The 1,032,710-nt window shown below is 46.6% G+C and overlaps 1 protein-coding gene, 929 non-coding genes and 5 pseudogenes across 930 annotated transcripts; 2 read left to right on the forward strand and 933 right to left on the reverse strand.

Moving 5' to 3' along the window:
• Positions 1–2,067: 2,067 nt before the first annotated feature.
• ATG4D (autophagy related 4D cysteine peptidase) lies at positions 2,068–21,982 on the reverse strand. Its single transcript, XM_068274372.1, has 11 exons — positions 21,767–21,982; positions 18,333–18,574; positions 15,363–15,446; positions 15,083–15,256; positions 14,041–14,368; positions 11,897–11,961; positions 8,894–9,036; positions 5,224–5,302; positions 5,052–5,128; positions 3,850–3,969; positions 2,068–2,374 (listed from the first exon to the last, which is right to left on the reverse strand). Exons 2-11 carry the CDS (start codon positions 18,511–18,513, stop codon positions 2,201–2,203), a joined length of 1,425 nt encoding a protein of 474 aa, XP_068130473.1. The 5' UTR covers positions 18,514–18,574; positions 21,767–21,982; the 3' UTR covers positions 2,068–2,200.
• Positions 21,983–28,487: 6,505 nt separating this feature from the next.
• Positions 28,488–28,662, reverse strand: LOC137564625 (U2 spliceosomal RNA; annotated as a pseudogene).
• A 6,664-nt stretch (positions 28,663–35,326) lies between these two features.
• Positions 35,327–35,467, forward strand: LOC137564719 (U4 spliceosomal RNA). Its single transcript, XR_011030799.1, has one exon. It is a non-coding gene; the product is annotated as a U4 spliceosomal RNA (small nuclear RNA).
• Positions 35,468–35,884: 417 nt separating this feature from the next.
• Positions 35,885–36,025, forward strand: LOC137564754 (U4 spliceosomal RNA). Its single transcript, XR_011030829.1, has one exon. It is a non-coding gene; the product is annotated as a U4 spliceosomal RNA (small nuclear RNA).
• A 34,106-nt stretch (positions 36,026–70,131) lies between these two features.
• Positions 70,132–70,207, reverse strand: LOC137564838 (U4 spliceosomal RNA; annotated as a pseudogene).
• A 1,004-nt stretch (positions 70,208–71,211) lies between these two features.
• TRNAE-UUC (transfer RNA glutamic acid (anticodon UUC)) lies at positions 71,212–71,284 on the reverse strand. Its single transcript has one exon. It is a non-coding gene; the product is annotated as a tRNA-Glu (tRNA).
• A 303-nt stretch (positions 71,285–71,587) lies between these two features.
• TRNAK-UUU (transfer RNA lysine (anticodon UUU)) lies at positions 71,588–71,660 on the reverse strand. The gene has a single exon. It is a non-coding gene; the product is annotated as a tRNA-Lys (tRNA).
• Positions 71,661–72,333: 673 nt separating this feature from the next.
• LOC137564839 (U4 spliceosomal RNA) lies at positions 72,334–72,418 on the reverse strand (annotated as a pseudogene).
• A 129-nt stretch (positions 72,419–72,547) lies between these two features.
• TRNAK-UUU (transfer RNA lysine (anticodon UUU)) lies at positions 72,548–72,620 on the reverse strand. Its single transcript has one exon. It is a non-coding gene; the product is annotated as a tRNA-Lys (tRNA).
• A 303-nt stretch (positions 72,621–72,923) lies between these two features.
• TRNAK-UUU (transfer RNA lysine (anticodon UUU)) lies at positions 72,924–72,996 on the reverse strand. The gene has a single exon. It is a non-coding gene; the product is annotated as a tRNA-Lys (tRNA).
• A 672-nt stretch (positions 72,997–73,668) lies between these two features.
• Positions 73,669–73,809, reverse strand: LOC137564803 (U4 spliceosomal RNA). The gene has a single exon (XR_011030874.1). It is a non-coding gene; the product is annotated as a U4 spliceosomal RNA (small nuclear RNA).
• Positions 73,810–74,813: 1,004 nt separating this feature from the next.
• Positions 74,814–74,886, reverse strand: TRNAK-UUU (transfer RNA lysine (anticodon UUU)). The gene has a single exon. It is a non-coding gene; the product is annotated as a tRNA-Lys (tRNA).
• A 303-nt stretch (positions 74,887–75,189) lies between these two features.
• Positions 75,190–75,262, reverse strand: TRNAK-UUU (transfer RNA lysine (anticodon UUU)). Its single transcript has one exon. It is a non-coding gene; the product is annotated as a tRNA-Lys (tRNA).
• A 672-nt stretch (positions 75,263–75,934) lies between these two features.
• Positions 75,935–76,075, reverse strand: LOC137564831 (U4 spliceosomal RNA). Its single transcript, XR_011030901.1, has one exon. It is a non-coding gene; the product is annotated as a U4 spliceosomal RNA (small nuclear RNA).
• Positions 76,076–77,077: 1,002 nt separating this feature from the next.
• Positions 77,078–77,150, reverse strand: TRNAK-UUU (transfer RNA lysine (anticodon UUU)). The gene has a single exon. It is a non-coding gene; the product is annotated as a tRNA-Lys (tRNA).
• A 303-nt stretch (positions 77,151–77,453) lies between these two features.
• On the reverse strand, positions 77,454–77,526 carry TRNAK-UUU (transfer RNA lysine (anticodon UUU)). The gene has a single exon. It is a non-coding gene; the product is annotated as a tRNA-Lys (tRNA).
• Positions 77,527–78,198: 672 nt separating this feature from the next.
• LOC137564808 (U4 spliceosomal RNA) lies at positions 78,199–78,339 on the reverse strand. Its single transcript, XR_011030879.1, has one exon. It is a non-coding gene; the product is annotated as a U4 spliceosomal RNA (small nuclear RNA).
• A 1,438-nt stretch (positions 78,340–79,777) lies between these two features.
• Positions 79,778–79,850, reverse strand: TRNAK-UUU (transfer RNA lysine (anticodon UUU)). The gene has a single exon. It is a non-coding gene; the product is annotated as a tRNA-Lys (tRNA).
• Positions 79,851–80,153: 303 nt separating this feature from the next.
• On the reverse strand, positions 80,154–80,226 carry TRNAK-UUU (transfer RNA lysine (anticodon UUU)). Its single transcript has one exon. It is a non-coding gene; the product is annotated as a tRNA-Lys (tRNA).
• A 672-nt stretch (positions 80,227–80,898) lies between these two features.
• Positions 80,899–81,039, reverse strand: LOC137564729 (U4 spliceosomal RNA). The gene has a single exon (XR_011030808.1). It is a non-coding gene; the product is annotated as a U4 spliceosomal RNA (small nuclear RNA).
• Positions 81,040–82,043: 1,004 nt separating this feature from the next.
• Positions 82,044–82,116, reverse strand: TRNAE-UUC (transfer RNA glutamic acid (anticodon UUC)). Its single transcript has one exon. It is a non-coding gene; the product is annotated as a tRNA-Glu (tRNA).
• Positions 82,117–82,419: 303 nt separating this feature from the next.
• TRNAK-UUU (transfer RNA lysine (anticodon UUU)) lies at positions 82,420–82,492 on the reverse strand. Its single transcript has one exon. It is a non-coding gene; the product is annotated as a tRNA-Lys (tRNA).
• A 673-nt stretch (positions 82,493–83,165) lies between these two features.
• Positions 83,166–83,250, reverse strand: LOC137564840 (U4 spliceosomal RNA; annotated as a pseudogene).
• Positions 83,251–83,379: 129 nt separating this feature from the next.
• On the reverse strand, positions 83,380–83,452 carry TRNAK-UUU (transfer RNA lysine (anticodon UUU)). The gene has a single exon. It is a non-coding gene; the product is annotated as a tRNA-Lys (tRNA).
• Positions 83,453–83,755: 303 nt separating this feature from the next.
• TRNAK-UUU (transfer RNA lysine (anticodon UUU)) lies at positions 83,756–83,828 on the reverse strand. The gene has a single exon. It is a non-coding gene; the product is annotated as a tRNA-Lys (tRNA).
• A 672-nt stretch (positions 83,829–84,500) lies between these two features.
• On the reverse strand, positions 84,501–84,641 carry LOC137564804 (U4 spliceosomal RNA). Its single transcript, XR_011030875.1, has one exon. It is a non-coding gene; the product is annotated as a U4 spliceosomal RNA (small nuclear RNA).
• A 1,004-nt stretch (positions 84,642–85,645) lies between these two features.
• TRNAK-UUU (transfer RNA lysine (anticodon UUU)) lies at positions 85,646–85,718 on the reverse strand. The gene has a single exon. It is a non-coding gene; the product is annotated as a tRNA-Lys (tRNA).
• A 303-nt stretch (positions 85,719–86,021) lies between these two features.
• On the reverse strand, positions 86,022–86,094 carry TRNAK-UUU (transfer RNA lysine (anticodon UUU)). The gene has a single exon. It is a non-coding gene; the product is annotated as a tRNA-Lys (tRNA).
• A 672-nt stretch (positions 86,095–86,766) lies between these two features.
• On the reverse strand, positions 86,767–86,907 carry LOC137564829 (U4 spliceosomal RNA). The gene has a single exon (XR_011030899.1). It is a non-coding gene; the product is annotated as a U4 spliceosomal RNA (small nuclear RNA).
• Positions 86,908–87,909: 1,002 nt separating this feature from the next.
• Positions 87,910–87,982, reverse strand: TRNAK-UUU (transfer RNA lysine (anticodon UUU)). The gene has a single exon. It is a non-coding gene; the product is annotated as a tRNA-Lys (tRNA).
• Positions 87,983–88,285: 303 nt separating this feature from the next.
• TRNAK-UUU (transfer RNA lysine (anticodon UUU)) lies at positions 88,286–88,358 on the reverse strand. Its single transcript has one exon. It is a non-coding gene; the product is annotated as a tRNA-Lys (tRNA).
• A 672-nt stretch (positions 88,359–89,030) lies between these two features.
• On the reverse strand, positions 89,031–89,171 carry LOC137564730 (U4 spliceosomal RNA). Its single transcript, XR_011030809.1, has one exon. It is a non-coding gene; the product is annotated as a U4 spliceosomal RNA (small nuclear RNA).
• A 1,004-nt stretch (positions 89,172–90,175) lies between these two features.
• TRNAK-UUU (transfer RNA lysine (anticodon UUU)) lies at positions 90,176–90,248 on the reverse strand. The gene has a single exon. It is a non-coding gene; the product is annotated as a tRNA-Lys (tRNA).
• A 303-nt stretch (positions 90,249–90,551) lies between these two features.
• On the reverse strand, positions 90,552–90,624 carry TRNAK-UUU (transfer RNA lysine (anticodon UUU)). Its single transcript has one exon. It is a non-coding gene; the product is annotated as a tRNA-Lys (tRNA).
• Positions 90,625–91,296: 672 nt separating this feature from the next.
• Positions 91,297–91,437, reverse strand: LOC137564659 (U4 spliceosomal RNA). Its single transcript, XR_011030746.1, has one exon. It is a non-coding gene; the product is annotated as a U4 spliceosomal RNA (small nuclear RNA).
• A 1,004-nt stretch (positions 91,438–92,441) lies between these two features.
• On the reverse strand, positions 92,442–92,514 carry TRNAK-UUU (transfer RNA lysine (anticodon UUU)). The gene has a single exon. It is a non-coding gene; the product is annotated as a tRNA-Lys (tRNA).
• A 303-nt stretch (positions 92,515–92,817) lies between these two features.
• On the reverse strand, positions 92,818–92,890 carry TRNAK-UUU (transfer RNA lysine (anticodon UUU)). The gene has a single exon. It is a non-coding gene; the product is annotated as a tRNA-Lys (tRNA).
• Positions 92,891–93,562: 672 nt separating this feature from the next.
• LOC137564698 (U4 spliceosomal RNA) lies at positions 93,563–93,703 on the reverse strand. Its single transcript, XR_011030781.1, has one exon. It is a non-coding gene; the product is annotated as a U4 spliceosomal RNA (small nuclear RNA).
• Positions 93,704–94,707: 1,004 nt separating this feature from the next.
• Positions 94,708–94,780, reverse strand: TRNAE-UUC (transfer RNA glutamic acid (anticodon UUC)). The gene has a single exon. It is a non-coding gene; the product is annotated as a tRNA-Glu (tRNA).
• Positions 94,781–95,083: 303 nt separating this feature from the next.
• TRNAK-UUU (transfer RNA lysine (anticodon UUU)) lies at positions 95,084–95,156 on the reverse strand. Its single transcript has one exon. It is a non-coding gene; the product is annotated as a tRNA-Lys (tRNA).
• Positions 95,157–95,828: 672 nt separating this feature from the next.
• On the reverse strand, positions 95,829–95,969 carry LOC137564526 (U4 spliceosomal RNA). The gene has a single exon (XR_011030631.1). It is a non-coding gene; the product is annotated as a U4 spliceosomal RNA (small nuclear RNA).
• A 1,004-nt stretch (positions 95,970–96,973) lies between these two features.
• TRNAK-UUU (transfer RNA lysine (anticodon UUU)) lies at positions 96,974–97,046 on the reverse strand. The gene has a single exon. It is a non-coding gene; the product is annotated as a tRNA-Lys (tRNA).
• Positions 97,047–97,349: 303 nt separating this feature from the next.
• Positions 97,350–97,422, reverse strand: TRNAK-UUU (transfer RNA lysine (anticodon UUU)). The gene has a single exon. It is a non-coding gene; the product is annotated as a tRNA-Lys (tRNA).
• A 672-nt stretch (positions 97,423–98,094) lies between these two features.
• On the reverse strand, positions 98,095–98,235 carry LOC137564507 (U4 spliceosomal RNA). The gene has a single exon (XR_011030615.1). It is a non-coding gene; the product is annotated as a U4 spliceosomal RNA (small nuclear RNA).
• Positions 98,236–99,239: 1,004 nt separating this feature from the next.
• Positions 99,240–99,312, reverse strand: TRNAK-UUU (transfer RNA lysine (anticodon UUU)). Its single transcript has one exon. It is a non-coding gene; the product is annotated as a tRNA-Lys (tRNA).
• Positions 99,313–99,615: 303 nt separating this feature from the next.
• TRNAK-UUU (transfer RNA lysine (anticodon UUU)) lies at positions 99,616–99,688 on the reverse strand. The gene has a single exon. It is a non-coding gene; the product is annotated as a tRNA-Lys (tRNA).
• Positions 99,689–100,360: 672 nt separating this feature from the next.
• Positions 100,361–100,501, reverse strand: LOC137564527 (U4 spliceosomal RNA). The gene has a single exon (XR_011030632.1). It is a non-coding gene; the product is annotated as a U4 spliceosomal RNA (small nuclear RNA).
• Positions 100,502–101,505: 1,004 nt separating this feature from the next.
• TRNAK-UUU (transfer RNA lysine (anticodon UUU)) lies at positions 101,506–101,578 on the reverse strand. The gene has a single exon. It is a non-coding gene; the product is annotated as a tRNA-Lys (tRNA).
• A 303-nt stretch (positions 101,579–101,881) lies between these two features.
• TRNAK-UUU (transfer RNA lysine (anticodon UUU)) lies at positions 101,882–101,954 on the reverse strand. The gene has a single exon. It is a non-coding gene; the product is annotated as a tRNA-Lys (tRNA).
• Positions 101,955–102,626: 672 nt separating this feature from the next.
• Positions 102,627–102,767, reverse strand: LOC137564528 (U4 spliceosomal RNA). Its single transcript, XR_011030633.1, has one exon. It is a non-coding gene; the product is annotated as a U4 spliceosomal RNA (small nuclear RNA).
• Positions 102,768–103,771: 1,004 nt separating this feature from the next.
• On the reverse strand, positions 103,772–103,844 carry TRNAK-UUU (transfer RNA lysine (anticodon UUU)). Its single transcript has one exon. It is a non-coding gene; the product is annotated as a tRNA-Lys (tRNA).
• A 303-nt stretch (positions 103,845–104,147) lies between these two features.
• On the reverse strand, positions 104,148–104,220 carry TRNAK-UUU (transfer RNA lysine (anticodon UUU)). Its single transcript has one exon. It is a non-coding gene; the product is annotated as a tRNA-Lys (tRNA).
• Positions 104,221–104,892: 672 nt separating this feature from the next.
• On the reverse strand, positions 104,893–105,033 carry LOC137564529 (U4 spliceosomal RNA). Its single transcript, XR_011030634.1, has one exon. It is a non-coding gene; the product is annotated as a U4 spliceosomal RNA (small nuclear RNA).
• A 1,004-nt stretch (positions 105,034–106,037) lies between these two features.
• On the reverse strand, positions 106,038–106,110 carry TRNAK-UUU (transfer RNA lysine (anticodon UUU)). The gene has a single exon. It is a non-coding gene; the product is annotated as a tRNA-Lys (tRNA).
• Positions 106,111–106,413: 303 nt separating this feature from the next.
• On the reverse strand, positions 106,414–106,486 carry TRNAK-UUU (transfer RNA lysine (anticodon UUU)). The gene has a single exon. It is a non-coding gene; the product is annotated as a tRNA-Lys (tRNA).
• Positions 106,487–107,158: 672 nt separating this feature from the next.
• LOC137564896 (U4 spliceosomal RNA) lies at positions 107,159–107,299 on the reverse strand. The gene has a single exon (XR_011030956.1). It is a non-coding gene; the product is annotated as a U4 spliceosomal RNA (small nuclear RNA).
• A 1,009-nt stretch (positions 107,300–108,308) lies between these two features.
• TRNAK-UUU (transfer RNA lysine (anticodon UUU)) lies at positions 108,309–108,381 on the reverse strand. Its single transcript has one exon. It is a non-coding gene; the product is annotated as a tRNA-Lys (tRNA).
• Positions 108,382–108,684: 303 nt separating this feature from the next.
• On the reverse strand, positions 108,685–108,757 carry TRNAK-UUU (transfer RNA lysine (anticodon UUU)). Its single transcript has one exon. It is a non-coding gene; the product is annotated as a tRNA-Lys (tRNA).
• Positions 108,758–109,429: 672 nt separating this feature from the next.
• LOC137564676 (U4 spliceosomal RNA) lies at positions 109,430–109,570 on the reverse strand. The gene has a single exon (XR_011030762.1). It is a non-coding gene; the product is annotated as a U4 spliceosomal RNA (small nuclear RNA).
• A 1,009-nt stretch (positions 109,571–110,579) lies between these two features.
• Positions 110,580–110,652, reverse strand: TRNAK-UUU (transfer RNA lysine (anticodon UUU)). The gene has a single exon. It is a non-coding gene; the product is annotated as a tRNA-Lys (tRNA).
• Positions 110,653–110,955: 303 nt separating this feature from the next.
• On the reverse strand, positions 110,956–111,028 carry TRNAK-UUU (transfer RNA lysine (anticodon UUU)). Its single transcript has one exon. It is a non-coding gene; the product is annotated as a tRNA-Lys (tRNA).
• A 1,798-nt stretch (positions 111,029–112,826) lies between these two features.
• On the reverse strand, positions 112,827–112,967 carry LOC137564530 (U4 spliceosomal RNA). The gene has a single exon (XR_011030635.1). It is a non-coding gene; the product is annotated as a U4 spliceosomal RNA (small nuclear RNA).
• A 1,582-nt stretch (positions 112,968–114,549) lies between these two features.
• Positions 114,550–114,622, reverse strand: TRNAK-UUU (transfer RNA lysine (anticodon UUU)). The gene has a single exon. It is a non-coding gene; the product is annotated as a tRNA-Lys (tRNA).
• A 303-nt stretch (positions 114,623–114,925) lies between these two features.
• TRNAK-UUU (transfer RNA lysine (anticodon UUU)) lies at positions 114,926–114,998 on the reverse strand. The gene has a single exon. It is a non-coding gene; the product is annotated as a tRNA-Lys (tRNA).
• A 672-nt stretch (positions 114,999–115,670) lies between these two features.
• On the reverse strand, positions 115,671–115,811 carry LOC137564778 (U4 spliceosomal RNA). Its single transcript, XR_011030850.1, has one exon. It is a non-coding gene; the product is annotated as a U4 spliceosomal RNA (small nuclear RNA).
• Positions 115,812–116,815: 1,004 nt separating this feature from the next.
• On the reverse strand, positions 116,816–116,888 carry TRNAK-UUU (transfer RNA lysine (anticodon UUU)). Its single transcript has one exon. It is a non-coding gene; the product is annotated as a tRNA-Lys (tRNA).
• A 303-nt stretch (positions 116,889–117,191) lies between these two features.
• TRNAK-UUU (transfer RNA lysine (anticodon UUU)) lies at positions 117,192–117,264 on the reverse strand. The gene has a single exon. It is a non-coding gene; the product is annotated as a tRNA-Lys (tRNA).
• Positions 117,265–117,936: 672 nt separating this feature from the next.
• Positions 117,937–118,077, reverse strand: LOC137564802 (U4 spliceosomal RNA). Its single transcript, XR_011030873.1, has one exon. It is a non-coding gene; the product is annotated as a U4 spliceosomal RNA (small nuclear RNA).
• Positions 118,078–119,081: 1,004 nt separating this feature from the next.
• On the reverse strand, positions 119,082–119,154 carry TRNAK-UUU (transfer RNA lysine (anticodon UUU)). The gene has a single exon. It is a non-coding gene; the product is annotated as a tRNA-Lys (tRNA).
• A 303-nt stretch (positions 119,155–119,457) lies between these two features.
• Positions 119,458–119,530, reverse strand: TRNAK-UUU (transfer RNA lysine (anticodon UUU)). The gene has a single exon. It is a non-coding gene; the product is annotated as a tRNA-Lys (tRNA).
• Positions 119,531–120,202: 672 nt separating this feature from the next.
• LOC137564532 (U4 spliceosomal RNA) lies at positions 120,203–120,343 on the reverse strand. Its single transcript, XR_011030636.1, has one exon. It is a non-coding gene; the product is annotated as a U4 spliceosomal RNA (small nuclear RNA).
• A 1,004-nt stretch (positions 120,344–121,347) lies between these two features.
• TRNAK-UUU (transfer RNA lysine (anticodon UUU)) lies at positions 121,348–121,420 on the reverse strand. The gene has a single exon. It is a non-coding gene; the product is annotated as a tRNA-Lys (tRNA).
• A 303-nt stretch (positions 121,421–121,723) lies between these two features.
• TRNAK-UUU (transfer RNA lysine (anticodon UUU)) lies at positions 121,724–121,796 on the reverse strand. The gene has a single exon. It is a non-coding gene; the product is annotated as a tRNA-Lys (tRNA).
• A 672-nt stretch (positions 121,797–122,468) lies between these two features.
• LOC137564533 (U4 spliceosomal RNA) lies at positions 122,469–122,609 on the reverse strand. The gene has a single exon (XR_011030637.1). It is a non-coding gene; the product is annotated as a U4 spliceosomal RNA (small nuclear RNA).
• A 1,004-nt stretch (positions 122,610–123,613) lies between these two features.
• TRNAK-UUU (transfer RNA lysine (anticodon UUU)) lies at positions 123,614–123,686 on the reverse strand. Its single transcript has one exon. It is a non-coding gene; the product is annotated as a tRNA-Lys (tRNA).
• A 303-nt stretch (positions 123,687–123,989) lies between these two features.
• TRNAK-UUU (transfer RNA lysine (anticodon UUU)) lies at positions 123,990–124,062 on the reverse strand. The gene has a single exon. It is a non-coding gene; the product is annotated as a tRNA-Lys (tRNA).
• A 672-nt stretch (positions 124,063–124,734) lies between these two features.
• Positions 124,735–124,875, reverse strand: LOC137564534 (U4 spliceosomal RNA). The gene has a single exon (XR_011030638.1). It is a non-coding gene; the product is annotated as a U4 spliceosomal RNA (small nuclear RNA).
• A 1,004-nt stretch (positions 124,876–125,879) lies between these two features.
• TRNAK-UUU (transfer RNA lysine (anticodon UUU)) lies at positions 125,880–125,952 on the reverse strand. The gene has a single exon. It is a non-coding gene; the product is annotated as a tRNA-Lys (tRNA).
• Positions 125,953–126,255: 303 nt separating this feature from the next.
• On the reverse strand, positions 126,256–126,328 carry TRNAK-UUU (transfer RNA lysine (anticodon UUU)). Its single transcript has one exon. It is a non-coding gene; the product is annotated as a tRNA-Lys (tRNA).
• A 672-nt stretch (positions 126,329–127,000) lies between these two features.
• On the reverse strand, positions 127,001–127,141 carry LOC137564897 (U4 spliceosomal RNA). Its single transcript, XR_011030957.1, has one exon. It is a non-coding gene; the product is annotated as a U4 spliceosomal RNA (small nuclear RNA).
• A 1,004-nt stretch (positions 127,142–128,145) lies between these two features.
• Positions 128,146–128,218, reverse strand: TRNAK-UUU (transfer RNA lysine (anticodon UUU)). The gene has a single exon. It is a non-coding gene; the product is annotated as a tRNA-Lys (tRNA).
• A 303-nt stretch (positions 128,219–128,521) lies between these two features.
• Positions 128,522–128,594, reverse strand: TRNAK-UUU (transfer RNA lysine (anticodon UUU)). The gene has a single exon. It is a non-coding gene; the product is annotated as a tRNA-Lys (tRNA).
• A 672-nt stretch (positions 128,595–129,266) lies between these two features.
• On the reverse strand, positions 129,267–129,407 carry LOC137564536 (U4 spliceosomal RNA). The gene has a single exon (XR_011030639.1). It is a non-coding gene; the product is annotated as a U4 spliceosomal RNA (small nuclear RNA).
• A 1,004-nt stretch (positions 129,408–130,411) lies between these two features.
• Positions 130,412–130,484, reverse strand: TRNAK-UUU (transfer RNA lysine (anticodon UUU)). Its single transcript has one exon. It is a non-coding gene; the product is annotated as a tRNA-Lys (tRNA).
• Positions 130,485–130,787: 303 nt separating this feature from the next.
• On the reverse strand, positions 130,788–130,860 carry TRNAK-UUU (transfer RNA lysine (anticodon UUU)). The gene has a single exon. It is a non-coding gene; the product is annotated as a tRNA-Lys (tRNA).
• A 672-nt stretch (positions 130,861–131,532) lies between these two features.
• Positions 131,533–131,673, reverse strand: LOC137564898 (U4 spliceosomal RNA). The gene has a single exon (XR_011030958.1). It is a non-coding gene; the product is annotated as a U4 spliceosomal RNA (small nuclear RNA).
• Positions 131,674–132,677: 1,004 nt separating this feature from the next.
• On the reverse strand, positions 132,678–132,750 carry TRNAK-UUU (transfer RNA lysine (anticodon UUU)). Its single transcript has one exon. It is a non-coding gene; the product is annotated as a tRNA-Lys (tRNA).
• Positions 132,751–133,053: 303 nt separating this feature from the next.
• On the reverse strand, positions 133,054–133,126 carry TRNAK-UUU (transfer RNA lysine (anticodon UUU)). Its single transcript has one exon. It is a non-coding gene; the product is annotated as a tRNA-Lys (tRNA).
• Positions 133,127–133,798: 672 nt separating this feature from the next.
• LOC137564537 (U4 spliceosomal RNA) lies at positions 133,799–133,939 on the reverse strand. The gene has a single exon (XR_011030640.1). It is a non-coding gene; the product is annotated as a U4 spliceosomal RNA (small nuclear RNA).
• Positions 133,940–134,943: 1,004 nt separating this feature from the next.
• Positions 134,944–135,016, reverse strand: TRNAK-UUU (transfer RNA lysine (anticodon UUU)). Its single transcript has one exon. It is a non-coding gene; the product is annotated as a tRNA-Lys (tRNA).
• Positions 135,017–135,319: 303 nt separating this feature from the next.
• On the reverse strand, positions 135,320–135,392 carry TRNAK-UUU (transfer RNA lysine (anticodon UUU)). Its single transcript has one exon. It is a non-coding gene; the product is annotated as a tRNA-Lys (tRNA).
• Positions 135,393–136,064: 672 nt separating this feature from the next.
• Positions 136,065–136,205, reverse strand: LOC137564538 (U4 spliceosomal RNA). Its single transcript, XR_011030641.1, has one exon. It is a non-coding gene; the product is annotated as a U4 spliceosomal RNA (small nuclear RNA).
• Positions 136,206–137,209: 1,004 nt separating this feature from the next.
• On the reverse strand, positions 137,210–137,282 carry TRNAK-UUU (transfer RNA lysine (anticodon UUU)). Its single transcript has one exon. It is a non-coding gene; the product is annotated as a tRNA-Lys (tRNA).
• A 303-nt stretch (positions 137,283–137,585) lies between these two features.
• On the reverse strand, positions 137,586–137,658 carry TRNAK-UUU (transfer RNA lysine (anticodon UUU)). The gene has a single exon. It is a non-coding gene; the product is annotated as a tRNA-Lys (tRNA).
• A 672-nt stretch (positions 137,659–138,330) lies between these two features.
• On the reverse strand, positions 138,331–138,471 carry LOC137564525 (U4 spliceosomal RNA). The gene has a single exon (XR_011030630.1). It is a non-coding gene; the product is annotated as a U4 spliceosomal RNA (small nuclear RNA).
• Positions 138,472–139,475: 1,004 nt separating this feature from the next.
• TRNAK-UUU (transfer RNA lysine (anticodon UUU)) lies at positions 139,476–139,548 on the reverse strand. Its single transcript has one exon. It is a non-coding gene; the product is annotated as a tRNA-Lys (tRNA).
• A 303-nt stretch (positions 139,549–139,851) lies between these two features.
• Positions 139,852–139,924, reverse strand: TRNAK-UUU (transfer RNA lysine (anticodon UUU)). The gene has a single exon. It is a non-coding gene; the product is annotated as a tRNA-Lys (tRNA).
• A 672-nt stretch (positions 139,925–140,596) lies between these two features.
• LOC137564777 (U4 spliceosomal RNA) lies at positions 140,597–140,737 on the reverse strand. The gene has a single exon (XR_011030849.1). It is a non-coding gene; the product is annotated as a U4 spliceosomal RNA (small nuclear RNA).
• A 1,004-nt stretch (positions 140,738–141,741) lies between these two features.
• TRNAK-UUU (transfer RNA lysine (anticodon UUU)) lies at positions 141,742–141,814 on the reverse strand. Its single transcript has one exon. It is a non-coding gene; the product is annotated as a tRNA-Lys (tRNA).
• Positions 141,815–142,117: 303 nt separating this feature from the next.
• TRNAK-UUU (transfer RNA lysine (anticodon UUU)) lies at positions 142,118–142,190 on the reverse strand. The gene has a single exon. It is a non-coding gene; the product is annotated as a tRNA-Lys (tRNA).
• Positions 142,191–142,862: 672 nt separating this feature from the next.
• On the reverse strand, positions 142,863–143,003 carry LOC137564682 (U4 spliceosomal RNA). Its single transcript, XR_011030767.1, has one exon. It is a non-coding gene; the product is annotated as a U4 spliceosomal RNA (small nuclear RNA).
• A 1,004-nt stretch (positions 143,004–144,007) lies between these two features.
• On the reverse strand, positions 144,008–144,080 carry TRNAK-UUU (transfer RNA lysine (anticodon UUU)). The gene has a single exon. It is a non-coding gene; the product is annotated as a tRNA-Lys (tRNA).
• A 303-nt stretch (positions 144,081–144,383) lies between these two features.
• On the reverse strand, positions 144,384–144,456 carry TRNAK-UUU (transfer RNA lysine (anticodon UUU)). The gene has a single exon. It is a non-coding gene; the product is annotated as a tRNA-Lys (tRNA).
• A 672-nt stretch (positions 144,457–145,128) lies between these two features.
• Positions 145,129–145,269, reverse strand: LOC137564752 (U4 spliceosomal RNA). The gene has a single exon (XR_011030827.1). It is a non-coding gene; the product is annotated as a U4 spliceosomal RNA (small nuclear RNA).
• Positions 145,270–146,273: 1,004 nt separating this feature from the next.
• On the reverse strand, positions 146,274–146,346 carry TRNAK-UUU (transfer RNA lysine (anticodon UUU)). The gene has a single exon. It is a non-coding gene; the product is annotated as a tRNA-Lys (tRNA).
• A 303-nt stretch (positions 146,347–146,649) lies between these two features.
• Positions 146,650–146,722, reverse strand: TRNAK-UUU (transfer RNA lysine (anticodon UUU)). Its single transcript has one exon. It is a non-coding gene; the product is annotated as a tRNA-Lys (tRNA).
• Positions 146,723–147,394: 672 nt separating this feature from the next.
• On the reverse strand, positions 147,395–147,535 carry LOC137564539 (U4 spliceosomal RNA). The gene has a single exon (XR_011030642.1). It is a non-coding gene; the product is annotated as a U4 spliceosomal RNA (small nuclear RNA).
• Positions 147,536–148,539: 1,004 nt separating this feature from the next.
• TRNAK-UUU (transfer RNA lysine (anticodon UUU)) lies at positions 148,540–148,612 on the reverse strand. Its single transcript has one exon. It is a non-coding gene; the product is annotated as a tRNA-Lys (tRNA).
• A 303-nt stretch (positions 148,613–148,915) lies between these two features.
• Positions 148,916–148,988, reverse strand: TRNAK-UUU (transfer RNA lysine (anticodon UUU)). Its single transcript has one exon. It is a non-coding gene; the product is annotated as a tRNA-Lys (tRNA).
• A 672-nt stretch (positions 148,989–149,660) lies between these two features.
• On the reverse strand, positions 149,661–149,801 carry LOC137564674 (U4 spliceosomal RNA). Its single transcript, XR_011030760.1, has one exon. It is a non-coding gene; the product is annotated as a U4 spliceosomal RNA (small nuclear RNA).
• A 1,004-nt stretch (positions 149,802–150,805) lies between these two features.
• Positions 150,806–150,877, reverse strand: TRNAK-UUU (transfer RNA lysine (anticodon UUU)). Its single transcript has one exon. It is a non-coding gene; the product is annotated as a tRNA-Lys (tRNA).
• Positions 150,878–151,180: 303 nt separating this feature from the next.
• TRNAK-UUU (transfer RNA lysine (anticodon UUU)) lies at positions 151,181–151,253 on the reverse strand. Its single transcript has one exon. It is a non-coding gene; the product is annotated as a tRNA-Lys (tRNA).
• A 672-nt stretch (positions 151,254–151,925) lies between these two features.
• Positions 151,926–152,066, reverse strand: LOC137564509 (U4 spliceosomal RNA). Its single transcript, XR_011030616.1, has one exon. It is a non-coding gene; the product is annotated as a U4 spliceosomal RNA (small nuclear RNA).
• A 1,004-nt stretch (positions 152,067–153,070) lies between these two features.
• Positions 153,071–153,143, reverse strand: TRNAK-UUU (transfer RNA lysine (anticodon UUU)). The gene has a single exon. It is a non-coding gene; the product is annotated as a tRNA-Lys (tRNA).
• Positions 153,144–153,446: 303 nt separating this feature from the next.
• TRNAK-UUU (transfer RNA lysine (anticodon UUU)) lies at positions 153,447–153,519 on the reverse strand. The gene has a single exon. It is a non-coding gene; the product is annotated as a tRNA-Lys (tRNA).
• Positions 153,520–154,191: 672 nt separating this feature from the next.
• On the reverse strand, positions 154,192–154,332 carry LOC137564795 (U4 spliceosomal RNA). The gene has a single exon (XR_011030867.1). It is a non-coding gene; the product is annotated as a U4 spliceosomal RNA (small nuclear RNA).
• A 1,004-nt stretch (positions 154,333–155,336) lies between these two features.
• Positions 155,337–155,409, reverse strand: TRNAK-UUU (transfer RNA lysine (anticodon UUU)). The gene has a single exon. It is a non-coding gene; the product is annotated as a tRNA-Lys (tRNA).
• A 303-nt stretch (positions 155,410–155,712) lies between these two features.
• Positions 155,713–155,785, reverse strand: TRNAK-UUU (transfer RNA lysine (anticodon UUU)). The gene has a single exon. It is a non-coding gene; the product is annotated as a tRNA-Lys (tRNA).
• A 672-nt stretch (positions 155,786–156,457) lies between these two features.
• On the reverse strand, positions 156,458–156,598 carry LOC137564540 (U4 spliceosomal RNA). The gene has a single exon (XR_011030643.1). It is a non-coding gene; the product is annotated as a U4 spliceosomal RNA (small nuclear RNA).
• Positions 156,599–157,602: 1,004 nt separating this feature from the next.
• Positions 157,603–157,675, reverse strand: TRNAK-UUU (transfer RNA lysine (anticodon UUU)). Its single transcript has one exon. It is a non-coding gene; the product is annotated as a tRNA-Lys (tRNA).
• Positions 157,676–157,978: 303 nt separating this feature from the next.
• On the reverse strand, positions 157,979–158,051 carry TRNAK-UUU (transfer RNA lysine (anticodon UUU)). Its single transcript has one exon. It is a non-coding gene; the product is annotated as a tRNA-Lys (tRNA).
• A 672-nt stretch (positions 158,052–158,723) lies between these two features.
• Positions 158,724–158,864, reverse strand: LOC137564510 (U4 spliceosomal RNA). Its single transcript, XR_011030617.1, has one exon. It is a non-coding gene; the product is annotated as a U4 spliceosomal RNA (small nuclear RNA).
• Positions 158,865–159,868: 1,004 nt separating this feature from the next.
• Positions 159,869–159,941, reverse strand: TRNAK-UUU (transfer RNA lysine (anticodon UUU)). Its single transcript has one exon. It is a non-coding gene; the product is annotated as a tRNA-Lys (tRNA).
• A 303-nt stretch (positions 159,942–160,244) lies between these two features.
• Positions 160,245–160,317, reverse strand: TRNAK-UUU (transfer RNA lysine (anticodon UUU)). The gene has a single exon. It is a non-coding gene; the product is annotated as a tRNA-Lys (tRNA).
• A 672-nt stretch (positions 160,318–160,989) lies between these two features.
• Positions 160,990–161,130, reverse strand: LOC137564541 (U4 spliceosomal RNA). The gene has a single exon (XR_011030644.1). It is a non-coding gene; the product is annotated as a U4 spliceosomal RNA (small nuclear RNA).
• Positions 161,131–162,134: 1,004 nt separating this feature from the next.
• On the reverse strand, positions 162,135–162,207 carry TRNAK-UUU (transfer RNA lysine (anticodon UUU)). The gene has a single exon. It is a non-coding gene; the product is annotated as a tRNA-Lys (tRNA).
• Positions 162,208–162,510: 303 nt separating this feature from the next.
• On the reverse strand, positions 162,511–162,583 carry TRNAK-UUU (transfer RNA lysine (anticodon UUU)). The gene has a single exon. It is a non-coding gene; the product is annotated as a tRNA-Lys (tRNA).
• Positions 162,584–163,255: 672 nt separating this feature from the next.
• LOC137564807 (U4 spliceosomal RNA) lies at positions 163,256–163,396 on the reverse strand. Its single transcript, XR_011030878.1, has one exon. It is a non-coding gene; the product is annotated as a U4 spliceosomal RNA (small nuclear RNA).
• A 1,004-nt stretch (positions 163,397–164,400) lies between these two features.
• Positions 164,401–164,473, reverse strand: TRNAK-UUU (transfer RNA lysine (anticodon UUU)). Its single transcript has one exon. It is a non-coding gene; the product is annotated as a tRNA-Lys (tRNA).
• A 303-nt stretch (positions 164,474–164,776) lies between these two features.
• Positions 164,777–164,849, reverse strand: TRNAK-UUU (transfer RNA lysine (anticodon UUU)). The gene has a single exon. It is a non-coding gene; the product is annotated as a tRNA-Lys (tRNA).
• Positions 164,850–165,521: 672 nt separating this feature from the next.
• LOC137564511 (U4 spliceosomal RNA) lies at positions 165,522–165,662 on the reverse strand. The gene has a single exon (XR_011030618.1). It is a non-coding gene; the product is annotated as a U4 spliceosomal RNA (small nuclear RNA).
• Positions 165,663–166,666: 1,004 nt separating this feature from the next.
• TRNAK-UUU (transfer RNA lysine (anticodon UUU)) lies at positions 166,667–166,739 on the reverse strand. Its single transcript has one exon. It is a non-coding gene; the product is annotated as a tRNA-Lys (tRNA).
• Positions 166,740–167,042: 303 nt separating this feature from the next.
• Positions 167,043–167,115, reverse strand: TRNAK-UUU (transfer RNA lysine (anticodon UUU)). The gene has a single exon. It is a non-coding gene; the product is annotated as a tRNA-Lys (tRNA).
• Positions 167,116–167,787: 672 nt separating this feature from the next.
• On the reverse strand, positions 167,788–167,928 carry LOC137564542 (U4 spliceosomal RNA). The gene has a single exon (XR_011030645.1). It is a non-coding gene; the product is annotated as a U4 spliceosomal RNA (small nuclear RNA).
• A 1,004-nt stretch (positions 167,929–168,932) lies between these two features.
• TRNAK-UUU (transfer RNA lysine (anticodon UUU)) lies at positions 168,933–169,005 on the reverse strand. Its single transcript has one exon. It is a non-coding gene; the product is annotated as a tRNA-Lys (tRNA).
• Positions 169,006–169,308: 303 nt separating this feature from the next.
• TRNAK-UUU (transfer RNA lysine (anticodon UUU)) lies at positions 169,309–169,381 on the reverse strand. The gene has a single exon. It is a non-coding gene; the product is annotated as a tRNA-Lys (tRNA).
• Positions 169,382–170,053: 672 nt separating this feature from the next.
• Positions 170,054–170,194, reverse strand: LOC137564819 (U4 spliceosomal RNA). Its single transcript, XR_011030889.1, has one exon. It is a non-coding gene; the product is annotated as a U4 spliceosomal RNA (small nuclear RNA).
• A 1,004-nt stretch (positions 170,195–171,198) lies between these two features.
• On the reverse strand, positions 171,199–171,271 carry TRNAK-UUU (transfer RNA lysine (anticodon UUU)). Its single transcript has one exon. It is a non-coding gene; the product is annotated as a tRNA-Lys (tRNA).
• A 303-nt stretch (positions 171,272–171,574) lies between these two features.
• TRNAK-UUU (transfer RNA lysine (anticodon UUU)) lies at positions 171,575–171,647 on the reverse strand. Its single transcript has one exon. It is a non-coding gene; the product is annotated as a tRNA-Lys (tRNA).
• A 672-nt stretch (positions 171,648–172,319) lies between these two features.
• LOC137564706 (U4 spliceosomal RNA) lies at positions 172,320–172,460 on the reverse strand. The gene has a single exon (XR_011030788.1). It is a non-coding gene; the product is annotated as a U4 spliceosomal RNA (small nuclear RNA).
• Positions 172,461–173,464: 1,004 nt separating this feature from the next.
• TRNAK-UUU (transfer RNA lysine (anticodon UUU)) lies at positions 173,465–173,537 on the reverse strand. The gene has a single exon. It is a non-coding gene; the product is annotated as a tRNA-Lys (tRNA).
• Positions 173,538–173,840: 303 nt separating this feature from the next.
• TRNAK-UUU (transfer RNA lysine (anticodon UUU)) lies at positions 173,841–173,913 on the reverse strand. The gene has a single exon. It is a non-coding gene; the product is annotated as a tRNA-Lys (tRNA).
• A 672-nt stretch (positions 173,914–174,585) lies between these two features.
• Positions 174,586–174,726, reverse strand: LOC137564675 (U4 spliceosomal RNA). The gene has a single exon (XR_011030761.1). It is a non-coding gene; the product is annotated as a U4 spliceosomal RNA (small nuclear RNA).
• Positions 174,727–175,730: 1,004 nt separating this feature from the next.
• Positions 175,731–175,803, reverse strand: TRNAK-UUU (transfer RNA lysine (anticodon UUU)). Its single transcript has one exon. It is a non-coding gene; the product is annotated as a tRNA-Lys (tRNA).
• A 303-nt stretch (positions 175,804–176,106) lies between these two features.
• On the reverse strand, positions 176,107–176,179 carry TRNAK-UUU (transfer RNA lysine (anticodon UUU)). The gene has a single exon. It is a non-coding gene; the product is annotated as a tRNA-Lys (tRNA).
• A 672-nt stretch (positions 176,180–176,851) lies between these two features.
• Positions 176,852–176,992, reverse strand: LOC137564544 (U4 spliceosomal RNA). The gene has a single exon (XR_011030646.1). It is a non-coding gene; the product is annotated as a U4 spliceosomal RNA (small nuclear RNA).
• A 1,004-nt stretch (positions 176,993–177,996) lies between these two features.
• Positions 177,997–178,069, reverse strand: TRNAK-UUU (transfer RNA lysine (anticodon UUU)). The gene has a single exon. It is a non-coding gene; the product is annotated as a tRNA-Lys (tRNA).
• Positions 178,070–178,372: 303 nt separating this feature from the next.
• Positions 178,373–178,445, reverse strand: TRNAK-UUU (transfer RNA lysine (anticodon UUU)). The gene has a single exon. It is a non-coding gene; the product is annotated as a tRNA-Lys (tRNA).
• A 672-nt stretch (positions 178,446–179,117) lies between these two features.
• Positions 179,118–179,258, reverse strand: LOC137564545 (U4 spliceosomal RNA). Its single transcript, XR_011030647.1, has one exon. It is a non-coding gene; the product is annotated as a U4 spliceosomal RNA (small nuclear RNA).
• A 1,004-nt stretch (positions 179,259–180,262) lies between these two features.
• TRNAK-UUU (transfer RNA lysine (anticodon UUU)) lies at positions 180,263–180,335 on the reverse strand. The gene has a single exon. It is a non-coding gene; the product is annotated as a tRNA-Lys (tRNA).
• A 303-nt stretch (positions 180,336–180,638) lies between these two features.
• Positions 180,639–180,711, reverse strand: TRNAK-UUU (transfer RNA lysine (anticodon UUU)). Its single transcript has one exon. It is a non-coding gene; the product is annotated as a tRNA-Lys (tRNA).
• A 672-nt stretch (positions 180,712–181,383) lies between these two features.
• LOC137564830 (U4 spliceosomal RNA) lies at positions 181,384–181,524 on the reverse strand. Its single transcript, XR_011030900.1, has one exon. It is a non-coding gene; the product is annotated as a U4 spliceosomal RNA (small nuclear RNA).
• A 1,004-nt stretch (positions 181,525–182,528) lies between these two features.
• TRNAK-UUU (transfer RNA lysine (anticodon UUU)) lies at positions 182,529–182,601 on the reverse strand. Its single transcript has one exon. It is a non-coding gene; the product is annotated as a tRNA-Lys (tRNA).
• Positions 182,602–182,904: 303 nt separating this feature from the next.
• Positions 182,905–182,977, reverse strand: TRNAK-UUU (transfer RNA lysine (anticodon UUU)). The gene has a single exon. It is a non-coding gene; the product is annotated as a tRNA-Lys (tRNA).
• A 672-nt stretch (positions 182,978–183,649) lies between these two features.
• Positions 183,650–183,790, reverse strand: LOC137564546 (U4 spliceosomal RNA). Its single transcript, XR_011030648.1, has one exon. It is a non-coding gene; the product is annotated as a U4 spliceosomal RNA (small nuclear RNA).
• Positions 183,791–184,794: 1,004 nt separating this feature from the next.
• On the reverse strand, positions 184,795–184,867 carry TRNAK-UUU (transfer RNA lysine (anticodon UUU)). The gene has a single exon. It is a non-coding gene; the product is annotated as a tRNA-Lys (tRNA).
• Positions 184,868–185,170: 303 nt separating this feature from the next.
• TRNAK-UUU (transfer RNA lysine (anticodon UUU)) lies at positions 185,171–185,243 on the reverse strand. The gene has a single exon. It is a non-coding gene; the product is annotated as a tRNA-Lys (tRNA).
• Positions 185,244–185,915: 672 nt separating this feature from the next.
• Positions 185,916–186,056, reverse strand: LOC137564756 (U4 spliceosomal RNA). Its single transcript, XR_011030831.1, has one exon. It is a non-coding gene; the product is annotated as a U4 spliceosomal RNA (small nuclear RNA).
• A 1,004-nt stretch (positions 186,057–187,060) lies between these two features.
• TRNAK-UUU (transfer RNA lysine (anticodon UUU)) lies at positions 187,061–187,133 on the reverse strand. Its single transcript has one exon. It is a non-coding gene; the product is annotated as a tRNA-Lys (tRNA).
• Positions 187,134–187,436: 303 nt separating this feature from the next.
• On the reverse strand, positions 187,437–187,509 carry TRNAK-UUU (transfer RNA lysine (anticodon UUU)). The gene has a single exon. It is a non-coding gene; the product is annotated as a tRNA-Lys (tRNA).
• Positions 187,510–188,181: 672 nt separating this feature from the next.
• LOC137564504 (U4 spliceosomal RNA) lies at positions 188,182–188,322 on the reverse strand. The gene has a single exon (XR_011030612.1). It is a non-coding gene; the product is annotated as a U4 spliceosomal RNA (small nuclear RNA).
• Positions 188,323–190,021: 1,699 nt separating this feature from the next.
• On the reverse strand, positions 190,022–190,094 carry TRNAK-UUU (transfer RNA lysine (anticodon UUU)). The gene has a single exon. It is a non-coding gene; the product is annotated as a tRNA-Lys (tRNA).
• Positions 190,095–190,397: 303 nt separating this feature from the next.
• TRNAK-UUU (transfer RNA lysine (anticodon UUU)) lies at positions 190,398–190,470 on the reverse strand. Its single transcript has one exon. It is a non-coding gene; the product is annotated as a tRNA-Lys (tRNA).
• A 672-nt stretch (positions 190,471–191,142) lies between these two features.
• LOC137564781 (U4 spliceosomal RNA) lies at positions 191,143–191,283 on the reverse strand. Its single transcript, XR_011030853.1, has one exon. It is a non-coding gene; the product is annotated as a U4 spliceosomal RNA (small nuclear RNA).
• Positions 191,284–192,287: 1,004 nt separating this feature from the next.
• Positions 192,288–192,360, reverse strand: TRNAK-UUU (transfer RNA lysine (anticodon UUU)). The gene has a single exon. It is a non-coding gene; the product is annotated as a tRNA-Lys (tRNA).
• Positions 192,361–192,663: 303 nt separating this feature from the next.
• On the reverse strand, positions 192,664–192,736 carry TRNAK-UUU (transfer RNA lysine (anticodon UUU)). The gene has a single exon. It is a non-coding gene; the product is annotated as a tRNA-Lys (tRNA).
• Positions 192,737–193,408: 672 nt separating this feature from the next.
• LOC137564757 (U4 spliceosomal RNA) lies at positions 193,409–193,549 on the reverse strand. The gene has a single exon (XR_011030832.1). It is a non-coding gene; the product is annotated as a U4 spliceosomal RNA (small nuclear RNA).
• Positions 193,550–194,553: 1,004 nt separating this feature from the next.
• On the reverse strand, positions 194,554–194,626 carry TRNAK-UUU (transfer RNA lysine (anticodon UUU)). The gene has a single exon. It is a non-coding gene; the product is annotated as a tRNA-Lys (tRNA).
• Positions 194,627–194,929: 303 nt separating this feature from the next.
• Positions 194,930–195,002, reverse strand: TRNAK-UUU (transfer RNA lysine (anticodon UUU)). Its single transcript has one exon. It is a non-coding gene; the product is annotated as a tRNA-Lys (tRNA).
• A 672-nt stretch (positions 195,003–195,674) lies between these two features.
• Positions 195,675–195,815, reverse strand: LOC137564547 (U4 spliceosomal RNA). The gene has a single exon (XR_011030649.1). It is a non-coding gene; the product is annotated as a U4 spliceosomal RNA (small nuclear RNA).
• A 1,004-nt stretch (positions 195,816–196,819) lies between these two features.
• On the reverse strand, positions 196,820–196,892 carry TRNAK-UUU (transfer RNA lysine (anticodon UUU)). Its single transcript has one exon. It is a non-coding gene; the product is annotated as a tRNA-Lys (tRNA).
• A 303-nt stretch (positions 196,893–197,195) lies between these two features.
• On the reverse strand, positions 197,196–197,268 carry TRNAK-UUU (transfer RNA lysine (anticodon UUU)). The gene has a single exon. It is a non-coding gene; the product is annotated as a tRNA-Lys (tRNA).
• Positions 197,269–197,940: 672 nt separating this feature from the next.
• LOC137564758 (U4 spliceosomal RNA) lies at positions 197,941–198,081 on the reverse strand. Its single transcript, XR_011030833.1, has one exon. It is a non-coding gene; the product is annotated as a U4 spliceosomal RNA (small nuclear RNA).
• A 1,004-nt stretch (positions 198,082–199,085) lies between these two features.
• Positions 199,086–199,158, reverse strand: TRNAK-UUU (transfer RNA lysine (anticodon UUU)). The gene has a single exon. It is a non-coding gene; the product is annotated as a tRNA-Lys (tRNA).
• Positions 199,159–199,461: 303 nt separating this feature from the next.
• Positions 199,462–199,534, reverse strand: TRNAK-UUU (transfer RNA lysine (anticodon UUU)). Its single transcript has one exon. It is a non-coding gene; the product is annotated as a tRNA-Lys (tRNA).
• Positions 199,535–200,206: 672 nt separating this feature from the next.
• Positions 200,207–200,347, reverse strand: LOC137564709 (U4 spliceosomal RNA). Its single transcript, XR_011030791.1, has one exon. It is a non-coding gene; the product is annotated as a U4 spliceosomal RNA (small nuclear RNA).
• Positions 200,348–201,351: 1,004 nt separating this feature from the next.
• Positions 201,352–201,424, reverse strand: TRNAK-UUU (transfer RNA lysine (anticodon UUU)). Its single transcript has one exon. It is a non-coding gene; the product is annotated as a tRNA-Lys (tRNA).
• Positions 201,425–201,727: 303 nt separating this feature from the next.
• Positions 201,728–201,800, reverse strand: TRNAK-UUU (transfer RNA lysine (anticodon UUU)). Its single transcript has one exon. It is a non-coding gene; the product is annotated as a tRNA-Lys (tRNA).
• Positions 201,801–202,472: 672 nt separating this feature from the next.
• LOC137564548 (U4 spliceosomal RNA) lies at positions 202,473–202,613 on the reverse strand. Its single transcript, XR_011030650.1, has one exon. It is a non-coding gene; the product is annotated as a U4 spliceosomal RNA (small nuclear RNA).
• Positions 202,614–203,638: 1,025 nt separating this feature from the next.
• Positions 203,639–203,711, reverse strand: TRNAK-UUU (transfer RNA lysine (anticodon UUU)). Its single transcript has one exon. It is a non-coding gene; the product is annotated as a tRNA-Lys (tRNA).
• Positions 203,712–204,014: 303 nt separating this feature from the next.
• Positions 204,015–204,087, reverse strand: TRNAK-UUU (transfer RNA lysine (anticodon UUU)). Its single transcript has one exon. It is a non-coding gene; the product is annotated as a tRNA-Lys (tRNA).
• A 672-nt stretch (positions 204,088–204,759) lies between these two features.
• On the reverse strand, positions 204,760–204,900 carry LOC137564821 (U4 spliceosomal RNA). The gene has a single exon (XR_011030891.1). It is a non-coding gene; the product is annotated as a U4 spliceosomal RNA (small nuclear RNA).
• A 1,025-nt stretch (positions 204,901–205,925) lies between these two features.
• TRNAK-UUU (transfer RNA lysine (anticodon UUU)) lies at positions 205,926–205,998 on the reverse strand. Its single transcript has one exon. It is a non-coding gene; the product is annotated as a tRNA-Lys (tRNA).
• Positions 205,999–206,301: 303 nt separating this feature from the next.
• Positions 206,302–206,374, reverse strand: TRNAK-UUU (transfer RNA lysine (anticodon UUU)). Its single transcript has one exon. It is a non-coding gene; the product is annotated as a tRNA-Lys (tRNA).
• Positions 206,375–207,046: 672 nt separating this feature from the next.
• Positions 207,047–207,187, reverse strand: LOC137564822 (U4 spliceosomal RNA). The gene has a single exon (XR_011030892.1). It is a non-coding gene; the product is annotated as a U4 spliceosomal RNA (small nuclear RNA).
• A 1,004-nt stretch (positions 207,188–208,191) lies between these two features.
• Positions 208,192–208,264, reverse strand: TRNAK-UUU (transfer RNA lysine (anticodon UUU)). Its single transcript has one exon. It is a non-coding gene; the product is annotated as a tRNA-Lys (tRNA).
• Positions 208,265–208,567: 303 nt separating this feature from the next.
• TRNAR-UCU (transfer RNA arginine (anticodon UCU)) lies at positions 208,568–208,640 on the reverse strand. Its single transcript has one exon. It is a non-coding gene; the product is annotated as a tRNA-Arg (tRNA).
• A 672-nt stretch (positions 208,641–209,312) lies between these two features.
• On the reverse strand, positions 209,313–209,453 carry LOC137564814 (U4 spliceosomal RNA). Its single transcript, XR_011030885.1, has one exon. It is a non-coding gene; the product is annotated as a U4 spliceosomal RNA (small nuclear RNA).
• Positions 209,454–210,457: 1,004 nt separating this feature from the next.
• TRNAK-UUU (transfer RNA lysine (anticodon UUU)) lies at positions 210,458–210,530 on the reverse strand. The gene has a single exon. It is a non-coding gene; the product is annotated as a tRNA-Lys (tRNA).
• A 303-nt stretch (positions 210,531–210,833) lies between these two features.
• TRNAK-UUU (transfer RNA lysine (anticodon UUU)) lies at positions 210,834–210,906 on the reverse strand. Its single transcript has one exon. It is a non-coding gene; the product is annotated as a tRNA-Lys (tRNA).
• Positions 210,907–211,578: 672 nt separating this feature from the next.
• Positions 211,579–211,719, reverse strand: LOC137564791 (U4 spliceosomal RNA). Its single transcript, XR_011030863.1, has one exon. It is a non-coding gene; the product is annotated as a U4 spliceosomal RNA (small nuclear RNA).
• Positions 211,720–212,723: 1,004 nt separating this feature from the next.
• TRNAK-UUU (transfer RNA lysine (anticodon UUU)) lies at positions 212,724–212,796 on the reverse strand. The gene has a single exon. It is a non-coding gene; the product is annotated as a tRNA-Lys (tRNA).
• A 303-nt stretch (positions 212,797–213,099) lies between these two features.
• On the reverse strand, positions 213,100–213,172 carry TRNAK-UUU (transfer RNA lysine (anticodon UUU)). Its single transcript has one exon. It is a non-coding gene; the product is annotated as a tRNA-Lys (tRNA).
• Positions 213,173–213,844: 672 nt separating this feature from the next.
• On the reverse strand, positions 213,845–213,985 carry LOC137564549 (U4 spliceosomal RNA). Its single transcript, XR_011030651.1, has one exon. It is a non-coding gene; the product is annotated as a U4 spliceosomal RNA (small nuclear RNA).
• Positions 213,986–214,989: 1,004 nt separating this feature from the next.
• TRNAK-UUU (transfer RNA lysine (anticodon UUU)) lies at positions 214,990–215,062 on the reverse strand. Its single transcript has one exon. It is a non-coding gene; the product is annotated as a tRNA-Lys (tRNA).
• Positions 215,063–215,365: 303 nt separating this feature from the next.
• TRNAK-UUU (transfer RNA lysine (anticodon UUU)) lies at positions 215,366–215,438 on the reverse strand. Its single transcript has one exon. It is a non-coding gene; the product is annotated as a tRNA-Lys (tRNA).
• A 672-nt stretch (positions 215,439–216,110) lies between these two features.
• Positions 216,111–216,251, reverse strand: LOC137564833 (U4 spliceosomal RNA). Its single transcript, XR_011030903.1, has one exon. It is a non-coding gene; the product is annotated as a U4 spliceosomal RNA (small nuclear RNA).
• A 1,004-nt stretch (positions 216,252–217,255) lies between these two features.
• Positions 217,256–217,328, reverse strand: TRNAK-UUU (transfer RNA lysine (anticodon UUU)). Its single transcript has one exon. It is a non-coding gene; the product is annotated as a tRNA-Lys (tRNA).
• Positions 217,329–217,631: 303 nt separating this feature from the next.
• On the reverse strand, positions 217,632–217,704 carry TRNAK-UUU (transfer RNA lysine (anticodon UUU)). The gene has a single exon. It is a non-coding gene; the product is annotated as a tRNA-Lys (tRNA).
• A 672-nt stretch (positions 217,705–218,376) lies between these two features.
• LOC137564550 (U4 spliceosomal RNA) lies at positions 218,377–218,517 on the reverse strand. The gene has a single exon (XR_011030652.1). It is a non-coding gene; the product is annotated as a U4 spliceosomal RNA (small nuclear RNA).
• A 1,004-nt stretch (positions 218,518–219,521) lies between these two features.
• TRNAK-UUU (transfer RNA lysine (anticodon UUU)) lies at positions 219,522–219,594 on the reverse strand. Its single transcript has one exon. It is a non-coding gene; the product is annotated as a tRNA-Lys (tRNA).
• Positions 219,595–219,897: 303 nt separating this feature from the next.
• TRNAK-UUU (transfer RNA lysine (anticodon UUU)) lies at positions 219,898–219,970 on the reverse strand. Its single transcript has one exon. It is a non-coding gene; the product is annotated as a tRNA-Lys (tRNA).
• A 672-nt stretch (positions 219,971–220,642) lies between these two features.
• On the reverse strand, positions 220,643–220,783 carry LOC137564792 (U4 spliceosomal RNA). Its single transcript, XR_011030864.1, has one exon. It is a non-coding gene; the product is annotated as a U4 spliceosomal RNA (small nuclear RNA).
• A 1,004-nt stretch (positions 220,784–221,787) lies between these two features.
• On the reverse strand, positions 221,788–221,860 carry TRNAK-UUU (transfer RNA lysine (anticodon UUU)). Its single transcript has one exon. It is a non-coding gene; the product is annotated as a tRNA-Lys (tRNA).
• Positions 221,861–222,163: 303 nt separating this feature from the next.
• Positions 222,164–222,236, reverse strand: TRNAK-UUU (transfer RNA lysine (anticodon UUU)). The gene has a single exon. It is a non-coding gene; the product is annotated as a tRNA-Lys (tRNA).
• A 672-nt stretch (positions 222,237–222,908) lies between these two features.
• LOC137564552 (U4 spliceosomal RNA) lies at positions 222,909–223,049 on the reverse strand. Its single transcript, XR_011030653.1, has one exon. It is a non-coding gene; the product is annotated as a U4 spliceosomal RNA (small nuclear RNA).
• A 1,004-nt stretch (positions 223,050–224,053) lies between these two features.
• TRNAK-UUU (transfer RNA lysine (anticodon UUU)) lies at positions 224,054–224,126 on the reverse strand. Its single transcript has one exon. It is a non-coding gene; the product is annotated as a tRNA-Lys (tRNA).
• A 303-nt stretch (positions 224,127–224,429) lies between these two features.
• Positions 224,430–224,502, reverse strand: TRNAK-UUU (transfer RNA lysine (anticodon UUU)). Its single transcript has one exon. It is a non-coding gene; the product is annotated as a tRNA-Lys (tRNA).
• A 672-nt stretch (positions 224,503–225,174) lies between these two features.
• On the reverse strand, positions 225,175–225,315 carry LOC137564793 (U4 spliceosomal RNA). Its single transcript, XR_011030865.1, has one exon. It is a non-coding gene; the product is annotated as a U4 spliceosomal RNA (small nuclear RNA).
• Positions 225,316–226,319: 1,004 nt separating this feature from the next.
• TRNAK-UUU (transfer RNA lysine (anticodon UUU)) lies at positions 226,320–226,392 on the reverse strand. The gene has a single exon. It is a non-coding gene; the product is annotated as a tRNA-Lys (tRNA).
• A 303-nt stretch (positions 226,393–226,695) lies between these two features.
• On the reverse strand, positions 226,696–226,768 carry TRNAK-UUU (transfer RNA lysine (anticodon UUU)). The gene has a single exon. It is a non-coding gene; the product is annotated as a tRNA-Lys (tRNA).
• Positions 226,769–227,440: 672 nt separating this feature from the next.
• Positions 227,441–227,581, reverse strand: LOC137564774 (U4 spliceosomal RNA). Its single transcript, XR_011030846.1, has one exon. It is a non-coding gene; the product is annotated as a U4 spliceosomal RNA (small nuclear RNA).
• A 1,004-nt stretch (positions 227,582–228,585) lies between these two features.
• On the reverse strand, positions 228,586–228,658 carry TRNAK-UUU (transfer RNA lysine (anticodon UUU)). The gene has a single exon. It is a non-coding gene; the product is annotated as a tRNA-Lys (tRNA).
• A 303-nt stretch (positions 228,659–228,961) lies between these two features.
• Positions 228,962–229,034, reverse strand: TRNAK-UUU (transfer RNA lysine (anticodon UUU)). Its single transcript has one exon. It is a non-coding gene; the product is annotated as a tRNA-Lys (tRNA).
• A 672-nt stretch (positions 229,035–229,706) lies between these two features.
• LOC137564794 (U4 spliceosomal RNA) lies at positions 229,707–229,847 on the reverse strand. Its single transcript, XR_011030866.1, has one exon. It is a non-coding gene; the product is annotated as a U4 spliceosomal RNA (small nuclear RNA).
• Positions 229,848–230,851: 1,004 nt separating this feature from the next.
• On the reverse strand, positions 230,852–230,924 carry TRNAK-UUU (transfer RNA lysine (anticodon UUU)). The gene has a single exon. It is a non-coding gene; the product is annotated as a tRNA-Lys (tRNA).
• Positions 230,925–231,227: 303 nt separating this feature from the next.
• On the reverse strand, positions 231,228–231,300 carry TRNAK-UUU (transfer RNA lysine (anticodon UUU)). Its single transcript has one exon. It is a non-coding gene; the product is annotated as a tRNA-Lys (tRNA).
• A 672-nt stretch (positions 231,301–231,972) lies between these two features.
• Positions 231,973–232,113, reverse strand: LOC137564654 (U4 spliceosomal RNA). The gene has a single exon (XR_011030742.1). It is a non-coding gene; the product is annotated as a U4 spliceosomal RNA (small nuclear RNA).
• A 1,004-nt stretch (positions 232,114–233,117) lies between these two features.
• Positions 233,118–233,190, reverse strand: TRNAK-UUU (transfer RNA lysine (anticodon UUU)). The gene has a single exon. It is a non-coding gene; the product is annotated as a tRNA-Lys (tRNA).
• Positions 233,191–233,493: 303 nt separating this feature from the next.
• On the reverse strand, positions 233,494–233,566 carry TRNAK-UUU (transfer RNA lysine (anticodon UUU)). Its single transcript has one exon. It is a non-coding gene; the product is annotated as a tRNA-Lys (tRNA).
• Positions 233,567–234,238: 672 nt separating this feature from the next.
• On the reverse strand, positions 234,239–234,379 carry LOC137564796 (U4 spliceosomal RNA). The gene has a single exon (XR_011030868.1). It is a non-coding gene; the product is annotated as a U4 spliceosomal RNA (small nuclear RNA).
• Positions 234,380–235,383: 1,004 nt separating this feature from the next.
• Positions 235,384–235,456, reverse strand: TRNAK-UUU (transfer RNA lysine (anticodon UUU)). Its single transcript has one exon. It is a non-coding gene; the product is annotated as a tRNA-Lys (tRNA).
• A 303-nt stretch (positions 235,457–235,759) lies between these two features.
• On the reverse strand, positions 235,760–235,832 carry TRNAK-UUU (transfer RNA lysine (anticodon UUU)). Its single transcript has one exon. It is a non-coding gene; the product is annotated as a tRNA-Lys (tRNA).
• A 672-nt stretch (positions 235,833–236,504) lies between these two features.
• LOC137564797 (U4 spliceosomal RNA) lies at positions 236,505–236,645 on the reverse strand. Its single transcript, XR_011030869.1, has one exon. It is a non-coding gene; the product is annotated as a U4 spliceosomal RNA (small nuclear RNA).
• Positions 236,646–237,649: 1,004 nt separating this feature from the next.
• On the reverse strand, positions 237,650–237,722 carry TRNAK-UUU (transfer RNA lysine (anticodon UUU)). Its single transcript has one exon. It is a non-coding gene; the product is annotated as a tRNA-Lys (tRNA).
• A 307-nt stretch (positions 237,723–238,029) lies between these two features.
• Positions 238,030–238,102, reverse strand: TRNAK-UUU (transfer RNA lysine (anticodon UUU)). The gene has a single exon. It is a non-coding gene; the product is annotated as a tRNA-Lys (tRNA).
• A 672-nt stretch (positions 238,103–238,774) lies between these two features.
• On the reverse strand, positions 238,775–238,915 carry LOC137564553 (U4 spliceosomal RNA). Its single transcript, XR_011030654.1, has one exon. It is a non-coding gene; the product is annotated as a U4 spliceosomal RNA (small nuclear RNA).
• A 1,004-nt stretch (positions 238,916–239,919) lies between these two features.
• TRNAK-UUU (transfer RNA lysine (anticodon UUU)) lies at positions 239,920–239,992 on the reverse strand. Its single transcript has one exon. It is a non-coding gene; the product is annotated as a tRNA-Lys (tRNA).
• A 303-nt stretch (positions 239,993–240,295) lies between these two features.
• Positions 240,296–240,368, reverse strand: TRNAK-UUU (transfer RNA lysine (anticodon UUU)). Its single transcript has one exon. It is a non-coding gene; the product is annotated as a tRNA-Lys (tRNA).
• Positions 240,369–241,040: 672 nt separating this feature from the next.
• Positions 241,041–241,181, reverse strand: LOC137564798 (U4 spliceosomal RNA). Its single transcript, XR_011030870.1, has one exon. It is a non-coding gene; the product is annotated as a U4 spliceosomal RNA (small nuclear RNA).
• Positions 241,182–242,185: 1,004 nt separating this feature from the next.
• Positions 242,186–242,258, reverse strand: TRNAK-UUU (transfer RNA lysine (anticodon UUU)). The gene has a single exon. It is a non-coding gene; the product is annotated as a tRNA-Lys (tRNA).
• Positions 242,259–242,561: 303 nt separating this feature from the next.
• On the reverse strand, positions 242,562–242,634 carry TRNAK-UUU (transfer RNA lysine (anticodon UUU)). The gene has a single exon. It is a non-coding gene; the product is annotated as a tRNA-Lys (tRNA).
• Positions 242,635–243,306: 672 nt separating this feature from the next.
• On the reverse strand, positions 243,307–243,447 carry LOC137564800 (U4 spliceosomal RNA). The gene has a single exon (XR_011030871.1). It is a non-coding gene; the product is annotated as a U4 spliceosomal RNA (small nuclear RNA).
• Positions 243,448–244,451: 1,004 nt separating this feature from the next.
• On the reverse strand, positions 244,452–244,524 carry TRNAK-UUU (transfer RNA lysine (anticodon UUU)). The gene has a single exon. It is a non-coding gene; the product is annotated as a tRNA-Lys (tRNA).
• A 303-nt stretch (positions 244,525–244,827) lies between these two features.
• TRNAK-UUU (transfer RNA lysine (anticodon UUU)) lies at positions 244,828–244,900 on the reverse strand. Its single transcript has one exon. It is a non-coding gene; the product is annotated as a tRNA-Lys (tRNA).
• Positions 244,901–245,572: 672 nt separating this feature from the next.
• Positions 245,573–245,713, reverse strand: LOC137564554 (U4 spliceosomal RNA). The gene has a single exon (XR_011030655.1). It is a non-coding gene; the product is annotated as a U4 spliceosomal RNA (small nuclear RNA).
• A 1,004-nt stretch (positions 245,714–246,717) lies between these two features.
• On the reverse strand, positions 246,718–246,790 carry TRNAK-UUU (transfer RNA lysine (anticodon UUU)). Its single transcript has one exon. It is a non-coding gene; the product is annotated as a tRNA-Lys (tRNA).
• A 303-nt stretch (positions 246,791–247,093) lies between these two features.
• TRNAK-UUU (transfer RNA lysine (anticodon UUU)) lies at positions 247,094–247,166 on the reverse strand. Its single transcript has one exon. It is a non-coding gene; the product is annotated as a tRNA-Lys (tRNA).
• A 672-nt stretch (positions 247,167–247,838) lies between these two features.
• On the reverse strand, positions 247,839–247,979 carry LOC137564801 (U4 spliceosomal RNA). The gene has a single exon (XR_011030872.1). It is a non-coding gene; the product is annotated as a U4 spliceosomal RNA (small nuclear RNA).
• Positions 247,980–248,983: 1,004 nt separating this feature from the next.
• TRNAK-UUU (transfer RNA lysine (anticodon UUU)) lies at positions 248,984–249,056 on the reverse strand. Its single transcript has one exon. It is a non-coding gene; the product is annotated as a tRNA-Lys (tRNA).
• Positions 249,057–249,359: 303 nt separating this feature from the next.
• Positions 249,360–249,432, reverse strand: TRNAK-UUU (transfer RNA lysine (anticodon UUU)). The gene has a single exon. It is a non-coding gene; the product is annotated as a tRNA-Lys (tRNA).
• Positions 249,433–250,104: 672 nt separating this feature from the next.
• LOC137564825 (U4 spliceosomal RNA) lies at positions 250,105–250,245 on the reverse strand. The gene has a single exon (XR_011030895.1). It is a non-coding gene; the product is annotated as a U4 spliceosomal RNA (small nuclear RNA).
• A 1,004-nt stretch (positions 250,246–251,249) lies between these two features.
• TRNAK-UUU (transfer RNA lysine (anticodon UUU)) lies at positions 251,250–251,323 on the reverse strand. Its single transcript has one exon. It is a non-coding gene; the product is annotated as a tRNA-Lys (tRNA).
• Positions 251,324–251,625: 302 nt separating this feature from the next.
• On the reverse strand, positions 251,626–251,698 carry TRNAK-UUU (transfer RNA lysine (anticodon UUU)). Its single transcript has one exon. It is a non-coding gene; the product is annotated as a tRNA-Lys (tRNA).
• A 1,093-nt stretch (positions 251,699–252,791) lies between these two features.
• LOC137564826 (U4 spliceosomal RNA) lies at positions 252,792–252,932 on the reverse strand. Its single transcript, XR_011030896.1, has one exon. It is a non-coding gene; the product is annotated as a U4 spliceosomal RNA (small nuclear RNA).
• Positions 252,933–253,936: 1,004 nt separating this feature from the next.
• Positions 253,937–254,009, reverse strand: TRNAK-UUU (transfer RNA lysine (anticodon UUU)). The gene has a single exon. It is a non-coding gene; the product is annotated as a tRNA-Lys (tRNA).
• A 303-nt stretch (positions 254,010–254,312) lies between these two features.
• On the reverse strand, positions 254,313–254,385 carry TRNAK-UUU (transfer RNA lysine (anticodon UUU)). Its single transcript has one exon. It is a non-coding gene; the product is annotated as a tRNA-Lys (tRNA).
• Positions 254,386–255,057: 672 nt separating this feature from the next.
• Positions 255,058–255,198, reverse strand: LOC137564827 (U4 spliceosomal RNA). Its single transcript, XR_011030897.1, has one exon. It is a non-coding gene; the product is annotated as a U4 spliceosomal RNA (small nuclear RNA).
• Positions 255,199–256,202: 1,004 nt separating this feature from the next.
• TRNAK-UUU (transfer RNA lysine (anticodon UUU)) lies at positions 256,203–256,275 on the reverse strand. Its single transcript has one exon. It is a non-coding gene; the product is annotated as a tRNA-Lys (tRNA).
• A 303-nt stretch (positions 256,276–256,578) lies between these two features.
• On the reverse strand, positions 256,579–256,651 carry TRNAK-UUU (transfer RNA lysine (anticodon UUU)). Its single transcript has one exon. It is a non-coding gene; the product is annotated as a tRNA-Lys (tRNA).
• Positions 256,652–257,323: 672 nt separating this feature from the next.
• LOC137564556 (U4 spliceosomal RNA) lies at positions 257,324–257,464 on the reverse strand. The gene has a single exon (XR_011030656.1). It is a non-coding gene; the product is annotated as a U4 spliceosomal RNA (small nuclear RNA).
• A 1,002-nt stretch (positions 257,465–258,466) lies between these two features.
• On the reverse strand, positions 258,467–258,539 carry TRNAK-UUU (transfer RNA lysine (anticodon UUU)). The gene has a single exon. It is a non-coding gene; the product is annotated as a tRNA-Lys (tRNA).
• Positions 258,540–258,842: 303 nt separating this feature from the next.
• Positions 258,843–258,915, reverse strand: TRNAK-UUU (transfer RNA lysine (anticodon UUU)). The gene has a single exon. It is a non-coding gene; the product is annotated as a tRNA-Lys (tRNA).
• Positions 258,916–260,008: 1,093 nt separating this feature from the next.
• LOC137564828 (U4 spliceosomal RNA) lies at positions 260,009–260,149 on the reverse strand. The gene has a single exon (XR_011030898.1). It is a non-coding gene; the product is annotated as a U4 spliceosomal RNA (small nuclear RNA).
• A 1,004-nt stretch (positions 260,150–261,153) lies between these two features.
• On the reverse strand, positions 261,154–261,226 carry TRNAK-UUU (transfer RNA lysine (anticodon UUU)). Its single transcript has one exon. It is a non-coding gene; the product is annotated as a tRNA-Lys (tRNA).
• A 303-nt stretch (positions 261,227–261,529) lies between these two features.
• TRNAK-UUU (transfer RNA lysine (anticodon UUU)) lies at positions 261,530–261,602 on the reverse strand. Its single transcript has one exon. It is a non-coding gene; the product is annotated as a tRNA-Lys (tRNA).
• A 672-nt stretch (positions 261,603–262,274) lies between these two features.
• LOC137564836 (U4 spliceosomal RNA) lies at positions 262,275–262,415 on the reverse strand. Its single transcript, XR_011030906.1, has one exon. It is a non-coding gene; the product is annotated as a U4 spliceosomal RNA (small nuclear RNA).
• A 1,004-nt stretch (positions 262,416–263,419) lies between these two features.
• On the reverse strand, positions 263,420–263,492 carry TRNAK-UUU (transfer RNA lysine (anticodon UUU)). Its single transcript has one exon. It is a non-coding gene; the product is annotated as a tRNA-Lys (tRNA).
• Positions 263,493–263,795: 303 nt separating this feature from the next.
• Positions 263,796–263,868, reverse strand: TRNAK-UUU (transfer RNA lysine (anticodon UUU)). Its single transcript has one exon. It is a non-coding gene; the product is annotated as a tRNA-Lys (tRNA).
• Positions 263,869–264,540: 672 nt separating this feature from the next.
• Positions 264,541–264,681, reverse strand: LOC137564557 (U4 spliceosomal RNA). The gene has a single exon (XR_011030657.1). It is a non-coding gene; the product is annotated as a U4 spliceosomal RNA (small nuclear RNA).
• A 1,004-nt stretch (positions 264,682–265,685) lies between these two features.
• TRNAK-UUU (transfer RNA lysine (anticodon UUU)) lies at positions 265,686–265,758 on the reverse strand. Its single transcript has one exon. It is a non-coding gene; the product is annotated as a tRNA-Lys (tRNA).
• A 303-nt stretch (positions 265,759–266,061) lies between these two features.
• On the reverse strand, positions 266,062–266,134 carry TRNAK-UUU (transfer RNA lysine (anticodon UUU)). The gene has a single exon. It is a non-coding gene; the product is annotated as a tRNA-Lys (tRNA).
• Positions 266,135–266,806: 672 nt separating this feature from the next.
• LOC137564748 (U4 spliceosomal RNA) lies at positions 266,807–266,947 on the reverse strand. Its single transcript, XR_011030824.1, has one exon. It is a non-coding gene; the product is annotated as a U4 spliceosomal RNA (small nuclear RNA).
• A 1,004-nt stretch (positions 266,948–267,951) lies between these two features.
• Positions 267,952–268,024, reverse strand: TRNAK-UUU (transfer RNA lysine (anticodon UUU)). Its single transcript has one exon. It is a non-coding gene; the product is annotated as a tRNA-Lys (tRNA).
• A 303-nt stretch (positions 268,025–268,327) lies between these two features.
• Positions 268,328–268,400, reverse strand: TRNAK-UUU (transfer RNA lysine (anticodon UUU)). The gene has a single exon. It is a non-coding gene; the product is annotated as a tRNA-Lys (tRNA).
• Positions 268,401–269,072: 672 nt separating this feature from the next.
• Positions 269,073–269,213, reverse strand: LOC137564699 (U4 spliceosomal RNA). Its single transcript, XR_011030782.1, has one exon. It is a non-coding gene; the product is annotated as a U4 spliceosomal RNA (small nuclear RNA).
• A 1,004-nt stretch (positions 269,214–270,217) lies between these two features.
• TRNAK-UUU (transfer RNA lysine (anticodon UUU)) lies at positions 270,218–270,290 on the reverse strand. Its single transcript has one exon. It is a non-coding gene; the product is annotated as a tRNA-Lys (tRNA).
• Positions 270,291–270,593: 303 nt separating this feature from the next.
• TRNAK-UUU (transfer RNA lysine (anticodon UUU)) lies at positions 270,594–270,666 on the reverse strand. The gene has a single exon. It is a non-coding gene; the product is annotated as a tRNA-Lys (tRNA).
• Positions 270,667–276,989: 6,323 nt separating this feature from the next.
• Positions 276,990–277,130, reverse strand: LOC137564558 (U4 spliceosomal RNA). The gene has a single exon (XR_011030658.1). It is a non-coding gene; the product is annotated as a U4 spliceosomal RNA (small nuclear RNA).
• Positions 277,131–278,134: 1,004 nt separating this feature from the next.
• TRNAK-UUU (transfer RNA lysine (anticodon UUU)) lies at positions 278,135–278,207 on the reverse strand. The gene has a single exon. It is a non-coding gene; the product is annotated as a tRNA-Lys (tRNA).
• Positions 278,208–278,510: 303 nt separating this feature from the next.
• Positions 278,511–278,583, reverse strand: TRNAK-UUU (transfer RNA lysine (anticodon UUU)). Its single transcript has one exon. It is a non-coding gene; the product is annotated as a tRNA-Lys (tRNA).
• A 672-nt stretch (positions 278,584–279,255) lies between these two features.
• Positions 279,256–279,396, reverse strand: LOC137564759 (U4 spliceosomal RNA). The gene has a single exon (XR_011030834.1). It is a non-coding gene; the product is annotated as a U4 spliceosomal RNA (small nuclear RNA).
• A 1,004-nt stretch (positions 279,397–280,400) lies between these two features.
• Positions 280,401–280,473, reverse strand: TRNAK-UUU (transfer RNA lysine (anticodon UUU)). Its single transcript has one exon. It is a non-coding gene; the product is annotated as a tRNA-Lys (tRNA).
• A 303-nt stretch (positions 280,474–280,776) lies between these two features.
• Positions 280,777–280,849, reverse strand: TRNAK-UUU (transfer RNA lysine (anticodon UUU)). The gene has a single exon. It is a non-coding gene; the product is annotated as a tRNA-Lys (tRNA).
• Positions 280,850–281,521: 672 nt separating this feature from the next.
• Positions 281,522–281,662, reverse strand: LOC137564810 (U4 spliceosomal RNA). The gene has a single exon (XR_011030881.1). It is a non-coding gene; the product is annotated as a U4 spliceosomal RNA (small nuclear RNA).
• A 7,197-nt stretch (positions 281,663–288,859) lies between these two features.
• Positions 288,860–288,932, reverse strand: TRNAK-UUU (transfer RNA lysine (anticodon UUU)). The gene has a single exon. It is a non-coding gene; the product is annotated as a tRNA-Lys (tRNA).
• A 664-nt stretch (positions 288,933–289,596) lies between these two features.
• LOC137564559 (U4 spliceosomal RNA) lies at positions 289,597–289,737 on the reverse strand. The gene has a single exon (XR_011030659.1). It is a non-coding gene; the product is annotated as a U4 spliceosomal RNA (small nuclear RNA).
• A 1,004-nt stretch (positions 289,738–290,741) lies between these two features.
• TRNAK-UUU (transfer RNA lysine (anticodon UUU)) lies at positions 290,742–290,814 on the reverse strand. Its single transcript has one exon. It is a non-coding gene; the product is annotated as a tRNA-Lys (tRNA).
• Positions 290,815–291,117: 303 nt separating this feature from the next.
• Positions 291,118–291,190, reverse strand: TRNAK-UUU (transfer RNA lysine (anticodon UUU)). The gene has a single exon. It is a non-coding gene; the product is annotated as a tRNA-Lys (tRNA).
• A 672-nt stretch (positions 291,191–291,862) lies between these two features.
• LOC137564708 (U4 spliceosomal RNA) lies at positions 291,863–292,003 on the reverse strand. Its single transcript, XR_011030790.1, has one exon. It is a non-coding gene; the product is annotated as a U4 spliceosomal RNA (small nuclear RNA).
• A 1,004-nt stretch (positions 292,004–293,007) lies between these two features.
• On the reverse strand, positions 293,008–293,080 carry TRNAK-UUU (transfer RNA lysine (anticodon UUU)). Its single transcript has one exon. It is a non-coding gene; the product is annotated as a tRNA-Lys (tRNA).
• A 303-nt stretch (positions 293,081–293,383) lies between these two features.
• On the reverse strand, positions 293,384–293,456 carry TRNAK-UUU (transfer RNA lysine (anticodon UUU)). Its single transcript has one exon. It is a non-coding gene; the product is annotated as a tRNA-Lys (tRNA).
• A 672-nt stretch (positions 293,457–294,128) lies between these two features.
• LOC137564878 (U4 spliceosomal RNA) lies at positions 294,129–294,269 on the reverse strand. The gene has a single exon (XR_011030940.1). It is a non-coding gene; the product is annotated as a U4 spliceosomal RNA (small nuclear RNA).
• A 1,006-nt stretch (positions 294,270–295,275) lies between these two features.
• TRNAK-UUU (transfer RNA lysine (anticodon UUU)) lies at positions 295,276–295,348 on the reverse strand. The gene has a single exon. It is a non-coding gene; the product is annotated as a tRNA-Lys (tRNA).
• Positions 295,349–295,651: 303 nt separating this feature from the next.
• TRNAK-UUU (transfer RNA lysine (anticodon UUU)) lies at positions 295,652–295,724 on the reverse strand. Its single transcript has one exon. It is a non-coding gene; the product is annotated as a tRNA-Lys (tRNA).
• A 672-nt stretch (positions 295,725–296,396) lies between these two features.
• LOC137564700 (U4 spliceosomal RNA) lies at positions 296,397–296,537 on the reverse strand. The gene has a single exon (XR_011030783.1). It is a non-coding gene; the product is annotated as a U4 spliceosomal RNA (small nuclear RNA).
• A 1,004-nt stretch (positions 296,538–297,541) lies between these two features.
• Positions 297,542–297,614, reverse strand: TRNAK-UUU (transfer RNA lysine (anticodon UUU)). Its single transcript has one exon. It is a non-coding gene; the product is annotated as a tRNA-Lys (tRNA).
• A 303-nt stretch (positions 297,615–297,917) lies between these two features.
• Positions 297,918–297,990, reverse strand: TRNAK-UUU (transfer RNA lysine (anticodon UUU)). Its single transcript has one exon. It is a non-coding gene; the product is annotated as a tRNA-Lys (tRNA).
• Positions 297,991–298,654: 664 nt separating this feature from the next.
• LOC137564560 (U4 spliceosomal RNA) lies at positions 298,655–298,795 on the reverse strand. The gene has a single exon (XR_011030660.1). It is a non-coding gene; the product is annotated as a U4 spliceosomal RNA (small nuclear RNA).
• Positions 298,796–299,632: 837 nt separating this feature from the next.
• Positions 299,633–299,705, reverse strand: TRNAK-UUU (transfer RNA lysine (anticodon UUU)). Its single transcript has one exon. It is a non-coding gene; the product is annotated as a tRNA-Lys (tRNA).
• Positions 299,706–309,635: 9,930 nt separating this feature from the next.
• Positions 309,636–309,708, reverse strand: TRNAK-UUU (transfer RNA lysine (anticodon UUU)). The gene has a single exon. It is a non-coding gene; the product is annotated as a tRNA-Lys (tRNA).
• A 672-nt stretch (positions 309,709–310,380) lies between these two features.
• On the reverse strand, positions 310,381–310,522 carry LOC137564747 (U4 spliceosomal RNA). Its single transcript, XR_011030823.1, has one exon. It is a non-coding gene; the product is annotated as a U4 spliceosomal RNA (small nuclear RNA).
• A 1,004-nt stretch (positions 310,523–311,526) lies between these two features.
• TRNAK-UUU (transfer RNA lysine (anticodon UUU)) lies at positions 311,527–311,599 on the reverse strand. The gene has a single exon. It is a non-coding gene; the product is annotated as a tRNA-Lys (tRNA).
• Positions 311,600–311,902: 303 nt separating this feature from the next.
• TRNAK-UUU (transfer RNA lysine (anticodon UUU)) lies at positions 311,903–311,975 on the reverse strand. The gene has a single exon. It is a non-coding gene; the product is annotated as a tRNA-Lys (tRNA).
• A 7,054-nt stretch (positions 311,976–319,029) lies between these two features.
• LOC137564561 (U4 spliceosomal RNA) lies at positions 319,030–319,170 on the reverse strand. The gene has a single exon (XR_011030661.1). It is a non-coding gene; the product is annotated as a U4 spliceosomal RNA (small nuclear RNA).
• A 993-nt stretch (positions 319,171–320,163) lies between these two features.
• TRNAK-UUU (transfer RNA lysine (anticodon UUU)) lies at positions 320,164–320,236 on the reverse strand. The gene has a single exon. It is a non-coding gene; the product is annotated as a tRNA-Lys (tRNA).
• A 303-nt stretch (positions 320,237–320,539) lies between these two features.
• TRNAK-UUU (transfer RNA lysine (anticodon UUU)) lies at positions 320,540–320,612 on the reverse strand. Its single transcript has one exon. It is a non-coding gene; the product is annotated as a tRNA-Lys (tRNA).
• Positions 320,613–321,284: 672 nt separating this feature from the next.
• LOC137564854 (U4 spliceosomal RNA) lies at positions 321,285–321,425 on the reverse strand. Its single transcript, XR_011030918.1, has one exon. It is a non-coding gene; the product is annotated as a U4 spliceosomal RNA (small nuclear RNA).
• A 1,004-nt stretch (positions 321,426–322,429) lies between these two features.
• Positions 322,430–322,502, reverse strand: TRNAK-UUU (transfer RNA lysine (anticodon UUU)). Its single transcript has one exon. It is a non-coding gene; the product is annotated as a tRNA-Lys (tRNA).
• A 303-nt stretch (positions 322,503–322,805) lies between these two features.
• Positions 322,806–322,878, reverse strand: TRNAK-UUU (transfer RNA lysine (anticodon UUU)). Its single transcript has one exon. It is a non-coding gene; the product is annotated as a tRNA-Lys (tRNA).
• A 672-nt stretch (positions 322,879–323,550) lies between these two features.
• Positions 323,551–323,691, reverse strand: LOC137564705 (U4 spliceosomal RNA). The gene has a single exon (XR_011030787.1). It is a non-coding gene; the product is annotated as a U4 spliceosomal RNA (small nuclear RNA).
• A 993-nt stretch (positions 323,692–324,684) lies between these two features.
• Positions 324,685–324,757, reverse strand: TRNAK-UUU (transfer RNA lysine (anticodon UUU)). The gene has a single exon. It is a non-coding gene; the product is annotated as a tRNA-Lys (tRNA).
• Positions 324,758–325,060: 303 nt separating this feature from the next.
• On the reverse strand, positions 325,061–325,133 carry TRNAK-UUU (transfer RNA lysine (anticodon UUU)). The gene has a single exon. It is a non-coding gene; the product is annotated as a tRNA-Lys (tRNA).
• Positions 325,134–325,805: 672 nt separating this feature from the next.
• Positions 325,806–325,946, reverse strand: LOC137564562 (U4 spliceosomal RNA). Its single transcript, XR_011030662.1, has one exon. It is a non-coding gene; the product is annotated as a U4 spliceosomal RNA (small nuclear RNA).
• A 993-nt stretch (positions 325,947–326,939) lies between these two features.
• Positions 326,940–327,012, reverse strand: TRNAK-UUU (transfer RNA lysine (anticodon UUU)). The gene has a single exon. It is a non-coding gene; the product is annotated as a tRNA-Lys (tRNA).
• Positions 327,013–327,315: 303 nt separating this feature from the next.
• On the reverse strand, positions 327,316–327,388 carry TRNAK-UUU (transfer RNA lysine (anticodon UUU)). The gene has a single exon. It is a non-coding gene; the product is annotated as a tRNA-Lys (tRNA).
• Positions 327,389–328,060: 672 nt separating this feature from the next.
• LOC137564683 (U4 spliceosomal RNA) lies at positions 328,061–328,201 on the reverse strand. The gene has a single exon (XR_011030768.1). It is a non-coding gene; the product is annotated as a U4 spliceosomal RNA (small nuclear RNA).
• A 1,004-nt stretch (positions 328,202–329,205) lies between these two features.
• TRNAK-UUU (transfer RNA lysine (anticodon UUU)) lies at positions 329,206–329,278 on the reverse strand. Its single transcript has one exon. It is a non-coding gene; the product is annotated as a tRNA-Lys (tRNA).
• A 303-nt stretch (positions 329,279–329,581) lies between these two features.
• On the reverse strand, positions 329,582–329,654 carry TRNAK-UUU (transfer RNA lysine (anticodon UUU)). The gene has a single exon. It is a non-coding gene; the product is annotated as a tRNA-Lys (tRNA).
• Positions 329,655–330,326: 672 nt separating this feature from the next.
• On the reverse strand, positions 330,327–330,467 carry LOC137564684 (U4 spliceosomal RNA). The gene has a single exon (XR_011030769.1). It is a non-coding gene; the product is annotated as a U4 spliceosomal RNA (small nuclear RNA).
• Positions 330,468–331,471: 1,004 nt separating this feature from the next.
• TRNAK-UUU (transfer RNA lysine (anticodon UUU)) lies at positions 331,472–331,544 on the reverse strand. The gene has a single exon. It is a non-coding gene; the product is annotated as a tRNA-Lys (tRNA).
• Positions 331,545–331,847: 303 nt separating this feature from the next.
• Positions 331,848–331,920, reverse strand: TRNAK-UUU (transfer RNA lysine (anticodon UUU)). Its single transcript has one exon. It is a non-coding gene; the product is annotated as a tRNA-Lys (tRNA).
• A 672-nt stretch (positions 331,921–332,592) lies between these two features.
• LOC137564563 (U4 spliceosomal RNA) lies at positions 332,593–332,733 on the reverse strand. The gene has a single exon (XR_011030663.1). It is a non-coding gene; the product is annotated as a U4 spliceosomal RNA (small nuclear RNA).
• Positions 332,734–333,737: 1,004 nt separating this feature from the next.
• On the reverse strand, positions 333,738–333,810 carry TRNAK-UUU (transfer RNA lysine (anticodon UUU)). The gene has a single exon. It is a non-coding gene; the product is annotated as a tRNA-Lys (tRNA).
• Positions 333,811–334,113: 303 nt separating this feature from the next.
• On the reverse strand, positions 334,114–334,186 carry TRNAK-UUU (transfer RNA lysine (anticodon UUU)). Its single transcript has one exon. It is a non-coding gene; the product is annotated as a tRNA-Lys (tRNA).
• Positions 334,187–334,858: 672 nt separating this feature from the next.
• LOC137564564 (U4 spliceosomal RNA) lies at positions 334,859–334,999 on the reverse strand. The gene has a single exon (XR_011030664.1). It is a non-coding gene; the product is annotated as a U4 spliceosomal RNA (small nuclear RNA).
• A 1,004-nt stretch (positions 335,000–336,003) lies between these two features.
• TRNAK-UUU (transfer RNA lysine (anticodon UUU)) lies at positions 336,004–336,076 on the reverse strand. The gene has a single exon. It is a non-coding gene; the product is annotated as a tRNA-Lys (tRNA).
• Positions 336,077–336,379: 303 nt separating this feature from the next.
• TRNAK-UUU (transfer RNA lysine (anticodon UUU)) lies at positions 336,380–336,452 on the reverse strand. The gene has a single exon. It is a non-coding gene; the product is annotated as a tRNA-Lys (tRNA).
• Positions 336,453–337,124: 672 nt separating this feature from the next.
• On the reverse strand, positions 337,125–337,265 carry LOC137564565 (U4 spliceosomal RNA). The gene has a single exon (XR_011030665.1). It is a non-coding gene; the product is annotated as a U4 spliceosomal RNA (small nuclear RNA).
• A 993-nt stretch (positions 337,266–338,258) lies between these two features.
• Positions 338,259–338,331, reverse strand: TRNAK-UUU (transfer RNA lysine (anticodon UUU)). Its single transcript has one exon. It is a non-coding gene; the product is annotated as a tRNA-Lys (tRNA).
• Positions 338,332–338,634: 303 nt separating this feature from the next.
• Positions 338,635–338,707, reverse strand: TRNAK-UUU (transfer RNA lysine (anticodon UUU)). Its single transcript has one exon. It is a non-coding gene; the product is annotated as a tRNA-Lys (tRNA).
• A 672-nt stretch (positions 338,708–339,379) lies between these two features.
• Positions 339,380–339,520, reverse strand: LOC137564888 (U4 spliceosomal RNA). Its single transcript, XR_011030950.1, has one exon. It is a non-coding gene; the product is annotated as a U4 spliceosomal RNA (small nuclear RNA).
• Positions 339,521–340,524: 1,004 nt separating this feature from the next.
• On the reverse strand, positions 340,525–340,597 carry TRNAK-UUU (transfer RNA lysine (anticodon UUU)). Its single transcript has one exon. It is a non-coding gene; the product is annotated as a tRNA-Lys (tRNA).
• Positions 340,598–340,900: 303 nt separating this feature from the next.
• TRNAK-UUU (transfer RNA lysine (anticodon UUU)) lies at positions 340,901–340,973 on the reverse strand. Its single transcript has one exon. It is a non-coding gene; the product is annotated as a tRNA-Lys (tRNA).
• Positions 340,974–341,645: 672 nt separating this feature from the next.
• Positions 341,646–341,786, reverse strand: LOC137564696 (U4 spliceosomal RNA). The gene has a single exon (XR_011030779.1). It is a non-coding gene; the product is annotated as a U4 spliceosomal RNA (small nuclear RNA).
• Positions 341,787–342,790: 1,004 nt separating this feature from the next.
• Positions 342,791–342,863, reverse strand: TRNAK-UUU (transfer RNA lysine (anticodon UUU)). The gene has a single exon. It is a non-coding gene; the product is annotated as a tRNA-Lys (tRNA).
• A 303-nt stretch (positions 342,864–343,166) lies between these two features.
• Positions 343,167–343,239, reverse strand: TRNAK-UUU (transfer RNA lysine (anticodon UUU)). The gene has a single exon. It is a non-coding gene; the product is annotated as a tRNA-Lys (tRNA).
• A 672-nt stretch (positions 343,240–343,911) lies between these two features.
• Positions 343,912–344,052, reverse strand: LOC137564890 (U4 spliceosomal RNA). The gene has a single exon (XR_011030951.1). It is a non-coding gene; the product is annotated as a U4 spliceosomal RNA (small nuclear RNA).
• Positions 344,053–345,056: 1,004 nt separating this feature from the next.
• TRNAK-UUU (transfer RNA lysine (anticodon UUU)) lies at positions 345,057–345,129 on the reverse strand. Its single transcript has one exon. It is a non-coding gene; the product is annotated as a tRNA-Lys (tRNA).
• Positions 345,130–345,432: 303 nt separating this feature from the next.
• TRNAK-UUU (transfer RNA lysine (anticodon UUU)) lies at positions 345,433–345,505 on the reverse strand. Its single transcript has one exon. It is a non-coding gene; the product is annotated as a tRNA-Lys (tRNA).
• A 672-nt stretch (positions 345,506–346,177) lies between these two features.
• Positions 346,178–346,318, reverse strand: LOC137564891 (U4 spliceosomal RNA). The gene has a single exon (XR_011030952.1). It is a non-coding gene; the product is annotated as a U4 spliceosomal RNA (small nuclear RNA).
• Positions 346,319–347,322: 1,004 nt separating this feature from the next.
• On the reverse strand, positions 347,323–347,395 carry TRNAK-UUU (transfer RNA lysine (anticodon UUU)). The gene has a single exon. It is a non-coding gene; the product is annotated as a tRNA-Lys (tRNA).
• Positions 347,396–347,698: 303 nt separating this feature from the next.
• Positions 347,699–347,771, reverse strand: TRNAK-UUU (transfer RNA lysine (anticodon UUU)). Its single transcript has one exon. It is a non-coding gene; the product is annotated as a tRNA-Lys (tRNA).
• Positions 347,772–348,443: 672 nt separating this feature from the next.
• On the reverse strand, positions 348,444–348,584 carry LOC137564762 (U4 spliceosomal RNA). The gene has a single exon (XR_011030836.1). It is a non-coding gene; the product is annotated as a U4 spliceosomal RNA (small nuclear RNA).
• Positions 348,585–349,588: 1,004 nt separating this feature from the next.
• TRNAK-UUU (transfer RNA lysine (anticodon UUU)) lies at positions 349,589–349,661 on the reverse strand. The gene has a single exon. It is a non-coding gene; the product is annotated as a tRNA-Lys (tRNA).
• Positions 349,662–349,964: 303 nt separating this feature from the next.
• On the reverse strand, positions 349,965–350,037 carry TRNAK-UUU (transfer RNA lysine (anticodon UUU)). Its single transcript has one exon. It is a non-coding gene; the product is annotated as a tRNA-Lys (tRNA).
• Positions 350,038–350,709: 672 nt separating this feature from the next.
• Positions 350,710–350,850, reverse strand: LOC137564672 (U4 spliceosomal RNA). Its single transcript, XR_011030758.1, has one exon. It is a non-coding gene; the product is annotated as a U4 spliceosomal RNA (small nuclear RNA).
• A 1,004-nt stretch (positions 350,851–351,854) lies between these two features.
• On the reverse strand, positions 351,855–351,927 carry TRNAK-UUU (transfer RNA lysine (anticodon UUU)). The gene has a single exon. It is a non-coding gene; the product is annotated as a tRNA-Lys (tRNA).
• Positions 351,928–352,230: 303 nt separating this feature from the next.
• TRNAK-UUU (transfer RNA lysine (anticodon UUU)) lies at positions 352,231–352,303 on the reverse strand. The gene has a single exon. It is a non-coding gene; the product is annotated as a tRNA-Lys (tRNA).
• A 672-nt stretch (positions 352,304–352,975) lies between these two features.
• LOC137564763 (U4 spliceosomal RNA) lies at positions 352,976–353,116 on the reverse strand. The gene has a single exon (XR_011030837.1). It is a non-coding gene; the product is annotated as a U4 spliceosomal RNA (small nuclear RNA).
• Positions 353,117–354,120: 1,004 nt separating this feature from the next.
• Positions 354,121–354,193, reverse strand: TRNAK-UUU (transfer RNA lysine (anticodon UUU)). The gene has a single exon. It is a non-coding gene; the product is annotated as a tRNA-Lys (tRNA).
• Positions 354,194–354,496: 303 nt separating this feature from the next.
• On the reverse strand, positions 354,497–354,569 carry TRNAK-UUU (transfer RNA lysine (anticodon UUU)). The gene has a single exon. It is a non-coding gene; the product is annotated as a tRNA-Lys (tRNA).
• A 672-nt stretch (positions 354,570–355,241) lies between these two features.
• Positions 355,242–355,382, reverse strand: LOC137564892 (U4 spliceosomal RNA). The gene has a single exon (XR_011030953.1). It is a non-coding gene; the product is annotated as a U4 spliceosomal RNA (small nuclear RNA).
• A 1,004-nt stretch (positions 355,383–356,386) lies between these two features.
• On the reverse strand, positions 356,387–356,459 carry TRNAK-UUU (transfer RNA lysine (anticodon UUU)). The gene has a single exon. It is a non-coding gene; the product is annotated as a tRNA-Lys (tRNA).
• Positions 356,460–356,762: 303 nt separating this feature from the next.
• Positions 356,763–356,835, reverse strand: TRNAK-UUU (transfer RNA lysine (anticodon UUU)). Its single transcript has one exon. It is a non-coding gene; the product is annotated as a tRNA-Lys (tRNA).
• A 672-nt stretch (positions 356,836–357,507) lies between these two features.
• LOC137564764 (U4 spliceosomal RNA) lies at positions 357,508–357,648 on the reverse strand. Its single transcript, XR_011030838.1, has one exon. It is a non-coding gene; the product is annotated as a U4 spliceosomal RNA (small nuclear RNA).
• Positions 357,649–358,641: 993 nt separating this feature from the next.
• On the reverse strand, positions 358,642–358,714 carry TRNAK-UUU (transfer RNA lysine (anticodon UUU)). Its single transcript has one exon. It is a non-coding gene; the product is annotated as a tRNA-Lys (tRNA).
• Positions 358,715–359,017: 303 nt separating this feature from the next.
• Positions 359,018–359,090, reverse strand: TRNAK-UUU (transfer RNA lysine (anticodon UUU)). The gene has a single exon. It is a non-coding gene; the product is annotated as a tRNA-Lys (tRNA).
• Positions 359,091–359,762: 672 nt separating this feature from the next.
• LOC137564567 (U4 spliceosomal RNA) lies at positions 359,763–359,903 on the reverse strand. The gene has a single exon (XR_011030666.1). It is a non-coding gene; the product is annotated as a U4 spliceosomal RNA (small nuclear RNA).
• A 993-nt stretch (positions 359,904–360,896) lies between these two features.
• On the reverse strand, positions 360,897–360,969 carry TRNAK-UUU (transfer RNA lysine (anticodon UUU)). The gene has a single exon. It is a non-coding gene; the product is annotated as a tRNA-Lys (tRNA).
• Positions 360,970–361,272: 303 nt separating this feature from the next.
• TRNAK-UUU (transfer RNA lysine (anticodon UUU)) lies at positions 361,273–361,345 on the reverse strand. Its single transcript has one exon. It is a non-coding gene; the product is annotated as a tRNA-Lys (tRNA).
• Positions 361,346–362,017: 672 nt separating this feature from the next.
• LOC137564568 (U4 spliceosomal RNA) lies at positions 362,018–362,158 on the reverse strand. Its single transcript, XR_011030667.1, has one exon. It is a non-coding gene; the product is annotated as a U4 spliceosomal RNA (small nuclear RNA).
• Positions 362,159–363,151: 993 nt separating this feature from the next.
• On the reverse strand, positions 363,152–363,224 carry TRNAK-UUU (transfer RNA lysine (anticodon UUU)). Its single transcript has one exon. It is a non-coding gene; the product is annotated as a tRNA-Lys (tRNA).
• Positions 363,225–363,527: 303 nt separating this feature from the next.
• On the reverse strand, positions 363,528–363,600 carry TRNAK-UUU (transfer RNA lysine (anticodon UUU)). The gene has a single exon. It is a non-coding gene; the product is annotated as a tRNA-Lys (tRNA).
• A 672-nt stretch (positions 363,601–364,272) lies between these two features.
• On the reverse strand, positions 364,273–364,413 carry LOC137564687 (U4 spliceosomal RNA). Its single transcript, XR_011030772.1, has one exon. It is a non-coding gene; the product is annotated as a U4 spliceosomal RNA (small nuclear RNA).
• A 993-nt stretch (positions 364,414–365,406) lies between these two features.
• On the reverse strand, positions 365,407–365,479 carry TRNAK-UUU (transfer RNA lysine (anticodon UUU)). The gene has a single exon. It is a non-coding gene; the product is annotated as a tRNA-Lys (tRNA).
• Positions 365,480–365,782: 303 nt separating this feature from the next.
• Positions 365,783–365,855, reverse strand: TRNAK-UUU (transfer RNA lysine (anticodon UUU)). Its single transcript has one exon. It is a non-coding gene; the product is annotated as a tRNA-Lys (tRNA).
• A 672-nt stretch (positions 365,856–366,527) lies between these two features.
• Positions 366,528–366,668, reverse strand: LOC137564569 (U4 spliceosomal RNA). The gene has a single exon (XR_011030668.1). It is a non-coding gene; the product is annotated as a U4 spliceosomal RNA (small nuclear RNA).
• Positions 366,669–367,661: 993 nt separating this feature from the next.
• On the reverse strand, positions 367,662–367,734 carry TRNAK-UUU (transfer RNA lysine (anticodon UUU)). The gene has a single exon. It is a non-coding gene; the product is annotated as a tRNA-Lys (tRNA).
• A 303-nt stretch (positions 367,735–368,037) lies between these two features.
• Positions 368,038–368,110, reverse strand: TRNAK-UUU (transfer RNA lysine (anticodon UUU)). Its single transcript has one exon. It is a non-coding gene; the product is annotated as a tRNA-Lys (tRNA).
• Positions 368,111–368,782: 672 nt separating this feature from the next.
• LOC137564570 (U4 spliceosomal RNA) lies at positions 368,783–368,923 on the reverse strand. The gene has a single exon (XR_011030669.1). It is a non-coding gene; the product is annotated as a U4 spliceosomal RNA (small nuclear RNA).
• A 993-nt stretch (positions 368,924–369,916) lies between these two features.
• TRNAK-UUU (transfer RNA lysine (anticodon UUU)) lies at positions 369,917–369,989 on the reverse strand. The gene has a single exon. It is a non-coding gene; the product is annotated as a tRNA-Lys (tRNA).
• A 303-nt stretch (positions 369,990–370,292) lies between these two features.
• Positions 370,293–370,365, reverse strand: TRNAK-UUU (transfer RNA lysine (anticodon UUU)). The gene has a single exon. It is a non-coding gene; the product is annotated as a tRNA-Lys (tRNA).
• Positions 370,366–371,037: 672 nt separating this feature from the next.
• On the reverse strand, positions 371,038–371,178 carry LOC137564571 (U4 spliceosomal RNA). The gene has a single exon (XR_011030670.1). It is a non-coding gene; the product is annotated as a U4 spliceosomal RNA (small nuclear RNA).
• A 993-nt stretch (positions 371,179–372,171) lies between these two features.
• Positions 372,172–372,244, reverse strand: TRNAK-UUU (transfer RNA lysine (anticodon UUU)). The gene has a single exon. It is a non-coding gene; the product is annotated as a tRNA-Lys (tRNA).
• Positions 372,245–372,547: 303 nt separating this feature from the next.
• TRNAK-UUU (transfer RNA lysine (anticodon UUU)) lies at positions 372,548–372,620 on the reverse strand. The gene has a single exon. It is a non-coding gene; the product is annotated as a tRNA-Lys (tRNA).
• Positions 372,621–373,292: 672 nt separating this feature from the next.
• LOC137564572 (U4 spliceosomal RNA) lies at positions 373,293–373,433 on the reverse strand. Its single transcript, XR_011030671.1, has one exon. It is a non-coding gene; the product is annotated as a U4 spliceosomal RNA (small nuclear RNA).
• A 993-nt stretch (positions 373,434–374,426) lies between these two features.
• Positions 374,427–374,499, reverse strand: TRNAK-UUU (transfer RNA lysine (anticodon UUU)). The gene has a single exon. It is a non-coding gene; the product is annotated as a tRNA-Lys (tRNA).
• Positions 374,500–374,802: 303 nt separating this feature from the next.
• Positions 374,803–374,875, reverse strand: TRNAK-UUU (transfer RNA lysine (anticodon UUU)). Its single transcript has one exon. It is a non-coding gene; the product is annotated as a tRNA-Lys (tRNA).
• A 672-nt stretch (positions 374,876–375,547) lies between these two features.
• LOC137564663 (U4 spliceosomal RNA) lies at positions 375,548–375,688 on the reverse strand. Its single transcript, XR_011030750.1, has one exon. It is a non-coding gene; the product is annotated as a U4 spliceosomal RNA (small nuclear RNA).
• Positions 375,689–376,681: 993 nt separating this feature from the next.
• Positions 376,682–376,754, reverse strand: TRNAK-UUU (transfer RNA lysine (anticodon UUU)). The gene has a single exon. It is a non-coding gene; the product is annotated as a tRNA-Lys (tRNA).
• Positions 376,755–377,057: 303 nt separating this feature from the next.
• On the reverse strand, positions 377,058–377,130 carry TRNAK-UUU (transfer RNA lysine (anticodon UUU)). The gene has a single exon. It is a non-coding gene; the product is annotated as a tRNA-Lys (tRNA).
• A 672-nt stretch (positions 377,131–377,802) lies between these two features.
• Positions 377,803–377,943, reverse strand: LOC137564573 (U4 spliceosomal RNA). Its single transcript, XR_011030672.1, has one exon. It is a non-coding gene; the product is annotated as a U4 spliceosomal RNA (small nuclear RNA).
• A 993-nt stretch (positions 377,944–378,936) lies between these two features.
• TRNAK-UUU (transfer RNA lysine (anticodon UUU)) lies at positions 378,937–379,009 on the reverse strand. Its single transcript has one exon. It is a non-coding gene; the product is annotated as a tRNA-Lys (tRNA).
• A 303-nt stretch (positions 379,010–379,312) lies between these two features.
• TRNAK-UUU (transfer RNA lysine (anticodon UUU)) lies at positions 379,313–379,385 on the reverse strand. Its single transcript has one exon. It is a non-coding gene; the product is annotated as a tRNA-Lys (tRNA).
• Positions 379,386–380,057: 672 nt separating this feature from the next.
• LOC137564574 (U4 spliceosomal RNA) lies at positions 380,058–380,198 on the reverse strand. The gene has a single exon (XR_011030673.1). It is a non-coding gene; the product is annotated as a U4 spliceosomal RNA (small nuclear RNA).
• Positions 380,199–381,191: 993 nt separating this feature from the next.
• Positions 381,192–381,264, reverse strand: TRNAK-UUU (transfer RNA lysine (anticodon UUU)). Its single transcript has one exon. It is a non-coding gene; the product is annotated as a tRNA-Lys (tRNA).
• Positions 381,265–381,567: 303 nt separating this feature from the next.
• TRNAK-UUU (transfer RNA lysine (anticodon UUU)) lies at positions 381,568–381,640 on the reverse strand. The gene has a single exon. It is a non-coding gene; the product is annotated as a tRNA-Lys (tRNA).
• A 672-nt stretch (positions 381,641–382,312) lies between these two features.
• LOC137564575 (U4 spliceosomal RNA) lies at positions 382,313–382,453 on the reverse strand. The gene has a single exon (XR_011030674.1). It is a non-coding gene; the product is annotated as a U4 spliceosomal RNA (small nuclear RNA).
• Positions 382,454–383,446: 993 nt separating this feature from the next.
• On the reverse strand, positions 383,447–383,519 carry TRNAK-UUU (transfer RNA lysine (anticodon UUU)). The gene has a single exon. It is a non-coding gene; the product is annotated as a tRNA-Lys (tRNA).
• A 303-nt stretch (positions 383,520–383,822) lies between these two features.
• Positions 383,823–383,895, reverse strand: TRNAK-UUU (transfer RNA lysine (anticodon UUU)). Its single transcript has one exon. It is a non-coding gene; the product is annotated as a tRNA-Lys (tRNA).
• A 672-nt stretch (positions 383,896–384,567) lies between these two features.
• Positions 384,568–384,708, reverse strand: LOC137564576 (U4 spliceosomal RNA). The gene has a single exon (XR_011030675.1). It is a non-coding gene; the product is annotated as a U4 spliceosomal RNA (small nuclear RNA).
• A 993-nt stretch (positions 384,709–385,701) lies between these two features.
• Positions 385,702–385,774, reverse strand: TRNAK-UUU (transfer RNA lysine (anticodon UUU)). Its single transcript has one exon. It is a non-coding gene; the product is annotated as a tRNA-Lys (tRNA).
• Positions 385,775–386,077: 303 nt separating this feature from the next.
• TRNAK-UUU (transfer RNA lysine (anticodon UUU)) lies at positions 386,078–386,150 on the reverse strand. The gene has a single exon. It is a non-coding gene; the product is annotated as a tRNA-Lys (tRNA).
• Positions 386,151–386,822: 672 nt separating this feature from the next.
• On the reverse strand, positions 386,823–386,963 carry LOC137564789 (U4 spliceosomal RNA). The gene has a single exon (XR_011030861.1). It is a non-coding gene; the product is annotated as a U4 spliceosomal RNA (small nuclear RNA).
• A 993-nt stretch (positions 386,964–387,956) lies between these two features.
• On the reverse strand, positions 387,957–388,029 carry TRNAK-UUU (transfer RNA lysine (anticodon UUU)). The gene has a single exon. It is a non-coding gene; the product is annotated as a tRNA-Lys (tRNA).
• A 303-nt stretch (positions 388,030–388,332) lies between these two features.
• TRNAK-UUU (transfer RNA lysine (anticodon UUU)) lies at positions 388,333–388,405 on the reverse strand. The gene has a single exon. It is a non-coding gene; the product is annotated as a tRNA-Lys (tRNA).
• Positions 388,406–389,077: 672 nt separating this feature from the next.
• Positions 389,078–389,218, reverse strand: LOC137564790 (U4 spliceosomal RNA). The gene has a single exon (XR_011030862.1). It is a non-coding gene; the product is annotated as a U4 spliceosomal RNA (small nuclear RNA).
• A 993-nt stretch (positions 389,219–390,211) lies between these two features.
• Positions 390,212–390,284, reverse strand: TRNAK-UUU (transfer RNA lysine (anticodon UUU)). Its single transcript has one exon. It is a non-coding gene; the product is annotated as a tRNA-Lys (tRNA).
• Positions 390,285–390,587: 303 nt separating this feature from the next.
• On the reverse strand, positions 390,588–390,660 carry TRNAK-UUU (transfer RNA lysine (anticodon UUU)). Its single transcript has one exon. It is a non-coding gene; the product is annotated as a tRNA-Lys (tRNA).
• A 672-nt stretch (positions 390,661–391,332) lies between these two features.
• On the reverse strand, positions 391,333–391,473 carry LOC137564734 (U4 spliceosomal RNA). Its single transcript, XR_011030812.1, has one exon. It is a non-coding gene; the product is annotated as a U4 spliceosomal RNA (small nuclear RNA).
• A 993-nt stretch (positions 391,474–392,466) lies between these two features.
• On the reverse strand, positions 392,467–392,539 carry TRNAK-UUU (transfer RNA lysine (anticodon UUU)). Its single transcript has one exon. It is a non-coding gene; the product is annotated as a tRNA-Lys (tRNA).
• Positions 392,540–392,842: 303 nt separating this feature from the next.
• On the reverse strand, positions 392,843–392,915 carry TRNAK-UUU (transfer RNA lysine (anticodon UUU)). The gene has a single exon. It is a non-coding gene; the product is annotated as a tRNA-Lys (tRNA).
• A 672-nt stretch (positions 392,916–393,587) lies between these two features.
• LOC137564579 (U4 spliceosomal RNA) lies at positions 393,588–393,728 on the reverse strand. The gene has a single exon (XR_011030676.1). It is a non-coding gene; the product is annotated as a U4 spliceosomal RNA (small nuclear RNA).
• Positions 393,729–394,720: 992 nt separating this feature from the next.
• Positions 394,721–394,793, reverse strand: TRNAK-UUU (transfer RNA lysine (anticodon UUU)). Its single transcript has one exon. It is a non-coding gene; the product is annotated as a tRNA-Lys (tRNA).
• Positions 394,794–395,086: 293 nt separating this feature from the next.
• TRNAK-UUU (transfer RNA lysine (anticodon UUU)) lies at positions 395,087–395,159 on the reverse strand. The gene has a single exon. It is a non-coding gene; the product is annotated as a tRNA-Lys (tRNA).
• Positions 395,160–395,831: 672 nt separating this feature from the next.
• On the reverse strand, positions 395,832–395,972 carry LOC137564735 (U4 spliceosomal RNA). The gene has a single exon (XR_011030813.1). It is a non-coding gene; the product is annotated as a U4 spliceosomal RNA (small nuclear RNA).
• A 992-nt stretch (positions 395,973–396,964) lies between these two features.
• Positions 396,965–397,037, reverse strand: TRNAK-UUU (transfer RNA lysine (anticodon UUU)). The gene has a single exon. It is a non-coding gene; the product is annotated as a tRNA-Lys (tRNA).
• Positions 397,038–397,330: 293 nt separating this feature from the next.
• TRNAK-UUU (transfer RNA lysine (anticodon UUU)) lies at positions 397,331–397,403 on the reverse strand. Its single transcript has one exon. It is a non-coding gene; the product is annotated as a tRNA-Lys (tRNA).
• A 672-nt stretch (positions 397,404–398,075) lies between these two features.
• Positions 398,076–398,216, reverse strand: LOC137564736 (U4 spliceosomal RNA). The gene has a single exon (XR_011030814.1). It is a non-coding gene; the product is annotated as a U4 spliceosomal RNA (small nuclear RNA).
• A 1,004-nt stretch (positions 398,217–399,220) lies between these two features.
• Positions 399,221–399,293, reverse strand: TRNAK-UUU (transfer RNA lysine (anticodon UUU)). Its single transcript has one exon. It is a non-coding gene; the product is annotated as a tRNA-Lys (tRNA).
• A 303-nt stretch (positions 399,294–399,596) lies between these two features.
• TRNAK-UUU (transfer RNA lysine (anticodon UUU)) lies at positions 399,597–399,669 on the reverse strand. Its single transcript has one exon. It is a non-coding gene; the product is annotated as a tRNA-Lys (tRNA).
• A 672-nt stretch (positions 399,670–400,341) lies between these two features.
• Positions 400,342–400,482, reverse strand: LOC137564580 (U4 spliceosomal RNA). The gene has a single exon (XR_011030677.1). It is a non-coding gene; the product is annotated as a U4 spliceosomal RNA (small nuclear RNA).
• A 993-nt stretch (positions 400,483–401,475) lies between these two features.
• Positions 401,476–401,548, reverse strand: TRNAK-UUU (transfer RNA lysine (anticodon UUU)). Its single transcript has one exon. It is a non-coding gene; the product is annotated as a tRNA-Lys (tRNA).
• Positions 401,549–401,851: 303 nt separating this feature from the next.
• On the reverse strand, positions 401,852–401,924 carry TRNAK-UUU (transfer RNA lysine (anticodon UUU)). The gene has a single exon. It is a non-coding gene; the product is annotated as a tRNA-Lys (tRNA).
• Positions 401,925–402,596: 672 nt separating this feature from the next.
• On the reverse strand, positions 402,597–402,737 carry LOC137564710 (U4 spliceosomal RNA). The gene has a single exon (XR_011030792.1). It is a non-coding gene; the product is annotated as a U4 spliceosomal RNA (small nuclear RNA).
• Positions 402,738–403,730: 993 nt separating this feature from the next.
• TRNAK-UUU (transfer RNA lysine (anticodon UUU)) lies at positions 403,731–403,803 on the reverse strand. Its single transcript has one exon. It is a non-coding gene; the product is annotated as a tRNA-Lys (tRNA).
• Positions 403,804–404,106: 303 nt separating this feature from the next.
• Positions 404,107–404,179, reverse strand: TRNAK-UUU (transfer RNA lysine (anticodon UUU)). Its single transcript has one exon. It is a non-coding gene; the product is annotated as a tRNA-Lys (tRNA).
• A 672-nt stretch (positions 404,180–404,851) lies between these two features.
• Positions 404,852–404,992, reverse strand: LOC137564581 (U4 spliceosomal RNA). Its single transcript, XR_011030678.1, has one exon. It is a non-coding gene; the product is annotated as a U4 spliceosomal RNA (small nuclear RNA).
• A 993-nt stretch (positions 404,993–405,985) lies between these two features.
• TRNAK-UUU (transfer RNA lysine (anticodon UUU)) lies at positions 405,986–406,058 on the reverse strand. The gene has a single exon. It is a non-coding gene; the product is annotated as a tRNA-Lys (tRNA).
• Positions 406,059–406,361: 303 nt separating this feature from the next.
• TRNAK-UUU (transfer RNA lysine (anticodon UUU)) lies at positions 406,362–406,434 on the reverse strand. The gene has a single exon. It is a non-coding gene; the product is annotated as a tRNA-Lys (tRNA).
• Positions 406,435–407,106: 672 nt separating this feature from the next.
• LOC137564582 (U4 spliceosomal RNA) lies at positions 407,107–407,247 on the reverse strand. The gene has a single exon (XR_011030679.1). It is a non-coding gene; the product is annotated as a U4 spliceosomal RNA (small nuclear RNA).
• Positions 407,248–408,240: 993 nt separating this feature from the next.
• On the reverse strand, positions 408,241–408,313 carry TRNAK-UUU (transfer RNA lysine (anticodon UUU)). Its single transcript has one exon. It is a non-coding gene; the product is annotated as a tRNA-Lys (tRNA).
• A 303-nt stretch (positions 408,314–408,616) lies between these two features.
• Positions 408,617–408,689, reverse strand: TRNAK-UUU (transfer RNA lysine (anticodon UUU)). The gene has a single exon. It is a non-coding gene; the product is annotated as a tRNA-Lys (tRNA).
• Positions 408,690–409,361: 672 nt separating this feature from the next.
• LOC137564583 (U4 spliceosomal RNA) lies at positions 409,362–409,502 on the reverse strand. The gene has a single exon (XR_011030680.1). It is a non-coding gene; the product is annotated as a U4 spliceosomal RNA (small nuclear RNA).
• Positions 409,503–410,506: 1,004 nt separating this feature from the next.
• Positions 410,507–410,579, reverse strand: TRNAK-UUU (transfer RNA lysine (anticodon UUU)). Its single transcript has one exon. It is a non-coding gene; the product is annotated as a tRNA-Lys (tRNA).
• A 303-nt stretch (positions 410,580–410,882) lies between these two features.
• TRNAK-UUU (transfer RNA lysine (anticodon UUU)) lies at positions 410,883–410,955 on the reverse strand. The gene has a single exon. It is a non-coding gene; the product is annotated as a tRNA-Lys (tRNA).
• A 672-nt stretch (positions 410,956–411,627) lies between these two features.
• LOC137564786 (U4 spliceosomal RNA) lies at positions 411,628–411,768 on the reverse strand. The gene has a single exon (XR_011030858.1). It is a non-coding gene; the product is annotated as a U4 spliceosomal RNA (small nuclear RNA).
• Positions 411,769–412,761: 993 nt separating this feature from the next.
• Positions 412,762–412,834, reverse strand: TRNAK-UUU (transfer RNA lysine (anticodon UUU)). Its single transcript has one exon. It is a non-coding gene; the product is annotated as a tRNA-Lys (tRNA).
• A 303-nt stretch (positions 412,835–413,137) lies between these two features.
• Positions 413,138–413,210, reverse strand: TRNAK-UUU (transfer RNA lysine (anticodon UUU)). Its single transcript has one exon. It is a non-coding gene; the product is annotated as a tRNA-Lys (tRNA).
• Positions 413,211–413,882: 672 nt separating this feature from the next.
• LOC137564766 (U4 spliceosomal RNA) lies at positions 413,883–414,023 on the reverse strand. Its single transcript, XR_011030840.1, has one exon. It is a non-coding gene; the product is annotated as a U4 spliceosomal RNA (small nuclear RNA).
• Positions 414,024–415,016: 993 nt separating this feature from the next.
• On the reverse strand, positions 415,017–415,089 carry TRNAK-UUU (transfer RNA lysine (anticodon UUU)). Its single transcript has one exon. It is a non-coding gene; the product is annotated as a tRNA-Lys (tRNA).
• A 293-nt stretch (positions 415,090–415,382) lies between these two features.
• On the reverse strand, positions 415,383–415,455 carry TRNAK-UUU (transfer RNA lysine (anticodon UUU)). Its single transcript has one exon. It is a non-coding gene; the product is annotated as a tRNA-Lys (tRNA).
• A 672-nt stretch (positions 415,456–416,127) lies between these two features.
• Positions 416,128–416,268, reverse strand: LOC137564816 (U4 spliceosomal RNA). Its single transcript, XR_011030886.1, has one exon. It is a non-coding gene; the product is annotated as a U4 spliceosomal RNA (small nuclear RNA).
• A 1,004-nt stretch (positions 416,269–417,272) lies between these two features.
• On the reverse strand, positions 417,273–417,345 carry TRNAK-UUU (transfer RNA lysine (anticodon UUU)). The gene has a single exon. It is a non-coding gene; the product is annotated as a tRNA-Lys (tRNA).
• Positions 417,346–417,648: 303 nt separating this feature from the next.
• Positions 417,649–417,721, reverse strand: TRNAK-UUU (transfer RNA lysine (anticodon UUU)). The gene has a single exon. It is a non-coding gene; the product is annotated as a tRNA-Lys (tRNA).
• A 672-nt stretch (positions 417,722–418,393) lies between these two features.
• LOC137564713 (U4 spliceosomal RNA) lies at positions 418,394–418,534 on the reverse strand. The gene has a single exon (XR_011030794.1). It is a non-coding gene; the product is annotated as a U4 spliceosomal RNA (small nuclear RNA).
• A 993-nt stretch (positions 418,535–419,527) lies between these two features.
• TRNAK-UUU (transfer RNA lysine (anticodon UUU)) lies at positions 419,528–419,600 on the reverse strand. Its single transcript has one exon. It is a non-coding gene; the product is annotated as a tRNA-Lys (tRNA).
• Positions 419,601–419,903: 303 nt separating this feature from the next.
• On the reverse strand, positions 419,904–419,976 carry TRNAK-UUU (transfer RNA lysine (anticodon UUU)). Its single transcript has one exon. It is a non-coding gene; the product is annotated as a tRNA-Lys (tRNA).
• A 672-nt stretch (positions 419,977–420,648) lies between these two features.
• On the reverse strand, positions 420,649–420,789 carry LOC137564767 (U4 spliceosomal RNA). Its single transcript, XR_011030841.1, has one exon. It is a non-coding gene; the product is annotated as a U4 spliceosomal RNA (small nuclear RNA).
• A 993-nt stretch (positions 420,790–421,782) lies between these two features.
• On the reverse strand, positions 421,783–421,855 carry TRNAK-UUU (transfer RNA lysine (anticodon UUU)). The gene has a single exon. It is a non-coding gene; the product is annotated as a tRNA-Lys (tRNA).
• Positions 421,856–422,158: 303 nt separating this feature from the next.
• TRNAK-UUU (transfer RNA lysine (anticodon UUU)) lies at positions 422,159–422,231 on the reverse strand. The gene has a single exon. It is a non-coding gene; the product is annotated as a tRNA-Lys (tRNA).
• Positions 422,232–422,903: 672 nt separating this feature from the next.
• Positions 422,904–423,044, reverse strand: LOC137564584 (U4 spliceosomal RNA). The gene has a single exon (XR_011030681.1). It is a non-coding gene; the product is annotated as a U4 spliceosomal RNA (small nuclear RNA).
• A 993-nt stretch (positions 423,045–424,037) lies between these two features.
• Positions 424,038–424,110, reverse strand: TRNAK-UUU (transfer RNA lysine (anticodon UUU)). The gene has a single exon. It is a non-coding gene; the product is annotated as a tRNA-Lys (tRNA).
• Positions 424,111–424,413: 303 nt separating this feature from the next.
• Positions 424,414–424,486, reverse strand: TRNAK-UUU (transfer RNA lysine (anticodon UUU)). The gene has a single exon. It is a non-coding gene; the product is annotated as a tRNA-Lys (tRNA).
• A 672-nt stretch (positions 424,487–425,158) lies between these two features.
• LOC137564768 (U4 spliceosomal RNA) lies at positions 425,159–425,299 on the reverse strand. The gene has a single exon (XR_011030842.1). It is a non-coding gene; the product is annotated as a U4 spliceosomal RNA (small nuclear RNA).
• Positions 425,300–426,292: 993 nt separating this feature from the next.
• Positions 426,293–426,365, reverse strand: TRNAK-UUU (transfer RNA lysine (anticodon UUU)). Its single transcript has one exon. It is a non-coding gene; the product is annotated as a tRNA-Lys (tRNA).
• A 303-nt stretch (positions 426,366–426,668) lies between these two features.
• TRNAK-UUU (transfer RNA lysine (anticodon UUU)) lies at positions 426,669–426,741 on the reverse strand. The gene has a single exon. It is a non-coding gene; the product is annotated as a tRNA-Lys (tRNA).
• Positions 426,742–427,413: 672 nt separating this feature from the next.
• LOC137564769 (U4 spliceosomal RNA) lies at positions 427,414–427,554 on the reverse strand. Its single transcript, XR_011030843.1, has one exon. It is a non-coding gene; the product is annotated as a U4 spliceosomal RNA (small nuclear RNA).
• A 993-nt stretch (positions 427,555–428,547) lies between these two features.
• On the reverse strand, positions 428,548–428,620 carry TRNAK-UUU (transfer RNA lysine (anticodon UUU)). The gene has a single exon. It is a non-coding gene; the product is annotated as a tRNA-Lys (tRNA).
• A 293-nt stretch (positions 428,621–428,913) lies between these two features.
• On the reverse strand, positions 428,914–428,986 carry TRNAK-UUU (transfer RNA lysine (anticodon UUU)). Its single transcript has one exon. It is a non-coding gene; the product is annotated as a tRNA-Lys (tRNA).
• Positions 428,987–429,658: 672 nt separating this feature from the next.
• LOC137564585 (U4 spliceosomal RNA) lies at positions 429,659–429,799 on the reverse strand. The gene has a single exon (XR_011030682.1). It is a non-coding gene; the product is annotated as a U4 spliceosomal RNA (small nuclear RNA).
• A 993-nt stretch (positions 429,800–430,792) lies between these two features.
• On the reverse strand, positions 430,793–430,865 carry TRNAK-UUU (transfer RNA lysine (anticodon UUU)). The gene has a single exon. It is a non-coding gene; the product is annotated as a tRNA-Lys (tRNA).
• A 303-nt stretch (positions 430,866–431,168) lies between these two features.
• Positions 431,169–431,241, reverse strand: TRNAK-UUU (transfer RNA lysine (anticodon UUU)). The gene has a single exon. It is a non-coding gene; the product is annotated as a tRNA-Lys (tRNA).
• A 672-nt stretch (positions 431,242–431,913) lies between these two features.
• Positions 431,914–432,054, reverse strand: LOC137564770 (U4 spliceosomal RNA). Its single transcript, XR_011030844.1, has one exon. It is a non-coding gene; the product is annotated as a U4 spliceosomal RNA (small nuclear RNA).
• A 993-nt stretch (positions 432,055–433,047) lies between these two features.
• Positions 433,048–433,120, reverse strand: TRNAK-UUU (transfer RNA lysine (anticodon UUU)). The gene has a single exon. It is a non-coding gene; the product is annotated as a tRNA-Lys (tRNA).
• Positions 433,121–433,423: 303 nt separating this feature from the next.
• Positions 433,424–433,496, reverse strand: TRNAK-UUU (transfer RNA lysine (anticodon UUU)). The gene has a single exon. It is a non-coding gene; the product is annotated as a tRNA-Lys (tRNA).
• Positions 433,497–434,168: 672 nt separating this feature from the next.
• Positions 434,169–434,309, reverse strand: LOC137564771 (U4 spliceosomal RNA). Its single transcript, XR_011030845.1, has one exon. It is a non-coding gene; the product is annotated as a U4 spliceosomal RNA (small nuclear RNA).
• A 993-nt stretch (positions 434,310–435,302) lies between these two features.
• TRNAK-UUU (transfer RNA lysine (anticodon UUU)) lies at positions 435,303–435,375 on the reverse strand. The gene has a single exon. It is a non-coding gene; the product is annotated as a tRNA-Lys (tRNA).
• A 293-nt stretch (positions 435,376–435,668) lies between these two features.
• On the reverse strand, positions 435,669–435,741 carry TRNAK-UUU (transfer RNA lysine (anticodon UUU)). The gene has a single exon. It is a non-coding gene; the product is annotated as a tRNA-Lys (tRNA).
• Positions 435,742–436,413: 672 nt separating this feature from the next.
• Positions 436,414–436,554, reverse strand: LOC137564586 (U4 spliceosomal RNA). The gene has a single exon (XR_011030683.1). It is a non-coding gene; the product is annotated as a U4 spliceosomal RNA (small nuclear RNA).
• Positions 436,555–437,547: 993 nt separating this feature from the next.
• Positions 437,548–437,620, reverse strand: TRNAK-UUU (transfer RNA lysine (anticodon UUU)). The gene has a single exon. It is a non-coding gene; the product is annotated as a tRNA-Lys (tRNA).
• Positions 437,621–437,923: 303 nt separating this feature from the next.
• On the reverse strand, positions 437,924–437,996 carry TRNAK-UUU (transfer RNA lysine (anticodon UUU)). Its single transcript has one exon. It is a non-coding gene; the product is annotated as a tRNA-Lys (tRNA).
• A 672-nt stretch (positions 437,997–438,668) lies between these two features.
• On the reverse strand, positions 438,669–438,809 carry LOC137564782 (U4 spliceosomal RNA). The gene has a single exon (XR_011030854.1). It is a non-coding gene; the product is annotated as a U4 spliceosomal RNA (small nuclear RNA).
• Positions 438,810–439,813: 1,004 nt separating this feature from the next.
• Positions 439,814–439,886, reverse strand: TRNAK-UUU (transfer RNA lysine (anticodon UUU)). The gene has a single exon. It is a non-coding gene; the product is annotated as a tRNA-Lys (tRNA).
• A 303-nt stretch (positions 439,887–440,189) lies between these two features.
• TRNAK-UUU (transfer RNA lysine (anticodon UUU)) lies at positions 440,190–440,262 on the reverse strand. The gene has a single exon. It is a non-coding gene; the product is annotated as a tRNA-Lys (tRNA).
• A 672-nt stretch (positions 440,263–440,934) lies between these two features.
• Positions 440,935–441,075, reverse strand: LOC137564587 (U4 spliceosomal RNA). Its single transcript, XR_011030684.1, has one exon. It is a non-coding gene; the product is annotated as a U4 spliceosomal RNA (small nuclear RNA).
• Positions 441,076–442,068: 993 nt separating this feature from the next.
• TRNAK-UUU (transfer RNA lysine (anticodon UUU)) lies at positions 442,069–442,141 on the reverse strand. The gene has a single exon. It is a non-coding gene; the product is annotated as a tRNA-Lys (tRNA).
• A 303-nt stretch (positions 442,142–442,444) lies between these two features.
• On the reverse strand, positions 442,445–442,517 carry TRNAK-UUU (transfer RNA lysine (anticodon UUU)). Its single transcript has one exon. It is a non-coding gene; the product is annotated as a tRNA-Lys (tRNA).
• A 672-nt stretch (positions 442,518–443,189) lies between these two features.
• Positions 443,190–443,330, reverse strand: LOC137564588 (U4 spliceosomal RNA). Its single transcript, XR_011030685.1, has one exon. It is a non-coding gene; the product is annotated as a U4 spliceosomal RNA (small nuclear RNA).
• Positions 443,331–444,338: 1,008 nt separating this feature from the next.
• TRNAK-UUU (transfer RNA lysine (anticodon UUU)) lies at positions 444,339–444,411 on the reverse strand. Its single transcript has one exon. It is a non-coding gene; the product is annotated as a tRNA-Lys (tRNA).
• A 303-nt stretch (positions 444,412–444,714) lies between these two features.
• On the reverse strand, positions 444,715–444,787 carry TRNAK-UUU (transfer RNA lysine (anticodon UUU)). Its single transcript has one exon. It is a non-coding gene; the product is annotated as a tRNA-Lys (tRNA).
• Positions 444,788–445,459: 672 nt separating this feature from the next.
• On the reverse strand, positions 445,460–445,600 carry LOC137564686 (U4 spliceosomal RNA). The gene has a single exon (XR_011030771.1). It is a non-coding gene; the product is annotated as a U4 spliceosomal RNA (small nuclear RNA).
• Positions 445,601–446,604: 1,004 nt separating this feature from the next.
• Positions 446,605–446,677, reverse strand: TRNAK-UUU (transfer RNA lysine (anticodon UUU)). The gene has a single exon. It is a non-coding gene; the product is annotated as a tRNA-Lys (tRNA).
• Positions 446,678–446,980: 303 nt separating this feature from the next.
• Positions 446,981–447,053, reverse strand: TRNAK-UUU (transfer RNA lysine (anticodon UUU)). The gene has a single exon. It is a non-coding gene; the product is annotated as a tRNA-Lys (tRNA).
• Positions 447,054–447,725: 672 nt separating this feature from the next.
• On the reverse strand, positions 447,726–447,866 carry LOC137564899 (U4 spliceosomal RNA). The gene has a single exon (XR_011030959.1). It is a non-coding gene; the product is annotated as a U4 spliceosomal RNA (small nuclear RNA).
• A 1,004-nt stretch (positions 447,867–448,870) lies between these two features.
• TRNAK-UUU (transfer RNA lysine (anticodon UUU)) lies at positions 448,871–448,943 on the reverse strand. The gene has a single exon. It is a non-coding gene; the product is annotated as a tRNA-Lys (tRNA).
• A 303-nt stretch (positions 448,944–449,246) lies between these two features.
• Positions 449,247–449,319, reverse strand: TRNAK-UUU (transfer RNA lysine (anticodon UUU)). The gene has a single exon. It is a non-coding gene; the product is annotated as a tRNA-Lys (tRNA).
• Positions 449,320–449,991: 672 nt separating this feature from the next.
• On the reverse strand, positions 449,992–450,132 carry LOC137564590 (U4 spliceosomal RNA). The gene has a single exon (XR_011030686.1). It is a non-coding gene; the product is annotated as a U4 spliceosomal RNA (small nuclear RNA).
• Positions 450,133–451,125: 993 nt separating this feature from the next.
• TRNAK-UUU (transfer RNA lysine (anticodon UUU)) lies at positions 451,126–451,198 on the reverse strand. The gene has a single exon. It is a non-coding gene; the product is annotated as a tRNA-Lys (tRNA).
• Positions 451,199–451,501: 303 nt separating this feature from the next.
• TRNAK-UUU (transfer RNA lysine (anticodon UUU)) lies at positions 451,502–451,574 on the reverse strand. Its single transcript has one exon. It is a non-coding gene; the product is annotated as a tRNA-Lys (tRNA).
• Positions 451,575–452,246: 672 nt separating this feature from the next.
• LOC137564591 (U4 spliceosomal RNA) lies at positions 452,247–452,387 on the reverse strand. The gene has a single exon (XR_011030687.1). It is a non-coding gene; the product is annotated as a U4 spliceosomal RNA (small nuclear RNA).
• A 993-nt stretch (positions 452,388–453,380) lies between these two features.
• On the reverse strand, positions 453,381–453,453 carry TRNAK-UUU (transfer RNA lysine (anticodon UUU)). The gene has a single exon. It is a non-coding gene; the product is annotated as a tRNA-Lys (tRNA).
• Positions 453,454–453,756: 303 nt separating this feature from the next.
• TRNAK-UUU (transfer RNA lysine (anticodon UUU)) lies at positions 453,757–453,829 on the reverse strand. The gene has a single exon. It is a non-coding gene; the product is annotated as a tRNA-Lys (tRNA).
• A 672-nt stretch (positions 453,830–454,501) lies between these two features.
• LOC137564667 (U4 spliceosomal RNA) lies at positions 454,502–454,642 on the reverse strand. Its single transcript, XR_011030754.1, has one exon. It is a non-coding gene; the product is annotated as a U4 spliceosomal RNA (small nuclear RNA).
• Positions 454,643–455,646: 1,004 nt separating this feature from the next.
• TRNAK-UUU (transfer RNA lysine (anticodon UUU)) lies at positions 455,647–455,719 on the reverse strand. Its single transcript has one exon. It is a non-coding gene; the product is annotated as a tRNA-Lys (tRNA).
• A 303-nt stretch (positions 455,720–456,022) lies between these two features.
• Positions 456,023–456,095, reverse strand: TRNAK-UUU (transfer RNA lysine (anticodon UUU)). Its single transcript has one exon. It is a non-coding gene; the product is annotated as a tRNA-Lys (tRNA).
• Positions 456,096–456,767: 672 nt separating this feature from the next.
• LOC137564512 (U4 spliceosomal RNA) lies at positions 456,768–456,908 on the reverse strand. The gene has a single exon (XR_011030619.1). It is a non-coding gene; the product is annotated as a U4 spliceosomal RNA (small nuclear RNA).
• Positions 456,909–457,913: 1,005 nt separating this feature from the next.
• TRNAK-UUU (transfer RNA lysine (anticodon UUU)) lies at positions 457,914–457,986 on the reverse strand. Its single transcript has one exon. It is a non-coding gene; the product is annotated as a tRNA-Lys (tRNA).
• A 303-nt stretch (positions 457,987–458,289) lies between these two features.
• On the reverse strand, positions 458,290–458,362 carry TRNAK-UUU (transfer RNA lysine (anticodon UUU)). Its single transcript has one exon. It is a non-coding gene; the product is annotated as a tRNA-Lys (tRNA).
• Positions 458,363–459,034: 672 nt separating this feature from the next.
• On the reverse strand, positions 459,035–459,175 carry LOC137564513 (U4 spliceosomal RNA). Its single transcript, XR_011030620.1, has one exon. It is a non-coding gene; the product is annotated as a U4 spliceosomal RNA (small nuclear RNA).
• Positions 459,176–460,180: 1,005 nt separating this feature from the next.
• On the reverse strand, positions 460,181–460,253 carry TRNAK-UUU (transfer RNA lysine (anticodon UUU)). The gene has a single exon. It is a non-coding gene; the product is annotated as a tRNA-Lys (tRNA).
• Positions 460,254–460,556: 303 nt separating this feature from the next.
• TRNAK-UUU (transfer RNA lysine (anticodon UUU)) lies at positions 460,557–460,629 on the reverse strand. The gene has a single exon. It is a non-coding gene; the product is annotated as a tRNA-Lys (tRNA).
• Positions 460,630–461,301: 672 nt separating this feature from the next.
• On the reverse strand, positions 461,302–461,442 carry LOC137564514 (U4 spliceosomal RNA). The gene has a single exon (XR_011030621.1). It is a non-coding gene; the product is annotated as a U4 spliceosomal RNA (small nuclear RNA).
• Positions 461,443–462,447: 1,005 nt separating this feature from the next.
• Positions 462,448–462,520, reverse strand: TRNAK-UUU (transfer RNA lysine (anticodon UUU)). The gene has a single exon. It is a non-coding gene; the product is annotated as a tRNA-Lys (tRNA).
• Positions 462,521–462,823: 303 nt separating this feature from the next.
• TRNAK-UUU (transfer RNA lysine (anticodon UUU)) lies at positions 462,824–462,896 on the reverse strand. The gene has a single exon. It is a non-coding gene; the product is annotated as a tRNA-Lys (tRNA).
• A 672-nt stretch (positions 462,897–463,568) lies between these two features.
• Positions 463,569–463,709, reverse strand: LOC137564515 (U4 spliceosomal RNA). The gene has a single exon (XR_011030622.1). It is a non-coding gene; the product is annotated as a U4 spliceosomal RNA (small nuclear RNA).
• A 1,005-nt stretch (positions 463,710–464,714) lies between these two features.
• Positions 464,715–464,787, reverse strand: TRNAK-UUU (transfer RNA lysine (anticodon UUU)). The gene has a single exon. It is a non-coding gene; the product is annotated as a tRNA-Lys (tRNA).
• Positions 464,788–465,090: 303 nt separating this feature from the next.
• TRNAK-UUU (transfer RNA lysine (anticodon UUU)) lies at positions 465,091–465,163 on the reverse strand. Its single transcript has one exon. It is a non-coding gene; the product is annotated as a tRNA-Lys (tRNA).
• Positions 465,164–465,835: 672 nt separating this feature from the next.
• Positions 465,836–465,976, reverse strand: LOC137564516 (U4 spliceosomal RNA). The gene has a single exon (XR_011030623.1). It is a non-coding gene; the product is annotated as a U4 spliceosomal RNA (small nuclear RNA).
• Positions 465,977–466,981: 1,005 nt separating this feature from the next.
• Positions 466,982–467,054, reverse strand: TRNAK-UUU (transfer RNA lysine (anticodon UUU)). The gene has a single exon. It is a non-coding gene; the product is annotated as a tRNA-Lys (tRNA).
• A 303-nt stretch (positions 467,055–467,357) lies between these two features.
• Positions 467,358–467,430, reverse strand: TRNAK-UUU (transfer RNA lysine (anticodon UUU)). The gene has a single exon. It is a non-coding gene; the product is annotated as a tRNA-Lys (tRNA).
• Positions 467,431–468,102: 672 nt separating this feature from the next.
• LOC137564517 (U4 spliceosomal RNA) lies at positions 468,103–468,243 on the reverse strand. The gene has a single exon (XR_011030624.1). It is a non-coding gene; the product is annotated as a U4 spliceosomal RNA (small nuclear RNA).
• Positions 468,244–469,248: 1,005 nt separating this feature from the next.
• Positions 469,249–469,321, reverse strand: TRNAK-UUU (transfer RNA lysine (anticodon UUU)). Its single transcript has one exon. It is a non-coding gene; the product is annotated as a tRNA-Lys (tRNA).
• Positions 469,322–469,624: 303 nt separating this feature from the next.
• Positions 469,625–469,697, reverse strand: TRNAK-UUU (transfer RNA lysine (anticodon UUU)). The gene has a single exon. It is a non-coding gene; the product is annotated as a tRNA-Lys (tRNA).
• Positions 469,698–470,369: 672 nt separating this feature from the next.
• Positions 470,370–470,510, reverse strand: LOC137564681 (U4 spliceosomal RNA). The gene has a single exon (XR_011030766.1). It is a non-coding gene; the product is annotated as a U4 spliceosomal RNA (small nuclear RNA).
• A 1,004-nt stretch (positions 470,511–471,514) lies between these two features.
• Positions 471,515–471,587, reverse strand: TRNAK-UUU (transfer RNA lysine (anticodon UUU)). The gene has a single exon. It is a non-coding gene; the product is annotated as a tRNA-Lys (tRNA).
• Positions 471,588–471,890: 303 nt separating this feature from the next.
• On the reverse strand, positions 471,891–471,963 carry TRNAK-UUU (transfer RNA lysine (anticodon UUU)). Its single transcript has one exon. It is a non-coding gene; the product is annotated as a tRNA-Lys (tRNA).
• Positions 471,964–472,635: 672 nt separating this feature from the next.
• LOC137564760 (U4 spliceosomal RNA) lies at positions 472,636–472,776 on the reverse strand. Its single transcript, XR_011030835.1, has one exon. It is a non-coding gene; the product is annotated as a U4 spliceosomal RNA (small nuclear RNA).
• Positions 472,777–473,780: 1,004 nt separating this feature from the next.
• On the reverse strand, positions 473,781–473,853 carry TRNAK-UUU (transfer RNA lysine (anticodon UUU)). Its single transcript has one exon. It is a non-coding gene; the product is annotated as a tRNA-Lys (tRNA).
• Positions 473,854–474,156: 303 nt separating this feature from the next.
• On the reverse strand, positions 474,157–474,229 carry TRNAK-UUU (transfer RNA lysine (anticodon UUU)). Its single transcript has one exon. It is a non-coding gene; the product is annotated as a tRNA-Lys (tRNA).
• A 672-nt stretch (positions 474,230–474,901) lies between these two features.
• On the reverse strand, positions 474,902–475,042 carry LOC137564688 (U4 spliceosomal RNA). The gene has a single exon (XR_011030773.1). It is a non-coding gene; the product is annotated as a U4 spliceosomal RNA (small nuclear RNA).
• A 1,004-nt stretch (positions 475,043–476,046) lies between these two features.
• Positions 476,047–476,119, reverse strand: TRNAK-UUU (transfer RNA lysine (anticodon UUU)). The gene has a single exon. It is a non-coding gene; the product is annotated as a tRNA-Lys (tRNA).
• Positions 476,120–476,422: 303 nt separating this feature from the next.
• On the reverse strand, positions 476,423–476,495 carry TRNAK-UUU (transfer RNA lysine (anticodon UUU)). The gene has a single exon. It is a non-coding gene; the product is annotated as a tRNA-Lys (tRNA).
• A 672-nt stretch (positions 476,496–477,167) lies between these two features.
• LOC137564592 (U4 spliceosomal RNA) lies at positions 477,168–477,308 on the reverse strand. Its single transcript, XR_011030688.1, has one exon. It is a non-coding gene; the product is annotated as a U4 spliceosomal RNA (small nuclear RNA).
• A 1,004-nt stretch (positions 477,309–478,312) lies between these two features.
• TRNAK-UUU (transfer RNA lysine (anticodon UUU)) lies at positions 478,313–478,385 on the reverse strand. The gene has a single exon. It is a non-coding gene; the product is annotated as a tRNA-Lys (tRNA).
• A 303-nt stretch (positions 478,386–478,688) lies between these two features.
• Positions 478,689–478,761, reverse strand: TRNAK-UUU (transfer RNA lysine (anticodon UUU)). Its single transcript has one exon. It is a non-coding gene; the product is annotated as a tRNA-Lys (tRNA).
• Positions 478,762–479,433: 672 nt separating this feature from the next.
• On the reverse strand, positions 479,434–479,574 carry LOC137564702 (U4 spliceosomal RNA). The gene has a single exon (XR_011030785.1). It is a non-coding gene; the product is annotated as a U4 spliceosomal RNA (small nuclear RNA).
• A 1,004-nt stretch (positions 479,575–480,578) lies between these two features.
• Positions 480,579–480,651, reverse strand: TRNAK-UUU (transfer RNA lysine (anticodon UUU)). The gene has a single exon. It is a non-coding gene; the product is annotated as a tRNA-Lys (tRNA).
• A 303-nt stretch (positions 480,652–480,954) lies between these two features.
• On the reverse strand, positions 480,955–481,027 carry TRNAK-UUU (transfer RNA lysine (anticodon UUU)). Its single transcript has one exon. It is a non-coding gene; the product is annotated as a tRNA-Lys (tRNA).
• A 672-nt stretch (positions 481,028–481,699) lies between these two features.
• Positions 481,700–481,840, reverse strand: LOC137564593 (U4 spliceosomal RNA). Its single transcript, XR_011030689.1, has one exon. It is a non-coding gene; the product is annotated as a U4 spliceosomal RNA (small nuclear RNA).
• A 1,004-nt stretch (positions 481,841–482,844) lies between these two features.
• Positions 482,845–482,917, reverse strand: TRNAK-UUU (transfer RNA lysine (anticodon UUU)). Its single transcript has one exon. It is a non-coding gene; the product is annotated as a tRNA-Lys (tRNA).
• Positions 482,918–483,220: 303 nt separating this feature from the next.
• Positions 483,221–483,293, reverse strand: TRNAK-UUU (transfer RNA lysine (anticodon UUU)). The gene has a single exon. It is a non-coding gene; the product is annotated as a tRNA-Lys (tRNA).
• A 672-nt stretch (positions 483,294–483,965) lies between these two features.
• LOC137564594 (U4 spliceosomal RNA) lies at positions 483,966–484,106 on the reverse strand. The gene has a single exon (XR_011030690.1). It is a non-coding gene; the product is annotated as a U4 spliceosomal RNA (small nuclear RNA).
• A 1,004-nt stretch (positions 484,107–485,110) lies between these two features.
• TRNAK-UUU (transfer RNA lysine (anticodon UUU)) lies at positions 485,111–485,183 on the reverse strand. Its single transcript has one exon. It is a non-coding gene; the product is annotated as a tRNA-Lys (tRNA).
• Positions 485,184–485,486: 303 nt separating this feature from the next.
• TRNAK-UUU (transfer RNA lysine (anticodon UUU)) lies at positions 485,487–485,559 on the reverse strand. The gene has a single exon. It is a non-coding gene; the product is annotated as a tRNA-Lys (tRNA).
• Positions 485,560–486,231: 672 nt separating this feature from the next.
• LOC137564723 (U4 spliceosomal RNA) lies at positions 486,232–486,372 on the reverse strand. The gene has a single exon (XR_011030803.1). It is a non-coding gene; the product is annotated as a U4 spliceosomal RNA (small nuclear RNA).
• Positions 486,373–487,376: 1,004 nt separating this feature from the next.
• On the reverse strand, positions 487,377–487,449 carry TRNAK-UUU (transfer RNA lysine (anticodon UUU)). Its single transcript has one exon. It is a non-coding gene; the product is annotated as a tRNA-Lys (tRNA).
• A 303-nt stretch (positions 487,450–487,752) lies between these two features.
• On the reverse strand, positions 487,753–487,825 carry TRNAK-UUU (transfer RNA lysine (anticodon UUU)). Its single transcript has one exon. It is a non-coding gene; the product is annotated as a tRNA-Lys (tRNA).
• Positions 487,826–488,497: 672 nt separating this feature from the next.
• LOC137564813 (U4 spliceosomal RNA) lies at positions 488,498–488,638 on the reverse strand. Its single transcript, XR_011030884.1, has one exon. It is a non-coding gene; the product is annotated as a U4 spliceosomal RNA (small nuclear RNA).
• A 1,004-nt stretch (positions 488,639–489,642) lies between these two features.
• On the reverse strand, positions 489,643–489,715 carry TRNAK-UUU (transfer RNA lysine (anticodon UUU)). The gene has a single exon. It is a non-coding gene; the product is annotated as a tRNA-Lys (tRNA).
• Positions 489,716–490,018: 303 nt separating this feature from the next.
• On the reverse strand, positions 490,019–490,091 carry TRNAK-UUU (transfer RNA lysine (anticodon UUU)). Its single transcript has one exon. It is a non-coding gene; the product is annotated as a tRNA-Lys (tRNA).
• A 667-nt stretch (positions 490,092–490,758) lies between these two features.
• LOC137564731 (U4 spliceosomal RNA) lies at positions 490,759–490,899 on the reverse strand. The gene has a single exon (XR_011030810.1). It is a non-coding gene; the product is annotated as a U4 spliceosomal RNA (small nuclear RNA).
• Positions 490,900–491,903: 1,004 nt separating this feature from the next.
• On the reverse strand, positions 491,904–491,976 carry TRNAK-UUU (transfer RNA lysine (anticodon UUU)). The gene has a single exon. It is a non-coding gene; the product is annotated as a tRNA-Lys (tRNA).
• Positions 491,977–492,279: 303 nt separating this feature from the next.
• On the reverse strand, positions 492,280–492,352 carry TRNAK-UUU (transfer RNA lysine (anticodon UUU)). Its single transcript has one exon. It is a non-coding gene; the product is annotated as a tRNA-Lys (tRNA).
• A 672-nt stretch (positions 492,353–493,024) lies between these two features.
• LOC137564660 (U4 spliceosomal RNA) lies at positions 493,025–493,165 on the reverse strand. Its single transcript, XR_011030747.1, has one exon. It is a non-coding gene; the product is annotated as a U4 spliceosomal RNA (small nuclear RNA).
• A 1,004-nt stretch (positions 493,166–494,169) lies between these two features.
• TRNAK-UUU (transfer RNA lysine (anticodon UUU)) lies at positions 494,170–494,242 on the reverse strand. The gene has a single exon. It is a non-coding gene; the product is annotated as a tRNA-Lys (tRNA).
• Positions 494,243–494,545: 303 nt separating this feature from the next.
• TRNAK-UUU (transfer RNA lysine (anticodon UUU)) lies at positions 494,546–494,618 on the reverse strand. Its single transcript has one exon. It is a non-coding gene; the product is annotated as a tRNA-Lys (tRNA).
• A 672-nt stretch (positions 494,619–495,290) lies between these two features.
• Positions 495,291–495,431, reverse strand: LOC137564733 (U4 spliceosomal RNA). Its single transcript, XR_011030811.1, has one exon. It is a non-coding gene; the product is annotated as a U4 spliceosomal RNA (small nuclear RNA).
• Positions 495,432–496,435: 1,004 nt separating this feature from the next.
• Positions 496,436–496,508, reverse strand: TRNAK-UUU (transfer RNA lysine (anticodon UUU)). The gene has a single exon. It is a non-coding gene; the product is annotated as a tRNA-Lys (tRNA).
• A 303-nt stretch (positions 496,509–496,811) lies between these two features.
• TRNAK-UUU (transfer RNA lysine (anticodon UUU)) lies at positions 496,812–496,884 on the reverse strand. The gene has a single exon. It is a non-coding gene; the product is annotated as a tRNA-Lys (tRNA).
• Positions 496,885–497,556: 672 nt separating this feature from the next.
• On the reverse strand, positions 497,557–497,697 carry LOC137564595 (U4 spliceosomal RNA). Its single transcript, XR_011030691.1, has one exon. It is a non-coding gene; the product is annotated as a U4 spliceosomal RNA (small nuclear RNA).
• Positions 497,698–498,701: 1,004 nt separating this feature from the next.
• Positions 498,702–498,774, reverse strand: TRNAK-UUU (transfer RNA lysine (anticodon UUU)). Its single transcript has one exon. It is a non-coding gene; the product is annotated as a tRNA-Lys (tRNA).
• A 303-nt stretch (positions 498,775–499,077) lies between these two features.
• TRNAK-UUU (transfer RNA lysine (anticodon UUU)) lies at positions 499,078–499,150 on the reverse strand. The gene has a single exon. It is a non-coding gene; the product is annotated as a tRNA-Lys (tRNA).
• A 673-nt stretch (positions 499,151–499,823) lies between these two features.
• LOC137564834 (U4 spliceosomal RNA) lies at positions 499,824–499,963 on the reverse strand. Its single transcript, XR_011030904.1, has one exon. It is a non-coding gene; the product is annotated as a U4 spliceosomal RNA (small nuclear RNA).
• Positions 499,964–500,967: 1,004 nt separating this feature from the next.
• Positions 500,968–501,040, reverse strand: TRNAK-UUU (transfer RNA lysine (anticodon UUU)). The gene has a single exon. It is a non-coding gene; the product is annotated as a tRNA-Lys (tRNA).
• A 303-nt stretch (positions 501,041–501,343) lies between these two features.
• On the reverse strand, positions 501,344–501,416 carry TRNAK-UUU (transfer RNA lysine (anticodon UUU)). Its single transcript has one exon. It is a non-coding gene; the product is annotated as a tRNA-Lys (tRNA).
• A 672-nt stretch (positions 501,417–502,088) lies between these two features.
• LOC137564785 (U4 spliceosomal RNA) lies at positions 502,089–502,229 on the reverse strand. The gene has a single exon (XR_011030857.1). It is a non-coding gene; the product is annotated as a U4 spliceosomal RNA (small nuclear RNA).
• A 1,004-nt stretch (positions 502,230–503,233) lies between these two features.
• Positions 503,234–503,306, reverse strand: TRNAK-UUU (transfer RNA lysine (anticodon UUU)). Its single transcript has one exon. It is a non-coding gene; the product is annotated as a tRNA-Lys (tRNA).
• A 303-nt stretch (positions 503,307–503,609) lies between these two features.
• On the reverse strand, positions 503,610–503,682 carry TRNAK-UUU (transfer RNA lysine (anticodon UUU)). The gene has a single exon. It is a non-coding gene; the product is annotated as a tRNA-Lys (tRNA).
• Positions 503,683–504,354: 672 nt separating this feature from the next.
• On the reverse strand, positions 504,355–504,495 carry LOC137564701 (U4 spliceosomal RNA). Its single transcript, XR_011030784.1, has one exon. It is a non-coding gene; the product is annotated as a U4 spliceosomal RNA (small nuclear RNA).
• A 1,004-nt stretch (positions 504,496–505,499) lies between these two features.
• TRNAK-UUU (transfer RNA lysine (anticodon UUU)) lies at positions 505,500–505,572 on the reverse strand. The gene has a single exon. It is a non-coding gene; the product is annotated as a tRNA-Lys (tRNA).
• A 303-nt stretch (positions 505,573–505,875) lies between these two features.
• On the reverse strand, positions 505,876–505,948 carry TRNAK-UUU (transfer RNA lysine (anticodon UUU)). The gene has a single exon. It is a non-coding gene; the product is annotated as a tRNA-Lys (tRNA).
• A 672-nt stretch (positions 505,949–506,620) lies between these two features.
• Positions 506,621–506,761, reverse strand: LOC137564749 (U4 spliceosomal RNA). Its single transcript, XR_011030825.1, has one exon. It is a non-coding gene; the product is annotated as a U4 spliceosomal RNA (small nuclear RNA).
• A 7,090-nt stretch (positions 506,762–513,851) lies between these two features.
• TRNAK-UUU (transfer RNA lysine (anticodon UUU)) lies at positions 513,852–513,924 on the reverse strand. The gene has a single exon. It is a non-coding gene; the product is annotated as a tRNA-Lys (tRNA).
• A 671-nt stretch (positions 513,925–514,595) lies between these two features.
• On the reverse strand, positions 514,596–514,736 carry LOC137564505 (U4 spliceosomal RNA). The gene has a single exon (XR_011030613.1). It is a non-coding gene; the product is annotated as a U4 spliceosomal RNA (small nuclear RNA).
• A 1,004-nt stretch (positions 514,737–515,740) lies between these two features.
• Positions 515,741–515,813, reverse strand: TRNAK-UUU (transfer RNA lysine (anticodon UUU)). Its single transcript has one exon. It is a non-coding gene; the product is annotated as a tRNA-Lys (tRNA).
• An 8,286-nt stretch (positions 515,814–524,099) lies between these two features.
• Positions 524,100–524,172, reverse strand: TRNAK-UUU (transfer RNA lysine (anticodon UUU)). Its single transcript has one exon. It is a non-coding gene; the product is annotated as a tRNA-Lys (tRNA).
• A 672-nt stretch (positions 524,173–524,844) lies between these two features.
• On the reverse strand, positions 524,845–524,985 carry LOC137564596 (U4 spliceosomal RNA). Its single transcript, XR_011030692.1, has one exon. It is a non-coding gene; the product is annotated as a U4 spliceosomal RNA (small nuclear RNA).
• Positions 524,986–526,451: 1,466 nt separating this feature from the next.
• Positions 526,452–526,524, reverse strand: TRNAK-UUU (transfer RNA lysine (anticodon UUU)). The gene has a single exon. It is a non-coding gene; the product is annotated as a tRNA-Lys (tRNA).
• Positions 526,525–526,827: 303 nt separating this feature from the next.
• Positions 526,828–526,900, reverse strand: TRNAK-UUU (transfer RNA lysine (anticodon UUU)). Its single transcript has one exon. It is a non-coding gene; the product is annotated as a tRNA-Lys (tRNA).
• A 672-nt stretch (positions 526,901–527,572) lies between these two features.
• On the reverse strand, positions 527,573–527,713 carry LOC137564664 (U4 spliceosomal RNA). Its single transcript, XR_011030751.1, has one exon. It is a non-coding gene; the product is annotated as a U4 spliceosomal RNA (small nuclear RNA).
• Positions 527,714–528,717: 1,004 nt separating this feature from the next.
• On the reverse strand, positions 528,718–528,790 carry TRNAK-UUU (transfer RNA lysine (anticodon UUU)). The gene has a single exon. It is a non-coding gene; the product is annotated as a tRNA-Lys (tRNA).
• Positions 528,791–529,096: 306 nt separating this feature from the next.
• On the reverse strand, positions 529,097–529,169 carry TRNAK-UUU (transfer RNA lysine (anticodon UUU)). Its single transcript has one exon. It is a non-coding gene; the product is annotated as a tRNA-Lys (tRNA).
• Positions 529,170–529,841: 672 nt separating this feature from the next.
• On the reverse strand, positions 529,842–529,982 carry LOC137564704 (U4 spliceosomal RNA). Its single transcript, XR_011030786.1, has one exon. It is a non-coding gene; the product is annotated as a U4 spliceosomal RNA (small nuclear RNA).
• Positions 529,983–530,986: 1,004 nt separating this feature from the next.
• TRNAK-UUU (transfer RNA lysine (anticodon UUU)) lies at positions 530,987–531,059 on the reverse strand. The gene has a single exon. It is a non-coding gene; the product is annotated as a tRNA-Lys (tRNA).
• A 303-nt stretch (positions 531,060–531,362) lies between these two features.
• On the reverse strand, positions 531,363–531,435 carry TRNAK-UUU (transfer RNA lysine (anticodon UUU)). The gene has a single exon. It is a non-coding gene; the product is annotated as a tRNA-Lys (tRNA).
• A 672-nt stretch (positions 531,436–532,107) lies between these two features.
• On the reverse strand, positions 532,108–532,248 carry LOC137564597 (U4 spliceosomal RNA). Its single transcript, XR_011030693.1, has one exon. It is a non-coding gene; the product is annotated as a U4 spliceosomal RNA (small nuclear RNA).
• Positions 532,249–533,252: 1,004 nt separating this feature from the next.
• Positions 533,253–533,325, reverse strand: TRNAK-UUU (transfer RNA lysine (anticodon UUU)). The gene has a single exon. It is a non-coding gene; the product is annotated as a tRNA-Lys (tRNA).
• A 303-nt stretch (positions 533,326–533,628) lies between these two features.
• On the reverse strand, positions 533,629–533,701 carry TRNAK-UUU (transfer RNA lysine (anticodon UUU)). The gene has a single exon. It is a non-coding gene; the product is annotated as a tRNA-Lys (tRNA).
• Positions 533,702–534,373: 672 nt separating this feature from the next.
• Positions 534,374–534,514, reverse strand: LOC137564751 (U4 spliceosomal RNA). Its single transcript, XR_011030826.1, has one exon. It is a non-coding gene; the product is annotated as a U4 spliceosomal RNA (small nuclear RNA).
• Positions 534,515–535,518: 1,004 nt separating this feature from the next.
• Positions 535,519–535,591, reverse strand: TRNAK-UUU (transfer RNA lysine (anticodon UUU)). Its single transcript has one exon. It is a non-coding gene; the product is annotated as a tRNA-Lys (tRNA).
• Positions 535,592–535,894: 303 nt separating this feature from the next.
• Positions 535,895–535,967, reverse strand: TRNAK-UUU (transfer RNA lysine (anticodon UUU)). The gene has a single exon. It is a non-coding gene; the product is annotated as a tRNA-Lys (tRNA).
• A 672-nt stretch (positions 535,968–536,639) lies between these two features.
• On the reverse strand, positions 536,640–536,780 carry LOC137564765 (U4 spliceosomal RNA). Its single transcript, XR_011030839.1, has one exon. It is a non-coding gene; the product is annotated as a U4 spliceosomal RNA (small nuclear RNA).
• Positions 536,781–537,784: 1,004 nt separating this feature from the next.
• Positions 537,785–537,857, reverse strand: TRNAK-UUU (transfer RNA lysine (anticodon UUU)). Its single transcript has one exon. It is a non-coding gene; the product is annotated as a tRNA-Lys (tRNA).
• A 303-nt stretch (positions 537,858–538,160) lies between these two features.
• On the reverse strand, positions 538,161–538,233 carry TRNAK-UUU (transfer RNA lysine (anticodon UUU)). Its single transcript has one exon. It is a non-coding gene; the product is annotated as a tRNA-Lys (tRNA).
• Positions 538,234–544,505: 6,272 nt separating this feature from the next.
• LOC137564598 (U4 spliceosomal RNA) lies at positions 544,506–544,646 on the reverse strand. The gene has a single exon (XR_011030694.1). It is a non-coding gene; the product is annotated as a U4 spliceosomal RNA (small nuclear RNA).
• Positions 544,647–545,650: 1,004 nt separating this feature from the next.
• On the reverse strand, positions 545,651–545,723 carry TRNAK-UUU (transfer RNA lysine (anticodon UUU)). The gene has a single exon. It is a non-coding gene; the product is annotated as a tRNA-Lys (tRNA).
• A 303-nt stretch (positions 545,724–546,026) lies between these two features.
• On the reverse strand, positions 546,027–546,099 carry TRNAK-UUU (transfer RNA lysine (anticodon UUU)). Its single transcript has one exon. It is a non-coding gene; the product is annotated as a tRNA-Lys (tRNA).
• A 672-nt stretch (positions 546,100–546,771) lies between these two features.
• LOC137564721 (U4 spliceosomal RNA) lies at positions 546,772–546,912 on the reverse strand. The gene has a single exon (XR_011030801.1). It is a non-coding gene; the product is annotated as a U4 spliceosomal RNA (small nuclear RNA).
• A 1,004-nt stretch (positions 546,913–547,916) lies between these two features.
• On the reverse strand, positions 547,917–547,989 carry TRNAK-UUU (transfer RNA lysine (anticodon UUU)). The gene has a single exon. It is a non-coding gene; the product is annotated as a tRNA-Lys (tRNA).
• A 303-nt stretch (positions 547,990–548,292) lies between these two features.
• On the reverse strand, positions 548,293–548,365 carry TRNAK-UUU (transfer RNA lysine (anticodon UUU)). Its single transcript has one exon. It is a non-coding gene; the product is annotated as a tRNA-Lys (tRNA).
• A 672-nt stretch (positions 548,366–549,037) lies between these two features.
• LOC137564779 (U4 spliceosomal RNA) lies at positions 549,038–549,178 on the reverse strand. Its single transcript, XR_011030851.1, has one exon. It is a non-coding gene; the product is annotated as a U4 spliceosomal RNA (small nuclear RNA).
• A 1,004-nt stretch (positions 549,179–550,182) lies between these two features.
• Positions 550,183–550,255, reverse strand: TRNAK-UUU (transfer RNA lysine (anticodon UUU)). Its single transcript has one exon. It is a non-coding gene; the product is annotated as a tRNA-Lys (tRNA).
• Positions 550,256–550,558: 303 nt separating this feature from the next.
• On the reverse strand, positions 550,559–550,631 carry TRNAK-UUU (transfer RNA lysine (anticodon UUU)). The gene has a single exon. It is a non-coding gene; the product is annotated as a tRNA-Lys (tRNA).
• Positions 550,632–551,303: 672 nt separating this feature from the next.
• Positions 551,304–551,444, reverse strand: LOC137564599 (U4 spliceosomal RNA). The gene has a single exon (XR_011030695.1). It is a non-coding gene; the product is annotated as a U4 spliceosomal RNA (small nuclear RNA).
• Positions 551,445–552,448: 1,004 nt separating this feature from the next.
• TRNAK-UUU (transfer RNA lysine (anticodon UUU)) lies at positions 552,449–552,521 on the reverse strand. Its single transcript has one exon. It is a non-coding gene; the product is annotated as a tRNA-Lys (tRNA).
• Positions 552,522–552,824: 303 nt separating this feature from the next.
• On the reverse strand, positions 552,825–552,897 carry TRNAK-UUU (transfer RNA lysine (anticodon UUU)). The gene has a single exon. It is a non-coding gene; the product is annotated as a tRNA-Lys (tRNA).
• Positions 552,898–553,569: 672 nt separating this feature from the next.
• Positions 553,570–553,710, reverse strand: LOC137564679 (U4 spliceosomal RNA). The gene has a single exon (XR_011030765.1). It is a non-coding gene; the product is annotated as a U4 spliceosomal RNA (small nuclear RNA).
• Positions 553,711–554,714: 1,004 nt separating this feature from the next.
• TRNAK-UUU (transfer RNA lysine (anticodon UUU)) lies at positions 554,715–554,787 on the reverse strand. The gene has a single exon. It is a non-coding gene; the product is annotated as a tRNA-Lys (tRNA).
• A 303-nt stretch (positions 554,788–555,090) lies between these two features.
• Positions 555,091–555,163, reverse strand: TRNAK-UUU (transfer RNA lysine (anticodon UUU)). The gene has a single exon. It is a non-coding gene; the product is annotated as a tRNA-Lys (tRNA).
• Positions 555,164–555,835: 672 nt separating this feature from the next.
• On the reverse strand, positions 555,836–555,976 carry LOC137564601 (U4 spliceosomal RNA). The gene has a single exon (XR_011030696.1). It is a non-coding gene; the product is annotated as a U4 spliceosomal RNA (small nuclear RNA).
• Positions 555,977–556,980: 1,004 nt separating this feature from the next.
• TRNAK-UUU (transfer RNA lysine (anticodon UUU)) lies at positions 556,981–557,053 on the reverse strand. Its single transcript has one exon. It is a non-coding gene; the product is annotated as a tRNA-Lys (tRNA).
• Positions 557,054–557,356: 303 nt separating this feature from the next.
• TRNAK-UUU (transfer RNA lysine (anticodon UUU)) lies at positions 557,357–557,429 on the reverse strand. The gene has a single exon. It is a non-coding gene; the product is annotated as a tRNA-Lys (tRNA).
• A 672-nt stretch (positions 557,430–558,101) lies between these two features.
• On the reverse strand, positions 558,102–558,242 carry LOC137564722 (U4 spliceosomal RNA). The gene has a single exon (XR_011030802.1). It is a non-coding gene; the product is annotated as a U4 spliceosomal RNA (small nuclear RNA).
• A 1,004-nt stretch (positions 558,243–559,246) lies between these two features.
• Positions 559,247–559,319, reverse strand: TRNAK-UUU (transfer RNA lysine (anticodon UUU)). Its single transcript has one exon. It is a non-coding gene; the product is annotated as a tRNA-Lys (tRNA).
• A 303-nt stretch (positions 559,320–559,622) lies between these two features.
• On the reverse strand, positions 559,623–559,695 carry TRNAK-UUU (transfer RNA lysine (anticodon UUU)). Its single transcript has one exon. It is a non-coding gene; the product is annotated as a tRNA-Lys (tRNA).
• Positions 559,696–560,367: 672 nt separating this feature from the next.
• LOC137564602 (U4 spliceosomal RNA) lies at positions 560,368–560,508 on the reverse strand. The gene has a single exon (XR_011030697.1). It is a non-coding gene; the product is annotated as a U4 spliceosomal RNA (small nuclear RNA).
• A 1,511-nt stretch (positions 560,509–562,019) lies between these two features.
• Positions 562,020–562,092, reverse strand: TRNAK-UUU (transfer RNA lysine (anticodon UUU)). Its single transcript has one exon. It is a non-coding gene; the product is annotated as a tRNA-Lys (tRNA).
• A 303-nt stretch (positions 562,093–562,395) lies between these two features.
• TRNAK-UUU (transfer RNA lysine (anticodon UUU)) lies at positions 562,396–562,468 on the reverse strand. Its single transcript has one exon. It is a non-coding gene; the product is annotated as a tRNA-Lys (tRNA).
• A 6,847-nt stretch (positions 562,469–569,315) lies between these two features.
• Positions 569,316–569,456, reverse strand: LOC137564603 (U4 spliceosomal RNA). Its single transcript, XR_011030698.1, has one exon. It is a non-coding gene; the product is annotated as a U4 spliceosomal RNA (small nuclear RNA).
• A 1,004-nt stretch (positions 569,457–570,460) lies between these two features.
• On the reverse strand, positions 570,461–570,533 carry TRNAK-UUU (transfer RNA lysine (anticodon UUU)). Its single transcript has one exon. It is a non-coding gene; the product is annotated as a tRNA-Lys (tRNA).
• A 7,284-nt stretch (positions 570,534–577,817) lies between these two features.
• TRNAK-UUU (transfer RNA lysine (anticodon UUU)) lies at positions 577,818–577,890 on the reverse strand. The gene has a single exon. It is a non-coding gene; the product is annotated as a tRNA-Lys (tRNA).
• A 672-nt stretch (positions 577,891–578,562) lies between these two features.
• On the reverse strand, positions 578,563–578,703 carry LOC137564755 (U4 spliceosomal RNA). Its single transcript, XR_011030830.1, has one exon. It is a non-coding gene; the product is annotated as a U4 spliceosomal RNA (small nuclear RNA).
• A 1,004-nt stretch (positions 578,704–579,707) lies between these two features.
• On the reverse strand, positions 579,708–579,780 carry TRNAK-UUU (transfer RNA lysine (anticodon UUU)). Its single transcript has one exon. It is a non-coding gene; the product is annotated as a tRNA-Lys (tRNA).
• A 303-nt stretch (positions 579,781–580,083) lies between these two features.
• TRNAK-UUU (transfer RNA lysine (anticodon UUU)) lies at positions 580,084–580,156 on the reverse strand. The gene has a single exon. It is a non-coding gene; the product is annotated as a tRNA-Lys (tRNA).
• Positions 580,157–580,828: 672 nt separating this feature from the next.
• LOC137564604 (U4 spliceosomal RNA) lies at positions 580,829–580,969 on the reverse strand. The gene has a single exon (XR_011030699.1). It is a non-coding gene; the product is annotated as a U4 spliceosomal RNA (small nuclear RNA).
• Positions 580,970–581,973: 1,004 nt separating this feature from the next.
• TRNAK-UUU (transfer RNA lysine (anticodon UUU)) lies at positions 581,974–582,046 on the reverse strand. The gene has a single exon. It is a non-coding gene; the product is annotated as a tRNA-Lys (tRNA).
• Positions 582,047–582,349: 303 nt separating this feature from the next.
• On the reverse strand, positions 582,350–582,422 carry TRNAK-UUU (transfer RNA lysine (anticodon UUU)). Its single transcript has one exon. It is a non-coding gene; the product is annotated as a tRNA-Lys (tRNA).
• Positions 582,423–583,094: 672 nt separating this feature from the next.
• Positions 583,095–583,235, reverse strand: LOC137564885 (U4 spliceosomal RNA). The gene has a single exon (XR_011030947.1). It is a non-coding gene; the product is annotated as a U4 spliceosomal RNA (small nuclear RNA).
• Positions 583,236–584,241: 1,006 nt separating this feature from the next.
• On the reverse strand, positions 584,242–584,314 carry TRNAK-UUU (transfer RNA lysine (anticodon UUU)). The gene has a single exon. It is a non-coding gene; the product is annotated as a tRNA-Lys (tRNA).
• Positions 584,315–584,617: 303 nt separating this feature from the next.
• Positions 584,618–584,690, reverse strand: TRNAK-UUU (transfer RNA lysine (anticodon UUU)). Its single transcript has one exon. It is a non-coding gene; the product is annotated as a tRNA-Lys (tRNA).
• Positions 584,691–585,362: 672 nt separating this feature from the next.
• LOC137564605 (U4 spliceosomal RNA) lies at positions 585,363–585,503 on the reverse strand. Its single transcript, XR_011030700.1, has one exon. It is a non-coding gene; the product is annotated as a U4 spliceosomal RNA (small nuclear RNA).
• A 1,004-nt stretch (positions 585,504–586,507) lies between these two features.
• On the reverse strand, positions 586,508–586,580 carry TRNAK-UUU (transfer RNA lysine (anticodon UUU)). The gene has a single exon. It is a non-coding gene; the product is annotated as a tRNA-Lys (tRNA).
• Positions 586,581–586,883: 303 nt separating this feature from the next.
• On the reverse strand, positions 586,884–586,956 carry TRNAK-UUU (transfer RNA lysine (anticodon UUU)). Its single transcript has one exon. It is a non-coding gene; the product is annotated as a tRNA-Lys (tRNA).
• Positions 586,957–587,620: 664 nt separating this feature from the next.
• LOC137564606 (U4 spliceosomal RNA) lies at positions 587,621–587,761 on the reverse strand. The gene has a single exon (XR_011030701.1). It is a non-coding gene; the product is annotated as a U4 spliceosomal RNA (small nuclear RNA).
• A 3,287-nt stretch (positions 587,762–591,048) lies between these two features.
• Positions 591,049–591,121, reverse strand: TRNAK-UUU (transfer RNA lysine (anticodon UUU)). Its single transcript has one exon. It is a non-coding gene; the product is annotated as a tRNA-Lys (tRNA).
• Positions 591,122–600,912: 9,791 nt separating this feature from the next.
• On the reverse strand, positions 600,913–600,985 carry TRNAK-UUU (transfer RNA lysine (anticodon UUU)). The gene has a single exon. It is a non-coding gene; the product is annotated as a tRNA-Lys (tRNA).
• Positions 600,986–601,657: 672 nt separating this feature from the next.
• Positions 601,658–601,798, reverse strand: LOC137564655 (U4 spliceosomal RNA). Its single transcript, XR_011030743.1, has one exon. It is a non-coding gene; the product is annotated as a U4 spliceosomal RNA (small nuclear RNA).
• Positions 601,799–602,791: 993 nt separating this feature from the next.
• TRNAK-UUU (transfer RNA lysine (anticodon UUU)) lies at positions 602,792–602,864 on the reverse strand. Its single transcript has one exon. It is a non-coding gene; the product is annotated as a tRNA-Lys (tRNA).
• A 303-nt stretch (positions 602,865–603,167) lies between these two features.
• Positions 603,168–603,240, reverse strand: TRNAK-UUU (transfer RNA lysine (anticodon UUU)). Its single transcript has one exon. It is a non-coding gene; the product is annotated as a tRNA-Lys (tRNA).
• Positions 603,241–603,912: 672 nt separating this feature from the next.
• On the reverse strand, positions 603,913–604,053 carry LOC137564895 (U4 spliceosomal RNA). The gene has a single exon (XR_011030955.1). It is a non-coding gene; the product is annotated as a U4 spliceosomal RNA (small nuclear RNA).
• Positions 604,054–605,057: 1,004 nt separating this feature from the next.
• TRNAK-UUU (transfer RNA lysine (anticodon UUU)) lies at positions 605,058–605,130 on the reverse strand. The gene has a single exon. It is a non-coding gene; the product is annotated as a tRNA-Lys (tRNA).
• Positions 605,131–605,433: 303 nt separating this feature from the next.
• On the reverse strand, positions 605,434–605,506 carry TRNAK-UUU (transfer RNA lysine (anticodon UUU)). Its single transcript has one exon. It is a non-coding gene; the product is annotated as a tRNA-Lys (tRNA).
• Positions 605,507–606,178: 672 nt separating this feature from the next.
• On the reverse strand, positions 606,179–606,319 carry LOC137564607 (U4 spliceosomal RNA). The gene has a single exon (XR_011030702.1). It is a non-coding gene; the product is annotated as a U4 spliceosomal RNA (small nuclear RNA).
• A 6,165-nt stretch (positions 606,320–612,484) lies between these two features.
• Positions 612,485–612,557, reverse strand: TRNAK-UUU (transfer RNA lysine (anticodon UUU)). The gene has a single exon. It is a non-coding gene; the product is annotated as a tRNA-Lys (tRNA).
• A 303-nt stretch (positions 612,558–612,860) lies between these two features.
• On the reverse strand, positions 612,861–612,933 carry TRNAK-UUU (transfer RNA lysine (anticodon UUU)). The gene has a single exon. It is a non-coding gene; the product is annotated as a tRNA-Lys (tRNA).
• Positions 612,934–613,605: 672 nt separating this feature from the next.
• On the reverse strand, positions 613,606–613,746 carry LOC137564608 (U4 spliceosomal RNA). Its single transcript, XR_011030703.1, has one exon. It is a non-coding gene; the product is annotated as a U4 spliceosomal RNA (small nuclear RNA).
• Positions 613,747–614,739: 993 nt separating this feature from the next.
• TRNAK-UUU (transfer RNA lysine (anticodon UUU)) lies at positions 614,740–614,812 on the reverse strand. The gene has a single exon. It is a non-coding gene; the product is annotated as a tRNA-Lys (tRNA).
• A 303-nt stretch (positions 614,813–615,115) lies between these two features.
• On the reverse strand, positions 615,116–615,188 carry TRNAK-UUU (transfer RNA lysine (anticodon UUU)). The gene has a single exon. It is a non-coding gene; the product is annotated as a tRNA-Lys (tRNA).
• Positions 615,189–615,860: 672 nt separating this feature from the next.
• Positions 615,861–616,001, reverse strand: LOC137564746 (U4 spliceosomal RNA). Its single transcript, XR_011030822.1, has one exon. It is a non-coding gene; the product is annotated as a U4 spliceosomal RNA (small nuclear RNA).
• A 999-nt stretch (positions 616,002–617,000) lies between these two features.
• Positions 617,001–617,073, reverse strand: TRNAK-UUU (transfer RNA lysine (anticodon UUU)). The gene has a single exon. It is a non-coding gene; the product is annotated as a tRNA-Lys (tRNA).
• A 303-nt stretch (positions 617,074–617,376) lies between these two features.
• On the reverse strand, positions 617,377–617,449 carry TRNAK-UUU (transfer RNA lysine (anticodon UUU)). The gene has a single exon. It is a non-coding gene; the product is annotated as a tRNA-Lys (tRNA).
• Positions 617,450–618,121: 672 nt separating this feature from the next.
• LOC137564893 (U4 spliceosomal RNA) lies at positions 618,122–618,262 on the reverse strand. Its single transcript, XR_011030954.1, has one exon. It is a non-coding gene; the product is annotated as a U4 spliceosomal RNA (small nuclear RNA).
• A 1,004-nt stretch (positions 618,263–619,266) lies between these two features.
• TRNAK-UUU (transfer RNA lysine (anticodon UUU)) lies at positions 619,267–619,339 on the reverse strand. The gene has a single exon. It is a non-coding gene; the product is annotated as a tRNA-Lys (tRNA).
• A 303-nt stretch (positions 619,340–619,642) lies between these two features.
• Positions 619,643–619,715, reverse strand: TRNAK-UUU (transfer RNA lysine (anticodon UUU)). The gene has a single exon. It is a non-coding gene; the product is annotated as a tRNA-Lys (tRNA).
• A 672-nt stretch (positions 619,716–620,387) lies between these two features.
• Positions 620,388–620,528, reverse strand: LOC137564712 (U4 spliceosomal RNA). Its single transcript, XR_011030793.1, has one exon. It is a non-coding gene; the product is annotated as a U4 spliceosomal RNA (small nuclear RNA).
• Positions 620,529–621,533: 1,005 nt separating this feature from the next.
• TRNAK-UUU (transfer RNA lysine (anticodon UUU)) lies at positions 621,534–621,606 on the reverse strand. Its single transcript has one exon. It is a non-coding gene; the product is annotated as a tRNA-Lys (tRNA).
• Positions 621,607–621,909: 303 nt separating this feature from the next.
• Positions 621,910–621,982, reverse strand: TRNAK-UUU (transfer RNA lysine (anticodon UUU)). The gene has a single exon. It is a non-coding gene; the product is annotated as a tRNA-Lys (tRNA).
• A 672-nt stretch (positions 621,983–622,654) lies between these two features.
• Positions 622,655–622,795, reverse strand: LOC137564609 (U4 spliceosomal RNA). Its single transcript, XR_011030704.1, has one exon. It is a non-coding gene; the product is annotated as a U4 spliceosomal RNA (small nuclear RNA).
• Positions 622,796–623,799: 1,004 nt separating this feature from the next.
• TRNAK-UUU (transfer RNA lysine (anticodon UUU)) lies at positions 623,800–623,872 on the reverse strand. The gene has a single exon. It is a non-coding gene; the product is annotated as a tRNA-Lys (tRNA).
• Positions 623,873–624,175: 303 nt separating this feature from the next.
• Positions 624,176–624,248, reverse strand: TRNAK-UUU (transfer RNA lysine (anticodon UUU)). The gene has a single exon. It is a non-coding gene; the product is annotated as a tRNA-Lys (tRNA).
• A 672-nt stretch (positions 624,249–624,920) lies between these two features.
• Positions 624,921–625,061, reverse strand: LOC137564886 (U4 spliceosomal RNA). The gene has a single exon (XR_011030948.1). It is a non-coding gene; the product is annotated as a U4 spliceosomal RNA (small nuclear RNA).
• Positions 625,062–626,054: 993 nt separating this feature from the next.
• On the reverse strand, positions 626,055–626,127 carry TRNAK-UUU (transfer RNA lysine (anticodon UUU)). The gene has a single exon. It is a non-coding gene; the product is annotated as a tRNA-Lys (tRNA).
• A 2,076-nt stretch (positions 626,128–628,203) lies between these two features.
• Positions 628,204–628,276, reverse strand: TRNAK-UUU (transfer RNA lysine (anticodon UUU)). The gene has a single exon. It is a non-coding gene; the product is annotated as a tRNA-Lys (tRNA).
• A 672-nt stretch (positions 628,277–628,948) lies between these two features.
• On the reverse strand, positions 628,949–629,089 carry LOC137564610 (U4 spliceosomal RNA). Its single transcript, XR_011030705.1, has one exon. It is a non-coding gene; the product is annotated as a U4 spliceosomal RNA (small nuclear RNA).
• A 1,004-nt stretch (positions 629,090–630,093) lies between these two features.
• On the reverse strand, positions 630,094–630,167 carry TRNAK-UUU (transfer RNA lysine (anticodon UUU)). Its single transcript has one exon. It is a non-coding gene; the product is annotated as a tRNA-Lys (tRNA).
• A 302-nt stretch (positions 630,168–630,469) lies between these two features.
• On the reverse strand, positions 630,470–630,542 carry TRNAK-UUU (transfer RNA lysine (anticodon UUU)). The gene has a single exon. It is a non-coding gene; the product is annotated as a tRNA-Lys (tRNA).
• Positions 630,543–631,214: 672 nt separating this feature from the next.
• LOC137564612 (U4 spliceosomal RNA) lies at positions 631,215–631,355 on the reverse strand. Its single transcript, XR_011030706.1, has one exon. It is a non-coding gene; the product is annotated as a U4 spliceosomal RNA (small nuclear RNA).
• Positions 631,356–632,348: 993 nt separating this feature from the next.
• On the reverse strand, positions 632,349–632,421 carry TRNAK-UUU (transfer RNA lysine (anticodon UUU)). The gene has a single exon. It is a non-coding gene; the product is annotated as a tRNA-Lys (tRNA).
• A 303-nt stretch (positions 632,422–632,724) lies between these two features.
• On the reverse strand, positions 632,725–632,797 carry TRNAK-UUU (transfer RNA lysine (anticodon UUU)). The gene has a single exon. It is a non-coding gene; the product is annotated as a tRNA-Lys (tRNA).
• Positions 632,798–633,469: 672 nt separating this feature from the next.
• On the reverse strand, positions 633,470–633,610 carry LOC137564615 (U4 spliceosomal RNA). Its single transcript, XR_011030707.1, has one exon. It is a non-coding gene; the product is annotated as a U4 spliceosomal RNA (small nuclear RNA).
• Positions 633,611–634,603: 993 nt separating this feature from the next.
• On the reverse strand, positions 634,604–634,676 carry TRNAK-UUU (transfer RNA lysine (anticodon UUU)). Its single transcript has one exon. It is a non-coding gene; the product is annotated as a tRNA-Lys (tRNA).
• Positions 634,677–636,752: 2,076 nt separating this feature from the next.
• Positions 636,753–636,825, reverse strand: TRNAK-UUU (transfer RNA lysine (anticodon UUU)). The gene has a single exon. It is a non-coding gene; the product is annotated as a tRNA-Lys (tRNA).
• A 672-nt stretch (positions 636,826–637,497) lies between these two features.
• Positions 637,498–637,638, reverse strand: LOC137564616 (U4 spliceosomal RNA). Its single transcript, XR_011030708.1, has one exon. It is a non-coding gene; the product is annotated as a U4 spliceosomal RNA (small nuclear RNA).
• Positions 637,639–638,631: 993 nt separating this feature from the next.
• Positions 638,632–638,704, reverse strand: TRNAK-UUU (transfer RNA lysine (anticodon UUU)). Its single transcript has one exon. It is a non-coding gene; the product is annotated as a tRNA-Lys (tRNA).
• A 303-nt stretch (positions 638,705–639,007) lies between these two features.
• On the reverse strand, positions 639,008–639,080 carry TRNAK-UUU (transfer RNA lysine (anticodon UUU)). The gene has a single exon. It is a non-coding gene; the product is annotated as a tRNA-Lys (tRNA).
• A 672-nt stretch (positions 639,081–639,752) lies between these two features.
• On the reverse strand, positions 639,753–639,893 carry LOC137564738 (U4 spliceosomal RNA). The gene has a single exon (XR_011030815.1). It is a non-coding gene; the product is annotated as a U4 spliceosomal RNA (small nuclear RNA).
• A 993-nt stretch (positions 639,894–640,886) lies between these two features.
• On the reverse strand, positions 640,887–640,959 carry TRNAK-UUU (transfer RNA lysine (anticodon UUU)). Its single transcript has one exon. It is a non-coding gene; the product is annotated as a tRNA-Lys (tRNA).
• Positions 640,960–641,262: 303 nt separating this feature from the next.
• Positions 641,263–641,335, reverse strand: TRNAK-UUU (transfer RNA lysine (anticodon UUU)). The gene has a single exon. It is a non-coding gene; the product is annotated as a tRNA-Lys (tRNA).
• A 672-nt stretch (positions 641,336–642,007) lies between these two features.
• On the reverse strand, positions 642,008–642,148 carry LOC137564617 (U4 spliceosomal RNA). Its single transcript, XR_011030709.1, has one exon. It is a non-coding gene; the product is annotated as a U4 spliceosomal RNA (small nuclear RNA).
• A 993-nt stretch (positions 642,149–643,141) lies between these two features.
• TRNAK-UUU (transfer RNA lysine (anticodon UUU)) lies at positions 643,142–643,214 on the reverse strand. Its single transcript has one exon. It is a non-coding gene; the product is annotated as a tRNA-Lys (tRNA).
• Positions 643,215–643,517: 303 nt separating this feature from the next.
• On the reverse strand, positions 643,518–643,590 carry TRNAK-UUU (transfer RNA lysine (anticodon UUU)). The gene has a single exon. It is a non-coding gene; the product is annotated as a tRNA-Lys (tRNA).
• A 672-nt stretch (positions 643,591–644,262) lies between these two features.
• Positions 644,263–644,403, reverse strand: LOC137564618 (U4 spliceosomal RNA). Its single transcript, XR_011030710.1, has one exon. It is a non-coding gene; the product is annotated as a U4 spliceosomal RNA (small nuclear RNA).
• Positions 644,404–645,396: 993 nt separating this feature from the next.
• On the reverse strand, positions 645,397–645,469 carry TRNAK-UUU (transfer RNA lysine (anticodon UUU)). The gene has a single exon. It is a non-coding gene; the product is annotated as a tRNA-Lys (tRNA).
• Positions 645,470–645,772: 303 nt separating this feature from the next.
• Positions 645,773–645,845, reverse strand: TRNAK-UUU (transfer RNA lysine (anticodon UUU)). Its single transcript has one exon. It is a non-coding gene; the product is annotated as a tRNA-Lys (tRNA).
• A 672-nt stretch (positions 645,846–646,517) lies between these two features.
• On the reverse strand, positions 646,518–646,658 carry LOC137564740 (U4 spliceosomal RNA). The gene has a single exon (XR_011030816.1). It is a non-coding gene; the product is annotated as a U4 spliceosomal RNA (small nuclear RNA).
• Positions 646,659–647,651: 993 nt separating this feature from the next.
• TRNAK-UUU (transfer RNA lysine (anticodon UUU)) lies at positions 647,652–647,724 on the reverse strand. Its single transcript has one exon. It is a non-coding gene; the product is annotated as a tRNA-Lys (tRNA).
• A 303-nt stretch (positions 647,725–648,027) lies between these two features.
• TRNAK-UUU (transfer RNA lysine (anticodon UUU)) lies at positions 648,028–648,100 on the reverse strand. Its single transcript has one exon. It is a non-coding gene; the product is annotated as a tRNA-Lys (tRNA).
• A 672-nt stretch (positions 648,101–648,772) lies between these two features.
• Positions 648,773–648,913, reverse strand: LOC137564741 (U4 spliceosomal RNA). Its single transcript, XR_011030817.1, has one exon. It is a non-coding gene; the product is annotated as a U4 spliceosomal RNA (small nuclear RNA).
• Positions 648,914–649,906: 993 nt separating this feature from the next.
• TRNAK-UUU (transfer RNA lysine (anticodon UUU)) lies at positions 649,907–649,979 on the reverse strand. Its single transcript has one exon. It is a non-coding gene; the product is annotated as a tRNA-Lys (tRNA).
• A 303-nt stretch (positions 649,980–650,282) lies between these two features.
• On the reverse strand, positions 650,283–650,355 carry TRNAK-UUU (transfer RNA lysine (anticodon UUU)). Its single transcript has one exon. It is a non-coding gene; the product is annotated as a tRNA-Lys (tRNA).
• Positions 650,356–651,027: 672 nt separating this feature from the next.
• LOC137564656 (U4 spliceosomal RNA) lies at positions 651,028–651,168 on the reverse strand. The gene has a single exon (XR_011030744.1). It is a non-coding gene; the product is annotated as a U4 spliceosomal RNA (small nuclear RNA).
• Positions 651,169–652,161: 993 nt separating this feature from the next.
• Positions 652,162–652,234, reverse strand: TRNAK-UUU (transfer RNA lysine (anticodon UUU)). The gene has a single exon. It is a non-coding gene; the product is annotated as a tRNA-Lys (tRNA).
• A 303-nt stretch (positions 652,235–652,537) lies between these two features.
• Positions 652,538–652,610, reverse strand: TRNAK-UUU (transfer RNA lysine (anticodon UUU)). The gene has a single exon. It is a non-coding gene; the product is annotated as a tRNA-Lys (tRNA).
• A 672-nt stretch (positions 652,611–653,282) lies between these two features.
• LOC137564620 (U4 spliceosomal RNA) lies at positions 653,283–653,423 on the reverse strand. Its single transcript, XR_011030711.1, has one exon. It is a non-coding gene; the product is annotated as a U4 spliceosomal RNA (small nuclear RNA).
• A 993-nt stretch (positions 653,424–654,416) lies between these two features.
• On the reverse strand, positions 654,417–654,489 carry TRNAK-UUU (transfer RNA lysine (anticodon UUU)). The gene has a single exon. It is a non-coding gene; the product is annotated as a tRNA-Lys (tRNA).
• A 303-nt stretch (positions 654,490–654,792) lies between these two features.
• TRNAK-UUU (transfer RNA lysine (anticodon UUU)) lies at positions 654,793–654,865 on the reverse strand. The gene has a single exon. It is a non-coding gene; the product is annotated as a tRNA-Lys (tRNA).
• Positions 654,866–655,537: 672 nt separating this feature from the next.
• Positions 655,538–655,678, reverse strand: LOC137564725 (U4 spliceosomal RNA). Its single transcript, XR_011030805.1, has one exon. It is a non-coding gene; the product is annotated as a U4 spliceosomal RNA (small nuclear RNA).
• Positions 655,679–656,671: 993 nt separating this feature from the next.
• Positions 656,672–656,744, reverse strand: TRNAK-UUU (transfer RNA lysine (anticodon UUU)). The gene has a single exon. It is a non-coding gene; the product is annotated as a tRNA-Lys (tRNA).
• Positions 656,745–657,047: 303 nt separating this feature from the next.
• On the reverse strand, positions 657,048–657,120 carry TRNAK-UUU (transfer RNA lysine (anticodon UUU)). Its single transcript has one exon. It is a non-coding gene; the product is annotated as a tRNA-Lys (tRNA).
• A 672-nt stretch (positions 657,121–657,792) lies between these two features.
• Positions 657,793–657,933, reverse strand: LOC137564742 (U4 spliceosomal RNA). The gene has a single exon (XR_011030818.1). It is a non-coding gene; the product is annotated as a U4 spliceosomal RNA (small nuclear RNA).
• A 993-nt stretch (positions 657,934–658,926) lies between these two features.
• On the reverse strand, positions 658,927–658,999 carry TRNAK-UUU (transfer RNA lysine (anticodon UUU)). Its single transcript has one exon. It is a non-coding gene; the product is annotated as a tRNA-Lys (tRNA).
• Positions 659,000–659,302: 303 nt separating this feature from the next.
• On the reverse strand, positions 659,303–659,375 carry TRNAK-UUU (transfer RNA lysine (anticodon UUU)). The gene has a single exon. It is a non-coding gene; the product is annotated as a tRNA-Lys (tRNA).
• A 672-nt stretch (positions 659,376–660,047) lies between these two features.
• On the reverse strand, positions 660,048–660,188 carry LOC137564812 (U4 spliceosomal RNA). The gene has a single exon (XR_011030883.1). It is a non-coding gene; the product is annotated as a U4 spliceosomal RNA (small nuclear RNA).
• A 993-nt stretch (positions 660,189–661,181) lies between these two features.
• Positions 661,182–661,254, reverse strand: TRNAK-UUU (transfer RNA lysine (anticodon UUU)). The gene has a single exon. It is a non-coding gene; the product is annotated as a tRNA-Lys (tRNA).
• Positions 661,255–661,557: 303 nt separating this feature from the next.
• On the reverse strand, positions 661,558–661,630 carry TRNAK-UUU (transfer RNA lysine (anticodon UUU)). The gene has a single exon. It is a non-coding gene; the product is annotated as a tRNA-Lys (tRNA).
• Positions 661,631–662,302: 672 nt separating this feature from the next.
• Positions 662,303–662,443, reverse strand: LOC137564787 (U4 spliceosomal RNA). The gene has a single exon (XR_011030859.1). It is a non-coding gene; the product is annotated as a U4 spliceosomal RNA (small nuclear RNA).
• Positions 662,444–663,436: 993 nt separating this feature from the next.
• Positions 663,437–663,509, reverse strand: TRNAK-UUU (transfer RNA lysine (anticodon UUU)). The gene has a single exon. It is a non-coding gene; the product is annotated as a tRNA-Lys (tRNA).
• A 303-nt stretch (positions 663,510–663,812) lies between these two features.
• Positions 663,813–663,885, reverse strand: TRNAK-UUU (transfer RNA lysine (anticodon UUU)). Its single transcript has one exon. It is a non-coding gene; the product is annotated as a tRNA-Lys (tRNA).
• A 672-nt stretch (positions 663,886–664,557) lies between these two features.
• Positions 664,558–664,698, reverse strand: LOC137564832 (U4 spliceosomal RNA). The gene has a single exon (XR_011030902.1). It is a non-coding gene; the product is annotated as a U4 spliceosomal RNA (small nuclear RNA).
• Positions 664,699–665,702: 1,004 nt separating this feature from the next.
• TRNAK-UUU (transfer RNA lysine (anticodon UUU)) lies at positions 665,703–665,775 on the reverse strand. Its single transcript has one exon. It is a non-coding gene; the product is annotated as a tRNA-Lys (tRNA).
• A 303-nt stretch (positions 665,776–666,078) lies between these two features.
• On the reverse strand, positions 666,079–666,151 carry TRNAK-UUU (transfer RNA lysine (anticodon UUU)). The gene has a single exon. It is a non-coding gene; the product is annotated as a tRNA-Lys (tRNA).
• Positions 666,152–666,823: 672 nt separating this feature from the next.
• Positions 666,824–666,964, reverse strand: LOC137564621 (U4 spliceosomal RNA). Its single transcript, XR_011030712.1, has one exon. It is a non-coding gene; the product is annotated as a U4 spliceosomal RNA (small nuclear RNA).
• Positions 666,965–667,972: 1,008 nt separating this feature from the next.
• On the reverse strand, positions 667,973–668,045 carry TRNAK-UUU (transfer RNA lysine (anticodon UUU)). Its single transcript has one exon. It is a non-coding gene; the product is annotated as a tRNA-Lys (tRNA).
• Positions 668,046–668,348: 303 nt separating this feature from the next.
• Positions 668,349–668,421, reverse strand: TRNAK-UUU (transfer RNA lysine (anticodon UUU)). Its single transcript has one exon. It is a non-coding gene; the product is annotated as a tRNA-Lys (tRNA).
• Positions 668,422–669,093: 672 nt separating this feature from the next.
• On the reverse strand, positions 669,094–669,234 carry LOC137564622 (U4 spliceosomal RNA). Its single transcript, XR_011030713.1, has one exon. It is a non-coding gene; the product is annotated as a U4 spliceosomal RNA (small nuclear RNA).
• A 1,004-nt stretch (positions 669,235–670,238) lies between these two features.
• TRNAK-UUU (transfer RNA lysine (anticodon UUU)) lies at positions 670,239–670,311 on the reverse strand. The gene has a single exon. It is a non-coding gene; the product is annotated as a tRNA-Lys (tRNA).
• A 303-nt stretch (positions 670,312–670,614) lies between these two features.
• TRNAK-UUU (transfer RNA lysine (anticodon UUU)) lies at positions 670,615–670,687 on the reverse strand. The gene has a single exon. It is a non-coding gene; the product is annotated as a tRNA-Lys (tRNA).
• A 672-nt stretch (positions 670,688–671,359) lies between these two features.
• Positions 671,360–671,500, reverse strand: LOC137564677 (U4 spliceosomal RNA). The gene has a single exon (XR_011030763.1). It is a non-coding gene; the product is annotated as a U4 spliceosomal RNA (small nuclear RNA).
• A 1,004-nt stretch (positions 671,501–672,504) lies between these two features.
• TRNAK-UUU (transfer RNA lysine (anticodon UUU)) lies at positions 672,505–672,577 on the reverse strand. Its single transcript has one exon. It is a non-coding gene; the product is annotated as a tRNA-Lys (tRNA).
• A 303-nt stretch (positions 672,578–672,880) lies between these two features.
• TRNAK-UUU (transfer RNA lysine (anticodon UUU)) lies at positions 672,881–672,953 on the reverse strand. Its single transcript has one exon. It is a non-coding gene; the product is annotated as a tRNA-Lys (tRNA).
• Positions 672,954–673,625: 672 nt separating this feature from the next.
• LOC137564657 (U4 spliceosomal RNA) lies at positions 673,626–673,766 on the reverse strand. The gene has a single exon (XR_011030745.1). It is a non-coding gene; the product is annotated as a U4 spliceosomal RNA (small nuclear RNA).
• Positions 673,767–674,770: 1,004 nt separating this feature from the next.
• TRNAK-UUU (transfer RNA lysine (anticodon UUU)) lies at positions 674,771–674,843 on the reverse strand. Its single transcript has one exon. It is a non-coding gene; the product is annotated as a tRNA-Lys (tRNA).
• Positions 674,844–675,146: 303 nt separating this feature from the next.
• Positions 675,147–675,219, reverse strand: TRNAK-UUU (transfer RNA lysine (anticodon UUU)). The gene has a single exon. It is a non-coding gene; the product is annotated as a tRNA-Lys (tRNA).
• Positions 675,220–675,891: 672 nt separating this feature from the next.
• LOC137564788 (U4 spliceosomal RNA) lies at positions 675,892–676,032 on the reverse strand. Its single transcript, XR_011030860.1, has one exon. It is a non-coding gene; the product is annotated as a U4 spliceosomal RNA (small nuclear RNA).
• A 1,004-nt stretch (positions 676,033–677,036) lies between these two features.
• TRNAK-UUU (transfer RNA lysine (anticodon UUU)) lies at positions 677,037–677,109 on the reverse strand. Its single transcript has one exon. It is a non-coding gene; the product is annotated as a tRNA-Lys (tRNA).
• Positions 677,110–677,412: 303 nt separating this feature from the next.
• On the reverse strand, positions 677,413–677,485 carry TRNAK-UUU (transfer RNA lysine (anticodon UUU)). The gene has a single exon. It is a non-coding gene; the product is annotated as a tRNA-Lys (tRNA).
• Positions 677,486–678,157: 672 nt separating this feature from the next.
• LOC137564623 (U4 spliceosomal RNA) lies at positions 678,158–678,298 on the reverse strand. The gene has a single exon (XR_011030714.1). It is a non-coding gene; the product is annotated as a U4 spliceosomal RNA (small nuclear RNA).
• A 1,004-nt stretch (positions 678,299–679,302) lies between these two features.
• On the reverse strand, positions 679,303–679,375 carry TRNAK-UUU (transfer RNA lysine (anticodon UUU)). Its single transcript has one exon. It is a non-coding gene; the product is annotated as a tRNA-Lys (tRNA).
• A 303-nt stretch (positions 679,376–679,678) lies between these two features.
• On the reverse strand, positions 679,679–679,751 carry TRNAK-UUU (transfer RNA lysine (anticodon UUU)). The gene has a single exon. It is a non-coding gene; the product is annotated as a tRNA-Lys (tRNA).
• A 672-nt stretch (positions 679,752–680,423) lies between these two features.
• Positions 680,424–680,564, reverse strand: LOC137564662 (U4 spliceosomal RNA). Its single transcript, XR_011030749.1, has one exon. It is a non-coding gene; the product is annotated as a U4 spliceosomal RNA (small nuclear RNA).
• A 1,004-nt stretch (positions 680,565–681,568) lies between these two features.
• On the reverse strand, positions 681,569–681,641 carry TRNAK-UUU (transfer RNA lysine (anticodon UUU)). Its single transcript has one exon. It is a non-coding gene; the product is annotated as a tRNA-Lys (tRNA).
• Positions 681,642–681,942: 301 nt separating this feature from the next.
• On the reverse strand, positions 681,943–682,015 carry TRNAK-UUU (transfer RNA lysine (anticodon UUU)). The gene has a single exon. It is a non-coding gene; the product is annotated as a tRNA-Lys (tRNA).
• Positions 682,016–682,687: 672 nt separating this feature from the next.
• On the reverse strand, positions 682,688–682,828 carry LOC137564506 (U4 spliceosomal RNA). Its single transcript, XR_011030614.1, has one exon. It is a non-coding gene; the product is annotated as a U4 spliceosomal RNA (small nuclear RNA).
• Positions 682,829–683,832: 1,004 nt separating this feature from the next.
• Positions 683,833–683,905, reverse strand: TRNAK-UUU (transfer RNA lysine (anticodon UUU)). Its single transcript has one exon. It is a non-coding gene; the product is annotated as a tRNA-Lys (tRNA).
• Positions 683,906–684,208: 303 nt separating this feature from the next.
• On the reverse strand, positions 684,209–684,281 carry TRNAK-UUU (transfer RNA lysine (anticodon UUU)). Its single transcript has one exon. It is a non-coding gene; the product is annotated as a tRNA-Lys (tRNA).
• Positions 684,282–684,953: 672 nt separating this feature from the next.
• LOC137564720 (U4 spliceosomal RNA) lies at positions 684,954–685,094 on the reverse strand. The gene has a single exon (XR_011030800.1). It is a non-coding gene; the product is annotated as a U4 spliceosomal RNA (small nuclear RNA).
• Positions 685,095–686,087: 993 nt separating this feature from the next.
• TRNAK-UUU (transfer RNA lysine (anticodon UUU)) lies at positions 686,088–686,160 on the reverse strand. The gene has a single exon. It is a non-coding gene; the product is annotated as a tRNA-Lys (tRNA).
• A 303-nt stretch (positions 686,161–686,463) lies between these two features.
• TRNAK-UUU (transfer RNA lysine (anticodon UUU)) lies at positions 686,464–686,536 on the reverse strand. Its single transcript has one exon. It is a non-coding gene; the product is annotated as a tRNA-Lys (tRNA).
• A 672-nt stretch (positions 686,537–687,208) lies between these two features.
• Positions 687,209–687,349, reverse strand: LOC137564668 (U4 spliceosomal RNA). The gene has a single exon (XR_011030755.1). It is a non-coding gene; the product is annotated as a U4 spliceosomal RNA (small nuclear RNA).
• A 1,004-nt stretch (positions 687,350–688,353) lies between these two features.
• On the reverse strand, positions 688,354–688,426 carry TRNAK-UUU (transfer RNA lysine (anticodon UUU)). The gene has a single exon. It is a non-coding gene; the product is annotated as a tRNA-Lys (tRNA).
• Positions 688,427–688,729: 303 nt separating this feature from the next.
• Positions 688,730–688,802, reverse strand: TRNAK-UUU (transfer RNA lysine (anticodon UUU)). The gene has a single exon. It is a non-coding gene; the product is annotated as a tRNA-Lys (tRNA).
• A 672-nt stretch (positions 688,803–689,474) lies between these two features.
• LOC137564689 (U4 spliceosomal RNA) lies at positions 689,475–689,615 on the reverse strand. Its single transcript, XR_011030774.1, has one exon. It is a non-coding gene; the product is annotated as a U4 spliceosomal RNA (small nuclear RNA).
• Positions 689,616–690,619: 1,004 nt separating this feature from the next.
• On the reverse strand, positions 690,620–690,692 carry TRNAK-UUU (transfer RNA lysine (anticodon UUU)). The gene has a single exon. It is a non-coding gene; the product is annotated as a tRNA-Lys (tRNA).
• A 303-nt stretch (positions 690,693–690,995) lies between these two features.
• TRNAK-UUU (transfer RNA lysine (anticodon UUU)) lies at positions 690,996–691,068 on the reverse strand. The gene has a single exon. It is a non-coding gene; the product is annotated as a tRNA-Lys (tRNA).
• Positions 691,069–691,740: 672 nt separating this feature from the next.
• LOC137564624 (U4 spliceosomal RNA) lies at positions 691,741–691,881 on the reverse strand. Its single transcript, XR_011030715.1, has one exon. It is a non-coding gene; the product is annotated as a U4 spliceosomal RNA (small nuclear RNA).
• Positions 691,882–692,885: 1,004 nt separating this feature from the next.
• TRNAK-UUU (transfer RNA lysine (anticodon UUU)) lies at positions 692,886–692,958 on the reverse strand. Its single transcript has one exon. It is a non-coding gene; the product is annotated as a tRNA-Lys (tRNA).
• Positions 692,959–693,236: 278 nt separating this feature from the next.
• On the reverse strand, positions 693,237–693,309 carry TRNAK-UUU (transfer RNA lysine (anticodon UUU)). The gene has a single exon. It is a non-coding gene; the product is annotated as a tRNA-Lys (tRNA).
• Positions 693,310–693,981: 672 nt separating this feature from the next.
• On the reverse strand, positions 693,982–694,122 carry LOC137564518 (U4 spliceosomal RNA). Its single transcript, XR_011030625.1, has one exon. It is a non-coding gene; the product is annotated as a U4 spliceosomal RNA (small nuclear RNA).
• A 1,005-nt stretch (positions 694,123–695,127) lies between these two features.
• Positions 695,128–695,200, reverse strand: TRNAK-UUU (transfer RNA lysine (anticodon UUU)). Its single transcript has one exon. It is a non-coding gene; the product is annotated as a tRNA-Lys (tRNA).
• Positions 695,201–695,503: 303 nt separating this feature from the next.
• TRNAK-UUU (transfer RNA lysine (anticodon UUU)) lies at positions 695,504–695,576 on the reverse strand. The gene has a single exon. It is a non-coding gene; the product is annotated as a tRNA-Lys (tRNA).
• A 672-nt stretch (positions 695,577–696,248) lies between these two features.
• LOC137564690 (U4 spliceosomal RNA) lies at positions 696,249–696,389 on the reverse strand. The gene has a single exon (XR_011030775.1). It is a non-coding gene; the product is annotated as a U4 spliceosomal RNA (small nuclear RNA).
• A 1,004-nt stretch (positions 696,390–697,393) lies between these two features.
• Positions 697,394–697,466, reverse strand: TRNAK-UUU (transfer RNA lysine (anticodon UUU)). Its single transcript has one exon. It is a non-coding gene; the product is annotated as a tRNA-Lys (tRNA).
• A 303-nt stretch (positions 697,467–697,769) lies between these two features.
• TRNAK-UUU (transfer RNA lysine (anticodon UUU)) lies at positions 697,770–697,842 on the reverse strand. The gene has a single exon. It is a non-coding gene; the product is annotated as a tRNA-Lys (tRNA).
• A 672-nt stretch (positions 697,843–698,514) lies between these two features.
• On the reverse strand, positions 698,515–698,655 carry LOC137564626 (U4 spliceosomal RNA). The gene has a single exon (XR_011030716.1). It is a non-coding gene; the product is annotated as a U4 spliceosomal RNA (small nuclear RNA).
• Positions 698,656–699,648: 993 nt separating this feature from the next.
• On the reverse strand, positions 699,649–699,721 carry TRNAK-UUU (transfer RNA lysine (anticodon UUU)). Its single transcript has one exon. It is a non-coding gene; the product is annotated as a tRNA-Lys (tRNA).
• Positions 699,722–700,577: 856 nt separating this feature from the next.
• On the reverse strand, positions 700,578–700,718 carry LOC137564627 (U4 spliceosomal RNA). Its single transcript, XR_011030717.1, has one exon. It is a non-coding gene; the product is annotated as a U4 spliceosomal RNA (small nuclear RNA).
• A 993-nt stretch (positions 700,719–701,711) lies between these two features.
• TRNAK-UUU (transfer RNA lysine (anticodon UUU)) lies at positions 701,712–701,784 on the reverse strand. The gene has a single exon. It is a non-coding gene; the product is annotated as a tRNA-Lys (tRNA).
• Positions 701,785–703,860: 2,076 nt separating this feature from the next.
• Positions 703,861–703,933, reverse strand: TRNAK-UUU (transfer RNA lysine (anticodon UUU)). Its single transcript has one exon. It is a non-coding gene; the product is annotated as a tRNA-Lys (tRNA).
• A 672-nt stretch (positions 703,934–704,605) lies between these two features.
• On the reverse strand, positions 704,606–704,746 carry LOC137564628 (U4 spliceosomal RNA). Its single transcript, XR_011030718.1, has one exon. It is a non-coding gene; the product is annotated as a U4 spliceosomal RNA (small nuclear RNA).
• Positions 704,747–705,750: 1,004 nt separating this feature from the next.
• On the reverse strand, positions 705,751–705,823 carry TRNAK-UUU (transfer RNA lysine (anticodon UUU)). The gene has a single exon. It is a non-coding gene; the product is annotated as a tRNA-Lys (tRNA).
• Positions 705,824–706,126: 303 nt separating this feature from the next.
• Positions 706,127–706,199, reverse strand: TRNAK-UUU (transfer RNA lysine (anticodon UUU)). Its single transcript has one exon. It is a non-coding gene; the product is annotated as a tRNA-Lys (tRNA).
• Positions 706,200–706,871: 672 nt separating this feature from the next.
• LOC137564629 (U4 spliceosomal RNA) lies at positions 706,872–707,012 on the reverse strand. The gene has a single exon (XR_011030719.1). It is a non-coding gene; the product is annotated as a U4 spliceosomal RNA (small nuclear RNA).
• A 993-nt stretch (positions 707,013–708,005) lies between these two features.
• On the reverse strand, positions 708,006–708,078 carry TRNAK-UUU (transfer RNA lysine (anticodon UUU)). The gene has a single exon. It is a non-coding gene; the product is annotated as a tRNA-Lys (tRNA).
• Positions 708,079–708,381: 303 nt separating this feature from the next.
• On the reverse strand, positions 708,382–708,454 carry TRNAK-UUU (transfer RNA lysine (anticodon UUU)). Its single transcript has one exon. It is a non-coding gene; the product is annotated as a tRNA-Lys (tRNA).
• Positions 708,455–709,126: 672 nt separating this feature from the next.
• Positions 709,127–709,267, reverse strand: LOC137564630 (U4 spliceosomal RNA). Its single transcript, XR_011030720.1, has one exon. It is a non-coding gene; the product is annotated as a U4 spliceosomal RNA (small nuclear RNA).
• Positions 709,268–710,260: 993 nt separating this feature from the next.
• Positions 710,261–710,333, reverse strand: TRNAK-UUU (transfer RNA lysine (anticodon UUU)). The gene has a single exon. It is a non-coding gene; the product is annotated as a tRNA-Lys (tRNA).
• An 8,203-nt stretch (positions 710,334–718,536) lies between these two features.
• Positions 718,537–718,609, reverse strand: TRNAK-UUU (transfer RNA lysine (anticodon UUU)). The gene has a single exon. It is a non-coding gene; the product is annotated as a tRNA-Lys (tRNA).
• A 672-nt stretch (positions 718,610–719,281) lies between these two features.
• On the reverse strand, positions 719,282–719,422 carry LOC137564631 (U4 spliceosomal RNA). The gene has a single exon (XR_011030721.1). It is a non-coding gene; the product is annotated as a U4 spliceosomal RNA (small nuclear RNA).
• Positions 719,423–720,426: 1,004 nt separating this feature from the next.
• TRNAK-UUU (transfer RNA lysine (anticodon UUU)) lies at positions 720,427–720,499 on the reverse strand. The gene has a single exon. It is a non-coding gene; the product is annotated as a tRNA-Lys (tRNA).
• A 303-nt stretch (positions 720,500–720,802) lies between these two features.
• On the reverse strand, positions 720,803–720,875 carry TRNAK-UUU (transfer RNA lysine (anticodon UUU)). The gene has a single exon. It is a non-coding gene; the product is annotated as a tRNA-Lys (tRNA).
• Positions 720,876–721,547: 672 nt separating this feature from the next.
• Positions 721,548–721,688, reverse strand: LOC137564632 (U4 spliceosomal RNA). Its single transcript, XR_011030722.1, has one exon. It is a non-coding gene; the product is annotated as a U4 spliceosomal RNA (small nuclear RNA).
• Positions 721,689–722,681: 993 nt separating this feature from the next.
• On the reverse strand, positions 722,682–722,754 carry TRNAK-UUU (transfer RNA lysine (anticodon UUU)). The gene has a single exon. It is a non-coding gene; the product is annotated as a tRNA-Lys (tRNA).
• A 2,076-nt stretch (positions 722,755–724,830) lies between these two features.
• TRNAK-UUU (transfer RNA lysine (anticodon UUU)) lies at positions 724,831–724,903 on the reverse strand. Its single transcript has one exon. It is a non-coding gene; the product is annotated as a tRNA-Lys (tRNA).
• A 672-nt stretch (positions 724,904–725,575) lies between these two features.
• On the reverse strand, positions 725,576–725,716 carry LOC137564633 (U4 spliceosomal RNA). The gene has a single exon (XR_011030723.1). It is a non-coding gene; the product is annotated as a U4 spliceosomal RNA (small nuclear RNA).
• Positions 725,717–726,720: 1,004 nt separating this feature from the next.
• On the reverse strand, positions 726,721–726,793 carry TRNAK-UUU (transfer RNA lysine (anticodon UUU)). The gene has a single exon. It is a non-coding gene; the product is annotated as a tRNA-Lys (tRNA).
• Positions 726,794–727,096: 303 nt separating this feature from the next.
• TRNAK-UUU (transfer RNA lysine (anticodon UUU)) lies at positions 727,097–727,169 on the reverse strand. The gene has a single exon. It is a non-coding gene; the product is annotated as a tRNA-Lys (tRNA).
• Positions 727,170–727,841: 672 nt separating this feature from the next.
• LOC137564707 (U4 spliceosomal RNA) lies at positions 727,842–727,982 on the reverse strand. Its single transcript, XR_011030789.1, has one exon. It is a non-coding gene; the product is annotated as a U4 spliceosomal RNA (small nuclear RNA).
• Positions 727,983–728,975: 993 nt separating this feature from the next.
• Positions 728,976–729,048, reverse strand: TRNAK-UUU (transfer RNA lysine (anticodon UUU)). Its single transcript has one exon. It is a non-coding gene; the product is annotated as a tRNA-Lys (tRNA).
• A 2,076-nt stretch (positions 729,049–731,124) lies between these two features.
• Positions 731,125–731,197, reverse strand: TRNAK-UUU (transfer RNA lysine (anticodon UUU)). Its single transcript has one exon. It is a non-coding gene; the product is annotated as a tRNA-Lys (tRNA).
• A 7,992-nt stretch (positions 731,198–739,189) lies between these two features.
• LOC137564634 (U4 spliceosomal RNA) lies at positions 739,190–739,330 on the reverse strand. The gene has a single exon (XR_011030724.1). It is a non-coding gene; the product is annotated as a U4 spliceosomal RNA (small nuclear RNA).
• A 1,004-nt stretch (positions 739,331–740,334) lies between these two features.
• On the reverse strand, positions 740,335–740,407 carry TRNAK-UUU (transfer RNA lysine (anticodon UUU)). The gene has a single exon. It is a non-coding gene; the product is annotated as a tRNA-Lys (tRNA).
• A 303-nt stretch (positions 740,408–740,710) lies between these two features.
• On the reverse strand, positions 740,711–740,783 carry TRNAK-UUU (transfer RNA lysine (anticodon UUU)). The gene has a single exon. It is a non-coding gene; the product is annotated as a tRNA-Lys (tRNA).
• A 672-nt stretch (positions 740,784–741,455) lies between these two features.
• Positions 741,456–741,596, reverse strand: LOC137564753 (U4 spliceosomal RNA). The gene has a single exon (XR_011030828.1). It is a non-coding gene; the product is annotated as a U4 spliceosomal RNA (small nuclear RNA).
• Positions 741,597–742,589: 993 nt separating this feature from the next.
• TRNAK-UUU (transfer RNA lysine (anticodon UUU)) lies at positions 742,590–742,662 on the reverse strand. Its single transcript has one exon. It is a non-coding gene; the product is annotated as a tRNA-Lys (tRNA).
• A 303-nt stretch (positions 742,663–742,965) lies between these two features.
• On the reverse strand, positions 742,966–743,038 carry TRNAK-UUU (transfer RNA lysine (anticodon UUU)). Its single transcript has one exon. It is a non-coding gene; the product is annotated as a tRNA-Lys (tRNA).
• A 672-nt stretch (positions 743,039–743,710) lies between these two features.
• LOC137564743 (U4 spliceosomal RNA) lies at positions 743,711–743,851 on the reverse strand. Its single transcript, XR_011030819.1, has one exon. It is a non-coding gene; the product is annotated as a U4 spliceosomal RNA (small nuclear RNA).
• A 993-nt stretch (positions 743,852–744,844) lies between these two features.
• Positions 744,845–744,917, reverse strand: TRNAK-UUU (transfer RNA lysine (anticodon UUU)). Its single transcript has one exon. It is a non-coding gene; the product is annotated as a tRNA-Lys (tRNA).
• A 303-nt stretch (positions 744,918–745,220) lies between these two features.
• TRNAK-UUU (transfer RNA lysine (anticodon UUU)) lies at positions 745,221–745,293 on the reverse strand. The gene has a single exon. It is a non-coding gene; the product is annotated as a tRNA-Lys (tRNA).
• A 672-nt stretch (positions 745,294–745,965) lies between these two features.
• Positions 745,966–746,106, reverse strand: LOC137564744 (U4 spliceosomal RNA). The gene has a single exon (XR_011030820.1). It is a non-coding gene; the product is annotated as a U4 spliceosomal RNA (small nuclear RNA).
• Positions 746,107–747,099: 993 nt separating this feature from the next.
• On the reverse strand, positions 747,100–747,172 carry TRNAK-UUU (transfer RNA lysine (anticodon UUU)). The gene has a single exon. It is a non-coding gene; the product is annotated as a tRNA-Lys (tRNA).
• Positions 747,173–747,475: 303 nt separating this feature from the next.
• TRNAK-UUU (transfer RNA lysine (anticodon UUU)) lies at positions 747,476–747,548 on the reverse strand. Its single transcript has one exon. It is a non-coding gene; the product is annotated as a tRNA-Lys (tRNA).
• A 672-nt stretch (positions 747,549–748,220) lies between these two features.
• On the reverse strand, positions 748,221–748,361 carry LOC137564780 (U4 spliceosomal RNA). Its single transcript, XR_011030852.1, has one exon. It is a non-coding gene; the product is annotated as a U4 spliceosomal RNA (small nuclear RNA).
• A 993-nt stretch (positions 748,362–749,354) lies between these two features.
• Positions 749,355–749,427, reverse strand: TRNAK-UUU (transfer RNA lysine (anticodon UUU)). Its single transcript has one exon. It is a non-coding gene; the product is annotated as a tRNA-Lys (tRNA).
• A 303-nt stretch (positions 749,428–749,730) lies between these two features.
• TRNAK-UUU (transfer RNA lysine (anticodon UUU)) lies at positions 749,731–749,803 on the reverse strand. Its single transcript has one exon. It is a non-coding gene; the product is annotated as a tRNA-Lys (tRNA).
• A 672-nt stretch (positions 749,804–750,475) lies between these two features.
• LOC137564817 (U4 spliceosomal RNA) lies at positions 750,476–750,616 on the reverse strand. Its single transcript, XR_011030887.1, has one exon. It is a non-coding gene; the product is annotated as a U4 spliceosomal RNA (small nuclear RNA).
• A 993-nt stretch (positions 750,617–751,609) lies between these two features.
• TRNAK-UUU (transfer RNA lysine (anticodon UUU)) lies at positions 751,610–751,682 on the reverse strand. Its single transcript has one exon. It is a non-coding gene; the product is annotated as a tRNA-Lys (tRNA).
• Positions 751,683–751,985: 303 nt separating this feature from the next.
• Positions 751,986–752,058, reverse strand: TRNAK-UUU (transfer RNA lysine (anticodon UUU)). Its single transcript has one exon. It is a non-coding gene; the product is annotated as a tRNA-Lys (tRNA).
• A 672-nt stretch (positions 752,059–752,730) lies between these two features.
• LOC137564775 (U4 spliceosomal RNA) lies at positions 752,731–752,871 on the reverse strand. Its single transcript, XR_011030847.1, has one exon. It is a non-coding gene; the product is annotated as a U4 spliceosomal RNA (small nuclear RNA).
• A 993-nt stretch (positions 752,872–753,864) lies between these two features.
• TRNAK-UUU (transfer RNA lysine (anticodon UUU)) lies at positions 753,865–753,937 on the reverse strand. Its single transcript has one exon. It is a non-coding gene; the product is annotated as a tRNA-Lys (tRNA).
• A 303-nt stretch (positions 753,938–754,240) lies between these two features.
• Positions 754,241–754,313, reverse strand: TRNAK-UUU (transfer RNA lysine (anticodon UUU)). The gene has a single exon. It is a non-coding gene; the product is annotated as a tRNA-Lys (tRNA).
• A 672-nt stretch (positions 754,314–754,985) lies between these two features.
• Positions 754,986–755,126, reverse strand: LOC137564714 (U4 spliceosomal RNA). The gene has a single exon (XR_011030795.1). It is a non-coding gene; the product is annotated as a U4 spliceosomal RNA (small nuclear RNA).
• Positions 755,127–756,119: 993 nt separating this feature from the next.
• Positions 756,120–756,192, reverse strand: TRNAK-UUU (transfer RNA lysine (anticodon UUU)). The gene has a single exon. It is a non-coding gene; the product is annotated as a tRNA-Lys (tRNA).
• Positions 756,193–756,495: 303 nt separating this feature from the next.
• TRNAK-UUU (transfer RNA lysine (anticodon UUU)) lies at positions 756,496–756,568 on the reverse strand. Its single transcript has one exon. It is a non-coding gene; the product is annotated as a tRNA-Lys (tRNA).
• Positions 756,569–757,240: 672 nt separating this feature from the next.
• LOC137564716 (U4 spliceosomal RNA) lies at positions 757,241–757,381 on the reverse strand. Its single transcript, XR_011030796.1, has one exon. It is a non-coding gene; the product is annotated as a U4 spliceosomal RNA (small nuclear RNA).
• A 993-nt stretch (positions 757,382–758,374) lies between these two features.
• On the reverse strand, positions 758,375–758,447 carry TRNAK-UUU (transfer RNA lysine (anticodon UUU)). The gene has a single exon. It is a non-coding gene; the product is annotated as a tRNA-Lys (tRNA).
• A 303-nt stretch (positions 758,448–758,750) lies between these two features.
• Positions 758,751–758,823, reverse strand: TRNAK-UUU (transfer RNA lysine (anticodon UUU)). Its single transcript has one exon. It is a non-coding gene; the product is annotated as a tRNA-Lys (tRNA).
• Positions 758,824–759,495: 672 nt separating this feature from the next.
• On the reverse strand, positions 759,496–759,636 carry LOC137564717 (U4 spliceosomal RNA). Its single transcript, XR_011030797.1, has one exon. It is a non-coding gene; the product is annotated as a U4 spliceosomal RNA (small nuclear RNA).
• A 993-nt stretch (positions 759,637–760,629) lies between these two features.
• TRNAK-UUU (transfer RNA lysine (anticodon UUU)) lies at positions 760,630–760,702 on the reverse strand. The gene has a single exon. It is a non-coding gene; the product is annotated as a tRNA-Lys (tRNA).
• Positions 760,703–761,005: 303 nt separating this feature from the next.
• On the reverse strand, positions 761,006–761,078 carry TRNAK-UUU (transfer RNA lysine (anticodon UUU)). The gene has a single exon. It is a non-coding gene; the product is annotated as a tRNA-Lys (tRNA).
• Positions 761,079–761,750: 672 nt separating this feature from the next.
• LOC137564635 (U4 spliceosomal RNA) lies at positions 761,751–761,891 on the reverse strand. The gene has a single exon (XR_011030725.1). It is a non-coding gene; the product is annotated as a U4 spliceosomal RNA (small nuclear RNA).
• Positions 761,892–762,884: 993 nt separating this feature from the next.
• Positions 762,885–762,957, reverse strand: TRNAK-UUU (transfer RNA lysine (anticodon UUU)). Its single transcript has one exon. It is a non-coding gene; the product is annotated as a tRNA-Lys (tRNA).
• Positions 762,958–763,260: 303 nt separating this feature from the next.
• TRNAK-UUU (transfer RNA lysine (anticodon UUU)) lies at positions 763,261–763,333 on the reverse strand. Its single transcript has one exon. It is a non-coding gene; the product is annotated as a tRNA-Lys (tRNA).
• A 672-nt stretch (positions 763,334–764,005) lies between these two features.
• Positions 764,006–764,146, reverse strand: LOC137564637 (U4 spliceosomal RNA). Its single transcript, XR_011030726.1, has one exon. It is a non-coding gene; the product is annotated as a U4 spliceosomal RNA (small nuclear RNA).
• Positions 764,147–765,154: 1,008 nt separating this feature from the next.
• TRNAK-UUU (transfer RNA lysine (anticodon UUU)) lies at positions 765,155–765,227 on the reverse strand. The gene has a single exon. It is a non-coding gene; the product is annotated as a tRNA-Lys (tRNA).
• Positions 765,228–765,530: 303 nt separating this feature from the next.
• Positions 765,531–765,603, reverse strand: TRNAK-UUU (transfer RNA lysine (anticodon UUU)). The gene has a single exon. It is a non-coding gene; the product is annotated as a tRNA-Lys (tRNA).
• Positions 765,604–766,275: 672 nt separating this feature from the next.
• LOC137564783 (U4 spliceosomal RNA) lies at positions 766,276–766,416 on the reverse strand. Its single transcript, XR_011030855.1, has one exon. It is a non-coding gene; the product is annotated as a U4 spliceosomal RNA (small nuclear RNA).
• Positions 766,417–767,420: 1,004 nt separating this feature from the next.
• On the reverse strand, positions 767,421–767,493 carry TRNAK-UUU (transfer RNA lysine (anticodon UUU)). Its single transcript has one exon. It is a non-coding gene; the product is annotated as a tRNA-Lys (tRNA).
• A 303-nt stretch (positions 767,494–767,796) lies between these two features.
• Positions 767,797–767,869, reverse strand: TRNAK-UUU (transfer RNA lysine (anticodon UUU)). The gene has a single exon. It is a non-coding gene; the product is annotated as a tRNA-Lys (tRNA).
• A 672-nt stretch (positions 767,870–768,541) lies between these two features.
• Positions 768,542–768,682, reverse strand: LOC137564811 (U4 spliceosomal RNA). The gene has a single exon (XR_011030882.1). It is a non-coding gene; the product is annotated as a U4 spliceosomal RNA (small nuclear RNA).
• A 1,004-nt stretch (positions 768,683–769,686) lies between these two features.
• On the reverse strand, positions 769,687–769,759 carry TRNAK-UUU (transfer RNA lysine (anticodon UUU)). Its single transcript has one exon. It is a non-coding gene; the product is annotated as a tRNA-Lys (tRNA).
• Positions 769,760–770,062: 303 nt separating this feature from the next.
• Positions 770,063–770,135, reverse strand: TRNAK-UUU (transfer RNA lysine (anticodon UUU)). Its single transcript has one exon. It is a non-coding gene; the product is annotated as a tRNA-Lys (tRNA).
• Positions 770,136–770,807: 672 nt separating this feature from the next.
• LOC137564638 (U4 spliceosomal RNA) lies at positions 770,808–770,948 on the reverse strand. The gene has a single exon (XR_011030727.1). It is a non-coding gene; the product is annotated as a U4 spliceosomal RNA (small nuclear RNA).
• Positions 770,949–771,941: 993 nt separating this feature from the next.
• On the reverse strand, positions 771,942–772,014 carry TRNAK-UUU (transfer RNA lysine (anticodon UUU)). Its single transcript has one exon. It is a non-coding gene; the product is annotated as a tRNA-Lys (tRNA).
• A 303-nt stretch (positions 772,015–772,317) lies between these two features.
• Positions 772,318–772,390, reverse strand: TRNAK-UUU (transfer RNA lysine (anticodon UUU)). The gene has a single exon. It is a non-coding gene; the product is annotated as a tRNA-Lys (tRNA).
• A 672-nt stretch (positions 772,391–773,062) lies between these two features.
• LOC137564639 (U4 spliceosomal RNA) lies at positions 773,063–773,203 on the reverse strand. Its single transcript, XR_011030728.1, has one exon. It is a non-coding gene; the product is annotated as a U4 spliceosomal RNA (small nuclear RNA).
• A 1,008-nt stretch (positions 773,204–774,211) lies between these two features.
• Positions 774,212–774,284, reverse strand: TRNAK-UUU (transfer RNA lysine (anticodon UUU)). The gene has a single exon. It is a non-coding gene; the product is annotated as a tRNA-Lys (tRNA).
• A 303-nt stretch (positions 774,285–774,587) lies between these two features.
• Positions 774,588–774,660, reverse strand: TRNAK-UUU (transfer RNA lysine (anticodon UUU)). The gene has a single exon. It is a non-coding gene; the product is annotated as a tRNA-Lys (tRNA).
• A 672-nt stretch (positions 774,661–775,332) lies between these two features.
• On the reverse strand, positions 775,333–775,473 carry LOC137564640 (U4 spliceosomal RNA). The gene has a single exon (XR_011030729.1). It is a non-coding gene; the product is annotated as a U4 spliceosomal RNA (small nuclear RNA).
• A 1,004-nt stretch (positions 775,474–776,477) lies between these two features.
• TRNAK-UUU (transfer RNA lysine (anticodon UUU)) lies at positions 776,478–776,550 on the reverse strand. The gene has a single exon. It is a non-coding gene; the product is annotated as a tRNA-Lys (tRNA).
• Positions 776,551–776,853: 303 nt separating this feature from the next.
• TRNAK-UUU (transfer RNA lysine (anticodon UUU)) lies at positions 776,854–776,926 on the reverse strand. The gene has a single exon. It is a non-coding gene; the product is annotated as a tRNA-Lys (tRNA).
• Positions 776,927–777,598: 672 nt separating this feature from the next.
• On the reverse strand, positions 777,599–777,739 carry LOC137564641 (U4 spliceosomal RNA). The gene has a single exon (XR_011030730.1). It is a non-coding gene; the product is annotated as a U4 spliceosomal RNA (small nuclear RNA).
• A 1,008-nt stretch (positions 777,740–778,747) lies between these two features.
• TRNAK-UUU (transfer RNA lysine (anticodon UUU)) lies at positions 778,748–778,820 on the reverse strand. Its single transcript has one exon. It is a non-coding gene; the product is annotated as a tRNA-Lys (tRNA).
• A 303-nt stretch (positions 778,821–779,123) lies between these two features.
• TRNAK-UUU (transfer RNA lysine (anticodon UUU)) lies at positions 779,124–779,196 on the reverse strand. Its single transcript has one exon. It is a non-coding gene; the product is annotated as a tRNA-Lys (tRNA).
• A 670-nt stretch (positions 779,197–779,866) lies between these two features.
• Positions 779,867–780,007, reverse strand: LOC137564642 (U4 spliceosomal RNA). Its single transcript, XR_011030731.1, has one exon. It is a non-coding gene; the product is annotated as a U4 spliceosomal RNA (small nuclear RNA).
• A 1,004-nt stretch (positions 780,008–781,011) lies between these two features.
• Positions 781,012–781,084, reverse strand: TRNAK-UUU (transfer RNA lysine (anticodon UUU)). Its single transcript has one exon. It is a non-coding gene; the product is annotated as a tRNA-Lys (tRNA).
• A 303-nt stretch (positions 781,085–781,387) lies between these two features.
• On the reverse strand, positions 781,388–781,460 carry TRNAK-UUU (transfer RNA lysine (anticodon UUU)). Its single transcript has one exon. It is a non-coding gene; the product is annotated as a tRNA-Lys (tRNA).
• A 672-nt stretch (positions 781,461–782,132) lies between these two features.
• LOC137564678 (U4 spliceosomal RNA) lies at positions 782,133–782,273 on the reverse strand. Its single transcript, XR_011030764.1, has one exon. It is a non-coding gene; the product is annotated as a U4 spliceosomal RNA (small nuclear RNA).
• A 1,004-nt stretch (positions 782,274–783,277) lies between these two features.
• Positions 783,278–783,350, reverse strand: TRNAK-UUU (transfer RNA lysine (anticodon UUU)). The gene has a single exon. It is a non-coding gene; the product is annotated as a tRNA-Lys (tRNA).
• A 303-nt stretch (positions 783,351–783,653) lies between these two features.
• On the reverse strand, positions 783,654–783,726 carry TRNAK-UUU (transfer RNA lysine (anticodon UUU)). Its single transcript has one exon. It is a non-coding gene; the product is annotated as a tRNA-Lys (tRNA).
• Positions 783,727–784,398: 672 nt separating this feature from the next.
• Positions 784,399–784,539, reverse strand: LOC137564727 (U4 spliceosomal RNA). The gene has a single exon (XR_011030806.1). It is a non-coding gene; the product is annotated as a U4 spliceosomal RNA (small nuclear RNA).
• A 1,004-nt stretch (positions 784,540–785,543) lies between these two features.
• On the reverse strand, positions 785,544–785,616 carry TRNAK-UUU (transfer RNA lysine (anticodon UUU)). The gene has a single exon. It is a non-coding gene; the product is annotated as a tRNA-Lys (tRNA).
• Positions 785,617–785,919: 303 nt separating this feature from the next.
• TRNAK-UUU (transfer RNA lysine (anticodon UUU)) lies at positions 785,920–785,992 on the reverse strand. The gene has a single exon. It is a non-coding gene; the product is annotated as a tRNA-Lys (tRNA).
• A 672-nt stretch (positions 785,993–786,664) lies between these two features.
• LOC137564503 (U4 spliceosomal RNA) lies at positions 786,665–786,805 on the reverse strand. The gene has a single exon (XR_011030611.1). It is a non-coding gene; the product is annotated as a U4 spliceosomal RNA (small nuclear RNA).
• Positions 786,806–787,798: 993 nt separating this feature from the next.
• On the reverse strand, positions 787,799–787,871 carry TRNAK-UUU (transfer RNA lysine (anticodon UUU)). The gene has a single exon. It is a non-coding gene; the product is annotated as a tRNA-Lys (tRNA).
• Positions 787,872–788,174: 303 nt separating this feature from the next.
• On the reverse strand, positions 788,175–788,247 carry TRNAK-UUU (transfer RNA lysine (anticodon UUU)). The gene has a single exon. It is a non-coding gene; the product is annotated as a tRNA-Lys (tRNA).
• Positions 788,248–788,919: 672 nt separating this feature from the next.
• LOC137564670 (U4 spliceosomal RNA) lies at positions 788,920–789,060 on the reverse strand. Its single transcript, XR_011030756.1, has one exon. It is a non-coding gene; the product is annotated as a U4 spliceosomal RNA (small nuclear RNA).
• Positions 789,061–790,064: 1,004 nt separating this feature from the next.
• TRNAK-UUU (transfer RNA lysine (anticodon UUU)) lies at positions 790,065–790,137 on the reverse strand. Its single transcript has one exon. It is a non-coding gene; the product is annotated as a tRNA-Lys (tRNA).
• A 303-nt stretch (positions 790,138–790,440) lies between these two features.
• Positions 790,441–790,513, reverse strand: TRNAK-UUU (transfer RNA lysine (anticodon UUU)). Its single transcript has one exon. It is a non-coding gene; the product is annotated as a tRNA-Lys (tRNA).
• A 672-nt stretch (positions 790,514–791,185) lies between these two features.
• LOC137564692 (U4 spliceosomal RNA) lies at positions 791,186–791,326 on the reverse strand. The gene has a single exon (XR_011030776.1). It is a non-coding gene; the product is annotated as a U4 spliceosomal RNA (small nuclear RNA).
• A 1,004-nt stretch (positions 791,327–792,330) lies between these two features.
• On the reverse strand, positions 792,331–792,403 carry TRNAK-UUU (transfer RNA lysine (anticodon UUU)). The gene has a single exon. It is a non-coding gene; the product is annotated as a tRNA-Lys (tRNA).
• A 303-nt stretch (positions 792,404–792,706) lies between these two features.
• On the reverse strand, positions 792,707–792,779 carry TRNAK-UUU (transfer RNA lysine (anticodon UUU)). The gene has a single exon. It is a non-coding gene; the product is annotated as a tRNA-Lys (tRNA).
• Positions 792,780–793,451: 672 nt separating this feature from the next.
• Positions 793,452–793,592, reverse strand: LOC137564643 (U4 spliceosomal RNA). Its single transcript, XR_011030732.1, has one exon. It is a non-coding gene; the product is annotated as a U4 spliceosomal RNA (small nuclear RNA).
• A 1,004-nt stretch (positions 793,593–794,596) lies between these two features.
• Positions 794,597–794,669, reverse strand: TRNAK-UUU (transfer RNA lysine (anticodon UUU)). The gene has a single exon. It is a non-coding gene; the product is annotated as a tRNA-Lys (tRNA).
• A 303-nt stretch (positions 794,670–794,972) lies between these two features.
• On the reverse strand, positions 794,973–795,045 carry TRNAK-UUU (transfer RNA lysine (anticodon UUU)). The gene has a single exon. It is a non-coding gene; the product is annotated as a tRNA-Lys (tRNA).
• A 672-nt stretch (positions 795,046–795,717) lies between these two features.
• LOC137564521 (U4 spliceosomal RNA) lies at positions 795,718–795,858 on the reverse strand. Its single transcript, XR_011030626.1, has one exon. It is a non-coding gene; the product is annotated as a U4 spliceosomal RNA (small nuclear RNA).
• A 1,004-nt stretch (positions 795,859–796,862) lies between these two features.
• On the reverse strand, positions 796,863–796,935 carry TRNAK-UUU (transfer RNA lysine (anticodon UUU)). Its single transcript has one exon. It is a non-coding gene; the product is annotated as a tRNA-Lys (tRNA).
• A 303-nt stretch (positions 796,936–797,238) lies between these two features.
• On the reverse strand, positions 797,239–797,311 carry TRNAK-UUU (transfer RNA lysine (anticodon UUU)). The gene has a single exon. It is a non-coding gene; the product is annotated as a tRNA-Lys (tRNA).
• A 672-nt stretch (positions 797,312–797,983) lies between these two features.
• LOC137564693 (U4 spliceosomal RNA) lies at positions 797,984–798,124 on the reverse strand. Its single transcript, XR_011030777.1, has one exon. It is a non-coding gene; the product is annotated as a U4 spliceosomal RNA (small nuclear RNA).
• Positions 798,125–799,128: 1,004 nt separating this feature from the next.
• On the reverse strand, positions 799,129–799,201 carry TRNAK-UUU (transfer RNA lysine (anticodon UUU)). Its single transcript has one exon. It is a non-coding gene; the product is annotated as a tRNA-Lys (tRNA).
• A 303-nt stretch (positions 799,202–799,504) lies between these two features.
• TRNAK-UUU (transfer RNA lysine (anticodon UUU)) lies at positions 799,505–799,577 on the reverse strand. Its single transcript has one exon. It is a non-coding gene; the product is annotated as a tRNA-Lys (tRNA).
• Positions 799,578–800,249: 672 nt separating this feature from the next.
• LOC137564694 (U4 spliceosomal RNA) lies at positions 800,250–800,390 on the reverse strand. The gene has a single exon (XR_011030778.1). It is a non-coding gene; the product is annotated as a U4 spliceosomal RNA (small nuclear RNA).
• A 1,004-nt stretch (positions 800,391–801,394) lies between these two features.
• On the reverse strand, positions 801,395–801,467 carry TRNAK-UUU (transfer RNA lysine (anticodon UUU)). Its single transcript has one exon. It is a non-coding gene; the product is annotated as a tRNA-Lys (tRNA).
• A 303-nt stretch (positions 801,468–801,770) lies between these two features.
• Positions 801,771–801,843, reverse strand: TRNAK-UUU (transfer RNA lysine (anticodon UUU)). Its single transcript has one exon. It is a non-coding gene; the product is annotated as a tRNA-Lys (tRNA).
• Positions 801,844–802,515: 672 nt separating this feature from the next.
• Positions 802,516–802,656, reverse strand: LOC137564842 (U4 spliceosomal RNA). The gene has a single exon (XR_011030907.1). It is a non-coding gene; the product is annotated as a U4 spliceosomal RNA (small nuclear RNA).
• A 1,004-nt stretch (positions 802,657–803,660) lies between these two features.
• Positions 803,661–803,733, reverse strand: TRNAK-UUU (transfer RNA lysine (anticodon UUU)). The gene has a single exon. It is a non-coding gene; the product is annotated as a tRNA-Lys (tRNA).
• A 303-nt stretch (positions 803,734–804,036) lies between these two features.
• TRNAK-UUU (transfer RNA lysine (anticodon UUU)) lies at positions 804,037–804,109 on the reverse strand. Its single transcript has one exon. It is a non-coding gene; the product is annotated as a tRNA-Lys (tRNA).
• A 672-nt stretch (positions 804,110–804,781) lies between these two features.
• LOC137564644 (U4 spliceosomal RNA) lies at positions 804,782–804,922 on the reverse strand. Its single transcript, XR_011030733.1, has one exon. It is a non-coding gene; the product is annotated as a U4 spliceosomal RNA (small nuclear RNA).
• A 1,004-nt stretch (positions 804,923–805,926) lies between these two features.
• On the reverse strand, positions 805,927–805,999 carry TRNAK-UUU (transfer RNA lysine (anticodon UUU)). Its single transcript has one exon. It is a non-coding gene; the product is annotated as a tRNA-Lys (tRNA).
• A 303-nt stretch (positions 806,000–806,302) lies between these two features.
• TRNAK-UUU (transfer RNA lysine (anticodon UUU)) lies at positions 806,303–806,375 on the reverse strand. Its single transcript has one exon. It is a non-coding gene; the product is annotated as a tRNA-Lys (tRNA).
• A 672-nt stretch (positions 806,376–807,047) lies between these two features.
• Positions 807,048–807,188, reverse strand: LOC137564724 (U4 spliceosomal RNA). The gene has a single exon (XR_011030804.1). It is a non-coding gene; the product is annotated as a U4 spliceosomal RNA (small nuclear RNA).
• A 1,004-nt stretch (positions 807,189–808,192) lies between these two features.
• TRNAK-UUU (transfer RNA lysine (anticodon UUU)) lies at positions 808,193–808,265 on the reverse strand. Its single transcript has one exon. It is a non-coding gene; the product is annotated as a tRNA-Lys (tRNA).
• A 303-nt stretch (positions 808,266–808,568) lies between these two features.
• On the reverse strand, positions 808,569–808,641 carry TRNAE-UUC (transfer RNA glutamic acid (anticodon UUC)). Its single transcript has one exon. It is a non-coding gene; the product is annotated as a tRNA-Glu (tRNA).
• A 672-nt stretch (positions 808,642–809,313) lies between these two features.
• Positions 809,314–809,454, reverse strand: LOC137564522 (U4 spliceosomal RNA). Its single transcript, XR_011030627.1, has one exon. It is a non-coding gene; the product is annotated as a U4 spliceosomal RNA (small nuclear RNA).
• Positions 809,455–810,458: 1,004 nt separating this feature from the next.
• On the reverse strand, positions 810,459–810,531 carry TRNAK-UUU (transfer RNA lysine (anticodon UUU)). Its single transcript has one exon. It is a non-coding gene; the product is annotated as a tRNA-Lys (tRNA).
• Positions 810,532–810,834: 303 nt separating this feature from the next.
• Positions 810,835–810,907, reverse strand: TRNAK-UUU (transfer RNA lysine (anticodon UUU)). Its single transcript has one exon. It is a non-coding gene; the product is annotated as a tRNA-Lys (tRNA).
• A 994-nt stretch (positions 810,908–811,901) lies between these two features.
• Positions 811,902–812,042, reverse strand: LOC137564728 (U4 spliceosomal RNA). The gene has a single exon (XR_011030807.1). It is a non-coding gene; the product is annotated as a U4 spliceosomal RNA (small nuclear RNA).
• Positions 812,043–813,046: 1,004 nt separating this feature from the next.
• On the reverse strand, positions 813,047–813,119 carry TRNAK-UUU (transfer RNA lysine (anticodon UUU)). The gene has a single exon. It is a non-coding gene; the product is annotated as a tRNA-Lys (tRNA).
• A 303-nt stretch (positions 813,120–813,422) lies between these two features.
• On the reverse strand, positions 813,423–813,495 carry TRNAK-UUU (transfer RNA lysine (anticodon UUU)). The gene has a single exon. It is a non-coding gene; the product is annotated as a tRNA-Lys (tRNA).
• A 672-nt stretch (positions 813,496–814,167) lies between these two features.
• On the reverse strand, positions 814,168–814,308 carry LOC137564697 (U4 spliceosomal RNA). Its single transcript, XR_011030780.1, has one exon. It is a non-coding gene; the product is annotated as a U4 spliceosomal RNA (small nuclear RNA).
• A 1,004-nt stretch (positions 814,309–815,312) lies between these two features.
• Positions 815,313–815,385, reverse strand: TRNAK-UUU (transfer RNA lysine (anticodon UUU)). The gene has a single exon. It is a non-coding gene; the product is annotated as a tRNA-Lys (tRNA).
• Positions 815,386–815,688: 303 nt separating this feature from the next.
• On the reverse strand, positions 815,689–815,761 carry TRNAK-UUU (transfer RNA lysine (anticodon UUU)). The gene has a single exon. It is a non-coding gene; the product is annotated as a tRNA-Lys (tRNA).
• A 9,102-nt stretch (positions 815,762–824,863) lies between these two features.
• LOC137564645 (U4 spliceosomal RNA) lies at positions 824,864–825,004 on the reverse strand. The gene has a single exon (XR_011030734.1). It is a non-coding gene; the product is annotated as a U4 spliceosomal RNA (small nuclear RNA).
• Positions 825,005–825,438: 434 nt separating this feature from the next.
• Positions 825,439–825,511, reverse strand: TRNAK-UUU (transfer RNA lysine (anticodon UUU)). The gene has a single exon. It is a non-coding gene; the product is annotated as a tRNA-Lys (tRNA).
• Positions 825,512–826,183: 672 nt separating this feature from the next.
• LOC137564671 (U4 spliceosomal RNA) lies at positions 826,184–826,324 on the reverse strand. The gene has a single exon (XR_011030757.1). It is a non-coding gene; the product is annotated as a U4 spliceosomal RNA (small nuclear RNA).
• Positions 826,325–827,328: 1,004 nt separating this feature from the next.
• Positions 827,329–827,401, reverse strand: TRNAK-UUU (transfer RNA lysine (anticodon UUU)). The gene has a single exon. It is a non-coding gene; the product is annotated as a tRNA-Lys (tRNA).
• A 303-nt stretch (positions 827,402–827,704) lies between these two features.
• TRNAK-UUU (transfer RNA lysine (anticodon UUU)) lies at positions 827,705–827,777 on the reverse strand. Its single transcript has one exon. It is a non-coding gene; the product is annotated as a tRNA-Lys (tRNA).
• Positions 827,778–841,421: 13,644 nt separating this feature from the next.
• Positions 841,422–841,562, reverse strand: LOC137564661 (U4 spliceosomal RNA). Its single transcript, XR_011030748.1, has one exon. It is a non-coding gene; the product is annotated as a U4 spliceosomal RNA (small nuclear RNA).
• A 989-nt stretch (positions 841,563–842,551) lies between these two features.
• TRNAK-UUU (transfer RNA lysine (anticodon UUU)) lies at positions 842,552–842,624 on the reverse strand. Its single transcript has one exon. It is a non-coding gene; the product is annotated as a tRNA-Lys (tRNA).
• Positions 842,625–842,927: 303 nt separating this feature from the next.
• Positions 842,928–843,000, reverse strand: TRNAK-UUU (transfer RNA lysine (anticodon UUU)). Its single transcript has one exon. It is a non-coding gene; the product is annotated as a tRNA-Lys (tRNA).
• Positions 843,001–843,673: 673 nt separating this feature from the next.
• Positions 843,674–843,814, reverse strand: LOC137564685 (U4 spliceosomal RNA). Its single transcript, XR_011030770.1, has one exon. It is a non-coding gene; the product is annotated as a U4 spliceosomal RNA (small nuclear RNA).
• A 979-nt stretch (positions 843,815–844,793) lies between these two features.
• TRNAK-UUU (transfer RNA lysine (anticodon UUU)) lies at positions 844,794–844,866 on the reverse strand. The gene has a single exon. It is a non-coding gene; the product is annotated as a tRNA-Lys (tRNA).
• A 303-nt stretch (positions 844,867–845,169) lies between these two features.
• Positions 845,170–845,242, reverse strand: TRNAK-UUU (transfer RNA lysine (anticodon UUU)). Its single transcript has one exon. It is a non-coding gene; the product is annotated as a tRNA-Lys (tRNA).
• Positions 845,243–845,920: 678 nt separating this feature from the next.
• Positions 845,921–846,061, reverse strand: LOC137564646 (U4 spliceosomal RNA). The gene has a single exon (XR_011030735.1). It is a non-coding gene; the product is annotated as a U4 spliceosomal RNA (small nuclear RNA).
• Positions 846,062–847,065: 1,004 nt separating this feature from the next.
• TRNAK-UUU (transfer RNA lysine (anticodon UUU)) lies at positions 847,066–847,138 on the reverse strand. The gene has a single exon. It is a non-coding gene; the product is annotated as a tRNA-Lys (tRNA).
• A 303-nt stretch (positions 847,139–847,441) lies between these two features.
• Positions 847,442–847,514, reverse strand: TRNAK-UUU (transfer RNA lysine (anticodon UUU)). The gene has a single exon. It is a non-coding gene; the product is annotated as a tRNA-Lys (tRNA).
• A 672-nt stretch (positions 847,515–848,186) lies between these two features.
• On the reverse strand, positions 848,187–848,327 carry LOC137564648 (U4 spliceosomal RNA). Its single transcript, XR_011030736.1, has one exon. It is a non-coding gene; the product is annotated as a U4 spliceosomal RNA (small nuclear RNA).
• Positions 848,328–849,331: 1,004 nt separating this feature from the next.
• On the reverse strand, positions 849,332–849,404 carry TRNAK-UUU (transfer RNA lysine (anticodon UUU)). The gene has a single exon. It is a non-coding gene; the product is annotated as a tRNA-Lys (tRNA).
• Positions 849,405–849,707: 303 nt separating this feature from the next.
• Positions 849,708–849,780, reverse strand: TRNAK-UUU (transfer RNA lysine (anticodon UUU)). Its single transcript has one exon. It is a non-coding gene; the product is annotated as a tRNA-Lys (tRNA).
• Positions 849,781–853,391: 3,611 nt separating this feature from the next.
• Positions 853,392–853,532, reverse strand: LOC137564665 (U4 spliceosomal RNA). The gene has a single exon (XR_011030752.1). It is a non-coding gene; the product is annotated as a U4 spliceosomal RNA (small nuclear RNA).
• A 1,004-nt stretch (positions 853,533–854,536) lies between these two features.
• On the reverse strand, positions 854,537–854,609 carry TRNAK-UUU (transfer RNA lysine (anticodon UUU)). The gene has a single exon. It is a non-coding gene; the product is annotated as a tRNA-Lys (tRNA).
• A 303-nt stretch (positions 854,610–854,912) lies between these two features.
• On the reverse strand, positions 854,913–854,985 carry TRNAK-UUU (transfer RNA lysine (anticodon UUU)). The gene has a single exon. It is a non-coding gene; the product is annotated as a tRNA-Lys (tRNA).
• Positions 854,986–855,657: 672 nt separating this feature from the next.
• LOC137564523 (U4 spliceosomal RNA) lies at positions 855,658–855,798 on the reverse strand. Its single transcript, XR_011030628.1, has one exon. It is a non-coding gene; the product is annotated as a U4 spliceosomal RNA (small nuclear RNA).
• Positions 855,799–856,802: 1,004 nt separating this feature from the next.
• On the reverse strand, positions 856,803–856,875 carry TRNAK-UUU (transfer RNA lysine (anticodon UUU)). The gene has a single exon. It is a non-coding gene; the product is annotated as a tRNA-Lys (tRNA).
• A 303-nt stretch (positions 856,876–857,178) lies between these two features.
• TRNAK-UUU (transfer RNA lysine (anticodon UUU)) lies at positions 857,179–857,251 on the reverse strand. Its single transcript has one exon. It is a non-coding gene; the product is annotated as a tRNA-Lys (tRNA).
• A 672-nt stretch (positions 857,252–857,923) lies between these two features.
• Positions 857,924–858,064, reverse strand: LOC137564745 (U4 spliceosomal RNA). The gene has a single exon (XR_011030821.1). It is a non-coding gene; the product is annotated as a U4 spliceosomal RNA (small nuclear RNA).
• Positions 858,065–859,067: 1,003 nt separating this feature from the next.
• Positions 859,068–859,140, reverse strand: TRNAK-UUU (transfer RNA lysine (anticodon UUU)). Its single transcript has one exon. It is a non-coding gene; the product is annotated as a tRNA-Lys (tRNA).
• A 303-nt stretch (positions 859,141–859,443) lies between these two features.
• On the reverse strand, positions 859,444–859,516 carry TRNAK-UUU (transfer RNA lysine (anticodon UUU)). The gene has a single exon. It is a non-coding gene; the product is annotated as a tRNA-Lys (tRNA).
• A 3,611-nt stretch (positions 859,517–863,127) lies between these two features.
• LOC137564673 (U4 spliceosomal RNA) lies at positions 863,128–863,268 on the reverse strand. The gene has a single exon (XR_011030759.1). It is a non-coding gene; the product is annotated as a U4 spliceosomal RNA (small nuclear RNA).
• Positions 863,269–864,272: 1,004 nt separating this feature from the next.
• On the reverse strand, positions 864,273–864,345 carry TRNAK-UUU (transfer RNA lysine (anticodon UUU)). The gene has a single exon. It is a non-coding gene; the product is annotated as a tRNA-Lys (tRNA).
• Positions 864,346–864,648: 303 nt separating this feature from the next.
• Positions 864,649–864,721, reverse strand: TRNAK-UUU (transfer RNA lysine (anticodon UUU)). The gene has a single exon. It is a non-coding gene; the product is annotated as a tRNA-Lys (tRNA).
• Positions 864,722–868,333: 3,612 nt separating this feature from the next.
• Positions 868,334–868,474, reverse strand: LOC137564666 (U4 spliceosomal RNA). Its single transcript, XR_011030753.1, has one exon. It is a non-coding gene; the product is annotated as a U4 spliceosomal RNA (small nuclear RNA).
• A 1,004-nt stretch (positions 868,475–869,478) lies between these two features.
• TRNAK-UUU (transfer RNA lysine (anticodon UUU)) lies at positions 869,479–869,551 on the reverse strand. The gene has a single exon. It is a non-coding gene; the product is annotated as a tRNA-Lys (tRNA).
• A 303-nt stretch (positions 869,552–869,854) lies between these two features.
• Positions 869,855–869,927, reverse strand: TRNAK-UUU (transfer RNA lysine (anticodon UUU)). Its single transcript has one exon. It is a non-coding gene; the product is annotated as a tRNA-Lys (tRNA).
• A 672-nt stretch (positions 869,928–870,599) lies between these two features.
• Positions 870,600–870,740, reverse strand: LOC137564524 (U4 spliceosomal RNA). Its single transcript, XR_011030629.1, has one exon. It is a non-coding gene; the product is annotated as a U4 spliceosomal RNA (small nuclear RNA).
• Positions 870,741–871,744: 1,004 nt separating this feature from the next.
• On the reverse strand, positions 871,745–871,817 carry TRNAK-UUU (transfer RNA lysine (anticodon UUU)). The gene has a single exon. It is a non-coding gene; the product is annotated as a tRNA-Lys (tRNA).
• Positions 871,818–872,120: 303 nt separating this feature from the next.
• On the reverse strand, positions 872,121–872,193 carry TRNAK-UUU (transfer RNA lysine (anticodon UUU)). The gene has a single exon. It is a non-coding gene; the product is annotated as a tRNA-Lys (tRNA).
• Positions 872,194–872,865: 672 nt separating this feature from the next.
• On the reverse strand, positions 872,866–873,006 carry LOC137564818 (U4 spliceosomal RNA). The gene has a single exon (XR_011030888.1). It is a non-coding gene; the product is annotated as a U4 spliceosomal RNA (small nuclear RNA).
• Positions 873,007–874,010: 1,004 nt separating this feature from the next.
• Positions 874,011–874,083, reverse strand: TRNAK-UUU (transfer RNA lysine (anticodon UUU)). Its single transcript has one exon. It is a non-coding gene; the product is annotated as a tRNA-Lys (tRNA).
• A 303-nt stretch (positions 874,084–874,386) lies between these two features.
• TRNAK-UUU (transfer RNA lysine (anticodon UUU)) lies at positions 874,387–874,459 on the reverse strand. The gene has a single exon. It is a non-coding gene; the product is annotated as a tRNA-Lys (tRNA).
• A 672-nt stretch (positions 874,460–875,131) lies between these two features.
• On the reverse strand, positions 875,132–875,272 carry LOC137564820 (U4 spliceosomal RNA). The gene has a single exon (XR_011030890.1). It is a non-coding gene; the product is annotated as a U4 spliceosomal RNA (small nuclear RNA).
• A 1,004-nt stretch (positions 875,273–876,276) lies between these two features.
• On the reverse strand, positions 876,277–876,349 carry TRNAK-UUU (transfer RNA lysine (anticodon UUU)). Its single transcript has one exon. It is a non-coding gene; the product is annotated as a tRNA-Lys (tRNA).
• Positions 876,350–876,652: 303 nt separating this feature from the next.
• TRNAK-UUU (transfer RNA lysine (anticodon UUU)) lies at positions 876,653–876,725 on the reverse strand. Its single transcript has one exon. It is a non-coding gene; the product is annotated as a tRNA-Lys (tRNA).
• A 672-nt stretch (positions 876,726–877,397) lies between these two features.
• LOC137564649 (U4 spliceosomal RNA) lies at positions 877,398–877,538 on the reverse strand. The gene has a single exon (XR_011030737.1). It is a non-coding gene; the product is annotated as a U4 spliceosomal RNA (small nuclear RNA).
• Positions 877,539–878,542: 1,004 nt separating this feature from the next.
• TRNAK-UUU (transfer RNA lysine (anticodon UUU)) lies at positions 878,543–878,615 on the reverse strand. The gene has a single exon. It is a non-coding gene; the product is annotated as a tRNA-Lys (tRNA).
• A 303-nt stretch (positions 878,616–878,918) lies between these two features.
• Positions 878,919–879,518, reverse strand: TRNAK-UUU (transfer RNA lysine (anticodon UUU)). Its single transcript has 2 exons — positions 879,482–879,518; positions 878,919–878,954 (listed from the first exon to the last, which is right to left on the reverse strand). It is a non-coding gene; the product is annotated as a tRNA-Lys (tRNA).
• Positions 879,519–880,190: 672 nt separating this feature from the next.
• Positions 880,191–880,331, reverse strand: LOC137564650 (U4 spliceosomal RNA). Its single transcript, XR_011030738.1, has one exon. It is a non-coding gene; the product is annotated as a U4 spliceosomal RNA (small nuclear RNA).
• Positions 880,332–881,335: 1,004 nt separating this feature from the next.
• TRNAK-UUU (transfer RNA lysine (anticodon UUU)) lies at positions 881,336–881,408 on the reverse strand. The gene has a single exon. It is a non-coding gene; the product is annotated as a tRNA-Lys (tRNA).
• A 304-nt stretch (positions 881,409–881,712) lies between these two features.
• TRNAK-UUU (transfer RNA lysine (anticodon UUU)) lies at positions 881,713–881,785 on the reverse strand. The gene has a single exon. It is a non-coding gene; the product is annotated as a tRNA-Lys (tRNA).
• A 672-nt stretch (positions 881,786–882,457) lies between these two features.
• Positions 882,458–882,598, reverse strand: LOC137564651 (U4 spliceosomal RNA). Its single transcript, XR_011030739.1, has one exon. It is a non-coding gene; the product is annotated as a U4 spliceosomal RNA (small nuclear RNA).
• A 1,004-nt stretch (positions 882,599–883,602) lies between these two features.
• TRNAK-UUU (transfer RNA lysine (anticodon UUU)) lies at positions 883,603–883,675 on the reverse strand. The gene has a single exon. It is a non-coding gene; the product is annotated as a tRNA-Lys (tRNA).
• Positions 883,676–883,978: 303 nt separating this feature from the next.
• TRNAK-UUU (transfer RNA lysine (anticodon UUU)) lies at positions 883,979–884,578 on the reverse strand. The gene is made up of 2 exons: positions 884,542–884,578; positions 883,979–884,014 (listed from the first exon to the last, which is right to left on the reverse strand). It is a non-coding gene; the product is annotated as a tRNA-Lys (tRNA).
• Positions 884,579–885,250: 672 nt separating this feature from the next.
• Positions 885,251–885,391, reverse strand: LOC137564652 (U4 spliceosomal RNA). The gene has a single exon (XR_011030740.1). It is a non-coding gene; the product is annotated as a U4 spliceosomal RNA (small nuclear RNA).
• Positions 885,392–886,395: 1,004 nt separating this feature from the next.
• On the reverse strand, positions 886,396–886,468 carry TRNAK-UUU (transfer RNA lysine (anticodon UUU)). Its single transcript has one exon. It is a non-coding gene; the product is annotated as a tRNA-Lys (tRNA).
• A 304-nt stretch (positions 886,469–886,772) lies between these two features.
• On the reverse strand, positions 886,773–886,845 carry TRNAK-UUU (transfer RNA lysine (anticodon UUU)). The gene has a single exon. It is a non-coding gene; the product is annotated as a tRNA-Lys (tRNA).
• A 672-nt stretch (positions 886,846–887,517) lies between these two features.
• On the reverse strand, positions 887,518–887,658 carry LOC137564823 (U4 spliceosomal RNA). Its single transcript, XR_011030893.1, has one exon. It is a non-coding gene; the product is annotated as a U4 spliceosomal RNA (small nuclear RNA).
• A 1,002-nt stretch (positions 887,659–888,660) lies between these two features.
• TRNAK-UUU (transfer RNA lysine (anticodon UUU)) lies at positions 888,661–888,733 on the reverse strand. Its single transcript has one exon. It is a non-coding gene; the product is annotated as a tRNA-Lys (tRNA).
• Positions 888,734–889,036: 303 nt separating this feature from the next.
• On the reverse strand, positions 889,037–889,109 carry TRNAK-UUU (transfer RNA lysine (anticodon UUU)). Its single transcript has one exon. It is a non-coding gene; the product is annotated as a tRNA-Lys (tRNA).
• Positions 889,110–889,781: 672 nt separating this feature from the next.
• LOC137564824 (U4 spliceosomal RNA) lies at positions 889,782–889,922 on the reverse strand. The gene has a single exon (XR_011030894.1). It is a non-coding gene; the product is annotated as a U4 spliceosomal RNA (small nuclear RNA).
• A 1,002-nt stretch (positions 889,923–890,924) lies between these two features.
• On the reverse strand, positions 890,925–890,997 carry TRNAK-UUU (transfer RNA lysine (anticodon UUU)). Its single transcript has one exon. It is a non-coding gene; the product is annotated as a tRNA-Lys (tRNA).
• Positions 890,998–891,300: 303 nt separating this feature from the next.
• Positions 891,301–891,373, reverse strand: TRNAK-UUU (transfer RNA lysine (anticodon UUU)). The gene has a single exon. It is a non-coding gene; the product is annotated as a tRNA-Lys (tRNA).
• Positions 891,374–892,045: 672 nt separating this feature from the next.
• Positions 892,046–892,186, reverse strand: LOC137564805 (U4 spliceosomal RNA). The gene has a single exon (XR_011030876.1). It is a non-coding gene; the product is annotated as a U4 spliceosomal RNA (small nuclear RNA).
• A 1,003-nt stretch (positions 892,187–893,189) lies between these two features.
• TRNAK-UUU (transfer RNA lysine (anticodon UUU)) lies at positions 893,190–893,262 on the reverse strand. Its single transcript has one exon. It is a non-coding gene; the product is annotated as a tRNA-Lys (tRNA).
• Positions 893,263–893,565: 303 nt separating this feature from the next.
• On the reverse strand, positions 893,566–893,638 carry TRNAK-UUU (transfer RNA lysine (anticodon UUU)). Its single transcript has one exon. It is a non-coding gene; the product is annotated as a tRNA-Lys (tRNA).
• Positions 893,639–894,310: 672 nt separating this feature from the next.
• On the reverse strand, positions 894,311–894,451 carry LOC137564809 (U4 spliceosomal RNA). The gene has a single exon (XR_011030880.1). It is a non-coding gene; the product is annotated as a U4 spliceosomal RNA (small nuclear RNA).
• Positions 894,452–895,453: 1,002 nt separating this feature from the next.
• Positions 895,454–895,526, reverse strand: TRNAK-UUU (transfer RNA lysine (anticodon UUU)). The gene has a single exon. It is a non-coding gene; the product is annotated as a tRNA-Lys (tRNA).
• Positions 895,527–895,829: 303 nt separating this feature from the next.
• TRNAK-UUU (transfer RNA lysine (anticodon UUU)) lies at positions 895,830–895,902 on the reverse strand. Its single transcript has one exon. It is a non-coding gene; the product is annotated as a tRNA-Lys (tRNA).
• A 672-nt stretch (positions 895,903–896,574) lies between these two features.
• LOC137564806 (U4 spliceosomal RNA) lies at positions 896,575–896,715 on the reverse strand. Its single transcript, XR_011030877.1, has one exon. It is a non-coding gene; the product is annotated as a U4 spliceosomal RNA (small nuclear RNA).
• Positions 896,716–897,718: 1,003 nt separating this feature from the next.
• TRNAK-UUU (transfer RNA lysine (anticodon UUU)) lies at positions 897,719–897,791 on the reverse strand. The gene has a single exon. It is a non-coding gene; the product is annotated as a tRNA-Lys (tRNA).
• A 303-nt stretch (positions 897,792–898,094) lies between these two features.
• TRNAK-UUU (transfer RNA lysine (anticodon UUU)) lies at positions 898,095–898,167 on the reverse strand. Its single transcript has one exon. It is a non-coding gene; the product is annotated as a tRNA-Lys (tRNA).
• Positions 898,168–899,574: 1,407 nt separating this feature from the next.
• TRNAK-UUU (transfer RNA lysine (anticodon UUU)) lies at positions 899,575–899,647 on the reverse strand. Its single transcript has one exon. It is a non-coding gene; the product is annotated as a tRNA-Lys (tRNA).
• Positions 899,648–899,950: 303 nt separating this feature from the next.
• TRNAK-UUU (transfer RNA lysine (anticodon UUU)) lies at positions 899,951–900,023 on the reverse strand. Its single transcript has one exon. It is a non-coding gene; the product is annotated as a tRNA-Lys (tRNA).
• A 5,789-nt stretch (positions 900,024–905,812) lies between these two features.
• On the reverse strand, positions 905,813–905,953 carry LOC137564776 (U4 spliceosomal RNA). The gene has a single exon (XR_011030848.1). It is a non-coding gene; the product is annotated as a U4 spliceosomal RNA (small nuclear RNA).
• A 1,239-nt stretch (positions 905,954–907,192) lies between these two features.
• Positions 907,193–907,265, reverse strand: TRNAK-UUU (transfer RNA lysine (anticodon UUU)). Its single transcript has one exon. It is a non-coding gene; the product is annotated as a tRNA-Lys (tRNA).
• A 303-nt stretch (positions 907,266–907,568) lies between these two features.
• Positions 907,569–907,641, reverse strand: TRNAK-UUU (transfer RNA lysine (anticodon UUU)). The gene has a single exon. It is a non-coding gene; the product is annotated as a tRNA-Lys (tRNA).
• Positions 907,642–908,313: 672 nt separating this feature from the next.
• LOC137564835 (U4 spliceosomal RNA) lies at positions 908,314–908,454 on the reverse strand. Its single transcript, XR_011030905.1, has one exon. It is a non-coding gene; the product is annotated as a U4 spliceosomal RNA (small nuclear RNA).
• A 931-nt stretch (positions 908,455–909,385) lies between these two features.
• Positions 909,386–909,459, reverse strand: TRNAK-UUU (transfer RNA lysine (anticodon UUU)). The gene has a single exon. It is a non-coding gene; the product is annotated as a tRNA-Lys (tRNA).
• A 1,048-nt stretch (positions 909,460–910,507) lies between these two features.
• Positions 910,508–910,648, reverse strand: LOC137564653 (U4 spliceosomal RNA). The gene has a single exon (XR_011030741.1). It is a non-coding gene; the product is annotated as a U4 spliceosomal RNA (small nuclear RNA).
• Positions 910,649–911,652: 1,004 nt separating this feature from the next.
• TRNAK-UUU (transfer RNA lysine (anticodon UUU)) lies at positions 911,653–911,725 on the reverse strand. Its single transcript has one exon. It is a non-coding gene; the product is annotated as a tRNA-Lys (tRNA).
• A 303-nt stretch (positions 911,726–912,028) lies between these two features.
• TRNAK-UUU (transfer RNA lysine (anticodon UUU)) lies at positions 912,029–912,101 on the reverse strand. Its single transcript has one exon. It is a non-coding gene; the product is annotated as a tRNA-Lys (tRNA).
• A 672-nt stretch (positions 912,102–912,773) lies between these two features.
• On the reverse strand, positions 912,774–912,914 carry LOC137564866 (U4 spliceosomal RNA). The gene has a single exon (XR_011030929.1). It is a non-coding gene; the product is annotated as a U4 spliceosomal RNA (small nuclear RNA).
• Positions 912,915–939,420: 26,506 nt separating this feature from the next.
• Positions 939,421–939,561, reverse strand: LOC137564718 (U4 spliceosomal RNA). The gene has a single exon (XR_011030798.1). It is a non-coding gene; the product is annotated as a U4 spliceosomal RNA (small nuclear RNA).
• Positions 939,562–940,527: 966 nt separating this feature from the next.
• Positions 940,528–940,600, reverse strand: TRNAK-UUU (transfer RNA lysine (anticodon UUU)). Its single transcript has one exon. It is a non-coding gene; the product is annotated as a tRNA-Lys (tRNA).
• A 6,753-nt stretch (positions 940,601–947,353) lies between these two features.
• Positions 947,354–947,485, reverse strand: LOC137564837 (U4 spliceosomal RNA; annotated as a pseudogene).
• Positions 947,486–1,032,710: the final 85,225 nt, after the last annotated feature.

The raw sequence follows: 1,032,710 nt of genomic DNA on the forward strand, positions 1-1,032,710 counted from the left end.
TTATACTTCTAGAGTTATCCTAACTTGTTGCACCCAACATGCCACTAACATAGGCAGGTAGGTAGGAGGGGGTTAGAGTCACACCATTTAAATATATAGCTTATAGCTGCCAAAACCGTATATCCTGTACAGAGGTTTACACGTCACAGTGTTCACACAGTCACCTACTGTGTCTGTGGCTGCAGCAGAAAGGCATATACTGAATATATATCTCTCACACTCTTGCCCACACAACTGACAGTTCACCTGGCTGCTGATTACCTGTCCCAGCGGCTCAGAAGTCCAACTAAATGATAGCGGCTTAAAGGGACCCCCAGGTGAGAGAGATAAGGAGACTGGCATGTTTATTTTAAATAATGCAGATTGCTTGGCTGTCCTGCTGATCCTCTGCCTCTAATGCTGGGCATACACGGCAGTCAGGGAGGCTTATCAATCGAGCCTAATGGCTCGATTGATAATATCTGACGTGTCCGATCACTGCGGGGATCGATTCCGCGCTCGACCCCCGCTGGCGGACAATAGTGGCGAATCGAGCGGGAGATAAGAAGCGCCGGCGGGGACGCGGCGGGAGTTGATCCGGCGGCTAATCGAGCCGCCGGATCGACTCGTGTATGCCCAGCATAATGCTTTAAAAGGCAACTGCAGTGAGAGGTATATGGAGGCTGTCATATTCATTTCATTTTAAGCAATACCAGTTGCCTGGCAGCCCTGCTGGTCTACTTGGCCGAAGTAGTGTCTGAATCACACACATGAAACAAGCATGCAGCTAATCTTGTCATTTCTGACAAAACACCTGATCTGCTGCAGTGGTTGTTCAGGGTCTATGGCTAAAAGTATTAGAGGCAGAGGATCAGCAAGATAGCCAGGCAACTGGTATTGCTTAAAAGGAAATAAATATGGCAGCCCCCATATCACTCTCACTTCAATTGTCCTTTAAGCCATAAACCTTGTACAAGCTTGCAGATCAGATGTCTATGACAAATCTGACAAGATTAGCTGCATGCTTGTTTCAGGGGCTATGGCTAAAAGTATTAGAGGCAGAAGCCCAGTATGATAGGCAATTTGTATTATTTAAAGAGAACCCGAGGTGTGTTTAAAGAATGTTATCTGCATACAGAGGCTGGATCTGCCTATACAGCCCAGCCTCTGTTGCTATCCCAAACCCCACTAAGGTCCCCCTGCACTCTGCAATCCCTCATATATCAAAGCCATGCTGTGAGGCTGTATTTACATCTGTAGTGTCAGTCTCAGCTGCTCCCCCGCCTCCTGCATAGCTCCAGTCCCTGCCCCCGTCCCTTCCCTCCAATCAGCAGGGAGGGAAGGGATGCAGGCGGGGACTTGAGTTCTGCAGGAGGCGGGGAGAGCAGCAGACTGACACTATAGAGATAAACACAGCCAGCTCTGACAAGCTGTTTGTCAGCAGCGTGGCTGTGATTTATGAGGGATTGCAGAGTGCAGGGGGACCTTAGGGGGGTTTGGGATAGCAACAGAGGCTGGGCTGTATAGGCAGATCCAGCCTCTGTATGCAGATAATATTCTTCAAACCCACCTCAGGTTCTCTTTAAAATGAAATAAATAGGTCCGCCTCCAAATCCCTCTAACTTCAAGTACCCTTTAAAGAGCCTTAATACCTGAATTGTCGAGTTGCAATCTCAGACTTGCCTAGCTTTTTGCCTATCGCACCACTTGAAGGTATGTGCATACTGGTTAAATACGGAAAACATGGGAGCTGCAGAAAGTAGATACATCAGTGGGGGGCCATGTTATGTGGGGAAGGTCAGACCACTCACTTTCCAGCTATTCTTAGAATGATTTGCCAAGTTGTTGAGCAGATGATACACAGGTCTTCTCGGAGTTCCATATAGTGCAGCACAACCTTCTATAGCAACTGAGCAGCATCAGCGTGTTTGGAGACACAGTGATCCTGACCTCACCAGGATCTTGGCTTTTTCTACTACCTAAAGAGCAGAGGATTGTAGAACAAAGAAGGCCCCTCCTGGGGAAACCTCTATAATAGTCCATCAGTGCAGAGACTAACAAGTTAGGAGATACACGCAACAGCAATGGTTGGACAGTATGGCCACTTCTTACATAAAAAGGATTGTCCTGCTTCACAGCTGACATGTGGTCTTCATACCGTTGCTTAGTTGCGTTTTCCAGTGTTGGACTGTAGAAATGGGAGAGACACGTCCTCCCCGCACTATAAGAACTCAAACTCATCTGAGCTGGGCCTCTTGCTCATTGTACCCTTCTTACGGCGAGCGAGAGCAAACGAGGAGAGAGGCGTTCCCTCACATGCGTGGAATTCCTGAGCCTGGCCATCTGAGATGCTGAACACCGGGTACTTCTCTTCTGCTGAAGGAGAACTTAGTACCTAGCGGGAAAAAAAGAGGACGGAACATTAATAGCACACAAAGTTTACATCCTGTGGAGGACTTGAAATATTATGATTTATAAAGCGCCAACATATTCCATGGCACTATACAGAGTAAGCAACAAACATGGGGTACATAATACAGACAATGGTATACAAAATATAATGACAAGTACATAATCCAGAATTCATGCAGAAAACACACACACACACACACACAATCCAGAATTCATGCAGAAAACACACACACACACAATCCAGAATTCATGCAGAAAACACACACACACACACAATCCAGAATTCATGCAGAAAACAAACACACACACACACACAATCCAGAATTCATGCAGAAAACACACACACACACACACACACACACACACACACACACACACACACACACACACACACACACACACACACACACACACACACACACACACACACACACACACACACACACACACTTTAGTAAGCATAACTTAGACAGGGGTTGAAGGAGACAGGCCTAAATTACAGTGTATGCATTTACTGAAAAAGTGAATCTTGAGGGAGCGCTTTAAGATTTGAAAGGTTGGAGAGTGACGTATGTGTTCTGGAAGGTGATTCCAGAGGAAGGGGTGAGGCTCGGGGGAAATCTTGTAAGCGTGAATGTGAGGAGGTGATCCTAGATGAGGGGTTGGGTTGGTATCTAGAGACTAATGGGCAAAGGTCAGTAAAATCGAATGGCAAGGACACAAAATGTGTACATTTTTCTTGTGCACTTTGCAGTGAAAAAGGTCCTTACTCATTTCTTGCTGTAGCTCATGAAAGAACTGTGTGTTCTGATATAAGCTGGAGCTCATCATTGAGATGCTCGGTTTTCTGACTGTATATAACTACAATTTAGAAATTAACCAATGATCAACGGCTGAAGCCAATTTTAAATGCTTTACTTTCAATTGGCACACACACTGACATTTTTTTTGCATTAACAGTAAAAATTATAACAGTGTCCAACTATAAGGGCCCTTCCACATTGAAAATTGTAGTGCGCTGCGATCCCAATTTCATTTTCAAGCGTGCATTTAGCGATTATGGGTGCCATCTACAGAGGTGATTATGATTCACAATGTGCAAAACCCCAAAAAACTGGGGGAAGCACTGTGTTTGCTATTGCATGAGCTCCCATTCATTTAGCCTAATAGCTAATGCAGCCAAACTGCAGCAGGCACTACATTTGCGACTGGGTTAAAAACAGCTTGCAGCGCTCTGTACAGGGCACTGCGATTTCTATGCTAATCATGGTGGCCCTGCGAGCGGCAAAACACAATTGCTTTGAGAATTAAATGTAGACGCATGTAATGTGGAATGGCTCTGATGCAAGCAGGCGAGGTTACTTTCCTCTGCTGATGTGTGGAGTAGTGGCTGCTATGGCTAAATCACCAGAAATCTGGGAACCAAAGCTTCTGGATGGCAGAAGCTGCAATTTGTACCTTTAGAAGATGATCACAGAGAGCTCCAAAATCTGCCCGATTTCTGGCATAAAAAGCAAAAGTGCAGCTGGGATCCATCTTCATAATGGACATCTTCCTGGGAGAGGTGCAGTGAAAGCTCTGTACAAGTGACAGAGGAACTGGAGTCAAAATAACGCAATCAATAAAATTACTTTTTTTTTTTTTTTTTTTTTTTTTTTTTAGACAATGTTACATTTATAAATGATTTAGTCAGCGTTTTCCCATTGTAAAATTTTTCATTTCCCGATTTACATTCTGAAATTTATTACAGGTGGCAACATCTTTAGTACTGGCAGGTGATCTCTATGGAATGTTTGTTTACTGAGAGTTCTAAGGGCCCATTCACACTAGTGTTTTGCCGCGATTTCGACATAAATGCTCAAAAGCTAATAATAAAACCCTATGGCGTAATAAAACCCTATGGCGTAATAAAACCCTATGGGCCCATTCTTAATTGGGCGATTTGCGTTGATTAGCGCAAATCGCAAACGTGCCGCCTGCACCATTTTCAGGCTATTCCTCGGTGATCGCATTTCAGTGCTAAAGAAGCGCTAAACGCGTTTGCGGGAAAATCTCTGCAGCGTCCAGTGATTTTTCCCGCGTGAAATCGCGGGTAAAATCACTCCCGCAAAACGACAGCAAAAATCGGCGGCGTTTTCAAGTGTGAATGGGCCCTACAAGCCAGAATGCTCTGGTGGAGATAATTTTGCATAATAAATAGCCTAAGCCTCAGTGGGAGGTGGAGCGGGGGCGCCGTTGCTGCTCTCAGCACGGAGATAGGCAAAAATAGCCGATCTCTGTCAGGTCCGCTCTACTACGCAGGTGCAGGAGACTTGCGCCTATGCAGTAGAGCGGACTGACAGCGATCGTCTATTTCCGCCTATCTCCGATCCTGCGCTGGAGCCGGGAAGGTAAATATTTCCTTCCCCCCGTTCGGAGGGCCAGCGAGACCGCCGTGGGACACAGGAGGATGGGGGGGGGGGGGGGGGGGGGAATTAAAGACTCCATAGGATCCGGAGGCTTCCCCCTACCGAGGCGAGTACCCCCCAGGGGAACCTCTTGTCGTTACAGGTTTTCTTTAAGTCAGGCTTGTGTATGAGGCTTTATACATATAACATCGGGACTCACTTGCCAATCTCCCTTGCTAATACAAAACAGTGTGAAACAAACCGCCCACATACCTCTACAGGAAAATCAACTTTACTTGTGTCAACATAGTTCTGGCAGTAATGTGGATCCAAGTATAACAGGTGGTTATCTAAAGTATTAAACATATGAAAACCCAGCTGAATAAAAATAAAATACACACATTCTAATAACATAATACAAACAGTATAAGAGTTAAACACAAACCTTGGTAGCCAATGAAATACAGTGAGTGTTTGGGTTTCCCGCCAATAATACCAACACATGAGGGCATCTGCAGGAACTCCTGAAAATATTCAGTATACACGTGAGGACATGACAAAAATAAAATATTCAGGCAGACAGAAGCCTAGTACAAGCATCAGATTTTGATTGGTCAATGACCGGCCAATTTTGTCACTTGCATGTACTATGAGGGTCAACACCCTTAGAGACAGTAGTGGTAGCCTACATATTCCCTTCCAAGTTCCACATGCTTTTGTATTTAACTGCAGTGTTGAAACAAAATGTAAAGAGTACCTTAGCTTTAAAGAGGAACTCCAGTGAAAATAATGTAATAAAAAAGTGCTTCATTTTTACAATAATTATGTATAAATGATTTAGTCAGCGTTTGCCCATTGTAAAATCTTTTAAATCCCTGATTTATATTCTGACATTTATCACATGGTGAAATTTTTACTGCTGGCAAGTGATGTAGCTGCTGCTTGCTGTTTTGGCAGTTGGAAACAGCTGTAAACAGCTATTTCCCATGCAACAGGGTTCACAGACAGGAAACTGCCAAGAGTAGTACTCAGAATTTCTTTGTGGGAGGGGTTTCACCACAATATCAGCCATATAGCACCCCCTGATGGTATGTTTGTGAAAAGGAATAGATTTCTCATGTAAAAGGGGTTATCAGCTACTGATTGGGATAAAGTTCAATTCTTGGTCGGAGTTTCTCTTTAAATGACAGAGCCTGCTAATGACGACAACTGAGGTGACATGTTATATGATGAGATTGACATGGATGTATAGTGCCAGGCACACAAATAACTATGCTGTGTTCTTTTTTTTTTTTTTTCTTTCTCTGCCTAAAAGAGTTAAAGGGAACCTAAACTGAGAGGGATGTGGATTTTTCCTTTAAACCAATACCAGTTGCCTGGCAGTTCTGCTGATCTCATTAGCTGCAGTATTGGGTGAATAACACACCTGAAACAAGCATGCAGCTAATCCAGTCTGACTTCAGTCAGAGCATCTGATCTGCATGCTTGTTCAGGGGCTGTGGCTAAAAGTATTGGAGACACAGGATCAGAAGGAGAGCCGGGCAACTGGTATTATTTTAAAAGGAAAAATCCATATCCTTCTCAGTTAAGGTTCCCTTTAAACATCAGGTATGTAAGTGACAGTTTCTGTCCGGGTGGGGACCGGGTCGAACTGGGTCAGACTATAGCATAACCCTCACTGATAAGTAATTACAGCCATAAAATACTTTCCTGTAAGCAAATGACTTCCTGGAGCTAAAAAGGGTCAATAATTCATAGATTTAGCTCTGGTATACTTCAATGAATGAGTCATTGAGCAGTAAAACGTAAAAAAAATAAATTTAAATATAAAAATAAAACTGTGGTATATCGTCATTTTAGGACAAGGAGGATAGGTACAATTGTTTTTTTTTTTTTTTATCAGTTTGTTTTCACCTTGGATGTCCTTCGATAAGGACAGATGGTGGAGTTGCAGGATGAAATACTCACCTGTCCCGACAGCTTCGTGTCACACTCTCCTCCCTCCTAGGCTGTACAGTTATAGCCATGTTTCCAAAGACTGCCAAAGCTCTTTAGAAACCTCCACCTGCGTCCCCAGCGTGACAGCCCCCAACTGGGCAGCGGCTGTCAAGCTGGGGGCAGGCTGTGGTGATGCTGATGGGCGTGACCAGAACCTGGGCAGCAATTTTGAAAAAAAAAAATTGCCAGGGCCCATTCTGTGAGTGATCACGTGCCTGGAGGGAAGACTTCAGGATAGGTAAGCTTAATGTCAGTTGAGCAGACTATTTGAGGGTTTCCCAAGACTTCATAGTAGAGAAAAATCTAATTTCTAAGAAACAACATGGGTGTACTAAAGACAGATCTTTTCTGACTAACATTCTCAGCTTTTATGAGGGCAGTGAATGCTAATGTAGATACTTGGAATGCTGTAGATGTGATATACTTGGACTTTATAAAGGCCTTCAGTTCTGTTCCCCACAATAGTCTGGTGCAGAAGGTGAGGATGCAAGGACCAGGTGTGCATGGATGTGGAACTACCTAATGGACAGAAAACAAAGAGCTGTGGTCATATTCAAAATGGGTGACTATCAGCAGTGAGGTCCCACAGGGGTCAGTACTGGGTCCATTACTCTTCCATTTATTTATTATTGACCTAGTACATAAAGTAGAAAGTAATGGTTTACATTTTTGCAGAAGATATAAAGTTGTGCAGAATCATCAACACACAGGAAAATCGTGAAATATTGCAGAAGGATCTGGATAGGATGGCTATATGGGCACATACATGGCGGATTAAATTCAGTGTTGAAAAATGTAAAATCATGCATCTTGGTCATACCAATGGTCTAACATCATACAAAATAAACAGATACAGATGGAGACTTTAACCACTTGAGGACCCACCCTTTACCCCCCCTTAAGGACCAGCGCTGTTTGTTTGGATCTGTGCTGGGTGGGCTCTGCAGCCCCCAGCACAGATCCGCGGCCACACAGAGCGATCAGATCGCCCCCCTTTTTTCCCCACTAGGGGGATGATGTGCAGGGGGGGTCTGATCGCTCCTCCTGTCTGGCATGTTGCGGGGGGGGCACCTCAAAGCCCCCCCCGCGGCGACATTCTCCCCCCTCCCTCTCCTACCTGCTCCCCCCGGAGATCTGGGCTGCACAGGACGCTATCCGTCCTGTGCAGCCAGTGACAGGCTGTCTTCTGTCACATGGCGGCGATCCCCGGCCGCTGATTGGCCGGGGATCGCCGATCTGCCTTACGGCGCTGCTGCGCAGCAGCGCCGTACAAATGTAAACAAAGCGGATTATTTCCGCTTGTGTTTACATCTAGCCTGCGAGCCGCCATCGGCGGCCCGCAGGCTATTCACGGAGCCCCCCGCCGTGATTTGACAAGAAGCAGCCGCTCGCGCGAGCGGCTGCTTCTTGATTAATTAAGCTGCAGCTGGCGACGCAGTACTGCGTCGCTGGTCCTGCAGCTGCCACTTTGCCGACGCACGGTATAAGCGTGCGGTCGGCAAGTGGTTAAAGGGACTCCGAGCAGTGCAGAAACTATGGAAAGATGCATATCATTTTAAAGCTCTCTTTCTCCTCTTCCCAATCATATATAAACCGCCGCTCTATGCCTTTTAGTTTTCGCTATTTTCACGATTGAAATTGCAGCGACTGCGATTTCAATCGCGAAAATAAAGAAAACTAAAAGGCGTAGGGCAACGATTTAGGTGTCGCCAGAAAGAGGAGAAAGAGAGCTTTAAAATGATATCCATCTTGCCATAGTTACATTGTATTACACAGGCCGACTTTTTCTGCTGAATGGAGCTGCTGACACTGGGGAAAGTGTTGTCCTGTGTAATACAAGTAACTATGGCTTGATGGATATCATTTTAAAGCTCTCTTTCTCCTCTTTCTAGCGACACCTTTTAGTTTTCTTTATTTTCGCGTTTGAAATCGCGGCCACGGCAATTTCAATCACGAAAATAGCGAAAACTAAAAGACGTAGGGCGGCGGTTTATATATCATTGGAAAGAGAGCTTTAAAATGATATGCATCTTTCCATAGTTTCTGCACTGCTCGGAGTCCCTTTAAACTTGGAAAGGGAATTTGGGACAACCTTTGTAAATCACAGGCCCAATTACCTTAATACATTGCTTATATACTGGGTTAAAGTGCTCTCCACCAAGCCGAACAGGTATAAGGATGATAACCGCACGTCCCCCGCGGTTCTTCTCTGAAAGTGAATTCTCAGGTTCCAGCAGTTGCCCCACATCCGCCTTGTATACTGCGAGTAAAGAAAAAGACATCTCTTATGACCATAGATATAAATGAAGACACAGAAACCTTGTAGACTATTATCAGGCAGTGCAGTTACTTACACTCACTACCCAAGAAAACGTACATATACTAACCTTTTAGCAGCCCCGCCCAGTTATTCCACGTATGATAACTCCAGGCAGGCCTGCTGCAGCCGGATATACTTGGGCCTGCCTCCCCATCGTAATGCAGGAGCACTGTATTTACCTGATCTGGTTGCAGGTTCAGCCCGCCTCTCTCACCACCGAGCGGCGCTGTACAGCTGACATCTTCCATCGGCTTCTGATCACATCTCAGTACCTGAAGTTGGATGTCAGGGTTACAGCGCCGCACGGTGGTGGAAAAGGAGACCTGATCCTGCATTCAGATCAGGTAAATAGTAAAAGTAAAAAGTGCTCCCTGCGCCGCTCTGCATTAGGCTGGGAAGGCACAAAAGAACTTGGCTAGGGCTCTTTCACATCAGACAACGCGAACAGGAGCCATTCTCCTGCACGCGTTGTCTGCCTGCGGCGTGTCGTCGGGTATCTGCGGTGCGACGCAATCAGCGGCGGTAGCTGGTAATTAAACCCGACGGAAAACGCCGGCTCGCGGGTGCGTTGGAGGAAAAACTGCGCCCGGGTGCGTCGGAACCGCAACGCATCGAAACGCAGCATCGAGTGTGAAAGGTAAAATGAAAGTCTATGGACTTTCATCTTACCTTGGTTAACGCAAATGGCTTCCGTTTGAGTTAACGCAGAAAGTCTGCCCTAATGTGAAAGAGCCCTAATTGCATGTAAAAAAAGAAATAAAATAAAAACAGCAGGTAAAAGGTTAAGGTTCCACTTAAAAGCATACCAGAAGTGAAATAAATTATTGAAATTAGAATACCTCAGTAGTGGAATAGTCTATAGCAGTGATCATGCATCTGCCTCCCCGAGTTATGCTTAGGGCTGTCAGAGTATTGCAATGCCTCATGGGATTTGTAGTTCTACCACAGCTGGAGAGTCATCACTGGTCTATAGGACTCGAAGGGAGAAGTAATTTGGGGTTCAGTTATCGCCGGCACCCGAATTACACTTCTGCTCAGCCATAGACATAACATTACAGCGGCGCCCAGGTCAGGTGCAGCGCAAAGAGCATGCACTGAAATTACCTGCATATCGGTGCATGCTCTCCGCACTGCACCTGACCTGGGCGCTGCTGTAATGTTATTATGTCTATGGCTGAGCAGAAGTGTAATTCAGGTGCTGGCGATAACTGGACCCCAAATTACTTCTCCCTCTGAGTTGCTACGGCTTTGAGGATGAATATTAATTAACGTCGCCCCTTATTTTTTACTCTGTGCTTCTGGGCATGCGCGGACCATACTCTCGCATATCTAGTATGATTGCGCTCACACCTGGAAAGGAGAATGCCCACAATAAAGAGAAGATCCTGGGCAGCAATGGTGGGCTCAGAGAGGATGGACTATCCAGAAGCTTCCCACTATTTAAGTATTCAAATTTGAACCCCCTCCTGGTCACAAATTTGTGAACCCAAAATTACCTGAAAAAAGTTAGATGCTTACCTAGGTAGAGGAGAGTCTCTGGATAATCCTTTATAACCCTACCATTGCCGGCCATGGACCCTCTGAACATATCTAAGAAGAGCTTGTGGGATATGTTCTTGTGGCTGCGCTCCCTGCAGTGTATGAGCGTGGCCGCGCTGTGCCTGCACCAGTATGGCCACGCCTGCACAGTAAACTGTGCTGCTTGTCCTCTATGCTGTTGTGCAGCCACACACATGCAGGTGCAGTACAGCTGTGCTTGTGCATGAAGAGGAGCGCAGCCGTGAACCGTCAGATGGTCCCGGGCAGGGGAGGACGTAGGAAGCCTCTGTTGGATCCAGAGGCCTCCCCGTTGGGTAATTTTTTTTTTCTAAATGCCTCAGGCTTGCTTTAAAAATACATTCATAGAATCAGGGTGCTAACAAATGCAAGAAAACGGAGTTTGCCTAATAAGCTGTGTACACACAACTGGATGTTCCTCAGCAGAAAATGATCACTTGTGATCGTTTAAAGGAAACCTGAGATGGCAACTCTCATATTTATACTAACCTGGGGCTTCCTCCAGCCCCATGAGGTGCAATAGCTCCCTCGCCATCCTCTCCATTATCCTGTAATTGCCGCCGGTAATCTGGCATGTGCATGATTAAGCCGTGCATGTGCAGGAGCGTACGACTGGCACAACTGACTAGATTACTGGCTGCGATTACAGGATAATGGAGAGACCGGAGAGGACTGCAGGGGAGAGATTGCACCTCATGGGGCTAAAGGATGCCCTAGGTAAGTATAAATACAATGGGAGTTGCCATCTCAGGTACACTTTAAGCCCAAAATCTTAAGTGTGTACAGGTGCCCCCGAGACCACTGACAAAGTCGTTAGTTATCCACCCTGTTCAGTGTTCTCCTCAGAAGTTTTTTCCAGCCGGGTGGCATGAAAAAGCAGCGGGTGCGACAGAGGAATGCAGGGACGGCGCTTATCTGCTTACAGCATAGGAGGATTAGGAGGTGGCCGATGAAAGCCGGGTGCCCACTAAAATTAGCCGGGTGGAACACCCAACTAAAAGAGCCTGAGGAGAACACTGCTGTTGGATCACTAACAACCGATAGCTATTGTTATTGTAGTAACACCACTTTCTTCTCCACCTCACATAACACGGCAGCACGTCTATACAGTGTTCCTCACAAATTAGCTCACATATACTGTATGCGTATAATATTAGATTTTTTTCTAATAATTTGAATTGCCTGGTTTATGGACATAATTTGTGCACAAACAATACACTATATATAGAGACCCCCATCATACCTGTACAATCCTGAGAGACGTACACTGACAGCTCGGGGACTTGTGAGGTCGTTTCCAGTGCTCTCCTGAGAGACAGAGATCAAGAGTCACTTAACCAGTCAAAGACATTATTACACAGATGCATTTTTTGGGGGAACAGTGATCAACAACCGACGTCTGATGCTGATCACATAGATGAGGTAATAATGGTCTGATTCTTTATATAATAACCAGACTGGGTAATGATGAAAGGTGTGTGGGTTCCCCTTCAGTCATGCAGGCCAGGAAGGTCGGTCGATCCACATGTGCAAATGACCGAACTGTGTAATGTGTCAAGAACCAGAATCCCCAGGATTTAGCTTAGAACACATGATCATATAAAAAGAAAAAGCTATTGTACATGTGTGTATGCTAACTTGCTATTTACGATTAATCACCAATCAAGACAACAATAAGAATGATTGAGTGCCTGCAAGGATAGACAGATCAGCTCAAGTACTCTCAGCCTTAGCTACTTACTGTAACTTGGATTGCGATCACTGCACACAGATGAGTGTGACGCATGCACCGCTGAGCTCTGCTGCTGCCGCCACCTGCCAGCTTGCCCAGCCTAGCTATTTGGTGAGAGGATCTGTGACTGTGTGTGATAAATCATTTTTACTCATGGTTGAAACTCCTCCCCCCCCCCTTTTCTTTTTGTCTCTCTTTATAGATCAGGGGTGTCAAACTGAAGCACAAAGTGGGCCGAAATTGCACACTGGGGCCTAGTTTTGGGCCAACCTCAATATCTACTGGCCATCTTCCTTCCTCAAAGTTCCCTGGTGTCTAATGGGCCCCCTCCAACCCCTATACATTTCCCTGGTGTCTAGTGTTCCTCCCTCCCCTATACAGTTCCCTGGTGCATAGTGACCCCCCCACCTCCCTTATACAGTTCACTGGTGTCTAGTGGCCCCACCCTCCCCTATACAGTTCCCCAGTGTCTAGTGACCCCTCCCACCCCCATACAGTTCACTGGTATGTAGTGACCCCACCCCCCCTACACAGTTCCCTAGTGTCTAATGACACCCCCCCCCCCCCACACACACACACACCCTATACAGTTCACTGGTATCTAGTGGTTCGCTCTTGCCTATACAGTTCACTAATGTTTAGTGCTTTTCCCCTACCTCCCCCATATGGCTTCCCTGGTGATCTAGGGATTCACCTCCAATACAGCTTCCCTGGTGGTCTAGAGTGGGCCAAACATAATGCAAAGTGGGGAAACCACCTGAGGGCCAAATTTAATGGCTCTGAGGGCCAGGTTTGGCCCACGGGCCGGAGTTTGACATACATGTTAAAGATGCAGATTTATCAAAAACAGTGCAAGCAAAATTGTGCAAAAAGGTGACCATACATTACTTAATTTGCTGCGTCGACAGCTGGATGATTTGATCATAATAACGAATATGGCAGATATTGATGCCATAACGAGGCTGTTTGATCGGTTTCCCTCCGAAATCAATCGAAACAATGGTTGTGGCATGCTGGAAATATCTCGCTTGAAAGGGATCGTTTGGGAGTGCAGCGTTAGCGGCATTTGTTTCCCAGATTTACTGGTGCATCTGCTCCCGTTTCCTTCTCTTTGTCCTGGCCCAGGATAAAGATGTTGTGGTAAACACACAGGTGCACGTTCCATGCGACATCGCCATATGTACGGCCGTCATGTACATGCATGGGGTGTCACAGGGTACAGCAACCCCTGGAGAAAGACTGGTAGGAGTGGGTACAAGAAGAGGCACACCAATGGACAGGTGTTCCTGCAACACTCACCACAAGCCCGTGGAGTACACACAACATGGGGCAATCCAGGGTGGCCTGGCAGGTGGAGGCAGCTGCACAGATTTCATTACCCAGATTGGGGATTCTGATTAGCTGCTCTGAACAACTGCTCCCCAAATGTACATGTTTTGCACCAGTGTTGCTAGCACTTTTACTAAATCCAACCCAGTGCCTTTCATAGTATGAAATCCTTCACAAAAGGTGGAGATACAGTTTACAGATGTAGATTCTACAATGCACATAACAATAACAAGAGACCCAAAAGCCAATCCATGAATCTCATTCCCCTCTGCAAGATGCGAATAAGAAGAGAAATGGTTTAAGGAAAGTATACCTTTAAATCTCACCTCATGATATGAGCCACAATACTGGGGCCATACCAATCGCCAGCCTTCTTCCCGAGACTACCCCCCAACTTCACCATGTGGTGTAGACCAAAGGGGGCATCGGGGTGGTCTGACAGCCATCGGAGGATGTCCCTGTGGATCAACTCTTGCTGAGGGTGCTGTAGATGGCGCCTTTGGGGGAGGGTTTCCCACTGAGGGCGCCGGTGGTGGCTTGGTTGAAAGGAGGATGAAGATGCCGTGGTGAACACGCCCACATTGGAAGGAGAAGACGATCGGATGGGATCCATGTCCACAACTTGGGTATTTAATGCTTCCGACCAGAACCAGTCTGGGGCAAAAAAAAAAAAAAAAGAAAAAAAAAGTAGAGACAAGGAATTAGATGTGCAGACTGAACCCCATTCATTTACTGTCGTGTCACAACAGTGTTGTGGATCTGCATTTCTATGTACGTATACAGAAGGAACTTATGCAAGATCTGCAGTAAGGGCTCATACCCACTAGCAGGATTTTTTGCCATCGTTTTGAGAATGCGCTCTCATTGACTTGGGAATTGTGGTAAATTCACAGCAAAATCGCTAAAAAGTCAGCAAAGGTGCCCTCATCTAGAAACATCTGAGAACTGCTGCTCTATACGATCCAGAGGCTTCCCTCTCCTTAGGTTAGGATGTTCCTTTGTACCAGAGGTTCGCCTTGGGTACACTTTAAAGTGTACCTGAGATTAGTTAATAGGTTGTATCTATACTTACCTGGGGCTTCCTCCAGCCCCATGAAGTGTGTTGGGTCCCTCGCTGACCGTTCTGGCTGCTCTGTTCTGCTGCCATCTCACCCGGTAATTGGGCCAGTTGCAGCCAGTTGTGCTCTTCAGCGCATGTGCGGCTCCAGCCATGCACGTGCGGGAGCTTTCTGCCAAGACACGCATGCGCTGAAAAGGGCCGGCCCTATTACCAGGTGACATCCGCATGTGCAAAGTACCCCCCTGGCCACCCGCATGTGCCTAGTTAGAGGGAGACGTAAATGTCTGGGGTGAAGGGGCACAGCTGACCTCGGTTCACTAGATGCACCAGGAGAGCCTGGGCCAGCAACATCTGAGCACTTCTGATCATACAGCCCCATCCACAGTCTGTTGTCAGCTGCGTCCCCTCCAGTGCAGGAAAATCCCGTCTGTATGTGAGCCAAACCCGAGACACAAAATCCCTCTGGAAACGGTCAATGTCATCTGCGAACACAAAAGAAAGATACGGTAGTTCTCTTGCAGCTGGGGTTCACAAACACATTCCATACATGGTGCACCAATACACACACCTGACCAGGTTAGACCATACCTTCATTCCTGAAGTGGTAGTGTTTCCCCAGCAAGTACAGGGAGGATGTTCTGCTGAAATGTGTCCTCGTTTTAACAGTCCAACCTGTGACAAAAACATACAGGTGAAACAAGCACGACTTAATAACGAGCGTTTAGTTGCTCACAGCTGTGATTTGTTGCAGTTTTATTTATCATCCATTTTGAATAGACGTGCAATTGATAATACAGCAATTACAGGTAGTCCCTAGTTAATGAACAAGATGGGGACTGTAGGTTCGTCCTTAGCCATGAATCCATTCTTAAAGAGACTCTGAAGCGAGTCTAAATTCACTTTAACTTGTAGCCATGTTAAGCACTATAAGCCCTGCTAAACCGCCGCAATCCCACGGCAATAGGAGGGGTTTATACCCCCCAAATCCCCTCTGCTGTGTCCGGGGAGCGCTTACTCATAGAGGCAGAGCTTATGGCTGTAGCTCTGCCTCTTGGCACGTCAATCCCCGCCCCTCTCTTCACAGAGAGGGGCGGGGAGAGGCGGAGATCCGCGCGACGATTGACATGCATGGGGGCAGAGCTGCAATTGAAAGCTCTGCCTCCATGAGCAGCAAAATCCACGGCCAAGAAAGTCGCGGATTTTGCAGAGGGGATTTGAGGGGTATAAACCCCTTCTTTTGCCACGGGATAGCGGCGGTTTAGCAGGGCTTATATTGCTTAACATGGCTACAAGTTAAAAAAGTGAATTTAGACTCGCTTCAGAGTCTAAGTCAGAATGATGTGCCATCTCTGTTCCCTGTACCTCACCTCCTCTGTGCCACCTCTGCCCCCAATGTAACACCTTTGCGCCCCCCCCCCCCCCCCCCCCGCGTGCTTCTGTCTGGTGTAAAAGGCTCCACCTATGACCATTTAAAACAATCAGGAAGCCAATCTGTAGGCCAGAAAAGGCAGCTATACTGTGCCTTAACTGGGGCATATTGGAATAAGTGTACAATGGAGTCCTCACAGACAGGAGTACTAATGGAAAGGGAAGGGTGGTGAACTAGAAGGTATAGCACATGGGAAGGAGCAACTCTCTCCAGTTTTCTTAAAGCAGACCAGAACTCAGAACTTCCTCTCTGCCCTAACAGATAAGCAGTTTGAATAGAATAATTGGGAGTACTGTGCTTTTTACAAAGGGAAAAAGAGAAAAAAAAAAAAAAAAAAACCTATAAATCCTTTTTGGGGTCATCCACTTCACCCCTATCTATTTATATTGCATTAAGTCTATGAACAAAGTATATGTCTGTGCTTTATATTCTGTATTGGAAGCACCTGCAAGGAATTTCTCATGGAGAATTTTAATGGAACTTTTTCTTGAATTTTGTGTCAAAGTTTTTTGATATTTTTGTACTTTGAAGATCCTGTTTGAATTTTTTTTTCCGAAATCCTTTCTATATACTTCAAGCTAACAGATAAGCAACAGCATAATAACCTTTACAGAAAACCATTTCCTTATTACAGCTTATAAATCTCCTCAGTGATGCTGCAGTATGGTTACTTCCTGGTTTGCTGGGAGCACTGAAAGGGTTAAACTCCTGTGTTTACATATTAGCTCTCAATTTAGCAGACAGCTGGGAGATCAAATTACACTAGCTCATTTCCTAGCAGGGAGCAGAGTGTCTGGTGTCAGGGCCAGACCAACTTGATTGACATTTATTTTGTTATTCTTCTTTCTCTAATCTCTCTCCTTCTGCTCTTAACCTCCATAGCAGTAACCACGAGCTAGACCATCGGGAGGTTCCTGCAGAGCATTGCGCGCAGCAGGGTTTCTCACTCACCTCCTGGGTGATCCAGACGCTGGGGGTCATTCCTCTTCCTATCCACTGAGGCTCTGCATCCCCATGGTGAGATCGGCGACTGTCACCATGACGACAGCCGACAATCTCACTACAGGGTTACAGCGCCACCCAGAGGGAGAATTGCAGCGCTGGATCCCAGAGAGGTAAGGGCAGAGGCTGCTCCAGGCTGTCTCGTGGTATGATTTTTTTTCTTGCTTTTAGGGTCTAAAAGCACATGAAAAAAAATTGTACCGCATTTAGACCCTAAAATCACAAAGTAATCATACCTTCAGGGAGGTTATTCTCCGTTTTCACTCTTCTTATCACCTATCCCTTTCCGCCACTTTGGCTTCTTTTTGTCATTGGACCTACCTAGGTTCCGGTTATGCTTCTGGTAATCCATTAGTCTCTGATGCTTAAGGGCCCTTTTCAAATTCTAAAGTGATGCAAATGCAGCGACCTAGCCGCATCGCTTCCGCATCTCTCAATGCAGAAGTGAATTGAGGAGATGGGACGCGTGTGCGGGCGGATGCGGGTGTGCGAGAGACTGCAGCATGCTCAGATCACTCTGCACCGCTCCACACAACGGAAACTATTCCATTGCCGTGCATGTGTTTCAGGACGTCTGCGGTGCAATGCGGCTATGTAGCTGCATCGCGTCTAATGGAAACGGGCCCTTAGTCTAGTTATAATTATTAGCTGACAGAAGCTCCTTTTTTTTCCTTTATATGTCTGGAATTCTGCAATATTTTATTATGCATATATTATACTGTTGACTTATCTATGATCTTTGAATATGTTGTTGTTCATCATTTGCCCTCTTAATAAAAATAGTGTTACCTAAAGAAAAAAAAAAAAGTTACACTCATTCATTACTTGCTGAGAAGGGAGAATTAGACAGGCTGTCCTCTATAAACCAGGGCTGTGGAGTCGGTACAAAAAACATCTGACTCCAACTCCTCAGTTTAAGACATCACCGACTGACTCCAGGTACCCAAAATTGCTCCGACTCCTTGATTCCAACTCCATAGCCCTGCTATAAACACATGCAATGTGGATTTCTTTGTGTTCCCCTTCTGTCCTGTGCAAGAGTTCAGGTCCACTTTGATTAAAGTCAGCTCTATTCTCAGCTGATAAAAGGAGTAAGGAAAGCCCAATCATTAGAACTCTCTCCTTACCATACTTAACGTTGTTCCATGCTGTCAGGAATTTGCTCTTTAGCTTATCCACCTCGTCGGCCTCAGCATCTTGGGCCTCTCCTTGGTAGCCCATACTGGCCTGATCCTGACGTCCACCAACATTTTTCCGTCGACTGTTGGGGCTGCCATACTGAGCTGCTGCAGGGGAAACTGAATTCATTTATCCACTCTGGCTTCCCAAGTGTGGGAGAAGTACCACCAGAGTCCTCCAGGTAAGAGTCCTGCAACAGAAATATCGATTGTGCCAATCGTCTGCTGTGACAATCTGGTGACCAGAACTATACATACAACATACAGTATCTAGGGATGGTCAATGAGATGCAAATAATAATGAGTTGAGCAGGTTTATGTAAATTATGTATAAAAACATATGTAGCTTGAAAATGGACCAATCAAACCAAACCACGACACTCACATCATCAGACCACAAGATCTAGCCTGTCAGTGCTCAGCCCATATACTGTCCACTGCATCAAATTTCCTGCATGGCTGTTGTCCCAGAAGGAAGCCTCTTCTAAAGACGATGCACAAGAAAGCCCAACACAGTTTGCTGAAGACAAGCAAGCTAAGGACATGGATTACTGGAACCATATCTTGTCTGTTCTGACAATGTCAGAAACACCTGATCTGTTGAATGCTTGCTCAGGGTCTATGGCTGAAAGTATTAGAGGCAGAGGATCAGCAGGACTGCCAGGCAACTGGTATTGCTTAACCTCCTGCCGACCCCGTCACGCCGATGGGCGTGGCGGCAGCCCCAGGACCGCCTAACGCCGATTGGCATAAAGTCCTGGGGCCAGCTAATGCAGGAGATCGCACGCATCTCCTGCTTGGGGGGCAGAGCTCTGGCCCGCCTTCAGTCTCCGAGCGGCTACTGCCACTCGGGAGACTGTTAGACGGCGTGATCGCCATCCATTTACGTGTACAGCGCTGCGATCGGCAGCTGCGCTGTACTGGGGACAGCCATGTGACACGGCTGTCGCCCTGGGACACTGGAGAGCAATCGGCTCTCATAGGCAGAAGCCTATGACAGCCGATCGCCATAATTAGCTGGCTGTGGGGAGGGAGGGGATATATTTAAAGAAACACTTTTTTTAAATTAAAAAACAGTAAGAAAAATATTTGTACAAATAAAAATAAACAATGTGGGGGCGATCAGACCCCACCAACAGAGAGCTCTGTTGGTGGAGAGAAAAAGGGGGGGGGGGAGGGGAAATCCCTTGTGTGCTGTGTTGTGCGGCCCTGCAGCTTGGTCTTAAAGCCGGAGCAGTGCTTTTCAGCGCTGCTAGATTTGGGCGCAGCCAGCGCCGCCAGACTATAAAGGGATTCAGTCTATAGCGGCGCTCAGTGAGTAACGTCGGAGCCGTCAGAAGACGGAGCCGAGGTTGCTTAACCTCCTGAGCGATAATCCCGAGCTGAGCTCGGGGTATATCGCGCAGGAGGATTTCTCAGACCCTGGTGGGCCGATTTGCATAATTTTTTTTTTTGTTACACGCAGCTAGCACTTTGCTAGCTGCGTGTAACTTCCGATCGCCGCCGATCCGCCGCCGCTCGCCGTGCCGTCCCTCCCCGACCCCTTACGCAGCCTGGCCAATCAGTGCCAGGCAGCGCTGAGGGGTGGATCTGGACTCCCTCCGACCTCACGACGTCCATGACGTCGGTGACGTCATCCCGCCCCGTCGCCATGGCGACCGGGGAAGCCCAGCAGGAAATCCCGTTCTGAACGGGATTTCCTGCTTACTCTGATCGCCGAAGGCGATCGGAGTGGGTGGGGGGATGCCGCTGCGCTGCGGCTATCATGTAGCGAGCCCTGGGCTCGCTACAAGATTTAAAAAATAAAAAAATTTAAAAAATAGTGCTGCGCCACCTCCTGGGCGATATAATTGTATCGCCCAGAGGGTTAAAAATCATAATAATTATTTCATTCCCCCCCTATCCACGGCGGCCTGGAGAGGGAATAGTAATTAATTCTTCCCGGACTTATGCAGAAGCAGGACCAGCCATATAACAGCTGGATCCTGTGCCCAAGTCTACCGGCGCCGAATTCAAATGTACTCCTTAAAGCTGCAGTGGCCGAAAATGGCCTGGTCACTAGGGGGGGTTTAGCACTGCAGTTATCAAGAGGTTAAAAGGAAATAAAGAAGGCAGCCTCCATATCTGTCTCGCTACAGTAGTCCTTTTAACAAGACTTTTTTTCCCACAGTCACGGCTATCATTGACATAAAAAGAGGAAGAGTTTTACAGTAACTAAAGTAAACGTTCAGTATAGTACTGCTTAATAGCATTCTAGGAAAACAAACTTTGCTCTCAGATTATTGAACCATAACAAGGGGCCTACAGTGTAAGGTGAAAATAGGAAGTACATCCAAAAGCACAAGAGGTAATAACAGCAAAATCAATCCAAGATCTAAAGCAGAACTAACGACCGATAATGAAGACCGTCCATTATATAGCAGAGCTAAAAGTGGGAACACTGCTTAAAGGACAAGTGAAGTGAGAGGGATATGGAGGCTGCCATAGTTGTTTCCTTTTAAACAATACCAGTTGCCTGGCTGTCCAGCTGATCCTCTACCTCTAATACTGTTAGCCATAGACCCTGAACAAGCGTGCAGATCAGCTGTTTCACTGCATTTGCTGCATGCTTGTTACTGGTGTGTGATTCAGAATAGCAATATAAAAAAGTGTAATTTTGAAAGGTAAGCCGTTTAGCAAGGTGACAATAAAAAATAATATTGAAGGAAGCCCATGTTGGGGTAGATTGCCTTTTCCCGGGTGTCCTGACAATTGCTTGCTATTCTCAGGTTCCTCCTGTTCCCCTTCCCTTCTAAGCCTTACGAAAAGTCCTCCAGGTGACGCAGAGCTCACAAACCATTGCTTGCTTTCACCGAGCCTGCGCAATTTTGAATCGTGCAGAGCTGTCTGGGAAACTTCCTGGAAAATAATTCAGCTGGAAGATTGCTTGGATTACTAAGGGGGACTGGGAACAGGGAGGACCTGGAGGAGAAGGAGCAGCATCAGAACACCCAGGTAGCACTGACTACCCCCCACCCCCATTAAGGTCTATTATGCAACTTAGACTATGCAATCTTATCACATCTATGTAATATAAGGAGCTACCACCAAAGGGATCCATTCAAAGCAAAATAAACCTATGCAGTAGGATAAATGGAGATATGTAGACTGTACAATAAAGATTGTATCATAGATGGGCGCCCCTCACTCAGGGATAAATAAGAAAGTCATAAAAACTGCCAATAATGCTTTAGGCTCAACTGGAACACACTCTTCCACTGGAAATGAATATACATACATTCTATGCTTTGCAGCTGATCAGCTCACTTCCGGGGTTTCCTACCCAACCCACTAATTGGCAGCTACAGCAGGAAATCAGACAGGAGCCAATGCAGCCAGCTTACCACTCAGGGAACTTCACAAGTCATCTGATTCCAGCTCTGTGTCCATCTTCTACCTGCAGACCCTGCACGGACATCCTTCTGCCATAGCAACCAACGACTTGCACTTCCCTGATCGCCACTGTCCCTGTGACCAGACACTAAGCCACGCCCCTCTCTCTCAACAGAGCTCCTACACCCCGGGGACACAGCCTCTGCCCTCTCACCTCATCTCTTCCCACCGCAGGATAGTGTTGTCCGGATCATGAACGATTCGGATCTTTGATCCGAATCTATTTTATGAGTCGATCATCCGAATCATCAAAATGAGTGATTCGGATCGCAAAAGGGGCGGGGCCAGGAGCGACACGCCCCCTCTCAGCGGGGTCTTGGAAGCAGAGCAGAGATGGATCGCTCTGGTGGATGGGAGGCAGCCTTGCAGGGACAGGTAGATGAGAGAGAGGGGACATGGGTGCCACTGCCAGATATGTGTAGAGCACACATACTGGCTATAACGTGCTGCCCATTATAGGCTGTCTGTTCCGTAGTTGTGCAGTGATCACATTGGAAGCTTTTTGGCTCAGCACAGCTCAGTAACTTTGCAGACAGTGTGATTGAAAGGCAATATAATCCTCCTGCACTCGGCACTAAACAGCTGCACTACACTTCTGGGAATGCTTTCTTTCACTGTGCGACCTTTTCTTTCAAAGTACACAGATGAACATATAGGTGAAATATATGTAAAGCATAGGACTTCAGCATGTGGGTATTACGTGCAAACATTTCTGCTCTCTGCTCGTCCCTCCTCCCATCTCTGTCCACTCCCTGCCCTCTGTCCATCTTCTCCCCTTCTCTGTGTGTCCACTCCCTCCCCTTCTCCTGTCCACAGACCTGCCCTGCTGTTCATTTCACCCCTGAATGCTTCCGGTAGTAAAATGATCCGAGATTCGGATCAAAGATCCGGATCTCTTCAATGATCCGATTCGAATCATCCGGATCATTGAAAAGATCCGAACTTCCCATCTCTACCGCAGGAGGCCGGGCGGAAGTCACGCTGCAGACTCTGCTGGTGTTATGTCTGATCACGCTACCCTAAAGATTACGCTGCCGCGCATGCGCAGTAGAAAAATCGTGTAGTTTTACACAGACTCCCCTGATTTCTTCCATGGTGGTTTAGCACAGGCGCAGATGCAGTTTAGCACAGGCTCGCTGCAGTGCAGAGTGCTTCCTGTTCTACTGCTATTGGCTGGCTACAGAGTTCTCCCTGTGTCATGCGTCAGTAAAGATGTATGGTGACAGACAGGGGTTTTCGCTTGTCATTTTAAAAGTACAATGACAGAAATAAAGGAGTCTTCACGTGGCATTAATGATATATGCACGAGTCAGTAAGGATGACAGACCTAGGTACAGAGGGGTCTCCTATGTTACATAGTTATTTGGGTTGAAAAAAGACACATAAGGGACACCTGGAGGACACATAAGGCACACAGGAGGACACCTGGAGGACACATAAGGGACACCTGGGAGGACACATAAGTCACACATAAGGGACACCTGGAGGACACATAAGGCACACAGGAGGACACCTGGAGGACACATAAGGGACACCTGGGAGAACACATAAGTCACACATAAGGGACACCTGGAGGACACATAAGGCACACAGGAGGACACATAAGGGACACCTGGAGGACACATAAAGAGTACCGATTGACGACTGAAGGGGAGTGGGCATGGGGCGCCCTCTTCAGGAATACAGTTGCGGCCAGGTTGCTGATACCTGTTTGGGAAACCTTTGTTGCAGTGGCTACCAAGCTGGTGGCAAACCACGACAAGGTGGGTGGGTGTGATCAGAGCCACGGCAAGGGGGGTGGAGCGATCACCTGCCTGGGGGGATGATGCTAGAACAGGTAAGTATTTAAACCTGTGATACCCTCCCCAATCCAACATCATTAAGACAGAGCCTGTCATGCTAGGCTCCGTAATTTTTACTTTGGGTACTCTTTAACTTTAAGGTCCCATTCACACCTAAAACTGCAAAACGCTGGTGATTACCGCCGACGTTTTGCGGGAGTGATTTTTCCGCAACGCGGAAAAATCACTGGACGCTCCAGCGTTTTGGGAGCGATCGTGATTAGTGGTGCTATGCATGCTAATTGTGAATCGCCGGCAAAACACTGCATGTCACGCGTTTGCAGTTAACGCTAACCGCCATAGGCTTACATGGGCTAGCGGTTTTAAAAAACCGCTAGCGTTTTGCGATTCCCGCTCAAGTGTGAACGAGCCCTGAGAAAATTTCTCTCTCTGTGGCTATCCACTACGGCTGAGCGATTTTTGGTTTTTAAACCTAAAATGGTGATTTGGGGCAAGATGATCTCAGGATCCTCTAAGCTGTAATTTTCTGAGCCACCGCTGGTACCTGCTCTGCTCCAGCTCCCGTCCCTCCAGAAAGTCCCTCTCCACCTCGTCGCATTGCTGTGCGGTAAGCTGCTGTGAAGTGGCAGCCAGCATTGTATAGTAATGATGGCCGCCAGGAAGTGGCGTGATGTCACCTCCTGTTACAGCCCCCCCCCCCCGTTAGTGAACACTTCTTCGAAGCAGCTCACTGCACAGAGATGCGTCAAGGCAGATCAGGACTTTCTAGAGGAGGAGGTCGGGAGCCGGAACAGAGTAGATACCAGTGGCGGCGAGGAGGAGACTACCTCTATCTATCTACAGTATCTATGTCTCTCTCTATCTGGCTAACCTGTACTGTGACACCTATACTGGCTAACCTGCACTGTGGCACCTACAGTGGCTTGCAAAAGTATTCAGCCCCCTTGATGGTTTCCACATTTTGTCACGTTACTGCCATAAACATGAATCAATTTTATTGGAATTCCACATGAAAGACCAATACAAAGTGGTGTACACGTGAGAAGTGGAAAGAAAATCATACATGATTCCAAACATTTTTTACAAATAAATAACTGCAAAGTGGGGTGTGCATAATTATTCAGCCCCCTTTGGTCTGAGTGCAGTCAGTTGCCCATAGACATTACCTGATGAGTGCTAATGACTAAATAGAGTACACCTGTGTGTAATCTGATGTCAGTACAAATACAGCTGCTCTGTGACGGCCTCAGAGGTTGTTTAAGAGAATATTGAAGTCCAAAGAACACACCAGACAGGACAGGGATAAAGTTATTGAGAAATGTAAAGCAGGATTAGGCTACAAAAAGATTTCCAAAGCCTTGAACATCCCACGGAGCACTGTTCAAGCGATCATTCAGAAATGGAAGGAGTATGGCACAACTGTAAACCTACCAAGACAAGGCCGTCCACCTAAACTCACAGGCCGAACAAGGAGAGCGCTGATCAGAAATGCAGTCAAGAGGCCCATGGTGACTCTGGACAAGCTGCAGAGATCTACAGCTCAGGTGTGGAAATCTGTCCATAGGACAACTATTAGTGGTGCACTGTACAAAGTTGGCCTTTATGGAAGAGTGGCAAGAAGAAAGCCATTGTTAACAGAAAAGCATAAGAAGTCCCGTTTGCCACAAGCCATGTGGGGGACACAGCAACCATGTGGAAGAAGGTGCTCTGGTCAGATGAGACCAAAATGGAACTTTTGGGCCAAAATTCAAAACGCTATGTGTGGCGGAAAACTATCACTGCACATCACTCTGAACACCCCATCCCCACTGTCAAATATGGTGGTGGCAGCATCATGCTCTGGGGGTGCTTCTCTTCAGCAGGGACAGGGAAGCTGGTCAGAGTTTATGGGAAGATGGATGGAGCCAAATACAGGGCAATCTTGGAAGAAAACCTCTTGGAGTCTGCAAAAGACTTGAGACTGGGGCGGAGGTTCAACTTCCAGCAGGACAACGACCCTAAACATAAAGCCAGGGCAACAATGGAATGGTTTAAAACAAAACATATCCATGTGTTAGAATGGCCCAGTCAAAGTCCAGATCTAAATCCAATCAAGAATCTGTGGCAAGATCTGAAAACTGCTGTTCAAAAACGCTGTCCATCTAATCTGACTGAGCTGGAGCGATTCTGTTTCCGATTTGCAAATCCGATTTTCCCTCAATGCAATCAACAGAAAAACTGAGTCAAAAATGCAACATGCAGTAACGATTAAAAGTCGGAATCGGATGTAAAAAAACGATTAAAAATCGGAATCACATGCAGTGTGCAGGGAGCCGTACTGTGACACCTATAGTGGATAACCTGTACTGCAACACTTATAGTGGATAACCTGTACTGCAACACCTATAGTGGATAACCTGTACTGGGGCACGTATAGCTGGCTTACCTTTACTGGGTCAACTAAAGCTTAGTAAACTATACTGGGGACACCTATACTTGGCTACCTATACTGGGGGCACTCATACTCACAATCGGAGTCGAATCATAATTGCAATTTTGGACAGAAATCGAGCAAAGCAATCTTTCCTCGATCAGGCCTACTAACCACTGCACTTCTTGTCATGCTCCTCGTCCATAATTAGACCTCATCTCTTTAAAGGACTTATGAGGCGAAAAACATTAAAAAAAAAAAGTTAAATACCTATTGTGGGTATGCCATGTCTTTTTTTTTTTCTAGCTCCCAGACTCCATGGGGGGAGGGGGGGTCTCGACCCAAACCCTCAGGTCGTCTTCAGTTTCCCCAATTAAGATGGCTGCCAGGTCCTGCTGCAGTTCTTATAGCCGCAAGTGCGGCTGCGCAGCTCTGCGTCCTCCTCCAGTCTTGTCCTCGTTCCCGGTGGTCTCGTGGACGTAAAGCACGCGAAACAGCCGAGACCGAGGACCGAACTGGAGGACACAGAGCTGCGCAGCCGCACTTTCGACTATGAGAACTGCGCGGGCATGGCAGGACCTGGCGGCCATCTTAATTGGGAAAGCTGAAGAGCCTGGGAGTTACACAAAAAGACACGTCTGAATGAAACGCGGGTGCAGATGGCATCACCTAAGGATGATAAAACACAATAGGTATTTAACTCTTTTTTACGTTTTTCGCCTCATAAGTCCTTTAGCCCCCCATGTCTGAGACACTGTTGCATATGTTTGTCTTTGCAAGTGTTGGTACTTCCCCTCCAGCACACCCAATAGGAGTGCTTCCTCCACTCAGCCTTCCTGTATTATGCCAGCCCCTTCTCCATGATGTTCGGCCTCTTCATCTTCCGCATCGTCTTCCTGCACATGAAGGAGAAATCTGACTGAGACTCTGCTGGTTCCACGCAGCATCAAGAGAGAAGCCTGTCCACAGAGGTCAGCGGGCAGCAGCAGGGCCACCATGAAGAAATTACACTTTCCATTGAAGTTTAGTAAATTTGAAGTCATCATTCTGTCATTACTGTATTGTCCGCCTTATAAGACACACTTTTTCTCCCTTTCTCGCTGACAAAATCTTGTCAGAACTGGAAGGGATAATTGTTAGAAGAAAATGATAAGCTTCTGAGAGGAACTGATGGGGAGGTAAGTATGTAATATTCATTTGTTGGTAAACCATGTGTTTATTTTAAATAATTTTACTTGTTTCAGGTTGCTTTTAGCTTCCTGAGTATTACGCCGCTCCGGAGGTTTTGCCAGTTTGTGTCCCCAAGTTAATGAATGCGATCAAATGGGTGTAAAACGTTTAGCTAGCACTAGCCTAGCAAGTGTCTGGTACCCCCCGATCCCCACCGCTCCCCCATTTATACATTACTCAGCCTAAATCCAACGATCGGCGCAGCCTCCCCACACAGCTCCGGTCATCACTATGGGGAGGATCGCACATGACGTCATGAGCAAACCCGATCCTCCCCATAGAGAGACCGAAGCTGTGCGGGGAGGCTGCGCGATCGCTGGATCCAGGCTGGGTAATGTATTAACGAAGGGATCAGCAGCAATTGGGGGGAGCTGGACACTTGTACTAGCTAGCCTAGTGCTAGCTAAACGTTTTACACCCATTTGATCGCATTAATTATGCATGGGGGACTACTGGGGCCAGCAAGCGGTATCCCCAACACCGTGTCGGGCATACCGCTAAGGAGGTTAATAAGTCCTTAATTTAAAGTAGTTATGTGCAAAAGCTTTACAAAAATTTTTTTTTACAAAATTCATAAAAGAAATACTTGCTGGATACCTTATCCACTCCTTAGCAACCAACAGATTTTTTTTTTTTAGCTTTCTTGGCCCCTGTTGCATGCAACAGAGGTCCCGGGTAAGCAAGGCTATTAGCCCCGTGCACGGAAAAAGCGTGAGTGCCCTAATGCACCCCCACAAAACGTGCACGAGTAGCCACAGGCCCCACAATACAGCAGGGCCCTTCCGGTTGTTCCCCGAAGGGAACCTTCCCCCTTTGCCTTCGGCTCAGGGGGTGGCATCCTCCAACACCCGAGGGGCTGGAGGATCCTGGGGTCCTCCGAGGAGAACCCCTACTGCGCCCAGTGGTTACCCAAAGGGCCTGGCCATGTGGCAACCGTGTCCACATGGTCCGAGTGGCTCCCCCGAGAGGGAGCCGTGTGGGAACCGAAGTCCCCGGTGCCAGCAAGCTGGCCCCGACCTTGCGGCCGGAGTGATAAAAATTCTGCACTCTCCCTAGCCAAAAGGCCGGGGAGCTGCGTTAGTTGGCGATGCATATGGGCAGTACAGACCAAAGCACCCTACTTCCGCCTGGGATCTGCCACATCTCAGGTTTTTTCAGGTGCACCTGGAGCGCCACTTCCAGGGGCAGTACGCCTAAGCAAAGCCCTCAGCCATTCAGCCTCGACCATGGTATAGATCCATTCCACCAGCCTCTGGGAATTATGACTAGGCGGGACACACTGCCACTGTGCCATCCCTCCAGGTCCCCCAAAGGTCCCCTCTAGCAGAACAAAAACTACACTTGATCTTAGCCAAAAGGCTAACAGATACTACACTTGATCTTAGCCAAAAGGCCGAGAAGCAACCAACAGATGCCTTGCTCACTTCCACCCATCACCAGTACTCTGTTTGTGTTATGTGGCACACAATTAGATATCACTAGAAGTGGGCACAGGTGTGAGTTAGTGCCAGTGGGCTCTGTGTGTGGAGTATCAGACAGACACTGGGATATGCAACAGTTCAAACACAATACAGTGATAATAACAGAGGCCCTGGAGTACTATTGTGCTTGTGTCTAATGTCACAGACAAAAATAGTAGTGGGCTCGGGGCACAGCTGGGCACAATGGTGGGTGCCTGTGGACTGTGGAGTGTCGCACACACACACACAAAATAAAAACAGCAGAAGGATGAAGTAGCCTTCAAAAGGACTGTTTGGGTTGTTTTAAAAGCAAGTCAGTCGGTGAGGATCAAAACAAAAAGGCCTAGCTAACGCTTTCTCTATCTTCAGCAAGCTCTGTCTCTTCCTTTCACTATTCCAGCCAAAGACAGACTGGAACATAGCGGGCGCGAGTGCATTTTTATAGGGAGTACAGGCTGATTGGCTGCCATGTGCCTGCTGACTGTGATGTAAAGGGTCAAAGGTTAGCCCAATGATGATGTATGGGGGCGGGTCGACATGTGCTCGCGGCGAAGACCTTGTCGATCTTTGCCGAATAGTGCTCGCCGGCGAAGCGTTCAGGCTATCTCTATTCTCCAACCCTGGAGGCATTTAAATAAAAACTGAAAAGCCACCCTTTGATGATCACATAACTTTTTTTCCCTGTGGCACAATTCACAAAGCACAACTATGTACTGACCTGTGCAATATTGGGTTTAGGATAGGCACACCTTGCCGTGGATCATTGGGTGCTCAGCCTTGATGTAGAAGCAGCATCGATCCAGTACAGGCAATTCAAGGTCGGCTGGCACGCCAAAGTCAGTTTCCAAGCAAATTTAATGAAGGCACAGCATGACAATTGTTTCAGGGCCAGACACGGTCACCTTCATCAGATAAGTGCAGACATACCATAATCGGCATAGATCTAGCAATTGTGCCAGCTGACCTTGAATTGTATGTACTGACCTGAGGAAAGCTTATGTTTTGGGTCCTACATTAAATGTCTTACAAACATTTTGTTGTTTGTCAATTTTAAAGGAAATGTTCATTTCGCCTCCATCCTCTTGCTCCTGTCTTCCCATTATACAAGGGTTAGGTTAATCTGCATTGCTTTATGAAATAAGTGCTAAGTTTCATAGCAGTTTCATCAGTCACATATTTGCTAGCGTGACATGGCTGCTGGAAACGAGATGTGTTAAGGTAGCCATACATTTGGTGATGATGGGCAAATTCGACCAAGAGACAAATCTGTTTACAGAGAGCGCTGCCGATTTCCGATCCATTTTAGCATGAACTTTCTCCGGAATCATCTGTCCCACCGTGCCAGCCGCCTCGCTGCTGTTAGTGTATGTATGTAATATATAAATGTGATGAAATGTACGTTAATACCTGCTCTTCAATTAGCCGCATACACGCTGCTGGAGTGGCACGTGTGTGACGTCACGCGCCAGCATGCTATGCGGCTAATAGAAGAGTGGAGGAAGACAGAAGGGCACCACCACACATGACAGGGAATGTATAAATGCACATTACAGCACATTATACATTGTGAAAACAGTGCCAGGGGTTTTGTCGCTGCTACCGATATAGTTTTGAATAAGCAATGCGCACCTGATCATGCAACGCCAGCCCGACATCTAGCAGCATGTCCGACCAATAAATGCACCAATTTCAGACTAAAATGGGTGGCATCGTCAATCGGGCATGCACTTAGTGTCGCCCTAAAAGGACAGGTGAGAGGAGAGAAAGAAAAATAAGATCTACTTACCTGGGACTTACCTCTAGCTCTGGCAGCCCATCTGTCCCACGCCGCAGCTTCAGTGTCCCGGGATCCCTTCCATTGCAGATGCTGGCCTCTCCAGGTCGTCATCTTCTGCGCCTGTGCAAGCACGCAGCCGTGACACTCACAATGGTGCGATGGTGACACCTTGCGAGGTCGGCATCTGGTAAAAGGATACCAGAGCCAAAAAGATGATGAGCTGTCCAGATGTCCACCACTCCCCCGTTCTCCTTTGCCTGATAAATTCCCCCGACAACTTCTTTCCGGGTCGCCAGAGTCGAGCAGCACCACGCCTGCGCCGGCTGCGTACGCCTCACAGCACTCAAACCCAATTTGTGCATGACATCAAGACTACGTCATGCGTAGAGCACTCCTGGCCCTAACTGCATGATGTAGGATGCACACAGGCTGGCCAGGGCAGGCGCAGTGCTGCCGGCTATGGCCAGGGAACTTAGCAGGCAACGGTGGGGAACGGAGGAGAATGGGGGTGCGGTGGCCATCAGGACAGGTAATTGTAAATGCCTGCCCCCCCCCCCCCCCCCCCGTTTCTCATAAGCGAGTCGGCTCTGGTATCCTTTGGTAACTTGCTATTGGAATTCACCCTGACTGGACAGAAAACAATAATTTACTATATCTGTTAATGGACACATACTTTCACTCCATGGTAACAGGTCATCAGGACAGTAAGTGACAAGACAGTGGCCTCAATTCACTAAGCTTTATCAAACGTTTGATAATTTACCTCATGGGTAACTTTGAACTCACTAAGGTGTTATAGATTTATTGAATGTTTCATTGATAAAACTTTTGATAAATTTATAACACCTTAGTGAATTCAAAATTAGATTTTACCGATGAGGTAAATTGTCAAACGTTTGATAAAGTGTTTGATAAAGCTTAGTGAATTGAGGCCAATATGTACAGCACCATGTCAGCGCTATATAAATACTAAATAATAATAATAAAACCCAACTAAAACTTATCTTTGATCGTGGTAGTTATGTCAAATAAAATAGATCTCTCCTATTAAAAAAAAAGTGCAGTGACTGTATTAGGCTGGTTTCACAGTGGGATGTTACAGGCGCACGTTAGAGCAGCCTGTAACGCAGCCCACCGCACAGTAATGAAAAATCAATGGGGCTGTTCACAGTGCGGACGTTGCGTTACATTGTAACGCTGCGTCACAAGATAACGTACTGCATGCAGTACTTTGGACGCGGCTGAGCCGCGTTAGACTGCTTGCACATGCTCAGTAATGTGGGGGAGGAGCGGAGAGCGGCCAGGCACATGGCTAATTATTATGCACTGCACGTTATGACGTGCAGTGTTTACTTCCTGGAGCAGCCGCTCTGTGCGGCGATTGGTCGGCGGGACCACGTGATGCCGCATGCGCACAAGAGTGCGCATCACGGCATCACTGACGCCAGAGTGAGCTGCACAACGCGGCTCACTCTGACGTCCAGATCCAGCACCACCAGGCGTTCCGTTAGGGGGACGTTATGCGACCTTAACGCAACGTCCTGGTGTGAAATTAGCCTTAATGTGGAAACTGAACAGGAGCTAGAAGGCTGAATAGAATACTCGCTGACTCTGAGTATTCTGATCAAGCACTTCTGACCGAACACGCTGAATCCAGCGCTGGAGATTCGGATGCAGCAGCGCAGGAGACTTCGGCGCCACCATAGGCCATAATAGGAACTACGGCTATAGCAGACACAGGGAGTAACTTCAGCGCCGGCAGAGATGGAGCTGAAGTTGCTTTTAAAACAATAATTCTGCTGGAAGCCGAATTATTTCATTCCCCACTATCCATGGCGGCCTGGAGGGGGAATAGTAATCAACACGGCCCGGACTTGTGCGGCAGCAGGATCAGCCATATACCGCTGTGTCCTGCGCCCAAGTCTCCACCGCCGTTCTCTCTCGTACGCCTTCTGACGGCTGCCTGCCCTGCAAACGTCCTCTTGTCAGTAAATCTTCTCCTAGAATCAACCACCTTCAGCGCTTTACAATGAACTCCATTCACAGCATGGAAGTGCTGTAGATTTATTACCATGGGAGGGCAGCTCTGCAGAAGCACAGTCTGAGCTGTGCTGTGTCTGATTGTGCTGCCGTTGTTGTGTCTGATTACGCTGCCTGTTCATTTGCCTGACTGTGCAGCCACAGTTCCTATTTAATTATGCTGCTGGTGGTAAAATACTAAATATCGCCGCTTCCTTACATCCTACACTCCTCAAATTTTCAGGGTAGGGAGGGGACCTCCCCGAACCTCTATTCCAAATTGCAGCCCCCGTGCCCCACTGGTTCCCGAGATAGGTTTCTCTAATCTATCTCCTGAACCAGCGGGGCTCAGGGGCTGCAATTTGGCATAGAGGTAGTTGGGGGGTCCCCTCCCTACCCTGAAAATTTGAGGCGTGTAGGATGTAAGGAAGCAGAGATATTTAGTATTTTACCACCACCAGTAGCATAATTAACTTCACACTGAGCATGTGTGCTACTCAGTGTGGAAGGGAGCTTCCGGGCAGCACAATCAGACATTACACCGTCTCTCTGCAGAATGAGGAAGTAATGACTGCGCATGTCTGCCATGGAGGGCAGCTTTGAGGCAGCGCAATCAGACATTACACCGGTCCCTCGCACCCTTCATTTCCTAGCGACCTCACCATACAGAACCTGCTGGCCAATGACAGAGATTCAGGCTAGGTTCACAGTGGGACGTTGCGTTTAGGGGACGTTATAGGGCACATAACGTGCCCCTAACGCAAAGCCTGGTGTTCTCTGATGTGGACGTCAGACTGAGCCGCGTTGTGCAGCTCACTCTGGCGTCCGTTATGCCGTGATGCGTACTCTTGGACGCATGCGGCATCACGTGGTCCCGCCCGGCCAATCGCCGCACAGAGCGTCACACCGTGCAGTGAATATTAATTAGCCATGTGCCCGGCCGCTCTCCCCTCCTCCCCAACATGACTGAGCATGTGCAAGCAGTCTAACGCGGCTTAGCTGCCTATAACGCACAGCATGCAGCACTTTTTCTTGACGTGGAGCGTTACAATGTAACGCAACGTGGGCACTGTGAACAGCCCATTGATTTTTCATTACTGTGCGGTGGGGCTGCGTTAACGTCCCACTGTGAAAGCAGCCTCATTATTACGACCCATCGTGTTATTTATTAAATCATTGTGAAGATTTTTAAAAAGCGAAACAGAAGGAAACGTAACCCGAGGAGTCAAAATACTGGTGCTTTACTCCATCAATAACACGGCATAGATCTAGCATAGATCTAGCAAATATGTAGCCACTGCTAGAAATTATTATGTAGAATTTAAAATAAAATTGTAATGACATCACTCAAATTTTCGACTGGTGGAGCGCATAGCTGTTTTAGACTCTGGTAAAATGGCTGCTGCTTTTCTCCGCCACCACCACAATTGGCGATGCACTATTCAGGTGTACATACGTATTTAACTCTTTCAGCAACTCGGCTGTGTTGCTTGCAAAGGTTTTAGCATTACTTTTCCACAAGTGTATTATGCACTTGTAGAAAGTGTGTGTGTGTATCAGAACAGGAGAAAATGTATAGCTGGTACAAGAATAGTGCAGAAATCATTGTTTTACATGCATCATACACTTGAGGAAAAGGAAAGCCAGAGCATTCGGAAGCAACACAGGGAGCTGTGTTGCTGAAAGGGTTAAGTACCCCTCCCCCTTTTACCAGGAAAGCAGCGAGAGGTAGGAATGCCTGAGATAAGCTCAGCAGTGTGTGAGCAGAGTCCAGGCTCAGCGAATCGTCCATCCAGCTGTGTGAGGAGGGGAGTGAGGAGGGAGCCCTGGCCGACCAGCCCAGCATGTTTAAATCTGCCGCGGGAAGAGGAAAGGGGCATGAGAAATCAGTCTGCGAGTGCGAGCCACTGGAGCCAGTCTCTCCTTCCTGGAGCATCTCCCTCTCTCATAGCCCCGCCTACTTCCCTGCATCCAATCCTCCTTCACGTTACCAGCCTGCCGAGGTCCTATTGGCTGGCGGCTGAAGCAGCTGAGCACAGGCTCCTTTGCCTGTGGTGCCCACACCAGCTAAGCTTTAACAAGCATGGTCTTTCTCAGATCTCTCGTAAGTGGCCCGTGCTATCTATCATGTGGCCCCTGAGAGCCTCCAGGCTAGTGTTGTCCGGATCATGAACGATTCGGATCTTTGATCCGAATCTATTTTATGAGTCGATCATCCGAATCATCAAAATGAACGATTCGGATCGCAAAAGGGGCGGGGCCAGGAGCGACACGCCCCCTCTCAGCGGGCAGCGGGGTCCTGGAAGCAGGGATCGCTCTGTTGGATGGGAGCCAGCCTTGCAGGGAGACAGGTAGATGAGAGAGAGGGGACATGGGTGCCACTGCCAGATATGTGTAGAGCACACATACTGGCTGCAATGTGCTGCCCATTATAGGCTGGCTGTTCCGTAGTGCTGCACAGTGATCACATGGGAAGCTTTTGGCTCAGCACAGCTCAGTAACTTTGCAGACAGTGTGATTAACAGGCAATATAATCCTCCTGCACTCGGCACTAAACAGCTGCACTTATCTTCTGGGAATGCTTTCTTTCCAGGCTCGCCTGCGGCTGCAGGTGTTGCAGTCCTGCTAGTGCCGCTGCTGCTTGTGTGTATTCCAAGATAACCAGCCAGTCATAAGAGGCGTGCTTATGACCTTGCCTAATCAGCATATGAGCTCCCATGATGCTCTTGGCCTGCACTGAACACATTTATGTCTCGCTATAGCTTGCAAAAGGAATGCTGAGAAGGTGGGTATTACGTTTCCAATGATAGGATAGCTTTGCGCAGTGGCAGTATCATAGCCAATGAGGTTAATCCGAGGCGTGATTATTGCTAATTGAAAACTTTTCCCAATACCCCGTCATGATGACTTGAAATATAGTCAGCACTGACAATTTTTGACAGTCTCTCAGGAGACTGAAAATGTGTGTAAACATCAGATTAAAATTGGCATCTTCTAATGCGGAGTAGAGAAATAATGTTTTTAGTTGAGAAAGCAATAATTCCACACATATGTTAAACTGTATTTCTGTGAGATCCATGATATATGTTATTATAAACGGTCTGGGACAACAAGGATCACCAGGGATGCTTATCAGGACTCAGGAGGAGGTTGTGATCGTTCTGATTCCTGATGTAGCTGAATGGGAAATGCTTGTGTATAACTCAGTGTGTATTCTAAGATAACCAGCCAGCCGTGAGAGGCGGGCTTCTGACCTAATCAGCATACAAGCTCCCATGATGCTCTTTGCCTGCACTGAGCACATTTTTGTCTCACTTTAACTTAGACAAGGATTGCTGAGAAGGTGGATTTTACTTTTCTAATGTTGAGTTAGCTTTGCGCAGTGGCAGTATCATAGCCAATGAGGTTAATCCGAGGCGTGATTATTGCTAATTGAAAACTTTACCCAATACCCCGTCATGATGACTTGAAATATAGTCAGCACTGACAATTTTTGACAGTCTCCCAGGAGACTGAAAAGGTATGTCAAAAGTAGATGAAAGCTAAAATTAAAGTGTTGTCACTATTACTAATAATGCTGGTGTCTGGTACCTAATTGCCTGAAAGCTGTAAATTACACATTTTCTAAATGTATTTCTGTGAGATCTATACAATGTAGTGATGGGAATTCCGACTCTTCTCTGAGAACCGGCTCTTCTGAATCGAGCCGGCTCTTACGGCTCTGAATCGGCTCTTCATTAAATATCACTGGACACCACTCAGAATCGGAGTAAAAGCCCCGCCCCGTCTCCATGACAACTCCAAACTGCTTCTTTGAATGGGGCACTCCCTCCCGCTACTGCTCTGCTCCGCTCCATACACTCCTGCATGCTGGGAGATGTCGGAAGAGGAGGACTACATCTCCCAGCATGCCTCGGCGCCCTTTATTACAGAGCAAAGCAGAGCTCTGTGGGGCGGCTGAGGCATCGGCTCTTTTAAAACTGAGAGCCGGCTCTTGAACGACCCATCACTAATACAATGGCTATCATTCATAAAGCATTTCCGCATGCGGAAATGCTAAAAACAGCTCACTTTACCGACCACTCGGCAAAGTCAGCATTCATAAAGGCTCTTTCCGCATGAAAAAATGACACTACCAAGCAGAGTGATAAATCACCGATTTGTGCGGTGATTATCGGAACAAATGTAGCAAAATGTTAATTCATAAAGAATACCGCCAGCGGTGCAACGTCGGGAAGTACCGCTCCCTCTGATGTGGCGATACCTATGTAAGTGAATGGAGACACACAGACCTCCCAGGCAGCTGCAGCAGAGCAGAAGACGGAGAAATGTATCAACTCGGCTGCTTCCGTGTCTCTGCAAGCCTACCGCCTGCCTACCGCCAGCCTAGTTCGGGGAATCTCCGCACTGCTATCGCACCTGGATACTTCTTTATGAATGCCCACCCAGAAGTCTAAAACACCGCCAGCGGTGTTTTTCCGCATTGATTCCCCTTACCGACAGCCTCTTTATGAATGATAGCCTATATGTTTCAAACTGGGTCAGTAGCGCTCGCTCACCAAGGATGCTTATCATGAACCGATTTTTGTGATCACTAGAGATGGGAAGTTCTGATATTTTCAATGATTCGGATGATTCGAATCGGATCATTGAAAAGATCCGGATCTTGATCCGAATCTCGGATCATTTTACTAGGGAAGCATTCGGGGGTGTAATGACTAGCAGGACTTTCCCTGTGGTGGACAGAGAAGGGGAGAAGATGGATAGAGAGCAGGGAGTGGACAGAGAAGGGAGGAGGGACGAGCAGAGAGCAGAAATGTTTGTTTGCACACAATACCCACATGCTGCAATCATATGCTTTACATACATTTCACCTATATGTTCATATGTATACTTTGAATGCAAACGTCGCACAGTGAAAGAAAGCATTCCCAGAAGTGAAGTGCAGCTGTTTAGAGCAGTGCAGGAGGATCATATTGCCCTGCAATCACAGTGCCTGCCGTGTCCTAGCCCAGCACGCTGTCTACAAAGTTACTGAGCTGTGCTTCTGAGCCAAAAGTTTCCAATTTGTTCACTGTGCAGTGTGTGCACAACTACGGAACAGACAGCCTATAATGAGCAGCACATTATAGCCAGTATGTGTGCTCTACACATATCTGGCAGTGGCACCCATGTCTAGTGTTGGGCGAACAGTGTTCGCCACTGTTCGGGTTCTGCAGAACATCACCCTGTTCGGGTGATGTTCGAGTTCGACTGAACACCTGATGGTGTTCGGCCAAACCATTCGGCCATATGCCTGAACTAAGAGCGCATGGCCGAACGTTCGGCTAGCGCTGTGATTGGTTCCACGAGGTTTGGGGAGAAAATCAGTATGTCATCAAGATATACCATGACAAACCTCCCCAACACTTCCCTGAAAACCTCGTTTATCAAGTCCTGGAAGACGGCCGGGGCGTTACACGACCCAAAGGGCATAACTAGATACTTGTAATGCCCGTTGGGTGTATTGAAGGCCGTCTTCCACTCGTCACCAGCCCTAATGCGTACCAGATTGTATTCCCCACGTAGGTAGTGTTGGGCGAACAGTGTTCGCCACTGTTCGGGTTCTGCAGAACATCACCCTGTTCGGGTGATGTTCGAGTTCGACCGAACAACTGATGGTGTTCGGCCAAACCGTTCGGCCATATGGCCGAACTAAGACGCATGGCCGAACGTTCCCCGAACGTTCGGCTAGCGCTGTGATTGGCCGAACGGGTCACGTGGTTCGGACCCGAACGCGCTCTGATTGGCCGAACGGGTCACGTGGTTCGGGTAAATAAATACCCGATCCACGTCATTTCTCCGCCATTTGTCTGTGGGTTTAGCTTTGGGTAGGCAGGCAGGGTAGTTCTCTCTCCAGCCAGGCTAGCCAGGGTCCCCCCAGTCATTGTGTCGCTGCTGGGAACAGTAGTACACCGCTCACCCACACTATATAGCATTGTGTTTACTGCCACTCTGTGTACACCGCTCACCCACCACTGTATAGCATTGTGTTTACTGCCACTCTGTGTCTCTGCTGGGAACAGTAGTACACCGCTCACCCGCCACTGTATAGCATTGTGCTCTGTGTCGCTGCTGGGAATAGTAGTACACCGCTCACCCACCACTGTATAGCATTGTGCTCTGTGTCGCTGCTGGGAATAGTAGTACACCGCTCACCCACCACTGTATAGCATTGTGCTCTGTGTCGCTGCTGGGAATAGTAGTACACCGCTCACCCACCACTGTATAGCATTGTGCTCTGTGTCGCTGCTGGGAATAGTAGTACACCGCTCACCCACCACTGTATAGCATTGTGCTCTGTGTCGCTGCTGGGAATAGTAGTACACCGCTCACCCACCACTGTATAGCATTGTGCTCTGTGTCGCTGCTGGGAATAGTAGTACACCGCTCACCCACCCTGTTTATTGAACCTCTCATCTGTATTACATTTATGACTGCATGGCGACAAAATGCATTGCTATCCGCACGCTTCTTGTCCTCATGCAAGGCCTGGGTTGCGCCTGAAAGCGTGGCCTTCTCCTCCTGCGCCTCCTCCTGTTCCATCACGTGTGCTGCTGCTGGGTTAGCGTTACCGGTCCCTTTTCCTGGAACCTCTTATCTGTATTACATTTATGACTGCATGGCGACAAAAAGCATGTTACCTGTGCAAAGAAAAATGACATTTTCCGCATTTAAAAGACATTTTTTACTTTGAAACTTTACAATCAATTTTCTCAAAAACTATAAGCTCTTTTTCAAATATTTTTTTTCCTCTTGTACCCACTCCCAAGGTGCACATACCCTGCAAATTTGGGGTATGTAGCATGTAAGGAGGCTTTACAAAGCACGAAAGTTCGGGTCCCCATTGACTTCCATTATGTTCGGAGTTCGGCACGAACACCCGAACATCGTGGCCCGAACCCGAACATCTAGATGTTCGCCCATCACTACCCATGTCCCCTCTGTCATCTACCTGTTTCTGCAATGCTGGCTCCCCTCCAACAGAGCGATCCATCTCTGCTCTGCTTCCAGGACCCCGCTACCCGCTGAGAGGGGAGCGTGCCGCTCTTGGCCCCGCCCCCTTTGCGATCCGAATCACTCATTTTGATGATTCGGATGATTCGACTCACAAAAGAGATTCGGATCAAAGATCCGAATCGTTCATGATCCGGACAACACTAGTGATCATGAGGTCGTAATCAGCATTAGTGATCGACATTCGATCACGAATGCACTCACGATTGCACTTGTTACCCGACTCGTGATCAAGTTACTCATGATCTCTAGTCTGTATTCGTGATTAATATCAAAGCCCCCTTACATGCCAGAAACACGAAATAACTAAGAAAGTCATAAAAATTGTCAGCATACAAGCTTTAGACTCAACTGGAAACACACTCTTGCACTGGAAATGAACATACATACATTCTATGCTTTGCAGCTGATCAGCACACTTCCAGGGGTTTCCTACCCAACCCACTAATTGGCAGCTATTGCAGGAAATTAGACAGAAGCCAATGCAGCCAGCTTACCACTCAGGGAACTTCAGAACTCTGTCCATCTTCTACCTGCAGACCCTGCACAGACATCCTTCTGCCATTGCAACCAATGACTTGCATTTCCCTGACCGGCACTCTCCCTGTGACCAGACACTATGCCACGCCCATCTCCCTCAACAGAGGTCCTGCACCCCGGCGACACAGTCTCTACCTCATTTCTTTCCACTGCAGGAGGCCGGGTGGAAGTCACGCTGCAGACTCTGCCGGTCCCTCGCACCCTTCATTTCCGGCGATGTTGCCATACAGAACTTCCTAGCCAATGACAGAGAATTATTATTACGACCCATCGTGTTATTTATTAAATCATTGTAAAGATATTGGGCTCTATTCATAAAAAAAGTGTTGCGAAAATACTCGTGGAGGGAAAATACCGCATCGGTATTTTAGACTTCTGGGTTGTCATTCATAATTAATGTTGGCAGCTGTGATCGCAAAGCGGAGATCTCCCGCTGAAGGCTGGCGGTAAGCTGTCGGAAGGCATGCGGAAACACTTACGCCGGCAGAGTCCCTCCGTGCACTGCTCTCTCTGGGAGGTCTGTCCCATTCACTTGTATGTAATCCGCAAAATCAGAGGATGCGGTATTTCCCGTCCACATGCCGCTTCCTCTAATCTTTATGAATGGCCATTTTGTTACTTTTTTCTAGATAAATCTAGAAAAACACTGCAGAAGGCGGAAATTTCTCGCTCTGCTGGGGGATTGTAGATTTTCATGCGGGAACAGCTTTTATGAATGCCCACTTTGCTAAATGGTCGGGAAAGTCCGCTGTTTTGAGCGGAGAACTTGCGGTAACAGTTTATGAATAGAGCCCTTTGTAAAAGCGAAACAGAAGGAAACGAAACTCAGGAGACAAAATACCGGCGCTTTCCTCCGTCAATAACACAGCATAGATTTAACAAATATGTAGCCGTACGTTACACCTGCGTCAACCCACTACTAGAAATTAGTATACAGAATTTAAAATAAAATTGTAATGACATCACTCACATTTTCGGCTGGTGGAGCGCATTGCTGTTTTAGACTCCGGTAAATTGGCCACCTCTTTTCTCTGCCACCACCACAATTGGCGATGCACTATTCAGGCGTACATATGTAACATGATAATCAAAATGTTATTGTGATTGGAACAATAAAGTTCTGATTCCTGATGTAGCTGAATGGAAAACGCTTGCGTGTAGGAAACCACAGTGTGTATTCCAAGATAACCAGCCAGTCATAAGAGGTGGGCTTCTGACCTAATCAGCATATGAGCTCCCATGATGCTCCAGGCCTGCACTGAACACATTTTTGTCTCGCTTTAACTTGCAAAAGGTTTGCTGAGAAGGAGAATTTTACTTTCTCATTTAGTTGGATAGCTATGATCATTGGTAGTAGAGAGGCTAGTCCAAGGTTTGATTAACACTAGTTAAAAGCTTAACCCTGTACACTGTCATGAAGATTTGATATAGTTAGCATTGACAATATTTGATAGACTGGTGTGCCAAAACTAGAAAACACCTGATGATACAAGAAACTTTCAGTTTCAGTGGCTACACTCAATCAAGGATTTGACTAAATGGCCGTGATTGAAAAAGACCTGGGAATTCTGTGATTAATTTCCGGATCTCAAATGGACTCACGAATTCAACCTGTTTTTATTCAATGAATCACGGAAATTCATGGCCGTGATCATGGAAAAGCAGTTTAGCTAAGCAAGGCCCCCGTACATGCTAAAATCCCCCAAATTGCATGGATTATAAAGGTGATAAGGGGCTACAACGTAAACAAAATCCAAAAAGAACTTTTTGTTTTTGAGAAAATGGATTTTAAACTTAAATCAACACTTTAAATGTGGCTGTTAATTGGTAATAAGTGGTTTTAAACAGGGAACTACAGTTTAAGCAACCACAGAGGTGATGGTGAGTTACAATGGCAGCTGGCGGTGGTGGTACCACTGGAGGAGGATGCGTGGCCAATGCCACAAAAACACCCAGAGAGGCCTATAAGAAGAGCAAATACATTACACTACACCTTCAGTACTTAATTGAGCAGAGGCTGAGCAATTCAGCCAATTGTAGGAGAGGGTTCAGTCGCATATAGACAAGGGCTATATGAGCAGCAGGGGGCACCAGTGTGCAGGAAACACCCTCTCATCTGCCCCCTCCTAACTAAAAGTTAAGTTAAACTTCATTTGTTGCTCCTTATGCAGTTTAGTTAGGCCCTTGTCTATATGCGACTGAACCCTCTCCAACGATTGGCTGAAATGCTCAGCCTCTGTTCTATTCTGAAACAATAAAACTATACCTGATTAGGAACATGGCATTAGAAAGGTAGCCACCCATCAGTGAAGGCATGGAAAGCGGCGACATTGGTGTTTTGGCCTGGTGCAAGCAGAGCACGCAAGAGGCTGCAGTTGAGGAAGATAGGGAGAGGACACGAAGCATAACAGAAGCAGATTAAATGTCTGATGCTCTACCGACTGAGCTATCCAGGCTCTGAAAAGGTGCCATCACCAGCAGCTCAAAGTTTAGCTAGAGTATTTCCAGGCTGGGCGCAAGTTAACGTCTAGTGCAAGTCATGAGCAGTCTATAGCACCTAGATAGCCGGGAAACAGCAGAAAGCGCTGTTGTTTCCTTCAACCATCAGGTTCATCACCTTGGCTGATTATTGACACTAGGGCTGATCGGAACAGCTGAATTCCGATTTCGTCGAAATTCCGTGTACCACATGCGAAAACCGAATTTCGTGTTCCGAGTGCATTTCTATTGAATTAAATAGTGCCAAATTCTGCAGTTAATTGTAAAGCCCCCGTACATGCTATCATCACCAAATTTGGCATGTATTAAGTAGATGAGCAGGAACATGGTAAAAAAAAAATTTGTGAAAAGACCTTATAGTTTTTAAGCAAATTGATTTCAAAATTTCATAGGAAAAATGGTTTTTAAACTGTGTAAAATGACAGTGCTGCAGTACAAGTTACTGCATTCCGAGTTCTGTATACATATTGTATACATTTCATGAAAACAGACAGCCTGGGGTCCCCCCTCCCAAGCCTCCTTAACCCCTTGTCCCCCATGTAGGCTGGGATAGCTATAATGGGGAGCCCCGGCCGACTGGGGCTTCGCACCCTGAGCTATACCAGCCCGCATGGTCCATGGTATGGGGGGGCTCTGGAGGAGAGGGGCGGCCAAGCCTCCCCCTCTCCCCCAGAGCCTTTGTCCAATCCATGGACAAGGGACTCTTCCCCTCCTCCGGTGCCCCAGGAGGAGGTGGGGGCCGCCGACGTCCTGGAAAGTTCATGGTGCCATCCGGGGTTCCCCTTTAACAAGCGGACCCTGGAAGCCGCCCCCTCCCCAGGAGAAATGAGTATAGGGGTACACGGTACCCTTTACCCATTTCAGCAGAGTTAAAAAAAGAAATAAAAACACGACAACGAAAAAAGTCCTTTATTATTCTAAACTAGCTGATTGCCCGGCGTTGCCCGGGAATGTATTTGGCTGGTATTGGCTCCGCCCACTTTTTCTAACCCAAACATACAATTACTCAATGACCAAGTTTGTGAGCTTTTGGGGTCTTTGGCATCAGTAATTCACATTGAAATGAAACAAATCTGAATGGCTGTTTGTGGCTCCACCCCATTTCTGAATTTGTACCCCAGTGACCCAATAACTAACTGTACCAGGTTTGAGGCCGGTGTCCTTAACAGTGTAAGAATGGTAGCAATTAAATATTCCCCTTGAAAAGCAATTGGTGAAGTTTGATTCACTTTTGTAGGCTCCACCCACTTTTCTGAATATCAATCCCAGTCACCAACTGTGCAAAGTTTAAAAACCCTGCCATTAACAGTGTAAGAATGGCTGCAGTTTACATTTTCCCAGTGAAATTTGTATTTGTCTGCACCCACTGATATCCCGGCGTTGCCCGGATATGTATATGACTGTTGTTGGCTCCGCCCACTTTCTAACCCTAACGCACACTCAATGACCAAGTTTGGGAGCTTTGGGGTCCTTGGCATCAATAATTTGTATATTCCCATAGAAATTAAATCAGATATGCTGTTTGTGGCTCCGCCCCTCTCCAGCATTTGAACCCCAGTCACCCAATGACCAACTGTAGCAGGTTTGAGGCATCTGCTATTAAAGAGTAACTGTCAGGCTGCAGAAGCTAATTTAAACCTCTATTCTCCTGTGTTAAACAGTTTAGAAGGAAGCCCAAAAGCAATTAGTGAAGATAAAAATCTCAGTTACCTTTGATGTGTGCTTATCAGCAAGTCTGTTATTCTTAAGAAGACGCAAGCCGCATATTACTGCAAAGCATTCTGGGGCTCTCCCCTCGGCTGCTAATGAGACCTTACAGCAGCTTGTAATCGCGTAGCACTGATAAATCTCGGGCAGACTACACTGCAGGAGTCAGCTATTGTTCCTAGCCACATGGCTCATTAATATTCACTGCACACTGTGTTATTTAGTACAAGCTTATCTGTGATCAGGAAGCAGGCAGGACATGACGACACATTTGACAGAAAAACATGGAGCCTGCCATGAGCTGTCAGGAGCATCTATCTCTGCATATACTATATACAAATTCTGTGAAATCCAAACGTGGACAGTGAAATGCATATGTAATGTAAGTACAGCCAATCTTTAGCTACTGATATATGTGTTTATTTTCTCTGAGACCTTATACCTAACAGCTCCTCTTTAAAAGTGTAAAATGGCAGCAATTTAAATATTCCACTTGAAATTCAACAGGTGAATTTTGATTGCTTATTATAGGCTCCACCCACTTCCCTGAATATTAATCTCAGTCACTCAGTGACCATCTGGGCAAAGTTTGGGAACCCTGCCATAAACAGTGTAAAAAGGGCTGGAGTTTACACTTTCCCAGTGAAATTTGTTTTCGTCTCCGCCCACTTTTTGTAACCTGGACACAAAGTCACTACTCAATGCCCAAGTTTGTGAGCTTTGAGGTCCTTGGCAACAATAATTTGTATTTTCCCATGAAATGAAACAAATCTGATTCACTGTTTGTGGCTCTGTCCCCTTTTCTGAATTTGAACCCCAGTGACCCAATGGCCAACTGTACCAGGTTTGAGGCTTTTGCCATTAACAGTGCAAGAATGGCAGCAATTTTAAAATTCTCCTTGAAAAGTGACATGTGATTTTTGATTGTCATTTTTAGGCTCCACACACTTTTCTGAATATTAATCCCAGTCACCCAGTAACCAGCTATGCTAAGTTTGAGAACCCTGCCATTAATAGTGAAGAAGGACTGCAGTTTACAATTTCCCAGAAAAATCTGTTTTTAACTCCACCCACTTTTTGTAACCTGGACACACAGTCACTACTCAATGACCAAGTTTGTGAGCTTTTGGGTTCCTGGCATCAAAATTGTGCTAATGGAAGCAGTTTATACAGCAAAGAAATCTGGCTGTTTTTGGCTCCGCCCCTTTACTGAATTTGAACCCCAGACACTTAACGACCGACTGTTGCAGGTTTGAGGCCTCTGCTATTAACAGTGTGAGAATGGCTGCAGTTTCAATATTCCCCTTGAAAATCAATAGGTGAATTTTGATTGGCTCTTGTAGGCTCCACCTACTTTTCCGAATATTAATCCTAGTCACCCAGTGATCAACTGTGTGAAGTTTGAGAACCCTGCCATTAACAGTGTAAGAAAAGCTGCAGTTTACATTTCCCATGTAAAAAGTTAGTTGTTTTTGGCTCCGCCCACTATTTCTAATCTTGACATACAGTCACTTAATAACCAACTTTATGAGCTTTGGGGTCCTTGGCATCAATAAGTTGCATTTTACCATTGAAATTAAACAAATCTGATTGGCTGTTTTTGGCCCGCTTCCTTCAGAATTTAAACCCCAGTCTCCCAGTGACTGACTGTAGCAGATTTTAGGCCTCTGCCATTAAGAGTGCATGAATGGCAGCAATGTAAATATTCCCCTTGAAAATCAAAAGGTGAATTTTGATTGGCTGCTGTAGGCTCCACCCACTTTTCTGAATATTAGTCCCAGTCACCCAGTGACCAATTGTGTTAAGTTTGGGAACCCTGCCATGTTAAAAATGTAGTTGTTGGCACTGCCCACTTTTTCAAACCTTGACATACAGTCACTCAATTTATCAGCTTTGGGGTCCTTGGTATCAATACTTTGTATATTCCCATTGAAAAATAAACAAATCTGGCTGTTTGTGGCTCCGCCCCCTTTATGAATTTGGACCCTAGTCACCCAGTGACCAACTGTGCCAGGTTTGAGGCATCTGCTTTTAACAGTATAAGAGAATGGTAGCAGATGAAATATTCCCTTTGAAAATCAAAAGGTGAATTTTTATTGGCTGTTGTAGGCTCCACCCACCTTCCAAAATCTTAATCTCAGTCACCCAATGACCAGCTGTGCAAAGTTTGAGAACCTTACCATTAACAGTGTAAGAATAGCTGCAGTTTATATTTTCCCAGTAAAAGTTGTTTTGGCTCCGCCCACTTTTTGTAACATTGACACACAGTCACTCAATGACAGTGGCGTATCTAGGCAAGACAGCGCCCATGGAAAATACTAAAATTGCGCCCCCTCTCTTATTAGGGAGTGAGGGAAAACTTTGGAGCTCACCTCTCAATAGCTTGTAATGTAGATATATGACAAAGGCTAAGAAGGGCAGGCTGCTGGATGATTGTTATTCCCTTAGACTCAAGAATGCTGTCAGCAGCTCTGCGCCCCCCCTGATGATTGAAGAGGGAGGTCGCCTGGGGCACGTGTCATGTCTGCATCCCTCCAGATACGCGTCTGCTCAATGACCAAGTTTGTGAGCTTTCAGGTTCCTGGCATAAAAAAATGTGTGAATGGAAGCAGTTTATCCACCAAGGAAATCTTATTGGCTGTATGTGGCCCCTCCCCTTTAGTGAATTTGGACCCCAGTCACCCAATGACCGACTGTAGCAAGTTTGAAGCCTCTGCCATTAAAAGTGTAAGAATAGCAGCAGTTTAAATATTCCCCTTGAAAATCAATAGGTGAATTTTGATTGGCTGTTGTAGGCTCCACCCATTTTCTTGAATATTAATCGCATTCACCCAGTGACCAAGTGTGCCAAGTTTGAGAACCCTGCGAACAGTCTAAGAATCGCTGCAGTTTACATTTTCCCATTTAAAATGAACGGCTGAAATTTGATTGGCTGTTTTATGCCCCGCCCACTTTTCCTGGATTTGTAACCTCGGTCACCAAGTGACCAACTGTGCCAAGTGTGGGGACTCTGGCTTGATTACTGTAAGAATGGCAGCCTTTTACATTTTTTCCATTGACTTGAATGGGTGAAATCTGATTTGCTGTTTGTAGCTCTGCCCACGTGTGCAGGTGGGGCCCCGAGACCCCCAGAACATATCATCCCAGGTAGTAAGGGATCTGTATACCAAGTTTCATTCAAATCGGTCAAGCCGTTTTCGAGTGATCGCGGCACATACACACATCCGATTTTATATATATAGATTAACCAGGGATCCCGAATGCGAAGTTTACATGAAAATTCGGGTGATTTTTTTAGGTTTGCCGAATGCGAACTCGAACCCGAATAATGCAATCCATGCCGAATCCGAATGCGAAGTCTCCCGAATGTGCGCACTCGAATTCGGCCGGATGGAGCTGTGGGTTCTGTTTTGGCTTCGGTATTCGGGGATGACATCATTGGGCCAATCAGAAGTCCTCCAGCCATGGACCTGGCAACCCTAGCAACCAATCAGAGGAGGGGAGCCTGGCCCTCCCCTCCTCTACATAAGGCGGTGGCCATCTTGCGGATCCACGCACTTGTGTGACTGCTTGGTACTGAGAGATTCTCCAGTGCTGTGCTGTGTCTGAGCAAGTGCATTTCACTGCTAAACCTAGCGTTTTGCTTCCTAAACACCTCCTAAACACATTTATTGTTGTCTTATAGTTAGCTAGTATTTTGATTGTGTTTAGTCAACTAGTGTATACTGTGCTAGGCTAGTGTTAGTCTGTGTGCAGGCTAGGCCTGCTAGCCTAGGTAGCCTTAGCCTATTACTACGTAGCCTTAGCCTACTACTGAAAAGGGGCCAAGCCCGTTGAAGCGTTCCTCAGGTTGTTGTGTGCAAACTCAGCAAAGGGCAGGAATTTAACCCAATCTGTTTGTGCATCTGCCACATAGCACCTCAGAAACTGTTCTAGTGCCTGATTCACCCTCTCGGTCTGCCCGTTGGTCTGTGGGTGATACCCAGACGAGAAGGACAGGTTCATACCCAAATTATGGCAAAAGGCCCTCCAAAACTTTGATATAAATTGGACTCCTCTATCCGATACTACATCATGCGGAATCCCATGTAATCGGAAGACGTGCTGTATGAAGAGGTCGGCTAAGTTTTGAGCTGATGGGAATCCTTTAAGAGGAACAAAGTGGGCCATCTTGCTGAACCTGTCCACGATCACCCATATCACAGTCATACCTTCTGACTTGGGAAGCTCGCCAATGAAGTCCATGGACAGGTGGGTCCACGGTTTATCTGGAACTGGCAAGGGTTGTAAGGTACCCACTGGAGCCTGGTGAGACGGTTTACTCCTGGCACACACCACACACTCTCTGACGAATTCCCTGCAATCTGAGGCCAACGAAGGCCACCAAACACACCTTGTGAGTAGATCTAGAGTGCGGGTGACTCCCGGGTGACCTGTGTTCTTATGGGTATGGAATAGCTGCATAATCTGCAAACGGAATGGGAGTGGGACAAAGAGGACCCCTTCTGGTTTCCCTTCTGGGGTATCTAACTGGTGAGGTGCCAGTGTAACCGCCCAGTCCTCCCAGGTCTCAGTGGCTGCCAGCACCACCTTGTGTGGTACAATGCTCTCGGGGAGTGCGGGCTGAGCTGTCTCTGGTTCAAAACATCTGGAGAGAGCGTCTGCCTTAATGTTTTTGGAACCTGGGGTGTACGTGATAACAAATCTAAAACGCGAAAAAATAGGGACCATCGGGCCTGACGAGGAGTGAGCCTCTTAGCTCCTTCAATGTACTCCAGGTTCTTATGGTCAGTGTATACAGTAATGGTGTGTTCGGCACCTTCCAGCCAATGGCGCCATTCCTGGAAGGCTAACTTGATGGCCAACAGTTCCCTGTTGCCCACATCATAGTTTCTCTCAGCAGGAGAGAACCTGCGTGAGAAATAGGCACAAGGATGTGTCTTGCCCTGCAGACCCGGGCGCTGAGACAGCACAGCCACCACCCCGATTTCTGAGGCATCTACCTCTACTATAAAGGGAAGAGCGATGTTAACATGTCTCAGTATGGGTGCCGAGCAAAACAGTTTCTTCAGGGTATTGAATGCAGCCTGGGCCTCTGATGACCACTGGTAAGGGTCAGCCCCTTTCTTGGTTAGGCTAGTCAAAGGGGCTACTACCGAAGAGAATCCCTTAATAAATCTCCGGTAGTAATTAGCAAAACCAAGGAATCTCTGCAGTGCCTTCAAGCCCACCCGTTGCGGCCACTCTAGGACAGCCGAAACCTTTTCTGGGTTCATAGAGAGCCCTGAGGTTGAGATGATGTAACCCAGAAAAGGAATTCGAGTGACCTCAAAGAGGCACTTCTCTAGTTTTGCATACAGTAGATTTTGTCTCAACCTCCTCAACACGTATTTGACATGTTTGCGATGTTCCACGAGGTTTGGGGAGAAAATCAGTATGTCATCAAGATATACCATGACAAACCTCCCCAACACTTCCCTGAAAACCTCGTTTATCAAGTCCTGGAAGACGGCCGGGGCGTTACACGACCCAAAGGGCATAACTAGATACTTGTAATGCCCGTCGGGTGTATTGAAGGCCGTCTTCCACTCGTTACCAGCCCTAATGCGTACCAGATTGTATTCCCCACGTAGGTAGTGTTGGGCGAACAGTGTTCGCCACTGTTCGGGTTCTGCAGAACATCACCCTGTTCGGGTGATGTTCGAGTTCGACCGAACAACTGATGGTGTTCGGCCAAACCGTTCGGCCATATGGCCGAACTAAGAGCGCATGGCCGAACGTTCCCCGAACGTTCGGCTAGCGCTGTGATTGGCCGAACGGGTCACGTGGTTCGGACCCGAACGCGCTCTGATTGGCCGAACGGGTCACGTGGTTCGGGTAAATAAATACCTGATCCACGTCATTTCTCCGCCATTTGTCTGTGGGTTTAGCTTTGGGTAGGCAGGCAGGGTAGTTCTCTCTCCAGCCAGGCTAGCCAGGGTCCCCCCAGTCATTGTGTCGCTGCTGGGAACAGTAGTACACTGCTCACCCACACTATATAGCATTGTGTTTACTGCCACTCTGTGTACACCGCTCACCCACCACTGTATAGCATTGTGTTTACTGCCACTCTGTGTCTCTGCTGGGAACAGTAGTACACCGCTCACCCGCCACTGTATAGCATTGTGCTCTGTGTCGCTGCTGGGAATAGTAGTACACCGCTCACCCACCACTGTATAGCATTGTGCTCTGTGTCGCTGCTGGGAACAGTAGTACACCGCTCACCCATCACTGTATAGCATTGTGCTCTGTGTCGCTGCTAGGAATAGTAGTACACCGCTCACCCACCACTGTATAGCATTGTGCTCTGTGTCACTGCTGGGAATAGTAGTACACCGCTCACCCACCACTGTATAGCATTGTGCTCTGTGTCGCTGCTGGGAATAGTAGTACACCGCTCACCCACCACTGTATAGCATTGTGCTCTGTGTCGCTGCTGGGAATAGTAGTACACCGCTCACCGACCACTGTATAGCATTGTGCTCTGTGTCGCTGCTGGGAATAGTAGTACACCGCTCACCCACCACTGTATAGCATTGTGCTCTGTGTCGCTGCTGGGAACAGTAGTACACCGCTCACCCACCACTGTATAGCATTGTGCTCTGTGTTGCTGCTGGGACTAGTAGTACACCGCTCACCCACCACTGTATAGCATTGTGCTCTGTGTCGCTGCTGGGAATAGTAGTACACCGCTCACCCACCACTGTATAGCATTGTGCTCTGTGTCGCTGCTGGGAATAGTAGTACACCGCTCACCCACCACTGTATAGCATTGTGCTCTGTGTCGCTGCTGGGAACAGTAGTACACCGCTCACCCACCACTGTATAGCATTGTGCTCTGTGTCGCTGCTGGGAATAGTAGTACACCGCTCACCCACCACTGTATAGCATTGTGCTCTGTGTCGCTGCTGGGAATAGTAGTACACCGCTCACCCAACACTATATAGCATTTCTGTACTGCCACTGTACTGCTGCCAGTCAGCGTGTACTTTAAGGATAAGTGAAATGAAGAAGAAATCCTGTGAAAGAGGGAGGGGCAAGGGAAGAGGTGTTTCCCTTTCCCCTGACGGTTCACGTACAGGCCACAGTGGAGCACCGAAGAAAACCCACTCAATACCGCCCATGTTGTCCAGGAAATCAACCCTCACAAATCCAAAAGAACAGGACCAGATAATTAATTGGATGACCTCTCAAGCGTCCAGCAGTGGGTTAAGCAGCACCAGCACATCACGCACGAGGTCCGAGTCCTCAGCCAGTTACAAGGAGCCATTGGGCACAAAGCTGACACAACCGGCAGCGACACCACGCACACAACTGCCAAATAACCAGTCCGAAGAATTTCCTCAGGACACAATGGGGTATTCGCAGGAGCTATTCCCAGCCCAACAAACTTCCTCCTTTCAAAGGTCAATGGAACAGCCAGAAATGTTGTGCCCGGATTCACAACCATTTACTGTGGGAAATGCACCGCGCACTGAAATGCAAGGCGAGTCCAAGGACTTTGAAACCCAAATCTCAGAGCAAGTTGGGCAGGAGGGGTTTCAATTGCAGGAGGTCGGCCGAGAAGATCTGGAAGACGACGTTTGAGTGAGCTGCGCAGAGGTTGTTCTGGGGAGCTCTACTCCACAGCGGCGGCCCACAATCACATATGACGAGTTTGAGGAGATGGAAGAGGAGGGTTTGGACAATGTGGACAAAGACCCAGATTTTGTATGTGATGGAGAACATCGCCGTCGTAGCAGCACAGATGAGTCTGTTGAAGAACCCACTGCTGCACGAGTTCGCCTTGTGCCACAAGGTAGGCGGCACGAAATTTCAGGCACCACAAGCGTGGAAGTTCAAGTGAGACGCAAAAGAGGCGCAAACAGAAATCGCCAGCAAGGCAGGTGCTCCAAAGTCTGGCCTTTCTTTGAAGACTGCAGTGAGGATGATACCATGGTGATTTGCAAGGTGTGCAAGACCCACCTGAGCAGGGGGAAAAATATTAACAACCTCTCCACCACCAGCATGACCCGCCACATGGTATCCAAACATCCCACTCTGTGGGCAAACGCGGCAGGACAGGGTACCAGCAACACTGCCTCCCTTGGGGTCACCAGACTCACCACCAAACCCTCCTCAGCAGCAGTAGCCCAGCCATTGCGTGGTTCACAACAACATTCACAAACATCAGACGACGCTGACACTGTCACTTTCCGGAATAGTGCTCTTGAGGTCTCCCAGTCTTCATCAAACACAACAACCAACAGCCCTTCAGTGTGCAGCCCTACGGTTCAGTTGTCTGTCTCGGAGATGTTTGATCGCAAGAGGAAATTGCCAGCAAATGACCCCCGGGCCGTGGCAGTAACAGCCAGCATAGCCAAGCTTCTGTCCTGCAAAATGCTGCCATATCGAGTGGTGGAGACAAACAGCTTCAAGGGCATGATGTCAGTGGCCATCCCACGTTACGTGGTTCCCAGCCACTACCACTTTGCGCGCTCTGCAGTGCCTGAGTTGCATGAGCACGTGGTCAGCAAAATAACCCGAAGCTTGAAGAATGCCGTTGCCTGCAAGGTTCACCTCACCACTGACACCTGGACGAGTGCGTTCGGCCAGGGTTGATACATCTCCCTTACCGCGCACTGGGTGAACCTTGTGGAGCCTGGCAGCGATTCCTCACCTGCTACGGCGCGGGTGTTGCCCACGCCGCAAACAGCTGCACCGCCGTCCCTCCCACTGGATAACAACAGCAGCACCTACCTCTCTGACTCCTTCTCCTCCAACGCATCTCAAAGCTGTACCTCATCCGGAAACGCTAACCCAGCAGCAGTAGGATCGTGGAAGCAGTGCGGCACAGCTGTTGGCATGCGTCAGCAAGCGTTGCTGAAGCTGATCTGCCTTGGGGATAAGCAGCACACAGGGGAGGAAATTTGGAGGGGAATAAAGGAACAGATGGATTTGTGGCTGGCACCGCTGGACCTGAAACCGGGCATGGTTGTGTGTGATAATGGGAGTAATCTCATTCGCGCTTTAAGGTTGGCTAAGCTGACACACATCCCTTGCCTGGCGCACGTGATGAACCTAGTAGTTCAGCGGTTCCTGAGGACATACCCAGGCGTGGCCGATCTTCTGTTGAAGGTGCGACGAGTGGCCAAACATTGTAGAAATTCCAGTACTGCTTCGGGGGCACTCGCCAAGATGCAGGAGCGCTTCAATCTCCCCCACCATCGCTTGCTGTCTGATGTCCCTACGCGCTGGAATTCTACGCTGCACATGCTAGCCCGCTTTTGCGAGCAGAAGAGTGCAGTGGTCCAGTACATGACGGCGCAGTACCGAGGCGCATCCGGACAGCTGCCAAGCTTCTGTGGATCTGATTGGGCCAACATGTTGGACCTCTGCCAAGTCCTCCAAAATTTTGAGCAATCCACGTTGCTTGTGAGCAGTGACAACTCTTCAGTCAGCATTACCATACCACTGCTGTGTTTACTGAAGAAGTCAATGTTGAAAATCAAGGAAACAGCTGTCATGATGCAACTGGGGGAATCTGAAGGAGAAAACGATCAGCGTGATGATACCAACATCAGGCCATCTGCCTCAGGAAACACTGGCCCCAGCAGCTATGACGAAGAAGAGGAGGAGGAACAGCTGGAGTTGGAGCAGGAATTTCATGCCACCACTGACGAGGGCCAGAGAGGTGCACGTTGGACTTCCACAATTCAGCGCGAATGGTCAGCAGAAGCAGACCAGGAAGAAGGTGACGACTATGATGCATCACAACTATCACAACGCTCACAAGAGGATGATGAGGATTCTGGCAGGACTCTGGCACACATAGCTCAATTCATGCTAGACAGCATTGAACGCGATCCACGCATTGTGCGCATTCTGGACAACACCAATTACTGGGTTTATACCCTTCTGGATCCACGGTACAAACACAATGTTCCAAAACTGCTTGAAGAAAGAGTCAGACAGGTCAAAATGGAAGAATACCAGCAGGCCCTTGTGGAGACTTTAGAGAGGAGATTGACATCCTCCCCCTCCTCTAGCCAGTTGTACGCCGACAGACTGACTTCCGCAAACCCAGGACGACCAGGAGGGCAGCAAACAACACAAGCCGCAGCTAGTGCCCAAAAGGGAATGGTATCGGCATTGTCCTTGGAGTGGGAAAATTTTCTGACACCCATGCAGCAGCCCACAGAACAGCAAGCGTGCAGATCCACCTCCAACACCGATCGTCTGGAGAAGATGGTCAAGGACTACATGTCAGATGGCGTAGCTGTTTTGAACAATACATCTGCACCCTTCAACTATTGGGTATCGAAGCTAGACACCTGGCACGAACTGGCAATGTACGCAATAGAGGTGCTGGCTTGCCCGGCAGCCAGCGTTATGTCGGAACGCTGTTTCAGTGCTGCCGGAGGCATCGTCACAGATCGGCGTATCCGCCTCTCCACAGAAAATGCAGACCGTCTGACTCAAATTAAAATGAATCAATCCTGGATTGGAAACGACTACGCAACACTCCCGGACCCCAACCAAGTAACATGAACAATGAACATCTGTGATGGGTTAGCGTTTCCGGTCCCTGTTTATTGAACCTCTCATCTGTATTACATTTATGACTGCATGGCGACAAAATGCATTGCTATCCGCACGCTTCTTGTCCTCATGCAAGGCCTGGGTTGCGCCTGAAAGCATGGCCTTCTCCTCCCGCGCCTCCTCCTGTTCCATCACGTGTGCTGCTGCTGGGATAGCGTTGCCGGTCCCTTTTTACGGAACCTCTTATCTGTATTACATTTATGACTGCATGGCGACGAAATGCATTGCTATCCGCACGCTTCTTGTCCTCATGCAAGGCCTGGGTTGCGCCTGAAAGCATGGCCTTCTCCTCCTGCGCCTCCTCCTGTTCCATCACGTGTGCTGCTGCTGGGTTAGCGTTACCGGTCCCTTTTCCTGGAACCTCTTATCTGTATTACATTTATGACTGCATGGCGACATAAAGCATGTTACCTGTGCTAAGAAAAATGACATTTTCCGCATTTAAAAGACATTTTTTCCTTTGAAACTTTACAATCAATTTTCTCAAAAACTATAAGCTCTTTTTCAAATATTTTTTTTCCTCTTGTACCCACTCCCAAGGTGCACATACCCTGCAAATTTGGGGTATGTAGCATGTAAGGAAGCTTTACAAAGCACGAAAGTTCGGGTCCCCATTGACTTCCATTATGTTCGGAGTTCGGCGCGAACACCCGAACATCGCGGCCATGTTCGGCGAACGTTCGCGAACCCGAACATCCAGGTGTTCGCCCAACACTACACGTAGGTCCAATTTTGAAAAAAATAGTGGCATTGGTAATCTGACTAAAGAGATCGTCTATCAAAGGTAATGGATAACGATTCTGTATGGTGATCTCGTTTAGACCTCGGTAGTCTATACAGGGTCTAAGACCACCATCTTTTTTTTTTAACAAAAAAAAAACCCCGCCCCGGCCGGTGACCGAGAAGGGCGGATGAACCCCTTTGCCAGGTTCTCAGTAATGTACTCCCGCATTGCCTGTTTCTCCGGACCGGAGAGATTATAGAGATGCCCCTTAGGAGGCATACAACCAGGTCTTAGGTCGATGGGACAATCGAAACTCCGATGTGGTGGGAGTTTATCTGCTGATTTAGGACAAAACACATCTGCAAACTCCGCGTACTGTGTGGGTATCCCCTTGACCTCTACCTTGGCAGCACATATGGCAACCCTTCCCAAACAATGGGTATGGCAATAAGGTGACCAGCTGAGTAACTGACCTGAGGCCCAATCTATCTGTGGGGAATGGAGCTGTAACCAGGGCATACCAAGAATAACGGTGGAGGTTGCCATGCGTAAAACAAGGAACTGCAGGCTCTCCTTATGTAGAACCCCTATCGTACATGACAATCTTGGGGTCTGAGAGAGAGGTGATCTACACTGTAGAGGAGAGTCATCTACTGCGGTGACAACTATCTGTCGGTCTAAAGGTTGTAAGGGAACCCCCAGTCCCTTCACAAAATCATAATCAATAAAATTGGTTGTGGACCCCGAGTCCACAAAAGCTTCAGTACGAACTACGGAATTCCCCCAGGAAATGGAACACGGGAGAAGTAACCGATTATACTGATTTAGAGGTAAGTTCTGTGCGTCTAGGGTATTACCTCTAACTACACCTAGACAGCAGAGTTTCCCGATTTCCTGGGGCAATTTTGAGCAATATGACCCTGCTCTGCACAATAAAGACAAAGGTTCTCTGCCCTTCTATGCTCTTTCTCGGCCCGAGTCAACCGAGAATGTCCGATTTGCATCGGTTCGTCGGTAGAAGGAGCAGACGATGAGGATGCATAAGAAAAACCTCTCACTGCATTTCTGCCTCTTGATTGGCGCTGATAGCGCAATCTGCGGTCCGCCCGTATCGCCAAAGAAATGGCGTCGCCCACGGACTTGGGCTCTGGGTGTCCCAACATCAGTTCAGAAAACGAGTCTGATAGGCCTGACAGAAAACAATCTAACAAGGCGTAAGATCCCCACCTAGATGACACAGCCCACTTTCTGAATTCTGCTCCGTAAACCTCAACCGTGTCTCGACCCTGCCTGAGAGTCTTGAACTTCCTCTCGGCAGTGATCGAGGCATCCGGATCATCGTAAATTATAGCCATTGATTTGAAAAATTCCTCAACTGACATGAGAGCCGTATCTTCGGATGGAAGACCATATGCCCAGGTTTGTGAATCCCCGGACAATAAGGTCTTAATAAAAGTCACCCTTTGCTGCTCAGAACCTGACTGAGTAGGTCGTATCTTAAAATACGATAACACTCGGTTATGGAAATTCTGGAAGTCAGATCTTTGCTCTGAAAACTTTTCGGCACTGACATGCGGAGATCAGTGACTGGAGGGGATTGCACAGGGGCCACAGTCGTCTGTACGACTCGTACAGACCCAGCCAATTGATCGATCTGAGCCTGTTGCGAAATTAACCACCTCGATTAGGTTATTAAGCGAGGTGGTTACAGTCTCGATCTGACTGCGTAGTTGTAACGATCGGTGTAACACAGAGAGGGTCTGATTATTGGTGATCAGCAGTATCACCAAGAATACAGATATACACCTGATTATTGATGATCTGCAGTATCACCGATAATCAGATATATCACTAACCTCTGGACACCTGAGTGATATGAGTGTTTGGTGTAACAGTAATACTTTGAGTGATGTACCTGCTGCGCAGGTGCACAAGGCAGTATAGTGATACTGCACAGAAACCTTCCCGCAGCCTGAGACTCTCCAAGGGGTGGAGTCAGGCTGGAGGTAGGAAGGATCAGAAGGTGAGTGACACCAGAAGGTGGCTGTCACTGACTGATCTGGAGTCTATCTCTTAAAGGGAGAGATAGCTCTCGAGGTCGGGCAAGCCGGGTCGGCAATACACGGTCAGATAAAGTACATAGACAGAAGGCTGATTCGGTATCCAAGGCTAGCAGGGTTTGGCAACAGAGTATCAGATATGCGAGGTACCGAATCAGTGATCAGAGGAATAGTCAAGAAAGCAGAAAGTCATAACAGATATCAAACAATGCCTAGTCTGGGTGTGAGGTCCTTGGTCTCTACACCCCGGAACTAGTCTGAAGTATAACAGAGTAATATGTACAAGTTCCCTAGTCTTAGGTGTGAGGTCCGTAGCCTCGGCACCCTGGAACTAGTCTGACATATAACAGAATGATAACACAAGTCCCTAGCCGTGGGTGTGAGGTCCGTGATCATCAACACCCTGGAACTAGTCTGACATATAACAGAATGATAACACAAGTCCCTAATCTGGGGTGAGAGGTCCGTGATCATCAACACCCTGGAACTAGTCTGAAGTATAACAGAATGGTCACACAGATTCTGACATAAAGGTCTGAGTGCTACCACGTAGTGATCGCAACGGCAGACAACCAGTGAATGACCAGCACCCAGTATTTATATCACAGCTCCCTTCTGGCTGCCATAAAAGTTCTGCCTCTCAGTGCGCGCACGCGTCCTTCTAAACCTGTGTGGACTATCAGTCCCAGCCACACCAGACATGTGTTGTATACCACCCTCCGCGCTAGACGCGGAGGCAGCCGCACCGCTATCAGGGCATGCGGCGGTTTCTCAGCGTTTAGCCACACTGACAGATGTAGGCCTACGCGTGCAAACCGCCGCATTGGATGCGGAACCAGCCGCCTTGTTCTGAGCACACGTGGCGGCTTTTCCGCGTTTTCTCACAGTAGTGCTTCCATACCAATGGTCTGCTGTTCTGTCAGAATCGGTGTCAGCACGCAGAGAGAATCTGATTATTGGCGATCTGCAGTATCACCAAGAATGCAGATGTATACCTGATTATTGATGATCTGCAGTATCACCGATAATCCGATATATCACTAACCTCTGGACACCAGCAAAAGTACACAATAAAGACAGTAATAAATCAAAAAGTGTGGAAATGTCCACCACACAGCAATTCCTCAGAGGTGTGGTTACCTCTGAATGGGAACCCCGTGAGTGAGAGCCTCTATCCAGGCAGTGTGAGGAATCTCGACCCCTAGCAGTAATCGTATGCTTGGGGCAAGCGTCTCGGAGAGGCAAGCCTCAGAGATAACCCTCCAGTGGGAAACTTTCCACTGAAGGGAGAAAGGTCAGACAGGCAAGGGTTCAGCAACAGAGATGACGGTAGCAGTACAGGAACGTAAGGCAGAAGAATAATCGGTAATCAGGCAGAGGTCGGCAACAAAGATCAGATAGGCAAAGGTACAAGATCAGCAAGAGTTAGAGTAGTCAGGGATAGCAAGGGTCAAAACACAGATCAATATACAACAATATTCCTAAGCTAAGGTGTGAAATCCTTAGTATCAACACCAGGGAACTGCACTAAGGTCTGAGCGCTAACACTGAGTGTGTATTCACAACAGCAGACAAAGAGCAACTGACAGGGAGCTCTTTTTATGCTGGGGAACGCTCTAGCAGCGTCCCCCAGCTGCCCATCCAATCGCTGGCCCTGCTGGAGACCAGCCTGGTCAGCTGACACCTCTTCGGGAACGATAAAGTTCCTGTCTCCTCGCGCGCGTGTGCGCCAAGCGCCGGGTGAGTGCCGGAGAAGGAGACCCTACGAGCGGCAACTGCGCGGCGGAGTCCGCCGAGCATACGGACTCCGCCGACCACACAGCCCCGCTTGGTGGCACGCCGGCGGTAGGAGTCTGGGAAGCGGAGCCCGCTGCCTCATGCCTGTTGGCAGCGGGTCCGCTATCCCTCACACTCCCTATTTCACTTTCCACAATCTCAAATCTTTTCAAAGGGCAATGGCTCAGGAGTACCAAATTTTGTAGCATTGTAGGGACTCTTAGGGGGATCATGACTGGTGAGTTTTGCCACTGCTGAGCCACTGCCCTTTGAAATGGTGTGAGATTTTGGAACGGTAAATAGGAGGCCCGATTGAAGCCTATGGGTGATTTTACCACTTTTGCACACCTGTAACTCTGGTTTGCAGAGATGTAGGGAACCCATCTTTGGATTCCAAGTATAACAATATGCCTTCTACCTGCATGAGACATGTCGTGAGATTCAGGCGTTGCTAACGGCCATGGCTGCGATTTATGTTCGTCAGAATTTCCACCATTGACATTGCCCAAATAAACAGGTTTTTGTGACCCAAGGCTATGACCTCTTTGGCCTAAAGGCCCGAAACTCACCAGTCATGATCCCCCTAAGAGTCCCTACAATGCTAGAAAATTTGGCACTGCTGAGCCATTGCCCTTTGACATGGTGAGAGATTTTGGAACGGTAAATAGGAGGACCAATGAAAGCCTATGGGGGATTTTACCACTTTTGCACCCCTGTAACTCTGGTTTGCAGAGATGTAGGGAACCCATCTTTGGATTCCAAGTATAACAATATGCCTTCTACCTGCATGAGACCTGTCGTGAGATTCAGACATTGCTAACTGCCATGGGTGCGATTTTTGTTCGTCAAAACTTCCACCATTGACATTGCCCAAATAAACAGGTTTTTGTGACCCAAGGCTATGACCTCTTTGACCTAGGGGCCCAAAACTCACCAGTCATGATCCCCCTAAGAGTCCCTACAATCCTAGAAAATTTGGTACTGCTGAGCCATTGCCCTTTGAAAAGATTTGAGATTTTGGAAAGTGAAATAGGGAGCCAATGAAAGCCTATGGGGGATTTTACCACTTTTGCACCCCTGTAACTCTGGTTTGCAGAGATGTAGGAAACCCATCTTTGGATTCCAAGTATAACAATATGCCTTCTACCTGCATGAGACATGTCGTGAGATTCAGACGTTGCTAACGGCCATGGCTGTGATTTATGTTCGTCAAAATTTCCACCATTGACATTGCCCAAATAAACAGGTTTTTGTGACCCAAGGCTATGACCTCTTTGGCCTAGGGGCCCGAAACTCACCAGTCATGATCCCCCTAAGAGTCCCTACAATGCTAGAAAATTTGGTACTGCTGAGCCATTGCCCTTTGAAATGGTGTGAGATTTTGGAACGGTAAATAGGAGGCCCAATGAAAGCCTATGGGGGATTTTATCACTTTTGCACCCCTGTAACTCTGGTTTGCAGAGATGTATGGAACCCATCTTTGGATTCCAAGTATAACAATATGCCTTCTACCTGCATGAGACATGTCGTGAGATTCAGACGTTGCTAATGGCCATGGCTGCGATTTATGTTCGTCAGAATTTCCACCATTGACTTTGCCCAAATAAACAGGTTTTTGTGACCCAAGGCTATGACCTATTTGGCCTAGGGGCCCGAAACTCACCAGTCATGATCCCCCTAAGTGTCCCTACAATGCTAGAAAATTTGGAGGTCCTAGAGCTGCGCAGCCGCAATCGCGTCTATGCAGTCTGCATAGGCGCGATTGTGGCTGCGCAGCTCTAGGCCCTCCTCCCGCCGCGTCATCAATATGCGTGCATACATCGAATGCATCAGGAGGAGGTCCTAGAGCTGCGCAGCCGCAAACGCGTCTATGCGAACTGCACAGCCGCGGCAATCTGTGGCGGCCATATTGAGGGGGAATGAGTTAAGAACCCAACCCGTTCAGAGGGGTCGGGACTCGACCGGGGCCGTTATTAGTGCGGGAGCCATGGGGGAATGAACGGGAGGGTGTGGATGGTGTCCTCAATGGATCTGGATTATGAAAAGGTATTTAACTTTTTTTCACATTTGTGGCCTCAGAAGTCCTTTAAAAAATGTTTTTATTTTTTTAAAATTATTTTTATGTGCTGTGTGTGCAAAATCTGAAAAAAAGGGCGTGGGGTCCCCCCTCCCGAGCCTCTGTAACCCCTTGTCCCCCATGCAGGCTGGGATAGCCAGAATGCGGAGCCCCGGCGGACTGGGGCTTCGCACCCTGAGCTATACCAGCCCGCATGGTCCATGGTTTGGGGGGCTCCGGGGGGGGGGGGGGGAGGGGCAGCCAAGCCTTCCCCCCCTCCCCCCCCCGGAGCCCTTGTCCAATCCATGGACAAGGGGCTCTTCCCCACCTCCGGTGCCCCAGGAGGAGGTGGGGGCGACGACTCCCTGGGGGGGGGGGGGTTCATGGTGGCATCTGGGAGTCCCCTTTAAGAAAGGGACCCCAGATGCCCACCCCCCTCCCAGGAGACATGAGTATAGGGGTACAAAGTACCCCTTACCCATTTCCACAAAGGGTTAAATGAAATAAAAACACAACTACGAGAAAAGTATTTTATTATTCTAAATTAACCATAAATACTTACCTGTACCTTTAAAAAAAAGTTTTCCCACGCCAATATCCACGGTAAACGATCCAACGAACTGTATCCTCTTATGTTGCGATCTTCAATTAAGTTGATTGAAGATCTCCGACGCCTCCAACACAGCAGAGAATGCGTCCTTTCGGACGCATAGCTGTCGGCTCCTGCTGTCTCTCCCCACCTCCTCACCTGTCACCCTCACCTAGCCTGGCTGGCACCCATGGGTGCAGGCAGGTGGGGAGAGACAGCAGCGGAGCCGGCAGCTTCACGTCCTACTCAGGACGCATTCTCTGCTATACTAAAGGTTCATGAATCATCCGGTTCTTTTTAATGAATCGGTTCTTTTTTTATGAATCGGCTCATTTTACTTTGAAAGTTTAAAATTGATTTTCTCAAAAAGTATAAGGTCTTTTTGAAAAAAATGTTTTCCTCTTGTTCCCACTATTCCACTTAACATTCCCAACAATTTTGGTGTTTTTACTATGTAAGGGGGCTTTGCTATTAACCGCTAAAGTCGGCGCCATTAAAGTCTATGGGCGAACTGAACTTTTTGGAAAAAAGGTTCCCGGTTCTCTGCAAAGGCGAACCACCCTCGGTTCGCCTGGAACCGTTCGCCGGCGAACACGTTCGGCCCATCTCTAATCCTGATTGGCTGAGTGACTGGGGCGGAGCTAAAGAGCGCTCCCAGTATATATAGGACATGCCTGTCAGTTGTTCCTCGTCTGCTGTTGCATATGCTACGTGTTAGCACTCAGACCCTTAGTCAGATCCAAAAGTGTGCTAGAACCAGCAGGAGCTGGGGATCCACACTTAGCCAGATTCTGTTGATAGCTTAAAGTACTAATTGGATTGTATTATTTGTTATGACCCTCTGCAAGCCTTGACTACTCTTCTGTCTTTTGATTCTGTGCCTTTGCCTATCTGATCTAGTTGCCGACTTTTGCTAATACCTCACTCTGATTCAGTCTTCTGCCTTTGTACTGTATCTGTCCGTGTGTTGCCGAACCTGCTTGTCTGACTCTTCTGCCCTCACCAGTGAACTTAGTCTTGGTGAGGGGTTCTCAGTTAGTATCACCTGCTCCTCAGGTTGATAGCTGCAGTATAGTCTGAATCACCTGCTCCTCAGGTTGATAGCTGCAGTACAGTCTGAATCACCTGCTCCTCAGGTTGATAGCTGCAGTACAGTCTGAATGACCCGCTCCTCAGATAGTTAGCTGCAGTACAGTCTGAATCACCTGCTCCTCAGGTAGACAGCTGCAATACTGTTTTGGTCACCTGCTCCTCAGGTGACTAGCTACTACGGTACTGTCTGGATCTCCTGCTCCTCAGGTGATCACCTGCTGCAGTACAGTCTGAATCACTCGCTCCACGAGTGATCAGTTTACATTGTCTCACTGTGCATCACCCGCTCCTCGGGTGAACCTATCACTAACTCATCTGTGTCTCCAGCCTGCTGGAGTAGTTATTACCATGTTCTGTAGAGATACCTCCTTTTACCAGCTCCTCTGGGAGAGTGGGTATCTCTATCTATATTTACTGTTGCACCAAACACTTATCTTACACCTGGGTGTCCCGTGTCTTGCTATATGTAACGATGGGTGTCAACACGCAGAGAGAATCTGATTATTAGTGATCTGCAGAATCACCAGTAATGCAGATATACACCAGATTATGGATGATCTGCAGTATCACCAATAATCCAGGTATGTCTAATCTCTGGACACCTGAGATATGAGTGATTGGTGTAACAGTAGTACTTTGAGTGAAAACCACCAGAGGAGCTGGAGGTAAGAAGAAGAAGGGAATTCACCCCAGACTGTGGGTGAATCCCTATAGGCTAAAGGCTCCCTAGGAGAGGGGCCTAAGCTTGGTAGCAGGATGCCCTGCTGCTAATATGAACAAACTTGCCCTAACTAGATGTGAGATCCTAGCTCTCTACACCCTAGTGGCGGGCTAAGGTAATGCAAGTACACAGTGCTAGTCTTGGGTGTGAGATCCGAATTCACAACACCCTGGAACTAGTCTAACTCATAACATAGAAATGATACAGTATCCTAGGCTTGGGTGTGAGGTTCGTAGTCACAACACCCTGGAACTAGTCTAAAGCATAACATAGCATTGAGACAGTATCCTAGGCTTGGGTGTGAGGTCCGTAGTCACTCACAACACCCTGGAACTAGTCTAAAGCATAACATAGCATTGAGACAGTATCCTAGGCTTGGGTGTGAGGTCCGTAGTCACAACACCCTGGAACTAGTCTAAAGCATAACATAGCATTGAGACAGTATCCTAGGCTTGGGTGTGAGGTCCGTAGTCACAACACCCTGGAACTAGTCTAAAGCATAACATAGCATTGACACAGAATCCTAGGCTTGGGTGTGAGGTCCGTAGTCACAACACCCTGGAACTAGTCTAAAGCATAACATACGAGAGTAATCTAGCTCAGTGTTAATTCCCAGGTCCTTCCTGGTTCTAACACACTGTAGGATCTGACTGAGGTCTGTGTGCTAACGCATAAAGCATTCGCAACGGCAGACAACGTGAGACTGAGGGACGAGTGGTTATATAGTGCAGCGCCGCCCAGTCCCTTCCAGCCAATCCGCATACATCCTGGGATCAGCTGACCAGGGGAGTCAGCTGATCCCTCTCTGCTTCCCATAAAGCTTCTGTCTCTCCGCGCGCGTGTATTCCTCAGCCTATGTGCACAGGAAGGCTGTATCACATAAGACACATGTCGCCGCGCGTAGATCGCCGGGCTGGACGCAGAAGTAGCCGCCACGCCGTCAGAGCACGCGGCATCTATTCCGCAATCCTTCACACTATACTTGCATTAATGGGGATTCTGCAGATCACCACATAATCAGGTATAACATCTGTATTATTGGTGATACTGCAGATCACCAATAATCAGAAAATCTGTTCTTGCTGACACCGATCGTTACACTATCCTATTTTGAGTTGAGACCCAATCTGTCAGGATCTGAGAACCAGAGGGTAACCTTTTTAAAGACCCTTTTGTCAGGAGATTCACAAACATGGGCATATAGTCTTCACACAGGGCATGAGGTATTATCCTCAGTTCAGGAGTTTTTTAAGGCCATGGCCGTTATATACGATGATCCAGATATTGCTATCACGTCTGAGAGGAAACTAAAGACTCTCAGGCAGGGTCGTAATCCAGTGGAGGCTTATGCCGCAGAATTTAGGAGGTGGGCTGTATCAGCTACATGGGAAACGTATGCTTTATTAGATTGTTTCCTGTCAGGACTATCCGATGCAGTTTCTGATTTGATGTTAAGTCATCCTGAGCCTATATCTCTAGACAAAGCTATTTCATTGGCGGTGCGGGTTGATCGCCGTCTTCGCTATCAAAAACAAACCAGTGGCAGAAATGCTGTAAGATCTGTTTCCTACGCCTCTTCTCCACCCTCGTCACCTCAGGACGAAGCGTTGCAGATCGGTCAGTCTAGGTTAACACAAGTGGAGAAGAATCGCAGAAGGTCAGAAAGACGGAAACAGTAAAAAAGGGCGCAAGAGGCTAGTGGACAAATCAGGCGCCACCATTCACTCCCATAATAAATATCGTTTACTGGGCGCCGAACGGGAAAAAAGGGCGCCCGAGAATAATAACGTTTTCCAATGGCGCCCGAAGATTTTTAATGTTTTATAACTGCTTGTGATGATTTACGTTTCCTATTTCAATAAAACATTATTTTAAATGTTATCCCTTACTGTTTGTAAAACATTATTATTCACAAAATAAAGCGATCAGTACGTAACGTAAATTGTAAGATATTTTATCCCTTACTGTTTCTAAAACATTATTCTACACACAATACAGTGATCACTAAGGAGGGTCTTAGGTTTAGGCACCACCAGGGGGGTCTTAGGTTTAGGCACCACCAGGGGGGTCTTAGGTTTAGGCACCACCAGGGGGGTCTTAGGTTTAGGCACCACCAGGGGGGTCTTAGGTTTAGGCACCACCAGGGGGGTCTTAGGTTTAGGCACCACCAGGGGGGGTCTTAGGTTTAGGCACCACCAGGGGGTCTTAGGTTTAGGCACCAATACGGGGGTCTAGGGGTTAGGGGTAGGTACAGGGAGGGTTACTTACTAATTTTTTTTTAAACGTTATTATACATTTCACTTTTTAAACGGAAGATTAACGTTTTCACAATTGCCGATTTCATGCACATTATTTAATGATTTATAACGTTATAAAAACGAATATTTAAACAAAATATAGTACATTATATTTTTAAACGTTATCCATGTTTATCGTTTAAAACCCCGCGCCCTTTTTTCCCAGCGCCCCTTTTTAACGTACTCCAGAAAGACTCTGTCTATACTGTGCTGAGGAGGGTCACATTGTCCAGAATTGACCTAAAAAGTCGGTAAACGCTGCCGCCTAGGTGTAGTCAGAGGTAATACCCTAGGCGAACCGTGTTTAACTCTAGATAATAACCGCTTACTCCTCCCTTGCTCCATTACCTGGGAGGGTCGGGCCACGGCCACAGAAGCATTCGTGGACTCAGGCTCTGCAGCTAATTTTATAGATTATGACTTCGTCAAAAAATTGGGGATTCCCTTAATTCCTTTAGACCGTCAGATTTTGATCACAGTGGTAGATGACTCTCCGTTACAGTGTAGACAGCCTCTCTCCCAGATTCCCTTATTGTTGTGTAATATAGGGGTTCTACATAAGGAGAAACTACAGTTCTTTGTCCTGCAAATGGCAACCTCCACCATAATCCTCGGTATGCCTTGGTTGCAACTACACTCCCCTCAGATCGACTGGGCTTCAGGTCAGCTACAGAGCTGGTCAGCCCATTGTCATCATCATTGTTTGGAGAAAGTTGCTGTTAGGGCCACCAAGGTTCAGGTGAAAGGGGTGCCAGTGCAGTACGCAGAATTTTCTGATGTGTTTTGTCCAAAATCAGCAGAGAAACTCCCACCACACCAGAGCTTCGACTGTCACATAGAGTTAAGATCAGGTTGTATGCCCCCTAGAGGCCATCTCTATAATCTGTCGGGGCCAGAGAAGCTGGCTATGCAGGAATACATTAAAGAAAATTTGGCCAAGGGCTTTATCCGTCCTTCCTGGTCACCAGCAGGGGCTGGGTTCTTTTTTGTACAGAAAAAGGACGGTGGGCTTTGACCTTGTATTGACTATCGGGGTTGAAATAAGATCACAGTGAAAAATCGCTATCCACTGCCTTTGATTGATGATTTGTTTGCTCAGGTGACTAATGCCAGTATCTTCTCTAAGCTAGACCTACGAGGAGCATACAACCTGGTACGCATTAGGGACGGTGATGAATGGAAGACGGCATTCAACACGCCCGATGGGCACTACGAGTATCTGGTCATGCCCTTCGGGTTGTGTAATGCTCCTGCCGTCTTCCAGGAGTTGATCAATGAAGTCTTTAGGGATGTTCTGGGAAAATTTGTACTAGTGTATCTGGACGATATACTGATTTTCTCACCCAATCTAACAGAACATCAGAAACATGTGAAGTTCGTTTGAAGAAAATTGAGGCAAAACTCGTTGTGTGCGAAGTTAGAGAAATGCCTCTTTGAAGTCACTAAGGTCCCTTTTTTGGGATATATTATTTCCACTTCAGGTCTCTCCACGGATCCTGGAAAAGTCGCTGCTGTATTGGAGTGGCCTCAACCTGTAGGATTTAAGGCACTCCAAAGATTTCTTGGCTTCGCCAATTACTACAGGAAGTTCATCAAAGGGTTTTCTTCTGTAGTGTCACCCCTCACCAACCTTACCAAGAAGGGGGCTGACACTTACCATTGGACAGTAGAGGCACAGTCTGCCTTCGCTACGTTGAAAAAGTTATTTTGTTCTGCTCCCATTTTGAGACACGTGGATGTCACCTTCCCCTTCATTTTTGAGGTGGATGCATCGGAGATTGGGGTTGGGGCTGTGCTGTCTCAACACTCTTCATGGCAAACTAAATCCCCGTGCCTTCTTTTCTTAAGTTCTCTCCAGCCGAGAGGAACTATGATATTGGCAATAAGGAGCTCTTGGCCATTAAGTTAGCCTTTGAAGAATGGCGCCATTTGCTGGAAGGGGCAGAACATACAATCACGGTCTATACTGATCATAGAAATTTGGAGTACATTGAAGGGGCCAAAAGACTTAGCCCCCGACAGGGTCGCTGGTCCTTGTTCTTTTCAAGGTTTAGGTTTGTCATCACGTATACACCGGGAAGTAAGAATGTCAAGGCAGATGCATTATCTAGGTGTTTTGAGCCCGAGCCGAGACAGTTCAGCCATCAACCCCTGAGACCATCTTACCTCAAAGCAGGGGAGCACTGGGACCTTTTGGCCTGGGGGGACAACACAAACTAGAAGCCCATTTCACGGCATTCCCAGCCCAAAGCCATATCTTTCTTGTGTGCAAATCTTCAAATTGTGATGACTAACAGCCCCAGCCACAGACACACACACACACACACACACACACACACACACACACACACACACACACACACACACACACACACACACACACACACACACACACACACACACTATGTACCTGATGCCTAACCCCATTTCTCTGCACAATCTACCTGTCTGTGTCTGATGCCTAACCTTAAAGGAGTTTTCAGGCTTTTTTCTTTTATGAAAATAAGTGCTACTTACCCAGGGCTCGTCCAGCCCCAAGCTCACATCATGTCCCTCGCCGCAGCTCTGCAGTCAGCTGTTTGCTGCCGCTGCCTCCCAGCCCCCGGCGATGAAGTCAGGCCGACTGCGCCTGTGCGAGCGGCGCTGTCAATCACCGCCACATGGACCAGAGCGTACTGTGCAGACGCAGAACTACTGCGCCTGCGCAGTACACTCCGGTCCACGTGGCGGTGATTGACAGTGCTGCTCGCACAGGCGCAGTACAGGCCAACATCCAGGTCGGACTGGTGCCATCGCTGGGGACTGGGAGCCAACGGCAGCGAATGGTTGACTGCAGAGCTGCGGCGAGGGACATGCTGGGAGCGTGGGGCTGGAGGAAGCACCGGGTAAGTAGCACTTATTTCATTAAAAAGCCTGATAACTCCTTTAAACTACCCCCCCCCCCCCCACACACACACAAACCTACCTACCTGGGGATGCCTAACCCCACTCCTGCCCACCCACCATACAAACTACTTGTCTGACACCTACCCCCCCCCCCCTCCAACTACCTGTTTGACAGTGCCTAACTGCCTGCCTCCCCCCTCCCCTGCCGCCAATCACACCACAGAACAAAAACGTTCCCCCTCAGGCCAGGGTCAGAATGGGGATGATTATCACACAAAAAAAAACTCAGAGGGCACTGGCCTGGGCAGAGAATTGAATTTGACAGCAGTAGCAGGCAGGCAGCAAAGTGTGAGTAACTCAGTGACAAGAAGGGAGAAGAAGTACAGAAACAAAATTTATAAAAACCACCTTCTCCTCTGGCGACCTGGACCCGACCTCCTCTATCCTCCTGTCTCCTCAGTCCTACACCTCCTCCTCCTCCACAGCAGCAAGCAGCTATAGGTGGCATCTCTGACTCCCAGCCCCCCCGAGTGTCCGACTCCTCCAGCCAGGACAGCCAGCCACTCGTAGCCGCAGCTCCAGGCCCCCAGCCCCCCCAGCACAGAAAACTGAAGAGTGAGACAGCTCACTCCGATGACACTGCAGGCACAGCAGCACGTTGCGGGCAGCAATGGCTCCAGGCGGGGGGCGGAGTCAGGCAGGGTCAACCCACCGGGCCGGAGAGGACCTAAGCTATTTGTGTCCTTGGACCGCTCACATACACCGCAGGCGCAGCCTTGCACAAGGGCACACCACGGCCGGCCGCCTCAGCCCCTTCTCTGATTGAATACTTCAACTTGCCGGGAAATATTGCGCAAGGTTGCGATCCCCACTGCGAACCTGTCACCTGTGGTATGTCTGCAGCCGCTGCGTATAGCAGCGGCTGGCCCTAATTACTTTAGATTCGGGAAGCCCGGGGGGCAATTGCCCCCGTCCCCCTGGGCCAGTCCTCCCCTGGGTATTAGGAAAAGTTTTCAATAATCACGCCTCGGTTGAACCTCATTGGCTATGATACTGCCACTGCGCAAAGTTAGCCAAGCTAATGCCAGCAAATATCCCCTCTTTCTTGGATAAAGGAATCACCTTAAGGAGAGACAAACGCAGTTTACAGTGTTCCGCTGAGGATCATGGGATGCCATATGCTAATTAGACAGCCACTAAACAAGCATTGTTAATAAGCGGCTAAAGAGTCTTAGCATTTGAAAAGGCGGCAAAGAGGGCAAAACAAAGCCTGCCAGGGATGCCAGCATAGTGTTTTGTGGAGCAGGCTGCTAAGTGGGCCAGTCCCGCACTTGTAAAATACATGAAAAATACAATTTGAAAAATGGAGTAATGAGTCTACGTCACTGCCATGTGTGCTGATAATTGGGCCTGTGATTATTGTGCCTGGAAGTACTGGTAAGCTGCGCTGGCTAGAGGTGCTTGGGAGTTGGCCAAAGTCTTGGTGGTTGCAGGTTACTGGAGGAGAGCGATGGTACGTGAGCTGTTAATTTTCTGATGCTCATGGTAAGCATGAAGCTCCTTCCATTGCTGCTTTGAGGGTAGATGTGCAGGCTGGAGAAGGGATCCGGCGAATTACTCTAATGCTGGGAATACACGACGACATTTTTCAGTCGATTACTATCCGATCTTATTTCCGATCGACTTTCCGATTCTTATCTTTTCTGATCAATTTCCATTCATTTCTATGAGAAATTGATGAGAAAAAGGATCGATAATAAGATCGGACATGTTGGAAATTATCTATGGAACCATCTATCTGCTGAAAAAACTTATGGTGTATTCCCAGCATAATGTTGACGGTTTGATGCCTCTTTTATGCATGGAATAATCCATGTTTAATATCACAGCAGAAAAAGTTGAAGAGAAATAGATTCAAGACGCAGGGAGGCTGTGAGAGTTCGGGGGATGCACAGAAAGCGGCTGATGTTTCGGTTATGGCTTACTGCAAGCAAAGCACGCAAGAGGCAGCAGTTGCAGAGGGAACTCAGGTAGCGGAAGTGATGGCCAATGAGCATGGGGTAAAGGAAAGGCATCGCCTGAACAGGGACTTGAACCCTGGACCCTCAAATTGAAAAACAGATGCTCTACCGACTGAGCAATCCAGGCCCTGGAAGGTGAGCTTCACCAGCAGCTCAAAAGTCAGTTATTCCAAGCAGGATGGACGGAAGGTCTAGTACATGCCCTGAGCTGGCTATAGCCTGCGACCTCTACATTTTCTAGGCCAGATCTCTGAAAGAATAAAACTGTACTTGATTTGGAAGGTGGCATTAGAAAGGTAGCCACCAATCAGCGAAGGCATGGAAAGCAGCCGACATCGGTGTTTTGGCCTGGTGCAAGCGGAGCACGCAAGAGGCTGCAGTTGAGGAAGATAGGGAGAGGACACGAAGCATAACAAAAGGCAAAGAGCATCGCCTGAACAGGGACTTGAACCCTGGACCCTCAGATTAAAAGTCTGATGCTCTACCGACTGAGCTATCCAGGCTCTGAAAAGGTGCAATCACCAGCAGCTCAAAGTTTAGCTACAGTATTTCCAGGCTGGGCGCAAGTTAACGCCTAGTGCAAGCCATGAGCAGTCTATAGCACCTAGATAGCCGGGAAACAGCAGAATGCGCTGTTGTTTCCTTCAACCATCAGGTTCTTCACCATGGCTGATTGTTGACACTTTTAAAACAATGGTACACCAGCCAGAAGAAGCTATAGGCCGGCGAAAACCTAAATGTCAGCGGTGCTCTGTTTCTGAGCACCCCAACAACGCTTGCAGAAAGAGCTAGCGAGAGGCCACGGGATCGTAGCTAGTGCAAATAGATGGAGCTTGTGACCTCCAAATTTTTCAGGCCAGACCTCTGAGAAACAACACTGTTCTCTCTCTTAGGAATGTGGCATTAGAAAAGTAGCAACCTGCAGATGAAAAGTGGACTTTTGTCATTTTAGTCATCCTGCTGGTGTTTATAAATTTGCCAGAGAGTAAGACACTGGACCTCACCCTCATGAAAAAACGCTGACAAGTGAGCATTTTGTGGCCAAGACTGATTTGGAGATAAGAGGTGCTACGAAATGTTCTTATTGTGTCAGCCACGGTACTACCACACGAGCACTGCTCAGTCATCATGCACCTTGAAGATAATCCTTTCTCTGTTGGTAAACACCTTAGTCAGTCTCCGAAGAGACTGTCAAAAATTGCCAATGCTGACTATATTCCAAGTCAGCATGGTAGGGTATTGGGAAAAGTTTTCAATTAGCCACCAATCAGCGAAGGCATGGAAAGCGGCCAACATCGGTGTTTTGGCTTGGTGCAAGCGGAGCACGCAAGAGGCTGCAGTTGAGGAAGATAGGGAGAGGACACGAAGCATAACAAAAAGCAAAGAGCATCGCCTAAACAGGGACTTGAACCCTGGACCCTCTGATTAAAAGTCTGATGCTCTACCGACTGAGCTATCCAGGCCCTGGAAGGTGAGCTTCACCAGCAGCTCAAAAGTCAGTTATTCCAAGCAGGATGGACGGAAGGTCTAGTACATGCCCTGAGCTGGCTATAGCCTGCGACCTCTACATTTTCTAGGTCAGATCTCTGAAAGAATAAAACTGTACTTGATTTGGAAGGGTGCATTAGAAAGGTAGCCACCAATCAGCGAAGGCATGGAAAGCGGCCGACATCGGTGTTTTGGCCTGGTGCAAGCGGAGCACGCAAGAGGCTGCAGTTGAGGAAGATAGGGAGAGGACACAAAGCATAACGAAAGGCAGAGAGCATCGCCTGAACAGGGACTTGAACCCTGGACCCTCAGATTAAAAGTCTGATGCTCTACCGACTGAGCTATCCAGGCTCTGAAAAGGTGCGATCACCAGCAGCTCAAAGTTTAGCTACAGTATTTCCAGGCTGGGCGCAAGTTAAGGTCTAGTGCAAGTCATGAGCAGTCTATAGCACCGAGATAGCCGGGAAACAGCAGAATGCGCTGTTGTTTCCTTCAACCATCAGGTTCTTCACCTTGGCTGATTGTTGACACTTTTAAAACAATGGTACACCAGCCAGAAGAAGCTATAGGCCGGCGAAACCTAAATGTCAGCGGTGCTCTGTTTCTGAGCACCCCAACAACGCTTGCAGAAAGAGCTAGCGAGAGGCCACGGGATCGTATCTAGCGCAAATAAATGGAGCTTGTGACCTCCAAATTTTTCAGGCCAGACCTCTGAGAAACAACACTGTTCTCTCTCTTAGGAATGTGGCATTAGAAAAGTAGCAACCTGCACATGAAAAGTGGACTTTTGTCATTTTAGTCATCCTGCTGGTGTTTATAAACTTGCCAGAGAGTAAGACACTGGACCTCACCCTCATGAAAGAACGCTGACAAGTGAGCATTTTGTGGCTAAGACTGATTTGGAGATAAGAAGTGCTAAGATATGTTCTTATTGTGCCAGCCACGGTACTACCACACGAGCACTGCTCAGTCATCATGCACCTTGAAGATAAACCTTTCTCTGTTGGTAAACACCTTAGTCAGTCTCCGAAGAGACTGTCAAACATTGCCGATGCTGACTATATTTCAAGTCATCATGGCGGGGTATTGGGAAAAGTTTTCAATTAGCAATAATCACGCCTCGGTTGAACCTTATTGGCTATGATACTGCCACTGCGCAAAGTTAGCCAAGCTAATGCCAGCAAATATCCCCTCTTTCTTGGATAAAGGAATCACCTTAAGGAGAGACAAACGCAGTTTACAGTGTTTCGCTGAGGATCATGGGATGCCATATGCTAATTAGACAGCCACTAAACAAGCATTGTTAATAAGCGGCTAAAGAGTCTTAGCATTTGAAAAGGCGGCAAAGAGGGCAAAACAAAGCCTGCCAGGGATGCCAGCATAGTGTTTTGTGGAGCAGGCTGCCAAGTGGGCCAGTCCCGCACTTGTAAAATACATGAAAAATACAATTTGAAAAATGGAGTAATGAGTCTAGGTCACTGCCATGTGTGCTGATAATTGGGCCTGTGATTATTGTGCCTGGAAGTACTGGTAAGCTGCGCTGGCTAGAGGTGCTTGGGAGTTGGCCAAAGTCTTGGTGGTTGCAGGTTACTGGAGGAGAGAGATGGTACGTGAGCTGTTAATTTTCTGGTGCTCATGGTAAGCATGAAGCTCCTTCCATTGCTGCTTTGAGGGTAGATGTGCAGGCTGGAGAAGGGATCCGGCGAATTACTCTAATGCTGGGAATACACGACGACATTTTTCAGTCGATTACTATCCGATCTTATTTCCGATCGACTTTCCGATTCTTATCTTTTCTGATCAATTTCCATTCATTTCTATGAGAAATCGATGAGAAAAAGGATCGATAATAAGATCGGACATGTTGGAAATTATCTATGGAACCATCTATCTGCTGAAAAAACTTATGGTGTATTCCCAGCATAATGTTGACGGTTTGATGCCTCTTTTATGCATGGAATAATCCATGTTTAATATCACAGCAGAAAAAGTTGAAGAGAAATAGATTCAAGACGCAGGGAGGCTGTGAGAGTTCGGGGGATGCACAGAAAGCGGCTGATGTTTCGGTTATGGCTTACTGCAAGCCAAGCACGCAAGAGGCAGCAGTTGCAGAGGGAACTCAGGTAGCGGAAGTGATGGCCAATGAGCATGGGGTAAAGGAAATGCATCGCCTGAACGGGGACTTGAACCATGGACCCTCAGATTAAAGGTCTGATGCTCTACCGACTGAGCTATCCAGGCCCTGGAAGGTGAGCTTCACCAGCAGCTCAAAAGTCAGTTATTCCAAGCAGGATGGACGGAAGGTCTAGTACATGCCCTGAGCTGGCTATAGCCTGCGACCTCTACATTTTCTAGGTCAGATCTCTGAAAGAATAAAACTGTACTTGATTTGGAAGGTGGCATTAGAAAGGTAGCCACCAATCAGCGAAGGCATGGAAAGCGGCCGACATCGGTGTTTTGGCCTGGTGCAAGCGGAGCACGCAAGAGGCTGCAGTTGAGGAAGATAGGGAGAGGGCACGAAGCATAACGAAAGGCAGAGAGCATCGCCTGAACAGGGACTTGAACCCTGGACCCTCAGATTAAAAGTCTGATGCTCTACCGACTGAGCTATCCAGGCTCTGAAAAGGTGCGATCACCAGCAGCTCAAAGTTTAGCTACAGTATTTCCAGGCTGAGCGCAAGTTAAGGTCCAGTGCAAGTCATGAGCAGTCTATAGCACCTAGATAGCCGGGAAACAGCAGAATGCGCTGTTGTTTCCTTCAACCATCAGGTTCTTCACCTTGGCTGATTGTTGACACTTTTAAAACAATGGTACACCAGCCAGAAGAAGCTATAGGCCGGCGAAACCTAAATGTCAGCGGTGCTCTGTTTCTGAGCACCCCAACAACGCTTGCAGAAAGAGCTAGCGAGAGGCCACGGGATTGTATCTAGCGCAAATAAACGGAGCTTGTGACCTCCAAATTTTTCAGGCCAGACCTCTGAGAAACAACACTGTTCTCTCTCTTAGGAATGTGGCATTAGAAAAGTAGCAACCTGCAGATGAAAAGTGGACTTTTGTCATTTTAGTCATCCTGCTGGTGTTTATAAATTTGCCAGAGAGTAAGACACTGGACCTCACCCTCATGAAAGAACGCTGACAAGTGAGCATTTTGTGGCCAAGACTGATTTGGAGATAAGAGGTGCTACGAAATGTTGTTATTGTGCCAGCCACGGTACTACCACACGAGCACTGCTCAGTCATCATGCACCTTGAAGATAATCCTTTCTCTGTTGGTAATCACCTTAGTCAGTCTCCGAAGAGACTGTCAAAAATTGCTGATGCTGACTATATTTCAAGTCATCATGGCGGGGTATTGGGAAAAGTTTTCAATTAGCAATAAGCACACCTCGGTTGAACCTCATTGGCTATGATACTGCCACTGCACAAAGTTAGCCAAGCTAATGCCAGCAAATATCCCCTTTCTTGGATAAAGGAATCACCTTAAGGAGAGACAAACGCAGTTTACAGTGTTCCGCTGAGGATCATGGGATGCCATATGCTAATTAGACAGCCACTAAACAAGCATTGTTAATAAGCGGCTAAAGAGTCTTAGCATTTGAAAAGGCGGCAAAGAGGGCAAAACAAAGCCTGCCAGGGATGCCAGCATAGTGTTTTGTGGAGCAGGCTGCCAAGTGGGCCAGTCCCGCACTTGTAAAATACATGAAAAATACAATTTGAAAAATGGAGTAATGAGTCTACGTCACTGCCATGTGTGCTGATAATTGGGCCTGTGATTATTGTGCCTGGAAGTACTGGTAAGCTGCGCTGGCTAGAGGTGCTTGGGAGTTGGCCAAAGTCTTGGTGGTTGCAGGTTACTGGAGGAGAGAGATGGTACGTGAGCTGTTAATTTTCTGATGCTCATGGTAAGCATGAAGCTCCTTCCATTGCTGCTTTGAGGGTAGATGTGCAGGCTGGAGAAGGGATCCGGCGAATTACTCTAATGCTGGGAATACACGACGACATTTTTCAGTCGATTACTATCCGATCTTATTTCCGATCGACTTTCCGATTCTTATCTTTTCTGATCAATTTCCATTCATTTCTATGAGAAATCGATGAGAAAAAGGATCGATAATAAGATCGGACATGTTGGAAATTATCTATGGAACCATCTATCTGCTGAAAAAACTTATGGTGTATTCCCAGCATAATGTTGACGGTTTGATGCCTCTTTTATGCATGGAATAATCCATGTTTAATATCACAGCAGAAAAAGTTGAAGAGAAATAGATTCAAGACGCAGGGAGGCTGTGAGAGTTCGGGGGATGCACAGAAAGCGGCTGATGTTTCGGTTATGGCTTACTGCAAGCAAAGCACGCAAGAGGCAGCAGTTGCAGAGGGAACTCAGGTAGCGGAAGTGATGGCCAATGAGCATGGGGTAAAGGAAAGGCATCGCCTGAACAGGGACTTGAACCCTGGACCCTCAGATTAAAAGTCTGATGCTCTACCGACTGAGCTATCCAGGCCCTGGAAGGTGAGCTTCACCAGCAGCTCAAAAGTCAGTTATTCCAAGCAGGATGGACGGAAGGTCTAGTACATGCCCTGAGCTGGCTATAGCCTGCGACCTCTACATTTTCTAGGTCAGATCTCTGAAAGAATAAAACTGTACTTGATTTGGAAGGTGGCATTAGAAAGGTAGCCACCAATCAGCGAAGGCATGGAAAGCGGCCGAGATCGGTGTTTTGGGCTGGTGCAAGCGCAGCACGCAAGAGGCTGCAGTTGAGGAAGATAGGGAGAGGACACGAAGCATAACGAAAGGCAGAGAGCATCGCCTGAACAGGGACTTGAACCCTGGACCCTCAGATTAAAAGTCTGATGCTCTACCGACTGAGCTATCCAGGCTCTGAAAAAGTGCAATCACCAGCAGCTCAAAGTTTAGCTACAGTATTTCCAGGCTGGGCGCAAGTTAAGGTCTAGTGCAAGTCATGAGCAGTCTATAGCACCTAGATAGCCGGGAAACAGCAGAATGCGCTGTTGTTTCCTTCAACCATCAGGTTCTTCACCTTGGCTGATTGTTGACACTTTTAAAACAATGGTACACCAGCCAGAAGAAGCTATAGGCCGGCGAAACCTAAATGTCAGCGGTGCTCTGTTTCTGAGCACCCCAACAACGCTTGCAGAAAGAGCTAGCGAGAGGCCACGGGATCGTATCTAGCGCAAATAAATGGAGCTTGGGACCTCCAAATTTTTCAGCCTAGACCTCTGAGAAACAACACTGTTCTCTCTCTTAGGAATGTGGCATTAGAAAAGTAGCAACCTGCAGATGAAAAGTGGACTTTTGTCATTTTAGTCATCCTGCTGGTGTTTATAAATTTGCCAGAGAGTAAGACACTGGACCTCACCCTCATGAAAGAACGCTGACAAGTGAGCATTTTGTGGCCAAGACTGCTTCGGAGATAAGAAGTGCTACGAAATGTTGTTATTGTGCCAGCCACGGTACTACCACACGAGCACTGCTCAGTCATCATGCACCTTGAAGATAATCCTTTCTCTGTTGGTAAACACCTTAGTCAGTCTCCGAAGAGACTGTCAAAAATTGCCGATGCTGACTATATTTCAAGTCATCATGGCGGGGTATTGGGAAAAGTTTTCAATTAGCAATAATCACGCCTCGGTTGAATCTCATTGGCTATAATACTGCCACTGCGCAAAGTTAGCCAAGCTAATGCCAGCAAATATCCCCTCTTTCTTGGATAAAGGAATCACCTTAAAGAGAATCTGTACTCTGAAATTCTTACAATAAAAAGCATACCATTCTATTCATTATGTGCTCCTGGTCCCCTCTGTGCTGTTTCTGCCATTCTCTGCTGCAAACCTGGCTTGTAATTGCCAGTTTTAGGCAGTGTTTACAAACAAACTAACCAGCTTCTAATAGGCTCAGCTAAGCAGAGTGTGTTAGTCACACAGAGCCTGCAGGGGGTGTGTACAGCTTCTAGCTAATCACAAGCAGCCCTGCACATTCCAGTCTGACTGCCTCAGCCTGACTGTGCCGACTATAGAGAGAAGATTAGATCATATAACAGAGATAACACAGCTACTGTGCAATTAGGAAAAGCTGCAGTAAGCCAGACCACATTAGAAAAGGCATAGGAACTTATAGCATAGAAGAAATAAAGATAAACAATTTGTTACAGAGTCTCTTTAAGGAGAGACAAACGCAGTTTACAGTGTTCCGCTGAGGGTCATGGGATGCCATATGCTAATTAGACAGCCACTAAACAAGCATTGTTAATAAGCGGCTAAAGAGTCTTAGCATTTGAAAAGGCGGCAAAGAGGGCAAAACAAAGCCTGCCAGGGATGCCAGCATAGTGTTTTGTGGAGCAGGCTGCCAAGTGAGCCTGTCCCGCACTTGTAAAATACATGAAAAATACAATTTGAAAAATGGAGTAATGAGTCTACGTCACTGCCATGTGTGCTGATAATTGGGCCTGTGATTATTGTGCCTGGAAGTACTGGTAAGCTGCGCTGGCTAGAGGTGCTTGGGAGTTGGCCAAAGTCTTGGTGGTTGCAGGTTACTGGAGGAGAGAGATGGTACGTGAGCTGTTAATTTTCTGATGCTCATGGTAAGCATGAAGCTCCTTCCATTGCTGCTTTGAGGGTAGATGTGCAGGCTGGAGAAGGGATCCGGCGAATTACTCTAATGCTGGGAATACACGACGACATTTTTCAGTCGATTACTATCCGATCTTATTTCCGATCGACTTTCCGATTCTTATCTTTTCTGATCAATTTCCATTCATTTCTATGAGAAATCGATGAGAAAAAGGATCGATAATAAGATCGGACATGTTGGAAATTATCTATGGAACCATCTATCTGCTGAAAAAACTTATGGTGTATTCCCAGCATAATGTTGACGGTTTGATGCCTCTTTTATGCATGGAATAATCCATGTTTAATATCACAGCAGAAAAAGTTGAAGAGAAATAGATTCAAGACGCAGGGAGGCTGTGAGAGTTCGGGAGATGCACAGAAAGCGGCTGATGTTTCGGTTATGGCTTACTGCAAGCAAAGCACGCAAGAGGCAGCAGTTGCAGAGGGAACTCAGGTAGCAAAAGTGATGGCCAATGAGCATGGGGTAAAGGAATGGCATCGCCTGAACAGGGACTTGAACCCTGGAGCCTCAGATTAAAAGTCTGATGCTCTACCAACTGAGCTATCCAGGCCCTGGAAGGTGAGCTTCACCAGCAGCTCAAAAGTCAGTTATTTCAAGCAGGATGGACGGAAGGTCTAGTACATGCCCTGAGCTGGCTATAGCCTGCGACCTCTACATTTTCTAGGTCAGATCTCTGAAAGAATAAAACTGTACTTGATTTGGAAGGTGGCATTAGAAAGGTAGCCACCAATCAGCGAAGGCATGGAAAGCGGCCGACATCGGTGTTTTGGCCTGGTGCAAGCGGAGCACGCAAAAGGCTGCAGTTGAGGAAGATAGGGAGAGGACACGAAGCATAACAAAAGGCAGAGAGCATCGCCTGAACAGGGACTTGAACCCTGTACCCTCAGATTAAAAGTCTGATGCTCTACCGACTGAGCTATCCAGGCTCTGAAAAGGTGCAATCACCAGCAGCTCAAAGTTTAGCTACAGTATTTCCAGGCTGGGCGCAAGTTAAGGTCTAGTGCAAGTCATGAGCAGTCTATAGCACCTAGATAGCCGGGAAACAGCAGAATGCGCTGTTGTTTCCTTCAACCATCAGGTTCTTCACCTTGGCTGATTGTTGACACTTTTAAAACAATGGTACACCAGCCAGAAGAAGCTATAGGCCGGCGAAACCTAAATGTCAGCGGTGCTCTGTTTCTGAGCACCCCAACAACGCTTGCAGAAAGAGCTAGCGAGAGGCCACGGGATCGTATCTAGCGCAAATAAATGGAGCTTGTGACCTCCAAATTTTTCAGCCTAGACCTCTGAGAAACAACACTGTTCTCTCTCTTAGGAATGTGGCATTAGAAAAGTAGCAACCTGCAGATGAAAAGTGGACTTTTGTCATTTTAGTCATCCTGCTGGTGTTTATAAATTTGCCAGAGAGTAAGACACTGGACCTCACCCTCATGAAAGAACGCTGACAAGTGAGCATTTTGTGGCCAAGACTGATTTGGAGATAAGAGGTGCTACGAAATGTTGTTATTGTGCCAGCCACGGTACTACCACACGAGCACTGCTCAGTCATCATGCACCTTGAAGATAAGCCTTTCTCTGTTGGTAAACACATTAGTCAGTCTCCGAAGAGACTGTCAAAAATTGCCGATGCTGACTATATTTCAAGTCATCCTGGCGGGGTATCGGGAAAAGTTTTCAATTAGCAATAATCACGCCTCGGTTGAACCTCATTGGCTATGATACTGCCACTGCGCAAAGTTAGCCAAGCTAATGCCAGCAAATATCCCCTCTTTCTTGGATAAAGGAATCACCTTAAGGAGAGACAAACGCAGTTTACAGTGTTCCGCTGAGGGTCATGGGATGCCATATGCTAATTTGACAGCCACTAAACAAGCATTGTTAATAAGCGGCTAAAGAGTCTTAGCATTTGAAAAGGCGGCAAAGAGGGCAAAACAAAGCCTGCCAGGGATGCCAGCATAGTGTTTTGTGGAGCAGGCTGCCAAGTGGGCCAGTCCCGCACTTGTAAAATACATGAAAAATACAATTTGAAAAATGGAGTAATGAGTCTACGTCACTGCCATGTGTGCTGATAATTGGGCCTGTGATTATTGTGCCTGGAAGTACTGGTAAGCTGCGCTGGCTAGAGGTGCTTGGGAGTTGGCCAAAGTCTTGGTGGTTGCAGATTACTGGAGGAGAGAGATGGTACGTGAGCTGTTAATTTTCTGATGCTCATGGTAAGCATGAAGCTCCTTCCATTGCTGCTTTGAGGGTAGATGTGCAGGCTGGAGAAGGGATCCGGCGAATTACTCTAATGCTGGGAATACACGACGACATTTTTCAGTCGATTACTATCCGATCTTATTTCCGATCGACTTTCCGATTCTTATCTTTTCTGATCAATTTCCATTCATTTGTATGAGAAATTGATGAGAAAAAGGATCGATAATAAGATCGGACATGTTGGAAATTATCTATGGAACCATCTATCTGCTGAAAAAACTTATGGTGTATTCCCAGCATAATGTTGACGGTTTGATGCCTCTTTTATGCATGGAATAATCCATGTTTAATATCACAGCAGAAAAAGTTGAAGAGAAATAGATTCAAGACGCAGGGAGGCTGTGAGAGTTCGGGGGATGCACAGAAAGCGGCTGATGTTTCGGTTATGGCTTACTGCAAGCAAAGCACGCAAGAGGCAGCAGTTGCAGAGGGAACTCAGGTAGCGGAAGTGATGGCCAATGAGCATGGGGTAAAGGAAAGGCATCGCCTGAACAGGGACTTGAACCCTGGACCCTCAAATTGAAAATCAGATGCTCTACCGACTGAGCAATCCAGGCCCTGGAAGGTGAGCTTCACCAGCAGCTCAAAAGTCAGTTATTCCAAGCAGGATGGACGGAAGGTCTAGTACATGCCCTGAGCTGGCTATAGCCTGCGACCTCTACATTTTCTAGGCCAGATCTCTGAAAGAATAAAACTGTACTTGATTTGGAAGGTGGCATTAGAAAGGTAGCCACCAATCAGCGAAGGCATGGAAAGCAGCCGACATCGGTGTTTTGGCCTGGTGCAAGCGGAGCACGCAAGAGGCTGCAGTTGAGGAAGATAGGGAGAGGACACGAAGCATAACGAAAGGCAAAGAGCATCGCCTGAACAGGGACTTGAACCCTGGACCCTCAGATTAAAAGTCTGATGCTCTACCGACTGAGCTATCCAGGCTCTGAAAAGGTGCAATCACCAGCAGCTCAAAGTTTAGCTACAGTATTTCCAGGCTGGGCGCAAGTTAACGCCTAGTGCAAGCCATGAGCAGTCTATAGCACCTAGATAGCCGGGAAACAGCAGAATGCGCTGTTGTTTCCTTCAACCATCAGGTTCTTCACCATGGCTGATTGTTGACACTTTTAAAACAATGGTACACCAGCCAGAAGAAGCTATAGGCCGGCGAAAACCTAAATGTCAGCGGTGCTCTGTTTCTGAGCACCCCAACAACGCTTGCAGAAAGAGCTAGCGAGAGGCCACGGGATCGTAGCTAGTGCAAATAGATGGAGCTTGTGACCTCCAAATTTTTCAGGCCAGACCTCTGAGAAACAACACTGTTCTCTCTCTTAGGAATGTGGCATTAGAAAAGTAGCAACCTGCAGATGAAAAGTGGACTTTTGTCATTTTAGTCATCCTGCTGGTGTTTATAAATTTGCCAGAGAGTAAGACACTGGACCTCAGCCTCATGAAAAAACGCTGACAAGTGAGCATTTTGTGGCCAAGACTGATTTGGAGATAAGAGGTGCTACGAAATGTTCTTATTGTGTCAGCCACGGTACTACCACACGAGCACTGCTCAGTCATCATGCACCTTGAAGATAATCCTTTCTCTGTTGGTAAACACCTTAGTCAGTCTCCGAAGAGACTGTCAAAAATTGCCAATGCTGACTATATTCCAAGTCAGCATGGTAGGGTATTGGGAAAAGTTTTCAATTAGCCACCAATCAGCGAAGGCATGGAAAGCGGCCAACATCGGTGTTTTGGCTTGGTGCAAGCGGAGCACGCAAGAGGCTGCAGTTGAGGAAGATAGGGAGAGGACACGAAGCATAACAAAAAGCAAAGAGCATCGCCTAAACAGGGACTTGAACCCTGGACCCTCTGATTAAAAGTCTGATGCTCTACCGACTGAGCTATCCAGGCCCTGGAAGGTGAGCTTCACCAGCAGCTCAAAAGTCAGTTATTCCAAGCAGGATGGACGGAAGGTCTAGTACATGCCCTGAGCTGGCTATAGCCTGCGACCTCTACATTTTCTAGGTCAGATCTCTGAAAGAATAAAACTGTACTTGATTTGGAAGGGTGCATTAGAAAGGTAGCCACCAATCAGCGAAGGCATGGAAAGCGGCCGACATCGGTGTTTTGGCCTGGTGCAAGCGGAGCACGCAAGAGGCTGCAGTTGAGGAAGATAGGGAGAGGACACAAAGCATAACGAAAGGCAGAGAGCATCGCCTGAACAGGGACTTGAACCCTGGACCCTCAGATTAAAAGTCTGATGCTCTACCGACTGAGCTATCCAGGCTCTGAAAAGGTGCGATCACCAGCAGCTCAAAGTTTAGCTACAGTATTTCCAGGCTGGGCGCAAGTTAAGGTCTAGTGCAAGTCATGAGCAGTCTATAGCACCGAGATAGCCGGGAAACAGCAGAATGCGCTGTTGTTTCCTTCAACCATCAGGTTCTTCACCTTGGCTGATTGTTGACACTTTTAAAACAATGGTACACCAGCCAGAAGAAGCTATAGGCCGGCGAAACCTAAATGTCAGCGGTGCTCTGTTTCTGAGCACCCCAACAACGCTTGCAGAAAGAGCTAGCGAGAGGCCACGGGATCGTATCTAGCGCAAATAAATGGAGCTTGTGACCTCCAAATTTTTCAGGCCAGACCTCTGAGAAACAACACTGTTCTCTCTCTTAGGAATGTGGCATTAGAAAAGTAGCAACCTGCACATGAAAAGTGGACTTTTGTCATTTTAGTCATCCTGCTGGTGTTTATAAACTTGCCAGAGAGTAAGACACTGGACCTCACCCTCATGAAAGAACGCTGACAAGTGAGCATTTTGTGGCTAAGACTGATTTGGAGATAAGAAGTGCTAAGATATGTTCTTATTGTGCCAGCCACGGTACTACCACACGAGCACTGCTCAGTCATCATGCACCTTGAAGATAAACCTTTCTCTGTTGGTAAACACCTTAGTCAGTCTCCGAAGAGACTGTCAAACATTGCCGATGCTGACTATATTTCAAGTCATCATGGCGGGGTATTGGGAAAAGTTTTCAATTAGCAATAATCACGCCTCGGTTGAACCTTATTGGCTATGATACTGCCACTGCGCAAAGTTAGCCAAGCTAATGCCAGCAAATATCCCCTCTTTCTTGGATAAAGGAATCACCTTAAGGAGAGACAAACGCAGTTTACAGTGTTTCGCTGAGGATCATGGGATGCCATATGCTAATTAGACAGCCACTAAACAAGCATTGTTAATAAGCGGCTAAAGAGTCTTAGCATTTGAAAAGGCGGCAAAGAGGGCAAAACAAAGCCTGCCAGGGATGCCAGCATAGTGTTTTGTGGAGCAGGCTGCCAAGTGGGCCAGTCCCGCACTTGTAAAATACATGAAAAATACAATTTGAAAAATGGAGTAATGAGTCTAGGTCACTGCCATGTGTGCTGATAATTGGGCCTGTGATTATTGTGCCTGGAAGTACTGGTAAGCTGCGCTGGCTAGAGGTGCTTGGGAGTTGGCCAAAGTCTTGGTGGTTGCAGGTTACTGGAGGAGAGAGATGGTACGTGAGCTGTTAATTTTCTGGTGCTCATGGTAAGCATGAAGCTCCTTCCATTGCTGCTTTGAGGGTAGATGTGCAGGCTGGAGAAGGGATCCGGCGAATTACTCTAATGCTGGGAATACACGACGACATTTTTCAGTCGATTACTATCCGATCTTATTTCCGATCGACTTTCCGATTCTTATCTTTTCTGATCAATTTCCATTCATTTCTATGAGAAATCGATGAGAAAAAGGATCGATAATAAGATCGGACATGTTGGAAATTATCTATGGAACCATCTATCTGCTGAAAAAACTTATGGTGTATTCCCAGCATAATGTTGACGGTTTGATGCCTCTTTTATGCATGGAATAATCCATGTTTAATATCACAGCAGAAAAAGTTGAAGAGAAATAGATTCAAGACGCAGGGAGGCTGTGAGAGTTCGGGGGATGCACAGAAAGCGGCTGATGTTTCGGTTATGGCTTACTGCAAGCCAAGCACGCAAGAGGCAGCAGTTGCAGAGGGAACTCAGGTAGCGGAAGTGATGGCCAATGAGCATGGGGTAAAGGAAATGCATCGCCTGAACGGGGACTTGAACCATGGACCCTCAGATTAAAGGTCTGATGCTCTACCGACTGAGCTATCCAGGCCCTGGAAGGTGAGCTTCACCAGCAGCTCAAAAGTCAGTTATTCCAAGCAGGATGGACGGAAGGTCTAGTACATGCCCTGAGCTGGCTATAGCCTGCGACCTCTACATTTTCTAGGTCAGATCTCTGAAAGAATAAAACTGTACTTGATTTGGAAGGTGGCATTAGAAAGGTAGCCACCAATCAGCGAAGGCATGGAAAGCGGCCGACATCGGTGTTTTGGCCTGGTGCAAGCGGAGCACGCAAGAGGCTGCAGTTGAGGAAGATAGGGAGAGGGCACGAAGCATAACGAAAGGCAGAGAGCATCGCCTGAACAGGGACTTGAACCCTGGACCCTCAGATTAAAAGTCTGATGCTCTACCGACTGAGCTATCCAGGCTCTGAAAAGGTGCGATCACCAGCAGCTCAAAGTTTAGCTACAGTATTTCCAGGCTGAGCGCAAGTTAAGGTCCAGTGCAAGTCATGAGCAGTCTATAGCACCTAGATAGCCGGGAAACAGCAGAATGCGCTGTTGTTTCCTTCAACCATCAGGTTCTTCACCTTGGCTGATTGTTGACACTTTTAAAACAATGGTACACCAGCCAGAAGAAGCTATAGGCCGGCGAAACCTAAATGTCAGCGGTGCTCTGTTTCTGAGCACCCCAACAACGCTTGCAGAAAGAGCTAGCGAGAGGCCACGGGATTGTATCTAGCGCAAATAAACGGAGCTTGTGACCTCCAAATTTTTCAGGCCAGACCTCTGAGAAACAACACTGTTCTCTCTCTTAGGAATGTGGCATTAGAAAAGTAGCAACCTGCAGATGAAAAGTGGACTTTTGTCATTTTAGTCATCCTGCTGGTGTTTATAAATTTGCCAGAGAGTAAGACACTGGACCTCACCCTCATGAAAGAACGCTGACAAGTGAGCATTTTGTGGCCAAGACTGATTTGGAGATAAGAGGTGCTACGAAATGTTGTTATTGTGCCAGCCACGGTACTACCACACGAGCACTGCTCAGTCATCATGCACCTTGAAGATAATCCTTTCTCTGTTGGTAATCACCTTAGTCAGTCTCCAAAGAGACTGTCAAAAATTGCTGATGCTGACTATATTTCAAGTCATCATGGCGGGGTATTGGGAAAAGTTTTCAATTAGCAATAAGCACACCTCGGTTGAACCTCATTGGCTATGATACTGCCACTGCACAAAGTTAGCCAAGCTAATGCCAGCAAATATCCCCTTTCTTGGATAAAGGAATCACCTTAAGGAGAGACAAACGCAGTTTACAGTGTTCCGCTGAGGATCATGGGATGCCATATGCTAATTAGACAGCCACTAAACAAGCATTGTTAATAAGCGGCTAAAGAGTCTTAGCATTTGAAAAGGCGGCAAAGAGGGCAAAACAAAGCCTGCCAGGGATGCCAGCATAGTGTTTTGTGGAGCAGGCTGCCAAGTGGGCCAGTCCCGCACTTGTAAAATACATGAAAAATACAATTTGAAAAATGGAGTAATGAGTCTACGTCACTGCCATGTGTGCTGATAATTGGGCCTGTGATTATTGTGCCTGGAAGTACTGGTAAGCTGCGCTGGCTAGAGGTGCTTGGGAGTTGGCCAAAGTCTTGGTGGTTGCAGGTTACTGGAGGAGAGAGATGGTACGTGAGCTGTTAATTTTCTGATGCTCATGGTAAGCATGAAGCTCCTTCCATTGCTGCTTTGAGGGTAGATGTGCAGGCTGGAGAAGGGATCCGGCGAATTACTCTAATGCTGGGAATACACGACGACATTTTTCAGTCGATTACTATCCGATCTTATTTCCGATCGACTTTCCGATTCTTATCTTTTCTGATCAATTTCCATTCATTTCTATGAGAAATCGATGAGAAAAAGGATCGATAATAAGATCGGACATGTTGGAAATTATCTATGGAACCATCTATCTGCTGAAAAAACTTATGGTGTATTCCCAGCATAATGTTGACGGTTTGATGCCTCTTTTATGCATGGAATAATCCATGTTTAATATCACAGCAGAAAAAGTTGAAGAGAAATAGATTCAAGACGCAGGGAGGCTGTGAGAGTTCGGGAGATGCACAGAAAGCGGCTGATGTTTCGGTTATGGCTTACTGCAAGCAAAGCACGCAAGAGGCAGCAGTTGCAGAGGGAACTCAGGTAGCAAAAGTGATGGCCAATGAGCATGGGGTAAAGGAATGGCATCGCCTGAACAGGGACTTGAACCCTGGAGCCTCAGATTAAAAGTCTGATGCTCTACCAACTGAGCTATCCAGGCCCTGGAAGGTGAGCTTCACCAGCAGCTCAAAAGTCAGTTATTTCAAGCAGGATGGACGGAAGGTCTAGTACATGCCCTGAGCTGGCTATAGCCTGCGACCTCTACATTTTCTAGGTCAGATCTCTGAAAGAATAAAACTGTACTTGATTTGGAAGGTGGCATTAGAAAGGTAGCCACCAATCAGCGAAGGCATGGAAAGCGGCCGACATCGGTGTTTTGGCCTGGTGCAAGCGGAGCACGCAAAAGGCTGCAGTTGAGGAAGATAGGGAGAGGACACGAAGCATAACAAAAGGCAGAGAGCATCGCCTGAACAGGGACTTGAACCCTGTACCCTCAGATTAAAAGTCTGATGCTCTACCGACTGAGCTATCCAGGCTCTGAAAAGGTGCAATCACCAGCAGCTCAAAGTTTAGCTACAGTATTTCCAGGCTGGGCGCAAGTTAAGGTCTAGTGCAAGTCATGAGCAGTCTATAGCACCTAGATAGCCGGGAAACAGCAGAATGCGCTGTTGTTTCCTTCAACCATCAGGTTCTTCACCTTGGCTGATTGTTGACACTTTTAAAACAATGGTACACCAGCCAGAAGAAGCTATAGGCCGGCGAAACCTAAATGTCAGCGGTGCTCTGTTTCTGAGCACCCCAACAACGCTTGCAGAAAGAGCTAGCGAGAGGCCACGGGATCGTATCTAGCGCAAATAAATGGAGCTTGTGACCTCCAAATTTTTCAGCCTAGACCTCTGAGAAACAACACTGTTCTCTCTCTTAGGAATGTGGCATTAGAAAAGTAGCAACCTGCAGATGAAAAGTGGACTTTTGTCATTTTAGTCATCCTGCTGGTGTTTATAAATTTGCCAGAGAGTAAGACACTGGACCTCACCCTCATGAAAGAACGCTGACAAGTGAGCATTTTGTGGCCAAGACTGATTTGGAGATAAGAGGTGCTACGAAATGTTGTTATTGTGCCAGCCACGGTACTACCACACGAGCACTGCTCAGTCATCATGCACCTTGAAGATAAGCCTTTCTCTGTTGGTAAACACATTAGTCAGTCTCCGAAGAGACTGTCAAAAATTGCCGATGCTGACTATATTTCAAGTCATCCTGGCGGGGTATCGGGAAAAGTTTTCAATTAGCAATAATCACGCCTCGGTTGAACCTCATTGGCTATGATACTGCCACTGCGCAAAGTTAGCCAAGCTAATGCCAGCAAATATCCCCTCTTTCTTGGATAAAGGAATCACCTTAAGGAGAGACAAACGCAGTTTACAGTGTTCCGCTGAGGGTCATGGGATGCCATATGCTAATTTGACAGCCACTAAACAAGCATTGTTAATAAGCGGCTAAAGAGTCTTAGCATTTGAAAAGGCGGCAAAGAGGGCAAAACAAAGCCTGCCAGGGATGCCAGCATAGTGTTTTGTGGAGCAGGCTGCCAAGTGGGCCAGTCCCGCACTTGTAAAATACATGAAAAATACAATTTGAAAAATGGAGTAATGAGTCTACGTCACTGCCATGTGTGCTGATAATTGGGCCTGTGATTATTGTGCCTGGAAGTACTGGTAAGCTGCGCTGGCTAGAGGTGCTTGGGAGTTGGCCAAAGTCTTGGTGGTTGCAGATTACTGGAGGAGAGAGATGGTACGTGAGCTGTTAATTTTCTGATGCTCATGGTAAGCATGAAGCTCCTTCCATTGCTGCTTTGAGGGTAGATGTGCAGGCTGGAGAAGGGATCCGGCGAATTACTCTAATGCTGGGAATACACGACGACATTTTTCAGTCGATTACTATCCGATCTTATTTCCGATCGACTTTCCGATTCTTATCTTTTCTGATCAATTTCCATTCATTTCTATGAGAAATCGATGAGAAAAAGGATCGATAATAAGATCGGACATGTTGGAAATTATCTATGGAACCATCTATCTGCTGAAAAAACTTATGGTGTATTCCCAGCATAATGTTGACGGTTTGATGCCTCTTTTATGCATGGAATAATCCATGTTTAATATCACAGCAGAAAAAGTTGAAGAGAAATAGATTCAAGACGCAGGGAGGCTGTGAGAGTTCGGGAGATGCACAGAAAGCGGCTGATGTTTCGGTTATGGCTTACTGCAAGCAAAGCACGCAAGAGGCAGCAGTTGCAGAGGGAACTCAGGTAGCAGAAGTGATGGCCAATGAGCATGGGGTAAAGGAATGGCATCGCCTGAACAGGGACTTGAACCCTGGACCCTCAGATTAAAAGTCTGATGCTCTACCAACTGAGCTATCCAAGCCCTGGAAGGTGAGCTTCACCAGCAGCTCAAAAGTCAGTTATTCCAAGCAGGATGGACGGAAGGTCTAGTACATGCCCTGAGCTGGCTATAGCCTGCGACCTCTACATTTTCTAGGTCAGATCTCTGAAAGAATAAAACTGTACTTGATTTGGAAGGTGGCATTAGAAAGGTAGCCACCAATCAGCGAAGGCATGGAAAGCGGCCGTTATCGGTGTTTTGGCCTGGTGCAAGCGGAGCACGCAAGAGGCTGCAGTTGAGGAAGATAGGGAGAGGACACGAAGCATAACGAAAGGCAGAGAGCATCACCTGAACAGGGACTTGAACCCTGGACCCTCAGATTAAAAGTCTGATGCTCTACCGACTGAGCTATCCAGGCTCTGAAAAAGTGCAATCACCAGCAGCTCAAAGTTTAGCTACAGTATTTCCAGGCTGGGCGCAAGTTAAGGTCTAGTGCAAGTCATGAGCAGTCTATAGCACCTAGATAGCCGGGAAACAGCAGAATGCGCTGTTGTTTCCTTCAACCATCAGGTTCTTCACCTTGGCTGATTGTTGACACTTTTAAAACAATGGTACACCAGCCAGAAGAAGCTATAGGCCGGCGAAACCTAAATGTCAGCGGTGCTCTGTTTCTGAGCACCCCAACAACGCTTGCAGAAAGAGCTAGCGAGAGGCCACGGGATCGTATCTAGCGCAAATAAATGGAGCTTGTGACCTCCAAATTTTTCAGCCTAGACCTCTGAGAAACAACACTGTTCTCTCTCTTAGGAATGTGGCATTAGAAAAGTAGCAACCTGCAGATGAAAAGTGGACTTTTGTCATTTTAGTCATCCTGCTGGTGTTTATAAATTTGCCATAGAGTAAGACACTGGACCTCACCCTCATGAAAGAACGCTGACAAGTGAGCATTTTGTGGCCAAGACTGATTTGGAGATAAGAAGTGCTACGAAATGTTGTTATTGTGCCAGCCACGGTACTACCACACGAGCACTGCTCAGTCATCATGCACCTTGAAGATAATCCTTTCTCTGTTGGTAAACACCTTAGTCAGTCTCCGAAGAGACTGTCAAAAATTGCCGATGCTGACTATATTTCAAGTCATCATGGCGGGGTATCGGGAAAAGTTTTCAATTAGCAATAATCACGCCTCGGTTGAACCTCATTGGCTATGATACTGCCACTGCGCAAAGTTAGCCAAGCTAATGCCAGCAAATATCCCCTCTTTCTTGGATAAAGGAATCACCTTAAGGAGAGACAAACGCAGTTTACAGTGTTCCGCTGAGGGTCATGGGATGCCATATGCTAATTTGACAGCCACTAAACAAGCATTGTTAATAAGCGGCTAAAGAGTCTTAGCATTTGAAAAGGCGGCAAAGAGGGCAAAACAAAGCCTGCCAGGGATGCCAGCATAGTGTTTTGTGGAGCAGGCTGCCAAGTGAGCCTGTCCCGCACTTGTAAAATACATGAAAAATACAATTTGAAAAATGGAGTAATGAGTCTACGTCACTGCCATGTGTGCTGATAATTGGGCCTGTGATTATTGTGCCTGGAAGTACTGGTAAGCTGCGCTGGCTAGAGGTGCTTGGGAGTTGGCCAAAGTCTTGGTGGTTGCAGGTTACTGGAGGAGAGAGATGGTACGTGAGCTGTTAATTTTCTGATGCTCATGGTAAGCATGAAGCTCCTTCCATTGCTGCTTTGAGGGTAGATGTGCAGGCTGGAGAAGGGATCCGGCGAATTACTCTAATGCTGGGAATACACGACGACATTTTTCAGTCGATTACTATCCGATCTTATTTCCGATCGACTTTCCGATTCTTATCTTTTCTGATCAATTTCCATTCATTTCTATGAGAAATCGATGAGAAAAAGGATCGATAATAAGATCGGACATGTTGGAAATTATCTATGGAACCATCTATCTGCTGAAAAAACTTATGGTGTATTCCCAGCATAATGTTGACGGTTTGATGCCTCTTTTATGCATGGAATAATCCATGTTTAATATCACAGCAGAAAAAGTTGAAGAGAAATAGATTCAAGACGCAGGGAGGCTGTGAGAGTTCGGGAGATGCACAGAAAGCGGCTGATGTTTCGGTTATGGCTTACTGCAAGCAAAGCACGCAAGAGGCAGCAGTTGCAGAGGGAACTCAGGTAGCAGAAGTGATGGCCAATGAGCATGGGGTAAAGGAAAGACATCGCCTGAACAGGGACTTGAACCCTGGACCCTCAGATTAAAAGTCTGATGCTCTACCAACTGAGCTATCCAGGCCCTGGAAGGTGAGCTTCACCAGCAGCTCAAAAGTCAGTTATTCCAAGCAGGATGGACGGAAGGTCTAGTACATGCCCTGAGCTGGCTATAGCCTGCGACCTCTACATTTTCTAGGTCAGATCTCTGAAAGAATAAAACTGTACTTGATTTGGAAGGTGGCATTAGAAAGGTAGCCACCAATCAGCGAAGGCATGGAAAGCAGCCGACATCGGTGTTTTGGCCTGGTGCAAGCGGAGCACGCAAGAGGCTGCAGTTGAGGAAGATAGGGAGAGGACACGAAGCATAACGAAAGGCAGAGAGCATCGCCTGAACAGGGACTTAAACCCTGGACCCTCAGATTAAAAGTCTGATGCTCTACCGACTGAGCTATCCAGGCTCTGAAAAGGTGCGATCACCAGCAGCTCAAAGTTTAGCTACAGTATTTCCAGGCTGGGCGCAAGTTAAGGTCTAGTGCAAGTCATGAGCAGTCTATAGCACCTAGATAGCCGGGAAACAGCAGAATGCGCTGTTGTTTCCTTCAACCATCAGGTTCTTCACCTTGGCTGATTGTTGACACTTTTAAAACAATGGTACACCAGCCAGAAGAAGCTATAGGCTGGCGAAACCTAAATGTCAGCGGTGCTCTGTTTCTGAGCACCCCAACAACGCTTGCAGAAAGAGCTAGCGAGAGGCCACGGGATCGTATCTAGCGCAAATAAATGGAGCTTGTGACCTCCAAATTTTTCAGCCTAGACCTCTGAGAAACAACACTGTTCTCTCTCTTAGGAATGTGGCATTAGAAAAGTAGCAACCTGCAGATGAAAAGTGGACTTTTGTCATTTTAGTCATCCTACTGGTGTTTATAAATTTGCCAGAGAGTAAGACACTGGACCTCACCCTCATGAAAGAACGCTGACAAGTGAGCATTTTGTGGCCAAGACTGATTTGGAGATAAGAGGTGCTACGAAATGTTGTTATTGTGCCAGCCACGGTACTACCACACGAGCACTGCTCAGTCATCATGCACCTTGAAGATAATCCTTTCTCTGTTGGTAAACACCTTAGTCAGTCTCCGAAGAGACTGTCAAAAATTGCCGATGCTGACTATATTTCAAGCCATCATGGCGGGGTATCGGGAAAAGTTTTCAATTAGCAATAATCACGCCTCGGTTGAACCTCATTGGCTATGATACTGCCACTGCGCAAAGTTAGCCAAGCTAATGCCAGCAAATATCCCCTCTTTCTTGGATAAAGGAATCACCTTAAGGAGAGACAAACGCAGTTTACAGTGTTCCGCTGAGGGTCATGGGATGCCATATGCTAATTTGACAGCCACTAAACAAGCATTGTTAATAAGCGGCTAAAGAGTCTTAGCATTTGAAAAGGCGGCAAAGAGGGCAAAACAAAGCCTGCCAGGGATGCCAGCATAGTGTTTTGTGGAGCAGGCTGCCAAGTGGGCCAGTCCCGCACTTGTAAAATACATGAAAAATACAATTTGAAAAATGGAGTAATGAGTCTACGTCACTGCCATGTGTGCTGATAATTGGGCCTGTGATTATTGTGCCTGGAAGTACTGGTAAGCTGCGCTGGCTAGAGGTGCTTGGGAGTTGGCCAAAGTCTTGGTGGTTGCAGGTTACTGGAGGAGAGAGATGGTACGTGAGCTGTTAATTTTCTGATGCTCATGGTAAGCATGAAGCTCCTTCCATTGCTGCTTTGAGGGTAGATGTGCAGGCTGGAGAAGGGATCCAGCGAATTACTCTAATGCTGGGAATACACGACGACATTTTTCAGTCGATTACTATCCGATCTTATTTCCGATCGACTTTCCGATTCTTATCTTTTCTGATCAATTTCCATTCATTTCTATGAGAAATCGATGAGAAAAAGGATCGATAATAAGATCGGACATGTTGGAAATTATCTATGAAACCATCTATCTGCTGAAAAAACTTATGGTGTATTCCCAGCATAATGTTGACGGCTTGATGCCTCTTTTATGCATGGAATAATCCATGTTTAATATCACAGCAGAAAAAGTTGAAGAGAAATAGATTCAAGACGCAGGGAGGCTGTGAGAGTTCGGGGGATGCACAGAAAGCGGCTGATGTTTCGGTTATGGCTTACTGCAAGCAAAGCACGCAAGAGGCAGCAGTTGCAGAGGGAACTCAGGTAGCGGAAGTGATGGCCAATGAGCATGGGGTAAAGGAAAGGCATCGCCTGAACAGGGACTTGAACCCTGGACCCTCAGATTGAAAGTCTGATGCTCTACCGACTGAGCTATCCAGGCCCTGGAAGGTGAGCTTCACCAGCAGCTCAAAAGTCAGTTATTCCAAGCAGGATGGACGGAAGGTCTAGTACATGCCCTGAGCTGGCTATAGCCTGCGACCTCTACATTTTCTAGGTCAGATCTCTGAAAGAATAAAACTGTACTTGATTTGGAAGGTGGCATTAGAAAGGTAGCCACCAATCAGCGAAGGCATGGAAAGCGGCCGACATCGGTGTTTTGGCCTGGTGCAAGCGGAGCACGCAAGAGGCTGCAGTTGAGGAAGATAGGGAGAGAACACGAAGCATAACGAAAGGCAGAGAGCATCGCCTGAACAGGGACTTGAACCCTGGACCCTCAGATTAAAAGTCTGATGTTCTACCGACTGAGCTATCCAGGCTCTGAAAAGATGCGATCACCAGCAGCTCAAAGTTTAGCTACAGTATTTCCAGGCTGGGCGCAAGTTAAGGTCTAGTGCAAGTCATGAGCAGTCTATAGCACCTAGATAGCCGGGAAACAGCAGAATGCGCTGTTGTTTCCTTCAACCATCAGGTTCTTCACCTTGGCTGATTGTTGACACTTTTAAAACAATGGTACACCAGCCAGAAGAAGCTATAGGCCGGCGAAACCTAAATGTCAGCGGTGCTCTGTTTCTGAGCACCCCAACAATGCTTGCAGAAAGAGCTAGCGAGAGGCCACGGGATCGTATCTAGCGCAAATAAATGGAGCTTGTGACCTCCAAATGTTTCAGGCCAGACCTCTGAGAAACAACACTGTTCTCTCTCTTAGGAATGTGGCATTAGAAAAGTAGCAACCTGCAGATGAAAAGTGGACTTTTGTCATTTTAGTCATCCTGCTGGTGTTTATAAATTTGCCAGAGAGTAAGACACTGGACCTCACCCTCATGAAAGAACGCTGACAAGTGAGCATTTTGTGGCCAAGACTGATTTGGAGATAAGAGGTGCTACGAAATGTTGTTATTGTGCCAGCCACGGTACTACCACACGAGCACTGCTCAGTCATCATGCACCTTGAAGATAATCCTTTCTCTGTTGGTAAACACCTTAGTCAGTCTCCGAAGAGACTGTCAAAAATTGCCGATGCTGACTATATTTCAAGTCATCATGGCGGGGTATTGGGAAAAGTTTTCAATTAGCAATAATCACGCCTCGGTTGAACCTCATTGGCTATGATACTGCCACTGCGCAAAGTTAGCCAAGCTAATGCCAGCAAATATCCCCTCTTTCTTGGATAAAGGAATCACCTTAAGGAGAGACAAACGCAGTTTACAGTGTTCCGCTGAGGGTCATGGGATGCCATATGCTAATTAGACAGCCACTAAACAAGCATTGTTAATAAGCGGCTAAAGAGTCTTAGCATTTGAAAAGGCGGCAAAGAGGGCAAAACAAAGCCTGCCAGGGATGCCAGCATAGTGTTTTGTGGAGCAGGCTGCCAAGTGGGCCAGTCCCGCACTTGTAAAATACATGAAAAATACAATTTGAAAAATGGAGTAATGAGTCTACGTCACTGCCATGTGTGCTGATAATTGGGCCTGTGATTATTGTGCCTGGAAGTACTGGTAAGCTGCGCTGGCTAGAGGTGCTTGGGAGTTGGCCAAAGTCTTGGTGGTTGCAGGTTACTGGAGGAGAGAGATGGTACGTGAGCTGTTAATTTTCTGATGCTCATGGTAAGCATGAAGCTCCTTCCATTGCTGCTTTGAGGGTAGATGTGCAGGCTGGAGAAGGGATCCGGCGAATTACTCTAATGCTGGAAATACACGACGACATTTTTCAGTCGATTACTATCCGATCTTATTTCCGATCGACTTTCCGATTCTTATCTTTTCTGATCAATTTCCATTCATTTCTATGAGAAATCGATGAGAAAAAGGATCGATAATAAGATCGGACATGTTGGAAATTATCTATGGAACCATCTATCTGCTGAAAAAACTTATGGTGTATTCCCAGCATAATGTTGACGGTTTGATGCCTCTTTTATGCATGGAATAATCCATGTTTAATATCACAGCAGAAAAAGTTGAAGAGAAATAGATTCAAGACGCAGGGAGGCTGTGAGAGTTCGGGGGATGCACAGAAAGCGGCTGATGTTTCGGTTATGGCTTACTGCAAGCAAAGCACGCAAGAGGCAGCAGTTGCAGGGGGAACTCAGGTAGCGGAAGTGATGGCCAATGAGCATGGGGTAAAGCAAAGGCATCGCCTGAACAGGGACTTGAACCCTGGACCCTCAGATTAAAAGTCTGATGCTCTACCGACTGAGCTATCCAGGCCCTGGAAGGTGAGCTTCACCAGCAGCTCAAAAGTCAGTTATTCCAAGCAGGATGGACGGAAGGTCTAGTACATGCCCTGAGCTGGCTATAGCCTGCGACCTCTACATTTTCTAGGTCAGATCTCTGAAAGAATAAAACTGTACTTGATTTGGAAGGTGGCATAAGAAAGTTAGCCACCAATCAGCGAAGGCATGGAAAGCGGCCGACATCGGTGTTTTGGCCTGGTGCAAGCGGAGCACGCAAGAGGCTGCAGTTGAGGAAGATAGGGAGAGGACACGAAGCATAACGAAAGGCAGAGAGCATCGCCTGAACAGGGACTTGAACCCTGGACCCTCAGATTAAAAGTCTGATGCTCTACCGACTGAGCTATCCAGGCTCTGAAAAGGTGCGATCACCAGCAGCTCAAAGTTTAGCTACAGTATTTCCAGGCTGGGCGCAAGTTAAGGTCTAGTGCAAGTCATGAGCAGTCTATAGCACCTAGATAGCCGGGAAACAGCAGAATGCGCTGTTGTTTCCTTCAACCATCAGGTTCTTCACCTTGGCTGATTGTTGACACTTTTAAAACAATGGTACACCAGCCAGAAGAAGCTATAGGCCGGCGAAACCTAAATGTCAGCGGTGCTCTGTTTCTGAGCACCCCAACAATGCTTGCAGAAAGAGCTAGCGAGAGGCCACGGGATCGTATCTAGCGCAAATAAATGGAGCTTGTGACCTCCAAATTTTTCAGGCCAGACCTCTGAGAAACAACACTGTTCTCTCTCTTAGGAATGTGGCATTAGAAAAGTAGCAACCTGCAGATGAAAAGTGGACTTTTGTCATTTTAGTCATCCTGCTGGTGTTTATAAATTTGCCAGAGAGTAAGACACTGGACCTCACCCTCATGAAAGAACGCTGACAAGTGAGCATTTTGTGGCCAAGACTGATTTGGAGATAAGAGGTGCTACGAAATGTTGTTATTGTGCCAGCCGCGGTACTACCACACGAGCACTGCTCAGTCATCATGCACCTTGAAGATAATCCTTTCTCTGTTGGTAAACACCTTAGTCAGTCTCCAAAGAGACTGTCAAAAATTGCCGATGCTGACTATATTTCAAGTCATCATGGCGGGGTATTGGGAAAAGTTTTCAATTAGCAATAATCACGCCTCGGTTGAACCTCATTGGCTATGATACTGCCACTGCGCAAAGTTAGCCAAGCTAATGCCAGCAAATATCCCCTCTTTCTTGGATAAAGGAATCACCTTAAGGAGAGACAAACGCAGTTTACAGTGTTCCGCTGAGGGTCATGGGATGCCATATGCTAATTAGACAGCCACTAAACAAGCATTGTTAATAAGCGGCTAAAGAGTCTTAGCATTTGAAAAGGCGGCAAAGAGGGCAAAACAAAGCCTGCCAGGGATGCCAGCATAGTGTTTTGTGGAGCAGGCTGCCAAGTGGGCCAGTCCCGCACTTGTAAAATACATGAAAAATACAATTTGAAAAATGGAGTAATGAGTCTACGTCACTGCCATGTGTGCTGATAATTGGGCCTGTGATTATTGTGCCTGGAAGTACTGGTAAGCTGCGCTGGCTAGAGGTGCTTGGGAGTTGGCCAAAGTCTTGGTGGTTGCAGGTTACTGGAGGAGAGAGATGGTACGTGAGCTGTTAATTTTCTGATGCTCATGGTAAGCATGAAGCTCCTTCCATTGCTGCTTTGAGGGTAGATGTGCAGGCTGGAGAAGGGATCCGGCGAATTACTCTAATGCTGGGAATACACGACGACATTTTTCAGTCGATTACTATCCGATCTTATTTCCGATCGACTTTCCGATTCTTATCTTTTCTGATCAATTTCCATTCATTTCTATGAGAAATCGATGAGAAAAAGGATCGATAATAAGATCGGACATGTTGGAAATTATCTATGGAACCATCTATCTGCTGAAAAAACTTATGGTGTATTCCCAGCATAATGTTGACGGTTTGATGCCTCTTTTATGCATGGAATAATCCATGTTTAATATCACAGCAGAAAAAGTTGAAGAGAAATAGATTCAAGACGCAGGGAGGCTGTGAGAGTTCGGGGGATGCACAGAAAGCGGCTGATGTTTCGGTTATGGCTTACTGCAAGCAAAGCACGCAAGAGGCAGCAGTTGCAGAGGGAACTCAGGTAGCGGAAGTGATGGCCAATGAGCATGGGGTAAAGCAAAGGCATCGCCTGAACAGGGACTTGAACCCTGGACCCTCAGATTAAAAGTCTGATGCTCTACCGACTGAGCTATCCAGGCCCTGGAAGGTGAGCTTCACCAGCAGCTCAAAAGTCAGTTATTCCAAGCAGGATGGACGGAAGGTCTAGTACATGCCCTGAGCTGGCTATAGCCTGCGACCTCTACATTTTCTAGGTCAGATCTCTGAAAGAATAAAACTGTACTTGATTTGGAAGGTGGCATAAGAAAGTTAGCCACCAATCAGCGAAGGCATGGAAAGCGGCCGACATCGGTGTTTTGGCCTGGTGCAAGCGGAGCACGCAAGAGGCTGCAGTTGAGGAAGATAGGGAGAGGACACGAAGCATAACGAAAGGCAGAGAGCATCGCCTGAACAGGGACTTGAACCCTGGACCCTCAGATTAAAAGTCTGATGCTCTACCGACTGAGCTATCCAGGCTCTGAAAAGGTGCGATCACCAGCAGCTCAAAATTTAGCTACAGTATTTCCAGGCTGGGCGCAAGTTAAGGTCTAGTGCAAGTCATGAGCAGTCTATAGCACCTAGATAGCCGGGAAACAGCAGAATGCGCTGTTGTTTCCTTCAACCATCAGGTTCTTCACCTTGGCTGATTGTTGACACTTTTAAAACAATGGTACACCAGCCAGAAGAAGCTATAGGCCGGCGAAACCTAAATGTCAGCGGTGCTCTGTTTCTGAGCACCCCAACAATGCTTGCAGAAAGAGCTAGCGAGAGGCCACGGGATCGTATCTAGCGCAAATAAATGGAGCTTGTGACCTCCAAATTTTTCAGGCCAGACCTCTGAGAAACAACACTGTTCTCTCTCTTAGGAATGTGGCATTAGAAAAGTAGCAACCTGCAGATGAAAAGTGGACTTTTGTCATTTTAGTCATCCTGCTGGTGTTTATAAATTTGCCAGAGAGTAAGACACTGGACCTCACCCTCATGAAAGAACGCTGACAAGTGAGCATTTTGTGGCCAAGACTGATTTGGAGATAAGAGGTGCTACGAAATGTTGTTATTGTGCCAGCCACGGTACTACCACACGAGCACTGCTCAGTCATCATGCACCTTGAAGATAATCCTTTCTCTGTTGGTAAACACCTTAGTCAGTCTCCGAAGAGACTGTCAAAAATTGCCGATGCTGACTATATTTCAAGTCATCATGGCGGGGTATTGGGAAAAGTTTTCAATTAGCAATAATCACGCCTCGGTTGAACCTCATTGGCTATGATACTGCCACTGCGCAAAGTTAGCCAAGCTAATGCCAGCAAATATCCCCTCTTTCTTGGATAAAGGAATCACCTTAAGGAGAGACAAACGCAGTTTACAGTGTTCCGCTGAGGGTCATGGGATGCCATATGCTAATTAGACAGCCACTAAACAAGCATTGTTAATAAGCGGCTAAAGAGTCTTAGCATTTGAAAAGGCGGCAAAGAGGGCAAAACAAAGCCTGCCAGGGATGCCAGCATAGTGTTTTGTGGAGCAGGCTGCCAAGTGGGCCAGTCCCGCACTTGTAAAATACATGAAAAATACAATTTGAAAAATGGAGTAATGAGTCTACGTCACTGCCATGTGTGCTGATAATTGGGCCTGTGATTATTGTGCCTGGAAGTACTGGTAAGCTGCGCTGGCTAGAGGTGCTTGGGAGTTGGCCAAAGTCTTGGTGGTTGCAGGTTACTGGAGGAGAGAGATGGTACGTGAGCTGTTAATTTTCTGATGCTCATGGTAAGCATGAAGCTCCTTCCATTGCTGCTTTGAGGGTAGATGTGCAGGCTGGAGAAGGGATCCGGCGAATTACTCTAATGCTGGGAATACACGACGACATTTTTCAGTCGATTACTATCCGATCTTATTTCCGATCGACTTTCCGATTCTTATCTTTTCTGATCAATTTCCATTCATTTCTATGAGAAATCGATGAGAAAAAGGATCGATAATAAGATCGGACATGTTGGAAATTATCTATGGAACCATCTATCTGCTGAAAAAACTTATGGTGTATTCCCAGCATAATGTTGACGGTTTGATGCCTCTTTTATGCATGGAATAATCCATGTTTAATATCACAGCAGAAAAAGTTGAAGAGAAATAGATTCAAGACGCAGGGAGGCTGTGAGAGTTCGGGGGATGCACAGAAAGCGGCTGATGTTTCGGTTATGGCTTACTGCAAGCAAAGCACGCAAGAGGCAGCAGTTGCAGAGGGAACTCAGGTAGCGGAAGTGATGGCCAATGAGCATGGGGTAAAGCAAAGGCATCGCCTGAACAGGGACTTGAACCCTGGACCCTCAGATTAAAAGTCTGATGCTCTACCGACTGAGCTATCCAGGCCCTGGAAGGTGAGCTTCACCAGCAGCTCAAAAGTCAGTTATTCCAAGCAGGATGGACGGAAGGTCTAGTACATGCCCTGAGCTGGCTATAGCCTGCGACCTCTACATTTTCTAGGTCAGATCTCTGAAAGAATAAAACTGTACTTGATTTGGAAGGTGGCATAAGAAAGTTAGCCACCAATCAGCGAAGGCATGGAAAGCGGCCGACATCGGTGTTTTGGCCTGGTGCAAGCGGAGCACGCAAGAGGCTGCAGTTGAGGAAGATAGGGAGAGGACACGAAGCATAACGAAAGGCAGAGAGCATCGCCTGAACAGGGACTTGAACCCTGGACCCTCAGATTAAAAGTCTGATGCTCTACCGACTGAGCTATCCAGGCTCTGAAAAGGTGCGATCACCAGCAGCTCAAAATTTAGCTACAGTATTTCCAGGCTGGGCGCAAGTTAAGGTCTAGTGCAAGTCATGAGCAGTCTATAGCACCTAGATAGCCGGGAAACAGCAGAATGCGCTGTTGTTTCCTTCAACCATCAGGTTCTTCACCTTGGCTGATTGTTGACACTTTTAAAACAATGGTACACCAGCCAGAAGAAGCTATAGGCCGGCGAAACCTAAATGTCAGCGGTGCTCTGTTTCTGAGCACCCCAACAATGCTTGCAGAAAGAGCTAGCGAGAGGCCACGGGATCGTATCTAGCGCAAATAAATGGAGCTTGTGACCTCCAAATTTTTCAGGCCAGACCTCTGAGAAACAACACTGTTCTCTCTCTTAGGAATGTGGCATTAGAAAAGTAGCAACCTGCAGATGAAAAGTGGACTTTTGTCATTTTAGTCATCCTGCTGGTGTTTATAAATTTGCCAGAGAGTAAGACACTGGACCTCACCCTCATGAAAGAACGCTGACAAGTGAGCATTTTGTGGCCAAGACTGATTTGGAGATAAGAGGTGCTACGAAATGTTGTTATTGTGCCAGCCACGGTACTACCACACGAGCACTGCTCAGTCATCATGCACCTTGAAGATAATCCTTTCTCTGTTGGTAAACACCTTAGTCAGTCTCCGAAGAGACTGTCAAAAATTGCCGATGCTGACTATATTTCAAGTCATCATGGCGGGGTATTGGGAAAAGTTTTCAATTAGCAATAATCACGCCTCGGTTGAACCTCATTGGCTATGATACTGCCACTGCGCAAAGTTAGCCAAGCTAATGCCAGCAAATATCCCCTCTTTCTTGGATAAAGGAATCACCTTAAGGAGAGACAAACGCAGTTTACAGTGTTCCGCTGAGGGTCATGGGATGCCATATGCTAATTAGACAGCCACTAAACAAGCATTGTTAATAAGCGGCTAAAGAGTCTTAGCATTTGAAAAGGCGGCAAAGAGGGCAAAACAAAGCCTGCCAGGGATGCCAGCATAGTGTTTTGTGGAGCAGGCTGCCAAGTGGGCCAGTCCCGCACTTGTAAAATACATGAAAAATACAATTTGAAAAATGGAGTAATGAGTCTACGTCACTGCCATGTGTGCTGATAATTGGGCCTGTGATTATTGTGTCTGGAAGTACTGGTAAGCTGCGCTGGCTAGAGGTGCTTGGGAGTTGGCCAAAGTCTTGGTGGTTGCAGGTTACTGGAGGAGAGAGATGGTACGTGAGCTGTTAATTTTCTGATGCTCATGGTAAGCATGAAGCTCCTTCCATTGCTGCTTTGAGGGTAGATGTGCAGGCTGGAGAAGGGATCCGGCGAATTACTCTAATGCTGGGAATACACGACGACATTTTTCAGTCGATTACTATCCGATCTTATTTCCGATCGACTTTCCGATTCTTATCTTTTCTGATCAATTTCCATTCATTTCTATGAGAAATCGATGAGAAAAAGGATCGATAATAAGATCGGACATGTTGGAAATTATCTATGGAACCATCTATCTGCTGAAAAAACTTATGGTGTATTCCCAGCATAATGTTGACGGTTTGATGCCTCTTTTATGCATGGAATAATCCATGTTTAATATCACAGCAGAAAAAGTTGAAGAGAAATAGATTCAAGACGCAGGGAGGCTGTGAGAGTTCGGGGGATGCACAGAAAGCGGCTGATGTTTCGGTTATGGCTTACTGCAAGCAAAGCACGCAAGAGGCAGCAGTTGCAGAGGGAACTCAGGTAGCGGAAGTGATGGCCAATGAGCATGGGGTAAAGCAAAGGCATCGCCTGAACAGGGACTTGAACCCTGGACCCTCAGATTAAAAGTCTGATGCTCTACCGACTGAGCTATCCAGGCCCTGGAAGGTGAGCTTCACCAGCAGCTCAAAAGTCAGTTATTCCAAGCAGGATGGACGGAAGGTCTAGTACATGCCCTGAGCTGGCTATAGCCTGCGACCTCTACATTTTCTAGGTCAGATCTCTGAAAGAATAAAACTGTACTTGATTTGGAAGGTGGCATAAGAAAGTTAGCCACCAATCAGCGAAGGCATGGAAAGCGGCCGACATCGGTGTTTTGGCCTGGTGCAAGCGGAGCACGCAAGAGGCTGCAGTTGAGGAAGATAGGGAGAGGACACGAAGCATAACGAAAGGCAGAGAGCATCGCCTGAACAGGGACTTGAACCCTGGATCCTCAGATTAAAAGTCTGATGCTCTACCGACTGAGCTATCCAGGCTCTGAAAAGGTGCGATCACCAGCAGCTCAAAGTTTAGCTACAGTATTTCCAGGCTGGGCGCAAGTTAAGGTCTAGTGCAAGTCATGAGCAGTCTATAGCACCTAGATAGCCGGGAAACAGCAGAATGCGCTGTTGTTTCCTTCAACCATCAGGTTCTTCACCTTGGCTGATTGTTGACACTTTTAAAACAATGGTACACCAGCCAGAAGAAGCTATAGGCCGGCGAAACCTAAATGTCAGCGGTGCTCTGTTTCTGAGCACCCCAACAATGCTTGCAGAAAGAGCTAGCGAGAGGCCACGGGATCGTATCTAGCGCAAATAAATGGAGCTTGTGACCTCCAAATTTTTCAGGCCAGACCTCTGAGAAACAACACTGTTCTCTCTCTTAGGAATGTGGCATTAGAAAAGTAGCAACCTGCAGATGAAAAGTGGACTTTTGTCATTTTAGTCATCCTGCTGGTGTTTATAAATTTGCCAGAGAGTAAGACACTGGACCTCACCCTCATGAAAGAACGCTGACAAGTGAGCATTTTGTGGCCAAGACTGATTTGGAGATAAGAGGTGCTACGAAATGTTGTTATTGTGCCAGCCACGGTACTACCACACGAGCACTGCTCAGTCATCATGCACCTTGAAGATAATCCTTTCTCTGTTGGTAAACACCTTAGTCAGTCTCCGAAGAGACTGTCAAAAATTGCCGATGCTGACTATATTTCAAGTCATCATGGCGGGGTATTGGGAAAAGTTTTCAATTAGCAATAATCACGCCTCGGTTGAACCTCATTGGCTATGATACTGCCACTGCGCAAAGTTAGCCAAGCTAATGCCAGCAAATATCCCCTCTTTCTTGGATAAAGGAATCACCTTAAGGAGAGACAAACGCAGTTTACAGTGTTCCGCTGAGGGTCATGGGATGCCATATGCTAATTAGACAGCCACTAAACAAGCATTGTTAATAAGCGGCTAAAGAGTCTTAGCATTTGAAAAGGCGGCAAAGAGGGCAAAACAAAGCCTGCCAGGGATGCCAGCATAGTGTTTTGTGGAGCAGGCTGCCAAGTGGGCCAATCCCGCACTTGTAAAATACATGAAAAATACAATTTGAAAAATGGAGTAATGAGTCTACGTCACTGCCATGTGTGCTGATAATTGGGCCTGTGATTATTGTGCCTGGAAGTACTGGTAAGCTGCGCTGGCTAGAGGTGCTTGGGAGTTGGCCAAAGTCTTGGTGGTTGCAGGTTACTGGAGGAGAGAGATGGTACGTGAGCTGTTAATTTTCTGATGCTCATGGTAAGCATGAAGCTCCTTCCATTGCTGCTTTGAGGGTAGATGTGCAGGCTGGAGAAGGGATCCGGCGAATTACTCTAATGCTGGGAATACACGACGACATTTTTCAGTCGATTACTATCCGATCTTATTTCCGATCGACTTTCCGATTCTTATCTTTTCTGATCAATTTCCATTCATTTCTATGAGAAATCGATGAGAAAAAGGATCGATAATAAGATCGGACATGTTGGAAATTATCTATGGAACCATCTATCTGCTGAAAAAACTTATGGTGTATTCCCAGCATAATGTTGACGGTTTGATGCCTCTTTTATGCATGGAATAATCCATGTTTAATATCACAGCAGAAAAAGTTGAAGAGAAATAGATTCAAGACGCAGGGAGGCTGTGAGAGTTCGGGGGATGCACAGAAAGCGGCTGATGTTTCGGTTATGGCTTACTGCAAGCAAAGCACGCAAGAGGCAGCAGTTGCAGAGGGAACTCAGGTAGCGGAAGTGATGGCCAATGAGCATGGGGTAAAGCAAAGGCATCGCCTGAACAGGGACTTGAACCCTGGACCCTCAGATTAAAAGTCTGATGCTCTACCGACTGAGCTATCCAGGCCCTGGAAGGTGAGCTTCACCAGCAGCTCAAAAGTCAGTTATTCCAAGCAGGATGGACGAAAGGTCTAGTACATGCCCTGAGCTGGCTATAGCCTGCGACCTCTACATTTTCTAGGTCAGATCTCTGAAAGAATAAAACTGTACTTGATTTGGAAGGTGGCATAAGAAAGTTAGCCACCAATCAGCGAAGGCATGGAAAGCGGCCGACATCGGTGTTTTGGCCTGGTGCAAGCGGAGCACGCAAGAGGCTGCAGTTGAGGAAGATAGGGAGAGGACACGAAGCATAACGAAAGGCAGAGAGCATCACCTGAACAGGGACTTGAACCCTGGACCCTCAGATTAAAAGTCTGATGCTCTACCGACTGAGCTATCCAGGCTCTGAAAAGGTGCGATCACCAGCAGCTCAAAGTTTAGCTACAGTATTTCCAGGCTGAGCGCAAGTTAAGGTCTAGTGCAAGTCATGAGCAGTCTATAGCACCTAGATAGCCGGGAAACAGCAGAATGCGCTGTTGTTTCCTTCAACCATCAGGTTCTTCACCTTGGCTGATTGTTGACACTTTTAAAACAATGGTACACCAGCCAGAAGAAGCTATAGGCCGGCGAAACCTAAATGTCAGCGGTGCTCTGTTTCTGAGCACCCCAACAACGCTTGCAGAAAGAGCTAGCGAGAGGCCACGGGATCGTATCTAGCGCAAATAAATGGAGCTTGTGACCTCCAAATTTTTCAGGCCAGACCTCTGAGAAACAACACTGTTCTCTCTCTTAGGAATGTGGCATTAGAAAAGTAGCAACCTGCAGATGAAAAGTGGACTTTTGTCATTTTAGTCATCCTGCTGGTGTTTATAAATTTGCCAGAGAGTAAGACACTGGACCTCACCCTCATGAAAGAACGCTGACAAGTGAGCATTTTGTGGCCAAGACTGATTTGGAGATAAGAGGTGCTACGAAATGTTGTTATTGTGCCAGCCACGGTACTACCACATGAGCACTGCTCAGTCATCATGCACCTTGAAGATAATCCTTTCTCTGTTGGTAAACACCTTAGTCAGTCTCCGAAGAGACTGTCAAAAATTGCCGATGCTGACTATATTTCAAGTCATCATGGCGGGGTATTGGGAAAAGTTTTCAATTAGCAATAATCACGCCTCGGTTGAACCTCATTGGCTATGATATTGCCACTGCGCAAAGTTAGCCAAGCTAATGCCAGCAAATATCTCCTCTTTCTTGGATAAAGGAATCACCTTAAGGAGAGACAAACGCAGTTTACAGTGTTCCGCTGAGGATCATGGGATGCCATATGCTAATTAGACAGCCACTAAACAAGCATTGTTAATAAGCGGCTAAAGAGTCTTAGCATTTGAAAAGGCGGCAAAGAGGGCAAAACAAAGCCTACCAGGGATGCCAGCATAGTGTTTTGTGGAGCAGGCTGCCAAGTGGGCCAGTCCCGCACTTGTAAAATACATGAAAAATACAATTTGAAAAATGGAGTAATGAGTCTACGTCACTGCCATGTGTGCTGATAATTGGGCCTGTGATTATTGTGCCTGGAAGTACTGGTAAGCTGCGCTGGCTAGAGGTGCTTGGGAGTTGGCCAAAGTCTTGGTGGTTGCAGGTTACTGGAGGAGAGAGATGGTACGTGAGCTGTTAATTTTCTGATGCTCATGGTAAGCATGAAGCTCCTTCCATTGCTGCTTTGAGGGTAGATGTGCAGGCTGGAGAAGGGATCCGGCGAATTACTCTAATGCTGGGAATACACGACGACATTTTTCAGTCGATTACTATCCGATCTTATTTCCGATCGACTTTCCGATTCTTATCTTTTCTGATCAATTTCCATTCATTTCTATGAGAAATCGATGAGAAAAAGGATCGATAATAAGATCGGACATGTTGGAAATTATCTATGGAACCATCTATCTGCTGAAAAAACTTATGGTGTATTCCCATGTTGTATGTATGTTGACGGTTTGATGCCTCTTTTATGCATGGAATAATCCATGTTTAATATCACAGCAGAAAAAGTTGAAGAGAAATAGATTCAAGACGCAGGGAGGCTGTGAGAGTTCGGGTGATGCACAGAAAGCGGCTGTTGTTTCGGTTATGGCTTACTGCAAGCAAAGCACGCAAGAGGCAGCAGTTGCAGAGGGAACTCAGGTAGCAGAAGTGATGGCCAATGAGCATGGGGTAAAGGAAAGGCATCGCCTGAACAGGGACTTGAACCCTGGACCCTCAGATTAAAAGTCTGATGCTCTACCGACTGAGCTATCCAGGCCCTGGAAGGTGAGCTTCACCAGCAGCTCAAAAGTCAGTTATTCCAAGCAGGATGGACGGAAGGTCTAGTACATGCCCTGAGCTGGCTATAGCCTGCGACCTCTACATTTTCTAGGTCAGATCTCTGAAAGAATAAAACTGTACTTGATTTGGAAGGTGGCATTAGAAAGGTAGCCACCAATCAGCGAAGGCATGGAAAGCGGCCGACATTGGTGTTTTGGCCTGGTGCAAGCGGAGCACGCAAGAGGCTGCAGTTGAGGAAGATAGGGAGAGGACACGAAGCATAACAAAAGGCAGAGAGCATCGCCTGAACAGGGACTTGAACCCTGGACCCTCAGATTAAAAGTCTGATGCTCTACCGACTGAGCTATCCAGGCTCTGAAAAGGTACGATCACCAGCAGCTCAAAGTTTAGCTACAGTATTTCCAGGCTGGGCGCAAGTTAAGGTCTAGTGCAAGTCATGAGCAGTCTATAGCACCTAGATAGCCGGGAAACAGCAGAATGCGCTGTTGTTTCCTTCAACCATCAGGTTCTTCACCTTGGCTGATTGTTGACACTTTTAAAACAATGGTACACCAGCCAGAAGAAGCTATAGGCCGGCAAAACCTAAATGTCAGCGGTGCTCTGTTTCTGAGCACCCCAACAACGCTTGCAGAAAGAGCTAGCGAGAGGCCACGGGATCGTATCTAGCGCAAATAAATGGAGCTTGTGACCTCCAAATTTTTCAGGCCAGACCTCTGAGAAACAACACTGTTCTCTCTCTTAGGAATGTGGCATTAGAAAAGTAGCAACCTGCAGATGAAAAGTGGACTTTTGTCATTTTAGTCATCCTGCTGGTGTTTATAAATTTGCCAGAGAGTAAGACACTGGACCTCACCCTCATGAAAGAACGCTGACAAGTGAGCATTTTGTGGCCAAGACTGATTTGGAGATAAGAGGTGCTACGAAATGTTGTTATTGTGCCAGCTACGGTACTACCACACGAGCACTGCTCAGTCATCATGCACCTTGAAGATAATCCTTTCTCTGTTGGTAAACACCTTAGTCAGTCTCCGAAAAGACTGTCAAAAATTGCCGATGCTGACTATATTTCAAGTCATCATGGCGGGGTATTGGGAAAAGTTTTCAATTAGCAATAATCACGCCTCGGTTGAACCTCATTGGCTATGATACTGCCACTGCGCAAAGTTAGCCAAGCTAATGCCAGCAAATATCCCCTCTTTCTTGGATAAAGGAATCACCTTAAGGAGAGACAAACGCAGTTTACAGTGTTCCGCTGAGGGTCATGGGATGCCATATGCTAATTAGACAGCCACTAAACAAGCATTGTTAATAAGCGGCTAAAGAGTCTTAGCATTTGAAAAGGCGGCAAAGAGGGCAAAACAAAGCCTGCCAGGGATGCCAGCATAGTGTTTTGTGGAGCAGGCTGCCAAGTGGGCCAGTCCCGCACTTGTAAAATACATGAAAAATACAATTTGAAAAATGGAGTAATGAGTCTACGTCACTGCCATGTGTGCTGATAATTGGGCCTGTGATTATTGTGCCTGGAAGTACTGGTAAGCTGCGCTGGCTAGAGGTGCTTGGGAGTTGGCCAAAGTCTTGGTGGTTGCAGGTTACTGGAGGAGAGAGATGGTACGTGAGCTGTTAATTTTCTGATGCTCATGGTAAGCATGAAGCTCCTTCCATTGCTGCTTTGAGGGTAGATGTGCAGGCTGGAGAAGGGATCCGGCGAATTACTCTAATGCTGGGAGTACACGACGACATTTTTCAGTCGATTACTATCCGATCTTATTTCCGATCGACTTTCCGATTCTTATCTTTTCTGATCAATTTCCATTCATTTCTATGAGAAATCGATGAGAAAAAGGATCGATAATAAGATCGGACATGTTGGAAATTATCTATGGAACCATCTATCTGCTGAAAAAACTTATGGTGTATTCCCATGTTGTATGTATGTTGACGGTTTGATGCCTCTTTTATGCATGGAATAATCCATGTTTAATATCACAGCAGAAAAAGTTGAAGAGAAATAGATTCAAGACGCAGGGAGGCTGTGAGAGTTCGGGGGATGCACAGAAAGCGGCTGATGTTTCGGTTATGGCTTACTGCAAGCAAAGCACGCAAGAGGCAGCAGTTGCAGAGGGAACTCAGGTAGCAGAAGTGATGGCCAATGAGCATGGGGTAAAGCGAAGGCATCGCCTGAACAGGGACTTGAACCCTGGACCCACAGATTAAAAGTCTGATGCTCTACCGACTGAGCTATCCAGGCCCTGGAAGGTAAGCTTCACCAGCAGCTCAAAAGTCAGTTATTCCAAGCAGGATGGACGGAAGGTCTAGTACATGCCCTGAGCTGGCTACAGCCTGCGACCTCTACATTTTCTAGGTCAGATCTCTGAAAGAATAAAACTGTACTTGATTTGGAAGGTGGCATAAGAAAGGTAGCCACCAATCAGCGAAGGCATGGAAAGCGGCCGACATCGGTGTTTTGGCCTGGTGCAAGCGGAGCACGCAAGAGGCTGCAGTTGAGGAAGATAGGGAGAGGACACGAAGCATAACGAAAGGCAGAGAGCATCGCCTGAACAGGGACTTGAACCCTGGACCCTCAGATTAAAAGTCTGATGCTCTACCAACTGAGCTATCCAGGCTCTGAAAAGGTGCGATCACCAGCAGCTCAAAGTTTAGCTACAGTATTTCCAGGCTGGGCGCAAGTTAAGGTCTAGTGCAAGTCATGAGCAGTCTATAGCACCTAGATAGCCGGGAAACAGCAGAATGCGCTGTTGTTTCCTTCAACCATCAGGTTCTTCACCTTGGCGTAGCGCGGCGCGCCAAAAAATGGGCGTGGCCATGCAGCAGACTGTGGGCGTGGTCATGGGTGGGGCCAAATAAACATGTCATGACTTTACAGTGGTGTTAAAGGACTTCCGAGGCCAAAAACAAGAAAATGACACTATACCTTTTTAATATCTGAATCCACGGAGGACGTCCAGCGCGTCCTCCGCACCGTTCCGCCGTCATTGCAGCCCTTTTCGGTGCGGAGGACGCGCTGGACGTCCTCCATGGATTCTGATAATAAAAAGGTATAGTGTCATTTTCTTCTTTTTGGCCTCGGAAGTCCTTTAAAGGTCTGCCAGGGAAGTTTGAGCTCTGCTCTTTTTAGCACAAATACAGCTCTGCGCACTGCAGATTATTGAAAAAAATGTTCTCAGGTGTAACACAGAAATACTTTTCGTCAAATGCTAATATGCTGATATTGCGTGTTTTTTTCTACCACAAATACAGTTCTGCGCACTGCAGATTATCAAAAAAATGTTCTCAGGTGTAACACAGAAATAATTTTCTTCAAATGCTAATATACTGATATATTGCGTGGGTTTTTTTGCACAAATACAGTGCTGTGCACTGAGGGCCTGAGGCGGCGGCAGATGGCAAAGAACGCACACAAAATAAATGAGGCAATCTGAGCGATTGATTTGCCAGCAAGGCTGCAGTGGACTCTGGCAGTGACACTGATTGACTGACAGCCTTAAATTAGGCAATTATCTGATTGATTTGCCAGCCAGGCTGACTATTGGACTGGCAACTGAACTGGCACTGTGGCACAGCACACACAAAATTATTGATTTGCCAATGCAACTGGTCTGGCACTGGCAGGCACAGCACACAGACAGTGTCTGGTGAGGCGGGTGGCAGATGGCGGGACCGGGTAGAAAAACTGTCAGCACGTCTACTCTCTCTGAGAGGAGTCTCAGCTCTGACGCAGGCACAGTGGCGGGAGCGGGACCTTAAGAAGCCGCCCTGCATAGAGGAGGAGTCGACTCTTTCAGAGGAGGAGAATTCCTCTTTCTCTGAGAGAGTCGACTCCTCCTCTATGCGGGGTGGCTCTTACGGTCGCCACTGCCTGCGTCACAGCAGAGACTCGTCTCGGAGAGCCGTCCGAGGAAGAAGCGGTCATGTGACTGATCACATGACCGCTCTGCGCTCCACACCACGGACCAGGAAGCAGCCAGCGGCATAGCGAGAGCGGCTCTGATTTGAGGGGGCAGTGAGTCTGTTTGAGGGGGCTCTGCCCCCTCTCGCCCCCCCCTAAAGCCGGCCCTGGCTTGTGACCTCCAAATTTTTCAGGCCAGACCTCTGAGAAACAACACTGTTCTCTCTCTTAGGAATGTGGCATTAGAAAAGTAGCAACCTGCAGATGAAAAGTGGACTTTTGTCATTTTAGTCATCCTGCTGGTGTTTATAAATTTGCCAGAGAGTAAGACACTGGACCCCACCCTCATGAAAGAACGCTGACAAGTGAGCATTTTGTGGCCAAGACTGATTTGGAGATAAGAGGTGCTACGAAATGTTGTTATTGTGCCAGCCACGGTACTACCACACGAGCACTGCTCAGTCATCATGCACCTTGAAGATAATCCTTTCTCTGTTGGTAAACACCTTAGTCAGTCTCCGAAGAGACTGTCAAAAATTGCCGATGCTGACTATATTTCAAGTCATCATGGCGGGGTATTGGGAAAAGTTTTCAATTAGCAATAATCACGCCTCGGTTGAACCTCATTGGCTATGATACTGCCACTGCGCAAAGTTAGCCAAGCTAATGCCAGCAAATATCCCCTCTTTCTTGGATAAAGGAATCACCTTAAAGAGGAGCTGTTAGGTATAAGGTCTCAGAGAAAATAAACACATATATCAGTAGCTAAAGATTGGCTGTACTTACATTACATATGCATTTCACTGTCCACGTTTGGATTTCACAGAATTTGTATATAGTATATGCAGAGATAGATGCTCCTGACAGCTCATGGCAGGCTCCATGTTTTTCTGTCAAATGTGTCGTCATGTCCTGCCTGATTCCTGATCACAGATAAGCTCGTTCTTGAACAACACGGTGTGCAGTGAATATTAATGAGCCATGTGGCTAGGAACAATAGCTGACTCCTGCAGAGTACTCTGCCCGGAGATTTATCAGTGCTACACAGCTAGACGGATTACAAGCTTCTGTAACGTCTCATTAGCAGCCGAAGGGAGGGCCCCAGAATGCTTTGCAGTTTAGCTGCGGCTTGTGTCTTTATGGGTCTATAACAGACTTGCTGATAAGCACACATCAAAGGTAACTGAAATGTTTATCTTCACTAATGGCTTTTGAGCTTCCTTCTAAACTGTTTAACACAGGAGAATAGAAGTTTAAATTAGCTTCTGCAGCCTGACAGTTACTCTTTAAGGAGAGACAAACGCAGTTTACAGTGTTCCGCTGAGGGTCATGGGATGCCATATGCTAATTAGACAGCCACTAAACAAGCATTGTTAATAAGCGGCTAAAGAGTCTTAGCATTTGAAAAGGCGGCAAAGAGGGCAAAACAAAGCCTGCCAGGGATGCCAGCATAGTGTTTTGTGGAGCAGGCTGCCAAGTGGGCCAGTCCCGCACTTGTAAAATACATGAAAAATACAATTTGAAAAATGGAGTAATGAGTCTACGTCACTGCCATGTGTGCTGATAATTGGGCCTGTGATTATTGTGCCTGGAAGTACTGGTAAGCTGCGCTGGCTAGAGGTGCTTGGGAGTTGGCCAAAGTCTTGGTGGTTGCAGGTTACTGGAGGAGAGAGATGGTACGTGAGCTGTTAATTTTCTGATGCTCATGGTAAGCATGAAGCTCCTTCCATTGCTGCTTTGAGGGTAGATGTGCAGGCTGGAGAAGGGATCCGGCGAATTACTCTAATGCTGGGAATACACGACGACATTTTTCAGTCGATTACTATCCGATCTTATTTCTGATCGACTTTCCGATTCTTATCTTTTCTGATCAATTTCCATTCATTTCTATGAGAAATCGATGAGAAAAAGGATCGATAATATGATCGGACATGTTGGAAATTATCTATGGAACCATCTATCTGCTGAAAAAACTTATGGTGTATTCCCAGCATAATGTTGACGGTTTGATGCCTCTTTTATGCATGGAATAATCCATGTTTAATATCACAGCAGAAAAAGTTGAAGAGAAATAGATTCAAGACGCAGGGAGGCTGTGAGAGTTCGGGGGATGCACAGAAAGCGGCTGATGTTTCGGTTATGGCTTACTGCAAGCAAAGCACGCAAGAGGCAGCAGTTGCAGAGGGAACTCAGGTAGCGGAAGTGATGGCCAATGAGCATGGGGTAAAGGAAATGCATCGCCTGAACAGGGACTTGAACCCTGGACCCTCAGATTAAAAGTCTGATGCTCTACCAACTGAGCTATCCAGGCCCTGGAAGGTGAGCTTCACCAGCAGCTCAAAAGTCAGTTATTCCAAGCAGGATGGACGGAAGGTCTAGTACATGCCCTGAGCTGGCTATAGCCTGCGACCTCTACATTTTCTAGGTCAGATCTCTGAAAGAATAAAACTGTACTTGATTTGGAAGGTGGCATTAGAAAGGTAGCCACCAATCAGCGAAGGCATGGAAAGCGGACGACATCGGTGTTTTGGCCTGGTGCAAGCGGAGCACGCAAGAGGCTGCAGTTGAGGAAGATAGGGAGAGGACACGAAGCATAATGAAGGGCAGAGAGCATCGCCTGAACAGGGACTTGAACCCTGGACCCTCAGATTAAAAGTCTGATGCTCTACCGACTGAGCTATCCAGGCTCTGAAAAGGTGCGATCACCAGCAGCTCAAAGTTTAGCTACAGTATTTCCACGCTGGGCGCAAGTTAAGGTCTAGTGCAAGTCATGAGCAGTCTATAGCACCGAGATAGCCGGGAAACAGCAGAATGCGCTGTTGTTTCCTTCAACCATCAGGTTCTTCACCTTGGCTGATTGTTGACACTTTTAAAACAATGGTACACCAGCCAGAAGAAGCTATAGGCCGGCGAAACCTAAATGTCAGCGGTGCTCTGTTTCTGAGCACCCCAACAACGCTTGCAGAAAGAGCTAGCGAGAGGCCACGGGATCGTATCTAGCGCAAATAAATGGAGCTTGTGACCTCCAAATTTTTCAGGCCAGACCTCTGAGAAACAACACTGTTCTCTCTCTTAGGAATGTGGCATTAGAAAAGTAGCAACCTGCAGATGAAAAGTGGACTTTTGTCATTTTAGTCATCCTGCTGGTGTTTATAAATTTGCCAGAGAGTAAGACACTGGACCTCACCCTCATGAAAGAACGCTGACAAGTGAGCATTTTGTGGCCAAGACTGATTTGGAGATAAGAGGTGCTACGAAATGTTGTTATTGTGCCAGCCACGGTACTACCACACGAGCACTGCTCAGTCATCATGCACCTTGAAGATAATCCTTTCTCTGTTGGTAAACACCTTAGTCAGTCTCCGAAGAGACTGTCAAAAATTGCCGACGCTGACTATATTTCAAGTCATCATGGCGGGGTATTGGGAAAAGTTTTCAATTAGCAATAATCACGCCTCGGTTGAACCTCATTGGCTATGATACTGCCACTGCGCAAACTTAGCCAAGCTAATGCCAGCAAATATCCACTCTTTCTTGGATAAAGGAATCACCTTAAGGAGAGACAAACGCAGTTTACAGTGTTCCGCTGAGGATCATGGGATGCCATATGCTAATTAGACAGCCACTAAACAAGCATTGTTAATAAGCGGCTAAAGAGTCTTAGCATTTGAAAAGGCGGCAAAGAGGGCAAAACAAAGCCTGCCAGGGATGCCAGCATAGTGTTTTGTGGAGCAAGCTGCCAAGTGGGCCAGTCCCGCACTTGTAAGATACATGAAAAATACAATTTGAAAAATGGAGTAATGAGTCTACGTCACTGCCATGTGTGCTGATAATTGGGCCTGTGATTATTGTGCCTGGAAGTACTGGTAAGCTGCGCTGGCTAGAGGTGCTTGGGAGTTGGCCAAAGTCTTGGTGGTTGCAGGTTACTGGAGGAGAGAGATGGTACGTGAGCTGTTAATTTTCTGATGCTCATGGTAAGCATGAAGCTCCTTCCATTGCTGCTTTGAGGGTAGATGTGCAGGCTGGAGAAGGGATCCGGCGAATTACTCTAATGCTGGGAATACACGACGACATTTTTCAGTCGATTACTATCCGATCTTATTTCCGATCGACTTTCCGATTCTTATCTTTTCTGATCAATTTCCATTCATTTCTATGAGAAATCGATGAGAAAAAGGATCGATAATAAGATCGGACATGTTGGAAATTATCTATGGAACCATCTATCTGCTGAAAAAACTTATGGTGTATTCCCAGCATAATGTTGACGGTTTGATGCCTCTTTTATGCATGGAATAATCCATGTTTAATATCACAGCAGAAAAAGTTGAAGAGAAATAGATTCAAGACGCAGGGAGGCTGTGAGAGTTCGGGGGATGCACAGAAAGCGGCTGATGTTTCGGTTATGGCGTACTGCAAGCAAAGCACGCAAGAGGCAGCAGTTGCAGAGGGAACTCAGGTAGCGGAAGTGATGGCCAATGAGCATGGGGTAAAGGAAATGCATCGCCTGAACAGGGACTTGAACCCTGGACCCTCAGATTAAAAATCTGATGCTCTACCGACTGAGCTATCCAGGCCCTGGAAGGTGAGCTTCACCAGCAGCTCAAAAGTCAGTTATTCCAAGCAGGATGGACGGAAGGTCTAGTACATGCCCTGAGCTGGCTATAGCCTGCGACCTCTACATTTTCTAGGTCAGATCTCTGAAAGAATAAAACTGTACTTGATTTGGAAGGTGGCATTAGAAAGGTAGCCACCAATCAGCGAAGGCATGGAAAGCGGACGACATCGGGGTTTTGGCCTGGTGCAAGCGGAGCACACAAGAGGCTGCAGTTGAGGAAGATAGGGAGAGGACACGAAGCATAATGAAAGACAGAGAGCATCGCCTGAACAGGGACTTGAACCCTGGACCCTCAGATTAAAAGTCTGATGCTCTACCGACTGAGCTATCCAGGCTCTGAAAAGGTGCGATCACCAGCAGCTCAAAGTTTAGCTACAGTATTTCCAGGCTGGGCGCAAGTTAAGGTCTAGTGCAAGTCATGAGCAGTCTATAGCACCGAGATAGCCGGGAAACAGCAGAATGCGCTGTTGTTTCCTTCAACCATCAGGTTCTTCACCTTGGCTGATTGTTGACACTTTTAAAACAATGGTACACCAGCCAGAAGAAGCTATAGGCCGGCGAAACCTAAATGTCAGCGGTGCTCTGTTTCTGAGCACCCCAACAACGCTTGCAGAAAGAGCTAGCGAGAGGCCACGGGATCGTATCTAGCGCAAATAAATGGAGCTTGTGACCTCCAAATTTTTCAGGCCAGACCTCTGAGAAACAACACTGTTCTCTCTCTTAGGAATGTGGCATTAGAAAAGTAGCAACCTGCAGATGAAAAGTGGACTTTTGTCATTTTAGTCATCCTGCTGGTGTTTATAAATTTGCCAGAGAGTAAGACACTGGACCTCACCCTCATGAAAGAACGCTGACAAGTGAGCATTTTGTGGCCAAGACTGATTTGGAGATAAGAGGTGCTACGAAATGTTGTTATTGTGCCAGCCACGGTACTACCACACGAGCACTGCTCAGTCATCATGCACCTTGAAGATAATCCTTTCTCTGTTGGTAAACACCTTAGTCAGTCTCCGAAGAGACTGTCAAAAATTGCCGATGCTGACTATATTTCAAGTCATCATGGCGGGGTATTGGGAAAAGTTTTCAATTAGCAACAATCACGCCTCGGGTGAACCTCATTGGCTATGATACTGCCACTGCGCAAAGTCAGCCAAGCTAATGCCAGCAAATATCCCCTCTTTCTTGGATAAAGGAATCACCTTAAGGAGAGACAAACGCAGTTTACAGTGTTCCGCTGAGGATCATGGGATGCCATATGCTAATTAGACAGCCACTAAACAAGCATTGTTAATAAGCGGCTAAAGAGTCTTAGCATTTGAAAAGGCGGCAAAGAGGGCAAAACAAAGCCTGCCAGGGATGCCAGCATAGTGTTTTGTGGAGCAGGCTGCCAAGTGGGCCAGTCCCGCACTTGTAAAATACATGAAAAATACAATTTGAAAAATGGAGTAATGAGTCTACGTCACTGCCATGTGTGCTGATAATTGGGCCTGTGATTATTGTGCCTGGAAGTACTGGTAAGCTGCGCTGGCTAGAGGTGCTTGGGAGTTGGCCAAAGTCTTGGTGGTTGCAGGTTACTGGAGGAGAGAGATGGTACGTGAGCTGTTAATTTTCTGATGCTCATGGTAAGCATGAAGCTCCTTCCATTGCTGCTTTGAGGGTAGATGTGCAGGCTGGAGAAGGGATCCGGCGAATTACTCTAATGCTGGGAATACACGACGACATTTTTCAGTCGATTACTATCCGATCTTATTTCTGATCGACTTTCCGATTCTTATCTTTTCTGATCAATTTCCATTCATTTCTATGAGAAATCGATGAGAAAAAGGATCGATAATATGATCGGACATGTTGGAAATTATCTATGGAACCATCTATCTGCTGAAAAAACTTATGGTGTATTCCCAGCATAATGTTGACGGTTTGATGCCTCTTTTATGCATGGAATAATCCATGTTTAATATCACAGCAGAAAAAGTTGAAGAGAAATAGATTCAAGACGCAGGGAGGCTGTGAGAGTTCGGGGGATGCACAGAAAGCGGCTGATGTTTCGGTTATGGCTTACTGCAAGCAAAGCACGCAAGAGGCAGCAGTTGCAGAGGGAACTCAGGTAGCGGAAGTGATGGCCAATGAGCATGGGGTAAAGGAAATGCATCGCCTGAACAGGGACTTGAACCCTGGACCCTCAGATTAAAAGTCTGATGCTCTACCAACTGAGCTATCCAGGCCCTGGAAGGTGAGCTTCACCAGCAGCTCAAAAGTCAGTTATTCCAAGCAGGATGGACGGAAGGTCTAGTACATGCCCTGAGCTGGCTATAGCCTGCGACCTCTACATTTTCTAGGTCAGATCTCTGAAAGAATAAAACTGTACTTGATTTGGAAGGTGGCATTAGAAAGGTAGCCACCAATCAGCGAAGGCATGGAAAGCGGACGACATCGGTGTTTTGGCCTGGTGCAAGCGGAGCACGCAAGAGGCTGCAGTTGAGGAAGATAGGGAGAGGACACGAAGCATAATGAAAGACAGAGAGCATCGCCTGAACAGGGACTTGAACCCTGGACCCTCAGATTAAAAGTCTGATGCTCTACCGACTGAGCTATCCAGGCTCTGAAAAGGTGCGATCACCAGCAGCTCAAAGTTTAGCTACAGTATTTCCAGGCTGGGCGCAAGTTAAGGTCTAGTGCAAGTCATGAGCAGTCTATAGCACCGAGATAGCCGGGAAACAGCAGAATGCGCTGTTGTTTCCTTCAACCATCAGGTTCTTCACCTTGGCTGATTGTTGACACTTTTAAAACAATGGTACACCAGCCAGAAGAAGCTATAGGCCGGCGAAACCTAAATGTCAGCGGTGCTCTGTTTCTGAGCACCCCAACAACGCTTGCAGAAAGAGCTAGCGAGAGGCCACGGGATCGTATCTAGCGCAAATAAATGGAGCTTGTGACCTCCAAATTTTTCAGGCCAGACCTCTGAGAAACAACACTGTTCTCTCTCTTAGGAATGTGGCATTAGAAAAGTAGCAACCTGCAGATGAAAAGTGGACTTTTGTCATTTTAGTCATCCTGCTGGTGTTTATAAATTTGCCAGAGAGTAAGACACTGGACCTCACCCTCATGAAAGAACGCTGACAAGTGAGCATTTTGTGGCCAAGACTGATTTGGAGATAAGAGGTGCTACGAAATGTTGTTATTGTGCCAGCCACGGTACTACCACACGAGCACTGCTCAGTCATCATGCACCTTGAAGATAATCCTTTCTCTGTTGGTAAACACCTTAGTCAGTCTCCGAAGAGACTGTCAAAAATTGCCGATGCTGACTATATTTCAAGTCATCATGGCGGGGTATTGGGAAAAGTTTTCAATTAGCAATAATCACGCCTCGGTTGAACCTCATTGGCTATGATACTGCCACTGCGCAAAGTTAGCCAAGCTAATGCCAGCAAATATCCCCTCTTTCTTGGATAAAGGAATCACCTTAAGGAGAGACAAACGCAGTTTACAGTGTTCCGCTGAGGATCATGGGATGCCATATGCTAATTAGACAGCCACTAAACAAGCATTGTTAATAAGCGGCTAAAGAGTCTTAGCATTTGAAAAGGCGGCAAAGAGGGCAAAACAAAGCCTGCCAGGGATGCCAGCATAGTGTTTTGTGGAGCAGGCTGCCAAGTGGGCCAGTCCCGCACTTGTAAGATACATGAAAAATACAATTTGAAAAATGGAGTAATGAGTCTACGTCACTGCCATGTGTGCTGATAATTGGGCCTGTGATTATTGTGCCTGGAAGTACTGGTAAGCTGCGCTGGCTAGAGGTGCTTGGGAGTTGGCCAAAGTCTTGGTGGTTGCAGGTTACTGGAGGAGAGAGATGGTACGTGAGCTGTTAATTTTCTGATGCTCATGGTAAGCATGAAGCTCCTTCCATTGCTGCTTTGAGGGTAGATGTGCAGGCTGGAGAAGGGATCCGGCGAATTACTCTAATGCTGGGAATACACGACGACATTTTTCAGTCGATTACTATCCGATCTTATTTCCGATCGACTTTCCGATTCTTATCTTTTCTGATCAATTTCCATTCATTTCTATGAGAAATCGATGAGAAAAAGGATCGATAATAAGATCGGACATGTTGGAAATTATCTATGGAACCATCTATCTGCTGAAAAAACTTATGGTGTATTCCCAGCATAATGTTGACGGTTTGATGCCTCTTTTATGCATGGAATAATCCATGTTTAATATCACAGCAGAAAAAGTTGAAGAGAAACAGATTCAAGACGCAGGGAGGCTGTGAGAGTTCGGGGGATGCACAGAAAGCGGCTGATGTTTTGGTTATGGCTTACTGCAAGCAAAGCACGCAAGAGGCAGCAGTTGCAGAGGGAACTCAGGTAGCGGAAGTGATGGCCAATGAGCATGGGGTAAAGGAAATGCATCGTCTGAACAGGGACTTGAACCCTGGACCCTCAGATTAAAAGTCTGATGCTCTACCGACTGAGCTATCCAGGCCCTGGAAGGTGAGCTTCACCAGCAGCTCAAAAGTCAGTTATTCCAAGCAGGATGGACGGAAGGTCTAGTACATGCCCTGAGCTAGCTATAGCCTGCGACCTCTACATTTTCTAGGTCAGATCTCTGAAAGAATAAAACTGTACTTGATTTGGAAGGTGGCATTAGAAAGGTAGCCACCAATCAGCGAAGGCATGGAAAGCGGACGACATCGGTGTTTTGGCCTGGTGCAAGCGGAGCACGCAAGAGGCTGCAGTTGAGGAAGATAGGGAGAGGACACGAAGCATAATGAAAGGCAGAGAGCATCGCCTGAACAGGGACTTGAACCCTGGACCCTCAGATTAAAAGTCTGATGCTCTACCGACTGAGCTATCCAGGCTCTGAAAAGGTGCGATCACCAGCAGCTCAAAGTTTAGCTACAGTATTTCCAGGCTGGGCGCAAGTTAAGGTCTAGTGCAAGTCATGAGCAGTCTATAGCACCGAGATAGCCGGGAAACAGCAGAATGCGCTGTTGTTTCCTTCAACCATCAGGTTCTTCACCTTGGCTGATTGTTGACACTTTTAAAACAATGGTACACCAGCCAGAAGAAGCTATAGGCCGGCGAAACCTAAATGTCAGCGGTGCTCTGTTTCTGAGCACCCCAACAACGCTTGCAGAAAGAGCTAGCGAGAGGCCACGGGATCGTATCTAGCGCAAATAAATGGAGCTTGTGACCTCCAAATTTTTCAGGCCAGACCTCTGAGAAACAACACTGTTCTCTCTCTTAGGAATGTGGCATTAGAAAAGTAGCAACCTGCAGATGAAAAGTGGACTTTTGTCATTTTAGTCATCCTGCTGGTGTTTATAAATTTGCCAGAGAGTAAGACACTGGACCTCACCCTCATGAAAGAACGCTGACAAGTGAGCATTTTGTGGCCAAGACTGATTTGGAGATAAGAGGTGCTACGAAATTTTGTTATTGTGCCAGCCACGGTACTACCACACGAGCACTGCGCAGTCATCATGCACCTTGAAGATAATCCTTTCTCTGTTGGTAAACACCTTAGTCAGTCTCCGAAGAGACTGTCAAAAATTGCCGATGCTGACTATATTTCAAGTCATCATGGCGGGGTATTGGGAAAAGTTTTCAATTAGCAATAATCACGCCTCGGTTGAACCTCATTGGCTATGATACTGCCACTGCGCAAAGTTAGCCAAGCTAATGCCAGCAAATATCCCCTCTTTCTTGGATAAAGGAATCACCTTAAGGAGAGACAAACGCAGTTTACAGTGTTCCGCTGAGGATCATGGGATGCCATATGCTAATTAGATAGCCACTAAACAAGCATTGTTAATAAGCGGCTAAAGAGTCTTAGCATTTGAAAAGGCGGCAAAGAGGGCAAAACAAAGCCTGCCAGGGATGCCAGCATAGTGTTTTGTGGAGCAGGCTGCCAAGTGGGCCAGTCCCGCACTTGTAAGATACATGAAAAATACAATTTGAAAAATTGAGTAATGAGTCTACGTCACTGCCATGTGTGCTGATAATTGGGCCTGTGATTATTGTGCCTGGAAGTACTGGTAAGCTGCGCTGGCTAGAGGTGCTTGGGAGTTGGCCAAAGTCTTGGTGGTTGCAGGTTACTGGAGGAGAGAGATGGTACGTGAGCTGTTAATTTTCTGATGCTCATGGTAAGCATGAAGCTCCTTCCATTGCTGCTTTGAGGGTAGATGTGCAGGCTGGAGAAGGGATCCGGCGAATTACTCTAATGCTGGGAATACACGACGACATTTTTCAGTCGATTACTATCCGATCTTATTTCCGATCGACTTTCCGATTCTTATCTTTTCTGATCAATTTCCATTCATTTCTATGAGAAATCGATGAGAAAAAGGATCGATAATAAGATCGGACATGTTGGAAATTATCTATGGAACCATCTATCTGCTGAAAAAACTTATGGTGTATTCCCAGCATAATGTTGACGGTTTGATGCCTCTTTTATGCATGGAATAATCCATGTTTAATATCACAGCAGAAAAAGTTGAAGAGAAACAGATTCAAGACGCAGGGAGGCTGTGAGAGTTCGGGGGATGCACAGAAAGCGGCTGATGTTTTGGTTATGGCTTACTGCAAGCAAAGCACGCAAGAGGCAGCAGTTGCAGAGGGAACTCAGGTAGCGGAAGTGATGGCCAATGAGCATGGGGTAAAGGAAATGCATCGTCTGAACAGGGACTTGAACCCTGGACCCTCAGATTAAAAGTCTGATGCTCTACCGACTGAGCTATCCAGGCCCTGGAAGGTGAGCTTCACCAGCAGCTCAAAAGTCAGTTATTCCAAGCAGGATGGACGGAAGGTCTAGTACATGCCCTGAGCTAGCTATAGCCTGCGACCTCTACATTTTCTAGGTCAGATCTCTGAAAGAATAAAACTGTACTTGATTTGGAAGGTGGCATTAGAAAGGTAGCCACCAATCAGCGAAGGCATGGAAAGCGGACGACATCGGTGTTTTGGCCTGGTGCAAGCGGAGCACGCAAGAGGCTGCAGTTGAGGAAGATAGGGAGAGGACACGAAGCATAATGAAAGGCAGAGAGCATCGCCTGAACAGGGACTTGAACCCTGGACCCTCAGATTAAAAGTCTGATGCTCTACCGACTGAGCTATCCAGGCTCTGAAAAGGTGCGATCACCAGCAGCTCAAAGTTTAGCTACAGTATTTCCAGGCTGGGCGCAAGTTAAGGTCTAGTGCAAGTCATGAGCAGTCTATAGCACCGAGATAGCCGGGAAACAGCAGAATGCGCTGTTGTTTCCTTCAACCATCAGGTTCTTCACCTTGGCTGATTGTTGACACTTTTAAAACAATGGTACACCAGCCAGAAGAAGCTATAGGCCGGCGAAACCTAAATGTCAGCGGTGCTCTGTTTCTGAGCACCCCAACAACGCTTGCAGAAAGAGCTAGCGAGAGGCCACGGGATCGTATCTAGCGCAAATAAATGGAGCTTGTGACCTCCAAATTTTTCAGGCCAGACCTCTGAGAAACAACACTGTTCTCTCTCTTAGGAATGTGGCATTAGAAAAGTAGCAACCTGCAGATGAAAAGTGGACTTTTGTCATTTTAGTCATCCTGCTGGTGTTTATAAATTTGCCAGAGAGTAAGACACTGGACCTCACCCTCATGAAAGAACGCTGACAAGTGAGCATTTTGTGGCCAAGACTGATTTGGAGATAAGAGGTGCTACGAAATTTTGTTATTGTGCCAGCCACGGTACTACCACACGAGCACTGCGCAGTCATCATGCACCTTGAAGATAATCCTTTCTCTGTTGGTAAACACCTTAGTCAGTCTCCGAAGAGACTGTCAAAAATTGCCGATGCTGACTATATTTCAAGTCATCATGGCGGGGTATTGGGAAAAGTTTTCAATTAGCAATAATCACGCCTCGGTTGAACCTCATTGGCTATGATACTGCCACTGCGCAAAGTTAGCCAAGCTAATGCCAGCAAATATCCCCTCTTTCTTGGATAAAGGAATCACCTTAAGGAGAGACAAACGCAGTTTACAGTGTTCCGCTGAGGATCATGGGATGCCATATGCTAATTAGATAGCCACTAAACAAGCATTGTTAATAAGCGGCTAAAGAGTCTTAGCATTTGAAAAGGCGGCAAAGAGGGCAAAACAAAGCCTGCCAGGGATGCCAGCATAGTGTTTTGTGGAGCAGGCTGCCAAGTGGGCCAGTCCCGCACTTGTAAGATACATGAAAAATACAATTTGAAAAATTGAGTAATGAGTCTACGTCACTGCCATGTGTGCTGATAATTGGGCCTGTGATTATTGTGCCTGGAAGTACTGGTAAGCTGCGCTGGCTAGAGGTGCTTGGGAGTTGGCCAAAGTCTTGGTGGTTGCAGGTTACTGGAGGAGAGAGATGGTACGTGAGCTGTTAATTTTCTGATGCTCATGGTAAGCATGAAGCTCCTTCCATTGCTGCTTTGAGGGTAGATGTGCAGGCTGGAGAAGGGATCCGGCGAATTACTCTAATGCTGGGAATACATGACGACATTTTTCAGTCGATTACTATCCGATCTTATTTCCGATCGACTTTCCGATTCTTATCTTTTCTGATCAATTTCCATTCATTTCTATGAGAAATCGATGAGAAAAAGGATCGATAATAAGATCGGACATGTTGGAAATTATCTATGGAACCATCTATCTGCTGAAAAAACTTATGGTGTATTCCCAGCATAATGTTGACGGTTTGATGCCTCTTTTATGCATGGAATAATCCATGTTTAATATCACAGCAGAAAAAGTTGAAGAGAAATAGATTCAAGACGCAGGGAGGCTGTGAGAGTTCGGGGGATGCACAGAAAGCGGCTGATGTTTCGGTTATGGCTTACTGCAAGCAAAGCACGCAAGAGGCAGCAGTTGCAGAGGGAACTCAGGTAGCGGAAGTGATGGCCAATGAGCATGGGGTAAAGGAAATGCATCGCCTGAACAGGGACTTGAATCCTGGACCCTCAGATTAAAAGTCTGATGCTCTACCGACTGAGCTATCCAGGCCCTGGAAGGTGAGCTTCACCAGCAGCTCAAAAGTCAGTTATTCCAAGCAGGATGGACGGAAGGTCTAGTACATGCCCTGAGCTGGCTATAGCCTGCGACCTCTACATTTTCTAGGTCAGATCTCTGAAAGAATAAAACTGTACTTGATTTGGAAGGTGGCATTAGAAAGGTAGCCACCAATCAGCGAAGGCATGGAAAGCGGACGACATCGGTGTTTTGGCCTGGTGCAAGCGGAGCACGCAAGAGGCTGCAGTTGAGGAAGATAGGGAGAGGACACGAAGCATAATGAAAGGCAGAGAGCATCGCCTGAACAGGGACTTGAACCCTGGACCCTCAGATTAAAAGTCTGATGCTCTACCGACTGAGCTATCCAGGCTCTGAAAAGGTGCGATCACCAGCAGCTCAAAGTTTAGCTACAGTATTTCCAGGCTGGGCGCAAGTTAAGGTCTAGTGCAAGTCATGAGCAGTCTATAGCACCGAGATAGCCGGGAAACAGCAGAATGCGCTGTTGTTTCCTTCAACCATCAGGTTCTTCACCTTGGCTGATTGTTGACACTTTTAAAACAATGGTACACCAGCCAGAAGAAGCTATAGGCCGGCGAAACCTAAATGTCAGCGGTGCTTTGTTTCTGAGCACCCCAACAACGCTTGCAGAAAGAGCTAGCGAGAGGCCACGGGATCGTATCTAGCGCAAATAAATGGAGCTTGTGACCTCCAAATTTTTCAGGCCAGACCTCTGAGAAACAACACTGTTCTCTCTCTTAGGAATGTGGCATTAGAAAAGTAGCAACCTGCAGATGAAAAGTGGACTTTTGTCATTTTAGTCATCCTGCTGGTGTTTATAAATTTGCCAGAGAGTAAGACACTGGACCTCACCCTCATGAAAGAATGCTGACAAGTGAGCATTTTGTGGCCAAGACTGATTTGGAGATAAGAGGTGCTACGAAATGTTGTTATTGTGCCAGCCACGGTACTACCACACGAGCACTGCTCAGTTATCATGCACCTTGAAGATAATCCTTTCTCTGTTGGTAAACACCTTAGTCAGTCTCCGAAGAGACTGTCAAAAATTGCCGATGCTGACTATATTTCAAGTCATCATGGCGGGGTATTGGGAAAAGTTTTCAATTAGCAATAATCACGCCTCGGTTGAACCTCATTGGCTATGATATTGCCACTGCGCAAAGTTAGCCAAGCTAATGCCAGCAAATATCCCCTCTTTCTTGGATAAAGGAATCACCTTAAGGAGAGACAAACGCAGTTTACAGTGTTCCGCTGAGGATCATGGGATGCCATATGCTAATTAGACAGCCACTAAACAAGCATTGTTAATAAGCGGCTAAAGAGTCTTAGCATTTGAAAAGGCGGCAAAGAGGGCAAAACAAAGCCTGCCAGGGATGCCAGCATAGTGTTTTGTGGAGCAGGCTGCCAAGTGGGCCAGTCCCGCACTTGTAAAATACATGAAAAATACAATTTGAAAAATGGAGTAATGAGTCTACGTCACTGCCATGTGTGCTGATAATTGGGCCTGTGATTATTGTGCCTGGAAGTACTGGTAAGCTGCGCTGGCTAGAGGTGCTTGGGAGTTGGCCAAAGTCTTGGTGGTTGCAGGTTACTGGAGGAGAGAGATGGTACGTGAGCTGTTAATTTTCTGATGCTCATGGTAAGCATGAAGCTCCTTCCATTGCTGCTTTGAGGGTAGATGTGCAGGCTGGAGAAGGGATCCGGCGAATTACTCTAATGCTGGGAATACACGACGACATTTTTCAGTCGATTACTATCCGATCTTATTTCCGATCGACTTTCCGATTCTTATCTTTTCTGATCAATTTCCATTCATTTCTATGAGAAATCGATGAGAAAAAGGATCGATAATAAGATCGGACATGTTGGAAATTATCTATGGAACCATCTATCTGCTGAAAAAACTTATGGTGTATTCCCAGCATAATGTTGACGGTTTGATGCCTCTTTTATGCATGGAATAATCCATGTTTAATATCACAGCAGAAAAAGTTGAAGAGAAATAGATTCAAGACGCAGGGAGGCTGTGAGAGTTCGGGGGATGCACAGAAAGCGGCTGATGTTTCGGTTATGGCTTACTGCAAGCAAAGCACGCAAGAGGCAGCAGTTGCAGAGGGAACTCAGGTAGTGGAAGTGATGGCCAATGAGCATGGGGTAAAGGAAATGCATCGCCTGAACAGGGACTTGAACCCTGGACCCTCAGATTAAAAGTCTGATGCTCTACCGACTGAGCTATCCAGGCCCTGGAAGGTGAGCTTCACCAGCAGCTCAAAAGTCAGTTATTCCAAGCAGGATGGACGGAAGGTCTAGTACATGCCCTGAGCTGGCTATAGCCTGCGACCTCTACATTTTCTAGGTCAGATCTCTGAAAAAATAAAACTGTACTTGATTTGGAAGGTGGCATTAGAAAGGTAGCCACCAATCAGCGAAGGCATGGAAAGCGGACGACATCGGTGTTTTGGCCTGGTGCAAGCGGAGCACGCAAGAGGCTGCAGTTGAGGAAGATAGGGAGAGGACACGAAGCATAACGAAAGGCAGAGAGCATCGCCTGAACAGGGACTTGAACCCTGGACCCTCAGATTAAAAGTCTGATGCTCTACCGACTGAGCTATCCAGGCTCTGAAAAAGTGCGATCAACAGCAGCTCAAAGTTTAGCTATAGTATTTCCAGGCTGAGCGCAAGTTAAGGTCTAGTGCAAGTCATGAGCAGTCTATAGCACCGAGATAGCCGGGAAACAGCAGAATGCGCTGTTGTTTCCTTCAACCATCAGGTTCTTCACCTTGGCTGATTGTTGACACTTTTAAAACAATGGTACACCAGCCAGAAGAAGCTATAGGCCGGCGAAACCTAAATGTCAGCGGTGCTCTGTTTCTGAGCACCCCAACAACGCTTGCAGAAAGAGCTAGCGAGAGGCCACGGGATCGTATCTAGCGCAAATAAATGGAGCTTGTGACCTCCAAATTTTTCAGGCCAGACCTCTGAGAAACAACACTGTTCTCTCTCTTAGGAATGTGGCATTAGAAAAGTAGCAACCTGCAGATGAAAAGTGGACTTTTGTCATTTTAGTCATCCTGCTGGTGTTTATAAATTTGCCAGAGAGTAAGACACTGGACCTCACCCTCATGAAAGAACGCTGACAAGTGAGCATTTTGTGGCCAAGACTGATTTGGAGATAAGAGGTGCTACGAAATGTTGTTATTGTGCCAGCCACGGTACTACCACACGAGCACTGCTCAGTCATCATGCACCTTGAAGATAATCCTTTCTCTGTTGGTAAACACCTTAGTCAGTCTCCGAAGAGACTGTCAAAAATTGCCGATGCTGACTATATTTCAAGTCATCATGGCGGGGTATTGGGAAAAGTTTTCAATTAGCAATAATCACGCCTCGGTTGAACCTCATTGGCTATGATACTGCCACTGCGCAAAGTTAGCCAAGCTAATGCCAGCAAATATCCCCTCTTTCTTGGATAAAGGAATCACCTTAAGGAGAGACAAACGCAGTTTACAGTGTTCCGCTGAGGATCATGGGATGCCATATGCTAATTAGATAGCCACTAAACAAGCATTGTTAATAAGCGGTTAAAGAGTCTTAGCATTTGAAAAGGCGGCAAAGAGGGCAAAACAAAGCCTGCCAGGGATGCCAGCATAGTGTTTTGTGGAGCAGGCTGCCAAGTGGGCCAGTCCCGCACTTGTAAAATACATGAAAAATACAATTTGAAAAATGGAGTAATGAGTCTACGTCACTGCCATGTGTGCTGATAATTGGGCCTGTGATTATTGTGCCTGGAAGTACTGGTAAGCTGCGCTGGCTAGAGGTGCTTGGGAGTTGGCCAAAGTCTTGGTGGTTGCAGGTTACTGGAGGAGAGAGATGGTACGTGAGCTGTTAATTTTCTGATGCTCATGGTAAGCATGAAGCTCCTTCCATTGCTGCTTTGAGGGTAGATGAGCAGGCTGGAGAAGGGATCCGGCGAATTACTCTAATGCTGGGAATACACGACGACATTTTTCAGTCGATTACTATCCGATCTTATTTCCGATCGACTTTCCGATTCTTATCTTTTCTGATCAATTTCCATTCATTTGTATGAGAAATCGATGAGAAAAAGGATCGATAATAAGATCGGACATGTTGGAAATTATCTATGGAACCATCTATCTGCTGAAAAAACTTATGGTGTATTCCCAGCATAATGTTGACGGTTTGATGCCTCTTTTATGCATGGAATAATCCATGTTTAATATCACAGCAGAAAAAGTTGAAGAGAAATAGATTCAAGACGCAGGGAGGCTGTGAGAGTTCGGGGGATGCACAGAAAGCGGCTGATGTTTCGGTTATGGCTTACTGCAAGCAAAGCACGCAAGAGGCAGCAGTTGCAGAGGGAACTCAGGTAGCGGAAGTGATGGCCAATGAGCATGGGGTAAAGGAAAGGCGTCGCCTGAACAGGGACTTGAACCCTGGACCCTCAGATTAAAAGTCTGATGCTCTACCGACTGAGCTATCCAGGCCCTGGAAGGTGAGCTTCACCAGCAGCTCAAAAGTCAGTTATTCCAAGCAGGATGGACGGAAGGTCTAGTAAATGCCCTGAGCTGGCTATAGCCTGCGACCTCTACATTTTCTAGGTCAGATCTCTGAAAGAATAAAACTGTACTTGATTTGGAAGGTGGCATTAGAAAGGTAGCCACCAATCAGCGAAGGCATGGAAAGCGGACGACATCGGTGTTTTGGCCTGGTGCAAGCGGAGCACGCAAGAGGCTGCAGTTGAGGAAGATAGGGAGAGGACACGAAGCATAACGAAAGGCAGAGAGCATCACCTGAACAGGGACTTGAACCCTGGACCCTCAGATTAAAAGTCTGATGCTCTACCGACTGAGCTATCCAGGCTCTGAAAAAGTGCGATCAACAGCAGCTCAAAGTTTAGCTACAGTATTTCCAGGCTGGGCGCAAGTTAAGGTCTAGTGCAAGTCATGAGCAGTCTATAGCACCTAGATAGCCGGGAAACAGCAGAATGCGCTGTTGTTTCCTTCAACCATCAGGTTCTTCACCTTGGCTGATTGTTGACACTTTTAAAACAATGGTACACCAGCCAGAAGAAGCTATAGGCCGGCGAAACCTAAATGTCAGTGGTGCTTTGTTTCTGAGCACCCCAACAACGCTTGCAGAAAGAGCTAGCGAGAGGCCACGGGATCGTATCTAGCGCAAATAAATGGAGCTTGTGACCTCCAAATTTTTCAGGCCAGACCTCTGAGAAACAACACTGTTCTCTCTCTTAGGAATGTGGCATTAGAAAAGTAGCAACCTGCAGATGAAAAGTGGACTTTTGTCATTTTAGTCATCCTGCTGGTGTTTATAAATTTGCCAGAGAGTAAGACACTGGACCTCACCCTCATGAAAGAATGCTGACAAGTGAGCATTTTGTGGCCAAGACTGATTTGGAGATAAGAGGTGCTACGAAATGTTGTTATTGTGCCAGCCACGGTACTACCACACTAGCACTGCTCAGTTATCATGCACCTTGAAGATAATCCTTTCTCTGTTGGTAAACACCTTAGTCAGTCTCCGAAGAGACTGTCAAAAATTGCCGATGCTGACTATATTTCAAGTCATCATGGCGGGGTATTGGGAAAAGTTTTCAATTAGCAATAATCACGCCTCGGTTGAACCTCATTGGCTATGATATTGCCACTGCGCAAAGTTAGCCAAGCTAATGCCAGCAAATATCCCCTCTTTCTTGGATAAAGGAATCACCTTAAGGAGAGACAAACGCAGTTTACAGTGTTCCGCTGAGGATCATGGGATGCCATATGCTAATTAGACAGCCACTAAACAAGCATTGTTAATAAGCGGCTAAAGAGTCTTAGCATTTGAAAAGGCGGCAAAGAGGGCAAAACAAAGCCTGCCAGGGATGCCAGCATAGTGTTTTGTGGAGCAGGCTGCCAAGTGGGCCAGTCCCGCACTTGTAAAATACATGAAAAATACAATTTGAAAAATGGAGTAATGAGTCTACGTCACTGCCATGTGTGCTGATAATTGGGCCTGTGATTATTGTGCCTGGAAGTACTGGTAAGCTGCGCTGGCTAGAGGTGCTTGGGAGTTGGCCAAAGTCTTGGTGGTTGCAGGTTACTGGAGGAGAGAGATGGTACGTGAGCTGTTAATTTTCTGATGCTCATGGTAAGCATGAAGCTCCTTCCATTGCTGCTTTGAGGGTAGATGTGCAGGCTGGAGAAGGGATCCGGCGAATTACTCTAATGCTGGGAATACACGACGACATTTTTCAGTCGATTACTATCCGATCTTATTTCCGATCGACTTTCCGATTCTTATCTTTTCTGATCAATTTCCATTCATTTCTATGAGAAATCGATGAGAAAAAGGATCGATAATAAGATCGGACATGTTGGAAATTATCTATGGAACCATCTATCTGCTGAAAAAACTTATGGTGTATTCCCAGCATAATGTTGACGGTTTGATGCCTCTTTTATGCATGGAATAATCCATGTTTAATATCACAGCAGAAAAAGTTGAAGAGAAATAGATTCAAGACGCAGGGAGGCTGTGAGAGTTCGGGGGATGCACAGAAAGCGGCTGATGTTTCGGTTATGGCTTACTGCAAGCAAAGCACGCAAGAGGCAGCAGTTGCAGAGGGAACTCAGGTAGTGGAAGTGATGGCCAATGAGCATGGGGTAAAGGAAATGCATCGCCTGAACAGGGACTTGAACCCTGGACCCTCAGATTAAAAGTCTGATGCTCTACCGACTGAGCTATCCAGGCCCTGGAAGGTGAGCTTCACCAGCAGCTCAAAAGTCAGTTATTCCAAGCAGGATGGACGGAAGGTCTAGTACATGCCCTGAGCTGGCTATAGCCTGCGACCTCTACATTTTCTAGGTCAGATCTCTGAAAGAATAAAACTGTACTTGATTTGGAAGGTGGCATTAGAAAGGTAGCCACCAATCAGCGAAGGCATGGAAAGCGGACGACATCGGTGTTTTGGCCTGGTGCAAGCGGAGCACGCAAGAGGCTGCAGTTGAGGAAGATAGGGAGAGGACACGAAGCATAACGAAAGGCAGAGAGCATCGCCTGAACAGGGACTTGAACCCTGGACCCTCAGATTAAAAGTCTGATGCTCTACCGACTGAGCTATCCAGGCTCTGAAAAAGTGCGATCAACAGCAGCTCAAAGTTTAGCTATAGTATTTCCAGGCTGAGCGCAAGTTAAGGTCTAGTGCAAGTCATGAGCAGTCTATAGCACCGAGATAGCCGGGAAACAGCAGAATGCGCTGTTGTTTCCTTCAACCATCAGGTTCTTCACCTTGGCTGATTGTTGACACTTTTAAAACAATGGTACACCAGCCAGAAGAAGCTATAGGCCGGCGAAACCTAAATGTCAGCGGTGCTCTGTTTCTGAGCACCCCAACAACGCTTGCAGAAAGAGCTAGCGAGAGGCCACGGGATCGTATCTAGCGCAAATAAATGGAGCTTGTGACCTCCAAATTTTTCAGGCCAGACCTCTGAGAAACAACACTGTTCTCTCTCTTAGGAATGTGGCATTAGAAAAGTAGCAACCTGCAGATGAAAAGTGGACTTTTGTCATTTTAGTCATCCTGCTGGTGTTTATAAATTTGCCAGAGAGTAAGACACTGGACCTCACCCTCATGAAAGAACGCTGACAAGTGAGCATTTTGTGGCCAAGACTGATTTGGAGATAAGAGGTGCTACGAAATGTTGTTATTGTGCCAGCCACGGTACTACCACACGAGCACTGCTCAGTCATCATGCACCTTGAAGATAATCCTTTCTCTGTTGGTAAACACCTTAGTCAGTCTCCGAAGAGACTGTCAAAAATTGCCGATGCTGACTATATTTCAAGTCATCATGGCGGGGTATTGGGAAAAGTTTTCAATTAGCAATAATCACGCCTCGGTTGAACCTCATTGGCTATGATACTGCCACTGCGCAAAGTTAGCCAAGCTAATGCCAGCAAATATCCCCTCTTTCTTGGATAAAGGAATCACCTTAAGGAGAGACAAACGCAGTTTACAGTGTTCCGCTGAGGATCATGGGATGCCATATGCTAATTAGATAGCCACTAAACAAGCATTGTTAATAAGCGGCTAAAGAGTCTTAGCATTTGAAAAGGCGGCAAAGAGGGCAAAACAAAGCCTGCCAGGGATGCCAGCATAGTGTTTTGTGGAGCAGGCTGCCAAGTGGGCCAGTCCCGCACTTGTAAAATACATGAAAAATACAATTTGAAAAATGGAGTAATGAGTCTACGTCACTGCCATGTGTGCTGATAATTGGGCCTGTGATTATTGTGCCTGGAAGTACTGGTAAGCTGCGCTGGCTAGAGGTGCTTGGGAGTTGGCCAAAGTCTTGGTGGTTGCAGGTTACTGGAGGAGAGAGATGGTACGTGAGCTGTTAATTTTCTGATGCTCATGGTAAGCATGAAGCTCCTTCCATTGCTGCTTTGAGGGTAGATGAGCAGGCTGGAGAAGGGATCCGGCGAATTACTCTAATGCTGGGAATACACGACGACATTTTTCAGTCGATTACTATCCGATCTTATTTCCGATCGACTTTCCGATTCTTATCTTTTCTGATCAATTTCCATTCATTTCTATGAGAAATCGATGAGAAAAAGGATCGATAATAAGATCGGACATGTTGGAAATTATCTATGGAACCATCTATCTGCTGAAAAAACTTATGGTGTATTCCCAGCATAATGTTGACGGTTTGATGCCTCTTTTATGCATGGAATAATCCATGTTTAATATCACAGCAGAAAAAGTTGAAGAGAAATAGATTCAAGACGCAGGGAGGCTGTGAGAGTTCGGGGGATGCACAGAAAGCGGCTGATGTTTCGGTTATGGCTTACTGCAAGCAAAGCACGCAAGAGGCAGCAGTTGCAGAGGGAACTCAGGTAGCGGAAGTGATGGCCAATGAGCATGGGGTAAAGGAAAGGCGTCGCCTGAACAGGGACTTGAACCCTGGACCCTCAGATTAAAAGTCTGATGCTCTACCGACTGAGCTATCCAGGCCCTGGAAGGTGAGCTTCACCAGCAGCTCAAAAGTCAGTTATTCCAAGCAGGATGGACGGAAGGTCTAGTACATGCCCTGAGCTGGCTATAGCCTGCGACCTCTACATTTTCTAGGTCAGATCTCTGAAAGAATAAAACTGTACTTGATTTGGAAGGTGGCATTAGAAAGGTAGCCACCAATCAGCGAAGGCATGGAAAGCGGACGACATCGGTGTTTTGGCCTGGTGCAAGCGGAGCACGCAAGAGGCTGCAGTTGAGGAAGATAGGGAGAGGACACGAAGCATAACGAAAGGCAGAGAGCATCGCCTGAACAGGGACTTGAACCCTGGACCCTCAGATTAAAAGTCTGATGCTCTACCAACTGAGCTATCCAGGCTCTGAAAAAGTGCGATCAACAGCAGCTCAAAGTTTAGCTATAGTATTTCCAGGCTGAGCGCAAGTTAAGGTCTAGTGCAAGTCATGAGCAGTCTATAGCACCGAGATAGCCGGGAAACAGCAGAATGCGCTGTTGTTTCCTTCAACCATCAGGTTCTTCACCTTGGCTGATTGTTGACACTTTTAAAACAATGGTACACCAGCCAGAAGAAGCTATAGGCCAGCGAAACCTAAATGTCAGCGGTGCTCTGTTTCTGAGCACCCCAACAACGCTTGCAGAAAGAGCTAGCGAGAGGCCACGGGATCGTATCTAGCGCAAATAAATGGAGCTTGTGACCTCCAAATTTTTCAGGCCAGACCTCTGAGAAACAACACTGTTCTCTCTCTTAGGAATGTGGCATTAGAAAAGTAGCAACCTGCAGATGAAAAGTGGACTTTTGTCATTTTAGTCATCCTGCTGGTGTTTATAAATTTGCCAGAGAGTAAGACACTGGACCTCACCCTCATGAAAGAACGCTGACAAGTGAGCATTTTGTGGCCAAGACTGATTTGGAGATAAGAGGTGCTACGAAATGTTGTTATTGTGCCAGCCACAGTACTACCACACGAGCACTGCTCAGTTATCATGCACGTTGAAGATAATCCTTTCTCTGTTTGTAAACACCTTAATCAGTCTCCGAAGAGACTGTCAAAAATTGCCGATGCTGACTATATTTCAAGTCATCATGGCGGGGTATTGGGAAAAGTTTTCAATTAGCAATAATCACGCCTCGGTTGAACCTCATTGGCTATGATACTGCCACTGCGCAAAGTTAGCCAAGCTAATGCCAGCAAATATCCCCTCTTTCTTGGATAAAGGAATCACCTTAAGGAGAGACAAACGCAGTTTACAGTGTTCCGCTGAGGATCATGGGATGCCATATGATAATTAGACAGCCACTAAACAAGCATTGTTAATAAGCGGCTAAAGAGTCTTAGCATTTGAAAAGGCGGCAAAGAGGGCAAAACAAAGCCTGCCAGGGATGCCAGCATAGTGTTTTGTGGAGCAGGCTGCCAAGTGGGCAAGTCCCGCACTTGTAAAATACATGAAAAATACAATTTGAAAAATGGAGTAATGAGTCTACGTCACTGCCATGTGTGCTGATAATTGGGCCTGTGATTATTGTGCCTGGAAGTACTGGTAAGCTGCGCTGGCTAGAGGTGCTTGGGAGTTGGCCAAAGTCTTGGTGGTTGCAGGTTACTGGAGGAGAGAGATGGTACGTGAGCTGTTAATTTTCTGATGCTCATGGTAAGCATGAAGCTCCTTCCATTGCTGCTTTGAGGGTAGATGTGCAGGCTGGAGAAGGGATCCGGCGAATTACTCTAATGCTGGGAATACACGACGACATTTTTCAGTCGATTACTATCCGATCTTATTTCCGATCGACTTTCCGATTCTTATCTTTTCTGATCAATTTCCATTCATTTCTATGAGAAATCGATGAGAAAAAGGATCGATAATAAGATCGGACATGTTGGAAATTATCTATGGAACCATCTATCTGCTGAAAAAACTTATGGTGTATTCCCAGCATAATGTTGACGGTTTGATGCCTCTTTTATGCATGGAATAATCCATGTTTAATATCACAGCAGAAAAAGTTGAAGAGAAATAGATTCAAGACGCAGGGAGGCTGTGAGAGTTCGGGGGATGCACAGAAAGCGGCTGATGTTTCGGTTATGGCTTACTGCAAGCAAAGCACGCAAGAGGCAGCAGTTGCAGAGGGAACTCAGGTAGCGAAAGTGATGGCCAATGAGCATAGGGTAAAGGAAATGCATCGCCTGAACAGGGACTTGAACCCTGGACCCTCAGATTAAAAGTCTGATGCTCTACCGACTGAGCTATCCAGGCCCTGGTAGGTGAGCTTCACCAGCAGCTCAAAAGTCAGTTATTCCAAGCAGGATGGACGGAAGGTCTAGTACATGCCCTGAGCTGGCTATAGCCTGCGACCTCTACATTTTCTAGGTCAGATCTCTGAAAGAATAAAACTGTACTTGATTTGGAAGGTGGCATTAGAAAGGTAGCCACCAATCAGCGAAGGCATGGAAAACGGCCGACATCGGTGTTTTGGCCTGGTGCAAGCGGAGCACGCAAGAGGCTGCAGTTGAGGAAGATAGGGAGAGGACACGAAGCATAACGAAAGGCAGAGAGCATCGCCTGAACAGGGACTTGAACCCTGGACCCTCAGATTAAAAGTCTGATGCTCTACCGACTGAGCTATCCAGGCTCTGAAAAGGTGCGATCACCAGCAGCTCAAAGTTTAGCTACAGTATTTCCAGGCTGGGCGCAAGTTAAGGTCTAGTGCAAGTCATGAGCAGTCTATAGCACCTAGATAGCCGGGAAACAGCAGAATGCGCTGTTGTTTCCTTCAACCATCAGGTTCTTCACCTTGGCTGATTGTTGACACTTTTAAAACAATGGTACACCAGCCAGAAGAAGCTATAGGCCGGCGAAACCTAAATGTCAGCGGTGCTCTGTTTCTGAGCACCCCAACAACGCTTGCAGAAAGAGCTAGCGAGAGGCCACGGGATCGTATCTAGCGCAAATAAATGGAGCTTGTGACCTCCAAATTTTTCAGGCCAGACCTCTGAGAAACAACACTGTTCTCTCTCTTAGGAATGTGGCATTAGAAAAGTAGCAACCTGCAGATGAAAAGTGGACTTTTGTCATTTTAGTAATCCTGCTGGTGTTTATAAATTTGCCAGAGAGTAAGACACTGAACCTCACCCTCATGAAAGAACGCTGACAAGTGAGCATTTTGTGGCCAAGACTGATTTGGAGTGAAGAGGTGCTACGAAATGTTGTTATTGTGCCAGCCACGGTACTACCACACGAGCACTGCTCAGTCATCATGCACCTTGAAGATAATCCTTTCTCTGTTGGTAAACACCTTAGTCAGTCTCCAAAGAGACTGTCAAAAATTGCCGATGCTGACTATATTTCAAGTCATCATGGCGGGATATTGGGAAAAGTTTTCAATTAGCAATAATCACGCCTCGGTTGAACCTCATTGGCTATGATACTGCCACTGCACAAAGTTAGCCAAGATAATGCCAGCAAATATCCCCTCTTTCTTGGATAAAGGAATCACCTTAAGGAGAGACAAATGCAGTTTACAGTGTTCCGCTGAGGATCATGGGATGCCATATGCTAATTAGACAGCCACTAAACAAGCATTGTTAATAAGCGGCTAAAGAGTCTTAGCATGTGAAAAGGCGGCAAAGAGGGCAAAACAAAGCCTGCCAGGGATGCCAGCATAGTGTTTTGTGGAGCAGGCTGCCAAGTGGGCCAGTCCCGCACTTGTAAAATACATGAAAAATACAATTTGAAAAATGGAGTAATGAGTCTACGTCACTGCCATGTGTGCTGATAATTGGGCCTGTGATTATTGTGCCTGGAAGTACTGGTAAGCTGCGCTGGCTAGAGGTGCTTGGGAGTTGGCCAAAGTCTTGGTGGTTGCAGGTTACTGGAGGAGAGAGATGGTACGTGAGCTGTTAATTTTCTGATGCTCATGGTAAGCATGAAGCTCCTTCCATTGCTGCTTTGAGGGTAGATGTGCAGGCTGGAGAAGGGATCCGGCAAATTACTCTAATGCTGGGAATACACGACGACATTTTTCAGTCGATTACTATCCGATCTTATTTCCGATCGACTTTCCGATTCTTATCTTTTCTGATCAATTTCCATTCATTTCTATGAGAAATCGATGAGAAAAAGGATCGATAATAAGATCGGACATGTTGGAAATTATCTATGGAACCATCTATCTGCTGAAAAAACTTATGGTGTATTCCCAGCATAATGTTGACGGTTTGATGCCTCTTTTATGCATGGAATAATCCATGTTTAATATCACAGCAGAAAAAGTTGAAGAGAAATAGATTCAAGACGCAGGGAGGCTGTGAGAGTTCGGGGGATGCACAGAAAGTGGCTGATGTTTCGGTTATGGCTTACTGCAAGCAAAGCACGCAAGAGGCAGCAGTTGCAGAGGGAACTCAGGTAGCGAAAGTGATGGCCAATGAGCATGGGGTAAAGGAAAGGCATCGCCTGAACAGGGACTTGAACCCTGGACCCTCAGATTAAAAGTCTGATGCTCTACCGACTGAGCTATCCAGGCCCTGGAAGGTGAGCTTCACCAGCAGCTCAAAAGTCAGTTATTCCAAGCAGGATGGACGGAAGGTCTAGTACATGCCCTGAGCTGGCTATAGCCTGCGACCTCTACATTTTCTAGGTCAGATCTCTGAAAGAATAAAACTGTACTTGATTTGGAAGGTGGCATTAGAAAGGTAGCCACCAATCAGCGAAGGCATGGAAAACGGCCGACATCGGTGTTTTGGCCTGGTGCAAGCGGAGCACGCAAGAGGCTGCAGTTGAGGAAGATAGGGAGAGGACACGAAGCATAACGAAAGGCAGAGAGCATCGCCTGAACAGGGACTTGAACCCTGGACCCTCAGATTAAAAGTCTGATGCTCTACCGACTGAGCTATCCAGGCTCTGAAAAGGTGCGATCACCAGCAGCTCAAAGTTTAGCTACAGTATTTCCAGGCTGGGCGCAAGTTAAGGTCTAGTGCAAGTCATGAGCAGTCTATAGCACCTAGATAGCCGGGAAACAGCAGAATGCGCTGTTGTTTCCTTCAACCATCAGGTTCTTCACCTTGGCTGATTGTTGACACTTTTAAAACAATGGTACACCAGCCAGAAGAAGCTATAGGCCGGCGAAACCTAAATGTCAGCGGTGCTCTGTTTCTGAGCACCCCAACAACGCTTGCAGAAAGAGCTAGCGAGAGGCCACGGGATCGTATCTAGCGCAAATAAATGGAGCTTGTGACCTCCAAATTTTTCAGGCCAGACCTCTGAGAAACAACACTGTTCTCTCTCTTAGGAATGTGGCATTAGAAAAGTAGCAACCTGCAGATGAAAAGTGGACTTTTGTCATTTTAGTAATCCTGCTGGTGTTTATAAATTTGCCAGAGAGTAAGACACTGGACCTCACCCTCATGAAAGAACGCTGACAAGTGAGCATTTTGTGGCCAAGACTGATTTGGAGATAAGAGGTGCTACGAAATGTTGTTATTGTGCCAGCCACGGTACTACCACACGAGCACTGCTCAGTCATCATGCACCTTGAAGATAATCCTTTCTCTGTTGGTAAACACCTTAGTCAGTCTCCAAAGAGACTGTCAAAAATTGCCGATGCTGACTATATTTCAAGTCATCATGGCGGGATATTGGGAAAAGTTTTCAATTAGCAATAATCACGCCTCGGTTGAATCTCATTGGCTATGATACTGCCACTGCACAAAGTTAGCCAAGATAATGCCAGCAAATATCCCCTCTTTCTTGGATAAAGGAATCACCTTAAGGAGAGACAAATGCAGTTTACAGTGTTCCGCTGAGGATCATGGGATGCCATATGCTAATTAGACAGCCACTAAACAAGCATTGTTAATAAGCGGCTAAAGAGTCTTAGCATTTGAAAAGGCGGCAAAGAGGGCTAAACAAAGCCTGCCAGGGATGCCAGCATAGTGTTTTGTGGAGCAGGCTGCCAAGTGGGCCAGTCCCGCACTTGTAAAATACATGAAAAATACAATTTGAAAAATGGAGTAATGAGTCTACGTCACTGCCATGTGTGCTGATAATTGGGCCTGTGATTATTGTGCCTGGAAGTACTGGTAAGCTGCGCTGGCTAGAGGTGCTTGGGAGTTGGCCAAAGTCTTGGTGGTTGCAGGTTACTGGAGGAGAGAGATGGTACGTGAGCTGTTAATTTTCTGATGCTCATGGTAAGCATGAAGCTCCTTCCATTGCTGCTTTGAGGGTAGATGTGCAGGCTGGAGAAGGGATCCGGCGAATTACTCTAATGCTGGGAATACACGACGACATTTTTCAGTCGATTACTATCCGATCTTATTTCCGATCGACTTTCCGATTCTTATCTTTTCTGATCAATTTCCATTCATTTCTATGAGAAATCGATGAGAAAAAGGATCGATAATAAGATCGGACATGTTGGAAATTATCTATGGAACCATCTATCTGCTGAAAAAACTTATGGTGTATTCCCAGCATAATGTTGACGGTTTGATGCCTCTTTTATGCATGGAATAATCCATGTTTAATATCACAGCAGAAAAAGTTGAAGAGAAATAGATTCAAGACGCAGGGAGGCTGTGAGAGTTCGGGGGATGCACAGAAAGCGGCTGATGTTTCGGTTATGGCTTACTGCAAGCAAAGCACGCAAGAGGCAGCAGTTGCAGAGGGAACTCAGGTAGCGAAAGTGATGGCCAATGAGCATGGGGTAAAGGAACGGCATCGCCTGAACAGGGACTTGAACCCTGGACCCTCAGATTAAAAGTCTGATGCTCTACCGACTGAGCTATCCAGGCCCTGGAAGGTGAGCTTCACCAGCAGCTCAAAAGTCAGTTATTCCAAGCAGGATGGACGGAAGGTCTAGTACATGCCCTGAGCTGGCTATAGCCTGCAACCTCTACATTTTCTAGGTCAGATCTCTGAAAGAATAAAACTGTACTTGATTTGGAAGGTGGCATTAGAAAGGTAGCCACCAATCAGCGAAGGCATGGAAAACGGCCGACATCGGTGTTTTGGCCTGGTGCAAGCGGAGCACGCAAGAGGCTGCAGTTGAGGAAGATAGGGAGAGGACACGAAGCATAACAAAAGGCAGAGAGCATCGCCTGAACAGGGACTTGAACCCTGGACCCTCAGATTAAAAGTCTGATGCTCTACCGACTGAGCTATCCAGGCTCTGAAAAGGTGCGATCACCAGCAGCTCAAAGTTTAGCTACAGTATTTCCAGGCTGGGCGCAAGTTAAGGTCTAGTGCAAGTCATGAGCAGTCTATAGCACCTAGATAGCCGGGAAACAGCAGAATGCGCTGTTGTTTCCTTCAACCATCAGGTTCTTCACCTTGGCTGATTGTTGACACTTTTAAAACAATGGTACACCAGCCAGAAGAAGCTATAGGCCGGCGAAACCTAAATGTCAGCGGTGCTCTGTTTCTGAGCACCCCAACAACGCTTGCAGAAAGAGCTAGCGAGAGGCCACGGGATCGTATCTAGCGCAAATAAATGGAGCTTGTGACCTCCAAATTTTTCAGGCCAGACCTCTGAGAAACAACACTGTTCTCTCTCTTAGGAATGTGGCATTAGAAAAGTAGCAACCTGCAGATGAAAAGTGGACTTTTGTCATTTTAGTAATCCTGCTGGTGTTTATAAATTTGCCAGAGAGTAAGACACTGGACCTCACCCTCATGAAAGAACGCTGACAAGTGAGCATTTTGTGGCCAAGACTGATTTGGAGATAAGAGGTGCTACGAAATGTTGTTATTGTGCCAGCCACGGTACTACCACACGAGCACTGCTCAGTCATCATGCACCTTGAAGATAATCCTTTCTCTGTTGGTAAACACCTTAGTCAGTCTCCGAAGAGACTGTCAAAAATTGCCGATGCTGACTATATTTCAAGTCATCATGGCGGGGTATTGGGAAAAGTTTTCAATTAGCAACAATCACGCCTCGGTTGAACCTCATTGGCTATGATACTGCCACTGCGCAAAGTTAGCCAAGCTAATGCCAGCAAATATCCCCTCTTTCTTGGATAAAGGAATCACCTTAAGGAGAGACAAACGCAGTTTACAGTGTTCCGCTGAGGATCATGGGATGCCATATGCTAATTAGACAGCCACTAAACAAGCATTGTTAATAAGCGGCTAAAGAGTCTTAGCATTTGAAAAGGCGGCAAAGAGGGCAAAACAAAGCCTGCCAGGGATGCCAGCATAGTGTTTTGTGGAGCAGGCTGCCAAGTGGGCCAGTCCCGCACTTGTAAAATACATGAAAAATACAATTTGAAAAATGGAGTAATGAGTCTACGTCACTGCCATGTGTGCTGATAATTGGGCCTGTGATTATTGTGCCTGGAAGTACTGGTAAGCTGCGCTGGCTAGAGGTGCTTGGGAGTTGGCCAAAGTCTTGGTGGTTGCAGGTTACTGGAGGAGAGAGATGGTACGTGAGCTGTTAATTTTCTGATGCTCATGGTAAGCATGAAGCTCCTTCCATTGCTGCTTTGAGGGTAGATGTGCAGGCTGGAGAAGGGATCCGGCGAATTACTCTAATGCTGGGAATACACGACGACATTTTTCAGTCGATTACTATCCGATCTTATTTCCGATCGACTTTCCGATTCTTATCTTTTCTGATCAATTTCCATTAATTTCAATGAGAAATCGATGAGAAAAAGGATTGATAATAAGATCGGACATGTTGGAAATTATCTATGGAACCATCTATCTGCTGAAAAAACTTATGGTGTATTCCCAGCATAATGTTGACGGTTTGATGCCTCTTTTATGCATGGAATAATCCATGTTTAATATCACAGCAGAAAAAGTTGAAGAGAAATAGATTCAAGACGCAGGGAGGCTGTGAGAGTTCGGGGGATGCACAGAAAGCGGCTGATGTTTCGGTTATTGCTTACTGCAAGCAAAGCACGCAAGAGGCAGCAGTTGCAGAGGGAACTCAGGTAGCGGAAGTGATGGCCAATGAGCATGGGGTAAAGGAAAGGCATTGCCTGAACAGGGACTTGAACCCTGGACCCTCAGATTAAAAGTCTGATGCTGTACTGACTGAGCTATCCAGGCCCTGGAAGGTGAGCTTCACCAGCAGCTCAAAAGTCAGTTATTCCAAGCAGGATGGACGGAAGGTCTAGTACATGCCCTGAGCTGGCTATAGCCTGCGACCTCTACATTTTCTAGGTCAGATCTCTGAAAGAATAAAACTGTACTTGATTTGGAAGGTGGCATTAGAAAGGTAGCCACCAATCAGCGAAGGCATGGAAAGCGGCCGACATCGGTGTTTTGGCCTGGTGCAAGCAGAGCACGCAAGAGGCTGCAGTTGAGGAAGATAGGGAGAGGACACGAAGCATAACGAAAGGCAGAGAGCATCGCCTGAACAGGGACTTGAACCCTGGACCCTCAGATTAAAAGTCTGATGCTCTACCGACTGAGCTATCCAGGCTCTGAAAAAGTGCAATCACCAGCAGCTCAAAGTTTAGCTACAGTATTTCCAGGCTGGGCGCAAGTTAAGGTCTAGTGCAAGTCATGAGCAGTCTATAGCACCTAGATAGCCGGGAAACAGCAGAATGCGCTGTTGTTTCCTTCAACCATCATGTTCTTCACCTTGGCTGATTGTTGACACTTTTAAAACAATGGTACACCAGCCAGAAGAAGCTATAGGCCGGCGAAACCTAAATGTCAGCGGTGCTCTGTTTCTGAGCACCCCAACAACGCTTGCAGAAAGAGCTAGCGAGAGGCCACGGGATCGTATCTAGCGCAAATAAATGGAGCTTGTGACCTCCAAATTTTTCAGGCCAGACCTCTGAGAAACAACACTGTTCTCTCTCTTAGGAATGTGGCATTAGAAAAGTAGCAACCTGCAGATGAAAAGTGGACTTTTGTCATTTTAGTCATCCTGCTGGTGTTTATAAATTTGCCAGAGAGTAAGACACTGGACCTCACCCTCATGAAAGAACGCTGACAAGTGAGCATTTTGTGGCCAAGACTGATTTGGAGATAAGAGGTGCTACGAAATGTTGTTATTGTGCCAGCCACGGTACTACCACACGAGCACTGCTCAGTCATCATGCACCTTGAAGATAATCCTTTCTCTGTTGGTAAACACCTTAGTCAGTCTCCAAAGAGACTGTCAAAAATTGCCGATGCTGACTATATTTCAAGTCATCATGGCAGGGTATTGGGAAAAGTTTTCAATTAGCAATAATCACACCTCGGTTGAACCTCATTGGCTATGATACTGCCACTGCGCAAAGTTAGCCAAGCTAATGCCAGCAAATATCCCCTCTTTCTTGGATAAAGGAATCACCTTAAGGAGAGACAAATGCAGTTTACAGTGTTCCGCTGAGGATCATGGGATGCCATATGCTAATTAGACAGCCACTAAACAAGCATTGTTAATAAGCGGCTAAAGAGTCTTAGCATTTGAAAAGGCGGCAAAGAGGGCAAAACAAAGCCTGCCAGGGATGCCAGCATAGTGTTTTGTGGAGCAGGCTGCCAAGTGGGCCAGTCCCGCACTTGTAAAATACATGAAAAATACAATTTGAAAAATGGAGTAATGAGTCTACGTCACTGCCATGTGTGCTGATAATTGGGCCTGTGATTATTGTGCCTGGAAGTACTGGTAAGCTGCGCTGGCTAGAGGTGCTTGGGAGTTGCCCAAAGTCTTGGTGGTTGCAGGTTACTGGAGGAGAGAGATGGTACGTGAGCTGTTAATTTTCTGATGCTCATGGTAAGCATGAAGCTCCTTCCATTGCTGCTTTGAGGGTAGATGTGCAGGCTGGAGAAGGGATCCGGCGAATTACTCTAATGCTGGGAATACACGACGACATTTTTCAGTCGATTACTATCCGATCTTATTTCCGATCGACTTTCCGATTCTTATCTTTTCTGATCAATTTCCATTCATTTCTATGAGAAATCGATGAGAAAAAGGATCGATAATAAGATCGGACATGTTGGAAATTATCTATGGAACCATCTATCTGCTGAAAAAACTTATGGTGTATTCCCAGCATAATGTTGACGGTTTGATGCCTCTTTTATGCATGGAATAATCCATGTTTAATATCACAGCAGAAAAAGTTGAAGAGAAATAGATTCAAGACGCAGGGAGGCTGTGAGAGTTTGGGGGATGCACAGAAAGCGGCTGATGTTTCGGTTATGGCTTACTGCAAGCAAAGCACGCAAGAGGCAGCAGTTGCAGAGGGAACTCAGGTAGCGGAAGTGATGGCCAATGAGCATGGGGTAAAGGAAAGGCATCGCCTGAACAGGGACGTGAACCCTGGTCCCTCAGATTAAAAGTCTGATGCTCTACCGACTGAGCTATCCAGGCCCTGGAAGGTGAGCTTCACCAGCAGCTCAAAAGTCAGTTATTCCAAGCAGGATAGACGGAAGGTCTAGTACATGCCCTGAGCTGGCTATAGCCTGCGACCTCTACATTTTCTAGGTCAGATCTCTGAAAGAATAAAACTGTACTTGATTTGGAAGGTGGCATTAGAAAGGTAGCCACCAATCAGCGAAGGCATGGAAAGCGGCCGACATCGGTGTTTTGGCCTGGTGCAAGCGGAGCACGCAAGAGGCTGCAGTTGAGGAAGATAGGGAGAGGACACGAAGCATAACAAAAGGCAGAGAGCATCGCCTGAACAGGGACTTGAACCCTGGACCCTCAGATTAAAAGTCTGATGCTCTACCGATTGAGCTATCCAGGCTCTGAAAAGGTGCTATCACCAGCAGCTCAAAGTTTAGCTACAGTATTTCCAGGCTGGGCGCAAGTTAAGGTCTAGTGCAAGTCATGAGCAGTCTATAGCACCTAGATAGCCGGGAAACAGCAGAATGCGCTGTTGTTTCCTTCAACCATCAGGTTCTTCACCTTTGCTGATTGTTGACACTTTTAAAACAATGGTACACCAGCCAGAAGAAGCTATAGGTCGGCGAAACCTAAATGTCAGCGGTGCTCTGTTTCTGAGCACCCCAACAACGCTTGCAGAAAGAGCTAGCGAGAGGCCACGGGATCGTATCTAGCGCAAATAAATGGAGCTTGTGACCTCCAAATTTTTCAGGCCAGACCTCTGAGAAACAACACTGTTCTCTCTCTTAGGAATGTGGCATTAGAAAAGTAGCAACCTGCAGATGAAAAGTGGACTTTTGTCATTTTAGTCATCCTGCTGGTGTTTATAAATTTGCCAGAGAGTAAGACACTGGACCTCACCCTCATGAAAGAACGCTGACAAGTGAGCATTTTGTGGCCAAGACTGATTTGGAGATAAGAGGTGCTACGAAATGTTGTTATCGTGCCAGCCACGGTACTACCACACGAGCACTGCTCAGTCATCATGCACCTTGAAGATAATCCTTTCTCTGTTGGTAAACACCTTAGTCAGTCTCCGAAGAGACTGTCAAAAATTGCCGATGCTGACTATATTTCAAGTCATCATGGCGGGGTATTGGGAAAAGTTTTCAATTAGCAATAATCACGCCTCGGTTGAACCTCATTGGCTATGATACTGCCACTGCGCAAAGTTAGCCAAGCTAATGCCAGCAAATATCCCCTCTTTCTTGGATAAAGGAATCACCTTAAGGAGAGACAAACGCAGTTTACAGTGTTCCGCTGAGGATCATGGGATGCCATATGCTAATTAGACAGCCACTAAACAAGCATTGTTAATAAGCGGCTAAAGAGTCTTAGCATTTGAAAAGGCGGCAAAGAGGGCAAAACAAAGCCTGCCAGGGATGCCAGCATAGTGTTTTGTGGAGCAGGCTGCCAAGTGGGCCAGTCCCGCACTTGTAAAATACATGAAAAATACAATTTGAAAAATGGAGTAATGAGTCTACGTCACTGCCATGTGTGCTGATAATTGGGCCTGTGATTATTGTGCCTGGAAGTACTGGTAAGCTGCGCTGGCTAGAGGTGCTTGGGAGTTGGCCAAAGTCTTGGTGGTTGCAGGTTACTGGAGGAGAGAGATGGTACGTGAGCTGTTAATTTTCTGATGCTCATGGTAAGCATGAAGCTCCTTCCATTGCTGCTTTGAGGGTAGATGTGCAGGCTGGAGAAGGGATCCGGCGAATTACTCTAATGCTGGGAATACACGACGACATTTTTCAGTCGATTACTATCCGATCTTATTTCCGATCGACTTTCCGATTCTTATCTTTTCTGATCAATTTCCATTCATTTCTATGAGAAATCGATGAGAAAAAGGATCGATAATAAGATCGGACATGTTGGAAATTATCTATGGAACCATCTATCTGCTGAAAAAACTTATGGTGTATTCCCAGCATAATGTTGACGGTTTGATGCCTCTTTTATGCATGGAATAATCCATGTTTAATATCACAGCAGAAAAAGTTGAAGAGAAATAGATTCAAGACGCAGGGAGGCTGTGAGAGTTCGGGGGATGCACAGAAAGCGGCTGATGTTTCGGTTATGGCTTACTGCAAGCAAAGCACGCAAGAGTCAGCAGTTGCAGAGGGAACTCAGGTAGCGGAAGTGATGGCCAATGAGCATGGGGTAAAGGAAAGGCATCGCCTGAACAGGGACTTGAACCCTGGACCCTCAGATTAAAAGTCTGATGCTCTACCGACTGAGCTATCCAGGCCCTGGAAGGTGAGCTTCACCAGCAGCTCAAAAGTCAGTTATTCCAAGCAGGATGGACGGAAGGTCTAGTACATGCCCTGAGCTGGCTATAGCCTGCGACCTCTACATTTTCTAGGTCAGATCTCTGAAAGAATAAAACTGTACTTGATTTGGAAGGTGGCATTAGAAAGGTAGCCACCAATCAGCGAAGGCATGGAAAGCGGCCGACATCGGTGTTTTGGCCTGGTGCAAGCGGAGCACGCAAGAGGCTGCAGTTGAGGAAGATAGGGAGAGGACACGAAGCATAACGAAAGGCAGAGCGCATCGCCTGAACAGGGACTTGAACCCTGGACCCTCAGATTAAAAGTCTGATGCTCTACCGACTGAGCTATCCAGGCTCTGAAAAGGTGCGATCACCAGCAGCTCAAAGTTTAGCTACAGTATTTCCAGGATGGGCGCAAGTTAAGGTCTAGTGCAAGTCATGAGCAGTCTATAGCACCGAGATAGCCAGGAAACAGCAGAATGCGCTGTTGTTTCCTTCAACCATCAGGTTCTTCACCTTGGCTGATTGTTGACACTTTTAAAACAATGGTACACCAGCCAGAAGAAGCTATAGGCCGGCGAAACTTAAATGTCAGCGGTGCTCTGTTTCTGAGCACCCCAACAACGCTTGCAGAAAGAGCTAGCGAGAGGCCACGGGATCGTATCTAGCGCAAATAAATGGAGCTTGTGACCTCCAAATTTTTCAGGCCAGACCTCTGAGAAACAACACTGTTCTCTCTCTTAGGAATGTGGCATTAGAAAAGTAGCAACCTGTAGATGAAAAGTGGACTTTTGTCATTTTAGTCATCCTGCTGGTGTTTATAAATTTGCCAGAGAGTAAGACACTGGACCTCACCCTCATGAAAGAACGCTGACAAGTGAGCATTTTGTGGCCAAGACTGATTTGGAGATAAGAGGTGCTACGAAATGTTGTTATTGTGCCAGCCACGGTACTACCACACGAGCACTGCTCAGTCATCATGCACCTTGAAGATAATCCTTTCTCTGTTGGTAAACACCTTAGTCAGTCACCGAAGAGACTGTCAAAAATTGCCGATGCTGACTATATTTCTAGTCATCATGGCGGGGTATTGGGAAAAGTTTTCAATTAGCAATAATCACGCCTCGGTTGAACCTCATTGGCTATGATACTGCCACTGCGCAAAGTTAGCCAAGCTAATGCCAGCAAATATCCCCTCTTTCTTGGATAAAGGAATCACCTTAAGGAGAGACAAACGCAGTTTACAGTGTTCCGCTGAGGATCATGGGATGCCATATGCTAATTAGACAGCCACTAAACAAGCATTGTTAATAAGCGGCTAAAGAGTCTTAGCATTTGAAAAGGCGGCAAAGAGGGCAAAACAAAGCCTGCCAGGGATGCCAGCATAGTGTTTTGTGGAGCAGGCTGCCAAGTGGGCCAGTCCCGCACTTGTAAAATACATGAAAAATACAATTTGAAAAATGGAGTAATGAGTCTACGTCACTGCCATGTGTGCTGATAATTGGGCCTGTGATTATTGTGCCTGGAAGTACTGGTAAGCTGCGCTGGCTAGAGGTGCTTGGGAGTTGGCCAAAGTCTTGGTGGTTGCAGGTTACTGGAGGAGAGAGATGGTACGTGAGCTGTTAATTTTCTGATGCTCATGGTAAGCATGAAGCTCCTTCCATTGCTGCTTTGAGGGTAGATGTGCAGGCTGGAGAAGGGATCCGGCGAATTACTCTAATGCTGGGAATACACGACGACATTTTTCAGTCGATTACTATCCGATCTTATTTCCGATCGACTTTCCGATTCTTATCTTTTCTGATCAATTTCCATTCATTTCTATGAGAAATCGATGAGAAAAAGGATCGATAATAAGATCGGACATGTTGGAAATTATCTATGGAACCATCTATCTGCTGAAAAAACTTATGGTGTATTCCCAGCATAATGTTGACGGTTTGATGCCTCTTTTATGCATGGAATAATCCATGTTTAATATCACAGCAGAAAAAGTTGAAGAGAAATAGATTCAAGACGCAGGGAGGCTGTGAGAGTTCGGGGGATGCACAGAAAGCGGCTGATGTTTCGGTTATGGCTTACTGCAAGCAAAGCACGCAAGAGTCAGCAGTTGCAGAGGGAACTCAGGTAGCGGAAGTGATGGCCAATGAGCATGGGGTAAAGGAAAGGCATCGCCTGAACAGGGACTTAAACTTGGACCCTCAGATTAAAAGTCTGATGCTCTACCGACTGAGCTATCCAGGCCCTGGAAGATGAGCTTCACCAGCAGCTCAAAAGTCAGTTATTCCAAGCAGGATGGACGGAAGGTCTAGTACATGCCCTGAGCTGGCTATAGCCTGCGACCTCTACATTTTCTAGGTCAGATCTCTGAAAGAATAAAACTGTACTTGATTTGGAAGGTGGCATTAGAAAGGTAGCCACCAATCAGCGAAGGCATGGAAAGCGGCCGACATCGGTGTTTTGGCCTGGTGCAAGCGGAGCACGCAAGAGGCTGCAGTTGAGGAAGATAGGGAGAGGACACGAAGCATAACGAAAGGCAGAGAGCATCGCCTGAACAGGGACTTGAACCCTGGACCCTCAGATTAAAAGTCTGATGCTCTACCAACTGAGCTATCCAGGCTCTGAAAAGGTGCGATCACCAGCAGCTCAAAGTTTAGCTACAGTATTTCCAGGATGGGCGCAAGTTAAGGTCTAGTGCAAGTCATGAGCAGTCTATAGCACCGAGACAGCCGGGAAACAGCAGAATGCGCTGTTGTTTCCTTCAACCATCAGGTTCTTCACCTTGGCTGATTGTTGACACTTTTAAAACAATGGTACACCAGCCAGAAGAAGCTATAGGCCGGCGAAACTTAAATGTCAGCGGTGCTCTGTTTCTGAGCACCCCAACAACGCTTGCAGAAAGAGCTAGCGAGAGGCCACGGGATCGTATCTAGCGCAAATAAATGGAGCTTGTGACCTCCAAATTTTTCAGGCCAGACCTCTGAGAAACAACACTGTTCTCTCTCTTAGGAATGTGGCATTAGAAAAGTAGCAACCTGCAGATGAAAAGTGGACTTTTGTCATTTTAGTCATCCTGCTGGTGTTTATAAATTTGCCAGAGAGTAAGACACTGGACCTCACCCTCATGAAAGAACGCTGACAAGTGAGCATTTTGTGGCCAAGACTGATTTGGAGATAAGAGGTGCTACGAAATGTTGTTATTGTGCCAGCCACGGTACTACCACACGAGCACTGCTCAGTCATCATGCACCTTGAAGATAATCCTTTCTCTGTTGGTAAACACCTTAGTCAGTCTCCAAAGAGACTGTCAAAAATTGCCGATGCTGACTATATTTCAAGTCATCATGGCGGGGTATTGGGAAAAGTTTTCAATTAGCAATAATCACGCCTCGGTTGAACCTCATTGGCTATGATACTGCCACTGCGCAAAGTTAGCCAAGCTAATGCCAGCAAATATCCCCTCTTTCTTGGATAAAGGAATCACCTTAAGGAGAGACAAACGCAGTTTACAGTGTTCCGCTGAGGATCATGGGATGCCATATGCTAATTAGACAGCCACTAAACAAGCATTGTTAATAAGCGGCTAAAGAGTCTTAGCATTTGAAAAGGCGGCAAAGAGGGCAAAACAAAGCCTGCCAGGGATGCCAGCATAGTGTTTTGTGGAGCAGGCTGCCAAGTGGGCCAGTCCCGCACTTGTAAAATACATGAAAAATACAATTTGAAAAATGGAGTAATGAGTCTACGTCACTGCCATGTGTGCTGATAATTGGGCCTGTGATTATTGTGCCTGGAAGTACTGGTAAGCTGCGCTGGCTAGAGGTGCTTGGGAGTTGGCCAAAGTCTTGGTGGTTGCAGGTTACTGGAGGAGAGAGATGGTACGTGAGCTGTTAATTTTCTGATGCTCATGGTAAGCATGAAGCTCCTTCCATTGCTGCTTTGAGGGTAGATGTGCAGGCTGGAGAAGGGATCCGGCGAATTACTCTAATGCTGGGAATACACGACGACATTTTTCAGTCGATTACTATCCGATCTTATTTCCGATCGACTTTCCGATTCTTATCTTTTCTGATCAATTTCCATTCATTTCTATGAGAAATCGATGAGAAAAAGGATCGATAATAAGATCGGACATGTTGGAAATTATCTATGGAACCATCTATCTGCTGAAAAAACTTATGGTGTATTCCCAGCATAATGTTGACGGTTTGATGCCTCTTTTATGCATGGAATAATCCATGTTTAATATCACAGCAGAAAAAGTTGAAGAGAAATAGATTCAAGACGCAGGGAGGCTGTGAGAGTTCGGGGGATGCACAGAAAGCGGCTGATGTTTCGGTTATGGCTTACTGCAAGCAAAGCACGCAAGAGTCAGCAGTTGCAGAGGGAACTCAGGTAGCGGAAGTGATGGCCAATGAGCATGGGGTAAAGGAAAGGCATCGCCTGAACAGGGACTTGAACCCTGGACCCTCAGATTAAAAGTCTGATGCTCTACCGACTGAGCTATCCAGGCCCTGGAAGGTGAGCTTCACCAGCAGCTCAAAAGTCAGTTATTCCAAGCAGGATGGACGGAAGGTCTAGTACATGCCCTGAGCTGGCTATAGCCTGCGACCTCTACATTTTCTAGGTCAGATCTCTGAAAGAATAAAACTGTACTTGATTTGGAAGGTGGCATTAGAAAGGTAGCCACCAATCAGCGAAGGCATGGAAAGCGGCCGACATCGGTGTTTTGGCCTGGTGCAAGCGGAGCACGCAAGAGGCTGCAGTTGAGGAAGATAGGGAGAGGACACGAAGCATAACGAAAGGCAGAGAGCATCGCCTGAACAGGGACTTGAACCCTGGACCCTCAGATTAAAAGTCTGATGCTCTACCGACTGAGCTATCCAGGCTCTGAAAAGGTGCGATCACCAGCAGCTCAAAGTTTAGCTACAGTATTTCCAGGATGGGCGCAAGTTAAGGTCTAGTGCAAGTCATGAGCAGTCTATAGCACCGAGATAGCCAGGAAACAGCAGAATGCGCTGTTGTTTCCTTCAACCATCAGGTTCTTCACCTTGGCTGATTGTTGACACTTTTAAAACAATGGTACACCAGCCAGAAGAAGCTATAGGCCGGCGAAACTTAAATGTCAGCGGTGCTCTGTTTCTGAGCACCCCAACAACGCTTGCAGAAAGAGCTAGCGAGAGGCCACGGGATCGTATCTAGCGCAAATAAATGGAGCTTGTGACCTCCAAATTTTTCAGGCCAGACCTCTGAGAAACAACACTGTTCTCTCTCTTAGGAATGTGGCATTAGAAAAGTAGCAACCTGCAGATGAAAAGTGGACTTTTGTCATTTTAGTCATCCTGCTGGTGTTTATAAATTTGCCAGAGAGTAAGACACTGGACCTCACCCTCATGAAAGAACGCTGACAAGTGAGCATTTTGTGGCCAAGACTGATTTGGAGATAAGAGGTGCTACGAAATGTTGTTATTGTGCCAGCCACGGTACTACCACACGAGCACTGCTCAGTCATCATGCACCTTGAAGATAATCCTTTCTCTGTTGGTAAACACCTTAGTCAGTCTCCGAAGAGACTGTCAAAAATTGCCGATGCTGACTATATTTCTAGTCATCATGGCGGGGTATTGGGAAAAGTTTTCAATTAGCAATAATCACGCCTCGGTTGAACCTCATTGGCTATGATACTGCCACTGCGCAAAGTTAGCCAAGCTAATGCCAGCAAATATCCCCTCTTTCTTGGATAAAGGAATCACCTTAAGGAGAGACAAACGCAGTTTACAGTGTTCCGCTGAGGATCATGGGATGCCATATGCTAATTAGACAGCCACTAAACAAGCATTGTTAATAAGCGGCTAAAGAGTCTTAGCATTTGAAAAGGCGGCAAAGAGGGCAAAACAAAGCCTGCCAGGGATGCCAGCATAGTGTTTTGTGGAGCAGGCTGCCAAGTGGGCCAGTCCCGCACTTGTAAAATACATGAAAAATACAATTTGAAAAATGGAGTAATGAGTCTACGTCACTGCCATGTGTGCTGATAATTGGGCCTGTGATTATTGTGCCTGGAAGTACTGGTAAGCTGCGCTGGCTAGAGGTGCTTGGGAGTTGGCCAAAGTCTTGGTGGTTGCAGGTTACTGGAGGAGAGAGATGGTACGTGAGCTGTTAATTTTCTGATGCTCATGGTAAGCATGAAGCTCCTTCCATTGCTGCTTTGAGGGTAGATGTGCAGGCTGGAGAAGGGATCCGGCGAATTACTCTAATGCTGGGAATACACGACGACATTTTTCAGTCGATTACTATCCGATCTTATTTCCGATCGACTTTCCGATTCTTATCTTTTCTGATCAATTTCCATTCATTTCTATGAGAAATCGATGAGAAAAAGGATCGATAATAAGATCGGACATGTTGGAAATTATCTATGGAACCATCTATCTGCTGAAAAAACTTATGGTGTATTCCCAGCATAATGTTGACGGTTTGATGCCTCTTTTATGCATGGAATAATCCATGTTTAATATCACAGCAGAAAAAGTTGAAGAGAAATAGATTCAAGACGCAGGGAGGCTGTGAGAGTTCGGGGGATGCACAGAAAGCGGCTGATGTTTCGGTTATGGCTTACTGCAAGCAAAGCACGCAAGAGTCAGCAGTTGCAGAGGGAACTCAGGTAGCGGAAGTGATGGCCAATGAGCATGGGGTAAAGGAAAGGCATCGCCTGAACAGGGACTTGAACCTTGGACCCTCAGATTAAAAGTCTGATGCTCTACCGACTGAGCTATCCAGGCCCTGGAAGATGAGCTTCACCAGCAGCTCAAAAGTCAGTTATTCCAAGCAGGATGGACGGAAGGTCTAGTACATGCCCTGAGCTGGCTATAGCCTGTGACCTCTACATTTTCTAGGTCAGATCTCTGAAAGAATAAAACTGTACTTGATTTGGAAGGTGGCATTAGAAAGGTAGCCACCAATCAGCGAAGGCATGGAAAGCGGCCGACATCGGTGTTTTGGCCTGGTGCAAGCGGAGCACGCAAGAGGCTGCAGTTGAGGAAGATAGGGAGAGGACACGAAGCATAACGAAAATCAGAGAGCATCGCCTGAACAGGGACTTGAACCCTGGACCCTCAGATTAAAAGTCTGATGCTCTACCGTCTGAGCTATCCAGGCTCTGAAAAGGTGCGATCACCAGCAGCTCAAAGTTTAGCTACAGTATTTCCAGGATGGGCGCAAGTTAAGGTCTAGTGCAAGTCATGAGCAGTCTATAGCACCGAGATAGCCGGGAAACAGCAGAATGCGCTGTTGTTTCCTTCAACCATCAGGTTCTTCACCTTGGCTGATTGTTGACACTTTTAAAACAATGGTACACCAGCCAGAAGAAGCTATAGGCCGGCGAAACCTAAATGTCAGCGGTGCTCTGTTTCTGAGCACCCCAACAACGCTTGCAGAAAGAGCTAGCGAGAGGCCACGGGATCGTATCTAGCGCAAATAAATGGAGCTTGTGACCTCCAAATTTTTCAGGCCAGACCTCTGAGAAACAACACTGTTCTCTCTCTTAGGAATGTGGCATTAGAAAAGTAGCAACCTGCAGATGAAAAGTGGACTTTTGTCATTTTAGTCATCCTGCTGGTGTTTATAAATTTGCCAGAGAGTAAGACACTGGACCTCACCCTCATGAAAGAACGCTGACAAGTGAGCATTTTGTGGCCAAGACTGATTTGGAGATAAGAGGTGCTACGAAATGTTGTTATTGTGCCAGCCACGGTACTACCACACGAGCACTGCTCAGTCATCATGCACCTTGAAGATAATCCTTTCTCTGTTGGTAAACACCTTAGTCAGTCTCCGAAGAGACTGTCAAAAATTGCCGATGCTGACTATATTTCAAGTCATCATGGCGGGGTATTGGGAAAAGTTTTCAATTAGCAATAATCACGCCTCGGTTGAACCTCATTGGCTATGATACTGCCACTGCGCAAAGTTAGCCAAGCTAATGCCAGCAAATATCCCCTCTTTCTTGGATAAAGGAATCACCTTAAGGAGAGACAAACGCAGTTTACAGTGTTCCGCTGAGGATCATGGGATGCCATATGCTAATTAGACAGCCACTAAACAAGCATTGTTAATAAGCGGCTAAAGAGTCTTAGCATTTGAAAAGGCGGCAAAGAGGGCAAAACAAAGCCTGCCAGGGATGCCAGCATAGTGTTTTGTGGAGCAGGCTGCCAAGTGGGCCAGTCCCGCACTTGTAAAATACATGAAAAATACAATTTGAAAAATGGAGTAATGAGTCTACGTCACTGCCATGTGTGCTGATAATTGGGCCTGTGATTATTGTGCCTGGAAGTACTGGTAAGCTGCGCTGGCTAGAGGTGCTTGGGAGTTGGCCAAAGTCTTGGTGGTTGCAGGTTACTGGAGGAGAGAGATGGTACGTGAGCTGTTAATTTTCTGATGCTCATGGTAAGCATGAAGCTCCTTCCATTGCTGCTTTGAGGGTAGATGTGCAGGCTGGAGAAGGGATCCGGCGAATTACTCTAATGCTGGGAATACACGACGACATTTTTCAGTCGATTACTATCCGATCTTATTTCCGATCGACTTTCCGATTCTTATCTTTTCTGATCAATTTCCATTCATTTCTATGAGAAATCGATGAGAAAAAGGATCGATAATAAGATCGGACATGTTGGAAATTATCTATGGAACCATCTATCTGCTGAAAAAACTTATGGTGTATTCCCAGCATAATGTTGACGGTTTGATGCCTCTTTTATGCATGGAATAATCCATGTTTAATATCACAGCAGAAAAAGTTGAAGAGAAATAGATTCAAGACGCAGGGAGGCTGTGAGAGTTCGGGGGATGCACAGAAAGCGGCTGATGTTTCGGTTATGGCTTACTGCAAGCAAAGCACGCAAGAGTCAGCAGTTGCAGAGGGAACTCAGGTAGCGGAAGTGATGGCCAATGAGCATGGGGTAAAGGAAAGGCATCGCCTGAACAGGGACTTGAACCCTGGACCCTCAGATTAAAAGTCTGATGCTCTACCGACTGAGCTATCCAGGCCCTGGAAGGTGAGCTTCACCAGCAGCTCAAAAGTCAGTTATTCCAAGCAGGATGGACGGAAGGTCTAGTACATGCCCTGAGCTGGCTATAGCCTGCGACCTCTACATTTTCTAGGTCAGATCTCTGAAAGAATAAAACTGTACTTGATTTGGAAGGTGGCATTAGAAAGGTAGCCACCAATCAGCGAAGGCATGGAAAGCGGCCGACATCGGTGTTTTGGCCTGGTGCAAGCGGAGCACGCAAGAGGCTGCAGTTGAGGAAGATAGGGAGAGGACACGAAGCATAACGAAAGGCAGAGAGCATCGCCTGAACAGGGACTTGAACCCTGGACCCTCAGATTAAAAGTCTGATGCTCTACCAACTGAGCTATCCAGGCTCTGAAAAGGTGCGATCACCAGCAGCTCAAAGTTTAGCTACAGTATTTCCAGGATGGGCGCAAGTTAAGGTCTAGTGCAAGTCATGAGCAGTCTATAGCACCGAGATAGCCGGGAAACAGCAGAATGCGCTGTTGTTTCCTTCAACCATCAGGTTCTTCACCTTGGCTGATTGTTGACACTTTTAAAACAATGGTACACCAGCCAGAAGAAGCTATAGGCCGGCGAAACCTAAATGTCAGCGGTGCTCTGTTTCTGAGCACCCCAACAACGCTTGCAGAAAGAGCTAGCGAGAGGCCACGGGATCGTATCTAGCGCAAATAAATGGAGCTTGTGACCTCCAAATTTTTCAGGCCAGACCTCTGAGAAACAACACTGTTCTCTCTCTTAGGAATGTGGCATTAGAAAAGTAGCAACCTGCAGATGAAAAGTGGACTTTTGTCATTTTAGTCATCCTGCTGGTGTTTATAAATTTGCCAGAGAGTAAGACACTGGACCTCACCCTCATGAAAGAACGCTGACAAGTGAGCATTTTGTGGCCAAGACTGATTTGGAGATAAGAGGTGCTACGAAATGTTGTTATTGTGCCAGCCACGGTACTACCACACGAGCACTGCTCAGTCATCATGCACCTTGAAGATAATCCTTTCTCTGTTGGTAAACACCTTAGTCAGTCTCCAAAGAGACTGTCAAAAATTGCCGATGCTGACTATATTTCAAGTCATCATGGCGGGGTATTGGGAAAAGTTTTCAATTAGCAATAATCACGCCTCGGTTGAACCTCATTGGCTATGATACTGCCACTGCGCAAAGTTAGCCAAGCTAATGCCAGCAAATATCCCCTCTTTCTTGGATAAAGGAATCACCTTAAGGAGAGACAAATGCAGTTTACAGTGTTCCGCTGAGGATCATGGGATGCCATATGCTAATTAGACAGCCACTAAACAAGCATTGTTAATAAGCGGCTAAAGAGTCTTAGCATTTGAAAAGGCGGCAAAGAGGGCAAAACAAAGCCTGCCAGGTTTGCCAGCATAGTGTTTTGTGGAGCAGGCTGCCAAGTGGGCCAGTCCCGCACTTGTAAAATACATGAAAAATACAATTTGAAAAATGGAGTAATGAGTCTACGTCACTGCCATGTGTGCTGATAATTGGGCCTGTGATTATTGTGCCTGGAAGTACTGGTAAGCTGCGCTGGCTAGAGGTGCTTGGGAGTTGGCCAAAGTCTTGGTGGTTGGAGGTTACTGGAGGAGAGAGATGGTACGTGAGCTGTTAATTTTCTGATGCTCATGGTAAGCATGAAGCTCCTTCCATTGCTGCTTTGAGGGTAGATGTGCAGGCTGGAGAAGGGATCCGGCGAATTACTCTAATGCTGGGAATACACGACGACATTTTTCAGTCGATTACTATCCGATCTTATTTCCGATCGACTTTCCGATTCTTATCTTTTCTGATCAATTTCCATTCATTTCTATGAGAAATCGATGAGAAAAAGGATCGATAATAAGATCGGACATGTTGGAAATTATCTATGGAACCATCTATCTGCTGAAAAAACTTATGGTGTATTCCCAGCATAATGTTGACGGTTTGATGCCTCTTTTATGCATGGAATAATCCATGTTTAATATCACAGCAGAAAAAGTTGAAGAGAAATAGATTCAAGACGCAGGGAGGCTGTGAGAGTTTGGGGGATGCACAGAAAGCGGCTGATGTTTCGGTTATGGCTTACTGCAAGCAAAGCACGCAAGAGGCAGCAGTTGCAGAGGGAACTCAGGTAGCGGAAGTGATGGCCAATGAGCATGGGGTAAAGGAAAGGCATCGCCTGAACAGGGACGTGAACCCTGGTCCCTCAGATTAAAAGTCTGATGCTCTACCGACTGAGCTATCCAGGCCCTGGAAGATGAGCTTCACCAGCAGCTCAAAAGTCAGTTATTCCAAGCAGGATGGACGGAAGGTCTAGTACATGCCCTGAGCTGGCTATAGCCTGTGACCTCTACATTTTCTAGGTCAGATCTCTGAAAGAATAAAACTGTACTTGATTTGGAAGGTGGCATTAGAAAGGTAGCCACCAATCAGCGCAGGCATGGAAAGCGGCCGACATCGGTGTTTTGGCCTGGTGCAAGCGGAGCACGCAAGAGGCTGCAGTTGAGGAAGATAGGGAGAGGACACGAAGCATAACGAAAATCAGAGAGCATCGCCTGAACAGGGACTTGAACCCTGGACCCTCAGAATAAAAGTCTGATGCTCTACCGTCTGAGCTATCCAGGCTCTGAAAAGGTGCGATCACCAGCAGCTCAAAGTTTAGCTACAGTATTTCCAGGCTGGGCGCAAGTTAAGGTCTAGTGCAAGTCATGAGCAGTCTATAGCACCGAGATAGCCGGGAAACAGCAGAATGCGCTGTTGTTTCCTTCAACCATCAGGTTCTTCACCTTGGCTGATTGTTGACACTTTTAAAACAATGGTACACCAGCCAGAAGAAGCTATAGGCCGGCGAAACCTAAATGTCAGCGGTGCTCTGTTTCTGAGCACCCCAACAACGCTTGCAGAAAGAGCTAGCGAGAGGCCACGGGATCGTATCTAGCGCAAATAAATGGAGCTTGTGACCTCCAAATTTTTCAGGCCAGACCTCTGAGAAACAACACTGTTCTCTCTCTTAGGAATGTGGCATTAGAAAAGTAGCAACCTGCAGATGAAAAGTGGACTTTTGTCATTTTAGTCATCCTGCTGGTGTTTATAAATTTGCCAGAGAGTAAGACACTGGACCTCACCCTCATGAAAGAACGCTGACAAGTGAGCATTTTGTGGCCAAGACTGATTTGGAGATAAGAGGTGCTACGAAATGTTGTTATTGTGCCAGCCACGGTACTACCACACGAGCACTGCTCAGTCATCATGCACCTTGAAGATAATCCTTTCTCTGTTGGTAAACACCTTAGTCAGTCTCCGAAGAGACTGTCAAAAATTGCCGATGCTGACTATATTTCAAGTCATCATGGCGGGGTATTGGGAAAAGTTTTCAATTAGCAATAATCACGCCTCGGTTGAACCTCATTGGCTATGATACTGCCACTGCGCAAAGTTAGCCAAGCTAATGCCAGCAAATATCCCCTCTTTCTTGGATAAAGGAATCACCTTAAGGAGAGACAAACGCAGTTTACAGTGTTCCGCTGAGGATCATGGGATGCCATATGCTAATTAGACAGCCACTAAACAAGCATTGTTAATAAGCGGCTAAAGAGTCTTAGCATTTGAAAAGGCGGCAAAGAGGGCAAAACAAAGCCTGCCAGGGATGCCAGCATAGTGTTTTGTGGAGCAGGCTGCCAAGTGGGCCAGTCCCGCACTTGTAAAATACATGAAAAATACAATTTGAAAAATGGAGTAATGAGTCTACGTCACTGCCATGTGTGCTGATAATTGGGCCTGTGATTATTGTGCCTGGAAGTACTGGTAAGCTGCGCTGGCTAGAGGTGCTTGGGAGTTGGCCAAAGTCTTGGTGGTTGCAGGTTACTGGAGGAGAGAGATGGTACGTGAGCTGTTAATTTTCTGATGCTCATGGTAAGCATGAAGCTCCTTCCATTGCTGCTTTGAGGGTAGATGTGCAGGCTGGAGAAGGGATCCGGCGAATTACTCTAATGCTGGGAATACACGACGACATTTTTCAGTCGATTACTATCCGATCTTATTTCCGATCGACTTTCCGATTCTTATCTTTTCTGATCAATTTCCATTCATTTCTATGAGAAATCGATGAGAAAAAGGATCGATAATAAGATCGGACATGTTGGAAATTATCTATGGAACCATCTATCTGCTGAAAAAACTTATGGTGTATTCCCAGCATAATGTTGACGGTTTGATGCCTCTTTTATGCATGGAATAATCCATGTTTAATATCACAGCAGAAAAAGTTGAAGAGAAATAGATTCAAGACGCAGGGAGGCTGTGAGAGTTCGGGGGATGCACAGAAAGCGGCTGATGTTTCGGTTATGGCTTACTGCAAGCAAAGCACGCAAGAGTCAGCAGTTGCAGAGGGAACTCAGGTAGCGGAAGTGATGGCCAATGAGCATGGGGTAAAGGAAAGGCATCGCCTGAACAGGGACTTGAACCCTGGACCCTCAGATTAAAAGTCTGATGCTCTACCGACTGAGCTATCCAGGCCCTGGAAGGTGAGCTTCACCAGCAGCTCAAAAGTCAGTTATTCCAAGCAGGATGGACGGAAGGTCTAGTACATGCCCTGAGCTGGCTATAGCCTGCGACCTCTACATTTTCTAGGTCAGATCTCTGAAAGAATAAAACTGTACTTGATTTGGAAGGTGGCATTAGAAAGGTAGCCACCAATCAGCGAAGGCATGGAAAGCGGCCGACATCGGTGTTTTGGCCTGGTGCAAGCGGAGCACGCAAGAGGCTGCAGTTGAGGAAGATAGGGAGAGGACACGAAGCATAACGAAAGGCAGAGAGCATCGCCTGAACAGGGACTTGAACCCTGGACCCTCAGATTAAAAGTCTGATGCTCTACCGACTGAGCTATCCAGGCTCTGAAAAGGTGCGATCACCAGCAGCTCAAAGTTTAGCTACAGTATTTCCAGGATGGGCGCAAGTTAAGGTCTAGTGCAAGTCATGAGCAGTCTATAGCACCGAGATAGCCAGGAAACAGCAGAATGCGCTGTTGTTTCCTTCAACCATCAGGTTCTTCACCTTGGCTGATTGTTGACACTTTTAAAACAATGGTACACCAGCCAGAAGAAGCTATAGGCCGGCGAAACTTAAATGTCAGCGGTGCTCTGTTTCTGAGCACCCCAACAACGCTTGCAGAAAGAGCTAGCGAGAGGCCACGGGATCGTATCTAGCGCAAATAAATGGAGCTTGTGACCTCCAAATTTTTCAGGCCAGACCTCTGAGAAACAACACTGTTCTCTCTCTTAGGAATGTGGCATTAGAAAAGTAGCAACCTGCAGATGAAAAGTGGACTTTTGTCATTTTAGTCATCCTGCTGGTGTTTATAAATTTGCCAGAGAGTAAGACACTGGACCTCACCCTCATGAAAGAACGCTGACAAGTGAGCATTTTGTGGCCAAGACTGATTTGGAGATAAGAGGTGCTACGAAATGTTGTTATTGTGCCAGCCACGGTACTACCACACGAGCACTGCTCAGTCATCATGCACCTTGAAGATAATCCTTTCTCTGTTGGTAAACACCTTAGTCAGTCTCCGAAGAGACTGTCAAAAATTGCCGATGCTGACTATATTTCTAGTCATCATGGCGGGGTATTGGGAAAAGTTTTCAATTAGCAATAATCACGCCTCGGTTGAACCTCATTGGCTATGATACTGCCACTGCGCAAAGTTAGCCAAGCTAATGCCAGCAAATATCCCCTCTTTCTTGGATAAAGGAATCACCTTAAGGAGAGACAAACGCAGTTTACAGTGTTCCGCTGAGGATCATGGGATGCCATATGCTAATTAGACAGCCACTAAACAAGCATTGTTAATAAGCGGCTAAAGAGTCTTAGCATTTGAAAAGGCGGCAAAGAGGGCAAAACAAAGCCTGCCAGGGATGCCAGCATAGTGTTTTGTGGAGCAGGCTGCCAAGTGGGCCAGTCCCGCACTTGTAAAATACATGAAAAATACAATTTGAAAAATGGAGTAATGAGTCTACGTCACTGCCATGTGTGCTGATAATTGGGCCTGTGATTATTGTGCCTGGAAGTACTGGTAAGCTGCGCTGGCTAGAGGTGCTTGGGAGTTGGCCAAAGTCTTGGTGGTTGCAGGTTACTGGAGGAGAGAGATGGTACGTGAGCTGTTAATTTTCTGATGCTCATGGTAAGCATGAAGCTCCTTCCATTGCTGCTTTGAGGGTAGATGTGCAGGCTGGAGAAGGGATCCGGCGAATTACTCTAATGCTGGGAATACACGACGACATTTTTCAGTCGATTACTATCCGATCTTATTTCCGATCGACTTTCCGATTCTTATCTTTTCTGATCAATTTCCATTCATTTCTATGAGAAATCGATGAGAAAAAGGATCGATAATAAGATCGGACATGTTGGAAATTATCTATGGAACCATCTATCTGCTGAAAAAACTTATGGTGTATTCCCAGCATAATGTTGACGGTTTGATGCCTCTTTTATGCATGGTATAATCCATGTTTAATATCACAGCAGAAAAAGTTGAAGAGAAATAGATTCAAGACGCAGGGAGGCTGTGAGAGTTCGGGGGATGCACAGAAAGCGGCTGATGTTTCGGTTATGGCTTACTGCAAGCAAAGCACGCAAGAGTCAGCAGTTGCAGAGGGAACTCAGGTAGCGGAAGTGATGGCCAATGAGCATGGGGTAAAGGAAAGGCATCGCCTGAACAGGGACTTGAACCTTGGACCCTCAGATTAAAAGTCTGATGCTCTACCGACTGAGCTATCCAGGCCCTGGAAGATGAGCTTCACCAGCAGCTCAAAAGTCAGTTATTCCAAGCAGGATGGATGGAAGGTCTAGTACATGCCCTGAGCTGGCTATAGCCTGCGACCTCTACATTTTCTAGGTCAGATCTCTGAAAGAATAAAACTGTACTTGATTTGGAAGGTGGCATTAGAAAGGTAGCCACCAATCAGCGAAGGCATGGAAAGCGGCCGACATCGGTGTTTTGGCCTGGTGCAAGCGGAGCATGCAAGAGGCTGCAGTTGAGGAAGATAGGGAGAGGACACGAAGCATAACGAAAGGCAGAGAGCATCGCCTGAACAGGGACTTGAACCCTGGACCCTCAGATTAAAAGTCTGATGCTCTACCGACTGAGCTATCCAGGCTCTGAAAAGGTGCGATCACCAGCAGCTCAAAGTTTAGCTACAGTATTTCCAGGCTGGGCGCAAGTTAAGGTCTAGTGCAAGTCATGAGCAGTCTATAGCACCTAGATAGCCGGGAAACAGCAGAATGCGCTGTTGTTTCCTTCAACCATCAGGTTCTTCACCTTGGCTGATTGTTGACACTTTTAAAACAATGGTACACCAGCCAGAAGAAGCTATAGGCCGGCGATACCTAAATGTCAGCGGTGCTCTGTTTCTGAGCACCCCAACAACGCTTGCAGAAAGAGCTAGCGAGAGGCCACGGGATCGTATCTAGTGCAAATAAATGGAGCTTGTGACCTCCAAATTTTTCAGGCCAGACCTCTGAGAAACAACACTGTTCTCTCTCTTAGGAATGTGGCATTAGAAAAGTAGCAACCTGCAGATGAAAAGTGGACTTTTGTCATTTTAGTCATCCTGCTGGTGTTTATAAATTTGCCAGAGAGTAAGACACTGGACCTCACCCTCATGAAAGAACGCTGACAAGTGAGCATTTTGTGGCCAAGACTGATTTGGAGATAAGAGGTGCTACGAAATGTTGTTATTGTGCCAGCCACGGTACTACCACACGAGCACTGCTCAGTCATCATGCACCTTGAAGATAATCCTTTCTCTGTTGGTAAACACCTTAGTCAGTCTCCAAAGAGACTGTCAAAAATTGCCGATGCTGACTATATTTCAAGTCATCATGGCGGGGTATTGGGAAAAGTTTTCAATTAGCAATAATCACGCCTCGGTTGAACCTCATTGGCTATGATACTGCCACTGCGCAAAGTTAGCCAAGCTAATGCCAGCAAATATCCCCTCTTTCTTGGATAAAGGAATCACCTTAAGGAGAGACAAATGCAGTTTACAGTGTTCCGCTGAGGATCATGGGATGCCATATGCTAATTAGACAGCCACTAAACAAGCATTGTTAATAAGCGGCTAAAGAGTCTTAGCATTTGAAAAGGCGGCAAAGAGGGCAAAACAAAGCCTGCCAGGTTTGCCAGCATAGTGTTTTGTGGAGCAGGCTGCCAAGTGGGCCAGTCCCGCACTTGTAAAATACATGAAAAATACAATTTGAAAAATGGAGTAATGAGTCTACGTCACTGCCATGTGTGCTGATAATTGGGCCTGTGATTATTGTGCCTGGAAGTACTGGTAAGCTGCGCTGGCTAGAGGTGCTTGGGAGTTGGCCAAAGTCTTGGTGGTTGGAGGTTACTGGAGGAGAGAGATGGTACGTGAGCTGTTAATTTTCTGATGCTCATGGTAAGCATGAAGCTCCTTCCATTGCTGCTTTGAGGGTAGATGTGCAGGCTGGAGAAGGGATCCGGCGAATTACTCTAATGCTGGGAATACACGACGACATTTTTCAGTCGATTACTATCCGATCTTATTTCCAATCGACTTTCCGATTCTTATCTTTTCTGATCAATTTCCATTCATTTCTATGAGAAATCGATGAGAAAAAGGATCGATAATAAGATCGGACATGTTGGAAATTATCTATGGAACCATCTATCTGCTGAAAAAACTTATGGTGTATTCCCAGCATAATGTTGACGGTTTGATGCCTCTTTTATGCATGGAATAATCCATGTTTAATATCACAGCAGAAAAAGTTGAAGAGAAATAGATTCAAGACGCAGGGAGGCTGTGAGAGTTTGGGGGATGCACAGAAAGCGGCTGATGTTTCGGTTATGGCTTACTGCAAGCAAAGCACGCAAGAGGCAGCAGTTGCAGAGGGAACTCAGGTAGCGGAAGTGATGGCCAATGAGCATGGGGTAAAGGAAAGGCATCGCCTGAACAGGGACGTGAACCCTGGTCCCTCAGATTAAAAGTCTGATGCTCTACCGACTGAGCTATCCAGGCCCTGGAAGATGAGCTTCACCAGCAGCTCAAAAGTCAGTTATTCCAAGCAGGATGGACGGAAGGTCTAGTACATGCCCTGAGCTGGCTATAGCCTGTGACCTCTACATTTTCTAGGTCAGATCTCTGAAAGAATAAAACTGTACTTGATTTGGAAGGTGGCATTAGAAAGGTAGCCACCAATCAGCGAAGGCATGGAAAGCGGCCGACATCGGTGTTTTGGCCTGGTGCAAGCGGAGCACGCAAGAGGCTGCAGTTGAGGAAGATAGGGAGAGGACACGAAGCATAACGAAAATCAGAGAGCATCGCCTGAACAGGGACTTGAACCCTGGACCCTCAGAATAAAAGTCTGATGCTCTACCATCTGAGCTATCCAGGCTCTGAAAAGGTGCGATCACCAGCAGCTCAAAGTTTAGCTACAGTATTTCCAGGCTGGGCGCAAGTTAAGGTCTAGTGCAAGTCATGAGCAGTCTATAGCACCGAGATAGCCGGGAAACAGCAGAATGCGCTGTTGTTTCCTTCAACCATCAGGTTCTTCACCTTGGCTGATTGTTGACACTTTTAAAACAATGGTACACCAGCCAGAAGAAGCTATAGGCCGGCGAAACCTAAATGTCAGCGGTGCTCTGTTTCTGAGCACCCCAACAACGCTTGCAGAAAGAGCTAGCGAGAGGCCACGGGATCGTATCTAGCGCAAATAAATGGAGCTTGTGACCTCCAAATTTTTCAGGCCAGACCTCTGAGAAACAACACTGTTCTCTCTCTTAGGAATGTGGCATTAGAAAAGTAGCAACCTGCAGATGAAAAGTGGACTTTTGTCATTTTAGTCATCCTGCTGGTGTTTATAAATTTGCCAGAGAGTAAGACACTGGACCTCACCCTCATGAAAGAACGCTGACAAGTGAGCATTTTGTGGCCAAGACTGATTTGGAGATAAGAGGTGCTACGAAATGTTGTTATTGTGCCAGCCACGGTACTACCACACGAGCACTGCTCAGTCATCATGCACCTTGAAGATAATCCTTTCTCTGTTGGTAAACACCTTAGTCAGTCTCCGAAGAGACTGTCAAAAATTGCCGATGCTGACTATATTTCAAGTCATCATGGCGGGGTATTGGGAAAAGTTTTCAATTAGCAATAATCACGCCTCGGTTGAACCTCATTGGCTATGATACTGCCACTGCGCAAAGTTAGCCAAGCTAATGCCAGCAAATATCCCCTCTTTCTTGGATAAAGGAATCACCTTAAGGAGAGACAAACGCAGTTTACAGTGTTCCGCTGAGGATCATGGGATGCCATATGCTAATTAGACAGCCACTAAACAAGCATTGTTAATAAGCGGCTAAAGAGTCTTAGCATTTGAAAAGGCGGCAAAGAGGGCAAAACAAAGCCTGCCAGGGATGCCAGCATAGTGTTTTGTGGAGCAGGCTGCCAAGTGGGCCAGTCCCGCACTTGTAAAATACATGAAAAATACAATTTGAAAAATGGAGTAATGAGTCTACGTCACTGCCATGTGTGCTGATAATTGGGCCTGTGATTATTGTGCCTGGAAGTACTGGTAAGCTGCGCTGGCTAGAGGTGCTTGGGAGTTGGCCAAAGTCTTGGTGGTTGCAGGTTACTGGAGGAGAGAGATGGTACGTGAGCTGTTAATTTTCTGATGCTCATGGTAAGCATGAAGCTCCTTCCATTGCTGCTTTGAGGGTAGATGTGCAGGCTGGAGAAGGGATCCGGCGAATTACTCTAATGCTGGGAATACACGACGACATTTTTCAGTCGATTACTATCCGATCTTATTTCCGATCGACTTTCCGATTCTTATCTTTTCTGATCAATTTCCATTCATTTCTATGAGAAATCGATGAGAAAAAGGATCGATAATAAGATCGGACATGTTGGAAATTATCTATGGAACCATCTATCTGCTGAAAAAACTTATGGTGTATTCCCAGCATAATGTTGACGGTTTGATGCCTCTTTTATGCATGGAATAATCCATGTTTAATATCACAGCAGAAAAAGTTGAAGAGAAATAGATTCAAGACGCAGGGAGGCTGTGAGAGTTCGGGGGATGCACAGAAAGCGGCTGATGTTTCGGTTATGGCTTACTGCAAGCAAAGCACGCAAGAGTCAGCAGTTGCAGAGGGAACTCAGGTAGCGGAAGTGATGGCCAATGAGCATGGGGTAAAGGAAAGGCATCGCCTGAACAGGGACTTGAACCCTGGACCCTCAGATTAAAAGTCTGATGCTCTACCGACTGAGCTATCCAGGCCCTGGAAGGTGAGCTTCACCAGCAGCTCAAAAGTCAGTTATTCCAAGCAGGATGGACGGAAGGTCTAGTACATGCCCTGAGCTGGCTATAGCCTGCGACCTCTACATTTTCTAGGTCAGATCTCTGAAAGAATAAAACTGTACTTGATTTGGAAGGTGGCATTAGAAAGGTAGCCACCAATCAGCGAAGGCATGGAAAGCGGCCGACATCGGTGTTTTGGCCTGGTGCAAGCGGAGCACGCAAGAGGCTGCAGTTGAGGAAGATAGGGAGAGGACACGAAGCATAACGAAAGGCAGAGAGCATCGCCTGAACAGGGACTTGAACCCTGGACCCTCATATTAAAAGTCTGATGCTCTACCGACTGAGCTATCCAGGCTCTGAAAAGGTGCGATCACCAGCAGCTCAAAGTTTAGCTACAGTATTTCCAGGATGGGCGCAAGTTAAGGTCTAGTGCAAGTCATGAGCAGTCTATAGCACCGAGATAGCCAGGAAACAGCAGAATGCGCTGTTGTTTCCTTCAACCATCAGGTTCTTCACCTTGGCTGATTGTTGACACTTTTAAAACAATGGTACACCAGCCAGAAGAAGCTATAGGCCGGCGAAACTTAAATGTCAGCGGTGCTCTGTTTCTGAGCACCCCAACAACGCTTGCAGAAAGAGCTAGCGAGAGGCCACGGGATCGTATCTAGCGCAAATAAATGGAGCTTGTGACCTCCAAATTTTTCAGGCCAGACCTCTGAGAAACAACACTGTTCTCTCTCTTAGGAATGTGGCATTAGAAAAGTAGCAACCTGCAGATGAAAAGTGGACTTTTGTCATTTTAGTCATCCTGCTGGTGTTTATAAATTTGCCAGAGAGTAAGACACTGGACCTCACCCTCATGAAAGAACGCTGACAAGTGAGCATTTTGTGGCCAAGACTGATTTGGAGATAAGAGGTGCTACGAAATGTTGTTATTGTGCCAGCCACGGTACTACCACACGAGCACTGCTCAGTCATCATGCACCTTGAAGATAATCCTTTCTCTGTTGGTAAACACCTTAGTCAGTCTCCGAAGAGACTGTCAAAAATTGCCGATGCTGACTATATTTCTAGTCATCATGGCGGGGTATTGGGAAAAGTTTTCAATTAGCAATAATCACGCCTCGGTTGAACCTCATTGGCTATGATACTGCCACTGCGCAAAGTTAGCCAAGCTAATGCCAGCAAATATCCCCTCTTTCTTGGATAAAGGAATCACCTTAAGGAGAGACAAACGCAGTTTACAGTGTTCCGCTGAGGATCATGGGATGCCATATGCTAATTAGACAGCCACTAAACAAGCATTGTTAATAAGCGGCTAAAGAGTCTTAGCATTTGAAAAGGCGGCAAAGAGGGCAAAACAAAGCCTGCCAGGGATGCCAGCATAGTGTTTTGTGGAGCAGGCTGCCAAGTGGGCCAGTCCCGCACTTGTAAAATACATGAAAAATACAATTTGAAAAATGGAGTAATGAGTCTACGTCACTGCCATGTGTGCTGATAATTGGGCCTGTGATTATTGTGCCTGGAAGTACTGGTAAGCTGCGCTGGCTAGAGGTGCTTGGGAGTTGGCCAAAGTCTTGGTGGTTGCAGGTTACTGGAGGAGAGAGATGGTACGTGAGCTGTTAATTTTCTGATGCTCATGGTAAGCATGAAGCTCCTTCCATTGCTGCTTTGAGGGTAGATGTGCAGGCTGGAGAAGGGATCCGGCGAATTACTCTAATGCTGGGAATACACGACGACATTTTTCAGTCGATTACTATCCGATCTTATTTCCGATCGACTTTCCGATTCTTATCTTTTCTGATCAATTTCCATTCATTTCTATGAGAAATCGATGAGAAAAAGGATCGATAATAAGATCGGACATGTTGGAAATTATCTATGGAACCATCTATCTGCTGAAAAAACTTATGGTGTATTCCCAGCATAATGTTGACGGTTTGATGCCTCTTTTATGCATGGTATAATCCATGTTTAATATCACAGCAGAAAAAGTTGAAGAGAAATAGATTCAAGACGCAGGGAGGCTGTGAGAGTTCGGGGGATGCACAGAAAGCGGCTGATGTTTCGGTTATGGCTTACTGCAAGCAAAGCACGCAAGAGTCAGCAGTTGCAGAGGGAACTCAGGTAGCGGAAGTGATGGCCAATGAGCATGGGGTAAAGGAAAGGCATCGCCTGAACAGGGACTTGAACCTTGGACCCTCAGATTAAAAGTCTGATGCTCTACCGACTGAGCTATCCAGGCCCTGGAAGATGAGCTTCACCAGCAGCTCAAAAGTCAGTTATTCCAAGCAGGATGGATGGAAGGTCTAGTACATGCCCTGAGCTGGCTATAGCCTGCGACCTCTACATTTTCTAGGTCAGATCTCTGAAAGAATAAAACTGTACTTGATTTGGAAGGTGGCATTAGAAAGGTAGCCACCAATCAGCGAAGGCATGGAAAGCGGCCGACATCGGTGTTTTGGCCTGGTGCAAGCGGAGCATGCAAGAGGCTGCAGTTGAGGAAGATAGGGAGAGGACACGAAGCATAACGAAAGGCAGAGAGCATCGCCTGAACAGGGACTTGAACCCTGGACCCTCAGATTAAAAGTCTGATGCTCTACCGACTGAGCTATCCAGGCTCTGAAAAGGTGCGATCACCAGCAGCTCAAAGTTTAGCTACAGTATTTCCAGGCTGGGCGCAAGTTAAGGTCTAGTGCAAGTCATGAGCAGTCTATAGCACCTAGATAGCCGGGAAACAGCAGAATGCGCTGTTGTTTCCTTCAACCATCAGGTTCTTCACCTTGGCTGATTGTTGACACTTTTAAAACAATGGTACACCAGCCAGAAGAAGCTATAGGCCGGCGATACCTAAATGTCAGCGGTGCTCTGTTTCTGAGCACCCCAACAACGCTTGCAGAAAGAGCTAGCGAGAGGCCACGGGATCGTATCTAGTGCAAATAAATGGAGCTTGTGACCTCCAAATTTTTCAGGCCAGACCTCTGAGAAACAACACTGTTCTCTCTCTTAGGAATGTGGCATTAGAAAAGTAGCAACCTGCAGATGAAAAGTGGACTTTTGTCATTTTAGTCATCCTGCTGGTGTTTATAAATTTGCCAGAGAGTAAGACACTGGACCTCACCCTCATGAAAGAACGCTGACAAGTGAGCATTTTGTGGCCAAGACTGATTTGGAGATAAGAGGTGCTACGAAATGTTGTTATTGTGCCAGCCACGGTACTACCACACGAGCACTGCTCAGTCATCATGCACCTTGAAGATAATCCTTTCTCTGTTGGTAAACACCTTAGTCAGTCTCCAAAGAGACTGTCAAAAATTGCCAATGCTGACTATATTTCAAGCCATCATGGCAGGGTATTGGGAAAAGTTTTCAATTAGCAATAATCACGCCTCGGTTGAACCTCATTGGCTATGATACTGCCACTGCGCAAAGTTAGCCAAGCTAATGCCAGCAAATATCCCCTCTTTCTTGGATAAAGGAATCACCTTAAGGAGAGACAAACGCAGTTTACAGTGTTCCGCTGAGGATCATGGGATGCCATATGCTAATTAGACAGCCACTAAACAAGCATTGTTAATAAGCGGCTAAAGAGTCTTAGCATTTGAAAAGGCGGCAAAGAGGGCAAAACAAAGCCTGCCAGGGATGCCAGCATAGTGTTTTGTGGAGCAGGCTGCCAAGTGGGCCAGTCCCGCACTTGTAAAATACATGAAAAATACAATTTGAAAAATGGAGTAATGAGTCTACGTCACTGCCATGTGTGCTGATAATTGGGCCTGTGATTATTGTGCCTGGAAGTACTGGTAAGCTGCGCTGGCTAGAGGTGCTTGGGAGTTGGCCAAAGTCTTGGTGGTTGCAGGTTACTGGAGGAGAGAGATGGTACGTGAGCTGTTAATTTTCTGATGCTCATGGTAAGCATGAAGCTCCTTCCATTGCTGCTTTGAGGGTAGATGTGCAGGCTGGAGAAGGGATCCGGCGAATTACTCTAATGCTGGGAATACACGACGACATTTTTCAGTCGATTACTATCCGATCTTATTTCCGATCGACTTTCCGATTCTTATCTTTTCTGATCAATTTCCATTCATTTCTATGAGAAATCGATGAGAAAAAGGATCGATAATAAGATCGGACATGTTGGAAATTATCTATGGAACCATCTATCTGCTGAAAAAACTTATGGTGTATTCCCAGCATAATGTTGACGGTTTGATGCCTCTTTTATGCATGGAATAATCCATGTTTAATATCACAGCAGAAAAAGTTGAAGAGAAATAGATTCAAGACGCAGGGAGGCTGTGAGAGTTCGGGGGATGCACAGAAAGCGGCTGATGTTTCGGTTATGGCTTACTGCAAGCAAAGCACGCAAGAGTCAGCAGTTGCAGAGGGAACTCAGGTAGCGGAAGTGATGGCCAATGAGCATGGGGTAAAGGAAAGGCATCGCCTGAACAGGGACTTGAACCCTGGACCCTCAGATTAAAAGTCTGATGCTCTACCGACTGAGCTATCCAGGCCCTGGAAGGTGAGCTTCACCAGCAGCTCAAAAGTCAGTTATTCCAAGCAGGATGGACGGAAGGTCTAGTACATGCCCTGAGCTGGCTATAGCCTGCGACCTCTACATTTTCTAGGTCAGATCTCTGAAAGAATAAAACTGTACTTGATTTGGAAGGTGGCATTAGAAAGGTAGCCACCAATCAGCGAAGGCATGGAAAGCGGCCGACATCGGTGTTTTGGCCTGGTGCAAGCGGAGCACGCAAGAGGCTGCAGTTGAGGAAGATAGGGAGAGGACACGAAGCATAACGAAAGGCAGAGAGCATCGCCTGAACAGGGACTTGAACCCTGGACCCTCAGATTAAAAGTCTGATGCTCTACCGACTGAGCTATCCAGGCTCTGAAAAGGTGCGATCACCAGCAGCTCAAAGTTTAGCTACAGTATTTCCAGGATGGGCGCAAGTTAAGGTCTAGTGCAAGTCATGAGCAGTCTATAGCACCGAGATAGCCAGGAAACAGCAGAATGCGCTGTTGTTTCCTTCAACCATCAGGTTCTTCACCTTGGCTGATTGTTGACACTTTTAAAACAATGGTACACCAGCCAGAAGAAGCTATAGGCCGGCGAAACTTAAATGTCAGCGGTGCTCTGTTTCTGAGCACCCCAACAACGCTTGCAGAAAGAGCTAGCGAGAGGCCACGGGATCGTATCTAGCGCAAATAAATGGAGCTTGTGACCTCCAAATTTTTCAGGCCAGACCTCTGAGAAACAACACTGTTCTCTCTCTTAGGAATGTGGCATTAGAAAAGTAGCAACCTGTAGATGAAAAGTGGACTTTTGTCATTTTAGTCATCCTGCTGGTGTTTATAAATTTGCCAGAGAGTAAGACACTGGACCTCACCCTCATGAAAGAACGCTGACAAGTGAGCATTTTGTGGCCAAGACTGATTTGGAGATAAGAGGTGCTACGAAATGTTGTTATTGTGCCAGCCACGGTACTACCACACGAGCACTGCTCAGTCATCATGCACCTTGAAGATAATCCTTTCTCTGTTGGTAAACACCTTAGTCAGTCACCGAAGAGACTGTCAAAAATTGCCGATGCTGACTATATTTCTAGTCATCATGGCGGGGTATTGGGAAAAGTTTTCAATTAGCAATAATCACGCCTCGGTTGAACCTCATTGGCTATGATACTGCCACTGCGCAAAGTTAGCCAAGCTAATGCCAGCAAATATCCCCTCTTTCTTGGATAAAGGAATCACCTTAAGGAGAGACAAACGCAGTTTACAGTGTTCCGCTGAGGATCATGGGATGCCATATGCTAATTAGACAGCCACTAAACAAGCATTGTTAATAAGCGGCTAAAGAGTCTTAGCATTTGAAAAGGCGGCAAAGAGGGCAAAACAAAGCCTGCCAGGGATGCCAGCATAGTGTTTTGTGGAGCAGGCTGCCAAGTGGGCCAGTCCCGCACTTGTAAAATACATGAAAAATACAATTTGAAAAATGGAGTAATGAGTCTACGTCACTGCCATGTGTGCTGATAATTGGGCCTGTGATTATTGTGCCTGGAAGTACTGGTAAGCTGCGCTGGCTAGAGGTGCTTGGGAGTTGGCCAAAGTCTTGGTGGTTGCAGGTTACTGGAGGAGAGAGATGGTACGTGAGCTGTTAATTTTCTGATGCTCATGGTAAGCATGAAGCTCCTTCCATTGCTGCTTTGAGGGTAGATGTGCAGGCTGGAGAAGGGATCCGGCGAATTACTCTAATGCTGGGAATACACGACGACATTTTTCAGTCGATTACTATCCGATCTTATTTCCGATCGACTTTCCGATTCTTATCTTTTCTGATCAATTTCCATTCATTTCTATGAGAAATCGATGAGAAAAAGGATCGATAATAAGATCGGACATGTTGGAAATTATCTATGGAACCATCTATCTGCTGAAAAAACTTATGGTGTATTCCCAGCATAATGTTGACGGTTTGATGCCTCTTTTATGCATGGAATAATCCATGTTTAATATCACAGCAGAAAAAGTTGAAGAGAAATAGATTCAAGACGCAGGGAGGCTGTGAGAGTTCGGGGGATGCACAGAAAGCGGCTGATGTTTCGGTTATGGCTTACTGCAAGCAAAGCACGCAAGAGTCAGCAGTTGCAGAGGGAACTCAGGTAGCGGAAGTGATGGCCAATGAGCATGGGGTAAAGGAAAGGCATCGCCTGAACAGGGACTTGAACCTTGGACCCTCAGATTAAAAGTCTGATGCTCTACCGACTGAGCTATCCAGGCCCTGGAAGATGAGCTTCACCAGCAGCTCAAAAGTCAGTTATTCCAAGCAGGATGGACGGAAGGTCTAGTACATGCCCTGAGCTGGCTATAGCCTGTGACCTCTACATTTTCTAGGTCAGATCTCTGAAAGAATAAAACTGTACTTGATTTGGAAGGTGGCATTAGAAAGGTAGCCACCAATCAGCGAAGGCATGGAAAGCGGCCGACATCGGTGTTTTGGCCTGGTGCAAGCGGAGCACGCAAGAGGCTGCAGTTGAGGAAGATAGGGAGAGGACACGAAGCATAACGAAAATCAGAGAGCATCGCCTGAACAGGGACTTGAACCCTGGACCCTCAGATTAAAAGTCTGATGCTCTACCGTCTGAGCTATCCAGGCTCTGAAAAGGTGCGATCACCAGCAGCTCAAAGTTTAGCTACAGTATTTCCAGGATGGGCGCAAGTTAAGGTCTAGTGCAAGTCATGAGCAGTCTATAGCACCGAGATAGCCGGGAAACAGCAGAATGCGCTGTTGTTTCCTTCAACCATCAGGTTCTTCACCTTGGCTGATTGTTGACACTTTTAAAACAATGGTACACCAGCCAGAAGAAGCTATAGGCCGGCGAAACCTAAATGTCAGCGGTGCTCTGTTTCTGAGCACCCCAACAACGCTTGCAGAAAGAGCTAGCGAGAGGCCACGGGATCGTATCTAGCGCAAATAAATGGAGCTTGTGACCTCCAAATTTTTCAGGCCAGACCTCTGAGAAACAACACTGTTCTCTCTCTTAGGAATGTGGCATTAGAAAAGTAGCAACCTGCAGATGAAAAGTGGACTTTTGTCATTTTAGTCATCCTGCTGGTGTTTATAAATTTGCCAGAGAGTAAGACACTGGACCTCACCCTCATGAAAGAACGCTGACAAGTGAGCATTTTGTGGCCAAGACTGATTTGGAGATAAGAGGTGCTACGAAATGTTGTTATTGTGCCAGCCACGGTACTACCACACGAGCACTGCTCAGTCATCATGCACCTTGAAGATAATCCTTTCTCTGTTGGTAAACACCTTAGTCAGTCTCCGAAGAGACTGTCAAAAATTGCCGATGCTGACTATATTTCAAGTCATCATGGCGGGGTATTGGGAAAAGTTTTCAATTAGCAATAATCACGCCTCGGTTGAACCTCATTGGCTATGATACTGCCACTGCGCAAAGTTAGCCAAGCTAATGCCAGCAAATATCCCCTCTTTCTTGGATAAAGGAATCACCTTAAGGAGAGACAAACGCAGTTTACAGTGTTCCGCTGAGGATCATGGGATGCCATATGCTAATTAGACAGCCACTAAACAAGCATTGTTAATAAGCGGCTAAAGAGTCTTAGCATTTGAAAAGGCGGCAAAGAGGGCAAAACAAAGCCTGCCAGGTTTGCCAGCATAGTGTTTTGTGGAGCAGGCTGCCAAGTGGGCCAGTCCCGCACTTGTAAAATACATGAAAAATACAATTTGAAAAATGGAGTAATGAGTCTACGTCACTGCCATGTGTGCTGATAATTGGGCCTGTGATTATTGTGCCTGGAAGTACTGGTAAGCTGCGCTGGCTAGAGGTGCTTGGGAGTTGGCCAAAGTCTTGGTGGTTGGAGGTTACTGGAGGAGAGAGATGGTACGTGAGCTGTTAATTTTCTGATGCTCATGGTAAGCATGAAGCTCCTTCCATTGCTGCTTTGAGGGTAGATGTGCAGGCTGGAGAAGGGATCCGGCGAATTACTCTAATGCTGGGAATACACGACGACATTTTTCAGTCGATTACTATCCGATCTTATTTCCGATCGACTTTCCGATTCTTATCTTTTCTGATCAATTTCCATTCATTTCTATGAGAAATCGATGAGAAAAAGGATCGATAATAAGATCGGACATGTTGGAAATTATCTATGGAACCATCTATCTGCTGAAAAAACTTATGGTGTATTCCCAGCATAATGTTGACGGTTTGATGCCTCTTTTATGCATGGAATAATCCATGTTTAATATCACAGCAGAAAAAGTTGAAGAGAAATAGATTCAAGACGCAGGGAGGCTGTGAGAGTTTGGGGGATGCACAGAAAGCGGCTGATGTTTCGGTTATGGCTTACTGCAAGCAAAGCACGCAAGAGGCAGCAGTTGCAGAGGGAACTCAGGTAGCGGAAGTGATGGCCAATGAGCATGGGGTAAAGGAAAGGCATCGCCTGAACAGGGACGTGAACCCTGGTCCCTCAGATTAAAAGTCTGATGCTCTACCGACTGAGCTATCCAGGCCCTGGAAGATGAGCTTCACCAGCAGCTCAAAAGTCAGTTATTCCAAGCAGGATGGACGGAAGGTCTAGTACATGCCCTGAGCTGGCTATAGCCTGTGACCTCTACATTTTCTAGGTCAGATCTCTGAAAGAATAAAACTGTACTTGATTTGGAAGGTGGCATTAGAAAGGTAGCCACCAATCAGCGAAGGCATGGAAAGCGGCCGACATCGGTGTTTTGGCCTGGTGCAAGCGGAGCACGCAAGAGGCTGCAGTTGAGGAAGATAGGGAGAGGACACGAAGCATAACGAAAATCAGAGAGCATCGCCTGAACAGGGACTTGAACCCTGGACCCTCAGAATAAAAGTCTGATGCTCTACCGTCTGAGCTATCCAGGCTCTGAAAAGGTGCGATCACCAGCAGCTCAAAGTTTAGCTACAGTATTTCCAGGCTGGGCGCAAGTTAAGGTCTAGTGCAAGTCATGAGCAGTCTATAGCACCGAGATAGCCGGGAAACAGCAGAATGCGCTGTTGTTTCCTTCAACCATCAGGTTCTTCACCTTGGCTGATTGTTGACACTTTTAAAACAATGGTACACCAGCCAGAAGAAGCTATAGGCCGGCGAAACCTAAATGTCAGCGGTGCTCTGTTTCTGAGCACCCCAACAACGCTTGCAGAAAGAGCTAGCGAGAGGCCACGGGATCGTATCTAGCGCAAATAAATGGAGCTTGTGACCTCCAAATTTTTCAGGCCAGACCTCTGAGAAACAACACTGTTCTCTCTCTTAGGAATGTGGCATTAGAAAAGTAGCAACCTGCAGATGAAAAGTGGACTTTTGTCATTTTAGTCATCCTGCTGGTGTTTATAAATTTGCCAGAGAGTAAGACACTGGACCTCACCCTCATGAAAGAACGCTGACAAGTGAGCATTTTGTGGCCAAGACTGATTTGGAGATAAGAGGTGCTACGAAATGTTGTTATTGTGCCAGCCACGGTACTACCACACGAGCACTGCTCAGTCATCATGCACCTTGAAGATAATCCTTTCTCTGTTGGTAAACACCTTAGTCAGTCTCCGAAGAGACTGTCAAAAATTGCCGATGCTGACTATATTTCAAGTCATCATGGCGGGGTATTGGGAAAAGTTTTCAATTAGCAATAATCACGCCTCGGTTGAACCTCATTGGCTATGATACTGCCACTGCGCAAAGTTAGCCAAGCTAATGCCAGCAAATATCCCCTCTTTCTTGGATAAAGGAATCACCTTAAGGAGAGACAAACGCAGTTTACAGTGTTCCGCTGAGGATCATGGGATGCCATATGCTAATTAGACAGCCACTAAACAAGCATTGTTAATAAGCGGCTAAAGAGTCTTAGCATTTGAAAAGGCGGCAAAGAGGGCAAAACAAAGCCTGCCAGGGATGCCAGCATAGTGTTTTGTGGAGCAGGCTGCCAAGTGGGCCAGTCCCGCACTTGTAAAATACATGAAAAATACAATTTGAAAAATGGAGTAATGAGTCTACGTCACTGCCATGTGTGCTGATAATTGGGCCTGTGATTATTGTGCCTGGAAGTACTGGTAAGCTGCGCTGGCTAGAGGTGCTTGGGAGTTGGCCAAAGTCTTGGTGGTTGCAGGTTACTGGAGGAGAGAGATGGTACGTGAGCTGTTAATTTTCTGATGCTCATGGTAAGCATGAAGCTCCTTCCATTGCTGCTTTGAGGGTAGATGTGCAGGCTGGAGAAGGGATCCGGCGAATTACTCTAATGCTGGGAATACACGACGACATTTTTCAGTCGATTACTATCCGATCTTATTTCCGATCGACTTTCCGATTCTTATCTTTTCTGATCAATTTCCATTCATTTCTATGAGAAATCGATGAGAAAAAGGATCGATAATAAGATCGGACATGTTGGAAATTATCTATGGAACCATCTATCTGCTGAAAAAACTTATGGTGTATTCCCAGCATAATGTTGACGGTTTGATGCCTCTTTTATGCATGGAATAATCCATGTTTAATATCACAGCAGAAAAAGTTGAAGAGAAATAGATTCAAGACGCAGGGAGGCTGTGAGAGTTCGGGGGATGCACAGAAAGCGGCTGATGTTTCGGTTATGGCTTACTGCAAGCAAAGCACGCAAGAGTCAGCAGTTGCAGAGGGAACTCAGGTAGCGGAAGTGATGGCCAATGAGCATGGGGTAAAGGAAAGGCATCGCCTGAACAGGGACTTGAACCCTGGACCCTCAGATTAAAAGTCTGATGCTCTACCGACTGAGCTATCCAGGCCCTGGAAGGTGAGCTTCACCAGCAGCTCAAAAGTCAGTTATTCCAAGCAGGATGGACGGAAGGTCTAGTTCATGCCCTGAGCTGGCTATAGCCTGCGACCTCTACATTTTCTAGGTCAGATCTCTGAAAGAATAAAACTGTACTTGATTTGGAAGGTGGCATTAGAAAGGTAGCCACCAATCAGCGAAGGCATGGAAAGCGGCCGACATCGGTGTTTTGGCCTGGTGCAAGCGGAGCACGCAAGAGGCTGCAGTTGAGGAAGATAGGGAGAGGACACGAAGCATAACGAAAGGCAGAGAGCATCGCCTGAACAGGGACTTGAACCCTGGACCCTCAGATTAAAAGTCTGATGCTCTACCGACTGAGCTATCCAGGCTCTGAAAAGGTGCGATCACCAGCAGCTCAAAGTTTAGCTACAGTATTTCCAGGATGGGCGCAAGTTAAGGTCTAGTGCAAGTCATGAGCAGTCTATAGCACCGAGATAGCCAGGAAACAGCAGAATGCGCTGTTGTTTCCTTCAACCATCAGGTTCTTCACCTTGGCTGATTGTTGACACTTTTAAAACAATGGTACACCAGCCAGAAGAAGCTATAGGCCGGCGAAACTTAAATGTCAGCGGTGCTCTGTTTCTGAGCACCCCAACAACGCTTGCAGAAAGAGCTAGCGAGAGGCCACGGGATCGTATCTAGCGCAAATAAATGGAGCTTGTGACCTCCAAATTTTTCAGGCCAGACCTCTGAGAAACAACACTGTTCTCTCTCTTAGGAATGTGGCATTAGAAAAGTAGCAACCTGCAGATGAAAAGTGGACTTTTGTCATTTTAGTCATCCTGCTGGTGTTTATAAATTTGCCAGAGAGTAAGACACTGGACCTCACCCTCATGAAAGAACGCTGACAAGTGAGCATTTTGTGGCCAAGACTGATTTGGAGATAAGAGGTGCTACGAAATGTTGTTATTGTGCCAGCCACGGTACTACCACACGAGCACTGCTCAGTCATCATGCACCTTGAAGATAATCCTTTCTCTGTTGGTAAACACCTTAGTCAGTCTCCGAAGAGACTGTCAAAAATTGCCGATGCTGACTATATTTCTAGTCATCATGGCGGGGTATTGGGAAAAGTTTTCAATTAGCAATAATCACGCCTCGGTTGAACCTCATTGGCTATGATACTGCCACTGCGCAAAGTTAGCCAAGCTAATGCCAGCAAATATCCCCTCTTTCTTGGATAAAGGAATCACCTTAAGGAGAGACAAACGCAGTTTACAGTGTTCCGCTGAGGATCATGGGATGCCATATGCTAATTAGACAGCCACTAAACAAGCATTGTTAATAAGCGGCTAAAGAGTCTTAGCATTTGAAAAGGCGGCAAAGAGGGCAAAACAAAGCCTGCCAGGGATGCCAGCATAGTGTTTTGTGGAGCAGGCTGCCAAGTGGGCCAGTCCCGCACTTGTAAAATACATGAAAAATACAATTTGAAAAATGGAGTAATGAGTCTACGTCACTGCCATGTGTGCTGATAATTGGGCCTGTGATTATTGTGCCTGGAAGTACTGGTAAGCTGCGCTGGCTAGAGGTGCTTGGGAGTTGGCCAAAGTCTTGGTGGTTGCAGGTTACTGGAGGAGAGAGATGGTACGTGAGCTGTTAATTTTCTGATGCTCATGGTAAGCATGAAGCTCCTTCCATTGCTGCTTTGAGGGTAGATGTGCAGGCTGGAGAAGGGATCCGGCGAATTACTCTAATGCTGGGAATACACGACGACATTTTTCAGTCGATTACTATCCGATCTTATTTCCGATCGACTTTCCGATTCTTATCTTTTCTGATCAATTTCCATTCATTTCTATGAGAAATCGATGAGAAAAAGGATCGATAATAAGATCGGACATGTTGGAAATTATCTATGGAACCATCTATCTGCTGAAAAAACTTATGGTGTATTCCCAGCATAATGTTGACGGTTTGATGCCTCTTTTATGCATGGTATAATCCATGTTTAATATCACAGCAGAAAAAGTTGAAGAGAAATAGATTCAAGACGCAGGGAGGCTGTGAGAGTTCGGGGGATGCACAGAAAGCGGCTGATGTTTCGGTTATGGCTTACTGCAAGCAAAGCACGCAAGAGTCAGCAGTTGCAGAGGGAACTCAGGTAGCGGAAGTGATGGCCAATGAGCATGGGGTAAAGGAAAGGCATCGCCTGAACAGGGACTTGAACCTTGGACCCTCAGATTAAAAGTCTGATGCTCTACCGACTGAGCTATCCAGGCCCTGGAAGATGAGCTTCACCAGCAGCTCAAAAGTCAGTTATTCCAAGCAGGATGGATGGAAGGTCTAGTACATGCCCTGAGCTGGCTATAGCCTGCGACCTCTACATTTTCTAGGTCAGATCTCTGAAAGAATAAAACTGTACTTGATTTGGAAGGTGGCATTAGAAAGGTAGCCACCAATCAGCGAAGGCATGGAAAGCGGCCGACATCGGTGTTTTGGCCTGGTGCAAGCGGAGCATGCAAGAGGCTGCAGTTGAGGAAGATAGGGAGAGGACACGAAGCATAACGAAAGGCAGAGAGCATCGCCTGAACAGGGACTTGAACCCTGGACCCTCAGATTAAAAGTCTGATGCTCTACCGACTGAGCTATCCAGGCTCTGAAAAGGTGCGATCACCAGCAGCTCAAAGTTTAGCTACAGTATTTCCAGGCTGGGCGCAAGTTAAGGTCTAGTGCAAGTCATGAGCAGTCTATAGCACCTAGATAGCCGGGAAACAGCAGAATGCGCTGTTGTTTCCTTCAACCATCAGGTTCTTCACCTTGGCTGATTGTTGACACTTTTAAAACAATGGTACACCAGCCAGAAGAAGCTATAGGCCGGCGATACCTAAATGTCAGCGGTGCTCTGTTTCTGAGCACCCCAACAACGCTTGCAGAAAGAGCTAGCGAGAGGCCACGGGATCGTATCTAGTGCAAATAAATGGAGCTTGTGACCTCCAAATTTTTCAGGCCAGACCTCTGAGAAACAACACTGTTCTCTCTCTTAGGAATGTGGCATTAGAAAAGTAGCAACCTGCAGATGAAAAGTGGACTTTTGTCATTTTAGTCATCCTGCTGGTGTTTATAAATTTGCCAGAGAGTAAGACACTGGACCTCACCCTCATGAAAGAACGCTGACAAGTGAGCATTTTGTGGCCAAGACTGATTTGGAGATAAGAGGTGCTACGAAATGTTGTTATTGTGCCAGCCACGGTACTACCACACGAGCACTGCTCAGTCATCATGCACCTTGAAGATAATCCTTTCTCTGTTGGTAAACACCTTAGTCAGTCTCCGAAGAGACTGTCAAAAATTGCCGATGCTGACTATATTTCAAGTCATCATGGCGGGGTATTGGGAAAAGTTTTCAATTAGCAATAATCACGCCTCGGTTGAACCTCATTGGCTATGATACTGCCACTGCGCAAAGTTAGCCAAGCTAATGCCAGCAAATATCCCCTCTTTCTTGGATAAAGGAATCACCTTAAGGAGAGACAAACGCAGTTTACAGTGTTCCGCTGAGGATCATGGGATGCCATATGCTAATTAGACAGCCACTAAACAAGCATTGTTAATAAGCGGCTAAAGAGTCTTAGCATTTGAAAAGGCGGCAAAGAGGGCAAAACAAAGCCTGCCAGGGATGCCAGCATAGTGTTTTGTGGAGCAGGCTGCCAAGTGGGCCAGTCCCGCACTTGTAAAATACATGAAAAATACAATTTGAAAAATGGAGTAATGAGTCTACGTCACTGCCATGTGTGCTGATAATTGGGCCTGTGATTATTGTGCCTGGAAGTACTGGTAAGCTGCGCTGGCTAGAGGTGCTTGGGAGTTGGCCAAAGTCTTGGTGGTTGCAGGTTACTGGAGGAGAGAGATGGTACGTGAGCTGTTAATTTTCTGATGCTCATGGTAAGCATGAAGCTCCTTCCATTGCTGCTTTGAGGGTAGATGTGCAGGCTGGAGAAGGGATCCGGCGAATTACTCTAATGCTGGGAATACATGACGACATTTTTCAGTCGATTACTATCCGACCTTATTTCCGATCGACTTTCCGATTCTTATCTTTTCTGATCAATTTCCATTCATTTCTATGAGAAATCGATGAGAAAAAGGATCGATAATAAGATCGGACATGTTGGAAATTATCTATGGAACCATCTATCTGCTGAAAAAACTTATGGTGTATTCCCAGCATAATGTTGACGGTTTGATGCCTCTTTTATGCATGGAATAATCCATGTTTAATATCACAGCAGAAAAAGTTGAAGAGAAATAGATTCAAGACGCAGGGAGGCTGTGAGAGTTCGGGGGATGCACAGAAAGCGGCTGATGTTTCGGTTATGGCTTACTGCAAGCAAAGCACGCAAGAGGCAGCAGTTGCAGAGGGAACTCAGGTAGCGGAAGTGATGGCCAATGAGCATGGGGTAAAGGAAAAGCATCGCCTGAACAGGGACTTGAACCCTGGACCCTCAGATTAAAAGTCTGATGCTCTACCGACTGAGCTATCCAGGCCCTGTAAGGTAAGCTTCACCAGCAGCTCAAAAGTCAGTTATTCCAAGCAGGATGCACGGAAGGTCTAGTACATGCCCTGAGCTGGCTATAGCCTGCGACCTCTACATTTTCTAGGTCAGATCTCTGAAAGAATAAAACTGTACTTGATTTGGAAGGTGGCATTAGAAAGGTAGCCACCAATCAGCGAAGGCATGGAATGCGGCCGACATCGGTGTTTTGGCCTGGTGCAAGCGGAGCACGCAAGAGGCTGCAGTTGAGGAAGATAGGGAGAGGACACGAAGCATAACGAAAGGCAGAGAGCATCGCCTGAACAGGGACTTGAACCCTGGACCCTCAGATTAAAAGTCTGATGCTCTACCGACTGAGCTATCCTGGCTCTGAAAAGGTGCGATCACCAGCAGCTCAAAGTTTAGCTACAGTATTTCCAGGCTGGGCGCAAGTTAAGGTCTAGTGCAAGTCATGAGCAGTCTATAGCACCTAGATAGCCGGGAAACAGCAGAATGCGCTGTTGTTTCCTTCAACCATCAGGTTCTTCACCTTGGCTGATTGTTGACACTTTTAAAACAATGGTACACCAGCCAGAAGAAGCTATAGGCCGGCGAAACCTAAATGTCAGCGGTGCTCTGTTTCTGAGCACCCCAACAACGCTTGCAGAAAGAGCTAGCGAGAGGCCACGGGATCGTATCTAGCGCAAATAAATGGAGCTTGTGACCTCCAAATTTTTCAGGCCAGACCTCTGAGAAACAACACTGTTCTCTCTCTTAGGAATGTGGCATTAGAAAAGTAGCAACCTGCAGATGAAAAGTGGACTTTTGTCATTTTAGTCATCCTGCTGGTGTTTATAAATTTGCCAGAGAGTAAGACACTGGACCTCACCCTCATGAAAGAACGCTGACAAGTGAGCATTTTGTGGCCAAGACTGATTTGGAGATAAGAGGTGCTACGAAATGTTGTTATTGTGCCAGCCACGGTACTACCACACGAGCACTGCTCAGTCATCATGCACCTTGAAGATAATCCTTTCTCTGTTGGTAAACACCTTAGTCAGTCTCCAAAGAGACTGTAAAAAATTGCCAATGCTGACTATATTTCAAGTCATCATGGCAGGGTATTGGGAAAAGTTTTCAATTAGCAATAATCACGCCTCGGTTGAACCTCATTGGCTATGATACTGCCACTGCGCAAAGTTAGCCAAGCTAATGCCAGCAAATATCCCCTCTTTCTTGGATAAAGGAATCACCTTAAGGAGAGACAAACGCAGTTTACAGTGTTCCGCTGAGGATCATGGGATGCCATATGCTAATTAGACAGCCACTAAACAAGCATTGTTAATAAGCGGCTAAAGAGTCTTAGCATTTGAAAAGGCGGCAAAGAGGGAAAAACAAAGCCTGCCAGGGATGCCAGCATAGTGTTTTGTGGAGCAGGCTGCCAAGTGGGCCAGTCCCGCACTTGTAAAATACATGAAAAATACAATTTGAAAAATGGAGTAATGAGTCTACGTCACTGCCATGTGTGCTGATAATTGGGCCTGTGATTATTGTGCCTGGAAGTACTGGTAAGCTGCGCTGGCTAGAGGTGCTTGGGAGTTGGCCAAAGTCTTGGTGGTTGCAGGTTACTGGAGGAGAGAGATGGTACGTGAGCTGTTAATTTTCTGATGCTCATGGTAAGCATGAAGCTCCTTCCATTGCTGCTTTGAGGGTAGATGTGCAGGCTGGAGAAGGGATCCGGCGAATTACTCTAATGCTGGGAATACACGACGACATTTTTCAGTCGATTACTATCCGATCTTATTTCCGATCGACTTTCCGATTCTTATCTTTTCTGATCAATTTCCATTCATTTCTATGAGAAATCGATGAGAAAAAGGATCGATAATAAGATCGGACATGTTGGAAATTATCTATGGAACCATCTATCTGCTGAAAAAACTTATGGTGTATTCCCAGCATAATGTTGACGGTTTGATGCCTCTTTTATGCATGGAATAATCCATGTTTAATATCACAGCAGAAAAAGTTGAAGAGAAATAGATTCAAGACGCAGGGAGGCTGTGAGAGTTCGGGGGATGCACAGAAAGCGGCTGATGTTTCGGTTATGGCTTACTGCAAGCAAAGCACGCAAGAGGCAGCAGTTGCAGAGGGAACTCAGGTAGCGGAAGTGATGGCCAATGAGCATGGGGTAAAGGAAAGGCATCGCCTGAACAGGGACTTGAACCCTGGACCCTCAGATTAAAAGTCTGATGCTCTACCGACTGAGCTATCCAGGCCCTGGAAGGTGAGCTTCACCAGCAGCTCAAAAGTCAGTTATTCCAAGCAGGATGGACGGAAGGTCTAGTACATGCCCTGAGCTGGCTATAGCCTGCGACCTCTACATTTTCTAGGTCAGATCTCTAAAAGAATAAAACTGTACTTGATTTGGAAGGTGGCATTAGAAAGGTAGCCACCAATCAGCGAAGGCATGGAAAGCGGCCGACATCGGTGTTTTGGCCTGGTGCAAGCGGAGCACGCAAGAGGCTGCAGTTGAGGAAGATAGGGAGAGGACACGAAGCATAACGAAAGGCAGAGAGCATCGCCTGAACAGGGACTTGAACCCTGGACCCTCAGATTAAAAGTCTGATGCTCTACCGACTGAGCTATCCAGGCTCTGAAAAGGTGCAATCTCCAGCAGCTCAAAGTTTAGCTACAGTATTTCCAGGCTGGGCGCAAGTTAAGGTCTAGTGCAAGTCATGAGCAGTCTATAGCACCTAGATAGCCGGGAAACAGCAGAATGCGCTGTTGTTTCCTTCAACCATCAGGTTCTTCACCTTGGCTGATTGTTGACACTTTTAAAACAATGGTACACCAGCCAGAAGAAGCTATAGGCCGGCGATACCTAAATGTCAGCGGTGCTCTGTTTCTGAGCACCCCAACAACGCTTGCAGAAAGAGCTAGCGAGAGGCCACGGGATCGTATCTAGTGCAAATAAATGGAGCTTGTGACCTCCAAATTTTTCAGGCCAGACCTCTGAGAAACAACACTGTTCTCTCTCTTAGGAATGTGGCATTAGAAAAGTAGCAACCTGCAGATGAAAAGTGGACTTTTGTCATTTTAGTCATCCTGCTGGTGTTTATAAATTTGCCAGAGAGTAAGACACTGGACCTCACCCTCATGAAAGAACGCTGACAAGTGAGCATTTTGTGGCCAAGACTGATTTGGAGATAAGAGGTGCTACGAAATGTTGTTATTGTGCCAGCCACGGTACTACCACACGAGCACTGCTCAGTCATCATGCACCTTGAAGATAATCCTTTCTCTGTTGGTAAACACCTTAGTCAGTCTCCGAAGAGACTGTCAAAAATTGCCGATGCTGACTATATTTCAAGTCATCATGGCGGGGTATTGGGAAAAGTTTTCAATTAGCAATAATCATGCCTCGGTTGAACCTCATTGGCTATGATACTGCCACTGCGCAAAGTTAGCCAAGCTAATGCCAGCAAATATCCCCTCTTTCTTGGATAAAGGAATCACCTTAAAGAGACTCCGTAACAAAAATTGCATCCTGTTTTTTATCATCCTACAAGTTCCAAAAGCTATTCTAATGCGTTCTGGCTTACTGCAGCACTTTCTACTATCACCATCTCTGTAATAAATCAACTTATCTCTCTCTTGTCAGACTTGTCAGGCCTGTGTCTGGAAGGCTGCCAAGTTCTTCAGTGTTGTGGTTCTGCTATGAACTCCCCCATCCAGGCCCCTCTCTGCACACTGCCTATGTGATATTTAGATTAGTGCAGCTTCTCTCTGTTCTAATATCTTTTACAAGCTGGATAAATCCTCCTCTGAACTGGCTGGGATTTCACATACTGAGGAATTACATACAGGCACAGCTGTCTGCACTCTGCAGGAAGAAATAGCCTGACACTTCAGTGGAAGATAGCTGCAGGGGGAAAGAAACACACAAATGATCTCTTGAGATTCAAAAGGATGGCTGTATACAGCCTGCTTGTGTATGGATGTATTTTCTATGTGTGGACATACTGTACATCAATCTACTTCCTGTTTTGGTGGCTATTTTGTTTGTTTGTTTATAAACAAACTTTTTAAAACTGTTTTTAACCACTTTTAATGCGGCGAGGAGCGGCGAAATTGTGACAGAGGGTAATAGGAGATGTCCCCTAACGCACTGGTATGTTTACTTTTGTGCGATTTTAACACTACAGATTCTCTTTAAGGAGAGACAAACGCAGTTTACAGTGTTCCGCTGAGGATCATGGGATGCCATATGCTAATTAGACAGCCACTAAACAAGCATTGTTAATAAGCGGCTAAAGAGTCTTAGCATTTGAAAAGGCGGCAAAGAGGGCAAAACAAAGCCTGCCAGGGATGCCAGCATAGTGTTTTGTGGAGCAGGCTGCCAAGTGGGCCAGTCCCGCACTTGTAAAATACATGAAAAATACAATTTGAAAAATGGAGTAATGAGTCTACGTCACTGCCATGTGTGCTGATAATTGGGCCTGTGATTATTGTGCCTGGAAGTACTGGTAAGCTGCGCTGGCTAGAGGTGCTTGGGAGTTGGCCAAAGTCTTGGTGGTTGCAGGTTACTGGAGGAGAGAGATGGTACGTGAGCTGTTAATTTTCTGATGCTCATGGTAAGCATGAAGCTCCTTCCATTGCTGCTTTGAGGGTAGATGTGCAGGCTGGAGAAGGGATCCGGCGAATTACTCTAATGCTGGGAATACACGACGACATTTTTCAGTCGATTACTATCCGATCTTATTTCTGATCGACTTTCCGATTCTTATCTTTTCTGATCAATTTCCATTCATTTCTATGAGAAATCGATGAGAAAAAGGATCGATAATAAGATCGGACATGTTGGAAATTATCTATGGAACCATCTATCTGCTGAAAAAACTTATGGTGTATTCCCAGCATAATGTTGACGGTTTGATGCCTCTTTTATGCATGGAATAATCCATGTTTAATATCACAGCAGAAAAAGTTGAAGAGAAATAGATTCAAGACGCAGGGAGGCTGTGAGAGTTCGGGGGATGCACAGAAAGCGGCTGATGTTTCGGTTATGGCTTACTGCAAGCAAAGCACGCAAGAGGCAGCAGTTGCAGAGAGAACTCAGGTAGCGGAAGTGATGGCCAATGAGCATGGGGTAAAGGAAAGGCATCGCCTGAACAGGGACTTGAACCCTGGACCCTCAGATTAAAAGTCTGATGCTCTACCGACTGAGCTATCCAGGCCCTGGAAGGTGAGCTTCACCAGCAGCTCAAAAGTCAGTTATTCCAAGCAGGATGGACGGAAGGTCTAGTACATGCCCTGAGCTGGCTATAGCCTGCGACCTCTACATTTTCTAGGTCAGATCTCTGAAAGAATAAAACTGTACTTGATTTGGAAGGTGGCATTAGAAAGGTAGCCACCAATCAGCGAAGGCATGGAAAGCGGCCGACATCGGTGTTTTGGCCTGGTGCAAGCGGAGCACGCAAGAGGCTGCAGTTGAGGAAGATAGGGAGAGGACACGAAGCATAACGAAAGGCAGAGAGCATCGCCTGAACAGGGACTTGAACCCTGGACCCTCAGATTAAAAGTCTGATGCTCTACCGACTGAGCTATCCAGGCTCTGAAAAGGTGCGATCACCAGCAGCTCAAAGTTTAGCTACAGTATTTCCAGGCTGGGCGCAAGTTAAGGTCTAGTGCAAGTCATGAGCAGTCTATAGCTCCTAGATAGCCGGGAAACAGCAGAATGCGCTGTTGTTTCCTTCAACCATCAGGTTCTTCACCTTGGCTGATTGTTGACACTTTTAAAACAATGGTACACCAGCCAGAAGAAGCTATAGGCCGGCGAAACCTAAATGTCAGCGGTGCTCTGTTTCTGAGCACCCCAACAACGCTTGCAGAAAGAGCTAGCGAGAGGCCACGGGATCGTATCTAGCGCAAATAAATGGAGCTTGTGACCTCCAAATGTTTCAGGCCAGACCTCTGAGAAACAACACTGTTCTCTCTCTTAGGAATGTGGCATTAGAAAAGTAGCAACCTGCAGATGAAAAGTGGACTTTTGTCATTTTAGTCATCCTGCTGGTGTTTATAAATTTGCCAGAGAGTAAGACACTGGACCTCACCCTCATGAAAGAACGCTGACAAGTGAGCATTTTGTGGCCAAGACTGATTTGGAGATAAGAGGTGCTACAAAATGTTGTTATTGTGCCAGCCACGGTACTACCACACGAGCACTGCTCAGTCATCATGCACCTTGAAGATAATCCTTTCTCTGTTGGTAAACACCTTAGTCAGTCTCCAAAGAGACTGTAAAAAATTGCCAATGCTGACGATATTTCAAGTCATCATGGCAGGGTATTGGGAAAAGTTTTCAATTAGCAATAATCACGCCTCGGTTGAACCTCATTGGCTATGATACTGCCACTGCGCAAAGTTAGCCAAGCTAATGCCAGCAAATATCCCCTCTTTCTTGGATAAAGGAATCACCTTAAGGAGAGACAAACGCAGTTTACAGTGTTCCGCTGAGGATCATGGGATGTCATATGCTAATTAGACAGCCACTAAACAAGCATTGTTAATAAGCGGCTAAAGAGTCTTAGCATTTGAAAAGGCGGCAAAGAGGGCAAAACAAAGCCTGCCAGGGATGCCAGCATAGTGTTTTGTGGAGCAGGCTGCCAAGTGGGCCAGTCCCGCACTTGTAAAATACATGAAAAATACAATTTGAAAAATGGAGTAATGAGTCTACGTCACTGCCATGTGTGCTGATAATTGGGCCTGTGATTATTGTGCCTGGAAGTACTGGTAAGCTGCGCTGGCTAGAGGTGCTTGGGAGTTGGCCAAAGTCTTGGTGGTTGCAGGTTACTGGAGGAGAGAGATGGTACGTGAGCTGTTAATTTTCTGATGCTCATGGTAAGCATGAAGCTCCTTCCATTGCTGCTTTGAGGGTAGATGTGCAGGCTGGAGAAGGGATCCGGCGAATTACTCTAATGCTGGGAATACACGACGACATTTTTCAGTCGATTACTATCCGATCTTATTTCCGATCGACTTTCCGATTCTTATCTTTTCTGATCAATTTCCATTCATTTCTATGAGAAATCGATGAGAAAAAGGATCGATAATAAGATCGGACATGTTGGAAATTATCTATGGAACCATCTATCTGCTGAAAAAACTTATGGTGTATTCCCAGCATAATGTTGACGGTTTGATGCCTCTTTTATGCATGGAATAATCCATGTTTAATATCACAGCAGAAAAAGTTGAAGAGAAATAGATTCAAGACGCAGGGAGGCTGTGAGAGTTCGGGGGATGCACAGAAAGCGGCTGATGTTTCGGTTATGGCTTACTGCAAGCAAAGCACGCAAGAGGCAGCAGTTGCAGAGGGAACTCAGGTAGCGGAAGTGATGGCCAATGAGCATGGGGTAAAGGAAAGGCATCGCCTGAACAGGGACTTGAACCCTGGACCCTCAGATTAAAAGTCTGATGCTCTACCGACTGAGCTATCCAGGCCCTGGAAGGTGAGCTTCACCAGCAGCTCAAAAGTCAGTTATTCCAAGCAGGATGGACGGAAGGTCTAGTACATGCCCTGAGCTGGCTATAGCCTGCGACCTCTACATTTTCTAGGTCAGATCTCTAAAAGAATAAAACTGTACTTGATTTGGAAGGTGGCATTAGAAAGGTAGCCACCAATCAGCGAAGGCATGGAAAGCGGCCGACATCGGTGTTTTGGCCTGGTGCAAGCGGAGCACGCAAGAGGCTGCAGTTGAGGAAGATAGGGAGAGGACACGAAGCATAACGAAAGGCAGAGAGCATCGCCTGAACAGGGACTTGAACCCTGGACCCTCAGATTAAAAGTCTGATGCTCTACCGACTGAGCTATCCAGGCTCTGAAAAGCTGCAATCTCCAGCAGCTCAAAGTTTAGCTACAGTATTTCCAGGCTGGGCGCAAGTTAAGGTCTAGTGCAAGTCATGAGCAGTCTATAGCACCTAGATAGCCGGGAAACAGCAGAATGCGCTGTTGTTTCCTTCAACCATCAGGTTCTTCACCTTAGCTGATTGTTGACACTTTTAAAACAATGGTACACCAGCCAGAAGAAGCTATAGGCCGGCGATACCTAAATGTCAGCGGTGCTCTGTTTCTGAGCACCCCAACAACGCTTGCAGAAAGAGCTAGCGAGAGGCCACGGGATCGTATCTAGTGCAAATAAATGGAGCTTGTGACCTCCAAATTTTTCAGGCCAGACCTCTGAGAAACAACACTGTTCTCTCTCTTAGGAATGTGGCATTAGAAAAGTAGCAACCTGCAGATGAAAAGTGGACTTTTGTCATTTTAGTCATCCTGCTGGTGTTTATAAATTTGCCAGAGAGTAAGACACTGGACCTCACCCTCATGAAAGAACGCTGACAAGTGAGCATTTTGTGGCCAAGACTGATTTGGAGATAAGAGGTGCTACAAAATGTTGTTATTGTGCCAGCCACGGTACTACCACACGAGCACTGCTCAGTCATCATGCACCTTGAAGATAATCCTTTCTCTGTTGGTAAACACCTTAGTCAGTCTCCAAAGAGACTGTAAAAAATTGCCAATGCTGACTATATTTCAAGTCATCATGGCAGGGTATTGGGAAAAGTTTTCAATTAGCAATAATCACGCCTCGGTTGAACCTCATTGGCTATGATACTGCCACTGCGCAAAGTTAGCCAAGCTAATGCCAGCAAATATCCCCTCTTTCTTGGATAAAGGAATCACCTTAAGGAGAGACAAACGCAGTTTACAGTGTTCCGCTGAGGATCATGGGATGTCATATGCTAATTAGACAGCCACTAAACAAGCATTGTTAATAAGCGGCTAAAGAGTCTTAGCATTTGAAAAGGCGGCAAAGAGGGCAAAACAAAGCCTGCCAGGGATGCCAGCATAGTGTTTTGTGGAGCAGGCTGCCAAGTGGGCCAGTCCCGCACTTGTAAAATACATGAAAAATACAATTTGAAAAATGGAGTAATGAGTCTACGTCACTGCCATGTGTGCTGATAATTGGGCCTGTGATTATTGTGCCTGGAAGTACTGGTAAGCTGCGCTGGCTAGAGGTGCTTGGGAGTTGGCCAAAGTCTTGGTGGTTGCAGGTTACTGGAGGAGAGAGATGGTACGTGAGCTGTTAATTTTCTGATGCTCATGGTAAGCATGAAGCTCCTTCCATTGCTGCTTTGAGGGTAGATGTGCAGGCTGGAGAAGGGATCCGGCGAATTACTCTAATGCTGGGAATACACGACGACATTTTTCAGTCGATTACTATCCGATCTTATTTCCGATCGACTTTCCGATTCTTATCTTTTCTGATCAATTTCCATTCATTTCTATGAGAAATCGATGAGAAAAAGGATCGATAATAAGATCGGACATGTTGGAAATTATCTATGGAACCATCTATCTGCTGAAAAAACTTATGGTGTATTCCCAGCATAATGTTGACGGTTTGATGCCTCTTTTATGCATGGAATAATCCATGTTTAATATCACAGCAGAAAAAGTTGAAGAGAAATAGATTCAAGACGCAGGGAGGCTGTGAGAGTTCGGGGGATGCACAGAAAGCGGCTGATGTTTCGGTTATGGCTTACTGCAAGCAAAGCACGCAAGAGGCAGCAGTTGCAGAGGGAACTCAGGTAGCGGAAGTGATGGCCAATGAGCATGGGGTAAAGGAAAGGCATCACCTGAACAGGGACTTGAACCCTGGACCCTCAGATTAAAAGTCTGATGCTCTACCGACTGAGCTATCCAAGCCCTGGAAGGTGAGCTTCACCAGCAGCTCAAAAGTCAGTTATTCCAAGCAGGATGGACGGAAGGTCTAGTACATGCCCTGAGCTGGCTATAGCCTGCGACCTCTACATTTTCTAGGTCAGATCTCTAAAAGAATAAAACTGTACTTGATTTGGAAGGTGGCATTAGAAAGGTAGCCACCAATCAGCGAAGGCATGGAAAGCGGCCGACATCGGTGTTTTGGCCTGGTGCAAGCGGAGCACGCAAGAGGCTGCAGTTGAGGAAGATAGGGAGAGGACACGAAGCATAACGAAAGGCAGAGAACATCGCCTGAACAGGGACTTGAACCCTGGACCCTCAGATTAAAAGTCTGATGCTCTACCGACTGAGCTATCCAGGCTCTGAAAAGGTGCGATCACCAGCAGCTCAAAGTTTAGCTACAGTATTTCCAGGCTGGGCGCAAGTTAAGGTCTAGTGCAAGTCATGAGCAGTCTATAGCACCTAGATAGCCGGGAAACAGCAGAATGCGCTGTTGTTTCCTTCAACCATCAGGTTCTTCACCTTGGCTGATTGTTGACACTTTTAAAACAATGGTACACCAGCCAGAAGAAGCTATAGGCCGGCGAAACCTAAATGTCAGCGGTGCTCTGTTTCTGAGCACCCCAACAACGCTTGCAGAAAGAGCTAGCGAGAGGCCACGGGATCGTATCTAGCGCAAATAAATGGAGCTTGTGACCTCCAAATTTTTCAGGCCAGACCTCTGAGAAACAACACTGTTCTCTCTCTTAGGAATGTGGCATTAGAAAAGTAGCAACCTGCAGATGAAAAGTGGACTTTTGTCATTTTAGTCATCCTGCTGGTGTTTATAAATTTGCCAGAGAGTAAGACACTGGACCTCACCCTCATGAAAGAACGCTGACAAATGAGCATTTTGTGGCCAAGACTGATTTGGAGATAAGAGGTGCTACGAAATGTTGTTATTGTGCTAGCCACGGTACTACCACACGAGCACTGCTCAGTCATCATGCACCTTGAAGATAATCCTTTCTCTGTTGGTAAATACCTTAATCAGTCTCCGAAGAGACTGTCAAAAATTGCCGATGCTGACTATATTTCAAGTCATCATGGCGGGGTATTGGGAAAAGTTTTCAATTAGCAATAATCACGCCTCGGTTGAACCTCATTGGCTATGATACTGCCACTGCGCAAAGTTAGCCAAGCTAATGCCAGCAAATATCCCCTCTTTCTTGGATAAAGGAATCACCTTAAGGAGAGACAAACGCAGTTTACAGTGTTCCGCTGAGGATCATGGGATGCCATATGCTAATTAGACAGCCACTAAACAAGCATTGTTAATAAGCGGCTAAAGAGTCTTAGCATTTGAAAAGGTGGCAAAGAGGGCAAAACAAAGCCTGCCAGGGATGCCAGCATAGTGTTTTGTGGAGCAGGCTGCCAAGTGGGCCAGTCCCGCACTTGTAAAATACATGAAAAATACAATTTGAAAAATGGAGTAATGAGTCTACGTCACTGCCATGTGTGCTGATAATTGGGCCTGTGATTATTGTGCCTGGAAGTACTGGTAAGCTGCGCTGGCTAGAGGTGCTTGGGAGTTGGCCAAAGTCTTGGTGGTTGCAGGTTACTGGAGGAGAGAGATGGTACGTGAGCTGTTAATTTTCTGATGCTCATGGTAAGCATGAAGCTCCTTCCATTGCTGCTTTGAGGGTAGATGTGCAGGCTGGAGAAGGGATCCGGCGAATTACTCTAATGCTGGGAATACACGACGACATTTTTCAGTCGATTACTATCCGATCTTATTTCCGATCGACTTTCCGATTCTTATCTTTTCTGATCAATTTCCATTCATTTCTATGAGAAATCGATGAGAAAAAGGATCGATAATAAGATCGGACATGTTGGAAATTATCTATGGAACCATCTATCTGCTGAAAAAACTTATGGTGTATTCCCAGCATAATGTTGACGGTTTGATGCCTCTTTTATGCATGGAATAATCCATGTTTAATATCACAGCAGAAAAAGTTGAAGAGAAATAGATTCAAGACGCAGGGAGGCTGTGAGAGTTCGGGGGATGCACAGAAAGCGGCTGATGTTTCGGTTATGGCTTACTGCAAGCAAAGCACGCAAGAGGCAGCAGTTGCAGAGGGAACTCAGGTAGCGGAAGTGATGGCCAATGAGCATGGGGTAAAGGAAAGGCATCGCCTGAACAGGGACTTGAAACCTGGACCCTCAGATTAAAAGTCTGATGCTCTACCGACTGAGCTATCCAGGCCCTGGAAGGTGAGCTTCACCAGCAGCTCAAAAGTCAGTTATTCCAAGCAGGATGGACGGAAGGTCTAGTACATGCCCTGAGCTGGCTATAGCCTGCGACCTCTACATTTTCTAGGTCAGATCTCTGAAAGAATAAAACTGTACTTGATTTGGAAGGTGGCATTAGAAAGGTAGCCATAAATCAGCGAAGGCATGGAAAGCGGCCGACATCGGTGTTTTGGCCTGGTGCAAGCGGAGCACGCAAGAGGCTGCAGTTGAGGAAGATAGGGAGAGGACACGAAGCATAACGAAAGGCAGAGAGCATCGCCTGAACAGGGACTTGAACCCTGGACCCTCAGATTAAAAGTCTGATGCTCTACCGACTGAGCTATCCAGGCTCTGAAAAGGTGCGATCTCCAGCAGCTCAAAGTTTAGCTACAGTATTTCCAGGCTGGGCGCAAGTTAAGGTCTAGTGCAAGTCATGAGCAGTCTATAGCACCTAGATAGCCGGGAAACAGCAGAATGCGCTGTTGTTTCCTTCAACCATCAGGTTCTTCACCTTGGCTGATTGTTGACACTTTTAAAACAATGGTACACCAGCCAGAAGAAGCTATAGGCCGGCGAAACCTAAATGTCAGCGGTGCTCTGTTTCTGAGCACCCCAACAACGCTTGCAGAAAGAGCTAGCGAGAGGCCACGGGATCGTATCTAGCGCAAATAAATGGAGCTTGTGACCTCCAAATTTTTCAGGCCAGACCTCTGAGAAACAACACTGTTCTCTCTCTTAGGAATGTGGCATTAGAAAAGTAGCAACCTGCAGATGAAAAGTGGACTTTTGTCATTTTAGTCATCCTGCTGGTGTTTATAAATTTGCCAGAGAGTAAGACACTGGACCTCACCCTCATGAAAGAACGCTGACAAGTGAGCATTTTGTGGCCAAGACTGATTTGGAGATAAGAGGTGCTACAAAATGTTGTTATTGTGCCAGCCACGGTACTACCACACGAGCACTGCTCAGTCATCATGCACCTTGAAGATAATCCTTTCTCTGTTGGTAAACACCTTAGTCAGTCTCCAAAGAGACTGTAAAAAATTGCCAATGCTGACTATATTTCAAGTCATCATGGCAGGGTATTGGGAAAAGTTTTCAATTAGCAATAATCACGCCTCGGTTGAACCTCATTGGCTATGATACTGCCACTGCGCAAAGTTAGCCAAGCTAATGCCAGCAAATATCCCCTCTTTCTTGGATAAAGGAATCACCTTAAGGAGAGACAAACGCAGTTTACAGTGTTCCGCTGAGGATCATGGGATGTCATATGCTAATTAGACAGCCACTAAACAAGCATTGTTAATAAGCGGCTAAAGAGTCTTAGCATTTGAAAAGGCGGCAAAGAGGGCAAAACAAAGCCTGCCAGGGATGCCAGCATAGTGTTTTGTGGAGCAGGCTGCCAAGTGGGCCAGTCCCGCACTTGTAAAATACATGAAAAATACAATTTGAAAAATGGAGTAATGAGTCTACGTCACTGCCATGTGTGCTGATAATTGGGCCTGTGATTATTGTGCCTGGAAGTACTGGTAAGCTGCGCTGGCTAGAGGTGCTTGGGAGTTGGCCAAAGTCTTGGTGGTTGCAGGTTACTGGAGGAGAGAGATGGTACGTGAGCTGTTAATTTTCTGATGCTCATGGTAAGCATGAAGCTCCTTCCATTGCTGCTTTGAGGGTAGATGTGCAGGCTGGAGAAGGGATCCGGCGAATTACTCTAATGCTGGGAATACACGACGACATTTTTCAGTCGATTACTATCCGATCTTATTTCCGATCGACTTTCCGATTCTTATCTTTTCTGATCAATTTCCATTCATTTCTATGAGAAATCGATGAGAAAAAGGATCGATAATAAGATCGGACATGTTGGAAATTATCTATGGAACCATCTATCTGCTGAAAAAACTTATGGTGTATTCCCAGCATAATGTTGACGGTTTGATGCCTCTTTTATGCATGGAATAATCCATGTTTAATATCACAGCAGAAAAAGTTGAAGAGAAATAGATTCAAGACGCAGGGAGGCTGTGAGAGTTCGGGGGATGCACAGAAAGCGGCTGATGTTTCGGTTATGGCTTACTGCAAGCAAAGCACGCAAGAGGCAGCAGTTGCAGAGGGAACTCAGGTAGCGGAAGTGATGGCCAATGAGCATGGGGTAAAGGAAAGGCATCGCCTGAACAGGGACTTGAACCCTGGACCCTCAGATTAAAAGTCTGATGCTCTACCGACTGAGCTATCCAAGCCCTGGAAGGTGAGCTTCACCAGCAGCTCAAAAGTCAGTTATTCCAAGCAGGATGGACGGAAGGTCTAGTACATGCCCTGAGCTGGCTATAGCCTGCGACCTCTACATTTTCTAGGTCAGATCTCTAAAAGAATAAAACTGTACTTGATTTGGAAGGTGGCATTAGAAAGGTAGCCACCAATCAGCGAAGGCATGGAAAGCGGCCGACATCGGTGTTTTGGCCTGGTGCAAGCGGAGCACGCAAGAGGCTGCAGTTGAGGAAGATAGGGAGAGGACACGAAGCATAACAAAAGGCAGAGAACATCGCCTGAACAGGGACTTGAACCCTGGACCCTCAGATTAAAAGTCTGATGCTCTACCGACTGAGCTATCCAGGCTCTGAAAAGGTGCGATCACCAGCAGCTCAAAGTTTAGCTACAGTATTTCCAGGCTGGGCGCAAGTTAAGGTCTAGGGCAAGTCATGAGCAGTCTATAGCACCTAGATAGCCGGGAAACAGCAGAATGCGCTGTTGTTTCCTTCAACCATCAGGTTCTTCACCTTGGCTGATTGTTGACACTTTTAAAACAATGGTACACCAGCCAGAAGAAGCTATAGGCCGGCGAAACCTAAATGTCAGCGGTGCTCTGTTTCTGAGCACCCCAACAACGCTTGCAGAAAGAGCTAGCGAGAGGCCACGGGATCGTATCTAGCGCAAATAAATGGAGCTTGTGACCTCCAAATTTTTCAGGCCAGACCTCTGAGAAACAACACTGTTCTCTCTCTTAGGAATGTGGCATTAGAAAAGTAGCAACCTGCAGATGAAAAGTGGACTTTTGTCATTTTAGTCATCCTGCTGGTGTTTATAAATTTGCCAGAGAGTAAGACACTGGACCTCACCCTCATGAAAGAACGCTGACAAATGAGCATTTTGTGGCCAAGACTGATTTGGAGATAAGAGGTGCTACGAAATGTTGTTATTGTGCTAGCCACGGTACTACCACACGAGCACTGCTCAGTCATCATGCACCTTGAAGATAATCCTTTCTCTGTTGGTAAACACCTTAATCAGTCTCCGAAGAGACTGTCAAAAATTGCCGATGCTGACTATATTTCAAGTCATCATGGCGGGGTATTGGGAAAAGTTTTCAATTAGCAATAATCACGCCTCGGTTGAACCTCATTGGCTATGATACTGCCACTGTGCAAAGTTAGCCAAGCTAATGCCAGCAAATATCCCCTCTTTCTTGGATAAAGGAATCACCTTAAGGAGAGACAAACGCAGTTTACAGTGTTCCGCTGAGGATCATGGGATGCCATATGCTAATTAGACAGCCACTAAACAAGCATTGTTAATAAGCGGCTAAAGAGTCTTAGCATTTGAAAAGGTGGCAAAGAGGGCAAAACAAAGCCTGCCAGGGATGCCAGCATAGTGTTTTGTGGAGCAGGCTGCCAAGTGGGCCAGTCCCGCACTTGTAAAATACATGAAAAATACAATTTGAAAAATGGAGTAATGAGTCTACGTCACTGCCATGTGTGCTGATAATTGGGCCTGTGATTATTGTGCCTGGAAGTACTGGTAAGCTGCGCTGGCTAGAGGTGCTTGGGAGTTGGCCAAAGTCTTGGTGGTTGCAGGTTACTGGAGGAGAGAGATGGTACGTGAGCTGTTAATTTTCTGATGCTCATGGTAAGCATGAAGCTCCTTCCATTGCTGCTTTGAGGGTAGATGTGCAGGCTGGAGAAGGGATCCGGCGAATTACTCTAATGCTGGGAATACACGACGACATTTTTCAGTCGATTACTATCCGATCTTATTTCCGATCGACTTTCCGATTCTTATCTTTTCTGATCAATTTCCATTCATTTCTATGAGAAATCGATGAGAAAAAGGATCGATAATAAGATCGGACATGTTGGAAATTATCTATGGAACCATCTATCTGCTGAAAAAACTTATGGTGTATTCCCAGCATAATGTTGACGGTTTGATGCCTCTTTTATGCATGGAATAATCCATGTTTAATATCACAGCAGAAAAAGTTGAAGAGAAATAGATTCAAGACGCAGGGAGGCTGTGAGAGTTCGGGGGATGCACAGAAAGCGGCTGATGTTTCGGTTATGGCTTACTGCAAGCAAAGCACGCAAGAGGCAGCAGTTGCAGAGGGAACTCAGGTAGCGGAAGTGATGGCCAATGAGCATGGGGTAAAGGAAAGGCATCGCCTGAACAGGGACTTGAAACCTGGACCCTCAGATTAAAAGTCTGATGCTCTACCGACTGAGCTATCCAGGCCCTGGAAGGTGAGCTTCACCAGCAGCTCAAAAGTCAGTTATTCCAAGCAGGATGGACGGAAGGTCTAGTACATGCCCTGAGCTGGCTATAGCCTGCGACCTCTACATTTTCTAGGTCAGATCTCTGAAAGAATAAAACTGTACTTGATTTGGAAGGTGGCATTAGAAAGGTAGCCATAAATCAGCGAAGGCATGGAAAGCGGCCGACATCGGTGTTTTGGCCTGGTGCAAGCGGAGCACGCAAGAGGCTGCAGTTGAGGAAGATAGGGAGAGGACACGAAGCATAACGAAAGGCAGAGAGCATCGCCTGAACAGGGACTTGAACCCTGGACCCTCAGATTAAAAGTCTGATGCTCTACCGACTGAGCTATCCAGGCTCTGAAAAGGTGCGATCTCCAGCAGCTCAAAGTTTAGCTACAGTATTTCCAGGCTGGGCGCAAGTTAAGGTCTAGTGCAAGTCATGAGCAGTCTATAGCACCTAGATAGCCGGGAAACAGCAGAATGCGCTGTTGTTTCCTTCAACCATCAGGTTCTTCACCTTGGCTGATTGTTGACACTTTTAAAACAATGGTACACCAGCCAGAAGAAGCTATAGGCCGGCGAAACCTAAATGTCAGCGGTGCTCTGTTTCTGAGCACCCCAACAACGCTTGCAGAAAGAGCTAGCGAGAGGCCACGGGATCGTATCTAGCGCAAATAAATGGAGCTTGTGACCTCCAAATTTTTCAGGCCAGACCTCTGAGAAACAACACTGTTCTCTCTCTTAGGAATGTGGCATTAGAAAAGTAGCAACCTGCAGGTGAAAAGTGGACTTTTGTCATTTTAGTCATCCTGCTGGTGTTTATAAATTTGCCAGAGAGTAAGACACTGGACCTCACCCTCATGAAAGAACGCTGACAAGTGAGCATTTTGTGGCCAAGACTGATTTGGAGATAAGAGGTGCTACGAAATGTTGTTATTGTGCCAGCCACGGTACTACCACACGAGCACTGCTCAGTCATCATGCACCTTGAAGATAATCCTTTCTCTGTTGGTAAACACCTTAGTCAGTCTCCGAAGAGACTGTCAAAAATTGCCGATGCTGACTATATTTCAAGTCATCATGGCGGGGTATTGGGAAAAGTTTTCAATTAGCAATAATCACGCCTCGGTTGAACCTCATTGGCTATGATACTGCCACTGCGCAAAGTTAGCCAAGCTAATGCCAGCAAATATCCCCTCTTTCTTGGATAAAGGAATCACCTTAAGGAGAGACAAACGCAGTTTACAGTGTTCCGCTGAGGATCATGGGATGCCATATGCTAATTAGACAGCCACTAAACAAGCATTGTTAATAAGCGGCTAAAGAGTCTTAGCATTTGAAAAGGCGGCAAAGAGGGCAAAACAAAGCCTGCCAGGAATGCCAGCATAGTGTTTAGTGGAGCCAGCATAGTGTTTAGTGGAGCAGGCTGCCAAGTGGGCCAGTCCCGCACTTGTAAAATACATGAAAAATACAATTTGAAAAATGGAGTAATGAGTCTACGTCACTGCCATGTGTGCTGATAATTGGGCCTGTGATTATTGTGCCTGGAAGTACTGTTAAGCTGCGCTGGCTAGAGGTGCTTGGGAGTTGGCCAAAGTCTTGGTGGTTGCAGGTTACTGGAGGAGAGAGATGGTACGTGAGCTGTTAATTTTCTGATGCTCATGGTAAGCATGAAGCTCCTTCCATTGCTGCTTTGAGGGTAGATGTGCAGGCTGGAGAAGGGATCCGGCGAATTACTCTAATGCTGGGAATACACGACGACATTTTTCAGTCGATTACTATCCGATCTTATTTCCGATCGACTTTCCGATTCTTATCTTTTCTGATCAATTTCCATTCATTTCTATGAGAAATCGATGAGAAAAAGGATCGATAATAAGATCGGACATGTTGGAAATTATCTATGGAACCATCTATCTGCTGAAAAAACTTATGGTGTATTCCCAGCATAATGTTGACGGTTTGATGCCTCTTTTATGCATGGAATAATCCATGTTTAATATCACAGCAGAAAAAGTTGAAGAGAAATAGATTCAAGACGCAGGGAGGCTGTGAGAGTTCGGGGGACGCACAGAAAGCGGCTGATGTTTCGGTTATGGCTTACTGCAAGCAAAGCACGCAAGAGGCAGCAGTTGCAGAGGGAACTCAGGTAGCGGAAGTGATGGCCAATGAGCATGGGGTAAAGGAAAGGCATTGCCTGAACAGGGACTTGAACCCTGGACCCTCAGATTAAAAGTCTGATGCTGTACTGACTGAGCTATCCAGGCCCTGGAAGGTGAGCTTCACCAGCAGCTCAAAAGTCAGTTATTCCAAGCAGGATGGACGGAAGGTCTAGTACATGCCCTGAGCTGGCTATAGCCTGCGACCTCTACATTTTCTAGGTCAGATCTCTGAAAGAATAAAACTGTACTTGATTTGGAAGGTGGCATTAGAAAGGTAGCCACCAATCAGCGAAGGCATGGAAAGCGGCCGACATCGGTGTTTTGGCCTGGTGCAAGCAGAGCACGCAAGAGGCTGCAGTTGAGGAAGATAGGGAGAGGACACGAAGCATAACAAAAGGCAGAGAACATCGCCTGAACAGGGACTTGAACCCTGGACCCTCAGATTAAAAGTCTGATGCTCTACCGACTGAGCTATCCAGGCTCTGAAAAGGTGCGATCACCAGCAGCTCAAAGTTTAGCTACAGTATTTCCAGGCTGGGCGCAAGTTAAGGTCTAGGGCAAGTCATGAGCAGTCTATAGCACCTAGATAGCCGGGAAACAGCAGAATGCGCTGTTGTTTCCTTCAACCATCAGGTTCTTCACCTTAGCTGATTGTTGACACTTTTAAAACAATGGTACACCAGCCAGAAGAAGCTATAGGCCGGCGAAACCTAAATGTCAGCGGTGCTCTGTTTCTGAGCACCCCAACAACGCTTGCAGAAAGAGCTAGCGAGAGGCCACGGGATCGTATCTAGCGCAAATAAATGGAGCTTGTGACCTCCAAATTTTTCAGGCCAGACCTCTGAGAAACAACACTGTTCTCTCTCTTAGGAATGTGGCATTAGAAAAGTAGCAACCTGCAGATGAAAAGTGGACTTTTGTCATTTTAGTCATCCTGCTGGTGTTTATAAATTTGCCAGAGAGTAAGACACTGGACCTCACCCTCATGAAAGAACGCTGACAAGTGAGCATTTTGTGGCCAAGACTGATTTGGAGATAAGAGGTGCTACGAAATGTTGTTATTGTGCCAGCCACGGTACTACCACACGAGCACTGCTCAGTCATCATGCACCTTGAAGATAATCCTTTCTCTGTTGGTAAACACCTTAGTCAGTCTCCGAAGAGACTGTCAAAAATTGCGGATGCTGACTATATTTCAAGTCATCATGGCGGAGTATTGGGAAAAGTTTTCAATTAACAATAATCACGCCTCGGTTGAACCTCATTGGCTATGATACTGCCACTGCACAAAGTTAGCCAAGATAATGCCAGCAAATATCCCCTCTTTCTTGGATAAAGGAATCACCTTAAGGAGAGACAAACGCAGTTTACAGTGTTCCGCTGAGGATCATGGGATGCCATATGCTAATTAGACAGCCACTAAACAAGCATTGTTAATAAGCGGCTAAAGAGTCTTAGCATTTGAAAAGGCGGCAAAGAGGGCAAAACAAAGCCTGCCAGGAATGCCAGCATAGTGTTTAGTGGAGCCAGCATAGTGTTTAGTGGAGCAGGCTGCCAAGTGGGCCAGTCCCGCACTTGTAAAATACATGAAAAATACAATTTGAAAAATGGAGTAATGAGTCTACGTCACTGCCATGTGTGCTGATAATTGGGCCTGTGATTATTGTGCCTGGAAGTACTGTTAAGCTGCGCTGGCTAGAGGTGCTTGGGAGTTGGCCAAAGTCTTGGTGGTTGCAGGTTACTGGAGGAGAGAGATGGTACGTGAGCTGTTAATTTTCTGATGCTCATGGTAAGCATGAAGCTCCTTCCATTGCTGCTTTGAGGGTAGATGTGCAGGCTGGAGAAGGGATCCGGCGAATTACTCTAATGCTGGGAATACACGACGACATTTTTCAGTCGATTACTATCCGATCTTATTTCCGATCGACTTTCCGATTCTTATCTTTTCTGATCAATTTCCATTCATTTCTATGAGAAATCGATGAGAAAAAGGATCGATAATAAGATCGGACATGTTGGAAATTATCTATGGAACCATCTATCTGCTGAAAAAACTTATGGTGTATTCCCAGCATAATGTTGACGGTTTGATGCCTCTTTTATGCATGGAATAATCCATGTTTAATATCACAGCAGAAAAAGTTGAAGAGAAATAGATTCAAGACGCAGGGAGGCTGTGAGAGTTCGGGGGACGCACAGAAAGCGGCTGATGTTTCGGTTATGGCTTACTGCAAGCAAAGCACGCAAGAGGCAGCAGTTGCAGAGGGAACTCAGGTAGCGGAAGTGATGGCCAATGAGCATGGGGTAAAGGAAAGGCATTGCCTGAACAGGGACTTGAACCCTGGACCCTCAGATTAAAAGTCTGATGCTGTACTGACTGAGCTATCCAGGCCCTGGAAGGTGAGCTTCACCAGCAGCTCAAAAGTCAGTTATTCCAAGCAGGATGGACGGAAGGTCTAGTACATGCCCTGAGCTGGCTATAGCCTGCGACCTCTACATTTTCTAGGTCAGATCTCTGAAAGAATAAAACTGTACTTGATTTGGAAGGTGGCATTAGAAAGGTAGCCACCAATCAGCGAAGGCATGGAAAGCGGCCGACATCGGTGTTTTGGCCTGGTGCAAGCAGAGCACGCAAGAGGCTGCAGTTGAGGAAGATAGGGAGAGGACACGAAGCATAACAAAAGGCAGAGAACATCGCCTGAACAGGGACTTGAACCCTGGACCCTCAGATTAAAAGTCTGATGCTCTACCGACTGAGCTATCCAGGCTCTGAAAAGGTGCGATCACCAGCAGCTCAAAGTTTAGCTACAGTATTTCCAGGCTGGGCGCAAGTTAAGGTCTAGGGCAAGTCATGAGCAGTCTATAGCACCTAGATAGCCGGGAAACAGCAGAATGCGCTGTTGTTTCCTTCAACCATCAGGTTCTTCACCTTAGCTGATTGTTGACACTTTTAAAACAATGGTACACCAGCCAGAAGAAGCTATAGGCCGGCGAAACCTAAATGTCAGCGGTGCTCTGTTTCTGAGCACCCCAACAACGCTTGCAGAAAGAGCTAGCGAGAGGCCACGGGATCGTATCTAGCGCAAATAAATGGAGCTTGTGACCTCCAAATTTTTCAGGCCAGACCTCTGAGAAACAACACTGTTCTCTCTCTTAGGAATGTGGCATTAGAAAAGTAGCAACCTGCAGATGAAAAGTGGACTTTTGTCATTTTAGTCATCCTGCTGGTGTTTATAAATTTGCCAGAGAGTAAGACACTGGACCTCACCCTCATGAAAGAACGCTGACAAGTGAGCATTTTGTGGCCAAGACTGATTTGGAGATAAGAGGTGCTACGAAATGTTGTTATTGTGCCAGCCACGGTACTACCACACGAGCACTGCTCAGTCATCATGCACCTTGAAGATAATCCTTTCTCTGTTGGTAAACACCTTAGTCAGTCTCCGAAGAGACTGTCAAAAATTGCGGATGCTGACTATATTTCAAGTCATCATGGCGGAGTATTGGGAAAAGTTTTCAATTAACAATAATCACGCCTCGGTTGAACCTCATTGGCTATGATACTGCCACTGCACAAAGTTAGCCAAGATAATGCCAGCAAATATCCCCTCTTTCTTGGATAAAGGAATCACCTTAAGGAGAGACAAACGCAGTTTACAGTGTTCCGCTGAGGATCATGGGATGCCATATGCTAATTAGACAGCCACTAAACAAGCATTGTTAATAAGCGGCTAAAGAGTCTTAGCATTTGAAAAGGCGGCAAAGAGGGCAAAACAAAGCCTGCCAGGGATGCCAGCATAGTGTTTTGTGGAGCAGGCTGCCAAGTGGGCCAGTCCCGCACTTGTAAAATACATGAAAAATACAATTTGAAAAATGGAGTAATGAGTCTACGTCACTGCCATGTGTGCTGATAATTGGGCCTGTGATTATTGTGCCTGGAAGTACTGGTAAGCTGCGCTGGCTAGAGGTGCTTGGGAGTTGGCCAAAGTCTTGGTGGTTGCAGGTTACTGGAGGAGAGAGATGGTACGTGAGCTGTTAATTTTCTGATGCTCATGGTAAGCATGAAGCTCCTTCCATTGCTGCTTTGAGGGTAGATGTGCAGGCTGGAGAAGGGATCCGGCGAATTACTCTAATGCTGGGAATACACGACGACATTTTTCAGTCGATTACTATCCGATCTTATTTCCGATCGACTTTCCGATTCTTATCTTTTCTGATCAATTTCCATTCATTTCTATGAGAAATCGATGAGAAAAAGGATCGATAATAAGATCGGACATGTTGGAAATTATCTATGGAACCATCTATCTGCTGAAAAAACTTATGGTGTATTCCCAGCATAATGTTGACGGTTTGATGCCTCTTTTATGCATGGAATAATCCATGTTTAATATCACAGCAGAAAAAGTTGAAGAGAAATAGATTCAAGACGCAGGGAGGCTGTGAGAGTTCGGGGGATGCACAGAAAGCGGCTGATGTTTCGGTTATGGCTTACTGCAAGCAAAGCACGCAAGAGGCAGCAGTTGCAGAGGGAACTCAGGTAGCGGAAGTGATGGCCAATGAGCATGGGGTAAAGGAAAGGCATCGCCTGAACAGGAACTTGAACCCTGGACCCTCAGATTAAAAGTCTGATGCTCTACCGACTGAGCTATCCAGGCCCTGGAAGGTGAGCTTCACCAGCAGCTCAAAAGTCAGTTATTCCAAGCAGGATGGACGGAAGGTCTAGTACATGCCCTGAGCTGGCTATAGCCTGCGACCTCTACATTTTCTAGGTCAGATCTCTGAAAGAATAAAACTGTACTTGATTTGGAAGGTGGCATTAGAAAGGTAGCCACCAATCAGCGAAGGCATGGAAAGCGGCCGACATCGGTGTTGTGGCCTGGTGCAAGCAGAGCACGCAAGAGGCTGCAGTTGAGGAAGATAGTGAGAGGACACGAAGCATAACGAAAGGCAGAGAGCATCACCTGAACAGGGACTTGAACCCTGGACCCTCAGATTAGAAGTCTGATGCTCTACCGACTGAGCTATCCAGGCTCTGAAAAGGTGCGATCTCCAGCAGCTCAAAGTTTAGCTACAGTATTTCCAGGCTGGGCGCAAGTTAAGGTCTAGTGCAAGTCATGAGCAGTCTATAGCACCTAGATAGCCGGGAAACAGCAGAATGCGCTGTTGTTTCCTTCAACCATCAGGTTCTTCACCTTGGCTGATTGTTGACACTTTTAAAACAATGGTACACCAGCCAGAAGAAGCTATAGGCCGGCGAAACCTAAATGTCAGCGGTGCTCTGTTTCTGAGCACCCCAACAACGCTTGCAGAAAGAGCTAGCGAGAGGCCACGGGATCGTATCTAGCGCAAATAAATGGAGCTTGTGACCTCCAAATTTTTCAGGCCAGACCTCTGAGAAACAACACTGTTCTCTCTCTTAGGAATGTGGCATTAGAAAAGTAGCAACCTGCAGATGAAAAGTGGACTTTTGTCATTTTAGTCATCCTGCTGGTGTTTATAAATTTGCCAGAGAGTAAGACACTGGACCTCACCCTCATGAAAGAACGCTGACAAGTGAGCATTTTGTGGCCAAGACTGATTTGGAGATAAGAGGTGCTACGAAATGTTGTTATTGTGCCAGCCACGGTACTACCACACGAGCACTGCTCAGTCATCATGCACCTTGAAGATAATCCTTTCTCTGTTGGTAAACACCTTAGTCAGTCTCCGAAGAGACTGTCAAAAATTGCCGATGCTGACTATATTTCAAGTCATCATGGCAGGGTATTGGGAAAAGTTTTCAATTAGCAATAATCACGGCTCGGTTGAACCTCATTGGCTATGATACTGCCACTGCGCAAAGTTAGCCAAGCTAATGCCAGCAAATATCCCCTCTTTCTTGGATAAAGGAATCACCTTAAGGAGAGACAAACGCAGTTTACAGTGTTCCGCTGAGGATCATGGGATGCCATATGCTAATTAGACAGCCACTAAACAAGCATTGTTAATAAGCGGCTAAAGAGTCTTAGCATTTGAAAAGGCGGCAAAGAGGGCAAAACAAAGCCTGCCAGGGATGCCAGCATAGTGTTTTGTGGAGCAGGCTGCCAAGTGGGCCAGTCCCGCACTTGTAAAATACATGAAAAATACAATTTGAAAAATGGAGTAATGAGTCTACGTCACTGCCATGTGTGCTGATAATTGGGCCTGTGATTATTGTGCCTGGAAGTACTGGTAAGCTGCGCTGGCTAGAGGTGCTTGGGAGTTGGCCAAAGTCTTGGTGGTTGCAGGTTACTGGAGGAGAGAGATGGTACGTGAGCTGTTAATTTTCTGATGCTCATGGTAAGCATGAAGCTCCTTCCATTGCTGCTTTGAGGGTAGATGTGCAGGCTGGAGAAGGGATCCGGCGAATTACTCTAATGCTGGGAATACACGACGACATTTTTCAGTTGATTACTATCCGATCTTATTTCCGATCGACTTTCCGATTCTTATCTTTTCTGATCAATTTCCATTCATTTCTATGAGAAATGGATGAGAAAAAGGATCGATAATAAGATCGGACATGTTGGAAATTATCTATGGAACCATCTATCTGCTGAAAAAACTTATGGTGTATTCCCAGCATAATGTTGACGGTTTGATGCCTCTTTTATGCATGGAATAATCCATGTTTAATATCACAGCAGAAAAAGTTGAAGAGAAATAGATTCAAGACGCAGGGAGGCTGTGAGAGTTCGGGGGATGCACAGAAAGCGGCTGATGTTTCGGTTATGGCTTACTGCAAGCAAAGCACGCAAGAGGCAGCAGTTGCAGAGGGAACTCAGGTAGCGGAAGTGATGGCCAATGAGCATGGGGTAAAGAAAAGGCATCGCCTGAACAGGGACTTGAACCCTGGACCCTCAGATTAAAAGTCTGATGCTCTACCGACTGAGCTATCCAGGCCCTAGAAGGTGAGCTTCACCAGCAGCTCAAAAGTCAGTTATTCCAAGCAGGATGGACGGAAGGTCTAGTACATGCCCTGAGCTGGCTATAGCCTGCGACCTCTACATTTTCTAGGTCAGATCTCTGAAAGAATAAAACTGTACTTGATTTGGAAGGTGGCATTAGAAAGGTAGCCACCAATCAGCGAAGGCATGGAAAGCGGCCGACATCGGTGCTTTGGCCTGGTGCAAGCAGAGCACGCAAGAGGCTGCAGTTGAGGAAGATAGTGAGAGGACACGAAGCATAACGAAAGGCAGAGAGCATCACCTGAACAGGGACTTGAACCCTGGACCCTCAGATTAAAAGTCTGATGCTCTACCGACTGAGCTATCCAGGCTCTGAAAAGGTGCGATCTCCAGCAGCTCAAAGTTTAGCTACAGTATTTCCAGGCTGGGCGCAAGTTAAGGTCTAGTGCAAGTCATGAGCAGTCTATAGCACCTAGATAGCCGGGAAACAGCAGAATGCGCTGTTGTTTCCTTCAACCATCAGGTTCTTCACCTTGGCTGATTGTTGACACTTTTAAAACAATGGTACACCAGCCAGAAGAAGCTATAGGCCGGCGAAACCTAAATGTCAGCGGTGCTCTGTTTCTGAGCACCCCAACAACGCTTGCAGAAAGAGCTAGCGAGAGGCCACGGGATCGTATCTAGCGCAAATAAATGGAGCTTGTGACCTCCAAATTTTTCAGGCCAGACCTCTGAGAAACAACACTGTTCTCTCTCTTAGGAATGTGGCATTAGAAAAGTAGCAACCTGCAGATGAAAAGTGGACTTTTGTCATTTTAGTCATCCTGCTGGTGTTTATAAATTTGCCAGAGAGTAAGACACTGGACCTCACCCTCATGAAAGAACGCTGACAAGTGAGCATTTTGTGGCCAAGACTGATTTGGAGATAAGAGGTGCTACGAAATGTTGTTATTGTGCCAGCCACAGTACTACCACACGAGCACTGCTCAGTCATCATGCACCTTGAAGATAATCCTTTCTCTGTTGGTAAACACCTTAGTCAGTCTCCGAAGAGACTGTCAAAAATTGCCGATGCTGACTATATTTCAAGTCATCATGGCAGGGTATTGGGAAAAGTTTTCAATTAGCAATAATCACACCTCGGTTGAACCTCATTGGCTATGACACTGCCACTGCGCAAAGTTAGCCAAGCTAATGCCAGCAAATATCCCCTCTTTCTTGGATAAAGGAATCACCTTAAGGAGAGACAAACGCAGTTTACAGTGTTCCGCTGAGGATCATGGGATGCCATATGCTAATTAGACAGCCACTAAACAAGCATTGTTAATAAGCGGCTAAAGAGTCTTAGCATTTGAAAAGGCGGCAAAGAGGGCAAAACAAAGCCTGCCAGGGATTCCAGCATAGTGTTTTGTGGAGCAGGCTGCCAAGTGGGCCAGTCCCGCACTTGTAAAATACATGAAAAATACAATTTGAAAAATGGAGTAATGAGTCTACGTCACTGCCATGTGTGCTGATAATTGGGCCTGTGATTATTGTGCCTGGAAGTACTGGTAAGCTGCGCTGGCTAGAGGTGCTTGGGAGTTGGCCAAAGTCTTGGTGGTTGCAGGTTACTGGAGGAGAGAGATGGTACGTGAGCTGTTAATTTTCTGATGCTCATGGTAAGCATGAAGCTCCTTCCATTGCTGCTTTGAGGGTAGATGTGCAGGCTGGAGAAGGGATCCGGCGAATTACTCTAATGCTGGGAATACACGACGACATTTTTCAGTCGATTACTATCCGATCTTATTTCCAATCGACTTTCCGATTCTTATCTTTTCTGATCAATTTCCATTCATTTCTATGAGAAATCGATGAGAAAAAGGATCGATAATAAGATCGGACATGTTGGAAATTATCTATGGAACCATCTATCTGCTGAAAAAACTTATGGTGTATTCCCAGCATAATGTTGACGGTTTGATGCCTCTTTTATGCATGGAATAATCCATGTTTAATATCACAGCAGAAAAAGTTGAAGAGAAATAGATTCAAGACGCAGGGAGGCTGTGAGAGTTCGGGGGATGCACAGAAAGCGGCTGATGTTTCGGTTATGGCTTACTGCAAGCAAAGCACGCAAGAGGCAGCAGTTGCAGAGGGAACTCAGGTAGCGGAAGTGATGGCCAATGAGCATGGGGTAAAGGAAAGGCATCGCCTGAACAGGAACTTGAACCCTGGACCCTCAGATTAAAAGTCTGATGCTCTACCGACTGAGCTATCCAGGCCCTGGAAGGTGAGCTTCACCAGCAGCTCAAAAGTCAGTTATTCCAAGCAGGATGGACGGAAGGTCTAGTACATGCCCTGAGCTGGCTATAGCCTGCGACCTCTACATTTTCTAGGTCAGATCTCTGAAAGAATAAAACTGTACTTGATTTGGAAGGTGGCATTAGAAAGGTAGCCATAAATCAGCGAAGGCATGGAAAGCGGCCGACATCGGTGTTTTGGCCTGGTGCAAGCGGAGCACGCAAGAGGCTGCAGTTGAGGAAGATAGGGAGAGGACACGAAGCATAACGAAAGGCAGAGAGCATCGCCTGAACAGGGACTTGAACCCTGGACCCTCAGATTAAAAGTCTGATGCTCTACCGACTGAGCTATCCAGGCTCTGAAAAGGTGCGATCTCCAGCAGCTCAAAGTTTAGCTACAGTATTTCCAGGCTGGGCGCAAGTTAAGGTCTAGTGCAAGTCATGAGCAGTCTATAGCACCTAGATAGCCGGGAAACAGCAGAATGCGCTGTTGTTTCCTTCAACCATCAGGTTCTTCACCTTGGCTGATTGTTGACACTTTTAAAACAATGGTACACCAGCCAGAAGAAGCTATAGGCCGGCGAAACCTAAATGTCAGCGGTGCTCTGTTTCTGAGCACCCCAACAACGCTTGCAGAAAGAGCTAGCGAGAGGCCACGGGATCGTATCTAGCGCAAATAAATGGAGCTTGTGACCTCCAAATTTTTCAGGCCAGACCTCTGAGAAACAACACTGTTCTCTCTCTTAGGAATGTGGCATTAGAAAAGTAGCAACCTGCAGATGAAAAGTGGACTTTTGTCATTTTAGTCATCCTGCTGGTGTTTATAAATTTGCCAGAGAGTAAGACACTGGACCTCACCCTCATGAAAGAACGCTGACAAGTGAGCATTTTGTGGCCAAGACTGATTTGGAGATAAGAGGTGCTACGAAATGTTGTTATTGTGCCAGCCACGGTACTACCACACGAGCACTGCTCAGTCATCATGCACCTTGAAGATAATCCTTTCTCTGTTGGTAAACACCTTAGTCAGTCTCCGAAGAGACTGTCAAAAATTGCCGATGCTGACTATATTTCAAGTCATCATGGCGGGGTATTGGGAAAAGTTTTCAATTAGCAATAATCACGCCTCGGTTGAACCTCATTGGCTATGATACTGCCACTGCGCAAAGTTAGCCAAGATAATGCCAGCAAATATCCCCTCTTTCTTGGATAAAGGAATCACCTTAAGGAGAGACAAACGCAGTTTACAGTGTTCCGCTGAGGATCATGGGATGCCATATGCTAATTAGACAGCCACTAAACAAGCATTGTTAATAAGCGGCTAAAGAGTCTTAGCATTTGAAAAGGCGGCAAAGAGGGCAAAACAAAGCCTGCCAGGGATGCCAGCATAGTGTTTTGTGGAGCAGGCTGCCAAGTGGGCCAGTCCCGCACTTGTAAAATACATGAAAAATACAATTTGAAAAATGGAGTAATGAGTCTACGTCATTGCCATGTGTGCTGATAATTGGGCCTGTGATTATTGTGCCTGGAAGTACTGGTAAGCTGCGCTGGCTAGAGGTGCTTGGGAGTTGGCCAAAGTCTTGGTGGTTGCAGGTTACTGGAGGAGAGAGATGGTACGTGAGCTGTTAATTTTCTGATGCTCATGGTAAGCATGAAGCTCCTTCCATTGCTGCTTTGAGGGTAGATGTGCAGTCTGGAGAAGGGATCCGGCGAATTACTCTAATGCTGGGAATACACGATGACATTTTTCAGTTGATTACTATCCGATCTTATTTCCGATCGACTTTCCGATTCTTATCTTTTCTGATCAATTTCCATTCATTTCTATGAGAAATGGATGAGAAAAAGGATCGATAATAAGATCGGACATGTTGGAAATTATCTATGGAACCATCTATCTGCTGAAAAAACTTATGGTGTATTCCCAGCATAATGTTGACGGTTTGATGCCTCTTTTATGCATGGAATAATCCATGTTTAATATCACAGCAGAAAAAGTTGAAGAGAAATAGATTCAAGACGCAGGGAGGCTGTGAGAGTTCGGGGGATGCACAGAAAGCGGCTGATGTTTCGGTTATGGCTTACTGCAAGCAAAGCACGCAAGAGGCAGCAGTTGCAGAGGGAACTCAGGTAGCGGAAGTGATGGCCAATGAGCATGGGGTAAAGGAAAGGCATCGCCTGAACAGGGACTTGAACCCTGGACCCTCAGATTAAAAGTCTGATGCTCTACCGACTGAGCTATCCAGGCCCTGGAAGGTGAGCTTCACCAGCAGCTCAAAAGTCAGTTATTCCAAGCAGGATGGACGGAAGGTCTAGTACATGCCCTGAGCTGGCTATAGCCTGCGACCTCTACATTTTCTAGGTCAGATCTCTGAAAGAATAAAACTGTACTTGATTTGGAAGGTGGCATTAGAAAGGTAGCCACCAATCAGCGAAGGCATGGAAAGCGGCCGACATCGGTGCTTTGGCCTGGTGCAAGCAGAGCACGCAAGAGGCTGCAGTTGAGGAAGATAGTGAGAGGACACGAAGCATAACGAAAGGCAGAGAGCATCACCTGAACAGGGACTTGAACCCTGGACCCTCAGATTAAAAGTCTGATGCTCTACCGACTGAGCTATCCAGGCTCTGAAAAGGTGCGATCTCCAGCAGCTCAAAGTTTAGCTACAGTATTTCCAGGCTGGGCGCAAGTTAAGGTCTAGTGCAAGTCATGAGCAGTCTATAGCACCTAGATAGCCGGGAAACAGCAGAATGCGCTGTTGTTTCCTTCAACCATCAGGTTCTTCACCTTGGCTGATTGTTGACACTTTTAAAACAATGGTACACCAGCCAGAAGAAGCTATAGGCCGGCGAAACCTAAATGTCAGCGGTGCTCTGTTTCTGAGCACCCCAACAACGCTTGCAGAAAGAGCTAGCGAGAGGCCACGGGATCGTATCTAGCGCAAATAAATGGAGCTTGTGACCTCCAAATTTTTCAGGCCAGACCTCTGAGAAACAACACTGTTCTCTCTCTTAGGAATGTGGCATTAGAAAAGTAGCAACCTGCAGATGAAAAGTGGACTTTTGTCATTTTAGTCATCCTGCTGGTGTTTATAAATTTGCCAGAGAGTAAGACACTGGACCTCACCCTCATGAAAGAACGCTGACAAGTGAGCATTTTGTGACCAAGACTGATTTGGAGATAAGAGGTGCTACGAAATGTTGTTATTGTGCCAGCCACGGTACTACCACACGAGCACTGCTCAGTCATCATGCACCTTGAAGATAATCCTTTCTCTGTTGGTAAACACCTTAGTCAGTCTCCGAAGAGACTGTCAAAAATTGCCGATGCTGACTATATTTCAAGTCATCATGGCAGGGTATTGGGAAAAGTTTTCAATTAGCAATAATCACACTTCGGTTGAACCTCATTGGCTATGACACTGCCACTGCGCAAAGTTAGCCAAGCTAATGCCAGCAAATATCCCCTCTTTCTTGGATAAAGGAATCCCCTTAAGGAGAGACAAACGCAGTTTACAGTGTTCCGCTGAGGATCATGGGATGCCATATGCTAATTAGACAGCCACTAAACAAGCATTGTTAATAAGCGGCTAAAGAGTCTTAGCATTTGAAAAGGCGGCAAAGAGGGCAAAACAAAGCCTGCCAGGGATGCCAGCATAGTGTTTTGTGGAGCAGGCTGCCAAGTGGGCCAGTCCCGCACTTGTAAAATACATGAAAAATACAATTTGAAAAATGGAGTAATGAGTCTACGTCACTGCCATGTGTGCTGATAATTGGGCCTGTGATTATTGTGCCTGGAAGTACTGGTAAGCTGCGCTGGCTAGAGGTGCTTGGGAGTTGGCCAAAGTCTTGGTGGTTGCAGGTTACTGGAGGAGAGAGATGGTACGTGAGCTGTTAATTTTCTGATGCTCATGGTAAGCATGAAGCTCCTTCCATTGCTGCTTTGAGGGTAGATGTGCAGGCTGGAGAAGGGATCCGGCGAATTACTCTAATGCTGGGAATACACGACGACATTTTTCAGTCGATTACTATCCGATCTTATTTCCAATCGACTTTCCGATTCTTATCTTTTCTGATCAATTTCCATTCATTTCTATGAGAAATCGATGAGAAAAAGGATCGATAATAAGATCGGACATGTTGGAAATTATCTATGGAACCATCTATCTGCTGAAAAAACTTATGGTGTATTCCCAGCATAATGTTGACGGTTTGATGCCTCTTTTATGCATGGAATAATCCATGTTTAATATCACAGCAGAAAAAGTTGAAGAGAAATAGATTCAAGACGCAGGGAGGCTGTGAGAGTTCGGGGGATGCACAGAAAGCGGCTGATGTTTCGGTTATGGCTTACTGCAAGCAAAGCACGCAAGAGGCAGCAGTTGCAGAGGGAACTCAGGTAGCGGAAGTGATGGCCAATGAGCATGGGGTAAAGGAAAGGCATCGCCTGAACAGGAACTTGAACCCTGGACCCTCAGATTAAAAGTCTGATGCTCTACCGACTGAGCTATCCAGGCCCTGGAAGGTGAGCTTCACCAGCAGCTCAAAAGTCAGTTATTCCAAGCAGGATGGACGGAAGGTCTAGTACATGCCCTGAGCTGGCTATAGCCTGCGACCTCTACATTTTCTAGGTCAGATCTCTGAAAGAATAAAACTGTACTTGATTTGGAAGGTGGCATTAGAAAGGTAGCCATAAATCAGCGAAGGCATGGAAAGCGGCCGACATCGGTGTTTTGGCCTGGTGCAAGCGGAGCACGCAAGAGGCTGCAGTTGAGGAAGATAGGGAGAGGACACGAAGCATAACGAAAGGCAGAGAGCATCGCCTGAACAGGGACTTGAACCCTGGACCCTCAGATTAAAAGTCTGATGCTCTACCGACTGAGCTATCCAGGTTCTGAAAAGGTGCGATCTCCAGCAGCTCAAAGTTTAGCTACAGTATTTCCAGGCTGGGCGCAAGTTAAGGTCTAGTGCAAGTCATGAGCAGTCTATAGCACCTAGATAGCCGGGAAACAGCAGAATGCGCTGTTGTTTCCTTCAACCATCAGGTTCTTCACCTTGGCTGATTGTTGACACTTTTAAAACAATGGTACACCAGCCAGAAGAAGCTATAGGCCGGCGAAACCTAAATGTCAGCGGTGCTCTGTTTCTGAGCACCCCAACAACGCTTGCAGAAAGAGCTAGCGAGAGGCCACGGGATCGTATCTAGCGCAAATAAATGGAGCTTGTGACCTCCAAATTTTTCAGGCCAGACCTCTGAGAAACAACACTGTTCTCTCTCTTAGGAATGTGGCATTAGAAAAGTAGCAACCTGCAGAAGAAAAGTGGACTTTTGTCATTTTAGTCATCCTGCTGGTGTTTATAAATTTGCCAGAGAGTAAGACACTGGACCTCACCCTCATGAAAGAACGCTGACAAGTGAGCATTTTGTGGCCAAGACTGATTTGGAGATAAGAGGTGCTACGAAATGTTGTTATTGTGCCAGCCACGGTACTACCACACGAGCACTGCTCAGTCATCATGCACCTTGAAGATAATCCTTTCTCTGTTGGTAAACACCTTAGTCAGTCTCCGAAGAGACTGTCAAAAATTGCCGATGCTGACTATATTTCAAGTCATCATGGCGGGGTATTGGGAAAAGTTTTCAATTAGCAATAATCACGCCTCGGTTGAACCTCATTGGCTATGATACTGCCACTGCGCAAAGTTAGCCAAGATAATGCCAGCAAATATCCCCTCTTTCTTGGATAAAGGAATCACCTTAAGGAGAGACAAACGCAGTTTACAGTGTTCCGCTGAGGATCATGGGATGCCATATGCTAATTAGACAGCCACTAAACAAGCATTGTTAATAAGCGGCTAAAGAGTCTTAGCATTTGAAAAGGCGGCAAAGAGGGCAAAACAAAGCCTGCCAGGGATGCCAGCATAGTGTTTTGTGGAGCAGGCTGCCAAGTGGGCCAGTCCCGCACTTGTAAAATACATGAAAAATACAATTTGAAAAATGGAGTAATGAGTCTACGTCATTGCCATGTGTGCTGATAATTGGGCCTGTGATTATTGTGCCTGGAAGTACTGGTAAGCTGCGCTGGCTAGAGGTGCTTGGGAGTTGGCCAAAGTCTTGGTGGTTGCAGGTTACTGGAGGAGAGAGATGGTACGTGAGCTGTTAATTTTCTGATGCTCATGGTAAGCATGAAGCTCCTTCCATTGCTGCTTTGAGGGTAGATGTGCAGTCTGGAGAAGGGATCCGGCGAATTACTCTAATGCTGGGAATACACGATGACATTTTTCAGTTGATTACTATCCGATCTTATTTCCGATCGACTTTCCGATTCTTATCTTTTCTGATCAATTTCCATTCATTTCTATGAGAAATGGATGAGAAAAAGGATCGATAATAAGATCGGACATGTTGGAAATTATCTATGGAACCATCTATCTGCTGAAAAAACTTATGGTGTATTCCCAGCATAATGTTGACGGTTTGATGCCTCTTTTATGCATGGAATAATCCATGTTTAATATCACAGCAGAAAAAGTTGAAGAGAAATAGATTCAAGACGCAGGGAGGCTGTGAGAGTTCGGGGGATGCACAGAAAGCGGCTGATGTTTCGGTTATGGCTTACTGCAAGCAAAGCACGCAAGAGGCAGCAGTTGCAGAGGGAACTCAGGTAGCGGAAGTGATGGCCAATGAGCATGGGGTAAAGAAAAGGCATCGCCTGAACAGGGACTTGAACCCTGGACCCTCAGATTAAAAGTCTGATGCTCTACCGACTGAGCTATCCAGGCCCTAGAAGGTGAGCTTCACCAGCAGCTCAAAAGTCAGTTATTCCAAGCAGGATGGACGGAAGGTCTAGTACATGCCCTGAGCTGGCTATAGCCTGCGACCTCTACATTTTCTAGGTCAGATCTCTGAAAGAATAAAACTGTACTTGATTTGGAAGGTGGCATTAGAAAGGTAGCCACCAATCAGCGAAGGCATGGAAAGCGGCCGACATCGGTGCTTTGGCCTGGTGCAAGCAGAGCACGCAAGAGGCTGCAGTTGAGGAAGATAGTGAGAGGACACGAAGCATAACGAAAGGCAGAGAGCATCACCTGAACAGGGACTTGAACCCTGGACCCTCAGATTAAAAGTCTGATGCTCTACCGACTGAGCTATCCAGGCTCTGAAAAGGTGCGATCTCCAGCAGCTCAAAGTTTAGCTACAGTATTTCCAGGCTGGGCGCAAGTTAAGGTCTAGTGCAAGTCATGAGCAGTCTATAGCACCTAGATAGCCGGGAAACAGCAGAATGCGCTGTTGTTTCCTTCAACCATCAGGTTCTTCACCTTGGCTGATTGTTGACACTTTTAAAACAATGGTACACCAGCCAGAAGAAGCTATAGGCCGGCGAAACCTAAATGTCAGCGGTGCTCTGTTTCTGAGCACCCCAACAACGCTTGCAGAAAGAGCTAGCGAGAGGCCACGGGATCGTATCTAGCGCAAATAAATGGAGCTTGTGACCTCCAAATTTTTCAGGCCAGACCTCTGAGAAACAACACTGTTCTCTCTCTTAGGAATGTGGCATTAGAAAAGTAGCAACCTGCAGATGAAAAGTGGACTTTTGTCATTTTAGTCATCCTGCTGGTGTTTATAAATTTGCCAGAGAGTAAGACACTGGACCTCACCCTCATGAAAGAACGCTGACAAGTGAGCATTTTGTGGCCAAGACTGATTTGGAGATAAGAGGTGCTACGAAATGTTGTTATTGTGCCAGCCACGGTACTACCACACGAGCACTGCTCAGTCATCATGCACCTTGAAGATAATCCTTTCTCTGTTGGTAAACACCTTAGTCAGTCTCCGAAGAGACTGTCAAAAATTGCCGATGCTGACTATATTTCAAGTCATCATGGCAGGGTATTGGGAAAAGTTTTCAATTAGCAATAATCACACCTCGGTTGAACCTCATTGGCTATGACACTGCCACTGCGCAAAGTTAGCCAAGCTAATGCCAGCAAATATCCCCTCTTTCTTGGATAAAGGAATCACCTTAAGGAGAGACAAACGCAGTTTACAGTGTTCCGCTGAGGATCATGGGATGCCATATGCTAATTAGACAGCCACTAAACAAGCATTGTTAATAAGCGGCTAAAGAGTCTTAGCATTTGAAAAGGCGGCAAAGAGGGCAAAACAAAGCCTGCCAGGGATTCCAGCATAGTGTTTTGTGGAGCAGGCTGCCAAGTGGGCCAGTCCCGCACTTGTAAAATACATGAAAAATACAATTTGAAAAATGGAGTAATGAGTCTACGTCACTGCCATGTGTGCTGATAATTGGGCCTGTGATTATTGTGCCTGGAAGTACTGGTAAGCTGCGCTGGCTAGAGGTGCTTGGGAGTTGGCCAAAGTCTTGGTGGTTGCAGGTTACTGGAGGAGAGAGATGGTACGTGAGCTGTTAATTTTCTGATGCTCATGGTAAGCATGAAGCTCCTTCCATTGCTGCTTTGAGGGTAGATGTGCAGGCTGGAGAAGGGATCCGGCGAATTACTCTAATGCTGGGAATACACGACGACATTTTTCAGTCGATTACTATCCGATCTTATTTCCAATCGACTTTCCGATTCTTATCTTTTCTGATCAATTTCCATTCATTTCTATGAGAAATCGATGAGAAAAAGGATCGATAATAAGATCGGACATGTTGGAAATTATCTATGGAACCATCTATCTGCTGAAAAAACTTATGGTGTATTCCCAGCATAATGTTGACGGTTTGATGCCTCTTTTATGCATGGAATAATCCATGTTTAATATCACAGCAGAAAAAGTTGAAGAGAAATAGATTCAAGACGCAGGGAGGCTGTGAGAGTTCGGGGGATGCACAGAAAGCGGCTGATGTTTCGGTTATGGCTTACTGCAAGCAAAGCACGCAAGAGGCAGCAGTTGCAGAGGGAACTCAGGTAGCGGAAGTGATGGCCAATGAGCATGGGGTAAAGGAAAGGCATCGCCTGAACAGGAACTTGAACCCTGGACCCTCAGATTAAAAGTCTGATGCTCTACCGACTGAGCTATCCAGGCCCTGGAAGGTGAGCTTCACCAGCAGCTCAAAAGTCAGTTATTCCAAGCAGGATGGACGGAAGGTCTAGTACATGCCCTGAGCTGGCTATAGCCTGCGACCTCTACATTTTCTAGGTCAGATCTCTGAAAGAATAAAACTGTACTTGATTTGGAAGGTGGCATTAGAAAGGTAGCCATAAATCAGCGAAGGCATGGAAAGCGGCCGACATCGGTGTTTTGGCCTGGTGCAAGCGGAGCACGCAAGAGGCTGCAGTTGAGGAAGATAGGGAGAGGACACGAAGCATAACGAAAGGCAGAGAGCATCGCCTGAACAGGGACTTGAACCCTGGACCCTCAGATTAAAAGTCTGATGCTCTACCGACTGAGCTATCCAGGCTCTGAAAAGGTGCGATCTCCAGCAGCTCAAAGTTTAGCTACAGTATTTCCAGGCTGGGCGCAAGTTAAGGTCTAGTGCAAGTCATGAGCAGTCTATAGCACCTAGATAGCCGGGAAACAGCAGAATGCGCTGTTGTTTCCTTCAACCATCAGGTTCTTCACCTTGGCTGATTGTTGACACTTTTAAAACAATGGTACACCAGCCAGAAGAAGCTATAGGCCGGCGAAACCTAAATGTCAGCGGTGCTCTGTTTCTGAGCACCCCAACAACGCTTGCAGAAAGAGCTAGCGAGAGGCCACGGGATCGTATCTAGCGCAAATAAATGGAGCTTGTGACCTCCAAATTTTTCAGGCCAGACCTCTGAGAAACAACACTGTTCTCTCTCTTAGGAATGTGGCATTAGAAAAGTAGCAACCTGCAGATGAAAAGTGGACTTTTGTCATTTTAGTCATCCTGCTGGTGTTTATAAATTTGCCAGAGAGTAAGACACTGGACCTCACCCTCATGAAAGAACGCTGACAAATGAGCATTTTGTGGCCAAGACTGATTTGGAGATAAGAGGTGCTACGAAATGTTGTTATTGTGCCAGCCACGGTACTACCACACGAGCACTGCTCAGTCATCATGCACCTTGAAGATAATCCTTTCTCTGTTGGTAAACACCTTAGTCAGTCTCCGAAGAGACTGTCAAAAATTGCCGATGCTGACTATATTTCAAGTCATCATGGCGGGGTATTGGGAAAAGTTTTCAATTAGCAATAATCACGCCTCGGTTGAACCTCATTGGCTATGATACTGCCACTGCGCAAAGTTAGCCAAGATAATGCCAGCAAATATCCCCTCTTTCTTGGATAAAGGAATCACCTTAAGGAGAGACAAACGCAGTTTACAGTGTTCCGCTGAGGATCATGGGATGCCATATGCTAATTAGACAGCCACTAAACAAGCATTGTTAATAAGCGGCTAAAGAGTCTTAGCATTTGAAAAGGCGGCAAAGAGGGCAAAACAAAGCCTGCCAGGGATGCCAGCATAGTGTTTTGTGGAGCAGGCTGCCAAGTGGGCCAGTCCCGCACTTGTAAAATACATGAAAAATACAATTTGAAAAATGGAGTAATGAGTCTACGTCATTGCCATGTGTGCTGATAATTGGGCCTGTGATTATTGTGCCTGGAAGTACTGGTAAGCTGCGCTGGCTAGAGGTGCTTGGGAGTTGGCCAAAGTCTTGGTGGTTGCAGGTTACTGGAGGAGAGAGATGGTACGTGAGCTGTTAATTTTCTGATGCTCATGGTAAGCATGAAGCTCCTTCCATTGCTGCTTTGAGGGTAGATGTGCAGTCTGGAGAAGGGATCCGGCGAATTACTCTAATGCTGGGAATACACGATGACATTTTTCAGTTGATTACTATCCGATCTTATTTCCGATCGACTTTCCGATTCTTATCTTTTCTGATCAATTTCCATTCATTTCTATGAGAAATGGATGAGAAAAAGGATCGATAATAAGATCGGACATGTTGGAAATTATCTATGGAACCATCTATCTGCTGAAAAAACTTATGGTGTATTCCCAGCATAATGTTGACGGTTTGATGCCTCTTTTATGCATGGAATAATCCATGTTTAATATCACAGCAGAAAAAGTTGAAGAGAAATAGATTCAAGACGCAGGGAGGCTGTGAGAGTTCGGGGGATGCACAGAAAGCGGCTGATGTTTCGGTTATGGCTTACTGCAAGCAAAGCACGCAAGAGGCAGCAGTTGCAGAGGGAACTCAGGTAGCGGAAGTGATGGCCAATGAGCATGGGGTAAAGGAAAGGCATCGCCTGAACAGGGACTTGAACCCTGGACCCTCAGATTAAAAGTCTGATGCTCTACCGACTGAGCTATCCAGGCCCTGGAAGGTGAGCTTCATCAGCAGCTCAAAAGTCAGTTATTCCAAGCAGGATGGACGGAAGGTCTAGTACATGCCCTGAGCTGGCTATAGCCTGCGACCTCTACATTTTCTAGGTCAGATCTCTGAAAGAATAAAACTGTACTTGATTTGGAAGGTGGCATTAGAAAGGTAGCCACCAATCAGCGAAGGCATGGAAAGCGGCCGACATCGGTGCTTTGGCCTGGTGCAAGCAGAGCACGCAAGAGGCTGCAGTTGAGGAAGATAGTGAGAGGACACGAAGCATAACGAAAGGCAGAGAGCATCACCTGAACAGGGACTTGAACCCTGGACCCTCAGATTAAAAGTCTGATGCTCTACCGACTGAGCTATCCAGGCTCTGAAAAGGTGCGATCTCCAGCAGCTCAAAGTTTAGCTACAGTATTTCCAGGCTGGGCGCAAGTTAAGGTCTAGTGCAAGTCATGAGCAGTCTATAGCACCTAGATAGCCGGGAAACAGCAGAATGCGCTGTTGTTTCCTTCAACCATCAGGTTCTTCACCTTGGCTGATTGTTGACACTTTTAAAACAATGGTACACCAGCCAGAAGAAGCTATAGGCCGGCGAAACCTAAATGTCAGCGGTGCTCTGTTTCTGAGCACCCCAACAACGCTTGCAGAAAGAGCTAGCGAGAGGCCACGGGATCGTATCTAGCGCAAATAAATGGAGCTTGTGACCTCCAAATTTTTCAGGCCAGACCTCTGAGAAACAACACTGTTCTCTCTCTTAGGAATGTGGCATTAGAAAAGTAGCAACCTGCAGATGAAAAGTGGACTTTTGTCATTTTAGTCATCCTGCTGGTGTTTATAAATTTGCCAGAGAGTAAGACACTGGACCTCACCCTCATGAAAGAACGCTGACAAGTGAGCATTTTGTGACCAAGACTGATTTGGAGATAAGAGGTGCTACGAAATGTTGTTATTGTGCCAGCCACGGTACTACCACACGAGCACTGCTCAGTCATCATGCACCTTGAAGATAATCCTTTCTCTGTTGGTAAACACCTTAGTCAGTCTCCGAAGAGACTGTCAAAAATTGCCGATGCTGACTATATTTCAAGTCATCATGGCAGGGTATTGGGAAAAGTTTTCAATTAGCAATAATCACACCTCGGTTGAACCTCATTGGCTATGACACTGCCACTGCGCAAAGTTAGCCAAGCTAATGCCAGCAAATATCCCCTCTTTCTTGGATAAAGGAATCACCTTAAGGAGAGACAAACGCAGTTTACAGTGTTCCGCTGAGGATCATGGGATGCCATATGCTAATTAGACAGCCACTAAACAAGCATTGTTAATAAGCGGCTAAAGAGTCTTAGCATTTGAAAAGGCGGCAAAGAGGGCAAAACAAAGCCTGCCAGGGATGCCAGCATAGTGTTTTGTGGAGCAGGCTGCCAAGTGGGCCAGTCCCGCACTTGTAAAATACATGAAAAATACAATTTGAAAAATGGAGTAATGAGTCTACGTCACTGCCATGTGTGCTGATAATTGGGCCTGTGATTATTGTGCCTGGAAGTACTGGTAAGCTGCGCTGGCTAGAGGTGCTTGGGAGTTGGCCAAAGTCTTGGTGGTTGCAGGTTACTGGAGGAGAGAGATGGTACGTGAGCTGTTAATTTTCTGATGCTCATGGTAAGCATGAAGCTCCTTCCATTGCTGCTTTGAGGGTAGATGTGCAGGCTGGAGAAGGGATCCGGCGAATTACTCTAATGCTGGGAATACACGACGACATTTTTCAGTCGATTACTATCCGATCTTATTTCCAATCGACTTTCCGATTCTTATCTTTTCTGATCAATTTCCATTCATTTCTATGAGAAATCGATGAGAAAAAGGATCGATAATAAGATCGGACATGTTGGAAATTATCTATGGAACCATCTATCTGCTGAAAAAACTTATGGTGTATTCCCAGCATAATGTTGACGGTTTGATGCCTCTTTTATGCATGGAATAATCCATGTTTAATATCACAGCAGAAAAAGTTGAAGAGAAATAGATTCAAGACGCAGGGAGGCTGTGAGAGTTCGGGGGATGCACAGAAAGCGGCTGATGTTTCGGTTATGGCTTACTGCAAGCAAAGCACGCAAGAGGCAGCAGTTGCAGAGGGAACTCAGGTAGCGGAAGTGATGGCCAATGAGCATGGGGTAAAGGAAAGGCATCGCCTGAACAGGAACTTGAACCCTGGACCCTCAGATTAAAAGTCTGATGCTCTACCGACTGAGCTATCCAGGCCCTGGAAGGTGAGCTTCACCAGCAGCTCAAAAGTCAGTTATTCCAAGCAGGATGGACGGAAGGTCTAGTACATGCCCTGAGCTGGCTATAGCCTGCGACCTCTACATTTTCTAGGTCAGATCTCTGAAAGAATAAAACTGTACTTGATTTGGAAGGTGGCATTAGAAAGGTAGCCATAAATCAGCGAAGGCATGGAAAGCGGCCGACATCGGTGTTTTGGCCTGGTGCAAGCGGAGCACGCAAGAGGCTGCAGTTGAGGAAGATAGGGAGAGGACACGAAGCATAACGAAAGGCAGAGAGCATCGCCTGAACAGGGACTTGAACCCTGGACCCTCAGATTAAAAGTCTGATGCTCTACCGACTGAGCTATCCAGGCTCTGAAAAGGTGCGATCTCCAGCAGCTCAAAGTTTAGCTACAGTATTTCCAGGCTGGGCGCAAGTTAAGGTCTAGTGCAAGTCATGAGCAGTCTAAAGCACCTAGATAGCCGGGAAACAGCAGAATGCGCTGTTGTTTCCTTCAACCATCAGGTTCTTCACCTTGGCTGATTGTTGACACTTTTAAAACAATGGTACACCAGCCAGAAGAAGCTATAGGCCGGCGAAACCTAAATGTCAGCGGTGCTCTGTTTCTGAGCACCCCAACAACGCTTGCAGAAAGAGCTAGCGAGAGGCCACGGGATCGTATCTAGCGCAAATAAATGGAGCTTGTGACCTCCAAATTTTTCAGGCCAGACCTCTGAGAAACAACACTGTTCTCTCTCTTAGGAATGTGGCATTAGAAAAGTAGCAACCTGCAGAAGAAAAGTGGACTTTTGTCATTTTAGTCATCCTGCTGGTGTTTATAAATTTGCCAGAGAGTAAGACACTGGACCTCACCCTCATGAAAGAACGCTGACAAGTGAGCATTTTGTGGCCAAGACTGATTTGGAGATAAGAGGTGCTACGAAATGTTGTTATTGTGCCAGCCACGGTACTACCACACGAGCACTGCTCAGTCATCATGCACCTTGAAGATAATCCTTTCTCTGTTGGTAAACACCTTAGTCAGTCTCCGAAGAGACTGTCAAAAATTGCCGATGCTGACTATATTTCAAGTCATCATGGCGGGGTATTGGGAAAAGTTTTCAATTAGCAATAATCACGCCTCAGTTGAACCTCATTGACTATGATACTGCCACTGCGCAAAGTTAGCCAAGATAATGCCAGCAAATATCCCCTCTTTCTTGGATAAAGGAATCACCTTAAGGAGAGACAAACGCAGTTTACAGTGTTCCGCTGAGGATCATGGGATGCCATATGCTAATTAGACAGCCACTAAACAAGCATTGTTAATAAGCGGCTAAAGAGTCTTAGCATTTGAAAAGGCGGCAAAGAGGGCAAAACAAAGCCTGCCAGGGATGCCAGCATAGTGTTTTGTGGAGCAGGCTGCCAAGTGGGCCAGTCCCGCACTTGTAAAATACATGAAAAATACAATTTGAAAAATGGAGTAATGAGTCTACGTCATTGCCATGTGTGCTGATAATTGGGCCTGTGATTATTGTGCCTGGAAGTACTGGTAAGCTGCGCTGGCTAGAGGTGCTTGGGAGTTGGCCAAAGTCTTGGTGGTTGCAGGTTACTGGAGGAGAGAGATGGTACGTGAGCTGTTAATTTTCTGATGCTCATGGTAAGCATGAAGCTCCTTCCATTGCTGCTTTGAGGGTAGATGTGCAGTCTGGAGAAGGGATCCGGCGAATTACTCTAATGCTGGGAATACACGATGACATTTTTCAGTTGATTACTATCCGATCTTATTTCCGATCGACTTTCCGATTCTTATCTTTTCTGATCAATTTCCATTCATTTCTATGAGAAATGGATGAGAAAAAGGATCGATAATAAGATCGGACATGTTGGAAATTATCTATGGAACCATCTATCTGCTGAAAAAACTTATGGTGTATTCCCAGCATAATGTTGACGGTTTGATGCCTCTTTTATGCATGGAATAATCCATGTTTAATATCACAGCAGAAAAAGTTGAAGAGAAATAGATTCAAGACGCAGGGAGGCTGTGAGAGTTCGGGGGATGCACAGAAAGCGGCTGATGTTTCGGTTATGGCTTACTGCAAGCAAAGCACGCAAGAGGCAGCAGTTGCAGAGGGAACTCAGGTAGCGGAAGTGATGGCCAATGAGCATGGGGTAAAGAAAAGGCATCGCCTGAACAGGGACTTGAACCCTGGACCCTCAGATTAAAAGTCTGATGCTCTACCGACTGAGCTATCCAGGCCCTGGAAGGTGAGCTTCACCAGCAGCTCAAAAGTCAGTTATTCCAAGCAGGATGGACGGAAGGTCTAGTACATGCCCTGAGCTGGCTATAGCCTGCGACCTCTACATTTTCTAGGTCAGATCTCTGAAAGAATAAAACTGTACTTGATTTGGAAGGTGGCATTAGAAAGGTAGCCACCAATCAGCGAAGGCATGGAAAGCGGCCGACATCGGTGCTTTGGCCTGGTGCAAGCAGAGCACGCAAGAGGCTGCAGTTGAGGAAGATAGTGAGAGGACACGAAGCATAACGAAAGGCAGAGAGCATCACCTGAACAGGGACTTGAACCCTGGACCCTCAGATTAAAAGTCTGATGCTCTACCGACTGAGCTATCCAGGCTCTGAAAAGGTGCGATCTCCAGCAGCTCAAAGTTTAGCTACAGTATTTCCAGGCTGGGCGCAAGTTAAGGTCTAGTGCAAGTCATGAGCAGTCTATAGCACCTAGATAGCCGGGAAACAGCAGAATGCGCTGTTGTTTCCTTCAACCATCAGGTTCTTCACCTTGGCTGATTGTTGACACTTTTAAAACAATGGTACACCAGCCAGAAGAAGCTATAGGCCGGCGAAACCTAAATGTCAGCGGTGCTCTGTTTCTGAGCACCCCAACAACGCTTGCAGAAAGAGCTAGCGAGAGGCCACGGGATCGTATCTAGCGCAAATAAATGGAGCTTGTGACCTCCAAATTTTTCAGGCCAGACCTCTGAGAAACAACACTGTTCTCTCTCTTAGGAATGTGGCATTAGAAAAGTAGCAACCTGCAGATGAAAAGTGGACTTTTGTCATTTTAGTCATCCTGCTGGTGTTTATAAATTTGCCAGAGAGTAAGACACTGGACCTCACCCTCATGAAAGAACGCTGACAAGTGAGCATTTTGTGGCCAAGACTGATTTGGAGATAAGAGGTGCTACGAAATGTTGTTATTGTGCCAGCCACAGTACTACCACACGAGCACTGCTCAGTCATCATGCACCTTGAAGATAATCCTTTCTCTGTTGGTAAACACCTTAGTCAGTCTCCGAAGAGACTGTCAAAAATTGCCGATGCTGACTATATTTCAAGTCATCATGGCAGGGTATTGGGAAAAGTTTTCAATTAGCAATAATCACACCTCGGTTGAACCTCATTGGCTATGACACTGCCACTGCGCAAAGTTAGCCAAGCTAATGCCAGCAAATATCCCCTCTTTCTTGGATAAAGGAATCACCTTAAGGAGAGACAAACGCAGTTTACAGTGTTCCGCTGAGGATCATGGGATGCCATATGCTAATTAGACAGCCACTAAACAAGCATTGTTAATAAGCGGCTAAAGAGTCTTAGCATTTGAAAAGGCGGCAAAGAGGGCAAAACAAAGCCTGCCAGGGATTCCAGCATAGTGTTTTGTGGAGCAGGCTGCCAAGTGGGCCAGTCCCGCACTTGTAAAATACATGAAAAATACAATTTGAAAAATGGAGTAATGAGTCTACGTCACTGCCATGTGTGCTGATAATTGGGCCTGTGATTATTGTGCCTGGAAGTACTGGTAAGCTGCGCTGGCTAGAGGTGCTTGGGAGTTGGCCAAAGTCTTGGTGGTTGCAGGTTACTGGAGGAGAGAGATGGTACGTGAGCTGTTAATTTTCTGATGCTCATGGTAAGCATGAAGCTCCTTCCATTGCTGCTTTGAGGGTAGATGTGCAGGCTGGAGAAGGGATCCGGCGAATTACTCTAATGCTGGGAATACACGACGACATTTTTCAGTCGATTACTATCCGATCTTATTTCCAATCGACTTTCCGATTCTTATCTTTTCTGATCAATTTCCATTCATTTCTATGAGAAATCGATGAGAAAAAGGATCGATAATAAGATCGGACATGTTGGAAATTATCTATGGAACCATCTATCTGCTGAAAAAACTTATGGTGTATTCCCAGCATAATGTTGACGGTTTGATGCCTCTTTTATGCATGGAATAATCCATGTTTAATATCACAGCAGAAAAAGTTGAAGAGAAATAGATTCAAGACGCAGGGAGGCTGTGAGAGTTCGGGGGATGCACAGAAAGCGGCTGATGTTTCGGTTATGGCTTACTGCAAGCAAAGCACGCAAGAGGCAGCAGTTGCAGAGGGAACTCAGGTAGCGGAAGTGATGGCCAATGAGCATGGGGTAAAGGAAAGGCATCGCCTGAACAGGAACTTGAACCCTGGACCCTCAGATTAAAAGTCTGATGCTCTACCGACTGAGCTATCCAGGCCCTGGAAGGTGAGCTTCACCAGCAGCTCAAAAGTCAGTTATTCCAAGCAGGATGGACGGAAGGTCTAGTACATGCCCTGAGCTGGCTATAGCCTGCGACCTCTACATTTTCTAGGTCAGATCTCTGAAAGAATAAAACTGTACTTGATTTGGAAGGTGGCATTAGAAAGGTAGCCATAAATCAGCGAAGGCATGGAAAGCGGCCGACATCGGTGTTTTGGCCTGGTGCAAGCGGAGCACGCAAGAGGCTGCAGTTGAGGAAGATAGGGAGAGGACACGAAGCATAACGAAAGGCAGAGAGCATCGCCTGAACAGGGACTTGAACCCTGGACCCTCAGATTAAAAGTCTGATGCTCTACCGACTGAGCTATCCAGGCTCTGAAAAGGTGCGATCTCCAGCAGCTCAAAGTTTAGCTACAGTATTTCCAGGCTGGGCGCAAGTTAAGGTCTAGTGCAAGTCATGAGCAGTCTATAGCACCTAGATAGCCGGGAAACAGCAGAATGCGCTGTTGTTTCCTTCAACCATCAGGTTCTTCACCTTGGCTGATTGTTGACACTTTTAAAACAATGGTACACCAGCCAGAAGAAGCTATAGGCCGGCGAAACCTAAATGTCAGCGGTGCTCTGTTTCTGAGCACCCCAACAACGCTTGCAGAAAGAGCTAGCGAGAGGCCACGGGATCGTATCTAGCGCAAATAAATGGAGCTTGTGACCTCCAAATTTTTCAGGCCAGACCTCTGAGAAACAACACTGTTCTCTCTCTTAGGAATGTGGCATTAGAAAAGTAGCAACCTGCAGATGAAAAGTGGACTTTTGTCATTTTAGTCATCCTGCTGGTGTTTATAAATTTGCCAGAGAGTAAGACACTGGACCTCACCCTCATGAAAGAACGCTGACAAGTGAGCATTTTGTGGCCAAGACTGATTTGGAGATAAGAGGTGCTACGAAATGTTGTTATTGTGCCAGCCACGGTACTACCACACGAGCACTGCTCAGTCATCATGCACCTTGAAGATAATCCTTTCTCTGTTGGTAAACACCTTAGTCAGTCTCCGAAGAGACTGTCAAAAATTGCCGATGCTGACTATATTTCAAGTCATCATGGCGGGGTATTGGGAAAAGTTTTCAATTAGCAATAATCACGCCTCGGTTGAACCTCATTGGCTATGATACTGCCACTGCACAAAGTTAGCCAAGATAATGCCAGCAAATATCCCCTCTTTCTTGGATAAAGGAATCACCTTAAGGAGAGACAAACGCAGTTTACAGTGTTCCGCTGAGGATCATGGGATGCCATATGCTAATTAGACAGCCACTAAACAAGCATTGTTAATAAGCGGCTAAAGAGTCTTAGCATTTGAAAAGGCGGCAAAGAGGGCAAAACAAAGCCTGCCAGGGATGCCAGCATAGTGTTTTGTGGAGCAGGCTGCCAAGTGGGCCAGTCCCGCACTTGTAAAATACATGAAAAATACAATTTGAAAAATGGAGTAATGAGTCTACGTCATTGCCATGTGTGCTGATAATTGGGCCTGTGATTATTGTGCCTGGAAGTACTGGTAAGCTGCGCTGGCTAGAGGTGCTTGGGAGTTGGCCAAAGTCTTGGTGGTTGCAGGTTACTGGAGGAGAGAGATGGTACGTGAGCTGTTAATTTTCTGATGCTCATGGTAAGCATGAAGCTCCTTCCATTGCTGCTTTGAGGGTAGATGTGCAGTCTGGAGAAGGGATCCGGCGAATTACTCTAATGCTGGGAATACACGATGACATTTTTCAGTTGATTACTATCCGATCTTATTTCCGATCGACTTTCCGATTCTTATCTTTTCTGATCAATTTCCATTCATTTCTATGAGAAATGGATGAGAAAAAGGATCGATAATAAGATCGGACATGTTGGAAATTATCTATGGAACCATCTATCTGCTGAAAAAACTTATGGTGTATTCCCAGCATAATGTTGACGGTTTGATGCCTCTTTTATGCATGGAATAATCCATGTTTAATATCACAGCAGAAAAAGTTGAAGAGAAATAGATTCAAGACGCAGGGAGGCTGTGAGAGTTCGGGGGATGCACAGAAAGCGGCTGATGTTTCGGTTATGGCTTACTGCAAGCAAAGCACGCAAGAGGCAGCAGTTGCAGAGGGAACTCAGGTAGCGGAAGTGATGGCCAATGAGCATGGGGTAAAGGAAAGGCATCGCCTGAACAGGGACTTGAACCCTGGACCCTCAGATTAAAAGTCTGATGCTCTACCGACTGAGCTATCCAGGCCCTGGAAGGTGAGCTTCACCAGCAGCTCAAAAGTCAGTTATTCCAAGCAGGATGGACGGAAGGTCTAGTACATGCCCTGAGCTGGCTATAGCCTGCGACCTCTACATTTTCTAGGTCAGATCTCTGAAAGAATAAAACTGTACTTGATTTGGAAGGTGGCATTAGAAAGGTAGCCACCAATCAGCGAAGGCATGGAAAGCGGCCGACATCGGTGCTTTGGCCTGGTGCAAGCAGAGCACGCAAGAGGCTGCAGTTGAGGAAGATAGTGAGAGGACACGAAGCATAACGAAAGGCAGAGAGCATCACCTGAACAGGGACTTGAACCCTGGACCCTCAGATTAAAAGTCTGATGCTCTACCGACTGAGCTATCCAGGCTCTGAAAAGGTGCGATCTCCAGCAGCTCAAAGTTTAGCTACAGTATTTCCAGGCTGGGCGCAAGTTAAGGTCTAGTGCAAGTCATGAGCAGTCTATAGCACCTAGATAGCCGGGAAACAGCAGAATGCGCTGTTGTTTCCTTCAACCATCAGGTTCTTCACCTTGGCTGATTGTTGACACTTTTAAAACAATGGTACACCAGCCAGAAGAAGCTATAGGCCGGCGAAACCTAAATGTCAGCGGTGCTCTGTTTCTGAGCACCCCAACAACGCTTGCAGAAAGAGCTAGCGAGAGGCCACGGGATCGTATCTAGCGCAAATAAATGGAGCTTGTGACCTCCAAATTTTTCAGGCCAGACCTCTGAGAAACAACACTGTTCTCTCTCTTAGGAATGTGGCATTAGAAAAGTAGCAACCTGCAGATGAAAAGTGGACTTTTGTCATTTTAGTCATCCTGCTGGTGTTTATAAATTTGCCAGAGAGTAAGACACTGGACCTCACCCTCATGAAAGAACGCTGACAAGTGAGCATTTTGTGACCAAGACTGATTTGGAGATAAGAGGTGCTACGAAATGTTGTTATTGTGCCAGCCACGGTACTACCACACGAGCACTGCTCAGTCATCATGCACCTTGAAGATAATCCTTTCTCTGTTGGTAAACACCTTAGTCAGTCTCCGAAGAGACTGTCAAAAATTGCCGATGCTGACTATATTTCAAGTCATCATGGCAGGGTATTGGGAAAAGTTTTCAATTAGCAATAATCACACCTCGGTTGAACCTCATTGGCTATGACACTGCCACTGCGCAAAGTTAGCCAAGCTAATGCCAGCAAATATCCCCTCTTTCTTGGATAAAGGAATCACCTTAAGGAGAGACAAACGCAGTTTACAGTGTTCCGCTGAGGATCATGGGATGCCATATGCTAATTAGACAGCCACTAAACAAGCATTGTTAATAAGCGGCTAAAGAGTCTTAGCATTTGAAAAGGCGGCAAAGAGGGCAAAACAAAGCCTGCCAGGGATGCCAGCATAGTGTTTTGTGGAGCAGGCTGCCAAGTGGGCCAGTCCCGCACTTGTAAAATACATGAAAAATACAATTTGAAAAATGGAGTAATGAGTCTACGTCATTGCCATGTGTGCTGATAATTGGGCCTGTGATTATTGTGCCTGGAAGTACTGGTAAGCTGCGCTGGCTAGAGGTGCTTGGGAGTTGGCCAAAGTCTTGGTGGTTGCAGGTTACTGGAGGAGAGAGATGGTACGTGAGCTGTTAATTTTCTGATGCTCATGGTAAGCATGAAGCTCCTTCCATTGCTGCTTTGAGGGTAGATGTGCAGTCTGGAGAAGGGATCCGGCGAATTACTCTAATGCTGGGAATACACAATGACATTTTTCAGTTGATTACTATCCGATCTTATTTCCGATCGACTTTCCGATTCTTATCTTTTCTGATCAATTTCCATTCATTTCTATGAGAAATGGATGAGAAAAAGGATCGATAATAAGATCGGACATGTTGGAAATTATCTATGGAACCATCTATCTGCTGAAAAAACTTATGGTGTATTCCCAGCATAATGTTGACGGTTTGATGCCTCTTTTATGCATGGAATAATCCATGTTTAATATCACAGCAGAAAAAGTTGAAGAGAAATAGATTCAAGACGCAGGGAGGCTGTGAGAGTTCGGGGGATGCACAGAAAGCGGCTGATGTTTCGGTTATGGCTTACTGCAAGCAAAGCACGCAAGAGGCAGCAGTTGCAGAGGGAACTCAGGTAGCGGAAGTGATGGCCAATGAGCATGGGGTAAAGGAAAGGCATCGCCTGAACAGGGACTTGAACCCTGGACCCTCAGATTAAAAGTCTGATGCTCTACCGACTGAGCTATCCAGGCCCTGGAAGGTGAGCTTCACCAGCAGCTCAAAAGTCAGTTATTCCAAGCAGGATGGACGGAAGGTCTAGTACATGCCCTGAGCTGGCTATAGCCTGCGACCTCTACATTTTCTAGGTCAGATCTCTGAAAGAATAAAACTGTACTTGATTTGGAAGGTGGCATTAGAAAGGTAGCCACCAATCAGCGAAGGCATGGAAAGCGGCCGACATCGGTGCTTTGGCCTGGTGCAAGCAGAGCACGCAAGAGGCTGCAGTTGAGGAAGATAGTGAGAGGACACGAAGCATAACGAAAGGCAGAGAGCATCACCTGAACAGGGACTTGAACCCTGGACCCTCAGATTAAAAGTCTGATGCTCTACCGACTGAGCTATCCAGGCTCTGAAAAGGTGCGATCTCCAGCAGCTCAAAGTTTAGCTACAGTATTTCCAGGCTGGGCGCAAGTTAAGGTCTAGTGCAAGTCATGAGCAGTCTATAGCACCTAGATAGCCGGGAAACAGCAGAATGCGCTGTTGTTTCCTTCAACCATCAGGTTCTTCACCTTGGCTGATTGTTGACACTTTTAAAACAATGGTACACCAGCCAGAAGAAGCTATAGGCCGGCGAAACCTAAATGTCAGCGGTGCTCTGTTTCTGAGCACCCCAACAACGCTTGCAGAAAGAGCTAGCGAGAGGCCACGGGATCGTATCTAGCGCAAATAAATGGAGCTTGTGACCTCCAAATTTTTCAGGCCAGACCTCTGAGAAACAACACTGTTCTCTCTCTTAGGAATGTGGCATTAGAAAAGTAGCAACCTGCAGATGAAAAGTGGACTTTTGTCATTTTAGTCATCCTGCTGGTGTTTATAAATTTGCCAGAGAGTAAGACACTGGACCTCACCCTCATGAAAGAACGCTGACAAGTGAGCATTTTGTGACCAAGACTGATTTGGAGATAAGAGGTGCTACGAAATGTTGTTATTGTGCCAGCCACGGTACTACCACACGAGCACTGCTCAGTCATCATGCACCTTGAAGATAATCCTTTCTCTGTTGGTAAACACCTTAGTCAGTCTCCGAAGAGACTGTCAAAAATTGCCGATGCTGACTATATTTCAAGTCATCATGGCAGGGTATTGGGAAAAGTTTTCAATTAGCAATAATCACACCTCGGTTGAACCTCATTGGCTATGACACTGCCACTGCGCAAAGTTAGCCAAGCTAATGCCAGCAAATATCCCCTCTTTCTTGGATAAAGGAATCACCTTAAGGAGAGACAAACGCAGTTTACAGTGTTCCGCTGAGGATCATGGGATGCCATATGCTAATTAGACAGCCACTAAACAAGCATTGTTAATAAGCGGCTAAAGAGTCTTAGCATTTGAAAAGGCGGCAAAGAGGGCAAAACAAAGCCTGCCAGGGATGCCAGCATAGTGTTTTGTGGAGCAGGCTGCCAAGTGGGCCAGTCCCGCACTTGTAAAATACATGAAAAATACAATTTGAAAAATGGAGTAATGAGTCTACGTCACTGCCATGTGTGCTGATAATTGGGCCTGTGATTATTGTGCCTGGAAGTACTGGTAAGCTGCGCTGGCTAGAGGTGCTTGGGAGTTGGCCAAAGTCTTGGTGGTTGCAGGTTACTGGAGGAGAGAGATGGTACGTGAGCTGTTAATTTTCTGATGCTCATGGTAAGCATGAAGCTCCTTCCATTGCTGCTTTGAGGGTAGATGTGCAGGCTGGAGAAGGGATCCGGCGAATTACTCTAATGCTGGGAATACACGACGACATTTTTCAGTCGATTACTATCCGATCTTATTTCCAATCGACTTTCCGATTCTTATCTTTTCTGATCAATTTCCATTCATTTCTATGAGAAATCGATGAGAAAAAGGATCGATAATAAGATCGGACATGTTGGAAATTATCTATGGAACCATCTATCTGCTGAAAAAACTTATGGTGTATTCCCAGCATAATGTTGACGGTTTGATGCCTCTTTTATGCATGGAATAATCCATGTTTAATATCACAGCAGAAAAAGTTGAAGAGAAATAGATTCAAGACGCAGGGAGGCTGTGAGAGTTCGGGGGATGCACAGAAAGCGGCTGATGTTTCGGTTATGGCTTACTGCAAGCAAAGCACGCAAGAGGCAGCAGTTGCAGAGGGAACTCAGGTAGCGGAAGTGATGGCCAATGAGCATGGGGTAAAGGAAAGGCATCGCCTGAACAGGAACTTGAACCCTGGACCCTCAGATTAAAAGTCTGATGCTCTACCGACTGAGCTATCCAGGCCCTGGAAGGTGAGCTTCACCAGCAGCTCGCTCAAAAGTCAGTTATTCCAAGCAGGATGGACGGAAGGTCTAGTACATGCCCTGAGCTGGCTATAGCCTGCGACCTCTACATTTTCTAGGTCAGATCTCTGAAAGAATAAAACTGTACTTGATTTGGAAGGTGGCATTAGAAAGGTAGCCATAAATCAGCGAAGGCATGGAAAGCGGCCGACATCGGTGTTTTGGCCTGGTGCAAGCGGAGCACGCAAGAGGCTGCAGTTGAGGAAGATAGGGAGAGGACACAAAGCATAACGAAAGGCAGAGAGCATCGCCTGAACAGGGACTTGAACCCTGGACCCTCAGATTAAAAGTCTGATGCTCTACCGACTGAGCTATCCAGGCTCAGAAAAGGTGCGATCTCCAGCAGCTCAAAGTTTAGCTACAGTATTTCCAGGCTGGGCGCAAGTTAAGGTCTAGTGCAAGTCATGAGCAGTCTATAGCACCTAGATAGCCGGGAAACAGCAGAATGCGCTGTTGTTTCCTTCAACCATCAGGTTCTTCACCTTGGCTGATTGTTGACACTTTTAAAACAATGGTACACCAGCCAGAAGAAGCTATAGGCCGGCGAAACCTAAATGTCAGCGGTGCTCTGTTTCTGAGCACCCCAACAACGCTTGCAGAAAGAGCTAGCGAGAGGCCACGGGATCGTATCTAGCGCAAATAAATGGAGCTTGTGACCTCCAAATTTTTCAGGCCAGACCTCTGAGAAACAACACTGTTCTCTCTCTTAGGAATGTGGCATTAGAAAAGTAGCAACCTGCAGAAGAAAAGTGGACTTTTGTCATTTTAGTCATCCTGCTGGTGTTTATAAATTTGCCAGAGAGTAAGACACTGGACCTCACCCTCATGAAAGAACGCTGACAAGTGAGCATTTTGTGGCCAAGACTGATTTGGAGATAAGAGGTGCTACGAAATGTTGTTATTGTGCCAGCCACGGTACTACCACACGAGCACTGCTCAGTCATCATGCACCTTGAAGATAATCCTTTCTCTGTTGGTAAACACCTTAGTCAGTCTCCGAAGAGACTGTCAAAAATTGCCGATGCTGACTATATTTCAAGTCATCATGGCGGGGTATTGGGAAAAGTTTTCAATTAGCAATAATCACGCCTCGGTTGAACCTCATTGGCTATGATACTGCCACTGCGCAAAGTTAGCCAAGATAATGCCAGCAAATATCCCCTCTTTCTTGGATAAAGGAATCACCTTAAGGAGAGACAAACGCAGTTTACAGTGTTCCGCTGAGGATCATGGGATGCCATATGCTAATTAGACAGCCACTAAACAAGCATTGTTAATAAGCGGCTAAAGAGTCTTAGCATTTGAAAAGGCGGCAAAGAGGGCAAAACAAAGCCTGCCAGGGATGCCAGCATAGTGTTTTGTGGAGCAGGCTGCCAAGTGGGCCAGTCCCGCACTTGTAAAATACATGAAAAATACAATTTGAAAAATGGAGTAATGAGTCTACGTCATTGCCATGTGTGCTGATAATTGGGCCTGTGATTATTGTGCCTGGAAGTACTGGTAAGCTGCGCTGGCTAGAGGTGCTTGGGAGTTGGCCAAAGTCTTGGTGGTTGCAGGTTACTGGAGGAGAGAGATGGTACGTGAGCTGTTAATTTTCTGATGCTCATGGTAAGCATGAAGCTCCTTCCATTGCTGCTTTGAGGGTAGATGTGCAGTCTGGAGAAGGGATCCGGCGAATTACTCTAATGCTGGGAATACACGATGACATTTTTCAGTTGATTACTATCCGATCTTATTTCCGATCGACTTTCCGATTCTTATCTTTTCTGATCAATTTCCATTCATTTCTATGAGAAATGGATGAGAAAAAGGATCGATAATAAGATCGGACATGTTGGAAATTATCTATGGAACCATCTATCTGCTGAAAAAACTTATGGTGTATTCCCAGCATAATGTTGACGGTTTGATGCCTCTTTTATGCATGGAATAATCCATGTTTAATATCACAGCAGAAAAAGTTGAAGAGAAATAGATTCAAGACGCAGGGAGGCTGTGAGAGTTCGGGGGATGCACAGAAAGCGGCTGATGTTTCGGTTATGGCTTACTGCAAGCAAAGCACGCAAGAGGCAGCAGTTGCAGAGGGAACTCAGGTAGCGGAAGTGATGGCCAATGAGCATGGGGTAAAGAAAAGGCATCGCCTGAACAGGGACTTGAACCCTGGACCCTCAGATTAAAAGTCTGATGCTCTACCGACTGAGCTATCCAGGCCCTAGAAGGTGAGCTTCACCAGCAGCTCAAAAGTCAGTTATTCCAAGCAGGATGGACGGAAGGTCTAGTACATGCCCTGAGCTGGCTATAGCCTGCGACCTCTACATTTTCTAGGTCAGATCTCTGAAAGAATAAAACTGTACTTGATTTGGAAGGTGGCATTAGAAAGGTAGCCACCAATCAGCGAAGGCATGGAAAGCGGCCGACATCGGTGCTTTGGCCTGGTGCAAGCAGAGCACGCAAGAGGCTGCAGTTGAGGAAGATAGTGAGAGGACACGAAGCATAACGAAAGGCAGAGAGCATCACCTGAACAGGGACTTGAACCCTGGACCCTCAGATTAAAAGTCTGATGCTCTACCGACTGAGCTATCCAGGCTCTGAAAAGGTGCGATCTCCAGCAGCTCAAAGTTTAGCTACAGTATTTCCAGGCTGGGCGCAAGTTAAGGTCTAGTGCAAGTCATGAGCAGTCTATAGCACCTAGATAGCCGGGAAACAGCAGAATGCGCTGTTGTTTCCTTCAACCATCAGGTTCTTCACCTTGGCTGATTGTTGACACTTTTAAAACAATGGTACACCAGCCAGAAGAAGCTATAGGCCGGCGAAACCTAAATGTCAGCGGTGCTCTGTTTCTGAGCACCCCAACAACGCTTGCAGAAAGAGCTAGCGAGAGGCCACGGGATCGTATCTAGCGCAAATAAATGGAGCTTGTGACCTCCAAATTTTTCAGGCCAGACCTCTGAGAAACAACACTGTTCTCTCTCTTAGGAATGTGGCATTAGAAAAGTAGCAACCTGCAGATGAAAAGTGGACTTTTGTCATTTTAGTCATCCTGCTGGTGTTTATAAATTTGCCAGAGAGTAAGACACTGGACCTCACCCTCATGAAAGAACGCTGACAAGTGAGCATTTTGTGGCCAAGACTGATTTGGAGATAAGAGGTGCTACGAAATGTTGTTATTGTGCCAGCCACAGTACTACCACACGAGCACTGCTCAGTCATCATGCACCTTGAAGATAATCCTTTCTCTGTTGGTAAACACCTTAGTCAGTCTCCGAAGAGACTGTCAAAAATTGCCGATGCTGACTATATTTCAAGTCATCATGGCAGGGTATTGGGAAAAGTTTTCAATTAGCAATAATCACACCTCGGTTGAACCTCATTGGCTATGACACTGCCACTGCGCAAAGTTAGCCAAGCTAATGCCAGCAAATATCCCCTCTTTCTTGGATAAAGGAATCACCTTAAGGAGAGACAAACGCAGTTTACAGTGTTCCGCTGAGGATCATGGGATGCCATATGCTAATTAGACAGCCACTAAACAAGCATTGTTAATAAGCGGCTAAAGAGTCTTAGCATTTGAAAAGGCGGCAAAGAGGGCAAAACAAAGCCTGCCAGGGATGCCAGCATAGTGTTTTGTGGAGCAGGCTGCCAAGTGGGCCAGTCCCGCACTTGTAAAATACATGAAAAATACAATTTGAAAAATGGAGTAATGAGTCTACGTCATTGCCATGTGTGCTGATAATTGGGCCTGTGATTATTGTGCCTGGAAGTACTGGTAAGCTGCGCTGGCTAGAGGTGCTTGGGAGTTGGCCAAAGTCTTGGTGGTTGCAGGTTACTGGAGGAGAGAGATGGTACGTGAGCTGTTAATTTTCTGATGCTCATGGTAAGCATGAAGCTCCTTCCATTGCTGCTTTGAGGGTAGATGTGCAGTCTGGAGAAGGGATCCGGCGAATTACTCTAATGCTGGGAATACACGATGACATTTTTCAGTTGATTACTATCCGATCTTATTTCCGATCGACTTTCCGATTCTTATCTTTTCTGATCAATTTCCATTCATTTCTATGAGAAATCGATGAGAAAAAGGATCGATAATAAGATCGGACATGTTGGAAATTATCTATGGAACCATCTATCTGCTGAAAAAACTTATGGTGTATTCCCAGCATAATGTTGACGGTTTGATGCCTCTTTTATGCATGGAATAATCCATGTTTAATATCACAGCAGAAAAAGTTGAAGAGAAATAGATTCAAGACGCAGGGAGGCTGTGAGAGTTCGGGGGATGCACAGAAAGCGGCTGATGTTTCGGTTATGGCTTACTGCAAGCAAAGCACGCAAGAGGCAGCAGTTGCAGAGGGAACTCAGGTAGCGGAAGTGATGGCCAATGAGCATGGGGTAAAGGAAAGGCATCGCCTGAACAGGGACTTGAACCCTGGACCCTCAGATTAAAAGTCTGATGCTCTACCGACTGAGCTATCCAGGCCCTGGAAGGTGAGCTTCACCAGCAGCTCAAAAGTCAGTTATTCCAAGCAGGATGGACGGAAGGTCTAGTACATGCCCTGAGCTGGCTATAGCCTGCGACCTCTACATTTTCTAGGTCAGATCTCTGAAAGAATAAAACTGTACTTGATTTGGAAGGTGGCATTAGAAAGGTAGCCACCAATCAGCGAAGGCATGGAAAGCGGCCGACATCGGTGCTTTGGCCTGGTGCAAGCAGAGCACGCAAGAGGCTGCAGTTGAGGAAGATAGTGAGAGGACACGAAGCATAACGAAAGGCAGAGAGCATCACCTGAACAGGGACTTGAACCCTGGACCCTCAGATTAAAAGTCTGATGCTCTACCGACTGAGCTATCCAGGCTCTGAAAAGGTGCGATCTCCAGCAGCTCAAAGTTTAGCTACAGTATTTCCAGGCTGGGCGCAAGTTAAGGTCTAGTGCAAGTCATGAGCAGTCTATAGCACCTAGATAGCCGGGAAACAGCAGAATGCGCTGTTGTTTCCTTCAACCATCAGGTTCTTCACCTTGGCTGATTGTTGACACTTTTAAAACAATGGTACACCAGCCAGAAGAAGCTATAGGCCGGCGAAACCTAAATGTCAGCGGTGCTCTGTTTCTGAGCACCCCAACAACGCTTGCAGAAAGAGCTAGCGAGAGGCCACGGGATCGTATCTAGCGCAAATAAATGGAGCTTGTGACCTCCAAATTTTTCAGGCCAGACCTCTGAGAAACAACACTGTTCTCTCTCTTAGGAATGTGGCATTAGAAAAGTAGCAACCTGCAGATGAAAAGTGGACTTTTGTCATTTTAGTCATCCTGCTGGTGTTTATAAATTTGCCAGAGAGTAAGACACTGGACCTCACCCTCATGAAAGAACGCTGACAAGTGAGCATTTTGTGACCAAGACTGATTTGGAGATAAGAGGTGCTACGAAATGTTGTTATTGTGCCAGCCACGGTACTACCACACGAGCACTGCTCAGTCATCATGCACCTTGAAGATAATCCTTTCTCTGTTGGTAAACACCTTAGTCAGTCTCCGAAGAGACTGTCAAAAATTGCCGATGCTGACTATATTTCAAGTCATCATGGCAGGGTATTGGGAAAAGTTTTCAATTAGCAATAATCACACCTCGGTTGAACCTCATTGGCTATGACACTGCCACTGCGCAAAGTTAGCCAAGCTAATGCCAGCAAATATCCCCTCTTTCTTGGATAAAGGAATCACCTTAAGGAGAGACAAACGCAGTTTACAGTGTTCCGCTGAGGATCATGGGATGCCATATGCTAATTAGACAGCCACTAAACAAGCATTGTTAATAAGCGGCTAAAGAGTCTTAGCATTTGAAAAGGCGGCAAAGAGGGCAAAACAAAGCCTGCCAGGGATGCCAGCATAGTGTTTTGTGGAGCAGGCTGCCAAGTGGGCCAGTCCCGCACTTGTAAAATACATGAAAAATACAATTTGAAAAATGGAGTAATGAGTCTACGTCACTGCCATGTGTGCTGATAATTGGGCCTGTGATTATTGTGCCTGGAAGTACTGGTAAGCTGCGCTGGCTAGAGGTGCTTGGGAGTTGGCCAAAGTCTTGGTGGTTGCAGGTTACTGGAGGAGAGAGATGGTACGTGAGCTGTTAATTTTCTGATGCTCATGGTAAGCATGAAGCTCCTTCCATTGCTGCTTTGAGGGTAGATGTGCAGGCTGGAGAAGGGATCCGGCGAATTACTCTAATGCTGGGAATACACGACGACATTTTTCAGTCGATTACTATCCGATCTTATTTCCAATCGACTTTCCGATTCTTATCTTTTCTGATCAATTTCCATTCATTTCTATGAGAAATCGATGAGAAAAAGGATCGATAATAAGATCGGACATGTTGGAAATTATCTATGGAACCATCTATCTGCTGAAAAAACTTATGGTGTATTCCCAGCATAATGTTGACGGTTTGATGCCTCTTTTATGCATGGAATAATCCATGTTTAATATCACAGCAGAAAAAGTTGAAGAGAAATAGATTCAAGACGCAGGGAGGCTGTGAGAGTTCGGGGGATGCACAGAAAGCGGCTGATGTTTCGGTTATGGCTTACTGCAAGCAAAGCACGCAAGAGGCAGCAGTTGCAGAGGGAACTCAGGTAGCGGAAGTGATGGCCAATGAGCATGGGGTAAAGGAAAGGAATCGCCTGAACAGGAACTTGAACCCTGGACCCTCAGATTAAAAGTCTGATGCTCTACCGACTGAGCTATCCAGGCCCTGGAAGGTGAGCTTCACCAGCAGCTCAAAAGTCAGTTATTCCAAGCAGGATGGACGGAAGGTCTAGTACATGCCCTGAGCTGGCTATAGCCTGCGACCTCTACATTTTCTAGGTCAGATCTCTGAAAGAATAAAACTGTACTTGATTTGGAAGGTGGCATTAGAAAGGTAGCCATAAATCAGCGAAGGCATGGAAAGCGGCCGACATCGGTGTTTTGGCCTGGTGCAAGCGGAGCACGCAAGAGGCTGCAGTTGAGGAAGATAGGGAGAGGACACGAAGCATAACGAAAGGCAGAGAGCATCGCCTGAACAGGGACTTGAACCCTGGACCCTCAGATTAAAAGTCTGATGCTCTACCGACTGAGCTATCCAGGCTCTGAAAAGGTGCGATCTCCAGCAGCTCAAAGTTTAGCTACAGTATTTCCAGGCTGGGCGCAAGTTAAGGTCTAGTGCAAGTCATGAGCAGTCTATAGCACCTAGATAGCCGGGAAACAGCAGAATGCGCTGTTGTTTCCTTCAACCATCAGGTTCTTCACCTTGGCTGATTGTTGACACTTTTAAAACAATGGTACACCAGCCAGAAGAAGCTATAGGCCGGCGAAACCTAAATGTCAGCGGTGCTCTGTTTCTGAGCACCCCAACAACGCTTGCAGAAAGAGCTAGCGAGAGGCCACGGGATCGTATCTAGCGCAAATAAATGGAGCTTGTGACCTCCAAATTTTTCAGGCCAGACCTCTGAGAAACAACACTGTTCTCTCTCTTAGGAATGTGGCATTAGAAAAGTAGCAACCTGCAGAAGAAAAGTGGACTTTTGTCATTTTAGTCATCCTGCTGGTGTTTATAAATTTGCCAGAGAGTAAGACACTGGACCTCACCCTCATGAAAGAACGCTGACAAGTGAGCATTTTGTGGCCAAGACTGATTTGGAGATAAGAGGTGCTACGAAATGTTGTTATTGTGCCAGCCACGGTACTACCACACGAGCACTGCTCAGTCATCATGCACCTTGAAGATAATCCTTTCTCTGATGGTAAACACCTTAGTCAGTCTCCGAAGAGACTGTCAAAAATTGCCGATGCTGACTATATTTCAAGTCATCATGGCGGGGTATTGGGAAAAGTTTTCAATTAGCAATAATCACGCCTCGGTTGAACCTCATTGGCTATGATACTGCCACTGCGCAAAGTTAGCCAAGATAATGCCAGCAAATATCCCCTCTTTCTTGGATAAAGGAATCACCTTAAGGAGAGACAAACGCAGTTGACAGTGTTCCGCTGAGGATCATGGGATGCCATATGCTAATTAGACAGCCACTAAACAAGCATTGTTAATAAGCGGCTAAAGAGTCTTAGCATTTGAAAAGGCGGCAAAGCTGGCAAAACAAAGCCTGCCAGGGATGCCAGCATAGTGTTTTGTGGAGCAGGCTGCCAAGTGGGCCAGTCCCGCACTTGTAAAATACATGAAAAATACAATTTGAAAAATGGAGTAATGAGTCTACGTCATTGCCATGTGTGCTGATAATTGGGCCTGTGATTATTGTGCCTGGAAGTACTGGTAAGCTGCGCTGGCTAGAGGTGCTTGGGAGTTGGCCAAAGTCTTGGTGGTTGCAGGTTACTGGAGGAGAGAGATGGTACGTGAGCTGTTAATTTTCTGATGCTCATGGTAAGCATGAAGCTCCTTCCATTGCTGCTTTGAGGGTAGATGTGCAGTCTGGAGAAGGGATCCGGCGAATTACTCTAATGCTGGGAATACACGATGACATTTTTCAGTTGATTACTATCCGATCTTATTTCCGATCGACTTTCCGATTCTTATCTTTTCTGATCAATTTCCATTCATTTCTATGAGAAATGGATGAGAAAAAGGATCGATAATAAGATCGGACATGTTGGAAATTATCTATGGAACCATCTATCTGCTGAAAAAACTTATGGTGTATTCCCAGCATAATGTTGACGGTTTGATGCCTCTTTTATGCATGGAATAATCCATGTTTAATATCACAGCAGAAAAAGTTGAAGAGAAATAGATTCAAGACGCAGGGAGGCTGTGAGAGTTCGGGGGATGCACAGAAAGCGGCTGATGTTTCGGTTATGGCTTACTGCAAGCAAAGCACGCAAGAGGCAGCAGTTGCAGAGGGAACTCAGGTAGCGGAAGTGATGGCCAATGAGCATGGGGTAAAGAAAAGGCATCGCCTGAACAGGGACTTGAACCCTGGACCCTCAGATTAAAAGTCTGATGCTCTACCGACTGAGCTATCCAGGCCCTAGAAGGTGAGCTTCACCAGCAGCTCAAAAGTCAGTTATTCCAAGCAGGATGGACGGAAGGTCTAGTACATGCCCTGAGCTGGCTATAGCCTGCGACCTCTACATTTTCTAGGTCAGATCTCTGAAAGAATAAAACTGTACTTGATTTGGAAGGTGGCATTAGAAAGGTAGCCACCAATCAGCGAAGGCATGGAAAGCGGCCGACATCGGTGCTTTGGCCTGGTGCAAGCAGAGCACGCAAGAGGCTGCAGTTGAGGAAGATAGTGAGAGGACGCGAAGCATAACGAAAGGCAGAGAGCATCACCTGAACAGGGACTTGAACCCTGGACCCTCAGATTAAAAGTCTGATGCTCTACCGACTGAGCTATCCAGGCTCTGAAAAGGTGCGATCTCCAGCAGCTCAAAGTTTAGCTACAGTATTTCCAGGCTGGGCGCAAGTTAAGGTCTAGTGCAAGTCATGAGCAGTCTATAGCACCTAGATAGCCGGGAAACAGCAGAATGCGCTGTTGTTTCCTTCAACCATCAGGTTCTTCACCTTGGCTGATTGTTGACACTTTTAAAACAATGGTACACCAGCCAGAAGAAGCTATAGGCCGGCGAAACCTAAATGTCAGCGGTGCTCTGTTTCTGAGCACCCCAACAACGCTTGCAGAAAGAGCTAGCGAGAGGCCACGGGATCGTATCTAGCGCAAATAAATGGAGCTTGTGACCTCCAAATTTTTCAGGCCAGACCTCTGAGAAACAACACTGTTCTCTCTCTTAGGAATGTGGCATTAGAAAAGTAGCAACCTGCAGATGAAAAGTGGACTTTTGTCATTTTAGTCATCCTGCTGGTGTTTATAAATTTGCCAGAGAGTAAGACACTGGACCTCACCCTCATGAAAGAACGCTGACAAGTGAGCATTTTGTGGCCAAGACTGATTTGGAGATAAGAGGTGCTACGAAATGTTGTTATTGTGCCAGCCACAGTACTACCACACGAGCACTGCTCAGTCATCATGCACCTTGAAGATAATCCTTTCTCTGTTGGTAAACACCTTAGTCAGTCTCCGAAGAGACTGTCAAAAATTGCCGATGCTGACTATATTTCAAGTCATCATGGCAGGGTATTGGGAAAAGTTTTCAATTAGCAATAATCACACCTCGGTTGAACCTCATTGGCTATGACACTGCCACTGCGCAAAGTTAGCCAAGCTAATGCCAGCAAATATCCCCTCTTTCTTGGATAAAGGAATCACCTTAAGGAGAGACAAACGCAGTTTACAGTGTTCCGCTGAGGATCATGGGATGCCATATGCTAATTAGACAGCCACTAAACAAGCATTGTTAATAAGCGGCTAAAGAGTCTTAGCATTTGAAAAGGCGGCAAAGAGGGCAAAACAAAGCCTGCCAGGGATTCCAGCATAGTGTTTTGTGGAGCAGGCTGCCAAGTGGGCCAGTCCCGCACTTGTAAAATACATGAAAAATACAATTTGAAAAATGGAGTAATGAGTCTACGTCACTGCCATGTGTGCTGATAATTGGGCCTGTGATTATTGTGCCTGGAAGTACTGGTAAGCTGCGCTGGCTAGAGGTGCTTGGGAGTTGGCCAAAGTCTTGGTGGTTGCAGGTTACTGGAGGAGAGAGATGGTACGTGAGCTGTTAATTTTCTGATGCTCATGGTAAGCATGAAGCTCCTTCCATTGCTGCTTTGAGGGTAGATGTGCAGGCTGGAGAAGGGATCCGGCGAATTACTCTAATGCTGGGAATACACGACGACATTTTTCAGTCGATTACTATCCGATCTTATTTCCAATCGACTTTCCGATTCTTATCTTTTCTGATCAATTTCCATTCATTTCTATGAGAAATGGATGAGAAAAAGGATCGATAATAAGATCGGACATGTTGGAAATTATCTATGGAACCATCTATCTGCTGAAAAAACTTATGGTGTATTCCCAGCATAATGTTGACGGTTTGATGCCTCTTTTATGCATGGAATAATCCATGTTTAATATCACAGCAGAAAAAGTTGAAGAGAAATAGATTCAAGACGCAGGGAGGCTGTGAGAGTTCGGGGGATGCACAGAAAGCGGCTGATGTTTCGGTTATGGCTTACTGCAAGCAAAGCACGCAAGAGGCAGCAGTTGCAGAGGGAACTCAGGTAGCGGAAGTGATGGCCAATGAGCATGGGGTAAAGGAAAGGCATCGCCTGAACAGGGACTTGAACCCTGGACCCTCAGATTAAAAGTCTGATGCTCTACCGACTGATCTATCCAGGCCCTGGAAGGTGAGCTTCACCAGTAGCTCAAAAGTCAGTTATTCCAAGCAGGATGGACGGAAGGTCTAGTACATGCCCTGAGCTGGCTATAGCCTGCGACCTCTACATTTTCTAGGTCAGATCTCTGAAAGAATAAAACTGTACTTGATTTGGAAGGTGGCATTAGAAAGGTAGCCATAAATCAGCGAAGGCATGGAAAGCGGCCGACATCGGTGTTTTGGCCTGGTGCAAGCGGAGCACGCAAGAGGCTGCAGTTGAGGAAGATAGGGAGAGGACACGAAGCATAATGAAAGGCAGAGAGCATCGCCTGAACAGGGACTTGAACCCTGGACCCTCAGATTAAAAGTCTGAAGCTCTACCGACTGAGCTATCCAGGCTCTGAAAAGGTGCGATCTCCAGCAGCTCAAAGTTTAGCTACAGTATTTCCAGGCTGGGCGCAAGTTAAGGTCTAGTGCAAGTCATGAGCAGTCTATAGCACCTAGATAGCCGGGAAACAGCAGAATGCGCTGTTGTTTCCTTCAACCATCAGGTTCTTCACCTTGGCTGATTGTTGACACTTTTAAAACAATGGTACACCAGCCAGAAGAAGCTATAGGCCGGCGAAACCTAAATGTCAGCGGTGCTCTGTTTCTGAGCACCCCAACAACGCTTGCAGAAAGAGCTAGCGAGAGGCCACGGGATCGTATCTAGCGCAAATAAATGGAGCTTGTGACCTCCAAATTTTTCAGGCCAGACCTCTGAGAAACAACACTGTTCTCTCTCTTAGGAATGTGGCATTAGAAAAGTAGCAACCTGCAGATGAAAAGTGGACTTTTGTCATTTTAGTCATCCTGCTGGTGTTTATAAATTTGCCAGAGAGTAAGACACTGGACCTCACCCTCATGAAAGAACGCTGACAAGTGAGCATTTTGTGGCCAAGACTGATTTGGAGATAAGAGGTGCTACGAAATGTTGTTATTGTGCCAGCCATGGTACTACCACACGAGTACTGCTCAGTTATCATGCACCTTGAAGATAATCCTTTCTCTGTTGGTAAACACCTTAGTCAGTCTCCGAAGAGACTGTCAAAAATTGCCGATGCTGACTATATTTCAAGTCATCATGGCGGGGTATTGGGAAAAGTTTTCAATTAGCAATAATGACGCCTCAGTTGAACCTCATTGGCTATGATACTGCCACTGCGCAGAGTTAGCCAAGCTAATGCCAGCAAATATCCCCTCTTTCTTGGATAAAGGAATCACCTTAAGGAGAGACAAACGCAGTTTACAGTGTTCCGCTGAGGATCATGGGATGCCATATGCTAATTAGACAGCCACTAAACAAGCATTGTTAATAAGCGGCTAAAGAGTCTTAGCATTTGAAAAGGCGGCAAAGAGGGCAAAACAAAGCCTGCCAGGGATGCCAGCATAGTGTTTAGTGGAGCAGGCTGCCAAGTGGGCCAGTCCCGCACTTGTAAAATACATGAAAAATACAATTTGAAAAATGGAGTAATGAGTCTACGTCACTGCCATGTGTGCTGATAATTGGGCCTGTGATTATTGTGCCTGGAAGTACTGGTAAGCTGCGCTGGCTAGAGGTGCTTGGGAGTTGGCCAAAGTCTTGGTGGTTGCAGGTTACTGGAGGAGAGAGATGGTACGTGAGCTGTTAATTTTCTGATGCTCATGGTAAGCATGAAGCGCCTTCCATTGCTGCTTTGAGGGTAGATGTGCAGGCTGGAGAAGGGATCCGGCGAATTACTCTAATGCTGGGAATACACGACGACATTTTTCAGTCGATTACTATCCGATCTTATTTCCGATCGACTTTCCGATTCTTATCTTTTCTGATCAATTTCCATTCATTTCTATGAGAAATCGATGAGAAAAAGGATCGATAATAAGATCGGACATGTTGGAAATTATCTATGGAACCATCTATCTGCTGAAAAAACTTATGGTGTATTCCCAGCATAATGTTGACGGTTTGATGCCTCTTTTATGCATGGAATAATCCATGTTTAATATCACAGCAGAAAAAGTTGAAGAGAAATAGATTCAAGACGCAGGGAGGCTGTGAGAGTTCGGGGGATGCACAGAAAGCGGCTGATGTTTCGGTTATGGCTTACTGCAAGCAAAGCACGCAAGAGGCAGCAGTTGCAGAGGGAACTCAGGTAGCGGAAGTGATGGCCAATGAGCATGGGGTAAAGGACAGGCATCGGCTGAACAGGGACTTGAACCCTGGACCCTCAGATTAAAAGTCTGATGCTCTACCGACTGAGCTTTCCAGGCCCTGGAAGGTGAGCTTCACCAGCCGCTCAAAAGTCAGTTATTCCAAGCAGGATGGACGGAAGGTCTAGTACATGCCCTGAGCTGGCTATAGCCTGCGACCTCTACATTTTCTAGGTCAGATCTCTGAAAGAATAAAACTGTACTTGATTTGGAAGGTGGCATTAGAAAGGTAGCCATCAATCAGCGAAGGCATGGAAAGCGGCCGACATCGGTGTTTTGGCCTGGTGCAAGCGGAGCACGCAAGAGGCTGCAGTTGAGGAAGATAGGGAGAGGACACGAAGCATAACGAAAGGCAGAGAGCATCGCCTGAACAGGGACTTGAACCCTGGACCCTCAGATTAAAAGTCTGATACTCTACCGACTGAGCTATCCAGGCTCTGAAAAGGTGCGAACTCCAGCAGCTCAAAGTTTAGCTACAGTATTTCCAGGCTGGGCGCAAGTTAAGGTCTAGTGCAAGTCATGAGCAGTCTATAGCACCTAGATAGCCGGGAAACAGCAGAATGCGCTGTTGTTTCCTTCAACCATCAGGTTCTTCACCTTGGCTGATTGTTGACACTTTTAAAACAATGGTACACCAGCCAGAAGAAGCTATAGGCCGGCGAAACCTAAATGTCAGCGGTGCTCTGTTTCTGAGCACCCCAACAACGCTTGCAGAAAGAGCTAGCGAGAGGCCACGGGATCGTATCTAGCGCAAATAAATGGAGCTTGTGACCTCCAAATTTTTTCAGGCCAGACCTCTGAGAAACAACACTGTTCTCTCTCTTAGGAATGTGGCATTAGAAAAGTAGCAACCTGCAGAAGAAAAGTGGACTTTTGTCATTTTAGTCATCCTGCTGGTGTTTATAAATTTGCCAGAGAGTTATGGCCCATACTCACGAGGGACTTTTGTCGCCTCAACACGCGGCGCGCGCGTGTTGCGGCGACAGGTCGCCCGTGAGTATGGGCCGTCGCACACGCGCGCACCCCGAACTGTCGCCCGCCGCTCATGTCGCCATGCGATTGAAACTTTCAATCGCATGGCGACAGTCGCCGCTGCCCCCCCGCCGCAACTGTCGCTAGTCCGCGTGAGTACGCGGACTAGCGACAGCAACCTCCATGTAGGTACATGGAGTTTCCGGCGGGGGGAGGAGGAACGTCAGCGACAGCTTCCGCCTTGCCGCTGGTCCCTCTTCCGCGTGTGTACGCGGAGGGACCTGGCGAGAAGCTGTCGCCGGCCTGTCGCCCACACGCTCACGTGTGCTGACGACAGGCCACATTTCTCGCCCGTGAGTATGGGCCATAAGACACTGGACCTCACCCTCATGAAAGAACGCTGACAAGTGAGCATTTTGTGGCCAAGACTGATTTGGAGATAAGAGGTGCTACGAAATGTTGTTATTGTGCCAGCCATGGTACTACCACACGAGTACTGCTCAGTTATCATGCACCTTGAAGATAATCCTTTCTCTGTTGGTAAACACCTTAGTCAGTCTCCGAAGAGACTGTCAAAAATTGCCGATGCTGACTATATTTCAAGTCATCATGGCGGGGTATTGGGAAAAGTTTTCAATTAGCAATAATGACGCCTCAGTTGAACCTCATTGGCTATGATACTGCCACTGCGCAGAGTTAGCCAAGCTAATGCCAGCAAATATCCCCTCTTTCTTGGATAAAGGAATCACCTTAAGGAGAGACAAACGCAGTTTACAGTGTTCCGCTGAGGATCATGGGATGCCATATGCTAATTAGACAGCCACTAAACAAGCATTGTTAATAAGCGGCTAAAGAGTCTTAGCATTTGAAAAGGCGGCAAAGAGGGCAAAACAAAGCCTGCCAGGGATGCCAGCATAGTGTTTAGTGGAGCAGGCTGCCAAGTGGGCCAGTCCCGCACTTGTAAAATACATGAAAAATACAATTTGAAAAATGGAGTAATGAGTCTACGTCACTGCCATGTGTGCTGATAATTGGGCCTGTGATTATTGTGCCTGGAAGTACTGGTAAGCTGCGCTGGCTAGAGGTGCTTGGGAGTTGGCCAAAGTCTTGGTGGTTGCAGGTTACTGGAGGAGAGAGATGGTACGTGAGCTGTTAATTTTCTGATGCTCATGGTAAGCATGAAGCTCCTTCCATTGCTGCTTTGAGGGTAGATGTGCAGGCTGGAGAAGGGATCCGGCGAATTACTCTAATGCTGGGAATACACGACGACATTTTTCAGTCGATTACTATCCGATCTTATTTCCGATCGACTTTCCGATTCTTATCTTTTCTGATCAATTTCCATTCATTTCTATGAGAAATCGATGAGAAAAAGGATCGATAATAAGATCGGACATGTTGGAAATTATCTATGGAACCATCTATCTGCTGAAAAAACTTATGGTGTATTCCCAGCATAATGTTGACGGTTTGATGCCTCTTTTATGCATGGAATAATCCATGTTTAATATCACAGCAGAAAAAGTTGAAGAGAAATAGATTCAAGACGCAGGGAGGCTGTGAGAGTTCGGGGGATGCACAGAAAGCGGCTGATGTTTCGGTTATGGCTTACTGCAAGCAAAGCACGCAAGAGGCAGCAGTTGCAGAGGGAACTCAGGTAGCGGAAGTGATGGCCAATGAGCATGGGGTAAAGGAAAGGCATCGCCTGAACAGGGACTTGAACCCTGGACCCTCAGATTAAAAGTCTGATGCTCTACCGACTGAGCTATCCAGGCCCTGGAAGGTGAGCTTCACCAGCCGCTCAAAAGTCAGTTATTCCAAGCAGGATGGACGGAAGGTCTAGTACATGCCCTGAGCTGGCTATAGCCTGCGACCTCTACATTTTCTAGGTCAGATCTCTGAAAGAATAAAACTGTACTTGATTTGGAAGGTGGCATTAGAAAGGTAGCCATCAATCAGCGAAGGCATGGAAAGCGGCCGACATCGGTGTTTTGGCCTGGTGCAAGCGGAGCACGCAAGAGGCTGCAGTTGAGGAAGATAGGGAGAGGACACGAAGCATAACGAAAGGCAGAGAGCATCGCCTGAACAGGGACTTGAACCCTGGACCCTCAGATTAAAAGTCTGATGCTCTACCGACTGAGCTATCCAGGCTCTGAAAAAGTGCAATCTCCAGCAGCTCAAAGTTTAGCTACATTATTTCCAGGCTGGGCGCAAGTTAAGGTCTAGTGCAAGTCATGAGCAGTCTATAGCACCTAGATAGCCGGGAAACAGCAGAATGCGCTGTTGTTTCCTTCAACCATCAGGTTCTTCACCTTGGCTGATTGTTGACACTTTTAAAACAATGGTACACCAGCCAGAAGAAGCTATAGGCCGGCGAAACCTAAATGTCAGCGGTGCTCTGTTTCTGAGCACCCCAACAACGCTTGCAGAAAGAGCTAGCGAGAGGCCACGGGATCGTATCTAGCGCAAATAAATGGAGCTTGTGACCTCCAAATTTTTCAGGCCAGACCTCTGAGAAACAACACTGTTCTCTCTCTTAGGAATGTGGCATTAGAAAAGTAGCAACCTGCAGAAGAAAAGTGGACTTTTGTCATTTTAGTCATCCTGCTGGTGTTTATAAATTTGCCAGAGAGTAAGACACTGGACCTCACCCTCATGAAAGAACGCTGACAAGTGAGCATTTTGTGGCCAAGACTGATTTGGAGATAAGAGGTGCTACGAAATGTTGTTATTGTGCCAGCCATGGTACTACCACACGAGCACTGCTCAGTTATCATGCACCTTGAAGATAATGCTTTCTCTGTTGGTAAACACCTTAGTCAGTCTCCGAAGAGACTGTCAAAAATTGCCGATGCTGACTATATTTCAAGTCATCATGGCGGGGTATTGGGAAAAGTTTTCAATTAGCAATAATGACGCCTCAGTTGAACCTCATTGGCTATGATACTGCCACTGCGCAGAGTTAGCCAAGCTAATGCCAGCAAATATCCCCTCTTTCTTGGATAAAGGAATCACCTTAAGGAGAGACAAACGCAGTTTACAGTGTTCCGCTGAGGATCATGGGATGCCATATGCTAATTAGACAGCCACTAAACAAGCATTGTTAATAAGCGGCTAAAGAGTCTTAGCATTTGAAAAGGCGGCAAAGAGGGCAAAACAAAGCCTGCCAGGGATGCCAGCATAGTGTTTAGTGGAGCAGGCTGCCAAGTGGGCCAGTCCCGCACTTGTAAAATACATGAAAAATACAATTTGAAAAATGGAGTAATGAGTCTACGTCACTGCCATGTGTGCTGATAATTGGGCCTGTGATTATTGTGCCTGGAAGTACTGGTAAGCTGCGCTGGCTAGAGGTGCTTGGGAGTTGGCCAAAGTCTTGGTGGTTGCAGGTTACTGGAGGAGAGAGATGGTACGTGAGCTGTTAATTTTCTGATGCTCATGGTAAGCATGAAGCTCCTTCCATTGCTGCTTTGAGGGTAGATGTGCAGGCTGGAGAAGGGATCCGGCGAATTACTCTAATGCTGGGAATACACGACGACATTTTTCAGTCGATTACTATCCGATCTTATTTCCGATCGACTTTCCGATTCTTATCTTTTCTGATCAATTTCCATTCATTTCTATGAGAAATCGATGAGATAAAGGATCGATAATAAGATCGGACATGTTGGAAATTATCTATGGAACCATCTATCTGCTGAAAAAACGTATGGTGTATTCCCAGCATAATGTTGACGGTTTGATGCCTCTTTTATGCATGGAATAATCCATGTTTAATATCACAGCAGAAAAAGTTGAAGAGAAATAGATTCAAGACGCAGGGAGGCTGTGAGAGTTCGGGGGATGCACAGAAAGCGGCTGATGTTTCGGTTATGGCTTACTGCAAGCAAAGCACGCAAGAGGCAGCAGTTGCAGAGGGAACTCAGGTAGCGGAAGTGATGGCCAATGAGCATGGGGTAAAGGAAAGGCATCGCCTGAACAGGGACTTGAACCCTGGACCCTCAGATTAAAAGTCTGATGCTCTACCGACTGAGCTATCCAGGCCCTGGAAGGTGAGCTTCACCAGCAGCTCAAAAGTCAGTTATTCCAAGCAGGATGGACGGAAGGTCTAGTACATGCCCTGAGCTGGCTATAGCCTGCGACCTCTACATTTTCTAGGTCAGATCTCTGAAAGAATAAAACTGTACTTGATTTGGAAGGTGGCATTAGAAAGGTAGCCACCAATCAGCGAAGGCATGGAAAGCGGACGACATCGGTGTTTTGGCCTGGTGCAAGCGGAGCACGCAAGAGGCTGCAGTTGAGGAAGATAGGGAGAGGACACGAAGCATAACGAAAGGCAGAGAGCATCGCCTGAACAGGGACTTGAACCCTGGACCCTCAGATTAAAAGTCTGATGCTCTACCGACTGAGCTATCCAGGCTCTGAAAAAGTGCGATCAACAGCAGCTCAAAGTTTAGCTATAGTATTTCCAGGCTGAGCGCAAGTTAAGGTCTAGTGCAAGTCATGAGCAGTCTATAGCACCGAGATAGCCGGGAAACAGCAGAATGCGCTGTTGTTTCCTTCAACCATCAGGTTCTTCACCTTGGCTGATTGTTGACACTTTTAAAACAATGGTACACCAGCCAGAAGAAGCTATAGGCCGGCGAAACCTAAATGTCAGCGGTGCTCTGTTTCTGAGCACCCCAACAACGCTTGCAGAAAGAGCTAGCGAGAGGCCACGGGATCGTATCTAGCGCAAATAAATGGAGCTTGTGACCTCCAAATTTTTCAGGCCAGACCTCTGAGAAACAACACTGTTCTCTCTCTTAGGAATGTGGCATTAGAAAAGTAGCAACCTGCAGATGAAAAGTGGACTTTTGTCATTTTAGTCATCCTGCTGGTGTTTATAAATTTGCCAGAGAGTAAGACACTGGACCTCACCCTCATGAAAGAACGCTGACAAGTGAGCATTTTGTGGCCAAGACTGATTTGGAGATAAGAGGTGCTACGAAATGTTGTTTTTGTGCCAGCCACGGTACTACCACACGAGCACTGCTCAGTCATCATGCACCTTGAAGATAATCCTTTCTCTGTTGGTAAACACCTTAGTCAGTCTCCGAAGAGACTGTCAAAAATTGCCGATGCTGACTATATTTCAAGTCATCATGGCGGGGTATTGGGAAAAGTTTTCAATTAGCAATAATCACGCCTCGGTTGAACCTCATTGGCTATGATACTGCCACTGCGCAAAGTTAGCCAAGCTAATGCCAGCAAATATCCCCTCTTTCTTGGATAAAGGAATCACCTTAAGGAGAGACAAACGCAGTTTACAGTGTTCCGCTGAGGATCATGGGATGCCATATGCTAATTAGACAGCCACTAAACAAGCATTGTTAATAAGCGGCTAAAGAGTCTTAGCATTTGAAAAGGCGGCAGAGGGCAAAACAAAGCCTGCCAGGGATGCCAGCATAGTGTTTTGTGGAGCAGGCTGCCAAGTGGGCCAGTCCCGCACTTGTAAAATACATGAAAAATACAATTTGAAAAATGGAGTAATGAGTCTACGTCACTGCCATGTGTGCTGATAATTGGGCCTGTGATTATTGTGCCTGGAAGTACTGGTAAGCTGCGCTGGCTAGAGGTGCTTGGGAGTTGGCCAAAGTCTTGGTGGTTGCAGGTTACTGGAGGAGAGAGATGGTACGTGAGCTGTTAATTTTCTGATGCTCATGGTAAGCATGAAGCTCCTTCCATTGCTGCTTTGAGGGTAGATGTGCAGGCTGGAGAAGGGATCCGGCGAATTACTCTAATGCTGGGAATACACGACGACATTTTTCAGTCGATTACTATCCGATCTTATTTCCGATCGACTTTCCGATTCTTATCTTTTCTGATCAATTTCCATTCATTTCTATGAGAAATCGATGAGAAAAAGGATCGATAATAAGATCGGACATGTTGGAAATTATCTATGGAACCATCTATCTGCTGAAAAAACTTATGGTGTATTCCCAGCATAATGTTGACGGTTTGATGCCTCTTTTATGCATGGAATAATCCATGTTTAATATCACAGCAGAAAAAGTTGAAGAGAAATAGATTCAAGATGCAGGGAGGCTGTGAGAGTTCGGGGGATGCACAGAAAGCGGCTGATGTTTCGGTTATGGCTTACTGCAAGCAAAGCACGCAAGAGGCAGCAGTTGCAGAGGGAACTCAGGTAGCGGAAGTGATGGCCAATGAGCATGGGGTAAAGGAAAGGCATCGCCTGAACAGGGACTTGAACCCTGGACCCTCAGATTAAAAGTCTGATGCTCTACCGACTGAGCTATCCAGGCCCTGGAAGGTGAGCTTCACCAGCAGCTCAAAAGTCAGTTATTCCAAGCAGGATGGACGGAAGGTCTAGTACATGCCCTGAGCTGGCTATAGCCTGCGACCTCTACATTTTCTAGGTCAGATCTCTGAAAGAATAAAACTGTACTTGATTTGGAAGGTGGCATTAGAAAGGTAGCCATCAATCAGCGAAGGCATGGAAAGCGGCCGACATCGGTGTTTTGGCCTGGTGCAAGCGGAGCACGCAAGAGGCTGCAGTTGAGGAAGATAGGGAGAGGACACGAAGCATAACGAAAGGCAGAGAGCATCGCCTGAACAGGGACTTGAACCCTGGACCCTCAGATTAAAAGTCTGATGCTCTACCGACTGAGCTATCCAGGCTCTGAAAAGGTGCGATCTCCAGCAGCTCAAAGTTTAGCTACAGTATTTCCAGGCTGGGCGCAAGTTAAGGTCTAGTGCAAGTCATGAGCAGTCTATAGCACCTAGATAGCCGGGAAACAGCAGAATGCGCTGTTGTTTCCTTCAACCATCAGGTTCTTCACCTTGGCTGATTGTTGACACTTTTAAAACAATGGTACACCAGCCAGAAGAAGCTATAGGCCGGCGAAACCTAAATGTCAGCGGTGCTCTGTTTCTGAGCACCCCAACAACGCTTGCAGAAAGAGCTAGCGAGAGGCCACGGGATCGTATCTAGCGCAAATAAATGGAGCTTGTGACCTCCAAATTTTTTCAGGCCAGACCTCTGAGAAACAACACTGTTCTCTCTCTTAGGAATGTGGCATTAGAAAAGTAGCAACCTGCAGAAGAAAAGTGGACTTTTGTCATTTTAGTCATCCTGCTGGTGTTTATAAATTTGCCAGAGAGTTATGGCCCATACTCACGAGGGACTTTTGTCGCCTCAACACGCGGCGCGCGCGTGTTGCGGCGACAGGTCGCCCGTGAGTATGGGCCGTCGCACACGCGCGCACCCCGAACTGTCGCCCGCCGCTCATGTCGCCATGCGATTGAAACTTTCAATCGCATGGCGACAGTCGCCGCTGCCCCCCCGCCGCAACTGTCGCTAGTCCGCGTGAGTACGCGGACTAGCGACAGCAACCTCCATGTAGGTACATGGAGTTTCCGGCGGGGGGAGGAGGAACGTCAGCGACAGCTTCCGCCTTGCCGCTGGTCCCTCTTCCGCGTGTGTACGCGGAGGGACCTGGCGAGAAGCTGTCGCCGGCCTGTCGCCCACACGCTCACGTGTGCTGACGACAGGCCACATTTCTCGCCCGTGAGTATGGGCCATAAGACACTGGACCTCACCCTCATGAAAGAACGCTGACAAGTGAGCATTTTGTGGCCAAGACTGATTTGGAGATAAGAGGTGCTACGAAATGTTGTTATTGTGCCAGCCATGGTACTACCACACGAGTACTGCTCAGTTATCATGCACCTTGAAGATAATCCTTTCTCTGTTGGTAAACACCTTAGTCAGTCTCCGAAGAGACTGTCAAAAATTGCCGATGCTGACTATATTTCAAGTCATCATGGCGGGGTATTGGGAAAAGTTTTCAATTAGCAATAATGACGCCTCAGTTGAACCTCATTGGCTATGATACTGCCACTGCGCAGAGTTAGCCAAGCTAAAGCCAGCAAATATCCCCTCTTTCTTGGATAAAGGAATCACCTTAAGGAGAGACAAACGCAGTTTACAGTGTTCCGCTGAGGATCATGGGATGCCATATGCTAATTAGACAGCCACTAAACAAGCATTGTTAATAAGCGGCTAAAGAGTCTTAGCATTTGAAAAGGCGGCAAAGAGGGCAAAACAAAGCCTGCCAGGGATGCCAGCATAGTGTTTAGTGGAGCAGGCTGCCAAGTGGGCCAGTCCCGCACTTGTAAAATACATGAAAAATACAATTTGAAAAATGGAGTAATGAGTCTACGTCACTGCCATGTGTGCTGATAATTGGGCCTGTGATTATTGTGCCTGGAAGTACTGGTAAGCTGCGCTGGCTAGAGGTGCTTGGGAGTTGGCCAAAGTCTTGGTGGTTGCAGGTTACTGGAGGAGAGAGATGGTACGTGAGCTGTTAATTTTCTGATGCTCATGGTAAGCATGAAGCTCCTTCCATTGCTGCTTTGAGGGTAGATGTGCAGGCTGGAGAAGGGATCCGGCGAATTACTCTAATGCTGGGAATACACGACGACATTTTTCAGTCGATTACTATCCGATCTTATTTCCGATCGACTTTCCGATTCTTATCTTTTCTGATCAATTTCCATTCATTTCTATGAGAAATCGATGAGAAAAAGGATCGATAATAAGATCGGACATGTTGGAAATTATCTATGGAACCATCTATCTGCTGAAAAAACTTATGGTGTATTCCCAGCATAATGTTGACGGTTTGATGCCTCTTTTATGCATGGAATAATCCATGTTTAATATCACAGCAGAAAAAGTTGAAGAGAAATAGATTCAAGACGCAGGGAGGCTGTGAGAGTTCGGGGGATGCACAGAAAGCGGCTGATGTTTCGGTTATGGCTTACTGCAAGCAAAGCACGCAAGAGGCAGCAGTTGCAGAGGGAACTCAGGTAGCGGAAGTGATGGCCAATGAGCATGGGGTAAAGGAAAGGCATCGCCTGAACAGGGACTTGAACCCTGGACCCTCAGATTAAAAGTCTGATGCTCTACCGACTGAGCTATCCAGGCCCTGAAAGGTGAGCTTCACCAGCAGCTCAAAAGTCAGTTATTCCAAGCAGGATGGACGGAAGGTCTAGTACATGCCCTGAGCTGGCTATAGCCTGCGACCTCTACATTTTCTAGGTCAGATCTCTGAAAGAATAAAACTGTACTTGATTTGGAAGGTGGCATTAGAAAGGTAGCCATCAATCAGCGAAGGCATGGAAAGCGGCTGACATCGGTGTTTTGGCCTGGTGCAAGCGGAGCACGCAAGAGGCTGCAGTTGAGGAAGATAGGGAGAGGACACGAAGCATAACGAAAGGCAGAGAGCATCGCCTGAACAGGGACTTGAACCCTGGACCCTCAGATTAAAAGTCTGATGCTCTACCGACTGAGCTATCCAGGCTCTGAAAAAGTGCAATCTCCAGCAGCTCAAAGTTTAGCTACAGTATTTCCAGGCTGGGCGCAAGTTAAGGTCTAGTGCAAGTCATGAGCAGTCTATAGCACCTAGATAGCCGGGAAACAGCAGAATGCGCTGTTGTTTCCTTCAACCATCAGGTTCTTCACCTTGGCTGATTGTTGACACTTTTAAAACAATGGTACACCAGCCAGAAGAAGCTATAGGCCGGCGAAACCTAAATGTCAGCGGTGCTCTGTTTCTGAGCACCCCAACAACGCTTGCAGAAAGAGCTAGCGAGAGGCCACGGGATCGTATCTAGCGCAAATAAATGGAGCTTGTGACCTCCAAATTTTTCAGGCCAGACCTCTGAGAAACAACACTGTTCTCTCTCTTAGGAATGTGGCATTAGAAAAGTAGCAACCTGCAGAAGAAAAGTGGACTTTTGTCATTTTAGTCATCCTGCTGGTGTTTATAAATTTGCCAGAGAGTAAGACACTGGACCTCACCCTCATGAAAGAACGCTGACAAGTGAGCATTTTGTGGCCAAGACTGATTTGGAGATAAGAGGTGCTACGAAATGTTGTTATTGTGCCAGCCATGGTACTACCACACGAGCACTGCTCAGTTATCATGCACCTTGAAGATAATGCTTTCTCTGTTGGTAAACACCTTAGTCAGTCTCCGAAGAGACTGTCAAAAATTGCCGATGCTGACTATATTTCAAGTCATCATGGCGGGGTATTGGGAAAAGTTTTCAATTAGCAATAATGACACCTCAGTTGAACCTCATTGGCTATGATACTGCCACTGCGCAGAGTTAGCCAAGCTAATGCCAGCAAATATCCCCTCTTTCTTGGATAAAGGAATCACCTTAAGGAGAGACAAACGCAGTTTACAGTGTTCCGCTGAGGATCATGGGATGCCATATGCTAATTAGACAGCCACTAAACAAGCATTGTTAATAAGCGGCTAAAGAGTCTTAGCATTTGAAAAGGCGGCAAAGAGGGCAAAACAAAGCCTGCCAGGGATGCCAGCATAGTGTTTAGTGGAGCAGGCTGCCAAGTGGGCCAGTCCCGCACTTGTAAAATACATGAAAAATACAATTTGAAAAATGGAGTAATGAGTCTACGTCACTGCCATGTGTGCTGATAATTGGGCCTGTGATTATTGTGCCTGGAAGTACTGGTAAGCTGCGCTGGCTAGAGGTGCTTGGGAGTTGGCCAAAGTCTTGGTGGTTGCAGGTTACTGGAGGAGAGAGATGGTACGTGAGCTGTTAATTTTCTGATGCTCATGGTAAGCATGAAGCTCCTTCCATTGCTGCTTTGAGGGTAGATGTGCAGGCTGGAGAAGGGATCCGGCGAATTACTCTAATGCTGGGAATACACGACGACATTTTTCAGTCGATTACTATCCGATCTTATTTCCGATCGACTTTCCGATTCTTATCTTTTCTGATCAATTTCCATTCATTTCTATGAGAAATCGATGAGATAAAGGATCGATAATAAGATCGGACATGTTGGAAATTATCTATGGAACCATCTATCTGCTGAAAAAACGTATGGTGTATTCCCAGCATAATGTTGACGGTTTGATGCCTCTTTTATGCATGGAATAATCCATGTTTAATATCACAGCAGAAAAAGTTGAAGAGAAATAGATTCAAGACGCAGGGAGGCTGTGAGAGTTCGGGGGATGCACAGAAAGCGGCTGATGTTTCGGTTATGGCTTACTGCAAGCAAAGCACGCAAGAGGCAGCAGTTGCAGAGGGAACTCAGGTAGCGGAAGTGATGGCCAATGAGCATGGGGTAAAGGAAAGGCATCGCCTGAACAGGGACTTGAACCCTGGACCCTCAGATTAAAAGTCTGATGCTCTACCGACTGAGCTATCCAGGCCCTGGAAGGTGAGCTTCACCAGCAGCTCAAAAGTCAGTTATTCCAAGCAGGATGGACGGAAGGTCTAGTACATGCCCTGAGCTGGCTATAGCCTGCGACCTCTACATTTTCTAGGTCAGATCTCTGAAAGAATAAAACTGTACTTGATTTGGAAGGTGGCATTAGAAAGGTAGCCACCAATCAGCAAAGGCATGGAAAGCGGCCGACATCGGTGTTTTGGCCTGGTGCAAGCGGAGCACGCAAGAGGCTGCAGTTGAGGAAGATAGGGAGAGGACACGAAGCATAACGAAAGGCAGAGAGCATCGCCTGAACAGGGACTTGAACCCTGGACCCTCAGATTAAAAGTCTGATGCTCTACCGACTGAGCTATCCAGGCTCTGAAAAGGTGCGATCTCCAGCAGCTCAAAGTTTAGCTACAGTATTTCCAGGATGGGCGCAAGTTAAGGTCTAGTGCAAGTCATGAGCAGTCTATAGCACCTAGATAGCCGGGAAACAGCAGAATGCGCTGTTGTTTCCTTCAACCATCAGGTTCTTCACCTTGGCTGATTGTTGACACTTTTAAAACAATGGTACACCAGCCAGAAGAAGCTATAGACCGGCGAAACCTAAATGTCAGCGGTGCTCTGTTTCTGAGCACCCCAACAACGCTTGCAGAAAGAGCTAGCGAGAGGCCACGGGATCGTATCTAGCGCAAATAAATGGAGCTTGTGACCTCCAAATTTTTCAGGCCAGACCTCTGAGAAACAACACTGTTCTCTCTCTTAGGAATGTGGCATTAGAAAAGTAGCAACCTGCAGATGAAAAGTGGACTTTTGTCATTTTAGTCATCCTGCTGGTGTTTATAAATTTGCCAGAGAGTAAGACACTGGACCTCACCCTCATGAAAGAACGCTGACAAGTGAGCATTTTGTGGCCAAGACTGATTTGGAGATAAGAGGTGCTACGAAATGTTGTTATTGTGCCAGCCACGGTACTACCACACGAGCACTGCTCAGTCATCATGCACCTTGAAGATAATCCTTTCTCTGTTGGTAAACACCTTAGTCAGTCTCCGAAGAGACTGTCAAAAATTGCCGATGCTGACTATATTTCAAGTCATCATGGCGGGGTATTGGGAAAAGTTTTCAATTAGCAATAATCACGCCTCGGTTGAACCTCATTGGCTATGATACTGCCACTGCGCAAAGTTAGCCAAGCTAATGCCAGCAAATATCCCCTCTTTCTTGGATAAAGGAATCACCTTAAGGAGAGACAAACGCAGTTTACAGTGTTCCGCTGAGGATCATGGGATGCCATATGCTAATTAGACAGCCACTAAACAAGCATTGTTAATAAGCGGCTAAAGAGTCTTAGCATTTGAAAAGGCGGCAAAGAGGGCAAAACAAAGCCTGCCAGGGATGCCAGCATAGTGTTTTGTGGAGCAGGCTGCCAAGTGGGCCAGTCCCGCACTTGTAAAATACATGAAAAATACAATTTGAAAAATGGAGTAATGAGTCTACGTCACTGCCATGTGTGCTGATAATTGGGCCTGTGATTATTGTGCCTGGAAGTACTGGTAAGCTGCGCTGGCTAGAGGTGCTTGGGAGTTGGCCAAAGTCTTGGTGGTTGCAGGTTACTGGAGGAGAGAGATGGTACGTGAGCTGTTAATTTTCTGATGCTCATGGTAAGCATGAAGCTCCTTCCATTGCTGCTTTGAGGGTAGATGTGCAGGCTGGAGAAGGGATCCGGCGAATTACTCTAATGCTGGGAATACACGACGACATTTTTCAGTCGATTACTATCCGATCTTATTTCCGATCGACTTTCCGATTCTTATCTTTTCTGATCAATTTCCATTCATTTCTATGAGAAATCGATGAGAAAAAGGATCGATAATAAGATCGGACATGTTGGAAATTATCTATGGAACCATCTATCTGCTGAAAAAACGTATGGTGTATTCCCAGCATAATGTTGACGGTTTGATGCCTCTTTTATGCATGGAATAATCCATGTTTAATATCACAGCAGAAAAAGTTGAAGAGAAATAGATTCAAGACGCAGGGAGGCTGTGAGAGTTCGGGGGATGCACAGAAAGCGGCTGATGTTTCGGTTATGGCTTACTGCAAGCAAAGCACGCAAGAGGCAGCAGTTGCAGAGGGAACTCAGGTAGCGGAAGTGATGGCCAATGAGCATGGGGTAAAGGAAAGGCATCGCCTGAACAGGGACTTGAACCCTGGACCCTCAGATTAAAAGTCTGATGCTCTACCGACTGAGCTATCCAGGCCCTGGAAGGTGAGCTTCACCAGCAGCTCAAAAGTCAGTTATTCCAAGCAGGATGGACGGAAGGTCTAGTACATGCCCTGAGCTGGCTATAGCCTGCGACCTCTACATTTTCTAGGTCAGATCTCTGAAAGAATAAAACTGTACTTGATTTGGAAGGTGGCATTAGAAAGGTAGCCACCAATCAGCAAAGGCATGGAAAGCGGCCGACATCGGTGTTTTGGCCTGGTGCAAGCGGAGCACGCAAGAGGCTGCAGTTGAGGAAGATAGGGAGAGGACACGAAGCATAACGAAAGGCAGAGAGCATCGCCTGAACAGGGACTTGAACCCTGGACCCTCAGATTAAAAGTCTGATGCTCTACCGACTGAGCTATCCAGGCTCTGAAAAGGTGCGATCTCCAGCAGCTCAAAGTTTAGCTACAGTATTTCCAGGATGGGCGCAAGTTAAGGTCTAGTGCAAGTCATGAGCAGTCTATAGCACCTAGATAGCCGGGAAACAGCAGAATGCGCTGTTGTTTCCTTCAACCATCAGGTTCTTCACCTTGGCTGATTGTTGACACTTTTAAAACAATGGTACACCAGCCAGAAGAAGCTATAGGCCGGCGAAACCTAAATGTCAGCGGTGCTCTGTTTCTGAGCACCCCAACAACGCTTGCAGAAAGAGCTAGCGAGAGGCCACGGGATCGTATCTAGCGCAAATAAATGGAGCTTGTGACCTCCAAATTTTTCAGGCCAGACCTCTGAGAAACAACACTGTTCTCTCTCTTAGGAATGTGGCATTAGAAAAGTAGCAACCTGCAGATGAAAAGTGGACTTTTGTCATTTTAGTCATCCTGCTGGTGTTTATAAATTTGCCAGAGAGTAAGACACTGGACCTCACCCTCATGAAAGAACGCTGACAAGTGAGCATTTTGTGGCCAAGACTGATTTGGAGATAAGAGGTGCTACGAAATGTTGTTATTGTGCCAGCCACGGTACTACCACACGAGCACTGCTCAGTCATCATGCACCTTGAAGATAATCCTTTCTCTGTTGGTAAACACCTTAGTCAGTCTCCGAAGAGACTGTCAAAAATTGCCGATGCTGACTATATTTCAATTCATCATGGCGGGGTATTGGGAAAAGTTTTCAATTAGCAATAATCACGCCTCGGTTGAACCTCATTGGCTATGATACTGCCACTGCGCAAAGTTAGCCAAGCTAATGCCAGCAAATATCCCCTCTTTCTTGGATAAAGGAATCACCTTAAGGAGAGACAAACGCAGTTTACAGTGTTCCGCTGAGGATCATGGGATGCCATATGCTAATTAGACAGCCACTAAACAAGCATTGTTAATAAGCGGCTAAAGAGTCTTAGCATTTGAAAAGGCGGCAAAGAGGGCAAAACAAAGCCTGCCAGGGATGCCAGCATAGTGTTTTGTGGAGCAGGCTGCCAAGTGGGCCAGTCCCGCACTTGTAAAATACATGAAAAATACAATTTGAAAAATGGAGTAATGAGTCTACGTCACTGCCATGTGTGCTGATAATTGGGCCTGTGATTATTGTGCCTGGAAGTACTGGTAAGCTGCGCTGGCTAGAGGTGCTTGGGAGTTGGCCAAAGTCTTGGTGGTTGCAGGTTACTGGAGGAGAGAGATGGTACGTGAGCTGTTAATTTTCTGATGCTCATGGTAAGCATGAAGCTCCTTCCATTGCTGCTTTGAGGGTAGATGTGCAGGCTGGAGAAGGGATCCGGCGAATTACTCTAATGCTGGGAATACACGACGACATTTTTCAGTCGATTACTATCCGATCTTATTTCCGATCGACTTTCCGATTCTTATCTTTTCTGATCAATTTCCATTCATTTCTATGAGAAATCGATGAGAAAAAGGATCGATAATAAGATCGGACATGTTGGAAATTATCTATGGAACCATCTATCTGCTGAAAAAACTTATGGTGTATTCCCAGCATAATGTTGACGGTTTGATGCCTCTTTTATGCATGGAATAATCCATGTTTAATATCACAGCAGAAAAAGTTGAAGAGAAATAGATTCAAGACGCAGGGAGGCTGTGAGAGTTCGGGGGATGCACAGAAAGCGGCTGATGTTTCGGTTATGGCTTACTGCAAGCAAAGCACGCAAGAGGCAGCAGTTGCAGAGGGAACTAAGGTAGCGGAAGTGATGGCCAATGAGCATGGGGTAAAGGAAAGGCATCGCCTGAACAGGGACTTGAACCCTGGACCCTCAGATTAAAAGTCTGATGCTCTACCGACTGAGCTATCCAGGCCCTGGAAGGTGAGCTTCACCAGCAGCTCAAAAGTCAGTTATTCCAAGCAGGATGGACGGAAGGTCTAGTACATGCCCTGAGCTGGCTATAGCCTGCGACCTCTACATTTTCTAGGTCAGATCTCTGAAAGAATAAAACTGTACTTGATTTGGAAGGTGGCATTAGAAAGGTAGCCACCAATCAGCGAAGGCATGGAAAGCGGCCGACATCGGTGTTTTGGCCTGGTGCAAGCGGAGCACGCAAGAGGCTGCAGTTGAGGAAGATAGGGAGAGGACACGAAGCATAACGAAAGGCAGAGAGCATCGCCTGAACAGGGACTTGAACCCTGGACCCTCAGATTAAAAGTCTGATGCTCTACCGACTGAGCTATCCAGGCTCTGAAAAGGTGCGATCACCAGCAGCTCAAAGTTTAGCTACAGTATTTCCAGGCTGGGCGCAAGTTAAGGTCTAGTGCAAGTCATGAGCAGTCTATAGCACCTAGATAGCCGGGAAACAGCAGAATGCGCTGTTGTTTCCTTCAACCATCAGGTTCTTCACCTTGGCTGATTGTTGACACTTTTAAAACAATGGTACACCAGCCAGAAGAAGCTATAGGCCGGCGAAACCTAAATGTCAGCGGTGCTCTGTTTCTGAGCACCCCAACAACGCTTGCAGAAAGAGCTAGCGAGAGGCCACGGGATCGTATCTAGCGCAAATAAATGGAGCTTGTGACCTCCAAATTTTTCAGGCCAGACCTCTGAGAAACAACACTGTTCTCTCTCTTAGGAATGTGGCATTAGAAAAGTAGCAACCTGCAGATGAAAAGTGGACTTTTGTCATTTTAGTCATCCTGCTGGTGTTTATAAATTTGCCAGAGAGTAAGACACTGGACCTCACCCTCATGAAAGAACGCTGACAAGTGAGCATTTTGTGGCCAAGACTGATTTGGAGATAAGAGGTGCTACGAAATGTTGTTATTGTGCCAGCCACGGTACTACCACACGAGCACTGCTCAGTCATCATGCACCTTGAAGATAATCCTTTCTCTGTTGGTAAACACCTTAGTCAGTCTCCGAAGAGACTGTCAAAAATTACCGATGCTGACTATATTTCAAGTCATCATGGCGGGGTATTGGGAAAAGTTTTCAATTAGCAATAATCACGCCTCGGTTGAACCTCATTGGCTATGATACTGCCACTGCGCAAAGTTAGCCAAGCTAATGCCAGCAAATATCCCCTCTTTCTTGGATAAAGGAATCACCTTAAGGAGAGACAAACGCAGTTTACAGTGTTCCGCTGAGGATCATGGGATGCCATATGCTAATTAGACAGCCACTAAACAAGCATTGTTAATAAGCGGCTAAAGAGTCTTAGCATTTGAAAAGGCGGCAAAGAGGGCAAAACAAAGCCTGCCAGGGATGCCAGCATAGTGTTTTGTGGAGCAGGCTGCCAAGTGGGCCAGTCCCGCACTTGTAAAATACATGAAAAATACAATTTGAAAAATGGAGTAATGAGTCTACGTCACTGCCATGTGTGCTGATAATTGGGCCTGTGATTATTGTGCCTGGAAGTACTGGTAAGCTGCGCTGGCTAGAGGTGCTTGGGAGTTGGCCAAAGTCTTGGTGGTTGCAGGTTACTGGAGGAGAGAGATGGTACGTGAGCTGTTAATTTTCTGATGCTCATGGTAAGCATGAAGCTCCTTCCATTGCTGCTTTGAGGGTAGATGTGCAGGCTGGAGAAGGGATCCGGCGAATTACTCTAATGCTGGGAATACACGACGACATTTTTCAGTCGATTACTATCCGATCTTATTTCCGATCGACTTTCCGATTCTTATCTTTTCTGATCAATTTCCATTCATTTCTATGAGAAATCGATGAGAAAAAGGATCGATAATAAGATCGGACATGTTGGAAATTATCTATGGAACCATCTATCTGCTGAAAAAACTTATGGTGTATTCCCAGCATAATGTTGACGGTTTGATGCCTCTTTTATGCATGGAATAATCCATGTTTAATATCACAGCAGAAAAAGTTGAAGAGAAATAGATTCAAGACGCAGGGAGGCTGTGAGAGTTCGGGGGATGCACAGAAAGCGGCTGATGTTTCGGTTATGGCTTACTGCAAGCAAAGCACGCAAGAGGCAGCAGTTGCAGAGGGAACTCAGGTAGCGGAAGTGATGGCCAATGAGCATGGGGTAAAGGAAAGGCATCGCCTGAACAGGGACTTGAACCCTGGACCCTCAGATTAAAAGTCTGATGCTCTACCGACTGAGCTATCCAGGCCCTGGAAGGTGAGCTTCACCAGCAGCTCAAAAGTCAGTTATTCCAAGCAGGATGGACGGAAGGTCTAGTACATGCCCTGAGCTGGCTATAGCCTGCGACCTCTACATTTTCTAGGTCAGATCTCTGAAAGAATAAAACTGTACTTGATTTGGAAGGTGGCATTAGAAAGGTAGCCACCAATCAGCGAAGGCATGGAAAGCGGCCGACATCGGTGTTTTGGCCTGGTGCAAGCGGAGCACGCAAGAGGCTGCAGTTGAGGAAGATAGGGAGAGGACACGAAGCATAACGAAAGGCAGAGAGCATCGCCTGAACAGGGACTTGAACCCTGGACCCTCAGATTAAAAGTCTGATGCTCTACCGACTGAGCTATCCAGGCTCTGAAAAGGTGTGATCTCCAGCAGCTCAAAGTTTAGCTACAGTATTTCCAGGCTGGGCGCAAGTTAAGGTCTAGTGCAAGTCATGAGCAGTCTATAGCACCTAGATAGCCGGGAAACAGCAGAATGCGCTGTTGTTTCCTTCAACCATCAGGTTCTTCACCTTGGCTGATTGTTGACACTTTTAAAACAATGGTACACCAGCCAGAAGAAGCTATAGGCCGGCGAAACCTAAATGTCAGCGGTGCTCTGTTTCCCTGGTGCCTCCATGTCGGCATACTCATGGGTTAGCTCCGCCCCTCTAACCCCTATAGGACCAATCAAAATTCTATATATATATGGTCCCTACCCCTTCCACCTCATTCTTTTTTCCGTCCTCAGACACTATAGGACCTGTGTCTGTTAGAGTTTTAGGTTAAGCTATTTTTCTTTAGGTTTTTTTATTCTTCCCCTTGCCCATACCACAGGTTAAGCTTCCTGTGTAATGGGCTGCTAAATGCGTCCAATTGTACCCCTGTACCTGTACCGGGTATTTCAGGTGGAGCCGCCTCAGTTTCCAGCTAAATGCGGAGTGGAAGCGTCCAGGAGGATTCTAAGGGCATAGAGAAGCTGGAGAGCGGAGCAGCAATGTCGCGCTTTGGTTCCGACATCTGCGCGGATGAAGCAGGTAAGATGGGCGGCTGGTTCTGGGCAGAGCGGTATTGGAGCGGTCAGAAGCTCTGAAGCATGTTCCCGGCGTGCGGAAATGGCGTCTGGGCATGCGCGAGCCGCCGGAAGTTCTCATCTGAGGGACCAGGAAGTGCGGCGGCCATCTTTGTTGTGGGCATAATGCCCTAGTATTGCGTGCTCACGCTGGAGACGGCGGGGGCGGCCTATTTAAAGTCGGCCAGATAGCTCAGTGTAAGGCTGACCAGCTGGCAGGCGGATGGGCTGCTAGTTTTGCTGTTTATCTTGCACATTTGTTGTAAAGTATTGTTGGCTTACCCTCATTCCGGAGACAGGATAATGGAGGAAGGAGAAGCTTCTGATAATTCTGGAGGTAATTAGCAGTTTTCTGCTAGGGTGTGCAATAGGTGTATAGCATACCTTAATGATCATTTGAGGAACATGTCTGCTTAGTTATTTATGTATTTATTTGTTTATTTTTTTTCCTTATAGTGGACGCTTCCGCTGAGGTTGGCGATCATTATGGACCTTCTGGGTAAGGGGAGAGAAAAAAAAAAAAAATAAATAAAAAGCTTGCTTGTGCAGGATCACTGAGCTCATGAATATATAAATTATGTTTTTCAGCTCTTATGTGATTCCACCGGGACAAGGAGGTGCTAATAGCCCTCGGTCACCGTCACGGCACAGAAGTGGAGGATCTTACCGAAGCAGACAGTCAAGATCAGGATCTCATTATGGCCCTTCAACCTATTACGATAAACAACATAGAGCATCACGCCTTTCAAGATCCAGATCTAGATCCCCGAGAAAGCGATCAATGCCAGATAAGGGCCAGTGCTGGGCATGCCCGGGGGTGGCTATGCGGGGAAAAACCTTATGCTCATCTTGCCTAGGTCAAGTGGCAAAAGAGAATGAAGCAAAGACAGAAGATCTGGTGGAAGTAATAAGGAGAGTAGTGAGAGAGGAAGTAGCCACACTCTCCTCATCAGCAAGTACGTCACAAGCTGAGGCAAATACGACGGAAAGGCAACCAGATCCAGAGGCATCAGACGAGGAATTGTCTTCAGGCCTCTTTAGTTTCTCTCTTACGGCACCTTTTATCTCTGCAGTAAAGGAGGCTCTGGAATGGAAGGACCCTCCTGAGGAACAACCGCAGAATAAGGAGTACTATACTCATCTGTCTAAAAAGCATTGTTCCTTTCCCTTGATGAGAGAAATTAAAAATATCGTGTTGGAGGAATGGGAGAAAGTGGAGAACAAGACTTCCCTACATAATAAGTTTTCGAAGCTGTATCCAATTAAAGAAGAAGAAGCTCCTTTCTTATCCTCTCCACCGATAATTGATGCCTCACTCTCAAGATTAATGAAGCATGTCACCCTACCAATGGAGAATACAGTAACTTTCCAGGATATCCTGGATAGGAGAATTGATAATGATTTGAAGAAAGTCTATCTTACAACAGGACAAATCTGTAAACCGGCTATAGCACTGACATCGGTTGGAAAGGCATTAAGTGTCTGGATCTCCAATATAGAAGAGGCAATTGAGAAAGGAGTGGATCCATCAGAGATAATTACAGCATTAGATGATTTGAAGCTTGCAGCTGACTTCATCAGTGAGGCCGCAATGGATACCTTGAGGGCTGCGTCTAGAGTAATGCTGAACTCGGTAACGGCTAAAAGGGCCTTATGGCTGAAGCACTGGAAGGCAGATATGGGATCAAAGCAGAGCTGGGTGAAGATTCCTTTTGATGGTTCGTCACTGTTTGGCAAAGAAATGGACAAGGCCATTACAAGAGTGACAGGAGGAAAATCGGGACTGCTACCGCAAGATAGACCAGTAAAGAAGAACTATCCAAGTACAAAAAGACAGCCGACAAACAGATTCTCTGACGCCAAGAGTTATAGACCAGGAAGGTCATTTAGGAAGAACTGGAGAAGCACTCAGGCTAACCTGGCAAGGTCCATAAAATCGTCAATCAAGCCCGGAGGACAGCAAAAGCAGCCTTTTTGAAGGTGCGCCCGCCCAGACAGTGACAGAAGGATCAAGGCTAAGATCTTTTGTCAAAGTTTGGGTGGAGAAGATTCGAGACCCATGGGTACATTCGGTGATAAAGAATGGGCACAAATGGACTTTTCGGAGGTTACCGCAAGACAGATGGGTTCCTACAAGAATCCCGGCAGATCCAGAGAAAAAGCAGGTATTGCTGAAATACGTCCAATCCTTGGTACGACAGAAAGTAGTATTACCGGTGCCGACTTCGGAAAAATTCGAAGGGATCTATTCGCCTCTGTTTATGGTACAGAAGAAATCAGCAGGATTCAGGCCGGTTATAGATCTGAAATATCTGAACAAGTCGATAAAGGTGCCCAGATTCAAGATGGAATCATTACAATCGATAATATTGGCAATATCCCCGGGCGACTGGATGATGTCCATAGACCTTCAAGATGCCTATTACCATATACCCATACATCATCGATATCAAAAGTATCTAAGATTTTCTCTAGGGAACAACCATCTACAGTTCTGTTCGCTGCCATTCGGTCTTTCAACCTCTCCTCGGACATTTACAAAGATACTGGTGTCAGCAATAGCCGAACTAAGGACTCAGGGGGTAAAAGCTCATCATTACCTGGACGACATTCTGATAGTGGCAAGATCCAAAGAAGATCTACTGAAAGACTCAAAGAAAGTAATAGACTTCCTGACCGACTTGGGTTGGGTTATCAATCTAAGCAAAAGCCAGTTCGAACCGAGCAGAATACTGACATATCTAGGAGCAGTGTTCAATACGGTGAACGATTCAGTATCCCTACCAGACGCAAAGGTTCAAGACCTGATTCACAAAGTCAGATGGATTTTCCATCAACACTCACTGACGGCAAGAACATGTATGCATGTGCTAGGATTAATGTCGTCAGCCATAGCAATGGTGAAATGGAGCAGGTGGCACATGAGACCTCTGCAAGAGTTATTTCTAAGTCAATGGAACCATCACTCGATGACACAGTTAATCAAGATATCTCAAAAAGTCAGAATGTCCCTTCTGTGGTGGATGCAGCAGCAGAACTTATGCAATGCCAATCAGTTATCTCCATATCACTGGATCATTGTTACATCGGATGCCAGCAGGATGGGCTGGGGAGCACATTGTATGAACAAATGGGCCCAAGGGAGATGGGACAATCCCCAGACGAAGGTTGTGTCCAATATTCTGGAATTGAGAGCAGCTTACAGGGCAACTCAAGCCTTTGCTCATCTATTGAACGGACATGCAGTTTGTATCCAAATGGACAACAAGGCGGCAGTGGCCTACGTGCAGAAGCAGGGAGGCACCAGGAGCAAGTCTCTAATGAAGGAAGTGGAACCACTCATGCGGTGGGCAGAGAAGAGTCTATTGTCACTAAGAGCTGTGTACATTCCAGGGACTCAGAATGCACGTGCAGATTTTTTGTCCAGAAACCGGATCGAGAACAACGAATGGATGTTGAAAAAGGAAATCTTCCAGATGCTAGTGCAACGTTGGGGTCTGCCGCAACTGGATTTGTTCGCCTCAGATCTGAACTGCCAATTGCCAAGGTTCTTCTCCAGATTCCCGTCCAAGAAGGCGGAGGGAGTGGACGCAATGACTCAGGCATGGAGGGCGAATATGATCTACGCTTTTCCCCCGACTCCGCTTATATTGAGGTTCTTGAACAGACTTCAAGCAGAGAATGTGGAAGCGATAGTGATAACTCCATTCTGGCCAAAGAGGCCATGGTTTCCGTTACTTCTCAAGATGTCAGTGGCACCCCATTGGAAGCTTCCCCTGTTATCAGACCTCTTGTCGCAAGGAGAACTGAGACATCAGCATATTCACAGAATATCGTTGACTGCGTGGAGATTGAGAGGGAAAATTTGTTGAAAGCAGGATTTTCACAAACAGTGGCAGAAACATTGCTAAAAGCAAGAAAGTCCTCTACAAATAATACCTACTATAGAGTATGGAGAAGATTTATTGAGTTCTCTTTACAGAAGAGAGTGGATTACCTTACTCCCTCAGTACCACACGTCTTGGAGTTCCTGCAAACAGGTTTCGATATAGGACTGACTGTAAGAACACTCAGAGTACAGGTTTCAGCAATATCAGCATTAGTCGGTTCACAACTGGCATCACACAGATTGGTGCAGCAGTTTTTCCAGGCCATCATGAAGTTGAGACCGCCGTTACAGAAAATATGTCCAAGTTGGGATCTTCCCTTGGTTCTTGAATATTTATCTTCTGAAGTATTTGAACCTCCAGAGAACTGTTCAGTGTGGAACATGACCTTAAAGATGGCCTTTCTGATCGCAATTTCATTAGGAAGAAGGGTATCAGAAATAAGGGCACTGAGTTGGAAAGAACCCTTCTTGAGCTTCTTTCAAGACAGAGTGGTACTAAGACCAATGTCACATTTCCTTCCAAAAGTGATATCAATAAAGCATCTGAATCAGGAGTGGACGTTGCCGGCCTTTCCTATGGAAGATGGGTTTCCTAATGGACATCCGTTAGATGTGGCAATATGGTTGCAATTGTATCTTCAGGTAACCAGTACATTCCGAAATTCGGATCACCTGTTTGTGAATCCAGCAGGTCCAAGGAAAGGAAAGGAAGTCGCCATTAGGACCATAGCAGCATGGCTGGTCCGACTGATTAAGGAAGCGTATAGAGCCAGAGGGTCAGAAGCACCTTCTTCTACCTCAGCACATTCGACGCGGAGTATCTCTTCCTCTTGGGCAGCAGCGACTGGAGTCTCGTTGATAAATATTTACAAGGCAGCAAATTGGTCATCGCCTAACACATTTATAAATCATTACAGAGTGAATCCAGCTCTGTTGACTTCTGTTAAATTTGGACAGAATGTTTTATCAGCAGTACATAAATAATTGTTGATAGCACCCACCCGTTTGGTCTCTTATTACTACTATGCAAATCCCATGAGTATGCCGACATGGAGGCACCAGGGAAACGGGAAAATTGATACTTACCTGTAATTTTCCTTTCCTGGTGCATCTCCATGTCGGCATACGTCCCACCCTGGTCCATCGTGTCTGAGTTCTAAATTATTAGAATGAGGTGGAAGGGGTAGGGACCATATATATATAGAATTTTGATTGGTCCTATAGGGGTTAGAGGGGCGGAGCTAACCCATGAGTATGCCGACATGGAGATGCACCAGGAAAGGAAAATTACAGGTAAGTATCAATTTTCCCGTTTCTGAGCACCCCAACAACGCTTGCAGAAAGAGCTAGCGAGAGGCCACGGGATCGTATCTAGCGCAAATAAATGGAGCTTGTGACCTCCAAATTTTTCAGGCCAGACCTCTGAGAAACAACACTGCTCTCTCTCTTAGGAATGTGGCATTAGAAAAGTAGCAACCTGCAGATGAAAAGTGGACTTTTGTCATTTTAGTCATCCTGCTGGTGTTTATAAATTTGCCAGAGAGTAAGACACTGGACCTCACCCTCATGAAAGAACGCTGACAAGTGAGCATTTTGTGGCCAAGACTGATTTGGAGATAAGAGGTGCTACGAAATGTTGTTATTGTGCCAGCCACAGTACTACCACACGAGCACTGCTCAGTCATCATGCACCTTGAAGATAATCCTTTCTCTGTTGGTAAACACCTTAGTCAGTCTCCGAAGAGACTGTCAAAAATTGCCGATGCTGACTATATTTCAAGTCATCATGGCGGGGTATTGGGAAAAGTTTTCAATTAGCAATAATCACGCCTCGGTTGAACCTCATTGGCTATGATACTGCCACTGCGCAAAGTTAGCCAAGCTAATGCCAGCAAATATCCCCTCTTTCTTGGATAAAGGAATCACCTTAAGGAGAGACAAACGCAGTTTACAGTGTTCCGCTGAGGATCATGGGATGCCATATGCTAATTAGACAGCCACTAAACAAGCATTGTTAATAAGCGGCTAAAGAGTCTTAGCATTTGAAAAGGCGGCAAAGAGGGCAAAACAAAGCCTGCCAGGGATGCCAGCATAGTGTTTTGTGGAGCAGGCTGCCAAGTGGGCCAGTCCCGCACTTGTAAAATACATGAAAAATACAATTTGAAAAATGGAGTAATGAGTCTACGTCACTGCCATGTGTGCTGATAATTGGGCCTGTGATTATTGTGCCTGGAAGTACTGGTAAGCTGCGCTGGCTAGAGGTGCTTGGGAGTTGGCCAAAGTCTTGGTGGTTGCAGGTTACTGGAGGAGAGAGATGGTACGTGAGCTGTTAATTTTCTGATGCTCATGGTAAGCATGAAGCTCCTTCCATTGCTGCTTTGAGGGTAGATGTGCAGGCTGGAGAAGGGATCCGGCGAATTACTCTAATGCTGGGAATACACGACGACATTTTTCAGTCGATTACTATCCGATCTTATTTCCGATCGACTTTCCGATTCTTATCTTTTCTGATCAATTTCCATTCATTTCTATGAGAAATCGATGAGAAAAAGGATCGATAATAAGATCGGACATGTTGGAAATTATCTATGGAACCATCTATCTGCTGAAAAAACTTATGGTGTATTCCCAGCATAATGTTGACGGTTTGATGCCTCTTTTATGCATGGAATAATCCATGTTTAATATCACAGCAGAAAAAGTTGAAGAGAAATAGATTCAAGACGCAGGGAGGCTGTGAGAGTTCGGGGGATGCACAGAAAGCGGCTGATGTTTCGGTTATGGCTTACTGCAAGCAAAGCACGCAAGAGGCAGCAGTTGCAGAGGGAACTCAGGTAGCGGAAGTGATGGCCAATGAGCATGGGGTAAAGGAAAGGCATCGCCTGAACAGGGACTTGAACCCTGGACCCTCAGATTAAAAGTCTGATGCTCTACCGACTGAGCTATCCAGGCCCTGGAAGGTGAGCTTCACCAGCAGCTCAAAAGTCAGTTATTCCAAGCAGGATGGACGGAAGGTCTAGTACATGCCCTGAGCTGGCTATAGCCTGCGACCTCTACATTTTCTAGGTCAGATCTCTGAAAGAATAAAACTGTACTTGATTTGGAAGGTGGCATTAGAAAGGTAGCCACCAATCAGCGAAGGCATGGAAAGCGGCCGACATCGGTGTTTTGGCCTGGTGCAAGCGGAGCACGCAAGAGGCTGTAGTTGAGGAAGATAGGGAGAGGACACGAAGCATAACGAAAGGCAGAGAGCATCGCCTGAACAGGGACTTGAACCCTGGACCCTCAGATAAAAAGTCTGATGCTCTACCGACTGAGCTATCCAGGCTCTGAAAAGGTGCGATCTCCAGCAGCTCAAAGTTTAGCTACAGTATTTCCAGGCTGGGCGCAAGTTAAGGTCTAGTGCAAGTCATGAGCAGTCTATAGCACCTAGATAGCCGGGAAACAGCAGAATGCGCTGTTGTTTCCTTCAACCATCAGGTTCTTCACCTTGGCTGATTGTTGACACTTTTAAAACAATGGTACACCAGCCAGAAGAAGCTATAGGCCGGCGAAACCTAAATGTCAGCGGTGCTCTGTTTCTGAGCACCCCAACAACGCTTGCAGAAAGAGCTAGTGAGAGGCCACGGGATCGTATCTAGCGCAAATAAATGGAGCTTGTGACCTCCAAATTTTTCAGGCCAGACCTCTGAGAAACAACACTGTTCTCTCTCTTAGGAATGTGGCATTAGAAAAGTAGCAACCTGCAGATGAAAAGTGGACTTTTGTCATTTTAGTCATCCTGCTGGTGTTTATAAATTTGCCAGAGAGTAAGACACTGGACCTCACCCTCATGAAAGAACGCTGACAAGTGAGCATTTTGTGGCCAAGACTGATTTGGAGATAAGAGGTGCTACGAAATGTTGTTATTGTGCCAGCCACGGTACTACCACACGAGCACTGCTCAGTCATCATGCACCTTGAAGATAATCCTTTCTCTGTTGGTAAACACCTTAGTCAGTCTCTGAAGAGACTGTCAAAAATTACCGATGCTGACTATATTTCAAGTCATCATGGCGGGGTATTGGGAAAAGTTTTCAATTAGCAATAATCACGCCTCGGTTGAACCTCATTGGCTATGATACTGCCACTGCGCAAAGTAAGCCAAGCTAATGCCAGCAAATATCCCCTCTTTCTTGGATAAAGGAATCACCTTAAGGAGAGACAAACGCAGTTTACAGTGTTCCGCTGAGGGTCCTGGGATGCCATATGCTAATTAGACAGCCACTAAACAAGCATTGTTAATAAGCGGCTAAAGAGTCTTAGCATTTGAAAAGGCGGCAAAGAGGGCAAAACAAAGCCTGCCAGGGATGCCAGCATAGTGTTTTGTGGAGCAGGCTGCCAAGTGGGCCAGTCCCGCACTTGTAAAATACATGAAAAATACAATTTGAAAAATGGAGTAATGAGTCTACGTCACTGCCATGTGTGCTGATAATTGGGCCTGTGATTATTGTGCCTGGAAGTACTGGTAAGCTGCGCTGGCTAGAGGTGCTTGGGAGTTGGCCAAAGTCTTGGTGGTTGCAGGTTACTGGAGGAGAGAGATGGTACGTGAGCTGTTAATTTTCTGATGCTCATGGTAAGCATGAAGCTCCTTCCATTGCTGCTTTGAGGGTAGATGTGCAGGCTGGAGAAGGGATCCGGCGAATTACTCTAATGCTGGGAATACACGACGACATTTTTCAGTCGATTACTATCCGATCTTATTTCCGATCGACTTTCCGATTCTTATCTTTTCTGATCAATTTCCATTCATTTCTATGAGAAATCGATGAGAAAAAGGATCGATAATAAGATCGGACATGTTGGAAATTATCTATGGAACCATCTATCTGCTGAAAAAACTTATGGTGTATTCCCAGCATAATGTTGACGGTTTGATGCCTCTTTTATGCATGGAATAATCCATGTTTAATATCACAGCAGAAAAAGTTGAAGAGAAATAGATTCAAGACGCAGGGAGGCTGTGAGAGTTCGGGGGATGCACAGAAAGCGGCTGATGTTTCGGTTATGGCTTACTGCAAGCAAAGCACGCAAGAGGCAGCAGTTGCAGAGGGAACTCAGGTAGCGGAAGTGATGGCCAATGAGCATGGGGTAAAGGAAAGGCATCGCCTGAACAGGGACTTGAACCCTGGACCCTCAGATTAAAAGTCTGATGCTCTACCGACTGAGCTATCCAGGCCCTGGAAGCTGAGCTTCACCAGCAGCTCAAAAGTCAGTTATTCCAAGCAGGATGGACGGAAGGTCTAGTACATGCCCTGAGCTGGCTATAGCCTGCGACCTCTACATTTTCTAGGTCAGATCTCTGAAAGAATAAAACTGTACTTGATTTGGAAGGTGGCATTAGAAAGGTAGCCACCAATCAGCGAAGGCATGGAAAGCGGCCGACATCGGTGTTTTGGCCTGGTGCAAGCGGAGCACGCAAGAGGCTGCAGTTGAGGAAGATAGGGAGAGGACACGAAGCACAACGAAAGGCAGAGAGCATCACCTGAACAGGGACTTGAACCCTGGACCCTCAGATTAAAAGTCTGATGCTCTACCGACTGAACTATCCAGGCTCTGAAAAGGTGCGATCACCAGCAGCTCAAAGTTTAGCTACAGTATTTCCAGGCTGGGCGCAAGTTAAGGTCTAGTGCAAGTCATGAGCAGTCTATAGCACCTAGATAGCCGGGAAACAGCAGAATGCGCTGTTGTTTCCTTCAACCATCAGGTTCTTCACCTTGGCTGATTGTTGACACTTTTAAAACAATGGTACACCAGCCAGAAGAAGCTATAGGCCGGCGAAACCTAAATGTCAGCGGTGCTCTGTTTCTGAGCACCCCAACAACGCTTGCAGAAAGAGCTAGCGAGAGGCCACGGGATCGTATCTAGCGCAAATAAATGGAGCTTGTGACCTCCAAATTTTTCAGGCCAGACCTCTGAGAAACAACACTGTTCTCTCTCTTAGGAATGTGGCATTAGAAAAGTAGCAACCTGCAGATGAAAAGTGGACTTTTGTCATTTTAGTCATCCTGCTGGTGTTTATAAATTTGCCAGAGAGTAAGACACTGGACCTCACCCTCATGAAAGAACGCTGACAAGTGAGCATTTTGTGGCCAAGACTGATTTGGAGATAAGAGGTGCTACGAAATGTTGTTATTGTGCCAGCCACGGTACTACCACACGAGCACTGCTCAGTCATCATGCACCTTGAAGATAATCCTTTCTCTGTTGGTAAACACCTTAGTCAGTCTCCGAAGAGACTGTCAAAAATTACCGATGCTGACTATATTTCAAGTCATCATGGCGGGGTATTGGGAAAAGTTTTCAATTAGCAATAATCACGCCTCGGTTGAATCTCATTGGCTATGATACTGCCACTGCGCAAAGTTAGCCAAGCTAATGCCAGCAAATATCCCCTCTTTCTTGGATAAAGGAATCACCTTAAGGAGAGACAAACGCAGTTTACAGTGTTCCGCTGAGGGTCATGGGATGCCATATGCTAATTAGACAGCCACTAAACAAGCATTGTTAATAAGCGGCTAAAGAGTCTTAGCATTTGAAAAGGCGGCAAAGAGGGCAAAACAAAGCCTGCCAGGGATGCCAGCATAGTGTTTTGTGGAGCAGGCTGCCAAGTGGGCCAGTCCCGCACTTGTAAAATACATGAAAAATACAATTTGAAAAATGGAGTAATGAGTCTACGTCACTGCCATGTGTGCTGATAATTGGGCCTGTGATTATTGTGCCTGGAAGTACTGGTAAGCTGCGCTGGCTAGAGGTGCTTGGGAGTTGGCCAAAGTCTTGGTGGTTGCAGGTTACTGGAGGAGAGAGATGGTACGTGAGCTGTTAAATTTTCTGATGCTCATGGTAAGCATGAAGCTCCTTCCATTGCTGCTTTGAGGGTAGATGTGCAGGCTGGAGAAGGGATCGGCAAATTACTCTAATGCTGGGAATACACGACGACATTTTTCAGTCGATTACTATCCGATCTTATTTCCAATCGACTTTCCGATTCTTATCTTTTCTGATCAATTTCCATTCATTTCTATGAGAAATCGATGAGAAAAAGGATCGATAATAAGATCGGACATGTTGGAAATTATCTATGGAACCATCTATCTGCTGAAAAAACTTATGGTGTATTCCCAGCATAATGTTGACGGTTTGATGCCTCTTTTATGCATGGAATAATCCATGTTTAATATCACAGCAGAAAAAGTTGAAGAGAAATAGATTCAAGACGCAGGGAGGCTGTGAGAGTTCGGGGGATGCACAGAAAGCGGCTGATGTTTCGGTTATGGCTTACTGCAAGCAAAGCACGCAAGAGGCAGCAGTTGCAGAGGGAACTCAGGTAGCGGAAGTGATGGCCAATGAGCATGGGGTAAAGGAAAGGCATCGCCTGAACAGGGACTTGAACCCTGGACCCTCAGATTAAAAGTCTGATGCTCTGGGGCGCATGCGCGGCGCGAAGGAAGATGGCTGCTTAGGCTAAGTGCTCCGTGGCGTGGCCGCTCTATAAAGCCTGTGCTCAGCTTCAGAACCCGCGCAACAGGATTGAATCCTCCGGATTCGGGCTTGTGATAACCCGCTGATCCCGCATGAGACGTTCTAAACGGCTGGCCGCCCCTGAAAGTCGCAAACTAGACTCTTACTTCCTGAGGCCTGTACAACCTACTGCGCAATCAAAGATGGCGTCCAAAGCACAGAGGGGAGAATCCGTGGACTACGTTACTAAACCAGTCCTTGAAGCCTGCCTGGCGGATTTTCAAAAAACGATCTCCTCTACCGTGAAGGAAGCAGTGGCTGCGGCACTTGCTGACCTCCGGTCCGTAGTCTCCCTGGTAGCGAACCGCACCTCAAAAGTTGAGCTGGATGTAGAGGACCTTCAGAAACGCTGCACCAAGCTCGAGGAGGAGAACGGTAAGCTGACTGACACAGTTGCAGACATGCAAAGGGCCCAGGAAGACCACGAGAATCGTGACCGTAGGTCCAATCTAAGATTCAGGGGGGTCCCGGACACAGTCAAACCTGCGGACATTAAGACATATTTAACTGAGCTTTGCAGCACAATCTGCCCGGATATGGACCGATCTATGTGGCGCTTTGATCGGGCGCATAGAGCGATAGGCCCAAGACCCGAGGGAGCTCCCTTATTAAGAGACATAGTGGCCCGCTTCCACTATTTTGAGGCAAAAGATGCTATATCCTTTGCGATAAGAAACATGTCTTCTTACAATTTTAAAGGCCACGATCTACAGATTTTTAGTGACATTTCTCCAATCACGCTGGCTAAACGCCGCAAGCTAAAACCAGTAACCACTTTACTGCGTGATAAAGGAATTCAATACCGTTGGGGATACCCCTTCAAGCTAATAGCAGTTAAAGACGGCACCTACCATGCTATAGCTGACCCTTCAGACGCACCGGATCTCTTAAAAGGACTGGGTCTAAAAATGCCGAAGACAGCAAAAGCAACATCTCCTACACCGAAAGGAAATGTGTCTCCGATTCTTCCTTCAAATAGATCTCCAAACCACACATATGACTGAGCTACACTGCTGGATCCGATCATTAATAACGACGCTCCTTAATCATAAATGTGATGGGAACTCCTCTCTTTCCTATTGTAGTGGCGGCCCCGCCGCGGTAGGCCTGAAAGGCCTGATTCTGACGTAGTCCTCATGCTACCCCCTCTGTGGCGCGAAGTGGGTCGCGTCCAAGCAGGGAGTGCTGGCACCCTTGCAATACTTAATATTATAGCTGTTTTCACTGCATTATTTGCTCTTTGCTTGTTGCAATTAATCTTTTTTCATTTTACAGGTTTAAATGCAGTTAGCAAATGTATTAGACTAAGCGTGTTAATCCAGGGGGTAATCTATCCCCAGGGTATTCTTTTCTCTTTATCTTCTTCTCTTATCTTCACTCCTCTCTCTTCTATCTCCTTTGTCAACCATGGGGCCTGCCATACATATAATACCTATATTACCTTAAGCCTCCCTTGGGACCCAGGCATTCATTCAGCTATACCCCACCACAATACAAAATGGTAAAAGTACTAACCTTAAATACCAAAGGGTTAAATTCTGTGCGCAAAAGATATCTAGCCTTAAAGGATCTGGAACGCTCCAAAGCAGATTTTATATTCCTACAGGAAACTAGATTTTCCTCCCAGAAACCTGGTTACCTAAAAAGCAAAACATACCCTACCGCCTATTTAGCTAGTGCCAATGTTAAAAAAGCGGGGGTAGCCCTTTTAATACATCACAAATGTCCATTCATACTTTCTAAGATGCACAGTGATCCCAAGGGACGCTATCTAATAGTGGAAGGTTCTTTGCATGGCGTTCAGGTAGCCTTAGCCTCCATCTACGCCCCCAACGATCATCAATTGCAATTTGTAGAAAAGGTCCTTTTGAAAATAGAAAAACTGAGGTGCCCTAACATCATTCTGGGTGGTGATTTTAATCTAATAATTTCACCTACTAAAGATAGGAAATCTGATCTTCAACCGCTCTCATTCCCCTCAATCTGTAAAGTAGCCCGCCAATTTAGGACCCTGTTAAAACTATTTGGATATATAGATGCCTGGAGAGCTCTGCATGCTACGGAATTAGATTACACCTTCTTTTCACACACTTCGTCCTCATACTCCAGACTTGATTATTTTTTTATTTCTCCAACCTTACTCTCGACTTTAACTTCTTCTAAGATTGGTCCAATAACTTGGTCAGATCACGCCCCGGTGGAGCTGATCTTAAATTTAGCACGTAACCCTCAGATTCCCTCAGTCTGGAGATTGAATGATAGTTTACTAACGGATGAGGAAACAGTTCTCAGTGTTGAAGAAAGCCTTAAAAATTATTTCGACATTAATGAAGGTTCGGTCCCCCAATTTTCCACAGTTTGGGAAGCCCATAAATCTTGTATTAGAGGGAAATTAATTGGTATAGCTAGCGCAAAAAACAGGGAATATCACCAGAAAATTAAAGTTTTACTGGATAATATTATGGAACTAGAAGAAAGCCATAAAAAATCCCCGAAAAAAAACACCCTGGCCCAATTGGAATTAAAACGCAAAGAATTGGCTGAACTGCAATATGTCAGGGTAGAAAAAGCACTTTTATTCACTAGACAGCTTTTCTATGAAAGGGGTAACAAGGCACATACAATCCTTGCAAAGAAACTGAGGGACATAAAATCTAGAAATGCAGTCTTTGCACTCAAGGATAAAAGAGGCACTACTCATTACGACCTACGGGTCATATCAACTTTATTTAAAAACTATTTCAAATCTATATACAATCTAATTGATTCCACCGGTCAACATTCTCCAGCGTTAACCGACATCTCTAATTATTTAGAATCCTGTAAGCTCCCACGCATCTCACAGGCCCAATTAGAAGCTCTCAATCAAGAAATAGACAGTGAAGAGGTTTTTGAGGTTCTCAAAAACCTACAACCACATAAAGCGCCAGGACCCGATGGCTTCTCAGTGGCCTATTATAAAAAATTTAAGTCAATCCTCACACCCAAACTGACTACCCTTTTTAATGGCTTCATGGGGGCAGAAAATATCCCAGAGACTATGACACAATCTCACATGGTACTTATTCCCAAGCCTGATAGGGACCCATTAGAGATGACTAACTATAGGCCAATCTCTCTCCTGAACGCAGATTTGAAAATATTCTCAAAAATACTTGCCAACAGGCTCTCCCCCATGATGCCATCCTTAATTAATGCCGACCAAGTCGGATTTATAACTGGGAGATATGCAGGAGATAACATCCGCAGAATAGTTAACCTAATTGATCATATCAATTTCTATAAACTTCCAACCGTCCTCCTTGGTTTGGACGCAGAAAAAGCCTTTGATAGGCTAAGTTGGGATTTCCTGTTCCAAACCATGGATAAAATGGGTATAGGAGGTATTTATCTAAATGCTATCCATAAATTATACTCAAATCCTAAAGTAGCTATAAAGATTCCGTATACCAATCCTAATGATTATTTCCATATCTCCAATGGAACCAGGCAGGGCTGTCCCCTGTCCCCATTGCTTTTTGCCTTATCCATAGAGCCACTGGCTGCAAGGATAAGGGACAACCCTGATATAACGGGCATCACAATAGGTAGGTCCACCTTTAAAATTTCACTATACGCGGACGATGTCCTTCTGTCCCTTGTAAATCCTATAATCTCCCTCCCTGTATTACATGCAGAGCTCTCCAGGTACGGCCAGCTATCAAACTACAAAATAAATGCCACTAAATCGGAAATTCTTCCTTTTTACTTAACGCCACAAACCATGAATACCCTAAAGTCTAGCTTCTCATATAAATGGCAAGAGTCTACTATAAAATATCTTGGCATCCAGGTTACTTCACTTACTTCAAATCTTATAAAGCACAATGTTACTCCCATTATAAACAGAGTAATCTCGGATCTCCACAGATGGGAAGATTATCATATTTCTTGGTTTGGTCGTATGGCATCATTTAAAATGAATTCTCTTCCCAAGCTGTTATATGTATTCTCAGCAATTCCTTTTTGGATCCCCAAATCATTTTTGATTCCACTACAGAGAGCATTGTTCAGATTTATTTGGCACTGTAGACCCCCCCGCATTGCCAGACCAATACTTACTCTCCAAAGACATGCCGGTGGACTCTCAGTGCCAAACTTATACAATTATTATGTTGCTGGGCAATTTAGACAGATGGTGGCCTGGTGGGAACGTGGCCCACATGCTAGATGGGCTCAGATAGAGTTTCAGGTCCTCAAACCATATCATCCAAGTGCCTTACTCTGGAATCAGTTAGGAAACAGCTATTTACCACACAAAATTTACTCCTCTGTGTCCTCTAACACCCGCTTATGGTTCTCTTTAGGGAAACGTATCACTTTGTTTACTAGGAACTCTAGCTACATCCCTATATTCGGCAATCCTGCATTTACTCCAGGTTTAAAAATAGCAACAACCTCAATATGGAAGACCAAGAACATTCTGTGCATAAGAGACCTTCTAGACCCCTTCACTGGAAAACTGTACTCATACGACACACTAAAAGAAAAATTAAATCTATCTGACTCTTACTATTTACAGTACTTACAAATCCGCCACTTTATATGCACTGTGTCCTCCTCCATGGAATTCCCACAAAAATCGGAATTGGAGTCAATTTGGGAAGGAGGCCCCAAACAAAAAGGCCTTATCTCCATGCTCTACACGTGGCTAAATGACCCCAAGAGACACCATCCGGATCTCCAACATAAATATATGCAATATTGGGACCAAGCGTTTCACACAACAACTACACCAGAATCCTGGCTAAAGATCTGGCAGAACGCAGCGAAAACATCCATTTGCGTCCAAACTAAGGAAAATATCTACAAAATTATGATGTTGTGGTACAAAACTCCGGTGCGTCTTAACAAATGGCTACCTTCAATATCCCCGGCATGCTGGAGAAACTGTGGAGACACTGGTTCGCTACACCATATCATGTGGGACTGCCCGATAATCCAACCCTTTTGGACACAAGTTCTGGCCTTCATTAAAAGATGTACTGAAATTGAGGTCCCTTTGGATCCATGGATCTGTCTGCTTGCCAAACCCATGCCCAAAATTAAAAATAACTCATCCAGATTGATAAATCATTTCCTATCAGCTGCACGCTGTTTGATCTCTAAGCATTGGAAGGATGCACAGCCTCCCACTATGTCAGAATTTCAAGCAAGAATTAAATATGTATATAACCTGGAATATTTGACTGCTAGAATACAGGATAAAATGTATGTGTTCAATAAGGTGTGGGGTGATATATCCTTTTGAATGTTATGCTTTTAGGTGTGTCTGGAATAGGTAATGGTCTCATGGTTGACTCCTCTCTTTACTTTTCTTCTCTATCTTCTTCTCTTTTCTGATCTACGGGGATAGGCGGGGAGTGTCTGGGTAGACACCCTCTCCTAACTTTTGAATACCACTAGGCCTCACAAGGCTCAAACTTTATAATTTTTCGGTTCCACTACAACAATGGTATACGCTGTAAGGAAAAGTGGAACTCTGCTGAGAATGTTATATAATAGTTTACAGAAAATGCCTATTATTAGTTAGCTACCCAAACAGATAAGAGTCTTGGTATGTTCTGTGTTTTATTGCACTGTAACCTCTTGTACAAGGGTAAATTGGAAACAATTTTGTTATGAGCCTTTATCATCTTATCTAATAAATTTTAAATACAAAAAAAAAAAGTCTGATGCTCTACCGACTGAGCTATCCAAGCCCTGGAAGGTGAGCTTCACCAGCAGCTCAAAAGTCAGTTATTCCAAGCAGGATGGACGGAAGGTCTAGTACATGCCCTGAGCTGGCTATAGCCTGCGACCTCTACATTTTCTAGGTCAGATCTCTGAAAGAATAAAACTGTACTTGATTTGGAAGGTGGCATTAGAAAGGTAGCCACCAATCAGCGAAGGCATGGAAAGCGGCCGACATCGGTGTTTTGGCCTGGTGCAAGCGGAGCACGCAAGTGGCTGCAGTTGAGGAAGATAGGGAGAGGACACGAAGCATAACAAAAGGCAGAGAGCATCACCTGAACAGGGACTTGAACCCTGGACCCTCAGATTAAAAGTCTGATGCTCTACCGACTGAGCTATCCAGGCTCTGAAAAGGTGCGATCACCAGCAGCTCAAAGTTTAGCTACAGTATTTCCAGGCTGGGCGCAAGTTAAGGTCTAGTGCAAGTCATGAGCAGTCTATAGCACCTAGATAGCCGGGAAACAGCAGAATGCGCTGTTGTTTCCTTCAACCATCAGGTTCTTCACCTTGGCTGATTGTTGACACTTTTAAAACACCAGCCAGAAGAAGCTATAGGCCGGCGAAACCTAAATGTCAGCGGTGCTCTGTTTCTGAGCACCCCAACAACGCTTGCAGAAAGAGCTAGCGAGAGGCCACGGGATCGTATCTAGCGCAAATAAATGGAGCTTGTGACCTCCAAATTTTTCAGGCCAGACCTCTGAGAAACAACACTGTTCTCTCTCTTAGGAATGTGGCATTAGAAAAGTAGCAACCTGCAGATGAAAAGTGGACTTTTGTCATTTTAGTCATCCTGCTGGTGTTTATAAATTTGCCAGAGAGTAAGACACTGGACCTCACCCTCATGAAAGAACGCTGACAAGTGAGCATTTTGTGGCCAAGACTGATTTGGAGATAAGAGGTGCTACGAAATGTTGTTATTGTGCCAGCCACGGTACTACCACACGAGCACTGCTCAGTCATCATGCACCTTGAAGATAATCCTTTCTCTGATGGTAAACACCTTAGTCAGTCTCCGAAGAGACTGTCAAAAATTGCCGATGCTGACTATATTTCAAGTCATCATGGCGGGGTATTGGGAAAAGTTTTCAATTAGCAATAATCACGCCTCGGTTGAACCTCATTGGCTATGATACTGCCACTGCGCAAAGTTAGCCAAGCTAATGCCAGCAAATATCCCCTCTTTCTTGGATAAAGGAATCACCTTAAGGAGAGACAAACGCAGTTTACAGTGTTCCGCTGAGGATCATGGGATGCCATATGCTAATTAGACAGCCACTAAACAAGCATTGTTAATAAGCGGCTAAAGAGTCTTAGCATTTGAAAAGGCGGCAAAGAGGGCAAAACAAAGCCTGCCAGGGATGCCAGCATAGTGTTTTGTGGAGCAGGCTGCCAAGTGGGCCAGTCCCGCACTTGTAAAATACATGAAAAATACAATTTGAAAAATGGAGTAATGAGTCTACGTCACTGCCATGTGTGCTGATAATTGGGCCTGTGATTATTGTGCCTGGAAGTACTGGTAAGCTGCGCTGGCTAGAGGTGCTTGGGAGTTGGCCAAAGTCTTGGTGGTTGCAGGTTACTGGAGGAGAGAGATGGTACGTGAGCTGTTAATTTTCTGATGCTCATGGTAAGCATGAAGCTCCTTCCATTGCTGCTTTGAGGGTAGATGTGCAGGCTGGAGAAGGGATCCGGCGAATTACTCTAATGCTGGGAATACACGACGACATTTTTCAGTCGATTACTATCCGATCTTATTTCCGATCGACTTTCCGATTCTTATCTTTTCTGATCAATTTCCATTCATTTCTATGAGAAATCGATGAGAAAAAGGATCGATAATAAGATCGGACATGTTGGAAATTATCTATGGAACCATCTATCTGCTGAAAAAACTTATGGTGTATTCCCAGCATAATGTTGACGGTTTGATGCCTCTTTTATGCATGGAATAATCCATGTTTAATATCACAGCAGAAAAAGTTGAAGAGAAATAGATTCAAGACGCAGGGAGGCTGTGAGAGTTCGGGGGATGCACAGAAAGCGGCTGATGTTTCGGTTATGGCTTACTGCAAGCAAAGCACGCAAGAGGCAGCAGTTGCAGAGGGAACTCAGGTAGCGGAAGTGATGGCCAATGAGCATGGGGTAAAGGAAAGGCATCGCCTGAACAGGGACTTGAACCCTGGACCCTCAGATTAAAAGTCTGATGCTCTACCGACTGAGCTATCCAGGCCCTGGAAGGTGAGCTTCACCAGCAGCTCAAAAGTCAGTTATTCCAAGCAGGATGAACGGAAGGTCTAGTACATGCCCTGAGCTGGCTATAGCCTGCGACCTCTACATTTTCTAGGTCAGATCTCTGAAAGAATAAAACTGTACTTGATTTGGAAGGTGGCATTAGAAAGGTAGCCACCAATCAGCGAAGGCATGGAAAGCGGCCGACATCGGTGTTTTGGCCTGGTGCAAGCGGAGCACGCAAGAGGCTGCAGTTGAGGAAGATAGGGAGAGGACACGAAGCATAACGAAAGGCAGAGAGCATCGCCTGAACAGGGACTTGAACCCTGGACCCTCAGATTAAAAGTCTGATGCTCTACCGACTGAGCTATCCAGGCTCTGAAAAGGTGCGATCACCAGCAGCTCAAAGTTTAGCTACAGTATTTCCAGGCTGGGCGCAAGTTAAGGTCTAGTGCAAGTCATGAGCAGTCTATAGCACCTAGATAGCCGGGAAACAGCAGAATGCGCTGTTGTTTCCTTCAACCATCAGGTTCTTCACCTTGGCTGATTGTTGACACTTTTAAAACAATGGTACACCAGCCAGAAGAAGCTATAGGCCGGCGAAACCTAAATGTCAGCGGTGCTCTGTTTCTGAGCACCCCAACAACGCTTGCAGAAAGAGCTAGCGAGAGGCCACGGGATCGTATCTCGCGCAAATAAATGGAGCTTGTGACCTCCAAATTTTTCAGGCCAGACCTCTGAGAAACAACACTGTTCTCTCTCTTAGGAATGTGGCATTAGAAAAGTAGCAACCTGCAGATGAAAAGTGGACTTTTGTCATTTTAGTCATCCTGCTGGTGTTTATAAATTTGCCAGAGAGTAAGACAATGGACCTCACCCTCATGAAAGAACGCTGACAAGTGAGCATTTTGTGGCCAAGACTGATTTGGAGATAAGAGGTGCTACGAAATGTTGTTATTGTGCCAGCCACGGTACTACCACACGAGCACTGGTCAGTCATCATGCACCTTGAAGATAATCCTTTCTCTGTTGGTAAACACCTTAGTCAGTCTCCGAAGAGACTGTCAAAAATTGCCGATGCTGACTATATTTCAAGTCATCATGGCGGGGTATTGGGAAAAGTTTTCAATTAGCAGTAATCACGCCTCGGTTGAACCTCATTGGCTATGATACTGCCACTGCGCAAAGTTAGCCAAGCTAATGCCAGCAAATATCCCCACTTTCTTGGATAAAGGAATCACCTTAAGGAGAGACAAACGCAGTTTACAGTGTTCCGCTGAGGATCATGGGATGCCATATGCTAATTAGACAGCCACTAAACAAGCATTGTTAATAAGCGGCTAAAGAGTCTTAGCATTTGAAAAGGCGGCAAAGAGGGCAAAACAAAGCCTGCCAGGGATGCCAGCATAGTGTTTTGTGGAGCAGGCTGCCAAGTGGGCCAGTCCCGCACTTGTAAAATACATGAAAAATACAATTTGAAAAATGGAGTAATGAGTCTACGTCACTGCCATGTGTGCTGATAATTGGGCCTGTGATTATTGTGCCTGGAAGTACTGGTAAGCTGCGCTGGCTAGAGGTGCTTGGGAGTTGGCCAAAGTCTTGGTGGTTGCAGGTTACTGGAGGAGAGAGATGGTACGTGAGCTGTTAATTTTCTGATGCTCATGGTAAGCATGAAGCTCCTTCCATTGCTGCTTTGAGGGTAGATGTGCAGGCTGGAGAAGGGATCCGGCGAATTACTCTAATGCTGGGAATACACGACGACATTTTTCAGTCGATTACTATCCGATCTTATTTCCGATCGACTTTCCGATTCTTATCTTTTCTGATCAATTTCCATTCATTTCTATGAGAAATCGATGAGAAAAAGGATCGATAATAAGATCGGACATGTTGGAAATTATCTATGGAACCATCTATCTGCTGAAAAAACTTATGGTGTATTCCCAGCATAATGTTGACGGTTTGATGCCTCTTTTATGCATGGAATAATCCATGTTTAATATCACAGCAGAAAAAGTTGAAGAGAAATAGATTCAAGATGCAGGGAGGCTGTGAGAGTTCGGGGGATGCACAGAAAGCGGCTGATGTTTCGGTTATGGCTTACTGCAAGCAAAGCACGCAAGAGGCAGCAGTTGCAGAGGGAACTCAGGTAGCGGAAGTGATGGCCAATGAGCATGGGGTAAAGGAAAGGCATCACCTGAACAGGGACTTGAACCCTGGACCCTCAGATTAAAAATCTGATGCTCTACCGACTGAGCTATCCAGGCCCTGGAAGGTGAGCTTCACCAGCAGCTCAAAAGTCAGTTATTCCAAGCAGGATGGACGGAAGGTCTAGTACATGCCCTGAGCTGGCTATAGCCTGCGACCTCTACATTTTCTAGGTCAGATCTCTGAAAGAATAAAACTGTACTTGATTTGGAAGGTGGCATTAGAAAGGTAGCCACCAATCAGCGAAGGCATGGAAAGCGGCCGACATCGGTGTTTTGGCCTGGTGCAAGCGGAGCACGCAAGAGGCTGCAGTTGAGGAAGATAGGGAGAGGACACGAAGCATAACGAAAGGCAGAGAGCATCGCCTGAACAGGGACTTGAACCCTGGACCCTCAGATTAAAAGTCTGATGCTCTACCGACTGAGCTATCCAGGCTCTGAAAAGGTGTGATCTCCAGCAGCTCAAAGTTTAGCTACAGTATTTCCAGGCTGGGCGCAAGTTAAGGTCTAGTGCAAGTCATGAGCAGTCTATAGCACCTAGATAGCCGGGAAACAGCAGAATGCGCTGTTGTTTCCTTCAACCATCAGGTTCTTCACCTTGGCTGATTGTTGACACTTTTAAAACAATGGTACACCAGCCAGAAGAAGCTATAGGCCGGCGAAACCTAAATGTCAGCGGTGCTCTGTTTCTGAGCACCCCAACAACGCTTGCAGAAAGAGCTAGCGAGAGGCCACGGGATCGTATCTCGCGCAAATAAATGTAGCTTGTGACCTCCAAATTTTTCAGGCCAGACCTCTGAGAAACAACACTGTTCTCTCTCTTAGGAATGTGGCATTAGAAAAGTAGCAACCTGCAGATGAAAAGTGGACTTTTGTCATTTTAGTCATCCTGCTGGTGTTTATAAATTTGCCAGAGAGTAAGACACTGGACCTCACCCTCATGAAAGAACGCTGACAAGTGAGCATTTTGTGGCCAAGACTGATTTGGAGATAAGAGGTGCTACGAAATGTTGTTATTGTGCCAGCCACGGTACTACCACACGAGCACTGCTCTGTCATCATGCACCTTGAAGATAATCCTTTCTCTGTTGGTAAACACCTTAGTCGGTCTCCGAAGAGACTGTCAAAAATTGCCGATGCTGACTATATTTCAAGTCATCATGGCGGGGTATTGGGAAAAGTTTTCAATTAGCAATAATCACGCCTCGGTTAAACCTCATTGGCTATGATACTGCCACTGCGCAAAGTTAGCCAAGCTAATGCCAGCAAATACCCCCTCTTTCTTGGATAAAGGAATCACCTTAAGGAGAGACAAACGCAGTTTACAGTGTTCCGCTGAGGATCATGGGATGCCATATGCTAATTAGACAGCCACTAAACAAGCATTGTTAATAAGCGGCTAAAGAGTCTTAGCATTTGAAAAGGCGGCAAAGAGGGCAAAACAAAGCCTGCCAGGGATGCCAGCATAGTGTTTTGTGGAGCAGGCTGCCAAGTGGGCCAGTCCCGCACTTGTAAAATACATGAAAAATACAATTTGAAAAATGGAGTAATGAGTCTACGTCACTGCCATGTGTGCTGATAATTGGGCCTGTGATTATTGTGCCTGGAAGTACTGGTAAGCTGCGCTGGCTAGAGGTGCTTGGGAGTTGGCCAAAGTCTTGGTGGTTGCAGGTTACTGGAAGAGAGAGAGATGGTACGTGAGCTGTTAATTTTCTGATGCTCATGGTAAGCATGAAGCTCCTTCCATTGCTGCTTTGAGGGTAGATGTGCAGGCTGGAGAAGGGATCCGGCGAATGACTCTAATGCTGGGAATACACGACGACATTTTTCAGTCGATTACTATCCGATCTTATTTCCGATCGACTTTCCGATTCTTATCTTTTCTGATCAATTTCCATTCATTTCTATGAGAAATCGATGAGAAAAAGGATCGATAATAAGATCGGACATGTTGGAAATTATCTATGGAACCATCTATCTGCTGAAAAAACTTATGGTGTATTCCCAGCATAATGTTGACGGTTTGATGCCTCTTTTATGCATGGAATAATCCATGTTTAATATCACAGCAGAAAAAGTTGAAGAGAAATAGATTCAAGACGCAGGGAGGCTGTGAGAGTTCGGGGGATGCACAGAAAGCGGCTGATGTTTCGGTTATGGCTTACTGCAAGCAAAGCACGCAAGAGGCAGCAGTTGCAGAGGGAACTCAGGTAGCGGAAGTGATGGCCAATGAGCATGGGGTAAAGGAAAGGCATCGCCTGAACAGGGACTTGAACCCTGGACCCTCAGATTAAAAGTCTGATGCTCTACCGACTGAGCTATCCAGGCCCTGGAAGGTGAGCTTCACCAGCAGCTCAAAAGTCAGTTATTCCAAGCAGGATGGACGGAAGGTCTAGTACATGCCCTGAGCTGGCTATAGCCTGCGACCTCTACATTTTCTAGGTCAGATCTCTGAAAGAATAAAACTGTACTTGATTTGGAAGGTGGCATTAGAAAGGTAGCCACCAATCAGCGAAGGCATGGAAAGCGGCCGACATCGGTGTTTTGGCCTGGTGCAAGCGGAGCACGCAAGAGGCTGCAGTTGAGGAAGATAGGGAGAGGACACGAAGCATAACGAAAGGCAGAGAGCATCGCCTGAACAGGGACTTGAACCCTGGACCCTCAGATTAAAAGTCTGATGCTCTACCGACTGAGCTATCCAGGCTCTGAAAAGGTGCGATCTCCAGCAGCTCAAAGTTTAGCTACAGTATTTCCAGGCTGGGCACAAGTTAAGGTCTAGTGCAAGTCATGAGCAGTCTATAGCACCTAGATAGCCGGGAAACAGCAGAATGCGCTGTTGTTTCCTTCAACCATCAGGTTCTTCACCTTGGCTGATTGTTGACACTTTTAAAACAATGGTACACCAGCCAGAAGAAGCTATAGGCCGGCGAAACCTAAATGTCAGCGGTGCTCTGTTTCTGAGCACCCCAACAACGCTTGCAGAAAGAGCTAGCGAGAGGCCACGGGATCATATCTAGCGCAAATAAATGGAGCTTGTGACCTCCAAATTTTTCAGGCCAGACCTCTGAGAAACAACACTGTTCTCTCTCTTAGGAATGTGGCATTAGAAAAGTAGCAACCTGCAGATGAAAAGTGGACTTTTGTCATTTTAGTCATCCTGCTGGTGTTTATAAATTTGCCAGAGAGTAAGACACTGGACCTCACCCTCATGAAAGAACGCTGACAAGTGAGCATTTTGTGGCCAAGACTGATTTGGAGATAAGAGGTGCTACGAAATGTTGTTATTGTGCCAGCCACGGTACTACCACATGAGCACTGCTCAGTCATCATGCACCTTGAAGATAATCCTTTCTCTGTTGGTAAACACCTTAGTCAGACTCCGAAGAGACTGTCAAAAATTGCCGATGCTGACTATATTTCAAGTCATCATGGCGGGGTATTGGGAAAAGTTTTCAATTAGCAATAATCACGCCTCGGTTGAACCTCATTGGCTATGATACTGCCACTGCGCAAAGTTAGCCAAGCTAATGCCAGCAAATATCCCCTCTTTCTTGGATAAAGGAATCACCTTAAGGAGAGACAAACGCAGTTTACAGTGTTCCGCTGAGGATCATGGGATGCCATATGCTAATTAGACAGCCACTAAACAAGCATTGTTAATAAGCGGCTAAAGAGTCTTAGCATTTGAAAAGGCGGCAAAGAGGGCAAAACAAAGCCTGCCAGGGATGCCAGCATAGTGTTTTGTGGAGCAGGCTGCCAAGTGGGCCAGTCCCGCACTTGTAAAATACATGAAAAATACAATTTGAAAAATGGAGTAATGAGTCTACGTCACTGCCATGTGTGCTGATAATTGGGCCTGTGATTATTGTGCCTGGAAGTACTGGTAAGCTGCGCTGGCTAGAGGTGCTTGGGAGTTGGCCAAAGTCTTGGTGGTTGCAGGTTACTGGAGGAGAGAGATGGTACGTGAGCTGTTAATTTTCTGATGCTCATGGTAAGCATGAAGCTCCTTCCATTGCTGCTTTGAGGGTAGATGTGCAGGCTGGAGAAGGGATCCGGCGAATTACTCTAATGCTGGGAATACACGACGACATTTTTCAGTCGATTACTATCCGATCTTATTTCCGATCGACTTTCCGATTCTTATCTTTTCTGATCAATTTCCATTCATTTCTATGAGAAATCGATGAGAAAAAGGATCGATAATAAGATCGGACATGTTGGAAATTATCTATGGAACCATCTATCTGCTGAAAAAACTTATGGTGTATTCCCAGCATAATGTTGACGGTTTGATGCCTCTTTTATGCATGGAATAATCCATGTTTAATATCACAGCAGAAAAAGTTGAAGAGAAATAGATTCAAGACGCAGGGAGGCTGTGAGAGTTCGGGGGATGCACAGAAAGCGGCTGATGTTTCGGTTATGGCTTACTGCAAGCAAAGCACGCAAGAGGCAGCAGTTGCAGAGGGAACTCAGGTAGCGGAAGTGATGGCCAATGAGCATGGGGTAAAGGAAAGGCATCGCCTGAACAGGGACTTGAACCCTGGACCCTCAGATTAAAAGTCTGATGCTCTACCGACTGAGCTATCCAGGCCCTGGAAGGTGAGCTTCACCAGCAGCTCAAAAGTCAGTTATTCCAAGCAGGATGGACGGAAGGTCTAGTACATGCCCTGAGCTGGCTATAGCCTGCGACCTCTACATTTTCTAGGTCAGATCTCTGAAAGAATAAAACTGTACTTGATTTGGAAGGTGGCATTAGAAAGGTAGCCACCAATCAGCGAAGGCATGGAAAGCGGCCGACATCGGTGTTTTGGCCTGGTGCAAGCGGAGCATGCAAGAGGCTGCAGTTGAGGAAGATAGGGAGAGGACACGATGCATAACAAAAGGCAGAGGGCATTGCCTGAACAGGGACTTGAACCCTGGACCCTCAGATTAAAAGTCTGATGCTCTACCGACTGAGCTATCCAGGCTCAGAAAAGGTACGATCACCAGCAGCTCAAAGTTTAGCTACAGTATTTCCAGGCTGGGCGCAAGTTAAGGTCTAGTGCAAGTCATGAGCAGTCTATAGCACCTAGATAGCCGGGAAACAGCAGAATGCGCTGTTGTTTCCTTCAACCATCAGGTTCTTCACCTTGGCTGATTGTTGACACTTTTAAAACACCAGCCAGAAGAAGCTATAGGCCGGCGAAACCTAAATGTCAGCGGTGCTCTGTTTCTGAGCACCCCAACAACGCTTGCAGAAAGAGCTAGCGAGAGGCCACGGGATCGTATCTAGCGCAAATAAATGGAGCTTGTGACCTCCAAATTTTTCAGGCCAGACCTCTGAGAAACAACACTGTTCTCTCTCTTAGGAATGTGGCATTAGAAAAGTAGCAACCTGCAGATGAAAAGTGGACTTTTGTCATTTTAGTCATCCTGCTGGTGTTTATAAATTTGCCAGAGAGTAAGACACTGGACCTCACCCTCATGAAAGAACGCTGACAAGTGAGCATTTTGTGGCCAAGACTGATTTGGAGATAAGAGGTGCTACGAAATGTTGTTATTGTGCCAGCCACGGTACTACCACACGAGCACTGCTCAGTCATCATGCACCTTGAAGATAATCCTTTCTCTGATGGTAAACACCTTAGTCAGTCTCCGAAGAGACTGTCAAAAATTGCCGATGCTGACTATATTTCAAGTCATCATGGCGGGGTATTGGGAAAAGTTTTCAATTAGCAATAATCACGCCTCGGTTGAACCTCATTGGCTATGATACTGCCACTGCGCAAAGTTAGCCAAGCTAATGCCAGCAAATATCCCCTCTTTCTTGGATAAAGGAATCACCTTAAGGAGAGACAAACGCAGTTTACAGTGTTCCGCTGAGGATCATGGGATGCCATATGCTAATTAGACAGCCACTAAACAAGCATTGTTAATAAGCGGCTAAAGAGTCTTAGCATTTGAAAAGGCGGCAAAGAGGGCAAAACAAAGCCTGCCAGGGATGCCAGCATAGTGTTTTGTGGAGCAGGCTGCCAAGTGGGCCAGTCCCGCACTTGTAAAATACATGAAAAATACAATTTGAAAAATGGAGTAATGAGTCTACGTCACTGCCATGTGTGCTGATAATTGGGCCTGTGATTATTGTGCCTGGAAGTACTGGTAAGCTGCGCTGGCTAGAGGTGCTTGGGAGTTGGCCAAAGTCTTGGTGGTTGCAGGTTACTGGAGGAGAGAGATGGTACGTGAGCTGTTAATTTTCTGATGCTCATGGTAAGCATGAAGCTCCTTCCATTGCTGCTTTGAGGGTAGATGTGCAGGCTGGAGAAGGGATCCGGCGAATTACTCTAATGCTGGGAATACACGACGACATTTTTCAGTCGATTACTATCCGATCTTATTTCCGATCGACTTTCCGATTCTTATCTTTTCTGATCAATAATATCACAGCAGAAAAAGTTGAAGAGAAATAGATTCAAGACGCAGGGAGGCTGTGAGAGTTCGGGGGATGCACAGAAAGCGGCTGATGTTTCGGTTATGGCTTACTGCAAGCAAAGCACGCAAGAGGCAGCAGTTGCAGAGGGAACTCAGGTAGCGGAAGTGATGGCCAATGAGCATGGGGTAAAGGAAAGGCATTGCCTGAACAGGCACTTGAACCCTGGACCCTCAGATTAAAAGTCTGATGCTCTACCGACTGAGCTATCCAGGCCCTGGAAGGTGAGCTTCACCAGCAGCTCAAAAGTCAGTTATTCCAAGCAGGATGGACGGAAGGTCTAGTACATGCCCTGAGCTGGCTATAGCCAGTGGTGCTCAGCAGAGCTCGAATATTCGAGTAGCTCGAATATTCGAGCTCTTTTTCAGCTATTCGAGCTCGGTATTCGAGCTTTGAATAGCTGGAGCTATTCGAATGGGCTATCCGAGTACACTCGAATAGCCCATTCACTATTCGAGCTATTCGAGCAACTCGGCGCTATTCGAGCTCGGTACCGAGCTCGAATAGCGTCATAGCCCGGATTGATGTCCTTAGAGCCAATCAGAGGGCTCCCAGGCCCTCTGACGGCAGCCAATCACAGAGGGGGACCCTGGCCAGCCCCTACCCTATAAATAGCGGCCGCCATGTTCCGTTTCTTTATGCTTGCCTGAGACTTGTACAGAGAGAGAGTTGCTCCTTTGTGCTTTGGCTTAGCAAGTGCTCTATTGTGATCATTTACCTAGCGTTTTTGCTCACCTACACCTGCCATATACACCTATATTGTTGTTAGTTAGATAGACATTGTATTTTAGTTAGTAGCTTGTGTGTTACATTAGAGACAGGCAGCTGCTGCAAGCTTACAGGTTTAGGCCTCAGGGGGGCCTTGCCTCTGTGGGCAGCTGTCCTCTGTTTATTTCTCTCATCTATACCAGTATTTCTGCTGTCCTTTACTAATAGTATTGTAGTTATACTGTACTAGGAGTAGGACACTCACTGACTGTCACTGTTTATAGGCTACTAGCTAGCTCCTGCGTGTGTGCACTCACTCACTGTCTGTGTGTACACACACTCTATTTCCTTCTGATTACTGATAGATTATTGTTAGTTAGTTGTACTTACTTACTACTTACTCTTACTGTACCCGTAGGGACACTCACTGTCACTGTTCATATAGGCTACTAGCTCCTGCGTGTGCGCACTGCACTCACTGTCTGAGTGTACACACACAACACACACTATTTCCTTCTGATCACTGATTGATTATCGTAATTAGTTAGTTCTACTTACTGTTACTACTTACTCTTACTGTACTAGGAGTCTAGGACACTCAGTCACTGTGTTCATAGGCTACTAGCTCCTGCGTGCGTGCACTCACTGTCTGAGTGTACACACACCCACACTCCATTTCCTTCTGATCGCTGATTGATTATTGTAATTAGTTAGTTGTACTTACTGTTACTACTTACTCTTACTGTACTAGGAGTCTAGGACACTCAGTCACTGTGTTCATAGGCTACTAGCTCCTGCGTGCGTGCACTCACTGTCTGAGTGTACACACACCCACACTCCATTTCCTTCTGATCGCTGATTGATTATTGTAATTAGTTAGTTCTACTTACTGTTACTACTTACTCTTACTGTACTAGGAGTCTAGGACACTCAGTCACTGTGTTCATAGGCTACTAGCTCCTGCGTGCGTGCACTCACTGTCTGAGTGTACACACACCCACACTCCATTTCCTTCTGATCGCTGATTGATTATTGTAATTAGTTAGTTCTACTTACTGTTACTACTTACTCTTACTGTACTAGGAGTCTAGGACACTCAGTCACTGTGTTCATAGGCTACTAGCTCCTGCGTGCGTGCACTCACTGTCTGAGTGTACACACACCCACACTCCATTTCCTTCTGATCGCTGATTGATTATTGTAATTAGTTAGTTCTACTTACTGTTACTACTTACTCTTACTGTACTAGGAGTCTAGGACACTCAGTCACTGTCCATAGGCTACTAGCTCCTGCGTGCGTGCACTCACTGTCTGAGTGTACACACACCCACACTCCATTTCCTTCTGATCGCTGATTGATTATTGTAATTAGTTAGTTCTACTTACTGTTACTACTTACTCTTACTGTACTAGGAGTCTAGGACACTCAGTCACTGTGTTCATAGGCTACTAGCTCCTGCGTGCGTGCACTCACTGTCTGAGTGTACACACACCCACACTCCATTTCCTTCTGATCGCTGATTGATTATTGTAATTAGTTAGTTCTACTTACTGTTACTACTTACTCTTACTGTACTAGGAGTCTAGGACACTCAGTCACTGTCCATAGGCTACTAGCTCCTGCGTGCGTGCACTCACTGTCTGAGTGTACACACACCCACACTCCATTTCCTTCTGATCGCTGATTGATTATCGTAATTAGTTAGTTGTACTTACTGTTACTACTTACTCTTACTGTACTAGGAGTCTAGGACACTCAGTCACTGTGTTCATAGGCTACTAGCTCCTGCGTGCGTGCACTCATTGTCTGAGTGTACACACACCCACACTCCATTTCCTTCTGATCGCTGATTGATTATTGTAATTAGTTAGTTCTACTTACTGTTACTACTTACTCTTACTGTACTAGGAGTCTAGGACACTCAGTCACTGTGTTCATAGGCTACTAGCTCCTGCGTGCGTGCACTCACTGTCTGAGTGTACACACACCCACATTCCATTTCCTTCTGATCGCTGATTGATTATTGTAATTAGTTAGTTCTACTTACTGTTACTACTTACTCTTACTGTACTAGGAGTCTAGGACACTCAGTCACTGTGTTCATAGGCTACTAGCTCCTGCGTGCGTGCACTCACTGTCTGAGTGTACACACACCCACACTCCATTTCCTTCTGATCGCTGATTGATTATTGTAATTAGTTAGTTGTACTTACTGTTACTACTTACTCTTACTGTACTAGGAGTCTAGGACACTCAGTCACTGTGTTCATAGGCTACTAGCTCCTGCGTGCGTGCACTCACTGTCTGAGTGTACACACACCCACACTCCATTTCCTTCTGATCGCTGATTGATTATTGTAATTAGTTAGTTCTACTTACTGTTACTACTTACTCTTACTGTACTAGGAGTCTAGGACACTCAGTCACTGTGTTCATAGGCTACTAGCTCCTGCGTGCGTGCACTCACTGTCTGAGTGTACACACACCCACACTCCATTTCCTTCTGATCGCTGATTGATTATTGTAATTAGTTAGTTGTACTTACTGTTACTACTTACTCTTACTGTACTAGGAGTCTAGGACACTCAGTCACTGTGTTCATAGGCTACTAGCTCCTGCGTGCGTGCACTCACTGTCTGAGTGGACACACACCCACACTCCATTTCCTTCTGATCGCTGATTGATTATTGTAATTAGTTAGTTCTACTTACTGTTACTACTTACTCTTACTGTACTAGGAGTCTAGGACACTCAGTCACTGTGTTCATAGGCTACTAGCTCCTGCGTGCGTGCAATCACTGTCTGAGTGTACACACACTAAATTTACTTGTGATTACTACTGATTATTGTAACTGCTAGTTGTACTTCCTGACTGTTACTACTTACTTACTGTACTAGGGGACACTCACTCAGTCACCTCACCAACCAACCCACTCCATTAAAGTACCCCACTTTTCACCCGCCCTTTTACAAAACTTTTGTCTATACGCCCAAAACATTTCAGATGTCTGGAAGTGGCAGCCAGCGCGGTTTGGGCAAGGGGAAGGGCAGCAAGGGAATCAGGAGGAGAGGGAGCAGCATTGTGGCAAGTCGCGGCCGCGGGCGCGCCACCATGCACAGTTCCGCAGCAGCAGCAGCAGCGTCAGTGGCTAACATTCCTCCCATAGCCACTGGCCGTGGACGCCTTGGGCGCCGCCCAGCAGGAGCATCTGCAACTCACGCTGCAGAGACACAGCAGCAGCAGCGTGTAGCACCTGCTCCCATTTTCCTCCAGCCGGGTCGGAAACGTCCCATTGAGGAAAAGGATGCAGACACTGTGGTGCAACTCATGACGGAGGATGAGCAGCCCGCCATCAGCTCTGCATCCGAGGCCTCCACCCTCACCACCACCACCACCCCTGTTCGCAGCAGCCGCCCAGCAGGGTCTGGGGAGGAGGCCAGTTCACCGTCACTCGCCGACCTGTCATTCAGCAGTCTTTTGACCCCAGGCATCATGAGTAAATTGTCTGCTGTTGTTGGCGATCTTGAGGAGGAGATGCTGATGGGCACTTTGGGGGATGAGGGATTGGACAGCAAGACTGTGGCGACAGTCAAGCAGCCCATCCATGCATCAGGAGAGGAGTTTGGGGGGTCCTCATCCCAGCAGGACATGTTTCAGGAGGGGGAGGATGATGATGACCCGGTGACAGACAGAGACTGGGTGCCACCACCTCCAGGGGATGTCGTCCTCAGCAGCTCTGAGGAGGAGGAGGAGGAGGATGCGCTTGTGGGCCTTGCAAGGAGGCGCATCATTGCAAGCATTGGCAGCGTCCCACAGCCTGCTGGTGTCTCAGGCTCAGCAGCAGCAGCAGCAGCATCAGCCAGTACCACCCCCAGCCGCACCCAAGCCCCCCCCCCCAACCACCACAGGGAGACAGGCAGCAGCGCTTCCATGCCGTAGGGGGAAGTTTCTGTCACCAATCTGGCGGTTTTTCACCATGCCCACTGTGTACAGCAAGTACGCCACTTGCAACCACTGTCAGCGGAAGTTGAGCAGAGGTGCAGACCCCTTAAAGTTCAGCACCAGCTCGCTCATCAACCACCTTGCGGCTAAACATTTCCACCAGCATGAGGAGTTCCAGAGGCTGAAGGCATCTGCTGCTGGCAGTGGCACCACACCCATCACTGCACAGCCTTCAGCAGCAGCAGCAGCAACAGCAGCCACCCGCCCTCCTGCTCCTCCAGCAGCACCAGCAGGAGTGCGGAAACGCACTGCTCCTCCCCCCTCTGCAACTCCTGCCGCCGACACTGAGGCCTGTTCTGGCAGCCAGTCCTCAGTGGCCTCCTCTGCTGTGTCTGCTGATTCCCGTGTCAGCAAAAGGCCACGCCAGAGCCTTTTGAGCGAGTCCTTCCAGGGGGTGGTTAGGGCTCTGCCTCCCAGCAGCCGTCGCGTGCGGCAGCTGAACGGCTTGCTGGCACGGGCCATGTGCTCCCAACTCCTGCCGTACACGCTCGTGCAGGAGGGGAGCGACATTCGTGCGCTGCTTGCTTGCGCAGCCCCAGACTGGCAGCTCCCCAGCAGACACTTCTTTGCCCGCAAGGCCATTCCTGCACTGCACCGCTTTGTGATGGCCAATGTGGAGCGAGGGCTGGAGCACGCGGTTGGTGAAAGGGTCCACGTCACCATGGACTCCTGGAGCAGCCGCTTCGGGACAGGCCGCTACCTGTCCTTCACTGTCCACTGGGTCAGCTTGGTGGAAGGGGGTGAGGATGGGAGAGCAGCAGCGGGCACAGCAGCAGCAGCAACACAGTGGGTGGTGCCACCCCGCAGGCTCAGGGGAACTGCAGCAGGTTCCTCCGATCCTCTGCCATCCTCCGGCACACCTGGCCAAACCCCCCGCCTCAGCAGCAGCGTGAAGGCCCGCCACTGCCAAGCGCTGCTGCACTTGGTCAGCCTTGGGAAGACCAAGCTGACGGCAACCCATGTGTTGGCCAAACTCCAGGAGCAGGAGAGGATTTGGCTGACCCCCAGAGGCCTCAGAGTCGGAGAGGTGGTGGCCGACAATGGGGCCAATCTGGTTGCCGCAATAGACAGGGGAAACCTGACCCACATCCCCTGTCTTGCCCACGTGCTGAACCTGGTGGTGCAGAAGTTCCTGCGCACCTACCAGGGGATGGGCGAACTGCTGGAAACGGCAAGGAATGTTGTGCGCAGAGCTGGGACAAGGTCCTCCAGCACCCAAGGCTGAGACCCCAAAGTGCGACCCTCCATCCCTGCCACCCCAGCCGTCACACACTGATTGCTATTAGACTAAGAGGCGCCACAGGGCCCACAACCTCCCCAACACCTTAATATCTAGTTATCTGGCTTGCAGTCACTGTCATGTATCCCCTTTTCTTATTTCTTTCTGCTTCAAACACAATTAGGAATGACAGCTGAATGAATTCTGCGCCCCCTCTTACACTGCGCCCTGAGGCTGGAGCCTCTCTAGCCTATGCCTCGGCCCGGCCCTGGTTGTGCGTCACTTCCGGCGCTCGGCTGCAGCCTGTGCGAGCCTGGAAGACGTGCAAAAGGAGCTGGATCTGCCACACCATCGGCTGATCCTTGACGTTCCGACTCGCTGGAACTCCACCCTGGCGATGTTGGAGCGTCTGGTTGAACAGAGGCGCGCTGTCAAACAGTACCTTGCCCTGGCCACTGTTTCCGCAGCTTAGAGAAGGGACAAGACCAGCAACTTCCCGTCCATCGTCCCCGATGATGACTGGAGGCACATGCAGCAGGTGTGCTTAGTGCTGGCTCCCTTCCTGCAGGCCACAAACATGGTGAGCAGGGACCATGCTATGGTCTGCGAGTGGGTGCCCCTGGTTTCTCTGCTGAACAGGGCCCTCGATGCTTTGCTGGAACAGGGAGCGGCAGCCTTGGACCAGCAGGAGCGGCAACCAGCTGCGCAGTCCACCTCTGAGGGGGAGGAGGAGGAGGACTTGGTGGAGGTCCCTGACCTGGCTGCTGATGAGGGGGATCAGCACAGCGCAGCTGAGTTGGTGCGGGGGTGGAGAGAGGATGAGGCGGCAGAGGAGGAGGATGAGGACAGCACTGACGTCGATGTGCCAGCAGACGTGGCCCGCCTCTTCCCAATGGCAGCGCACATGCTGACGTGCCTGCGCAGGGACCCCAGGGTGATCCAGATGAAGCAGAGGGAGGACATCTGGATCAGCATGATGTTGGACCCACGCCTCAAGGGGAAGTTGAGCCAGTTCCTGCCGCCTGCAGGAGGAGACCCAGCGCAACAAATAAGGAGCTTGCAGCAGGCCCTTGTTGAGCGCTTGGAGGAAGCCTTCCCCCAGCCTTCCACCCCCACTGTCCAGCAGCCAGCACAGAGGCAGCAGCAGGTGCCTGCATCCAGCAGCAGCAAGCGCCCCACAGACCTGCTGTCTCTCAGCCACGAGCTCTACAGGACTGTAGAGGCTCCGGCAGCAGTGACTAGAGAGGAGATGCATGCAGCAGCATCCTCCTCCGGTCACAGCCAGCGCCTGACCCGCATGGTGGCTGACTACATGGGGTCGTACAGCGGGCTTGACAGCGATGCCCCTGTTGATCCCATGGAGTATTGGGTCAAGCGCATGGAGATCTGGAGCGAGCTGGCGCAGTACGCCCTGGAAGTGCTGTCCTGCCCCCCTTCCAGCGTGCTGTCCGAGCGCTGCTTCAGTGCAGCTGGTGGCGTGGTCACCGAGAAACGCTCACGTCTGTCTCACAAGTCTGTGGACAGACTGACGTTTCTCAAGATGAACCAGGCGTGGGTGGAAGGCGAGTTCCTGGCCCCTGTTGTCGGCGAGAGGGGGACATGAACTGGCTGCCGGAACCATCGTTAATGTGCCTTACCACCCTTTACCACCTCCTGGCTCCTGCTCACTAAGCCAGCCTGGTTCACTTTGACTATTACGTCGCCTGCAGCCACACATTTTACACCTACAGTGGGCTGCTGTGTACTGCCCTTCTGCTGTCTGTCTGTGTTTCCCACTGCCAGGGTACACAGAATTACCTTCTTCTGCTGCCACTCTGCCACCAGCTATTACGTCAAACAATAGCTATATTGGTTGCAAAACCAAAAACCAAAAAACCATAAAAAAAAAAAAAAAAAGGTTTAATTTTTCTGAGGTGCCCGGGTTGAAAACTGTGTTGTCCCAGTTGTGTATTGGACACAATGTGGGCTGCACGACCGCTGTCTGGGACCTCCTGTTGTGTTTATTTACAGCCCTGGTATCACCGCTAGGTACCAGGGCTATTATGTCACGCTGCCTACCTGCTGCCACACTCACACTGCTCCTCCATACCTCCTCCTGCTGCTGCTGCTGCTGTCTGTCTGTGTTTCCCACTGCCAGGGTACACAGATGATTTACCTTCTGCTGCCACTCTGCCACCAGCTATTACGTCAAACAATAGCTGCTCGCCTACTCCTCCATTCCTCCTCCTGCTGCTGCTGTCTGTCTGTGTTTCCCACTGCCAGGGTACACAGAATTACCTTCTTCTGCTGCCACTCTGCCACCAGCTATTACGTCAAACAATAGCTATATTGGTTGCAAAACCAAAAACCAAAAAACCATAAAAAAAAAAAAGGTTTAATTTTTCTGAGGTGCCCGGGTTGAAAACTGTGTTGTCCCAGTTGTGTATTGGACACAATGTGGGCTGCACGACCGCTGTCTGGGACCTCCTGTTGTGTTTATTTACAGCCCTGGTATCACCGCTAGGTACCAGGGCTATTATGTCACGCTGCCTACCTGCTGCCACACTCACACTGCTCCTCCATACCTCCTCCTGCTGCTGCTGCTGCTGTCTGTCTGTGTTTCCCACTGCCAGGGTACACAGATGATTTACCTTCTGCTGCCACTCTGCCACCAGCTATTACGTCAAACAATAGCTGCTCGCCTACTCCTCCATTCCTCCTCCTGCTGCTGCTGTCTGTCTGTGTTTCCCACTGCCAGGGTACACAGATGATTTACCTTCTGCTGCCACTCTGCCACCAGCTATTACGTCAAACAATAGCTGCTCGCCTACTCCTCCATTCCTCCTCCTGCTGCTGCTGTCTGTCTGTGTTTCCCACTGCCAGGGTACACAGAATTACCTTCTGCTGCCACTCTGCCACCAGCTATTACGTCAAACAATAGCTATATTGGTTGCAAAACCAAAACCAAACAAACCATTAAAAAAAAAAAAAGGTTTAATTTTTCTGAGGTGCCCGGGTTGAAAACTGTGTTGTCCCAGTTGTGTATTGGACACAATGTGGGCTGCACGACCGCTGTCTGGGACCTCCTGTTGTGTTTATTTACAGCCCTGGTATCACCGCTAGGTACCAGGGCTATTATGTCACGGCGAGCTGCCTGCCTCATTGACTGCCTGCTGCCACACACTCATCCTCCTCCTCCTGCTGCTGAATTTACCTCCTGCTGTCTTTGTGTTTCCACTGCCAGGGAGCACATACAATGGCGCTTCCAACATGCGTGCGCCCACCAGCTATTTGTTACGCTCAAAAATAGCTGCATTTCTTTAAAAAAAAAATTGAAAAGAGAAATACGTGAAGAAGAAGAAGACGATATTGAAAAGGAAGGAGAAGATGAAGATGAAGAAGAAGAAGAAGATGAAGAAGAAGATGAAGAAGATGATGAAGAAGAAGATGAAAAAGAAGAAGAAGATGAAGAAGATGAAGAAGAAGAAGATGAAGAAGAAGAAGAAGATGAAGATGAAGATGAAGAAGAAGAAGAAGAAGAAGATGAAGAAGAAGAAGATGAAGAAGAAGACAATATAGAAGAAGAAGAAGAAGATATAGAAGAAGAAGAAGAAGATATAGAAGAAGAAGATCGAGAAGAAGAAGAAGAAAGATAAAGAAGAAGAAGAACAAGTATATACAGTAACACTACTGAACAAAATTAAGGACACAACTTCTCTTTCCACATTTTTTTTTAAAGGAACATCCCCACATAATCACTTGCTGTTGTTACTTGGGAAAAAAAGAGGTTTCTTGCATCATTCACCCTCAAAACAAGTGTTGGAAGCTATTTAAGGCCAATTCGAATAGTCAGCTCGAATAGTTAGCTCGAATACCGACTCGAATAGTGAGCTCGAAGTCCGAGGTCGAATCGAATAGTAAAAATTATTCGACTCGAATATTCGACTGACCTCGAATAATTTACTATTCGAATTCGACCAAACTCGAATTTTAAAAAGGGGTATTTGAGCATCACTAGCTATAGCCTGCGACCTCTACATTTTCTAGGTCAGATCTCTGAAAGAATAAAACTGTACTTGATTTGGAAGGTGGCATTAGAAAGGTAGCCACCAATCAGCGAAGGCATGGAAAGCGGCCGACATCGGTGTTTTGGCCTGGTGCAAGCGGAGCACGCAAGAGGCTGCAGTTGAGGAAGATAGGGAGAGGACACGAAGCATAACGAAAGGCAGAGAGCATCGCCTGAACAGGGACTTGAACCCTGGACCCTCAGATTAAAAGTCTGATGCTCTACCGACTGAGCTATCCAGGCTCAGAAAAGGTGCGATCACCAGCAGCTCAAAGTTTAGCTACAGTATTTCCAGGCTGGGCGCAAGTTAAGGTCTAGTGCAAGTCATGAGCAGTCTATAGCACCTAGATAGCCGGGAAACAGCAGAATGCGCTGTTGTTTCCTTCAACCATCAGGTTCTTCACCTTGGCTGATTGTTGACACTTTTAAAACAATGGTACACCAGCCAGAAGAAGCTATAGGCCGGCGAAACCTAAATGTCAGCGGTGCTCTGTTTCTGAGCACCCCAACAACGCTTGCAGAAAGAGCTAGCGAGAGGCCACGGGATCGTATCTAGCGCAAATAAATGGAGCTTGTGACCTCCAAATTTTTCAAGCCAGACCTCTGAGAAACAACACTGTTCTCTCTCTTAGGAATGTGGCATTAGAAAAGTAGCAACCTGCAGATGAAAAGTGGACTTTTGTCATTTTAGTCATCCTGCTGGTGTTTATAAATTTGCCAGAGAGTAAGACACTGGACCTCACCCTCATGAAAGAACGCTGACAAGTGAGCATTTTGTGGCCAAGACTGATTTGGAGATATGAGGTGCTACGAAATGTTGTTATTGTGCCAGCCACGGTACTACCACACGAGCACTGCTCAGTCAACATGCACCTTGAAGATAATCCTTTCTCTGTTGGTAAACACCTTAGTCAGTCTCCAAAGAGACTGTCAAAAATTGCCGATGCTGACTATATTTCAAGTCATCATGGCAGGGTATTGGGAAAAAGTTTTCAATTAGCAATAATCACGCCTCGGTTGAACCTCATTGGCTATGATACTGCCACTGCGCAAAGTTAGCCAAGCTAATGCCAGCAAATATCCCCTCTTTCTTGGATAAAGGAATCACCTTAAGGAGAGACAAACACAGTTTACAGTGTTCCGCTGAGGATCATGGGATGCCATATGCTAATTAGACAGCCACTAAACAAGCATTGTTAATAAGCGGCTAAAGAGTCTTAGCATTTGAAAAGGCGGCAAAGAGGGCAAAACAAAGCCTGCCAGGGATGCCAGCATAGTGTTTTGTGGAGCAGGCAGCCAAGTGGGCCAGTCCCGCACTTGTAAAATACATGAAAAATACAATTTGAAAAATGGAGTAATGAGTCTACGTCACTGCCATGTGTGCTGATAATTGGACCTGTGATTATTGTGCCTGGAAGTACTGGTAAGCTGCGCTGGCTAGAGGTGCTTGGGAGTTGGCCAAAGTCTTGGTGGTTGCAGGTTACTGGAGGAGAGAGATGGTACGTGAGCTGTTAATTTTCTGATGCTCATGGTAAGCATGAAGCTCCTTCCATTGCTGCTTTGAGGGTAGATGTGCAGGCTGGAGAAGGGATCCGGCGAATTACTCTAATGCTGGGAATACACTACGACATTTTTCAGTCGATTACTATCCGATCTTATTTCCGATCGACTTTCCGATTCTTATCTTTTCTGATCAATTTCCATTCATTTCTATGAGAAATCGATGAGAAAAAGGATCGATAATAAGATCGGACATGTTGGAAATTATCTATGGAACCATCTATCTGCTGAAAAAACTTATGGTGTATTCCCAGCATAATGTTGACGGTTTGATGCCTCTTTTATGCATGGAATAATCCATGTTTAATATCACAGCAGAAAAAGTTGAAGAGAAATAGATTCAAGACGCAGGGAGGCTGTGAGAGTTCGGGGGATGCACAGAAAGCGGCTGATGTTTCGGTTATGGCTTACTGCAAGCAAAGCACGCAAGAGGCAGCAGTTGCAGAGGGAACTCAGGTAGCGGAAGTGATGGCCAATGAGCATGGGGTAAAGGAAAGGCATCGCCTGAACAGGGACTTGAACCCTGGACCCTCAGATTAAAAGTCTGATGCTCTACCGACTGAGCTATCCAGGCCCTGGAAGGTGAGCTTCACCAGCAGCTCAAAAGTCAGTTATTCCAAGCAGGATGGACGGAAGGTCTAGTACATGCCCTGAGCTGGCTATAGCCTGCGACCTCTACATTTTCTAGGTCAGATCTCTGAAAGAATAAAACTGTACTTGATTTGGAAGGTGGCATTATAAAGGTAGCCACCAATCAGCGAAGGCATGGAAAGCGGCCGACATCGGTGTTTTGGCCTGGTGCAAGCGGAGCACGCAAGAGGCTGCAGTTGAGGAAGATAGGGAGAGGACACGAAGCATAACAAAAGGCAGAGAGCATCGCCTGAACAGGGACTTGAACCCTGGACCCTCAGATTAAAAGCCTGATGCTCTACCGACTGAGCTATTCAGGCTCTGAAAAGGTGCGATCACCAGCAGCTCAAAGTTTAGCTACAGTATTTCCAGGCTGGGCGCAAGTTAAGGTCTAATGCAAGTCATGAGCAGTCTATAGCACCTAGATAGCCGGGAAACAGCAGAATGCGCTGTTGTTTCCTTCAACCATCAGGTTCTTCACCTTGGCTGATTGTTGACACTTTTAAAACAATGGTACACCAGCCAGAAGAAGCTATAGGCCGGCGAAACCTAAATGTCAGCGGTGCTCTGTTTCTGAGCACCCCAACAACGCTTGCAGAAAGAGCTAGCGAGAGGCCACGGGATCGTATCTAGCGCAAATAAATGGAGCTTGTGACCTCCAAATTTTTCAGGCCAGACCTCTGAGAAACAACACTGTTCTCTCTCTTAGGAATGTGGCATTAGAAAAGTAGCAACCTGCAGATGAAAAGTGGACTTTTGTCATTTTAGTCATCCTGCTGGTGTTTATAAATTTGCCAGAGAGTAAGACACTGGACCTCACCCTCATAAAAGAACGCTGACAAGTGAGCATTTTGTGGCCAAGACTGATTTGGAGATAAGAGGTGCTACGAAATGTTGTTATAGAGAGGGTCCGTAGCTGTAGCGCAGCGGAATGCGGAGGGCCCGGGCATGATGGGGTAGCCGTCTCCCCGGCAGTGTAGGGGTTAGCGTGGGTTGGGGGCGGTGCAGGCTAGGAGGCAGCACAGAGAGAAGGAGGGGGCGGGTGTTGGTGGTGAGGGGAGTGTCAGTCTTTCCCGGGCAAGGCGGCGGAAGTAGCGGGGCGGGCACTTCCGGTTTTGAGCAGCAATGGAAGAAGCTGCTTGCCGGACGCCCGCTGCTCCCGCTGACATGGAGGGACTGGAGCTACTGGTTGCCCGGATCCGGGCAGAAGCAGGAACGAGGGGCCCCTCATGGGTCACGGTCCAACTGGCGGCCATGGGAGCAGGCACCTCAGCGGAGGCTGCGGCAGACAGCGCGCCGGTGGCGGCGGCAGAGCCCAGCGCTCCCGCAGCAGAAGCAGTTGAGCAGAGAGGAGAGGTGAGGAGACAGTCCAGGCCTCCGGAGAGGCTAAGCCCAGACCCCCATGCAGGAGCGCGGCGTCGCTCAGGGAGCCCCATTAGGGACCCTCCGCCCCCCCCAGCAAAGCGCACTCAGAAAACCCGGGGGTCTGGCGGGAGGAATCCCAGCCAACACCGGGACTCGTCCGGAGCAGGGCCATCCAGCGCGGCCAGTTCCTCCCACCAGCAGGCAGCAAGAGGGGATGCGGCCATTAGTCCCCGCGCGGCGCGGCAGACTAAGCGGGCCCAGCACAAGGATGGCCATCACACGGGTGCCGCCCCTCCTTCCGCGGCGGCAGCCCACCATACTCAGGGCGGGAACAGGAGCTCCGCAGCCAAGGGCAAGTCGAAGGGGTCCACCAAGAAGAAACGCAGGCAAGACAGCGGTTTGCAGCAGCAGCAGACGCGGCAAGAGCAGCACAGCAGGAGCCTTGCACATGGGGACGGCTCTGCTTCCGAGGTCGATTCCGTAGCAGAGGACGATGACGGCACAGCGGGTGGATCCGGCATGACGGCTGGCAGGGACTTGCGTCCGGGGCAGCCAGGTGAGACCAATTTAGCCGCAGTAAATGCCTTAGCCACGTTATTGTTGGGGATTTGTGGGGGTCATCAGGGGGGGGCTGGGGGCGGGTCAGTAGCGCCAGGGTCGCAGCCAGGGCAGACGCAGCCTTCACCTTCCACGGCGCTAGTAGTGCCGCCAATCGGGTCACCTTTGTCACCGGTGGGAGCTTGGGCGCCCGCACCCCCAGTAGTGGCGTCACATGTGGGGTTAGTACCCTTGGGGGCCCCCTTACCCCTGGCAGCAGGTGCAGGCACACAAGGGGTGGTTCAGGTGGCGCAGCCGGTTATGCCGGGATTGGATAGTGTGCAGTCGGAGGTGGCGGTGCAGACGGAGGGGACGGGGTGTGATTCTACTTTGTCTAGTGGGGGGGGCCAGGTGCGTTTAGCAGATGCATCGCACGCGGAGCTTTACATTTGTTTTAATGGCCTTCTTCGTTCCCATCTGAAGCAAGAAGTGAAGGAACGCATCTGGAAGGGCGAATATATCGAGATATTTTCGCTCCTTCAGCTGGAAAAGTTCAATTTAGATAAGGGTAAGCCGGATGAGAAGAAGAGGGAGGAGGAGCGGCGTTATAGACTGATTCCCCGCACATTCCAGAACTGGTTTCAGGCTTTTTCAATCATGGCTAGCGTGATTGGGGAAAAACAGCCCGAGCATTGCTCGGCGTTGTTTGGTTATATGGACTCGATCGGGGAGGCTCATCGGTCGTACGGTGGGAACGCTTGGCTACGGTACGACGAGCAGTTCAGGCAGGAGAAGGCGGTAAGGCCGGTGATCCGCTGGGATCACAAGGATATTACCTTGTGGATGCGGCTGATGATCCCGGCCAGAACCACTCAGTCCTTTCCCGCGGTTGCCGGCGGGTCGGCCACTACTGGCCAGCCGGCTAACCGAGGAAAGGGCATCTGCTGGCAGTACAATGACGGATCCTGTCGTTTCGGTCAGTCCTGCCGCTTTAAGCACGAGTGCTCCAAGTGCGGAGGTTCACATGCGGCTGCCAGGTGCTACAAGCAGCGAAGGGCAAGGTCTGGGGATTCTGCACGTAAGAGGGACGACACCGGTGAAGGGGGTAGAGATGGCGCGCTTTCTAAACAGGTATCCTGAGCGGGAGGTGGCCGAATTCTTGAGGGCGGGCTTTGAGGAGGGTTTCCGGATCAAAAGTAGTTGTTTGTTGCGGTCGGAGCCCCCCTTTCGGAACTTGAAGTCTGCCTATGAGTTCCCAGAGGTCGTGGATACGAAGATCGCGAAGGAAGTGGCGGCGGGTCGTTTGGCTGGTCCGTTCACTTCTCGGCCCTTAGCTGATTTAATTGTGTCCCCGTTGGGTGTGGTTCCCAAAAAAGAACCGGGGTCTTTTCGGTTAATACATCATTTGTCGTTTCCTCGTGGTTCGTCGGTTAACGATGGTTTACTAGGCGATGATACGTCAGTGGTGTACACTTCATTCGACGCGGCTCTATGCTGGGTCAGGCGCTTGGGTCAAGGGTCGTGGTTGGCAAAAACCGATATTGAATCGGCTTTTCGGCTGCTGCCCGTTCATCCTTCCAGTTTTCGTTTGTTAGGTTGTTTTTGGAAAGGTGAGTATTTCGTAGACCGGTGCCTACCCATGGGGTGCTCAATTTCCTGCGCGTATTTTGAGCGGTTTAGCACGTTTTTGGAGTGGGTCGTAAAGGATATGTCGAGCGTACCATCAATTATACATTATCTCGACGATTTTTTGTTTATGGGAGCAGCGGGTTCCCCTGATTGTGCCTATGCATTGGCTAACATGCGGCACGTCTGTGAACGCTTTGGGGTCCCACTTGCGGAGGATAAGACGGAGGGCCCGGTCACGTCGCTAAAATTCTTAGGCATCACCATAGACACTGTTGCTATGGAATGCAGTTTGCCGACCGACAAGGTGGAGAACTTAAGGGAGACCATTTTGGCCGCGATTCATAGCAAGAAAATAACTTTGCGGGAGATGCAGTCTATGCTAGGTAAGTTGAATTTTGCCTGCAGAATAATGCCCATGGGGCGGATCTTCTGCAGGCGCCTGGCTATGGCTACTGCTGGGATAGCGGCGCCACACCACCGGATTCGGTTAACGGCGGATCTCAAGTCGGACCTGCAGGTGTGGTTGATTTTCTTGTCAGACTTCAATTGTAAGTCCCTGTGGATGCAGGAAACGGTGAGTAACTCGGACTTAGAGCTTTTCACGGATGCGTCGGGCGCCCATGGTTTTGGTGCTTTTTTTGCGGGTCGATGGTGTGCGGTTCCTTGGGACAGGTCCTGGGTGGAGGCGGGTTATACTTCCAATCTGGTGTTATTGGAGCTTTTTCCCATAGTGGTGGCGGTTCGGATTTGGGGACAGCAGCTGGCCAATAGGCAAGTCAAGATCAATTGCGACAACATGGGAGTGGTATTGGTGATCAACAGGTGTTCGGCATCCTCTCCCCCGGTGATAAGTCTGATGCGGCAATTGGTCTTGGACTGTTTACGTTTTAATATTTATTTGTTTGCGGTACATCTGCCAGGGGTTGATAACGTGGTCGCTGATGCACTTTCTCGATTTCAGTGGGACAGATTCCGGGCGGCGGTTCCCACGGCGGAAGAACGTGGGGTTCCTTGCCCGTCCACGGCGTGGAGGATTCATTTCGAGCGGTATCCTTCATGATTGGGAGATCCTTGTCCGAGTCGTCGGCAGCAGCATACACGTTGGTATGGAACGCGTGGGATGCTTTGCTGATACAAGTGGGCGGTTGTGCTTCAGATGAACAGCGGCTGTGTTTGCTACTATATTTCCTGGGTACTAATTTCGTGGAAGGCATTTCGGTGTCGGCAGTGCTCAAAAAGTTAGCAGCTCTGGCTTTTTGGTTTAAAGTTAGGGGGTTCTCGGACGTGACTAAAGATTTTCGGGTAAGACAGGCGGTAAAGGGGTACCGGGTGGGAGCCATTCGCAGGGAAGCAAGACGCCCGGTGACGTTTGAATTGTTGGGTAGGCTGGCGGAGGCGCTGCCAGGCTTGTGTTCTTCAAGCTATGAGTGCGGACTTTTTCAGACCGCATTTGTGCTAGCCTTTTTTGGGGCATTTAGAATCGGGGAATTAGTGAGTAGGAATAAGTCAGGAGTGGGAGGCATCCTCGCGGAACATGTTACCGTCCTCGCGGATTCGGTGGTCATTTATTTACCGCGCTCAAAGACCGACCAACGGGGAAAGGGCCGGTCCATCACACTTTTCCAGATCGGTGGACCGTTATGCCCTCTGTTAAAGGTACGGAACTTGATGACAGTTCGCCCTGCTCAATCGCTAGTGTTTCTGGTCCATTCGGATGGCACAGCCTTGTCCCGTTTTCAGTTTGTCACGATATTTAGAAAATGCTTGGCTCATCTCGGCCTCCCTTTCCTGGAGTTTGCCTCCCACTCTTTTCGCATTGGGGCGGCCACTGAGGCGTCACGGTGGGGATTGAGCGAGGGGGTCATAAAGCAGATAGGGCGTTGGGAGTCAGCTCGGTACAGGACATATGTCAGACCCCATTTAGTGTAAAGGGGGGGGGGGGTTGTCTTGGGGGATCCGGGCAAAAAAATGCTGTCAGTTTTTGTTCTTTTGTTGCAGGTCCGCAGGTTGTGGTCTGGATCGTAGGGCACTCCTACGTCAGCAGGGGGGCGAGAAGGGCCGATGTTAGGCCTGAGGGCCGGCAGCTCGGCTTTCCCAGGGATCAGGTACGTATCCGGTGGATAGGTTTCCCCGGGATGGTGTGGCCCAGCCTTCTGCCGGAGCTACATACTTTAGCACGTATAGATAGGCCCCCCGATATCCTGGTGTTGCATGTAGGGGGGAACGATCTGGCCGCTAGGTCCACCAGGGTGGTCATCAAGGAGGTCAAGTTTGACTTCTTGAGGATCCGGTCCCTGTTCCCAGAGACCATTGTGGTGTGGTCAGACATTGTGGCCCGGGGTTACTGGAGGTTGGCCAATTCTGTCCTGAAAATTAACAAAGCTAGAATTAAGCTAAACAAAGAGGTTGCGAGGTTCTTCATCAGGAATGGAGGGTTGGCCATACGGCATTTCGAGTTGGAGGAGGAGATTGAACTGTTCCTAAAGAGAGACGGGGTGCATCTTAATGACATTGGGATGGACTTATGGGCCCTGGGCATCGAGGATGGGATTCAGCGAGCTCTGAGGTTGGGGGCCTCAAGGGCATAAGGGGTCACGCCCTTGTCGTGGTGGAGGGGTAAAAAGGGGCTCCGGAGGTTAGTGCCTTGGGAAGGAGATTTGTCATGGGACGAATCCGCTGGTTTTGAAGAAGGAAAGCAAGAGAGAGACGACTTTGGGGCATGCAGCTGTCCCCGAGCCGAGCTACGCGGCTGGGGGCCGGTACAAGGCTGCATGTCACACGGGTGTTTTTGGAGTACGAGTTTCGGTGCCTCCGGACCCTTTTACCCCAGTTCTTGAGGGAGATCGTTTTAGTTATGTTGTGGTTTCTATTTGGTTTGGAACATTGTTAATTGGCTGAATAAAGAAGGGGCTGCTATGGCCTTAAATTAATCCAATGCCAGGTAGTCCGTGTCTATTATTTTTGGAGTTTTTAAGTCATGGGGGAATGTGGGGTCTCTGGGGGGTAAGGGGAAGTAGGCTCTACCATTATCAAGAGAGGGTCCGTAGCTGTAGCGCAGCGGAATGCGGAGGGCCCGGGCATGATGGGGTAGCCGTCTCCCCGGCAGTGTAGGGGTTAGCGTGGGTTGGGGGCGGTGCAGGCTAGGAGGCAGCACAGAGAGAAGGAGGGGGCGGGTGTTGGTGGTGAGGGGAGTGTCAGTCTTTCCCGGGCAAGGCGGCGGAAGTAGCGGGGCGGGCACTTCCGGTTTTGAGCAGCAATGGAAGAAGCTCCCTCCCTCCCTCCCTTTATGTTTTTTGTTGTGTGTGTTTTGCTCTTGTTTGTCATTGCAGCCGGAGGGGTAAAAAGGGGCTCCGGAGGTTAGTGCCTTGGGAAGGAGATTTGTCATGGGACGAATCCGCTGGTTTTGAAGAAGGAAAGCAAGAGAGAGACGACTTTGGGGCATGCAGCTGTCCCGAGCCGAGCTACGCGGCTGGGGGCCGGTACAAGGCTGCATGTCACACGGGTGTTTTTGGAGTACGAGTTTCGGTGCCTCCGGACCCTTTTACCCCAGTTCTTGAGGGAGATCGTTTTAGTTATGTTGTGGTTTCTATTTGGTTTGGAACATTGTTAATTGGCTGAATAAAGAAGGGGCTGCTATGGCCTTAAATTAATCCAATGCCAGGTAGTCCGTGTCTATTATTTTTGGAGTTTTTAAGTCATGGGGGAATGTGGGGTCTCTGGGGGGTAAGGGGAAGTAGGCTCTACCATTATCATGTGCCAGCCACGGTACTACCACACGAGCACTGCTCAGTCATCATGCACCCTGAAGATAATCCTTTCTCTGTTGGTAAACACCTTAGTCAGTCTCCGAAGAGACTGTCAAAAATTGCCGATGCTGACTATATTTCAAGTCATCATGGCGGGGTATTGGGAAAAGTTTTCAATTAGCAATAATCACGCCTCGGTTGAACCTCATTGGCTATGATACTGCCACTGCGCAAAGTTAGCCAAGCTAATGCCAGCAAATATCCCCTCTTTCTTGGATAAAGGAAACACCTTAAGGAGAGACAAACGCAGTTTACAGTGTTCCGCTGAGGATCATGGGATGCCATATGCTAATTAGACAGCCACTAAACAAGCATTGTTAATAAGCGGCTAAAGAGTCTTAGCATTTGAAAAGGCGGCAAAGAGGGCAAAACAAAGCCTGCCAGGGATGCCAGCATAGTGTTTTGTGGAGCAGGCTGCCAAGTGGGCCAGTCCCGCACTTGTAAAATACATGAAAAATACAATTTGAAAAATGGAGTAATGAGTCTACGTCACTGCCATGTGTGCTGATAATTGGGCCTGTGATTATTGTGCCTGGAAGTACTGGTAAGCTGCGCTGGCTAGAGGTGCTTGGGAGTTGGCCAAAGTCTTGGTGGTTGCAGGTTACTGGAGGAGAGAGATGGTACGTGAGCTGTTAATTTTCTGATGCTCATGGTAAGCATGAAGCTCCTTCCATTGCTGCTTTGAGGGTAGATGTGCAGGCTGGAGAAGGGATCCGGCGAATTACTCTAATGCTGGGAATACACGACGACATTTTTCAGTCGATTACTATCCGATCTTATTTCCGATCGACTTTCCGATTCTTATCTTTTCTGATCAATTTCCATTCATTTCTATGAGAAAAAGGATCGATAATAAGATCGGACATGTTGGAAATTATCTATGGAACCATCTATCTGCTGAAAAAACTTATGGTGTATTCCCAGCATAATGTTGACGGTTTGATGCCTCTTTTATGCATGGAATAATCCATGTTTAATATCACAGCAGAAAAAGTTGAAGAGAAATAGTTTCAAGACGCAGGGAGGCTTTGAGAGTTCGGGGGATGCACAGAAAGCGGCTGATGTTTCGGTTATGGCTTACTGCAAGCAAAGCACGCAAGAGGCAGCAGTTGCAGAGGGAACTCAGGTAGCGGAAGTGATGGCCAATGAGCATGGGGTAAAGGAAAGGCATCGCCTGAACAGGGACTTGAACCCTGGACCCTCAGATTAAAAGTCTGATGCTCTACCGACTGAGCTATCCAGGCCCTGGAAGGTGGGCTTCACCAGCAGCTCAAAAGTCAGTTATTCCAAGCAGGATGGACGGAAGGTCTAGTACATGCCCTGAGCTGGCTATAGCCTGCGACCTCTACATTTTCTAGGTCAGATCTCTGAAAGAATAAAACTGTACTTGATTTGGAAGGTGGCATTAGAAAGGTAGCCACCAATCAGCGAAGGCATGGAAAGCGGCCGACATCGGTGTTTTGGCCTGGTGCAAGCGGAGCACGCAAGATGCTGCAGTTGAGGAAGATAGGGAGAGGACACGAAGCATAACAAAAGGCAGAGAGCATCGCCTGAACAGGGACTTGAACCCTGGACCCTCAGATTAAAAGTCTGATGCTCTACCGACTGAGCTATCCAGGCTCTGAAAAGGTGCGATCACCAGCAGCTCAAAGTTTAGCTACAGTATTGCAAGGCTGGGCGCAAGTTAAGGTCTAGTGCAAGTCATGAGCAGTCTATAGCACCTAGATAGCCGGGAAACAGCAGAATGCACTGTTGTTTCCTTCAACCATCAGGTTCTTCACCTTGGCTGATTGTTGACACTTTTAAAACAATGGTACACCAGCCAGAAGAAGCTATAGGCCGGCGAAACCTAAATGTCAGCGGTGCTCTGTTTCTGAGCACCCCAACAACGCTTGCAGAAAGAGCTAGCGAGAGGCCACGGGATCGTATCTAGCGCAAATAAATGGAGCTTGTGACCTCCAAATTTTTCAGGCCAGACCTCTGAGAAACAACACTGTTCTCTCTCTTAGGAATGTGGCATTAGAAAAGTAGCAACCTGCAGATGAAAAGTGGACTTTTGTCATTTTAGTCATCCTGCTGGTGTTTATAAATTTGCCAGAGAGTAAGACACTGGACCTCACCCTCATGAAAGAACGCTGACAAGTGAGCATTTTGTTGCCAAGACTGATTTGGAGATAAGAGGTGCTACGAAATGTTGTTATTGTGCCAGCCACGGTACTACCACACGAGCACTGCTCAGTCATCATGCACCTTGAAGATAATCCTTTCTCTGTTGGTAAACACCTTAGTCAGTCTCCAAAGAGACTGTCAAAAATTGCCAATGCTGACTATATTTCAAGTCATCATGGCGGGGTATTGGGAAAAGTTTTCAATTAGCAATAATCACGCCTCGGTTGAACCTCATTGGCTATGATACTGCCACTGCGCAAAGTTAGCCAAGCTAATGCCAGCAAATATCCCCTCTTTCTTGGATAAAGGAATCACCTTAAGGAGAGACAAACGCAGTTTACAGTGTTCCGCTGAGGATCATGGGATGCCATATGCTAATTAGACAGCCACTAAACAAGCATTGTTAATAAGCGGCTAAAGAGTCTTAGCATTTGAAAAGGCGGCAAAGAGGGCAAAACAAAGCCTGCCAGGGATGCCAGCATAGTGTTTTGTGGAGCAGGCTGCCAAGTGGGCCAGTCCCGCACTTGTAAAATACATGAAAAATACAATTTGAAAAATGGAGTAATGAGTCTACGTCACTGCCATGTGTGCTGATAATTGGGCCTGTGATTATTGTGCCTGGAAGTACTGGTAAGCTGCGCTGGCTAGAGGTGCTTGGGAGTTGGCCAAAGTCTTGGTGGTTGCAGGTTACTGGAGGAGAGAGATGGTACGTGAGCTGTTAATTTTCTGATGCTCATGGTAAGCATGAAGCTCCTTCCATTGCTGCTTTGAGGGTAGATGTGCAGACTGGAGAAGGGATCCGGCGAATTACTCTAATGCTGGGAATACACGACGACATTTTTCAGTCGATTACTATCCGATCTTATTTCCGATCGACTTTTCGATTCTTATCTTTTCTGATCAATTTCCATTCATTTCTATGAGAAATCGATGAGAAAAAGGATCGATAATAAGATCGGACATGTTGGAAATTATCTATGGAACCATCTATCTGCTGAAAAAACTTATGGTGTATTCCCAGCATAATGTTGACGGTTTGATGCCTCTTTTATGCATGGAATAATCCATGTTTAATATCACAGCAGAAAAAGTTGAAGAGAAATAGATTCAAGACGCAGGGAGGCTGTGAGAGTTCGGGGGATGCACAGAAAGCGGCTGATGTTTCGGTTATGGCTTACTGCAAGCAAAGCACGCAAGAGGCAGCAGTTGCAGAGGGAACTCAGGTAGCGGAAGTGATGGCCAATGAGCATGGGGTAAAGGAAAGGCATCGCCTGAACAGGGACTTGAACCCTGGACCCTCAGATTAAAAGTCTGATGCTCTACCGACTGAGCTATCCAGGCCCTGGAAGGTGAGCTTCACCAGCAGCTCAAAAGTCAGTTATTCCAAGCAGGATGGACGGAAGGTCTAGTACATGCCCTGAGCTGGCTATAGCCTGTGACCTCTACATTTTCTAGGTCAGATCTCTGAAAGAATAAAACTGTACTTGATTTGGAAGGTGGCATTAGAAAGGTAGCCACCAATCAGCGAAGGCATGGAAAGCGGCCGACATCGGTGTTTTGGCCTGGTGCAAGCGGAGCACGCAAGAGGCTGCAGTTGAGGAAGATAGGGAGAGGACACGAAGCATAACAAAAGGCAGAGAGCATCGCCTGAACAGGGACTTGAACCCTGGACCCTCAGATTAAAAGTCTGATGCTCTACCGACTGAGCTATCCAGGCTCTGAAAAGGTGCGATCACCAGCAGCTCAAAGTTTAGCTACAGTATTTCCAGGCTGGGCGCAAGTTAAGGTCTAGTGCAAGTCATGAGCAGTCTATAGCACCTAGATAGCCGGGAAACAGCAGAATGCGCTGTTGTTTCCTTCAACCATCAGGTTCTTCACCTTGGCTGATTGTTGACACTTTTAAAACAATGGTACACCAGCCAGAAGAAGCTATAGGCCGGCGAAACCTAAATGTCAGCGGTGCTCTGTTTCTGAGCACCCCAACAACGCTTGCAGAAAGAGCTAGCGAGAGGCCACGGGATCGTATCTAGCGCAAATAAATGGAGCTTGTGACCTCCAAATTTTTCAGGCCAGACCTCTGAGAAACAACACTGTTCTCTCTCTTAGGAATGTGGCATTAGAAAAGTAGCAACCTGCAGATGAAAAGTGGACTTTTGTCATTTTAGTCATCCTGCTGGTGTTTATAAATTTGCCAGAGAGTAAGACACTGGACCTCACCCTCATGAAAGAACGCTGACAAGTGAGCATTTTGTGGCCAAGACTGATTTGGAGATAAGAGGTGCTACGAAATGTTGTTATTGTGCCAGCCACGGTTCTACCACACGAGCACTGCTCAGTCATCATGCACCTTGAAGATAATCCTTTCTCTGTTGGTAAACACCTTAGTCAGTCTCCAAAGAGACTGTCAAAAATTGCCGATGCTGACTATATTTCAAGTCATTATGGCGGGGTATTGGGAAAAGTTTTCAATTAGCAATAATCACGCCTCGGTTGAACCTCATTGGCTATGATACTGCCACTGCGCAAAGTTAGCCAAGCTAATGCCAGCAAATATCCCCTCTTTCTTGGATAAAGGAATCACCTTAAGGAGAGACAAACGCAGTTTACAGTGTTCCGCTGAGGATCATGGGATGCCATATGCTAATTAGACAGCCACTAAACAAGCATTGTTAATAAGCGGCTAAAGAGTCTTAGCATTTGAAAAGGCGGCAAAGAGGGCAAAACAAAGCCTGCCAGGGATGCCAGCATAGTGTTTTGTGGAGCAGGCTGCCAAGTGGGCCAGTCCTGCACTTGTAAAATACATGAAAAATACAATTTGAAAAATGGAGTAATGAGTCTACGTCACTGCCATGTGTGCTGATAATTGGGCCTGTGATTATTGTGCCTGGAAGTACTGGTAAGCTGCGCTGGCTAGAGGTGCTTGGGAGTTGGCCAAAGTCTTGGTGGTTGCAGGTTACTGGAGGATAGAGATGGTACGTGAGCTGTTAATTTTCTGATGCTCATGGTAAGCATGAAGCTCCTTCCATTGCTGCTTTGAGGGTAGATGTGCAGGCTGGAGAAGGGATCCGGCGAATTACTCTAATGCTGGGAATACACGACGACATTTTTCAGTCGATTACTATCCGATCTTATTTCCGATCGACTTTCCGATTCTTATCTTTTCTGATCAATTTCCATTCATTTCTATGAGAAAAAGGATCGATAATAAGATCGGACATGTTGGAAATTATCTATGGAACCATCTATCTGCTGAAAAAACGTATGGTGTATTCCCAGCATAATGTTGACGGTTTGATGCCTCTTTTATGCATGGAATAATCCATGTTTAATATCACAGCAGAAAAAGTTGAAGAGAAATAGATTCAAGACGCAGGGAGGCTGTGAGAGTTCGGGGGATGCACAGAAAGCGGCTGATGTTTCGGTTATGGCTTACTGCAAGCAAAGCACGCAAGAGGCAGCAGTTGCAGAGGGAACTCAGGTAGCGGAAGTGATGGCCAATGAGCATGGGGTAAAGGAAAGGCATCGCCTGAACAGGAACTTGAACCCTGGACCCTCAGATTAAAAGTCTGATGCTCTACCAACTGAGCTATTCAGGCCCTGGAAGGTGGGCTTCACCAGCAGCTCAAAAGTCAGTTATTCCAAGCAGGATGGACGGAAGGTCTAGTACATGCCCTGAGCTGGCTATAGCCTGCGACCTCTACATTTTCTAGGTCAGATCTCTGAAAGAATAAAACTGTACTTGATTTGGAAGGTGGCATTAGAAAGGTAGCCACCAATCAGCGAAGGCATGGAAAGCGGCCGACATCGGTGTTTTGGCCTGGTGCAAGCGGAGCACGCAAGAGGCTGCAGTTGAGGAAGATAGGGAGAGGACACGAAGCATAACAAAAGGCAGAGAGCATCGCCTGAACAGGGACTTGAACCCTGGACCCTCAGATTAAAAGTCTGATGCTCTACCGACTGAGCTATCCAGGCTCTGAAAAGGTGAGATCACCAGCAGCTCAAAGTTTAGCTACAGTATTTCCAGGCTGGGCGCAAGTTAAGGTCTAGTGCAAGTCATGAGCAGTCTATAGCACCTAGATAGCCGGGAAACAGCAGAATGCGCTGTTGTTTCCTTAAACCATCAGGTTCTTCACCTTGGATGATTGTTGACACTTTTAAAACAATGGTACACCAGCCAGAAGAAGCTATAGGCCGGCGAAACCTAAATGTCAGCGGTGCTCTGTTTCTGAGCACCCCAACAACGCTTGCAGAAAGAGCTAGCGAGAGGCCACGGGATCGTATCTAGCGCAAATAAATGGAGCTTGTGACCTCCAAATTTTTCAGGCCAGACCTCTGAGAAACAACACTGTTCTCTCTCTTAGGAATGTGGCATTAGAAAAGTAGCAACCTGCAGATGAAAAGTGGACTTTTGTCATTTTAGTCATCCTGCTGGTGTTTATAAATTTGCCAGAGAGTAAGACACTGGACCTCACCCTCATGAAAGAACGCTGACAAGTGAGCATTTTGTGGCCAAGACTGATTTGGAGATAAGAGGTGCTACGAAATGTTGTTATTGTGCCAGCCACGGTTCTACCACACGAGCACTGCTCAGTCATCATGCACCTTGAAGATAATCCTTTCTCTGTTGGTAAACACCTTAGTCAGTCTCCGAAGAGACTGTCAAAAATTGCCGATGCTGACTATATTTCAAGTCATCATGGCGGGGTATTGGGAAAAGTTTTCAATTAGCAATAATCACGCCTCGGTTGAACCTCATTGGCTATGATACTGCCACTGCGCAAAGTTAGCTTAGCTAATGCCAGCAAATATCCCCTCTTTCTTGGATAAAGGAATCACCTTAAGGAGAGACAAACGCAGTTTACAGTGTTCCGCTGAGGATCATGGGATGCCATATGCTAATTAGACAGCCACTAAACAAGCATTGTTAATAAGCGGCTAAAGAGTCTTAGCATTTGAAAAGGCGGCAAAGAGGGCAAAACAAAGCCTGCCAGGGATGCCAGCATAGTGTTTTGTGGAGCAGGCTGCCAAGTGGGCCAGTCCCGCACTTGTAAAATACATGAAAAATACAATTTGAAAAATGGAGTAATGAGTCTACGTCACTGCCATGTGTGCTGATAATTGGGCCTGTGATTATTGTGCCTGGAAGTACTGGTAAGCTGCGCTGGCTAGAGGTGCTTGGGAGTTGGCCAAAGTCTTGGTGGTTGCAGGTTACTGGAGGAGAGAGATGGTACGTGAGCTGTTAATTTTCTGATGCTCATGGTAAGCATGAAGCTCCTTCCATTGCTGCTTTGAGGGTAGATGTGCAGGCTGGAGAAGGGATCCGGCGAATTACTCTAATGCTGGGAATACACGACGACATTTTTCAGTCGATTACTATCCGATCTTATTTCCGATCGACTTTCCGATTCTTATCTTTTCTGATTAATTTCCATTCATTTCTATGAGAAAAAGGATCGATAATAAGATCGGACATGTTGGAAATTATCTATGGAACCATCTATCTGCTGAAAAAACTTATGGTGTATTCCCAGCATAATGTTGACGGTTTGATGCCTCTTTTATGCATGGAATAATCCATGTTTAATATCACAGCAGAAAAAGTTGAAGAGAAATAGTTTCAAGACGCAGGGAGGCTTTGAGAGTTCGGGGGATGCACAGAAAGCGGCTGATGTTTCGGTTATGGCTTACTGCAAGCAAAGCACGCAAGAGGCAGCAGTTGCAGAGGGAACTCAGGTAGCGGAAGTGATGGCCAATGAGCATGGGGTAAAGAAAAGGCATCGCCTGAACAGGGACTTGAACCCTGGACCCTCAGATTAAAAGTCTGATGCTCTACCGACTGAGCTATCCAGGCCCTGGAAGGTGGGCTTCACCAGCAGCTCAAAAGTCAGTTATTCCAAGCAGGATGGACGGAAGGTCTAGTACATGCCCTGAGCTGGCTATAGCCTGCGACCTCTACATTTTCTAGGTCAGATCTCTGAAAGAATAAAACTGTACTTGATTTGGAAGGTGGCATTAGAAAGGTAGCCACCAATCAGCGAAGGCATGGAAAGCGGCCGACATCGGTGTTTTGGCCTGGTGCAAGCGGAGCACGCAAGAGGCTGCAGTTGAGGAAGATAGGGAGAGGACACGAAGCATAACAAAAGGCAGAGAGCATCGCCTGAACAGGGACTTAAACCCTGGACCCTCAGATTAAAAGTCTGATGCTCTACCAACTGAGCTATCCAGGCTCTGAAAAGGTGTGATCACCAGCAGCTCAAAGTTTAGCTACAGTATTGCAAGGCTGGGCGCAAGTTAAGGTCTAGTGCAAGTCATGAGCAGTCTATAGCACCTAGATAGCCGGGAAACAGCAGAATGCACTGTTGTTTCCTTCAACCATCAGGTTCTTCACCTTGGCTGATTGTTGACACTTTTAAAACAATGGTACACCAGCCAGAAGAAGCTATAGGCCGGCGAAACCTAAATGTCAGCGGTGCTCTGTTTCTGAGCACCCCAACAACGCTTGCAGAAAGAGCTAGCGAGAGGCCACGGGATCGTATCTAGCGCAAATAAATGGAGCTTGTGACCTCCAAATTTTTCAGGCCAGACCTCTGAGAAACAACACTGTTCTCTCTCTTAGGAATGTGGCATTAGAAAAGTAGCAACCTGCAGATGAAAAGTGGACTTTTGTCATTTTAGTCATCCTGCTGGTGTTTATAAATTTGCCAGAGAGTAAGACACTGGACCTCACCCTCATGAAAGAATGCTGACAAGTGAGCATTTTGTGGCCAAGACTGATTTGGAGATAAGAGGTGCTACAAAATGTTGTTATTGTGCCAGCCACGGTACTACCACACGAGCACTGCTCAGTCATCATGCACCTTGAAGATAATCCTTTCTCTGTTGGTAAACACCTTAGTCAGTCTCCAAAGAGACTGTCAAAAATTACCGATGCTGACTATATTTCAAGTCATCATGGCGGGGTATTGGGAAAAGTTTTCAATTAGCAATAATCACGCCTCGGTTGAACCTCATTGGCTATGATACTGCCACTGCACAAAGTTAGCCAAGATAATGCCAGCAAATATCCCCTCTTTCTTGGATAAAGGAATCACCTTAAGGAGAGACAAACGCAGTTTACAGTGTTCCGCTGAGGATCATGGGATGCCATATGCTAGTTAGACAGCCACTAAACAAGCATTGTTAATAAGCGGCTAAAGAGTCTTAGCATTTGAAAAGGCGGCAAAGAGGGCAAAACAAAGCCTGCCAGGGATGCCAGCATAGTGTTTTGTGGAGCAGGCTGCCAAGTGGGCCAGTCCCGCACTTGTAAAATACATGAAAAATACAATTTGAAAAATGGAGTAATGAGTCTACGTCACTGCCATGTGTGCTGATAATTGGGCCTGTGATTATTGTGCCTGGAAGTACTGGTAAGCTGCGCTGGCTAGAGGTGCTTGGGAGTTGGCCAAAGTCTTGGTGGTTGCAGGTTACTGGAGGAGAGAGATGGTATGTGAGCTGTTAATTTTCTGATGCTCATGGTAAGCATGAAGCTCCTTCCATTGCTGCTTTGAGGGTAGATGTGCAGGCTGGAGAAGGGATCCGGCGAATTACTCTAATGCTGGGAATACACGACGACATTTTTCAGTCGATTACTATCCGATCTTATTTCCGATCGACTTTCCGATTCTTATCTTTTCTGATCAATTTCCATTCATTTCTATGAGAAATCGATGAGAAAAAGGATCGATAATAAGATCGGACATGTTGGAAATTATCTATGGAACCATCTATCTGCTGAAAAAACTTATGGTGTATTCCCAGCATAATGTTGACGGTTTGATGCCTCTTTTATGCATGGAATAATCCATGTTTAATATCACAGCAGAAAAAGTTGAAGAGAAATAGATTCAAGATGCAGGGAGGCTGTGAGAGTTCGGGGGATGCACAGAAAGCGGCTGATGTTTCGGTTATGGCTTACTGCAAGCAAAGCACGCAAGAGGCAGCAGTTGCAGAGGGAACTCAGGTAGCGGAAGTGATGGCCAATGAGCATGGGGTAAAGGAAAGGCATCGCCTGAACAGGGACTTGAACCCTGGACTCTCAGATTAAAAGTCTGATGCTCTACCGACTGAGCTATCCAGGCCCTGGAAGGTGAGCTTCACCAGCAGCTCAAAAGTCAGTTATTCCAAGCAGGATGGACGGAAGGTCTAGTACATGCCCTGAGCTGGCTATAGCCTGTGACCTCTACATTTTCTAGGTCAGATCTCTGAAAGAATAAAACTGTACTTGATTTGGAAGGTGGCATTAGAAAGGTAGCCACCAATCAGCGAAGGCATGGAAAGCGGCCGACATCGGTGTTTTGGCCTGGTGCAAGCGGAGCACGCAAGAGGCTGCAGTTGAGGAAGATAGGGAGAGGACACGAAGCATAACAAAAGGCAGAGAGCATCACCTGAACAGGGACTTGAACCCTGGACCCTCAGATTAAAAGTCTGATGCTCTACCGACTGAGCTATCCAGGCTCTGAAAAGGTGCGATCACCAGCAGCTCAAAGTTTAGCTACAGTATTTCCAGGCTGGGCGCAAGTTAAGGTCTAGTGCAAGTCATGAGCAGTCTATAGCACCTAGATAGCCGGGAAACAGCAGAATGCGCTGTTGTTTCCTTCAACCATCAGGTTCTTCACCTTGGCTGATTGTTGACACTTTTAAAACAATGGTACACCAGCCAGAAGAAGCTATAGGCCGGCGAAACCTAAATGTCAGCGGTGCTCTGTTTCTGAGCACCCCAACAACGCTTGCAGAAAGAGCTAGCGAGAGGCCACGGGATCGTATCTAGCGCAAATAAATGGAGCTTGTGACCTCCAAATTTTTCAGGCCAGACCTCTGAGAAACAACACTGTTCTCTCTCTTAGGAATGTGGCATTAGAAAAGTAGCAACCTGCAGATGAAAAGTGGACTTTTGTCATTTTAGTCATCCTGCTGGTGTTTATAAATTTGCCAGAGAGTAAGACACTGGACCTCACCCTCATGAAAGAATGCTGACAAGTGAGCATTTTGTGGCCAAGACTGATTTGGAGATAAGAGGTGCTACAAAATGTTGTTATTGTGCCAGCCACGGTACTACCACACGAGCACTGCTCAGTCATCATGCACCTTGAAGATAATCCTTTCTCTGTTGGTAAACACCTTAGTCAGTCTCCAAAGAGACTGTCAAAAATTACCGATGCTGACTATATTTCAAGTCATCATGGCGGGGTATTGGGAAAAGTTTTCAATTAGCAATAATCACGCCTCGGTTGAACCTCATTGGCTATGATACTGCCACTGCACAAAGTTAGCCAAGATAATGCCAGCAAATATCCCCTCTTTCTTGGATAAAGGAATCACCTTAAGGAGAGACAAACGCAGTTTACAGTGTTCCGCTGAGGATCATGGGATGCCATATGCTAGTTAGACAGCCACTAAACAAGCATTGTTAATAAGCGGCTAAAGAGTCTTAGCATTTGAAAAGGCGGCAAAGAGGGCAAAACAAAGCCTGCCAGGGATGCCAGCATAGTGTTTTGTGGAGCAGGCTGCCAAGTGGGCCAGTCCCGCACTTGTAAAATACATGAAAAATACAATTTGAAAAATGGAGTAATGAGTCTACGTCACTGCCATGTGTGCTGATAATTGGGCCTGTGATTATTGTGCCTGGAAGTACTGGTAAGCTGCGCTGGCTAGAGGTGCTTGGGAGTTGGCCAAAGTCTTGGTGGTTGCAGGTTACTGGAGGAGAGAGATGGTATGTGAGCTGTTAATTTTCTGATGCTCATGGTAAGCATGAAGCTCCTTCCATTGCTGCTTTGAGGGTAGATGTGCAGGCTGGAGAAGGGATCCGGCGAATTACTCTAATGCTGGGAATACACGACGACATTTTTCAGTCGATTACTATCCGATCTTATTTCCGATCGACTTTCCGATTCTTATCTTTTCTGATCAATTTCCATTCATTTCTATGAGAAATCGATGAGAAAAAGGATCGATAATAAGATCGGACATGTTGGAAATTATCTATGGAACCATCTATCTGCTGAAAAAACTTATGGTGTATTCCCAGCATAATGTTGACGGTTTGATGCCTCTTTTATGCATGGAATAATCCATGTTTAATATCACAGCAGAAAAAGTTGAAGAGAAATAGATTCAAGACGCAGGGAGGCTGTGAGAGTTCGGGGGATGCACAGAAAGCGGCTGATGTTTCGGTTATGGCTTACTGCAAGCAAAGCACGCAAGAGGCAGCAGTTGCAGAGGGAACTCAGGTAGCGGAAGTGATGGCCAATGAGCATGGGGTAAAGGAAAGGCATCGCCTGAACAGGGACTTGAACCCTGGACTCTCAGATTAAAAGTCTGATGCTCTACCGACTGAGCTATCCAGGCCCTGGAAGGTGAGCTTCACCAGCAGCTCAAAAGTCAGTTATTCCAAGCAGGATGGACGGAAGGTCTAGTACATGCCCTGAGCTGGCTATAGCCTGTGACCTCTACATTTTCTAGGTCAGATCTCTGAAAGAATAAAACTGTACTTGATTTGGAAGGTGGCATTAGAAAGGTAGCCACCAATCAGCGAAGGCATGGAAAGCGGCCGACATCGGTGTTTTGGCCTGGTGCAAGCGGAGCACGCAAGAGGCTGCAGTTGAGGAAGATAGGGAGAGGACACGAAGCATAACAAAAGGCAGAGAGCATCACCTGAACAGGGACTTGAACCCTGGACCCTCAGATTAAAAGTCTGATGCTCTACCGACTGAGCTATCCAGGCTCTGAAAAGGTGCGATCACCAGCAGCTCAAAGTTTAGCTACAGTATTTCCAGGCTGGGCGCAAGTTAAGGTCTAGTGCAAGTCATGAGCAGTCTATAGCACCTAGATAGCCGGGAAACAGCAGAATGCGCTGTTGTTTCCTTCAACCATCAGGTTCTTCACCTTGGCTGATTGTTGACACTTTTAAAACAATGGTACACCAGCCAGAAGAAGCTATAGGCCGGCGAAACCTAAATGTCAGCGGTGCTCTGTTTCTGAGCACCCCAACAACGCTTGCAGAAAGAGCTAGCGAGAGGCCACGGGATCGTATCTAGCGCAAATAAATGGAGCTTGTGACCTCCAAATTTTTCAGGCCAGACCTCTGAGAAACAACACTGTTCTCTCTCTTAGGAATGTGGCATTAGAAAAGTAGCAACCTGCAGATGAAAAGTGGACTTTTGTCATTTTAGTCATCCTGCTGGTGTTTATAAATTTGCCAGAGAGTAAGACACTGGACCTCACCCTCATGAAAGAACGCTGACAAGTGAGCATTTTGTGGCCAAGACTGATTTGGAGATAAGAGGTGCTACGAAATGTTGTTATTGTGCCAGCCACGGTTCTACCACACGAGCACTGCTCAGTCATCATGCACCTTGAAGATAATCCTTTCTCTGTTGGTAAACACCTTAGTCAGTCTCCGAAGAGACTGTCAAAAATTGCCGATGCTGACTATATTTCAAGTCATCATGGCGGGGTATTGGGAAAAGTTTTCAATTAGCAATAATCACGCCTCGGTTGAACCTCATTGGCTATGATACTGCCACTGCGCAAAGTTAGCCAAGCTAATGCCAGCAAATATCCCCTCTTTCTTGGATAAAGGAATCACCTTAAGGAGAGACAAACGCAGTTTACAGTGTTCCGCTGAGGATCATGGGATGCCATATGCTAATTAGACAGCCACTAAACAAGCATTGTTAATAAGCGGCTAAAGAGTCTTAGCATTTGAAAAGGCGGCAAAGAGGGCAAAACAAAGCCTGCCAGGGATGCCAGCATAGTGTTTTGTGGAGCAGGCTGCCAAGTGGGCCAGTCCCGCACTTGTAAAATACATGAAAAATACAATTTGAAAAATGGAGTAATGAGTCTACGTCACTGCCATGTGTGCTGATAATTGGGCCTGTGATTATTGTGCCTGGAAGTACTGGTAAGCTGCGCTGGCTAGAGGTGCTTGGGAGTTGGCCAAAGTCTTGGTGGTTGCAGGTTACTGGAGGAGAGAGATGGTACGTGAGCTGTTAATTTTCTGATGCTCATGGTAAGCATGAAGCTCCTTCCATTGCTGCTTTGAGGGTAGATGTGCAGGCTGGAGAAGGGATCCGGCAAATTACTCTAATGCTGGGAATACACGACGACATTTTTCAGTCGATTACTATCCGATCTTATTTCCGATCGACTTTCCGATTCTTATCTTTTCTGATCAATTTCCATTCATTTCTATGAGAAATCGATGAGAAAAAGGATCGATAATAAGATCGGACATGTTGGAAATTATCTATGGAACCATCTATCTGCTGAAAAAACTTATGGTGTATTCCCAGCATAATGTTGACGGTTTGATGCCTCTTTTATGCATGGAATAATCCATGTTTAATATCACAGCAGAAAAAGTTGAAGAGAAATAGATTCAAGACGCAGGGAGGCTGTGAGAGTTCGGGGGATGCACAGAAAGCGGCTGATGTTTCGGTTATGGCTTACTGCAAGCAAAGCACGCAAGAGGCAGCAGTTGCAGAGGGAACTCAGGTAGCGGAAGTGATGGCCAATGAGCATGGGGTAAAGGAAAGGCATCGCCTGAACAGGGACTTGAACCCTGGACCCTCAGATTAAAAGTCTGATGCTCTACCGACTGAGCTATCCAGGCCCAGGAAGGTGAGCTTCACCAGCAGCTCAAAAGTCAGTTATTCCAAGCAGGATGGACGGAAGGTCTAGTACATGCCCTGAGCTGGCTATAGCCTGTGACCTCTACATTTTCTAGGTCAGATCTCTGAAAGAATAAAACTGTACTTGATTTGGAAGGTGGCATTAGAAAGGTAGCCACCAATCAGCGAAGGCATGGAAAGCGGCCAACATCGGTGTTTTGGCCTGGTGCAAGCGGAGCACGCAAGAGGCTGCAGTTGAGGAAGATAGGGAGAGGACACGAAGCATAACAAAAGGCAGAGAGCATCGCCTGAACAGGGACTTGAACCCTGGACCCTCAGATTAAAAGTCTGATGCTCTACCGACTGAGCTATCCAGGCTCTGAAAAGGTGAGATCACCAGCAGCTCAAAGTTTAGCTACAGTATTTCCAGGCTGGGCGCAAGTTAAGGTCTAGTGCAAGTCATGAGCAGTCTATAGCACCTAGATAGCCGGGAAACAGCAGAATGCGCTGTTGTTTCCTTAAACCATCAGGTTCTTCACCTTGGATGATTGTTGACACTTTTAAAACAATGGTACACCAGCCAGAAGAAGCTATAGCCCGGCGAAACTTAAATGTCAGCGGTGCTCTGTTTCTGAGCACCCCAACAACGCTTGCAGAAAGAGCTAGCGAGAGGCCACGGGATCGTATCTAGCGCAAATAAATGGAGCTTGTGACCTCCAAATTTTTCAGGCCAGACCTCTGAGAAACAACACTGTTCTCTCTCTTAGGAATGTGGCATTAGAAAAGTAGCAACCTGCAGATGAAAAGTGGACTTTTGTCATTTTAGTCATCCTGCTGGTGTTTATAAATTTGCCAGAGAGTAAGACACTGGACCTCACCCTCATGAAAGAACGCTGACAAGTGAGCATTTTGTGGCCAAGACTGATTTGGAGATAAGAGGTGCTACGAAATGTTGTTATTGTGCCAGCCACGGTTCTACCACACGAGCACTGCTCAGTCATCATGCACCTTGAAGATAATCCTTTCTCTGTTGGTAAACACCTTAGTCAGTCTCCGAAGAGACTGTCAAAAATTGCCGATGCTGACTATATTTCAAGTCATCATGGCGGGGTATTGGGAAAAGTTTTCAATTAGCAATAATCACGCCTCGGTTGAACCTCATTGGCTATGATACTGCCACTGCGCAAAGTTAGCTTAGCTAATGCCAGCAAATATCCCCTCTTTCTTGGATAAAGGAATCACCTTAAGGAGAGACAAACGCAGTTTACAGTGTTCCGCTGAGGATCATGGGATGCCATATGCTAATTAGACAGCCACTAAACAAGCATTGTTAATAAGCGGCTAAAGAGTCTTAGCATTTGAAAAGGCGGCAAAGAGGGCAAAACAAAGCCTGCCAGGGATGCCAGCATAGTGTTTTGTGGAGCAGGCTGCCAAGTGGGCCAGTCCCGCACTTGTAAAATACATGAAAAATACAATTTGAAAAATGGAGTAATGAGTCTACGTCACTGCCATGTGTGCTGATAATTGGGCCTGTGATTATTGTGCCTGGAAGTACTGGTAAGCTGCGCTGGCTAGAGGTGCTTGGGAGTTGGCCAAAGTCTTGGTGGTTGCAGGTTACTGGAGGAGAGAGATGGTACGTGAGCTGTTAATTTTCTGATGCTCATGGTAAGCATGAAGCTCCTTCCATTGCTGCTTTGAGGGTAGATGTGCAGGCTGGAGAAGGGATCCGGCAAATTACTCTAATGCTGGGAATACACGACGACATTTTTCAGTCGATTACTATCCGATCTTATTTCCGATCGACTTTCCGATTCTTATCTTTTCTGATCAATTTCCATTCATTTCTATGAGAAATCGATGAGAAAAAGGATCGATAATAAGATCGGACATGTTGGAAATTATCTATGGAACCATCTATCTGCTGAAAAAACTTATGGTGTATTCCCAGCATAATGTTGACGGTTTGATGCCTCTTTTATGCATGGAATAATCCATGTTTAATATCACAGCAGAAAAAGTTGAAGAGAAATAGATTCAAGACGCAGGGAGGCTGTGAGAGTTCGGGGGATGCACAGAAAGCGGCTGATGTTTCGGTTATGGCTTACTGCAAGCAAAGCACGCAAGAGGCAGCAGTTGCAGAGGGAACTCAGGTAGCGGAAGTGATGGCCAATGAGCATGGGGTAAAGGAAAGGCATCGCCTGAACAGGGACTTGAACCCTGGACCCTCAGATTAAAAGTCTGATGCTCTACCGACTGAGCTATCCAGGCCCAGGAAGGTGAGCTTCACCAGCAGCTCAAAAGTCAGTTATTCCAAGCAGGATGGACGGAAGGTCTAGTACATGCCCTGAGCTGGCTATAGCCTGTGACCTCTACATTTTCTAGGTCAGATCTCTGAAAGAATAAAACTGTACTTGATTTGGAAGGTGGCATTAGAAAGGTAGCCACCAATCAGCGAAGGCATGGAAAGCGGCCAACATCGGTGTTTTGGCCTGGTGCAAGCGGAGCACGCAAGAGGCTGCAGTTGAGGAAGATAGGGAGAGGACACGAAGCATAACAAAAGGCAGAGAGCATCGCCTGAACAGGGACTTGAACCCTGGACCCTCAGATTAAAAGTCTGATGCTCTACCGACTGAGCTATCCAGGCTCTGAAAAGGTGAGATCACCAGCAGCTCAAAGTTTAGCTACAGTATTTCCAGGCTGGGCGCAAGTTAAGGTCTAGTGCAAGTCATGAGCAGTCTATAGCACCTAGATAGCCGGGAAACAGCAGAATGCGCTGTTGTTTCCTTAAACCATCAGGTTCTTCACCTTGGATGATTGTTGACACTTTTAAAACAATGGTACACCAGCCAGAAGAAGCTATAGCCCGGCGAAACTTAAATGTCAGCGGTGCTCTGTTTCTGAGCACCCCAACAACGCTTGCAGAAAGAGCTAGCGAGAGGCCACGGGATCGTATCTAGCGCAAATAAATGGAGCTTGTGACCTCCAAATTTTTCAGGCCAGACCTCTGAGAAACAACACTGTTCTCTCTCTTAGGAATGTGGCATTAGAAAAGTAGCAACCTGCAGATGAAAAGTGGACTTTTGTCATTTTAGTCATCCTGCTGGTGTTTATAAATTTGCCAGAGAGTAAGACACTGGACCTCACCCTCATGAAAGAACGCTGACAAGTGAGCATTTTGTGGCCAAGACTGATTTGGAGATAAGAGGTGCTACGAAATGTTGTTATTGTGCCAGCCACGGTTCTACCACACGAGCACTGCTCAGTCATCATGCACCTTGAAGATAATCCTTTCTCTGTTGGTAAACACCTTAGTCAGTCTCCGAAGAGACTGTCAAAAATTGCCGATGCTGACTATATTTCAAGTCATCATGGCGGGGTATTGGGAAAAGTTTTCAATTAGCAATAATCACGCCTCGGTTGAACCTCATTGGCTATGATACTGCCACTGCGCAAAGTTAGCTTAGCTAATGCCAGCAAATATCCCCTCTTTCTTGGATAAAGGAATCACCTTAAGGAGAGACAAACGCAGTTTACAGTGTTCCGCTGAGGATCATGGGATGCCATATGCTAATTAGACAGCCACTAAACAAGCATTGTTAATAAGCGGCTAAAGAGTCTTAGCATTTGAAAAGGCGGCAAAGAGGGCAAAACAAAGCCTGCCAGGGATGCCAGCATAGTGTTTTGTGGAGCAGGCTGCCAAGTGGGCCAGTCCCGCACTTGTAAAATACATGAAAAATACAATTTGAAAAATGGAGTAATGAGTCTACGTCACTGCCATGTGTGCTGATAATTGGGCCTGTGATTATTGTGCCTGGAAGTACTGGTAAGCTGCGCTGGCTAGAGGTGCTTGGGAGTTGGCCAAAGTCTTGGTGGTTGCAGGTTACTGGAGGAGAGAGATGGTACGTGAGCTGTTAATTTTCTGATGCTCATGGTAAGCATGAAGCTCCTTCCATTGCTGCTTTGAGGGTAGATGTGCAGGCTGGAGAAGGGATCCGGCGAATTACTCTAATGCTGGGAATACACGACGACATTTTTCAGTCGATTACTATCCGATCTTATTTCCGATCGACTTTCCGATTCTTATCTTTTCTGATCAATTTCCATTCATTTCTATGAGAAAAAGGATCGATAATAAGATCGGACATGTTGGAAATTATCTATGGAACCATCTATCTGCTGAAAAAACTTATGGTGTATTCCCAGCATAATGTTGACGGTTTGATGCCTCTTTTATGCATGGAATAATCCATGTTTAATATCACAGCAGAAAAAGTTGAAGAGAAATAGTTTCAAGACGCAGGGAGGCTTTGAGAGTTCGGGGGATGCACAGAAAGCGGCTGATGTTTCGGTTATGGCTTACTGCAAGCAAAGCACGCAAGAGGCAGCAGTTGCAGAGGGAACTCAGGTAGCGGAAGTGATGGCCAATGAGCATGGGGTAAAGGAAAGGCATCGCCTGAACAGGGACTTGAACCCTGGACCCTCAGATTAAAAGTCTGATGCTCTACCGACTGAGCTATCCAGGCCCTGGAAGGTGTGCTTCACCAGCAGCTCAAAAGTCAGTTATTCCAAGCAGGATGGACGGAAGGTCTAGTACATGCCCTGAGCTGGCTATAGCCTGCGACCTCTACATTTTCTAGGTCAGATCTCTGAAAGAATAAAACTGTACTTGATTTGGAAGGGGGCATTAGAAAGGTAGCCACCAATCAGCGAAGGCATGGAAAGCGGCCGACATCGGTGTTTTGGCCTGGTGCAAGCGGAGCACGCAAGATGCTGCAGTTGAGGAAGATAGGGAGAGGACACGAAGCATAACAAAAGGCAGAGAGCATCGCCTGAACAGGGACTTGAACCCTGGACCCTCAGATTAAAAGTCTGATGCTCTACCGACTGAGCTATCCAGGCTCTGAAAAGGTGTGATCACCAGCAGCTCAAAGTTTAGCTACAGTATTGCAAGGCTGGGCGCAAGTTAAGGTCTAGTGCAAGTCATGAGCAGTCTATAGCACCTAGATAGCCGGGAAACAGCAGAATGCACTGTTGTTTCCTTCAACCATCAGGTTCTTCACCTTGGCTGATTGTTGACACTTTTAAAACAATGGTACACCAGCCAGAAGAAGCTATAGGCCGGCGAAACCTAAATGTCAGCGGTGCTCTGTTTCTGAGCACCCCAACAACGCTTGCAGAAAGAGCTAGCGAGAGGCCACGGGATCGTATCTAGCGCAAATAAATGGAGCTTGTGACCTCCAAATTTTTCAGGCCAGACCTCTGAGAAACAACACTGTTCTCTCTCTTAGGAATGTGGCATTAGAAAAGTAGCAACCTGCAGATGAAAAGTGGACTTTTGTCATTTTAGTCATCCTGCTGGTGTTTATAAATTTGCCAGAGAGTAAGACACTGGACCTCACCCTCATGAAAGAACGCTGACAAGTGAGCATTTTGTGGCCAAGACTGATTTGGAGATAAGAGGTGCTACGAAATGTTATTATTGTGCCAGCCACGGTACTACCACACGAGCACTGCTCAGTCATCATGCACCTTGAAGATAATCCTTTCTCTGTTGGTAAACACCTTAGTCAGTCTCCGAAGAGACTGTCAAAAATTGCCAATGCTGACTATATTTCAAGTCATCATGGCGGGGTATTGGGAAAAGTTTTCAATTAGCAATAATCACGCCTCGGTTGAACCTCATTGGCTATGATACTGCCACTGCGCAAAGTTAGCCAAGCTAATGCCAGCAAATATCCCCTCTTTCTTGGATAAAGGAATCACCTTAAGGAGAGACAAACGCAGTTTACAGTGTTCCGCTGAGGATCATGGGATGCCATATGCTAATTAGACAGCCACTAAACAAGCATTGTTAATAAGCGGCTAAAGAGTCTTAGCATTTGAAAAGGCGGCAAAGAGGGCAAAACAAAGCCTGCCAGGGATGCCAGCATAGTGTTTTGTGGAGCAGGCTGCCAAGTGGGCCAGTCCCGCACTTGTAAAATACATGAAAAATACAATTTGAAAAATGGAGTAATGAGTCTACGTCACTGCCATGTGTGCTGATAATTGGGCCTGTGATTATTGTGCCTGGAAGTACTGGTAAGCTGCGCTGGCTAGAGGTGGTTGGGAGTTGGCCAAAGTCTTGGTGGTTGCAGGTTACTGGAGGAGAGAGATGGTACGTGAGCTGTTAATTTTCTGATGCTCATGGTAAGCATGAAGCTCCTTCCATTGCTGCTTTGAGGGTAGATGTGCAGACTGGAGAAGGGATCCGGCGAATTACTCTAATGCTGGGAATACACGACGACATTTTTCAGTCGATTACTATCCGATCTTATTTCCGATCGACTTTCCGATTCTTATCTTTTCTGATCAATTTCCATTCATTTCTATGAGAAATCGATGAGAAAAAGGATCGATAATAAGATCGGACATGTTGGAAATTATCTATGGAACCATCTATCTGCTGAAAAAACTTATGGTGTATTCCCAGCATAATGTTGACGGTTTGATGCCTCTTTTATGCATGGAATAATCCATGTTTAATATCACAGCAGAAAAAGTTGAAGAGAAATAGATTCAAGACGCAGGGAGGCTGTGAGAGTTCGGGGGATGCACAGAAAGCGGCTGATGTTTCGGTTATGGCTTACTGCAAGCAAAGCACGCAAGAGGCAGCAGTTGCAGAGGGAACTCAGGTAGCGGAAGTGATGGCCAATGAGCATGGGGTAAAGGAAAGGCATCGCCTGAACAGGGACTTGAACCCTGGACTCTCAGATTAAAAGTCTGATGCTCTACCGACTGAGCTATCCAGGCCCTGGAAGGTGAGCTTCACCAGCAGCTCAAAAGTCAGTTATTCCAAGCAGGATGGACGGAAGGTCTAGTACATGCCCTGAGCTGGCTATAGCCTGTGACCTCTACATTTTCTAGGTCAGATCTCTGAAAGAATAAAACTGTACTTGATTTGGAAGGTGGCATTAGAAAGGTAGCCACCAATCAGCGAAGGCATGGAAAGCGGCCGAAATCGGTGTTTTGGCCTGGTGCAAGCGGAGCACGCAAGAGGCTGCAGTTGAGGAAGATAGGGAGAGGACACGAAGCATAACAAAAGGCAGAGAGCATCGCCTGAACAGGGACTTGAACCCTGGACCCTCAGATTAAAAGTCTGATGCTCTACCGACTGAGCTATCCAGGCTCTGAAAAGGTGCGATCACCAGCAGCTCAAAGTTTAGCTACAGTATTTCCAGGCTGGGCGCAAGTTAAGGTCTAGTGCAAGTCATGAGCAGTCTATAGCACCTAGATAGCCGGGAAACAGCAGAATGCGCTGTTGTTTCCTTCAACCATCAGGTTCTTCACCTTGGCTGATTGTTGACACTTTTAAAACAATGGTACACCAGCCAGAAGAAGCTATAGGCCGGCGAAACCTAAATGTCAGCGGTGCTCTGTTTCTGAGCACCCCAACAACGCTTGCAGAAAGAGCTAGCGAGAGGCCACGGGATCGTATCTAGCGCAAATAAATGGAGCTTGTGACCTCCAAATTTTTCAGGCCAGACCTCTGAGAAACAACACTGTTCTCTCTCTTAGGAATGTGGCATTAGAAAAGTAGCAACCTGCAGATGAAAAGTGGACTTTTGTCATTTTAGTCATCCTGCTGGTGTTTATAAATTTGCCAGAGAGTAAGACACTGGACCTCACCCTCATGAAAGAACGCTGACAAGTGAGCATTTTGTGGCCAAGACTGATTTGGAGATAAGAGGTGCTACGAAATGTTGTTATTGTGCCAGCCACGGTTCTACCACACGAGCACTGCTCAGTCATCATGCACCTTGAAGATAATCCTTTCTCTGTTGGTAAACACCTTAGTCAGTCTCCGAAGAGACTGTCAAAAATTGCCGATGCTGACTATATTTCAAGTCATCATGGCAGGGTATTGGGAAAAGTTTTCAATTAGCAATAATCACGCCTCGGTTGAACCTCATTGGCTATGATACTGCCACTGCGCAAAGTTAGCCAAGCTAATGCCAGCAAATATCCCCTCTTTCTTGGATAAAGGAATCACCTTAAGGAGAGACAAACGCAGTTTACAGTGTTCCGCTGAGGATCATGGGATGCCATATGCTAATTAGACAGCCACTAAACAAGCATTGTTAATAAGCGGCTAAAGAGTCTTAGCATTTGAAAAGGCGGCAAAGAGGGCAAAACAAAGCCTGCCAGGGATGCCAGCATAGTGTTTTGTGGAGCAGGCTGCCAAGTGGGCCAGTCCCGCACTTGTAAAATACATGAAAAATACAATTTGAAAAATGGAGTAATGAGTCTACGTCACTGCCATGTGTGCTGATAATTGGGCCTGTGATTATTGTGCCTGGAAGTACTGGTAAGCTGCGCTGGCTAGAGGTGCTTGGGAGTTGGCCAAAGTCTTGGTGGTTGCAGGTTACTGGAGGAGAGAGATGGTACGTGAGCTGTTAATTTTCTGATGCTCATGGTAAGCATGAAGCTCCTTCCATTGCTGCTTTGAGGGTAGATGTGCAGGCTGGAGAAGGGATCCGGCAAATTACTCTAATGCTGGGAATACACGACGACATTTTTCAGTCGATTACTATCCGATCTTATTTCCGATCGACTTTCCGATTCTTATCTTTTCTGATCAATTTCCATTCATTTCTATGAGAAATCGATGAGAAAAAGGATCGATAATAAGATCGGACATGTTGGAAATTATCTATGGAACCATCTATCTGCTGAAAAAACGTATGGTGTATTCCCAGCATAATGTTGACGGTTTGATGCCTCTTTTATGCATGGAATAATCCATGTTTAATATCACAGCAGAAAAAGTTGAAGAGAAATAGATTCAAGACGCAGGGAGGCTGTGAGAGTTCGGGGGATGCACAGAAAGCGGCTGATGTTTCGGTTATGGCTTACTGCAAGCAAAGCACGCAAGAGGCAGCAGTTGCAGAGGGAACTCAGGTAGCGGAAGTGATGGCCAATGAGCATGGGGTAAAGGAAAGGCATTGCCTGAACAGGGACTTGAAGCCTGGACCCTCAGATTAAAAGTCTGATGCTCTACCGACTGAGCTATCCAGGCCCTGGAAGGTGAGCTTCACCAGCAGCTCAAAAGTCAGTTATTCCAAGCAGGATGGACGGAAGGTCTAGTACATGCCCTGAGCTGGCTATAGCCTGTGACCTCTACATTTTCTAGGTCAGATCTCTGAAAGAATAAAACTGTACTTGATTTGGAAGGTGGCATTAGAAAGGTAGCCACCAATCAGCGAAGGCATGGAAAGCGGCCGACATCGGTGTTTTGGCCTGGTGCAAGCGGAGCACGCAAGATGCTGCAGTTGAGGAAGATAGGGAGAGGACACGAAGCATAACAAAAGGCAGAGAGCATCGCCTGAACAGGGACTTGAACCCTGGACCCTCAGATTAAATGTCTGATGCTCTACCGACTGAGCTATCCAGGCTCTGAAAAGGTGCGATCACCAGCAGCTCAAAGTTTAGCTACAGTATTGCAAGGCTGGGCGCAAGTTAAGGTCTAGTGCAAGTCATGAGCAGTCTATAGCACCTAGATAGCCGGGAAACAGCAGAATGCACTGTTGTTTCCTTCAACCATCAGGTTCTTCACCTTGGCTGATTGTTGACACTTTTAAAACAATGGTAAACCAGCCAGAAGAAGCTATAGGCCGGCGAAACCTAAATGTCAGTGGTGCTCTGTTTCTGAGCACCCCAACAACGCTTGCAGAAAGAGCTAGCGAGAGGCCACGGGATCGTATCTAGTGCAAATAAATGGAGCTTGTGACCTCCAAATTTTTCAGGCCAGACCTCTGAGAAACAACACTGTTCTCTCTCTTAGGAATGTGGCATTAGAAAAGTAGCAACCTGCAGATGAAAAGTGGACTTTTGTCATTTTAGTCATCCTGCTGGTGTTTATAAATTTGCCAGAGAGTAAGACACTGGACCTCACCCTCATGAAAGAACGCTGACAAGTGAGCATTTTGTTGCCAAGACTGATTTGGAGATAAGAGGTGCTACGAAATGTTGTTATTGTGCCAGCCACGGTTCTACCACACGAGCACTGCTCAGTCATCATGCACCTTGAAGATAATCCTTTCTCTGTTGGTAAACACCTTAGTCAGTCTCCGAAGAGACTGTCAAAAATTGCCAATGCTGACTATATTTCAAGTCATCATGGCGGGGTATTGGGAAAAGTTTTCAATTAGCAATAATCACGCCTCGGTTGAACCTCATTGGCTATGATACTGCCACTGCGCAAAGTTAGCCAAGCTAATGCCAGCAAATATCCCCTCTTTCTTGGATAAAGGAATCACCTTAAGGAGAGACAAACGCAGTTTACAGTGTTCCGCTGAGGATCATGGGATGCCATATGCTAATTAGACAGCCACTAAACAAGCATTGTTAATAAGCGGCTAAAGAGTCTTAGCATTTGAAAAGGCGGCAAAGAGGGCAAAACAAAGCCTGCCAGGGATGCCAGCATAGTGTTTTGTGGAGCAGGCTGCCAAGTGGGCCAGTCCCGCACTTGTAAAATACATGAAAAATACAATTTGAAAAATGGAGTAATGAGTCTACGTCACTGCCATGTGTGCTGATAATTGGGCCTGTGATTATTGTGCCTGGAAGTACTGGTAAGCTGCGCTGGCTAGAGGTGGTTGGGAGTTGGCCAAAGTCTTGGTGGTTGCAGGTTACTGGAGGAGAGAGATGGTACGTGAGCTGTTAATTTTCTGATGCTCATGGTAAGCATGAAGCTCCTTCCATTGCTGCTTTGAGGGTAGATGTGCAGACTGGAGAAGGGATCCGGCGAATTACTCTAATGCTGGGAATACACGACGACATTTTTCAGTCGATTACTATCCGATCTTATTTCCGATCGACTTTCCGATTCTTATCTTTTCTGATCAATTTCCATTCATTTCTATGAGAAATCGATGAGAAAAAGGATCGATAATAAGATCGGACATGTTGGAAATTATCTATGGAACCATCTATCTGCTGAAAAAACTTATGGTGTATTCCCAGCATAATGTTGACGGTTTGATGCCTCTTTTATGCATGGAATAATCCATGTTTAATATCACAGCAGAAAAAGTTGAAGAGAAATAGATTCAAGACGCAGGGAGGCTGTGAGAGTTCGGGGGATGCACAGAAAGCGGCTGATGTTTCGGTTATGGCTTACTGCAAGCAAAGCACGCAAGAGGCAGCAGTTGCAGAGGGAACTCAGGTAGCGGAAGTGATGGCCAATGAGCATGGGGTAAAGGAAAGGCATTGCCTGAACAGGGACTTGAACCCTGGACCCTCAGATTAAAAGTCTGATGCTCTACCGACTGAGCTATCCAGGCCCTGGAAGGTGAGCTTCACCAGCAGCTCAAAAGTCAGTTATTCCAAGCAGGATGGACGGAAGGTCTAGTACATGCCCTGAGCTGGCTATAGCCTGTGACCTCTACATTTTCTAGGTCAGATCTCTGAAAGAATAAAACTGTACTTGATTTGGAAGGTGGCATTAGAAAGGTAGCCACCAATCAGCGAAGGCATGGAAAGCGGCCGACATCGGTGTTTTGGCCTGGTGCAAGCGGAGCACGCAAGATGCTGCAGTTGAGGAAGATAGGGAGAGGACACGAAGCATAACAAAAGGCAGAGAGCATCGCCTGAACAGGGACTTGAACCCTGGACCCTCAGATTAAAAGTCTGATGCTCTACCGACTGAGCTATCCAGGCTCTGAAAAGGTGTGATCACCAGCAGCTCAAAGTTTAGCTACAGTATTGCAAGGCTGGGCGCAAGTTAAGGTCTAGTGCAAGTCATGAGCAGTCTATAGCACCTAGATAGCCGGGAAACAGCAGAATGCACTGTTGTTTCCTTCAACCATCAGGTTCTTCACCTTGGCTGATTGTTGACACTTTTAAAACAATGGTACACCAGCCAGAAGAAGCTATAGGCCGGCGAAACCTAAATGTCAGCGGTGCTCTGTTTCTGAGCACCCCAACAACGCTTGCAGAAAGAGCTAGCGAGAGGCCACGGGATCGTATCTAGCGCAAATAAATGGAGCTTGTGACCTCCAAATTTTTCAGGCCAGACCTCTGAGAAACAACACTGTTCTCTCTCTTAGGAATGTGGCATTAGAAAAGTAGCAACCTGCAGATGAAAAGTGGACTTTTGTCATTTTAGTCATCCTGCTGGTGTTTATAAATTTGCCAGAGAGTAAGACACTGGACCTCACCCTCATGAAAGAACGCTGACAAGTGAGCATTTTGTTGCCAAGACTGATTTGGAGATAAGAGGTGCTACGAAATGTTGTTATTGTGCCAGCCACGGTTCTACCACACGAGCACTGCTCAGTCATCATGCACCTTGAAGATAATCCTTTCTCTGTTGGTAAACACCTTAGTCAGTCTCCGAAGAGACTGTCAAAAATTGCCAATGCTGACTATATTTCAAGTCATCATGGCGGGGTATTGGGAAAAGTTTTCAATTAGCAATAATCACGCCTCGGTTGAACCTCATTGGCTATGATACTGCCACTGCGCAAAGTTAGCCAAGCTAATGCCAGCAAATATCCCCTCTTTCTTGGATAAAGGAATCACCTTAAGGAGAGACAAACGCAGTTTACAGTGTTCCGCTGAGGATCATGGGATGCCATATGCTAATTAGACAGCCACTAAACAAGCATTGTTAATAAGCGGCTAAAGAGTCTTAGCATTTGAAAAGGCGGCAAAGAGGGCAAAACAAAGCCTGCCAGGGATGCCAGCATAGTGTTTTGTGGAGCAGGCTGCCAAGTGGGCCAGTCCCGCACTTGTAAAATACATGAAAAATACAATTTGAAAAATGGAGTAATGAGTCTACGTCACTGCCACGTGTGCTGATAATTGGGCCTGTGATTATTGTGCCTGGAAGTACTGGTAAGCTGCGCTGGCTAGAGGTGGTTGGGAGTTGGCCAAAGTCTTGGTGGTTGCAGGTTACTGGAGGAGAGAGATGGTACGTGAGCTGTTAATTTTCTGATGCTCATGGTAAGCATGAAGCTCCTTCCATTGCTGCTTTGAGGGTAGATGTGCAGACTGGAGAAGGGATCCGGCGAATTACTCTAATGCTGGGAATACACGACGACATTTTTCAGTCGATTACTATCCGATCTTATTTCCGATCGACTTTCCGATTCTTATCTTTTCTGATCAATTTCCATTCATTTCTATGAGAAATCGATGAGAAAAAGGATCGATAATAAGATCGGACATGTTGGAAATTATCTATGGAACCATCTATCTGCTGAAAAAACTTATGGTGTATTCCCAGCATAATGTTGACGGTTTGATGCCTCTTTTATGCATGGAATAATCCATGTTTAATATCACAGCAGAAAAAGTTGAAGAGAAATAGATTCAAGACGCAGGGAGGCTGTGAGAGTTCGGGGGATGCACAGAAAGCGGCTGATGTTTCGGTTATGGCTTACTGCAAGCAAAGCACGCAAGAGGCAGCAGTTGCAGAGGGAACTCAGGTAGCGGAAGTGATGGCCAATGAGCATGGGGTAAAGGAAAGGCATCGCCTGAACAGGGACTTGAACCCTGGACCCTCAGATTAAAAGTCTGATGCTCTACCGACTGAGCTATCCAGGCCCTGGAAGGTGAGCTTCACCAGCAGCTCAAAAGTCAGTTATTCCAAGCAGGATGGACGGAAGGTCTAGTACATGCCCTGAGCTGGCTATAGCCTGTGACCTCTACATTTTCTAGGTCAGATCTCTGAAAGAATAAAACTGTACTTGATTTGGAAGGTGGCATTAGAAAGGTAGCCACCAATCAGCGAAGGCATGGAAAGCGGCCGACATCGGTGTTTTGGCCTGGTGCAAGCGGAGCACGCAAGAGGCTGCAGTTGAGGAAGATAGGGAGAGGACACGAAGCATAACAAAAGGCAGAGAGCATCGCCTGAACAGGGACTTGAACCCTGGACCCTCAGATTAAAAGTCTGATGCTCTACCGACTGAGCTATCCAGGCTCTGAAAAGGTGCGATCACCAGCAGCTCAAAGTTTAGCTACAGTATTTCCAGGCTGGGCGCAAGTTAAGGTCTAGTGCAAGTCATGAGCAGTCTATAGCACCTAGATAGCCGGGAAACAGCAGAATGCGCTGTTGTTTCCTTCAACCATCAGGTTCTTCACCTTGGCTGATTGTTGACACTTTTAAAACAATGGTACACCAGCCAGAAGAAGCTATAGGCCGGCGAAACCTAAATGTCAGCGGTGCTCTGTTTCTGAGCACCCCAACAACGCTTGCAGAAAGAGCTAGCGAGAGGCCACGGGATCGTATCTAGCGCAAATAAATGGAGCTTGTGACCTCCAAATTTTTCAGGCCAGACCTCTGAGAAACAACACTGTTCTCTCTCTTAGGAATGTGGCATTAGAAAAGTAGCAACCTGCAGATGAAAAGTGGACTTTTGTCATTTTAGTCATCCTGCTGGTGTTTATAAATTTGCCAGAGAGTAAGACACTGGACCTCACCCTCATGAAAGAACGCTGACAAGTGAGCATTTTGTGGCCAAGACTGATTTGGAGATAAGAGGTGCTACGAAATGTTGTTATTGTGCCAGCCACGGTTCTACCACACGAGCACTGCTCAGTCATCATGCACCTTAAAGATAATACTTTCTCTGTTGGTAAACACCTTAGTCAGTCTCCGAAGAGACTGTCAAAAATTGCCGATGCTGACTATATTTCAAGTCATCATGGCGGGGTATTGGGAAAAGTTTTCAATTAGCCATAATCACGCCTCGGTTGAACCTCATTGGCTATGATACTGCCACTGCGCAAAGTTAGCCAAGCTAATGCCAGCAAATATCCCCTCTTTCTTGGATAAAGGAATCACCTTAAGGAGAGACAAACGCAGTTTACAGTGTTCCGCTGAGGATCATGGGATGCCATATGCTAATTAGACAGCCACTAAACAAGCATTGTTAATAAGCGACTAAAGAGTCTTAGCATTTGAAAAGGCGGCAAAGAGGGCAAAACAAAGCCTGCCAGGGATGCCAGCATAGTGTTTTGTGGAGCAGGCTGCCAAGTGGGCCAGTCCCGCACTTGTAAAATACATGAAAAATACAATTTGAAAAATGGAGTAATGAGTCTACGTCACTGCCATGTGTGCTGATAATTGGGCCTGTGATTATTGTGCCTGGAAGTACTGGTAAGCTGCGCTGGCTAGAGGTGCTTGGGAGTTGGCCAAAGTCTTGGTGGTTGCAGGTTACTGGAGGAGAGAGATGGTACGTGAGCTGTTAATTTTCTGATGCTCATGGTAAGCATGAAGCTCCTTCCATTGCTGCTTTGAGGGTAGATGTGCAGGCTGGAGAAGGGATCCGGCAAATTACTCTAATGCTGGGAATACACGACGACATTTTTCAGTCGATTACTATCCGATCTTATTTCCGATCGACTTTCCGATTCTTATCTTTTCTGATCAATTTCCATTCATTTCTATGAGAAATCGATGAGAAAAAGGATCGATAATAAGATCGGACATGTTGGAAATTATCTATGGAACCATCTATCTGCTGAAAAAACTTATGGTGTATTCCCAGCATAATGTTGACGGTTTGATGCCTCTTTTATGCATGGAATAATCCATGTTTAATATCACAGCAGAAAAAGTTGAAGAGAAATAGATTCAAGACGCAGGGAGGCTGTGAGAGTTCGGGGGATGCACAGAAAGCGGCTGATGTTTCGGTTATGGCTTACTGCAAGCAAAGCACGCAAGAGGCAGCAGTTGCAGAGGGAACTCAGGTAGCGGAAGTGATGGCCAATGAGCATGGGGTAAAGGAAAGGCATCGCCTCAACAGGGACTTGAACCCTGGACCCTCAGATTAAAAGTCTGATGCTCTACCGACTGAGCTATCCAGGCCCTGGAAGGTGAGCTTCACCAGCAGCTCAAAAGTCAGTTATTCCAAGCAGGATGGACGGAAGGTCTAGTACATGCCCTGAGCTGGCTATAGCCTGTGACCTCTACATTTTCTAGGTCAGATCTCTGAAAGAATAAAACTGTACTTGATTTGGAAGGTGGCATTAGAAAGGTAGCCACCAATCAGCGAAGGCATGGAAAGCGGCCGACATCGGTGTTTTGGCCTGGTGCAAGCGGAGCACGCAAGATGCTGCAGTTGAGGAAGATAGGGAGAGGACACGAAGCATAACAAAAGGCAGAGAGCATCGCCTGAACAGGGACTTGAACCCTGGACCCTCAGATTAAAAGTCTGATGCTCTACCGACTGAGCTATCCAGGCTCTGAAAAGGTGTGATCACCAGCAGCTCAAAGTTTAGCTACAGTATTGCAAGGCTGGGCGCAAGTTAAGGTCTAGTGCAAGTCATGAGCAGTCTATAGCACCTAGATAGCCGGGAAACAGCAGAATGCACTGTTGTTTCCTTCAACCATCAGGTTCTTCACCTTGGCTGATTGTTGACACTTTTAAAACAATGGTACACCAGCCAGAAGAAGCTATAGGCCGGCGAAACCTAAATGTCAGCGGTGCTCTGTTTCTGAGCACCCCAACAACGCTTGCAGAAAGAGCTAGCGAGAGGCCACGGGATCGTATCTAGCGCAAATAAATGGAGCTTGTGACCTCCAAATTTTTCAGGCCAGACCTCTGAGAAACAACACTGTTCTCTCTCTTAGGAATGTGGCATTAGAAAAGTAGCAACCTGCAGATGAAAAGTGGACTTTTGTCATTTTAGTCATCCTGCTGGTGTTTATAAATTTGCCAGAGAGTAAGACACTGGACCTCACCCTCATGAAAGAACGCTGACAAGTGAGCATTTTGTTGCCAAGACTGATTTGGAGATAAGAGGTGCTACGAAATGTTGTTATTGTGCCAGCCACGGTACTACCACACGAGCACTGCTCAGTCATCATGCACCTTGAAGATAATCCTTTCTCTGTTGATAAACACCTTAGTCAGTCTCCGAAGAGACTGTCAAAAATTGCCAATGCTGACTATATTTCAAGTCATCATGGCAGGGTATTGGGAAAAGTTTTCAATTAGCAATAATCACGCCTCGGTTGAACCTCATTGGCTATGATACTGCCACTGCGCAAAGTTAGCCAAGCTAATGCCAGCAAATATCCCCTCTTTCTTGGATAAAGGAATCACCTTAAGGAGAGACAAACGCAGTTTACAGTGTTCCGCTGAGGATCATGGGATGCCATATGCTAATTAGACAGCCACTAAACAAGCATTGTTAATAAGCGGCTAAAGAGTCTTAGCATTTGAAAAGGCGGCAAAGAGGGCAAAACAAAGCCTGCCAGGGATGCCAGCATAGTGTTTTGTGGAGCAGGCTGCCAAGTGGGCCAGTCCCGCACTTGTAAAATACATGAAAAATACAATTTGAAAAATGGAGTAATGAGTCTACGTCACTGCCACGTGTGCTGATAATTGGGCCTGTGATTATTGTGCCTGGAAGTACTGGTAAGCTGCGCTGGCTAGAGGTGGTTGGGAGTTGGCCAAAGTCTTGGTGGTTGCAGGTTACTGGAGGAGAGAGATGGTACGTGAGCTGTTAATTTTCTGATGCTCATGGTAAGCATGAAGCTCCTTCCATTGCTGCTTTGAGGGTAGATGTGCAGACTGGAGAAGGGATCCGGCGAATTACTCTAATGCTGGGAATACACGACGACATTTTTCAGTCGATTACTATCCGATCTTATTTCCGATCGACTTTCCGATTCTTATCTTTTCTGATCAATTTCCATTCATTTCTATGAGAAATCGATGAGAAAAAGGATCGATAATAAGATCGGACATGTTGGAAATTATCTATGGAACCATCTATCTGCTGAAAAAACTTATGGTGTATTCCCAGCATAATGTTGACGGTTTGATGCCTCTTTTATGCATGGAATAATCCATGTTTAATATCACAGCAGAAAAAGTTGAAGAGAAATAGATTCAAGACGCAGGGAGGCTGTGAGAGTTCGGGGGATGCACAGAAAGCGGCTGATGTTTCGGTTATGGCTTACTGCAAGCAAAGCACGCAAGAGGCAGCAGTTGCAGAGGGAACTCAGGTAGCGGAAGTGATGGCCAATGAGCATGGGGTAAAGGAAAGGCATCGCCTGAACAGGGACTTGAACCCTGGACCCTCAGATTAAAAGTCTGATGCTCTACCGACTGAGCTATCCAGGCCCTGGAAGGTGAGCTTCACCAGCAGCTCAAAAGTCAGTTATTCCAAGCAGGATGGACGGAAGGTCTAGTACATGCCCTGAGCTGGCTATAGCCTGTGACCTCTACATTTTCTAGGTCAGATCTCTGAAAGAATAAAACTGTACTTGATTTGGAAGGTGGCATTAGAAAGGTAGCCACCAATCAGCGAAGGCATGGAAAGCGGCCGACATCGGTGTTTTGGCCTGGTGCAAGCGGAGCACGCAAGAGGCTGCAGTTGAGGAAGATAGGGAGAGGACACGAAGCATAACAAAAGGCAGAGAGCATCGCCTGAACAGGGACTTGAACCCTGGACCCTCAGATTAAAAGTCTGATGCTCTACCGACTGAGCTATCCAGGCTCTGAAAAGGTGCGATCACCAGCAGCTCAAAGTTTAGCTACAGTATTTCCAGGCTGGGCGCAAGTTAAGGTCTAGTGCAAGTCATGAGCAGTCTATAGCACCTAGATAGCCGGGAAACAGCAGAATGCGCTGTTGTTTCCTTCAACCATCAGGTTCTTCACCTTGGCTGATTGTTGACACTTTTAAAACAATGGTACACCAGCCAGAAGAAGCTATAGGCCGGCGAAACCTAAATGTCAGCGGTGCTCTGTTTCTGAGCACCCCAACAACGCTTGCAGAAAGAGCTAGCGAGAGGCCACGGGATCGTATCTAGCGCAAATAAATGGAGCTTGTGACCTCCAAATTTTTCAGGCCAGACCTCTGAGAAACAACACTGTTCTCTCTCTTAGGAATGTGGCATTAGAAAAGTAGCAACCTGCAGATGAAAAGTGGACTTTTGTCATTTTAGTCATCCTGCTGGTGTTTATAAATTTGCCAGAGAGTAAGACACTGGACCTCACCCTCATGAAAGAACGCTGACAAGTGAGCATTTTGTGGCCAAGACTGATTTGGAGATAAGAGGTGCTACGAAATGTTGTTATTGTGCCAGCCACGGTTCTACCACACGAGCACTGCTCAGTCATCATGCACCTTGAAGATAATACTTTCTCTGTTGGTAAACACCTTAGTCAGTCTCCGAAGAGACTGTCAAAAATTGCCGATGCTGACTATATTTCAAGTCATCATGGCGGGGTATTGGGAAAAGTTTTCAATTAGCCATAATCACGCCTCGGTTGAACCTCATTGGCTATGATACTGCCACTGCGCAAAGTTAGCCAAGCTAATGCCAGCAAATATCCCCTCTTTCTTGGATAAAGGAATCACCTTAAGGAGAGACAAACGCAGTTTACAGTGTTCCGCTGAGGATCATGGGATGCCATATGCTAATTAGACAGCCACTAAACAAGCATTGTTAATAAGCGACTAAAGAGTCTTAGCATTTGAAAAGGCGGCAAAGAGGGCAAAACAAAGCCTGCCAGGGATGCCAGCATAGTGTTTTGTGGAGCAGGCTGCCAAGTGGGCCAGTCCCGCACTTGTAAAATACATGAAAAATACAATTTGAAAAATGGAGTAATGAGTCTACGTCACTGCCATGTGTGCTGATAATTGGGCCTGTGATTATTGTGCCTGGAAGTACTGGTAAGCTGCGCTGGCTAGAGGTGCTTGGGAGTTGGCCAAAGTCTTGGTGGTTGCAGGTTACTGGAGGAGAGAGATGGTACGTGAGCTGTTAATTTTCTGATGCTCATGGTAAGCATGAAGCTCCTTCCATTGCTGCTTTGAGGGTAGATGTGCAGGCTGGAGAAGGGATCCGGCAAATTACTCTAATGCTGGGAATACACGACGACATTTTTCAGTCGATTACTATCCGATCTTATTTCCGATCGACTTTCCGATTCTTATCTTTTCTGATCAATTTCCATTCATTTCTATGAGAAATCGATGAGAAAAAGGATCGATAATAAGATCGGACATGTTGGAAATTATCTATGGAACCATCTATCTGCTGAAAAAACTTATGGTGTATTCCCAGCATAATGTTGACGGTTTGATGCCTCTTTTATGCATGGAATAATCCATGTTTAATATCACAGCAGAAAAAGTTGAAGAGAAATAGATTCAAGACGCAGGGAGGCTGTGAGAGTTCGGGGGATGCACAGAAAGCGGCTGATGTTTCGGTTATGGCTTACTGCAAGCAAAGCACGCAAGAGGCAGCAGTTGCAGAGGGAACTCAGGTAGCGGAAGTGATGGCCAATGAGCATGGGGTAAAGGAAAGGCATCGCCTGAACAGGGACTTGAACCCTGGACCCTCAGATTAAAAGTCTGATGCTCTACCGACTGAGCTATCCAGGCCCTGGAAGGTGAGCTTCACCAGCAGCTCAAAAGTCAGTTATTCCAAGCAGGATGGACGGAAGGTCTAGTACATGCCCTGAGCTGGCTATAGCCTGTGACCTCTACATTTTCTAGGTCAGATCTCTGAAAGAATAAAACTGTACTTGATTTGGAAGGTGGCATTAGAAAGGTAGCCACCAATCAGCGAAGGCATGGAAAGCGGCCGACATCGGTGTTTTGGCCTGGTGCAAGCGGAGCACGCAAGAGGCTGCAGTTGAGGAAGATAGGGAGAGGACACGAAGCATAACAAAAGGCAGAGAGCATCGCCTGAACAGGGACTTGAACCCTGGACCCTCAGATTAAAAGTCTGATGCTCTACCGACTGAGCTATCCAGGCTCTGAAAAGGTGCGATCACCAGCAGCTCAAAGTTTAGCTACAGTATTGCAAGGCTGGGCGCAAGTTAAGGTCTAGTGCAAGTCATGAGCAGTCTATAGCACCTAGATAGCCGGGAAACAGCAGAATGCACTGTTGTTTCCTTCAACCATCAGGTTCTTCACCTTGGCTGATTGTTGACACTTTTAAAACAATGGTACACCAGCCAGAAGAAGCTATAGGCCGGCGAAACCTAAATGTCAGCGGTGCTCTGTTTCTGAGCACCCCAACAACGCTTGCAGAAAGAGCTAGCGAGAGGCCACGGGATCGTATCTAGCGCAAATAAATGGAGCTTGTGACCTCCAAATTTTTCAGGCCAGACCTCTGAGAAACAACACTGTTCTCTCTCTTAGGAATGTGGCATTAGAAAAGTAGCAACCTGCAGATGAAAAGTGGACTTTTGTCATTTTAGTCATCCTGCTGGTGTTTATAAATTTGCCAGAGAGTAAGACACTGGACCTCACCCTCATGAAAGAACGCTGACAAGTGAGCATTTTGTTGCCAAGACTGATTTGGAGATAAGAGGTGCTACGAAATGTTGTTATTGTGCCAGCCACGGTACTACCACACGAGCACTGCTCAGTCATCATGCACCTTGAAAATAATCCTTTCTCTGTTGGTAAACACCTTAGTCAGTCTCCGAAGAGACTGTCAAAAATTGCCAATGCTGACTATATTTCAAGTCATCATGGCGGGGTATTGGGAAAAGTTTTCAATTAGCAATAATCACGCCTCGGTTGAACCTCATTGGCTATGATACTGCCACTGCGCAAAGTTAGCCAAGCTAATGCCAGCAAATATCCCCTCTTTCTTGGATAAAGGAATCACCTTAAGGAGAGACAAACGCAGTTTACAGTGTTCCGCTGAGGATCATGGGATGCCATATGCTAATTAGACAGCCACTAAACAAGCATTGTTAATAAGCGGCTAAAGAGTCTTAGCATTTGAAAAGGCGGCAAAGAGGGCAAAACAAAGCCTGCCAGGGATGCCAGCATAGTGTTTTGTGGAGCAGGCTGCCAAGTGGGCCAGTCCCGCACTTGTAAAATACATGAAAAATACAATTTGAAAAATGGAGTAATGAGTCTACGTCACTGCCATGTGTGCTGATAATTGGGCCTGTGATTATTGTGCCTGGAAGTACTGGTAAGCTGCGCTGGCTAGAGGTGGTTGGGAGTTGGCCAAAGTCTTGGTGGTTGCAGGTTACTGGAGGAGAGAGATGGTACGTGAGCTGTTAATTTTCTGATGCTCATGGTAAGCATGAAGCTCCTTCCATTGCTGCTTTGAGGGTAGATGTGCAGACTGGAGAAGGGATCCGGCGAATTACTCTAATGCTGGGAATACACGACGACATTTTTCAGTCGATTACTATCCGATCTTATTTCCGATCGACTTTCCGATTCTTATCTTTTCTGATCAATTTCCATTCATTTCTATGAGAAATCGATGAGAAAAAGGATCGATAATAAGATCGGACATGTTGGAAATTATCTATGGAACCATCTATCTGCTGAAAAAACTTATGGTGTATTCCCAGCATAATGTTGACGGTTTGATGCCTCTTTTATGCATGGAATAATCCATGTTTAATATCACAGCAGAAAAAGTTGAAGAGAAATAGATTCAAGACGCAGGGAGGCTGTGAGAGTTCGGGGGATGCACAGAAAGCAGCTGATGTTTCGGTTATGGCTTACTGCAAGCAAAGCACGCAAGAGGCAGCAGTTGCAGAGGGAACTCAGGTAGCAGAAGTGATGGCCAATGAGCATGGGGTAAAGGAAAGGCATCGCCTGAACAGGGACTTGAACCCTGGACCCTCAGATTAAAAGTCTGATGCTCTACCGACTGAGCTATCCAGGCCCTGGAAGGTGAGCTTCACCAGCAGCTCAAAAGTCAGTTATTCCAAGCAGGATGGACGGAAGGTCTAGTACATGCCCTGAGCTGGCTATAGCCTGTGACCTCTACATTTTCTAGGTCAGATCTCTGAAAGAATAAAACTGTACTTGATTTGGAAGGTGGCATTAGAAAGGTAGCCACCAATCAGCGAAGGCATGGAAAGCGGCCGACATCGGTGTTTTGGCCTGGTGCAAGCGGAGCACGCAAGAGGCTGCAGTTGAGGAAGATAGGGAGAGGACACGAAGCATAACAAAAGGCAGAGAGCATCGCCTGAACAGGGACTTGAACCCTGGACCCTCAGATTAAAAGTCTGATGCTCTACCGACTGAGCTATCCAGGCTCTGAAAAGGTGCGATCACCAGCAGCTCAAAGTTTAGCTACAGTATTTCCAGGCTGGGCGCAAGTTAAGGTCTAGTGCAAGTCATGAGCAGTCTATAGCACCTAGATAGCCGGGAAACAGCAGAATGCGCTGTTGTTTCCTTCAACCATCAGGTTCTTCACCTTGGCTGATTGTTGACACTTTTAAAACAATGGTACACCAGCCAGAAGAAGCTATAGGCCGGCGAAACCTAAATGTCAGCGGTGCTCTGTTTCTGAGCACCCCAACAACGCTTGCAGAAAGAGCTAGCGAGAGGCCACGGGATCGTATCTAGCGCAAATAAATGGAGCTTGTGACCTCCAAATTTTTCAGGCCAGACCTCTGAGAAACAACACTGTTCTCTCTCTTAGGAATGTGGCATTAGAAAAGTAGCAACCTGCAGATGAAAAGTGGACTTTTGTCATTTTAGTCATCCTGCTGGTGTTTATAAATTTGCCAGAGAGTAAGACACTGGACCTCACCCTCATGAAAGAACGCTGACAAGTGAGCATTTTGTGGCCAAGACTGATTTGGAGATAAGAGGTGCTACGAAATGTTGTTATTGTGCCAGCCACGGTTCTACCACACGAGCACTGCTCAGTCATCATGCACCTTGAAGATAATACTTTCTCTGTTGGTAAACACCTTAGTCAGTCTCCGAAGAGACTGTCAAAAATTGCCGATGCTGACTATATTTCAAGTCATCATGGCGGGGTATTGGGAAAAGTTTTCAATTAGCCATAATCACGCCTCGGTTGAACCTCATTGGCTATGATACTGCCACTGCGCAAAGTTAGCCAAGCTAATGCCAGCAAATATCCCCTCTTTCTTGGATAAAGGAATCACCTTAAGGAGAGACAAACGCAGTTTACAGTGTTCCGCTGAGGATCATGGGATGCCATATGCTAATTAGACAGCCACTAAACAAGCATTGTTAATAAGCGGCTAAAGAGTCTTAGCATTTGAAAAGGCGGCAAAGAGGGCAAAACAAAGCCTGCCAGGGATGCCAGCATAGTGTTTTGTGGAGCAGGCTGCCAAGTGGGCCAGTCCTGCACTTGTAAAATACATGAAAAATACAATTTGAAAAATGGAGTAATGAGTCTACGTCACTGCCATGTGTGCTGATAATTGGGCCTGTGATTATTGTGCCTGGAAGTACTGGTAAGCTGCGCTGGCTAGAGGTGCTTGGGAGTTGGCCAAAGTCTTGGTGGTTGCAGGTTACTGGAGGATAGAGATGGTACGTGAGCTGTTAATTTTCTGATGCTCATGGTAAGCATGAAGCTCCTTCCATTGCTGCTTTGAGGGTAGATGTGCAGGCTGGAGAAGGGATCCGGCGAATTACTCTAATGCTGGGAATACACGACGACATTTTTCAGTCGATTACTATCCGATCTTATTTCCGATCGACTTTCCGATTCTTATCTTTTCTGATCAATTTCCATTCATTTCTATGAGAAAAAGGATCGATAATAAGATCGGACATGTTGGAAATTATCTATGGAACCATCTATCTGCTGAAAAAACGTATGGTGTATTCCCAGCATAATGTTGACGGTTTGATGCCTCTTTTATGCATGGAATAATCCATGTTTAATATCACAGCAGAAAAAGTTGAAGAGAAATAGATTCAAGACGCAGGGAGGCTGTGAGAGTTCGGGGGATGCACAGAAAGCGGCTGATGTTTCGGTTATGGCTTACTGCAAGCAAAGCACGCAAGAGGCAGCAGTTGCAGAGGGAACTCAGGTAGCGGAAGTGATGGCCAATGAGCATGGGGTAAAGGAAAGGCATCGCCTGAACAGGAACTTGAACCCTGGACCCTCAGATTAAAAGTCTGATGCTCTACCGACTGAGCTATCCAGGCCCTGGAAGGTGGGCTTCACCAGCAGCTCAAAAGTCAGTTATTCCAAGCAGGATGGACGGAAGGTCTAGTACATGCCCTGAGCTGGCTATAGCCTGCGACCTCTACATTTTCTAGGTCAGATCTCTGAAAGAATAAAACTGTACTTGATTTGGAAGGTGGCATTAGAAAGGTAGCCACCAATCAGCGAAGGCATGGAAAGCGGCCGACATCGGTGTTTTGGCCTGGTGCAAGCGGAGCACGCAAGAGGCTGCAGTTGAGGAAGATAGGGAGAGGACACGAAGCATAACAAAAGGCAGAGAGCATCGCCTGAACAGGGACTTGAACCCTGGACCCTCAGATTAAAAGTCTGATGCTCTACCGACTGAGCTATCCAGGCTCTGAAAAGGTGCGATCACCAGCAGCTCAAAGTTTAGCTACAGTATTTCCAGGCTGGGCGCAAGTTAAGGTCTAGTGCAAGTCATGAGCAGTCTATAGCACCTAGATAGCCGGGAAACAGCAGAATGCGCTGTTGTTTCCTTCAACCATCAGGTTCTTCACCTTGGATGATTGTTGACACTTTTAAAACAATGGTACACCAGCCAGAAGAAGCTATAGGCCGGCGAAACCTAAATGTCAGCGGTGCTCTGTTTCATAGCACCCCAACAACGCTTGCAGAAAGAGCTAGCGAGAGGCCACGGGATCGTATCTAGCGCAAATAAATGGAGCTTGTGACCTCCAAATTTTTCAGGCCAGACCTCTGAGAAACAACACTGTTCTCTCTCTTAGGAATGTGGCATTAGAAAAGTAGCAACCTGCAGATGAAAAGTGGACTTTTGTCATTTTAGTCATCCTGCTGGTGTTTATAAATTTGCCAGAGAGTAAGACACTGGACCTCACCCTCATGAAAGAACGCTGACAAGTGAGCATTTTGTGGCCAAGACTGATTTGGAGATACGAGGTGCAACGAAATGTTGTTATTGTGCCAGCCACGGTTCTACCACACGAGCACTGCTCAGTCATCATGCACCTTGAAGATAATCCTTTCTCTGTTGGTAAACACCTTAGTCAGTCTCCGAAGAGACTGTCAAAAATTGCCGATGCTGACTATATTTCAAGTCATCATGGCGGGGTATTGGGAAAAGTTTTCAATTAGCAATAATCACGCCTCGGTTGAACCTCATTGGCTATGATACTGCCACTGCGCAAAGTTAGCTACGCTAATGCCAGCAAATATCCCCTCTTTCTTGGATAAAGGAATCACCTTAAGGAGAGACAAACGCAGTTTACAGTGTTCCGCTGAGGATCATGGGATGCCATATGCTAATTAGACAGCCACTAAACAAGCATTGTTAATAAGCGGCTAAAGAGTCTTAGCATTTGAAAAGGCGGCAAAGAGGGCAAAACAAAGCCTGCCAGGGATGCCAGCATAGTGTTTTGTGGAGCAGGCTGCCAAGTGGGCCAGTCCCGCACTTGTAAAATACATGAAAAATACAATTTGAAAAATGGAGTAATGAGTCTACGTCACTGCCATGTGTGCTGATAATTGGGCCTGTGATTATTGTGCCTGGAAGTACTGGTAAGCTGCGCTGGCTAGAGGTGCTTGGGAGTTGGCCAAAGTCTTGGTGGTTGCAGGTTACTGGAGGAGAGAGATGGTACGTGAGCTGTTAATTTTCTGATGCTCATGGTAAGCATGAAGCTCCTTCCATTGCTGCTTTGAGGGTAGATGTGCAGGCTGGAGAAGGGATCCGGCGAATTACTCTAATGCTGGGAATACACGACGACATTTTTCAGTCGATTACTATCCGATCTTATTTCCGATCGACTTTCCGATTCTTATCTTTTCTGATCAATTTCCATTCATTTCTATGAGAAAAAGGATCGATAATAAGATCGGACATGTTGGAAATTATCTATGGAACCATCTATCTGCTGAAAAAACGTATGGTGTATTCCCAGCATAATGTTGACGGTTTGATGCCTCTTTTATGCATGGAATAATCCATGTTTAATATCACAGCAGAAAAAGTTGAAGAGAAATAGATTCAAGACGCAGGGAGGCTGTGAGAGTTCGGGGGATGCACAGAAAGCGGCTGATGTTTCGGTTATGGCTTACTGCAAGCAAAGCACGCAAGAGGCAGCAGTTGCAGAGGGAACTCAGGTAGCGGAAGTGATGGCCAATGAGCATGGGGTAAAGGAAAGGCATCGCCTGAACAGGAACTTGAACCCTGGACCCTCAGATTAAAAGTCTGATGCTCTACCGACTGAGCTATCCAGGCCCTGGAAGGTGGGCTTCACCAGCAGCTCAAAAGTCAGTTATTCCAAGCAGGATGGACGGAAGGTCTAGTACATGCCCTGAGCTGGCTATAGCCTGCGACCTCTACATTTTCTAGGTCAGATCTCTGAAAGAATAAAACTGTACTTGATTTGGAAGGTGGCATTAGAAAGGTAGCCACCAATCAGCGAAGGCATGGAAAGCGGCCGACATCGGTGTTTTGGCCTGGTGCAAGCGGAGCACGCAAGAGGCTGCAGTTGAGGAAGATAGGGAGAGGACACGAAGCATAACAAAAGGCAGAGAGCATCGCCTGAACAGGGACTTGAACCCTGGACCCTCAGATTAAAAGTCTGATGCTCTACCGACTGAGCTATCCAGGCTCTGAAAAGGTGCGATCACCAGCAGCTCAAAGTTTAGCTACAGTATTTCCAGGCTGGGCGCAAGTTAAGGTCTAGTGCAAGTCATGAGCAGTCTATAGCACCTAGATAGCCGGGAAACAGCAGAATGCGCTGTTGTTTCCTTCAACCATCAGGTTCTTCACCTTGGATGATTGTTGACACTTTTAAAACAATGGTACACCAGCCAGAAGAAGCTATAGGCCGGCGAAACCTAAATGTCAGCGGTGCTCTGTTTCATAGCACCCCAACAACGCTTGCAGAAAGAGCTAGCGAGAGGCCACGGGATCGTATCTAGCGCAAATAAATGGAGCTTGTGACCTCCAAATTTTTCAGGCCAGACCTCTGAGAAACAACACTGTTCTCTCTCTTAGGAATGTGGCATTAGAAAAGTAGCAACCTGCAGATGAAAAGTGGACTTTTGTCATTTTAGTCATCCTGCTGGTGTTTATAAATTTGCCAGAGAGTAAGACACTGGACCTCACCCTCATGAAAGAACGCTGACAAGTGAGCATTTTGTGGCCAAGACTGATTTGGAGATACGAGGTGCAACGAAATGTTGTTATTGTGCCAGCCACGGTTCTACCACACGAGCACTGCTCAGTCATCATGCACCTTGAAGATAATCCTTTCTCTGTTGGTAAACACCTTAGTCAGTCTCCGAAGAGACTGTCAAAAATTGCCGATGCTGACTATATTTCAAGTCATCATGGCGGGGTATTGGGAAAAGTTTTCAATTAGCAATAATCACGCCTCGGTTGAACCTCATTGGCTATGATACTGCCACTGCGCAAAGTTAGCTACGCTAATGCCAGCAAATATCCCCTCTTTCTTGGATAAAGGAATCACCTTAAGGAGAGACAAACGCAGTTTACAGTGTTCCGCTGAGGATCATGGGATGCCATATGCTAATTAGACAGCCACTAAACAAGCATTGTTAATAAGCGGCTAAAGAGTCTTAGCATTTGAAAAGGCGGCAAAGAGGGCAAAACAAAGCCTGCCAGGGATGCCAGCATAGTGTTTTGTGGAGCAGGCTGCCAAGTGGGCCAGTCCCGCACTTGTAAAATACATGAAAAATACAATTTGAAAAATGGAGTAATGAGTCTACGTCACTGCCATGTGTGCTGATAATTGGGCCTGTGATTATTGTGCCTGGAAGTACTGGTAAGCTGCGCTGGCTAGAGGTGCTTGGGAGTTGGCCAAAGTCTTGGTGGTTGCAGGTTACTGGAGGAGAGAGATGGTACGTGAGCTGTTAATTTTCTGATGCTCATGGTAAGCATGAAGCTCCTTCCATTGCTGCTTTGAGGGTAGATGTGCAGGCTGGAGAAGGGATCCGGCGAATTACTCTAATGCTGGGAATACACGACGACATTTTTCAGTCGATTACTATCCGATCTTATTTCCGATCGACTTTCCGATTCTTATCTTTTCTGATCAATTTCCATTCATTTCTATGAGAAAAAGGATCGATAATAAGATCGGACATGTTGGAAATTATCTATGGAACCATCTATCTGCTGAAAAAACGTATGGTGTATTCCCAGCATAATGTTGACGGTTTGATGCCTCTTTTATGCATGGAATAATCCATGTTTAATAACACAGCAGAAAAAGTTGAAGAGAAATAGATTCAAGACGCAGGGAGGCTGTGAGAGTTCGGGGGATGCACAGAAAGCAGCTGATGTTTCGGTTATGGCTTACTGCAAGCAAAGCACGCAAGAGGCAGCAGTTGCAGAGGGAACTCAGGTAGCGGAAGTGATGGCCAATGAGCATGGGGTAAAGGAAAGGCATCGCCTGAACAGGGACTTGAACCCTGGACCCTTAGATTAAAAGTCTGATGCTCTACCGACTGAGCTATCCAGGCCCTGGAAGGTGGGCTTCACCAGCAGCTCAAAAGTCAGTTATTCCAAGCAGGATGGACGGAAGGTCTAGTACATGCACTGAGCTGGCTATAGCCTGCGACCTCTACATTTTCTAGGTCAGATCTCTGAAAGAATAAAACTGTACTTGATTTGGAAGGTGGCATTAGAAAGGTAGCCACCAATCAGCGAAGGCATGGAAAGCGGCCGACATCGGTGTTTTGGCCTGGTGCAAGCGGAGCACGCAAGAGGCTGCAGTTGAGGAAGATAGGGAGAGGACACGAAGCATAACGAAAGGCAGAGAGCATCGCCTGAACAGGGACTTGAACCCTGGACCCTCAGATTAAAAGTCTGATGCTCTACCGACTGAGCTATCCAGGCTCTGAAAAAGTGTGATCACCAGCAGCTCAAAGTTTAGCTACAGTATTGCAAGGCTGGGCGCAAGTTAAGGTCTAGTGCAAGTCATGAGCAGTCTATAGCACCTAGATAGCCGGGAAACAGCAGAATGCGCTGTTGTTTCCTTCAACCATCAGGTTCTTCACCTTGGCTGATTGTTGACACTTTTAAAACAATGGTACACCAGCCAGAAGAAGCTATAGGCCGGCGAAACCTAAATGTCAGCGGTGCTCTGTTTCTGAGCACCCCAACAACGCTTGCAGAAAGAGCTAGCGAGAGGCCACGGGATCGTATCTAGCGCAAATAAATGGAGCTTGTGACCTCCAAATTTTTCAGGCCAGACCTCTGAGAAACAACACTGTTCTCTCTCTTAGGAATGTGGCATTAGAAAAGTTGCAACCTGCAGATGAAAAGTGGACTTTTGTCATTTTAGTCATCCTGCTGGTGTTTATAAATTTGCCAGAGAGTAAGACACTGGACCTCACCCTCATGAAAGAACGCTGACAAGTGAGCATTTTGTTGCCAAGACTGATTTGGAGATAAGAGGTGCTACGAAATGTTGTTATTGTGCCAGCCACGGTTCTACCACACGAGCACTGCTCAGTCATCATGCACCTTGAAGATAATCCTTTCTCTGTTGGTAAACACCTTAGTCAGTCTCCGAAGAGACTGTCAAAAATTGCCGATGCTGACTATATTTCAAGTCATCATGGCGGGGTATTGGGAAAAGTTTTCAATTAGCAATAATCACACCTCGGTTGAACCTCATTGGCTATGATACTGCCACTGCGCAAAGTTAGCCAAGCTAATGCCAGCAAATATCCCCTCTTTCTTGGATAAAGGAATCACCTTAAGGAGAGACAAACGCAGTTTACAGTGTTCCGCTGAGGATCATGGGATGCCATATGCTAATTAGACAGCCACTAAACAAGCATTGTTAATAAGCGGCTAAAGAGTCTTAGCATTTGAAAAGGCGGCAAAGAGGGCAAAACAAAGCCTGCCAGGGATGCCAGCATAGTGTTTTGTGGAGCAGGCTGCCAAGTGGGCCAGTCCTGCACTTGTAAAATACATGAAAAATACAATTTGAAAAATGGAGTAATGAGTCTACGTCACTGCCATGTGTGCTGATAATTGGGCCTGTGATTATTGTGCCTGGAAGTACTGGTAAGCTGCGCTGGCTAGAGGTGCTTGGGAGTTGGCCAAAGTCTTGGTGGTTGCAGGTTACTGGAGGATAGAGATGGTACGTGAGCTGTTAATTTTCTGATGCTCATGGTAAGCATGAAGCTCCTTCCATTGCTGCTTTGAGGGTAGATGTGCAGGCTGGAGAAGGGATCCGGCGAATTACTCTAATGCTGGGAATACACGACGACATTTTTCAGTCGATTACTATCCGATCTTATTTCCGATCGACTTTCCGATTCTTATCTTTTCTGATCAATTTCCATTCATTTCTATGAGAAAAAGGATCGATAATAAGATCGGACATGTTGGAAATTATCTATGGAACCATCTATCTGCTGAAAAAACTTATGGTGTATTCCCAGCATAATGTTGACGGTTTGATGCCTCTTTTATGCATGGAATAATCCATGTTTAATATCACAGCAGAAAAAGTTGAAGAGAAATAGATTCAAGACGCAGGGAGGCTGTGAGAGTTCGGGGGATGCACAGAAAGCGGCTGATGTTTCGGTTATGGCTTACTGCAAGCAAAGCACGCAAGAGGCAGCAGTTGCAGAGGGAACTCAGGTAGCGGAAGTGATGGCCAATGAGCATGGGGTAAAGGAAAGGCATCGCCTGAACAGGGACTTGAACCCTGGACCCTCAGATTAAAAGTCTGATGCTCTACCGACTGAGCTATCCAGGCCCTGGAAGGTGAGCTTCACCAGCAGCTCAAAAGTCAGTTATTCCAAGCAGGATGGACGGAAGGTCTAGTACATGCCCTGAGCTGGCTATAGCCTGTGACCTCTACATTTTCTAGGTCAGATCTCTGAAAGAATAAAACTGTACTTGATTTGGAAGGTGGCATTAGAAAGGTAGCCACCAATCAGCGAAGGCATGGAAAGCGGCCGACATCGGTGTTTTGGCTTGGTGCAAGCGGAGCACGCAAGAGGCTGCAGTTGAGGAAGATAGGGAGAGGACACGAAGCATAACAAAAGGCAGAGAGCATCGCCTGAACAGGGACTTGAACCCTGGACCCTCAGATTAAAAGTCTGATGCTCTACCGACTGAGCTATCCAGGCTCTGAAAAGGTGCGATCACCAGCAGCTCAAAGTTTAGCTACAGTATTTCCAGGCTGGGCGCAAGTTAAGGTCTAGTGCAAGTCATGAGCAGTCTATAGCACCTAGATAGCCGGGAAACAGCAGAATGCGCTGTTGTTTCCTTCAACCATCAGGTTCTTCACCTTGGCTGATTGTTGACACTTTTAAAACAATGGTACACCAGCCAGAAGAAGCTATAGGCCGGCGAAACCTAAATGTCAGCGGTGCTCTGTTTCTGAGCACCCCAACAACGCTTGCAGAAAGAGCTAGCGAGAGGCCACGGGATCGTATCTAGCGCAAATAAATGGAGCTTGTGACCTCCAAATTTTTCAGGCCAGACCTCTGAGAAACAACACTGTTCTCTCTCTTAGGAATGTGGCATTAGAAAAGTAGCAACCTGCAGATGAAAAGTGGACTTTTGTCATTTTAGTCATCCTGCTGGTGTTTATAAATTTGCCAGAGAGTAAGACACTGGACCTCACCCTCATGAAAGAACGCTGACAAGTGAGCATTTTGTGGCCAAGACTGATTTGGAGATAAGAGGTGCTACGAAATGTTGTTATTGTGCCAGCCACGGTTCTACCACACGAGCACTGCTCAGTCATCATGCACCTTGAAGATAATCCTTTCTCTGTTGGTAAACACCTTAGTCAGTCTCCGAAGAGACTGTCAAAAATTGCCGATGCTGACTATATTTCAAGTCATCATGGCGGGGTATTGGGAAAAGTTTTCAATTAGCAATAATCACGCCTCGGTTGAACCTCATTGGCTATGATACTGCCACTGCGCAAAGTTAGCCAAGCTAATGCCAGCAAATATCCCCTCTTTCTTGGATAAAGGAATCACCTTAAGGAGAGACAAACGCAGTTTACAGTGTTCCGCTGAGGATCATGGGATGCCATATGCTAATTAGACAGCCACTAAACAAGCATTGTTAATAAGCGGCTAAAGAGTCTTAGCATTTGAAAAGGCGGCAAAGAGGGCAAAACAAAGCCTGCCAGGGATGCCAGCATAGTGTTTTGTGGAGCAGGCTGCCAAGTGGGCCAGTCCTGCACTTGTAAAATACATGAAAAATACAATTTGAAAAATGGAGTAATGAGTCTACGTCACTGCCATGTGTGCTGATAATTGGGCCTGTGATTATTGTGCCTGGAAGTACTGGTAAGCTGCGCTGGCTAGAGGTGCTTGGGAGTTGGCCAAAGTCTTGGTGGTTGCAGGTTACTGGAGGATAGAGATGGTACGTGAGCTGTTAATTTTCTGATGCTCATGGTAAGCATGAAGCTCCTTCCATTGCTGCTTTGAGGGTAGATGTGCAGGCTGGAGAAGGGATCCGGCGAATTACTCTAATGCTGGGAATACACGACGACATTTTTCAGTCGATTACTATCCGATCTTATTTCCGATCGACTTTCCGATTCTTATCTTTTCTGATCAATTTCCATTCATTTCTATGAGAAAAAGGATCGATAATAAGATCGGACATGTTGGAAATTATCTATGGAACCATCTATCTGCTGAAAAAACTTATGGTGTATTCCCAGCATAATGTTGACGGTTTGATGCCTCTTTTATGCATGGAATAATCCATGTTTAATATCACAGCAGAAAAAGTTGAAGAGAAATAGATTCAAGACGCAGGGAGGCTGTGAGAGTTCGGGGGATGCACAGAAAGCGGCTGATGTTTCGGTTATGGCTTACTGCAAGCAAAGCACGCAAGAGGCAGCAGTTGCAGAGGGAACTCAGGTAGCGGAAGTGATGGCCAATGAGCATGGGGTAAAGGAAAGGCATCGCCTGAACAGGAACTTGAACCCTGGACCCTCAGATTAAAAGTCTGATGCTCTACCGACTGAGCTATCCAGGCCCTGGAAGGTGGGCTTCACCAGCAGCTCAAAAGTCAGTTATTCCAAGCAGGATGGACGGAAGGTCTAGTACATGCCCTGAGCTGGCTATAGCCTGCGACCTCTACATTTTCTAGGTCAGATCTCTGAAAGAATAAAACTGTACTTGATTTGGAAGGTGGCATTAGAAAGGTAGCCACCAATCAGCGAAGGCATGGAAAGCGGCCGACATCGGTGTTTTGGCCTGGTGCAAGCGGAGCACGCAAGAGGCTGCAGTTGAGGAAGATAGGGAGAGGACACGAAGCATAACAAAAGGCAGAGAGCATCGCCTGAACAGGGACTTGAACCCTGGACCCTCAGATTAAAAGTCTGATGCTCTACCGACTGAGCTATCCAGGCTCTGAAAAGGTGCGATCACCAGCAGCTCAAAGTTTAGCTACAGTATTTCCAGGCTGGGCGCAAGTTAAGGTCTAGTGCAAGTCATGAGCAGTCTATAGCACCTAGATAGCCGGGAAACAGCAGAATGCGCTGTTGTTTCCTTCAACCATCAGGTTCTTCACCTTGGATGATTGTTGACACTTTTAAAACAATGGTACACCAGCCAGAAGAAGCTATAGGCCGGCGAAACCTAAATGTCAGCGGTGCTCTGTTTCATAGCACCCCAACAACGCTTGCAGAAAGAGCTAGCGAGAGGCCACGGGATCGTATCTAGCGCAAATAAATGGAGCTTGTGACCTCCAAATTTTTCAAGCCAGACCTCTGAGAAACAACACTGTTCTCTCTCTTAGGAATGTGGCATTAGAAAAGTAGCAACCTGCAGATGAAAAGTGGACTTTTGTCATTTTAGTCATCCTGCTGGTGTTTATAAATTTGCCAGAGAGTAAGACACTGGACCTCACCCTCATGAAAGAACGCTGACAAGTGAGCATTTTGTGGCCAAGACTGATTTGGAGATACGAGGTGCAACAAAATGTTGTTATTGTGCCAGCCACGGTTCTACCACACGAGCACTGCTCAGTCATCATGCACCTTGAAGATAATCCTTTCTCTGTTGGTAAACACCTTAGTCAGTCTCCGAAGAGACTGTCAAAAATTGCCGATGCTGACTATATTTCAAGTCATCATGGCGGGGTATTGGGAAAAGTTTTCAATTAGCAATAATCACGCCTCGGTTGAACCTCATTGGCTATGATACTGCCACTGCGCAAAGTTAGCTAAGCTAATGCCAGCAAATATCCCCTCTTTCTTGGATAAAGGAATCACCTTAAGGAGAGACAAACGCAGTTTACAGTGTTCCGCTGAGGATCATGGGATGCCATATGCTAATTAGACAGCCACTAAACAAGCATTGTTAATAAGCGGCTAAAGAGTCTTAGCATTTGAAAAGGCGGCAAAGAGGGCAAAACAAAGCCTGCCAGGGATGCCAGCATAGTGTTTTGTGGAGCAGGCTGCCAAGTGGGCCAGTCCCGCACTTGTAAAATACATGAAAAATACAATTTGAAAAATGGAGTAATGAGTCTACGTCACTGCCATGTGTGCTGATAATTGGGCCTGTGATTATTGTGCCTGGAAGTACTGGTAAGCTGCGCTGGCTAGAGGTGCTTGGGAGTTGGCCAAAGTCTTGGTGGTTGCAGGTTACTGGAGGAGAGAGATGGTACGTGAGCTGTTAATTTTCTGATGCTCATGGTAAGCATGAAGCTCCTTCCATTGCTGCTTTGAGGGTAGATGTGCAGGCTGGAGAAGGGATCCGGCGAATTACTCTAATGCTGGGAATACACGACGACATTTTTCAGTCGATTACTATCCGATCTTATTTCCGATCGACTTTCCGATTCTTATCTTTTCTGATCAATTTCCATTCATTTCTATGAGAAAAAGGATCGATAATAAGATCGGACATGTTGGAAATTATCTATGGAACCATCTATCTGCTGAAAAAACGTATGGTGTATTCCCAGCATAATGTTGACGGTTTGATGCCTCTTTTATGCATGGAATAATCCATGTTTAATAACACAGCAGAAAAAGTTGAAGAGAAATAGATTCAAGACGCAGGGAGGCTGTGAGAGTTCGGGGGATGCACAGAAAGCAGCTGATGTTTCGGTTATGGCTTACTGCAAGCAAAGCACGCAAGAGGCAGCAGTTGCAGAGGGAACTCAGGTAGCGGAAGTGATGGCCAATGAGCATGGGGTAAAGGAAAGGCATCGCCTGAACAGGGACTTGAACCCTGGACCCTTAGATTAAAAGTCTGATGCTCTACCGACTGAGCTATCCAGGCCCTGGAAGGTGGGCTTCACCAGCAGCTCAAAAGTCAGTTATTCCAAGCAGGATGGACGGAAGGTCTAGTACATGCACTGAGCTGGCTATAGCCTGCGACCTCTACATTTTCTAGGTCAGATCTCTGAAAGAATAAAACTGTACTTGATTTGGAAGGTGGCATTAGAAAGGTAGCCACCAATCAGCGAAGGCATGGAAAGCGGCCGACATCGGTGTTTTGGCCTGGTGCAAGCGGAGCACGCAAGAGGCTGCAGTTGAGGAAGATAGGGAGAGGACACGAAGCATAACGAAAGGCAGAGAGCATCGCCTGAACAGGGACTTGAACCCTGGACCCTCAGATTAAAAGTCTGATGCTCTACCGACTGAGCTATCCAGGCTCTGAAAAAGTGTGATCACCAGCAGCTCAAAGTTTAGCTACAGTATTGCAAGGCTGGGCGCAAGTTAAGGTCTAGTGCAAGTCATGAGCAGTCTATAGCACCTAGATAGCCGGGAAACAGCAGAATGCGCTGTTGTTTCCTTCAACCATCAGGTTCTTCACCTTGGCTGATTGTTGACACTTTTAAAACAATGGTACACCAGCCAGAAGAAGCTATAGGCCGGCGAAACCTAAATGTCAGCGGTGCTCTGTTTCTGAGCACCCCAACAACGCTTGCAGAAAGAGCTAGCGAGAGGCCACGGGATCGTATCTAGCGCAAATAAATGGAGCTTGTGACCTCCAAATTTTTCAGGCCAGACCTCTGAGAAACAACACTGTTCTCTCTCTTAGGAATGTGGCATTAGAAAAGTTGCAACCTGCAGATGAAAAGTGGACTTTTGTCATTTTAGTCATCCTGCTGGTGTTTATAAATTTGCCAGAGAGTAAGACACTGGACCTCACCCTCATGAAAGAACGCTGACAAGTGAGCATTTTGTTGCCAAGACTGATTTGGAGATAAGAGGTGCTACGAAATGTTGTTATTGTGCCAGCCACGGTTCTACCACACGAGCACTGCTCAGTCATCATGCACCTTGAAGATAATCCTTTCTCTGTTGGTAAACACCTTAGTCAGTCTCCGAAGAGACTGTCAAAAATTGCCGATGCTGACTATATTTCAAGTCATCATGGCGGGGTATTGGGAAAAGTTTTCAATTAGCAATAATCACGCCTCGGTTGAACCTCATTGGCTATGATACTGCCACTGCGCAAAGTTAGCCAAGCTAATGCCAGCAAATATCCCCTCTTTCTTGGATAAAGGAATCACCTTAAGGAGAGACAAACGCAGTTTACAGTGTTCCGCTGAGGATCATGGGATGCCATATGCTAATTAGACAGCCACTAAACAAGCATTGTTAATAAGCGGCTAAAGAGTCTTAGCATTTGAAAAGGCGGCAAAGAGGGCAAAACAAAGCCTGCCAGGGATGCCAGCATAGTGTTTTGTGGAGCAGGCTGCCAAGTGGGCCAGTCCTGCACTTGTAAAATACATGAAAAATACAATTTGAAAAATGGAGTAATGAGTCTACGTCACTGCCATGTGTGCTGATAATTGGGCCTGTGATTATTGTGCCTGGAAGTACTGGTAAGCTGCGCTGGCTAGAGGTGCTTGGGAGTTGGCCAAAGTCTTGGTGGTTGCAGGTTACTGGAGGATAGAGATGGTACGTGAGCTGTTAATTTTCTGATGCTCATGGTAAGCATGAAGCTCCTTCCATTGCTGCTTTGAGGGTAGATGTGCAGGCTGGAGAAGGGATCCGGCGAATTACTCTAATGCTGGGAATACACGACGACATTTTTCAGTCGATTACTATCCGATCTTATTTCCGATCGACTTTCCGATTCTTATCTTTTCTGATCAATTTCCATTCATTTCTATGAGAAAAAGGATCGATAATAAGATCGGACATGTTGGAAATTATCTATGGAACCATCTATCTGCTGAAAAAACTTATGGTGTATTCCCAGCATAATGTTGACGGTTTGATGCCTCTTTTATGCATGGAATAATCCATGTTTAATATCACAGCAGAAAAAGTTGAAGAGAAATAGATTCAAGACGCAGGGAGGCTGTGAGAGTTCGGGGGATGCACAGCAAGCGGCTGATGTTTCGGTTATGGCTTACTGCAAGCAAAGCACGCAAGAGGCAGCAGTTGCAGAGGGAACTCAGGTAGCGGAAGTGATGGCCAATGAGCATGGGGTAAAGGAAAGGCATCGCCTGAACAGGAACTTGAACCCTGGACCCTCAGATTAAAAGTCTGATGCTCTACCGACTGAGCTATCCAGGCCCTGGAAGGTGGGCTTCACCAGCAGCTCAAAAGTCAGTTATTCCAAGCAGGATGGACGGAAGGTCTAGTACATGCCCTGAGCTGGCTATAGCCTGCGACCTCTACATTTTCTAGGTCAGATCTCTGAAAGAATAAAACTGTACTTGATTTGGAAGGTGGCATTAGAAAGGTAGCCACCAATCAGCGAAGGCATGGAAAGCGGCCGACATCGGTGTTTTGGCCTGGTGCAAGCGGAGCACGCAAGAGGCTGCAGTTGAGGAAGATAGGGAGAGGACACGAAGCATAACAAAAGGCAGAGAGCATCGCCTGAACAGGGACTTGAACCCTGGACCCTCAGATTAAAAGTCTGATGCTCTACCGACTGAGCTATCCAGGCTCTGAAAAGGTGTGATCACCAGCAGCTCAAAGTTTAGCTACAGTATTGCAAGGCTGGGCGCAAGTTAAGGTCTAGTGCAAGTCATGAGCAGTCTATAGCACCTAGATAGCCGGGAAACAGCAGAATGCGCTGTTGTTTCCTTCAACCATCAGGTTCTTCACCTTGGATGATTGTTGACACTTTTAAAACAATGGTACACCAGCCAGAAGAAGCTATAGGCCGGCGAAACCTAAATGTCAGCGGTGCTCTGTTTCTGAGCACCCCAACAACGCTTGCAGAAAGAGCTAGCGAGAGGCCACGGGATCGTATCTAGCGCAAATAAATGGAGCTTGTGACCTCCAAATTTTTCAGGCCAGACCTCTGAGAAACAACACTGTTCTCTCTCTTAGGAATGTGGCATTAGAAAAGTAGCAACCTGCAGATGAAAAGTGGACTTTTGTCATTTTAGTCATCCTGCTGGTGTTTATAAATTTGCCAGAGAGTAAGACACTGGACCTCACCCTCATGAAAGAACGCTGACAAGTGAGCATTTTGTGGCCAAGACTGATTTGGAGATAAGAGGTGCTACGAAATGTTGTTATTGTGCCAGCCACGGTTCTACCACACGAGCACTGCTCAGTCATCATGCACCTTGAAGATAATCCTTTCTCTGTTGGTAAACACCTTAGTCAGTCTCCGAAGAGACTGTCAAAAATTGCCGATGCTGACTATATTTCAAGTCATCATGGCGGGGTATTGGGAAAAGTTTTCAATTAGCAATAATCACGCCTCGGTTGAACCTCATTGGCTATGATACTGCCACTGCGCAAAGTTAGCCAAGCTAATGCCAGCAAATATCCCCTCTTTCTTGGATAAAGGAATCACCTTAAGGAGAGACAAACGCAGTTTACAGTGTTCCGCTGAGGATCTTGGGATGCCATATGCTAATTAGACAGCCACTAAACAAGCATTGTTAATAAGCGGCTAAAGAGTCTTAGCATTTGAAAAGGCGGCAAAGAGGGCAAAACAAAGCCTGCCAGGGATGCCAGCATAGTGTTTTGTGGAGCAGGCTGCCAAGTGGGCCAGTCCTGCACTTGTAAAATACATGAAAAATACAATTTGAAAAATGGAGTAATGAGTCTACGTCACTGCCATGTGTGCTGATAATTGGGCCTGTGATTATTGTGCCTGGAAGTACTGGTAAGCTGCGCTGGCTAGAGGTGCTTGGGAGTTGGCCAAAGTCTTGGTGGTTGCAGGTTACTGGAGGATAGAGATGGTACGTGAGCTGTTAATTTTCTGATGCTCATGGTAAGCATGAAGCTCCTTCCATTGCTGCTTTGAGGGTAGATGTGCAGGCTGGAGAAGGGATCCGGCGAATTACTCTAATGCTGGGAATACACGACGACATTTTTCAGTCGATTACTATCCGATCTTATTTCCGATCGACTTTCCGATTCTTATCTTTTCTGATCAATTTCCATTCATTTCTATGAGAAAAAGGATCGATAATAAGATCGGACATGTTGGAAATTATCTATGGAACCATCTATCTGCTGAAAAAACGTATGGTGTATTCCCAGCATAATGTTGACGGTTTGATGCCTCTTTTATGCATGGAATAATCCATGTTTAATATCACAGCAGAAAAAGTTGAAGAGAAATAGATTCAAGACGCAGGGAGGCTGTGAGAGTTCGGGGGATGCACAGAAAGCGGCTGATGTTTCGGTTATGGCTTACTGCAAGCAAAGCACGCAAGAGGCAGCAGTTGCAGAGGGAACTCAGGTAGCGGAAGTGATGGCCAATGAGCATGGGGTAAAGGAAAGGCATCGCCTGAACAGGAACTTGAACCCTGGACCCTCAGATTAAAAGTCTGATGCTCTACCGACTGAGCTATCCAGGCCCTGGAAGGTGGGCTTCACCAGCAGCTCAAAAGTCAGTTATTCCAAGCAGGATGGACGGAAGGTCTAGTACATGCCCTGAGCTGGCTATAGCCTGCGACCTCTACATTTTCTAGGTCAGATCTCTGAAAGAATAAAACTGTACTTGATTTGGAAGGTGGCATTAGAAAGGTAGCCACCAATCAGCGAAGGCATGGAAAGCGGCCGACATCGGTGTTTTGGCCTGGTGCAAGCGGAGCACGCAAGAGGCTGCAGTTGAGGAAGATAGGGAGAGGACACGAAGCATAACAAAAGGCAGAGAGCATCGCCTGAACAGGGACTTGAACCCTGGACCCTCAGATTAAAAGTCTGATGCTCTACCGACTGAGCTATCCAGGCTCTGAAAAGGTGCGATCACCAGCAGCTCAAAGTTTAGCTACAGTATTTCCAGGCTGGGCGCAAGTTAAGGTCTAGTGCAAGTCATGAGCAGTCTATAGCACCTAGATAGCCGGGAAACAGCAGAATGCGCTGTTGTTTCCTTCAACCATCAGGTTCTTCACCTTGGATGATTGTTGACACTTTTAAAACAATGGTACACCAGCCAGAAGAAGCTATAGGCCGGCGAAACCTAAATGTCAGCGGTGCTCTGTTTCTGAGCACCCCAACAACGCTTGCAGAAAGAGCTAGCGAGAGGCCACGGGATCGTATCTAGCGCAAATAAATGGAGCTTGTGACCTCCAAATTTTTCAGGCCAGACCTCTGAGAAACAACACTGTTCTCTCTCTTAGGAATGTGGCATTAGAAAAGTAGCAACCTGCAGATGAAAAGTGGACTTTTGTCATTTTAGTCATCCTGCTGGTGTTTATAAATTTGCCAGAGAGTAAGACACTGGACCTCACCCTCATGAAAGAACGCTGACAAGTGAGCATTTTGTGGCCAAGACTGATTTGGAGATACGAGGTGCTACGAAATGTTGTTATTGTGCCAGCCACGGTTCTACCACACGAGCACTGCTCAGTCATCATGCACCTTGAAGATAATCCTTTCTCTGTTGGTAAACACCTTAGTCAGTCTCCGAAGAGACTGTCAAAAATTGCCGATGCTGACTATATTTCAAGTCATCATGGCGGGGTATTTGGAAAAGTTTTCAATTAGCAATAATCACGCCTCGGTTGAACCTCATTGGCTATGATACTGCCACTGCGCAAAGTTAGCTAAGCTAATGCCAGCAAATATCCCCTCTTTCTTGGATAAAGGAATCACCTTAAGGAGAGACAAACGCAGTTTACAGTGTTCCGCTGAGGATCATGGGATGCCATATGCTAATTAGACAGCCACTAAACAAGCATTGTTAATAAGCGGCTAAAGAGTCTTAGCATTTGAAAAGGCGGCAAAGAGGGCAAAACAAAGCCTGCCAGGGATGCCAGCATAGTGTTTTGTGGAGCAGGCTGCCAAGTGGGCCAGTCCCGCACTTGTAAAATACATGAAAAATACAATTTGAAAAATGGAGTAATGAGTCTACGTCACTGCCATGTGTGCTGATAATTGGGCCTGTGATTATTGTGCCTGGAAGTACTGGTAAGCTGCGCTGGCTAGAGGTGCTTGGGAGTTGGCCAAAGTCTTGGTGGTTGCAGGTTACTGGAGGAGAGAGATGGTACGTGAGCTGTTAATTTTCTGATGCTCATGGTAAGCATGAAGCTCCTTCCATTGCTGCTTTGAGGGTAGATGTGCAGGCTGGAGAAGGGATCCGGCGAATTACTCTAATGCTGGGAATACACGACGACATTTTTCAGTCGATTACTATCCGATCTTATTTCCGATCGACTTTCCGATTCTTATCTTTTCTGATCAATTTCCATTCATTTCTATGAGAAAAAGGATCGATAATAAGATCGGACATGTTGGAAATTATCTATGGAACCATCTATCTGCTGAAAAAACGTATGGTGTATTCCCAGCATAATGTTGACGGTTTGATGCCTCTTTTATGCATGGAATAATCCATGTTTAATATCACAGCAGAAAAAGTTGAAGAGAAATAGATTCAAGACGCAGGGAGGCTGTGAGAGTTCGGGGGATGCACAGAAAGCAGCTGATGTTTCGGTTATGGCTTACTGCAAGCAAAGCACGCAAGAGGCAGCAGTTGCAGAGGGAACTCAGGTAGCGGAAGTGATGGCCAATGAGCATGGGGTAAAGGAAAGGCATCGCCTGAACAGGGACTTGAACCCTGGACCCTTAGATTAAAAGTCTGATGCTCTACCGACTGAGCTATCCAGGCCCTGGAAGGTGGGCTTCACCAGCAGCTCAAAAGTCAGTTATTCCAAGCAGGATGGACGGAAGGTCTAGTACATGCACTGAGCTGGCTATAGCCTGCGACCTCTACATTTTCTAGGTCAGATCTCTGAAAGAATAAAACTGTACTTGATTTGGAAGGTGGCATTAGAAAGGTAGCCACCAATCAGCGAAGGCATGGAAAGCGGCCGACATCGGTGTTTTGGCCTGGTGCAAGCGGAGCACGCAAGAGGCTGCAGTTGAGGAAGATAGGGAGAGGACACGAAGCATAACGAAAGGCAGAGAGCATCGCCTGAACAGGGACTTGAACCCTGGACCCTCAGATTAAAAGTCTGATGCTCTACCGACTGAGCTATCCAGGCTCTGAAAAAGTGTGATCACCAGCAGCTCAAAGTTTAGCTACAGTATTGCAAGGCTGGGCGCAAGTTAAGGTCTAGTGCAAGTCATGAGCAGTCTATAGCACCTAGATAGCCGGGAAACAGCAGAATGCGCTGTTGTTTCCTTCAACCATCAGGTTCTTCACCTTGGCTGATTGTTGACACTTTTAAAACAATGGTACACCAGCCAGAAGAAGCTATAGGCCGGCGAAACCTAAATGTCAGCGGTGCTCTGTTTCTGAGCACCCCAACAACGCTTGCAGAAAGAGCTAGCGAGAGGCCACGGGATCGTATCTAGCGCAAATAAATGGAGCTTGTGACCTCCAAATTTTTCAGGCCAGACCTCTGAGAAACAACACTGTTCTCTCTCTTAGGAATGTGGCATTAGAAAAGTTGCAACCTGCAGATGAAAAGTGGACTTTTGTCATTTTAGTCATCCTGCTGGTGTTTATAAATTTGCCAGAGAGTAAGACACTGGACCTCACCCTCATGAAAGAACGCTGACAAGTGAGCATTTTGTGGCCAAGACTGATTTGGAGATAAGAGGTGCTACGAAATGTTGTTATTGTGCCAGCCACGGTTCTACCACACGAGCACTGCTCAGTCATCATGCACCTTGAAGATAATCCTTTCTCTGTTGGTAAACACCTTAGTCAGTCTCCGAAGAGACTGTCAAAAATTGCCGATGCTGACTATATTTCAAGTCATCATGGCGGGGTATTGGGAAAAGTTTTCAATTAGCAATAATCACGCCTCGGTTGAACCTCATTGGCTATGATACTGCCACTGCGCAAAGTTAGCCAAGCTAATGCCAGCAAATATCCCCTCTTTCTTGGATAAAGGAATCACCTTAAGGAGAGACAAACGCAGTTTACAGTGTTCCGCTGAGGATCATGGGATGCCATATGCTAATTAGACAGCCACTAAACAAGCATTGTTAATAAGCGGCTAAAGAGTCTTAGCATTTGAAAAGGCGGCAAAGAGGGCAAAACAAAGCCTGCCAGGGATGCCAGCATAGTGTTTTGTGGAGCAGGCTGCCAAGTGGGCCAGTCCCGCACTTGTAAAATACATGAAAAATACAATTTGAAAAATGGAGTAATGAGTCTACGTCACTGCCATGTGTGCTGATAATTGGGCCTGTGATTATTGTGCCTGGAAGTACTGGTAAGCTGCGCTGGCTAGAGGTGCTTGGGAGTTGGCCAAAGTCTTGGTGGTTGCAGGTTACTGGAGGAGAGAGATGGTACGTGAGCTGTTAATTTTCTGATGCTCATGGTAAGCATGAAGCTCCTTCCATTGCTGCTTTGAGGGTAGATGTGCAGGCTGGAGAAGGGATCCGGCGAATTACTCTAATGCTGGGAATACACGACGACATTTTTCAGTCGATTACTATCCGATCTTATTTCCGATCGACTTTCCGATTCTTATCTTTTCTGATCAATTTCCATTCATTTCTATGAGAAAAAGGATCGATAATAAGATCGGACATGTTGGAAATTATCTATGGAACCATCTATCTGCTGAAAAAACGTATGGTGTATTCCCAGCATAATGTTGACGGTTTGATGCCTCTTTTATGCATGGAATAATCCATGTTTAATATCACAGCAGAAAAAGTTGAAGAGAAATAGATTCAAGACGCAGGGAGGCTGTGAGAGTTCGGGGGATGCACAGAAAGCAGCTGATGTTTCGGTTATGGCTTACTGCAAGCAAAGCACGCAAGAGGCAGCAGTTGCAGAGGGAACTCAGGTAGCGGAAGTGATGGCCAATGAGCATGGGGTAAAGGAAAGGCATCGCCTGAACAGGGACTTGAACCCTGGACCCTCAGATTAAAAGTCTGATGCTCTACCGACTGAGCTATCCAGGCCCTGGAAGGTGGGCTTCACCAGCAGCTCAAAAGTCAGTTATTCCAAGCAGGATGGACGGAAGGTCTAGTACATGCCCTGAGCTGGCTATAGCCTGCGACCTCTACATTTTCTAGGTCAGATCTCTGAAAGAATAAAACTGTACTTGATTTGGAAGGTGGCATTAGAAAGGTAGCCACCAATCAGCGAAGGCATGGAAAGCGGCCGACATCGGTGTTTTGGCCTGGTGCAAGCGGAGCACGCAAGAGGCTGCAGTTGAGGAAGATAGGGAGAGGACACGAAGCATAACGAAAGGCAGAGAGCATCGCCTGAACAGGGACTTGAACCCTGGACCCTCAGATTAAAAGTCTGATGCTCTACCGACTGAGCTATCCAGGCTCTGAAAAGGTGTGATCACCAGCAGCTCAAAGTTTAGCTACAGTATTGCAAGGCTGGGCGCAAGTTAAGGTCTAGTGCAAGTCATGAGCAGTCTATAGCACCTAGATAGCCGGGAAACAGCAGAATGCGCTGTTGTTTCCTTCAACCATCAGGTTCTTCACCTTGGCTGATTGTTGACACTTTTAAAACAATGGTACACCAGCCAGAAGAAGCTATAGGCCGGCGAAACCTAAATGTCAGCGGTGCTCTGTTTCTGAGCACCCCAACAACGCTTGCAGAAAGAGCTAGCGAGAGGCCACGGGATCGTATCTAGCGCAAATAAATGGAGCTTGTGACCTCCAAATTTTTCAGGCCAGACCTCTGAGAAACAACACTGTTCTCTCTCTTAGGAATGTGGCATTAGAAAAGTTGCAACCTGCAGATGAAAAGTGGACTTTTGTCATTTTAGTCATCCTGCTGGTGTTTATAAATTTGCCAGAGAGTAAGACACTGGACCTCACCCTCATGAAAGAACGCTGACAAGTGAGCATTTTGTTGCCAAGACTGATTTGGAGATAAGAGGTGCTACGAAATGTTGTTATTGTGCCAGCCACGGTTCTACCACACGAGCACTGCTCAGTCATCATGCACCTTGAAGATAATCCTTTCTCTGTTGGTAAACACCTTAGTCAGTCTCCGAAGAGACTGTCAAAAATTGCCGATGCTGACTATATTTCAAGTCATCATGGCGGGGTATTGGGAAAAGTTTTCAATTAGCAATAATCACGCCTCGGTTGAACCTCATTGGCTATGATACTGCCACTGCGCAAAGTTAGCCAAGCTAATGCCAGCAAATATCCCCTCTTTCTTGGATAAAGGAATCACCTTAAGGAGAGACAAACGCAGTTTACAGTGTTCCGCTGAGGATCATGGGATGCCATATGCTAATTAGACAGCCACTAAACAAGCATTGTTAATAAGCGGCTAAAGAGTCTTAGCATTTGAAAAGGCGGCAAAGAGGGCAAAACAAAGCCTGCCAGGGATGCCAGCATAGTGTTTTGTGGAGCAGGCTGCCAAGTGGGCCAGTCCTGCACTTGTAAAATACATGAAAAATACAATTTGAAAAATGGAGTAATGAGTCTACGTCACTGCCATGTGTGCTGATAATTGGGCCTGTGATTATTGTGCCTGGAAGTACTGGTAAGCTGCGCTGGCTAGAGGTGCTTGGGAGTTGGCCAAAGTCTTGGTGGTTGCAGGTTACTGGAGGATAGAGATGGTACGTGAGCTGTTAATTTTCTGATGCTCATGGTAAGCATGAAGCTCCTTCCATTGCTGCTTTGAGGGTAGATGTGCAGGCTGGAGAAGGGATCCGGCGAATTACTCTAATGCTGGGAATACACGACGACATTTTTCAGTCGATTACTATCCGATCTTATTTCCGATCGACTTTCCGATTCTTATCTTTTCTGATCAATTTCCATTCATTTCTATGAGAAAAAGGATCGATAATAAGATCGGACATGTTGGAAATTATCTATGGAACCATCTATCTGCTGAAAAAACTTATGGTGTATTCCCAGCATAATGTTGACGGTTTGATGCCTCTTTTATGCATGGAATAATCCATGTTTAATATCACAGCAGAAAAAGTTGAAGAGAAATAGATTCAAGACGCAGGGAGGCTGTGAGCGTTCGGGGGATGCACAGAAAGCGGCTGATGTTTCGGTTATGGCTTACTGCAAGCAAAGCACGCAAGAGGCAGCAGTTGCAGAGGGAACTCAGGTAGCGGAAGTGATGGCCAATGAGCATGGGGTAAAGGAAAGGCATCGCCTGAACAGGGACTTGAACCCTGGACCCTCAGATTAAAAGTCTGATGCTCTACCGACTGAGCTATCCAGGCCCTGAAAGGTGAGCTTCACCAGCAGCTCAAAAGTCAGTTATTCCAAGCAGGATGGACGGAAGGTCTAGTACATGCCCTGAGCTGGCTATAGCCTGCGACCTCTACATTTTCTAGGTCAGATCTCTGAAAGAATAAAACTGTACTTGATTTGGAAGGTGGCATTAGAAAGGTAGCCACCAATCAGCGAAGGCATGGAAAGCGGCCGACATCGGTGTTTTGGCCTGGTGCAAGCGGAGCATGCAAGAGGCTGCAGTTGAGGAAGATAGGGAGAGGACACGAAGCATAACAAAAGGCAGAGAGCATCACCTGAACAGGGACTTGAACCCTGGACCCTCAGATTAAAAGTCTGATGCTCTACCGACTGAGCTATCCAGGCTCTGAAAAGGTGCGATCACCAGCAGCTCAAAGTTTAGCTACAGTATTTCTAGGCTGGGCGCAAGTTAAGGTCTAGTGCAAGTCATGAGCAGTCTATAGCACCTAGATAGCCGGGAAACAGCAGAATGCGCTGTTGTTTCCTTCAACCATCAGGTTCTTCACCTTGGCTGATTGTTGACACTTTTAAAACAATGGTACACCAGCCAGAAGAAGCTATAGGCCGGCGAAACCTAAATGTCAGCGGTGCTCTGTTTCTGAGCACCCCAACAACGCTTGCAGAAAGAGCTAGCGAGAGGCCACGGGATCGTATCTAGCGCAAATAAATGGAGCTTGTGACCTCCAAATTTTTCAGGCCAGACCTCTGAGAAACAACACTGTTCTCTCTCTTAGGAATGTGGCATTAGAAAAGTAGCAACCTGCAGATGAAAAGTGGACTTTTGTCATTTTAGTCATCCTGCTGGTGTTTATAAATTTGCCAGAGAGTAAGACACTGGACCTCACCCTCATGAAAGAACGCTGACAAGTGAGCATTTTGTGGCCAAGACTGATTTGGAGATAAGAGGTGCTACGAAATGTTGTTATTGTGCCAGCCACGGTTCTACCACACGAGCACTGCTCAGTCATCATGCACCTTGAAGATAATCCTTTCTCTGTTGGTAAACACCTTAGTCAGTCTCCGAAGAGACTGTCAAAAATTGCCGATGCTGACTATATTTCAAGTCATCATGGCGGGGTATTGGGAAAAGTTTTCAATTAGCAATAATCACGCCTCGGTTGAACCTCATTGGCTATGATACTGCCACTGCGCAAAGTTAGCCAAGCTAATGCCAGCAAATATCCCCTCTTTCTTGGATAAAGGAATCACCTTAAGGAGAGACAGACGCAGTTTACAGTGTTCCGCTGAGGATCATGGGATGCCATATGCTAATTAGACAGCCACTAAACAAGCATTGTTAATAAGCGGCTAAAGAGTCTTAGCATTTGAAAAGGCGGCAAAGAGGGCAAAACAAAGCCTGCCAGGGATGCCAGCATAGTGTTTTGTGGAGCAGGCTGCCAAGTGGGCCAGTCCCGCACTTGTAAAATACATGAAAAATACAATTTGAAAAATGGAGTAATGAGTCTACGTCACTGCCATGTGTGCTGATAATTGGGCCTGTGATTATTGTGCCTGGAAGTACTTGTAAGCTGCGCTGGCTAGATGTGCTTGGGAGTTGGCCAAAGTCTTGGTGGTTGCAGGTTACTGGAGGAGAGAGATGGTACGTGAGCTGTTAATTTTCTGATGCTCATGGTAAGCATGAAGCTCCTTCCATTGCTGCTTTGAGGGTAGATGTGCAGGCTGGAGAAGGGATCCGGCGAATTACTCTAATGCTGGGAATACACGACGACATTTTTCAGTCGATTACTATCCGATCTTATTTCCGATCGACTTTCCGATTCTTATCTTTTCTGATCAATTTCCATTCATTTCTATGAGAAAAAGGATCGATAATAAGATCGGACATGTTGGAAATTATCTATGGAACCATCTAGCTGCTGAAAAAACGTATGGTGTATTCCCAGCATAATGTTGACGGTTTGATGCCTCTTTTATGCATGGAATAATCCATGTTTAATATCACAGCAGAAAAAGTTGAAGAGAAATAGTTTCAAGACGCAGGGAGGCTGTGAGAGTTCGGGGGATGCACAGAAAGCGGCTGATGTTTCGGTTATGGCTTACTGCAAGCAAAGCACGCAAGAGGCAGCAGTTGCAGAGGGAACTCAGGTAGCGGAAGTGATGGCCAATGAGCATGGGGTAAAGGAAAGGCATCGCCTGAACAGGGACTTGAACCCTGGACCCTCAGATTAAAAGTCTGATGCTCTACCGACTGAGCTATCCAGGCCCTGGAAGGTGGGCTTCACCAGCAGCTCAAAAGTCAGTTATTCCAAGCAGGATGGACGGAAGGTCTAGTACATGCCCTGAGCTGGCTATAGCCTGCGACCTCTACATTTTCTAGGTCAGATCTCTGAAAGAATAAAACTGTACTTGATTTGGAAGGTGGCATTAGAAAGGTAGCCACCAATCAGCGAAGGCATGGAAAGCGGCCGACATCGGTGTTTTGGCCTGGTGCAAGCGGAGCACGCAAGAGGCTGCAGTTGAGGAAGATAGGGAGAGGACACGAAGCATAACGAAAGGCAGAGAGCATCGCCTGAACAGGGACTTGAACCCTGGACCCTCAGATTAAAAGTCTGATGCTCTACCGACTGAGCTATCCAGGCTCTGAAAAGGTGCGATCACCAGCAGCTCAAAGTTTAGCTACAGTATTTCCAGGCTGGGCGCAAGTTAAGGTCTAGTGCAAGTCATGAGCAGTCTATAGCACCTAGATAGCCGGGAAACAGCAGAATGCGCTGTTGTTTCCTTCAACCATCAGGTTCTTCACCTTGGCTGATTGTTGACACTTTTAAAACAATGGTACACCAGCCAGAAGAAGCTATAGGCCGGCGAAACCTAAATGTCAGCGGTGCTCTGTTTCTGAGCACCCCAACAACGCTTGCAGAAAGAGCTAGCGAGAGGCCACGGGATCGTATCTAGCGCAAATAAATGGAGCTTGTGACCTCCAAATTTTTCAGGCCAGACCTCTGAGAAACAACACTGTTCTCTCTCTTAGGAATGTGGCATTAGAAAAGTAGCAACCTGCAGATGAAAAGTGGACTTTTGTCATTTTAGTCATCCTGCTGGTGTTTATAAATTTGCCAGAGAGTAAGACACTGGACCTCACCCTCATGAAAGAACGCTGACAAGTGAGCATTTTGTGGCCAAGACTGATTTGGAGATAAGAGGTGCTACAAAATGTTGTTATTGTGCCAGCCACAGTTCTACCACACGAGCACTGCTCAGTCATCATGCACCTTGAAGATAATCCTTTCTCTGTTGGTAAACACCTTAGTCAGTCTCCGAAGAGACTGTCAAAAATTGCCGATGCTGACTATATTTCAAGTCATCATGGCGGGGTATTGGGAAAAGTTTTCAATTAGCAATAATCACGCCTCGGTTGAACCTCATTGGCTATGATACTGCCACTGCGCAAAGTTAGCCAAGCTAATGCCAGCAAATATCCCCTCTTTCTTGGATAAAGGAATCACCTTAAGGAGAGACAAACGCAGTTTACAGTGTTCCGCTGAGGATCATGGGATGCCATATGCTAATTAGACAGCCACTAAACAAGCATTGTTAATAAGCGGCTAAAGAGTCTTAGCATTTGAAAAGGCGGCAAAGAGGGCAAAACAAAGCCTGCCAGGGATGCCAGCATAGTGTTTTGTGGAGCAGGCTGCCAAGTGGGCCAGTCCCGCACTTGTAAAATACATGAAAAATACAATTTGAAAAATGGAGTAATGAGTCTACGTCACTGCCATGTGTGCTGATAATTGGGCCTGTGATTATTGTGCCTGGAAGTACTGGTAAGCTGCGCTGGCTAGAGGTGCTTGGGAGTTGGCCAAAGTCTTGGTGGTTGCAGGTTACTGGAGGAGAGAGATGGTACGTGAGCTGTTAATTTTCTGATGCTCATGGTAAGCATGAAGCTCCTTCCATTGCTGCTTTGAGGGTAGATGTGCAGGCTGGAGAAGGGATCCGGCGAATTACTCTAATGCTGGGAATACACGACGACATTTTTCAGTCGATTACTATCCGATCTTATTTCCGATCGACTTTCCGATTCTTATCTTTTCTGATCAATTTCCATTCATTTCTATGAGAAAAAGGATCGATAATAAGATCGGACATGTTGGAAATTATCTATGGAACCATCTATCTGCTGAAAAAACGTATGGTGTATTCCCAGCATAATGTTGACGGTTTGATGCCTCTTTTATGCATGGAATAATCCATGTTTAATATCACAGCAGAAAAAGTTGAAGAGAAATAGATTCAAGACGCAGGGAGGCTGTGAGAGTTCGGGGGATGCACAGAAAGCAGCTGATGTTTCGGTTATGGCTTACTGCAAGCAAAGCACGCAAGAGGCAGCAGTTGCAGAGGGAACTCAGGTAGCGGAAGTGATGGCCAATGAGCATGGGGTAAAGGAAAGGCATTGCCTGAACAGGGACTTGAACCCTGGACCCTCAGATTAAAAGTCTGATGCTCTACCGACTGAGCTATCCAGGCCCTGGAAGGTGGGCTTCACCAGCAGCTCAAAAGTCAGTTATTCCAAGCAGGATGGACGGAAGGTCTAGTACATGCCCTGAGCTGGCTATAGCCTGCGACCTCTACATTTTCTAGGTCAGATCTCTGAAAGAATAAAACTGTACTTGATTTGGAAGGTGGCATTAGAAAGGTAGCCACCAATCAGCGAAGGCATGGAAAGCGGCCGACATCGGTGTTTTGGCCTGGTGCAAGCGGAGCACGCAAGAGGCTGCAGTTGAGGAAAATAGGGAGAGGACACGAAGCATAACGAAAGGCAGAGAGCATCGCCTGAACAGGGACTTGAACCCTGGGCCCTCAGATTAAAAGTCTGATGCTCTACCGACTGAGCTATCCAGGCTCTGAAAAGGTGCGATCACCAGCAGCTCAAAGTTTAGCTACAGTATTGCAAGGCTGGGCGCAAGTTAAGGTCTAGTGCAAGTCATGAGCAGTCTATAGCACCTAGATAGCCGGGAAACAGCAGAATGCGCTGTTGTTTCCTTCAACCATCAGGTTCTTCACCTTGGCTGATTGTTGACACTTTTAAAACAATGGTACACCAGCCAGAAGAAGCTATAGGCCGGCGAAACCTAAATGTCAGCGGTGCTCTGTTTCTGAGCACCCCAACAACGCTTGCAGAAAGAGCTAGCGAGAGGCCACGGGATCGTATCTAGCGCAAATAAATGGAGCTTGTGACCTCCAAATTTTTCAGGCCAGACCTCTGAGAAACAACACTGTTCTCTCTCTTAGGAATGTGGCATTAGAAAAGTAGCAACCTGCAGATGAAAAGTGGACTTTTGTCATTTTAGTCATCCTGCTGGTGTTTATAAATTTGCCAGAGAGTAAGACACTGGACCTCACCCTCATGAAAGAACGCTGACAAGTGAGCATTTTGTTGCCAAGACTGATTTGGAGATAAGAGGTGCTACAAAATGTTGTTATTGTGCCAGCCACGGTACTACCACACGAGCACTGCTCAGTCATCATGCACCTTGAAGATAATCCTTTCTCTGTTGGTAAACACCTTAGTCAGTCTCCGAAGAGACTGTCAAAACTTGCCGATGCTGACTATATTGCAAGTCATCATGGCGGGGTATTGGGAAAAGTTTTCAATTAGCAATAATCACGCCTCAGTTGAACCTCATTGGCTATGATACTGCCACTGCGCAAAGTTAGCCAAGCTAATGCCAGCAAATATCCCCTCTTTCTTGGATAAAGGAATCACCTTAAGGAGAGACAAACGCAGTTTACAGTGTTCCGCTGAGGATCATGGGATGCCATATGCTAATTAGACAGCCACTAAACAAGCATTGTTAATAAGCGGCTAAAGAGTCTTAGCATTTGAAAAGGCGGCAAAGAGGGCAAAACAAAGCCTGCCAGGGATGCCAGCATAGTGTTTTGTGGAGCAGGCTGCCAAGTGGGCCAGTCCCGCACTTGTAAAATACATGAAAAATACAATTTGAAAAATGGAGTAATGAGTCTACGTCACTGCCATGTGTGCTGATAATTGGGCCTGTGATTATTGTGCCTGGAAGTACTGGTAAGCTGCGCTGGCTAGAGGTGCTTGGGAGTTGGCCAAAGTCTTGGTGGTTGCAGGTTACTGGAGGAGAGAGATGGTACGTGAGCTGTTAATTTTCTGATGCTCATGGTAAGCATGAAGCTCCTTCCATTGCTGCTTTGAGGGTAGATGTGCAGGCTGGAGAAGGGATCCGGCGAATTACTCTAATGCTGGGAATACACGACGACATTTTTCAGTCGATTACTATCCGATCTTATTTCCGATCGACTTTCCGATTCTTATCTTTTCTGATCAATTTCCATTCATTTCTATGAGAAAAAGGATCGATAATAAGATCGGACATGTTGGAAATTATCTATGGAACCATCTATCTGCTGAAAAAACGTATGGTGTATTCCCAGCATAATGTTGACGGTTTGATGCCTCTTTTATGCATGGAATAATCCATGTTTAATATCACAGCAGAAAAAGTTGAAGAGAAATAGATTCAAGACGCAGGGAGGCTGTGAGAGTTCGGGGGATGCACAGAAAGCAGCTGATGTTTCGGTTATGGCTTACTGCAAGCAAAGCACGCAAGAGGCAGCAGTTGCAGAGGGAACTCAGGTAGCGGAAGTGATGGCCAATGAGCATGGGGTAAAGGAAAGGCATCGCCTGAACAGGGACTTGAACCCTGGACCCTCAGATTAAAAGTCTGATGCTCTACCGACTGAGCTATCCAGGCCCTGGAAGGTGGGCTTCACCAGCAGCTCAAAAGTCAGTTATTCCAAGCAGGATGGACGGAAGGTCTAGTACATGCCCTGAGCTGGCTATAGCCTGCGACCTCTACATTTTCTAGGTCAGATCTCTGAAAGAATAAAACTGTACTTGATTTGGAAGGTGGCATTAGAAAGGTAGCCACCAATCAGCGAAGGCATGGAAAGCGGCCGACATCGGTGTTTTGGCCTGGTGCAAGCGGAGCACGCAAGAGGCTGCAGTTGAGGAAGATAGGGAGAGGACACGAAGCATAACGAAAGGCAGAGAGCATCGCCTGAACAGGGACTTGAACCCTGGGCCCTCAGATTAAAAGTCTGATGCTCTACCGACTGAGCTATCCAGGCTCTGAAAAGGTGCGATCACCAGCAGCTCAAAGTTTAGCTACAGTATTGCAAGGCTGGGCGCAAGTTAAGGTCTAGTGCAAGTCATGAGCAGTCTATAGCACCTAGATAGCCGGGAAACAGCAGAATGCGCTGTTGTTTCCTTCAACCATCAGGTTCTTCACCTTGGCTGATTGTTGACACTTTTAAAACAATGGTACACCAGCCAGAAGAAGCTATAGGCCGGCGAAACCTAAATGTCAGCGGTGCTCTGTTTCTGAGCACCCCAACAACGCTTGCAGAAAGAGCTAGCGAGAGGCCACGGGATCGTATCTAGCGCAAATAAATGGAGCTTGTGACCTCCAAATTTTTCAGGCCAGACCTCTGAGAAACAACACTGTTCTCTCTCTTAGGAATGTGGCATTAGAAAAGTAGCAACCTGCAGATGAAAAGTGGACTTTTGTCATTTTAGTCATCCTGCTGGTGTTTATAAATTTGCCAGAGAGTAAGACACTGGACCTCACCCTCATGAAAGAACGCTGACAAGTGAGCATTTTGTTGCCAAGACTGATTTGGAGATAAGAGGTGCTACGAAATGTTGTTATTGTGCCAGCCACGGTACTACCACACGAGCACTGCTCAGTCATCATGCACCTTGAAGATAATCCTTTCTCTGTTGGTAAACACCTTAGTCAGTCTCCGAAGAGACTGTCAAAACTTGCCGATGCTGACTATATTGCAAGTCATCATGGCGGGGTATTGGGAAAAGTTTTCAATTAGCAATAATCACGCCTCAGTTGAACCTCATTGGCTATGATACTGCCACTGCGCAAAGTTAGCCAAGCTAATGCCAGCAAATATCCCCTCTTTCTTGGATAAAGGAATCACCTTAAGGAGAGACAAACGCAGTTTACAGTGTTCCGCTGAGGATCATGGGATGCCATATGCTAATTAGACAGCCACTAAACAAGCATTGTTAATAAGCGGCTAAAGAGTCTTAGCATTTGAAAAGGCGGCAAAGAGGGCAAAACAAAGCCTGCCAGGGATGCCAGCATAGTGTTTTGTGGAGAAGGGTGCCAATTGGGCCAGTCCCGCACTTGTAAAATACATGAAAAATACAATTTGAAAAATGGAGTAATGAGTCTACGTCACTGCCATGTGTGCTGATAATTGGGCCTGTGATTATTGTGCCTGGAAGTACTGGTAAGCTGCGCTGGCTAGAGGTGCTTGGGAGTTGGCCAAAGTCTTGGTGGTTGCAGGTTACTGGAGGAGAGAGATGGTACGTGAGCTGTTAATTTTCTGATGCTCATGGTAAGCATGAAGCTCCTTCCATTGCTGCTTTGAGGGTAGATGTGCAGGCTGGAGAAGGGATCCGGCGAATTACTCTAATGCTGGGAATACACGACGACATTTTTCAGTCGATTACTATCCGATCTTATTTCCGATTGACTTTCCGATTCTTATCTTTTCTGATCAATTTCCATTCATTTCTATGAGAAAAAGGATCGATAATAAGATCGGACATGTTGGAAATTATCTATGGAACCATCTATCTGCTGAAAAAACGTATGGTGTATTCCCAGCATAATGTTGACGGTTTGATGCCTCTTTTATGCATGGAATAATCCATGTTTAATATCACAGCAGAAAAAGTTGAAGAGAAATAGATTCAAGACGCAGGGAGGCTGTGAGAGTTCGGGGGATGCACAGAAAGCAGCTGAGGTTTCGGTTATGGCTTACTGCAAGCAAAGCACGCAAGAGGCAGCAGTTGCAGAGGGAACTCAGGTAGCGGAAGTGATGGCCAATGAGCATGGGGTAAAGGAAAGGCATCGCCTGATCAGGGACTTGAACCCTGGACCCTCAGATTAAAAGTCTGATGCTCTACCGACTGAGCTATCCAGGCCCTGGAAGGTGGGCTTCACCAGCAGCTCAAAAGTCAGTTATTCCAAGCAGGATGGACGGAAGGTCTAGTACATGCCCTGAGCTGGCTATAGCCTGCGACCTCTACATTTTCTAGGTCAGATCTCTGAAAGAATAAAACTGTACTTGATTTGGAAGGTGGCATTAGAAAGGTAGCCACCAATCAGCGAAGGCATGGAAAGCGGCCGACATCGGTGTTTTGGCCTGGTGCAAGCGGAGCACGCAAGAGGCTGCAGTTGAGGAAGATAGGGAGAGGACACGAAGCATAACCAAAGGCAGAGAGCATCGCCTGAACAGGGACTTGAACCCTGGACCCTCAGATTAAAAGTCTGATGCTCTACCGACTGAGCTATCCAGGCTCTGAAAAGGTGCGATCACCAGCAGCTCAAAGTTTAGCTACAGTATTGCAAGGCTGGGCGCAAGTTAAGGTCTAGTGCAAGTCATGAGCAGTCTATAGCACCTAGATAGCCGGGAAACAGCAGAATGCGCTGTTGTTTCCTTCAACCATCAGGTTCTTCACCTTGGCTGATTGTTGACACTTTTAAAACAATGGTACACCAGCCAGAAGAAGCTATAGGCCGGCGAAACCTAAATGTCAGCGGTGCTCTGTTTCTGAGCACCCCAACAACGCTTGCAGAAAGAGCTAGCGAGAGGCCACGGGATCGTATCTAGCGCAAATAAATGGAGCTTGTGACCTCCAAATTTTTCAGGCCAGACCTCTGAGAAACAACACTGTTCTCTCTCTTAGGAATGTGGCATTAGAAAAGTAGCAACCTGCAGATGAAAAGTGGACTTTTGTCATTTTAGTCATCCTGCTGGTGTTTATAAATTTGCCAGAGAGTAAGACACTGGACCTCACCCTCATGAAAGAACGCTGACAAGTGAGCATTTTGTTGCCAAGACTGATTTGGAGATAAGAGGTGCTACGAAATGTTGTTATTGTGCCAGCCACGGTACTACCACACGAGCACTGCTCAGTCATCATGCACCTTGAAGATAATCCTTTCTCTGTTGGTAAACACCTTAGTCAGTCTCCGAAGAGACTGTCAAAACTTGCCGATGCTGACTATATTTCAAGTCATCATGGCGGGGTATTGGGAAAAGTTTTCAATTAGCAATAATCACGCCTCGGTTGAACCTCATTGGCTATGATACTGCCACTGCGCAAAGTTAGCCAAGCTAAAGCCAGCAAATATCCCCTCTTTCTTGGATAAAGGAATCACCTTAAGGAGAGACAAACGCAGTTTACAGTGTTCCGCTGAGGATCATGGGATGCCATATGCTAATTAGACAGCCACTAAACAAGCATTGTTAATAAGCGGCTAAAGAGTCTTAGCATTTGAAAAGGCGGCAAAGAGGGCAAAACAAAGCCTGCCAGGGATGCCAGCATAGTGTTTTGTGGAGAAGGGTGCCAATTGGGCCAGTCCCGCACTTGTAAAATACATGAAAAATACAATTTGAAAAATGGAGTAATGAGTCTACGTCACTGCCATGTGTGCTGATAATTGGGCCTGTGATTATTGTGCCTGGAAGTACTGGTAAGCTGCGCTGGCTAGAGGTGCTTGGGAGTTGGCCAAAGTCTTGGTGGTTGCAGGTTACTGGAGGAGAGAGATGGTATGTGAGCTGTTAATTTTCTGATGCTCATGGTAAACATGAAGCTCCTTCCATTGCTGCTTTGAGGGTAGATGTGCAGGCTGGAGAAGGGATCCGGCGAATTACTCTAATGCTGGGAATACACGACGACATTTTTCAGTCGATTACTATCCGATCTTATTTCCGATCGACTTTCCGATTCTTATCTTTTCTGATCAATTTCCATTCATTTCTATGAGAAAAAGGATCGATAATAAGATCGGACATGTTGGAAATTATCTATGGAACCATCTATCTGCTGAAAAAACGTATGGTGTATTCCCAGCATAATGTTGACGGTTTGATGCCTCTTTTATGCATGGAATAATCCATGTTTAATATCACAGCAGAAAAAGTTGAAGAGAAATAGATTCAAGACGCAGGGAGGCTGTGAGAGTTCGGGGGATGCACAGAAAGCAGCTGATGTTTCGGTTATGGCTTACTGCAAGCAAAGCACGCAAGAGGCAGCAGTTGCAGAGGGAACTCAGGTAGCGGAAGTGATGGCCAATGAGCATGGGGTAAAGGAAAGGCATCGCCTGAACAGGGACTTGAACCCTGGACCCTCAGATTAAAAGTCTGATGCTCTACCGACTGAGCTATCCAGGCCCTGGAAGGTGGGCTTCACCAGCAGCTCAAAAGTCAGTTATTCCAAGCAGGATGGACGGAAGGTCTAGTACATGCCCTGAGCTGGCTATAGCCTGCGACCTCTACATTTTCTAGGTCAGATCTCTGAAAGAATAAAACTGTACTTGATTTGGAAGGTGGCATTAGAAAGGTAGCCACCAATCAGCGAAGGCATGGAAAGCGGCCGACATCGGTGTTTTGGCCTGGTGCAAGCGGAGCACGCAAGAGGCTGCAGTTGAGGAAGATAGGGAGAGGACACGAAGCATAACCAAAGGCAGAGCGCATCGCCTGAACAGGGACTTGAACCCTGGACCCTCAGATAAAAAGTCTGATGCTCTACCGACTGAGCTATCCAGACTCTGAAAAGGTGCGATCACCAGCAGCTCAAAGTTTAGCTACAGTATTGCAAGGCTGGGCGCAAGTTAAGGTCTAGTGCAAGTCATGAGCAGTCTATAGCACCTAGATAGCCGGGAAACAGCAGAATGCGCTGTTGTTTCCTTCAACCATCAGGTTCTTCACCTTGGCTGATTGTTGACACTTTTAAAACAATGGTACACCAGCCAGAAAAAGCTATAGGCCGGCGAAACCTAAATGTCAGCGGTGCTCTGTTTCTGAGCACCCCAACAACGCTTGCAGAAAGAGCTAGCGAGAGGCCACGGGATCGTATCTAGCGCAAATAAATGGAGCTTGTGACCTCCAAATTTTTCAGGCCAGACCTCTGAGAAACAACACTGTTCTCTCTCTTAGGAATGTGGCATTAGAAAAGTAGCAACCTGCAGATGAAAAGTGGACTTTTGTCATTTTAGTCATCCTGCTGGTGTTTATAAATTTGCCAGAGAGTAAGACACTGGACCTCACCCTCATGAAAGAACGCTGACAAGTGAGCATTTTGTGGCCAAGACTGATTTGGAGATAAGAGGTGCTACAAAATGTTGTTATTGTGCCAGCCACGGTTCTACCACACGAGCACTGCTCAGTCATCATGCACCTTGAAGATAATCCTTTCTCTGTTGGTAAACACCTTAGTCAGTCTCCGAAGAGACTGTCAAAAATTGCCGATGCTGACTATATTTCAAGTCATCATGGCGGGGTATTGGGAAAAGTTTTCAATTAGCAATAATCACGCCTCGGTTGAACCTCATTGGCTATGATACTGCCACTGCGCAAAGTTAGCCAAGCTAATGCCAGCAAATATCCCCTCTTTCTTGGATAAAGGAATCACCTTAAGGAGAGACAAACGCAGTTTACAGTGTTCCGCTGAGGATCATGGGATGCCATATGCTAATTAGACAGCCACTAAACAAGCATTGTTAATAAGCGGCTAAAGAGTCTTAGCATTTGAAAAGGCGGCAAAGAGGGCAAAACAAAGCCTGCCAGGGATGCCAGCATAGTGTTTTGTGGAGCAGGCTGCCAAGTGGGCCAGTCCCGCACTTGTAAAATACATGAAAATACAATTTGAAAAATGGAGTAATGAGTCTACGTCACTGCCATGTGTGCTGATAATTGGGCCTGTGATTATTGTGCCTGGAAGTACTGGTAAGCTGCGCTGGCTAGAGGTGCTTGGGAGTTGGCCAAAGTCTTGGTGGTTGCAGGTTACTGGAGGAGAGAGATGGTACGTGAGCTGTTAATTTTCTGATGCTCATGGTAAGCATGAAGCTCCTTCCATTGCTGCTTTGAGGGTAGATGTGCAGGCTGGAGAAGGGATCCGGCGAATTACTCTAATGCTGGGAATACACGACGACATTTTTCAGTCGATTACTATCCGATCTTATTTCCGATCGACTTTCCGATTCTTATCTTTTCTGATCAATTTCCATTCATTTCTATGAGAAAAAGGATCGATAATAGGATCGGACATGTTGGAAATTATCTATGGAACCATCTATCTGCTGAAAAAACGTATGGTGTATTCCCAGCATAATGTTGACGGTTTGATGCCTCTTTTATGCATGGAATAATCCATGTTTAATATCACAGCAGAAAAAGTTGAAGAGAAATAGATTCAAGACGCAGGGAGGCTGTGAGAGTTCGGGGGATGCACAGAAAGCAGCTGATGTTTCGGTTATGGCTTACTGCAAGCAAAGCACGCAAGAGGCAGCAGTTGCAGAGGGAACTCAGGTAGCGGAAGTGATGGCCAATGAGCATGGGGTAAAGGAAAGGCATCGCCTGAACAGGGACTTGAACCCTGGACCCTCAGATTAAAAGTCTGATGCTCTACCGACTGAGCTATCCAGGCCCTGGAAGGTGGGCTTCACCAGCAGCTCAAAAGTCAGTTATTCCAAGCAGGATGGACGGAAGGTCTAGTACATGCCCTGAGCTGGCTATAGCCTGCGACCTCTACATTTTCTAGGTCAGATCTCTGAAAGAATAAAACTGTACTTGATTTGGAAGGTGGCATTAGAAAGGTAGCCACCAATCAGCGAAGGCATGGAAAGCGGCCGACATCGGTGTTTTGGCCTGGTGCAAGCGGAGCACGCAAGAGGCTGCAGTTGAGAAAGATAGGGAGAGGACACGAAGCACAGAGAGCATCGCCTGAACAGGGACTTGAACCCTGGACCCTCAGATTAAAAGTCTGATGCTCTACCGACTGAGCTATCCAGGCTCTGAAAAGGTGCGATCACCAGCAGCTCAAAGTTTAGCTACAGTATTGCAAGGCTGGGCGCAAGTTAAGGTCTAGTGCAAGTCATGAGCAGTCTATAGCACCTAGATAGCCGGGAAACAGCAGAATGCGCTGTTGTTTCCTTCAACCATCAGGTTCTTCACCTTGGCTGATTGTTGACACTTTTAAAACAATGGTACACCAGCCAGAAGAAGCTATAGGCCGGCGAAACCTAAATGTCAGCGGTGCTCTGTTTCTGAGCACCCCAACAACGCTTGCAGAAAGAGCTAGCGAGAGGCCACGGGATCGTATCTAGCGCAAATAAATGGAGCTTGTGACCTCCAAATTTTTCAGGCCAGACCTCTGAGAAACAACACTGTTCTCTCTCTTAGGAATGTGGCATTAGAAAAGTAGCAACCTGCAGATGAAAAGTGGACTTTTGTCATTTTAGTCATCCTGCTGGTGTTTATAAATTTGCCAGAGAGTAAGACACTGGACCTCACCCTCATGAAAGAACGCTGACAAGTGAGCATTTTGTTGCCAAGACTGATTTGGAGATAAGAGGTGCTACGAAATGTTGTTATTGTGCCAGCCACGGTACTACCACACGAGCACTGCTCAGTCATCATGCACCTTGAAGATAATCCTTTCTCTGTTGGTAAACACCTTAGTCAGTCTCCGAAGAGACTGTCAAAACTTGCCGATGCTGACTATATTTCAAGTCATCATGGCGGGGTATTGGGAAAAGTTTTCAATTAGCAATAATCACGCCTCGGTTGAACCTCATTGGCTATGATACTGCCACTGCGCAAAGTTAGCCAAGCTAATGCCAGCAAATATCCCCTCTTTCTTGGATAAAGGAATCACCTTAAGGAGAGACAAACGCAGTTTACAGTGTTCCGCTGAGGATCATGGGATGCCATATGCTAATTAGACAGCCACTAAACAAGCATTGTTAATAAGCGGCTAAAGAGTCTTAGCATTTGAAAAGGCGGCAAAGAGGGCAAAACAAAGCCTGCCAGGGATGCCAGCATAGTGTTTTGTGGAGCAGGCTGCCAAGTGGGCCAGTCCCGCACTTGTAAAATACATGAAAATACAATTTGAAAAATGGAGTAATGAGTCTACGTCACTGCCATGTGTGCTGATAATTGGGCCTGTGATTATTGTGCCTGGAAGTACTGGTAAGCTGCGCTGGCTAGAGGTGCTTGGGAGTTGGCCAAAGTCTTGGTGGTTGCAGGTTACTGGAGGAGAGAGATGGTACGTGAGCTGTTAATTTTCTGATGCTCATGGTAAGCATGAAGCTCCTTCCATTGCTGCTTTGAGGGTAGATGTGCAGGCTGGAGAAGGGATCCGGCGAATTACTCTAATGCTGGGAATACACGACGACATTTTTCAGTCGATTACTATCCGATCTTATTTCCGATCGACTTTCCGATTCTTATCTTTTCTGATCAATTTCCATTCATTTCTATGAGAAAAAGGATCGATAATAGGATCGGACATGTTGGAAATTATCTATGGAACCATCTATCTGCTGAAAAAACGTATGGTGTATTCCCAGCATAATGTTGACGGTTTGATGCCTCTTTTATGCATGGAATAATCCATGTTTAATATCACAGCAGAAAAAGTTGAAGAGAAATAGATTCAAGACGCAGGGAGGCTGTGAGAGTTCGGGGGATGCACAGAAAGCAGCTGATGTTTCGGTTATGGCTTACTGCAAGCAAAGCACGCAAGAGGCAGCAGTTGCAGAGGGAACTCAGGTAGCGGAAGTGATGGCCAATGAGCATGGGGTAAAGGAAAGGCATCGCCTGAACAGGGACTTGAACCCTGGACCCTCAGATTAAAAGTCTGATGCTCTACCGACTGAGCTATCCAGGCCCTGGAAGGTGGGCTTCACCAGCAGCTCAAAAGTCAGTTATTCCAAGCAGGATGGACGGAAGGTCTAGTACATGCCCTGAGCTGGCTATAGCCTGCGACCTCTACATTTTCTAGGTCAGATCTCTGAAAGAATAAAACTGTACTTGATTTGGAAGGTGGCATTAGAAAGGTAGCCACCAATCAGCGAAGGCATGGAAAGCAGCCGACATCGGTGTTTTGGCCTGGTGCAAGCGGAGCACGCAAGAGGCTGCAGTTGAGAAAGATAGGGAGAGGACACGAAGCACAGAGAGCATCGCCTGAACAGGGACTTGAACCCTGGACCCTCAGATTAAAAGTCTGATGCTCTACCGACTGAGCTATCCAGGCTCTGAAAAGGTGCGATCACCAGCAGCTCAAAGTTTAGCTACAGTATTGCAAGGCTGGGCGCAAGTTAAGGTCTAGTGCAAGTCATGAGCAGTCTATAGCACCTAGATAGCCGGGAAACAGCAGAATGCGCTGTTGTTTCCTTCAACCATCAGGTTCTTCACCTTGGCTGATTGTTGACACTTTTAAAACAATGGTACACCAGCCAGAAGAAGCTATAGGCCGGCGAAACCTAAATGTCAGCGGTGCTCTGTTTCTGAGCACCCCAACAACGCTTGCAGAAAGAGCTAGCGAGAGGCCACGGGATCGTATCTAGCGCAAATAAATGGAGCTTGTGACCTCCAAATTTTTCAGGCCAGACCTCTGAGAAACAACACTGTTCTCTCTCTTAGGAATGTGGCATTAGAAAAGTAGCAACCTGCAGATGAAAAGTGGACTTTTGTCATTTTAGTCATCCTGCTGGTGTTTATAAATTTGCCAGAGAGTAAGACACTGGACCTCACCCTCATGAAAGAACGCTGACAAGTGAGCATTTTGTTGCCAAGACTGATTTGGAGATAAGAGGTGCTACGAAATGTTGTTATTGTGCCAGCCACGGTACTACCACACGAGCACTGCTCAGTCATCATGCACCTTGAAGATAATCCTTTCTCTGTTGGTAAACACCTTAGTCAGTCTCCGAAGAGACTGTCAAAACTTGCCGATGCTGACTATATTTCAAGTCATCATGGCGGGGTATTGGGAAAAGTTTTCAATTAGCAATAATCACGCCTCGGTTGAACCTCATTGGCTATGATACTGCCACTGCGCAAAGTTAGCCAAGCTAATGCCAGCAAATATCCCCTCTTTCTTGGATAAAGGAATCACCTTAAGGAGAGACAAACGCAGTTTACAGTGTTCCGCTGAGGATCATGGGATGCCATATGCTAATTAGACAGCCACTAAACAAGCATTGTTAATAAGCGGCTAAAGAGTCTTAGCATTTGAAAAGGTGGCAAAGAGGGCAAAACAAAGCCTGCCAGGGATGCCAGCATAGTGTTTTGTGGAGAAGGGTGCCAATTGGGCCAGTCCCGCACTTGTAAAATACATGAAAAATACAATTTGAAAAATGGAGTAATGAGTCTACGTCACTGCCATGTGTGCTGATAATTGGGCCTGTGATTATTGTGCCTGGAAGTACTGGTAAGCTGCGCTGGCTAGAGGTGCTTGGGAGTTGGCCAAAGTCTTGGTGGTTGCAGGTTACTGGAGGAGAGAGATGGTATGTGAGCTGTTAATTTTCTGATGCTCATGGTAAACATGAAGCTCCTTCCATTGCTGCTTTGAGGGTAGATGTGCAGGCTGGAGAAGGGATCCGGCGAATTACTCTAATGCTGGGAATACACGACGACATTTTTCAGTCGATTACTATCCGATCTTATTTCCGATCGACTTTCCGATTCTTATCTTTTCTGATCAATTTCCATTCATTTCTATGAGAAATCGATGAGAAAAAGGATCGATAATAAGATCGGACATGTTGGAAATTATCTATGGAACCATCTATCTGCTGAAAAAACTTATGGTGTATTCCCAGCATAATGTTGACGGTTTGATGCCTCTTTTATGCATGGAATAATCCATGTTTAATATCACAGCAGAAAAAGTTGAAGAGAAATAGATTCAAGACGCAGGGAGGCTGTGAGAGTTCGGGGGATGCACAGAAAGCGGCTGATGTTTCGGTTATGGCTTACTGCAAGCAAAGCACGCAAGAGGCAGCAGTTGCAGAGGGAACTCAGGTAGCGGAAGTGATGGCCAATGAGCATGGGGTAAAGGAAAGGCATCGCCTGAACAGGGACTTGAACCCTGGACCCTCAGATTAAAAGTCTGATGCTCTACCGACTGAGCTATCCAGGCCCTGAAAGGTGAGCTTCACCAGCAGCTCAAAAGTCAGTTATTCCAAGCAGGATGGACGGAAGGTCTAGTACATGCCCTGAGCTGGCTATAGCCTGTGACCTCTACATTTTCTAGGTCAGATCTCTGAAAGAATAAAACTGTACTTGATTTGGAAGGTGGCATTAGAAAGGTAGCCACCAATCAGCGAAGGCATGGAAAGCGGCCGACATCGGTGTTTTGGCCTGGTGCAAGCGGAGCACGCAAGAGGCTGCAGTTGAGGAAGATAGGGAGAGGACACGAAGCATAACAAAAGGCAGAGAGCATCGCCTGAACAGGGACTTGAACCCTGGACCCTCAGATTAAAAGTCTGATGCTCTACCGACTGAGCTATCCAGGCTCTGAAAAGGTGCGATCACCAGCAGCTCAAAGTTTAGCTACAGTATTTCCAGGCTGGGCGCAAGTTAAGGTCTAGTGCAAGTCATGAGCAGTCTATAGCACCTAGATAGCCGGGAAACAGCAGAATGCGCTGTTGTTTCCTTCAACCATCAGGTTCTTCACCTTGGATGATTGTTGACACTTTTAAAACAATGGTACACCAGCCAGAAGAAGCTATAGGCCGGCGAAACCTAAATGTCAGCGGTGCTCTGTTTCTGAGCACCCCAACAACGCTTGCAGAAAGAGCTAGCGAGAGGCCACGGGATCGTATCTAGCGCAAATAAATGGAGCTTGTGACCTCCAAATTTTTCAGGCCAGACCTCTGAGAAACAACACTGTTCTCTCTCTTAGGAATGTGGCATTAGAAAAGTAGCAACCTGCAGATGAAAAGTGGACTTTTGTCATTTTAGTCATCCTGCTGGTGTTTATAAATTTGCCAGAGAGTAAGACACTGGACCTCACCCTCATGAAAGAACGCTGACAAGTGAGCATTTTGTGGCCAAGACTGATTTGGAGATAAGAGGTGCTACGAAATGTTGTTATTGTGCCAGCCACGGTTCTACCACACGAGCACTGCTCAGTCATCATGCACCTTGAAGATAATCCTTTCTCTGTTGGTAAACACCTTAGTCAGTCTCCGAAGAGACTGTCAAAAATTGCCGATGCTGACTATATTTCAAGTCATCATGGCGGGGTATTGGGAAAAGTTTTCAATTAGCAATAATCACGCCTCGGTTGAACCTCATTGGCTATGATACTGCCACTGCGCAAAGTTAGCCAAGCTAATGCCAGCAAATATCCCCTCTTTCTTGGATAAAGGAATCACCTTAAGGAGAGACAAACGCAGTTTACAGTGTTCCGCTGAGGATCATGGGATGCCATATGCTAATTAGACAGCCACTAAACAAGCATTGTTAATAAGCGGCTAAAGAGTCTTAGCATTTGAAAAGGCGGCAAAGAGGGCAAAACAAAGCCTGCCAGGGATGCCAGCATAGTGTTTTGTGGAGCAGGCTGCCAAGTGGGCCAGTCCCGCACTTGTAAAATACATGAAAAATACAATTTGAAAAATGGAGTAATGAGTCTACGTCACTGCCATGTGTGCTGATAATTGGGCCTGTGATTATTGTGCCTGGAAGTACTGGTAAGCTGCGCTGGCTAGAGGTGCTTGGGAGTTGGCCAAAGTCTTGGTGGTTGCAGGTTACTGGAGGAGAGAGATGGTACGTGAGCTGTTAATTTTCTGATGCTCATGGTAAGCATGAAGCTCCTTCCATTGCTGCTTTGAGGGTAGATGTGCAGGCTGGAGAAGGGATCCGGCGAATTACTCTAATGCTGGGAATACACGACGACATTTTTCAGTCGATTACTATCCGATCTTATTTCCGATCGACTTTCCGATTCTTATCTTTTCTGATCAATTTCCATTCATTTCTATGAGAAAAAGGATCGATAATAAGATCGGACATGTTGGAAATTATCTATGGAACCATCTAGCTGCTGAAAAAACTTATGGTGTATTCCCAGCATAATGTTGACGGTTTGATGCCTCTTTTATGCATGGAATAATCCATGTTTAATATCACAGCAGAAAAAGTTGAAGAGAAATAGTTTCAAGACGCAGGGAGGCTGTGAGAGTTCGGGGGATGCACAGAAAGCGGCTGATGTTTCGGTTATGGCTTACTGCAAGCAAAGCACGCAAGAGGCAGCAGTTGCAGAGGGAACTCAGGTAGCGGAAGTGATGGCCAATGAGCATGGGGTAAAGGAAAGGCATCGCCTGAACAGGGACTTGAACCCTGGACCCTCAGATTAAAAGTCTGATGCTCTACCGACTGAGCTATCCAGGCCCTGGAAGGTGGGCTTCACCGGCAGCTCAAAAGTCAGTTATTCCAAGCAGGATGGACGGAAGGTCTAGTACATGCCCTGAGCTGGCTATAGCCTGCGACCTCTACATTTTCTAGGTCAGATCTCTGAAAGAATAAAACTGTACTTGATTTGGAAGGTGGCATTAGAAAGGTAGCCATCAATCAGCGAAGGCATGGAAAGCGGCCGACATCGGTGTTTTGGCCTGGTGCAAGCGGAGCACGCAAGAGGCTGCAGTTGAGGAAGATAGGGAGAGGACACGAAGCATAACGAAAGGCAGAGAGCATCGCCTGAACAGGGACTTGAACCCTGGACCCTCAGATTAAAAGTCTGATGCTCTACCGACTGAGCTATCCAGGCTCTGAAAAGATGCGATCACCAGCAGCTCAAAGTTTAGCTACAGTATTTCCAGGCTGGGCGCAAGTTAAGGTCTAGTGCAAGTCATGAGCAGTCTATAGCACCTAGATAGCCGGGAAACAGCAGAATGCGCTGTTGTTTCCTTCAACCATCAGGTTCTTCACCTTGGCTGATTGTTGACACTTTTAAAACAATGGTACACCAGCCAGAAGAAGCTATAGGACGGCGAAACCTAAATGTCAGCGGTGCTCTAATTCTGAGCACCCCAACAACGCTTGCAGAAAGAGCTAGCGAGAGGCCACGGGATCGTATCTAGCACAAATAAATGGAGCTTGTGACCTCCAAATTTTTCAGGCCAGACCTCTGAGAAACAACACTGTTCTCTCTCTTAGGAATGTGGCATTAGAAAAGTAGCAACCTGCAGATGAAAAGTGGACTTTTGTCATTTTAGTCATCCTGCTGGTGTTTATAAATTTGCCAGAGAGTAAGACACTGGACCTCACCCTCATGAAAGAACGCTGACAAGTGAGCATTTTGTGGCCAAGACTGATTTGGAGATAACAGGTGCTACGAAATGTTGTTATTGTGCCAGCCACGGTTCTACCACACGAGCACTGCTCAGTCATCATGCACCTTGAAGATAATCCTTTCTCTGTTGGTAAACACCTTAGTCAGTCTCCGAAGAGACTGTCAAAAATTGCCGATGCTGACTATATTTCAAGTCATCATGGCGGGGTATTGGGAAAAGTTTTCAATTAGCAATAATCACGCCTCGGTTGAACCTCATTGGCTATGATACTGCCACTGTGCAAAGTTAGCCAAGCTAATGCCAGCAAATATCCCCTCTTTCTTGGATAAAGGAATCACCTTAAGGAGAGACAAACGCAGTTTACAGTGTTCCGCTGAGGATCATGGGATGCCATATGCTAATTAGACAGCCACTAAACAAGCATTGTTAATAAGCGGCTAAAGAGTCTTAGCATTTGAAAAGGCGGCAAAGAGGGCAAAACAAAGCCTGCCAGGGATGCCAGCATAGTGTTTTGTGGAGCAGGCTGCCAAGTGGGCCAGTCCCGCACTTGTAAAATACATGAAAAATACAATTTGAAAAATGGAGTAATGAGTCTACGTCACTGCCATGTGTGCTGATAATTGGGCCTGTGATTATTGTGCCTAGAAGTACTGGTAAGCTGCGCTGGCTAGAGGTGCTTGGGAGTTGGCCAAAGTCTTGGTGGTTGCAGGTTACTGGAGGAGAGAGATGGTACGTGAGCTGTTAATTTTCTGATGCTCATGGTAAGCATGAAGCTCCTTCCATTGCTGCTTTGAGGGTAGATGTGCAGGCTGGAGAAGGGATCCGGCGAATTACTCTAATGCTGGGAATACACAACGACATTTTTCAGTCGATTACTATCCGATCTTATTTCCGATCGACTTTCCGATTCTTATCTTTTCTGATCAATTTCCATTCATTTCTATGAGAAAAAGGATCGATAATAAGATCGGACATGTTGGAAATTATCTATGGAACCATCTAGCTGCTGAAAAAACTTATGGTGTATTCCCAGCATAATGTTGACGGTTTGATGCCTCTTTTATGCATGGAATAATCCATGTTTAATATCACAGCAGAAAAAGTTGAAGAGAAATAGTTTCAAGACGCAGGGAGGCTGTGAGAGTTCGGGGGATGCACAGAAAGCGGCTGATGTTTCGGTTATGGCTTACTGCAAGCAAAGCACGCAAGAGGCAGCAGTTGCAGAGGGAACTCAGGTAGCGGAAGTGATGGCCAATGAGCATGGGGTAAAGGAAAGGCATCGCCTGAACAGGAACTTGAACCCTGGACCCTCAGATTAAAAGTCTGATGCTCTACCGACTGAGCTATCCAGGCCCTGGAAGGTGGGCTTCACCAGCAGCTCAAAAGTCAGTTATTCCAAGCAGGATGGACGGAAGGTCTAGTACATGCCCTGAGCTGGCTATAGCCTGCGACCTCTACATTTTCTAGGTCAGATCTCTGAAAGAATAAAACTGTACTTGATTTGGAAGGTGGCATTAGAAAGGTAGCCACCAATCAGCGAAGGCATGGAAAGCGGCCGACATCGGTGTTTTGGCCTGGTGCAAGCGGAGCACGCAAGAGGCTGCAGTTGAGGAAGATAGGGAGAGGACACGAAGCATAACGAAAGGCAGAGAGCATCGCCTGAACAGGGACTTGAACCCTGGACCCTCAGATTAAAAGTCTGATGCTCTACCGACTGAGCTATCCAGGCTCTGAAAAGGTGCGATCACCAGCAGCTCAAAGTTTAGCTACAGTATTTCCAGGCTGGGCGCAAGTTAAGGTCTAGTGCAAGTCATGAGCAGTCTATAGCACCTAGATAGCCGGGAAACAGCAGAATGCGCTGTTGTTTCCTTCAACCATCAGGTTCTTCACCTTGGATGATTGTTGACACTTTTAAAACAATGGTACACCAGCCAGAAGAAGCTATAGGCCGGCGAAACCTAAATGTCAGCGGTGCTCTGTTTCTGAGCACCCCAACAACGCTTGCAGAAAGAGCTAGCGAGAGGCCACGGGATCGTATCTAGCGCAAATAAATGGAGCTTGTGACCTCCAAATTTTTCAGGCCAGACCTCTGAGAAACAACACTGTTCTCTCTCTTAGGAATGTGGCATTAGAAAAGTAGCAACCTGCAGATGAAAAGTGGACTTTTGTCATTTTAGTCATCCTGCTGGTGTTTATAAATTTGCCAGAGAGTAAGACACTGGACCTCACCCTCATGAAAGAACGCTGACAAGTGAGCATTTTGTGGCCAAGACTGATTTGGAGATACGAGGTGCTACGAAATGTTGTTATTGTGCCAGCCACGGTTCTACCACACGAGCACTGCTCAGTCATCATGCACCTTGAAGATAATCCTTTCTCTGTTGGTAAACACCTTAGTCAGTCTCCGAAGAGACTGTCAAAAATTGCCGATGCTGACTATATTTCAAGTCATCATGGCGGGGTATTGGGAAAAGTTTTCAATTAGCAATAATCACGCCTCGGTTGAACCTCATTGGCTATGATACTGCCACTGCGCAAAGTTAGCTAAGCTAATGCCAGCAAATATCCCCTCTTTCTTGGATAAAGGAATCACCTTAAGGAGAGACAAACGCAGTTTACAGTGTTCCGCTGAGGATCATGGGATACCATATGCTAATTAGACAGCCACTAAACAAGCATTGTTAATAAGCGGCTAAAGAGTCTTAGCATTTGAAAAGGCGGCAAAGAGGGCAAAACAAAGCCTGCCAGGGATGCCAGCATAGTGTTTTGTGGAGCAGGCTGCCAAGTGGGCCAGTCCCGCACTTGTAAAATACATGAAAAATACAATTTGAAAAATGGAGTAATGAGTCTACGTCACTGCCATGTGTGCTGATAATTGGGCCTGTGATTATTGTGCCTGGAAGTACTGGTAAGCTGCGCTGGCTAGAGGTGCTTGGGAGTTGGCCAAAGTCTTGGTGGTTGCAGGTTACTGGAGGAGAGAGATGGTACGTGAGCTGTTAATTTTCTGATGCTCATGGTAAGCATGAAGCTCCTTCCATTGCTGCTTTGAGGGTAGATGTGCAGGCTGGAGAAGGGATCCGGCGAATTACTCTAATGCTGGGAATACACGACGACATTTTTCAGTCGATTACTATCCGATCTTATTTCCGATCGACTTTCCGATTCTTATCTTTTCTGATCAATTTCCATTCATTTCTATGAGAAAAAGGATCGATAATAAGATCGGACATGTTGGAAATTATCTATGGAACCATCTATCTGCTGAAAAAACGTATGGTGTATTCCCAGCATAATGTTGACGGTTTGATGCCTCTTTTATGCATGGAATAATCCATGTTTAATATCACAGCAGAAAAAGTTGAAGAGAAATAGATTCAAGACGCAGGGAGGCTGTGAGAGTTCGGGGGATGCACAGAAAGCAGCTGATGTTTCGGTTATGGCTTACTGCAAGCAAAGCACGCAAGAGGCAGCAGTTGCAGAGGGAACTCAGGTAGCGGAAGTGATGGCCAATGAGCATGGGGTAAAGGAAAGGCATCGCCTGAACAGGGACTTGAACCCTGGACCCTCAGATTAAAAGTCTGATGCTCTACCGACTGAGCTATCCAGGCCCTGGAAGGTGGGCTTCACCAGCAGCTCAAAAGTCAGTTATTCCAAGCAGGATGGACGGAAGGTCTAGTACATGCCCTGAGCTGGCTATAGCCTGCGACCTCTACATTTTCTAGGTCAGATCTCTGAAAGAATAAAACTGTACTTGATTTGGAAGGTGGCATTAGAAAGGTAGCCACCAATCAGCGAAGGCATGGAAAGCGGCCGACATCGGTGTTTTGGCCTGGTGCAAGCGGAGCACGCAAGAGGCTGCAGTTGAGGAAGATAGGGAGAGGACACGAAGCATACCGAAAGGCAGAGAGCATCGCCTGAACAGGGACTTGAACCCTGGACCCTCAGATTAAAAGTCTGATGCTCTACCGACTGAGCTATCCAGGCTCTGAAAAGGTGCGATCACCAGCAGCTCAAAGTTTAGCTACAGTATTTCCAGGCTGGGCGCAAGTTAAGGTCTAGTGCAAGTCATGAGCAGTCTATAGCACCTAGATAGCCGGGAAACAGCAGAATGCGCTGTTGTTTCCTTCAACCATCAGGTTCTTCACCTTGGATGATTGTTGACACTTTTAAAACAATGGTACACCAGCCAGAAGAAGCTATAGGCCGGCGAAACCTAAATGTCAGCGGTGCTCTGTTTCTGAGCACCCCAACAACGCTTGCAGAAAGAGCTAGCGAGAGGCCACGGGATCGTATCTAGCGCAAATAAATGGAGCTTGTGACCTCCAAATTTTTCAGGCCAGACCTCTGAGAAACAACACTGTTCTCTCTCTTAGGAATGTGGCATTAGAAAAGTAGCAACCTGCAGATGAAAAGTGGACTTTTGTCATTTTAGTCATCCTGCTGGTGTTTATAAATTTGCCAGAGAGTAAGACACTGGACCTCACCCTCATGAAAGAACGCTGACAAGTGAGCATTTTGTGGCCAAGACTGATTTGGAGATACGAGGTGCTACGAAATGTTGTTATTGTGCCAGCCACGGTTCTACCACACGAGCACTGCTCAGTCATCATGCACCTTGAAGATAATCCTTTCTCTGTTGGTAAACACCTTAGTCAGTCTCCGAAGAGACTGTCAAAAATTGCCGATGCTGACTATATTTCAAGTCATCATGGCGGGGTATTGGGAAAAGTTTTCAATTAGCAATAATCACGCCTCGGTTGAACCTCATTGGCTATGATACTGCCACTGCGCAAAGTTAGCTAAGCTAATGCCAGCAAATATCCCCTCTTTCTTGGATAAAGGAATCACCTTAAGGAGAGACAAACGCAGTTTACAGTGTTCCGCTGAGGATCATGGGATACCATATGCTAATTAGACAGCCACTAAACAAGCATTGTTAATAAGCGGCTAAAGAGTCTTAGCATTTGAAAAGGCGGCAAAGAGGGCAAAACAAAGCCTGCCAGGGATGCCAGCATAGTGTTTTGTGGAGCAGGCTGCCAAGTGGGCCAGTCCCGCACTTGTAAAATACATGAAAAATACAATTTGAAAAATGGAGTAATGAGTCTACGTCACTGCCATGTGTGCTGATAATTGGGCCTGTGATTATTGTGCCTGGAAGTACTGGTAAGCTGCGCTGGCTAGAGGTGCTTGGGAGTTGGCCAAAGTCTTGGTGGTTGCAGGTTACTGGAGGAGAGAGATGGTACGTGAGCTGTTAATTTTCTGATGCTCATGGTAAGCATGAAGCTCCTTCCATTGCTGCTTTGAGGGTAGATGTGCAGGCTGGAGAAGGGATCCGGCGAATTACTCTAATGCTGGGAATACACGACGACATTTTTCAGTCGATTACTATCCGATCTTATTTCCGATCGACTTTCCGATTCTTATCTTTTCTGATCAATTTCCATTCATTTCTATGAGAAAAAGGATCGATAATAAGATCGGACATGTTGGAAATTATCTATGGAACCATCTATCTGCTGAAAAAACGTATGGTGTATTCCCAGCATAATGTTGACGGTTTGATGCCTCTTTTATGCATGGAATAATCCATGTTTAATATCACAGCAGAAAAAGTTGAAGAGAAATAGATTCAAGACGCAGGGAGGCTGTGAGAGTTCGGGGGATGCACAGAAAGCAGCTGATGTTTCGGTTATGGCTTACTGCAAGCAAAGCACGCAAGAGGCAGCAGTTGCAGAGGGAACTCAGGTAGCGGAAGTGATGGCCAATGAGCATGGGGTAAAGGAAAGGCATCGCCTGAACAGGGACTTGAACCCTGGACCCTCAGATTAAAAGTCTGATGCTCTACCGACTGAGCTATCCAGGCCCTGGAAGGTGGGCTTCACCAGCAGCTCAAAAGTCAGTTATTCCAAGCAGGATGGACGGAAGGTCTAGTACATGCCCTGAGCTGGCTATAGCCTGCGACCTCTACATTTTCTAGGTCAGATCTCTGAAAGAATAAAACTGTACTTGATTTGGAAGGTGGCATTAGAAAGGTAGCCACCAATCAGCGAAGGCATGGAAAGCGGCCGACATCGGTGTTTTGGCCTGGTGCAAGCGGAGCACGCAAGAGGCTGCAGTTGAGGAAGATAGGGAGAGGACACGAAGCATAACGAAAGGCAGAGAGCATCGCCTGAACAGGGACTTGAACCCTGGACCCTCAGATTAAAAGTCTGATGCTCTACCGACTGAGCTATCCAGGCTCTGAAAAGGTGTGATCACCAGCAGCTCAAAGTTTAGCTACAGTATTGCAAGGCTGGGCGCAAGTTAAGGTCTAGTGCAAGTCATGAGCAGTTTATAGCACCTAGATAGCCGGGAAACAGCAGAATGCGCTGTTGTTTCCTTCAACCATCAGGTTCTTCACCTTGGCTGATTGTTGACACTTTTAAAACAATGGTACACCAGCCAGAAGAAGCTATAGGCCGGTGAAACCTAAATGTCAGCGGTGCTCTGTTTCTGAGCACCCCAACAACGCTTGCAGAAAGAGCTAGCGAGAGGCCACGGGATCGTATCTAGCGCAAATAAATGGAGCTTGTGACCTCCAAATTTTTCAGGCCAGACCTCTGAGAAACAACACTGTTCTCTCTCTTAGGAATGTGGCATTAGAAAAGTTGCAACCTGCAGATGAAAAGTGGACTTTTGTCATTTTAGTCATCCTGCTGGTGTTTATAAATTTGCCAGAGAGTAAGACACTGGACCTCACCCTCATGAAAGAACGCTGACAAGTGAGCATTTTGTGGCCAAGACAGATTTGGAGATAAGAGGTGCTACGAAATGTTGTTATTGTGCCAGCCATGGTACTACCACACGAGCACTGCTCAGTCATCATGCACCTTGAAGATAATCCTTTCTCTGTTGGTAAACACCTTTGTCAGTCTCCGAAGAGACTGTCAAAAATTGCCGATGCTGACTATATTTCAAGTCATCATGGCGGGGTATTGGGAAAAGTTTTCAATTAGCAATAATCACGCCTCGGTTGAACCTCATTGGCTATGATACTGCCACTGCGCAAAGTTAGCCAAGCTAATGCCAGCAAATATCCCCTCTTTCTTGGATAAAGGAATCACCTTAAGGAGAGACAAACGCAGTTTACAGTGTTCCGCTGAGGATCATGAGATGCCATATGCTAATTAGACAGCCACTAAACAAGCATTGTTAATAAGCGGCTAAAGAGTCTTAGCATTTGAAAAGGCGGCAAAGAGGGCAAAACAAAGCCTGCCAGGGATGCCAGCATAGTGTTTTGTGGAGAAGGGTGCCAATTGGGCCAGTCCCGCACTTGTAAAATACATGAAAAATACAATTTGAAAAATGGAGTAATGAGTCTACGTCACTGCCATGTGTGCTGATAATTGGGCCTGTGATTATTGTGCCTGGAAGTACTGGTAAGCTGCGCTGGCTAGAGGTGCTTGGGAGTTGGCCAAAGTCTTGGTGGTTGCAGGTTACTGGAGGAGAGAGATGGTATGTGAGCTGTTAATTTTCTGATGCTCATGGTAAACATGAAGCTCCTTCCATTGCTGCTTTGAGGGTAGATGTGCAGGCTGGAGAAGGGATCCGGCGAATTACTCTAATGCTGGGAATACACGACGACATTTTTCAGTCGATTACTATCCGATCTTATTTCCTATCGACTTTCCGATTCTTATCTTTTCTGATCAATTTCCATTCATTTCTATGAGAAATCGATGAGAAAAAGGATCGATAATAAGATCGGACATGTTGGAAATTATCTATGGAACCATCTATCTGCTGAAAAAACTTATGGTGTATTCCCAGCATAATGTTGACGGTTTGATGCCTCTTTTATGCATGGAATAATCCATGTTTAATATCACAGCAGAAAAAGTTGAAGAGAAATAGATTCAAGACGCAGGGAGGCTGTGAGAGTTCGGGGAATGCACAGAAAGCGGCTGATGTTTCGGTTATGGCTTACTGCAAGCAAAGCACGCAAGAGGCAGCAGTTGCAGAGGGAACTCAGGTAGCGGAAGTGATGGCCAATGAGCATGGGGTAAAGGAAAGGCATCGCCTGAACAGGGACTTGAACCCTGGACCCTCAGATTAAAAGTCTGATGCTCTACCGACTGAGCTATCCAGGCCCTGGAAGGTGGGCTTCACCAGCAGCTCAAAAGTCAGTTATTCCAAGCAGGATGGACGGAAGGTCTAGTACATGCCCTGAGCTGGCTATAGCCTGCGACCTCTACATTTTCTAGGTCAGATCTCTGAAAGAATAAAACTGTACTTGATTTGGAAGGTGGCATTAGAAAGGTAGCCACCAATCAGCGAAGGCATGGAAAGCGGCCGACATCGGTGTTTTGGCCTGGTGCAAGCGGAGCACGCAAGAGGCTGCAGTTGAGGAAGATAGGGAGAGGACACGAAGCATAACGAAAGGCAGAGAGCATCGCCTGAACAGGGACTTGAACCCTGGACCCTCAGATTAAAAGTCTGATGCTCTACCGACTGAGCTATCCAGGCTCTGAAAAGGTGCGATCACCAGCAGCTCAAAGTTTAGCTACAGTATTTCCAGGCTGGGCGCAAGTTAAGGTCTAGTGCAAGTCATGAGCAGTCTATAGCACCTAGATAGCCGGGAAACAGCAGAATGCGTTGTTGTTTCCTTCAACCATCAGGTTCTTCACCTTGGCTGATTGTTGACACTTTTAAAACAATGGTACACCAGCCAGAAGAAGCTATAGGCCGGCGAAACCTAAATGTCAGCGGTGCTCTGTTTCTGAGCACCCCAACAACGCTTGCAGAAAGAGCTAGCGAGAGGCCACGGGATCGTATCTAGCGCAAATAAATGGAGCTTGTGACCTCCAAATTTTTCAGGCCAGACCTCTGAGAAACAACACTGTTCTCTCTCTTAGGAATGTGGCATTAGAAAAGTAGCAACCTGCAGATGAAAAGTGGACTTTTGTCATTTTAGTCATCCTGCTGGTGTTTATAAATTTGCCAGAGAGTAAGACACTGGACCTCACCCTCATGAAAGAACGCTGACAAGTGAGCATTTTGTTGCCAAGACTGATTTGGAGATAAGAGGTGCTACGAAATGTTGTTATTGTGCCAGCCACGGTACTACCACACGAGCACTGCTCAGTCATCATGCACCTTGAAGATAATCCTTTCTCTGTTGGTAAACACCTTAGTCAGTCTCCGAAGAGACTGTCAAAACTTGCCGATGCTGACTATATTTCAAGTCATCATGGCGGGGTATTGGGAAAAGTTTTCAATTAGCAATAATCACGCCTCAGTTGAACCTCATTGGCTATGATACTGCCACTGCGCAAAGTTAGCCAAGCTAATGCCAGCAAATATCCCCTCTTTCTTGGATAAAGGAATCACCTTAAGGAGAGACAAACGCAGTTTACAGTGTTCCGCTGAGGATCATGGGATGCCATATGCTAATTAGACAGCCACTAAACAAGCATTGTTAATAAGCGGCTAAAGAGTCTTAGCATTTGAAAAGGCGGCAAAGAGGGCAAAACAAAGCCTGCCAGGGATGCCAGCATAGTGTTTTGTGGAGAAGGGTGCCAATTGGGCCAGTCCCGCACTTGTAAAATACATGAAAAATACAATTTGAAAAATGGAGTAATGAGTCTACGTCACTGCCATGTGTGCTGATAATTGGGCCTGTGATTATTGTGCCTGGAAGTACTGGTAAGCTGCGCTGGCTAGAGGTGCTTGGGAGTTGGCCAAAGTCTTGGTGGTTGCAGGTTACTGGAGGAGAGAGATGGTATGTGAGCTGTTAATTTTCTGATGCTCATGGTAAACATGAAGCTCCTTCCATTGCTGCTTTGAGGGTAGATGTGCAGGCTGGAGAACGGATCCGGCGAATTACTCTAATGCTGGGAATACACGACGACATTTTTCAGTCGATTACTATCCGATCTTATTTCCGATCGACTTTCCGATTCTTATCTTTTCTGATCAATTTCAATTCATTTCTATGAGAAAAAGGATCGATAATAAGATCGGACATGTTGGAAATTATCTATGGAACCATCTAGCTGCTGAAAAAACTTATGGTGTATTCCCAGCATAATGTTGACGGTTTGATGCCTCTTTTATGCATGGAATAATCCATGTTTAATATCACAGCAGAAAAAGTTGAAGAGAAATAGTTTCAAGACGCAGGGAGGCTGTGAGAGTTCGGGGGATGCACAGAAAGCGGCTGATGTTTCGGTTATGGCTTACTGCAAGCAAAGCACGCAAGAGGCAGCAGTTGCAGAGGGAACTCAGGTAGCGGAAGTGATGGCCAATGAGCATGGGGTAAAGGAAAGGCATCGCCTGAACAGGGACTTGAACCCTGGACCCTCAGATTAAAAGTCTGATGCTCTACCGACTGAGCTATCCAGGCCCTGGAAGGTGGGCTTCACCAGCAGCTCAAAAGTCAGTTATTCCAAGCAGGATGGACGGAAGGTCTAGTACATGCCCTGAGCTGGCTATAGCCTGCGACCTCTACATTTTCTAGGTCAGATCTCTGAAAGAATAAAACTGTACTTGATTTGGAAGGTGGCATTAGAAAGGTAGCCACCAATCAGCGAAGGCATGGAAAGCGGCCGACATCGGTGTTTTGGCCTGGTGCAAGCGGAGCACGCAAGAGGCTGCAGTTGAGGAAGATAGGGAGAGGACACGAAGCATAACGAAAGGCAGAGAGCATCGCCTGAACAGGGACTTGAACCCTGGACCCTCAGATTAAAAGTCTGATGCTCTACCGACTGAGCTATCCAGGCTCTGAAAAGGTGCGATCACCAGCAGCTCAAAGTTTAGCTACAGTATTTCCAGGCTGGGCGCAAGTTAAGGTCTAGTGCAAGTCATGAGCAGTCTATAGCACCTAGATAGCCGGGAAACAGCAGAATGCGCTGTTGTTTCCTTCAACCATCAGGTTCTTCACCTTGGCTGATTGTTGACACTTTTAAAACAATGGTACACCAGCCAGAAGAAGCTATAGGCCGGCGAAACCTAAATGTCAGCGGTGCTCTGTTTCTGAGCACCCCAACAACGCTTGCAGAAAGAGCTAGCGAGAGGCCACGGGATCGTATCTAGCGCAAATAAATGGAGCTTGTGACCTCCAAATTTTTCAGGCCAGACCTCTGAGAAACAACACTGTTCTCTCTCTTAGGAATGTGGCATTAGAAAAGTAGCAACCTGCAGATGAAAAGTGGACTTTTGTCATTTTAGTCATCCTGCTGGTGTTTATAAATTTGCCAGAGAGTAAGACACTGGACCTCACCCTCATGAAAGAACGCTGACAAGTGAGCATTTTGTGGCCAAGACTGATTTGGAGATAAGCGGTGCTACGAAATGTTGTTATTGTGCCAGCCACGGTACTACCACACGAGCACTGCTCAGTCATCATGCACCTTGAAGATAATCCTTTCTCTGTTGGTAAACACCTTAGTCAGTCTCCGAAGAGACTGTCAAAAATTGCCGATGCTGACTATATTTCAAGTCATCATGGCAGGGTATTGGGAAAAGTTTTCAATTAGCAATAATCACGCCTCAGTTGAACCTCATTGGCTATGATACTGCCACTGCGCAAAGTTAGCCAAGCTAATGCCAGCAAATATCCCCTCTTTCTTGGATAAAGGAATCACCTTAAGGAGAGACAAACGCAGTTTACAGTGTTCCGCTGAGGATCATGGGATGCCATATGCTAATTAGACAGCCACTAAACAAGCATTGTTAATAAGCGGCTAAAGAGTCTTAGCATTTGAAAAGGCGGCAAAGAGGGCAAAACAAAGCCTGCCAGGGATGCCAGCATAGTGTTTTGTGGAGCAGGCTGCCAAGTGGGCCAGTCCCGCACTTGTAAAATACATGAAAAATACAATTTGAAAAATGGAGTAATGAGTCTACGTCACTGCCATGTGTGCTGATAATTGGGCCTGTGATTATTGTGCCTGGAAGTACTGGTAAGCTGCGCTGGCTAGAGGTGCTTGGGAGTTGGCCAAAGTCTTGGTGGTTGCAGGTTACTGGAGGAGAGAGATGGTACGTGAGCTGTTAATTTTCTGATGCTCATGGTAAGCATGAAGCTCCTTCCATTGCTGCTTTGAGGGTAGATGTGCAGGCTGGAGAAGGGATCCGGCGAATTACTCTAATGCTGGGAATACACGACGACATTTTTCAGTCGATTACTATCCGATCTTATTTCCGATCGACTTTCCGATTCTTATCTTTTCTGATCAATTTCCATTCATTTCTATGAGAAAAAGGATCGATAATAAGATCGGACATGTTGGAAATTATCTATGGAACCATCTATCTGCTGAAAAAACGTATGGTGTATTCCCAGCATAATGTTGACGGTTTGATGCCTCTTTTATGCATGGAATAATCCATGTTTAATATCACAGCAGAAAAAGTTGAAGAGAAATAGATTCAAGACGCAGGGAGGCTGTGAGAGTTCGGGGGATGCACAGAAAGCAGCTGATGTTTCGGTTATGGCTTACTGCAAGCAAAGCACGCAAGAGGCAGCAGTTGCAGAGGGAACTCAGGTAGCGGAAGTGATGGCCAATGAGCATGGGGTAAAGGAAAGGCATCGCCTGAACAGGGACTTGAACCCTGGACCCTCAGATTAAAAGTCTGATGCTCTACCGACTGAGCTATCCAGGCCCTGGAAGGTGGGCTTCACCAGCAGCTCAAAAGTCAGTTATTCCAAGCAGGATGGACGGAAGGTCTAGTACATGCCCTGAGCTGGCTATAGCCTGCGACCTCTACATTTTCTAGATCAGATCTCTGAAAGAATAAAACTGTACTTGATTTGGAAGGTGGCATTAGAAAGGTAGCCACCAATCAGCGAAGGCATGGAAAGCGGCCGACATCGGTGTTTTGGCCTGGTGCAAGCGGAGCACGCAAGAGGCTGCAGTTGAGGAAGATAGGGAGAGGACACGAAGCACAGAGAGCATCGCCTGAACAGGGACTTGAACCCTGGACCCTCAGATTAAAAGTCTGATGCTCTACCGACTGAGCTATCCAGGCTCTGAAAAGGTGCGATCACCAGCAGCTCAAAGTTTAGCTACAGTATTGCAAGGCTGGGCGCAAGTTAAGGTCTAGTGCAAGTCATGAGCAGTCTATAGCACCTAGATAGCCGGGAAACAGCAGAATGCGCTGTTGTTTCCTTCAACCATCAGGTTCTTCACCTTGGCTGATTGTTGACACTTTTAAAACAATGGTACACCAGCCAGAAGAAGCTATAGGCCGGCGAAACCTAAATGTCAGCGGTGCTCTGTTTCTGAGCACCCCAACAACGCTTGCAGAAAGAGCTAGCGAGAGGCCACGGGATCGTATCTAGCGCAAATAAATGGAGCTTGTGACCTCCAAATTTTTCAGGCCAGACCTCTGAGAAACAACACTGTTCTCTCTCTTAGGAATGTGGCATTAGAAAAGTAGCAACCTGCAGATGAAAAGTGGACTTTTGTCATTTTAGTCATCCTGCTGGTGTTTATAAATTTGCCAGAGAGTAAGACACTGGACCTCACCCTCATGAAAGAACGCTGACAAGTGAGCATTTTGTTGCCAAGACTGATTTGGAGATAAGAGGTGCTACGAAATGTTGTTATTGTGCCAGCCACGGTACCACCACACGAGCACTGCTCAGTCATCATGCACCTTGAAGATAATCCTTTCTCTGTTGGTAAACACCTTAGTCAGTTTCCGAAGAGACTGTCAAAACTTGCCGATGCTGACTATATTTCAAGTCATCATGGCGGGGTATTGGGAAAAGTTTTCAATTAGCAATAATCACGCCTCGGTTGAACCTCATTGGCTATGATACTGCCACTGCGCAAAGTTAGCCAAGCTAATGCCAGCAAATATCCCCTCTTTCTTGGATAAAGGAATCACCTTAAGGAGAGACAAACGCAGTTTACAGTGTTCCGCTGAGGATCATGGGATGCCATATGCTAATTAGACAGCCACTAAACAAGCATTGTTAATAAGCGGCTAAAGAGTCTTAGCATTTGAAAAGGCGGCAAAGAGGGCAAAACAAAGCCTGCCAGGGATGCCAGCATAGTGTTTTGTGGAGAAGGGTGCCAATTGGGCCAGTCCCGCACTTGTAAAATACATGAAAAATACAATTTGAAAAATGGAGTAATGAGTCTACGTCACTGCCATGTGTGCTGATAATTGGGCCTGTGATTATTGTGCCTGGAAGTACTGGTAAGCTGCGCTGGCTAGAGGTGCTTGGGAGTTGGCCAAAGTCTTGGTGGTTGCAGGTTACTGGAGGAGAGAGATGGTATGTGAGCTGTTAATTTTCTGATGCTCATGGTAAACATGAAGCTCCTTCCATTGCTGCTTTGAGGGTAGATGTGCAGGCTGGAGAAGGGATCCGGCGAATTACTCTAATGCTGGGAATACACGACGACATTTTTCAGTCGATTACTATCCGATCTTATTTCCGATCGACTTTCCGATTCTTATCTTTTCTGATCAATTTCCATTCATTTCTATGAGAAATCGATGAGAAAAAGGATCGATAATAAGATCGGACATGTTGGAAATTATCTATGGAACCATCTATCTGCTGAAAAAACTTATGGTGTATTCCCAGCATAATGTTGACGGTTTGATGCCTCTTTTATGCATGGAATAATCCATGTTTAATATCACAGCAGAAAAAGTTGAAGAGAAATAGATTCAAGACGCAGGGAGGCTGTGAGAGTTCGGGGGATGCACAGAAAGCGGCCGATGTTTCGGTTATGGCTTACTGCAAGCAAAGCACGCAAGAGGCAGCAGTTGCAGAGGGAACTCAGGTAGCGGAAGTGATGGCCAATGAGCATGGGGTAAAGGAAAGGCATCGCCTGAACAGGGACTTGAACCCTGGACCCTCAGATTAAAAGTCTGATGCTCTACCGACTGAGCTATCCAGGCCCTGAAAGGTGAGCTTCACCAGCAGCTCAAAAGTCAGTTATTCCAAGCAGGATGGACGGAAGGTCTAGTACATGCCCTGAGCTGGCTATAGCCTGTGACCTCTACATTTTCTAGGTCAGATCTCTGAAAGAATAAAACTGTACTTGATTTGGAAGGTGGAATTAGAAAGGTAGCCACCAATCAGCGAAGGCATGGAAAGCGGCCGACATCGGTGTTTTGGCCTGGTGCAAGCGGAGCACGCAAGAGGCTGCAGTTGAGGAAGATAGGGAGAGGACACGAAGCATAACAAAAGGCAGAGAGCATCGCCTGAACAGGGACTTGAACCCTGGACCCTCAGATTAAAAGTCTGATGCTCTACCGACTGAGCTATCCAGGCTCTGAAAAGGTGTGATCACCAGCAGCTCAAAGTTTAGCTACAGTATTTCCAGGCTGGGCGCAAGTTAAGGTCTAGTGCAAGTCATGAGCAGTCTATAGCACCTAGATAGCCGGGAAACAGCAGAATGCGCTGTTGTTTCCTTCAACCATCAGGTTCTTCACCTTGGATGATTGTTGACACTTTTAAAACAATGGTACACCAGCCAGAAGAAGCTATAGGCCGGCGAAACCTAAATGTCAGCGGTGCTCTGTTTCTGAGCACCCCAACAACGCTTGCAGAAAGAGCTAGCGAGAGGCCACGGGATCGTATCTAGCGCAAATAAATGGAGCTTGTGACCTCCAAATTTTTCAGGCCAGACCTCTGAGAAACAACACTGTTCTCTCTCTTAGGAATGTGGCATTAGAAAAGTAGCAACCTGCAGATGAAAAGTGGACTTTTGTCATTTTAGTCATCCTGCTGGTGTTTATAAATTTGCCAGAGAGTAAGACACTGGACCTCACCCTCATGAAAGAACGCTGACAAGTGAGCATTTTGTGGCCAAGACTGATTTGGAGATAAGAGGTGCTACGAAATGTTGTTATTGTGCCAGCCACGGTTCTACCACACGAGCACTGCTCAGTCATCATGCACCTTGAAGATAATCCTTTCTCTGTTGGTAAACACCTTAGTCAGTCTCCGAAGAGACTGTCAAAAATTGCCGATGCTGACTATATTTCAAGTCATCATGGCGGGGTATTGGGAAAAGCTTTCAATTAGCAATAATCACGCCTCGGTTGAACCTCATTGGCTATGATACTGCCACTGCGCAAAGTTAGCCAAGCTAATGCCAGCAAATATCCCCTCTTTCTTGGATAAAGGAATCACCTTAAGGAGAGACAAACGCAGTTTACAGTGTTCCGCTGAGGATCATGGGATGCCATATGCTAATTAGACAGCCACTAAACAAGCATTGTTAATAAGCGGCTAAAGAGTCTTAGCATTTGAAAAGGCGGCAAAGAGGGCAAAACAAAGCCTGCCAGGGATGCCAGCATAGTGTTTTGTGGAGCAGGCTGCCAAGTGGGCCAGTCCCGCACTTGTAAAATACATGAAAAATACAATTTGAAAAATGGAGTAATGAGTCTACGTCACTGCCATGTGTGCTGATAATTGGGCCTGTGATTATTGTGCCTGGAAGTACTGGTAAGCTGCGCTGGCTAGAGGTGCTTGGGAGTTGGCCAAAGTCTTGGTGGTTGCAGGTTACTGGAGGAGAGAGATGGTACGTGAGCTGTTAATTTTCTGATGCTCATGGTAAGCATGAAGCTCCTTCCATTGCTGCTTTGAGGGTAGATGTGCAGGCTGGAGAAGGGATCCGGCGAATTACTCTAATGCTGGGAATACACGACGACATTTTTCAGTCGATTACTATCCGATCTTATTTCCGATCGACTTTCCGATTCTTATCTTTTCTGATCAATTTCCATTCATTTCTATGAGAAAAAGGATCGATAATAAGATCGGACATGTTGGAAATTATCTATGGAACCATCTATCTGCTGAAAAAACGTATGGTGTATTCCCAGCATAATGTTGACGGTTTGATGCCTCTTTTATGCATGGAATAATCCATGTTTAATATCACAGCAGAAAAAGTTGAAGAGAAATAGTTTCAAGACGCAGGGAGGCTGTGAGAGTTCGGGGGATGCACAGAAAGCAGCTGATGTTTCGGTTATGGCTTACTGCAAGCAAAGCACGCAAGAGGCAGCAGTTGCAGAGGGAAATCAGGTAGCGGAAGTGATGGCCAATGAGCATGGGGTAAAGGAAAGGCATCGCCTGAACAGGGACTTGAACCCTGGACCCTCAGATTAAAAGTCTGATGCTCTACCGACTGAGCTATCCAGGCCCTGGAAGGTGAGCTTCACCAGCAGCTCAAAAGTCAGTTATTCCAAGCAGGATGGACGGAAGGTCTAGTACATGCCCTGAGCTGGCTATAGCCTGCGACCTCTACATTTTCTAGGTCAGATCTCTGAAAGAATAAAACTGTACTTGATTTGGAAGGTGGCATTAGAAAGGTAGCCACCAATCAGCGAAGGCATGGAAAGCGGCCGACATCGGTGTTTTGGCCTGGTGCAAGCGGAGCACGCAAGAGGCTGCAGTTGAGGAAGATAGGGAGAGGACACGCAGCATAACGAAAGGCAGAGAGCATCGCCTGAACAGGGACTTGAACCCTGGACCCTCAGATTAAAAGTCTGATGCTCTACCGACTGAGCTATCCAGGCTCTGAAAAGGTGCGATCACCAGCAGCTCAAAGTTTAGCTACAGTATTTCCAGGCTGGGCGCAAGTTAAGGTCTAGTGCAAGTCATGAGCAGTCTATAGCACCTAGATAGCCGGGAAACAGCAGAATGCGCTGTTGTTTCCTTCAACCATCAGGTTCTTCACCTTGGCTGATTGTTGACACTTTTAAAACAATGGTACACCAGCCAGAAGAAGCTATAGGCCGGCGAAACCTAAATGTCAGCGGTGCTCTGTTTCTGAGCACCCCAACAACGCTTGCAGAAAGAGCTAGCGAGAGGCCACGGGATCGTATCTAGCGCAAATAAATGGAGCTTGTGACCTCCAAATTTTTCAGGCCAGACCTCTGAGAAACAACACTGTTCTCTCTCTTAGGAATGTGGCATTAGAAAAGTAGCAACCTGCAGATGAAAAGTGGACTTTTGTCATTTTAGTCATCCTGCTGGTGTTTATAAATTTGCCAGAGAGTAAGACACTGGACCTCACCCTCATGAAAGAACGCTGACAAGTGAGCATTTTGTGGCCAAGACTGATTTGGAGATAAGCGGTGCTACGAAATGTTGTTATTGTGCCAGCCACGGTACTACCACACGAGCACTGCTCAGTCATCATGCACCTTGAAGATAATCCTTTCTCTGTTGGTAAACACCTTAGTCAGTCTCCGAAGAGACTGTCAAAAATTGCCGATGCTGACTATATTTCAAGTCATCATGGCAGGGTATTGGGAAAAGTTTTCAATTAGCAATAATCACGCCTCAGTTGAACCTCATTGGCTATGATACTGCCACTGCGCAAAGTTAGCCAAGCTAATGCCAGCAAATATCCCCTCTTTCTTGGATAAAGGAATCACCTTAAGGAGAGACAAACGCAGTTTACAGTGTTCCGCTGAGGATCATGGGATGCCATATGCTAATTAGACAGCCACTAAACAAGCATTGTTAATAAGCGGCTAAAGAGTCTTAGCATTTGAAAAGGCGGCAAAGAGGGCAAAACAAAGCCTGCCAGGGATGCCAGCATAGTGTTTTGTGGAGCAGGCTGCCAAGTGGGCCAGTCCCGCACTTGTAAAATACATGAAAAATACAATTTGAAAAATGGAGTAATGAGTCTACGTCACTGCCATGTGTGCTGATAATTGGGCCTGTGATTATTGTGCCTGGAAGTACTGGTAAGCTGCGCTGGCTAGAGGTGCTTGGGAGTTGGCCAAAGTCTTGGTGGTTGCAGGTTACTGGAGGAGAGAGATGGTACGTGAGCTGTTAATTTTCTGATGCTCATGGTAAGCATGAAGCTCCTTCCATTGCTGCTTTGAGGGTAGATGTGCAGGCTGGAGAAGGGATCCGGCGAATTACTCTAATGCTGGGAATACACGACGACATTTTTCAGTCGATTACTATCCGATCTTATTTCCGATCGACTTTCCGATTCTTATCTTTTCTGATCAATTTCCATTCATTTCTATGAGAAAAAGGATCGATAATAAGATCGGACATGTTGGAAATTATCTATGGAACCATCTATCTGCTGAAAAAACGTATGGTGTATTCCCAGCATAATGTTGACGGTTTGATGCCTCTTTTATGCATGGAATAATCCATGTTTAATATCACAGCAGAAAAAGTTGAAGAGAAATAGTTTCAAGACGCAGGGAGGCTGTGAGAGTTCGGGGGATGCACAGAAAGCAGCTGATGTTTCGGTTATGGCTTACTGCAAGCAAAGCACGCAAGAGGCAGCAGTTGCAGAGGGAAATCAGGTAGCGGAAGTGATGGCCAATGAGCATGGGGTAAAGGAAAGGCATCGCCTGAACAGGGACTTGAACCCTGGACCCTCAGATTAAAAGTCTGATGCTCTACCGACTGAGCTATCCAGGCCCTGGAAGGTGAGCTTCACCAGCAGCTCAAAAGTCAGTTATTCCAAGCAGGATGGACGGAAGGTCTAGTACATGCCCTGAGCTGGCTATAGCCTGCGACCTCTACATTTTCTAGGTCAGATCTCTGAAAGAATAAAACTGTACTTGATTTGGAAGGTGGCATTAGAAAGGTAGCCACCAATCAGCGAAGGCATGGAAAGCGGCCGACATCGGTGTTTTGGCCTGGTGCAAGCGGAGCACGCAAGAGGCTGCAGTTGAGGAAGATAGGGAGAGGACACGCAGCATAACGAAAGGCAGAGAGCATCGCCTGAACAGGGACTTGAACCCTGGACCCTCAGATTAAAAGTCTGATGCTCTACCGACTGAGCTATCCAGGCTCTGAAAAGGTGCGATCACCAGCAGCTCAAAGTTTAGCTACAGTATTTCCAGGCTGGGCGCAAGTTAAGGTCTAGTGCAAGTCATGAGCAGTCTATAGCACCTAGATAGCCGGGAAACAGCAGAATGCGCTGTTGTTTCCTTCAACCATCAGGTTCTTCACCTTGGCTGATTGTTGACACTTTTAAAACAATGGTACACCAGCCAGAAGAAGCTATAGGCCGGCGAAACCTAAATGTCAGCGGTGCTCTGTTTCTGAGCACCCCAACAACGCTTGCAGAAAGAGCTAGCGAGAGGCCACGGGATCGTATCTAGCGCAAATAAATGGAGCTTGTGACCTCCAAATTTTTCAGGCCAGACCTCTGAGAAACAACACTGTTCTCTCTCTTAGGAATGTGGCATTAGAAAAGTAGCAACCTGCAGATGAAAAGTGGACTTTTGTCATTTTAGTCATCCTGCTGGTGTTTATAAATTTGCCAGAGAGTAAGACACTGGACCTCACCCTCATGAAAGAACGCTGACAAGTGAGCATTTTGTGGCCAAGACTGATTTGGAGATAAGAGGTGCTACGAAATGTTGTTATTGTGCCAGCCACGGTTCTACCACACGAGCACTGCTCAGTCATCATGCACCTTGAAGATAATCCTTTCTCTGTTGGTAAACACCTTAGTCAGTCTCCGAAGAGACTGTCAAAAATTGCCGATGCTGACTATATTTCAAGTCATCATGGCGGGGTATTGGGAAAAGTTTTCAATTAGCAATAATCACGCCTCGGTTGAACCTCATTGGCTATGATACTGCCACTGCGCAAAGTTAGCCAAGCTAATGCCAGCAAATATCCCCTCTTTCTTGGATAAAGGAATCACCTTAAGGAGAGACAAACGCAGTTTACAGTGTTCCGCTGAGGATCATGGGATGCCATATGCTAATTAGACAGCCACTAAACAAGCATTGTTAATAAGCGGCTAAAGAGTCTTAGCATTTGAAAAGGCGGCAAAGAGGGCAAAACAAAGCCTGCCAGGGATGCCAGCATAGTGTTTTGTGGAGCAGGCTGCCAAGTGGGCCAGTCCCGCACTTGTAAAATACATGAAAAATACAATTTGAAAAATGGAGTAATGAGTCTACGTCACTGCCATGTGTGCTGATAATTGGGCCTGTGATTATTGTGCCTGGAAGTACTGGTAAGCTGCGCTGGCTAGAGGTGCTTGGGAGTTGGCCAAAGTCTTGGTGGTTGCAGGTTACTGGAGGAGAGAGATGGTACGTGAGCTGTTAATTTTCTGATGCTCATGGTAAGCATGAAGCTCCTTCCATTGCTGCTTTGAGGGTAGATGTGCAGGCTGGAGAAGGGATCCGGCGAATTACTCTAATGCTGGGAATACACGACGACATTTTTCAGTCGATTACTATCCGATCTTATTTCCGATCGACTTTCCGATTCTTATCTTTTCTGATCAATTTCCATTCATTTCTATGAGAAAAAGGATCGATAATAAGATCGGACATGTTGGAAATTATCTATGGAACCATCTATCTGCTGAAAAAACGTATGGTGTATTCCCAGCATAATGTTGACGGTTTGATGCCTCTTTTATGCATGGAATAATCCATGTTTAATATCACAGCAGAAAAAGTTGAAGAGAAATAGTTTCAAGACGCAGGGAGGCTGTGAGAGTTCGGGGGATGCACAGAAAGCAGCTGATGTTTCGGTTATGGCTTACTGCAAGCAAAGCACGCAAGAGGCAGCAGTTGCAGAGGGAAATCAGGTAGCGGAAGTGATGGCCAATGAGCATGGGGTAAAGGAAAGGCATTGCCTGAACAGGGACTTGAACCCTGGACCCTCAGATTAAAAGTCTGATGCTCTACCGACTGAGCTATCCAGGCCCTGGAAGGTGAGCTTCACCAGCAGCTCAAAAGTCAGTTATTCCAAGCAGGATGGACGGAAGGTCTAGTACATGCCCTGAGCTGGCTATAGCCTGCGACCTCTACATTTTCTAGGTCAGATCTCTGAAAGAATAAAACTGTACTTGATTTGGAAGGTGGCATTAGAAAGGTAGCCACCAATCAGCGAAGGCATGGAAAGCGGCCGACATCGGTGTTTTGGCCTGGTGCAAGCGGAGCACGCAAGAGGCTGCAGTTGAGGAAGATAGGGAGAGGACACGCAGCATAACGAAAGGCAGAGAGCATCGCCTGAACAGGGACTTGAACCCTGGACCCTCAGATTAAAAGTCTGATGCTCTACCGACTGAGCTATCCAGGCTCTGAAAAGGTGCGATCACCAGCAGCTCAAAGTTTAGCTACAGTATTTCCAGGCTGGGCGCAAGTTAAGGTCTAGTGCAAGTCATGAGCAGTCTATAGCACCTAGATAGCCGGGAAACAGCAGAATGCGCTGTTGTTTCCTTCAACCATCAGGTTCTTCACCTTGGCTGATTGTTGACACTTTTAAAACAATGGTACACCAGCCAGAAGAAGCTATAGGCCGGCGAAACCTAAATGTCAGCGGTGCTCTGTTTCTGAGCACCCCAACAACGCTTGCAGAAAGAGCTAGCGAGAGGCCACGGGATCGTATCTAGCGCAAATAAATGGAGCTTGTGACCTCCAAATTTTTCAGGCCAGACCTCTGAGAAACAACACTGTTCTCTCTCTTAGGAATGTGGCATTAGAAAAGTAGCAACCTGCAGATGAAAAGTGGACTTTTGTCATTTTAGTCATCCTGCTGGTGTTTATAAATTTGCCAGAGAGTAAGACACTGGACCTCACCCTCATGAAAGAACGCTGACAAGTGAGCATTTTGTGGCCAAGACTGATTTGGAGATAAGCGGTGCTACGAAATGTTGTTATTGTGCCAGCCACGGTACTACCACACGAGCACTGCTCAGTCATCATGCACCTTGAAGATAATCCTTTCTCTGTTGGTAAACACCTTAGTCAGTCTCCGAAGAGACTGTCAAAAATTGCCGATGCTGACTATATTTCAAGTCATCATGGCAGGGTATTGGGAAAAGTTTTCAATTAGCAATAATCACGCCTCAGTTGAACCTCATTGGCTATGATACTGCCACTGCGCAAAGTTAGCCAAGCTAATGCCAGCAAATATCCCCTCTTTCTTGGATAAAGGAATCACCTTAAGGAGAGACAAACGCAGTTTACAGTGTTCCGCTGAGGATCATGGGATGCCATATGCTAATTAGACAGCCACTAAACAAGCATTGTTAATAAGCGGCTAAAGAGTCTTAGCATTTGAAAAGGCGGCAAAGAGGGCAAAACAAAGCCTGCCAGGGATGCCAGCATAGTGTTTTGTGGAGCAGGCTGCCAAGTGGGCCAGTCCCGCACTTGTAAAATACATGAAAAATACAATTTGAAAAATGGAGTAATGAGTCTACGTCACTGCCATGTGTGCTGATAATTGGGCCTGTGATTATTGTGCCTGGAAGTACTGGTAAGCTGCGCTGGCTAGAGGTGCTTGGGAGTTGGCCAAAGTCTTGGTGGTTGCAGGTTACTGGAGGAGAGAGATGGTACGTGAGCTGTTAATTTTCTGATGCTCATGGTAAGCATGAAGCTCCTTCCATTGCTGCTTTGAGGGTAGATGTGCAGGCTGGAGAAGGGATCCGGCGAATTACTCTAATGCTGGGAATACACGACGACATTTTTCAGTCGATTACTATCCGATCTTATTTCCGATCGACTTTCCGATTCTTATCTTTTCTGATCAATTTCCATTCATTTCTATGAGAAAAAGGATCGATAATAAGATCGGACATGTTGGAAATTATCTATGGAACCATCTATCTGCTGAAAAAACGTATGGTGTATTCCCAGCATAATGTTGACGGTTTGATGCCTCTTTTATGCATGGAATAATCCATGTTTAATATCACAGCAGAAAAAGTTGAAGAGAAATAGTTTCAAGACGCAGGGAGGCTGTGAGAGTTCGGGGGATGCACAGAAAGCAGCTGATGTTTCGGTTATGGCTTACTGCAAGCAAAGCACGCAAGAGGCAGCAGTTGCAGAGGGAAATCAGGTAGCGGAAGTGATGGCCAATGAGCATGGGGTAAAGGAAAGGCATCGCCTGAACAGGGACTTGAACCCTGGACCCTCAGATTAAAAGTCTGATGCTCTACCGACTGAGCTATCCAGGCCCTGGAAGGTGAGCTTCACCAGCAGCTCAAAAGTCAGTTATTCCAAGCAGGATGGACGGAAGGTCTAGTACATGCCCTGAGCTGGCTATAGCCTGCGACCTCTACATTTTCTAGGTCAGATCTCTGAAAGAATAAAACTGTACTTGATTTGGAAGGTGGCATTAGAAAGGTAGCCACCAATCAGCGAAGGCATGGAAAGCGGCCGACATCGGTGTTTTGGCCTGGTGCAAGCGGAGCACGCAAGAGGCTGCAGTTGAGGAAGATAGGGAGAGGACACGCAGCATAACGAAAGGCAGAGAGCATCGCCTGAACAGGGACTTGAACCCTGGACCCTCAGATTAAAAGTCTGATGCTCTACCGACTGAGCTATCCAGGCTCTGAAAAGGTGCGATCACCAGCAGCTCAAAGTTTAGCTACAGTATTTCCAGGCTGGGCGCAAGTTAAGGTCTAGTGCAAGTCATGAGCAGTCTATAGCACCTAGATAGCCGGGAAACAGCAGAATGCGCTGTTGTTTCCTTCAACCATCAGGTTCTTCACCTTGGCTGATTGTTGACACTTTTAAAACAATGGTACACCAGCCAGAAGAAGCTATAGGCCGGCGAAACCTAAATGTCAGCGGTGCTCTGTTTCTGAGCACCCCAACAACGCTTGCAGAAAGAGCTAGCGAGAGGCCACGGGATCGTATCTAGCGCAAATAAATGGAGCTTGTGACCTCCAAATTTTTCAGGCCAGACCTCTGAGAAACAACACTGTTCTCTCTCTTAGGAATGTGGCATTAGAAAAGTAGCAACCTGCAGATGAAAAGTGGACTTTTGTCATTTTAGTCATCCTGCTGGTGTTTATAAATTTGCCAGAGAGTAAGACACTGGACCTCACCCTCATGAAAGAACGCTGACAAGTGAGCATTTTGTGGCCAAGACTGATTTGGAGATAAGCGGTGCTACGAAATGTTGTTATTGTGCCAGCCACGGTACTACCACACGAGCACTGCTCAGTCATCATGCACCTTGAAGATAATCCTTTCTCTGTTGGTAAACACCTTAGTCAGTCTCCGAAGAGACTGTCAAAAATTGCCGATGCTGACTATATTTCAAGTCATCATGGCAGGGTATTGGGAAAAGTTTTCAATTAGCAATAATCACGCCTCAGTTGAACCTCATTGGCTATGATACTGCCACTGCGCAAAGTTAGCCAAGCTAATGCCAGCAAATATCCCCTCTTTCTTGGATAAAGGAATCACCTTAAGGAGAGACAAACGCAGTTTACAGTGTTCCGCTGAGGATCATGGGATGCCATATGCTAATTAGACAGCCACTAAACAAGCATTGTTAATAAGCGGCTAAAGAGTCTTAGCATTTGAAAAGGCGGCAAAGAGGGCAAAACAAAGCCTGCCAGGGATGCCAGCATAGTGTTTTGTGGAGCAGGCTGCCAAGTGGGCCAGTCCCGCACTTGTAAAATACATGAAAAATACAATTTGAAAAATGGAGTAATGAGTCTACGTCACTGCCATGTGTGCTGATAATTGGGCCTGTGATTATTGTGCCTGGAAGTACTGGTAAGCTGCGCTGGCTAGAGGTGCTTGGGAGTTGGCCAAAGTCTTGGTGGTTGCAGGTTACTGGAGGAGAGAGATGGTACGTGAGCTGTTAATTTTCTGATGCTCATGGTAAGCATGAAGCTCCTTCCATTGCTGCTTTGAGGGTAGATGTGCAGGCTGGAGAAGGGATCCGGCGAATTACTCTAATGCTGGGAATACACGACGACATTTTTCAGTCGATTACTATCCGATCTTATTTCCGATCGACTTTCCGATTCTTATCTTTTCTGATCAATTTCCATTCATTTCTATGAGAAAAAGGATCGATAATAAGATCGGACATGTTGGAAATTATCTATGGAACCATCTATCTGCTGAAAAAACGTATGGTGTATTCCCAGCATAATGTTGACGGTTTGATGCCTCTTTTATGCATGGAATAATCCATGTTTAATATCACAGCAGAAAAAGTTGAAGAGAAATAGATTCAAGACGCAGGGAGGCTGTGAGAGTTCGGGGGATGCACAGAAAGCAGCTGATGTTTCGGTTATGGCTTACTGCAAGCAAAGCACGCAAGAGGCAGCAGTTGCAGAGGGAACTCAGGTAGCGGAAGTGATGGCCAATGAGCATGGGGTAAAGGAAAGGCATCGCCTGAACAGGGACTTGAACCCTGGACCCTCAGATTAAAAGTCTGATGCTCTACCGACTGAGCTATCCAGGCCCTGGAAGGTGGGCTTCACCAGCAGCTCAAAAGTCAGTTATTCCAAGCAGGATGGACGGAAGGTCTAGTACATGCCCTGAGCTGGCTATAGCCTGCGACCTCTACATTTTCTAGATCAGATCTCTGAAAGAATAAAACTGTACTTGATTTGGAAGGTGGCATTAGAAAGGTAGCCACCAATCAGCGAAGGCATGGAAAGCGGCCGACATCGGTGTTTTGGCCTGGTGCAAGCGGAGCACGCAAGAGGCTGCAGTTGAGGAAGATAGGGAGAGGACACGAAGCACAGAGAGCATCGCCTGAACAGGGACTTGAACCCTGGACCCTCAGATTAAAAGTCTGATGCTCTACCGACTGAGCTATCCAGGCTCTGAAAAGGTGCGATCACCAGCAGCTCAAAGTTTAGCTACAGTATTGCAAGGCTGGGCGCAAGTTAAGGTCTAGTGCAAGTCATGAGCAGTCTATAGCACCTAGATAGCCGGGAAACAGCAGAATGCGCTGTTGTTTCCTTCAACCATCAGGTTCTTCACCTTGGCTGATTGTTGACACTTTTAAAACAATGGTACACCAGCCAGAAGAAGCTATAGGCCGGCGAAACCTAAATGTCAGCGGTGCTCTGTTTCTGAGCACCCCAACAACGCTTGCAGAAAGAGCTAGCGAGAGGCCACGGGATCGTATCTAGCGCAAATAAATGGAGCTTGTGACCTCCAAATTTTTCAGGCCAGACCTCTGAGAAACAACACTGTTCTCTCTCTTAGGAATGTGGCATTAGAAAAGTAGCAACCTGCAGATGAAAAGTGGACTTTTGTCATTTTAGTCATCCTGCTGGTGTTTATAAATTTGCCAGAGAGTAAGACACTGGACCTCACCCTCATGAAAGAACGCTGACAAGTGAGCATTTTGTTGCCAAGACTGATTTGGAGATAAGAGGTGCTACGAAATGTTGTTATTGTGCCAGCCACGGTTCTACCACACGAGCACTGCTCAGTCATCATGCACCTTGAAGATAATCCTTTCTCTGTTGGTAAACACCTTAGTCAGTCTCCGAAGAGACTGTCAAAAATTGCCGATGCTGACTATATTTCAAGTCATCATGGCGGGGTATTGGGAAAAGTTTTCAATTAGCAATAATCACGCCTCGGTTGAACCTCATTGGCTATGATACTGCCACTGCGCAAAGTTAGCCAAGCTAATGCCAGCAAATATCCCCTCTTTCTTGGATAAAGGAATCACCTTAAGGAGAGACAAACGCAGTTTACAGTGTTCCGCTGAGGATCATGGGATGCCATATGCTAATTAGACAGCCACTAAACAAGCATTGTTAATAAGCGGCTAAAGAGTCTTAGCATTTGAAAAGGCGGCAAAGAGGGCAAAACAAAGCCTGCCAGGGATGCCAGCATAGTGTTTTGTGGAGCAGGCTGCCAAGTGGGCCAGTCCCGCACTTGTAAAATACATGAAAAATACAATTTGAAAAATGGAGTAATGAGTCTACGTCACTGCCATGTGTGCTGATAATTGGGCCTGTGATTATTGTGCCTGGAAGTACTGGTAAGCTGCGCTGGCTAGAGGTGCTTGGGAGTTGGCCAAAGTCTTGGTGGTTGCAGGTTACTGGAGGAGAGAGATGGTACGTGAGCTGTTAATTTTCTGATGCTCATGGTAAGCATGAAGCTCCTTCCATTGCTGCTTTGAGGGTAGATGTGCAGGCTGGAGAAGGGATCCGGCGAATTACTCTAATGCTGGGAATACACGACGACATTTTTCAGTCGATTACTATCCGATCTTATTTCCGATCGACTTTCCGATTCTTATCTTTTCTGATCAATTTCCATTCATTTCTATGAGAAAAAGGATCGATAATAAGATCGGACATGTTGGAAATTATCTATGGAACCATCTCTCTGCTGAAAAAACGTATGGTGTATTCCCAGCATAATGTTGACGGTTTGATGCCTCTTTTATGCATGGAATAATCCATGTTTAATATCACAGCAGAAAAAGTTGAAGAGAAATAGTTTCAAGACGCAGGGAGGCTGTGAGAGTTCGGGGGATGCACAGAAAGCAGCTGATGTTTCGGTTATGGCTTACTGCAAGCAAAGCACGCAAGAGGCAGCAGTTGCAGAGGGAAATCAGGTAGCGGAAGTGATGGCCAATGAGCATGGGGTAAAGGAAAGGCATCGCCTGAACAGGGACTTGAACCCTGGACCCTCAGATTAAAAGTCTGATGCTCTACCGACTGAGCTATCCAGGCCCTGGAAGGTGAGCTTCACCAGCAGCTCAAAAGTCAGTTATTCCAAGCAGGATGGACGGAAGGTCTAGTACATGCCCTGAGCTGGCTATAGCCTGCGACCTCTACATTTTCTAGGTCAGATCTCTGAAAGAATAAAACTGTACTTGATTTGGAAGGTGGCATTAGAAAGGTAGCCACCAATCAGCGAAGGCATGGAAAGCGGCCGACATCGGTGTTTTGGCCTGGTGCAAGCGGAGCACGCAAGAGGCTGCAGTTGAGGAAGATAGGGAGAGGACACGCAGCATAACGAAAGGCAGAGAGCATCGCCTGAACAGGGACTTGAACCCTGGACCCTCAGATTAAAAGTCTGATGCTCTACCGACTGAGCTATCCAGGCTCTGAAAAGGTGCGATCACCAGCAGCTCAAAGTTTAGCTACAGTATTTCCAGGCTGGGCGCAAGTTAAGGTCTAGTGCAAGTCATGAGCAGTCTATAGCACCTAGATAGCCGGGAAACAGCAGAATGCGCTGTTGTTTCCTTCAACCATCAGGTTCTTCACCTTGGCTGATTGTTGACACTTTTAAAACAATGGTACACCAGCCAGAAGAAGCTATAGGCCGGCGAAACCTAAATGTCAGCGGTGCTCTGTTTCTGAGCACCCCAACAACGCTTGCAGAAAGAGCTAGCGAGAGGCCACGGGATCGTATCTAGCGCAAATAAATGGAGCTTGTGACCTCCAAATTTTTCAGGCCAGACCTCTGAGAAACAACACTGTTCTCTCTCTTAGGAATGTGGCATTAGAAAAGTAGCAACCTGCAGATGAAAAGTGGACTTTTGTCATTTTAGTCATCCTGCTGGTGTTTATAAATTTGCCAGAGAGTAAGACACTGGACCTCACCCTCATGAAAGAACGCTGACAAGTGAGCATTTTGTGGCCAAGACTGATTTGGAGATAAGCGGTGCTACGAAATGTTGTTATTGTGCCAGCCACGGTACTACCACACGAGCACTGCTCAGTCATCATGCACCTTGAAGATAATCCTTTCTCTGTTGGTAAACACCTTAGTCAGTCTCCGAAGAGACTGTCAAAAATTGCCGATGCTGACTATATTTCAAGTCATCATGGCAGGGTATTGGGAAAAGTTTTCAATTAGCAATAATCACGCCTCAGTTGAACCTCATTGGCTATGATACTGCCACTGCGCAAAGTTAGCCAAGCTAATGCCAGCAAATATCCCCTCTTTCTTGGATAAAGGAATCACCTTAAGGAGAGACAAACGCAGTTTACAGTGTTCCGCTGAGGATCATGGGATGCCATATGCTAATTAGACAGCCACTAAACAAGCATTGTTAATAAGCGGCTAAAGAGTCTTAGCATTTGAAAAGGCGGCAAAGAGGGCAAAACAAAGCCTGCCAGGGATGCCAGCATAGTGTTTTGTGGAGCAGGCTGCCAAGTGGGCCAGTCCCGCACTTGTAAAATACATGAAAAATACAATTTGAAAAATGGAGTAATGAGTCTACGTCACTGCCATGTGTGCTGATAATTGGGCCTGTGATTATTGTGCCTGGAAGTACTGGTAAGCTGCGCTGGCTAGAGGTGCTTGGGAGTTGGCCAAAGTCTTGGTGGTTGCAGGTTACTGGAGGAGAGAGATGGTACGTGAGCTGTTAATTTTCTGATGCTCATGGTAAGCATGAAGCTCCTTCCATTGCTGCTTTGAGGGTAGATGTGCAGGCTGGAGAAGGGATCCGGCGAATTACTCTAATGCTGGGAATACACGACGACATTTTTCAGTCGATTACTATCCGATCTTATTTCCGATCGACTTTCCGATTCTTATCTTTTCTGATCAATTTCCATTCATTTCTATGAGAAAAAGGATCGATAATAAGATCGGACATGTTGGAAATTATCTATGGAACCATCTATCTGCTGAAAAAACGTATGGTGTATTCCCAGCATAATGTTGACGGTTTGATGCCTCTTTTATGCATGGAATAATCCATGTTTAATATCACAGCAGAAAAAGTTGAAGAGAAATAGTTTCAAGACGCAGGGAGGCTGTGAGAGTTCGGGGGATGCACAGAAAGCAGCTGATGTTTCGGTTATGGCTTACTGCAAGCAAAGCACGCAAGAGGCAGCAGTTGCAGAGGGAAATCAGGTAGCGGAAGTGATGGCCAATGAGCATGGGGTAAAGGAAAGGCATCGCCTGAACAGGGACTTGAACCCTGGACCCTCAGATTAAAAGTCTGATGCTCTACCGACTGAGCTATCCAGGCCCTGGAAGGTGAGCTTCACCAGCAGCTCAAAAGTCAGTTATTCCAAGCAGGATGGACGGAAGGTCTAGTACATGCCCTGAGCTGGCTATAGCCTGCGACCTCTACATTTTCTAGGTCAGATCTCTGAAAGAATAAAACTGTACTTGATTTGGAAGGTGGCATTAGAAAGGTAGCCACCAATCAGCGAAGGCATGGAAAGCGGCCGACATCGGTGTTTTGGCCTGGTGCAAGCGGAGCACGCAAGAGGCTGCAGTTGAGGAAGATAGGGAGAGGACACGCAGCATAACGAAAGGCAGAGAGCATCGCCTGAACAGGGACTTGAACCCTGGACCCTCAGATTAAAAGTCTGATGCTCTACCGACTGAGCTATCCAGGCTCTGAAAAGGTGCGATCACCAGCAGCTCAAAGTTTAGCTACAGTATTTCCAGGCTGGGCGCAAGTTAAGGTCTAGTGCAAGTCATGAGCAGTCTATAGCACCTAGATAGCCGGGAAACAGCAGAATGCGCTGTTGTTTCCTTCAACCATCAGGTTCTTCACCTTGGCTGATTGTTGACACTTTTAAAACAATGGTACACCAGCCAGAAGAAGCTATAGGCCGGCGAAACCTAAATGTCAGCGGTGCTCTGTTTCTGAGCACCCCAACAACGCTTGCAGAAAGAGCTAGCGAGAGGCCACGGGATCGTATCTAGCGCAAATAAATGGAGCTTGTGACCTCCAAATTTTTCAGGCCAGACCTCTGAGAAACAACACTGTTCTCTCTCTTAGGAATGTGGCATTAGAAAAGTAGCAACCTGCAGATGAAAAGTGGACTTTTGTCATTTTAGTCATCCTGCTGGTGTTTATAAATTTGCCAGAGAGTAAGACACTGGACCTCACCCTCATGAAAGAACGCTGACAAGTGAGCATTTTGTGGCCAAGACTGATTTGGAGATAAGCGGTGCTACGAAATGTTGTTATTGTGCCAGCCACGGTACTACCACACGAGCACTGCTCAGTCATCATGCACCTTGAAGATAATCCTTTCTCTGTTGGTAAACACCTTAGTCAGTCTCCGAAGAGACTGTCAAAAATTGCCGATGCTGACTATATTTCAAGTCATCATGGCAGGGTATTGGGAAAAGTTTTCAATTAGCAATAATCACGCCTCAGTTGAACCTCATTGGCTATGATACTGCCACTGCGCAAAGTTAGCCAAGCTAATGCCAGCAAATATCCCCTCTTTCTTGGATAAAGGAATCACCTTAAGGAGAGACAAACGCAGTTTACAGTGTTCCGCTGAGGATCATGGGATGCCATATGCTAATTAGACAGCCACTAAACAAGCATTGTTAATAAGCGGCTAAAGAGTCTTAGCATTTGAAAAGGCGGCAAAGAGGGCAAAACAAAGCCTGCCAGGGATGCCAGCATAGTGTTTTGTGGAGCAGGCTGCCAAGTGGGCCAGTCCCGCACTTGTAAAATACATGAAAAATACAATTTGAAAAATGGAGTAATGAGTCTACGTCACTGCCATGTGTGCTGATAATTGGGCCTGTGATTATTGTGCCTGGAAGTACTGGTAAGCTGCGCTGGCTAGAGGTGCTTGGGAGTTGGCCAAAGTCTTGGTGGTTGCAGGTTACTGGAGGAGAGAGATGGTACGTGAGCTGTTAATTTTCTGATGCTCATGGTAAGCATGAAGCTCCTTCCATTGCTGCTTTGAGGGTAGATGTGCAGGCTGGAGAAGGGATCCGGCGAATTACTCTAATGCTGGGAATACACGACGACATTTTTCAGTCGATTACTATCCGATCTTATTTCCGATCGACTTTCCGATTCTTATCTTTTCTGATCAATTTCCATTCATTTCTATGAGAAAAAGGATCGATAATAAGATCGGACATGTTGGAAATTATCTATGGAACCATCTATCTGCTGAAAAAACGTATGGTGTATTCCCAGCATAATGTTGACGGTTTGATGCCTCTTTTATGCATGGAATAATCCATGTTTAATATCACAGCAGAAAAAGTTGAAGAGAAATAGATTCAAGACGCAGGGAGGCTGTGAGAGTTCGGGGGATGCACAGAAAGCAGCTGATGTTTCGGTTATGGCTTACTGCAAGCAAAGCACGCAAGAGGCAGCAGTTGCAGAGGGAACTCAGGTAGCGGAAGTGATGGCCAATGAGCATGGGGTAAAGGAAAGGCATCGCCTGAACAGGGACTTGAACCCTGGACCCTCAGATTAAAAGTCTGATGCTCTACCGACTGAGCTATCCAGGCCCTGGAAGGTGGGCTTCACCAGCAGCTCAAAAGTCAGTTATTCCAAGCAGGATGGACGGAAGGTCTAGTACATGCCCTGAGCTGGCTATAGCCTGCGACCTCTACATTTTCTAGATCAGATCTCTGAAAGAATAAAACTGTACTTGATTTGGAAGGTGGCATTAGAAAGGTAGCCACCAATCAGCGAAGGCATGGAAAGCGGCCGACATCGGTGTTTTGGCCTGGTGCAAGCGGAGCACGCAAGAGGCTGCAGTTGAGGAAGATAGGGAGAGGACACGAAGCACAGAGAGCATCGCCTGAACAGGGACTTGAACCCTGGACCCTCAGATTAAAAGTCTGATGCTCTACCGACTGAGCTATCCAGGCTCTGAAAAGGTGCGATCACCAGCAGCTCAAAGTTTAGCTACAGTATTTCCAGGCTGGGCGCAAGTTAAGGTCTAGTGCAAGTCATGAGCAGTCTATAGCACCTAGATAGCCGGGAAACAGCAGAATGCGCTGTTGTTTCCTTCAACCATCAGGTTCTTCACCTTGGATGATTGTTGACACTTTTAAAACAATGGTACACCAGCCAGAAGAAGCTATAGGCCGGCGAAACCTAAATGTCAGCGGTGCTCTGTTTCTGAGCACCCCAACAACGCTTGCAGAAAGAGCTAGCGAGAGGCCACGGGATCGTATCTAGCGCAAATAAATGGAGCTTGTGACCTCCAAATTTTTCAGGCCAGACCTCTGAGAAACAACACTGTTCTCTCTCTTAGGAATGTGGCATTAGAAAAGTAGCAACCTGCAGATGAAAAGTGGACTTTTGTCATTTTAGTCATCCTGCTGGTGTTTATAAATTTGCCAGAGAGTAAGACACTGGACCTCACCCTCATGAAAGAACGCTGACAAGTGAGCATTTTGTGGCCAAGACTGATTTGGAGATAAGAGGTGCTACGAAATGTTGTTATTGTGCCAGCCACGGTTCTACCACACGAGCACTGCTCAGTCATCATGCACCTTGAAGATAATCCTTTCTCTGTTGGTAAACACCTTAGTCAGTCTCCGAAGAGACTGTCAAAAATTGCCGATGCTGACTATATTTCAAGTCATCATGGCGGGGTATTGGGAAAAGTTTTCAATTAGCAATAATCACGCCTCGGTTGAACCTCATTGGCTATGATACTGCCACTGCGCAAAGTTAGCCAAGCTAATGCCAGCAAATATCCCCTCTTTCTTGGATAAAGGAATCACCTTAAGGAGAGACAAACGCAGTTTACAGTGTTCCGCTGAGGATCATGGGATGCCATATGCTAATTAGACAGCCACTAAACAAGCATTGTTAATAAGCGGCTAAAGAGTCTTAGCATTTGAAAAGGCGGCAAAGAGGGCAAAACAAAGCCTGCCAGGGATGCCAGCATAGTGTTTTGTGGAGCAGGCTGCCAAGTGGGCCAGTCCCGCACTTGTAAAATACATGAAAAATACAATTTGAAAAATGGAGTAATGAGTCTACGTCACTGCCATGTGTGCTGATAATTGGGCCTGTGATTATTGTGCCTGGAAGTACTGGTAAGCTGCGCTGGCTAGAGGTGCTTGGGAGTTGGCCAAAGTCTTGGTGGTTGCAGGTTACTGGAGGAGAGAGATGGTACGTGAGCTGTTAATTTTCTGATGCTCATGGTAAGCATGAAGCTCCTTCCATTGCTGCTTTGAGGGTAGATGTGCAGGCTGGAGAAGGGATCCGGCGAATTACTCTAATGCTGGGAATACACGACGACATTTTTCAGTCGATTACTATCCGATCTTATTTCCGATCGACTTTCCGATTCTTATCTTTTCTGATCAATTTCCATTCATTTCTATGAGAAAAAGGATCGATAATAAGATCGGACATGTTGGAAATTATCTATGGAACCATCTATCTGCTGAAAAAACGTATGGTGTATTCCCAGCATAATGTTGACGGTTTGATGCCTCTTTTATGCATGGAATAATCCATGTTTAATATCACAGCAGAAAAAGTTGAAGAGAAATAGTTTCAAGACGCAGGGAGGCTGTGAGAGTTCGGGGGATGCACAGAAAGCAGCTGATGTTTTGGTTATGGCTTACTGCAAGCAAAGCACGCAAGAGGCAGCAGTTGCAGAGGGAAATCAGGTAGCGGAAGTGATGGCCAATGAGCATGGGGTAAAGGAAAGGCATCGCCTGAACAGGGACTTGAACCCTGGACCCTCAGATTAAAAGTCTGATGCTCTACCGACTGAGCTATCCAGGCCCTGGAAGGTGAGCTTCACCAGCAGCTCAAAAGTCAGTTATTCCAAGCAGGATGGACGGAAGGTCTAGTACATGCCCTGAGCTGGCTATAGCCTGCGACCTCTACATTTTCTAGGTCAGATCTCTGAAAGAATAAAACTGTACTTGATTTGGAAGGTGGCATTAGAAAGGTAGCCACCAATCAGCGAAGGCATGGAAAGCGGCCGACATCGGTGTTTTGGCCTGGTGCAAGCGGAGCACGCAAGAGGCTGCAGTTGAGGAAGATAGGGAGAGGACACGCAGCATAACGAAAGGCAGAGAGCATCGCCTGAACAGGGACTTGAACCCTGGACCCTCAGATTAAAAGTCTGATGCTCTACCGACTGAGCTACCCAGGCTCTGAAAAGGTGCGATCACCAGCAGCTCAAAGTTTAGCTACAGTATTGCAAGGCTGGGCGCAAGTTAAGGTCTAGTGCAAGTCATGAGCAGTCTATAGCACCTAGATAGCCGGGAAACAGCAGAATGCGCTGTTGTTTCCTTCAACCATCAGGTTCTTCACCTTGGCTGATTGTTGACACTTTTAAAACAATGGTACACCAGCCAGAAGAAGCTATAGGCCGGCGAAACCTAAATGTCAGCGGTGCTCTGTTTCTGAGCACCCCAACAACGCTTGCAGAAAGAGCTAGCGAGAGGCCACGGGATCGTATCTAGCGCAAATAAATGGAGCTTGTGACCTCCAAATTTTTCAGGCCAGACCTCTGAGAAACAACACTGTTCTCTCTCTTAGGAATGTGGCATTAGAAAAGTAGCAACCTGCAGATGAAAAGTGGACTTTTGTCATTTTAGTCATCCTGCTGGTGTTTATAAATTTGCCAGAGAGTAAGACACTGGACCTCACCCTCATGAAAGAACGCTGACAAGTGAGCATTTTGTTGCCAAGACTGATTTGGAGATAAGAGGTGCTACGAAATGTTGTTATTGTGCCAGCCACGGTACTACCACACGAGCACTGCTCAGTCATCATGCACCTTGAAGATAATCCTTTCTCTGTTGGTAAACACCTTAGTCAGTCTCCGAAGAGACTGTCAAAACTTGCCGATGCTGACTATATTTCAAGTCATCATGGCGGGGTATTGGGAAAAGTTTTCAATTAGCAATAATCACACCTCGGTTGAACCTCATTGGCTATGATACTGCCACTGCGCAAAGTTAGCCAAGCTAATGCCAGCAAATATCCCCTCTTTCTTGGATAAAGGAATCACCTTAAGGAGAGACAAACGCAGTTTACAGTGTTCCGCTGAGGATCATGGGATGCCATATGCTAATTAGACAGCCACTAAACAAGCATTGTTAATAAGCGGCTAAAGAGTCTTAGCATTTGAAAAGGCGGCAAAGAGGGCAAAACAAAGCCTGCCAGGGATGCCAGCATAGTGTTTTGTGGAGAAGGGTGCCAATTGGGCCAGTCCCGCACTTGTAAAATACATGAAAAATACAATTTGAAAAATGGAGTAATGAGTCTACGTCACTGCCATGTGTGCTGATAATTGGGCCTGTGATTATTGTGCCTGGAAGTACTGGTAAGCTGCGCTGGCTAGAGGTGCTTGGGAGTTGGCCAAAGTCTTGGTGGTTGCAGGTTACTGGAGGAGAGAGATGGTATGTGAGCTGTTAATTTTCTGATGCTCATGGTAAACATGAAGCTCCTTCCATTGCTGCTTTGAGGGTAGATGTGCAGGCTGGAGAAGGGATCCGGCGAATTACTCTAATGCTGGGAATACACGACGACATTTTTCAGTCGATTACTATCCGATCTTATTTCCGATCGACTTTCCGATTCTTATCTTTTCTGATCAATTTCCATTTATTTCTATGAGAAATCGATGAGAAAAAGGATCGATAATAAGATCGGACATGTTGGAAATTATCTATGGAACCATCTATCTGCTGAAACAACTTATGGTGTATTCCCAGCATAATGTTGACGGTTTGATGCCTCTTTTATGCATGGAATAATCCATGTTTAATATCACAGCAGAAAAAGTTGAAGAGAAATAGATTCAAGACGCAGGGAGGCTGTGAGAGTTCGGGGGATGCACAGAAAGCGGCTGATGTTTCGGTTATGGCTTACTGCAAGCAAAGCACGCAAGAGGCAGCAGTTGCAGAGGGAACTCAGGTAGCGGAAGTGATGGCCAATGAGCATGGGGTAAAGGAAAGGCATCGCCTGAACAGGGACTTGAACCCTGGACCCTCAGATTAAAAGTCTGATGCTCTACCGACTGAGCTATCCAGGCCCTGAAAGGTGAGCTTCACCAGCAGCTCAAAAGTCAGTTATTCCAAGCAGGATGGACGGAAGGTCTAGTACATGCCCTGAGCTGGCTATAGCCTGTGACCTCTACATTTTCTAGGTCAGATCTCTGAAAGAATAAAACTGTACTTGATTTGGAAGGTGGCATTAGAAAGGTAGCCACCAATCAGCGAAGGCATGGAAAGCGGCCGACATCGGTGTTTTGGCCTGGTGCAAGCGGAGCACGCAAGAGGCTGCAGTTGAGGAAGATAGGGAGAGGACACGAAGCATAACAAAAGGGAGAGAGCATCGCCTGAACAGGGACTTGAACCCTGGACCCTCAGATTAAAAGTCTGATGCTCTACCGACTGAGCTATCCAGGCTCTGAAAAGGTGCGATCACCAGCAGCTCAAAGTTTAGCTACAGTATTTCCAGGCTGGGCGCAAGTTAAGGTCTAGTGCAAGTCATGAGCAGTCTATAGCACCTAGATAGCCGGGAAACAGCAGAATGCGCTGTTGTTTCCTTCAACCATCAGGTTCTTTACCTTGGATGATTGTTGACACTTTTAAAACAATGGTACACCAGCCAGAAGAAGCTATAGGCCGGCGAAACCTAAATGTCAGCGGTGCTCTGTTTCTGAGCACCCCAACAACGCTTGCAGAAAGAGCTAGCGAGAGGCCACGGGATCGTATCTAGCGCAAATAAATGGAGCTTGTGACCTCCAAATTTTTCAGGCCAGACCTCTGAGAAACAACACTGTTCTCTCTCTTAGGAATGTGGCATTAGAAAAGTAGCAACCTGCAGATGAAAAGTGGACTTTTGTCATTTTAGTCATCCTGCTGGTGTTTATAAATTTGCCAGAGAGTAAGACACTGGACCTCACCCTCATGAAAGAACGCTGACAAGTGAGCATTTTGTGGCCAAGACTGATTTGGAGATAAGAGGTGCTACGAAATGTTGTTATTGTGCCAGCCACGGTTCTACCACACGAGCACTGCTTAGTCATCATGCACCTTGAAGATAATCCTTTCTCTGTTGGTAAACACCTTAGTCAGTCTCCGAAGAGACTGTCAAAAATTGCCGATGCTGACTATATTTCAAGTCATCATGGCGGGGTATTGGGAAAAGTTTTCAATTAGCAATAATCACGCCTCGGTTGAACCTCATTGGCTATGATACTGCCACTGCGCAAAGTTAGCCAAGCTAATGCCAGCAAATATCCCCTCTTTCTTGGATAAAGGAATCACCTTAAGGAGAGACAAACGCAGTTTACAGTGTTCCGCTGAGGATCATGGGATGCCATATGCTAATTAGACAGCCACTAAACAAGCATTGTTAATAAGCGGCTAAAGAGTCTTAGCATTTGAAAAGGCGGCAAAGAGGGCAAAACAAAGCCTGCCAGGGATGCCAGCATAGTGTTTTGTGGAGCAGGCTGCCAAGTGGGCCAGTCCCGCACTTGTAAAATACATGAAAAATACAATTTGAAAAATGGAGTAATGAGTCTACGTCACTGCCATGTGTGCTGATAATTGGGCCTGTGATTATTGTGCCTGGAAGTACTGGTAAGCTGCGCTGGCTAGAGGTGCTTGGGAGTTGGCCAAAGTCTTGGTGGTTGCAGGTTACTGGAGGAGAGAGATGGTACGTGAGCTGTTAATTTTCTGATGCTCATGGTAAGCATGAAGCTCCTTCCATTGCTGCTTTGAGGGTAGATGTGCAGGCTGGAGAAGGGATCCGGCGAATTACTCTAATGCTGGGAATACACGACGACATTTTTCAGTCGATTACTATCCGATCTTATTTCCGATCGACTTTCCGATTCTTATCTTTTCTGATCAATTTCCATTCATTTCTATGAGAAAAAGGATCGATAATAAGATCGGACATGTTGGAAATTATCTATGGAACCATCTAGCTGCTGAAAAAACTTATGGTGTATTCCCAGCATAATGTTGACGGTTTGATGCCTCTTTTATGCATGGAATAATCCATGTTTAATATCACAGCAGAAAAAGTTGAAGAGAAATAGTTTCAAGACGCAGGGAGGCTGTGAGAGTTCGGGGGATGCACAGAAAGCGGCTGATGTTTCGGTTATGGCTTACTGCAAGCAAAGCACGCAAGAGGCAGCAGTTGCAGAGGGAACTCAGGTAGCGGAAGTGATGGCCAATGAGCATGGGGTAAAGGAAAGGCATCGCCTGAACAGGGACTTGAACCCTGGACCCTCAGATTAAAAGTCTGATGCTCTACCGACTGAGCTATCCAGGCCCTGGAAGGTGGGCTTCACCAGCAGCTCAAAAGTCAGTTATTCCAAGCAGGATGGACGGAAGGTCTAGTACATGCCCTGAGCTGGCTATAGCCTGCGACCTCTACATTTTCTAGGTCAGATCTCTGAAAGAATAAAACTGTACTTGATTTGGAAGGTGGCATTAGAAAGGTAGCCACCAATCAGCAAAGGCATGGAAAGCGGCCGACATCGGTGTTTTGGCCTGGTGCAAGCGGAGCACGCAAGAGGCTGCAGTTGAGGAAGATAGGGAGAGGACACGAAGCATAACGAAAGGCAGAGAGCATCGCCTGAACAGGGACTTGAACCCTGGACCCTCAGATTAAAAGTCTGATGCTCTACCGACTGAGCTATCCAGGCTCTGAAAAGGTGCGATCACCAGCAGCTCAAAGTTTAGCTACAGTATTGCAAGGCTGGGCGCAAGTTAAGGTCTAGTGCAAGTCATGAGCAGTCTATAGCACCTAGATAGCCGGGAAACAGCAGAATGCGCTGTTGTTTCCTTCAACCATCAGGTTCTTCACCTTGGCTGATTGTTGACACTTTTAAAACAATGGTACACCAGCCAGAAGAAGCTATAGGCCGGCGAAACCTAAATGTCAGCGGTGCTCTGTTTCTGAGCACCCCAACAACGCTTGCAGAAAGAGCTAGCGAGAGGCCACGGGATCGTATCTAGCGCAAATAAATGGAGCTTGTGACCTCCAAATTTTTCAGGCCAGACCTCTGAGAAACAACACTGTTCTCTCTCTTAGGAATGTGGCATTAGAAAAGTAGCAACCTGCAGATGAAAAGTGGACTTTTGTCATTTTAGTCATCCTGCTGGTGTTTATAAATTTGCCAGAGAGTAAGACACTGGACCTCACCCTCATGAAAGAACGCTGACAAGTGAGCATTTTGTGGCCAAGACTGATTTGGAGATAACAGGTGCTACGAAATGTTGTTATTGTGCCAGCCACGGTTCTACCACACGAGCACTGCTCAGTCATCATGCACCTTGAAGATAATCCTTTCTCTGTTGGTAAACACCTTAGTCAGTCTCCGAAGAGACTGTCAAAAATTGCCGATGCTGACTATATTTCAAGTCATCATGGCGGGGTATTGGGAAAAGTTTTCAATTAGCAATAATCACGCCTCGGTTGAACCTCATTGGCTATGATACTGCCACTGCGCAAAGTTAGCCAAGCTAATGCCAGCAAATATCCCCTCTTTCTTGGATAAAGGAATCACCTTAAGGAGAGACAAACGCAGTTTACAGTGTTCCGCTGAGGATCATGGGATGCCATATGCTAATTAGACAGCCACTAAACAAGCATTGTTAATAAGCGGCTAAAGAGTCTTAGCATTTGAAAAGGCGGCAAAGAGGGCAAAACAAAGCCTGCCAGGGATGCCAGCATAGTGTTTTGTGGAGCAGGCTGCCAAGTGGGCCAGTCCCGCACTTGTAAAATACATGAAAAATACAATTTGAAAAATGGAGTAATGAGTCTACGTCACTGTCTGCCATGTGTGCTGATAATTGGGCCTGTGATTATTGTGCCTGGAAGTACTGGTAAGCTGCGCTGGCTAGAGGTGCTTGGGAGTTGGCCAAAGTCTTGGTGGTTGCAGGTTACTGGAGGAGAGAGATGGTACGTGAGCTGTTAATTTTCTGATGCTCATGGTAAGCATGAAGCTCCTTCCATTGCTGCTTTGAGGGTAGATGTGCAGGCTGGAGAAGGGATCCGGCGAATTACTCTAATGCTGGGAATACACGACGACATTTTTCAGTCGATTACTATCCGATCTTATTTCCGATCGACTTTCCGATTCTTATCTTTTCTGATCAATTTCCATTCATTTCTATGAGAAATCGATGAGAAAAAGGATCGATAATAAGATCGGACATGTTGGAAATTATCTATGGAACCATCTATCTGCTGAAAAAACTTATGGTGTATTCCCAGCATAATGTTGATGGTTTGATGCCTCTTTTATGCATGGAATAATCCATGTTTAATATCACAGCAGAAAAAGTTGAAGAGAAATAGATTCAAGACGCAGGGAGGCTGTGAGAGTTCGGGGGATGCACAGAAAGCGGCTGATGTTTCGGTTATGGCTTACTGCAAGCAAAGCACGCAAGAGGCAGCAGTTGCAGAGGGAACTCAGGTAGCGGAAGTGATGGCCAATGAGCATGGGGTAAAGGAAAGGCATCGCCTGAACAGGGACTTGAACCCTGGACCCTCAGATTAAAAGTCTGATGCTCTACCGACTGAGTTATCCAGGCCCTGGAAGGTGAGCTTCACCAGCAGCTCAAAAGTCAGTTATTCCAAGCATGATGGACGGAAGGTCTAGTACATGCCCTGAGCTGGCTATAGCCTGCGACCTCTACATTTTCTAGGTCAGATCTCTGAAAGAATAAAACTGTACTTGATTTGGAAGGTGGCATTAGAAAGGTAGCCACCAATCAGCGAAGGCATGGAAAGCGGCCGACATCGGTGTTTTGGCCTGGTGCAAGCGGAGCACGCAAGAGGCTGCAGTTGAGGAAGATAGGGAGAGGACACGAAGCATAACAAAAGGCAGAGAGCATCGCCTGAACAGGGACTTGAACCCTGGACCCTCAGATTAAAAGTCTCATGCTCTACCAACTGAGCTATCCAGGCTCTGAAAAAATGCGATCAACAGCAGCTCAAAGTTTAGCTATAGTATTTCCAGGCTGAGCGCAAGTTAAGGTCTAGTGCAAGTCATGAGCAGTCTATAGCACCTAGATAGCCGGGAAACAGCAGAATGCGCTGTTGTTTCCTTCAACCATCAGGTTCTTCACCTTGGCTGATTGTTGACACTTTTAAAACAATGGTACACCAGCCAGAAGAAGCTATAGGCCGGCGAAACCTAAATGTCAGCGGTGCTCTGTTTCTGAGCACCCCAACAACGCTTGCAGAAAGAGCTAGCGAGAGGCCACGGGATCGTATCAAGCGCAAATAAATGGAGCTTGTGACCTCCAAATTTTTCAGGCCAGACCTCTGAGAAACAACACTGTTCTCTCTCTTAGGAATGTGGCATTAGAAAAGTAGCAACCTGCAGATGAAAAGTGGACTTTTGTCATTTTAGTCATCCTGCTGGTGTTTATAAATTTGCCAGAGAGTAAGACACTGGACCTCACCCTCATGAAAGAACGCTGACAAGTGAGCATTTTGTGGCTAAGACTGATTTGGAGATAAGAGGTGCTACGAAATGTTGTTATTGTGCCAGCCACGGTACTACCACACGAGCACTGCTCAGTTATCATGCACCTTGAAGATAATCCTTTCTCTGTTGGTAAACACCTTAGTCAGTCTCCGAAGAGACTGTCAAAAATTGCCGATGCTGACTATATTTCAAGTCATCATGGCGGGGTATTGGGAAAAGTTTTCAATAAGCAATAATCACGCCTCGGTTGAACCTCATTGGCTATGATACTGCCACTGCGCAAAGTTAGCCAAGCTAATGCCAGCAAATATCCCCTCTTTCTTGGATAAAGGAATCACCTTAAGGAGAGACAAACGCAGTTTACAGTGTTCCGCTGAGGATCATGGGATGCCATATGCTAATTAGACAGCCACTAAACAAGCATTGTTAATAAGCGGCTAAAGAGTCTTAGCATTTGAAAAGGCGGCAAAGAGGGCAAAACAAAGCCTGCCAGGGATGCCAGCATAGTGTTTTGTGGAGCAGGCTGCCAAGTGGGCCAGTCCCGCACTTGTAAAATACATGAAAAATACAATTTGAAAAATGGAGTAATGAGTCTACGTCACTGCCATGTGTGCTGATAATTGGGCCTGTGATTATTGTGCCTGGAAGTACTGGTAAGCTGCGCTGGCTAGAGGTGCTTGGGAGTTGGCCAAAGTCTTGGTGGTTGCAGGTTACTGGAGGAGAGAGATGGTACGTGAGCTGTTAATTTTCTGATGCTCATGGTAAGCATGAAGCTCCTTCCATTGCTGCTTTGAGGGTAGATGTGCAGGCTGGAGAAGGGATCCGGCGAATTACTCTAATGCTGGGAATACACGACGACATTTTTCAGTCGATTACTATCCGATCTTATTTCCGATCGACTTTCCGATTCTTATCTTTTCTGATCAATTTCCATTCATTTCTATGAGAAATCGATGAGAAAAAGGATCGATAATAAGATCGGACATGTTGGAAATTATCTATGGAACCATCTATCTGCTGAAAAAACTTATGGTGTATTCCCAGCATAATGTTGACGGTTTGATGCCTCTTTTATGCATGGAATAATCCATGTTTAATATCACAGCAGAAAAAGTTGAAGAGAAATAGATTCAAGACGCAGGGAGGCTGTGAGAGTTCGGGGCATGCACAGAAAGCGGCTGATGTTTCGGTTATGGCTTACTGCAAGCAAAGCACGCAAGAGGCAGCAGTTGCAGAGGGAACTCAGGTAGCGGAAGTGATGGCCAATGAGCATGGGGTAAAGGAAAGGCATTGCCTGAACAGGGACTTGAACCCTGGACCCTCAGATTAAAAGTCTGATGCTCTACCGACTGAGCTATCCAGGCCCTGGAAGGTGAGCTTCACCAGCAGCTCAAAAGTCAGTTATTCCAAGCAGGATGGACGGAAGGTCTAGTACATGCCCTGAGCTGGCTATAGCCTGCGACCTCTACATTTTCTAGGTCAGATCTCTGAAAGAATAAAACTGTACTTGATTTGGAAGGTGGCATTAGAAAGGTAGCCACCAATCAGCGAAGGCATGGAAAGCGGCCGACATCGGTGTTTTGGCCTGGTGCAAGCGGAGCACGCAAGAGGCTGCAGTTGAGGAAGATAGGGAGAGGACACGAAGCATAACGAAAGGCAGAGAGCATCGCCTGAACAGGGACTTGAACCCTGGACCCTCAGATTAAAAGTCTGATGCTCTACTGACTGAGCTATCCAGGCTCTGAAAAGGTGCGATCACCAGCAGCTCAAAGTTTAGCTACAGTATTTCCAGGCTGGGCGCAAGTTAAGGTCTAGTGCAAGTCATGAGCAGTCTATAGCACCTAGATAGCCGGGAAACAGCAGAATGCGCTGTTGTTTCCTTCAACCATCAGGTTCTTCACCTTGGCTGATTGTTGACACTTTTAAAACAATGGTACACCAGCCAGAAGAAGCTATAGGCCGGCGAAACCTAAATGTCAGCGGTGCTCTGTTTCTGAGCACCCCAACAACGCTTGCAGAAAGAGCTAGCGAGAGGCCACGGGATCGTATCTAGCGCAAATAAATGGAGCTTGTGACCTCCAAATTTTTCAGGCCAGACCTCTGAGAAACAACACTGTTCTCTCTCTTAGGAATGTGGCATTAGAAAAGTAGCAACCTGCAGATGAAAAGTGGACTTTTGTCATTTTAGTCATCCTGCTGGTGTTTATAAATTTGCCAGAGAGTAAGACACTGGACCCCACCCTCATGAAAGAACGCTGACAAGTGAGCATTTTGTGGCCAAGACTGATTTGGAGATAAGAGGTGCTACGAAATGTTGTTATTGTGCCAGCCACGGTACTACCACACGAGCACTGCTCAGTCATCATGCACCTTGAAGATAATCCTTTCTCTGTTGGTAAACACCTTTGTCAGTCTCTGAAGAGACTGTCAAAAATTGCCGATGCTGACTATATTTCAAGTCATCATGGCGGGGTATTGGGAAAAGTTTTCAATTAGCAATAATCACGCCTCGGTTGAACCTCATTGGCTATGATACTGCCACTGCGCAAAGTTAGCCAAGCTAATGCCAGCAAATATCCCCTCTTTCTTGGATAAAGGAATCACCTTAAGGAGAGACAAACGCAGTTTACAGTGTTCCGCTGAGGATCATGGGATGCCATATGCTAATTAGACAGCCACTAAACAAGCATTGTTAATAAGCGGCTAAAGAGTCTTAGCATTTGAAAAGGCGGCAAAGAGGGCAAAACAAAGCCTGCCAGGGATGCCAGCATAGTGTTTTGTGGAGCAGGCTGCCAAGTGGGCCAGTCCCGCACTTGTAAAATACATGAAAAATACAATTTGAAAAATGGAGTAATGAGTCTACGTCACTGCCATGTGTGCTGATAATTGGGCCTGTGATTATTGTGCCTGGAAGTACTGGTAAGCTGCGCTGGCTAGAGGTGCTTGGGAGTTGGCCAAAGTCTTGGTGGTTGCAGGTTACTGGAGGAGAGAGATGGTACGTGAGCTGTTAATTTTCTGATGCTCATGGTAAGCATGAAGCTCCTTCCATTGCTGCTTTGAGGGTAGATGTGCAGGCTGGAGAAGGGATCCGGCGAATTACTCTAATGCTGGGAATACACGACGACATTTTTCAGTCGATTACTATCCGATCTTATTTCCGATCGACTTTCCGATTCTTATCTTTTCTGATCAATTTCCATTCATTTCTATGAGAAATCGATGAGAAAAAGGATCGATAATAAGATCGGACATGTTGGAAATTATCTATGGAACCATCTATCTGCTGAAAAAACTTATGGTGTATTCCCAGCATAATGTTGACGGTTTGATGCCTCTTTTATGCATGGAATAATCCATGTTTAATATCACAGCAGAAAAAGTTGAAGAGAAATAGATTCAAGACGCAGGGAGGCTGTGAGAGTTCGGGGGATGCACAGAAAGCGGCTGATGTTTCGGTTATGGCTTACTGCAAGCAAAGCACGCAAGAGGCAGCAGTTGCAGAGGGAACTCAGGTAGCGGAAGTGATGGCCAATGAGCATGGGGTAAAGGAAAGGCATCGCCTGAACAGGGACTTGAACCCTGGACCCTCAGATTAAAAGTCTGATGCTCTACCGACTGAGCTATCCAGGCCCTGGAAGGTGAGCTTCACCAGCAGCTCAAAAGTCAGTTATTCCAAGCAGGATGGACGGAAGGTCTAGTACATGCCCTGAGCTGGCTATAGCCTGCGACCTCTACATTTTCTAGGTCAGATCTCTGAAAGAATAAAACTGTACTTGATTTGGAAGGTGGCATTAGAAAGGTAGCCACCAATCAGCGAAGGCATGGAAAGCGGCCGACATCGGTGTTTTGGCCTGGTGCAAGCGGAGCACGCAAGAGGCTGCAGTTGAGGAAGATAGGGAGAGGACACGCAGCATAACGAAAGGCAGAGAGCATCGCCTGAACAGGGACTTGAACCCTGGACCCTCAGATTAAAAGTCTGATGCTCTACCGACTGAGCTATCCAGGCTCTGAAAAGGTGCGATCACCAGCAGCTCAAAGTTTAGCTACAGTATTTCCAGGCTGGGCGCAAGTTAAGGTCTAGTGCAAGTCATGAGCAGTCTATAGCACCTAGATAGCCGGGAAACAGCAGAATGCGCTGTTGTTTCCTTCAACCATCAGGTTCTTCACCTTGGCTGATTGTTGACACTTTTAAAACAATGGTACACCAGCCAGAAGAAGCTATAGGCCGGCGAAACCTAAATGTCAGCGGTGCTCTGTTTCTGAGCACCCCAACAACGCTTGCAGAAAGAGCTAGCGAGAGGCCACGGGATCGTATCTAGCGCAAATAAATGGAGCTTGTGACCTCCAAATTTTTCAGGCCAGACCTCTGAGAAACAACACTGTTCTCTCTCTTAGGAATGTGGCATTAGAAAAGTAGCAACCTGCAGATGAAAAGTGGACTTTTGTCATTTTAGTCATCCTGCTGGTGTTTATAAATTTGCCAGAGAGTAAGACACTGGACCTCACCCTCATGAAAGAACGCTGACAAGTGAGCATTTTGTGGCCAAGACTGATTTGGAGATAAGAGGTGCTACGAAATGTTGTTATTGTGCCAGCCACGGTACTACCACACGAGCACTGCTCAGTCATCATGCACCTTGAAGATAATCCTTTCTCTGTTGGTAAACACCTTAGTCAGTCTCCGAAGAGACTGTCAAAAATTGCCGATGCTGACTATATTTCAAGTCATCATGGCGGGGTATTGGGAAAAGTTTTCAATTAGCAATAATCACGCCTCGGTTGAACCTCATTGGCTATGATACTGCCACTGCGCAAAGTTAGCCAAGCTAATGCCAGCAAATATCCCCTCTTTCTTGGATAAAGGAATCACCTTAAGGAGAGACAAACGCAGTTTACAGTGTTCCGCTGAGGATCATGGGATGCCATATGCTAATTAGACAGCCACTAAACAAGCATTGTTAATAAGCGGCTAAAGAGTCTTAGCATTTGAAAAGGCGGCAAAGAGGGCAAAACAAAGCCTGCCAGGGATGCCAGCATAGTGTTTTGTGGAGCAGGCTGCCAAGTGGGCCAGTCCCGCACTTGTAAAATACATGAAAAATACAATTTGAAAAATGGAGTAATGAGTCTACGTCACTGCCATGTGTGCTGATAATTGGGCCTGTGATTATTGTGCCTGGAAGTACTGGTAAGCTGCGCTGGCTAGAGGTGCTTGGGAGTTGGCCAAAGTCTTGGTGGTTGCAGGTTACTGGAGGAGAGAGATGGTACGTGAGCTGTTAATTTTCTGATGCTCATGGTAAGCATGAAGCTCCTTCCATTGCTGCTTTGAGGGTAGATGTGCAGGCTGGAGAAGGGATCCGGCGAATTACTCTAATGCTGGGAATACACGACGACATTTTTCAGTCGATTACTATCCGATCTTATTTCCGATCGACTTTCCGATTCTTATCTTTTCTGATCAATTTCCATTCATTTCTATGAGAAAAAGGATCGATAATAAGATCGGACATGTTGGAAATTATCTATGGAACCATCTATCTGCTGAAAAAACTTATGGTGTATTCCCAGCATAATGTTGACGGTTTGATGCCTCTTTTATGCATGGAATAATCCATGTTTAATATCACAGCAGAAAAAGTTGAAGAGAAATAGATTCAAGACGCAGGGAGGCTGTGAGAGTTCGGGGGATGCACAGAAAGCGGCTGATGTTTCGGTTATGGCTTACTGCAAGCAAAGCACGCAAGAGGCAGCAGTTGCAGAGGGAACTCAGGTAGCGGAAGTGATGGCCAATGAGCATGGGGTAAAGGAAAGGAATCGCCTGAACAGGGACTTGAACCCTGGACCCTCAGATTAAAAGTCTGATGCTCTACCAACTGAGCTATCCAGGCCCTGGAAGGTGAGCTTCACCAGCAGCTCAAAAGTCAGTTATTCCAAGCAGGATGGACGGAAGGTCTAGTACATGCCCTGAGCTGGCTATAGCCTGCGACCTCTACATTTTCTAGGTCAGATCTCTGAAAGAATAAAACTGTACTTGATTTGGAAGGTGGCATTAGAAAGGTAGCCACCAATCAGCGAAGGCATGGAAAGCGGCCGACATCGGTGTTTTGGCCTGGTGCAAGCGGAGCACGCAAGAGGCTGCAGTTGAGGAAGATAGGGAGAGGACACGAAGCATAACGAAAGGCAGAGAGCATCGCCTGAACAGGGACTTGAACCCTGGACCCTCAGATTAAAAGTCTGATGCTCTACCGACTGAGCTATCCAGGCTCTGAAAAGGTGCGATCACCAGCAGCTCAAAGTTTAGCTACAGTATTTCCAGGCTGGGCGCAAGTTAAGGTCTAGTGCAAGTCATGAGCAGTCTATAGCACCTAGATAGCCGGGAAACAGCAGAATGCGCTGTTGTTTCCTTTAACCATCAGGTTCTTCACCTTGGCTGATTGTTGACACTTTTAAAACAATGGTACACCAGCCAGAAGAAGCTATAGGCCGGCGAAACCTAAATGTCAGCGGTGCTCTGTTTCTGAGCACCCCAACAACGCTTGCAGAAAGAGCTAGCGAGAGGCCACGGGATCGTATCTAGCGCAAATAAATGGAGCTTGTGACCTCCAAATTTTTCAGGCCAGACCTCTGAGAAACAACACTGTTCTCTCTCTTAGGAATGTGGCATTAGAAAAGTAGCAACCTGCAGATGAAAAGTGGACTTTTGTCATTTTAGTCATCCTGCTGGTGTTTATAAATTTGCCAGAGAGTAAGACACTGGACCTCACCCTCATGAAAGAACGCTGACAAGTGAGCATTTTGTGGCCAAGACTGATTTGGAGATCAGAGGTGCTATGAAATGTTGTTATTGTGCCAGCCACGGTACTACCACATGAGCACTGCTCAGTCATCATGCACCTTGAAGATAATCCTTTCTCTGTTGGTAAACACCTTAGTCAGTCTCCGAAGAGACTGTCAAAAATTGCCGATGCTGACTATATTTCAAGTCATCATGGCGGGGTATTGGGAAAAGTTTTCAATTAGCAATAATCACGCCTCGGTTGAACCTCATTGGCTATGATACTGCCACTGCGCAAAGTTAGCCAAGCTAATGCCAGCAAATATCCCCTCTTTCTTGGATAAAGGAATCACCTTAAGGAGAGACAAACGCAGTTTACAGTGTTCCGCTGAGGATCATGGGATGCCATATGCTAATTAGACAGCCACTAAACAAGCATTGTTAATAAGCGGCTAAAGAGTCTTAGCATTTGAAAAGGCGGCAAAGAGGGCAAAACAAAGCCTGCCAGGGATGCCAGCATAGTGTTTTGTGGAGCAGGCTGCCAAGTGGGCCAGTCCCGCACTTGTAAAATACATGAAAAATACAATTTGAAAAATGGAGTAATGAGTCTACGTCACTGCCATGTGTGCTGATAATTGGGCCTGTGATTATTGTGCCTGGAAGTACTGGTAAGCTGCGCTGGCTAGAGGTGCTTGGGAGTTGGCCAAAGTCTTGGTGGTTGCAGGTTACTGGAGGAGAGAGATGGTACGTGAGCTGTTAATTTTCTGATGCTCATGGTAAGCATGAAGCTCCTTCCATTGCTGCTTTGAGGGTAGATGTGCAGGCTGGAGAAGGGATCCGGCGAATTACTCTAATGCTGGGAATACACGACGACATTTTTCAGTCGATTACTATCCGATCTTATTTCCGATCGACTTTCCGATTCTTATCTTTTCTGATCAATTTCCATTCATTTCTATGAGAAAAAGGATCGATAATAAGATCGGACATGTTGGAAATTATCTATGGAACCATCTATCTGCTGAAAAAACTTATGGTGTATTCCCAGCATAATGTTGACGGTTTGATGCCTCTTTTATGCATGGAATAATCCATGTTTAATATCACAGCAGAAAAAGTTGAAGAGAAATAGATTCAAGACGCAGGGAGGCTGTGAGAGTTCGGGGGATGCACAGAAAGCGGCTGATGTTTCGGTTATGGCTTACTGCAAGCAAAGCACGCAAGAGGCAGCAGTTGCAGAGGGAACTCAGGTAGCGGAAGTGATGGCCAATGAGCATGGGGTAAAGGAAAGGAATCGCCTGAACAGGGACTTGAACCCTGGACCCTCAGATTAAAAGTCTGATGCTCTACCAACTGAGCTATCCAGGCCCTGCAAGGTGAGCTTCACCAGCAGCTCAAAAGTCAGTTATTCCAAGCAGGATGGACGGAAGGTCTAGTACATGCCCTGAGCTGGCTATAGCCTGCGACCTCTACATTTTCTAGGTCAGATCTCTGAAAGAATAAAACTGTACTTGATTTGGAAGGTGGCATTAGAAAGGTAGCCACCAATCAGCGAAGGCATGGAAAGCGGCCGACATCGGTGTTTTGGCCTGGTGCAAGCGGAGCACGCAAGAGGCTGCAGTTGAGGAAGATAGGGAGAGGACACGAAGCATAACGAAAGGCAGAGAGCATCGCCTGAACAGGGACTTGAACCCTGGACCCTCAGATTAAAAGTCTGATGCTCTACCGACTGAGCTATCCAGGCTCTGAAAAGGTGCGATCACCAGCAGCTCAAAGTTTAGCTACAGTATTTCCAGGCTGGGCGCAAGTTAAGGTCTAGTGCAAGTCATGAGCAGTCTATAGCACCTAGATAGCCGGGAAACAGCAGAATGCGCTGTTGTTTCCTTTAACCATCAGGTTCTTCACCTTGGCTGATTGTTGACACTTTTAAAACAATGGTACACCAGCCAGAAGAAGCTATAGGCCGGCGAAACCTAAATGTCAGCGGTGCTCTGTTTCTGAGCACCCCAACAACGCTTGCAGAAAGAGCTAGCGAGAGGCCACGGGATCGTATCTAGCGCAAATAAATGGAGCTTGTGACCTCCAAATTTTTCAGGCCAGACCTCTGAGAAACAACACTGTTCTCTCTCTTAGGAATGTGGCATTAGAAAAGTAGCAACCTGCAGATGAAAAGTGGACTTTTGTCATTTTAGTCATCCTGCTGGTGTTTATAAATTTGCCAGAGAGTAAGACACTGGACCTCACCCTCATGAAAGAACGCTGACAAGTGAGCATTTTGTGGCCAAGACTGATTTGGAGATCAGAGGTGCTATGAAATGTTGTTATTGTGCCAGCCACGGTACTACCACACGAGCACTGCTCAGTCATCATGCTCCTTGAAGATAATCCTTTCTCTGTTGGTAAACACCTTAGTCAGTCTCCGAAGAGACTGTCAAAAATTGCCGACGCTGACTATATTTCAAGTCATCATGGCGGGGTATTGGGAAAAGTTTTCAATTAGCAATAATCACGCCTCGGTTGAACCTCATTGGCTATGATACTGCCACTGCGCAAAGTTAGCCAAGCTAATGCCAGCAAATATCCCCTCTTTCTTGGATAAAGGAATCACCTTAAGGAGAGACAAACGCAGTTTACAGTGTTCCGCTGAGGATCATGGGATGCCATATGCTAATTAGACAGCCACTAAACAAGCATTGTTAATAAGCGGCTAAAGAGTCTTAGCATTTGAAAAGGCGGCAAAGAGGGCAAAACAAAGCCTGCCAGGGATGCCAGCATAGTGTTTTGTGGAGCAGGCTGCCAAGTGGGCCAGTCCCGCACTTGTAAAATACATGAAAAATACAATTTGAAAAATGGAGTAATGAGTCTACGTCACTGCCATGTGTGCTGATAATTGGGCCTGTGATTATTGTGCCTGGAAGTACTGGTAAGCTGCGCTGGCTAGAGGTGCTTGGGAGTTGGCCAAAGTCTTGGTGGTTGCAGGTTACTGGAGGAGAGAGATGGTACGTGAGCTGTTAATTTTCAGATGCTCATGGTAAGCATGAAGCTCCTTCCATTGCTGCTTTGAGGGTAGATGTGCAGGCTGGAGAAGGGATCCGGCGAATTACTCTAATGCTGGGAATACACGACGACATTTTTCAGTCGATTGCTATCCGATCTTATTTCCGATCGACTTTCCGATTCTTATCTTTTCTGATCAATTTCCATTCATTTCTATGAGAAATCGATGAGAAAAAGGATCGATAATAAGATCGGACATGTTGGAAATTATCTATGGAACCATCTATCTGCTGAAAAAACTTATGGTGTATTCCCAGCATAATGTTGACGGTTTGATGCCTCTTTTATGCATGGAATAATCCATGTTTAATATCACAGCAGAAAAAGTTGAAGAGAAATAGATTCAAGACGCAGGGAGGCTGTGAGAGTTCGGGGTATGCACAGAAAGCGGCTGATGTTTCGGTTATGGCTTACTGCAAGCAAAGCACGCAAGAGGCAGCAGTTGCAGAGGGAACGCAGGTAGCGGAAGTGATGGCCAATGAGCATGGGGTAAAGGAAAGGCATCGCCTGAACAGGGACTTGAACCCTGGACCCTCAGATTAAAAGTCTGATGCTCTACCGACTGAGCTATCCAGGCCCTGGAAGGTGAGCTTCACCAGCAGCTCAAAAGTTAGTTATTCCAAGCAGGATGGACGGAAGGTCTAGTACATGCCCTGAGCTGGCTATAGCCTGCGACCTCTACATTTTCTAGGTCAGATCTCTGAAAGAATAAAACTGTACTTGATTTGGAAGGTGGCATTAGAAAGGTAGCCACCAATCAGCGAAGGCATGGAAAGCGGCCGACATCGGTGTTTTGGCCTGGTGCAAGCGGAGCACGCAAGAGGCTGCAGTTGAGGAAGATAGGGAGAGGACACGAAGCATAACGAAAGGCAGAGAGCATCGCCTGAACAGGGACTTGAACCCTGGACCCTCAGATTAAAAGTCTGATGCTCTACCAACTGAGCTATCCAGGCTCTGAAAAGGTGTGATCACCAGCAGCTCAAAGTTTAGCTACAGTATTTCCAGGCTGGACGCAAGTTAAGGTCTAGTGCAAGTCATGAGCAGTCTATAGCACCTAGATAGCCGGGAAACAGCAGAATGCGCTGTTGTTTCCTTCAACCATCAGGTTCTTCACCTTGGCTGATTGTTGACACTTTTAAAACAATGGTACACCACCCAGAAGAAGCTATAGGCCGGCGAAACCTAAATGTCAGCGGTGCTCTGTTTCTGAGCACCCCAACAACGCTTGCAGAAAGAGCTAGCGAGAGGCCACGGGATCGTATCTAGCGCAAATAAATGGAGCTTGTGACCTCCAAATTTTTCAGGCCAGACCTCTGAGAAACAACACTGTTCTCTCTCTTAGGAATGTGGCATTAGAAAAGTAGCAACCTGCAGATGAAAAGTGGACTTTTGTCATTTTAGTCATCCTGCTGGTGTTTATAAATTTGCCAGAGAGTAAGACACTGGACCTCACCCTCATGAAAGAACGCTGACAAGTGAGCATTTTGTGGCCAAGACTGATTTGGAGATAAGAGGTGCTACGAAATGTTGTTATTGTGCCAGCCACGGTACTTCCACATGCGCACTGCTCAGTCATCATGCACCTTGAAGATAATCCTTTCTCTGTTGGTAAACACCTTAGTCAGTCTCCAAAGAGACTGTCAAAAATTGCCGATGCTGACTATATTTCAAGTCATCATGGCGGGGTATTGGGAAAAGTTTTCAATTAGCAATAATCACGCCTCGGTTGAACCTCATTGGCTATGATACTGCCACTGCGCAAAGTTAGCCAAGCTAATGCCTGCAAATATCCCCTCTTTCTTGGATAAAGGAAACACCTTAAGGAGAGACAAACGCAGTTTACAGTGTTCCGCTGAGGATCATGGGATGCCATATGCTAATTAGACAGCCACTAAACAAGCATTGTTAATAAGCGGCTAAAGAGTCTTAGCATTTGAAAAGGCGGCAAAGAGGGCAAAACAAAGCCTGCCAGGGTTGCCAGCATAGTGTTTTGTGGAGCAGGCTGCCAAGTGGGCCAGTCCCGCACTTGTAAAATACATGAAAAATACAATTTGAAAAATGGAGTAATGAGTCTACGTCACTGCCATGTGTGCTGATAATTGGGCCTGTGATTATTGTGCCTGGAAGTACTGGTAAGCTGCGCTGGCTAGAGGTGCTTGGGAGTTGGCCAAAGTCTTGGTGGTTGCAGGTTACTGGAGGAGAGAGATGGTACGTGAGCTGTTAATTTTCTGATGCTCATGGTAAGCATGAAGCTCCTTCCATTGCTGCTTTGAGGGTAGATGTGCAGGCTGGAGAAGGGATCCGGCGAATTACTCTAATGCTGGGAATACACGACGACATTTTTCAGTCGATTACTATCCGATCTTATTTCCGATCGACTTTTCCGATTCTTATCTTTTCTGATCAATTTCCATTCATTTCTATGAGAAATCGATGAGAAAAAGGATCGATAATAAGATCGGACATGTTGGAAATTATCTATGGAACCATCTATCTGCTGAAAAAACTTATGGTGTATTCCCAGCATAATGTTGACGGTTTGATGCCTCTTTTATGCATGGAATAATCCATGTTTAATATCACAGCAGAAAAAGTTGAAGAGAAATAGATTCAAGACGCAGGGAGGCTGTGAGAGTTCGGGGGATGCACAGAAAGCGGCTGATGTTTCGGTTATGGCTTACTGCAAGCAAAGCACGCAAGAGGCAGCAGTTGCAGAGGGAACTCAGGTAGCGGAAGTGATGGCCAATGAGCATGGGGTAAAGGAAAGGCATCGCCTGAACAGGGACTTGAACCCTGGACCCTCAGATTAAAAGTCTGATGCTCTACCGACTGAGCTATCCAGGCCCTGGAAGGTGAGCTTCACCAGCAGCTCAAAAGTCAGTTATTCCAAGCAGGATGGACGGAAGGTCTAGTACATGCCCTGAGCTGGCTATAGCCTGCGACCTCTACATTTTCTAGGTCAGATCTCTGAAAGAATAAAACTGTACTTGATTTGGAAGGTGGCATTAGAAAGGTAGCCACCAATCAGCGAAGGCATGGAAAGCGGCCGACATCGGTGTTTTGGCCTGGTGCAAGCGGAGCACGCAAGAGGCTGCAGTTGAGGAAGATAGGGAGAGGACACGAAGCATAACGAAAGGCAGAGAGCATCGCCTGAACAGGGACTTGAACCCTGGACCCTCAGATTAAAAGTCTGATGCTCTACCAACTGAGCTATCCAGGCTCTGAAAAGGTGCGATCACCAGCAGCTCAAAGTTTAGCTACAGTATTTCCAGGCTGGACGCAAGTTAAGGTCTAGTGCAAGTCATGAGCAGTCTATAGCACCTAGATAGCCGGGAAACAGCAGAATGCGCTGTTGTTTCCTTCAACCATCAGGTTCTTCACCTTGGCTGATTGTTGACACTTTTAAAACAATGGTACACCACCCAGAAGAAGCTATAGGCCGGCGAAACCTAAATGTCAGCGGTGCTCTGTTTCTGAGCACCCCAACAACGCTTGCAGAAAGAGCTAGCGAGAGGCCACGGGATCGTATCTAGCGCAAATAAATGGAGCTTGTGACCTCCAAATTTTTCAGGCCAGACCTCTGAGAAACAACACTGTTCTCTCTCTTAGGAATGTGGCATTAGAAAAGTAGCAACCTGCAGATGAAAAGTGGACTTTTGTCATTTTAGTCATCCTGCTGGTGTTTATAAATTTGCCAGAGAGTAAGACACTGGACCTCACCCTCATGAAAGAACGCTGACAAGTGAGCATTTTGTGGCCAAGACTGATTTGGAGATAAGAGGTGCTACGAAATGTTGTTATTGTGCCAGCCACGGTACTTCCACATGTGCACTGCTCAGTCATCATGCACCTTGAAGATAATCCTTTCTCTGTTGGTAAACACCTTAGTCAGTCTCCAAAGAGACTGTCAAAAATTGCCGATGCTGACTATATTTCAAGTCATCATGGCGGGGTATTGGGAAAAGTTTTCAATTAGCAATAATCACGCCTCGGTTGAACCTCATTGGCTATGATACTGCCACTGCGCAAAGTTAGCCAAGCTAATGCCAGCAAATATCCCCTCTTTCTTGGATAAAGGAAACACCTTAAGGAGAGACAAACGCAGTTTACAGTGTTCCGCTGAGGATCATGGGATGCCATATGCTAATTAGACAGCCACTAAACAAGCATTGTTAATAAGCGGCTAAAGAGTCTTAGCATTTGAAAAGGCGGCAAAGAGGGCAAAACAAAGCCTGCCAGGGTTGCCAGCATAGTGTTTTGTGGAGCAGGCTGCCAAGTGGGCCAGTCCCGCACTTGTAAAATACATGAAAAATACAATTTGAAAAATGGAGTAATGAGTCTACGTCACTGCCATGTGTGCTGATAATTGGGCCTGTGATTATTGTGCCTGGAAGTACTGGTAAGCTGCGCTGGCTAGAGGTGCTTGGGAGTTGGCCAAAGTCTTGGTGGTTGCAGGTTACTGGAGGAGAGAGATGGTACGTGAGCTGTTAATTTTCTGATGCTCATGGTAAGCATGAAGCTCCTTCCATTGCTGCTTTGAGGGTAGATGTGCAGGCTGGAGAAGGGATCCGGCGAATTACTCTAATGCTGGGAATACACGACGACATTTTTCAGTCGATTACTATCCGATCTTATTTCCGATCGACTTTTCCGATTCTTATCTTTTCTGATCAATTTCCATTCATTTCTATGAGAAATCGATGAGAAAAAGGATCGATAATAAGATCGGACATGTTGGAAATTATCTATGGAACCATCTATCTGCTGAAAAAACTTATGGTGTATTCCCAGCATAATGTTGACGGTTTGATGCCTCTTTTATGCATGGAATAATCCATGTTTAATATCACAGCAGAAAAAGTTGAAGAGAAATAGATTCAAGACGCAGGGAGGCTGTGAGAGTTCGGGGGATGCACAGAAAGCGGCTGATGTTTCGGTTATGGCTTACTGCAAGCAAAGCACGCAAGAGGCAGCAGTTGCAGAGGGAACTCAGGTAGCGGAAGTGATGGCCAATGAGCATGGGGTAAAGGAAAGGCATCGCCTGAACAGGGACTTGAACCCTGGACCCTCAGATTAAAAGTCTGATGCTCTACCGACTGAGCTATCCAGGCCCTGGAAGGTGAGCTTCACCAGCAGCTCAAAAGTCAGTTATTCCAAGCAGGATGGACGGAAGGTCTAGTACATGCCCTGAGCTGGCTATAGCCTGCGACCTCTACATTTTCTAGGTCAGATCTCTGAAAGAATAAAACTGTACTTGATTTGGAAGGTGGCATTAGAAAGGTAGCCACCAATCAGCGAAGGCATGGAAAGCGGCCGACATCGGTGTTTTGGCCTGGTGCAAGCGGAGCACGCAAGAGGCTGCAGTTGAGGAAGATAGGGAGAGGACACGAAGCATAACGAAAGGCAGAGAGCATCGCCTGAACAGGGACTTGAACCCTGGACCCTCAGATTAAAAGTCTGATGCTCTACCAACTGAGCTATCCAGGCTCTGAAAAGGTGCGATCACCAGCAGCTCAAAGTTTAGCTACAGTATTTCCAGGCTGGACGCAAGTTAAGGTCTAGTGCAAGTCATGAGCAGTCTATAGCACCTAGATAGCCGGGAAACAGCAGAATGCGCTGTTGTTTCCTTCAACCATCAGGTTCTTCACCTTGGCTGATTGTTGACACTTTTAAAACAATGGTACACCACCCAGAAGAAGCTATAGGCCGGCGAAACCTAAATGTCAGCGGTGCTCTGTTTCTGAGCACCCCAACAACGCTTGCAGAAAGAGCTAGCGAGAGGCCACGGGATCGTATCTAGCGCAAATAAATGGAGCTTGTGACCTCCAAATTTTTCAGGCCAGACCTCTGAGAAACAACACTGTTCTCTCTCTTAGGAATGTGGCATTAGAAAAGTAGCAACCTGCAGATGAAAAGTGGACTTTTGTCATTTTAGTCATCCTGCTGGTGTTTATAAATTTGCCAGAGAGTAAGACACTGGACCTCACCCTCATGAAAGAACGCTGACAAGTGAGCATTTTGTGGCCAAGACTGATTTGGAGATAAGAGGTGCTACGAAATGTTGTTATTGTGCCAGCCACGGTACTTCCACATGTGCACTGCTCAGTCATCATGCACCTTGAAGATAATCCTTTCTCTGTTGGTAAACACCTTAGTCAGTCTCCAAAGAGACTGTCAAAAATTGCCGATGCTGACTATATTTCAAGTCATCATGGCGGGGTATTGGGAAAAGTTTTCAATTAGCAATAATCACGCCTCGGTTGAACCTCATTGGCTATGATACTGCCACTGCGCAAAGTTAGCCAAGCTAATGCCAGCAAATATCCCCTCTTTCTTGGATAAAGGAAACACCTTAAGGAGAGACAAACGCAGTTTACAGTGTTCCGCTGAGGATCATGGGATGCCATATGCTAATTAGACAGCCACTAAACAAGCATTGTTAATAAGCGGCTAAAGAGTCTTAGCATTTGAAAAGGCGGCAAAGAGGGCAAAACAAAGCCTGCCAGGGTTGCCAGCATAGTGTTTTGTGGAGCAGGCTGCCAAGTGGGCCAGTCCCGCACTTGTAAAATACATGAAAAATACAATTTGAAAAATGGAGTAATGAGTCTACGTCACTGCCATGTGTGCTGATAATTGGGCCTGTGATTATTGTGCCTGGAAGTACTGGTAAGCTGCGCTGGCTAGAGGTGCTTGGGAGTTGGCCAAAGTCTTGGTGGTTGCAGGTTACTGGAGGAGAGAGATGGTACGTGAGCTGTTAATTTTCTGATGCTCATGGTAAGCATGAAGCTCCTTCCATTGCTGCTTTGAGGGTAGATGTGCAGGCTGGAGAAGGGATCCGGCGAATTACTCTAATGCTGGGAATACACGACGACATTTTTCAGTCGATTACTATCCGATCTTATTTCCGATCGACTTTTCCGATTCTTATCTTTTCTGATCAATTTCCATTCATTTCTATGAGAAATCGATGAGAAAAAGGATCGATAATAAGATCGGACATGTTGGAAATTATCTATGGAACCATCTATCTGCTGAAAAAACGTATGGTGTATTCCCAGCATAATGTTGACGGTTTGATGCCTCTTTTATGCATGGAATAATCCATGTTTAATATCACAGCAGAAAAAGTTGAAGAGAAATAGATTCAAGACGCAGGGAGGCTGTGAGAGTTCGGGGGATGCACAGAAAGCGGCTGATGTTTCGGTTATGGCTTACTGCAAGCAAAGCACGCAAGAGGCAGCAGTTGCAGAGGGAACTCAGGTAGCGGAAGTGATGGCCAATGAGCATGGGGTAAAGGAAAGGCATCGCCTGAACAGGGACTTGAACCCTGGACCCTCAGATTAAAAGTCTGATGCTCTACCGACTGAGCTATCCAGGCCCTGGAAGGTGAGCTTCACCAGCAGCTCAAAAGTCAGTTATTCCAAGCAGGATGGACGGAAGGTCTAGTACATGCCCTGAGCTGGCTATAGCCTGCGACCTCTACATTTTCTAGGTCAGATCTCTGAAAGAATAAAACTGTACTTGATTTGGAAGGTGGCATTAGAAAGGTAGCCACCAATCAGCGAAGGCATGGAAAGCGGCCGACATCGGTGTTTTGGCCTGGTGCAAGCGGAGCACGCAAGAGGCTGCAGTTGAGGAAGATAGGGAGAGGACACGAAGCATAACGAAAGGCAGAGAGCATCGCCTGAACAGGGACTTGAACCCTGGACCCTCAGATTAAAAGTCTGATGCTCTACCAACTGAGCTATCCAGGCTCTGAAAAGGTGCGATCACCAGCAGCTCAAAGTTTAGCTACAGTATTTCCAGGCTGGACGCAAGTTAAGGTCTAGTGCAAGTCATGAGCAGTCTATAGCACCTAGATAGCCGGGAAACAGCAGAATGCGCTGTTGTTTCCTTCAACCATCAGGTTCTTCACCTTGGCTGATTGTTGACACTTTTAAAACAATGGTACACCACCCAGAAGAAGCTATAGGCCGGCGAAACCTAAATGTCAGCGGTGCTCTGTTTCTGAGCACCCCAACAACGCTTGCAGAAAGAGCTAGCGAGAGGCCACGGGATCGTATCTAGCGCAAATAAATGGAGCTTGTGACCTCCAAATTTTTCAGGCCAGACCTCTGAGAAACAACACTGTTCTCTCTCTTAGGAATGTGGCATTAGAAAAGTAGCAACCTGCAGATGAAAAGTGGACTTTTGTCATTTTAGTCATCCTGCTGGTGTTTATAAATTTGCCAGAGAGTAAGACACTGGACCTCACCCTCATGAAAGAACGCTGACAAGTGAGCATTTTGTGGCCAAGACTGATTTGGAGATAAGAGGTGCTACGAAATGTTGTTATTGTGCCAGCCACGGTACTTCCACATGTGCACTGCTCAGTCATCATGCACCTTGAAGATAATCCTTTCTCTGTTGGTAAACACCTTAGTCAGTCTCCAAAGAGACTGTCAAAAATTGCCGATGCTGACTATATTTCAAGTCATCATGGCGGGGTATTGGGAAAAGTTTTCAATTAGCAATAATCACGCCTCGGTTGAACCTCATTGGCTATGATACTGCCACTGCGCAAAGTTAGCCAAGCTAATGCCAGCAAATATCCCCTCTTTCTTGGATAAAGGAAACACCTTAAGGAGAGACAAACGCAGTTTACAGTGTTCCGCTGAGGATCATGGGATGCCATATGCTAATTAGACAGCCACTAAACAAGCATTGTTAATAAGCGGCTAAAGAGTCTTAGCATTTGAAAAGGCGGCAAAGAGGGCAAAACAAAGCCTGCCAGGGTTGCCAGCATAGTGTTTTGTGGAGCAGGCTGCCAAGTGGGCCAGTCCCGCACTTGTAAAATACATGAAAAATACAATTTGAAAAATGGAGTAATGAGTCTACGTCACTGCCATGTGTGCTGATAATTGGGCCTGTGATTATTGTGCCTGGAAGTACTGGTAAGCTGCGCTGGCTAGAGGTGCTTGGGAGTTGGCCAAAGTCTTGGTGGTTGCAGGTTACTGGAGGAGAGAGATGGTACGTGAGCTGTTAATTTTCTGATGCTCATGGTAAGCATGAAGCTCCTTCCATTGCTGCTTTGAGGGTAGATGTGCAGGCTGGAGAAGGGATCCGGCGAATTACTCTAATGCTGGGAATACACGACGACATTTTTCAGTCGATTACTATCCGATCTTATTTCCGATCGACTTTTCCGATTCTTATCTTTTCTGATCAATTTCCATTCATTTCTATGAGAAATCGATGAGAAAAAGGATCGATAATAAGATCGGACATGTTGGAAATTATCTATGGAACCATCTATCTGCTGAAAAAACTTATGGTGTATTCCCAGCATAATGTTGACGGTTTGATGCCTCTTTTATGCATGGAATAATCCATGTTTAATATCACAGCAGAAAAAGTTGAAGAGAAATAGATTCAAGACGCAGGGAGGCTGTGAGAGTTCGGGGGATGCACAGAAAGCGGCTGATGTTTCGGTTATGGCTTACTGCAAGCAAAGCACGCAAGAGGCAGCAGTTGCAGAGGGAACTCAGGTAGCGGAAGTGATGGCCAATGAGCATGGGGTAAAGGAAAGGCATCGCCTGAACAGGGACTTGAACCCTGGACCCTCAGATTAAAAGTCTGATGCTCTACCGACTGAGCTATCCAGGCCCTGGAAGGTGAGCTTCACCAGCAGCTCAAAAGTCAGTTATTCCAAGCAGGATGGACGGAAGGTCTAGTACATGCCCTGAGCTGGCTATAGCCTGCGACCTCTACATTTTCTAGGTCAGATCTCTGAAAGAATAAAACTGTACTTGATTTGGAAGGTGGCATTAGAAAGGTAGCCACCAATCAGCGAAGGCATGGAAAGCGGCCGACATCGGTGTTTTGGCCTGGTGCAAGCGGAGCACGCAAGAGGCTGCAGTTGAGGAAGATAGGGAGAGGACACGAAGCATAACGAAAGGCAGAGAGCATCGCCTGAACAGGGACTTGAACCCTGGACCCTCAGATTAAAAGTCTGATGCTCTACCAACTGAGCTATCCAGGCTCTGAAAAGGTGCGATCACCAGCAGCTCAAAGTTTAGCTACAGTATTTCCAGGCTGGACGCAAGTTAAGGTCTAGTGCAAGTCATGAGCAGTCTATAGCACCTAGATAGCCGGGAAACAGCAGAATGCGCTGTTGTTTCCTTCAACCATCAGGTTCTTCACCTTGGCTGATTGTTGACACTTTTAAAACAATGGTACACCACCCAGAAGAAGCTATAGGCCGGCGAAACCTAAATGTCAGCGGTGCTCTGTTTCTGAGCACCCCAACAACGCTTGCAGAAAGAGCTAGCGAGAGGCCACGGGATCGTATCTAGCGCAAATAAATGGAGCTTGTGACCTCCAAATTTTTCAGGCCAGACCTCTGAGAAACAACACTGTTCTCTCTCTTAGGAATGTGGCATTAGAAAAGTAGCAACCTGCAGATGAAAAGTGGACTTTTGTCATTTTAGTCATCCTGCTGGTGTTTATAAATTTGCCAGAGAGTAAGACACTGGACCTCACCCTCATGAAAGAACGCTGACAAGTGAGCATTTTGTGGCCAAGACTGATTTGGAGATAAGAGGTGCTACGAAATGTTGTTATTGTGCCAGCCACGGTACTTCCACATGTGCACTGCTCAGTCATCATGCACCTTGAAGATAATCCTTTCTCTGTTGGTAAACACCTTAGTCAGTCTCCAAAGAGACTGTCAAAAATTGCCGATGCTGACTATATTTCAAGTCATCATGGCGGGGTATTGGGAAAAGTTTTCAATTAGCAATAATCACGCCTCGGTTGAACCTCATTGGCTATGATACTGCCACTGCGCAAAGTTAGCCAAGCTAATGCCAGCAAATATACCCTCTTTCTTGGATAAAGGAAACACCTTAAGGAGAGACAAACGCAGTTTACAGTGTTCCGCTGAGGATCATGGGATGCCATATGCTAATTAGACAGCCACTAAACAAGCATTGTTAATAAGCGGCTAAAGAGTCTTAGCATTTGAAAAGGCGGCAAAGAGGGCAAAACAAAGCCTGCCAGGGTTGCCAGCATAGTGTTTTGTGGAGCAGGCTGCCAAGTGGGCCAGTCCCGCACTTGTAAAATACATGAAAAATACAATTTGAAAAATGGAGTAATGAGTCTACGTCACTGCCATGTGTGCTGATAATTGGGCCTGTGATTATTGTGCCTGGAAGTACTGGTAAGCTGCGCTGGCTAGAGGTGCTTGGGAGTTGGCCAAAGTCTTGGTGGTTGCAGGTTACTGGAGGAGAGAGATGGTACGTGAGCTGTTAATTTTCTGATGCTCATGGTAAGCATGAAGCTCCTTCCATTGCTGCTTTGAGGGTAGATGTGCAGGCTGGAGAAGGGATCCGGCGAATTACTCTAATGCTGGGAATACACGACGACATTTTTCAGTCGATTACTATCCGATCTTATTTCCGATCGACTTTTCCGATTCTTATCTTTTCTGATCAATTTCCATTCATTTCTATGAGAAATCGATGAGAAAAAGGATCGATAATAAGATCGGACATGTTGGAAATTATCTATGGAACCATCTATCTGCTGAAAAAACGTATGGTGTATTCCCAGCATAATGTTGACGGTTTGATGCCTCTTTTATGCATGGAATAATCCATGTTTAATATCACAGCAGAAAAAGTTGAAGAGAAATAGATTCAAGACGCAGGGAGGCTGTGAGAGTTCGGGGGATGCACAGAAAGCGGCTGATGTTTCGGTTATGGCTTACTGCAAGCAAAGCACGCAAGAGGCAGCAGTTGCAGAGGGAACTCAGGTAGCGGAAGTGATGGCCAATGAGCATGGGGTAAAGGAAAGGCATCGCCTGAACAGGGACTTGAACCCTGGACCCTCAGATTAAAAGTCTGATGCTCTACCGACTGAGCTATCCAGGCCCTGGAAGGTGAGCTTCACCAGCAGCTCAAAAGTCAGTTATTCCAAGCAGGATGGACGGAAGGTCTAGTACATGCCCTGAGCTGGCTATAGCCTGCGACCTCTACATTTTCTAGGTCAGATCTCTGAAAGAATAAAACTGTACTTGATTTGGAAGGTGGCATTAGAAAGGTAGCCACCAATCAGCGAAGGCATGGAAAGCGGCCGACATCGGTGTTTTGGCCTGGTGCAAGCGGAGCACGCAAGAGGCTGCAGTTGAGGAAGATAGGGAGAGGACACGAAGCATAACAAAAGGCAGAGAGCATCGCCTGAACAGGGACTTGAACCCTGGACCCTCAGATTAAAAGTCTGATGCTCTACCAACTGAGCTATCCAGGCTCTGAAAAGGTGCGATCACCAGCAGCTCAAAGTTTAGCTACAGTATTTCCAGGCCGGACGCAAGTTAAGGTCTAGTGCAAGTCATGAGCAGTCTATAGCACCTAGATAGCCGGGAAACAGCAGAATGCGCTGTTGTTTCCTTCAACCATCAGGTTCTTCACCTTGGCTGATTGTTGACACTTTTAAAACAATGGTACACCACCCAGAAGAAGCTATAGGCCGGCGAAACCTAAATGTCAGCGGTGCTCTGTTTCTGAGCACCCCAACAACGCTTGCAGAAAGAGCTAGCGAGAGGCCACGGGATCGTATCTAGCGCAAATAAATGGAGCTTGTGACCTCCAAATTTTTCAGGCCAGACCTCTGAGAAACAACACTGTTCTCTCTCTTAGGAATGTGGCATTAGAAAAGTAGCAACCTGCAGATGAAAAGTGGACTTTTGTCATTTTAGTCATCCTGCTGGTGTTTATAAATTTGCCAGAGAGTAAGACACTGGACCTCACCCTCATGAAAGAACGCTGACAAGTGAGCATTTTGTGGCCAAGACTGATTTGGAGATAAGAGGTGCTACGAAATGTTGTTATTGTGCCAGCCACGGTACTTCCACATGTGCACTGCTCAGTCATCATGCACCTTGAAGATAATCCTTTCTCTGTTGGTAAACACCTTAGTCAGTCTCCAAAGAGACTGTCAAAAATTGCCGATGCTGACTATATTTCAAGTCATCATGGCGGGGTATTGGGAAAAGTTTTCAATTAGCAATAATCACGCCTCGGTTGAACCTCATTGGCTATGATACTGCCACTGCGCAAAGTTAGCCAAGCTAATGCCAGCAAATATCCCCTCTTTCTTGGATAAAGGAAACACCTTAAGGAGAGACAAACGCAGTTTACAGTGTTCCGCTGAGGATCATGGGATGCCATATGCTAATTAGACAGCCACTAAACAAGCATTGTTAATAAGCGGCTAAAGAGTCTTAGCATTTGAAAAGGCGGCAAAGAGGGCAAAACAAAGCCTGCCAGGGTTGCCAGCATAGTGTTTTGTGGAGCAGGCTGCCAAGTGGGCCAGTCCCGCACTTGTAAAATACATGAAAAATACAATTTGAAAAATGGAGTAATGAGTCTACGTCACTGCCATGTGTGCTGATAATTGGGCCTGTGATTATTGTGCCTGGAAGTACTGGTAAGCTGCGCTGGCTAGAGGTGCTTGGGAGTTGGCCAAAGTCTTGGTGGTTGCAGGTTACTGGAGGAGAGAGATGGTACGTGAGCTGTTAATTTTCTGATGCTCATGGTAAGCATGAAGCTCCTTCCATTGCTGCTTTGAGGGTAGATGTGCAGGCTGGAGAAGGGATCCGGCGAATTACTCTAATGCTGGGAATACACGACGACATTTTTCAGTCGATTACTATCCGATCTTATTTCCGATCGACTTTTCCGATTCTTATCTTTTCTGATCAATTTCCATTCATTTCTATGAGAAATCGATGAGAAAAAGGATCGATAATAAGATCGGACATGTTGGAAATTATCTATGGAACCATCTATCTGCTGAAAAAACTTATGGTGTATTCCCAGCATAATGTTGACGGTTTGATGCCTCTTTTATGCATGGAATAATCCATGTTTAATATCACAGCAGAAAAAGTTGAAGAGAAATAGATTCAAGACGCAGGGAGGCTGTGAGAGTTCGGGGGATGCACAGAAAGCGGCTGATGTTTCGGTTATGGCTTACTGCAAGCAAAGCACGCAAGAGGCAGCAGTTGCAGAGGGAACTCAGGTAGCGGAAGTGATGGCCAATGAGCATGGGGTAAAGGAAAGGCATCGCCTGAACAGGGACTTGAACCCTGGACCCTCAGATTAAAAGTCTGATGCTCTACCGACTGAGCTATCCAGGCCCTGGAAGGTGAGCTTCACCAGCAGCTCAAAAGTCAGTTATTCCAAGCAGGATGGACGGAAGGTCTAGTACATGCCCTGAGCTGGCTATAGCCTGCGACCTCTACATTTTCTAGGTCAGATCTCTGAAAGAATAAAACTGTACTTGATTTGGAAGGTGGCATTAGAAAGGTAGCCACCAATCAGCGAAGGCATGGAAAGCGGCCGACATCGGTGTTTTGGCCTGGTGCAAGCGGAGCACGCAAGAGGCTGCAGTTGAGGAAGATAGGGAGAGGACACGAAGCATAACAAAAGGCAGAGAGCATCGCCTGAACAGGGACTTGAACCCTGGACCCTCAGATTAAAAGTCTGATGCTCTACCGACTGAGCTATCCAGGCTCTTAAAAGGTGCGATCACCAGCAGCTCAAAGTTTAGCTACAGTATTTCCAGGCTGGGCACAAGTTAAGGTCTAGTGCAAGTCATGAGCAGTCTATAGCACCTAGATAGCCGGGAAACAGCAGAATGCGCTGTTGTTTCCTTCAACCATCAGGTTCTTCACCTAGGCTGATTGTTGACACTTTTAAAACAATGGTACACCAGCCAGAAGAAGCTATAGGCCGGCGAAACCTAAATGTCAGCGGTGCTCTGTTTCTGAGCACCCCAACAACGCTTGCAGAAAGAGCTAGCGAGAGGCCACGGGATCGTATCTAGCGCAAATAAATGGAGCTTGTGACCTCCAAATTTTTCAGGCCAGACCTCTGAGAAACAACACTGTTCTCTCTCTTAGGAATGTGGCATTAGAAAAGTAGCAACCTGCAGATGAAAAGTGGACTTTTGTCATTTTAGTCATCCTGCTGGTGTTTATAAATTTGCCAGAGAGTAAGACACTGGACCTCACCCTCATGAAAGAACGCTGACAAGTGAGCATTTTGTGGCCAAGACTGAATTGGAGATAAGAGGTGCTACGAAATGTTGTTATTGTGCCAGCCACGGTACTACCACACGAGCACTGCTCAGTCATCATGCACCTTGAAGATAATCCTTTCTCTGTTGGTAAACACCTTAGTCAGTCTCCAAAGAGACTGTCAAAAATTGCCGATGCTGACTATATTTCAAGTCATCATGGCGGGGTATTGGGAAAAGTTTTCAATTAGCAATAATCACACCTCGGTTGAACCTCATTGGCTATGATACTGCCACTGCGCAAAGTTAGCCAAGCTAATGCCAGCAAATATCCCCTCTTTCTTGGATAAAGGAATCACCTTAAGGAGAGACAAACGCAGTTTACAGTTTTCCGCTGAGGATCATGGGATGCCATATGCTAATTAGACAGCAACTAAACAAGCATTGTTAATAAGCGGCTAAAGAGTCTTAGCATTTGAAAAGGCGGCAAAGAGGGCAAAACAAAGCCTGCCAGGGATGCCAGCATAGTGTTTTGTGGAGCAGGCTGCCAAGTGGGCCAGTCCCGCACTTGTAAAATACATGAAAAATACAATTTGAAAAATGGAGTAATGAGTCTACGTCACTGCCATGTGTGCTGATAATTGGGCCTGTGATTATTGTGCCTGGAAGTACTGGTAAGCTGCGCTGGCTAGAGGTGCTTGGGAGTTGGCCAAAGTCTTGGTGGTTGCAGGTTACTGGAGGAGAGAGATGGTACGTGAGCTGTTAATTTTCTGATGCTCATGGTAAGCATGAAGCTCCTTCCATTGCTGCTTTGAGGGTAGATGTGCAGGCTGGAGAAGGGATCCGGCGAATTACTCTAATGCTGGGAATACACGACGACATTTTTCAGTCGATTACTATCCGATCTTATTTCCGATCGACTTTCCGATTCTTATCTTTTCTGATCAATTTCCATTCATTTCTATGAGAAATCGATGAGAAAAAGGATCGATAATAAGATCGGACATGTTGGAAATTATCTATGGAACCATCTATCTGCTGAAAAAACTTATGGTGTATTCCCAGCATAATGTTGACGGTTTGATGCCTCTTTTATGCATGGAATAATCCATGTTTAATATCACAGCAGAAAAAGTTGAAGAGAAATAGATTCAAGACGCAGGGAGGCTGTGAGAGTTCGGGGGATGCACAGAAAGCGGCTGATGTTTCGGTTATGGCTTACTGCAAGCAAAGCACGCAAGAGGCAGCAGTTGCAGAGGGAACTCAGGTAGCGGAAGTGATGGCCAATGAGCATGGGGTAAAGGAAAGGCATCGCCTGAACAGGGACTTGAACCCTGGACCCTCAGATTAAAAGTCTGATGCTCTAGCGACTGAGCTATCCAGGCCCTGGAAGGTGAGCTTCACCAGCAGCTCAAAAGTCAGTTATTCCAAGCAGGATGGACGGAAGGTCTAGTACATGCCCTGAGCTGGCTATAGCCTGCGACCTCTACATTTTCTAGGTCAGATCTCTGAAAGAATAAAACTGTACTTGATTTGGAAGGTGGCATTAGAAAGGTAGCCACCAATCAGCGAAGGCATGGAAAGCGGCCGACATCGGTGTTTTGGCCTGGTGCAAGCGGAGCACGCAAGAGGCTGCAGTTGAGGAAGATAGGGAGAGGACACGAAGCATAACGAAAGGCAGAGAGCATCGCCTGAACAGGGACTTGAACCCTGGACCCTCAGATTAAAAGTCTGATGCTCTACCGACTGAGCTATCCAGGCTCTGAAAAGGTGCGATCACCAGCAGCTCAAAGTTTAGCTACAGTATTTCCAGGCTGGGCGCAAGTTAAGGTCTAGTGCAAGTCATGAGCAGTCTATAGCACCTAGATAGCCGGGAAACAGCAGAATGCGCTGTTGTTTCCTTCAACCATCAGGTTCTTCACCTTGGCTGATTGTTGACACTTTTAAAACAATGGTACACCAGCCAGAAGAAGCTATAGGCCGGCGAAACCTAAATGTCAGCGGTGCTCTGTTTCTGAGCACCCCAACAACGCTTGCAGAAAGAGCTAGCGAGAGGCCACGGGATCGTATCTAGCGCAAATAAATGGAGCTTGTGACCTCCAAATTTTTCAGGCCAGACCTCTGAGAAACAACACTGTTCTCTCTCTTAGGAATGTGGCATTAGAAAAGTAGCAACCTGCAGATAAAAATTGGACTTTTGTCATTTTAGTCATCCTGCTGGTGTTTATAAATTTGCCAGAGAGTAAGACACTGGACCTCACCCTCATGAAAGAACGCTGACAAGTGAGCATTTTGTGGCCAAGACTGATTTGTAGATAAGAGGTGCTACGAAATGTTGTTATTGTGCCAGCCACGGTACTACCACACGAGCACTGCTCAGTCATCATGCACCTTGAAGATAATCCTTTCTCTGTTGGTAAACACCTTAGTCAGTCTCCGAAGAGACTGTCAAAAATTGCAGATGCTGACTATATTTCAAGTCATCATGGCGGGGTATTGGGAAAAGTTTTCAATTAGCAATAATCACGCCTCGGTTGAACCTCATTGGCTATGATACTGCCACTGCGCAAAGTTAGCCAAGCTAATGCCAGCAAATATCCCCTCTTTCTTGGATAAAGGAATCACCTTAAGGAGAGACAAACGCAGTTTACAGTGTTCCGCTGAGGATCATGGGATGCCATATGCTAATTAGACAGCCACTAAACAAGCATTGTTAATAAGCGGCTAAAGAGTCTTAGCATTTGAAAAGGCGGCAAAGAGGGCAAAACAAAGCCTGCCAGGGATGCCAGCATAGTGTTTTGTGGAGCAGGCTGCCAAGTGGGCCAGTCCCGCACTTGTAAAATACATGAAAAATACAATTTGAAAAATGGAGTAATGAGTCTACGTCACTGCCATGTGTGCTGATAATTGGGCCTGTGATTATTGTGCCTGGAAGTACTGGTAAGCTGCGCTGGCTAGAGGTGCTTGGGAGTTGGCCAAAGTCTTGGTGGTTGCAGGTTACTGGAGGAGAGAGATGGTACGTGAGCTGTTAATTTTCTGATGCTCATGGTAAGCATGAAGCTCCTTCCATTGCTGCTTTGAGGGTAGATGTGCAGGCTGGAGAAGGGATCCGGCGAATTACTCTAATGCTGGGAATACACGATGACATTTTTCAGTCGATTACTATCCGATCTTATTTCCGATCGACTTTCCGATTCTTATCTTTTCTGATCAATTTCCATTCATTTCTATGAGAAATCGATGAGAAAAAGGATCGATAATAAGATCGGACATGTTGGAAATTATCTATGGAACCATCTATCTGCTGAAAAAACTTATGGTGTATTCCCAGCATAATGTTGACGGTTTGATGCCTCTTTTATGCATGGAATAATCCATGTTTAATATCACAGCAGAAAAAGTTGAAGAGAAATAGATTCAAGACGCAGGGAGGCTGTGAGAGTTCGGGGGATGCACAGGAAGCGGCTGATGTTTCGGTTATGGCTTACTGCAAGCAAAGCACGCAAGAGGCAGCAGTTGCAGAGGGAACTCAGGTAGCGGAAGTGATGGCCAATGAGCATGGGGTAAAGGAAAGGCATCGCCTGAACAGGGACTTGAACCCTGGACCCTCAGATTAAAAGTCTGATGCTCTACCGACTGAGCTATCCAGGCCCTGGAAGGTGAGCTTCACCAGCAGCTCAAAAGTCAGTTATTCCAAGCAGGATGGACGGAAGGTCTAGTACATGCCCTGAGCTGGCTATAGCCTGCGACCTCTACATTTTCTAGGTCAGATCTCTGAAAGAATAAAACTGTACTTGATTTGGAAGGTGGCATTAGAAAGGTAGCCACCAATCAGCGAAGGCATGGAAAGCGGCCGACATCGGTGTTTTGGCCTGGTGCAAGCGGAGCACGCAAGAGGCTGCAGTTGAGGAAGATAGGGAGAGGACACGAAGCATAACGAAAGGCAGAGAGCATCGCCTGAACAGGGACTTGAACCCTGGACCCTCAGATTAAAAGTCTGATGCTCTACCGACTGAGCTATCCAGGCTCTGAAAAAATGCGATCACCAGCAGCTCAAAGTTTAGCTACAGTATTTCCAGGCTGGGCGCAAGTTAAGGTCTAGTGCAAGTCATGAGCAGTCTATAGCACCTAGATAGCCGGGAAACAGCAGAATGCGCTGTTGTTTCCTTCAACCATCAGGTTCTTCACCTTGGCTGATTGTTGACACTTTTAAAACAATGGTACACCAGCCAGAAGAAGCTATAGGCCGGCGAAACCTAAATGTCAGCGGTGCTCTGTTTCTGAGCACCCCAACAACGCTTGCAGAAAGAGCTAGCGAGAGGCCACGGGATCGTATCTAGCGCAAATAAATGGAGCTTGTGACCTCCAAATTTTTCAGGCCAGACCTCTGAGAAACAACACTGTTCTCTCTCTTAGGAATGTGGCATTAGAAAAGTAGCAACCTGCAGATAAAAAGTGGACTTTTGTCATTTTAGTCATCCTGCTGGTGTTTATAAATTTGCCAGAGAGTAAGACACTGGACCTCACCCTCATGAAAGAACGCTGACAAGTGAGCATTTTGTGGCCAAGACTGATTTGGAGATAAGAGGTGCTACGAAATGTTGTTATTGTGCCAGCCACGGTACTACCACACGAGCACTGCTCAGTCATCATGCACCTTGAAGATAATCCTTTCTCTGTTGGTAAACACCTTAGTCAGTCTCCGAAGAGACTGTCAAAAATTGCCGATGCTGACTATATTTCAAGTCATCATGGCGGGGTATTGGGAAAAGTTTTCAATTAGCAATAATCACACCTCGGTTGAACCTCATTGGCTATGATACTGCCACTGCGCAAAGTTAGCCAAGCTAATGCCAGCAAATATCCCCTCTTTCTTGGATAAAGGAATCACCTTAAGGAGAGACAAACGCAGTTTACAGTTTTCCGCTGAGGATCATGGGATGCCATATGCTAATTAGACAGCCACTAAACAAGCATTGTTAATAAGCGGCTAAAGAGTCTTAGCATTTGAAAAGGCGGCAAAGAGGGCAAAACAAAGCCTGCCAGGGATGCCAGCATAGTGTTTTGTGGAGCAGGCTGCCAAGTGGGCCAGTCCCGCACTTGTAAAATACATGAAAAATACAATTTGAAAAATGGAGTAATGAGTCTACGTCACTGCCATGTGTGCTGATAATTGGGCCTGTGATTATTGTGCCTGGAAGTACTGGTAAGCTGCGCTGGCTAGAGGTGCTTGGGAGTTGGCCAAAGTCTTGGTGGTTGCAGGTTACTGGAGGAGAGAGATGGTACGTGAGCTGTTAATTTTCTGATGCTCATGGTAAGCATGAAGCTCCTTCCATTGCTGCTTTGAGGGTAGATGTGCAGGCTGGAGAAGGGATCCGGCGAATTACTCTAATGCTGGGAATACACGACGACATTTTTCAGTCGATTACTATCCGATCTTATTTCCGATCGACTTTCCGATTCTTATCTTTTCTGATCAATTTCCATTCATTTCTATGAGAAATCGATGAGAAAAAGGATCGATAATAAGATCGGACATGTTGGAAATTATCTATGGAACCATCTATCTGCTGAAAAAACTTATGGTGTATTCCCAGCATAATGTTGACGGTTTGATGCCTCTTTTATGCATGGAATAATCCATGTTTAATATCACAGCAGAAAAAGTTGAAGAGAAATAGATTCAAGACGCAGGGAGGCTGTGAGAGTTCGGGGGATGCACAGAAAGCGGCTGATGTTTCGGTTATGGCTTACTGCAAGCAAAGCACGCAAGAGGCAGCAGTTGCAGAGGGAACTCAGGTAGCGGAAGTGATGGCCAATGAGCATGGGGTAAAGGAAAGGCATCGCCTGAACAGGGACTTGAACCCTGGACCCTCAGATTAAAAGTCTGATGCTCTAGCGACTGAGCTATCCAGGCCCTGGAAGGTGAGCTTCACCAGCAGCTCAAAAGTCAGTTATTCCAAGCAGGATGGACGGAAGGTCTAGTACATGCCCTGAGCTGGCTATAGCCTGCGACCTCTACATTTTCTAGGTCAGATCTCTGAAAGAATAAAACTGTACTTGATTTGGAAGGTGGCATTAGAAAGGTAGCCACCAATCAGCGAAGGCATGGAAAGCGGCCGACATCGGTGTTTTGGCCTGGTGCAAGCGGAGCACGCAAGAGGCTGCAGTTGAGGAAGATAGGGAGAGGACACGAAGCATAACGAAAGGCAGAGAGCATCGCCTGAACAGGGACTTGAACCCTGGACCCTCAGATTAAAAGTCTGATGCTCTACCGACTGAGCTATCCAGGCTCTGAAAAGGTGCGATCACCAGCAGCTCAAAGTTTAGCTACAGTATTTCCAGGCTGGGCGCAAGTTAAGGTCTAGTGCAAGTCATGAGCAGTCTATAGCACCTAGATAGCCGGGAAACAGCAGAATGCGCTGTTGTTTCCTTCAACCATCAGGTTCTTCACCTTGGCTGATTGTTGACACTTTTAAAACAATGGTACACCAGCCAGAAGAAGCTATAGGCCGGCGAAACCTAAATGTCAGCGGTGCTCTGTTTCTGAGCACCCCAACAACGCTTGCAGAAAGAGCTAGCGAGAGGCCACGGGATCATATCTAGCGCAAATAAATGGAGCTTGTGACCTCCAAATTTTTCAGGCCAGACCTCTGAGAAACAACACTGTTCTCTCTCTTAGGAATGTGGCATTAGAAAAGTAGCAACCTGCAGATAAAAATTGGACTTTTGTCATTTTAGTCATCCTGCTGGTGTTTATAAATTTGCCAGAGAGTAAGACACTGGACCTCACCCTCATGAAAGAACGCTGACAAGTGAGCATTTTGTGGCCAAGACTGATTTGGAGATAAGAGGTGCTACGAAATGTTGTTATTGTGCCAGCCACGGTACTACCACACGAGCACTGCTCAGTCATCATGCACCTTGAAGATAATCCTTTCTCTGTTGGTAAACACCTTAGTCAGTCTCCGAAGAGACTGTCAAAAATTGCCGATGCTGACTATATTTCAAGTCATCATGGCGGGGTATTGGGAAAAGTTTTCAATTAGCAATAATCACGCCTCGGTTGAACCTCATTGGCTATGATACTGCCACTGCGCAAAGTTAGCCAAGCTAATGCCAGCAAATATCCCCTCTTTCTTGGATAAAGGAATCACCTTAAGGAGAGACAAACGCAGTTTACAGTGTTCCGCTGAGGATCATGGGATGCCATATGCTAATTAGACAGCCACTAAACAAGCATTGTTAATAAGCGGCTAAAGAGTCTTAGCATTTGAAAAGGCGGCAAAGAGGGCAAAACAAAGCCTGCCAGGGATGCCAGCATAGTGTTTTGTGGAGCAGGCTGCCAAGTGGGCCAGTCCCGCACTTGTAAAATACATGAAAAATACAATTTGAAAAATGGAGTAATGAGTCTACGTCACTGCCATGTGTGCTGATAATTGGGCCTGTGATTATTGTGCCTGGAAGTACTGGTAAGCTGCGCTGGCTAGAGGTGCTTGGGAGTTGGCCAAAGTCTTGGTGGTTGCAGGTTACTGGAGGAGAGAGATGGTACGTGAGCTGTTAATTTTCTGATGCTCATGGTAAGCATGAAGCTCCTTCCATTGCTGCTTTGAGGGTAGATGTGCAGGCTGGAGAAGGGATCCGGCGAATTACTCTAATGCTGGGAATACACGACGACATTTTTCAGTCGATTACTATCCGATCTTATTTCCGATCGACTTTCCGATTCTTATCTTTTCTAAACAATTTCCATTCATTTCTATGAGAAATCGATGAGAAAAAGGATCGATAATAAGATCGGACATGTTGGAAATTATCTATGGAACCATCTATCTGCTGAAAAAACTTATGGTGTATTCCCAGCATAATGTTGACGGTTTGATGCCTCTTTTATGCATGGAATAATCCATGTTTAATATCACAGCAGAAAAAGTTGAAGAGAAATAGATTCAAGACGCAGGGAGGCTGTGAGAGTTCGGGGGATGCACAGGAAGCGGCTGATGTTTCGGTTATGGCTTACTGCAAGCAAAGCACGCAAGAGGCAGCAGTTGCAGAGGGAACTCAGGTAGCGGAAGTGATGGCCAATGAGCATGGGGTAAAGGAAAGGCATCGCCTGAACAGGGACTTGAACCCTGGACCCTCAGATTAAAAGTCTGATGCTCTAGCGACTGAGCTATCCAGGCCCTGGAAGGTGAGCTTCACCAGCAGCTCAAAAGTCAGTTATTCCAAGCAGGATGGACGGAAGGTCTAGTACATGCCCTGAGCTGGCTATAGCCTGCGACCTCTACATTTTCTAGGTCAGATCTCTGAAAGAATAAAACTGTACTTGATTTGGAAGGTGGCATTAGAAAGGTAGCCACCAATCAGCGAAGGCATGGAAAGCGGCCGACATCGGTGTTTTGGCCTGGTGCAAGCGGAGCACGCAAGAGGCTGCAGTTGAGGAAGATAGGGAGAGGACACGAAGCATAACAAAAGGCAGAGAGCATCGCCTGAACAGGGACTTGAACCCTGGACCCTCAGATTAAAAGTCTGATGCTCTACCGACTGAGCTATCCAGGCTCTGAAAAAATGCGATCACCAGCAGCTCAAAGTTTAGCTACAGTATTTCCAGGCTGGGCGCAAGTTAAGGTCTAGTGCAAGTCATGAGCAGTCTATAGCACCTAGATAGCCGGGAAACAGCAGAATGCGCTGTTGTTTCCTTCAACCATCAGGTTCTTCACCTTGGCTGATTGTTGACACTTTTAAAACAATGGTACACCAGCCAGAAGAAGCTATAGGCCGGCGAAACCTAAATGTCAGCGGTGCTCTGTTTCTGAGCACCCCAACAACGCTTGCAGAAAGAGCTAGCGAGAGGCCACGGGATCGTATCTAGCGCAAATAAATGGAGCTTGTGACCTCCAAATTTTTCAGGCCAGACCTCTGAGAAACAACACTGTTCTCTCTCTTAGGAATGTGGCATTAGAAAAGTAGCAACCTGCAGATAAAAAGTGGACTTTTGTCATTTTAGTCATCCTGCTGGTGTTTATAAATTTGCCAGAGAGTAAGACACTGGACCTCACCCTCATGAAAGAACGCTGACAAGTGAGCATTTTGTGGCCAAGACTGATTTGGAGATAAGAGGTGCTACGAAATGTTGTTATTGTGCCAGCCACGGTACTACCACACGAGCACTGCTCAGTCATCATGCACCTTGAAGATAATCCTTTCTCTGTTGGTAAACACCTTAGTCAGTCTCCGAAGAGACTGTCAAAAATTGCCGATGCTGACTATATTTCAAGTCATCATGGCGGGGTATTGGGAAAAGTTTTCAATTAGCAATAATCACGCCTCAGTTGAACCTCATTGGCTATGATACTGCCACTGCGCAAAGTTAGCCAAGCTAATGCCAGCAAATATCTCCTCTTTCTTGGATAAAGGAATCACCTTAAGGAGAGACAAACGCAGTTTACAGTGTTCCGCTGAGGATCATGGGATGCCATATGCTAATTAGACAGCCACTAAACAAGCATTGTTAATAAGCGGCTAAAGAGTCTTAGTATTTGAAAAGGCGGCAAAGAGGGCAAAACAAAGCCTGCCAGGGATGCCAGCATAGTGTTTTGTGGAGCAGGCTGCCAAGTGGGCCAGTCCCGCACTTGTAAAATACATGAAAAATACAATTTGAAAAATGGAGTAATGAGTCTACGTCACTGCCATGTGTGCTGATAATTGGGCCTGTGATTATTGTGCCTGGAAGTACTGGTAAGCTGCGCTGGCTAGAGGTGCTTGGGAGTTGGCCAAAGTCTTGGTGGTTGCAGGTTACTGGAGGAGAGAGATGGTACGTGAGCTGTTAATTTTCTGATGCTCATGGTAAGCATGAAGCTCCTTCCATTGCTGCTTTGAGGGTAGATGTGCAGGCTGGAGAAGGGATCCGGCGAATTACTCTAATGCTGGGAATACACGACGACATTTTTCAGTCGATTACTATCCGATCTTATTTCCGATCGACTTTCCGATTCTTATCTTTTCTGATCAATTTCCATTCATTTCTATGAGAAATCGATGAGAAAAAGGATCGATAATAAGATCGGACATGTTGGAAATTATCTATGGAACCATCTATCTGCTGAAAAAACTTATGGTGTATTCCCAGCATAATGTTGACGGTTTGATGCCTCTTTTATGCATGGAATAATCCATGTTTAATATCACAGCAGAAAAAGTTGAAGAGAAATAGATTAAAGACGCAGGGAGGCTGTGAGAGTTCGGGGGATGCACAGAAAGCGGCTGATGTTTCGGTTATGGCTTACTGCAAGCAAAGCACGCAAGAGGCAGCAGTTGCAGAGGGAACTCAGGTAGCGGAAGTGATGGCCAATGAGCATGGGGTAAAGGAAAGGCATCACCTGAACAGGGACTTGAACCCTGGACCCTCAGATTAAAAGTCTGATGCTCTACCGACTGAGCTATCCAGGCCCTGGAAGGAGAGCTTCACCAGCAGCTCAAAAGTCAGTTATTCCAAGCAGGATGGACGGAAGGTCTAGTACATGCCCTGAGCTGGCTATAGCCTGCGACCTCTACATTTTCTAGGTCAGATCTCTGAAAGAATAAAACTATACTTGATTTGGAAGGTGGCATTAGAAAGGTAGCCACCAATCAGCGAAGGCATGGAAAGCGGCCGACATCGGTGTTTTGGCCTGGTGCAAGCGGAGCACGCAAGAGGCTGCAGTTGAGGAAGATAGGGAGAGGACACGAAGCATAACGAAAGGCAGAGAGCATCGCCTGAACAGGGACTTGAACCCTGGACCCTCAGATTAAAAGTCTGATGCTCTACCGACTGAGCTATCCAGGCTCTGAAAAGGAGCGATCACCAGCAGCTCAAAGTTTAGCTACAGTATTTCCAGGCTGGGCGCAAGTTAAGGTCTAGTGCAAGTCATGAGCAGTCTATAGCACCTAGATAGCCGGGAAACAGCAGAATGCGCTGTTGTTTCCTTCAACCATCAGGTTCTTCACCTTGGCTGATTGTTGACACTTTTAAAACAATGGTACACCAGCCAGAAGAAGCTATAGGCCGGCGAAACCTAAATGTCAGCGGTGCTCTGTTTCTGAGCACCCCAACAACGCTTGCAGAAAGAGCTAGCGAGAGGCCACGGGATCGTATCTAGCGCAAATAAATGGAGCTTGTGACCTCCAAATTTTTCAGGCCAGACCTCTGAGAAACAACACTGTTCTCTCTCTTAGGAATGTGGCATTAGAAAAGTAGCAACCTGCAGATGAAAAGTGGACTTTTGTCATTTTAGTCATCCTGCTGGTGTTTATAAATTTGCCAGAGAGTAAGACACTGGACCTCACCCTCATGAAAGAACGCTGACAAGTGAGCATTTTGTGGCCAAGACTGATTTGGAGATAAGAGGTGCTACGAAATGTTGTTATTGTGCCAGCCACGGTACTACCACACGAGCACTGCTCAGTCATCATGCACCTTGAAGATAATCCTTTCTCTGTTGGTAAACACCTTAGTCAGTCTCCGAAGAGACTGTCAAAAATTGCCGATGCTGACTATATTTCAAGTCATCATGGCGGGGTATTGGGAAAAGTTTTCAATTAGCAATAATCACGCCTCGGTTGAACCTCATTGGCTATGATACTGCCACTGCGCAAAGTTAGCCAAGCTAATGCCAGCAAATATCCCCTCTTTCTTGGATAAAGGAATCACCTTAAGGAGAGACAAACGCAGTTTACAGTGTTCCGCTGAGGATCATGGGATGCCATATGCTAATTAGACAGCCACTAAACAAGCATTGTTAATAAGCGGCTAAAGAGTCTTAGCATTTGAAAAGGCGGCAAAGAGGGCAAAACAAAGCCTGCCAGGGATGCCAGCATAGTGTTTTGTGGAGCAGGCTGCCAAGTGGGCCAGTCCCGCACTTGTAAAATACATGAAAAATACAATTTGAAAAATGGAGTAATGAGTCTACGTCACTGCCATGTGTGCTGATAATTGGGCCTGTGATTATTGTGCCTGGAAGTACTGGTAAGCTGCGCTGGCTAGAGGTGCTTGGGAGTTGGCCAAAGTCTTGGTGGTTGCAGGTTACTGGAGGAGAGAGATGGTACGTGAGCTGTTAATTTTCTGATGCTCATGGTAAGCATGAAGCTCCTTCCATTGCTGCTTTGAGGGTAGATGTGCAGGCTGGAGAAGGGATCCGGCGAATTACTCTAATGCTGGGAATACACGACGACATTTTTCAGTCGATTACTATCCGATCTTATTTCCGATCGACTTTCCGATTCTTATCTTTTCTGATCAATTTCCATTCATTTCTATGAGAAATCGATGAGAAAAAGGATCGATAATAAGATCGGACATGTTGGAAATTATCTATGGAACCATCTATCTGCTGAAAAAACTTATGGTGTATTCCCAGCATAATGTTGACGGTTTGATGCCTCTTTTATGCATGGAATAATCCATGTTTAATATCACAGCAGAAAAAGTTGAAGAGAAATAGATTCAAGACGCAGGGAGGCTGTGAGAGTTCGGGGGATGCACAGGAAGCGGCTGATGTTTCGGTTATGGCTTACTGCAAGCAAAGCACGCAAGAGGCAGCAGTTGCAGAGGGAACTCAGGTAGCGGAAGTGATGGCCAATGAGCATGGGGTAAAGGAAAGGCATCGCCTGAACAGGGACTTGAACCCTGGACCCTCAGATTAAAAGTCTGATGCTCTACCGACTGAGCTATCCAGGCCCTGGAAGGTGAGCTTCACCAGCAGCTCAAAAGTCAGTTATTCCAAGCAGGATGGACGGAAGGTCTAGTACATGCCCTGAGCTGGCTATAGCCTGCGACCTCTACATTTTCTAGGTCAGATCTCTGAAAGAATAAAACTGTACTTGATTTGGAAGGTGGCATTAGAAAGGTAGCCACCAATCAGCGAAGACATGGAAAGCGGCCGACATCGGTGTTTTGGCCTGGTGCAAGCGGAGCACGCAAGAGGCTGCAGTTGAGGAAGATAGGGAGAGGACACGAAGCATAACGAAAGGCAGAGAGCATCGCCTGAACAGGGACTTGAACCCTGGACCCTCAGATTAAAAGTCTGATGCTCTACCGACTGAGCTATCCAGGCTCTGAAAAAATGCGATCACCAGCAGCTCAAAGTTTAGCTACAGTATTTCCAGGCTGGGCGCAAGTTAAGGTCTAGTGCAAGTCATGAGCAGTCTATAGCACCTACATAGCCGGGAAACAGCAGAATGCGCTGTTGTTTCCTTCAACCATCAGGTTCTTCACCTTGGCTGATTGTTGACACTTTTAAAACAATGGTACACCAGCCAGAAGAAGCTATAGGCCGGCGAAACCTAAATGTCAGCGGTGCTCTGTTTCTGAGCACCCCAACAACGCTTGCAGAAAGAGCTAGCGAGAGGCCACGGGATCGTATCTAGCGCAAATAAATGGAGCTTGTGACCTCCAAATTTTTCAGGCCAGACCTCTGAGAAACAACACTGTTCTCTCTCTTAGGAATGTGGCATTAGAAAAGTAGCAACCTGCAGATAAAAAGTGGACTTTTGTCATTTTAGTCATCCTGCTGGTGTTTATAAATTTGCCAGAGAGTAAGACACTGGACCTCACCCTCATGAAAGAACGCTGACAAGTGAGCATTTTGTGGCCAAGACTGATTTGGAGATAAGAGGTGCTACGAAATGTTGTTATTGTGCCAGCCACGGTACTACCACACGAGCACTGCTCAGTCATCATGCACCTTGAAGATAATCCTTTCTCTGTTGGTAAACACCTTAGTCAGTCTCCGAAGAGACTGTCAAAAATTGCCGATGCTGACTATATTTCAAGTCATCATGGCGGGGTATTGGGAAAAGTTTTCAATTAGCAATAATCACGCCTCGGTTGAACCTCATTGGCTATGATACTGCCACTGCGCAAAGTTAGCCAAGCTAATGCCAGCAAATATCTCCTCTTTCTTGGATAAAGGAATCACCTTAAGGAGAGACAAACGCAGTTTACAGTGTTCCGCTGAGGATCATGGGATGCCATATGCTAATTAGACAGCCACTAAACAAGCATTGTTAATAAGCGGCTAAAGAGTCTTAGTATTTGAAAAGGCGGCAAAGAGGGCAAAACAAAGCCTGCCAGGGATGCCAGCATAGTGTTTTGTGGAGCAGGCTGCCAAGTGGGCCAGTCCCGCACTTGTAAAATACATGAAAAATACAATTTGAAAAATGGAGTAATGAGTCTACGTCACTGCCATGTGTGCTGATAATTGGGCCTGTGATTATTGTGCCTGGAAGTACTGGTAAGCTGCACTGGCTAGAGGTGCTTGGGAGTTGGCCAAAGTCTTGGTGGTTGCAGGTTACTGGAGGAGAGAGATGGTACGTGAGCTGTTAATTTTCTGATGCTCATGGTAAGCATGAAGCTCCTTCCATTGCTGCTTTGAGGGTAGATGTGCAGGCTGGAGAAGGGATCCGGCGAATTACTCTAATGCTGGGAATACACGACGACATTTTTCAGTCGATTACTATCCGATCTTATTTCCGATCGACTTTCCGATTCTTATCTTTTCTGATCAATTTCCATTCATTTCTATGAGAAATCGATGAGAAAAAGGATCGATAATAAGATCGGACATGTTGGAAATTATCTATGGAACCATCTATCTGCTGAAAAAACTTATGGTGTATTCCCAGCATAATGTTGACGGTTTGATGCCTCTTTTATGCATGGAATAATCCATGTTTAATATCACAGCAGAAAAAGTTGAAGAGAAATAGATTAAAGACGCAGGGAGGCTGTGAGAGTTCGGGGGATGCACAGAAAGCGGCTGATGTTTCGGTTATGGCTTACTGCAAGCAAAGCACGCAAGAGGCAGCAGTTGCAGAGGGAACTCAGGTAGCGGAAGTGATGGCCAATGAGCATGGGGTAAAGGAAAGGCATCACCTGAACAGGGACTTGAACCCTGGACCCTCAGATTAAAAGTCTGATGCTCTACCGACTGAGCTATCCAGGCCCTGGAAGGAGAGCTTCACCAGCAGCTCAAAAGTCAGTTATTCCAAGCAGGATGGACGGAAGGTCTAGTACATGCCCTGAGCTGGCTATAGCCTGCGACCTCTACATTTTCTAGGTCAGATCTCTGAAAGAATAAAACTATACTTGATTTGGAAGGTGGCATTAGAAAGGTAGCCACCAATCAGCGAAGGCATGGAAAGCGGCCGACATCGGTGTTTTGGCCTGGTGCAAGCGGAGCACGCAAGAGGCTGCAGTTGAGGAAGATAGGGAGAGGACACGAAGCATAACGAAAGGCAGAGAGCATCGCCTGAACAGGGACTTGAACCCTGGACCCTCAGATTAAAAGTCTGATGCTCTACCGACTGAGCTATCCAGGCTCTGAAAAGGAGCGATCACCAGCAGCTCAAAGTTTAGCTACAGTATTTCCAGGCTGGGCGCAAGTTAAGGTCTAGTGCAAGTCATGAGCAGTCTATAGCACCTAGATAGCCGGGAAACAGCAGAATGCGCTGTTGTTTCCTTCAACCATCAGGTTCTTCACCTTGGCTGATTGTTGACACTTTTAAAACAATGGTACACCAGCCAGAAGAAGCTATAGGCCGGCGAAACCTAAATGTCAGCGGTGCTCTGTTTCTGAGCACCCCAACAACGCTTGCAGAAAGAGCTAGCGAGAGGCCACGGGATCGTATCTAGCGCAAATAAATGGAGCTTGTGACCTCCAAATTTTTCAGGCCAGACCTCTGAGAAACAACACTGTTCTCTCTCTTAGGAATGTGGCATTAGAAAAGTAGCAACCTGCAGATGAAAAGTGGACTTTTGTCATTTTAGTCATCCTGCTGGTGTTTATAAATTTGCCAGAGAGTAAGACACTGGACCTCACCCTCATGAAAGAACGCTGACAAGTGAGCATTTTGTGGCCAAGACTGATTTGGAGATAAGAGGTGCTACGAAATGTTGTTATTGTGCCAGCCACGGTACTACCACACGAGCACTGCTCAGTCATCATGCACCTTGAAGATAATCCTTTCTCTGTTGGTAAACACCTTAGTCAGTCTCCGAAGAGACTGTCAAAAATTGCCGATGCTGACTATATTTCAAGTCATCATGGCGGGGTATTGGGAAAAGTTTTCAATTAACAATAATCACGCCTCGGTTGAACCTCATTGGCTATGATACTGCCACTGCGCAAAGTTAGCCAAGCTAATGCCAGCAAATATCCCCTCTTTCTTGGATAAAGGAATCACCTTAAGGAGAGACAAACGCAGTTTACAGTGTTCCGCTGAGGGTCATGGGATGCCATATGCTAATTAGACAGCCACTAAACAAGCATTGTTAATAAGCAGCTAAAGAGTCTTAGCATTTGAAAAGGTGGCAAAGAGGGCAAAACAAAGCCTGCCAGGGATGCCAGCATAGTGTTTTGTGGAGCAAGCTGCCAAGTGGGCCAGTCCCGCACTTGTAAAATACATGAAAAATACAATTTGAAAAATGGAGTAATGAGTCTACGTCACTGCCATGTGTGCTGATAATTGGGCCTGTGATTATTGTGCCTGGAAGTACTGGTAAGCTGCGCTGGCTAGAGGTGCTTGGGAGTTGGCCAAAGTCTTGGTGGTTGCAGGTTACTGGAGGAGAGAGATGGTACGTGAGCTGTTAATTTTCTGATGCTCATGGTAAGCATGAAGCTCCTTCCATTGCTGCTTTGAGGGTAGATGTGCAGGCTGGAGAAGGGATCCGGCGAATTACTCTAATGCTGGGAATACACGACGACATTTTTCAGTCGATTACTATCCGATCTTATTTCCGATCGACTTTCCGATTCTTATCTTTTCTGATCAATTTCCATTCATTTCTATGAGAAATCGATGAGAAAAAGGATCGATAATAAGATCGGACATGTTGGAAATTATCTATGGAACCATCTATCTGCTGAAAAAACTTATGGTGTATTCCCAGCATAATGTTGACGGTTTGATGCCTCTTTTATGCATGGAATAATCCATGTTTAATATCACAGCAGAAAAAGTTGAAGAGAAATAGATTCAAGACGCAGGGAGGCTGTGAGAGTTCGGGGGATGCACAGAAAGCGGCTGATGTTTCGGTTATGGCTTACTGCAAGCAAAGCACGCAAGAGGCAGCAGTTGCAGAGGGAACTCAGGTAGCGGAAGTGATGGCCAATGAGCATGGGGTAAAGGAAAGGCATCGCCTGAACAGGGACTTGAACCCTGGACCCTCAGATTAAAAGTCTGATGCTCTACCGACTGAGCTATCCAGACCCTGGAAGGTGAGCTTCACCAGCAGCTCAAAAGTCAGTTATTCCAAGCAGGATGGACGGAAGGTCTAGTACATGCCCTGAGCTGGCTATAGCCTGCGACCTCTACATTTTCTAGGTCAGATCTCTGAAAGAATAAAACTGTACTTGATTTGGAAGGTGGCATTAGAAAGGTAGCCACCAATCAGCGAAGGCATGGAAAGCGGCCGACATCGGTGTTTTGGCCTGGTGCAAGCGGAGCACGCAAGAGGCTGCAGTTGAGGAAGATAGGTAGAGGACACGAAGCATAATGAAAAGCAGAGAGCATCGCCTGAACAGGGACTTGAACCCTGGACCCTCAGATTAAAAGTCTGATGCTCTACCGACTGAGCTATCCAGGCTCTGAAAAGGTGCGATCACCAGCAGCTCAAAGTTTAGCTACAGTATTTCCAGGCTGGGCGCAAGTTAAGGTCTAGTGCAAGTCATGAGCAGTCTATAGCACCTAGATAGCCGGGAAACAGCAGAATGCGCTGTTGTTTCCTTCAACCATCAGGTTCTTCACCTTGGCTGATTGTTGACACTTTTAAAACAATGGTACACCAGCCAGAAGAAGCTATAGGCCGGCGAAACCTAAATGTCAGCGGTGCTCTGTTTCTGAGCACCCCAACAACGCTTGCAGAAAGAGCTAGCGAGAGGCCACGGGATCGTATCTAGCGCAAATAAATGGAGCTTGTGACCTCCAAATTTTTCAGGCCAGACCTCTGAGAAACAACACTGTTCTCTCTCTTAGGAATGTGGCATTAGAAAAGTAGCAACCTGCAGATGAAAAGTGGACTTTTGTCATTTTAGTCATCCTGCTGGTGTTTATAAATTTGCCAGAGAGTAAGACACTGGACCTCACCCTCATGAAAGAACGCTGACAAGTGAGCATTTTGTGGCCAAGACTGATTTGGAGATAAGAGGTGCTACGAAATGTTGTTATTGTGCCAGCCACGGTACTACCACACGAGCACTGCTCAGTCATCATGCACCTTGAAGATAATCCTTTCTCTGTTGGTAAACACCTTAGTCAGTCTCCGAAGAGACTGTCAAAAATTGCCGACGCTGCCTATATTTCAAGTCATCATGGCGGAGTATTGGGAAAAGTTTTCAATTAGCAATAATCACGCCTCGGTTGAACCTCATTGACTATGATACTGCCACTGCGCAAAGTTAGCCAAGCTAATGCCAGCAAATATCCCCTCTTTCTTGGATAAAGGAATCACCTTAAGGAGAGACAAACGCAGTTTACAGTGTTCCGCTGAGGATCATGGGATGCCATATGCTAATTAGACAGCCACTAAACAAGCATTGTTAATAAGCGGCTAAAGAGTCTTAGCATTTGAAAAGGCGGCAAAGAGGGCAAAACAAAGCCTGCCAGGGATGCCAGCATAGTGTTTTGTGGAGCAGGCTGCCAAGTGGGCCAGTCCCGCACTTGTAAAATACATGAAAAATACAATTTGAAAAATGGAGTAATGAGTCTACGTCACTGCCATGTGTGCTGATAATTGGGCCTGTGATTATTGTGCCTGGAAGTACTGGTAAGCTGCGCTGGCTAGAGGTGCTTGGGAGTTGGCCAAAGTCTTGGTGGTTGCAGGTTACTGGAGGAGAGAGATGGTACGTGAGCTGTTAATTTTCTGATGCTCATGGTAAGCATGAAGCTCCTTCCATTGCTGCTTTGAGGGTAGATGTGCAGGCTGGAGAAGGGATCCGGCGAATTACTCTAATGCTGGGAATACACGACGACATTTTTCAGTCGATTACTATCCGATCTTATTTCCGATCGACTTTCCGATTCTTATCTTTTCTGATCAATTTCCATTCATTTCTATGAGAAATCGATGAGAAAAAGGATCGATAATAAGATCGGACATGTTGGAAATTATCTATGGAACCATCTATCTGCTGAAAAAACTTATGGTGTATTCCCAGCATAATGTTGACGGTTTGATGCCTCTTTTATGCATGGAATAATCCATGTTTAATATCACAGCAGAAAAAGTTGAAGAGAAATAGATTCAGGACGCAGGGAGGCTGTGAGAGTTCGGGGGATGCACAGAAAGCGGCTGATGTTTCGGTTATGGCTTACTGCAAGCAAAGCACGCAAGAGGCAGCAGTTGCAGAGGGAACTCAGGTAGCGGAAGTGATGGCCAATGAGCATGGGGTAAAGGAAAGGCATCGCCTGAACAGGGACTTGAACCCTGGACCCTCAGATTAAAAGTCTGATGCTCTACCGACTGAGCTATCCAGGCCCTGGAAAGTGAGCTTCACCAGCAGCTCAAAAGTCAGTTATTCCAAGCAGGATGGACGGAAGGTCTAGTACATGCCCTGAGCTGGCTATAGCCTGCGACCTCTACATTTTCTAGGTCAGATCTCTGAAAGAATAAAACTGTACTTGATTTGGAAGGTGGCATTAGAAAGGTAGCCACCAATCAGCGAAGGCATGGAAAGCGGACGACATCGGTGTTTTGGCCTGGTGCAAGCGGAGCACGCAAGAGGCTGCAGTTGAGGAAGATAGGGAGAGGACACGAAGCATAATGAAAGGCAGAGAGCATCGCCTGAACAGGGACTTGAACCCTGGACCCTCAGATTAAAAATCTGATGCTCTACCGACTGAGCTATCCAGGCTCTGAAAAGGTGCGATCACCAGCAGCGTTTAGCTACAGTATTTCCAGGCTGGGCGCAAGTTAAGGTCTAGTGCAAGTCATGAGCAGTCTATAGCACCGAGATAGCCGGGAAACAGCAGAATGCGCTGTTGTTTCCTTCAACCATCAGGTTCTTCACCTTGGCTGATTGTTGACACTTTTAAAACAATGGTACACCAGCCAGAAGAAGCTATAGGCCGGCGAAACCTAAATGTCAGCGGTGCTCTGTTTCTGAGCACCCCAACAACGCTTGCAGAAAGAGCTAGCGAGAGGCCACGGGATCGTATCTAGCGCAAATAAATGGAGCTTGTGACCTCCAAATTTTTCAGGCCAGACCTCTGAGAAACAACACTGTTCTCTCTCTTAGGAATGTGGCATTAGAAAAGTAGCAACCTGCAGATGAAAAGTGGACTTCTGTCATTTTAGTCATCCTGCTGGTGTTTATAAATTTGCCAGAGAGTAAGACACTGGACCTCACCCTCATGAAAGAACGCTGACAAGTGAGCATTTTGTGGCCAAGACTGATTTGGAGATAAGAGGTGCTACGAAATGTTGTTATTGTGCCAGCCACGGTACTACCACACGAGCACTGCTCAGTCATCATGCACCTTGAAGATAATCCTTTCTCTGTTGGTAAACACCTTAGTCAGTCTCCGAAGAGACTGTCAAAAATTGCTGATGCTGACTATATTTCAAGTCATCATGGCGGGGTATTGGGAAAAGTTTTCAATTAGCAATAATCACGCCTCGGTTGAACCTCATTGGCTATGATACTGCCACTGCGCAAAGTTAGCCAAGCTAATGCCAGCAAATATCCCCTCTTTCTTGGATAAAGGAATCACCTTAAGGAGAGACAAACGCAGTTTACAGTGTTCCGCTGAGGATCATGGGATGCCATATGCTAATTAGACAGCCACTAAACAAGCATTGTTAATAAGCGGCTAAAGAGTCTTAGCATTTGAAAAGGCGGCAAAGAGGGCAAAACAAAGCCTGCCAGGGATGCCAGCATAGTGTTTTGTGGAGCAGGCTGCCAAGTGGGCCAGTCCCGCACTTGTAAAATACATGAAAAATACAATTTGAAAAATGGAGTAATGAGTCTACGTCACTGCCATGTGTGCTGATAATTGGGCCTGTGATTATTGTGCCTGGAAGTACTGGTAAGCTGCGCTGGCTAGAGGTGCTTGGGAGTTGGCCAAAGTCTTGGTGGTTGCAGGTTACTGGAGGAGAGAGATGGTACGTGAGCTGTTAATTTTCTGATGCTCATGGTAAGCATGAAGCTCCTTCCATTGCTGCTTTGAGGGTAGATGTGCAGGCTGGAGAAGGGATCCGGCGAATTACTCTAATGCTGGGAATACACGACGACATTTTTAAGTCGATTACTATCCGATCTTATTTCCGATCGACTTTCCGATTCTTATCTTTTCTGATCAATTTCCATTCATTTCTATGAGAAATCGATGAGAAAAAGGATCGATAATAAGATCGGACATGTTGGAAATTATCTATGGAACCATCTATCTGCTGAAAAAACTTATGGTGTATTCCCAGCATAATGTTGACGGTTTGATGCCTCTTTTATGCATGGAATAATCCATGTTTAATATCACAGCAGAAAAAGTTGAAGAGAAATAGATTCAAGACGCAGGGAGGCTGTGAGAGTTCGGGGGATGCACAGAAAGCGGCTGATGTTTCGGTTATGGCTTACTGCAAGCAAAGCACGCAAGAGGCAGCAGTTGCAGAGGGAACTCAGGTAGCGGAAGTGATGGCCAATGAGCATGGGGTAAAGGAAAGGCATCACCTGAACAGGGACTTGAACCCTGGACCCTCAGATTAAAAGTCTGATGCTCTACCGACTGAGCTATCCAGGCCCTGGAAGGTGAGCTTCACCAGCAGCTCAAAAGTCAGTTATTCCAAGCAGGATGGACGGAAGGTCTAGTACATGCCCTGAGCTGGCTATAGCCTGCGACCTCTACATTTTCTAGGTCAGATCTCTGAAAGAATAAAACTGTACTTGATTTGGAAGGGTGCATTAGAAAGGTAGCCACCAATCAGCGAAGGCATGGAAAGCGGCCGACATCGGTGTTTTGGCCTGGTGCAAGCGGAGCACGCAAGAGGCTGCAGTTGAGGAAGATAGGGAGAGGACACGAAGCATAACGAAAGGCAGAGAGCATCGCCTGAACAGGGACTTGAACCCTGGACCCTCAGATTAAAAGTCTGATGCTCTACCGACTGAGCTATCCAGGCTCTAAAAAGGTGCGATCACCAGCAGCTCAAAGTTTAGCTACAGTATTTCCAGGCTGAGCACAAGTTAAGGTCTAGTGCAAGTCATGAGCGGTCTATAGCACCGAGATAGCCGGGAAACAGCAGAATGCGCTGTTGTTTCCTTCAACCATCAGGTTCTTCACCTTGGCTGATTGTTGACACTTTTAAAACAATGGTACACCAGCCAGAAGAAGCTATAGGCCGGCGAAACCTAAATGTCAGCGGTGCTCTGTTTCTGAGCACCCCAACAACGCTTGCAGAAAGAGCTAGCGAGAGGCCACGGGATCGTATCTAGCAGAAATAAATGGAGCTTGTGACCTCCAAATTTTTCAGGCCAGACCTCTGAGAAACAACACTGTTCTCTCTCTTAGGAATGTGGCATTAGAAAAGTAGCAACCTGCAGATGAAAAGTGGACTTTTGTCATTTTAGTCATCCTGCTGGTGTTTATAAATTTGCCAGAGAGTAAGACACTGGACCACACCCTCATGAAAGAACGCTGACAAGTGAGCATTTTGTTGCCAAGACTGATTTGGAGATAAGAGGTGCTACGAAATGTTGTTATTGTGCCAGCCACGGTACTACCACACGAGCACTGCTCAGTCATCATGCACCTTGAAGATAATCCTTTCTCTGTTGGTAAACACCTTAGTCAGTCTCCGAAGAGACCGTCAAAAATTGCCGATGCTGACTATATTTCAAGTCATCATGGCGGGGTATTGGGAAAAGTTTTCAATTAGCAATAATCACGCCTCGGTTGAACCTCATTGGCTATGATACTGCCACTGCGCAAAGTTAGCCAAGCTAATGCCAGCAAATATCCCCTCTTTCTTGGATAAAGGAATCACCTTAAGGAGAGACAAACGCAGTTTACAGTGTTCCGCTGAGGATCATGGGATGCCATATGCTAATTAGACAGCCACTAAACAAGCATTGTTAATAAGCGGCTAAAGAGTCTTAGCATTTGAAAAGGCGGCAAAGAGGGCAAAACAAAGCCTGCCAGGGATGCCAGCATAGTGTTTTGTGGAGCAGGCTGCCAAGTGGGCCAGTCCCGCACTTGTAAAATACATGAAAAATACAATTTGAAAAATGGAGTAATGAGTCTACGTCACTGCCATGTGTGCTGATAATTGGGCCTGTGATTATTGTGCCTGGAAGTACTGGTAAGCTGCGCTGGCTAGAGGTGCTTGGGAGTTGGCCAAAGTCTTGGTGGTTGTAGGTTACTGGAGGAGAGAGATGGTACGTGAGCTGTTAATTTTCTGATGCTCATGGTAAGCATGAAGCTCCTTCCATTGCTGCTTTGAGGGTAGATGTGCAGGCTGGAGAAGGGATCCGGCGAATTACTCTAATGCTGGGAATACACGACGACATTTTTCAGTCGATTACTATCCGATCTTATTTCCGATCGACTTTCCGATTCTTATCTTTTCTGATCAATTTCCATTCATTTCTATGAGAAATCGATGAGAAAAAGGATCGATAATAAGATCGGACATGTTGGAAATTATCTATGGAACCATCTATCTGCTGAAAAAACGTATGGTGTATTCCCAGCATAATGTTGACGGTTTGATGCCTCTTTTATGCATGGAATAATCCATGTTTAATATCACAGCAGAAAAAGTTGAAGAGAAATAGATTCAACACGCAGGGAGGCTGTGAGAGTTCGGGGGATGCACAGAAAGCAGCTGATGTTTCGGTTATGGCTTACTGCAAGCAAAGCACGCAAGAGGCAGCAGTTGCAGAGGGAACTCAGGTAGCGGAAGTGATGGCCAATGAGCATGGGGTAAAGGAAAGGCATCGCCTGAACAGGGACTTGAACCCTGGACCCTCAGATTAAAAGTCTGATGCTCTACCGACTGAGCTATCCAGGCCCTGGAAGGTGAGCTTCACCAGCAGCTCAAAAGTCAGTTATTCCAAGCAGGATGGACGGAAGGTCTAGTACATGCCCTGAGCTGGCTATAGCCTGCGACCTCTACATTTTCTAGGTCAGATCTCTGAAAGAATAAAACTGTACTTGATTTGGAAGGTGGCATTAGAAAGGTAGCCACCAATCAGCGAAGGCATGGAAAGCGGCCGACATCGGTGTTTTGGCCTGGTGCAAGCGGAGCACGCAAGAGGCTGCAGTTGAGGAAGATAGGGAGAGGACACAAAGCATAACGAAAGGCAGAGAGCATCGCCTGAACAGGGACTTGAACCCTGGACCCTCAGATTAAAAGTCTGATGCTCTACCGACTGAGCTATCCAGGCTCTGAAAAGGTGCGATCACCAGCAGCTCAAAGTTTAGCTACAGTATTTCCAGGCTGGGCGCAAGTTAAGGTCTAGTGCAAGTCATGAGCAGTCTATAGCACCTAGATAGCCGGGAAACAGCAGAATGCGCTGTTGTTTCCTTCAACCATCAGGTTCTTCACCTTGGCTGATTGTTGACACTTTTAAAACAATGGTACACCAGCCAGAAGAAGCTATAGGCCGGCGAAACCTAAATGTCAGCGGTGCTCTGTTTCTGAGCACCCCAACAACGCTTGCAGAAAGAGCTAGCGAGAGGCCACGGGATCGTATCTAGCGCAAATAAATGGAGCTTGTGACCTCCAAATTTTTCAGGCCAGACCTCTGAGAAACAACACTGTTCTCTCTCTTAGGAATGTGGCATTAGAAAAGTAGCAACCTGCAGATGAAAAGTGGACTTTTGTCATTTTAGTCATCCTGCTGGTGTTTATAAATTTGCCAGAGAGTAAGACACTGGACCTCACCCTCATGAAAGAACGCTGACAAGTGAGCATTTTGTGGCCAAGACTGATTTGGAGATAAGAGGTGCTACGAAATGTTGTTATTGTGCCAGCCACGGTACTACCACACGAGCACTGCTCAGTCATCATGCACCTTGAAGATAATCCTTTCTCTGTTGGTAAACACCTTAGTCAGTCTCCGAAGAGACTGTCAAAAATTGCTGATGCTGACTATATTTCAAGTCATCATGGCGGGGTATTGGGAAAAGTTTTCAATTAGCAATAATCACGCCTCGGTTGAACCTCATTGGCTATGATACTGCCACTGCGCAAAGTTAGCCAAGCTAATGCCAGCAAATATCCCCTCTTTCTTGGATAAAGGAATCACCTTAAGGAGAGACAAACGCAGTTTACAGTGTTCCGCTGAGGATCATGGGATGCCATATGCTAATTAGACAGCCACTAAACAAGCATTGTTAATAAGCGGCTAAAGAGTCTTAGTATTTGAAAAGGCGGCAAAGAGGGCAAAACAAAGCCTGCCAGGGATGCCAGCATAGTGTTTTGTGGAGCAGGCTGCCAAGTGGGCCAGTCCCGCACTTGTAAAATACATGAAAAATACAATTTGAAAAATGGAGTAATGAGTCTACGTCACTGCCATGTGTGCTGATAATTGGGCCTGTGATTATTGTGCCTGGAAGTACTGGTAAGCTGCGCTGGCTAGAGGTGCTTGGGAGTTGGCCAAAGTCTTGGTGGTTGCAGGTTACTGGAGGAGAGAGATGGTACGTGAGCTGTTAATTTTCTGATGCTCATGGTAAGCATGAAGCTCCTTCCATTGCTGCTTTGAGGGTAGATGTGCAGGCTGGAGAAGGGATCCGGCGAATTACTCTAATGCTGGGAATACACGACGACATTTTTAAGTCGATTACTATCCGATCTTATTTCCGATCGACTTTCCGATTCTTATCTTTTCTGATCAATTTCCATTCATTTCTATGAGAAATCGATGAGAAAAAGGATCGATAATAAGATCGGACATGTTGGAAATTATCTATGGAACCATCTATCTGCTGAAAAAACTTATGGTGTATTCCCAGCATAATGTTGACGGTTTGATGCCTCTTTTATGCATGGAATAATCCATGTTTAATATCACAGCAGAAAAAGTTGAAGAGAAATAGATTCAAGATGCAGGGAGGCTGTGAGAGTTCGGGGGATGCACAGAAAGCGGCTGATGTTTCGGTTATGGCTTACTGCAAGCAAAGCACGCAAGAGGCAGCAGTTGCAGAGGGAACTCAGGTAGCGGAAGTGATGGCCAATGAGCATGGGGTAAAGGAAAGGCATCACCTGAACAGGGACTTGAACCCTGGACCCTCAGATTAAAAGTCTGATGCTCTACCGACTGAGCTATCCAGGCCCTGGAAGGTGAGCTTCACCAGCAGCTCAAAAGTCAGTTATTCCAAGCAGGATGGACGGAAGGTCTAGTACATGCCCTGAGCTGGCTATAGCCTGCGACCTCTACATTTTCTAGGTCAGATCTCTGAAAGAATAAAACTGTACTTGATTTGGAAGGGTGCATTAGAAAGGTAGCCACCAATCAGCGAAGGCATGGAAAGCGGCCGACATCGGTGTTTTGGCCTGGTGCAAGCGGAGCACGCAAGAGGCTGCAGTTGAGGAAGATAGGGAGAGGACACGAAGCATAACGAAAGGCAGAGAGCATCGCCTGAACAGGAACTTGAACCCTGGACCCTCAGATTAAAAGTCTGATGCTCTACCGACTGAGCTATCCAGGCTCTGAAAAAGTGCGATCACCAGCAGCTCAAAGTTTAGCTACAGTATTTCCAGGCTGAGCACAAGTTAAGGTCTAGTGCAAGTCATGAGCGGTCTATAGCACCGAGATAGCCGGGAAACAGCAGAATGCGCTGTTGTTTCCTTCAACCATCAGGTTCTTCACCTTGGCTGATTGTTGACACTTTTAAAACAATGGTACACCAGCCAGAAGAAGCTATAGGCCGGCGAAACCTAAATGTCAGCGGTGCTCTGTTTCTGAGCACCCCAACAACGCTTGCAGAAAGAGCTAGCGAGAGGCCACGGGATCGTATCTAGCGCAAATAAATGGAGCTTGTGACCTCCAAATTTTTCAGGCCAGACCTCTGAGAAACAACACTGTTCTCTCTCTTAGGAATGTGGCATTAGAAAAGTAGCAACCTGCAGATGAAAAGTGGACTTTTGTCATTTTAGTCATCCTGCTGGTGTTTATAAATTTGCCAGAGAGTAAGACACTGGACCACACCCTCATGAAAGAACGCTGACAAGTGAGCATTTTGTGGCCAAGACTGATTTGGAGATAAGAGGTGCTACGAAATGTTGTTATTGTGCCAGCCACGGTACTACCACACGAGCACTGCTCAGTCATCATGCACCTTGAAGATAATCCTTTCTCTGTTGGTAAACACCTTAGTCAGTCTCCGAAGAGACTGTCAAAAATTGCCGATGCTGACTATATTTCAAGTCATCATGGCGGGGTATTGGGAAAAGTTTTCAATTAGCAATAATCACGCCTCGGTTGAACCTCATTGGCTATGATACTGCCACTGCGCAAAGTTAGCCAAGCTAATGCCAGCAAATATCCCCTCTTTCTTGGATAAAGGAATCACCTTAAGGAGAGACAAACGCAGTTTACAGTGTTCCGCTGAGGATCATGGGATGCCATATGCTAATTAGACAGCCACTAAACAAGCATTGTTAATAAGCGGCTAAAGAGTCTTAGCATTTGAAAAGGCGGCAAAGAGGGCAAAACAAAGCCTGCCAGGGATGCCAGCATAGTGTTTTGTGGAGCAGGCTGCCAAGTGGGCCAGTCCCGCACTTGTAAAATACATGAAAAATACAATTTGAAAAATGGAGTAATGAGTCTACGTCACTGCCATGTGTGCTGATAATTGGGCCTGTGATTATTGTGCCTGGAAGTACTGGTAAGCTGCGCTGGCTAGAGGTGCTTGGGAGTTGGCCAAAGTCTTGGTGGTTGTAGGTTACTGGAGGAGAGAGATGGTACGTGAGCTGTTAATTTTCTGATGCTCATGGTAAGCATGAAGCTCCTTCCATTGCTGCTTTGAGGGTAGATGTGCAGGCTGGAGAAGGGATCCGGCGAATTACTCTAATGCTGGGAATACACGACGACATTTTTCAGTCGATTACTATCCGATCTTATTTCCGATCGACTTTCCGATTCTTATCTTTTCTGATCAATTTCCATTCATTTCTATGAGAAATCGATGAGAAAAAGGATCGATAATAAGATCGGACATGTTGGAAATTATCTATGGAACCATCTATCTGCTGAAAAAACGTATGGTGTATTCCCAGCATAATGTTGACGGTTTGATGCCTCTTTTATGCATGGAATAATCCATGTTTAATATCACAGCAGAAAAAGTTGAAGAGAAATAGATTCAACACGCAGGGAGGCTGTGAGAGTTCGGGGGATGCACAGAAAGCAGCTGATGTTTCGGTTATGGCTTACTGCAAGCAAAGCACGCAAGAGGCAGCAGTTGCAGAGGGAACTCAGGTAGCGGAAGTGATGGCCAATGAGCATGGGGTAAAGGAAAGGCATCGCCTGAACAGGGACTTGAACCCTGGACCCTCAGATTAAAAGTCTGATGCTCTACCGACTGAGCTATCCAGGCCCTGGAAGGTGAGCTTCACCAGCAGCTCAAAAGTCAGTTATTCCAAGCAGGATGGACGGAAGGTCTAGTACATGCCCTGAGCTGGCTATAGCCTGCGACCTCTACATTTTCTAGGTCAGATCTCTGAAAGAATAAAACTGTACTTGATTTGGAAGGTGGCATTAGAAAGGTAGCCACCAATCAGCGAAGGCATGGAAAGCGGCCGACATTGGTGTTTTGGCCTGGTGCAAGCGGAGCACGCAAGAGGCTGCAGTTGAGGAAGATAGGGAGAGGACACGAAGCATAACGAAAGGCAGAGAGCATCGCCTGAACAGGGACTTGAACCCTGGACCCTCAGATTAAAAGTCCGATGCTCTACCGACTGAGCTATCCAGGCTCTGAAAAGGTGCGATCACCAGCAGCTCAAAGTTTAGCTACAGTATTTCCAGGCTGGGCGCAAGTTAAGGTCTAGTGCAAGTCATGAGCAGTCTATAGCACCTAGATAGCCGGGAAACAGCAGAATGCGCTGTTGTTTCCTTCAACCATCAGGTTCTTCACCTTGGCTGATTGTTGACACTTTTAAAACAATGGTACACCAGCCAGAAGAAGCTATAGGCCGGCGAAACCTAAATGTCAGCGGTGCTCTGTTTCTGAGCACCCCAACAACGCTTGCAGAAAGAGCTAGCGAGAGGCCACGGGATCGTATCTAGCGCAAATAAATGGAGCTTGTGACCTCCAAACTTTTCAGGCCAGACCTTTGAGAAACAACACTGTTCTCTCTCTTAGGAATGTGGCATTAGAAAAGTAGCAACCTGCAGATGAAAAGTGGACTTTTGTCATTTTAGTTATCCTGCTGGTGTTTATAAATTTGCCAGAGAGTAAGACACTGGACCTCACCCTCATGAAAGAACGCTGACAAGTGAGCATTTTGTGGCCAAGACTGATTTGGAGATAAGAGGTGCTACGAAATGTTGTTATTGTGCCAGCCACGGTACTACCACACGAGCACTGCTCAGTTATCATGCACCTTGAAGATAATCCTTTCTCTGTTGGTAAACACCTTAGTCAGTGTCCGAAAAGACTGTCAAAAATTGCCGATGCTGACTATATTTCAAGCCATCATGGCGGGGTATTGGGAAAAGTTTTCAATTAGCAATAATCACGTCTCGGTTGAACCTCATTGGCTATGATACTGCCACTGCGCAAAGTTAGCCAAGCTAATGCCAGCAAATATCCCCTCTTTCTTGGATAAAGGAATCACCTTAAGGAGAGACAAACGCAGTTTACAGTGTTCCGCTGAGGATCATGGGATGCCATATGCTAATTAGACAGCCACTAAACAAGCATTGTTAATAAGCGGCTAAAGAGTCTTAGCATTTGAAAAGGCGGCAAAGAGGGCAAAACAAAGCCTGCCAGGGATGCCAGCATAGTGTTTTGTGGAGCAGGCTGCCAAGTGGGCCAGTCCCGCACTTGTAAAATACATGAAAAATACAATTTGAAAAATGGAGTAATGAGTCTACGTCACTGCCATGTGTGCTGATAGTTGGGCCTGTGATTATTGTGCCTGGAAGTACTGGTAAGCTGCGCTGGCTAGAGGTGCTTGGGAGTTGGCCAAAGTCTTGGTGGTTGCAGGTTACTGGAGGAGAGAGATGGTACGTGAGCTGTTAATTTTCTGATGCTCATGGTAAGCATGAAGCTCCTTCCATTGCTGCTTTGAGGGTAGATGTGCAGGCTGGAGAAGGGATCCGGCGAATTACTCTAATGCTGGGAATACACGACGACATTTTTCAGTCGATTACTATCCGATCTTATTTCTGATCGACTTTCCGATTCTTATCTTTTCTGATCAATTTCCATTCATTTCTATGAGAAATCGATGAGAAAAAGGATCGATAATAAGATCGGACATGTTGGAAATTATCTATGGAACCATCTATCTGCTGAAAAAACTTATGGTGTATTCCCAGCATAATGTTGACGGTTTGATGCCTCTTTTATGCATGGAATAATCCATGTTTAATATCACAGCAGAAAAAGTTGAAGAGAAATAGATTCAAGACGCAGGGAGGCTGTGAGAGTTCGGGGGATGCACAGAAAGCGGCTGATGTTTCGGTTATGGCTTACTGCAAGCAAAGCACGCAAGAGGCAGCAGTTGCAGAGGGAACTCAGGTAGCGGAAGTGATGGCCAATGAGCATGGGGTAAAGGAAAGGCATCACCTGAACAGGGACTTGAACCCTGGACCCTCAGATTAAAAGTCTGATGCTCTACCGACTGAGCTATCCAGGCCCTGGAAGGTGAGCTTCACCAGCAGCTCAAAAGTCAGTTATTCCAAGCAGGATGGACGGAAGGTCTAGTACATGCCCTGAGCTGGCTATAGCCTGCGACCTCTACATTTTCTAGGTCAGATCTCTGAAAGAATAAAACTGTACTTGATTTGGAAGGGTGCATTAGAAAGGTAGCCACCAATCAGCGAAGGCATGGAAAGCGGCCGACATCGGTGTTTTGGCCTGGTGCAAGCGGAGCATGCAAGAGGCTGCAGTTGAGGAAGATAGGGAGAGGACACGAAGCATAACAAAAGGCAGAGAGCATCGCCTGAACAGGGACTTGAACCCTGGACCCTCAGATTAAAAGTCTGATGCTCTACCAACTGAGCTATCCAGGCTCTGAAAAGGTGCGATCACCAGCAGCTCAAAGTTTAGCTACAGTATTTCCCGGCTGAGCGCAAGTTAAGGTCTAGTGCAAGTCATGAGCAGTCTATAGCACCGAGATAGCCGGGAAACAGCAGAATGCGCTGTTGTTTCCTTCAACCATCAGGTTCTTCACCTTGGCTGATTGTTGACACTTTTAAAACAATGGTACACCAGCCAGAAGAAGCTATAGGCCGGCGAAACCTAAATGTCAGCGGTGCTCTGTTTCTGAGCACCCCAACAACGCTTGCAGAAAGAGCTAGCGAGAGGCCACGGGATCGTATCTAGCGCAAATAAATGGAGCTTGTGACCTCCAAATTTTTCAGGCCAGACCTCTGAGAAACAACACTGTTCTCTCTCTTAGGAATGTGGCATTAGAAAAGTAGCAACCTGCAGATGAAAAGTGGACTTTTGTCATTTTAGTCATCCTGCTGGTGTTTATAAATTTGCCAGAGAGTAAGACACTGGACCTCACCCTCATGAAAGAACGCTGACAAGTGAGCATTTTGTGGCCAAGACTGATTTGGAGATAAGAGGTGCTATGAAATGTTGTTATTGTGCCAGCCACGGTACTACCACACGAGCACTGCTCAGTCATCATGCACCTTGAAGATAATCCTTTCTCTGTTGGTAAACACCTTAGTCAGTCTCCGAAGAGACTGTCAAAACTTGCCGATGCTGACTATATTTCAAGTCATCATGGCGGGGTATTGGGAAAAGTTTTCAATTAGCAATAATCACGCCTCGGTTGAACCTCATTAGCTATGATACTGCCACTGCGCAAAGTTAGCCAAACTAATGCCAGCAAATATCCCCTCTTTCTTGGATAAAGGAATCACCTTAAGGAGAGACAAACGCAGTTTACAGTGTTCCGCTGAGGATCATGGGATGCCATATGCTAATTAGACAGCCACTAAACAAGCATGGTTAATAAGCGGCTAAAGAGTCTTAGCATTTGAAAAGGCGGCAAAGAGGGCAAAACAAAGCCTGCCAGGGATGCCAGCATAGTGTTTTGTGGAGCAGGCTGCCAAGTGGGCCAGTCCCGCACTTGTAATATACATGAAAAATACAATTTGAAAAATGGAGTAATGAGTCTACGTCACTGCCATGTGTGCTGATAATTGGGCCTGTGATTATTGTGCCTGGAAGTACTGGTAAGCTGCGCTGGCTAGAGGTGCTTGGGAGTTGGCCAAAGTCTTGGTGGTTGCAGGTTACTGGAGGAGAGAGATGGTACGTGAGCTGTTAATTTTCTGATGCTCATGGTAAGCATGAAGCTCCTTCCATTGCTGCTTTGAGGGTAGATGTGCAGGCTGGAGAAGGGATCCGGCGAATTACTCTAATGCTGGGAATACACGACGACATTTTTCAGTCGATTACTATCCGATCTTATTTCCGATCGACTTTCCGATTCTTATCTTTTCTGATCAATTTCCATTCATTTCTATGAGAAATCGATGAGAAAAAGGATCGATAATAAGATCGGACATGTTGGAAATTATCTATGGAACCATCTATCTGCTGAAAAAACTTATGGTGTATTTCCAGCATAATGTTGACGGTTTGATGCCTCTTTTATGCATGGAATAATCCATGTTTAATATCACAGCAGAAAAAGTTGAAGAGAAATAGATTCAAGACACAGGGAGGCTGTGAGAGTTCAGGGGATGCACAGAAAGCGGCTGATGTTTCGGTTATGGCTTACTGCAAGCAAAGCACGCAAGAGGCAGCAGTTGCAGAGGGAACTCAGGTAGCGGAAGTGATGGCCAATGAGCATGGGGTAAAGGAAAGGCATCGCCTGAACAGGGACTTGAACCCTGGACCCTCAGATTAAAAGTCTGATGCTTTACCGACTGAGCTATCCAGGCCCTGGAAGGTGAGCTTCACCAGCAGCTCAAAAGTCAGTTATTCCAAGCAGGATGGACGGAAGGTCTAGTACATGCCCTGAGCTGGCTATAGCCTGCGACCTCTACATTTTCTAGGTCAGATCTCTGAAAGAATAAAACTGTACTTGATTTGGAAGGGTGCATTAGAAAGGTAGCCACCAATCAGCGAAGGCATGGAAAGCGGCCGACATCGGTGTTTTGGCCTGGTGCAAGCGGAGCACGCAAGAGGCTGCAGTTGAGGAAGATAGGGAGAGGACACGAAGCATAACAAAAGGCAGAGAGCATCGCCTGAACAGGGACTTGAACCCTGGACCCTCAGATTAAAAGTCTGATGCTCTACCAACTGAGCTATCCAGGCTCTGAAAAGGTGCGATCACCAGCAGCTCAAAGTTTAGCTACAGTATTTCTAGGCTGGGCGCAAGTTAAGGTCTAGTGCAAGTCATGAGCAGTCTATAGCACCGAGATAGCCGGGAAACAGCAGAATGCGCTGTTGTTTTCTTCAACCATCAGGTTCTTCACCTTGGCTGATTGTTGACACTTTTAAAACAATGGTACACCAGCCAGAAGAAGCTATAGGCCGGCGAAACCTAAATGTCAGCGGTGCTCTGTTTCTGAGCACCCCAACAACGCTTGCAGAAAGAGCTAGCGAGAGGCCACGGGATCGTATCTAGCGCAAATAAATGGAGCTTGTGACCTCCAAATTTTTCAGGCCAGACCTCTGAGAAACAACACTGTTCTCTCTCTTAGGAATGTGGCATTAGAAAAGTAGCAACCTGCAGATGAAAAGTGGACTTTTGTCATTTTAGTCATCCTGCTGGTGTTTATAAATTTGCCAGAGAGTAAGACACTGGACCTCACCCTCATGAAAGAACGCTGACAAGTGAGCATTTTGTGGCCAAGACTGATTTGGAGATAAGAGGTGCTACGAAATGTTGTTATTGTGCCAGCCACGGTACTACCACACGAGCACTGCTCAGTCATCATGCACCTTGAAGATAATCCTTTCTCTGTTGGTAAACACCTTAGTCAGTCTCCAAAGAGACTGTCAAAAATTGCCGATGCTGACTATATTTCAAGTCATCATGGCGGGGTATTGGGAAAAGTTTTCAATGAGCAATAATCACGCCTCGGTTGAACCTCATTGGCTATGATACTGCCACTGCGCAAAGTTAGCCAAGCTAATGCCAGCAAATATCCCCTCTTTCTTGGATAAAGGAATCACCTTAAGGAGAGACAAACGCAGTTTACAGTGTTCCGCTGAGGATCATGGGATGCCATATGCTAATTAGACAGCCACTAAACAAGCATGGTTAATAAGCGGCTAAAGAGTCTTAGCATTTGAAAAGGCGGCAAAGAGGGCAAAACAAAGCCTGCCAGGGATGCCAGCATAGTGTTTTGTGGAGCAGGCTGCCAAGTGGGCCAGTCCCACACTTGTAAAATACATGAAAAATACAATTTGAAAAATGGAGTAATGAGTCTACGTCACTGCCATGTGTGCTGATAATTGGGCCTGTGATTATTGTGCCTGGAAGTACTGGTAAGCTGCGCTGGCTAGAGGTGCTTGGGAGTTGGCCAAAGTCTTGGTGGTTGCAGGTTACTGGAGGAGAGAGATGGTACGTGAGCTGTTAATTTTCTGATGCTCATGGTAAGCATGAAGCTCCTTCCATTGCTGCTTTGAGGGTAGATGTGCAGGCTGGAGAAGGGATCCGGCGAATTACTCTAATGCTGGGAATACACGACGACATTTTTCAGTCGATTACTATCCGATCTTATTTCCGATCGACTTTCCGATTCTTATCTTTTCTGATCAATTTCCATTCATTTCTATGAGAAATCGATGAGAAAAAGGATCGATAATAAGATCGGACATGTTGGAAATTATCTATGGAACCATCTATCTGCTGAAAAAACTTATGGTGTATTCCCAGCATAATGTTGACGGTTTGATGCCTCTTTTATGCATGGAATAATCCATGTTTAATATCACAGCAGAAAAAGTTGAAGAGAAATAGATTCAAGACGCAGGGAGGCTGTGAGAGTTCGGGGGATGCACAGAAAGCAGCTGATGTTTCGGTTATGGCTTACTGCAAGCAAAGCACGCAAGAGGCAGCAGTTGCAGAGGGAACTCAGGTAGCGGAAGTGATGGCCAATGAGCATGGGGTAAAGGAAAGGCATCGCCTGAACAGGGACTTGAACCCTGGACCCTCAGATTAAAAGTCTGATGCTCTACCGACTGAGCTATCCAGGCCCTGGAAGGTGAGCTCCACCAGCAGCTCAAAAGTCAGTTATTCCAAGCAGGATGGACGGAAGGTCTAGTACATGCCCTGAGCTGGCTATAGCCTGCGACCTCTAGATTTTCTAGGTCAGATCTCTGAAAGAATAAAACTGTACTTGATTTGGAAGGTGGCATTAGAAAGGTAGCCACCAATCAGCGAAGGCATGGAAAGCGGCCGACATCGGTGTTTTGGCCTGGTGCAAGCGGAGCACGCAAGAGGCTGCAGTTGAGGAAGATAGGGAGAGGACACGAAGCATAACGAAAGGCAGAGAGCATCGCCTGAACAGGGACTTGAACCCTGGACCCTCAGATTAAAAGTCTGATGCTCTACCGACTGAGCTATCCAGGCTCTGAAAAGGTGCGATCACCAGCAGCTCAAAGTTTAGCTACAGTATTTCTAGGCTGGGCGCAAGTTAAGGTCTAGTGCAAGTCATGAGCAGTCTATAGCACCTAGATAGCCGGGAAACAGCAGAATGCGCTGTTGTTTCCTTCAACCATCAGGTTCTTCACCTTGGCTGATTGTTGACACTTTTAAAACAATGGTACACCAGCCAGAAGAAGCTATAGGCCGGCGAAACCTAAATGTCAGCGGTGCTCTGTTTCTGAGCACCCCAACAACGCTTGCAGAAAGAGCTAGCGAGAGGCCACGGGATCGTATCTAGCGCAAATAAATGGAGCTTGTGACCTCCAAATTTTTCAGGCCAGACCTCTGAGAAACAACACTGTTCTCTCTCTTAGGAATGTGCCATTAGAAAAGTAGCAACCTGCAGATGAAAAGTGGACTTTTGTCATTTTAGTCATCCTGCTGGTGTTTATAAATTTGCCAGAGAGTAAGACACTGGACCTCACTCTCATGAAAGAACGCTGACAAGTGAGCATTTTGTGGCCAAGACTGATTTGGAGATAAGAGGTGCTACGAAATGTTGTTATTGTGCCAGCCACGGTACTACCACACGAGCACTGCTCAGTCATCATGCACCTTGAAGATAATCCTTTCTCTGTTGGTAAACACCTTAGTCAGTCTCTGAAGAGACTGTCAAAAATTGCCGATGCTGACTATATTTCAAGTCATCATGGCGGGGTATTGGGAAAAGTTTTCAATTAGCAATAATCACGCCTCCGTTGAACCTCATTGGCTATGATACTGCCACTGCGCAAAGTTAGCCAAGCTAATGCCAGCAAATATCCCCTCTTTCTTGGATAAAGGAATCACCTTAAGGAGAGACAAACGCAGTTTACAGTGTTCCGCTGAGGATCATGGGATGCCATATGCTAATTAGACAGCCACTAAACAAGCATTGTTAATAAGCGGCTAAAGAGTCTTAGCATTTGAAAAGGCGGCAAAGAGGGCAAAACAAAGCCTGCCAGGGATGCCAGCATAGTGTTTTGTGGAGCAGGCTGCCAAGTGGGCCAGTCCCGCACTTGTAAAATACATGAAAAATACAATTTGAAAAATGGAGTAATGAGTCTACGTCACTGCCATGTGTGCTGATAATTGGGCCTGTGATTATTGTGCCTGGAAGTACTGGTAAGCTGCGCTGGCTAGAGGTGCTTGGGAGTTGGCCAAAGTCTTGGTGGTTGCAGGTTACTGGTAGTGTTGGGCGAACATCTAGATGTTCGGGTTCGGGCCGAACAGGCCGAACATGGCCGCGATGTTCGGGTGTTCGACCCGAACTCCGAACATAATGGAAGTCAATGGGGACCCGAACTTTTGTGGTTTGTAAAGCCTCCTTACATGCTACATACCCCAAATTTACAGGGTATGTGCACCTTGGGAGTGGGTACAAGAGGAAAAAAAAATTTAGCAAAAAGAGCTTATAGTTTTTGAGAAAATCGATTTTAAAGTTTCAAAGGGAAAACTGTCTTTTAAATGCGGGAAATGTCTGTTTTCTTTGCACAGGTAACATGCTTTTTGTCGGCATGCAGTCATAAATGTAATACATATAAGAGGTTTCAGGAAAAGGGACCGGTAATGCTAACCCAGCAGCAGCACACGTGATGGAACAGGAGGAGGGTGGCGCAGGAGGAGAAGGCCACGCTTTGAGACACAACAACCCAGGCCTTGCATGAGGACAAGAAGCGTGCGGATAGCATGCTTTGTACCACCATGCAGTCATAAATGTAATAAAGATAAGTGGTTCAATAAACAGGGACCACGCGGCAACGCTAACCCAGCAGCAGCACACGTGATGGAACAGGAGGAGGCGCAGGAGGAGAAGGCCACGCTTTGTGAGACACAACAACCCAGGCCTTGCATGAGGACAAAAAGCGTGCGGATAGCATGCTTTGTACCGCCATGTAGTCATAAATGTAATAAAGATAAGAGGTTCAATAAACAGGGACCACGCGGCAATGCTAACCCAGCAGCAGCAGCAGCACACGTGATGGAACAGGAGGAGGCGCAGGAGGAGAAGGCCACGCTTTGTGAGACACAACAACCCAGGCCTTGCATGAGGACAAAAAGCGTGCGGATAGCATGCTTTGTACCGCCATGTAGTCATAAATGTAATAAAGATAAGAGGTTCCATAAACAGGGACCGGCAACGGTAACCCAGCAGCAGCAGCAGCAGCAGCAGCACACGTGATGGAACAGGAGGAGGCGCAGGAGGAGAAGGCCACGCTTTGTGAGACACAACAACCCAGGCCTTGCATGAGGACAAAAAGCGTGCGGATATAGCAGCAATGCTTTTTGCCGCCATGCAGTCATAAATGTAATACAGATGAGAGGTTCAATAAACAGGGACCGGAAACGCTAAACCATCCCAGATGTTCATCGGTCATGTTACTTGGTTGGGGTCCAGGAGTGTTGCGTAGTCGTTTCCAATCCAGGATTGATTCATTTTAATTTGAGTCAGACGGTCTGCATTTTCTGTGGAGAGGCGGATACGCCGATCTGTGATGATGCCTCCGGCAGCACTGAAACAGCGTTCCGACATAACGCTGGCTGCCGGGCAAGCCAGCACCTCTATTGCGTACATTGCCAGTTCGTGCCAGGTGTCTAGCTTCATGCCCGGTTTCAGGTCCAGCGGTGCCAGCCACAAATCCGTCTGTTCCTTTATTCCCCTCCAAATTTCCTCCCCTGTGTGCTGCTTATCCCCAAGGCAGATCAGCTTCAGCAACGCTTGCTGACGCATGCCAACAGCTGTGCTGCACTGCTTCCACGATCCTACTGCTGCTGGTGCTGGGTTAGCATTTCCGGATGAGGTACAGCTTTGAGATGCGTTGGAGGAGAAGGAGTCAGAGAGGTAGGTGCTGCTGTTGTTATCCAGCTGTTTGCGGCGTGGGCAACACCCGCGCCGTAGCAGGTGAGGAATCGCTGCCAGGCTCCACAAGGTTCACCCAGTGCGCGGTAAGGGAGATGTATCGACCCTGGCCGAACGCACTCGTCCAGGTGTCAGTGGTGAGGTGAACCTTGCAGGCAACGGCATTCTTCAAGCTTCGGGTTATTTAGCTGACCACGTGCTCATGCAACTCAGGCACTGCAGAGCGCGCAAAGTGGTAGCGGCTGGGAACCACGTAACGTGGGATGGCCACTGACATCATGCCCTTGAAGCTGTTTGTCTCCACCACTCGATATGGCAGCATTTCGCAGGCCAGAAGCTTGGCTATGCTGGCTGGCTGTTACTGCCACCGCCCGGGGGTCATTTGCTGGCAATTTCCTCTTGTGCTCAAACATCTCAGAGACAGACAACTCAACCGTAGCACTGCACACCGAAGGGCTGTTGGTTGTTGTGTTTGATGAACACTGGGAGACCTCAAGAGCACTAGTCCGGAAAGTGACAGTGTCAGCATCGTCTGATGTTTGTGAATGTTGTGAACCACGCAATGGCTGGGCTACTGCTGCTGCTGAGGCGGGTCTGGTGGTGAGTCTGGTGAACCCAAGGGAGGCAGTGTTGCTGGTGGTACCCTGTCCTGCCGCGTTTGCCCACAGAGTGGGATGTTTGGATAGAATGTGGCGGCTCATGCTGGTGGTGGAGAGGTTGTTAATACTTTTCCCCCTGCTCAGGCGGGTCTTGCACACCTTGCAAATCGCCATGGTAACATCCTCAGTGCAGTCTTCAAAGAAAGCCCAGACTTTAACTGGCTGAGGACTCGGACCTCGTGCGTGATGTGCTGGTGCTGCTTAACCCACTGCTGGACGCTTGAGAGGTCATCCAAGTAATTATCTGGTCCTGTTCTTTTGGATCTGTGAGGGTTGTTGTCCTGGACAACATGGGCAGTATTGAGTGGGTTTTCTTGGGTTCTCCCCTGTGGCCTGTACGTGAACCGTCAGGGGAAACACCTCTTCCCTTGCCCCTCCCTCTTTCACCGGATTTCTTCCTCATTTCACTTATCCTTAAAGTACACGCTGACTGGCAGCAGTACAGTGGCAGTACAGAAATGCTATACAGTGGTGGGTGAGCGGTGTACCACTATTGTCAGCAGTGACACAGAGCACAATGCTATACAGTGGCGGGTGAGCGGTGTACTACTGTTCCCAGCAGACACAGAGTGGAAGTAAACACAATGCTATATAGTGTGGCTGAGCCGTGTACACAGAGTGGCATTAAACACAATGCTATATAGTCTGCTATATAGTCACCCCGAACAGGGTGATGTTCTGCAGAACCCGAACAGTGGCAAACACTGTTCGCCCAACACTACTGGGAGGGAACGCAGATTTTAGTACCTAAACACACGATACAACATGTTTTCCGGGGTCGGACTCTGAGGCACATACAGATGGTCCCGATCATCATCCTCATCATACAACTCTTCTCCTGAGTCTGACCCACCCACCACCTCTGCCACCCCAACATCCCCAGACACAGACCCCTCATCGTCCTCAACATTAACTTGGGATGCTGGCCTGAGCCAGACCTCCTCCTCCACATCAGGCCCCATCATCTCCTCAATGGCAGCCCTCATTAATCGCTCTGGCGACGGACTGATGGACACAACGTTCTCCTCCGGGGAGGGCTGCTGCTGACCACTGGCTGCTGGGGTAGATGTTATAGCTTGCGTGGGGCGTTGGCTGTTGCTGTTGTTGGGAGTGCTGCTCACAGCGGAGGTCTCTGGGGAACTCATGTTGAGCTCATATAGTGGTTGACGGTGAGTGGAGTATTACTGATCCCAGCAATATACACACTGACTGGCAGAGTACGCAATGCTATATAGTGTGGCTGAGCGGTGTACACAGAGTGGCAGTAAACACAATGCTATATAGTCTGGCTGAGCGAGCGGTGTACTACTGTTCCCAGCAGAATCAGAGTGGCAGTAAACAATGGTATATAGTCTGGCTGAGCGGTGTACACAGAGTGTCAGTAAACAATGGTATATAGTCTGGCTGAGCGAGCGGTGTACTACTGTTCCCAGCAGAATCAGAGTGGCAGTAAACAATGGTATATAGTCTGGCTGAGCGGTGTACACAGAGTGTCAGTAAACAATGGTATATAGTCTGGCTGAGCGGTGTACACACAATGCTATATAGTCTGCTATATAGTGTCAGTAAACAATGGTATATAGTCTGGCTGAGCGAGCGGTGTACTACTGTTCCCAGCAGAATCAGAGTGGCAGTAAACAATGGTATATAGTCTGGCTGAGCGGTGTACACAGAGTGTCAGTAAACAATGGTATATAGTCTGGCTGAGCGAGCGGTGTACTACTGTTCCCAGCAGAATCAGAGTGGCAGTAAACAATGGTATATAGTCTGGCTGAGCGGTGTACACAGAGTGTCAGTAAACAATGGTATATAGTCTGGCTGAGCGGTGTACACACAATGCTATATAGTCTGCTATATAGTGTCAGTAAACAATGGTATATAGTCTGGCTGAGCGAGCGGTGTACTACTGTTCCCAGCAGAATCAGAGTGGCAGTAAACAATGGTATATAGTCTGGCTGAGCGGTGTACACAGAGTTTCAGTAAACAATGGTATATAGTCTGGCTGAGCGGTGTACACAGAGTGTCAGTAAACAATGGTATATAGTCTGGCTGAGCGGTGTACACAGAGTGGCAGTAAACACAATGCTATATAGTCTGGCTGAGCGAGCGGTGTACTACTGTTCCCAGCAGAATCAGAGTGGCAGTAAACAATGGTATATAGTCTGGCTGAGCGGTGTACACAGAGTGTCAGTAAACAATGGTATATAGTCTGGCTGAGCGGTGTACACAGAGTGTCAGTAAACAATGGTATATAGTCTGGCTGAGCGGTGTACACAGAGTGGCAGTAAACACAATGCTATATACTCTGGCTGAGCGAGCGGTGTACTACTGTTCCCAGCAGACACAGAACAGTAAACAGAATGCTATATAGTGTGGCTGAGCGAGCGGTGTACCACTATTCCCAGCAGACACAGAACAGTAAACAGAATGCTATATAGTGTGGCTGAGCGAGCGGTGTACCACTATTCCCAGCAGACACAGAACAGTAAACAGAATGCTATATAGTGTGGCTGAGCGAGCGGTGTACCACTATTCCCAGCAGACACAGAACAGTGAACAGAATGCTATATAGTGTGGCTGAGCGAGCGGTGTACCACTATTCCCAGCAGACACAGAACAGTGAACAGAATGCTATATAGTGTGGCTGAGCGAGCGGTGTACCACTATTCCCAGCAGACACAGAACAGTGAACAGAATGCTATATAGTGTGGATGAGCGAGCGGTGTACCACTATTCCCAGCAGACACAGAACAGTAAACAGAATGCTATATAGTGTGGCTGAGCGAGCGGTGTACCACTATTCCCAGCAGACACAGAACAGTGAACAGAATGCTATATAGTGTGGCTGAGCGAGCGGTGTACCACTATTCCCAGCAGACACAGAACAGTGAACAGAATGCTATATAGTGTGGCTGAGCGAGCGGTGTACCACTATTCCCAGCAGACACAGAACAGTAAACAGAATGCTATATAGTGTGGCTGAGCGAGCGGTGTACCACTATTCCCAGCAGACACAGAACAGTAAACAGAATGCTATATAGTGTGGCTGAGCGAGCGGTGTACCACTATTCCAAGCAGACACAGAACAGTGAACAGAATGCTATATAGTGTGGCTGAGCGAGCGGTGTACCACTATTCCCAGCAGACACAGAGTGGCAGTAAACAGAATGCTATATAGTGTGGCTGAGCGAGGTACACAGAGTGGCAGTAAACAGAATGCTATATAGTGTGGCTGAGCAAGCGGTGTACTACTATTCCCAGCAGACACAGAGTGGCAGTAAACAGAATGCTATATAGTGTGGCTGAGCGAGGTACACAGAGTGGCAGTAAACAGAATGCTATATAGTGTGGCTGAGCAAGCGGTGTACTACTGTTCCCAGCAGTGACACAATGACAGGGGGGACCCTGGCTAGCGTGGCTGGAGCGCGAACTACCCTGCCTGCCTACCCAAAGCTAAACCCACAGACAAATGGCGGAGATATGACGTGGTTCGGGTATTTATTTACCCGAACCACGTGACCGTTCGGCCAATCAGAGCGCGTTCGGGTCCGAACCACGTGACCCGTTCGGCCAATCACAGCGCTAGCCGAACGTTCGGGGAACGTTCGGCCATGCGCTCTTAGTTCGGCCATATGGCCGAACGGTTTGGCCGAGCACCGTCAGGTGTTCGGCCGAACTCGAACATCACCCGAACAGGGTGATGTTCTGCAGAACCCGAACAGTGGCGAACACTGTTCGCCCAACACTAGTTACTGGAGGAGAGAGATGGTACGTGAGCTGTTAATTTTCTGATGCTCATGGTAAGCATGAAGCTCCTTCCATTGCTGCTTTGAGGGTAGATGTGCAGGCTGGAGAAGGGATCCGGCGAATTACTCTAATGCTGGGAATACACGACGACATTTTTCAGTCGATTACTATCCGATCTTATTTCCGATCGACTTTCCGATTCTTATCTTTTCTGATCAATTTCCATTCATTTCTATGAGAAATCGATGAGAAAAAGGATCGATAATAAGATCGGACATGTTGGAAATTATCTATGGAACCATCTATCTGCTGAAAAAACTTATGGTGTATTTCCAGCATAATGTTGACGGTTTGATGCCTCTTTTATGCATGGAATAATCCATGTTTAATATCACAGCAGAAAAAGTTGAAGAGAAATAGATTCAAGACGCAGGGAGGCTGTGAGAGTTCAGGGGATGCACAGAAAGCGGCTGATGTTTCAGTTATGGCTTACTGCAAGCAAAGCACGCAAGAGGCAGCAGTTGCAGAGGGAACTCAGGTAGCGGAAGTGATGGCCAATGAGCATGGGGTAAAGGAAAAGCATCGCCTGAACAGGGACTTGAACCCTGGACCCTCAGATTAAAAGTCTGATGCTCTACCGACTGAGCTATCCAGGCCCTGGAAGGTGCGATCACCAGCAGCTCAAAGTTTAGCTACAGTATTTCCAGGCTGAGCGCAAGTTAAGGTCTAGTGCAAGTCATGAGCAGTCTATAGCACCGAGATAGCCGGGAAACAGCAGAATGCGCTGTTGTTTCCTTCAACCATCAGGTTCTTCACCTTGGCTGATTGTTGACACTTTTAAAACAATGGTACACCAGCCAGAAGAAGCTATAGGCCGGCGAAACCTAAATGTCAGCGGTGCTCTGTTTCTGAGCACCCCAACAACGCTTGCAGAAAGAGCTAGCGAGAGGCCACGGGATCGTATCTAGCGCAAATAAATGGAGCTTGTGACCTCCAAATTTTTCAGGCCAGACCTCTGAGAAACAACACTGTTCTCTCTCTTAGGAATGTGGCATTAGAAAAGTAGCAACCTGCAGATGAAAAGTGGACTTTTGTCATTTTAGTCATCCTGCTGGTGTTTATAAATTTGCCAGAGAGTAAGACACTGGACCTCACCCTCATGAAAGAACGCTGACAAGTGAGCATTTTGTGGCCAAGACTGATTTGGAGATAAGAGGTGCTACGAAATGTTGTTAGTGTGCCAGCCACGGTACTACCACACGAGCACTGCTCAGTCATCATGCACCTTGAAGATAATCCTTTCTCTGTTGGTAAACACCTTAGTCAGTCTCCGAAGAGACTGTCAAAAATTGCCGATGCTGACTATATTTCAAGTCATCATGGCGGGGTATTGGGAAAAGTTTTCAATTAGCAATAATCATGCCTCGGTTGAACCTCATTGGCTATGATACTGCCACTGCGCAAAGTTAGCCAAGCTAATGCCAGCAAATATCCCCTCTTTCTTGGATAAAGGAATCACCTTAAGGAGAGACAAACGCAGTTTACAGTGTTCCGCTGAGGATCATGGGATGCCATATGCTAATTAGACAGCCACTAAACAAGCATTGTTAATAAGCGGCTAAAGAGTCTTAGCATTTGAAAAGGCGGCAAAGAGGGCAAAACAAAGCCTGCCAGGGATGCCAGCATAGTGTTTTGTGGAGCAGGCTGCCAAGTGGGCCAGTCCCGCACTTGTAAAATACATGAAAAATACAATTTGAAAAATGGAGTAATGAGTCTACGTCACTGCCATGTGTGCTGATAATTGGGCCTGTGATTATTGTGCCTGGAAGTACTGGTAAGCTGCGCTGGCTAGAGGTGCTTGGGAGTTGGCCAAAGTCTTGGTGGTTGCAGGTTACTGGAGGAGAGAGATGGTATGTGAGCTGTTAATTTTCTGATGCTCATGGTAAGCATGAAGCTCCTTCCATTGCTGCTTTGAGGGTAGATGTGCAGGCTGGAGAAGGGATCCGGCGAATTACTCTAATGCTGGGAATACACGACGACATTTTTCAGTCGATTACTATCCGATCTTATTTCCGATCGACTTTCCGATTCTTATCTTTTCTGATCAATTTCCATTCATTTCTATGAGAAATCGATGAGAAAAAGGATCGATAATAAGATCGGACATGTTGGAAATTATCTATGGAACCATCTATCTGCTGAAAAAACTTATGGTGTATTCCCAGCATAATGTTGACGGTTTGATGCCTCTTTTATGCATGGAATAATCCATGTTTAATATCACAGCAGAAAAAGTTGAAGAGAAATAGATTCAAGACGCAGGGAGGCTGTGAGAGTTCGGGGGATGCACAGAAAGCGGCTGATGTTTCGGTTATGGCTTACTGCAAGCAAAGCACGCAAGAGGCAGCAGTTGCAGAGGGAACTCAGGTAGCGGAAGTGATGGCCAATGAGCATGGGGTAAAGGAAAGGCATCGCCTGAACAGGGACTTGAACCCTGGACCCTCAGATTAAAAGTCTGATGCTCTACCGACTGAGCTATCCAGGCCCTGGAAGGTGAGCTTCACCAGCAGCTCAAAAGTCAGTTATTCCAAGCAGGATGGACGGAAGGTCTAGTACATGCCCTGAGCTGGCTATAGCCTGCGACCTCTACATTTTCTAGGTCAGATCTCTGAAAGAATAAAACTGTACTTGATTTGGAAGGGTGCATTAGAAAGGTAGCCACCAATCAGCGAAGGCATGGAAAGCGGCCGACGTTAGTGATGCTCAAATACCCCTTTTTAAAATTCGAGTTTGGTCGAATTCGAATAGTAAATTATTCGAGGTCAGTCGAATATTCGAGTCGAATAATTTTTACTATTCGATTCGACCTCGGACTTCGAGCTCACTATTCGAGTCGGTATTCGAGCTAACTATTCGAGCTGACTATTCGAATTGGCCTTAAATAGCTTCCAACACTTGTTTTGAGGGTGAATGATGCAAGAAACCTCTTTTTTTCCAAGTAACAACAGCAAGTGATTATGTGGGGATGTTCCTTTAAAAAAAAATGTGGAAAGAGAAGTTGTGTCCTTAATTTTGTTCAGTAGTGTTACTGTATATACTTGTTCTTCTTCTTCTTTATCTTTCTTCTTCTTCTTCTCGATCTTCTTCTTCTATATCTTCTTCTTCTTCTTCTATATCTTCTTCTTCTTCTTCTATATCTTCTTCTTCTTCTTCTATATTGTCTTCTTCTTCATCTTCTTCTTCTTCTTCTTCTTCTTCTTCTTCTTCATCTTCATCTTCTTCTTCTTCTTCTTCTTCTTCTTCTTCTTCTTCTTCTTCTTCTTCTTCTTCTTCTTCTTCTTCTTCTTCTTCTTCTTCTTCTTCTTCCTCATCTTCTTCTTCTTCTTCTTCTTCTTCTTCATCTTCTTCTTCTTCTTCTTCTTCTTCTTCTTCTTCTTCTTCTTCTTCTTCTTCTTTATCATCATCATCTTCTTCTTCTTCTTCTTCTTCTTCATCTTCTTCATCTTCTTCATCATCTTCTTCATCTTCTTCTTATTCTTCATCTTCATCTTCTCCTTCCTTTTCAATATCGTCTTCTTCTTCTTCACGTATTTCTCTTTTCAATTTTTTTTTTAAAGAAATGCAGCTATTTTTGAGCGTAACAAATAGCTGGTGGGCGCACGCATGTTGGAAGCGCCATTGTATGTGCTCCCTGGCAGTGGAAACACAAAGACAGCAGGAGGTAAATTCAGCAGCAGGAGGAGGAGGATGAGTGTGTGGCAGCAGGCAGTCAATGAGGCAGGCAGCTCGCCGTGACATAATAGCCCTGGTACCTAGCGGTGATACCAGGGCTGTAAATAAACACAACAGGAGGTCCCAGACAGCGGTCGTGCAGCCCACATTGTGTCCAATACACAACTGGGACAACACAGTTTTCAACCCGGGCACCTCAGAAAAATTAAACCTTTTTTTTTTTTTAATGGTTTGTTTGGTTTTGGTTTTGCAACCAATATAGCTATTGTTTGACGTAATAGCTGGTGGCAGAGTGGCAGCAGAAGGTAATTCTGTGTACCCTGGCAGTGGGAAACACAGACAGACAGCAGCAGCAGGAGGAGGAATGGAGGAGTAGGCGAGCAGCTATTTTTTGACGTAATAGCTGGTGGCAGAGTGGCAGCAGAAGGTAAATCATCTGTGTACCCTGTCAGTGGGAAACACAGACAGACAGCAGCAGCAGGAGGAGGAGGAGGTATGGAGGAGCAGTGTGAGTGTGGCAGCAGGTAGGCAGCGTGACATAATAGCCCTGGTACCTAGCGGTGATACCAGGGCTGTAAATAAACACAACAGGAGGTCCCAGACAGCGGTCGTGCAGCCCACATTGTGTCCAATACACAACTGGGACAACACAGTTTTCAACCCGGGCACCTCAGAAAAATTAAACCTTTTTTTTTTTTTTAATGGTTTGTTTGGTTTTGGTTTTGCAACCAATATAGCTATTGTTTGATGTAATAGCTGGTGGCAGAGTGGCAGCAGAAGTTAATTCTGTGTACCCTGGCAGTGGGAAACACAGACAGACAGCAGCAGCAGGAGGAGGAATGGAGGAGTAGGCGAGCAGCTATTGTTTGACGTAATAGCTGGTGGCAGAGTGGCAGCAGAAGGTAAATCATCTGTGTACCCTGGCAGTGGGAAACACAGACAGACAGCAGCAGCAGGAGGAGGAATGGAGGAGTAGGCGAGCAGCTATTGTTTGACGTAATAGCTGGTGGCAGAGTGGCAGCAGAAGGTAAATCATCTGTGTACCCTGGCAGTGGGAAACACAGACAGACAGCAGCAGCAGCAGCAGGAGGAGGTATGGAGGAGCAGTGTGAGTGTGGCAGCAGGTAGGCAGCGTGACATAATAGCCCTGGTACCTAGCGGTGATACCAGGGCTGTAAATAAACACAACAGGAGGTCCCAGACAGCGGTCGTGCAGCCCACATTGTGTCCAATACACAACTGGGACAACACAGTTTTCAACCCGGGCACCTCAGAAAAATTAAACCTTTTTTTTTTTTTATGGTTTTTTGGTTTTTGGTTTTGCAACCAATATAGCTATTGTTTGACGTAATAGCTGGTGGCAGAGTGGCAGCAGAAGAAGGTAATTCTGTGTACCCTGGCAGTGGGAAACACAGACAGACAGCAGAAGGGCAGTACACAGCAGCCCACTGTAGGTGTAAAATGTGTGGCTGCAGGCGACGTAATAGTCAAAGTGAACCAGGCTGGCTTAGTGAGCAGGAGCCAGGAGGTGGTAAAGGGTGGTAAGGCACATTAACGATGGTTCCGGCAGCCAGTTCATGTCCCCCTCTCGCCGACAACAGGGGCCAGGAACTCGCCTTCCACCCACGCCTGGTTCATCTTGAGAAACGTCAGTCTGTCCACAGACTTGTGAGACAGACGTGAGCGTTTCTCGGTGACCACGCCACCAGCTGCACTGAAGCAGCGCTCGGACAGCACGCTGGAAGGGGGGCAGGACAGCACTTCCAGGGCGTACTGCGCCAGCTCGCTCCAGATCTCCATGCGCTTGACCCAATACTCCATGGGATCAACAGGGGCATCGCTGTCAAGCCCGCTGTACGACCCCATGTAGTCAGCCACCATGCGGGTCAGGCGCTGGCTGTGACCGGAGGAGGATGCTGCTGCATGCATCTCCTCTCTAGTCACTGCTGCCGGAGCCTCTACAGTCCTGTAGAGCTCGTGGCTGAGAGACAGCAGGTCTGTGGGGCGCTTGCTGCTGCTGGATGCAGGCACCTGCTGCTGCCTCTGTGCTGGCTGCTGGACAGTGGGGGTGGAAGGCTGGGGGAAGGCTTCCTCCAAGCGCTCAACAAGGGCCTGCTGCAAGCTCCTTATTTGTTGCGCTGGGTCTCCTCCTGCAGGCGGCAGGAACTGGCTCAACTTCCCCTTGAGGCGTGGGTCCAACATCATGCTGATCCAGATGTCCTCCCTCTGCTTCATCTGGATCACCCTGGGGTCCCTGCGCAGGCACGTCAGCATGTGCGCTGCCATTGGGAAGAGGCGGGCCACGTCTGCTGGCACATCGACGTCAGTGCTGTCCTCATCCTCCTCCTCTGCCGCCTCATCCTCTCTCCACCCCCGCACCAACTCAGCTGCGCTGTGCTGATCCCCCTCATCAGCAGCCAGGTCAGGGACCTCCACCAAGTCCTCCTCCTCCTCCCCCTCAGAGGTGGACTGCGCAGCTGGTTGCCGCTCCTGCTGGTCCAAGGCTGCCGCTCCCTGTTCCAGCAAAGCATCGAGGGCCCTGTTCAGCAGAGAAACCAGGGGCACCCACTCGCAGACCATAGCATGGTCCCTGCTCACCATGTTTGTGGCCTGCAGGAAGGGAGCCAGCACTAAGCACACCTGCTGCATGTGCCTCCAGTCATCATCGGGGACGATGGACGGGAAGTTGCTGGTCTTGTCCCTTCTCAGAGCTGCGGAAACAGTGGCCAGGGCAAGGTACTGTTTGACAGCGCGCCTCTGTTCAACCAGACGCTCCAACATCGCCAGGGTGGAGTTCCAGCGAGTCGGAACGTCAAGGATCAGCCGATGGCGTGGCAGATCCAGCTCCTTTTGCACGTCTTCCAGGCTCGCACAGGCTGCAGCCGAGCGCCGGAAGTGACGCACAACATTCCTTGCCGTTTCCAGCAGTTCGCCCATCCCCTGGTAGGTGCGCAGGAACTTCTGCACCACCAGGTTCAGCACGTGGGCAAGACAGGGGATGTGGGTCAGGTTTCCCCTGTCTATTGCGGCAACCAGATTGGCCCCATTGTCGGCCACCACCTCTCCGACTCTGAGGCCTCTGGGGGTCAGCCAAATCCTCTCCTGCTCCTGGAGTTTGGCCAACACATGGGTTGCCGTCAGCTTGGTCTTCCCAAGGCTGACCAAGTGCAGCAGCGCTTGGCAGTGGCGGGCCTTCACGCTGCTGCTGAGGCGGGGGGTTTGGCCAGGTGTGCCGGAGGATGGCAGAGGATCGGAGGAACCTGCTGCAGTTCCCCTGAGCCTGCGGGGTGGCACCACCCACTGTGTTGCTGCTGCTGCTGTGCCCGCTGCTGCTCTCCCATCCTCACCCCCTTCCACCAAGCTGACCCAGTGGACAGTGAAGGACAGGTAGCGGCCTGTCCCGAAGCGGCTGCTCCAGGAGTCCATGGTGACGTGGACCCTTTCACCAACCGCGTGCTCCAGCCCTCGCTCCACATTGGCCATCACAAAGCGGTGCAGTGCAGGAATGGCCTTGCGGGCAAAGAAGTGTCTGCTGGGGAGCTGCCAGTCTGGGGCTGCGCAAGCAAGCAGCGCACGAATGTCGCTCCCCTCCTGCACGAGCGTGTACGGCAGGAGTTGGGAGCACATGGCCCGTGCCAGCAAGCCGTTCAGCTGCCGCACGCGACGGCTGCTGGGAGGCAGAGCCCTAACCACCCCCTGGAAGGACTCGCTCAAAAGGCTCTGGCGTGGCCTTTTGCTGACACGGGAATCAGCAGACACAGCAGAGGAGGCCACTGAGGACTGGCTGCCAGAACAGGCCTCAGTGTCGGCGGCAGGAGTTGCAGAGGGGGGAGGAGCAGTGCGTTTCCGCACTCCTGCTGGTGCTGCTGGAGGAGCAGGAGGGCGGGTGGCTGCTGTTGCTGCTGCTGCTGCTGAAGGCTGTGCAGTGATGGGTGTGGTGCCACTGCCAGCAGCAGATGCCTTCAGCCTCTGGAACTCCTCATGCTGGTGGAAATGTTTAGCCGCAAGGTGGTTGATGAGCGAGCTGGTGCTGAACTTTAAGGGGTCTGCACCTCTGCTCAACTTCCGCTGACAGTGGTTGCAAGTGGCGTACTTGCTGTACACAGTGGGCATGGTGAAAAACCGCCAGATTGGTGACAGAAACTTCCCCCTACGGCATGGAAGCGCTGCTGCCTGTCTCCCTGTGGTGGTTGGGGGGGGGGCTTGGGTGCGGCTGGGGGTGGTACTGGCTGATGCTGCTGCTGCTGCTGCTGAGCCTGAGACACCAGCAGGCTGTGGGACGCTGCCAATGTTTGCAATGATGCGCCTCCTTGCAAGGCCCACAAGCGCATCCTCCTCCTCCTCCTCCTCAGAGCTGCTGAGGACGACATCCCCTGGAGGTGGTGGCACCCAGTCTCTGTCTGTCACCGGGTCATCATCATCCTCCCCCTCCTGAAACATGTCCTGCTGGGATGAGGACCCCCCAAACTCCTCTCCTGATGCATGGATGGGCTGCTTGACTGTCGCCACAGTCTTGCTGTCCAATCCCTCATCCCCCAAAGTGCCCATCAGCATCTCCTCCTCAAGATCGCCAACAACAGCAGACAATTTACTCATGATGCCTGGGGTCAAAAGACTGCTGAATGACAGGTCGGCGAGTGACGGTGAACTGGCCTCCTCCCCAGACCCTGCTGGGCGGCTGCTGCGAACAGGGGTGGTGGTGGTGGTGAGGGTGGAGGCCTCGGATGCAGAGCTGATGGCGGGCTGCTCATCCTCCGTCATGAGTTGCACCACAGTGTCTGCATCCTTTTCCTCAATGGGACGTTTCCGACCCGGCTGGAGGAAAATGGGAGCAGGTGCTACACGCTGCTGCTGCTGTGTCTCTGCAGCGTGAGTTGCAGATGCTCCTGCTGGGCGGCGCCCAAGGCGTCCACGGCCAGTGGCTATGGGAGGAATGTTAGCCACTGACGCTGCTGCTGCTGCTGCGGAACTGTGCATGGTGGCGCGCCCGCGGCCGCGGCTTGCCACAATGCTGCTCCCTCTCCTCCTGATTCCCTTGCTGCCCTTCCCCTTGCCCAAACCGCGCTGGCTGCCACTTCCAGACATCTTCAATGTTTTGGGCGTATAGACAAAAGTTTTGTAAAAGGGCGGGTGAAAAGTGGGGTACTTTAATGGAGTGGGTTGGTTGGTGAGGTGACTGAGTGAGTGTCCCCTAGTACAGTAAGTAAGTAGTAACAGTCAGGAAGTACAACTAGCAGTTACAATAATCAGTAGTAATCACAAGTAAATTTAGTGTGTGTACACTCAGACAGTGAGTGACCGCACGCAGGAGCTAGTAGCCTATGAACACAGTGAGTGAGTGTCCTAGACTCCTAGTACAGTAAGAGTAAGTAGTAACAGTAAGTAGAACTAACTAATTACAATAATCAATCAGCGATCAGAAGGAAATGGAGTGTGGGTGGTGTGTGTACACTCAGACAGTGAGTGACCGCACGCAGGAGCTAGTAGCCTATGAACACAGTGACTGAGTGTCCTAGACTCCTAGTACAGTAAGAGTAAGTAGTAACAGTAAGTAGAACTAACTAATTACAATAATCAATCAGCGATCAGAAGGAAATGGAGTGTGGGTGGTGTGTGTACACTCAGACAGTGAGTGACCGCACGCAGGAGCTAGTAGCCTATGAACACAGTGACTGAGTGTCCTAGACTCCTAGTACAGTAAGAGTAAGTAGTAACAGTAAGTAGAACTAACTAATAATCAATCAGCGATCAGAAGGTAATGGAGTGTGGGTGGTGTGTGTACACTCAGACAGTGAGTGACCGCACGCAGGAGCTAGTAGCCTATGAACACAGTGACTGAGTGTCCTAGACTCCTAGTACAGTAAGAGTAAGTAGTAACAGTAAGTAGAACTAACTAATTACAATAATCAATCAGCGATCAGAAGGAAATGGAGTGTGGGTGGTGTGTGTACACTCAGACAGTGAGTGACCGCACGCAGGAGCTAGTAGCCTATGAACACAGTGACTGAGTGTCCTAGACTCCTAGTACAGTAAGAGTAAGTAGTAACAGTAAGTAGAACTAACTAATTACAATAATCAATCAGCGATCAGAAGGAAATGGAGTGTGGGTGGTGTGTGTACACTCAGACAGTGAGTGACCGCACGCAGGAGCTAGTAGCCTATGAACACAGTGACTGTCTGACTGAGTGTCCTAGACTCCTAGTACAGTAAGAGTAAGTAGTAACAGTAAGTACAACTAACTAACAATAATCTATCAGTAATCAGAAGGAAATAGAGTGTGTGTACACACAGACAGTGAGTGAGTGCACACACGCAGGAGCTAGCTAGTAGCCTATAAACAGTGACAGTCAGTGAGTGTCCTACTCCTAGTACAGTATAACTACAATACTATTAGTAAAGGACAGCAGAAATACTGGTATAGATGAGAGAAATAAACAGAGGACAGCTGCCCACAGAGGCAAGGCCCCCCTGAGGCCTAAACCTGTAAGCTTGCAGCAGCTGCCTGTCTCTAATGTAACACACAAGCTACTAACTAAAATACAATGTCTATCTAACTAACAACAATATAGGTGTATATGGCAGGTGTAGGTGAGCAAAAACGCTAGGTAAATGATCACAATAGAGCACTTGCTAAGCCAAAGCACAAAGGAGCAACTCTCTCTCTGTACAAGTCTCAGGCAAGCATGGAGAAACGGAACATGGCGGCCGCTATTTATAGGGTAGGGGCTGGCCAGGGTCCCCCTCTGTGATTGGCTGCCGTCAGAGGGCCTGGGAGCCCTCTGATTGGCTCTAAGGACATCAATCTGGGCTATGACGCTATTCGAGCTCGGTACCGAGCTCGAATAGCGCCGTTTGCTCAAATAGCTCGAATAGTGAATGGGCTATTCGAGTGTACTCGGATAGCCCATTCGAATAGCTACAGCTATTCGGAGCTCGAATACCGAGCTCGGATAGCTGAAAAAGAGCTCGAATATTCGAGCTCTGCTGAGCACCACTGGCCGACGTCGGTGTTTTGGCCTGGTGCAAGCGGAGCACGCAAGAGGCTGCAGTTGAGGAAGATAGGGAGAGGACACGAAGAATAACGAAAGGCAGAGAGCATCACCTGAACAGGGACTTGAACCCTGGACCCTCAGATTAAAAGTCTGATGCTCTACCGACTGAGCTATCCAGGCTCTGAAAAGGTGCGATCACCAGCAGCTCAAAGTTTAGCTACAGTATTTCCAGGCTGAGCGCAAGTTAAGGTCTAGTGCAAGTCATGAGCAGTCTATAGCACCGAGATAGCCGGGAAACAGCAGAATGCGCTGTTGTTTCCTTCAACCATCAGGTTCTTCACCTTGGCTGATTGTTGACACTTTTAAAACAATGGTACACCAGCCAGAAGAAGCTATAGGCCGGCGAAACCTAAATGTCAGCGGTGCTCTGTTTCTGAGCACCCCAACAACGCTTGCAGAAAGAGCTAGCGAGAGGCCACGGGATCGTATCTAGCGCAAATAAATGGAGCTTGTGACCTCCAAATTTTTCAGGCCAGACCTCTGAGAAACAACACTGTTCTCTCTCTTAGGAATGTGGCATTAGAAAAGTAGCAACCTGCAGATGAAAAGTGGACTTTTGTCATTTTAGTCATCCTGCTGGTGTTTATAAATTTGCCAGAGAGTAAGACACTGGACCTCACCCTCATGAAAGAACGCTGACAAGTGAGCATTTTGTGGCCAAGACTGATTTGGAGATAAGAGGTGCTACGAAATGTTGTTAGTGTGCCAGCCACGGTACTACCACACGAGCACTGCTCAGTCATCATGCACCTTGAAGATAATCCTTTCTCTGTTGGTAAACACCTTAGTCAGTCTCCGAAGAGACTGTCAAAAATTGCCGATGCTGACTATATTTCAAGTCATCATGGCGGGGTATTGGGAAAAGTTTTCAATTAGCAATAATCACGCCTCGGTTGAACCTCATTGGCTATGATACTGCCACTGCGCAAAGTTAGCCAAGCTAATGCCAGCAAATATCCCCTCTTTCTTGGATAAAGGAATCACCTTAAAGAGACTCTGTAACATTAAAAAGATCCCCTGGGGGGTACTCACCTCGGGTGGGGGAAGCCTCCGGATCCTAATGAGGCTTCCCACGCCGTCCTCTGTCCCACGGGGGTCTCTCCGCAGCCCTCCGAACAGCCGGCGACTGTGCCGACTGTTAGTTTAATATTTACCTTTGCTGGCTCCAGCGGGGGGCGCTGTGGAGGCTTTCCGTTCCGAACTACACGGAAATACCCGATCTCAGTCGGGTCCGCTCTACTGCGCAGGCGCCGGAAACTTGCGCCTGCGCAGTAGAGCAGACCCGACGGCGATCGGGTATTTCCGTGTAGTTCGGAGCCGACAGCCGTCAGAGCGCCTGCGCTGGAGCCAGGAAGGTAAATAATGACGTCACCGCTGCCCGGACTCCACGGAGGGCTGCAGCGAGACCCCTGACGGATGGAGGACGGCGTGGGAAGCCTCATTAGGATCCGGAGGCTTCCCCCACCCGAGGTGAGTACCCCCCAGGGGATCTTTTTATGTTACAGATCCTCTTTAAGGAGAGACAAACGCAGTTTACAGTGTTCCGCTGAGGATCATGGGATGCCATATGCTAATTAGACAGCCACTAAACAAGCATTGTTAATAAGCGGCTAAAGAGTCTTAGCATTTGAAAAGGCGGCAAAGAGGGCAAAACAAAGCCTGCCAGGGATGCCAGCATAGTGTTTTGTGGAGCAGGCTGCCAAGTGGGCCAGTCCCGCACTTGTAAAATACATGAAAAATACAATTTGAAAAATGGAGTAAGTAAGCTGCGCTGGCTAGAGGTGCTTGGGAGTTGGCCAAAGTCTTGGTGGTTGCAGGTTACTGGAGGAGAGAGATGGTACGTGAGCTGTTAATTTTCTGATGCTCATGGTAAGCATGAAGCTCCTTCCATTGCTGCTTTGAGGGTAGATGTGCAGGCTGGAGAAGGGATCCGGCGAATTACTCTAATGCTGGGAATACACGACGACATTTTTCAGTCGATTACTATCCGATCTTATTTCCGATCGACTTTCCGATTCTTATCTTTTCTGATCAATTTCCATTCATTTCTATGAGAAATCGATGAGAAAAAGGATCGATAATAAGATCGGACATGTTGGAAATTATCTATGGAACCATCTATCTGCTGAAGAAACTTATGGTGTATTCCCAGCATAATGTTGACGGTTTGATGCCTCTTTTATGCATGGAATAATCCATGTTTAATATCACAGCAGAAAAAGTTGAAGAGAAATAGATTCAAGACGCAGGGAGGCTGTGAGAGTTCGGGGGATGCACAGAAAGCGGCTGATGTTTCGGTTATGGCTTACTGCAAGCAAAGCACGCAAGAGGCAGCAGTTGCAGAGGGAACTCAGGTAGCGGAAGTGATGGCCAATGAGCATGGGGTAAAGGAAAGGCATCGCCTGAACAGGGACTTAAACCCTGGACCCTCAGATTAAAAGTCTGATGCTCTACCGACTGAGCTATCCAGGCCCTGGAAGGTGAGCTTCACCAGCAGCTCAAAAGTCAGTTATTCCAAGCAGGATGGACGGAAGGTCTAGTACATGCCCTGAGCTGGCTATAGCCTGCGACCTCTACATTTTCTAGGTCAGATCTCTGAAAGAATAAAACTGTACTTGATTTGGAAGGTGGCATTAGAAAGGTAGCCACCAATCAGCGAAGGCATGGAAAGCGGACGACATCGGTGTTTTGGCCTGGTGCAAGCGGAGCACGCAAGAGGCTGCAGTTGAGGAAGATAGGGAGAGGACACGAAGCATAACGAAAGGCAGAGAGCATCGCCTGAACAGGGACTTGAACCCTGGACCCTCAGATTAAAAGTCTGATGCTCTACCAACTGAGCTATCCAGGCTCTGAAAAAATGCGATCAACAGCAGCTCAAAGTTTAGCTATAGTATTTCCAGGCTGAGCGCAAGTTAAGGTCTAGTGCAAGTCATGAGCAGTCTATAGCACCTAGATAGCCGGGAAACAGCAGAATGCGCTGTTGTTTCCTTCAACCATCAGGTTCTTCACCTTGGCTGATTGTTGACACTTTTAAAACAATGGTACACCAGCCAGAAGAAGCTATAGGCCGGCGAAACCTAAATGTCAGCGGTGCTCTGTTTCTGAGCACCCCAACAACGCTTGCAGAAAGAGCTAGCGAGAGGCCACGGGATCGTATCTAGCGCAAATAAATGGAGCTTGTGACCTCCAAATTTTTCAGGCCAGACCTCTGAGAAACAACACTGTTCTCTCTCTTAGGAATGTGGCATTAGAAAAGTAGCAACCTGCAGATGAAAAGTGGACTTTTGTCATTTTAGTCATCCTGCTGGTGTTTATAAATTTGCCAGAGAGTAAGACACTGGACCTCACCCTCATGAAAGAACGCTGACAAGTGAGCATTTTGTGGCCAAGACTGATTTGGAGATAAGAGGTGCTACAAAATGTTGTTATTGTGCCAGCCACGGTACTACCACACGAGCACTGCTCAGTCATCATGCACCTTGAAGATAATCCTTTCTCTGTTGGTAAACACCTTAGTCAGTCTCCAAAGAGACTGTCAAAAATTGCCGACGCTGACTATATTTCAAGTCATCATGGCGGGGTATTGGGAAAAGTTTTCAATTAGCAATAATCACGCCTCGGTTGAACCTCATTGGCTATGATACTGCCACTGCGCAAAGTTAGCCAAGCTAATGCCAGCAAATATCCCCTCTTTCTTGGATAAAGGAATCACCTTAAGGAGAGACAAACGCAGTTTACAGTGTTCCGCTGAGGATCATGGGATGCCATATGCTAATTAGACAGCCACTAAACAAGCATTGTTAATAAGCGGCTAAAGAGTCTTAGCATTTGAAAAGGCGGCAAAGAGGGCAAAACAAAGCCTGCCAGGGATGCCAGCATAGTGTTTTGTGGAGCAGGCTGCCAAGTGGGCCAGTCCCGCACTTGTAAGATACATGAAAAATACAATTTGAAAAATGGAGTAATGAGTCTACGTCACTGCCATGTGTGCTGATAATTGGGCCTGTGATTATTGTGCCTGGAAGTACTGGTAAGCTGCGCTGGCTAGAGGTGCTTGGGAGTTGGCCAAAGTCTTGGTGGTTGCAGGTTACTGGAGGAGAGAGATGGTACGTGAGCTGTTAATTTTCTGATGCTCATGGTAAGCATGAAGCTCCTTCCATTGCTGCTTTGAGGGTAGATGTGCAGGCTGGAGAAGGGATCCGGCGAATTACTCTAATGCTGGGAATACACGACGACATTTTTCAGTCGATTACTATCCGATCTTATTTCCGATCGACTTTCCGATTCTTATCTTTTCTGATCAATTTCCATTCATTTCTATGAGAAATCGATGAGAAAAAGGATCGATAATAAGATCGGACATGTTGGAAATTATCTATGGAACCATCTATCTGCTGAAAAAACTTATGGTGTATTCCCAGCATAATGTTGACGGTTTGATGCCTCTTTTATGCATGGAATAATCCATGTTTAATATCACAGCAGAAAAAGTTGAAGAGAAATAGATTCAAGACGCAGGGAGGCTGTGAGAGTTCGGGGGATTCACAGAAAGCGGCTGATGTTTCGGTTATGGCTTACTGCAAGCAAAGCACGCAAGAGGCAGCAGTTGCAGAGGGAACTCAGGTAGCGGAAGTGATGGCCAATGAGCATGGGGTAAAGGAAATGCATCGCCTGAACAGGGACTTGAACCCTGGACCCTCAGATTAAAAGTCTGATGCTCTACCGACTGAGCTATCCAGGCCCTGGAAGGTGAGCTTCACCAGCAGCAGTTTAAAAGTCAGTTATTCCAAGCAGGATGGACGGAAGGTCTAGTACATGCCCTGAGCTGGCTATAGCCTGCGACCTCTACATTTTCTAGGTCAGATCTCTGAAAGAATAAAACTGTACTTGATTTGGAAGGTGGCATTAGAAAGGTAGCCACCAATCAGCGAAGGCATGGAAAGCGGACGACATCGGTGTTTTGGCCTGGTGCAAGCGGAGCACGCAAGAGGCTGCAGTTGAGGAAGATAGGGAGAGGACACGAAGCATAATGAAAGGCAGAGAGCATCGCCTGAACAGGGACTTGAACCCTGGACCCTCAGATTAAAAATCTGATGCTCTACCGACTGAGCTATCCAGGCTCTGAAAAGGTGCGATCACCAGCAGCTCAAAGTTTAGCTACAGTATTTCCAGGCTGGGCGCAAGTTAAGGTCTAGTGCAAGTCATGAGCAGTCTATAGCACCGAGATAGCCGGGAAACAGCAGAATGCGCTGTTGTTTCCTTCAACCATCAGGTTCTTCACCTTGGCTGATTGTTGACACTTTTAAAACAATGGTACACCAGCCAGAAGAAGCTATAGGCCGGCGAAACCTAAATGTCAGCGGTGCTCTGTTTCTGAGCACCCCAACAACGCTTGCAGAAAGAGCTAGCGAGAGGCCACGGGATCGTATCTAGCGCAAATAAATGGAGCTTGTGACCTCCAAATTTTTCAGGCCAGACCTCTGAGAAACAACACTGTTCTCTCTCTTAGGAATGTGGCATTAGAAAAGTAGCAACCTGCAGATGAAAAGTGGACTTTTGTCATTTTAGTCATCCTGCTGGTGTTTATAAATTTGCCAGAGAGTAAGACACTGGACCTCACCCTCATGAAAGAACGCTGACAAGTGAGCATTTTGTGGCCAAGACTGATTTGGAGATAAGAGGTGCTACGAAATGTTGTTATTGTGCCAGCCACGGTACTACCACACGAGCACTGCTCAGTCATCATGCACCTTGAAGATAATCCTTTCTCTGTTGGTAAACACCTTAGTCAGTCTCCGAAGAGACTGTCAAAAATTGCCGATGCTGACTATATTTCAAGTCATCATGGCGGGGTATTGGGAAAAGTTTTCAATTAGCAATAATCACGCCTCAGTTGAACCTCATTGGCTATGATACTGCCACTGCGCAAAGTTAGCCAAGCTAATGCCAGCAAATATCCCCTCTTTCTTGGATAAAGGAATCACCTTAAGGAGAGACAAACGCAGTTTACAGTGTTCCGCTGAGGATCATGGGATGCCATATGCTAATTAGATAGCCACTAAACAAGCATTGTTAATAAGCGGCTAAAGAGTCTTAGCATTTGAAAAGGCGGCAAAGAGGGCAAAACAAAGCCTGCCAGGGATGCCAGCATAGTGTTTTGTGGAGCAGGCTGCCAAGTGGGCCAGTCCCGCACTTGTAAAATACATGAAAAATACAATTTGAAAAATGGAGTAATGAGTCTACGTCACTGCCATGTGTGCTGATAATTGGGCCTGTGATTATTGTGCCTGGAAGTACTGGTAAGCTGCGCTGGCTAGAGGTGCTTGGGAGTTGGCCAAAGTCTTGGTGGTTGCAGGTTACTGGAGGAGAGAGATGGTACGTGAGCTGTTAATTTTCTGATGCTCATGGTAAGCATGAAGCTCCTTCCATTGCTGCTTTGAGGGTAGATGAGCAGGCTGGAGAAGGGATCCGGCGAATTACTCTAATGCTGGGAATACACGACGACATTTTTCAGTCGATTACTATCCGATCTTATTTCCGATCGACTTTCCGATTCTTATCTTTTCTGATCAATTTCCATTCATTTCTATGAGAAATCGATGAGAAAAAGGATCGATAATAAGATCGGACATGTTGGAAATTATCTATGGAACCATCTATCTGCTGAAAAAACTTATGGTGTATTCCCAGCATAATGTTGACGGTTTGATGCCTCTTTTATGCATGGAATAATCCATGTTTAATATCACAGCAGAAAAAGTTGAAGAGAAATAGATTCAAGACGCAGGGAGGCTGTGAGAGTTCGGGGGATGCACAGAAAGCGGCTGATGTTTCGGTTATGGCTTACTGCAAGCAAAGCACGCAAGAGGCAGCAGTTGCAGAGGGAACTCAGGTAGCGGAAGTGATAGCCAATGAGCATGGGGTAAAGGAAAGGCATCGCCTGAACAGGGACTTGAACCCTGGACCCTCAGATTAAAAGTCTGATGCTCTACCGACTAAGCTATCCAGGCCCTGGAAGGTGAGCTTCACCAGCAGCTCAAAAGTCAGTTATTCCAAGCAGGATGGACGGAAGGTCTAGTACATGCCCTGAGCTGGCTATAGCCTGCGACCTCTACATTTTCTAGGTCAGATCTCTGAAAGAATAAAACTGTACTTGATTTGGAAGGTGGCATTAGAAAGGTAGCCACCAATCAGCAAAGGCATGGAAAGCGGACGACATCGGTGTTTTGGCCTGGTGCAAGCGGAGCACGCAAGAGGCTGCAGTTGAGGAAGATAGGGAGAGGACACGAAGCATAACGAAAGGCAGAGAGCATCGCCTGAGCAGGGACTTGAACCCTGGACGCTCAGATTAAAAGTCTGATGCTCTACCAACTGAGCTATCCAGGCTCTGAAAAAGTGCGATCAACAGCAGCTCAAAGTTTAGCTATAGTATTTCCAGGCTGAGCGCAAGTTAAGGTCTAGTGCAAGTCATGAGCAGTCTATAGCACCTAGATAGCCGGGAAACAGCAGAATGCGCTGTTGTTTCCTTCAACCATCAGGTTCTTCACCTTGGCTGATTGTTGACACTTTTAAAACAATGGTACACCAGCCAGAAGAAGCTATAGGCCGGCGAAACCTAAATGTCAGCGGTGCTCTGTTTCTGAGCACCCCAACAACGCTTGCAGAAAGAGCTAGTCAGAGGCCACGGGATCGTATCTAGCGCAAATAAATGGAGCTTGTGACCTCCAAATTTTTCAGGCCAGACCTCTGAGAAACAACACTGTTCTCTCTCTTAGGAATGTGGCATTAGAAAAGTAGCAACCTGCAGATGAAAAGTGGACTTTTGTCATTTTAGTCATCCTGCTGGTGTTTATAAATTTGCCAGAGAGTAAGACACTGGACCTCACCCTCATGAAAGAACGCTGACAAGTGAGCATTTTGTGGCCAAGACTGATTTGGAGATAAGAGGTGCTACGAAATGTTGTTATTGTGCCAGCCACGGTACTACCACACGAGCACTGCTCAGTTATCATGCACCTTGAAGATAATCCTTTCTCTGTTGGTAAACACCTTAGTCAGTCTCCGAAGAGACTGTCAAAAATTGCCGATGCTGACTATATTTCAAGTCATCATGGCGGGGTATTGGGAAAAGTTTTCAATTAGCAATAATCACGCCTCGGTTGAACCTCATTGGCTATGATACTGCCACTGCGCAAAGTTAGCCAAGCTAATGCCAGCAAATATCCCCTCTTTCTTGGATAAAGGAATCACCTTAAGGAGAGACAAACGCAGTTTACAGTGTTCCGCTGAGGATCATGGGATGCCATATGCTAATTAGACAGCCACTAAACAAGCATTGTTAATAAGCGGCTAAAGAGTCTTAGCATTTGAAAAGGCGGCAAAGAGGGCAAAACAAAGCCTGCCAGGGATGCCAGCATAGTGTTTTGTGGAGCAGGCTGCCAAGTGGGCCAGTCCCGCACTTGTAAAATACATGAAAAATACAATTTGAAAAATGGAGTAATGAGTCTACGTCACTGCCATGTGTGCTGATAATTGGGCCTGTGATTATTGTGCCTGGAAGTACTGGTAAGCTGCGCTGGCTAGAGGTGCTTGGGAGTTGGCCAAAGTCTTGGTGGTTGCAGGTTACTGGAGGAGAGAGATGGTAGGTGAGCTGTTAATTTTCTGATGCTCATGGTAAGCATGAAGCTCCTTCCATTGCTGCTTTGAGGGTAGATGTGCAGGCTGGAGAAGGGATCCGGCGAATTACTCTAATGCTGGGAATACACGACGACATTTTTCAGTCGATTACTATCCGATCTTATTTCCGATCGACTTTCCGATTCTTATCTTTTCTGATCAATTTCCATTCATTTCTATGAGAAATCGATGAGAAAAAGGATCGATAATAAGATCGGACATGTTGGAAATTATCTATGGAACCATCTATCTGCTGAAAAAACTTATGGTGTATTCCCAGCATAATGTTGACGGTTTGATGCCTCTTTTATGCATGGAATAATCCATGTTTAATATCACAGCAGAAAAAGTTGAAGAGAAATAGATTCAAGACGCAGGGAGGCTGTGAGAGTTCGGGGGATGCACAGAAAGCGGCTGATGTTTCGGTTATGGCTTACTGCAAGCAAAGCACGCAAGAGGCAGCAGTTGCAGAGGGAACTCAGGTAGCGGAAGTGATGGCCAATGAGCATGGGGTAAAGGAAATGCATCGCCTGAACAGGGACTTGAACCCTGGACCCTCAGATTAAAAGTCTGATGCTCTACCGACTGAGCTATCCAGGCCCTGGAAGGTGAGCTTCACCAGCAGCTCAAAAGTCAGTTATTCCAAGCAGGATGGACGGAAGGTCTAGTACATGCCCTGAGCTGGCTATAGCCTGCGACCTCTACATTTTCTAGGTCAGATCTCTGAAAGAATAAAACTGTACTTGATTTAGGAGGTGGCATTAGAAAGGTAGCCACCAATCAGCGAAGGCATGGAAAGCGGACGACATCGGTGTTTTGGCCTGGTGCAAGCGGAGCACGCAAGAGGCTGCAGTTGAGGAAGATAGGGAGAGGACACGAAGCATAACGAAAGGCAGAGAGCATCGCCTGAACAGGGACTTGAATCCTGGACCAACTGATTAAAAGTCTGATGCTCTACCGACTGAGCTATCCAGGCTCTGAAAAGGTGCGATTACCAGCAGCTCAAAGTTTAGCTACAGTATTTCCAGGCTGGGCGCAAGTTAAGGTCTAGTGCAAGTCATGAGCAGTCTATAGCACCGAGATAGCCGGGAAACAGCAGAATGCGCTGTTGTTTCCTTCAACCATCAGGTTCTTCACCTTGGCTGATTGTTGACACTTTTAAAACAATGGTACACCAGCCAGAAGAAGCTATAGGCCGGCGAAACCTAAATGTCAGCGGTGCTCTGTTTCTGAGCACCCCAACAACGCTTGCAGAAAGAGCTAGCGAGAGGCCACGGGATCGTATCTAGCGCAAATAAATGGAGCTTGTGACCTCCAAATCTTTCAGGCCAGACCTCTGAGAAACAACACTGTTCTCTCTCTTAGGAATGTGGCATTAGAAAAGTAGCAACCTGCAGATGAAAAGTGGACTTTTGTCATTTTAGTCATCCTGCTGGTGTTTATAAATTTGCCAGAGAGTAAGACACTGGACCTCACTCTCATGAAAGAACGCTGACAAGTGAGCATTTTGTGGCCAAGACTGATTTGGAGATAAGAGGTGCTACGAAATGTTGTTATTGTGCCAGCCACGGTACTACCACACGAGCACTGCTCAGTCATCATGCACCTTGAAGATAATCCTTTCTCTGTTGGTAAACACCTTAGTCAGTCTCTGAAGAGACTGTCAAAAATTGCCGATGCTGACTATATTTCAAGTCATCATGGCGGGGTATTGGGAAAAGTTTTCAATTAGCAATAATCACGCCTCCGTTGAACCTCATTGGCTATGATACTGCCACTGCGCAAAGTTAGCCAAGCTAATGCCAGCAAATATCCCCTCTTTCTTGGATAAAGGAATCACCTTAAGGAGAGACAAACGCAGTTTACAGTGTTCCGCTGAGGATCATGGGATGCCATATGCTAATTAGACAGCCACTAAACAAGCATTGTTAATAAGCGGCTAAAGAGTCTTAGCATTTGAAAAGGCGGCAAAGAGGGCAAAACAAAGCCTGCCAGGGATGCCAGCATAGTGTTTTGTGGAGCAGGCTGCCAAGTGGGCCAGTCCCGCACTTGTAAAATACATGAAAAATACAATTTGAAAAATGGAGTAATGAGTCTACGTCACTGCCATGTGTGCTGATAATTGGGCCTGTGATTATTGTGCCTGGAAGTACTGGTAAGCTGCGCTGGCTAGAGGTGCTTGGGAGTTGGCCAAAGTCTTGGTGGTTGCAGGTTACTGGAGGAGAGAGATGGTAGGTGAGCTGTTAATTTTCTGATGCTCATGGTAAGCATGAAGCTCCTTCCATTGCTGCTTTGAGGGTAGATGTGCAGGCTGGAGAAGGGATCCGGCGAATTACTCTAATGCTGGGAATACACGACGACATTTTTCAGTCGATTACTATCCGATCTTATTTCCGATCGACTTTCCGATTCTTATCTTTTCTGATCAATTTCCATTCATTTCTATGAGAAATCGATGAGAAAAAGGATCGATAATAAGATCGGACATGTTGGAAATTATCTATGGAACCATCTATCTGCTGAAAAAACTTATGGTGTATTCCCAGCATAATGTTGACGGTTTGATGCCTCTTTTATGCATGGAATAATCCATGTTTAATATCACAGCAGAAAAAGTTGAAGAGAAATCGATTCAAGACGCAGGGAGGCTGTGAGAGTTCGGGGGATGCACAGAAAGCGGCTGATGTTTCGGTTATGGCTTACTGCAAGCAAAGCACGCAAGAGGCAGCAGTTGCAGAGGGAACTCAGGTAGCGGAAGTGATGGCCAATGAGCATGGGGTAAAGGAAATGCATCGCCTGAACAGGGACTTGAACCCTGGACCCTCAGATTAAAAGTCTGATGCTCTACCGACTGAGCTATCCAGGCCCTGGAAGGTGAGCTTCACCAGCAGCTCAAAAGTCAGTTATTCCAAGCAGGATGGACGGAAGGTCTAGTACATGCCCTGAGCTGGCTATAGCCTGCGACCTCTACATTTTCTAGGTCAGATCTCTGAAAGAATAAAACTGTACTTGATTTGGAAGGTGGCATTAGAAAGGTAGCCACCAATCAGCGAAGGCATGGAAAGCGGACGACATCGGTGTTTTGGCCTGGTGCAAGCGGAGCACGCAAGAGGCTGCAGTTGAGGAAGATAGGGAGAGGACACGAAGCATAACGAAAGGCAGAGAGCATCGCCTGAACAGGGACTTGAATCCTGGACCAACTGATTAAAAGTCTGATGCTCTACCGACTGAGCTATCCAGGCTCTGAAAAGGTGCGATCACCAGCAGCTCAAAGTTTAGCTACAGTATTTCCAGGCTGGGCGCAAGTTAAGGTCTAGTGCAAGTCATGAGCAGTCTATAGCACCGAGATAGCCGGGAAACAGCAGAATGCGCTGTTGTTTCCTTCAACCATCAGGTTCTTCACCTTGGCTGATTGTTGACACTTTTAAAACAATGGTACACCAGCCAGAAGAAGCTATAGGCCGGCGAAACCTAAATGTCAGCGGTGCTCTGTTTCTGAGCACCCCAACAACGCTTGCAGAAAGAGCTAGCGAGAGGCCACGGGATCGTATCTAGCGCAAATAAATGGAGCTTGTGACCTCCAAATTTTTCAGGCCAGACCTCTGAGAAACAACACTGTTCTCTCTCTTAGGAATGTGGCATTAGAAAAGTAGCAACCTGCAGATGAAAAGTGGACTTTTGTCATTTTAGTCATCCTGCTGGTGTTTATAAATTTGCCAGAGAGTAAGACACTGGACCTCACTCTCATGAAAGAACGCTGACAAGTGAGCATTTTGTGGCCAAGACTGATTTGGAGATAAGAGGTGCTACGAAATGTTGTTATTGTGCCAGCCACGGTACTACCACACGAGCACTGCTCAGTCATCATGCACCTTGAAGATAATCCTTTCTCTGTTGGTAAACACCTTAGTCAGTCTCCGAAGAGACTGTCAAAAATTGCCGATGCTGACTATATTTCAAGTCATCATGGCGGGGTATTGGGAAAAGTTTTCAATTAGCAATAATCACGCCTCCGTTGAACCTCATTGGCTATGATACTGCCACTGCGCAAAGTTAGCCAAGCTAATGCCAGCAAATATCCCCTCTTTCTTGGATAAAGGAATCACCTTAAGGAGAGACAAATGCAGTTTACAGTGTTCCGCTGAGGATCATGGGATGCCATATGCTAATTAGATAGCCACTAAACAAGCATTGTTAATAAGCGGCTAAAGAATCTTAGCATTTGAAAGGGCGGCAAAGAGGGCAAAACAAAGCCTGCCAGGGATGCCAGCATAGTGTTTTGTGGAGCAGGCTGCCAAGTGGGCCAGTCCCGCACTTGTAAAATACATGAAAAATACAATTTGAAAAATGGAGTAATGAGTCTACGTCACTGCCATGTGTGCTGATAATTGGGCCTGTGATTATTGTGCCTGGAAGTACTGGTAAGCTGCGCTGGCTAGAGGTGCTTGGGAGTTGGCGAAAGTCTTGGTGGTTGCAGGTTACTGGAGGAGAGAGATGGTACGTGAGCTGTTAATTTTCTGATGCTCATGGTAAGCATGAAGCTCCTTCCATTGCTGCTTTGAGGGTAGATGAGCAGGCTGGAGAAGGGATCCGGCGAATTACTCTAATGCTGGGAATACACGACGACATTTTTAAGTCGATTACTATCCGATCTTATTTCCGATCGACTTTCCGATTCTTATCTTTTCTGATCAATTTCCATTCATTTCTATGAGAAATCGATGAGAAAAAGGATCGATAATAAGATCGGACATGTTGGAAATTATCTATGGAACCATCTATCTGCTGAAAAAACTTATGGTGTATTCCCAGCATAATGTTGACGGTTTGATGCCTCTTTTATGCATGGAATAATCCATGTTTAATATCACAGCAGAAAAAGTTGAAGAGAAATAGATTCAAGACGCAGGGAGGCTGTGAGAGTTCGGGGGATGCACAGAAAGCGGCTGATGTTTCGGTTATGGCTTACTGCAAGCAAAGCACGCAAGAGGCAGCAGTTGCAGAGGGATCTCAGGTAGCGGAAGTGATGGCCAATGAGCATGGGGTAAAGGAAATGCATCGCCTGAACAGGGACTTGAACCCTGGACCCTCAGATTAAAAGTCTGATGCTCTACCGACTGAGCTATCCAGGCCCTGGAAGGTGAGCTTCACCAGCAGCTCAAAAGTCAGTTATTCCAAGCAGGATGGACGGAAGGTCTAGTACATGCCCTGAGCTGGCTATAGCCTGCGACCTCTACATTTTCTAGGTCAGATCTCTGAAAGAATAAAACTGTACTTGATTTGGAAGGTGGCATTAGAAAGGTAGCCACCAATCAGCGAAGGCATGGAAAGCGGACGACATCGGTGTTTTGGCCTGGTGCAAGCGGAGCACGCAAGAGGCTGCAGTTGAGGAAGATAGGGAGAGGACACGAAGCATAACAAAAGGCAGAGAGCATCGCCTGAACAGGGACTTGAACCCTGGACCCTCAGATTAAAAGTCTGATGCTCTACCGACTGAGCTATCCAGGCTCTGAAAAAGTGCAATCAACAGCAGCTCAAAGTTTAGCTATAGTATTTCCAGGCTGAGCGCAAGTTAAGGTCTAGTGCAAGTCATGAGCAGTCTATAGCACCTAGATAGCCGGGAAACAGCAGAATGCGCTGTTGTTTCCTTCAACCATCAGGTTCTTCACCTTGGCTGATTGTTGACACTTTTAAAACAATGGTACACCAGCCAGAAGAAGCTATAGGCCGGCGAAACCTAAATGTCAGCGGTGCTCTGTTTCTGAGCACCCCAACAACGCTTGCAGAAAGAGCTAGCGAGAGGCCACGGGATCGTATCTAGCGCAAATAAATGGAGCTTGTGACCTCCAAATTTTTCAGGCCAGACCTCTGAGAAACAACTGTTCTCTCTCTTAGGAATGTGGCATTAGAAAAACGGAAAATTGTATACTCACCTTCGGTAATTTTCCTTTCCTTTCGAGGTCCATGGCAGCCTTACTACGGGGTTAATCCCGCCCCTTAACCCCTACAGGACCTGTCTGTATAAATTTGTAGCCCTTCCCCCTCTCAGGTGCTTTTTTGCTAGTCCCTTACTGACTGAATTAACTAGGGTGGGATCTCCGTAGGCTGCCATGGACCTCGAAAGGAAAGGAAAATTACCGAAGGTGAGTATACAATTTTCCGTTTTCCTTTCCATTTCCATGGCAGCCTTACTACGGGGATCTCTATAGATAAAATAAAAGGGAGGGCAAGTTATGCATCAAACACAAAAGTTTAATTCGTATTATAAGTAACAGAACGTAAATTGTACATTACTTTCAAATATATGCTTGAAATTTGCAGTACAGTTAACAGAGTCTAGTATCTTTAATGGCAGATAAGACTCCCCTACCGAACTCTACCGTTGATAGCTCCCCTGGGTGTACTCTATAATGGGACATGAACGTGTTCTCCGACGTCCAGTTTGCAGCCCTGCAGATAATTTCTGGAGAAACTTTCACCAATGCAGCCCAAGAGGAAGCGATTGACCGAGTAGAATGGGCTGTGACCTCCTGAGGTGGTGTAACCCCTCTGATACTGTAAGCCATCTTAATAGCCCTGACCAACCATGTGGCTATGGTCCTGGTCGTCGCCGGGTGACCCCTCTTATAGCCATTAGGGATCACAAACAACCTTCTAGTTAGGTGGAACTCTCTTGTGCGTTCTATATAGCTCTTTAGAAGTAATGGAATATCCAGAGCGTTAGGAGCTTCAAGACTGATGTCCGAAAAGGATGGTAGATTCCATTCCTGGTTGAAGTGGAACTGTGTGGCCACCTTCGGAATGAACTCGTTCACTGGCCTAAGGGTTACTCGGTCCGGGAAGAACTGTGTATTTGGTGGGTCACAGCTAAGTGCCTGCAATTCCGACACCCTCCTTGCCGAGGAAATAGCCGTTAGGAAGACTACCTTGAGAGTGAGGTTGAATATGGAACACTCTTGCAGGGGCTCAAAAGGTGCTCCGGCCAGTCCCTTCAGTACTAGGGGTAAATCCCACTGAGGGTACCAGTTCCTCCTCGGTGGTCTAATCTTCACAACGGCCTGCATGAACTGGACTACCAGAGGTTCCACGGCCCACCTGTGATGCGTGAGCGCTGATATTGCTGATATTTGCGTTTTAATAGTACTGTTGGCCAGTCCTAAACTTAATCCCTTCTGCAGAAAGTCTAGAATATTATTGACTGTAATGGTGGAAATATTCAACGCCCTTTCCTCAAGAAACAGCAGGAAACGCTTCCAAGTCCTATGATATGTACTGTTGGTGGTTGGTTTCCTGGACTTTAGTAAAGTGTCTATAACCTCAGTTGAGCAGCCTAGTTCCCGTAATCTCCCCCTCTCAGCCTCCATGCCGTCAAATTCAATATCTGCGGGTGAGGATGAACTAATCGGTTCTGTGCTAAGAGGTCTTTTACACAAGGCAGAGTGATCGGTGTCGTGGTAGATAGTCTCTGCAGCAACGGGAACCATGGTCTGCGGGGCCAGTAGGGGGCTATCATGATTACTATTGCCTGTTCCTGCTGCACCTTCCTCAAAACCCTGTGTATCAATGGGATTGGCGGGAAGATGTAAGCCATGTGAAAGTTCCAAGGGAGTGAGAGAGCGTCCCAACCCGCCGCTTGCGGGTATCTGCACCTCGAGAAAAAAGTCTGGCACTTGGTGTTCCAAGGGGTGGCCATTAAGTCGGCTTGGGGAACTCCCCATGCTTCGCAGATGCTCTGGAACACCTCCTCCTTGAGACTCCACTCCTTGTTGTCTATCCAGGAGCGACTTAGTGAGTCTGCCACCTGATTCCTCACTCCCGGTATGTGCACCGCCTGTAGGTGTAGCAGGTTTTGTTGAGCCCATTCCATTATTGGTTCTAACTCCCTGAGAAGTGTTCGGCTGCGAGTGCCACCCTGATTCTGGATGTATGCTACGGCGGTGGTGTTGTCCATCTTCAGCAACACTCTCCTGCCTCTGATTCTGCTTGTAAAGTACTTGAGGGCTTCGAACGCAGCTCTCATTTCCAGGATATTGGCTGGGACCTGTGCTACATTCTGTTCCCATCTGCTCTGTGCGTAGTGGCATTCCGTATGGGCACCCCAGCCCCAAAGGCTGGCATCCGAGGTTATTATGATTGGTGGTTCCATGATCAGTTGATGGTGATACATGAGATTCCGTGTGCACAGCCACCATGTCAATTTTTGTTTGGTGTGTGGCGAGATTAGTATCCGCTGATGATAATCGACTCCAGTCCATTGATCGAGGAACGTTTTCTGCAGGTGCCTCATGTTCCAACGTGCCCATTTTACCATGGGAATTACCGATGTCAGGGTTCCCAGTACTGCCAGACACTGTCTTGCTGATAGGTATGTTACCTCCTTGACCTCCGTCACCATCGATATTATCCTTGCCACCTTCTGTTCTGGTAATGATACCGCATTCTCCCGAGTGTCCAGCTTCGCCCCCAAGAAGATAATTGACTGGGTTGGATCTAATTGACTTTTGTCCCAGTTTACTAGCCAGCCAAACTGGTTGAGTGTCTGTAGCAAAATTGACCTGTGTCGATACAGCTCTCCCTCTGACGATGCTACTAGCAGTATATCGTCTAGATAATGGTGAATATGGAGTCCCTGCTGACGCAGCATTGCTATGAATGTTACTAAGATTTTCGTGAAAGTTCTGGGGGCAGTGCAGATGCCGAATGGCAATACCCGGAACTGGTAGTGAGCAGTCCCAACAGCGAACCTGAGATACCTTTGAAATGATTTCCGAATTGGAATGTGCAAGTAGGCGTCGGCCAAGTCCACCGACAGGAGCCAGTCCCCTAACTGTATTGTTGGAATAATAGTCTGCAACGACTCCATTCGGAACTTGTCCTGCAGTATAAGATTGTTCAGTTTGCGTAGGTCTAGGACGGGTCTTAACTGACCCGACTTCTTCGCTACGAAAAATAGAGGGGAGTAGATCCCTTGGAATCTTTCTGCTGATGGTACTTGTATAATCGCCCTCTTTAGAAGCAAATCCTCTATATAATCCCTGAGTACTTGCGCCTTTTGAGGTGACCTTGGAATTGCCGTAGCCTTGAAAAGTGTATGCGGAGGATGCTCTTTGAATGCCCATGCATGACCCTGTGCCAACGTATTGGTCACCCAGCTGTCCTTTATCTTTTCCGCCCATAGGTGTACAAAGCTCTGGAGTCGTCCTCCTACCGGCTCCAGAGAGGCGGACCTGATCTCAGAATGATTTGCTAGTTGACGCACTGGGGTTAGCATTACGTTGTTTATTGAATTTCGCCAGTGTGGACTGCGTTCCCTGCCAGTTCTTCCGAAAGGACTGGTTGCTCCTTGTAGGGCGGAAGTCTCTTGGCCTGCTCTGAAATGATTTCCTATCGTTAGGTCTGAATCTCCTCTGTCTCCTGTCCTGGGGGAGAAGGCCCGATTTGCCGCCAGTTACCCGGGATATGGCTGTATCCATTCGGGGGCCAAAAAGGTTCTTGCCGTCATAAGGTATCTTACACCAGGAGGTCTTTGAATTCCCGTCGGCTGACCAAGGTCTTAGCCACAACGCCCTCTTTGCCGTAACCGAATGAATTATGCCTCTAGTGTTTCCTCTGATAATATCAAAAGCCGCTTCACTAACGAAGTCAGCCGCCACCCTGAATTCTTCCAGAGAACTCGATAAGGTCTTGCGATCCACATTGGATTGAATCGCCCCGTCCAGGTTATCAGCCCATGCTCTAATTGCGCGAGAAACCGAGGTGAGGGCTATGGCCGGTTTACATGCACCTCCGACTGCCGCATGTATCCTCCTGAGGTCAAAATCTACCTTACGTTCCAAAGGTTCACGAAAGGACACCGCGTCCTCTAATGGTAAAGTCACATGTTTTGCGAGGCGCATGACAGAAGCGTCTACCGTTGGCGGGGTATCCAATTGAGTGATAATTTCCCCTTCCATAGGGTAAAGTTTAGATAATTTATTGGACATGGACATCTTCCTATCAATCTTTGCCCATTCCTCCTGGATTAACTCCGTGACCTCTTCCATTACTGGGAAGGTTACTGGTTTCTTTTTAAGGTGCGGATAATACCGTTTAATCTTTGTAGGGGGCTCCTCCTGCTCCTCCCACTGTATGGCTTCTCTAACCGATCTGACAAAGGGGTCCACTAAAGAGAAATCAAACCCCACGGTAAGATTTTCCGTCTCATCCTGCCCCTCATAAGCGGAAGAACTCTCCGCTCCTCTGGAGTCCTGAAAAGTACCATGAGGCCCAGAGTGTTCTGCCAGTGATTGCTGAACAATATCACGAACTAGTGCGGGTAAGTCCTGAACAGGATCCTCCTCCATCGGAATAGAGTAGAAACAGTCCGCGCATACTAGTTTCCCTGGCATACAGATCAGTCCACATGCCCAGCAGGGTTTGGTCCTCTGCGGACGGGAGTCCGATGTAGACCTCTTGTGAGACTGCGATTTCCCTGATTTGCTGGATCGTGCGGATGAATCCTTCCTAGGCGCTGTAGAATCTTCTACTTGCTCAATCGGGCTGCGTAGAAGTAGAAAAAACAGAAATAAATATTTCTGTTAGTTGCTACTAAGATAGCCTAAAATAACAATTTCAAAGGAATTGATATGAGAATACCGTGCCTACCTATCTTCATAAGCCTGATCTGTTTCGCGGGCGGCAGCAGCATCCTCCATTCTCCTTCAGCAATGCTAAAAGACAATAGGGAAGCCATGAGGAGCGTGACCAATAGGTGGATAATAAAACGTATAAGAGGTGGGTTGTACCTTTAAGCAGGTGTAGTCAAATCTGGGTAAGGTTCCTGGTCTTCAATAGACAGTAAATACCCCTGCCCTGCAACAAAAGATTTCCCACCTTAGGTTGTATCATAAACATTCTGCCTTACAAGCAGTGTCTGTCCCCGCACATACCTCTATCTGCGTCAAGCAGGGTTGTGGAGTGAGTTTGAGGGAACTTCCAACGAGCAGCCCGTCTCCTAGCGCGTCCACCTCAGACTGCGCTGGCTGACAGCCTTGCCGTCTTACATAGACCTCCTCCGCGTCCCGGAAGTAGATGCGACCCGGAAGTTGAATACACGGAGGCTTCCTGCGCTCCAAGGTGGAGCGCACGCCGGCCTTCTCTGCCGCCCGCTCGTTTCGCGCCGGTTTACAGCGCACTCCGCTCCAAGAAGACCACCCCCAGAAAGATCAGGCCAGAAAGAGGGGGACTCCACCGCCTAGAGCTGTTTAAGCTCAAACAGCGGGGCTTCACGCAGCTTAGGCTGGCTGCATGGATGCTGCATTACGCATACAGCAAGGTAGGCAAAAATAAAAAACGCTCAGAAGAAAAAACAAAAAAACAAAAACAAAGTATAAGTTAGATGACAGTCCTGTAGGTAGGACGAAGAAAAAAAGCACCTGAGAGGGGGAAGGGCTACAAATTTATACAGACAGGTCCTGTAGGGGTTAAGGGGCGGGATTAACCCCGTAGTAAGGCTGCCATGGAAATGGAAAGGAAAGTAGCAACCTGCAGATGAAAAGTGGACTTTTGTCATTTTAGTCATCCTGCTGGTGTTTATAAATTTGCCAGAGAGTAAGACACTGGACCTCACCCTCATGAAAGAACGCTGACAAGTGAGCATTTTGTGGCCAAGACTGATTTGGAGATAAGAGGTGCTACGAAATGTTGTTATTGTGCCAGCCACGGTACTACCACACAAGCACTGCTCAGTCATCATGCACCTTGAAGATAATCCTTTGTCTGTTGGTAAACACCTTAGTCAGTCTCCGAAGAGACTGTCAAAAATTGCCGATGCTGACTATATTTCAAGTCATCATGGCGGGGTATTGGGAAAAGTTTTCAATTAGCAATAATCACGCCTCGGTTGAACCTCATTGGCTATGATACTGCCACTGCGCAAAGTTAGCCAAGCTAATGCCAGCAAATATCCCCTCTTTCTTGGATAAAGGAATCACCTTAAGGAGAGACAAACGCAGTTTACAGTGTTCCGCTGAGGATCATGGGATGCCATATGCTAATTAGATAGCCACTAAACAAGCATTGTTAATAAGCGGCTAAAGAGTCTTAGCATTTGAAAAGGCGGCAAAGAGGGCAAAACAAAGCCTGCCAGGGATGCCAGCATAGTGTTTTGTGGAGCAGGCTGCCAAGTGGGCCAGTCCCGCACTTGTAAAATACATGAAAAATACAATTTGAAAAATGGAGTAATGAGTCTACGTCACTGCCATGTGTGCTGATAATTGGGCCTGTGATTATTGTGCCTGGAAGTACTGGTAAGCTGCGCTGGCTAGAGGTGCTTGGGAGTTGGCCAAAGTCTTGGTGGTTGCAGGTTACTGGAGGAGAGAGATGGTACGTGAGCTGTTAATTTTCTGATGCTCATGGTAAGCATGAAGCTCCTTCCATTGCTGCTTTGAGGGTAGATGAGCAGGCTGGAGAAGGGATCCGGCGAATTACTCTAATGCTGGGAATACACGACGACATTTTTCAGTCGATTACTATCCGATCTTATTTCCGATCGACTTTCCGATTCTTATCTTTTCTGATCAATTTCCATTCATTTCTATGAGAAATCGATGAGAAAAAGGATCGATAATAAGATCGGACATGTTGGAAATTATCTATGGAACCATCTATCTGCTGAAAAAACTTATGGTGTATTCCCAGCATAATGTTGACGGTTTGATGCCTCTTTTATGCATGGAATAATCCATGTTTAATATCACAGCAGAAAAAGTTGAAGAGAAATAGATTCAAGACGCAGGGAGGCTGTGAGAGTTCGGGGGATGCACAGAAAGCGGCTGATGTTTCGGTTATGGCTTACTGCAAGCAAAGCACGCAAGAGGCAGCAGTTGCAGAGGGAACTCAGGTAGCGGAAGTGATAGCCAATGAGCATGGGGTAAAGGAAAGGCATCGCCTGAACAGGGACTTGAACCCTGGACCCTCAGATTAAAAGTCTGATGCTCTACCGACTAAGCTATCCAGGCCCTGGAAGGTGAGCTTCACCAGCAGCTCAAAAGTCAGTTATTCCAAGCAGGATGGACGGAAGGTCTAGTACATGCCCTGAGCTGGCTATAGCCTGCGACCTCTACATTTTCTAGGTCAGATCTCTGAAAGAATAAAACTGTACTTGATTTGGAAGGTGGCATTAGAAAGGTAGCCACCAATCAGCGAAGGCATGGAAAGCGGACGACATCGGTGTTTTGGCCTGGTGCAAGCGGAGCACGCAAGAGGCTGCAGTTGAGGAAGATAGGGAGAGGACACGAAGCATAACGAAAGGCAGAGAGCATCGCCTGAACAGGGACTTGAACCCTGGACCCTCAGATTAAAAGTCTGATGTTCTACCGACTGAGCTATCCAGGCTCTGAAAAAGTGCGATCAACAGCAGCTCAAAGTTTAGCTATAGTATTTCCAGGCTGAGCGCAAGTTAAGGTCTAGTGCAAGTCATGAGCAGTCTATAGCACCTAGATAGCCGGGAAACAGCAGAATGCGCTGTTGTTTCCTTCAACCATCAGGTTCTTCACCTTGGCTGATTGTTGACACTTTTAAAACAATGGTACACCAGCCAGAAGAAGCTATAGGCCGGCGAAACCTAAATGTCAGCGGTGCTCTGTTTCTGAGCACCCCAACAACGCTTGCAGAAAGAGCTAGCGAGAGGCCACGGGATCGTATCTAGCGCAAATAAATGGAGCTTGTGACCTACAAATTTTTCAGGCCAGACCTCTGAGAAACAACACTGTTCTCTCTCTTAGGAATGTGGCATTAGAAAAGTAGCAACCTGCAGATGAAAAGTGGACTTTTGTCATTTTAGTCATCCTGCTGGTGTTTATAAATTTGCCAGAGAGTAAGACACTGGACCTCACCCTCATGAAAGAACGCTGACAAGTGAGCATTTTGTGGCCAAGACTGATTTGGAGATAAGAGGTGCTACGAAATGTTGTTATTGTGCCAGCCACGGTACTACCACACGAGCACTGCTCAGTCATCATGCACCTTGAAGATAATCCTTTCTCTGTTGGTAAACACCTTAGTCAGTCTCCGAAGAGACTGTCAAAAATTGCCGATGCTGACTATATTTCAAGTCATCATGGCGGGGTATTGGGAAAAGTTTTCAATTAGCAATAATCACACCTCGGATGAACCTCATTGGCTATGATACTGCCACTGCGCAAAGTTAGCCAAGCTAATGCCAGCAAATATCCCCTCTTTCTTGGATAAAGGAATCACCTTAAGGAGAGACAAACGCAGTTTACAGTGTTCCGCTGAGGATCATGGGATGCCATATGCTAATTAGATAGCCACTAAACAAGCATTGTTAATAAGCGGCTAAAGAGTCTTAGCATTTGAAAAGGCGGCAAAGAGGGCAAAACAAAGCCTGCCAGGGATGCCAGCATAGTGTTTTGTGGAGCAGGCTGCCAAGTGGGCCAGTCCCGCACTTGTAAAATACATGAAAAATACAATTTGAAAAATGGAGTAATGAGTCTACGTCACTGCCATGTGTGCTGATAATTGGGCCTGTGATTATTGTGCCTGGAAGTACTGGTAAGCTGCGCTGGCTAGAGGTGCTTGGAAGTTGGCCAAAGTCTTGGTGGTTGCAGGTTACTGGAGGAGAGAGATGGTACGTGAGCTGTTAATTTTCTGATGCTCATGGTAAGCATGAAGCTCCTTCCATTGCTGCTTTGAGGGTAGATGAGCAGGCTGGAGAAGGGATCCGGCGAATTACTCTAATGCTGGGAATACACGACGACATTTTTCAGTCGATTACTATCCGATCTTATTTCCGATCGACTTTCCGATTCTTATCTTTTCTGATCAATTTCCATTCATTTCTATGAGAAATCGATGAGAAAAAGGATCGATAATAAGATCGGACATGTTGGAAATTATCTATGGAACCATCTATCTGCTGAAAAAACTTATGGTGTATTCCCAGCATAATGTTGACGGTTTGATGCCTCTTTTATGCATGGAATAATCCATGTTTAATATCACAGCAGAAAAAGTTGAAGAGAAATAGATTCAAGACGCAGGGAGGCTGTGAGAGTTCGGGGGATGCACAGAAAGCGGCTGATGTTTCGGTTATGGCTTACTGCAAGCAAAGCACGCAAGAGGCAGCAGTTGCAGAGGGAACTCAGGTAGCGGAAGTGATGGCCAATGAGCATGGGGTAAAGGAAATGCATCGCCTGAACAGGGACTTGAACCCTGGACCCTCAGATTAAAAGTCTGATGCTCTACCGACTGAGCTATCCAGGCCCTGGAAGGTGAGCTTCACCAGCAGCTCAAAAGTCAGTTATTCCAAGCAGGATGGACGGAAGGTCTAGTACATGCCCTGAGCTGGCTATAGCCTGCGACCTCTACATTTTCTAGGTCAGATCTCTGAAAGAATAAAACTGTACTTGATTTGGAAGGTGGCATTAGAAAGGTAGCCACCAATCAGCGAAGGCATGGAAAGCGGACGACATCGGTGTTTTGGCCTGGTGCAAGCGGAGCACGCAAGAGGCTGCAGTTGAGGAAGATAGGGAGAGGACACGAAGCATAACAAAAGGCAGAGAGCATCGCCTGAACAGGGACTTGAACCCTGGACCCTCAGATTAAAAGTCTGATGCTCTACCAACTGAGCTATCCAGGCTCTGAAAAAGTGCGATCAACAGCAGCTCAAAGTTTAGCTATAGTATTTCCAGGCTGAGCGCAAGTTAAGGTCTAGTGCAAGTCATGAGCAGTCTATAGCACCTAGATAGCCGGGAAACAGCAGAATGCGCTGTTGTTTCCTTCAACCATCAGGTTCTTCACCTTGGCTGATTGTTGACACTTTTAAAACAATGGTACACCAGCCAGAAGAAGCTATAGGCCGGCGAAACCTAAATGTCAGCGGTGCTCTGTTTCTGAGCACCCCAACAACGCTTGCAGAAAGAGCTAGCGAGAGGCCACAGGATCGTATCTAGCGCAAATAAATGGAGCTTGTGACCTCCAAATTTTTCAGGCCAGACCTCTGAGAAACAACACTGTTCTCTCTCTTAGGAATGTGGCATTAGAAAAGTAGCAACCTGCAGATGAAAAGTGGACTTTTGTCATTTTAGTCATCCTGCTGGTGTTTATAAATTTGCCAGAGAGTAAGACACTGGACCTCACCCTCATGAAAGAACGCTGACAAGTGAGCATTTTGTGGCCAAGACTGATTTGGAGATAAGAGGTGCTACGAAATGTTGTTATTGTGCCAGCCACGGTACTACCACACGAGCACTGCTCAGTCATCATGCACCTTGAAGATAATCCTTTCTCTGTTGGTAAACACCTTAGTCAGTCTCCAAAGAGACTGTCAAAAATTGCTGATGCTGACTATATTTCAAGTCATCATGGCGGGGTATTGGGAAAAGTTTTCAATTAGCAATAACCATGCCTCGGTTGAACCTCATTGGCTATGATACTGCCACTGCGCAAAGTTAGCCAAGCTAATGCCAGCAAATATCCCCTCTTTCTTGGATAAAGGAATCACCTTAAGGAGAGACAAACGCAGTTTACAGTGTTCCGCTGAGGATCATGGGATGCCATATGCTAATTAGATAGCCACTAAACAAGCATTGTTAATAAGCGGCTAAAGAGTCTTAGCATTTGAAAAGGCGGCAAAGAGGGCAAAACAAAGCCTGCCAGGGATGCCAGCATAGTGTTTTGTGGAGCAGGCTGCCAAGTGGGCCAGTCCCGCACTTGTAAAATACATGAAAAATACAATTTGAAAAATGGAGTAATGAGTCTACGTCACTGCCATGTGTGCTGATAATTGGGCCTGTGATTATTGTGCCTGGAAGTACTGGTAAGCTGCGCTGGCTAGAGGTGCTTGGGAGTTGGCCAAAGTCTTGGTGGTTGCAGGTTACTGGAGGAGAGAGATGGTACGTGAGCTGTTAATTTTCTGATGCTCATGGTAAGCATGAAGCTCCTTCCATTGCTGCTTTGAGGGTAGATGAGCAGGCTGGAGAAGGGATCCGGCGAATTACTCTAATGCTGGGAATACACGACGACATTTTTCAGTCGATTACTATCCGATCTTATTTCCGATCGACTTTCCGATTCTTATCTTTTCTGATCAATTTCCATTCATTTCTATGAGAAATCGATGAGAAAAAGGATCGATAATAAGATCGGACATGTTGGAAATTATCTATGGAACCATCTATCTGCTGAAAAAACTTATGGTGTATTCCCAGCATAATGTTGACGGTTTGATGCCTCTTTTATGCATGGAATAATCCATGTTTAATATCACAGCAGAAAAAGTTGAAGAGAAATAGATTCAAGACACAGGGAGGCTGTGAGAGTTCGGGGGATGCACAGAAAGCGGCTGATGTTTCCGTTATGGCTTACTGCAAGCAAAGCACGCAAGAGGCAGCAGTTGCAGAGGGAACTCAGGTAGCGGAAGTGATGGCCAATGAGCATGGGGTAAAGGAAATGCATCGCCTGAACAGGGACTTGAACCCTGGACCCTCAGATTAAAAGTCTGATGCTCTACCGACTGAGCTATTCAGGCCCTGGAAGGTGAGCTTCACCAGCAGCTCAAAAGTCAGTTATTCCAAGCAGGATGGACGGAAGGTCTAGTACATGCCCTGAGCTGGCTATAGCCTGCGACCTCTACATTTTCTAGGTCAGATCTCTGAAAGAATAAAACTGTACTTGATTTGGAAGGTGGCATTAGAAAGGTAGCCACCAATCAGCGAAGGCATGGAAAGCGGACGACATCGGTGTTTTGGCCTGGTGCAAGCGGAGCACGCAAGAGGCTGCAGTTGAGGAAGATAGGGAGAGGACACGAAGCATAACAAAAGGCAGAGAGCATCGCCTGAACAGGGACTTGAACCCTGGACCCTCAGATTAAAAGTCTGATGCTCTACCGACTGAGCTATCCAGGCTCTGAAAAAGTGCGATCAACAGCAGCTCAAAGTTTAGCTATAGTATTTCCAGGCTGAGCGCAAGTTAAGGTCTAGTGCAAGTCATGAGCAGTCTATAGCACCTAGATAGCCGGGAAACAGCAGAATGCGCTGTTGTTTCCTTCAACCATCAGGTTCTTCACCTTGGCTGATTGTTGACACTTTTAAAACAATGGTACACCAGCCAGAAGAAGCTATAGGCCGGCGAAACCTAAATGTCAGCGGTGCTCTGTTTCTGAGCACCCCAACAACCCTTGCAGAAAGAGCTAGCGAGAGGCCACGGGATCGTATCTAGCGCAAATAAATGGAGCTTGTGACCTACAAATTTTTCAGGCCAGACCTCTGAGAAACAACACTGTTCTCTCTCTTAGGAATGTGGCATTAGAAAAGTAGCAACCTGCAGATGAAAAGTGGACTTTTGTCATTTTAGTCATCCTGCTGGTGTTTATAAATTTGCCAGAGAGTAAGACACTGGACCTCACCCTCATGAAAGAACGCTGACAAGTGAGCATTTTGTGGCCAAGACAGATTTGGAGATAAGAGGTGCTACGAAATGTTGTTATTGTGCCAGCCACGGTACTACCACACGAGCACTGCTCAGTTATCATGCACCTTGAAGATAATCCTTTCTCTGTTGGTAAACACCTTAGTCAGTCTCCGAAGAGACTGTCAAAAATTGCCGATGCTGACTATATTTCAAGTCATCATGGCGGGGTATTGGGAAAAGTTTTCAATTAGCAATAATCACGCCTCGGTTGAACCTCATTGGCTATGATACTGCCACTGCGCAAAGTTAGCCAAGCTAATGCCAGCAAATATCCCCTCTTTCTTGGATAAAGGAATCACCTTAAGGAGAGACAAACGCAGTTTACAGTGTTCCGCTGAGGATCATGGGATGCCATATGCTAATTAGACAGCCACTAAACAAGCATTGTTAATAAGCGGCTAAAGAGTCTTAGCATTTGAAAAGGCGGCAAAGAGGGCAAAACAAAGCCTGCCAGGGATGCCAGCATAGTGTTTTGTGGAGCAGGCTGCCAAGTGGGCCAGTCCCGCACTTGTAAAATACATGAAAAATACAATTTGAAAAATGGAGTAATGAGTCTACGTCACTGCCATGTGTGCTGATAATTGGGCCTGTGATTATTGTGCCTGGAAGTACTGGTAAGCTGCGCTGGCTAGAGGTGCTTGGGAGTTGGCCAAAGTCTTGGTGGTTGCAGGTTACTGGAGGAGAGAGATGGTACGTGAGCTGTTAATTTTCTGATGCTCATGGTAAGCATGAAGCTCCTTCCATTGCTGCTTTGAGGGTAGATGTGCAGGCTGGAGAAGGGATCCGGCGAATTACTCTAATGCTGGGAATACACGACGACATTTTTCAGTCGATTACTATCCGATCTTATTTCCGATCGACTTTCCGATTCTTATCTTTTCTGATCAATTTCCATTCATTTCTATGAGAAATCGATGAGAAAAAGGATCGATAATAAGATCGGACATGTTGGAAATTATCTATGGTACCATCTATCTGCTGAAAAAACTTATGGTGTATTCCCAGCATAATGTTGACGGTTTGATGCCTCTTTTATGCATGGAATAATCCATGTTTAATATCACAGCAGAAAAAGTTGATTAGAAATAGATTCAAGACGCAGGGAGGCTGTGAGAGTTCGGGGGATGCACAGAAAGCGGCTGATGTTTCGGTTATGGCTTACTGCAAGCAAAGCACGCAAGAGGCAGCAGTTGCAGAGGGAACTCAGGTAGCGGAAGTGATGGCCAATGAGCATGGGGTAAAGGAAAGGCATCGCCTGAACAGGGACTTGAACCCTGGACCCTCAGATTAAAAGTCTGATGCTCTACCGACTGAGCTATCCAGGCCCTGGAAGGTGAGCTTCACCAGCAGCTCAAAAGTCAGTTATTCCAAGCAGGATGGACGGAAGGTCTAGTACATGCCCTGAGCTGGCTATAGCCTGCGACCTCTACATTTTCTAGGTCAGATCTCTGAAAGAATAAAACTGTACTTGATTTGGAAGGTGGCATTAGAAAGGTAGCCACCAATCAGCGAAGGCATGGAAAGCGGCCGACATCGGTGTTTTGGCCTGGTGCAAGCGGAGCACGCAAGAGGCTGCAGTTGAGGTAGATAGGGAGAGGACACGAAGCATAAAGAAAGGCAGAGAGCATCGCCTGAACAGGGACTTGTACCCGGGACCCTCAGATTAAAAGTCTGATGCTCTACCGACTGAGCTATCCAGGCTCTGAAAAAGTGCGATCAACAGCAGCTCAAAGTTTAGCTATAGTATTTCCAGGCTGAGCGCAAGTTAAGGTCTAGTGCAAGTCATGAGCAGTCTATAGCACCTAGATAGCCGGGAAACAGCAGAATGCGCTGTTGTTTCCTTCAACCATCAGGTTCTTCACCTTGGCTGATTGTTGACACTTTTAAAACAATGGTACACCAGCCAGAAGAAGCTATAGGCCGGCGAAACCTAAATGTCAGCGGTGCTCTGTTTCTGAGCACCCCAACAACCCTTGCAGAAAGAGCTAGCGAGAGGCCACGGGATCGTATCTAGCGCAAATAAATGGAGCTTGTGACCTACAAATTTTTCAGGCCAGACCTCTGAGAAACAACACTGTTCTCTCTCTTAGGAATGTGGCATTAGAAAAGTAGCAACCTGCAGATGAAAAGTGGACTTTTGTCATTTTAGTCATCCTGCTGGTGTTTATCAATTTGCCAGAGAGTAAGACACTGGACCTCACCCTCATGAAAGAACGCTGACAAGTGAGCATTTTGTGGCCAAGACTGATTTGGAGATAAGAGGTGCTACGAAATGTTGTTATTGTGCCAGCCACGGTACTACCACACGAGCACTGCTCAGTCATCATGCACCTTGAAGATAATCCTTTCTCTGTTGGTAAACACCTTAGTCAGTCTCCGAAGAGACTGTCAAAAATTGCCGATGCTGACTATATTTCAAGTCATCATGGCGGGGTATTGGGAAAAGTTTTCAATTAGCAATAACCACGCCTCGGTTGAACCTCATTGGCTATGATACTGCCACTGCGCAAAGTTAGCCAAGCTAATGCCAGCAAATATCCCCTCTTTCTTGGATAAAGGAATCACCTTAAGGAGAGACAAACGCAGTTTACAGTGTTCCGCTGAGGATCATGGGATGCCATATGCTAATTAGATAGCCACTAAACAAGCATTGTTAATAAGCGGCTAAAGAGTCTTAGCATTTGAAAAGGCGGCAAAGAGGGCAAAACAAAGCCTGCCAGGGATGCCAGCATAGTGTTTTGTGGAGCAGGCTGCCAAGTGGGCCAGTCCCGCACTTGTAAAATACATGAAAAATACAATTTGAAAAATGGAGTAATGAGTCTACGTCACTGCCATGTGTGCTGATAATTGGGCCTGTGATTATTGTGCCTGGAAGTACTGGTAAGCTGCGCTGGCTAGAGGTGCTTGGGAGTTGGCCAAAGTCTTGGTGGTTGCAGGTTACTGGAGGAGAGAGATGGTACGTGAGCTGTTAATTTTCTGATGCTCATGGTAAGCATGAAGCTCCTTCCATTGCTGCTTTGAGGGTAGATGAGCAGGCTGGAGAAGGGATCCGGCGAATTACTCTAATGCTGGGAATACACGACGACATTTTTCAGTCGATTACTATCCGATCTTATTTCCGATCGACTTTCCGATTCTTATCTTTTCTGATCAATTTCCATTCATTTCTATGAGAAATCGATGAGAAAAAGGATCGATAATAAGATCGGACATGTTGGAAATTATCTATGGAACCATCTATCTGCTGAAAAAACTTATGGTGTATTCCCAGCATAATGTTGACGGTTTGATGCCTCTTTTATGCATGGAATAATCCATGTTTAATATCACAGCAGAAAAAGTTGAAGAGAAATAGATTCAAGACGCAGGGAGGCTGTGAGAGTTCGGGGGATGCACAGAAAGCGGCTGATGTTTCCGTTATGACTTACTGCAAGCAAAGCACGCAAGAGGCAGCAGTTGCAGAGGGAACTCAGGTAGCGGAAGTGATGGCCAATGAGCATGGGGTAAAGGAAATGCATCGCCTGAACAGGGACTTGAACCCTGGACCCTCAGATTAAAAGTCTGATGCTCTACCGACTGAGCTATCCAGGCCCTGGAAGGTGAGCTTCACCAGCAGCTCAAAAGTCAGTTATTCCAAGCAGGATGGACGGAAGGTCTAGTACATGCCCTGAGCTGGCTATAGCCTGCGACCTCTACATTTTCTAGGTCAGATCTCTGAAAGAATAAAACTGTACTTGATTTGGAAGGTGGCATTAGAAAGGTAGCCACCAATCAGCGAAGGCATGGAAAGCGGACGACATCGGTGTTTTGGCCTGGTGCAAGCGGAGCACGCAAGAGGCTGCAGTTGAGGAAGATAGGGAGAGGACACGAAGCATAACAAAAGGCAGAGAGCATCGCCTGAACAGGGACTTGAACCCTGGACCCTCAGATTAAAAGTCTGATGCTCTACCGACTGAGCTATCCAGGCTCTGAAAAAGTGCGATCAACAGCAGCTCAAAGTTTAGCTATAGTATTTCCAGGCTGAGCGCAAGTTAAGGTCTAGTGCAAGTCATGAGCAGTCTATAGCACCTAGATAGCCGGGAAACAGCAGAATGCGCTGTTGTTTCCTTCAACCATCAGGTTCTTCACCTTGGCTGATTGTTGACACTTTTAAAACAATGGTACACCAGCCAGAAGAAGCTATAGGCCGGCGAAACCTAAATGTCAGCGGTGCTCTGTTTCTGAGCACCCCAACAACGCTTGCAGAAAGAGCTAGCGAGAGGCCACGGGATCGTATCTAGCGCAAATAAATGGAGCTTGTGACCTACAAATTTTTCAGGCCAGACCTCTGAGAAACAACACTGTTCTCTCTCTTAGGAATGTGGCATTAGAAAAGTAGCAACCTGCAGATGAAAAGTGGACTTTTGTCATTTTAGTCATCCTGCTGGTGTTTATAAATTTGCCAGAGAGTAAGACACTGGACCTCACCCTCATGAAAGAACGCTGACAAGTGAGCATTTTGTGGCCAAGACTGATTTGGAGATAAGAGGTGCTACGAAATGTTGTTATTGTGCCAGCCACGGTACTACCACACGAGCACTGCTCAGTTATCATGCACCTTGAAGATAATCCTTTCTCTGTTGGTAAACACCTTAGTCAGTCTCCGAAGAGACTGTCAAAAATTGCCGATGCTGACTATATTTCAAGTCATCATGGCGGGGTATTGGGAAAAGTTTTCAATTAGCAATAATCACGCCTCGGTTGAACCTCATTGGCTATGATACTGCCACTGCGCAAAGTTAGCCAAGCTAATGCCAGCAAATATCCCCTCTTTCTTGGATAAAGGAATCACCTTAAGGAGAGACAAACGCAGTTTACAGTGTTCCGCTGAGGATCATGGGATGCCATATGCTAATTAGACAGCCACTAAACAAGCATTGTTAATAAGCGGCTAAAGAGTCTTAGCATTTGAAAAGGCGGCAAAGAGGGCAAAACAAAGCCTGCCAGGGATGCCAGCATAGTGTTTTGTGGAGCAGGCTGCCAAGTGGGCCAGTCCCGCACTTGTAAAATACATGAAAAATACAATTTGAAAAATGGAGTAATGAGTCTACGTCACTGCCATGTGTGCTGATAATTGGGCCTGTGATTATTGTGCCTGGAAGTACTAGTAAGCTGCGCTGGCTAGAGGTGCTTGGGAGTTGGCCAAAGTCTTGGTGGTTGCAGGTTACTGGAGGAGAGAGATGGTACGTGAGCTGTTAATTTTCTGATGCTCATGGTAAGCATGAAGCTCCTTCCATTGCTGCTTTGAGGGTAGATGTGCAGGCTGGAGAAGGGATCCGGTGAATTACTCTAATGCTGGGAATACACGACGACATTTTTCAGTCGATTACTATCCGATCTTATTTCCGATCGACTTTCCGATTCTTATCTTTTCTGATCAATTTCCATTCATTTCTATGAGAAATCGATGAGAAAAAGGATCGATAATAAGATCGGACATGTTGGAAATTATCTATGGTACCATCTATCTGCTGAAAAAACTTATGGTGTATTCCCAGCATAATGTTGACGGTTTGATGCCTCTTTTATGCATGGAATAATCCATGTTTAATATCACAGCAGAAAAAGTTGATGAGAAATAGATTCAAGACGCAGGGAGGCTGTGAGAGTTCGGGGGATGCACAGAAAGCGGCTGATGTTTCGGTTATGGCTTACTGCAAGCAAAGCACGCAAGAGGCAGCAGTTGCAGAGGGAACTCAGGTAGCGGAAGTGATGGCCAATGAGCATGGGGTAAAGGAAAGGCATTGCCTGAACAGGGACTTGAACCCTGGACCCTCAGATTAAAAGTCTGATGCTCTACCGACTGAGCTATCCAGGCCCTGGAAGGTGAGCTTCACCAGCAGCTCAAAAGTCAGTTATTCCAAGCAGGATGGACGGAAGGTCTAGTACATGCCCTGAGCTGGCTATAGCCTGCGACCTCTACATTTTCTAGGTCAGATCTCTGAAAGAATAAAACTGTACTTGATTTGGAAGGTGGCATTAGAAAGGTAGCCACCAATCAGCGAAGGCATGGAAAGCGGACGACATCGGTGTTTTGGCCTGGTGCAAGCGGAGCACGCAAGAGGCTGCAGTTGAGGAAGATAGGGAGAGGACACGAAGCATAACAAAAGGCAAAGAGCATCGCCTGAACAGGGACTTGAACCCTGGACCCTCAGATTAAAAGTCTGATGCTCTACCGACTGAGCTATCCAGGCTCTGAAATGGTGCGATCACCAGCAGCTCAAAGTTTAGCTACAGTATTTCCAGGCTGAGCGCAAGTTAAGGTCTAGTGCAAGTCATGAGCAGTCTATAGCACCTAGATAGCCGGGAAACAGCAGAATGCGCTGTTGTTTCCTTCAACCATCAGGTTCTTCACCTTGGCTGATTGTTGACACTTTTAAAACAATGGTACACCAGCCAGAAGAAGCTATAGGCCGGCGAAACCTAAATGTCAGCGGTGCTCTGTTTCTGAGCACCCCAACAACGCTTGCAGAAAGAGCTAGCGAGAGGCCACGGGATCGTATCTAGCGCAAATAAATGGAGCTTGTGACCTCCAAATTTTTCAGGCCAGACCTCTGAGAAACAACACTGTTCTCTCTCTTAGGAATGTGGCATTAGAAAAGTAGCAACCTGCAGATGAAAAGTGGACTTTTGTCATTTTAGTCATCCTGCTGGTGTTTATAAATTTGCCAGAGAGTAAGACACTGGACCTCACCCTCATGAAAGAACGCTGACAAGTGAGCATTTTGAGGACAAGACTGATTTGGAGATAAGAGGTGCTACGAAATGATGTTATTGTGCCAGCCACGGTACTACCACACGAGCACTGCTCAGTCATCATGCACCTTAAAGATAATCCTTTCTCTGTTGGTAAACACTTTAGTCAGTCTCCGAAAAGACTGTCAAAAATTGCCGATGCTGACTATATTTCAAGTCATCATGGCGGGGTATTGGGAAAAGTTTTCAATTAGCAATAACCACGCCTCGGTTGAACCTCATTGGCTATGATACTGCCACTGCGCAAAGTTAGCCAAGCTAATGCCAGCAAATATCCCCTCTTTCTTGGATAAAGGAATCACCTTAAGGAGAGACAAACGCAGTTTACAGTGCTCCGCTGAGGATCATGGGATGCCATATGCTAATTAGATAGCCACTAAACAAGCATTGTTAATAAGCGGCTAAAGAGTCTTAGCATTTGAAAAGGCGGCAAAGAGGGCAAAACAAAGCCTGCCAGGGATGCCAGCATAGTGTTTTGTGGAGCAGGCTGCCAAGTGGGCCAGTCCCGCACTTGTAAAATACATGAAAAATACAATTTGAAAAATGGAGTAATGAGTCTACGTCACTGCCATGTGTGCTGATAATTGGGCCTGTGATTATTGTGCCTGGAAGTACTGGTAAGCTGCGCTGGCTAGAGGTGCTTGGGAGTTGGCCAAAGTCTTGGTGGTTGCAGGTTACTGGAGGAGAGAGATGGTACGTGAGCTGTTAATTTTCTGATGCTCATGGTAAGCATGAAGCTCCTTCCATTGCTGCTTTGAGGGTAGATGAGCAGGCTGGAGAAGGGATCCGGCGAATTACTCTAATGCTGGGAATACACGACGACATTTTTCAGTCGATTACTATCCGATCTTATTTCCGATCGACTTTCCGATTCTTATCTTTTCTGATCAATTTCCATTCATTTCTACGAGAAATCGATGAGAAAAAGGATCGATAATAAGATCGGACATGTTGGAAATTATCTATGGAACCATCTATCTGCTGAAAAAACTTATGGTGTATTCCCAGCATAATGTTGACAGTTTGATGCCTCTTTTATGCATGGAATAATCCATGTTTAATATCACAGCAGAAAAAGTTGAAGAGAAATAGATTCAAGACGCAGGGAGGCTGTGAGAGTTCGGGGGATGCACAGAAAGCGGCTGATGTTTCGGTTATGGCTTACTGCAAGCAAAGCACGCAAGAGGCAGCAGTTGCAGAGGGAACTCAGGTAGCGGAAGTGATGGCCAATGAGCATGGGGTAAAGGAAATGCATCGCCTGAACAGGGACTTGAACCCTGGACCCTCAGATTAAAAGTCTGATGCTCTACCGACTGAGCTATCCAGGCCCTGGAAGGTGAGCTTCACCAGCAGCTCAAAAGTCAGTTATTCCAAGCAGGATGGACGGAAGGTCTAGTACATGCCCTGAGCTGGCTATAGCCTGCGACCTCTACATTTTCTAGGTCAGATCTCTGAAAGAATAAAACTGTACTTGATTTGGAAGGTGGCATTAGAAAGGTAGCCACCAATCAGCGAAGGCATGGAAAGCGGACGACATCGGTGTTTTGGCCTGGTGCAAGCGGAGCACGCAAGAGGCTGCAGTTGAGGAAGATAGGGAGAGGACACGAAGCATAACAAAAGGCAGAGAGCATCGCCTGAACAGGGACTTGAACCCTGGACCCTCAGATTAAAAGTCTGATGCTCTACCGACTGAGCTATCCAGGCTCTGAAAAAGTGCGATCAACAGCAGCTCAAAGTTTAGCTATAGTATTTCCAGGCTGAGCGCAAGTTAAGGTCTAGTGCAAGTCATGAGCAGTCTATAGCACCTAGATAGCCGGGAAACAGCAGAATGCGCTGTTGTTTCCTTCAACCATCAGGTTCTTCACCTTGGCTGATTGTTGACACTTTTAAAACAATGGTACACCAGCCAGAAGAAGCTATAGGCCGGCGAAACCTAAATGTCAGCGGTGCCCTGTTTCTGAGCACCCCAACAACGCTTGCAGAAAGAGCTAGCGAGAGGCCACGGGATCGTATCTAGCGCAAATAAATGGAGCTTGTGACCTCCAAATTTTTCAGGCCAGACCTCTGAGAAACAACACTGTTCTCTCTCTTAGGAATGTGGCATTAGAAAAGTAGCAACCTGCAGATGAAAAGTGGACTTTTGTCATTTTAGTCATCCTGCTGGTGTTTATAAATTTGCCAGAGAGTAAGACACTGGACCTCACCCTCATGAAAGAACGCTGACAAGTGAGCATTTTGTGGCCAAGACTGATTTGGAGATAAGAGGTGCTACGAAATGTTGTTATTGTGCCAGCCACGGTACTACCACACGAGCAGTGCTCAGTTATCATGCACCTTGAAGATAATCCTTTCTCTGTTGGTAAACACCTTAGTCAGTCTCCGAAGAGACTGTCAAAAATTGCCGATGCTGACTATATTTCAAGTCATCATGGCGGGGTATTGGGAAAAGTTTTCAATTAGCAATAATCACGCCTCGGTTGAACCTCATTGGCTATGATACTGCCACTGCGCAAAGTTAGCCAAGCTAATGCCAGCAAATATCCCCTCTTTCTTGGATAAAGGAATCACCTTAAGGAGAGACAAACGCAGTTTACAGTGTTCCGCTGAGGATCATGGGATGCCATATGCTAATTAGATAGCCACTAAACAAGCATTGTTAATAAGCGGCTAAAGAGTCTTAGCATTTGAAAAGGCGGCAAAGAGGGCAAAACAAAGCCTGCCAGGGATGCCAGCATAGTGTTTTGTGGAGCAGGCTGCCAAGTGGGCCAGTCCCGCACTTGTAAAATACATGAAAAATACAATTTGAAAAATGGAGTAATGAGTCTACGTCACTGCCATGGCTATCATTCATAAAGCATTTCCGCATGCGGAAATGCTTAAAACAGCTGACTTTACCGACCACTCGGCAAAGTCAGCATTCATAAAGGCTCTTTCCGCATGTAAAAATGACACTACCGAGCAGAGTGATAAATCACCGCCTTGTGCGGTGATTATCGGAACAAATGTAGCAAAATGTTCATTCATGAAGATCACCGCAAGCGGTAAGAGGTCGGGAAGTACTGCTCCCTCTGATGTGGCGATACTAATGTAAGTGAATGGAGACACACAGACCTTACAGGCAGCTGCAGCAGAGCGGAACACGGAGAAATGTATCAACTCAGCAGCTTCTGTGTCTCCGCAAGCCTACCGCCTGCCTACCGCCTGCCTAGTTCGGGGAATCTCCGCACTGCTTCCGCACATGGATACATCTTCATGAATGCCCACCCAGAAGTCTAAAAATCCGCCAGCGGTGTTTTCCCGCACCGATTCTGTTTACCGACAGCCTGTTCATGAATGATAGCCCATGTGTGCTGATAATTGGGCCTGTGATTATTGTGCCTGGAAGTACTGGTAAGCTGCGCTGGCTAGAGGTGCTTGGGAGTTGGCCAAAGTCTTGGTGGTTGCAGGTTACTGGAGGAGAGAGATGGTACGTGAGCTGTTAATTTTCTGATGCTCATGGTAAGCATGAAGCTCCTTCCATTGCTGCTTTGAGGGTAGATGAGCAGGCTGGAGAAGGGATCCGGCGAATTACTCTAATGCTGGGAATACACGACGACATTTTTCAGTCGATTACTATCCGATCTTATTTCCGATCGACTTTCCGATTCTTATCTTTTCTGATCAATTTCCATTCATTTCTATGAGAAATCGATGAGAAAAAGGATCGATAATAAGATCGGACATGTTGGAAATTATCTATGGAACCATCTATCTGCTGAAAAAACTTATGGTGTATTCCCAGCATAATGTTGACGGTTTGATGCCTCTTTTATGCATGGAATAATCCATGTTTAATATCACAGCAGAAAAAGTTGAAGAGAAATAGATTCAAGACGCAGGGAGGCTGTGAGAGTTCGGGGGATGCACAGAAAGCGGCTGATGTTTCGGTTATGGCTTACTGCAAGCAAAGCACGCAAGAGGCAGCAGTTGCAGAGGGAACTCAGGTAGCGGAAGTGATGGCCAATGAGCATTGGGTAAAGGAAAGGCATCACCTGAACAGGGACTTGAACCCTGGACCCTCAGATTAAAAGTCTGATGCTCTACCGACTGAGCTATCCAGGCCCTGGAAGGTGAGCTTCACCAGCAGCTCAAAAGTCAGTTATTCCAAGCAGGATGGACGGAAGGTCTAGTACATGCCCTGACCTGGCTATAGCCTGCGACCTCTACATTTTCTAGGTCAGATCTCTGAAAGAATAAAACTGTACTTGATTTGGAAGGTGGCATTAGAAAGGTAGCCACCAATCAGCGAAGGCATGGAAAGCGGACGACATCGGTGTTTTGGCCTGGTGCAAGCGGAGCACGCAAGAGGCTGCAGTTGAGGAAGATAGGGAGAGGACACGAAGCATAATGAAAGGCAGAGAGCATCGCCTGAACAGGGACTTGAACCCTGGACCCTCAGATTAAAAGTCTGATGCTCTACCGACTGAGCTATCCAGGCTCTGAAAAAGTGCGATCAACAGCAGCTCAAAGTTTAGCTATAGTATTTCCAGGCTGAGCGCAAGTTAAGGTCTAGTGCAACTTCATCAGCAGTCTATAGCACCTAGATAGCCGGGAAACAGCAGAATGCGCTGTTGTTTCCTTCAACCATCAGGTTCTTCACCTTGGCTGATTGTTGACACTTTTAAAACAATGGTACACCAGCCAGAAGAAGCTATAGGCCGGCGAAACCTAAATGTCAGCGGTGCTCTGTTTCTGAGCACCCCAACAACTCTTGCAGAAAGAGCTAGCGAGAGGCCACGGGATCGTATCTAGCGCAAATAAATGGAGCTTGTGACCTCCAAATTTTTCAGGCCAGACCTCTGAGAAACAACACTGTTCTCTCTCTTAGGAATGTGGCATTAGAAAAGTAGCAACCTGCAGATGAAAAGTGGACTTTTGTCATTTTAGTCATCCTGCTGGTGTTTATAAATTTGCCAGAGAGTAAGACACTGGACCTCACCCTCATGAAAGAACGCTGACAAGTGAGCATTTTGTGGCCAAGACTGATTTGGAGATAAGAGGTGCTACGAAATGTTGTTATTGTGCCAGCCACGATACTACCACTAGTGTTGGGCGAACATCTAGATGTTCGGGTTCGGGCTGAACAGGCCGAACATGGCAGCGATGTTCGGGTGTTCGACCCGAACTCCGAACATAATGGAAGTCAATGGGGACCCGAACTTTTGTGGTTTGTAAAGCCTCCTTACATGCTACATACCCCAAATTTACAGGGTATGTGCACCTTGGGAGTGGGTACAAGAGGAAAAAAAAATTTAGCAAAAAGAGCTTATAGTTTTTGAGAAAATCGATTTTAAAGTTTCAAAGGGAAAACTGTCTTTTAAATGCGGGAAATGTCTGTTTTCTTTGCACAGGTAACATGCTTTTTGTCGGCATGCAGTCATAAATGTAATACATATAAGAGGTTCCAGGAAAAGGGACCGGTAATGCTAACCCAGCAGCAGCACACGTGATGGAACAGGAGGAGGGTGGCGCAGGAGGAGAAGGCCACGCTTTGAGACACAACAACCCAGGCCTTGCATGAGGACAAGAAGCGTGCGGATAGCATGCTTTGTACCACCATGCAGTCATAAATGTAATAAAGATAAGTGGTTCAATAAACAGGGACCACGCGGCAACGCTAACCCAGCAGCAGCACACGTGATGGAACAGGAGGAGGCGCAGGAGGAGAAGGCCACGCTTTGTGAGACACAACAACCCAGGCCTTGCATGAGGACAAAAAGCGTGCGGATAGCATGCTTTGTACCGCCATGTAGTCATAAATGTAATAAAGATAAGAGGTTCAATAAACAGGGACCACGCGGCAACGCTAACCCAGCAGCAGCAGCAGCAGCAGCACACGTGATGGAACAGGAGGAGGCGCAGGAGGAGAAGGCCACGCTTTGTGAGACACAACAACCCAGGCCTTGCATGAGGACAAAAAGCGTGCGGATAGCATGCTTTGTACCGCCATGTAGTCATAAATGTAATAAAGATAAGAGGTTCCATAAACAGGGACCAGCAACGGTAACCCAGCAGCAGCAGCAGCAGCAGCAGCACACGTGATGGAACAGGAGGAGGCGCAGGAGGAGAAGGCCACGCTTTGTGAGACACAACAACCCAGGCCTTGCATGAGGACAAAAAGCGTGCGGATAGCATGCTTTGTACCGCCATGTAGTCATAAATGTAATAAAGATAAGAGGTTCCATAAACAGGGACCGGCAACGGTAACCCAGCAGCAGCAGCAGCAGCAGCACACGTGATGGAACAGGAGGAGGCGCAGGAGGAGAAGGCCACGCTTTGTGAGACACAACAACCCAGGCCTTGCATGAGGACAAAAAGCGTGCGGATATAGCAGCAATGCTTTTTGCCGCCATGCAGTCATAAATGTAATACAGATGAGAGGTTCAATAAACAGGGACCGGAAACGCTAAACCATCCCAGATGTTCATCGGTCATGTTACTTGGTTGGGGTCCAGGAGTGTTGCGTAGTCGTTTCCAATCCAGGATTGATTCATTTTAATTTGAGTCAGACGGTCTGCATTTTCTGTGGAGAGGCGGATACGCCGATCTATGATGATGCCTCCGGCAGCACTGAAACAGCGTTCCGACATAACGCTGGCTGCCGGGCAAGCCAGCACCTCTATTGCGTACATTGCCAGTTCGTGCCAGGTGTCTAGCTTCATGCCCGGTTTCAGGTCCAGCGGTGCCAGCCACAAATCCGTCTGTTCCTTTATTCCCCTCCAAATTTCCTCCCCTGTGTGCTGCTTATCCCCAAGGCAGATCAGCTTCAGCAACGCTTGCTGACGCATGCCAACAGCTGTGCTGCACTGCTTCCACGATCCTACTGCTGCTGGTGCTGGGTTAGCATTTCCGGATGAGGTACAGCTTTGAGATGCGTTGGAGGAGAAGGAGTCAGAGAGGTAGGTGCTGCTGTTGTTATCCAGCTGTTTGCGGCGTGGGCAACACCCGCGCCGTAGCAGGTGAGGAATCGCTGCCAGGCTCCACAAGGTTCACCCAGTGCGCGGTAAGGGAGATGTATCGACCCTGGCCGAACGCACTCGTCCAGGTGTCAGTGGTGAGGTGAACCTTGCAGGCAACGGCATTCTTCAAGCTTCGGGTTATTTAGCTGACCACGTGCTCATGCAACTCAGGCACTGCAGAGCGCGCAAAGTGGTAGCGGCTGGGAACCACGTAACGTGGGATGGCCACTGACATCATGCCCTTGAAGCTGTTTGTCTCCACCACTCGATATGGCAGCATTTCGCAGGCCAGAAGCTTGGCTATGCTGGCTGGCTGTTACTGCCACGGCCCGGGGGTCATTTGCTGGCAATTTCCTCTTGTGCTCAAACATCTCAGAGACAGACAACTCAACCGTAGCGCTGCACACCAAAGGGCTGTTGGTTGTTGTGTTTGATGAACACTGGGAGACCTCAAGAGCACTAGTCCGGAAAGTGACAGTGTCAGCATCGTCTGATGTTTGTGAATGTTGTGAACCACGCAATGGCTGGGCTACTGCTGCTGCTGAGGCGGGTCTGGTGGTGAGTCTGGTGAACCCAAGGGAGGCAGTGTTGCTGGTGGTACCCTGTCCTGCCGCGTTTGCCCACAGAGTGGGATGTTTGGATAGAATGTGGCGGCTCATGCTGGTGGTGGAGAGGTTGTTAATACTTTTCCCCCTGCTCAGGCGGGTCTTGCACACCTTGCAAATCGCCATGGTAACATCCTCAGTGCAGTCTTCAAAGAAAGCCCAGACTTTAACTGGCTGAGGACTCGGACCTCGTGCGTGATGTGCTGGTGCTGCTTAACCCACTGCTGGACGCTTGAGAGGTCATCCAAGTAATTATCTGGTCCTGTTCTTTTGGATCTGTGAGGGTTGTTGTCCTGGACAACATGGGCAGTATTGAGTGGGTTTTCTTGGGTGCTCCCCTGTGGCCTGTACGTGAACCGTCAGGGGAAACACCTCTTCCCTTGCCCCTCCCTCTTTCACCGGATTTCTTCCTCATTTCACTTATCCTTAAAGTACACGCTGACTGGCAGCAGTACAGTGGCAGTACAGAAATGCTATACAGTGGTGGGTGAGCGGTGTACCACTATTGTCAGCAGTGACACAGAGCACAATGCTATACAGTGGCGGGTGAGCGGTGTACTACTGTTCCCAGCAGACACAGAGTGGAAGTAAACACAATGCTATATAGTGTGGCTGAGCCGTGTACACAGAGTGGCATTAAACACAATGCTATATAGTCTGCTATATAGTCACCCCGAACAGGGTGATGTTCTGCAGAACCCGAACAGTGGCAAACACTGTTCGCCCAACACTACTGGGAGGGAACGCAGATTTTAGTACCTAAACACACGATACAACATGTTTTCCGGGGTCGGACTCTGAGGCACATACAGATGGTCCCGATCATCATCCTCATCATACAACTCTTCTCCTGAGTCTGACCCACCCACCACCTCTGCCACCCCAACATCCCCAGACACAGACCCCTCATCGTCCTCAACATTAACTTGGGATGCTGGCCTGAGCCAGACCTCCTCCTCCACATCAGGCCCCATCATCTCCTCAATGGCAGCCCTCATTAATCGCTCTGGCGACGGACTGATGGACACAACGTTCTCCTCCGGGGAGGGCTGCTGCTGACCACTGGCTGCTGGGGTGGATGTTATAGCTTGCGTGGGGCGTTGGCTGTTGCTGTTGTTGGGAGTGCTGCTCACAGCGGAGGTCTCTGGGGAACTCATGTTGAGCTCATATAGTGGTTGACGGTGAGTGGAGTATTACTGATCCCAGCAATATACACACTGACTGGCAGAGTACGCAATGCTATATAGTGTGGCTGAGCGGTGTACACAGAGTGGCAGTAAACACAATGCTATATAGTCTGGCTGAGCGAGCGGTGTACTACTGTTCCCAGCAGAATCAGAGTGGCAGTAAACAATGGTATATAGTCTGGCTGAGCGGTGTACACAGAGTGTCAGTAAACAATGGTATATAGTCTGGCTGAGCGGTGTACACACAATGCTATATAGTCTGCTATATAGTGTCAGTAAACAATGGTATATAGTCTGGCTGAGCGAGCGGTGTACTACTGTTCCCAGCAGAATCAGAGTGGCAGTAAACAATGGTATATAGTCTGGCTGAGCGGTGTACACAGAGTGTCAGTAAACAATGGTATATAGTCTGGCTGAGCGAGCGGTGTACTACTGTTCCCAGCAGAATCAGAGTGGCAGTAAACAATGGTATATAGTCTGGCTGAGCGGTGTACACAGAGTGTCAGTAAACAATGGTATATAGTCTGGCTGAGCGGTGTACACACAATGCTATATAGTCTGCTATATAGTGTCAGTAAACAATGGTATATAGTCTGGCTGAGCGAGCGGTGTACTACTGTTCCCAGCAGAATCAGAGTGGCAGTAAACAATGGTATATAGTCTGGCTGAGCGGTGTACACAGAGTTTCAGTAAACAATGGTATATAGTCTGGCTGAGCGGTGTACACAGAGTGTCAGTAAACAATGGTATATAGTCTGGCTGAGCGGTGTACACAGAGTGGCAGTAAACACAATGCTATATAGTCTGGCTGAGCGAGCGGTGTACTACTGTTCCCAGCAGAATCAGAGTGGCAGTAAACAATGGTATATAGTCTGGCTGAGCGGTGTACACAGAGTGTCAGTAAACAATGGTATATAGTCTGGCTGAGCGGTGTACACAGAGTGTCAGTAAACAATGGTATATAGTCTGGCTGAGCGGTGTACACAGAGTGGCAGTAAACACAATGCTATATACTCTGGCTGAGCGAGCGGTGTACTACTGTTCCCAGCAGACACAGAACAGTAAACAGAATGCTATATAGTGTGGCTGAGCGAGCGGTGTACCACTATTCCCAGCAGACACAGAACAGTAAACAGAATGCTATGTAGTGTGGCTGAGCGAGCGGTGTACCACTATTCCCAGCAGACACAGAACAGTAAACAGAATGCTATATAGTGTGGCTGAGCGAGCGGTGTACCACTATTCCCAGCAGACACAGAACAGTGAACAGAATGCTATATAGTGTGGCTGAGCGAGCGGTGTACCACTATTCCCAGCAGACACAGAACAGTGAACAGAATGCTATATAGTGTGGCTGAGCGAGCGGTGTACCACTATTCTCAGCAGACACAGAACAGTGAACAGAATGCTATATAGTGTGGATGAGCGAGCGGTGTACCACTATTCCCAGCAGACACAGAACAGTAAACAGAATGCTATATAGTGTGGCTGAGCGAGCGGTGTACCACTATTCCCAGCAGACACAGAACAGTGAACAGAATGCTATATAGTGTGGCTGAGCGAGCGGTGTACCACTATTCCCAGCAGACACAGAACAGTGAACAGAATGCTATATAGTGTGGCTGAGCGAGCGGTGTACCACTATTCCCAGCAGACACAGAACAGTAAACAGAATGCTATATAGTGTGGCTGAGCGAGCGGTGTACCACTATTCCCAGCAGACACAGAACAGTAAACAGAATGCTATATAGTGTGGCTGAGCGAGCGGTGTACCACTATTCCAAGCAGACACAGAACAGTGAACAGAATGCTATATAGTGTGGCTGAGCGAGCGGTGTACCACTATTCCCAGCAGACACAGAGTGGCAGTAAACAGAATGCTATATAGTGTGGCTGAGCGAGGTACACAGAGTGGCAGTAAACAGAATGCTATATAGTGTGGCTGAGCAAGCGGTGTACTACTATTCCCAGCAGACACAGAGTGGCAGTAAACAGAATGCTATATAGTGTGGCTGAGCGAGGTACACAGAGTGGCAGTAAACAGAATGCTATATAGTGTGGCTGAGCAAGCGGTGTACTACTGTTCCCAGCAGTGACACAATGACAGGGGGGACCCTGGCTAGCGTGGCTGGAGCGCGAACTACCCTGCCTGCCTACCCAAAGCTAAACCCACAGACAAATGGCGGAGATATGACGTGGTTCGGGTATTTATTTACCCGAACCACGTGACCGTTCGGCCAATCAGAGCGCGTTCGGGTCCGAACCACGTGACCCGTTCGGCCAATCACAGCGCTAGCCGAACGTTCGGGGAACGTTCGGCCATGCGCTCTTAGTTCGGCCCTTTGGCCGAACGGTTTGGCCGAGCACCGTCAGGTGTTCGGCCGAACTCGAACATCACCCGAACAGGGTGATGTTCTGCAGAACCCGAACAGTGGCGAACACTGTTCGCCCAACACTAACTACCACACGAGCACTGCTCAGTTATCATGCACCTTGAAGATAATCCTTTCTCTGTTGGTAAACACCTTAGTCAGTCTCCGAAGAGACTGTCAAAAATTGCCGATGCTGACTATATTTCAAGTCATCATGGCGGGGTATTGGGAAAAGTTTTCAATTAGCAATAATCACGCCTCGGTTGAACCTCATTGGCTATGATACTGCCACTGCGCAAAGTTAGCCAAGCTAATGCCAGCAAATATCCCCTCTTTCTTGGATAAAGGAATCACCTTAAGGAGAGACAAACGCAGTTTACAGTGTTCCGCTGAGGATCATGGGATGCCATATGCTAATTAGATAGCCACTAAACAAGCATTGTTAATAAGCGGCTAAAGAGTCTTAGCATTTGAAAAGGCGGCAAAGAGGGCAAAACAAAGCCTGCCAGGGATGCCAGCATAGTGTTTTGTGGAGCAGGCTGCCAAGTGGGCCAGTCCCGCACTTGTAAAATACATGAAAAATACAATTTGAAAAATGGAGTAATGAGTCTACGTCACTGCCATGTGTGCTGATAATTGGGCCTGTGATTATTGTGCCTGGAAGTACTGGTAAGCTGCGCTGGCTAGAGGTGCTTGGGAGTTGGCCAAAGTCTTGGTGGTTGCAGGTTACTGGAGGAGAGAGATGGTACGTGAGCTGTTAATTTTCTGATGCTCATGGTAAGCATGAAGCTCCTTCCATTGCTGCTTTGAGGGTAGATGAGCAGGCTGGAGAAGGGATCCGGCGAATTACTCTAATGCTGGGAATACACGACGACATTTTTCAGTCGATTACTATCCGATCTTATTTCCGATCGACTTTCCGATTCTTATCTTTTCTGATCAATTTCCATTCATTTCTATGAGAAATCGATGAGAAAAAGGATCGATAATAAGATCGGACATGTTGGAAATTATCTATGGAACCATCTATCTGCTGAAAAAACTTATGGTGTATTCCCAGCATAATGTTGACGGTTTGATGCCTCTTTTATGCATGGAATAATCCATGTTTAATATCACAGCAGAAAAAGTTGAAGAGAAATAGATTCAAGACGCAGGGAGGCTGTGAGAGTTCGGGGGATGCACAGAAAGCGGCTGATGTTTCGGTTATGGCTTACTGCAAGCAAAGCACGCAAGAGGCAGCAGTTGCAGAGGGAACTCAGGTAGCGGAAGTGATGGCCAATGAGCATGGGGTAAAGGAAAGGCATCGCCTGAACAGGGACTTGAACCCTGGACCCTCAGATTAAAAGTCTGATGCTCTACCGACTGAGCTATCCAGGCCCTGGAAGGTGAGCTTCACCAGCAGCTCAAAAGTCAGTTATTCCAAGCAGGATGGACAGAAGGTCTAGTACATGCCCTGAGCTGGCTATAGCCTGCGACCTCTACATTTTCTAGGTCAGATCTCTGAAAGAATAAAACTGTACTTGATTTGGAAGGTGGCATTAGAAAGGTAGCCACCAATCAGCGAAGGCATGGAAAGCGGACGACATCGGTGTTTTGGCCTGGTGCAAGCGGAGCACGCAAGAGGCTTCAGTTGAGGAAGATAGGGAGAGGACACGAAGCATAACGAAAGGCAGAGAGCATCGCCTGAACAGGGACTTGAACCCTGGACCCTCAGATTAAAAGTCTGATGCTCTGGGGCGCATGCGCGGCGCGAAGGAAGATGGCTGCTTAGGCTAAGTGCTCCGTGGCGTGGCCGCTCTATAAAGCCTGTGCTCAGCTTCAGAACCCGCGCAACAGGATTGAATCCTCCGGATTCGGGCTTGTGATAACCCGCTGATCCCGCATGAGACGTTCTAAACGGCTGGCCGCCCCTGAAAGTCGCAAACTAGACTCTTACTTCCTGAGGCCTGTACAACCTACTGCGCAATCAAAGATGGCGTCCAAAGCACAGAGGGGAGAATTCCGTGGACTACGTTACTAAACCAGTCCTTGAAGCCTGCCTGGCGGATTTTCAAAAAACGATCTCCTCGACCGTGAAGGAAGCAGTGGCTGCGGCACTTGCTGACCTCCGGTCCGTAGTCTCCCTGGTAGCGAACCGCACCTCAAAAGTTGAGCTGGATGTAGAGGACCTTCAGAAACGCTGCACCAAGCTCGAGGAGGAGAACGGTAAGCTGACTGACACAGTTGCAGACATGCAAAGGGCCCAGGAAGACCACGAGAATCGTGACCGTAGGTCCAATCTAAGATTCAGGGGGGTCCCGGACACAGTCAAACCTGCGGACATTAAGACATATTTAACTGAGCTTTGCAGCACAATCTGCCCGGATATGGACCGATCTATGTGGCGCTTTGATCGGGCGCATAGAGCGATAGGTCCAAGACCCGAGGGAGCTCCCTTATTAAGAGACATAGTGGCCCGCTTCCACTATTTTGAGGCAAAAGATGCTATATCCTTTGCGATAAGAAACATGTCTTCTTACAATTTTAAAGGCCACGATCTACAGATTTTTAGTGACATTTCTCCAATCACGCTGGCTAAACGCCGCAAGCTAAAACCAGTAACCACTTTACTGCGTGATAAAGGAATTCAATACCGTTGAGGATACCCCTTCAAGCTAATAGCAGTTAAAGACGGCACCTACCATGCTATAGCTGACCCTTCAGACGCACCGGATCTCTTAAAAGGACTGGGTCTAAAAATGCCGAAGACAGCAAAAGCAACATCTCCTACACCGAAAGGAAATGTGTCTCCGATTCTTCCTTCAAATAGATCTCCAAACCACACATATGACTGAGCTACACTGCTGGATCCGATCATTAATAACGACGCTCCTTAATCATAAATGTGATGGGAACTCCTCTCTTTCCTATTGTAGTGGCGGCCCCGCCGCGGTAGGCCTGAAAGGCCTGATTCTGACGTAGTCCTCATGCTACCCCCTCTGTGGCGCGAAGTGGGTCGCGTCCAAGCAGGGAGTGCTGGCACCCTTGCAATACTTAATATTATAGCTGTTTTCACTGCATTATTTGCTCTTTGCTTGTTGCAATTAATCTTTTTTCATTTTACAGGTTTAAATGCAGTTAGCAAATGTATTAGACTAAGCGTGTTAATCCAGGGGGTAATCTATCCCCAGGGTATTCTTTTCTCTTTATCTTCTTCTCTTATCTTCACTCCTCTCTCTTCTATCTCCTTTGTCAACCATGGGGCCTGCCATACATATAATACCTATATTACCTTAAGCCTCCCTTGGGACCCAGGCATTCATTCAGCTATACCCCACCACAATACAAAATGGTAAAAGTACTAACCTTAAATACCAAAGGGTTAAATTCTGTGCGCAAAAGATATCTAGCCTTAAAGGATCTGGAACGCTCCAAAGCAGATTTTATATTCCTACAGGAAACTAGATTTTCCTCCCAGAAACCTAGTTACCTAAAAAGCAAAACATACCCTACCGCCTATTTAGCTAGTGCCAATGTTAAAAAAGCGGGGGTAGCCCTTTTAATACATCACAAATGTCCATTCATACTTTCTAAGATGCACAGTGATCCCAAGGGACGCTATCTAATAGTGGAAGGTTCTTTGCATGGCGTTCAGGTAGCCTTAGCCTCCATCTACGCCCCCAACGATCATCAATTGCAATTTGTAGAAAAGGTCCTTTTGAAAATAGAAAAACTGAGGTGCCCTAACATCATTCTGGGTGGTGATTTTAATCTAATAATTTCACCTACTAAAGATAGGAAATCTGATCTTCAACCGCTCTCATTCCCCTCAATCTGTAAAGTAGCCCGCCAATTTAGGACCCTGTTAAAACAATTTGGATATATAGATGCCTGGAGAGCTCTGCATGCTACGGAATTAGATTACACCTTCTTTTCACACACTTCGTCCTCATACTCCAGACTTGATTATTTTTTTATTTCTCCAACCTTACTCTCTACTTTAACTTCTTCTAAGATTGGTCCAATAACTTGGTCAGATCACGCCCCGGTGGAGCTGATCTTAAATTTAGCACGTAACCCTCAGATTCCCTCAGTCTGGAGATTGAATGATAGTTTACTAACGGATGAGGAAACAGTTCTCAGTGTTGAAGAAAGCCTTAAAAATTATTTCGACATTAATGAAGGTTCGGTCCCCCAATTTTCCACAGTTTGGGAAGCCCATAAATCTTGTATTAGAGGGAAATTAATTGGTATAGCTAGCGCAAAAAACAGGGAATATCACCAGAAAATTAAAGTTTTACTGGATAATATTATGGAACTAGAAGAAAGCCAGAAAAAATCCCCGAAAAAAACCACCCTGGCCCAATTGGAATTAAAACGCAAAGAATTGGCTGAACTGCAATATGTCAGGGTAGAAAAAGCACTTTTATTCACTAGACAGCTTTTCTATGAAAGGGGTAACAAGGCACATACAATCCTTGCAAAGAAACTGAGGGACATAAAATCTAGAAATGCAGTCTTTGCACTCAAGGATAAAAGAGGCACTACTCATTACGACCTACGGGTCATATCAACTTTATTTAAAAACTATTTCAAATCTATATACAATCTAATTGATTCCACCGGTCAACATTCTCCAGCGTTAACCGACATCTCTAATTATTTAGAATCCTGTAAGCTCCCACGCATCTCACAGGCCCAATTAGAAGCTCTCAATCAAGAAATAGACAGTGAAGAGGTTTTTGAGGTTCTCAAAAACCTACAACCACATAAAGCGCCAGGACCCGATGGCTTCTCAGTGGCCTATTATAAAAAATTTAAGTCAATCCTCACACCCAAACTGACTACCCTTTTTAATGGCTTCATGGGGGCAGAAAATATCCCAGAGACTATGACACAATCTCACATGGTACTTATTCCCAAGCCTGATAGGGACCCATTAGAGATGACTAACTATAGGCCAATCTCTCTCCTGAACGCAGATTTGAAAATATTCTCAAAAATACTTGCCAACAGGCTCTCCCCCATGATGCCATCCTTAATTAATGCCGACCAAGTCGGATTTATAACTGGGAGATATGCAGGAGATAACATCCGCAGAATAGTTAACCTAATTGATCATATCAATTTCTATAAACTTCCAACCGTCCTCCTTGGTTTGGACGCAGAAAAAGCCTTTGATAGGCTAAGTTGGGATTTCCTGTTCCAAACCATGGATAAAATGGGTATAGGAGGTATTTATCTAAATGCTATCCATAAATTATACTCAAATCCTAAAGTAGCTATAAAGATTCCGTATACCAATCCTAATGATTATTTCCATATCTCCAATGGAACCAGGCAGGGCTGTCCCCTGTCCCCATTGCTTTTTGCCTTATCCATAGAGCCACTGGCTGCAAGGATAAGGGACAACCCTGATATAACGGGCATCACAATAGGTAGGTCCACCTTTAAAATTTCACTATACGCGGACGATGTCCTTCTGTCCCTTGTAAATCCTATAATCTCCCTCCCTGTATTACATGCAGAGCTCTCCAGGTACGGCCAGCTATCAAACTACAAAATAAATGCCACTAAATCGGAAATTCTTCCTTTTTACTTAACGCCACAAACCATGAATACCCTAAAGTCTAGCTTCTCATATAAATGGCAAGAGTCTACTATAAAATATCTTGGCATCCAGGTTACTTCACTTACTTCAAATCTTATAAAGCACAATGTTACTCCCATTATAAACAGAGTAATCTCGGATCTCCACAGATGGGAAGATTATCATATTTCTTGGTTTGGTCGTATGGCATCATTTAAAATGAATTCTCTTCCCAAGCTGTTATATGTATTCTCAGCAATTCCTTTTTGGATCCCCAAATCATTTTTGATTCCACTACAGAGAGCATTGTTCAGATTTATTTGGCACTGTAGACCCCCCCCGCATTGCCAGACCAATACTTACTCTCCAAAGACATGCCGGTGGACTCTCAGTGCCAAACTTATACAATTATTATGTTGCTGGGCAATTTAGACAGATGGTGGCCTGGTGGGAACGTGGCCCACATGCTAGATGGGCTCAGATAGAGTTTCAGGTCCTCAAACCATATCATCCAAGTGCCTTACTCTGGAATCAGTTAGGAAACAGCTATTTACCACACAAAATTTACTCCTCTGTGTCCTCTAACACCCGCTTATGGTTCTCTTTAGGGAAACGTATCACTTTGTTTACTAGGAACTCTAGCTACATCCCTATATTCGGCAATCCTGCATTTACTCCAGGTTTAAAAATAGCAACAACCTCAATATGGAAGACCAAGAACATTCTGTGCATAAGAGACCTTCTAGACCCCTTCACTGGAAAACTGTACTCATACGACACACTAAAAGAAAAATTAAATCTATCTGACTCTTACTATTTACAGTACTTACAAATCCGCCACTTTATATGCACTGTGTCCTCCTCCATGGAATTCCCACAAAAATCGGAATTGGAGTCAATTTGGGAAGGAGGCCCCAAACAAAAAGGCCTTATCTCCATGCTCTACACGTGGCTAAATGACCCCAAGAGACACCATCCGGATCTCCAACATAAATATATGCAATATTGGGACCAAGCGTTTCACACAACAACTACACCAGAATCCTGGCTAAAGATCTGGCAGAACGCAGCGAAAACATCCATTTGCGTCCAAACTAAGGAAAATATCTACAAAATTATGATGTTGTGGTACAAAACTCCGGTGCGTCTTAACAAATGGCTACCTTCAATATCCCCGGCATGCTGGAGAAACTGTGGAGACACTGGTTCGCTACACCATATCATGTGGGACTGCCCGATAATCCAACCCTTTTGGACACAAGTTCTGGCCTTCATTAAAAGATGTACTGAAATTGAGGTCCCTTTGGATCCATGGATCTGTCTGCTTGCCAAACCCATGCCCAAAATTAAAAATAACTCATCCAGATTGATAAATCATTTCCTATCAGCTGCACGCTGTTTGATCTCTAAGCATTGGAAGGATGCACAGCCTCCCACTATGTCAGAATTTCAAGCAAGAATTAAATATGTATATAACCTGGAATATTTGACTGCTAGAATACAGGATAAAATGTATGTGTTCAATAAGGTGTGGGGTGATATATCCTTTTGAATGTTATGCTTTTAGGTGTGTCTGGAATAGGTAATGGTCTCATGGTTGACTCCTCTCTTTACTTTTCTTCTCTATCTTCTTCTCTTTTCTGATCTACGGGGATAGGCGGGGAGTGTCTGGGTAGACACCCTCTCCTAACTTTTGAATACCACTAGGCCTCACAAGGCTCAAACTTTATAATTTTTCGGTTCCACTACAACAATGGTATACGCTGTAAGGAAAAGTGGAACTCTGCTGAGAATGTTATATAATAGTTTACAGAAAATGCCTATTATTAGTTAGCTACCCAAACAGATAAGAGTCTTGGTATGTTCTGTGTTTTATTGCACTGTAACTAGTGTTGGGCGAACAGTGTTCGCCACTGTTCGGGTTCTGCAGAACATCACCCTGTTCGGGTGATGTTCGAGTTCGGCCGAACACCTCATGGTGTTCGGCCTTTTAAGTTCGGGTTCGCCCCGAACTTCTGTATGCCCCCGAACAGGGCCGAACAGGCCGCAATACGGCCCCCCTATGGGGTCGCAGGCATAAGGGGGGAGCATGCCCCGATCGCGGGGGGGGTCGGAAATTCCCCCCACCCCCTCCGCTAGCGCTCCCCCCTCTGCCCGCTTCCCCATTCAAAAGTTTCAAGAAGTACCTGTATAGCGGATGGCCTGGCAGTGGGCGGCACTGTGGAGTGAGGAGGAGGAGGAGTCCGGAGAGTGACGAGTTGAGGGAGGCCGGGCAGCGGGCGTGAGGTCAGAGAAAGGGCGGAAGTTCCGCCCTTTCTCTGACCTCACGCCCGCTGCCCGGCCTCCCTCAACTCGTCACTCTCCGGACTCCTCCTCCTCCTCACTCCACAGTGCCGCCCACTGCCAGGCCATCCGCTATACAGGTACTTCTTGAAACTTTTGAATGGGGAAGCGGGCAGAGGGGGGAGCGCTAGCGGAGGGGGTGGGGGGAATTTCCGACCCCCCCCGCGATCGGGGCATGCTCCCCCTTATGCCTGCGACCCCATAGGGCCCCCAAAATAGGGATGTTCGGGAAGTTCGGGGTTCGGCCCGAACATGCCGAACATCTCGGCCATGTTCGGCGAACTTTCCCGAACCCGAACATCCAGGTGTTCGCCCATCACTAACTGTAACCTCTTGTACAAGGGTAAATTGGAAACAATTTTGTTATGAGCCTTTATCATCTTATCTAATAAATTTTAAATACAAAAAAAAAAAGTCTGATGCTCTACCGACTGAGCTATCCAAGCCCTGGAAGGTGAGCTTCACCAGCAGCTCAAAAGTCAGTTATTCCAAGCAGGATGGACGGAAGGTCTAGTACATGCCCTGAACTGGCTATAGCCTGCGACCTCTACATTTTCTAGGTCAGATCTCTGAAAGAATAAAACTGTACTTGATTTGGAAGGTGGCATTAGAAAGGTAGCCACCAATCAGCGAAGGCATGGAAAGCGGCCGACATCGGTGTTTTGGCCTGGTGCAAGCGGAGCACGCAAGTGGCTGCAGTTGAGGAAGATAGGGAGAGGACACGAAGCATAACGAAAGGCAGAGAGCATCGCCTGAACAGGGACTTGAACCCTGGACCCTCAGATTAAAAGTCTGATGCTCTACCGACTGAGCTATCCAGGCTCTGAAAAGGTGCGATCACCAGCAGCTCAAAGTTTAGCTACAGTATTTCCAGGCTGGGCGCAAGTTAAGGTCTAGTGCAAGTCATGAGCAGTCTATAGCACCTAGATAGCCGGGAAACAGCAGAATGCGCTGTTGTTTCCTTCAACCATCAGGTTCTTCACCTTGGCTGATTGTTGACACTTTTAAAACAATGGTACACCAGCCAGAAGAAGCTATAGGCCGGCGAAACCTAAATGTCAGCGGTGCTCTGTTTCTGAGCACCCCAACAACGCTTGCAGAAAGAGCTAGCGAGAGGCCACGGGATCGTATCTAGCGCAAATAAATGGAGCTTGTGACCTCCAAATTTTTCAGGCCAGACCTCTGAGAAACAACACTGTTCTCTCTCTTAGGAATGTGGCATTAGAAAAGTAGCAACCTGCAGATGAAAAGTGGACTTTTGTCATTTTAGTCATCCTGCTGGTGTTTATAAATTTGCCAGAGAGTAAGACACTGGACCTCACCCTCATGAAAGAACGCTGACAAGTGAGCATTTTGTGGCCAAGACTGATTTGGAGATAAGAGGTGCTACGAAATGTTGTTATTGTGCCAGCCACGGTACTACCACACGAGCACTGCTCAGTCATCATGCACCTTGAAGATAATCCTTTCTCTGTTGGTAAACACCTTAGTCAGTCTCCAAAGAGACTGTCAAAAATTGCCGATGCTGACTATATTTCAAGTCATCATGGCGGGGTATTGGGAAAAGTTTTCAATCAGCAATAATCACGCCTCGGTTGAACCTCATTAGCTATGATACAGCCACTGCACAAAGTTAGCCAAGCTAATGCCAGCAAATATCCCCTCTTTCTTGGATAAAGGAATCACCTTAAGGAGAGACAAACGCAGTTTACAGTGTTCCGCTGAGGATCATGGGATGCCATATGCTAATTAGACAGCCACTAAACAAGCATTGTTAATAAGCGGCTAAAGAGTCTTAGCATTTGAAAAGGCGGCAAAGAGGGCAAAACAAAGCCTGCCAGGGATGCCAGCATAGTGTTTTGTGGAGCAGGCTGCCAAGTGGGCCAGTCCCGCACTTGTAAAATACATGAAAAATACAATTTGAAAAATGGAGTAATGAGTCTACGTCACTGCCATGTGTGCTGATAATTGGGCCTGTGATTATTGTGCCTGGAAGTACTGGTAAGCTGCGCTGGCTAGAGGTGCTTGGGAGTTGGCCAAAGTCTTGGTGGTTGCAGGTTACTGGAGGAGAGAGATGGTACGTGAGCTGTTAATTTTCTGATGCTCATGGTAAGCATGAAGCTCCTTCCATTGCTGCTTTGAGGGTAGATGTGCAGGCTGGAGAAGGGATCCGGCGAATTACTCTAATGCTGGGAATACACGACGACATTTTTCAGTCGATTACTATCCGATCTTATTTCCGATCGACTTTCCGATTCTTATCTTTTCTGATCAATTTCCATTCATTTCTATGAGAAATCGATGAGAAAAAGGATCGATAATAAGATCGGACATGTTGGAAATTATCTATGGAACCATCTATCTGCTGAAAAAACTTATGGTGTATTCCCAGCATAATGTTGACGGTTTGATGCCTCTTTTATGCATGGAATAATCCATGTTTAATATCACAGCAGAAAAAGTTGAAGAGAAATAGATTCAAGACGCAGGGAGGCTGTGAGAGTTCGGGGGATGCACAGAAAGCGGCTGATGTTTCGGTTATGGCTTACTGCAAGCAAAGCACGCAAGAGGCAGCAGTTGCAGAGGGAACTCAGGTAGCGGAAGTGATGGCCAATGAGCATGGGGTAAAGGAAAGGCATCGCCTGAACAGGGACTTGAACCCTGGACCCTCAGATTAAAAGTCTGATGCTCTACCGACTGAGCTATCCAGGCCCTGGAAGGTGAGCTTCACCAGCAGCTCAAAAGTCAGTTATTCCAAGCAGGATGGACGGAAGGTCTAGTACATGCCCTGAGCTGGCTATAGCCTGCGACCTCTACATTTTCTTGGTCAGATCTCTGAAAGAATAAAACTGTACTTGATTTGGAAGGTGGCATTAGAAAGGTAGCCACCAATCAGCGAAGGCATGGAAAGCGGCCGACATCGGTGTTTTGGCCTGGTGCAAGCAGAGCACGCAAGAGGCTGCAGTTGAGGAAGATAGGGAGAGGACACGAAGCATAACGAAAGGCAGAGAGCATCGCCTGAACAGGGACTTGAACCCTGGACCCTCAGATTAAAAGTCTGATGCTCTACCGACTGAGCTATCCAGGCTCTGAAAAGGTGCGATCACCAGCAGCTCAAAGTTTAGCTACAGTATTTCCAGGCTGGGCGCAAGTTAAGGTCTAGTGCAAGTCATGAGCAGTCTATAGCACCTAGATAGCCGGGAAACAGCAGAATGCGCTGTTGTTTCCTTCAACCATCAGGTTCTTCACCTTGGCTGATTGTTGACACTTTTAAAACAATGGTACACCAGCCAGAAGAAGCTATAGGCCGGCGAAACCTAAATGTCAGCGGTGCTCTGTTTCTGAGCACCCCAACAACGCTTGCAGAAAGAGCTAGCGAGAGGCCACGGGATCGTATCTCGCGCAAATAAATGGAGCTTGTGACCTCCAAATTTTTCAGGCCAGACCTCTGAGAAACAACACTGTTCTCTCTCTTAGGAATGTGGCATTAGAAAAGTAGCAACCTGCAGATGAAAAGTGGACTTTTGTCATTTTAGTCATCCTGCTGGTGTTTATAAATTTGCCAGAGAGTAAGACACTGGACCTCACCCTCATGAAAGAACGCTGACAAGTGAGCATTTTGTGGCCAAGACTGATTTGGAGATAAGAGGTGCTACGAAATGTTGTTATTGTGCCAGCCACGGTACTACCACACGAGCACTGGTCAGTCATCGTGCACCTTGAAGATAATCCTTTCTCTGTTGGTAAACACCTTAGTCAGTCTCCGAAGAGACTGTCAAAAATTGCCGATGCTGACTATATTTCAAGTCATCATGGCGGGGTATTGGGAAAAGTTTTCAATTAGCAATAATCACGCCTCGGTTGAACCTCATTGGCTATGATACTGCCACTGCGCAAAGTTAGCCAAGCTAATGCCAGCAAATATCCCCTCTTTCTTGGATAAAGGAATCACCTTAAGGAGAGACAAACGCAGTTTACAGTGTTCCGCTGAGGATCATGGGATGCCATATGCTAATTAGACAGCCACTAAACAAGCATTGTTAATAAGCGGCTAAAGAGTCTTAGCATTTGAAAAGGCGGCAAAGAGGGCAAAACAAAGCCTGCCAGGGATGCCAGCATAGTGTTTTGTGGAGCAGGCTGCCAAGTGGGCCAGTCCCGCACTTGTAAAATACATGAAAAATACAATTTGAAAAATGGAGTAATGAGTCTACGTCACGGCCATGTGTGCTGATAATTGGGCCTGTGATTATTGTGCCTGGAAGTACTGGTAAGCTGCGCTGGCTAGAGGTGCTTGGGAGTTGGCCAAAGTCTTGGTGGTTGCAGGTTACTGGAGGAGAGAGATGGTACGTGAGCTGTTAATTTTCTGATGCTCATGGTAAGCATGAAGCTCCTTCCATTGCTGCTTTGAGGGTAGATGTGCAGGCTGGAGAAGGGATCCGGCGAATTACTCTAATGCTGGGAATACACGACGACATTTTTCAGTCGATTACTATCCGATCTTATTTCCGATCGACTTTCCGATTCTTATCTTTTCTGATCAATTTCCATTCATTTCTATGAGAAATCGATGAGAAAAAGGATCGATAATAAGATCGGACATGTTGGAAATTATCTATGGAACCATCTATCTGCTGAAAAAACTTATGGTGTATTCCCAGCATAATGTTGACGGTTTGATGCCTCTTTTATGCATGGAATAATCCATGTTTAATATCACAGCAGAAAAAGTTGAAGAGAAATAGATTCAAGACGCAGGGAGGCTGTGAGAGTTCGGGGGATGCACAGAAAGCGGCTGATGTTTCGGTTATGGCTTACTGCAAGCAAAGCACGCAAGAGGCAGCAGTTGCAGAGGGAACTCAGGTAGCGGAAGTGATGGCCAATGAGCATGGGGTAAAGGAAAGGCATCGCCTGAACAGGGACTTGAACCCTGGACCCTCAGATTAAAAGTCTGATGCTCTACCGACTGAGCTATCCAGGCCCTGGAAGGTGAGCTTCACCAGCAGCTCAAAAGTCAGTTATTCCAAGCAGGATGGACGGAAGGTGTAGTACATGCCCTGAGCTGGCTATAGCCTGCGACCTCTACATTTTCTAGGTCAGATCTCTGAAAGAATAAAACTGTACTTGATTTGGAAGGTGGCATTAGAAAGGTAGCCACCAATCAGCGAAGGCATGGAAAGCGGCCGACATCGGTGTTTTGGCCTGGTGCAAGCGGAGCACGCAAGAGGCTGCAGTTGAGGAAGATAGGGAGAGGACACGAAGCATAACGAAAGGCAGAGAGCATCGCCTGAACAGGGACTTGAACCCTGGACCCTCAGATTAAAAGTCTGATGCTCTACCGACTGAGCTATCCAGGCTCTGAAAAGGTGCGATCACCAGCAGCTCAAAGTTTAGCTACAGTATTTCCAGGCTGGGCGCAAGTTAAGGTCTAGTGCAAGTCATGAGCAGTCTATAGCACCTAGATAGCCGGGAAACAGCAGAATGCGCTGTTGTTTCCTTCAACCATCAGGTTCTTCACCTTGGCTGATTGTTGACACTTTTAAAACAATGGTACACCAGCCAGAAGAAGCTATAGGCCGGCGAAACCTAAATGTCAGCGGTGCTCTGTTTCTGAGCACCCCAACAACGCTTGCAGAAAGAGCTAGCGAGAGGCCACGGGATCGTATCTCGCGCAAATAAATGGAGCTTGTGACCTCCAAATTTTTCAGGCCAGACCTCTGAGAAACAACACTGTTCTCTCTCTTAGGAATGTGGCATTAGAAAAGTAGCAACCTGCAGATGAAAAGTGGACTTTTGTCATTTTAGTCATCCTGCTGGTGTTTATAAATTTGCCAGAGAGTAAGACAATGGACCTCACCCTCATGAAAGAACGCTGACAAGTGAGCATTTTGTGGCCAAGACTGATTTGGAGATAAGAGGTGCTACGAAATGTTGTTATTGTGCCAGCCACAGTACTACCACACGAGCACTGGTCAGTCATCATGCACCTTGAAGATAATCCTTTCTCTGTTGGTAAACACCTTAGTCAGTCTCCGAAGAGACTGTCAAAAATTGCCGATGCTGACTATATTTCAAGTCATCATGGCGGGGTATTGGGAAAAGTTTTCAATTAGCAATAATCACGCCTCGGTTAAACCTCATTGGCTATGATACTGCCACTGCGCAAAGTTAGCCAAGCTAATGCCAGCAAATACCCCCTCTTTCTTGGATAAAGGAATCACCTTAAGGAGAGACAAACGCAGTTTACAGTGTTCCGCTGAGGATCATGGGATGCCATATGCTAATTAGACAGCCACTAAACAAGCATTGTTAATAAGCGGCTAAAGAGTCTTAGCATTTGAAAAGGCGGCAAAGAGGGCAAAACAAAGCCTGCCAGGGATGCCAGCATAGTGTTTTGTGGAGCAGGCTGCCAAGTGGGCCAGTCCCGCACTTGTAAAATACATGAAAAATACAATTTGAAAAATGGAGTAATGAGTCTACGTCACTGCCATGTGTGCTGATAATTGGGCCTGTGATTATTGTGCCTGGAAGTACTGGTAAGCTGCGCTGGCTAGAGGTGCTTGGGAGTTGGCCAAAGTCTTGGTGGTTGCAGGTTACTGGAAGAGAGAGAGATGGTACGTGAGCTGTTAATTTTCTGATGCTCATGGTAAGCATGAAGCTCCTTCCATTGCTGCTTTGAGGGTAGATGTGCAGGCTGGAGAAGGGATCCGGCGAATGACTCTAATGCTGGGAATACACGACGACATTTTTCAGTCGATTACTATCCGATCTTATTTCCGATCGACTTTCCGATTCTTATCTTTTCTGATCAATTTCCATTCATTTCTATGAGAAATCGATGAGAAAAAGGATCGATAATAAGATCGGACATGTTGGAAATTATCTATGGAACCATCTATCTGCTGAAAAAACTTATGGTGTATTCCCAGCATAATGTTGACGGTTTGATGCCTCTTTTATGCATGGAATAATCCATGTTTAATATCACAGCAGAAAAAGTTGAAGAGAAATAGATTCAAGACGCAGGGAGGCTGTGAGAGTTCGGGGGATGCACAGAAAGCGGCTGATGTTTCGGTTATGGCTTACTGCAAGCAAAGCACGCAAGAGGCAGCAGTTGCAGAGGGAACTCAGGTAGCGGAAGTGATGGCCAATGAGCATGGGGTAAAGGAAAGGCATCGCCTGAACAGGGACTTGAACCCTGGACCCTCAGATTAAAAGTCTGATGCTCTACCGACTGAGCTTTCCAGGCCCTGGAAGGTGAGCTTCACCAGCAGCTCAAAAGTCAGTTATTCCAAGCAGGATGGACGGAAGGTCTAGTACATGCCCTGAGCTGGCTATAGCCTGCGACCTCTACATTTTCTAGGTCAGATCTCTGAAAGAATAAAACTGTACTTGATTTGGAAGGTGGCATTAGAAAGGTAGCCACCAATCAGCGAAGGCATGGAAAGCGGCCGACATCGGTGTTTTGGCCTGGTGCAAGCGGAGCACGCAAGAGGCTGCAGTTGAGGAAGATAGGGAGAGGACACGAAGCATAATGAAAGGCAGAGAGCATCGCCTGAACAGGGACTTGAACCCTGGACCCTCAGATTAAAAGTCTGATGCTCTACCGACTGAGCTATCCAGGCTCTGAAAAGGTGCGATCTCCAGCAGCTCAAAGTTTAGCTACAGTATTTCCAGGCTGGGCGCAAGTTAAGGTCTAGTGCAAGTCATGAGCAGTCTATAGCACCTAGATAGCCGGGAAACAGCAGAATGCGCTGTTGTTTCCTTCAACCATCAGGTTCTTCACCTTGGCTGATTGTTGACACTTTTAAAACAATGGTACACCAGCCAGAAGAAGCTATAGGCCGGCGAAACCTAAATGTCAGCGGTGCTCTGTTTCTGAGCACCCCAACAACGCTTGCAGAAAGAGCTAGCGAGAGGCCACGGGATCATATCTAGCGCAAATAAATGGAGCTTGTGACCTCCAAATTTTTCAGGCCAGACCTCTGAGAAACAACACTGTTCTCTCTCTTAGGAATGTGGCATTAGAAAAGTAGCAACCTGCAGATGAAAAGTGGACTTTTGTCATTTTAGTCATCCTGCTGGTGTTTATAAATTTGCCAGAGAGTAAGACACTGGACCTCACCCTCATGAAAGAACGCTGACAAGTGAGCATTTTGTGGCCAAGACTGATTTGGAGATAAGAGGTGCTACGAAATGTTGTTATTGTGCCAGCCACGGTACTACCACACGAGCACTGCTCAGTCATCATGCACCTTGAAGATAATCCTTTCTCTGTTGGTAAACACCTTAGTCAGTCTCCGAAGAGACTGTCAAAAATTGCCGATGCTGACTATATTTCAAGTCATCATGGCGGGGTATTGGGAAAAGTTTTCAATTAGCAATAATCACGCCTCGGTTGAACCTCATTGGCTATGATACTGCCACTGCGCAAAGTTAGCCAAGCTGATGCCAGCAAATATCCCCTCTTTCTTGGATAAAGGAATCACCTTAAGGAGAGACAAACGCAGTTTACAGTGTTCCGCTGAGGATCATGGGATGCCATATGCTAATTAGACAGCCACTAAACAAGCATTGTTAATAAGCGGCTAAAGAGTCTTAGCATTTGAAAAGGCGGCAAAGAGGGCAAAACAAAGCCTGCCAGGGATGCCAGCATAGTGTTTTGTGGAGCAGGCTGCCAAGTGGGCCAGTCCCGCACTTGTAAAATACATGAAAAATACAATTTGAAAAATGGAGTAATGAGTCTACGTCACGGCCATGTGTGCTGATAATTGGGCCTGTGATTATTGTGCCTGGAAGTACTGGTAAGCTGCGCTGGCTAGAGGTGCTTGGGAGTTGGCCAAAGTCTTGGTGGTTGCAGGTTACTGGAGGAGAGAGATGGTACGTGAGCTGTTAATTTTCTGATGCTCATGGTAAGCATGAAGCTCCTTCCATTGCTGCTTTGAGGGTAGATGTGCAGGCTGGAGAAGGGATCCGGCGAATTACTCTAATGCTGGGAATACACGACGACATTTTTCAGTCGATTACTATCCGATCTTATTTCCGATCGACTTTCCGATTCTTATCTTTTCTGATCAATTTCCATTCATTTCTATGAGAAATCGATGAGAAAAAGGATCGATAATAAGATCAGACATGTTGGAAATTATCTATGGAACCATCTATCTGCTGAAAAAACTTATGGTGTATTCCCAGCATAATGTTGACGGTTTGATGCCTCTTTTATGCATGGAATAATCCATGTTTAATATCACAGCAGAAAAAGTTGAAGAGAAATAGATTCAAGACGCAGGGAGGCTGTGAGAGTTCGGGGGATGCACAGAAAGCGGCTGATGTTTCGGTTATGGCTTACTGCAAGCAAAGCACGCAAGAGGCAGCAGTTGCAGAGGGAACTCAGGTAGCGGAAGTGATGGCCAATGAGCATGGGGTAAAGGAAAGGCATCGCCTGAACAGGGACTTGAACCCTGGACCCTCAGATTAAAAGTCTGATGCTCTACCGACTGAGCTATCCAGGCCCTGGAAGGTGAGCTTCACCAGCAGCTCAAAAGTCAGTTATTCCAAGCAGGATAAACGGAAGGTCTAGTACATGCCCTGAGCTGGCTATAGCCTGCGACCTCTACATTTTCTAGGTCAGATCTCTAAAAGAATAAAACTGTACTTGATTTGGAAGGTGGCATTAGAAAGGTAGCCACCAATCAGCGAAGGCATGGAAAGCGGCCGACATCGGTGTTTTGGCCTGGTGCAAGCGGAGCACGCAAGAGGCTGCAGTTGAGGAAGATAGGGAGAGGACACGAAGCATAACAAAAGGCAGAGAGCATTGCCTGAACAGGGACTTGAACCCTGGACCCTCAGATTAAAAGTCTGATGCTCTACTGACTGAGCTATCCAGGCTCAGAAAAGGTACGATCACCAGCAGCTCAAAGTTTAGCTACAGTATTTCCAGGCTGGGCGCAAGTTAAGGTCTAGTGCAAGTCATGAGCAGTCTATAGCACCTAGATAGCCGGGAAACAGCAGAATGCGCTGTTGTTTCCTTCAACCATCAGGTTCTTCACCTTGGCTGATTGTTGACACTTTTAAAACACCAGCCAGAAGAAGCTATAGGCCGGCGAAACCTAAATGTCAGCGGTGCTCTGTTTCTGAGCACCCCAACAACGCTTGCAGAAAGAGCTAGCGAGAGGCCACGGGATCGTATCTAGCGCAAATAAATGGAGCTTGTGACCTCCAAATTTTTCAGGCCAGACCTCTGAGAAACAACACTGTTCTCTCTCTTAGGAATGTGGCATTAGAAAAGTAGCAACCTGCAGATGAAAAGTGGACTTTTGTCATTTTAGTCATCCTGCTGGTGTTTATAAATTTGCCAGAGAGTAAGACACTGGACCTCACCCTCATGAAAGAACGCTGACAAGTGAGCATTTTGTGGCCAAGACTGATTTGGAGATAAGAGGTGCTACGAAATGTTGTTATTGTGCCAGCCACGGTACTACCACACGAGCACTGCTCAGTCATCATGCACCTTGAAGATAATCCTTTCTCTGATGGTAAACACCTTAGTCAGTCTCCGAAGAGACTGTCAAAAATTGCCGATGCTGACTATATTTCAAGTCATCATGGCGGGGTATTGGGAAAAGTTTTCAATTAGCAATAATCACGCCTCGGTTGAACCTCATTGGCTATGATACTGCCACTGCGCAAAGTTAGCCAAGCTAATGCCAGCAAATATCCCCTCTTTCTTGGATAAAGGAATCACCTTAAGGAGAGACAAACGCAGTTTACAGTGTTCCGCTGAGGATCATGGGATGCCATATGCTAATTAGACAGCCACTAAACAAGCATTGTTAACAGGCCCGGATTTCTGCAAAGGCCACAGAGGCCACGGCCTAGGGCGATAAAATCAGATAAGATCAGAAGGGCGGCATGACTTGGAGAGAGAAGAAGTCATATGTCAAAGTAAATCATCTCCTCTGTTCCCGCAGCGCAGCCAGCCAGCGCCCTGCTCTGCACTAATAGAGGAATTCCAGAGTTCCCCAATCCCTGCACCTCTCACTTCCTGATGTGTTATAACAATCAGGATCAATCATAACTGTCACCTGATGATCCAATTATTTATATGGATCGACATACAGTAAAAGTGGATGTGAGAAATACCAGGGATTTACATTACAAAGAAGATAAAACTAAGTTCCGCTGAGTTCTAATGCAGGCATTCACAAACATTTCTGCTAGTTTCTTCGCCTTCTCTTTTAGAGCTGTGACACTGTCTGACCCCAGCAGTTGTAAATTACTTTCTTATCTAGGCCTAATTTATTGCTTTTTTTTTCTTTCTAGCCAGTGATCTCCTCTCTGCTTAAGTTAACTCTTTCCTGACTCATTTTCTGTCCTTCATCTCCGACCATCTATGATAACTGCTGCAGCCTGGAATAAAAATGCTGTATGCTTCCCTTTCATTGCTACACTGTCACTGTCGCCTGAGCTGTTACTACCTCTATGCTAGTGTGTATGAATTGGCATCCTTCTGCTTTCCTGTAGCAGTAGAACATTATACCATCTTAGCCATCAGCAAAAGCAGAGAGTTTTGAATCAGGGTGATACCATTTATTGGCTTAAAAGAAAAAGAGTAATGTTTCTGCTAATAAGCCTTCTTCAGACTTTGTTCCTGTATACTGTCTATATGTTAAAGCACACCGCCATATGTACATTCAGCATTCAAAAGAGATACGTAGATTTTTCAGCAAATATAAATAAATGTCATTCAGATGCTTTAAAGTGGAGCTGAACTCTTGCACAGGACAGAAGGAAACCATGCAGAGACATGCACCATGTATGTATTTAGAGAGCCTTTCGAATTCTTCCACATCTGTGTCTAATCACAAATTTGATATCTTCCCTGTGTCACCTGACTGCCACAGCATATAAGCTTATTTTAAAGCACAAGATGTTAATATATTTGCTTCCATGAAAGTAGGAATTAGACACACTGTCTATTTATTGCAGGATTTGTATCAGCTGTAACAAAGAAATGTTTTTTCTTAAAAGGTTATGTTGCTGAGTATCTTTTAGAGCAGAGAGGAAGTTCTGAGTTCAGGTCCACACTAATTACAACCAAACATCCAAAGTGGGTCTTGACAGGATGTTTGCTACTTACCTGTTCTCTGTTTTGTTTGGGCTTTTCTCCATTGCACTGCCCTGCCACCTGTTTGTGGCTCCAACTGCAGTCAGCCACACAGAGGACAAAGAAGCAGCGCATGCTCTGGCCACTCGCGCTCCCTGCCACCTGTCTGTGGCTCTGACTGCAGCCAGTCACACAGAGGACAAAGAAGCAGCGCATGCTCTGGCCACTCGCACTGCCTGTCACCTGTCTGTGGCTCTGACTGCAGCCAGTCGCACAGAGGACAAAGAAGCAGCGCATGCTCTGGCCACTCACGCTCCCTGTCACCTGTTTGTGGCTCCAACTGCAGTCAGCCGCACAGAGGACAAAGAAGCAACGCATGCTCTGGCCACTCGCACTGCCTGTCACCTGTCTGTGGCTCTGACTGCAGCCAGTCGCACAGAGGACAAAGAAGCAGCGCATGCTCTGGCCACTCACGCTCCCTGTCACCTGTTTGTGGCTCCAACTGCAGTCAGCCGCACAGAGGACAAAGAAGCAACGCATGCTCTGGCCACTCACGCTCCCTGTCACCTGTTTGTGGCTCTGACTGCAGTCAGCCGCACAGAGGACAAAGTAGCAGCGCATGCTCTGGCCACTTGCTCTCCCTGTAATTTCCTGCTCCTGCCCAGATGTGCACAGCAACCAAGGCCGGTACAGTGTTATGCATTCTTGACGAGTACCGATCATACATCAGCGTAATTTCTCAAGTATGCATTCCCAGAACACTATCGGCTGCTGTGCACATTCGAGCAGGAGCGCAAATTTCCATCGTGAGAGGACAGAGAGCATCCACTGATTCTTTGCTCAATGAGGGGCACAGCAGCACAACTGAAATGAGCCCATTCAAACCAGTGATTGCTAGTCAGATAGTTGGACAGAATGTTTTTTGGTGGTGGTGGTGGGGGGGGGGGGGGGGGGGCGCTTGGTGACAGCAGGCCTAGGGCACTGGTAAGTACAAATCCGGCCCTGATTGTTAATAAGCGGCTAAAGAGTCTTAGCATTTGAAAAGGCGGCAAAGAGGGCAAAACAAAGCCTGCCAGGGATGCCAGCATAGTGTTTTGTGGAGCAGGCTGCCAAGTGGGCCAGTCCCGCACTTGTAAAATACATGAAAAATACAATTTGAAAAATGGAGTAATGAGTCTACGTCACTGCCATGTGTGCTGATAATTGGGCCTGTGATTATTGTGCCTGGAAGTACTGGTAAGCTGCGCTGGCTAGAGGTGCTTGGGAGTTGGCCAAAGTCTTGGTGGTTGCAGGTTACTGGAGGAGAGAGATGGTACGTGAGCTGTTAATTTTCTGATGCTCATGGTAAGCATGAAGCTCCTTCCATTGCTGCTTTGAGGGTAGATGTGCAGGCTGGAGAAGGGATCCGGCAAATTACTCTAATGCTGGGAATACACGACGACATTTTTCAGTCGATTACTATCCGATCTTATTTCCGATCGACTTTCCGATTCTTATCTTTTCTGATCAATTTCCATTCATTTCTATGAGAAATCGATGAGAAAAAGGATCGATAATAAGATCGGACATGTTGGAAATTATCTATGGAACCATCTATCTGCTGAAAAAACTTATGGTGTATTCCCAGCATAATGTTGACGGTTTGATGCCTCTTTTATGCATGGAATAATCCATGTTTAATATCACAGCAGAAAAAGTTGAAGAGAAATAGATTCAAGACGCAGGGAGGCTGTGAGAGTTCGGGGGATGCACAGAAAGCGGCTGATGTTTCGGTTATGGCTTACTGCAAGCAAAGCACGCAAGAGGCAGCAGTTGCAGAGGGAACTCAGGTAGCGGAAGTGATGGCCAATGAGCATGGGGTAAAGGAAAGGCATTGCCTGAACAGGGACTTGAACCCTGGACCCTCAGATTAAAAGTCTGATGCTCTACCGACTGAGCTATCCAGGCCCTGGAAGGTGAGCTTCACCAGCAGCTCAAAAGTCAGTTATTCCAAGCAGGATGGACGGAAGGTCTAGTACATGCCCTGAGCTGGCTATAGCCAGTGGTGCTCAGCAGAGCTCGAATTTTCGAGTAGCTCGAATATTCGAGCTCTTTTTCAGCTATTCGAGCTCGGTATTCGAGCTCCGAATAGCTGGAGCTATTCGAATGGGCTATCCGAGTACACTCGAATAGCCCATTCACTATTCGAGCTATTCGAGCAACTCGGCGCTATTCGAGCTCGGTACCGAGCTCGAATAGCGTCATAGCCCAGATTGATGTCCTTAGAGCCAATCAGAGGGCTCCCAGGCCCTCTGACGGCAGCCAATCACAGAGGGGGACCCTGGCCAGCCCCTACCCTATAAATAGCGGCCGCCATGTTCCGTTTCTTTATGCTTGCCTGAGACTTGTACAGAGAGAGAGTTGCTCCTTTGTGCTTTGGCTTTGCAAGTGCTCTATTGTGATCATTTACCTAGCGTTTTTGCTCACCTACACCTGCCATATACACCTATATTGTTGTTAGTTAGATAGACATTGTATTTTAGTTAGTAGCTTGTGTGTTACATTAGAGACAGGCAGCTGCTGCAAGCTTACAGGTTTAGGCCTCAGGGGGGCCTTGCCTCTGTGGGCAGCTGTCCTCTGTTTATTTCTCTCATCTATACCAGTATTTCTGCTGTCCTTTACTAATAGTATTGTAGTTATACTGTACTAGGAGTAGGACACTCACTGACTGTCACTGTTTATAGGCTACTAGCTAGCTCCTGCGTGTGTGCACTCACTCACTGTCTGTGTGTACACACACTCTATTTCCTTCTGATTACTGATAGATTATTGTTAGTTAGTTGTACTTACTTACTACTTACTCTTACTGTACCCGTAGGGACACTCACTGTCACTGTTCATATAGGCTACTAGCTCCTGCGTGTGCGCACTGCACTCACTGTCTGAGTGTACACACACAACACACACTCTATTTCCTTCTGATCGCTGATTGATTATCGTAATTAGTTAGTTCTACTTACTGTTACTACTTACTCTTACTGTACTAGGAGTCTAGGACACTCAGTCACTGTGTTCATAGGCTACTAGCTCCTGCGTGCGTGCACTCACTGTCTGAGTGTACACACACCCACACTCCATTTCCTTCTGATCGCTGATTGATTATTGTAATTAGTTAGTTCTACTTACTGTTACTACTTACTCTTACTGTACTAGGAGTCTAGGACACTCAGTCACTGTGTTCATAGGCTACTAGCTCCTGCGTGCGTGCACTCACTGTCTGAGTGTACACACACCCACACTCCATTTCCTTCTGATCGCTGATTGATTATTGTAATTAGTTAGTTCTACTTACTGTTACTACTTACTCTTACTGTACTAGGAGTCTAGGACACTCAGTCACTGTGTTCATAGGCTACTAGCTCCTGCGTGCGTGCACTCACTGTCTGAGTGTACACACACCCACACTCCATTTCCTTCTGATCGCTGATTGATTATTGTAATTAGTTAGTTGTACTTACTGTTACTACTTACTCTTACTGTACTAGGAGTCTAGGACACTCAGTCACTGTGTTCATAGGCTACTAGCTCCTGCGTGCGTGCACTCACTGTCTGAGTGTACACACACCCACACTCCATTTCCTTCTGATCGCTGATTGATTATTGTAATTAGTTAGTTCTACTTACTGTTACTACTTACTCTTACTGTACTAGGAGTCTAGGACACTCAGTCACTGTGTTCATAGGCTACTAGCTCCTGCGTGCGTGCACTCACTGTCTGAGTGTACACACACCCACACTCCATTTCCTTCTGATCGCTGATTGATTATTGTAATTAGTTAGTTCTACTTACTGTTACTACTTACTCTTACTGTACTAGGAGTCTAGGACACTCAGTCACTGTCCATAGGCTACTAGCTCCTGCGTGCGTGCACTCACTGTCTGAGTGTACACACACCCACACTCCATTTCCTTCTGATCGCTGATTGATTATTGTAATTAGTTAGTTCTACTTACTGTTACTACTTACTCTTACTGTACTAGGAGTCTAGGACACTCAGTCACTGTGTTCATAGGCTACTAGCTCCTGCGTGCGTGCACTCACTGTCTGAGTGTACACACACCCACACTCCATTTCCTTCTGATCGCTGATTGATTATTGTAATTAGTTAGTTCTACTTACTGTTACTACTTACTCTTACTGTACTAGGAGTCTAGGACACTCAGTCACTGTCCATAGGCTACTAGCTCCTGCGTGCGTGCACTCACTGTCTGAGTGTACACACACCCACACTCCATTTCCTTCTGATCGCTGATTGATTATCGTAATTAGTTAGTTGTACTTACTGTTACTACTTACTCTTACTGTACTAGGAGTCTAGGACACTCAGTCACTGTGTTCATAGGCTACTAGCTCCTGCGTGCGTGCACTCACTGTCTAAGTGTACACACACCCACACTCCATTTCCTTCTGATCGCTGATTGATTATTGTAATTAGTTAGTTCTACTTACTGTTACTACTTACTCTTACTGTACTAGGAGTCTAGGACACTCAGTCACTGTGTTCATAGGCTACTAGCTCCTGCGTGCGTGCACTCACTGTCTGAGTGTACACACACCCACACTCCATTTCCTTCTGATCGCTGATTGATTATTGTAATTAGTTAGTTCTACTTACTGTTACTACTTACTCTTACTGTACTAGGAGTCTAGGACACTCAGTCACTGTGTTCATAGGCTACTAGCTCCTGCGTGCGTGCACTCACTGTCTGAGTGTACACACACCCACACTCCATTTCCTTCTGATCGCTGATTGATTATTGTAATTAGTTAGTTGTACTTACTGTTACTACTTACTCTTACTGTACTAGGAGTCTAGGACACTCAGTCACTGTGTTCATAGGCTACTAGCTCCTGCGTGCGTGCACTCACTGTCTGAGTGTACACACACCCACACTCCATTTCCTTCTGATCGCTGATTGATTATTGTAATTAGTTAGTTCTACTTACTGTTACTACTTACTCTTACTGTACTAGGAGTCTAGGACACTCAGTCACTGTGTTCATAGGCTACTAGCTCCTGCGTGCGTGCACTCACTGTCTGAGTGTACACACACCCACACTCCATTTCCTTCTGATCGCTGATTGATTATTGTAATTAGTTAGTTGTACTTACTGTTACTACTTACTCTTACTGTACTAGGAGTCTAGGACACTCAGTCACTGTGTTCATAGGCTACTAGCTCCTGCGTGCGTGCACTCACTGTCTGAGTGTACACACACCCACACTCCATTTCCTTCTGATCGCTGATTGATTATTGTAATTAGTTAGTTCTACTTACTGTTACTACTTACTCTTACTGTACTAGGAGTCTAGGACACTCAGTCACTGTGTTCATAGCCTACTAGCTCCTGCGTGCGTGCACTCACTGTCTGAGTGTACACACACTAAATTTACTTGTGATTACTACTGATTATTGTAACTGCTAGTTGTACTTCCTGACTGTTACTACTTACTTACTGTACTAGGGGACACTCACTCAGTCACCTCACCAACCAACCCACTCCATTAAAGTACCCCACTTTTCACCCGCCCTTTTACAAAACTTTTGTCTATACGCCCAAAACATTGAAGATGTCTGGAAGTGGCAGCCAGCGCGGTTTGGGCAAGGGGAAGGGCAGCAAGGGAATCAGGAGGAGAGGGAGCAGCATTGTGGCAAGCCGCGGCCGCGGGCGCGCCACCATGCACAGTTCCGCAGCAGCAGCAGCAGCGTCAGTGGCTAACATTCCTCCCATAGCCACTGGCCGTGGACGCCTTGGGCGCCGCCCAGCAGGAGCATCTGCAACTCACGCTGCAGAGACACAGCAGCAGCAGCGTGTAGCACCTGCTCCCATTTTCCTCCAGCCGGGTCGGAAACGTCCCATTGAGGAAAAGGATGCAGACACTGTGGTGCAACTCATGACGGAGGATGAGCAGCCCGCCATCAGCTCTGCATCCGAGGCCTCCACCCTCACCACCACCACCACCCCTGTTCGCAGCAGCCGCCCAGCAGGGTCTGGGGAGGAGGCCAGTTCACCGTCACTCGCCGACCTGTCATTCAGCAGTCTTTTGACCCCAGGCATCATGAGTAAATTGTCTGCTGTTGTTGGCGATCTTGAGGAGGAGATGCTGATGGGCACTTTGGGGGATGAGGGATTGGACAGCAAGACTGTGGCGACAGTCAAGCAGCCCATCCATGCATCAGGAGAGGAGTTTGGGGGGTCCTCATCCCAGCAGGACATGTTTCAGGAGGGGGAGGATGATGATGACCCGGTGACAGACAGAGACTGGGTGCCACCACCTCCAGGGGATGTCGTCCTCAGCAGCTCTGAGGAGGAGGAGGAGGAGGATGCGCTTGTGGGCCTTGCAAGGAGGCGCATCATTGCAAGCATTGGCAGCGTCCCACAGCCTGCTGGTGTCTCAGGCTCAGCAGCAGCAGCAGCAGCATCAGCCAGTACCACCCCCAGCCGCACCCAAGCCCCCCCCCCAACCACCACAGGGAGACAGGCAGCAGCGCTTCCATGCCGTAGGGGGAAGTTTCTGTCACCAATCTGGCGGTTTTTCACCATGCCCACTGTGTACAGCAAGTACGCCACTTGCAACCACTGTCAGCGGAAGTTGAGCAGAGGTGCAGACCCCTTAAAGTTCAGCACCAGCTCGCTCATCAACCACCTTGCGGCTAAACATTTCCACCAGCATGAGGAGTTCCAGAGGCTGAAGGCATCTGCTGCTGGCAGTGGCACCACACCCATCACTGCACAGCCTTCAGCAGCAGCAGCAGCAACAGCAGCCACCCGCCCTCCTGCTCCTCCAGCAGCACCAGCAGGAGTGCGGAAACGCACTGCTCCTCCCCCCTCTGCAACTCCTGCCGCCGACACTGAGGCCTGTTCTGGCAGCCAGTCCTCAGTGGCCTCCTCTGCTGTGTCTGCTGATTCCCGTGTCAGCAAAAGGCCACGCCAGAGCCTTTTGAGCGAGTCCTTCCAGGGGGTGGTTAGGGCTCTGCCTCCCAGCAGCCGTCGCGTGCGGCAGCTGAACGGCTTGCTGGCACGGGCCATGTGCTCCCAACTCCTGCCGTACACGCTCGTGCAGGAGGGGAGCGACATTCGTGCGCTGCTTGCTTGCGCAGCCCCAGACTGGCAGCTCCCCAGCAGACACTTCTTTGCCCGCAAGGCCATTCCTGCACTGCACCGCTTTGTGATGGCCAATGTGGAGCGAGGGCTGGAGCACGCGGTTGGTGAAAGGGTCCACGTCACCATGGACTCCTGGAGCAGCCGCTTCGGGACAGGCCGCTACCTGTCCTTCACTGTCCACTGGGTCAGCTTGGTGGAAGGGGGTGAGGATGGGAGAGCAGCAGCGGGCACAGCAGCAGCAGCAACACAGTGGGTGGTGCCACCCCGCAGGCTCAGGGGAACTGCAGCAGGTTCCTCCGATCCTCTGCCATCCTCCGGCACACCTGGCCAAACCCCCCGCCTCAGCAGCAGCGTGAAGGCCCGCCACTGCCAAGCGCTGCTGCACTTGGTCAGCCTTGGGAAGACCAAGCTGACGGCAACCCATGTGTTGGCCAAACTCCAGGAGCAGGAGAGGATTTGGCTGACCCCCAGAGGCCTCAGAGTCGGAGAGGTGGTGGCCGACAATGGGGCCAATCTGGTTGCCGCAATAGACAGGGGAAACCTGACCCACATCCCCTGTCTTGCCCACGTGCTGAACCTGGTGGTGCAGAAGTTCCTGCGCACCTACCAGGGGATGAGCGAACTGCTGGAAACGGCAAGGAATGTTGTGCGTCACTTCCGGCGCTCGGCTGCAGCCTGTGCGAGCCTGGAAGACGTGCAAAAGGAGCTGGATCTGCCACACCATCGGCTGATCCTTGACGTTCCGACTCGCTGGAACTCCACCCTGGCGATGTTGGAGCGTCTGGTTGAACAGAGGCACGCTGTCAAACAGTACCTTGCCCTGGCCACTGTTTCCGCAGCTCAGAGAAGGGACAAGACCAGCAACTTCCCGTCCATCGTCCCCGATGATGACTGGAGGCACATGCAGCAGGTGTGCTTAGTGCTGGCTCCCTTCCTGCAGGCCACAAACATGGTGAGCAGGGACCATGCTATGGTCTGCGAGTGGGTGCCCCTGGTTTCTCTGCTGAACAGGGCCCTCGATGCTTTGCTGGAACAGGGAGCGGCAGCCTTGGACCAGCAGGAGCGGCAACCAGCTGCGCAGTCCACCTCTGAGGGGGAGGAGGAGGAGGACTTGGTGGAGGTCCCTGACCTGGCTGCTGATGAGGGGGATCAGCACAGCGCAGCTGAGTTGGTGCGGGGGTGGAGAGAGGATGAGGCGGCAGAGGAGGAGGATGAGGACAGCACTGACGTCGATGTGCCAGCAGACGTGGCCCACCTCTTCCCAATGGCAGCGCACATGCTGACGTGCCTGCGCAGGGACCCCAGGGTGATCCAGATGAAGCAGAGGGAGGACATCTGGATCAGCATGATGTTGGACCCACGCCTCAAGGGGAAGTTGAGCCAGTTCCTGCCGCCTGCAGGAGGAGACCCAGCGCAACAAATAAGGAGCTTGCAGCAGGCCCTTGTTGAGCGCTTGGAGGAAGCCTTCCCCCAGCCTTCCACCCCCACTGTCCAGCAGCCAGCACAGAGGCAGCAGCAGGTGCCTGCATCCAGCAGCAGCAAGCGCCCCACAGACCTGCTGTCTCTCAGCCACGAGCTCTACAGGACTGTAGAGGCTCCGGCAGCAGTGACTAGAGAGGAGATGCATGCAGCAGCATCCTCCTCCGGTCACAGCCAGCGCCTGACCCGCATGGTGGCTGACTACATGGGGTCGTACAGCGGGCTTGACAGCGATGCCCCTGTTGATCCCATGGAGTATTGGGTCAAGCGCATGGAGATCTGGAGCGAGCTGGCGCAGTACGCCCTGGAAGTGCTGTCCTGCCCCCCTTCCAGCGTGCTGTCCGAGCGCTGCTTCAGTGCAGCTGGTGGCGTGGTCACCGAGAAACGCTCACGTCTGTCTCACAAGTCTGTGGACAGACTGACGTTTCTCAAGATGAACCAGGCGTGGGTGGAAGGCGAGTTCCTGGCCCCTGTTGTCGGCGAGAGGGGGACATGAACTGGCTGCCGGAACCATCGTTAATGTGCCTTACCACCCTTTACCACCTCCTGGCTCCTGCTCACTAAGCCAGCCTGGTTCACTTTGACTATTACGTCGCCTGCAGCCACACATTTTACACCTACAGTGGGCTGCTGTGTACTGCCCTTCTGCTGTCTGTCTGTGTTTCCCACTGCCAGGGTACACAGAATTACCTTCTTCTGCTGCCACTCTGCCACCAGCTATTACGTCAAACAATAGCTATATTGGTTGCAAAACCAAAAACCAAAAAACCATAAAAAAAAAAAAAAGGTTTAATTTTTCTGAGGTGCCCGGGTTGAAAACTGTGTTGTCCCAGTTGTGTATTGGACACAATGTGGGCTGCACGACCGCTGTCTGGGACCTCCTGTTGTGTTTATTTACAGCCCTGGTATCACCGCTAGGTACCAGGGCTATTATGTCACGCTGCCTACCTGCTGCCACACTCACACTGCTCCTCCATACCTCCTCCTGCTGCTGCTGCTGCTGTCTGTCTGTGTTTCCCACTGCCAGGGTACACAGATGATTTACCTTCTGCTGCCACTCTGCCACCAGCTATTACGTCAAACAATAGCTGCTCGCCTACTCCTCCATTCCTCCTCCTGCTGCTGCTGTCTGTCTGTGTTTCCCACTGCCAGGGTACACAGAATTACCTTCTTCTGCTGCCACTCTGCCACCAGCTATTACGTCAAACAATAGCTATATTGGTTGCAAAACCAAAAACCAAAAAACCATAAAAAAAAAAAAGGTTTAATTTTTCTGAGGTGCCCGGGTTGAAAACTGTGTTGTCCCAGTTGTGTATTGGACACAATGTGGGCTGCACGACCGCTGTCTGGGACCTCCTGTTGTGTTTATTTACAGCCCTGGTATCACCGCTAGGTACCAGGGCTATTATGTCACGCTGCCTACCTGCTGCCACACTCACACTGCTCCTCCATACCTCCTCCTGCTGCTGCTGCTGCTGTCTGTCTGTGTTTCCCACTGCCAGGGTACACAGATGATTTACCTTCTGCTGCCACTCTGCCACCAGCTATTACGTCAAACAATAGCTGCTCGCCTACTCCTCCATTCCTCCTCCTGCTGCTGCTGTCTGTCTGTGTTTCCCACTGCCAGGGTACACAGATGATTTACCTTCTGCTGCCACTCTGCCACCAGCTATTACGTCAAACAATAGCTGCTCGCCTACTCCTCCATTCCTCCTCCTGCTGCTGCTGTCTGTCTGTGTTTCCCACTGCCAGGGTACACAGAATTACCTTCTGCTGCCACTCTGCCACCAGCTATTACGTCAAACAATAGCTATATTGGTTGCAAAACCAAAACCAAACAAACCATTAAAAAAAAAAAAAAGGTTTAATTTTTCTGAGGTGCCCGGGTTGAAAACTGTGTTGTCCCAGTTGTGTATTGGACACAATGTGGGCTGCACGACCGCTGTCTGGGACCTCCTGTTGTGTTTATTTACAGCCCTGGTATCACCGCTAGGTACCAGGGCTATTATGTCACGGCGAGCTGCCTGCCTCATTGACTGCCTGCTGCCACACACTCATCCTCCTCCTCCTGCTGCTGAATTTACCTCCTGCTGTCTTTGTGTTTCCACTGCCAGGGAGCACATACAATGGCGCTTCCAACATGCGTGCGCCCACCAGCTATTTGTTACGCTCAAAAATAGCTGCATTTCTTTAAAAAAAAAATTGAAAAGAGAAATACGTGAAGAAGAAGAAGACGATATTGAAAAGGAAGGAGAAGATGAAGATGAAGAAGAAGAAGAAGATGAAGAAGAAGATGAAGAAGATGATGAAGAAGAAGATGAAAAAGAAGAAGAAGATGAAGAAGATGAAGAAGAAGAAGATGAAGAAGAAGAAGAAGAAGATGAAGATGAAGATGAAGAAGAAGAAGAAGAAGAAGAAGATGAAGAAGAAGAAGATGAAGAAGAAGACAATATAGAAGAAGAAGAAGAAGATATAGAAGAAGAAGAAGAAGATATAGAAGAAGAAGATCGAGAAGAAGAAGAAGAAAGATAAAGAAGAAGAAGAACAAGTATATACAGTAACACTACTGAACAAAATTAAGGACACAACTTCTCTTTCCACATTTTTTTTTAAAGGAACATCCCCACATAATCACTTGCTGTTGTTACTTGGGAAAAAAAGAGGTTTCTTGCATCATTCACCCTCAAAACAAGTGTTGGAAGCTATTTAAGGCCAATTCGAATAGTCAGCTCGAATAGTTAGCTCGAATACCGACTCGAATAGTGAGCTCGAAGTCCGAGGTCGAATCGAATAGTAAAAATTATTCGACTCGAATATTCGACTGACCTCGAATAATTTACTATTCGAATTCGACCAAACTCGAATTTTAAAAAGGGGTATTTGAGCATCACTAGCTATAGCCTGCGACCTCTACATTTTCTAGGTCAGATCTCTGAAAGAATAAAACTGTACTTGATTTGGAAGGTGGCATTAGAAAGGTAGCCACCAATCAGCGAAGGCATGGAAAGCGGCCGACATCGGTGTTTTGGCCTGGTGCAAGCGGAGCACGCAAGAGGCTGCAGTTGAGGAAGATAGGGAGAGGACACGAAGCATAACGAAAGGCAGAGAGCATCGCCTGAACAGGGACTTGAACCCTGGACCCTCAGATTAAAAGTCTGATGCTCTACCGACTGAGCTATCCAGGCTCAGAAAAGGTGCGATCACCAGCAGCTCAAAGTTTAGCTACAGTATTTCCAGGCTGGGCGCAAGTTAAGGTCTAGTGCAAGTCATGAGCAGTCTATAGCACCTAGATAGCCGGGAAACAGCAGAATGCGCTGTTGTTTCCTTCAACCATCAGGTTCTTCACCTTGGCTGATTGTTGACACTTTTAAAACAATGGTACACCAGCCAGAAGAAGCTATAGGCCGGCGAAACCTAAATGTCAGCGGTGCTCTGTTTCTGAGCACCCCAACAACGCTTGCAGAAAGAGCTAGCGAGAGGCCACGGGATCGTATCTAGCGCAAATAAATGGAGCTTGTGACCTCCAAATTTTTCAAGCCAGACCTCTGAGAAACAACACTGTTCTCTCTCTTAGGAATGTGGCATTAGAAAAGTAGCAACCTGCAGATGAAAAGTGGACTTTTGTCATTTTAGTCATCCTGCTGGTGTTTATAAATTTGCCAGAGAGTAAGACACTGGACCTCACCCTCATGAAAGAACGCTGACAAGTGAGCATTTTGTGGCCAAGACTGATTTGGAGATAAGAGGTGCTACGAAATGTTGTTATTGTGCCAGCCACGGTACTACCACACGAGCACTGCTCAGTCATCATGCACCCTGAAGATAATCCTTTCTCTGTTGGTAAACACCTTAGTCAGTCTCCGAAGAGACTGTCAAAAATTGCCGATGCTGACTATATTTCAAGTCATCATGGCGGGGTATTGGGAAAAGTTTTCAATTAGCAATAATCACGCCTCGGTTGAACCTCATTGGCTATGATACTGCCACTGCACAAAGTTAGCCAAGCTAATGCCAGCAAATATCCCCTCTTTCTTGGATAAAGGAATCACCTTAAGGAGAGACAAACGCAGTTTACAGTGTTCCGCTGAGGATCATGGGATGCCATATGCTAATTAGACAGCCACTAAACAAGCATTGTTAATAAGCGGCTAAAGAGTCTTAGCATTTGAAAAGGCGGCAAAGAGGGCAAAACAAAGCCTGCCAGGGATGCCAGCATAGTGTTTTGTGGAGCAGGCTGCCAAGTGGGCCAGTCCCGCACTTGTAAAATACATGAAAAATACAATTTGAAAAATGGAGTAATGAGTCTACGTCACTGCCATGTGTGCTGATAATTGGGCCTGTGATTATTGTGCCTGGAAGTACTGGTAAGCTGCGCTGGCTAGAGGTGCTTGGGAGTTGGCCAAAGTCTTGGTGGTTGCAGGTTACTGGAGGAGAGAGATGGTACGTGAGCTGTTAATTTTCTGATGCTCATGGTAAGCATGAAGCTCCTTCCATTGCTGCTTTGAGGGTAGATGTGCAGGCTGGAGAAGGGATCCGGCGAATTACTCTAATGCTGGGAATACACGACGACATTTTTCAGTCGATTACTATCCGATCTTATTTCCGATCGACTTTCCGATTCTTATCTTTTCTGATCAATTTCCATTCATTTCTATGAGAAAAAGGATCGATAATAAGATCGGACATGTTGGAAATTATCTATGGAACCATCTATCTGCTGAAAAAACTTATGGTGTATTCCCAGCATAATGTTGACGGTTTGATGCCTCTTTTATGCATGGAATAATCCATGTTTAATATCACAGCAGAAAAAGTTGAAGAGAAATAGTTTCAAGACGCAGGGAGGCTTTGAGAGTTCGGGGGATGCACAGAAAGCGGCTGATGTTTCGGTTATGGCTTACTGCAAGCAAAGCACGCAAGAGGCAGCAGTTGCAGAGGGAACTCAGGTAGCGGAAGTGATGGCCAATGAGCATGGGGTAAAGGAAAGGCATCGCCTGAACAGGGACTTGAACCCTGAACCCTCAGATTAAAAGTCTGATGCTCTACCGACTGAGCTATCCAGGCCCTGGAAGGTGGGCTTCACCAGCAGCTCAAAAGTCAGTTATTCCAAGCAGGATGGACCGAAGGTCTAGTACATGCCCTGAGCTGGCTATAGCCTGCGACCTCTACATTTTCTAGGTCAGATCTCTGAAAGAATAAAACTGTACTTGATTTGGAAGGTGGCATTAGAAAGGTAGCCACCAATCAGCGAAGGCATGGAAAGCGGCCGACATCGGTGTTTTGGCCTGGTGCAAGCGGAGCACGCAAGATGCTGCAGTTGAGGAAGATAGGGAGAGGACACGAAGCATAACAAAAGGCAGAGAGCATCGCCTGAACAGGGACTTGAAACCTGGACCCTCAGATTAAAAGTCTGATGCTCTACCGACTGAGCTATCCAGGCTCTGAAAAGGTGCGATCACCAGCAGCTCAAAGTTTAGCTACAGTATTGCAAGGCTGGGCGCAAGTTAAGGTCTAGTGCAAGTCATGAGCAGTCTATAGCACCTAGATAGCCGGGAAACAGCAGAATGCACTGTTGTTTCCTTCAACCATCAGGTTCTTCACCTTGGCTGATTGTTGACACTTTTAAAACAATGGTACACCAGCCAGAAGAAGCTATAGGCCGGCGAAACCTAAATGTCAGCGGTGCTCTGTTTCTGAGCACCCCAACAACGCTTGCAGAAAGAGCTAGCGAGAGGCCACGGGATCGTATCTAGCGCAAATAAATGGAGCTTGTGACCTCCAAATTTTTCAGGCCAGACCTCTGAGAAACAACACTGTTCTCTCTCTTAGGAATGTGGCATTAGAAAAGTAGCAACCTGCAGATGAAAAGTGGACTTTTGTCATTTTAGTCATCCTGCTGGTGTTTATAAATTTGCCAGAGAGTAAGACACTGGACCTCACCCTCATGAAAGAACGCTGACAAGTGAGCATTTTGTTGCCAAGACTGATTTGGAGATAAGAGGTGCTACGAAATGTTGTTATTGTGCCAGCCACGGTACTACCACACGAGCACTGCTCAGTCATCATGCACCTTGAAGATAATCCTTTCTCTGTTGGTAAACACCTTAGTCAGTCTCCGAAGAGACTGTCAAAAATTGCCAATGCTGACTATATTTCAAGTCATCATGGCGGGGTATTGGGAAAAGTTTTCAATTAGCAATAATCACGCCTCGGTTGAACCTCATTGGCTATGATACTGCCACTGCACAAAGTTAGCCAAGCTAATGCCAGCAAATATCCCCTCTTTCTTGGATAAAGGAAACACCTTAAGGAGAGACAAACGCAGTTTACAGTGTTCCGCTGAGGATCATGGGATGCCATATGCTAATTAGACAGCCACTAAACAAGCATTGTTAATAAGCGGCTAAAGAGTCTTAGCATTTGAAAAGGCGGCAAAGAGGGCAAAACAAAGCCTGCCAGGGATGCCAGCATAGTGTTTTGTGGAGCAGGCTGCCAAGTGGGCCAGTCCCGCACTTGTAAAATACATGAAAAATACAATTTGAAAAATGGAGTAATGAGTCTACGTCACTGCCATGTGTGCTGATAATTGGGCCTGTGATTATTGTGCCTGGAAGTACTGGTAAGCTGCGCTGGCTAGAGGTGCTTGGGAGTTGGCCAAAGTCTTGGTGGTTGCAGGTTACTGGAGAAGAGAGATGGTACGTGAGCTGTTAATTTTCTGATGCTCATGGTAAGCATGAAGCTCCTTCCATTGCTGCTTTGAGGGTAGATGTGCAGGCTGGAGAAGGGATCCGGCGAATTACTCTAATGCTGGGAATACACGACGACATTTTTCAGTCGATTACTATCCGATCTTATTTCCGATCGACTTTCCGATTCTTATCTTTTCTGATCAATTTCCATTCATTTCTATGAGAAATCGATGAGAAAAAGGATCGATAATAAGATCGGACATGTTGGAAATTATCTATGGAACCATCTATCTGCTGAAAAAACTTATGGTGTATTCCCAGCATAATGTTGACGGTTTGATGCCTCTTTTATGCATGGAATAATCCATGTTTAATATCACAGCAGAAAAAGTTGAAGAGAAATAGATTCAAGACGCAGGGAGGCTGTGAGAGTTCGGGGGATGCACAGAAAGCGGCTGATGTTTCGGTTATGGCTTACTGCAAGCAAAGCACGCAAGAGGCAGCAGTTGCAGAGGGAACTCAGGTAGCGGAAGTGATGGCCAATGAGCATGGGGTAAAGGAAAGGCATCGCCTGAACAGGGACTTGAACCCTGGACCCTCAGATTAAAAGTCTGATGCTCTACCGACTGAGCTATCCAGGCCCTAGAAGGTGAGCTTCACCAGCAGCTCAAAAGTCAGTTATTCCAAGCAGGATGGACGGAAGGTCTAGTACATGCCCTGAGCTGGCTATAGCCTGTGACCTCTACATTTTCTAGGTCAGATCTCTGAAAGAATAAAACTGTACTTGATTTGGAAGGTGGCATTAGAAAGGTAGCCACCAATCAGCGAAGGCATGGAAAGCGGCCGACATCGGTGTTTTGGCCTGGTGCAAGCGGAGCACGCAAGAGGCTGCAGTTGAGGAAGATAGGGAGAGGACACGAAGCATAACAAAAGGCAGAGAGCATCGCCTGAACAGGGACTTGAACCCTGGACCCTCAGATTAAAAGTCTGATGCTCTACCGACTGAGCTATCCAGGCTCTGAAAAGGTGCGATCACCAGCAGCTCAAAGTTTAGCTACAGTATTTCCAGGCTGGGCGCAAGTTAAGGTCTAGTGCAAGTCATGAGCAGTCTATAGCACCTAGATAGCCGGGAAACAGCAGAATGCGCTGTTGTTTCCTTCAACCATCAGGTTCTTCACCTTGGCTGATTGTTGACACTTTTAAAACAATGGTACACCAGCCAGAAGAAGCTATAGGCCGGCGAAACCTAAATGTCAGCGGTGCTCTGTTTCTGAGCACCCCAACAACGCTTGCAGAAAGAGCTAGCGAGAGGCCACGGGATCGTATCTAGCGCAAATAAATGGAGCTTGTGACCTCCAAATTTTTCAGGCCAGACCTCTGAGAAACAACACTGTTCTCTCTCTTAGGAATGTGGCATTAGAAAAGTAGCAACCTGCAGATGAAAAGTGGACTTTTGTCATTTTAGTCATCCTGCTGGTGTTTATAAATTTGCCAGAGAGTAAGACACTGGACCTCACCCTCATGAAAGAACGCTGACAAGTGAGCATTTTGTGGCCAAGACTGATTTGGAGATAAGAGGTGCTACGAAATGTTGTTATTGTGCCAGCCACGGTTCTACCACACGAGCACTGCTCAGTCATCATGCACCTTGAAGATAATCCTTTCTCTGTTGGTAAACACCTTAGTCAGTCTCCGAAGAGACTGTCAAAAATTGCCGATGCTGACTATATTTCAAGTCATCATGGCGGGGTATTGGGAAAAGTTTTCAATTAGCAATAATCACGCCTCGGTTGAACCTCATTGGCTATGATACTGCCACTGCGCAAAGTTAGCCAAGCTAATGCCAGCAAATATCCCCTCTTTCTTGGATAAAGGAATCACCTTAACCACTTCGGGACCACAGTCTTTTCGCCCCTTAAGGACCAGAGCCTTTTTCTCCATTCAGACCACTGCAGCTTTCACGGTTTATTGCTCGGTCATACAACCTACCACCTAAATGAATTTTACCTCCTTTTCTTGTCACTAATACAGCTTTCTTTTGATGCTATTTGATTGCTGCTGCGAGTTTTACTTTTTATTATATTCATCAAAAAAGACATGAATTTTGTCAAAAAAATGACTTTTTTAACTTTCTGTGCTGACATTTTTCAAATAAAGTAAAATTTCCTATACATTTGAGCGCGAAAGTTATTCTGCTACATGTCTTTGATAAAAAAAAAAACATTCAGTGTATATTTATTGGATTGGGTAAAAGTTATAGCGTTTACAAACTATGGTGCCAAAAGTGAATTTTCCCATTTTCAAGCATCTCTGACTTTTCTGCGCACCTGTCATGTTTCATGAGGGGCTAAAATTCCAGGATAGTACAAATACCCCCCAAATGACCCCATTTTGGAAAGAAGACATCCCAAAGTATTCAGTGAGAGGCATGGTGAGTTCATAGAAGATTTTATTTTTTGTCACAAGTTAGCGGAAAATGACAGTTTGTGACAAAAAAAAAAAAAAAAAAAAGTTTCCATTTCTTCTAACTTGCGACAAAAAAAAATGAAATCTGCCACGGACTCACTATGCTCCTCTCTGAATACCTTGAAGTGTCTACTTTCCAGAATGGGGTCATTTGTGGGGTGTGTTTACTGTCCTGGCATTTGGGGGGTGCCTAATTGTAAGCACCCCTGTAAAGCCTAAAGATGCTCATTGGACTTTGGGCCCCTTAGCGCAGTTAGGCCGCAAAAAAGTGCCACACATGTGGTATTGCCGTACTCAGGAAAAGTAGTATAATGTGTTTTGGGGTGTATTTTTACACATACACATGCTGGGTGGGAGAAATATCTCCGTAAATGACAATTTTTTTATTTTTTTTACACACAATTGTCTATTTATAGAGATATTTCTCCCACTCAGCATGGGTATGTGGAAAAATACACCCCAAAACACATTATACTACTTCTCCTGAGTACGGCGATACCACATGTGTGGCACTTTTTTGCACCCTAACTGCGCTAAGGGGCCCAAAGTCCAATGAGTACCTTTAGGATTTCACAGGTCATTTTGAGAAATTTCGTTTCAAGACTACTCCTCACGGTTTAGGGCCCCTAAAATGCCAGGACAGTATAGGAACCCCACAAATTACCCCATTTTAGAAAGAAGACACCCCAAGGTATTCCGTTAGATGTATGGTGAGTTCATAGAAGATTTTTTTTTTTTGTCACAAGTTAGCGGAAATTGATTTTAATTGTTTTTTTTCACAAAGTGTCATTTTCCGCTAACTTGTGACAAAAAATAAAATCTTCTATGAACTCGCCATTCTCCTAACGGAATACCTTGGGGTGTCTTCTTTCTAAAATGGAGTCATTTGTGGGGTTCCTATACTGCCCTGGCATTTTAGGGGCCCTAAACCGTGAGGAGTAGTCTTGAAACCAAATGTGGCAAAATGACCTGTGAAATCCTAAAGGTACTCATTGGACTTTGGGCCCCTTAGCGCACTTAGGGTGCAAAAAAGTGCCACACATGTGGTACCGCCGTACTCAGGAGAAGTAGTATAATGTGTTTTGGGGTGTATTTTTACACATACCCATGCTGGGTGGGAGAAATATCTCTGTAAATGACAATTATTTGATTTTTTTTACACACAATTGTCCATTTACAGAGAGATTTCTCCCACCCAGCATGGGTATGTATAAAAATACACCCCAAAACACATTATACTACTTCTTCTGAGTACGGCGATACCACATGTGTGACACTTTTTTGCAACCTAGGTGCGCTAAGGGGCCTAACGTCCTATTCACAGGTCATTTTGAGGCATTTGGATTCTAGACTACTCCTCACGGTTTAGGGCCCCTAAAATGCCAGGGCAGTATAGGAACCCCACAAGTGACCCCATTTTAGAAAGAAGACACCCCAAGGTATTCTGTTAGGAGTATGGTGAGTTCATAGAAGATTTTTTTTTTGTCACAAGTTAGCGGAAAATGACACTTTGTGAAAAAAAAAACAATACATATCAATTTCCGCTAACTTGTGACAAAAAATAAAATCTTCTATGAACTCATCATACACCTAAAAGAATACCTTGGGGTGTCTTCTTTCTAAAATGGGGTCACTTGTGGGGTTCCTATACTGCCCTGGCATTTTAGGGGCCCTAAACCGTGAGGAGTAGTCTTGAACCCAAATGTCTCAAAATGACCTGTGAAATCCTAAAGGTACTCATTGGACTTTGGGCCCCTTAGCACAGTTAGGCTGCAAAAAAGTGTCACACATGTGGTATCGCCGTACTCAGAAGAAGTAGTATAATGTGTTTTGTGGTGTATTTTTACATATAACCATGCTGGGTGGGAGAAATATCTCTGTAAATGACACATTTTTTTATTTGTTTTACACACAATTGTCCATTTACAGAGAGATTTCTCCCACCCAGCATGGGTATGTGTAAAAATACACCACAAAACACATTATACTACTTCTCCTGAGTATGGCGATACCACATGTGTGACACTTTTTTGCAGCCTAGGTGCGCTAAGGGGCCCAACGTCCTATTCACAGGTCATTTTGAGGCATTTGTTTTCTAGACTACTCCTCACGGTTTAGGGCCCCTAAAATGCCAGGGCAGTATAGGAACCCCACAAGTGACCCCATTTTAGAAAGAAGACACCCCAAGGTATTCCGTTAGGGGTATGGTGAGTTCATAGAAGATTTTATTTTTTCTCACAAGTTAGTGAAAAATGACACTTTGTGAAAAAAACAATAACAATCCAATTTCCGCTAACTTTTGACAAAAAATAAAATATTCTATGAACTCATCATACACCTAACAGAATACCTTGGGGTGTCTTCTTTCTAAAATGGGGTCACTTGTGGGGTTCCTATACTGCCCTGGCATTTTACGGGCCCAAAACTGTGAGTAGTCTGGAAACCAAATTTCTCAAAATGACTGTTCAGGGGTATAAGCATCTGCAAATTTTGATGACAGGTGGTCTATGAGGGGGCAAATTTTGTGGAATCGGTCATAAGCAGGGTGGCCTCTTAGATGACAGGATGTATTGGGCCTGATCTGATGGATAGGAGTGCTAGGGGGGTGACAGGAGGTGATTGATGGGTGTCTCAGGGGGCGGTTAGAGGGGAAAATAGATGCAATCAATGCACTGGGGAGGTGATCGGAAGGGGGTCTGAGGGGGATCTGAGGGTTTGGCCGAGTGATCAGGAGCCCACACGGGGCAAATTAGGGCCTGATCTGATGGGTAGGTGTGCTAGGGGGTGACAGGAGGTGATTGATGGGTGTCTCAAGGTGTGATTAGAGGGGGGAAATAGATGCAAGCAATGCACTGGCGAGGTGATCAGGGCTGGGGTCTGAGGGCGTTCTGAGGTGTGGGCGGGTGATTGGGTGCCCGCAAGGGGCAGATTAGGGTCTAATCTGATGGGTAACAGTGACAGGTGGTGATAGGGGGTGATTGATGGGTAATTAGTGGGTGTTTAGAGGAGAGAATAGATGTAAACAATGGATTTGGGAGGTGATCTGATGTCGGATCTGCGGGCGATCTATTGGTGTGGGTGGGTGATCAGATTGCCCGCAAGGGGCAGGTTAGGGGCTGATTGATGGGTGGCAGTGACAGGGGGTGATTGATGGGTGGCAGTGACAGGGGGTGATTGATGGGTGATTGACAGGTAATCAGTGGGTTATTACAGGGGAGAACAGATGTAAATATTGCACGGGCGAATTGATAAGGGGGGGGGGTCTGAGGGCAATCTGAGCATGTGGGCAGGTGATTGGGTGCCCGCAAGGGGCAGATTAGGGTCTAATCTGATGGGTAACAGTGACAGGTGGTGATAGGGGGTGATTGATGGGTAATTAGTGGGTGTTTAGAGGAGAGAATAGATGTAAACAATGGATTTGGGAGGTGATCTGATGTCGGATCTGCGGGCGATCTATTGGTGTGGGTGGGTGATCAGATTGCCCGCAAGGGGCAGGTTAGGGGCTGATTGATGGGTGGCAGTGACAGGGGGTGATTGATGGGTGGCAGTGACAGGGGGTGATTGATGGGTGATTGACAGGTAATCAGTGGGTTATTACAGGGGAGAACAGATGTAAATATTGCACGGGCGAATTGATAAGGGGGGGGGGGGTCTGAGGGCAATCTGAGCGTGTGGGCAGGTGATTGGGTGCCCGCAAGGGGCAGATTAGGGTCTAATCTGATGGGTAACAGTGACAGGTGGTGATAGGGGGTGATTGATGGGTAATTAGTGGGTGTTTAGAGGAGAGAATAGATGTAAACAATGGATTTGGGAGGTGATCTGATGTCGGATCTGCGGGCGATCTATTGGTGTGGGGGGGTGATCAGATTGCCCGCAAGGGGCAGATCAGGGGCTGATTGATGGGTGGCAGTGACAGGGGGTGATTGACGGGTGATTGACAGGTGATTGACAGGTGATTGACAGGTGATTGACAGGTGATCAGGGGGGATAGATGCATACAGTACACGGGGGGGGGGGTCTGGGGGGGGGTCTGGGGAGAATCTGAGGGGTGGGGGGGTGATCAGGAGGGAGTAGGGGGCAGATTAGGGACTTAAAAAAAAAATAGCGTTGACAGATAGTGACAGGGAGTGATTGATGGGTGATTAGGGGGGTGACTGGGTGCAAACAGTGGTCTGGGGGGTGGGCAGGGGGGGGTCTGAGGGGTGCTGTGGGCGATCAGGGGGCAGGGGGGGGGAAATCAGTGTGCTTGGGTGCAGACTAGGGTGGCTGCAGCCTGCCCTGGTGGTCCCTCGGACACTGGGACCACCAGGGCAGGAGGCAGCCAGTATAATAGGCTTTGTATACATTACAAAGCCTATTATACACTGTTGCAGCGGCGATCCGGATGCCAGTAACCCGCCGGCGCTTCCGAACGGCCGGCGGGTTACGGCGAACGGGGGGCGGAGCCAGTCCCCGGCGGCTGATCGCGTCACGAATGACGCGATCGCCGCATAGCCACTCCCGCAGCCGCCCCCGCCGATGGGCGTATTGCGGTCGTTTGGGACCGGTCTTTGCCGCCGCCCATCGGCTGGGGGCGGTCATTAAGTGGTTAAGGAGAGACAAACGCAGTTTACAGTGTTCCGCTGAGGATCATGGGATGCCATATGCTAATTAGACAGCCACTAAACAAGCATTGTTAATAAGCGGCTAAAGAGTCTTAGCATTTGAAAAGGCGGCAAAGAGGGCAAAACAAAGCCTGCCAGGGATGCCAGCATAGTGTTTTGTGGAGCAGGCTGCCAAGTGGGCCAGTCCTGCACTTGTAAAATACATGAAAAATACAATTTGAAAAATGGAGTAATGAGTCTACGTCACTGCCATGTGTGCTGATAATTGGGCCTGTGATTATTGTGCCTGGAAGTACTGGTAAGCTGCGCTGGCTAGAGGTGCTTGGGAGTTGGCCAAAGTCTTGGTGGTTGCAGGTTACTGGAGGATAGAGATGGTACGTGAGCTGTTAATTTTCTGATGCTCATGGTAAGCATGAAGCTCCTTCCATTGCTGCTTTGAGGGTAGATGTGCAGGCTGGAGAAGGGATCCGGCGAATTACTCTAATGCTGGGAATACACGACGACATTTTTCAGTCGATTACTATCCGATCTTATTTCCGATCGACTTTCCGATTCTTATCTTTTCTGATCAATTTCCATTCATTTCTATGAGAAAAAGGATCGATAATAAGATCGGACATGTTGGAAATTATCTATGGAACCATCTATCTGCTGAAAAAACGTATGGTGTATTCCCAGCATAATGTTGACGGTTTGATGCCTCTTTTATGCATGGAATAATCCATGTTTAATATCACAGCAGAAAAAGTTGAAGAGAAATAGATTCAAGACGCAGGGAGGCTGTGAGAGTTCGGGGGATGCACAGAAAGCGGCTGATGTTTCGGTTATGGCTTACTGCAAGCAAAGCACGCAAGAGGCAGCAGTTGCAGAGGGAACTCAGGTAGCGGAAGTGATGGCCAATGAGCATGGGGTAAAGGAAAGGCATCGCCTGAACAGGAACTTGAACCCTGGACCCTCAGATTAAAAGTCTGATGCTCTACCGACTGAGCTATCCAGGCCCTGGAAGGTGGGCTTCACCAGCAGCTCAAAAGTCAGTTATTCCAAGCAGGATGGACGGAAGGTCTAGTACATGCCCTGAGCTGGCTATAGCCTGCGACCTCTACATTTTCTAGGTCAGATCTCTGAAAGAATAAAACTGTACTTGATTTGGAAGGTGGCATTAGAAAGGTAGCCACCAATCAGCGAAGGCATGGAAAGCGGCCGACATCGGTGTTTTGGCCTGGTGCAAGCGGAGCACGCAAGAGGCTGCAGTTGAGGAAGATAGGGAGAGGACACGAAGCATAACAAAAGGCAGAGAGCATCGCCTGAACAGGGACTTGAACCCTGGACCCTCAGATTAAAAGTCTGATGCTCTACCGACTGAGCTATCCAGGCTCTGAAAAGGTGAGATCACCAGCAGCTCAAAGTTTAGCTACAGTATTTCCAGGCTGGGCGCAAGTTAAGGTCTAGTGCAAGTCATGAGCAGTCTATAGCACCTAGATAGCCGGGAAACAGCAGAATGCGCTGTTGTTTCCTTCAACCATCAGGTTCTTCACCTTGGATGATTGTTGACACTTTTAAAACAATGGTACACCAGCCAGAAGAAGCTATAGGCCGGCGAAACCTAAATGTCAGCGGTGCTCTGTTTCTGAGCACCCCAACAACGCTTGCAGAAAGAGCTAGCGAGAGGCCACGGGATCGTATCTAGCGCAAATAAATGGAGCTTGTGACCTCCAAATTTTTCAGGCCAGACCTCTGAGAAACAACACTGTTCTCTCTCTTAGGAATGTGGCATTAGAAAAGTAGCAACCTGCAGATGAAAAGTGGACTTTTGTCATTTTAGTCATCCTGCTGGTGTTTATAAATTTGCCAGAGAGTAAGACACTGGACCTCACCCTCATGAAAGAACGCTGACAAGTGAGCATTTTGTGGCCAAGACTGATTTGGAGATAAGAGGTGCTACGAAATGTTGTTATTGTGCCAGCCACGGTTCTACCACACGAGCACTGCTCAGTCATCATGCACCTTGAAGATAATCCTTTCTCTGTTGGTAAACACCTTAGTCAGTCTCCGAAGAGACTGTCAAAAATTGCCGATGCTGACTATATTTCAAGTCATCATGGCGGGGTATTGGGAAAAGTTTTCAATTAGCAATAATCACGCCTCGGTTGAACCTCATTGGCTATGATACTGCCACTGCGCAAAGTTAGTTAAGCTAATGCCAGCAAATATCCCCTCTTTCTTGGATAAAGGAATCACCTTAAGGAGAGACAAACGCAGTTTACAGTGTTCCGCTGAGGATCATGGGATGCCATATGCTAATTAGACAGCCACTAAACAAGCATTGTTAATAAGCGGCTAAAGAGTCTTAGCATTTGAAAAGGCGGCAAAGAGGGCAAAACAAAGCCTGCCAGGGATGCCAGCATAGTGTTTTGTGGAGCAGGCTGCCAAGTGGGCCAGTCCCGCACTTGTAAAATACATGAAAAATACAATTTGAAAAATGGAGTAATGAGTCTACGTCACTGCCATGTGTGCTGATAATTGGGCCTGTGATTATTGTGCCTGGAAGTACTGGTAAGCTGCGCTGGCTAGAGGTGCTTGGGAGTTGGCCAAAGTCTTGGTGGTTGCAGGTTACTGGAGGAGAGAGATGGTACGTGAGCTGTTAATTTTCTGATGCTCATGGTAAGCATGAAGCTCCTTCCATTGCTGCTTTGAGGGTAGATGTGCAGGCTGGAGAAGGGATCCGGCGAATTACTCTAATGCTGGGAATACACGACGACATTTTTCAGTCGATTACTATCCGATCTTATTTCCGATCGACTTTCCGATTCTTATCTTTTCTGATCAATTTCCATTCATTTCTATGAGAAAAAGGATCGATAATAAGATCGGACATGTTGGAAATTATCTATGGAACCATCTATCTGCTGAAAAAACTTATGGTGTATTCCCAGCATAATGTTGACGGTTTGATGCCTCTTTTATGCATGGAATAATCCATGTTTAATATCACAGCAGAAAAAGTTGAAGAGAAATAGTTTCAAGACGCAGGGAGGCTTTGAGAGTTCGGGGGATGCACAGAAAGCGGCTGATGTTTCGGTTATGGCTTACTGCAAGCAAAGCACGCAAGAGGCAGCAGTTGCAGAGGGAACTCAGGTAGCGGAAGTGATGGCCAATGAGCATGGGGTAAAGAAAAGGCATCGCCTGAACAGGGACTTGAACCCTGGACCCTCAGATTAAAAGTCTGATGCTCTACCGACTGAGCTATCCAGGCCCTGGAAGGTGGGCTCCACCAGCAGCTCAAAAGTCAGTTATTCCAAGCAGGATGGACGGAAGGTCTAGTACATGCCCTGAGCTGGCTATAGCCTGCGACCTCTACATTTTCTAGGTCAGATCTCTGAAAGAATAAAACTGTACTTGATTTGGAAGGTGGCATTAGAAAGGTAGCCACCAATCAGCGAAGGCATGGAAAGCGGCCGACATCGGTGTTTTGGCCTGGTGCAAGCGGAGCACGCAAGAGGCTGCAGTTGAGGAAGATAGGGAGAGGACACGAAGCATAACAAAAGGCAGAGAGCATCGCCTGAACAGGGACTTAAACCCTGGACCCTCAGATTAAAAGTCTGATGCTCTACCAACTGAGCTATCCAGGCTCTGAAAAGGTGTGATCACCAGCAGCTCAAAGTTTAGCTACAGTATTGCAAGGCTGGGCGCAAGTTAAGGTCTAGTGCAAGTCATGAGCAGTCTATAGCACCTAGATAGCCGGGAAACAGCAGAATGCACTGTTGTTTCCTTCAACCATCAGGTTCTTCACCTTGGCTGATTGTTGACACTTTTAAAACAATGGTACACCAGCCAGAAGAAGCTATAGGCCGGCGAAACCTAAATGTCAGCGGTGCTCTGTTTCTGAGCACCCCAACAACGCTTGCAGAAAGAGCTAGCGAGAGGCCACGGGATCGTATCTAGCGCAAATAAATGGAGCTTGTGACCTCCAAATTTTTCAGGCCAGACCTCTGAGAAACAACACTGTTCTCTCTCTTAGGAATGTGGCATTAGAAAAGTAGCAACCTGCAGATGAAAAGTGGACTTTTGTCATTTTAGTCATCCTGCTGGTGTTTATAAATTTGCCAGAGAGTAAGACACTGGACCTCACCCTCATGAAAGAATGCTGACAAGTGAGCATTTTGTGGCCAAGACTGATTTGGAGATAAGAGGTGCTACAAAATGTTGTTATTGTGCCAGCCACGGTACTACCACACGAGCACTGCTCAGTCATCATGCACCTTGAAGATAATCCTTTCTCTGTTGGTAAACACCTTAGTCAGTCTCCAAAGAGACTGTCAAAAATTGCCGATGCTGACTATATTTCAAGTCATCATGGCAGGGTATTGGGAAAAGTTTTCAATTAGCAATAATCACGCCTCGGTTGAACCTCATTGGCTATGATACTGCCACTGCACAAAATTAGCCAAGATAATGCCAGCAAATATCCCCTCTTTCTTGGATAAAGGAATCACCTTAAGGAGAGACAAACGCAGTTTACAGTGTTCCGCTGAGGATCATGGGATGCCATATGCTAATTAGACAGCCACTAAACAAGCATTGTTAATAAGCGGCTAAAGAGTCTTAGCATTTGAAAAGGCGGCAAAGAGGGCAAAACAAAGCCTGCCAGGGATGCCAGCATAGTGTTTTGTGGAGCAGGCTGCCAAGTGGGCCAGTCCCCACTTTACACTTGTAAAATACATGAAAAATACAATTTGAAAAATGGAGTAATGAGTCTACGTCACTGCCATGTGTGCTGATAATTGGGCCTGTGATTATTGTGCCTGGAAGTACTGGTAAGCTGCGCTGGCTAGAGGTGCTTGGGAGTTGGCCAAAGTCTTGGTGGTTGCAGGTTACTGGAGGAGAGAGATGGTATGTGAGCTGTTAATTTTCTGATGCTCATGGTAAGCATGAAGCTCCTTCCATTGCTGCTTTGAGGGTAGATGTGCAGGCTGGAGAAGGGATCCGGCGAATTACTCTAATGCTGGGAATACACGACGACATTTTTCAGTCGATTACTATCCGATCTTATTTCCGATCGACTTTCTGATTCTTATCTTTTCTGATCAATTTCCATTCATTTCTATGAGAAAAAGGATCGATAATAAGATCGGACATGTTGGAAATTATCTATGGAACCATCTATCTGCTGAAAAAACTTATGGTGTATTCCCAGCATAATGTTGACGGTTTGATGCCTCTTTTATGCATGGAATAATCCATGTTTAATATCACAGCAGAAAAAGTTGAAGAGAAATAGATTCAAGACGCAGGGAGGCTGTGAGAGTTCGGGGGATGCACAGAAAGCGGCTGATGTTTCGGTTATGGCTTACTGCAAGCAAAGCACGCAAGAGGCAGCAGTTGCAGAGGGAACTCAGGTAGCGGAAGTGATGGCCAATGAGCATGGGGTAAAGGAAAGGCATCGCCTGAACAGGGACTTGAACCCTGGACCCTCAGATTAAAAGTCTGATGCTCTACCGACTGAGCTATCCAGGCCCTGGAAGGTGAGCTTCACCAGCAGCTCAAAAGTCAGTTATTCCAAGCAGGATGGACGGAAGGTCTAGAACATGCCCTGAGCTGGCTATAGCCTGTGACCTCTACATTTTCTAGGTCAGATCTCTGAAAGAATAAAACTGTACTTGATTTGGAAGGTGGCATTAGAAAGGTAGCCACCAATCAGCGAAGGCATGGAAAGCGGCCGACATCGGTGTTTTGGCCTGGTGCAAGCGGAGCACGCAAGAGGCTGCAGTTGAGGAAGATAGGGAGAGGACACGAAGCATAACAAAAGGCAGAGAGCATCGCCTGAACAGGGACTTGAACCCTGGACCCTCAGATTAAAAGTCTGATGCTCTACCGACTGAGCTATCCAGGCTCTGAAAAGATGCGATCACCAGCAGCTCAAAGTTTAGCTACAGTATTTCCAGGCTGGGCGCAAGTTAAGGTCTAGTGCAAGTCATGAGCAGTCTATAGCACCTAGATAGCCGGGAAACAGCAGAATGCGCTGTTGTTTCCTTCAACCATCAGGTTCTTCACCTTGGCTGGTTGTTGACACTTTTAAAACAATGGTACACCAGCCAGAAGAAGCTATAGGCCGGCGAAACCTAAATGTCAGCGGTGCTCTGTTTCTGAGCACCCCAACAACGCTTGCAGAAAGAGCTAGCGAGAGGCCACGGGATCGTATCTAGCGCAAATAAATGGAGCTTGTGACCTCCAAATTTTTCAGGCCAGACCTCTGAGAAACAACACTGTTCTCTCTCTTAGGAATGTGGCATTAGAAAAGTAGCAACCTGCAGATGAAAAGTGGACTTTTGTCATTTTAGTCATCCTGCTGGTGTTTATAAATTTGCCAGAGAGTAAGACACTGGACCTCACCCTCATGAAAGAACGCTGACAAGTGAGCATTTTGTGGCCAAGACTGATTTGGAGATAAGAGGTGCTACGAAATGTTGTTATTGTGCCAGCCACGGTTCTACCACACGAGCACTGCTCAGTCATCATGCACCTTGAAGATAATCCTTTCTCTGTTGGTAAACACCTTAGTCAGTCTCCGAAGAGACTGTCAAAAATTGCCAATGCTGACTATATTTCAAGTCATCATGGCGGGGTATTGGGAAAAGTTTTCAATTAGCAATAATCACGCCTCGGTTGAACCTCATTGGCTATGATACTGCCACTGCGCAAAGTTAGCCAAGCTAATGCCAGCAAATATCCCCTCTTTCTTGGATAAAGGAATCACCTTAAGGAGAGACAAACGCAGTTTACAGTGTTCCGCTGAGGATCATGGGATGCCATATGCTAATTAGACAGCCACTAAACAAGCATTGTTAATAAGCGGCTAAAGAGTCTTAGCATTTGAAAAGGCGACAAAGAGGGCAAAACAAAGCCTGCCAGGGATGCCAGCATAGTGTTTTGTGGAGCAGGCTGCCAAGTGGGCCAGTCCCGCACTTGTAAAATACATGAAAAATACAATTTGAAAAATGGAGTAATGAGTCTACGTCACTGCCATGTGTGCTGATAATTGGGCCTGTGATTATTGTGCCTGGAAGTACTGGTAAGCTGCGCTGGCTAGAGGTGCTTGGGAGTTGGCCAAAGTCTTGGTGGTTGCAGGTTACTGGAGGAGAGAGATGGTACGTGAGCTGTTAATTTTCTGATGCTCATGGTAAGCATGAAGCTCCTTCCATTGCTGCTTTGAGGGTAGATGTGCAGGCTGGAGAAGGGATCCGGCAAATTACTCTAATGCTGGGAATACACGACGACATTTTTCAGTCGATTACTATCCGATCTTATTTCCGATCGACTTTCCGATTCTTATCTTTTCTGATCAATTTCCATTCATTTCTATGAGAAATCGATGAGAAAAAGGATCGATAATAAGATCGGACATGTTGGAAATTATCTATGGAACCATCTATCTGCTGAAAAAACTTATGGTGTATTCCCAGCATAATGTTGACGGTTTGATGCCTCTTTTATGCATGGAATAATCCATGTTTAATATCACAGCAGAAAAAGTTGAAGAGAAATAGATTCAAGACGCAGGGAGGCTGTGAGAGTTCGGGGGATGCACAGAAAGCGGCTGATGTTTCGGTTATGGCTTACTGCAAGCAAAGCACGCAAGAGGCAGCAGTTGCAGAGGGAACTCAGGTAGCGGAAGTGATGGCCAATGAGCATGGGGTAAAGGAAAGGCATCGCCTGAACAGGGACTTGAACCCTGGACCCTCAGATTAAAAGTCTGATGCTCTACCGACTGAGCTATCCAGGCCCTGGAGGGTGAGCTTCACCAGCAGCTCAAAAGTCAGTTATTCCAAGCAGGATGGACGGAAGGTCTAGAACATGCCCTGAGCTGGCTATAGCCTGTGACCTCTACATTTTCTAGGTCAGATCTCTGAAAGAATAAAACTGTACTTGATTTGGAAGGTGGCATTAGAAAGGTAGCCACCAATCAGCGAAGGCATGGAAAGCGGCCGACATCGGTGTTTTGGCCTGGTGCAAGCGGAGCACGCAAGAGGCTGCAGTTGAGGAAGATAGGGAGAGGACACGAAGCATAACAAAAGGCAGAGAGCATCGCCTGAACAGGGACTTGAACCCTGGACCCTCAGATTAAAAGTCTGATGCTCTACCGACTGAGCTATCCAGGCTCTGAAAAGATGCGATCACCAGCAGCTCAAAGTTTAGCTACAGTATTTCCAGGCTGGGCGCAAGTTAAGGTCTAGTGCAAGTCATGAGCAGTCTATAGCACCTAGATAGCCGGGAAACAGCAGAATGCGCTGTTGTTTCCTTCAACCATCAGGTTCTTCACCTTGGCTGATTGTTGACACTTTTAAAACAATGGTACACCAGCCAGAAGAAGCTATAGGCCGGCGAAACCTAAATGTCAGCGGTGCTCTGTTTCTGAGCACCCCAACAACGCTTGCAGAAAGAGCTAGCGAGAGGCCACGGGATCGTATCTAGCGCAAATAAATGGAGCTTGTGACCTCCAAATTTTTCAGGCCAGACCTCTGAGAAACAACACTGTTCTCTCTCTTAGGAATGTGGCATTAGAAAAGTAGCAACCTGCAGATGAAAAGTGGACTTTTGTCATTTTAGTCATCCTGCTGGTGTTTATAAATTTGCCAGAGAGTAAGACACTGGACCTCACCCTCATGAAAGAACGCTGACAAGTGAGCATTTTGTGGCCAAGACTGATTTGGAGATAAGAGGTGCTACGAAATGTTGTTATTGTGCCAGCCACGGTTCTACCACACGAGCACTGCTCAGTCATCATGCACCTTGAAGATAATCCTTTCTCTGTTGGTAAACACCTTAGTCAGTCTCCGAAGAGACTGTCAAAAGTTGCCGATGCTGACTATATTTCAAGTCATCATGGCGGGGTATTGGGAAAAGTTTTCAATTAGCAATAATCACGCCTCGGTTGAACCTCATTGGCTATGATACTGCCACTGCGCAAAGTTAGCCAAGCTAATGCCAGCAAATATCCCCTCTTTCTTGGATAAAGGAATCACCTTAAGGAGAGACAAACGCAGTTTACAGTGTTCCGCTGAGGATCATGGGATGCCATATGCTAATTAGACAGCCACTAAACAAGCATTGTTAATAAGCGGCTAAAGAGTCTTAGCATTTGAAAAGGCGGCAAAGAGGGCAAAACAAAGCCTGCCAGGGATGCCAGCATAGTGTTTTGTGGAGCAGGCTGCCAAGTGGGCCAGTCCCGCACTTGTAAAATACATGAAAAATACAATTTGAAAAATGGAGTAATGAGTCTACGTCACTGCCATGTGTGCTGATAATTGGGCCTGTGATTATTGTGCCTGGAAGTACTGGTAAGCTGCGCTGGCTAGAGGTGCTTGGGAGTTGGCCAAAGTCTTGGTGGTAGCAGGTTACTGGAGGAGAGAGATGGTACGTGAGCTGTTAATTTTCTGATGCTCATGGTAAGCATGAAGCTCCTTCCATTGCTGCTTTGAGGGTAGATGTGCAGGCTGGAGAAGGGATCCGGCAAATTACTCTAATGCTGGGAATACACGACGACATTTTTCAGTCGATTACTATCCGATCTTATTTCCGATCGACTTTCCGATTCTTATCTTTTCTGATCAATTTCCATTCATTTCTATGAGAAATCGATTAATAAAAAGGATCGATAATAAGATCGGACATGTTGGAAATTATCTATGGAACCATCTATCTGCTGAAAAAACTTATGGTGTATTCCCAGCATAATGTTGATGGTTTGATGCCTCTTTTATGCATGGAATAATCCATGTTTAATATCACAGCAGAAAAAGTTGAAGAGAAATAGATTCAAGACGCAGGGAGGCTGTGAGAGTTCGGGGGATGCACAGAAAGCGGCTGATGTTTCGGTTATGGCTTACTGCAAGCAAAGCACGCAAGAGGCAGCAGTTGCAGAGGGAACTCAGGTAGCGGAAGTGATGGCCAATGAGCATGGGGTAAAGGAAAGGCATTGCCTGAACAGGGACTTGAACCCTGGACCCTCAGATTAAAAGTCTGATGCTCTACCGACTGAGCTATCCAGGCCCTGGAAGGTGAGCTTCACCAGCAGCTCAAAAGTCAGTTATTCCAAGCAGGATGGACGGAAGGTCTAGTACATGCCCTGAGCTGGCTATAGCCTGTGACCTCTACATTTTCTAGGTCAGATCTCTGAAAGAATAAAACTGTACTTGATTTGGAAGGTGGCATTAGAAAGGTAGCCACCAATCAGCGAAGGCATGGAAAGCGGCCGACATCGGTGTTTTGGCCTGGTGCAAGCGGAGCACGCAAGATGCTGCAGTTGAGGAAGATAGGGAGAGGACACGAAGCATAACAAAAGGCAGAGAGCATCGCCTGAACAGGGACTTGAACCCTGGACCCTCAGATTAAAAGTCTGATGCTCTACCGACTGAGCTATCCAGGCTCTGAAAAGGTGCGATCACCAGCAGCTCAAAGTTTAGCTACAGTATTGCAAGGCTGGGCGCAAGTTAAGGTCTAGTGCAAGTCATGAGCAGTCTATAGCACCTAGATAGCCGGGAAACAGCAGAATGCACTGTTGTTTCCTTCAACCATCAGGTTCTTCACCTTGGCTGATTGTTGACACTTTTAAAACAATGGTACACCAGCCAGAAGAAGCTATAGGCCGGCGAAACCTAAATGTCAGCGGTGCTCTGTTTCTGAGCACCCCAACAACGCTTGCAGAAAGAGCTAGCGAGAGGCCACGGGATCGTATCTAGCGCAAATAAATGGAGCTTGTGACCTCCAAATTTTTCAGGCCAGACCTCTGAGAAACAACACTGTTCTCTCTCTTAGGAATGTGGCATTAGAAAAGTAGCAACCTGCAGATGAAAAGTGGACTTTTGTCATTTTAGTCATCCTGCTGGTGTTTATAAATTTGCCAGAGAGTAAGACACTGGACCTCACCCTCATGAAAGAACGCTGACAAGTGAGCATTTTGTGGCCAAGACTGATTTGGAGATAAGAGGTGCTACGAAATGTTGTTATTGTGCCAGCCACGGTTCTACCACACGAGCACTGCTCAGTCATCATGCACCTTGAAGATAATCCTTTCTCTGTTGGTAAACACCTTAGTCAGTCTCCGAAGAGACTGTCAAAAATTGCCGATGCTGACTATATTTCAAGTCATCATGGCGGGGTATTGGGAAAAGTTTTCAATTAGCAATAATCACGCCTCGGTTGAACCTCATTGGCTATGATACTGCCACTGCGCAAAGTTAGCCAAGCTAATGCCAGCAAATATCCCCTCTTTCTTGGATAAAGGAATCACCTTAAGGAGAGACAAACGCAGTTTACAGTGTTCCGCTGAGGATCATGGGATGCCATATGCTAATTAGACAGCCACTAAACAAGCATTGTTAATAAGCGGCTAAAGAGTCTTAGCATTTGAAAAGGCGGCAAAGAGGGCAAAACAAAGCCTGCCAGGGATGCCAGCATAGTGTTTTGTGGAGCAGGCTGCCAAGTGGGCCAGTCCCGCACTTGTAAAATACATGAAAAATACAATTTGAAAAATGGAGTAATGAGTCTACGTCACTGCCATGTGTGCTGATAATTGGGCCTGTGATTATTGTGCCTGGAAGTACTGGTAAGCTGCGCTGGCTAGAGGTGCTTGGGAGTTGGCCAAAGTCTTGGTGGTTGCAGGTTACTGGAGGAGAGAGATGGTACGTGAGCTGTTAATTTTCTGATGCTCATGGTAAGCATGAAGCTCCTTCCATTGCTGCTTTGAGGGTAGATGTGCAGGCTGGAGAAGGGATCCGGCAAATTACTCTAATGCTGGGAATACACGACGACATTTTTCAGTCGATTACTATCCGATCTTATTTCCGATCGACTTTCCGATTCTTATCTTTTCTGATCAATTTCCATTCATTTCTATGAGAAATCGATGAGAAAAAGGATCGATAATAAGATCGGACATGTTGGAAATTATCTATGGAACCATCTATCTGCTGAAAAAACTTATGGTGTATTCCCAGCATAATGTTGACGGTTTGATGCCTCTTTTATGCATGGAATAATCCATGTTTAATATCACAGCAGAAAAAGTTGAAGAGAAATAGATTCAAGACGCAGGGAGGCTGTGAGAGTTCGGGGGATGCACAGAAAGCGGCTGATGTTTCGGTTATGGCTTACTGCAAGCAAAGCACGCAAGAGGCAGCAGTTGCAGAGGGAACTCAGGTAGCGGAAGTGATGGCCAATGAGCATGGGGTCAAGGAAAGGCATCGCCTCAACAGGGACTTGAACCCTGGACCCTCAGATTAAAAGTCTGATGCTCTACCGACTGAGCTATCCAGGCCCTGGAAGGTGAGCTTCACCAGCAGCTCAAAAGTCAGTTATTCCAAGCAGGATGGACGGAAGGTCTAGTACATGCCCTGAGCTGGCTATAGCCTGTGACCTCTACATTTTCTAGGTCAGATCTCTGAAAGAATAAAACTGTACTTGATTTGGAAGGTGGCATTAGAAAGGTAGCCACCAATCAGCGAAGGCATGGAAAGCGGCCGACATCGGTGTTTTGGCCTGGTGCAAGCGGAGCACGCAAGAGGCTGCAGTTGAGGAAGATAGGGAGAGGACACGAAGCATAACAAAAGGCAGAGAGTATCGCCTGAACAGGGACTTGAACCCTGGACCCTCAGATTAAAAGTCTGATGCTCTACCGACTGAGCTATCCAGGCTCTGAAAAGGTGCGATCACCAGCAGCTCAAAGTTTAGCTACAGTATTTCCAGGCTGGGCGCAAGTTAAGGTCTAGTGCAAGTCATGAGCAGTCTATAGCACCTAGATAGCCGGGAAACAGCAGAATGCGCTGTTGTTTCCTTCAACCATCAGGTTCTTCACCTTGGCTGATTGTTGACACTTTTAAAACAATGGTACACCAGCCAGAAGAAGCTATAGGCCGGCGAAACCTAAATGTCAGCGGTGCTCTGTTTCTGAGCACCCCAACAACGCTTGCAGAAAGAGCTAGCGAGAGGCCACGGGATCGTATCTAGCGCAAATAAATGGAGCTTGTGACCTCCAAATTTTTCAGGCCAGACCTCTGAGAAACAACACTGTTCTCTCTCTTAGGAATGTGGCATTAGAAAAGTAGCAACCTGCAGATGAAAAGTGGACTTTTGTCATTTTAGTCATCCTGCTGGTGTTTATAAATTTGCCAGAGAGTAAGACACTGGACCTCACCCTCATGAAAGAACGCTGACAAGTGAGCATTTTGTGGCCAAGACTGATTTGGAGATAAGAGGTGCTACAAAATGTTGTTATTGTGCCAGCCACGGTTCTATCACACGAGCACTGCTCAGTCATCATGCACCTTGAAGATATTCCTTTCTCTGTTGGTAAACACCTTAGTCAGTCTCCGAAGAGACTGTCAAAAATTGCCGATGCTGACTATATTTCAAGTCATCATGGCGGGGTATTGGGAAAAGTTTTCAATTAGCAATAATCACGCCTCGGTTAAACCTCATTGGCTATGATACTGCCACTGCGCAAAGTTAGCCAAGCTAATGCCAGCAAATATCCCCTCTTTCTTGGATAAAGGAATCACCTTAAGGAGAGACAAACGCAGTTTACAGTGTTCCGCTGAGGATCATGGGATGCCATATGCTAATTAGACAGCCACTAAACAAGCATTGTTAATAAGCGGCTAAAGAGTCTTAGCATTTGAAAAGGCGGCAAAGAGGGCAAAACAAAGCCTGCCAGGGATGCCAGCATAGTGTTTTGTGGAGCAGGCTGCCAAGTGGGCCAGTCCTGCACTTGTAAAATACATGAAAAATACAATTTGAAAAATGGAGTAATGAGTCTACGTCACTGCCATGTGTGCTGATAATTGGGCCTGTGATTATTGTGCCTGGAAGTACTGGTAAGCTGCGCTGGCTAGAGGTGCTTGGGAGTTGGCCAAAGTCTTGGTGGTTGCAGGTTACTGGAGGATAGAGATGGTACGTGAGCTGTTAATTTTCTGATGCTCATGGTAAGCATGAAGCTCCTTCCATTGCTGCTTTGAGGGTAGATGTGCAGGCTGGAGAAGGGATCCGGCGAATTACTCTAATGCTGGGAATACACGACGACATTTTTCAGTCGATTACTATCCGATCTTATTTCCGATCGACTTTCCGATTCTTATCTTTTCTGATCAATTTCCATTCATTTCTATGAGAAAAAGGATCGATAATAAGATCGGACATGTTGGAAATTATCTATGGAACCATCTATCTGCTGAAAAAACGTATGGTGTATTCCCAGCATAATGTTGACGGTTTGATGCCTCTTTTATGCATGGAATAATCCATGTTTAATATCACAGCAGAAAAAGTTGAAGAGAAATAGATTCAAGACGCAGGGAGGCTGTGAGAGTTCGGGGGATGCACAGAAAGCGGCTGATGTTTCGGTTATGGCTTACTGCAAGCAAAGCACGCAAGAGGCAGCAGTTGCAGAGGGAACTCAGGTAGCGAAAGTGATGGCCAATGAGCATGGGGTAAAGGAAAGGCATCGCCTGAACAGGAACTTGAACCCTGGACCCTCAGATTAAAAGTCTGATGCTCTACCGACTGAGCTATCCAGGCCCTGGAAGGTGGGCTTCACCAGCAGCTCAAAAGTCAGTTATTCCAAGCAGGATGGACGGAAGGTCTAGTACATGCCCTGAGCTGGCTATAGCCTGCGACCTCTACATTTTCTAGGTCAGATCTCTGAAAGAATAAAACTGTACTTGATTTGGAAGGTGGCATTAGAAAGGAGGTGTGTGATATAGCATTCCCTTTCCCCAATACTAATGTTATTCTGGTAGGAATTACTTATGTATTGCTTATTTCAATATCTTTATGAGGATATCTTGTAGTAGGAATCACTAATGTGCTGTTCATTCTATGAGGACACTGAATTGCACTGTCACTTGGTTTTGGGATATGTGATGGTATGACGGATCCCCTTGATTTGGAATCTGGGATCGAGTGGGGGCTAGAGGCGGGTCCTAGTTAGAGTAGGCCCCCCCTATAAACCACGGTGGGATCCGTCATGCCAGAACAAATGAATGTAAAAATAATAATGATAATAATAATGGAATAATTTGTATTAGGCACACGTGTAACACGTATTAGATAGGGCATAACACAATAGGACTAATAATAGTAGTTGATGACAGAGTATTAACACTAGCATCAACATAGGGTTAAGTCACACATAAGGATTGTGCATAACTGTATTTGGCACAATAAAGGTCACATTTGCACATTTGCACAAAGGGAAATAGATAGTATATACAAAGAGGGATAATGTGTATGGAGATCGCATTGGTATGCGCTCCTCATGATATATGCGAACATATGTTTTTACAATAGGAGGAGAGGAAGGAATTAGTACGTGAAGCTGACTGGTTGCTAGGTAATAGAGAACACACACCGCGAGATAGGAGCCGCTCAAACAGCTAATCTGCATACAATGTTGTACATAGCGTTCCAGCCTGCCGCTGGCCAGCAAGCCCCTGATGAGTCATTTGACGAAACCGGTAGGGCGTGGCCTCAAGCGGCAGGCAGGAAGACGCTGAGAGAGCGGCGGTGAGGACGTCCAGGAGGTTTTATACTATGCGCATATTGATTTTACAGAATGTGAGTGTACTTTTAACATTTTACTAAGGAATAAAAACAGTATTATGCTATGAGGAGCTGTGTATTAGTTCTACAGGGAGAAATTTAAAACGCTGTTGGTAAAGAGTCTCCCATCCTGTGCAACTACCCTGTGCGATCAGAAAGCGCTGTTGGCTGGGCTATGTGAGGTCAGCATGGAAATCTGGTGAGCGACTACTGGTTATTGTGCACAGTGGTGTGGAAGTTCATAGAGACACAGGGTGTGTAGCGGCCACAGTGGGGAACACTTGCATGTGAACAAGCACGGGTGTAGGTTTTTTGTGAACAGGCTTACACTATGTGCTTTTCAATTTTCCTTATCTGAGGAACTGCGGAAAGAGGTGCTGCAAATACTGGAAAAGTTTGGAGGTGTACTGGAGGGATATCTAGACTCAAGGCATCCATATGATCTGTTGCTGGTCCGTAAAGGTCAGCATATATATCTGGTGAGCAGGAATTTTTCTCATTGGAGTGGGATTGGTGTAAAGTGGAACACACAGTGGGGAGCACGTACCAGTGTTGGGGTGCACCCAAATCTTGTATATATATATGTGGAAAATTTATATACAGGTTCACGCTATGATATGCTATATATTTCTCTGAGGTGATAATGACCCAGGAGTGAAGTGGTGGAAGAAGAAATACAAGGAAAGAATCTTCACCCATACACGAGTTTAGCTGATCTGTGGCAAATCAGCCTTGCAACATTGGTGAGAGTATATATTACTACCAGAGACTTGGAGACGGGTTTTTTCCTTTGCAGCAGTGGGACTGTATGCAGAGTGTTGTTTGATATCAGAGACTGTGGACATTTAATGGTGGAACTGTGTGTAATTCTTTAGGGGATAGAGCGCTGTACAGACATCTAATCAAAAGCATTAGAAAGGTAGCCACCAATCAGCGAAGGCATGGAAAGCGGCCGACATCGGTGTTTTGGCCTGGTGCAAGCGGAGCACGCAAGAGGCTGCAGTTGAGGAAGATAGGGAGAGGACACGAAGCATAACAAAAGGCAGAGAGCATCGCCTGAACAGGGACTTGAACCCTGGACCCTCAGATTAAAAGTCTGATGCTCTACCGACTGAGCTATCCAGGCTCTGAAAAGGTGTGATCACCAGCAGCTCAAAGTTTAGCTACAGTATTGCAAGGCTGGGCGCAAGTTAAGGTCTAGTGCAAGTCATGAGCAGTCTATAGCACCTAGATAGCCGGGAAACAGCAGAATGCGCTGTTGTTTCCTTCAACCATCAGGTTCTTCACCTTGGCTGATTGTTGACACTTTTAAAACAATGGTACACCAGCCAGAAGAAGCTATAGGCCGGCGAAACCTAAATGTCAGCGGTGCTCTGTTTCTGAGCACCCCAACAACGCTTGCAGAAAGAGCTAGCGAGAGGCCACGGGATCGTATCTAGCGCAAATAAATGGAGCTTGTGACCTCCAAATTTTTCAGGCCAGACCTCTGAGAAACAACACTGTTCTCTCTCTTAGGAATGTGGCATTAGAAAAGTTGCAACCTGCAGATGAAAAGTGGACTTTTGTCATTTTAGTCATCCTGCTGGTGTTTATAAATTTGCCAGAGAGTAAGACACTGGACCTCACCCTCATGAAAGAACGCTGACAAGTGAGCATTTTGTTGCCAAGACTGATTTGGAGATAAGAGGTGCTACGAAATGTTGTTATTGTGCCAGCCACGGTACTACCACACGAGCACTGCTCAGTCATCATGCACCTTGAAGATAATCCTTTCTCTGTTGGTAAACACCTTAGTCAGTCTCCGAAGAGACTGTCAAAAATTGCCGATGCTGACTATATTTCAAGTCATCATGGCGGGGTATTGGGAAAAGTTTTCAATTAGCAATAATCACGCCTCGGTTGAACCTCATTGGCTATGATACTGCCACTGCGCAAAGTTAGCCAAGCTAATGCCAGCAAATATCCCCTCTTTCTTGGATAAAGGAATCACCTTAAGGAGAGACAAACGCAGTTTACAGTGTTCCGCTGAGGATCATGGGATGCCATATGCTAATTAGACAGCCACTAAACAAGCATTGTTAATAAGCGGCTAAAGAGTCTTAGCATTTGAAAAGGCGGCAAAGAGGGCAAAACAAAGCCTGCCAGGGATGCCAGCATAGTGTTTTGTGGAGAAGGGTGCCAATTGGGCCAGTCCCGCACTTGTAAAATACATGAAAAATACAATTTGAAAAATGGAGTAATGAGTCTACGTCACTGCCATGTGTGCTGATAATTGGGCCTGTGATTATTGTGCCTGGAAGTACTGGTAAGCTGCGCTGGCTAGAGGTGCTTGGGAGTTGGCCAAAGTCTTGGTGGTTGCAGGTTACTGGAGGAGAGAGATGGTATGTGAGCTGTTAATTTTCTGATGCTCATGGTAAACATGAAGCTCCTTCCATTGCTGCTTTGAGGGTAGATGTGCAGGCTGGAGAAGGGATCCGGCGAATTACTCTAATGCTGGGAATACACGATGACATTTTTCAGTCGATTACTATCCGATCTTATTTCCGATCGACTTTCCGATTCTTATCTTTTCTGATCAATTTCCATTCATTTCTATGAGAAATCGATGAGAAAAAGGATCGATAATAAGATCGGACATGTTGGAAATTATCTATGGAACCATCTATCTGCTGAGAAAACTTATGGTGTATTCCCAGCATAATGTTGACGGTTTGATGCCTCTTTTATGCATGGAATAATCCATGTTTAATATCACAGCAGAAAAAGTTGAAGAGAAATAGATTCAAGACGCAGGGAGGCTGTGAGAGTTCGGGGGATGCACAGAAAGCGGCTGATGTTTCGGTTATGGCTTACTGCAAGCAAAGCACGCAAGAGGCAGCAGTTGCAGAGGGAACTCAGGTAGCGGAAGTGATGGCCAATGAGCATGGGGTAAAGGAAAGGCATCGCCTGAACAGGGACTTGAACCCTGGACCCTCAGCTTAAAAGTCTGATGCTCTACCGACTGAGCTATCCAGGGCCTGAAAGGTGAGTTTCACCAGCAGCTCAAAAGTCAGTTATTCCAAGCAGGATGGACGGAAGGTCTAGTACATGCCCTGAGCTGGCTATAGCCTGCGACCTCTACATTTTCTAGGTCAGATCTCTGAAAGAATAAAACTGTACTTGATTTGGAAGGTGGCATTAGAAAGGTAGCCACCAATCAGCGAAGGCATGGAAAGCGGCCGACATCGGTGTTTTGGCCTGGTGCAAGCGGAGCATGCAAGAGGCTGCAGTTGAGGAAGATAGGGAGAGGACACGAAGCATAACAAAAGGCAGTAAGCATCACCTGAACAGGGACTTGAACCCTGGACCCTCAGATTAAAAGTCTGATGCTCTACCGACTGAGCTATCCAGGCTCTGATAAGGTGTGATCACCAGCAGCTCAAAGTTTAGCTACAGTATTTCCAGGCTGGGCGCAAGTTAAGGTCTAGTGCAAGTCATGAGCAGTCTATAGCACCTAGATAGCCGGGAAACAGCAGAATGCGCTGTTGTTTCCTTCAACCATCAGGTTCTTCACCTTGGATGATTGTTGACACTTTTAAAACAATGGTACACCAGCCAGAAGAAGCTATAGGCCGGCGAAACCTAAATGTCAGCGGTGCTCTGTTTCTGAGCACCCCAACAACGCTTGCAGAAAGAGCTAGCGAGAGGCCACGGGATCGTATCTAGCGCAAATAAATGGAGCTTGTGACCTCCAAATTTTTCAGGCCAGACCTCTGAGAAACAACACTGTTCTCTCTCTTAGGAATGTGGCATTAGAAAAGTAGCAACCTGCAGATGAAAAGTGGACTTTTGTCATTTTAGTCATCCTGCTGGTGTTTATAAATTTGCCAGAGAGTAAGACACTGGACCTCACCCTCATGAAAGAACGCTGACAAGTGAGCATTTTGTGGCCAAGACTGATTTGGAGATAAGAGGTGCTACGAAATGTTGTTATTGTGCCAGCCACGGTTCTACCACACGAGCACTGCTCAGTCATCATGCACCTTGAAGATAATCCTTTCTCTGTTGGTAAACACCTTAGTCAGTCTCCGAAGAGACTGTCAAAAATTGCCGATGCTGACTATATTTCAAGTCATCATGGCGGGGTATTGGGAAAAGTTTTCAATTAGCAATAATCACGCCTCGGTTGAACCTCATTGGCTATGATACTGCCACTGCGCAAAGTTAGCCAAGCTAATGCCAGCAAATATCCCCTCTTTCTTGGATAAAGGAATCACCTTAAGGAGAGACAAACGCAGTTTACAGTGTTCCGCTGAGGATCATGGGATGCCATATGCTAATTAGACAGCCACTAAACAAGCATTGTTAATAAGCGGCTAAAGAGTCTTAGCATTTGAAAAGGCGGCAAAGAGGGCAAAACAAAGTCTGCCAGGGATGCCAGCATAGTGTTTTGTGGAGCAGGCTGCCAAGTGGGCCAGTCCCGCACTTGTAAAATACATGAAAAATACAATTTGAAAAATGGAGTAATGAGTCTACGTCACTGCCATGTGTGCTGATAATTGGGCCTGTGATTATTGTGCCTGGAAGTACTGGTAAGCTGCGCTGGCTAGAGGTGCTTGGGAGTTGGCCAAAGTCTTGGTGGTTGCAGGTTACTGGAGGAGAGAGATGGTACGTGAGCTGTTCATTTTCTGATGCTCATGGTAAGCATGAAGCTCCTTCCATTGCTGCTTTGAGGGTAGATGTGCAGGCTGGAGAAGGGATCCGGCGAATTACTCTAATGCTGGGAATACACGACGACATTTTTCAGTCGATTACTATCCGATCTTATTTCCGATCGACTTTCCGATTCTTATCTTTTCTGATCAATTTCCATTCATTTCTATGAGAAAAAGGATCGATAATAAGATCGGACATGTTGGAAATTATCTATGGAACCATCTAGCTGCTGAAAAAGCTTATGGTGTATTCCCAGCATAATGTTGACGGTTTGATGCCTCTTTTATGCATGGAATAATCCATGTTTAATATCACAGCAGAAAAAGTTGAAGAGAAATAGTTTCAAGACGCAGGGAGGCTGTGAGAGTTCGGGGGATGCACAGAAAGCGGCTGATGTTTCGGTTATGGCTTACTGCAAGCAAAGCACGCAAGAGGCAGCAGTTGCAGAGGGAACTCAGGTAGCGGAAGTGATGGCCAATGAGCATGGGGTAAAGGAAAGGCATCGCCTGAACAGGGACTTGAACCCTGGACCCTCAGATTAAAAGTCTGATGCTCTACCGACTGAGCTATCCAGGCGCTGGAAGGTGGGCTTCACCAGCAGCTCAAAAGTCAGTTATTCCAAGCAGGATGGACGGAAGGTCTAGTACATGCCCTGAGCTGGCTATAGCCTGCGACCTCTACATTTTCTAGGTCAGATCTCTGAAAGAATAAAACTGTACTTGATTTGGAAGGTGGCATTAGAAAGGTAGCCACCAATCAGCGAAGGCATGGAAAGCGGCCGACATCGGTGTTTTGGCCTGGTGCAAGCGGAGCACGCAAGAGGCTGCAGTTGAGGAAGATAGGGAGAGGACACGAAGCATAACGAAAGGCAGAGAGCATCGCCTGAACAGGGACTTGAACCCTGGACCCTCAGATTAAAAGTCTGATGCTCTACCGACTGAGCTATCCAGGCTCTGAAAAGGTGCGATCACCAGCAGCTCAAAGTTTAGCTACAGTATTTCCAGGCTGGGCGCAAGTTAAGGTCTAGTGCAAGTCATGAGCAGTCTATAGCACCTAGATAGCCGGGAAACAGCAGAATGCGCTGTTGTTTCCTTCAACCATCAGGTTCTTCACCTTGGCTGATTGTTGACACTTTTAAAACAATGGTACACCAGCCAGAAGAAGCTATAGGCCGGCGAAACCTAAATGTCAGCGGTGCTCTGTTTCTGAGCACCCCAACAACGCTTGCAGAAAGAGCTAGCGAGAGGCCACGGGATCGTATCTAGCGCAAATAAATGGAGCTTGTGACCTCCAAATTTTTCAGGCCAGACCTCTGAGAAACAACACTGTTCTCTCTCTTAGGAATGTGGCATTAGAAAAGTAGCAACCTGCAGATGAAAAGTGGACTTTTGTCATTTTAGTCATCCTGCTGGTGTTTATAAATTTGCCAGAGAGTAAGACACTGGACCTCACCCTCATGAAAGAACGCTGACAAGTGAGCATTTTGTGGCCAAGACTGATTTGGAGATAAGAGGTGCTACGAAATGTTGTTATTGTGCCAGCCACGGTTCTACCACACGAGCACTGCTCAGTCATCATGCACCTTGAAGATAATCCTTTCTCTGTTGGTAAACACCTTAGTCAGTCTCCGAAGAGACTGTCAAAAATTGCCGATGCTGACTATATTTCAAGTCATCATGGCGGGGTATTGGGAAAAGTTTTCAATTAGCAATAATCACGCCTCGGTTGAACCTCATTGGCTATGATACTGCCACTGCGCAAAGTTAGCCAAGCTAATGCCAGCAAATATCCCCTCTTTCTTGGATAAAGGAATCACCTTAAGGAGAGACAAACGCAGTTTACAGTGTTCCGCTGAGGATCATGGGATGCCATATGCTAATTAGACAGCCACTAAACAAGCATTGTTAATAAGCGGCTAAAGAGTCTTAGCATTTGAAAAGGCGGCAAAGAGGGCAAAACAAAGCCTGCCAGGGATGCCAGCATAGTGTTTTGTGGAGCAGGCTGCCAAGTGGGCCAGTCCCGCACTTGTAAAATACATGAAAAATACAATTTGAAAAATGGAGTAATGAGTCTACGTCACTGCCATGTGTGCTGATAATTGGGCCTGTGATTATTGTGCCTGGAAGTACTGGTAAGCTGCGCTGGCTAGAGGTGCTTGGGAGTTGGCCAAAGTCTTGGTGGTTGCAGGTTACTGGAGGAGAGAGATGGTACGTGAGCTGTTAATTTTCTGATGCTCATGGTAAGCATGAAGCTCCTTCCATTGCTGCTTTGAGGGTAGATGTGCAGGCTGGAGAAGGGATCCGGCGAATTACTCTAATGCTGGGAATACACGACGACATTTTTCAGTCGATTACTATCCGATCTTATTTCCGATCGACTTTCCGATTCTTATCTTTTCTGATCAATTTCCATTCATTTCTATGAGAAAAAGGATCGATAATAAGATCGGACATGTTGGAAATTATCTATGGAACCATCTATCTGCTGAAAAAACGTATGGTGTATTCCCAGCATAATGTTGACGGTTTGATGCCTCTTTTATGCATGGAATAATCCATGTTTAATATCACAGCAGAAAAAGTTGAAGAGAAATAGATTCAAGACGCAGGGAGGCTGTGAGAGTTCGGGGGATGCACAGAAAGCAGCTGATGTTTCGGTTATGGCTTACTGCAAGCAAAGCACGCAAGAGGCAGCAGTTGCAGAGGGAACTCAGGTAGCGGAAGTGATGGCCAATGAGCATGGGGTAAAGGAAAGGCATCGCCTGAACAGGGACTTGAACCCTGGACCCTCAGATTAAAAGTCTGATGCTCTACCGACTGAGCTATCCAGGCCCTGGAAGGTGGGCTTCACCAGCAGCTCAAAAGTCAGTTATTCCAAGCAGGCTGGACGGAAGGTCTAGTACATGCCCTGAGCTGGCTATAGCCTGCGACCTCTACATTTTCTAGGTCAGATCTCTGAAAGAATAAAACTGTACTTGATTTGGAAGGTGGCATTAGAAAGGAGGTGTGTGATATAGCATTCCCTTTCCCCAATACTAATGTTATTCTGGTAGGAATTACTTATGTATTGCTTATTTCAATATCTTTATGAGGATATCTTGTAGTAGGAATCACTAATGTGCTGTTCATTCTATGAGGACACTGAATTGCACTGTCACTTGGTTTTGGGATATGTGATGGTATGACGGATCCCCTTGATTTGGAATCTGGGATCGAGTGGGGGCTAGAGGCGGGTCCTAGTTAGAGTAGGCCCCCCCTATAAACCACGGTGGGATCCGTCATGCCAGAACAAATGAATGTAAAAATAATAATGATAATAATAATGGAATAATTTGTATTAGGCACACGTGTAACACGTATTAGATAGGGCATAACACAATAGGACTAATAATAGTAGTTGATGACAGAGTATTAACACTAGCATCAACATAGGGTTAAGTCACACATAAGGATTGTGCATAACTGTATTTGGCACAATAAAGGTCACATTTGCACATTTGCACAAAGGGAAATAGATAGTATATACAAAGAGGGATAATGTGTATGGAGATCGCATTGGTATGCGCTCCTCATGATATATGCGAACATATGTTTTTACAATAGGAGGAGAGGAAGGAATTAGTACGTGAAGCTGACTGGTTGCTAGGTAATAGAGAACACACACCGCGAGATAGGAGCCGCTCAAACAGCTAATCTGCATACAATGTTGTACATAGCGTTCCAGCCTGCCGCTGGCCAGCAAGCCCCTGATGAGTCATTTGACGAAACCGGTAGGGCGTGGCCTCAAGCGGCAGGCAGGAAGACGCTGAGAGAGCGGCGGTGAGGACGTCCAGGAGGTTTTATACTATGCGCATATTGATTTTACAGAATGTAAGTGTACTTTTAACATTTTACTAAGGAATAAAAACAGTATTATGCTATGAGGAGCTGTGTATTAGTTCTACAGGGAGAAATTTAAAACGCTGTTGGTAAAGAGTCTCCCATCCTGTGCAACTACCCTGTGCGATCAGAAAGCGCTGTTGGCTGGGCTCTGTGAGGTCAGCATGGAAATCTGGTGAGCGACTACTGGTTATTGTGCACAGTGGTGTGGAAGTTCATAGAGACACAGGGTGTGTAGCGGCCACAGTGGGGAACACTTGCATGTGAACAAGCACGGGTGTAGGTTTTTTGTGAACAGGCTTACACTATGTGCTTTTCAATTTTCCTTATCTGAGGAACTGCGGAAAGAGGTGCTGCAAATACTGGAAAAGTTTGGAGGTGTACTGGAGGGATATCTAGACTCAAGGCATCCATATGATCTGTTGCTGGTCCGTAAAGGTCAGCATATATATCTGGTGAGCAGGAATTTTTCTCATTGGAGTGGGATTGGTGTAAAGTGGAACACACAGTGGGGAGCACGTACCAGTGTTGGGGTGCACCCAAATCTTGTATATATATATGTGGAAAATTTATATACAGGTTCACGCTATGATATGCTATATATTTCTCTGAGGTGATAATGACCCAGGAGTGAAGTGGTGGAAGAAGAAATACAAGGAAAGAATCTTCACCCATACACGAGTTTAGCTGATCTGTGGCAAATCAGCCTTGCAACATTGGTGAGAGTATATATTACTACCAGAGACTTGGAGACGGGTTTTTTCCTTTGCAGCAGTGGGACTGTATGCAGAGTGTTGTTTGATATCAGAGACTGTGGACATTTAATGGTGGAACTGTGTGTAATTCTTTAGGGGATAGAGCGCTGTACAGACATCTAATCAAAAGCATTAGAAAGGTAGCCACCAATCAGCGAAGGCATGGAAAGCGGCCGACATCGGTGTTTTGGCCTGGTGCAAGCGGAGCACGCAAGAGGCTGCAGTTGAGGAAGATAGGGAGAGGACACGAAGCATAACGAAAGGCAGAGAGCATCGCCTGAACAGGGACTTGAACCCTGGACCCTCAGATTAAAAGTCTGATGCTCTACCGACTGAGCTATCCAGGCTCTGAAAAGGTGTGATCACCAGCAGCTCAAAGTTTAGCTACAGTATTGCAAGGCTGGGCGCAAGTTAAGGTCTAGTGCAAGTCATGAGCAGTCTATAGCACCTAGATAGCCGGGAAACAGCAGAATGCGCTGTTGTTTCCTTCAACCATCAGGTTCTTCACCTTGGCTGATTGTTGACACTTTTAAAACAATGGTACACCAGCCAGAAGAAGCTATAGGCCGGCGAAACCTAAATGTCAGCGGTGCTCTGTTTCTGAGCACCCCAACAACGCTTGCAGAAAGAGCTAGCGAGAGGCCACGGGATCGTATCTAGCGCAAATAAATGGAGCTTGTGACCTCCAAATTTTTCAGGCCAGACCTCTGAGAAACAACACTGTTCTCTCTCTTAGGAATGTGGCATTAGAAAAGTTGCAACCTGCAGATGAAAAGTGGACTTTTGTCATTTTAGTCATCCTGCTGGTGTTTATAAATTTGCCAGAGAGTAAGACACTGGACCTCACCCTCATGAAAGAACGCTGACAAGTGAGCATTTTGTTGCCAAGACTGATTTGGAGATAAGAGGTGCTACGAAATGTTGTTATTGTGCCAGCCACGGTACTACCACACGAGCACTGCTCAGTCATCATGCACCTTGAAGATAATCCTTTCTCTGTTGGTAAACACCTTAGTCAGTCTCCGAAGAGACTGTCAAAAATTGCCGATGCTGACTATATTTCAAGTCATCATGGCGGGGTATTGGGAAAAGTTTTCAATTAGCAATAATCACGCCTCGGTTGAACCTCATTGGCTATGATACTGCCACTGCGCAAAGTTAGCCAAGCTAATGCCAGCAAATATCCCCTCTTTCTTGGATAAAGGAATCACCTTAAGGAGAGACAAACGCAGTTTACAGTGTTCCGCTGAGGATCATGGGATGCCATATGCTAATTAGACAGCCACTAAACAAGCATTGTTAATAAGCGGCTAAAGAGTCTTAGCATTTGAAAAGGCGGCAAAGAGGGCAAAACAAAGCCTGCCAGGGATGCCAGCATAGTGTTTTGTGGAGAAGGGTGCCAATTGGGCCAGTCCCGCACTTGTAAAATACATGAAAAATACAATTTGAAAAATGGAGTAATGAGTCTACGTCACTGCCATGTGTGCTGATAATTGGGCCTGTGATTATTGTGCCTGGAAGTACTGGTAAGCTGCGCTGGCTAGAGGTGCTTGGGAGTTGGCCAAAGTCTTGGTGGTTGCAGGTTACTGGAGGAGAGAGATGGTATGTGAGCTGTTAATTTTCTGATGCTCATGGTAAACATGAAGCTCCTTCCATTGCTGCTTTGAGGGTAGATGTGCAGGCTGGAGAAGGGATCCGGCGAATTACTCTAATGCTGGGAATACACGACGACATTTTTCAGTCGATTACTATCCGATCTTATTTCCGATCGACTTTCCGATTCTTATCTTTTCTGATCAATTTCCATTCATTTCTATGAGAAAAAGGATCGATAATAAGATCGGACATGTTGGAAATTATCTATGGAACCATCTAGCTGCTGAAAAAACTTATGGTGTATTCCCAGCATAATGTTGACGGTTTGATGCCTCTTTTATGCATGGAATAATCCATGTTTAATATCACAGCAGAAAAAGTTGAAGAGAAATAGTTTCAAGACGCAGGGAGGCTGTGAGAGTTCGGGGGATGCACAGAAAGCGGCTGATGTTTCGGTTATGGCTTACTGCAAGCAAAGCACGCAAGAGGCAGCAGTTGCAGAGGGAACTCAGGTAGCGGAAGTGATGGCCAATGAGCATGGGGTAAAGGAAAGGCATCGCCTGAACAGGGACTTGAACCCTGGACCCTCAGATTAAAAGTCTGATGCTCTACCGACTGAGCTATCCAGGCCCTGGAAGGTGGGCTTCACCAGCAGCTCAAAAGTCAGTTATTCCAAGCAGGATGGACGGAAGGTCTAGTACATGCCCTGAGCTGGCTATAGCCTGCGACCTCTACATTTTCTAGGTCAGATCTCTGAAAGAATAAAACTGTACTTGATTTGGAAGGTGGCATTAGAAAGGTAGCCACCAATCAGCGAAGGCATGGAAAGCGGCCGACATCGGTGTTTTGGCCTGGTGCAAGCGGAGCACGCAAGAGGCTGCAGTTGAGGAAGATAGGGAGAGGACACGAAGCATAACGAAAGGCAGAGAGCATCGCCTGAACAGGGACTTGAACCCTGGACCCTCAGATCAAAAGTCTGATGCTCTACCGACTGAGCTATCCAGGCTCTGAAAAGGTGCGATCACCAGCAGCTCAAAGTTTAGCTACAGTATTTCCAGGCTGGGCACAAGTTAAGGTCTAGTGCAAGTCATGAGCAGTCTATAGCACCTAGATAGCCGGGAAACAGCAGAATGCGCTGTTGTTTCCTTCAACCATCAGGTTCTTCACCTTGGCTGATTGTTGACACTTTTAAAACAATGGTACACCAGCCAGAAGAAGCTATAGGCCGGCGAAACCTAAATGTCAGCGGTGCTCTGTTTCTGAGCACCCCAACAACGCTTGCAGAAAGAGCTAGCGAGAGGCCACGGGATCATATCTAGCGCAAATAAATGGAGCTTGTGACCTCTAAATTTTTCAGGCCAGACCTCTGAGAAACAACACTGTTCTCTCTCTTAGGAATGTGGCATTAGAAAAGTAGCAACCTGCAGATGAAAAGTGGACTTTTGTCATTTTAGTCATCCTGCTGGTGTTTATAAATTTGCCAGAGAGTAAGACACTGGACCTCACCCTCATGAAAGAACGCTGACAAGTGAGCATTTTGTGGCCAAGACTGATTTGGAGATAAGAGGTGCTACGAAATGTTGTTATTGTGCCAGCCACGGTTCTACCACACGAGCACTGCTCAGTCATCATGCACCTTGAAGATAATCCTTTCTCTGTTGGTAAACACCTTAGTCAGTCTCCGAAGAGACTGTCAAAACTTGCCGATGCTGACTATATTTCAAGTCATCATGGCGGGGTATTGGGAAAAGTTTTCAATTAGCAATAATCACGCCTCGGTTGAACCTCATTGGCTATGATACTGCCACTGCGCAAAGTTAGCCAAGCTAATGCCAGCAAATATCCCCTCTTTCTTGGATAAAGGAATCACCTTAAGGAGAGACAAACGCAGTTTACAGTGTTCCGCTGAGGATCATGGGATGCCATATGCTAATTAGACAGCCACTAAACAAGCATTGTTAATAAGCGGCTAAAGAGTCTTAGCATTTGAAAAGGCGGCAAAGAGGGCAAAACAAAGCCTGCCAGGGATGCCAGCATAGTGTTTTGTGGAGCAGGCTGCCAAGTGGGCCAGTCCCGCACTTGTAAAATACATGAAAAATACAATTTGAAAAATGGAGTAATGAGTCTACGTCACTGCCATGTGTGCTGATAATTGGGCCTGTGATTATTGTGCCTGGAAGTACTGGTAAGCTGCGCTGGCTAGAGGTGCTTGGGAGTTGGCCAAAGTCTTGGTGGTTGCAGGTTACTGGAGAAGAGAGATGGTACGTGAGCTGTTAATTTTCTGATGCTCATGGTAAGCATGAAGCTCCTTCCATTGCTGCTTTGAGGGTAGATGTGCAGGCTGGAGAAGGGATCCGGCGAATTACTCTAATGCTGGGAATACACGACGACATTTTTCAGTCGATTACTATCCGATCTTATTTCCGATCGACTTTCCGATTCTTATCTTTTCTGATCAATTTCCATTCATTTCTATGAGAAAAAGGATCGATAATAAGATCGGACATGTTGGAAATTATCTATGGAACCATCTATCTGCTGAAAAAACGTATGGTGTATTCCCAGCATAATGTTGACGGTTTGATGCCTCTTTTATGCATGGAATAATCCATGTTTAATATCACAGCAGAAAAAGTTGAAGAGAAATAGATTCAAGACGCAGGGAGGCTGTGAGAGTTCGGGGGATGCACAGAAAGCAGCTGATGTTTCGGTTATGGCTTACTGCAAGCAAAGCACGCAAGAGGCAGCAGTTGCAGAGGGAACTCAGGTAGCGGAAGTGATGGCCAATGAGCATGGGGTAAAGGAAAGGCATCGCCTGAACAGGGACTTGAACCCTGGACCCTCAGATTAAAAGTCTGATGCTCTACCGACTGAGCTATCCAGGCCCTGGAAGGTGGGCTTCACCAGCAGCTCAAAAGTCAGTTATTCCAAGCAGGATGGACGGAAGGTCTAGTACATGCCCTGAGCTGGCTATAGCCTGCGACCTCTACATTTTCTAGGTCAGATCTCTGAAAGAATAAAACTGTACTTGATTTGGAAGGTGGCATTAGAAAGGTAGCCACCAATCAGCGAAGGCATGGAAAGCGGCCGACATCAGTGTTTTGGCCTGGTGCAAGCGGAGCACGCAAGAGGCTGCAGTTGAGGAAGATAGGGAGAGGACACGAAGCATAACCAAAGGCAGAGAGCATCGCCTGAACAGGGACTTGAACCCTGGACCCTCAGATTAAAAGTCTGATGCTCTACCGACTGAGCTATCCAGGCTCTGAAAAGGTGCAATCACCAGCAGCTCAAAGTTTAGCTACAGTATTGCAAGGCTGGGCGCAAGTTAAGGTCTAGTGCAAGTCATGAGCAGTCTATAGCACCTAGATAGCCGGGAAACAGCAGAATGCGCTGTTGTTTCCTTCAACCATCAGGTTCTTCACCTTGGCTGATTGTTGACACTTTTAAAACAATGGTACACCAGCCAGAAGAAGCTATAGGCCGGCGAAACCTAAATGTCAGCGGTGCTCTGTTTCTGAGCACCCCAACAACGCTTGCAGAAAGAGCTAGCGAGAGGCCACGGGATCGTATCTAGCGCAAATAAATGGAGCTTGTGACCTCCAAATTTTTCAGGCCAGACCTCTGAGAAACAACACTGTTCTCTCTCTTAGGAATGTGGCATTAGAAAAGTAGCAACCTGCAGATGAAAAGTGGACTTTTGTCATTTTAGTCATCCTGCTGGTGTTTATAAATTTGCCAGAGAGTAAGACACTGGACCTCACCCTCATGAAAGAACGCTGACAAGTGAGCAGTTTGTTGCCAAGACTGATTTGGAGATAAGAGGTGCTACGAAATGTTGTTATTGTGCCAGCCACGGTACTACCACACGAGCACTGCTCAGTCATCATGCACCTTGAAGATAATCCTTTCTCTGTTGGTAAACACCTTAGTCAGTCTCCGAAGAGACTGTCAAAAATTGCCGATGCTGACTATATTTCAAGTCATCATGGCGGGGTATTGGGAAAAGTTTTCAATTAGCAATAATCACGCCTCGGTTGAACCTCATTGGCTATGATACTGCCACTGCGCAAAGTTAGCCAAGCTAAAGCCAGCAAATATCCCCTCTTTCTTGGATAAAGGAATCACCTTAAGGAGAGACAAACGCAGTTTACAGTGTTCCGCTGAGGATCATGGGATGCCATATGCTAATTAGACAGCCACTAAACAAGCATTGTTAATAAGCGGCTAAAGAGTCTTAGCATTTGAAAAGGCGGCAAAGAGGGCAAAACAAAGCCTGCCAGGGATGCCAGCATAGTGTTTTGTGGAGAAGGGTGCCAATTGGGCCAGTCCCGCACTTGTAAAATACATGAAAAATACAATTTGAAAAATGGAGTAATGAGTCTACGTCACTGCCATGTGTGCTGATAATTGGGCCTGTGATTATTGTGCCTGGAAGTACTGGTAAGCTGCGCTGGCTAGAGGTGCTTGGGAGTTGGCCAAAGTCTTGGTGGTTGCAGGTTACTGGAGGAGAGAGATGGTATGTGAGCTGTTAATTTTCTGATGCTCATGGTAAACATGAAGCTCCTTCCATTGCTGCTTTGAGGGTAGATGTGCAGGCTGGAGAAGGGATCCGGCGAATTACTCTAATGCTGGGAATACACGACGACATTTTTCAGTCGATTACTATCCGATCTTATTTCCGATCGACTTTCCGATTCTTATCTTTTCTGATCAATTTCCATTCATTTCTATGAGAAAAAGGATCGATAATAAGATCGGACATGTTGGAAATTATCTATGGAACCATCTATCTTCTGAAAAAACGTATGGTGTATTCCCAGCATAATGTTGACGGTTTGATGCCTCTTTTATGCATGGAATAATCCATGTTTAATATCACAGCAGAAAAAGTTGAAGAGAAATAGATTCAAGACGCAGGGAGGCTGTGAGAGTTCGGGGGATGCACAGAAAGCAGCTGATGTTTCGGTTATGGCTTACTGCAAGCAAAGCACGCAAGAGGCAGCAGTTGCAGAGGGAACTCAGGTAGCGGAAGTGATGGCCAATGAGCATGGGGTAAAGGAAAGGCATCGCCTGAACAGGGACTTGAACCCTGGACCCTCAGATTAAAAGTCTGATGCTCTACCGACTGAGCTATCCAGGCCCTGGAAGGTGGGCTTCACCAGCAGCTCAAAAGTCAGTTATTCCAAGCAGGATGGACGGAAGGTCTAGTACATGCCCTGAGCTGGCTATAGCCTGCGACCTCTACATTTTCTAGGTCAGATCTCTGAAAGAATAAAACTGTACTTGATTTGGAAGGTGGCATTAGAAAGGTAGCCACCAATCAGCGAAGGCATGGAAAGCGGCCGACATCAGTGTTTTGGCCTGGTGCAAGCGGAGCACGCAAGAGGCTGCAGTTGAGGAAGATAGGGAGAGGACACGAAGCATAACCAAAGGCAGAGAGCATCGCCTGAACAGGGACTTGAACCCTGGACCCTCAGATTAAAAGTCTGATGCTCTACCGACTGAGCTATCCAGGCTCTGAAAAGGTGCGATCACCAGCAGCTCAAAGTTTAGCTACAGTATTGCAAGGCTGGGCGCAAGTTAAGGTCTAGTGCAAGTCATGAGCAGTCTATAGCACCTAGATAGCCGGGAAACAGCAGAATGCGCTGTTGTTTCCTTCAACCATCAGGTTCTTCACCTTGGCTGATTGTTGACACTTTTAAAACAATGGTACACCAGCCAGAAGAAGCTATAGGCCGGCGAAACCTAAATGTCAGCGGTGCTCTGTTTCTGAGCACCCCAACAACGCTTGCAGAAAGAGCTAGCGAGAGGCCACGGGATCGTATCTAGCGCAAATAAATGGAGCTTGTGACCTCCAAATTTTTCAGGCCAGACCTCTGAGAAACAACACTGTTCTCTCTCTTAGGAATGTGGCATTAGAAAAGTAGCAACCTGCAGATGAAAAGTGGACTTTTGTCATTTTAGTCATCCTGCTGGTGTTTATAAATTTGCCAGAGAGTAAGACACTGGACCTCACCCTCATGAAAGAACGCTGACAAGTGAGCAGTTTGTTGCCAAGACTGATTTGGAGATAAGAGGTGCTACGAAATGTTGTTATTGTGCCAGCCACGGTACTACCACACGAGCACTGCTCAGTCATCATGCACCTTGAAGATAATCCTTTCTCTGTTGGTAAACACCTTAGTCAGTCTCCGAAGAGACTGTCAAAAATTGCCGATGCTGACTATATTTCAAGTCATCATGGCGGGGTATTGGGAAAAGTTTTCAATTAGCAATAATCACGCCTCGGTTGAACCTCATTGGCTATGATACTGCCACTGCGCAAAGTTAGCCAAGCTAAAGCCAGCAAATATCCCCTCTTTCTTGGATAAAGGAATCACCTTAAGGAGAGACAAACGCAGTTTACAGTGTTCCGCTGAGGATCATGGGATGCCATATGCTAATTAGACAGCCACTAAACAAGCATTGTTAATAAGCGGCTAAAGAGTCTTAGCATTTGAAAAGGCGGCAAAGAGGGCAAAACAAAGCCTGCCAGGGATGCCAGCATAGTGTTTTGTGGAGAAGGGTGCCAATTGGGCCAGTCCCGCACTTGTAAAATACATGAAAAATACAATTTGAAAAATGGAGTAATGAGTCTACGTCACTGCCATGTGTGCTGATAATTGGGCCTGTGATTATTGTGCCTGGAAGTACTGGTAAGCTGCGCTGGCTAGAGGTGCTTGGGAGTTGGCCAAAGTCTTGGTGGTTGCAGGTTACTGGAGGAGAGAGATGGTATGTGAGCTGTTAATTTTCTGATGCTCATGGTAAACATGAAGCTCCTTCCATTGCTGCTTTGAGGGTAGATGTGCAGGCTGGAGAAGGGATCCGGCGAATTACTCTAATGCTGGGAATACACGACGACATTTTTCAGTCGATTACTATCCGATCTTATTTCCGATCGACTTTCCGATTCTTATCTTTTCTGATCAATTTCCATTCATTTCTATGAGAAAAAGGATCGATAATAAGATCGGACATGTTGGAAATTATCTATGGAACCATCTATCTGCTGAAAAAACGTATGGTGTATTCCCAGCATAATGTTGACGGTTTGATGCCTCTTTTATGCATGGAATAATCCATGTTTAATATCACAGCAGAAAAAGTTGAAGAGAAATAGATTCAAGACGCAGGGAGGCTGTGAGAGTTCGGGGGATGCACAGAAAGCAGCTGATGTTTCGGTTATGGCTTACTGCAAGCAAAGCACGCAAGAGGCAGCAGTTGCAGAGGGAACTCAGGTAGCGGAAGTGATGGCCAATGAGCATGGGGTAAAGGAAAGGCATCGCCTGAACAGGGACTTGAACCCTGGACCCTCAGATTAAAAGTCTGATGCTCTACCGACTGAGCTATCCAGGCCCTGGAAGGTGGGCTTCACCAGCAGCTCAAAAGTCAGTTATTCCAAGCAGGATGGACGGAAGGTCTAGTACATGCCCTGAGCTGGCTATAGCCTGCGACCTCTACATTTTCTAGGTCAGATCTCTGAAAGAATAAAACTGTACTTGATTTGGAAGGTGGCATTAGAAAGGTAGCCACCAATCAGCGAAGGCATGGAAAGCGGCCGACATCAGTGTTTTGGCCTGGTGCAAGCGGAGCACGCAAGAGGCTGCAGTTGAGGAAGATAGGGAGAGGACACGAAGCATAACCAAAGGCAGAGAGCATCGCCTGAACAGGGACTTGAACCCTGGACCCTCAGATTAAAAGGCTGATGCTCTACTGACTGAGCTATCCAGGCTCTGAAAAGGTGCGATTACCAGCAGCTCAAAGTTTAGCTACAGTATTGCAAGGCTGGGCGCAAGTTAAGGTCTAGTGCAAGTCATGAGCAGTCTATAGCACCTAGATAGCCGGGAAACAGCAGAATGCGCTGTTGTTTCCTTCAACCATCAGGTTCTTCACCTTGGCTGATTGTTGACACTTTTAAAACAATGGTACACCAGCCAGAAGAAGCTATAGGCCGGCGAAACCTAAATGTCAGCGGTGCTCTGTTTCTGAGCACCCCAACAACGCTTGCAGAAAGAGCTAGCGAGAGGCCACGGGATCGTATCTAGCGCAAATAAATGGAGCTTGTGACCTCCAAATTTTTCAGGCCAGACCTCTGAGAAACAACACTGTTCTCTCTCTTAGGAATGTGGCATTAGAAAAGTAGCAACCTGCAGATGAAAAGTGGACTTTTGTCATTTTAGTCATCCTGCTGGTGTTTATAAATTTGCCAGAGAGTAAGACACTGGACCTCACCCTCATGAAAGAACGCTGACAAGTGAGCATTTTGTGGCCAAGACTGATTTGGAGATAAGAGGTGCTACGAAATGTTGTTATTGTGCCAGCCACGGTTCTACCACACGAGCACTGCTCAGTCATCATGCACCTTGAAGATAATCCTTTCTCTGTTGGTAAACACCTTAGTAAGTCTCCGAAGAGACTGTCAAAACTTGCCGATGCTGACTATATTTCAAGTCATCATGGCGGGGTATTGGGAAAAGTTTTCAATTAGCAATAATCACGCCTCGGTTGAACCTCATTGGCTATGATACTGCCACTGCGCAAAGTTAGCCAAGCTAATGCCAGCAAATATCCCCTCTTTCTTGGATAAAGGAATCACCTTAAGGAGAGACAAACGCAGTTTACAGTGTTCCGCTGAGGATCATGGGATGCCATATGCTAATTAGACAGCCACTAAACAAGCATTGTTAATAAGCGGCTAAAGAGTCTTAGCATTTGAAAAGGCGGCAAAGAGGGCAAAACAAAGCCTGCCAGGGATGCCAGCATAGTGTTTTGTGGAGCAGGCTGCCAAGTGGGCCAGTCCCGCACTTGTAAAATACATGAAAAATACAATTTGAAAAATGGAGTAATGAGTCTACGTCACTGCCATGTGTGCTGATAATTGGGCCTGTGATTATTGTGCCTGGAAGTACTGGTAAGCTGCGCTGGCTAGAGGTGCTTGGGAGTTGGCCAAAGTCTTGGTGGTTGCAGGTTACTGGAGGAGAGAGATGGTACGTGAGCTGTTAATTTTCTGATGCTCATGGTAAGCATGAAGCTCCTTCCATTGCTGCTTTGAGGGTAGATGTGCAGGCTGGAGAAGGGATCCGGCGAATTACTCTAATGCTGGGAATACACGACGACATTTTTCAGTCGATTACTATCCGATCTTATTTCCGATCGACTTTCCGATTCTTATCTTTTCTGATCAATTTCCATTCATTTCTATGAGAAAAAGGATCGATAATAAGATCGGACATGTTGGAAATTATCTATGGAACCATCTATCTGCTGAAAAAACGTATGGTGTATTCCCAGCATAATGTTGACGGTTTGATGCCTCTTTTATGCATGGAATAATCCATGTTTAATATCACAGCAGAAAAAGTTGAAGAGAAATAGATTCAAGACGCAGGGAGGCTGTGAGAGTTCGGGGGATGCACAGAAAGCAGCTGATGTTTCGGTTATGGCTTACTGCAAGCAAAGCACGCAAGAGGCAGCAGTTGCAGAGGGAACTCAGGTAGCGGAAGTGATGGCCAATGAGCATGGGGTAAAGGAAAGGCATCGCCTGAACAGGGACTTGAACCCTGGACCCTCAGATTAAAAGTCTGATGCTCTACCGACTGAGCTATCCAGGCCCTGGAAGGTGGGCTTCACCAGCAGCTCAAAAGTCAGTTATTCCAAGCAGGATGGACGGAAGGTCTAGTACATGCCCTGAGCTGGCTATAGCCTGCGACCTCTACATTTTCTAGGTCAGATCTCTGAAAGAATAAAACTGTACTTGATTTGGAAGGTGGCATTAGAAAGGTAGCCACCAATCAGCGAAGGCATGGAAAGCGGCCGACATCGGTGTTTTGGCCTGGTGCAAGCGGAGCACGCAAGAGGCTGCAGTTGAGGAAGATAGGGAGAGGACACGAAGCATAACGAAAGGCAGAGAGCATCGCCTGAACAGGGACTTGAACCCTGGACCCTCAGATCAAAAGTCTGATGCTCTACCGACTGAGCTATCCAGGCTCTGAAAAGGCGCGATCACCAGCAGCTCAAAGTTTAGCTACAGTATTTCCAGGCTGGGCGCAAGTTAAGGTCTAGTGCAAGTCATGAGCAGTCTATAGCACCTAGATAGCCGGGAAACAGCAGAATGCGCTGTTGTTTCCTTCAACCATCAGGTTCTTCACCTTGGATGATTGTTGACACTTTTAAAACAATGGTACACCAGCCAGAAGAAGCTATAGGCCGGCGAAACCTAAATGTCAGCGGTGCTCTGTTTCTGAGCACCCCAACAACGCTTGCAGAAAGAGCTAGCGAGAGGCCACGGGATCGTATCTAGCGCAAATAAATGGAGCTTGTGACCTCTAAATTTTTCAGGCCAGACCTCTGAGAAACAACACTGTTCTCTCTCTTAGGAATGTGGCATTAGAAAAGTAGCAACCTGCAGATGAAAAGTGGACTTTTGTCATTTTAGTCATCCTGCTGGTGTTTATAAATTTGCCAGAGAGTAAGACACTGGACCTCACCCTCATGAAAGAACGCTGACAAGTGAGCATTTTGTGGCCAAGACTGATTTGGAGATAAGAGGTGCTACGAAATGTTGTTATTGTGCCAGCCACGGTTCTACCACACGAGCACTGCTCAGTCATCATGCACCTTGAAGATAATCCTTTCTCTGTTGGTAAACACCTTAGTAAGTCTCCGAAGAGACTGTCAAAACTTGCCGATGCTGACTATATTTCAAGTCATCATGGCGGGGTATTGGGAAAAGTTTTCAATTAGCAATAATCACGCCTCGGTTGAACCTCATTGGCTATGATACTGCCACTGCGCAAAGTTAGCCAAGCTAATGCCAGCAAATATCCCCTCTTTCTTGGATAAAGGAATCACCTTAAGGAGAGACAAACGCAGTTTACAGTGTTCCGCTGAGGATCATGGGATGCCATATGCTAATTAGACAGCCACTAAACAAGCATTGTTAATAAGCGGCTAAAGAGTCTTAGCATTTGAAAAGGCGGCAAAGAGGGCAAAACAAAGCCTGCCAGGGATGCCAGCATAGTGTTTTGTGGAGCAGGCTGCCAAGTGGGCCAGTCCCGCACTTGTAAAATACATGAAAAATACAATTTGAAAAATGGAGTAATGAGTCTACGTCACTGCCATGTGTGCTGATAATTGGGCCTGTGATTATTGTGCCTGGAAGTACTGGTAAGCTGCGCTGGCTAGAGGTGCTTGGGAGTTGGCCAAAGTCTTGGTGGTTGCAGGTTACTGGAGGAGAGAGATGGTACGTGAGCTGTTAATTTTCTGATGCTCATGGTAAGCATGAAGCTCCTTCCATTGCTGCTTTGAGGGTAGATGTGCAGGCTGGAGAAGGGATCCGGCGAATTACTCTAATGCTGGGAATACACGACGACATTTTTCAGTCGATTACTATCCGATCTTATTTCCGATCGACTTTCCGATTCTTATCTTTTCTGATCAATTTCCATTCATTTCTATGAGAAAAAGGATCGATAATAAGATCGGACATGTTGGAAATTATCTATGGAACCATCTATCTGCTGAAAAAACGTATGGTGTATTCCCAGCATAATGTTGACGGTTTGATGCCTCTTTTATGCATGGAATAATCCATGTTTAATATCACAGCAGAAAAAGTTGAAGAGAAATAGATTCAAGACGCAGGGAGGCTGTGAGAGTTCGGGGGATGCACAGAAAGCAGCTGATGTTTCGGTTATGGCTTACTGCAAGCAAAGCACGCAAGAGGCAGCAGTTGCAGAGGGAACTCAGGTAGCGGAAGTGATGGCCAATGAGCATGGGGTAAAGGAAAGGCATCGCCTGAACAGGGACTTGAACCCTGGACCCTCAGATTAAAAGTCTGATGCTCTACCGACTGAGCTATCCAGGCCCTGGAAGGTGGGCTTCACCAGCAGCTCAAAAGTCAGTTATTCCAAGCAGGATGGACGGAAGGTCTAGTACATGCCCTGAGCTGGCTATAGCCTGCGACCTCTACATTTTCTAGGTCAGATCTCTGAAAGAATAAAACTGTACTTGATTTGGAAGGTGGCATTAGAAAGGTAGCCACCAATCAGCGAAGGCATGGAAAGCGGCCGACATCAGTGTTTTGGCCTGGTGCAAGCGGAGCACGCAAGAGGCTGCAGTTGAGGAAGATAGGGAGAGGACACGAAGCATAACCAAAGGCAGAGAGCATCGCCTGAACAGGGACTTGAACCCTGGACCCTCAGATTAAAAGGCTGATGCTCTACCGACTGAGCTATCCAGGCTCTGAAAAGGTGCGATCACCAGCAGCTCAAAGTTTAGCTACAGTATTGCAAGGCTGGGCGCAAGTTAAGGTCTAGTGCAAGTCATGAGCAGTCTATAGCACCTAGATAGCCGGGAAACAGCAGAATGCGCTGTTGTTTCCTTCAACCATCAGGTTCTTCACCTTGGCTGATTGTTGACACTTTTAAAACAATGGTACACCAGCCAGAAGAAGCTATAGGCCGGCGAAACCTAAATGTCAGCGGTGCTCTGTTTCTGAGCACCCCAACAACGCTTGCAGAAAGAGCTAGCGAGAGGCCACGGGATCGTATCTAGCGCAAATAAATGGAGCTTGTGACCTCCAAATTTTTCAGGCCAGACCTCTGAGAAACAACACTGTTCTCTCTCTTAGGAATGTGGCATTAGAAAAGTAGCAACCTGCAGATGAAAAGTGGACTTTTGTCATTTTAGTCATCCTGCTGGTGTTTATAAATTTGCCAGAGAGTAAGACACTGGACCTCACCCTCATGAAAGAACGCTGACAAGTGAGCAGTTTGTTGCCAAGACTGATTTGGAGATAAGAGGTGCTACGAAATGTTGTTATTGTGCCAGCCACGGTACTACCACACGAGCACTGCTCAGTCATCATGCACCTTGAAGATAATCCTTTCTCTGTTGGTAAACACCTTAGTCAGTCTCCGAAGAGACTGTCAAAAATTGCCGATGCTGACTATATTTCAAGTCATCATGGCGGGGTATTGGGAAAAGTTTTCAATTAGCAATAATCACGCCTCGGTTGAACCTCATTGGCTATGATACTGCCACTGCACAAAGTTAGCCAAGCTAAAGCCAGCAAATATCCCCTCTTTCTTGGATAAAGGAATCACCTTAAGGAGAGACAAACGCAGTTTACAGTGTTCCGCTGAGGATCATGGGATGCCATATGCTAATTAGACAGCCACTAAACAAGCATTGTTAATAAGCGGCTAAAGAGTCTTAGCATTTGAAAAGGCGGCAAAGAGGGCAAAACAAAGCCTGCCAGGGATGCCAGCATAGTGTTTTGTGGAGAAGGGTGCCAATTGGGCCAGTCCCGCACTTGTAAAATACATGAAAAATACAATTTGAAAAATGGAGTAATGAGTCTACGTCACTGCCATGTGTGCTGATAATTGGGCCTGTGATTATTGTGCCTGGAAGTACTGGTAAGCTGCGCTGGCTAGAGGTGCTTGGGAGTTGGCCAAAGTCTTGGTGGTTGCAGGTTACTGGAGGAGAGAGATGGTATGTGAGCTGTTAATTTTCTGATGCTCATGGTAAACATGAAGCTCCTTCCATTGCTGCTTTGAGGGTAGATGTGCAGGCTGGAGAAGGGATCCGGCGAATTACTCTAATGCTGGGAATACACGACGACATTTTTCAGTCGATTACTATCCGATCTTATTTCCGATCGACTTTCCGATTCTTATCTTTTCTGATCAATTTCCATTCATTTCTATGAGAAAAAGGATCGATAATAAGATCGGACATGTTGGAAATTATCTATGGAACCATCTATCTGCTGAAAAAACGTATGGTGTATTCCCAGCATAATGTTGACGGTTTGATGCCTCTTTTATGCATGGAATAATCCATGTTTAATATCACAGCAGAAAAAGTTGAAGAGAAATAGATTCAAGACGCAGGGAGGCTGTGAGAGTTTGGGGGATGCACAGAAAGCAGCTGATGTTTCGGTTATGGCTTACTGCAAGCAAAGCACGCAAGAGGCAGCAGTTGCAGAGGGAACTCAGGTAGCGGAAGTGATGGCCAATGAGCATGGGGTAAAGGAAAGGCATCGCCTGAACAGGGACTTGAACCCTGGACCCTCAGATTAAAAGTCTGATGCTCTACCGACTGAGCTATCCAGGCCCTGGAAGGTGGGCTTCACCAGCAGCTCAAAAGTCAGTTATTCCAAGCAGGATGGACGGAAGGTCTAGTACATGCCCTGAGCTGGCTATAGCCTGCGACCTCTACATTTTCTAGGTCAGATCTCTGAAAGAATAAAACTGTACTTGATTTGGAAGGTGGCATTAGAAAGGTAGCCACCAATCAGCGAAGGCATGGAAAGCGGCCGACATCAGTGTTTTGGCCTGGTGCAAGCGGAGCACGCAAGAGGCTGCAGTTGAGGAAGATAGGGAGAGGACACGAAGCATAACCAAAGGCAGAGAGCATCGCCTGAACAGGGACTTGAACCCTGGACCCTCAGATTAAAAGTCTGATGCTCTACCGACTGAGCTATCCAGGCTCTGAAAAGGTGCGATCACCAGCAGCTCAAAGTTTAGCTACAGTATTGCAAGGCTGGGCGCAAGTTAAGGTCTAGTGCAAGTCATGAGCAGTCTATAGCACCTAGATAGCCGGGAAACAGCAGAATGCGCTGTTGTTTCCTTCAACCATCAGGTTCTTCACCTTGGCTGATTGTTGACACTTTTAAAACAATGGTACACCAGCCAGAAGAAGCTATAGGCCGGCGAAACCTAAATGTCAGCGGTGCTCTGTTTCTGAGCACCCCAACAACGCTTGCAGAAAGAGCTAGCGAGAGGCCACGGGATCGTATCTAGCGCAAATAAATGGAGCTTGTGACCTCCAAATTTTTCAGGCCAGACCTCTGAGAAACAACACTGTTCTCTCTCTTAGGAATGTGGCATTAGAAAAGTAGCAACCTGCAGATGAAAAGTGGACTTTTGTCATTTTAGTCATCCTGCTGGTGTTTATAAATTTGCCAGAGAGTAAGACACTGGACCTCACCCTCATGAAAGAACGCTGACAAGTGAGCAGTTTGTTGCCAAGACTGATTTGGAGATAAGAGGTGCTACGAAATGTTGTTATTGTGCCAGCCACGGTACTACCACACGAGCACTGCTCAGTCATCATGCACCTTGAAGATAATCCTTTCTCTGTTGGTAAACACCTTAGTCAGTCTCCGAAGAGACTGTCAAAAATTGCCGATGCTGACTATATTTCAAGTCATCATGGCGGGGTATTGGGAAAAGTTTTCAATTAGCAATAATCACGCCTCGGTTGAACCTCATTGGCTATGATACTGCCACTGCGCAAAGTTAGCCAAGCTAAAGCCAGCAAATATCCCCTCTTTCTTGGATAAAGGAATCACCTTAAGGAGAGACAAACGCAGTTTACAGTGTTCCGCTGAGGATCATGGGATGCCATATGCTAATTAGACAGCCACTAAACAAGCATTGTTAATAAGCGGCTAAAGAGTCTTAGCATTTGAAAAGGCGGCAAAGAGGGCAAAACAAAGCCTGCCAGGGATGCCAGCATAGTGTTTTGTGGAGAAGGGTGCCAATTGGGCCAGTCCCGCACTTGTAAAATACATGAAAAATACAATTTGAAAAATGGAGTAATGAGTCTACGTCACTGCCATGTGTGCTGATAATTGGGCCTGTGATTATTGTGCCTGGAAGTACTGGTAAGCTGCGCTGGCTAGAGGTGCTTGGGAGTTGGCCAAAGTCTTGGTGGTTGCAGGTTACTGGAGGAGAGAGATGGTATGTGAGCTGTTAATTTTCTGATGCTCATGGTAAACATGAAGCTCCTTCCATTGCTGCTTTGAGGGTAGATGTGCAGGCTGGAGAAGGGATCCGGCGAATTACTCTAATGCTGGGAATACACGACGACATTTTTCAGTCGATTACTATCCGATCTTATTTCCGATCGACTTTCCGATTCTTATCTTTTCTGATCAATTTCCATTCATTTCTATGAGAAAAAGGATCGATAATAAGATCGGACATGTTGGAAATTATCTATGGAACCATCTATCTGCTGAAAAAACGTATGGTGTATTCCCAGCATAATGTTGACGGTTTGATGCCTCTTTTATGCATGGAATAATCCATGTTTAATATCACAGCAGAAAAAGTTGAAGAGAAATAGATTCAAGACGCAGGGAGGCTGTGAGAGTTCGGGGGATGCACAGAAAGCAGCTGATGTTTCGGTTATGGCTTACTGCAAGCAAAGCACGCAAGAGGCAGCAGTTGCAGAGGGAACTCAGGTAGCGGAAGTGATGGCCAATGAGCATGGGGTAAAGGAAAGGCATCGCCTGAACAGGGACTTGAACCCTGGACCCTCAGATTAAAAGTCTGATGCTCTACCAACTGAGCTATCCAGGCCCTGGAAGGTGGGCTTCACCAGCAGCTCAAAAGTCAGTTATTCCAAGCAGGATGGACGGAAGGTCTAGTACATGCCCTGAGCTGGCTATAGCCTGCGACCTCTACATTTTCTAGGTCAGATCTCTGAAAGAATAAAACTGTACTTGATTTGGAAGGTGGCATTAGAAAGGTAGCCACCAATCAGCGAAGGCATGGAAAGCGGCCGACATCGGTGTTTTGGCCTGGTGCAAGCGGAGCACGCAAGAGGCTGCAGTTGAGGAAGATAGGGAGAGGACACGAAGCATAACGAAAGGCAGAGAGCATCGCCTGAACAGGGACTTGAACCCTGGACCCTCAGATTAAAAGTCTGATGCTCTACCGACTGAGCTATCCAGGCTCTGAAAAGGTGCGATCACCAGCAGCTCAAAGTTTAGCTACAGTATTTCCAGGCTGGGCGCAAGTTAAGGTCTAGTGCAAGTCATGAGCAGTCTATAGCACCTAGATAGCCGGGAAACAGCAGAATGCGCTGTTGTTTCCTTCAACCATCAGGTTCTTCACCTTGGCTGATTGTTGACACTTTTAAAACAATGGTACACCAGCCAGAAGAAGCTATAGGCCGGCGAAACCTAAATGTCAGCGGTGCTCTGTTTCTGAGCACCCCAACAACGCTTGCAGAAAGAGCTAGCGAGAGGCCACGGGATCGTATCTAGCGCAAATAAATGGAGCTTGTGACCTCCAAATTTTTCAGGCCAGACCTCTGAGAAACAACACTGTTCTCTCTCTTAGGAATGTGGCATTAGAAAAGTAGCAACCTGCAGATGAAAAGTGGACTTTTGTCATTTTAGTCATCCTGCTGGTGTTTATAAATTTGCCAGAGAGTAAGACACTGGACCTCACCCTCATGAAAGAACGCTGACAAGTGAGCATTTTGTGGCCAAGACTGATTTGGAGATAAGAGGTGCTACGAAATGTTGTTATTGTGCCAGCCACGGTTCTACCACACGAGCACTGCTCAGTCATCATGCACCTTGAAGATAATCCTTTCTCTGTTGGTAAACACCTTAGTCAGTCTCCGAAGAGACTGTCAAAAATTGCCGATGCTGACTATATTTCAAGTCATCATGGCGGGGTATTGGGAAAAGTTTTCAATTAGCAATAATCACGCCTCGGTTGAACCTTATTGGCTATGATACTGCCACTGCGCAAAGTTAGCCAAGCTAATGCCAGCAAATATCCCCTCTTTCTTGGATAAAGGAATCACCTTAAGGAGAGACAAACGCAGTTTACAGTGTTCCGCTGAGGATCATGGGATGCCATATGCTAATTAGACAGCCACTAAACAAGCATTGTTAATAAGCGGCTAAAGAGTCTTAGCATTTGAAAAGGCGGCAAAGAGGGCAAAACAAAGCCTGCCAGGGATGCCAGCATAGTGTTTTGTGGAGCAGGCTGCCAAGTGGGCCAGTCCCGCACTTGTAAAATACATGAAAAATACAATTTGAAAAATGGAGTAATGAGTCTACGTCACTGCCATGTGTGCTGATAATTGGGCCTGTGATTATTGTGCCTGGAAGTACTGGTAAGCTGCGCTGGCTAGAGGTGCTTGGGAGTTGGCCAAAGTCTTGGTGGTTGCAGGTTACTGGAGGAGAGAGATGGTACGTGAGCTGTTAATTTTCTGATGCTCATGGTAAGCATGAAGCTCCTTCCATTGCTGCTTTGAGGGTAGATGTGCAGGCTGGAGAAGGGATCCGGCGAATTACTCTAATGCTGGGAATACACGACGACATTTTTCAGTCGATTACTATCCGATCTTATTTCCGATCGACTTTCCGATTCTTATCTTTTCTGATCAATTTCCATTCATTTCTATGAGAAAAAGGATCGATAATAAGATCGGACATGTTGGAAATTATCTATGGAACCATCTATCTGCTGAAAAAACGTATGGTGTATTCCCAGCATAATGTTGACGGTTTGATGCCTCTTTTATGCATGGAATAATCCATGTTTAATATCACAGCAGAAAAAGTTGAAGAGAAATAGATTCAAGACGCAGGGAGGCTGTGAGAGTTCGGGGGATGCACAGAAAGCAGCTGATGTTTCGGTTATGGCTTACTGCAAGCAAAGCACGCAAGAGGCAGCAGTTGCAGAGGGAACTCAGGTAGCGGAAGTGATGGCCAATGAGCATGGGGTAAAGGAAAGGCATCGCCTGAACAGGGACTTGAACCCTGGACCCTCAGATTAAAAGTCTGATGCTCTACCGACTGAGCTATCCAGGCCCTGGAAGGTGGGCTTCACCAGCAGCTCAAAAGTCAGTTATTCCAAGCAGGATGGACGGAAGGTCTAGTACATGCCCTGAGCTGGCTATAGCCTGCGACCTCTACATTTTCTAGGTCAGATCTCTGAAAGAATAAAACTGTACTTGATTTGGAAGGTGGCATTAGAAAGGTAGCCACCAATCAGCGAAGGCATGGAAAGCGGCCGACATCGGTGTTTTGGCCTGGTGCAAGCGGAGCACGCAAGAGGCTGCAGTTGAGGAAGATAGGGAGAGGACACGAAGCATAACGAAAGGCAGAGAGCATCGCCTGAACAGGGACTTGAACCCTGGACCCTCAGATTAAAAGTCTGATGCTCTACCGACTGAGCTATCCAGGCTCTGAAAAGGTGCGATCACCAGCAGCTCAAAGTTTAGCTACAGTATTGCAAGGCTGGGCGCAAGTTAAGGTCTAGTGCAAGTCATGAGCAGTCTATAGCACCTAGATAGCCGGGAAACAGCAGAATGCGCTGTTGTTTCCTTCAACCATCAGGTTCTTCACCTTGGCTGATTGTTGACACTTTTAAAACAATGGTACACCAGCCAGAAGAAGCTATAGGCCGGCGAAACCTAAATGTCAGCGGTGCTCTGTTTCTGAGCACCCCAACAACGCTTGCAGAAAGAGCTAGCGAGAGGCCACGGGATCGTATCTAGCGCAAATAAATGGAGCTTGTGACCTCCAAATTTTTCAGGCCAGACCTCTGAGAAACAACACTGTTCTCTCTCTTAGGAATGTGGCATTAGAAAAGTAGCAACCTGCAGATGAAAAGTGGACTTTTGTCATTTTAGTCATCCTGCTGGTGTTTATAAATTTGCCAGAGAGTAAGACACTGGACCTCACCCTCATGAAAGAACGCTGACAAGTGAGCATTTTGTGGCCAAGACTGATTTGGAGATAAGAGGTGCTACGAAATGTTGTTATTGTGCCAGCCACGGTTCTACCACACGAGCACTGCTCAGTCATCATGCACCTTGAAGATAATCCTTTCTCTGTTGGTAAACACCTTAGTCAGTCTCCGAAGAGACTGTCAAAACTTGCCGATGCTGACTATATTTCAAGTCATCATGGCGGGGTATTGGGAAAAGTTTTCAATTAGCAATAATCACGCCTCGGTTGAACCTCATTGGCTATGATACTGCCACTGCGCAAAGTTAGCCAAACTAATGCCAGCAAATATCCCCTCTTTCTTGGATAAAGGAATCACCTTAAGGAGAGACAAACGCAGTTTACAGTGTTCCGCTGAGGATCATGGGATGCCATATGCTAATTAGACAGCCACTAAACAAGCATTGTTAATAAGCGGCTAAAGAGTCTTAGCATTTGAAAAGGCGGCAAAGAGGGCAAAACAAAGCCTGCCAGGGATGCCAGCATAGTGTTTTGTGGAGCAGGCTGCCAAGTGGGCCAGTCCCGCACTTGTAAAATACATGAAAAATACAATTTGAAAAATGGAGTAATGAGTCTACGTCACTGCCATGTGTGCTGATAATTGGGCCTGTGATTATTGTGCCTGGAAGTACTGGTAAGCTGCGCTGGCTAGAGGTGCTTGGGAGTTGGCCAAAGTCTTGGTGGTTGCAGGTTACTGGAGGAGAGAGATGGTACGTGAGCTGTTAATTTTCTGATGCTCATGGTAAGCATGAAGCTCCTTCCATTGCTGCTTTGAGGGTAGATGTGCAGGCTGGAGAAGGGATCCGGCGAATTACTCTAATGCTGGGAATACACGACGACATTTTTCAGTCGATTACTATCCGATCTTATTTCCGATCGACTTTCCGATTCTTATCTTTTCTGATCAATTTCCATTCATTTCTATGAGAAAAAGGATCGATAATAAGATCGGACATGTTGGAAATTATCTATGGAACCATCTATCTGCTGAAAAAACGTATGGTGTATTCCCAGCATAATGTTGACGGTTTGATGCCTCTTTTATGCATGGAATAATCCATGTTTAATATCACAGCAGAAAAAGTTGAAGAGAAATAGATTCAAGACGCAGGGAGGCTGTGAGAGTTCGGGGGATGCACAGAAAGCAGCTGATGTTTCGGTTATGGCTTACTGCAAGCAAAGCACGCAAGAGGCAGCAGTTGCAGAGGGAACTCAGGTAGCGGAAGTGATGGCCAATGAGCATGGGGTAAAGGAAAGGCATCGCCTGAACAGGGACTTGAACCCTGGACCCTCAGATTAAAAGTCTGATGCTCTACCGACTGAGCTATCCAGGCCCTGGAAGGTGGGCTTCACCAGCAGCTCAAAAGTCAGTTATTCCAAGCAGGATGGACGGAAGGTCTAGTACATGCCCTGAGCTGGCTATAGCCTGCGACCTCTACATTTTCTAGGTCAGATCTCTGAAAGAATAAAACTGTACTTGATTTGGAAGGTGGCATTAGAAAGGTAGCCACCAATCAGCGAAGGCATGGAAAGCGGCCGACATCAGTGTTTTGGCCTGGTGCAAGCGGAGCACGCAAGAGGCTGCAGTTGAGGAAGATAGGGAGAGGACACGAAGCATAACCAAAGGCAGAGAGCATCGCCTGAACAGGGACTTGAACCCTGGACCCTCAGATTAAAAGGCTGATGCTCTACCGACTGAGCTATCCAGGCTCTGAAAAGGTGCGATCACCAGCAGCTCAAAGTTTAGCTACAGTATTGCAAGGCTGGGCGCAAGTTAAGGTCTAGTGCAAGTCATGAGCAGTCTATAGCACCTAGATAGCCGGGAAACAGCAGAATGCGCTGTTGTTTCCTTCAACCATCAGGTTCTTCACCTTGGCTGATTGTTGACACTTTTAAAACAATGGTACACCAGCCAGAAGAAGCTATAGGCCGGCGAAACCTAAATGTCAGCGGTGCTCTGTTTCTGAGCACCCCAACAACGCTTGCAGAAAGAGCTAGCGAGAGGCCACGGGATCGTATCTAGCGCAAATAAATGGAGCTTGTGACCTCCAAATTTTTCAGGCCAGACCTCTGAGAAACAACACTGTTCTCTCTCTTAGGAATGTGGCATTAGAAAAGTAGCAACCTGCAGATGAAAAGTGGACTTTTGTCATTTTAGTCATCCTGCTGGTGTTTATAAATTTGCCAGAGAGTAAGACACTGGACCTCACCCTCATGAAAGAACGCTGACAAGTGAGCAGTTTGTTGCCAAGACTGATTTGGAGATAAGAGGTGCTACGAAATGTTGTTATTGTGCCAGCCACGGTACTACCACACGAGCACTGCTCAGTCATCATGCACCTTGAAGATAATCCTTTCTCTGTTGGTAAACACCTTAGTCAGTCTCCGAAGAGACTGTCAAAACTTGCCGATGCTGACTATATTTCAAGTCATCATGGCGGGGTATTGGGAAAAGTTTTCAATTAGCAATAATCACGCCTCGGTTGAACCTCATTGGTTATGATACTGCCACTGCGCAAAGTTAGCCAAGCTAATGCCAGCAAATATCCCCTCTTTCTTGGATAAAGGAATCACCTTAAGGAGAGACAAACGCAGTTTACAGTGTTCCGCTGAGGATCATGGGATGCCATATGCTAATTAGACAGCCACTAAACAAGCATTGTTAATAAGCGGCTAAAGAGTCTTAGCATTTGAAAAGGCGGCAAAGAGGGCAAAACAAAGCCTGCCAGGGATGCCAGCATAGTGTTTTGTGGAGAAGGGTGCCAATTGGGCCAGTCCCGCACTTGTAAAATACATGAAAAATACAATTTGAAAAATGGAGTAATGAGTCTACGTCACTGCCATGTGTGCTGATAATTGGGCCTGTGATTATTGTGCCTGGAAGTACTGGTAAGCTGCGCTGGCTAGAGGTGCTTGGGAGTTGGCCAAAGTCTTGGTGGTTGCAGGTTACTGGAGGAGAGAGATGGTATGTGAGCTGTTAATTTTCTGATGCTCATGGTAAACATGAAGCTCCTTCCATTGCTGCTTTGAGGGTAGATGTGCAGGCTGGAGAAGGGATCCGGCGAATTACTCTAATGCTGGGAATACACGACGACATTTTTCAGTCGATTACTATCCGATCTTATTTCCGATCGACTTTCTGATTCATATCTTTTCTGATCAATTTCCATTCATTTCTATGAGAAAAAGGATCGATAATAAGATCGGACATGTTGGAAATTATCTATGGAACCATCTATCTGCTGAAAAAACGTATGGTGTATTCCCAGCATAATGTTGACGGTTTGATTCCTCTTTTATGCATGGAATAATCCATGTTTAATATCACAGCAGAAAAAGTTGAAGAGAAATAGATTCAAGACGCAGGGAGGCTGTGAGAGTTCGGGGGATGCACAGAAAGCAGCTGATGTTTCGGTTATGGCTTACTGCAAGCAAAGCACGCAAGAGGCAGCAGTTGCAGAGGGAACTCAGGTAGCGGAAGTGATGGCCAATGAGCATGGGGTAAAGGAAAGGCATCGCCTGAACAGGGACTTGAACCCTGGACCCTCAGATTAAAAGTCTGATGCTCTACCGACTGAGCTATCCAGGCCCTGGAAGGTGGGCTTCACCAGCAGCTCAAAAGTCAGTTATTCCAAGCAGGATGGACGGAAGGTCTAGTACATGCCCTGAGCTGGCTATAGCCTGCGACCTCTACATTTTCTAGGTCAGATCTCTGAAAGAATAAAACTGTACTTGATTTGGAAGGTGGCATTAGAAAGGTAGCCACCAATCAGCGAAGGCATGGAAAGCGGCCGACATCGGTGTTTTGGCCTGGTGCAAGCGGAGCACGCAAGAGGCTGCAGTTGAGGAAGATAGGGAGAGGACACGAAGCATAACCAAAGGCAGAGCGCATCGCCTGAACAGGGACTTGAACCCTGGACCCTCAGATTAAAAGTCTGATGCTCTACCGACTGAGCTATCCAGGCTCTGGAAAGGTGCGATCACCAGCAGCTCAAAGTTTAGCTACAGTATTGCAAGGCTGGGCGCAAGTTAAGGTCTAGTGCAAGTCATGAGCAGTCTATAGCACCTAGATAGCCGGGAAACAGCAGAATGCGCTGTTGTTTCCTTCAACCATCAGGTTCTTCACCTTGGCTGATTGTTGACACTTTTAAAACAATGGTACACCAGCCAGAAGAAGCTATAGGCCGGCGAAACCTAAATGTCAGCGGTGCTCTGTTTCTGAGCACCCCAACAACGCTTGCAGAAAGAGCTAGCGAGAGGCCACGGGATCGTATCTAGCGCAAATAAATGGAGCTTGTGACCTCCAAATTTTTCAGGCCAGACCTCTGAGAAACAACACTGTTCTCTCTCTTAGGAATGTGGCATTAGAAAAGTAGCAACCTGCAGATGAAAAGTGGACTTTTGTCATTTTAGTCATCCTGCTGGTGTTTATAAATTTGCCAGAGAGTAAGACACTGGACCTCACCCTCATGAAAGAACGCTGACAAGTGAGCATTTTGTTGCCAAGACTGATTTGGAGATAAGAGGTGCTACGAAATGTTGTTATTGTGCCAGCCACGGTACTACCACACGAGCACTGCTCAGTCATCATGCACCTTGAAGATAATCCTTTCTCTGTTGGTAAACACCTTAATCAGTCTCCGAAGAGACTGTCAAAACTTGCCGATGCTGACTATATTTCAAGTCATCATGGCGGGGTATTGGGAAAAGTTTTCAATTAGCAATAATCACGCCTCAGTTGAACCTCATTGGCTATGATACTGCCACTGCGCAAAGTTAGCCAAGCTAATGCCAGCAAATATCCCCTCTTTCTTGGATAAAGGAATCACCTTAAGGAGAGACAAACGCAGTTTACAGTGTTCCGCTGAGGATCATGGGATGCCATATGCTAATTAGACAGCCACTAAACAAGCATTGTTAATAAGCGGCTAAAGAGTCTTAGCATTTGAAAAGGCGGCAAAGAGGGCAAAACAAAGCCTGCCAGGGATGCCAGCATAGTGTTTTGTGGAGCAGGCTGCCAATTGGGCCAGTCCCGCACTTGTAAAATACATGAAAAATACAATTTGAAAAATGGAGTAATGAGTCTACGTCACTGCCATGTGTGCTGATAATTGGGCCTGTGATTATTGTGCCTGGAAGTACTGGTAAGCTGCGCTGGCTAGAGGTGCTTGGGAGTTGGCCAAAGTCTTGGTGGTTGCAGGTTACTGGAGGAGAGAGATGGTATGTGAGCTGTTAATTTTCTGATGCTCATGGTAAACATGAAGCTCCTTCCATTGCTGCTTTGAGGGTAGATGTGCAGGCTGGAGAAGGGATCCGGCGAATTACTCTAATGCTGGGAATACACGACGACATTTTTCAGTCGATTACTATCCGATCTTATTTCCGATCGACTTTCCGATTCTTATCTTTTCTGATCAATTTCCATTCATTTCTATGAGAAAAAGGATCGATAATAAGATCGGACATGTTGGAAATTATCTATGGAACCATCTATCTGCTGAAAAAACGTATGGTGTATTCCCAGCATAATGTTGACGGTTTGATGCCTCTTTTATGCATGGAATAATCCATGTTTAATATCACAGCAGAAAAAGTTGAAGAGAAATAGATTCAAGACGCAGGGAGGCTGTGAGAGTTCGGGGGATGCACAGAAAGCAGCTGATGTTTCGGTTATGGCTTACTGCAAGCAAAGCACGCAAGAGGCAGCAGTTGCAGAGGGAACTCAGGTAGCGGAAGTGATGGCCAATGAGCATGGGGTAAAGGAAAGGCATCGCCTGAACAGGGACTTGAACCCTGGACCCTCAGATTAAAAGTCTGATGCTCTACCGACTGAGCTATCCAGGCCCTGGAAGGTGGGCTTCACCAGCAGCTCAAAAGTCAGTTATTCCAAGCAGGATGGACGGAAGGTCTAGTACATGCCCTGAGCTGGCTATAGCCTGCGACCTCTACATTTTCTAGGTCAGATCTCTGAAAGAATAAAACTGTACTTGATTTGGAAGGTGGCATTAGAAAGGTAGCCACCAATCAGCGAAGGCATGGAAAGCGGCCGACATCGGTGTTTTGGCCTGGTGCAAGCGGAGCACGCAAGAGGCTGCAGTTGAGGAAGATAGGGAGAGGACACGAAGCATAACCAAAGGCAGAGCGCATCGCCTGAACAGGGACTTGAACCCTGGACCCTCAGATTAAAAGTCTGATGCGCTACCGACTGAGCTATCCAGGCTCTGAAAAGGTGCTATCACCAGCAGCTCAAAGTTTAGCTACAGTATTGCAAGGCTGGGCGCAAGTTAAGGTCTAGTGCAAGTCATGAGCAGTCTATAGCACCTAGATAGCCGGGAAACAGCAGAATGCGCTGTTGTTTCCTTCAACCATCAGGTTCTTCACCTTGGCTGATTGTTGACACTTTTAAAACAATGGTACACCAGCCAGAAGAAGCTATAGGCCGGCGAAACCTAAATGTCAGCGGTGCTCTGTTTCTGAGCACCCCAACAACGCTTGCAGAAAGAGCTAGCGAGAGGCCACGGGATCGTATCTAGCGCAAATAAATGGAGCTTGTGACCTCCAAATTTTTCAGGCCAGACCTCTGAGAAACAACACTGTTCTCTCTCTTAGGAATGTGGCATTAGAAAAGTAGCAACCTGCAGATGAAAAGTGGACTTTTGTCATTTTAGTCATCCTGCTGGTGTTTATAAATTTGCCAGAGAGTAAGACACTGGACCTCACCCTCATGAAAGAACGCTGACAAGTGAGCATTTTGTTGCCAAGACTGATTTGGAGATAAGAGGTGCTACGAAATGTTGTTATTGTGCCAGCCACGGTACTACCACACGAGCACTGCTCAGTCATCATGCACCTTGAAGATAATCCTTTCTCTGTTGGTAAACACCTTAGTCAGTCTCCAAAGAGACTGTCAAAACTTGCCGATGCTGACTATATTTCAAGTCATCATGGCGGGGTATTGGGAAAAGTTTTCAATTAGCAATAATCACACCTCGGTTGAACCTCATTGTCTATGATACTGCCACTGCGCAAAGTTAGCCAAGCCAATGCCAGCAAATATCCCCTCTTTCTTGGATAAAGGAATCACCTTAAGGAGAGACAAACGCAGTTTACAGTGTTACGCTGAGGATCATGGGATGCCATATGCTAATTAGACAGCCACTAAACAAGCATTGTTAATAAGCGGCTAAAGAGTCTTAGCATTTGAAAAGGCGGCAAAGAGGGCAAAACAAAGCCTGCCAGGGATGCCAGCATAGTGTTTTGTGGAGAAGGGTGCCAATTGGGCCAGTCCCGCACTTGTAAAATACATGAAAAATACAATTTGAAAAATGGAGTAATGAGTCTACGTCACTGCCATGTGTGCTGATAATTGGGCCTGTGATTATTGTGCCTGGAAGTACTGGTAAGCTGCGCTGGCTAGAGGTGCTTGGGAGTTGGCCAAAGTCTTGGTGGTTGCAGGTTACTGGAGGAGAGAGATGGTATGTGAGCTGTTAATTTTCTGATGCTCATGGTAAACATGAAGCTCCTTCCATTGCTGCTTTGAGGGTAGATGTGCAGGCTGGAGAAGGGATCCGGCGAATTACTCTAATGCTGGGAATACACGACGACATTTTTCAGTCGATTACTATCCGATCTTATTTCCGATCGACTTTCCGATTCTTATCTTTTCTGATCAATTTCCATTCATTTCTATGAGAAATCGATGAGAAAAAGGATCGATAATAAGATCGGACATGTTGGAAATTATCTATGGAACCATCTATCTGCTGAAAAAACTTATGGTGTATTCCCAGCATAATGTTGACGGTTTGATGCCTCTTTTATGCATGGAATAATCCATGTTTAATATCACAGCAGAAAAAGGTGAAGAGAAATAGATTCAAGACGCAGGGAGGCTGTGAGAGTTCGGGGGATGCACAGAAAGCGGCTGATGTTTCGGTTATGGCTTACTGCAAGCAAAGCACGCAAGAGGCAGCAGTTGCAGAGGGAACTCAGGTAGCGGAAGTGATGGCCAATGAGCATGGGGTAAAGGAAAGGCATCGCCTGAACAGGAACTTGAACCCTGGACCCTCAGATTAAAAGTCTGATGCTCTACCGACTGAGCTATCCAGGCCCTAAAAGGTGAGCTTCACCAGCAGCTCAAAAGTCAGTTATTCCAAGCAGGATGGACGGAAGGTCTAGTACATGCCCTGAGCTGGCTATAGCCTGTGACCTCTACATTTTCTAGGTCAGATCTCTGAAAGAATAAAACTGTACTTGATTTGGAAGGTGGCATTAGAAAGGTAGCCACCAATCAGCGAAGGCATGGAAAGCGGCCGACATCGGTGTTTTGGCCTGGTGCAAGCGGAGCACGCAAGAGGCTGCAGTTGAGGAAGATAGGGAGAGGACACGAAGCATAACGAAAGGCAGAGAGCATCGCCTGAACAGGGACTTGAACCCTGGACCCTCAGATTAAAAGTCTGATGCTCTACCGACTGAGCTATCAAGGCTCTGAAAAGGTGCGATCACCAGCAGCTCAAAGTTTAGCTACAGTATTTCCAGGCTGGGCGCAAGTTAAGGTCTAGTGCAAGTCATGAGCAGTCTATAGCACCTAGATAGCCGGGAAACAGCAGAATGCGCTGTTGTTTCCTTCAACCATCAGGTTCTTCACCTTGGCTGATTGTTGACACTTTTAAAACAATGGTACACCAGCCAGAAGAAGCTATAGGCCGGCGAAACCTAAATGTCAGCGGTGCTCTGTTTCTGAGCACCCCAACAACGCTTGCAGAAAGAGCTAGCGAGAGGCCACGGGATCGTATCTAGCGCAAATAAATGGAGCTTGTGACCTCCAAATTTTTCAGGCCAGACCTCTGAGAAACAACACTGTTCTCTCTCTTAGGAATGTGGCATTAGAAAAGTAGCAACCTGCAGATGAAAAGTGGACTTTTGTCATTTTAGTCATCCTGCTGGTGTTTATAAATTTGCCAGAGAGTAAGACACTGGACCTCACCCTCATGAAAGAACGCTGACAAGTGAGCATTTTGTGGCCAAGACTGATTTGGAGATAACAGGTGCTACGAAATGTTGTTATTGTGCCAGCCACGGTTCTACCACACGAGCACTGCTCAGTCATCATGCACCTTGAAGATAATCTTTTCTCTGTTGGTAAACACCTTAGTCAGTCTCCGAAGAGACTGTCAAAAATTGCCGATGCTGACTATATTTCAAGTCATCATGGCGGGGTATTGGGAAAAGTTTTCAATTAGCAATAATCACGCCTCGGTTGAACCTCATTGGCTATGATACTGCCACTGCGCAAAGTTAGCCAAGCTAATGCCAGCAAATATCCCCTCTTTCTTGGATAAAGGAATCACCTTAAGGAGAGACAAACGCAGTTTACAGTGTTCCGCTGAGGATCATGGGATGCCATATGCTAATTAGACAGCCACTAAACAAGCATTGTTAATAAGCGGCTAAAGAGTCTTAGCATTTGAAAAGGCGGCAAAGAGGGCAAAACAAAGCCTGCCAGGGATGCCAGCATAGTGTTTTGTGGAGCAGGCTGCCAAGTGGGCCAGTCCCGCACTTGTAAAATACATGAAAAATACAATTTGAAAAATGGAGTAATGAGTCTACGTCACTGTCTGCCATGTGTGCTGATAATTGGGCCTGTGATTATTGTGCCTGGAAGTACTGGTAAGCTGCGCTGGCTAGAGGTGCTTGGGAGTTGGCCAAAGTCTTGGTGGTTGCAGGTTACTGGAGGAGAGAGATGGTACGTGAGCTGTTAATTTTCTGATGCTCATGGTAAGCATGAAGCTCCTTCCATTGCTGCTTTGAGGGTAGATGTGCAGGCTGGAGAAGGGATCCGGCGAATTACTCTAATGCTGGGAATACACGACGACATTTTTCAGTCGATTACTATCCGATCTTATTTCCGATCGACTTTCCGATTCTTATCTTTTCTGATCAATTTCCATTCATTTCTATGAGAAATCGATGAGAAAAAGGATCGATAATAAGATCGGACATGTTGGAAATTATCTATGGAACCATCTATCTGCTGAAAAAACGTATGGTGTATTCCCAGCATAATGTTGACGGTTTGATGCCTCTTTTATGCATGGAATAATCCATGTTTAATATCACAGCAGAAAAAGTTGAAGAGAAATAGATTCAAGACGCAGGGAGGCTGTGAGAGTTCGGGGGATGCACAGAAAGCGGCTGATGTTTCGGTTATGGCTTACTGCAAGCAAAGCACGCAAGAGGCAGCAGTTGCAGAGGGAACTCAGGTAGCGGAAGTGATGGCCAATGAGCATGGGGTAAAGGAAAGGCATCGCCTGAACAGGGACTTGAACCCTGGACCCTCAGATTAAAAGTCTGATGCTCTACCGACTAAGCTATCCAGGCCCTGGAAGGTGAGCTTCACCAGCAGCTCAAAAGTCAGTTATTCCAAGCAGGATGGACGGAAGGTCTAGTACATGCCCTGAGCTGGCTATAGCCTGCGACCTCTACATTTTCTAGGTCAGATCTCTGAAAGAATAAAACTGTACTTGATTTGGAAGGTGGCATTAGAAAGGTAGCCACCAATCAGCGAAGGCATGGAAAGCGGCCGACATCGGTGTTTTGGCCTGGTGCAAGCGGAGCACGCAAGAGGCTGCAGTTGAGGAAGATAGGGAGAGGACACGAAGCATAACGAAAGGCAGAGAGCATCGCCTGAACAGGGACTTGAACCCTGGACCCTCAGATTAAAAGTCTGATGCTCTACCAACTGAGCTATCCAGGCTCTGAAAAGGTGCGATCACCAGCAGCTCAAAGTTTAGCTACAGTATTTCCAGGCTGGGCGCAAGTTAAGGTCTAGTGCAAGTCATGAGCAGTCTATAGCACCTAGATAGCCGGGAAACAGCAGAATGCGCTGTTGTTTCCTTCAACCATCAGGTTCTTCACCTTGGCTGATTGTTGACACTTTTAAAACAATGGTACACCAGCCAGAAGAAGCTATAGGCCGGCGAAACCTAAATGTCAGCGGTGCTCTGTTTCTGAGCACCCCAACAACGCTTGCAGAAAGAGCTAGCGAGAGGCCACGGGATCGTATCTAGCGCAAATAAATGGAGCTTGTGACCTCCAAATTTTTCAGGCCAGACCTCTGAGAAACAACACTGTTCTCTCTCTTAGGAATGTAGCATTAGAAAAGTAGCAACCTGCAGATGAAAAGTGGACTTTTGTCATTTTAGTCATCCTGCTGGTGTTTATAAATTTGCCAGAGAGTAAGACACTGGACCTCACCCTCATGAAAGAACGCTGACAAGTGAGCATTTTGTGGCCAAGACTGATTTGGAGATAAGAGGTGCTACGAAATGTTGTTATTGTGCCAGCCACGGTACTACCACACGAGCACTGCTCAGTCATCATGCACCTTGAAGATAATCCTTTCTCTGTTGGTAAACACCTTAGTCAGTCTCCGAAGAGACTGTCAAAAATTGCCGATGCTGACTATATTTCAAGTCATCATGGCGGGGTATTGGGAAAAGTTTTCAATTAGCAATAATCACGCCTCGGTTGAACCTCATTGGCTATGATACTGCCACTGCGCAAAGTTAGCCAAGCTAATGCCAGCAAATATCCCCTCTTTCTTGGATAAAGGAATCACCTTAAGGAGAGACAAACGCAGTTTACAGTGTTCCGCTGAGGATCATGGGATGCCATATGCTAATTAGACAGCCACTAAACAAGCATTGTTAATAAGCGGCTAAAGAGTCTTAGCATTTGAAAAGGCGGCAAAGAGGGCAAAACAAAGCCTGCCAGGGATGCCAGCATAGTGTTTTGTGGAGCAGGCTGCCAAGTGGGCCAGTCCCGCACTTGTAAAATACATGAAAAATACAATTTGAAAAATGGAGTAATGAGTCTATGTCACTGCCATGTGTGCTGATAATTGGGCCTGTGATTATTGTGCCTGGAAGTCCTGGTAAGCTGCGCTGGCTAGAGGTGCTTGGGAGTTGGCCAAAGTCTTGGTGGTTGCAGGTTACTGGAGGAGAGAGATGGTACGTGAGCTGTTAATTTTCTGATGCTCATGGTAAGCATGAAGCTCCTTCCATTGCTGCTTTGAGGGTAGATGTGCAGGCTGGAGAAGGGATCCGGCGAATTACTCTAATGCTGGGAATACACGACGACATTTTTCAGTCGATTACTATCCGATCTTATTTCCGATCGACTTTCCGATTCTTATCTTTTCTGATCAATTTCCATTCATTTCTATGAGAAATCGATGAGAAAAAGGATCGATAATAAGATCGGACATGTTGGAAATTATCTATGGAACCATCTATCTGCTGAAAAAACTTATGGTGTATTCCCAGCATAATGTTGACGGTTTGATGCCTCTTTTATGCATGGAATAATCCATGTTTAATATCACAGCAGAAAAAGTTGAAGAGAAATAGATTCAAGACGCAGGGAGGCTGTGAGAGTTCGGGGGATGCACAGAAAGCTGCTGATGTTTCGGTTATGGCTTACTGCAAGCAAAGCACGCAAGAGGCAGCAGTTGCAGAGGGAACTCAGGTAGCGGAAGTGATGGCCAATGAGCATGGGGTAAAGGAAAGGCATCGCCTGAACAGGGACTTGAACCCTGGACCCTCAGATTAAAAGTCTGATGCTCTACCGACTGAGCTATCCAGGCCCTGGAAGGTGAGCTTCACCAGCAGCTCAAAAGTCAGTTATTCCAAGCAGGATGGACGGAAGGTCTAGTACATGCCCTGAGCTGGCTATAGCCGGCGACCTCTACATTTTCTAGGTCAGATCTCTGAAAGAATAAAACTGTACTTGATTTGGAAGGTGGCATTAGAAAGGTAGCCACCAATCAGCGAAGGCATGGAAAGCGGCCGACATCGGTGTTTTGGCCTGGTGCAAGCGGAGCACGCAAGAGGCTGCAGTTGAGGAAGATAGGGAGAGGACACGAAGCATAACGAAAGGCAGAGAGCATCGCCTGAACAGGGACTTGAACCCTGGACCCTCAGATTAAAAGTCTGATGCTCTACCGACTGAGCTATCCAGGCTCTGAAAAGGTGCGATCACCAGCAGCTCAAAGTTTAGCTACAGTATTTCCAGGCTGGGCGCAAGTTAAGGTCTAGTGCAAGTCATGAGCAGTCTATAGCACCTAGATAGCCGGGAAACAGCAGAATGCGCTGTTGTTTCCTTCAACCATCAGGTTCTTCACCTTGGCTGATTGTTGACACTTTTAAAACAATGGTACACCAGCCAGAAGAAGCTATAGGCCGGCGAAACCTAAATGTCAGCGGTGCTCTGTTTCTGAGCACCCCAACAACGCTTGCAGAAAGAGCTAGCGAGAGGCCACGGGATCGTATCTAGCGCAAATAAATGGAGCTTGTGACCTCCAAATTTTTCAGGCCAGACCTCTGAGAAACAACACTGTTCTCTCTCTTAGGAATGTGGCATTAGAAAAGTAGCAACCTGCAGATGAAAAGTGGACTTTTGTCATTTTAGTCATCCTGCTGGTGTTTATAAATTTGCCAGAGAGTAAGACACTGGACCTCACCCTCATGAAAGAATGCTGACAAGTGAGCATTTTGTGGCCAAGACTGATTTGGAGATAAGAGGTGCTACGAAATGTTGTTATTGTGCCAGCCACGGTACTACCACACGAGCACTGCTCAGTCATCATGCACCTTGAAGATAATCCTTTCTCTGTTGGTAAACACCTTAGTCAGTCTCTGAAGAGACTGTCAAAAATTGCCGATGCTGACTATATTTCAAGTCATCATGGCGGGGTATTGGGAAAAGTTTTCAATTAGCAATAATCACGCCTCGGTTGAACCTCATTGGCTATGATACTGCCACTACGCAAAGTTAGCCAAGCTAATGCCAGCAAATATCCCCTCTTTCTTGGATAAAGGAATCACCTTAAGGAGAGACAAACGCAGTTTACAGTGTTCCGCTGAGGATCATGGGATGCCACATGCTAATTAGACAGCCACTAAACAAGCATTGTTAATAAGCGGCTAAAGAGTCTTAGCATTTGAAAAGGCGGCAAAGAGGGCAAAACAAAGCCTGCCAGGGATGCCAGCATAGTGTTTTGTGGAGCAGGCTGCCAAGTGGGCCAGTCCCGCACTTGTAAAATACATGAAAAATACAATTTGAAAAATGGAGTAATGAGTCTACGTCACTGCCATGTGTGCTGATAATTGGGCCTGTGATTATTGTGCCTGGAAGTACTGGTAAGCTGCGCTGGCTAGAGGTGCTTGGGAGTTGGCCAAAGTCTTGGTGGTTGCAGGTTACTGGAGGAGAGAGATGGTACGTGAGCTGTTAATTTTCTGATGCTCATGGTAAGCATGAAGCTCCTTCCATTGCTGCTTTGAGGGTAGATGTGCAGGCTGGAGAAGGGATCCGGCGAATTACTCTAATGCTGGGAATACACGACGACATTTTTCAGTCGATTACTATCCGATCTTATTTCCGATCGACTTTCCGATTCTTATCTTTTCTGATCAATTTCCATTCATTTCTATGAGAAATCGATGAGAAAAAGGATCGATAATAAGATCGGACATGTTGGAAATTATCTATGGAACCATCTATCTGCTGAAAAAACTTATGGTGTATTCCCAGCATAATGTTGACGGTTTGATGCCTCTTTTATGCATGGAATAATCCATGTTTAATATCACAGCAGAAAAAGTTGAAGAGAAATAGATTCAAGACGCAGGGAGGCTGTGAGAGTTCGGGGGATGCACAGAAAGCGGCTGATGTTTCGGTTATGGCTTACTGCAAGCAAAGCACGCAAGAGGCAGCAGTTGCAGAGGGAACTCAGGTAGCGGAAGTGATGGCCAATGAGCATGGGGTAAAGGAAAGGCATCGCCTGAACAGGGACTTGAACCCTGGACCCTCAGATTAAAAGTCTGATGCTCTACCGACTGAGCTATCCAGGCCCTGGAAGGTGAGCTTCACCAGCAGCTCAAAAGTCAGTTATTCCAAGCAGGATGGACGGAAGGTCTAGTACATGCCCTGAGCTGGCTATAGCCGGCGACCTCTACATTTTCTAGGTCAGATCTCTGAAAGAATAAAACTGTACTTGATTTGGAAGGTGGCATTAGAAAGGTAGCCACCAATCAGCGAAGGCATGGAAAGCGGCCGACATCGGTGTTTTGGCCTGGTGCAAGCGGAGCACGCAAGAGGCTGCAGTTGAGGAAGATAGGGAGAGGACACGAAGCATAACGAAAGGCAGAGAGCATCGCCTGAACAGGGACTTGAACCCTGGACCCTCAGATTAAAAGTCTGATGCTCTACCGACTGAGCTATCCAGGCTCTGAAAAGGTGCAATCACCAGCAGCTCAAAGTTTAGCTACAGTATTTCCAGGCTGGGCGCAAGTTAAGGTCTAGTGCAAGTCATGAGCAGTCTATAGCACCTAGATAGCCGGGAAACAGCAGAATGCGCTGTTGTTTCCTTCAACCATCAGGTTCTTCACCTTGGCTGATTGTTGACACTTTTAAAACAATGGTACACCAGCCAGAAGAAGCTATAGGCCGGCGAAACCTAAATGTCAGCGGTGCTCTGTTTCTGAGCACCCCAACAACGCTTGCAGAAAGAGCTAGCGAGAGGCCACGGGATCGTATCTAGCGCAAATAAATGGAGCTTGTGACCTCCAAATTTTTCAGGCCAGACCTCTGAGAAACAACACTGTTCTCTCTCTTAGGAATGTGGCATTAGAAAAGTAGCAACCTGCAGATGAAAAGTGGACTTTTGTCATTTTAGTCATCCTGCTGGTGTTTATAAATTTGCCAGAGAGTAAGACACTGGACCTCACCCTCATGAAAGAACGCTGACAAGTGAGCATTTTGTGGCCAAGACTGATTTGGAGATAAGAGGTGCTACGAAATGTTGTTATTGTGCCAGCCACGGTACTACCACACGAGCACTGCTCAGTCATCATGCACCTTGAAGATAATCCTTTCTCTGTTGGTAAACACCTTAGTCAGTCTCTGAAGAGACTGTCAAAAATTGCCGATGCTGACTATATTTCAAGTCATCATGGCGGGGTATTGGTAAAAGTTTTCAATTAGCAATAATCACGCCTCGGTTGAACCTCATTGGCTATGATACTGCCACTGCGCAAAGTTAGCCAAGCTAATGCCAGCAAATATCCCCTCTTTCTTGGATAAAGGAATCACCTTAAGGAGAGACAAACGCAGTTTACAGTGTTCCGCTGAGGATCATGGGATGCCATATGCTAATTAGACAGCCACTAAACAAGCATTGTTAATAAGCGGCTAAAGAGTCTTAGCATTTGAAAAGGCGGCAAAGAGGGCAAAACAAAGCCTGCCAGGGATGCCAGCATAGTGTTTTGTGGAGCAGGCTGCCAAGTGGGCCAGTCCCGCACTTGTAAAATACATGAAAAATACAATTTGAAAAATGGAGTAATGAGTCTACGTCACTGCCATGTGTGCTGATAATTGGGCCTGTGATTATTGTGCCTGGAAGTACTGGTAAGCTGCGCTGGCTAGAGGTGCTTGGGAGTTGGCCAAAGTCTTGGTGGTTGCAGGTTACTGGAGGAGAGAGATGGTACGTGAGCTGTTAATTTTCTGATGCTCATGGTAAGCATGAAGCTCCTTCCATTGCTGCTTTGAGGGTAGATGTGCAGGCTGGAGAAGGGATCCGGCGAATTACTCTAATGCTGGGAATACACGACGACATTTTTCAGTCGATTACTATCCGATCTTATTTCCGATCGACTTTCCGATTCTTATCTTTTCTGATCAATTTCCATTCATTTCTATGAGAAATCGATGAGAAAAAGGATCGATAATAAGATCGGACATGTTGGAAATTATCTATGGAACCATCTATCTGCTGAAAAAACTTATGGTGTATTCCCAGCATAATGTTGACGGTTTGATGCCTCTTTTATGCATGGAATAATCCATGTTTAATATCACAGCAGAAAAAGTTGAAGAGAAATAGATTCAAGAAGCAGGGAGGCTGTGAGAGTTCGGGGGATGCACAGAAAGCGGCTGATGTTTCGGTTATGGCTTACTGCAAGCAAAGCACGCAAGAGGCAGCAGTTGCAGAGGGAACTCAGGTAGCGGAAGTGATGGCCAATGAGCATGGGGTAAAGGAAAGGCATCGCCTAAACAGGGACTTGAACCCTGGACCCTCAGATTAAAAGTCTGATGCTCTACCGACTGAGCTATCCAGGCCCTGGAAGGTGAGCTTCACCAGCAGCTCAAAAGTCAGTTATTCCAAGCAGGATGGACGGAAGGTCTAGTACATGCCCTGAGCTGGCTATAGCCTGCGACCTCTACATTTTCTAGGTCAGATCTCTGAAAGAATAAAACTGTACTTGATTTGGAAGGTGGCATTAGAAAGGTAGCCACCAATCAGCGAAGGCATGGAAAGCGGCCGACATCGGTGTTTTGGCCTGGTGCAAGCGGAGCACGCAAGAGGCTGCAGTTGAGGAAGATAGGGAGAGGACACGAAGCATAACGAAAGGCAGAGAGCATCGCCTGAACAGGGACTTGAACCCTGGACCCTCAGATTAAAAGTCTGATGCTCTACCGACTGAGCTATCCAGGCTCTGAAAAGGTGCGATCACCAGCAGCTCAAAGTTTAGCTACAGTATTGCAAGGCTGGGCGCAAGTTAAGGTCTAGTGCAAGTCATGAGCAGTCTATAGCACCTAGATAGCCGGGAAACAGCAGAATGCGCTGTTGTTTCCTTCAACCATCAGGTTCTTCACCTTGGCTGATTGTTGACACTTTTAAAACAATGGTACACCAGCCAGAAGAAGCTATAGGCCGGCGAAACCTAAATGTCAGCGGTGCTCTGTTTCTGAGCACCCCAACAACGCTTGCAGAAAGAGCTAGCGAGAGGCCACGGGATCGTATCTAGCGCAAATAAATGGAGCTTGTGACCTCCAAATTTTTCAGGCCAGACCTCTGAGAAACAACACTGTTCTCTCTCTTAGGAATGTGGCATTAGAAAAGTAGCAACCTGCAGATGAAAAGTGGACTTTTGTCATTTTAGTCATCCTGCTGGTGTTTATAAATTTGCCAGAGAGTAAGACACTGGACCTCACCCTCATGAAAGAACGCTGACAAGTGAGCATTTTGTGGCCAAGACTGATTTGGAGATAAGAGGTGCTACGAAATGTTGTTATTGTGCCAGCCACGGTACTACCACACGAGCACTGCTCAGTCATCATGCACCTTGAAGATAATCCTTTCTCTGTTGGTAAACACCTTAGTCAGTCTCCGAAGAGACTGTCAAAAATTGCCGATGCTGACTATATTTCAAGTCATCATGGCGGGGTATTGGGAAAAGTTTTCAATTAGCAATAATCACGCCTCGGTTGAACTTCATTGACTATGATACTGCCACTGCGCAAAGTTAGCCAAGCTAATGCCAGCAAATATCCCCTCTTTCTTGGATAAAGGAATCACCTTAAGGAGAGACAAACGCAGTTTACAGTGTTCCGCTGAGGATCATGGGATGCCATATGCTAATTAGACAGCCACTAAACAAGCATTGTTAATAAGCGGCTAAAGAGTCTTAGCATTTGAAAAGGCGGCAAAGAGGGCAAAACAAAGCCTGCCAGGGATGCCAGCATAGTGTTTTGTGGAGCAGGCTGCCAAGTGGGCCAGTCCCGCACTTGTAAAATACATGAAAAATACAATTTGAAAAATGGAGTAATGAGTCTACGTCACTGCCATGTGTGCTGATAATTGGGCCTGTGATTATTGTGCCTGGAAGTACTGGTAAGCTGCGCTGGCTAGAGGTGCTTGGGAGTTGGCCAAAGTCTTGGTGGTTGCAGGTTACTGGAGGAGAGAGATGGTACGTGAGCTGTTAATTTTCTGATGCTCATGGTAAGCATGAAGCTCCTTCCATTGCTGCTTTGAGGGTAGATGTGCAGGCTGGAGAAGGGATCCGGCGAATTACTCTAATGCTGGGAATACACGACGACATTTTTCAGTCGATTACTATCCGATCTTATTTCCGATCGACTTTCCGATTCTTATCTTTTCTGATCAATTTCCATTCATTTCTATGAGAAATCGATGAGAAAAAGGATCGATAATAAGATCGGACATGTTGGAAATTATCTATGGAACCATCTATCTGCTGAAAAAACTTATGGTGTATTCCCAGCATAATGTTGACGGTTTGATGCCTCTTTTATGCATGGAATAATCCATGTTTAATATCACAGCAGAAAAAGTTGAAGAGAAATAGATTCAAGACGCAGGGAGGCTGTGAGAGTTCGGGGGATGCACAGAAAGCGGCTGATGTTTCGGTTATGGCTTACTGCAAGCAAAGCACGCAAGAGGCAGCAGTTGCAGAGGGAACTCAGGTAGCGGAAGTGATGGCCAATGAGCATGGGGTAAAGGAAAGGCATCGCCTGAACAGGGACTTGAACCCTGGACCCTCAGATTAAAAGTCTGATGCTCTACCGACTGAGCTATCCAGGCCCTGGAAGGTGAGCTTCACCAGCAGCTCAAAAGTCAGTTATTCCAAGCAGGATGGACGGAAGGTCTAGTACATGCCCTGAGCTGGCTATAGCCTGCGACCTCTACATTTTCTAGGTCAGATCTCTGAAAGAATAAAACTGTACTTGATTTGGAAGGTGGCATTAGAAAGGTAGCCACCAATCAGCGAAGGCATGGAAAGCGGCCGACATCGGTGTTTTGGCCTGGTGCAAGCGGAGCACGCAAGAGGCTGCAGTTGAGGAAGATAGGGAGAAGACACGAAGCATAACAAAAGGCAGAGAGCATCGCCTGAACAGGGACTTGAACCCTGGACCCTCAGATTAAAAGTCTGATGCTCTACCGACTGAGCTATCCAGGCTCTGAAAAGGTGCGATCACCAGCAGCTCAAAGTTTAGCTACAGTATTTCCAGGCTGGGCGCAAGTTAAGGTCTAGTGCAAGTCATGAGCAGTCTATAGCACCTAGATAGCCGGGAAACAGCAGAATGCGCTGTTGTTTCCTTCAACCATCAGGTTCTTCACCTTGGCTGATTGTTGACACTTTTAAAACAATGGTACACCAGCCAGAAGAAGCTATAGGCCGGCGAAACCTAAATGTCAGCGGTGCTCTGTTTCTGAGCACCCCAACAACGCTTGCAGAAAGAGCTAGCGAGAGGCCACGGGATCGTATCTAGCGCAAATAAATGGAGCTTGTGACCTCCAAATTTTTCAGGCCAGACCTCTGAGAAACAACACTGTTCTCTCTCTTAGGAATGTGGCATCAGAAAAGTAGCAACCTGCAGATGAAAAGTGGACTTTTTTCATTTTAGTCATCCTGCTGGTGTTTATAAATTTGCCAGAGAGTAAGACACTGGACCTCACCCTCATGAAAGAACGCTGACAAGTGAGCATTTTGTGGCCAAGACTGATTTGGAGATAAGAGGTGCTACGAAATGTTGTTATTGTGCCAGCCACGGTACTACCACACGAGCACTGCTCAGTCATCATGCACCTTGAAGATAATCCTTTCTCTGTTGGTAAACACCTTAGTCAGTCTCCGAAGAGACTGTCAAAAATTGCCGATGCTGACTATATTTCAAGTCATCATGGCGGGGTATTGGGAAAAGTTTTCAATTAGCAATAATCACGCCTCGGTTGAACCTCATTGGCTATGATACTGCCACTGCGCAAAGTTAGCCAAGCTAATGCCAGCAAATATCCCCTCTTTCTTGGATAAAGGAATCACCTTAAGGAGAGACAAATGCAGTTTACAGTGTTCCGCTGAGGATCATGGGATGCCATATGCTAATTAGACAGCCACTAAACAAGCATTGTTAATAAGCGGCTAAAGAGTCTTAGCATTTGAAAAGGCGGCAAAGAGGGCAAAACAAAGCCTGCCAGGGATGCCAGCATAGTGTTTTGTGGAGCAGGCTGCCAAGTGGGCCAGTCCCGCACTTGTAAAATACATGAAAAATACAATTTGAAAAATGGAGTAATGAGTCTACGTCACTGCCATGTGTGCTGATAATTGGGCCTGTGATTATTGTGCCTGGAAGTACTGGTAAGCTGCGCTGGCTAGAGGTGCTTGGGAGTTGGCCAAAGTCTTGGTGGTTGCAGGTTACTGGAGGAGAGAGATGGTACGTGAGCTGTTAATTTTCTGATGCTCATGGTAAGCATGAAGCTCCTTCCATTGCTGCTTTGAGGGTAGATGTGCAGGCTGGAGAAGGGATCCGGCGAAATACTCTAATGCTGGGAATACACAACGACATTTTTCAGTCGATTACTATCCGATCTTATTTCCGATCGACTTTCCGATTCTTATCTTTTCTGATCAATTTCCATTCATTTCTATGAGAAATCGATGAGAAAAAGGATCGATAATAAGATCGGACATGTTGGAAATTATCTATGGAACCATCTATCTGCTGAAAAAACTTATGGTGTATTCCCAGCATAATGTTGACGGTTTGATGCCTCTTTTATGCATGGAATAATCCATGTTTAATATCACAGCAGAAAAAGTTGAAGAGAAATCGATTCAAGACGCAGGGAGGCTGTGAGAGTTCGGGGGATGCACAGAAAGCGGCTGATGTTTCGGTTATGGCTTACTGCAAGCAAAGCACGCAAGAGGCAGCAGTTGCAGAGGGAACTCAGGTAGCGGAAGTGATGGCCAATGAGCATGGGGTAAAGGAAAGGCATCGCCTGAACAGGGACTTGAACCCTGGACCCTCAGATTAAAAGTCTGATGCTCTACCGACTGAGCTATCCAGGCCCTGGAAGGTGAGCTTCACCAGCAGCTCAGAAGTCAGTTATTCCAAGCAGGATGGACGGAAGGTCTAGTACATGCCCTGAGCTGGCTATAGCCTGCGACCTCTACATTTTCTAGGTCAGATCTCTGAAAGAATAAAACTGTACTTGATTTGGAAGGTGGCATTAGAAAGGTAGCCACCAATCAGCGAAGGCATGGAAAGCGGCCGACATCGGTGTTTTGGCCTGGTGCAAGCGGAGCACGCAAGAGGCTGCAGTTGAGGAAGATAGGGAGAGGACACGAAGCATAACAAAAGGCAGAGAGCATCGCCTGAACAGGGACTTGAACCCTGGACCCTCAGATTAAAAGTCTGATGCTCTACCGACTGAGCTATCCAGGCTCTGAAAAGGTGCGATCACCAGCAGCTCAAAGTTTAGCTACAGTATTTCCAAGCTGGGCGCAAGTTAAGGTCTAGTGCAAGTCATGAGCAGTCTATAGCACCTAAATAGCCGGGAAACAGCAGAATGCGCTGTTGTTTCCTTCAACCATCAGGTTCTTCACCTTGGCTGATTGTTGACACTTTTAAAACAATGGTACACCAGCCAGAAGAAGCTATAGGCCGGCGAAACCTAAATGTCAGCGGTGCTCTGTTTCTGAGCACCCCAACAACGCTTGCAGAAAGAGCTAGCGAGAGGCCACAGGATCGTATCTAGCGCAAATAAATGGAGCTTGTGACCTCCAAATTTTTCAGGCCAGACCTCTGAGAAACAACACTGTTCTCTCTCTTAGGAATGTGGCATTAGAAAAGTAGCAACCTGCAGATGAAAAGTGGACTTTTGTCATTTTAGTCATCCTGCTGGTGTTTATAAATTTGCCAGAGAGTAAGACACTGGACCTCACCCTCATGAAAGAACGCTGACAAGTGAGCATTTTGTGGCCAAGACTGATTTGGAGATAAGAGGTGCTACGAAATGTTGTTATTGTGCCAGCCACGGTACTACCACACGAGCACTGCTCAGTCATCATGCACCTTGAAGATAATCCTTTCTCTGTTGGTAAACACCTTAGTCAGTCTCTGAAGAGACTGTCAAAAATTGCCGACGCTGACTATATTTCAAGTCATCATGGCGGGGTATTGGGAAAAGTTTTCAATTAGCAATAATCACGCCTCGGTTGAACCTCATTGGCTATGATACTGCCACTGCGCAAAGTTAGCCAAGCTAATGCCAGCAAATATCCCCTCTTTCTTGGATAAAGGAATCACCTTAAGGAGAGACAAATGCAGTTTACAGTGTTCCGCTGAGGATCATGGGATGCCATATGCTAATTAGACAGCCACTAAACAAGCATTGTTAATAAGTGGCTAAAGAGTCTTAGCATTTGAAAAGGCGGCAAAGAGGGCAAAACAAAGCCTGCCAGGGATGCCAGCATAGTGTTTTGTGGAGCAGGCTGCCAAGTGGGCCAGTCCCGCACTTGTAAAATACATGAAAAATACAATTTGAAAAATGGAGTAATGAGTCTACGTCACTGCCATGTGTGCTGATAATTGGGCCTGTGATTATTGTGCCTGGAAGTACTGGTAAGCTGCGCTGGCTAGAGGTGCTTGGGAGTTGGCCAAAGTCTTGGTGGTTGCAGGTTACTGGAGGAGAGAGATGGTACGTGAGCTGTTAATTTTCTGATGCTCATGGTAAGCATGAAGCTCCTTCCATTGCTGCTTTGAGGGTAGATGTGCAGGCTGGAGAAGGGATCCGGCGAATTACTCTAATGCTGGGAATACACGACGACATTTTTCAGTCGATTGCTATCCGATCTTATTTCCGATCGACTTTCCGATTCTTATCTTTTCTGATCACTTTCCATTCATTTCTATGAGAAATCGATGAGAAAAAGGATCGATAATAAGATCGGACATGTTGGAAATTATCTATGGAACCATCTATCTGCTGAAAAAACTTATGGTGTATTCCCAGCATAATGTTGACGGTTTGATGCCTCTTTTATGCATGGAATAATCCATGTTTAATATCACAGCAGAAAAAGTTGAAGAGAAATAGATTCAAGATGCAGGGAGGCTGTGAGAGTTCGGGGGATGCACAGAAAGCGGCTGATGTTTCGGTTATGGCTTACTGCAAGCAAAGCACGCAAGAGGCAGCAGTTGCAGTGGGAACTCAGGTAGCGGAAGTGATGGCCAATGAGCATGGGGTAAAGGAAAGGCATCGCCTGAACAGGGACTTGAACCCTGGACCCTCAGATTAAAAGTCTGATGCTCTACCGACTGAGCTATGCAGGCCCTGGAAGGTGAGCTTCACCAGCAGCTCAAAAGTCAGTTATTCCAAGCAGGATGGACGGAAGGTCTAGTACATGCCCTGAGCTGGCTATAGCCTGCGACCTCTACATTTTCTAGGTCAGATCTCTGAAAGAATAAAACTGTACTTGATTTGGAAGGTGGCATTAGAAAGGTAGCCACCAATCAGCGAAGGCATGGAAAGCGGCCGACATTGGTGTTTTGGCCTGGTGCAAGCGGAGCACGCAAGAGGCTGCAGTTGAGGAAGATAGGGAGAAGACACGAAGCATAACAAAAGACAGAGCATCGCCTGAACAGGGACTTGAACCCTGGACCCTCAGATTAAAAGTCTTATGCTCTATCGACTGAGCTATCCAGGCTCTGAAAAGGTGTGATCACCAGCAGCTCAAAGTTTAGCTACAGTATTTCCAGGCGGGGCGCAAGTTAAGGTCTAGTGCAAGTCATGAGCAGTCTATAGCACCTAGATAGCCGGGAAACAGCAGAATGCGCTGTTGTTTCCTTCAACCATCAGGTTCTTCACCTTGGCTGATTGTTGACACTTTTAAAACAATGGTACACCAGCCAGAAGAAGCTATAGGCCGGCGAAACCTAAATGTCAGCGGTGCTCTGTTTCTGAGCACCCCAACAACGCTTGCAGAAAGAGCTAGCGAGAGGCCACGGGATCGTATCTAGCGCAAATAAATGGAGCTTGTGACCTCCAAATTTTTCAGGCCAGACCTCTGAGAAACAACACTGTTCTCTCTCTTAGGAATGTGGCATCAGAAAAGTAGCAACCTGCAGATGAAAAGTGGACTTTTGTCATTTTAGCCATCCTGCTGGTGTTTATAAATTTGCCAGAGAGTAAGACACTGGACCTCACCCTCATGAAAGAACGCTGACAAGTGAGCATTTTGTGGCCAAGACTGATTTGGAGATAAGAGGTGCTACGAAATGTTGTTATTGTGCCAGCCACGGTACTACCACACGAGCACTGCTCAGTCATCATGCACCTTGAAGATAATCCTTTCTCTGTTGGTAAACACCTTAGTCAGTCTCCGAAGAGACTGTCAAAAATTGCCGATGCTGACTATATTTCAAGTCATCATGGCGGGGTATTGGGAAAAGTTTTCAATTAGCAATAATCATGCCTCGGTTGAACCTCATTGGCTATGATACTGCCACTGCGCAAAGTTAGCCAAGCTAATGCCAGCAAATATCCCCTCTTTCTTGGATAAAGGAATCACCTTAAGGAGAGACAAATGCAGTTTACAGTGTTCCGCTGAGGATCATGGGATGCCATATGCTAATTAGACAGCCACTAAACAAGCATTGTTAATAAGCGGCTAAAGAGTCTTAGCATTTGAAAAGGCGGCAAAGAGGGCAAAACAAAGCCTGCCAGGGATGCCAGCATAGTGTTTTGTGGAGCAGGCTGCCAAGTGGGCCAGTCCCGCACTTGTAAAATACATGAAAAATACAATTTGAAAAATGGAGTAATGAGTCTACGTCACTGCCATGTGTGCTGATAATTGGGCCTGTGATTATTGTGCCTGGAAGTACTGGTAAGCTGCGCTGGCTAGAGGTGCTTGGGAGTTGGCCAAAGTCTTGGTGGTTGCAGGTTACTGGAGGAGAGAGATGGTACGTGAGCTGTTAATTTTCTGATGCTCATGGTAAGCATGAAGCTCCTTCCATTGCTGCTTTGAGGGTAGATGTGCAGGCTGGAGAAGGGATCCGGCGAATTACTCTAATGCTGGGAATACACGACGACATTTTTCAGTCGATTGCTATCCGATCTTATTTCCGATCGACTTTCCGATTCTTATCTTTTCTGATCAATTTCCATTCATTTCTATGAGAAATCGATGAGAAAAAGGATCGATAATAAGATCGGACATGTTGGAAATTATCTATGGAACCATCTATCTGCTGAAAAAACTTATGGTGTATTCCCAGCATAATGTTGACGGTTTGATGCCTCTTTTATGCATGGAATAATCCATGTTTAATATCACAGCAGAAAAAGTTGAAGAGAAATAGATTCAAGACGCAGGGAGGCTGTGAGAGTTCGGGGGATGCACAGAAAGCAGCTGATGTTTCGGTTATGGCTTACTGCAAGCAAAGCACGCAAGAGGCAGCAGTTGCAGAGGGAACTCAGGTAGCGGAAGTGATGGCCAATGAGCATGGGGTAAAGGAAAGGCATCACCTGAACAGGGACTTGAACCCTGGACCCTCAGATTAAAAGTCTGATGCTCTACCGACTGAGCTATCCAGGCCCTGGAAGGTGAGCTTCACCAGCAGCTCAAAAGTCAGTTATTCCAAGCAGGATGGACGGAAGGTCTAGTACATGCCCTGAGCTGGCTATAGCCTGCGACCTCTACATTTTCTAGGTCAGATCTCTGAAAGAATAAAACTGTACTTGATTTGGAAGGGTGCATTAGAAAGGTAGCCACCAATCAGCGAAGGCATGGAAAGCGGCCGACATCGGTGTTTTGGCCTGGTGCAAGCGGAGCACGCAAGAGGCTGCAGTTGAGGAAGATAGGGAGAGGACACGAAGCATAACGAAAGGCAGAGAGCATCGCCTGAACAGGGACTTGAACCCTGGACCCTCAGATTAAAAGTCTGATGCTCTACCGACTGAGCTATCCAGGCTCTGAAAAGCTGCGATCACCAGCAGCTCAAAGTTTAGCTACAGTATTTCCAGGCTGGGCGCAAGTTAAGGTCTAGTGCAAGTCATGAGCAGTCTATAGCACCTAGATAGCCGGGAAACAGCAGAATGCGCTGTTGTTTCCTTCAACCATCAGGTTCTTCACCTTGGCTGATTGTTGACACTTTTAAAACAATGGTACACCAGCCAGAAGAAGCTATAGGCCGGCGAAACCTAAATGTCAGCGGTGCTTTGTTTCTGAGCACCCCAACAACGCTTGCAGAAAGAGCTAGCGAGAGGCCACGGGATCGTATCTAGCGCAATTAAATGGAGCTTGTGACCTCCAAATTTTTCAGGCCAGACCTCTGAGAAACAACACTGTTCTCTCTCTTAGGAATGTGGCATTAGAAAAGTAGCAACCTGCAGATGAAAAGTGGACTTTTGTCATTTTAGTCATCCTGCTGGTGTTTATAAATTTGCCAGAGAGTAAGACACTGGACCTCACCCTCATGAAAGAACGCTGACAAGTGAGCATTTTGTGGCCAAGACTGATTTGGAGATCAGAGGTGCTACGAAATGTTGTTATTGTGCCAGCCACGGTACTACCACACGAGCACTGCTCAGTCATCATGCACCTTGAAGATAATCCTTTCTCTGTTGGTAAACACCTTAGTCAGTCTCCGAAGAGACTGTCAAAAATTGCCGATGCTGACTATATTTCAAGTCATCATGGTGGGGTATTGGGAAAAGTTTTCAATTAGCAATAATCACGCCTCGGTTGAACCTCATTGGCTATGATACTGCCACTGCGCAAAGTTAGCCAAGCTAATGCCAGCAAATATCCCCTCTTTCTTGGATAAAGGAATCACCTTAAGGAGAGACAAACGCAGGTTACAGTGTTCCGCTGAGGATCATGGGATGCCATATGCTAATTAGACAGCCACTAAACAAGCATTGTTAATAAGCGGCTAAAGAGTCTTAGCATTTGAAAAGGCGGCAAAGAGGGCAAAACAAAGCCTGCCAGGGATGCCAGCATAGTGTTTTGTGGAGCAGGCTGCCAAGTGGGCCAGTCCCGCACTTGTAAAATACATGAAAAATACAATTTGAAAAATGGAGTAATGAGTCTACGTCACTGCCATGTGTGCTGATAATTGGGCCTGTGATTATTGTGCCTGGAAGTACTGGTAAGCTGCGCTGGCTAGAGGTGCTTGGGAGTTGGCCAAAGTCTTGGTGGTTGCAGGTTACTGGAGGAGAGAGATGGTACGTGAGCTGTTAATTTTCTGATGCTCATGGTAAGCATGAAGCTCCTTCCATTGCTGCTTTGAGGGTAGATGTGCAGGCTGGAGAAGGGATCCGGCGAATTACTCTAATGCTGGGAATACACGACGACATTTTTCAGTCGATTACTATCCGATCTTATTTCCGATCGACTTTCCGATTCTTATCTTTTCTGATCAATTTCCATTCATTTCTATGAGAAAAAGGATCGATAATAAGATCGGACATGTTGGAAATTATCTATGGAACCATCTATCTGCTGAAAAAACTTATGGTGTATTCCCAGCATAATGTTGACGGTTTGATGCCTCTTTTATGCATGGAATAATCCATGTTTAATATCACAGCAGAAAAAGTTGAAGAGAAATAGATTCAAGACGCAGGGAGGCTGTGAGAGTTCGGGGGATGCACAGAAAGCGGCTGATGTTTCGGTTATGGCTTACTGCAAGCAAAGCACGCAAGAGGCAGCAGTTGCAGAGGGAACTCAGGTAGCGGAAGTGATGGCCAATGAGCATGGGGTAAAGGAAAGGCATCGCCTGAACAGGGACTTGAACCCTGGACCCTCAGATTAAAAGTCTGATGCTCTACCAACTGAGCTATCCAGGCCCTGGAAGGTGAGCTTCACCAGCAGCTCAAAAGTCAGTTATTCCAAGCAGGATGGACGGAAGGTCTAGTACATGCCCTGAGCTGGCTATAGCCTGCGACCTCTACATTTTCTAGGTCAGATCTCTGAAAGAATAAAACTGTACTTGATTTGGAAGGTGGCATTAGAAAGGTAGCCACCAATCAGCGAAGGCATGGAAAGCGGCCGACATCGGTGTTTTGGCCTGGTGCAAGCGGAGCACGCAAGAGGCTGCAGTTGAGGAAGATAGGGAGAGGACACGAAGCATAACGAAAGGCAGAGAGCATCGCCTGAACAGGGACTTGAACCCTGGACCCTCAGATTAAAAGTCTGATGCTCTACCGACTGAGCTATCCAGGCTCTGAAAAGGTGCGATCACCAGCAGCTCAAAGTTTAGCTACAGTATTTCCAGGCTGGGCGCAAGTTAAGGTCTAGTGCAAGTCATGAGCAGTCTATAGCACCTAGATAGCCGGGAAACAGCAGAATGCGCTGTTGTTTCCTTCAACCATCAGGTTCTTCACCTTGGCTGATTGTTGACACTTTTAAAACAATGGTACACCAGCCAGAAGAAGCTATAGGCCGGCGAAACCTAAATGTCAGCGGTGCTCTGTTTCTGAGCACCCCAACAACGCTTGCAGAAAGAGCTAGCGAGAGGCCACGGGATCGTATCTAGCGCAAATAAATGGAGCTTGTGACCTCCAAATGTTTCAGGCCAGACCTCTGAGAAACAACACTGTTCTCTCTCTTAGGAATGTGGCATTAGAAAAGTAGCAACCTGCAGATGAAAAGTGGACTTTTGTCATTTTAGTCATCCTGCTGGTGTTTATAAATTTGCCAGAGAGTAAGACACTGGACCTCACCCTCATGAAAGAACGCTGACAAGTGAGCATTTTGTGGCCAAGACTGATTTGGAGATCAGAGGTGCTATGAAATGTTGTTATTGTGCCAGCCACGGTACTACCACACGAGCACTGCTCAGTCATCATGCACCTTGAAGATAATCCTTTCTCTGTTGGTAAACACCTTAGTCAGTCTCCGAAGAGACTGTCAAAAATTGCCGACGCTGACTATATTTCAAGTCATCATGGCGGGGTATTGGGAAAAGTTTTCAATTAGCAATAATCACGCCTCGGTTGAACCTCATTGGCTATGATACTGCCACTGCGCAAAGTTAGCCAAGCTAATGCCAGCAAATATCCCCTCTTTCTTGGATAAAGGAATCACCTTAAGGAGAGACAAACGCAGTTTACAGTGTTCCGCTGAGGATCATGGGATGCCATATGCTAATTAGACAGCCACTAAACAAGCATTGTTAATAAGCGGCTAAAGAGTCTTAGCATTTGAAAAGGCGGCAAAGAGGGCAAAACAAAGCCTGCCAGGGATGCCAGCATAGTGTTTTGTGGAGCAGGCTGCCAAGTGGGCCAGTCCCGCACTTGTAAAATACATGAAAAATACAATTTGAAAAATAGAGTAATGAGTCTACGTCACTGCCATGTGTGCTGATAATTGGGCCTGTGATTATTGTGCCTGGAAGTACTGGTAAGCTGCGCTGGCTAGAGGTGCTTGGGAGTGAGCCAAAGTCTTGGTGGTTGCAGGTTACTGGAGGAGAGAGATGGTACGTGAGCTGTTAATTTTCTGATGCTCATGGTAAGCATGAAGCTCCTTCGATTGCTGCTTTGAGGGTAGATGTGCAGGCTGGAGAAGGGATCCGGCGAATTACTCTAATGCTGGGAATACACGACGACATTTTTAAGTCGATTGCTATCCGATCTTATTTCCGATCGACTTTCCGATTCTTATCTTTTCTGATCAATTTCCATTCATTTCTATGAGAAATCGATGAGAAAAAGGATCGATAATAAGATCGGACATGTTGGAAATTATCTATGGAACCATCTATCTGCTGAAAAAACTTATGGTGTATTCCCAGCATAATGTTGACGGTTTGATGCCTCTTTTATGCATGGAATAATCCATGTTTAATATCACAGCAGAAAAAGTTGAAGAGAAATAGATTCAAGACGCGGGGAGGCTGTGAGAGTTCGGGGGATGCACAGAAAGCGGCTGATGTTTCGGTTATGGCTTACTGCAAGCAAAGCACGCAAGAGGCAGCAGTTGCAGAGGGAACTCAGGTAGCGGAAGTGATGGCCAATGAGCATGGGGTAAAGGAAAGGCATCGCCTGAACAGGGACTAGAACCCTGGACCCTCAGATTAAAAGTCTGATGCTCTACCGACTGAGCTATCCAGGCCCTGGAAGTTGAGCTTCACCAGCAGCTCAAAAGTCAGTTATTCCAAGCAGGATGGACGGAAGGTCTAGTACATGCCCTGAGCTGGCTATAGCCTGCGACCTCTACATTTTCTAGGTCAGATCTCTGAAAGAATAAAACTGTACTTGATTTGGAAGGGTGCATTAGAAAGGTAGCCACCAATCAGCGAAGGCATGGAAAGCGGCCGACATCGGTGTTTTGGCCTGGTGCAAGCGGAGCACGCAAGAGGCTGCAGTTGAGGAAGATAGGGAGAGGACACGAAGCATAACGAAAGGCAGAGAGCATCGCCTGAACAGGGACTTGAACCCTGGACCCTCAGATTAAAAGTCTGATGCTCTACCGACTGAGCTATCCAGGCTCTGAAAAGGTGCGATCACCAGCAGCTCAAAGTTTAGCTACAGTATTTCCAGGCTGAGCGCAAGTTAAGGTCTAGTGCAAGTCATGAGCAGTCTATAGCACCGAGATAGCCGGGAAACAGCAGAATGCGCTGTTGTTTCCTTCAACCATCAGGTTCTTCACCTTGGCTGATTGTTGACACTTTTAAAACAATGGTACACCAGCCAGAAGAAGCTATAGGCCGGCGAAACCTAAATGTCAGCGGTGCTCTGTTTCTGAGCACCCCAACAACGCTTGCAGAAAGAGCTAGCGAGAGGCCACGGGATCGTATCTAGCGCAAATAAATGGAGCTTGTGACCTCCAAATTTTTCAGGCCAGACCTCTGAGAAACAACACTGTTCTCTCTCTTAGGAATGTGGCATTAGAAAAGTAGCAACCTGCAGATGAAAAGTGGACTTTTGTCATTTTAGTCATCCTGCTGGTGTTTATAAATTTGCCAGAGAGTAAGACAGTGGACCTCACCCTCATGAAAGAACGCTGACAAGTGAGCATTTTGTGGCCAAGACTGATTTGGAGATAAGAGGTGCTACGAAATGTTGTTATTGTGCCAGCCACGGTTCTACCACACGAGCACTGCTCAGTCATCATGCACCTTGAAGATAATCCTTTCTCTGTTGGTAAACACCTTAGTCAGTCTCCGAAGAGACTGTCAAAAATTGCCGATGCTGACTATATTTCAAGTCATCATGGCGGGGTATTGGGAAAAGTTTTCAATTAGCAATAATCACACCTCGGTTGAACCTCATTGGCTATGATACTGCCACTGCGCAAAGTTAGCCAAGCTAATGCCAGCAAATATCCCCTCTTTCTTGGATAAAGGAATCACCTTAAGGAGAGACAAACGCAGTTTACAGTGTTCCGCTGAGGATCATGGGATGCCATATGCTAATTAGACAGCCACTAAACAAGCATTGTTAATAAGCGGCTAAAGAGTCTTAGCATTTGAAAAGGCGGCAAAGAGGGCAAAACAAAGCCTGCCAGGGATGCCAGCATAGTGTTTTGTGGAGCAGGCTGCCAAGTGGGCCAGTCCCGCACTTGTAAAATACATGAAAAATACAATTTGAAAAATGGAGTAATGAGTCTACGTCACTGCCATGTGTGCTGATAATTGGGCCTGTGATTATTGTGCCTGGAAGTACTGGTAAGCTGCGCTGGCTAGAGGTGCTTGGGAGTTGGCCAAAGTCTTGGTGGTTGCAGGTTACTGGAGGAGAGAGATGGTACGTGAGCTGTTAATTTTCTGATGCTCATGGTAAGCATGAAGCTCCTTCCATTGCTGCTTTGAGGGTAGATGTGCAGGCTGGAGAAGGGATCCGGCGAATTACTCTAATGCTGGGAATACACGACGACATTTTTCAGTCGATTGCTATCCGATCTTATTTCCGATCGACTTTCCGATTCTTATCTTTTCTGATCAATTTCCATTCATTTCTATGAGAAATCGATGAGAAAAAGGATCGATAATAAGATCGGACATGTTGGAAATTATCTATGGAACCATCTATCTGCTGAAAAAACTTATGGTGTATTCCCAGCATAATGTTGACGGTTTGATGCCTCTTTTATGCATGGAATAATCCATGTTTAATATCACAGCAGAAAAAGTTGAAGAGAAATAGATTCAAGACGCAGGGAGGCTGTGAGAGTTCGGGGGATGCACAGAAAGCGGCTGATGTTTCGGTTATGGCTTACTGCAAGCAAAGCACGCAAGAGGCAGCAGTTGCAGAGGGAACTCAGGTAGCGGAAGTGATGGCCAATGAGCATGGGGTAAAGGAAAGGCATCGCCTGAACAGGGACTTGAACCCTGGACCCTCAGATTAAAAGTCTGATGCTCTACCGACTGAGCTATCCAGGCCCTGGAAGGTGAGCTTCACCAGCAGCTCAAAAGTCAGTTATTCCAAGCAGGATGGACGGAAGGTCTAGTACATGCCCTGAGCTGGCTATAGCCTGCGACCTCTACATTTTCTAGGTCAGATCTCTGAAAGAATAAAACTGTACTTGATTTGGAAGGGTGCATTAGAAAGGTAGCCACCAATCAGCGAAGGCATGGAAAGCGGCCGACATCGGTGTTTTGGCCTGGTGCAAGCGGAGCACGCAAGAGGCTGCAGTTGAGGAAGATAGGGAGAGGACACGAAGCATAACGAAAGGCAGAGAGCATCGCCTGAACAGGGACTTGAACCCTGGACCCTCAGATTAAAAGTCTGATGCTCTACCGACTGAGCTATCCAGGTTCTGAAAAGGTGCGCTCACCAGCAGCTCAAAGTTTAGCTACAGTATTTCCAGGCTGAGCGCAAGTTAAGGTCTAGTGCAAGTCATGAGCAGTCTATAGCACCGAGATAGCCGGGAAACAGCAGAATGCGCTGTTGTTTCCTTCAACCATCAGGTTCTTCACCTTGGCTGATTGTTGACACTTTTAAAACAATGGTACACCAGCCAGAAGAAGCTATAGGCCGGCGAAACCTAAATGTCAGCGGTGCTTTGTTTCTGAGCACCCCAACAACGCTTGCAGAAAGAGCTAGCGAGAGGCCACGGGATCGTATCTAGCGCAAATAAATGGAGCTTGTGACCTCCAAATTTTTCAGGCCAGACCTCTGAGAAACAACACTGTTCTCTCTCTTAGGAATGTGGCATTAGAAAAGTAGCAACCTGCAGATGAAAAGTGGACTTTTGTCATTTTAGTCATCCTGCTGGTGTTTATAAATTTGCCAGAGAGTAAGACACTGGACCTCACCCTCATGAAAGAACGCTGACAAGTGAGCATTTTGTGGCCAAGGCTGATTTGGAGATAAGAGGTGCTACGAAATGTTGTTATTGTGCCAGCCACGGTACTACCACACGAGCACTGCTCAGTTATCATGCACCTTGAAGATAATCCTTTCTCTGTTGGTAAACACCTTAGTCAGTCTCCGAAGAGACTGTCAAAAATTGCCGATGCTGACTATATTTCAAGTCATCATGGCGGGGTATTGGGAAAAGTTTTCAATTAGCAATAATCACGCCTCGGTTGAACCTCATTGGCTATGATACTGCCACTGCGCAAAGTTAGCCAAGCTAATGCCAGCAAATATCCCCTCTTTCTTGGATAAAGGAATCACTTTAAGGAGAGACAAACGCAGTTTACAGTGTTCCGCTGAGGATCATGGGATGCCATATGCTAATTAGACAGCCACTAAACAAGCATTGTTAATAAGCGGCTAAAGAGTCTTAGCATTAGAAAAGGCGGCAAATAGGGCAAAACAAAGCCTGCCAGGGATGCCAGCATAGTGTTTTGTGGAGCAGGCTGCCAAGTGGGCCAGTCCCGCACTTGTAAAATACATGAAAAATACAATTTGAAAAATGGAGTAATGAGTCTACGTCACTGCCATGTGTGCTGATAATTGGGCCTGTGATTATTGTGCCTGGAAGTACTGGTAAGCTGCGCTGGCTAGAGGTGCTTGGGAGTTGGCCAAAGTCTTGGTGGTTGCAGGTTACTGGAGGAGAGAGATGGTACGTGAGCTGTTAATTTTCTGATGCTCATGGTAAGCATGAAGCTCCTTCCATTGCTGCTTTGAGGGTAGATGTGCAGGCTGGAGAAGGGATCCGGCGAATTACTCTAATGCTGGGAATACACGACGACATTTTTCAGTCGATTACTATCCGATCTTATTTCCGATTGACTTTCCGATTCTTATCTTTTCTGATCAATTTCCATTCATTTCTATGAGAAATCGATGAGAAAAAGGATCGATAATAAGATCGGACATGTTGGAAATTATCTATGGAACCATCTATCTGCTGAAAAAACCTATGGTGTATTCCCAGCATAATGTTGACGGTTTGATGCCTCTTTTATGCATGGAATAATCCATGTTTAATATCACAGCAGAAAAAGTTGAAGAGAAATAGATTCAAGACGCAGGGAGGCTGTGAGAGTTCGGGGGATGCACAGAAAGCGGCTGATGTTTCGGTTATGGCTTACTGCAAGCAAAGCACGCAAGAGGCAGCAGTTGCAGAGGGAACTCAGGTAGCGGAAGTGATGGCCAATGAGCATGGGGTAAAGGAAAGGCATCGCCTGAACAGGTACTTGAACCCTGGACCCTCAGATTAAAAGTCTGATGCTCTACCGACTGAGCTATCCAGGCCCTGGAAGGTGAGCTTCACCAGCAGGATGGACGGAAGGTCTAGTACATGCCCTGAGCTGGCTATAGCCTGCGACCTCTACATTTTCTAGGTCAGATCTCTGAAAGAATAAAACTGTACTTGATTTGGAAGGTGGCATTAGAAAGGTAGCCACCAATCAGCGAAGGCATGGAAAGCGGCCGACATCGGTGTTTTGGCCTGGTGCAAGCGGAGCACGCAAGAGGCTGCAGTTGAGGAAGATAGGGAGAGGACACGAAGCATAACGAAAGGCAGAGAGCATCGCCTGAACAGGGACTTGAACCCTGGACCCTCAGATTAAAAGTCTGATGCTCTACCGACTGAGCTATCCAGGCTCTGAAAAGGTGCGATCACCAGCAGCTCAAAGTTTAGCTACAGTATTTCCAGGCTGGACGCAAGTTAAGGTCTAGTGCAAGTCATGAGCAGTCTATAGCACCTAGATAGCCGGGAAACAGCAGAATGCGCTGTTGTTTCCTTCAACCATCAGGTTCTTCACCTTGGCTGATTGTTGACACTTTTAAAACAATGGTACACCACCCAGAAGAAGCTATAGGCCGGCGAAACCTAAATGTCAGCGGTGCTCTGTTTCTGAGCACCCCAACAACGCTTGCAGAAAGAGCTAGCGAGAGGCCACGGGATCATATCTAGCGCAAATAAATGGAGCTTGTGACCTCCAAATTTTTCAGGCCAGACCTCTGAGAAACAACACTGTTCTCTCTCTTAGGAATGTGGCATTAGAAAAGTAGCAACCTGCAGATGAAAAGTGGACTTTTGTCATTTTAGTCATCCTGCTGGTGTTTATAAATTTGCCAGAGAGTAAGACACTGGACCTCACCCTCATGAAAGAACGCTGACAAGTGAGCATTTTGTGGCCAAGACTGATTTGGAGATAAGAGGTGCTACGAAATGTTGTTATTGTGCCAGCCACGGTACTTCCACATGCGCACTGCTCAGTCATCATGCACCTTGAAGATAATCCTTTCTCTGTTGGTAAACACCTTAGTCAGTCTCCAAAGAGACTGTCAAAAATTGCCGATGCTGACTATATTTCAAGTCATCATGGCGGGGTATTGGGAAAAGTTTTCAATTAGCAATAATCACGCCTCGGTTGAACCTCATTGGCTATGATACTGCCACTGCGCAAAGTTAGCCAAGCTAATGCCAGCAAATATCCCCTCTTTCTTGGATAAAGGAAACACCTTAAGGAGAGACAAACGCAGTTTACAGTGTTCCGCTGAGGATCATGGGATGCCATATGCTAATTAGACAGCCACTAAACAAGCATTGTTAATAAGCGGCTAAAGAGTCTTAGCATTTGAAAAGGCGGCAAAGAGGGCAAAACAAAGCCTGCCAGGGTTGCCAGCATAGTGTTTTGTGGAGCAGGCTGCCAAGTGGGCCAGTCCCGCACTTGTAAAATACATGAAAAATACAATTTGAAAAATGGAGTAATGAGTCTACGTCACTGCCATGTGTGCTGATAATTGGGCCTGTGATTATTGTGCCTGGAAGTACTGGTAAGCTGCGCTGGCTAGAGGTGCTTGGGAGTTGGCCAAAGTCTTGGTGGTTGCAGGTTACTGGAGGAGAGAGATGGTACGTGAGCTGTTAATTTTCTGATGCTCATGGTAAGCATGAAGCTCCTTCCATTGCTGCTTTGAGGGTAGATGTGCAGGCTGGAGAAGGGATCCGGCGAATTACTCTAATGCTGGGAATACACGACGACATTTTTCAGTCGATTACTATCCGATCTTATTTCCGATCGACTTTTCCGATTCTTATCTTTTCTGATCAATTTCCATTCATTTCTATGAGAAATCGATGAGAAAAAGGATCGATAATAAGATCGGACATGTTGGAAATTATCTATGGAACCATCTATCTGCTGAAAAAACTTATGGTGTATTCCCAGCATAATGTTGACGGTTTGATGCCTCTTTTATGCATGGAATAATCCATGTTTAATATCACAGCAGAAAAAGTTGAAGAGAAATAGATTCAAGACGCAGGGAGGCTGTGAGAGTTCGGGGGATGCACAGAAAGCGGCTGATGTTTCGGTTATGGCTTACTGCAAGCAAAGCACGCAAGAGGCAGCAGTTGCAGAGGGAACTCAGGTAGCGGAAGTGATGGCCAATGAGCATGGGGTAAAGGAAAGGCATCGCCTGAACAGGGACTTGAACCCTGGACACTCAGATTAAAAGTCTGATGCTCTACCCACTGAGCTATCCAGGCCCTGGAAGGTGAGCTTCACCAGCAGCTCAAAAGTCAGTTATTCCAAGCAGGATGGACGGAAGGTCTAGTACATGCCCTGAGCTGGCTATAGCCTGCGACCTCTACATTTTCTAGGTCAGATCTCTGAAAGAATAAAACTGTACTTGATTTGGAAGGTGGCATTAGAAAGGTAGCCACCAATCAGCGAAGGCATGGAAAGCGGCCGACATCGGTGTTTTGGCCTGGTGCAAGCGGAGCACGCAAGAGGCTGCAGTTGAGGAAGATAGGGAGAGGACACGAAGCATAACAAAAGGCAGAGAGCATCGCCTGAACAGGGACTTGAACCCTGGACCCTCAGATTAAAAGTCTGATGCTCTACCGACTGAGCTATCCAGGCTCTTAAAAGGTGCGATCACCAGCAGCTCAAAGTTTAGCTACAGTATTTCCAGGCTGGGCACAAGTTAAGGTCTAGTGCAAGTCATGAGCAGTCTATAGCACCTAGATAGCCGGGAAACAGCAGAATGCGCTGTTGTTTCCTTCAACCATCAGGTTCTTCACCTTGGCTGATTGTTGACACTTTTAAAACAATGGTACACCAGCCAGAAGAAGCTATAGGCTGGCGAAACCTAAATGTCAGCGGTGCTCTGTTTCTGAGCACACCAACAACGCTTGCAGAAAGAGCTAGCGAGAGGCCACGGGATCGTATCTAGCGCAAATAAATGGAGCTTGTGACCTCCAAATTTTTCAGGCCAGACCTCTGAGAAACAACACTGTTCTCTCTCTTAGGAATGTGGCATTAGAAAAGTAGCAACCTGCAGATGAAAAGTGGACTTTTGTCATTTTAGTCATCCTGCTGGTGTTTATAAATTTGCCAGAGAGTAAGACACTGGACCTCACCCTCATGAAAGAACGCTGACAAGTGAGCATTTTGTGGCCAAGACTGATTTGGAGATAAGAGGTGCTACGAAATGTTGTTATTGTGCCAGCCACGGTACTACCACACGAGCACTGCTCAGTCATCATGCACCTTGAAGATAATCCTTTCTCTGTTGGTAAACACCTTAGTCAGTCTCCGAAGAGACTGTCAAAAATTGCCGATGCTGACTATATTTCAAGTCATCATGGCGGGGTATTGGGAAAAGTTTTCAATTAGCAATAATCACACCTCGGTTGAACCTCATTGGCTATGATACTGCCACTGCGCAAAGTTAGCCAAGCTAATGCCAGCAAATATCCCCTCTTTCTTGGATAAAGGAATCACCTTAAGGAGAGACAAACGCAGTTTACAGTGTTCCGCTGAGGATCATGGGATGCCATATGCTAATTAGACAGCCACTAAACAAGCATTGTTAATAAGCGGCTAAAGAGTCTTAGCATTTGAAAAGGCGGCAAAGAGGGCAAAACAAAGCCTGCCAGGGATGCCAGCATAGTGTTTTGTGGAGCAGGCTGCCAAGTGGGCCAGTCCCGCACTTGTAAAATACATGAAAAATACAATTTGAAAAATGGAGTAATGAGTCTACGTCACTGCCATGTGTGCTGATAATTGGGCCTGTGATTATTGTGCCTGGAAGTACTGGTAAGCTGCGCTGGCTAGAGGTGCTTGGGAGTTGGCCAAAGTCTTGGTGGTTGCAGGTTACTGGAGGAGAGAGATGGTACGTGAGCTGTTAATTTTCTGATGCTCATGGTAAGCATGAAGCTCCTTCCATTGCTGCTTTGAGGGTAGATGTGCAGGCTGGAGAAGGGATCCGGCGAATTACTCTAATGCTGGGAATACACGACGACATTTTTCAGTCGATTACTATCCGATCTTATTTCCGATCGACTTTCCGATTCTTATCTTTTCTGATCAATTTCCATTCATTTCTATGAGAAATCGATGAGAAAAAGGATAGATAATAAGAGCGGACATGTTGGAAATTATCTATGGAACCATCTATCTGCTGAAAAAACTTATGGTGTATTCCCAGCATAATGTTGACGGTTTGATGCCTCTTTTATGCATGGAATAATCCATGTTTAATATCACAGCAGAAAAAGTTGAAGAGAAATAGATTCAAGACGCAGGGAGGCTGTGAGAGTTCGGGGGATGCACAGAAAGCGGCTGATGTTTCGGTTATGGCTTACTGCAAGCAAAGCACGCAAGAGGCAGCAGTTGCAGAGGGAACTCAGGTAGCGGAAGTGATGGCCAATGAGCATGGGGTAAAGGAAAGGCATCGCCTGAACAGGGACTTGAACCCTGGACCCTCAGATTAAAAGTCTGATGCTCTACCGACTGAGCTATCCAGGCCCTGGAAGGTGAGCTTCACCAGCAGCTCAAAAGTCAGTTATTCCAAGCAGGATGGACGGAAGGTCTAGTACATGCCCTGAGCTGGCTATAGCCTGTGACCTCTACATTTTCTAGGTCAGATCTCTGAAAGAATAAAACTGTACTTGATTTGGAAGGGGGCATTAGAAAGGTAGCCACCAATCAGCGAAGGCATGGAAAGCGGCCGACATCGGTGTTTTGGCCTGGTGCAAGCGGAGCACGCAAGATGCTGCAGTTGAGGAAGATAGGGAGAGGACACGAAGCATAACAAAAGGCAGAGAGCATCGCCTGAACAGGGACTTGAACCCTGGACCCTCAGATTAAAAGTCTGATGCTCTACCGACTGAGCTATCCAGGCTCTGAAAAGGCGCGATCACCAGCAGCTCAAAGTTTAGCTACAGTATTGCAAGGCTGGGCGCAAGTTAAGGTCTAGTGCAAGTCATGAGCAGTCTATAGCACCTAGATAGCCGGGAAACAGCAGAATGCACTGTTGTTTCCTTCAACCATCAGGTTCTTCACCTTGGCTGATTGTTGACACTTTTAAAACAATGGTACACCAGCCAGAAGAAGCTATAGGCCGGCGAAACCTAAATGTCAGCGGTGCTCTGTTTCTGAGCACCCCAACAACGCTTGCAGAAAGAGCTAGCGAGAGGCCACGGGATCGTATCTAGCGCAAATAAATGGAGCTTGTGACCTCCAAATTTTTCAGGCCAGACCTCTGAGAAACAACACTGTTCTCTCTCTTAGGAATGTGGCATTAGAAAAGTAGCAACCTGCAGATGAAAAGTGGACTTTTGTCATTTTAGTCATCCTGCTGGTGTTTATAAATTTGCCAGAGAGTAAGACACTGGACCTCACCCTCATGAAAGAACGCTGACAAGTGAGCATTTTGTGGCCAAGACTGATTTGGAGATAAGAGGTGCTACGAAATGTTGTTATTGTGCCAGCCACGGTTCTACCACACGAGCACTGCTCAGTCATCATGCACCTTGAAGATAATCCTTTCTCTGTTGGTAAACACCTTAGTCAGTCTCCGAAGAGACTGTCAAAAATTGCCGATGCTGACTATATTTCAAGTCATCATGGCGGGGTATTGGGAAAAGTTTTCAATTAGCAATAATCACGCCTCGGTTGAACCTCATTGGCTATGATACTGCCACTGCGCAAAGTTAGCCAAGCTAATGCCAGCAAATATCCCCTCTTTCTTGGATAAAGGAATCACCTTAAGGAGAGACAAACGCAGTTTACAGTGTTCCGCTGAGGATCATGGGATGCCATATGCTAATTAGACAGCCACTAAACAAGCATTGTTAATAAGCGGCTAAAGAGTCTTAGCATTTGAAAAGGCGGCAAAGAGGGCAAAACAAAGCCTGCCAGGGATGCCAGCATAGTGTTTTGTGGAGCAGGCTGCCAAGTGGGCCAGTCCCGCACTTGTAAAATACATGAAAAATACAATTTGAAAAATGGAGTAATGAGTCTACGTCACTGCCATGTGTGCTGATAATTGGGCCTGTGATTATTGTGCCTGGAAGTACTGGTAAGCTGCGCTGGCTAGAGGTGCTTGGGAGTTGGCCAAAGTCTTGGTGGTTGCAGGTTACTGGAGGAGAGAGATGGTACGTGAGCTGTTAATTTTCTGATGCTCATGGTAAGCATGAAGCTCCTTCCATTGCTGCTTTGAGGGTAGATGTGCAGGCTGGAGAAGGGATCCGGCGAATTACTCTAATGCTGGGAATACACGACGACATTTTTCAGTCGATTACTATCCGATCTTATTTCCGATCGACTTTCCGATTCTTATCTTTTCTGATCAATTTCCATTCATTTCTATGAGAAAAAGGATCGATAATAAGATCGGACATGTTGGAAATTATCTATGGAACCATCTATCTGCTGAAAAAACGTATGGTGTATTCCCAGCATAATGTTGACGGTTTGATGCCTCTTTTATGCATGGAATAATCCATGTTTAATATCACAGCAGAAAAAGTTGAAGAGAAATAGATTCAAGACGCACGGAGGCTGTGAGAGTTCGGGGGATGCACAGAAAGCGGCTGATGTTTCGGTTATGGCTTACTGCAAGCAAAGCACGCAAGAGGCAGCAGTTGCAGAGGGAACTCAGGTAGCGGAAGTGATGGCCAATGAGCATGGGGTAAAGGAAAGGCATCGCCTGAACAGGAACTTGAACCCTGGACCCTCAGATTAAAAGTCTGATGCTCTACCGACTGAGCTATCCAGGCCCTGGAAGGTGGGCTTCACCAGCAGCTCAAAAGTCAGTTATTCCAAGCAGGATGGACGGAAGGTCTAGTACATGCCCTGAGCTGGCTATAGCCTGCGACCTCTACATTTTCTAGGTCAGATCTCTGAAAGAATAAAACTGTACTTGATTTGGAAGGTGGCATTAGAAAGGTAGCCACCAATCAGCGAAGGCATGGAAAGCGGCCGACATCGGTGTTTTGGCCTGGTGCAAGCGGAGCACGCAAGAGGCTGCAGTTGAGGAAGATAGGGAGAGGACACGAAGCATAACAAAAGGCAGAGAGCATGCAGAATGCGCTGTTGTTTCCTTCAACCATCAGGTTCTTCACCTTGGATGATTGTTGACACTTTTAAAACAATGGTACACCAGCCAGAAGAAGCTATAGGCCGGCGAAACCTAAATGTCAGCGGTGCTCTGTTTCTGAGCACCCCAACAACGCTTGCAGAAAGAGCTAGCGAGAGGCCACGGGATCGTATCTAGCGCAAATAAATGGAGCTTGTGACCTCCAAATTTTTCAGGCCAGACCTCTGAGAAACAACACTGTTCTCTCTCTTAGGAATGTGGCATTAGAAAAGTTGCAACCTGCAGATGAAAAGTGGACTTTTGTCATTTTAGTCATCCTGCTGGTGTTTATAAATTTGCCAGAGAGTAAGACACTGGACCTCACCCTCATGAAAGAACGCTGACAAGTGAGCATTTTGTGGCCAAGACTGATTTGGAGATAAGAGGTGCTACGAAATGTTGTTATTGTGCCAGCCACGGTTCTACCACACGAGCACTGCTCAGTCATCATGCACCTTGAAGATAATCCTTTCTCTGTTGGTAAACACCTTAGTCAGTCTCCGAAGAGACTGTCAAAAATTGCCGATGCTGACTATATTTCAAGTCATCATGGCGGGGTATTGGGAAAAGTTTTCAATTAGCAATAATCACGCCTCGGTTGAACCTCATTGGCTATGATACTGCCACTGCGCAAAGTTAGCTAAGCTAATGCCAGCAAATATCCCCTCTTTCTTGGATAAAGGAATCACCTTAAGGAGAGACAAACGCAGTTTACAGTGTTCCGCTGAGGATCATGGGATGCCATATGCTAATTAGACAGCCACTAAACAAGCATTGTTAATAAGCGGCTAAAGAGTCTTAGCATTTGAAAAGGCGGCAAAGAGGGCAAAACAAAGCCTGCCAGGGATGCCAGCATAGTGTTTTGTGGAGCAGGCTGCCAAGTGGGCCAGTCCCGCACTTGTAAAATACATGAAAAATACAATTTGAAAAATGGAGTAATGAGTCTACGTCACTGCCATGTGTGCTGATAATTGGGCCTGTGATTATTGTGCCTGGAAGTACTGGTAAGCTGCGCTGGCTAGAGGTGCTTGGGAGTTGGCCAAAGTCTTGGTGGTTGCAGGTTACTGGAGGAGAGAGATGGTACGTGAGCTGTTCATTTTCTGATGCTCATGGTAAGCATGAAGCTCCTTCCATTGCTGCTTTGAGGGTAGATGTGCAGGCTGGAGAAGGGATCCGGCGAATTACTCTAATGCTGGGAATACACGACGACATTTTTCAGTCGATTACTATCCGATCTTATTTCCGATCGACTTTCCAATTCTTATCTTTTCTGATCAATTTCCATTCATTTCTATGAGAAAAAGGATCGATAATAAGATCGGACATGTTGGAAATTATCTATGGAACCATCTATCTGCTGAAAAAACGTATGGTGTATTCCCAGCATAATGTTGACGGTTTGATGCCTCTTTTATGCATGGAATAATCCATGTTTAATATCACAGCAGAAAAAGTTGAAGAGAAATAGATTCAAGACGCAGGGAGGCTGTGAGAGTTCGGGGGATGCACAGAAAGCAGCTGATGTTTCGGTTATGGCTTACTGCAAGCAAAGCACGCAAGAGGCAGCAGTTGCAGAGGGAACTCAGGTAGCGGAAGTGATGGCCAATGAGCATGGGGTAAAGGAAAGGCATCGCCTGAACAGGGACTTGAACCCTGGACCCTCAGATTAAAAGTCTGATGCTCTACCGACTGAGCTATCCAGGCCCTGGAAGGTGGGCTTCACCAGCAGCTCAAAAGTCAGTTATTCCAAGCAGGATGGACGGAAGGTCTAGTACATGCCCTGAGCTGGCTATAGCCTGCGACCTCTACATTTTCTAGGTCAGATCTCTGAAAGAATAAAACTGTACTTGATTTGGAAGGTGGCATTAGAAAGGAGGTGTGTGATATAGCATTCCCTTTCCCCAATACTAATGTTATTCTGGTAGGAATTACTTATGTATTGCTTATTTCAATATCTTTATGAGGATATCTTGTAGTAGGAATCACTAATGTGCTGTTCATTCTATGAGGACACTGAATTGCACTGTCACTTGGTTTTGGGATATGTGATGGTATGACGGATCCCCTTGATTTGGAATCTGGGATCGAGTGGGGGCTAGAGGCGGGTCCTAGTTAGAGTAGGCCCCCCCTATAAACCACGGTGGGATCCGTCATGCCAGAACAAATGAATGTAAAAATAATAATGATAATAATAATGGAATAATTTGTATTAGGCACACGTGTAACACGTATTAGATAGGGCATAACACAATAGGACTAATAATAGTAGTTGATGACAGAGTATTAACACTAGCATCAACATAGGGTTAAGTCACACATAAGGATTGTGCATAACTGTATTTGGCACAATAAAGGTCACATTTGCACATTTGCACAAAGGGAAATAGATAGTATATACAAAGAGGGATAATGTGTATGGAGATCGCATTGGTATGCGCTCCTCATGATATATGCGAACATATGTTTTTACAATAGGAGGAGAGGAAGGAATTAGTACGTGAAGCTGACTGGTTGCTAGGTAATAGAGAACACACACCGCGAGATAGGAGCCGCTCAAACAGCTAATCTGCATACAATGTTGTACATAGCGTTCCAGCCTGCCGCTGGCCAGCAAGCCCCTGATGAGTCATTTGACGAAACCGGTAGGGCGTGGCCTCAAGCGGCAGGCAGGAAGACGCTGAGAGAGCGGCGGTGAGGACGTCCAGGAGGTTTTATACTATGCGCATATTGATTTTACAGAATGTGAGTGTACTTTTAACATTTTACTAAGGAATAAAAACAGTATTATGCTATGAGGAGCTGTGTATTAGTTCTACAGGGAGAAATTTAAAACGCTGTTGGTAAAGAGTCTCCCATCCTGTGCAACTACCCTGTGCGATCAGAAAGCGCTGTTGGCTGGGCTATGTGAGGTCAGCATGGAAATCTGGTGAGCGACTACTGGTTATTGTGCACAGTGGTGTGGAAGTTCATAGAGACACAGGGTGTGTAGCGGCCACAGTGGGGAACACTTGCATGTGAACAAGCACGGGTGTAGGTTTTTTGTGAACAGGCTTACACTATGTGCTTTTCAATTTTCCTTATCTGAGGAACTGCGGAAAGAGGTGCTGCAAATACTGGAAAAGTTTGGAGGTGTACTGGAGGGATATCTAGACTCAAGGCATCCATATGATCTGTTGCTGGTCCGTAAAGGTCAGCATATATATCTGGTGAGCAGGAATTTTTCTCATTGGAGTGGGATTGGTGTAAAGTGGAACACACAGTGGGGAGCACGTACCAGTGTTGGGGTGCACCCAAATCTTGTATATATATATGTGGAAAATTTATATACAGGTTCACGCTATGATATGCTATATATTTCTCTGAGGTGATAATGACCCAGGAGTGAAGTGGTGGAAGAAGAAATACAAGGAAAGAATCTTCACCCATACACGAGTTTAGCTGATCTGTGGCAAATCAGCCTTGCAACATTGGTGAGAGTATATATTACTACCAGAGACTTGGAGACGGGTTTTTTCCTTTGCAGCAGTGGGACTGTATGCAGAGTGTTGTTTGATATCAGAGACTGTGGACATTTAATGGTGGAACTGTGTGTAATTCTTTAGGGGATAGAGCGCTGTACAGACATCTAATCAAAAGCATTAGAAAGGTAGCCACCAATCAGCGAAGGCATGGAAAGCGGCCGACATCGGTGTTTTGGCCTGGTGCAAGCGGAGCACGCAAGAGGCTGCAGTTGAGGAAGATAGGGAGAGGACACGAAGCATAACGAAAGGCAGAGAGCATCGCCTGAACAGGGACTTGAACCCTGGACCCTCAGATTAAAAGTCTGATGCTCTACCGACTGAGCTATCCAGGCTCTGAAAAGGTGTGATCACCAGCAGCTCAAAGTTTAGCTACAGTATTGCAAGGCTGGGCGCAAGTTAAGGTCTAGTGCAAGTCATGAGCAGTCTATAGCACCTAGATAGCCGGGAAACAGCAGAATGCGCTGTTGTTTCCTTCAACCATCAGGTTCTTCACCTTGGCTGATTGTTGACACTTTTAAAACAATGGTACACCAGCCAGAAGAAGCTATAGGCCGGCGAAACCTAAATGTCAGCGGTGCTCTGTTTCTGAGCACCCCAACAACGCTTGCAGAAAGAGCTAGCGAGAGGCCACGGGATCGTATCTAGCGCAAATAAATGGAGCTTGTGACCTCCAAATTTTTCAGGCCAGACCTCTGAGAAACAACACTGTTCTCTCTCTTAGGAATGTGGCATTAGAAAAGTTGCAACCTGCAGATGAAAAGTGGACTTTTGTCATTTTAGTCATCCTGCTGGTGTTTATAAATTTGCCAGAGAGTAAGACACTGGACCTCACCCTCATGAAAGAACGCTGACAAGTGAGCATTTTGTTGCCAAGACTGATTTGGAGATAAGAGGTGCTACGAAATGTTGTTATTGTGCCAGCCACGGTACTACCACACGAGCACTGCTCAGTCATCATGCACCTTGAAGATAATCCTTTCTCTGTTGGTAAACACCTTAGTCAGTCTCCGAAGAGACTGTCAAAAATTGCCGATGCTGACTATATTTCAAGTCATCATGGCGGGGTATTGGGAAAAGTTTTCAATTAGCAATAATCACGCCTCGGTTGAACCTCATTGGCTATGATACTGCCACTGCGCAAAGTTAGCCAAGCTAATGCCAGCAAATATCCCCTCTTTCTTGGATAAAGGAATCACCTTAAGGAGAGACAAACGCAGTTTACAGTGTTCCGCTGAGGATCATGGGATGCCATATGCTAATTAGACAGCCACTAAACAAGCATTGTTAATAAGCGGCTAAAGAGTCTTAGCATTTGAAAAGGCGGCAAAGAGGGCAAAACAAAGCCTGCCAGGGATGCCAGCATAGTGTTTTGTGGAGAAGGGTGCCAATTGGGCCAGTCCCGCACTTGTAAAATACATGAAAAATACAATTTGAAAAATGGAGTAATGAGTCTACGTCACTGCCATGTGTGCTGATAATTGGGCCTGTGATTATTGTGCCTGGAAGTACTGGTAAGCTGCGCTGGCTAGAGGTGCTTGGGAGTTGGCCAAAGTCTTGGTGGTTGCAGGTTACTGGAGGAGAGAGATGGTATGTGAGCTGTTAATTTTCTGATGCTCATGGTAAACATGAAGCTCCTTCCATTGCTGCTTTGAGGGTAGATGTGCAGGCTGGAGAAGGGATCCGGCGAATTACTCTAATGCTGGGAATACACGATGACATTTTTCAGTCGATTACTATCCGATCTTATTTCCGATCGACTTTCCGATTCTTATCTTTTCTGATCAATTTCCATTCATTTCTATGAGAAATCGATGAGAAAAAGGATCGATAATAAGATCGGACATGTTGGAAATTATCTATGGAACCATCTATCTGCTGAAAAAACTTATGGTGTATTCCCAGCATAATGTTGACGGTTTGATGCCTCTTTTATGCATGGAATAATCCATGTTTAATATCACAGCAGAAAAAGTTGAAGAGAAATAGATTCAAGACGCAGGGAGGCTGTGAGAGTTCGGGGGATGCACAGAAAACGGCTGATGTTTCGGTTATGGCTTACTGCAAGCAAAGCACGCAAGAGGCAGCAGTTGCAGAGGGAACTCAGGTAGCGGAAGTGATGGCCAATGAGCATGGGGTAAAGGAAAGGCATCGCCTGAACAGGGACTTGAACCCTGGACCCTCAGCTTAAAAGTCTGATGCTCTACCGACTGAGCTATCCAGGCCCTGAAAGGTGAGCTTCACCAGCAGCTCAAAAGTCAGTTATTCCAAGCAGGATGGACGGAAGGTCTAGTACATGCCCTGAGCTGGCTATAGCCTGCGACCTCTACATTTTCTAGGTCAGATCTCTGAAAGAATAAAACTGTACTTGATTTGGAAGGTGGCATTAGAAAGGTAGCCACCAATCAGCGAAGGCATGGAAAGCGGCCGACATCGGTGTTTTGGCCTGGTGCAAGCGGAGCATGCAAGAGGCTGCAGTTGAGGAAGATAGGGAGAGGACACGAAGCATAACAAAAGGCAGTAAGCATCACCTGAACAGGGACTTGAACCCTGGACCCTCAGATTAAAAGTCTGATGCTCTACCGACTGAGCTATCCAGGCTCTGATAAGGTGTGATCACCAGCAGCTCAAAGTTTAGCTACAGTATTTCCAGGCTGGGCGCAAGTTAAGGTCTAGTGCAAGTCATGAGCAGTCTATAGCACCTAGATAGCCGGGAAACAGCAGAATGCGCTGTTGTTTCCTTCAACCATCAGGTTCTTCACCTTGGATGATTGTTGACACTTTTAAAACAATGGTACACCAGCCAGAAGAAGCTATAGGCCGGCGAAACCTAAATGTCAGCGGTGCTCTGTTTCTGAGCACCCCAACAACGCTTGCAGAAAGAGCTAGCGAGAGGCCACGGGATCGTATCTAGCGCAAATAAATGGAGCTTGTGACCTCCAAATTTTTCAGGCCAGACCTCTGAGAAACAACACTGTTCTCTCTCTTAGGAATGTGGCATTAGAAAAGTAGCAACCTGCAGATGAAAAGTGGACTTTTGTCATTTTAGTCATCCTGCTGGTGTTTATAAATTTGCCAGAGAGTAAGACACTGGACCTCACCCTCATGAAAGAACGCTGACAAGTGAGCATTTTGTGGCCAAGACTGATTTGGAGATAAGAGGTGCTACGAAATGTTGTTATTGTGCCAGCCACGGTTCTACCACACGAGCACTGCTCAGTCATCATGCACCTTGAAGATAATCCTTTCTCTGTTGGTAAACACCTTAGTCAGTCTCCGAAGAGACTGTCAAAAATTGCCGATGCTGACTATATTTCAAGTCATCATGGCGGGGTATTGGGAAAAGTTTTCAATTAGCAATAATCACGCCTCGGTTGAACCTCATTGGCTATGATACTGCCACTGCGCAAAGTTAGCCAAGCTAATGCCAGCAAATATCCCCTCTTTCTTGGATAAAGGAATCACCTTAAGGAGAGACAAACGCAGTTTACAGTGTTCCGCTGAGGATCATGGGATGCCATATGCTAATTAGACAGCCACTAAACAAGCATTGTTAATAAGCGGCTAAAGAGTCTTAGCATTTGAAAAGGCGGCAAAGAGGGCAAAACAAAGCCTGCCAGGGATGCCAGCATAGTGTTTTGTGGAGCAGGCTGCCAAGTGGGCCAGTCCCGCACTTGTAAAATACATGAAAAATACAATTTGAAAAATGGAGTAATGAGTCTACGTCACTGCCATGTGTGCTGATAATTGGGCCTGTGATTATTGTGCCTGGAAGTACTGGTAAGCTGCGCTGGCTAGAGGTGCTTGGGAGTTGGCCAAAGTCTTGGTGGTTGCAGGTTACTGGAGGAGAGAGATGGTACGTGAGCTGTTCATTTTCTGATGCTCATGGTAAGCATGAAGCTCCTTCCATTGCTGCTTTGAGGGTAGATGTGCAGGCTGGAGAAGGGATCCGGCGAATTACTCTAATGCTGGGAATACACGACGACATTTTTCAGTCGATTACTATCCGATCTTATTTCCGATCGACTTTCCGATTCTTATCTTTTCTGATCAATTTCCATTCATTTCTATGAGAAAAAGGATCGATAATAAGATCGGACATGTTGGAAATTATCTATGGAACCATCTAGCTGCAGAAAAAACTTATGGTGTATTCCCAGCATAATGTTGACGGTTTGATGCCTCTTTTATGCATGGAATAATCCATGTTTAATATCACAGCAGAAAAAGTTGAAGAGAAATAGTTTCAAGACGCAGGGAGGCTGTGAGAGTTCGGGGGATGCACAGAAAGCGGCTGATGTTTCGGTTATGGCTTACTGCAAGCAAAGCACGCAAGAGGCTGCAGTTGCAGAGGGAACTCAGGTAGCGGAAGTGATGGCCAATGAGCATGGGGTAAAGGAAAGGCATCGCCTGAACAGGGACTTGAACCCTGGACCCTCAGATTAAAAGTCTGATGCTCTACCGACTGAGCTATCCAGGCCCTGGAAGGTGGGCTTCACCAGCAGCTCAAAAGTCAGTTATTCCAAGCAGGATGGACGGAAGGTCTAGTACATGCCCTGAGCTGGCTATAGCCTGCGACCTCTACATTTTCTAGGTCAGATCTCTGAAAGAATAAAACTGTACTTGATTTGGAAGGTGGCATTAGAAAGGTAGCCACCAATCAGCGAAGGCATGGAAAGCGGCCGACATCGGTGTTTTGGCCTGGTGCAAGCGGAGCACGCAAGAGGCTGCAGTTGAGGAAGATAGGGAGAGGACACGAAGCATAACGAAAGGCAGAGAGCATCGCCTGAACAGGGACTTGAACCCTGGACCCTCAGATTAAAAGTCTGATGCTCTACTGACTGAGCTATCCAGGCTCTGAAAAGGTGTGATCACCAGCAGCTCAAAGTTTAGCTACAGTATTTCCAGGCTGGGCGCAAGTTAAGGTCTAGTGCAAGTCATGAGCAGTCTATAGCACCTAGATAGCCGGGAAACAGCAGAATGCGCTGTTGTTTCCTTCAACCATCAGGTTCTTCACCTTGGCTGATTGTTGACACTTTTAAAACAATGGTACACCAGCCAGAAGAAGCTATAGGCCGGCGAAACCTAAATGTCAGCGGTGCTCTGTTTCTGAGCACCCCAACAACGCTTGCAGAAAGAGCTAGCGAGAGGCCACGGGATCGTATCTAGCGCAAATAAATGGAGCTTGTGACCTCCAAATTTTTCAGGCCAGACCTCTGAGAAACAACACTGTTCTCTCTCTTAGGAATGTGGCATTAGAAAAGTAGCAACCTGCAGATGAAAAGTGGACTTTTGTCATTTTAGTCATCCTGCTGGTGTTTATAAATTTGCCAGAGAGTAAGACACTGGACCTCACCCTCATGAAAGAACGCTGACAAGTGAGCATTTTGTGGCCAAGACTGATTTGGAGATAAGAGGTGCTACGAAATGTTGTTATTGTGCCAGCCACGGTTCTACCACACGAGCACTGCTCAGTCATCATGCACCTTGAAGATAATCCTTTCTCTGTTGGTAAACACCTTAGTCAGTCTCCGAAGAGACTGTCAAAAATTGCCGATGCTGACTATATTTCAAGTCATCATGGCGGGGTATTGGGAAAAGTTTTCAATTAGCAATAATCACGCCTCGGTTGAACCTCATTGGCTATGATACTGCCACTGCGCAAAGTTAGCCAAGCTAATGCCAGCAAATATCCCCTCTTTCTTGGATAAAGGAATCACCTTAAGGAGAGACAAACGCAGTTTACAGTGTTCCGCTGAGGATCATGGGATGCCATATGCTAATTAGACAGCCACTAAACAAGCATTGTTAATAAGCGGCTAAAGAGTCTTAGCATTTGAAAAGGCGGCAAAGAGGGCAAAACAAAGCCTGCCAGGGATGCCAGCATAGTGTTTTGTGGAGCAGGCTGCCAAGTGGGCCAGTCCCGCACTTGTAAAATACATGAAAAATACAATTTGAAAAATGGAGTAATGAGTCTACGTCACTGCCATGTGTGCTGATAATTGGGCCTGTGATTATTGTGCCTGGAAGTACTGGTAAGCTGCGCTGGCTAGAGGTGCTTGGGAGTTGGCCAAAGTCTTGGTGGTTGCAGGTTACTGGAGGAGAGAGATGGTACGTGAGCTGTTAATTTTCTGATGCTCATGGTAAGCATGAAGCTCCTTCCATTGCTGCTTTGAGGGTAGATGTGCAGGCTGGAGAAGGGATCCGGCGAATTACTCTAATGCTGGGAATACACGACGACATTTTTCAGTCGATTACTATCCGATCTTTTTTCCGATCGACTTTCCGATTCTTATCTTTTCTGATCAATTTCCATTCATTTCTATGAGAAAAAGGATCGATAATAAGATCGGACATGTTGGAAATTATCTATGGAACCATCTATCTGCTGAAAAAACGTATGGTGTATTCCCAGCATAATGTTGACGGTTTGATGCCTCTTTTATGCATGGAATAATCCATGTTTAATATCACAGCAGAAAAAGTTGAAGAGAAATAGATTCAAGACGCAGGGAGGCTGTGAGAGATCGGGGGATGCACAGAAAGCAGCTGATGTTTCGGTTATGGCTTACTGCAAGCAAAGCACGCAAGAGGCAGCAGTTGCAGAGGGAACTCAGGTAGCGGAAGTGATGGCCAATGAGCATGGGGTAAAGGAAAGGCATCGCCTGAACAGGGACTTGAACCCTGGACCCTCAGATTAAAAGTCTGATGCTCTACCGACTGAGCTATCCAGGCCCTGGAAGGTGGGCTTCACCAGCAGCTCAAAAGTCAGTTATTCCAAGCAGGATGGACGGAAGGTCTAGTACATGCCCTGAGCTGGCTATAGCCTGCGACCTCTACATTTTCTAGGTCAGATCTCTGAAAGAATAAAACTGTACTTGATTTGGAAGGTGGCATTAGAAAGGAGGTGTGTGATATAGCATTCCCTTTCCCCAATACTAATGTTATTCTGGTAGGAATTACTTATGTATTGCTTATTTCAATATCTTTATGAGGATATCTTGTAGTAGGAATCACTAATGTGCTGTTCATTCTATGAGGACACTGAATTGCACTGTCACTTGGTTTTGGGATATGTGATGGTATGACGGATCCCCTTGATTTGGAATCTGGGATCGAGTGGGGGCTAGAGGCGGGTCCTAGTTAGAGTAGGCCCCCCCTATAAACCACGGTGGGATCCGTCATGCCAGAACAAATGAATGTAAAAATAATAATGATAATAATAATGGAATAATTTGTATTAGGCACACGTGTAACACGTATTAGATAGGGCATAACACAATAGGACTAATAATAGTAGTTGATGACAGAGTATTAACACTAGCATCAACATAGGGTTAAGTCACACATAAGGATTGTGCATAACTGTATTTGGCACAATAAAGGTCACATTTGCACATTTGCACAAAGGGAAATAGATAGTATATACAAAGAGGGATAATGTGTATGGAGATCGCATTGGTATGCGCTCCTCATGATATATGCGAACATATGTTTTTACAATAGGAGGAGAGGAAGGAATTAGTACGTGAAGCTGACTGGTTGCTAGGTAATAGAGAACACACACCGCGAGATAGGAGCCGCTCAAACAGCTAATCTGCATACAATGTTGTACATAGCGTTCCAGCCTGCCGCTGGCCAGCAAGCCCCTGATGAGTCATTTGACGAAACCGGTAGGGCGTGGCCTCAAGCGGCAGGCAGGAAGACGCTGAGAGAGCGGCGGTGAGGACGTCCAGGAGGTTTTATACTATGCGCATATTGATTTTACAGAATGTGAGTGTACTTTTAACATTTTACTAAGGAATAAAAACAGTATTATGCTATGAGGAGCTGTGTATTAGTTCTACAGGGAGAAATTTAAAACGCTGTTGGTAAAGAGTCTCCCATCCTGTGCAACTACCCTGTGCGATCAGAAAGCGCTGTTGGCTGGGCTCTGTGAGGTCAGCATGGAAATCTGGTGAGCGACTACTGGTTATTGTGCACAGTGGTGTGGAAGTTCATAGAGACACAGGGTGTGTAGCGGCCACAGTGGGGAACACTTGCATGTGAACAAGCACGGGTGTAGGTTTTTTGTGAACAGGCTTACACTATGTGCTTTTCAATTTTCCTTATCTGAGGAACTGCGGAAAGAGGTGCTGCAAATACTGGAAAAGTTTGGAGGTGTACTGGAGGGATATCTAGACTCAAGGCATCCATATGATCTTGTCACGGTCAGTTACCTGTTCAGAGGAGGCGGCCAGTACGCACGGATACTGGCGGTCGTCCTGGTGGGTCTCGGCGGGGCGACCTGTCGATGCTCACCAGTGGGCGCTGCATCGCACGGCGTAGGCGTTGGCGTCTGGAGGCGCTGGCGTAGGCGTTGTGTGGCGTTGCGTGCACAGGGATGGCTGCTGTGTATGCTCTGATCTGGCGTTTGCGCGTGCGGGCGCTGCGCGGGCGCGCGCGTGCGCGTCTAGGCGTGCGCGTGTGCGTGCGCGTACGTGACCGCATCTGCGCATGCGCGCGCGGCGTGTTGTGCGGTGCGCATGCGCGCGCGGCGCGTCATGCCGTGCGCGCCAAAGATGCCTATTTAAGTCTGGAGAGTGCATTGCTACCTTGCTGTAGTATTGCAGCTAGTGTGTACTCCCGTGCCGTGACTTGTTGTCTGCCTGCTTGTTTGTTCCCGGAAACCTGACCTCGGCTTGTCTGACTGCCCGCCTGTTGATGACCTCTGCTTGCCTGACCACCCGCTCTGTTGCCGAACTCTGTCCGTCTGAGAAACCGCTCCGTTGCCGACCTCTGCCTTGTCTGACTACCCGCTCTGCTGCCGAACCCTGCCTGTCTGAGAACCCGCTCCGTTGCCGACTCCTGCTTGTCCTGGGATTTGCCTTGCTACTATCCACGCTGGTCGTTGAGTCCTTGCACCACCCGACTCAGGCCAGGGGAGTGCCGCGGTTCCAGTCTGCTCAGCTCACCACCGGATCCTGCGAGCACTCCTGCCTCCTGCACACCTTAGTGCTCCTGTTCCCACTCCAGGAGTACTGGGTGTCAAGCTGCAAGAGTTGCTACCCTCAGCACAACGGTCTCCTCTGCTACCAGGTTTGTGACATAATACTACAGCAACTAATGGAGACCGCTGAGGTAGCAACAGTACTAACCACCCTCTGCAATCAGATGGCCGCATTGACAGATGCCCTGAAGGAGCTCCAAGCGGGTCACCAACGGCTGGAAGGCCGCATGGACACTCTCTCAGCAGCTGCACCTAGTCAGCCGCCTGCCCCTGCCGTAGCACCGCAAGCACAATTACCAGCAGCAAGCAACCTTGCCCCTGCACCTGCTCTGCTAGCCCCTGAACCACGAGTCCCCACGCCAGAACGGTTCTCCGGAGATAGATCGAAATTCCAAGCCTTTAAACACGCCTGCCAGCTTTATTTTTCTCTTCAGCCACGTACCTTCCCTCATGAAGAAGTAAAGGTGGGTTATGTCATTTCATTACTCCAAGGAGATCCGCAGACCTGGGCTCACCGGCTGATGGATCAAAAGCACCCTGCTTTAGCGTCAACAGAAACCTTTTTTACCCATATGGCAGTCTTATATGATGACCCACAGCGACAGGCCACAGCCGAAATAGGACTAAGCAAGCTACGCCAGGGTCGAAGACCAGTAGAAGAATATACTTCCGAATTCCGCAGATGGTCAGCAGACACGGACTGGAACGAGGGCGCATTGAAACACCAGTACCGCCTCGGGCTATCCGAAACCCTGAAAGATGAACTGGCTCGGGTGGGAATACCAGCTACCCTCGATGCCTTGATTGATTTGGCAATCCAGATTGACCGGCGGTTACGGGAACGACAGATGGAGAAATCAGCAGGCACCGTCTCCCGTGCACTCTGGGTCCCTACTCTCCCCTCTGCCTCAGGCACAGCTTCTACTGCAACGATGGATCAAGAGGAACCAATGCAGTTAGGGGTTATGCGTTCTCCCGTATCAGCAGAGGAAAAGAACAGAAGACGACAAGGGAACTTATGCTTCTACTGTGGAGCTGCTGGCCACATGATCAGGACTTGCCCGGTTCGACCCATGGGTAAGGATTTTTCATCTAGAAATTCACCCTCTAGCTACCCTCCCAGGTTAACTAATCACCTGACCATTCCTATCTCATTTCAGTTCCCAGGAAGAACCATTAGGACCACCGCCATCATTGACTCCGGAGCCTGTAGTTGTTTCATGGACATTTCATTCGCCACTCACCATCAATTTCCAGTGCAGCCCCGCAAAGAACCACTCCACATTCATTTAGCCGATGGATCAACTGTCTGTTCAGGTCCGGTTACTATGGAAACCATTCCCACCAGTGCTCTTATCCTCGATACTCACCAAGAACTACTCAAATTCGACCTTCTAGCTTCTCCAATGTTTCCTGTAATTCTAGGACTACCCTGGCTTCAAGCACACAACCCACTCATCAATTGGTCTTCAGGAGTCGTCTCTTTCAATTCAGTCTACTGTGGGAGTTGCTGTTTATCCGTTAATCCAATCACTTCTGGCCCATTGCTATGTACATCAAAAGCACTTCAAGAAATTGTTCCGTCCCAGTACCATGAATACCTTGATGTGTTTGATAAGAAAGGGGCAGATTGTTTACCACCTCACCGACCGTACGATTGTCCGATTGACCTAGTTCCAGGATCCAGGATTCCGTTTGGGCGTATGTTTCCCCTCTCCGACCCGGAACAAGAAACGCTCAGACTTTATATTGAAGAGAATCTCAAGAAAGGATTTATCAGGCCATCCATCTCTCCAGCGGGAGCAGGAATCTTTTTTGTACAAAAAAAAGACAAAACACTAAGACCCTGCATAGACTACCGGGAGCTTAATAAAGTGACTATCAAGAACCGCTACCCACTACCTCTGGTTCCAGAACTTTTCCAGAAGCTCCGTGAAGCCAGAATTTTTTCTAAACTGGATTTAAGAGGAGCTTATAATCTGGTCAGAATAAGAGCTGGAGACGAGTGGAAAACTGCCTTTAGATCACGTTACGGACATTTCGAATACTTGGTAATGCCGTTCAGGCTCTGCAATGCCCCGGCGACATTCCAGTATTTCATTAATGACGTCCTAAAAGACTTTATCGATCAATTTATAATAGTTTATTTAGATGACATCCTAGTATTTTCAGCTTCATTGGAGGATCATCGCCATCAGGTCTGTCAGGTACTGGCTCGCCTTAGACAACACAATCTATTCGTCAAAGCCGAGAAGTGTGAGTTCGAGAAGAAGGTCATACAGTTCTTGGGACTTATCATTTCAAATGAAGGATTTACAATGGATCCACAGAAGATCCAGGCAATTCTGGATTGGCCAGCCCCCACCAACCGGAAGGCAGTTCAGAGGTTTGTGGGATTTGCCAATTTTTACCGCAGATTTATTAAAAACTTTTCCGCAATCATTCTGCCCATCACTCAGCTTACACGTCAGAATAGTCACTTCCTATGGAATGAAGAGGCTCAGGCAGCATTTGATAAGCTGAAGCAACACTTCACATCTGCGCCTGTTCTCAGACATCCGGACCCGGCATTGGCCTTTGTACTAGAAGTGGACGCATCTGATTCTGCGGTAGGGGCAGTGCTATCACAAAGACAGGGAATCAAGGCTTTGCTGCATCCAGTGGCATTTTATTCGAGGAAGCTGTCGGAGGCGGAGAGAAATTACGATGTGGGGGACAGAGAATTGCTGGCTATCAAGGTTGCATTAGAGGAATGGAGATACCTTCTGGAAGGCGCAGCCCAGCCTATACTTATCTTCACGGATCACCGTAACCTCGAATATCTTAAAACCGCCAAAAGGTTGAATCCAAGGCAGGCCAGGTGGGCTTTGTTCTTTTCAAGATTTATATTCCACATCACCTACAGACCAGGATCAAAAAACACAAAACCAGACGCCTTATCCCGTATGTTTCCAGAAGATGAGAATCCAAGCATACCTGATACAATTCTGTCTGATCAGAACTTTTTGATTATTCAACCAGCACTAATTAGCCAGCTCCGTCAGGCATCAACCGACCCACCGGAAGCCATCAAGGACTCTCTGGAAGAGAGGGAGGGCCTGTGGTGGTTCGGTAACAGGATGTTTGTGCCAGAAGAATTGCGTCACATAGTTCTCGAATCCTGTCACGACCACAAACTGGCAGGTCACTTTGGTGTTACGAAGACTCAGGACCTGGTGCAACGTTCATTCTGGTGGCCTAAGCTTAGAAGAGATTGCAAGGTATACGTAACTGCCTGTCCCGTATGCTGTCGATTTAAAGGATCAAAGTTCAAGCCATGGGGTCTACTTAACCCGCTGCCAGTACCACCCAGGCCCTGGCACTCAATTTCTATGGATTTTATTGTGGAATTGCCAAGATCAGAGGGGTGTAATACCATCTTTGTTGTGGTTGACCGTCTGTCCAAGATGGCGCACTTCCTACCTATGGAAGGTATTCCTTCAGCGCAAACAACGGCCAAAGCTTTTATTAAAGAGATTGTGCGCCTTCATGGGGTTCCAGCCGACATCGTCTCGGACAGAGGGACACAGTTCACATCCCGATTTTGGAAAGCTTTGTGCAAATCCTTGAACATTCAACTACATTTCTCATCTGCTTATCATCCACAGTCAAATGGCCAGACAGAACGCACCAATCAAACGTTAGAACAGTATTTGAGATGTTTCCTATCATCAGCACAAGACAACTGGGTCCAGCTCCTGCCATTGGCCGAATTCGCCTATAACAACTCCGTTCATTCAAGCACACAACAGTCTCCGTTCTTTGCAAATTATGGGTTCCATCCGTCATTTCTGCCAAACATTCTTTCAGAGACATCAGTACCTGCCTCTGACAACCTGATCAAAACATTACAAGAAAATAACCTGATCCTGCAACATACCATGTCCCAAGCTCAAAAGAATTACAAGAGGAAGGCTGATCTTCACAGAAGAGACAATCCAGACTTCAAAGTGGGGGATTCAGTCTGGTTATCTACGGTGAATCTCAAGTTGGCCTGCCCGTCCAAAAAGCTGGGTCCTAAGTTCATTGGACCATTTCCCATCAAAAGGAGGATAGGACCGGTAGCTTTTGAATTGGATCTCCCTGGTAACCTAAAGATTCATCCTGTATTCCATACTGCATTATTAAAACCTACCACTGTGGATTCCTTTTCTGGTAGAAGAACAAACCCACCGCCACCGATCTTGGTTGAAGGAGAGGAGGAGTACGAGGTGGAGGCAATCTTGGATGCCAGAAGAAGGTACAATCAGATCCAGTATCTTGTCAAGTGGAAGGGATATGGCATAGAGGAAAGTTCTTGGGAACCAGCAGTAAACGTCCATGCCACCCATCTGGTCAACCAGTTCCACAGGGATTTCCCGGAGAAGCCAGCTACTGAGGGCATCCGGAGGCTGCCCCTTAGGGGAGGGCATTGTCACGGTCAGTTACCTGTTCAGAGGAGGCGGCCAGTACGCACGGATACTGGCGGTCGTCCTGGTGGGTCTCGGCGGGGCGACCTGTCGATGCTCACCAGTGGGCGCTGCATCGCACGGCGTAGGCGTTGGCGTCTGGAGGCGCTGGCGTAGGCGTTGTGTGGCGTTGCGTGCACAGGGATGGCTGCTGTGTATGCTCTGATCTGGCGTTTGCGCGTGCGGGCGCTGCGCGGGCGCGCGCGTGCGCGTCTAGGCGTGCGCGTGTGCGTGCGCGTACGTGACCGCATCTGCGCATGCGCGCGCGGCGTGTTGTGCGGTGCGCATGCGCGCGCGGCGCGTCATGCCGTGCGCGCCAAAGATGCCTATTTAAGTCTGGAGAGTGCATTGCTACCTTGCTGTAGTATTGCAGCTAGTGTGTACTCCCGTGCCGTGACTTGTTGTCTGCCTGCTTGTTTGTTCCCGGAAACCTGACCTCGGCTTGTCTGACTGCCCGCCTGTTGATGACCTCTGCTTGCCTGACCACCCGCTCTGTTGCCGAACTCTGTCCGTCTGAGAAACCGCTCCGTTGCCGACCTCTGCCTTGTCTGACTACCCGCTCTGCTGCCGAACCCTGCCTGTCTGAGAACCCGCTCCGTTGCCGACTCCTGCTTGTCCTGGGATTTGCCTTGCTACTATCCACGCTGGTCGTTGAGTCCTTGCACCACCCGACTCAGGCCAGGGGAGTGCCGCGGTTCCAGTCTGCTCAGCTCACCACCGGATCCTGCGAGCACTCCTGCCTCCTGCACACCTTAGTGCTCCTGTTCCCACTCCAGGAGTACTGGGTGTCAAGCTGCAAGAGTTGCTACCCTCAGCACAACGGTCTCCTCTGCTACCAGGTTTGTGACAGATCTGTTGCTGGTCCGTAAAGGTCAGCATATATATCTGGTGAGCAGGAATTTTTCTCATTGGAGTGGGATTGGTGTAAAGTGGAACACACAGTGGGGAGCACGTACCAGTGTTGGGGTGCACCCAAATCTTGTATATATATATGTGGAAAATTTATATACAGGTTCACGCTATGATATGCTATATATTTCTCTGAGGTGATAATGACCCAGGAGTGAAGTGGTGGAAGAAGAAATACAAGGAAAGAATCTTCACCCATACACGAGTTTAGCTGATCTGTGGCAAATCAGCCTTGCAACATTGGTGAGAGTATATATTACTACCAGAGACTTGGAGACGGGTTTTTTCCTTTGCAGCAGTGGGACTGTATGCAGAGTGTTGTTTGATATCAGAGACTGTGGACATTTAATGGTGGAACTGTGTGTAATTCTTTAGGGGATAGAGCGCTGTACAGACATCTAATCAAAAGCATTAGAAAGGTAGCCACCAATCAGCGAAGGCATGGAAAGCGGCCGACATCGGTGTTTTGGCCTGGTGCAAGCGGAGCACGCAAGAGGCTGCAGTTGAGGAAGATAGGGAGAGGACACGAAGCATAACGAAAGGCAGAGAGCATCGCCTGAACAGGGACTTGAACCCTGGACCCTCAGATTAAAAGTCTGATGCTCTACCAACTGAGCTATCCAGGCTCTGAAAAGGTGTGATCACCAGCAGCTCAAAGTTTAGCTACAGTATTGCAAGGCTGGGCGCAAGTTAAGGTCTAGTGCAAGTCATGAGCAGTCTATAGCACCTAGATAGCCGGGAAACAGCAGAATGCGCTGTTGTTTCCTTCAACCATCAGGTTCTTCACCTTGGCTGATTGTTGACACTTTTAAAACAATGGTACACCAGCCAGAAGAAGCTATAGGCCGGCGAAACCTAAATGTCAGCGGTGCTCTGTTTCTGAGCACCCCAACAACGCTTGCAGAAAGAGCTAGCGAGAGGCCACGGGATCGTATCTAGCGCAAATAAATGGAGCTTGTGACCTCCAAATTTTTCAGGCCAGACCTCTGAGAAACAACACTGTTCTCTCTCTTAGGAATGTGGCATTAGAAAAGTTGCAACCTGCAGATGAAAAGTGGACTTTTGTCATTTTAGTCATCCTGCTGGTGTTTATAAATTTGCCAGAGAGTAAGACACTGGACCTCACCCTCATGAAAGAACGCTGACAAGTGAGCATTTTGTTGCCAAGACTGATTTGGAGATAAGAGGTGCTACGAAATGTTGTTATTGTGCCAGCCACGGTACTACCACACGAGCACTGCTCAGTCATCATGCACCTTGAAGATAATCCTTTCTCTGTTGGTAAACACCTTAGTCAGTCTCCGAAGAGACTGTCAAAAATTGCCGATGCTGACTATATTTCAAGTCATCATGGCGGGGTATTGGGAAAAGTTTTCAATTAGCAATAATCACGCCTCGGTTGAACCTCATTGGCTATGATACTGCCACTGCGCAAAGTTAGCCAAGCTAATGCCAGCAAATATCCCCTCTTTCTTGGATAAAGGAATCACCTTAAGGAGAGACAAACGCAGTTTACAGTGTTCCGCTGAGGATCATGGGATGCCATATGCTAATTAGACAGCCACTAAACAAGCATTGTTAATAAGCGGCTAAAGAGTCTTAGCATTTGAAAAGGCGGCAAAGAGGGCAAAACAAAGCCTGCCAGGGATGCCAGCATAGTGTTTTGTGGAGAAGGGTGCCAATTGGGCCAGTCCCGCACTTGTAAAATACATGAAAAATACAATTTGAAAAATGGAGTAATGAGTCTACGTCACTGCCATGTGTGCTGATAATTGGGCCTGTGATTATTGTGCCTGGAAGTACTGGTAAGCTGCGCTGGCTAGAGGTGCTTGGGAGTTGGCCAAAGTCTTGGTGGTTGCAGGTTACTGGAGGAGAGAGATGGTATGTGAGCTGTTAATTTTCTGATGCTCATGGTAAACATGAAGCTCCTTCCATTGCTGCTTTGAGGGTAGATGTGCAGGCTGGAGAAGGGATCCGGCGAATTACTCTAATGCTGGGAATACACGATGACATTTTTCAGTCGATTACTATCCGATCTTATTTCCGATCGACTTTCCGATTCTTATCTTTTCTGATCAATTTCCATTCATTTCTATGAGAAATCGATGAGAAAAAGGATCGATAATAAGACCGGACATGTTGGAAATTATCTATGGAACCATCTATCTGCTGAAAAAACTTATGGTGTATTCCCAGCATAATGTTGACGGTTTGATGCCTCTTTTATGCATGGAATAATCCATGTTTAATATCACAGCAGAAAAAGTTGAAGAGAAATAGATTCAAGACGCAGGGAGGCTGTGAGAGTTCGGGGGATGCACAGAAAGCGGCTGATGTTTCGGTTATGGCTTACTGCAAGCAAAGCACGCAAGAGGCAGCAGTTGCAGAGGGAACTCAGGTAGCGGAAGTGATGGCCAATGAGCATGGGGTAAAGGAAAGGCATCGCCTGAACAGGGACTTGAACCCTGGACCCTCAGCTTAAAAGTCTGATGCTCTACCGACTGAGCTATCCAGGCCCTGAAAGGTGAGCTTCACCAGCAGCTCAAAAGTCAGTTATTCCAAGCAGGATGGACGGAAGGTCTAGTACATGCCCTGAGCTGGCTATAGCCTGCGACCTCTACATTTTCTAGGTCAGATCTCTGAAAGAATAAAACTGTACTTGATTTGGAAGGTGGCATTAGAAAGGTAGCCACCAATCAGCGAAGGCATGGAAAGCGGCCGACATCGGTGTTTTGGCCTGGTGCAAGCGGAGCATGCAAGAGGCTGCAGTTGAGGAAGATAGGGAGAGGACACGAAGCATAACAAAAGGCAGAGAGCATCACCTGAACAGGGACTTGAACCCTGGACCCTCAGATTAAAAGTCTGATGCTCTACCGACTGAGCTATCCAGGCTCTGACAAGGTGCGATCACCAGCAGCTCAAAGTTTAGCTACAGTATTTCCAGGCTGGGCGCAAGTTAAGGTCTAGTGCAAGTCATGAGCAGTCTATAGCACCTAGATAGCCGGGAAACAGCAGAATGCGCTGTTGTTTCCTTCAACCATCAGGTTCTTCACCTTGGATGATTGTTGACACTTTTAAAACAATGGTACACCAGCCAGAAGAAGCTATAGGCCGGCGAAACCTAAATGTCAGCGGTGCTCTGTTTCTGAGCACCCCAACAACGCTTGCAGAAAGAGCTAGCGAGAGGCCACGGGATCGTATCTAGCGCAAATAAATGGAGCTTGTGACCTCCAAATTTTTCAGGCCAGACCTCTGAGAAACAACACTGTTCTCTCTCTTAGGAATGTGGCATTAGAAAAGTAGCAACCTGCAGATGAAAAGTGGACTTTTGTCATTTTAGTCATCCTGCTGGTGTTTATAAATTTGCCAGAGAGTAAGACACTGGACCTCACCCTCATGAAAGAACGCTGACAAGTGAGCATTTTGTGGCCAAGACTGATTTGGAGATAAGAGGTGCTACGAAATGTTGTTATTGTGCCAGCCACGGTTCTACCACACGAGCACTGCTCAGTCATCATGCACCTTGAAGATAATCCTTTCTCTGTTGGTAAACACCTTAGTCAGTCTCCGAAGAGACTGTCAAAAATTGCCGATGCTGACTATATTTCAAGTCATCATGGCGGGGTATTGGGAAAAGTTTTCAATTAGCAATAATCACGCCTCGGTTGAACCTCATTGGCTATGATACTGCCACTGCGCAAAGTTAGCTAAGCTAATGCCAGCAAATATCCCCTCTTTCTTGGATAAAGGAATCACCTTAAGGGGAGACAAACGCAGTTTACAGTGTTCCGCTGAGGATCATGGGATGCCATATGCTAATTAGACAGCCACTAAACAAGCATTGTTAATAAGCGGCTAAAGAGTCTTAGCATTTGAAAAGGCGGCAAAGAGGGCAAAACAAAGCCTGCCAGGGATGCCAGCATAGTGTTTTGTGGAGCAGGCTGCCAAGTGGGCCAGTCCCGCACTTGTAAAATACATGAAAAATACAATTTGAAAAATGGAGTAATGAGTCTACGTCACTGCCATGTGTGCTGATAATTGGGCCTGTGATTATTGTGCCTGGAAGTACTGGTAAGCTGCGCTGGCTAGAGGTGCTTGGGAGTTGGCCAAAGTCTTGGTGGTTGCAGGTTACTGGAGGAGAGAGATGGTACGTGAGCTGTTAATTTTCTGATGCTCATGGTAAGCATGAAGCTCCTTCCATTGCTGCTTTGAGGGTAGATGTGCAGGCTGGAGAAGGGATCCGGCGAATTACTCTAATGCTGGGAATACACGACGACATTTTTCAGTCGATTACTATCCGATCTTATTTCCGATCGACTTTCCGATTCTTATCTTTTCTGATCAATTTCCATTCATTTCTATGAGAAAAAGGATCGATAATAAGATCGGACATGTTGGAAATTATCTATGGAACCATCTATCTGCTGAAAAAACGTATGGTGTATTCCCAGCATAATGTTGACGGTTTGATGCCTCTTTTATGCATGGAATAATCCATGTTTAATATCACAGCAGAAAAAGTTGAAGAGAAATAGATTCAAGACGCAGGGAGGCTGTGAGAGTTCGGGGGATGCACAGAAAGCAGCTGATGTTTCGGTTATGGCTTACTGCAAGCAAAGCACGCAAGAGGCAGCAGTTGCAGAGGGAACTCAGGTAGCGGAAGTGATGGCCAATGAGCATGGGGTAAAGGAAAGGCATCGCCTGAACAGGGACTTGAACCCTGGACCCTCAGATTAAAAGTCTGATGCTCTACCGACTGAGCTTTCCAGGCCCTGGAAGGTGGGCTTCACCAGCAGCTCAAAAGTCAGTTATTCCAAGCAGGATGGACGGAAGGTCTAGTACATGCCCTGAGCTGGCTATAGCCTGCGACCTCTACATTTTCTAGGTCAGATCTCTGAAAGAATAAAACTGTACTTGATTTGGAAGGTGGCATTAGAAAGGAGGTGTGTGATATAGCATTCCCTTTCCCCAATACTAATGTTATTCTGGTAGGAATTACTTATGTATTGCTTATTTCAATATCTTTATGAGGATATCTTGTAGTAGGAATCACTAATGTGCTGTTCATTCTATGAGGACACTGAATTGCACTGTCACTTGGTTTTGGGATATGTGATGGTATGACGGATCCCCTTGATTTGGAATCTGGGATCGAGTGGGGGCTAGAGGCGGGTCCTAGTTAGAGTAGGCCCCCCCTATAAACCACGGTGGGATCCGTCATGCCAGAACAAATGAATGTAAAAATAATAATGATAATAATAATGGAATAATTTGTATTAGGCACACGTGTAACACGTATTAGATAGGGCATAACACAATAGGACTAATAATAGTAGTTGATGACAGAGTATTAACACTAGCATCAACATAGGGTTAAGTCACACATAAGGATTATGCATAACTGTATTTGGCACAATAAAGGTCACATTTGCACATTTGCACAAAGGGAAATAGATAGTATATACAAAGAGGGATAATGTGTATGGAGATCGCATTGGTATGCGCTCCTCATGATATATGCGAACATATGTTTTTACAATAGGAGGAGAGGAAGGAATTAGTACGTGAAGCTGACTGGTTGCTAGGTAATAGAGAACACACACCGCGAGATAGGAGCCGCTCAAACAGCTAATCTGCATACAATGTTGTACATAGCGTTCCAGCCTGCCGCTGGCCAGCAAGCCCCTGATGAGTCATTTGACGAAACCGGTAGGGCGTGGCCTCAAGCGGCAGGCAGGAAGACGCTGAGAGAGCGGCGGTGAGGACGTCCAGGAGGTTTTATACTATGCGCATATTGATTTTACAGAATGTGAGTGTACTTTTAACATTTTACTAAGGAATAAAAACAGTATTATGCTATGAGGAGCTGTGTATTAGTTCTACAGGGAGAAATTTAAAACGCTGTTGGTAAAGAGTCTCCCATCCTGTGCAACTACCCTGTGCGATCAGAAAGCGCTGTTGGCTGGGCTATGTGAGGTCAGCATGGAAATCTGGTGAGCGACTACTGGTTATTGTGCACAGTGGTGTGGAAGTTCATAGAGACACAGGGTGTGTAGCGGCCACAGTGGGGAACACTTGCATGTGAACAAGCACGGGTGTAGGTTTTTTGTGAACAGGCTTACACTATGTGCTTTTCAATTTTCCTTATCTGAGGAACTGCGGAAAGAGGTGCTGCAAATACTGGAAAAGTTTGGAGGTGTACTGGAGGGATATCTAGACTCAAGGCATCCATATGATCTGTTGCTGGTCCGTAAAGGTCAGCATATATATCTGGTGAGCAGGAATTTTTCTCATTGGAGTGGGATTGGTGTAAAGTGGAACACACAGTGGGGAGCACGTACCAGTGTTGGGGTGCACCCAAATCTTGTATATATATATGTGGAAAATTTATATACAGGTTCACGCTATGATATGCTATATATTTCTCTGAGGTGATAATGACCCAGGAGTGAAGTGGTGGAAGAAGAAATACAAGGAAAGAATCTTCACCCATACACGAGTTTAGCTGATCTGTGGCAAATCAGCCTTGCAACATTGGTGAGAGTATATATTACTACCAGAGACTTGGAGACGGGTTTTTTCCTTTGCAGCAGTGGGACTGTATGCAGAGTGTTGTTTGATATCAGAGACTGTGGACATTTAATGGTGGAACTGTGTGTAATTCTTTAGGGGATAGAGCGCTGTACAGACATCTAATCAAAAGCATTAGAAAGGTAGCCACCAATCAGCGAAGGCATGGAAAGCGGCCGACATCGGTGTTTTGGCCTGGTGCAAGCGGAGCACGCAAGAGGCTGCAGTTGAGGAAGATAGGGAGAGGACACGAAGCATAACGAAAGGCAGAGAGCATCGCCTGAACAGGGACTTGAACCCTGGACCCTCAGATTAAAAGTCTGATGCTCTACCGACTGAGCTATCCAGGCTCTGAAAAGGTGTGATCACCAGCAGCTCAAAGTTTAGCTACAGTATTGCAAGGCTGGGCGCAAGTTAAGGTCTAGTGCAAGTCATGAGCAGTCTATAGCACCTAGATAGCCGGGAAACAGCAGAATGCGCTGTTGTTTCCTTCAACCATCAGGTTCTTCACCTTGGCTGATTGTTGACACTTTTAAAACAATGGTACACCAGCCAGAAGAAGCTATAGGCCGGCGAAACCTAAATGTCAGCGGTGCTCTGTTTCTGAGCACCCCAACAACGCTTGCAGAAAGAGCTAGCGAGAGGCCACGGGATCGTATCTAGCGCAAATAAATGGAGCTTGTGACCTCCAAATTTTTCAGGCCAGACCTCTGAGAAACAACACTGTTCTCTCTCTTAGGAATGTGGCATTAGAAAAGTTGCAACCTGCAGATGAAAAGTGGACTTTTGTCATTTTAGTCATCCTGCTGGTGTTTATAAATTTGCCAGAGAGTAAGACACTGGACCTCACCCTCATGAAAGAACGCTGACAAGTGAGCATTTTGTTGCCAAGACTGATTTGGAGATAAGAGGTGCTACGAAATGTTGTTATTGTGCCAGCCACGGTACTACCACACGAGCACTGCTCAGTCATCATGCACCTTGAAGATAATCCTTTCTCTGTTGGTAAACACCTTAGTCAGTCTCCGAAGAGACTGTCAAAAATTGCCGATGCTGACTATATTTCAAGTCATCATGGCGGGGTATTGGGAAAAGTTTTCAATTAGCAATAATCACGCCTCGGTTGAACCTCATTGGCTATGATACTGCCACTGCGCAAAGTTAGCCAAGCTAATGCCAGCAAATATCCCCTCTTTCTTGGATAAAGGAATCACCTTAAGGAGAGACAAACGCAGTTTACAGTGTTCCGCTGAGGATCATGGGATGCCATATGCTAATTAGACAGCCACTAAACAAGCATTGTTAATAAGCGGCTAAAGAGTCTTAGCATTTGAAAAGGCGGCAAAGAGGGCAAAACAAAGCCTGCCAGGGATGCCAGCATAGTGTTTTGTGGAGAAGGGTGCCAATTGGGCCAGTCCCGCACTTGTAAAATACATGAAAAATACAATTTGAAAAATGGAGTAATGAGTCTACGTCACTGCCATGTGTGCTGATAATTGGGCCTGTGATTATTGTGCCTGGAAGTACTGGTAAGCTGCGCTGGCTAGAGGTGCTTGGGAGTTGGCCAAAGTCTTGGTGGTTGCAGGTTACTGGAGGAGAGAGATGGTATGTGAGCTGTTAATTTTCTGATGCTCATGGTAAACATGAAGCTCCTTCCATTGCTGCTTTGAGGGTAGATGTGCAGGCTGGAGAAGGGATCCGGCGAATTACTCTAATGCTGGGAATACACGATGACATTTTTCAGTCGATTACTATCCGATCTTATTTCCGATCGACTTTCCGATTCTTATCTTTTCTGATCAATTTCCATTCATTTCTATGAGAAATCGATGAGAAAAAGGATCGATAATAAGATCGGACATGTTGGAAATTATCTATGGAACCATCTATCTGCTGAAAAAACTTATGGTGTATTCCCAGCATAATGTTGACGGTTTGATGCCTCTTTTATGCATGGAATAATCCATGTTTAATATCACAGCAGAAAAAGTTGAAGAGAAATAGATTCAAGACGCAGGGAGGCTGTGAGAGTTCGGGGGATGCACAGAAAACGGCTGATGTTTCGGTTATGGCTTACTGCAAGCAAAGCACGCAAGAGGCAGCAGTTGCAGAGGGAACTCAGGTAGCGGAAGTGATGGCCAATGAGCATGGGGTAAAGGAAAGGCATCGCCTGAACAGGGACTTGAACCCTGGACCCTCAGCTTAAAAGTCTGATGCTCTACCGACTGAGCTATCCAGGCCCTGAAAGGTGAGCTTCACCAGCAGCTCAAAAGTCAGTTATTCCAAGCAGGATGGACGGAAGGTCTAGTACATGCCCTGAGCTGGCTATAGCCTGCGACCTCTACATTTTCTAGGTCAGATCTCTGAAAGAATAAAACTGTACTTGATTTGGAAGGTGGCATTAGAAAGGTAGCCACCAATCAGCGAAGGCATGGAAAGCGGCCGACATCGGTGTTTTGGCCTGGTGCAAGCGGAGCATGCAAGAGGCTGCAGTTGAGGAAGATAGGGAGAGGACACGAAGCATAACAAAAGGCAGTAAGCATCACCTGAACAGGGACTTGAACCCTGGACCCTCAGATTAAAAGTCTGATGCTCTACCGACTGAGCTATCCAGGCTCTGATAAGGTGTGATCACCAGCAGCTCAAAGTTTAGCTACAGTATTTCCAGGCTGGGCGCAAGTTAAGGTCTAGTGCAAGTCATGAGCAGTCTATAGCACCTAGATAGCCGGGAAACAGCAGAATGCGCTGTTGTTTCCTTCAACCATCAGGTTCTTCACCTTGGATGATTGTTGACACTTTTAAAACAATGGTACACCAGCCAGAAGAAGCTATAGGCCGGCGAAACCTAAATGTCAGCGGTGCTCTGTTTCTGAGCACCCCAACAACGCTTGCAGAAAGAGCTAGCGAGAGGCCACGGGATCGTATCTAGCGCAAATAAATGGAGCTTGTGACCTCCAAATTTTTCAGGCCAGACCTCTGAGAAACAACACTGTTCTCTCTCTTAGGAATGTGGCATTAGAAAAGTAGCAACCTGCAGATGAAAAGTGGACTTTTGTCATTTTAGTCATCCTGCTGGTGTTTATAAATTTGCCAGAGAGTAAGACACTGGACCTCACCCTCATGAAAGAACGCTGACAAGTGAGCATTTTGTGGCCAAGACTGATTTGGAGATAAGAGGTGCTACGAAATGTTGTTATTGTGCCAGCCACGGTTCTACCACACGAGCACTGCTCAGTCATCATGCACCTTGAAGATAATCCTTTCTCTGTTGGTAAACACCTTAGTCAGTCTCCGAAGAGACTGTCAAAAATTGCCGGTGCTGACTATATTTCAAGTCATCATGGCGGGGTATTGGGAAAAGTTTTCAATTAGCAATAATCACGCCTCGGTTGAACCTCATTGGCTATGATACTGCCACTGCGCAAAGTTAGCCAAGCTAATGCCAGCAAATATCCCCTCTTTCTTGGATAAAGGAATCACCTTAAGGAGAGACAAACGCAGTTTACAGTGTTCCGCTGAGGATCATGGGATGCCATATGCTAATTAGACAGCCACTAAACAAGCATTGTTAATAAGCGGCTAAAGAGTCTTAGCATTTGAAAAGGCGGCAAAGAGGGCAAAACAAAGCCTGCCAGGGATGCCAGCATAGTGTTTTGTGGAGCAGGCTGCCAAGTGGGCCAGTCCCGCACTTGTAAAATACATGAAAAATACAATTTGAAAAATGGAGTAATGAGTCTACGTCACTGCCATGTGTGCTGATAATTGGGCCTGTGATTATTGTGCCTGGAAGTACTGGTAAGCTGCGCTGGCTAGAGGTGCTTGGGAGTTGGCCAAAGTCTTGGTGGTTGCAGGTTACTGGAGGAGAGAGATGGTACGTGAGCTGTTCATTTTCTGATGCTCATGGTAAGCATGAAGCTCCTTCCATTGCTGCTTTGAGGGTAGATGTGCAGGCTGGAGAAGGGATCCGGCGAATTACTCTAATGCTGGGAATACACGACGACATTTTTCAGTCGATTACTATCCGATCTTATTTCCGATCGACTTTCCGATTCTTATCTTTTCTGATCAATTTCCATTCATTTCTATGAGAAAAAAGATCGATAATAAGATCGGACATGTTGGAAATTATCTATGGAACCATCTATCTGCTGAAAAAACGTATGGTGTATTCCCAGCATAATGTTGACGGTTTGATGCCTCTTTTATGCATGGAATAATCCATGTTTAATATCACAGCAGAAAAAGTTGAAGAGAAATAGATTCAAGACGCAGGGAGGCTGTGAGAGTTCGGGGGATGCACAGAAAGCAGCTGATGTTTCGGTTATGGCTTACTGCAAGCAAAGCACGCAAGAGGCAGCAGTTGCAGAGGGAACTCAGGTAGCGGAAGTGATGGCCAATGAGCATGGGGTAAAGGAAAGGCATCGCCTGAACAGGGACTTGAACCCTGGACCCTCAGATTAAAAGTCTGATGCTCTACCGACTGAGCTATCCAGGCCCTGGAAGGTGGGCTTCACCAGCAGCTCAAAAGTCAGTTATTCCAAGCAGGATGGACGGAAGGTCTAGTACATGCCCTGAGCTGGCTATAGCCTGCGACCTCTACATTTTCTAGGTCAGATCTCTGAAAGAATAAAACTGTACTTGATTTGGAAGGTGGCATTAGAAAGGAGGTGTGTGATATAGCATTCCCTTTCCCCAATACTAATGTTATTCTGGTAGGAATTACTTATGTATTGCTTATTTCAATATCTTTATGAGGATATCTTGTAGTAGGAATCACTAATGTGCTGTTCATTCTATGAGGACACTGAATTGCACTGTCACTTGGTTTTGGGATATGTGATGGTATGACGGATCCCCTTGATTTGGAATCTGGGATCGAGTGGGGGCTAGAGGCGGGTCCTAGTTAGAGTAGGCCCCCCCTATAAACCACGGTGGGATCCGTCATGCCAGAACAAATGAATGTAAAAATAATAATGATAATAATAATGGAATAATTTGTATTAGGCACACGTGTAACACGTATTAGATAGGGCATAACACAATAGGACTAATAATAGTAGTTGATGACAGAGTATTAACACTAGCATCAACATAGGGTTAAGTCACACATAAGGATTGTGCATAACTGTATTTGGCACAATAAAGGTCACATTTGCACATTTGCACAAAGGGAAATAGATAGTATATACAAAGAGGGATAATGTGTATGGAGATCGCATTGGTATGCGCTCCTCATGATATATGCGAACATATGTTTTTACAATAGGAGGAGAGGAAGGAATTAGTACGTGAAGCTGACTGGTTGCTAGGTAATAGAGAACACACACCGCGAGATAGGAGCCGCTCAAACAGCTAATCTGCATACAATGTTGTACATAGCGTTCCAGCCTGCCGCTGGCCAGCAAGCCCCTGATGAGTCATTTGACGAAACCGGTAGGGCGTGGCCTCAAGCGGCAGGCAGGAAGACGCTGAGAGAGCGGCGGTGAGGACGTCCAGGAGGTTTTATACTATGCGCATATTGATTTTACAGAATGTGAGTGTACTTTTAACATTTTACTAAGGAATAAAAACAGTATTATGCTATGAGGAGCTGTGTATTAGTTCTACAGGGAGAAATTTAAAACGCTGTTGGTAAAGAGTCTCCCATCCTGTGCAACTACCCTGTGCGATCAGAAAGCGCTGTTGGCTGGGCTCTGTGAGGTCAGCATGGAAATCTGGTGAGCGACTACTGGTTATTGTGCACAGTGGTGTGGAAGTTCATAGAGACACAGGGTGTGTAGCGGCCACAGTGGGGAACACTTGCATGTGAACAAGCACGGGTGTAGGTTTTTTGTGAACAGGCTTACACTATGTGCTTTTCAATTTTCCTTATCTGAGGAACTGCGGAAAGAGGTGCTGCAAATACTGGAAAAGTTTGGAGGTGTACTGGAGGGATATCTAGACTCAAGGCATCCATATGATCTGTTGCTGGTCCGTAAAGGTCAGCATATATATCTGGTGAGCAGGAATTTTTCTCATTGGAGTGGGATTGGTGTAAAGTGGAACACACAGTGGGGAGCACGTACCAGTGTTGGGGTGCACCCAAATCTTGTATATATATATGTGGAAAATTTATATACAGGTTCACGCTATGATATGCTATATATTTCTCTGAGGTGATAATGACCCAGGAGTGAAGTGGTGGAAGAAGAAATACAAGGAAAGAATCTTCACCCATACACGAGTTTAGCTGATCTGTGGCAAATCAGCCTTGCAACATTGGTGAGAGTATATATTACTACCAGAGACTTGGAGACGGGTTTTTTCCTTTGCAGCAGTGGGACTGTATGCAGAGTGTTGTTTGATATCAGAGACTGTGGACATTTAATGGTGGAACTGTGTGTAATTCTTTAGGGGATAGAGCGCTGTACAGACATCTAATCAAAAGCATTAGAAAGGTAGCCACCAATCAGCGAAGGCATGTAAAGCGGCCGACATCGGTGTTTTGGCCTGGTGCAAGCGGAGCACGCAAGAGGCTGCAGTTGAGGAAGATAGGGAGAGGACACGAAGCATAACGAAAGGCAGAGAGCATCGCCTGAACAGGGACTTGAACCCTGGACCCTCAGATTAAAAGTCTGATGCTCTACCGACTGAGCTATCCAGGCTCTGAAAAGGAGTGATCACCAGCAGCTCAAAGTTTAGCTACAGTATTGCAAGGCTGGGCGCAAGTTAAGGTCTAGTGCAAGTCATGAGCAGTCTATAGCACCTAGATAGCCGGGAAACAGCAGAATGCGCTGTTGTTTCCTTCAACCATCAGGTTCTTCACCTTGGCTGATTGTTGACACTTTTAAAACAATGGTACACCAGCCAGAAGAAGCTATAGGCCGGCGAAACCTAAATGTCAGCGGTGCTCTGTTTCTGAGCACCCCAACAACGCTTGCAGAAAGAGCTAGCGAGAGGCCACGGGATCGTATCTAGCGCAAATAAATGGAGCTTGTGACCTCCAAATTTTTCAGGCCAGACCTCTGAGAAACAACACTGTTCTCTCTCTTAGGAATGTGGCATTAGAAAAGTTGCAACCTGCAGATGAAAAGTGGACTTTTGTCATTTTAGTCATCCTGCTGGTGTTTATAAATTTGCCAGAGAGTAAGACACTGGACCTCACCCTCATGAAAGAACGCTGACAAGTGAGCATTTTGTTGCCAAGACTGATTTGGAGATAAGAGGTGCTACGAAATGTTGTTATTGTGCCAGCCACGGTACTACCACACGAGCACTGCTCAGTCATCATGCACCTTGAAGATAATCCTTTCTCTGTTGGTAAACACTAGTGTTGGGCGAACATCTAGATGTTCGGGTTCGGGCCGAACAGGCCGAACATGGCCGCGATGTTCGGGTGTTCGACCCGAACTCCGAACATAATGGAAGTCAATGGGGACCCGAACTTTTGTGGTTTGTAAAGCCTCCTTGCATGCTACATACCCCAAATTTACAGGGTATGTGCACCTTGGGAGTGGGTACAAGAGGAAAAAAAAATTAGCAAAAAGAGCTTATAGTTTTTGAGAAAATCGATTTTAAAGTTTCAAAGGGAAAACTGTCTTTTAAATGCGGGAAATGTCTGTTTTCTTTGCACAGGTAACATGTTTTTTGTCGGCATGCAGTCATAAATGTAATACATATAAGAGGTTCCAGGAAAAGGGACCGGTAACGCTAACCCAGCAGCAGCACACGTGATGGAACAGGAGGAGGGTGGCGCAGGAGGAGAAGAAGGCCACGCTTTGTGAGACACAACAACCCCGGCCTTGCATGAGGGCAAGAAGCGTGCGGATAGCAGGCTTTGTACCGCCATGCAGTCATAAATGTAATAAAGATAAGTGGTTCAATAAACAGGGACCACGCGGCAACGCTAACCCAGCAGCAGCAGACGTGATGGAACAGGAGCAGGCGCAGGAGGAGACGGCCACGCTTTGTGAGACACAACAACCCAGGCCTTGCATGAGGGCAAGAAGCGTGCGGATAGCATGCTTTGTACCGCCATGCAGTCATAAATGTAATAAAGATAAGTGGTTCAATAAACAGGGACCACGCGGCAACGCTAACCCAGCAGCAGCAGACGTGATGGAACAGGAGGAGGCGCAGGAGGAGAAGGCCACGCTTTGTGAGACACAACAACCCCGGCCTTGCATGAGGGCAAGAAGCGTGCGGATAGCATGCTTTGTACCGCCATGCAGTCATAAATGTAATAAAGATAAGTGGTTCAATAAACAGGGACCACGCGGCAACGCTAACCCAGCAGCAGCAGACGTGATGGAACAGGAGCAGGCGCAGGAGGAGAAGGCCACGCTTTGTGAGACACAACAACCCAGGCCTTGCATGAGGGCAAGAAGCGTGCGGATAGCATGCTTTGTACCGCCATGCAGTCATAAATGTAATAAAGATAAGTGGTTCAATAAACAGGGACCACGCGGCAACGCTAACCCAGCAGCAGCAGACGTGATGGAACAGGAGGAGGCGCAGGAGGAGAAGGCCACGCTTTGTGAGACACAACAACCCAGGCCTTGCATGAGGGCAAGAAGCGTGCGGATAGCATGCTTTGTACCGCCATGCAGTCATAAATGTAATAAAGATAAGTGGTTCAATAAACAGGGACCACGCGGCAATGCTAACCCAGCAGCAGCAGACGTGATGGAACAGGAGCAGGCGCAGGAGGAGAAGGCCACGCTTTGTGAGACACAACAACCCAGGCCTTGCATGAGGGCAAGAAGCGTGCGGATAGCATGCTTTGTACCGCCATGCAGTCATAAATGTAATAAAGATAAGTGGTTCAATAAACAGGGACCACGCGGCAACGCTAACCCAGCAGCAGCAGACGTGATGGAACAGGAGCAGGCGCAGGAGGAGAAGGCCACGCTTTGTGAGACACAACAACCCAGGCCTTGCATGTGGACAAAAAGCGTGCGGATATAGCAGCAATGCTTTTTGCCGCCATGCAGTCATAAATGTAATACAGATGAGAGGTTCAATAAACAGGGCCCGGAAACGCAACACCATCCCAGATGTTCATTGGTCATGTTACTTGGTTGGGGTCCTGGAGTGTTGCGTAGTCATTTCCAATCCAGGATTGATTCATTTTAATTTGAGTCAGACGGTCTGCATTTTCTGTAGAGAGGCGGATACGCCGATCTGTGACGATGCCTCCGGCAGCACTGAAACAGCGTTCCGACATAACGCTGGCTGCCGGGCAAGCCAGCACCTCTATTGCGTACATTGCCAGTTCGTGCCAGGTGTCTAGCTTCGATACCCAATAGTTGAAGGGTGCAGATGGATGGTTCGACACAGCTACGCCATCTGACATGTAGTCCTTGACCATCTTCTCCAGGCGATCGGTGTTGGAGGTGGATCTGCACGCTTGCTGTTCAGTGGGCTGCGGCTGCATGGGTGTCAGAAAATTTTCCCACTCCAAGGACACTGCCGATACCATTCCCTTTTGGGTACTAGCTGCGGCTTGCGTTGTTTGCTGCCCTCCTGGTCGTCCTGGGTTTGCGGAAGTCAGTCTGTCTGCGTACAACTGGCTAGAGGAGGGGGAGGATGTCAATCTCCTCTCTAAAGTCTCCACAAGGGCCTGCTGGTATTCTTCCATTTTGACCTGTCTGACTCTTTCTTCAAGCAGTTTTGGAACATTGTGTTTGTACCGTGGATCCAGAAGGGTATAAACCCAGTAATTGGTGTTGTCCAGAATGCGCACAATGCGTGGGTCACGTTCAATGCAGTCTAGCATGAATTGAGCCATGTGTGCCAGAGTCCTACCAGAATCCTCATCATCCTCTTGTGAGCGTTGTGATAGTTGTTGTGATGCATCATAGTCGTCACCTTCCTCCTGGTCTGCTTCTGCTGACCATTCGCGTTGAATTGTGGAAGTCCAACGTGCACCGCTCTGGCCCTCGTCAGTGGTGGCATGAAATTCCTGCTCCAACTCCAGCTGTTCCTCCTCCTCTTCTTCGTCATAGCTGCTGGGGCCAGCGTTCCCTGAGGCGGATGGCCTGATGTTGGTACCATCACGCTGATCGTTTTCTCCTTCAGATTCCCCCAGTTGCATCATGACAGCTGTTTCCTTGATTTTTAACATCGACCTCTTCAGTAAACACAGCAGTGGTATGGTAATGCTGACTGAAGAGTTGTCACTGCTCACAAGCAACGTGGATTGCTCAAAATTTTGGAGGACTTGGCAGAGGTCCAACATGTTGGCCCAATCGGATCCACAGAAGCTTGGCAGCTGGCCGGATGCGCCTCGGTACTGCGCCGTCATGTACTGGACCACTGCACTCTTCTGCTCGCAAAAGCGGGCTAGCATGTGCAGCGTAGAATTCCAGCGCGTAGGGACATCACACAGCAAGCGATGGTGGGGGAGATTGAAGCGCTCCTGCATCTTGGCGAGTGCCCCCGAAGCAGTACTGGAATTTCTACAATGTTTGGACACTCGACGCACCTTCAACAGCAGATCGGGCACGCCTGGGTATGTCCTCAGGAACCGCTGAACTACTAGGTTCATCACGTGCGCCAGGCAAGGGATGTGTGTCAGCTTAGCCAACCTTAAAGCGCGAATGAGATTACTCCCATTATCACACACAACCATGCCCGGTTTCAGGTCCAGCGGTGCCAGCCACAAATCCGTCTGTTCCTTTATTCCCCTCCAAATTTCCTCCCCTGTGTGCTGCTTATCCCCAAGGCAGATTAGCTTCAGCAACGCTTGCTGACGCATGCCAACAGCTGTGCTGCACTGCTTCCACGATCCTACTGCTGCTGGGTTAGCGTTTCCGGATGAGGTACAGCTTTGAGATGCGTTGGAGGAGAAGGAGTCAGAGAGGTAGGTGCTGCTGTTATCCAGTGGGAGGGACGGCGGTGCAGCTGTTTGTGGCGTGGGCAACACCCGTGCCGTAGCAGGTGAGGAATCGCTGCCAGGCTCCACAAGGTTCACCCAGTGCGCGGTAAGGGAGATGTATCGACCCTGGCCGAACGCACTCGTCCAGGTGTCAGTGGTGAGGTGAACCTTGCAGGCAACGGCATTCTTCAAGCTTCGGGTTATTTTGCTGACCACGTGCTCATGCAACTCAGGCACTGCAGAGCGTGCAAAGTGGTAGCGGCTGGGAACCACGTAACGTGGGATGGCCACTGACATCATGCCCTTGAAGCTGTTTGTCTCCACCAATCGATATGGCAGCATTTCGCAGGCCAGAAGCTTGGCTATGCTGGCTGTTACTGCCACGGCCCGGGGGTCATTTGCTGGCAATTTCCTCTTGCGCTCAAACATCTCCGACACAGACAACTGAACCGTAGCGCTGCACACGGAAGGGCTGTTGGTTGTTGTGTTTGATGAACACTGGGAGACCTCAAGAGCACTACTCCGGAAAGTGACAGTGTCAGCGTCGTCTGATGTTTGTGAATGTTGTGAACCACGCAATGGCTGGGCTACTGCTGCTGCTGAGGCGGGTCTGGTGGTGAGTCTGGTGAACCCAAGGGAGGCAGTGTTGTTTCTGGTACCCTGTCCTGACGCGTTTGCCCAAAGAGTGGGATGTTTGGATAGCATGTGACGGCTCATGCTGGTGGTGGAGAGGTTGTTAATATTTTTCCCCCTGCTCAGGCGGGTCTTGCACACCTTGCAAATCGCCATGGTAACATCCTCAGTGCAGTCTTCAAAGAAAGCCCAGACTTTGGAGCACCTGCCTCCTTGCTGGCGATTTCTGTTTGCTCCTCTTTTGCCTCTCACTTGAACTTCCACGCTTGTGGTGCCTGAAATTGCGCGCCGCCTACCTTGTGGCACAAGGCGAACTCGTGCAGCAGTGTGTTCTTCAACAGACTCATCTGTGCTGCTGCTACGACGGCGATGTTCTCGTTCACAAACAAAATCTGGGTCTCTGTCCACATTGTCCATACCCTCCTCTTCCATCTCCTCAAACTCGTCATATGTCATTGTGGGCCACCGCCGTGGAGTAGAGCTCCCCACAACAACCTCTGCGCAGCACACTCCAACGTCGTCTTCCAGATCTTGTCGGCCGACCTCCTGCAATTGCAACCCCTCCTGCCCAAATTGCTCTGGGATTTGGGTTTCCGAGTCCTCTTCGGACTCGCCTTGTATTTCAGTGCGCGGTGCATTTCCCACAGTTAACGGTTGTGAATCCAGGCACAACATTTCTGGCTGTTCCTCCATTGACCTTTGAAAGGTGGAAGTTTGTTGGGCTGGGAATAGCTCCTGCGAATACCCCATTGTGTCCTGAGGTAATTCATCGGACTGGTTATCTGGCAGTTGTGTGCGTGGTGTCGCTGCCGGTTGTGTCAGCTTTGTGCCCACTGGCTCCTTGTAACTGGCTGAGGACTCGGACCTCGTGCGTGATGTGCTGGTGCTGCTTAACCCACTGCTGGACGCTTGAGAGGTCATCCAAGTAATTATCTGGTCCTGTTCTTTTGGATTTGTGAGGGTTGTTGTCCTGGACAACATGGGCGGTATTGAGTGGGTTTTCTTGGGTGCTCCCCTGTGGCCTGTACGTGAACCGTCAGGGTAAACACCTCTTCCCTTGCCCCTCCCTCTTTCACCGGATTTCTTCCTCATTTCACTTATCCTTACAGTACACGCTGACTGGCAGCAGTACAGTGGCAGTACAGAAATGCTATACAGTACCACTATTCCCAGCAGCGACACAGAGCACAATGCTATACAGTGACGGGTGAGCGGTGTACCACTATTCCCAGCAGCGACACAGAGCACAATGCTATACAGTGACGGGTGAGCGGTGTACCACTATTCCCAGCAGCGACACAGAGCACAATGCTATACAGTGGCGAACGAGCGGTGTACCACTATTCCCAGCAGACACAGAACAGTACACAGAATGCTATATAGTGTGGCTGAACGAGCGGTGTACCACTATTCCCAGCAGACACAGAACAGTACACAGAATGCTATATAGTGTGGCTGAACGAGCGGTGTACTACTGTTCCCAGCAGACACAGAACAGTACACAGAATGCTATATAGTGTGGCTGAACGAGCGGTGTACTACTGTTCCCAGCAGACACAGAACAGTACACAGAATGCTATATAGTGTGGCTGAACGAGCGGTGTACTACTGTTCCCAGCAGACACAGAACAGTACACAGAATGCTATATAGTGTGGCTGAACGAGCGGTGTACCACTGTTCCCAGCAGACACAGAACAGTACACAGAATGCTATATAGTGTGGCTGAACGAGCGGTGTACCACTGTTCCCAGCAGACACAGAACAGTACACAGAATGCTATATAGTGTGGCTGAACGAGCGGTGTACCACTATTCCCAGCAGACACAGAACAGTACACAGAATGCTATATAGTGTGGCTGAACGAGCGGTGTACTACTGTTCCCAGCAGACACAGAACAGTACACAGAATGCTATATAGTGTGGCTGAACGAGCGGTGTACTACTGTTCCCAGCAGACACAGAACAGTACACAGAATGCTATATAGTGTGGCTGAACGAGCGGTGTACCACTATTCCCAGCAGACACAGAACAGTACACAGAATGCTATATAGTGTGGCTGAACGAGCGGTGTACTACTGTTCCCAGCAGACACAGAACAGTACACAGAATGCTATATAGTGTGGCTGAACGAGCGGTGTACTACTGTTCCCAGCAGACACAGAACAGTACACAGAATGCTATATAGTGTGGCTGAACGAGCGGTGTACTACTGTTCCCAGCAGACACAGAACAGTACACAGAATGCTATATAGTGTGGCTGAACGAGCGGTGTACTACTGTTCCCAGCAGACACAGAACAGTACACAGAATGCTATATAGTGTGGCTGAACGAGCGGTGTACCACTATTCCCAGCAGACACAGAACAGTACACAGAATGCTATATAGTGTGGCTGAACGAGCGGTGTACTACTGTTCCCAGCAGACACAGAACAGTACACAGAATGCTATATAGTGTGGCTGAACGAGCGGTGTACTACTGTTCCCAGCAGACACAGAACAGTACACAGAATGCTATATAGTGTGGCTGAACGAGCGGTGTACTACTGTTCCCAGCAGACACAGAACAGTACACAGAATGCTATATAGTGTGGCTGAACGAGCGGTGTACCACTGTTCCCAGCAGACACAGAACAGTACACAGAATGCTATATAGTGTGGCTGAACGAGCGGTGTACCACTGTTCCCAGCAGACACAGAACAGTACACAGAATGCTATATAGTGTGGCTGAACGAGCGGTGTACTACTGTTCCCAGCAGTGACACACAATGACTGGGGGGGACCCTGGCTAGCGTGGCTGGAGCGCGAACTACCCTGCCTGCCTACCCAAAGCTAAACCCACAGACAAATGGCGGAGATATGACGTGGTTCGGGTATTTATTTACCCGAACCACGTGACAGTTCGGCCAATCAGAGCGCGTTCGGGTCCGAACCACGTGACCCGTTCGGCCAATCACAGCGCTAGCCGAACGTTCGGGGAACGTTCGGCCATGCGCTCTTAGTTCGGCCATATGGCCGAACGGTTTGGCCGAGCACCGTCAGGTGTTCGGCCGAACTCGAACATCACCCGAACAGGGTGATGTTCTGCAGAACCCGAACAGTGGCGAACACTGTTCGCCCAACACTAGTAAACACCTTAGTCAGTCTCCGAAGAGACTGTCAAAAATTGCCGATGCTGACTATATTTCAAGTCATCATGGCGGGGTATTGGGAAAAGTTTTCAATTAGCAATAATCACGCCTCGGTTGAACCTCATTGGCTATGATACTGCCACTGCGCAAAGTTAGCCAAGCTAATGCCAGCAAATATCCCCTCTTTCTTGGATAAAGGAATCACCTTAAGGAGAGACAAACGCAGTTTACAGTGTTCCGCTGAGGATCATGGGATGCCATATGCTAATTAGACAGCCACTAAACAAGCATTGTTAATAAGCGGCTAAAGAGTCTTAGCATTTGAAAAGGCGGCAAAGAGGGCAAAACAAAGCCTGCCAGGGATGCCAGCATAGTGTTTTGTGGAGAAGGGTGCCAATTGGGCCAGTCCCGCACTTGTAAAATACATTAAAAATACAATTTGAAAAATGGAGTAATGAGTCTACGTCACTGCCATGTGTGCTGATAATTGGGCCTGTGATTATTGTGCCTGGAAGTACTGGTAAGCTGCGCTGGCTAGAGGTGCTTGGGAGTTGGCCAAAGTCTTGGTGGTTGCAGGTTACTGGAGGAGAGAGATGGTATGTGAGCTGTTAATTTTCTGATGCTCATGGTAAACATGAAGCTCCTTCCATTGCTGCTTTGAGGGTAGATGTGCAGGCTGGAGAAGGGATCCGGCGAATTACTCTAATGCTGGGAATACACGATGACATTTTTCAGTCGATTACTATCCGATCTTATTTCCGATCGACTTTCCGATTCTTATCTTTTCTGATCAATTTCCATTCATTTCTATGAGAAATCGATGAGAAAAAGGATCGATAATAAGATCGGACATGTTGGAAATTATCTATGGAACCATCTATCTGCTGAAAAAACTTATGGTGTATTCCCAGCATAATGTTGACGGTTTGATGCCTCTTTTATGCATGGAATAATCCATGTTTAATATCACAGCAGAAAAAGTTGAAGAGAAATAGATTCAAGACGCAGGGAGGCTGTGAGAGTTCGGGGGATGCACAGAAAGCGGCTGATGTTTCGGTTATGGCTTACTGCAAGCAAAGCACGCAAGAGGCAGCAGTTGCAGAGGGAACTCAGGTAGCGGAAGTGATGGCCAATGAGCATGGGGTAAAGGAAAGGCATCGCCTGAACAGGGACTTGAACCCTGGACCCTCAGCTTAAAAGTCTGATGCTCTACCGACTGAGCTATCCAGGCCCTGAAAGGTGAGCTTCACCAGCAGCTCAAAAGTCAGTTATTCCAAGCAGGATGGACGGAAGGTCTAGTACATGCCCTGAGCTGGCTATAGCCTGCGACCTCTACATTTTCTAGGTCAGATCTCTGAAAGAATAAAACTGTACTTGATTTGGAAGGTGGCATTAGAAAGGTAGCCACCAATCAGCGAAGGCATGGAAAGCGGCCGACATCGGTGTTTTGGCCTGGTGCAAGCGGAGCATGCAAGAGGCTGCAGTTGAGGAAGATAGGGAGAGGACACGAAGCATAACAAAAGGCAGAGAGCATCACCTGAACAGGGACTTGAACCCTGGACCCTCAGATTAAAAGTCTGATGCTCTACCGACTGAGCTATCCAAGCTCTGAAAAGGTGCGATCACCAGCAGCTCAAAGTTTAGCTACAGTATTTCCAGGCTGGGCGCAAGTTAAGGTCTAGTGCAAGTCATGAGCAGTCTATAGCACCTAGATAGCCGGGAAACAGCAGAATGCGCTGTTGTTTCCTTCAACCATCAGGTTCTTCACCTTGGCTGATTGTTGACACTTTTAAAACAATGGTACACCAGCCAGAAGAAGCTATAGGCCGGCGAAACCTAAATGTCAGCGGTGCTCTGTTTCTGAGCACCCCAACAACGCTTGCAGAAAGAGCTAGCGAGAGGCCACGGGATCGTATCTAGCGCAAATAAATGGAGCTTGTGACCTCCAAATTTTTCAGGCCAGACCTCTGAGAAACAACACTGTTCTCTCTCTTAGGAATGTGGCATTAGAAAAGTAGCAACCTGCAGATGAAAAGTGGACTTTTGTCATTTTAGTCATCCTGCTGGTGTTTATAAATTTGCCAGAGAGTAAGACACTGGACCTCACCCTCATGAAAGAACGCTGACAAGTGAGCATTTTGTGGCCAAGACTGATTTGGAGATAAGAGGTGCTACGAAATGTTGTTATTGTGCCAGCCACGGTTCTACCACACGAGCACTGCTCAGTCATCATGCACCTTGAAGATAATCCTTTCTCTGTTGGTAAACACCTTAGTCAGTCTCCGAAGAGACTGTCAAAAATTGCCGATGCTGACTATATTTCAAGTCATCATGGCGGGGTATTGGGAAAAGTTTTCAATTAGCAACAATCACGCCTCGGTTGAACCTCATTGGCTATGATACTGCCACTACGCAAAGTTAGCCAAGCTAATGCCAGCAAATATCCCCTCTTTCTTGGATAAAGGAATCACCTTAAGGAGAGACAAACGCAGTTCACAGTGTTCCGCTGAGGATCATGGGATGCCATATGCTAATTAGACAGCCACTAAACAAGCATTGTTAATAAGCGGCTAAAGAGTCTTAGCATTTGAAAAGGCGGCAAAGAGGGCAAAACAAAGCCTGCCAGGGATGCCAGCATAGTGTTTTGTGGAGCAGGCTGCCAAGTGGGCCAGTCCCGCACTTGTAAAATACATGAAAAATACAATTTGAAAAATAGAGTAATGAGTCTACGTCACTGCCATGTGTGCTGATAATTGGGCCTGTGATTATTGTGCCTGGAAGTACTGGTAAGCTGCGCTGGCTAGAGGTGCTTGGGAGTTGGCCAAAGTCTTGGTGGTTGCAGGTTACTGGAGGAGAGAGATGGTACGTGAGCTGTTAATTTTCTGATGCTCATGGTAAGCATGAAGCTCCTTCCATTGCTGCTTTGAGGGTAGATGTGCAGGCTGGAGAAGGGATCCGGCGAATTACTCTAATGCTGGGAATACACGACGACATTTTTCAGTCGATTACTATCCGATCTTATTTCCGATCGACTTTCCGATTCTTATCTTTTCTGATCAATTTCCATTCATTTCTATGAGAAAAAGGATCGATAATAAGATCGGACATGTTGGAAATTATCTATGGAACCATCTATCTGCTGAAAAAACGTATGGTGTATTCCCAGCATAATGTTGACGGTTTGATGCCTCTTTTATGCATGGAATAATCCATGTTTAATATCACAGCAGAAAAAGTTGAAGAGAAATAGATTCAAGACGCAGGGAGGCTGTGAGAGTTCGGGGGATGCACAGAAAGCAGCTGATGTTTCGGTTATGGCTTACTGCAAGCAAAGCACGCAAGAGGCAGCAGTTGCAGAGGGAACTCAGGTAGCGGAAGTGATGGCCAATGAGCATGGGGTAAAGGAAAGGCATCGCCTGAACAGGGACTTGAACCCTGGACCCTCAGATTAAAAGTCTGATGCTCTACCGACTGAGCTATCCAGGCCCTGGAAGGTGGGCTTCACCAGCAGCTCAAAAGTCAGTTATTCCAAGCAGGATGGACGGAAGGTCTAGTACATGCCCTGAGCTGGCTATAGCCTGCGACCTCTACATTTTCTAGGTCAGATCTCTGAAAGAATAAAACTGTACTTGATTTGGAAGGTGGCATTAGAAAGGTAGCCACCAATCAGCGAAGGCATGGAAAGCGGCCGACATCGGTGTTTTGGCCTGGTGCAAGCGGAGCACGCAAGAGGCTGCAGTTGAGGAAGATAGGGAGAGGACACGAAGCATAACGAAAGGCAGAGAGCATCGCCTGAACAGGGACTTGAACCCTGGACCCTCAGATTAAAAGTCTGATGCTCTACCGACTGAGCTATCCAGGCTCTGAAAAGGTGCGATCACCAGCAGCTCAAAGTTTAGCTACAGTATTGCAAGGCTGGGCGCAAGTTAAGGTCTAGTGCAAGTCATGAGCAGTCTATAGCACCTAGATAGCCGGGAAACAGCAGAATGCGCTGTTGTTTCCTTCAACCATCAGGTTCTTCACCTTGGCTGATTGTTGACACTTTTAAAACAATGGTACACCAGCCAGAAGAAGCTATAGGCCGGCGAAACCTAAATGTCAGCGGTGCTCTGTTTCTGAGCACCCCAACAACGCTTGCAGAAAGAGCTAGCGAGAGGCCACGGGATCGTATCTAGCGCAAATAAATGGAGCTTGTGACCTCCAAATTTTTCAGGCCAGACCTCTGAGAAACAACACTGTTCTCTCTCTTAGGAATGTGGCATTAGAAAAGTAGCAACCTGCAGATGAAAAGTGGACTTTTGTCATTTTAGTCATCCTGCTGGTGTTTATAAATTTGCCAGAGAGTAAGACACTGGACCTCACCCTCATGAAAGAACGCTGACAAGTGAGCATTTTGTGGCCAAGACTGATTTGGAGATAAGAGGTGCTACGAAATGTTGTTATTGTGCCAGCCACGGTTCTACCACACGAGCACTGCTCAGTCATCATGCACCTTGAAGATAATCCTTTCTCTGTTGGTAAACACCTTAGTCAGTCTCCGAAGAGACTGTCAAAACTTGCCGATGCTGACTATATTTCAAGTCATCATGGCGGGGTATTGGGAAAAGTTTTCAATTAGCAATAATCACGCCTCGGTTGAACCTCATTGGCTATGATACTGCCACTGCGCAAAGTTAGCCAAGCTAATGCCAGCAAATATCCCCTCTTTCTTGGATAAAGGAATCACCTTAAGGAGAGACAAACGCAGTTTACAGTGTTCCGCTGAGGATCATGGGATGCCATATGCTAATTAGACAGCCACTAAACAAGCATTGTTAATAAGCGGCTAAAGAGTCTTAGCATTTGAAAAGGCGGCAAAGAGGGCAAAACAAAGCCTGCCAGGGATGCCAGCATAGTGTTTTGTGGAGCAGGCTGCCAAGTGGGCCAGTCCCGCACTTGTAAAATACATGAAAAATACAATTTGAAAAATGGAGTAATGAGTCTACGTCACTGCCATGTGTGCTGATAATTGGGCCTGTGATTATTGTGCCTGGAAGTACTGGTAAGCTGCGCTGGCTAGAGGTGCTTGGGAGTTGGCCAAAGTCTTGGTGGTTGCAGGTTACTGGAGGAGAGAGATGGTACGTGAGCTGTTAATTTTCTGATGCTCATGGTAAGCATGAAGCTCCTTCCATTGCTGCTTTGAGGGTAGATGTGCAGGCTGGAGAAGGGATCCGGCGAATTACTCTAATGCTGGGAATACACGACGACATTTTTCAGTCGATTACTATCCGATCTTATTTCCGATCGACTTTCCGATTCTTATCTTTTCTGATCAATTTCCATTCATTTCTATGAGAAAAAGGATCGATAATAAGATCGGACATGTTGGAAATTATCTATGGAACCATCTATCTGCTGAAAAAACGTATGGTGTATTCCCAGCATAATGTTGACGGTTTGATGCCTCTTTTATGCATGGAATAATCCATGTTTAATATCACAGCAGAAAAAGTTGAAGAGAAATAGATTCAAGACGCAGTGAGGCTGTGAGAGTTCGGGGGATGCACAGAAAGCAGCTGATGTTTCGGTTATGGCTTACTGCAAGCAAAGCACGCAAGAGGCAGCAGTTGCAGAGGGAACTCAGGTAGCGGAAGTGATGGCCAATGAGCATGGGGTAAAGGAAAGGCATCGCCTGAACAGGGACTTGAACCCTGGACCCTCAGATTAAAAGTCTGATGCTCTACCGACTGAGCTATCCAGGCCCTGGAAGGTGGGCTTCACCAGCAGCTCAAAAGTCAGTTATTCCAAGCAGGATGGACGGAAGGTCTAGTACATGCCCTGAGCTGGCTATAGCCTGCGACCTCTACATTTTCTAGGTCAGATCTCTGAAAGAATAAAACTGTACTTGATTTGGAAGGTGGCATTAGAAAGGTAGCCACCAATCAGCGAAGGCATGGAAAGCAGCCGACATCGGTGTTTTGGCCTGGTGCAAGCGGAGCACGCAAGAGGCTGCAGTTGAGGAAGATAGGGAGAGGACACGAAGCATAACAAAAGGCAGAGAGCATCGCCTGAACAGGGACTTGAACCCTGGACCCTCAGATTAAAAGTCTGATGCTCTACCGACTGAGCTATCCAGGCTCTGAAAAGGTGCGATCACCAGCAGCTCAAAGTTTAGCTACAGTATTGCAAGGCTGGGCGCAAGTTAAGGTCTAGTGCAAGTCATGAGCAGTCTATAGCACCTAGATAGCCGGGAAACAGCAGAATGCGCTGTTGTTTCCTTCAACCATCAGGTTCTTCACCTTGGCTGATTGTTGACACTTTTAAAACAATGGTACACCAGCCAGAAGAAGCTATAGGCCGGCGAAACCTAAATGTCAGCAGTGCTCTGTTTCTGAGCACCCCAACAACGCTTCCAGAAAGAGCTAGCGAGAGGCCACGGGATCGTATCTAGCGCAAATAAATGGAGCTTGTGACCTCCAAATTTTTCAGGCCAGACCTCTGAGAAACAACACTGTTCTCTCTCTTAGGAATGTGGCATTAGAAAAGTAGCAACCTGCAGATGAAAAGTGGACTTTTGTCATTTTAGTCATCCTGCTGGTGTTTATAAATTTGCCAGAGAGTAAGACACTGGACCTCACCCTCATGAAAGAACGCTGACAAGTGAGCATTTTGTGGCCAAGACTGATTTGGAGATAAGAGGTGCTACGAAATGTTGTTATTGTGCCAGCCACGGTTCTACCACACGAGCACTGCTCAGTCATCATGCACCTTGAAGATAATCCTTTCTCTGTTGGTAAACACCTTAGTCAGTCTCCGAAGAGACTGTCAAAACTTGCCGATGCTGACTATATTTCAAGTCATCATGGCGGGGTATTGGGAAAAGTTTTCAATTAGCAATAATCACGCCTCGGTTGAACCTCATTGGCTATGATACTGCCACTGCGCAAAGTTAGCCAAGCTAATGCCAGCAAATATCCCCTCTTTCTTGGATAAAGGAATCACCTTAAGGAGAGACAAACGCAGTTTACAGTGTTCCGCTGAGGATCATGGGATGCCATATGCTAATTAGACAGCCACTAAACAAGCATTGTTAATAAGCGGCTAAAGAGTCTTAGCATTTGAAAAGGCGGCAAAGAGGGCAAAACAAAGCCTGCCAGGGATGCCAGCATAGTGTTTTGTGGAGCAGGCTGCCAAGTGGGCCAGTCCCGCACTTGTAAAATACATGAAAAATACAATTTGAAAAATGGAGTAATGAGTCTACGTCACTGCCATGTGTGCTGATAATTGGGCCTGTGATTATTGTGCCTGGAAGTACTGGTAAGCTGCGCTGGCTAGAGGTGCTTGGGAGTTGGCCAAAGTCTTGGTGGTTGCAGGTTACTGGAGGAGAGAGATGGTACGTGAGCTGTTAATTTTCTGATGCTCATGGTAAGCATGAAGCTCCTTCCATTGCTGCTTTGAGGGTAGATGTGCAGGCTGGAGAAGGGATCCGGCGAATTACTCTAATGCTGGGAATACACGACGACATTTTTCAGTCGATTACTATCCGATCTTATTTCCGATCGACTTTCCGATTCTTATCTTTTCTGATCAATTTCCATTCATTTCTATGAGAAAAAGGATCGATAATAAGATCGGACATGTTGGAAATTATCTATGGAACCATCTATCTGCTGAAAAAACTTATGGTGTATTCCCAGCATAATGTTGACGGTTTGATGCCTCTTTTATGCATGGAATAATCCATGTTTAATATCACAGCAGAAAAAGTTGAAGAGAAATAGATTCAAGACGCAGGGAGGCTGTGAGAGTTCGGGGGATGCACAGAAAGCAGCTGATGTTTCGGTTATGGCTTACTGCAAGCAAAGCACGCAAGAGGCAGCAGTTGCAGAGGGAACTCAGGTAGCGGAAGTGATGGCCAATGAGCATGGGGTAAAGGAAAGGCATCGCCTGAACAGGGACTTGAACCCTGGACCCTCAGATTAAAAGTCTGATGCTCTACCGACTGAGCTATCCAGGCCCTGGAAGGTGGGCTTCACCAGCAGCTCAAAAGTCAGTTATTCCAAGCAGGATGGACGGAAGGTCTAGTACATGCCCTGAGCTGGCTATAGCCTGCGACCTCTACATTTTCTAGGTCAGATCTCTGAAAGAATAAAACTGTACTTGATTTGGAAGGTGGCATTAGAAAGGTAGCCACCAATCAGCGAAGGCATGGAAAGCGGCCGACATCAGTGTATTGGCCTGGTGCAAGCGGAGCACGCAAGAGGCTGCAGTTGAGGAAGATAGGGAGAGGACACGAAGCATAACCAAAGGCAGAGAGCATCGCCTGAACAGGGACTTGAACCCTGGACCCTCAGATTAAAAGGCAGATGCTCTACCGACTGAGCTATCCAGGCTCTGAAAAGGTGCGATCACCAGCAGCTCAAAGTTTAGCTACAGTATTGCAAGGCTGGGCGCAAGTTAAGGTCTAGTGCAAGTCATGAGCAGTCTATAGCACCTAGATAGCCGGGAAACAGCAGAATGCGCTGTTGTTTCCTTCAACCATCAGGTTCTTCACCTTGGCTGATTGTTGACACTTTTAAAACAATGGTACACCAGCCAGAAGAAGCTATAGGCCGGCGAAACCTAAATGTCAGCGGTGCTCTGTTTCTGAGCACCCCAACAACGCTTCCAGAAAGAGCTAGCGAGAGGCCACGGGATCGTATCTAGCGCAAATAAATGGAGCTTGTGACCTCCAAATTTTTCAGGCCAGACCTCTGAGAAACAACACTGTTCTCTCTCTTAGGAATGTGGCATTAGAAAAGTAGCAACCTGCAGATGAAAAGTGGACTTTTGTCATTTTAGTCATCCTGCTGGTGTTTATAAATTTGCCAGAGAGTAAGACACTGGACCTCACCCTCATGAAAGAACGCTGACAAGTGAGCAGTTTGTTGCCAAGACTGATTTGGAGATAAGAGGTGCTACGAAATGTTGTTATTGTGCCAGCCACGGTACTACCACACGAGCACTGCTCAGTCATCATGCACCTTGAAGATAATCCTTTCTCTGTTGGTAAACACCTTAGTCAGTCTCCGAAGAGACTGTCAAAACTTGCCGATGCTGACTATATTTCAAGTCATCATGGCGGGGTATTGGGAAAAGTTTTCAATTAGCAATAATCACGCCTCGGTTGAACCTCATTGGCTATGATACCGCCACTGCGCAAAGTTAGCCAAGCTAAAGCCAGCAAATATCCCCTCTTTCTTGGATAAAGGAATCACCTTAAGGAGAGACAAACGCAGTTTACAGTGTTCCGCTGAGGATCATGGGATGCCATATGCTAATTAGACAGCCACTAAACAAGCATTGTTAATAAGCGGCTAAAGAGTCTTAGCATTTGAAAAGGCGGCAAAGAGGGCAAAACAAAGCCTGCCAGGGATGCCAGCATAGTGTTTTGTGGAGAAGGGTGCCAATTGGGCCAGTCCCGCACTTGTAAAATACATGAAAAATACAATTTGAAAAATGGAGTAATGAGTCTACGTCACTGCCATGTGTGCTGATAATTGGGCCTGTGATTATTGTGCCTGGAAGTACTGGTAAGCTGCGCTGGCTAGAGGTGCTTGGGAGTTGGCCAAAGTCTTGGTGGTTGCAGGTTACTGGAGGAGAGAGATGGTATGTGAGCTGTTAATTTTCTGATGCTCATGGTAAACATGAAGCTCCTTCCATTGCTGCTTTGAGGGTAGATGTGCAGGCTGGAGAAGGGATCCGGCGAATTACTCTAATGCTGGGAATACACGACGACATTTTTCAGTCGATTACTATCCGATCTTATTTCCGATCGACTTTCCGATTCTTATCTTTTCTGATCAATTTCCATTCATTTCTATGAGAAAAAGGATCGATAATAAGATCGGACATGTTGGAAATTATCTATGGAACCATCTATCTGCTGAAAAAACGTATGGTGTATTCCCAGCATAATGTTGACGGTTTGATGCCTCTTTTATGCATGGAATAATCCATGTTTAATATCACAGCAGAAAAAGTTGAAGAGAAATAGATTCAAGACGCAGGGAGGCTGTGAGAGTTCGGGGGATGCACAGAAAGCAGCTGATGTTTCGGTTATGGCTTACTGCAAGCAAAGCACGCAAGAGGCAGCAGTTGCAGAGGGAACTCAGGTAGCGGAAGTGATGGCCAATGAGCATGGGGTAAAGGAAAGGCATCGCCTGAACAGGGACTTGAACCCTGGACCCTCAGATTAAAAGTCTGATGCTCTACCGACTGAGCTATCCAGGCCCTGGAAGGTGGGCTTCACCAGCAGCTCAAAAGTCAGTTATTCCAAGCAGGATGGACGGAAGGTCTAGTACATGCCCTGAGCTGGCTATAGCCTGCGACCTCTACATTTTCTAGGTCAGATCTCTGAAAGAATAAAACTGTACTTGATTTGGAAGGTGGCATTAGAAAGGTAGCCACCAATCAGCGAAGGCATGGAAAGCGGCCGACATCGGTGTTTTGGCCTGGTGCAAGCGGAGCACGCAAGAGGCTGCAGTTGAGGAAGATAGGGAGAGGACACAAAGCATAACCAAAGGCAGAGCGCATCGCCTGAACAGGGACTTGAACCCTGGACCCTCAGATTAAAAGTCTGATGCTCTACCGACTGAGCTATCCAGGCTCTGAAAAGGTGCAATCACCAGCAGCTCAAAGTTTAGCTACAGTATTGCAAGGCTGGGCGCAAGTTAAGGTCTAGTGCAAGTCATGAGCAGTCTATAGCACCTAGATAGCCGGGAAACAGCAGAATGCGCTGTTGTTTCCTTCAACCATCAGGTTCTTCACCTTGGCTGATTGTTGACACTTTTAAAACAATGGTACACCAGCCAGAAGAAGCTATAGGCCGGCGAAACCTAAATGTCAGCGGTGCTCTGTTTCTGAGCACCCCAACAACGCTTGCAGAAAGAGCTAGCGAGAGGCCACGGGATCGTATCTAGCGCAAATAAATGGAGCTTGTGACCTCCAAATTTTTCAGGCCAGACCTCTGAGAAACAACACTGTTCTCTCTCTTAGGAATGTGGCATTAGAAAAGTAGCAACCTGCAGATGAAAAGTGGACTTTTGTCATTTTAGTCATCCTGCTGGTGTTTATAAATTTGCCAGAGAGTAAGACACTGGACCTCACCCTCATGAAAGAACGCTGACAAGTGAGCATTTTGTTGCCAAGACTGATTTGGAGATAAGAGGTGCTACGAAATGTTGTTATTGTGCCAGCCACGGTACTACCACACGAGCACTGCTCAGTCATCATGCACCTTGAAGATAATCCTTTCTCTGTTGGTAAACACCTTAGTCAGTCTCCGAAGAGACTGTCAAAACTTGCCGATGCTGACTATATTTCAAGTCATCATGGCGGGGTATTGGGAAAAGTTTTCAATTAGCAATTATCACGCCTCAGTTGAACCTCATTGGCTATGATACTGCCACTGCGCAAAGTTAGCCAAGCTAATGCCAGCAAATATCCCCTCTTTCTTGGATAAAGGAATCACCTTAAGGAGAGACAAACGCAGTTTACAGTGTTCCGCTGAGGATCATGGGATGCCATATGCTAATTAGACAGCCACTAAACAAACATTGTTAATAAGCGGCTAAAGAGTCTTAGCATTTGAAAAGGCGGCAAAGAGGGCAAAACAAAGCCTGCCAGGGATGCCAGCATAGTGTTTTGTGGAGAAGGGTGCCAATTGGGCCAGTCCCGCACTTGTAAAATACATGAAAAATACAATTTGAAAAATGGAGTAATGAGTCTACGTCACTGCCATGTGTGCTGATAATTGGGCCTGTGATTATTGTGCCTGGAAGTACTGGTAAGCTGCGCTGGCTAGAGGTGCTTGGGAGTTGGCCAAAGTCTTGGTGGTTGCAGGTTACTGGAGGAGAGAGATGGTATGTGAGCTGTTAATTTTCTGATGCTCATGGTAAACATGAAGCTCCTTCCATTGCTGCTTTGAGGGTAGATGTGCAGGCTGGAGAACGGATCCGGCGAATTACTCTAATGCTGGGAATACACGACGACATTTTTCAGTCGATTACTATCCGATCTTATTTCCGATCGACTTTCCGATTCTTATCTTTTCTGATCAATTTCCATTCATTTCTATGAGAAAAAGGATCGATAATAAGATCGGACATGTTGGAAATTATCTATGGAACCATCTAGCTGCTGAAAAAACTTATGGTGTATTCCCAGCATAATGTTGACGGTTTGATGCCTCTTTTATGCATGGAATAATCCATGTTTAATATCACAGCAGAAAAAGTTGAAGAGAAATAGTTTCAAGACGCAGGGAGGCTGTGAGAGTTCGGGGGATGCACAGAAAGCGGCTGATGTTTCGGTTATGGCTTACTGCAAGCAAAGCACGCAAGAGGCAGCAGTTGCAGAGGGAACTCAGGTAGCGGAAGTGATGGCCAATGAGCATGGGGTAAAGGAAAGGCATCGCCTGAACAGGGACTTGAACCCTGGACCCTCAGATTAAAAGTCTGATGCTCTACCGACTGAGCTATCCAGACCCTGGAAGGTGGGCTTCACCAGCAGCTCAAAAGTCAGTTATTCCAAGCAGGATGGACGGAAGGTCTAGTACATGCCCTGAGCTGGCTATAGCCTGCGACCTCTACATTTTCTAGGTCAGATCTCTGAAAGAATAAAACTGTACTTGATTTGGAAGGTGGCATTAGAAAGGTAGCCACCAATCAGCGAAGGCATGGAAAGCGGCCGACATCGGTGTTTTGGCCTGGTGCAAGCGGAGCACGCAAGAGGCTGCAGTTGAGGAAGATAGGGAGAGGACACGAAGCATAACGAAAGGCAGAGAGCATCGCCTGAACAGGGACTTGAACCCTGGACCCTCAGATTAAAAGTCTGATGCTCTACCGACTGAGCTATCCAGGCTCTGAAAAGGTGCGATCACCAGCAGCTCAAAGTTTAGCTACAGTATTTCCAGGCTGGGCGCAAGTTAAGGTCTAGTGCAAGTCATGAGCAGTCTATAGCACCTAGATAGCCGGGAAACAGCAGAATGCGCTGTTGTTTCCTTCAACCATCAGGTTCTTCACCTTGGCTGATTGTTGACACTTTTAAAACAATGGTACACCAGCCAGAAGAAGCTATAGGCCGGCGAAACCTAAATGTCAGCGGTGCTCTGTTTCTGAGCACCCCAACAACGCTTGCAGAAAGAGCTAGCGAGAGGCCACGGGATCGTATCTAGCGCAAATAAATGGAGCTTGTGACCTCCAAATTTTTCAGGCCAGACCTCTGAGAAACAACACTGTTCTCTCTCTTAGGAATGTGGCATTAGAAAAGTAGCAACCTGCAGATGAAAAGTGGACTTTTGTCATTTTAGTCATCCTGCTGGTGTTTATAAATTTGCCAGAGAGTAAGACACTGGACCTCACCCTCATGAAAGAACGCTGACAAGTGAGCATTTTGTGGCCAAGACTGATTTGGAGATAAGAGGTGCTACGAAATGTTGTTATTGTGCCAGCCACGGTTCTACCACACGAGCACTGCTCAGTCATCATGCACCTTGAAGATAATCCTTTCTCTGTTGGTAAACACCTTAGTCAGTCTCCGAAGAGACTGTCAAAAATTGCCGATGCTGACTATATTTCAAGTCATCATGGCGGGGTATTGGGAAAAGTTTTCAATTAGCAATAATCACGCTTCGGTTGAACCTCATTGGCTATGATACTGCCACTGCGCAAAGTTAGCCAAGCTAATGCCAGCAAATATCCCCTCTTTCTTGGATAAAGGAATCACCTTAAGGAGAGACAAACGCAGTTTACAGTGTTCCGCTGAGGATCATGGGATGCCATATGCTAATTAGACAGCCACTAAACAAGCATTGTTAATAAGCGGCTAAAGAGTCTTAGCATTTGAAAAGGCGGCAAAGAGGGCAAAACAAAGCCTGCCAGGGATGCCAGCATAGTGTTTTGTGGAGCAGGCTGCCAAGTGGGCCAGTCCCGCACTTGTAAAATACATGAAAAATACAATTTGAAAAATGGAGTAATGAGTCTACGTCACTGCCATGTGTGCTGATAATTGGGCCTGTGATTATTGTGCCTGGAAGTACTGGTAAGCTGCGCTGGCTAGAGGTGCTTGGGAGTTGGCCAAAGTCTTGGTGGTTGCAGGTTACTGGAGGAGAGAGATGGTACGTGAGCTGTTAATTTTCTGATGCTCATGGTAAGCATGAAGCTCCTTCCATTGCTGCTTTGAGGGTAGATGTGCAGGCTGGAGAAGGGATCCGGCGAATTACTCTAATGCTGGGAATACACGACGACATTTTTCAGTCGATTACTATCCGATCTTATTTCCGATCGACTTTCCGATTCTTATCTTTTCTGATCAATTTCCATTCATTTCTATGAGAAAAAGGATCGATAATAAGATCGGACATGTTGGAAATTATCTATGGAACCATCTATCTGCTGAAAAAACGTATGGTGTATTCCCAGCATAATGTTGACGGTTTGATGCCTCTTTTATGCATGGAATAATCCATGTTTAATATCACAGCAGAAAAAGTTGAAGAGAAATAGATTCAAGACGCAGGGAGGCTGTGAGAGTTCGGGGGATGCACAGAAAGCAGCTGATGTTTCGGTTATGGCTTACTGCAAGCAAAGCACGCAAGAGGCAGCAGTTGCAGAGGGAACTCAGGTAGCGGAAGTGATGGCCAATGAGCATGGGGTAAAGGAAAGGCATCGCCTGAACAGGGACTTGAACCCTGGACCCTCAGATTAAAAGTCTGATGCTCTACCGACTGAGCTATCCAGGCCCTGGAAGGTGGGCTTCACCAGCAGCTCAAAAGTCAGTTATTCCAAGCAGGATGGACGGAAGGTCTAGTACATGCCCTGAGCTGGCTATAGCCTGCGACCTCTACATTTTCTAGGTCAGATCTCTGAAAGAATAAAACTGTACTTGATTTGGAAGGTGGCATTAGAAAGGTAGCCACCAATCAGCGAAGGCATGGAAAGCGGCCGACATCGGTGTTTTGGCCTGGTGCAAGCGGAGCACGCAAGAGGCTGCAGTTGAGGAAGATAGGGAGAGGACACGAAGCATAACGAAAGGCAGAGAGCATCGCCTGAACAGGGACTTGAACCCTGGACCCTCAGATTAAAAGTCTGATGCTCTACCGACTGAGCTATCCAGGCTCTGAAAAGGTGCGATCACCAGCAGCTCAAAGTTTAGCTACAGTATTTCCAGGCTGGGCGCAAGTTAAGGTCTAGTGCAAGTCATGAGCAGTCTATAGCACCTAGATAGCCGGGAAACAGCAGAATGCGCTGTTGTTTCCTTCAACCATCAGGTTCTTCACCTTGGCTGATTGTTGACACTTTTAAAACAATGGTACACCAGCCAGAAGAAGCTATAGGCCGGCGAAACCTAAATGTCAGCGGTGCTCTGTTTCTGAGCACCCCAACAACGCTTGCAGAAAGAGCTAGCGAGAGGCCACGGGATCGTATCTAGCGCAAATAAATGGAGCTTGTGACCTCCAAATTTTTCAGGCCAGACCTCTGAGAAACAACACTGTTCTCTCTCTTAGGAATGTGGCATTAGAAAAGTAGCAACCTGCAGATGAAAAGTGGACTTTTGTCATTTTAGTCATCCTGCTGGTGTTTATAAATTTGCCAGAGAGTAAGACACTGGACCTCACCCTCATGAAAGAACGCTGACAAGTGAGCATTTTGTTGCCAAGACTGATTTGGAGATAAGAGGTGCTACGAAATGTTGTTATTGTGCCAGCCACGGTTCTACCACACGAGCACTGCTCAGTCATCATGCACCTTGAAGATAATCCTTTCTCTGTTAGTAAACACCTTAGTCAGTCTCCGAAGAGACTGTCAAAAATTGCCGATGCTGACTATATTTCAAGTCATCATGGCGGGGTATTGGGAAAAGTTTTCAATTGGCAATAATCACGCCTCGGTTGAACCTCATTGGCTATGATACTGCCACTGCGCAAAGTTAGCCAAGCTAATGCCAGCAAATATCCCCTCTTTCTTGGATAAAGGAATCACCTTAAGGAGAGACAAACGCAGTTTACAGTGTTCCGCTGAGGATCATGGGATGCCATATGCTAATTAGACAGCCACTAAACAAGCATTGTTAATAAGAGGCTAAAGAGTTTTAGCATTTGAAAAGGCGGCAAAGAGGGCAAAACAAAGCCTGCCAGGGATGCCAGCATAGTGTTTTGTGGAGCAGGCTGCCAAGTGGGCCAGTCCCGCACTTGTAAAATACATGAAAAATACAATTTGAAAAATGGAGTAATGAGTCTACGTCACTGCCATGTGTGCTGATAATTGGGCCTGTGATTATTGTGCCTGGAAGTACTGGTAAGCTGCGCTGGCTAGAGGTGCTTGGGAGTTGGCCAAAGTCTTGGTGGTTGCAGGTTACTGGAGGAGAGAGATGGTACGTGAGCTGTTAATTTTCTGATGCTCATGGTAAGCATGAAGCTCCTTCCATTGCTGCTTTGAGGGTAGATGTGCAGGCTGGAGAAGGGATCCGGCGAATTACTCTAATGCTGGGAATACACGACGACATTTTTCAGTCGATTACTATCCGATCTTATTTCCGATCGACTTTCCGATTCTTATCTTTTCTGATCAATTTCCATTCATTTCTATGAGAAAAAGGATCGATAATAAGATCGGACATGTTGGAAATTATCTATGGAACCATCTATCTGCTGAAAAAACGTATGGTGTATTCCCAGCATAATGTTGACGGTTTGATGCCTCTTTTATGCATGGAATAATCCATGTTTAATATCACAGCAGAAAAAGTTGAAGAGAAATAGATTCAAGACGCAGGGAGGCTGTGAGAGTTCGGGGGATGCACAGAAAGCAGCTGATGTTTCGGTTATGGCTTACTGCAAGCAAAGCACGCAAGAGGCAGCAGTTGCAGAGGGAACTCAGGTAGCGGAAGTGATGGCCAATGAGCATGGGGTAAAGGAAAGGCATCGCCTGAACAGGGACTTGAACCCTGGACCCTCAGATTAAAAGTCTGATGCTCTACCGACTGAGCTATCCAGGCCCTGGAAGGTGGGCTTCACCAGCAGCTCAAAAGTCAGTTATTCCAAGCAGGATGGACGGAAGGTCTAGTACATGCCCTGAGCTGGCTATAGCCTGCGACCTCTACATTTTCTAGGTCAGATCTCTGAAAGAATAAAACTGTACTTGATTTGGAAGGTGGCATTAGAAAGGTAGCCACCAATCAGCGAAGGCATGGAAAGCGGCCGACATCGGTGTTTTGGCCTGGTGCAAGCGGAGCACGCAAGAGGCTGCAGTTGAGGAAGATAGGGAGAGGACACGAAGCATAACGAAAGGCAGAGAGCATCGCCTGAACAGGGACTTGAACCCTGGACCCTCAGATTAAAAGTCTGATGCTCTACCGACTGAGCTATCCAGGCTCTGAAAAGGTGCGATCACCAGCAGCTCAAAGTTTAGCTACAGTATTTCCAGGCTGGGCGCAAGTTAAGGTCTAGTGCAAGTCATGAGCAGTCTATAGCACCTAGATAGCCGGGAAACAGCAGAATGCGCTGTTGTTTCCTTCAACCATCAGGTTCTTCACCTTGGCTGATTGTTGACACTTTTAAAACAATGGTACACCAGCCAGAAGAAGCTATAGGCCGGCGAAACCTAAATGTCAGCGGTGCTCTGTTTCTGAGCACCCCAACAACGCTTGCAGAAAGAGCTAGCGAGAGGCCACGGGATCGTATCTAGCGCAAATAAATGGAGCTTGTGACCTCCAAATTTTTCAGGCCAGACCTCTGAGAAACAACACTGTTCTCTCTCTTAGGAATGTGGCATTAGAAAAGTAGCAACCTGCAGATGAAAAGTGGACTTTTGTCATTTTAGTCATCCTGCTGGTGTTTATAAATTTGCCAGAGAGTAAGACACTGGACCTCACCCTCATGAAAGAACGCTGACAAGTGAGCATTTTGTTGCCAAGACTGATTTGGAGATAAGAGGTGCTACGAAATGTTGTTATTGTGCCAGCCACGGTTCTACCACACGAGCACTGCTCAGTCATCATGCACCTTGAAGATAATCCTTTCTCTGTTAGTAAACACCTTAGTCAGTCTCCGAAGAGACTGTCAAAAATTGCCGATGCTGACTATATTTCAAGTCATCATGGCGGGGTATTGGGAAAAGTTTTCAATTGGCAATAATCACGCCTCGGTTGAACCTCATTGGCTATGATACTGCCACTGCGCAAAGTTAGCCAAGCTAATGCCAGCAAATATCCCCTCTTTCTTGGATAAAGGAATCACCTTAAGGAGAGACAAACGCAGTTTACAGTGTTCCGCTGAGGATCATGGGATGCCATATGCTAATTAGACAGCCACTAAACAAGCATTGTTAATAAGAGGCTAAAGAGTTTTAGCATTTGAAAAGGCGGCAAAGAGGGCAAAACAAAGCCTGCCAGGGATGCCAGCATAGTGTTTTGTGGAGCAGGCTGCCAAGTGGGCCAGTCCCGCACTTGTAAAATACATGAAAAATACAATTTGAAAAATGGAGTAATGAGTCTACGTCACTGCCATGTGTGCTGATAATTGGGCCTGTGATTATTGTGCCTGGAAGTACTGGTAAGCTGCGCTGGCTAGAGGTGCTTGGGAGTTGGCCAAAGTCTTGGTGGTTGCAGGTTACTGGAGGAGAGAGATGGTACGTGAGCTGTTAATTTTCTGATGCTCATGGTAAGCATGAAGCTCCTTCCATTGCTGCTTTGAGGGTAGATGTGCAGGCTGGAGAAGGGATCCGGCGAATTACTCTAATGCTGGGAATACACGACGACATTTTTCAGTCGATTACTATCCGATCTTATTTCCGATCGACTTTCCGATTCTTATCTTTTCTGATCAATTTCCATTCATTTCTATGAGAAAAAGGATCGATAATAAGATCGGACATGTTGGAAATTATCTATGGAACCATCTATCTGCTGAAAAAACGTATGGTGTATTCCCAGCATAATGTTGACGGTTTGATGCCTCTTTTATGCATGGAATAATCCATGTTTAATATCACAGCAGAAAAAGTTGAAGAGAAATAGATTCAAGACGCAGGGAGGCTGTGAGAGTTCGGGGGATGCACAGAAAGCAGCTGATGTTTCGGTTATGGCTTACTGCAAGCAAAGCACGCAAGAGGCAGCAGTTGCAGAGGGAACTCAGGTAGCGGAAGTGATGGCCAATGAGCATGGGGTAAAGGAAAGGCATCGCCTGAACAGGGACTTGAACCCTGGACCCTCAGATTAAAAGTCTGATGCTCTACCGACTGAGCTATCCAGGCCCTGGAAGGTGGGCTTCACCAGCAGCTCAAAAGTCAGTTATTCCAAGCAGGATGGACGGAAGGTCTAGTACATGCCCTGAGCTGGCTATAGCCTGCGACCTCTACATTTTCTAGGTCAGATCTCTGAAAGAATAAAACTGTACTTGATTTGGAAGGTGGCATTAGAAAGGTAGCCACCAATCAGCGAAGGCATGGAAAGCGGCCGACATCGGTGTTTTGGCCTGGTGCAAGCGGAGCACGCAAGAGGCTGCAGTTGAGGAAGATAGGGAGAGGACACGAAGCATAACGAAAGGCAGAGAGCATCGCCTGAACAGGGACTTGAACCCTGGACCCTCAGATTAAAAGTCTGATGCTCTACCGACTGAGCTATCCAGGCTCTGAAAAGGTGCGATCACCAGCAGCTCAAAGTTTAGCTACAGTATTTCCAGGCTGGGCGCAAGTTAAGGTCTAGTGCAAGTCATGAGCAGTCTATAGCACCTAGATAGCCGGGAAACAGCAGAATGCGCTGTTGTTTCCTTCAACCATCAGGTTCTTCACCTTGGCTGATTGTTGACACTTTTAAAACAATGGTACACCAGCCAGAAGAAGCTATAGGCCGGCGAAACCTAAATGTCAGCGGTGCTCTGTTTCTGAGCACCCCAACAACGCTTGCAGAAAGAGCTAGCGAGAGGCCACGGGATCGTATCTAGCGCAAATAAATGGAGCTTGTGACCTCCAAATTTTTCAGGCCAGACCTCTGAGAAACAACACTGTTCTCTCTCTTAGGAATGTGGCATTAGAAAAGTAGCAACCTGCAGATGAAAAGTGGACTTTTGTCATTTTAGTCATCCTGCTGGTGTTTATAAATTTGCCAGAGAGTAAGACACTGGACCTCACCCTCATGAAAGAACGCTGACAAGTGAGCATTTTGTTGCCAAGACTGATTTGGAGATAAGAGGTGCTACGAAATGTTGTTATTGTGCCAGCCACGGTTCTACCACACGAGCACTGCTCAGTCATCATGCACCTTGAAGATAATCCTTTCTCTGTTAGTAAACACCTTAGTCAGTCTCCGAAGAGACTGTCAAAAATTGCCGATGCTGACTATATTTCAAGTCATCATGGCGGGGTATTGGGAAAAGTTTTCAATTGGCAATAATCACGCCTCGGTTGAACCTCATTGGCTATGATACTGCCACTGCGCAAAGTTAGCCAAGCTAATGCCAGCAAATATCCCCTCTTTCTTGGATAAAGGAATCACCTTAAGGAGAGACAAACGCAGTTTACAGTGTTCCGCTGAGGATCATGGGATGCCATATGCTAATTAGACAGCCACTAAACAAGCATTGTTAATAAGAGGCTAAAGAGTTTTAGCATTTGAAAAGGCGGCAAAGAGGGCAAAACAAAGCCTGCCAGGGATGCCAGCATAGTGTTTTGTGGAGCAGGCTGCCAAGTGGGCCAGTCCCGCACTTGTAAAATACATGAAAAATACAATTTGAAAAATGGAGTAATGAGTCTACGTCACTGCCATGTGTGCTGATAATTGGGCCTGTGATTATTGTGCCTGGAAGTACTGGTAAGCTGCGCTGGCTAGAGGTGCTTGGGAGTTGGCCAAAGTCTTGGTGGTTGCAGGTTACTGGAGGAGAGAGATGGTACGTGAGCTGTTAATTTTCTGATGCTCATGGTAAGCATGAAGCTCCTTCCATTGCTGCTTTGAGGGTAGATGTGCAGGCTGGAGAAGGGATCCGGCGAATTACTCTAATGCTGGGAATACACGATGACATTTTTCAGTCGATTACTATCCGATCTTATTTCCGATCGACTTTCCGATTCTTATCTTTTCTGATCAATTTCCATTCATTTCTATGAGAAAAAGGATCGATAATAAGATCGGACATGTTGGAAATTATCTATGGAACCATCTATCTGCTGAAAAAACGTATGGTGTATTCCCAGCATAATGTTGACGGTTTGATGCCTCTTTTATGCATGGAATAATCCATGTTTAATATCACAGCAGAAAAAGTTGAAGAGAAATAGATTCAAGACGCAGGGAGGCTGTGAGAGTTCGGGGGATGCACAGAAAGCGGCTGATGTTTCGGTTATGGCTTACTGCAAGCAAAGCACGCAAGAGGCAGCAGTTGCAGAGGGAACTCAGGTAGCGGAAGTGATGGCCAATGAGCATGGGGTAAAGGAAAGGCATCGCCTGAACAGGGACTTGAACCCTGGACCCTCAGATTAAAAGTCTGATGCTCTACCGACTGAGCTATCCAGGCCCTGAAAGGTGAGCTTCACCAGCAGCTCAAAAGTCAGTTATTCCAAGCAGGATGGACGGAAGGTCTAGTACATGCCCTGAGCTGGCTATAGCCTGTGACCTCTACATTTTCTAGGTCAGATCTCTGAAAGAATAAAACTGTACTTGATTTGGAAGGTGGCATTAGAAAGGTAGCCACCAATCAGCGAAGGCATGGAAAGCGGCCGACATCGGTGTTTTGGCCTGGTGCAAGCGGAGCACGCAAGAGGCTGCAGTTGAGGAAGATAGGGAGAGGACACGAAGCATAACAAAAGGCAGAGAGCATCGCCTGAACAGGGACTTGAACCCTGGACCCTCAGATTAAAAGTCTGATGCTCTACCGACTGAGCTATCCAGGCTCTGAAAAGGTGCGATCACCAGCAGCTCAAAGTTTAGCTACAGTATTTCCAGGCTGGGCGCAAGTTAAGGTCTAGTGCAAGTCATGAGCAGTCTATAGCACCTAGATAGCCGGGAAACAGCAGAATGCGCTGTTGTTTCCTTCAACCATCAGGTTCTTCACCTTGGATGATTGTTGACACTTTTAAAACAATGGTAAACCAGCCAGAAGAAGCTATAGGCCGGCGAAACCTAAATGTCAGCGGTGCTCTGTTTCTGAGCACCCCAACAACGCTTGCAGAAAGAGCTAGCGAGAGGCCACGGGATCGTATCTAGCGCAAATAAATGGAGCTTGTGACCTCCAAATTTTTCAGGCCAGACCTCTGAGAAACAACACTGTTCTCTCTCTTAGGAATGTGGCATTAGAAAAGTAGCAACCTGCAGATGAAAAGTGGACTTTTGTCATTTTAGTCATCCTGCTGGTGTTTATAAATTTGCCAGAGAGTAAGACACTGGACCTCACCCTCATGAAAGAACGCTGACAAGTGAGCATTTTGTGGCCAAGACTGATTTGGAGATAAGAGGTGCTACGAAATGTTGTTATTGTGCCAGCCACGGTTCTACCACACGAGCACTGCTCAGTCATCATGCACCTTGAAGATAATCCTTTCTCTGTTGGTAAACACCTTAGTCAGTCTCCGAAGAGACTGTCAAAAATTGCCGATGCTGACTATATTTCAAGTCATCATGGCGGGGTATTGGGAAAAGTTTTCAATTAGCAATAATCACGCCTCGGTTGAACCTCATTGGCTATGATACTGCCACTGCGCAAAGTTAGCCAAGCTAACGCCAGCAAATATCCCCTCTTTCTTGGATAAAGGAATCACCTTAAGGAGAGACAAACGCAGTTTACAGTGTTCCGCTGAGGATCATGGGATGCCATATGCTAATTAGACAGCCACTAAACAAGCATTGTTAATAAGCGGCTAAAGAGTCTTAGCATTTGAAAAGGCGGCAAAGAGGGCAAAACAAAGCCTGCCAGGGATGCCAGCATAGTGTTTTGTGGAGCAGGCTGCCAAGTGGGCCAGTCCCGCACTTGTAAAATACATGAAAAATACAATTTGAAAAATGGAGTAATGAGTCTACGTCACTGCCATGTGTGCTGATAATTGGGCCTGTGATTATTGTGCCTGGAAGTACTGGTAAGCTGCGCTGGCTAGAGGTGCTTGGGAGTTGGCCAAAGTCTTGGTGGTTGCAGGTTACTGGAGGAGAGAGATGGTACGTGAGCTGTTAATTTTCTGATGCTCATGGTAAGCATGAAGCTCCTTCCATTGCTGCTTTGAGGGTAGATGTGCAGGCTGGAGAAGGGATCCGGCGAATTACTCTAATGCTGGGAATACACGACGACATTTTTCAGTCGATTACTATCCGATCTTATTTCCGATCGACTTTCCGATTCTTATCTTTTCTGATCAATTCCCATTCATTTCTATGAGAAAAAGGATCGATAATAAGATCGGACATGTTGGAAATTATCTATGGAACCATCTATCTGCTGAAAAAACTTATGGTGTATTCCCAGCATAATGTTGACGGTTTGATGCCTCTTTTATGCATGGAATAATCCATGTTTAATATCACAGCAGAAAAAGTTGAAGAGAAATAGTTTCAAGACGCAGGGAGGCTGTGAGAGTTCGGGGGATGCACAGAAAGCGGCTGATGTTTCGGTTATGGCTTACTGCAAGCAAAGCACGCAAGAGGCAGCAGTTGCAGAGGGAACTCAGGTAGCGGAAGTGATGGCCAATGAGCATGGGGTAAAGGAAAGGCATCGCCTGAACAGGGACTTGAACCCTGGACCCTCAGATTAAAAGTCTGATGCTCTACCGACTGAGCTATCCAGGCCCTGGAAGGTGGGCTTCACCAGCAGCTCAAAAGTCAGTTATTCCAAGCAGGATGGACGGAAGGTCTAGTACATGCCCTGAGCTGGCTATAGCCTGCGACCTCTACATTTTCTAGGTCAGATCTCTGAAAGAATAAAACTGTACTTGATTTGGAAGGTGGCATTAGAAAGGTAGCCACCAATCAGCGAAGGCATGGAAAGCGGCCGACATCGGTGTTTTGGCCTGGTGCAAGCGGAGCACGCAAGAGGCTGCAGTTGAGGAAGATAGGGAGAGGACACGAAGCATAACGAAAGGCAGAGAGCATCGCCTGAACAGGGGCTTGAACCCTGGACCCTCAGATTAAAAGTCTGATGCTCTACCGACTGAGCTATCAAGGCTCTGAAAAGGTGCGATCACCAGCAGCTCAAAGTTTAGCTACAGTATTTCCAGGCTGGGCGCAAGTTAAGGTCTAGTGCAAGTCATGAGCAGTCTATAGCACCTAGATAGCCGGGAAACAGCAGAATGCGCTGTTGTTTCCTTCAACCATCAGGTTCTTCACCTTGGCTGATTGTTGACACTTTTAAAACAATGGTACACCAGCCAGAAGAAGCTATAGGCCGGCGAAACCTAAATGTCAGCGGTGCTCTGTTTCTGAGCACCCCAACAACGCTTGCAGAAAGAGCTAGCGAGAGGCCACGGGATCGTATCTAGCGCAAATAAATGGAGCTTGTGACCTCCAAATTTTTCAGGCCAGACCTCTGAGAAACAACACTGTTCTCTCTCTTAGGAATGTGGCATTAGAAAAGTAGCAACCTGCAGATGAAAAGTGGACTTTTGTCATTTTAGTCATCCTGCTGGTGTTTATAAATTTGCCAGAGAGTAAGACACTGGACCTCACCCTCATGAAAGAACGCTGACAAGTGAGCATTTTGTGGCCAAGACTGATTTGGAGATAACAGGTGCTACGAAATGTTGTTATTGTGCCAGCCACGGTTCTACCACACGAGCACTGCTCAGTCATCATGCACCTTGAAGATAATCTTTTCTCTGTTGGTAAACACCTTAGTCAGTCTCCGAAGAGACTGTCAAAAATTGCCGATGCTGACTATATTTCAAGTCATCATGGCGGGGTATTGGGAAAAGTTTTCAATTAGCAATAATCACGCCTCGGTTGAACCTCATTGGCTATGATACTGCCACTGCGCAAAGTTAGCCAAGCTAATGCCAGCAAATATCCCCTCTTTCTTGGATAAAGGAATCACCTTAAGGAGAGACAAACGCAGTTTACAGTGTTCCGCTGAGGATCATGGGATGCCATATGCTAATTAGACAGCCACTAAACAAGCATTGTTAATAAGCGGCTAAAGAGTCTTAGCATTTGAAAAGGCGGCAAAGAGGGCAAAACAAAGCCTGCCAGGGATGCCAGCATAGTGTTTTGTGGAGCAGGCTGCCAAGTGGGCCAGTCCCGCACTTGTAAAATACATGAAAAATACAATTTGAAAAATGGAGTAATGAGTCTACGTCACTGTCTGCCATGTGTGCTGATAATTGGGCCTGTGATTATTGTGCCTGGAAGTACTGGTAAGCTGCGCTGGCTAGAGGTGCTTGGGAGTTGGCCAAAGTCTTGGTGGTTGCAGGTTACTGGAGGAGAGAGATGGTACGTGAGCTGTTAATTTTCTGATGCTCATGGTAAGCATGAAGCTCCTTCCATTGCTGCTTTGAGGGTAGATGTGCAGGCTGGAGAAGGGATCCGGCGAATTACTCTAATGCTGGGAATACACGACGACATTTTTCAGTCGATTACTATCCGATCTTATTTCCGATCGGCTTTCCGATTCTTATCTTTTCTGATCAATTTCCATTCATTTCTATGAGAAATCGATGAGAAAAAGGATCGATAATAAGATCGGACATGTTGGAAATTATCTATGGAACCATCTATCTGCTGAAAAAACTTATGGTGTATTCCCAGCATAATGTTGACGGTTTGATGCCTCTTTTATGCATGGAATAATCCATGTTTAATATCACAGCAGAAAAAGTTGAAGAGAAATAGATTCAAGACGCAGGGAGGCTGTGAGAGTTCGGGGGATGCACAGAAAGCGGCTGATGTTTCGGTTATGGCTTACTGCAAGCAAAGCACGCAAGAGGCAGCAGTTGCAGAGGGAACTCAGGTAGCGGAAGTGATGGCCAATGAGCATGGGGTAAAGGAAAGGCATCGCCTGAACAGGGACTTGAACCCTGGACCCTCAGATTAAAAGTCTGATGCTCTACCGACTGAGCTATCCAGGCCCTGGAAGGTGAGCTTCACCAGCAGCTCAAAAGTCAGTTATTCCAAGCAGGATGGACGGAAGGTCTAGTACATGCCCTGAGCTGGCTATAGCCGGCGACCTCTACATTTTCTAGGTCAGATCTCTGAAAGAATAAAACTGTACTTGATTTGGAAGGTGGCATTAGAAAGGTAGCCACCAATCAGCGAAGGCATGGAAAGCGGCCGACATCGGTGTTTTGGCCTGGTGCAAGCGGAGCACGCAAGAGGCTGCAGTTGAGGAAGATAGGGAGAGGACACGAAGCATAACGAAAGGCAGAGAGCATCGCCTGAACAGGGACTTGAACCCTGGACCCTCAGATTAAAAGTCTGATGCTCTACCGACTGAGCTATCCAGGCTCTGAAAAGGTGCGATCACCAGCAGCTCAAAGTTTAGCTACAGTATTTCCAGGCTGGGCGCAAGTTAAGGTCTAGTGCAAGTCATGAGCAGTCTATAGCACCTAGATAGCCGGGAAACAGCAGAATGCGCTGTTGTTTCCTTCAACCATCAGGTTCTTCACCTTGGCTGATTGTTGACACTTTTAAAACAATGGTACACCAGCCAGAAGAAGCTATAGGCCGGCGAAACCTAAATGTCAGCGGTGCTCTGTTTCTGAGCACCCCAACAACGCTTGCAGAAAGAGCTAGCGAGAGGCCACGGGATCGTATCTAGCGCAAATAAATGGAGCTTGTGACCTCCAAATTTTTCAGGCCAGACCTCTGAGAAACAACACTGTTCTCTCTCTTAGGAATGTGGCATTAGAAAAGTAGCAACCTGCAGATGAAAAGTGGACTTTTGTCATTTTAGTCATCCTGCTGGTGTTTATAAATTTGCCAGAGAGTAAGACACTGGACCTCACCCTCATGAAAGAACGCTGACAAGTGAGCATTTTGTTGCCAAGACTGATTTGGAGATAAGAGGTGCTACGAAATGTTGTTATTGTGCCAGCCACGGTACTACCACACGAGCACTGCTCAGTCATCATGCACCTTGAAGATAATCCTTTCTCTGTTGGTAAACACCTTAGTCAGTCTCCGAAGAGACTGTCAAAACTTGCCGATGCTGACTATATTTCAAGTCATCATGGCGGGGTATTGGGAAAAGTTTTCAATTAGCAATAATCACACCTCGGTTGAACCTCATTGGCTATGATACTGCCACTGCGCAAAGTTAGCCAAGCTAATGCCAGCAAATATCCCCTCTTTCTTGGATAAAGGAATCACCTTAAGGAGAGACAAACGCAGTTTACAGTGTTACGCTGAGGATCATGGGATGCCATATGCTAATTAGACAGCCACTAAACAAGCATTGTTAATAAGCGGCTAAAGAGTCTTAGCATTTGAAAAGGCGGCAAAGAGGGCAAAACAAAGCCTGCCAGGGATGCCAGCATAGTGTTTTGTGGAGAAGGGTGCCAATTGGGCCAGTCCCGCACTTGTAAAATACATGAAAAATACAATTTGAAAAATGGAGTAATGAGTCTACGTCACTGCCATGTGTGCTGATAATTGGGCCTGTGATTATTGTGCCTGGAAGTACTGGTAAGCTGCGCTGGCTAGAGGTGCTTGGGAGTTGGCCAAAGTCTTGGTGGTTGCAGGTTACTGGAGGAGAGAGATGGTATGTGAGCTGTTAATTTTCTGATGCTCATGGTAAACATGAAGCTCCTTCCATTGCTGCTTTGAGGGTAGATGTGCAGGCTGGAGAAGGGATCCGGCGAATTACTCTAATGCTGGGAATACACGACGACATTTTTCAGTCGATTACTATCCGATCTTATTTCCGATCGACTTTCCGATTCTTATCTTTTCTGATCAATTTCCATTCATTTCTATGAGAAATCGATGAGAAAAAGGATCGATAATAAGATCGGACATGTTGGAAATTATCTATGGAACCATCTATCTGCTGAAAAAACTTATGGTGTATTCCCAGCATAATGTTGACGGTTTGATGCCTCTTTTATGCATGGAATAATCCATGTTTAATATCACAGCAGAAAAAGTTGAAGAGAAATAGATTCAAGACGCAGGGAGGCTGTGAGAGTTCGGGGGATGCACAGAAAGCGGCTGATGTTTCGGTTATGGCTTACTGCAAGCAAAGCACGCAAGAGGCAGCAGTTGCAGAGGGAACTCAGGTAGCGGAAGTGATGGCCAATGAGCATGGGGTAAAGGAAAGGCATCGCCTGAACAGGGACTTGAACCCTGGACCCTCAGATTAAAAGTCTGATGCTCTACCGACTGAGCTATCCAGGCCCTGAAAGGTGAGCTTCACCAGCAGCTCAAAAGTCAGTTATTCCAAGCAGGATGGACGGAAGGTCTAGTACATGCCCTGAGCTGGCTATAGCCTGTGACCTCTACATTTTCTAGGTCAGATCTCTGAAAGAATAAAACTGTACTTGATTTGGAAGGTGGCATTAGAAAGGTAGCCACCAATCAGCGAAGGCATGGAAAGCGGCCTACATCGGTGTTTTGGCCTGGTGCAAGCGGAGCACGCAAGAGGCTGCAGTTGAGGAAGATAGGGAGAGGACACGAAGCATAACAAAAGGCAGAGAGCATCGCCTGAACAGGGACTTGAACCCTGGACCCTCAGATTAAAAGTCTGATGCTCTACCGACTGAGCTATCCAGGCTCTGAAAAGGTGCGATCACCAGCAGCTCAAAGTTTAGCTACAGTATTTCCAGGCTGGGCGCAAGTTAAGGTCTAGTGCAAGTCATGAGCAGTCTATAGCACCTAGATAGCCGGGAAACAGCAGAATGCGCTGTTGTTTCCTTCAACCATCAGGTTCTTCACCTTGGATGATTGTTGACACTTTTAAAACAATGGTAAACCAGCCAGAAGAAGCTATAGGCCGGCGAAACCTAAATGTCAGCGGTGCTCTGTTTCTGAGCACCCCAACAACGCTTGCAGAAAGAGCTAGCGAGAGGCCACGGGATCGTATCTAGCGCAAATAAATGGAGCTTGTGACCTCCAAATTTTTCAGGCCAGACCTCTGAGAAACAACACTGTTCTCTCTCTTAGGAATGTGGCATTAGAAAAGTAGCAACCTGCAGATGAAAAGTGGACTTTTGTCATTTTAGTCATCCTGCTGGTGTTTATAAATTTGCCAGAGAGTAAGACACTGGACCTCACCCTCATGAAAGAACGCTGACAAGTGAGCATTTTGTTGCCAAGACTGATTTGGAGATAAGAGGTGCTACGAAATGTTGTTATTGTGCCAGCCACGGTACTACCACACGAGCACTGCTCAGTCATCATGCACCTTGAAGATAATCCTTTCTCTGTTGGTAAACACCTTAGTCAGTCTCCGAAGAGACTGTCAAAACTTGCCGATGCTGACTATATTTCAAGCCATCATGGCGGGGTATTGGGAAAAGTTTTCAATTAGCAATAATCACACCTCGGTTGAACCTCATTGGCTATGATACTGCCACTGCGCAAAGTTAGCCAAGCTAATGCCAGCAAATATCCCCTCTTTCTTGGATAAAGGAATCACCTTAAGGAGAGACAAACGCAGTTTACAGTGTTACGCTGAGGATCATGGGATGCCATATGCTAATTAGACAGCCACTAAACAAGCATTGTTAATAAGCGGCTAAAGAGTCTTAGCATTTGAAAAGGCGGCAAAGAGGGCAAAACAAAGCCTGCCAGGGATGCCAGCATAGTGTTTTGTGGAGAAGGGTGCCAATTGGGCCAGTCCCGCACTTGTAAAATACATGAAAAATACAATTTGAAAAATGGAGTAATGAGTCTACGTCACTGCCATGTGTGCTGATAATTGGGCCTGTGATTATTGTGCCTGGAAGTACTGGTAAGCTGCGCTGGCTAGAGGTGCTTGGGAGTTGGCCAAAGTCTTGGTGGTTGCAGGTTACTGGAGGAGAGAGATGGTATGTGAGCTGTTAATTTTCTGATGCTCATGGTAAACATGAAGCTCCTTCCATTGCTGCTTTGAGGGTAGATGTGCAGGCTGGAGAAGGGATCCGGCGAATTACTCTAATGCTGGGAATACACGACGACATTTTTCAGTCGATTACTATCCGATCTTATTTCCGATCGACTTTCCGATTCTTATCTTTTCTGATCAATTTCCATTCATTTCTATGAGAAATCGATGAGAAAAAGGATCGATAATAAGATCGGACATGTTGGAAATTATCTATGGAACCATCTATCTGCTGAAAAAACTTATGGTGTATTCCCAGCATAATGTTGACGGTTTGATGCCTCTTTTATGCATGGAATAATCCATGTTTAATATCACAGCAGAAAAAGTTGAAGAGAAATAGATTCAAGACGCAGGGAGGCTGTGAGAGTTCGGGGGATGCACAGAAAGCGGCTGATGTTTCGGTTATGGCTTACTGCAAGCAAAGCACGCAAGAGGCAGCAGTTGCAGAGGGAACTCAGGTAGCGGAAGTGATGGCCAATGAGCATGGGGTAAAGGAAAGGCATCGCCTGAACAGGGACTTGAACCCTGGACCCTCAGATTAAAAGTCTGATGCTCTACCGACTGAGCTATCCAGGCCCTGAAAGGTGAGCTTCACCAGCAGCTCAAAAGTCAGTTATTCCAAGCAGGATGGACGGAAGGTCTAGTACATGCCCTGAGCTGGCTATAGCCTGTGACCTCTACATTTTCTAGGTCAGATCTCTGAAAGAATAAAACTGTACTTGATTTGGAAGGTGGCATTAGAAAGGTAGCCACCAATCAGCGAAGGCATGGAAAGCGGCCTACATCGGTGTTTTGGCCTGGTGCAAGCGGAGCACGCAAGAGGCTGCAGTTGAGGAAGATAGGGAGAGGACACGAAGCATAACAAAAGGCAGAGAGCATCGCCTGAACAGGGACTTGAACCCTGGACCCTCAGATTAAAAGTCTGATGCTCTACCGACTGAGCTATCCAGGCTCTGAAAAGGTGCGATCACCAGCAGCTCAAAGTTTAGCTACAGTATTTCCAGGCTGGGCGCAAGTTAAGGTCTAGTGCAAGTCATGAGCAGTCTATAGCACCTAGATAGCCGGGAAACAGCAGAATGCGCTGTTGTTTCCTTCAACCATCAGGTTCTTCACCTTGGATGATTGTTGACACTTTTAAAACAATGGTAAACCAGCCAGAAGAAGCTATAGGCCGGCGAAACCTAAATGTCAGCGGTGCTCTGTTTCTGAGCACCCCAACAACGCTTGCAGAAAGAGCTAGCGAGAGGCCACGGGATCGTATCTAGCGCAAATAAATGGAGCTTGTGACCTCCAAATTTTTCAGGCCAGACCTCTGAGAAACAACACTGTTCTCTCTCTTAGGAATGTGGCATTAGAAAAGTAGCAACCTGCAGATGAAAAGTGGACTTTTGTCATTTTAGTCATCCTGCTGGTGTTTATAAATTTGCCAGAGAGTAAGACACTGGACCTCACCCTCATGAAAGAACGCTGACAAGTGAGCATTTTGTGGCCAAGACTGATTTGGAGATAAGAGGTGCTACGAAATGTTGTTATTGTGTCAGCCACGGTTCTACCACACGAGCACTGCTCAGTCATCATGCACCTTGAAGATAATCCTTTCTCTGTTGGTAAACACCTTAGTCAGTCTCCGAAGAGACTGTCAAAAATTGCCGATGCTGACTATATTTCAAGTCATCATGGCGGGGTATTGGGAAAAGTTTTCAATTAGCAATAATCACGCCTCGGTTGAACCTCATTGGCTATGATACTGCCACTGCGCAAAGTTAGCCAAGCTAATGCCAGCAAATATCCCCTCTTTCTTGGATAAAGGAATCACCTTAAGGAGAGACAAACGCAGTTTACAGTGTTCCGCTGAGGATCATGGGATGCCATATGCTAATTAGACAGCCACTAAACAAGCATTGTTAATAAGCGGCTAAAGAGTCTTAGCATTTGAAAAGGCGGCAAAGAGGGCAAAACAAAGCCTGCCAGGGATGCCAGCATAGTGTTTTGTGGAGCAGGCTGCCAAGTGGGCCAGTCCCGCACTTGTAAAATACATGAAAAATACAATTTGAAAAATGGAGTAATGAGTCTACGTCACTGCCATGTGTGCTGATAATTGGGCCTGTGATTATTGTGCCTGGAAGTACTGGTAAGCTGCGCTGGCTAGAGGTGCTTGGGAGTTGGCCAAAGTCTTGGTGGTTGCAGGTTACTGGAGGAGAGAGATGGTACGTGAGCTGTTAATTTTCTGATGCTCATGGTAAGCATGAAGCTCCTTCCATTGCTGCTTTGAGGGTAGATGTGCAGGCTGGAGAAGGGATCCGGCGAATTACTCTAATGCTGGGAATACACGACGACATTTTTCAGTCGATTACTATCCGATCTTATTTCCGATCGACTTTCCGATTCTTATCTTTTCTGATCAATTCCCATTCATTTCTATGAGAAAAAGGATCGATAATAAGATCGGACATGTTGGAAATTATCTATGGAACCATCTATCTGCTGAAAAAACTTATGGTGTATTCCCAGCATAATGTTGACGGTTTGATGCCTCTTTTATGCATGGAATAATCCATGTTTAATATCACAGCAGAAAAAGTTGAAGAGAAATAGTTTCAAGACGCAGGGAGGCTGTGAGAGTTCGGGGGATGCACAGAAAGCGGCTGATGTTTCGGTTATGGCTTACTGCAAGCAAAGCACGCAAGAGGCAGCAGTTGCAGAGGGAACTCAGGTAGCGGAAGTGATGGCCAATGAGCATGGGGTAAAGGAAAGGCATCGCCTGAACAGGGACTTGAACCCTGGACCCTCAGATTAAAAGTCTGATGCTCTACCGACTGAGCTATCCAGGCCCTGGAAGGTGGGCTTCACCAGCAGCTCAAAAGTCAGTTATTCCAAGCAGGATGGACGGAAGGTCTAGTACATGCCCTGAGCTGGCTATAGCCTGCGACCTCTACATTTTCTAGGTCAGATCTCTGAAAGAATAAAACTGTACTTGATTTGGAAGGTGGCATTAGAAAGGTAGCCACCAATCAGCGAAGGCATGGAAAGCGGCCGACATCGGTGTTTTGGCCTGGTGCAAGCGGAGCACGCAAGAGGCTGCAGTTGAGGAAGATAGGGAGAGGACACGAAGCATAACGAAAGGCAGAGAGCATCGCCTGAACAGGGACTTGAACCCTGGACCCTCAGATTAAAAGTCTGATGCTCTACCGACTGAGCTATCAAGGCTCTGAAAAGGTGCGATCACCAGCAGCTCAAAGTTTAGCTACAGTATTTCCAGGCTGGGCGCAAGTTAAGGTCTAGTGCAAGTCATGAGCAGTCTATAGCACCTAGATAGCCGGGAAACAGCAGAATGCGCTGTTGTTTCCTTCAACCATCAGGTTCTTCACCTTGGCTGATTGTTGACACTTTTAAAACAATGGTACACCAGCCAGAAGAAGCTATAGGCCGGCGAAACCTAAATGTCAGCGGTGCTCTGTTTCTGAGCACCCCAACAACGCTTGCAGAAAGAGCTAGCGAGAGGCCACGGGATCGTATCTAGCGCAAATAAATGGAGCTTGTGACCTCCAAATTTTTCAGGCCAGACCTCTGAGAAACAACACTGTTCTCTCTCTTAGGAATGTGGCATTAGAAAAGTAGCAACCTGCAGATGAAAAGTGGACTTTTGTCATTTTAGTCATCCTGCTGGTGTTTATAAATTTGCCAGAGAGTAAGACACTGGACCTCACCCTCATGAAAGAACGCTGACAAGTGAGCATTTTGTGGCCAAGACTGATTTGGAGATAACAGGTGCTACGAAATGTTGTTATTGTGCCAGCCACGGTTCTACCACACGAGCACTGCTCAGTCATCATGCACCTTGAAGATAATCTTTTCTCTGTTGGTAAACACCTTAGTCAGTCTCCGAAGAGACTGTCAAAAATTGCCGATGCTGACTATATTTCAAGTCATCATGGCGGGGTATTGGGAAAAGTTTTCAATTAGCAATAATCACGCCTCGGTTGAACCTCATTGGCTATGATACTGCCACTGCGCAAAGTTAGCCAAGCTAATGCCAGCAAATATCCCCTCTTTCTTGGATAAAGGAATCACCTTAAGGAGAGACAAACGCAGTTTACAGTGTTCCGCTGAGGATCATGGGATGCCATATGCTAATTAGACAGCCACTAAACAAGCATTGTTAATAAGCGGCTAAAGAGTCTTAGCATTTGAAAAGGCGGCAAAGAGGGCAAAACAAAGCCTGCCAGGGATGCCAGCATAGTGTTTTGTGGAGCAGGCTGCCAAGTGGGCCAGTCCCGCACTTGTAAAATACATGAAAAATACAATTTGAAAAATGGAGTAATGAGTCTACGTCACTGTCTGCCATGTGTGCTGATAATTGGGCCTGTGATTATTGTGCCTGAAAGTACTGGTAAGCTGCGCTGGCTAGAGGTGCTTGGGAGTTGGCCAAAGTCTTGGTGGTTGCAGGTTACTGGAGGAGAGAGATGGTACGTGAGCTGTTAATTTTCTGATGCTCATGGTAAGCATGAAGCTCCTTCCATTGCTGCTTTGAGGGTAGATGTGCAGGCTGGAGAAGGGATCCGGCGAATTACTCTAATGCTGGGAATACACGACGACATTTTTCAGTCGATTACTATCCGATCTTATTTCCGATCGGCTTTCCGTTTCTTATCTTTTCTGATCAATTTCCATTCATTTCTATGAGAAATCGATGAGAAAAAGGATCGATAATAAGATCGGACATGTTGGAAATTATCTATGGAACCATCTATCTGCTGAAAAAACTTATGGTGTATTCCCAGCATAATGTTGACGGTTTGATGCCTCTTTTATGCATGGAATAATCCATGTTTAATATCACAGCAGAAAAAGTTGAAGAGAAATAGATTCAAGACGCAGGGAGGCTGTGAGAGTTCGGGGGATGCACAGAAAGCGGCTGATGTTTCGGTTATGGCTTACTGCAAGCAAAGCACGCAAGAGGCAGCAGTTGCAGAGGGAACTCAGGTAGCGGAAGTGATGGCCAATGAGCATGGGGTAAAGGAAAGGCATCGCCTGAACAGGGACTTGAACCCTGGACCCTCAGATTAAAAGTCTGATGCTCTACCGACTAAGCTATCCAGGCCCTGGAAGGTGAGCTTCACCAGCAGCTCAAAAGTCAGTTATTCCAAGCAGGATGGACGGAAGGTCTAGTACATGCCCTGAGCTGGCTATAGCCTGCGACCTCTACATTTTCTAGGTCAGATCTCTGAAAGAATAAAACTGTACTTGATTTGGAAGGTGGCATTAGAAAGGTAGCCACCAATCAGCGAAGGCATGGAAAGCGGCCGACATCGGTGTTTTGGCCTGGTGCAAGCGGAGCACGCAAGAGGCTGCAGTTGAGGAAGATAGGGAGAGGACACGAAGCATAACGAAAGGCAGAGAGCATCGCCTGAACAGGGACTTGAACCCTGGACCCTCAGATTAAAAGTCTGATGCTCTACCAACTGAGCTATCCAGGCTCTGAAAAGGTGCGATCACCAGCAGCTCAAAGTTTAGCTACAGTATTTCCAGGCTGGGCGCAAGTTAAGGTCTAGTGCAAGTCATGAGCAGTCTATAGCACCTAGATAGCCGGGAAACAGCAGAATGCGCTGTTGTTTCCTTCAACCATCAGGTTCTTCACCTTGGCTGATTGTTGACACTTTTAAAACAATGGTACACCAGCCAGAAGAAGCTATAGGCCGGCGAAACCTAAATGTCAGCGGTGCTCTGTTTCTGAGCACCCCAACAACGCTTGCAGAAAGAGCTAGCGAGAGGCCACGGGATCGTATCTAGCGCAAATAAATGGAGCTTGTGACCTCCAAATTTTTCAGGCCAGACCTCTGAGAAACAACACTGTTCTCTCTCTTAGGAATGTAGCATTAGAAAAGTAGCAACCTGCAGATGAAAAGTGGACTTTTGTCATTTTAGTCATCCTGCTGGTGTTTATAAATTTGCCAGAGAGTAAGACACTGGACCTCACCCTCATGAAAGAACGCTGACAAGTGAGCATTTTGTGGCCAAGACTGATTTGGAGATAAGAGGTGCTACGAAATGTTGTTATTGTGCCAGCCACGGTACTACCACACGAGCACTGCTCAGTCATCATGCACCTTGAAGATAATCCTTTCTCTGTTGGTAAACACCTTAGTCAGTCTCCGAAGAGACTGTCAAAAATTGCCGATGCTGACTATATTTCAAGTCATCATGGCGGGGTATTGGGAAAAGTTTTCAATTAGCAATAATCACGCCTCGGTTGAACCTCATTGGCTATGATACTGCCACTGCGCAAAGTTAGCCAAGCTAATGCCAGCAAATATCCCCTCTTTCTTGGATAAAGGAATCACCTTAAGGAGAGACAAACGCAGTTTACAGTGTTCCGCTGAGGATCATGGGATGCCATATGCTAATTAGACAGCCACTAAACAAGCATTGTTAATAAGCGGCTAAAGAGTCTTAGCATTTGAAAAGGCGGCAAAGAGGGCAAAACAAAGCCTGCCAGGGATGCCAGCATAGTGTTTTGTGGAGCAGGCTGCCAAGTGGGCCAGTCCCGCACTTGTAAAATACATGAAAAATACAATTTGAAAAATGGAGTAATGAGTCTATGTCACTGCCATGTGTGCTGATAATTGGGCCTGTGATTATTGTGCCTGGAAGTCCTGGTAAGCTGCGCTGGCTAGAGGTGCTTGGGAGTTGGCCAAAGTCTTGGTGGTTGCAGGTTACTGGAGGAGAGAGATGGTACGTGAGCTGTTAATTTTCTGATGCTCATGGTAAGCATGAAGCTCCTTCCATTGCTGCTTTGAGGGTAGATGTGCAGGCTGGAGAAGGGATCCGGCGAATTACTCTAATGCTGGGAATACACGACGACATTTTTCAGTCGATTACTATCCGATCTTATTTCCGATCGACTTTCCGATTCTTATCTTTTCTGATCAATTTCCATTCATTTCTATGAGAAATCGATGAGAAAAAGGATCGATAATAAGATCGGACATGTTGGAAATTATCTATGGAACCATCTATCTGCTGAAAAAACTTATGGTGTATTCCCAGCATAATGTTGACGGTTTGATGCCTCTTTTATGCATGGAATAATCCATGTTTAATATCACAGCAGAAAAAGTTGAAGAGAAATAGATTCAAGACGCAGGGAGGCTGTGAGAGTTCGGGGGATGCACAGAAAGCGGCTGATGTTTCGGTTATGGCTTACTGCAAGCAAAGCACGCAAGAGGCAGCAGTTGCAGAGGGAACTCAGGTAGCGGAAGTGATGGCCAATGAGCATGGGGTAAAGGAAAGGCATCGCCTGAACAGGGACTTGAACCCTGGACCCTCAGATTAAAAGTCTGATGCTCTACCGACTGAGCTATCCAGGCCCTGGAAGGTGGGCTTCACCAGCAGCTCAAAAGTCAGTTATTCCAAGCAGGATGGACGGAAGGTCTAGTACATGCCCTGAGCTGGCTATAGCCTGCGACCTCTACATTTTCTAGGTCAGATCTCTGAAAGAATAAAACTGTACTTGATTTGGAAGGTGGCATTAGAAAGGTAGCCACCAATCAGCGAAGGCATGGAAAGCGGCCGACATCGGTGTTTTGGCCTGGTGCAAGCGGAGCACGCAAGAGGCTGCAGTTGAGGAAGATAGGGAGAGGACACGAAGCATAACGAAAGGCAGAGAGCATCGCCTGAACAGGGACTTGAACCCTGGACCCTCAGATTAAAAGTCTGATGCTCTACCGACTGAGCTATCAAGGCTCTGAAAAGGTGCGATCACCAGCAGCTCAAAGTTTAGCTACAGTATTTCCAGGCTGGGCGCAAGTTAAGGTCTAGTGCAAGTCATGAGCAGTCTATAGCACCTAGATAGCCGGGAAACAGCAGAATGCGCTGTTGTTTCCTTCAACCATCAGGTTCTTCACCTTGGCTGATTGTTGACACTTTTAAAACAATGGTACACCAGCCAGAAGAAGCTATAGGCCGGCGAAACCTAAATGTCAGCGGTGCTCTGTTTCTGAGCACCCCAACAACGCTTGCAGAAAGAGCTAGCGAGAGGCCACGGGATCGTATCTAGCGCAAATAAATGGAGCTTGTGACCTCCAAATTTTTCAGGCCAGACCTCTGAGAAACAACACTGTTCTCTCTCTTAGGAATGTGGCATTAGAAAAGTAGCAACCTGCAGATGAAAAGTGGACTTTTGTCATTTTAGTCATCCTGCTGGTGTTTATAAATTTGCCAGAGAGTAAGACACTGGACCTCACCCTCATGAAAGAACGCTGACAAGTGAGCATTTTGTGGCCAAGACTGATTTGGAGATAACAGGTGCTACGAAATGTTGTTATTGTGCCAGCCACGGTTCTACCACACGAGCACTGCTCAGTCATCATGCACCTTGAAGATAATCTTTTCTCTGTTGGTAAACACCTTAGTCAGTCTCCGAAGAGACTGTCAAAAATTGCCGATGCTGACTATATTTCAAGTCATCATGGCGGGGTATTGGGAAAAGTTTTCAATTAGCAATAATCACGCCTCGGTTGAACCTCATTGGCTATGATACTGCCACTGCGCAAAGTTAGCCAAGCTAATGCCAGCAAATATCCCCTCTTTCTTGGATAAAGGAATCACCTTAAGGAGAGACAAACGCAGTTTACAGTGTTCCGCTGAGGATCATGGGATGCCATATGCTAATTAGACAGCCACTAAACAAGCATTGTTAATAAGCGGCTAAAGAGTCTTAGCATTTGAAAAGGCGGCAAAGAGGGCAAAACAAAGCCTGCCAGGGATGCCAGCATAGTGTTTTGTGGAGCAGGCTGCCAAGTGGGCCAGTCCCGCACTTGTAAAATACATGAAAAATACAATTTGAAAAATGGAGTAATGAGTCTACGTCACTGTCTGCCATGTGTGCTGATAATTGGGCCTGTGATTATTGTGCCTGAAAGTACTGGTAAGCTGCGCTGGCTAGAGGTGCTTGGGAGTTGGCCAAAGTCTTGGTGGTTGCAGGTTACTGGAGGAGAGAGATGGTACGTGAGCTGTTAATTTTCTGATGCTCATGGTAAGCATGAAGCTCCTTCCATTGCTGCTTTGAGGGTAGATGTGCAGGCTGGAGAAGGGATCCGGCGAATTACTCTAATGCTGGGAATACACGACGACATTTTTCAGTCGATTACTATCCGATCTTATTTCCGATCGGCTTTCCGTTTCTTATCTTTTCTGATCAATTTCCATTCATTTCTATGAGAAATCGATGAGAAAAAGGATCGATAATAAGATCGGACATGTTGGAAATTATCTATGGAACCATCTATCTGCTGAAAAAACTTATGGTGTATTCCCAGCATAATGTTGACGGTTTGATGCCTCTTTTATGCATGGAATAATCCATGTTTAATATCACAGCAGAAAAAGTTGAAGAGAAATAGATTCAAGACGCAGGGAGGCTGTGAGAGTTCGGGGGATGCACAGAAAGCGGCTGATGTTTCGGTTATGGCTTACTGCAAGCAAAGCACGCAAGAGGCAGCAGTTGCAGAGGGAACTCAGGTAGCGGAAGTGATGGCCAATGAGCATGGGGTAAAGGAAAGGCATCGCCTGAACAGGGACTTGAACCCTGGACCCTCAGATTAAAAGTCTGATGCTCTACCGACTAAGCTATCCAGGCCCTGGAAGGTGAGCTTCACCAGCAGCTCAAAAGTCAGTTATTCCAAGCAGGATGGACGGAAGGTCTAGTACATGCCCTGAGCTGGCTATAGCCTGCGACCTCTACATTTTCTAGGTCAGATCTCTGAAAGAATAAAACTGTACTTGATTTGGAAGGTGGCATTAGAAAGGTAGCCACCAATCAGCGAAGGCATGGAAAGCGGCCGACATCGGTGTTTTGGCCTGGTGCAAGCGGAGCACGCAAGAGGCTGCAGTTGAGGAAGATAGGGAGAGGACACGAAGCATAACGAAAGGCAGAGAGCATCGCCTGAACAGGGACTTGAACCCTGGACCCTCAGATTAAAAGTCTGATGCTCTACCAACTGAGCTATCCAGGCTCTGAAAAGGTGCGATCACCAGCAGCTCAAAGTTTAGCTACAGTATTTCCAGGCTGGGCGCAAGTTAAGGTCTAGTGCAAGTCATGAGCAGTCTATAGCACCTAGATAGCCGGGAAACAGCAGAATGCGCTGTTGTTTCCTTCAACCATCAGGTTCTTCACCTTGGCTGATTGTTGACACTTTTAAAACAATGGTACACCAGCCAGAAGAAGCTATAGGCCGGCGAAACCTAAATGTCAGCGGTGCTCTGTTTCTGAGCACCCCAACAACGCTTGCAGAAAGAGCTAGCGAGAGGCCACGGGATCGTATCTAGCGCAAATAAATGGAGCTTGTGACCTCCAAATTTTTCAGGCCAGACCTCTGAGAAACAACACTGTTCTCTCTTAGGAATGTAGCATTAGAAAAGTAGCAACCTGCAGATGAAAAGTGGACTTTTGTCATTTTAGTCATCCTGCTGGTGTTTATAAATTTGCCAGAGAGTAAGACACTGGACCTCACCCTCATGAAAGAACGCTGACAAGTGAGCATTTTGTGGCCAAGACTGATTTGGAGATAAGAGGTGCTACGAAATGTTGTTATTGTGCCAGCCACGGTACTACCACACGAGCACTGCTCAGTCATCATGCACCTTGAAGATAATCCTTTCTCTGTTGGTAAACACCTTAGTCAGTCTCCGAAGAGACTGTCAAAAATTGCCGATGCTGACTATATTTCAAGTCATCATGGCGGGGTATTGGGAAAAGTTTTCAATTAGCAATAATCACGCCTCGGTTGAACCTCATTGGCTATGATACTGCCACTGCGCAAAGTTAGCCAAGCTAATGCCAGCAAATATCCCCTCTTTCTTGGATAAAGGAATCACCTTAAGGAGAGACAAACGCAGTTTACAGTGTTCCGCTGAGGATCATGGGATGCCATATGCTAATTAGACAGCCACTAAACAAGCATTGTTAATAAGCGGCTAAAGAGTCTTAGCATTTGAAAAGGCGGCAAAGAGGGCAAAACAAAGCCTGCCAGGGATGCCAGCATAGTGTTTTGTGGAGCAGGCTGCCAAGTGGGCCAGTCCCGCACTTGTAAAATACATGAAAAATACAATTTGAAAAATGGAGTAATGAGTCTATGTCACTGCCATGTGTGCTGATAATTGGGCCTGTGATTATTGTGCCTGGAAGTCCTGGTAAGCTGCGCTGGCTAGAGGTGCTTGGGAGTTGGCCAAAGTCTTGGTGGTTGCAGGTTACTGGAGGAGAGAGATGGTACGTGAGCTGTTAATTTTCTGATGCTCATGGTAAGCATGAAGCTCCTTCCATTGCTGCTTTGAGGGTAGATGTGCAGGCTGGAGAAGGGATCCGGCGAATTACTCTAATGCTGGGAATACACGACGACATTTTTCAGTCGATTACTATCCGATCTTATTTCCGATCGACTTTCCGATTCTTATCTTTTCTGATCAATTTCCATTCATTTCTATGAGAAATCGATGAGAAAAAGGATCGATAATAAGATCGGACATGTTGGAAATTATCTATGGAACCATCTATCTGCTGAAAAAACTTATGGTGTATTCCCAGCATAATGTTGACGGTTTGATGCCTCTTTTATGCATGGAATAATCCATGTTTAATATCACAGCAGAAAAAGTTGAAGAGAAATAGATTCAAGACGCAGGGAGGCTGTGAGAGTTCGGGGGATGCACAGAAAGCGGCTGATGTTTCGGTTATGGCTTACTGCAAGCAAAGCACGCAAGAGGCAGCAGTTGCAGAGGGAACTCAGGTAGCGGAAGTGATGGCCAATGAGCATGGGGTAAAGGAAAGGCATCGCCTGAACAGGGACTTGAACCCTGGACCCTCAGATTAAAAGTCTGATGCTCTACCGACTGAGCTATCCAGGCCCTGGAAGGTGAGCTTCACCAGCAGCTCAAAAGTCAGTTATTCCAAGCAGGATGGACGGAAGGTCTAGTACATGCCCTGAGCTGGCTATAGCCGGCGACCTCTACATTTTCTAGGTCAGATCTCTGAAAGAATAAAACAGTACTTGATTTGGAAGGTGGCATTAGAAAGGTAGCCACCAATCAGCGAAGGCATGGAAAGCGGCCGACATCGGTGTTTTGGCCTGGTGCAAGCGGAGCACGCAAGAGGCTGCAGTTGAGGAAGATAGGGAGAGGACACGAAGCATAACGAAAGGCAGAGAGCATCGCCTGAACAGGGACTTGAACCCTGGACCCTCAGATTAAAAGTCTGATGCTCTACCGACTGAGCTATCCAGGCTCTGAAAAGGTGCGATCACCAGCAGCTCAAAGTTTAGCTACAGTATTTCCAGGCTGGGCGCAAGTTAAGGTCTAGTGCAAGTCATGAGCAGTCTATAGCACCTAGATAGCCGGGAAACAGCAGAATGCGCTGTTGTTTCCTTCAACCATCAGGTTCTTCACCTTGGCTGATTGTTGACACTTTTAAAACAATGGTACACCAGCCAGAAGAAGCTATAGGCCGGCGAAACCTAAATGTCAGCGGTGCTCTGTTTCTGAGCACCCCAACAACGCTTGCAGAAAGAGCTAGCGAGAGGCCACGGGATCGTATCTAGCGCAAATAAATGGAGCTTGTGACCTCCAAATTTTTCAGGCCAGACCTCTGAGAAACAACACTGTTCTCTCTCTTAGGAATGTGGCATTAGAAAAGTAGCAACCTGCAGATGAAAAGTGGACTTTTGTCATTTTAGTCATCCTGCTGGTGTTTATAAATTTGCCAGAGAGTAAGACACTGGACCTCACCCTCATGAAAGAACGCTGACAAGTGAGCATTTTGTGGCCAAGACTGATTTGGAGATAAGAGGTGCTACAAAATGTTGTTATTGTGCCAGCCACGGTACTACCACACGAGCACTGCTCAGTCATCATGCACCTTGAAGATAATCCTTTCTCTGTTGGTAAACACCTTAGTCAGTCTCTGAAGAGACTGTCAAAAATTGCCGATGCTGACTATATTTCAAGTCATCATGGCGGGGTATTGGGAAAAGTTTTCAATTAGCAATAATCACGCCTCGGTTGAACCTCATTGGCTATGATACTGCCACTACGCAAAGTTAGCCAAGCTAATGCCAGCAAATATCCCCTCTTTCTTGGATAAAGGAATCACCTTAAGGAGAGACAAACGCAGTTTACAGTGTTCCGCTGAGGATCATGGGATGCCACATGCTAATTAGACAGCCACTAAACAAGCATTGTTAATAAGCGGCTAAAGAGTCTTAGCATTTGAAAAGGCGGCAAAGAGGGCAAAACAAAGCCTGCCAGGGATGCCAGCATAGTGTTTTGTGGAGCAGGCTGCCAAGTGGGCCAGTCCCGCACTTGTAAAATACATGAAAAATACAATTTGAAAAATGGAGTAATGAGTCTACGTCACTGCCATGTGTGCTGATAATTGGGCCTGTGATTATTGTGCCTGGAAGTACTGGTAAGCTGCGCTGGCTAGAGGTGCTTGGGAGTTGGCCAAAGTCTTGGTGATTGCAGGTTACTGGAGGAGAGAGATGGTACGTGAGCTGTTAATTTTCTGATGCTCATGGTAAGCATGAAGCTCCTTCCATTGCTGCTTTGAGGGTAGATGTGCAGGCTGGAGAAGGGATCCGGCGAATTACTCTAATGCTGGGAATACACGACGACATTTTTCAGTCGATTACTATCCGATCTTATTTCCGATCGACTTTCCGATTCTTATCTTTTCTGATCAATTTCCATTCATTTCTATGAGAAATCGATGAGAAAAAGGATCGATAATAAGATCGGACATGTTGGAAATTATCTATGGAACCATCTATCTGCTGAAAAAACTTATGGTGTATTCCCAGCATAATGTTGACGGTTTGATGCCTCTTTTATGCATGGAATAATCCATGTTTAATATCACAGCAGAAAAAGTTGAAGAGAAATAGATTCAAGACGCAGGGAGGCTGTGAGAGTTCGGGGGATGCACAGAAAGCGGCTGATGTTTCGGTTATGGCTTACTGCAAGCAAAGCACGCAAGAGGCAGCAGTTGCAGAGGGAACTCAGGTAGCGGAAGTGATGGCCAATGAGCATGGGGTAAAGGAAAGGCATCGCCTGAACAGGGACTTGAACCCTGGACCCTCAAATTAAAAGTCTGATGCTCTACCGACTGAGCTATCCAGGCCCTAGAACGTGAGCTTCACCAGCAGCTCAAAAGTCAGTTATTCCAAGCAGGATGGACGGAAGGTCTAGTACATGCCCTGAGCTGGCTATAGCCGGCGACCTCTACATTTTCTAGGTCAGATCTCTGAAAGAATAAAACTGTACTTGATTTGGAAGGTGGCATTAGAAAGGTAGCCACCAATCAGCGAAGGCATGGAAAGCGGCCGACATCGGTGTTTTGGCCTGGTGCAAGCGGAGCACGCAAGAGGCTGCAGTTGAGGAAGATAGGGAGAGGACACGAAGCATAACGAAAAGCAGAGAGCATCGCCTGAACAGGGACTTGAACCCTGGACCCTCAGATTAAAAGTCTGATGCTCTACCGACTGAGCTATCCAGGCTCTGAAAAGGTGTGATCACCAGCAGCTCAAAGTTTAGCTACAGTATTTCCAGGCTGGGCGCAAGTTAAGGTCTAGTGCAAGTCATGAGCAGTCTATAGCACCTAGATAGCCGGGAAACAGCAGAATGCGCTGTTGTTTCCTTCAACCATCAGGTTCTTCACCTTGGCTGATTGTTGACACTTTTAAAACAATGGTACACCAGCCAGAAGAAGCTATAGGCCGGCGAAACCTAAATGTCAGCGGTGCTCTGTTTCTGAGCACCCCAACAACGCTTGCAGAAAGAGCTAGCGAGAGGCCACGGGATCGTATCTAGCGCAAATAAATGGAGCTTGTGACCTCCAAATTTTTCAGGCCAGACCTCTGAGAAACAACACTGTTCTCTCTCTTAGGAATGTGGCATTAGAAAAGTAGCAACCTGCAGATGAAAAGTGGACTTTTGTCATTTTAGTCATCCTGCTGGTGTTTATAAATTTGCCAGAGAGTAAGACACTGGACCTCACCCTCATGAAAGAACACTGACAAGTGAGCATTTTGTGGCCAAGACTGATTTGGAGATAAGAGGTGCTACGAAATGTTGTTATTGTGCCAGCCACGGTACTACCACACGAGCACTGCTCAGTCATCATGCACCTTGAAGATAATCCTTTCTCTGTTGGTAAACACCTTAGTCAGTTTCTGAAGAGACTGTCAAAAATTGCCGATGCTGACTATATTTCAAGTCATCATGGCGGGGTATTGGGAAAAGTTTTCAATTAGCAATAATCACGCCTCGGTTGAACCTCATTGGCTATGATACTGCCACTGCGCAAAGTTAGCCAAGCTAATGCCAGCAAATATCCCCTCTTTCTTGGATAAAGGAATCACCTTAAGGAGAGACAAACGCAGTTTACAGTGTTCCGCTGAGGATCATGGGATGCCACATGCTAATTAGACAGCCACTAAACAAGCATTGTTAATAAGCGGCTAAAGAGTCTTAGCATTTGAAAAGGCGGCAAAGAGGGCAAAACAAAGCCTGCCAGGGATGCCAGCATAGTGTTTTGTGGAGCAGGCTGCCAAGTGGGCCAGTCCCGCACTTGTAAAATACATGAAAAATACAATTTGAAAAATGGAGTAATGAGTCTACGTCACTGCCATGTGTGCTGATAATTGGGCCTGTGATTATTGTGCCTGGAAGTACTGGTAAGCTGCGCTGGCTAGAGGTGCTTGGGAGTTGGCCAAAGTCTTGGTGGTTGCAGGTTACTGGAGGAGAGAGATGGTACGTGAGCTGTTAATTTTCTGATGCTCATGGTAAGCATGAAGCTCCTTCCATTGCTGCTTTGAGGGTAGATGTGCAGGCTGGAGAAGGGATCCGGCGAATTACTCTAATGCTGGGAATACACGACGACATTTTTCAGTCGATTACTATTCGATCTTATTTCCGATCGACTTTCCGATTCTTATCTTTTCTGATCAATTTCCATTCATTTCTATGAGAAATCGATGAGAAAAAGGATCGATAATAAGATCGGACATGTTGGAAATTATCTATGGAACCATCTATCTGCTGAAAAAACTTATGGTGTATTCCCAGCATAATGTTGACGGTTTGATGCCTCTTTTATGCATGGAATAATCCATGTTTAATATCACAGCAGAAAAAGTTGAAGAGAAATAGATTCAAGACGCAGGGAGGCTGTGAGAGTTCGGGGGATGCACAGAAAGCGGCTGATGTTTCGGTTATGGCTTACTGCAAGCAAAGCACGCAAGAGGCAGCAGTTGCAGAGGGAACTCAGGTAGCGGAAGTGATGGCCAATGAGCATGGGGTAAAGGAAAGGCATCGCCTGAACAGGGACTTGAACCCTGGACCCTCAGATTAAAAGTCTGATGCTCTACCGACTGAGCTATCCAGGCCCTGGAAGGTGAGCTTCACCAGCAGCTCAAAAGTCAGTTATTCCAAGCAGGATGGACGGAAGGTCTAGTACATGCCCTGAGCTGGCTATAGCCGGCGACCTCTACATTTTCTAGGTCAGATCTCTGAAAGAATAAAACTGTACTTGATTTGGAAGGTGGCATTAGAAAGGTAGCCACCAATCAGCGAAGGCATGGAAAGCGGCCGACATCGGTGTTTTGGCCTGGTGCAAGCGGAGCACGCAAGAGGCTGCAGTTGAGGAAGATAGGGAGAGGACACGAAGCATAACGAAAGGCAGAGAGCATCGCCTGAACAGGGACTTGAACCCTGGACCCTCAGATTAAAAGTCTGATGCTTTACCGACTGAGCTATCCAGGCTCTGAAAAGGTGCGATCACCAGCAGCTCAAAGTTTAGCTACAGTATTTCCAGGCTGGGCGCAAGTTAAGGTCTAGTGCAAGTCATGAGCAGTCTATAGCACCTAGATAGCCGGGAAACAGCAGAATGCGCTGTTGTTTCCTTCAACCATCAGGTTCTTCACCTTGGCTGATTGTTGACACTTTTAAAACAATGGTACACCAGCCAGAAGAAGCTATAGGCCGGCGAAACCTAAATGTCAGCGGTGCTCTGTTTCTGAGCACCCCAACAACGCTTGCAGAAAGAGCTAGTGAGAGGCCACGGGATCGTATCTAGCGCAAATAAATGGAGCTTGTGACCTCCAAATTTTTCAGGCCAGACCTCTGAGAAACAACACTGTTCTCTCTCTTAGGAATGTGGCATTAGAAAAGTAGCAACCTGCAGATGAAAAGTGGACTTTTGTCATTTTAGTCATCCTGCTGGTGTTTATAAATTTGCCAGAGAGTAAGACACTGGACCTCACCCTCATGAAAGAACGCTGACAAGTGAGCATTTTGTGGCCAAGACTGATTTGGAGATAAGAGGTGCTACGAAATGTTGTTATTGTGCCAGCCACGGTACTACCACACGAGCACTGCTCAGTCATCATGCACCTTGAAGATAATCCTTTCTCTGTTGGTAAACACCTTAGTCAGTCTCTGAAGAGACTGTCAAAAATTGCCGATGCTGACTATATTTCAAGTCATCATGGCGGGGTATTGGGAAAAGTTTTCAATTAGCAATAATCACGCCTCGGTTGAACCTCATTGGCTATGATACTGCCACTGCGCAAAGTTAGCCAAGCTAATGCCAGCAAATATCCCCTCTTTCTTGGATAAAGGAATCACCTTAAGGAGAGACAAACGCAGGTTACAGTGTTCCGCTGAGGATCATGGGATGCCATATGCTAATTAGACAGCCACTAAACAAGCATTGTTAATAAGCGGCTAAAGAGTCTTAGCATTTGAAAAGGCGGCAAAGAGGGCAAAACAAAGCCTGCCAGGGATGCCAGCATAGTGTTTTGTGGAGCAGGCTGCCAAGTGGGCCAGTCCCGCACTTGTAAAATACATGAAAAATACAATTTGAAAAATGGAGTAATGAGTCTACGTCACTGCCATGTGTGCTGATAATTGGGCCTGTGATTATTGTGCCTGGAAGTACTGGTAAGCTGCGCTGGCTAGAGGTGCTTGGGAGTTGGCCAAAGTCTTGGTGGTTGCAGGTTACTGGAGGAGAGAGATGGTACGTGAGCTGTTAATTTTCTGATGCTCATGGTAAGCATGAAGCTCCTTCCATTGCTGCTTTGAGGGTAGATGTGCAGGCTGGAGAAGGGATCCGGCGAATTACTCTAATGCTGGGAATACACGACGACATTTTTCAGTCGATTACTATCCGATCTTATTTCCGATCGACTTTCCGATTCTTATCTTTTCTGATCAATTTCCATTCATTTCTATGAGAAAAAGGATCGATAATAAGATCGGACATGTTGGAAATTATCTATGGAACCATCTATCTGCTGAAAAAACTTATGGTGTATTCCCAGCATAATGTTGACGGTTTGATGCCTCTTTTATGCATGGAATAATCCATGTTTAATATCACAGCAGAAAAAGTTGAAGAGAAATAGATTCAAGACGCAGGGAGGCTGTGAGAGTTCGGGGGATGCACAGAAAGCGGCTGATGTTTCGGTTATGGCTTACTGCAAGCAAAGCACGCAAGAGGCAGCAGTTGCAGAGGGAACTCAGGTAGCGGAAGTGATGGCCAATGAGCATGGGGTAAAGGAAAGGCATCGCCTGAACAGGGACTTGAACCCTGGACCCTCAGATTAAAAGTCTGATGCTCTACCAACTGAGCTATCCAGGCCCTGGAAGGTGAGCTTCACCAGCAGCTCAAAAGTCAGTTATTCCAAGCAGGATGGACGGAAGGTCTAGTACATGCCCTGAGCTGGCTATAGCCTGCGACCTCTACATTTTCTAGGTCAGATCTCTGAAAGAATAAAACTGTACTTGATTTGGAAGGTGGCATTAGAAAGGTAGCCACCAATCAGCGAAGGCATGGAAAGCGGCCGACATCGGTGTTTTGGCCTGGTGCAAGCGGAGCACGCAAGAGGCTGCAGTTGAGGAAGATAGGGAGAGGACACGAAGCATAACGAAAGGCAGAGAGCATCGCCTGAACAGGGACTTGAACCCTGGACCCTCAGATTAAAAGTCTGATGCTCTACCGACTGAGCTATCCAGGCTCTGAAAAGGTGCGATCACCAGCAGCTCAAAGTTTAGCTACAGTATTTCCAGGCTGGGCGCAAGTTAAGGTCTAGTGCAAGTCATGAGCAGTCTATAGCACCTAGATAGCCGGGAAACAGCAGAATGCGCTGTTGTTTCCTTCAACCATCAGGTTCTTCACCTTGGCTGATTGTTGACACTTTTAAAACAATGGTACACCAGCCAGAAGAAGCTATAGGCCGGCGAAACCTAAATGTCAGCGGTGCTCTGTTTCTGAGCACCCCAACAACGCTTGCAGAAAGAGCTAGCGAGAGGCCACGGGATCGTATCTAGCGCAAATAAATGGAGCTTGTGACCTCCAAATTTTTCAGGCCAGACCTCTGAGAAACAACACTGTTCTCTCTCTTAGGAATGTGGCATTAGAAAAGTAGCAACCTGCAGATGAAAAGTGGACTTTTGTCATTTTAGTCATCCTGCTGGTGTTTATAAATTTGCCAGAGAGTAAGACACTGGACCTCACCCTCATGAAAGAACGCTGACAAGTGAGCATTTTGTGGCCAAGACTGATTTGGAGATCAGAGGTGCTATGAAATGTTGTTATTGTGCCAGCCACGGTACTACCACACGAGCATTGCTCAGTCATCATGCACCTTGAAGATAATCCTTTCTCTGTTGGTAAACACCTTAGTCAGTCTCCGAAGAGACTGTCAAAAATTGCCGACGCTGACTATATTTCAAGTCATCATGGCGGGGTATTGGGAAAAGTTTTCAATTAGCAATAATCACGCCTCGGTTGAACCTCATTGGCTATGATACTGCCACTGCGCAAAGTTAGCCAAGCTAATGCCAGCAAATATCCCCTCTTTCTTGGATAAAGGAATCACCTTAAGGAGAGACAAACGCAGTTTACAGTGTTCCGCTGAGGATCATGGGATGCCATATGCTAATTAGACAGCCACTAAACAAGCATTGTTAATAAGCGGCTAAAGAGTCTTAGCATTTGAAAAGGCGGCAAAGAGGGCAAAACAAAGCCTGCCAGGGATGCCAGCATAGTGTTTTGTGGAGCAGGCTGCCAAGTGGGCCAGTCCCGCACTTGTAAAATACATGAAAAATACAATTTGAAAAATGGAGTAATGAGTCTACGTCACTGCCATGTGTGCTGATAATTGGGCCTGTGATGATTGTGCCTGGAAGTACTGGTAAGCTGCGCTGGCTAGAGGTGCTTGGGAGTGAGCCAAAGTCTTGGTGGTTGCAGGTTACTGGAGGAGAGAGATGGTACGTGAGCTGTTAATTTTCTGATGCTCATGGTAAGCATGAAGCTCCTTCCATTGCTGCTTTGAGGGTAGATGTGCAGGCTGGAGAAGGGATCCGGCGAATTACTCTAATGCTGGGAATACACGACGACATTTTTAAGTCGATTGCTATCCGATCTTATTTCCGATCGACTTTCCGATTCTTATCTTTTCTGATCAATTTCCATTCATTTCTATGAGAAATCGATGAGAAAAAGGATCGATAATAAGATCGGACATGTTGGAAATTATCTATGGAACCATCTATCTGCTGAAAAAACTTATGGTGTATTCCCAGCATAATGTTGACGGTTTGATGCCTCTTTTATGCATGGAATAATCCATGTTTAATATCACAGCAGAAAAAGTTGAAGAGAAATAGATTCAAGACGCGGGGAGGCTGTGAGAGTTCGGGGGATGCACAGAAAGCGGCTGATGTTTCGGTTATGGCTTACTGCAAGCAAAGCACGCAAGAGGCAGCAGTTGCAGAGGGAACTCAGGTAGCGGAAGTGATGGCCAATGAGCATGGGGTAAAGGAAAGGCATCGCCTGAACAGGGACTTGAACCCTGGACCCTCAGATTAAAAGTCTGATGCTCTACCGACTGAGCTATCCAGGCCCTGGAAGTTGAGCTTCACCAGCAGCTCAAAAGTCAGTTATTCCAAGCAGGATGGACGGAAGGTCTAGTACATGCCCTGAGCTGGCTATAGCCTGCGACCTCTACATTTTCTAGGTCAGATCTCTGAAAGAATAAAACTGTACTTGATTTGGAAGGGTGCATTAGAAAGGTAGCCACCAATCAGCGAAGGCATGGAAAGCTGCCGACATCGGTGTTTTGGCCTGGTGCAAGCGGAGCACGCAAGAGGCTGCAGTTGAGGAAGATAGGGAGAGGACACGAAGCATAACGAAAGGCAGAGAGCATCGCCTGAACAGGGACTTGAACCCTGGACCCTCAGATTAAAAGTCTGATGCTCTACCGACTGAGCTATCCAGGCTCTGAAAAGGTGCGATCACCAGCAGCTCAAAGTTTAGCTACAGTATTTCCAGGCTGAGCGCAAGTTAAGGTCTAGTGCAAGTCATGAGCAGTCTATAGCACCGAGATAGCCGGGAAACAGCAGAATGCGCTGTTGTTTCCTTCAACCATCAGGTTCTTCACCTTGGCTGATTGTTGACACTTTTAAAACAATGGTACACCAGCCAGAAGAAGCTATAGGCCGGCGAAACCTAAATGTCAGCGGTGCTCTGTTTCTGAGCACCCCAACAACGCTTGCAGAAAGAGCTAGCGAGAGGCCACGGGATCGTATCTAGCGCAAATAAATGGAGCTTGTGACCTCCAAATTTTTCAGGCCAGACCTCTGAGAAACAACACTGTTCTCTCTCTTAGGAATGTGGCATTAGAAAAGTAGCAACCTGCAGATGAAAAGTGGACTTTTGTCATTTTAGTCATCCTGCTGGTGTTTATAAATTTGCCAGAGAGTAAGACACTGGACCTCACCCTCATGAAAGAACGCTGACAAGTGAGCATTTTGTGGCCAAGACTGATTTGGAGATAAGAGGTGCTACGAAATGTTGTTATTGTGCCAGCCACGGTTCTACCACACGAGCACTGCTCAGTCATCATGCACCTTGAAGATAATCCTTTCTCTGTTGGTAAACACCTTAGTCAGTCTCCGAAGAGACTGTCAAAAATTGCCGATGCTGACTATATTTCAAGTCATCATGGCGGGGTATTGGGAAAAGTTTTCAATTAGCAATAATCACACCTCGGTTGAACCTCATTGGCTATGATACTGCCACTGCGCAAAGTTAGCCAAGCTAATGCCAGCAAATATCCCCTCTTTCTTGGATAAAGGAATCACCTTAAGGAGAGACAAACGCAGTTTACAGTGTTCCGCTGAGGATCATGGGATGCCATATGCTAATTAGACAGCCACTAAACAAGCATTGTTAATAAGCGGCTAAAGAGTCTTAGCATTTGAAAAGGCGGCAAAGAGGGCAAAACAAAGCCTGCCAGGGATGCCAGCATAGTGTTTTGTGGAGCAGGCTGCCAAGTGGGCCAGTCCCGCACTTGTAAAATACATGAAAAATACAATTTGAAAAATGGAGTAATGAGTCTACGTCACTGCCATGTGTGCTGATAATTGGGCCTGTGATTATTGTGCCTGGAAGTACTGGTAAGCTGCGCTGGCTAGAGGTGCTTGGGAGTTGGCCAAAGTCTTGGTGGTTGCAGGTTACTGGAGGAGAGAGATGGTACGTGAGCTGTTAATTTTCTGATGCTCATGGTAAGCATGAAGCTCCTTCCATTGCTGCTTTGAGGGTAGATGTGCAGGCTGGAGAAGGGATCCGGCGAATTACTCTAATGCTGGGAATACACGACGACATTTTTCAGTCGATTACTATCCGATCTTATTTCCGATCGACTTTCCGATTCTTATCTTTTCTGATCAATTTCCATTCATTTCTATGAGAAATCGATGAGAAAAAGGATCGATAATAAGATCGGACATGTTGGAAATTATCTATGGAACCATCTATCTGCTGAAAAAACTTATGGTGTATTCCCAGCATAATGTTGACGGTTTGATGCCTCTTTTATGCATGGAATAATCCATGTTTAATATCACAGCAGAAAAAGTTGAAGAGAAATAGATTCAAGACGCAGGGAGGCTGTGAGAGTTCGGGGGATGCACAGAAAGCGGCTGATGTTTCGGTTATGGCTTACTGCAAGCAAAGCACGCAAGAGGCAGCAGTTGCAGAGGGAACTCAGGTAGCGGAAGTGATGGCCAATGAGCATGGGGTAAAGGAAAGGCATCGCCTGAACAGGGACTTGAACCCTGGACCCTCAGATTAAAAGTCTGATGCTCTACCGACTGAGCTATCCAGGCCCTGGAACGTGAGCTTCACCAGCAGCTCAAAAGTCAGTTATTCCAAGCAGGATGGACGGAAGGTCTAGTACATGCCCTGAGCTGGCTATAGCCTGCGACCTCTACATTTTCTAGGTCAGATCTCTGAAAGAATAAAACTGTACTTGATTTGGAAGGGTGCATTAGAAAGGTAGCCACCAATCAGCGAAGGCATGGAAAGCGGCCGACATCGGTGTTTTGGCCTGGTGCAAGCGGAGCACGCAAGAGGCTGCAGTTGAGGAAGATAGGGAGAGGACACGAAGCATAACGAAAGGCAGAGAGCATCGCCTGAACAGGGACTTGAACCCTGGACCCTCAGATTAAAAGTCTGATGCTCTACCGACTGAGCTATCCAGGCTCTGAAAAGGTGCGCTCACCAGCAGCTCAAAGTTTAGCTACAGTATTTCCAGGCTGAGCGCAAGTTAAGGTCTAGTGCAAGTCATGAGCAGTCTATAGCACCGAGATAGCCGGGAAACAGCAGAATGCGCTGTTGTTTCCTTCAACCATCAGGTTCTTCACCTTGGCTGATTGTTGACACTTTTAAAACAATGGTACACCAGCCAGAAGAAGCTATAGGCCGGCGAAACCTAAATGTCAGCGGTGCTCTGTTTCTGAGCACCCCAACAACGCTTGCAGAAAGAGCTAGCGAGAGGCCACGGGATCGTATCTAGCGCAAATAAATGGAGCTTGTGACCTCCAAATTTTTCAGGCCAGACCTCTGAGAAACAACACTGTTCTCTCTCTTAGGAATGTGGCATTAGAAAAGTAGCAACCTGCAGATGAAAAGTGGACTTTTGTCATTTTAGTCATCCTGCTGGTGTTTATAAATTTGCCAGAGAGTAAGACACTGGACCTCACCCTCATGAAAGAACGCTGACAAGTGAGCATTTTGTGGCCAAGACTGATTTGGAGATAAGAGGTGCTACGAAATGTTGTTATTGTGCCAGCCACGGTACTACCACACAAGCACTGCTCAGTTATCATGCACCTTGAAGATAATCCTTTCTCTGTTGGTAAACACCTTAGTCAGTCTCCGAAGAGACTGTCAAAAATTGCCGATGCTGACTATATTTCAAGTCATCATGGCGGGGTATTGGGAAAAGTTTTCAATTAGCAATAATCACGCCTCGGTTGAACCTCATTGGCTATGATACTGCCACTGCGCAAAGTTAGCCAAGCTAATGCCAGCAAATATCCCCTCTTTCTTGGATAAAGGAATCACTTTAAGGAGAGACAAACGCAGTTTACAGTGTTCCGCTGAGGATCATGGGATGCCATATGCTAATTAGACAGCCACTAAACAAGCATTGTTAATAAGCGGCTAAAGAGTCTTAGCATTAGAAAAGGCGGCAAATAGGGCAAAACAAAGCCTGCCAGGGATGCCAGCATAGTGTTTTGTGGAGCAGGCTGCCAAGTGGGCCAGTCCCGCACTTGTAAAATACATGAAAAATACAATTTGAAAAATGGAGTAATGAGTCTACGTCACTGCCATGTGTGCTGATAATTGGGCCTGTGATTATTGTGCCTGGAAGTACTGGTAAGCTGCGCTGGCTAGAGGTGCTTGGGAGTTGGCCAAAGTCTTGGTGGTTGCAGGTTACTGGAGGAGAGAGATGGTACGTGAGCTGTTAATTTTCTGATGCTCATGGTAAGCATGAAGCTCCTTCCATTGCTGCTTTGAGGGTAGATGTGCAGGCTGGAGAAGGGATCCGGCGAATTACTCTAATGCTGGGAATACACGACGACATTTTTCAGTCGATTACTATCCGATCTTATTTCCGATTGACTTTCCGATTCTTATCTTTTCTGATCAATTTCCATTCATTTCTATGAGAAATCGATGAGAAAAAGGATCGATAATAAGATCGGACATGTTGGAAATTATCTATGGAACCATCTATCTGCTGAAAAAACCTATGGTGTATTCCCAGCATAATGTTGACGGTTTGATGCCTCTTTTATGCATGGAATAATCCATGTTTAATATCACAGCAGAAAAAGTTGAAGAGAAATAGATTCAAGACGCAGGGAGGCTGTGAGAGTTCGGGGGATGCACAGAAAGCGGCTGATGTTTCGGTTATGGCTTACTGCAAGCAAAGCACGCAAGAGGCAGCAGTTGCAGAGGGAACTCAGGTAGCGGAAGTGATGGCCAATGAGCATGGGGTAAAGGAAAGGCATCGCCTGAACAGGTACTTGAACCCTGGACCCTCAGATTAAAAGTCTGATGCTCTACCGACTGAGCTATCCAGGCCCTGGAAGGTGAGCTTCACCAGCAGCTCAAAAGTCAGTTATTCCAAGCAGGATGGACGGAAGGTCTAGTACATGCCCTGAGCTGGCTATAGCCTGCGACCTCTACATTTTCTAGGTCAGATCTCTGAAAGAATAAAACTGTACTTGATTTGGAAGGTGGCATTAGAAAGGTAGCCACCAATCAGCGAAGGCATGGAAAGCGGCCGACATCGGTGTTTTGGCCTGGTGCAAGCGGAGCACGCAAGAGGCTGCAGTTGAGGAAGATAGGGAGAGGACACGAAGCATAACGAAAGGCAGAGAGCATCGCCTGAACAGGGACTTGAACCCTGGACCCTCAGATTAAAAGTCTGATGCTCTACCGACTGAGCTATCCAGGCTCTGAAAAGGTGCGATCACCAGCAGCTCAAAGTTTAGCTACAGTATTTCCAGGCTGGACGCAAGTTAAGGTCTAGTGCAAGTCATGAGCAGTCTATAGCACCTAGATAGCCGGGAAACAGCAGAATGCGCTGTTGTTTCCTTCAACCATCAGGTTCTTCACCTTGGCTGATTGTTGACACTTTTAAAACAATGGTACACCACCCAGAAGAAGCTATAGGCCGGCGAAACCTAAATGTCAGCGGTGCTCTGTTTCTGAGCACCCCAACAACGCTTGCAGAAAGAGCTAGCGAGAGGCCACGGGATCATATCTAGCGCAAATAAATGGAGCTTGTGACCTCCAAATTTTTCAGGCCAGACCTCTGAGAAACAACACTGTTCTCTCTCTTAGGAATGTGGCATTAGAAAAGTAGCAACCTGCAGATGAAAAGTGGACTTTTGTCATTTTAGTCATCCTGCTGGTGTTTATAAATTTGCCAGAGAGTAAGACACTGGACCTCACCCTCATGAAAGAACGCTGACAAGTGAGCATTTTGTGGCCAAGACTGATTTGGAGATAAGAGGTGCTACGAAATGTGGTTATTGTGCCAGCCACGGTACTTCCACATGCGCACTGCTCAGTCATCATGCACCTTGAAGATAATCCTTTCTCTGTTGGTAAACACCTTAGTCAGTCTCCAAAGAGACTGTCAAAAATTGCCGATGCTGACTATATTTCAAGTCATCATGGCGGGGTATTGGGAAAAGTTTTCAATTAGCAATAATCACGCCTCGGTTGAACCTCATTGGCTATGATACTGCCACTGCGCAAAGTTAGCCAAGCTAATGCCAGCAAATATCCCCTCTTTCTTGGATAAAGGAAACACCTTAAGGAGAGACAAACGCAGTTTACAGTGTTCCGCTGAGGATCATGGGATGCCATATGCTAATTAGACAGCCACTAAACAAGCATGTTAATAAGCGGCTAAAGAGTCTTAGCATTTGAAAAGGCGGCAAAGAGGGCAAAACAAAGCCTGCCAGGGTTGCCAGCATAGTGTTTTGTGGAGCAGGCTGCCAAGTGGGCCAGTCCCGCACTTGTAAAATACATGAAAAATACGATTTGAAAAATGGAGTAATGAGTCTACGTCACTGCCATGTGTGCTGATAATTGGGCCTGTGATTATTGTGCCTGGAAGTACTGGTAAGCTGCGCTGGCTAGAGGTGCTTGGGAGTTGGCCAAAGTCTTGGTGGTTGCAGGTTACTGGAGGAGAGAGATGGTACGTGAGCTGTTAATTTTCTGATGCTCATGGTAAGCATGAAGCTCCTTCCATTGCTGCTTTGAGGGTAGATGTGCAGGCTGGAGAAGGGATCCGGCGAATTACTCTAATGCTGGGAATACACGACGACATTTTTCAGTCGATTACTATCCGATCTTATTTCCGATCGACTTTTCCGATTCTTATCTTTTCTGATCAATTTCCATTCATTTCTATGAGAAATCGATGAGAAAAAGGATCGATAATAAGATCGGACATGTTGGAAATTATCTATGGAACCATCTATCTGCTGAAAAAACTTATGGTGTATTCCCAGCATAATGTTGACGGTTTGATGCCTCTTTTATGCATGGAATAATCCATGTTTAATATCACAGCAGAAAAAGTTGAAGAGAAATAGATTCAAGACGCAGGGAGGCTGTGAGAGTTCGGGGGATGCACAGAAAGCGGCTGATGTTTCGGTTATGGCTTACTGCAAGCAAAGCACGCAAGTGGCAGCAGTTGCAGAGGGAACTCAGGTAGCGGAAGTGATGGCCAATGAGCATGGGGTAAAGGAAAGGCATCGCCTGAACAGGGACTTGAACCCTGGACCCTCAGATTAAAAGTCTGATGCTCTACCCACTGAGCTATCCAGGCCCTGGAAGGTGAGCTTCACCAGCAGCTCAAAAGTCAGTTATTCCAAGCAGGATGGACGGAAGGTCTAGTACATGCCCTGAGCTGGCTATAGCCTGCGACCTCTACATTTTCTAGGTCAGATCTCTGAAAGAATAAAACTGTACTTGATTTGGAAGGTGGCATTAGAAAGGTAGCCACCAATCAGCGAAGGCATGGAAAGCGGCCGACATCGGTGTTTTGGCCTGGTGCAAGCGGAGCACGCAAGAGGCTGCAGTTGAGGAAGATAGGGAGAGGACACGAAGCATAACAAAAGGCAGAGAGCATCGCCTGAACAGGGACTTGAACCCTGGACCCTCAGATTAAAAGTCTGATGCTCTACCGACTGAGCTATCCAGGCTCTGAAAAGGTGCGATCACCAGCAGCTCAAAGTTTAGCTACAGTATTTCCAGGCTGGGCGCAAGTTAAGGTCTAGTGCAAGTCATGAGCAGTCTATAGCACCTAGATAGCCGGGAAACAGCAGAATGCGCTGTTGTTTCCTTCAACCATCAGGTTCTTCACCTTGGCTGATTGTTGACACTTTTAAAACAATGGTACACCAGCCAGAAGAAGCTATAGGCTGGCGAAACCTAAATGTCAGCGGTGCTCTGTTTCTGAGCACCCCAACAATGCTTGCAGAAAGAGCTAGCGAGAGGCCACGGGATCGTATCTAGCGCAAATAAATGGAGCTTGTGACCTCCAAATTTTTCAGGCCAGACCTCTGAGAAACAACACTGTTCTCTCTCTTAGGAATGTGGCATTAGAAAAGTAGCAACCTGCAGATGAAAAGTGGACTTTTGTCATTTTAGTCATCCTGCTGGTGTTTATAAATTTGCCAGAGAGTAAGACACTGGACCTCACCCTCATGAAAGAACGCTGACAAGTGAGCATTTTGCAGCCAAGACTGATTTGGAGATAAGAGGTGCTACGAAATATTGTTATTGTGCCAGCCACGGTACTACCACACGAGCACTGCTCAGTCATTATGCACCTTGAAGATAATCCTTTCTCTGTTGGTAAACACCTTAGTCAGTCTCCGAAGAGACTGTCAAAAATTGCCGATGCTGACTATATTTCAAGTCATCATGGCGGGGTATTGGGAAAAGTTTTCAATTAGCAATAATCACACCTCGGTTGAACCTCATTGGCTATGATACTGCCACTGCGCAAAGTTAGCCAAGCTAATGCCAGCAAATATCCCCTCTTTCTTGGATAAAGGAATCACCTTAAGGAGAGACAAACGCAGTTTACAGTGTTCCGCTGAGGGTCATGGGATGCCATATGCTAATTAGACAGCCACTAAACAAGCATTGTTAATAAGCGGCTAAAGAGTCTTAGCATTTGAAAAGGCGGCAAAGAGGGCAAAACAAAGCCTGCCAGGGATGCCAGCATAGTGTTTTGTGGAGCAGGCTGCCAAGTGGGCCAGTCCTGCACTTGTAAAATACATGAAAAATACAATTTGAAAAATGGAGTAATGAGTCTACGTCACTGCCATGTGTGCTGATAATTGGGCCTGTGATTATTGTGCCTGGAAGTACTGGTAAGCTGCGCTGGCTAGAGGTGCTTGGGAGTTGGCCAAAGTCTTGGTGGTTGCAGGTTACTGGAGGAGAGAGATGGTACGTGAGCTGTTAATTTTCTGATGCTCATGGTAAGCATGAAGCTCCTTCCATTGCTGCTTTGAGGGTAGATGTGCAGGCTGGAAAAGGGATCCGGCGAATTACTCTAATGCTGGGAATACACGACGACATTTTTCAGTCGATTACTATCCGATCTTATTTCCGATCGACTTTCCGATTCTTATCTTTTCTGATCAATTTCCATTCATTTCTATGAGAAATCGATGAGAAAAAGGATCGATAATAAGATCGGACATGTTGGAAATTATCTATGGAACCATCTATCTGCTGAAAAAACTTATGGTGTATTCCCAGCATAATGTTGACGGTTTGATGCCTCTTTTATGCATGGAATAATCCATGTTTAATATCACAGCAGAAATAGTTGAAGAGAAATAGATTCAAGACGCAGGGAGGCTGTGAGAGTTCGGGGGATGCACAGAAAGCGGCTGATGTTTCGGTTATGGCTTACTGCAAGCAAAGCACGCAAGAGGCAGCAGTTGCAGAGGGAACTCAGGTAGCGGAAGTGATGGCCAATGAGCATGGGGTAAAGGAAAGGCATCGCCTGAACAGGGACTTGAACCCAGGACCCTCAGATTAAAAGTCTGATGCTCTACCGACTGAGCTATCCAGGCCCTGGAAGGTGATCTTCACCAGCAGCTCAAAAGTCAGTTATTCCAAGCAGGATGGACGGAAGGTCTAGTACATGCCCTGAGCTGGCTATAGCCTGCGACCTCTACATTTTCTAGGTCAGATCTCTGAAAGAATAAAACTGTACTTGATTTGGAAGGTGGCATTAGAAAGGTAGCCACCAATCAGCGAAGGCATGGAAAACGGCCGACATCGGTGTTTTGGCCTGGTGCAAGCGGAGCACGCAAGAGGCTGCAGTTGAGGAAGATAGGGAGAGGACACGAAGCATAACGAAAGGCAGAGAGCATCGCCTGAACAGAGACTTGAACCCTGGACCCTCAGATTAAAAGTCTAATGCTCTACCGACTGAGCTATCCAGGCTCTTAAAAGGTGCGATCACCAGCAGCTCAAAGTTTAGCTACAGTATTTCCAGGCTGGGCACAAGTTAAGGTCTAGTGCAAGTCATGAGCAGTCTATAGCACCTAGATAGCCGGGAAACAGCAGAATGCGCTGTTGTTTCCTTCAACCATCAGGTTCTTCACCTTGGCTGATTGTTGACACTTTTAAAACAATGGTACACCAGCCAGAAGAAGCTATAGGCTGGCGAAACCTAAATGTCAGCGGTGCTCTGTTTCTGAGCACCCCAACAACGCTTGCAGAAAGAGCTAGCGAGAGGCCACGGGATCGTATCTAGCGCAAATAAATGGAGCTTGTGACCTCCAAATTTTTCAGGCCAGACCTCTGAGAAACAACACTGTTCTCTCTCTTAGGAATGTGGCATTAGAAAAGTAGCAACCTGCAGATGAAAAGTGGACTTTTGTCATTTTAGTCATCCTGCTGGTGTTTATAAATTTGCCAGAGAGTAAGACACTGGACCTCACCCTCATGAAAGAACGCTGACAAGTGAGCATTTTGTGGCCAAGACTGATTTGGAGATAAGAGGTGCTACGAAATGTTGTTATTGTGCCAGCCACGGTACTACCACACGAGCACTGCTCAGTCATCATGCACCTTGAAGATAATCCTTTCTCTGTTGGTAAACACCTTAGTCAGTCTCCGAAGAGACTGTCAAAAATTGCCGATGCTGACTATATTTCAAGTCATCATGGCGGGGTATTGGGAAAAGTTTTCAATTAGCAATAATCACACCTCGGTTGAACCTCATTGGCTATGATACTGCCACTGCGCAAAGTTAGCCAAGCTAATGCCAGCAAATATCCCCTCTTTCTTGGATAAAGGAATCACCTTAAGGAGAGACAAACGCAGTTTACAGTGTTCCGCTGAGGATCATGGGATGCCATATGCTAATTAGACAGCCACTAAACAAGCATTGTTAATAAGCGGCTAAAGAGTCTTAGCATTTGAAAAGGCGGCAAAGAGGGCAAAACAAAGCCTGCCAGGGATGCCAGCATAGTGTTTTGTGGAGCAGGCTGCCAAGTGGGCCAGTCCCGCACTTGTAAAATACATGAAAAATACAATTTGAAAAATGGAGTAATGAGTCTACGTCACTGCCATGTGTGCTGATAATTGGGCCTGTGATTATTGTGCCTGGAAGTACTGGTAAGCTGCGCTGGCTAGAGGTGCTTGGGAGTTGGCCAAAGTCTTGGTGGTTGCAGGTTACTGGAGGAGAGAGATGGTACGTGAGCTGTTAATTTTCTGATGCTCATGGTAAGCATGAAGCTCCTTCCATTGCTGCTTTGAGGGTAGATGTGCAGGCTGGAGAAGGGATCCGGCGAATTACTCTAATGCTGGGAATACACGACGACATTTTTCAGTCGATTACTATCCGATCTTATTTCCGATCGACTTTCCGATTCTTATCTTTTCTGATCAATTTCCATTCATTTCTATGAGAAATCGATGAGAAAAAGGATCGATAATAAGATCGGACATGTTGGAAATTATCTATGGAACCATCTATCTGCTGAAAAAACTTATGGTGTATTCCCAGCATAATGTTGACGGTTTGATGCCTCTTTTATGCATGGAATAATCCATGTTTAATATCACAGCAGAAAAAGTTGAAGAGAAATAGATTCAAGACGCAGGGAGGCTGTGAGAGTTCGGGGGATGCACAGAAAGCGGCTGATGTTTCGGTTATGGCTTACTGCAAGCAAAGCACGCAAGAGGCAGCAGTTGCAGAGGGAACTCAGGTAGCGGAAGTGATGGCCAATGAGCATGGGGTAAAGGAAAGGCATCGCCTGAACAGGGACTTGAACCCTGGACCCTCAGATTAAAAGTCTGATGCTCTAGCGACTGAGCTATCCAGGCCCTGGAAGGTGAGCTTCACCAGCAGCTCAAAAGTCAGTTATTCCAAGCAGGATGGACGGAAGGTCTAGTACATGCCCTGAGCTGGCTATAGCCTGCGACCTCTACATTTTCTAGGTCAGATCTCTGAAAGAATAAAACTGTACTTGATTTGGAAGGTGGCATTAGAAAGGTAGCCACCAATCAGCGAAGGCATGGAAAGCGGCCGACATCGGTGTTTTGGCCTGGTGCAAGCGGAGCACGCAAGAGGCTGCAGTTGAGGAAGATAGGGAGAGGACACGAAGCATAACGAAAGGCAGAGAGCATCGCCTGAACAGGGACTTGAACCCTGGACCCTCAGATTAAAAGTCTGATGCTCTACCGACTGAGCTATCCAGGCTCTGAAAAGGTGCGATCACCAGCAGCTCAAAGTTTAGCTACAGTATTTCCAGGCTGGGCGCAAGTTAAGGTCTAGTGCAAGTCATGAGCAGTCTATAGCACCTAGATAGCCGGGAAACAGCAGAATGCGCTGTTGTTTCCTTCAACCATCAGGTTCTTCACCTTGGCTGATTGTTGACACTTTTAAAACAATGGTACACCAGCCAGAAGAAGCTATAGGCCGGCGAAACCTAAATGTCAGCGGTGCTCTGTTTCTGAGCACCCCAACAACGCTTGCAGAAAGAGCTAGCGAGAGGCCACGGGATCGTATCTAGCGCAAATAAATGGAGCTTGTGACCTCCAAATATTTCAGGCCAGACCTCTGAGAAACAACACTGTTCTCTCTCTTAGGAATGTGGCATTAGAAAAGTAGCAACCTGCAGATAAAAATTGGACTTTTGTCATTTTAGTCATCCTGCTGGTGTTTATAAATTTGCCAGAGAGTAAGACACTGGACCTCACCCTCATGAAAGAACGCTGACAAGTGAGCATTTTGTGGCCAAGACTGATTTGGAGATAAGAGGTGCTACGAAATGTTGTTATTGTGCCAGCCACGGTACTACCACACGAGCACTGCTCAGTCATCATGCACCTTGAAGATAATCCTTTCTCTGTTGGTAAACACCTTAGTCAGTCTCCGAAGAGACTGTCAAAAATTGCCGATGCTGACTATATTTCAAGTCAACATGGCGGGGTATTGGGAAAAGTTTTCAATTAGCAATAATCACGCCTCGGTTGAACCTCATTGGCTATGATACTGCCACTGCGCAAAGTTAGCCAAGCTAATGCCAGCAAATATCCCCTCTTTCTTGGATAAAGGAATCACCTTAAGGAGAGACAAACGCAGTTTACAGTGTTCCGCTGAGGATCATGGGATGCCATATGCTAATTAGACAGCCACTAAACAAGCATTGTTAATAAGCGGCTAAAGAGTCTTAGCATTTGAAAAGGCGGCAAAGAGGGCAAAACAAAGCCTGCCAGGGATGCCAGCATAGTGTTTTGTGGAGCAGGCTGCCAAGTGGGCCAGTCCCGCACTTGTAAAATACATGAAAAATACAATTTGAAAAATGGAGTAATGAGTCTACGTCACTGCCATGTGTGCTGATAATTGGGCCTGTGATTATTGTGCCTGGAAGTACTGGTAAGCTGCGCTGGCTAGAGGTGCTTGGGAGTTGGCCAAAGTCTTGGTGGTTGCAGGTTACTGGAGGAGAGAGATGGTACGTGAGCTGTTAATTTTCTGATGCTCATGGTAAGCATGAAGCTCCTTCCATTGCTGCTTTGAGGGTAGATGTGCAGGCTGGAGAAGGGATCCGGCGAATTACTCTAATGCTGGGAATACACGACGACATTTTTCAGTCGATTACTATCCGATCTTATTTCCGATCGACTTTCCGATTCTTATCTTTTCTGATCAATTTCCATTCATTTCTATGAGAAATCGATGAGAAAAAGGATCGATAATAAGATCGGACATGTTGGAAATTATCTATGGAACCATCTATCTGCTGAAAAAACTTATGGTGTATTCCCAGCATAATGTTGACGGTTTGATGCCTCTTTTATGCATGGAATAATCCATGTTTAATATCACAGCAGAAAAAGTTGAAGAGAAATAGATTCAAGACGCAGGGAGGCTGTGAGAGTTCGGGGGATGCACAGAAAGCGGCTGATGTTTCGGTTATGGCTTACTGCAAGCAAAGCACGCAAGAGGCAGCAGTTGCAGAGGGAACTCAGGTAGCGGAAGTGATGGCCAATGAGCATGGGGTAAAGGAAAGGCATCGCCTGAACAGGGACTTGAACCCTGGACCCTCAGATTAAAAGTCTGATGCTCTACCGACTGAGCTATCCAGGCCCTGGAAGGTGAGCTTCACCAGCAGCTCAAAAGTCAGTTATTCCAAGCAGGATGGACGGAAGGTCTAGCACATGCCCTGAGCTGGCTATAGCCTGCGACCTCTACATTTTCTAGGTCAGATCTCTGAAAGAATAAAACTGTACTTGATTTGGAAGGTGGCATTAGAAAGGTAGCCACCAATCAGCGAAGGCATGGAAAGCGGCCGACATCGGTGTTTTGGCCTGGTGCAAGCGGAGCACGCAAGAGGCTGCAGTTGAGGAAGATAGGGAGAGGACACGAAGCATAACGAAAGGCAGAGAGCATCCCCTGAACAGGGACTTGAACCCTGGACCCTCAGATTAAAAGTCTGATGCTCTACCGACTGAGCTATCCAGGCTCTGAAAAAATGCGATCACCAGCAGCTCAAAGTTTAGCTACAGTATTTCCAGGCTGGGCGCAAGTTAAGGTCTAGTGCAAGTCATGAGCAGTCTATAGCACCTAGATAGCCGGGAAACAGCAGAATGCGCTGTTGTTTCCTTCAACCATCAGGTTCTTCACCTTGGCTGATTGTTGACACTTTTAAAACAATGGTACACCAGCCAGAAGAAGCTATAGGCCGGCGAAACCTAAATGTCAGCGGTGCTCTGTTTCTGAGCACCCCAACAACGCTTGCAGAAAGAGCTAGCGAGAGGCCACGGGATCGTATCTAGCGCAAATAAATGGAGCTTGTGACCTCCAAATTTTTCAGGCCAGACCTCTGAGAAACAACACTGTTCTCTCTCTTAGGAATGTGGCATTAGAAAAGTAGCAACCTGCAGATAAAAAGTGGACTTTTGTCATTTTAGTCATCCTGCTGGTGTTTATAAATTTGCCAGAGAGTAAGACACTGGACCTCACCCTCATGAAAGAACGCTGACAAGTGAGCATTTTGTGGCCAAGACTGATTTGGAGATAAGAGGTGCTACGAAATGTTGTTATTGTGCCAGCCACGGTACTACCACACGAGCACTGCTCAGTCATCATGCACCTTGAAGATAATCCTTTCTCTGTTGGTAAACACCTTAGTCAGTCTCCGAAGAGACTGTCAAAAATTGCCGATGCTGACTATATTTCAAGTCATCATGGCGGGGTATTGGGAAAAGTTTTCAATTAGCAATAATCACGCCTCGGTTGAACCTCATTGGCTATGATACTGCCACTGCGCAAAGTTAGCCAAGCTAATGCCAGCAAATATCTCCTCTTTCTTGGATAAAGGAATCACCTTAAGGAGAGACAAACGCAGTTTACAGTGTTCCGCTGAGGATCATGGGATGCCATATGCTAATTAGACAGCCACTAAACAAGCATTGTTAATAAGCGGCTAAAGAGTCTTCGCATTTGAAAAGGCGGCAAAGAGGGCAAAACAAAGCCTGCCAGGGATGCCAGCATAGTGTTTTGTGGAGCAGGCTGCCAAGTGGGCCAGTCCCGCACTTGTAAAATACATGAAAAATACAATTTGAAAAATGGAGTAATGAGTCTACGTCACTGCCATGTGTGCTGATAATTGGGCCTGTGATTATTGTGCCTGGAAGTACTGGTAAGCTGCGCTGGCTAGAGGTGCTTGGGAGTTGGCCAAAGTCTTGGTGGTTGCAGGTTACTGGAGGAGAGAGATGGTACGTGAGCTGTTAATTTTCTGATGCTCATGGTAAGCATGAAGCTCCTTCCATTGCTGCTTTGAGGGTAGATGTGCAGGCTGGAGAAGGGATCCGGCGAATTACTCTAATGCTGGGAATACACGACGACATTCTTCAGTCGATTACTATCCGATCTTATTTCCGATCGACTTTCCGATTCTTATCTTTTCTGATCAATTTCCATTCATTTCTATGAGAAATCGATGAGAAAAAGGATCGATAATAAGATCGGACATGTTGGAAATTATCTATGGAACCATCTATCTGCTGAAAAAACTTATGGTGTATTCCCAGCATAATGTTGACGGTTTGATGCCTCTTTTATGCATGGAATAATCCATGTTTAATATCACAGCAGAAAAAGTTGAAGAGAAATAGATTCAAGACGCAGGGAGGCTGTGAGAGTTCGGGGGATGCACAGAAAGCTGCTGATGTTTCGGTTATGGCTTACTGCAAGCAAAGCACGCAAGAGGCAGCAGTTGCAGAGGGAACTCAGGTAGCGGAAGTGATGGCCAATGAGCATGGGGTAAAGGAAAGGCATCGCCTGAACAGGGACTAGAACCCTGGACCCTCAGATTAAAAGTCTGATGCTCTACCGACTGAGCTATCCAGGCCCTGGAAGGTGAGCTTCACCAGCAGCTCAAAAGTCAGTTATTCCAAGCAGGATGGACGGAAGGTCTAGTACATGCCCTGAGCTGGCTATAGCCTGCGACCTCTACATTTTCTAGGTCAGATCTCTGAAAGAATAAAACTGTACTTGATTTGGAAGGTGGCATTAGAAAGGTAGCCACCAATCAGCGAAGGCATGGAAAGCGGCCGACATCGGTGTTTTGGCCTGGTGCAAGCGGAGCACGCAAGAGGCTGCAGTTGAGGAAGATAGGGAGAGGACACGAAGCATAACGAAAGGCAGAGAGCATCGCCTGAACAGGGACTTGAACCCTGGACCCTCAGATTAAAAGTCTGATGCTCTACCGACTGAGCTATCCAGGCTCTGAAAAGGAGCGATCACCAGCAGCTCAAAGTTTAGCTACAGTATTTCCAGGCTGGGCGCAAGTTAAGGTCTAGTGCAAGTCATGAGCAGTCTATAGCACCTAGATAGCCGGGAAACAGCAGAATGCGCTGTTGTTTCCTTCAACCATCAGGTTCTTCACCTTGGCTGATTGTTGACACTTTTAAAACAATGGTACACCAGCCAGAAGAAGCTATAGGCCGGCGAAACCTAAATGTCAGCGGTGCTCTGTTTCTGAGCACCCCAACAACGCTTGCAGAAAGAGCTAGCGAGAGGCCACGGGATCGTATCTAGCGCAAATAAATGGAGCTTGTGACCTCCAAATTTTTCAGGCCAGACCTCTGAGAAACAACACTGTTCTCTCTCTTAGGAATGTGGCATTAGAAAAGTAGCAACCTGCAGATGAAAAGTGGACTTTTGTCATTTTAGTCATCCTGCTGGTGTTTATAAATTTGCCAGAGAGTAAGACACTGGACCTCACCCTCATGAAAGAACGCTGACAAGTGAGCATTTTGTGGCCAAGACTGATTTGGAGATAAGAGGTGCTACGAAATGTTGTTATTGTGCCAGCCACGGTACTACCACACGAGCACTGCTCAGTCATCATGCACCTTGAAGATAATCCTTTCTCTGTTGGTAAACATCTTAGTCAGTCTCCGAAGAGACTGTCAAAAATTGCCGATGCTGACTATATTTCAAGTCATCATGGCGGGGTATTGGGAAAAGTTTTCAATTAACAATAATCACGCCTCGGTTGAACCTCATTGGCTATGATACTGCCACTGCGCAAAGTTAGCCAAGCTAATGCCAGCAAATATCCCCTCTTTCTTGGATAAAGGAATCACCTTAAGGAGAGACAAACGCAGTTTACAGTGTTCCGCTGAGGGTCATGGGATGCCATATGCTAATTAGACAGCCACTAAACAAGCATTGTTAATAAGCGGCTAAAGAGTCTTAGCATTTGAAAAGGCGGCAAAGAGGGCAAAACAAAGCCTGCCAGGGATGCCAGCATAGTGTTTTGTGGAGCAGGCTGCCAAGTGGGCCAGTCCCGCACTTGTAAAATACATGAAAAATACAATTTGAAAAATGGAGTAATGAGTCTACGTCACTGCCATGTGTGCTGATAATTGGGCCTGTGATTATTGTGCCTGGAAGTACTGGTAAGCTGCGCTGGCTAGAGGTGCTTGGGAGTTGGCCAAAGTCTTGGTGGTTGCAGGTTACTGGAGGAGAGAGATGGTACGTGAGCTGTTAATTTTCTGATGCTCATGGTAAGCATGAAGCTCCTTCCATTGCTGCTTTGAGGGTAGATGTGCAGGCTGGAGAAGGGATCCGGCGAATTACTCTAATGCTGGGAATACACGACAACATTTTTCAGTCGATTACTATCCGATCTTATTTCCGATCGACTTTCCGATTCTTATCTTTTCTGATCAATTTCCATTCATTTCTATGAGAAATCGATGAGAAAAAGGATCGATAATAAGATCGGACATGTTGGAAATTATCTATGGAACCATCTATCTGCTGAAAAAACTTATGGTGTATTCCCAGCATAATGTTGGCGGTTTGATGCCTCTTTTATGCATGGAATAATCCATGTTTAATATCACAGCAGAAAAAGTTGAAGAGAAATAGATTTAAGACGCAGGGAGGCTGTGAGAGTTCGGGGGATGCACAGAAAGCGGCTGATGTTTCGGTTATGGCTTACTGCAAGCAAAGCACGCAAGAGGCAGCAGTTGCAGAGGGAACTCAGGTAGCGAAAGTGATGGCCAATGAGCATGGGGTAAAGGAAAGGCATCGCCTGAACAAGGACTTGAACCCTGGACCCTCAGATTAAAAGTCTGATGCTCTACCAACTGAGCTATCCAGGCCCTGGAAGGTGAGCTTCACCAGCAGCTCAAAAGTCAGTTATTCCAAGCAGGATGGACGGAAGGTCTAGTACATGCCCTGAGCTGGCTATAGCCTGCGACCTCTACATTTTCTAGGTCAGATCTCTGAAAGAATAAAACTGTACTTGATTTGGAAGGTGGCATTAGAAAGATAGCCACCAATCAGCGAAGGCATGAAAAGCGGCTGACATCGGTGTTTTGGCCTGGTGCAAGCGGAGCACGCAAGAGGCTGCAGTTGAGGAAGATAGGGAGAGGACACGAAGCATAACGAAAGGCAGAGAGCATCGCCTGAACAGGGACTTGAACCCTGGACCCTCAGATTGAAAGTCTGATGCTCTACCGACTGAGCTATCCAGGCTCTGAAAAGGTGCGATCACCAGCAGCTCAAAGTTTAGCTACAGTATTTCCAGGCTGGGCTCAAGTTAAGGTCTAGTGCAAGTCATGAGCAGTCTATAGCACCTAGATAGCCGGGAAACAGCAGAATGCGCTGTTGTTTCCTTCAACCATCAGGTTCTTCACCTTGGCTGATTGTTGACACTTTTAAAACAATGGTACACCAGCCAGAAGAAGCTATAGGCCGGCGAAACCTAAATGTCAGCGGTGCTCTGTTTCTGAGCACCCCAACAACGCTTGCAGAAAGAGCTAGCGAGAGGCCACGGGATCGTATCTAGCACAAATAAATGGAGCTTGTGACCTCCAAATTTTTCAGGCCAGACCTCTGAGAAACAACACTGTTCTCTCTCTTAGGAATGTGGCATTAGAAAAGTAGCAACCTGCAGATGAAAAGTGGACTTTTGTCATTTTAGTCATCCTGCTGGTGTTTATAAATTTGCCAGAGAGTAAGACACTGGACCTCACCCTCATGAAAGAACGCTGACAAGTGAGCATTTTGTGGCCAAGACTGATTTGGAGATAAGAGGTGCTACGAAATGTTGTTATTGTGCCAGCCACGGTACTACCACACGAGCACTGCTCAGTCATCATGCACCTTGAAGATAATCCTTTCTCTGTTGGTAAACACCTTAGTCAGTCTCCAAAGAGACTGTCAAAAATTGCCGATGCTGACTATATTTCAAGTCATCATGGCGGGGTATTGGGAAAAGTTTTCAATTAGCAATAATCACGCCTCGGTTGAACCTCATTGGCTATGATACTGCCACTGCGCAAAGTTAGCCAAGCTAATGCCAGCAAATATCCCCTCTTTCTTGGATAAAGGAATCACCTTAAGGAGAGACAAACGCAGTTTACAGTGTTCCGCTGAGGATCATGGGATGCCATATGCTAATTAGACAGCCACTAAACAAGCATTGTTAATAAGCGGCTAAAGAGTCTTAGCATTTGAAAAGGCGGCAAAGAGGGCAAAACAAAGCCTGCCAGGGATGCCAGCATAGTGTTTTGTGGAGCAGGCTGCCAAGTGGGCCAGTCCCGCACTTGTAAAATACATGAAAAATACAATTTGAAAAATGGAGTAATGAGTCTACGTCACTGCCATGTGTGCTGATAATTGGGCCTGTGATTATTGTGCCTGGAAGTACTGGTAAGCTGCGCTGGCTAGAGGTGCTTGGGAGTTGGCCAAAGTCTTGGTGGTTGCAGGTTACTGGAGGAGAGAGATGGTACGTGAGCTGTTAATTTTCTGATGCTCATGGTAAGCATGAAGCTCCTTCCATTGCTGCTTTGAGGGTAGATGTGCAGGCTGGAGAAGGGATCCGGCGAATTACTCTAATGCTGGGAATACACGACGACATTTTTCAGTCGATTACTATCCGATCTTATTTCCGATCGACTTTCCGATTCTTATCTTTTCTGATCAATTTCCATTCATTTCTATGAGAAATCGATGAGAAAAAGGATCGATAATAAGATCGGACATGTTGGAAATTATCTATGGAACCATCTATCTGCTGAAAAAACTTATGGTGTATTCCCAGCATAATGTTGACGGTTTGATGCCTCTTTTATGCATGGAATAATCCATGTTTAATATCACAGCAGAAAAAGTTGAAGAGAAATAGATTCAAGACGCAGGGAGGCTGTGAGAGTTCGGGGGATGCACAGAAAGCGGCTGATGTTTCGGTTATGGCTTACTGCAAGCAAAGCACGCAAGAGGCAGCAGTTGCAGAGGGAACTCAGGTAGCGGAAGTGATGGCCAATGAGCATGGGGTAAAGGAAAGGCATCGCCTGAACAGGGACTTGAACCCTGGACCCTCAGATTAAAAGTCTGATGCTCTACCGACTGAGCTATCCAGGCCCTGGAAGGTGAGCTTCACCAGCAGCTCAAAAGTCAGTTATTCAAAGCAGGATGGACGGAAGGTCTAGTACATGCCCTGAGCTGGCTATAGCCTGCGACCTCTACATTTTCTAGGTCAGATCTCTGAAAGAATAAAACTGTACTTGATTTGGAAGGTGGCATTAGAAAGGTAGCCACCAATCAGCGAAGGCATGGAAAGCGGCCGACATCGGTGTTTTGGCCTGGTGCAAGCGGAGCACGCAAGACGCTGCAGTTGAGGAAGATAGGGAGAGGACACGAAGCATAACGAAAGGCAGAGAGCATTGCCTGAACAGGGACTTGAACCCTGGACCCTCAGATTAAAAGTCTGATGCTCTACCGACTGAGCTATCCAGGCTCTGAAAAGGTGCGATCACCAGCAGCTCAAAGTTTAGCTACAGTATTTCCAGGCTGGGCGCAAGTTAAGGTCTAGTGCAAGTCATGAGCAGTCTATAGCACCTAGATAGCCGGGAAACAGCAGAATGCGCTGTTGTTTCCTTCAACCATCAGGTTCTTCACCTTGGCTGATTGTTGACACTTTTAAAACAATGGTACACAGTGGCGTAGCTAAGGAGCTGTGGGCCCCGATGCAAGTGTTACATTGGGGCCCCCCAAGCACTCTATACATAACAATTGATACGGCGCACCAAAACCTGCCAATGGCAACTACAGTGTCAGAGGTACAAGAAGGGGATGGGGAACAGCTTGTTTATGATGATCACTATTCAAAGTATCTATAGAAGTGATTATTATGAGCACAGGACCAATAGAGAGCTAATACTGCAGTTGAGGGAGGGCCCTTCGGGGCCCCTTTGGCCCAAGGGCCCCGACGCGGTCGCTACCTCTGCAACCCCTATTGCTACGCCCCTGATGGTACACCAGCCAGAAGAAGCTATAGGCCGGCGAAACCTAAATGTCAGCGGTGCTCTGTTTCTGAGCACCCCAACAACGCTTGCAGAAAGAGCTAGCGAGAGGCCACGGGATCGTATCTAGCGCAAATAAATGGAGCTTGTGACCTCCAAATTTTTCAGGCCAGACCTCTGAGAAACAACACTGTTCTCTCTCTTAGGAATGTGGCATTAGAAAAGTAGCAACCTGCAGATGAAAAGTGGACTTTTGTCATTTTAGTCATCCTGCTGGTGTTTATAAATTTGCCAGAGAGTAAGACACTGGACCTCACCCTCATGAAAGAACGCTGACAAGTGAGCATTTTGTGGCCAAGACTGATTTGGAGATAAGAGGTGCTACGAAATGTTGTTATTGTGCCAGCCACGGTACTACCACACGAGCACTGCTCAGTCATCATGCACCTTGAAGAAAATACTTTCTCTGTTGGTAAACATCTTAGTCAGTCTCCGAAGAGACTTTCAAAAATTGCTGATGCTAACTATATTTCAAGTCATCATGGCGGGGTATTGGGAAAAGTTTTCAATTAGCAATAATCACGCCTCGGTTGAACCTCATTGGCTATGATACTGCCACTGCGCAAAGTTAGCCAAGCTAATGCCAGCAAATATCCCCTCTTTCTTGGATAAAGGAATCACCTTAAGGAGAGACAAACGCAGTTTACAGTGTTCCGCTGAGGATCATGGGATGCCATATGCTAATTAGACAGCCACTAAACAAGCATTGTTAATAAGCGGCTAAAGAGTCTTAGCATTTGAAAAGGCGGCAAAGAGGGCAAAACAAAGCCTGCCAGGGATGCCAGCATAGTGTTTTGTGGAGCAGGCTGCCAAGTGGGCCAGTCCCGCACTTGTAAAATACATGAAAAATACAATTTGAAAAATGGAGTAATGAGTCTACGTCACTGCCATGTGTGCTGATAATTGGGCCTGTGATTATTGTGCCTGGAAGTACTGGTAAGCTGCGCTGGCTAGAGGTGCTTGGGAGTGAGCCAAAGTCTTGGTGGTTGCAGGTTACTGGAGGAGAGAGATGGTACGTGAGCTGTTAATTTTCTGATGCTCATGGTAAGCATGAAGCTCCTTCCATTGCTGCTTTGAGGGTAGATGTGCAGGCTGGAGAAGGGATCCGGCGAATTACTCTAATGCTGGGAATACACGACGACATTTTTAAGTCGATTGCTATCCGATCTTATTTCCGATCGACTTTCCGATTCTTATCTTTTCTGATCAATTTCCATTCATTTCTATGAGAAATCGATGAGAAAAAGGATCGATAATAAGATCGGACATGTTGGAAATTATCTATGGAACCATCTATCTGCTGAAAAAACTTATGGTGTATTCCCAGCATAATGTTGACGGTTTGATGCCTCTTTTATGCATGGAATAATCCATGTTTAATATCACAGCAGAAAAAGTTGAAGAGAAATAGATTCAAGACGCGGGGAGGCTGTGAGAGTTCGGGGGATGCACAGAAAGCGGCTGATGTTTCGGTTATGGCTTACTGCAAGCAAAGCACGCAAGAGGCAGCAGTTGCAGAGGGAACTCAGGTAGCGGAAGTGATGGCCAATGAGCATGGGGTAAAGGAAAGGCATCGCCTGAACAGGGACTTGAACCCTGGACCCTCAGATTAAAAGTCTGATGCTCTACCGACTGAGCTATCCAGGCCCTGGAAGTTGAGCTTCACCAGCAGCTCAAAAGTCAGTTATTCCAAGCAGGATGGACGGAAGGTCTAGTACATGCCCTGAGCTGGCTATAGCCTGCGACCTCTACATTTTCTAGGTCAGATCTCTGAAAGAATAAAACTGTACTTGATTTGGAAGGGTGCATTAGAAAGGTAGCCACCAATCAGCGAAGGCATGGAAAGCGGCCGACATCGGTGTTTTGGCCTGGTGCAAGCGGAGCACGCAAGAGGCTGCAGTTGAGGAAGATAGGGAGAGGACACGAAGCATAACGAAAGGCAGAGAGCATCGCCTGAACAGGGACTTGAACCCTGGACCCTCAGATTAAAAGTCTGATGCTCTACCGACTGAGCTATCCAGGCTCTGAAAAGGTGCGATCACCAGCAGCTCAAAGTTTAGCTACAGTATTTCCAGGCTGAGCGCAAGTTAAGGTCTAGTGCAAGTCATGAGCAGTCTATAGCACCGAGATAGCCGGGAAACAGCAGAATGCGCTGTTGTTTCCTTCAACCATCAGGTTCTTCACCTTGGCTGATTGTTGACACTTTTAAAACAATGGTACACCAGCCAGAAGAAGCTATAGGCCGGCGAAACCTAAATGTCAGCGGTGCTCTGTTTCTGAGCACCCCAACAACGCTTGCAGAAAGAGCTAGCGAGAGGCCACGGGATCGTATCTAGCGCAAATAAATGGAGCTTGTGACCTCCAAATTTTTCAGGCCAGACCTCTGAGAAACAACACTGTTCTCTCTCTTAGGAATGTGGCATTAGAAAAGTAGCAACCTGCAGATGAAAAGTGGACTTTTGTCATTTTAGTCATCCTGCTGGTGTTTATAAATTTGCCAGAGAGTAAGACACTGGACCTCACCCTCATGAAAGAACGCTGATAAGTGAGCATTTTGTGGCCAAGACTGATTTGGAGATAAGAGGTACTACGAAATGTTGTTATTGTGCCAGCCACGGTACTACCACACGAGCACTGCTCAGTCATCATGCACCTTGAAGATAATCCTTTCTCTGTTGGTAAACACCTTAGTCAGTCTCCGAAGAGACTGTCAAAAATTGCCGATGCTGACTATATTTCAAGTCATCATGGCGGGGTATTGGGAAAAGTTTTCAATTAGCAATAATCACGCCTCGGTTGAACCTCATTAGCTATGATACTGCCACTGCGCAAAGTTAGCCAAGCTAATGCCAGCAAATATCCCCTCTTTCTTGGATAAAGGAATCACCTTAAGGAGAGACAAACGCAGTTTACAGTGTTCCGCTGAGGATCATGGGATGCCATATGCTAATTAGACAGCCACTAAACAAGCATTGTTAATAAGCGGCTAAAGAGTCTTAGCATTTGAAAAGGCGGCAAAGAGGGCAAAACAAAGCCTGCCAGGGATGCCAGCATAGTGTTTTGTGGAGCAGGCTGCCAAGTGGGCCAGTCCCGCACTTGTAAAATACATGAAAAATACAATTTGAAAAATGGAGTAATGAGTCTACGTCACTGCCATGTGTGCTGATAATTGGGCCTGTGATTATTGTGCCTGGAAGTACTGGTAAGCTGCGCTGGCTAGAGGTGCTTGGGAGTTGGCCAAAGTCTTGGTGGTTGCAGGTTACTGGAGGAGAGAGATGGTACGTGAGCTGTTAATTTTCTGATGCTCATGGTAAGCATGAAGCTCCTTCCATTGCTGCTTTGAGGGTAGATGTGCAGGCTGGAGAAGGGATCCGGCGAATTACTCTAATGCTGGGAATACACGACGACATTTTTCAGTCGATTACTATCCGACCTTATTTCCGATCGACTTTCCGATTCTTATCTTTTCTGATCAATTTCCATTCATTTCTATGAGAAATCGATGAGAAAAAGGATCGATAATAAGATCGGACATGTTGGAAATTATCTATGGAACCATCTATCTGCTGAAAAAACTTATGGTGTATTCCCAGCATAATGTTGACGGTTTGATGCCTCTTTTATGCATGGAATAATCCATGTTTAATATCACAGCAGAAAAAGTTGAAGAGAAATAGATTCAAGACGCAGGGAGGCTGTGAGAGTTCGGGGGATGCACAGAAAGCGGCTGATGTTTCGGTTATGGCTTACTGCAAGCAAAGCACGCAAGAGGCAGCAGTTGCAGAGGGAACTCAGGTAGCGGAAGTGATGGCCAATGAGCATGGGGTAAAGGAAAGGCATCGCCTGAACAGGGACTTGAACCCTGGACCCTCAGATTAAAAGTCTGATGCTCTACCGACTGAGCTATCCAGGCCCTGGAAGGTGAGCTTCACCAGCAGCTCAAAAGTCAGTTATTCCAAGCAGGATGGACGGAAGGTCTAGTACATGCCCTGAGCTGGCTATAGCCTGCGACCTCTACATTTTCTAAATCAGATCTCTGAAAGAATAAAACTGTACTTGATTTGGAAGGGTGCATTAGAAAGGTAGCCACCAATCAGCGAAGGCATGGAAAGCGGCCGACATCGGTGTTTTGGCCTGGAGCAAGCGGAGCACGCAAGAGGCTGCAGTTGAGGAAGATAGGGAGAGGACACGAAGCATAACGAAAGGCAGAGAGCATCGCCTGAACAGGGACTTGAACCCTGGACCCTCAGATTAAAAGTCTGATGCTCTACCGACTGAGCTATCCAGGCTCTGAAAAGGTGCGATCACCAGCAGCTCAAAGTTTAGCTACAGTATTTCCAGGCTGAGCGCAAGTTAAGGTCTAGTGCAAGTCATGAGCAGTCTATAGCACCGAGATAGCCGGGAAACAGCAGAATGCGCTGTTGTTTCCTTCAACCATCAGGTTCTTCACCTTGGCTGATTGTTGACACTTTTAAAACAATGGTACACCAGCCAGAAGAAGCTATAGGCCGGCGAAACCTAAATGTCAGCGGTGCTCTGTTTCTGAGCACCCCAACAACGCTTGCAGAAAGAGCTAGCGAGAGGCCACGGGATCGTATCTAGCGCAAATAAATGGAGCTTGTGACCTCCAAATTTTTCAGGCCAGACCTCTGAGAAACAACACTGTTCTCTCTCTTAGGAATGTGGCATTAGAAAAGTAGCAACCTGCAGATGAAAAGTGGACTTTTGTCATTTTAGTCATCCTGCTGGTGTTTATAAATTTGCCAGAGAGTAAGACACTGGACCTCACCCTCATGAAAGAACGCTGACAAGTGAGCATTTTGTGGCCAAGACTGATTTGGAGATAAGAGGTGCTACGAAATGTTGTTATTGTGCCAGCCACGGTACTACCACACAAGCACTGCTCAGCAGTGATGCTCAAATACCCCTTTTCAAAATTCGAGTTAGGTCGAATTCGAATAGTAAATTATTCGAGATCAGTCGAATATTCGAGTCGAATAATTTTTACTATTCGATTCGACATCGGAATTCGAGCTCACTATTCGAGTCGGTATTCGAGCTCATTATTCGAGCTGACTATTCGAAATGGCCTTAAATAGCTTCCAACACTTGTTTTGAGGGTGAATGATGCAAGAAACCTCTTTTTTTCCAAGTAACAACAGCAAGTGATTATGTGGGGATGTTCCTTTAAAAAAAAAAAGTTGAAAAGAGAAGTTGTGTCCAGAAATTTGTTCAGTACTGTATATACTTCTTCTTCTTCTTCTTTATCTTCTATATCTTCTTCTTATTCTTCTTCTTCTTCTATATCTTCTTCTTCTATATCTTCTTCTATATCTTCTTCTTCTTCTTCTATATTGTCTTCTTCTTCTTCTTCTTCATCTTCTTTTTCTTCATCTTCTTCATCTTCTTCTTCATCTTCTTCATCTTCTTCTTCTTCTTCTTCATCTTCTTCATCTTCAACTTCTTCATCTTCTTCTTCTTCTTCATCTTCTTCATCTTCTTCTTCTTCTTCTTCATCTTCTTCATCATCATCTTCTTCTTCTTCTTCTTCATCTTCTTTTTCTTCATCTTCTTCATCTTCATCTTCTTCATCTTCTTCTTCTTCTTCTTCTTCTTCTTCTTCTTCATCTTCTTCATCTTCTTCTTCATCTTCTTCTTCTTCTTCATCATCTTCTTCTTCATCATCTTCTTCTTCTTCATCTTCTTTTTCTTCATCTTCTTCATCTTCTTCTTCTTCTTCATCTTCTTCATCTTCTTCTTCATCTTCTTCATCTTCATCTTCTTCATCTTCTTCATCTTCTTCTTCTTCATCATCTTCATCTTCTTCTTCTTCATCATCTTCATCTTCTTCTTCATCTTCTTCTTCTTCATCATCTTCATCTTCTTCTTCTTCATCTTCTTCTTCTTCATCATCTTCATCTTCTTCATCTTCTTCTTCTTCATCTTCTTCATCTTCTTCATCTTCTTCATCTTCTTCTTCTTCATCTTCTTCATCTTCTTCTTCTTCATCTTCTTCATCTTCTTCATCTTCTTCTTCTTCTTCTTCTTCATCTTCATCTTCTTCTATATCGTCTTCTTCTTCACTTATTTCTCTTTTCAAATTTTTTTTTTTAAAGAAATGCAGCTATTTTTGAGCGTAACAAATAGCTGGTGGCGCACGCATGTTGGAAGCGCCATTGTATGTGCTCCCTGGCAGTGGAAACACACAGACAGCAGGAGGTAAATTCAGCAGCAGGAGGAGGAGGATGAGTGTGTGGCAGCAGGCAGTCAATGAGGCAGGCAGCGTGAAATAATAGCCCTGGTACCTAGCGGTGATACCAGGGCTGTAAATAAACACAGCAGGCAGGAGGTCCCAGACAGCGGTCGTGCAGCCCACATCGTGTCCAATACACAACTGGGACAACACAGTTTTCAACCTGGGCACCTCAGAAAAATTAACCTTTTTTTTTTTTTGGTTTTTTTGGTTTTGTTTTTACAACAAATTACACAGATATAGCTATTTTTTGACGTAATAGCTGGTGGCAGAGTGGCAGCAGAAGGTAAATCTGTGTACCCTGGCGTTGGGGAACACAGACAGACAGCAGCATCAGCAGGAGGAATGGAGGAGTAGTGTGAGTGTGGCAGCAGGCAGGCAGCGTGACATAATAGCCCTGGTACCTAGCGGTGATACCAGGCCGTAAATGAACACAACAGGAGGTCCCAGACAGCGGTCGTGCAGCCCACATTGTGTCCAATACACAACTGGGACAACACAGTTTTCAACCCGGGCACCTCAGAAAAATTAAACCTTTTTTTTTTTTTTTTTATGGTTTTGTAGTTTTGGTTTTACAACCAATTACACAGACAGATATAGCTATTTTTTGACGTAATAGCTGGTGGCAGAGTGGCAGCAGAAGGTAAATCTGTGTACCCTGGCGTTGGGAAACACAGACAGACAGCAGCATCAGCAGGAGGAATGGAGGAGTAGTGTGAGTGTGGCAGCAGGCAGGCAGCGTGACATAATAGCCCTGGTACCTAGCGGTGATACCAGGCCGTAAATGAACACAACAGGAGGTCCCAGACAGCGGTCGTGCAGCCCACATCGTGTCCAATACACAACTGGGACAACACAGTTTTCAACCCGGGCACCTCAGAAAAATTAACCTTTTTTTTTTTGTTTGTTTTTTTTTGTTTTGTTTTTACAACAAATTACACAGATATAGCTATTTTTTGACGTAATAGCTGGTGGCAGAGTGGCAGCAGAAGGTAAATCTGTGTACCCTGGCGTTGGGAAACACAGACAGACAGACAGCAGCAGCAGCAGCAGGAGGAATGGAGGAGTAATGTGAGCAGCTATTGTTTGACGTAATAGCTGGTGGCAGAGTGGCAGCAAGAGGTTAATCTGTGTACCCTGGCGTTGGGAAACACAGACAGACAGACAGCAGCAGCAGCAGCAGGAGGAATGGAGGAGTAATGTGAGCAGCTATTGTTTGACGTAATAGCTGGTGGCAGAGTGGCAGCAGAAGGTAAATCTGTGTACCCTGGCGTTGGGAAACACAGACAGACAGCAGCATCAGCAGGAGGAATGGAGGAGTAGTGTGAGTGTGGCAGCAGGCAGGCAGCGTGACATAATAGCCCTGGTACCTAGTGGTGATACCAGGCTGTAAATGAACACAACAGGAGGTCCCAGACAGCGGTCGTGCAGCCCACATCGTGTCCAATACACAACTGGGACAACACAGTTTTCAACCCGGGCACCTCAGAAAAATTAAACCTTTTTTTTTTTTTTTTTTTTATGGTTTTTTGGTTTTGTTTGTAAAACAAATTACACAGATATATAGCTATTGTTTGACGTAATAGCTGGTGGCAGAGTGGCAGCAGAAGGTAAATCTGTGTACCCTGGCAGTGGGAAACACAGACAGACAGCAGAAGGGCAGTACACAGCAGCCCACTGTAGGTGTAAAATGTGTGGCTGCAGGCGACGTAATAGTCAAAGTGAACCAGGCTGGCTTAGTGAGCAGGAGCCAGGAGGTGGTAAAGGGTGGTAAGGCACATTAACGATGGTTCTTATCCAGTTCATGTCCCCCTCTCGCCGACAACAGGGGCCAGGAACTCGCCTTCCACCCACGCCTGGTTCATCTTGAGAAACGTCAGTCTGTCCACAGACTTGTGAGACAGACGTGAGCGTTTCTCGGTGACCACACCACCAGCTGCACTGAAGCAGCGCTCGGACAGCACGCTGGAAGGGGGGCAGGACAGCACTTCCAGGGCGTACTGCGCCAGCTCGCTCCAGATCTCCAGGCGCTTGACCCAATACTCCATGGGATCAACAGGGGCATCGCTGTCAAGCCCGCTGTAGGACCCCATGTAGTCAGCCACCATGCGGGTCAGGCGCTGGCTGTGACCGGTGGAGGATGCTGCTGCATGCACCTCCTCTCTAGTCACTGCTGCCGGAGCCTCTACAGTCCTGTAGAGCTCGTGGCTGAGAGACAGCAGGTCTGTGGGGCGCTTGCTGCTGGATGCAGGCACCTGCTGCTGCCTCTGTGCTGGCTGCTGGACAGTGGGGGTGGAAGGCTGGGGGAAGGCTTCCTCAAAGCGCTCAACAAGGGCCTGCTGCAAGCTCCTTATTTGTTGCGCTGGGTCTCCTCCTGCAGGCGGCAGGAACTGGCTCAACTTCCCCTTGAGGCGTGGGTCCAACATCATGCTGATCCAGATGTCCTCCCTCTGCTTCATCTGGATCACCCTGGGGTCTCTGCGCAGGCACGTCAGCATGTGCGCTGCCATTGGGAAGAGGCGGGCCACGTCTGCTGGCACATCGACGGCAGTGCTGCTGTCCTCATCCTCCTCCTCTGCCTCGTCAGCCTCATCCTCTCTCCACCCCCGCACCAACTCAGCTGCACTGTGCTGCTCCCCCTCATCAGCAGCAAGGTCAGGGACCTCCACCAAGTCCTCCTCCTCCTCCCCCTCAGAGGTGGACTGTGCAGCTGCTTGCCGCTCCTGCTGGTCCAAGGCTGCCGCTCCCTGTTCCAGCAAAGCATTGAGGGCCCTGTTCAGCAGACAAACCAGGGGCACCCACTCGCAGACCATAGCATGGTCCCTGCTCACCATGTTAGTGGCCTGCAGAAAGGGAGCCAGCACTAAGCACACCTGCTGCATGTGCCTCCAGTCATCATCGGGGACGATGGACGGGATGTTGCTGGTCTTGTCCCTTCTCTGAGCGGCGGAAACAGTGGCCAGGGCAAGGTACTGTTTGACAGCGCGCTTCTGTTCAACCAGACGCTCCAACATCGCCAGGGTGGAGTTCCAGCGAGTCGGAACGTCAAGGATCAGCCGATGGCGTGGCAGATCCAGCTCCTTTTGCACGTCTTCCAGGCTCGCACAGGCTGCAGCCGAGCGCTGGAAGTGACGCACAACGTTCCTTGCCGTTTCCAGCAGTTCGCCCATCCCCTGGTAGGTGCGCAAGAACTTCTGCACCACCAGGTTCAGCACGTGGGCAAGACAGGGGATGTGGGTCAGGTTTCCCCTGTCTATTGCGGCAACCAGATTGGCCCCATTGTCGGCCACCACCTCTCCGACTCTGAGGCCTCTGGGGGTCAGCCAAATCCTCTCCTGCTCCTGGAGTTTGGCCAACACATGGGTTGCCGTCAGCTTGGTCTTCCCAAGGCTGACCAAGTGCAGCAGCGCTTGGCAGTGGCGGGCCTTCACGCTGCTGCTGAGGCGGGGGGTTTGGCCAGGTGTGCCGGAGGATGGCAGAGGATCGGAGGAACCTGCTGCAGTTCCCCTGACCCTGCGGGGTGGCACCACCCACTGTGTTGCTGCTGCTGCTGTGCCCGCTGCTGCTCTCCCATCCTCACCCCCTTCCACCAAGCTGACCCAGTGGACAGTGAAGGACAGGTAGCGGCCTGTCCCGAAGCGGCTGCTCCAGGAGTCCATGGTGACGTGGACCCTTTCACCAACCGCGTGCTCCAGCCCTCGCTCCACATTGGCCATCACAAAGCGGTGCAGTGCAGGAATGGCCTTGCGGGAGAAAAAGTGTCTGCTGGGGAGCTGCCAGTCTGGGGCTGCGCAAGCAAGCAGCGCACGAATGTCGCTCCCCTCCTGCACGAGCGTGTACGGCAGGAGTTGGGAGCACATGGCCCGTGCCAGCAAGCCGTTCAGCTGCCGCACGCGACGGCTGCTGGGAGGCAGAGCCCTAACCACCCCCTGGAAGGACTCGCTCAAAAGGCTCTGGCGTGGCCTTTTGCTGGCACGGGAATCAGCAGACACAGCGGAGGAGGCCACTGAGGACTGGCTGCCAGAACAGGCCTCAGTGTCGGCGGCAGGAGTTGCAGAGGGGGGAGGAGCAGTGCGTTTCCGCACTCCTGCTGGTGCTGCTGGAGGAGCAGGAGGGCGGGTGGCTGCTGTTGCTGCTGCTGCTGAAGGCTGTGCAGTGATGGGTGTGGTGCCACTGCCAGCACCAGATGCCTTCAGCCTCTGGAACTCCTGATGCTGGTGGAAATGTTTCGCAGCAAGGTGGTTGATGAGCGAGCTGGTGCAGAACTTTAAGGGGTCTGCACCTCTGCTCAACTTCCGCTGACAGTGGTTGCAAGTGGCGTACTTGCTGTACACTGTGGGCATGGTGAAAAAGCGCCAGATTGGTGACAGAAACATCCCCCTACGGCATGGAAGCGCTGCTGCCTGTCTCCCTGTGGTGGTTGGGGGTGGGGCTTGGGGGGCTTGGGTGCGGCTGGTGGTGGTACTGGCAGATGCTGCTGCTGCTGCTGCTGAGCCTGAGACACCAGCAGGCTGTGGGACCTGCCTACTGCTGCTGCCAATGCTTGCAATGATGCGCCTCCTTGCAAGGCCCACATCCTCCTCCTCCTCCTCAGAGCTGCTGAGGACGACATCCCCTGGAGGTGGTGGCACCCAGTCTCTGTCTGTCACCGGGTCATCAACATCCTCCCCCTCCTGAAACATGTCCTGCTGGGATGAGGACCCCCCAAACTCCTCTCCTGATGCATGGATGGGCTGCTTGACTGTCGCCACAGTCTTGCTGTCCAATCCCTCATCCCCCAAAGTGCCCATCAGCATCTCCTCCTCAAGATCGCCAACAACAGCAGACAATACCCTGATGGTGCCTGGGGTAAAAATACTGCTGAGTGACAGGTCGCCAATTTGTGACGGTGAACTGGCCTCCTCCCCAGACCCTGCTGGGCGGCTGCTGCGAACAGGGGTGGTGGTGGTGGTGGTGAGGGTGGAGGCCTCAGATGCAGAGCTGATGGCGGGCTGCTCATCCTCCGTCATGAGTTGCACCACAGTGTCTGCATGCTTTTCCTCAATGGGACGTTTCCGACCCGGCTGGAGGAAAATCGGAGCAGGTGCTACATGCTGCTGCTGCTGTGTCTCTGCAGCGTGAGTTGCAGATGCTCCTGCTGGGCGGCGCCCAAGGCGTCCACGGCCAGTGGCTATGGGAGGAATGTTAGCCACTGACGCTGCTGCTGCTGTGGAACTGTGCATGGTGGCGCGCCCGCGCCCGCGGCTTGCCACAATGCTGCTCCCTCTCCTCCTGATTCCCTTGCTGCCCTTCCCCTTGCCCAAACCGCGCTGGCTGCCACTTCCAGACATCTTCGATGTTTTGGGCGTATAGACAAAAGTTTTTTAAAAGGGCGGTTGAAAAGTGGGGTACTTTAATGGAGTGGGTTGGTGGGGGAGGTGACTGAGTGAGTGTCCCTAGTACAGTAAGTAAGTAGTAACAGTCAGGAAGTACAACTAGCAGTTACAATAATCAGTAGTAATCACAAGTAAATTTAGTGTGTGTACACTACAGACAGTGAGTGCACGCACGCGCAAACACGCGCAGGAGCTAGCCTATGAACAGTGACTGAGTGTCCTAGACTCCTAGTACAGTAAGTAGTAACAGTAAGTACAACTAACTAATTACAATAAGCAATCAGTTATCAGAAGGAAATAGAGTGTGTGTAGTGTGTGTACACAGACAGTGAGTGCACACACGCAGGAGCTAGTAGCCTATGAACAGTGACTGAGTGTCCTAGACTCCTAGTACAGTAAGTAGTAACAGTAAGTACAACTAACTAATTACAATAAGCAATCAGTTATCAGAAGGAAATAGAGTGTGTGTAGTGTGTGTACACAGACAGTGAGTGCACACACGCAGGAGCTAGTAGCCTATGAACAGTGACTGAGTGTCCTAGACTCCTAGTACAGTAAGTAGTAACAGTAAGTACAACTAACTAATTACAATAATCAATCAGTTATCAGAAGGAAATAGAGTGTGTGTAGTGTGTACACAGACAGTGAGTGCACACACGCAGGAGCTAGTAGCCTATGAACAGTGACTGAGTGTCCTAGACTCCTAGTACAGTAAGTAGTAACAGTAAGTACAACTAACTAATTACAATAATCAATCAGTTATCAGAAGGAAATAGAGTGTGTGTAGTGTGTACACAGACAGTGAGTGCACACACGCAGGAGCTAGTAGCCTATGAACAGTGACTGAGTGTCCTAGACTCCTAGTACAGTAAGTAGTAACAGTGAGTACAACTAACTAATTACAATATTCAATTACAATAATCAATCAGTTATCAGAACTTGGAAATAGAGTGTGTGTAGTGTGTACACAGACAGTGAGTGCACACACGCAGGAGCAGCTAGTAGCCTATGAACAGTGACAGTGAGTGTCCTAGTACAGTTACAGTATATAACTACAATACTAATACAATCAGTAGTAAAGGACAGCAGAAATACTGGTATAGAATAGAGAGAAATAAACAGAGGACAGGAGGACAGCTGCCCACACAGGCAGGCCCTGAGGCCTAAAGCTGTAAGCCTGCAGCAGCTGGCCTGTCTCTTTGTAACACAAAAGCTACTAACTAAAATACAATGTCTAACTAACTAACAACAATATAGGTGTGTATAGGAGGTGTATGTGAGCAAAAACGCTAGGTAAATGACCACAATAAAGCTCTTGCTAAGCCAAAGCACAAAGGAGCAACTCTCTCTCTATGCAAGTCTCAGGCAAGGACGGAGAAACATAACATGGCGGCCGCTATTTATAGGGTAGGGGCTGGCCAGGGTCCCCCTCTGTGATTGGCTGCCGTCAGAGGGCCTGGGAGCCCTCTGATTGGCTCTAAGGACATCAATCTGGGCTATGACGCTATTCGAGCTCGGTACCGAGCTCGAATAGCGCCGTTTGCTCGAATAGCTCGAATAGTGAATGGGCTATTCGAGTGTACGCGAATAGCCCATTCGAATAGCTACAGCTATTCGGAGCTCGAATACCGAGCTCGAATAGCTGGAAAAGAGCTCGAATATTCGAGCTACTCGAATATTCGAGCTCTGCAGAGCACCACTGCTGCTCAGTTATCATGCACCTTGAAGATAATCCTTTCTCTGTTGGTAAACACCTTAGTCAGTCTCCGAAGAGACTGTCAAAAATTGCCGATGCTGACTATATTTCAAGTCATCATGGCGGGGTATTGGGAAAAGTTTTCAATTAGCAATAATCACGCCTCGGTTGAACCTCATTGGCTATGATACTGCCACTGCGCAAAGTTAGCCAAGCTAATGCCAGCAAATATCCCCTCTTTCTTGGATAAAGGAATCACCTTAAGGAGAGACAAACGCAGTTTACACCCTGGACCCTCAGATTAAAAGTCTGATGCTCTACCGACTGAGCTATCCAGGCCCTGGAAGGTGAGCTTCACCAGCAGCTCAAAAGTCAGTTATTCCAAGCAGGATGGACGGAAGGTCTAGTACATGCCCTGAGCTGGCTATAGCCTGCGACCTCTACATTTTCTAGGTCAGATCTCTGAAAGAATAAAACTGTACTTGATTTGGAAGGGTGCATTAGAAAGGTAGCCACCAATCAGCGAAGGCATGGAAAGCGGCCGACATCGGTGTTTTGGCCTGGTGCAAGCGGAGCACGCAAGAGGCTGCAGTTGAGGAAGATAGGGAGAGGACACGAAGCATAACGAAAGGCAGAGAGCATCGCCTGAACAGGGACTTGAACACTGGACCCTCAGATTAAAAGTCTGATGCTCTACCAACTGAGCTATCCAGGCTCTGAAAAGGTGCGATCACCAGCAGCTCAAAGTTTAGCTACAGTATTTCCAGGCTGAGCGCAAGTTAAGGTCTAGTGCAAGTCATGAGCAGTCTATAGCACCGAGATAGCCGGGAAACAGCAGAATGCGCTGTTGTTTCCTTCAACCATCAGGTTCTTCACCTTGGCTGATTGTTGACACTTTTAAAACAATGGTACACCAGCCAGAAGAAGCTATAGGCCGGCGAAACCTAAATGTCAGCGGTGCTCTGTTTCTGAGCACCTCAACAACGCTTGCAGAAAGAGCTAGCGAGAGGCCACGGGATCGTATCTAGCGCAAATAAATGGAGCTTGTGACCTCCAAATTTTTCAGGCCAGACCTCTGAGAAACAACACTGTTCTCTCTCTTAGGAATGTGGCATTAGAAAAGTAGCAACCTGCAGATGAAAAGTGGACTTTTGTCATTTTAGTCATCCTGCTGGTGTTTATAAATTTGCCAGAGAGTAAGACACTGGACCTCACCCTCATGAAAGAACGCTGACAAGTGAGCATTTTGTGGCCAAGACTGATTTGGAGATAAGAGGTGCTACGAAATGTTGTTATTGTGCCAGCCACGGTACTACCACACGAGCACTGCTCAGTCATCATGCACCTTGAAGATAATCCTTTCTCTGTTGGTAAACACCTTAATCAGTCTCCGAAGAGACTGTCAAAAATTGCCGACGCTGACTATATTTCAAGTCATCATGGCGGGGTATTGGGAAAAGTTTTCAATTAGCAATAATCACGCCTCGGTTGAACCTCATTGGCTATGATACTGCCACTGCGCAAAGTTAGCCAAGCTAATGCCAGCAAATATCCCCTCTTTCTTGGATAAAGGAATCACCTTAAGGAGAGACAAACGCAGTTTACAGTGTTCCGCTGAGGATCATGGGATGCCATATGCTAATTAGACAGCCACTAAACAAGCATTGTTAATAAGCGGCTAAAGAGTCTTAGCATTTGAAAAGGCGGCAAAGAGGGCAAAACAAAGCCTGCCAGGGATGCCAGCATAGTGTTTTGTGGAGCAGGCTGCCAAGTGGGCCAGTCCCGCACTTGTAAAATACATGAAAAATACAATTTGAAAAATGGAGTAATGAGTCTACGTCACTGCCATGTGTGCTGATAATTGGGCCTGTGATTATTGTGCCTGGAAGTACTGGTAAGCTGCGCTGGCTAGAGGTGCTTGGGAGTTGGCCAAAGTCTTGGTGGTTGCAGGTTACTGGAGGAGAGAGATGGTACGTGAGCTGTTAATTTTCTGATGCTCATGGTAAGCATGAAGCTCCTTCCATTGCTGCTTTGAGGGTAGATGTGCAGGCTGGAGAAGGGATCCGGCGAATTACTCTAATGCTGGGAATACACGACGACATTTTTCAGTCGATTACTATCCGATCTTATTTCCGATCGACTTTCCGATTCTTATCTTTTCTGATCAATTTCCATTCATTTCTATGAGAAATCGATGAGAAAAAGGATCGATAATAAGATCGGACATGTTGGAAATTATCTATGGAACCATCTATCTGCTGAAAAAACTTATGGTGTATTCCCAGCATAATGTTGACGGTTTGATGCCTCTTTTATGCATGGAATAATCCATGTTTAATATCACAGCAGAAAAAGTTGAAGAGAAATAGATTCAAGACGCAGGGAGGCTGTGAGAGTTCGGGGGATGCACAGAAAGCGGCTGATGTTTCGGTTATGGCTTACTGCAAGCAAAGCACGCAAGAGGCAGCAGTTGCAGAGGGAACTCAGGTAGCGGAAGTGATGGCCAATGAGCATGGGGTAAAGGAAAGGCATCGCCTGAACAGGGACTTGAACCCTGGACCCTCAGATTAAAAGTCTGATGCTCTACCAACTGAGCTATCCAGGCCCTGGAAGGTGAGCTCCACCAGCAGCTCAAAAGTCAGTTATTCCAAGCAGGATGGACGGAAGGTCTAGTACATGCCCTGAGCTGGCTATAGCCTGCGACCTCTACATTTTCTAGGTCAGATCTCTGAAAGAATAAAACTGTACTTGATTTGGAAGGGTGCATTAGAAAGGTAGCCACCAATCAGCGAAGGCATGGAAAGCGGCCGACATCGGTGTTTTGGCCTGGTGCAAGCGGAGCACGCAAGAGGCTGCAATTGAGGAAGATAGGGAGAGGACACGAAGCATAACGAAAGGCAGAGAGCATCGCCTGAACAGGGACTTGAACCCTGGACCCTCAGATTAAAAGTCTGATGCTCTACCGACTGAGCTATCCAGGCTCTGAAAAGGTGCGATCACCAGCAGCTCAAAGTTTAGCTACAGTATTTCCAGGCTGAGCGCAAGTTAAGGTCTAGTGCAAGTCATGAGCAGTCTATAGCACCGAGATAGCTGGGAAACAGCAGAATGCGCTGTTGTTTCCTTCAACCATCAGGTTCTTCACCTTGGCTGATTGTTGACACTTTTAAAACAATGGTACACCAGCCAGAAGAAGCTATAGGCCGGCGAAACCTAAATGTCAGCGGTGCTCTGTTTCTGAGCACCCCAACAACGCTTGCAGAAAGAGCTAGCGAGAGGCCACGGGATCGTATCTAGCGCAAATAAATGGAGCTTGTGACCTCCAAATTTTTCAGGCCAGACCTCTGAGAAACAACACTGTTCTCTCTCTTAGGAATGTGGCATTAGAAAAGTAGCAACCTGCAGATGAAAAGTGGACTTTTGTCATTTTAGTCATCCTGCTGGTGTTTATAAATTTGCCAGAGAGTAAGACACTGGACCTCACCCTCATGAAAGAACGTGTAACAATGTGTGGTGTTTGGTGCACACTCAGAGTATTCAGATTGTTGGTGATCCGCAGTATCACCAATAATGCTGATATATCCGATTATGTGGCGATCTGCGGAATCGCCAATAATGCGGATATTTATTTGTAACTCTGGATACCGGGTATAACAACAGTGGAAAACCCACCACACTGATATCTTTAAGAGGACTGGGTACCTCTAAAAGAGAAACGCAGTGTGTGCGATTCTGCGACTAGATGACGTAACGCTAGAATCGCGTTCCCCAGCAGCAATGATATACTGGGGAACCACTGAGACCTCCGCAAGGAGGGATTCAGCAGAATAAACCCTTTAGTGGGAGAACCACTAAAGGGGGCAAAGTCAGAAATCTAGCCAAGGTCAGTAACGAAAATCAGATAGGCGGAGGTACAAAGTCAGAAAGCCGAACTCGTAGTGAAATAGACAAGCAGAGGTTCGGCAACGGGAGATCAGAAAATGGCACAGATAACAATAGCGCTTGCTAATATATTGGCAAAACCAATATATGTCGCAGATCAGGAAAATAACAAATCTGACTGTTGTGGGCTAGTTACGGCAAGCCGCACTTGGCCCACGATGGTACTGACTGTCAGATCACTATCTGGCTGACTATTAGATCAACTGACTGGCTGACTATAACAGAGATCAGGTTACATACAAATATACAATAATCAGGAAAACAACAAAGACTGACTGATGAGAGACAGGAGCCTCGCTCCAGCTAGGACTGTCTCTCTCGGATCTAGCTAAGGTCTGAGGGCTATCACAAAGTAACGCTTACTGCAGACAACTTGCAACTGACAGAATGCCTGCTTTTATACTGTGCTGGGCTCAACCAGCCCGCCCAGCCAATCAGCCAATCACAACACAGTTCAAGGACCTTGCAGCACAGCTCAAGGACCTTACTGAGGTCAGCTGACCAGCTGGTCAGCTGACTCTCCTTCTAAGAGTATAAAAGGCTTTATTGCACACGCGCGCAGCCCCTACGGGGTCCAGACTGGATTGAGGATAGCGTTGGTGTGTGGCAGGCCCTGAGGCCTGTGAGGGAAGAACCGGACCACAGCCTCGACGTAAAGTACGCCGAGAGGCCTGTGACCGAACGGTGGATCGCAACGCCGATGCGGATGTTTCTCCGCGTTCCGCATGCGACCATGTGGTGGATGGTGCCGCTGATGCGGACGCGGCCAAACCTCCGCGTTCCGCTTGCTGAATGCGGTCAGGCCGCCGTCTTATTACAGTACCCCCCCTTTCAGGCGTGGCCTCCGGACATGCCTCTCCAGGCTTCCCGGGATGTGACTCATGAAACTTCTTTCTTATCTCTTTGGCATGCAGATCTCGAAGGGGAACCCATAATCTTTCCTCTGGTCCATACCCCTTCCAGTGTACCAGATACTGAACTTTATTGCGTACAATGCGAGAATCCAGGATATCCTGAACCTCATACTCCAGTTCCCCATCGACCACCACAGGAGAAGGGGGAGCCGAGTCTACCCTAACAGCAGGTTTCAATAGGGAGACATGGTATGTCCTGCCACATCTCAGACTGGCAGGTAGTTTCACCCTGTATGTCACATCATTAATCTTTCTTTCCACAGGGAAAGGCCCAATAAACCGGGGACCCAGTTTTGCCGATGGCTGTCTGAGAGAGATATGTTTGGTGGATACCCAAACAAAATCCCCCGGAACAAAGTTCCATTCAATGGAACGTCTTTTGTCCGCATACTTTTTCTGGATCTTAAAGGCCTTATTCAGATTGTACCTGACATTCTCCCAAATTTTCTTGAAGGCTCCTTGCCACTCCTGGAGAGCCGGAAGAGGTGACTCCCTGACTGGAAGCGACGAGAATTTGGGTGATCTACCGTAAACGACCTGAAATGGAGAATACCCGGAAGATGTGTACCTGAGATTATTGTGAGCGAATTCAGCAAATGGCAAGAATTTCACCCACAGATGTTGCGCCTCCGCCACGTAACATCTCAAGAATTGTTCAAGGGATTGGTTGATTCTCTCTGTCTGCCCATTGGTCTGGGGATGGTAGCCAGACGAAAAAGACAGAGAGATGCCCAAATCTTTGCAAAAGGACCTCCAGAATTTAGATACAAACTGTACCCCTCGGTCTGAAACCACATCCACAGGAATTCCATGAAGCTTAAAGATGTTATGCACAAATAGTTCTGCCAAATCCTGAGCAGACGGCAACCCGGGCAGAGCAACAAAATGTGCCATCTTACTGAACCTGTCAGTTACGACCCAGATGACGGTCTTACCGTCAGATTCAGGCAGTTCACCTACAAAGTCCATGGAGATGTGGGACCATGGAACCTGTGGAGAAGGCAGGGGTTGGAGAGACCCGGCTGGAGCCTTCCTGGAGGATTTGCACCTGGCACAGACAGAACAGGACTTGACAAACTCCTCACAGTCGGACATGAAAGAAGGCCACCAGACAGCCCTACTCAACAGTTCCTGAGTACGGGCAATGCCCGGGTGTCCCACATTCTTGTGTTCATGAAACATACGTAGCACTTGCCCTCGGAAGCGGATGGGAACATACAGGAGACCCTCGGGTTTCCCCTTAGGAACATTAGCCTGACATGCCGAAAGCACCTTGGAAAGATCCTCCGAGATCTCAGTGGCTGCCAGAAAGTACTTTTCAGGGAGGATATTAGTGGGAGTAGCAGATGGGGCAGACTCAGGCTCAAAGCACCTAGACAAGGCATCAGCCTTAACGTTGTTATGATCGCTTCTGCAGCGTTTACTGCTGACTGCAGTGGTATTGCAAACCAAACAGTTCTAATGTCATTACATGCATTTGCTTGCATAGTTTGGTTTGCACTTAAACTAGTTGCTGATTCCATCTGCAGTCGCTCTGAAGTTAATGACAGTTTAATATGCTTTTGTGTAAACAAACATTGTCTGCTGCAGTGGAGGGGCAGTCTCTTTCCTGCAGGCTGCATATCATTGTCTGCCTTTTCCTGCTATCAGCCTGTGATTAATTACCATTCACTTGTGTGGGAGTCTGCAGGTCTGCTCCCATTGGATGACCTCAGTATAAAGAACTGCTTCCTGCAATGCCTCATGGGCTACCATAGTTTCAGACTCTATCTGTTACTCTGCTCGTGCCCCACCTCGTTCCTGGTCCGTGTGGACTGCGCTGACTCCTGCGAAGGGGTCAGCGAGTCCTCCTAGTTCTGCTCTTGTTCTAGAAGTTGCTACTTGCTTGTCTTGTGTCATATATTGGTTCATCGCCAATATATACGCATACTTGCGCATTTTGTTATTTTCCTTGTATTCGTGTTACGTTAATATATCAGTGTCGCTGATATATACGTACACGAACTGTTTATTTCCTGTGTTCAGTTAGTCAGTTTTCCAGCACGTTTTGGTAGTTTGCGCGTATCGTGAACACCCGTGCTGAGCTAGTTATCCTGTTCCTGGTCCTGTTTGTGGATTGCGTTCATCTCTGCGAAGAGATAACGAATCCTTCTGAATCCTGTTCCTGGTCCTGTTTGTGGATTGCGTTCATCTCTGCGAAGAGATAGCGAATCCTTCTGAGTCCTGTTCCCTGTATTACTTCAGTCTTAGTCAGAGTTCCTGCTTATGTCATATATCGGTTCATTGCCAATATATACATATGTTAGTCAGACGTTACGAATAGTTTCATTGATAGCTGTAATTGTAATACGCTAGGAAAACATACTTATTGTATATTTATCTGTGTTACGTTCATCTATCTCGATCCTGCTATTTCCTGTCTCTCCTGTCCTGTCTTTGTGAGGCACGCCATCGCCGCAACGCATTGGCTGCCTCATTCCAGTCTGTCTGGTTTTGGACGTTTGCTGTCGCTAAGTAATCGCTAGCTAGCAAGCGTTCATTCTGTCTACCTGTCCTGATCTCCTCAGTCCTGGTTTATGCGCTCAGCGCTACTTTGCGCTGAGACGTTATTACGAAAGTGTTTGTGGCTGTTCAGATCTGCACCGGCTCTGTGCACCACAATCTCCTATTGGAGTCAGTCCTCTCCTCCACTAAACTGGGGATATCCTGATCCCTTGTGCTGGTGTGTGTACCTCCTTCACGTCAGCTTATGTGTTGTATGCTGACTGTGGAGATTACACCCCCAAGCTTAACATTATGGTAGCCCCATTACCAATCCCCATTGTGGGGGGGGTTCCCAGCAAAAATGACACTGTTTGTTATGGTTCCTGTTCCTTTAAGAAATTTGAGAAGCTCAATTCTGAAACAGAAAATGAGTTTTTTTCTGAATGTGCCAGGTTCCTGGCCAATCCTGAGCTCCAGGCTACTCCTGTTTCAACGTGGGCCCCCCAGCTAGTTTATGTTTTATTTAAGGGAAGATTGTTTCAGTGGGCCTACGATGTCTTGGATCATACCAATTTAAAAGAAAGACCACTGGAATTTCTAGCGTTTGTGATCCATAACTGGCTGCGCAAAATCGATTTGCCTAGCCCTTTTGATAAGCTCCTGGCAGCTTGTCAATCAGCTGCTCCTTCTACTGCCTACAAAAATAATCAGCAAGCAGATAATTGTTCTGATAACTTTTCTTCTGCTAAGGCAGCAGGGTCTAAAGCCAAACGTAAACGCTCCAAAAGAAAAGCGTTACAATCAGCGGAGTCGTTGCCCTTGGCGACTGCGCATCAGATCTGTAATGAGACTCCGCCAGTAGTAGATAATGAAATTCAGTCACCATTCAGGGGAGTCAAATGGACCTATGAAACTACTAATGAACTTTCATTGCTAGCCAGGGAAAATAAAAGTTCTTGTTTAAATGAATTATCTGAATATGATTATGAAGATATATTACAGAGTATTGAACAGATCAATTTATTCGTGCAGCAAGGGAAATTTGCATACACTACAGTTCAATACTTGCTACAGGTATTGGAGATCCTTAGGAATAAGAAATCGGCCAATCACCTGCTAAATAACCCAATGTATGTTTCTGCCACTAACACATTTGCAAACTATGATCAGCCGGAATGCTCAGCTGTTAAATATGCATGGGATCCTCCATTTGAGAAAGGAGAGATGGAAGCTCTGGTCTATGAATGGAAGAAAGATGCAAGTTCATTTTGTCAGTTTTACAGTGCAAAAAGTGAATTAGTATTGAATGCATGCATTAAGTCTGCCTATAACCTAATAAAAACTGGTGTGTGTGGGTATGACTTTGTGGCTCCATTGATCGATGTGTGGAGAATGATTCTGGACGATTTTTATGCAATTCAATCAGTTGATACCAGGGAAGACACACTGTCAAGTGGAGATTGTTCCACTTCCTCAGTTCCTGAGGACTCGCCTGCTTCAGCACCTTTGGCTGATTCAGCGAGTGATTCAGAGCTCCTTTTGTGTGAAATTGAAGTTCCTGTAATTCCACCCTGTACCATGGATAACTCAGTGTTACTTCCCAGTAAGACAGAAATTACTAATACTTCCTTAATCTTGCCCTGCACAAATTTCTCAGCAGAGGACCCAGAGGTCCTGCTGACTTTCGAGTCCAGCCTAGCCAGTACTCATGACTCTTTGTTTAGTGAAACAGACACCAGAAAAATCTTGCCTGTCTCTGCAAACACTTCTGCAGAAATTACCTGTGTTAATAAAGTTCAACTCCTGTCTGATCCAGCAGATGCCAATAGATGCACTACATCAGTTTCCGAGTCCCAGCAATCCTGTCTAGTAAACTCAGAACCCCAGCATCTGAATTTTCCAATTTTACAAATGAATGGTGATTCAGATGCGCAAACATTGTGTCTTGATCTTCCTGTTTCTACACCTCGCTCTAGTTTCGTGAATAGCTCAGAGCATCTGCTATGTGAACCTGAAATCGCAGAATTATTACCTTGTTCAGAAAATTTTCCAATAAATTTGCCCTGTACCATGAATTGTGCAGTAGATCTCTCCAATGAAACTCAGGTCACAGAATCATTATGCTGTCCAGCAGGTGCTTCCATGGTTTTGCCCTGCAATATGGACTGTTCAGTGATTCTGTCCAGTGAAGCTGTGGTCGCAGAGTCTTATGCTTCACCCAGTACTTTGGATACTTTAAACCCTCTAGCAGAGGAGGCTGAAGCACTGCTTACCTCAGTTGGTGTTGCAGTAATATTCACTTGTCTAGCAGCTGTTTTGGAATTACAGTCTGCTCTAATAAAACTTGATGAATTTCTGCCCAGCGAAGCAGAAGCCATTGAAATATTGTCCTCGTCAGCAAGTGTGTTAGATACCTTGCCCTGTACACAGTCTGATTTAACCAATGTTGTTGAGTCCCTCTCCAGTGTTGTAACAGCCGAGGAACTCCAGCCCTGTCCTCTGAATGTTTCAAAAGTCTTGCCCTGTAACATGGATAATTCTGACTCGCTGGAAAAAATAATAGAAATCTCAGAATTTCAGTCCGGGTAATGAGTGTTTCTGAAACCCAGCCCTGTATCCTGGAAAATTCTGGTTCTCTGGCCGGTGTGGCAGAAGTTCCTGAGTCCCCTTCCTGTCCAGTGAGTTACTCAGTTTTGCCTAGTTCAGTGGGGATTGCTGCACTACTGACTTGTTTTGCAGCCCTTCATGAGCTCCAATCCAGTGTATTTGATGAGTCTCTGTCTAGTCCAGAAGAAGTTATGGGAACCCTGTCTAGTTCGGTGCATACATCAGAAGATTTGTCCTGTCTTGTAAATGCCCCTGAACATGATTTGTTAATAACTTTGCTGGAATCAGAGACATCTAAGTCTGATCCTGCATTTTTTAGTGAGAATCCAGTAACTGTGAAGTCTAGTCATGATGATTTTTTTTTGCCCAGTCCTGGTTTCGGTCTTACCTTGACTGACTTTGAGGTTTTCAGTTCCTTGACATGCCCAGAAGTCTCTCTTGTGCCGGTGTGCCCAGATGTGCTTCGTATGCCAGAGTGCCCAAGTGTGTCTGTGTTGGCGTGCTCACACGCTTCCCTAGTGGAGACATGTTCTGATGTTGCCGGTTGGCCTGCATGCCCAGAGATGGTTCTGGTCCCTAAAAACCCTGATCTTGATGTTTGTCCTTGTGACCCTGACTCTAGAGTTGCCCTGGGTTCCATAGGGGTTCTTGATAGTTCTCCATGTGAGCCTAAGGGGCGTTCTGACCTGTGGGGATCTCTTTGGAGCTTCCAAGTGTTCTGGGAGATCTCTAAGGAAACTTGTCCTGGTACCTTGGACTGGTTCAACGGTGGGTTTTGTGTTGGTGGGGACAGTTCCGGTGGGCATTGCAAAGGCTTTGGCGTTTTTGGACAGTCCCGGGAAGGCGGTGGGTATCGCTCAGAGAGTTTCTGGGGGCTTTTCTCTGGAAGTCGTGGTTCTGATGGGTATCACACTGAGGCTTGTAGTGCTGACGGGCATGGTTCGGTAGGTTCTGGTTCCAATTGGTCTAGTTTTGGTGAGACTGATTTGGGAATTTGGTTTTGTCGGACGGATCCGACCTTCATGAATTTTCAGTCAGATCAGTTTGCTGGATTTCCCACTTCTGATTTTTTGGTTTGGGTGGTTCAGGAGAAATATGTCAGTTTTCATAGGCGTCCAGAGGCCGCGTTTAAGGGAGGGGGTACTGTTATGATCGCTTCTGCAGCGTTTACTGCTGACTGCAGTGGTATTGCAAACCAAACAGTTCTAATGTCATTACATGCATTTGCTTGCATAGTTTGGTTTGCACTTAAACTAGTTGCTGATTCCATCTGCAGTCGCTCTGAAGTTAATGACAGTTTAATATGCTTTTGTGTAAACAAACATTGTCTGCTGCAGTGGAGGGGCGGTCCCTTTCCTGCAGGCTGCATATCATTGTCTGCCTTTTCCTGCTATCAGCCTGTGATTAATTACCATTCACTTGTGTGGGAGTCTGCAGGTCTGCTCCCATTGGATGACCTCAGTATAAAGAACTGCTTCCTGCAATGCCTCATGGGCTACCATAGTTTCAGACTCTATCTGTTACTCTGCTCGTGCCCCACCTCGTTCCTGGTCCGTGTGGACTGCGCTGACTCCTGCGAAGGGGTCAGCGAGTCCTCCTAGTTCTGCTCTTGTTCTAGAAGTTGCTACTTGCTTGTCTTGTGTCATATATTGGTTCATCGCCAATATATACGCATACTTGCGCATTTTGTTATTTTCCTTGTATTCGTGTTACGTTAATATATCAGTGTCGCTGATATATACGTACACGAACTGTTTATTTCCTGTGTTCAGTTAGTCAGTTTTCCAGCACGTTTTGGTAGTTTGCGCGTATCGTGAACACCCGTGCTGAGCTAGTTATCCTGTTCCTGGTCCTGTTTGTGGATTGCGTTCATCTCTGCGAAGAGATAACGAATCCTTCTGAATCCTGTTCCTGGTCCTGTTTGTGGATTGCGTTCATCTCTGCGAAGAGATAGCGAATCCTTCTGAGTCCTGTTCCCTGTATTACTTCAGTCTTAGTCAGAGTTCCTGCTTATGTCATATATCGGTTCATTGCCAATATATACATATGTTAGTCAGACGTTACGAATAGTTTCATTGATAGCTGTAATTGTAATACGCTAGGAAAACATACTTATTGTATATTTATCTGTGTTACGTTCATCTATCTCGATCCTGCTATTTCCTGTCTCTCCTGTCCTGTCTTTGTGAGGCACGCCATCGCCGCAACGCATTGGCTGCCTCATTCCAGTCTGTCTGGTTTTGGACGTTTGCTGTCGCTAAGTAATCGCTAGCTAGCAAGCGTTCATTCTGTCTACCTGTCCTGATCTCCTCAGTCCTGGTTTATGCGCTCAGCGCTACTTTGCGCTGAGACGTTATTACGAAAGTGTTTGTGGCTGTTCAGATCTGCACCGGCTCTGTGCACCACAATCTCCTATTGGAGTCAGTCCTCTCCTCCACTAAACTGGGGATATCCTGATCCCTTGTGCTGGTGTGTGTACCTCCTTCACGTCAGCTTATGTGTTGTATGCTGACTGTGGAGATTACACCCCCAAGCTTAACAAACGTTCTTGTCACCTGGCCTATACGTGATCACAAAATCAAAACGAGAAAAGAAAAGCGCCCATCTGGCCTGTCTGGGCGTTAACCTCTTAGCTTTCTCGATGTATTCAAGGTTTTTGTGATCTGTATACACTGTAAAAGGGAACTCTGCCCCTTCCAACCAATGGCGCCACTCCTCCAGTGCCAGTTTGATGGCCAACAGCTCTCGATTCCACACATCATAATTTTTCTCCGCGGGCGCAAACCTCCTTGAGAAGTATGCACACGGATGGACCTTACCATCCGGGCCAAAAGCCTGCGATAAAACTGCGCCGACTCCTACATCGGATGCATCCACCTCCACAATAAAGGGGCGGGTGACGTCAGGATGACGCAAGATGGGAGCGGAACAGAAGGCTGCTTTCAACAACTCAAAGGCCTTAACTGCTTCAGATGGCCAGTTACTAGCATCAACCCCCTTTCTTGTCAACTGAGTCATAGGGGCCACCACCGAAGAGTACCCCTTAATGAACCTCCTGTAATAGTTGGCGAATCCCAAAAACCTTTGCAGTGCCTTGAGGCCTGAAGGCTGTGGCCATTCCAGGACTGCTGCGACCTTACTAGGATCCATTGCCAACCCAGATGTGGAGATAATGTATCCCAGAAAGGCTACCTCCCTGACTTCGAAAATAAATTTCTCCAACTTGGCGTATAATTGGTTCTCACGTAGTTTTTGGAGGACAAACCTAACATGCTGCCTATGCTGCTGCAAGTCTTTCGAAAAAATTAAAATGTCGTCAAGATAAACCACTAAGAATCTGCCTGATACATCTCTAAAGATATCATTGACAAACTCCTGAAAGACCGCCAGGGCATTGCATAACCCGAAGGGCATGACAAGGTACTCATAGTGACCGTCAGGTGTATTAAACGCGGTCTTCCACTCGTCGTCTTCTCGGATACGAATAAGGTTATATGCCCCCCTCAGGTCCAACTTGGAAAAAACACAGGCATCAGTAATCTGTGAGAATAGATCGTCGATGAGTGGGAGAGGGTAACGGTTTTTGATGGTGATCTTGTTAAGTTGTCTATAATCTATACACGGGCGAAGACCACCGTCTTTCTTCTTAACAAAGAAGAACCCCGCTCCCGCAGGGGACTTGGAAGGACGGATAAAGCCCTTCTCCAAGTTCTCCCTGATATAATCCTTCATCGCGATCTTCTCGGGACCAGAAAGATTGTACAACCGTCCCCGAGGGGGCATAGTACCTGGTCTCAGCTCAACAGGACAGTCATAGGGTCTATGGGGAGGCAACCTGTCCGCAGACCGGGCACAAAACACGTCACTGAATTCAGAATACTGAGGTGGAACCCCTTCAACGTGAACCTCAGAGGAACAGACTGATACAGACCCTAAACAATTCTCCTGACAATAGTGTGACCATGCAGACAGTTGTCCCTCTCTCCAATTTATCTGGGGAGAATGCTTCCTCAGCCAAGGGAGACCCAGGATGACTGATGAGGTGGCCATCTTTAAAACAAAGAACTGAATGTTTTCTGTGTGAAGAACCCCAATCTGGAGGGTGAGAAATGGAGTTTGACAAAGAGGTGACTTGTCTTGCAGTGGGGAGTCATCGATTGCAGTGACATAGATATGCTTCTGAATGGGGAGAATGGGGATATTGAACCTCAAAGCTAGATCACGATCTATGAAATTGGCGGCGGAGCCCGAGTCGATGAATGCAGACGTGTGACAAACTTGATTCTCCCATTGAAGGGAACAAGGCAGCAAGATCTTACTGTGATATGGAGGTAGGGTTGGCTCGCTTAGGGTGGTACCTCCAACCAGCCCTAAGCAGACAAGTTTCCCGTCCTCTTGCTGCACTTCTGCACTCGGTGACCCTTCTCCCCACAGTATAGACATAGTCCCTCCTTCATTCTCCTAGCTCTCTCAGACCCTGTCAGATGGCCATGCCCCAATTGCATCGGTTCCTCCTCCGAGACCTCAGGAGGACTAACCGCATGGGACACCCTGGCGAGTGCTAAAGATCTGCCCTTCTTATGATATTGAATACGTCTATCAATTTTAATGGACAGTGTTATGGCCTCATCTAAACTTTTCGGTTCAGGGTGGCTTATGATGACATCAGAGATGGAATCAGATAACCCATTCATAAACGTGTCTAATAGTGTGAATTGATCCCACCTCACTGAGACTGCCCACTTCCTGAACTCTGCCGCATACTCCTCAACCATGCGACTACCTTGTTTAAGTTCCCTGAGCTTGCGCTCGGCTGTGCCGGCGATGTCGGGATCATCGTAGATAATGGCCATCGCTTTAAAGAATTCAGACACCGATGACAAGGCAGTATGACCTTCGGGAAGGCTAAATGCCCAGGTCTGGGAATCTCCCTGTAAGAGGGTCCTAATCAGAGTAACCCTCTGTGCCTCTGAACCGGATGACACAGGTTTCATCTGGAAATATGCTAAACAGCGATTTCTAAAGTTACTAAAGTCGGCCCGTGAGCCAGAAAATTTTTCCGGAAGGGGCATCTTGGGCTCGACTGTGTGAGGGGAAGGTTGAACCACTGGTGGAGACAGGGCATTAATTCTCTCTGTAAGCTGGGAGATCTGAGCTTGCTGTAAGGTCACAGTTTTGGACAGTTCTCCAATAGTGGCTGACAGCATATTCAATCGTTCCACCAGACCTTCCATATTCATAATATGGTCTGCAGTACTGTAACAATGTGTGGTGTTTGGTGCACACTCAGAGTATTCAGATTGTTGGTGATCCGCAGTATCACCAATAATGCTGATATATCCGATTATGTGGCGATCTGCGGAATCGCCAATAATGCGGATATTTATTTGTAACTCTGGATACCGGGTATAACAACAGTGGAAAACCCACCACACTGATATCTTTAAGAGGACTGGGTACCTCTAAAAGAGAAACGCAGTGTGTGCGATTCTGCGACTAGATGACGTAACGCTAGAATCGCGTTCCCCAGCAGCAATGATATACTGGGGAACCACTGAGACCTCCGCAAGGAGGGATTCAGCAGAATAAACCCTTTAGTGGGAGAACCACTAAAGGGGGCAAAGTCAGAAATCTAGCCAAGGTCAGTAACGGAAATCAGATAGGCGGAGGTACAAAGTCAGAAAGCCGAACTCGTAGTGAAATAGACAAGCAGAGGTTCGGCAACGGGAGATCAGAAAATGGCACAGATAACAATAGTGCTTGCGAATATATTGGCAAAACCAATATATGTCGCAGATCAGGAAAATAACAAATCTGACTGTTGTGGGCTAGTTACGGCAAGCCGCACTTGGCCCACGATGGTACTGACTGTCAGATCACTATCTGGCTGACTATTAGATCAACTGACTGGCTGACTATAACAGAGATCAGGTTACATACAAATATACAATAATCAGGAAAACAACAAAGACTGACTGATGAGAGACAGGAGCCTCGCTCCAGCTAGGACTGTCTCTCTCGGATCTAGCTAAGGTCTGAGGGCTATCACAAAGTAACGCTTACTGCAGACAACTTGCAACTGACAGAATGCCTGCTTTTATACTGTGCTGGGCTCAACCAGCCCGCCCAGCCAATCAGCCAATCACAACACAGTTCAAGGACCTTGCAGCACAGCTCAAGGACCTTACTGAGGTCAGCTGACCAGCTGGTCAGCTGACTCTCCTTCTAAGAGTATAAAAGGCTTTATTGCACACGCGCGCAGCCCCTACGGGGTCCAGACTGGATTGAGGATAGCGTTGGTGTGTGGCAGGCCCTGAGGCCTGTGAGGGAAGAACCGGACCACAGCCTCGACGTAAAGTACGCCGAGAGGCCTGTGACCGAACGGTGGATCGCAACGCCGATGCGGATGTTTCTCCGCGTTCCGCATGCGACCATGTGGTGGATGGTGCCGCTGATGCGGACGCGGCCAAACCTCCGCGTTCCGCTTGCTGAATGCGGTCAGGCCGCCGTCTTATTACAGAACGCTGACAAGTGAGCATTTTGTGGCCAAGACTGATTTGGAGATAAGAGGTGCTACGAAATGTTGTTATTGTGCCAGCCACGGTACTACCACACGAGCACTGCTCAGTCATCATGCACCTTGAAGATAATCCTTTCTCTGTTGGTAAACACCTTAGTCAGTCTCCGAAGAGACTGTCAAAAATTGCCGACGCTGACTATATTTAAAGTCATCATGGCGGGGTATTGGGAAAAGTTTTCAATTAGCAATAATCACGCCTCGGTTGAACCTCATTGGCTATGATACTGCCACTGCGCAAAGTTAGCCAAACTAATGCCAGCAAATATCCCCTCTTTCTTGGATAAAGGAATCACCTTAAGGAGAGACAAACGCAGTTTACAGTGTTCCGCTGAGGATCATGGGATGCCATATGCTAATTAGACAGCCACTAAACAAGCATGGTTAATAAGCGGCTAAAGAGTCTTAGCATTTGAAAAGGCGGCAAAGAGGGAAAAACAAAGCCTGCCAGGGATGCCAGCATAGTGTTTTGTGGAGCAGGCTGCCAAGTGGGCCAGTCCCGCACTTGTAAAATACATGAAAAATACAATTTGAAAAATGGAGTAATGAGTCTACGTCACTGCCATGTGTGCTGATAATTGGGCCTGGAAGTGCTGGTAAGCTGCGCTGGCTAGAGGTGCTTGGGAGTTGGCCAAAGTCTTGGTGGTTGCAGGTTACTGGAGGAGAGAGATGGTACGTGAGCTGTTAATTTTCTGATGCTCATGGTAAGCATGAAGCTCCTTCCATTGCTGCTTTGAGGGTAGATGTGCAGGCTGGAGAAGGGATCCGGCGAATTACTCTAATGCTGGGAATACACGACGACATTTTTCAGTCGATTACTATCCGATCTTATTTCCGATCGACTTTCCGATTCTTATCTTTTCTGATCAATTTCCATTCATTTCTATGAGAAATCGATGAGAAAAAGGATCGATAATAAGATCGGACATGTTGGAAATTATCTATGGAACCATCTATCTGCTGAAAAAACTTATGGTGTATTCCCAGCATAATGTTGACGGTTTGATGCCTCTTTTATGCATGGAATAATCCATGTTTAATATCACAGCAGAAAAAGTTGAAGAGAAATAGATTCAAGACGCAGGGAGGCTGTGAGAGTTCGGGGGATGCACAGAAAGCGGCTGATGTTTCGGTTATGGCTTACTGCAAGCAAAGCACGCAAGAGGCAGCAGTTGCAGAGGGAACTCAGGTAGCGGAAGTGATGGCCAATGAGCATGGGGTAAAGGAAATGCATCACCTGAACAGGGACTTGAACCCTGGACCCTCAGATTAAAAGTCTGATGCTCTACCGACTGAGCTATCCAGGCCCTGGAAGGTGAGCTTCACCAGCAGCTCAAAAGTCAGTTATTCCAAGCAGGATGGACGGAAGGTCTAGTACATGCCCTGAGCTGGCTATAGCCTGCGACCTCTACATTTTCTAGGTCAGATCTCTGAAAGAATAAAACTGTACTTGATTTGGAAGGGTGCATTAGAAAGGTAGCCACCAATCAGCGAAGGCATGGAAAGCGGCCGACATCGGTGTTTTGGCCTGGTGCAAGCGGAGCACGCAAGAGGCTGCAGTTGAGGAAGATAGGGAGAGGACACGAAGCATAACGAAAGGCAGAGAGCATCGCCTGAACAGGGACTTGAACGCTGGACCCTCAGATTAAAAGTCTGATGCTCTACCGACTGAGCTATCCAGGCTCTTAAAAAGGTGCGATCACCAGCAGCTCAAAGTTTAGCTACAGTATTTCCAGGCTGAGCGCAAGTTAAGGTCTAGTGCAAGTCATGAGCAGTCTATAGCACCGAGATAGCCGGGAAACAGCAGAATGCGCTGTTGTTTCCTTCAACCATCAGGTTCTTCACCTTGGCTGATTGTTGACACTTTTAAAACAATGGTACACCAGCCAGAAGAAGCTATAGGCCGGCGAAACCTAAATGTCAGCGGTGCTCTGTTTCTGAGCACCCCAACAACGCTTGCAGAAAGAGCTAGCGAGAGGCCACGGGATCGTATCTAGCGCAAATAAATGGAGCTTGTGACCTCCAAATTTTTCAGGCCAGACCTCTGAGAAACAACACTGTTCTCTCTCTTAGGAATGTGGCATTAGAAAAGTAGCAACCTGCAGATGAAAAGTGGACTTTTGTCATTTTAGTCATCCTGCTGGTGTTTATAAATTTGCCAGAGAGTAAGACACTGGACCTCACCCTCATGAAAGAACGCTGACAAGTGAGCATTTTGTTGCCAAGACTGATTTGGAGATAAGAGGTGCTACGAAATGTTGTTATTGTGCCAGCCACGGTACTACCACACGAGCACTGCTCAGTCATCATGCACCTTGAAGATAATCCTTTCTCTGTTGGTAAACACCTTAGTCAGTCTCCAAAGAGACTGTCAAAAATTGCCGATGCTGACTATATTTCAAGTCATCATGGCGGGGTATTGGGAAAAGTTTTCAATTAGCAATAATCACGCCTCAGTTGAACCTCATTGGCTATGATACTGCCACTGCGCAAAGTTAGCCAAGCTAATGCCAGCAAATATCCCCTCTTTCTTGGATAAAGGAATCACCTTAAGGAGAGACAAACGCAGTTTACAGTGTTCCGCTGAGGATCATGGGATGCCATATGCTAATTAGACAGCCACTAAACAAGCATTGTTAATAAGCGGCTAAAGAGTCTTAGCATTTGAAAAGGCGACAAAGAGGGCAAAACAAAGCCTGCCAGGGATGCCAGCATAGTGTTTTGTGGAGCAGGCTGCCAAGTGGGCCAGTCCCGCACTTGTAAAATACATGAAAAATACAATTTGAAAAATGGAGTAATGAGTCTACGTCACTGCCATGTGTGCTGATAATTGGGCCTGTGATTATTGTGCGTGGAAGTACTGGTAAGCTGCGCTGGCTAGAGGTGCTTGGGAGTTGGCCAAAGTCTTGGTGGTTGCAGGTTACTGGAGGAGAGAGATGGTACGTGAGCTGTTAATTTTCTGATGCTCATGGTAAGCATGAAGCTCCTTCCATTGCTGCTTTGAGGGTAGATGTGCAGGCTGGAGAAGGGATCCGGCGAATTACTCTAATGCTGGGAATACACGACGACATTTTTCAGTCGATTACTATCCGATCTTATCTTTTGTGATCAATTTCCATTCATTTCTATGAGAAATCGATGAGAAAAAGGATCGATAATAAGATCGGACATGTTGGAAATTATCTATGGAACCATCTATCTGCTGAAAAAACTTATGGTGTATTCCCAGCATAATGTTGACGGTTTGATGCCTCTTTTATGCATGGAATAATCCATGTTTAATATCACAGCAGAAAAAGTTGAAGAGAAATAGATTCAAGACGCAGGGAGGCTGTGAGAGTTCGGGGGATGCACAGAAAGCGGCTGATGTTTCGGTTATGACTTACTGCAAGCAAAGCACGCAAGAGGCAGCAGTTGCAGAGGGAACTCAGGTAGCGGAAGTGATGGCCAATGAGCATGGGGTAAAGGAAAGGCATCGCCTGAACAGGGACTTGAACCCTGGACCCTCAGATTAAAAGTCTGATGCTCTACCGACTGAGCTATCTAGGCCCTGGAAGGTGAGCTTCACCAGCAGCTCAAAAGTCAGTTATTCCAAGCAGGATGGACGGAAGGTCTAGTACATGCCCTGAGCTGGCTATAGCCTGCGACCTCTACATTTTCTAGGTCAGATCTCTGAAAGAATAAAACTGTACTTGATTTGGAAGGTGGCATTAGAAAGGTAGCCACCAATCAGCGAAGGCATGGAAAGCGGACGACATCGGTGTTTTGGCCTGGTGCAAGCGGAGCACGCAAGAGGCTGCAGTTGAGGAAGATAGGGAGAGGACACGAAGCATAACAAAAGGCAGAGAGCATCGCCTGAACAGGGACTTGAACCCTGGACCCTCAGATTAAAAGTCTGATGCTCTACCGACTGAGCTATCCAGGCTCTGAAAAGGTGCAATCACCAGCAGCTCAAAGTTTAGCTACAGTATTTCCAGGCTGGGCGCAAGTTAAGGTCTAGTGCAAGTCATGAGCAGTCTATAGCACCGAGATAGCCGGGAAACAGCAGAATGCGCTGTTGTTTCCTTCAACCATCAGGTTCTTCACCTTGGCTGATTGTTGACACTTTTAAAACAATGGTACACCAGCCAGAAGAAGCTATAGGCCGGCGAAACCTAAATGTCAGCGGTGCTCTGTTTCTGAGCACCCCAACAACGCTTGCAGAAAGAGCTAGCGAGAGGCCACGGGATCGTATCTAGCGCAAATAAATGGAGCTTGTGATTGTGACCTCGAAATTTTTCAGGCCAGACCTCTGAGAAACAACACTGTTCTCTCTCTTAGGAATGTGGCATTAGAAAAGTAGCAACCTGCAGATGAAAAGTGGACTTTTGTCATTTTAGTCATCCTGCTGGTGTTTATAAATTTGCCAGAGAGTAAGACACTGGACCTCACCCTCATGAAAGAACGCTGACAAGTGAGCATTTTGTGGCCAAGACTGATTTGGAGATAAGAGGTGCTACGAAATGTTGTTATTGTGCCAGCCACGGTACTACCACACGAGCACTGCTCAGTCATCATGCACCTTGAAGATAATCCTTTCTCTGTTGGTAAACACCTTAATCAGTCTCCGAAGAGACTGTCAAAAATTGCCGATGCTGACTATATTTCAAGTCATCATGGCGGGGTATTGGGAAAAGTTTTCAATTAGCAATAATCACGCCTCGGTTGAACCTCATTGGCTATGATACTGCCACTGCGCAAAGTTAGCCAAGCTAATGCCAGCAAATATCCCCTCTTTCTTGGATAAAGGAATCACCTTAAGGAGAGACAAACGCAGTTTACAGTGTTCCGCTGAGGATCATGGGATGCCATATGCTAATTAGACAGCCACTAAGCAAGCATTGTTAATAAGCGGCTAAAGAGTCTTAGCATTTGAAAAGGCGGCAAAGAGGGCAAAACAAAGCCTGCCAGGGATGCCAGCATAGTGTTTTGTGGAGCAGGCTGCCAAGTGGGCCAGTCCCGCACTTGTAAAATACATGAAAAATACAATTTGAAAAATGGAGTAATGAGTCTACGTCACTGCCATGTGTGCTGATAATTGGGCCTGTGATTATTGTGCCTGGAAGTACTGGTAAGCTGCGCTGGCTAGAGGTGCTTGGGAGTTGGCCAAAGTCTTGGTGGTTGCAGGTTACTGGAGGAGAGAGATGGTACGTGAGCTGTTAATTTTCTGATGCTCATGGTAAGCATGAAGCTCCTTCCATTGCTGCTTTGAGGGTAGATGTGCAGGCTGGAGAAGGGATCCGGCGAATTACTCTAATGCTGGGAATACACGACGACATTTTTCAGTCGATTACTATCCGATCTTATTTCCGATCGACTTTCCGATTCTTATCTTTTCTGATCAATTTCCATTCATTTCTATGAGAAATCGATGAGAAAAAGGATCGATAATAAGATCGGACATGTTGGAAATTATCTATGGAACCATCTATCTGCTGAAAAAACTTATGGTGTATTCCCAGCATAATGTTGACGGTTTGATGCCTCTTTTATGCATGGAATAATCCATGTTTAATATCACAGCAGAAAAAGTTGAAGAGAAATAGATTCAAGACGCAGGGAGGCTGTGAGAGTTTGGGGGATGCACAGAAAGCGGCTGATGTTTCGGTTATGGCTTACTGCAAGCAAAGCACGCAAGAGGCAGCAGTTGCAGAGGGAACTCAGGTAGCGGAAGTGATGGCCAATGAGCATGGGGTAAAGGAAAGGCATTGCCTGAACAGGGACTTGAACCCTGGACCCTCAGATTAAAAGTCTGATGCTCTACCGACTGAGCTATCCAGGCCCTGGAAGGTGAGCTTCACCAGCAGCTCAAAAGTCAGTTATTCCAAGCAGGATGGACGGAAGGTCTAGTACATGCCCTGAGCTGGCTATAGCCTGCGACCTCTACATTTTCTAGGTCAGATCTCTGAAAGAATAAAACTGTACTTGATTTGGAAGGTGGCATTAGAAAGGTAGCCACCAATCAGCGAAGGCATGGAAAGCGGCCGACATCGGTGTTTTGGCCTGGTGCAAGCGGAGCACGCAAGAGGCTGCAGTTGAGGAAGATAGGGAGAGGACACGAAGCATAACGAAAGGCAGAGAGCATCGCCTGAACAGGGACTTGAACCCTGGACCCTCAGATTAAAAGTCTGATGCTCTACCAACTGAGCTATCCAGGCTCTGAAAAGGTGCAATCACCAGCAGCTCAAAGTTTAGCTACAGTATTTCCAGGTTGGGCGCAAGTTAAGGTCTAGTGCAAGTCATGAGCAGTCTATAGCACCGAGATAGCCGGGAAACAGCAGAATGCGCTGTTGTTTCCTTCAACCATCAGGTTCTTCACCTTGGCTGATTGTTGACACTTTTAAAACAATGGTACACCAGCCAGAAGAAGCTATAGGCCGGCGAAACCTAAATGTCAGCGGTGCTCTGTTTCTGAGCACCCCAACAACGCTTGCAGAAAGAGCTAGCGAGAGGCCACGGGATCGTATCTAGCGCAAATAAATGGAGCTTGTGACCTCCAAATTTTTCAGGCCAGACCTCTGAGAAACAACACTGTTCTCTCTCTTAGGAATGTGGCATTAGAAAAGTAGCAACCTGCAGATGAAAAGTGGACTTTTGTCATTTTAGTCATCCTGCTGGTGTTTATAAATTTGCCAGAGAGTAAGACACTGGACCTCACCCTCATGAAAGAACGCTGACAAGTGAGCATTTTGTGGCCAAGACTGATTTGGAGATAAGAGGTGCTACGAAATGTTGTTATTGTGCCAGCCACGGTACTACCACACGAGCACTGCTCAGTCATCATGCACCTTGAAGATAATCCTTTCTCTGTTGGTAAACACCTTAGTCAGTCTCCGAAGAGACTGTCAAAAATTGCCGATGCTGACTATATTTCAAGTCATCATGGCGGGGTATTGGGAAAAGTTTTCAATTAGCAATAATCACGCCTCGGTTGAACCTCATTGGCTATGATACTGCCACTGCGCAAAGTTAGCCAAACTAATGCCAGCAAATATCCCCTCTTTCTTGGATAAAGGAATCACCTTAAGGAGAGACAAATGCAGTTTACAGTGTTCCGCTGAGGATCATGGGATGCCATATGCTAATTAGACAGCCACTAAACAAGCATTGTTAATAAGCGGCTAAAGAGTCTTAGCATTTGAAAAGGCGGCAAAGAGGGCAAAACAAAGCCTGCCAGGGATGCCAGCATAGTGTTTTGTGGAGCAGGCTGCCAAGTGGGCCAGTCCCGCACTTGTAAAATACATGAAAAATACAATTTGAAAAATGGAGTAATGAGTCTACGTCACTGCCATGTGTGCTGATAATTGGGCCTGTGATTATTGTGCCTGGAAGTACTGGTAAGCTGCGCTGGCTAGAGGTGCTTGGGAGTTGGCCAAAGTCTTGGTGGTTGCAGGTTACTGGAGGAGAGAGATGGTACGTGAGCTGTTAATTTTCTGATGCTCATGGTAAGCATGAAGCTCCTTCCATTGCTGCTTTGAGGGTAGATGTGCAGGCTGGAGAAGGGATCCGGCGAATTACTCTAATGCTGGGAATACACGATGACATTTTTCAGTCGATTACTATCCGATCTTATTTCCGATCGACTTTCCGATTCTTATCTTTTCTGATCAATTTCCATTCATTTCTATGAGAAATCGATGAGAAAAAGGATCGATAATAAGATCGGACATGTTGGAAATTATCTATGGAACCATCTATCTGCTGAAAAAACTTATGGTGTATTCCCAGCATAATGTTGACGGTTTGATGCCTCTTTTATGCATGGAATAATCCATGTTTAATATCACAGCAGAAAAAGTTGAAGAGAAATAGATTCAAGACGCAGGGAGGCTGTGAGAGTTCGGGGGATGCACAGAAAGCGACTGATGTTTCGGTTATGGCTTACTGCAAGCAAAGCACGCAAGAGGCAGCAGTTGCAGAGGGAACTCAGGTAGCGGAAGTGATGGCCAATGAGCATGGGGTAAAGGAAAGGCATCGCCTGAACAGGGACTTGAACCCTGGACCCTCAGATTAAAAGTCTGATGCTCTACCTACTGAGCTATCCAGGCCCTGGAAGGTGAGCTTCACCAGCAGCTCAAAAGTCAGTTATTCCAAGCAGGATGGACGGAAGGTCTAGTACATGCCCTGAGCTGGCTATAGCCTGCGACCTCTACATTTTCTAGGTCAGATCTCTGAAAGAATAAAACTGTACTTGATTTGGAAGGTGGCATTAGAAAGGTAGCCACCAATCAGCGAAGGCATGGAAAGCGGCCGACATCGGTGTTTTGGCCTGGTGCAAGCGGAGCACGCAAGAGGCTGCAGTTGAGGAAGATAGGGAGAGGACACGAAGCATAACGAAAGGCAGAGAGCATCGCCTGAACAGGGACTTGAACCCTGGACCCTCAGATTAAAAGTCTGATGCTCTACCGACTGAGCTATCCAGGCTCTGAAAAGGAGCGATCACCAGCAGCTCAAAGTTTAGCTACAGTATTTCCAGGCTGGGCGCAAGTTAAGGTCTAGTGCAAGTCATGAGCAGTCTATAGCACCTAGATAGCTGGGAAACAGCAGAATGCGCTGTTGTTTCCTTCAACCATCAGGTTCTTCACCTTATAACAATAGTTCCCTCACAAAAGGATAAAACTTAACATTTATTATTACATTAAAAAACTAGGATTACTGTCATATTAGTATCTACATAGAAGGTTGACACAGTAGGTAATAATATAAAGAGTCAAATACTCCTCCCACTGTCAACCAGATAATAACTGTTTACAAAAAACCCCCACCATACATGAAAAACCCAACATGTTTCACTTCCTAATTGGAAGCTTTCTCAAGGGAAAAGTGCAGTGCATTAAGTGCATATAGTGTTAGGATGCATTACAACGTTATTAAAAGCATTATCAATAGTAGCATAGTGTATAGGCTTATGACAGCAGCCAAGCCATTATGGCGTCTTCGCCCTCCTTTTATACTGATCAGAGGTCACATGGGGTATGGGTGGGGCTGCATTAGCTTACTCCCCCACAAACTCCATAATTAATTGGTTTAGAACTCTGTCAGTCATATTTCATCCAATCAATGGAGGGCTCCATCTTTATACATGGGGCTCAAAAGGGGCCCTTAGAGAGAGAGATGAGCATAGAAAAAGGGATATTGGTGCACCTTAGTTCGTTGTCTACCTAATATAGAAAACTGATAACATCATTTGTCCTTGCGCTAGGCTTAAAACCCTATTTTACTCCACGCCGACATTCCAGGGCGCTCATTGGTCGCCAGAGGTCACATGGCGCTTCACAGCCTCAGCCAATGACAGCGCGTCGCCCCCATCAAACGCAGAGGGCGACGATGATTCGTCCAGGCACCAGTAGCCAATCCGCAGGACACATATGCGGAGGTAAATCCGCACAGTCCTCCGCTATAGGCTCACAGCGCAGCGTGGGAGGGAGGGGAGGGGCCAAGTGTGCGTCATTAAAGACGGCTAATGTTACCAATGTGCCGGCCATAATAAGCCGGCTACAGATGACGCCCGTCTCGCTGCTATAGGTCAGACGCAGCAGGGGGCGTGTCAATCCAATGTAAACAAACCCTCCTCCATCCTAATATAATCACTATCCTCAATATGTTTATTTGTTCGCATGACTACCAGCCAAATCCCCCATCAGGACAATTCCATGGAGGCTAAAGGCTCATAGAATAACGTAGTGTTAACATAAGGTCACAACCCCTATTGTCTATTACACATACAAAGATATATATCAGATATTAGTATTTATGTTGACCAACAAACATATATCTTAAAGGGGCACCATTCTCCTCATTATTAGAACAACAGAGAAACAGACAGCAAACAAACAAAGATGGATAAATATATTTGCTGCAAACGACAGGATAGTTTATTTTATTGTCAACCTCCTTGATCAAAGTAATCCACATGTACATAGTAAATGAAGAGGGAATAAACAAAGATCATTAGCGACGAGGAATCTCCAGGACTAGTAGTTTCAGGCACCTTGAAATCCAACAGTTCATAGAAGGTGAGTATTCTTATTCTTTATCTGTGAAGGTTCACAGGGGCAGATGGTCATTGGACAACTCAGAATGTAAACCAATATGGAAGGTGAGTATTCTTATAGATATTCTTATAAAAATGGGGTATATGTAAACCCCTCGTTGAGGCCACCCGGGGACAAAGTACCCATCCTATATATCCATTGGGCCTCAATTTGCCTCAATTTCTGGTCTAAGTTACCACCCCTCGGGCCCATCCTCCATTGTTGAATCACCCAATATCTCAGTCCCCCAGGATCTCCCTCGTGACATTCCAAAAAATGTCGTGCAACTGATGTGTTGCGTTTGTGTTTAATATCACCTATGTGTTCTAAGATCCTTGTTTTCACTGCTCTCGTCGTTTCACCAATATATATGTATGAACAGGGGCACTTCAAGGCATACACAACTCCTTCCGTATCACAGTTGTAGAAGTCCCAAATATCGAAGAGTCTACCATTTTTTGGGGCCCTAAACTGTTTGCATTTTTCCACGAAGCCACATGCCTTACATTTTCCACACCTGTGCATACCATTTAAATCTGTACTCAGCCAGGTTCTCTTCTTTTTTTGTGCTTTTTTAGTTTGCGATAGGAAGGAGTGTGTTAATGAGTCACCAAGGTTTCTGCCTCTCCTGTAAGTAAATTGTGGGAACGTTGGTAAAATTTCTTTTAATTGTGGATCTAGCATCAGTAACGACCAATGTTTTTCCATGATCCTCTTGACATTTTGGGATCTATTAGTAAACGTGCTAATAATTCTTGTTTTCCCCCCATTTGTCTTTTCTCTCTTTCTTGGAATGAGGAGTTCCTGTCTTTCAGTCTCTCTTGCTTTCTCCTCTGCTTTTAATAAAACATGCTCTGGATATCCTCTTGCCTGGAATCTTCTATTCAAATTACGACATTCATTATTAAAATCCCTTTGGTTCGAACAATTTCTTTTTGCTCGTAAAAATTGTCCCTTTGGAATGCCCCTCTTTAAAGGTTCAGGGTGGTAGCTGTCCCAATCTAGAAGGGAATTTGTGGATGTGGCTTTTCGATAGATTTTTGTATCAAGACCACCATCCTGGTTTTTACGGATCTGTACATCCAGAAAGTTAATTTCATTTCGATCAATTTCGTGAGTAAAGAACATACCAATTTGATTTCTATTAAGCAGGGACACGAAATCTATGAACATATCCCTGGGGCCGTCCCACAAAATGAATATATCATCAATGAAACGGCCCCAGAAAACCACATGAGACGCATAAACTGCCAGCTCCTCCCCAAACACAACCGTATCCTCCCACCACCCGAGAAATAAATTTGCATAGGAGGGGGCACATGCTGTGCCCATGGCGCAGCCCCTCTCCTGCAAGTAAAATTGGTTCTGGAACAGAAAAAAATTAAGTTTTTTAATGTAATAATAAAATGTTAAGTTTTATCCTTTTGTGAGGGAACTATTGTTATATGCTGATAATTCAGGTTCTGTGTTGTTTACAAAAGGTTCTTCACCTTGGCTGATTGTTGACACTTTTAAAACAATGGTACACCAGCCAGAAGAAGCTATAGGCCGGCGAAACCTAAATGTCAGCGGTGCTCTGTTTCTGAGCACCCCAACAACGCTTGCAGAAAGAGCTAGCGAGAGGCCACGGGATCGTATCTAGCGCAAATAAATGGAGCTTGTGACCTCCAAATTTTTCAGGCCAGACCTCTGAGAAACAACACTGTTCTCTCTCTTAGGAATGTGGCATTAGAAAAGTAGCAACCTGCAGATGAAAAGTGGACTTTTGTCATTTTAGTCATCCTGCTGGTGTTTATAAATTTGCCAGAGAGTAAGACACTGGACCTCACCCTCATGAAAGAACGCTGACAAGTGAGCATTTTGTGGCCAAGACTGATTTGGAGATAAGAGGTGCTACGAAATGTTGTTATTGTGCCAGCTACGGTACTACTACACGAGCACTGCTCAATCATCATGCACCTTGAAGATAATCCTTTCTCTGTTGGTAAACACCTTAGTCAGTCTCCAAAGAGACTGTCAAAAATTGCCAATGCTGACTATATTTCAAGTCATCATGGCAGGGTATTGGGAAAAGTTTTCAATTAGCAATAATCACGCCTCGGTTGAACCTCATTGGCTATGATACTGCCACTGCGCAAAGTTAGCCAAGCTAATGCCAGCAAATATCCCCTCTTTCTTGGATAAAGGAATCACCTTAAGGAGAGACAAACGCAGTTTACAGTGTTCCGCTGAGGATCATGGGATGCCATATGCTAATTAGACAGCCACTAAACAAGCATTGTTAATAAGCGGCTAAAGAGTCTTAGCATTTGAAAAGGCGGCAAAGAGGGCAAAACAAAGCCTGCCAGGGATGCCAGCATAGTGTTTTGTGGAGCAGGCTGCCAAGTGGGCCAGTCCCGCACTTGTAAAATACATGAAAAATACAATTTGAAAAATGGAGTAATGAGTCTACGTCACTGCCATGTGTGCTGATAATTGGGCCTGTGATTATTGTGCCTGGAAGTACTGGTAAGCTGCGCTGGCTAGAGGTGCTTGGGAGTTGGCCAAAGTCTTGGTGGTTGCAGGTTACTGGAGGAGAGAGATGGTACGTGAGCTGTTAATTTTCTGATGCTCATGGTAAGCATGAAGCTCCTTCCATTGCTGCTTTGAGGGTAGATGTGCAGGCTGGAGAAGGGATCCGGCGAATTACTCTAATGCTGGGAATACACGACGACATTTTTCAGTCGATTACTATCCGATCTTATTTCCGATCGACTTTCCGATTCTTATCTTTTCTGATCAATTTCCATTCATTTCTATGAGAAATCGATGAGAAAAAGGATCGATAATAAGATCGGACATGTTGGAAATTATCTATGGAACCATCTATCTGCTGAAAAAACTTATGGTGTATTCCCAGCATAATGTTGACGGTTTGATGCCTCTTTTATGCATGGAATAATCCATGTTTAATATCACAGCAGAAAAAGTTGAAGAGAAATAGATTCAAGACGCAGGGAGGCTGTGAGAGTTCGGGGGATGCACAGAAAGCGACTGATGTTTCGGTTATGGCTTACTGCAAGCAAAGCACGCAAGAGGCAGCAGTTGCAGAGGGAACTCAGGTAGCGGAAGTGATGGCCAATGAGCATGGGGTAAAGGAAAGGCATCGCCTGAACAGGGACTTGAACCCTGGACCCTCAGATTAAAAGTCTGATGCTCTACCGACTGAGCTATCCAGGCCCTGGAAGGTGAGCTTCACCAGCAGCTCAAAAGTCAGTTATTCCAAGCAGGATGGACGGAAGGTCTAGTACATGCCCTGAGCTGGCTATAGCCTGCGACCTCTACATTTTCTGGGTCAGATCTCTGAAAGAATAAAACTGTACTTGATTTGGAAGGTGGCATTAGAAAGGTAGCCACCAATCAGCGAAGGCATGGAAAGCGGACGACATCGGTGTTTTGGCCTGGTGCAAGCGGAGCACGCAAGAGGCTGCAGTTGAGGAAGATAGGGAGAGGACACGAAGCATAACGAAAGGCAGAGAGCGTCGCCTGAACAGGGACTTGAACCCTGGACCCTCAGATTAAAAGTCTGATGCTCTACCGACTGAGCTATCCAGGCTCTGAAAAGGTGCAATCTCCAGCAGCTCAAAGTTTAGCTACAGTATTTCCTGGCTGGGCGCAAGTTAAGGTCTAGTGCAAGTCATGAGCAGTCTATAGCACCTAGATAGCCGGGAAACAGCAGAATGCGCTGTTGTTTCCTTCAACCATCAGGTTCTTCACCTTGGCTGATTGTTGACACTTTTAAAACAATGGTACACCAGCCAGAAGAAGCTATAGGCCGGCGATACCTAAATGTCAGCGGTGCTCTGTTTCTGAGCACCCCAACAACGCTTGCAGAAAGAGCTAGCGAGAGGCCACGGGATCGTATCTAGTGCAAATAAATGGAGCTTGTGACCTCCAAATTTTTCAGGCCAGACCTCTGAGAAACAACACTGTTCTCTCTCTTAGGAATGTGGCATTAGAAAAGTAGCAACCTGCAGATGAAAAGTGGACTTTTGTCATTTTAGTCATCCTGCTGGTGTTTATAAATTTGCCAGAGAGTAAGACACTGGACCTCACCCTCATGAAAGAACGCTGACAAGTGAGCATTTTGTGGCCAAGACTGATTTGGAGATAAGAGGTGCTACGAAATGTTGTTATTGTGCCAGCCACGGTACTACCACACGAGCACTGCTCAGTCATCATGCACCTTGAAGATAATCCTTTCTCTGTTGGTAAACACCTTAGTCAGTCTCCAAAGAGACTGTCAAAAATTGCCGATGCTGACTATATTTCAAGTCATCATGGCGGGGTATTGGGAAAAGTTTTCAATTAGCAATAATCACGCCTCGGTTGAACCTCATTGGCTATGATACTGCCACTGCGCAAAGTTAGCCAAGCTAATGCCAGCAAATATCCCCTCTTTCTTGGATAAAGGAATCACCTTAAGGAGAGACAAACGCAGTTTACAGTGTTCCGCTGAGGATCATGGGATGCCATATGCTAATTAGACAGCCACTAAACAAGCATTGTTAATAAGCGGCTAAAGAGTCTTAGCATTTGAAAAGGCGGCAAAGAGGGCAAAACAAAGCCTGCCAGGGATGCCAGCATAGTGTTTTGTGGAGCAGGCTGCCAAGTGGGCCAGTCCCGCACTTGTAAAATACATGAAAAATACAATTTGAAAAATGGAGTAATGAGTCTACGTCACTGCCATGTGTGCTGATAATTGGGCCTGTGATTATTGTGCCTGGAAGTACTGGTAAGCTGCGCTGGCTAGAGGTGCTTGGGAGTTGGCCAAAGTCTTGGTGGTTGCAGGTTACTGGAGGAGAGAGATGGTACGTGAGCTGTTAATTTTCTGATGCTCATGGTAAGCATGAAGCTCCTTCCATTGCTGCTTTGAGGGTAGATGTGCAGGCTGGAGAAGGGATCCGGCGAATTACTCTAATGCTGGGAATACACGACGACATTTTTCAGTCGATTACTATCCGATCTTATTTCCGATCGACTTTCCGATTCTTATCTTTTCTGATCAATTTCCATTCATTTCTATGAGAAATCGATGAGAAAAAGGATCGATAATAAGATCGGACATGTTGGAAATTATCTATGGAACCATCTATCTGCTGAAAAAACGTATGGTGTATTCCCAGCATAATGTTGACGGTTTGATGCCTCTTTTATGCATGGAATAATCCATGTTTAATATCACAGCAGAAAAAGTTGAAGAGAAATAGATTCAAGACGCAGGGAGGCTGTGAGAGTTCGGGGGATGCACAGAAAGCGGCTGATGTTTCGGTTATGGCTTACTGCAAGCAAAGCACGCAAGAGGCAGCAGTTGCAGAGGGAACTCAGGTAGCGGAAGTGATGGCCAATGAGCATGGGGTAAAGGAAAGGCATCACCTGAACAGGGACTTGAACCCTGGACCCTCAGATTAAAAGTCTGATGCTCTACCGACTGAGCTATCCAGGCCCTGGAAGGTGAGCTTCACCAGCAGCTCAAAAGTCAGTTATTCCAAGCAGGATGGACGGAAGGTCTAGTACATGCCCTGAGCTGGCTATAGCCTGCGACCTCAACATTTTCTAGGTCAGATCTCTGAAAGAATAAAACTGTACTTGATTTGGAAGGTGGCATTAGAAAGGTAGCCACCAATCAGCGAAGGCATGGAAAGCGGCCGACATCGGTGTTTTGGCCTGGTGCAAGCGGAGCACGCAAGAGGCTGCAGTTGAGGAAGATAGGGAGAGGACACGAAGCATAACAAAAGGCAGAGAACATCGCCTGAACAGGGACTTGAACCCTGGACCCTCAGATTAAAAGTCTGATGCTCTACCGACTGAGCTATCCAGGCTCTGAAAAGGTGCGATCACCAGCAGCTCAAAGTTTAGCTACAGTATTTCCAGGTTGGGCGCAAGTTAAGGTCTAGTGCAAGTCATGAGCAGTCTATAGCACCTAGATAGCCGGGAAACAGCAGAATGCGCTGTTGTTTCCTTCAACCATCAGGTTCTTCACCTTGGCTGATTGTTGACACTTTTAAAACAATGGTACACCAGCCAGAAGAAGCTATAGGCCGGCGAAACCTAAATGTCAGCGGTGCTCTGTTTCTGAGCACCCCAACAACGCTTGCAGAAAGAGCTAGCGAGAGGCCACGGGATCGTATCTAGCGCAAATAAATGGAGCTTGTGACCTCCAAATTTTTCAGGCCAGACCTCTGAGAAACAACACTGTTCTCTCTCTTAGGAATGTGGCATTAGAAAAGTAGCAACCTGCAGATGAAAAGTGGACTTTTGTCATTTTAGTCATCCTGCTGGTGTTTATAAATTTGCCAGAGAGTAAGACACTGGACCTCACCCTCATGAAAGAACGCTGACAAGTGAGCATTTTGTGGCCAAGACTGATTTGGAGATAAGAGGTGCTACGAAATGTTGTTATTGTGCCAGCCACGGTACTACCACACGAGCACTGCTCAGTCATCATGCACCTTGAAGATAATCCTTTCTCTGTTGGTAAACACCTTAGTCAGTCTCCGAAGAGACTGTCAAAAATTGCCGATGCTGACTATATTTCAAGTCATCATGGCGGGGTATTGGGAAAAGTTTTCAATTAGCAATAATCGCGCCTCGGTTGAACCTCATTGGCTATGATACTACCACTGCGCAAAGTTAGCCAAGCTAATGCCAGCAAATATCCCCTCTTTCTTGGATAAAGGAATCACCTTAAGGAGAGACAAACGCAGTTTACAGTGTTCCGCTGAGGATCATGGGATGCCATATGCTAATTAGACAGCCACTAAACAAGCATTGTTAATAAGCGGCTAAAGAGTCTTAGCATTTGAAAAGGCGGCAAAGAGGGCAAAACAAAGCCTGCCAGGGATGCCAGCATAGTGTTTTGTGGAGCAGGCTGCCAAGTGGGCCAGTCCCGCACTTGTAAAATACATGAAAAATACAATTTGAAAAATGGAGTAATGAGTCTACGTCACTGCCATGTGTGCTGATAATTGGGCCGGTGATTATTGTGCCTGGAAGTACTGGTAAGCTGCGCTGGCTAGAGGTGCTTGGGAGTTGGCCAAAGTCTTGGTGGTTGCAGGTTACTGGAGGAGAGAGATGGTACGTGAGCTGTTAATTTTCTGATGCTCATGGTAAGCATGAAGCTCCTTCCATTGCTGCTTTGAGGGTAGATGTGCAGGCTGGAGAAGGGATCCGGCGAATTACTCTAATGCTGGGAATACACGACGACATTTTTCAGTCGATTACTATCCGATCTTATTTCCGATCGACTTTCCGATTCTTATCTTTTCTGATCAATTTCCATTCATTTCTATGAGAAATCGATGAGAAAAAGGATCGATAATAAGATCGGACATGTTGGAAATTATCTATGGAACCATCTATCTGCTGAAAAAACTTATGGTGTATTCCCAGCATAATGTTGACGGTTTGATGCCTCTTTTATGCATGGAATAATCCATGTTTAATATCACAGCAGAAAAAGTTGAAGAGAAATAGATTCAAGACGCAGGGAGGCTGTGAGAGTTCGGGGATGCACAGAAAGCGGCTGATGTTTCGGTTATGGCTTACTGCAAGCAAAGCACGCAAGAGGCAGCAGTTGCAGAGGGAACTCAGGTAGCGGAAGTGATGGCCAATGAGCATGGGGTAAAGGAAAGGCATCGCCTGAACAGGGACTTGAACCCTGGACCCTCAGATTAAAAGTCTGATGCTCTACCGACTGAGCTATCCAGGCCCTGGAAGGTGAGCTTCACCAGCAGCTCAAAAGTCAGTTATTCCAAGCAGGATGGATGGAAGGTCTAGTACATGCCCTGAGCTGGCTATAGCCTGCGACCTCTACATTTTCTAGGTCAGATCTCTGAAAGAATAAAACTGTACTTGATTTGGAAGGTGGCATTAGAAAGGTAGCCACCAATCAGCGAAGGCATGGAAAGCGGCCGACATCGGTGTTTTGGCCTGGTGCAAGCGGAGCACGCAAGAGGCTGCAGTTGAGGAAGATAGGGAGAGGACACAAAGCATAACGAAAGGCAGAGAGCATCGCCTGAACAGGGACTTGAACCCTGGACCCTCAGATTAAAAGTCTGATGCTCTACCGACTGAGCTATCCAGGCTCTGAAAAGTTGCGATCTCCAGCAGCTCAAAGTTTAGCTACAGTATTTCCAGGCTGGGCGCAAGTTAAGGTCTAGTGCAAGTCATGAGCAGTCTATAGCACCTAGATAGCCGGGAAACAGCAGAATGCGCTGTTGTTTCCTTCAACCATCAGGTTCTTCACCTTATAACAATAGTTCCCTCACAAAAGGATAAAACTTAACATTTATTATTACATTAAAAAACTAGGATTACTGTCATATTAGTATCTACATAGAAGGTTGACACAGTAGGTAATAATATAAAGAGTCAAATACTCCTCCCACTGTCAACCAGATAATAACTGTTTACAAAAAACCCCCACCATACATGAAAAACCCAACATGTTTCACTTCCTAATTGGAAGCTTTCTCAAGGGAAAAGTGCAGTGCATTAAGTGCATATAGTGTTAGGATGCATTACAAAGTTATTAAAAGCATTATCAATAGTAGCATAGTGTATAGGCTTATGACAGCAGCCAAGCCATTATGGCGTCTTCGCCCTCCTTTTATACTGATCAGAGGTCACATGGGGTATGGGTGGGGCTGCATTAGCTTACTCCCCCACAAACTCCATAATTAATTGGTTTAGAACTCTGTCAGTCATATTTCATCCAATCAATGGAGGGCTCCATCTTTATACATGGGGCTCAAAAGGGGCCCTTAGAGAGAGAGATGAGCATAGAAAAAGGGATATTGGTGCACCTTAGTTCGTTGTCTACCTAATATAGAAAACTGATAACATCATTTGTCCTTGCGCTAGGCTTAAAACCCTATTTTACTCCACGCCGACATTCCAGGGCGCTCATTGGTCGCCAGAGGTCACATGGCGCTTCACAGCCTCAGCCAATGACAGCGCGTCGCCCCCATCAAACGCAGAGGGCGACGATGATTCGTCCAGGCACCAGTAGCCAATCCGCAGGACACATATGCGGAGGTAAATCCGCACAGTCCTCCGCTATAGGCTCACAGCGCAGCGTGGGAGGGAGGGGAGGGGCCAAGTGTGCGTCATTAAAGACGGCTAATGTTACCAATGTGCCGGCCATAATAAGCCGGCTACAGATGACGCCCGTCTCGCTGCTATAGGTCAGACGCAGCAGGGGGCGTGTCAATCCAATGTAAACAAACCCTCCTCCATCCTAATATAATCACTATCCTCAATATGTTTATTTGTTCGCATGACTACCAGCCAAATCCCCCATCAGGACAATTCCATGGAGGCTAAAGGCTCATAGAATAACGTAGTGTTAACATAAGGTCACAACCCCTATTGTCTATTACACATACAAAGATATATATCAGATATTAGTATTTATGTTGACCAACAAACATATATCTTAAAGGGGCACCATTCTCCTCATTATTAGAACAACAGAGAAACAGACAGCAAACAAACAAAGATGGATAAATATATTTGCTGCAAACGACAGGATAGTTTATTTTATTGTCAACCTCCTTGATCAAAGTAATCCACATGTACATAGTAAATGAAGAGGGAATAAACAAAGATCATTAGCGACGAGGAATCTCCAGGACTAGTAGTTTCAGGCACCTTGAAATCCAACAGTTCATAGAAGGTGAGTATTCTTATTCTTTATCTGTGAAGGTTCACAGGGGCAGATGGTCATTGGACAACTCAGAATGTAAACCAATATGGAAGGTGAGTATTCTTATAGATATTCTTATAAAAATGGGGTATATGTAAACCCCTCGTTGAGGCCACCCGGGGACAAAGTACCCATCCTATATATCCATTGGGCCTCAATTTGCCTCAATTTCTGGTCTAAGTTACCACCCCTCGGGCCCATCCTCCATTGTTGAATCACCCAATATCTCAGTCCCCCAGGATCTCCCTCGTGACATTCCAAAAAATGTCGTGCAACTGATGTGTTGCGTTTGTGTTTAATATCACCTATGTTTTCTAAGATCCTTGTTTTCACTGCTCTCGTCGTTTCACCAATATATATGTATGAACAGGGGCACTTCAGAGCATACACAACTCCTTCCGTATCACAGTTGTAGAAGTCCCAAATATCGAAGAGTCTACCATTTTTTGGGGCCCTAAACTGTTTGCATTTTTCCACGAAGCCACATGCCTTACATTTTCCACACCTGTGCATACCATTTAAATCTGTACTCAGCCAGGTTCTCTTCTTTTTTTGTGCTTTTTTAGTTTGCGATAGGAAGGAGTGTGTTAATGAGTCACCAAGGTTTCTGCCTCTCCTGTAAGTAAATTGTGGGAACGTTGGTAAAATTTCTTTTAATTGTGGATCTAGCATCAGTAACGACCAATGTTTTTCCATGATCCTCTTGACATTTTGGGATCTATTAGTAAACGTGCTAATAATTCTTGTTTTCCCCCCATTTGTCTTTTCTCTCTTTCTTGGAATGAGGAGTTCCTGTCTTTCAGTCTCTCTTGCTTTCTCCTCTGCTTTTAATAAAACATGCTCTGGATATCCTCTTGCCTGGAATCTTCTATTCAAATTACGACATTCATTATTAAAATCCCTTTGGTTCGAACAATTTCTTTTTGCTCGTAAAAATTGTCCCTTTGGAATGCCCCTCTTTAAAGGTTCAGGGTGGTAGCTGTCCCATGCTAGAAGGGAATTTGTGGATGTGGCTTTTCGATAGATTTTTGTATCAAGACCACCATCCTGGTTTTTACGGATCTGTACATCCAGAAAGTTAATTTCATTTCGATCAATTTCGTGAGTAAAGAACATACCAATTTGATTTCTATTAAGCAGGGACACGAAATCTATGAACATATCCCTGGGGCCGTCCCACAAAATGAATATATCATCAATGAAACGGCCCCAGAAAACCACATGAGACGCATAAACTGCCAGCTCCTCCCCAAACACAACCGTATCCTCCCACCACCCGAGAAATAAATTTGCATAGGAGGGGGCACATGCTGTGCCCATGGCGCAGCCCCTCTCCTGCAAGTAAAATTGGTTCTGGAACAGAAAAAAATTAAGTTTTTTAATGTAATAATAAAATGTTAAGTTTTATCCTTTTGTGAGGGAACTATTGTTATATGCTGATAATTCAGGTTCTGTGTTGTTTACAAAAGGTTCTTCACCTTGGCTGATTGTTGACACTTTTAAAACAATGGTACACCAGCCAGAAGAAGCTATAGGCCGGCGAAACCTAAATGTCAGCGGTGCTCTGTTTCTGAGCACCCCAACAACGCTTGCAGAAAGAGCTAGCGAGAGGCCACGGGATCGTATCTAGCGCAAATAAATGGAGCTTGTGACCTCCAAATTTTTCAGGCCAGACCTCTGAGAAACAACACTGTTCTCTCTCTTAGGAATGTGGCATTAGAAAAGTAGCAACCTGCAGATGAAAAGTGGACTTTTGTCATTTTAGTCATCCTGCTGGTGTTTATAAATTTGCCAGAGAGTAAGACACTGGACCTCACCCTCATGAAAGAACGCTGACAAGTGAGCATTTTGTGGCCAAGACTGATTTGGAGATAAGAGGTGCTACGAAATGTTGTTATTGTGCCAGCTACGGTACTACCACACGAGCACTGCTCAGTCATCATGCACCTTGAAGATAATCCTTTCTCTGTTGGTAAACACCTTAGTCAGTCTCCGAAGAGACTGTCAAAAATTGCCAATGCTGACTATATTTCAAGTCATCATGGCAGGGTATTGGGAAAAGTTTTCAATTAGCAATAATCACGCCTCGGTTGAACCTCATTGGCTATGATACTGCCACTGCGCAAAGTTAGCCAAGCTAACGCCAGCAAATATCCCCTCTTTCTTGGATAAAGGAATCACCTTAAGGAGAGACAAACGCAGTTTACAGTGTTCCGCTGAGGATCATGGGATGCCATATGCTAATTAGACAGCCACTAAACAAGCATTGTTAATAAGCGGCTAAAGAGTCTTAGCATTTGAAAAGGCGGCAAAGAGGGCAAAACAAAGCCTGCCAGGGATGCCAGCATAGTGTTTTGTGGAGCAGGCTGCCAAGTGGGCCAGTCCCGCACTTGTAAAATACATGAAAAATACAATTTGAAAAATGGAGTAATGAGTCTACGTCACTGCCATGTGTGCTGATAATTGGGCCTGTGATTATTGTGCCTGGAAGTACTGGTAAGCTGCGCTGGCTAGAGGTGCTTGGGAGTTGGCCAAAGTCTTGGTGGTTGCAGGTTACTGGAGGAGAGAGATGGTACGTGAGCTGTTAATTTTCTGATGCTCATGGTAAGCATGAAGCTCCTTCCATTGCTGCTTTGAGGGTAGATGTGCAGGCTGGAGAAGGGATCCGGCGAATTACTCTAATGCTGGGAATACACGACGACATTTTTCAGTCGATTACTATCCGATCTTATTTCCGATCGACTTTCCGATTCTTATCTTTTCTGATCAATTTCCATTCATTTCTATGAGAAATCGATGAGAAAAAGGATCGATAATAAGATCGGACATGTTGGAAATTATCTATGGAACCATCTATCTGCTGAAAAAACTTATGGTGTATTCCCAGCATAATGTTGACGGTTTGATGCCTCTTTTATGCATGGAATAATCCATCTTTAATATCACAGCAGAAAAAGTTGAAGAGAAATAGATTCAAGACGCAGGGAGGCTGTGAGAGTTCGGGGGATGCACAGAAAGCGACTGATGTTTCGGTTATGGCTTACTGCAAGCAAAGCACGCAAGAGGCAGCAGTTGCAGAGGGAACTCAGGTAGCGGAAGTGATGGCCAATGAGCATGGGGTAAAGGAAAGGCATCGCCTGAACAGGGACTTGAACCCTGGACCCTCAGATTAAAAGTCTGATGCTCTACCTACTGAGCTATCCAGGCCCTGGAAGGTGAGCTTCACCAGCAGCTCAAAAGTCAGTTATTCCAAGCAGGATGGACGGAAGGTCTAGTACATGCCCTGAGCTGGCTATAGCCTGCGACCTCTACATTTTCTAGGTCAGATCTCTGAAAGAATAAAACTGTACTTGATTTGGAAGGTGGCATTAGAAAGGTAGCCACCAATCAGCGAAGGCATGGAAAGCGGCCGACATCGGTGTTTTGGCCTGGTGCAAGCGGAGCACGCAAGAGGCTGCAGTTGAGGAAGATAGGGAGAGGACACGAAGCATAACGAAAGGCAGAGAGCATCGCCTGAACAGGGACTTGAACCCTGGACCCTCAGATTAAAAGTCTGATGCTCTACCGACTGAGCTATCCAGGCTCTGAAAAGGAGCGATCACCAGCAGCTCAAAGTTTAGCTACAGTATTTCCAGGCTGGGCGCAAGTTAAGGTCTAGTGCAAGTCATGAGCAGTCTATAGCACCTAGATAGCTGGGAAACAGCAGAATGCGCTGTTGTTTCCTTCAACCATCAGGTTCTTCACCTTATAACAATAGTTCCCTCACAAAAGGATAAAACTTAACATTTATTATTACATTAAAAAACTAGGATTACTGTCATATTAGTATCTACATAGAAGGTTGACACAGTAGGTAATAATATAAAGAGTCAAATACTCCTCCCACTGTCAACCAGATAATAACTGTTTACAAAAAACCCCCACCATACATGAAAAACCCAACATGTTTCACTTCCTAATTGGAAGCTTTCTCAAGGGAAAAGTGCAGTGCATTAAGTGCATATAGTGTTAGGATGCATTACAACGTTATTAAAAGCATTATCAATAGTAGCATAGTGTATAGGCTTATGACAGCAGCCAAGCCATTATGGCGTCTTCGCCCTCCTTTTATACTGATCAGAGGTCACATGGGGTATGGGTGGGGCTGCATTAGCTTACTCCCCCACAAACTCCATAATTAATTGGTTTAGAACTCTGTCAGTCATATTTCATCCAATCAATGGAGGGCTCCATCTTTATACATGGGGCTCAAAAGGGGCCCTTAGAGAGAGAGATGAGCATAGAAAAAGGGATATTGGTGCACCTTAGTTCGTTGTCTACCTAATATAGAAAACTGATAACATCATTTGTCCTTGCGCTAGGCTTAAAACCCTATTTTACTCCACGCCGACATTCCAGGGCGCTCATTGGTCGCCAGAGGTCACATGGCGCTTCACAGCCTCAGCCAATGACAGCGCGTCGCCCCCATCAAACGCAGAGGGCGACGATGATTCGTCCAGGCACCAGTAGCCAATCCGCAGGACACATATGCGGAGGTAAATCCGCACAGTCCTCCGCTATAGGCTCACAGCGCAGCATGGGAGGGAGGGGAGGGGCCAAGTGTGCGTCATTAAAGACGGCTAATGTTACCAATGTGCCAGCCATAATAAGCCGGCTACAGATGACGCCCGTCTCGCTGCTATAGGTCAGACGCAGCAGGGGGCGTGTCAATCCAATGTAAACAAACCCTCCTCCATCCTAATATAATCACTATCCTCAATATGTTTATTTGTTCGCATGACTACCAGCCAAATCCCCCATCAGGACAATTCCATGGAGGCTAAAGGCTCATAGAATAACGTAGTGTTAACATAAGGTCACAACCCCTATTGTCTATTACACATACAAAGATATATATCAGATATTAGTATTTATGTTGACCAACAAACATATATCTTAAAGGGGCACCATTCTCCTCATTATTAGAACAACAGAGAAACAGACAGCAAACAAACAAAGATGGATAAATATATTTGCTGCAAACGACAGGATAGTTTATTTTATTGTCAACCTCCTTGATCAAAGTAATCCACATGTACATAGTAAATGAAGAGGGAATAAACAAAGATCATTAGCGACGAGGAATCTCCAGGACTAGTAGTTTCAGGCACCTTGAAATCCAACAGTTCATAGAAGGTGAGTATTCTTATTCTTTATCTGTGAAGGTTCACAGGGGCAGATGGTCATTGGACAACTCAGAATGTAAACCAATATGGAAGGTGAGTATTCTTATAGATATTCTTATAAAAATGGGGTATATGTAAACCCCTCGTTGAGGCCACCCGGGGACAAAGTACCCATCCTATATATCCATTGGGCCTCAATTTGCCTCAATTTCTGGTCTAAGTTACCACCCCTCGGGCCCATCCTCCATTGTTGAATCACCCAATATCTCAGTCCCCCAGGATCTCCCTCGTGACATTCCAAAAAATGTCGTGCAACTGATGTGTTGCGTTTGTGTTTAATATCACCTATGTGTTCTAAGATCCTTGTTTTCACTGCTCTCGTCGTTTCACCAATATATATGTATGAACAGGGGCACTTCAAGGCATACACAACTCCTTCCGTATCACAGTTGTAGAAGTCCCAAATATCGAAGAGTCTACCATTTTTTGGGGCCCTAAACTGTTTGCATTTTTCCACGAAGCCACATGCCTTACATTTTCCACACCTGTGCATACCATTTAAATCTGTACTCAGCCAGGTTCTCTTCTTTTTTTGTGCTTTTTTTAGTTTGCGATAGGAAGGAGTGTGTTAATGAGTCACCAAGGTTTCTGCCTCTCCTGTAAGTAAATTGTGGGAACGTTGGTAAAATTTCTTTTAATTGTGGATCTAGCATCAGTAACGACCAATGTTTTTCCATGATCCTCTTGACATTTTGGGATCTATTAGTAAACGTGTTAATAATTCTTGTTTTCCCCCCATTTGTCTTTTCTCTCTTTCTTGGAATGAGGAGTTCCTGTCTTTCAGTCTCTCTTGCTTTCTCCTCTGCTTTTAATAAAACATGCTCTGGATATCCTCTTGCCTGGAATCTTCTATTCAAATTACGACATTCATTATTAAAATCCCTTTGGTTCGAACAATTTCTTTTTGCTCGTAAAAATTGTCCCTTTGGAATGCCCCTCTTTAAAGGTTCAGGGTGGTAGCTGTCCCAATCTAGAAGGGAATTTGTGGATGTGGCTTTTCGATAGATTTTTGTATCAAGACCACCATCCTGGTTTTTACGGATCTGTACATCCAGAAAGTTAATTTCATTTCGATCAATTTCGTGAGTAAAGAACATACCAATTTGATTTCTATTAAGCAGGGACACGAAATCTATGAACATATCCCTGGGGCCGTCCCACAAAATGAATATATCATCAATGAAACGGCCCCAGAAAACCACTTGAGACGCATAAACTGCCAGCTCCTCCCCAAACACAACCGTATCCTCCCACCACCCGAGAAATAAATTTGCATAGGAGGGGGCACATGCTGTGCCCATGGCGCAGCCCCTCTCCTGCAAGTAAAATTGGTTCTGGAACAGAAAAAAATTAAGTTTTTTAATGTAATAATAAAATGTTAAGTTTTATCCTTTTGTGAGGGAACTATTGTTATATGCTGATAATTCAGGTTCTGTGTTGTTTACAAAAGGTTCTTCACCTTGGCTGATTGTTGACACTTTTAAAACAATGGTACACCAGCCAGAAGAAGCTATAGGCCGGCGAAACCTAAATGTCAGCGGTGCTCTGTTTCTGAGCACCCCAACAACGCTTGCAGAAAGAGCTAGCGAGAGGCCACGGGATCGTATCTAGCGCAAATAAATGGAGCTTGTGACCTCCAAATTTTTCAGGCCAGACCTCTGAGAAACAACACTGTTCTCTCTCTTAGGAATGTGGCATTAGAAAAGTAGCAACCTGCAGATGAAAAGTGGACTTTTGTCATTTTAGTCATCCTGCTGGTGTTTATAAATTTGCCAGAGAGTAAGACACTGGACCTCACCCTCATGAAAGAACGCTGACAAGTGAGCATTTTGTGGCCAAGACTGATTTGGAGATAAGAGGTGCTACGAAATGTTGTTATTGTGCCAGCTACGGTACTACTACACGAGCACTGCTCAGTCATCATGCACCTTGAAGATAATCCTTTCTCTGTTGGTAAACACCTTAGTCAGTCTCCAAAGAGACTGTCAAAAATTGCCAATGCTGACTATATTTCAAGTCATCATGGCAGGGTATTGGGAAAAGTTTTCAATTAGCAATAATCACGCCTCGGTTGAACCTCATTGGCTATGATACTGCCACTGCGCAAAGTTAGCCAAGCTAATGCCAGCAAATATCCCCTCTTTCTTGGATAAAGGAATCACCTTAAGGAGAGACAAACGCAGTTTACAGTGTTCCGCTGAGGATCATGGGATGCCATATGCTAATTAGACAGCCACTAAACAAGCATTGTTAATAAGCGGCTAAAGAGTCTTAGCATTTGAAAAGGCGGCAAAGAGGGCAAAACAAAGCCTGCCAGGGATGCCAGCATAGTGTTTTGTGGAGCAGGCTGCCAAGTGGGCCAGTCCCGCACTTGTAAAATACATGAAAAATACAATTTGAAAAATGGAGTAATGAGTCTACGTCACTGCCATGTGTGCTGATAATTGGGCCTGTGATTATTGTGCCTGGAAGTACTGGTAAGCTGCGCTGGCTAGAGGTGCTTGGGAGTTGGCCAAAGTCTTGGTGGTTGCAGGTTACTGGAGGAGAGAGATGGTACGTGAGCTGTTAATTTTCTGATGCTCATGGTAAGCATGAAGCTCCTTCCATTGCTGCTTTGAGGGTAGATGTGCAGGCTGGAGAAGGGATCCGGCGAATTACTCTAATGCTGGGAATACACGACGACATTTTTCAGTCGATTACTATCCGATCTTATTTCCGATCGACTTTCCGATTCTTATCTTTTCTGATCAATTTCCATTCATTTCTATGAGAAATCGATGAGAAAAAGGATCGATAATAAGATCGGACATGTTGGAAATTATCTATGGAACCATCTATCTGCTGAAAAAACTTATGGTGTATTCCCAGCATAATGTTGACGGTTTGATGCCTCTTTTATGCATGGAATAATCCATGTTTAATATCACAGCAGAAAAAGTTGAAGAGAAATAGATTCAAGACGCAGGGAGGCTGTGAGAGTTCGGGGGATGCACAGAAAGCGACTGATGTTTCGGTTATGGCTTACTGCAAGCAAAGCACGCAAGAGGCAGCAGTTGCAGAGGGAACTCAGGTAGCGGAAGTGATGGCCAATGAGCATGGGGTAAAGGAAAGGCATCGCCTGAACAGGGACTTGAACCCTGGACCCTCAGATTAAAAGTCTGATGCTCTACCGACTGAGCTATCCAGGCCCTGGAAGGTGAGCTTCACCAGCAGCTCAAAAGTCAGTTATTCCAAGCAGGATGGACGGAAGGTCTAGTACATGCCCTGAGCTGGCTATAGCCTGCGACCTCTACATTTTCTAGGTCAGATCTCTGAAAGAATAAAACTGTACTTGATTTGGAAGGTGGCATTAGAAAGGTAGCCACCAATCAGCGAAGGCATGGAAAGCGGCCGACATCGGTGTTTTGGCCTGGTGCAAGCGGAGCACGCAAGAGGCTGCAGTTGAGGAAGATAGGGAGAGGACACGAAGCATAACGAAAGGCAGAGAGTATCGCCTGAACAGGGACTTGAACCCTGGACCCTCAGATTAAAAGTCTGATGCTCTACCAACTGAGCTATCCAGGCTCTGAAAAGGAGCGATCACCAGCAGCTCAAAGTTTAGCTACAGTATTTCCAGGCTGGGCGCAAGTTAAGGTCTAGTGCAAGTCATGAGCAGTCTATAGCACCTAGATAGCTGGGAAACAGCAGAATGCGCTGTTGTTTCCTTCAACCATCAGGTTCTTCACCTTGGCTGATTGTTGACACTTTTAAAACAATGGTACACCAACCAGAAGAAGCTATAGGCCGGCGAAACCTAAATGTCAGCGGTGCTCTGTTTCTGAGCACCCCAACAACGCTTGCAGAAAGAGCTAGCGAGAGGCCACGGGATCGTATCTAGCGCAAATAAATGGAGCTTGTGACCTCCAAATTTTTCAGGCCAGACCTCTGAGAAACAACACTGTTCTCTCTCTTAGGAATGTGGCATTAGAAAAGTAGCAACCTGCAGATGAAAAGTGGACTTTTGTCATTTTAGTTATCCTGCTGGTGTTTATAAATTTGCCAGAGAGTAAGACACTGGACCTCACCCTCATGAAAGAACGCTGACAAGTGAGCATTTTGTGGCCAAGACTGATTTGGAGATAAGAGGTGCTACGAAATGTTGTTATTGTGCCAGCCACGGTACTACCACACGAGCACTGCTCAGTCATCATGCACCTTGAAGATAATCCTTTCTCTGTTGGTAAACACCTTAGTCAGTCTCCAAAGAGACTGTCAAAAATTGCCGATGCTGACTATATTTCAAGTCATCATGGCGGGGTATTGGGAAAAGTTTTCAATTAGCAATAATCACGCCTCGGTTGAACCTCATTGGCTATGATACTGCCACTGCGCAAAGTTAGCCAAGCTAATGCCAGCAAATATCCCCTCTTTCTTGGATAAAGGAATCACCTTAAGGAGAGACAAACGCAGTTTACAGTGTTCCGCTGAGGATCATGGGATGCCATATGCTAATTAGACAGCCACTAAACAAGCATTGTTAATAAGCGGCTAAAGAGTCTTAGCATTTGAAAAGGCGGCAAAGAGGGCAAAACAAAGCCTGCCAGGGATGCCAGCATAGTGTTTTGTGGAGCAGGCTGCCAAGTGGGCCAGTCCCGCACTTGTAAAATACATGAAAAATACAATTTGAAAAATGGAGTAATGAGTCTACGTCACTGCCATGTGTGCTGATAATTGGGCCTGTGATTATTGTGCCTGGAAGTACTGGTAAGCTGCGCTGGCTAGAGGTGCTTGGGAGTTGGCCAAAGTCTTGGTGGTTGCAGGTTACTGGAGGAGAGAGATGGTACGTGAGCTGTTAATTTTCTGATGCTCATGGTAAGCATGAAGCTCCTTCCATTGCTGCTTTGAGGGTAGATGTGCAGGCTGGAGAAGGGATCCGGCGAATTACTCTAATGCTGGGAATACACGACGACATTTTTCAGTCGATTACTATCCGATCTTATTTCCGATCGACTTTCCGATTCTTATCTTTTCTGATCAATTTCCATTCATTTCTATGAGAAATCGATGAGAAAAAGGATCGATAATAAGATCGGACATGTTGGAAATTATCTATGGAACCATCTATCTGCTGAAAAAACTTATGGTGTATTCCCAGCATAATGTTGACGGTTTGATGCCTCTTTTATGCATGGAATAATCCATGTTTAATATCACAGCAGAAAAAGTTGAAGAGAAATAGATTCAAGACGCAGGGAGGCTGTGAGAGTTCGGGGGATGCACAGAAAGCGGCTGATGTTTCGGTTATGGCTTACTGCAAGCAAAGCACGCAAGAGGCAGCAGTTGCAGAGGGAACTCAGGTAGCGGAAGTGATGGCCAATGAGCATGGGGTAAAGGAAAGGCATCGCCTGAACAGGGACTTGAACCCTGGACCCTCAGATTAAAAGTCTGATGCTCTACCGACTGAGCTATCCAGGCCCTGGAAGGTGAGCTTCACCAGCAGCTCAAAAGTCAGTTATTCCAAGCAGGATGGACGGAAGGTCTAGTACATGCCCTGAGCTGGCTATAGCCTGCGACCTCTACATTTTCTAGGTCAGATCTCTGAAAGAATAAAACTGTACTTGATTTGGAAGGTGGCATTAGAAAGGTAGCCACCAATCAGCGAAGGCATGGAAAGCGGCCGACATCGGTGTTTTGGCCTGGTGCAAGCGGAGCACGCAAGAGGCTGCAGTTGAGGAAGATAGGGAGAGGACACGAAGCATAACGAAAGGCAGAGAGCATCGCCTGAACAGGGACTTGAACTCTGGACCCTCAGATTAAAAGTCTGATGCTCTACCGACTGAGCTATCCAGGCTCTGAAAAGGTGCGATCACCAGCAGCTCAAAGTTTAGCTACAGTATTTCCAGGCTGGGCGCAAGTTAAGGTCTAGTGCAAGTCATGAGCAGTCTATAGCACCTAGATAGCCGGGAAACAGCAGAATGCGCTGTTGTTTCCTTCAACCATCAGGTTCTTCACCTTGGCTGATTGTTGACACTTTTAAAACAATGGTACACCAGCCAGAAGAAGCTATAGGCCGGCGAAACCTAAATGTCAGCGGTGCTCTGTTTCTGAGCACCCCAACAACGCTTGCAGAAAGAGCTAGCGAGAGGCCACGGGATCGTATCTAGCGCAAATAAATGGAGCTTGTGACCTCCAAATTTTTCAGGCCAGACCTCTGAGAAACAACACTGTTCTCTCTCTTAGGAATGTGGCATTAGAAAAGTAGCAACCTGCAGATGAAAATTGGACTTTTGTCATTTTAGTCATCCTGCTGGTGTTTATAAATTTGCCAGAGAGTAAGACACTGGACCTCACCCTCATGAAAGAACGCTGACAAGTGAGCATTTTGTGGCCAAGACTGATTTGGAGATAAGAGGTGCTACGAAATGTTGTTATTGTGCCAGCCACGGTACTACCACACGAGCACTGCTCAGTCATCATGCACCTTGAAGATAATCCTTTCTCTGTTGGTAAACACCTTAGTCAGTCTCCGAAGAGACTGTCAAAAATTGCCGATGCTGACTATATTTCAAGTCATCATGGCGGGATATTGGGAAAAGTTTTCAATTAGCAATAATCACACCTTGGTTGAACCTCATTGACTATGATACTGCCACTGCGCAAAGTTAGCCAAGCTAATGCCAGCAAATATCCCCTCTTTCTTGGATAAAGGAATCACCTTAAGGAGAGACAAACGCAGTTTACAGTGTTCCGCTGAGGATCATGGGATGCCATATGCTAATTAGACAGCCACTAAACAAGCATTGTTAATAAGCGGCTAAAGAGTCTTAGCATTTGAAAAGGCGGCAAAGAGGGCAAAACAAAGCCTGCCAGGGATGCCAGAATAGTGTTTTGTGGAGCAGGCTGCCAAGTGGGCCAGTCCCGCACTTGTAAAATACATGAAAAATACAATTTGAAAAATGGAGTAATGAGTCTACGTCACTGCCATGTGTGCTGATAATTGGGCCTGTGATTATTGTGCCTGGAAGTACTGGTAAGCTGCGCTGGCTAGAGGTGCTTGGGAGTTGGCCAAAGTCTTGGTGGTTGCAGGTTACTGGAGGAGAGAGATGGTACGTGAGCTGTTAATTTTCTGATGCTCATGGTAAGCATGAAGCTCCTTCCATTGCTGCTTTGAGGGTAGATGTGCAGGCTGGAGAAGGGATCCGGCGAATTACTCTAATGCTGGGAATACACGACGACATTTTTCAGTCGATTACTATCCGATCTTATTTCCGATCGACTTTCCGATTCTTATCTTTTCTGATCAATTTCCATTCATTTCTATGAGAAATCGATGAGAAAAAGGATCGATAATAAGATCGGACATGTTGGAAATTATCTATGGAACCATCTATCTGCTAAAAAAACTTATGGTGTATTCCCAGCATAATGTTGACGGTTTGATGACTCTTTTATGCATGGAATAATCCATGTTTAATATCACAGCAGAAAAAGTTGAAGAGAAATAGATTCAAGACACAGGGAGGCTGTGAGAGTTCGGGGGATGCACAGAAAGCGGCTGATGTTTCGGTTATGGCTTACTGCAAGCAAAGCACGCAAGAGGCAGCAGTTGCAGAGGGAACTCAGGTAGCGGAAGTGATGGCCAATGAGCATGGGGTAAAGGAAAGGCATCACCTGAACAGGGACTTGAACCCTGGACCCTCAGATTAAAAGTCTGATGCTCTACCGACTGAGCTATCCAGGCCCTGGAAGGTGAGCTTCACCAGCAGCTCAAAAGTCAGTTATTCCAAGCAGGATGGACGGAAGGTCTAGTACATGCCCTGAGCTGGCTATAGCCTGCGACCTCTACATTTTCTAGGTCAGATCTCTGAAAGAATAAAACTGTACTTGATTTGGAAGGTGGCATTAGAAAGGTAGCCACCAATCAGCGAAGGCATGGAAAGCGGCCGACATCGGTGTTATGGCCTGGTGCAAGCGGAGCACGCAAGAGGCTGCAGTTGAGGAAGATAGGGAGAGGACACGAAGCATAACAAAAGGCAGAGAGCATTACCTGAACAGGGACTTGAACCCTGGACCCTCAGATTAAAAGTCTGATGCTCTACCGACTGAGCTATCCAGGCTCTGAAAAGGTGCGATCACCAGCAGCTCAAAGTTTAGCTACAGTATTTCCAGGCTGGGCGCAAGTTAAGGTCTAGTGCAAGTCATGAGCAGTCTATAGCACCTAGATAGCCGGGAAACAGCAGAATGCGCTGTTGTTTCCTTCAACCATCAGGTTCTTCACCTTGGCTGATTGTTGACACTTTTAAAACAATGGTACACCAGCCAGAAGAAGCTATAGGCCGGCGAAACCTAAATGTCAGCGGTGCTCTGTTTCTGAGTACCCCAACAACGCTTGCAGAAAGAGCTAGCGAGAGGCCACGGGATCGTATCTAGCGCAAATAAATGGAGCTTGTGACCTCCAAATTTTTCAGGCCAGACCTCTGAGAAACAACACTGTTCTCTCTCTTAGGAATGTGGCATTAGAAAAGTAGCAACCTGCAGATGAAAAGTGGACTTTTGTCATTTTAGTCATCCTGCTGGTGTTTATAAATTTGCCAGAGAGTAAGACACTGGACCTCACCCTCATGAAAGAACGCTGACAAGTGAGCATTTTGTGGCCAAGACTGATTTGGAGATAAGAGGTGCTACGAAATGTTGTTATTGTGCCAGCCACGGTACTACCACACGAGCACTGCTCAGTCATCATGCACCTTGAAGATAATCCTTTCTCTGTTGGTAAACACCTTAGTCAGTCTCCGAAGAGACTGTCAAAAATTGCCGATGCTGACTATATTTCAAGTCATCATGGCGGGATATTGGGAAAAGTTTTCAATTAGCAATAATCACACCTTGGTTGAACCTCATTGACTATGATACTGCCACTGCGCAAAGTTAGCCAAGCTAATGCCAGCAAATATCCCCTCTTTCTTGGATAAAGGAATCACCTTAAGGAGAGACAAACGCAGTTTACAGTGTTCCGCTGAGGATCATGGGATGCCATATGCTAATTAGACAGCCACTAAACAAGCATTGTTAATAAGCGGCTAAAGAGTCTTAGCATTTGAAAAGGCGGCAAAGAGGGCAAAACAAAGCCTGCCAGGGATGCCAGAATAGTGTTTTGTGGAGCAGGCTGCCAAGTGGGCCAGTCCCGCACTTGTAAAATACATGAAAAATACAATTTGAAAAATGGAGTAATGAGTCTACGTCACTGCCATGTGTGCTGATAATTGGGCCTGTGATTATTGTGCCTGGAAGTACTGGTAAGCTGCGCTGGCTAGAGGTGCTTGGGAGTTGGCCAAAGTCTTGGTGGTTGCAGGTTACTGGAGGAGAGAGATGGTACGTGAGCTGTTAATTTTCTGATGCTCATGGTAAGCATGAAGCTCCTTCCATTGCTGCTTTGAGGGTAGATGTGCAGGCTGGAGAAGGGATCCGGCGAATTACTCTAATGCTGGGAATACACGACGACATTTTTCAGTCGATTACTATCCGATCTTATTTCCGATCGACTTTCCGATTCTTATCTTTTCTGATCAATTTCCATTCATTTCTATGAGAAATCGATGAGAAAAAGGATCGATAATAAGATCGGACATGTTGGAAATTATCTATGGAACCATCTATCTGCTAAAAAAACTTATGGTGTATTCCCAGCATAATGTTGACGGTTTGATGACTCTTTTATGCATGGAATAATCCATGTTTAATATCACAGCAGAAAAAGTTGAAGAGAAATAGATTCAAGACACAGGGAGGCTGTGAGAGTTCGGGGGATGCACAGAAAGCGGCTGATGTTTCGGTTATGGCTTACTGCAAGCAAAGCACGCAAGAGGCAGCAGTTGCAGAGGGAACTCAGGTAGCGGAAGTGATGGCCAATGAGCATGGGGTAAAGGAAAGGCATCACCTGAACAGGGACTTGAACCCTGGACCCTCAGATTAAAAGTCTGATGCTCTACCGACTGAGCTATCCAGGCCCTGGAAGGTGAGCTTCACCAGCAGCTCAAAAGTCAGTTATTCCAAGCAGGATGGACGGAAGGTCTAGTACATGCCCTGAGCTGGCTATAGCCTGCGACCTCTACATTTTCTAGGTCAGATCTCTGAAAGAATAAAACTGTACTTGATTTGGAAGGTGGCATTAGAAAGGTAGCCACCAATCAGCGAAGGCATGGAAAGCGGCCGACATCGGTGTTATGGCCTGGTGCAAGCGGAGCACGCAAGAGGCTGCAGTTGAGGAAGATAGGGAGAGGACACGAAGCATAACAAAAGGCAGAGAGCATTACCTGAACAGGGACTTGAACCCTGGACCCTCAGATTAAAAGTCTGATGCTCTACCGACTGAGCTATCCAGGCTCTGAAAAGGTGCGATCACCAGCAGCTCAAAGTTTAGCTACAGTATTTCCAGGCTGGGCGCAAGTTAAGGTCTAGTGCAAGTCATGAGCAGTCTATAGCACCTAGATAGCCGGGAAACAGCAGAATGCGCTGTTGTTTCCTTCAACCATCAGGTTCTTCACCTTGGCTGATTGTTGACACTTTTAAAACAATGGTACACCAGCCAGAAGAAGCTATAGGCCGGCGAAACCTAAATGTCAGCGGTGCTCTGTTTCTGAGTACCCCAACAACGCTTGCAGAAAGAGCTAGCGAGAGGCCACGGGATCGTATCTAGCGCAAATAAATGGAGCTTGTGACCTCCAAATTTTTCAGGCCAGACCTCTGAGAAACAACACTGTTCTCTCTCTTAGGAATGTGGCATTAGAAAAGTAGCAACCTGCAGATGAAAAGTGGACTTTTGTCATTTTAGTCATCCTGCTGGTGTTTATAAATTTGCCAGAGAGTAAGACACTGGACCTCACCCTCATGAAAGAACGCTGACAAGTGAGCATTTTGTGGCCAAGACTGATTTGGAGATAAGAGGTGCTACGAAATGTTGTTATTGTGCCAGCCACGGTACTACCACACGAGCACTGCTCAGTCATCATGCACCTTGAAGATAATCCTTTCTCTGTTGGTAAACACCTTAGTCAGTCTCCGAAGAGACTGTCAAAAATTGCCGATGCTGACTATATTTCAAGTCATCATGGCGGGGTATTGGGAAAAGTTTTCAATTAGCAATAATCACGCCTCGGTTGAACCTCATTGGCTATGATACTGCCACTGCGCAAAGTTAGCCAAGCTAATGCCAGCAAATATCCCCTCTTTCTTGGATAAAGGAATCACCTTAAGGAGAGACAAACGCAGTTTACAGTGTTCCGCTGAGGATCATGGGATGCCATATGCTAATTAGACAGCCACTAAACAAGCATTGTTAATAAGCGGCTAAAGAGTCTTAGCATTTGAAAAGGCGGCAAAGAGGGCAAAACAAAGCCTGCCAGGGATGCCAGCATAGTGTTTTGTGGAGCAGGCTGCCAAGTGGGCCAGTCCCGCACTTGTAAAATACATGAAAAATACAATTTGAAAAATGGAGTAATGAGTCTACGTCACTGCCATGTGTGCTGATAATTGGGCCTGTGATTATTGTGCCTGGAAGTACTGGTAAGCTGCGCTGGCTAGAGGTGCTTGGGAGTTGGCCAAAGTCTTGGTGGTTGCAGGTTACTGGAGGAGAGAGATGGTACGTGAGCTGTTAATTTTCTGATGCTCATGGTAAGCATGAAGCTCCTTCCATTGCTGCTTTGAGGGTAGATGTGCAGGCTGGAGAAGGGATCCGGCGAATTACTCTAATGCTGGGAATACACGACGACATTTTTCAGTCGATTACTATCCGATCTTATTTCCGATCGACTTTCCGATTCTTATCTTTTCTGATCAATTTCCATTCATTTCTATGAGAAATCGATGAGAAAAAGGATCGATAATAAGATCGGACATGTTGGAAATTATCTATGGAACCATCTATCTGCTGAAAAAACTTATGGTGTATTCCCAGCATAATGTTGACGGTTTGATGCCTCTTTTATGCATGGAATAATCCATGTTTAATATCACAGCAGAAAAAGTTGAAGAGAAATAGATTCAAGACGCAGGGAGGCTGTGAGAGTTCGGGGGATGCACAGAAAGCGGCTGATGTTTCGGTTATGGCTTACTGCAAGCAAAGCACGCAAGAGGCAGCAGTTGCAGAGGGAACTCAGGTAGCGGAAGTGATGGCCAATGAGCATGGGGTAAAGGAAAGGCATCGCCTGAACAGGGACTTGAACCCTGGACCCTCAGATTAAAAGTCTGATGCTCTACCGACTGAGCTATCCAGGCCCTGGAAGGTGAGCTTCACCAGCAGCTCAAAAGTCAGTTATTCCAAGCAGGATGGACGGAAGGTCTAGTACATGCCCTGAGCTGGCTATAGCCTGCGACCTCAACATTTTCTAGGTCAGATCTCTGAAAGAATAAAACTGTACTTGATTTGGAAGGTGGCATTAGAAAGGTAGCCACCAATCAGCGAAGGCATGGAAAGCGGCCGACATCGGTGTTTTGGCCTGGCGCAAGCGGAGCACGCAAGAGGCTGCAGTTGAGGAAGATAGGGAGAGGACACGAAGCATAACGAAAGGCAGAGAGCATCGCCTGAACAGGGACTTGAACCCTGGACCCTCAGATTAACCACCCTGGCGTTCTGATTAAATCGCCAGGGTGGCTACGGGAGGGTTTTTTTTAAATAAAAAAAAAACTATTTCATGCAGCCAACTGAAAGTTGGCTGCATGAAAGCCCACTAGAGGGCGCTCCGGAGGCGATCTTCCGATTGCCTCCGGCGCCCAGAATAAACAAGGAAGGCCGCAATGAGCGGCCTTCCTTGTTTTGCTTATATCGTCGCCATAGCGACGAGCGGAGTGACGTCATCGACGTCAGCCGACGTCCTGACGTCAGCCGCCTCCGATCCAGCCCTTAGCGCTGGCCGGAACTTTTTGTTCCGGCTGCGCAGGGCTCAGGCGGCTAGGGGGGCCCTCTTTCGCCGCTGCTCGCGGCGAATCGCCGCAGAGCGGCGGCGATCAGGCAGCACACGCGGCTGGCAAAGTGCCGGCTGCGTGTGCTGCTTTTTATTTCATCAAAATCGGCCCAGCAGGGCCTGAGCGGCAGCCGCTGGCGGTGTTGGACGAGCTGAGCTCGTCCAGACCGCTCAGCTGGTTAAAAGTCTGATGCTCTACCGACTGAGCTATCCAGGCTCTAATAATGTGCGATCACCAGCAGCTCAAAGTTTAGCTACAGTATTTCCAGGCTGGGCGCAAGTTAAGGTCTAGTGCAAGTCATGAGCAGTCTATAGCACCTAGATAGCCGGGAAACAGCAGAATGCGCTGTTGTTTCCTTCAACCATCAGGTTCTTCACCTTGGCTGATTGTTGACACTTTTAAAACAATGGTACACCAGCCAGAAGAAGCTATAGGCCGGCGAAACCTAAATGTCAGCGGTGCTCTGTTTCTGAGCACCCCAACAACGCTTGCAGAAAGAGCTAGCGAGAGGCCACAGGATCGTATCTAGCGCAAATAAATGGAGCTTGTGACCTCCAAATTTTTCAGGCCAGACCTCTGAGAAACAACACTGTTCTCTCTCTTAGGAATGTGGCATTAGAAAAGTAGCAACCTGCAGATGAAAAGTGGACTTTTGTCATTTTAGTCATCCTGCTGGTGTTTATAAATTTGCCAGAGAGTAAGACACTTGACCTCACCCTCATGAAAGAACGCTGACAAGTGAGCATTTTGTGGCCAAGACTGATTTGGAGATAAGAGGTGCTACGAAATGTTGTTATTGTGCCAGCCACGGTACTACCACACGAGCACTGCTCAGTCATCATGCACCTTGAAGATAATCCTTTCTCTGTTGGTAAACACCTTAGTCAGTCTCCGAAGAGACTGTCAAAAATTGCCGATGCTGACTATATTTCAAGTCATCATGGCGGGGTATTGGGAAAAGTTTTCAATTAGCAATAATCACGCCTCGGTTGAACCTCATTGGCTATGATACTGCCACTGCGCAAAGTTAGCCAAGCTAATTCCAGCAAATATCCCCTCTTTCTTGGATAAAGGAATCACCTTAAGGAGAGACAAACGCAGTTTACAGTGTTCCGCTGAGGGTCATGGGATGCCATATGCTAATTAGACAGCCACTAAACAAGCATTGTTAATAAGCGGCTAAAGAGTCTTAGCATTTGAAAAGGCGGCAAAGAGGGCAAAACAAAGCCTGCCAGGGATGTCAGCATAGTGTTTTGTGGAGCAGGCTGCCAAGTGGGCCTGTCCCGCACTTGTAAAATACATGAAAAATACAATTTGAAAAATGGAGTAATGAGTCTACGTCACTGCCATGTGTGCTGATAATTGGGCCTGTGATTATTGTGCCTGGAAGTACTGGTAAGCTGCGCTGGCTAGAGGTGCTTGGGAGTTGGCCAAAGTCTTGGTGGTTGCAGGTTACTGGAGGAGAGAGATGGTACGTGAGCTGTTAATTTTCTGATGCTCATGGTAAGCATGAAGCTCCTTCCATTGCTGCTTTGAGGGTAGATGTGCAGGCTGGAGAAGGGATCCGGCGAATTACTCTAATGCTGGGAATACACGACGACATTTTTCAGTCGATTACTATCCGATCTTATTTCCGATCGACTTTCCGATTCTTATCTTTTCTTATCAATTTCCATTCATTTCTATGAGAAATGGATGAGAAAAAGGATCGATAATAAGATCGGACATGTTGGAAATTATCTATGGAACCATCTATCTGCTGAAAAAACTTATGGTGTATTCCCAGCATAATGTTGACGGTTTGATGCCTCTTTTATGCATGGAATAATCCATGTTTAATATCACAGCAGAAAAAGTTGAAGAGAAATAGATTCAAGACGCAGGGAGGCTGTGAGAGTTCGGGGGATGCACAGAAAGCGGCTGATGTTTCGGTTATGGCTTACTGCAAGCAAAGCACGCAAGAGGCAGCAGTTGCAGAGGGAACTCAGGTAGCGGAAGTGATGGCCAATGAGCATGGGGTAAAGGTAAGGCATCGCCTGAACAGGGACTTGAACCCTGGACCCTCAGATTAAAAGTCTGATGCTCTACCGACTGAGCTATCCAGGCCCTGGAAGGGAGAGCTCCACCAGCAGCTCAAAAGTCAGTTATTCCAAGCAGGATGGACGGAAGGTCTAGTACATGCCCTGAGCTGGCTATAGCCTGCGACCTCTACATTTTCTAGGTCAGATCTCTGAAAGAATAAAACTGTACTTGATTTGGAAGGTGGCATTAGAAAGGTAGCCACCAATCAGCGAAGGCATGGAAAGCGGCCGACATCGGTGTTTTGGCCTGGTGCAAGCGGAGCACGCAAGAGGCTGCAGTTGAGGAAGATAGGGAGAGGACACGAAGCATAACAAAAGGCAGAGAGCATCGCCTGAACAGGGACTTGAACCCTGGACCCTCAGATTAAAAGTCTGATGCTCTACCGACTGAGCTATCCAGGCTCTGAAAAGGTGCGATCACCAGCAGCTCAAAGTTTAGCTACAGTATTTCCAGGCTGGGCGCAAGTTAAGGTCTAGTGCAAGTCATGAGCAGTCTATAGCACCTAGATAGCCGGGAAACAGCAGAATGCGCTGTTGTTTCCTTCAACCATCAGGTTCTTCACCTTGGCTGATTGTTGACACTTTTAAAACAATGGTACACCAGCCAGAAGAAGCTATAGGCCGGCGAAACCTAAATGTCAGCGGTGCTCTGTTTCTGAGCACCCCAACAACGCTTGCAGAAAGAGCTAGCGAGAGGCCACGGGATCGTATCTAGCGCAAATAAATGGAGCTTGTGACCTCCAAATTTTTCAGGCCAGACCTCTGAGAAACAACACTGTTCTCTCTCTTAGGAATGTGGCATTAGAAAAGTAGCAACCTGCAGATGAAAAGTGGACTTTTGTCATTTTAGTCATCCTGCTGGTGTTTATAAATTTGCCAGAGAGTAAGACACTGGACCTCACCCTCATGAAAGAACGCTGACAAGTGAGCATTTTGTGGCCAAGACTGATTTGGAGATAAGAAGTGCTAAGAAATGTTGTTATTGTGCCAGCCACGGTACTACCACACGAGCACTGCTCAGTCATCATGCACCTTGAAGATAATCCTTTCTCTGTTGGTAAACACCTTAGTCAGTCTCCGAAGAGACTGTCAAAAATTGCCGATGCTGACTATATTTCAAGTCATCATGGCGGGGTATTGGGAAAAGTTTTCAATTAGCAATAATCACGCCTCGGTTGAACCTCATTGGCTATGATACTGCCACTGCGCAAAGTTAGCCAAGCTAATGCCAGCAAATATCCCCTCTTTCTTGGATAAAGGAATCACCTTAAGGAGAGACAAACGCAGTTTACAGTGTTCCGCTGAGGATCATGGGATGCCATATGCTAATTAGACAGCCACTAAACAAGCATTGTTAATAAGCGGCTAAAGAGTCTTAGCATTTGAAAAGGCGGCAAAGAGGGCAAAACAAAGCCTGCCAGGGATGCCAGCATAGTGTTTTGTGGAGCAGGCTGCCAAGTGGGCCAGTCCCGCACTTGTAAAATACATGAAAAATACAATTTGAAAAATGGAGTAATGAGTCTACGTCACTGCCATGTGTGCTGATAATTGGGCCTGTGATTATTGTGCCTGGAAGTACTGGTAAGCTGCGCTGGCTAGAGGTGCTTGGGAGTTGGCCAAAGTCTTGGTGGTTGCAGGTTACTGGAGGAGAGAGATGGTACGTGAGCTGTTAATTTTCTGATGCTCATGGTAAGCATGAAGCTCCTTCCATTGCTGCTTTGAGGGTAGATGTGCAGGCTGGAGAAGGGATCCGGCGAATTACTCTAATGCTGGGAATACACGACGACATTTTTCAGTCGATTACTATCCGATCTTATTTCCGATCGACTTTCCGATTCTTATCTTTTCTGATCAATTTCCATTCATTTCTATGAGAAATCGATGAGAAAAAGGATCGATAATAAGATCGGACATGTTGGAAATTATCTATGGAACCATCTATCTGCTGAAAAAACTTATGGTGTATTCCCAGCATAATGTTGACGGTTTGATGCCTCTTTTATGCATGGAATAATCCATGTTTAATATCACAGCAGAAAAAGTTGAAGAGAAATAGATTCAAGACGCAGGGAGGCTGTGAGAGTTCGGGGGATGCACAGAAAGCGGCTGATGTTTCGGTTATGGCTTACTGCAAGCAAAGCACGCAAGAGGCAGCAGTTGCAGAGGGAACTCAGGTAGCGGAAGTGATGGCCAATGAGCATGGGGTAAAGGAAAGGCATCGCCTGAACAGGGACTTGAACCCTGGACCCTCAGATTAAAAGTCTGATGCTCTACCGACTGAGCTATCCAGGCCCTGGAAGGTGAGCTTCACCAGCAGCTCAAAAGTCAGTTATTCCAAGCAGGATGGACGGAAGGTCTAGTACATGCCCTGAGCTGGCTATAGCCTGCGACCTCAACATTTTCTAGGTCAGATCTCTGAAAGAATAAAACTGTACTTGATTTGGAAGGTGGCATTAGAAAGGTAGCCACCAATCAGCGAAGGCATGGAAAGCGGCCGACATCGGTGTTTTGGCCTGGCGCAAGCGGAGCACGCAAGAGGCTGCAGTTGAGGAAGATAGGGAGAGGACACGAAGCATAACGAAAGGCAGAGAGCATCGCCTGAACAGGGACTTGAACCCTGGACCCTCAGATTAACCACCCTGGCGTTCTGATTAAATCGCCAGGGTGGCTACGGGAGGGTTTTTTTTAAATAAAAAAAAAACTATTTCATGCAGCCAACTGAAAGTTGGCTGCATGAAAGCCCACTAGAGGGCGCTCCGGAGGCGATCTTCCGATTGCCTCCGGCGCCCAGAATAAACAAGGAAGGCCGCAATGAGCGGCCTTCCTTGTTTTGCTTATATCGTCGCCATAGCGACGAGCGGAGTGACGTCATCGACGTCAGCCGACGTCCTGACGTCAGCCGCCTCCGATCCAGCCCTTAGCGCTGGCCGGAACTTTTTGTTCCGGCTGCGCAGGGCTCAGGCGGCTAGGGGGGCCCTCTTTCGCCGCTGCTCGCGGCGAATCGCCGCAGAGCGGCGGCGATCAGGCAGCACACGCGGCTGGCAAAGTGCCGGCTGCGTGTGCTGCTTTTTATTTCATCAAAATCGGCCCAGCAGGGCCTGAGCGGCAGCCGCTGGCGGTGTTGGACGAGCTGAGCTCGTCCAGACCGCTCAGCTGGTTAAAAGTCTGATGCTCTACCGACTGAGCTATCCAGGCTCTAATAATGTGCGATCACCAGCAGCTCAAAGTTTAGCTACAGTATTTCCAGGCTGGGCGCAAGTTAAGGTCTAGTGCAAGTCATGAGCAGTCTATAGCACCTAGATAGCCGGGAAACAGCAGAATGCGCTGTTGTTTCCTTCAACCATCAGGTTCTTCACCTTGGCTGATTGTTGACACTTTTAAAACAATGGTACACCAGCCAGAAGAAGCTATAGGCCGGCGAAACCTAAATGTCAGCGGTGCTCTGTTTCTGAGCACCCCAACAACGCTTGCAGAAAGAGCTAGCGAGAGGCCACAGGATCGTATCTAGCGCAAATAAATGGAGCTTGTGACCTCCAAATTTTTCAGGCCAGACCTCTGAGAAACAACACTGTTCTCTCTCTTAGGAATGTGGCATTAGAAAAGTAGCAACCTGCAGATGAAAAGTGGACTTTTGTCATTTTAGTCATCCTGCTGGTGTTTATAAATTTGCCAGAGAGTAAGACACTGGACCTCACCCTCATGAAAGAACGCTGACAAGTGAGCATTTTGTGGCCAAGACTGATTTGGAGATAAGAGGTGCTACGAAATGTTGTTATTGTGCCAGCCACGGTACTACCACACGAGCACTGCTCAGTCATCATGCACCTTGAAGATAATCCTTTCTCTGTTGGTAAACACCTTAGTCAGTCTCCGAAGAGACTGTCAAAAATTGCCGATGCTGACTATATTTCAAGTCATCATGGCGGGGTATTGGGAAAAGTTTTCAATTAGCAATAATCACGCCTCGGTTGAACCTCATTGGCTATGATACTGCCACTGCGCAAAGTTAGCCAAGCTAATTCCAGCAAATATCCCCTCTTTCTTGGATAAAGGAATCACCTTAAGGAGAGACAAACGCAGTTTACAGTGTTCCGCTGAGGGTCATGGGATGCCATATGCTAATTAGACAGCCACTAAACAAGCATTGTTAATAAGCGGCTAAAGAGTCTTAGCATTTGAAAAGGCGGCAAAGAGGGCAAAACAAAGCCTGCCAGGGATGCCAGCATAGTGTTTTGTGGAGCAGGCTGCCAAGTGGGCCTGTCCCGCACTTGTAAAATACATGAAAAATACAATTTGAAAAATGGAGTAATGAGTCTACGTCACTGCCATGTGTGCTGATAATTGGGCCTGTGATTATTGTGCCTGGAAGTACTGGTAAGCTGCGCTGGCTAGAGGTGCTTGGGAGTTGGCCAAAGTCTTGGTGGTTGCAAGTTACTGGAGGAGAGAGATGGTACGTGAGCTGTTAATTTTCTGATGCTCATGGTAAGCATGAAGCTCCTTCCATTGCTGCTTTGAGGGTAGATGTGCAGGCTGGAGAAGGGATCCGGCGAATTACTCTAATGCTGGGAATACACGACGACATTTTTCAGTCGATTACTATCCGATCTTATTTCCGATCGACTTTCCGATTCTTATCTTTTCTTATCAATTTCCATTCATTTCTATGAGAAATGGATGAGAAAAAGGATCGATAATAAGATCGGACATGTTGGAAATTATCTATGGAACCATCTATCTGCTGAAAAAACTTATGGTGTATTCCCAGCATAATGTTGACGGTTTGATGCCTCTTTTATGCATGGAATAATCCATGTTTAATATCACAGCAGAAAAAGTTGAAGAGAAATAGATTCAAGACGCAGGGAGGCTGTGAGAGTTCGGGGGATGCACAGAAAGCGGCTGATGTTTCGGTTATGGCTTACTGCAAGCAAAGCACGCAAGAGGCAGCAGTTGCAGAGGGAACTCAGGTAGCGGAAGTGATGGCCAATGAGCATGGGGTAAAGGTAAGGCATCGCCTGAACAGGGACTTGAACCCTGGACCCTCAGATTAAAAGTCTGATGCTCTACCGACTGAGCTATCCAGGCCCTGGAAGGGAGAGCTCCACCAGCAGCTCAAAAGTCAGTTATTCCAAGCAGGATGGACGGAAGGTCTAGTACATGCCCTGAGCTGGCTATAGCCTGCGACCTCTACATTTTCTAGGTCAGATCTCTGAAAGAATAAAACTGTACTTGATTTGGAAGGTGGCATTAGAAAGGTAGCCACCAATCAGCGAAGGCATGGAAAGCGGCCGACATCGGTGTTTTGGCCTGGTGCAAGCGGAGCACGCAAGAGGCTGCAGTTGAGGAAGATAGGGAGAGGACACGAAGCATAACAAAAGGCAGAGAGCATCGCCTGAACAGGGACTTGAACCCTGGACCCTCAGATTAAAAGTCTGATGCTCTACCGACTGAGCTATCCAGGCTCTGAAAAGGTGCGATCACCAGCAGCTCAAAGTTTAGCTACAGTATTTCCAGGCTGGGCGCAAGTTAAGGTCTAGTGCAAGTCATGAGCAGTCTATAGCACCTAGATAGCCGGGAAACAGCAGAATGCGCTGTTGTTTCCTTCAACCATCAGGTTCTTCACCTTGGCTGATTGTTGACACTTTTAAAACAATGGTACACCAGCCAGAAGAAGCTATAGGCCGGCGAAACCTAAATGTCAGCGGTGCTCTGTTTCTGAGCACCCCAACAACGCTTGCAGAAAGAGCTAGCGAGAGGCCACGGGATCGTATCTAGCGCAAATAAATGGAGCTTGTGACCTCCAAATTTTTCAGGCCAGACCTCTGAGAAACAACACTGTTCTCTCTCTTAGGAATGTGGCATTAGAAAAGTAGCAACCTGCAGATGAAAAGTGGACTTTTGTCATTTTAGTCATCCTGCTGGTGTTTATAAATTTGCCAGAGAGTAAGACACTGGACCTCACCCTCATGAAAGAACGCTGACAAGTGAGCATTTTGTGGCCAAGACTGATTTGGAGATAAGAAGTGCTAAGAAATGTTGTTATTGTGCCAGCCACGGTACTACCACACGAGAACTGCTCAGTCATCATGCACCTTGAAGATAATCCTTTCTCTGTTGGTAAACACCTTAATCAGTCTCCGAAGAGACTGTCAAAACTTGCCGATGCTGACTATATTTCAAGTCATCATGGCGGGGTATTGGGAAAAGTTTTCAATTAGCAATAATCACGGCTCGGTTGAACCTCATTGGCTATGATACTGCCACTGCGCAAAGTTAGCCAAGCTAATGCCAGCAAATATCCCCTCTTTCTTGGATAAAGGAATCACCTTAAGGAGAGGCAAACGCAGTTTACAGTGTTCCGCTGAGGATCATGGGATGCCATATGCTAATTAGACAGCCACTAAACAAGCATTGTTAATAAGCGGCTAAAGAGTCTTAGCATTTGAAAAGGCGGCAAAGAGGGCAAAACAAAGCCTGCCAGGGATGCCAGCATAGTGTTTTGTGGAGCAGGCTGCCAAGTGGGCCAGTCCCGCACTTGTAAAATACATGAAAAATACAATTTGAAAAATGGAGTAATGAGTCTACGTCACTGCCATGTGTGCTGATAATTGGGCCTGTGATTATTGTGCCTGGAAGTACTGGTAAGCTGCGCTGGCTAGAGGTGCTTGGGAGTTGGCCAAAGTCTTGGTGGTTGCAGGTTACTGGAGGAGAGAGATGGTACGTGAGCTGTTAATTTTCTGATGCTCATGGTAAGCATGAAGCTCCTTCCATTGCTGCTTTGAGGGTAGATGTGCAGGCTGGAGAAGGGATCCGGCGAATTACTCTAATGCTGGGAATACACGACGACATTTTTCAGTCGATTACTATCCGATCTTATTTCCGATCGACTTTCCGATTCTTATCTTTTCTGATCAATTTCCATTTATTTCTATGAGAAATCGATGAGAAAAAGGATCGATAATAAGATCGGACATGTTGGAAATTATCTATGGAACCATCTATCTGCTGAAAAAACATGGTGTATTCCCAGCATAATGTTGACGGTTTGATGCCTCTTTTATGCATGGAATAATCCATGTTTAATATCACAGCAGAAAAAGTTGAAGAGAAATACATTCAAGACGCAGGGAGGCTGTGAGAGTTCGGGGGATGCACAGAAAGCGGCTAATGTTTCGGTCATGGCTTACTGCAAGCAAAGCACGCAAGAGGCAGCAGTTGCAGAGGGAACTCAGGTAGCGGAAGTGATGGCCAATGAGCATGGGGTAAAGAAAATGCATCGCCTGAACAGGGATTTGAACCCTGGACCCTCAGATTAAAAGTCTGATGCTCTACCAACGGAGCTATCCAGGCCCTGGAAGGTGAGCTTCACCAGCAGCTCAAAAGTCAGTTATTCCAAGCAGGATGGACGGAAGGTCTAGTACATGCCCTGAGCTGGCTATAGCCTGCGACCTCTACATTTTCTAGGTCAGATCTCTGAAAGAATAAAACTGTACTTGATTTGGAAGGTGGCATTAGAAAGGTAGCCACCAATCAGCGAAGGCATGGAAAGCGGCCGACATCGGTGTTTTGGCCTGGTGCAAGCGGAGCACGCAATAGGCTGCAGTTGAGGAAGATAGGGAGAGGACACGAAGCATAACGAAAGGCAGAGAGCATCGCCTGAACAGGGACTTGAACCCTGGACCCTCAGATTAAAAGTCTGATGCTCTACCGACTGAGCTATCCAGGCTCTGAAAAGGAGTGATCACCAGCAGCTCAAAGTTTAGCTACAGTATTTCCAGGCTGAGCGCAAGTTAAGGTCTAGTGCAAGTCATGAGCAGTCTATAGCACCTAGATAGCCGGGAAACAGCAGAATGCGCTGTTGTTTCCTTCAACCATCAGGTTCTTCACCTTGGCTGATTGTTGACACTTTTAAAACAATGGTACACCAGCCAGAAGAAGCTATAGGCCGGCGAAACCTAAATGTCAGCGGTGCTCTGTTTCTGAGCACCCCAACAACGCTTGCAGAAAGAGCTAGCGAGAGGCCACGGGATCGTATCTAGCGCAAATAAATGGAGCTTGTGACCTCCAAATTTTTCAGGCCAGACCTCTGAGAAACAACACTGTTCTCTCTCTTAGGAATGTGGCATTAGAAAAGTAGCAACCTGCAGATGAAAAGTGGACTTTTGTCATTTTAGTCATCCTGCTGGTGTTTATAAATTTGCCAGAGAGTAAGACACTGGACCTCACCCTCATGAAAGAACGCTGACAAGTGAGCATTTTGTGGCCAAGACTGATTTGGAGATAAGAAGTGCTAAGAAATGTTGTTATTGTGCCAGCCACGGTACTACCACACGAGAACTGCTCAGTCATCATGCACCTTGAAGATAATCCTTTCTCTGTTGGTAAACACCTTAATCAGTCTCCGAAGAGACTGTCAAAACTTGCCGATGCTGACTATATTTCAAGTCATCATGGCGGGGTATTGGGAAAAGTTTTCAATTAGCAATAATCACGGCTCGGTTGAACCTCATTGGCTATGATACTGCCACTGCGCAAAGTTAGCCAAGCTAATGCCAGCAAATATCCCCTCTTTCTTGGATAAAGGAATCACCTTAAGGAGAGGCAAACGCAGTTTACAGTGTTCCGCTGAGGATCATGGGATGCCATATGCTAATTAGACAGCCACTAAACAAGCATTGTTAATAAGCGGCTAAAGAGTCTTAGCATTTGAAAAGGCGGCAAAGAGGGCAAAACAAAGCCTGCCAGGGATGCCAGCATAGTGTTTTGTGGAGCAGGCTGCCAAGTGGGCCAGTCCCGCACTTGTAAAATACATGAAAAATACAATTTGAAAAATGGAGTAATGAGTCTACGTCACTGCCATGTGTGCTGATAATTGGGCCTGTGATTATTGTGCCTGGAAGTACTGGTAAGCTGCGCTGGCTAGAGGTGCTTGGGAGTTGGCCAAAGTCTTGGTGGTTGCAGGTTACTGGAGGAGAGAGATGGTACGTGAGCTGTTAATTTTCTGATGCTCATGGTAAGCATGAAGCTCCTTCCATTGCTGCTTTGAGGGTAGATGTGCAGGCTGGAGAAGGGATCCGGCGAATTACTCTAATGCTGGGAATACACGACGACATTTTTCAGTCGATTACTATCCGATCTTATTTCCGATCGACTTTCCGATTCTTATCTTTTCTGATCAATTTCCATTTATTTCTATGAGAAATCGATGAGAAAAAGGATCGATAATAAGATCGGACATGTTGGAAATTATCTATGGAACCATCTATCTGCTGAAAAAACATGGTGTATTCCCAGCATAATGTTGACGGTTTGATGCCTCTTTTATGCATGGAATAATCCATGTTTAATATCACAGCAGAAAAAGTTGAAGAGAAATACATTCAAGACGCAGGGAGGCTGTGAGAGTTCGGGGGATGCACAGAAAGCGGCTAATGTTTCGGTCATGGCTTACTGCAAGCAAAGCACGCAAGAGGCAGCAGTTGCAGAGGGAACTCAGGTAGCGGAAGTGATGGCCAATGAGCATGGGGTAAAGAAAATGCATCGCCTGAACAGGGATTTGAACCCTGGACCCTCAGATTAAAAGTCTGATGCTCTACCAACGGAGCTATCCAGGCCCTGGAAGGTGAGCTTCACCAGCAGCTCAAAAGTCAGTTATTCCAAGCAGGATGGACGGAAGGTCTAGTACATGCCCTGAGCTGGCTATAGCCTGCGACCTCTACATTTTCTAGGTCAGATCTCTGAAAGAATAAAACTGTACTTGATTTGGAAGGTGGCATTAGAAAGGTAGCCACCAATCAGCGAAGGCATGGAAAGCGGCCGACATCGGTGTTTTGGCCTGGTGCAAGCGGAGCACGCAATAGGCTGCAGTTGAGGAAGATAGGGAGAGGACACGAAGCATAACGAAAGGCAGAGAGCATCGCCTGAACAGGGACTTGAACCCTGGACCCTCAGATTAAAAGTCTGATGCTCTACCGACTGAGCTATCCAGGCTCTGAAAAGGAGTGATCACCAGCAGCTCAAAGTTTAGCTACAGTATTTCCAGGCTGAGCGCAAGTTAAGGTCTAGTGCAAGTCATGAGCAGTCTATAGCACCTAGATAGCCGGGAAACAGCAGAATGCGCTGTTGTTTCCTTCAACCATCAGGTTCTTCACCTTGGCTGATTGTTGACACTTTTAAAACAATGGTACACCAGCCAGAAGAAGCTATAGGCCGGCGAAACCTAAATGTCAGCGGTGCTCTGTTTCTGAGCACCCCAACAACGCTTGCAGAAAGAGCTAGCGAGAGGCCACGGGATCGTATCTAGCGCAAATAAATGGAGCTTGTGACCTCCAAATTTTTCAGGTCAGACCTCTGAGAAACAACACTGTTCTCTCTCTTAGGAATGTGGCATTAGAAAAGTAGCAACCTGCAGATGAAAAGTGGACTTTTGTCATTTTAGTCATCCTGCTGGTGTTTATAAATTTGCCAGAGAGTAAGACACTGGACCTCACCCTCATGAAAGAACGCTGACAAGTGAGCATTTTGTGGTCAAGGCTGATTTGGAGATAAGAGGTGCTACGAAATGTTGTTATTGTGCCAGCCACGGTACTACCACACGAGCACTGCTCAGTCATCATGCACCTTGAAGATAATCCTTTCTCTGTTGGTAAACACCTTAGTCAGTCTCCAAAGAGACTGTCAAAAATTGCCGATGCTGACTATATTTCAAGTCATCATGATGGGGTATTGGGAAAAGTTTTCAATTAGCAATAATCACGCCTCGGTTGAACCTCATTGGCTATAATACTGCCACTGCGCAAAGTTAGCCAAGCTAATGCCAGCAAATATCCCCTCTTTCTTGGATAAAGGAATCACCTTAAGGAGAGACAAACGCAGTTTACAGTGTTCCGCTGAGGATCATGGGATGCCATATGCTAATTAGACAGCCACTAAACAAGCATTGTTAATAAGCGGCTAAAGAGTCTTAGCATTTGAAAAGGCGGCAAAGAGGGCAAAACAAAGCCTGCCAGGGATGCCAGCATAGTGTTTTGTGGAGCAGGCTGCCAAGTGGGCCAGTCCCGCACTTGTAAAATACATGAAAAATACAATTTGAAAAATGGAGTAATGAGTCTACGTCACTGCCATGTGTGCTGATAATTGGGCCTGTGATTATTGTGCCTGGAAGTACTGGTAAGCTGCGCTGGCTAGAGGTGCTTGGGAGTTGGCCAAAGTCTTGGTGGTTGCAGGTTACTGGAGGAGAGAGATGGTACGTGAGCTGTTAATTTTCTGATGCTCATGGTAAGCATGAAGCTCCTTCCATTGCTGCTTTGAGGGTAGATGTGCAGGCTGGAGAAGGGATCCGGCGAATTACTCTAATGCTGGGAATACACGACGACATTTTCAGTCGATTACTATCCGTTCCTATTTCCGATCGACTTTCCGATTCTTATCTTTTCTGATCAATTTCCATTCATTTCTATGAGAAATCGATGAGAAAAAGGATCGATAATAAGATCGGACATATTGGAAATTATCTATGGAACCATCTATCTGCTGAAAAAACTTATGGTGTATTCCCAGCATAATGTTGACGGTTTGATGCCTCTTTTATGCATGGAATAATCCATGTTTAATATCACAGCAGAAAAAGTTGAAGAGAAATAGATTCAAGACGCAGGGAGGCTGTGAGAGTTCGGGGGATGCACAGAAAGCGGCTGATGTTTTGGTTATGGCTTACTGCAAGCAAAGCACGCAAGAGGCAGCAGTTGCAGAGGGAACTCAGGTAGCGGAAGTGATGGCCAATGAGCATGGGGTAAAGGAAATGCATCGCCTGAACAGGGATTTGAACCCTGGACCCTCAGATTAAAAGTCTGATGCTCTACCGACTGAGCTATCCAGGCCCTGGAAAGTGAGCTTCACCAGCAGCTCAAAAGTCAGTTATTCCAAGCAGGATGGACGGAAGGTCTAGTACATGCCCTGAGCTGGCTATAGCCTGCGACCTCTACATTTTCTAGGTCAGATCTCTGAAAGAATAAAACTGTACTTGATTTGGAAGGTGGCATTAGAAAGGTAGCCACCAATCAGCGAAGGCATGGAAAGCGGCCAACATCGGTGTTTTGGCCTGGTGCAAGCGGAGCACGCAAGAGGCTGCAGTTGAGGAAGATAGGGAGAGGACACGAAGCATAACAAAAGGCAGAGAGCATCGCCTGAACAGGGACTTGAACCCTGGACCCTCAGATTAAAAGTCTGATGCTCTACCGACTGAGCTATCCAGGCTCGGAAAAGGTGCGATCACCAGCAGCTCAAAGTTTAGCTACAGTATTTCCAGGCTGGGCGCAAGTTAAGGTCTAGTGCAAGTCATGAGCAGTCTATAGCACCTAGATAGCCGGGAAACAGCAGAATGCGCTGTTGTTTCCTTCAACCATCAGGTTCTTCACCTTGGCTGATTGTTGACACTTTTAAAACAATGGTACACCAGCCAGAAGAAGCTATAGGCCGGCGAAACCTAAATGTCAGCGGTGCTCTGTTTCTGAGCACCCCAACAACGCTTGCAGAAAGAGCTAGCGAGAGGCCACGGGATCGTATCTAGCGCAAATAAATGGAGCTTGTGACCTCCAAATTTTTCAGGCCAGACCTCTGAGAAACAACACTGTTCTCTCTCTTAGGAATGTGGCATTAGAAAAGTAGCAACCTGCAGATGAAAAGTGGACTTTTGTCATTTTAGTCATCCTGCTGGTGTTTATAAATTTGCCAGAGAGTAAGACACTGGACCTCACCCTCATGAAAGAACGCTGACAAGTGAGCATTTTGTGGCCAAGACTGATTTGGAGATAAGAAGTGCTACGAAATGTTGTTATTGTGCCAGCCACGGTACTACCACACGAGCACTGCTCAGTCATCATGCACCTTGAAGATAATCCTTTCTCTGTTGGTAAACACCTTAGTCAGTCTCCGAAGAGACTGTCAAAAATTGCCGATGCTGACTATATTTCAAGTCATCATGGCAGGGTATTGGGAAAAGTTTTCAATTAGCAATAATCACGGCTCGGTTGAACCTCATTGACTATGATACTGCCACTGCGCAAAGTTAGCCAAGCTAATGCCAGCAAATATCCCCTCTTTCTTGGATAAAGGAATCACCTTAAGGAGAGACAAACGCAGTTTACAGTGTTCCGCTGAGGATCATGGGATGCCATATGCTAATTAGACAGCCACTAAACAAGCATTGTTAATAAGCGGCTAAAGAGTCTTAGCTTTTGAAAAGGCGGCAAAGAGGGCAAAACAAAGCCTGCCAGGGATGCCAGCATAGTGTTTTGTGGAGCAGGCTGCCAAGTGGGCCAGTCCCGCACTTGTAAAATACATGAAAAATACAATTTGAAAAATGGAGTAATGAGTCTACGTCACTGCCATGTGTGCTGATAATTGGGCCTGTGATTATTGTGCCTGGAAGTACTGGTAAGCTGCGCTGGCTAGAGGTGCTTGGGAGTTGGCCAAAGTCTTGGTGGTTGCAGGTTACTGGAGGAGAGAGATGGTACGTGAGCTGTTAATTTTCTGATGCTCATGGTAAGCATGAAGCTCCTTCCATTGCTGCTTTGAGGGTAGATGTGCAGGCTGGAGAAGGGATCCGGCGAATTACTCTAATGCTGGGAATACACGACGACATTTTTCAGTCGATTACTATCCGATCTTATTTCCGATCGACTTTCCGATTCTTATCTTTTCTGATCAATTTCCATTTATTTCTATGAGAAATCGATGAGAAAAAGGATCGATAATAAGATCGGACATGTTGGAAATTATCTATGGAACCATCTATCTGCTGAAAAAACATGGTGTATTCCCAGCATAATGTTGACGGTTTGATGCCTCTTTTATGCATGGAATAATCCATGTTTAATATCACAGCAGAAAAAGTTGAAGAGAAATACATTCAAGACGCAGGGAGGCTGTGAGAGTTCGGGGGATGCACAGAAAGCGGCTAATGTTTCGGTCATGGCTTACTGCAAGCAAAGCACGCAAGAGGCAGCAGTTGCAGAGGGAACTCAGGTAGCGGAAGTGATGGCCAATGAGCATGGGGTAAAGGAAATGCATCGCCTGAACAGGGATTTGAACCCTGGACCCTCAGATTAAAAGTCTGATGCTCTACCGACTGAGCTATCCAGGCCCTGGAAGGTGAGCTTCACCAGCAGCTCAAAAGTCAGTTATTCCAAGCAGGATGGACGGAAGGTCTAGTACATGCCCTGAGCTGGCTATAGCCTGCGACCTCTACATTTTCTAGGTCAGATCTCTGAAAGAATAAAACTGTACTTGATTTGGAAGGTGGCATTAGAAAGGTAGCCACCAATCAGCGAAGGCATGGAAAGCGGCCGACATCGGTGTTTTGGCCTGGTGCAAGCGGAGCACGCAATAGGCTGCAGTTGAGGAAGATAGGTAGAGGACACGAAGCATAACGAAAGGCAGAGAGCATCGCCTGAACAGGGACTTGAACCCTGGACCCTCAGATTAAAAGTCTGATGCTCTACCGACTGAGCTATCCAGGCTCTGAAAAGGAGTGATCACCAGCAGCTCAAAGTTTAGCTACAGTATTTCCAGGCTGAGCGCAAGTTAAGGTCTAGTGCAAGTCATGAGCAGTCTATAGCACCTAGATAGCCGGGAAACAGCAGAATGCGCTGTTGTTTCCTTCAACCATCAGGTTCTTCACCTTGGCTGATTGTTGACACTTTTAAAACAATGGTACACCAGCCAGAAGAAGCTATAGGCCGGCGAAACCTAAATGTCAGCGGTGCTCTGTTTCTGAGCACCCCAACAACGCTTGCAGAAAGAGCTAGCGAGAGGCCACGGGATCGTATCTAGCGCAAATAAATGGAGCTTGTGACCTCCAAATTTTTCAGGCCAGACCTCTGAGAAACAACACTGTTCTCTCTCTTAGGAATGTGGCATTAGAAAAGTAGCAACCTGCAGATGAAAAGTGGACTTTTGTCATTTTAGTCATCCTGCTGGTGTTTATAAATTTGCCAGAGAGTAAGACACTGGACCTCACCCTCATGAAAGAACGCTGACAAGTGAGCATTTTGTGGTCAAGGCTGATTTGGAGATAAGAGGTGCTACGAAATGTTGTTATTGTGCCAGCCACGGTACTACCACACGAGCACTGCTCAGTCATCATGCACCTTGAAGATAATCCTTTCTCTGTTGGTAAACACCTTAGTCAGTCTCCAAAGAGACTGTCAAAAATTGCCGATGCTGACTATATTTCAAGTCATCATGATGGGGTATTGGGAAAAGTTTTCAATTAGCAATAATCACGCCTCGGTTGAACCTCATTGGCTATAATACTGCCACTGCGCAAAGTTAGCCAAGCTAATGCCAGCAAATATCCCCTCTTTCTTGGATAAAGGAAACACCTTAAGGAGAGACAAACGCAGCTTACAGTGTTCCGCTGAGGATCATGGGATGCCATATGCTAATTAGACAGCCACTAAACAAGCATTGTTAATAAGCAGCTAAAGAGTCTTAGCATTTGAAAAGGCGGCAAAGAGGGCAAAACAAAGCCTGCCAGGGATGCCAGCATAGTGTTTTGTGGAGCAGGCTGCCAAGTGGGCCAGTCCCGCACTTGTAAAATACATGAAAAATACAATTTGAAAAATGGAGTAATGAGTCTACGTCACTGCCATGTGTGCTGATAATTGGGCCTGTGATTATTGTGCCTGGAAGTACTGGTAAGCTGCGCTGGCTAGAGGTGCTTGGGAGTTGGCCAAAGTCTTGGTGGTTGCAGGTTACTGGAGGAGAGAGATGGTACGTGAGCTGTTAATTTTCTGATGCTCATGGTAAGCATGAAGCTCCTTCCATTGCTGCTTTGAGGGTAGATGTGCAGGCTGGAGAAGGGATCCGGCGAATTACTCTAATGCTGGGAATACACGACGACATTTTCAGTCGATTACTATCCGATCCTATTTCCGATCGACTTTCCGATTCTTATCTTTTCTGATCAATTTCCATTCATTTCTATGAGAAATCGATGAGAAAAAGGATCGATAATAAGATCGGACATATTGGAAATTATCTATGGAACCATCTATCTGCTGAAAAAACTTATGGTGTATTCCCAGCATAATGTTGACGGTTTGATGCCTCTTTTATGCATGGAATAATCCATGTTTAATATCACAGCAGAAAAAGTTGAAGAGAAATAGATTCAAGACGCAGGGAGGCTGTGAGAGTTCGGGGGATGCACAGAAAGCGGCTGATGTTTTGGTTATGGCTTACTGCAAGCAAAGCACGCAAGAGGCAGCAGTTGCAGAGGGAACTCAGGTAGCGGAAGTGATGGCCAATGAGCATGGGGTAAAGGAAATGCATCGCCTGAACAGGGATTTGAACCCTGGACCCTCAGATTAAAAGTCTGATGCTCTACCGACTGAGCTATCCAGGCCCTGGAAAGTGAGCTTCACCAGCAGCTCAAAAGTCAGTTATTCCAAGCAGGATGGACGGAAGGTCTAGTACATGCCCTGAGCTGGCTATAGCCTGCGACCTCTACATTTTCTAGGTCAGATCTCTGAAAGAATAAAACTGTACTTGATTTGGAAGGTGGCATTAGAAAGGTAGCCACCAATCAGCGAAGGCATGGAAAGCAGCCAACATCGGTGTTTTGGCCTGGTGCAAGCGGAGCACGCAAGAGGCTGCAGTTGAGGAAGATAGGGAGAGGACACGAAGCATAACGAAAGGCAGAGAGCATCGCCTGAACAGGGACTTGAACCCTGGACCCTCAGATTAAAAGTCTGATGCTCTACCGACTGAGCTATCCAGGCTCTGAAAAGCAGCGATCACCAGCAGCTCAAAGTTTAGCTACAGTATTTCCAGGCTGAGCGCAAGTTAAGGTCTAGTGCAAGTCATGAGCAGTCTATAGCACCTAGATAGCCGGGAAACAGCAGAATGCGCTGTTGTTTCCTTCAACCATCAGGTTCTTCACCTTGGCTGATTGTTGACACTTTTAAAACAATGGTACACCAGCCAGAAGAAGCTATAGGCCGGCGAAACCTAAATGTCAGCGGTGCTCTGTTTCTGAGCACCCCAACAACGCTTGCAGAAAGAGCTAGCGAGAGGCCACGGGATCGTATCTAGCGCAAATAAATGGAGCTTGTGACCTCCAAATTTTTCAGGCCAGACCTCTGAGAAACAACACTGTTCTCTCTCTTAGGAATGTGGCATTAGAAAAGTAGCAACCTGCAGATGAAAAGTGGACTTTTGTCATTTTAGTCATCCTGCTGGTGTTTATAAATTTGCCAGAGAGTAAGACACTGGACCTCACCCTCATGAAAGAACGCTGACAAGTGAGCATTTTGTGGTCAAGGCTGATTTGGAGATAAGAGGTGCTACGAAATGTTGTTATTGTGCCAGCCACGGTACTACCACACGAGCACTGCTCAGTCATCATGCACCTTGAAGATAATCCTTTCTCTGTTGGTAAACACCTTAGTCAGTCTCCGAAGAGACTGTCAAAAATTGCCGATGCTGACTATATTTCAAGTCATCATGATGGGGTATTGGGAAAAGTGATTATTGTGCCTGGAAGTACTGGTAAGCTGCGCTGGCTAGAGGTGCTTGGGAGTTGGCCAAAGTCTTGGTGGTTGCAGGTTACTGGAGGAGAGAGATGGTACGTGAGCTGTTAATTTTCTGATGCTCATGGTAAGCATGAAGCTCCTTCCATTGCTGCTTTGAGGGTAGATGTGCAGGCTGGAGAAGGGATCCGGCGAATTACTCTAATGCTGGGAATACACGACGACATTTTTCAGTCGATTACTATCCGATCTTATTTCCGATCGACTTTCCGATTCTTATCTTTTCTGATCAATTTCCATTCATTTCTATGAGAAATCGATGAGAAAAAGGATCGATAATAAGATCGGACATGTTGGAAATTATCTATGGAACCATCTATCTGCTGAAAAAACTTATGGTGTATTCCCAGCATAATGTTGACGGTTTGATGCCTCTTTTATGCATGGAATAATCCATGTTTAATATCACAGCAGAAAAAGTTGAAGAGAAATACATTCAAGACGCAGGGAGGCTGTGAGAGTTCGGGGGATGCACAGAAAGCGGCTGATGTTTCGGTTATGGCTTACTGCAAGCAAAGCACGCAAGAGGCAGCAGTTGCAGAGGGAACTCAGGTAGCGGAAGTGATGGCCAATGAGCATGGGGTAAAGGAAAGGCATCGCCTGAACAGGGACTTGAACCCTGGACCCTCAGATTAAAAGTCTGATGCTCTACCGACTGATCTATCCAGGCCCTGGAAGGTGAGCTTCACCCGCAGCTCAAAAGTCAGTTATTCCAAGCAGGATGGACGGAAGGTCTAGTACATGCCCTGAGCTGGCTATAGCCTGCGACCTCTACATTTTCTAGGTCAGATCTCTGAAAGAATAAAACTGTACTTGATTTGGAAGGTGGCATTAGAAAGGTAGCCACCAATCAGCGAAGGCATGGAAAGCGGCCGACATCGGTGTTTTGGCCTGGTGCAAGCGGAGCACGCAAGAGGCTGCAGTTGAGGAAGATAGGGAGAGGACACGAAGAATAACGAAAGGCAGAGAGCATCGCCTGAACAGGGACTTGAACCCTGGACCCTCAGATTAAAAGTCTGATGCTCTACCGACTGAGCTATCCAGGCTCTGAAAAGGTACGATCACCAGCAGCTCAAAGTTTAGCTACAGTATTTCCAGGCTGGGCGCAAGTTAAGGTCTTTTTTTTGAAAGAATATTTTTATTGAGTTTTAAGTGGCGACAGTGCCACTACTGCATAACAGATTCAACATTGTAACATTAACACAATACAGTCTGGAAAAAGAAGAAACATTGCTCGGCAGAGTGGGGTTCTGTAACCCCAAGAGAGGGGGGGGGGGGGTGTTCTGGTCCAGTCGCATGCCTCTCCAGAAAGCCATAATATCAGCAGTTAGGCTAGTAAGTTAAAGATTAATCAGTTAACTCTAAGTCATAATATGAAAGCCACTTATTCCATGTTTTGGCAAATTTCTTAGGACATTTCCTCTTAATATATATCCGTTTAATGTATATTAGGTCCTTATGGACATATGTTTTCCAGTGTTTCATACGTGGGGGGATTTCTTGGTTCCATTTTAACACTATCAACTTTCGTGCATGAGCTACCAGTGTCCTGAATGCTGTCAGCTTGTGAGCAGATAAAAGGCTATCCTCAATATTACCCAGCAGTAGGGCTTCAGGGGTAAATGGTATAAGAATACTGAATATTCTCTGAAGTTCTGCATGGATATATTTCCAATATGGTGTTATATGAGTGCATTGCCAGAAGACGTGGAAAGAATCTGCCTTGGCCTGTGCGCATCTGTTACATGCTCCCAGTGAATTTGGATAAATTTTAAGTAGTCTTGCTGGAGATAGGTAGCATCTGTGAATGAATTTGAGGGCAATTAGCCTGTCTCTGGATGCGACCGTAGTCGTGAAGAAATAATTAAGGATAGCCTCCCATCTCTCTATGGTGAGGTCCGGGATGTCAGATTGCCATTTTTTGAGGAGATCCTCAGCAATTCCTCTACCTCTTGGTGGAAATAATTTATAGAAGGTGGATACAGCATGTTCAAGGTGTTCCTTAATAATTTCTGCCTCAATAGGGTGTGATTGGATCAGCAGAGGGCCAGTTGTGGGGTGAAATTGTGCTTTGAATGCATGCCTTAGTTGAATGTATCGGAAGTACATAAAGGGGGGTAAATTAAACTCCTGTTTCAGTGTTGTAAATGATTTGAGGGAGCTATTGTCTGTAATGTCCGCTAGCTTGGTAATACCGTGGTCTGCCCAGATTCTGGGGTCTGGAACCGTTAAAAAGTGAGATAGGGTGTGATTAGCCCAGAGTGGGGTGAACGGAGAAATCTGCCCAGGGCGGGACATTAGACCATTTACTTTTTCCCACATCCGGACTGTGTTAAGCATATTTGTAGTTGCGCGTGGGATGTGTTTGCTGCCTCTGAATGGGAGGCTAGTAAGAGCGTTAAATGAGCCCATGATTTCAGCCTCCAGGACAGTGGCAGGGTTTAGTGGGGATTGGGCGAACCACCAACGTATGCTAACTAGGTTGGAGGCCCAATAATAGTACTCAAAGTCTGGGAGGCCAATGCCTCCCTGGGTTTGATTGAGCTGTAGAGCTGAGAGTGCAATACGGGGGTTTTTCGGGTACCACAGTAAGGCAGAGATATTTTTGTTTATTTCTGTGAAGAATTTTTTGGGGAGTAACACTGGACAGTTCCTAAAGTAATAAAGAAATTTTGGTAACATGTTCATTTTGATGGCGTTAGCCCGTCCTAACAGTGTCAAAGGTAAGGATTTCCAGGCTTGGCATTTCTGTTTGAGTTTGGCCAGAGCGGGGTGGAGATTTAAGCTAGTATAGTCCTGTGAGGTTCTCGTGATCCTGATCCCTAGGTAGGTAAATTCCGACACCCATCTAAGAGGGTTTGTTGGAGAAGCGGGTATAACTTGCGTATCTACTGGCAGTATCACTGATTTGTCCCAATTGACTCTAAAGCCAGAGTGGGAGCCATATGTTTTAATAGAGGAGAGTGCAGCTGCTAAAGAAGGACCGGGATCTGCTAAATATAATAATATATCGTCTGCATAAAGAGAGATTTTTTCTGAGCAAGACCCATATTGTAACCCTCGAATCTGTGTGTTAGCCCTGATCATAATGGCTAGCGGTTCGATTGCAATAGCGAACAATGTTGGTGACAACAGGCACCCTTGTCTCGTTCCCCTTGAGAGCAGAAAGGGAAGGGAAACATTTAGCCCAGTACGCACCAAGGCCCTCGGCGTGGTGTAAAGCACTCTAATCCATTGCACGAATTTAGCGCTAATGCCAAACTTAAGCATAGCCCCCCATAAGAATTCCCAGTCCACCACGTCGAAGGCCTTTTCAGCATCGAGGGAAACTATCACACGCGACCCGACGTGCTCGTGGGCAATTTCAAGATTGGTCATTAGTCGTCTCAGGTTAATATCGGTCCCTTTACCTGGGATAAACCCAGATTGGTCTGGGTGTATTATTTTGGTAATAATTGAGTTCAGTCGGATGGAGAGTATTTTAGCTAACAATTTGTAATCCTGGTTTAGTAAGGATATCGGGCGGTATGATTGACATAGTGTTAGGTCTTTGCCTTTTTTAGGAAGGACAGTAATTAGCGCTTCTTGCATTGAATGAGGAAGGTTGCCGGTTTCGAGAATGTGGTTAAATAATCGAAGAAGGCGTGGGGTGAGCATTTTTTTGTATTGTTTGTAAAAGGCTGCTGGCAGCCCGTCTGTGCCGGGGGACTTAGAGTCCGGCAGGCCCTTGATGACTTCTCTAATCTCTTCCTCAGTGATGCCCGCTTCCAGGAAAACTCTGTCATCAGCAGACACCACTGGGAAGTGCAGAGTATCTAGAAATGCCATAATTTGTGGTGATGGGCTCGGCTGGGGTGAAGAGTATAGCTCTTTATAGTAATTTGTAAATTCATTGTTTATAGCTTGGGCGCCACTCAGAGTCTCACCTGTTCGGCTTTGAATTAAGCCAATATGATAGCTAGGTCGCTCTTCCCCTATCAGATATGCTAACAGTTTGCCAGTCTTGTCTCCCTGTTCGTATATACGGGTGCATTTTGCTAGGTCGGCCTTTGACAGGACGGATTTTTGTTTATCTGATAGGTGTGCCAATGATGTTTGCCAGGTATCATAAGATGCTTTAGATTTGTTAATAATGTATTGCCTCTCAGCCTCTGTTGCTGCCTCTTCTGCTTTGATTAGGTATATCTTATCCTGTATTCTGGCTTCTGAGATGGCTCTGATAAATTGGCCTCTTGCCACGGCTTTGAAAGTGTCCCAGACTACTGGGGGTGCGGCTGATTTGACGTTCTCTGGCCAGAAACGTTGAAGTGGTTCTATAACGCTCATTTGGACAAAATCGTGTGAAAGCCATCGTTCTGACAACTTCCATAGGGGTCTCGGTTTATTATGAGGTAGGTCTAGTGACATTAATAAGGGAGCGTGATCGGAGATCCCCCGAGGAAGAAGCCTGATCGAGTTTACCCATGTCGCAGCCATCGTATTTGCCAGTGCTAGGTCTATTCTGGATAGGGAGGCGTATGAGGAGGAGTGGCATGTGTATCCTGGTTCTTTAGGGTTTTTGATTTTCCAAAGGTCTAATAACCCGAAGGATTGGGCCCAGTGATATAAGAGTAGTGAGTCTCGTGGATTTGGCACTAATCTATCATCTGAAGGAGACATCACCATATTGAAGTCTCCACAGAGAAATACCGCTGTGTTTCCGGTAGTAAATGTTGCTATTTTTTCCATAATGTTTGAGAGTATTTGAACTTCTGCGGGGGGAGGAATATAGAGGCCCACTATGATAACCTCCTCCTCATGCACTTTAGCGTGCAGGATGACGTATCTTCCTAAGCTGTCAAGGTGTAGATTAATCATTTGAAATGGTAATGTCTTGTGAATCAGCATGGATACTCCTCTGGAGTATGTGGAGAATGAGGCGTTGTAATAGTGGCCGACCCATGGTTTTTTGAGGGACAGTAATCTACTACCTTGCAGATGCGTTTCAGTTAGGATGCAAATTTGTGGATTGTATTGCTTTAGGTAGTTAAATACTAGTGACCGTTTTACCCTTGAGTTTAGCCCTCGTACATTCCAAAATATTATGTTAGTCATAGCAATAAGTGAATGATTACCTTGATCAGGAGAAAAGTACGTTGCACGATGGTTTCTGGAGCGCAAAACGCTAGACATGCGACCCGACCAGAGCCAGTACAATCAATTGTGCCGAGCATACAGGACTGCATTAACAAAAACAAATTAAACGTTTTAACATTTAAAGAAGAAAAATAAAAAAATTGGGGGAAAACCTGGTACTGTTCCCCCATATTCGTAACACCCATTGCCCACCCTGCTACAACTTTACCAACTGATGTAGCTTAGTCCCCGAACAATAGTCGTCCCTTTAATAGGCTATCCGCCTGTAAGGGACGAGGTGATAGAATAAGATCGGTACCCTAAGGGCCCGTCTTAGTGTGGGTAGTGGCCAAAGGCAGAAGTCCGCTGCCCAGCGGCTCCTGACATTCGTCAGGAGGTTAGAACTTAGTTTTCAGCTTTATCATATATGTTTACTGTACTGCAATGGTATAGCAGTGGATAAGGATTAGACCTGAGTATGACCAGATGATCTTTAAGCGTAAGTTTGTAAGGGTGAGGACAAGGGGGTGCGGGAGGGGGGGGGAGGGAAGGGAATGAAGGAGGGGGAAGGATTGGACACAGGAGAGGTATATGGGTGGGCCTATAAAGTATGGGAATAGGAAGGGTTGGAACAATAATTAGGTAGGAATATCGGTTATTAGTTTTATGGGGAGCGTCCTTTTTTAACATATATGACAAATCTGAGAGGACTCATTGCGGATCAGATATTTCCCAGTTAATGTGAGAATAAATTTAGTGTTGATGGTAACAGTAGTTGTGTCATTGTATTATTGCCTACCGATACTAGCTTAAGATCACAATGGTACTAAGTGCTATCTACAAGATTGCGGTCACGCTATTGCTGGTATGATACTATAGATAAATGCAAAGAATTATAATCACATTGTATGGTGCCAGTCCTTTGCTGTGGATTTTAGTGGTACTAAGGATGCAATGTCTGCTCATTAATTATACCAACATTCAGCCAGATTGCGCAGTAGAGAGAGAGAGGTGTAAGACAGAAGGGGGGTGGGGGGGGGGTAAAGAGGGAGACGGCAGGAGGAGAGAGGAGTGCAGTTAGGAGAGAAGAGGGTAAAGAGAGCGGATGCAAGTTAAGGTCTAGTGCAAGTCATGAGCAGTCTATAGCACCTAGATAGCCGGGAAACAGCAGAATGCGCTGTTGTTTCCTTCAACCATCAGGTTCTTCACCTTGGCTGATTGTTGACACTTTTAAAACAATGGTACACCAGCCAGAAGAAGCTATAGGCCGGCGAAACCTAAATGTCAGCGGTGCTCTGTTTCTGAGCACCCCAACAACGCTTGCAGAAAGAGCTAGCGAGAGGCCACGGGATCGTATCTAGCGCAAATAAATGGAGCTTGTGACCTCCAAATTTTTCAGGCCAGACCTCTGAGAAACAACACTGTTCTCTCTCTTAGGAATGTGGCATTAGAAAAGTAGCAACCTGCAGATGAAAAGTGGACTTTTGTCATTTTAGTCATCCTGCTGGTGTTTATAAATTTGCCAGAGAGTAAGACACTGGACCTCACCCTCATGAAAGAACGCTGACAAGTGAGCATTTTGTGGCCAAGACTGATTTGGAGATAAGAGGTGCTACGAAATGTTGTGATTGTGCCAGCCACGGTACTACCACACAAGCACTGCTCAGTCATCATGCACCTTGAATATAATCCTTTCTCTGTTGGTAAACACCTTAGTCAGTCTCCGAAGAGACTGTCAAAAATTGCCGATGCTGACTATATTTCAAGGCATCATGGCGGGGTATTGGGAAAAGTTTTCAATTAGCAATAATCACGCCTCGGTTGAACCTCATTGGCTATGATACTGCCACTGCGTAAAGTTAGCCAAGCTAATGCCAGCAAATATCCCCTCTTTCTTGGATAAAGGAATCACCTTAAGGAGAGACAAACGCAGTTTACAGTGTTCCGCTGAGGATCATGGGATGCCATATGCTAATTAGACAGCCACTAAACAAGCATTGTTAATAAGCGGCTAAAGAGTCTTAGCATTTGAAAAGGCGGCAAAGAGGGCAAAACAAAGCCTTCCAGGGATGCCAGCATAGGCCTCAATTCACTAAGCTTTATCAAACACTTCACCGAATGTTTGATAATTTACCTCATGGGTAAAATCTAATTTTAAATTCACTAAGCTGTTACAGATTTATTGAATGTTTTATCGGTAAAACATTCGATAAATATATAACAGCTTAGTGAATTTAAAATTAGATTTTACCCATGAGGTAAATTATCAAACGTTCGGTGAAGTGTTTGATAAAGCTTAGTGAATTGAGGCCATAGTGTTTTGTGGAGCAGGCTGCCAAGTGGGCCAGTCCCGCACTTGTAAAATACATGAAAAATACAATTTGAAAAATGGAGTAATGAGTCTACGTCACTGCCATGTGTGCTGATAATTGGGCCTGTGATTATTGTGCCTGGAAGTACTGGTAAGCTGCGCTGGCTAGAGGTGCTTGGGAGTTGGCCAAAGTCTTGGTGGTTGCAGGTTACTGGAGGAGAGAGATGGTACGTGAGCTGTTAATTTTCTGATGCTCATGGTAAGCATGAAGCTCCTTCCATTGCTGCTTTGAGGGTAGATGTGCAGGCTGGAGAAGGGATCCGGCGAATTACTCTAATGCTGGGAATACACGACGACATTTTTCAGTCGATTACTATCCGATCTTATTTCCGATCGACTTTCCGATTCTTATCTTTTCTGATCAATTTCCATTCATTTCTATGAGAAATCGATGAGAAAAAGGATCGATAATAAGATCGGACATGTTGGAAATTATCTATGGAACCATCTATCTGCTGAAAAAACTTATGGTGTATTCCCAGCATAATGTTGACGGTTTGATGCCTCTTTTATGCATGGAATAATCCATGTTTAATATCACAGCAGAAAAAGTTGAAGAGAAATACATTCAAGACGCAGGGAGGCTGTGAGAGTTCGGGGGATGCACAGAAAGCGGCTGATGTTTCGGTTATGGCTTACTGCAAGCAAAGCACGCAAGAGGCAGCAGTTGCAGAGGGAACTCAGGTAGCGGAAGTGATGGCCAATGAGCATGGGGTAAAGGAAAGGCATCGCCTGAACAGGGACTTGAACCCTGGACCCTCAGATTAAAAGTCTGATGCTCTGCCGACTGAGCTATCCAGGCCCTGGAAGGTGAGCTTCACCAGCAGCTCAAAAGTCAGTTATTCCAAGCAGGATGGACGGAAGGTCTAGTACATGCCCTGAGCTGGCTATAGCCTGCGACCTCTACATTTTCTAGGTCAGATCTCTGAAAGAATAAAACTGTACTTGATTTGGAAGGTGGCATTAGAAAGGTAGCCACCAATCAGCGAAGGCATGGAAAGCGGCCAACATCGGTGTTTTGGCCTGGTGCAAGCGGAGCACGCAAGAGGCTGCAGTTGAGGAAGATAGGGAGAGGACACGAAGAATAACGAAAGGCAGAGAGCATCACCTGAACAGGGACTTGAACCCTGGACCCTCAGATTAAAAGTCTGATGCTCTACCGACTGAGCTATCCAGGCTCTGAAAAAGTGCGATCACCAGCAGCTCAAAGTTTAGCTACAGTATTTCCAGGCTGGGCGCAAGTTAAGGTCTAGTGCAAGTCATGAGCAGTCTATTGCACCTAGATAGCCGGGAAACAGCAGAATGCGCTGTTGTTTCCTTCAACCATCAGGTTCTTCACCTTGGCTGATTGTTGACACTTTTAAAACAATGGTACACCAGCCAGAAGAAGCTATAGGCCGGCGAAACTCAAATGTCAGCGGTGCTCTGTTTCTGAGCACCCCAACAACGCTTGCAGAAAGAGCTAGCGAGAGGCCACGGGATCGTATCTAGCGCAAATAAATGGAGCTTGTGACCTCCAAATTTTTCAGGCCAGACCTCTGAGAAACAACACTGTTCTCTCTCTTAGGAATGTGGCATTAGAAAAGTAGCAACCTGCAGATGAAAAGTGGACTTTTGTCATTTTAGTCATCCTGCTGGTGTTTATAAATTTGCCAGAGAGTAAGACACTGGACCTCACCCTCATGAAAGAACGCTGACAAGTGAGCATTTTGTGGCCAAGACTGATTTGGAGATAAGAGGTGCTACGAAATGTTGTTATTGTGCCAGCCACTGTACTACCACACGAGCACTGTTCAGTCATCATGCACCTTGAAGATAATCCTTTCTCTGTTGGTAAACACCTTAGTCAGTCTCCGAAGAGACTGTCAAAAATTGCCGATGCTGACTATATTTCAATGCATCATGATGGGGTATTGGGAAAAGTTTTCAATTAGCAATAATCACGCCTCGGTTGAACCTCATTGGCTATGATACTGCCACTGCGCAAAGTTAGCCAAGCTAATGCCAGCAAATATCCCCTCTTTCTTGGATAAAGGAATCACCTTAAGGAGAGACAAACGCAGTTTACAGTGTTCCGCTGAGGATCATGGGATGCCATATGCTAATTAGACAGCCACTAAACAAGCATGGTTAATAAGCGGCTAAAGAGTCTTAGCATTTGAAAAGGCGGCAAAGAGGGCAAAACAAAGCCTGCCAGGGATGCCAGCATAGTGTTTTGTGGAGCAGGCTGCCAAGTGGGCCAGTCCCGCACTTGTAAAATACATGAAAAATACAATTTGAAAAATGGAGTAATGAGTCTACGTCACTGCCATGTGTGCTGATAATTGGGCCTGTGATTATTGTGCCTGGAAGTACTGGTAAGCTGCGCTGGCTAGAGGTGCTTGGGAGTTGGCCAAAGTCTTGGTGGTTGCAGGTTACTGGAGGAGAGAGATGGTACGTGAGCTGTTAATTTTCTGATGCTCATGGTAAGCATGAAGCTCCTTCCATTGCTGCTTTGAGGGTAGATGTGCAGGCTGGAGAAGGGATTCTTATCTTTTCTGATCTGATCTTTTCTGATCAATTTCCATTTATTTCTATGAGAAATCGATGAGAAAAAGGATCGATAATAAGATCGGACATGTTGGAAATTATCTATGGAACCATCTATCTGCTGAAAAAACATGGTGTATTCCCAGCATAATGTTGACGGTTTGATGCCTCTTTTATGCATGGAATAATCCATGTTTAATATCACAGCAGAAAAAGTTGAAGAGAAATACATTCAAGACGCAGGGAGGCTGTGAGAGTTCGGGGGATGCACAGAAAGCGGCTGATGTTTCGGTTATGGCTTACTGCAAGCAAAGCACGCAAGAGGCAGCAGTTGCAGAGGGAACTCAGGTAGCGGAAGTGATGGCCAATGAGCATGGGGTAAAGGAAAGGCATCGCCTGAACAGGGACTTGAACCCCTGGACCCTCAGATTAAAAGTCTGATGCTCTACCGACTGAGCTCTCCAGGCCCTGGAAGGTGAGCTTCACCAGCAGCTCAAAAGTCAGTTATTCCAAGCAGGATGGACGGAAGGTCTAGTACATGCCCTGAGCTGGCTATAGCCTGCGACCTCTACATTTTCTAGGTCAGATCTCTGAAAGAATAAAACTGTACTTGATTTGGAAGGCGGCATTAGAAAGGTAGCCACCAATCAGCGAAGGCATGGAAAGCGGCCGACATCGGTGTTTTGGCCTGGTGCAAGCGGAGCACGCAAGAGGCTGCAGTTGAGGAAGATAGGGAGAGGACACGAAGCATAACGAAACGCAGAGAGCATCGCCTGAACAGGGACTTGAACCCTGGACCCTCAGATTTAAAGTCTGATGCTCTACCGACTGAGCTATCCAGGCTCTGAAAAGGTGTGATCACCAGCAGCTCAAAGTTTAGCTACAGTATTTCCAGGCTGGGCGCAAGTTAAGGTCTAGTGCAAGTCATGAGCAGTCTATAGCACCTAGATAGCCGGGAAACAGCAGAATGCGCTGTTGTTTCCTTCAACCATCAGGTTCTTCACCTTGGCTGATTGTTGACACTTTTAAAACAATGGTACACCAGCCAGAAGAAGCTATAGGCCGGCGAAACCTAAATGTCAGCGGTGCTCTGTTTCTGAGCACCCCAACAACGCTTGCAGAAAGAGCTAGCGAGAGGCCACGGGATCGTATCTAGCGCAAATAAATGGAGCTTGTGACCTCCAAATTTTTCAGGCCAGACCTCTGAGAAACAACACTGTTCTCTCTCTTAGGAATGTGGCATTAGAAAAGTAGCAACCTGCAGATGAAAAGTGGACTTTTGTCATTTTAGTCATCCTGCTGGTGTTTATAAATTTGCCAGAGAGTAAGACACTGGACCTCACCCTCATGAAAGAACGCTGACAAGTGAGCATTTTGTGGCCAAGACTGATTTGGAGATAAGAGGTGCTACGAAATGTTGTTATTGTGCCAGCCACGGTACTACCACACGAGCACTGTTCAGTCATCATGCACCTTGAAGATAATCCTTTCTCTGTTGGTAAACACCTTAGTCAGTCTCCGAAGAGACTGTCAAAAATTGCCGATGCTGACTATATTTCAAGTCATCATGGCGGGGTATTGGGAAAAGTTTTCAATTAGCAATAATCACGCCTCGGTTGAACCTCATTGGCTATGATACTGCCACTGCGCAAAGTTAGCCAAGCTAATGCCAGCAAATATCCCCTCTTTCTTGGATAAAGGAATCACCTGAAGGAGAGACAAACGCAGTTTACAGTGTTCCGCTGAGGATCATGGGATGCCATATGCTAATTAGACAGCCACTAAACAAGCATTGTTAATAAGCGGCTAAAGAGTCTTAGCATTTGAAAAGGCGGCAAAGAGGGCAAAACAAAGCCTGCCAGGGATGCCAGCATAGTGTTTTGTGGAGCAGGCTGCCAAGTGGGCCAGTCCCGCACTTGTAAAATACATGAAAAATACAATTTGAAAAATGGAGTAATGAGTCTACGTCACTGCCATGTGTGCTGATAATTGGGCCTGTGATTATTGTGCCTGGAAGTACTGGTAAGCTGCGCTGGCTAGAGGTGCTTGGGAGTTGGCCAAAGTCTTGGTGGTTGCAGGTTACTGGAGGAGAGAGATGGTACGTGAGCTGTTAATTTTCTGATGCTCATGGTAAGCATGAAGCTCCTTCCATTGCTGCTTTGAGGGTAGATGTGCAGGCTGGAGAAGGGATCCGGCGAATTACTCTAATGCTGGGAATACACGACGACATTTTTCAGTCGATTACTATCCGATCTTATTTCCGATCGACTTTCCGATTCTTATCTTTTCTGATCAATTTCCATTCATTTCTATGAGAAATCGATGAGAAAAAGGATCGATAATAAGATCGGACATGTTGGAAATTATCTATGGAACCATCTATCTGCTGAAAAAACTTATGGTGTATTCCCAGCATAATGTTGACGGTTTGATGCCTCTTTTATGCATGGAATAATCCATGTTTAATATCACAGCAGAAAAAGTTGAAGAGAAATAGATTCAAGACGCAGGGAGGCTGTGAGAGTTCGGGGGATGCACAGAAAGCGGCTGATGTTTCGATTATGGCTTACTGCAAGCAAAGCACGCAAGAGGCAGCAGTTGCAGAGGGAACTCAGGTAGCGGAAGTGATGGCCAATGAGCATGGGGTAAAGGAAAGGCATCGCCTGAACAGGGACTTGAACCCTGGACCCTCAGATTAAAAGTCTGATGCACTACCAACTGAGCTATCCAGGCCCTGGATGGTGAGCTTCACCAGCAGCTCAAAAGTCAGTTATTCCAAGCAGGATGGACGGAAGGTCTAGTACATGCCCTGAGCTGGCTATAGCCTGCGACCTCTACATTTTCTAGGTCAGATCTCTGAAAGAATAAAACTGTACTTGATTTGGAAGGTGGCATTAGAAAGGTAGCCACCAATCAGCGAAGGCATGGAAAGCGGCCGACATCGGTGTTTTGGCCTGGTGCAAGCGGAGCACGCAAGAGGCTGCAGTTGAGGAAGATAGGGAGAGGACACGAAGCATAACGAAAGGCAGAGAGCATCGCCTGAACAGGGACTTGAACCCTGGACCCTCAGATTAAAAGTCTGATGCTCTACCGACTGAGCTATCCAGGCTCTGAAAAGGTGCAATCACCAGCAGCTCAAAGTTTAGCTACAGTATTTCCAGGCTGGGCGCAAGTTAAGGTCTAGTGCAAGTCATGAGCAGTCTATAGCACCTAGATAGCCGGGAAACAGCAGAATGCGCTGTTGTTTCCTTCAACCATCAGGTTCTTCACCTTGGCTGATTGTTGACACTTTTAAAACAATGGTACACCAGCCAGAAGAAGCTATAGGCCGGCGAAACCTAAATGTCAGTGGTGCTCTGTTTCTGAGCACCCCAACAACGCTTGCAGAAAGAGCTAGCGAGAGGCCACGGGATCGTATCTAGCGCAAATAAATGGAGCTTGTAACCTCCAAATTTTTCAGGCCAGACCTCTGAGAAACAACACTGTTCTCTCTCTTAGGAATGTGGCATTAGAAAAGTAGCAACCTGCAGATGAAAAGTGGACTTTTGTCATTTTAGTCATCCTGCTGGTGTTTATAAATTTGCCAGAGAGTAAGACACTGGACCTCACCCTCATGAAAGAACGCTGACAAGTGAGCATTTTGTGGCCAAGACTGATTTGGAGATAAGAGGTGCTACGAAATGTTGTTATTGTGCCAGCCACGGTACTACCACACGAGCACTGCTCAGTCATCATGCACCTTGAAGATAATCCTTTCTCTGTTGGTAAACACCTTAGTCAGTCTCCAAAGAGACTGTCAAAAATTGCCAATGCTGACTATATTTCAAGTCATCATGGCGGGGTATTGGGAAAAGTTTTCAATTAGCAATAATCACGCCTCGGTTGAACCTCATTGGCTATGATACTGCCACTGCGCAAAGTTAGCCAAGCTAATGCCAGCAAATATCCCCTCTTTCTTGGATAAAGGAATCACCTTAAGGAGAGACAAACGCAGTTTACAATGTTCCGCTGAGGATCATGGGATGCCATATGCTAATTAGACAGCCACTAAACAAGCATTGTTAATAAGCGGCTAAAGAGTCTTAGCATTTGAAAAGGCGGCAAAGAGGGCAAAACAAAGCCTGCCAGGGATGCCAGCATAGTGTTTTGTGGAGCAGGCTGCCAAGTGGGCCAGTCCCGCACTTGTAAAATACATGAAAAATACAATTTCAAAAATGGAGTAATGAGTCTATGTCACTGCCATGTGTGCTGATAATTGGGCCTGTGATTATTGTGCCTGGAAGTACTGGTAAGCTGCGCTGGCTAGAGGTGCTTGGGAGTTGGCCAAAGTCTTGGTGGTTGCAGGTTACTGGAGGAGAGAGATGGTACGTGAGCTGTTAATTTTCTGATGCTCATGGTAAGCATGAAGCTCCTTCCATTGCTGCTTTGAGGGTAGATGTGCAGGCTGGAGAAGGGATCCGGCGAATTACTCTAATGCTGGGAATACACGACGACATTTTTCAGTCGATTACTATCCGATCTTATTTCCGATCGACTTTCCGATTCTTATCTTTTCTGATCAATTTCCATTCATTTCTATGAGAAATCGATGAGAAAAAGGATTGATAATAAGATCGGACATGTTGGAAATTATCTATGGAACCATCTATCTGCTGAAAAAACTTATGGTGTATTCCCAGCATAATGGTGACGGTTTGATGCGTCTTTTATGCATGGAATAATCCATGTTTAATATCACAGCAGAAAAAGTTGAAGAGAAATAGATTCAAGATGCAGGGAGGCTGTGAGAGTTCGGGGGATGCACAGAAAGTGGCTGATGTTTCGGTTAAAGGATACCACAGCCCACAGGCTGTGGTAAAATAGAAGCTGCAATGTGGAGGGAAAGAAAGACACATACTTACCGCTTCCCTCGTTCCCTGCCGTCGGGTCCCGCTCGTCTCCTACAGCTGCCGGCAGTGGTGCTCAGCAGAGCTCGAATATTCGAGTAGCTCGAATATTCGAGCTCTTTTTCAGCTATTCGAGCTCGAATACCGAGCTCGAATAGCTGTAGCTATTCGAATGGGCTATTCGAGTTAATTCGAATAGCCCATTCACTATTCGCGCTATTCGAGCAAACAGCGCTATTCGAGCTTCATAGCCCAGATTGATGTCCTTAGAGCCAATCAGAGGGCTCCCAGGCTCTCTGATGGCAGCCAATCACAGAGGGGGACCCTGGCCAGCCCCTACCCTATAAATAGCGGCCGCCATGTTCCGTTTTTCCGTCCTTGCCTGACTTTGTACAGAGAGAGATCTGCTCCTTTGTGCTTTGGCTTAGCAAGAGCTTTATTGTGGTCAATCACCTAGCGTTTTTGCTCACATACACCTCCTATATACACCTATATTGTTGTTAGTTAGATAGACCTTGGCCTCGATTCATAAACAGCAGTGCGATAACAAAAATCTTGTCGGGAAAATACCGCACTCGGTATTTTCCCGGTCTGTGTGCTAATTCATAAAGATTTCCCCAGCTGCCCTTGGAGGTCGGTAAATTACCGCAGCCCATTGAGCGGTAGAGTAGAGCAGTGTCCCGATTCCCTCTTTGCCCTGCAGAAATGAATCACACAGACGGCTCTCTCTGGCTCTCCCACTGATGACTCAGACAGATGAGTCACACAGTCTTTCCCTGCCTGCAGAAATTACTCACACAGCCGGCTCTTTCCACTGATGACTCAGACAGATGAGTCACACAGTCTTTCCCTGCCTGCTGAAATGATTCACACAGACGGCTCACTGGCTCTCTCCACAGATGAATCAAACAGACTTTCGGATCTCTGCACTTTGCATTAATCAGAGCTGTCAGAGCTGTCGGTAACTTGTTAAGACCTCACCAGAGGTGTCGGTAACTACCGCCAGGCTTACCGCATGTTGAAGGCTTTATGAATTGACATTTGCTGACAATTTACTGACATGTGTTGTCGGTAACTGCAGCCAAGTCGGTAATTTAGCTCCCTGGTCGGTAATGTCAGCTTTTCATGCGGTAACAGCCTTTATGAATTGACATTTTGCTAAGTGGTCGGTAAAGTCTGCTGTTTTAAGCATTACCGCATGAGGTAATGCTTTATGAATCGAGGCCATTGTATTTTAGTTAGTAGCTTGTGTGTTACATAGAGACAGCCAGCTGCTGCAGGCAAGCTTACACAGCTTTAGGCCTCAGGGCCTTGCCTGTGTGGGCAGTGGGCACAGCTGTCCTCCTGTCCTCTGTTAGTTTATTTCTCATCTATACCAGTGTTTCTGCTGTCCTTTACTACTGAGTGATTGTATTTTGTAGTATACTGTAACTGTACTAGGACACTCACTGTCACTGTTTGTTCGTTCATAGCTCCTGCGTGTGTGCGTGCACTGTCAGTGTCTGTACAGTACACACACTCTATTTCCTTCTGATTACTACTGATTATTGTAATTTCTAGTTGTACTTACTGTTACTACTTACTCAGGGGTCTAGTCCTGGAAAAAGAAGTGAGTGGACTCACCCTAAAAACCTTAAGCATAGCGTGGGCGTGGTCATGGGTGGGGCCAAATATACATGGCCTTAGCAGTGGTATAAAAGGTCTGCCAGGGGAAGTTTGAGCTCTGTCGTAGAGTATCCCCAAAAAGTAGATGTAATCTGACAGCATTTCACCAAAAATACACAATCTGGCAGAGGTTCCTACAAAATACAGATAATATGGCAGTGGTTCCCCCAAAATAGACAATCTGGCAGCAGCAGTTCCCCCAACATACACATAATCTGGAAGCAGTTCCCCCAAATACGTGAAACCTGGTAGTGGATCACCCAAAATACATGTAACACCCAAAATACATGTAATCTGGCAGTAGTGGTCCCCAACATACACAATCTGGCAGCGGTTCCCAAAATACACGTAATCTGGCATCAGCGGTTCCCCAAAAATACAGATCTGACAGCAGTTCTCCCAAAATAGGTACCCCCAGTATAGCTAGCCAGGTCTATATGTGTCCCCAGTATAAGTAGCCATGTGTATAGTTGTCCCCAGAATAGGTGGCCAGATGTAGAGATGTCACCAGAATAGGTAGCCAGGTGTATAGATGTCCTTAGAATAGGTGGTCAGGTGTAAAGATATTCCCAGAATAGGTGGCCAAGTGTATAGATGTCCCCAGAATAGGTAGCCAGGTCTATAGGTGTCCCCAGTATATCTAACCAGGTGTTCAGGTGTCCCCAGTATAGCCAGGTGTATAGGTGCCCCCAGTATAGCCAGGTGTATAGGTGTCCCCAGTATAGCCAGGTGTATAGGTGTCCCCAGTATATGTAGCCAGGTGTATATGTGCCCAGTATATGTAGCCAGGGGTATATGTGCCCACTATATGTAGCCAGGTGTATAGTGGCCCCCAGTATATGTAGCCAGGTGTTTAGTGGCCACTAGTATATGTAGCCAGGCGTATAGTGGCCCCCAGTATATGTAGCCAGGTGTATAGTGGCCCCCAGTATATGTAGCCAGGTGTATAGTGGCCCCCAGTATATGTAGCCAGGTGTATAGTGGCCCCCAGTATATGTAGCCAGGTGTATAGTGGCCCCCAGTATATGTAGCCAGGTGTATAGTGGCCCCCAGTATATGTAGCCAGGTGTATAGTGGCCCCCAGTATATGTAGCCAGGTGTATAGTCACCCCCAGTATATGTAGCCAGTTGTCCTCTTCCCCCCCTCCCCCGCCCCCCTGGCTGGAGGGGAGCAGCGCAGCAGAGAGGAGCATTGTGCGCAGCGTGGGGAAGGGCGGACTTTTCCCCCCCCATCCCTCACCTTGGGGCTCCTCTTCTTGGCTCTCCCCTCCATAAAGATGCGGCGGCGGCGGCGGTGACTGGCAGCGGCATCGGTGGGCGGGACTTACCTCCTCCAGTGTTCCGGGTGGATGCTGTGCGTGCCGCTGCTCTGGTCTTCACTAGACCAGAGCAGCGGCACGCACAGCGTCCACCCGGAACACTGGAGGAGGTAAGTCCCGCCCGCCGATGCCGCTGCCAGCCATCGCCGCATCTTTATGGAGCGGAGAGCCAGGGAGAGGAGCCCCATGGTGAGGGATGGGGGGGAAACGTCCGCCCTTCCCCACGCTGCGCACAATGCTCCTCTCTGCTGCGCTGCTCCCCTCCAGGGTGCTAGGGGGGACGGCGTTCACTTTCCAAAAAAAGAAAGTGGACACCGTCCCCCCGCGTTCACGCAGGACTCGACCCCTGTACTTACTGTACTAGGGACACTCAGTCACTGTTCATAGGCTAGCTCCTGCGTGTGTGCGTGCGTGCACTGTCTGTACAGTACACACACTCTATTTCCTTCTGATTACTACTGATTATTGTAATTTCTAGTTGTACTTACTGTTACTACTTACTGTACTAGGGACACTCAGTCACTGTTCATAGGCTAGCTCCAGCGTGTGTGCGTGCGTGCACTGTCTGTACAGTACACACACTCTATTTCCTTCTGATTACTACTGATTATTGTAATTTCTAGTTGTACTTACTGTTACTACTTACTGTACTAGGTACACTCAGTCACTGTTCATAGGCTAGCTCCTGCGTGTGTGTGTGCGTGCACTGTCTGTAGTGTACTACACACACTCTATTTCCTTCTACTGAATCTGATTACTACTGATTATTGTATTTTCTAGTTAGTGTACTAGGGGACACACTCACTGTTCACTGTTCACACTTACTGATTACTGAATTATTGTATTTTGTATTAGTACTGTACTAGTAATCACTTAGTGATCTAATCACTTAGTGATTAGTGTCACCTCACCCACCAACCCACTCCATTAAAGTACCCCACTTTTTCACCCGCCCTTTTAAAAAACTTTTTTGTTTACGCCCAAAACATCAGAGATGTCTGGAAGTGGCAGCCAGCGCGGTTTGGGCAAGGGGAAGGGCAGCAAGGGAATCAGGAGGAGAGAGAGCAGCATTATGGCAAGCCGCGGCCGCGTCACCATGCACAGTTCCGCAGCAGCTGCGTCAGTGGCTAACATTCTGCCTCTAGCCACTGGCCGTGGACGCCTTGGGCGCCGCCCAGCAGGAGCATCTGAAACTCACGCTGCAGAGAAACAGCAGCAGCAGCAGCGTGTAGTACCTGCTCCTATTTTCCTCCAGCCGGGTCGGAAACGTCCCATTGAGGAAAAGGATGCAGCCACTGTGGTGCAACTGATGACGGAGGATGAGCAGCCCGCCATCAGCTCTGCATCCGAGGCCTCCACCCTCACCACCACCACCACCCCTGTTCGCAGCAGCCGCCCAGCAGGGCCTGGGGAGGAGGCCAGTTCACCGTCAGTCGACGACCTGTCATTCAGCAGTCTTTTGACCCCAGGCATGATGAGTCAATTGTCTGCTGTTGTTGGCGATTTGGAGGAGGAGATGCTGATGGGCAATTTGGGGGAGTAGGGATTGGACAGCAAGACTGTGGCGACAGTCAAGCAGCCCATCCATGCATCAGGAGAGGAGCTTGGGGGGTCATCATCCCAACAGGACATGTTTCAGGAGGGGGAGGATGATGATGACACGGTGACAGACAAAGACTGGGTGCCACCAGCTCCTGAGAATGTCGTCGTCAGCAGCTCTGAGGAGGAGGAGGAGGATGCGCTTGTGGGCCTTGCAAGGAGGCGCATCATTGCAAGCATTGGCAGCAGTAGGCAGGTCCCACAGCCTGCTGGTGTCTCAGGCTCAGCAGCAGCAGCAGCAGCATCTGCCAGTACCACCACCAGCCGCACCCAAGCCCCCCCCCCCCCAACCACCACAGGGAGACAGGCAGCAGCGGCTCCAGGCCGTAGGGGGTTGTTCTTGTCACCAATCTGGCGATTTTTCACAATGCCCACAGTGTACAGCAAGTACGCCACTTGCAACCACTGTCAGCGGAAGTTGAGCCGAGGTGCAGACCCCTTAAAGTTCAGCACCAGGTAGCGGCCTGTCCCGAAGCGGCTGCTCCAGGAGTCCATGGTGACGTGGACCTTTTCACCAACCGCGTGCTCCAGCCCTCGCTCCACATTGGCCATCACAAAGCGGTGCAGTGCAGGCATGACCTGGCGGGCGAAGAAGTGTCTGCTGGGGAGCTGCCAGTCTGGGGCTGCACGAGCAAGCAACGCACGCATGTCGCTCCCCTCCTCCACGAGCGTGTACGGCAGGAGTTGGGAGCACATGGCCCGTGCCAGCAAGCCGTTCAGCTGACGCACACGACGGCTGCTGGGAGGCAGAGCCCTAACCACCCCCTGGAAGGACTCGCTCAAAAGGCTCTGGCGTCGCCTTTTGCTAGCACGGGAATCAGCGGAGACAGCAGAGGAGGCCACTGAGGACTGGCTGCCAGAACAGGCCTCAGTGTCGGCGGCGGGGAGTTGCAGAGGTGGGAGGAGCAGTGCATTTCCGCACTCTTACTGGTGGTGCTGGAGGAGCAGGATGGCGGGTGGCTGCTGTTGCTGCTGCTGCTGCTGCTGCTGAAGGCTGTGCAGTGATGGGTGTGGTGCCACTGCCAGCACCAGATGCCTTCAGCCTCTGGAACTCCTAATGCTGGTGGTAATGTTTAGCAGCAAGATGGTTGATGAGAGAGCTGGTGCTGAACTTTAAGAGGTCTGCACCTCTGCTCAACTTCCGCTGACAGTGGTTGCAAGTGGCGTACTTGCTGTAAACTGTGGGCATGGTGAAAAATTGCCAGATTGGTGACAAGAAAACCCCCCTACGGCCTGGAGTTACAGCTGCCTGTCTCCCTGTGGTGGTTGGGGAGGGGGCTTGGGTGCGGCTGGTGGTGGTACTGGCAGATGCTGCTGCTGCTGCTGCTGAGCCTGAGACACCAGCAGGCTGTGGGACCTGCCTACTGCTGCCAATGCTTGCAATGATGCGCCTCCTTGCAAGGCCCACAAGCGCATCCTCCTCCTCCTCCTCAGAGCTGCTGATGATGACATCCCCAGGTGCTGGTGGTGGCACCCAGTCTTTGTCTGTCACCCTGTCATCATCATCATCATCCTCCCCCTCCTGAAACATGTCCTGCTGGGATGATGACCCCCCAAACTCCTCTCCTGATGCATTTATGGGCTGCTTGACTGTCGCCACAGTCTTGCTGTCCAATCCCTCCTCCCCCAAAGTGCCCATCAGCATCTCCTCCTCAAAATCGCCAACAACAGCAGACAATTGACTCATGATGCCTGGGGTCAAAAGACTGCTGAATGACAGATCGCCAACTGACGGTGAACTGGCCTCCTCCCCAGGCCCTGCTGGGCGGCTGCTACGAACAGGGGTGGTGGTGAGGGTGGAGGCCTCGGATGCAGAGCTGATGGCGGGCTGCTCATCCTCCGTCATCAGTTGCACCACAGTGGCTGCATCCTTTTCCTCAATGGGACGTTTCCGACCCGGCTGGAGGAAAATAGGAGCAGGTACTACACGCTGCTGCTGCTGTGTCTCTGCAGCGTGAGTTGCAGATGCTCCTGCTGGGCGCCCAAGGCGTCCACGGCCAGTGGCTATAGGCGGAATGTTAGCCACTGACGCAGCTGCTGCTGCTGCGGAACTGTGCATGGTGGCGCGGCTTGCCACAATGCTGCTCCCTCTCCTCCTGATTCCCTTGCTGCCCTTCCCCTTGCCCAAACCGCGCTGGCTGCCACTTCCAGACATTTTAGTTTCAAAGGGTTTTATTGAAGATTTAACATATATTATGACAGGTTGTGCATTTTGGTTTCGTCCCAGAGGGACTCAATTCACAATAATAAGTAGTACAAAAATTGAACGAATATGACATGACCAATTCAGCAGTATCAAATGAACAGAATCACGGTGACCATAGCAACCTGATGGTGTGTTATTAGAGAGATATAACAGACTGTCTCAAGCTTTGAGTATCTGCTAGTGATAGCCAAGGCTGCCAGGTATTTATAAATGGGATGGTTGAATCATTGACAATAGCATTAAGTCTTTCGTTAATCATTATTTCATTGATGATGCCTTTAGTTTGGGTTAAGGAGAGGTTTGATTGCAGCCATTGTCTGGCTAGGTGAATTCTGGCGGCCTTGGCTATGTGTTGAGCGAGCCTGTGATGTCGGTACTTCCAGCCCACGGGTTTATGTCCCAATAGCAGGAGGAATGGGTTGGGGGGGAGGGATTTCTCCAAGACCGTGTTAATGAGGGCCGATACCTGGTCCCAAAAAACACATGCTATTGGGCAGTACCACCATGTGTGTGCTAAGGTGCCGATTCTGCCGCAATTTCTAAAGCATTGGCTCGGTTTAGAAGAATCATATTGGTGGACTCTTTCTGGGACCTGATAGGTTCGGTGGAGAATTTTGATATTAGTTTCTATGTGCTAGTAAAACCCACTTCCTTTAGATAAGGTCAAGCAGCATTTTGACCATTCCATTAAGGAAAGGGTTGAGTGTAGGTCAGATTCCCATTTTACCATAGATGGTAGCTTGGAGGGTATAAGAGGTTGGGAAAGAATTGAGTAGAAGTGGGAGATTAGCCCACCCTCCAGAGGTTTGTGTAGGCACCAGAGTTCAAAGGTGGTTCTAGGGGGATCTCCCGTTTTTGGTATAGGGAGTGATTTTATGAAGTGCAGAAAATTATGAATCAAGGAACATGCGCTAATATATGCTATTTTCTTTTATTCTAAATATACTTTTTCATAAAATGACAATAAAACAGTATAAAATTCCTATAATCACCCTTACTAATTATGCATTATACACACTCTCATTCATACCATCCACATTCAAGAAATTCTCCAGATCTCGGAAAATTAACTAAAAAAAGGATGAAGCAAATCCCAAATCTTGTGCAAAACTTTCAGATCCACAGTCAATATTGTGATCAGAAGAAAAGGGGATTAATTATCCAATATGCATAAAATAGATTGCAATCAATTGTGGGCGTAATCTAGGTTGCAAGACTCCCAACCGTTAAGTCTGTTACTGTGGGACCCGTCTTGTTAGTATACAACGGGTTTGGTGTAAGTCTTTTATACTTCTTCAAATAATAATTAGGTACATTGTCTCATCAAGGGATACCTTTAAACAGTCCGCTATACAGTATAACAGACGACTCCGGTGAAATGAGACTGTTCCTCCTGAAGAAGGCTAACGTTTATTAGCAGAAACGCGTTGAGGTGTAAATAAGATTATATTCTCCGTTTTATGAAGGATTCTGGAGTGTGGAAGGCTGTGTAAGCGCTCAGCGGCCAATCACATATACACAAGCTCCTCTATCTTTAAGGTGACGTCACCGAGAAGCAGCTGATAGCGGTGAGATCCGGAAGAGCGAGCGTCGTCCTGGAACTAGCAGTAGGAAGTGACGTATGCCCCCGGATACTGCAGAACAGCTACACGGAGAGCCAGAGCTCAGAAGTCTTTTAGCTGTATACGCAGCTGTACAAACGGAGTGACACCAGACTGTTTAAAGGTATCCCTTGATGAGACAATGTACCTAATTATTATTTGAAGAAGTATAAAAGACTTACACCAAACCCGTTGTATACTAACAAGACGGGTCCCACAGTAACAGACTTAACGGTTGGGAGTCTTGCAACCTAGATTACGCCCACAATTGATTGCAATCTATTTTATGCATATTGGATAATTAATCCCCTTTTCTTCTGATCACAATATTGACTGTGGATCTGAAAGTTTTGCACAAGATTTGGGATTTGCTTCATCCTTTTTTTAGTTAATTTTCCGAGATCTGGAGAATTTCTTGAATGTGGATGGTATGAATGAGAGTGTGTATAATGCATAATTAGTAAGGGTGATTATAGGAATTTTATACTGTTTTACAGTGCTGCTCAACAGGATACCGGATATCCGAATAGACTCGGATATCCGAACTTTTTAGGCCTATCCGATCGGATCCGGATTCCGGATAGCTGGATGGGAATCCGGATAGCTCTATGCGGATAGTTGGTCTCATAACCCGGATACCCGCGGATACCGGTCGGATATCCGAATCCGGGTGCTGTAACCATGGACATTATGTCCATGACGTCATTCAGCCAATCAGAGCGCTCCCAGCCTAAGCCCAAGCACCCAATCACAGAGGGGAACCTTGGCCAGTCCCTCCTGTATATAAGGAGGGGGGCATGTTAAGAATCTCGTCCTTGCTTTGTGACTGCCACTGTGATAGGTTGTCCAGTGTGTTTGGCTGAAGCAAGTACATTATCCAAGTGATAACCCAGCGTTTTAACACTAAAACACCTTCTGGTTTTACTGTTGTACTGTGTTGTAGTTAGCTTAGCTAGTCTGTGTAATTTGTTAGTGTCAGTCAGTCTTGTCAGTCAGTCTTTCAGCTGCAGCAGCTGCGCTGCCTGTGCCTGCTACTAGGTCCTGTGTCTTTGTGTGTGCTGTGTCTGTGTGCACACACTCCAGGCTCCTTGCTGCTGGCTGGGCTGCTATTACTACTGCTACTGTGGTTTTGTATTGTGTAGTTGCAGACAGTGCTAGTACTACAGATTATTGCTGCTGTGCTGCTGCTGACTGAGTGAGCAGTGTCAGTGTGTTTAGTTGTTGTACTCCTGTCTGTCAATCTGCTGATCATTTCCAAGCCCGCCGCCAATAATAAAAGTGCACCAAGTACCCCACACACATCATCTGTGACGTCGACTCATCAGTGACAGTGAGTCTTGTACAGTACTATGTCTGGCACTGGCAGTGTGAGACGGGGGAGGGGAAAGGCCGGAAGGAGAGTGAGCAACATTACGGCCTCTGGCAGCAGTTCTGCCGCATCAGGCATTCCGCCGCTACCCACTGGCAGTCACGCTGCAGAGACGCAGCACCGTGTTGCGTCCATTTTCAAGCAGGGTCAGCGGCGCAGATTGGAGGAGAAGGACGCCGCGTCTGTGATGCAGCAGATGGCGCATGACGAGGAGCAAGCCAGTGACAGTGAGGCCACCACCACCACCAGCCCTAGCCCTAGAGAAAATATTCTCTGCAAAATTGGCTTTTCAGAAGAGTCTGAGATGCTGACAGTAATTGTTGGGGGGGAGCCCGTCCATGATGTGTCAGCAGAAGAGGAATTTGATGCGGGCTCATCATCCCAGCAGTTTGATGAAGGGGAGTTTGATGATGAGGTGAAGGACCCGGACTACCAGCGACCGGAGGGGCATGTCAGCTCTGACTCTGAGGAGGAGGAGTCAGTGGGTCTGGCACGCAGGTTGAGCATTTCAGGGATTGGCAGGAGCAGCAGTGGGCATGGAATACGTGACCCGCAGGCTGCTGCTCCATCTGTCAGTGGCACGACTACCACCAGCCGCACCACTCAACCCCAGGCCCTAACCACCACCGGCAGAAAATCCACAGCAGCATCCCGTTCTGAGCCACGTAAGGGAAAACACCAATCCCCAATATGGCAGTTTTTCCATCTGCCCTCACTGGATAGCAAGTATGTTACGTGCAAATTATGCCATGTGAAGCTGAGCAGAGGGTCTCACCCCTCCACTTATGGCACCTCCAGCTTCATAAATCATCTGGGCAATAAGCACAAACCTGAGCATCAGGAATTCAAGAGGCTGAAGGAAGCTGGCGCTGGCCCTTGCAGAGGTCAGAGCACTATAACAACCTTTGCCACTCCTGCTGACACTGAGGCCTCTTCAGGCAGCCAGTCCTCCTCAGTGGTCTCCTCTGTTCCCTCCTCAGCTTCCCGTGCAAGCCTAAAACGCCCCCACCACCAGACCCTGCTGAGTGACTCTTTTGTGGTCAGGGCTCAGCCTCCCGGCAGCCGTCGCATACGCCAGCTGAACGGCTTGCTGACACAGGCCATGTCCTCCCAGCTCCTCCCGTACTCGTTTGTGCAGGAGGGGAGCCGGATGCGTGCGCTCCTGCAGTGCGCAGCGCCGGATTGGCCAATCCCCAGCCGGCACTACTTTGCACGCAAGGCCATCCCAGCACTGCACCGCTTTGTAAAGGCCAACGTGGAGCGTGGGCTGGATCATGCGCTTGGTGCGCGCGTCCATGTGACAATGGACTCATGGAGCAGCCGCTTCGGGACAGGCCGCTATTTGTCCTTCACCGCGCACTGGGTCAGTTTGGTGGAAGGGGGTGAAGAGGAGACAGCAGCATCATCACCCCGGTGGGTGGTGCCACCCCGCAGCAGGGTCAGGGGAAGTGCAGCAGCTTCCAGCTCTGATCCGGTTCCATCCGCCGCCAAACAACCCCGCCTCAGCAGCAGCGTGAAGGCCCACCACTGCCAAGCGCTGCTGCAGATGGTCACGGTGGGCAAGAACAAGCTGACGGCAGACCACGTCTTGGCCAAGCTCCGAGAGCAAGAGAGCAGTTGGCTGACCCCCAGAGGCCTCAGAGTCGGAGAGGTGGTGGCCGACAATGGGGCAAACTTGGTTGCCGCCATCCAGCGGGGAAACCTCACCCACATCCCCTGTCTGGCCCACGTCCTGAACCTAGTGGTGCAGAAATTCCTGCACACCTACCAGGGGATGAACACTCTTTTGGGAGCGGCAAGGAAAACGGTGGGTCATTTTCGCCGCTCGGGTGGTGCCACAGCGACCCTTACAGCCGTGCAGCTGGAGCTGAACCTCCCACAGCACCGCCTCATTATAGACGTTCCAACACGCTGGAATTCCACCCTGGCGATGTTGGAACGTCTGGTTGAACAGAGGCGGGCTGTCAACCTGTACCTGGCCAGAGCCACCATGGATGCCAACTTGTTGGGGACCGGCACCACCCACCTCCCAGACATCATCCGCCCTGCTGAGTGGGGAAAAATGCAGCTGGTGTGCTTTGTGCTGGCACCCTTCCTGGAGGCCACCAACATGGTCAGCCGGGACCATGCGTCGCTGTGTGAGTGGGTGACCATTGTGTGCATGCTGGACAAGGCCCTCGATGCTCTGCTGGAAGTGGGAGAGGAAGCCTTGATCCAGCAGGAGCAGCAGCAGCACACTTCACAGTCCACCTCTGTGCAGCAGGAGGAGGATTCGGAGGAGTTGGAGGAGGACTTGGAGGAGTTGGAGGTCCCTGACCTTGAAGAGGAGGGGGCACAGCGGAGTGCAGCTGCAGTAGTGCGGGGGTGGAGAGAGCAAGATGAGGCTCCGGAATCAGAGGAGGACGACAGCACTGTCAGCGGTGCAGAATATCATAGGTCAGCAGAGATGGCAGCCCTCTTCCCTATGGCAGCGCACATGCTGCAGTGCCTGCGCAAAGACCCAAGGGTGAAGGAGATGAGTGCTCGGGAGGACATCTTGATCACCCTGATGCTGGACCCACGGCTGAAGGGGAAGCTGGCTCAGTTCCTGCCTGTAGGAGGAGACCCTGTGCGCCGAATCAGGGACTTGCAGCGGATTCTGGTTCGGCGCTTGGAGGAAGCCTTCCCCCGGACTCCCACCCCCCCTGCTGTCTCAGTCCAGCCAGCACAGCAGCAGGTGCCTGCATCCAGCATCAGCAGGCGCCCAACAAACCTGCTGTCTCTGACAAAGGCGCTCTATGCCACACCAGTACCGCTGCCTACAGAGGAGGTGCCTGCAGCAGCATCCGGCTCTCAAAGCCAGAACCAGCACCTGACCCGGATGGTGGCCGATTATATGGGGTCCTATAGCGGGCTTGACACCGACACCCCTGTGGACCCCTTGGAGTACTGGGTGAAGCACCTGGATATCTGGGGCGAGCTGGCGCAATACGCCCTGGAAGTGCTGTCCTGCCCGCCTTCCAGCGTTATGTCGGAAAGGTGCTTCAGTGCGGCCGGTGGCGTGGTCACTGAGAAGCGCTCTTGTCTGTCAGGCCAGTCTGTGGACAGACTGACTTTTTTAAAGATGAACGAGGCTTGGGCAGTTGGTGAGTTCCTGGCCCCTGTTGTTGGCAAGAGGGGGAAATGAAGTGGCTGAGTGGTAATCACTATGCCTGGCCTGCTTAACCACCCTTTACCACCACAACCTCCTGACTCCATCTTCATGAAGCCAGGTTCTTATTTTTTGAACTGTGCCGTGGTACCTGCCATGGTCAGCTGTGTAATTTTTTTGGAGGTGTCTGTGCTGTGCGAGTTGTGGGGCCCCAACTGCGGCAGTACGACCGACCGCTTCCTGGAACCTCTCCTAATTTTTTACTGTGCCGTGGTACCTACAACAGTGCCATGGTCAACTATGTAAACACAATAGCTGTGTAATTTTTTTTGGAGGTGTCTGCTGTCCGAGTTGTGGGGAGGCCCCAACTGCGTCAGTACGACCGCTTCCTGGAACCTCTCCTAATTTTTTACTGTGCCGTGGTACCTACAACAGTGCCATGGTCAACTATGTAAACACAATAGCTGTGTAATTTTTTTTGGAGGTGTCTGCTGTCCGAGTTGTGGGGAGGCCCCAACTGCGTCAGTACGACCGCTTCCTGGAACCTCTCCTAATTTTTTACTGTGCCGTGGTACCTACAACAGTGCCATGGTCAACTATGTAAACACAATAGCTGTGTAATTTTTTTTGGAGGTGTCTGCTGTCCGAGTTGTGGGGAGGCCCCAACTGCGTCAGTACGACCGCTTCCTGGAACCTCTCCTAATTTTTTACTGTGCCGTGGTACCTACAACAGTGCCATGGTCAACTATGTAAACACAATAGCTGTGTAATTTTTTTTGGAGGTGTCTGCTGTCCGAGTTGTGGGGAGGCCCCAACTGCGTCAGTACGACCGCTTCCTGGAACCTCTCCTAATTTTTTACTGTGCCGTGGTACCTACAACAGTGCCGTGGTCAACTATGTAAACACAATAGCTGTGTAATTTTTTTTGGAGGTGTCTGCTGTCCGAGTTGTGGGGAGGCCCCAACTGCGTCAGTACGACTGCTTCCTGATACCACTCTGATGTTGATTGACAGCCATTTTTTTTTTGGGGGGGGGGATTTTAAGTCCACTCCCCACATCATCAGTGTTTCCCTTTTCACAATTATGATGCTACATGCCTCATATACCCTAAAAAACCTTTTTAAAGCAATTTAAAGGCCACTTCCGGGATTAAACACGGATATCCGAATCCGATCGGATACTAGGGTCGGATATCCGAATCGGATTCGGATCGGAAAATTTTGAATTCGGATATCCGATCCGGATCGGATAGCGGGGTATCCGGATCCGAATCGGATCCGGATTTTGAAAAGGGGTATCCGAGCAGCACTGCTGTTTTATTGTCATTTTATGAAAAAGTATATTTAGAATAAAAGAAAATAGCATATATTAGCGTATGTTCCTTGATGCATAATTTTCTGTATTTTATTTTAGGGGTTTTGGGAACCCCCTGTTTGGAACCTGCAGCTTAGGTAACCCCTAAAGCGCCGCTTCATTTACATTTTTTGATGATTTTATGAAGTGGTAAATTTGGATCGCTGAGAAGAGCTCCGAGTGTGGGAATTTGATTTTTGATTGAAATTGAGTCCAATTTGGGCATTTGTCGTCTGTCAGGAAGTGTTTGAGGAGGAGTAGTTCTTTGTCTTTCCACCAGCGGAACGAATTTTTGTCGAGTCCTGGGGGGAAATCGGGATTACCAAATAAAGGTGTTAGCTGTGGGAGTACTGATTGTAATTGCTTAGTTTTCTTAAGCTTATTCCACAAATTTAGTGAGTGGGTAGATATGGGTGAGGCGTCTCTAAATTTGGTTGGAAGCCTCTTGGCTGACCACATGAGGGCTGGAAGGGAATAGGGTGCTAATAGGCTATTCTCTATTTGGGTCCAGAGTGGCGGGTTATGTTCAGAGAAGAGTTGAGATAGTTGGGCGAGTTGCGAGGCTCTATAGTAATTGTATAGGTCGGGGACCCCTAGGCCTCCCCTAGTTCTGTTCCAGCCCATTAATTTCCGCGAGATCCTGCTCTTTCTGTTATTCCATATGAACTTGAATATGGCTGATTGGAGTTCTTTCAAGGAATTTGGGGAGATAAATATTGGCAAGGAGCGAAACAAGTAGAGAATTTTTGGTAGTAGGGTCATACGTACTGCGTGTATACGTCCTGTCCATGATAAAGTCGGGGATACCCACTTATTCAGGTCCATTTTGAGGGTGTTTATCATTGGTTTTATGTTGAGGTCAAAAAGCTCGGAGGGACTGGAGGAGATCTTTATCCCCAAATATGTAAGGTACTTTGTTTGTAGTTTAACCCCCAGGGCAGATGTTAGGTAGGAAGCTGATTCTAAGGGGAGATTAATTGGGAGCTCTTCTGTTTTGGTGATATTGAGTTGTAGGCCGATAGTTGCCAAAAGTGTTTAACAAGGGTGAGTAGATTGGGTAGTGAAGTGTGTGGGGAAGTGAGAGTTAGGAGTAGATCATCAGCAAATAGGTTCGTTTTGTACTCATGTTTGGCTATTTTGATTCCTTGGATGTCAGGGGAGTTGCAAATTTTTTCAGCCAAGGGCTCTATTACTAGGGCAAAAATGGCGGGAGATAGGGGGCAGCCCTGTCGCGTGCCCCTCTGGATCCGCACCATTTCAGGAGAACTGGTGGGCAGCTTCAAAGTGGCTGTTGGGGAGGAGTAGAGACAGTTTATGGCTTGCAAAAAGGCTCCCCCTATCCCCGCCTTCCTCAGTGCTTCTCTCATGAAGGGCCAATTGATGGTGTCGAAGGCCTTCTCCATGTCTAGTGAGGCCAGAATTGTGGGTGTTTTTCGCTTCCTGACTACCTGTATAAGGTTAATTACCTTCCTGAGGTTGTACGGTGCTTGGCGTAGGGGTATAAACCCCACTTGGTCTTTGTGTATTAATGGGCCTAGGACTTTGTTTAACCTACCGACTAGTATAGATGTAAGTATCTTATAGTCAAGATTTAGGAGGGAAATGGGTCTGTAGTTCTTTACATCTAAATGGTCTCGTTTTGGTTTGGGGATGACTGTGATTATAGATTGTAGGAATTCAGGGGCTGGAGTTTTACAGTTTAATATAGAGTTAAAGAGTTTTATAAGGAAAGGGGTTAGCGTACGACCAAACTTTTTATAGTAGATGGCGGTTAGGCCATCAGGGCCAGGGGCTTTCCCGTTCTTTAGTTTTTTGATTGCATTGTTTATTTCATGGTCGGTAACTGGGACGTTTAGAGTAGCTGCATATTCTGGCCGTAAGTGAGGGGTATGGATTGTAGTTAAAAAGTCTCCTATATCAGGGAGTGCCTTATTGTCTTGCGTGGCTGCGTAGAGGGACTTGTAGTAGTCGGAGAAGGTTTTATGGATTTTGAGGGGGTCGGATGTTACCAAGCCCTGTTTCATTCTGATTTGGAGAACTCTGTTGTTGGATTGGACTTCGCGTAGCTTTCTAGCGAGCCAAGGACTGGGTTTGTTATATTGTGAGTAGATTTTGGATTTGGTCCATCTAATGGCTTTTTCTACTCTGTGAGATAGTAGGATGTTGATTTGGGTTGTAGTGTCCTCGATTTGTTTGAGGAGGAACAAGGTGGGGTTTTGTGCATGAGCATTTTTTAAGTGGAATAGTTTGTGTTCTAATTGTAGCTGTTTTTCAGTTTTGGCTCGCTTGATCCGGGACGCTATTTTGATAAAGTGACCACGTATGGTGGGTTTGTGTGCTAGCCAGAGTATATCAGGTTTTACATTATTTATATCGTTGTCTCTGAAGTAGTTAGTTAGGTGCTCTTCAATATCGAGGATATTCTCATTGTCCATCAGGAGGGTCTCATTCAACCTCCATGGGGGCCGGGAGATGGGGGTGGACAGAGAGGTGCATGCCATCCAGACAACATCATGGTCTGACCATGTTGTGATGGAATGACGCGCAAATATCAGATTTGGTATGAGGGATGCTGAGAGGAGTATGGCATCTATGCGGGAGTAGGAGCGGTGGGCTTGTGAATAAAAGGAGTATCCCCGAGTATTGGGGTTGTACTCCCTCCAAGTGTCAATTAGCATGTAGGGTGTGAGCAGGTCTCTTAGTTGTTGTGCTAGGCGGTGATGTCTGTGGGAGGTTGTTTGGTTGGATCTATCTAAGATCGGATTAGGTGCTACGTTAAAGTCACCTGCCCATATGATATGGGTGTTGTTTAAGTCAGAGATATGTGTCAGTATCTTTTTGATAGCTAGGATAGGAGCCTCAGAGGGGGCATATAGGTTAATCAGACATATTCAGGTTTCTTGTATGAAGCCTATGATGATGACGAATCTACCTTCCTCATCTGTTATTGATTTTTCAATTTGAAGGGGAAGGGAGTTGGCTATTCATGTAATAACCCCCCTGTGCTTCTTATCAGCAGTTGAAACATAGAACCTCTGAAAGTTTTTATGAAAATATCTTGGGGTTGAGGTGCTGGAGAAGTGAGTCTCCTGAATACATATGATGTCTGGGTGACATTTTTGATAGTCAGTGAATGCCTTTCTCCTTTTTATAGGCGAATTAAGTCCCTTGGCGTTATGGGAGATGATGTTTAGTGATGCCATTTATCTGTAGGGTGGAGGTCGCTAGGCCTTGTTAAAGCATGGTCAATAGATGGGAGGTTCTGTATGTCAAGTGAGTGTTTTTGGAGACTGCAGGTCATGTCGGTTGTCATAAAACAAACAGGGAGGGGGTAACAGGGATAGTAAAATATATGAACATGCAAAGCTAGACGAGCAGGATAGTTGCTCGTTTGCGTAGAGCGAAAATCGCTCTTAGGGACAAAAGGCACAGCTGGGGATAATACAGGACCAGCAGTGCAGATTGTCATGGTGAGGCAGCACTTGAACCTAGAGGCTGCATAAACCTAGCGTGTGACAGCTAAACATAGGCATGCATTTAAACAACAGAGTTTGTAACATCATAAGATTTCAGCATTTTTATCATATAAGCCGGTGGCAGGTTATGGGTATGCACAATCCTAGGGTGGATTAATCCAGGTAGGTCCACGTTCAGCATGAACCCTGGGGTTAACATAAAGTATGAGGCCTTGGTTAGCCATGTGTCATAAGAGACTGGGTGCCCGGCAGGTGGATATGTGCTTAGTCTATATGAAAAGCGCCGGGGCTCAGTAGTTAGTTCTTGTAAACATTCAGGGTTTTCATAGTCCATGGGTGGCAGAGTTTTGGAAATTATCTGGTTTCCATCTTGCTGGTGGTTGATTACTCATAGGGAGTCAGGAGGTCAGCGTATAATTAGGGTAAATGGGGCAGAGAAGTTGTCTCAGGGTAGGCGTTTGGATGGGTGAGATGCCAAAGTGTTGCTTTCTAGCATGACGGGGAAAAGAGGGGGGTGGGGGGGGGGAGCTGCCCGTGTTCCATAGGCCAACAGGTAATGCATGCCATAAACCCAGGTGGGGTACTAGTGCACATGGCGTGATCACCCTGGTGGGGTTCAGTACTTACTGCCCGGCTGTTGGACTGATGGAGGTAGAGAGGAAAGTTCGCCGGTTGGTTAGGCATCTCCCGCCCGGGATGTTCGGCTGCGTGGTGCCTTGGTGGACCAGGCTGTCATTGGTCTGGGAGCCCTCATGGCGAGGGGAGCAAGTGCCATGGTTTCCATCGGGATTCCCGCCGCTTCTAGGTGCTTGCGGCCTTCTTCTAATGATCGGCAGGCGAGCTCTTTTCCGCGGTGTAGGAACAATAGGGAGAAAGGAAAACCCCATCTGTAGCGGATCTCCGCTTTCTGGAGTGACAGGGTGATGGGGCGTAGAAGTCGTCTCCGGTGAATCGTGCCCGGAGCTAAATCGGCAAAGAGCTGGACTCCATCTGGGGCTCCTGGTAGCGAGGTAAGATTCCAGGCTGCTCGTAGGATCAGATCACGGACTTCCTCAAATTGGAATTTGAGAACCACGTCCCTGGGAAGATCAGGGTTACGAGGTTTGTTCAAGGCGCGATGGATCCTGACCATGCGAAACTGCGAGGGGTCTTCCTGGGGCAGGAGGGCCTTAAAGATGGCGAGTGCTGCAGCCGATAGATCCGTGGTCGTCTCTGGGAGGCCCCGGATCCTGAGGTTTGCACGCCTATTGCGGTTCTCGAGGTCCTCCAGTTTTAGTTCCATGGTGTCTAGTTTGGTGGCCTGGTCGTCCATTTGTGCTTTATCCTCAGCCAGGGCAACGGTAATGGCAGGGGCGTCTGAGTCACTAGGCAACTATAAATTTTTGCCTATGGCGCCATGGGTCTAAGTGGGCGCCTTCTCGCCAAGTCGCCGCTCTGTGCGTTTGTTTAATTTTTTTTTTCTTCTTTCAGCCAGCCAGGTCGGCGCCAGCTGTGACAGGCAGCTCAGCCTGTGCCCGGCGCCGCCTACTGGTCCGCCCCCTTCCTCTCCTGAGTCTCTGAGCAAGCAGCACGCACATTAGTTCATATGTGCGGTGCCGCCGCCTACTGGTCCGCCCCCTCTCCCCGCCCCCTCTCCCTCTCTGTGCAGACTAGCGTGCGGCCTCCGCACGCTAGTTCGTTTACACGTCGGTGCCGCCCCTAACTCCGCCCCCCGCCTGTCACACGTGTTGCGACGCAGGGACCAGTCACCAGTGCTACCGCCTGCTGGCTACACCTGACTGCGCAGTGTGCGCACAAACTATCAGAGGCAACACACCTCACAGTGAGTGCCAAGATCTGCAGATCTGCTGCTCATGATGATTTTTTTATATGCATCCGGATTCCTGGCTAGCCCTGATTCCGAGGGGCACCTGTCGCTATCTAACCTGGGGGGGTCCCTGTCACTATATAACCTGGGGGGGTCCCTGTCACTATCTAACCTGGGGGGGTCCCTGTCGCTATCTAACCTGGGGGGGTCCCTGTCACTATCTAACCTGGGGGGGTCCCTGTCACTATCTAACCTGGGGGGGTCCCTGTCACTATCTAACCTGGGGGTCGCTGTCTCTAACCTGGGGGGTCACTGTCTCTATCTAACCTGGGGGTCCCTGTCACTATCTAACCTGGGGGGTCCCTGTCACTATCTAACCTGGGGGTTGCTGTCTCTAACCTGGGGGTCGCTGTCACTATCTAACCTGGGGGTCGCTGTCTCTAACCTGGGGGTCGCTGTCACTATCTAACCTGGGGGTCGCTGTCACTATCTAACCTGGGGGTCGCTGTCTCTATCTAACCTGGGGGTCCCTGTCACTATCTAACCTGGGGGGGTCCCTGTCACTATCTAACCTGGGGGGGTCCCTGTCACTATCTAACCTGGGGGGGTCCCTGTCACTATCTAACCTGGGGGTCGCTGTCTCTAACCTGGGGGGTCACTGTCTCTATCTAACCTGGGGGTCCCTGTCACTATCTAACCTGGGGGGTCCCTGTCACTATCTAACCTGGGGGTTGCTGTCTCTAACCTGGGGGTCGCTGTCACTATCTAACCTGGGGGTCGCTGTCTCTAACCTGGGGGTCGCTGTCACTATCTAACCTGGGGGTCGCTGTCACTATCTAACCTGGGGGTCGCTGTCTCTATCTAACCTGGGGGTCCCTGTCACTATCTAACCTGGGGGGGTCCCTGTCACTATCTAACCTGGGGGGGTCCCTGTCACTATCTAACCTGGGGGTCGCTGTCTCTATCTAACCTGGGGGTCCCTGTCACTATCTAACCTGGGGGGTCCCTGTCACTATCTAACCTGGGGGTTGCTGTCTCTAACCTGGGGGTCGCTGTCACTATCTAACCTGGGGGTCGCTGTCACTATCTAACCTGGGGGTCGCTGTCTCTAACCTGGGGGTCGCTGTCACTATCTAACCTGGGGGTCGCTGTCACTATCTAACCTGGGGGTCGCTGTCACTATCTAACCTGGGGGTCGCTGTCTCTATCTAACCTGGGGGTCCCTGTCACTATCTAACCTGGGGGGGTCCCTGTCACTATCTAACCTGGGGGGGTCCCTGTCACTATCTAACCTGGGGGTCGCTATCTCCAACCTGGGGGGTCCCTGTCACTATCTAACCTGGGGGGTCCCTGTCACTATCTAACCTGGGGGTCGCTGTCATTATCTAACCTGGGGGTCGCTGTCACTATCTAATCTGGGGGTCGCTGTCACTATCTAACCTGGGGGTCGCTGTCTCTAACCTGGGGGTCGCTGTCACTATCTAACCTGGGGGTCGCTGTCACTATCTAACCGGGGGGTCGCTGTCACTATCTAACCGGGGGGTCGCTGTCACTATCTAACCGGGGGGTCCCTGTCACTATCTAAACTGGGGGTCCCTGTCACTATCTAAACTGGGGGTTCATGTCACTACACACACTGGGGGTCGCCAGTCACTAACTGAACTGGGAGCTCCTGTCACTACCTGAACTGGGGGGCACCTGTCACTACCTAAACTGGGGGCTCCTGTCACTACCTAAACTGGGGGGCACCTGTCACTACATACACTGGGGGCTCCTGTCACTACCTAAACTGGGGGGTACCTGTCACTACCTAAACTGGGGGGCTCCTGGCACTACCTAAACTAGGGGGCACCTCTCACTACCTAAACTATCTAGGCCAACCAGCCCAGAATCACTGGCAAAAAGGCCACAGCATCACCACCAGTCAGGCCAGCATTTACTTCAACCAGCCAGCCCAGCCACAGCTTCGCCGCCAGCCAGCCCAGCCACAGCATCCCCGCTAGTCAGGCCACAGCAGGCCTTCCAGCCCACACATCATCCCCAATCCAGACAAAAATAGTATTGCCAGCCAGGCACAGCAGCCAGTAGAGGAGAATTCAGAAGCCAGGTGAGAGGTGTCTACCATATTAAGGGGGCATTCTGCCCATTTATGTGAAATGCTGTCTATTTATGTGCCTCATGACTGCTGAATTTGTCTTGTTGGGGGCCTCATGGTTACTGGATTTGTCTTGTTGGTGGCCTCATGATTGCTGAATTTGTCTTGTTGGGGGCCTCATGATTTGTTGGGGGCCTTAAGATTGCTGAATTTGTCTTGCTCGGGGCCTCATGATTGCTGAATTTGTCTTGTTGGGGGACTCATGATTTATTGGGGGCCTCAAGATTGCTGAATTTGTCTTGTTGGTGGCCTCATGATTGCTGAATTTGTCTTGTTGGGGGCCTCATGATTTGTTGAGGGCCTCAAGATTGCTGAATTTGTCTTGTTGGGGGCCTCATGATTGCTAACTGCGAGACTATGGGAAAAGCAGAATCATCATCATATGAGACAATAGCATTAAACCTACTTTTTTTTAGCTTTTTAAAACAGAAAATAAAACTGGGGGGTTCTAAAAAAAATACATTTTTCAGGAGTAGGATGGATGAAATTTTTTATCTTCACAGTTTATTTTCAACTTGGATTTTCCATAATGTTCATGTATGAGTTAAAATGTTTGTATTTAGTTTAAATTGCTGTTGGCACTTTGCGATTGATAAGTGACTTTTCGCCACCACTGTCCTAATCTAATGTCCCACCATTGCTAAGTTCATGTAAACTTGTCTCCACCCGTGACCACACCCACATTTTGGTCTATGACCACACACATTTTTCGCGCAACGAAGCCCCAATTATTGGGGGGGGGGGGGGGTGGTGACTGTGGATAATCAGCACCGGGTGCCAAATACCCTAGGTACGCCACTGCCTCATAGTGAGTGGCGTGCCCCCTCTTGATATTATATGCCCCACTCTCCCCTGGCTGGCCCTGAGATTTGAGTGTGAAGGGGGGGGGGGGCGCCACAGGTTTTCTTGCCTGGAGTGACAAAGTGGCTAGAAACACCCCTGGGTAATGGAGTCTGTCTGCTTCTCCAAGTCCGCGACCCGACCTCCTATCTCCCGCAGCTGGAGCGAGATGTCGCGGACCGCTTCTTTTAATTCCGCTCGGAAGACTCTCTGGATCTTTAGTAGGAGATCTTCTTGGTTGGCGGGGGAAGGCGGAGGGGAGTTTTGGTTCTTTTTCTCCTTATTTTTTTTAGGGGTCGAGCGTTGCACTGGAGAGGCTGGGCCTAGTTGGTCCGCATCTTGCTGGGCCTCCGCCATTTTGAGTGTAGCGGCGCGTGTGGAGATCGGCGAGGTCTTCGGTGTACTCGCTGTGGTGGAGTCCGGGAGCTTGTTTTTCTTGGATTTAGTCCTCCTGGACATGTCACCCGGCCCACACGGAGGGCTGAAGTCGGTGTTGTGCCCCGAATAAAATGCTTTTAGGGTAGGTTTTGCAGCTCTAGTGCGGAGCGACTGGGAATCACATCCGTGTCAGTCCGCGCTGCGCATGCGCCTCTCTTCCAGACATTTTAGATGTTTTGGGCGTAAACAAAAAAGTTTTTTAAAAGGGCGGGTGAAAAAGTGGGGTACTTGAATGGAGTGGGTTGGTGGGTGAGGTGACACTAATCACTAAGTGATTAGATCGCTAAGTGATTACTAGTACAGTACAAATACAAAATACAATAATCAGTAATCAGTAAGTGTGAACAGTGAACAGTGAGTGTGTCCCCTAGTACACTAACTAGAAAATACAATAATCAGTAGTAATCAGATTCAGTAGAAGGAAATAGAGTGTGTGTACACTACAGACAGTGCACGCACACACACACGCAGGAGCTAGCCTATGAACAGTGACTGAGTGTCCCTAGTACAGTAAGTACAACTAGAAAATACAATAATCAGATTCAGTAGTAATCAGATGATTCAGTAGAAGGGAATAGAGTGTGTACTGTGTACACTACAGACAGTGCACGCACACACACACGCAGGAGCTATGAACAGTGACAGTGAGTGTCCCTAGTACAGTATAACTACAAAATACAATAATCACTCAGTCAGTAGAAAAGGACAAGACAGGGTAGAATACACAGCAGAAACACTGGTATAGATGAGAAATAAACTAACAGAGGACAGGAGGACAGCTGCCCACACAGGCAAGGCCCTAAGGCCTAAAGCTGTGTAAGCTTGCCTGCTAGATGGAGCTAGTTGTGACCTCCAAATTCTTCAGGCCAGACCTCTGAGAAACAACACTGTTCACTCTCTTAGGAATGTGGCATTAGAAAAGTAGCAACCTGCAGATGAAAAGTGGACTTTTGTCATTTTAGTCATCCTGCTGGTGTTTATAAATTTGCCAGAGAGTAAGGCCCGGTTCACACTTGCGGTGGCCCTCCGGAATCGCCGTGCCGGAGCCGCACCGCCTGCAGAACGGACGGAACGGACGCACGGCATAGCAATTAAAGCCTATGCGTCCGTTCACATGGGTCCGTTCTGCAGAACCGGAGCCGGACCGGATCCGGGCCGGATCCGGACTCCGGCCTCCGTTCCAACATGCGCTATTTTTTCATCCGGCCCCTCCGGCAGCCGTATCCGGGGCGGAGCCGGACTGCACCATCCGGCCAATACAAACAAATGGGAACCGGAGGCCGCACAACACACTGGCTGAGAAATCCGGATCTTCTACCCCACTTCCTATGCGGATTTTTGCGGCGATATTGGCTGGGGACACATGGGCAAGCATTTTGGAGTGGAGCAGCACGAGCTGGAGGTGTTGGCAGGATGTTGGCAGCATGTCGGAGGTGGAGGTGAGTGCTAAACAGCAGAGGGCCTGATTCCACAGGTCCCCCTTCTGCTGACCTCCCAGACCCCAACATTTTTTTTTTTTTTTACGTATATTTTGCCAAACGGATCCGGATCGCATCCTGATTGCCACCTGATGCAACCTGACCGGATCCGGATCGGATCCGGATCAGAACCGTACGGTTCCGATCCGGATCCGGTCCGGATCCGGTCAGGTCATCCGGTCCGTTTGGCAAACAACCGCTAATGTGAACCGGGCCTAAGACACTGGACCTCGGAAACAGTAAATTCGGGCGCCTTAGGCAAGTGGACAAAAAGGGTGCCGCCATTCACTCCCATAATAAATATCGTTTAATGGGCGCCCAACAGGAAAAATGGGCGCCGGAGAAAAATAAAGTTTTACAAGCGGCGCCCGGAGACTTTTAATGTTTTATAACTGCTTCTCATGATTACACATTATTTAATGATTTAGAATTTTTTAAACATTATTTTTAAACGAAAAACAGTACAATATTTTTTAAAACATTATTTTTAAACAAAAAGCAGCACATTTTTTTTCAAACATTATTAATGCTTATTACAGGGGGGTCTTAGGTTTTGCCAACACTAGGGGGGTCTTAGGTTCAGCACCACCAGGGGGGGGTCTTAGGTTTAGGCACCACCAGGGGGGTCTAGGGGTTAGGGGTAGGTACAGGGAGGGTTGTGTATGAGAGTAGGGTTAGGTATAGCGTTAGTAAAATTCTTATTAATCTTTTATAAAACGTTATTATACATTTCACTTTTTAAACAAGAAAGATTAACGTTTTTACAATTGCCGATTTCATACACATTATTTAATGATTTATAACTTTATAAAACATTATTTTTAAACGAAATATAGCACAATTTTTTTTTTAAACGTTATTCATGCTTATCGTTTAAAACCCTGCGCCCTTTTTTCCCGACGCCCTTTTTTAACGTACTCCTGGACCTCACCCTCATGAAAGAAAGCTGACAACAAGTGAGCATTTTGTGGCCAAGACTGATTTGGAGATAAGAGGTGCTACGAAATGTTCTTATTGTGCCAGCCACGGTACTACCACACGAGCACTGCTCAGTCATCATGCACCTTGAAGATAATCCTTTCTCTGTTGGTAAACACCTTAGTCAGTCTCCGAAGAGACTGTCAAAAATTGCCGATGCTGACTATATTTCAAGTCATCATGGCGGGGTATTGGGAAAAGTTTTCAATTAGCAATAATCACGCCTCTGTTGAACCTCATTGGCTATGATACTGCCACTGCGCAAAGATAGCCAAGCTAATGCCAGCAAATATCCCCTCTTTCTTGGATAAAGGAAACGCAGTTTATAGTGTTCCGCTGAGGATCATGGGGATGCCATATGCTAATTAGACAGCTACTAAACAAGCATTGTTAATAAGCGGCTAAAGAGTCTTAGCATTTGAAAAGGCGGCAAAGAGGGCAAAACAAAGCCTGCCAGGGATGCCAGCATAGTGTTTTGTGGAGCAGGCTGCCAAGTGGGCCAGTCCCGCACTTGTAAAATACATGAAAAATACAATTTGAAAAATGGAGTAATGAGTCTATGTCACTGCCATGCATGCTGATAATTGGGCCTGTGATTATTGTGCCTGGAAGTACTGGTATGCTGCGCTGGCTAGAGGTGCTTGGGAGTTGACCAAAGTCTTGGTGGTTGCAGGTTACTGGAGGAGAGAGATGGTACGTGAGCTGTTAATTTTCTGATGCTCATGGTAAGCATGAAGCTCCTTCCATTGCTGCTTTGAGGGTAGATGTGCAGGCTGGAGAAGGGATCTGGCGAATTACTCTAATGCTGGGAATACACGACGACATTTTTCAGTCGATTACTATCCGATCTTATTTCCGATCGACTTTCCGATTCTTATCTTTTCTGATCAATTTCCATTCACTTCTATGAGAAATCGATGAGAAAAAGGATCGATAATAAGATCGGACATGTTGGAAATTATCTATGGAACCATCTATCTGCTGAAAAAACTTTGATGCCTCTTTGATGCCTCTTTGATGCATGGAATAATCCATGCTTAATATCAAAGCAGAAAAAGTTGAAGAGAAGTAGATTCAAGACACAGGGAGGCTGTGAGAGTTCGGGGGATGCACAGAAAGCGGCTGATGTTTCGGTTATGGCTTACTGCAAGCAAAGCACACAAGAGGCAGCAGTTGCAGAGGGAACTCAGGTAGCAGAAGTGATGGCCAATGAGCATGGGGTAAAGGCAAGGCATCACCTGAACAGGGACTTGAACCCTGGATCCTCAGATTAAAAGTCTGATGCTCTACCAACTGAGCTATCCAGGCTCTGAAAAGGGGCAATCACCAGCAGCTCAAAGTTTAGCTACAGTATTTCCAGGCTGGGCGCAAGTTAACATCTAGTGCAAGTCATGAGCAGGCTAAAGCACCTAGATAGCCGGGAAACAGCAGAAAGCGCTGTTTATTTCCTTTGACCATCAGGTTCTTCACCTTGACTGATTATTGACACTTTTAAAACAATGGTACACCAGCCAGAAGAAGCTATAGGCCGCCGAAACCTAAATGTCAGCGGTGCTCTGTTTCTGAGCATCCCAATAATGCTTGCAGAAAGAGCTAGCGAGAGGCCATGGGATCATAGCTAGCGCAAATAGATGGAGCTTGTGACCTCCAAATTTTTAAGGCCAGACCTCTGAGAAACAACACTGTTCTCTCTCTTAGGAATGTGGCATTAGAAAAGTAGCAACCTGCAGATGAAAAGTGGACTTTTGTCATTTTAGTCATCCTGCTGGTGTTTATAAATTTGCCAGAGAGTAAGACACTGGACCTCACCTTCATGAAAGAAAGCTGACAAGTGAGCATTTTGTGGCCAAGACTGATTTGGAGATAAGAGGTGCTACGAAATGTTCTTATTGTGCTAGTCACGGTACTTACACACGAGCACTGCTCATCATGCACCTTGAAGATAATCCTTTCTCTGTTGGTAAACACCTTAGTCAGTCTCCGAAGAGACTGTCAAAAATTGCTGATGATGACTGTCACGGACAGTTGCGGGGCTGCAGACGCGTCCTGGAACCGCCCGTGAAGAAAAAGCGATCGCACTCGATTCTCTGCATCGATTGCGCTTCAGATCACTAGAATCGGGATTGATTGTGTAGGAGCCTCTGCTTAAAGTGAACCTAAAGTCCAAAAAAAATGAGATGAACTCACCTGGGGCTTCCCTCAGCCCCCAGCAGACGATCGGTGCCCTCGCAGCTCCACTCCGATGCCTCTGCACCCGCCGGCGACGACTTCCGGTTTCGCCGTCACCGGCCGACAGACATGGGAATGCGAGTGATTGTTCGCGTTCCCAGCTTGTATATCGCCCCCTATGCTGCTATTGCGGCCAGGAGGTCGCAATAGCAGCATAGGGGGCGATATACAGGCTGGGAACGCGAACAATCACTCGCGTTCCCATGCCTGTCGGCCGGTGAAGGCGAAACCGGAAGTCGTCGCCGGCGGGTGCAGAGGCATCGGAGCGGAGCTGCGAGGGCACCGATCGTCTGCTGGGGGCTGAGGGAAGCCCCAGGTGAGTTCATCTCGTTTTTTTTTTGGACTTTAGGTTATCTTTAACTGCAGGATGGCTCTTTTGATATGCTAATGAGCAGGAACAAACCCTTGTGCTCAGGAAGCTAATCCCAGCAAGAGGCTATTCAAAACCTGCTTCTTTCCCAGACTGAGCGGAGCCACTTAGCCAGCCATAAGAAAAGCATGGGTGGTATGATTTCCTGTTGGTATACGAAAACCGTATATGTCGCACAGCTATAAAATCCATATCGTCTTGTTCGGTAAAATCTGGCCATCATGCTGATATGACATTCATTGTGATAGCCCGTTCGGTGATTGAGATATGAATCTTCTCAGGAGCCTGACCCGCTGGCTTAGCCATGTCTGATGTCATATTAATCTGTATTTTCCAACAAGTATGAATCTGTTACCCCCGTAAATATAATGTGTATGGTTCAGGAGTTACAGCATTTCATAAGTTTATCCCTAAAATCTCTCAGAGGGAATGAACTGTCATTTGTTGGTAACTCAGAGGGGGCCGGCGTTGCCACACCCCCAAACCAGCTTCCTCAAAAGTATTTGCAAGGGGCCCTCCCCTCATTCCTCCATTTTTCCACCTTCATGAAGACACGGCCACTGTGAGGAACAAGTGGTGGCCATTTTGATTGAACTTAGCTGAAACAAAGAACTCTGCAGAACTTGAATCAAGGACTTGATGATTTTCCCACAAAAGCACATTTTCCACAAATCCTAAGTATTTTCTCCCTTTTATTTCATACTGGCTATTACTGTTTTAATAATTGTTGATTTTAATAATTGTCTGTATATATTCATTATTTATATTGCTTTCAATAAACCGACGCTATCGTCAGTTGTTGTTCTAGCTACCCTATTATTCAGCACACACAGAACTGATCCCAGGTCTCTGAAGAGACACTACTATTGTTTGTTGTTGGCTAGACAGAATACAGCGTGTTTTAACCATTTTTATTTGTAGATCTAGGCTCAGACAGGCAGCGGGCTCCTCTTTCCCATGGTAACAGAGGTGGTGGCAGTTATACCCTGGAATCGTGTGTAAGTTGTAATTACCGTACCTCACGGGCTCCCTTCTGGTTTGTCTGTGGCCAATTCCCAACGGTTCCTGCGCATTGACTGCGACCAGAGTTCGCACGATCCATGCGCTGGCACCGTTTGGAAGGCCATTTGCGGTCTGACCACTGAGGGCACCGGTGACAGTGTTTGGCAGTGGTTGGGACCTGTGTTGTGCTGAAAAGTATCTAAGGTAGCGCTAGCGCTATCCAGAAACGAACTAATTCGTTGGTGTAGCTGGAAGGCAATATATTTTTTATATATACAGAGAGACTGTGTAGCCAGTACCCCTCCCCAAAAGTTTTATTTTATTTGGCATGGAAATGTCCGGGAACTACAAGAACATGTGCCTGTCGGACCTGCAAATTCTTTGCCAAGCGAGAGGCATTGATGTCGGCCGCAGGAAACAACAGGACCTGGTAACGAACTTGTTTCAATGGGATACCCAGATACTGCGGGAGCTGGATGTGTCTGCTGAGGTAGACGCCGGCCCATCTGCCCCAAGTCGAGGGGAACCAGAGGCTGAAGATCCTAGGTGTACAGAGGTTGAGCAACCTGCGGGCAATGCGGCAACAGTTACGCAAGAGGCTGTCAGTGTGGTCCCCAATCCCAGAGTTTCTGAAAGTACTTGCCCAGAACCGGCCAGTACTGGACTGTCCATTTGTACTGATCCACTAATGCAGCAGGCATTATGACAGCTGATGGAGACTGACCTGGACAAGTACCTGCAGTACATGGCAGAGCAAAAGCGAGAGGCACGAGAGGAACGGGAACGGCAAGCGGCTGCTACGGAACGGGAGCTCCAACGACAGCATGAGCTGAACCTGGCAAAAGTTCAACAGGCCAGCCGGAGTTCTCCGCCCAGCCTCCCTGCTGAAGGAGCTGCACCACCCGTAAGTGCAAAATTTAAATTTGCTAATATTGAAAAAGACACAGACATTGACTTGTTTTTGCGATCTTTTGAAAAAGCATGCCGTCAGTATCGTCTGTCCCAAGACCAGTGGGCCAGACATCTGACACCTTTGCTGCGCTACAAAGCGCTTGATGCTTTCGCAGAATTGCCTGCGGAGAAAGATAATGATTATGCCGCTATAAAAGACGCTATCATTACCAAGTACCAGCTGACGCCAGAAGCCTATCGCAAAAAGTTCAGGGCCTGGCAGAAAAAGTCTTCTGATTCGTACCGAGATGTGGTCAGCAGCTTGCTCACCACACTCCGCCAGTGGACTCTAGGCCTCACCAAAGGGTCTTATGGTGTCCTGAAGGACTTGATAGTCCTCGAACAATTTCTGAACATTTGCCCTGCTGATGTAAGACAGTTTGTGCTGGAGCGCAAGCCTGCGTCAGCAACTGTCGCTGCAGACCTCGCTGAGACTTTTGCGACTACTCGGGTGCCTGATGCACGCAGAACTGTCCCGTCCAGCTGGAGAGGAGGTCAGCCCAATACCCCGGCAGACTCTCCTGCCCCTGTGAGCCGTCAGCCACAGAGGCCACCCAGCACAGCTGCTGCACCCAGGCCTGCAGCCCCTGGAGAGGTCCCCTGTCACTACTGCCGCCAGCCCGGACACATGAAATTCGACTGTCTGGAGCGGAGACAGACACCACCAGCACCTGCAGCACCTGTATCCCCTGTACCTCACCCACAGCAGAGGCAACCCACCAGCGAACCACAGCCTGAATCCTCGGATTTTGTTCTGTTTGCCCGCGGAAAGGAAATCCACGACCGAACTGACCAGCAGCAACTTGTTAGAGTGAACGGCAAAGTTGTCACCGGATTCCGAGACACTGGAGCTGACATCACGTTAGTTCACTCACACCTTGTGCCAAAGGAGAGCATCAGCTCCAGCCGATCCCTTGCCCTTACTGGAGTAGAGGGCACCCTTTTTCACATAGCCCACGCGAGAGTGAAGATGGATTGGGGGGTGGGAATCCAACAAAGGGTTGTTGGGGTTATGAAGGATCTCCCAGTCCCTGTGTTGCTGGGGACTGATTTGGGCAAGCTTGTGTCCTACTACGAACCTGCCACGACCGCCTTGTCACTAACGGAAGGAGACGGACTCTCCACCCACCACCAGGTACGTTATACACTTGGGGGGGCACCAGGGGGAGGTGGGTTGAATGTGCCCAGTTCAAGGGTACCCGGTTCAATAGTGTCTGCTTCAAAGGCACCTGAGTTTGATGTACAGACTGTCTGTTGTGATGATGAGGTAACTGTAGCTGAGTTTACTGTACAACCTGTCTGTAATGAAAAAATGTCTATACCTGTCAATGTCATTAATGCATGCAACGATGATTTGAGTAATGCCCGTCTGTGCCCTGCTGAAGGTGTACCTGTGCTAGCAGTATCGCGCAGCTGTACTGCTCAGAACCTGAGCTCAGAACAGGTGGAGTAGGTTCAGGCCTCCTCCCCCTCCTCTGACCGCAGGGATGAGACCTTTCAGCCGCTGGCCTCGTGTGACATGAGCAAGTTGGCTGAAACTGACAGTGTCCTCACAGCAGCACTACAAAGCGACCCAAGCCTGGAGGTGCTCAGACAGCAAGCCTCTGAGTCCCTTGCAGATGGGGCCACTTTCAAGGTGTACTGGGAAGGTGGGAGACTGCACAGCGAGTCTGTACAGCCCCCTACCGGTGGATCACATGCGAATACCAAATGGCTTGTGGTCCCAAGTGCGTTCAGGGGACATGTGCTGAAATCCGCACATGCTAATCCTCTGACAGGGCACTCAGGTGTCCGCAAGACACTTGCCTGTATTCGGAAACAGTTTCATTGGCCCGGGATGAACAGGGATGTAGCCAAATACTGCAAAGCATGTGCCGTCTGTCAGGAGCGGGGGAGGTCCAGGGATTCCCACGGGGTTCCCTTAGGTCCACAGCCGCTTCGCAGGGAACCCCTGCGTGGGCTGGCTGCTGGCCTACCCAAACCACTGCCCGTTGTCAGCAGTCCTGGCAGACATCCCATCCGAACACAGTGGTGCAAACGCTCTGGCCGGAACGGTCCATGTCGGGTCAAGCCTGAGGGTAGCGGACCACGACCTGTCCAGGGGAACCGAGCCACCGGCTCCAACGGGTTTTCTCGCCGTACCGGCAACCCGAGACCTGTCAGCCAGGTTAGCGGCACCGCCACACATCTTGCGGGTGTGTGGCTAGGCCACAGACAAGAGTGGGGCTGTCACGGACGGTTGCGGGGCCGCAGACGCGTCCTGGAACCGCCCGTGAAGAAAAAGCGATCGCACTCGATTCTCTGCATCGATTGCGCTTCAGATCACTAGAATCGGGATTGATTGTGTAGGAGCCTCTGCTTAACTGCAGGATGGCTCTTTTGATATGCTAATGAGCAGGAACAAACCCTTTTGCTCAGGAAGCTAATCCCAGCAGGAGGCTATTCAAAACCTGCTTCTTTCCCAGACTGAGTGGAGCCACTTAGCCAGCCATAAGAAAAGCATGGGTGGTATGATTTCCTGTCGATATACGAGAACCGTATGTCGCACAGCTATAAAATCCATATCGTCTTTTTCAGTAAAATCGGGCCATCGTGCTGATATGACATTCATTGTGATAGCCCGTCCAGTTATTGAGATATGAATCTTCTCAGGAGCCTGACCCGCTGGCTTAGCCATGTCTGATGTCATATTAATCTGTATTTTCCAACAAGTATGAATCTGTTACCCCCCTAAATATAACATGTATGGTTCAGGAGTTACAGCATTTCATAAGTTTATCCCTAAAATCTCTCAGAGGGAATGAACTGTCATTTGTTGGTAACTCAGAGGGGGCCAGCATTGCCACACCCCCAAACCAGCTTCCTCAAAAGTATCTGCGAAGGGCCCTCCCCTCATTCCTCCATTTTTCCACCTTCATGAACACACGGCCACCGTGAGGAACAAGTGGTGGCCATTTTGATTGAACTTAGCTGAAACAAAGAACTCTGCGGAACTTGAAATCAAGGACTTGATGATTTTCCCACAAAAGCACATTTTCCACAAATCCTAAGTATTTTCTCCCTTTTATTTCATACTGGCTATTACTGTTTTAATAATTGTTGATTTTAATAATTGTCTGTATATATTCATTATTTATATTGCTTTCAATAAACCGATGCTATCGTCAGTTGTTGTTCTAGCTACCCTATTATTCAGCACACACAGAACTGATCCCAGGTCTCTGAAGAGACGCTACTATTGTTTGTTGTTGGCTAGACAGAATACAGCGTGTTTTAACCGTTTTTATTTGTAGATCTAGGCTCAGACAGGCAGCGGGCTCCTCTGTCCCATGGTAACAGAGGTGGTGGCAGTTATACCCTGGAATCGTGTGTAAGTTGTAATTACCGTACCTCACGGGCTCCCTTCTGGTTTGTCTGTGGCCAATTCCCAACGGTTCCTGCGCATTGACTGCGACCAGAGTTCGCACGATCCGTGCGCTGGCACCGTTTGGAAGGCCATTTGCGGTCTGACCACTGAGGGCACCGGTGACACTGACTATATTTCAAGTCATCATGGCGGGGTATTGGGAAAAGTTTTCAATTAGCAATAATCACGCCTCGGTTGAACCTCATTGGCTATGATACTGCCACTGCGCAAAGTTAACCAAGCTAATGCCAGCAAATATCCCCTCTTTCTTGGATAAAGGAATCACCTTAAAGGGAATGTCCAAGCAAAATAAAAAAATAAGTTTCACTTACCTGGGGCTTCTTCCAGCCCCATGCAGCCATCCTGTGCCCTCGTAGTCACTCACTGCTGCTCAAGTCCCCCACTGGCATCTTGCCGACCTTGGAGGTCAGAGGGCCGCATTGCGTACATTTTTACGCATTCCTGCTAGTGCAGGAACATTAACACATACATTTTTACGCATTACTGGTTCAATGCGTAAAAATGTACGCATTGAACAATTAACTCGTAAAAATGTATGTGTTAATGTTCCTGCACTAGCAGGAATGCGTAAAAATGTACGCAATGCGGCCCGCCGGCCTCCGAGGTCGGCAAGCTGCCAGTGGGGGACTGGAGCAGCAGTGAGTGACTACGAGGGCACAGGATGGCTGCATGGGGCTGGTAGAAGCCATAGGTAAGTGAAACTATTTTTTTTTATTTTGCTTGAACCTTCCCTTTAAGGGTGATACAGAGCTTTGGTTGTGTGAACCTGATACTGAGGAAACTTTGTTTTGTACAGAAAATATTTCTGTGAGCTTGCCCTGTACCATGAATGAAACAATGTTGTCCAGCCAAACTGACATTTGTGAATCCCTTTCTTGCTCTACAGAAAGTACTCACTTTACTTCCTGTACTCTGTATGACTCAATAGTGCCTGATATAAAATCTCCAGCAGAGAGTTCAGAAGATCTTTTTGGTGTTGCAGTTATACTCACCTGTTTTTCTGCCATTCTGGAATTGCAGTCAAGTTTGACTGCTATGCAGGATTCTGTGTTTAATGAAACCAAAGTCAGGGAGTCAGGGTCTGTTCCAGAAGATATTCCTGTGCAGTCTGTTCATGTGAATAAAATCCAGTGTGTTGTAGATCCATTTCAAAAACCTCAGCCCTGTCCTCTGAATGTATTTGATGTTTTGCCCTGTAACATGGATAGTTCAAAATCATTGATGAGTTTACCAGAAAACTTAGGTATTTGTGCTCCTGAACTTTTATGTGATGTTTTGGAGACCTCTGAGTTCCTGTCTGAGGGTGCAGAGCTTTTAAGTTATGCTTCATGCCCCCTAAGTCCCACTGAAGTAATGCCCACTTCAGTGGGCATCGCTTTTATGCTAACTACTGCAGCGCTTTGGAGCTTCAGTCATGTGTAGTCAATAATGAATTTTTGTTGGATACAGTTGTAGTCACAGAGACTTCTAAGTCTGATTCTGAGTCTCTTTTTGAAAGTCCAGGACCTGTGACCACCGATCACAATGATTTTTTGTTTTGCTCTGAATCTGGTCTGGCTGTGTCGGTTTCTGAGGTCTACAGTCCCTCAGCATGCCCAGTGGTTGCTCCTGTTCCAGTGTGCCTAGATATTCTCCGTGATCCAGCATGCCCGGAGGTGCCCTCTGTGTTTATGTGCTCTGATGTCCCCCTGGTGGTGTCTTGTCCAGAAGACGTCGGAAGCGCCACATGCCTCAATACGGTTCTGATTCCTGAAAACTCTGTTTGTGACAGTTGTCCTTGTGACTTTGGCTTGGGGGTTTCCCTGAGTCATGTGGGGGGTCCTGTTGGATCACCATGTGGCTCTATGGGATCTTCCAATCTCTTGGGGTCTCTTTGGAATTGTGAGTCATTCTGGGAGATTCCTGGGGGTTCTTGCCTTGGTGCTGTGGACTGGTCCAATAATGAGTATTATGCTGGTAAAGACCGTTGTAGTGGGCACAACTCTGAAGGTCTCAGGTTCTTTGGACTTGACCTGGGGGACTGGGTGTATCATGCCAAGGCTCTCGGTGGGCATTGTTCTGGTAGTCGCGGTACTCATGGGTATCACTTTGGAGCTGGTTGTACTGGTGGGCATGGCTTTTGGGGTTCTGGGGCTGATTGTTTCCATCATGGTTTAGTCAGTTTAGGAAGCAAGCCCGGTTGGTCTACCCCGGCCGTTCTGAATTATTTTTTTTGTGGTGGTTTTGCAGCACGGAGAATCTTCCATTTTGAAAGATGTCTGGAAGCCGTCTTTAAAGGGGGGGGGGGGGTTAATGTCAGAATCCGCTCTGCTGGTCTTGATTCTCTGGACTGGGTTGTTTCCTATGCAGTTTGCATAGTTCAGTACAGGGAAAAGAGAACGTTCTGTCAGTTTGAAAGGCTGACTGATTTGCATCCACTTGTCATGCAAATTGCTTATCTGCTTCCTTTGAAGGTTTCTATGTAACGATTGGTGTCAACACGCAGAGAGAATCCGATTATTGGTGATCTGCAGAATCGCTAGTAATGCAGATATACACCAGATTATGGATGATCTGCAGAATCACCAATAATCCAGGTATGTCTAACCTCTGGACACCTGAGATATGAGTGTTTGGTGTAACAGTAGCACTTTGAGTGAGAACCACCAGAGGAGCTGGAGGTTAGAAGAGGAAGGGAATTCACCCCAGACTGTGGGTGAATCCCTATAGGCTAAAGGCTCCCTAGGAGAGGGGCCTAGACTTGGTTGCAGGATGCCCTGCTGCTAAGATGAACAGACTTGCCCTAACTGGATGTGAGATCCTAGCTCTCTACAGCCTAGAGGCGGGCAAGGTAATACAAGTACACAGTGCTAGTCTTGGGTGTGAGGTCTGTAGTCACAACACCCTGGAACTAGTCTATCTCATAACATAGCATTGACACAGTATCCTAGGCTTGGGTGTGAGATCCGTAATAACAACACCCTGGAACTAGTCTATAGCATAACATAGCATTGACACAGTATCCTAGGCTTGGGTGTGAGGTCCGTAGTCACAACACCCTGGAACTAGTCTATAGCATAACATACGAGAATATTCTAGATCAGTGTGAATTCCCGGGTCCTCCCGGTTCTAACACACTGTAGGATCTGACTGAGGTCTGTGTGCTAACACATAAAGCATTCGCAACGGCAGACAACGTGAGACTGAGGGACGAGTGGTTATATAGTGCAGCGCTGATCAGCGCCGCCCAATCCCTTCCAGCCAATCCGCATACATCCTGGGATCAGCTGACCAAGGGAGTCAGCTGATCCCTCTCTGCTTCCCATAAAGCTTCTGTCTTTCCGCGTGCGCGCGTGTATTCCTCAGCCTATGTGCACAGGAAGGCTGTATCACATCAGACACATGTTGCCGCGCGTAAACCGCCGGACTGGACGCGGAAGTAGCCGCCACGCCGTCAGAGCACGCGGCGGCTATTCCGCGATCCTTCACAGTACCACACCCCCCCCCCCCCCCCCCGAGGAGTGGACTCCGGACACTTCCCAGGATGTGAGTCATGGAACTCTTTCCTCAATTCCTCTGCGTGCATGCGGCATTCTGGTACCCAAGTTCTATCCTCCACACCATAACCTTTCCAGTGTACCAAATATTGTACAGAATTTTGCACCAGCCGGGAGTCCACAATCTTCTCAACCTCATACTTGGGTTGATCATCAATCATTACAGGGGGGGTTGGAGTGGAATCCCCCTGTACTGCCGTCTTGAGCAATGACACGTGGAATGATCTTACACCTCGCATACTGGTAGGAAGATCAATGGCATAAGTGACAGCATTAATTCTTTTGGTGACTGGAAACGGCCCAACAAACCTAGGCCCTAATTTGGGTGACAGTTGTTTCAATGCCAGATGTCGCGTAGACACCCAGACCAAATCTCCTGGTGAAAAGTCCCATTCAGCAGAGCGTCTCTTGTCAGCCTGCTTTTTCTGAGACTTGAAAGCCTTCCCCAAATTTGTTTTCACCATGTGAGAATCTGCTCAGCTGCCTGTGCAGACAGGCAGCCTTTTGACCATTGTTCAGGTCTGCATTCTGCAGGTCTCTTTAAGAGAGACTTTCTGTCAGTTTTGCAGCTTGTGCTTGCTGAGGAATTTGCATACGTTGTCATGCAAACTGCCTGGCCACATTCATTGGAGGCGTGTACTATAAGTACTATGTGTTTCCCACAATGCTTGGCTGTTCATAAGGATTCCTTTCTGTGAAACACTCATGGAGGAGTGTCAGCCATGCTCTTTGTTTGAAGATCAGCTTAGAGTAATTCCTGGAAACTGCGCTAGGCAGGTTCCCTAGTGCAGTTAGGATTGGTTATCTGTTTTGTTTGTCTGTTGCGATTGTCCTGTCCCAGCGGTGGTCGACAAGGAAATCGTTCTGATCTCTGTTCTTGGAATATAGCTGGTGCAGCGGTTGCTACCAGCTATCTCTTCTGTTCTGCCTCCCTGGATCATACTAGCCTCTTTTCGCTAGTGCTGTGGATCCTTCTGTTCTGTCTCCCTGGATCGTACTAGCATCCTGCACTAGTGCTGTGGATCCTTCTGTTCTGCTACTCTGTACCTGGATCGCACTGGCATCCTGCGCATCCTGCGCTAGTGCTGTGGATCCTTCTGTTCTGTCTTCCTGGATCGCTCTAGCCACTTTCGCTAGTGCTGTGGATCCTTCTGTTCTGTCTGTCTGAATCGCACACTTGCCCTAGCGCTAGTGGCAGTGGATTCTTCAGCTCTGGATCTTGGAGCTAACCTCGGCTGCGGTCGCTGCTGGTTACTCCTTCTGTTTGTCATGTGCTTGGATCACACTGCTCTGACAGCAAGAGCAGTGGATCTTTCTGATACCTGGTTCGCACTGGCTCTGACGGTAAGAGCAGTGGTTCCTGTTTGATCGATTCTCGTTGTCTGTTTGTTTGCGTGCGCTTGCTGGTGCCTGCGGTAGGCGACCGTGTAGCAAGCGCTTTTGTGTGGTGTCTGTCTTGTGTTGGTTAGTTAGGCGCGCTTGTCCCTGTTGTGCTTATCACGCGGGGACCGCGCACGAACGCGTGCACTGTTGCGAATGAGTGCGGTGTTCACGTTCAGCTAGCGTTTGTTATTTTCTTTATCTTCTCATTGTATGATTTGCTGTGCCTTTGCTACCCTTGTATTCTGTTCTAATCTGCCTTGTGTCACGTCTAGCGATCGCACCTCTCGCGATCGCGTTCCCATTTCATATCTGCTGTTGTGTGTGAACTGTCGCGGGTTGGCGACTAGTTTGGTGCACACGCATACAACCTGTCCCTTTGCTCGTTCTCATTCGCAATCGATTCTCTTGCGATTGCGTTCTGCGCTTCGTACAATTCCTGTCTGGCATTTGTGGAGGTACAGAGGATTGGTTCCTCTGCACTCCCCAGCGCCATCTGCCGACAGGAATTTCCCTCTACGGGTGCGTAGCACCTTTTGCTGGGTTCCTGCAATTATACGCTTGTGGAGGATTTCCGCCGTATCAGCGCACGCGTTGTGCGCTGATCACGGAGAAAGTTCCACAATCGTTACACACCAGAGCCCAAATTTGTTTTAACGCCACCTGCCAATCCTCTAATGCTGGGAAAGGAGTAGATGCCACTGGCAAAGGAGCAAACTTAGGGGACCTTCCCGACACTACCTGAAAAGGAGAAAACCCGGAGGAAGAACTGTTCAGGTTGTTGTGCGCATCAGCCACATAGCATCTGAGAAACTGTTCCATGGATTGGTTGACCCTCTCGGTCTGGCCATTTGTCTGTGGGTGGTAGCCTGATGAAAATGAAAGATCCATGCCCATAAGATGACAGAATGCCCTCCAGAACTTAGAAACGAATTGGCCTCCCCTATCTGACACTACATTCTCCAGAATGCCATGCAGCCGGAAAATGTGCTGGATGAAGAGGTTAGCCAGCTCTTGGGCGGAGGGGAGTCCTTTCAGAGGAATAAAATGGGCCATCTTGCTGAATCTGTCTACTACCACCCAGATGACAGTCATGCCTTCAGATCTGGGGAGTTCACCCACAAAATCCATGGACAGATGGGTTCACGGTTCACTTGGAACCGGCAAAGGCTGCAAAGTTCCCACCGGTGCCTGTCGGGAAGGTTTGCTCCTAGCACACACAGCACACTCTCTCACAAACTCCTTTACAATCTGTGGCCAACGATGGCCACCATGCACACCTGGCAAGGAGATCCTGTGTCCTGGTGGCCCCTGGATGACCAGCATTCTTATGGGAGTGGAACAGCTGTAAGAGCTGTAGGCAAAAGGGCAGGGGCACAAACAACACTCCCTCGGGCTTTCCTTCTGGGACATCCTGCTGATATGGGGCCAGGGTGGCAGCCCAATCCCTTCAGGTTTCTGTGGCTGCCAAAACCACCCTCCGAGGCAGAATAGTCTCGGGTGCCGAGGGCTGTGCCGTCTCGGGCTCAAAACACCTGGACAAGGCATCAGCCTTAACGTTTCTACTACCAGGAGTGTACGTAATTACAAAACTGAATCTGGAAAAGAACAGTGACCACCGGGCCTGTCAGGGACTGAGTCTCTTAGCATTCTCTATGTACTCCAAGTTTTTATGATCTGTGTAAACTGTAATAACATGTTCTGCTCCCTCTAACCAATGTCGCCATTCCTCAAAGTCTAACTTGATGGCCAGGAGTTCTCGGTTGCCTATATCGTAGTTTTTCTCCGCTGGGGAAAACCTACGGGAGAAGTAGGCGCATGGATGAAGCTTACCCTGCATACCGGAACGCTGAGACAGCACAGCCCCCACCCCCACCTCAGAGGCATCAACCTCTATTATGAACGGGAAGGTGACATCGACGTGTCTCAGAATAGGAGCAGAACAGAACAGTTTCTTTAGGGTATCAAAAGCCGTAAGAGCTTCCTCGGACCAGTGGTGAGTATCAGCCCCTTTCTTAGTGAGATTGGTGAGGGGCGCAACCACTGTAGAGTACCCCTTAATAAATCTCCTGTAGTAATTTGCAAAACCCAGGAATCTCTGGAGGGCCTTCAGACCTACAGGCTGTGGCCAGTCCAGTACAGCAGAGACTTTCCCAGGGACCATAGAGAGGCCCGAGGTAGATATTACATACCCCAAAAACGCAACAGAGGTCACCTCAAAAATGCACTTTTCCAGTTTGGCATACAATTGATTCTGTCTTAGTCTTTCCAACACATACTTGACGTGTCTCCGATGTTCGGCAAGAGTGGCTGAAAAGACTAGTATATAATCAAGATATACTAATGCAAATTTACCCAAAATTGGTCTGAAAACTTTGTTAATCAGCTCCTGCAAGATGGCCGGGGAGTTGCACAACCCGAAGGGCATCACTAAGTACTCGTAATGCCCATCGGGTGTATTAAAGGCCGTCTTCCACTCGACACCGTCCCGGATGCGCACCAGGTTGTATGCACCCCTTAAGTCCAATTTCGAGAAAATTTTAGCATTGGTGATCTGGGAGAATAAATCGTCAATCAGAGGTAGTAGGTAATGATTTTTCACAGTGATCTTATTTAGACCCCGATAGTCAATGCAGGGATGGAGGCCTCCATCTTTTTTTTTTAACAAAAAAGAACCCAGCACCCGCAGGTGACCGGGAGGGGCGGATAAATCCCTTAGCTAAATTTTCTTTGATGTACTCCTGCATAGCCAACTTCTCTGGCCCGGACAAGTTATAAAGGTGACCCCTAGGAGGCATACAACCAGATCTTAATTCAATCGGACAATCAAAGGAACGGTGAGAAGGTAGTCTGTCTGCTGATTTAGGACAAAAGACATCAGCAAAATCTTTATACTGCTCTGGCAATCCTTCCACCTGAATTCTGGTGTTACCCATGGTTACCTTCACCAAACAATGATGATAGCAGCGGGTAGACCAGCTCGTTAGCTGACCAGAGGCCCAATCAATCTGAGGGGCATGAAGTCGCAACCATGGCAGACCAAGAATAATGGAGGAAGTTGCCATTCGTAACACAAAAAAATGCAGACTCAACACCTTATGACTCAATGGAACAATAGGAATTCCTAATTTTCTAGCAAAATCATAGTCAATAAAATTGGCGGCCGGAGTCGAGAAAGGCCTTAGTAGAAACTGTCTGGTCCTCCCATGAAATGGCGCATGGGAGGAGCAAGCGATCATCTTTGAGAGGTAAATTCTGCGTGCCTAGGGTGTTACCTCTGACCACTCCTAGGCGGCAGCGTTTCCCGACTTTTTGGGACAGTTCTGTGCTTTATGACCCTCCTCTGCACAGTACAAGCAGAGCTGTTCAGCTTTTCTACGATTCTAGAAAATTTCAAGGACAGAAAGCCCAAAAAGATAGCACCACTCTAAAGAAATAGTAATATTTATTCAAAAAGTATATAACATCAGTACAAAATTTGACATCTTTGAGTTTCAAAACAAGATAAAAACAATTAAAACTGACCAAATGGTCCAAAATGGTAACAGCTGCATACAATCATGTCTTTTAGTAAATAAAGGTGCAATCCACCATATAAATATAATCACAGATATGGCACAAAATATTGCCTGTATATAATCGCCTCAAGTGTGCATCTGATCAGAGCACACACAAGGTTGAACCTGGGTTCAGTAAGAAAAACAAATAAATATACATATCCACATACAGTAGTATAAACAGCAAGTGCAAAGACCCATATATATTACATATATCAAATTATTCCTGTATAGGAAAAATGTGCAAACCAGCAAGGACTGCTATATAATAATGACACTGGGAGCAGCCTATGGAAAAGTGCATAAAGTGAAAGTGATAATAGAGGAAGATACTTAGCCCGGGTAGACCAAGGAGGCGAAGACAGTGCAGCTGCAGATAGAAGAGGTCCCTTCAGAACAGTCCCGCAAGCTCCGCGGGCGTCACCCCGCTTTCAAAGGAGAGGAGAGGAACACCACATTGTAGGACGCCAGATCGGCGTTTAAATAGAAGGTCCAGAGAGCAGAGCAGACGCCCCAGGAATCACCGCGCGTCAAGCGGATGTGACGTCACGGGGAAGGAAATAGAGTCAGGCAAGGATCCAGGAAGAAGAAACCACGCTGGAGCGCAAGCGGCAAGGAGCCGAAGGTGAGTAGACGCAGCTCGCTACCCATAGTAACAGATAGGCAGTGTTGAAATAAAAGCATGGAGCAGACGAGGGGTGGCAGAGCAGAACAAACAGCCACCAGAGGGAGACATTCAGAGCTAAATAACACAGTATAAATAACGTAATCACTATAGTTAACATTCATAAATTGGGAAGACAATCAAAACATCAAAATAAGCAATAATTATATGCTTTCAAACAGATAATATATATGCATATATGAATACAAATTCCATGAGATAAGATGGTAGGGGGTCCAGATATAAAGTACTGGGGCATATGTGGGCAAAGTTGATCAGAATCCAGCTCTTTAAAAGGGCCAAGCAGTTCATATCCAACCTTAAAGGGGCAGGCAATCCAAAAAATCCATCCAAATAAGCTAGAGTCCACATGAGTCCACAAAGTTCAGGCATGTAATGAACGCGGATAGCACAACTGAAAAGGTCCAGGAACAGGGGCCAAAAACGTCCATACATCCATTAATAAGATGAAAGAGGCATATCGCAAATATAATTTGATCTATGTATATAAAGAGAGCATATGTTAATCATCACAGACACATATACATATCAACAAGGAATATAAGCCATGTATCATGTTAAAAAGCCTGTCCAATCAATCTCCTCATTCATGCCCCATGGGACCATACTATCCAGTTGGTAAATCCATCTGGCCTCACGTTTAAGTAGGGCAGCTACTATGTCACCTCCCATAGGCGGACTGGCCCGGGGGGACGGGTGGCATTCTCCCCCCGGGCCGCCGCCACCTCAAACAATCTGGGCCGTTGCGGTGGTGAATTACTTTAAAAATCAGCAGCTCCGCAGCCACTGGATTCAGCCCCGCCCCCAGCTGTTCTCATGGGCTCAACTCAGCTCCGTGTGTTGGGCCAAGGAGCAGGGCATTGGCTGAAAGCTCCTGCTCCTCCCGGCATCCTCTCTGCTGCACTGTGTGTGTGTATGTGTGTAGGCTCCGCCCCCCTCAGCCTGGAGACCACGCTGGGACAGACTGCATGCCAGGCTGCTGTATGCACACATGGGGAGAAGCAGCCACGGCTCTTAGTGCAGCCAGTTCCCCAGTGCAGAGAAGAGGATCAGGTGCCTGGCTGGGAATTCCTTCTGCTGCATGCCTGTGAGTTTGACACCCCTTCCCCACTCCACAGCATTAGGTAGCCCGTTTTGCCCTCCCTCTCTATAGAGTGAGACCCAGCAGGTCTCCTTCCCCAATAGAAGCAGTATAGCTGCCAGCATGCCCTCTTCCTCTATAGAGGCACAGCTGCTACCAGCATGTCCTTCCCCTCCATAGAGGTACCACAAGTCCAAGCATGCCCCTTTCCCTCAATATATGCACCAAAGCTCCCAGGAAGTATCCCCTCCAGAGGCACTAGAGCTGCCAGCATGCCCTTCTTCATAGAGGCACTTCTGCTCCGATCATGCCCCTCCCCCTTCTATAGAGTCACCACAGCCCCAGCAAGTCTTCCCCCTATAGAGCCACTACTGTTCCCAGCAGGCCATTCTTCTCCATAGAGGAATTCCTGTTCCCAGCATGCCATCCCCCTCCATAGAGACACCAGAGCCCCAACAAGGTCCCGCCCTCCCCTATGGAGACAACCACCTTAGCTCAGCTCGTCCATTACCGCCAGAGGGTGCCGCTCAGGCCCTGCTGGGCCGATTTTAATGAAATAAAGTGCAGCAAACGCAGCCAGCACTTTGCCAGCCGCGTGTGCTGCCTGATCGCCACGAGCAGCGGCAAAAGAGGGTCCCCCCAGCCGCCTGAGCCCTGCGCAGCCGGAACAAATAGTTCCGGCCAGCGCTAAGGGCTGGATCGGAGGCGGCTGACGTCATGGCGACGAAGTAAGCAAAACACGGAAGGCCGCTCATTGCGGCCTTCCGTGTTACTTTTGGCCGCCGGAGGCGATCAGAAGAACGCCTCCGGAGCGCCCTCTAGTGGGCTTTCATGCAGCCAACTTTCAGTTGGCTGCATGAAATAGTTTTTTTTTAATATAAAAAAAACCCCTCCCGCAGCCACCCTGGCGATCTTAATAGAACGCCAGGGTGGTTAAAGCTACCAGCATGCCCTTCTCCACCATAGAGGCACTACTGCTCCCAGCATACCCATACCTCTACATAGCAGCACCACAGCACCAGCATGCTCCTTTCCCTCAATAGAGGGACCACAGCTCCTGGCAAGCCCCTCCCTAGAAGCACCACGGCTCTCATTGTGCTCCTTCCCTTCCAAAGAGGCACCACAAGTCCCAGCATACCGCTCTTCCATATATTGTTGGGTTGTCCCCAGGGTCTCACAGCTGGTTGCTGGGCCCCCCTTGGTCTCCCCAAATTGAATAGTGGACCCCCGGAGCCTCTGCAGTGTATTCATAGTGGAGCGCACTCACTGGTCCAGCTGGCGCGCTCATCTGTGTGCTAACGTCTCCATCCTCACAGGCGTCTCATCTCAGTGATCCAGCGGCACATGGGTGTGTACATGTCACCAGGTCACGGAGATGAGATGCCTATGAGGATGAAGCACACGGATAGAGGGAGGACAGGTGAGTGCGCTACACTTAAAATACAGAGGCACCAGGGGACCATTTATTCACATTGAAAAAAGCCTGGGGAGCCCTGGGGGACAATCTAATACTATATGGAGGAAGAGAAGCATGCTGGAAGCTGTGGCACTGCTATGGAAGGGGAGGAGCATGATGGCAGCTGTAGTGCCTCTATGGTGTGGAAGAAGCGCGTACGTACGAAAAGGGCGTCGGGAAAAAAGGGCGCGTGGTATAAACGTTAAATGGAAATATCGTTTATAGAAATATTGTGTAGAATTTCGTTTAGAAATAGTGTTTTAAGAATTTATAAATCACTAAATAATGTGTATGAGATCCGCAATTCTTAAAACGTTAATCTTCCCTGTTTGTAAAGTGAAACTTATATTTACGTTTATTAAAAACCCTCCCTGTACCTATCCCTAACCCCTAGACCCCCTGTTGGTGCCTAAACCTAAGACCCCCCTGTTGGTGCCTAAACCTAAGACCCCCCTGTTGGTGCCTAAACCTAAGACCCCCCAGTTGGTGCCTAAACCTAAGACCCCCCTGTTGGTGCCTAAACCTAAGACCCCCCTGTTGGTGCCTAAACCTAAGACCCCCCAGTTGGTGCCTAAACCTAAGACCCCCCAGTTGGTGCCTAAACCTAAGACCCCCGTGTTGGTGCCTAAACCTAAGACCCCCCTGTTGGTGCCTAAACCTAAGACCCCCCTGGTGGTGCCTAAACCTAAGACCCCCTATGGATAATAATGTTTTACAGACATTAAGAAATAAAAAATGTAAATAAAAAAAATGTAAATTATTTTTTTGGGTGGATAATAATGTTTTAGAAATGTTTTAGAAATAGTGATTTAGTATCTTCATAAACGTTATTCGTCACGGGCTCATTTTGTAAAGTTAAATCATCACAAACATAGTTATAAATCCTTAAAAATCTCCGGGCGCCGTTTGTTAAAACGTTAATAATCTCCTGCGCCTTTTTTTCCCTGTTCGGCGCCCATTAAACGATATTTATAATGGAAGTGAATGGGGCGCCCTTTTTGTCCACTTGTCTCATGCGCCCAAATCTACTGCTTCCGGAAGAAGCATGCTAGGAGCTGTAGTGCCTCTAGAGAAGGGGATAGGCATGCTGGCAGCTGTAGTGCCTCTATACAGAGCATGGGGGGCATGCTGGAAGCTGTTCGCAGTTTGCCCCTATGGTAACACTGGCCGTAGCTAGTCTGGTGTTGGGTCTGTCTTTGGTTGAATAGGTTCCTTCAGTATACGAGCATGATGTGGGCGAGTGTATCTGTACCGGGCATGCGCAAGTAACATCCACACATTCCCAGTCAAATGAAGTGCTTTTGCATGAAGGAAAAGAGCCATGCACAAGTGTCTTAGTTCTACTGGGCATGTGTGGATCTCATTTGCCCATTCCCAGTATGGACACGCTTGCCCACAGTCAAGCTTGCACACTGAAGAAACCTTTTTGACCATTTTCCTGTACTATCATTGCTGTCAGATGGGGAATTGTGAAATACTGAAGGAAGGGGACAGACAGTGTGGCTGCATTAAGGCTGGTACACACAATGCTATTTCCCATCAGATCCACAGGTCGAATTAATAATGTCTGGCATGTCTGATCTGCTCCCAATCAATTTTTTTGATCAGGAAGAGATCAGACATGCCGTAAATTATCGATTTGACCCATCAATTTGACGGAAAATAGCATTGTGTGTTCTAGGCATTATGAAGCTTGTGGCACCTGCTTCATTTAGGGACTTAAGGGGAAGAGCTGGTGGTGGCTGCCTTATGCACCATGAGTGAGGGGACCGTGGCTGCACCCAACACTACACTGAGCAGAGGAGGAGACACTCACTGCTATACCACTGTGCTCCCCTGTATGCAGAGTAGCAGCACAGCAGTCTCAGCTCATCCAGCTATACACCTGCTCTCTACGACCTGGTCATTCTGCATGTCGCCTGATTACACGTGTATGTGCAGGAGATGGAGATAGACAGCAGACGGCCACTAGCTGTGGAGGACAGACACATTGCTGGAGAAGGTAAGACTGTCAAGCACAACAACTGCATCCACTACTCTGTTTATACTGGAGGAGAGTAGGAGGGTGACCATTAAAGGAGCTAAATGAGGATAGGGGACCACTAAACAACCAAATCAGGGCTTTCTGTAAATGGGAGGGGGGACCACAAGATCACTAGGGAAAGCTATATGGAGATTGAGGGACCATAAGACCACCTGGGAATACTTTGAGGGAGATTTTTTTAGTATTTATAAAGTGTCATCATTTTTTGCAGCACCCTTCTACAGAGTATATATTCACGTCACCGACTGCCCTCAGAGGAGTTCACAATCTAATCCTACCGCAGTCATACTCGAATATCCTACCATATTATATAATGCATTTATACAGCACTGACATCTTCTGCAGCACTTTATAGAGTACATAGTCATGTCACCGACTGTCCTCAGAGGAGCTCACAATCTAATCCTACCATAGTCATAGTATAATGTCCTACCATATTATTATGTATTTATATAGAACAGATATCTTCCGCAGCACATTATAGAGTACATAGTCATGTCAATAACTGTCCTCAGAGGAGCTCAAAAGCTAATACCTACCATAGACATATGTCCATTGTAGTCTAGAGCCAATTTAGGGGTAAGCCTTTTAACTTATCTATATTTTTTTTTTGTAATGTGGGAGGAAATTGAAGTGCCCAGAGGAAACCCACATAGACAAAGGAAGAACATACAAACGTAATACAGATTGTACCCTCAAAGGCCCAAAGTGCACCAAGTAAATGTCCACCACGCAATTACACCCCCAGCCTAAAATGCTTAACGCAACTCACTGCAAAATGTATCGTTGCGTTAAAATACCATTAAAAACATATCTTTATTGAATGCAAATGTATTTGGGCTGGGGATTCTGTGACCGGGCCTCTAGGTTGGGATTTCCCCCCAGGCCGAATCGTACCAGTCCTCCCCTGTCACCTCCCCTCAAACCTAATCTGATCTGGTCAATACCACAAACTCGAAGTCCCGTGTAGCGACCACCATGCTCAAAGAAAAAATGGGCTGCCACTGAGGTTAAGATTTGATTGTTCTCCAGGTCACGTTTGGCTAGTCTAATTGTAGATAGGTGTTGCTGGATTCTAGTTTTCAGCATGTTCTTTGTTTGTCCAACATATATTTTACCACAGGTGCAGATTAAAGCGTATATCACACCCCTGGTTTTATAATTAATGTATCCGTGTAGTTTAAACTGTTTGGTACCATCTGTATTGTAGATAGTCTGTTGAGGATGCATATAGTCACATACATTGCATTCCCCACATGGATAGCTACCTTTCAAAGGTCCTCTGCATCTCTTCATACCTTCGATAAAATGACTTGAACATAATTTATCTTTTAGACTAGGGCATCTCTTAGCTGTAATGGAAGCATTGGGAGTAATAAATCTAGCAATAGTTGTGTCAGACAACAGAGCAGACCAGGATTTGTTAAGTATCTTATAAAGGTCCCTCCATTGGTTATTAAAGGTGGTGCTAAATCTTACCAACTGGCTAGAAGGTTGGGATGCTTGATGGAGAAGTGAGGATCTATTCATGGTTTTCGCCTTGTGATAGGCCTGGGAAACCACTCTCTTTGGGTAGCCCCTGTCCCTGAATCGGTCAGTTAGTCCACGTGCCTGCATAAGGAAATCATTATCATTAGAACAGATGCAGCGTACTCGCAAAAATTGACCAGTAGGGATATTATCACGAAGTGGTTTAGTATGCGCACTCTGATAATGTAAAAGAGAATTCACTGATGTTGGCTTACGAAAGAGGTCGGTACTGAGTTGTCCCTCTGCATTGATCCTGATCTTGATATCCAGAAAATCAATCTCTGTAGATGAAATGTGCCTGGTTAAATGAATATTCATGGTATTATCATTGAGAGCATTTAAAAACCTATCACAGTCATCCTGGGACCCCCCCCCCCCCCCCACAGCATAAATATGTCATCAATAAATCTGTACCAGCCCAGGACATAGGGCTGGAATTCTTCCAGAGGGGGACCAAAGACTACCTCACGTTCCCAGAAACCTAAGAACAGATTGGCCATGGACAGAGCACATTTCGCGCCCATAGCCACCCCACAGGTCTGTTTGTAAAACTGCCCATTAAAGAGAAAGTAATTGTGACTGAGAACAAAGTCAGCCAAACCCAGAAGCAGACCCTTAAGGTCCCCTTGTTGATTACTTTCCATGTTAAGAAAATATGTCATGGTTTTTAGGGCCCATTGATGTGAAATATTAGTGTATAAAGATTCAACATCAAGGGAAACTAAAAGAGTACCTGGAGCCACTGTTAATTCTTCTATAGTTTTCAACAGGTCAGAACTATCTCTCAAATATGAGTCCAGGCTGGTCACATGCCTCTGTAGAAAAAAATCTATAAAATCACAAGATGGAGCCGTTAAACCCCCAATTCCAGCCACAATTGGTCTCCCAGGTGGGCAAGTAGCGTTCTTATGAATTTTCGGTAATAGATAGAAAGTGGGGATCACCGGATGCTTGACAGATAAAAATTCAAACTCCTTTTTAGTAATTGTACCTGCATTCCTAGCCGAGGCCAGGATATCATCAAGTAGGGCTTTGTAATACTCAGTGGGATTTCCTGGTAACACAGTGTAATTGTTGGCGTTTCTCAATAGTTTGTAAGCCTCCTGTAGATACATCTCCTTTGGCCACAGGACAACGTTGCCCCCTTTGTCCGCCTCCTTAATCAAAAAAAAATCATTATTAGATAGTTCTCTAATAGCTTTTTGTTCATCTCTGGTAAGATTTTGACCTTGGTTGGGGATAATAGGTAGACATTCAATTTCCTTCCACATGGACTCAAAAAAGAACTTAACTGCTGGGCATGAGTTAAAGGGCAAGGTGTATTTTGACCGGGGCCTGAAAAGGCGGGAACGGTTACTCACCGCATCGTTTTGTTGATTCTCCTGCAAAAGTCCCATAAGATCCTCGAAGACCTGTCGGTCCAAGGACTCCATATGTGAAGGCGGGGCCTCCGTGCCCCCCTCAAAATATTTTTTGAAAACAAGTTTTCTGCAAAAGAGATAAATATCTTTCAACACTTCAAATTTATCAAGGCTCCTGGTAGGTGAAAAAGTAAGTCCTTTACCCAAAACACTCTGCTCTGTTTTGGTTAGTTCATGATTTGTAAGGTTAATAATTTTCAATCCCTGTGTTGTTGTTCCCTCAGTCTTTTGACCCGTGGGGTCTGCAGGTCCCTGAGCAATCCTGCCCTTGTGTCTCCTACCGCCCCTCCGGGTTCGCCTTCTAGGTCTGTATCGCTGTCCAATAAAAAATCGCTTGTGGAGATGGTGTCATCAAGTGGAGTGGCCCTAGGCTTCTGTCCATTATTAGGGGGCGGAGGAGGCCTGGATTGAGGTGGCACTGCTCCATTGGGTCTATTGGGGAATTGTGGTCTGGGGCGTCTCCTACGCTTCCTCCCATTCCCTCTATGCCTCCACCTATAGGCTGCTCCACTGTCATAGTCCTGACGATCTCTCATAAGTTTTTTCTTTTTACCATCCACAATAAATTTTTCAAAACCCTCCATATCTAACTTCAATTGGTTCAGAAATGGCTGTACAATGATGTCTTTGTCAAAAGTTTTGATCTTTTTCTCAAGCTCTCTAAGCTCCATTTTTTTCTTAATTAACAATTTCTCATCATGTTCAACAAGCATATCAATGATGATGGTGGAGCACTTAGCTAGGCCTTCCTCCCAGGTGGCCTTATACTCGTTAGCAACCTCCAAAGCTGGGAAAATTTGAACTCTGAGGCCTCTTGGATAGATGCCCTCATCTTTATACTGTTTCAAGCTGTGAATGTTCCACCACAATCTCAGATACGCTTTGTTGGTATCTTTGTACATTCTACACATTTGTCTTGCTTCATCAGGTATATTATTCCCACCAATGGGGTGGGACCCAGAGAATACAGTTTCAAACGTCCTATTCCAACCAGACTCTAAAGCATCAATAAAGCCCTCCATATTGAAACTACAATGATGTCAGAAAATGTCAAGGAGTACCAAATAGAGGGATTAAAAAAAAACTATGCCTCAATATATAAATGTCTAATATTAGGACTAAATTTAAATTTAGAGTAGGTGCTGGACTGAGAGGGTGGTATAAGAGACACACCCTAAATGGTATATTGAAGAGTGACAGAGTGTCCGCAACACTACACTATAAAGAGTGTGCAAGGGCTCAAGAAGACATATAGAAAATTTCAAGGACAGAAAGCCCATAAAGATAGCACCACTTTAAAGAAATAGTAGTATTTATTCAATAACATCAGTACAAAATTTGACATCTTTGAGTTTCAAAACAAGATAAAAACAATTAAAACCGACCAAATGGTCCAAAATGGTAACAGCTGCATACAATCATGTCTTTTAGTAAATAAAGGTGCAATCCACCATATAAATATAATCACAGATATGGCACAAAATATTGCCTGTATATAATCGCCTCAAGTGTGCATCTGATCAGAGCACACACAAGGTTGAACCTGGGTTCAGTAAGAAAAACAAATAAATATACATATCCACATACAGTAGTATAAACAGCAAGTGCAAAGACCCATATATATTACATATATCAAATTATTCCTGTATAGGAAAAATGTGCAAACCAGCAAGGACTGCTATATAATAATGACACTGGGAGCAGCCTATGGAAAAGTGCATAAAGTGAAAGGTGATAATAGAGGAAGATACTTAGCCCGGGTAGACCAAGGAGGCGAAGACAGTGCAGCTGTAGATAGAAGAGGTCCCTTCAGAACAGTCCCGCAAGCTCCGCGGGCGTCACCCCGCTTTCAAAGGAGAGGAGAGGAACACCACATTGTAGGACGCCAGATCGGCGTTTAAATAGAAGGTCCAGAGAGCAGAGCAGACGCCCCAGGAATCACCGCGCGTCAAGCGGATGTGACGTCACGGGGAAGGAAATAGAGTCAGGCGAGGATCCAGGAAGAAGAAACCACGCTGGAGCGCAAGCGGCAAGGAGCCGAAGGTGAGTAGACGCAGCTCGCTACCCATAGTAACAGATAGGCAGTGTTGAAATAAAAGCATGGAGCAGACGAGGGGTGGCAGAGCAGAACAAACAGCCACCAGAGGGAGACATTCAGAGCTAAATAACACAGTATAAATAACGTAATCACTATAGTTAACATTCATAAATTGGGAAGACAATCAAAACATCAAAATAAGCAATAATTATATGCTTTCAAACAGATAATATATATGCATATATGAATACAAATTCCATGAAATAAGATGGTAGGGGGTCCAGATATAAAGTACTGGGGCATATGTGGGCAAAGTTGATCCAAATCCAGCTCTTTAAAAGGGCCAAGCAGTTCATATCCAACCTTAAAGGGGCAGGCAATCCAAAAAATCCATCCAAATAAGCTAGAGTCCACATGAGTCCACAAAGTTCAGGCATGTAATGAACGCGGATAGCACAACTGAAAAGATCCAGGAACAGGGGCCAAAAACGTCCATACATCCATTAACCACCCTGGCGTTCTGATAAGATCGCCAGGGAGGCTGCGGGAGGGTTTTTTTTAAATTAAAAAAAAACTATTTCATGCAGCCAACTGAAAGTTGGCTGCATGAAAGCCCACTAAAGGGCGCTCCGGAGGCGTTCTTCCGATCGCCTCCGGCGCCCAGAATAAACAAGGAAGGCCGCAATGAGCGGCCTTCCTTGTTTTGCTTACACCGTCGCCATAGCGACGAGCGGAGTGACATCATGGACGTCAGCCGACGTCCTGACGTCAGCCGCCTCCGATCCAGCCCTTAGCGCTGGCCGGAACTTTTTGTTCCGGCTACGCTGGGCTCAGGCGGCTGGGGGGACCCTCTTTCGCCGCTGCTCGCGGCGGATCGCCGCAGAGCGGCGGCGATCGGGCAGCACACGCGGCTGGCAAAGTGCCGGCTGCGTGTGCTGCTCTTTATTTGGTGCAAATTGGCCCAGCAGGGCCTGAGCGGCAGCCTCCGGCGGTAATGGACGAGCTGAGCTCGTCCATACCGCCCGGCTGGTTAATAAGATGAAAGAGGCATATCGCAAATATAATTTGATCTATGTATATAAAGAGAGCATATGTTAATCATCACAGACACATATACATATCAACAAGGAATATAAGCCATGTATCATGTTAAAAAGCCTGTCCAATCAATCTCCTCATTCATGCCCCGTGGGACCATACTATCCAGTTGGTAAATCCATCTGGCCTCACGTTTAAGTAGGGCAGCTACTATGTCACCTCCCCTCAAACCTAATCTGATCTGGTCAATACCACAAACTCGAAGTCCCGTGTAGCGACCACCATGCTCAAAGAAAAAATGGGCTGCCACTGAGGTTAAGATTTGATTGTTCTCCAGGCCACGTTTGGCTAGTCTAATTGTAGATAGGTGTTGCTGGATTCTAGTTTTCAGCATGTTCTTTGTTTGTCCAACATATATTTTACCACAGGTGAAGATTAAAGCGTATATCACACCCCTGGTTTTACAATTAATGTATCCGTGTAGTTTAAACTGTTTGGTACCATCTGTATTGTAGATAGTCTGTTGGGGACGCATATAGTCACATACATTGCATTCCCCACATGGATAGCCACCTTTCAAAGGTCCTCTGCATCTCTTCATACCTTCGATAAAATGACTTGAACATAATTTATCTTTTAGACTAGGGCATCTCTTAGCTGTAATGGAAGCATTGGGAGTAATAAATCTAGCAATAGTTGTGTCAGACAACAGAGCAGACCAGGATTTGTTAAGTATCTTATAAAGGTCCCTCCATTGGTTATTAAAGGTGGTGCTAAATCTTACCAACTGGCTAGAAGGTTGGGATGCTTGATGGAGAAGTGAGCTCTCCGCTCTCTGGACCTTCTATTTAAACACCGATCTGGCGTCCTGCAATGTGGTGTTCCTCTCCTCTCCTTTGAAAGCGGGGTGACGCCCGCGGAGCTTGCGGGACTGTTCTGAAGGGACCTCTTCTATCTACAGCTGCACTGTCTTCGCCTCCTTGGTCTACCTGGGCTAAGTATCTTCCTCTATTATCACCTTTCACTTTATGCACTTTTCCATAGGCTGCTCCCAGTGTCATTATTATATAGCAGTCCTTGCTGGTTTGCACATTTTTCCTATACAGGAATAATTTGATATATGTAATATATATGGGTCTTTGCACTTGCTGTTTATACTACTGTATGTGGATATGTATATTTATTTGTTTTTCTTACTGAACCCAGGTTCAACCTTGTGTGTGCTCTGATCAGATGCACACTTGAGGCGATTATATACAGGCAATATTTTGTGCCATATCTGTGATTATATTTATATGGTGGATTGCACCTTTATTTACTAAAAGACATGATTGTATGCAGCTGTTACCATTTTGGACCATTTGGTCGGTTTTAATTGTTTTTATCTTGTTTTGAAACTCAAAGATGTCAAATTTTGTACTGATATTATATACTTTTTGAATAAATACTACTATTTCTTTAGAGTGGTGCTATCTTTATGGGCTTTCTGTCCTTGAAATTTTCTATATGTCTTCTTGAGCCCTTGCACACTCTTTATAGTGTAGTGTTGCGGACACTCTGTCACTCTTCAATATACCATTTAGGGTGTGTCTCTTATACCACCCTCTCAGTCCAGCACCTACTCTAAATTTAAATTTAGTCCTAATATTAGACATTTATATATTGAGGCATAGTTTTTTTTTAATCCCTCTATTTGGTACTCCTTGACATTTTCTGACATCATTGTAGTTTCAATATGGAGGGCTTTATTGATGCTTTAGAGTCTGGTAGGAATAGGAAGTTTGAAACTGTATTCTCTGGGTCCCACCCCATTGGTGGGAATAATATACCTGATGAAGCAAGACAAATGTGTAGAATGTACAAAGATACCAACAAAGCGTATCTGAGATTGTGGTGGAACATTCACAGCTTGAAACAGTATAAAGATGAGGGCATCTATCCAAGAGGCCTCAGAGTTCAAATTTTCCCAGCTTGGGAGGTTGCCAACGAGTATAAGGCCACCTGGGAGGAAGGCCTAGCTAAGTGCTCCACCATCATCATTGATATGCTTGTTGAACATGATGAGAAATTGTTAATTAAGAAAAAAATGGAGCTTAGAGAGCTTGAGAAAAAGATCAAAACTTTTGACAAAGACATCATTGTACAGCCATTTCTGAACCAATTGAAGTTAGGTATGGAGGGTTTTAAAAAATTTATTGTGGATGGTAAAAAGAAAAAACTTATGAGAGATCGTCAGGACTATGACAGTGGAGCAGCCTATAGGTGGAGGCATAGAGGGAATGGGAGGAAGCGTAGGAGACGCCCCAGATCACAATTCCCAAATAGACCCAATGGAGCAGTTCCAACTCAATCCAGGCCTCCTCCGCCCCCTAATAATGGACAGAAGCCTAGGGCCACTCCACTTGATGACACCATCTCCACAAGCGATTTTTTATCGGACAGCGATACAGACCTAGAAGGCGAACCCGGAGGGGCGGTAGGAGACACAAGGGCAGGATTGCTCAGGGACCTGCAGACCCCACGGGTCAAAAGACTGAGGGAACAACACCACAGGGATTGAAAATTATTAACCTTACAAATCATAAACTAACCAAAACAGAGCAGAGTGTTTTGGGTAAAGGACTTACTTTTTCACCTAGCAGGAGCCTTGATAAATTTGAAGTGTTGAAAGATATTTATCTCTTTTGCAGAAAACTTGTTTTCAAAAAATATTTTGAGGGGGGCACGGAGGCCCCGCCTTCACATATGGAGTCCTTGGACCGACAGGTCTTCGAGGATCTTATGGGACTTTTGCAGGAGAATCAACAAAACGATGCGGTGAGTAACCGTTCCCGCCTTTTCAGGCCCCGGTCAAAATACACCTTGCCCTTTAACTCATGCCCAGCAGTTAAGTTCTTTTTTGAGTCCATCTGGAAGGAAATTGAATGTCTACCTATTATCCCCAACCAAGGTCAAAATCTTACCAGAGATGAACAAAAAGCTATTAGAGAACTATCTAATAATGATTCTTTTTTGATTAAGGAGGCGGACAAAGGGGGCAATGTTGTCCTGTGGCCAAAGGAGATGTATCTACAGGAGGCTTACAAAACTATTGAGAAACGCCAACAATTACACTGTGTTACCAGGAAATCCCACTGAGTATTACAAAGCCCTACTTGATGATATCCTGGCCTCGGCTAGGAATGCAGGTACAATTACTAAAAAGGAGTTTGAATTTTTATCTGTCAAGCATCCGGTGATCCCCACTTTCTATCTATTACCGAAAATTCATAAGAACGCTACTTGCCCACCTGGGAGACCAATTGTGGCTGGAATTGGGGGTTTAACGGCTCCATCTTGTGATTTTATAGATTTTTTTCTACAGAGGCATGTGACCAGCCTGGACTCATATTTGAGAGATAGTTCTGACCTGTTGAAAACTATAGAAGAATTAACAGTGGCTCCAGGTACTCTTTTGGTTTCCCTTGATGTTGAATCTTTATACACTAATATTTCACATCAATGGGCCCTAAAAACCATGACATATTTTCTTAACATGGAAAGTAATCAACAAGGGGACCTTAAGGGTCTGCTTCTGGGTTTGGCTGACTTTGTTCTCAGTCACAATTACTTTCTCTTTAATGGGCAGTTTTACAAACAGACCTGCGGTGTGGCTATGGGCGCGAAATGTGCTCCGTCCCTGGCCAATCTGTTCTTAGGTTTCTGGGAACGTGAGGTAGTCTTTGGTCCCCCTCTGGAAGAATTCCAGCCCTACGTCCTGGGCTGGTACAGATTTATTGATGACATATTTATGCTGTGGGGGGGGGGGGGGTCCCAGGATGACTGTGATAGGTTTTTAAATGCTCTCAATGATAATACCATGAATATTTATTTAACCAGGCACATTTCATCTACAGAGATTGATTTTCTGGATATCAAGATCAGGATCAATGCAGAGGGACAACTCAGTACCGACCTCTTTCGTAAGCCAACATCAGTGAATTCTCTTTTACATTATCAGAGTGCGCATACTAAACCACTTCGTGATAATATCCCTACTGGTCAATTTTTGCGAGTACGCCGCATCTGTTCTAATGATAATGATTTCCTTATGCAGGCACGTGGACTAACTGACCGATTCAGGGACAGGGGCTACCCAAAGAGAGTGGTTTCCCAGGCCTATCACAAGGCGAAAACCATGAATAGATCCTCACTTCTCCATCAAGCATCCCAACCTTCTAGCCAGTTGGTAAGATTTAGCACCACCTTTAATAACCAATGGAGGGACCTTTATAAGATACTTAACAAATCCTGGTCTGCTCTGTTGTCTGACACAACTATTGCTAGATTTATTACTCCCAATGCTTCCATTACAGCTAAGAGATGCCCTAGTCTAAAAGATAAATTATGTTCAAGTCATTTTATCGAAGGTATGAAGAGATGCAGAGGACCTTTGAAAGGTAGCTATCCATGTGGGGAATGCAATGTATGTGACTATATGCATCCTCAACAGACTATCTACAATACAGATGGTACCAAACAGTTTAAACTACACGGATACATTAATTGTAAAACCAGGGGTGTGATATACGCTTTAATCTTCACCTGTGGTAAAATATATGTTGGACAAACAAAGAACATGCTGAAAACTAGAATCCAGCAACACCTATCTACAATTAGACTAGCCAAACGTGACCTGGAGAACAATCAAATCTTAACCTCAGTGGCAGCCCATTTTTTCTTTGAGCATGGTGGTCGCTACACGGGACTTCGAGTTTGTGGTATTGACCAGATCAGATTAGGTTTGAGGGGAGGTGACATAGTAGCTGCCCTACTTAAACGTGAGGCCAGATGGATTTACCAACTGGATAGTATGGTCCCACGGGGCATGAATGAGGAGATTGATTGGACAGGCTTTTTAACATGATACATGGCTTATATTCCTTGTTGATATGTATATGTGTCTGTGATGATTAACATATGTTCTCTTTATATACATAGATCAAATTATATTTGCGATATGCCTCTTTCATCTTATTAATGGATGTATGGACGTTTTTGGCCCCTGTTCCTGGACCTTTTCTGTTGTGCTTTCCGTGTTCATTACATGCCTGAACTTTGTGGACTCATGTGGACTCTAGCTTATTTGGATGGATTTTTTGGATTGCCTGCCCCTTTAAGGTTGGATATGAACTGCTTGGCCCTTTTAAAGAGCTGGATTTGGATCAACTTTGCCCACATATGCCCCAGTACTTTATATCTGGACCCCCTACCATCTTATCTCATGGAATTTGTATTCATATATGCATATATATTATCTGTTTGAAAGCATATAATTATTGCTTATTTTGATGTTTTGATTGTCTTCCCAATTTATGAATGTTAACTATAGTGATTACGTTATTTATACTGTGTTATTTAGCTCTGAATGTCTCCCTCTGGTGGCTGTTTGTTCTGCTCTGCCACCCCTCGTCTGCTCCATGCTTTTATTTCAACACTGCCTATCTGTTACTATGGGTAGCGAGCTGCGTCTACTCACCTTCGGCTCCTTGCCGCTTGCGCTCCAGCGTGGTTTCTTCTTCCTGGATCCTCGCCTGACTCTATTTCCTTCCCCGTGACGTCACATCCGCTTGACGCGCGGTGATTCCTGGGGCGTCTGCTCTGCTCTCTGGACCTTCTATTTAAACGCCGATCTGGCGTCCTACAATGTGGTGTTCCTCTCCTCTCCTTTGAAAGCGGGGTGACGCCCGCGGAGCTTGCGGGACTGTTCTGAAGGGACCTCTTCTATCTACAGCTGCACTGTCTTCGCCTCCTTGGTCTACCCGGGCTAAGTATCTTCCTCTATTATCACCTTTCACTTTATGCACTTTTCCATAGGCTGCTCCCAGTGTCATTATTATATAGCAGTCCTTGCTGGTTTGCACATTTTTCCTATACAGGAATAATTTGATATATGTAATATATATGGGTCTTTGCACTTGCTGTTTATACTACTGTATGTGGATATGTATATTTATTTGTTTTTCTTACTGAACCCAGGTTCAACCTTGTGTGTGCTCTGATCAGATGCACACTTGAGGCGATTATATACAGGCAATATTTTGTGCCATATCTGTGATTATATTTATATGGTGGATTGCACCTTTATTTACTAAAAGACATGATTGTATGCAGCTGTTACCATTTTGGACCATTTGGTCGGTTTTAATTGTTTTTATCTTGTTTTGAAACTCAAAGATGTCAAATTTTGTACTGATGTTATATACTTTTTGAATAAATACTACTATTTCTTTAGAGTGGTGCTATCTTTATGGGCTTTCTGTCCTTGAAATTTTCTATATGTCTTCTTGAGCCCTTGCACACTCTTTATAGTGTAGTGTTGCGGACACTCTGTCACTCTTTTCTACGATTCTGCTCGACCCGGGAAAATTTTGACCGACCAATCTGCATGGGTTCAGGAGGAGGTGACATAGGTGGAGAGGAAGCATAGGAAACGTACTTCACACTACTCCTGCTCCGACTTTGTCTCTGGTACCGTAGGCGACGGTCCACTCTGATCACTAGAGAAATGGCTTCATCAATAGTTTTTGGCTCAGGATATCCCAACATCAGATTAGACACTGCATTTGATAATCCTGACAAGAAACAATCCAACAACACAAATGAGCCCCATCTAGCTGACACCGCCCACTTCCTGAACTCAGCTGCATAAGTCTCTACCGAATCCTTGCCTTGCCGCAACATCTTGAGCTTCCGCTCAGCGGTCGAAGCAAAGTCCGGATCATCGTAAATTATAGCCATAGCTTTGAAAAATTCCTCCACAGAGGTCAGGGCCCCATCCCCTGGTTGAAGACCATATGCCCAGGTCTGGGAATCTCCAGTCAACAGTGTCTTAATAAAGATAATTCTCTGTGCGACAGTACCTGAAGCATTAGGTCTCAACACAAAGTAAGATAACACTCGATTTTTAAAGTTTCGAAAGTCAGATCTATGACCAGAAAACTTCTCGGGCACAGGTATACGTAAGTCTGTAACAAGAGGGGATCGCACTCCGTTAACAGTCGTCTGAAAGGCTTGCATAGACCCAGACAAGGCATTGATCTGGGTCTGATGACTATCCAGCACGCTGATGCAATTCTCCACCGAGGTGGTGAGTGCAAGCAGACGACTGTCAGGTGCGTCCATATTGTTTTAGTCTGCCGTTCTGTAACGATTGGTGTTAACACGCAGAGAGAATACGATTATTGGTGATCTGCAGAATCACCAGTAATGCAGATATACACCAGATTATGGATGATCTGCAGAATCACCAATAATCCAGGTATGTCTAACCTCTGGACACCTGAGATATGAGTGTTTGGTGTAACAGTAGCACTTTGAGTGAGAACCACCAGAGGAGCTGGAGGTTATAAGAGGAAGGGAATTCACCCCAGACTGTGGGTGAATCCCTATAGGCTAAAGGCTCCCTAGGAGAGGGGCCTAGACTTGGTTGCAGGATGCCCTGCTGCTAAGACTTGCCCTAACTGGATGTGAGATCCTAGCTCTCTACAGCCTAGAGGCGGGCAAGGTAATACAAGTACACAGTGCTAGTCTTGGGTGTGAGGTCCGTAGTCACAACACCCTGGAACTAGTCTATCTCATAACATAGAAATGATACAGTATCCTAGACTTGGGTGTGAGGTCCTGGAACTAGTCTATAGCATAACATAGCATTGACACAGTATCCTAGGCTTGGGTGTGAGGTCCGTAGTCACAACACCCTGGAACTAGTCTATAGCATAACATACGAGATAATTCTAGCTCAGTGTGAATTCCCGGGTCCTCCCGGTTCTAACACACAGTAGGATCTGACTGAGGTCTGTGTGCTAACACATAAAGCATTCGCAACGGCAGACAACGTGAGACTGAGGGACGAGTGGTTATATAGTGCAGCGCTGATCAGCGCCGCCCAGTCCCTTCCAGCCAATCCGCATACATCCTGGGATCAGCTGACCAAGGGAGTCAGCTGATCTATCTCTGCTTCCCATAAAGCTTCTGTCTTTCTGCGCGCGCGTGTATTCCTCAGCCTATGTGCACAGAAAGGCTGTATCACATCAGACACATGTTCCTGCGCGTAAACCGCCGGACTGGACGCGGAAGTAGCCGCCACGCCGTCAGAGCATGCGGCGGCTATTCCGCGATCCTTCACATTCTAGTATAAATGTCACTTCCTCACAGAATTTCTCGCTCGACATAGTTCCTCATTAGGGAAACTTACCTTAGAGCCTCAGCATCTTGTTACTATATTCTAGTGTAGTTAATTCTTGGGGAGTGCTCCTTGCATTCCTATCAGTGCAGTCAGGTTGTGTATAATTTGTACTGAATCAGAATCAGAATCAGAATCATTTTATTTCGCCAAGCATGACTGGGTCATGCCCGGAATTGTTTTTGGCACAGACATATGGCTCAGGAGGAAGGCATAGAAAACAGCGACAGCAGAGGCATCAATATACATCAAGTTAACATTGCAACACAATATCCATCCCCGTCCCCAGCGTGACACTGAGATGACTGGCCGTTAGTCTTGTGGGCTGGTAGGTATGGCAGTTAGTCTATGGGCTGGTAGGTACGGACCGCTGAGCAGCCGTAGCGCAGCTGGCCCCGCGGCTCGTTGGGGCTTGCTGCGCTGCCTATTCTGTCTTGTCTTGTCTGTGCGATTGTACTATTGCCAGCGGTGGCTGATAGTGAATCGTTCTGTCTTGTTCTTAGATCGCATTTGCCCTAGCGTTAGAGGCGGTGGATCTTTCTTGTCTGAATCTTGGAGTAAAACCTTAGCTGCGGTTGCTACTGGTTACTCCTTCTGTCTGTCTTGTCTGGAACGAACGCTTTTGTTGTCTGGTGTGAGGTAACCGATTAGCAAGCGTTTGCGTTATCTGTTTGTTTTCATTCTCTGTGTTCATTTGTTAGTCAGGGTTGGTACGTTTTGTCACTGTTGCACTTAACGTGCGGTGACCGTACAGTTAACGCACTTGTCTCTGTTGCGCATATCGTGCGGGGACCGCGTTTAGCTAGTTCGTTTGTTATTTTCATTGGCGTTCAGATTGTGGTGGTTTGCTGTGTCTTCCTTACTCAGTTCACACTGTCTTTACTCAGTCTTGTGTTGCTGATAGCTATCGCCTCTCTTGCGATTAGTTTTCTTACTCTATTCTTGTGAGAGAAAAGCCGCCGCGTGTACTGACAGCAAGGCGGCTGATTCCGCGTCCAACGCGGCGGTCTGCGTGCAACTAGTGACATGGCAGAACACTGAAAAGCCGCCGCATGTACTGACAGCAAGGCGGCTGGTTCCACGTCCAGCACGGCAGTTTGCACGCAGCAGCATGCAGCTGGTGTGGCTGAGCCTGTTAGTTCACATAGGTTTAGGAATACGCGCGCGCGTGCTGAGAGGCAGAACTTTTATGGTGGCCAAGGAGGGATCAGCTGACCAGGCTGGTCAGCTGACCTCAGAGCGGGTAACCATTGGTCCATCACTTAGGGGTGGCGCCAGAGAGCGCTGCTCTATATATTGTTACTGCTGGCCACTCGCAAGTTGTCTGCCGTTGCGATCACTACGTGGAAGCACTTAGTCAGATCCAACAGTGTGTTTGAACCAGGAGGACCTGGGAATTCACACTGAGCCAGATTATTTGTGTTATTATTCTGTTATACTTCAGACTAGTTACAGGGTGTAGAGACCACGGATTTCACACCCAAGACTAGGGAACTTGTGTTATCATTCTGTTATACTTCAGACTAGTTCCAGGGTGTAGAGACCACGGACCTCACACCCAAGACTAGGGAACTTGTGTTATCATTCTGTTAAACATCAGACTAGTTCCAGGGTGTAGAGACCACGGACCTCACACCCAAGACTAGGCATTGTTTGATATTTGTTATGACCTGTTGCTTTTCTGACTATCCCTCTGCTTTCTGATTCGGTACCTCGCATATCTGATATCACGTTGCCAAACCCTGCCTGACTTGGATACCGAATCAGCCTTCTGTCTTTGTACTGTAATGATTGGTGTCAGCACGCAGAGAGAATCTGATTATTGGTGATCTGCATTATCACCAAGAATGCAGATATATACCTGATTATTGATGATCTGCAGAATCACCGATAATCCAATATATTGCTAACCTCTGGACACCTATAGGTATGTGAGTGTTTGGTGTAACAGTAAGACTTTGAGTGATGCACCTGCTGAGCAGGTGATATACAGTAAGGAGACACTGCTCCGGGAGCACAGGAACCTTCCAGCAGCCTGAGGCTCTCCGAGGGGAGGAGTCAGGCTGGAGGCAGGAAGGACTCGAGAATGAGTGACACCTAAGGATGGATGTCACTCTGATCTGGAGACTATCTCTTAAGGGGATAGATAGCTCTCGAGGTCGGCCCGGCCGGGTCAGCAACACACTGACAGATAAAGTACAAAGACAGGAGGCTGATTCAGTATCCAAGTCAAGCCGAGTCTGGCAACGGAATATCAGATATGCAAGGTACCGAATCAGAAGACAGAGGAGTAGTCAGGAAAGCTATAGGTCATATCAGATATCAAACAATGCCTAGTCTGGGTGTGAGGTCCTTGGTCTCTGCACCCTGGAACTAGTCTGGAGTATAAAACAGATGACAATACAGTTCCCTAATCTTGGATGCGAGGTCCGTAGTCTCAGCATCCTGGAACTAGTCTGGAGTATAACACAGATGACAGTACAGTTCCCTAATCTTGGATGCGAGGTCCGTAGTCTCAGCACCCTGGAACTAGTCTGGAGTATAACACAGATGACAGTACAGTTCCCTAATCTTGGATGCGAGGTCCGTAGTCTCAGCACCCTGGAACTAGTCTAAGCATAAACAGAATACAATTCAAATAATCTGGCTAAGTGTGAATTCCCAGGTCCACCTGGTTCAAACACACTGAAGGATCTGACTAGGTCTGAGTGCTTCCACGTAGTGATCGCAACGGCAGACAACTTGCAAGTGCCCAGCAGGAACTATATATGGAGTAGTGCTCTCCAGCACCACCCCTAATTGCTCAACCAATAGTATCCTGCTCTGGAGTCAGCTGATCGGCGTGGTCAGCTGACTCCTCTTGCTGAGTATAAGAATTCTGCCTCTCAGCGCGCGCGCGTGTATTCCTAAGCCTATGTGCACTAACAGACTCAGCCACACCAGACACATGCTGCTGCGTGCAACCCGCCGCGCTGGACGCGGAACCAGCTGCCTTACTGTTAATGCATGCGGCGGCTTTTCCGCGTTCTGCCTTGTTACCAAACACATGCGTCCGCCTGCAAACCGCCGCGCTGGACGCGGAACTAGCCGCCTTACTGCTGTTGTATGCGGCGGCTTTTCCGCGTTCCGCCTTGCCACCAACCACACGCTTCCGCGTGCAAACCGCCGCACTAGACGCGGAATCAGCCGCCTGCTCAGTAGCACACATGGCGGCTTTTCCGTGATCTCTCACATGTACCTCATCTGTCTGTGTGTTACCAACCTGGCTTGCCCGACCTCGAGAGCTATCTCTCTCTATTAAGAGATAGTCTCCAAGATCAGTCAGTGACATCCACCTTCAGGTGTCACTCACTCTCTGGTCCTTCCTACCTTCAGCCTGACTCCACCCCTTGGAGAGTCTCAGGCTGCTGGAAGGTTCTGTGCTCTCTGTGAGCAGTATTGCCTATACTGTCTAAGATCACCTGCTCCTCAGGTGCGTTACTCAAAGTCATACTGTTACACCAAACACTCACGAGTATACATAGGTGTCCAGAGGATATAACTATATCTGTATTATTGGTGATTCTGCAGATCATCCATAATCAGGTATATATCTGCATTCTTGGTGATACTGCAGATCACCAATAATCAGATACTCTCTGCGTGCAGACACCGATCGTTACAGAACGGCAGACCAAACCCAAATGGACGCACTTAGCAGCCATCTTGATGCACTCACCACTACGGTGGAGAATTACACCCAAGTGCTGGACAGTCATCAGACCCAAATCAACGCTTTGTCTGGGACTGTACAAGTCTATCAGACGGCTGTAAATACAGTGCGATCTCCTCCAAGCACAGACATACGCATGCCTGTACCTGAAAGGTTTTCTGGTCACAGATCTGACTTCCGGAATTTTAGAAATAGAGTGTTGTCATACTTTGAGTTAAGGCCTAATTCGTCAGGAACCATGGCACAGAGAGTAACCTTTATTAAGACCTTGTTGTCAGGGGATTCCCAGACTTGGGCATATAATCTTCAGACAGGGCATCCGGCCCTAACTTCGGTGGAAGAATTCTTTAAAGCTATGGCTATAATTTATGATGATCCGGACATTGCCTCTACCGCTGAGCAGAAGCTCAAGACACTGCAGCAGGGCAAAGGTCCGGTAGAGAACTATTTAAAAACAGACTAGTGCCTACCTGCAAAAGAGTGCAAGCCCCACTTGTGGGGTCGAATACACACCGAGCATACACATGACCTGTCTACCACTAGAGGGGGATGTTGGTTTCCATTAACAGCTTGCATGCAACCTATTAAGTACTCGTCCCTCCCACTGCGAAGAAGTCAATCCTCCATGGGAGGGGCCTAACACTAACTAAATCCTAACCTATGTATATGCATAGCCTGGGTGCGGCTAATCAAATAAAATCGAAAATTGAAAATTGCGCAAAAGGTGGATCAGCGCAACACCAGGCCGCCTCCGAATGGCCTCCATCAGAGATGCGCTGAGCCCCCCCAGGAACTGCAAATGCACCTTGAACCCAAACAGAAGCTCTGCATATACACCAAAAGCATGGCTGTTAAGTGGGAGCAGCTGACCAAAAACGAGTACATTAGTACATAGCAAGGAAATGAGCAGCGCTACTTAAAAACAGACTAGTGCCTACCTGCAAAAGAGTGCAAGCCCCACTTGTGGGGTCGAATACACACCGAGCATACACATGACCTGTCTACCACTAGAGGGGGATGTTGGTTTCCATTAACAGCTTGCATGCAACCTATTAAGTACTCGTCCCTCCCACTGCGAAGAAGTCAATCCTCCATGGGAGGGGCCTAACACTAACTAAATCCTAACCTATGTATATGCATAGCCTGGGTGCGGCTAATCAAATAAAATCGAAAATTGAAAATTGCGCAAAAGGTGGATCAGCGCAACACCAGGCCGCCTCCGAATGGCCTCCATCAGAGATGCGCTGAGCCCCCCCAGGAACTACAAACGCACCTTGAACCCAAACAGAAGCTCTGCATATACACCAAAAGCATGGCTGTTAAGTGGGAGCAGCTGACCAAAAACGAATTACATTAGTACATAGCAAGGAAATAAGCAGCGCTACTTAAAAACAGACTAGTGCCTACCTGCAAAAGAGTGCAAGCCCCACTTGTGGGGTCGAATACACACCGAGCATACACATGACCTGTCTACCACTAGAGGGGGATGTTGGTTTCCATTAACAGCTTGCATGCAACCTATTAAGTACTCGTCCCTCCCACTGCGAAGAAGTCAATCCTCCATGGGAGGGGCCTAACACTAACTAAATCCTAACCTATGTATATGCATAGCCTGGGTGCGGCTAATCAAATAAAATCGAAAATTGAAAATTGCGCAAAAGGTGGATCAGCGCAACACCAGGCCGCCTCCGAATGGCCTCCATCAGAGATGCGCTGAGCCCCCCCAGGAACTACAAACGCACCTTGAACCCAAACAGAAGCTCTGCATATACACCAAAAGCATGGCTGTTAAGTGGGAGCAGCTGACCAAAAACGAATTACATTAGTACATAGCAAGGAAATGAGCAGCGCTACTTAAAAACAGACTAGTGCCTACCTGCAAAAGAGTGCAAGCCCCACTTGTGGGGTCGAATACACACCGAGCATACACATGACCTGTCTACCACTAGAGGGGGATGTTGGTTTCCATTAACAGCTTGCATGCAACCTATTAAGTACTCGTCCCTCCCACTGCGAAGAAGTCAATCCTCTATGGGAGGGGCCTAACACTAACTAAATCCTAACCTATGTATATGCATAGCCTGGGTGCGGCTAATCAAATAAAATCGAAAATTGAAAATTGCGCAAAAGGTGGATCAGTGCAACACCAGGCCGCCTCCGAATGGCCTCCATCAGAGATGCGCTGAGCCCCCCCAGGAACTACAAACGCACCTTGAACCCAAACAGAAGCTCTGCATATACACCAAAAGCATGGCTGTTAAGTGGGAGCAGCTGACCAAAAACGAATTACATTAGTACATAGCAAGGAAATGAGCAGCGCTACTTAAAAACAGACTAGTGCCTACCTGCAAAAGAGTGCAAGCCCCACTTGTGGGGTCGAATACACACCGAGCATACACATGACCTGTCTACCACTAGAGGGGGATGTTGGTTTCCATTAACAGCTTGCATGCAACCTATTAAGTACTCGTCCCTCCCTCGGCGAAGAAGTCAATCCTCCATGGGAGGGGCCTAACACTAACTAAATCCTAACCTATGTATATGCATAGCCTGGGTGCGGCTAATCAAATAAAATCGAAAATTAAAAATTGCGCAAAAGGTGGATCAGCGCAACACCAGGCCGCCTCCGAATGGCCTCCATCAGAGATGCGCTGAGCCCCCCCAGGAACTACAAACGCACCTTGAACCCAAACAGAAGCTCTGCATATACACCAAAAGCATGGCTGTTAAGTGGGAGCAGCTGACCAAAAACGAATTACATTAGTACATAGCAAGGAAATGAGCAGCGCTACTTAAAAACAGACTAGTGCCTACCTGCAAAAGAGTGCAAGCCCCACTTGTGGGGTCGAATACACACCGAGCATACACATGACCTGTCTACCATTAGAGGGGGATGTTGGTTTCCATTAACAGCTTGCATGCAACCTATTAAGTACTCGTCCCTCCCACTGCGAAGAAGTCAATCCTCCATGGGAGGGGCCTAACACTAACTAAATCCTAACCTATGTATATGCATAGCCTGGGTGCGGCTAATCAAATAAAATCGAAAATTAAAAATTGCGCAAAAGGTGGATCAGCGCAACACCAGGCCGCCTCCGAATGGCCTCCATCAGAGATGCGCTGAGCCCCCCCAGGAACTACAAACGCACCTTGAACCCAAACAGAAGCTCTGCATATACACCAAAAGCATGGCTGTTAAGTGGGAGCAGCTGACCAAAAACGAATTACATTAGTACATAGCAAGGAAATGAGCACTTAACAGCCATGCTTTTGGTGTATATGCAGAGCTTCTGTTTGGGTTCAAGGTGCGTTTGTAGTTCCTGGGGGGGCTCAGCGCATCTCTGATGGAGGCCATTCGGAGGCGGCCTGGTGTTGCGCTGATCCACCTTTTGCGCAATTTTCAATTTCCGGTAGAGAACTATGCTGCAGAGTTCAGGAAATGGGAAGTGTCAGCTAGATGGGACTCATTTGCTCTTCTAGACTGCTTTTTGTCAGGCTTGTCAGACGCAGTTTCTGATCTTATGCTGGGTCATCCTGAGCCGAAGTCTATCGATGAGGCCATTTCATCGGCCATCAGGATTGACCGTCGCTTACATTACCAAAGACAAATTCAGGGTAGGAACAATGTGAGATATGTGTCCTACGCTGCGCCTCCATCTGTTTCATCTCCACCCGCTTCGCCTCCACCAGAACCAATGCAGATTGGTCGATCGAGATTGTCCCGGGTGGAACGAAGGCGCAGAGAAACAGAGCAGCTCTGTCTATACTGTGCAGAGGGGGGTCATAAAGTGCAGAATTGTCCCAAGAAGTCGGGAAACGCTGCCGCCTAGGTGTAGTCGGAGGTAATACCCTAGGCGCGCAGTCTTTACCTCTAGATGATAGACGTTTGATCCTCCCTTGTACTATATCATGGAAGGATAAGACAGAGAACACTGAAGCCTTCATTGACTCTGGCTCAGCAGCCAACTTTATGGATTATGAATTTGCTAAGAAATTGGGAATTCCAATTTCCCCATTGAAGCAACAGATTCTGGTCACTGCAGTGGATGACTCCCCCCTGCAGAGTAACCACCCTCTGTCTCAGACCCCTGAGTTAAGGGTTACGGTAGGGGTGTTACATAAAGAGAATTTACAGTTTCTAGTGTTGCGAATGATAACCTCCACGATCATTCTTGGTATGCCATGGTTACAACTTCACTCACCTCAGATCAATTGGGCTAGAGGTCAGCTAACGAGCTGGTCTACCTATTGTTATCATCATTGTCTAGAGAAGGTAACCTTGGGTGAAACCAAGATTCACATGGAGGGATTGCCAGATCAGTATTCTCGGACGTGTTTTGTCCTAAGTCAGCCGATAAACTTCCTCCACACCGTCCTTTTGATTGCCTCATTGATCTCAGGTCTGGTTGTATGCCCCCTAGAGCTCATCTCTATAATCTATCTGGGCCAGAGAAATTAGCCATGCAAGAATACATACGAGAAAATTTAGCTAAGGGTTTTATTCATCCTTCTCGGTCCCCAGCAGGGGCCGGGTTCTTTTTTGTGAAAAAGGATGGAGGCCTCCGTCCATGCATTGATTATCGGGGCTTAAATAAAATTACAGCAAAGAATCGCTATCCTCTGCCCTTGATAGACGATTTGTTTACCCAGGTCACCAGTGCTAAGATTTTCTCGAAGCTGGATTTAAGGGGTGCATACAACCTTGTGCGTATCAGGGACGGTGATGAATGGAAGACGGCCTTTAACATGCCCGATGGGCATTACGAGTACCTAGTGATGCCCTTCGGGTTGTGTAACGCCCCGGCCGTCTTCCAAGAGTTGATTAATGAGGTGTTCAGAGAGGTATTGGGCAAATTCGTCTTGGTGTATTTAGACGACATACTAATTTTCTCGTCCAACCTCTCAGAACACAGAAAGCATGTTAAGTTTGTGTTACGAAAGTTAGGACAAAATATGCTGTATGCTAAATTGGAGAAGTGCATTTTCGAAGTGACCTCTGATGCCTTTCTGGGGTACATAATTTCGACCTCTGGCCTCTCTATGGACCCTGGAAAAGTTTCAGCTGTCTTGGAGTGGCCCCAACCTGTAGGGCTGAAAGCTCTCCAGAGATTCCTAGGGTTCGCCAACTACTATAGGAGGTTCTTAAAGGGGTACTCTACGGTGATTTCACCTCTCACCAGTCTCACCAAAAAAGGGGCAGATACTCACCACTGGTCCCCTGAGGCCCATGCTGCTTTCTCCACCCTGAAGAAACTGTTCTGTTCTGCACCCATACTGAGATATGTTGACATCTCTTTTCCCTTTATCGTGGAGGTAGATGCCTCAGAGGTAGGGGTAGGGGCTGTGCTGTCTCAACGTTCCGGTTTGCAGGGAAAACTGCAGCCTTGTGCCTATTTCTCCCGTAGGTTTTCACCCACAGAGAAAAACTAAGATATAGGCAATGGGGAACTTCTAGCCATCAAATTGGCCTTTGAGGAATGGCGACATTGGCTAGAAGGGGCAGAACACACCATTACGGTTTACACGGACCACAAGAATTTGGAGTACATTGAAGGCGCTAAGAGACTTAGCCCCCCGACAGGCCCGGTGGTCATTATTTTTCTCAAGATTCAGATTTGTAATCACGTATACCCCTGGTAGTAAGAACATTAAGGCTGATGCCTTATCCAGATGTTTTGAGCCCAAGACAGCACAGCCCTCAGACCAGAAACCATTGTTCCTCAAAAGATGGTTCTGGCAGCCACTGAGACCTGGAAAGACTGGACAGTCACGTTGGGTCCATTCCAACAAGATGTACCAGAGGGGAAGCCTGAGGGGGTCATGTTTGTACCATTGCCTTTTCGTTTACAAATATTGCAGCTGTTCCATTCCCACAAGAATGCTGGGCATCCTGGGGCCACCAGAACTCAAGATCTCATTGCTAGATGTGCTTGGTGGCCGTCATTGGTAACTGACTGCAAGGAGTATGTGAGAGAATGTGCAGTGTGTGCTAGGAGCAAACCCTCCCGTCAGGCACCTGTTGGAACATTGCAGCCTCTGCCAGTCCCGAGTGAACTATGGACCCATTTGTCCATGGATTTTGTGGACGAGCTCCCCAGGTCTGAGGGCATGATGGTCATTTGGGTGGTAGTCGATCAATTCAGTAAGATGGCCCATTTTGTCCCCCTGAAAGGACTCCCCTCGGCCCAGGAATTGCCAATCTCTTCATCCAGCATATTTTCCGGCTGCATGGCATTCCGGAAAATATAGTGTCAGATCGAGGAGTCCAATTTGTTTCCAAGTTTTGGAGGGCATTCTGCCATCAGTTAGACATGGAGCTTTCTTTCTCATCAGGCTACCACCCACAGACCAATGGCCAGACCGAAAGAACGAATCAGTCTCTGGAACAATTTCTGAGATGTTATGTTGCAGATACAGAAACCGACTGGGTCAAATTTTTGCCGTTTGCAAATTTGCACACAACAATCTGAAGAGTTCCTCCTCAGGATTTTCCCCATTTCAGGTGGTGACGGGAAGGTTACCTAAGTTCACCCCATTGCCAGTGGCTTCTACTCCGTTTCCAGCACTGGAGAACTGGCAGAAGTCTTTGAAACAGATTTGGGGAATGGTTGAAAGAAATCTGGGGAGGGCTTTTCAGAACCAGAAAAAACAGGCTGACAAGAGACGTTCCATAGAATGGGAATTTCTTCCAGGAGACTTGGTCTGGGTGTCCACGCAACATTTGGCTCTAAAGCAACTGTCACCCAAGTTAGGCCCTAGATTGGTCCTTTTCCAGTAACCAGGAAAATCAATAATGTCACTTATGCCATTGATCTCCCTACCAGCATGCGAGGTGTGAGATCATTTCATGTGTCCTTGCTCAAGCCGGCAGTGCATGTGGATTTCTCTCATGTGTTGATTGATGATCAACCCGAATATGAAATTGAGAAGATTCTGGACTCACGGCTTGTGCAGAACTCTGAAGTATTTGGTTCACTGGAAGGGGTATGGCATAGAGGAAGGAACTTGGGTGCCAGAATGTCGTATGCACGCAGAGGAGTTGAAAAAGGAATTCCACAACTTGCATCCTGGGAAGCCGGGTAGGAGATGTCCGGAGTCCACTCCTCAAGGGGGGGGGGGGGGGGGTACTGTGAGAGAATGCGGAAAAGCCGCCGCGTGTACTGACAGCAAGGCGGCCAATTCCGCGTCCAATGCGGCGGTCTGCACGCGGAAGCGTGCATCTAGTGACATGGCAGAACGCGGAAAAGCCACCGCATGTACTGACATGCAGCTGGTGTGGCTGAGCCTGTTAGTTCACATAGGTTTAGGAATACACGCGCGCTGAGAGGCAGAACTTTTATGGTGGCCAAGGAGGGATCAGCTGACCAGGCTGGTCAGCTGACCTCAGAGCGGGTAACCATTGGTCCATCACTTAGGGGTGGCGCCAGAGAGCGCTGCTCTATATATTGTTACTGCTGGCCACTCGCAAGTTGTCTGCCGTTGCGATCACTACGTGGAAGCACTCAGACCTTAGTCAGATCCAACAGTGTGTTTGAACCAGGAGGACCTGGGAATTCACACTGAGCCAGATTACTTGTGTTATTATTCTGTACAGCAGAAGGAAATGGCAGCGCTTCCAAACAGACGCTGCACCTGAATTGACTACCTGCACAAGTATGCAGAGCTCGACTAACGGGCAGGTTACACACCTTGCATTCAAAACAGGTACAGTAAAGGGGGCGTTAGCTTCAGCATAAGTTGTGCACAAATTATCCCTAATAGACTCTCCTACGGCGGTGACGTGCCCCGTAGGAGAGTCTATTAGGGATAATTTGTGCACAACTTATGCTGAAGCTAACACCCCCTTTACTGTACCTGTTTTGAATGCAAGGTATGTAACCTGCCCGTTAGTCGAGCTCTGCATACTTGTGCAGGTAGTCAATTCAGGTGCAGCGTCTGTTTGGAAGCGCTGCCATTTCCTTCTGCTGTACAAAACTTAAGTATACTTCAGGCTAGCTGCCTCCAGGGGTGTCAGCTTGCATTCAAATTTTAGAATTTAGATTAGTGTTAGCACATAATTTGCATCTGATTTGTATTCAAGGTATGTATTTAGCCCCAAGGGGCTGGGCATATCTCTGGAGCTTTCACTTCACTTGCAGCCTGTGAGCGCTGCCCATTGCTTGCTGTGTTATTATTCTGTTATACTTTAGACTAGTTCCAGGGTGTAGAGACCACGGACCTCACACCCAAGACTATTGAACTTGTGTTATCATTCTGTTATACTTCAGACTGTAACGATCGGTGTCAGCAACCAGAGAGAATCTGATCCTTGGCGATCCGCAGTATCCCCAAGAATACAGATATACCCGATTATTGAGGATCTGCGGAATCGCCAATAATCAGATATGTCTAACCTCTAGACACCTGAGTGTGTGAGTGTTTGGTGCAACAGTAATAACTCCGAGTAGAGACCACCAGAGTAGCTGGCGGCCTAAGACACTTGAGGAACTCACCCCTGACTGTGGGTGATATTCCTGTAGCCTGTGGACCCCTAGGAGAGTGACCCAGGCTTGGTTGCAGGAAGCCCTGCTGAAATATGAAAGGTCTTGCCCAGAAACTGGGCTAACGTAAACACAAAATATGATACAATTCCCTAGTCTTGGGTGTGAGTTCCGTGATTATCAACACCCTGGAACTAGTCTGGAATATAACACAAAGACAATACAGTTCCCTAGTCTTGGGTGTGAGGGCCTTGATCTCAACACCCTGGAACTAGTCTAACAAATAACAATAATAGTACAAGGTAATCTGGCTCAGTGTGAATTCCCAGGTCCGTCCTGGTTCAAACACACTGCAAGGATCTGACTATGGTCTGAATGCTTCCACAAAGTGTTTGCAATGGCAGACAACCAGCAACTGACAAGCAGCAGAATATATAGTAGCTGGACTCTGCCGCCCCGCCCGAGCCACTCAGCCAATCATGAGTCCCGCAGGAATCAGCTGATCCTCCTGATCAGCTGACCCTTCTCCTGCTGGTATAAAAATCCTGAGTTCAGGCCCGTGCGTGCGTAGCTCTCCATCTGCCTATGTGCACAAACAGACCCAGCCACACCAAGCGCACGCTGCTGCATGCAAACCGCCGCGTTGGATGCGGAAACAGCCGCACTGCTGTCAGGACATGTGGCGGCCTTCCCGCATTCCACCATACTACCAGACGCGTGTCTATGCGTGCAAACCGCCGCGTTGGACGTGGAGTCAGCCGCCTTGCTCTTGACACACGCGGTGGCTTTTCCGCGTTCTCACACAGACTAGTTCCAGGGTGTAGAGACCACGGACCTTACACCCAAGACTAGGGAACTTGTGTTATCATTCTGTTATACTTCAGACTAGTTCCAGGGTGTAGAGTAATGATTGGCCATGCAGATCGTGGTCGTGACTGGAACCAGACTGGCAGATCCACGATCTCTGCATGGCAATCATTTTGGTTAACAAACTGGAAGATCACAATTGAAATACTGACATCTGCACAACAGAGTAGAATAATGAATGTGTTTTTATTTACAATAATGCAAAGTGTACAAATACAGATCATCATACACATACAATCGTACAATCAAACACGTGGTGCACCACAAATACCAGAACCCTGACTATCTATCTATCTATACAAATATATACAGCAACACACAAAATATGAGAATATATACAATAATACAATATATACAGACATGTCTCAGCACAATCAGCACACAGAAGAATAGTCAGACTAGCAAGGATCAATACCAGGAGTTCAGAATATAAGAACAGAGTTCAGGAGCACAGGGAGGTTGGACAGAGTCACAACCCTGCAAGGAATCAAGCAAAATGACCTAACAATGTGCTGCTAGGAAGTCCGGCCTTAAATATGCAGCACATTGCTCAGGTGACTGACCAGAATCTTTCACAGTTCCATCTGCTGGTGAGCCGAGGAATTGCACTGCTCCCAGCAATATGAGAGACATCTGCTAGTAGACAGCAGAAGTCCACTTAAATTCCTTAGTGCTGCCACCAGCAGGATGACACAGGCACAGATCATTACAGTACCCCCCTCTTTAGGAGCGGACTCCGAACGCTCCACATTATCTCCAGAGTTAGACCCACCTGGGCCTCAATAGAAAAACCGAGGCTGGGTGGGCAGGGGGGGGGAGAAATCAAAAAACATAAAATATGGATGGACCACCGGAGTCTTTAGAGGCTTGACATGATGTGACTGGCAAGAGTCACGCAGAAACACAAATTGGGAAACAGAGACATCAGCAGCGTGGAGATCATCAGGATCCGAAGGAGCAGGAACAGAGTGGAAGCCATCAGGATCAAGAAGAGCCGGAGTAGACTTGAGATCCGAAGGAACACCGCACTTGGAAGCAACACCTGGAACAGCGGACTTGGAGGTAGCAGCAGCAGCAGACTGGATACCCTTTAGGAGAAGCAGCAGCAGACTGGATACCCTCAGGAGCAGCAGCAGCAGCAGCAGCAGACTGGATACCCTCAGGAGCAGCAGCAGCAGACTGGATACCCTCAGGAGCAGCAGCAGCAGACTGGATACCCTCAGGAGCAGCAGCAGCAGCAGACTGGATACCCTCAGGAGCAGGAGCAGCAGACTGGATACCCTCAGGAGCAGCAGCAGCAGCAGACTGGATACCCTCAGGAGTAGCAGCAGCAGCAGACTGGATACCCTCAGGAGCAGCAGCAGCCTGGATACCCTCAGGTGCAGCAACAGCCTGGATACCCTCAGGAGCAGCAGCTGGAACAGCGAACTCTGAGGCAATAGCTGAATCAGCAGTCTTTGAGACAACAGCAGAAGCATCGGACTGGAGAGCAGCCATAGGGATACCGGATTCAGGAGCAGCAACAATATCACCAACCTTGGAAGCCGCAGCAAAGTCGCCAGACTTGGAAGCAACAGCAGAGTCGCCAGACTTGGAAGCAACAGCAGAGTCGCCAGACTTGGAAGCAACAGCAGAGTCGCCAGACTTGGAAGCAACAGCAGAGTCGCCAGACTTGGAAGCAACGGCAACTAGAAGGAGCACCACAGCAGTAAAGTGTCCGGGTGCCAAGGTCAAGGTCTGAGTGCCCACAAAGACACACAACAGTCCAAACATCAAAAAGGACCGGCACCGCTGTAAAGTATAGTATCAAAGCTCTTTTATTCCATCAAGTACGGCTTGGCAATGACAGACGCTGTTTCGGGCGATGCCCTTTATCAAACTGCTTCTGCAGTTTGATAAAGGGCATCGCCCGAAACAGCGTCTGTCATTGCCAAGCCGTACTTGATGGAATAAAAGAGCTTTGATACTATACTTTACAGCGGTGCCGGTCCTTTTTGATGTTTAGACTTGGAAGCAACAGCAGAGGTCTGTGATATCTGAGCCGTAAACTGGACAACTTCAGGTAGTGCTGCAGGCAGATTAGCAACAGAGTGAATAGTCTCAGACAGGGTAGCAACAGGCTGGATAGTAAACTGGGTGCACTCAAGTAGTCCAGCAGACCAGGCACCACCAGGAGAAGCAAGAACAGTAGCAGGCCAGGCACCATCAGGAACATCAGTCTGAGCACCATTAGGAGCAGGAACATCAACAGACTTGGCACCTACAGAAACAGCAGCAACAAAAGTCTGTGAAGGCTGGCCAGCAGCTTGCATAACCTCAGGCAAAACAGAAGATGGGATAACTGGGACGCTTCAGACAGGGCAGCAGGCTCAGTAGTTTCAGACAGAACAGCAGACTGTGTAACCTCATGGATCTGGACCTTTGGTTGAGCACTTGGCTGGACCGTTGGCTGAGATCCCAATACAGTCTGTGCGGGCTGGCACTGAAACTGTGTGAACTGAGCCTGTGCGGACTGGGAGCAAAGTTCTGCCGGCAAGGAGCAACACTCTGCAGGCAAGGAGCAACACTCTGCAGGCAAGGAGCAACACTCTGAGTGAGTCGCGCACCATTGTGGAGGCTCGGCCTGCCTTCGGATATTTGCCACAGATGGCGTCTGGCGGCCCCGGGACGGTTGTGGAGCGGTTTCATGGCTGACATCATGGGGGTGAGTGTGTACTGATTCTAATTGGTTCCTTTCTTTTCCTACAAGTCCTCTATCAGGTCCGCATGTAGTAACAGGTCCTGTGATTTGCCTGTTCTTTCAGGCTGCTGATTGGTTGTTTGTACTGGTGGAGTGTATATATATCTTGTACTAAACTTGTATATTTATTCAGTCTGTCACTTGCCTGAGAAAGGGGTGCTCCCCGAAACGTCGCATTTGATGTGACAGATCATACTGATTATGATTCAATAAAAGAGCATATACGTTACTTTGATGGTGCCGGCTTCAACTCTTGTCTGCTATACATCCGTTTGGTCAACGGACAGCCGTGGCACATCACCATTATCTACAGTAGGAGGGTAACAGTAAAAAAGGGCGCAGGAGGCTAGTGGACAAATCGGGCGCCGCCATTCACTCCCATAATAAATATCGTTTAATGGGCGCCCAACAGAAAAAAAAGGGCACCGGAGAACAACAACATTTTAAAAGCGGCGCCCGTAGTAAAGACCCCCTGGCCATAATGGTAGATATCCCATTAGTTAACTTATCATTGGCATTAAGTAATTTTTCATATGAAAATTGGATAGGAAAAGGTATAACAAAAATAGATGACTTGTTAGTAGAAGGCAAACTAAGGCCATTTGAGGACTTAGTATCTTTATTTCATATACCAGAAGAGGATAAGTTTAAATATTACAGGATTAGGAGATTTTTAGATAAACACTCCCCTCAACCTATTTTTTATTTACCACAGATTAAAAAACTTATGGAAGAACAGAATTATAGGCAAAAAGGCATTTCAATTTTCTATAGAATTCTCTTGGCTGAAGCCCCTAAATGGCAGCTTGGGAGATGGCAGGAGCTCCTACAAGAAGATATTGGGATTGAGGACTGGGAGAGGGCTTATAGCTCTCTCAGGAAAACTGCTCATTGTGTGATGCATTATGAAGGCTATTTAAAATTATTGTGGCACTGGTATCTTACACCGGATAAGATAGCTAAATTCGATACTAATACTACACCTATGTGCTGGAGGAATTGCAAACATACAGGTACACTCTATCATGTCTTTTGGTCCTGTCCAGTGGTGTCCAAAATATGGGGAGACATTGAGACCTTCTTAAAGAAATTACCTTTTTCTCTTTCTAAGATCACTCCTGACATGGCATTACTTCATCTGAAGACGGCTGATATGCCAATAGGTGAGAGGTTTATCTTTAACCATATATGTATTGTCATGAAAAATTTCATTGCGGAAAATTGGAAGTCGCAATATGCCCCAACCTTAGAGGAGATTTTAAAGAAGGTGGATCAGAATCTAGTTGCTGAAAAATCCTGGGCAATTAGATGCTGAAGCATTCAAGCATTTCAGAGAAGAGTATATTTATGGCCTACAGTATTTAAAGAATCTAAACTCTTGGTATTTAAAGAATAGTAAGATCCCCTCTCGCTGTAATTTGTTCATATGCACTAGATATATTGTACTTGGAGATGACATTAGATATACCTAGTTATGTATACATATATATATACATATTGGATAGTTATGACTCAAACAATGTAATACTGCATTATTTTAAATATGTGCATGGTTCTATATAGGAAACAATTTTGAAAGATTGAGCTGAGAGGCAAAGCAGCTCAGGCAGAGAATTAGTTTAGTCTAGCTTAGTTTAGTTTAGTTTAGTTTAGTTTAGTTTAGTTTAATTTAGTTTAGTTTATTTAGATGAACTAGTTAGCTATATTGGAACTATAATACTATGGGTTAGACACTTATTTGTCTATTAGTATTTGTTGGTTACTCAATAATAAGGATTTTAAATTAAGGACCTTAAGTGAAGTGTAATACAGATTAAGCAAGGTATTGACAACTATCGAGGTGGCGCACTCTGGAGTCTCTGTAGGGTGGCTTAAGTGCCCCCATTCTCCAGAGGTTGAGCTGCCTACAATGCGACTTTGGAGTTTCTTGAAATATAATTGGACACTCACTGAGGTCCTTTAGACATATTAGGTTATTATAGAAGTCAAATTATAATGGGTAGATAGGTAGTTAGTATGCAGAATTTCCGCTTGGCATTGCACAGACAGGAGTATGAATCTCTTGTTTGTAACTTGGCAAAAATTTGTGATATTCTGATCTCATATGCGTTATTTTTGTTATTTGATACATTAATTGGTGATTTTTCGCGTAATTTTCGCAAAACTTACTTGTTTTTGCGTTTGCGTTAATACGCACTCAATGTGCGTTTATATGCGTTTGGCGCGGTTTGCGTTCAGACGCATTAAGCGAGTTTAGATGCGGTTTTTTGAGGGAATACGTATTAGATGCGTATCATGATGCGTATTTGATGCGTATATTAATGCGTAATTATGCGCGTATTGTACGCGTGTGATGGGTATTAGGAATAGGTTCTTACGCATATGGGATTTTTTAGTAAAATTAGTGAGCAAATGCTGTAAGAATCAGTTATTAAGCATTGGTGAATATCCAGTGGAGTTCTACGTCTAAGGTGTATAAATATAGAAATAAAAAAAACCAACAGATGTTTGTGAAGAAATATGTGTTTATATATTAAGATCATTATGTGATATAAAAGGTCAGGTGTACAGGTCCTTCTTTCTTTTATTCATATATCTGTTAAACAAAGTATGTTTTATGTATACAGTGTCTTGTTTTAATACATATAATATGTCTGTGACATATGTTTATTTTTGAAAAAATTCCAATAAAAATTATTGAAACAATAAAAGCGGCGCCCGGAGACTTAATGTTTTATAACTGCTTCTCATTATCACACATTATTTAATGATTTATAAATTTTTTTAATATTATTTTTAAACGAAAAACAGTACAAATTTTTTTTTTTTACATTATTTTTAAACGAAAAACCGCACAATATTTTTTTGAAACGTTATTAACCACCCTGGCGTTCAGTTTCCCAGGATTTCTGTGCAAAAAGTGTTTCAATTAATTTCCAATAATTTGCAACCATTTTTTTTTTTGCAACCAATTTTTTTTTTTATATTAAATTCAATACAGGTTATTGTATTGAATTCAATTTAAGTTGCAAGATGTTGATGACGCTGTGTGACCCTGGTGTCATATACGCCGATCAACGGGGGACATGTGATCGCCGAGGGAGAAGCAAAATCCGCCAAGGGACATGGAAGAAGACACTGGGGAAGCTATCAGAGGTACGCGACGAGGGATCAACATGCCAATGGTGAGTATAAGACCCAGATGTATAGTTAGCCAGATGTGCAGCCAGGTATAGTTAGCCAGGTATAGTTAGCCAGATGTATAGTTAGCCAGATGTGCAGCCAGGTATAGTTAGCCAGATGTGCAGCCAGGTATAGTTAGCCAGATGTATAGCGAGCCAGGTGTTTAGCCAGATGTATAGTGAGCCAGGTGTTTAGCCAGGTATATAGTGAGCCAGGTGTTTAGCCAGATTTAGCCAGATTTATAGGTAGCCAGATGTCCCCCTCCCGGTCCTCCCCCCCCCCTCCTAGCACGCTGTGGGTAGCTATCTGTGCTACCCACAGCGTGCAGAACAAGCACACCCTAGGAAATCCCTGGGCAGCCAGCGCGGCAGAGAATGTGTGGGGGTTCCCCCTTGTATGTATAGGCTGTGCTGGCGGGGGATCCCCCTCTGTGCGGCCGGGGGGAACCCCTTTCTATGGTGGCTGTTGTGGGCGGGGATCCCCCTCTGTGCGGGTGGGGGGATCCCCCTTCTATGGTGGCTGTTGCGGGTGGTCTATTCCCCCCTCCCTCCCGATCTCCCGCCTCCCAATCTCCCCCCCCCCCCCCCTCTAAGCCCGTGGAGTAAATAGTTGTACTCACCAGAGGGCTTTCTCCAGCGATGGCAGCAGCACTTCCTCCTCCATCTCCGAAGTCTCGTTCTCTGTATAGTTACATTACGAGTCTTGGTGACGTCACCAAGCCTCGTAATGTAACTGTACAGAGACCGGGACATTTTCGCGATTGAAATTGCCACAACCGCGATTTCAAACGCAAAAAAAGAGAAAACTAAAAGGCGTAGGGCGAAAATGTAGGTGTCGCCAGAAAGAGAGCTTTCAAATGATATCCAGCTTTCCATAGTTACTTGTATTACACAGGACGACACTTTCCCCAGTGTCAGCAGAACCATTCAGCAGAATGGAGCTGCTGACTTTAGGAAAAAGTCGCCCTGTGTAATACAATGTAACTATGGAAAGATGGATATCATTTTAAAGCTCTCTTTCTCCTCTTTCTGGCGACACCTAAATCGTTGCCCTACGCCTTTTAGTTTTCTCTATTTTCGCGATCGAAATTGCAGCTGCGGCAATTTCAATCGCGAAAATAGCAAAAACTAAAAGGCGTAGGGCGGCGGTTTATATATCATTGGAAAGAGGAGAAAGAGAGCTTTAAAATGATATGCATCTTTCCATAGTTTTTGCACTGTTCGGAGTCCCTTTAAAGAAAGATTCCCTGTCATTTTTCAAAATAGAAGTCAAAACGGTAATATCAGATGGGCTAAATGGAGGATCAAGAAAATTATCCTTGGATAATTTACTTTTCAGCAACCATTGAAGGACCTGCAGCAGGTCCTGCACCTCTTCTGCAGACAACATTTTCTGATTTACATAGTTTTGCACTAACTCCATTAACTGCTGAAGCTGCTTTCTGGAGTAAGCTGCAAAATACAGGAAGGAATAACTTTGGTTATCCTCAGCAACCAAGGCATAGTAGTACACATCATCAAAATTCCAACTCTTTGTACAGATAGATGAATCTGCAGTATTTCTGTGATCAATATATGCAGATCGTGGTCGTGACTGGAACCAGACTGGCAGATCCACGATCTCTGCATGGCAATCATTTTGGTTAACAAACTGGAAGATCACAATTGAAATACTGACGTCTGCACAACAGAGTAGAATAATGAATGTGTTTTTATTTACAATAATGCAAAGTGTACAAATACAGATCACCATACACATACAATCGTACTATAAAACAACACGTGGTGCACCACAAATACCAGAACCCTGACTATCTATCTATCTATACAAATATATACAGCAGCACACAAAATATAAGAATATATACAATAATACAATATATACAGACACGTCTCAGCACAATCAGCACACAGAAGAATAGTCAGACTAGCAAGGATCAATACCAGGAGTTCAGAATATAAGAACAGAGTTCAGGAGCACAGGAAGGTTGGACAGAGTCACAACCCTGCAAGGAATCAAGCAAAATGACCTAGCAATGTGCTGCTAGGAAGTCCGGCCTTAAATATGCAGCACATTGCTCAGGTGACTGACCAGAATCTTTCACAGTTCCATCTGCTGGTGAGCCGAGGAATTGCACTGCTCCCAGCAATATGAGAGCCATCTGCTGGTAGACAGCGGAAGTCCACCTCAAGTTCCTTAGTGCTGCCACCAGCAGGATGACACAGGCACAGATCATTACATAGAGACCACGGACCTCACACCCAAGACTAGGGAACTTGTGTTATCATTCTGTTATACATCAGACTAGTTCCAGGGTGTAGAGACCACGGACCTCACACCCAAGACTAGGCATTGTTTGATATTTGTTATGACCTGTTGCTTTTCTGACTATCCCTCTGCTTTCTGATTCGGTACCACGCATATCTGATATCACGTTGCCAAACCCTGCCTGACTTGGATACCGAATCAGCCTTCTGTCTTTGTACTTCATCTGTCTGTGTGTTACCGACCTGGCTTGCCCGACCTCGAGAGCTATCTCTCTCTATTAAGAGATAGGGCTCTATTCATAAAATGTTACCGCAAGTTTTCCGCTCAAAACAGCTGATTTTCCCATCCATTTAGCAAAGTGGGCATTCATAAAAGCTGTTCCCGCATGAAAATCTACAATCCCCCAGCAGAGCGAGAAATTTCCGCCTTGTTTTTCTAGATTTATCTAGAAAAAAAGTAACAAAATGGCCATTAATAAAGTTTAGAGGAAGCGGTATGTGGACAGGAAATACCGCTTCCTCTGATTTTGCGGATTACATACAAGTGAATGGGACAGACCTCCCAGAGAGAGCAGTGCACGGAGGGACTCTGCCGGCTGAAGTGTTTCCGCATGCCTTCCGACAGCTTACCGCCAGCTTTCAGCGGGAGATCTCCGCTCTTGCATCGCAGCTGGCAAGATTTTTTTGAATGACCACCCAGGAGTGTAAAATACCGCTGCGGTATTTTACCTCTACGAGTATTTACGCCACAAGTTTTTTATGAATAGAGCCCAAAGTCTCCAAGATCAGTCAGTGACATCCACCTTCAGGTGTCACTCACTCTCTGGTCCTTCCTACCTTCAGCCTGACTCCACCCCTTGGAGAGTCTCAGGCTGCTGGAAGGTTCTGTGCTCTCTGTGAGCAGTATTGCCTATACTGTCTAAGATCACCTGCTCATCAGGTGCGTTAGAACTATATCTGTATTATTGGTGATTCTGCAGATCATCCATAATCAGGGATATATTTGCATTCTTGGTGATACTGCAGATCACCAATAATCAGATACTCTCTGCGTGCAGACACCGATCGTTACAGGTCTGATCTGATGTGATATGTCTACCGTCGCTGGGTGGCTACTAGATTGGTAGACGTTCACATAGTCTGTCTCTGTTCTTGCTTTCTTCTGAGTTGCTACTTTGTTGCCCAGTCTTGCTTAATCGCACAATTTCAATCTGGCATCTGTGGCTGTACAGAGGATACATATCCCTCTGTACTCCACAGCTCCATCTGCTGCTCTTCTACAGATCTATACTGGGTACTTTGCTTCTGTGACTGTGGCGATTTCCTTCTGCTTCAGCGCACCTGGTGTGCGCTGACTGGAAATCGCCCGCAGATCGTTACAGTGGCATGTGCAAAGTGCCAAGCGCAAAGTGCAAAGTGCCACGTGCAAACATGTGCAAAGTGCAAAGTGCAAAGTGCCATGTGCAAAGTGCAACATGCAAACACGTGCAAATTGCCATGTGCAAAGTACCAAGTGCAAAGTGCCAAGTGCCACGTGCAAACACATGCAAAGTGCCACGTGCAAAGTGCAAACACGTGCAAAGTGCCACATGCAAACACGTGCAAAGTGCAAAGTGCCATGTGCAAAGTGCCATGTGCAAAGTGCAACATGCAAACACGTGCAAATTGCCATGTGCAAAGTACCAAGTGCAAAGTGCCAAGTGCCACGTGCAAACACATGCAAAGTGCCACGTGCAAAGTGCAAACACGTGCAAAGTGCCACATGCAAACACGTGCAAAGTGCAAAGTGCCACGTGCAAAGTGCCACGCGCAAACACATGCAAAGTCCAAAGTGCCACGTGCAAACATGTGCAAAGTGGAACGTGGCACTTTGCACGTGTTTGCACGTGGCACTTTGCACGTGTTTGCACTTTGCACGTGTCACTTTGCACTTTGCACATATTTGCACGTGGCACTTTGTACGTGGCACTTTGTGCAAAGTGCCAAGCGCAAAGTGCAAAGTGCCATGTGCAAACACGTGCAAAGTGCCATGTGCAAAGTGCCATGTGCAAAGTGCCAAGTGCAAAGTGCCACGTGCAAACACATGCAAAGTGCCATGTGCAAAGTACAAAGTGCCATGTGCAAACATGTGCAAAGTGCAAAGTGCCATGTGAAAAGTGCCATGTGCGAAGTGCGAAGTGCCACATGCAAACATGTGCAAAGTGCCACATGCAAAGTGCAAACATGTGCAAAGTGCCACATGCAAACACGTGCAAAGTGCAAAGTGCCACGCGCAAAGTGCCACGCGCAAACACGTACAATGTGCAAAGTGCCACGTGCAAAGTGCCACGTGCAAACATGTGCAAAGTGGAACATGGCACTTTGCACGTGTTTGCACGTATTTGCACGTGTTTGCACGTGGCACTTTGCACGTGTTTGCACTTTGCACGTGTCACTTAGCACTTTGCACATGTTTGCACGTGGCACTTTGCACTTTGCACGTGGCACTTTGCACGTGTTTGCACGTGGCACTTTGCACTTGGCACTTTGCATGTGGCACTTTGCACATGTTTGCACGTGGCACTTTGCACTTGGCACTTTGCACGTGGCACTTTGCATGTGTTTGCACGTGGCACTTTGCACTTGGCACTTTGCACGTGGCACTTTGCGTTTTGCACATGTTTGCACATGGCACTTTGCACGTGTTTGCACATAGCACTTTGTACTTTGCACGTGTTTGCACGTGGCACTTTGAACTTTGCACATGTTTGCACTTTGCACGTGTTTGCACGTGGCACTTTGCACATGGCACTTTGCACGTGGCACTTTGCACGTGTTTGCACATGGAGCTTTGCACTTTGCACTTTGCAATTTGCACGTTGCACTTTGCACTTTGCACGTTTGCACATGGCACTTTGCACGTGTTTGCACTTTGCACATGGCACTTTGCACGTGTTTGCACGTGGCAGGCAGCAGCTGGCCTGGTGTGTGCACAGAACACACACAGACACATAGCAGCTGCAGCAGCACTGCAGCACACACTCTAAATGTCACACTATGAGACACCTATCAAGCTAATTAATGATTTAACTATAGAGTAGTGATAGTAGTGAAGGGGTTGATCAATGAACAGCTTTAGGTTAACTGTTTACAGCCCTTTGTAGGGCACCAGCACTGGAGCATGTCCCTCAGTGTGCATTCAGCAAGCCAGGACGATCTGTCTCATCATGGCAGCCCTCCTTATTATACAGGGGGGCTGGCCAGTGTTCCTTTCTGTGATTGGGTGCCAGGGCTTGGGAGGCCTCTGATTGGCTCAATGAGGTCAGGTGGTGCCGGCCTGGGTTCCCCTCTGTGATTGGTTGCTAGGGCTTCTGCTGGGAGCCCTCTGATTGGCTCCAGGACATCATCAGCTTAGTTACAGTTTTTCGGATCCGGATACCCGCAGATATCCGCTGATATCCGGACTATGCATCCAACTATCCGCAGATAGCTATCCGGATTTGGGCCCAGCTATCTGGAATCTGGATCCGGTCGGATAGGCCTAAAAAGTTCGGATATCCGGGTTACCTGGATATCCGGAATCCAGGTGAGCACCCCTGTCGCTCAGTATGCACTGGAGGTTCTTGCATGCCCCACCGCCAGTGTACTTTCTGAGCGAGTATTTAGCGCTGCAGGTGGGGTGGTCACCGACCAATGGACCCGTCTGTCCACAGACAATGTGGAAATACTAACGTTCATAAAAATGAACGAGTCATGGATCAGTGACAATTACAAGGCCTCTCTCACTGATTCATAAGAGAATGAGTCCAATATACAATAATAAGATGACTACAATAATTGGCCTACGACAACTCCTGCTGCTTCTAAATAATTTTTTAATAACTGCCGTGGAACCACCTCTAGGTCCCATGGCCTACGACAACTCCTGCTGCTCCTAAATAATTTTTTAAGGACTGCCGTGGAACCACCTCTAGGTCCCATGGCCCACGACAACTCCTGCTGCTCCTAAATAATTTATTAATGACTGCCGTATAACCACCTCTAGGTCCCATGGCCTACGACAACTCCTGCTACTCCTAAATAATTTTTTAAGGACTGCCGTGGAACCACCTCTAAGTCCCATGGCCTACGACAACTCCTGCTGCTCCAAAAAAAAAAAAAATGACCGGTGGAACAGCCACTAGGTCACATGGCCTGCGATGTTTCAAAAACAAGGTTTCAAATGAGATTACTGAAATTGTACCGCCGGAACTTGGAATTTCCGTGGAATTCTGCAAAATTCCGCCGGAATGTAACGGTTACGGAATTTTGTTCTGACGGAATTCCGAATTTCATCGGAATCGGAAATCGGCCTTTCCGATCATCCCTATATAGTAGAACTACAAGGGCCAGCAACTGACTGTGGCCTGTATGCAGTGTGTAACCCACACAGAATCAGTAACAGATACAGTTGGAAGCTAAGCACAGCTTATGATGATAGACAGTGTGCTGGCTTGTAATAGATAGAAGACAATAGTGTTATAATTTAAGTAGGCCTCAGTTACTTGGCCTGAGTTTTATGTAAAAGGCTTGACCGCAGTGTATGCCTTTAAAATAGATAGAGGGTTGGTGATGCAGGCAGAGGCATCTCAGGGTCTGCGTGTAGCAGAAGATACACGCAGATACTGAGAACATGTTCCTAACAGAAGGCCATCGGCCACTCTGACCTCAACAGGAACAGAAAACATTGGCTATGTTTACTAAACATTTCACATTCCTGCATCTGGGTCAAGTGCCTCATTGATTATTAATCGAGTAGGCGGGTATGATGACACCACGAGTGGGTCCACCAATAGACTGATATAGGAGGTGGCGAAGATGATGTCATATTTAACTCTTTCCTAGTCGGTATTAAAGGGGGTGCGAGCGATGGGAACTCACTTCTGCTTCTTCCCTCTGCACTAGCTCGCAAGGCCGACTGGGACCTCTAAGCATGTTATTCCTTACTGTAATCTGATATAATGTATGCTGTACATATGTAGTTTAGTGTAACGTAGTTAGGAAGAAGGTACCTGATAGACTTCAAGAGGGAGTCTAATCAAGCAGCTATAACGCAACATGGAAGTCTGCTTTGCCAGGAGATGAATGTATCTATCTGTATTCCTGTTTCCTGAATAAATAACGTAAGAAGCCTGAGAAAGTCTATATCCTGTTTGCTGTGTGGAGAGTCAAGTGATCTCACAGTCTGTGAGACGATGGTGTCGAAGCAAGGTGATAAGAACAGTTTATAACAATTGGTGCCGAAACCCGCAGACTGTTATATATGTTAACAGTCTGCATGATGTGTTTTTTTCTACAGCTGTGTGTTATCTTTCGGTGTTATGCTAAAGTGTGGGCAGCGTATATAGTTTCGTTTTCTCTCTGGGCAGTTCTGGGCTGGGAGGCAGGCCAGCGATGTTTGTTTTTCTCTCGTGCTCTCTCACGCAGATGGTGGATAGTGGGGAGGGCAGTTAGGGGGAGGAATGGAGGGAACATAGTTGGGATAACGAGAGCAGCCCAGAATAGTGGGGATACTGGTTCAAGTCAATGCTATTAGTTCGTTAGTGCTACGTGATGCTTCTGTAATCTCAGCATGATTCAGTGTCATGGGTTTTATTGGTTTTTTTTCTGGCGGATCGCAGAGCGTAGGTTTAGTGGGAAGGGGGGCCAATACAGTGCATCATCCCACCCCCCTCTCTACAGATTGGGGGAAGCACGGTTGAGGTTTGTGTCCGCGGATATCTGTTAACAGCTGGAATGATTTGTTAAGTTTCTGTCACTCCGCATTCCAGGCAAAGGTTTATGATATGAGTAAAGGTCGGTGTAGTTGTGGAGAATTCCTTCTGTTCAGGATGTTTTGTTTCAGCCGTCATAAGATCGGAGTTCTGTGGGAAGCTTTTGAGTGCACAGGGTTGGGTGCATGTTTTTTTTTCCTCCATCTACATGTCCAAGATGATTTGCGTTTTTTCTGGGAAGAAGATAGGAAATTTCACACACTGCGGTGTCTGTTTTGCAGGTATACGAGAAAAATATATATGCTGAAATGTTTAGTGTGCATATGCCTTGTATGTTCTAACTGGTTTTTTTTCCTGATGTGTATAGGGTTAAGCGGTTGCTACGGGAGATTGATAGCAGCCATCTTGGCTGGCAGTCCAGGACTCAAAATGGCGGCAGTGGAGAGAGCCCGCCCCCGAGAGTCATGGCCCCCACACGTCATGGCAGGGGGGAGGAGGGGCTGGGGGATCCACGTCACGTCAGGCTGTGCTCGCGGCTCCGGGCAGAGCAGCTGGAAGGGAGGGGGGGAGAGATACAGAGACATGCTACTGTGTGTCTCGGGTTTCAACGTATTTCCCCAGAGTTTTTCCCAGAGTCCATGGACAGGAATGCCAGAATAGGAAGTGTTTCCCAGCTCGGTGCAGGGACACACGGAGCAGTACAGATCGGAAATGGGTCTGTACTGTGTTGCTTATGGGATTATTCCTGTAAGTGAGGCACCTTAATGGGTGGTGCAGCATGAGTTCCCAATAGAAGGAAAGGGGGACAGCGCATCAAAGGGGGTGCCGGAGTTGGAAAAAAGGGAGTTGACCAATTCGGGTTTCCGTCGCCGCTCCTGCAGAGCGGTAACGTTTTTTTCCGGTTTTGTCGTGAATAGGGCCAGAGCTGGACTGAGAGGTCTATGCTGGGCTGCAGCTGTTTTGTGTGCGTTTTTTTAGTCCACTGATTGGTCAAATATGTTTTTTCCAGCTCCTATCAATTGTAGCACAAAGAACAAGGACTGACAACAGTTCATGGGGCAATTATACAGATGATAAAATTGCCGTTTACAGAGTGACAGTGTATCAGTACGCTGTTTGCCATGTGACTACCTACCAAGTGGGCATTCAGGGATCTGCATACAGGCATGTGACGCTGGTATGCTTAGCCCTGCACCCTGTGTAGTTTAAGTGTAAAGTGCTCCTTCCTACAGGGAGGCAGCCAGTTTTTGGTAGTTTAGGTGGTGGCACGGCAAACATTGATCAGAGGGTACAACACACAGAACTTCTAGCAGAGCTGGTATCGCAATGAAGTTCTAGATAAGTTAATGCGACCATGAGTAAGTGCATTGCAGGCTCACCTGCAAAGCAGCATCAGGTGTGGCATCCGTAATCTGTGCATGCGACGGCCGCGCATGGACAGATAAGGGGGGATGTGGAGTGAGCTGCAATGGGGTGAGAGCTTCCAAAAGTGAAGCGAGCTTCCATAGGTGAAGTCCGCGGGAGCATATTTTAAACAGGTAAGTACTGAGGATAGTACTGAGGTAGGGGGGTGAAGTTTAACTCCAATCTACCAATAAGAGTAAACAGAGTTCAGGAGAACCATAAAGCAACGAGATCAATTACGATATATATTGATCAATTTAAAGTGTAAAGAGTACAAGCCGCAGGGCGAATCCCAAATCATTAATAAGAATTGATTTGTTTGTATTTCGATTTCAGGTGTTTGGCAATATGGAATTGAGACAGCTGCAGTGCTGGCAGCAAAGATGGAGATGTCAGTCGGATAAGCGAAAGGTTCCAGATGCCAATCTAAGCTTGGAGGAACACGAGATTCCTGAAATCGGAAAGAGACTAAAACACGAGATTCCTGAGAGTGGAAAGAGACTAAAACACGAGATTCCTGAAATGGGAAAGAGACTAAAAACCGAGGTTCCTGAGATCGGAAAACGTCTAAAAAAAAAACTGTCTGAGCAAAGCATAGTGCAAATTGCCAATGTTTTTCTTTCCCAAGGTGGTGCTTTTATAATGAGGAGTACCGTGCTGATGGTGATCCTAGGTTGCCATTTCGTCCTAGGAGAACGAAGAGAGGACATTCTCATGTATAATAAGGGGTTAATGAGAATGCAAGGCCCAAGCATGTTAATGTTGGGTGACAAAGGTACTGATCCTTTCACACCTCCCTCCGCTTGGCACAGATGGACCATGCAGGGACGGAGGAAAAGAGCACTTGTGCCAGGAGAAAGCAAATTTCATGGCACAAGGTGGGTGAAAGGTCTGAAGGGTCAAGTGTGCGGGCAGTGGGAATTTAATGGCAGTATAAATCTGCTATTGAATGCCACACTCACAGAATCGATGCACCGATCCAAAGGTTTGTTAAAAGGTACATTGCAGTACAATGGGTACATGCAAAAGGTGGAGTGTGTGATTCAGGGGTACCTTGTCTTGGTTATGCAGAGTGAGATGGTTCCAGATTGGAGAGGAACGAACAGGAGGCGTCAATTCTCTTACCAGAGAGACGCAGGGGACAACATCACACTCTGGAGCTACCAACAGAGAGTGCCTCTGAAACAACTATACACACGTAAAGGCTGGAAAGCCAAGGGTGGGAGGTTCTCGAAACAAGAAGTAAAAATCGAGATCAAGCCACATTTCCAGGTGACAAAGAGGGTGGGGAGAGCGGTCCCGGGGGAGGGAAAGCCCACACAGGGAACCCCATTCACACCACACGGGTCACAACAGGGGACGATATTACACAGTCCATATGCAGCAGCTTATCCTCATGATAGTTGGGTAAGTGAAGAGGTACTCTTAATCGAAAGATTGCAGAGAGTACAGTCTTCCCGACCTCAGGTACATATTGTGCCTCAGGACGTAAGGGGGGAAGAGGTCCAATCAGGACAGCTGGGGACATATTTTGTCAGCGAGAGATTGGACAAGGGGAGGTATAGTAACTTTTCTGGAGAAGGATCTTTTGCATGGCATCTTCGAGATGTTTGGGTGAACAAATGGAAACGGTGCAACATTCCTTTAGGCACCGCCACTTCCTTAGTTCCCACCTCAACACATGTCTTACACCAGGACCTGAGAGGTCAACCTTTTTTGGTGCTAGACGGGGAGGTGAAGCAAGTAGAGTTGTCCTCATGCGGGCAATTCTTGCAGAAGTATCTGCGTTGGCCGGGGCAAGCCAAATTTAGTGAAGAAGCCTGCGGGTTTAATAACGCAGACTGCGAGGCTACCATTCAAAAGATCCACCCTGAAGCCAAACCAATAGTTCCGGTGGCTGAAGGAAGGGTTTGGTTTTTTTAACATAAGGTCTAATGATACATTCAAGGTATATTCTCATAATTGTTCCGATAAGGGGGATTTTCCAAGGGGAACATATTGTGTGAGTGGAGATCCCATATGGATCCTGTCATCCAGGCTGGATGACGTTGTTTCTCAAATTGTTAAGAGAACTCTAAAGGTCAAAGTTTCACGAGTAGTTCCCATCCTGAAAGAGAACACGACATGGGACGAAGGGGAACAGGGTTTGATCCAAGACGACCACATTTTGTTACAAAGGTTAAACAAACAGTACACTAAGTTAGAGGTAAGATTTCACCATGATACAGGTGATCTTAACGAGGTAGAACACAAAAATGAGCAGGTGAGTTCCAGTCTGCCCTGGTGGACAAAGGTTCCGGTGATGTTCCAGGGACACTCGGACGGGGCATCTGCAGTTCCAAAGTTCTTTCTGCACCCACTGGTCGTCTGGATGGGGATGACAACTTTAGGCATCGTTATCCAGGTGAGGTTGCGGGTTAAAATTACGTAAAATAAATTAACCGGTCCAGAGATTGGTGCCTCATAAACAATCTCTGGAACCAATAGTTTAAATTAAGGGATATACAGGGTTACGTGTATAGGTTTAGTAGTACCTAGGAGCTGATTGTATAAAGGCGCTCTTTTAGAAGGCACCTGGCACTGCTCCGTTTTGTAACAACCAAACGAGTTTCACTTTTCTGTGGTCATGCAAGTTTGTGAGTGATACGCAAGTGACGCAAATGCTGAGCATGTGGTATTGAGGGACTTAGAAGTAGGGCTTCCCCAGAGAGCCTGGTTACAGGAAGACCAAGAGGTCTTGCTCTCTCTCTTCCAGGGGTAACCGCCTAGAGCAGAGAAGTTGTGTGAGCACGAACATCGAAAAGTGAAACATACAAGAAAGAAACCAGGTACTGGGAGGTTCAGACGCTGGGATCTGCGGGTCAAGCCGTTTTAGGGGGGATTGTTATCATTTAAGTAGGCCTTAGTGATGGGCGAACACCTGGATGTTCGGGTTCGGGAAAGTTCGCCGAACATGGCCGAGATGTTCGGCATGTTCGGGCCGAACCCCGAACTTCCCGAACATCCCTATTTTGGGGGCCCTATGGGGTCGCAGGCATAAGGGGGGAGCATGCCCCGATCGCGGGGGGGTCGGAAATTCCCCCCACCCCCTCCGCTAGCGCTCCCCCCTCTGCCCGCTTCCCCATTCAAAAGTTTCAAGAAGTACCTGTATAGCGGATGGCCTGGCAGTGGCACTGTGGAGTGAGGAGGAGGAGGAGTCCGGAGAGTGACGAGTTGAGGGAGGCCGGGCAGCGGGCGTGAGGTCAGAGAAAGGGCGGAACTCGCCCTTTCTCTGACCTCACGCCCGCTGCCCGGCCTCCCTCAACTCGTCACTCTCCGGACTCCTCCTCCTCCTCACTCCACAGTGCCACTGCCAGGCCATCCGCTATACAGGTACTTCTTGAAACTTTTGAATGGGGAAGCGGGCAGAGGGGGGAGCGCTAGCGGAGGGGGTGGGGGGAATTTCCGACCCCCCCCCCGCGATCGGGGCATGCTCCCCCCTTATGCCTGCGACCCCATAGGGGGGCCGTATTGCGGCCTGTTCGGCCGAACAGGGCCCTGTTCGCCCGAACAGGGGCCCTGTTCGGCCCTGTTCGGGGGCATACAGAAGTTCGGGGCGAACCCGAACTTAAAAGGCCGAACACCATGAGGTGTTCGGCCGAACTCGAACATCACCCGAACAGGGTGATGTTCTGCAGAACCCGAACAGTGGCGAACACTGTTCGCCCAACACTAGTAGGCCTCAGTTACTTGGCCTGAGTTTTATGTAAAAGGCTTGACCGCAGTGTATGCCTTTAAAATAGATAGAGGGTTGGTGATGCAGGCAGAGGCATCTCAGGGTCTGCGTGTAGCAGAAGATACACGCAGATACTGAGAACATGTTCCTAACAGAAGGCCATCGGCCACTCTGACCTCAACAGGAACAGAAAACATTGGCTATGTTTACTAAACATTTCACATTCCTGCATCTGGGTCAAGTGCCTCATTGATTATTAATCGAGTAGGCGGGTATGATGACACCACGAGTGGGTCCACCAATAGACTGATATAGGAGGTGGCGAAGATGATGTCATATTTAACTCTTTCCTAGTCGGTATTAAAGGGGGTGCGAGCGATGGGAACTCACTTCTGCTTCTTCCCTCTGCACTAGCTCGCAAGGCCGACTGGGACCTCTAAGCATGTTATTCCTTACTGTAATCTGATATAATGTATGCTGTACATATGTAGTTTAGTGTAACGTAGTTAGGAAGAAGGTACCTGATAGACTTCAAGAGGGAGTCTAATCAAGCAGCTATAACGCAACATGGAAGTCTGCTTTGCCAGGAGATGAATGTATCTATCTGTATTCCTGTTTCCTGAATAAATAACGTAAGAAGCCTGAGAAAGTCTATATCCTGTTTGCTGTGTGGAGAGTCAAGTGATCTCACAGTCTGTGAGACGATGGTGTCGAAGCAAGGTGATAAGAACAGTTTATAACAAATAGTAGAACTGCAAGGCCCAGCAATGACTGTGGCCTGCCCTGTATGCAGTGTGTGTCTGTCTCACACACACAGACACACACAAGAATAGAATATGTAAGATCTGCTGTTTTCTGCTGGCGTCAGGGCACCAAGACCCGGGCTGCAGCCCGAACCTCCAGGTCTTGGCAGGGCCCTGACGTCACTGGAGTGCAGGGTTACTCTTGCTACCTATTGGATAGGCAGGGGAGGCGTTCACAGTACGCGCTGCGCAGATGTAAACAGTAGTGCACATGTGCCTGCGTGTCAGTTATCTGATAAATTGTTTTCAAATCTGCTTTGTGTTGATTTGTTAGGCCTTGTATTTAAAGCGGTTTAAAACCCTGACATAATATTCAATAAAAACATGTTTACCTACTTTTTATATGCCATACGGTTATCATATTTGCATTTGTTCATAAGTATTATTATTCATTTAGACCTTATAGGTTTTCAAAAGTACAGTTTTTTGCTTTGTGAGCTGCCTTTGCATTTTATTAATAACTGGTTTTATTTATTAGGTATTGCAGCCAGACAAGCTTTCAGTGTCTCTCTGTCTCCAGCAGCTTCTCAGCAGTCAGAGAGTATGTCACATTCCTCACTTGATACATTTAACCACTTACCGACCGCCCACAGCCGATGGGTGGTGGCAAAGTGAACGCCAAAAGGACCGCAATACGCCGAATGGCGGCGGCTCCTTTCGGCTCGTAGGGACAGCGATCGTGTCACTGGTGATGAGCGCTGGCCCTGGCAACAGGCTCCGCCCACCCACAACGTCATCCCGCCGGCCGATAGTAAGCACCGGCGGGATGTTAACGCTCGACCGCCGCATACACAGTGTATTATACAGGCTGCCTCTTGCCCTGGTGGTCCCAGTGATCGAGGGACCACCAGGGCAGGCTGCAGCCACCCTAAGTCACACCCAAACACACTGATCTGCCCCCTGCCCTCTGATCGCCCACAGCACACCTCAGACCCCCCCCCCTGCCCACCCCCCAGACCCCTGTTTGCACCCAATCACCCCCCTAATCACCCATCAATCACTCCCTGTCACTATCTGTCAGTGCTATTTTTTTTATTAGGTCCTAATCTGCCCTCTGGGGTCTCCTTATCACCTCCCCCCTCAGATCCTCCCCAGACCCCCCCCCCCCCCTGTGTACTGTTTACATCTATTCTCTCCACTAATCACCTGTCAATCACCTGTCAATCACCCATCAATCACCTGTCAATCACCCATCAATCACCCCCTGTCACTAACACTGCCCCCTGGGGGCTCCTGATCACCCCCCCCACACACACACACCCGCAGATCCTCCCCAGATCCCCCCCCCCCTGTGTACTGTTTACATCTATTCTCCCCACTAATCACCTGTCAATCACCCATCAATCACCCGTCAATCACCCCTGTCACTAACACTGCCCCCTGGGTGCTCCTGATCACCCCCCACACCCTCAGATCCTGCCCAGACCCCCCCCCCCCCCCCCCCGTGCACTGTATACATCTATCCTCCCCTGTAATCACCTGTCAATCACCCGTCAATCACCCGTCAATCACCCGTCAATCATTCCCTGTCACTGCCACCAATCAGATCAGACCCTAACCTGCCTCTTACGGGCATCTGATCACCCGCCCGCACCCTCAGATCGGCAGCAGACCCACCCTCAGATCACCTCCAAAGTGCATTGTTTACATCTGTTCTGCCATCTAATCACCCACTGATCACCCATCAATCACCCCCTGTCACCACCTGTCACTGCTACCCATTAGATCAGACCCCTATCTGCCCCTAGGGCACCCAATCACCCACCCACACCCTTAGAACACCCTTAAACCCCCCCCCAGACCCCCCCCCCTGTGTACTGTATACATCTATCCTCCCCTGTAATCACCTGTCAATCACCCGTCAATCACCCGTCAATCACCCCCTGTCACTGCCACCCATCAGATCAGATCGGACCCTAACCTGCCTCTTACGGGCATCTGATCACCCACCCCCACCCTCAGATCACCTCCAAAGTGCATTGTTTACATCTGTTCTGCCATCTAATCACCCACTGATCACCCCTGTCACTGCTACCCATCAGATCAGACCCCTATCTGCCCCTAGGGCACCCACTCAACCGTCCACACCCTCAGAACACCCTTAGACCCCCCAGACCTTCCCCCGTGTACTGTATACATCTATCCTCCCCTGTAATCACCCGTCACTTACCCGTCAATCACCCCCTGTCACTAACACTGCCCCCTGGGGGCTCCTGATCACCCCCCACACCCTCAGATCCTCCCCAGACCCCCCCAGACCCCCCCATCCCCCCGTGCACTGTATACATCTATCCTCCCCTGTCAATCACCCGTCAATCACCTGTCAATCACCCGTCAATCACCCGTCAATCACCCCCTGTCACTGCCACCCATCAGATCAGACCCTAACCTGCCTCTTACGGGCATCTGATCACCCACCCACACCATCAGATTGCCAGCAGACCCACCCTCAGATCACCTCCAAAGTGCATTGTTTACATCTGTTCTGCCATCTAATCACCCACTGATCACCCATCAATCACCCATCAATCACCACCTGTCCCTGCTACCAATTAGATCCGACCCCTATCTGCCCCTAGGGCACCCAATCACCCGCCCACACACTCAGAATGCACTCAGACCCCAGCCATGATCACATCGCCAGTGCATTGCTTGCATCTATTCCCCCCTCTAATCACACCTTGAGACACCCATCAATCACCTCCTGTCACCACCTGTCACCCCCTAGCACACCTACCCATCAGATCAGGCCCTAATTTGCCCCGTGTAGGCTCCTGATCACTCGGCCAAACCCTCATATCTCAGACCACCTTCCGATCACCTCCCCAGTGCATTGATTGCATCTATTTTCCCCTCTAATCACCCCCTGAGACACCCATCAATCACCTCCTGTCACCCCCCTGGCACCCCTATCCATCAGATCAGGCCCAATGCAACCTGTCATCTAAGAGGCCACCCTGCTTATGACCAGTTCCACAAAATTCACCCCCTCATAGACCACCTGTCATCAAAATTTGCAGATGCTTATACTCCTGAACAGTCATTTTGAGGCATTTGGTTTCCAGACTACTCCTCACGGTTTTGGGCCCCTAAAATGCCAGGGCAGTATAGGAACCCCACAAGTAACCCCATTTTAGAAAAAAAGACACCCCAAGGTATTCCGTTAGATGTATGACGAGTTCATAGAAGATTTTCTTTTTGGTCAAAAGTTAGCGGAAATTGATTTTTATTGTTTTTTTCACAAAGTGTCATTTTCCACTAACTTGTGACAAAAAATAAAATCTTCTATGAACTCACCATACACCTAACGGAATACCTTGGGGTGTCTTCTTTCTAAAATGGGATCACTTGTGGGGTTCCTATACTGCCCTGGCATTTTAGGGGCCCTAAACCGTGAGTAGTCTGGAAACCAAATGCCTCAAAATGACCCGTGAATAGGACGTTGGGCCCCTTAGCGCACCTAGGCTGCAAAAAAGTGTCACACATGTGGTATCGCCGTACTCAAATTCCGGAAAATACAATTCCGCGGAAAGCGGTGACCATCCCTACTAGAGAGAGAGAGAGAGAGAGAGAGAGAGAGAGATGAATCTACCTGGCTATCTGGGGTTCTCTTTGGACAACTGTTGAACACAAAAGGCAAGGCCATGCCTTGCTACAAATCCTTAGAGAGAGCTCATTTTTCTCTTGGATTGATCATATTGGTACATGCTAGGCTGGCTTCAGCATGTAGTGTGGTTGGTGGTATAGGGGTTAAGTCAGATACCTACCACACACTGGGACCTGAGTTCAATTCCCAGCCACGGTATGTAAGCTGGCTTTTGAAAGTCTACAAATTCTTAAGCATGCTACTTTTTCTCTTGGATTGATCATAATGGTACATGCTAGGCTGGCTTCAGCATGTAGTGTGGTTGTTGGTATAGGGGTTAAGTCAGATACCTACTGCACAGAGGCCTGAGAATTTTTTTAATTCTGTTTTAGAGGTGTAGCAATTCCGTTCTGACCGCCAGAATCACGGAATTCCGCGGAATGCAGCGAGCATCCCTACTCCTGAGTACGGCGATACCACATGTGTGACACTTTTTTGCAGCCTAGGTGCACTAAGGGGCCCAACATCCTATTCACAGGTCATTTTGAGGCATTTGGTTTTTAGACTACTCCTCACGGTTTAGGGCCCCTAAAATGCCAGGGCAGTGTAGGAACCTCACAAGTAACCCCATTTTAGAAAGAAGATACTCCGTTAGTAGTATGGTGAGTTCATAGAAGTTTTTATTTTTTTGTCACAAGTTAGTGGAAAATGACACTTTGTGAAAAAAAAATAAAGAATAAATTTCCGCTAACTTGTGACAAAAAATAAAATCTTCTATGAACTCACCATACAACTAACGGAATGCCTTGGGGTGTCTTCTTTCTAAAATGGGGTCACTTGTGGGGTTCCTATACTGCCCTGGCATTTTAGGGGCCCTAAACCGTGAGGAGTAGTCTGGAAACCAAATGCCTCAAAATGACCTGTGAAATCCTAAAGGTACTCATAGGACGTTGGGCCCCTTAGCGCAGTTAGGGTGCAAAAAAGTGCCACACATGTGGTATCTCTGTACTCAGGAGAAGTAGTATAATGTGTTCTGGGGTGTATTTTTACACATACCCATGCTGGGTGGGAGAAATATCTCTGTAAAAGGACAATTGTGTGTAAAAAAAATCAAAACAGCAGTGGTGCTCAGCAGAGCTCGAATATTCGAGTAGCTCGAATATTCGAGCTCTTTTTCAGCTATTCGAGCTCGGTATTCGAGCTCCGAATAGCTGGAGCTATTCGAATGGGCTATCCGAGTACACTCGAATAGCCCATTCACTATTCGAGCTATTCGAGCAACTCGGCGCTATTCGAGCTCGGTACCGAGCTCGAATAGCGTAGCGTCATAGCCCAGATTGATGTCCTTAGAGCCAATCAGAGGGCTCCCAGGCCCTCTGACGGCAGCCAATCACAGAGGGGGACCCTGGCCAGCCCCTACCCTATAAATAGCGGCCGCCATGTTCCGTTTCTCCATGCTTGCCTGAGACTTGTACAGAGAGAGAGTTGCTCCTTTGTGCTTTGGCTTAGCAAGTGCTCTATTGTGATCATTTACCTAGCGTTTTTGCTCACCTACACCTGCCATATACACCTATATTGTTGTTAGTTAGATAGACATTGTATTTTAGTTAGTAGCTTGTGTGTTACATTAGAGACAGGCAGCTGCTGCAAGCTTACAGGTTTAGGCCTCAGGGGGGCCTTGCCTCTGTGGGCAGCTGTCCTCTGTTTATTTCTCTCATCTATACCAGTATTTCTGCTGTCCTTTACTAATAGTATTGTAGTTATACTGTACTAGGAGTAGGACACTCACTGACTGTCACTGTTTATAGGCTACTAGCTAGCTCCTGCGTGTGTGCACTCACTCACTGTCTGTGTGTACACACACTCTATTTCCTTCTGATTACTGATAGATTATTGTTAGTTAGTTGTACTTACTTACTACTTACTCTTACTGTACCCGTAGGGACACTCACTGTCACTGTTCATATAGGCTACTAGCTCCTGCGTGTGCGCACTGCACTCACTGTCTGAGTGTACACACACAACACACACTCTATTTCCTTCTGATCGCTGATTGATTATCGTAATTAGTTAGTTCTACTTACTGTTACTACTTACTCTTACTGTACTAGGAGTCTAGGACACTCAGTCACTGTCCATAGGCTACTAGCTCCTGCGTGCGTGCACTCACTGTCTGAGTGTACACACACCCACACTCCATTTCCTTCTGATCGCTGATTGATTATTGTAATTAGTTAGTTCTACTTACTGTTACTACTTACTCTTACTGTACTAGGAGTCTAGGACACTCAGTCACTGTGTTCATAGGCTACTAGCTCCTGCGTGCGTGCACTCACTGTCTGAGTGTACACACACCCACACTCCATTTCCTTCTGATCGCTGATTGATTATTGTAATTAGTTAGTTCTACTTACTGTTACTACTTACTCTTACTGTACTAGGAGTCTAGGACACTCAGTCACTGTCCATAGGCTACTAGCTCCTGCGTGCGTGCACTCACTGTCTGAGTGTACACACACCCACACTCCATTTCCTTCTGATCGCTGATTGATTATCGTAATTAGTTAGTTGTACTTACTGTTACTACTTACTCTTACTGTACTAGGAGTCTAGGACACTCAGTCACTGTGTTCATAGGCTACTAGCTCCTGCGTGCGTGCACTCACTGTCTGAGTGTACACACACCCACACTCCATTTCCTTCTGATCGCTGATTGATTATTGTAATTAGTTAGTTCTACTTACTGTTACTACTTACTCTTACTGTACTAGGAGTCTAGGACACTCAGTCACTGTGTTCATAGGCTACTAGCTCCTGCGTGCGTGCACTCACTGTCTGAGTGTACACACACCCACACTCCATTTCCTTCTGATCGCTGATTGATTATTGTAATTAGTTAGTTCTACTTACTGTTACTACTTACTCTTACTGTACTAGGAGTCTAGGACACTCAGTCACTGTGTTCATAGGCTACTAGCTCCTGCGTGCGTGCACTCACTGTCTGAGTGTACACACACCCACACTCCATTTCCTTCTGATCGCTGATTGATTATTGTAATTAGTTAGTTCTACTTACTGTTACTACTTACTCTTACTGTACTAGGAGTCTAGGACACTCAGTCACTGTGTTCATAGGCTACTAGCTCCTGCGTGCGTGCACTCACTGTCTGAGTGTACACACACCCACACTCCATTTCCTTCTGATCGCTGATTGATTATTGTAATTAGTTAGTTCTACTTACTGTTACTACTTACTCTTACTGTACTAGGAGTCTAGGACACTCAGTCACTGTCCATAGGCTACTAGCTCCTGCGTGCGTGCACTCACTGTCTGAGTGTACACACACCCACACTCCATTTCCTTCTGATCGCTGATTGATTATTGTAATTAGTTAGTTCTACTTACTGTTACTACTTACTCTTACTGTACTAGGAGTCTAGGACACTCAGTCACTGTGTTCATAGGCTACTAGCTCCTGCGTGCGTGCACTCACTGTCTGAGTGTACACACACCCACACTCCATTTCCTTCTGATCGCTGATTGATTATCGTAATTAGTTAGTTGTACTTACTGTTACTACTTACTCTTACTGTACTAGGAGTCTAGGACACTCAGTCACTGTGTTCATAGGCTACTAGCTCCTGCGTGCGTGCACTCACTGTCTGAGTGTACACACACCCACACTCCATTTCCTTCTGATCGCTGATTGATTATTGTAATTAGTTAGTTCTACTTACTGTTACTACTTACTCTTACTGTACTAGGAGTCTAGGACACTCAGTCACTGTGTTCATAGGCTACTAGCTCCTGCGTGCGTGCACTCACTGTCTGAGTGTACACACACCCACACTCCATTTCCTTCTGATCGCTGATTGATTATTGTAATTAGTTAGTTCTACTTACTGTTACTACTTACTCTTACTGTACTAGGAGTCTAGGACACTCAGTCACTGTGTTCATAGGCTACTAGCTCCTGCGTGCGTGCACTCACTGTCTGAGTGTACACACACCCGCACTCCATTTCCTTCTGATCGCTGATTGATTATTGTAATTAGTTAGTTCTACTTACTGTTACTACTTACTCTTACTGTACTAGGAGTCTAGGACACTCAGTCACTGTGTTCATAGGCTACTAGCTCCTGCGTGCGTGCACTCACTGTCTGAGTGTACACACACCCACACTCCATTTCCTTCTGATCGCTGATTGATTATTGTAATTAGTTAGTTCTACTTACTGTTACTACTTACTCTTACTGTACTAGGAGTCTAGGACACTCAGTCACTGTGTTCATAGGCTACTAGCTCCTGCGTGCGTGCACTCACTGTCTGAGTGTACACACACCCACACTCCATTTCCTTCTGATCGCTGATTGATTATCGTAATTAGTTAGTTGTACTTACTGTTACTACTTACTCTTACTGTACTAGGAGTCTAGGACACTCAGTCACTGTGTTCATAGGCTACTAGCTCCTGCGTGCGTGCACTCACTGTCTGAGTGTACACACACCCACACTCCATTTCCTTCTGATCGCTGATTGATTATTGTAATTAGTTAGTTCTACTTACTGTTACTACTTACTCTTACTGTACTAGGAGTCTAGGACACTCAGTCACTGTGTTCATAGGCTACTAGCTCCTGCGTGCGTGCACTCACTGTCTGAGTGTACACACACCCACACTCCATTTCCTTCTGATCGCTGATTGATTATTGTAATTAGTTAGTTCTACTTACTGTTACTACTTACTCTTACTGTACTAGGAGTCTAGGACACTCAGTCACTGTGTTCATAGGCTACTAGCTCCTGCGTGCGTGCACTCACTGTCTGAGTGTACACACACCCGCACTCCATTTCCTTCTGATCGCTGATTGATTATTGTAATTAGTTAGTTCTACTTACTGTTACTACTTACTCTTACTGTACTAGGAGTCTAGGACACTCAGTCACTGTGTTCATAGGCTACTAGCTCCTGCGTGCGTGCACTCACTGTCTGAGTGTACACACACCCACACTCCATTTCCTTCTGATCGCTGATTGATTATTGTAATTAGTTAGTTCTACTTACTGTTACTACTTACTCTTACTGTACTAGGAGTCTAGGACACTCAGTCACTGTCCATAGGCTACTAGCTCCTGCGTGCGTGCACTCACTGTCTGAGTGTACACACACCCACACTCCATTTCCTTCTGATCGCTGATTGATTATTGTAATTAGTTAGTTCTACTTACTGTTACTACTTACTCTTACTGTACTAGGAGTCTAGGACACTCAGTCACTGTGTTCATAGGCTACTAGCTCCTGCGTGCGCGCACTCACTGTCTGAGTGTACACACACTAAATTTACTTGTGATTACTACTGATTATTGTAACTGCTAGTTGTACTTCCTGACTGTTACTACTTACTTACTGTACTAGGGGACACTCACTCAGTCACCTCACCAACCAACCCACTCCATTAAAGTACCCCACTTTTCACCCGCCCTTTTACAAAACTTTTGTCTATACGCCCAAAACATTTAAGATGTCTGGAAGTGGCAGCCAGCGCGGTTTGGGCAAGGGGAAGGGCAGCAAGGGAATCAGGAGGAGAGGGAGCAGCATTGTGGCAAGCCGCGGCCGCGGGCGCGCCACCATGCACAGTTCCGCAGCAGCAGCAGCAGCGTCAGTGGCTAACATTCCTCCCATAGCCACTGGCCGTGGACGCCTTGGGCGCCGCCCAGCAGGAGCATCTGCAACTCACGCTGCAGAGACACAGCAGCAGCGTGTAGCACCTGCTCCCATTTTCCTCCAGCCGGGTCGGAAACGTCCCATTGAGGAAAAGGATGCAGACACTGTGGTGCAACTCATGACGGAGGATGAGCAGCCCGCCATCAGCTCTGCATCCGAGGCCTCCACCCTCACCACCACCACCACCCCTGTTCGCAGCAGCCGCCCAGCAGGGTCTGGGGAGGAGGCCAGTTCACCGTCACTCGCCGACCTGTCATTCAGCAGTCTTTTGACCCCAGGCATCATGAGTAAATTGTCTGCTGTTGTTGGCGATCTTGAGGAGGAGATGCTGATGGGCACTTTGGGGGATGAGGGATTGGACAGCAAGACTGTGGCGACAGTCAAGCAGCCCATCCATGCATCAGGAGAGGAGTTTGGGGGGTCCTCATCCCAGCAGGACATGTTTCAGGAGGGGGAGGATGATGATGACCCGGTGACAGACAGAGACTGGGTGCCACCACCTCCAGGGGATGTCGTCCTCAGCAGCTCTGAGGAGGAGGAGGAGGATGCGCTTGTGGGCCTTGCAAGGAGGCGCATCATTGCAAGCATTGGCAGCGTCCCACAGCCTGCTGGTGTCTCAGGCTCAGCAGCAGCAGCAGCAGCATCAGCCAGTACCACCCCCAGCCACACCCAAGCCCCCCCCCCAACCACCACAGGGAGACAGGCAGCAGCGCTTCCATGCCGTAGGGGGAAGTTTCTGTCACCAATCTGGCGGTTTTTCACCATGCCCACTGTGTACAGCAAGTACGCCACTTGCAACCACTGTCAGCGGAAGTTGAGCAGAGGTGCAGACCCCTTAAAGTTCAGCACCAGCTCGCTCATCAACCACCTTGCGGCTAAACATTTCCACCAGCATGAGGAGTTCCAGAGGCTGAAGGCATCTGCTGCTGGCAGTGGCACCACACCCATCACTGCACAGCCTTCAGCAGCAGCAGCAGCAACAGCAGCCACCCGCCCTCCTGCTCCTCCAGCAGCACCAGCAGGAGTGCGGAAACGCACTGCTCCTCCCCCCTCTGCAACTCCTGCCGCCGACACTGAGGCCTGTTCTGGCAGCCAGTCCTCAGTGGCCTCCTCTGCTGTGTCTGCTGATTCCCGTGTCAGCAAAAGGCCACGCCAGAGCCTTTTGAGCGAGTCCTTCCAGGGGGTGGTTAGGGCTCTGCCTCCCAGCAGCCGTCGCGTGCGGCAGCTGAACGGCTTGCTGGCACGGGCCATGTGCTCCCAACTCCTGCCGTACACGCTCGTGCAGGAGGGGAGCGACATTCGTGCGCTGCTTGCTTGCGCAGCCCCAGACTGGCAGCTCCCCAGCAGACACTTCTTTGCCCGCAAGGCCATTCCTGCACTGCACCGCTTTGTGATGGCCAATGTGGAGCGAGGGCTGGAGCACGCGGTTGGTGAAAGGGTCCACATCACCATAGACTCCTGGAGCAGCCGCTTCGGGACAGGCCGCTACCTGTCCTTCACTGTCCACTGGGTCAGCTTGGTGGAAGGGGGTGAGGATGGGAGAGCAGCAGCGGGCACAGCAGCAGCAGCAACACAGTGGGTGGTGCCACCCCGCAGGCTCAGGGGAACTGCAGCAGGTTCCTCCGATCCTCTGCCATCCTCCGGCACACCTGGCCAAACCCCCCGCCTCAGCAGCAGCGTGAAGGCCCGCCACTGCCAAGCGCTGCTGCACTTGGTCAGCCTTGGGAAGACCAAAGTGACGGCAACCCATGTGTTGGCCAAACTCCAGGAGCAGGAGAGGATTTGGCTGACCCCCAGAGGCCTCAGAGTCGGAGAGGTGGTGGCCGACAATGGGGCCAATCTGGTTGCCGCAATAGACAGGGGAAACCTGACCCACATCCCCTGTCTTGCCCACGTGCTGAACCTGGTGGTGCAGAAGTTCCTGCGCACCTACCAGGGGATGGGCGAACTGCTGGAAACGGCAAGGAATGTTGTGCGTCACTTCCGGCGCTCGGCTGCAGCCTGTGCGAGCCTGGAAGACGTGCAAAAGGAGCTGGATCTGCCACGCCATCGGCTGATCCTTGACGTTCCGACTCGCTGGAACTCCACCCTGGCGATGTTGGAGCGTCTGGTTGAACAGAGGCGCGCTGTCAAACAGTACCTTGCCCTGGCCACTGTTTCCGCAGCTCAGAGAAGGGACAAGACCAGCAACTTCCCGTCCATCGTCCCCGATGATGACTGGAGGCACATGCAGCAGGTGTGCTTAGTGCTGGCTCCCTTCCTGCAGGCCACAAACATGGTGAGCAGGGACCATGCTATGGTCTGCGAGTGGGTGCCCCTGGTTTCTCTGCTGAACAGGGCCCTCGATGCTTTGCTGGAACAGGGAGCGGCAGCCTTGGACCAGCAGGAGCGGCAACCAGCTGCGCAGTCCACCTCTGAGGGGGAGGAGGAGGAGGACTTGGTGGAGGTCCCTGACCTGGCTGCTGATGAGGGGGATCAGCACAGCGCAGCTGAGTTGGTGCGGGGGTGGAGAGAGGATGAGGCGGCAGAGGAGGAGGATGAGGACAGCACTGACGTCGATGTGCCAGCAGACGTGGCCCGCCTCTTCCCAATGGCAGCGCACATGCTGACGTGCCTGCGCAGGGACCCCAGGGTGATCCAGATGAAGCAGAGGGAGGACATCTGGATCAGCATGATGTTGGACCCACGCCTCAAGGGGAAGTTGAGCCAGTTCCTGCCGCCTGCAGGAGGAGACCCAGCGCAACAAATAAGGAGCTTGCAGCAGGCCCTTGTTGAGCGCTTGGAGGAAGCCTTCCCCCAGCCTTCCACCCCCACTGTCCAGCAGCCAGCACAGAGGCAGCAGCAGGTGCCTGCATCCAGCAGCAGCAAGCGCCCCACAGACCTGCTGTCTCTCAGCCACGAGCTCTACAGGACTGTAGAGGCTCCGGCAGCAGTGACTAGAGAGGAGATGCATGCAGCAGCATCCTCCTCCGGTCACAGCCAGCGCCTGACCCGCATGGTGGCTGACTACATGGGGTCGTACAGCGGGCTTGACAGCGATGCCCCTGTTGATCCCATGGAGTATTGGGTCAAGCGCATGGAGATCTGGAGCGAGCTGGCGCAGTACGCCCTGGAAGTGCTGTCCTGCCCCCCTTCCAGCGTGCTGTCCGAGCGCTGCTTCAGTGCAGCTGGTGGCGTGGTCACCGAGAAACGCTCACATCTGTCTCACAAGTCTGTGGACAGACTGACGTTTCTCAAGATGAACCAGGCGTGGGTGGAAGGCGAGTTCCTGGCCCCTGTTGTCGGCGAGAGGGGGACATGAACTGGCTGCCGGAACCATCGTTAATGTGCCTTACCACCCTTTACCACCTCCTGGCTCCTGCTCACTAAGCCAGCCTGGTTCACTTTGACTATTACGTCGCCTGCAGCCACACATTTTACACCTACAGTGGGCTGCTGTGTACTGCCCTTCTGCTGTCTGTCTGTGTTTCCCACTGCCAGGGTACACAGAATTACCTTCTTCTGCTGCCACTCTGCCACCAGCTATTACGTCAAACAATAGCTATATTGGTTGCAAAACCAAAAACCAAAAAACCATAAAAAAAAAAAAAAGGTTTAATTTTTCTGAGGTGCCCGGGTTGAAAACTGTGTTGTCCCAGTTGTGTATTGGACACAATGTGGGCTGCACGACCGCTGTCTGGGACCTCCTGTTGTGTTTATTTACAGCCCTGGTATCACCGCTAGGTACCAGGGCTATTATGTCACGCTGCCTACCTGCTGCCACACTCACACTGCTCCTCCATACCTCCTCCTGCTGCTGCTGCTGCTGTCTGTCTGTGTTTCCCACTGCCAGGGTACACAGATGATTTACCTTCTGCTGCCACTCTGCCACCAGCTATTACGTCAAACAATAGCTGCTCGCCTACTCCTCCATTCCTCCTCCTGCTGCTGCTGTCTGTCTGTGTTTCCCACTGCCAGGGTACACAGATGATTTACCTTCTGCTGCCACTCTGCCACCAGCTATTACGTCAAACAATAGCTGCTCGCCTACTCCTCCATTCCTCCTCCTGCTGCTGCTGTCTGTCTGTGTTTCCCACTGCCAGGGTACACAGAATTAACTTCTGCTGCCACTCTGCCACCAGCTATTACGTCAAACAATAGCTATATTGGTTGCAAAACCAAAACCAAACAAACCATTAAAAAAAAAAAAAGGTTTAATTTTTCTGAGGTGCCCGGGTTGAAAACTGTGTTGTCCCAGTTGTGTATTGGACACAATGTGGGCTGCACGACCGCTGTCTGGGACCTCCTGTTGTGTTTATTTACAGCCCTGGTATCACCGCTAGGTACCAGGGCTATTATGTCACGCTGCCTACCTGCTGCCACACTCACACTGCTCCTCCATACCTCCTCCTGCTGCTGCTGCTGCTGTCTGTCTGTGTTTCCCACTGCCAGGGTACACAGATGATTTACCTTCTGCTGCCACTCTGCCACCAGCTATTACGTCAAACAATAGCTGCTCGCCTACTCCTCCATTCCTCCTCCTGCTGCTGCTGTCTGTCTGTGTTTCCCACTGCCAGGGTACACAGATGATTTACCTTCTGCTGCCACTCTGCCACCAGCTATTACGTCAAACAATAGCTGCTCGCCTACTCCTCCATTCCTCCTCCTGCTGCTGCTGTCTGTCTGTGTTTCCCACTGCCAGGGTACACAGAATTACCTTCTGCTGCCACTCTGCCACCAGCTATTACGTCAAACAATAGCTATATTGGTTGCAAAACCAAAACCAAACAAACCATTAAAAAAAAAAAAAAGGTTTAATTTTTCTGAGGTGCCCGGGTTGAAAACTGTGTTGTCCCAGTTGTGTATTGGACACAATGTGGGCTGCACGACCGCTGTCTGGGACCTCCTGTTGTGTTTATTTACAGCCCTGGTATCACCGCTAGGTACCAGGGCTATTATGTCACGGCGAGCTGCCTGCCTCATTGACTGCCTGCTGCCACACACTCATCCTCCTCCTCCTGCTGCTGAATTTACCTCCTGCTGTCTTTGTGTTTCCACTGCCAGGGAGCACATACAATGGCGCTTCCAACATGCGTGCGCCCACCAGCTATTTGTTACGCTCAAAAATAGCTGCATTTCTTTAAAAAAAAAATTGAAAAGAGAAATACGTGAAGAAGAAGAAGACGATATTGAAAAGGAAGGAGAAGATGAAGATGAAGAAGAAGAAGAAGATGAAGAAGAAGATGAAGAAGATGATGAAGAAGAAGATGAAAAAGAAGAAGAAGATGAAGAAGATGAAGAAGAAGAAGATGAAGAAGAAGAAGAAGATGAAGAAGAAGAAGAAGAAGATGAAGAAGATGATGAAGAAGATGAAGAAGATGAAGAAGAAGAAGAAGAAGAAGAAGAAGAAGAAGAAGAAGAAGAAGAAGAAGAAGAAGAAGAAGAAGAAGAAGAAGAAGAAGAAGAAGAAGATGATGATGATGATGAAGAAGAAGAAGAAGAAGAAGAAGAAGAAGAAGAAGAAGAAGAAGAAGAAGAAGAAGAAGAAGAAGAAGAAGAAGAAGAAGAAGAAGAAGAAGAAGAAGAAGATGAAGAAGAAGAAGAAGAAGAAGAAGAAGAAGAAGATGAAGAAGAAGAAGAAGAAGAAGAAGAAGAAGAAGAAGAAGAAGAAGAAGAAGAAGAAGAAGAAGAAGATGAAGAAGAAGAAGAAGAAGAAGAAGAAGAAGAAGATGAAGAAGAAGAAGAAGAAGAAGAAGAAGATGAAGATGAAGAAGAAGAAGAAGAAGAAGAAGAAGAAGAAGAAGAAGAAGAAGAAGAAGAAGAAGAAGAAGAAGAAGAAGAAGAAGAAGAAGAAGAAGAAGAAGAAGAAGAAGAAGATGAAGATGAAGATGAAGAAGAAGAAGAAGAAGAAGATGAAGAAGAAGAAGAAGAAGATGAAGAAGATGATGAAGAAGATGAAGAAGAAGAAGAAGAAGAAGAAGAAGAAGAAGAAGAAGAAGAAGAAGAAGAAGAAGAAGATGATGATGATGAAGAAGAAGAAGAAGAAGAAGAAGAAGAAGAAGAAGAAGAAGATGAAGAAGAAGAAGAAGAAGAAGAAGAAGAAGAAGAAGAAGAAGAAGAAGATGAAGAAGAAGAAGAAGAAGAAGAAGAAGAAGAAGAAGAAGAAGAAGAAGAAGAAGAAGAAGAAGAAGAAGAAGAAGAAGAAGAAGAAGAAGAAGAAGAAGAAGATGAAGATGAAGAAGACAATATAGAAGAAGAAGAAGAAGAAGATATAGAAGAAGAAGAAGAAGATATAGAAGAAGAAGATCGAGAAGAAGAAGAAGAAAGATAAAGAAGAAGAAGAACAAGTATATACAGTAACACTACTGAACAAAATTAAGGACACAACTTCTCTTTCCACATTTTTTTTTAAAGGAACATCCCCACATAATCACTTGCTGTTGTTACTTGGAAAAAAAGAGGTTTCTTGCATCATTCACCCTCAAAACAAGTGTTGGAAGCTATTTAAGGCCAATTCGAATAGTCAGCTCGAATAGTTAGCTCGAATACCGACTCGAATAGTGAGCTCGAAGTCCGAGGTCGAATCGAATAGTAAAAATTATTCGACTCGAATATTCGACTGACCTCGAATAATTTACTATTCGAATTCGACCAAACTCGAATTTTAAAAAGGGGTATTTGAGCATCACTACAAAACAGTCATTTACAGAGATATTTCTCCCACCCAGCATGGGTATGTGTAAAAATACACCACAAAAACACATTATACTACTTCTCCTGAGTACGGCAATACCACTTTTTTGTAGCCTAACTGCGCTAAGGGGCCCAAAGTCCAATGAGCACCTTTAGGCTTTACAGGGGTGCTTACAATTTAGCACCCCCCCCAAAATGCCAGGACAGTAAACACACCCCACAAATGACCCCATTTTGGAACGTAGACACTTCAAGGTATTCAGAGAGGGGCATGGTGAGCCCGTGGCAGATTTTTTTTTTTTTGTCACAAGTTATCAGAAATGGAAACTTTTTTTTTTTGTCTCAAAGTGTCATTTTCCGCTAACTTGTGACAAGAAATAAAATTTTCTATGAACTCACCATGCCTCTCAGTGAATACTTTGGGATGTCTTCTTTCCAAAATGGGGTCATTTGGGGGGTATTTATACTATCCTGGAATTTTAGCACCTCAGGAAACATGACAGGTGCTCAGAAAAGTCGGAGATGCTTCAAAATGGGAAAATTCACTTTTTGCACCATAGTTTGTAAACTCTATAACTTTTACCCAAACCAATAAATATACACTGAATGTTTTTTTTTTTTTATCAGAGACACGTAGTACAATAAATTTGGACAAAAATGTATACAGAAATTTTACTTTATTTGACAAATTTTATCACAGAAAGTTAAAAAAATGATTTTTTTTGACAAAATTCATGTCTTTTTTGATGAATATAATAAAAACTAAAAATAGCAGCAGCAATCAAATAGCACCAAAAGAAAGCTGTATTAGTGACAAGAAAAGGAGGGAAAATTCATTTAGATAGTAGGTTGTATGACCAAGCAATAAACCGTTAAATCTGCAGTGGTCTGAATGGAAAAAAAGGCTCTGGTCCTTAAAGGGAACCAGAGAGGAACCTTCATTAAAAATACCCCGGCCACCCTCTGTGCTCCCCCCTCAGCTGTAGAGTGAGCAGGAAGCGCTGGATACAACTCCCCTCCCTGCGTTCCACTCGCTGCTCTCGCGCCGAAGGTCTCCTCTCTGCATACATGCTGATACACACGCTGCTTCCTGTTTAGCCGAAAGCAGCGTGTGTATCTAGAGTTGAGCCGAAATTTTCGTAATTTCGCATTACTATAATTGCGCATGCGAAATTTGCGATTACGATGCGAAATTACAGTAGCGTAATTGCCATTAAAATCGTAATTGAAAATACCGTAAGCGTAATTTTCAACGCGTAATTTCGCGTTTCGTTCATGCCGTAATTTCGCATTAAACGCTACCGTAATTTCGCGTTAAACCGTAACGTTCCATACAATGTAAAAAAGCCGCCGACTTTAAGGGTTAATAGCAAAGCCCCCTTAAATGCCAAGAGCCTTAAATTTGGAGAATATATTAAGGAGATCAGGAGGAATAAGAGGAAAAAAATTTTTTTCAAAAAGACCTTATAGTTTTTGAGAAAATCGATGTTAAAGTTTCAAAGTAAAAATATATACATTTAAAAACCCGCCGACTTTAACGGTTAATAGCAAAGCTTGCTTAAAGTTTAGGAACACCAAATTCCCAGGGTATATTAAGGGGATCAGTGGGAATAAGAGGAAAAACATTTTTTTTAAAAAGACCTTATAGTTTTTGAGAAAATCGATTTTTAAGTTTCAAGGGTAAAAATGTCTTTTAAATGCGGAAAATGTCAGTTTTTTTTTGCACAGGTAACAATAGTGTATTATTTTCATAGATTCCCCCAAGTGGGAAGAGTTTTACTTACTTCGTTCTGAGTGTGGGAAATATTAAAAAAAAACGACGTGGGGTCCCCCCTCCCAGACCTCTTTAACCCCTTGTCCCCCATGCAGGCTGGGATAGCCAGAATGCGGAGCACCGGCCGCGTGGGGCTCCGCACCCTGACTATACCAGCCCGCATGGTCCATGGATTGGGGGGTCTCGGAAGGGGAGGAGCAGCCAAGCTTTCCCCTCCCCCTCCGAGCCCTTGTCCAATCCAAGGACAAGGGGCTCTTCTCCACCTCCGATGGGCGGTGGAGGTGGAGGCCGCGATTTCCTGGGGGGGGGGGTTCATGGTGGAATCTGGGAGTCCCCTTTAAAAAGGGGTCCCCCAGATGCCCACCCCCCTCCCAGGAGAAATGAGTATAGAGGTACTTGTACCCCTTACCCATTTCCTTTAAGAGTTAAAAGTAAATAAACACACAAACACTTAGAAAAAGTATTTTAATTGAACAAAAAACATAACCACGAAAAAAGTCCTTTAATATTCTTAATTAACCATTAATACTTACCTGTCCCTTTAAATAAATGATCCCTCGAAATAGCCTCGGAAATGTTATTACAATGTAACAACTTTGTTACATTGTAACTACGCCGCACCCGACGTCACTCGCCGCTCAGCCGCCGCATACCAGTCTGCGCTGCACGGACCCGACAGAGCTCTGAGCTATATAGCTCAGAGCTCTCTAAGCATCTTTGTATTTGGGCTCCAAGGAGCCCCATTGGTCCTTGGCAGACCAATGGGCCTTCCTTCAAATCAGAAGGAACCCCATTGGTCTGCTAAGGACCAATGGGGCTCCTTGGAGCCCAAATTCAAAGATGCTTAGAGAGCTCTGAGCTATATAGCTCAGAGCTCTGTCGGGTCCGTGCAGCGCAGACGGGTATGCGGCGGCGGCGGCGAGTGACGTCGGGTGCGGCATAGTTACAATGTAACAAAGTTGTTACATTGTAATAACTTTGTTACATTGTAACTGATAGAACATTTCCGAGGCTATTTCGAGGGATCATTTATTTAAAGGGACAGGTAAGTATTAATGGTTAATTAAGAATATTAAAGGACTTTTTTCGTGGTTATGTTTTTTGTTCAATTAAAATACTTTTTCTAAGTGTTTGTGTGTTTATTTACTTTTAACTCTTAAAGGAAATGGGTAAGGGGTATAAGTACCTCTATACTCATTTCTCCTGGGAGGGGGGGTGGGCATCTGGGGGACCCCTTTTTAAAGGGGACTCCCAGATTCCACCATGAACCCCCCACCCCCCAGGAAATCGCGGCCTCCACCTCCACCGCCCATCGGAGGTGGAGAAGAGCCCCTTGTCCTTGGATTGGACAAGGGCTCGGAGGAGGAGGGGAAAGCTTGGCTGCCCCTCCCCTTCCGAGACCCCCCAATCCATGGACCATGCGGGCTGGTCTTTTTGAAAAAAAATTTTTTCATCTTATTCCCACTGATCCCTTTAATATACCCTAGGAATTTGGTGTTCCTAAACTTTAAGCAGGCTTTGCTATTAACCGTTAAAGTCGGCGGGTTTTTAAATGTATACATTTTTACTTTGAAACTTTAACATCGATTTTCTCAAAAACTATAAGGTCTTTTTGAAAAAAAATGTTTTCCTCTTATTCCTTCTGATCTCCTTAATATATTCTCCAAATTTGAGGCTCTTAGCATTTAAGGGGGCTTTGCTATTAACCCTTAAAGTCGGCGGCTTTTTTATATTATACGGAGCGTTACGGTTTAACGCGAAATTACGGTAGCGTTTAATGCGAAATTACGGCATGAACATATACCCATTGTAATGCGAAAATTACACGAAAATTACGCTTACGCGAAATTTTGCGAAATCCTTCTTCATTACGATTATGTACTTACGGCCATAATCGTAATTACACTAATTACGCGAAATTTCGCGAAATCGTAATTACGTCATTACGCTCATCTCTATGTGTATCAGCATGTATGCAGAGATGAGACCAGCCGTGAGAGAGCAGCAAGTGGAACGCAGGCAGGTGAGTTGTATCCAGCGCTTCCTGCTCACTCTACAGCTGGGGGGGAGCACGGAGGGCAGCCCGGGAGAGGAGGGGAAGGAAGGGAGAGGTCAGGCTGCCCTCCCCGTGGCTCCGGCTCCCCCCTCCATTATGGGGGCAGCTACCTAGCTAACCTACACTGGGGGCACCTACCTAATCTCACCTATACTTGGGGGCACCTACCTAATTAACCTATACTGGGGGGCACCTACCTATCTAACCTATACTGGGGGCAGCTACCTAATCTAGCCTATAATGGGGGGCAGCTACCTAATCTAACCTATACTGAGGGGCACCTACCTATCTAACCTATACTGGGGGGCACCTACCTAATCTAACATATGCTGGGGGGCACCTACCTAATCTAACCTACTGCTGGGGGGCACCTACCTAATCTAACCTATACTGGGGGGCACTTACCTATCTAACCTATACTGGGGGGCACCTACCTAATCTAACCTATACTGGGGGGCACCTACCTAATCTAACCTATGCTGGGGGGCACCTACCTAATCTAACCTATACTGGGCGGCACCTACCTAATCTAGCCTATACTGGGGGGCAGCTATCTAATCTAACCAATACAATTGGCCGACTGGCGGTAATGACGGGACCCGGTAGCGGCGGATCTAGGCACTGGAGGACGGCGGCGTGGGAGCTATCCATACGTATGGGGCTGGAGGAAGCCCCAGGTATGTATAACAGCTTTCCCCCAACGTCTCTGGTTCCCTTTAAGGGGTAGAAAGACTGTGGTCCTCCAGTGGTTAAGTAAACACAATATAACAATATCTGAAGTTTGGCTGCGGCAGCATTTCACTGCACTGAACTTTCAATCTGTGTGTGTAACCCTTCCAATGCTGGTCAAGTAAAAAAAAATGCTGGTTGCATATAATATGCTGTAAATAATGTTTTAGTGCAAAGATGAAATGCAGGGTTATATTCCACTTTAAGCACTTTGAATGCCCTCAGTTACCACCCGTGATAGCAATAGCTTGGCTTGTTGCTGGGAATGCACTCATGACCTGTCTGATCCTTGTTGCTGAACCCTTGCATTGTATCCTGACCATGCAAACCTGTCTGATTCCTGTTGCTGAAACCTTGCATTGTATCCTGACCACGATTGATGTCTGATGTCTGTTGCCAACTTCTGCCTGAACTTGGACTAAGTATCACTGCTGTATTCCCTGTTGCTGACCTTGCTTCTGTTACCAGATTATGCTACCTTCTGCCTGGCTTTGACCTCTGCATGAACACGAATTTACATGAATTCTGCCCAGACCGACCTCGGCTTGTTTAAAGGATAACTCAATCTCTAAACGCTACTGGACTTCCTTGCTTGGGCTACTCGCTATCTACAGTCATCTGTATCTCATCTGGATTGCCTTCCCCTACAGGCCGCAGGCAAGTATATCTGTTTACTTGTTCATACTGTGCCCTTGCATTGCATTATTAAGTTATCAGGTTCTGTGGGTGGATTACTATCTGTCAATCTGTATGCTACATCTGCCTGCAGGGTGTATTGTAGTATTTTGCTAGTCAAGAGTTTTCCAAAGGTGTTATGGGCTTGGCTGTGGGTCATTCATATGGGCATACAGTCTGACCTATAGTCATTGACCCAGCAAGCCTGACAATATGAGCCCTCAAAAGGGTTTTTGTTTTAGGGTGGTTTCAGCAATAAAGAACAGCCTAGCTAACTGTATCTGTCTCTCTATGGGCTGTATGCAGTGTCACCCACAAAAGGAGCTATGGTTAGTACGTTCAATCACAGATACAGTGGAATGGTGTGCACTGGTATAATAAAGTGCGCTGTCACACAGGTACAGAGGAAAGATATGCACTGGTATAATAGAGTGTGCTTTAACTCAGGTACAGAGGAAAGGTATGCACTAGTATAATTGAGTGTGCTACCAGTGCTGGGACTACAAATCCAAGCTGGCCTGGCAACTGTCTGTGGGCTCTAGGTATATGCAGTGTCACCCACAAAGACAGCTCAGCTATACTTTCCTTTAGTAGGTTAAATGACAAATTGTTAGGAATGAAGGATTTACCTTAGCGGCGGAGAGTAGCGCGACCGCCACTTCCGCGTCTGACATCATGGCAGCTGTCGCCGCATCATCGCAGGTATCCCTGCGGCAGAACAGGTCTCTCTACTGCACATCAGTTCAGGTCGGTCGGCACGCTCGTGCGTGGAGCGGCAGGACCTTTATGGGCTTAGGAGACGAGTCAGCTGTATGGCCGGTCAGCTGACATCTGGCTGCTGTTTCTCCTTGCTGATTGGTGGAAGTGTTCTGGGCGGGATGCTTGGAATTGCCTGCCTGCATTTAAAGAGACACTGAAGCGAAAAAAAAAATTATGATATTATGATTTGTATGTATAGTACAGCTAAGAAATAAAACATTAAGATCAGATACATCAGTCTAATTGTTTCCAGCACAGGAAGAGTTAAGAAACTCCAGTTGTTATCTCTATGCAAAAAAGCCATTAAGCACTACGACTTTCAAAGTCGTGGAGAGGGCTGTTATCTGACTTTTATTATCTCAACTGTTATTGAACCATTTACTTTTTCTCTGCCAGAGGAGAGGTCATTAGTTCACAGACTGCTCTCAAAGAATCATTTTGAATGCTGAGTGTTGTGTAATCTGCACATATTATAGAATGATGCAATGTTAGAAAAAACACTATATACCTGAAAATAAAAATATGAGAATATTTTCTTTGCTGCTAATCTTCTAATAATTATTCATAGTACACAACCAATTCACTATAATCATATTTTTTTTTCGCTTCAGTGTCTCTTTAAGCTTGGAGTTGTCAGTAGCTCATTGTCTGTTGTTGCTGAAACTTCGCAATGAAAGCTCTCAGATCTTAGTCAGATCCGTGTGTGCTTGAACCGGCAGGACCCCGGGAATTCGCACTTACCGTAGTTTAGGATTATTATTATTACTGTTATTTGATTATTACTGTGTATTACTTTTGCCTGTACCTCTGACTACTCTCTGCCTATCGATTCTGTACTTCTGCCAATCTGATCAGTTACCGACTTCTGCCTGAACACTCTTTCTGACTTAGCCTTACGATTCTGTACCTCTGCCAATCTGATCTGTTGCCGACTTCTGCCTAAATACTCACTCCGATTTTGCCTTACGATTCTGTACCTCTGCTTGACTTATCTGTTACCGACTTTGCCTGTACGACCACTCTGTTGTTAGTGATAGCCCCTGTCACAAAAGGGCTATCACTCTTTAGCACTATTGTGTATCACTGTGCACTAAAACACGTGTGATCACACTTTGAATAAAATACTGACTATTGTGCTGATAGAGCTTGTTCCGATTATCAGATACAATCACTGATCATTACACAAATGCAGTGAAAAGATATGGTATGGTAATACAGTGTGGGTCTACAAGTCCAAGCTCGCCTGGCAACTGTCTGTGGGCTCTAGGTATATGCAGTGTCACCCACAAAGATGGCTATGCTATTGTAACGATCGGTGTAACACAGAGAGGGTCTGATTACCGGTGATCTGCAGTATCACCGAGAATACAGATATATACCCGATTATTGATGATCTGCAGTATCACCGATAATCAGATATATCTCTAACCTCTGGACACCTGGGTAATAAGAGTGTTTAGTGCAACGGAAATACTTTGAGGACTGCACCTGTGGAGCAGGCACACAGCAGTAAGGAGTACTGCACAGTAACACGTTCCTTCCGTAAGCCTGAGACTCTCCCGAGGGAGGGGTCAGGCTAGGAGTAGGAAGGAAAAGTGTGAGTGACACCAGGAGGGGTGTCACCCACAGGTCTGTGAGCTATCTCTTGACTGAGGAGATAGCTCTCGAGGTCGGACAAGCTAGGTCGGCAACAGACACACAGATCAGGGACAAAGACAGGAGACAGATGCGGAATCCTAAGACAAACAGAGTACGGCAACAGAGTATCAGATATAGCGAAGTACCTAATCAGAGATCAGAAGAGTAGTCAGGAAAGCAGAAGGTCATAACAGATAAACAATGCAATTAGTACTTTAAGCTATCAAGAATCTGACTCAGTGTGGATTCCCAGCTCCAGCCGGTTCTGGCACACTGTCGGATCTAGCTAAGGTCTGAGAGCTAGCACATATAATTTTCCCTAGACTGAGGTGTGAGGTCCTTGATCATCAACACCTAGGAACTGGTCTAGAAAATAACACAGATAATATCACAGATACTGACAAGGTCTGAGTGCTACCACGTAGTGATCGCAACGGCAGACACCAGAGAAGTGACCAGCACCCAGTATATATACACAAGCGCTCTCCAGCGCCTCCCCTAAGTGCTGGACCAATGAAACCTGATAGAATTGTCAGCTGATCGGCTGGATCAGCTGACACCCTTCTGACTGCCATAAAGGCTCTGCCTCTCAGCGCGCGCGTGAACCTGTGTGGACTATCAGTCCCAGCCACACCAGACATGTGTTGTAATGCATCTGTTGGATTGAACGCGGGGCCAGCTGCACCGCTATCAGAGCATGCGGCGGTTTCCTCGCGTTCAGCCACACTGCTAGTGGCAAGCCCATGCGTGCAAACCGCCGCGTCGGACGCGGAATCCGCTGCCTTGTTCACTGGGCATGCGGCGGTTTCTCCACGCTCCGTCAGGCTAGTGGATGCAGGCCCATGCGCGCAAGCTGCCATGTTGAACGCGGAATCAGCCGCCTTACTTTGAGTACTCGCGGCGGCTTTTCCGCGTTTTCTCACAGTACCCC

This window comes from Hyperolius riggenbachi, chromosome 3, assembly GCF_040937935.1.
Source record: "Hyperolius riggenbachi isolate aHypRig1 chromosome 3, aHypRig1.pri, whole genome shotgun sequence".
Classification (NCBI taxonomy): Eukaryota; Metazoa; Chordata; class Amphibia; order Anura; family Hyperoliidae; genus Hyperolius; species Hyperolius riggenbachi.

Bases quoted from the DNA above. Each gene is read 5' to 3' on its own strand.
- ATG4D (XM_068274372.1), bottom strand. From the start codon at position 18,513: ATGAATTCAGTTTCCCCTGCAGCAGCTCAGTATGGCAGCCCCAACAGT. The intron at 11,962-14,040 runs GTGAGATTTAAA...TCTGTCTCTCAG, and splicing joins ATTGTGGCTCATATCATGAG to GAGAGCACTGGAAACGACCT. The intron at 5,129-5,223 runs GTTTGTGTTTAA...TTAATACTTTAG, and splicing joins GTATTTCATTGGCTACCAAG to ATAACCACCTGTTATACTTG.